This window comes from Aedes albopictus, chromosome 3 (genome assembly GCF_035046485.1).
Source record: "Aedes albopictus strain Foshan chromosome 3, AalbF5, whole genome shotgun sequence".
NCBI classification, from domain to species: domain Eukaryota; kingdom Metazoa; phylum Arthropoda; class Insecta; order Diptera; family Culicidae; genus Aedes; species Aedes albopictus.
This window is the reverse complement of record NC_085138.1, coordinates 348240776-349108263: the sequence shown is the minus strand read 5'-3', so window position 1 is coordinate 349108263 and position 867488 is coordinate 348240776. Positions and strand designations below refer to the sequence as shown.

The 867488-nt window shown below is 39.0% G+C and overlaps 7 protein-coding genes and 1 non-coding gene across 11 annotated transcripts; 4 read left to right on the top strand and 4 right to left on the bottom strand.

Annotated features, from left to right (window-relative positions):
- Positions 1–162804: 162804 nt before the first annotated feature.
- On the top strand, positions 162805–164061 carry LOC134290887 (uncharacterized). Its single transcript, XM_062858110.1, has one exon. The coding sequence runs from the start codon at positions 162805–162807 to the stop codon at positions 164059–164061; it is 1257 nt and encodes a 418-aa protein (XP_062714094.1).
- Positions 164062–179150: 15089 nt separating this feature from the next.
- On the bottom strand, positions 179151–181586 carry LOC134290886 (uncharacterized). The gene has a single exon (XM_062858109.1). It carries the CDS (start codon positions 181584–181586, stop codon positions 179151–179153), a length of 2436 nt encoding a protein of 811 aa, XP_062714093.1.
- Positions 181587–181627: 41 nt separating this feature from the next.
- Positions 181628–182506, bottom strand: LOC134290885 (uncharacterized). Its single transcript, XM_062858108.1, has one exon. It carries the CDS (start codon positions 182504–182506, stop codon positions 181628–181630), a length of 879 nt encoding a protein of 292 aa, XP_062714092.1.
- A 177-nt stretch (positions 182507–182683) lies between these two features.
- LOC134290884 (uncharacterized) lies at positions 182684–184459 on the bottom strand. Its single transcript, XM_062858107.1, has one exon. It carries the CDS (start codon positions 184457–184459, stop codon positions 182684–182686), a length of 1776 nt encoding a protein of 591 aa, XP_062714091.1.
- A 104523-nt stretch (positions 184460–288982) lies between these two features.
- LOC109432643 (D-beta-hydroxybutyrate dehydrogenase, mitochondrial) lies at positions 288983–862830 on the top strand. Of its 2 annotated transcripts, none has more exons than XM_062855210.1 (7): positions 288983–289091; positions 322409–322508; positions 328479–328748; positions 696026–696229; positions 772654–772807; positions 773249–773607; positions 861719–862830. In XM_062855210.1, the coding sequence occupies exons 2-7, from the start codon at positions 322491–322493 to the stop codon at positions 861875–861877; spliced, it is 1164 nt and encodes a 387-aa protein (XP_062711194.1). In that variant the 5' UTR covers positions 288983–289091; positions 322409–322490; the 3' UTR covers positions 861878–862830. The 2 variants fall into 2 exon arrangements, with proteins under 2 accessions (XP_062711194.1, XP_062711195.1); XM_062855211.1 differs by having other exon boundaries at positions 288987–289102.
- On the bottom strand, positions 371164–607312 carry LOC115267705 (elongation of very long chain fatty acids protein 7). 3 transcript variants are annotated; one of them, XM_029874857.2, is made up of 7 exons: positions 606882–607312; positions 523083–523141; positions 383515–383864; positions 383369–383449; positions 383134–383296; positions 371786–371922; positions 371164–371714 (listed from the first exon to the last, which is right to left on the bottom strand). In XM_029874857.2, exons 3-7 carry the CDS (start codon positions 383776–383778, stop codon positions 371412–371414), a joined length of 948 nt encoding a protein of 315 aa, XP_029730717.1. In that variant the 5' UTR covers positions 383779–383864; positions 523083–523141; positions 606882–607312; the 3' UTR covers positions 371164–371411. The 3 variants fall into 3 exon arrangements, with proteins under 3 accessions (XP_029730717.1, XP_062711196.1, XP_029730716.1); XM_062855212.1 differs by having other exon boundaries at positions 523110–523141; XM_029874856.2 differs by lacking the exons at positions 523083–523141; positions 606882–607312 and adding an exon at positions 406038–406480.
- On the top strand, positions 844157–845029 carry LOC109401951 (ankyrin-1-like). Its single transcript, XM_019674579.3, has one exon. The coding sequence runs from the start codon at positions 844294–844296 to the stop codon at positions 845005–845007; it is 714 nt and encodes a 237-aa protein (XP_019530124.2). The 5' UTR covers positions 844157–844293; the 3' UTR covers positions 845008–845029.
- On the top strand, positions 856660–856732 carry Trnav-aac (transfer RNA valine (anticodon AAC)). Its single transcript has one exon. It is a non-coding gene; the product is annotated as a tRNA-Val (tRNA).
- Positions 862831–867488: the final 4658 nt, after the last annotated feature.

Below are 867488 nucleotides of genomic sequence, written 5' to 3'. Positions count from 1 at the left end.
ATATCAGTCTCAGTGCCTGTGTTTCAGCCGAAAATGAACGACTGCGGCGGTCGTTTTCAGTTCCTCGATGTGAGAACTGACAGAGTCCGAGAGCTCCATTCGTGAGCGACCCAACAAGATCAATTCCCAATCATCCACACACTACTCATTAGCGTGGTTCAAAAAATCGTTTTTGCTCCATACCGCTTAGTCGATTCCTAACCAGATTATATGCCTTCTCCCAAAATTTGAGCTCATTTGGTTGAAAATTGAGACTGCACAAGCCCGTCAAAGTTTGTATGGGGATTACTATGGGAAAACGATGTTTTTCATTCAATTGACCGTAGCATTTCCCCAAGTGCCCTAGTGGGTTAGTCAACCCTTGGTAATGCTAGGTTACTCTATCAGCTACAACTTTGCCGAAGACCGAATTCAAATCAGACGCCTCATTAATTAGTTATCCATTTGTATCCAACTGGGCAAACTTTAGCAGTGATCCTCCAGCTTCCCAGCAGGCAACATTGCTGCATATGGCGCCAAAGATAGCACACTGAAATCATGGCTACTATGTTTCACTGCAAAATGCAGTGATGCCCACCGAATAGTTTAACAATCATGAGTAAAGATTTCGATTCTGGATAAAAATTGGTAACTAATTAATGAGGCGTCCAATTTGAATGCGGTCTTCGGCAAAGTTGTAGCTGATAGACCAGCCTAGGATTACCAAGGGTCGACTAACCCACTAGGGCACTTGGGAAAATGCTACGGTCGATTGAATAAATAACATCGTTCTCCCATAGTAATTCCCATACAAACTTTGACGGGCTTGTGCAGTCTCAATTTTTAACTAAATGAGCTCAAATTTTGAGAGAAGGCATGTAATCTGGTTAGGAATCGAATAAGCGGTGTGGAGCAAAAACGATGTTTTGAACCACGCTACTACTCATGCTGAAAGGCCATTCGTCTCAAGCGGTGGCTTGTGAGAGTGAGTGCCCTATACGTTAGCACGGGTGAAAACACTCAACTACAGAAAATTGAATGGAAATTTAGCCCTGTCAGCTCACGCTTTCAGCACGCTGCGTGCGAGTGTGAGTACCTATTTCATTTCGCTCCCGTGTTGCTGATCGGAAAGCAACTTTGACAGGAAAACCAAAACGGAGAAAATGAAAAAAGCAAAATATCGCTATCATAAAGGCCTGTCGAAAAATTGCAGCACTGATAAATACTCTATAATAACGCTTGGAAAACTTCCAACCTAAAATTAAAAATCCACGTAAATGAAAACCGCGTTAATTCAAAAATCCGCGTAAATTCAAAAATCCGCGTAAAAAAAACCGCGTTAATTCAAAAATCCGCGTAAAAAAAACCGCGTTAATTCAAAAATCCGCGTAAAAAAAACCTCGTAAATGAAAACCGCGTAAAAAAAACCGCGTAAAAAAAAACCTGACTGTAAGTCTACCGTTGTGCTAGGACTCATACAAAATTTATTAAAAAATCCGTTTAAATGTTATTGCGGGAGAGGGTCTAACAATGTGAAATGTTGTGTAACATAATATTTGAACGATCCTCTATCTTGAGATGGAATGATTTGCTTTGGCAATATAGAGTCCAATGATCAAGTACATAAGAGTTTAAAACGGAGGGTTTGGTGAAACATTTCTTATGCATATTAAAAATATTGTTTTTTTTTTCAATCAATCTTTCAATGCGTCCCTCCTTATTGTAATCCCCCTCCTCTCATGGAGGTTGAAACTCTGGCCCGAGTGAAAGCTTGCTTTGCAACCTTTGTTGCGTCTTTTCTAGATCCAGAAACCAATGATTGGATCTCTTGTGGATCTGAGACAGCAATTCCAGTGCCTTGGTCACCGATGCTCGACTCAGGGATTGAGTCAGGGAAGTGGATCTTTGTGGAGCCTCGTAGCCGTGCGGTTAGGGTCACCAAGCTTATGCTATGGGGTGAGGGTTCGATTCCCGCTTCGGGCGTTGAAACTTTTTGTGAGAATTGTTTCTTCCCCGTTTCCACTGGTGCATGATCCGTTGTCCGTTGTCTCATGTTAAGTTTAAAACAGTCTGTACAGCCGAAAGCTGAAGACGTTGTCCGTGTCTTTTTTTTTTAATGAGGATGATTATGGTGGCTAAAAATAGCGATACAACATACAAACGTTATTGTATCAAATTTCAACCATTTTTTCGGTTGTATTAGCTCTTTTAGGTGGATTAATCATCTTTTAAAATTACCTTAAGTTTTTATTCGGCATGGTTACATTGTATTTCAAGTAGGCTTACTAGACATGATCAATAAAATTAACTTATATTCTTAGATAGGCGACTTCGAATACTTTGACCCATTCTCACCCCCTCTGAGGGGTGAGATTTTTTTTTTTTTATTGAACGTTTAAAATTATTTACAGAGTGGGTGTTTAACTCTACTTATTCTATTTCTAACATTTTGACATAATCTCACAAAACAACTGGCAGTTGACAACTGTAAACTTGTTTTAAGCTATGTTTAGAAAAATACCAAAGTGCTTTACAAAAACCTTTCCGTAATTCCATCGCATTTCTCTGAATTCTTTTTTGAAAACGAACAAACTTGGTTCTGCAACTCCTAGATTGTAAGAAACAACTAGCATTGTCAGACAAAGCGCTGCTTTTTGCCGCTTTGATTGTAAATTTATTGCCATGTACAAAATCTCTTCAATATCTGCACATCTGAAATGTAACCGACTTCGAATAATCTGGCTGCACCAATCCCAAATTTTCTTTGAGGCTGGACATTCTTTTAGCCTATGCTTGTTGCTGTCACGGCTGCCACATCTTTTACAAATCTCATCGTTACGAATGCCGTAGGCATATAATTTACTGTTATTTGGAATCAGATCATTTAGAAAACAAAAAACTCTTGCACGGTCCTGCGTGGGGATGAAGTTATAGTTAATATTCTGCCAAATTGTTGGCCAATCAACATCGACTAAGTTTTCAACTCTAGGTACACAATTATGTCTGTCAACAAAATGGCTATACAAAATTCTTGTAGTTGGTAAATCAAATCTTGTTTTCATCTGTTTTGCTTCTTCTATCCAGTCCCAAGCATTTTTCGTAATTCTCTGAGGCGCTGTAAAATTCAGTAGGTAGGACTCTTCCTGAATATTACCTTCATTGTCAACGTTATTCAAAATGTTTTTGATGAAAAGTGCTTTAATCTTTGCCTCAGGGTCAACTAATTGTAGGCCACCTTTCAAGTAGTCCAAGTGTAGCTGATTTCTTCTACTTTGAAAATATGTCCGGTCCACAAGAACTTTCCGCAGGCTGATTTTAACTGGGCTATATGCCTATTCAACGGAGGAAAAATTTGAGCAAGATACCACACTTTTGACAAAATAAAAGTATCTAGAATCCAAACTCTTTCGTACAAATTTAAATTTCTCGCGGAGTGCCTTTGCAACGTTGACTTTATATTATTTATCACTGCATCATAATTGTTGACAACAGTTTTATACCAACTTCTGTGAAAGCTAAGTCCCAGTATTTTAAGACTATCTACTTCTTTAACAAGTTGAGGCCCGAATTGAGCTTGATTGAATCTCATAAAAGCAGATTTGGAAAAATTTATTTTTACTCTGGCGTATTTAGAGAAGTTCTCGAATATCGTCAGAGCTAGATCAAAGTCACTATCGTTTCTCAAAATTATATTAAAATCGTCCGCAAATACTACCACTTTTATAAACTTATCGTAAATCCAGAATCCCGTCAAATTATTAGACAATTGACGTATTAGAGGTTCCACGTACAACACAAAAAGAATCATGCTGAGAGGACATCCTTGGCGAACAGAAGTGTTGATTTTCAGTTCATTTGTCAAAAATCCATTAACTTGCACCCTAGACGATGCCACTTCATAAACATTTTTAATGCACGTTATAAACTGTTGCGGAAAATCAAATTTTTCTAATACTTTCCATAAATATTTATGATCCACTCGATCGAAGGCTTTATTCAGATCAATACTAAAAATGCTTCCTTTAAACCTTTTCGTCTCACAAGAACGGGTTAAAATTCTTCTTAAATCTTTCAAGTTATTTATGCATGTGTTCCAGAACGAAATCTATAAAAAAAAAAACAACTTTTTAAGGTTTTTCTGATTACAAATGTGATAATTACACATGTTTCCTACAATTTTATTGGCACACATTGTTCGGAGAAGTTGTAGCAAACAAGTATAGCTTTCAATTTCTGCCGAAAGAATTAATTTTGGACAAGTTTGAGTGTAGTTATGATTTTTTGAAGTTCAAAATTAGTCGAAAAACACAAAACGGATTTGATGCACCTCTTAATTTCAATGGATTTGGCTGAAATTTTGACCAGTTACTTCTTTTAGGATGCTAATCAAAATGTGGGGGTGAACTTGAGAATCAGAGAACATTTTTGAAAAGGTGGGCAGGCCTACTCTACATATCCCTTGTGTGCGTTTTTTGAAAAGCAGCACGCGATTCTTGAGGCTGTCATCCTTGTATGAATTGGTTCTCATCATCTTGTTGCGAAAAAACCATGCCCAGAGTTCGAACTTCTTGCCAAATCTTCAAATTCAATGCAGATTTATCAATGAACCCAAGCTTTTTTCTTCCGAGGACACTTCCTTATGCCATGGTTTTTAAAAGACACGGACACGTTCAATGCTTCCAGTGAGCTTTTCGCTCTTTGAAGGAAGCACGACACTAGACAACGGACTAGCATGCAACGCCCAGTGGCACAGCCGAAAACTTTTCCTGACAGCTGCGGCGGGAATCGAACCCGCGCTCCTCAGCACGATGTGACTAAGAGCTTGGTGACCCTAGCCACACGACCACAGAGCCGCACAAACAACATCTGTGCACATAACACATAATGGTTTTGACGATATTAACATTTTTCGCGACTGTCGTACCTGACCACGCTAAATTTTCAACGTGTTTGTGCAAGATTTTTTTCCTCCTCTTGTCTTCAATCTGAAATAACTTTTCACTCGTTGCAAGAAAATCGATGAAATTTTCACCATTTAAAGAGGATTAGTGTATGATCAGAGTGCTGCAAAAGAATGATGATTATGTTCATTGAGAGCGCCACTAGAAAATGTGACATAATTCCGGATTCTAAGTGAACATAGCTTTAGTGCCGAGATCGTAGATTTTCCACTTTGATAAGCGAATTGTTTTTTTGACAAAGGCATTGCTTTCATAGATTTGTGATTTATGTACTCGCATTAGTACCTTTTCCATAATTTTGAGCATTACAGAGGATAAACTTATCGGCCTGAATGCTTTTCGGTTGGATTTATCTCTTTTTCCTGCCTTCGGAATGAAGATAGCCCGGATTTGACGCCAATCGTTAGGTATATGCCCCAAAATCAGACTCGCCCTAAAAATCGCAACCAAGGGTGGAACCAGTGTTTTCTCCTCTTTTTGGATCAACGCTGGGAATATTCCATCCATGCCAGGAGACTTAAATGGCTCGAAAGATCTCACAGCCCTCTCAACCCTGGCCCGAGTGAAAGCTTCCTTTGCAACCTTTGTTGCGTCTTTTCTAGATCCAGAAACCAATGATTGGATCTCTTGTGGATCTGAGACAGCAATTCCAGTGTCCTGGTCACCGATGCTCGACTCAGGGATTGAATCAGGGAAGTGGATCTTTAACAACTCGCTCAGTGTATCGCTAGGCTTTACAGTGAGCGAACCATCCGTCTTTCGGAGGCTACCCACACCACTGGAGTGGTCTTTTGAAAGAGTTTTTTGGAGTCTGGCCACTACGGGTGTATTCTCTATGCTTTCACACATTAGAATCCACGATTTCCGTTTGGCTGACCTTATTTCTTTGTTGCAGTTCGTCAGGGCCTTTCTGTATAGGCTCCAATCGCCGGTTCGCGTGGCACGGTTGAATTCCCTACGCGCAGTTTTCCTAAGCTTCTCAAGAGTTTTATTCCACCATGGAAAGTCTCTACTCGAACTAGTTGATTTAGTTGGACAGCTCTCTTGGTAGGCGTTAAGGATTTTGTTTTTAATGGATTTGGACGCATCTTCCAATTGTGTTATGGACTTGATGTGACTTTCTATGACGTAATCTTCGGATTGTAGGATAGCTGAGTAGGATTCCCAATCAGTTTTCTTAGGATCTTTAAACGTGTTTTCTATCGTTACAGGTTGGAAATCACCCCCAAAGCGAAGTTGATTGCTGCCAGCTCAGCAACACAAACCGAACAAGGTTCCTGAAGTTTGCGGAAGGCGGTGAAATTTTCATTGAAGACACCGAAACCAGTGGATCCATTTATGCGAGACCCATCAGTGAAGAATCTCTTACAGGAATGGGCATTTTGATACTTTTAGTTAAAAATGCGAGAAATAGATATACACCGAACTTGATCTGGTATTCCCTGAATAGCTTGTTTCTTGGACAGATAGTATTTAACAGAGGAACTGACATTAGCGAAGTGTACACGAGGAGGGTTACAACTTGGTAGGCTTATGTCAGACGACATGTAGAACAGATAAATTCTCATGAATTTTGACTGAGTGTTCAGACTGAGCATTTCTTCGAAGTTTTCAATAACAAGTGTGTTGCTCACTCCATACTTGATAAGTAACTTTAGCGAGAGCTCCCAGAAGCGGTTCTGGAGAGGTTTCACCCCATCCAGGACCTCTAGGCTCGCATTATGCGTTGAGTGCATACAGCCAAGAGCAATACGCAAATAACGGTATTGAATTTGTTCCAACTTTATTAGGTGGCAGTTTGCTGCTGAGAGGAAACAGAAAGAGCCATACTCGAGAACAGAGAGAATAGTCGTTTTGTAAAGTTTTATGAGGTCTTCCGGGTGAAAATTGATCCTTTGTTGTCATTTTTGCACCAAATACTTAGTTTGGGTACCCCAACTGCCTTTTGAATCAAACCAGACCCCAAGGTATTTCGAAGTTAAAGACTGGTCCCAAAAGCTTAAGTTTCAATTGGGCTGGATTCCGCTTTCTAGAAAAAAAAAACAACCAATTGAGTTTTTTGCGGAGCAAACTCGATCCCCAAACCTCTTGCCCTACCGGACAGATTATTTAGGGAATTTTGCAATGGTCTTTGCAACATTTCTGCATGTGGGCATTTTAAAGAAACCACAGCATCATCTGCAAGTTGTCTCAACGTGCATTGGCCTTCCAAACAACTGTCAATGTCTTTCACATAGAAATTATAAAGCAAGGGACTTAAACATGAGCCTTGGAGTAGGCCCATGTAGCTAATTCTGGAAGTTGTCGGTTGTCCGAGGTTGAAGCTCATATGTTTTTAGACAACAAATTATACAAGAATATATTTAAGATCCCTGGTAGTCCACTATTGTGCGTTTTTCTGACAATATTCCTATGGAAACTTAATCAAAAGCGTCCTTAATGTCCAAAAAACTGCAGCCAATTGCTCCTTTTCGGCAAAGGCCAGTTGAATATCTGATGAAAGCAACGCAAGACAATCGTTTGTTCCTTTACCCTTGCAAAACCCGCATTGTGTATTTGATAGCAAGTTATTCGACTGGACCCAATGATCAAGTCGTGATAGGATCATTTTCTCCAACAATTTCCCTCAACACATTTTCTAAAGGAATCCATACAACATTTTTGGAAGCTATCCGTGCAAGACTTTCCAAGTAGACCTGTGCGCCGACTATATTTTGCTCGGCGGCGGCGTGAGGGCCATTTTTGGCCGGCGGCGGCGGCGTCATCGGCGTCACGCCGGTGGCAGCATTCGGCGGCGGCGGCGGCGGCGTGAATCGGCGTGACCAAAATTCGACCCACTGCAAAATATTTTTGCTGGTAATCAGCAAAGTTTGCTGATTTTTGGCGTGCTGATTGCATTCAGCAATACATAATACTGAGTATCAGCAATTGTTTTTCAACTTGCTGAACCATCCAGCAATTTTGACAGTTGATCAGCAACGTTGTGCTGAAATTCAGCAAAAATGTTGCTGAATTTCAGCAACTACTTTCGCTGATTTTTTGCGTGCTGGAAGCTTTTCAAAAATTTTGGTGTGAAGTTCAACATTGGCAAAGCAAAAAAGTTGTCATTACGCTCTATAATTTGCAGTCTGAGCTTTTTCATTACCATTGATGACATAAACTATTACATTAGAATGAATACCTTTTTTTATTTCTGTTCGGCTCCGCACTGCCACCAGTGATTAGGCTTTTATTTTACTTATTCGATTATTTGGAGCAGAGCCGAAATGATTTATATATTTTTGTATTTAGGTTGTTTAATTTTTGAATTTTTTAACTGCCTTAATATTATATTTCTTTAGGGAGCAGACACATATTTATAATATGAAAGGAATATTAAGACATTACCGGTATCCTCAGTGTATTGCATGTTGCATTACTCCATGGCAAACAAAGGGCAATAAAATATTGATTTTACTACAGTTTTTTGTTTTGTTTTTGTTGTTTTTATTGTTATTGATTTTACTACAGTTTCTAGGAGGAGCCTGAAAGAAACTCCTGAAGGAATCCATAAGAAAATTGTGGACGTATCTCTGCAGGAACTGCTGTATGAAACCCTGAAGAAACTTCTGCAGGTGTCTCTGGTGGTTCAAGAATCTCTTTTAGAGATCCCTGCAGAAAATTCTGAAGAAATCCCTGAATAAAGTTTTCGAGGAATTTCAGAAGAAAATCCAGGATGAATCTTCGAAAGAAATTCCAGGAGGATTTCTCAAATGAATTCAAGCAGGAATCCCAAGGGAATTACAGCTGGAGCTTACAAAGGAATTCCAGGAGAAATCCCCGACGGAATGCCAGCGGGAATTCCTAAAGATATTCCAGAAGGAATCCCCAAAGAATTTCTAGGGAGAATCAATAAAAACTATTGAGAAGGAATCTTTGAAGGAATTCCAGGAGATATTCCTGAGAGAATACTAGGAGGAATTTTCGTAAGAATTCTATGAGAAATCACATAAGATATTCCAGCAGGAAACTCCGAAGTAATTCTAGGAAGAATCCCCAGAGGAATTCTAAGAGGAAGCCCCGGAGAAACTCCGTGAGAGATACGCGTAGGAACTATAGGAGGAATCTCCGAAGAAATTTGAAGAGGTTTAACCAAAGGAATCTCAAGAGGGAATCCCGAAGGAAATCCAGAAGGAATCCCCGACGAAATATCAAGAGAAATCTTCGAAGGAATTTTAGGAAAAATGCTCGAAGGAAGAACCCCTCAAGAGAAACCCCCGAAAAGCAATAAGAGGAATCCCCGAAATTACTCTAGCAGGAATCCTCGAAGAAATTCCAAGAGAAATCCCCGATAAAATTATAGTACAAATCACCGAAGGAATTCCAGGAGGAAACCCTGCAGGAATTCAAGGTGGACTCCCAAAGGAATTCCAGGAGTAATCTCCGGAGGAATTCATAGAGAAATCACCAATGGAATTTTATGAGGAAATCCCGGTAATCCCCGACAAAATATCAGGAGGAATCTCCTATTGAATTTTAGAAGGATCTCTAGAAAGAATCCTCGAAGAAATTACAGGAGAAATCCCAGAGGGCACTTCCGAAGGAATTGCGGGAGGAATCTCCGAAGGAATCACAAGCGGGTTCCTGAAAGAGGAAACACCGATAGAATTCTGAGAGGAATCCCCATAGAAAGTCCAAGACGAATTTCCAAAGAAATTCAAGATGGAATCGTCGAAGAAACTCTAGGAAGAATCTTTGAATATCAGGAGAAATTTCCGAAGGAATTCTAGGAGAAATCACAGAAAACATTCAAGAAGGCAATCCCGAAGGAATTCCAGGAGGAATCCTGGAGTAATTCCATGAGGTATTTTTTAAGGAATTTCATGAAGAAAATCCGAAGAAGATCTAAGAGGAATAACCAAAAGAATCACAGGAGGAAACCCCAAAAGTATTCCAAGAGGAATCTACGATGGAATATCAAGAGGAATCCTTGAAAAAATCCCAGGAAGATTTAAATAAAGGGAGTCCAGGAGGAATCCCCAAAGAAATTCCATATTTTTTAAAAGAAATTCGAGAAGAAATCATCAAAGTGTTTCTACAAGGGATTAACGAAAAATATCCAGGAGAAATCCTCGTAGGACTTCCATGAGAAACCGCTAAAATAATTCTAGGAGGATTTCCCGCAGAAATTCCAAGAGCAAAATCCGAAATAATTCCAGGAGGAATCCTCGAAGAAATTCGAAGTGTAATTCCCGTAGAAATTTCTGCAGGAATCCCCGACGGAATATTGGGAGGAATCGCCGAAGAAATTTCTAGAGGAATTCTCGAAGAAAGTTCAGGAGGAATCCCCGAAAGAAGTCCAGCAGGAATGCCCGACGGAATTCCTGGAAAATTTCCTTAAGGCGAAACTGGAAGCATTTCCTCACTTTTTGGTTTTTGATTTTTTATTTAATAAAAAATCAAAAACCGAAAAAATGAGAAAATGCTTCCAGTTTCGCCTTAAGGAATAACAGGAGAAATTCACGAAACATTTACAGGAGAAATACCTGCAGGAATCCCAGAGGAGGACTCTGAAGGTATTCTGGGAGTAATCTCCGAAAGATTTCCAAGCGGAATACCCCGGGCAGAGGTCAAGTACTGACGATCAAAATATGATATTGGTTTGTTTGAGATAAGAGGTAAAAGTACTGAAAATAATAGCAAAAAATTGTTCTTGAACCATCTAACCAATAGCAAAATTTAATATTTGAAGATCAATCAAATAGCTTACTGCTATTGGTTAGATCTCACCAAAAGCTAAATGTGCTCTGATGATGATGTTCCAGAAGTAAAATTGAGATATTATTTTCAGTACTTTTACCTCTCATCTCAAACAAACAAATATCACTTCTTGATCTCCGTATCAAAATATTGAGCTTTTTTTACTCTGCTCGGGACTCGAAGGATTTTCAAGAGGAATCCCCATACGAAGTGCAGGAAAAATCTCCGAAGGAATTTTAGGAGGAACTCCCGAAAGTATTAAGAGAGAAATCCCCGAACGAATTCCAGGAGGAATCCCCGAAGGAATTTTAGGAGAAATCTATGAAGCACTTCTAGAAGGAAACTCCAAAGGAATTCCATCACTGGGCAACTGGGTGTTCTGTGTGTTGTTCGTTGTCTAGTGTAAGTAATGTGTTCAGTCTGTGCAGCCTCTGGCTGAAGACGGTGTGAATTGTCTTTCATTTAATTCCAGTAGGACTCCTGAAAGAATTCCATGAGGAATCCCTGAAGCAAATCCAACAGGAATATCCGAAAAATTTCTAAGAGAAATCATCAAAGAAATTCCAGGAGGAAAACTCGAAGAAATTTCAAGAGAAATCCACGTTAAAATATCATGAGAAAGCCCCGAAATAATATCAGGAGGAATTCATGAAGGATGTTCAAGAGGAACACCCGAAGGAATTCCAGAAGGAGTTCCCAAAGAAATTCCAGGAGACATTACAGAATGAATTCTAGGAGGAATCCCCGAAGAGAGTCCAAGAGGAATCCCTAAATGAAGTGCAAGGGAAATCCCTGGAGGAATTCCATGAGGAATCTTGGTGGAATTTCTAAAAAATTCTACGTGGAGTACCAAAGAAATTCGACGGAATATTAGTAGGAATCCCCGAAACAATTTCAGGAGGAATCCTAGAAGGAAGTCTAGGAGAAAACCTCGAAAGAAAATCTAGGAAGAATCTCTGGAGTAATCCCTGAAAAAATTCCAGGATAAAGCCAGGAGGAATCCACGAAGGAAGTCCAGGGGAACCTCTGAAAAAAGTCTAGGAAAAATCCCCAAAGAAATTACAGGATAAATCCCTGCAGGGATTCCAGGGGAATGCTCAATTGATTGATTGTTTTGTCTTTATTACAGAGACTTTCAGCCCTTGGCTGATTCATCTCTTGTGAATGCTTGAAGGAATTCCGGTAGGAATGATTTGCAGGAGGTATTCTCTAAAGAATTCCTGGAATAACTCCAGAAGGAAACTCTTGAGGAATTATTGGAGAAACTCCATGAAAGATTCCCCAAGAATATCCTGAAGATATGCCTGATTATAATCCTTAGGGAATACTTGAAGAAGCTCCTACAAGAAACCCTAAAGCAACTCCAGTAGGACTTCTTGAATGAGCTTCTGGAGAAATCTCTGATGTAACTCCTGGAGGCATCCGTGAGTCTTCCTGGAAAAATCTCAATCTCAATCTCGATCTCAATCTACAATCTGAAAGAACCACAGGAGAGATCTCTGGAAGAACTTCTGAAAGAATTTCCGAAGGAACTTCTCGAGCAATCTCCTAAAAATATTCCGAAGGAATCTTGATAAGAACTCTTATATGGGAATCCCTCTATAAACTCCCTGAATTCTGCTGGAGGTATCCTTGGATCTTCGTATAAGTTTCTCTGTAGAACTTCTGTAGAGGTTTCTAAAGAAACTTCTGTAGGAATTCCTTAAAAAACATTCTGGAGGAATCTCTGAAGAAACATCTGCAAGAATTCCTGAAACTTTTGGAAGAATCTGTGATGAAATTCCTGAAAAGATCTCCTGTAGGAATTGTATTCTCAATGAACACGTGGAGGCATTAGGGAAATCCCTGAACGAACTCCTGGAGAGATCACTGAAGGAACTTCTGGAGCAATTCTTAAAAAAAGTCCTGAAAGAATCTCTGAAAAATTTTCTTGTGGCATCCACAAGATATTCCAAGAGGAATCCCTGAAGGAATTTCTAGAGGGATTCTTGAAGAAATTCCAAAAAATTCTGAAAGAACTCCTGGAATCACTAAGAAAACTCCTGGACTAGTTCCTAAAGAAACCTCTGTAGAAATTCCTCATGGAACTTCTGAAGGAATCCATGAAGGAACTTTCTTACTAATCTCTGAAGGACCTCCTATGAAAATCCTTAAAACATATTCTATATGAATCTTTGATGTATCTCTAGGAGGCATCCCTGAATTCTCCTGAAAGAATTTCTGATGGTACTATAATCGAGATCTTCCTGGAAGATCTTCTGAAAAAAAAATCAACCTGGAAGCATCTCTGAAGATTTTTTTGGAGGAATCCCAGGTGGATCTTTTGGAAGCATCACTGAATCTATCTGGAAGAATCTCTGAAGAAACTTCTGGAGAGATGTGAATGTGTGTTCTAAGAGAGAAGAAATCAATTATTGTAATCAAACTCTTGTGATAGTGATCGTGAGATTTTTTTTATCTCAACTTTATGTAAACTTAATTTTGTTTGTGCACTGATCATCGGCGCGAAAAATGAAAATCAGCGGCGTGACAAACAGCGGCGTATGGCACGCCGCCGATACCTTGGTCGGCGTCGGCGTGGGACAAAAAGTGTCGGCGGCGGCGGCGTGGCGTGGCGGCGCACAGGTCTATTTCCAAGGAAGTTTATTGGAGAAATTTCTGGAGGACATTCTAAAGTCTAAAGCCGCGCTTCCCAAACTCTGCTTTCGCGGCGCACCACCCTCTTGCAAACTTACGCGAACGAGTAAAAAAGTGAGCCTGCAACACGTTGGGGCGCTACGAAAACCGAGTTTGGGAAGCGCTGGTCCAAAGGAATCCCTAAAAGATTTTGTGAAATAATTTCCAACTATTTTTTTTAGGATTCCTGGATGATTTTTTTAAAGTTACGAGGAGTTTCCAATGGAGTCCCTGAAAGAATTGCTTCAAGAATCACTGAGAGTTTTTTTTTTCAGGAACTCGTGAAAGATTTTTTAAATGAATCCTAAGATGTTTTTCAGCAAGGGTTCATGAGAGGATTATCGAAAAATCTGTGGAAGCTGTTTTAAAGTAATCCTAGGAGAAATTAGTAAACAAATCTCTGCAGGAAAATCTGGAGATATTTCTTAAGAAATAATAAGTCGAATTTATAATAAAAGCCATGAGAGATTTTCTGCGAGAATCCCTCGAAAAAAAAAAATATGATGGAACCCCTAGGGCAGTTTCTATAGGAATCCCTGCAGAAACGTCCCGAATGAATCCCTCAACTTTTTTTTACAAAAAGTCCCTGAAGGAATATCTAAAGAAATCCCAGGAAGATTTGCTTGAGCTTGAGCTTGATTGACCGCCCGTGGATGCTACTCTGTATCGCCAGACTAGCTATACTCACACAAGGAACCAATGAGATATCTGCTTAGGACTAGCAGGCATCTTCAGTTTGTGAGCGTTGGTGATCCTCTATTTTTAGGCGACAATGGCGCCTGCCACGTCAGGTTGCAGGTCAATGTGAGGAGGGGAAGGAAGTGATGATTGAAATCATTTATATCAGCATCAGACCGAATATACCTATGCGTCTGCACAAATTCATGCGGATGTCGAAGTGTTGGTGGGATACGGTTGGTAGACGGTTTCACACATTGGTGCGTGGATACCAGGCGTAAGGTGTGTGTTTTATGCTGAAGCTGTGCGGCACAGTTTCGCATGATTGAATATCTCTTAGGCGTTATATGATAGATTGTCACTGTGCTGTGAAAGTTTGGAAGGAAGGGAAACGACTTTTCCAACCCGTTTCTGTTCTAGCGATGGCTACCCGAGCAAAGTCTGACAGCAAATTAAAAACAAATTTCGATGTTGTGATATTGCAAATTATGATAACTCAGGTTGTTGTCGTTTTGGTCGTTTTAACGGTTAAAACATCAAAACTGAGAGCAGAAAAATGTTCCCGTAACAGCAAGTTGAAAACAATTCATGTTATCAGTGATAGCAAATTGATAACTGTTTTTTTAGTTAGTGCTCAACTTCCAAGCCGAACAGACGCGTTCGTGTATCGTCTACGGAAGTCAAACGCCGGCTAGTTGATAAATTTCTATCGAATTACCGCTGTGTCCGTGTGTGAGACACTGCGTGAATTTCGTGTCGCGTTTCGCCGCAGTCGCGTGCAAATGTCCGCGATAAAACGCCGCGAAAACACATTTCGCATCGAGTATGCAAATGTTCCTAAGAAACCGTCCTCCGAGGAGGTGCACCAGTTTGTCGGCGTGACGCTGGGTCTGAAACGGGAGGAAGTCATGCGAATACAATACAGTCGCAACCTTGGTACCGCATTCGTTAAAACTACTTCACTCGATGTGGCGCAAAAAAATGTCGAAAAGAACGACAACAAGCACGAGCTGACCCTCGATGGAAAACCGTACAAACTTCGTCTGTTGATGGAGGATGGGGCGGTTGAGGTGAAGCTATTCAACCTCTCCGAAGATGTCACGAATGACAAAATCATCAAGTTCCTCAGCACGTATGTCGAGCTTCACTCCATTCGGGAAGAGCTGTGGGACGATAGCCACCTCTTCTCCGGTCTCCATACCGGCGTACGAATCGTGCGAATGACTGTGAAGAAGAACATAGCCTCATGTGTAACGATCGACGGGGAAAGAACGAACCTGTCTTATTTTGGACAGCAGCATACGTGCAAATATTGCAGCGAGTCCCGGGTAGAGGTGAAATACTGACGATCAAAACGTGATATTGGTTTGATTGATATAAGAGATAAAAGATCTGAAAATAATATCTGAAAAATGTTCCTGGAACATCTGAACAATATCAAAATTTGTTATTTCAAAATCAAACGAATAGCTTGCTGCTATTGGTTAGATCTTACAAAATCTAATTATGATCTGCTGATGATGTTCCAGGAGTAAATTTTTGATATTATTTTCAGATCTTTTATCTCTTATGTCAATCAAACCAATATCACATTTTGATCCCAACATCAAAATATGCTATTATTGAGATCTTTTCCTCTACCCGGGGTTCGTACATAACGGCGTCTCCTGCGTTCAAAATAAAAAACTGCTGGTTCAAAAACTGGCCGCAAACAGTACGTCTTATGCCGATGTCATGAAAGCCCCGAATCTCCCCCGTCCGAAGCTCCCACCGGCGAAATCGTCGGCACCGAAGCCAGCCCAACAACAAACTCAAAAACCATCATCCATCTCGGTAGGCCCGTCTACGAGCGGAAGTATGCCCTTGCCCGCGTTTGAGGCAACGGGAACCGAGTCCGGGAACAATTCGATGAAAGCAGACGAACAAGGGGAAAGCGAAATGGAACCGTGGGTCAGGGTAACCCGACGATCAGCGAAAAAAACCGACGGGAACGAAACAGACTCGTCAACCTCCAGCAAGGCATCGTTCAAACGCCCAGCCGGCAAAAAAAATGCGCTGCGATGGGATCGAAGACTCAACGAACAAAGACACGAACTACTAAAATAGCCGCTTCACTAGCTACAACATTGCAACAATAAACGTGAACACCATCACGAATAACACCAAGCTAAGTGCGCTACGAACATTTATTCGAACCCTCGATGTCGATATTTTGTTTCTCCAAGATGTACCTGGGTTCAACGTTATCGCTAACGTGGATCATGCGAGAAGAGGTACTGCCATTGCTCTGAAAGACCACATTCAATTCTCTAATGTGGAAACAAGTCTGGACGGCCGTCTGGTTGCTTTACAAGTTCACGGCACCACACTCTGTTGCGTCTATGCACCATCCGGCACGGCGCTGCGAGCACAACGGGAGCGCTTCTTCAACAATACGTTGGCCTTCTACCTTCGTCATCAATCTGACCATATCATCCTCGCCGGCGACTTTAATTACGTGCTGCGGCAGTGTGACGCAACGGGGTACAATATCAGTCATGCCTTGCAAACATCTGTGCAACAGCTAAACCTGCACGATGTGTGGGTTAAACTGCGTCCGAGGGATTCAGGCCACACCTACATTACAGCAAACTTTACATCTCGTTTAGACCGTATATACGTAAGCGGTGATCTACGAGAACAGCTGCGGAACATCCACACACACGCGTGTTCGTTCTCTGATCATATGGCGGTTACTTCTCGGATATGCCTACCACATCTCGGTCGCCCGCAAGGCCGTGGTTTCTGGTCTCTTCGCCCGCATCTCCTCACCAACGAGAACATAGCAGAGTTTCAGCTGAGGTGGCAATTCTGGACCCGTCAGAAACGCAATTATCGCAGTTGGATGGACTGGTGGCTTGAACACGGAAAGCCGAAAATTGCCAGCTTTTTTCGCTGGAAATCAAAAGAAGCTTACGATGAATTTAATCGTGCGCATCAAACTCTCCACGATCGACTTCGCTGGGCATACGAATCATACGATGACTACTATCGAAACCCGGCAATGCTAGCAACCATAAACCGTCTCAAAGGAGCAATGCTCGCTCTCCAGCGTCGGTTTACTCAAGCCTTCGTACGAATCAACGAAACCATCGTAGCTGGGGAACCTCTCTCGGCGTTCCAGCTTGGAGAGAGGAGAAAACGAACAACAATATCTCAACTTGAAGCCGAAGGAGGGAATCTCATTGATGATTCGCAAGTCATTCAAGACCGTGTGCTTCAGTACTTTTCCGAGATGTATTTGGAACCAGCGGCAGCGGCGCACGAGCCGGAAGATTTTCAGTGCAACCAGATTATTCCAGATAACGATGCGACGAACGATGCATGCACGGAGGCTATAACTACGGCGGATATGTGGTCCGCAATAAAGTCAAGTGCATCTGTTGATACCCGGAGCGGACGAAGTTTTCGGACCTCTTTTAGTCAAACCCGTACTTATTTTTCTGGATTAGCTTTAAGCTGAAATGGTTTAATTAATTGATTTTTGCATGTGTTTTGTAGATTTAGGTTATTTACCTTACATTTGATAGTCCTGCATGTACAATTTATCCGTCCTAGGTGTATCTATCGTGTAATCCAATTTATCTGTGCTATTGTATTAAGTAGTTAGAATAACAAATTTATTTAGGAATCAATTAGAATATAATTTAGGGTACTTACAAAACAATTCACTTTAGGTAACTATTAGCAATATGCCACAAAAGTTCAGCCTATTGGACGCAGTGGCTTAATTTCCCCAACAGGGGAGGAAAAAAAAACTATTAGCAAATTTAGAAATTCAACAAATTTTATTTATCACTATCCGCTTAACTGATCGTGATTTACAGGGTGCGGCAGGAAAAAATGCGAAAAGTTCAAGGCACTATTACACGCTAAATATGGGATATGTATGACTATTTTTTCATGACAGTATATCAGTCAATGTCTATATTCGAGCACTGAAAAATAAAAATGAACATATTTGATGTTTAACATGTGATAATGTAGGCCTAATAAGCGGATATTAATAAACTGCGCGCCCAATGGTCATTAAACAAAATGACTATAACAGTAACAAAATTAGCTCAAATTCGATGAACAACCAGACCACACTGATCCAGAGTCATGTAGTTTCACATACCAGATGAAATAAGTACATATATTTGATGATATTGTAGAGAAAATCAAAAATTTTGTTTTATCAGATGCGAAATTTTGCGACCTGTGCGATTTTCTGCGGTTTGAAAATTCTGGTTGTCTTCATCTTCAGGCGCCGCCCTGTAAAGGTTAGTGACCAAAATGGGAAATTTTTTAATTAACTTTTCAGAACACTAGCCAATTATAGATCATGGAACGTTGAAACATAGATTGGTTAATGTCAAATGGACGAAAATGAGGTTGAAGTTGAAAAACACTTTCGCATTTTTTCCTGCCGCATACTGTAGCACTTCTCGTGTTTTGATATTTTTGACGATTAACACGTACGTCCCCAACCCCCATTTCGACGAAAATTTCAAAATTCAAATGGCTGGTTCTCAGTCATTTTTCAACGGATTTTAAAATTTTTTGCACCAATCGATCACAAATTCCTTCTAGTTTTAAGAACCGGAGTCTACTTTACAGAAGCGATCATGGTTCCGGAATTATTCCGGGGAGTCGTGGGGTAACCTCCTTATCGCCCATGGTGGCCACATTGTAACGTTAGCTAAAACCTCACATGCAGCATATCAATCATCATGATTTTGCAAAACAGGAACTCTAGAAGGTATTTCGAGACTTTCTGGACATATTGGCCACTATCGGAGATACTCCGGGAACTTGGTGTTCCCGGGGAAGTGGCCAGTTCATGATTTTTTTCTGAACCCTGTCTTGCGACATATCATTCTTCATGATTTTGCAAAACAAAAACTCTAGAATGCATTTCGAGACTTTCTGGACATATTGGCACTATCGGAGATACTCCGGGAACCTGGTGTCCCCGAGGAAGTGGCCAGTTCGTGATTTTTTCTGAACCCTGTCTTGCGACATATCATTCTTCATGATTTTGCAAAACAAAAACTCTAGAATGCATTTCGAGACTTTCTGGACATATTGGCCACTATCGGAGATAATCCGGGAACTTGGTGTTCCCGGGGAAGTGGCCAGTTCATGATTTTTTCTGAATCCTGTCTTGCGACATATCATTCTTCATGATTTTGCAAAACAAAAACTCTAGAATGCATTTCGAGACTTTCTGGACATATTGGCCACTATCGGAGATACTCCGGGAACTTGGTGTTCCCGGGGAAGTGGCAAGTTCATGATTCTTTTCTGAACTCTGTATTGCGACATATCATTTTTCATGATTTTGCAAAACAAGAACTCTGGAAGGTATTGTGACACTTTCTGGACATATTTGCCACTATCGGAGGTATTCCGGGAACCGATTGCCCCCGGAGAAGTGGCCAGTCCGTGTTTTTTGTATGTCGTGTCACAGAATTGATTTTTGCATATCTTGACCACTATCAAAGGTATTGCAGGAACCTGGTGCCCCCGGGGAAGCGGCCTATTTCTGATTATTTCTGAAGCCAGTCTGGCGACATATCAATAAAAGACATTTGGAGACTTTTTGAATATACTGGCCACCAGCAGAGGTACTCCGAGAACCTGGCTCCCCCGGGGAAACCGCCAGTTCGTGATTTTTTTTTAGAACCCGGTCCTGCAACATTTCAATCTTCAAAATTTGGCATAATAGGAACTCTAGAAGACATTTCAAGACTTTTTGGAAATATTGGCCACTATCAGAGTTACTTCTGGAACTTGATTGCCCGAGGATGTGGCCATTTTTTGATTCCCTCTGAAGCCTGTTTTGCGACATGCATATCAATCTTCTTGATTTTGTAAAACAAGAACTGTAGGAAACTTTTGGAGACTTTTTGGATGTACAGGCCACTATCAGAGGTGCTCAGAGAACCTGATTATTGCAAGGGAGCCACCAGTTCGTGATTTTGAAAACATTGCAATCGTCATAATATTGCAAAACAAGAACTCTAGAAGATATTTCAGGTATTTTTGTCATGTTAGCCACAATCAGAAGATCAGAAGATCAATTTTTATCATTTTGCAAAACAACAACTGTTTGGACATATTGACCAATCCTTCAGGAACCTGTTTTCTGATAAGAGGACAATTTGTGAAAATTTTCAGATCCTTGTTTTTCGACACATCAATATTCATATTTTTTCCTCCTCAAGCGGTTTACAGATAACACAAATAATTCCTTAGGGAAAAGGTTTGTGGAATCATCTCGTTGGATTTCGCTCGATTTTGTTCAGAATTTGAAGGAAGTATTTTTTAGGGGTTCTTCAAAGAGTTTATCTTAGGAATTCTTATGAAATTCTTCCCAGCAGTTCCTCAGACTACCTCCACAAGTGCTTTCAGGATACTTCGACGAATGGGATACTTACATGTAGTTTCTTGATATTTCCATATATCCATATCCAGATATCCATTTCCAGATATCCAGATTTCCAGATATTATCCAAAATAACTTTTTTGTTTTCCCTACTAGGTTTCTCTCAGGGATTCCTCCAAGAATTAGGTTATTTTTTGGATTTCGGTGTGAAGTTCTTATTTGGACGCCTAAAATAATGTTTGATGTCTGTGAATTTTCCAGGAACTCCTTCTTGGATTGACCCAGGTGCCAATTTTGAAATTCCTCCACCAGGAATTGATATTTTATTTTTGAAGAACGAACTCTGGGTTTTACTTTCTGAAATTGCTCCAGGAGTTCCTTCTGAAATTCACCCAGATTATTATTTTAATATTCCTATAAGAGTTTCTCCGGCGTTTTCTTCAAAAGCTCCTATGATAATTATTCCAGGATTTTTTTTCTTCAATAACTCCTTTTGAAATTTTTGCATGAGTTCCCACAGAATTTCTGCTTGGGTTTTTTCATAAAAAAAAAATGAAATTCTATCCATTTTGAAGTTCCAACTGCTATTCATCGAAGAGGTCCTCTTGGTATTCTTCCAAGGAATCCTTCTGAGATTCATCCATGGATTTCTCCAGGAGTTCCTTTTGAGTTCCTCCGTGACTTCCTGTAAGGATTCCTAGTTTCTTCTGGAGTGCTTTTCATCCTTGCCCTTATCCTTAGATTTCTGCAAATGCTTCTGTTGAATTTCCTCCAAGATTTCCTACTAGGTTTACACCAAAAGCTTCTCCCGAGAATCCCAAACGAGTCGATTCCGGCCAGGTTCCCGGAGTACCTACCTCTGATAATGACCAATATGTCCAAAAAATTACAAAATGCATTCTACAGTTTTTGTTGTGCAAAATGATAAAGATTGATATGTCGCAAGGGTCCAGAAAAAAATCCCGAACTGACCACTTCCCTGGGGAAACAGTTTCCCCGATTACTTTCCCAGAGTTATCAATAGATTACATACATTACATAGATTATATACAAAAATCCCATAATACTCGTTGAGGAATCCTGAAAGTATTTCCGGAGGCATTCCAAACAATAAAATTGAAGAATTCCATAAGAAATTGTAAAATAGCCCCAAAAGTAATTCATTGAGGAATCCCTACAAAAATACTTCTTACAACTAAAAGATAATAAAGCTAAATCCATTGAGGCGTAATCCCAGAAACACGTTTGGAGGAATTCCAAAAGAAACTCCTTGTGTAATCTCCAAACCACTTTTAGAGCAATCTCCAAAAGTTACAAAAAATAACCCCATGAAATGTGTCGCAAGACAGGGTTCAGAAAAAAAATCCCGAATCGACCAAAAAGTCTCTAAATGTCTTCTAGAGTTCTTGTTTTGCAAATTCATGAATGACCAGGATAAGACATTCTAGAATCACACAAAAACGTTAAGAAAAAGTTCTGAACGTATTCCCGGGAAACTCCTACAAGAATCCCGACCCTATATTTGTTCTAAAAAAAAACAGAAACAGTCCACTTCCCCGAGGGAATCAGGTTGCTGATGTACCTCTGGCAGTGATCAATATGACCAAATTGTTCTGTTTTGCAAAATCATGAAGATTGATGTTGCACGAGGTTCTCGAAGAACCTCCAATAATGATCTATAAGTCCAAAAGTCTCGGAATGTTCTCAGGAGTTCTTGTTTTATAAAATCATAAAGTGGTATGTCGCAGGAACGTTTTCATTTTTTTTTATGAAAAAATCCCAAGCAGAAAATCTGTGGGAACTCATGGAGAAATTTCAAAATTAATTATTGAAGAAAAAAAATTCTGGAACAAACGCCGGAGGAACTCTTATAGGAATATCCAAATAATAATCTGGGTGAATTTCAGAAGAAACTCCTGGAACAATTTCAGAAAGTAAAACCTAGAGTTTGTTCTTCGAAAAAAATATCAATTCCTGGTGGAGGAATTTTAAAATTGGCACCTGGGTCAATCCTAGAAGGAGTTCCTGGAAAATTCACAGACATCAAGCATTATTTTAGGTATCCAAATAAGAACTTCACACCGAAATCCAAAAAATAACCTAACCCTTAGAGGAATCCCAGAGAGAAACCCAGTAGGGAAAACAAAAAAGTAATTTTGGATAATATCTGGAAATCTGGATATCTGGAAATATCAAGTAAGTATCATGTAAGTATCCCATTCGTCGAAGTATCCTGAAAGCACTTGTGGAGGTAGTCTGAGGAACTGCTGGGAAGAATTTCATAAGAATTCCTAAGATAAACTCTTTGAAGAACCCCTAAAAAATACTTCCTTCAAATTCTGAACAAAATCGAGCAAAATCCAACGAGATGATCCCACAAACCTTTTCCCTAAGGAATTATTTGTGTTATCTGTAAACCGCTTGAGGAGGAAAAATTATGAATATTGATGTTTCGAAAAACAAGGATCTGAAAATTTTCACAAATTGTCCTCTTATCAGAAAACAGGTTCCTGAATATGTCAATATGTCCAAACAGTTGTTGTTTTGCAAAATGATAAAAATTGATATGTCATAAAATCAGGGTCATAAAAGTATCTCGAAGTATCTTCTGATTGTGGCTAACATGACTAAAATACCTGAAATATCTTCTGGAGTTCTTGTTTTGCAATATTATGACGAATGCAATATTTTCAAAATCACGAACTCCCTTGGAATAATCAGGTTCTCTGAGCACCTCTGATAGTGGCCTGTACATCCAAAAAGTTTCCAAAAGTTTCCTACAGTTCTTGTTTTACAAAATCAAGAAGATTGATATGTATGTCGCAAAACAGGCTTCAGAGGGAATCCAAAATTGGCCACATCCTCGGGCAATCAAGTTCCAGAAGTAACTCTGATAGTGGCCAATATTTCCAAAAAGTCTTGAAATGTCTTCTAGAGATCCTATTATGCCAAATTTTGAAGATTGAAATGTTGCAAGACCGGGTTCAAAAAAAAAAATCACGAACTGGCGGTTTCCCCGGGGGAGCCAGGTTCTCGGAGTACCTCTGCTGGTGGCCAGTATATTCAAAAAGTCTCCAAATGTCTTTTATTGATATGTCGCCAGACTGGCTTCAGAAATAATCAGAAACAGGCCGCTTCCACGGGGGCACCAGGTTCCTGCAATACCTTTGATAGTGGTCAAGATATGCAAAAAAAAATTCTGTGACACGACATACAAAAAACACGGACTGGCCACTTCTCCGGGGGCAATCGGTTCCCGGAATACCTCCGATAGTGGCAAATATGTCAAGAAAGTGTCACAATACCTTCCAGAGTTCTTGTTTTGCAAAATCATGAAGAATGATATGTCGCAAGACAGGGTTCAGAAAAAAACATGAACTGGCCACTTCCCCGGGGGCACCAAGTTCTCGAAGTATCTCCGATAGTGGCCAATATGTCCAGAAAGTCTCGAAATGCATTCTAGAGTTTTTGTTTTGCAAAATCATGAAGAATGATATGTCGCAAGACAGGGTTCAGAAAAAATCATGAACTGGCCACTTCCCCGGGGACACCAAGTTCCCGGATTATCTCCGATAGTGGCCAATATGTCCAGAAAGTCTCGAAATGCATTCTAGAGTTTTTGTTTTGCAAAATCATGAAGAATGATATGTCGCAAGACAGGATTCAGAAAAAATCATGAACTGGCCACTTCCCCGGGAACACCAAGTTCCCGGATTATCCCCGATACTGGGCAATATGTCCAGAAAGTCTCGAAATGCATTCTAGAGTTTTTGTTTTGCAAAGTCATGAAGAATGATATGTCGCAAGACAGGATTCAGAAAAAATCATGAACTGGCCACTTCCCCGGGAACACCAAGTTCCCGGATTATCTCCGATAGTGGCCAATATGTCCAGAAAGTCTCGAAATGCATTCTAGAGTTTTTGTTTTGCAAAATCATGAAGAATGATATGTCGCAAGACAGGGTTCAGAAAAAACATGAACTGGCCACTTCCCCGGGGGCACCAAGTTCCCGGAGTATCTCCGATAGTGGCCAATATGTCCAGAAAGTCTCGAAATACCTTCTAGAGTTCCTGCTTTGCAAAATCATGAAGATTGATATGCTGCATGTGAGGTTTTAGCTAACGTTACAATGTGGCCACCATGGGCGATAAGGAGGTTACCCCACGACTCCCCGGAATAATTCCGGAACCATGATCGCTTCTGTAAAGTAGACTCCGGTTCTTAAAACTAGAAGGAATTTGTGATCGATTGGTGCAAAAAATTTTAAAATCCGTTGAAAAATGACTGAGAACCAGCCATTTGAATTTTGGAATTTTCGTCGAAATGGGGGTTGGGGACGTACGTGTTAAGAGTGACGTTTCTCCCTATCGTAGCCCCCTATCGTTGTCACCGACAATTAATGAAGCGGGCGGGCGGTACTGAACCGCAGGTACCGAACGCGCTGGTCCGGGTTGCCAACAGCATCCAAAAAGTCACCAGGACCGGATGGGATACCGAAGGAATTTTATCTACGTGTATTCGACGTTATTCACCGCGAGCTCAACCTGCTCCTCAACGAAGCTCTATCATCAGATTTTCCGTCCAAATTTGTTGATAGAGTTATTGTACTAATCAAGAAAAAGGGATCTGGGAACACTGTTGGAGCGTACAGACCAATATCACTTCTGAACTTTGATTACAAGCTCTCTCGTATTCTGAAGGTACGGCTCGACAACGTGATGAGAACACACCACATCCTCAGTACCTCTCAGAAATGCTCAAACGGCTATAAACATATTTTCCAAGCTACATTCGCACTGAAAGATCGAATAGCCCAGCTCACGGTGCGGAAGCAGGTAGCAAAACTCGTCGGTTTCGACTTCGTTTGACCGAGTCAGACACTCATTCCTCTTTGGTAACATGGAGCGTCTCGGCATAAACACCCAGTTTGTTGATTTGCTGAGAAGGATCTTGGCTCTCTCCACTTCTCGACTGCTAATAAATGGTCATATGACGGCACCGTTCCCAATACAGCGATCGGTGCGACAAGGGGACCCATTGGCAATGCATTAAACAAATTTTGTTTGTATTGTACCTACACCCGCTACTGGTTTCTCTCGAACGTGTTTGTACCGCCGATGATTTGGTGGTAGCGTATGCTGACGACATCACCGTCGTCATATCGTCGGCCCAAAAAATTCAAGCAATGCATGACTTGCTCCTGCGATTTGGGCGAGTTTCAGGTGCAGTACTTAACCTGCGCAAGACGACGTCTATAGTGTTGGATTCATCAATGGTAACCCAATACAGGTGGATTGGCTGAGAACAGAAGAGGAAATTAAAATTCTGGGTATGATTTTTGCCAATTCGATATGGCGAATGATATCCCTAAACTGGGACATACTGGTCGGAAAATTAGGCAACAGATATGGTTACACTCAATGCGTACGCTTACCCTCCATCAGAAGGTAATCCTCCTCAATACCTTCATCACAGCGAAAGTGTGGTAATTGCGGTGTTTGTCGTCACTTTTGCCACTGTATTGCATACACTCGGCTAAAATAACCAGCACCATGGGTACTTTTCTCTGGAGGAGACAACCAGCGCGTGTTCCGATACAGCAACTGGCAAGACCACGGGATCAAGGTGGATTGAAGCTGCAGCTAGTAGCTCTCAAATCAAAAGGATTACTGCTGAACCGTCATTTACAAGAGATCGGCTCCATTCCTTTCTATTCTTCCTTCATATCTCAAGCAAATCCCAATGACCCCCCAGCTGACCTTCCTTGCCTTAGACTCATCCTGCAAACACAGCCACGTTTGCCTCCCCAGATCCTTCGAAACCCCACCTCCGATCAATTCCACCGATTCTACCTGGATCAAACTGATCGCCCAAGAGTGGAGACACGAAATCCTACGGTCAACTGGAAGCAGGTATGGCGAAACATTGGTAACAGAAGGCCGACATCTGAACAGCGCAGCAACTGGTACATGTTGATGAATGAAAAAACGAAGCATAGGCGCTTATGGCATGCCATTCAAAGGACGGACAGCGAACGTTGCCTACACTGTAGGCAATGAATGTCAGCGAGTAGCAGCCGCGTGGGACCATTTGCAGGAAATTATGGCGACAATCCTTGATGAACGACGGAGACCTACGTTTGAGGATCTAATTAGGCCAGTTTTAACGAACACAAATAGAAGGCAGAAAATTCAAATTCTCAAAGTTTTCATAAACTATATCACCTTTGTCATTAATTGTGACAACGCAGTAGATGTGGATCAGTTGAACTTCTTTCTTCAAGTTGAAATGTAAATAATTATCGTGTAACTAATTTTTATACAAATTCAACAAAATAAACAAGACTTTAATGATTAAAAAAAAAAATCAGTACAAAAAAAATTGAAAAATCGTTAAATATAGGGGGGTTTCGATTGATATGAAATCCTGAATGCCATAAGATAATTACACTAATGATATACTCTTAGAGTTATTATACAAGGTTGCCAAGAAGTTTTAAAATAACTTAAAAATTTATTTTTTTATAATAATTTTAAGTGACAGTAAAACGAGATCTAAATTTGAAATGAAATTTAATCAAGACAAACTTATATCAAAATGTGATATCAATTTGTTGCTGAATACAAATCGTGTTTTCGATTTGCTACCATTTTGTTATTAGACTTTGCTCGGGTATGAACATGTGAATATACATGAATTGTATATGTAGAGTGCAGGGAGAAAGTGTATAGAAAGATACAAAGTAGGAGGAAAGGACGGGCCAGGGAATGAACCCAGGATCTTCTGCATACGAATCAGAAGCGGAAGTAACTAGACCACCAAGCCCGTCTCTAAAAAAAATCCCAGGCCGATTTTCTGACAAAAAATGTGAAACTTCTGGAGAAATCCCTAGTGGAATTTCTGAAGAAATTGAAAGTTGCTGGGGAATTTCTGGTGAAATCCTTGGAACAATTTCCAAGTAACTCCAGTACAAATTTTTAAGGGAACTTTTGAAACATTTTCTGAAAAACTCTGTAATAGTTTCTGAAGGCATCGCTGAAATTTTCATCAAAGGAATCTCTGTAGAAATTTCTGAATAAGTGTCTAAAGAAATTTCTGAAGGAATAGCCATACTGTTAAATATTCGCTATTTTTACCATACTGTCATCTATTGGAAGCTGTTTCAGTTCTGGACTCTTTCTAAGTTGATGATAAGATTCAACAAAATGTTTGCAAGGACTTGGCCAGGTGTGTGGAGATGAGTGGGTCTATGTTATTATAGATAGTAGTGACATCTGCAATGGCGATGGATATACTCATCTTTGCAACTCTATCCACGATTTGTGCAAGTATTCATGCTACGCTATGCTAAATGTCTAAAGAAATTTCTGAAGGAACCTCCAAACGAATGTTTGAAAGAATCCCAAGGAGGATGTGCTGCTAAAATTCATAATTGATTTTCAGAAAAAAAGAGGAATCTTAGAAGTCAAACATGCAAGGTGCTTTGAAACAATTCTTTGTGGAAATTGTAGAATAGGAGAAATTTCTAAACGAGTCCCCGAAAAAAAATTACCGAATGAATCCATGAAAGATGTTTTGAAAGATTCCGCGAGGGAATTTTTGGTCGAATACTCGGAAAAAAATTCAGAAAGGTTTTTTTGAAGAATTTCTGAAGATATTTTTGGTACATTTTTCAAAGGAATCCCCAACACATTCTCCAAATAAATACCTAGAGAAATTTCTGAATAAATATCCAGAGGAATTCCTGAAGTAATCCCTGAGCGAATTTCCCAAACAATCTATGAAATGATTTGTGGAGGTAATTCATGCCAGATATCAGCAAAGATCTAATTTTTTTCCATAAGAAGTATAGATATTCTTCTTTAATTTAAGGGTAAAGTCGAAAAAATCTGCCGGGGGCTCTATACGAAGAATAATAACTAATAACACAGGCATTCAATCAAAAAACAATGTATGGAGGTTTTCTTTGCGTTTCTTTTTTTCTAAAATTTTGCAAAACATTGTACTAACGTAGCTTTGATAGTTTGGTCACTAGAGAGCAGCAAACGAAACTCTCCTTCTTCCTCTATGAAGGCGTTCTTGATGGCGCTCCATTGATTGTCTACGCATCCACCTTCCGGAATATTCGCAGCACGGTTCTCCAGCTCTTCTACCAAGAGTCTTCCAGTCAGTGTGTGTTGAACAGGCACCCGATTTTCTCCTCCTGTCGATGGTTTCTAGCAATGCGCATCCGGATCTCGCTGATAAGGCGCCGTCCACAAATTACGTAACGCTCTACGTTTGTTCCGCACATCAAGAAGACTCCTACATTTTCTGATGATTCAGATGTGATCGATTTGATTTTCCGTGATGCTATCAGGGGAAACCCATGTCACTTTGCGTACTGATCCCCACAATCACCATGTCATTGTTGCCACAAAACTCTGCAAGCAGCTCTCGTCCGAATTGTCGGAACCAACCTATGCGTTGAGGAGCCCATGAGGATCTTGATATCACCTCTTGGAATCTTATCTACGACAACACTCAGTTGGCTGTGAAAGTTCTCTTTGTCTTGCATTTCGGCGCGTAACATTAGATCATGGTAAGCTTTCGAACCTGTGTTCTGAATCTGGCCAAATTATCCTCCCATTAATAGGTTCCCACTTCATGAGCGCAGCGTGGGCGTGAGCGCTGAGCAGGAAACCAACTCCACTGTGGCGATGACCATGTTCACCTCGTATGTAGGCTAGAGTATAGCAACATTCGACCCAACGCCAATCTGTGTTCTCCAAAGTTCGGCCAACGGACTTCGCTCAGTCCTAGGATCTCAAGCTTCATACGGCATGCCTCATTGGCTAGTTGAGGTAGTTTACCCTGCTTGGCGAGGGTTAGTACATTCCAAGCTTGCCCGTTGTTTTGCGCTAGAAGTCGTTGCCGTTGAATCAGTTCGTAATCTATTATTTTCGGTTTCTGTACGTAACGGTCTTTGAGTTTCGGAAACAGTTACCACTTGCATCCACAAAAAGATTAAATATAGAAAATGTCGGGATATATGCAAAAAGTTATAAAACGTTCATTTTTGTCATTCTCATTCTACAACTGCAACCCTCACCTCCTCTACATTCCCCAAAAACTTTTAAATCCGCCCATCTATGCAAATATTCTAAATTGCTCCCACATGCGGTTGGCCATGCTGTTTCTAGCTAGGCGTATTTGAATATCCATTTTATTAACGTCAATAGAAACATATCTCCACAAATCCACAAAAGCCAACAATGGAAAAAAAGCAACTGCGCATCGTCTCCTTTGCAATTCCGTATCGGAAAGTTTCCTTCGCAGAAGCTCCACAAGAGCAGCATATCAACGAGCCAAAGCCAGACTCCGCCACCAACAGCCAGCCAGCAGCCAACCGTCATCATCAACCCCAGAAGCAAACATCAGGCAGGTGGAGAGAACCTTGAATCAAGCAGCTTCCCCTTCTAAATGGCGGAGCCTCCACGGCCACGGTTGTAGTGGGACGGTCTTGGCTGCTGCTAAAAGTTTTAAGGTAATTACAAGTATTCCGTTCCACTAGCGCAGCGCCCACGTTTCGCTGCCACACTGCGACAATTGTTCGTTTATTCTCTTCTCGTCGTGGCTTCCAGTTCGCCATCAAATTCGATGATCGGAGCCATCGCCATCGGAGCTTCCCGCGCGCGCCGCCCGGTCGATTTCGCAATACGAAGCCATCCCTAGCGAAACGTGACTAACCAGATATCGTCATCACTCGGGGCTCGCTGTATCGGGGATTTTTCCACTCGAAACTACACGGTGCTTGTTAAGAAGTTTTCCTTCTTTGTCTCTTCGCGATTTCGAGAATCTAATGGGAAAGCTTTCCAGTTCATTGAGAAGTTCCATTCAATCGGAGGCAGAGGATTTCTGGTGAAACAGAAAACAGAAATTGCGAAAAATTGGGGGGCCCATCGTGGGTAGGGTCGGATTTGTGTGCTATTTATAGATTTTGATTCACTTGGAATACATTCAATAATAATGAGAAAAATGTAACCTTACGCTTAAAATAGAAAGATTTTTGAAGATATTCTACGACTGCTTTAACTTTTTTTTTATCACAACAGGAATCACCTGTGAAGTACACTTGTACACAGGGTCGTAGCTGCAGGTTTGCAAGCTGTCTCTCGCCAACGCCGAAAGCTGTCATCATCTATTCAGTTTCCCTTGAAGTTACTTGTATCACTGAGAAAACAATTTGATGCAACAACACTCGGTTTGCAGCTGCAGCTCTCCAACATTGGTCACGCCCAACGCTCGCCAGATCACGCCTGGTCTACCCATCTTGCCCGCTACACTCATTGTATTCTTGTACCAACGAAGAAGTGTCCCCTGTGCTCGGCAAGTGCTCACTCTGGCCTGGAGAAATGCGAGCAAATCCGTAAGCTGGCGGCTGCTCAACAGACGGTCGTTTGCTAACTCCTGCAAGGTCTGGTACATCTGCCTGAAGTCCGACCATGCGAGGAGGAACTGCAAGTCAGAAAAGAAGTGTTCCATCTGCGAGAAGAACCACCAGAGATGACAGATTCTTTTACCAACAATTTGTATGAATACAGATTTATCTGTATTACCGTATTAGGGGGTAACGAAGACACCGAGAGTCCTAGATTTCAAGACAAATTCTGCTGTTTCTTGACGTTCTTTTTGCCTTTCTCGTACACTAAGTGTACTGGAAAGGCTATATGTTCACTCCAAAAATGACCCAGAGGGTCAAATCACATATACCAATCGACTCAGCCCGACGAATTGAGGTGATGTCTGTGTGTGTGTATGTGTGTATGTGTGTATGTGTGTATGTGTGTATGTGTGTATGTGTGTGTGTGTCTGTATGTGTGTGTACAAAAAAACTTACATCACTTTTTTGCAGTAAACCTCAACTGATTTTAATGAAAGTAAAAAGAAAATCGCGACTGTTCCTTTGAATTCCACTAAGAATTTGCATCCTTTGACAGATACGTATTTCGACCTCAACTGTAAGGTCGTCTTCAGTGTCTTGTACTTGAGTCGAGTCAAGTACAAGACACTGAAGACGACCTTACATTCGAGGTCGAAATACGTATCTGTCAAAGGATGCAAATTCTTAGTGGAATTAAAAGGAACAGTACTTAACGCGATTTTCTTTTTACTTACAGATATTCCCCTAACAAGCCCAGGTTAATCATCATCGATTTTAATGACCGACGGTTCATTCGACGCGAAATCTGGTCCCATCGTTTCCTATTGAAAATGGTTCGGATCGGTGCAGCCGTTCCGGAGTTATGGCCATTTAGGTGTTCCGGACCAGTACCCTTGGAAGGGGCCATACATAAAAATGCAACAAACACATACAGGGGATGGCCAAAATGTTTGGGATAGGCAACTTTTTTTTCTCTAACAAAAAAGTTCAACATGCTGTAACTTTTCATAGAGTGCATCAAAAAATCTCAAATTTTGACTGTTTGTCAACCTATCATATGTGCATCATTGGTACAAATTTGGGCTCGATTGATTAATCTTTCGCAAAGTTAGAACCGTTCGGGTAAAACACTATTTTTTAGACAACTCATTTTTGAGCTGTCATATCTCGGAAAGCACTGAACCGAATTGAATGAAATTTTGTACGTATACTAACAATATATAAGTGCTTCTCAAACCATTAAAACATAGATACTTTTTGAACGTTGAAAAAAGTTATCATGGATTGACACTTTTTGGATTTTTCTCGAAAAAATGTAATTTTTTTACGTCAATGTCAATAAATTTTAGTGTTGATGTCCAAAGATTTTCCACTTCTGTTCTCAATTTGTCTTTAATCAGATATATTAGAGCCTATTAAGATTAAAGGAAGAACAGATTTAGTAATTTTTGTGTGCTATTGTAAAATAGACTTATTTTTCTCTATATGGGTAAAAATTTCAACCCAGTATATCTGAATTCGCCGTGTGAAAATATTACATTTTATAACGTTGTATTAAGTATCAATATATTGTTGATAAACGTTAAAAAATTCATTCAATTCGGTTCACTAACTTCCGAGATATGATAGCTCAAAAATTAGTTGTCTAAAAAATAGTGTTTTACCCGAACGGTTCTAACTTCGCGAAAAAATATTCAATCGAGTCCAAATTTGTACCAATGATGCACATATAATAGGTTGATAAACAGTCAAAATTTGAGATTTTTTAATGCACTCTATGAAAAGTTACAGCATGTTGAATTTTTTTGTGGGAGAAAAAAAGTTGCCTATCCCAAACATTTTGGCCATCCCCTGTACATGCGACACATCAAACTGCGGCATTTTCGATAACCTGATTAACAGTTAGCAGGAAAACAATCTCAGACCATATCTGAACCGGTAGTGTTCCGGAACCGGTTCCGGATGTCCCGCTGGAAGTGGGCAAATATAAAAGGGATCCAAAACTATGTATGTAAGATTTCGGGAATTCGAACCAATAAAGCCACTTCTACACTGGATTACGCGATCGAAACGGGCTTATTTATTCTTCTACCAGCTGCAGTCAGCTCGGTATATCACTATCAACTAAAAACTAATCCACAATAGAATTCAATTCTTTTCACAACTCAATTCCGGCACATCACAGTAGGGATGATCAATTTAATCCCCACATGTATGCGACACATCAAAATGCGGCATTTTCGATTACCTGATTAACTGTTAGCAAGAAAACAATCTCAGACCATATCTAAGCCCGTAGTGTTCCGGAACCGGTTCCGGATGTCCCGCTGGAAGTGGCCAAATATAAAAGTGATCCAAAACTATGCAAGCGACACATCAAACTGCTGCATTTTCGATAACTTGTTGAACAGTTAGTAAGAAAACAGTCTCAGACCATATCTGAACCGGTAGTGTTCCGGAACCGGTTCCTGGTGCCTTGCCGGAAGTAGCCAAATATAAAAAATCAAATCCATGCATGCAACATATCTAAGCGGGACTTTTTTGATAACCTAATGAAAGCTGACAAGAAATGAGTCTAAGACCATATCTAAACCGGTAGTGTTCCGGAACCGGTTTCGGATGTCTCGCTGGAAGTGGCCAAATATAAAAGTAAACCAAATCCATGCATGCGACATATCAAAGGGCGGCTTTTATGATAATGAAAGGTTGGCATAAAAAATAGACTCAGACCATATCTGGACCGAAAGTGTTTCGGAACCGGTTCCGGGTGTCCCGCCGGAAGTGGCCGTATATAAAAGTGAACAAAACTTATGCATGCGGCACATCAAATCACGACTTTTCCGACAACTTGATGATCGCTAATCAAGAAAGAAGGCTAAGACCACATTAGGGACTGACAGTAGTGCCGAAACTAGTTCCAAGTTACCCTCCAAAAGCGGCTAAATATAAAATTGAACCAAACCCATGCATGCGAAACAGCAAAGCGCGGCTTTTTGGATGGCTTGATAAACTTAGCAAGGAAATAGGCTCAAACCAAACCCATACATTGAGGTATCGTGGTTTTTCAGGTAACATGATGAACAGTTGCAAAAAAATAGACGCAAGCCATATCAGTGTGTAACGGAACCGATTCCGGGTATCCCGCCAGAAATTGTCAAATGTAAAAGAGAACCAATACATGCGACATATCATTGACTTATTCAGTAACATGATAAACGGTTAGCCAGCAAATAATCACAGACCATATTTGGGAGAACCGGTAGTATTCCAGAACTGGTGATGAGACGAGGAACCCGCCGGAAGTGATAAAATATAGAGGGAAACCAAACCAGAGCAGCGTTTTTGATAATCTGATGAACGGTCAATAAGAAAATAGTCTCAGGCCACATCTAGAACTACTAATAGTATTTCGGAATCGGTTGCGGGTGTTCCATTGGAAGTAATTATATAGAAGTGAACCAAAAACGCATGCGATACATAAAATCGCGGCTTTTTCAAAAATTTGCCGAACGGTTAGCAAGAAAATAGCCTCAGATCACATTAAATTTCGGCTTTTCAGGTAACCCGATGAACAGTTGACAAAAACATAGTATCAGACCTTATTTGAGACAACCGGAATCGGTTGCTGGTCTCGCGCCGGAAGTGGTGAAACGCAAAATTTAACAAAACCCATGCAAGCTGCACATCAAATAGCGGAATTATAAAGGTGAACAAAATAAATGTCAAAGCGATAAATCAAATTGTGGCTTTTTTGATAGCATGTAAACGTTGGGTAAGATTATAAGATTATATATGCAAGAGAACAAAATCGTGACCAAAGCGATCTCTTCAAATCACACCATTTCAGATTCCTGCGGTGTAAATGTATAGTAGGATGGATCAACGTTTTATGGAAAAAAAAATAATATAATCGCATCAACATCTTATACAGTTTTTCAATCTTCAATCTCCTTATGCTTCTAAAATTACTGCTCATAATTTGGGTGCGGCTGGTTGAGCCCTCACTTTTCTCATTGCGATAGAAATTTGAATGGAAATGAAATTCAAGAATTTGAATGCATTTTTCTCGTAGGAAGTTCAAATTTTACATGAATCATGTTACCAATGATAATAAAATATAGCCTAAAGTGTGCTGAAATAAACATTGGCGAAGATCACAAAGTGAACTGTGATTGTGAATAAAGTTAACCTTCTTCATGCATTAGCTGACGCTCACCCCGCTGCCGTAGTGGATGGAATGGGGTCATAATGACCCCAATACACGACTAGGCTTAAGGTGGTCAAGCAGTTAACTGAGAGGTCTGATATTTTTCAGCTCTGTTTTGCTGTTAAATATAACATCGGAATATGTATCATCAATAAGTTTCGAAAATCGATGATGGCTTGTTAAAATGGTTGCTTTTCTATATGAAGTGTTTTCAGGATTCAGGAACATTTTGGCTAACGTGGACGAAAAGTTCATGAGTACATATTCGACGAGAAAGGCACTATCACCTCTAGGTGGATTAATCTAGGTTTTTCAAGGATTCCTTCGGAAATACCTCCAAACAAAAACAAATAGTTTAGAGATTCTTTCAGAAATTCGTTCCAGGATTTCTGCAAAATTTATCCAAAGATCCCTCAAATTTTCCCAGGAATTATTCTAGGGGCTCTTCCAAAAAACTCATCACAGATCCATTCGCAAATTTTCTCCACAGATTTCTTTAGTTTCTAACAGGGAGTAAATCAGATATTTCACTGGCTATTGCTTTGAAATTCTCGAAAGAATATTTTAGAAGATCTTGCATGGGTTGCTTCAGAAATTTCTCCATGGTTTTTTTTTTTCGAAATTCTCTAGTTATTCCTTCAGAAATTATTGGAGAGATTTCTCCAGAAATTTATCGAGAGGTTGATTTAAAAAACAATTCATGGATAGCTTCTGGAATTGCTCTATGGACTCCTGTAAAAATGCTACAGATCCTCCTCTTCTTGGCGTAACGTCCTCACTGGGACAAAGCCTGCTTCTCAGCTTAGTGTTCTATGAGCACTTCCACAGTTTTTAACTGAGAGCTTCCTCTGCCAATGACCATTTTGCATGTGTATATCGTGTGGCAGGCACGAAGATACTCTATGCCCAAGGAAGTCAAGGAAATTTCCTTTACGAAAAGATCCTGGACCGACCGGGAATCGAACCCGTCACCCTCAGCATGGTCATGCTGAATACCCGTGCGTTTACCGCCTCGGCTATATGGGCCCTAATGGGCTAATGCTACAGATATTTCTTCAGAAATTCTTCCAGCGATTCCTTCAGAAATTTCTTCAGGGAAATTTTTAAGAAATTCTACCTGCAATGCCTTCGGAGATTTTTCTGATAATTCCTTGAAAACATCTTCGATTCCTTTAGAAAACTCATAGATTCCTTAGGCATTTCCTCTAAAGTTTTCTAGAGATTGCCCTGCTCCTTTATAAAACCTTCCTTGGATTCCTTGCAAAAGGCTCCTCTGATTTTTAAGATTAGACTTTTTTGGTTTTTTTTTTCAAGGATTCCTTCGAGAATTTGATCTTCTTTTGATTCCTCCCAAAATTGTTCAATGGACCATGGTTTCCTTCAGAAATTACTTCAGGAATTTGGCATTAAAATCTGCCAAGGTTTTTCGGAAACCCCACCAGCAGACATTTTTCCAAGGATTTTAAAGGAAATTTTTCCAGGGCTCCCATAAGATATTCCGTCAAGATTTTCTCCAAGATTCCTTCCAGGTAGATTACCATGTATATTTTCTGATACTCTACCAGGGATTACTCTATTAATTCTTCTTAGGAAAAAAATGCTATGAAATACTTTTGGAATTTTTTTCAGGCATCCCTGCAGAAATTAAAAAAATAAGAATTTTCTACATGAATATTTTTAGAAATTCTTTCAAAGATTCTTTTACAAGTTCTTTAAGAAATCCACCAGAGATTTGTTCAGACTTCCTTCAGGTATTAATCCAGAAAATTCTGCACGAATTCCCACAGAGATTCTTGAACTATTACTTATCCGAAATTACTTACAGTACTGGACAGAATAAAGTACACATTTGTCGATTTTCATACAAAATGCTCAAGATTGAAGCTCTGAATCTCAGCTTCTAGTATACCGATTGACTTTAAATTTTAACAGGACACTCTTAATAGCTTAAAATTTATCTTATTAATTCTGTTTTTTCTTCTTTTTTTTACAGATCAAATCACAGTTTTCTTGAAAAATTCCAACCAGGGGTTTCTGCAAGGGCTCATCCATGTAGTTTTTAAGAACTTCTTTAAAAATTTCCTCAAATCCTGCAGAGGTTCCATCGGAAATTTTTAGCTCCTAGGAGTTCAAAAATTTTTACGCTATTTTTGAGAGGATAATTGTGTAAAGAAGAAAAATATTTGTGAAAAAAATCTACCAGAAATTAAAAAAAAAACATGGAGGAATTCTTTAGAGAACCACTGAAGACATTTCTACAAACATGAATTGTGTAACCTTCGAGTGATCGCGCTGTTGTATTTTGTACAACACGTTGAAAAACAAATCGGTTTTCGTACTCAGCATTAGCGTAGTGCTGACGATGATGACCAACCGCGCGAGTTACGGAAAATTAAGTACAAGGTATTTGGAGTACATAGCTCCAATTTTCTCGTGCACAAATCTAGAGAACCGTCAAACGTATCTGACTGAAAATGGAACTTGATGCTTGCTTCCGCACAGTAAACATTGAGTTATATGTTCAGCCAGATCCGATTGACGGTTCTCCAGATTTGCGCTTGAGATACCTGGAAGAACTGAAGAACCCTATGTAGATACACAAAGAAAAAATGTCTTCCTTAAAAAAGGATTTCCGAAAAAAAATTCTGAAAGACTTGCTAAAGAAAGGTCTGGACAAGTTCTAGGCAATCCTTAGAAAAACCTCTGGAAGTTCCAGAAAAGTTGTTTTAAATTTTTCTAAAGAAAGTTCTATACACATGCCTGAGAAAATCACTGAATATATGTAGCCATATCTGAAAGAACATCTTGAGAAATATCAAAAATAAAGAATCTTACAATCTCTGTGAAGAAAACTCTCCTGGAACTGCATATTGAAAAAAAAACTTCGGGGGAAATCGTAGAGAAATTCTAGAAGAAGTTTTTGAGAAATTTATAGAATTTCTGGAGAAATCCCGAAGAAAAAGTCCTGGAGGGTATTTTGATGATATTTCAGAAATGCTCAAAGAAATACATGATACATACTTGCACAAGCTTCTGTGGCAATCCTTGAAAGAATTTCCTAAAGAATTCCTGAAGGAATTCCAGGAGGAATCTCCGAATGATTTTTTTAATAAACTCGTAGACTAGTTTCAAGATGAAACCTTTGAGAAATTTATTGAGAAACTTGTGAATGAGACCCAAGGAAAATTCCTGAAAAATTCCTGAAAGAACTTCAGGTGCAATCCACTGAAAAATATGAAAAGAAACGCATTTAACTTGGAGGACTCTTCAGAGGAGTTATTGCAAAAATAATTCTAGGAAATCCTGCGTGCATCCTCTTAAGATGCAAATTTTGGAAAACTTTTGATGAATCCCGAAAGGATCACTAAAGGCGGTGTCCCTGGAGGTAATCGTGGAAAAATTCTTAAGAAGTACATTGGAAGGCAAACATTTAAAAAGTATTCGAGGAGGAATCTCTAGAAGAACTCTTGCTGAACTGGGATAACTGCAGAAAAAAATCGTGAAACAATAAGTAATGGAAGGGTTTCCCCAGACTACTTATTTCTTAATGAGATGGAATATTGAAATCATTTCCATTGAGGCCTACCCGTAGATGGGCGCTGATATTTAGAAATCTTGAGTGACTAGCTCTGATTTTTTCACGACAGCACTGTGCGAGTGACAAGGCTGATCTACATGGTTCACCTGGCGGAAAGACAGATCACATGTTGCTCTGGTGTACGCCAAATCAAGAGTAGCGCCCTTGAAGACGAAGACCCCAGAATCCGCCAGGCCCCCCCCAGAAATTTTTCATGACTTTATATATGGAAATGAAATTAGAAAAAAAATCTGAAAACCACTGTGGTGGTGACGAACATAGATCTATAATAGACATTTATTTGGTATAATATGTGTTTAAATTGACAGTTATTGGAGACAATTCTCAACTTGTCACTCTTTACAAGATCATTGTCCAAGTAATTAGTTAGTTTTGTTAGGAAATATTATATAATCAGAATTATATTAAAAGCAATACTTTGTATACCCTCTTTTTAAATCGCTGAGAAATTAAATCTAAATGATAATTTCCAGGAATTCCTGGATGGGTATCTTTAAGAATCTTTGAATTTTCTAGCAGCATTACTGCAAAATATGGTTAAATGCTTCTTTATGGAAATCAAGTATCATGTGGAAAAAAAACTGGTTGAATTTGCAATGGAATTCCAGCAAAAGTTTTTGAATTCCTAGTGAGAATAGATGTACGTAGCTGAAGCGTAAACGCGAGTGTATTCATTGAAACCATGCTGGAGGTGATTTCTAGTCGGTCACTTTTAATTTCTTTTATTTCGTGGGCCAGGGGTATTTTTGCGTCTATCAAACAACGCACAAATTCAAATGGTCATTGTGGAAGTTTTAATATATTTAAAATCTGGTGCTGCAAGGGGGAATCGTAATCTTGAAGGTATTCATGATTGGACTTGTAAAAGACTTGGTATTTCTGAGATAATTGTGAAAGAATTCCTGGATGACTTCTTGGAGAATTTCTTGGCTTCTATGTCCCTCTAAAATTATCTAAAAGAATTTCAATACAAATCGCTGGAGGAATTCCTCTAGAAATCCTTCAAATTATTCAAAAAATCTACAAGTAATCCTAAAAAACCCTGGGGTGAATTTCTAAAAAAACATTATGAACGGGATACTGTATTTTTTTAACTAACCGCTGAATAAATTAAAAAACAATCCCGAGATAAATTTCGGAAGAAATCATTACAAGAATTCTCGGAGCAATACCTGCAGGAACCCCTGGAGTAATTTCTGAAAGTATACCTGGAGGAATCCCTGGATGAATTCCTGGAGGAATCCAAAGAGCAATTATGGTAGGAATTTCAGGAAAAAAAAATCTGAAGAATCCGCATCAGAAATGCCTGTAGAAATTACTAGTTAGATGAATTCATGGAGGAATTTCTGGATGCATTCCTGGAGGAATCCCTAGAAGAATTCTTAAAGAAATCAAGGGAGGAATTCCTAGATGTATTTGTGGAGGAAATCCGGGAGAATCTTCTGGAAAAATCCATGCAGAATCTCTGGAAAAGCTGGACTAATGCCTGGAGCATTAGGGGATTTTTTTTTATTATCATACAAATTGGTACGAAGCTTCTGAAGGCTAATGAAATAAGGTAGGGATCATTTATATTTGAGAAACTGAATTGAAAGAAATAAGGGTCGCCTAATTTTCCGGAAAACTCCAGTGAAAAACAAGCATCCACAGACACCACCTACTTTGAAAAATCATAACTCAAGAACGAAGCATCACAGACACATTTTTTTTGTGAAATCATAAGCAAATTTTCTCAGCAATTCCAAGATGGATTTCTGGAGCAAATTCTGGACAAATTCCTGGCGAATTCCCTGGAAAAGTAATTGGATAAATTTCTGAAGGAGGCATCCTTGGAGAAGTTCCTGGAGTAATGCCTGGAGCATTAAGGAATTTCTGATGAAATTCCAAGATAAATTTCTAGAAGAATTCCCAGAGGAATTTCTGGAGGAATTCCAGGAGGAATTCTTGGAGGAATCTCACGGAAGAATCCTGCAGGAATTTCTGGTATATTCCTGGAGAAATTCCTGGTGGAATTTCTAGAAGAACCCGTGAAATAACTCCTGGACGGATTTCCAGAGGAATCCCTGGAGTTGACATTCATGGATTGATTCCTAGAGGAAACCTGCAAGGATTTCCGAAGGAATCCCTTGGAAAAATTCCTATAGAATTTCCTGAAGAATCTCCTGAAAGAATATCGGAAGCAATCTCTGAAGGATTTCCTGTCGAAATTCCTGGAGGAATGCTGTAGGAATTTCCGAAGAAATTCCTCGAGGGATTCCTGCATCAATTTCTGAAGAAATTCCTGTAGGAATTTCTGAAGAAATACCTGCGGTAAACCTTGGTGGAATTTATTGAGGTGCCCCTGCAGACATTGCGGTAGTAATTTCTGAGAATTCTCAGAGGAATTTCTAAAGGAATTCTTATATGAATTCCTGTATTCCTTTCTGAAGGAATTCCTGGGGTATTTCTGAAGAAACCTCATAAGGAATTCCCGCAAAAATTCTTAGAGAAATTTCTACTGAAATTCTTGAAAGAATCCCTGGAGGTATTCTTGGAAAGGATCCTGGAGAAATCCCTGAAACAAATTTCTGGAGGAACCTTTAGGAGGGATTCCTGGAGGAACTTCCGGACAAGTTCCAGGTGGAATCTCAGGAGGAATTTCTGGACAAATCTCTATAGGAAATCTTTAGGAAATTCCATGGAACTATTCATGGATGAATTTCAGAAGGAATCCCTTAATCAATTCTTTGAGGAATTCTGGAAGGAATCCATGGAGAAATTTATGAATATATTCCTAGAGAAATGCCTAAAGAAATTCCTAGAGAAATTTCTAGAGGAATTCTGAGAGGAATTTCTAATGGAGTTCCAGGAGAAATTTCCAGACGAATTTCTGGAGGACTTACAGGAGGAATCATCGGTGGAATTTCTGGAGGAGTCCATGAAATAATTCCTGGAGGAATGTATAGAGGAAACCGTGGAGAAGAAATTCCTGGATTAATTCTTGGGGGAAATCCTGGAAGGATTTCTGGAGGAATTCCTGGAACAATTCCTGAAGGAATTGCTGTACAAATTTCCGAAGAAATTTCTGGAGAAATTCCTGGATCCATTCCTGAATAAATTACCGGAGGTATTCCTGAAGAAATACCTGGGGTAATTTTTGTTGAAATTCATGGTAGAACTCCTGGAGGAGGCCCTGGAGAAATGCCTGGATGAAATCCTGGAATAATGCCAGGAGGAATACATGGAATAATTATTGAATAAATTCCAGAAAGAATTTCTGGGGAAATTTTTAAAAGAATCCCTTGAGGATTTCCTGGAAGATTCCTGAAAAAATATTTGAAGGAATTCCTAGAGATATCTCGGAAGGAAATCATTCTGGAATCCCAGGAAGAATTATTGGAATATTTCTTGGATAAACTCTGGGAGGAATTCTTGGGGTAATTTCTAAATGAATCACTGGAGGATTTTCTAGATAAATTCTTGGAGAAATTGCGGTAGTAATTTCTGAAGGAATCCTGGATTAATGCCTGGAGGAATCCGTATAGAAATCTCTGGAGCAACTTCTGGAAGAATACCTGAAGGAACCCCTGGAAAAATTCCTGGAGACATGCCTGTATCAATTCCTGGGGGAATCTCTCGAGAAATTACTTAAGAAATTCCTGGAGGAAACCCTGGGGAATTTCCTTGAAAAATCCATGGAGAAATTCCTGGACTAATGTCTGGAGTAATCTCTGGATACATTTCTAGATGGTGGATGGTGGATGGTGGAATTTTCAGAAGAATTCCGGGAGCAATCTAGTGGAGTTTGGAGTTTTTTGAAGAACTCCCGAAGCAATCTCTAGATGAATTGCTGAAGAAATCCCGGGATGAGTCCATGGAGAAGCTTCTAGGAGAAATTTCTAAAGAAACCTCTTGAAAAATTCCTAGAGGATTCCTTAGAGAAATTTCTAGAGAAATTCTTGGAAGAATCCCTGGGAAAATTCTTGGAAAAATCGCTGGAGGAATCCCCGAAGCAATTTCTGGAGAAACCTCAGGAGGAATGCGTGGAAAGTTCTGGACAAATTCCTTGCGGAATCCCAACAACAACAATTCGTGGATTAATCTGTAAAGGAATTTTTGGGGAAATTAGAAGAATTCTTGAATGAACTTCTGGAGGAATCTCGAAAGAAATTCTGGAAGCAATTAATGGAGGAATTTCTGAAGAAATTCCAAGAGAAATTTCTGTAGAAACTCCAAGAGAAATTTCTGAAGAAATTCCAAGAGAAATTTCTAGAGGAATTCCCAGAGGAAGTTTTGGAGGGATTCCTGGAGGAATTCCTGAAGGAATTGCGGTAATAATTTCTGAAGGAATTCCTATGGGAGTTCCTGGATCAAGTCCTGGAGGACTTTCTGAAGGGATTCTTGGGGTAATTCTTATGTAACCTCTTGATGAATTCCTGGAGGCATCCTTAGAGGAATTTCTAGAGAATTACTTGGAAGAATCCCTGGGGGAATTCTTGCAAAAAAACCTGGAGGAATCCCTGAAACAATTTCTGGGAGAACCTCAGGAGGAATTCCTTGACAAAACTATAGGAAATCTTGGGGAAAATCCATAGAACTATTCATGGAAGAACTCCAGGAGGAATCCCTGAATGAATATCTTGAGAATCTCTGAATGAATTCCTGGAAGAATCTCTAGAGGAATTCTGGAAGGAATCCATGGAGAAATTTCTGAAGGAATTCCTGGAGAAATTTTTAAAGGAATTCAGAAAGAAATCTCTGGTGGAGTTCCAGGAGGATTTTCTGGAGGGATTACTGCAGGAATCATCGGTTGAATTCCTGGAGGGATCCATGAAATAAATCCTGGAGGAAGGTGCAGAGGAAACCCTAGAGAAGAAATTCCTGGATTTATTCTTGGAGGAAACCCTGGAAGAATTTTCGGAGGAATTCATGGAAGAATTCCTGGATCCAAACTTGAATAAATTCCTGGAGTAATTCCTGAGGAAATACCTGGGGTAATACCTGGAGAAATTCTTGGTAGAACTCTTGCAGAAGTCTCTGGAGAAATGCCTGAATGAAATCCTAGGGGCATGCCAGGAGGAATACCTGGAATAGTTCTTGAAAAAAATCCGAGAGGAATTTCCGAAGGAGTTCCTGGAGGAATCTCAAGATTCATTCCTGATGAAATACAAAGTTCGATTTCTGAGGGAATTCCAGGAGGATTTTCTGAAGAATTCTCAGGGGAAATACTGAAGAAACCGCTGAAATTCCTGAGAAAATCCGGAAGTCCTGGATTAATTCCTGCGGGAGTTTCTGAAGGAATCCCAACAAGAGTTCTTCTAGAAATGTTTAAAATAATCTCGGAATTCGTTTTTGTAAGAATAACAGAAGAAATTTCCGGTGAAAACCTGGAGGAACTCTTGAAGTAATTTCTGAAGCAACTCGATGAGGAATCCCGGAAGCAATTCCATGAGGAACTCTATGGAATCTCAGGAGAGCTTTCTTAGCGAATACCTGGAAGAATTTTAGTAGGAATATTCCTGGATAAAAAAATGAAGAAATCAATGTCTGCAGTAATTGTTGAAGGAATACTAGGATCCCTAAAGGTTTTTTTGTACAATTTTTTTAAAGTAATTCTTGGAGTGTTTTTTAAAAATCTCTAAGTAAAATTTTCTAAAAGAATTTCTGGAATACATTCCTGCAGAAATACTTCGAATCATTCATGATGTAATTATTGGAGCAATCTCTAGTGGAATTTTGGAAGGCATATATGGAGATATCCCTGTAGAAATTTCTGAATACCTACAGAAATACCTTAAAGGATCTCTGGAGAAATTCCTGAAGGAAATTTCGAAAAAAGCACTGGAACAATTACTGGAGGAACCTCTAAAGATATCCCAGGACAAATCCCCGAAAAAATGTCTAGTGGAATCCCTAGATGAATTCTTGACTGAATTTCTGAAAGAAGCCAAGATGGAATTCAGTAGCTGTGGAAAAAAATCTTGGAGAAATTGTTCGTACTGATATAGTTTACAAAACTATGATCAAATCTGAAACAGTCATTTTGATTACTCAAAACTACAATACTGATTTGCATATTCACATATCGGGCGCCCATTCCGCTTAAAATTCATCTCAAGTCAGGCCCCCCCCTGGGCTCCCTCCAGGAAAAAAAAAATCCTAGTTACGCCAATGCTGGGCGTGTTAGTGGAATACTTGTAAGTAAAAAGAAAATCGGGTTAAGTACTGTTCCTTTTAATTCCACTAAGAATTTGTATACTTTGACAGATACGTATTTCGACCTTAACTGTAAAGTCGCCTTCATTGTCTCGTACTTGACTCGACATTGAGTCAAGTACGAGACACTGACTTTTGGATCGATTCAAAGATCTGTTTGAGTTGGTTTAAATCAAATCAAAAGCTGACGGCCAACATCAGCCCTCGTGTGATGAAGATCAAAGAGAATGATCACAGAGTGGAGTTCTGCATCGGGTTGCATCGCAGCTCAACGTGGCGGGTTTGGCTACTAAGTGTTCGAATCTTGGCAGTATGCAGGAATGGCTGCGAGGTCCAGCCAGACTTTCACTACCGCGACAGTGCTACCTGCCCGAACGATGAGCCGTTGGAGATGCCATCCGCAGAGTTCGCAAATTTGCATTCAGAACTTGCCTATAAGGAAGTGGTGGAACAGCAGTGCTGCACAGTGTTTAGTGCTCTCAACTGCGTTTTTGAGTTTACCCCTGCCTGGCAACGCTGCTTCATAAGTCTGCGCGTATGCTGAGGCGATATCCGGTTGCTCAGTCGCTCAAAGTTGTACCTACCGAGGCGGTCGTCGGTGCCACGATAGATCCTGATGTGAGAAGTGACGTGCATCAATCAGAACTTTGGTGTTGGATGTGTAATTCTGTCTGATGTGGCGATCTCCGGGAGTTATAGTATGTTGGAAGAAACTACCAATGGCGATTCTCTCTGTTGCGTCGTTGATGGCAGTATGTACTGTTCTCCAGCAGTGATCATCAGCCTCATCAAGTTCACTCTCGTCCGGCAACGCTGCCTCGCGTATGCAAAGGCATGACGAGCTGAACGGGTTCATTCCCTCGAACGTTTCATCGGAGCAAGAACAGTCTCTCGTCGAATCCTTGTTCACTATCGGCATGCGGCAAGTCAACAGCATCGGAAATATCGATAGACGACTCCTCGATCTGGTCTTTGTAGGTCTACCGGAGCTCCTTGATCTAGTGAATCCTCCCACGCCACTTTTACCCATTGACGATCACCACGCACCCTTCGTTTTACTTTTTTACGTGAGCGAAACTGATCCAGCCATGCTTGAAGAGGATATTGACAGTACAGTACCGTCTATGACTTCAACAGGTGTGATTTTGAGCAATTGAAAACAGCTTTCAGGGACGCCGATTGAAGCTTTCTCACGCAGTGCGGAACGATTGATGTAATATCTACAGCATTTTACGACAGGCTGTTCGAGATTTTCAATGAAGCTGTACCGCGCGAACGACGGCGTATGCTTCATTCAGCTCCAACAAACCTTGGTGAACTGCTGAGTTGCGGCATTTTCGTAACTTACTGAGGAAGGCACGTAAACGATTCTCTTCTCTAAATCGGAAACCGATCGAATCGCGTTTGGAGAAGCTGAGTCAACCTATAAGTCTCTTCTGTAATCTACCTACAACGATTACATATCGGGGATTCAAGCCAGAGTTAAGCAGGATCCTAATCGTTTCTGGGATTTCGTGAAATCATTGGAATACTCGGCTCGCGTCCCTTGCAACGTTAGCTACAGCGAAATCCGAGCTAGTTGTAATAGTGAAGCCGCTAACCTCTTCGCCGAATTCTTCGAGAATGTTTTCTGCAAATCGTCTTTTGTACCTCGCCAAGACCCGTTTCGCATATCCCTTCATACGATATACACTTTCCAGTTTTCCAGTTTTCTCCGGAAGATGTGCTTAATGTGCTTGACTCCAAGAAAGGATTCGGAACGGACGGCATACCACGATTGCTTCTGAAAAAGTGCGCGCATTAAACGATTGTTTTAAATCTTCATAGTTTTGACGTTTAACACTAGCGCCTTCTGTTGACGATATTGCACAACGCAGTGTTTCGTGAAATATTTCCACCAGGTGTTGATAGTGTAAAGTGGGCGAAGGATTTGCACGAAATTTGTTCTAGGTGTTACGTCTGTTTGTCTGTGGTCATATCCTTCACCCGCGCCAACAATCCCGTTCGTCACCCATACAGCATAGGATCTGCAAACCTGGAGCGTGTTACCTCTATCTGTGATCTGGGAGTTACTCTTGATGCTATGTTACGGTTCAAAGAGCACGTTATCTCATGTTTGTGATCGTTCAGTTTGTGCAACCTCTGGTTTAAGGCGGAGTAGTGTATTTTTTCTTTCAGATATTAGCCAAGAGATTTTTTCACATTGCTTTAGGAGCTCTTTAAAAATATCTATCAAAGATTCATTAGGGGTTTTCCAGAGATTTCTTCAGTTTCTTAAAGATTAATCAAAATATTTTACGAGCAACTCCACTAAAGTTTCTCAAAACATTATTTAAAAATATCTAGCACCGATTGTTTCAGAAATTTCTTTACGAATTTCTTCAGAAGTTGTTTAGTGATTCTTTCACTAATTAGTTATAAGATAAATCCAGAAACATATCAAAGGGTTTATTTAAAAAGCCATCTATTGTCATCTTTAAAATCTCCTCCAGGATGCAGCAAAAAATTCTCCAGGTATTTCTAAGGAAACTCATCCAGCGAATCCTGCAGAAAAATCTCCCAAGGAATTTTAAAGAAAATCTGTTAGGAATGCCTTAAAAGATTTCTCTGAGAATACGTATTGTGTATTATCTTTCAAGCATTCCTTTAGAAAAATCATTGTGTTTTATAGAATTTCCTCTAAAGTTTTCAAAGATTACCCTAATATTTATTTTAAGAACTCCTTCTTTAAAACCTCCCTTGGATTCCTTCCGAATTTGCTCCATAGGTTCTATTAGAATTTTTTTCAGAAAATCTTCCATAGATTCCATTAAAAGTTTTTTTCAGAACATCATCCATGGTTGGTTTCAGAAACTCCTAAAGAACTTCTTTCAAAGTTTTCTTTCATATGATCCACTAGAATTTGTTTCAAGAATATCTCTAGAAAAGCTCCATGGTTTTCCTCAGAAATTCCTAGATAAGTTCTTTCAGTAATCCGTACGAGAACTCTTTCAGAAATTCATCCACAAATCCTTACATAAATGCTTTTAGTGATTTCTTCAAAAAATCAAAAGATTATAAATTTTTCCAAGGGTTTGTTTAGAAAGTCTTTCACAGACTTCTTTAAAAATTCTTTCTGGGATTCGTTCAGAAATTTTTTGTGGGATTCGTTTCCAAAATCCTTCGAAAAGTTTGCCTTGGGATGATCAGGAATTTTCTACAGGGATTCCTCAAGAATTTTTTTCACAGATCTTTCATAAATGTTTCCCGTGGTATCTTCAGGAAGTTTTTCGGAGATTTCTTCAGAAATTCATATGTATAGGTATTTCTTCAAGAGGTTCAGATATTTTTTAGGGGCTTCATCGAAAACTCTTACAGGAATGTGTCAAGGAATTTCTTCAAGGGTTCATAGAAAATTCAGCAGGAATTCCTCTTGAGATTCTTGCACTTTTTCATTCAGTGATTCAGGCGGGAATTCCTCCAGAGATTCCTGCAAGAGTTCATACTGAGACTCCTTCAGGGGTTTCCTCAGATATTCCTCGATGTATTTCCACAGCAATTTCTCCAGCATTTTCTCTAAGCATAACTCTGATAATTTCTCCATGAATTCCTAAAAAAATCAAAAATAATTCAAACGATTTTCTTTAGGAAATCCTTTAGAAATATAAAAAAAAATTCTATGGATCTTTATTGAAGCTTATCTAGGCACTTTTCCAGGTAGTCTTCCAATAATTCTTTCAGCAATACGCCCACAGTTTGCTATAAGAAAACCTTCTGAAAATTCCACAATATTTTCATAAAAGTTTGAGCGGGAATTTACCTAAAAAATTCTTAATAAACTTTTTTACGGATTCCATCAAGAGTTTCCCAAAGAGTTTCTTAAGACTGTTTTCCTGGAAAATTCTCAAAAATTTCTTTTTGAATTACTTCAAGACTTTCCTTGGGATTTCTTCATTTATTCCTATTGAGATTAATTCAAAAGTACAGAGATTTTATGTGAATTTCTTTATGGATTCTTTCGAAAATTTCTGATCAAATTTCTTCTGCAATTCCCTCAGGGATAGCTTTAAAAATATATCCAGAGACTTCTTCAGAACTTGAGAGATTTTTTCAGGAATTTCAGCGAAAAAATTCTCTGGAAGTTGTACTAAGAGTTTTTCAGATATTCCTCTATTTTTTCAAATCCTACGGAGAATTCTTTGAAAATTATTCCAAGAGTTACTCCAAGAATCCTTTCAGAAGTTTGTTTAGGGATTCTTCATGAAATTTCTACAAGGTTTTTTTTAAGAAATTGCTTTTGCGGTTCTATCAGAAATATCTTGTTGGATTCCTTTAGGGATTCCTGCAGGGATTCCTTTAGGGATTCCTGCAGGGATTCCTGAAGGAGTTGTTTAAGATATTCTTCTAGGGATTTTTTGGAAGTTTTTCCATAAATTGCAGAAAAAAATAATTCTTGAAGAAATCCCTCAATAAATGTATTCCCTCAATAGAATTCTTGAAGAAATCCCTCAATAAATTTCTGAGGGATTCCTGGAGGATTTTCTGAAAGAAACCTTGGAGTTCCTGGAAATACACTGAAAAAAATTTCGAATTTTTTATTGAAGAATACTTTTGAAAAATACCTGAAAGAACTGGAAATCCTGAATAAATCCAAAGCTTGATAAGCGTTATTTCTAAAGAAACTTCTGGAGAAGGTTTCAGAAGAATCTGTAGAAGTCTGTAGAATCTGGAGACATTATTTTGTTTTTTTTTTTTGTGATTTAAAGTTTTTGAAAAAGCTATTTTATAATAAATGCCTGCGAGAATTCCTGAATATATGCAGCGTTTCAATATTCGGACCATTAGTTGCATTTTCTCTGATGGTCGTTTAAACTAAATTTTAATATGAAATATGTGCTTGTGAAGTGTTGAAGAAAACATGGACGAAAACATAACAGCAGCTAATTTATTCTCGGTTTAATAATCGGCCCAATATTCGGCGAGAAGCTGACTTGTGTGGAGTTTGTGGAATGCAAGGAAGAATTGAATTCGTTGGTGAAGTGGCGTATGTACCTACGTACATAAGAGGAACGGATCATGATCAGATAATGCCTGATTAACCTGAGATTGATAATTTGGCGATCCAATTCCATCCCTGGAATAGTAGGATGATTACCTATACTGTGTCTCGTTTCAAGACAAGTGAAATGAGTGCACAGGTGTCCAATTTGGTGAGATCTATCTTATTTCACCTTTAATTTTTCCTGTAGGTATTACATTGTACAATTACCACTTAAATACACATATACACGTTGAATGTTGGTTGTTGGCTTTAGCTTAAGGAAGTTAAATGAACTGATGACCGGACTTTAGCCAGACACGGTGTGTCTAAAACCGTTATTAACAAAATAAAATACCCATCTAAGCGGTACCCACCATTCGAAAGATATAGTATCCAGGCAGAGGTGCCAGATTATTTTATTAAAAATCTGCATCAATACAGATTTTTCTGTATCGTCGTATTTGAGGGTATAGCAGACACCGAGAGTCTTAGATTTTCATGGAAACTAAAAAAAATGTAGTACTTTTTGACGGTTTTAAATTTTCACTGGTATTTTTTATTCTGAAACATTAGTAAAAATTAACATTTTTTATAAATTCTTTGAAGCTTAACCAGAAATTAATTAAGTTTTCATAAAATTTCTTGAAAATAACTTCAAATTTTATGGTTTCTGGAGAAATCTGTATCACATTTTCAAAATCTGTATTTTTCTGTACTCTGTATTTTGTCTGTATAGAAGGTGAAAAATCTGTATAATACAGACAAATCTGAATATCTGGCATCTCTGTATCCAGGTATCATCTCTGAAATTTTGGAAATGTTTCATCGAGGGAATGGATAGTTTGAGCGATTTGAAAGTTTAGGGCGATTTTCAATGGAATTCTCTTTGAACTATTAATATTCAATCGTGGTTGTATCACGATCGTGGCAATAAGCCTGTCCCTCATAAATTTGGAAGTCAACATCCGAAACGTATGGCATTCGAGTATTCTTACTAAAAATTTGAGACCATTTTGTTTACGAAATCAAAAGCTATCGTGAATTGAATTTATAAACCAAATCCATAGGTTTTCACAGTATTTATAGCAATTAAATAGTTTTTTTTTTCTTGTGTTGGGGACATGATACCACTGCGACCATTTATTTGATCTATTGTAGTGTGATCCTCTTTGTTTTTGCCGTACTGGAAGTGTTGGTCCCTATTTAGAAGGGATTATCCTCCCAGTAGTTGGCGTGTGTCCCAATCAGGTACTATATTTCTAATGAAATTCAGCACCCTTTTGGGATTGCAGACCCATATTTCCCACGGTGCCAACAGGCCCTTATCAAGGTATTGGCAGCGCTTACGATAAAGCGCAGCACATTCGCACAGTAAATGCTCAGAGCTTTCGCTCTCTAATTTGCAAAACCGGCACTTATCATCTTGCACTCTCCCAATTGTTTTGAGGTGAGATTTACAAGGACAGTGACCTGTAATTAACCCAGTAAAAGTACTTAAATCATGTTTATTCAGGTTTATTAACCTTAATGTTCTATTAGCATCCGGAAATATGAATCGTTTCGATTGACGACAATCCGGTGTACCAGCCCAGGTAAGTTTCACTTTTTCCCTTTCTAAGTTCTTTAATTCCATTTTAAGGGCACAAGGGGCTATTCCGAAGAATGGCTCGGGCCCAGTAAACTGAGTGGATGACCCAATTTTTGCTAACTGATCAGCTTTTTCATTTCCTTCTATTCCGCAATGACCAGGAACCCAATAAAGATTGACCTTATTGCGACAGGACAATTGCTGCAGCAGCTTGGTACATTCGCACACTAGACTTGACGTATATACTTTGGACTTCAACGCATTTAGCGCTGCTTTACTATCTGAACAAATACAAATGTTTGCATTTCTGTAGCGCCTTTTGAGACAGATGTCGGCACATTCCAAAATTGCATAAATTTCAGCTTGGAAAACTGTTGGCCAGGATCCCAATGGTAATGACAGATTAACTCCAGGGCCAAATACTCCCGCCCCTACCATGTTATCCTGTTTTGACCCATCTGTGAAGAAAATTGTAGAGCCAGGTCGAAAGTGTGGTTCTCCTATTTCCCAATCCTGACGAGTCACATCAGGAACATAGAATAGATGATCGAAAAAGTTACGTTTCAACATATAATCTTCATTCATTGAGTATATTGGATTTATTTTGAAAGTTTTTAATATGCTCATATGTCCCTTTAGATCACTTTCAGTGAATCTACAGGACCTTCTTAGCCTCAGAACACTTTTAACCGCATCCATTTGTATATACTCATGTAATTGAGGAAGATTTAACATAGCGTCTAAAGCTTTAGATGGAGTGCTACGCATTGTCCCACATAGTGAAGCAGTAGCAAGTCTTTGAAGCTTGTTCAACTTTGTTTGAGTAGTGGCTTGTTTGGTTTTTTTCCACCAAATAATAGATGCATACGAAATAATCGGTTTCACAATGGCCGTATAAATCCAAAGTATCATCTTTGGTTTTAAACCCCATTTTCTACCAAAAGTTCTCTTGCAGCCCCAGAAAGCATTTCTTGCTTTATCTAACTGTTGTTCAACATGTTTGTTCCAACAAAGCTTGCTATCTAAAATTACTCCTAAGTATTTAACCTCCGTAGCAAGAGACAGCATAGTATCTCCTAATTTTAGCTCTGTCATAGACATTTTGCGTCGTCTAGTAAATGGTACAATTGTTGTTTTTGTAGGATTGATATTTAGCCCCTCATTTTTACACCACGTCAAAGTATAATTCAACACTGCTTGCATTCGATCACAAATAATCTTATCAAATTTTCCACGGACAATAATGATAATATCATCCGCAAATCCAATTACTTCGAACCCTTGATGCTGTAGTTTTACAAGAAGATCATCAACAACTAGAGACCAGAGGAGGGGAGAGATTACTCCCCCTTGGGGACAGCCCTGAACAGCTGTTACCTTTACAACTGTATCTCCAAGATGTGCTGATATTTCTCTTTTCGCCAGCATCTCTTCTATCCAGTCAATAATACTTTGGGAGAACCCATGATTTCTCATTGCGGTTTTCATTGATGCAAAACTTGCATTGTCGAATGCTCCTTCTACATCCAAAAATGCTGCCAAGAGTATTTCCTTCGTGTCGAAGGTTTTTACAACCTTAGTAACCAATGAATGAAGAGCCGATATTGTCGATTTGCCAGTTTGATAGGCGAATTGAGCTCTAGTTAAAGGTTTGTCCTTGAGTATCTCCACTTTAATGTACTCATCTATAAGTTTTTCCATTAGTTTTAAGAAAATAGATGTAAGACTAATTGGCCGAAATGATTTTGGCGACGATTTGTCTTTTTTGTTATTCTTAGGTATAAATACAACTCGAACTTGTCTCCATTTTGTAGGAATATACCTTAAGAGGAAGCTGCCTTTAAACAGCTTCATTAAAATTGGAATTATCTTTACCTTGCTCTTTTGCAGATGTACAGGAGAAATTCCGTCTAAACCATTAAATAAATTAAATAGTTACTATCCACTACAAATAACCAAAACCAATCCAAATGCCCGCTATTGTAGTCAATCACAGCATTCAACAGCTGGTTGAAATAGAATTGAGATGTCTGGAGCGTACGATATCTCATCCATGTTTCTGAAAAATTGCTGGAAACGCTCCAGTAGCTTGCTCTCTCAATACACTAAGATATTTTCCTGTATGTATCACCTCAGACTAGCAACTGGAACTGAAAAATATGTAACTTTGAGAAATTCGGCAAATAAGGGGCTCCCATATCGTTCCAAACCTAGGCTTCAACGTGGTATAGTCTGGATCCAATTTATCTATGAAACACGCTCTGTAGAGTTTTAATGCCTGAAATATAATTATTATTAAACCATCATAGTTAATTAAACGCTTACATTTAAAAGATCGTGTAGCTTAGGACCTCCTTCAAGAACCATCAAAGCGTGCATTACATTATGATATCAAAATGAGTTATATAAAATGTAAATTATGATACTGAATTGCATAAAAATGTTAACACAGAAACTTCGCAGATAATACTGATGGCAAACGATTGTTTGGTACCAACAGTCTCATCTAAGTAAGGAATACATTGAAAAACCTTAAAAAAAAGTAATGTAAGACTAACTTTTTCTAAAAACTCAAAAGTCCCCACTCATCTCTAGGCATCCATGAACTGAATGAGGTCAGAACTTTATGATCATAACGACGTACAGAAGTTGCTAGAATGGAGTAACAATCTAATCTTCGATTGATCAATTTGACCCCGGTTTACGGTAGAATTCCTGGAGAAATCCCAAAAAAATCTTCTGAAGAAAAATCTAATAATATTCGTGGAGGAACAAACACAAGCACAATCTTCTGTAGCAATCTTTTATTGAATTTCCTAAGGATTCCTGAATGAATCTCAGCAGGATTTTCTGAAGAAACCAGTAAACTAATTTTACGAATAATCTTTTGGGAAATTTATTTACCCACGCAAAATTCGTAAAGGAATTCCTGGAGAACACTCTAAAGCAGTACATGGAACGGAATACATTCTTAAATAATTCACGGAGGTATCTTTAGAAGAGCTGATGGTAGTTTGGGGGCTATCGACTGTGAAAACTTATGTTGAAATGGTTTTCGGCTTATGCAGTCGGAAGACCAGCTAAAACATTATTTTTTTAAATTCTGATCCGACCTTTCGGACCTTTATTGGTCCTTTTTCTGAGGATTCTGGAAGTGTAGTGTGTTATTTTTGTTGATTGTAATTGTGGTGTAACTTACAGAATGGGCTAACGTTTTTTTGTCATCGGGGTCTTACCGTTCGTCAAAATTGTTTGTGTCCTAAACGTCAACTTATCCCTAAATTGTATGTTATAACATTATTATATAGTTTTTTACGTTGTTTTTGAGTTTAAACTTACGGCATCTGTGATTTTTCGTCAAACTGTTAATTTAAATGACCGGATTGCTATCACCTACTTTTTTGTCTAGCTATTCTAAGTGTTCTAATGGTTATTGTCTAGGGTTTTTTTTTATAGTTCTTTTATGGTACATTGGAGGTGGTAGTATTGGTAACTGTATCTCGTCTAATTTTTGTATTGATAGTCTTTAGTGTTTGTAGTATGCCTGCATAAGATGAGCTAAGGTTGTCTGTGTCACTTCGTTTGTTTATGGTCTCGTGGTTAAGTATGTGGCATGATTCTAGAACTGCTAGAGCTCTTGTGTTTACATGATGGTTGAGAATGTTTGTTTTGTCTAAAGCAAACTTGTGTCCAGTTTCTGCTGAATGTTTAATTAATGCTGCTTTTTTCTTTCACATTTTCTAGTGTTGGGTCGTCAGGTGGTACTTGCCGTTCGGTTAGGCGGTTGAGGGCGTTAATATTGGATTTGTGGCCAGATAGTCTTGTTTTGAGGTAGTTTGATGTCATTCCTATGTACGATGATGAGCAGTTGGTGCAGGGTATTTGGTAGATGATGTTGCTTCTCAGTTCGGTAGGCACTTTTTCCTTTAGCCTGGTGTATAGTTCCCTGTTGGTTTTTATGTTTTTCGCTGCTATGACGATGTTGGGGTAGTCCTTGCCTAGATGTTTGCTGATCTTGTCGGTGAGGAATGGGATGTAGGGCATACGACGGTATTGTTTCTCGCTGTTGGTTTGGTCTTGTGTAGGGCAGCTTTCGTCTGGCGCTGTCCATAAACTACGTAGACTTTTTTTCGGCCATCTCAGACCCCCCCTCCCCCCTCGTAGACTTTTGTTCATACAAAATTTTCGAAATTTGTATGGAGCGTAGACTTTGGCCAGACCCCCCCGTCCCCCCCTAAGAGTCTACGTAGTTTATGGACAGGCCCTCTGTTGTTGTGGTCCGTTCATTCATTCGGTTGAGGAAGCGGTGTCTTAACGATGCTGGGTAGTGGTTGAGCTGTAGCTGTTTGTCAATGATTTGCTTGATCTGGTCATCTGTGAGGGCGGTTGATAGTTGTTTAACTCGGTGAATGAAGCTGGTGATCATGTTGATTGTTTGTTGAAAGCGATGGAAGGATTTGAAGTCAAGGAAACGGCCGCTCGCTATAGGTTTTATATACCATTCGGTGCGGATGCTTTGGTCGGATAAACGGATGATGGTCATGTCAAGGAATGGTATACGGTCTTCTTGTTCTTTCTCGTGCGTGAACTGTAGGTGTGGGCTGTAGCTGTTGAAGATGGAGATGACGTTTTCGATCTGATCCCTGGGTACTGCGAGGATTAGATCGTCTACGAACTTGCGGATCACCGGAGAGGAAAAGTTGAGTCTGCTAACAGTATAATCCATTAAGTCTTCCATAACGAGGTCTGCAACGGTTGGAGATAGTGGGTCTCCCATCGCTGTCCCAAATATCTGTTGGTAGAATTTGCCGTCGAAAGTGTCGCTATGTTTGAACCAGCAGATTATAAAAATCAAATGTACTTCGGGTTTCTTCCCACCAAACAGCAGCATTCAAGCTATATTTTCATGTGCAGAAGGTTTCAAAATATTCTGTCGGTGAAAATTTTTCCATACATTTTGTATGGGAGAGAAATTGGCCGATAATGGGAATTTCATGCAAATTTGTATAAAAAATAGCTAAAAAGATGAAAAAATCAAAATTTCCCCGATGAAATATTTTAAAAGTTTCCGCATATGATAGTATAGTATGAATTCTGATATTTTGTGGAAAGAAACCTGATATACATTCATTTTTTATCAGGCATCACATTTTTCCCTCACTCACGCGAGTAACGATCTATCACACAGCGATATAATCCGGATAAAGCAGCCTGTGATATTTTCCTTGCACCCATAGACGATTGAAAAGGCTCTCACTCCGGTTCCTTGGCGTGATAAAAGTATGCTCTCTCCAACTAGCGCTCACTCACAAATCGTTTGTTCTCGCAGGAGAAAATGGTTGCTAAATCTGCACCAACCCACGTTTCCGCCCGGTTGACGTCTGAGCGGTTCCATGTTATCTAGATGGCCATGAAAACAAGATTATTTAATGTAAACACGGCAGTACTAAACGTCAAAAAATTGATCTCGTGCATCGGTGGAGACGTTATGTGACTCGGAGACGGAGTGAAAAATTTGATGCTTTGTTGTTTATCCGTGAGTTGTGCATGGAGAGAAAGAGAATGATCGCGAGCGCTGGAGTGAGAGACTTTTATTTTTCACCACATGGAGTGAAAAATCATGATCGCGGAGATGGATAAATCCGAGGAATCCGATCACGTGAGTGATAAATTTGATGCCTGTTTTTTATAATCTGCTGGTTCAGACATAGCGTGATGCGTTTTGTGCTGCGCTTAATCCCTTAGAATAACCCGAACAATCTCCCTTGCCTACTCAGATCGTTGTAAATTGATTAGCTTGAAACTGCTGTCGGTTAGGCGTGTAGAATTGCAACGTCTTCTTGTATTATTGATTGTCCTATTCTTCTAGAACAAATTCCTTTTTACGTTCCTCTGCGACAACTTCGACATGTCTCCATGTTCGTTGGTCCTTTCCAGCACTCTAATTGTGGTTATAACAACTCGATTGTTTCTTGTATTCGCACATTCAATGTTGTTTGTGAAGAATTCGATTTCGATATGGACGGATTTCGCGCCAACTCGAACAAATGTTGGCAGCACCCTCTCAGATTACAACGAAACTTTCTTGGTGTGTAGACCTTGCCCAGATAAGCCACTTTGCATACTCATTTTTCTAATTTTTTTTTTCGCCTGACTTTTGAAAAGGGCTAAACTTTTTTTATGGATTTTTTAAAAATGTTTTTAATCAAAAAATGACTACTCCTACAAAAAAGTGTTGTATGGGTGATTATCACAAAATAAGTCAAATTTTAAGAAAAAAATACTGAAAAAAATCCAAAATGAGCCCTACACTGAAAAAAATCATTTCTAAAAATTCAAAGTTGATTTAAAAAAAACACCATTTTTGATTTTGATGAAATTTTGTCTCAAGACAGGTAATTATGTTCCCTACCAACCGTCCATACATCACAAGATGGGCACTTTTAAGGAAAAAAAGTTTTTCTAACAAAAACTTTTTCTTGTTCGAATGATTTTTTTTTTTCAGTGTATTTTGTTATCAACAATAAAACCAGTGAAGGCCATAACAGTCCCAGAATCCAATGAAACTCAATTTTCTAGGAGATTTTGTGTTATTTATTCAATCATTTGGAAGGGTTTTCCTATACATAAAAAACTTCAAAATATTACAAATGTATTTTCTTAGGAAATGTAATGTTTGATCGCAATATGTATTGAAGTGCACTTTTAAATATATAATTATTTATTTTTCAAATATATATATATATGTGTGTCTTAGAGCCAATTTCAAACATGTTCTTTTCTATTTTTTTCCGATCATACTAAATATTTTTGGTTCATCTTCTGAATTAGAATACCTGTTTGCCTTTACTTTGTCGCCAGGAATAGGCAAAAAACTATGGAATTTCTGAGTGCCTGGTATTGTTTTGGCGTTATTATATATTTCTTCGAGATCTTCTGACATTTTAATGTACTGTTCAGTGGATAAGTAACAGAAATTTAATTTAGTTATATTTTTATCTGTCTGTATAACTGCCCAGGTATATAACTCTCGTGGAGTTGTTATGGTATTTCCATAATCTCGAGCAAGACTTGCTCTCTTTGTCATTCGCTTGAGAGTGCCACCAATAGCATCACATGGACCTTTACCGTGGGACGTTGCAAAAAAATGCCATTCTGCTCTTAATGCATGCTTTGACTGGAATCTACATAGACTAGCAAAGTTCTTCTTATTTTTGTATTGTGATGCTGCCCCATCAGACATAAAATAAATTTTAGAAAAGTTCGTTAATTGTTTCATAAAATCTATCATTTTTGAGATGAACAACTGGACCGCAACTGTATCGTGAGCCATTACTTCCGATATGATAATGAAGCTAACATTTACAAGTTTATTATCTTTCATATAGTAAATTTCAAATGGGTGTATTGTTGCTTGCGAGTTGTTCCAATGATATCCTTGAGCAGCGTTTTGAATTATGAATGAATAGTTTTCAGAGAAATCACAAATCGCAAGAATTTCATCATCCTTTAATGTATCTTTTTTATTTCTGAGAAATGATGATTGTTGTTTATGAATAAAGTCGTGTGTTATAAGTTTGTCAATTTTATCAACAAGATACGGAACAAATTCATCAACAGGTTTAATAATCGTTTCTAAATTACAATGTAAGTTCCTCTTCAATGTGTTCATTACAAGCACACTTTTCACAAGCACGGAAAAAGCAATTATCTGTTCTGGTGGAAATATCGCAAAGCATTTTTTGTATTATTTCATCTTGTGACACAATTCTTATACTGTTGAACATTAAATTTACATTTTCATGAATAGTACATATGCATACATTATGTATACCAGTAGAATCAAGTAAAATACAATGCTTTGGTCGCAACTGTGTAAATACTGTGAAACCAATATTCACAGTTTTGTACATATCTACAAAAATCATATAAGCCTCTTTAAGCGACATCATCAAAAGTCGTTTTTGAACTTGTTGTTTTTTTCCATTTCGAACCTCAGAAACAAAATCATTTGTTCCTGGCATTGGCCTGCTGATATCCTCTCCTCTTCTTAGCGTAACGTCCTCACTGGGACAAAGCCTGCTTCTCAGCTTAGTGTTCAATGAGCACTTCCACAGTTTTTAACTGAGAGCTTCCTCTGCCAATGACCATTTTGCATGTGTATATCGTGTGGCAGGCACGAAAATACTCTATGCCCAAGGAAGTCAAGTAAATTTCCTTTACGAAAAGATCCTGGACCGACCGGGAATCGAACCCGTCACCCTCAGCATGGTCATGCTGAATACCCGTGCGTTTACCGCCTCGGCTATATGGGTCCATAATGATGCTGATATCATTATCATCAAAAAATTATCTTACTATTTGTTTTGTATCGTCATCAATACCATGCCCCCTTCTTTTTTCGGTGGTACAAAGAATACCCTGTTCATAAACAAGATCCTTCACCTGCCTCGCCATATACATTGGTGCGTTAAACTCTCTTGTGATTTTATTTACCGACCAAGACTTAGGAAGTACAGATAGTATTTTAATCTGTTCGCTTCTGTCAGTTGTAGGGTGATTGAACTTATCCTTTAACTGCATAATTATCTCGTCATACGCTTCCACTTTGCCAACATCCGTTGAATCTATTCCGAAGATATTTTTTCGAACTGCTTTCGTAATCTGCAATGATTTGTTTATGCGATATTCCATACTTCTCATGTTTCTAGATGAGATTGGCGATAAACTCAATGTTTCAGCAATGGTATTAAACTTCTCAATATTATGGGGACCCTGTAGTTGATCTGTTGACGGAATTGACTCCAATGATGGAATAGATGGTACCATATCTGTAAGATAAAAGTTAAGGTTAACAATATAATAATGAATGCAGTGGAAAGTTAATGATAGTTATTTATGCAACGAGTTGCAAAAATGATTTTTTTTTCGCACAAGTAGTACATTTATCCAACGAGGCTTGCCGGGTTGGATAAATACGAAGAATACTGAAAAATGTAGTTTTGCAGCGAGCTGCAAAATGAGTTATATAAAAGAAGCTAACATGTTGAAGGCTTACTTACCCAGCTCATGTTCGATTTGTTGACCACTCGTTGACGGTTCTGGTTCTGGAACATCATGATGTTGCTGCCCACTAAATGATGGTTGCATAGTTTCGTCGTTTCCATCCGATCGGCGTTTTTTTTCGTATTCGGGCTTCTGTTGTGACTTATCAATCCACGACATGACTCACAAATACTCATCGATTCGTCGATTTCATGTGTATATCCCATGGAATGAATTTTATCTATCAATCTTAATGACATGCCCCGTAGATTATGACGGTTGCACTTTGGATTGTTTATTTTTGCACTGCACTTGAATTTGTTGAATTTTGATTTATACGATTGATCCATTACTTTTCAGAACTGCCTTTAATAACCAAAGAGAAGTAACACGTTGAATGATACCGATTCATTTTCTTGTTTTGTTCATATTTGCTTTAGGTACAACTCTTGATTTGTTTTTTTTTTCGATTAGGTAGTTCGAATCTAATAAATAGCCTTACCTAATATTAGGTAAGAACATGGGGTAGAAACGTTTGGGTAGAAATTACAGCAGCACGTATGAAATGCGTGTTCTAATTGTATATTGTTTCGTACTTCTAGAGTGCTGCTGCGTGAATATGGGTGCATTGCATTGTCGCATATGACACAATAAGTTTCATTGCATTTTGAGATTACTAGATAACCTTCACTGGTTTAGTTTGTTTTTAAAAAAAAGACACTGAAAAAATAATAATTTGGACATGATAAAGTTTTTGTTAGAAAAACTTTTTTTCCTTAAAAGTGCCCATCTTGTGATGTATGGACGGTTGGTAGGGAACATAATTACCTGTCTTGAGACAAAATTTCATCAAAATCAAAAATGGTGTTTTTTTTAAATCAACTTTGATTTTTTAGAAATGATTTTTTTCAGTGTAGGGCTCATTTTGGATTTTTTTCAGTATTTTTTTCTTAAAATTTGACTTATTTTGTGATAATCACCCATACAACCCTTTTTTGTAGGAGTAGTCATTTTTTGATTAAAAACATTTTTGAAAAATCCATAAAAAAAGTTTAGCCCTTTTCAAAAGTCAGTCCAGATAAATTTTGAAGAAACTAAGTATGCAAAGTGGCTTATCTAGTCTTGGTGTACATACCCAGAAAGTTTCATTGTAATCTGAGAGGGTGCTGCCAACTCCGAATACGATTTGGGCGAAATTCGTCTATGTCCAAAAGTGTTTTTAAAAATCGTATACGAAGAATTAATTAGTATTAAGTAATTCAGTCTGTACGATTTGTTTCGAAGCCGGTGAATAATCATAATTACAGCTCTTCAAGACACAGTTTGATCATCTCGAGATAGTGTTCTCCATTCTTTATAAAGTGCTTCCATATTCTTTGTTCACGACATTCTTGTTTTTAGATGCATTTAATAGTCTGCCATTAAAATACTAATAATTTTTCACGGATTGATACTAATAAAATTCCCATATAAATCACCTTACGCCGGCCCTGTTCAATCACCCATACATAGACTCCCTCCAGCACTCACTTCGTTTCATTGTCGAAAAGCAGTGAACAATAATTGTTGTTCTAAAGGCCTACCCATTGTCAAGCTCCGCCAGAACAGCAGCGGCCGGAGCAGCCGATGACGATGCCCACTGACGATGATGATGGGTGCGCCTAAAACCCACCCACGCACGCAAAAGCCTGAGGTTTGACGTAAGCAGCGAAAGCTCCGATCGTGGGCCACCACCGCTACGAGGGGGGTCGGCAGCGTTCGGGTCGGCTAGTGAGCGAGCTTTTTCCAGTCATTCTCTCGGTTTTCCGCACGTGAGAGAGCATCACCAAGTGTGTCCGGTCGTGCGAGCAAACGATGACGTCGGTTTTCGGGAGCGATGGAGAACTGCTGCCGTCGTCGTCGTCGTCGTTGCCGTCGTCGCAAGCCACCACCAATGGCAGCAAGGACACCCACGTGCTTTTCCCTAGCTTTGCTGGCTCCAAAAATTATCCCCACACTCCACTTTGGAAGCGAAAACTGGTGATGAAGGGTACACATCCAAGGACCGACTGTCGTCCGAAGAACCGAAGAACGGCTGCTGTCGTCGTCATCACACCGGCGGCGGCGGCGGTGGACTGGATTCAGATGGTGATGGTGGTGCTTTTGTTCAGATTCGGTTCTTCTTCTGCGGCTTCTGGCTGGCTGGCTGCTGTTGCGTTCTGTGTTTGTTCACGGTCTTCTTTTGGGTTGGCTTTTCATTACACATACAGCACCGCCGGTGTGGAAACCGGATTACTACTTCTTGCTCGGTGGATTCATGGATGTATTTTTTTATTTCATGCAAATTTGGGCATCTGCTTGAAAAGATGACGAAATAGGGTATCGGGATGCTTCTGTTACCGTTTCTGGTACGGCTCTCTTAGCTAGGCTGACCAGATTTGTCCCGTTTAAATACGGGACACATTTCGGAAACTCAACAAAAAGCAAATCAATGTCCAAAAACAGAACTGCATGTTGTTAATAATGCTATTTCAGCTAGAAAGAACGAATAATTGAGTCAAAAACGTTAACTGTGCTCCAGCGAGGAGTGATTGAAAATTTTGTTGTCCCGTTAAATACGGGACGGATGGTCAGCCTACTCTTAGCCCTCGAGGAAACTCACCGGAACCCAGAGGGGGCACCGGTCAAAACCCCAGGCTGCTGGTCTAACCACGGCAGCCGGCGGGGTGGGCTCGAAAGGCCTCTTTTGGTCCTCGAGTCCCAGGGTCGTATAGTGAGGACGTGGGGAAATTTTCGGACCTTATTATCTGATAGATTTGGGGGTTAGTTTAAGAAAAGTCTATTAACTCACTCTAATCCGGACTGGTGAAAGCGGTCGTCGGGTGATGCTGGCTTTCAGGCAGGTGAGGACGGTGGCCCTGCCACGGCGGTTGCCGTAAACGGGAGGCGCACGGATGATATCGGCCAGGGGTGGCCGTCGAAGAAACCCGGCCACGTGGGCCGACGGTGTGAACTGGCGGCGGCGAGGGCTGGCGGCGAGTGGCCAACGAGGGAGCTCGGCGACGGAGATTAACGGTGGGCAGCGAGAAGGGCCACGTGGGCCGATTCGGATCGGCGACGGTGGAGGCCGGTAGTTGGAATTGGCGCCGGCGACAGCCGGTGGCGAGTGGCCAACTAGGAAGCACGGCGACGGAGATCGACAATGGGCGGCGTGGCGTGTCTGCGGCTGTGGCTAGCCAGGGAGGCGGGTTACGAGGCCAGCGGCAGGGCTAGCGATGGCGGCCGATGACGTAGGTGGCCGGTAACGGCAAACGAAGATTGTCCAGGGGCCACTGGATAGCACTAGCACCGTGAGCTAAGCTGGGCTGGCCGGACGGTGGTTCGGATTTGGAGCCAACAGCGTTCCGCGCGGCTCCGGGCGTTCTTGGAAAGGGACGTTAGATCCCACCGAGCCACGTGTTACCAGAATGGCCGATCACTCAAGCTCCGGGTCCACAAAGGCGAACACTGCACCACAAATTCAAAAGGCTCACTACGATGGACCACTAACGGCTTTCGGTAGTTGCTGGATACGGGATAGGTCCAGACAAACTGGCTCTGACGGGGTCCGAAACAACCTTCGGAAAAGCAGCTAATTACTTGGCTTCAACAAAAAAAACTCTTGCCAAACTTTCGTTGTTGCCGGTTTCGTGGCTCAAACACAAGAGAGCCCCTGTTCTCGTCGATTCCACCTCCCTAGCTCGGAGACGGTCCATTTTCGCCGCTGTTCCTTGCCCACCACATCCGTTGACTTTCTTACTGACAGAACGTCACCCATCAATCACCTCCCCAGCCACCTATTGGGGATTTTTGTGTGGCTACCCACTTTGGTAGCGTGTGGGGAGTAATAGGGTTCTCAAACATCACCCTTCTTCCAACGCGACAATAAGGCGGTGAAAATCGCTTGCATTATTTTAATTAATTTCTCTCACAAAAAAAAAACCATTTGTAACCACTTTAACGGTTACACTTCGTTGGCATAGTCCCCTCATTCGGCCTATCTCAATGTAAACCAAAAACTCAAACAAACACGGATAACTGGATATCGGAAAAGCTATGCGCCAAACAACTGTAACATTTCGTTTTAATTTTAGCACTTTGGAACATTAAAATTGAATGAAAATGTCACTTTGTTTAGCTTTTGTAGACGCCATGATTCTTCGGCTTAGTGGGTAGTCTATACACATGATCATAAATGGCGTGATTCTGGAACATTTCGAATTGACTTTTCAATAACTGAACATTTGATGCGACGGTCAAAGATGCTATTTTGAACTTGTGTATTTGTTTTCAACGAATAATAACTGTTTTACAAATGGAATGTGGGCCGAATATTGAGTACATTTTTTTCACGATGTACCCAAATCTTGGCCCATCAGTAAACTGACGTCAAAAACAGCGATAAAAAGACGTTTACAACATTTCTTGCGTAAGAACCAGAAAGAACGAACAGGAAAAAAGATTTTGTGTGCGGTGACTGTAAAAATATAACACAATAATAGGGTTGCGTCGTTGCGTTGTTATCGCTAAATTGTTACTAAATTTAGAAAGAACTTTAGTTATACAGTAAGGACCCGATTTTGTCAGCCCCTGGTAGCATTTTGGGCTGACAAAATCGGGTACCTGACAAAATCGGGTCATTTTTTAAAATCATTTTTTTATTCATGAAAAATTGATCTGAGCTTTCCAGTGATAGAGGGGCTACGGAGATAGGTGGGGAGGGTCTGTTTTGGGTTCGTTCAAATATTACGTAACGCTAATGGAGGGAGGGGGTCCAGCGGTGTTTAACTCTTCATATCAAATTTCAAAATTTCTCTTACAAACATAGTTACGAAAGGAAGGGAAGGGATCTGAAATTGCCAAATGTTGCGTTACGTAATATTTACACAAACCTTTTGTGGCAAAAAATCGAATGGGTGTTAAGGACACAGAAAAAAAAAGGGGATTTTCAAGTTAACATTCAGTGCTTTGACATAAAGATCTTTTTTGCATTTGACAGCAGAACTATTAAATCTTTCACTTCTTATTCTACTTGTCATAGCATCCCTACTGGGACACAGCCTTCTCCCAGCAATTGTGGTCTACAATAGACCTAGTGGAAGCAGAACTGGTTAGCGAACAGAACCTCTAATTTTAGCTGTCAACGAATGAAAAGGAACCAACGTCTGATTGACAAGTAAAGACACTCATACTGTCTGAATTGGCTACGTTTCCGCTGCCTTTCTACTTTAATTTTCAGAGCCTAATCTCTAAAAAATCTCTGGAGAAATGTTTGGAAAAAAAAAATGGAGGACTTTCTGGAGAAATTACCCGAGGAAGTAGTTTCTGCAAAAAACATTACAGGAGCTCCGGATAAGTCCCTTAATTAATTTCTGAAAGAATCCTTTCTACAATCTCCGTTGCAATCCCTAGAAAAACCATTGAAAGAATCCCTATTTCAATCTTCGAAAAAATCTCTAGATATCAGATGACGTTATTTTAGAAATCCCTGGACGAATTCCTGAAAAAAGTACTGGAGACATATCTGGAGCAGTTCAAGGAGGAATCACAGCAGAAATGGATTGATAAATTCCATCATGAATTCCAGGAGAATTTCTAATAATATTTTTTAAAGGAATTTCGTATAGGAATACCAAGATTCAACCTTGGATAAATCCAAAGAGGAACCCCGTGAAATCCATAGATGATGCCCAATTAGGAAATCTGATAGAGGAATCGTAGTGAAACCTCTAAAGGAATTCCTGTATGACTCACTGAAGGCATTACAAGAGGAACATTTTAACCCTTCGGGACGCGCGCTGTTGTAAAAAGTACAACTTAACCAAAAAACCTCGTTCGTCGTATACAGCGCGAGCACGGTGCAGTTTTGGTTGCTTGCTAGCGCGCGTCCTGAAATGTTAAGATATTCCTAGAAAAATTCCTGAAGGAATCCTAAGAAAAAGTCCCTAGGAAATCTGTAGGTCGGCTCCAGGGGGACGTTCTTCTCCATTTGGAAAATGTGTGCCATTAATAGAAATTACTGCAGAAATATCTAAAGAAATCTCTGAACACATCGCTGTAGGATTTCATGTAGAAATTTTTGGAAAAGTCAGGATTAGCAGCAAGAGCTTATGGAGGAATCCTAGCAGGAGTTCCTGAACGACTCTCAAGAAAGCTTCTGGAGGAATCACAGGGGAAATGCCTGGAAAAATCTTAAAGAGAAACACCTGAATCCCCGGAAAAAATCCTGGAACAACTTTCGGCGAACATCCTAGAGAAACAACAGCAAAAATACCTACAAGAAACGAAGCAAACATTCTAGAAAGGTATCGCAGCAAAAACTTCCGGAGGAATCCCACCTCGAATTCCTTCAAGGTTTCCAATGGATAAACTTCTGGAAGAATTCCGATAGCATTTTTTGGAGCAATCCAAACAGGAAATGTGCAATATAAATCTAATAATAAATTTCTGGAGCAATCCAAACAAATAAACCTGGAGGAATTCAAGAGATGCCGGAAAGAAAAAGTTAATTGGTAGACTTGTAATCACAAGCCTTTTTTGTTTGTTCTGTTTCAGAGGAAATTAAAAAGAATAGTCTTTGAGCTCATATAGCCGATGTGGTAAGCGCACGTGCAATCAGCAAAACTATGCTGAGGGTGGCAAGTTCGATTCCAGGTTGGCCCAGAATCGTTTTATAATTAAATTTCCTTAACCTCCTTAAAATATCTTCATGGCTACCACACGATATACAATATGCAAAATAGCAATTGACAGCGGGGATCTCATATTAATTGTGATAGTTCTTATAAAACACCAAGCTGAGGAGCAGGCTGTGTCCCAGTTGGAAAGTAACGCCAAGAAGAAAGAGAGCGGAACTCTTCCAGCAACTTTAAAAGACATTGGTTTAAAACATTGGCTAGGGTTGGGCACTAAAATGGCAAAATGTGTTAGTTTGCAAAATAGTTTGGCCATTTTCAAAAGTTACACGAGATTTTTTCATTGTGTAATTTTTATATGACGCCTAAATACATCAACTAAATTATTATTGATTATATAGAGAAACCACTGAGTGAAAATCACTCTTATTTTTCTGCTTCTGAAAAGGCTGACAAAATCGGGTCAAAAAGCTGACAAAATCGGGGGTAGACTAAATCGGGGGTAGACAAAATCGGGTCCCCACTGTAATGATTTATTTATAGTTTTTTTGAAAATTTGGCTCTGAAAATATAATTTAAAAGTAAGATTGGTGAACAAACAGAGATAATACTTCAGCAGAAATATTGAAAAAATGAGATAATTAGTGGTTCTAGTGCATGGAAAGCAATAGGCCAACGTTGTATCCACTAATAGGCCAATTTTTGTACCATAGACCAACGTTGCATACCATCGCATCGAATCTTTTGAACTTAATTAAGCAAATTCTTGAATATTTACGTTAGTTTATTTTCAATTGGTGAAACATGCATTGCCTAGAGTGTGTAATAGGGTCGACATATTATTTCTAGTGCTATTAATTCATGAGTTATGGTCAAAATTGTCAAGGCGGCTTGCAAATTAGGCCAAGGAATGGTACATATACCCTATGGTCCAATCTTTAGTTTTAGATTGTACTGAAATGATCTTAAAAACTAGGAGTGTGTAATGTCTAAGACATAACCGCAATGTTGACGTAGGACTAATTTTTAACGCATAATAAACAATGTGGGGCTCACAGATGAAGTAAACGTGTATCTATTCAGCAAAAATAACGGCCAGAGTAAATACACTATATGCTTAAGACTTCCATAGTTATTAACTGAGAGCTTCCTCTGCTAATGACCATTTTGCATGTGTATATCGTGTGGCTGGCACGAACTATTGTGAGATCCTTTGTATACGAAACACCGCGCAGTCATTGGCGTGGCGTATTCCAAATTTTCAATGCGGCCTTGCTGTGTGTTAATGACGCACCGCGCTTGAGGAACGCCACAATGCTATTCTTCCATAAGAACCAGGTAAAAGGGGAAAAATCCGCGGCGCATCGTTCCCTCAAGCAATAGGCCGCGTGGGCATTTGGGCAAATATATCAACATTCTATGCCCAAGAAAGCCAAGGAAATTTCCTTTACGAAAAATTCCTGGGCTGGCCGGGAATCGAACCCGTCACCCTCAGCATGGCCATGCTGGATATCCGCGCCTTTACAGCTGTAGCTATATGGGCCCCAAACAGCGGTGTATATTTAGTATAAAATTTGAACTTTATCGATAAACTAAACTATAAAAAATTAGAATTAGTTGAATTTTTAGAAATAATTGAATAATACTCCAAATAACTCTTCCGGAAACTTTGGGGCCCTTAAAAGGACCATTTTGGTACAATTCATTGCCACCCATGCCGCCACCACCGATTGATCCGAATAGAATCGAGGCTTCATTGGACAGAGGGCGGTGCCACCCGCTTGCTCATCCGTTGAAGCGGATCTTTTTTGGGATCTTGCTGCTGCTCGGCGCTGACCGTCCGCTGCTGTGTGTGCCGATGAAATGATCGAAATGAGTGATGTGCACCTCTTATATAAGTTTCGTCGTGTCGCCTCACAGAACTATGCTTGATTGTGATTGGTTGGGTAAGACTGACTTCGAGCTTTTATTAATTTTCAATAGTTGTTTAACCTTCCAGGACGCGCGCCATCAAGCAACCAAAACTGCACCGCGCTCGCGCTGCATACGAAAAGCGAGGTTTTTTGGTAGTGTTGTACTTTTTACAACAGCGCGCGCGCTGAAGGGTTAATTGAAATCAAGTTTCCTCCTATTCACAGAATTGCTAGCTATATTTCCTACATTTGATGTAAAAATATCGAAAATTACTTCATAAATTACTAAGTAATAGGTGTTCAAAATCTCTTCTACAAACGTAACGATCTCGATTTTCGAAATTTTGAAACATCACTCGGTATAATGGTGTAAATGGGCGCAGTGATGTGTTGTGTGAAGTTGGTATATGATCCTTTTTGCTAACACATTCATAAGATGTTGACCTGTTATTTTCTATTTTGAAGGTAAATAGTCAATCGACCGTTCTTTGAAAGAATTTTCAACAAACGAATTAAATTTTTAGAATATTGAATGGTGTTAGATCAATGGCGTAAGCTTCTCAAATTACCGCTTGCAGACACACTTCAATTGTGCCACGCAAAGTGGGGTGACGACAAATTGGAGTCGCAAAAGCAATGTTTGGAAAACGAAGCGTTAGACCATTTGGAATGGAGTTTCTTGTGAAATGTTCAGGATTCGTCAATACGTTGTATACTTTTTGGAAGAGCAATTAGTGACCGACTCTACTGTTGCTAAGCCTTCTGTCTGTGCTAAGTGTGTCAGTCGCTTCGAATTATCCGAAAATTATCCGATTCATAACTCTTAAGGAATAACTTTATCTGGTCCTTAAATAACGAATAATTTTAGAAAGACAATTGAAAATTATTCGCACTGAATGTTAGAAGCCATCGAAAACTACCGCCGCTTGCTGCCGTGGATGAAATTCCCGGTACTATCAGCCAAGTGCCATCGCAGTTGACGTGCTGCTGCCCAGCCGTGGAGGTGACATCCACCCTCCGTGACTGCTCCAACGAAAATGACGAAAGAAATCAGAGGGAACAGTTTTATACCCCTAGATTAGCAGATGCAGATGCCTCCCATTCGGCTGGCTTTCCATAATATTTCATTTGCATGGCCCGCCCCGCATGCTTCAGACGCTTGAAACGATTAATCAACTTAGAAATGAGAAAATTTTTCATTAAGCGTTAAAGTAACCAAAATATTGGGTGATTTAGATCATTTTAATTCGAAAATTGTTAGAGTTTAACAATGTTTCACGGACAATAGTGCTGATAGGATAATGCATTGCTGAATTCTGGGTGGAACCATTAGTGGCCGGAATTCAATCATTCATTTTTCGGGTGAACCACACTTTTCTCGATTGATGGAGTAAAATTATCTGATTTACAACTCTTGAAGAATCATTTTTTGGTGATCCTGAAAAGGACCGTTCGATAAAGTAACGATTTCAGGAAGAAAATGGCATGAAAACGCCTTACCACGCATAGCGTGTTGGTTTTCTCCGTGCTAAATGCTGGATGCCACCGAAAATTGGTACGCCGCTTTCTGCCGTGGATAACATTCATGGCGCCATCAGCACGATAGCCAAGAGTCGCCGCTGGGTACTGCTCAGGTGTGGAGGTGACATCCACCCTGCTTGACTGATCCAGCGAAAGTGACGAAAGAAATCAGAGGGAACAGCTTTTATACCCCTAGATTAGCAGATGAAGCTCCTCCCATTCGGCTGGCTTTTCAATATATTTCATTTGCATGACCCGCCCCGCATGCACCAGACGCTTGAAACGGTTAATCAACCGAGAAATGAGAAAATTTCCATTTAACGAATAAAGTAACCAAAATATTGGAAGGTTTAGATCATTTTAATTCGAAAAATGTTATAATTTAACGATGTTTCACGAAAAATGGTTCGGATAGGGTTGATAAATTCCAGATGGAACCATTAGTGGCCGGCATCATCATTCTTGCGGGGCCACCAAGCATTCAATATGAATTTCACTTTTCGGTTGCACCACACTTTTACCGATCGATGATGGAATGAAATAATTATCTGATTCCAACTCTTGATGAATAATTTTCTATGGTCCTGAAAAGAACCGTTTGAATATTGGACGTCTTTAAACATAAAATGACATGAATTTATCATGCCACGCAATGCGTGTTGGATTGCTGAAGGCCGTCGAAAATTGGCCCGCCGCTTGCTGCCGTGGATGAGATTAGTGACCACCTTCACTGTTGCTGAACCATCACCAAGCATTCAATTTCACTATTTGGTTTCACTACACTTTCTCGATCGATGGAAGAAATTTATCCATTTAACTCTCATTTTCGATGGTCCTGAAAAGAACCGTTTGAACATTGGACGATTTTAGGAAGATATTGAAATAAATTTATCATGCCACGCAATGCGTAATGATTTTATCCGCGCTGAATGCTGGACGCCGCTGAGAATTGGCCCGCCGCTTGCTGCCCTGGATGTTCCTGATGCTATCATCAATGCGCCGCCGCCAATCAATCCGTGAAAGGACCGAGCCCCGAGGACAGTGACGCAACTCGCAAATTCGTCTGTCGCGGCGGATCTTTCTGTGGATTTTGCTGCCTCTGCCACCACCGCCGAGCAATCGATGAAACGTATTCTTTCCTTCGTCTGCCGCGTTATACGGTTAGAAGGCGACTGTGCAAAAGCACCTTTGCCGACAGCCACCGACGCCGAATCGACACGGCCGTCAAAGAATAATGAGCGAAAACGCAAACGAAGAAAGCGGGCAGCTCTCGTTCGATGCGTTCATCTCGAGACGACAAAGACAAATGAGGGAAGATGCGAAGAAGCAGTAGCTTTTATATTCGACGGGAGCATCCAAAATGTGCTCGATCGTGATTGGCTGTAATAAACATGGGTTCACTTTTCCAAATTTTTCAATAGTTTGTTATTGAAAAACAGCAAATATTATTATTTCACATAATTGGTGTTAAGATTTACAATCGATTGGAGCCAAAATTTTGAAAATTCAACGAGAAATGGCTGAGTTATTAACGCTCAAAATCTCCACTTCAAACGTAACGCGGCCGATTTCTGAAAATTTAGAATGACACCCGGTATAGAAAAGAGAGACGTAGTCCTACGTCAAAAAGATCCAACTATCTAAGCGACAAATGCGATGACATACACTGAGAGGAAATTTCATTTCAATTTCACTGTAAAAAGTCAAGTAACCGTTCGGAAATGTTTTTTTCAGTGAGTTTACATGGATTAAGTGAAATCCGCTCGAAAACTTACACACCTAGAAAATATCATGTAATTTTAAGTGTCCTGAACCTGACATATACGAGCATCTTCAAAAACACAAATTCAGAGGTTACAACATGTAAATTTACGTCTTTCAAGACACCCCAAAATAAAACTTATTATTTCTTAGCGTCTAGCAATCGCTAGAACCGATTTGACAGATAAAACATAGAAAAGTAAAATATTGTCATGCATGGGATTCGAACACCGGATCTGCTGATCGTGAGCCACATATCTTACCTCTCGGCTATTTCACCGAGTCAGAAGGTGGCTGATGAACGTGATACTTATTCTACGTTTCTGGTGAAACGAATTTGTTGACATCTAACGCAACCAACCAGCACTTACATGATGCGCGTAAAATTGAGACCAATTTGTGATTCAGTCTCGAAAACGTTTACGTTTTTCGGTGATTCCGTTTCGTGGAAATTTCAGAATTTCTAAGTGTGATAGTGAAACTTCAAAGAAAACTTATTGGAAATTTCGCACTATATTGTATTGTAAATTGTATATGGTTTTCAAGTGGATTTTACTGCTGTTGAATGTATGCGAAAAAGAAGCGTGTAGTTGTCACCCATCACTATCAAACCATGCATGAATGTGATGATGGCAATATGATCTGTGAATCTTGATGTTTTCTCTTTTACGAGGGAATTGTTTGGTGGTCTCCGATGGAACGGAGCTGAACCAAATTTTTGAATGCCTTCAATCAGAAACAAAAATTATAAAAAACTAGTTCCAGATATACTGAAAATGATCATAAATTACATATGATTTTGTAGTGAAAAATTTCACTTAAATTGTATTGGATTTTTCCAGTGGAATATTTTCACTAACAAATCATTTGGGTTCCAAATGTTTTGTTAGATGGAAAAAATCTACTTTAGATTTCCAGTGGAATTTAAGTGAATTTTTCGCTCAGTGTACCTCTAAATTTCAAAATACATTAACTCACTGCTTCCCAAACTGTGCGCCGCGGCGCCCTGGTGCGCCGCGGACCTTTCCCAGGTGCGCCGCAGGATTTTGGCTTTTGTGACGAAACGAAAAAAAAAACTAACTCTTTATTTGTATTGCGGAACACCTTTAATTTTTTTTAATCTTATTAGTAAAACTAGTATCGCTCACATTTTTTTAAATCTTTCCTGACTGTTCGATTGTTCCATAGGATTTCTGGTATCCTTTTTTTAAACATATCAATTGAAACCACATTTTAAAATTTCAAGTTTTTGAAATTGTTTTTGGAATTCTTAAGCTGCAGCACAGCTTTTGATTTTACTATAACTTGCCCAAAGATTTTAATTTCAAGAACATTATTTACGATCTTTTCAGAATAATTACAAGGTCTTCGGAACAGCTTAGCGGCATGCAGGTTTGCCGATCTGGTAGTGTGAATGGCTAGCTTTGACCTTTTTCAACCGGACTGTTTCATCAGTACTGCCGTAACCTCGCTGAACTCGAATAAGTTTGTTATGCTCGGTTTCATCAATGGGGTTATAAATGGCCAATCCAGGCCCAAAGGGTTAAGTTAAAATTTATGAAAATAAATTCAATCAAAGCCCACCTGGCAGGTCTTTACAATATCTTCATGTGTCCTAGTTTGCCGAAATTTTCCAAAAAAAAAAAATAAAAGTGTTGCTTTGCCATTTCCGCAAAAACTTAAAGCTTTGGTCAAGTTCTGTGTAGTCATTTTGATTCAATAAGAATTCTTTAATTATTGCAAACGCTTTAGCATTTTTGGCTGAATTGTTGAAATTCAGCAGCTTGTTTTACCTTTACATCTGAGTTTCTTCTTATTTTTAAAACTTCTATGATGAAATTAACATGATCTTTGAAATCTTACAAATATTTAAACTAACTTTGAGAAAAGTTTAAAAAAAATAGTTACTTTTCCAAATATTGATTTCTGAAAACATTATATAAGAGAAGTGTTTCACGATTTTGTGTAAAGTGAAAGTTGCCCGAAATTAAAAAAAAACTTTGTTAAAAACTGGTGCGCCGCGAAATTTTCGAAAATGTCAAAGGGCGCCACGATAGCAAAAAGTTTGGGAACCTCTGCATTAACTTGATGAGGACGCATACTAAGGTTGATGTGCAGCGAATATAGTATCTAAGAAGCTATGTTCCAGATAGCAACCCTGCAACATTATGTTCGCAAAATATCCGGATGGTACAAGTGACGTGGAGCACACTATGTAAAAAGTACATTTTGTTTTGCTTTTCGGTCAGGGGGTGCTAGCACCCTTAGCAAATTTGTACCTACTAATTTTGATAGCTAAATGCAACACGATGAAATTGAATATATATGTAGCGCATTTAGTTCACCACTGGACTATCGCACTAGTTCTCAAGCCAGCAAAAACGTAAATAAAAGTGCGTAATTGTATCAAATCAACTCGGACGAATTTCGCGCCAACTCGACCAACGGTTGGCAGCACCCTCTCAGAATCGAACGAAACTTTGTGGGCATAAACAATAGGTCTTTCTAAGCAACTTTGCATATTTTGTTTTTCGAAATTTTTCAAGAGTAACATTTGAAGAGGACCTAATTTTTTTTCATAGATTTTTTTCAAATCGATGTAACTCAAAAATGACAAGACCTACAAAAAAGTGTTGTATGGCGCACTATCGTAAAATTTCATGAAGTTTTTTAGAAAAATATCTAAAAAATACAAAATTAATTCCTACACTGAAAAATAAAGGTTTTAAAAATTTAAATCGCTATTACAAAAAACCCTATGTTTTTAAATCGATGATTTGTTTTCTCGAGAAAGGTATTTCAATTACCTACATTTTCTCCAAACAATGTTGCTGTGACATATTTAAGGGAAAAAAGTTTTTCTAACAAAAACTTTTTTCATGTCTACATTGAGTGAATATTTTTCATCGTGTTTCGTGCCAACATGGCCATATATAGGTTCGGCAGCCTCTCATCAACCAATGAAACTTTATGGAAGTTCAAAAAATTGTTTAAGAAGCAACTTTGCATAATCTAATATTTATCTAGACTACCATTTGAAAAGGACGTATTGGAGTGAACCACACTTATATGAAAAACATAAAATTCAAAAAATGCCAAGCCTTACCTCCTGCATCAGTTGTTTTGGATTCCCAGAAGCTTCGTTCAGCATTTGAGCGAAATCGATTTAGACTAAGGGGTGATACACAAATTATGTCACGCAAAATTCGACCTTCTTCAACCCCCCTCTCCTCTATGTCACGCTTTGTGAATGGGACCTCACGATTGTTTGTATGGGTCGTCACGTTCTGCAAAACCCCCCTCCCCTCCTATAGCGTGACGTAATTTGCACATGGCCCCTAATGGGGCGCTCAACGAGCATGAAGTTTGTATGGGAAAACTTGACCAAATGTATGCAGAAATCTTAAGCTTTTAATTTTTGCCGCTAGGTGGCGCTGCAAGTGTTCAATTAATAAAAAAATAATTAAAAACCTTAGCTATTCTTGTAGGTGACGATATGCCAAACAACTTTATCGAAGACCGCAAAGTGATCCGAAGCCTGTTAAAAATTTATACTCTAGGTAAAGTGAGGTGAAATATTATTGTCGTTTTTCCAATACATGTAAAGGAATATCAATAATGAAATCCCAATGCTTCGCCTCACTGACGGATCACTTACGGGTCTTCAACAAAGTTGTTTGGCATATAGTCACCTACAATAATACCACCTAGCGGCAAAAATCAAAAGCTTAAGATTTCTGCATACATTTGGCCAAGTTTTCCCATACAAACTTCAAGCTCGTTGAGCGCCCCATTAGGGGCCATGCACGCTTTAGAAGGGGAGGGGGCGAGGTTTTGCAGAACGTGACGACCCATACAAACAGTGGTGAGGTCCCATATAAAAAGCGTGACATAGAGGGGAGGGGAGGGGGGTTGAAAAAGGACGTATTTTGCGTGACATAATTTGTGTATCACTCCTTAGACTAACTCGTTTTCGCTCAAATGTTGAACGTAGCTCCTGGGAGTCCAAAACAATCGATACAGGAGGTAAGACGTCATTTTTCGAATTTTATGTTTTTCATATAAGTGTGGGCCACCCTAATACGCCCTTTTCAAATGGTAGTCTAGATAAATGTTAGATTATGCAAAATTGCTCCTTCAACAATTTTTTAAACATCCATAAAGTTTCATTGGTTGATGAGAGGCTACTGAACCTATATATGGCCATGTTGGCACGAAACACGATGAAAAATATTCACTCAATGTGGACATGAAAAAAGTTTTTGTTAGAAAAACTTTTTTCCCTTAAATATGTCACAGCAACATTGTTTGGAGAAAATGTAGGTAATTGAAATACCTTTCTCCAGAAAAAAAAATCATCGATTTAAAAACATAGGGTTTTTTGTAATATCGATTTAAATTTTTAAAACCTTTATTTTTCAGTGTAGGAATTAATTTTGTATTTTTTAGATATTTTTCTAAAAAACTTCATGAAATTTTACGATACAACACTTTTTTGTAGGTCTTGTCATTTTTGAGTTACATCGATTTGAAAAAAATCTATGAAAAAAAATTAGGCCCTCTTCAAATGTTACTCTTGAAAAATTTCGGAAAACAAAATATGCAAAGTTGCTTAGAAAGACCTATTGTTTATGCCCACAAAGTTTCGTTCGATTCTGAGAGGGTGCTGCCAGCCCCAGAGAAGGGTTGGCGCGAAATTCGTCCTCGGTGTCCTCAGAGCACTTATTTAGTATAAATCAAAGAAATAGTGCGCCGAAGACATCAACTCGATTTGATGTCATCGCGCACTTTCATTTACGTTTTCGCACTCATGATGGCTAAATGCGCAATAATAACAGTATATTCTAAAAGCATTATTTAACCCTTCAGCAGTCACGCTGTTGTATTTTGTACAATACGTTGGAAAAAGCTTTATTTCTTCTGGATTTCATTTTTTTTTGTTTATATCTACAAATCTTCGTAAGAAACTATAGCTGAACTCCTTTGGAAATTCTGAACTCTTTTGCGGACTAACCCAGAATTTTCTTCATGATTTTCTTCAACATTTTTATTCGAGTAGAACAAAATGGAAACCCGCCCGAGATTTTTTCAAAATGTCTACATAATGTCTTCCATGACTAACTGGACTTCTTTCAGTAGTTAATCATCCAGTTTATCTTGGAATGTCCTAGATCTGTATTCCTCTAAGAATAAACCTTCAGTTATATTGTTCCGAGTATATTCTTGTCGGAATTTTCCTGAAGGCAGTTTTATATACTCCTATACTGCATATACTCATCTCAGAGCATAATCATACAGTGATAGACATTCGTTTAGCCGAGGCCAAACATTTTCAAAAAAGTGTCAGGAAACTCATACAAAATATTTTATGATAAAACTTTTTTATCGTAGCGACAGTATATCTAGTACTGTTTTATAAAAATGTGATACAACACACTTGCATATAGACTGAAACAAAAACGAGGGTAGAAACCCTTCAAATGTAATTTTTTGCCTAGACATTCGTTTAGCCGAATTGTACAATTTTTAGAATTCCATAATAAAATACTAACAAATTTCGAAAAATATTCAACAAAATCATTTTGTATGGCGACCTGCATTATAGATCGGCTTGTAAATCATGAATTTAATCGTTTTCGGAAATGTTACCATATTAATTTTACATGCATCTCGTATAAATATGTCATAATACTGTAAATGTTTCCAAATTGAGATTTGATGTATTTATTTTTATCGGAAGTGTTTCAGGAGAATCTAATGAAAGTTTCATGACGAGTGCAGGTTGAAAATTGACAAAAAACAAAGTTTTAACAGAAAAAAAATAACGCAAACCATCAAAAAATCACGTATTTAAGCATTGTTTTGATGAAATATGATGGTTTCACTTGCATAAATCACAGCTTTTACTACTATTACGTCTTCTAATAGCTCCCAATATCTTCTAGACTGTATTGTGGCTGAAATAACATACATTGGATGGCTCACATTTCGAGAAATGGCACCGAAAGTATTCAAATTTCTAGCATGAACTACTTGTTTCATAATTTAGACGTTCTTTTCAAATAAATCATGTTAAAAATGAATGTGATTCAAAACTAAGACTCTTTTATAATATATTTCTTCAGATTGAATGAAACAAGCCAATTGTTTGACCATATCTTGCATTTTTGTATAAGCATCTGCTTTTAAATAAACAGTGTACAAAAATTCTGACAATTCTTGCAGTTCTTTCACTTAGCAGCTTTTTAACTCATTTGGCAATGCTAGTATCAAACAGGTATACTCCACAGGCATTACGGCACGTCTTTATTTCAACGCAGAACTATTTATTTAAGCTTCTACCAATCCCATTTTAAGGTTTAACTAATCAAAAACCAATATACTTATTATTTTTCCTGACATTTTATGCAATAATTTGAACATTTCTAACTATCATTCTGTGCCATATTTTCAAAAGTGCTAATCTAGCTTACGTTTGAGTGTTTACAGAAATCATTTTTCTTAAATAAATTTATTTACCGTCGCTTCTCCTTATCGAGACATTTTTTTATAATATTTCTCTGAATTTCACAAATAAATAAGCTTTTAAGTTCAATTATCTTGCTAACACGTCATAAACTAAATGCCTTGGAGTAAATCCTCGAAATATACTCACGAAATTGCAAAAAAAAAACTATTGAAAACCAATTTTTCATTTACCTCGGCTAAACGAATGTCTAGGCAAAAAATGACATTTGAAGGGTTTTAACCCTCGTTTTTGTTTCAGTGTATATGTAAGTGTGATGTATCACATTTTTGTAAAACAGTACTAGATATACTATCACTACGATAAAAAAGTTTTATCATAAAATCTTTTGTATGGGTTTCCTGACACTTTTTTTTTGGTCTCGGCTAAACGAATGTCTATCACTGTATAATAGGTTGATAAACAGTCAAAATTTGAGATTTTTTAATGCTTTCTATGAAAAGTTACAGCATGTTGATTTTTTTTGTGGGAGAAAAAAAGTTGCCTATCCCAAACATTTTGGCCATCCCCTGTATACTTCTGCCCAAATAGCCAGGCTGCTATTAAAGCACTTGCTTCGGCAGACTCTAGGTCAAAGTTAGTTATCGCTTGTCGAACTCAATCCGAATCATTCTTCCATCGCTGGATATGAATTGGCCGATGAGTTAGCTCGCACTGGATCATCAAATGACTTAAATGACCCTGACCCAGCTATTCCGGTGTCGAAGTGTAGGGTAAAGCTTCAGATTGACACCTGGGCTGCCACTCACCACAAACAATATTGGAATAGTTTGAAGTCATGTCGTCAACCGAAATTGTATTGCTCTGAGCCATCTCCAGGGGTGGCGAGGTATTTGACAAATCTGTCCAAGCAGAACTGCAGCATGCTGGTCAAAGCATTGCACAGTGGGAAAAATTGAACCCGAAACACGACTAAATTCACTTTCTCAGCTGGGTAACGCGTTCTGCCAACGGCTGAGACCATTTTCGCTTGGAAAAAGTGTGCTAAATCGATTGGTGGGGGTCTCATTGGCCGGCGGCCTCACCCTGGCCAGCTAGAGGGCCGGAATCAACCCGAGTTCCTTACGGAAAGCAAAATCATTGTCATCCAAGAATTCTTTCGCACCCGATATTTATTCGGAAGCCGCAAATTAGAAGTCAACCGCACTCCGGATAATATCAGTTGCATATTATGGTCCAATTGTGGTTCCGGAACAATCCGGGACAACCCGGAACATTAGGGTGGGGCGAATTTTTAAAAATCTTTCTGGGATAAGAATTCCCAAATGGAAATCAATCTACTAGTCGAAATAAGTAAGCTGTACAAAAATGAGTGATTTTGGTTGAACTTTAGGGGTGGCGCAAAGGGTTTAAGTGATTTTTTTTTCTAGAGCAAACCTTTAAAAAACATTTCAAACTAAATTTTCAAACATAATTTTTCTAGACTAAATCGGTGATTTTAGAACCCAATTGGGCCAAATTTGTACTCAAAATTGCGATATCTCAAAAGAAATCTTGAAGCATCTCATACAGATTCTGGGAGCAACCTAGAAGAATTCTGAAAGCAACTCAGAAGAATTCTAGAAGCATCCGAGATGGAATCTGAAAGTGTCATGGAACAATTCTGGAAGTATCCCTGATGGATTCTAGAAGCATCTCAGAAGGATTCTTGTAATACTCCCGAAAATCTAGGAAATGTTCCAAAAGGAATCTGGAAGCACCCCAGATGGAATCTGGAAGTATCCCATAAGAACTTGGGAAGCTTCCTGAAGGAAAACTGAAAGCATCCCAGAAGCATTCTGGAAGCAACCCAAAAGGATTCTGGAAGCAACCTATAAGGAATATGGAAGCATCTCAGAAGTATTTTGGAAGTAACCCAGAAGGATTCTTGACCTAACCTAGAGGAATTCTGGAAGCATCCCTGAGGGATTCCGGAAGCATTCCGGATTGCCGTCTAGTGGCCACCAATATAGTTTTGTTCAACCTGAATTGATTGTGAATTCTGTATTATTTATTAAGCTGTAGCATTATTTAGATATACATAGTATAGGTATTCAGAGGAATTCGGAATTATCAGTGGCCACATCTTACCTTCTAACTGGCTAGTATTATCCAGAGAGTAAAAAATTCGAAGATTCAAAATGAAAATTGACATTCTCATTTTTTAATTCGTGCTTCGCCACATTCATTGTCAGCTGAATGCCTCTCTATTTTCATTCATACTTTCAATATGGGTATGAATGTAATGTAAATATCTATTGGAGTAAGTCTTCTGTATACCCGCTTATACGGATGTTCTGGTAGGGTGGGGCTCATTTTAAAAAATCTCTCCGGGATATGATTTCCCAACTGGAAAGTGATCTACTAGTCAAAATAAGAAAGCTGATGATATTTAGGGGTGGCGCAAAGGGTTTAAGTGAAATTTTTGCTAGAGCAAACCTTCAAAAAACGTTTCAAATTTAATTTTCAAACAATTTTTTTCTAGACTAAATCGGTGATTTTAGAACCCAGTTGGGCCAAATATGCGTTCAAAATTGCGTTAAATTGGTTTCTGAGATGTTTGAAGAAAACATGTCATATTTTGGTATCTATCCCAAAAAATACCAAAATACGACATTTTTTTTTTTCAAATATCTCAGAAACCAATAGAGATATCGCAATTTTGAGCACAAATTTGGCCCAATTGGGTTCTAAAATCACCGATTTAGTCTAGAAAAATTATGTTTGAAAATTTAGTTTGAAATGTTTTTTAAAGGTTTGCTCTAGAAAAAAAATTCACTTAAACCCTTTGCGCCACCCCGAAAGTTCAACCAAAATCACTCATTTTTATACAGCTTACTTATTTCGACTAGTAGATTGATTTCCATTTGGGAAATCTTATCCCAGAAAGATTTTTAAAAATTCGCCCCACCCTAATGTTCCGGGTTGTCCCGGATTGTTCCGGAACCACAATTGGACCATAATATGCAACTGATATTATCCGGAGTGCGATTGACTTCTAATTTGCGGCTTCCGAATAAATATCGGGTGCGAAAGAATTCTTGGATGATAATGATTTTGCTTTCCGTAAGGAACTCGGGTTGATTCCGGCCCTCTAGCTGGCCAGGGTGAGGCCGCCGGCCAATGAGACCCCCACCAATCGATTCAGCACACTTTTTCCAAGCGAAATTGGTCTCAGCCGTTGGCAGAACCCGTTACCCAGCTGAGAAAATGAATTTAGTCGTGTTTCGGGTTCATTTTTTCCCACTGTGCATTGACTGGCCACTGCCGACTCAGCTATTACATGGCGAATTTTCAGCAAGCTGATTCATTTGTATGTGATAGCTATGAATCCAATTATGGAACTTCGTATAATTTGATTTGTAACTGTCCAGTTTTTGCGCAGTTTACCACCGAGCCTAGTATTGTTCGCAGCACTTTACGTTCGAAGTCTCCAAAAGCTCCAAATGCTTAGCTGTAATGTAACGCTAAATCAATGAATTGAATGAAGATAAGAGCAAGCTCTAAACAATACAATAACATCAAAATAACACCACAGTTTTAATTACAAAAATAGCTGTAAGCTCTCTTTGTTTTCGTGAGAAAACTTTTCTCTATTTGACCAAATAGAATCAGCATTGATTTCTCCTTCAACACGTGGTGGTCCACAATATTGTGACTGCTGAAGGAACACATCACAGATTCATCAGCAAGTATCCTTGGGCAAATTTGTATAGAAATAAGAAACAGAGGCGAGGCACGTGATTAACTTTCCTTTTGTTCTCTTTATCATATCCAGCCGACTCTTTTAGCCATTGTTGGATAAGATTGTATTTTTTCAACTCTATTTTTGCGCCTTCTAAAATTGTCTCGAAGTCAGACACTCTCGACTGAAATCATGGTAATAAACGTGCGGACGCGTGCAACAATATCCTTTAAAAGATGCTATTGTTGGCTTTACAAACGAAACAATCCGCTTTCGTCTGATCCATGAGGTACCTTGAAAAAGTATGTGCAACAGCGTGTTTTATGAAAACACGTGCTGCACGTTCATTAACAACAACAAACCTCGCTTTGTTCGTAGAATTCTCCCAAGAAAAAAATCATAAATATATGGTGGTTGTACCGACAATAAGAATAGTTTAGGAATTGTTGGACTTCAACCGAAGGACGCTTCCGGATGAATAGTGGACATTTTTTTGTTAAAACACGTGAACTGCTTGAAATAATTTGAATAGCTTTGAAAGCACCTTGGAAGCTTTACCTCCTGGAAATAGCAATGATCTACTAATAATTTGCAGGACTGAGACGTTTACATCTTACATTCTGTGAAATTTGGTATCCAAAAGTTGGATACATGACAAGTCCAATACCACAATCAGCAAGTCCAGATTCGTTCCAAGTTGCAACCATCACCAGCTGCCACCACAATCACCATCGTTCGGCAACACATGAATTTCAATTGCAAATTGTCCTTTCCCAGCAGCAACGACGAAAAGTGCGGTGGTGGTCAGGTCACGGTCGTCATCATCATCGTTGGGAGTCGTTAAGGTGACACCAGGGCGCTAGTAAGAAGTGACACCCAGGGACAACGTGTTGCGCTAGGACAGGGATTCGTTGAATCTCTCCTGGGTTTCACCTTCGGCAGCAGGTGGGCGTCCTTCTCGGTTTCGAAGGAGCCACGAAACCCACCAACGCACCGGTATTGGATTTTCGAAGAATGTGCGATGATGAGGGGATCAGTTCGTGAATATGACGTGTTCTACAAGTCACTGCTGCTGGGAAATGGAAGGTAATCGCGTTTACCTGTGTTTGTACACTGCCAAGTAAGTGTCGTAGGAATGTTGTTCTGCCATCTAGAAGGCAGAATCTAGCCAAAGTGAGTGATAAAAAATGTTCATTTTTGAAAGTGGAAATGTGATACTGTCGAATACCAAGCTGAAGCAGGCTCTGTCTCAGTTGCAACGACAGAGTTTGCATACATTCTTCTCACATCACCAATCTATCGTAATTAGATCACATTGTTGTCAGATACTGTGTGGCTTACTAGCGAGAAAATTGCGTTAAAACTTGCTCTGCCAAGTGGAAAATCAACACCAAGCAGTCCACTAGAACACCATGTACGTACACCACATTGACACCCAGTCAATAGCTCCCTACATCCATCGGCAGCCTGATCCTCTGCGGCTGCAGCATCACTAAATAGCAAAGTTCGACCTGCATCTGCATCAGAGTGCCACTACTAGAACCTTCTACCGTATGGTGCGCAGCCCACTCATTGCTAGAGTTCAAACGGACCACCACCATCAACACGGCGGCATCGGCGTAGGATGCAAAAATGCTACTTTACTGCAATAAAAACTTTCCCGGTGCATATGGATCGTCTTCTTCGAGGGGGGGCTTTTCCTGGTTCCTGGTGCCGGCGAACTCTCCCGGACGGAATTGCGTAGATTTATGAACGTACCATGCATCGCACAGTGAGGAAGATGGGAAAATACGGGAAAATAGCTAGGTAATTATAAAGCTGAGAAAGGCACTATCACCACTAGGTGGATTAATCTGGGTTTTTTAATTCAATTTTTACGTCATATATAACAATATTTATTGTGTAAAATCAGCTTATATGAAAAAATCGGAGGGGTGTTATTTTTGTAACTCAAGTACAAAATACTTAAAAAGTGCCTATTTTTTCAAGAAAATCATCAATATCTTTTGAACGGAATGACGTAGCAACATTCTCAGCGCACAAAAATGTGCGTTTTTTTGCTCTTGAAATGGTTCTTAGACAACTTTGATGAGAAATTTGACACAAAAAAGATAAAGCGTTCAAACTGTTTTGACCAAATTTGGAGCATTTTCCCATTTGAGTTACAAATATAACACCCTTCTAATTTTTGGATATGTTTTATAACAACATTTCTTCTCTAGAATGCGGGTAAAAGATATATTTTCTTATATTTGCCCCAGCCCGTCATAGCACCTTATCAAAACACTATGAATTTTTAAGAAAAACACCTGTAACTATTGAACCAAAAGAGATAACGACCACCTCAGCGAACGAAACGACGCATCTTCAAGTGCTCTACAAGTGTTTCTTGGGCGACTTTGATGACAAATCGAAACTAAAAAAGTTAACGCCAGAAAACCGGTTTCTAGATCGCTCAATTTTAAAGCTACATAAAAAGTGTCTTTAGCAAACTTGCTCAAAATTGATAGATCTACAACTTTCACGAAGAATGGAATGTATACAGTTATTCTTGCAAATAAAAAAGTTAGGTTTCCAATTTCTTTGAAGACATGGACCACCCTAATTTTCATGCACATTGGAAAGAGGGCTTTATTATTAGGGACAACTTTGTAGAAGCCCGAGCAGTGTAAAAAAGCTCAATAATAGCATATTTTGATACGGAGATCAAAAAGTGATATTTGTTTGTTTGAGATAAGAGGTAAAAGTACTGAAAATAACATCTCAATTTTACTCCTGGAACATCATCATCATAGCACATTTAGCTCTTGGTAAGATCTGACCAATAGCAGTGAGCTATTTGATTGATCTTTAAATATCAAACTTTGCTATTGGTTAGATGGTTCAAGAACAAATTTTTGCTATTATTTTCAGTACTTTTACCTCTTATCTCAAACAAACCAATATCACATTTTGATCGTCAGTACTTGACCTCTGCCCGGGAGACCATATTTGCCTAAAAACTGATTTGAAGACGTTGAATGCATCTTTCCTCATAAATCTGATTCGTGGACCACTGTGCACTGTCAGATGCGAAAACATCAACAACTTTTTATTTAACGTGTATTTTGGTTTGTTGATCAATTTTTAGAATCATTTTTTTTTTCATCTCTAATGATCACAATTGAAGTAATAATTTTAATGTACGTGAAGAGGAGCACGCAATTAGTTGAATAAAGCAACTCATCAAACACGCATTGTGAACAAAATAGCGTTTTGTTGATTACACGCTCGATTCAATTTACACGAATATGAGTATAATGCAGATAGATGTTAAGACTACGATAAAATTCATTGATGCCAGAGGGTTGATTCGCAGCAACGCTCGATTGGTTTCGTTTTTTTTTTTGTTTTTTTATCTGCCCTTCATCGCGACTCACCGCTCCACATTTTTCACTGGTCGCTTCGGCGCTGACGATCGCGAAAGGGTGGGGGGGGGTGGTTTCAGCCGTCAAGCAACACAACAGCTTAGGATTTGTGGAGTGGATGCTATGACGAAATACAATGGCACACAAAGAAAGTCAGCAAAACCCACCTGTAACTATTGAACCAAAAGAGATACAGACCATTTCAGCGCACGAAACGACGCGTCTTCAAATGCTCTACAAGTGTTTCTGGGGCGACTTTGATGAAAAATCGAAACTGAAAAAGTTAACGCCAGAAAACCGGTTTTTCTTTAACCACCCTAAGCTTATTCAGAAAAGTACCTCTAGATCGGTCAATCTTAAAGCTACATAAAAAATGTCTTCAGCATACTTGCTCAAAATTGATAGTTCTACAACTTTCACGAAGAATGTATATAGTTATTTTTGCAAATAAAAAAGTTAGGTTCCCAATTTCTTTGAAAATATGGACCACCCTAATTTTCGTGTATATTGAAAAGAGGGCCTTATTTTAGGAACAACTTTGTAGAAGACCATATTAACCTTAAAAATCATTTGAAGGCGCTGAATGCATCTTTCCTCGTAAATCTGTTTCGTGGACCATTGTGCAGTGGGCGCTATTTACTAGCACCAAGGACATCATGTCTACCAAAATTCCAATGCAATGATATGCGAACTAAACCGACGACGGTGGAAAAGGAAAATCTAACACACTTTTGTAACCGATTCCCGCGGAATTATTGCTGCTGTAAACTGATTGCTAGCGGTGGGTGGGCACTCGTAGGTGGGATCAAATTAGAACCGTTCAATCATTTTTTCTTGCGGGAAAATAACAATCTCCCAGAATATTTTCGTCTAGATTAAGTCGTCTTTGCCGGAAGTTGCATCATTTAGCATCACTTTCGATCTACTTTCGGCATAGTCCAAACACATAAGGACATTCCACAAAAATTTGGAAGTTAGCAACGCAACGAACGGAGACATATTTAATGGAAACTAGTCGCGTCGTCCTCCAAGCACATCCCCTCCACAAGAAACGCACCTGCACTACTTTTCCGTTTTTACTCACACGCGAAATGATTAACAATGGATCAAAATTATTCGATCCTTGTTTTACCAGCTGATTTGGTAAATCTACAGACTATTTATCTATTTAAAGGGTTTATACCTATATTCAGGTCGTGGAAACAATCGTTTTTCTTTTTGTTCTTTCATCTTAAAGTATGGATTCTTAAGAATGCTGTGTCAAATTTTAATAGCGATCCAAGCAGTAGAAACAAAAGTATAGCGTTTTGCGCCACGCTTCCTTACGGGCACGTAGTGTAAATTGAAACTTTGAACGCGATTATCTCGGAATCGTATTTGTTTTCTAAAAAAACGTCGATGTATTGACTACGATTGTGGAAACAGTTCTCATCATTAAACATTAAACATTAAACATTAAACATTAAACATTAAACATTAAACATTAAACATTAAACATTAAACATTAAACATTAAACATTAAACATTAAACATTAAACATTAAACATTAAACATTAAACATTAAACATTAAACATTAAACATTAAACATTAAACATTAAACATTAAACATTAAACATTAAACATTAAACATTAAACATTAAACATTAAACATTAAACATTAAACATTAAACATTAAACATTAAACATTAAACATTAAACATTAAACATTAAACATTAAACATTAAACATTAAACATTAAACATTAAACATTAAACATTAAACATTAAACATTAAACATTAAACATTAAACATTAAACATTAAACATTAAACATTAAACATTAAACATTAAACATTAAACATTAAACATTAAACATTAAACATTAAACATTAAACATTAAACATTAAACATTAAACATTAAACATTAAACATTAAACATTAAACATTAAACATTAAACATTAAACATTAAACATTAAACATTAAACATTAAACATTAAACATTAAACATTAAACATTAAACATTAAACATTAAACATTAAACATTAAACATTAAACATTAAACATTAAACATTAAACATTAAACATTAAACATTAAACATTAAACATTAAACATTAAACGTTAAACATTAAACATTAAACATTAAACATTAAACATTAAACATTAAACATTAAACATTAAACATTAAACATTAAACATTTAACATTTAACATTTAACATTTAACATTTAACATTTAACATTTAACATTTAACATTTAACATATAAACATTGATAAAAAAAACTCTCTAGTGTCTACCGTCCATCGTTTTTGGGGTGTTTGCTTAACCCATTAACGCCCGAATTATGCCACAATCACAGTAGATGTCTGTTTTTTTCTGGAGTTTCTCAACCCCATAAAAGAAAGTTATTGCAATCATTTTAACGGAAATCTACGGTGAAATTTTCGTTTTAATACACAATGGGGCATATGCACGTGAAACGTTAAAAAGACACGGACACGTTCAATGCTTCCAGTGAGCTTTTCGCTCTTTGAAGGAAGCACGACACTAGACAACGGACTAGCATGCAACGCCCAGTGGCACAGCCGAAAACTTTTCCTGACAGCTGCGGCGGGAATCGAACCCGCGCTCCTCAGCACGATGCGACTAAGAGCTTGGTGACCCTAGCCGCACGACCACGGAGCCGCACAAAATATTTTTCTATTTTTTTTTTGCGCAGTTACCTTATTCCTATGAGCTACGTAAATCTATTTTAGACAACTGCTCATGATGAAAGGAATATTTGATATTCTCTTAATAAAAAAAATACAGTTTGAAATGTTGCAGAAAGGGATGACATTAGTAATAACTAAACAAATCTACTAGTAGTTTATCAATGGATAGTTTTCAACAGTTTTGGAGCATTCCAATATGCATCATACTAAGAGTTTCTATACATAATAGGTTGATATTCGGCATTCTAGTAGTATATCTTGCCCACCGTATCCTTCTGGCTTTGGCAACCGCAGGGCGTAGCGAGCAGGTGGCTCACCCTCTGCCGCCACACACCGTAATCTTGTACAGCACCAAAGATTATCCTTAGCGTCATTTGAAATCTCCAAATGTTTGCAAGTGTTCTTTGAGCATGGTTTATGTTTCATTTTTATAAAGGACCACCTTATTAGCGTTCTGCACATCTCATCTCATTCTCATCTATCTCAGCTTCTTCCGGAGCTCACAGTAGAAACGATTTCCACTGATGATGCATGATCGCATTTCACGGCTCACTTAATTTACAGGTGGTTTTATAGACCTGAGTCCTTTACGTAGCTCTATTCTCGAGATACACAAGTTCAAATTTTCTAGGAATTATTGAAGCCGCCTAACGGACAAACATAAAAACAATCCAATTCATCATCGGATAACAACTCTCCTGAACGAGCACGAAAAAGAGAGGAGAATGGAAGACGATGCAACATGTTTCATTTTCCAAGGTATTAGCAAAACTTACTTATCTGTGAATAGATCATTGGGCATTCAAGTCTTCTGGTCTCTAACCAAACTGCTGGGCGCTAATTGATCAAATTACGTTCAATTTATCCATCTACAGCTATTTTGCATGAAGCCGACCAATCAGTAGGTCGGCTCTAGAGGCAGTTCTATTTTATCGTTAAAACTACTTTACCAATATTATTTCAGAACACGGTTTTTGTTTCTGTCTTTTCACCACACCGCTTCTGACGTTGAAGCCCCTGTCCTTCACGGAGGCAATTGAAAAGAGAATAAAAATTCTCTCTTCGCTCACACCGGGGAGACGGCGAGATTCAAAAGCAACATTTTTCCTGTGACCGGCACTCAAACGACAAAAAATCACCACGTTTGCTTATGGGCGAGTCGCATTCATGCGGTGGGTGTTGAATTGAAGCATCCATCAGCGCAGCGCGTGTGTTGATGATGGTGCAGTCATTACCTCCACAATGTAGTTGAATTTTTCTGCGTTCACTTTCAAGTATCTCACAGCGGAGCTGAAAATGAATGTCAAAAACATTCAGTTCAGCAGAAATTCATTCAATTGAATGAGATTTTTTCAACCCTGTTTCAGAATTTTCAGAGCCCACTTGCACCACCTCACGGACAAACCTACAACCAACTAGTTCACTATCAGATAGCTCTTGATGTCCTGATCGACCTTGTCGAAGTCAAAATTATTCTATGTAGTCTGATTCTCGAGGTACAGAAGTTCAGAATTTTTAGAGCTCACTAGCGCCACCTACCGGATAAACCCAGAACCAACTAGTTCACTATCCGTTAGCCCTTGATGTACTATTCAACTTTACCGACGACGAAATTCTTCTATGTAGTCTGATTCTCGAGATACAGAAGTTCAGAATTTGTAGGGATCATTAGCGCCACCTAGCGGATAAACCTGGAATTAACTAGTTAACTATCCGTTAGCCCTTGATGTACTGATCAGCTTTGCTGAAGACGAAAGTTTTCTATGAAGCCTGATTTTCAAGATTCAGCAGATAAGAATTTCTAAAACTCACTAGCGCTACCTAGCGGATAAACCTTTTACCAACTAGTTCACTATCGGATAGCTTGTGATGTCGTGATCGACCTTGCCGAAGACGAAATTTTTCAATGTAGTCTGATTTTCGAGATACAGAGTTCAGAATTTTTTGGGCTCACTAGCACCACCTACCAGATTTGCCTTGAACCAACTAGTGTACTATCGAGTAGCTCTTGATGTTCTGATCGACTTGCCGAAGACGAAATTCTTCTATGTAGTCTGATTCTCGAGATATAAAAGTGTGAAATTTTTAGGGCTCAGTAACGCCACCTAGCGGATAAACCTTGAACCAACTAGTGCGCTATCGGGTGGCTCTTGATGTCCTGATCAACTTTGCCGAAGGCGAAATTCTTCTATGTAGATTCTCGAGATACAGAAGTTCAGAATTTTTGCGCTACCTAACGGATATACCTAGAACCAACTAGTTAGCTCTCGATATCCTGATCAACTTTGCCGAAGACAAAAAAATTTCTATGTAGCCTGGTTGTTGAGAAACAGAAGTTAAGAATTTCTATGACTCGCTAGCGCCACCTAGTGGATAAGCCCAGAATCAACTAGTTCAGTGCCGAATAGCTCATGATGTCCTGATCGACCTTGTCGAGGACGAAATTCTTCTATGTAGTCTGATTCTCAAGATACAGAAATTCAGTATTTTTAGAGCCCACTTGCGCCACCTAGCGGACAAACCTACTATCAACTAGTTCACTATCGAATTGCTTTTGATGTCCTGATCAACTTTGCCGAAAACAAAAATTTCCTTTGTAGTCTGATTGTTAAGAAACAGAAGTTAAGAATTTTCATAACTCGCTAGCTTCGCCTAGTGGATAAATCTAGAACCAACTAGTTCAGTATCGGTTAGCTCTGGATGTCCTGATCGACCTTGTCGAAGACGAAGTTCTTCTATGTAGTCTGATTCTCAATATACAGAAATTCAGAATTTTCTGAGCCCACTTACGCCATCTAGCGGATAAACCTACAACCAACTAGTTCTCTGTCGGATAGCTACTGATGTCCTGATCAACCTTGCCGAAGACAGAATTCTTCTATGTAGTCAGATTCTCGAGATACAGAGGTTTAATTTTTTTAGGACTCACTATCGCCACCTAACGGCTAAACCCAGAATCAACTAGTTTACAATCGAATAGCTATTGATGTCCTGATAAACCTTGTGATAGGCGAATTTTTTCTGTGTAGTCGGATTCTCGAGATACAGAGGTTTAATTTTTTTTGGGACTCACTAGCGCCACCTAACGGATAAACCCAGAACCAACTAGTTCACTATCGGATAGCTCTTGATGTCTTGATCAACTTTGCCGAAGACAAAAATTTTCTATGTAGTTGGATTCTCAAGATACGAGCGCGACGGTATTGGCAATGGCTGTTGACGAAACACCTATCAAAGCACAATGTTTCATGATCACTAGCACCACCTACTGGAGCGAATACGTACTAAATTACGTACTATCGGAGAGTTCTTGATCTCCTCAACAACTTTGCTGAAGACACCAGTCTTCCAAAATGCTTCATTTCTCCGTAGTTATCGCAAAATATACTGATCTATAAATAGTTCACTGGGCGTAAATGGGTTAAGGAATGCTCTTCTGGGTTGCTTTTCATGTACTGTGTAGTAGAAAATGTTGGTTGCAGTTTGATTGTTTTATGTAACTTAAAGCCTGTATCCGCAATAATCGGGACACAGAAGTACGGCTGTAGCTCTGTAATGAATCGTTAAAATTAGCCAAATAATTAACTGAGCACTCTTTGGTGTATGTTTATTATTTGTGCCCAATTTCATAAAAACTAATGCATCGATTAGTTTTAACTGTGGATAAAAAACAGACAGACGCACGGTGTCAAAATTTCGATTTTTATCGAACATTCATGTACCTCGGATTTTTCTTCGAAAATGATTAGTTTTTGGGCTATATTGTCATAATCGGACAACTAGAAAATATTTCATCGGCGAAAATTTTTCCATACATTTTGTATGGGACGTTTTTTGGACTAGAATGATAGCTATTGATTTTTAGTATGGAAAATAGCTAAAAACTCACCTAACTTAAATTTTACCCGATAGAATATTTTCAAATTTTGCATTTTTACATTATAGCCGAAATTCTAACATTCTATGAAGAAAAATCCGAGGTACATGAAAGTTCGATAATAATCAAAATTTTGACACCGTGAGACGTGGTTTTAAGCATTTTGTATAATCGTGACCAATTTTCATTTGCATAATAGATGGTTCTTTTACGCTACAGATCAAAGTTCTGTGATGATAATTATGAAATTTCGTTAGCAGTCATGATACTTATAGAGACACTTTCTTGCAAAATTTCATCAACTTTGATCAATTGGTTTGAAAGCTACTGGTGTTGATAGGGGGGAGTGTTAGTGAAATTTTTTCGTGTTTTTCATGTGCGATGTTTGCCTACTCATAACTTTTTAATTTCTCTGCCAATTTTCATGAAATTTTCATAGAAGGTAGTCTATTATGTGAATATTATGCCTACAAAATTTGATGATTATTGGTACAGTGCTTTTAATAGTACAGTCGAAACAATAAAGGGTGCTGACTAATTGGTGTCTGAGGGGCTAAAATCACGTTTAGTCCCAATATGTACATGTTTCGACTATAAAATTGTTAATAGTGCATCGATTTTTTTTTTTTTGAAATTTTATCTATGCAACAAATGTAGACTGAGATGTTTGTGTTCAAATTTTAAGCCATTTTCTTTGCCAAATTCAAAAGTTACAGCTCTCAAAAGCAAAACTAGAGGCTGTACAAAATTCAATGGCGCACGTTCAACTCTTTCGTGCGTGGAAAATTCAGGCAAGGAATCTCTCTAGAAATGATCATGCGTTTGATTTTTCTTGACCCCAATATGGAGTTGAGAAGAAACGTCATATCAAATGAAACTTGCTGTGTTGAATTTCTTTACCATTCCGGTCAAGGAAAAAATGCACTAAACGGAAATTACTTTAGAGATTCCGTTTGAGGTTTTTTACCTAGGGCCTGTCCATAAACTACGTAGACTCTGAGGGGAGGACGGGGGGTTCTGGCCAATGTCTACGGTCCATACAAATTTTGAAAATTTTGTATGGAAAAAAGTCTACGAGGGGGAGGGGGGGTTCTGAGATGGCCAAAATTGAGTCTACGTAGTTTATGGACAGCGCCCTAGCATAACATAGAACCTCAACCATTTTTTTCCGTACAGAACGCAAGTGTCTGGTTGGTCTATACGATGACTAGAATTCGCGATGCCAAGATTAAGGCTTCAATTCTCGTTCGTTTAGAATGTTTTTGTCATGGAATTGTCCACTTCAATCAGCGCATAAGACGGAGCTGATGAAGAGGCACATCTTGAGAGAAATAAGGCACACATCTTTGAGTCTCAAAATGTACTGTGCTCCTGGGAGGATTGTACGACATTTCATAGGATAGACTCTAAATATCTTTTACCACAGGGACTCAAAACATCTTCTAGGACTTCGTAATTAAATGTTACCATCGTTTATGAAGAAAATTAGGAACCCATCCGACCTTATTAACTTCAGCCTAACAACCCATTCGGCTTAACGTGCGGATTCGGCCTGACGTACTTTGGCCAAACGTGATTTCGGCCTAATAACCGGACCCCCCTAGCTGGGGTCATTACGTTCCATGTGTACTACGTCAGCGAGGTGAGCGTCAGCTAATGCACGAAGAATGTTTAATGGCAGATGCAATACTCTTTTCGGGGAAACGGTATATTAGGGGAAACATTTTTCGGGGAAAAAACTTTCGGGAAAACTGGTTCGGGGAACTGGGTTTCGGGGAAATATCGTACAATCCCTGGGAGTTCGCATGCAATGCGGCTCCCGTAGGTATATGAGACTACAGCACGTGCACATCAACTCTGGATGGAAGTTCATCCCTGCTGGCTTGATTAAGGATAAAATGGTTTAAAAAAAATTAAATCTCAAAACTAAAACTTTTATTGCAAAATCATTCGCCTTCACCCCAATGTGCAAGCACTCGTTTGTCCTTTTCACTACGTTCATCGGAAAGTGAGTGCGCACGGTTCGATCTGAGATGCAATGTAGAGAGCAGGATCAGACCAACTATGTTCCGACGACGACGGCATCACTACTGGGATCAACCATGCAAAACGCGTGGAGAACGTCACCAACATGGTCGATTGCCATCTTCGGCTGCGGGGTCTGGATGCACTTTGTATGCGTGTGTGGGCATAGGATCAGATAGAGAATAAGAACGAAACGGTTGAATAGCGCGCTTGGAGTGAAATGTCCCTACTACTGTTAGTAGGAAGAAGTAAGTTGTAGGATGTAGGAGGTTGATAGTAGTTTGTGCTCATCTAGTGATGCACTACCGTCTAGTGTCATCAGGCATTAAGGTACGGAAGAACAATTTGTGACGGAGGGCCATAAAACGCTACAAATGATGGTGGGTGGATTGAAATAATCCAAAGCGCTAGAGGTATGCAGGGAGAAAAGAAACGCCCCCACCGATCTATAGGAAGATTACAAAATGTTTCTTTGATAAGGTAAGGGTTGTTTGTAGGCTGGTTGAGAAAATCAGTTTAATTGAAAATGAGCGAAATTGAAACCTACTTGAGAGACATTCATTAAAAATTAGTATAAAGTCCTTAATTTCAGTTGTGCCAGAGCTTGCTTCAAAGCTCAATGTTTTGTGAGTTCTGTAAGCCGAGCAACTTTAGCAGAGTTTTCTTTGTTCCAAGGTGGTACTCAATGGTCAAAGAAAATTGAGAAAATGTTTCAAATAGATCTCAGCTAGGACTGTGGCTACTCATTGACGCAGAGCTTTAGAAGTTGACGGATAGGTATTCACAACAGTAAATTGCTTTGAATTCCTTGGAAATCTGCAACTATCTCCCCCAGCTCATTTGACCACTCCAACCCGTCTAAGCATCCAATCTCCAGCGGAAACGAGGCAAAAGTTTAAATCACTTGTAAACTACGCAGCTCAACTCGACTCCGGCCGCGTTCTCCATAACGCGCTGTTCACCGTGCGCCTGAATCCTATATCCAACACTGAAACCAAAAGGAAAAAGGCCCCTAATGAAGAATAATGAGACAGCGTGATGAGATTTTACACCGGCTTACCACCTTCCATTTCTCCCGAGCAGCGAGCAGGACCAGGCCGTCCAATTCATCGCCGTCCATCCGGCAATCTGTTGCGTGCTTTCCTTCCCGGGCCGGGCTTCAGCTTCCGAACGTCGAGCCGTCGTCGTCACTTGAGTCTATCAACTTTGTCTGCTAGGAAGGCGAACCATCACGATGACGACGACTATGGAGGAGGAAGCGACCCCTTTTCCACAAGGTCTGCCTATATCGCCATGGCTGGAGGTGCATGGCGATGATGGTCGGTGAACTAAAAGCTATGGCCCGGGACGGCAGAATGATCGCAACGTGGAACAAAAATTAAAACTTAGTAATATTTTAAGTATCTACAAATAATGTACCTTGCCGAAGCCCGTGGCGCTGTGACCACACGTTCACGTCATAAGTGGATGGTCATGGGTTCAATCCCAGCCCCTGCACTTGCAATTTTTCGTCCGCTGGTCTTCCCCCCGAGAGCGGCTGGCACTGACCCTCTTCTGAGCTAAAAGCTCTAACGGACCCGGATAATTGGATATCGGTGAAACGGCAACTCATAATGGACCCTCAATCGGACTGGAAAAGAAACATCAGTCACACATCAACATCCTCGTGCTCATCATTCTACCATGGACAGAGTAGAGAGTGAAAGCAGCACATAGGCAACCCGTTCGATATAGTAGAATTAGAATATAATACTTTTAGGCGCTGTAGAAATTGTAACTGCAGCTGTCAATTGTAATCGCTCACGTAGTGCCCAAGTGAACAATGGAGCTGTTAATTAGGATGAGTGGTTAAGAATTTGAAAAATAATGTACCTAGCTTGACAACTTGATGGTTCTACCCCATTACCCCGAACACCACTACCCCGAAAGCCATTTCCCCGAATGGGCCATTACTCCGAACGCCACTACCCCGAAAGCATATTATTGGATAGGTTATTCTGATGATGGTTTATATTAAGGGGAAAGGAAGCGGCGCGCCCGCGAATTGTCTGTGGTGCACGCCTTCAGCTATATTGATTATTCTACGGAACTTTCTACTCAACTTTTTGATAATTTGAAAACTGTCCGTCTCTTCAGAATTGATAGTAGATCATTTTCTCCGAAGAAACCATCTCGATCAGATTCTTAGTTTTTGAGTGAATGTCTTTTTAGAGACAAAGAAGTTGTCGAAATTGTGAGACGGAGACGGAATTTTTGGACGGAGATTCCGATTATGCAATAATCTGGATACCCCTAAAGAACCCAATTCTCAAAAGATCAAGAAAATGACCATTGTGTTGGGTACGATCGCACCGAGACAGCCGATGAATCTGAAAAGTTGAATAAATGAACCAATGGAGTAATCCACGTTGCAGCATGCGCGGTGGCAAGTTTCTTCGGAAAAACCGCCAGATTGTTGTGTCACATATTTTGAATGTTTATTATCATAAACTGATTTGTTTGACAATAAATCATATATGGCTCCACCCCACTACCCCGAACGCCACTACCCCGAAAGCCATTACCCCGAATAGGCCATTACCCCAATCATCCAGGAGATCACCAAAAAAGTGATGGCCGATTAGAAGTTGATGGTTATAAGTTAGAAAACGGTAATCAGTAACTAGTGTATGAATACTCATCTCCACCCTTCCCTATAGTGGTCAAACTACTAACTCCATAGTGGATTTTTTATTCTTTGAATAATAGGCTGTTCTTTCAAATTAAGTTTTTGATAATCAACTGGCGGCCAAATTGGTTCGATATTTTTTTTTCTCTTGAGAATAGTCTGTTCTTCCGAGGCCTGCTCTTCAGTAGATCTATAATTTATTCGGCCTCAATGTTCATGGCTATGCTGGAGTGTAGCGGTTCAGTTGATATATAAACTCACTATCTTGATTGAGTCTATCAGTACGCATTGGCTGTGGCCCCCACTATGATGAATTGGTTCTATCCAGAATGCCCCATCCAGAATGCCCCATTTTTTTCGAAAAATTTATTTCAAAGAAAACCTGAGATCATTATACTAATTAATTTTAGTACATTTGAACGTGATCTGATATTTTGTTTCTTATTTTAATTAATTGTATCAGTTGATGATCAGTTTCCGGAACGTCAAGCCCTAACATTGTTTTCAAATATTTTCAAGATTTTAGTACTTGCAGTACTTGCAAAGTAAAGCCAGCATCGTTAGACCAAATGGACTTTTTTTGACTGGCGATTAAACTGTATCTTTTCTTTTCGTCTAAAGCTGTTTTTCTAGATGCACTTACATAGTTTATTGGCAGTTGAACTGTTTACTGTATATGAGATATGCCCTTCTTCAATTTATAGGCTGTTCTTTCTAGTTACATCGTTACCGGGTTGATTGACGAATAATCTATTAATTCTATCTGGTGTTTTCCTTCTTTGAAAATTGGACTATTCTTTCGACCTATATTGTTACAGAGTTGTTCGGTAGCCTGGTGGTTTATTGGTCCTTGCAGGTTTCTGTATAGAAGCCGTGCAAAAACTAGGTAGAGTTTCAGAGGAAGTGGTTCTATCCATAGTCTAGGCTCCATACAATTTTCCAAATTTTTGTATGGACACAATTATATGACAGGGAGGAAAAGAGGTCTGAGGTGACCGAAATTTGGTCTACGTGGTTTATGAATGGACCCATAGGAGATTTGCCCTTCTTTAATTTATAGGCTGTTTTTTTTTTAGTTATAACCATGCAGACCTTGTGGGCGACCAACCTATTAACCACATTTTTCCTCTTTTTAAGAATGTGTATTTTTTTTTAAGTTACACTGTTACAGAGTTTAATTAACAAACTGTCTATTCCCCCTTAAGAGATTTTCCCTTCTTCTAGGTAAAGGCTGTTCGAGGCCAATTTTTCGATCGGCATTATTTTGATCTAGCCTTATGATCATTTGGCATAGTGATAGTTTGTCCAAATGTCTTTTCGGCCTAATGAGCCTGTATTGACAGCCAGTATTCAACGGACCTTTGCTGACAGTTATATCTCATGCAAGATCAGCTCTAACACGCATTCACTTGCGTGCGCAGCTTTTTTCTTTTTTCTCGCTCATTCTCTTTGATATACTCAAGAAAGAGCGAGATAGAAGAGGCAAAATGCCCCCTCTCTTATCTGTTTCTTTCTCGTGTTTGTTTACGAGAGTGAGTGAGAAAAAAAAAGAAAAGTTGATTGATTGATTGATTTATCTTTATTATAGAGAATTTCAGCCCAAAAAAAAGTTGCGCACGCTAGAGTACGCATAACTCCTTTATGTTGTTTTAAGGTTATTCTTTCAAACAGTATCTTTTGGTATTGAAGCTGTCATCTTTCAACAATGGCTTCTCTTTCAATATCATTTACGAAAAATATATATTAACCATCATCAGAATAACCCATTTAAAAATATGCTTTCGGGGTAATGACCCATTCAAGGTAATGGCTTTCGGGGTAATGGCTTATTCGGGGTAATGGCTTTCTGGGTAATGGCGTTCGGGGTAATGGGGTAGAACCAGATTAACACAGAGTGCGGCTATCCCAGAGACAAGCGATAAAATACTCATTTTTTCTTTTTAATCTTTGACGTTTCCCGGAAATTATTATGCCGAATAACCCATTTCCCTGAAAAGTATTTCTCGTTGGTTAATTTCCTAGAATGCTACATTTCCCAGAATACTTTTCGCAGGCTCAATCAATTTCTACATTTTCAAGACGATCCATACTAATTTAGGTTCAGGCAGGTCTTCATTTGAGAATTAACCCTCTAATACCCAAATTTTTGATTTTGATCTAATTATCATTTTTCGTCATCTAAAATCGATTTAAACATGTTTTGGAAGATGATTCTTTTTAATTCACGATTTCGTGAATTTCAGTTTTTGATTTTTCTAATTTTTATTTTTAAACATCCTTATAGTTTTATATTTTTCCTGGAAGCCTATTTGGGGTATGGATTTTTTGAGATGAAAACATTTTGAGATTTTATGACTATTGTTGAAATATTTTTATTTCAAATTTTTTTCATGGAAAATTTTGTTTTCCGTGTAATTTTAAGGAAAATAATTTTAGAGTGATTCGATCCCCTTGAACTATAAAACTAGGATAGAATGATTTGAGAAAAATTTAAAATATGTTAATTGTAGCGATTTAATACAAAATAAACAATGACTTCTAGAAGGTGACTAAAACATCAATGTTTCAATGATTTTTAGAAAATGTAAATACGCTTTAAAATACACCAAAAACCATTTAAAGATGTACAAAACAGTCCTAAATATCAGCCTAAAATATAAAAAAAATAATTTTCCACGAAACAAAAATTACAAAAATGCTCAAACTATACCCGGGCTCAAACTAAAGGCGGGCTTGGGTATTAGAGGGTTAAGCTGATATCCAAAAGTTCTAAATCTTTAAAAAAAAAATAAAAAATAGCAGTTACGATGCCGACAGTATTATCACTACTGCTGGAAAGAGCAGACATTGTTAAAAGAAGGAATACTACAATTGAACAATGGTAATACCAGAAGATATCATTTGAAAGAATAGCCCTACAACAAAATAAATGAATAATACGTATGCGATCTGATCTTGTATGAGATATAGCTGTCAGCAAAGGCCCTTACAACTTAACATATTCCCACATAAGCCAAGAGCTCTTTATTTGAAACCCTCAAGTAGACTAGACATATTGTCACTATGAGGGGAACTCCAATAAATTGGTCGGTCGAAGTTAAGTATCTAGGATACTTACTAGATAAAAACTTAACTTTTAAAAACTACATAGAAAGTATTCAAACTAAGTGCAATAAATACATTAAGTGTTTATACCCACTTATTAATAGAAAATCAAAACTATGTCGCAAAAACAAATTTTTGATTTATAAACAAATTTTCAGACCGGCCATGTTGTACGCTGTCCCAATATGGTCGAGCTGTTGCAAAACAAGAAAGAAGCAACTTCAGAGGATTCAAAATAAAATTTTGAAAATGATTCTGAAATTGCCTCCCTGGTAGCTATACCAATGCACCTGGTAGCTATACCAAAGCACCAATGAGTTACATCAAATTTCTAATATTGAAACATTGGAACAGATGTCAACTAAAATCATTGCAAACTTTCGTCAAAAATCGTTGCAGTCTTCTATTGCTACGATTTGTACTTTGTATAATTAGTTTTAGTTAGGTTAGCGTTAGGATAAGTTGAAAAAATGTATTTCTGACACGCAGGTGAAAAATAAAGCCTATAAAAATCATAATTGCTTTAGAAAATGAAATGTAATATGTTATTAATAGATATTGATAATAGTTAAATTTATTTTACCAAATAAGGATGATAGTGTGTAATAACACACAGAACACCTAGATTAAGTGTCTATAAATGTGGAGCGGACCTGGATGGATGGTTAGAACACGTGACTTTCACGCCGAGGACCTGGGATCGACTCCCACTCCCGACAAAGCTTACAAAAATGTGAGTTCTTCCTTCGGAAGGGAAGTAAAGCGTGGGTCCCGAGATGAACTAGCCTAGGGTTAAAAATCTCGTTAATACAGAAAAAAAAGTGTCTATGAATGTTAAAATTGAATGAGATACAAATAAAGATCATAAAAAAATGAGCGAGGAAGCGGGGAACGAAAAAAGAAACGATGGTGATTTCGCGTAGAGGAGTGCGATTTTTTTTGCCTCAAGTGTCTTTCTTTGTATGGGAGTGGAACTCGCGAGTGCTTTTTGAGTGTGAGTGGACGTGAGAAAGCATCAAGCAATTATGAGTATTGGACGAACTTCTCGCTGCGCGACAAGCTCGTGCTCGGTGCTGTTGAGGATTTACGTTGTGATTTCTGAGTTTTATTTCCACTCCCCAGAAAATCGCAGAAATCGCTTCCTCATTTTCTCGCGAGGGAGTTTCCGTCAGGGATGGCATTCACCATTTGCAAAGAGTTACATTCACTTGCTACTATCTCAGTTCATAAGCATGCTATCAAAAAACAATGTATAGATGACTTTTACCTTGTAGTTTTATCTGAAAGTTTGCCGAATATCATAAGGGTCGCACACGCATGCTTAAGTCATGAGCAAGCTGTAAAAGCAACTCTCCACGCCGTGAATGTAAATTACATTCACGGCGTGGAGAGTTGCTTTCACAGCTCGCTCACGAGTTAAGCATGCATGTGCGACCCTTATGATATTCGGCAAACTTTCAGATAAAACTACAAGGTAAAAGTCAACCATACATTGTTTTTTGATAGCATGCTTATGAACTGAGATAGTAGCAAGTGAATGTAACTCTTTGCAAATGGTGAATGCCATCCCTGGTTTCCGTCAATAAATCAGTCGAGGCTGAGAATCAAACCCATGCTCATTAGCTTAACCTTTTAGTACTCGCGCCAATTTTGGAAACGCGAGCAGTCGCGCGTTAATTGTGCTTTGTACATTACCCATACGTTCTGCAATATCTTAGGATCCTGATTGTTTAGAGCAAAACTGTCTTCGGTAAAGTTGTTTTAAATGTCATGAGCTACTTGCTATTGATAAAGTTGATTCGCAATGCGTCCACTAGGCGACGCTAGTGAGCATGCAAATTTTGTATTTAATATCTCAGGATCCTGATGGCTTACAAAGAGGCTCTCTTCGACAAAGTTGTTTAGTAGATCAAGGGCTTATAGATGATTAGTAATTTAATTTGAAGTTTCACAACTAGGTGACGCTAGTGTGTTATATCTTATGTATCTCAGGATTCTGATTATTTAAAAAGACGGTGTCTTAGGTAAAGTTGTTTGGTAGGTCAAGGACTTACAGATGATTGACCGTTTAATTTGAAATTCCACCACTAGGCGGCGCTAGTTTGCACGTAAATTTAATAGGTCATGTATCTCAGGATCCTGATGACTAAGAAAGATGCTGTCTTCGGCAAAGTTGTTTGGTAGATCAAGGGCGAACAAATGATTGGTCGTTTAATTCTAAATTCTACAACTTGGTGGCGCTAGCGAGAATGTAAACTTTATATCTTATGTATCTCTGGATCCTTAATACTTGAAAATATGGTATCATTGGTGAAGTTAGCATTAGCATTAGCATTAAGCGAGTCGCACAAATACGTAGGTGGTACAGTCCTAGACCGCTGCTATGAGGGTTGCCTTCTTCCCGTCCAAACCAAAGCACAAAGATTTGGGACTAATCTCTGACTCTTAGACAAGACTGACGCAATCCTCCAATGGTCGAGCACTGTCCTGGCCACGTCCTTGCGACTGCTGAGGGATGGGAAAGGATGATCAGTTTTGGACACCTATGAAAAATGTAGACAACACTACGATCTCTCAGGCCTAGGTGTCACGGGAATTTGGGTGTTGTTAGTGGAAGGATAAATTCCAAAGGATACGCTTAGTCAACGTTCAGGCACACCATTGTTAGTCTTCTTAGAATCAGTTGTCTGCCCGATTCATCCTGGTTTTCTCGTCGTCTTGATGGCATTTGGCTGAATTACTAGATTCTTCGGTTGAATCTGAAATATAAAATAATATTAACATCGTACGTCAAATAAGCTACATATTAGTGATACGCTCGCCACAGTTGCATATTTTTACAATATTATTTATATCATACGACAAATTTACCTCAAACCTGCTGAAATAAAATGTTGATTAGCAGTACATTGAAACAAAATTAATTACAAAATACAAAAAAAAAGCATCATACTTTGATCTTGGAATATTTATATAAATACGGTAAATATCAAGATTAAAGTTTGATTTGGTAGATCTTACACCGCGACGCACCATTCTAAGGTGATCTACCCACGTTACGGGTTATATGGTATCATTGGTGAAGTTGTTCAGTAAATCAAGGGCTTACATATGTTTGGCCATTTATTTTGAAATTCTAGCACCAGGCGGCGCTAGTGAGCATCTTATATAACTTAGGATCCTGATTGCTTAGAAATATGGTATCTTCGACAAAGTTGTTTGGTGGGTCAAAGGCATATAGATAAATTGGTCGTTTGATTCAAAATTTCACCACAAGGCAGCGCTAGTGAGCATGTCAGATTCATATGTAATAAATCTCAGGATCCTGGTTATTTAGAGATGGTACCTTCGACAAAGTGGTTTGGTAGATCAAGTGCATTCAGTTGAATGGTTGTAGTGAGTATGCAAATTTTATATCTTGTATATCTCCGAGACCTGATTACTCGGGAAAATGGTATCTTCGGCAAGGTTGGTTGGTCGATCTAGGGCTTTAACTTGATTGGCCGTATGATTTGAGCTTCTGCTTTCTTGTTCTGAAAGTTTTCAAATTTCACTGCTAGTTATACATGTAGTTGACTACAATGCATTGCAATGTGTTCAAATTTGGGTTAAGATAGATGAACTTTACATGAATGACAAGCGCTTCTAGTAAAATATTCAATATCTGACTGTCGTTATATAAAATGCTCTATCTCAGGGGTAAACCGAATTGAATGAAATTAAATTTTGCACATTTGTAACTAATCTATAAGTCTTTAAATATATTTGATTCGGTAGAAATATGACCGCCAGAAAAAAAAATACAGTTGTTGAAAACATTCTGTGAAATTCCATCCATTTGCATGTTTTATCAAATTTTGCGGTTACCTTGTAGTGGAATTTTTGTGATACCTTGTGCAGGAATCTCGCATGAAACAGCACATAAACTGTATGCCCTTCATCTACTAAACAGCTATGCCGAAGACATCATTTTTCCAAGTTATCAGGATCCTGAGATATGGGAACTTACGTATTCTCGGCAGTTTTGTTCTCTTCGTCAAGGGGTGTTTTTTGAAACCTGTACGTCTCAGAGTTGGCCTCAAATCCTTCCCAACCAAGCTGAGTTATATGCCCAAATTTCAGGCAATTCGGCCCACAAAAACCCCCCATGACGAAGAGAACAAACCTGCCGATAATACCCATCGTCACCCTATATCTATACATAAAAACCCTAATTTATCCACCTAGCGGTGATGGTGCCTTTCTCGTGCTTTAAAATATCCTTTCAACAAAACTCGAGCGACATGTTGATGACATTGACATAAATACAACATGAAAACTGCTTGCTAAATCTACTCAATATGGATACATTTTATATTAGCATAACATCCAATATTCAGAAAATATAAGACAGCGATCCAAAACTCAAACCAAACAAGTGTCATGAAGCCGCAAAATTTTGAAACGTCATTTTAGATTTTCCGGTCATCATTTTATGACTCCGGATATCTACCCCAACTAAACTAATCGCCATCTTGAACATTGAGACACCATCTTGGATCTTGTACCGACTTTTCGAACCCTCTAAGCAGAATATCCTCTTCAAATGAGTGTATCTATCAAAGGATAAGCAACATAGGGCGGAATTAAAAGGTACGAAACTGATTACACTCATTCGAAGACCATCTTGGATGTTCTGGTATTCATTTTTGGACTCTGCACCTAAAATTACATAAAATAGTCACCGTATGGAATTTTGGCATGTCGTTTATGATTTTCTGGTTACCAGTTTTGGACGAAGACCGGCATTCTTCCCCATTCAAACTATAGTCATATTGCAGACCTTGTGAAACAGCGCACAGCTTGGGTTTTCTGATTACAAATTTTGAATTCTGGACATATTTTCATACAAAATATGCCCATAATGCAAGAATTAAAAATTCTATAAAATAGGCACTAACTTGAGTACTGGGCCATTACCTTGGGGGTCATTCAAAAATGACGTCCATAGTTTAGGGGGAGGGGGGGTCTGAGAAAGTGTGACACTCCATGTATAAGGTATACGAAAAAGCGTGACAGAGGGGGGAGGGGGGGGTCTAAAATTCCCGAAAAATGATGGACGTCATATTTGAATCGCCCCTTGGACTTTGGACCGCTATCTTGGATACTCTGGTGGACTCCGAACATATGTATTTCCCATACCAAATACACTTATTTTACATAGTTTTACAGCTCAAAATTCCCTAAAACAGCCACCAACTTCTGTTGACGCGATCAAATTCTTATTTTTCCATTCAACGTTGACCCATCCTGCTATAAATTTACACCTTAGGAATCTGAAATGGTACGATGTGATGAGATCGCTTTATTTTTGTCTATATTTTGTTCTCATATATGAGAACTTAGACCTTTTCGTCACTGTTGTTCATACCTAATGTTTATCAGGCCATTAAACAAAGCCACGATTTAATTTTTCCCATGAACGTTGGTTCTGCTACACAACAGCTAGTCTCTAATGTGATCTAAGGCTATTTTCTTGCTAACCGTTCAATAGATTATCAAAAAATTTGCGATCTGATGTGTCGCATGTATGGGTTTGGTTCATTTTTATATTTGGTAATTTCCGGTGGGATAGCCGGATCTGATTCCATGAGTCATGGACCATGACACTACCGGTTGTCCCAATTATGGTCTGAGAATATTTTATTGCTATTTATTCACCTTTACCTAATCACCGCGATTTGATATATCGCATGAATGGGTTTGCTTAACTTTTACTTCTAACCACTTTCGAAGCCACAGCTGAACCCGCAACACTACCGGAAATCTAATGTGGTCTGACCCTATTTATCCATCAGGTTGTCGATAAGTCGTGATCAGTCTTGTTAGAGATCACAGTCATTTGAACCTTTTCGTCGATTTTCGGCCTCCTTTGTCTCCGACATTCGCAACACAAGCAATCAAACTACTGTTCGAAATAAAAATGTATAACGAATGCACTTCACCACGATAGCGGCTTCGGGAGACGGTTCGGCTTTTGTTATTCCTGTCTTCTTCCATAATAAGAGCTATGTTGCCCATCTGTGTGTCGTATTTCATGCAACATGCAATAATAAACTAATATTAACATTCATAATCGGAATTGTCTGAAAATCTATGCGTAAAGCTAGAATTAGACACATGTCATCTTATCAGATGACATTGATTTGACCCTTTCTTATGTTTATTGATCTTCGTTCTACTGCTCGTGTTGTGTGTAGGTAAGAGGTAACAATAGCGCACGAATGTAACAAATCCGACTGACACCCGACTGCGGCAACGAAATGAAGGTAGTAAAAAGTATCGAATGTTTACAAGACTGGTCGTGATTTGATGTACCGCATCCATGGGTTTGGTTAAATTTTACATTTTACTACCCGGACCTGATTCCGGGTAACTACCAGCTGAACCAAATATGGTCTAACATTATTGTCTTGTTAACTGCTCATCGGTTAACCAAAAACGCTGCAAATTGGAGGTGTCACATGCAGGGTTTGACAATTTCGACGGGACTCTCGGAATCAATTCCGGAACACTACCAGTTGTCTTTAGTGTGACGTAAGGCTATTTTCTAGCAAACTGTTCATCATGTTATCGCAAAAGCCACGATTTGATGTGTCACATGCCTGGATTTGGTTTACTTTTACATTTGGTCTCTTCCGGCCACTCAAAACCGATTCCGAAACACTTGCTGGCCGTTCATTAGGTAGTCTAAGAAGCCGCTATTTGATGTGACGCATGTACGGGTTTGTTTCTCTTTCAGATTTAACCACTTCGGCGGGAACCCCGGAACGAGTTCCGGAACACTACTGGTTCAGATATGGTCTGAGATGGTTGTCCTGCTCATTGTCCATCAGGTCATCGAAAATGCCGTGGTTTGATGTGTCGCATGTATGGGTTTGGTTCAATTGTATATTTGGCCACTTCCAGCCAGGGATTGGCGGCATGCACCGTGCGGTGCGAAAAAAGCGTGTGCTTCACACAATCGCAAGTGCTCGTCTCCCGTTTTGCCGAGAGACAAGAGACGTATGAGTGAGAGCTTTCGTAATTGTGCGAGAGACAATCGCAGCACTAGCTCTACGGCGCAGGGAGTAATGCACGGTGCTTGGGACTGCGCTTGTCTCCAAACAGAAAAAAACAATTAATAAATTAATTGAAGAGTTTGTGTTTTCGGCAAAGTTGTTAAGCTTGTCAAGGGTTGACAAGTGATGGGTCGTTTGATTCGAAATTTTTGCAATCATGCGTAGTATCAAGCCAAGTGAAAAGCACGGAGACAAGCACCGAGAGAGTGCAGCGTGAGAGACAGGAGAGCTCCAGCGCGCGGCAAAGCAAGCGAGCAACACACAACCGATTGCGCGTACTCGTCTCCTTCTAGTTTGTTGTGCTGTCTCGTAGCAGAGTGTGCGGCACGCAAAGAGTTTTGAGTCGCACCCTATCCCTGCTTCCAGCGGGACGCCTAGAATCGGTTCCGGAACACTACCGGTTCAGATATGGTCTGAGATGATTTTCCTGCTCATTATCCATCAGGTCATCGAAAATGCCGTGGTTTGATGTGCCGCATGCATGAGTTTGGTTCAATTGTATTTTTGACCTCTTCCAGTGGAACGTCTAGAACCGGTTCCGGAACACTACCGGTTCAGATATGGTCTGAGATGATTTTCCTGCTCATTGTCCATCAGGTCATCTTAAATGCCGTGGTTTGATGTGTCGCTTGCATGGGTTTGGTACAATTGTATATTTGGTCACTTCCAGCGGGACGCCCAGAACCGGTTCGGGAGCACTATCGGTTCAGATATGGTCTGAGACTATTTTCCTGCTTACCGCTCATCAGGTTATCGAAAATGCCGTGATTTGATGTGTCGCATGCATAGGTTTGATGCATTTTCATATCTGGTCCCTTCCTGGGGTACCGTTCCGGAACACCTAAATGGCCATATCTCCGGAACGGCTGAACCGATCCGAACCATTTTCAATAGGAAACAATGGGACCAGATTCCGCGTCGAATGAATCATCGGTCATTGAAATCGGATGAGGTTTACTGCCAAAAAGTGATGTGAGTTTTTTTGTACACACACATACAGACACACACACATACGCACACACATACACACACACATACACACACACAGACATCACCTCAATTCGTCGAGCTGAGTTGATTGGTATATGTGATTTGACCCTCCGGGCCTTCTATCAAAAAGTCATTTTTGGAGTGAACATATAGCCTTTCCAGTACACTAACGAGAAAGGCAAAAATGAGTTGGAAGTCCCTTTGAGGCAACAAAACTCACGAACGGATGAACCGATCAGCATGACTCTTGCACGGGTCGATTCGTATTCATGGTGGCTGTGTTAATATCTACAAAAAGTTACGAAAATCAACTCTAAATGTATAAAAATTGTGAAATTACCTTATTTTGCATGAGCTGGGAAGAAAAAAAAACACGATCGCAATAAAACCGATCAAGAGTGCCGTGCTGCAATGAACCCAACAGTTGTCAAACCACCACAACCACAAATGGCAATACAACGTTTGCCGGGACAGCTAGTGAGTTATAAAATTTGAATGCTCACTAGCGCCACCTACATGTGCAGTTCCGAACCACTACATGTCACTCTATCAGTAAGTTTTTGACCTACCACCTAACTTTGTCGAAGACACCATCTTTCTAAGTGATATGGACACTGCGATATATGAGTTTAAAAATTTGAATACTCACTAGCGCCTTCTAGACGTGGAGGTCCAATCCATACGGTTCTCCACCATTTAGTCTATGACCTACCTAACAACTTTGCTAAGTACACAATGTCGACGCAGAAGATGTCCAGCTGGCAACCCTGCCACCAACCGATTCGGAAGCGTCGCTTTCCACAGTCGAAGCGTCGCGGCGATACAAGTGACAGCTGTCACCATCAGAATGCGAGCTGTCAAATATCTATTTCCGGTTCTCAGTTAGCACATTTTCAGTAAAGGTGAAGTGCGAAGATCACGATTGCTGAAGAAATCGTCCATTAGTTTTCCTTTATTAATCCAGTATTCAGTGAAATTAGAAAAGTAATATCCTTTGCTTTCGCTGAAGTGTTTTTGCTTTCACTGATCGACTAGTGCAGTGGTTAGGTTCACCCGTTTGTAAAGTTCTAGAGATCGGTTTTAAAGTTCAGTTAGTCCGGTTTCAGATTCGCAGTAAGTTAGTGACCAATCCACATAGCCCAGTCAGTGTCCGAGTCCGTTTGATAGTCAGATACTCCGTCGTTCATTGTATATGCTGTAACGAAAAGTAAGCACTAGAAAATTGTAAAGAAAATGTTCCATATTAAAATTAAACACTTCAGGTCGTCGGTCCTCAGTCCTCGATTGAGGTTAGAAAAGGGCGTGCAAGAAGCCTAAAGTTCACCAAATTGTAAGTACTAATAAAATACGTAACGCAGTGAGAAAATACTAACCATAAACCATGTTACAGTTTGAAACAACAACAACACCACATAACAATTTGCTATCAAAACCGGTACGACTTTCAATCACGCCCAACAGCCCCGACACACAATCTTCCTAAGTAATTAGGATCCTGAAATGTAGAACATATAAAATTTACATGCTCCTAGCGCCGCCTAGAGGTGGCCAATCATCGATATGCCTTTGACCTACCAAATAACTTTGCCGAAGAAACCATCTTTCTAAGTAATCAGAACCCTGTGATATATGAGCTATGACATTTGAATGCTCACTAGCGCCACCTAGGTGTGGAACTCCGAACCATACGTATCCTAATCAGTAAGTCTATGACCTACCAAATAACTTTGTCAAAGACACCATCTTTCTTAGTACTCAGAATCCTGAGTTATCTAAGATATAAATCTTACATGCTCACTAGCGTCGCCTATCGGTTGAAATATTTATTATTCAGATCACCTCGTGTAGGTCCTTGACATCACAAGTAACTTTGCCGAAGACACCATATCGCTAGAGCGTTAAGGTTTTGTAATATAATAGTTCAAATTTAACTGAGTTTCAAATATCATATATAGTGCATTCTTTATAATGCAATTTTCTTTTTTCCGCATTACAAGGGGATATACTGTTTTCAAAAAAGGTCTAATAATATTCCGAATAAGTTGCTTGTAGAATACATTTGGGTTTGGCATCAAAAGAAAATTTGGTAACGAAGTAATAGCAGACAATTCTGTGTTGTACAAAGTACAACAGCGCGATGGACCGAAGGTTAAAAAACTAACGATTGAATTAAACATCTCTACACACCAACATTTTGAAATACTTCCAGCACAAACAAAAAAATCAGCAATAGAAATGGCTGAATTTTCAGCAAAAATTTTGCTGAATTTCAGCAAAGCATTGCTGATTATCTGTCAAATTTGCTGGATAGTTCTGCAAACCGAAAAAAAAATCGTATTACTGGACGCATACAGCACAAAAAAAATCAGCAAAATTTGCTGAATACCAGCAAAAAAATGCAGTGTAGGCATCTCCAATTCTCCAGGCACAGTAAGCATATAGCCACATCTAACCATGATTTAGAAGTCAGTTAACTAGTGGACTTTTATACCTGTACAGGCGGTCTTAGAGGAAACGGCGGAACACGTTTTGTTCGTGTGCCCGCGTTTTCGCACAATGCGTGACCGCATGCTTGCCACATGCTGGGAGGATACAACTCCGGACAATTTGGTCCAGAGGATGTGTAGGGATGAGTTTGGCTGGGACGCCGTTTCAACGGCTATCACCCATATCGTCTGGGAGCTACAGAGGAGATGGCGCGTGGACTCGGAGAATGGCTAGTTCAGATGCAGTACAAGAGGTGGTCCAGGGGTTCGAAGTCGGCTTCGTAGGTCATACCGGTGCCCTGCGGTCGAGATCGACCCTTACAGCGATGAGGTGGCCGCGGAGAGGAAGTCCCGGTAGTGGTGCTGTCGTGGCGTCGGTTTACTGGGTTGGATCCGAGCCCGCGGTTGGAAAGGGGTCCCCGGCAAGGGCCGAGGCAGGTGGAAACCCTGCTGTCAGCAACCTTCTGGTGCAGCTGATAGGGCCTGGAGGGTAGTGATACCCTTGCCTTCAGCAGGTCAGATCGGGTTGCACGTGGGCATCAGTTCTTGATGTCTGCCAAGCAGTTGGACGCGGGCAGGGTTGATCCTGCCCGCCTTCCGAGGACAAAGGGAGTGATGAGGACCACTCGGGAAACTGGCTAAGCGCCAGCATGCTACCGTGATGGACTCTCCAAAGCGAGTCATCGATGTTCGTTGCTGCAGGCTACGCAGCTATCCTTGAGGGTGCGATGTGCACTAGCCCCTCTCTGAAGCAATGCCTTCTTGGTGGTTCCGGAGAGACGAAGGGTTTGGCGACCATAGGAATGTGTTTTAGTGGGTCGAGAAGAGAGTAGTCCTGGCTTTTACTACTGTTGTAGAAGACGGCCTTAACCCCACACTACCCTAACATAGGGAGTTCCCCCTATGGTTTAGAAAAAAAGGCGGTCTTTACAGTGCAGTGTTTTTCTAAACCAATTTAGATAACCGTTACCATAGCTACACGAGTTACTAAGTCATTCTAGAAAATACAACATCAAACAATATCTTGAAACTTAAACCTGTTTCACAGATCAAATTGTTTGAAGTCCTTAAGTTTCAATAGTAGCAAAATCAATAGAAAATACGTTAAACATACGTTAGACATTCGACACGACATTTCTAATATCTAGTCCAACGTGCATAATGACTTCGTTCCACATCATACTCTCGTGCCGACATTGTAAAGTTTGCAATTAAGACCAGGCAGAGCCATTTCTGCTGCTCGTCTTGCGAACTTCTCAGCTAGATGCCTTTCCAAGATGCGAGCGAGACCACATCCACAGCTCTTGAATGACGGTTAGCCAATTCAGTCAAGTTAAATTGGATGCCGAACGAATGGCTGCCCGGGCGGGCAGTTAAGGTCTGAAACGAGCTTTGAAAGAAATCCGTTCGGAGATTTCGCCCACAGAATGGAGGCTTTGTTTCGTTTAAAAATACCTTTTAATTGATGTAAATTCCTAACGTTCCAATTTGAGGCACGGTTGGAAGCGCAAAAATATGTCTCAGCCGGTCTGTTTAATAAACTGCGGGGTAGCATCGCTAACCGCCATATTTGCGTCTTTATTATAAGCTTCTTGCAGATTAACCTAATTTTCGGGGGAATTGTATTCACCTTCGGGGCTGGCTGGTTTCTGGTGACCCACGCGCGCGCTCCTCGGCGCTCACAATAATGCAAATTTATCTCAGTCAGTGGTGGCGGCGGAGGGTGATTAAGGTGAATTCGCACAAAACGACTAGGCAAAGGCATAGCAATTCCCCGGAACACTGATGAAGAAAATTTATGAAAATTACACGAAAAAGTACCTACACCGAGAATTAGCATGCTAATTTGCATTTCAAACAAAGGTCATACTAGAAACGGGCACTTAAACGCATCGAATTGCCATGAAATTTGTGTCGAAACAGTGTTAGAACCACCCTCGTCGTACGACCGGTTTTGCGGCTATGAAATATTCATGACTGCCTAATTTGCTCAGTTTATTGGATGCAGCCATTATTGGGGGAAAACAAACAAAATGAGGCTGCGGTTGATCCAAAAATGAATAACAAATTCATAGAGATCGAGGATTCCCTAGGATGCAATCAGTGAAGTACTAGATTGAAAGTAGTGAGCTAGATGTTTGTATGGCGAAATGATCAATTTTCTGGAATTGCTGAAAGAATTGCTGAAGTAATTTCTGAAGGATGCCTGGAGAAATTTCTGTGAGAATTTTGAAGAAATTTTTGAAGATATCTCTTGATGAATTGTTGGAGAAATTCCTGTACAAATACTTGGAAAATATCTATCTTGGAGAAATTCCTAGATGAATTAACTGATATCGCGTTACATTGATCAGTGGGGTGAATTTGATCGACGTGAAGGTCATTTTTATTTGATAAAAATAACACCGTAAATTTAAAACACTTACTATTTAACTTTTGTTACCGTAGCTGTATCACACATGTAATGATAATTCAAATGAATGTTTATAGTTGTCAAGTATTCGCTGAATCCAATTTTGTCACCAAAAGTTCTACAAATATTGAAAGTTTCTACTTTTCCGGAAGTAATCCCATTTTCAGTATGGCAATTGCATAGTTTCAGGTGGTTTGTTTGGATTTATTAAACTGAAAACTTAAATAATTAAAAATTTAGAAAACTTGCAAAAGGGTTATGTATATTTTCGCATTTTGGGGTGATTAATCCAGGTGTAAAACATGTTTCCAAAACTTACAAAGGCATATCATTTTCTTATTAATTTCACTCCGAAAGCAAAATTATAGATTTTTTATTTCAAATGATTTAAATTGCAGTAAAAATTTAAACCTATTTGACTGATGAAAACCGTGGCCGTACTTGTTTCAAAGCATTGAGTTTGACCGTATCGATAACTGTTAAAAAATTAGACACCAAAACTATGTGAAGTGATGAATTTCACCCGCAATCCCGGTACTTCTACAGATATTCTGGGAAGAATTTCGAGAGTACATTCTGGAATAATTTGTGCAGGAATTTTTAGAGGATTTCTTGGGGGAATTCCTGATATAGATTCTGCAGAAAGTTTTGGAGAAATTATTGGAGAAATTCTGGGAGAAATTCTGGAATAATTTATGGTGAAACTTCTGCAGAAATTCTGTTGAAATTGCAGGACAAATTCATAAAGGTATTCCATGAGGAAATTTTGCAAAAAATCCTGGAAGAATTTGTGAAATATTTTCTCGAGTTTGAATTCTGGGGGAATCCCTGTAGGAATTTCGGGAGGATCATATGAGAGATCCTTGTATGATTCCAACAAAGAAAAACTTGAAGAACATATGCGAGAAAGTCGGAAGGTTTTTCTACAATAATTGCTGGAGGAAATCCTAAAATTAATTCCTGAAATACATGGAGGAGTTATTTAAAAATCGCTGGAGTAATTCCTGGCAAAAACCAAGAGGAATTAGAGAAGAAATACCAAAAATCTACAACGAATCCCTGGAGAAATCTCTAGAGGAATGCCTGGCGGAATTTCCCAAGGAATTCCTGGAGGTATCTCAGAGGAATTTGAAAGGCAATGCTATTAGTTTATATTTTTCACATTGTTTTCACATTGTTTTTGATTTACAATGAGGGCTGTTTACGAATCTGAGATCGCCACTTTCTATTTTGGGAAGCGGAAAAATTATTTCACTATTTTTGGTATACGATGAGCGCAATTTTCTCATCTAAGATTAACACTTTTTTGTGAGCGGGAAAATTGTCTTATTTGCTTTATTTTGGAAACCGTAAGATCGACACACTGAACGCTGAATTATTTATATGGGGGTCGTATAATCATAGGGGGCGCAGTTCTATTGAAAACTTGGGTGATCAACTCTGATTTTACCATGACAGCACTGCTATTCTCCATTTCTGCAATGAAATGGTGCGAACAGCGTGGGTAATATGATTTCTTGACTAATTTGATTCTCATACAAGGATCTCTCATATGACCCTCCCGAAATTCCTACAGGGATTTCCCCAGAATTCAAACTCGAGAAAATATTTCACAAATTCTTCCAGGATTTTTTGCAAAATTTCATCCAGGAATACCTTTATGAATTTGTCCTGCAATTTCAACAGAATTCCTGCAAAAAAACTACTCCAGGGATTACTCTAAGGAATCCTCCGAGAATTCCACTAGGGAATCCTCCAGGTATTACTCAGTTATTCCTCCAAAAAATCTTTCAGGAATTCCTCCAGTAGCCCCATAAGAAATTGTTCCTCAGATTCAGTCAACAATTCCTCCAGGGGTTACTTCAAGATTTCCTACAAAATATCCCCCGGAAATTTCCCAAGAAATGTCTCCAAAGCTTCCACCATGAATTCTCTCAAAACTGCCACAAGTAATTCATCCATGACTTCCTGCTGGAGTTTCTCCAGAAATTCTTCGAAGAAATCTTTCAGGAATTATTCCATACATTCCTTCAAAGATTTTTCTAGAAATTTCTCCAGAAATCCAAACAGGGTCTCTTCCAGGAATTTGTTCAAGAATTTCTCCCAGAATTTCTGCAATAATTTCTCCAAAAAATTCTGCAGAATCTATATCAGGAATTCCCCTAAGAAATCCTCTAAAAATTCCTGCACGAATTATTCCAGAATGTACTCTCGGAATTCTTCCCAGAATATCTGTAGAAGTACCGGGATTACGGGTGAAATTCATCACTTCACATAGTTTTGGTGTCTAATTTTTTTAACAGTTACCGATACGGTCAAACTCAATGCTTTAAAACGAGTACGGCCACGGTTTTCATCAGTCAAATAGGTTTAAACTTTTACTGCATTATAAATCATTTGAAATAAAAAATCTATAATTTTGCTCTCGGAGTGAAATTAATAAGAAAATGGAAACATGTGTTACACCTGAATTAATCACCCCAAAATGCGAAAAAATACGTAACCCTTTTGCAAGTTTTCCAAATTTTTTATTATTTAAGTTTAAAGTTTAATAAATCCAAACAAACCACCTGAAACTATGCAATTACCATACTGAAAATGGGATTACTTCCGGAAAAGTAGAAACTTTCAATATTTGTAGAACTTTTGGTGACAAAATTGGATTCAGCGAATACTTGGCAACTATAAACATTCATTTGAATTATCATTACATGTGTGATACAGCTACGGTAACAAAAGTTAAATAGTAAGTGTTTTAAATTTACGGTGTTATTTTTAACAAATAAAAATGACCTTCACGTCGATCAAATTCACCCCACTGATCAATGTAACGCGATATCAGTTAATTCATCTAGGAATTTCTCCAAGATAGATATTTTCCAAGTATTTCTTCAGGAATTTCTCCAAGAATTCATCAAGGGATATCTCCAAAAAATTCTTCAAAATTCCTACAGAAATTTCTCCAGGCATCCTTCAGAAATTACTTCAGCAATTTTTCCAGCAATTCCTGTGAGAATTTTTCAAGGAATTCTTGCAATTTCTAGGAGAATTCCTCCAAAATTCCTGCAAAAATGGCTTCGAATCTCCCCAGGAATTTCTCTAAAGGTCCCATTAGACGTCACAAATATTTGGCCAAACAAGCCCAACAAATGACCAACACAACGTGAATCAAAGCAACCTTGGACAAATGTTGGACTTCAATGGCAAATACTTGTCATAATGACAAACAGTCTAATCGCAACTTAAGAATTTCTCCAGAAGTTCCTCCAAGAGTTATAAAAGGAGTTCCTACAAAAAATCCTTAAGGAATTTCTTCAAGAATTCCTTAAATATTTCTTAAAAGATTACTCCAGGATTTTCTCCAATAATTGTGTCTAGAAGTTTCTTCAACAATTTCAACCAGAATTCCCTGCAAAAATTATTCCAGAAACACATCCAGGAACTCCTCTAAGAATTTCTCCAGGAATTCATTCAAAAAATTCCCCGGGGTTTTACCAAGTATTACTTAAGGAATATTTCCAAGAATTTCTTCAGGATTTTTTTCCAAAACTTTCCCCAGGAATTTCTCCTACAGTTTCTGTAGGAGTTTCTCGAAGAATTGTTTTAAGAATTTCTCCAGGATTTTGTCCATGAATTTCTCCAAGACATCCAAAAGATCCTCTAGGAATTACTCCACAATTTCTCCAAGAGTTCATCCGAAAAATCCTGCAGAAACTCCTCCATGAATGCTTCTATTAATTTCTGCGAAAATTACTGTGGAATTTATAAAAAAAAATCCAGGGTATTTTCCAAAAATTTGTCCAATAATTTCTTGAGAAATTATTGAAGGCATTTCTGGAGTAATTTCAGAACAAAAAATTTAAGAAATTTTTGGAACAGTTTTTTTTTTTTAATATTCATGGAGATATTCCTGAAGGTATTCGTGAAGAATATCCAAGAGAAGTTTTTGGATGTACTTCTAGAGAAATTTCCGTAGGAATTCCTGGACTTGGAGGAAGTCTTGCCGGAAATTTCCTGAGGAAATTCTGCAGGCATTTCTAAAGGACTTTCGGAAGGAATTCCCGGTGGCATGCTTGGAAAACTCTCGGAAGAAGAAATTCCAGGAGATATCCCTGCAGACATTCCTGAAGAATCCTTGAAAGAATCGCATCGTGCTGAGGAGCGTGGGTTCGGTTCCCACTGCAGCTGTCAGGAAAAGTTTTCGGCTGTGCCACTGGGCGTTGCATGCTAGTTCGTTGTCTAGTGTCGTGCTCCCTTCAAAGAGCAAATAGCTCATTGGAATCATTAAACGTGTCTGCATCTTTTAACTCCTGGAGGAATCCCTGGAGGAATCCCTGGAGGAATCCCTGGAGGAATTTCTAAAAAAATCAAGGAATTTCTGGAGAAACTTTTAGAGGAATTTCTGGATGAATCTCTGCAAAAACGCCTGGAGGAGTTCTTGGAGCTGTTTCTTGAGGAATTCCCTGAGAAATTCTTGGAGGGATTCCTGAAGAAAAACTCCGGGAGGAATTCTTAGAGAAATTCCTAGAACAATTCGTAGACGAATTTCTGAAAGGTTTTCCTGCCGGAGTTCGTTGAAAAATACCTGTAGAAATTCCCGGAGAACTTCTTGGAGAAATTCGTTGGAAAATAATTGGAGAAATTCTTCAAGTAATCGTTGGGTAAATTCTTGGAGAAAATTCTTGAGGAATTCTTGGCGGAACTCCTGGAAAAATTCTTGGAAAAATTCTAAAACAAAAATTGCAAGAATTTCTAAAGGAATTTTGGAAGGTGTCCCGGAAAAACTGCATGAGAAATTCCTTAAGTAGTTCTAAGAGGAATTCATGGAGAACTTCTTGCAAAAAAATCTTAAGAAATTCTTGGAGGACGAAAAACTTGGAAGAATTCATGGAGGAATACTTAGAGAAGTTCCTGGAACAATTTGAAGATAACTTTTTCTGATATTCAGGGGGCACAAGAAAAAAAAATTAAAATTAGATGAGTGAGTTCAGGGCGGAAAAAAATGGAAATATTATAAATGGACGAATTATTAGTGGACGAATTACAAGATAACTTTTCTGACATTCCTGGGAGCGCAAAAAATTATTAGTGATTTCGGAGCGGAAGAAAAAATTGGACAAACCTTAAATGAGCGAATCACAAGTTAACTTTTCTGATATTCATGGAGGCGCAAGAAAAAAAAATGAAATTAGATTGGTGATTTTGGTACGGATGAAAAAAAAAATGGGAAAAACCACTAGGGCTATTAGTTACAAAATTGTAAAAATTGTAATGGGCGAATTGCAAGATAAGTTTTCTGATATTCTGATATTCATAGGAGCGCAAGAAAAAAAAGTTATGATTTCAGGGCGAAAGAAAAAATTGGAAAAAATACAAAGGTCTATTTATGACCCGCACTACAAGATAACTTTTCTGATTTTCATGGGGCACTATTATTTAATGATTTCGGGGCGGAAAAACATTGGAAAAATCATAAATGGGTAAATTACAAACCCATTTTTCTGATGAGGGCGCAAGAAAAAAAATGGAAAACCGCAAAGGTATATTATTAAGCGAATTGCAAAATAACTTTTCTGATATTCCTGGGGGCACACAAAAAAAAAGATTGGAGATTTCGGGGCGGAAATAATTGGGAAAACCATAAAGGTATAACTATTTGCGCTAAAATTAGATTTTTCTGAAGTAATTTTTGTCATATTCATAACGGCGCAAATCGCATAAAATATGGTATACACAAAAAATATATAAAACGTTTTTCTTTGAAGCGTATTTTTTTCCTGAGTGCTAAAAAAAATTTTTTTTTTACCTGAAGAGCTGGTTACTCAGTGAGTAATTTGGGGTATCCACGATGACACCACAGGAGAATAGGACACAAACAGTGTAGTACTAGATTTGTAGTAATGAGCTGCATTCTCCAAGGACGAAAATAAGGAATTCCATTGGGAATTCCCTTCTGGGACCTTTAAAAATTTATTCAAGGATTCCTTCGAGTATTTCCTAAAGAATTCGATTGAAAAATACTACATCCATGGGTTGATGGAGAAATTCAACACAATTTCTTTCAGATATTTTGCCACAGATTCTTCCTGAAATTTCTCTAAATATTTATTCACATAATGTCGTAGAATTTTGGGGTGAGGATGAAGTCTCCGATTATGCTACTCACCATGTAAGGGTAAACAGGTTACGAGGTGGAGGGGTTGTCAAAAATTGTCCAAAAAATGTTACGTATTTTATGGATGCTCCCTTAAAAACTTTTTTTTTGTTTTTATTTTATTTTGAGTGACCCTCCCTGCCGTGTGCTCCATAGCGGTCCCATGTTAATGGGGATTCCCAAAGAACATGGGACAACTATGCTGTACACGGCAGCTCCGTTCTCCCCCACACCAAAAGGCTTAAATTGAGCTGCCTGGTAGTGGACACTCAATTCGCAGCCACTGGCAACACAACAAAATAAAAAAATAAAAATAAATGGCTGTGGCTGTGAACAATTTATTAACAAAATTCTGGAAGAGAGTATATAATTCAAAATATTTTTTAAACAACATGCTTCTAGTGGATAATAAATCCTTATAAAGAAGCGCGGTAGAGAAACTTAAAACTAAAATTTGAATCTTACAAGATACTAATTCTGTTTAAAGACGGTAGGCATACATAATGTGTGTGAATTTTAATAAATAGTTAAAATTAGGAAAAGTAAAAAAAAATGCTTTAGGAATGTTTTAACGTTAGTTTTGAAAGATAATTAGTAATTCTTTGGATGTTTCTAGGAAGGGCATTAAAATTGGAAAGACCGGTAAAAGTAAAACGTTTTTGTTTAAATTTGGAGTATGCTCTAGATCTGGAGAGGAAATTGTGAATACGAGGAGACATATTGAGCGATATGTAATGATCTGTAGTTGGATTGAAAAGGATATTGTGAATCATTAGCAAGGTTTGCTGAGTGATCACAGATTCCTAAAATTGGTAAAGCATTATGGGGTAGTTCAGTGTACAAGCGAATTGTCGGAAACAAGACTGGTAAGTTAAAAATAATTTTGAGACATCGGTTCTGTATTGTCTGCAGTTTTTTTAAGTTTAGACTTACATGCTCTACCGCATGAAATAATCAAATAATTTAAGTGAGAATAAGTATGAGTAAAATAGAACAAAAGTAAAACTCTGCGAGGCAAGAAACTACTGACTCGTTTTAGCACACCGCACATGACAGAAGTTTTATTAGCTACATTATTAATGTGATGATCCCAAGATAATGTGCAAACAAGATGGATACCTAAGTATTTAAATGAATCAACACTTTCTACAGTATCAGCGCTAACTTTAAGAAGAGGAGTTCTAGGAGCAGATTTCCTCGGAGATCTGAAAATCATATACTTGTTTTTTTTTTAATTTATGGAAAATAGGTTACACGAAAAATAGTTTTGCAGCAATCGAAGATCCTCACTCATATTAGAAGTTATAACTTCAGGATTTGTGTTCGGGTAAAATAAAACTGTGTCATCAGCGAATAGTCTTGGTGTACCATTCAGATTGATTTTACGAATATCATTATTATAAATAAGAACAAGCAGAGGCCCAATGTTGCTCCCTTGAGGGACTCCTGTACCAATTTCTTTGAATGAACTTTTTTCACCGCCAAATGACACCTGTTGCTTCCTTTTTGTCAAATAGCATCGAATAATGTTATTAGAAACTCCTCTAACTCCATAAAACTCAAGTTTTCTTAGTAAGATGTCGTGGTCTATAGGGTCAAGGCACCTACAAACTTATTAGAATCTGTTTCCTCGAGTATGTTGTCAACAAGCTCAGTTATGGCAATAGCGGTACTGCATCCATGGCGAAATCCGTATTGCATGTCATAGAATACACTGTTCTGATCGAAAACTTTATCAACCGATTAACTAAAACATTGTTCAGTTAGAATCCGGACGCAAAGGATAACTTATTGTGACGCTCTAAATGATCATAATCATATTTTTTTTCACTGCAGTCTGATTATAAACAAGTCCTCTATTGATGGTGAAAATTTCATCGATTTTCTTGCTACGAGTGAAAAGTTATTTCAGAATGAGGACATGCGAAGGAAAAAAATCACGCTGAAAATTTAGGGTGGTCAGGTACGACAGTCGCGAAAAATGTTAATATCTCCAAAACCATTATGTGTGATGTGCTCAGATGATGTTAACCATGCCATGAGAAAGTGTGCAAGGAAGATTAAAGTTTATGTTTAAGGATAAATCTGCTTGTAATTCCAAGATTTACCAGGAAGTTCGAGCTCTGAACATCGTTTTCTCACATCTCGATTTTTACACCAAATGTGTACAAAGATGATAACCTCAGGAATCGCGTGCTGCTTTTCAAAAATGTCCACAAGGGATCCGAAGAGTTTTGAGCTACTTTGGTGAGCTATAACGACAACCTGAGATGTGTAAGGTATGACGGGGCAAGATGGCCACCCGGGGCAAGATGAGCACCCCTCCGTTTTACTACTTTTATGATGAATTTTGCCCAAACAACTTCATAATCCGTTAGAATAATGTTCATCCTGTTTGTAAACCTGATAAAAGGTACTTCATAATGAACGAATTAAACAATATTGTCAAATAAGTCGATAGCATGGAATTTTAGCATTTTCTTATAAGAAATCATCAGAATAAAATAAGGTTTTTATGTCAGAATCAAATTTTTACCATAATTCTAGTTATCAGCCAACATTACTAGCTTACTGCAAAGCATTTTAATTTACATTAGAAAATATTTTCTAAAAACAAACATTAAAATTTATTCAATTTTAGTTATTTACCTATAGTGGGGCAAGATGAGCACCCCTGATGGTGATATAGAAAATATTTTGAAATTATTGTAATCCACTCAATAGTGCCGAACATAGGTTTCCGTAACCTCTGCAACTATTTGGTTGAGTAAATTTCTAAAAATAAGCAACCTAACAATCGTTTATTGTTTTTCGGGTAATTTTGTATAAAGTATTATAAAACCGCATTTTTTTTTCAATAATCGAAAAAAAAGGATAATTTTAGAACGTGATACCATAGCTATACACAAGGTTCACTATATCAATCAGTGTATGACCAATTTATTGTTAAAATATTGGGATTTTAATGAAGTGCTCTTCTTGCCCCGTAGGGGTGCTCGTCTTGCCCCGTAGCATGTTCGAACTGACCATAAAACATCTTTTTTGTTTAGTCAAATAAATCATCCTTATTGTGAATTTTAACCCTCCCATGTTTATGGGTGATAGAAAACAAGATACAGAAGAGAACTACTGAGAGGTACTTTGAAAAATTGTGTTAACTTTCAATAAACTCAACGTGATCCTTAGGGTGCTCATTAGGGCAGTTCAGACTTCAAATATGTTTAAAATTCAAAGTTCCCATATGTTCATTATAATCCTTGGTGCAAAACTAGAGTCCTGTCAAATTTTCAGCCATTTCGGTGGTCATTTAATGGTGGCCCAAAGGCAAAATAGGTTTGTATGGGAATTACTATGAAGAATTTTCAAAAAATGTTCTGCACCCTGTGGAGCATTCACACATGGATAAAGTCATAAGGTCAAAGTCAAATTGAATTCTTCAGATCTCAATGATGAATGTTGCCGAAGACCGCAACTCATTTCGACTCATGAGACAGAAGTTATTAATCAATATTCATCCATGCATGCTTAAACAGAAGACCACAGCTCGACCGGCACGCTTGACACGCAATCATAGTATGCGTGTTAGCTTCTTGCACACCTTGCAGGACATCGTGTGTGAATATGCGCATGCGAGTGAGATAGTTTTATATCTTTTTTGTCGATTGTCGAAATAAGTTCCGGTCTTCGGCAACATTCATCATTGAGATCTGAAGAATTCAATTTGACATTGACCCTATGACTTTATCCATGTGTGAATGCTTTACAACGTGGAGAACTTTTTTTGAAAATTCTCCATAGTAATTCCCATAAAGGGTGATACGGTCAAAATTTGGTCACACAATTTTTTTCATAACTTTAGACTGCGTACACCAAAACAGCTGAATTTTGGACCAGTAATGCTACATTATATGTAGCTTATACCATAAAATTTTCATCAAAATCGATTGAGTATTGGTTGATATATAGACAAAACCATCGACCTACCTTTTTAAAATTTTGTACAAAGGCGCTCCATAGTAAATTTTCGGAAATTTAAGGTCAATAAAGCACAATTTTGATTATAGAACTACCAATACTGCTCCGATTTTTATCAAAATTTTACAGTATAGTACTATTATGAAAATACGTTCTTAGTAAAATTTTGAGCCATTTTGTATGAATACTTTCAAAGTTGTAACAGTTTGAATATGAAAAAAACTGACCGGGTGCCACTTAAGCAAATATAACTTTGTAACGGCTGGATCAAATTGAATGAAATTTTTACACAACATTTTGATATGCATACTACACATACAGAAAAATTTTCATTGAAATCGGTTAAGTATCTCTGGGTCTATAAATAAAACAGTAAAAATGTATGAATCCTCTTTGCACAAAATTTTAAAATTGCGGATCTCAGGATTCAACAATATCTCCGCAAATACTAGACCGATTTGGATGAAAATTTTATGGTACAAGCTACATATAATGTACCATTACTGATCCAAAAATCAGCTGTTTTGGTGTACGCAATCTTAAGTTGTGAAAAAAATTGTGTGACCAAAATTTGACTTGACTCGACAAAATTTGACAAAATTTGACCACCTAAACAAATATAACTTTGTAACGGCTGAATCAAATTGAATGAAATTTTTACATAACATTTTGATATGTATACTTTACACACAGAAAAATTTTCATTGAAATTGGTTCAGTATTTCTGGCTCTATAAAAAAAAGAGTAAACATGTGTTCTTATTTTTAAATCCACTTTGTACAAAATTTTAAAATTGCAGTTTTCAGGATTCACAATATCTCCGCAAATACTAAACCGATTTTGATGAAAATTTTATGGTTTAAGCTACATATAATGTAGCATTACTGGTCCAAAATTCAGCTGTTTTGGTGTACGCAGTCTCAAGTTATGAAACAAATTGTGTGACCAAATTTTGACCGTATCACCCTTTACAAACCTATTTTGCGTTTGGGCCACCATTAAATGACCACCGAAATGGCTGAAAATTTGACAGGACTCTAGTTTTGCACCAATGATTGTAATGAACATATGGGAGCTTTGAATTTTCAACATGTTTGAAATCTGAACTGCCCTAGTGCTCATCTTGCCCCGCCCTACCCTAGTGGTGTCATCACTGCACAATGGGTCCAGAGCCGTGTTTACGAAGACAAAAATGTTTGTGCCTAAACCATAGGTTTTAGATACATGGTGTCTTTGGGAAACTTTCTTCTTATTCTTCGACCTTTTTTCTCATTATTGTGAAATTAGGGTGGTCCCCCTAGTTTCGCGGATCCAAACATCTGCTTTTTAATAGTTTTATGTACGTTCACAAAATGTTCTACAAAGTTGTAAAAGAACTTATTTGGAGCATGTTTGCCGAAAAAACCATTATTCTATCTCTTATGGTTCCTAACTTATAATTTTTTAAAAGATTCATGTTAGGGTGATCCATGAATTTTAGTTTTCCTGAAATAACTTTTAATTCGTTCGTTTCTCGTAAATACTTTGTTCTGAGCACTTTTAGAACTATCAACGACGCATGTTTTTTCCAAAGAGCTCAAAGTTCTAACTCTCATAGTTAAAAAGATATTGGCATTTTTCTTCGAAAAATCACTTTTTTCAAAATGTCATATCTCAAAAAGGAGCAAATGGATTTTCAATCTACCGGTTGCATTGGAAAGATCGTACTCTGTTCTATTTATGGTGAAAAAACTGTAGGTACCTTTTTTGTTTAAAGCTTTTAATTGAATTTTGAAAATACGATTTTTTTTCATGGAAAAGCAGTTGTAACTTTGAAAATCGATGAGATACAAACTTGGCGTCTTCGACAAAATTGTGAGTTTTTGGCTGCTATAAAAGTGCCCAGAACAAAGTATTGCGAAAAAATCAACACATAAAATTATATTGAGTAAAAACAGATTTTCATATGGAAAGCGGAACAATTTCAGCAAACTCGACTAGTCTTTGTTAGATAGATCGAAGTAACCATGTCGAAAATATTTAAACTTGCTTATAATCCATAATTCGTCAATGAACTCAACTTAAAATGTGGTTTTGAGCAGATTTCCATAAATTTAATTTCAATTTCATCACTTCAATGTATGGATAGTGAAAATGTCAATCACTAGTATATGTTTAGGTTAACGTAAAAGCCTATCAAAGTTACATGATTTACAATATCTTATCAACATTGTGCCTAAATGGTGATGACAGTATAAATAAACATTGGTTCTACAATGAAATGGATGACCATTTACCAAGCTACTTTGATCTATCTAACAAAGACGAGTTGAATTTGCTTGAAATGTGTCATTTTTCATATGAAAATCTGTTTTTACTCAATATAATTTTATGTGTTGATTTTTTCGCAATACTTTGTTCTGGGCACTTTTATAGCATGCAAAAACTCACGATTTTGTCGAAGACGCCAAGTTTGTATCTCATCAATTTACAAAGTTACAACTGCTTTTCCATGAAAAAAATCGTATTTTCAAAATTCAATAAAAAGCTTTAAACAAAAAAGGTACCTACAGTTTTTTCACCATAAATAGAACAGAGTACGGTCTTTCCAGTGCAACCGGGAGATTGAAAATCCATTCGCTCCTTTTTGAGATACGACATTTAAAAAAAAAAAGTGATTTTTCGAAGAAAAATGCCAATATCTTCTTAACTATGAGAGTTAGAACTTTGAGCTCTTTGGAAAAAAAAGCGTCGTTGATAGTTCTAAAAGTGCTCGGAACAAAGTATTTACGAGAAACGAACGAATTAAAAGTTATTTCAGGAAAACTAAAATTCATGGATCACCCTAACATGAATCTGTTAAAAAATTATAAGTTAGGAACCATAAGAGATAGAATAATGGTTTCTTCGGCAAACTTGCTCTAAATAAGTTCTTTTACAACTTTGTAGAACATTTTGTGAACGTACATAAAACTATTAAAAAGCAGATGTTTGGATCAGCGAAACTAGAGGGACCACCCTAATTTCACAATAATGAGAAAAAAGGTCGAAAAATAAGAAGAAAGTTTCCCAAAGACACCATGTATCTAAAACTTATGGTTTAGGCACAAACATTGCTGTCTTCGTAAATACGGCTCTGGACCCATTGTGCACTGTGGGATGGTGTTTATTAACGAAAAAAACACTCAAATTTCGCTTCTTTGGAATTCACTAAACAGCCCTTAATTTCGCAAGAAGAGAAATATTTGGTAAAGTTTCTTTGGATTCCTAATCAGACTGGTGGAGGGTCTCAGGACACCATAGAGATGACCCAATTGTTAAACAAATACGCCGAAGGGGTTGATGTTAAAATTTACTACCATTGTGCAGATTTTCAAGGAAGTTATCGCGGAAAAAATGAGAAAATGCATTAAAAATTAAATTTAATAATTTTAATGATATTTTTCCATGAAACTACAGTAAATTATCTTTGTTTTGAGGACTTAACCTTTTCTGTTTGTTATTCCACCTCTGAGATATAAGTGATTATCTGCGTCCGGATTCTAACTGGACAAGCTTTAGAAGTTTCTCTATTTTTTTGTTGAACACCGATAGTGTAGATATTGGTCGATAGTTATCTACTAGACATCGATCTCCTGATTTTAAAAACAGGTATTACTTTAGCCGACAATTTTATTAAAGGAAGCAGAGAGAATGTGGCAAAATGCAGCAACATTGTTTTTAATTATTTTAGTCGGTTTGGCTAGCAGATTTGGAGCCAATCGTTGAAACATGCTCGTTGAATACCTCACAGATCTTATTATTGTCAGAAATACACTAACCATCAACAGATAATGTAAGTTCCGAGTTAATGTTCGATTTGCCTAAGATAGTATTAATATTTTCCATAGTTTTGAATGTGTCGTATTATTTAATAAACTTTCATAGTATCTCTTTTTTGATTGTTTTTTCGTGACGTCTAACTTATGTGAGACATGTTTGAGAAGTTCGGCTATATGAGAACTATTAGGATATTTCCGACATTTTTTTAAATAGTTATTTTTTATTTTATTAAGTGACCATAGCTCAAGATTCATCCAAGGGCTATGAGTACCTTTGATTTTAACTGTTTTCGTTATTGTTTTGGTGCATTCAAATAATAGGGTATTATATTTAGCTATTATATTACTTAAACATTCATTTGTATTTTCTACAGTATCTAAGAAACATTGGAATTCGTTACACAGTTTCTTATGATCAACAATATTCTTTGACAACACAACTCTATCTGAGTGACAATTCAATTGAAATTCAGAGAGGATTTTGAAAAAACTTCTACATACTTATTTGTTTAAAAAAACTTCTCAGAGTGGTTCCTAGATAATTCCCACAAGAATTTATTAACGGATTCTTACAAAAAGTTCTTCAATTCTTCCAATTTATTATAATTTCACACTTCTATCCCTAATTTCCCTTTCTCTAAAAAAAATCACTACGGATTCCTCCAGAAATTTATCAAATAAACCTTAACTCATTTTTACATTTGTTTCCGATTTTTCTGCATGATTTTCTTTCAAATTAGTCCAAAGATTCTTTCAGCAATTCTTTTAGAGTTTCACTAGTAATTTCTCGAAAGATTCCTTCTAAAAACTATCATGGTTTTCTTGAGAGATTTTGCCAGATAGGCTTTCAGGAGGCTTTACAGCGATCCTTTTTTTTTTTTTTAATAAGTCAAGTAAAGAGTCATCAAAAAAAATTCAAAGTGTTCCATTACAAATCCTTAATGCAGAGGCAAACTTTTTGCTATCGTGGCGCCTTTTGAAATTTTCGAAAATGTCGCGGCGCACGAACATTTTCTTATAATGAATTTTCATTATTTTAAAACAGCCTTCAGTTTAAAAATTGAAATGCAAAATTGTGAAGAATTTTCAGTACCATTTTTCTTGAAATCTAAATAAAATTTAGTTTCTCAACATGTTTGACAATGATTTTATTGCCCTTTTCCGGCTATACCAGTCGGCTAGTATGTCTGAAATAGACGTGAAAACTTGAAGTGTTTTTGGACAAAGTACGTTTAATTGGCAAATTGAGAGATAATTGTGTGAAAAAATTACCACTTGTTTTGGTGGGATTCGAACCCACGACTCCGGTATCGCTAGTCCGGCGCTTTAACAAACTAAGCTACAGAACAAGTTACAACTCTGCAGAATAGAAAGTCAAACTGGATTCGAAGCACCACCCTAAACCGGGTCCGTCTTTCACAACTTTATCTCTCTTTCGAACAGTAAAACTATTGCAATATTTTGACTAGTCACGGTGAATTGAAATAATTTCACATATTTTTTTCGAAAATCTTTTATTGCGGGAATTACAAAACTTTAATAGATGTTAAGTCAGATATGTAGTGTGGAAAATTTCAGCAAACTTATATACAAAAATAGAATGCTCAGGACTAGACTGACGTCTAACCATACATCACCATGTTCTCTCGAGAAAAGCTTGAAGGGCTATCTTCCACATGAAGTTTGGATGACTATTTTGGAACGACCATTGAACAAGTTGATAAACTTTACAACAGGGTTACAGGGTTTTTTTCCAATATTTTTTTCAAGAATTCCTCCAGGGATTCAAAAATGAATTTCTTCAGAAATTCCTCCAGATATTCCTTTAGAAAATCCTCGAGGGGTTCCTTCAGACATTTCTTTAGAAATTCCTCCAATATGCAACTTTCAGGATTTCCTCCACGGAGGGAATTTCTTCCAGAAATCTTCCAGGAATACCACCAGGGAATCCTCCAGGAATTTCTTTAGGATTTTTTTTTCCAGAAATTTATTCAGGAATTTCTCCAGGGATTCATTATTGAATTTCTTCGGAAATTCCTCAGAAACTTCTTCCAGAAATTCCTTCAGGAATTCCTTCAGAAATTCCTCGAGGAGTTCTTTCAGACATTTCTCCAGGAAGACTCATATATTTCTCCAGAAAATTCTCAAATAAATCCTCCAGGAATTCCTCCAGTAAACACTCCTAAAATTCCTCCAGAGATCCCTCCTGACATTTATCTAGGAAAATCCTGAAAGTCTGTCTGTCAGAATTCCCCTAATATTTTCTCCACGGATGCCTCCATAACATGCTAAAGGAATTTCTCACGGAATTCTTCCAGGTATTCCTCAAGAAATTTCTCCAAGAATTCTTCCATGGATTCCTCCAGGAAATTCTCAAACAATTTCATCAGGAGTTCCTCGAATGATTCCGCGAGAAATTCCACCAGGGAATCCTCCACGGAATCCCCTAGGAATTTCTCCAGGATTTTTTCCTGAAATTTCTTCAGGAATTCCTCCAGGGATGTAATAATGAATGTCTTCAGAAATTCCTCCAGATATTCCTTCATAAATTCCTCGAGAAATTTCTTTAGAAATTCCTCCATTAATTTTCCAGTAAGCCTCATATATTTCACCAGAAATTCCTCAAATAATTTCTCTGGTAAATACTACAATAATTGCTCCAGAGATTCCTCCTGAAATTTTCTTTTTGGAATGACTGTCAGAATTCCTACAATATATCTTCTAGGGATTTCTCTAAGAATTGATCCTCGCATTCTTCCAGATAATCCTAGGTGAATTTTCAACAGATTTCTTCCAGGAATTCCTCCTAGAATTCCTCGAAAAATTCCCTCATAGATTTCTCCAGGAAATTCTCGAGGCATTTCTTCAGGAATTCCTCCGAGGATTCATCCATGAATTTCTTCAGAAATTCCGCAAAAAATCCTCCAGGAATTCTTTCAGAAATTTCTTAAGGAAGAGCGCCAGAAATTCTACCAGGAACTCCTCCAGGGATTCCTCTAACAAATCCTCTGGGAATTTTCACCAAAACTACAAGGATTTGTCATTGCATTCCTCAAAGAATTCCTCCAGAACTTTTTCTAGGAGTTTCTCAAGGAGTTCCTGTAGGGATTCGTTGGAAAATTTCTTCAGAAATTCCTCCAGAAATTCCTTCAGAAATTCCTCGAGGAGTTCCTTCAGAAATTTCTACATGAAGCTTCATATATTTCTCCAGAATTTCCCCAAATAATTCCTCCAGGAATTCCTACAGTAAATACTCCAGAAATTTCTTCAGAATTACCTCCAGAATTACCCCCTGGAATTCCTTCAGAGATTCCTCATGAAATTTCTTCTAGAAAAAATCCTCTAGGAATGTCTGCCAGAATTTATTCAATATTTCCTCCAGGGATTCTTCAAGGAATTGCTCTACAGATTCCTCCAGAAAATCCTATAGGAATTTCTACCGGATCTCTTCCCGGATTTCCTCCTGGAATTTCTCGAGCAATTCATCCATGGATTCCTCCAGGAAATTCTCAAGGACTTCTTCAGGGATTCATTCCTTCAACGATTTATTCAAGAATTTCTTCAAAAATTCGTCCAGAAATACCTCCTGGAATTACTCCAGAAAATCCTCTAGGAATTTCTGTCAGAATTCCTCCAGACAATCTCAAAGGAATGTCTCCCGGAACCCTTCCAAGAATTCCTTCAGGGATACCTCCATGGATTCCTCCAGGAATTTCTCCAGGATTTTTTTCAGGAATTCCTTCAGAAATTCCTCCCTCCATGGATTTCACCAGAAATTTTTCAAGGCATTCATCCAGGGATTTTTCCAGGAGATCCTTCACGGAATCCTCCACATAATCCTCAATCAATTTCTCCCAGAACACTTCTAGGAATTCCTCCAGGGATACTTCCATGGAATCCTCATGAAATACCTCCAGGGATTGCTGCCGGAATTCCTACAGAAAATTTTCTAAGAATTTCTGCCAGAATTCCTCCAAAATTGTCTCCAGGGATTCTTCCAGAAATTCATCGACTAATTCCTCCAGAAAATCCTAAAATAATTTTTCCCGGATCTTTTCCGGGAATTTCTGGAGGAATTCATCCAGAGATTTCTTCGGGAATTCATCCATGAGTTACTTCAGAAATTTCTAAAAAAAATCCTTTATTAATTCCACGAGGAGTTCCTCCAGACATTCCTCCAGGAAGCTTTAAATATTTGTCCAGAAATGCCTTAAAGAATTTATCCAGGAATTTCTCTAGTTATTCCTCTAAGAATTCATAAATGAATTCCTAAAAAAAATCTGGAGGAATTTATCCAGAAATACCTCCCGGAATGCAAACATGGATTCTTCCAGAAATTTCTCCAGAGATTCCTGAAGAAAATCATCCAGGAATTTCTCCAGGAATTCCTCCAGGAATGTTTCGCAAAAAAATACCTCAAGTAATTCTTTCAGGAATTCCTCCAAAAATGTCTTCAGTAATTCCATCTTGAATTTCTACAGGGATTCCTCCAGGAATTTCTGCAAGGATACCTTAACGAATTCCTGCTCTGATTTCTCCAGAAAATCCTGAAGAAATTTCTCCCGGAACGCTTCCAGGAATTCCTCGAGAATTTTTTCCAGGGATTTCTACAGAATTTTCTTTTCTGGAATTTTTCCAAGAATCTCTCCAGAAACTTTTCCTGGGACAACTATAAAAATTTCTCTAGTTTTTGCTCCAGAAAATCCTAAAAAAATACTTCATGGATACCCCCAAAAATTCCTCCTCCAAGAGTTTATCCACGGATTTCTCTAGAAAAAACTTCTCCCGGAACTGTGCCAGGAATTCCTCAAGGAATTCCTCGAAAAATTTCTCCAGGAATTCCTTCATGGATTTCGCCAGGAATTCTATCAATGATTTTTTTCAGATATTCCTCAAAAATCCCTCTAGGAAATATTTCAGAATTTGCTCGAGGAGTTCCTTAAATCATTGCTCCAGGAAGCCGCAAATATTTTTCCAGAAATTTTTCAAAGAATTCCTTCAGGAAATCATGCAGAAATTTTTCCAGGAATTCCTTAATTTTTTCAGGAATTTCTCCAGAAAAATCTTTAAGGATTCTTCCAGAAATTTCTCTAGAAATTATCCAGGGATTCATCCTTGAATTCCTTCACAGATTCCTTCAGGAATCCCTCCTAGGATTACAGCAGGGATTTTTCCCGGATCTTTTCTGGGTATTTCTCTAGGAATTCCTTTAGGGATTCCTCCAGGAATTTCTTCGGGAATTCATCCAGGAGTTCATCCATGAGTTTCTTCAGAAATTACTCAAAAAAAATCCTTCACAAATTACTCGAGGAGTTCCTCTAGACATTCCTCCAGGAAGCCTTAATTATTTGTCCAGAAATTCCTTAAAGAATTCATCCAGAAATTTCTCTAGTTATTCCACCAAAAAATTTTTCAGGAATTTATCAAGAAATACCTCCCGGAATGCAAACATGGATTCCTCCAGGAATTTCTCCAAAGATTCCTCAAGAAAATCTTCCAGGAATTTCTCCAGGAATGTTTCGCAAAAAATACCTCAAAGAATTCTTTCGGAAATTGCTCCAGGAATTCCTCCATCATTCCTTCAAAAATTCCTTCGTTAATTCCATCTTGAATACCTCCGGGAATTTCTACAGAGATTCCTCCCAGAATTTCTGCAACGACTCCTAAAGGAATTCCTGCTCGGATTTCTCCAGAAAATTCTGAAGAATTTTCTCCCGGAACTCTTCCAGGAATTCCTCGAGAAATTTCTACAGATATTTTTTCAGGATTTTTTTCTGGAATTTCGCAAGGAATTTCGCAAGGAATTTCTCCAGAAATTTCTCCTGGGATAACTATAAAAATTTATCTATTAATTACTCCAGAAAATCATCTAAAAATTCTTCATGGATTCCTCCAAGAATTCCTCTAGAATTTATCCATGAATTTCTCCAGAAAAAAAAACTTCTCCTGGAACCGTTCCAGGAATTCCTCGAAAAATTTCTTTGCTCCATGGATTTCGCCAGGAATTTCTCCAGGAATTCCTCAAAAATCCCTCTAGGAATTCTTTTGCTATATTTTTCCTACATTTTTTTAGGAATTTCTCCAAAAAAACCTCTAGGGATTCTTCCAGAAGTTTCTCTAAAAATTCTCCAGGGATTCATCCTTGAATTCCTTTACGGATTTCTTCAGGAATTCCTCCTAGGATTTCAGCAGGGATTTCTCCAGGAATTTTCCAAAGCTTTCTCTAAGATTTCCTCTATGAATGTCTCCAGGGATTCAGCCAAGTATTCCTCCTGAAAATCTTCCAGAAATTCTTCCAATAATTCTCAAAAGAATGCCTCCAGAAATTCCGCTAAGAATTTTTTCACGGATTCTTCCAAAAATTCCTTCAGGAATGCCTCCACTGATTCCTCCAGAAATTGCTCCACAAATTCCTCCAGAGATTTCTCCAGTAATTCATGCAGGAATTTTTCCAAAAATCCTTCAGGAATTCCCCCAGCAATTTCTCCTGGAATTCCTCCATGAGTTATTTCATGGATTCCTTCATGGATTCCTTCTGTTACCCCTCCAGTGTTTTATGCTGTAATTCCTTCACGGATTCCTTCAGGGATTACATCAGGGATTTCTCCAGGAATTTCACATAGCTTCCTCCATGAATTCTTCTAGAAACTCCTCCAAATGTCCCTCCAGAAATTTCCTCAGGGATTCCTGCGGAAATTCCTCCGGACATTCTACCAGAAGTTCCTCCAGGAATTCTCACAAGGAAACCTTCAGGCATTCTTCCAAGGATTCCTTCAGAATGCCTCCAGAGTTTACTCCAGGAAATCCTCCAGGGGTTCGTCAATGACCCCTGCTGAAACTCTTCAAGAAATTTGTCCAGGAGTTTTTCAAAATATTTCTCTATGAATTCTTTCACGAATTCCTCTACGGATTTCCCCAGGAAATTCTTCAAGGATTCCTTTAGGAATGCCTCCAGGGAATTCCTTCAATAATTTTTCCAGCAATTCCTTTAGTAGTTCCTCCTGCAAATTCTACAGGAATTTCTAGACTCTTCTTCCAGTTTTTGAAAGCTTTTTTCAAGAATTCTTTCAAGCACTTCTTTAGTAATGCCTTCAGGGATTCCTCCAGAAAATCCTTCAAGGATTCCCCGTGAAATTTCTCCAGGGATTTCTCCTAGAATGCCTCCACGGATTACTCCAGATACTTCTCGAGCTAGTAAAGTGATTCTCAAAATGATCAACGGAATGCTATTTTGATGCGCGAATCACACAATGGTACATAAAATTCAATTGTGGATGATACAATGAACACCAAGAAGGTGTATAGAATTTTAAAAAGGTGTGTGATGTGAGTATGGTTCATTATATACCTTAATGATCAAGGGAACGTCGAGATAATGCATGCGTGGCAAGTAATTGCAATTTGATTTATAGAATGCTCAGATAAAACGTGAGATTTGGAGATGGTGTAAACATAAAAATGTTGGTGCTGCATAAAAATCAAATTGCGTGAGGCAATAAAGGTGCATGATGTCACCGTGGTGTATAGGATCTTCTGATAACAACAGTTCATTGGTATGGTGCATTGAATGCTAATATGGAGCATGTCATTCAAAGATGGTGCTTGATGTCAGTATGATGCATTAGAGTTGACATCGTACAAGAAATGCTATTTCGATGTACGAAACTTCATACAATAATAATGGTGCAATAGATGCCTAGATTATATAGTGAACGCCACGATTACGCATTAAAAGCTTTAGTAATGCATGAAATTTAGCGATGGTGCATTATTTCACAATTAGACACATATTTGATTCAAAGATGGTGCGTGAGATGTTCCCTAGATTATTCTGTGAACATCATGGTGGTGTATGATGTCTGTATGGTGCATTAGCTTCTCCATGATTCTGTTATACTCGTCATGTTTCATATTATGGTGCACTTGCAATTCGTGCAAAGGTGCAGGTAACTCAATGTGGCACAGAAATCAACATGTTCCAGGTATGTGGAATACTATTTTGTATTCGAAATGCCAAAATGGTGCATCAAATTCAAATGTAAACCACATCATAATGGTGCATAAGATACCTAGATGGTATAATGAATGCCAAAATGGTGCATGGAAGGCTTGGAAGAAGGCGTATGATGCTTGTGAGCTGCATTAGTTGTCACCGTTATTCAAAGATTATCAACATGTTGCATTGTTAGGTCCACAAATTGCAAAAATGGCGCATAGAATACAAAATAAAAGTATTTTATGTGATGCTCACAACATAATGGTGCATCAGATGCCTAGATGATATAATAATCGCTGAAATGGTGCTTGGAAAGCTTTAATGGTGCATGAAATTTAATGATGGTGCATATCAGTATGATGCATTAAATTCCTAGTTGATTAAAAGATAGTGCATGAGATCAGCATAATGCGTGGATACCTAGATCATTCTGTGTACGCTTTGAAGAAGGTACATGGTGTTAGTGTGCTGTATTAGTTGTCACCGTTATTTAGCGACACTCGACATTGTGTATGGGTAGGTGCACGAATTGCAAAAATGGTGCTTGGAATTCAATGTGGTGCCGAAGTCACCATGGTTCACGTACATGGATTACAGTTTTGGAATACGAAATGCCAAAATGGTGCATGTTATTCGAATATGGTGCTGACATCACTGATTAGTTAAAAGATGGTGCGTGAGATTAGCCTAAAAATGAGTCTGAGAACATCATGGTTGTGCATGAGATACTAAGAAATTGTATGTATCAGGGGTGCATTTGGTGCCACCATGATTCAATGATTCTCAACATTGGGTGGTTAGATCCAAAATTAAAAATTGCAAAAAATGAATTTAATGTGGTGCGGAAGTCAACATGGATCAGGTACATGGAATACAATTGGGTGTAGGATATGGAAAAATGGAGCTTATGAAATTCAAATGTGAATTAAATGCTTAGATGACGTGTGAGATGGTGCTTAGATATTTATGTGATCATCATGGTGGTACATGGAATGCATAGAAGCTACATGATGTCTGTATGGTGCATTAGTTTAACCATGATTCAGTTATACTCAACAAATTCCATATGTAGGTGCACGAATTGCAAAAATGGTGCAGGAAACTCAATGCGGCACAGAAATCAACATAGTCCAGGTACAAGGAATGCTATTTTGTATACGAAATGCCAAAATGGTGCATCAAATTCACTTGTGAACCACATCATAATGGTGCATAAGATGCCAAGATGATATAGTGAATGCCAAAATGGTGGTTGGAAACCGTTGAAGAAGGTGCATGATACTAGATGATGCATTAGTTGTCACCGTTTTTTAAAGCTTATGGTTAGGTGCACGAATTGCAAAAATGGTGCATAGCATACAAAATGTATTTTAAGTGATGCTCACGGCTCAGTGATATGAAAAACGCTGAAATGGTGCTTGAAGATTTATGCGATGGTGCATGAAATTTCATGATGGTGCATATCAGTATGAGGTATAAGATACTCAATTGATAAAAAGACATTTCATGCGATCATCATAATGCGTGGATACCTAGATCATTCTGTGGACATCATGATGGTGCATTGAAAGCTTTGAAGAAGGTGCATGATGTTAGTGTGCTGTATTAGTCGTCACTGTTATTCAGTGATACACGTTATTTTGTATGGCTAGGTGCACGAATTGCAAAATTGGTGCTTAGAATTCAATGTGGTGCCGAAGTCACCATGGTTCACGAACATGGAATACAGTTTTGGAATACGAAATGCCAAAATGGTGCATGTTTTTCAAATGTGGTGCTGACATTACTGATTAGTTAGAAGATGGTGCGTGAGTTCAGCCTAGATGATTCTGAGATCATAGTTGTGCATGAGATACTAAGAAATTGTATGTGTCAATGGTGCACCATAGCTCAGTGATTCTCTACATTGCGTGGTAAGATCCAAGGTTCAAGAATTGCAAAAATGGTGCATAGATTTTTTTTATAGAAGGGGGGGCAAGTGCCCCCCCTTGCCCCCCTCTGTGCACGCTAGTGAATAGCGACGTTAGTAAACAAAATGTCGTCCCCAAAAGCATCATTAAGAACAAAAGAAGAACTTTTTGATATACTTACTTTTAATTTTAAGCTGGATTCCTTTATCAGAAAACTTTACAGTAGAGTGTCCATCCTGGGACATTCCGGGACAATAATTCCCGGGATTTGAGTGTTTTCAGGTTTCCCCAAATCCCGGGAAAGTTCAGAAATCCCGACCATCCCGGGAATCCCGAGTTGTAGACAATTTGTGGTTTCTTCTTCTTCTTCTTCTTTATGGCTCTACGTCCCCACTGGGACTTGGCCAGCCTCGCTTTAACTTAGTGTTCATTGAGCATTTCCACAGTTATTAATTGAAGGGCTTTCTTTGCCTGCCATTGCATGAATTTGTATACTGTGAGGCAAATAGAATGATACACTATGCCCAGGGAGTAGAGAAAATTTTCCCAACCGGAACGGGAATCAAACCCGCCGTCTCCGGATTGGCGATCCATAGCCTTAACCACTAGGCTAACTGGAGACAATTTGTGGCTAAAACTGCCAAAACGTTCGCTTCATAAGCTGATGGTCATGGGTTCGATCCCAGCCCCAGAACTTCGTCAGTTGCTCTTCCCCCCGAGAGCGGCTGGCACTTGACCCTCTACTGAGCTCTCATAGCTCAAACGGACCCGGATAATTGGATATCGGCGAACGGCAACCCATAATGGACAACCCCCAATCGGACTGGAAAAGGAACAACAGCCACACATCATTTCATCGTCGTGCTCTGCTCATCATTCTACCAAGGACAGGGTAGAAAAGTGAAAGCACAGAGGCAAACCAGTTCGGTATAGTAGAATAAGAATATAATAGAATACATTCAGGCGCTGTACAAAGTGTACACCGAGAAAAATTTCTACTCAATGACTGAGTTGGCCTTACTCAGAAATCGAAAAATCCTTTGTTGTCTTACTCAGTTTCGGCTAAAAGTGGGACAACCCATTGGCAATGGGTTGTCCCACTTTTAACGGAAACTGAGTAAGAAAACAAAGGATTTTTAGATTACTGAGTAAGACCAACTCAGCCACTGAGTAGAAATTCTTCTCTGTGTAAGTGCAGCCGCCAATTGGAATCGCTCACGTAGTGCCCTAGTGGACAAAAGAACTTTAAAATAGGTTAAGTGGTTAAGAATAAAAAAAAAACCAAATGTGCTAAATATCAACACAAAACTATATCTGACCATTTTCACTTTTAAAATCGTATCGGTTTTCGTGCAATAACGGGATCGGTGGAATCGCATGCATGTGCGTGGCGTCTGCAGCAAAATGTATGGGAGAATAGGGGGTCGCCTAACGTTTTCATCGATATATCATTGTTGCGGTCAATGCACACCAAAATTTTTGAATGTTTTGAAAAGCTTAGGCTCTCAGGTTTCTAATGATGAGTTCGGATTTGAAATCGGTGGTTGCGAACACAGCTAAAATCGCAAAATTCAAAATGGCCACCAAATCCAAGATGGCTGCCAAAAATTTTTCAACTTCAAATGAAAGGTCTATACTTTCCCTTCATAGAAAGGTAAAGTTTTGTATATGTTACAACCATAAATGTTGAGATATTATGCGATAAATTAGGTGCAATTTGATGAAAAATCGTCATTTTTGTCACCTTGCCAAGCGAGGGGTCCAAACCCAACCAAAGTGGTTTTCATCCTTTTTTATCATATTCTAGCGAATAAGCAAGAAAAAATTGAAATCCCAGACTTTATGTAAATGGCGGCCTGGTTTCAGCGAGAATTACTCAGTGGTTTCCACTTCTCCCGGACATGTTTCACAGAACGGATTATCTCATTGATACAGCAACTCTGGATGTCTTATCTTCTTGTGCATAACAACAAACCAATTTGATCTCTGAGTTGATAATAGAGATTTATTATGCAGATACTTGAAGACAGTTTTCCAGTCACGTCGATCAGCTGCCACAAATCCTGGATCCGGCTTTATTGCCAGGAAGTGGAGATATAATCCATGAGACGTTGGTGTATTTATCAAAATATCCAGTAACTGAGACAGCTCATTTCTTAGATATGGTTGAACATCGCTGGAATTGGATTGTTTGGATTTTGCAGCATTACTTGCTGCAAAAGGAAGTTGGTGATTCAAGTTCATCATCCGATTCAATAATAGTGCCTTTGATTTTGTCTCAGGACAGTGTACATACATTCAGACCACCACAAGCTTTAGGAGAGTCAGGTTTGCAATTATTACTCTCTGCAGAGTTTGTTCATGCCAGATGAATTTCCCGATTTCCACTCGAATTTTTGTAGCAAAACCCTTTGTGATTGGCAGAAGTCATATACCAGATTATTGATCTGATGTATGTATTTATTAATATGACTTTTTGAATCAGATTCAACTTTCTTGGATGGTGAAACCCAAGTCGTGTACGCAACCCGTTGAGAACGGATCGCCAGTTGAGCTTCTGCGCCTCCTTGATATTTTCACCGTAAAATACTCCGGGGATGTAAATGAAGCTTTCTATGTTCAGCCATTCAGTATCCATTGTAAGGTTAACATTTCCTATCATTAGGTACTGCAACAGTTTTTTGTTTGTTCAATATAGCACCAGAGGCTAAACCGTAGTCTGCGAAGATGGCAGCAACTCGTACTGGTATTCGCTCATCATCAAGGAGCATAGGCGTTGACGTTTATCACAGCATTTGGCAGTTTCCGAGATATAGTGTCTAGCTGCGGCTGGAGGTATAAGACAAAAAGGTGCATTGACAAAGGATCACCTTGTCTTACTGAACGACTAATTTTAATCTCTTTTGACAGATGCGCGTTGATCTGGATTCTTGAGTAGGATTGGCTCCAGATTAATTCGAGTAATTTTATGAGATTCCTGTTGAAATTCATCTTTTCCATAGTATGCTTCAGAAATGGGTAGTTGACTCGATCGAACGCATGGCCCAGATCGAAGGAAACCAGCAATGCACTTTTACAATGATGATTTAGTTGGCATATTCTATCGTCCTAGATACGACTCGTTGCTTTAAAAATAGACCTTTTCCCATTTTAACATTTCTGGCTGTCTGACAGAACCAGTGGTAAAAGACTATGCATTTTCTGTTTAAGATTAGCCAGAACATTATAATCAAAGTTCAAAAGTGAAATAGGTCGAAATTCTTCAGCACTTTTGTCACTTACTTTTTTTTTGACAAGAACCAAGATACCATCACAGAATTTCTTCATACCCTTTCTTGCATTATGTTTTCGTTAGCAGGATAGTTCTCAGGGATCGATTTAGCAGGAATGAATTCTGTGGGCTGATCAGCGTTTACCAAAGAGTACAGGTACGATGTAATCGATTCCTCTATTTGAGTTTTACCACGGATTTCAGTTCTATCATCGTTCTGCAACATTGTGAAACATACAGGGGATAGACAAAATGATCGGGACAGGCAAAATTTTCACTTTTGAAAAATGTTCAACAAGCTGTAACTTTTCGAAAAGTGTATCAAATATTCTCAAATTTTTACTGCAAGTTCATCAACTAGTTTTGTATCAGTGGTCCAAATTTGGGAAAGATTAGGCCATTCTCCACGAAGTTATAAAGGTTCTTGGAAAAGGTAAAATTATCCGATAGCCAATTTCGAGCTGTTATATCTCCGGATTCGATGAACCGAATGCAATGAAATGTTGACCATTTATGACTTATATAATGAGCTATGAAAAACCGTTGACTCAACTTAAAATTCTTAACACGGAAGAAAATTATAACGATTAGATTATTTTCCTAATCAAACACAAAATTATCCAAAATTTCAACATCGTTTCCAAATCCAAGATGCAAATTATAGTTCATTTAATTTTCCTCTAATTGACATATATATAAATGTGATTTGAAGAAAAGTAACAACATAGCCGCCAACAAATTGAAAAAGTAATGGAATGCATACTAAAAATTGACAATTTTTCTAAAAAATCGTGAAAAACAATAAAATCTCTATAACTTTTTCTCTTGTTTAAAATTTCAAGATAAATCAAATGTTTTCCAGAGTTCATTATATAAGCCATGAATGGTCAAAATTTCATTGCAATCGATTCATTAAATCCGGAGATATAATAGCTCAAAGTTGGCTATCGGATAATTTCACCTTTTTCAAAAATCTTTATAATTTCGTGGAAAATGGCCCGATTTTTCCCAAATTTGAACCACTGATGCACAACTAGTTGATGAACTGACAGTAAAAATTTAAGAATACTCGATGCACTTTTCGAAAAGTTACAGCTAGTTAAACATTTTTTGAAAAGTGAAAATTTTGCCTGCCCCGATCATTTTGTTTATCCTCTGTAGATGTTTTTGTTTTTGCCTTTCTCGTTCACCTAAGTGAACTGAAAGGCTATATGTTCACTCAAAAAAAAAATTTCGATATGAGGCTCGGAGGGTCAAGTCACATATACCAATCAACTCAGTTCGACGAATTGAGATGATGTCTGTATGTGTGTATGTATGTGTGTCTGTGAACAAAATAAGTTCACTCACTTTTAAGGCACTTCCCATTGGTCGATTTTTCGGATTATAGCTCGAATCGAACCGGAATTTTACCGCATTGTTTGCTATTGAAAATGATTCGGATCGGTCAAGGCGTTTCGGAATTATAGCCAATTTAGTGATCTAGATCAGCATTTTTCACCCGAGCGACAGGTGTAACAGCCTGCTTAAGTTGGTGCGCGACGACCGCGACGACGGACGCCGCAGCCCGCAGCACACCACGAGAACGAAAGTAGGAGAGAATGTGAGAGAAAACGACGACGACGAAAGAGCGGCGCTAACGTGCTGTACATATAAGCAAAAAAAAGGCCTAGAGTTGTCACCCATCACTAACGAACCACGTATGAGTGAGATGATGGCAGCATGTCCTGATATTTCAAAGTTTCCGTTTCAACAGGGGAACCATTAGGGAGATCATTTCAAAATTTTTGTATGGACAAAAGTCTACGAGGGGGTGGGTCTGAAATGGCCAAATTTTGGTATACGTGGTATATGAACAGCCTCTTCGGAATGACGAATCAGTCGTACGACCGATTGCCCCCCTCCTCCTAAAGCAATACGTCATCGATATGGGACAACTGGCATGGATAGCCAGCGCTTCGACGCTGACCCAAACCCACCCGAGTGCATGGGCTGGGTGAAGGATGCTGACCGAGCATAGCACCCCACCTCACTGCCATTCATGGTTCGGTAGCGATGGCGATGCTAAGTGACGGACGGGAGGCAGTCGAAGGTTTTCGTTTTAAATTACGTTCCTATAGGATATTTACCTAGTTGATCGTGGATACTGTGGCATACCAGTTTAGCACCCTAGGCGCAGAGATGCGAATCGTCAGCATTCGCGCATCATCGAACACCGCGACCCAACCGTGACAACAATATTCGCGCTCTATCAGACATCGCGACGTCGCGACGCGCACGTCGTCGGTCGCCAGCCACACGAAAACTCGAGCCGGTCGGACAGCGCCGCCGACGATCGACCTCTCTCGCATCGCAGCAACCGGGTGACAAGCACGTGTCATCCAAAACAGGCTGGAGGCAATTTTGCGGCAATCGGCCGAAACTGTAGTGCAGAAATTTACAGATACTGCCTTTCCGCGTTTCGTCGCGAAACTGGGCCTAGTTTTGAAGTGCATCCCACCAAGGTATTTACATATTCTAAGGTAGTCTTAGATGTCAAAACTGGCTGAGCGGCCATTATTTTTTCACCGTGAGAAATTCTGAAAACAAATCCCCCGCCACCTCAAACACCCAGTAGAATTTAAGTAATTTTTCGCTTCCAAATCATATAGCCTTCAGTACACGCTTTGCCAAGTGTACACACTTTTCCGCACGCATCAACCAACATCAAAGCAAACGCTTGACATTTCCGATATTTTGTCAATGTTGCGACCGCTGTTGGCCTGCTGGGTTATGCGCAGTGATGCCACATACACAGATTTACCTAGAATTACACAGATTTTTTTCCATATTTTTCCTACAGATATCTGTGATCACAGACCACAGATTTTTGCGACAATAAAGATTTTTTAAGATTTCTAGGCTTTAAATAAATCTTGGAAACGAACGATATCGAATAATAAGCTTCATTTTCTTATTTATACCTGTTTGATTCAGGTCCATCTTACATTTCCAAATATCTCCTACAAAACCGCGAAGGGCAAGGGCAATCGTCAATATATTTTATACTGGCAAACTTCTACTGAATATTTGAGATTTGTTTATGGCAGTTCCCAAGGAACTCCTGGATAAATTCCCAAGAATTTCTTGGAGAAAATCCCGAGAAACCCCTGGAAGAACTCCTGGAGGAATTCTCGAGCAACTTCTGAAGAAATAACAGAGAAATTCCTGGAGAACTCCTGCGGAAATTCCCAGATAATGAATGAATTTCCTGGGAACTCCTGGAAAAAAATGCCGAGGAACTCGTGGGAGAATTTCCTAAAACTGCTATAGAAATTTCAAAAGAACTCCTGGAGAAATTCCCGCAGAAATTTTGGGCGTATCCTTGAGGAACTCTTCGAAGTATTTCCGAAAAATTCCAGGATGAATTGCTTAGGAACTTCTGGTTGATTTTCTGAAGAACTCCTGGATGACATTTCTTTTATTTCCTGGAGAAATTTGCCAGGTACTTCTTTCAGTATTCCTGATGAACTCCTGAAGAAATTCTTGAGGCATTCCTACAAGATTTCTCGAGGAACTTCTACAATATTTCCCAAGAAATTCTTGGAGGAGTTCTCGAAGAACTTTTTAAGGAATCCTGGAAAATACCTGGGTGGATTTTTGAGGAACTCCTACAATATTTCCTAAGACACTGCTGGAGAAATCATCGAGAATCTCCTTTAGGAATTCTTGGAGAGCTCCTGGGGGAATTTCCGGAAAATTTCTTCAGGATTTCCCTGGGAACTGTGAAGGAATTTTCGTGGCTTAGTAAAAATATTCTGGAAAAAATCTCAGGGAAATTCTGGAAGGATGCATGCACAATTGCTGGAAGACTTCTTGTGGAAGTACTGGATGATTTCCCGATGAATTCCTGAAGCTGATTTTGTGGAAATCCTGGGAGGAAATTCCGAAAACGAATTCGTGGGGAATTCCTTCGGGAGTTTTCCTAAAATTCCTGGAAGTACTTCTGGGGAAGCCATGGAGGGATTTCCAGATAATTCCTAGAGAAAATTCGCGAAGAAATCCTGAAGTAATTCATGGTCTTGCAATTGTTGGGGATCCCTGGGAGCTTCAGGGAGAATACTTTGGGATCTCCTGGAAGAATTCCCGGGGAACTTCTGGAGAGTTTCTAGAATAGTTATCAAAATCAGATTATTGTTAGGTATAAAGACTAAATATCGACAAAAATTAAACGTATTTTAATCAGTTCCTCCGCAATATAATTGATTTTGGCCAACATAAAGCGCAGTGAGAACGTAGCATAAGGCTGCCATCATAAGTATAAGAACACTTTAAAGAACTTTGCAGCTTTAATTTCAAACAGTGGCATCAAGACCAGTGTTGCCACATTTTTATCTGTACCGGAGGCTCAAAAATCTTTTTTATCTGTACCAGACATTCGAAAAATCGGTACCCACACTGAAAATATTCTACACGTTCGAGCCACATGTTTCAAACATGGATTTTCACCACTTGGGAAACATCTGAATTTAACGTGTCAAACCAGTCATAAATCTACTTTTCAAAATCATGTGTAAAACACGTTAGTTTGGCATCATAAATATCAATTTTTTTAGAATTTCAGTACCAGGCACCCAACTGCGGGTCCCTGTTCACCAAAAAATGAAGTATGCCAAGACACACTTACCGCGGGCGAGTTCGGTGATGTATCTTAAGTGATAGGCGAACCATTTCCATTATCGATACATAAACGTACTGTCAAACACGATCAAATCATGTGTAAAAGACAGTGGTTTAGAACCTCAACTATTCAACATCTGATTCAAAAGAATTTCACGTTAATATAGCGTGCTGTTTTGAACGATAAATTAACGTGTAAAAGAACATGGATGAGGCGTGTCGATTATTTTCAGTGCAAAATCTGTACCAAATTTGTACCACATTTGATTTAAAATCGCTTAAAATACACAAAAAAGAGCATTACGTTCAGGCTAAACTATGAAAAACACTTAACTTGAGTATACTGTTACTAATTTCTGAACTTTAAAAACAATAATATCAGCATTAAAAATGTTTTAAATTTGAATTTTAATGATTTTTTGCTCAATTTCAAAAAATCTGTACCGTTCTGTACCTTTTGCTAAAAATCTGTTATCTGTACCGTACAGAATCTGTACCAAAAAGTTGAAAAAAATCTGTACTTTTACAGAATAATCTGTACCTGAGGCAACACTGATCAAGACCATCTCGACATCCTCAAAGAGACTTATTGGACCCAAAACATCATTTTTCGAAGTTATGTAATTCATTTCTGAATGTAATAACAATGTTATGCAATTCAGTATCATAATTCACATTTTATATAACTCATTTTGGTATCATAATGGCCATTTTTTCCGAACTGGCTCATTATGCAACTGAAATGAGTTGCAAAATGAAAAATAGTTGTATAATGTTCATAATGCAACTCATTTGAGTTGCATTATGAACATTATGCAACTTAAATGGGTTGCATTATGAAAAAATCATTGCATAAAATTTTGTATGGAACTCGTTGCAAAACTCGATTTTTTCAGCATTCTTCGTATGTACGACTCGTGCTGAAAAAATCAACTTTTTGCAACTCGTTACATAAATAACTATTGTTACAGTTTTCCTCAATTTTATAGGCATTTCCACATCACAGATTTCATGCAAGATTTTTAAAATTAACTACAGATAATTAAGATTTATTGGGCCAAAATCACAGATGAAAACCAACAAAAATGTGGCGTGTGCGGAAATATTTGCACACTTGGCAAAGCGTGTACTGATGGCATATGAATTTGAAATATTTATTCAGTATAATCGAGCTAGTATTTGCTATTATGGTATAATTTGGCCTATACTCGAAAAGGTGAAATTCTCGCGCTCAGTACGGGCGTATCTACAATGATCAATTTCACTTCATCGATTTTTTCTTGAATAATAACTTGACCGGCAAATCATGTTCGGTTGTTTTTGTCTTGGATGCTAGTCCTAGTTCTTCTTCACCGAAACACACCAAGAGATCATCAGAATATTGGTCGTATTTCCCGGGATAATCCGAAGAGAAAATCGATGATAATTGGGGACTACGAAGGTTGATGAGCCGGGAAACACTCTTTCTTCCTACGGGGTTTCTTATTGGCCCGTTTATATATGTGATAATAATGCGTGACAATATTCTGTCGGACAATTTATTCCACGCTAGTATCGTTTACATTGCCGCTAAAAATTTAGCTGCTAAATCTGGGACAATAAATTGTCCGACTGTGTTGGTACCAAACTGTCGTAATGTAAACACTTCCCTATCTGCCAATAAAATTGGCGTGATGGCATAATTAGCTGACAATTCGTCTAGCAGACCGTTTACATGATGCTAATTGTGTCGGACAATCTAATATCCTCATTATTGTCCACTAGTTTTAGCACCGAATTCAGAAGCTTCTGATTTTGTCATGCTAATTTTATTGTCCGCTAAAAAGTGTTTACATTGCGCTAAATTGACGCCAATACTGCTCGAAAATGAACTGTCGCGTAGAATTAGCAAATATGTAAACGGGCCATATGGGAGTATGAGTGAAAAAAAGCAAAAAATCTTCCCTCCTTCACTTTCTCACAGAAAACCGCAAACAAAATCATCACCTTCGTAGTCCCCAATAAACGCGAGAATTAAAAATTCGGTTAGTCTCCGTGCCATCGGTGACCACCAAATAGTTCCCTTGAAAATGGGGAAACAACAGAATGCACAGAACATATTGCCATCATCACATTCATGCATGGATCGTTAGTGATGGATGACAACTACACGATTTGATTTTGCATACTTTCGACTGCAGTAAAACCCACTTGAAATTGAAAACCATATACATATGAATCACCTTAATTCGCCTTGACGGAGGCTCTCTGAGAGAATTGCGCTGTGCGTGAAAACAATTTTTTTTAACATGGGAAAGGATAGGAGCTGCATTTTCAAATGCTTCTAATTCTTTATAGAAATATTTTTAAGCAAAACGTTCTTAATGTTATCGAATGAGATTTTGATACGCTATATTATAGACATAACATTGTGATTTAAAAACATTTTGTCTAAAACCAGTTATAGTGTAGCTAATTGAAAGTATATTGCAAAACATTAACTCTTTTTTCAATCTGAAGTCCCTAAAATATTTTAGAAGCATTTGAAAATGCAGCTCCTATCCTTTCCCATGTTAAAAAAAATTGTTTTCACGCACAGCGCAATTCTCTCAAAGAGTTCCGTCAAGGCGAATTTTGTACACTATTTATGAATCACCATGTTGATCAAATGAGTGATCCATAAACTGTGGTCATTTTTGCCGATTCATAAATTGTGGGGTCACTGTACACTTTATAACACGATCAGTGTTGCCACAGGTACAGATTATTCTGTAAAAGTACAGATTTTTTTCAACTTTTTGGTACAGATTCTGTACGGTACAGATTACAGATTTTCAGCAAAAGGTACAGAATGGTACAGATTTTTTGATTTTGAGAAAAAATCATTAAAATTCAAATTTAAAACATTTTTAATACTGATATTTTTGTTTTTAAAGTTCAGAAATTGTTAACAGTATACTCAAATTGAGTGTTTTATATAGTTTAGCCTGAATGTAATGTTCTTTTTTTTGTGCATTTCAAGCGATTTTAAATCAAATGTGGTACAGATTTTGGGTACAGATTTTTCGAATGTCTGGTACAGATAAAAAAGATTTTCTAGCCTTCGGTACAGATAAAAATGTGGCAACACTGAACACGATACAGTGCGAAATTTCCAATAACTTTTTTTTGGAGTTTCACTATGCTTCCAAGCGGGTTTCACTTAATCCATGGAAATCCCCTGAAAAAATAATTTGCGAACGGTTACTTGACTTTTTCCAGTGAAATTGAAATGTAATTTCCTCTAATTCATTCATTAATAATGATCATTCTAGTTGCCGGCATCCTAAAGTTCAATGTGTTTTCTTCCAATTATTGAAAACGTAAAATCAAATAACATTGTAGAAGCTATGCTATGATTTTTTAAAATTATTGATCAAATAGGTATGTGTTTTTCAGTTTTTCGGGGTAAATCACGCCGCCCGATACGGGAAAAATGCGCCACGAAATGTAACACGCCAAAAAATAACGTGATTTGAGTGTTGCATGCATCACGGCGTTTACTCGACGTTATTGCTGCAGCTAATAACGCAATTAATGCACATTTGAAAGGTTCTGATTTTCGTCTCTGTGTTACTGTAGTCATAATTCAAACGCCAACGGCTGTTTTGGAGTTACGGCGAAGGCCGGCGCATTTTGCCCCAAAAGTACTCGCGATTCTGGACTACAAAATACGCATTTTTACACTTAAACGGCCCTTCTTGCACAAATCATAAATTTTGCAAAGAGATTTTCACATCAAGTTTTACAACTTTGCTCCATTTCGATCTGCAAATCAGCGGAAAAACTTTTCGCATTCTTACATCAGAAATGGCTGAAATCGGTTTTTAATTTTAATATTTTATTAGTTGGTAAAATTCCAAGTTTTATTGGTTGAGAAGATAGGAAATTAAAAATGCTATCGATTAGTGTAAACATGTCATATGAAAAAAATATGTTATCAGGGAGATATTAAGGTGGGTCGTTGTACCTCGGTAGCGCGTATTAAACTCTCTAAAATAAAAGCTCTCATTTTTGAGTAGCGCCCATGCCGCACAGGGACTGTGTTGGAAACACACATTTTTTTAAATTGCTCGCACGCTCACATTTTTGCAAAATATCAATATTTTTCGGTATTTGAAGGTGGTTTATAAACCCAGTGAGGTTGCCATGTCGAAATTATTGCAAAATACATGCTCATATGAGCGTACGAGCAATTTTAAAAAAAATGTGTGTTTCGAACACAGTCATGTGCGGCATGGATGTTTACTAAAAATGTGCAGGACGAACACATTTTTGAGCGAAGCCGTTTTTGCGTGAACTGATTTTAAGCTCTTAACCTTCCTTTTGCATCACGTTGGGAACAGGTCGCTGGCGTGATGTACACTGAACCGAAACATCCTCTTTTAATCGACTGAACTGTAATATGTACAGGCATCAAAACGTCTCCTCCGAATATCGTATGCAGAAATAATGTGACTGTTACTGCCTCGCGTACCAGTATCCGAATCATCCAGAAAGTGGATGATGCTCAGAACACTATCATACACACCAAATTTTTATCGCTGGAAATCAGCAAATTTTTGCTGATTTTTTTTGTGCTGTAAGTCCAGCAACTCTTTCAGCAAAGTGAAACTTGCTGAACAATCAGCAATACCAAACTCCAGAAAAGTGACAGCTCGTTTGCTGAATGATCAGTAATGCGAATTCATAGTTTGCTGACTTACCAGCAATCGGAGGTCGAGTAAATTTTGTTGATTTTCCAGTAATTCTAGAATCCAAACTCAATCAAAACATATATAAGGAGGATTTATTTCACCAAAATATCATAGTTGTTATCATTTTCAATAATTTTCTACTTTATTTTAAATCAACTTCACTTGTTTTCGTAGCGGATTCGACTCGAATTACATAGTTGCTGCTTTCCGTGACATCCGGCTCCAGCGCTAAAAGTGAAAATTGACAGATATTTTTTGATTCTAAAATTTGTGTGATACTTACTAAACAGTTTTGCCATGAGGTATTCCTGTATTTTTTTTTTCACAGTTTTCGTTATATTTCAAGAGGAAAACAAACTAAAGAGATTAAAAAGTCACTTTTACATGTCGGGGAAATAAAGCAATGAATTTGTTTCAAGTCCGTTGTTGACAGTTCGACTAGATTGCTGATTCTCAGCAAAAAAATGTGAATGCTGATATGCGTTCAGCAATGCATTTTACTGGTTTACAGCGAATAATTAAATTTATTGCTGGTTTAAAATGTTTTGACACTTTAAGTGCTGGTTAGCAGCAAAAAATAAACTGCTTTCTGTTATGCAGTTGTACAGCAAAACTGAAAACCAGCAAAATGTTGAAGATGTGCTGCATTTCAGCAAAATCTTGGTTTGCTGAAATGCTTTCAGCAACTTTTATTGCTGGATCACTGAAGGAAAATTTGGTGTGTATGACATAACATCCCGTTTTTGGAGCACTCGACATACTAACAAAAAACCAGTCGAACACAGAATGATGCTTGCTTCGATCACGCCCCAAAACAATAATCAGTCGATTTTGAATTGTGTTCCCGATGGTCGGCGGCTCGCAGCTAGTTACTCGTGAAACGCAATAAGGCCACCATTTTAATATTTTCCGAGTTAGTATTTTACGAGCTATTTCATGAAGTTTTTGATCATTTCTACTCGCAATTCTGGAGATTAGCGTGGAAAATGATTTATTTTGAAGTGGTTGCTTAAATAAGAGGTGAGTTACAATGCTTTTGAAATGTTCTCAAAATTCAGTTTCGCCTATTCATCCGCAGAATGACAATTTTCATCATCCTGACCATTGCATCCAGCCCAGTCCGCCAGTTTCCAGAGCAAGCTTCAGAGGATTCTATCGTCGCCATCGGAAGCAGTTGTCGCTGACGCACATATTTAAGCAGTTTTCAGACAAATTTAATCTGCAAATGTTTAAAAACAAATGTTTTAATAAATGTGGTTACGTTATTACAATAAAATTGATATTTTATTTTATGAAATTTCGCCAATTCGCATGAAACAGCATTCAGGCAAATTTTGATTTCCAAATACCACTGAGAATCATTCAAAAAACGTATTTCTGTTCATTTTGATTGCATTTTGAATGCAATTCAAAACAAGCAAGATTTTCGTTTGGAAATCATGCATAAGATCTCACCACAACCGTATGACACGCATACGTATGATCGTCCAATGACGAATCAGACCGTATGGTCATCATCCGATTTTCGACTGAGTATTGTTAAAGGGCGAGTGCGTATCACTTTTCAGCCGTTTTGAGGAGGATGTTTTGCTTCAGTGTACGGTTTGGGTCAAAAATGACTCTAATGCCAAAGGAGTGGTAAACCAGGTAATGTTGTTACAAAAATATTCTTAAGATACCACATTGTTTAAGCTGCACATCACTCACGTAGTGATGAAAAAATTACATTCAATGCAGCGTATTAGCCGCCGCCGTTTAGCTATTTCACCGAGTTTGATGGTACACTCTTAAATCGCGTTCTAGCAATCGCTAGAATGAAACCGACAGACAATTCATATACCTAGGATGTATGTTCCATCATTAAGGGGCTGTCCATTAATTACGTAAGGGAAATTTTACGGTTTTTCGACACCCCCACCCCCCCTTGTAAGATTTTTTGTATGAGAACCCACATATTTTTGTATGGCGCGTAAGATTTCTCAAACCCCCCCTCCCCCCATAAACCCTTAATGGACAGCCCCTTAGCAATCTTACGCTCCCATATCCATCCTATTCGAAAATAAGCGAGTACCTATTGTAGAATCCCAGTTGTGGCGTTCTCACTTCCAAAATAACTCGCGCAAACACTGAACACGTCTGTACTACACAACTCTTTATTTCTGACTGGCGTATGTTTTACAGGTCAACTGATACCTCCCTCAAATTCATATTTCTCTCTCTCGTCTATCTAGTAAAGCAGTACTCTCCCTCTCTATGCTCCCAACTCTACATCCTTCTCCTACTCTCTACAAAATAATCGAATCAATAGCAATAGTCAAAAAAAAATAATCATGTATATCGTTTAGGCACTTTTTTTGTTCTTGTAGGACGGCTTTGTTCGGGTACTGCATCATTCTCTGAGTGGTTGACACGCTTCCGTGATGAACACGTTGTCTGCCGATCATCCTCCTTTCTCTCTGCTAGGTTCGGTGCAGACATAGGCGACGAAGTTTGAGGAAGCTCCACATCCTTGGGTTCATGGTTCAAGACGTCCTGCTCCGAGGTTTTATGGGAACCTGTGGAAGAATCAGAGGTGGTGGAAGGTAACGATGGAGATGGCCACTTTTTCAAGTGGGCAACCGGACGCCGGTATTTCACTCCGTCTTTGTTGACAACAACTGTATCAGTACCGGTTCCCTCCAGAACCGTGAACTTCTCCATCTTGAAAGTCGATTCAAGCTTTCCGGACTCGTAGCTCTTCAGCATCACTATATCCCCGATGGAGATGTCCGATTCCTTAGCATGTCGGCGATGATCGGCATAAAGCTTACCCTGCATTTTCTTCATCGCGTCGTTTTCTCGTATGGTTTCGTCTCGTTGCCAATGGGGATCTGTCCGCAGGGAAGGCAACAGGTCTTTGACCGGACGCCCAGTTAGCAGTTCCAGGGGAGGTTTCTCGGTGACCGTGTGAGGGGTGGTATTGTACATATACACGTAGTCCTCCAAGCTCTTCCGCCAATCAGTTTTAAGAGCTTTGGAAATCCGTAGAGCCTTCAGAATGCCCTGGTTCTGGCGTTCAACCAGGCCATTCATTTGAGGCCAATATGGTATGGCTTTCACCAATTTGATGTTTTTACTGGCACAGAACTGAGAGAATTCTTCGCTTGAGAATGGTGGCCCATTGTCCGAGCGAATAGATTCAGGGAACGTGTGGTCTTTAAAAATCCTCATGAGCGCTTCAATCGTCCTCGTCGCAGTCGTGCTCTTCATTTCTATCACGTGAAGATACCGGCTGTAATAATCCACCACAACCAAGAAAGTAGCGAACTCTTTGGCGGACAGAAAGTCAATGGCTATCTCTTGCCAAGCCCTCTCCGGCATCATTTTACGACTCATTGGTTCAGGTGGATTGAGACCGCTAACTGCAGTACATCCAACACATTCTGTTACAGCACTGCAAACTTCCTTGTCCATACACGGCCACCACACGTATTGTCGCAAATTGCGGCGCATTGCTACGATTCCGGGGTGTCCTCGGTGCGCGATGTCCAATGCCCGCCGACGCAACTTCAACGGTAAGACGATTCTGTCCTCACGTACCACGATACCATCAATCAACCCTAATTCTTTGCTGAAAGCTTGGAATCGAAACAGATCCGATGGCCAATTCTGAGTTTTCATGGCTTCGACAACTCCGGTGAGGGTTGGATCACGTGCCGTCTCAGTGCGGATTTCTTCTAGAGTAATGGCATCCGGTGATTCTCCTACAGCACAGAGAAAGTGCTGAGATGACTCGTCAAATGGCGCATCTTCAGTAGTGCACAGACGAGATAGGACATCTGAAATGTTATTTGCTCCCTGGATATGCTTGATCTGAAAGTCATAAGGCTGGAGCCGCAAAGCCCAGCCCTGTGCTCGCGAACACGCTCGCCTGCCATCACGATACTTCCCCTCGAAAATATATTCGAGAGTTTTATGGTCCGTGAATACTGTGAAGCGGAGTCCAAACAAGTACAGATAGTACTTTTCCACAGCCCACACTACGGCTAATGCTTCACGCTGTGTCTGAGGATACAAACGTTCAGCATTCGTCAGACTTTTCGAGGCGAAGCTTATGATTCTGGGCCACTGCGCCTTGTCACGCTGGATAAGCACTGCCCCCAAGCCTACTGGAGAGCCATCCACGTAAAGCTCTGTCGTGTCCTTGGGATCGAAAAAACCTAATTGCCTCACTTTTGTTGTTAGCTCGTTGCGAAGATCGTCAAATGCTGCTTTCTGGTTTTCCCCAAAGGCTACGATTTCTCCACGAATGAATTTACGAAGCGGTTCCGTGCGGGTTGATAGATCTGGAATGAAGTGGCCCACAAAATTCACGAGCCCCAGAAAGCTCCGGACCTCCTCTTTCGTTTCCGGCAGGCGAAAGTTCCGAATTGCAGCAATCTTCTCCTCAGATGGGCGGATTCCGAGGGCATTTACTTTGAACCCCAGAATTTCCAGCTCTGTAACGCGAAATACGCATTTCTCGAGATTCAGCTTCGCATTGTTGCTCTCCAATACCGATAGTACTTTCTGCAGCCTCATGTCATGTTCATCCAGAGTTCTTCCGGCAACTACGACGTCATCTATATAAACCACGACTCCATCGATTCCCGCCAACATTTCCGTCATCACCCGTTGAAATATTTCGGGAGCGCAGTTTATCCCGAACATGAGCCGCTTGAAACGCATTAATCCTCGGTTTGACATGAATGTTGTGACGTTACGGGAATCAGGATGAAGTTCCAGATGATAATAGGCGGAGGTCATGTCTAGCCGTGAGAAAACCGTTGACCCCCGGAGTTCGTTCAAAACGGTATCAATCACCGGGATTGGATAGTGCTCCCTTTGAATCGCTTGATTCGGAAACCTCATGTTCACGCAGAGTCGTACGTCTCCTTTTCCTTTGGGAACGATCACTAATGGTGAAATCCAATCAGGTGGACCTCGAACCGGTTCAATAATGTCCTGTCGGAGCATCTCCTGAATCTTCTCATCAACCTTATCTTTCATAGGTTCTGGAATCCTGAGATATGCAACCTTTTTGGGTGGAATTGAAGGATCCACTGACAGCTTCACTTGCACATTGGGGAACTTCGGAAAAGGGTTTACTGTTTCCTCTACCTGATGGACATCTAGGCCGACTTTCAACACATTCAGCTCTTCAGCTGTTGTTTTGCTCAATAACGAACGGTTGGCCCCTTGTATGACGAAGAACTCCGCATAGGTAATCGGTTTCGAGGGATTGATGGAAATTTTGGACTCAAGAGTAGCTAGAACACGGAGGGGTTTCTCACTGGCATAAGACGAGAACTGACGATCCCCTTGAGCGTTTCGTTTAACAACATCAACATTGTTCCTCTGTAGTTCAGCCCAAACCTCCTCGGTAATTGTATTAATCGCTGCCCCAGAGTCAATGAGAAAATCGACGGGGAAATTGTTGACCAGACAAGTTATGATTCCATTGTTCCGAGGGGAAGAAGAGACCTAATGAATATAATAATTCCCTGTTATTTTCGTTTAATTCTCCAAGTTTCTTTATTCAGTTCACAAACATCATTAACATCTCTGGGATTCTACGAACCCACAAGAAACAAAGTAACAGTTCAATTTACCTGCTGAATGTCTTCCGGAACCGGACGGCGAGGTAGCTCTTCATTCCAGTCATCTTCGGAGGTAACGACGTTGGCTTCTTCCTTCGGTTGCTTCCAGGTCTCGCGACGTCCAAAGCGTTTATAACCGCCTCGGCATTTCCTACCGAAGTGGCCGATCTTTCCGCAGTTATTGCAACGGGCTTTCTTAGCTGGGCAACGCACGTCATCATTCGAATGGCGGTATGAACCACACCGATTGCATTCGCCACCGGTTGGTCTAGGTCCAGACTGGAATGGCCGGGTTCTGATTTTTCCTCTGAAAGCAGTCCTTGCATTCCGCTCCAGCTTCACCGCCGCTACTACGGCTGGTTCCTCCTTCAAAGTCTTCGCTTTCTCTTTCTGCTTAAGAAGCATCTCCCTGTTCATAGCGTAGTTGGTGATCGCGTCGAGGTTGAATGTCCCTTCGAGCCCTTTATCTCGGACCCGCTCATCAAATGCTCCTACAGTCACCTGCTGAAGAATCTCGATTTCCTCGCGCTCTTGAAATTCGCAGCGTGCCGCCTGCGTACGCAACCTCAACAAAAATTGACTGAACGACTCAGATTCCGATTGTTTGAGCGTACGAAACAGTTCCAGTTCAATCCGAACATTGCGTTTACCGATGAAAAATTTACTTAACCTCAAGACAGCATTGTCGTATTCGGGAGTTTCCTTTGGTATCAACGGCACCGGAACCGGTTCAGGGTATATCTCCTCTGCTACCGGACGCAAATTGTAAAAAATGCGCTGTAATCCGCGTCCTCCTCGGGCTAGTAACAACACGAGCTTCTCGTGCTGACACTCGATACGTTTCATCTCAAGGATTAGCTCGAATGAACGATGCCATTCCTCCCATTCTCTTCTGAGGTCCGATGACTCGACTGCTTCGTTGAACGGCTGCAACGGCCAGTCCTTATCGTCCATGATTCTGCATAATCGAGAAAAATAAAATGTGATACCAGTTATCTTTCTAGCAAATTAACTCTCTGGATTGTTTACATTATGTTCTCCAATTATGAGCAAGCAAGCACGACTAGACAGAGCGAGGCAAAGTAAAAATCAAACCGCGATGTGTTTTTTTTCTATCAAACAAACTGCTACACACACTGTTCTCACTACTGCAGTCATTCATGTTATGGGGGTAATTTGTGTTAGAGAGTTAGAAGCGATATCACACGCACACATCTTTCTCTCCCCGGTCGGACCTGGCCAGCCCACACTTCCACCAACCCATTCAAGTAGGCGCCGCTCTCTCTTAGTTTGGGATTCACAAACATAGTCGGCGGAAACCAACGCGGCGACGCAATCGGAATTGAAAAAGTTGGGTGCTCGTGCTCTATACATACATGTAGACTCACACTACCCTTATTCTCCAAGGCTACAAATTCACTCTCACTCAATCAGCGTCGCGTTGTTAGTGTGCAAGTTTATCCATCCTGCTGAGGTGTTGCTGCTGGTCGTGCTTGTGCTACACTCTTTTTCGAGTATTTTCCCCCCCGTCTGGCAGGACGGAGATCATTTATTCCATTTCGCTCTCCGCCCAGCGCCGCGTTGGTAAACTCGAATGCATACGATGACTTTCTCTTTGCTATGGCTTTGTCAAACTCGTGTGTACGATCAGTGCCAGTCTCAGTAAAAAATACGATGGGTTGCACTCCCCACTATTCTACAACGTCAGCGCATTGGGCTCATAGTTGACGCTATTGTTCGGCCCCATCCGCTCAGCGTCGTGCTGGTGGACTGAAATGGCTAAAACTAGTTCTCTCCTCTTAACCGCTCTTTGCTATGACAATGTCGGACTCGTGTATGCTACGATCAATGCCAGTCTCAGTAAAAAAAGGACGGTGTGCTTCACTGTCTACGAGTGGACTCTCAATTTCTCTCCCATGCTACAATGTCAGGACATCGGGCTCATGTTCGACTTTACTATTATGCCCCATCCGCTCAGCGTCGTTTCGCTGGACTCGAATGGCTACAAGTTCTCTCCTTTCGACCTCTCGCTGCTGTGGCTATGTCGGACTCATGTGTGTGCTACGATCAATGTCAGTCTCAGCAAAAAGGGACGGTGTGCTGCACTCTCTACAAGTGGACTCTCAATTTCTCTTCTATGCTACAATGTCAGGACATCGGGCTCATGTTCGACTTTACTGTTCGGCCCCATCCGCTCAGCGTCGTTTTGCTGGACTCGAATGGCTACAACCAACTATTTTCTCTCGGTATCTCCCTGCTATGGCATTATCGGTCTCGTGGAATTCCTACGCTGCGGCCGTGCCAGTCTCAGTGATGCATATACACGTTGCTACACTTACAAGTAGGCTCAATTCTCACTCTCATTTTTTCCCTTGTGCTACTTTTCGATTTGAAATCGATCGCAAGCTTCCCTCGACTCCAGAAGAAATTCGCTCTTTCTCACGTTCCAACATGTCTTCTTCTATTCTTGTTGAGCACCATCAATTTTGTGAAAGCCTCACGCTGCATTGTACTCCAGCCGCTTTTCCGCCATTTTTCCCAGGGAAATTATTACACTTTCTTGCAGCGATCTCAAATGACAAAGTTATTTTGCAAAACTAATAAAATATCCATTTCTTCGTTTTTTATACAACTTCCCCCCCAATTCTAAATCCAAAAATCTCAACGTATGTGCAATATGAACATATCTCTAGAAAAACGAAAGTTTCGCGAGATGATTATGGCGGCCATTTTGCCATTTTGGTGAGAAAAAAAAATTCTTCCAAATACATGGAAATGCACATAATTAAATCAAGGAATTCCCACAATATCAAAAAATTCACAACACGCACTCTAATAATTTACGTTCATCACTTGACCAAAATATAAGGTGCAAAAAAAACTTTCCTTTCTAACTTACATCGCTTTGATCCTACCGGCTGCGCCAAATGTAGAATCCCAGTTGTGGCGTTCTCACTTCCAAAATAACTCGCGCAAACACTGAACACGTCTGTACTACACAACTCTTTATTTCTGACTGGCGTATGTTTTACAGGTCAACTGATACCTCCCTCAAATTCATATTTCTCTCTCTCGTCTATCTAGTAAAGCAGTACTCTCCCTCTCTATGCTCCCAACTCTACACCTATCTTCTGAAACAGGTTCGTTGACATTTTCCGGTGCTAAACAGGGTGTACATGTTGAGTGTGATAATTGTTGGAAAACGACGATATAAACAGGTAAAATTACGTTCGGAAATGCCAAAAATTACGTCAGAGGATATTACAAATTTATCTGCTGTGTATATTTTGCATGGAAAATATATCAAGATTTAAAAAATGATTACTTGAATATATGATGCCTCAATCTCAATATTAAATACGGCGATTGTTTTCTAGAATTTATTCTCTGAAACCAAGTAAAATGGTTCTCCTTGGATAGTTGGGGAAGATATTCGGAATTATAAAAAATCCACAATTGAAATTTCGATCATGCTCATATAAAATATATCCATATTGAGTGGACTTAATTTATCACTTGTATTTTGTTGAAAGGCACGAGAAAGGCACCATCACCGCTAGGTGGATTAATTAGGGTTTTTTTTTTTCCATTGACTTGCGAAACATGGATGGAATAAAACAGATGGGCATTTTTTTTTATTATCGTACAAATTGGGCTGAAGGGTCTCACATTTTCATGAAACTTTTTCCACAGGCAGGGCTCATGGATATATGAACAAAAAAAAAATTGAGGAAAATTCAGGGTCGCCTATTTTCCCGGAGAACTCAGGTGGATTTTTTTTGTTTTCCCCTGTCGCTACTTACTTTGAAAAATCATAACTCAAGAACGCAGCATCGTAGAAACAAAGTTTTTTTTATAGAAAATGAAAGCAAATTTTCTCAGAAATCAAAAAAAAAAAATAAGAACTGGAAAAAGTTTCCCACAAAATTTTCCACAGTTGAGTAAATTTGTAAAGAAAAGCCGGAAAAACTATGCCCAGACTCGTGTAAAATTTTCGAAAAAATATTTTTTATAAGGTTATTTCATAAGCTTAAAACGCAGAAATTTTTGGAATGCACTTTTTTTTTCGTTTTTGAGTTATGGCCAATTTTGTTGAAAATCCAAATAAGCCATAAAAGCATTTTTTTGAAAAATCATGACTCAAGATCGAAGCACCGTTGAAACAAAGTTTTTTTTAATGAAAATGAAAGCAAATTTTCTCAGGAATCCAAAAAAAAATGAAATGGAAAAAGTTTTCCACTAAATTTGTCACCGTTGAGAAAATTCACAAAAAAAAAGCCTGAAAAACTATGCCCGAACTCGCGGAAAAATTTGAAAAAAATATTTTTGAGAAAGTAATTTTACAACTCAAGCACCACACATGTTATATAACAGTCGTCACGGCAGCGCAAGTTTTGGTTGTATAGAAGTTTATTTGACGTAATTGTAACACAATCAAAACTTGCGCTGTCGTAGCTATTATATAACATGTGTGTTGTTTGGGAAGCTTTGATCACTGGAATTTATGGAATGCTAATGCTCTTTTTTTCGTTCCTGAGTTATGGCCAATTTTGTGAAAAATGACCATATAATATAGACTTACATGGTCATATTTCACAAAATTGGCCATAACTCAGGAAAGAAAAGAAGTGCCTTTCAAAATTTTCGGCGCTCAATGCTTATAAAATCACCTTCCCAAAAATGTTTTTTGAAATTTTCCGCGAATTCGGGCATAGTTTTTTCGGCTTTTCTTTATGAATTTTCTCAACTGTGGAAAATTTTGTGGAAAACTTTTTCAATTTCATTTTTTTTTTTTGATTCCTGAGAAAATTTGCTTTCATTTTCATTAAAAAAAACTTGTGGCTAATTTTTCAACAAAATTGGCCATAACTCAAAAAACGAAAAAAAAGTGCATTCCAAATATTTCAGCGTTTAAAGCTCATGAAATAACCTTCTCAAAAATATTTTTCGAATATTTTCACGAGTCCGGGCATAGTTTTTCCAGCTTTCTTTACGAATTTTCTCAACTGTGGAAAATTTTGTGGAAATCTTTTTCTACTTCTTTTTTTTTTGGATTTCTTAGAAAGTTTGAATTCATTTACTAAAAAAAACTTTGTTTGTAATATGGTTCGTTCCTGAGTTATGATTTTTCAAAGTAAGTACTGTCAGGGGAAATCAAAAAAATTCCACCTGAGTTTTCCGGGAAAATAGGTTCCCAACGATGGTCTTAGCCTGTCGTAAAGACAAATACAAAAAAAAGGTTCATGAAAATCTGAGACCCCACGGCCCAAATTTGTACGATAATAAAAAAAATCCACACATGTTACAAAGGAGTATCGACAGCGCAGGTTTTTGGCTGGACACGAGTCATTTCCAAGTTATTCTACCTTTGTGTTAGAATTGCATGAATGTAGCTCCTGGCCCTGCCGACAGCACATGTGTGCTGCTTGGGTTACCTAAAATAAACTATTTACTAAGTAGCTGAAATCAAACATTTCTGACAGTAATAAAGTTAGTCTTATCCAAGTCCGATTAATTCCGTAGCTTCCACTTCAACACCTTTATATTTCGTTATTGACATTTGAACATAAAGTAGAATCTTGTACCGACTTTTCGAACCCTCTAAGCAGAATACCCTCTTTACATGAGTGTAATCAGTTTGTACCTTTTAATGCCGCCCTATTTTGCTTATCCTTTAACAGATACGCGTATTTCGAATCCAATAGTTAGTTATCCAATATGGATAACTGACCCTGAGGAAGATTACAAGTGGTAGTCGAAATACGCGAACCTGTCAAAGGATAAGCAAAAACCCAGATTAATCCACCTAGTGGTGATAGGGCCTTTCTCGTCGAATATGTACTCAAGATCTTTACGTCGACATTAGTCGATCCTGAGAACACTTAACACGCTTAAGCCTTCAGTACACGCTTTGCCAAGTGTGCAAATATTTGGCAAAATTAGACAAATTTATTTGTCATGCGTGTACTGACCAAATAAATTTGCAATAACATTGTTGTGCAAATATTTGCCTAACTTTGTCATAGCCAATATTTGCTGATATTTCAAATTGAGCACTTTTCAAGTAAGGCAATATACCAAATATTTGGTCATGTTTGCAACTCCAATCAGTACTCGAGTGACAAACATGTGCAAATGTGAGTTTGCCAATTGTTTGTCATACGTGTACTGACCATTGACAAATAATAGCCAAACGGCAAACGTCTGCTAACGTCTGATACGTCAAATAGCCAAATATTTGCGCATATTGGCAAAGCGTGTACTGAAAGCTTTAATACGATTCATGTAAAATTTGACCTCCTTATGAACCCAAATTGTCCACAGTAATTTTAGCGATCAAATTATAATTTTCCCATAACACGTTGATCCATCCTACTTTATATTAACACCGCAGGAATTTGAAAGGGTGTGATTTGATAAGATTGCTTTGGTCACGATTATGTTCTTTTGCATATATGAACACTTTGACCAGTTGCAAATTCATAATCTGAAATACGATGTCGAATTCGGAATTACAAGAACACGAGGAGCTAGACCTTTGATGTCAAAGAACGAATTCAAGAACGGAATAGGGGCCACGAATTTGCCTAGGAGAAAATTCAAATTTATTACGCATTTTTCAAAGATAATTTACAAATAAAAAACAATACTTTCGAACTTATTTGCTTTAGAAAACTAAGATTTTTAACTAAACTAATAGATTCAAAGATCTTTCTTTGGTAGAAAATTTAATAATCTTCGAATGAGGGTTAAAAAGCTGTGATAAGATTGACCATTTTCAAGTTATAGCCAGTTTGAGCAAGAGCAAAGATGACCGCACAATTCGTAGTTGCTACTCCGTGATTGACCAGAGCAATCATAATTACACAAGGAATCAATGAATAGGTTTTCATGTTATAGCCAGTTTGAGGCATGCAAGTCAGAAACAAGTTCAATTACTACGTAAAGGTTGAGATTTGACCATATGCGTAATTTTTTTTTTTCACCGTTTATGATCCTCTATCACACCTTAAAAATTTTGCATTCACGAGCCTAACTCCCTGTATAGTCTGAACCTATTTGCTTGCTAACGTTCATAAGGTTATCAAAAAAGCCGCGCTTTGCTGTGTCGTATGCACTTCGGAGGGACACCCGGAACTAGTTCCGGCACTACCGGCCTAATGTGGTCTTCTGAGTTTAATGATAGCTGATACCAAACGTACAATGGCAAGTACAAGAAAGATAAAACAAGCGATGAGCCGGAAGATGGACGAAAGGTTCGACGAAAGGGATACACGAAGAATACGTAAGATGGTGGAAGACAAGACAGCAGTCGTCTACGAAAAAGTGAGAACGAGAGAGATGAGAAAAATGTCCAGAATGAAGACGAGCCGGATAACAGAAATGAATGGCGAATCCAATTGGATTGAAAACACGACGACTGTGGAAATTCCCGACTACTTGGAACGGACTCTCATGTTGGGACCAAATTTCAACGTGGAGAACAACAGAAACCTTCCGTACATCGAGCTTGTGGCAAGTATTGAGAAAAGTATCCAGAACAAAGAAAACGCGGACGAGATAAGGTCGGATGTTTCCAATGCGATGATCAACCACATCAACTATCATCGACAGCCCCGTCACCATCCGGAGGAATGGATCCAACAGGATGTCATCAAAAGCCGAAAGTACCTGAAGGAAAACCCGAATCTGGTGATCACACGAGCGGATAAGGGCAGTAAAACGGTCATCATGGAGACGGAAGAATACCACGGGAAGATGAAAACCCTTCTCGATGACGAAAACACGTACAAGAAGTTACGGACAAATCCTACGAACAAGATCGTCAAGAAAATCAACGGTATCATCGATGAATGGCGTAGAAAGGAATATATCGACTTCCGAACCCAAAGAAGATTGAAAGAATCGAGCTGCAACCCACCTCGGATCTACGGACTACCGAAAGTACATAAGGAAAACAGACCACTCCGACCAGTTGTTTCCACTATAGGATCGGCAACCTACAACATAGCCGGATACCTGTCGGACATAATAGGAAATGTAGTCGGAAAAACGGATTTCCACGTCCGCAACAGTTTCGATTTCGCGAACGAAATAACAGGAGTGCAGACAGAGGAAGGAGAGGAGCTGTTTTCCCTGGACGTGGTATCGCTGTACACAAATGTACCAGTGGACTACGCTCTGATGTGCCTAGAGGAACGATGGACCGAGCTAGAAACCCACACAAAAATAGACAAGGAAAGCTTTATGAAGACGGTAAAGGTAGTACTCGAGTCAACCTTCTTCGTATACCAAGGTACGATATATGGACAGACGTACGGAGTCCCGATGGGATCGCCACTATCCCCGGTAATCGCCAACGTAGTGATGGAGAAACTGGAACAGGAGTGCATAAAGAACCTGGAGGCGAAACAAATACGAATGAGGGTGTACAAACGGTATGTAGATGATTGCATGTGTGTCGCGAGAAGGGAACACATTCAAACGATCGTAGACACGTTCAACAATTTCCACGATCGTCTACAGTTTACAGTAGAACATGAAGTGGGCGGGAAAATGAAATTCTTGGACATGATGTTAGAACGTGCCGAGAACAAAATTACTACGTCGTGGCTTCCCAAACAACCCGATGGTAGGTAGGGTATCGCGCTACTTGGGCGGTGGTTTTCTTCGTCTGTTATTTTCGTCTGTTTTCCACTGTAACTCGGTCAATTTTGAACCGATTGACTTGAAATTTTGTACACGGGTAGATACTATACCTATCTCACCGCATTCCAATAATTGTGTCAATTGGTTCAAGATTGACTGAGTTATAGTGGAAAACAGACGAATATAGAAGCCACCGCCCAAGTAGCGCGATTCCCTATCTGGATTTTAAATCCAAAAGCCCATTTCAACACAAACAAAACACGGCGATCGCGCTCATTGACCGCGCGATCAAACTATCCTGTGGAGATAAACGTGCGGAAGCACTAAACCACGCGACACGAATCTTGCGGAAAAATCACTACCCCACATGGTTCGTAAATCGCGTACGAAAGAAACGTGTACACAAACACTACAACTGTTTGGAAGAAGCAGGTACGGCAGACCAGCCCCAAAAGTTTGTATCAGCTCCCTACATACCAAGTTTGAGTGAAAAACTTAGGAAAACCCTACAACGGAACAACATAATCCTAGCCTCCCGACCACGGAACAAAATTAAACACATGGTGTTTAGCCAAATGAAGGACCCGATACCACCAGGGAAGCAGACGAAGGTAGTGTACTCGATACCATGTGGAACCGACGATGGAAAAGTGTACATAGGACAGACGAAACGCATGCTGGAGGTACGGATGGCGGAACACCGCAACGACTGCAGAAACCGAAATCCAAAATCGGGTTTGGCGGTACACACCATCGAAGAGGGCCACGTGTTCAACTTCGAGAAAACGACAGTACTGGAGCGCATCGAACACCCGGAGGTAAGGATGATCGCGGAGGTATTTCATATAAAAACTAGGGGTGGGTAATGTCTGAGACATAACCGCATTGTTGACGTAGGACAAAGGCTGGAATGAGGTTCCGACTTTTATATATTGAAATGGGCCCTTTAATTTGAAGTCTTAAATCAGCTGATTTTTCGTGTCATTGTTGTCCGACCTTCGTAAATAAATGCATAACGAATTTATCACATAACGTCGGTTTCCTGCAATAGGGGCACAACTCAAAATATGTCATTTTTGAGATTTTGATGGCAAATGATGAAAAACTATGTAAAATTTCATCTCACAAAGACCCGTTCCAAAATTCGATGAGAAACGCGAGATTTGGGCATTTTCACCAATTTTCCGCAGTAAGGGCACAACTCAAAATCAGTCAATTTTTTCAATAGTCGTTGAAAAATAGTTGTCAAAAATTCATGAAACAGATAGTCCTTCAGCCCCTTTCAATGATACAACAATCAAAATTTGTTTACTTTTGTCAAATGATGAGAGAAATAAGTGAATTTGCAGGAGGTGCTTCATGATTGCCAATTTTCAAACGCTTATTCTGAAAATTCACATTTTTTGAGTTGTGCCCCTATTGCAGGAAACCGACGATAAAAGGCCTACACAATGTATGCTGGCAAAATTCAAATCGGCGGAGTGATGTGTTGATTAAAGTTGTTACCTATGTGATCCATTTCACTGAACGCATTCATAAGATGTTAATTAGTTAAACCTTCCGTAACTCGCGCGGTTGGCCATCACTTGAGGGTTGAGTATTATTTTATTTTGAAGATAAATGTTCAACCATTGTTTGAAAGAATTTTCGTCGAAAGGAAAGAATGATTATAATATAGAAAGGCGTTAAGCCATAGCTTCCCAAACATCATATTGCGATCGCAACAATCATTAAAATAACTAAAATTGCCGCTATGAAATGAACAGATGGAGCCACCGTAGCCATGTGTATTTGACACAACTCAATTGCTGTTAATGAAATTTTAGATAATTTTGATTGCAGTTTCATGAAATATTCTAGATTCAACAATACGTTGTATAGTTACGCGAACAACAATAAGAGGCCGGCTCTACTGTTGCTAAGTTTTCAGTTTGTCGCTTTTAATTATCCGATTCATAACTCTGGAGGAATAATTTTCACTGGTCCTGAAAAGAACCTTTTAAATAACAGGAGATTTCGGCAAGACAATTGAAAATTATCCGCACTGAATGCTGGAAGCCATCGAAAACTGCCATCGCTTACTGCCGTGGATGAGATTCCTGGTTCTTCTTCTTCTTCTTCTTCTTGGCGTAACGTCCTCACTGGGACAAAGCCTGCTTCTCAGCTTAGTGTTCTATGAGCACTTCCAAAGTAATTAACTGAGAGCTTCCTCTGCCAATGACCATTTTGCATGTGCATATCGTGTGGCAGGCACGAAGATACTCTATGCCCAAGGAAGTCAAGGAAATTTCCTTTACGAAAAGATCCTGGACCGACCGGGAATCGAACCCGTTACCCTCAGCATGGTCATGCTGAATACCCGTGCGTTTACCGCCTCGGCTATATGGGCCCTGTTCCATATAGCCTGAGATTCCTGGTTCCAGATTCTAGAGATTCCTGGTTCTATCAGCTAAATAGCCGAGAGTCATCGCAGGATTGGTGCGCAGCTGCGGAGGTGACATCCATTCCCTTTGACTGATTCAACGAAAATGACGGAAGAAAACAGAGGTCACTGCTTTCATTCCCCTTGATTAGTAGATTAGGCTCCTCCCATTTGGCTGGCTTTCCAGTTTATTTCGTTTGCATGACCCGCCCCGAATGCTCCAGACGCATTAAGCAACTAACCAACCGAGAAATGAGCAAACCACCAGCGGGTAACCAAACGATCAACTTTTAAGCGCAAACCGACATTCGGTTCTTCAGATTTGTGCTCTAGAAAATTCTAGGTGTGGCTTCGTCATATATTCACCTTCGAACATTTTCGAAAAATGTTTAAACTTAATTTTAATTAAACAATGTTTCACGCAAAATAGTTCGGATAGAATAATACGTTGTTAAATTCCGGGTGGAACCATTAGGCCATTAGTGACCGGTTTCATCATTATTGCTGGGCCACCAAGTATTCAATCTTTCACTTCTCAATTGCACCACACTTTTCTCGTTCGATGGAATGAAATTAGCTGATTCACAAACTCTTAAGGAATAATTAACGGTGGTCCTGAACAAGACCGTTTGATTAATTGACGATTTTAGGAACGAAATCATCCAATTAACTCTTGAGAAATCATTTTCGATGGTCCTGAAAAGGACCGGTTTGAATAATGGACGATTTTGATGCATTCAAAATGCCATGCAATGCGTGTTGGTTTTCGCTGCGGAGTGCGGAGAATGCTGGACGCCGTCGAAAATTGGCCCACCGCCGCTGCCATGGATGCGATTCCAAGTGCTATCATCAGCACGATATCCGAGAGTAGTCGCTGGGTTGTTGTGCTGCTGCCTTGCTGGAGGTGACATCCACCTCCAACCTCCTTGACTGATCCAACGAAAATGACGAAAGAAAACAGAGAACACTGCTTTTATACCCCTAGATTGGCAGATGAAGCTCCTCCCATTCGGCTGGCTTTTCAGTTAATTTCGTTTGCATGACCCGCCCCTTATGCTCCAGATGCATCAAACGATTAATCAACCGAGAAATGAGAAAATTTCCATTGAACGGATAATGTAACCAAAATATTAGATGATTTAGATCATTTTAATTTGGAAAATGTTAGAATTGAAACATTTTTCACGCAAAATGGTCCGGATATGATAATGCGTTGCTATAATTGTTGCTGGCTGAGTCACCAAGCATTCAAAATCATTCACTTTTCGGTTGTACTACACTTTTCCCGTTCGTTGGAATGGAATTATCCGATTCACAGCTCTTGAAAAATCATTTTCGATGGTCCTTAAATTAGGAGGAAAATTAAATGAATTCACTATGCCACTATGCGTGTTTGTTTTCTCCGCACTAAATGCTGAACGCCACCGAAAACTGGCCCGCCGCTTGCTGCCGTGCATGCGATTAATGACCGGCTTTGCTTTTGCTGAGAAACGCCGCTCTGTCCTTGCTTTGCACTTGGTTCACCTTTCTCGATCGAGGGTGGAAATTCATCTAATTAACTCTTGAGAAATCTTTTTCGATGGTCCTGAAAAGAACCGTTTGAATAATGGACGATTTTGATGAATTTACAATGCCACGCAATTCGTGTTGGTTTTCTCCGCGCTCAACGCTAGACGCAATCGAAAAGTGGCCCGCCGCTTGCTGTTGTGAATGAGATTCCTGGTGCTATCAGTACGATAGCCAAGTGTCGTCGCTGAGTCGATGTGCCGCTGCCCAGCTCGAGGTGTCACCTCGACGGTGGTCGAAATGGAACTGACGATCAGCTCTCGCATGATCGCATTCCTTCCTGCATCGTAGTTGCCCCCACGATGCGCACCAATCAGAGAGCGTTGGTATACTGAACGAGAAAATTTGTCCGCTACCCATATTTATAGATTTCAGCGATTTCAATGTCTAACTTTAAAACAACTTTTCAACTATTTATCAATGATTTTTAGGTTCACCGAATATTACAAATTGAACGCGGGAGTTTCATCTCTCGGATAACGGGATTTGTTTATCATTTCATTCAGTGGGAAAGATACTGTGAGCGTTTAAAATCTTTCACTCAAACGTAACGCTCTTGGTTTCATAAATTTTGAAATGACACCGGGTATAGAAAACAGAGACGTAGTCCTACGTCAAAAAGCAAGGCGATCAGCAAACAGTGAACCTCCAACGAGAATGCGGCAATTTCAACTCCACGTACAACGGACTATTGGCTCGGCTTCGTGAGGAACCACGAACACGAACGCAGACACGAACGGCGCAAAACACGAACAGTACCGATAACGAAACGAACGAAGTGCATGCTGAGTAGGATGTTCCCCTGGTAGTATAGTATGTAAGATAAAATTAGTTAATAGTGACAAACCAAGCTGTAAGGTCGCATCAGCATGTTGTAAGTGTCCCCCCTTTTTTGTAAGAATTTGACGAAAATTGTAACTGTCTAATAAATGTATTGTAGGCGTCTGAGGAAGGCTGAAGAATAGTAGGCTGAAACGCGTAACGTATAAAACGCTGTTTTAATACAACCTGTCACCGAGAAAAGCCAATGCAACCCAATTATTAGATATTGCACGGTGATTACTCAAGTTTATTAATGTGGTCTAAGCCTACTTCCTTGATAACCAGTCATCAGTTTATCGGAAAAGCCGTTATTTGTCTTATGATTTTCGGCAACGCAGTCTTTATTGAATTAAACTAAATTTAAGCTATCTGCCCGACGGGCAGATAGCTTAAATTTCGTTTAATTCAATAAAGACTGCGTTGCTGAAAATCATAAGATTAAACCTTACAGTCGTTCGATCACCAGCCGTTATTTGTTGTATCGCATGCATGGGATTGGTTCTCTTTTATATAAGGCCATTTCCGGTAGGACACCCGGTAACGATTCCGGAACAAGACCGGATCAGATATGGTCTGAGATTATTTTCTTGCTAACCATTCATCAGGTTATCGGAAAAAGCTGCTTTTTGATGTGTCGCATGCATGGGCTTGGTTCACTATTATATTCGGATACTTCCGGTGGGACATCCGGAACCGGTTCCGGAACACTACCGGTTCAGATATAGTCGGGGACTATTTTCTTGCTTACCTTCCATTAGGTTGTAAAAAAGCCGCGATTTGATGTGCCGTATACAAGGGTTTGGTTTACTTTTATATTTGGCCACTTCCGTCGGGACCCCCGGAACCGGTTCCGGAACACTACCGGTTCAGATATGGTCTGACACTATTTTCCTGCTGACTGTTCATCAGGTTACCAAAAATGCCGCTGTTTGATGTGTCGCATGTTCAATTTTATTTTTGGCCACTTCCGGCGGGACACCCAGAACCGGTTCCGGAACACTACCGGTTCAGGTATAGTCTGAGAATATTTTCCTGCTTACTGTTCATCAGATAATCGAAAATGCCGTGGTTTGATGGGTCGCATGCATGGGTTTGTTTCATTTTCATGTCTGGCCCCTTCCAGGGGTACCGGTCCGGAACACCTAAATGGCCATAACTCCGGAACGGCTGGACCGATCCAAACCATTTTCAATAGGAAACAATGGGACCAGATTCCCCGTCGAATGAACCATTGGTCATTAAAATCGGTTGAGGTTTACTGCCAAAAAGTGATGTGAGTTTATTTGTACACACACATACACACACACATACACTCATACACACACACAGACATCACCTCAATTCGTCGAGCTGAGTCGATTGGTATATATGACTCGACCCTCCGGGCCTTCTATCAAAAAGTTATTTTTGGAGTGAACATATAGCCTTTCTAGTACACTTAGTGTACGAGAAAGGCAAAAAGGGCGGAATCAAAAGGTACAAACTGATTACACTCATGTAAATAAAGTAGTAGTTCAGAAAATTGTAAAATAATTGTATAATACTGCTTGTGATGGATCCAAAATATAACCATAACATATAAAATGACAATTTAAACTGCGCAAAAGCATTGCGCAGTTTATTGTTTTTTTTTTTGAGAATTATAAAAAAACTCGAGATCCCGGGATTTCCCAAGATTAGCTAAGCATTTTGTCCCGATTTCCAGGACAAGAAAATTGGCCGGGAAATGGACACTCCACTTTGCCGGAATTGTTACAGAAATTCTCCCAGGGGTACTTTAGTAATTATTTAAGTAATTCTTTCAGAAAATCTTCCATAGGTCGCTTCCGAAATCCCTGAAAAATTCCTCAAAGGATTTCTTCATAAGACCTTCCAGAAATTGCCTCAGTACATTCTTTATGGATTAATAAAAAAAAATTAAAAATATTCCTTAAAAAATTCCTTCAGGGATACCTTCACAAAATTTTCTGGACATTCCATCAAAATATTCTCAAACGTTTCCTTAAGAAATTTCTCCAAGGATTAAAAAGAAACCTTTTATAAAATTCCTCAGTAATTCCTTCAAGAATACTAGTAGAAAATCCTCCAGAGATTCCATCAAAAATCGCTTAAAGGGTTTTTTTCCAAATCATTCACGAATACCTTCAAAAATTTCTCCAGGAATTCTTCAAAAAAATTGCAATTCTTCTGAACTTCTTCTGAAATTCATCTTAAGGTTCCTACAGAAACTACTCGAGGAAATCCTCTAAAATGGTCTACTAGTATTTTTTTTTCGGAAATTTCGCCGGGGATTATTACTGAAAATCTTCGACGGATTATTTCAGAAGTTACTCCAGGAGTTCCAAAATATCCCATATAACATGGGACAATTATGCGTAGAACGGCAGTGCATGTTTAAGAAATTCGTCCAGGGATTCTGTTAGAAATTCAGATATTGCTCTTGAATTTTCTTCAGAAATTTCTCCAAGGATTCCTTTAAAATGTGTCCAGGGATTCTTTAGTAAATTTTTGCATAGATACTTTCACATGTGTGTTCAGGGATTCCTTCAGATATTCCCCTCCTTAAGATTCCTGCAGAAATTGATACAGTGATTCCTTCAGGAATAATCAACAAGATAATACGAACCGAGACCAACGGCAACGACCCCAGTGATTAAAAAAAAAGATATGCGATTGGAAGCTTGCAACGTGGAACTTCAGATCCCTCAAGTTCACCGGCAGCACCCGCACTGCCGATATACTGAAAGACCGCGCGTTCGGCATGCTGGACAAGATCAACGGTGCGAACGTTTAGAGATTATCATACCATCTACCAGAGCTGCGGCAATACACGCGAGCTGGGAACAGCTTTCATAGTGATGCGCGTTATGCAGAGGCGCATCATCAGTTGGTGACCGATCGAAGAAATAATACGCAAGTTGAGGACCGAGGGCCGATTCTTCAACTTCAGCATAATCAACGTGCACAGCTCACACTCCGGAAGCACTGATTACAATGACGCATTCTACGCGCAGCTCGAACGCGAGTACGACCGTTGCCCAAGCCACGACGTCAAGATTATCATTGGACATCTAAGGATCAAGAGGACTGCTACAGCACAGTAAAAGCAGCTATCAACGACGCAGCCGAGAGCATCATTGGGCACGTGAAAAGGAGTCGATGAAACGAATGGTTCGACGAGGAGTGCAGAGCGACTTTGGAGGAGGTGAAGGCAACACGAGCGGCCATGCTCCAACAAGGAACCCGGCAGAACGTGGAACATTACAAACGGAAGCGGAAACAGCAGGTCCAGCTTTTTGGAAGAAGCTGGTGGTTGGGGGTTAAACCCCCCTCCCCATAACGATGATCCGTACACTAGGCACCCCTCCGTCTTTTGCCGAAATTGAAAAAAAAAACCCTCCCTTAGCGCCACTTCTGTGCACGGACCTGGTCCATACTCGAGAAGGACCTGTAAGCACTCGGCGGACCACGAGCTCGCTGCACAGTATCCGGAAGGTGGCCAAACCCGGAAGGATACGGTGTGAAATGCATATTACAAGAATGCCGGACAGCAACCCTGCAAAGTTGGAATTAGCTAATGATCCGGTTGGTACAAGAAGGCGTGGAGCGCTGAGAGCACGATGAGCGCATCTGCAGCATGATTTGGCAATCACTGAGCGTAACCGAGGACGGAGAGCGGCAGCCACAAACCGAGTATCGTGGCGTACTGTTGTTGATTATGTCTTATCCCCGATGTGATGTACTGCAAATAAATGTCTGTATGTATAATGTATGAGCTCTGATAACTTTACCAAGTCCATCGAAAATTAAAAGAAAACTTCCATCTTACCGCGGATTACTTCGGTAAACACTGTTTGCCATTTCGCACGTCGCCCACATATCATCTCCGCAAGCGTACCCGTAAAGTAATAATAAAGCAATTCCCTGTATTCCAAAGAACCGGCAAAATTTTAACCGCATCTAGCCGTCAAGCCATAAATTTTTATTACGTGGTAAATACCACGTTACCTTGAACCGGATGGCGGCGTGTCACAACCACCGCACCGCACCGTTCCAGCGATGAACCATGCAAAATTCATCAGAAAAAAAACTTTCAACTCTACTAGTCCGCCACTACCGACTACTATTCCAGTTCCTCGACAACCTGCAAACTGAGACCTCAGTCAGTATAATTAAACGCACCAATCTCCGGTTGCATTTTTTTACGCAACAGGAAAACTAAGGATCCAAAGCCATTAATAAGATATCACCACCGCCCGCTTCCGGCTTTTTATAGTGCTGTATATAGTTTATGCACAGCCATAACCCACTGACCAGCAATCATGTCACATAAATCATGGCCACACCGGGTGCACCACGTTGAATGCCGTCAGAGAAAGACCTTTAGCTGGAGATGGTTGCTGGATGGCATGGCTTAGCTCAATTTACATACAACACCGGACTCAAAACATAGGTCACATGCCTTTTGAAGGAGTGTACTAGGAAGTGTATGACTTTTCACATGTCTATGATGTCCTTCACTGGCATGTAGTGCCACTACCTTGTGCAGGATAGTTGTCCAGTGATGTCATGGTAAAATCAGAGCTGGTTACTCAAGGTTTCCAAATTTTAAGGCCCCCGATACTGGTACGCCTCCAAGGAATGACTTTACTATTGCGACTTATTAAGAATCATTCCAGGAAAGCTCTTCCATGTTATTTAACGAAATTTTCCTGTAATTATCACGAAAGGGACATTCTTGCTGGAATTCCTTTTATGAGTTTTGCGAGAACTCTTCTTCAAATTACAAGAAAACTCTCGAGGATTACTTCCAGAGAACCACCGGAAATTCCATCGAGGATTCCTTGATAAATCCTCCCAAAGGAATTTCCAAAATAATCTGAAATGTTTACAGAAACAAGATTCTCGCCGGGTATCTTAAAATACCCTTTAGTATACCTTCAAAATGCATCCCCGTCCATTCATTTCTTTGAAAATTTTTTAAGGTGTCCCTCTAGCTATTCTTTCAAAAGTTTCCACAGAAATTTTCTATTGCACTTCTTCAGCAATTTCTCAAAAAAAAAATCTAAAAAGATTAGATTTTGAAATTAGCCCATGTTTTTTTTCCGAAATTCCTCCAGGGATTCGATAACGGATTCTATAGGAAATTTATTAAATGATTGTTGCATTAGTACACGCTTTTCTTCTTTCATGTAATTATTCAAATATTTCTGAAGGAATTCCTCCAGAAATATGGCCAGGATTTTACTAAGAGATTTTCTTTGAGATTTCTCTGATATTTCTCAACAAATACTGCTAACTCCTCTGCACGTTTCTTCAAAAGATGCAATTCTAGGAAATCAAAATTGCAAAGATTCGGAGATTGTTTCAGAATTTTCTCTAGGATTTCCGTTTAGAAATTCAAACTTTTTTTCAGAAACTTTTTTAGACATTATTGCTTGAATTGCACCCCAGGTTCCTACCAGTGTTACTCCATTTGCTCAGATTTTTTCTCGGGCATTTAATTGGGAATTCCTCTAGCAAATTCTCAATAGATACTTTGAAAGCTCCTTCAAGGGCTACTCCAATATTGGGTATTCCTCCAGGCATTGCTTTGGATTTATTTAGACCTTCCTTCTGGAATTCTCTCATTTTTTTTTTCCAAAGATTCTCTCAACAATTCCTGCAGAAATCACTCAAAAATCTATTCCCTAATTTTTCATGAGTTTTTCAAGAAATTTCTCAACTATAGGAGCAACCATTTACATGAATAGTCAGAATTGATCTTTTTTTTTTAATTTTTTTTCAAGAAATTTTTCTATGTATACTTGCAAAGGGTTTTTCAGTTCTTCCAGGTATTATTTCAAAGATTCCTTCAATCTAAACCATTCTTTTTTATATCTTCAGTGGTTCACTAAGAAGTCCTTCATTTTTTTTTAAGTTCTACAGGATATCTCCAGGAGTTTTTTTTTAGATTTCTTGAGACAATCATTCATGGATTTCTTAGAAATTTTTTCATAGATTGCTTCAAGAATTCTTCAGTAGTTTTGTGAAATTTTGGGAAGAGCTTCAAAAAATCCCTGGAGAAATATCCGAACAAATTGTGCAGGGTTTTCTCAAGCCTTCCCAGAAGATATTCCTGATGCAACCGCTAGAATAATTTCTAAATAAGCACTGAGCGATTTATTTAGACAATTTGTGTAGAAACTTTGGGTAGCTCCGTCAGAGAAGTTAAGAAGAAATCGCTTGCTGAAATTTCTAAAAAAAATCTCTAAAATTCTGAAGAATTCTCTGAAGGATAAAATATCTCCACAAAAGAAGTTCAGAAGGAACCCCAGCAGGAATTTCTGAAAGAAACTCTGAGGAGTTGTGTGATCAGGTAGGCGGACTCTCCCCTAATCAGATATCTTTGCCAGAAGTGTCAGCTTGAACCTATCATTCCATGAACGGATGAGTACACTCCACATTTGCGTGCATGTAGTTTTGGTGGTGAAGAAATCTTCATTAAAATCCCTGCAGAAATCTTAGGAAGGACTTTTGAATCTCTGGAGTAATATCAGAAAAAATCGCCGGGAAACTCTTGAAGGAATCCAAGGATTCCTCCTAAATGTCTAAAAACTTCCTGGAGAAACTTCTCGGTTAACCTTAGCTGAATTCCTAGAAAAATAAAAAATAATTAATTTATAGGACAATTCCTAGAGAAATCCTTGAATAAAATTCTTAGAGGATTTTTTAAAAGCATTTTTGCAAAAATCTTTCTTAAAAAATCCGTGAAGAAATTGTTGAAGTTATTCTTAGAGGAAATCCCGGATAAATTTCTGTGGGAATACATCGAGAAATATTTGAAGGAAATCTTGGAGGAATCTCTATTTAAACTTATGCAGAAATCTCTAGAGGAATTCTTGCCTGAATCACTGAAGGTAATAACACCAAAATATCTGGAAGAATTTCTGCCGGTTTTTTAGGAATCTCTGCAGAAGTTTCTCGGCACATTCTTGTGAGAAATTTCAGTGGTATCTCCACAACAATTCCTGAACTAATATGTTAGAATTTCTAAAGGAATATCTTGAAAATTTTCTGAAGAAACCAATGAAAATTTACTACAAAATCATTGAAATAATTACTAATCGCAGTAGAAAACTTTGAAGGAATTCTTGAAGAGACTTCCGATGATTTTTTAAGCGAATCCCCAGAAGAATTTCTTCCTAGTACAATTTTAGAAGAAATACATAGAAATCAACCTAAAAAAATACTGAAGGAAGTACTGGAAAAATGTCTTGAAGAATTTTTGAAAATATTTCTCAAAAAATAGCTGGGTGTGTTTGGAAGGAGTCCATAAGAGTTTTCTATGGAATTGGAATCCTTGGACAAATTTAAGGAGGAATCTAACAATTTTTGAAGGAAACGTTTATACGAACATCTGGAAGAATATCTGAAGTTGTCTATGTATGAACTTCTGGAGGAGCTTGTGAAATATTTTCTGAAGAAATTCTTGGAGAAATTTCTGGAGGGACCTTTGATTTTCTTATAGGAAACCGTGGATGTTTCTCAGAAAGAATTCTCGTATCTCGGATTCTTGAGATGTTTTTGTTAAGAAAACTTATGTAAGCTGTATTTAGATGCATTTTTTGGAGAATCCTCTAACGTTAATTCTGGTGGAAATTCTAGAGAAAGTTCTGAAGCGATACATGGTAGCGAAGAACTTTCAAAAGAAATCCGTGGAAGACTTTCCGAAAGGAATTCCTGGAGGAGTTTCTGGAGAGTTTCATGGAATAATATCGAAAGTAATGCAGGGAGGGCTTTCTAAAATTTAGCCTAATCTCTAGAAAAAAAACGGAAAATTTTTCCAAGGAATCTATGAATTTTCTAAAGAAATTAATGGTAGAATTCCTGAAGGGTTTTCCAATATTTGGGAGCGGAAGAAACTTGTCTAATACAGGTACGTTCCGTTTTTGACACTATCCGTTTTTATCACTATCCGTTTTTGTCACTATCCGATTTCGTCAACATATCATTCCGTTTTTATCAACACCAACAGTTGTATCATTTTTTTCTCTCGAATACTGGGTATTTATAGTTAAACATAAATCTTGAGGCAATGCATCAATGAATAAATTAGAACTATTCACCCATGATGACATAAAAGACGTATACGCCGCAACTAGGAGCATAATTCAAGCTAACTCTCACGTATAACTTTACTACTTTTTGGTATCTTAGACAAACTATACTAATTCATTTTTCAAGTGTAAAACAAATAGCTTATCACAATCGATCAAAAATAGATGAAATGTGCATGACAACTATATTTAAACCATTTAAAATCACCTCGGATGATTGAGCTATTTTTTCATTTCATAAACTTGATACCATCATTGGTGTTCCTTACGAAGATTGCTCCAGGATGTCCATCTGGGTATTCCTCCAGGAACTTTCTTCTTGAGATCCTTCTACTTCATTTTTATTTCTTTCCTAATGCGAGGTATGCACTTCAAAAGGAATCGCTCAAGTAATTTTCGTTTAGTGCATTATTTTTCCGTGACCGGAATGGTCAAGAAATTTAACACAGCAAGCCCCATTTGATTTGACGTTTCGTTTCAGCTCCGTTCTAGGAACTGAAATAAAGCGGCGCTTCCTCATAAGGCTTTACATTCTAACCGGAATATGGTCTTCCTCTTTTCAAATTAGTGTGATTTGAGAATTTCAACAGTTATTGAAGGGCTTTCTTTGTTTGAATTGGTATATTGTGCGGCAAGCCCTACACTTTGCCCTGGAAACTGAAAGGATTTTCCCGAACGGAAATCGAACCCATCTCCTGAATGGCAAAACAATGCCTTATCTACTATGCTATCTGTTTTTTTTTTTTTTAAATAATTTTTGTCCGGGATTTCATTTTTCGATTACTCCAAAAATGCAATCTAGGAATTCTTCAATAACTTTGGTGGAGCCTCGGTCATTCGGTTAGTGCCACCAAGCGTATAACGGTACCATGCCATGGAGTGAGGGTTCAATTCCCACTCCGAGTGATCCACTGGTGCTCGTAATATGTGTCGTGTCCGTTGTCTAGTGTTAAGTTTCGTTCAGTCTGCGCAGCTCTGGCTGAAGACGGTGCCCATGTCTTTTTGAAACTTCTGCTAGGGATCCCTTCTTGTATGCCTTCTGTGGATTCCTACATATTCCGTAATGGAGTTCTTCTGAGAATTTCTCCAGGAAATACTTCAGAAAATCGATCAAGCGATTTAGGAGTTTAGGCAGTTAAGAATTAGCCAGCCTAGAATCCAGAAATTCGATCTAAGGGTTTTCCAGGAACCCTTCAGAATTTCAGAAGAAACTAAGGATTTTCAGAAGAAATTCCTAAAAGAATTCCATCAATTCTTAAGATTTCCCAAAAGAAACTCTTAAAGGATTTCTTGAAAGAACATTGATGGCGATACTCGCCTTGCCGTGTCTCGAAGGTCTTTCTTCGCTAACTAATAGCTAGCACCGAAACGCACTAAGTCCGCGATCGCAACACCCAAGCACAGAAATTTTCTTAAGTCTTTTCTACGGGGGGACTTTGCCGTTTTCTGTGTTAACACACGCGCCGGGGGTACTGAACTTCAAGACCGTGTCATCGACCGACCAGAGAAATGTTGGCGATACTCGCCTTACCGATCTTCGAAGGTCTTACTTCGCTAGTTAATACTAGCACCGAAAATCACTTTCACTCGCGATAGTACACCCCAGGGACATAAATTTCACACAAGTCCCGTCCGGACCGTTTATCACTCGCGCGGGGTTACTGAACCCGGGATAGTGTCATCGACCGACCGAAGATGTGAAGATCGAGCGTAGGTTCTGACTACTTCAACGTGTATTTGCTTACTAATTCTATTTACAATTTTTGATGTCGAATGACCATCGGCTACCTACTTTGGTGGTCACTCATTCTCTCGCTCTCGATGGTTAATTAATGAGATGAGGGATGGAGGGGTTGATTGGTCAATTGATTATTCTAATATATACAGCTTGGTGGTTATCTCCAACATTCCGGCCACCTTGAAACAGAATGTTTCAACGAATTCAAAAAAACTATTTACAACTAATGCAGTTTCTGCATCCTGCGATGTACGGCTGGGCAGTTCACGTTGACGGTGGGTGCCACTACGCTGGCACGGAATCCAGGGAATCCGTGATATTTGGGCCGATCCTCGGTTGCAGCCGACCGGTGGGAATGCATCATTGTCGACCGGGAACAAAAAAAAAGACCAGGTAGATCTTACGAGTGAAATGTAGATTATTGGACCTGCAATTACCTTTCCAGAAACACAGGTGCGCATCGAGCAAGTTCTCCCACTAGGGGTTGCTCTACCTGGTTTCTGTTATTTATGTTGCTCTTGAAGACGGAAGCAGAGCGATTCGTGCGACGGGTCGCACCTTCGTTGGCCGTTGCTGTCCTTAGGGTCACCACACGAACGACACCGTCCTTTCCGGGGTGGAGCCGGACGATTTTCCCCAGCGGCCAGTTTGCTGGCGGAACGTTGTCCTCCTTGATGATGACGATAGCGCCGACCTCGATGGTGACAGGCGGGTTGCAACCTTTCGTTGCGCGAGATTGCAGCTGTTGCAGGTACTCTGGGTACCAGCGGGACCAGATCTGCTGCAGATGTTTCTGGGTTAACTCCCAGTGGTCCAGACCGTTGTCGGCGGTCTCCTTCCAGTTTGATTCGGGAACCGCTTGCATATTACTTCCGACGAGGAAGTGTCCTGGCGTTAGGACGTCTAGATCGCCGGGGTCCTCTGGTATCGGCGTCAGAGGGCGAGAATTGAGGCACATCTCGACTTGGGCCAACAAGGTTAACAGATCCTCGTAGGCGATGTTGATGTTGCCGATGACCTTCAGCAGGTGGGTTTTCGCCGACTTGACCGCGGCCTCCCAGAGGCCGCCAAAGTGTGGCGCTCTAGTTGGTGTGAATTTCCAGGTGATTTCGTTCCCAGAGCACCAGTCGAAAATTTGCTGACGATCAGCGGCTTCTACCTTCAGCATGCGGTAGACTCTGTTGAGTGCATGCGACGCACCCTTGAAGGTGGTGGCGTTGTCGGAATGGAGTTCGACTATCCTTCCACGGCGGGCGACGAGACGACGGAGTGCAGCTAGGAACGCAGGAGTTGACAAGTCGCTCACTAGCTCGATGTGGACTGCCTTGGTCGAAAAGCAGACAAAAATGGCCACGTAGACTTTGGTAGGACCACGGTTTCGAACTGCTGACTTCACGTAGAACGGTCCACAGTAGTCCACCCCGCACACGGAAAACGGACGCGTCGGTGAAACTCGCGAGACCGGCAGATCGGCTGTGCTCTGCTGGACTAGAGTGGGCTTGGACCGGAAACAAGTGTGGCATTGGTGGAAGACGGACTTTACAAGATTTCTGCCGCCAAGGATCCAGAACTTCTGGCGCAGAGTGGCTAGCAGGAGTTGTGGACCTGCGTGCAGTAGACTTACGTGTAAACTGCTAGCCAGCAGAGCAGACAGCGGATGTTTGGCGGACAGAACGATCGGGTGTTTGTTTGCGATGGATAGTGCGGCGTTGCGCAGGCGACCACCAACGCGGAGGGTACCGTCTTCGTCGATGAAGGGCTTCAGCCACTTGAGTGCTGATGACTTGGCGACACGATCACCGTTTGCTAGATCCGAGAACTCCTCGGCGAATGTTTCGTGCTGTGCCAAGCGGCAGAGAAGGTGTTCAGTGTGTTGGAGCTCGGCGGTGGTGAGAGGTGGAATAGGTGGAGGTTTCGGTCGGTTGCCAACGCTTAGCGTAGCGGTGTGCGACCCGGAACGGCGCAGCTGTGCGCGCTCCTTCAAGCAGTGCAGATAGCGACTGCAGACTGCTACTACTCGGCGTAGCTTATCGTAGCGGGAATAACGGGAGAACAAATCTCCACAGAAAGTAGTTTGCGCGGCTGTCATCGCCACGACTGGAAGTTTGCGTCCTTCCTCGGACGCTGCGGGAGAGTTTGCTTCATCGATGATGGTCTTGGGCCAGCAGTCCGGCGCCAGGGTGAGCCAGGATGGCCCTTGCCACCAGCGAGACGAGTTGTGGATGTCTGCTGGGTTGAGTCCGCGAGAAATGTCGTCTGCAGGATTCTCGGAGCCAGCGATGTGCCTCCAGTGATCGATGCACGTGGTGTTCTGGATTTTAGACACCCGATTCGCGACGAATGTCTTCCAGCGAGTTGGAGAAGCGCGCAGCCACTGCAGCACGGTACTGGAATCTGACCAGAAATAGGCGGGAGGGGTGATCTTCAGAGATGCTTCGACCTTCTTGCAGAGCTGCGTTGCCAAAAGTGCGGCACAAAGTTCTAGCCTGGCGATAGTGTGGTGTGTAGACAGCGGAGCAACCTTTGACTTCGACGTCAGAAGGCGAACTTGAATGCCGTTCGTCGACTCCGTGCGAACAAAACAACAGGCTCCATACGCAACGGAGGATGCATCGGCGAAAAAATGGAGCTGAATACTGTCACTGTCGGGAGAAATAACCAGACGAGGAACTCGAACTTCGGAGAGGATGGATAGCGTAGTGTGGAACAGCTTCCACTCCTGCTGAAGTTTGTCGGGCAGCGGAGAATCCCACTCACAGGAGACACTGTCCTGCTTCAGCGCCCACAGACGCTGCATGAAAAGCTTTGCCTTCGCGATAACTGGACCTAGCAGGCCCAAGGGGTCGAAGATCTGAGCGATGTACGACATCACTTTGCGCTTGGTTAGGATGGCAGCGGGGAGTGGTAGATCTACTTTGAATCGAAGGTTGTCGGCCTTCGGATCCCACAGCAGACCGACGCCCATTTCTTCAAGGTGAATCCAGCGGATCCGAGCATAGCGGTGACTTGCTGTCGGAGAACTACAGCAGATTCCACGTCCGGTGCGCCAGACAGAAAATCGTCAACGTAGAAATCTTCGACGACAGGTTCGACGGCAGCGGGATACAGTTCCGCTTGATCCTTGGCGATCTGCTGGAGAGTTTTCGTTGCAAGATATGGTGCGCTTGCGGTGCCGTAGGTGACGGTTTGCAGCTCGTACGTCTCGATGGGATCGGATGGACTGGTGCGATGGCGAATTCGGAGGAATGATCGATCCTCGGGGTGGTGCAACACTTGCCGGTACATCTTCTCCACGTCTGCTACGACAGCGATGATTCGCGTCCGGAACCTCAAGTAGATGGAGTAGAGGTCCTGCTGGACAACCGGTCCAACCAGGAGCGTGTCGTTCAAGGAGTAGCCGGACGAGGTCTTGCATGACGCGTCGAAGACTACCCTGACCTTCGTGATCGTGCTCGATTCCTTGAATACGACGTGGTGGGGAATGTAGCAGTGTGGGATACGATCATCAGGCTCTGACACCTTCTTCATGTGGCCAAGGTGCAGATATTCGTCCATGAACCGATCGTATGAGTCCTTAGTTGCAGGATCTCTTCCAAGGCGACGTTCCAGGCTCAGAAAGCGTCGATCCGCGATTGATCTGGATTCTCCCAGAACCTTTTCAGGATCTTCGGTCCTCGGGAGGCGAACGATGTACCTTCCTGTCGCATCGCGCGTCGTCGTTGCAGCGTACAGCTCTTCACAGCGATTCTCTTCGGACGATCGAACTGGACCCGATGGAATTGTTTCCATGTCCCAGAACTTGCGTAGAGCGGATTCCAGTCGATCATCAGCGGTAGAGAGATAGCAGAAACGTGGAATGCAGGTAGCCGATCGCGAGGCGGGACCAATGACCGCCCAACCAAATGGAGTTTCGACTACCCACGGAAGACCTTCACCAAGAGAAATCTTCCGTCCCGTGTGGAGTTCTCAGTAGGTTTCACTACCGATGACGAGGTCAACACTTCCAGGAACACTGAACTGCGGATCCGCTAGCTGTACGTGTGGCAATTTCCACGCCGAGATGTCAATCGGCATTGTTGGTAGATCTGACGACGGCTGCTTCAGTACCAACAACTGCAGTTTCATCGAGATCGTTCGATCTCCCGACTCGATGGTGGCAGTAATGGCACTACTAATCTTCTGCGTAGATGATCCGATGCCTGCGACGGACACATCCACTGTAGACCGGCGACTGTATAGATTCTTCGCCAGCGGTTTCGAAATGAAATTCGACATCGATGCCGAATCGAGGAGAGCTCGAGCCTTGTGCGTGTTGCCGTGATCATCGACGATGTTGAGAATGACCGTTTCCAGCAACGTCATGGTGCATGCAGTTTGGACTGCCATGCTGGCTTGACGGGAACCCGAAGCATCCACAGATTGGGAAGTGGATGGACGCGGTTGTTGAACCAATGGAGCGGGCTTCGATGACACGGTTGACTCGGCTGAGCTTGTTTGGATGGCTGGAGTAGCGGATACTTGCACTGGAGCGGGATCGTGCAGAAGCGAGTGGTGCTTCTCACGACACGTGCGACAGCTGAATTTGGAACCACACTTCTTGGATTGGTGGCCGAAGCTGAGACAGTTCCAACACAGCCGCTTCTGGGAAACCAGCTCACGACGCTGGCTGACACTTTTCCCAAGGAACACCGGACACGTTCGCAACGAATGACTGTCCGAACAAGAAAGTGGACACGAATAGCTTGGAGGGGATGCTGTTGTGGCGTTGGCTGACACTTTCTGCTTGAAGCTCTTCTGTGGATTGCCGGCCACCTTCGACGAGGCAGAGTGATGAGTTTCTGGTCCTACGGACTGGAGAATCCGTACCCGTTGGTATAGAAATTCGACCAGTTCATCGTACTTCACGTCGTCTTTCTGGCTGGTTTTCTCTTCCCAGGCGCGAAGAGTCGCTTGATCCAGTTTGTAGGAAAGCAGATGGATGAGTGGCAAGTCCCAATGGTCCACGGGTTCGCCCAGCTTGGATAGGGCGCGAACATGACGTTGGTAATCGTCGACCAAGCCGTGGATGCGCGTTGCACACTCTTGCTTGACTGCTGGCAGATCGTAGAGAGCCCTGAAGAGCTGCTTCTTGAGGTACTTCCGGTTGTCGTACCTTTTCAGCAGCGCGTCCCATGTCGTCGCGTAGTTGTCAGCCTCGATGTCCACTGATTCGAAGGGTTTCTTGGCGCTACCTTCGAGGGATTGAAGGAGATACTGGAGCTTGGCTACAGCTGGGATGTCTCCGTTCACGTGGACCATCGAAGTAAACGTGTCCCGAAATGATATCCAGCGCGAGAAATCACCGTTGAACTTCGGCATCTCGATTTTGGGTAGGCGGAGGTGGAAATGCGGCTGATGATGTTGCGCAGCTTGCATTGAATTGTTGAGCGCTGACTGGTTTGCGTCAGCCACGCGCTTCGAGAGCAGGAATCCCTTTGCTCTGCAGAACCGTTGCTCGAATTCCACCCGTTCGTCGATGTGCTCGTCCAATTCCTCCTCTTCGTCAAGTCTTTCGATGACACTCTGACACTCTGCATAATCTTCGTTCAGCTTGTCCAGCGATTCCACACGTACACACAATTGACAGCTGTCGCGAGCATGATCGTAGTCGCGAATAAATCGCTCCAGTGCATCCAGCAATTTGATCAGGCATTTGCGGCGCGACAGGCTGTCAGCCAATAGCTTCTCCTCTTTGCTGGGCATCGCGAACGAAACGAACGGAAACGGTAGTTGAAATCGAACGACAAATCCTTCCCGGCGCGCAACTGACCGTTTCTACGCGAGACCGAACCGGCGAGGGTTGAACACAATCGAACGATTTGCTCCTTCCCGTCGCGGTGTCAAACCCTTTCGCGACGTTAAAATTCGACGGAAGTGGATCGTTATCAATCGAATCGATCTCTCCTTCCCGTCGCGAACGAACCCACTTCTACGCGGTATCGCAAATCGAGGGCGCGAACGGCTTCCCACTCGATTCGCGGCCGTCTTACCACCAAGCCACAATAGCAAATTCGAAAAAAGCTACCCACTTTCTTACGTTCTAATCACGGCTACTGCTAGCCACATGCAAAAATTGGAATGGACTCACCGGGAGCGATCCTTGGGGCGGATGCTATCCAAAGGCTCGATGGATTTGCGCCAAATGGATCCAATGGCACCAGGTTGATGGCGCCGAGTCACGTTTCCAATTCACGCTAGCAAGCGCTGAAGATGGCGATGACGATGAAACAGGAGCAATCACCTTCCACAATGGCCACGAAAAGTTCACACAAATGGCCAGGACAAAGTCCGATCTTCTTCTTCACCACAGAGTAACACTCGCCTTAGTGCACTCTCAAGCGCGAAATTGTTGTTCACGCTAATTACTCGCGAAACGTTTACCGACGGCAGAAGATGTTTCGAAAGTTTGCTTCTTTCACCCGCAATCGAAACACGTGAACGGATAATCACTATCGTCGTTCACCAAAGGTACCGTCGCAAAATCGTTTTTTGCGAATTAATCGCAGTGTACGAATATGGTACCAAGTCACTGTACCCACTACGGCTGCCGAATAGTACCCGCCTTGGTACTATCCCCACGCGCGAAACAGTCACACAAGATGCGCTTATTGAAATAGATTGTTAATCTTCTCCACACACCACCGAGGTTTATCCGCCTTGATAAAACCTCCCAGCGCACTCGCACCGTATGTCCGCACAAAGGGCAATCGAAAAAAGTGCCAAATTGTATGGCAGCCACCAACAATGAACTGCGCGCGCGTTTGGTCTGGCTGATTTAATTGCACTGCACACCGCGGAGAAGCACTTTTCGGCTCGGAATTGCCTTCGATCCGGCTCGAAGGACCAAATGATGGCGATACTCGCCTTACCGATCTTCGAAGGTCTTACTTCGCTAGTTAATACTAGCACCGAAAATCACTTTCACTCGCGATAAGGACTGTTCAATTTATAAAACGGACAACTTTACAAGGCTATAAAAAGAAGACGCGTAGTTCAAATTTAACCACCCTCGATTCGTTGTTCAGTACATCATCTTTCATTATAGTAATCATTTTTGAATCGAATAAAAATAGTTTTATTTTAAAGAAAATCGGTCAGGTGTAAAATAAGGTGAATTTTTCGATTTCTGAAAATTGAAAGTATATATAAAATTACTGTTCAAACATGGTATATTGCTTTTAATACCAGAAAAGTATGTGCCATGCTGCAGCAGCATGAGTAATAAACATTCTGACAAAATTTAAACTCAATTGGAAAATTAAGTATTGAGATATTAAAGTCTCAAGTGAGATTCGATTTTTTGAATAAAATTAAATTGTAAAGCAAAAAGGGCATGAAAATATTAAATAATCAATTTTTTTATGCATTCAGTCGAAAGTGGGAATAATGTGGTTTTAAATGCAGAAAACTGCTTCTTAATAGCATTGTTGGTTTGGTTACTGTGCGCCATTACAGACACAGTTATCAAAACAGTTTCGTTCTTTGAAGGTTCTTCCAAATAACAATGCAACCAAATGCAAAATTTGCAAAACAATGATGTAGGAAATAAAAACTTTGCGTCCGATTATTATTAAATAAGGTGTACAATAACATAGGACCAACTTTGTTGAAAATAAATAATAACAAGATTCGCTAGAGTCGAAAATCTGTATCAATGGAGCAAAAAATATGAAACTTTTTAATATGGCCATCTTTATGGATTAAATTTTGGATGAAAAATGCAATTAAAAGTAAATTTCTCTTCTGTATCATTCAGAGAGCAATATTCTACTACTCTGGACAAATTTTTAGCCGAATCCGTGATGCTATTGCAACACAGGACTTAAACGAACATTTTTTAATAAATTCTATGAAAACAAGACAACTTACTATATCATGCTGGAGACTGCTTGGTGCATTATTATTGACCAACTTTTGAGCTTAACCTTTAGTAGAATAATATAAGATTCCAATACATTAAAAATTTCATGAAAATGTGCATGTTAAGTATGTGGAAAGTTATATCGAATTTTGAGAAATGGGGTTTTATTGATGTTTTACGAAAACCGCTTTATTTACGCAATAAAGAACAATTTGGTTAATGTTATATTTTTCCTACATTTGAGAATAGCTATAGAAAGTTACGCAAAAAACTGATAATGATTTTATTGAAAAATAAAAAAAGATATCGCACAAGCAAGTTGTCCGTTTTATAAATTGAACAGTCCTTAGTACACCCCAGGGACATAAATTTCACACAAGTCCCGTCCGGACCGTTTATCACTCGCGCGGGGTTACTGAACCCGGGATAGTGTCATCGACCGACCGAAGATGTGAAGATCGAGCGTAGGTTCTGACTACTTCAACGTGTATTTGCTTACTAATTCTATTTACAATTTTTGATGTCGAATGACCATCGGCTACCTACTTTGGTGGTCACTCATTCTCTCGCTCTCGATGGTTAATTAATGAGATGAGGGATGGAGGGGTTGATTGGTCAATTGATTATTCTAATATATACAGCTTGGTGGTTATCTCCAACAAACATCTACTGTATTCCTACAAGGAATTTCTGATCGTTTTCCACACAAAAATTCTTTAAGATTTTCAGAAATAACTACCTGGAGATTTTTATAAGGAACATCAGAAGGCCTCCCAGCAGGTACTTCTGGAAGATTTGCAGCAGGAATTCCTGGAGGATTCCCAGGAGGGTTCCTAGGATATACTTTTGGATGAACTCTTGAAGCAAACGCAGTAAGAAACCCTGGAGATATTCCATAGAAGAATCTTTTGGAAGTATTCAAAATCAAAGGTCCAGAAGTAACTTATGCTGCGCACAAATATCAAAAAGAACTCGTACAGGAAGCTTACAAAAAATAATGGAAAAAATATTACATTAATCCGTGAAGGATTTCCTGGAAAAATACCAAAAAACAAATTCCTCAAAGAGCTTTGGATTGAATTCTAGAAAAACGTTTGAAGGTGTCGCAGAAAGGAATCTCAATATGAACTGGAGGAATATCAGAAAAAAAATCTGAAGGGATTACAGAAAATAATCTTAGAAGAATTCCTGTAGGAAATTCTGAATAAACAGAGGAACTCCTGCAGGTATTTCGTTAATAAAATCTTGATGAATTAACAGCTTTTAGATGAATTTCAAGAAGATGTCTGGGTTAAACCCCAGAATTCCTAATTAATTGTACTACCTGGTGGAATTCCTGAAAGAATCCCCGATGAAGCTCCACGAGAAATTTATAAACAAACATCAGGAATAATCCGACAAAGAACTACTGAAAAAATCGCAAGGCTCACAAAATCTTTCTTCGAAATAATCTCACCGAAAGAACTTCTTGGGGAATCCTTAGATATAGAGATGTTCCGAGTAATTGCATAGAAAAATTCCTTGAGATTTCATAAAAGTATCCCAGAGGAAACTTCTATAGGAATCTGTGAAGGAATACCTGGAGGAATCTCAGAAGACACTCGTGGAGAAATACCTTTCGGAAGGAAGGAAATATGTCCTTCTTTGTTAAGTCGAAGTCGAAATGACTTTCCGGGAGATTGATCATTCCAGAAAGTGTGTCATTTATGAAAATATCGATTCGGGTACTGAAACACTATGCGTCTCTTCTTGATACACCGATAATAGATTGATATATCAATTTAAGATTCTTAAATTCACAAAAAATGTGGTCACAAATGTGGAATCACAAAAAATGGGGTGAAACCTCTTGTCGACGTCAGGTAAAAACTGTCAAAGAACAATATAATTTTATAGTGAACTGCATTATTTTACATTAGGAATGTGTTTTTATAGGAAAATATTCAGTTTATATTGAAATGTTGCAAAATATTGTGTCAATGAAAATTATTCCGTTTTTGTCAACTGAAAATCGCGGACCGTGTTGACAAAAATGGAACATACCTGTATCCAGGCTTGTCCGCCGCACTGAGCGCATGAAAATTCTGCTCTTTGGATTTACACCATCAAGCACATCATAAATTATAAATCTTTTCATCTTATCAGATAGAAGGATGTTCAAATATTGTAAATGTCATTTCGAACTGTCAAAAAACTGCACCGCAGCGCCGCACGGGCCGTTTATAGTGAAATTCGCGACTACGAAGTTGTCGAATGTGCGTGAAGGTTTACGAGAGAAAAAACGAGAGGGAAATATTTTTTGCTTTTTTTTCACGCACATTCTGACAGTTCCTTACGAGGTTTTTCATTAGAGCGACAAAGAGTTGGAATCTCTTTTACCTTCGTAGTCGCGAATTCACTAAGAGTGTTTTCACCCGGGTGAAAATCTCTTTGCGCGCTCCGAGTGGCTCTGCGGTACGGTTTTTTTGACAGTTCGAAATGACATTTACAATATTTCAACATCCCTCTATTTGATAAGATGAAAAGATTTATAATTTATGATGTGCTTGATGGTGTCAATCCAAAGAGCAGAACTTTCAGGCGCTCAGTGCGGACAAGCCTGCCTGTATCACCAAAGATTTGAGGCCTAGGTACTTTGAGATCAACGGGTTTCGAAAGCCAGAATACCTCAGAAAATACATAGGTTTCTCTATATGAGGGCACCCAGCTTGTAAGGTACACCGGGGCAAGTTGAAACGGGTGGGGTAAGATGAAACAGCGGGTTAACATGATGTTTTATAATGATGATAGACAATTTGATTGCCATAACACATAGTTTTTGATTCAAACAATCTTTTAGCAAAAAATATATTTCAAAATTTAATTGAAATCTATTTCAAAACTTCGTGTTTCATCTTGCCCCACCCGTTTCAACTTGCCCCGGTGTACTATACCTTAGAGAGTGCTTTTGTGGGTTAAACCCTTCCCATTATCCAAGTTCCATATAGTAGGCGCTCCTCCGCCTTTTAGTGAAAATACGAAAAATCCCTTTTTTGCCTCCTTTACTGTGCACGGGCCTGGAGGGCGCGAAAAACATCCAAAAAACACCAAGGGGGGACACTATTTCTAATTTCGCTGAAAAACATGTATGTCAGCTTAAAAACCATGGATTGTTTTCTTATAATCGCGAGGGTGCTCATACTGGGAGTTTTTTTTTTTCAATAATTTGAACTCAACCCGAGCAGAAGAAAATAACAAGTGAATAACATATCAAGGTATTTACCTTAAATACTACCATACCTTGATATGCCCTTCATTAGGTGGACATAAGAGGCAAAATAACAAACATGAATACCAAAATTTTGTATAAATAACACCTAGAAAATAACAAATCTTGTTATTTCAATAATGAATGCATACCTAAAATTTCAAGAGCTGTATTTGATATTCCAAAGTTATTGAATAACAAACTAATAACATTTCTTGTTATTAACCCTTCCGTTACCAACCCCCCATAACGAGAGTGCGAAAAAACACTCTTTTCGTTATAACTTTTTTGTTTTTCAATATTTTTCGACCAAATTTTGACACAATAAGCGGATATCCTTCTATTTTAAGGATTTGCTAGGGGTTGTTGGAATGGCCACCTGGTTCCGGAGTTATTCCGGAATCAAAATGGGTCATTCGATTTGGCCATTTTGGAAAAAGTAAATTTTCGAAATGAGAGCCGTTCAGTTTTCAGACCTAAGTGCACTAGAATGATAGAAAAATATGTCTAGAGGTCCATCCCGGTCACTACGTGCCTTGGAACCCGTTTTACGGATGTTCCGGGGAACCGGTTCCGGGGTCAATTTTTGAATATGATTCAATACCATCATGCGACACCTCAAACTTCGTGATTTTTCAAGATGCATCATTCTGTGCTGTTTTGGCGTTGTCTGAAATACTGTTGGCCATTTTGGAACCGGTATTCGGATTTCCCGGGAATCGGTTCCGGTGGTTCCAGGGTCCAATTTTCGAAAATAAACAAACACCATCATGCGACATATCAAACTTCATGATTTTGAAAATTATGGCACTTTATCATAATGGTTGGCCACTTAGGATACATTTGGCCATTATGAAATCGGTTAACAGATTTTCCGGGTTCCAGTTCCGGGGCCAAGTTTCGAAAATGGTTCAATACCGTCATGCGGCATCTCAAACATCGTGATTTTCAAAATACATCATTCTGGGCTAATATTGCGTTACCTGAAATACTTGGCCATTGTAGAACCCGTGTTCAGATTTCCCGGGAATCGGTTCCGGTGGTTCCGGGGTCAATTTTTCGAAGATGAACAACAGGAATTCCTACGGAAGTTCATCCAAGAATTCCTACGGAAGTTCTTCCAGGAATTTCTCCGGAAGTTTCTCTAAGAATTCCTCCGGAAATTCCTCCAGGAATTCCTCCGGAAATTCCTCCAGGAGTTCATCTGGAAATTCCTCCAGGAGTTCATCTGGAAATTCCTCCAGGAGTTCATCTGGAAATTCATCCAGGAATTCCTCCAGAAATTCATCCAGGAATTCCTCCGGAAATTCCTCCAGGAGTTCCTCTGGAAATTCCTCCAGGAGTTCCTCCGGAAATTCCTCCAGGAGTTCCTCCGGAAATTCCTCCAGGAGTTCCTCCGGAAATTCCTCCAGGAGTTCCTCCGGAAATACATCCAGGAATTCCCCCAGGAATTCCTCCGAAAATTCCTCCAGGAGTTTCTCTGGAAATTCATCCAGGAATTCCTCCAGGAATTTCTCCCGGAATTCCTCCGGAAATTCCTCCAGGAATTCTTCCGGAAATTCCTCCAGGAATTCCTCCGGAAATTTCTCCAGGCATTCCTCCGGAAATTCCTCCAGGAATTCCTCCAAAAATTCCTCCAGAAATTCCTCCAGGAATTCCTCCGGAAATTCCTCCAGGAATTCCTCCGGAAATTCCTCCGGGAATTCCTCCGGAAATTCCTCCGGGAATTCCTCCGGAAATTCCTTCAAAAATATTCCGGGAACTCCTCCAACGTTTCCTCCGGGAGTTCTTTCGAAAATTCCTCCGAGAATTTCTCCAGGAATTCTCCCTGTAAATTCTTGCGGGAGTTTCTCCTGGAATTGCCTCAAGAGCTTCTCCAGAAGTTCTTTAAGGAATACTTGTAGGAGTCCCTCCGGGTGTTCCCCCAAGAATTCTTCCAGGGAGTTCCACCAACAATTTCCGGGAGGAACGCCAGGAGGATCTTTCCTGGAGGAATTTTCGGAGGAATTCCTGGAGGAATTTCCGGAGGAATTTCTGGAGGAATTTCCGGAGGAATTCCTGGAGGAATTTCCGGAGGAATTCCTGGAGGAATTTCCGGAGGAATTCCTGGAGGAATTTCCGAAGGAATTCCTGGAGGAATTTCCGAAGGAATTCCTGGAGGAATTTCCGAAGGAATTCCTGGAGGAATTTCCGAAGGAATTCCTGGAGGAATTTCCGAAGGAATTCCTGGAGGAATTTCCGAAGGAATTCCTGGAGGAATTTCCGAAGGAATTCCTGGAGGAATTTCCGAAGGAATTCCTGGAGGAATTTCCGAAGGAATTCCTGGAGGAATTTCCGAAGGAATTCCTGGAGGAATTTCCGAAGGAATTCCTGGAGGAATTTCCGAAGGAATTCCTGGAGGAATTTCCGAAGGAATTGCTGGAGGAATTTCCGAAGGAATTCCTGGAGGAATTTCCGAAGGAATTCCTGGAGGAATTTCCGAAGGAATTCCTGGAGGAATTTCCGAAGGAATTCCTGCAGGAATTTCCGAAGGAATTCCTGGAGGAATTTCCGAAGGAATTCCTGGAGGAATTTCCGAAGGAATTCCTGGAGGAATTTCCGAAGGAATTCCTGGAGGAATTTCCGAAGGAATTCCTGGAGGAATTTCCGAAGGAATTCCTGGAGGAATTTCCGAAGGAATTCCTGGAGGAATTTCCGAAGGAATTCCTGGAGGAATTTCCGAAGGAATTCCTGGAGGAATTTCCGAAGGAATTCCTGGAGGAATTTCCGAAGGAATTCCTGGAGGAATTTCCGAAGGAATTCCTGGAGGAATTTCCGAAGGAATTCCTGGAGGAATTTCCGAAGGGATTCCTGGAGGAATTTCCGAAGGAATTCCTGGAGGAATTTCCGAAGGAATTCCTGGAGGAATTTCCGAAGGAATTCCTGGAGGAATTTCCGAAGGGATTCCTGGAGGAATTTCCGAAGGAATTCCTGGAGGAATTTCCGAAGGAATTCCTGGAGGAATTTCCGAAGGAATTCCTGGAGGAATTTCCGAAGGAATTCCTGGAGGAATTTCCGAAGGAATTCCTGGAGGAATTTCCGAAGAAATTCCTGGAGGAATTTCCGAAGGAATTCCTGGAGGAATTTCCGAAGGAATTCCTGGAGGAATTTCCGAAGGAATTCCTGGAGGAATTTCCGAAGGAATTCCTGGAGGAATTTCCGAAGGGATTCCTGGAGGAATTTCCGAAGGAATTCCTGGAGGAATTTCCGAAGGAATTCCTGGAGGAATTTCCGAAGAAATTCCTGGAGGAATTTCCGAAGGAATTCCTGGAGGAATTTCCGAAGGAATTCCTGGAGGAATTTCCGAAGAAATTCCTGGAGGAATTTCCGAAGGAATTCCTGGAGGAATTTCCGAAGGAATTCCTGGAGGAATTTCCGAAGGAATTCCTGGAGGAATTTCCGAAGGGATTCCTGGAGGAATTTCCGAAGGAATTCCTGGAGGAATTTCCGAAGGAATTCCTGGAGGAATTTCCGAAGGAATTCCTGGAGGAATTTCCGAAGGAATTCCTGGAGGAATTTCCGAAGGGATTCCTGGAGGAATTTCCGAAGGAATTCCTGGAGGAATTTCCGAAGGAATTCCTGGAGGAATTTCCGAAGGAATTCCTGGAGGAATTTCCGAAGGAATTCCTGGAGGAATTTCCGAAGGAATTCCTGGAGGAATTTCCGAAGGAATTCCTGGAGGAATTTCCGAAGAAATTCCTGGAGGAATTTCCGAAGGAATTCCTGGAGGAATTTCCGAAGGAATTCCTGGAGGAATTTCCGAAGGAATTCCTGGAGGAATTTCCGAAGGAATTCCTGGAGGAATTTCCGAAGGAATTTCTGGAGGAATTTCCGAAGGAATTTCTGGAGGAATTTCCGAAGGAATTTCTGGAGGAATTTCCGAAGGAATTTCTGGAGGAATTTCCGAAGGAATTCCTGGAGGGATTTCCGGAGGAATTCCGGGAGGAATTTCCGGAGGAATTCCAGGAGGAATTTCCGGAGGAATTCCAGGAGGAATTTCCGGAGGAATTCCGGGAGGAATTTCCGGAGGAATTCCTGGAGGAATTTCCGGAGGAATTCCTGGAGGAATTTCCGGAGGAATTCCTGGAGGAATTTCCGGAGGAATTCCGGGAGAAATTTCCGGAGGAATTCCGGGAGAAATTTCCGGAGGAATTCCGGGAGAAATTTCCGGAGGAATTCCGGAAAAAATTTCCGGAGGAATTCCGGAAAAAATTTCCGGAGGAATTCTGAGAGAAATTTCCAGAGGAATTCTCGGAGGAATTCCTGAAGAAATTTCCGCAGGAATTCCTAGAGTAATATCCGAAGGAATTCCTGGAGGAATTTCCAGAGAAACTCCTGGAGAAATTTTTGGAGGAATTCCTGGATGAATTTCCGAATGAATTTCCGGAGGAATTCCTGGAGAAATTTCCGGAGGAACTCCTAGAGGAATTTCCGGAGGAATTCCTGGATGAATTTCCGGAGGAATTCCTGGAGGAATTTCCGGAGGAATTCCTGGATGAATTTCCGTAGAAATTCCTGGATGAATTTCCGGATGAATTTCCGTAGAAATTCCAGGATGAATTTCCGGAGGAACTCCTGGAGAAATTTCCGGAGGAACTCCTGGAGGAATTTCTGGAGGAATTCCTGGATGAATTTCCGGAGGAATTCCTGGATGAATTTCCGTAGAAATTCCTGGATGAATTTCCGGATGAATTTCCGTAGAAATTCCAGGATGAATTTCCGGAGGAACTCCTGGAGAAATTTCCGGAGGAACTCCTGGAGGAATTTCTGGAGGAATTCCTGGATGAATTTCCGGAGGAATTCCTGGATGAATTTCCGTAGAAATTCCTGGAGAACTTCCGTAGGAATTCCTAGAGAAACTTCCGTAGGAATTCCTGGTGGAATTCCTGGAGGAATTCCTAGAGAATTTTCCAGAGGAATTCCTGGAGGAACTTCGGTAGGAATTCCTGGTGTTCATCTTCTAAAAATTGACCCCGGAACCACCGGAACCGATTCCCGGGGAATCTGAACACCGGTTCTACAATGGCCAAGTATTTCAGGTAACGCAATATTAGCCCAGAATGATGTATTTTGAAAATCACGATGTTTGAGATGCCGCATGACGGTATTGAACCATTTTCGAAACTTGGCCCCGGAACTGGAACCCGGAAAATCTGTTAACCGATTTCATAATGGCCAAATGTATCCTAAGTGGCCAACCTTTATGATAAAGTGCCATAATTTTCAAAATCATGAAGTTTGATATGTCGCATGATGGTGTTTGTTTATTTTCGAAAATTGGACCCTGGAACCACCGGAACCGATTCCCGGGAAATCCGAATACCGGTTCCAAAATGGCCAACAGTATTTCAGACAACGCCAAAACAGCACAGAATGATGCATCTTGAAAAATCACGAAGTTTGAGGTGTTGCATGATGGTATTGAATCATATTCAAAAATTGACCCCGGAACCGGTTCCCCGGAACATCCGTAAAACGGGTTCCAAGGCACGTAGTGACCGGGATGGACTTCTAGACATATTTTTCTATCATTCTAGTGCACTTAGGTCTGAAAACTGAACGGCTCTCATATCGAAAATTTTTTTTTTCCAAAATGGCCAAATCGAATGACCCATTTTGATTCCGGAATAACTCCGGAACCAGGTGGCCATTCCAACAATCCCTAGCTAATCCTTAAAATTGAAGGATATCCGCTTATTGTGTCAAAATTTGGTCGAAAAATATTGAAAAACAAAAAAGTTATAACGAAAAGAGTATTTTTTCGCACTCTCGTTAGGGGGGGTTGGTAACGGAAGGGTTAAATGTTTGATTTGTTTGATGACTTCATGATGTAATAGCAAATCTTGTTCTTCGGTTATTTTCACTGCTAAATCAACAAATACTACATCAATACCAAACTCTGCTCAAATACGTCCTACTGTTATTGTGATGCTCTCATAACATTTCGTACAATAACGCAGCAATATCAATTTAAGGTATTAGACCACATGTTGCTCTTTGCATGGTATTTGTAAGGTATGCCCTTCTGCTCGGGAAGAGCTGGTTACTCAATGAGTAACTTGGAGTAACCACGATGACACCACTGTAAGTTGTCTCATATTTTTAGGGATTCCATTTAAGCATGGGACAACTATGCTGCACACGGCAGTGTACCAGAACGTACTGTGAAAAACTTGAAAAATAGATGACACATAATGTTGATTAACCCTATAGCAGTCGCACCTTCGACTACCCTCAGCGACACCACGCTTTTTTTTGTATCACAAGCGTGTGTTTTTCATGGGGCGTGTACTCAGTACACGACGCGATCGCTCCCGGGTTAATTTTCAAAATGAGAGATGAAATTGTGAAAAAACCGCGTTATGGTGGGATTTGAGCCCACGACTCAGTATTCGCTAGACCAGCGTTTTAACCAACTAAGCGACAGAACAGGTAATGATGCTGCGAAATATAAAGAAAAACTGACTCCGAGCCCACACTATGAACACTCCTTTTTCCATTAACACCATTTTTCATATGGCTGTCAGCCCAAGTAACATTTTAAGGTTTGTTTGACTCTACAAGAGATCTTCATGACCAATTCTATAAAACTTGCAATAAAACTGATTTATGCATCAAAACCTCTTGATAACCTCTTTAAGAGCATTTCCAGCTAAGTGGACCACTCTCGGAGGAGTTTTGCAAACCGCATTAAGAGTAGCAATAAAACCGTTTTAAAACCTAGTTGAAAAATTTTTATTCTCGAAATGAGGTTATGATAAATGTTGTTTATTTTTTCAACAAAACTATGACAGCTCAAGATGCAGAGAAGCTTCTTCGATGGCACGTAAAGTTCAGGAGGATACATCATTCGTAAGTAGAAAGCGGTTATCTCAAAGTAATATTTTAGTAGTTATTGTGTTGGTAGGCTTATGCGCATTCAATTTTACCGTGAATATTGGGGTTTGCAGAAACATAGAATTAATCAGTCCTGCAAAATATCAGTCTCAGAGCCTGTTTTTCAGCCGAAAATGAATAACTGCGGCGGTCGTTTTCAGTTCCTCGATGTGAGAACTGACAGAGTCCGAGAGCTCCATTCGTGAGCGACCCAACAAGATCAATTCCCAATCATCCACACACTACTCATACTGAAAGGCCATTCGTCTCAAGCGGTGGCTTGTGAGAGTGAGTGCCCTATACGCTACCACGGGTGAAAACACTCAACTACAGAAAATTGAATGGAAATTTAGCCCTGTCAGCTCTCGCTTTCAGCACGCTGCGTGCGAGTGTGAGTACCTATTTCATTTCGCACTCGTGCTGCTGATCGGAAAACAACAATGACAGGAAAACCAAAACGGAGAAAATGAAAAAAGCAAAATATCGCAACACTGGAATTAATGCGCTCCGAAAATGGTGAATATTATCATCTTAGAATGAAAAAAAAAATCAATTTGTCAATTTAGTAAAGCTATCTCGAATCACAAGAAAGCTCAGCTGAGAGAGTTTATTTATGTGAGCATGCAATGGAAATGACGGCAAACTGTCAATTCATTGCTAATTTGAGCGAAATTAACTATTTTTCATTCACGTTAGCTAATTCTTCAATATGGCGAAAAATAAAGTGAAAATAAAACGAAAGCCAGTTTGACCGCAATAAACCTAGCAGCGTCGTAATTTCTGCGTTTCTGTTGGCAATATCTGTTGGTGATTTCGTTACTAATCGAATGGATCGCCATCTATTGAGAGTTTGAAGAGTTTTATTGCGGTAATAATGGATGCCAGAAGGTTAACTTGTCGGAGAGTTTTGTTTACTCTTTATTGGCAAGCATTAGTTGCACTTTAATACCTGAACAAAAAAAGTTTCACTTTGATAATAATTTGCTAAACATCGAGAATTCAATCTATTTTCAAGCGCTTCTTTCATTCACTTCTTGGTAGCGCTTTCTACCATATAAATCAAATATTGAACACTCAGTGGTGCCTATTTCGTGTCACACACAAAGTTGTTCGAAATAATATTTTAAACTTTTTATTTCCTGCTTCCTGCTCGTATGACATTTTGTCTTAACTTAACATTTTGTGAAAAGTACAGTTATGAACTTTGATGAAATTTATGCATTCACAAATGATAGACATTAAATTTAATGACATTTAATATTATAAAATACTCCTTTATTTATTTAAAACTATTCTAAATAAGCCCGCGAGCCGCATTCATGAGCTTCGAGGATCACATGGTTGAACACCACTGATATAGAACATGTCACATTACTACAGTGCCATTGGAGGGCAATGAAGTATCGATTTTGTTACAGTTTTGCTTCAAAACCCATCAAATTTGATAGTAAGGTTGCACTATTAAGGCTTAGGAGGTCTCGAAGAATTTCCAGGAGAAATCACCGAAGGAATTCCAGGAGACATCCCCGAAGGAATTTCGTAAGAAACCTTGGAGGAACATCCGGAGTGATTCCTGAAGAAACATCTGATGAAATCTCAGAGAGAACACGTGGAGGAATTCGAGAAGAAACTTCGGCAGGATTCTCTGGAGAACCAGGAATCTCTCTGTGAGAGAACCCTGCAAAAACTTCTGAAGATATCTCTGAAAGTATTGCAAAAGGAATCAACGAAGGATATCCAGGAGGAATCCTCGAAAAAAAAATGCACGAGGAATCTACGAAGGACTTCCGGCAAGAATCTCTGAAGGAATTCCAGGAAGAATTCACGCAGGAATCCCAGAAAAATCCACGAAGAAATTTGAGCGTAATTTCTTAAAGAAATTTCAGTAATCATCAAAGATATTCGAGCAGGAATCCCCGAAGAATTTCCAAATGAAATCCTCGAAGAAATCCCCGAAGGAATTTCAGCAGGAATCATCGAAGGATATCCAGGAGAATCCCCGAAGTGTTTTCAGGATGGATCTCCAAAAGATTTTTAAAAGGAATCCCCGAAGTATTTGCAAGAGGAACACCCAAAGGAATTCCAAAGCATTCCAGAAGGATTTACAGTAAGAATCTCTTGAGGATTTCTAGGAGAAATTCCAGAAGGATTTTCAAGAGGAATCTCCGTAGGATTTCCAGGGGGAATATCCGAATAATTTCCAGGAGAAATCCCCAAAAGAATTCCTGGAGGAATTCCAGAAGGGTTCCCTGAAAGAAATCCAGGAGGAATTCGTATGAGAACTCGTAAAGAAATCCTCTGATGTAACTCCTGGAGACATCTATGAATCCTCCTAAAAAAAATATTCAACAAAACTCCTGGAGGAATCTCCGAAGGAACACCTGGAGGAACTTGTAGACTTTTCCCTGAATGAACTTGTGCAGGAATTCACCTGGAGGAATCCTGGAGGTATCTCTGAAGAAACTTCAAGAGGAATCCCTGAAGGAATTTCAAGTGGAATCTCTGAGTAAACATCTACACGAATCCCTGAAACTCCTGACAGAATCTCTGAAGGAACTCTTGGACTGAGCCCTGAAGGAACTCTAGCCAGAATTTCAAATGGAACTTCAGAAGGAATCCCTGCAGAAAATCCTAGATTCATCTGGGATCCTTGAAGAAATTTCAAGATGGATCCCAGAAAAAAAACTACTATAGGGGCCCTTGATGGAACTCATGGAGGTATCCCTGAATTCTCCTGGACGAATCTCTGAAGGAGCTCTTGGAGAGATCCTTGAAGAAACGCCAGGAGAAGAAATCCATGATTGGAATTCTAGAGAAATAAATAGAAAACACTCCTTTATATCTCTCTGCTGATCGCTTATGTGTCGCAAGTTCATTTCAGCTTACACGCACGCCATTTCATTGGTATTTCGTTTCATTTTAACGAGTAATGGTTTTAAGTTAAAACAAATTAGGTTCCTGTCCTCACCATTGCTAGTAGCAACTATGACCAAAAGAGAAAAAAAATTTGAGTTTCTGTATTGGTGAAGTACGAAGCCATTTTATTCTGTACAAAATAACACGTAAATTAAATAAAAATGCCCATTCACCAGTTTGAATGAGATTTGTTGTGTTAAACAAGCATGGCTGCATCTTATTTTGTTGATTCACACCACTCTCACTTCTAAAATATGCTTGTATCCCTAGTGTGGTAAATTAGGTTAAAAATTTACGTTTTATGATGTTTGTTTTCAATATAACGGTCATTTTCAAGGGAATCAGCCCAAGTTGATCTTCCTACTATATCATCATTAAAATTGTATCGTTTTAGCCTAAGTATATCCATTTGGTACAATACTGGGGATAAAAACTCAAAATTTAACCTTATGGACTTTATTTAGCTACCGTAGAATGAAAAACTTTTCGAACATTTTTCTTGCGTGCCGGAGCAAACGGATTTCAGAAAACGGGAGTGTACTGCTGGGCTTATAAAAACAAATAGAAAATAATGTTATTCTAAACCGCATGCTTTATTTAATCAGAATCATGTGGCCCTTCAATACATGCATTCATTTTGAAAATATGAATCACAGGGGTGAAATAAAATTATATTTTCTATATAGGTATTTTGTATGAGAACTTATTGGACACGGTGTAATTTGCCCCTTCCAGCGCATCGATGACTCCAAACGGTTGCTCGAACGAAAAGCATTCCGTTCTCTAATGGAAACATAATTTCATTAAATTGTTTACGTTCACCACAGGGGGCTTCGCCATACTTAAGTCATCCGAAATACCCTAGGTATCTTCTCTTGCATCGCAACGGTAGGTAGCATCGTTCGTGTATCGTCCATGAGTAAACGTTTTGACAAAAAGCAAATTTCCGAACATCGTTCCACATGACTGCAATGTCTCTAGTGTGTACCAGCAACGTATCTAACTTGGGAACACAGTCGTTTGTTGTAAAGCTGTGGGGCAAGCGAGTGGGTGTTCATTCTCGGAATGACCCATGCATACGCCAACCCTGGTTACAAAATAGATTGAAGTGCTTGTATAGCTAGCAATCGAAATTTGACTTGTTTTATTTGCAGAATATTTACAGGTTGTTTTTTTCTGAAAGTGTTGTCAAGCTATACCCAAATGTACAAATATCATTTTTCAAACATCCCTCGTGTTGATAGGATTCACCGTTCTGAAAGTTTGACTAAGTAATTATGTTCTTTCCCCGGTAGTGTGAAGGTCGGTTCCATGTCATCACCGACTTTGCACTACATTATCCCACCCGGTCAGTAGGTAGTGTGCCGACAACAGACGAGGCTACTGCACAGTAGATGTCCGTCCATTGCATTGTAAAAGAGTTCACAGTGCAAAAGTGTGCAACTGACCGAAAGTAATGGAGCTGACAGTGGCCCGGTTTGGCCATGACGAGCGTTCTTGGTTGCAAAACCGTATACAGCAACGGCGCGCGGCTAGTGAATGCATGGCATAGTTAAAACGCAGGATCACCGTGGAACGAAACAGCTGATGGTAAATTCTGTCACGCTGCACCCAAATGAATCAACGCCGCGCCGCGCCGGGCTCTCGACAGCATGGCCCAAATTACGTCATACGTAGAGGCGACACATGCAGCTTCGAGGGGAAATTTACATACTTACGCAACTCGAGAGCTCACACAGCGGGAACCATCTCCACTTGATTAGCAGTTTTCAGACCGTGCTAGCCGGAGCACTGGGTTGATTTTTCTTTATTAGAAAAGTTTTTTAGATTGTCATTTCATTTGAAGTGATTTACAAAATTATTTTGTTTACTGTTCCTTGCGAAATTAACGAAGAAAGTACTACTGACTGGTCTGTCATCAGGACACGATGTATATACTTTGCTTGTTGGACAATGAATGATTTTTTATTAGTAAGAAAAGTTACACATAACCTGAGGAAAAATTAAGGCATGTTCACACGAATGAACGCTGTTTGGTCAATTTGAGCCGCGCATAGGGTGTTACATGACGACGGCATTGGCGTAGCTAGGATTTCTATCTGGAGGGGGCCCAGGGGGGCCTGACTTGAGATAACTTTTAATCGAGTGACCATGCCCGATATGGGATTATACAAATCGGCATTGCAGTTTTGAGGAATCAAAATGACTGTTTTAGATTTGTTCCTAGTTCCGTGAACTATATGAGTATAAACAATTTATCCAAGAATTTTCCATGGATTCCTCCAGAATTTCCTTCAAGAGTGTAGCTAGGGATTCCACCGGACGTTTCTTTGGGGATTTGTCCTGGGATATCTTTAAAGGCTCCTAAAGTTAATGTTCCAGTGCTGTTTTCGCGGTTTTCTTCGGGAATTTCTCCTGAGATCCTTTAAGGTATTTCTGCAGGTATTTCTTCAGAGATTTCTCCATATATTTCTTCCAGAATACCACTATAGATTGCTTCAACAATTCCATCTGAAATTATTCGAAGTATTTCTGAAGGATGGAAGACTTTCAAAAAAAAATTACATGCAATTATTCAAAAATCAATACAGGAATTGCTTAAAAGTTTTGTACTAAAAATCCTTTGGGAGTCCATCCAATTGTTCCTTCAATAATTCGTCTAGAAATTACTGCAGGCATGGATTTTTAATCCAGGAACTCCTACAGAAAATCTTCCAGGAATTCGCTAAGAAAACTCTCCTGTGATTCCCTTAGGAATTCCTCGTGGGATTGCTTCCTGTATTCCTCATGGGGTTTCTTCAGAAATTCCTCCAAGAATTCCTCCAAGGATTCACCGGGAATTATTTCTGTGATTCTTCCAGGAACCTCTTCCGGGATTATTTTAAAAATGCCTCCAAGCACTCTTCTTGGGATTCCTTAAGGAATTTCTGCTGGAATTCTTTCAGAAACTCCTCCAGGGATTTCTTCAGAAACTGCTACAGGGATACCTCCAAGAGTTCCTTTACGTTCTCCTTTTAGGATTCCTTCAGGATTTCCTCAAGAATTTCAGCGATTTCTTCAATACTTCCTCTTGGGATTTCTTCAGAAACTCCTTCAGGAATTCCCTCAGGCATTGAACCTTGGATTTTTTTTCAGAGATTTCTCCAGGAACTTCACAAGGAATTCCTCCAGAAATTCCTCCAGGAATCATTCCAGGATTTTTTTTGTGAATTCCTTCAGGGATTCATCTAAAACATCCTACAGGGATTCGTCCAGGAATACCTCTAAAAAATCCGCTAGAGATGCTTCAAGGAATTCCTCTACGTATTCCACCAGTGATTCCTTCAGGAATTCCTCCAGGAATTCCTCCAGGGATTCTTCCTGAAAGTTCTCCAGTGATTCTTCATGAAAATTCTCCAGGACTGCCTTCAAGCATTTCTCCAACGATTCCTCCAGGGATTCCTCATGGAATTTTTGCAGGGCATTCTCCAGAAGTTCCTCTGGAGATTTCTCAAGAATTACTCTAGGAATTCCTCCAGAAATTCCTCCAGGTATTCTTCTAGAGATACCTCAAGAAATTCCTCTACAGGTTCCACCAGGAATTCCTCCAGGAATTCCTCCAGAAATTCTTTCAGGGATTACTCCAGGAACTCCTTCAGGGATTCTACTTGAAAGATCTCTAGTGATTTTTCAAGAAAATCCTCCAGAAATTCCTCCAGGGATTTCTCTAAGTTCCTCTGGAGATTTCTCAAAGAATTTCTCTTGAGATTCCCCAGGAACTCATGCAGGCATGTCTCCAGGAATTTCTCCAGCGGTTCCTCCAAGCATTCCTTCCGGAGTTCCTCTAGGGAATCATCTAGGGTTGCTTTAGGAATTTCTCCAGGAATTATTTTTGGAATACCTCCAGCCATTCCTCCAGGCATTCCTCCAGGATTTTATCCAGGCATTTCCCCAGGGACTTCTCCAGGAATTCCACCAAGAATATCTCCAGTAATAATCCCAGGAATTCCTTCGGAAATCCCTACAGCATTTCCCCCACGAATTTCTCCAGGAAACCCTCATGAGATTGCTGCAGAAATTCTATCAAGAATTCCTTCAGTTATTCCTCCAGGAATTTTTCCAGGGAATTCTTCCAGGATTTCCTCTAAGAATTTATCAAGGAATTTCTCCTCAAGGGATTCCTCCAGAGATTCCTGCAGGAATTATTTAACGGATTCCTCCAGAAATTCCACCAGGAATTTACCAGGAATTCCTTCAGGGATTCCTCTTAAGATTCTTCCAGAAATTCCTCCATGAATTCTTCCGATGATTCCTCCAGTGATTTATCTTGATATTCTTCTAGGAGTTTCTTCAGAATTTTCTCCAGGGGTTTCTTCCAAAATTCCTCTAGAGATTCCTCCAGAATTTCATTCAGGGATTCCTCCAGGAATTCTTCCAGGGATAGTCTCTTGGAAGTACCTCAAGAATTCCTGTAGGGATTTCTCCAGGAATTCCTGCTGGAATTCCGCCAGGAATTTGTCCAGACTTTTCTCCAGGCACTCCTCCTGAAGTTCTTCCTGAAATTGCTTCAGAGATTCCTCCATGGATGCCCCCAGAAATTTTACCAGGGATTTTCCCAAGAATTCCCCAAGGATTCTTCCAGAAATTTCTCTAAGGATTCCTCCCGGAATTTATCAACAGGAATTTTCAGAAATTTCTCCAGGGATTCCTCCCACAACTCCTTTAGGGAATCCTCCATGAATCCATCCGGCGATTCCTTTAGGATTTCTCCCAGGGTTTGCTCCAGGAATTCATCCAGGATTTTTTGCAGTAAGTCCTCCAGGAATATCTCCTGGAATCTCTCCACGGATTCTTCCAAGGTCTCCTCCAGGTATTCCTGCAGAAATTCTTCCAGAAATTCTCTTATGAATTCCTCCACGGATTCATCCAGGGATTTCTCTAGAAATTTATCCTGGAAATACTCCAGGCATTCATCCAGCAATTTCTCCAGGGATGCCTGTAGAAAATCTTCCAATTATTCCTTTAGGAATTTCTTCAGGGATTTCTCCAAGAATACCTCTAGCGGTTTCGCCAAGAATTCCTCCAAAAAAATTCCCAAGCATTCCCCAGGCATTCGTCCGAGAATTTCTCCAGAAATTTTTCTAAGGATTCCTCCCGGAATTTCTCAAAAGGTTTCTTCAGAAATTTCTCCAGGAATTTCTCCCGGAAATCCTCTAGGGAATCCTCCAGGAATTCATCCGGGGTTTCCTTCAGGATTTCTCCCAGGGTTTGCTCCAGGATTTTTTTCAGTAAGTCCTACAGGAATATCTCCTGGAATTCCTCCAGGGACTCCTGCAGGGACTCCTCCAGGGACTCCTCCAGGAATTCCTTCGGGAATTCCTCCACGGATTCATGCAGGGATTTCTTTAGAAATGTATCCAGGAAATACTCCAGGAATTCCACCAGGAATTTCTCCAGGGATTCCACCAGGAATTTGTCCAGAAGTTTTATCCAGGACTTCCTCCAGAGATTTCTCCAAGAATTTCTGTAGAAATTCATCCACGAATTCGTCCAAAAATTCCTTCAAGGATTCCTCCAGAAATTTGTATAGAAATTCCTCGCGGGATTCTTCAAGCAATTTCTTCAGAAATTTCTCCAAGGATTCCTCCCACATTTGCTCTAAGGATTCCTCCAGGAATTCATCTAGGGATTCCTCCAGGTATACTTTCAGAAATTCCTCCAGGGTTTGCTACAGGGTTTACTCCAGGCATACCTGAAGAAATGCATCCAGAGAATCGATTGGATAATAATTCAAGAATTCATCCAAAGATTCCTACAAAAGTTTCTCTAATAAAATCTATAGGAATTCGTTCGAAAAATCCATCTCGAATTCCTCCGATGAATTCCTTAAAATCCATCTACTCTAGGAGTTTCCAAAATTTTTCCTTCAGGAATTTTTGCTAGCGTTCCTCTAGGAACTCTTCTAAACATTATTCCTATTGCGATTTTTGAGAGGAATCTTTAAAAATTCTTTCGAGACACCTTTTGAAACATCATTTTAAATTTCCATCAAGCATCTCTGTAAAAAATTTCTTCAGGAATAATTAAAGAATCCTCCAGCAATTTTTCCAGAGAATCGTTTAAAAAATTTCTCTGAGAATTCCTGGTAGGGTCACCGTGACCTTAGTAATCTTACGATCCCAAATTCATCCTATTCGAAAGCAAAGCGATTGCGGAACCGACGGATTCCGTACAGTTTGTTATCATTCTCTCTCTCTCTCTCTTCTTGGCGTAACGTCCTCATTGGGACAAAGCCTGCTTCTGAGCACTTCCACAGTTATTAACTGAGAGCTTCCTCTGCCAATGACCATTTTGCATGCGTATATCGTGTGGCAGGCACGAAGATACTCTATGCCCAAGGAAGTCAAGGAAATTTTCTTTACGAAAAGATCCTGGACCGACCGGGAATCGAACCCGTCACCCTCAGCATGGTCATGCTGAATACCTGTGCGTTTACCGCCTCGGCTATATGGGCCCTTCGTTTGTTATCATTGGTTATCTTTAAACAAAAAATAATTAATAAAACAAAAAGTGCTTCATTCTATTGTTTTGAGTAGGATAAAAATGGAAGCGTATATGCTTAGTAGGAATCTAAAGGTGACCTATAGTAAAAAAATAAATTTCTTCAGAATTTTCTCCAAGGATTATTTCAAGCATTCCTTCCAAGACTGTTTTGCCACTTTCTTCTGGAATTCTTTAAGAATGCCTAGAAGCATCTTTTAGGTTATTAATGCAAGGCTCAGACTCATAGAGGAAGAGGATGTCCATCGGGAATCCTTCAGGAATCACTTCGAGAATTTTTGCAAAGATTTCTTAACTATTTCTTCCAGACAATATCTTAAAAGTTGTCCAAAGATTCTATCAGAGTTTCTTCAAGGATCTTTTTAAAAACTTCTGCAAAGGTTTCATCAATCATTTATCAAGCATTCCTTGTTTAATTTGTTAAATCATTCCTCCAAAGATTCCTTTTGGGAATTTTTCTACAGATTGCCTTAGGAATTCTATCAAGGTTTTACTAAAAATTCGAAAGGAGTTCCTTCAAAGATGCGTTTAAAGATTTCTCCCAAAATATCCTCCCAATAAATCGTCATGCAATTTCTCCAAAGATAAGTTCAAGTATTCTCTTAGGTTATCCTAAAATAATTATAATTGTCTTTATAAATGAGGCTTTCAACCCTTGGTTGGCTCGCCTCAAATCTTATTATGATTGCATCAAGCAATTCTCCAAATATTCCATTAGAAATTTCATGCATGATGAATTTTACAAATAATTTTGTACAAGAAATCTTTCGGGAATTCATTCATGAAAGGTTTTTTTTTATGCATTTTAAGATTTTTTCGATGATTCTTACACAAATTCCTCCAATAAATTCTATAGAAATTCCTCCAGATTGTCCTTTGAGTGTTTTTGCTAGAAATCCTTTAGAAATTCCCAAAATATTCCTTTCGAGAATTTAAGAATTCCACCAACGAATACTTCAGAACAGGCCCGTGCACAGAAGTGACGCCAAGGGAGGGGTTTTTCCCAATTTCAGCGTCTGTAATGGGGGGTGTTTAACACACACCAACCCCCCCACCCCCCTGGTGCACGGGCATGCCTCAGAAGTTCAAAAAATAATAAATTCTACTGGAATTCCTTCAATGGATCCTTTAGGTATATTCTTCCAAAGTTTCCGTCAGGAATTTTTCCATTGACACCCTCCAAGATTTCTTTAGCGATAACACGATGGATATTTCCGAATTACCTTCACTAAACCTCTAAGAAAACTTTCTAATGATTTCATCAAGTATTTTTTCGAAGCGAGGAACTTCTTCAAGAATTGTTTTCTAAATATCTTTAACGGTTCATGTAGGAATTACTTCGAGGACTTCTTAACAAATTCCTTTAAAAGTTGCTCCAGCGATTGCTTCGAGAACAGCTCCAAGCGTTTTTGAAGAAATTCCTTCAGTATTATTTCCAAGATTTCTTAAAGATTTCAATACACGATTCCTTTGGGACTACACCACATGACCCTTTCAGCAATTTCCCACAGGAATCCTGTAAGAATTTCTCCTAGGATTTTCTTCAAGTGTTCTTTTCGCAATGCCACAAACGATTTTTCTAAAGCTACTTTCAATAATGTCTCACAGGATTTTTTTCAAGATACGTTACAAAGATTCATTCAGGTATTCCTCAAATAATCCTCTAAGGATGGACACACTCATCCTCAAAGGATTCCTGCACAAATTTCCTGAGGGAGTCCTACAGAAATTCCCCCAATGCCTCCTGCAGAGATTCCTTCAAGGAAATCTGTAGGAATTCTTTCAAATATTGTTTTTCTTTTATTTGCAACAAAGAATTTTTGAGGAATTTTTTGGGGTTTACGCAAATGATTACTTTGAGAAATAATCCAGGCATTTAATAACAAATTCTTTCAAAAATCCCTATGCTTTCAAAAGTTCTTCAAGATTGCTTAACGTAATTCCTCGTAGTACTTCTAGCCTAACGCGTGAAAAGGTCTAGGTGCTTTTTATACCTTGATACCTTGTTGGCTACAAAGTAACTTTACTCCAACGCCAAGCGTATCGTAGAGCACCATCTTCGTCGGTCTTGGGCGATGTTCCTCCAGTTTCCCCGAACGTGTAGGGATCTTCAACCGCGTACAGCCAGTGCGTTCGCGGCCGCCCACGAAGTCGCCGACCTCTACCTGGTTCCCTGCTGAATACTGTTTTCCAACATTCGCACTACGTGTCCAGCCTACTGTAGCCTGCCGTATTTTATACGTTTCACAATATTCGCATCTTTGTACACTTGGTACAACTCGTGATTCATGCGTCTGCGCCACACTCCATTTTCTTTGTTTCCCATCAAGAACTGTCCGCCATGACCGTAGAGGGCAACCGGATGAATCAGCGTCTTAAATAGAGCGAATTTCGTTGGCGTTTTTAAGTTACGGGACTTAATATGGTTACGCAATCCGTAAAAGGCCCTATTTGCAGCGGCAATACGCCTTTTCACTTCACGGGAAACGTCATTGTCACATGTTACAAGTGTTCCAAGATAAACAATATTCTTCAGCAACATCAAACACATCCCCATCAATCACTACCTCAGCACTAACACCACTTGGCCTGCCTCTGTCTCTACCCGCTTTCATGTACTTCGTCTTGGTAGAGTTAATTGTCAAGCCTATCCTCGCTGTCTCTCTCTTCAGAGGAGTATAAGCTTTCTCCACTGCCCTACGATCGATGCCAATGAGATCAATATCATCCACAAAGCCAAGAAGCATGTGCGACCATGTGATGATAGTGCACTTCCTCTGCACGTCAGACTTCCTAATGGCTCCTTCGAGTGCAATGTTGAACAGTAAATATGAAAGAGTATCACCCTGCTTCAATCCATCCAAGGTCACAAACGAGGAAAATACTTCAACTGCGATCCGAATACGTGATTTTAGTCCATCCAGCGTTGCACGTATCAGCCTAATTAGTTTCGCCGGAAACCCATGTTCTGACATTATCTGCCAAAGCTCATTTCCTTTCACTGAATCGTATGCTGTTTTAAAATCAATGAACAGATGGTAAGTCTGCAAGTTATTATGCCGGAACGGAACGGTCGTACCTCGAATAGTCCCAAAAATCGTTCGTCGAATGTATCAAAAGTGACACATTTCTTTTTTCAATGATGACAACTTGTAGAATCAACTTATCATGATCTCTAATAGGCTAGTTTTCTGAAAAGTTAATTAAAAATTTTCCCATTTTGGTCACTAACCTTTACAGGGCGGCGCCTGAAGCTGAAGACTATCAGAATTTTCAAACCGCAGAAAAGTACACAGGTCGCTAAATTTCGTATAGGATAAAACAAAATGTTTAATTTTCTCTGCAGTATCATCAAATATATGTACTTATTTCATCTAATATGTGAAACTACATGGCTCTGGATCAGTGTGGTCTGGTTGTTCATCGAATTTAAGCTAATTTTATTACTGTTATAGTCATTTTGTTTAATGACCATTGGGCGCGCAGTTTATTGATACCTGCTTATTAGGCTTACATTATCACATGTTAAACATCAAATATGTTCATTTTTATTTTTCAGTGCTAGAATACAGAAATTGACCGATACACTGTCATGAAAAAATAGTCATATATATCCCATATTTAGCGTGTAATAGTGCCTTGAACTTTTCGCATTTTTTCCTGCCGCACCCTGTAGGTATTCCTGAACGAGTGCTTGTGGAATTTCCTCAAAAAAATCCTTTGTTTTTAAAAAAAATTTGGAGGAGTTCCTCAAGCTATCATTATTGTTAGTATTCCTCATGAAATCAATGCTTTGAATTTCTAAAGCAATCCTTGGGGCAAGTCCTGAATTCAATTTAAGAGGGATTTTTAAAGAAGTGCTTGAGGTAACATACATACATTTATTTGCTCAACATCACATTTAAGACAAGAGATAATCAACAATAGTACGCCACAATACTCGGTTTGAGGCTGCCGCCCTCCATCCTCGGTTGCGCCCAATGCTCGCCAGATCACGCTCCACCTGGTCCGTCCATTGTGCTCTCTGCGCTCCACGTCTTCTTGTGCCAACCGGATCAGTAGCAAACACCAGCTTTGCAGGGTTGTTATCCGGCATTCCTGCAACATTCCCTGCCCACCTTATCCTTCCGGCTTTGGTCGCCTTCTGGATGCTGGGTACGCCGAAAAGTGCAGCGAACTCGTGGTTCATTCTTCTCCGCCACACACCAATCTCCTGCACACCACCGAAGATCGTCCTTGGCACGTGTCGCTCGGAAAATCCGAGTACTTACAGGTCCTCCTCGAGCATGGTCCATGTCTCGTGTCCGTAAAGGACCACCGGTCTTATTAGCGTTTTGTACATGGTGCATTTTGTGCATGGGTGAATCTGTTTTAGACCGCAGCTTCTTCTGGAGCCCGTAGTAGTCCGCTCGTGTCCGTTCCGCCTACCAGCATGTACTTTGTTTTTGAGGCATTCATTACCAATTCGACCTGTGCTGCTTCGCGTTTCAGGCGGTTGTACAGCTCTGCCACCGTTCCAAATGTTCTGACGATAATGTCCATGTCGTCTGCAAAGTACACAAATTGTCTGGATTTTATGAAAATCGTTCCCCGGCTCGTCGCATCACACCTTCCAGAACGATGTTGAAGAGTAGGCACGAGAGTCCGTCACCTTTTCGCAGTCCCCGGCGAGATGCGAATGAACTGGATAACCCGAAACCCTTACGCAGTTTTGCATACCGTCCATCGTTGCTTCAATCAGTCTAGTCAGCTTCCCAGGACAGCCGGTTTCGTCCATGAGTCTCCATAGCTCTGTGCGGTCGATACTGTCGTACGCCGCTTTGAAGTCGATGAACAGGTGACTTCGCACTCTCGTTTCTTCCAGGCGGCGCTTTTTCTCTCAAAAGAGGCGTGTCTGCTGTTTCCGCCTCTGTTTGTAACGTTCCTCGTTCTGTCGGGTCCCTTGCTGCAGCATTACCGCCCGCGCTGCATTTTGTTACCGTTTCTGGTACGGCCTCTTAGCCCTCGAGGATAATTCCGACGCACCCAGAGGGGGAAGCGTCCTAAGCCCCAGGCCGCTGGTCTAGAGCCTCGGCAGCCTACGGGGTGGGTACGCAAGACCTCTTTTGGTCCTCGAGTCCCAGGGTCGTTTGAGGTTATGGGGAGGTTTTCGGACCTTGCGAATCACTAAAGATTGGATGTTAGTTTAGAAACGCTTTAATTACTCACTAGATGAACGGCTAAATCGTGGATGGCTTAGGCTTGCTGGTGGGTGGCAGGAGCTGGTTGGTGGAACGTGGTGCGCTTTGACGGAGATAGCAATGGCGGCGGTAGCTTGGAAACTGCGAGCATCGAAGGCGGCTGGTGGTGGCGGAAGTACACAGGTGGTTTCGGCGAGGTTCGTCACGAGGCTTGTCGGCGACCGTTATCGCTGTGGCGTCGGTGGTTTGTGGGAGTTCGTCCCGGAAATTGAGGTCCACAGACCTCGTCGTCTTTGGCGCTTAGCGGATGGCGTGTCGGATCGTCGAAACTTCCGAGGGGGATCCGCGACGAGAACCGGCTTTCTCTTTTACGGTTAGCCGTGACGATTGAAAATCGTGCAGGGCGAGACCGGTTAGCTCTGACCGATCCTTGGCGGTTAACCAGTCACCAATGGCGTTACTGGTGATCGGGGCTCTAAGGCCAGTTGGACCGTCCCAAATCGCCTTTGAACTTGGCGGGAAACAAACTGTTGGAGAAACTTTTTGGACTAAAGAATCGATCTGTTCACGACCACGGTCACAACTTAAGAGAGCGTATCTTCACATTTTTCCTTGCTTGAACCCCTATAGCTCCATCCACGGCATTCCAATTTCCACCGGTTCCATCTGCAGCGTCTCCAGTGCACCTTGCATCTTGGCCGATTGGTAGCTCGCTAGACCGCCATATGCCTATCGTTTTGCACCGCTACCAAAATCATCCGTACCCTGCCACGCCGAATAGGGTTCTAAATTTCTCAACCTCTCTTTAGAAACTGGCATGATGGTGAAAATCGTCAAACTAATTCGCGAGAGCAATTGTAACACTTGACGGTTACAATCCGCCTGTGATTGGTGAAAAAAGAAATATTTAGAATATTTCTTTTTCAGAATTTATCTGTCTGCCTACATTTTCTTTGATGATGCTGGTGCGTCCATTCATGACATGGAATAATTTTTCTATACGACAATCGAACCGGAGTCTATAGAACTTTATCTTCCAAAAGACCGTAATAATCACTAGACACTAATCATGTACTTCTTATTATTATTATTATTATTTTTTTCGACAAACGACATGCAAAACGAGAAACGAAACTAACGAAATGTGATTAAAGTAAATCCACGAACGATATGTCTACTTGATTACAAACACTCGCGGCGAGCACGACGGGAGAGCGATTACCCTCTGAAGGTCCGATCTAAGGCGGCCAGTGGTCGAAATGGCACTAATTAGCGATCAAGATCTAGTCTCACCGACCCTGTTTTGCAGAGATCGTGTATCATTGCGTGACGAATCGATTCCGAAGGACTAGGTGAAAGTAATGCACTAATAAAAATATCCTAACGAATCCCGATAATAATCGCAAAACTGCTCGAATGTTAGCCTACTTTATTTTTCCGATCTGGTTATCGGCAATACGAAAACAGGCGAAGATATACGAGAGATGAAGTTCGGTTGGCGACCCGACTTCAGTTACCGACGATCATTCCATCCGTACAGACCACGCGAAGCTGTGCTGTACTTCTGTTATGGCCCACCGGATTATCACCATTATTCGCGGAAATTATTTCACGGACCTCATGACCCTCGATGAGTTTAACCAAAGGACGAACGAATCACCTGTCGAAATGTCTAAAGATGCGCGCGGATGATCAGACAAACTAGAGCAGAGATTTATGAGTTGGTAAGTATTCATTAGAGGGTTTTGAGCTAATAACGATATCGTTTTGTATTCTAGGTACCTCATACACCCGAGATGGTAGGTGCGGAGGCATGAAAGCTGACACTATAACTATTGTTTTGGGATTCTCTTTGTTTTACGCTGGCTTTATCAAATTTGCCGGCCAGACACCAATGTTTCTCCCGGAGCTATCGATAAGCTCATATGAAGAATAGCCGTGTTTTGCCACAACCGTACACGGTAAAAATTGGGCACCCAGTTTAGCATTGTAGCTATCGCTGGCATTTGACTGTCTGGTATTACGCTTATATACCTTGTCACCTACGTTAAATGGTTTAGCCGCCTTGCGGTGCCGTAAGTTGTAGTTGTGACTAGATAAATTATGCGCTTTACGAAGATTTTTTGAAACTATGTCGTATATTCTAGGCGAATTTGTCTTGATTCTAGCCATTCGCGCTTCGAGCGACTGCTCATCGTTGTTTTCAAACCGATGATAGTCTCCCCCATCTACCACAACTTCCTGCCCTCGAGTGATCATGAACGGAGAATAGCCTGTTGCGGAATGGGTGGTTGAATTGATCATCAGTTCAATCTCGGACAATTTATGGTCCCAAGATCTCTGATCTTCTCGTGCATAGGATCGAATGGCTGTGTTTATGGACCGGTTAACACGCTCCACTGGGTTGGCTTGCGAGTGGTATCTGGTTGTCAGCCAGTGTTTCACTCCAAACCTTTCCAGTAAGGCCCCGAATTCTTTCGACAGAAACGTGCTGGCATTATCCGAAAGTAGAATGGAAGGGACCGAGTTTCGGAAGAACCAATGGTCCTGAAGAACGGTCTTCAGGGAGGTCACGGAAATGCTTGGGAACGCGTGCAACTGTGTCCACTTGCTGAACAGATCTACAATAACGAGTATATACTGTTTTCCACCACGAGTCCTTGGCAAAGGGCCGATGTAGTCGAGGGCTATTATCTGCCACGGTTGGTTGGAAACACGCATATCACCCATTTGAGGAACTGTTGGTACATTGGAAGGTTTGATTTCTTTACAAACAGTACACTTTTGTATGTATGTTCTTACATCGGTAGTTAAGCGCGGCCAATAGTAGTTTTGACGAATTTTTGCAATGGTTTTGTCTGTCCCAATGTGCATAGTCTCGTCGTGAGCACTTGACACGATGAGGTTTCTGGCATCGGGAGACGGTACAATCTTCCAATCGAACCTTTGGTCCGTTGGATTGTTAGAAAAAACAAATTTCATTAGCTGACCGTCCCGAATTTGGAAGTCAGGGTAGTCTTCTGGTGATTCTGCTACCTTATACTTTAAGGAATTGTACCAGGATGAGTCTGATTTTTGAGAAACCATCAAGACGCTTCTGGACAAGGCGTCCGGCACGACATTCTCCTTTCCTCGACGGTGTAGAATTGTGATGTCAAACTGCTGCAGCGAAAGACTCCAGCGGCTTAATCGTGAGGACGTTTTCCATTTCGTCCGCATAATAAAAGTTAGCGCCGAGGAGTCTGTCACAAGGGTGAAGTGACTGCCTTCTACATAACCCCGAAAATGTTCGATCGACAGAAGGGCGGCCAATCCTTCCTTTTCAGTGGCATGGTAGCTTCTTTCCGGGGTCGTCAATTTCTTGGAAAAATACTCTATGACATGCTCGCGGCCCTCAATCTTCTGGGTTAAAACGCCAGCGATTGCTTGATCACTAGCGTCCGTATGTATAATGAATTCGTGGTCGAAATCCGCACTCGCTAAAATGGGTGCAGTAATGAGCTTCTCTTTTAAAATTTGGAATGCTTCCTCTGCATCCTGGTTCCATTTAAGATTTCTTGACTGGGTCTTCAAGATTTCCGAAAGAGGAGCAGTGATACAACTATGATCGGAAATAAATCTGCGATAATAGTTCGTCATGCCGAGAAACCGGCGAAGCTTTGTAACCGTACTTGGTCGCTCAAATTCTACGATAGGTCTGATCTTATCCGGGTTTGTCTGTAAACCACGGGAAGACAGAATGTATCCTAGAAAGGGGATTTCGGGTACACAAAAGTGGGATTTTTCCAATTTTATGGACAGGTTAGCCTCGCTGAGACGTCTCGCAACCTCATTGAGCAGACGAACGTGTTCTTCAAACGTCTCCGATACTATGACTATATCGTCTAAGTATACGAAGACGTTTGGTTCCAGTACACCTTGCCCCAGCACTCGGTTCATCAGTCGGGCCAGTGTTGCTGGGCTGTTGATGAGACCGAATGGGAGCCTGGTGAACTGGAACATCCCCTTACCCTGGACGCTGAATGCACAGTATTTACGGGATCCACGAGCTAACGGGATTTGTAGAAAAGCCTCTGTTAGATCTATAGTGCTAAGGTAACGGGCTCGTGGTAAACGACCAAGTATGCGTCCAGGGTGGGGTAGTGGATAAGCGTCACGAATCGTCCGCTCGTTGAGTTTGCGAGCGTCGAGACATAGTCGTATATCTCCTGAGCTTTTCCGAATGGGAACTATATTTAGTGACCATTCTGAATTTGATTCTTCAATAATTCCTCTTGCCAGTAGACGGTCTATTTCTGCAAAAAGACCGGCCTGAATCTTTGGAGAAATCGGGTAAGGATATTGACGGACTGGTTTGAGTTTCCGAGCCTCGTCCTCGAGAATTATATTGTGTTGTACTAGTGGAGTGGTATCTAATTTTTCGGGAGAGGCAACCTTGAAAGATTGTTTTACTTGTTCCAAGATAAGCTTTTGACTCTCAGTCAGGCTCATCGGTTCCTCTTCCTTCGTTTGTTTGAGGGGAACGTAGGGTGTAATTGCGAATGTTGAGACCGTCGGTCGGATTCGATAAGTTCGCCAAAAATCGATTCCGCATATGCAATCGATTGCCAGACATAAAGACATAAAGAGTCGGTATGACACGGGTCTTACCTTGAAAGGTGTAAGGTACCAACATTTCTCCCGCAATTTCCAACGCATCTCCACTAGCCGTGACCAATTCAATAGGTTCAGCTGGGTCATGAAATCGCACATTCTTTAGCCGTTTATAAATATTTGAGTTGAACATTGTTCGATGGCTTCCGCTGTCGAGAAGTGCACTTACCGCAACATCGAAAATTTTCAACTGTACATGCGGTCGATCATCATTCCCATCTGAAGAAGTAAGGGTAATTTTGTTCACTTGTGGTTGGCGGTTGTCTGACTCGGTTGGGTCAGACCGAGGTTCGTAGAAATTTCCCAAGTTTGCAAGAAGGTTCGTGAAGGCTTGACAAACGGGCGCTCGACTAGGGTCCGGCGACTTTAGGACTCCCTGGGGGGGTTTTTTGAACAGAATGGGCAGTTCTTATACTCTACACCCGGGAAGGCACAAATTTGACAGAACAGTCGCCTAGGAAAAGGGCATTCTCCGGTATTGTGATCATCTCTGCAATTAAAACATTCACCGTGAGGTGGAGGCCGATAGTTATTCACTATTTTACTGAATGAGTCAGTGGGCCTACGCTTAGAAGCTAGCTGATCCCCCGTTACTTTGACTTGGTCATGTTGGATCGAGTTTGAATCAACTTTTTTTGACTTAGGAGTCGAATTGGCTTTTGGATTTTTGTCATGTTTCGGAAATGGGTTGGGTTTTCCAGGCTGCGTTTGCTTATTTGTGAATACGCGGGTAGTTTGCGGGCTACCTTTTTCACTGCTGCTGAGTGCACAAGCTTCCTTTTTAGGATTTCCGAAAACCCTAGCAAAGGCGGATGAATCAGCTGCATCGAGGTCATGCCCAAGGTTTACTAGCGATTGCAGTGATGTAATTTTTCGTCCTACTAGTAACTTTCGATAATCGAACCTGAGATTCATTTTGAGGACTTCAAGTTTGTCCGTCTCTGACATGGGCACACTCATGCTGCGAAACAGCTTTTCCATGTGCAAATAATATTGCTGAAACGTCTCATGTCGTTGCTGCCTGTATTGATATATTTTAACTCTTAGCACTGCATCCAGATCGGGATGACGAAATGCTTTTTTTAGCTCTTGAACCAAATGGTTCCAGTCCCGCAAACGACCATGGCTCCTCATGGCAGTATACCAGCTTAGGGCTGGCCCATCAAACAAGTGGATGGCCGAATCGAACAGATCCTCGTCTGAGACGTGCTCAGAGAGAGCCAACTGCATCACATTTTCCAAAAATTCATTCATTCCCAATCCTTGATCATCCGCCTTGTACTTATGGATCTTCCATTGCGAGACGGGGATCACCTTTCGAGAATGGTAAGCTTGTGGTCGTCGATCACCCTGTGAAAAGTTGCAATAAGCGGATGGCATAGGAAAAGTTGAATGGTCCCCAAGTGCAGGCACAAATGAGCCATTATAAGTCGTATTTTGAGGGCGTAAAGGTTCGGGCGGTGGTGGAGCTTCTGGTTCCGACCACCGGGGGTATTGAATGACTTCAGCGTGATTTCTGTCATTGACGCAAGTAGAGTTTACCCGAGATGATCCATATCGGGGTTCTAAACACTGAGCGGGTTCACGGCTGGCGGTGGGCGGCGCAGCAAACGTTACCATCGGTTCAGACCGTGTTGGTCCCACTGTTTGGCCAAAACCGAGCGTCAGCTCCGAAAGAAATGGATTCGTGGAGTTTAAAAAGTTGTGGCTGCTCTCCGAACTTTTCGGGATAGCGGATTGTGCACTCGCCAAAGCCTCAGATGGTGGCACCGCTGTGGGTGGAGGAAAGGGTATGCTTTGACTGATTGCAGTCGTTACATGTGTTGAAGACCTCGAAAATGTGTTAGCATCGACCGCAAGGACGCTCTGCTCATCGCGTCGCGTGTTGCCGGCAGTTGCAATGGGGTCTATAAGAATGTCAGACAAATCAAAATCGCTTATCGAAACTGATTTTCTAGTTTGAAGCTCTGTTTTCAATTCTCGGAATTCAGTTGTCAATCCCTTAAAGAGATCGGCAACCTCTTTCATAGCGGAAGTAAAATCCTGTTTAGTAACATACTTTGACTTCATTCTTTTTGGCTTCGTGCCGGTATAGGATGTAGTCGGAGGGGGTCTCAGTGCGGCCGCTCCAGGAGGCGACTCATTCCCACTTGAAGCACAGGAATCATCATCTGCGAAAAAGCTGTTTTCATTCCAAAAATATTCTGAAAACAAGGAAATAACCTCTTGGTACGTTTCGTTACATTTTGCAGCTAATTTTCCACTGCAATGATTTTTAATCACGGCCAGACGGTGGCCCAAATGCAGTAGCCTAGCTCTGCAGTGGCTGCTATTGTTCTCCTTATTCATGAGAATCTGCTTAATCTCTTGGAATTTCATTAAACAATAGTTATAGTCAGTTTCCGGGTCATGATCAAATTCTAAAATGATCTCATGTCCTTCCCTTTCTTGTTTAAGGATTTCCCGCAACCGGCGTCGGCGTTTGCATCGGGACTCGTCATCGGCGATCGCGATGTTACGAAGGAGCAGTTCGTAGTCTAACTCACCACTCAATAAATGATCAACGCGCAACGTACGATACACGGAACAGAACGTTTCTCCGGAGAATCGCGGCATTTTTGTAGCGGTATGAGCGGCACTCGAATCGACGAATAAAGAATCAATAATGGGAAGGGTGTATTTTAGTTAATTTACTCCTACAAACAAATGAAAACTTCGACCGTTTCTAGAACTCTCAATTTTACATGTGTCTTTCGATCATAGAAGCACAAATGCGGTCAGTATTCGTCACGGTATTCCTTCAGATTGATATTCTACTAGACGGTAGCACTAACACGTGTTTCCGCGCCCGCGAACGCGACGCGGTTTCTCTTCTTTCACCAGCACAATCAAACTACTTTGTCAAGCAAGGTACAAACCAATCAGGGCGGATTTAACTAATCGAGAGAAAATACGATTTTCGCGAAAACTCCCCCTCACCTCGGAAGGAAAAATATTCTGGGAATATTTTTCCTTGCTGGGTAATTTCCAGAATTTTGCGTTGGGCGCCAAATGTTACGGGGATTTTTTTTTATTACCGAACAGGTTTGGGCCGAAGGGTCTCCGATTTCAATGAAAATTTCACCAGAGCTAGAGGTCGTGGATATATGATCAAATTTGGAATTCAAAAAAATCATAGTGGACTATTTTCCCGAAAAACGCTAGATGAAATTTCAAAATTTTCCCAAATTTTTCAAAACATACCAAACTTCAAAAAATCATATCTCAAAAACTATGCATCGTAGAACAAACTTTTTTTAGTGAAATCGACGCCAAATTACCTCAGCAATCTGATAAAAATACACTGAGAAAAAAATTTCTTACAAAATTTTTCACCATAGAGAAAAAACATCTGATAATGCTGATAAAAGTACCGTCTGTATCATAGATTATTTTGAACAAAATTTTTCCTAGCGCAAAAATTAATGTTCTTCATTTCGTTCTTTGACGCCAAAATGGAATCTCTTACCGTTTTAGAGATATAGCCAAAAAACCAACGGCCAGTCGCTATATTCTCATAGGAAGCCATCAACAAAAGCGGCCGTTCACTAGTTGCAACATATTTGACTTGCGGCGAGCAAATGACATACGCTAATTTCAACGTAATTTTGACACTAACGTGAATCGTAGTGCACTGACAGCACATATATGGCATTTTAGTGCCTTTTAAATGCAACAACTTATCAAATTTTGAAATTAATGCATTTGTAACTAGAAAGCGTTGCAAATAACAAGTTTACAACGAGCAAACGCATATTTCAACGTATTTTTTTCAATCAAAGCAATCATATGCCGTTAGAGATGAGTGGATATCAGGTAACTATAAGGTCTCTTTACACATGTAAAGCTTTATTTTGTTTTTATAGAGTTTTTGTTGCTTAGATGATCATTGGTATGTGGATTCTTCTATACACCATAAAGAGACATTTTCCACTCAATATTTAATTAATAGCATGGTCTGTACATAATGTGTTTGTATAATGTGCTCCAAATGTGCTCTAGAAAAAACACTAATTTAAAACTTAACGGAACTTTAAAAGATATATACCATGGATGAGAGGAACAAACATGTACTCTCTGGAGCGGATCTAGTGTGATGGTTACAGCTCGTGACTGTCACGCCGAGGATCTGGGATCGAATCCCACTCCCGACATACGAAGGGAAGTAAAGTGTGGGTCCCGAGATGAACTAGCCTATGGCTAAAAATCTCGTTAATACAGAAAATTAAATTAACATGTACTAATTAGTACGGGCAACAAATTAAAGTTTACCATGCATACAACATCTTAACGCGCTAATAAAACAGTGTTGCTTCAAACCAAGCTTTTCCTGTTCTAAGAAGCGACACAATTCCAACAGTGACAATAATAATATTCAGCAATGGTTAGCAAAGATTAATACCGAGCTCTGTATAGAGCTACTGAGTTGACAACAGTTGAGACAGCACGGTACGCTGGAGGATCGATCATTACCGTTAAAGTAAGTTTTGACATTGATTAACCTTCACATACCCGACCATCGACAACTCATTTTCAAAATGCTGGCATTTCGTCAATTTTCATCCGATTTTTTTGAAGTCGCCCTTAATCGATCATAAATTGGTGCTAGTTTATTACACTCAAGTGGTCATGTAATATCCGGAACCATTCCGGAGATATTCCGGATTGTACTGGGGTCAGGAGGTTGGAGAGGGATATGTTTTGTCAAATGGCTAAAAGTGATTATCTCGTGTGTTATTGTGCTTGAGAGCCACGGAACCTGTTTCAGGTATTCCTGAGCGGCCATATGAGTTGCTACATAGGTCAGTCAACTTTTTCTGCCCCATTCTCTTGAAACCATGAAGTCTGATACGTCGCACGGCATGTTTTGGTTGCAAATCAGAAATGTCCCCGATGTCACCCCCGTGGAACCTATGCTAGATGTTCCGGGGTGGCCATATTAGTTGATACATACTTCAAGGTATCATTTCCGAATCAGTCATTCGAAATCATGAAGTTTGATGTGTCGCACGACATGTTTTGGATGAAAACCAGAAGTGTCTCCAATGAGGCCCCCGCGGAACCTGTTACGGTAATCCGGATGGGTCAACTTATTCAAATCTGGTTATTCCAGTTGTGTTTTATTGCTCGCAATGAAAATTCCGCAGAAAATCGATGGTTCATACACAATAATACACGAAATCATCATTTTTAGCCATTTCGGCAGCCTCCCTGACCCCAGTACAATCCGGAATATCTCCGGAATGGTTCCGAATATTGCATGGTCACTTCGTTGTAAGAAACTTGCACCAATTTATGATCGATTGAGGGCAACTTCAAAAAAATTGGATGAAAATTGACAAAATGACAGCATTTTGAAAATGATATGTTGGGGGTTGGGTACGTGAAGGTTAATAGAAAAAACACTGAAATGTAAAATCAATCAATTCATCACTTTTTTCTAACTAACAATTTGAAGTCTTTTCATCAGTTTTGAGAACGAGCATGACAAACCCATACTACTACCCATAATATATTCGAATCAACCAATAAATCGGAGCACGGTTCGAATGCTTAAAATATTGTCTAAAATTGTTTTAGAGCAAGTAATTGTTTAATTTCAAGAAATCCTCTAACGTCTTCATTTTCATTCACAGCATGTGCATTTACGAAGCTTCATGGGTCCATATTGGATCCTTAACTATCTATATATTTTGAAAATTTCTAGAATGCTTTCGTTATTTCTGAACGAAGCAAAAGAATTATAATCAAAAAATACTACACAACTATGCATTTTTGTTACTTACACAGTTAAATATGTTATATGTATCATTTAACCTGTAACAAAAGGACCTCGTCGTATCGCACACATTTTTCCATCAGTTTATAAATTTACAGCTTGCTGTCAGTATGAAGCTTGCGTTCAACATTCCATACAAGAAATTGTTTGATGTAAAATTAAGTTAAATAAGATAGAAATTCGAATGCAATTTTTTTTTCGTTAGGTATAATTTCAAATATTTTGCTGAGTAGTAACCATTCTCCGTTAAAAGTTTTCTTTGTTTTCATTGTTTTCCTAAATTGAAATGGAAAACATATAGGGCATGAGTGCTATAAGTAATTTTACGCTCACCGGTGGCATTAGCTCGTTGTTAACTTGTTATTTGAAACACATTTTAGTTAGAAACCCGATCATTGCAAAACATGACTATTTAATGCATTCAAAAGGTACTTAAGTGCTATATATGTGCTGTCAGTGCACTCCGATGCACGTTAGTGTCAAAGTTACGTTACAATTAGCGTATGTCATTTGCTCGTTGCAAAGCAAACATGTTGCAACAGGTGAACGGCCGCTGTTGTAGATGGCTTCATATGAAAATATAGCGACTGGCCGTTAGTTTTTTGGCTATATCTCTAAAACGGTAAGAGATTCCATTTTGGCGTCAAAGAACGAAATGAAGAACATTAATTTTTGCGCTAGGAAAAATTTTGTTCAAAATAATCTATGATACAGACGGTACTTTTATCAGCATTTCTAGAGGTTTTTTCTCTATGGTGAAAATTTTTCTGAGAAACTTTTTTCTCAGTGTATTTTTATCAGATTTCTGAGGTAATTTGGCGTCGATTTCACTAAAAAAAGTTTGTTCTACGATGCATAGTTTTTGAGATATGATTTTTTGAAGTTTGGGATGTTTTACAAAATTTTGAAAAATCCTGAAATTTCATCTAGTGATTCCCGGAAAAATAGTCGACTATGATTTTTTTGAATTCCATATATGGTCATATATCCACGACCTCTAGCTCTGGTGAAATTTTCATTGAAATCGGAGACCCTTCGGCCCAAAGTGTTCGATAATAAAAAAAAATCCCCTTACCGTTTCTGGTACGGCCTCTTAGCCCTCGAGGATAATTCCGACGCACCCAGAGGGGGAAGCGTCCTAAGCCCCAGGCCGCTGGTCTAGAGCCTCGGCAGCCTACGGGGTGGGTACGCAAGACCTCTTTTGGTCCTCGAGTCCCAGGGTCGTTTGAGGTTATGGGGAGGTTTTCGGACCTTGCGAATCACTAAAGATTGGATGTTAGTTTAGAAACGCTTTAATTACTCACTAGATGAACGGCTAAATCGTGGATGGCTTAGGCTTGCTGGTGGGTGGCAGGAGCTGGTTGGTGGAACGTGGTGCGCTTTGACGGAGATAGCAATGGCGGCGGTAGCTTGGAAACTGCGAGCAACGAAGGCGGCTGGTGGTGGCGGAAGTACACAGGTGGTTTCGGCGAGGTTCGTCACGAGGCTTGTCGGCGACCGTTATCGCTGTGGCGTCGGTGGTTTGTGGGAGTTCGTCCCGGAAATTGAGGTCCACAGACCTCGTCGTCTTTGGCGCTTAGCGGATGGCGTGTCGGATCGTCGAAACTTCCGAGGGGGATCCGCGACGAGAACCGGCTTTCTCTTTTACGGTTAGCCGTGACGATTGAAAATCGTGCAGGGCGAGACCGGTTAGCTCTGACCGATCCTTGGCGGTTAACCAGTCACCAATGGCGTTACTGGTGATCGGGGCTCTAAGGCCAGTTGGACCGTCCCAAATCGCCTTTGAACTTGGCGGGAAACAAACTGTTGGAGAAACTTTTTGGACTAAAGAATCGATCTGTTCACGACCACGGTCACAACTTAAGAGAGCGTATCTTCACATTTTTCCTTGCTTGAACCCCTATAGCTCCATCCACGGCATTCCAATTTCCACCGGTTCCATCTGCAGCGTCTCCAGTGCACCTTGCATCTTGGCCGATTGGTAGCTCGCTAGACCGCCATATGCCTATCGTTTTGCACCGCTACCAAAATCATCCATACCCTGCCACGCCGAATAGGGTTCTAAATTTCTCAACCTCTCTTTAGAAACTGGCATGATGGTGAAAATCGTCAAACTAATTCGCGAGAGCAATTGTAACACTTGACGGTTACAATTTTTCACCACCAAAACCGTTCTGCACCCTTCGTCGAAACATTGGTTCCGTCGATTCCGTTCCACGTACCCGATGGTGCTCTCGGCTGCGTCGTTGATGGCTGCTTTCACTGTACTCCAGCAGTCAGTCCTCTAGAGGGACCCCATCGAACTCGCCTTCGCCTGGCAACGCGGCCTCGAGATTCTGCGCGTATACTGAGGCGACATCCGGTTGCTTGAGGTAACTGCAACATAAACCGTAAGAGATATCCCCGAAGGAATTCTCGCAGAAATTGTTCAAGGAATACTTGGAAAGAAATACTTGATGAAACCTTTGGAGAAATTTCCTGAAGGTGATATCGCTAACCAAACCAATAGAAAAATTCACAAATAGAAAAATTCATGAATGGACAAATGGAAAATTTCACCAATGAAAGAATACCGGAATGATTTTTGAAGAAATTCCTATAGAAATTCTTGGAGAGATTTCTGTATTATTGTATATAAATTTCTGAAGGAATCCTTGGAGATTCACTTTTGTATTCCTCAAGCCCAGCAAGTATTTTCAGAAAATGGAAAATATTCACAGAAGAACGTAAAATCTGCAAAGTAATGTAAGGGCCATTTAAATTTTCGTCGTGATTCAGGATAAAGCTGGTGATAGAACAACTCCAAGAGTGCATTTAGGCGCTGTACAAATTGTAAGTACAGCTTTCAATTGGAATCGCTCACGCCCTAGTGGATAAAAGAGCTGTAAATTAGGTTAAGTGATTGAAGAATAAAAAATAACCAAGAATTTATTGTAAGATAATCAAAAACGTGTCAACATTGTCAATGTCGCTTACGTTACTTTGCAGAATTACGGCAGTGTAGAAGTATTTTAATTGCGCTTAATTTTCCTGCTTTAACTAAAAATGTATTTCCTGTGTATCAGAAATATAATCTATGAGAATTCCAAAACTGTTTTCCCAAGCTCATTTTAGATAGGATATTTAAATTTTGTGGAAGCATCAAAGAAGTATTCTAAGAGAATCAGGAGTATTTTGAAAATAGGCCATAGAATATTTAAATGCATTCAGTAAATTCATAAAATAAAAAATAATTAGCAAAATTTTCTTTTGTTTATAACTACTCTGTCGAATTCTTAAAAAAAAATTGTTCCTGCAGAATTCTCGAACCAAGTATTCAATAAAGCCACATAAACGAGTTTGACATCATTGACATTTCTGGTAAACCCCATGCAGTCTTTTGACTTCAGATACGTTGACTGCAGTTATCTATCATGCGAGAGCAAACATAATCGACAAGCGGTTTTTATTATGTTTTTGACATGACATGTGTTCAGATCTTAATTTTGAACAAAAATGTAAGTCGCGTACATTTAAGAGCCTCTCAAATTATAATTTTAGTCTGAATAGGTGTATCTCATATCTGGCCTTCTGTGGGCTCCACAAGAATCTGCGGTCGAAAATGATTCACCATCATACCGAAGCGAACGTACCATGTTTAGAATGCTGATAAGGCCGATTCTCTATAGGCACGAAACCTGGACTATGCTCGAGAAGGACAAGTAAGCACTCGAAGTGTTTGAGCGTCGAGTGCTTAGGACCATCTCGGGCGGTGTGCAGGAGAACGTTGTGTGGCGGCAAAGAATGAACCACGAGCTTGCTGCACTCTACGGCAAACTTAGCATGGCAAAAGCTGGAAGGATACGATGGGCAGGAAACGTTGTGAGAATGCCGGATAACAACCCTGCAAAGCTGGTGTTCGCAAGAGATCCGGATGGTACAAAGAGAACCGGAAGCACGTTACCTTAAGCTGGGCAGACCAGGTGCAGAACGATCTGGCAGATGTGGGACGCGACCAAGGATTGGGAACTGCAGTCAGAAATAAAAACGTTTTCTCGTGGTGAAATGTTACAGAACGCACCTTTATTATGGAATTTTTCACATATTCTAAAGTCAGTGCTGATGCTGCGGGAAACAAAAGTACCTGAAAACCTCTGCTCCAGTTGAATGGATGGAACTGTGTGAAGTTTTGGCGGTCAGTTCGACGAGTAGAGGTATCCCATTACGCTCTTGTGCTCCAAGTAGGTGAAATAATACCCTCCGACTCCGACTTGAACGGGGGCTTTGATGCGGCACGGGGCATCCCTCAGAATCCTTCCACCTATGTACGAAGCTATTTCGATCGTTCGCAGAAGTGGGCTTTGCCCATCTAAATAAAGTCCCAGGAATTACACGGCTAGTGCTTTACCGTGTTCGGGGGGAAGCTCTGAAGAGGGCAAACATTGTCGCGTTTGTATTGCCTTTGGTGTGGCACCGTGTAGCCAGCCACCACCAGGTTGAGGCAATCGAGAGCTCCGGTACTGGTATGATGAGCACCAGCACAGAATCGGCTTCTATTTCTGAAACTTTCAGCCCAGAAGGAAGACACATAATATTTAATCAATTTGCAACAACAACTCTTTGGAAGCTCAACCAAAATGGATGTTTATTATTAGTGTGAAAGGTCTGTTTCTCTCTCCTTGATGAAGTGGTTCAGTTCAGGTGTGTGGTGGATTAGGAAGGGCCCCTATAGCCACAGCTAGGCATGGGTATTCAGTACGACCAAGCTAAAGGGTGACGGGTTCGATTTCTGATCAGTTCAGGAACTTTTCGTAAGAAAAATTTCCTTGATTTTCCTGGGCATAGACTATCTTGATGCAAAATGGTCATTGGCAGAGGAAACTCTTAGTTAAAAACTGTGGAAGTGCTCATAGAACACTATGCTGAGAAGCATGCATTGTTCCAATGCGAATGTTTCGCCAAGAAGAAGAAGAAGAAAATGAACAAGAAGAAAAAGATGAAGGAGAAGAAGAATACTTTCAAAAGTAGTTGCCCAAAAAAAAATCCTGAATGGAATTTCTATGAATGATGATTAACCAGGGCGTGTTAGAAAAAAACCTATAAGTAAAAAGATAATTGAGTTTAATATTGTTCCGTTTGATTCCAAATGGTTGGGTGTTGGGTAGAACTGAAGCTATGGTCTCCAAATAAGATTGGTTGATTTGCAATATTTCAAAACTATCTTGGAATGACTCATAAAATTCCAGGGGGATTACAGATTACAGTTGGATGTATAATGGTACAGTTCACTGTGAGAATAACTACTGTTACTGTAAAGAGTTAAACTTAAGGACTGTTTGGACCGCCCGTAATGTCCCAATGATTTATAATAATATAGTGGACTTCAGGTTGATCTAGTAACCACCATTGATTATGCAACGTTACTCTGTATATCAGATATGGCTACTGTTATGAGTGTAGACCTGAAGTTCTGAATTCCAAGATAGTTTGGCTGACGTGGAATATACCCATAGTGTCTCTAAATGGTATTTGAGATTTCAAGAGCTTCACGGGACCCAGAAGATTATGCAATGCTATTATCTATGGTAAAAACACACAAGGTTTTTCTTGTAGACTTGAAGGACTTCGATATAGGACAGTTTAGGCGTCCCTGAATGTCCCAAAGGTTTATAATTACATCAAGTAGACTTCAGATTGGTCCGATTCTCATGGTTTAATATGCAACGCTACTCAGTATAGCAGATATGGCTGCTGTTATAAATGTAGACCTGAAGTTCTGAACTCAAAGGTAGTTTGGCTGACCTGGAATATACCTATAGTGTCTCTAAATGACATTTGCGATTTTAAGAGCTTGACAGATCCCAGAAGATTATGCAACGCTAATATTTATGGCGAAAACACATAAAATTACTCCTGTAGATTTGAAGGACTTTATTATAGGACAGTTTGGACAACCCTGAATGTCCCAAACTACTTACTTACTTTCAGTCCTGGGTACCCACGGGGGTGCAGAGGGCCAAATTGAAAGATTTCCATCCTGGGCGATTGCCAACCATCGTCTTGACCTGTGGCCAGGTCAAATTTCTGTCGACTTGCTTGATTTCGTTGTTGAGGCTGCACCGCCATGAGCCTCTGGGTCTGCCTCTGCTGCGATGTCCTGCTGGGTTCCAGTCTAACGCTTAATTGCAGATTTCGTTTCCGCCCCTGCGTAGAGTGCGGCCGACCCACCTCCACTTTCGCTCCCGAATTTCTGACACTATCGGCTTCTGATGACATCGACGATGGAGTTCCACGTTGGAGATCCAATTGTGAGGCCACCATGCACGAATTATATACCGCAGGCATCTATTGATGGAGACCTGCAGCCGTCGAGTGTTCTCCACTGATACACACCAGGTTTCACTGGCGTATAGCAGCACAGATTTCACGTTCGAGTTGAAAATTCGGATTTTGGTGCGTCGACTAATCTGGTTGTTTTTCCATACGTTTCTTAAACTTGCAAAAGCAGCCGTCGCCTTCTTGATCCGTGCACCTATATTGATCTTGGTGCCGCCATCGGCCGTCACTTGGCTACCAAGATATTGGAAGCTTTCAATATTCTCCACTGATTACCCAGCTACCGTAAAGCTGGAAGGGTTGACCGTGTTTACATCCAACGATTTGGTTTTGTTGACGTTGATGGTAAGACCTGCCACTGAGGAGCGATTGGCAAGATCATCGAGCTTGCTCTGCATATCAGAGCGCCGTTGAGCTAGGAGAGCAACGTCATCAGCCAATTCGAAGTCATTTAGGTGCTCCATGGTAATGGGCTGCCACAGCAATCCACGATTTGGTTCACGGTCAATCGCACCTACCAGGATCTCGTCGATTACGATGAGGAACAGTAGCGGTGATAGTATACATCCTTGCCTCACTCCAGCAACGACCCGGATTGGATCGGACAAAACACCGTTGTGCAGTACTCTGCACGAAAAAGCCCTGTACTGTGCTTCAATGAGGCCGATGATTTTCCCAGAAAGACCGTGATTGAGGCGGTCGAAAGCTTTTTCGTAATCAATGAAAACCAGGTAGAGAGACTCTTGGAATTCATTGATTTGCTCCAGAATGATACGGAGCGTGACAATATGGTCCACACAGGATCGTCCAGCACAGAATCCTGCTTGCTGCCGTCGGAGAGTTGCGTCAATCTTCTCCTGTATCCGGTTAAGGATCACTTTGCAGAGGACTTTGAGAACGATACACAATAACATGATGCTCCGCCAATTATTGCATACAGTCAGGTCTCCCTTTTTGGGTACCTTTACTAAGACACCTTGCATCCAGTCGTCCGAAAATGTCGCGGTTTCCCATATGTTGCAGAATAATTGATGCAGTAGTTGTGCGGATACTACGGGGTCAGCTTTGAGCATCTCAGCTGATATGCGATCGACCCCTGGGGCCCTGTTCGATTTCATGCTACGGATGGCTGTTTCTATCTCCTGCACTGATGGAGCTTCGGTGTTTACACGGGTAATGCGTCGAACCCTTGGCGGATCATGCTGAGGTGTTGATAGCGTGGCCGACACTTGAAAAAGGTTTCCAAAGGGCTCGAACCAGCGTTTCAACTGGTCAGCCGAGTCGGACAGTAACTGTCCAGACGTGTCTTTCACGGGCATCGTAGTATTCATCTTGGTACCACTAAGGCGACGTGAGACATCGTAGAGGAGACGGATGTCGCCGGTGTTTGCGGATTTCTCGCCTTCGTCGGATAGGGAGTCCGCCCTTGCTCTTTTGTCCCGTCTGCATGAGCGTACCTCTTCAATCTAGCTATGTTGGACGCTCTCCTTTTCGGCTCACCGTTTTGCAGCCCTGAATGTCCCAATGGTTTATAATAATACCAAGTAGACTTCAGACTGGTCCAATAACGGCGGTTGATTACACAGCGTAACAAAAAATAACTTTTGATCTGTCTCAAGAGCAAACTTACACTCCCGTTCAAAAGTTTGGGGTCACCCCCTTAAAAACATGTCACTTTTTTAGGCCCATATCTCCGCCAATTTGCGTCCGATTTCAAAACCCTAGGTTTCATTCAAAAGATAATAAGTCAAAGAAACTTTGAACATGATTTCGGTGAAAGTTTTTAAAAGTATTTGTATGTAAACTTAACCCAAAGTTGCCAAATTTTCAAAAAAATGAATATAAACTTACGGCAGTGTCGCTGGAAATTGGGTCGACCAAATTTTAGGATGAGAGCGGTAATATAACCCATTTTCTATTAGCTTTCAACTGCTTTTTACAGAACTTAGCTAAAAAATCTAGAAAAAAAAAGTGATTAAGTAAATTAGCTGTTCATGTCATCGACCAAAAGTTTGGGGTCACCCTTTAATATGATGTATCAGCCAAAAGTTTGGGGTCACTTTCGTAAAACATGGAAAAGTGATTTGGTGATATCTTCGTCATCTATAGTTCAATTTTAATTCTTTTTGGCTCATTTCAAAGATAATTAACTAAATTTACGTTTGATGTCTTTAACTTAACGTATTTAACGATTTTTGTATATAAAAATGTTATGTAAAGTTAACACATTTCACCACACTTCAAAAAATGAGGCAACTTTACGTTAAGTTTTAGTATGTAAATTTCAACAAATATGTGTGGTTCAATGTCTATGCAGTAAGTATCATTCATTTTGTTTCAAATAAGCCAAGAAGAATTAAAATTGAATGAAAGATGACAAAGATATCACCATATCACTTTTCCATGTTTTACGATAGTGACCCCAAACTTTTTGCCGATACATCATTTTGAGGGGTGACCCCAAACTTTTGGTCGATGACATCAAGAGTTAATTTACTTAATTACCTTTTTTCTAGATTTTTTAACTAGGTTCTGTAAAAAGCAGTTGAAAGCTAATAGAAAATGGGTTATATTACCGCTCTCATCTTAAACTTTGGTCGACCCAATTTCCAGCGACACTGCCGTAAGTTTATTTTAATTTTTTAGAAAATTTGGTAATTTTGGGTTAAGTTCACATACAATTTTTTTTGAAAAAGTTTCTTTTAAATCATGTTCAAAGTTTCTTTGACTTATTATCTTTTGAATGAGACCAAGAAATTTGAAATCGGACGCAAATTGGCGTAGATATGGGCCTAAAAAAATGACATGTTTTTGAGGGGGTGACCCCAAACTTTTGAACGGGAGTGTATGTGTCTCTGATGGATTTTGGGCCGCTGAATCCGAATCCGGGCTCAGATTTGCTCCAACACGTCACAATTTTGAGCTATACCTCAATTTATAGGGCAAAATATGCGATTTTGGGCTTTTTTGACTGCAAGCCATTAAGCATGGAAATATATTTTTTAACCAATCAAAGCATAAATTGGTTAATTAACATCTAAATTAACGACTCATGTAAAATATTTTGTTTGACCAAGTCGAATTTGATAGTTTTAAGCGATTTATGGTATGTTGAATATTTCCCATACAAGTCACCCTCCAAAAGTTGCATGCAAGTTTACATACTGACTTAAAATGCTAAAATCTATCAAATTTGATTTGGTAAAACGAAATATTTTGCATGAGTCGTTAGTTTAGATCAGGGATGCCAGATGAATTTTTAAAAAATCTGTATCACACTTTTCAAAAATCTGTATCCCATACAAAATTTTAGTTAAAAATCTGTATACCATACAAAAATAAAAGAGTACCTCTAGCTAAAAAATCTGTATTTCATACAAAACGAGATCTGTACTGATGCTCAAAAATCTGTATAATACAGATAAATCTGTATATATGGCAACCCTGGTTTAGATGTTAATTCACCAATTTATGCTTTGATTGGTTAAAAAATATATTTCCATGCTTAATGGCTTGCAGTTAAACCCGAGCAGAAGAGAATAGCAACAGCATAATAAAATATGTTATTTTGGCAAAATAACTGAGTAATGGAAAGAGTTATTGTAATGTAATATACATAACATATCATGTTATAAACTTGTCTGTCATAAGCGGCAAAATAACAAAAATGATAACAAAAAAATGTTCCTGGAAGACCCGTTCAATAACACGTTTTGTTAGTTTCAATAACTACTTAATAATAGCGAATTTATACAATATTCAACAACAAATTATGAAATAAATAAGTTATTGAAAACAATCAGAAAACAATATTTGCTTTGTACCTACTGTGGCGGTAGAGTTCCTATCCTCCAAAGTCCTATATGAATTCAATGGGATACGCAACAATTGGAGCTTAAGTTGAATTTTTAATCCATAATAGGAACAGCGTGCCTACTGTTGCCACAAGCGATTTATTATCAAAAACAGATTGAAACAATAGTTTTCATATATTCTTCAATCAAATTTAGATGAAAAACTACCGACTAACTTTTTGAAACCCCTTATTAGGTGGTACAGTAGACGTTCGGTCGGTGCAAACGGTTTAACTGCAATGCTTTTTAGCTGTTAGTCCGGTAAGTGCAACAAATTTGCAGTTATCGCACCTCTATCCGTCAAAACGGTGCGCCAAGTTAGCCCAAATGAACAATCGAATAAATTTTTCGTTCATTTAACGTCAATTGATGGGTTGTTGACGGCTATCTGACGTTGCAATTATTGAATTTTGTTCGCTAACTGAAACGTAAACATGTTGCAGTTATCGAACGTCTACTGTACAATCATTGTTTTTTTTTAATTTATATACATTATAACCTCACTGATAGCCACATTAACCCAAGTGAATCTAAGTGGCTTCAATGCAGTGAAATCAACAACAATATTGCGCATTTCCCAACCCACTGGACTCCTTTCGCAGTTAGCATAAGTGCGGGATCGTGAATAAAATTGCGATTTAGCATTGAATTGTGTCGGTGTCTTCTGCGCACTTATTCAGCATCTTTGAATGAATAAGTGCGCAGAAGACACCGACACGATTCCATGCGAAATCGCAGTTTTATTCATGATCCCGCACTTATGCTAACTGCGAAAGGGGTCCAGTGGGGTGGAAAATGCGCAATAAAATGGCTTATAATAATCAATGAAGTTCTTCTTCTTGATGACTTTCACTGGATGACTGGAATTTTACAAGCTGATCCAAAACGTTTCATAAAATGGCTATCACTCTGTTACACTTTCTATACTCGTACCTAACTGAAACTGGGACAAAAAACAGGTATATTAGTCAAAGTGCTTACAATACAAAAGGCTTATAAGTTGCCTCTGTCACAGTTAGAATTTAAAGTCAGAATGAAGAACAAGAGGAACTGATGAGAGAATAACATTTCCTTACGGAATGCTGTGAACAACGTAAATCTCGAATGGTGTTGATTAGATTGCAAAGCTTGTATGTTGTGCTAATAAAGATCAAATATTTGTACAGTCACAATAACACAATAACAACTGAACTTGTGCTACAACAAAACATGTTATTGAAATGTAATTTAAAGAAAATATACCTATAACACGATCATAACAAAATAAGATTGTGTAACGGAACATGTTATGGAACGGTGATGCCTCAATAAGTTAATAATAGCAAACCAAGATATAAAAACAGGTTTTATGATTCCGTTGTTATTATTTTGATATTATCCTCTGCTCGGGAAAAAGCCCAAAATCGCATATTTTGCGGCCTGCAGTTAAAAAAGCCCAAAATTGCATATTTTGCCCTATAAATTGAGGTATAGCTCAAAATTGTGACGTGCTGGAGCAAATCTGAGCCCAGATTCGGATTCAGCGGCCCAAAATCTGTCAGAGACACATAAGTTTGCTCTTGAGACAAAAAAATGTTGCGCTGTGTTATGCAACGTTACTCAGAACAACAGATATGGCTACTGTTAAGAGTGTAGACCTGAAATTCTGAACTCCAAGGTAGTTTGGCTGACCTAGAATGTATCTATAGTGTATATAAATAAGATTGTAGATTTCAAGAGCTTCACAGATCCCAGTAGATTATGTAATGCTATTATTTATGGCGAAAAAACATAGAGTTATTCTTGTAGATTTGAAGGACTTTACTACAGCACAGTTTGGAACACCTAGAACATCCCAGAATATAAAACACATTCTAATATTCTTAACATAGGTTAAATGAATACATATGGGTTATGCTCCCATATAAAAATTCAACTTTTAGAACAACTGGTATGTCAATTATTTCGTTTCTCCAAACATTATGTTGTTCAGGATGGACTCCTCTGGCTCCAAAGGGTTAAAGAAGAGCCGAAATAATTTAAAATGCGATTGCCTAAAAAAATTCTGAATAGAAATTCGGGAAAACAATCTAATGGAATTTCAAAAGAATTTCCAAAAAAGGGACTGTAATCTGGGGGGCAGTTGATAATTTTTCATCTATTATTTTCAATAAAAATATGTAGTATCAATGCGCATGACACCGAACAAATCATATACCGAAGGGACCTTGACAAAATTCTTACATGAAATAACAACATTTTGTAAAAAAAATATTAGAAAGGTCAAATTTTAAAACTTTGAATCCAGAGTGGAGTTGATGAATCGATGACATTAAATTCAAGATTGGAAAATTATTTATGAAACTTAATTTGGTGATGCTTAATCTGAAAAAGGTTTAAACATTTTTACAACTGGTATATTTTGTATGTAAATAATAAAATAGATTTCAGTTAGACCCCCACCAAACACCTAAAGGTAGGCAATTTCCTTAAAAATCGTCTGATCTTCGCGAGGATAATGATTTTTCAAACAAATATGACATATTCACCACAATTTTTACTTGAAGCTTGATTCAATAAGCCTACTATGGTTGATTAAACGAGCTTTGCAAGCAATCTTTGGGATGCAAATCATCAGAAAAACTTCAAGAATAATCACTCAATTGATTTACGGGAAAAGTTCTTCCATTGGAATCAAATTGTAGCATCCTCAGCGGTTGAAGCACGTGGATCTCATAGTGTTCAAGTTTATCCCAGATTACGCTAGCAAAGCAATTTGAAAGAAATTCACAAATATTGCCAGAAGGATTCCAGAAAAAAAACCATGGGGGTTTCTAAAGGAACAATGATGCACATGATGGCATATTACCAGATTTGCTGGTATGTCTGAAATATACTGGATAAACTTGCAATAAGAAGGCACAAAATGTTGCAAATTGACAAATTGAGAGATGAAATTTGTGAAAAAAAAATCGCGTTTTGGTGGGATTCGAACCCACGACTCCGTATTCGCTAGACCGGCGCTTTAACCAACTAAGCCACAGAACAAGTAACAATTCTGCGGAATGGAAAGCCAAATTGACTCCGAAGCCACACCGTGAACACTCCTATTTCACAAACCCATCTCTCTTTCGGCTTAGATGCCAATCCACAACACACTCGCGTTTGTGCCCACTAACTACAAGTGAGAGTGAATTATTTTTATAAAGCCGACACTTACTCTCGCACTCCGCATACCTAGCCACCAAGCAGTTTGTTTTGCTGGTGCCTAATCAGCATGCGTCGAGAGCTCGGCACGTTCGCACGCTCTAACGACCAACTGCGCCGACGACGAGGATTTTCTAAGCAAATTTCTATCACAATTCCAACAGCGATTCCTCGTGGAAATTTTGATTAAAGAAAGGAGTTTCTACACAACTACAAGAGAAATTCACAACGAAATTTTCTCTGAATTTTATAAATCAATTGTCAGAGGAACATATAAAAAATTAGCGAACTTCTTAAGGATTTGCAGGAGGAAATACTTAAGGGTTTTCTTATAAAAGTCACAAAGTATTGATCGGAGGAATTTCTAGAAGAATTGTTTAAACGTTTCTGAAGAAATTTTTGGAGGAACTTTTACATAAGTTATATGAGAAAATTCTGGATGACATTTCAGGAAGAATTCCTAAAAGATACACCGTACGAATTTCTAAAGGATTGTTCATAAGAATTTCTAAGTAAGTTGTAGTAGATATTCACAAATAAATTGTTGGCCGGATTCCAAAGGAAATTCATAAAAAATCTTGAAAAATGTGGCTGAGAAAATCATGAGGATATTTCTAAATCCTAATATTTAGGAATTCCTAGAAAAATTTCCATAAGAATCCCATAAGGAAAATACATTCTTAAGGGAATCATCGAAGCTATTCCTAGAAGAATTAATGGATGGTTCCTGAAAAAAAAAATCCGATGGAATTTCCAAAATCAATTATTTATGGGAAATTTTGATTTATTCTGTTCTTTTTGATTTGCTTATGGAACTCTTGTGGTTTATGTTTGCTCCCACCCCTTCTTCTTTATTTTCAATTTCTGATTTTGTTATGTAAAATGATTACTTTTTTATGAGTCGTTTATATTTTAGCCTTCTGAAAATCGTGATAAAACCAACGGTGTAGCCAGCCTTTTCTTTTTTCTTGCTCACTCTCGTGAACAAACACGAGAAAAAGTGAGATGAAACCAGGGGCGAATGACCCCTCTCTCCATCCTTCTTTTTCTCATGTTTGTTTAGGAGAGCGAGCAGGAAAAAAGAAAAGCTGGCTACGCCGTTGGATAAAACCAATGCATTTTAGTGTTGGTTTCCTTGGAAATTCCCTGATTTTTTTTTTTCTAGAGTTACCTTCGTCAATCTCTTCAGGAATTTCATCAACTTGCGCAACAAAACCTGCATTTTTTTCCATTATTCCTGAGAAAATCCTGAAAAAAATTGTCGAATGTGATTCCAAAGAAATTGCAAGGAAAATTGCTCAATAGAATGCCAGAAGAATCCCAAAAGAAATTAACAGAGCAATACATGAAGTAATTGCTGGAGGAATTTCTCAAGTACACACTTCGTCCTGGATTGGATATTTTGGTACTTTTTTGACGCAAATAGAACAGCAGAACTATTTCGACAGTTTCGGTAATTGATTTGACCAAGGTTCAGTACACCAACTGTAAAAAACGTGTGCAAAAGATACACAAATCTGTTATGCTGTGTTCAGCTGTTCTAATTTCGACAAAAAAAAAATACCGAACTCGCTACTCGAAATTAAGTGAGTAATTTCCGAAAAAAAGAATTCCGTCAGAATTGGTCAAGGAGTTCCTTGACAAATTATAGTTGGCATTTCCAAACAATGTTCCTGATAAATTCCCGAAGGAAGTTCCGGAAGTGTTCGTTAGGAGATTTCCGAAGAAAATCCTGAGGAAATGGTCAAAGGAATTTCCTAGAAATTTTCTGTCACTTTTCCTGAACAGGTTTTAAGAGGGAATTCTGAATACATTATCGAAGGAGTCTTTAAAGAAGTAACTATAGGAATTCATAACAAAATTGTCTCAGAATTTTATAAACGAACTGCCGAGCATTTGAAAAAAAATCGACGATTTCTTAAGCAATTAAATAATAAAGTAATAAATAATCGGAGGAAGTTCAAAAAAATATAAAAGATTTATGAAAATTAATTAATTATTAAAATTAAATTAAAAAAAATATATAACAAAATTTCAAAAAAAAAAAATTAAAATAATTTCTTAAGTATTTGTAAGATAGCTTTTGAAAAGCTCCTCTATTATAAGTTATTTGACGAATACTTTAGAAATTCTCCGGAAAATTTCTTTGAATTTCTTTTAGAAACTCCTCCAATTATTACTTGATGATTATTTTCCTTAAGAAATCGCCGATTTTTTTTTCAAATGTGTTATCGGCAATTCATTCATAAAATTCTAAGACAATATGATTTATTTGAGAAATTGCTGGGGTCATTTCCGGAAGAATCCCTAAATATATTGTACGAGTTTCTAAAAGACTTTTCAAAGGAATTTCCGAATGGGTTGTCGAAGAAACTTACAAATTAATTGCCGGCGAGATTCCTGAAAAAAATGCTAAAGGAACCCTTAAAAATTATCGGAAAAATTTCAGAAAATTTTGCTGGAGAAATTCCTGAAGATATTTCTAACGGAATAACCAAGGTGAGTCCCTCAGAGTTTGCCGGGACAATTTTCTCCGGAACTTCTAGAGAAATTACTGTTGGAATCCATGAGTAAATTGCTGTAAGAATTCCATAAGATAAAAGCACTCTCAAAGAAACCATCAAAGCTCTCCCTAAAATAATTCTCAGATGGTTTCTGATGAAATTTTTGAACAAATTTTGAAAGTAAATGGGGAAGGAATTTCTGAAGAAATTTCGGAAAAAACTCCTGATGATTTCTTGAGGAATTCCATGAAAAATTGCCCAAAGAATTTGTTTAGAAATGAATAAAAGAATGTTTGGAGGAATTTCTTGAAATCTATGTACAATGTGTGTACAAATTTCAAAAATGTCCCCAATTATTAACTTGAATGATGCGCCCGCCAGCAATTTCTTCTGGACTAGTTATTACCCCACAAAATAACCTATAGTCCCATAATAATCTGGGGCCCATATCGCCGAAGCGGCAAACGCAAGGATGTTTAGAAAAGACATGCTGAGGTTGACTGTTTTGATGCGTGGTCCTTGCAGGAAGTTTTCGTAATGTAATTTTCCTGGATTTTCTTGAGCATAGAGTATCTTCGTGACTGCCACACGATATACAAATACAAAATGCGCATTGGCAGGTTAAGGTCTCAGTTAATAACAAACCCAAGTAGACATGGAATGGCCCCCTTCCATTGAGCGTTTTCTTTACTTTTTTTGGCTAATACATTCAGAAAATCACCACCTTTCAGGGGGAATGAGTGGGCCTCAGGGGTTTCATGGGGAGCTATAACGGGTTTCATGAAGGGGTGGACTTCAGGAAATGCTGAAGAAACACCCTGGAATATCCCGGAAAAGCTCTAAAACTCTATTGCAATGTCCTTTTCAATTCCCTTGAAACTCTGTAGCACCCTAGTGCAGCTTTACTTGAAAGTCCGTGGGAACCCCTCTTTACACTTCCCCAAAATAGTTTTTTTTTTCTTTTTTTTTTTTTTTGAGTGACCTTCCGATTTCCTCCACACCAAATAGCTCCGAAGTAAGCTCCCTGGTAGTGCACACTCTGTTCTCAGCCAACAGGCAACACAACAAATAAAATAACATAACAACTACTATTTAAATGGCTGAGAATAATAAAAAAATGGACATCTAATGAGAGAACGAAATAACACAAGAAAACATTAATGTGTTTCTAGTGGACTAAGCGTCCTTTTAAAGAAGCACGAATATAAACTATAAACTAGAGTTTTACTAATTCTAACATAATTAACAAACAATTTTTAAGTTGTTTATGATGGTTAACTTATAAATAAAGGGAAATAAATAAAAGATGGACGATTGAAGCAACAGTTAGGGAGCTTATTAAATTCAGATGGCCCGACAAAAGCAAATCGTTTTTGACCAAAATTCGAGGAGTTTTAGAGGCGTTTCAGGTAAGTTTAGGGCCCTTAAAACCCCTTTCAGCTATATGGGATCAACTTAAAATTGTGTGTATTGTAATTTCCATTCCCCATCCGGAATCTTTTCATAACACAATGGAACAGGTAAAAATCAAAACTTCATCCAATTTCGGACTTCATATGGACTATGTATTGCGTCATCATCCTTCTTTCAATTCGTCTCTGACTGGTTCGATAGGTGGGTGGGGGTAGTTGTTATCATCCCCAAAAGTCCACTCTAATACTGTCAAAGTAATCAAACGCAATGATGGGAGTCTGCAGCTGGCATCATCGTCGTCGTCATTCGTCGCTTATCCACTCATCCGTTCCAGTCCAAACCGGTGCTGCTGCTATTGTGGTCGGTGGTCATTAATGGAAGTTTACCGGGCGAAACAAGTAAACCAATTAAAAGAACTGCGGGCTTCGCAAACACATAGCGTAGCATTTGACGGTAAATGAATTAGGATTAGCTGGAATGGCTCCGTGTTGCGTTGGTTGGACTAATACCGCTGCTGCGCTGAAGAGAATAGGTGAACAGCTCTTCTTGGGATGATTATATTTCTGGAACCGTGGAAAGCACTCTCAATGGTGGCTAAGTTGATAGCTACATTGAATTGGTTTTGATACTTAGTAAAATTAGCAGAAAAAAATGTATTAGCTTTTAAAGGAATTTCGTGCAATTCTTGGAACACTTACATCCACACAGCTCAATAGACTTGGGATCATTCTGAGAACCATAAAAAACTCTTATTATTTTATTTTGGTTTTATGATGGCTTTAAGGACCTCATAGAGTCTATTCGACTTAAAATTGTCACTTGAGATCGATATTCCTGAAAACGGGCATTTGGCATTCCAGAAGGCTTATTCCAAACGATACTGATTTGAATTCGTTTCTAACGAGTTTATTTTCCGAAGCGCTTTTACAATACACGGCATCCGAGAGCCCCTCGTTTCCAACCCATACCTACCAACACATTCAACAGCTGATGCATTCCATGTGTAGCATGGACGGGCGGACGCTATTCATGGATCAATTTTGGAATCGTGCTCGATTGGACTTCATTGCACGCGGTCAAGAAATAAGTGCGATCGCGTGTCCAAAAATAAACCTTCATCTTTATGAAGTGGCCGCGGCTGCCGCCATAGCCAACAGTGTGGGCCTTGAAAGGGCATTGGGCGGCCACTAGCCTGTCCCTACTGATGGAACGGCTGGCCTGGCGGCGACACGGTTTTATAGTTATAGATAGTTCATATGCTGGTGAAGTATTTTGTCCCCAGTCGGCGGGCCTAATACGCTGGTGATGATTTGCGTCACTGCTCCTGCCCAGTGGCTGCTGTCTTGGCGACAAATGGTTACGAGAGCTGTCAATTTGTCGCCAAATTGGATTGTAAACTGAGGTGGTTGATGGGAAGCAGTTGCAAGCAATTCATTAAAAATTTAAGAGGATAAATGCAAATACACATTGTAACAGCGATCAATTGAATCAACTGTTTCCTTCCGTATTTCTGGTGCAATAGCACTAGTTTACAAAATAAAACGAAAGTCGTGAACTTCTGTCAACGACCAAAATTTTAGAAGCATAATTTAGCGCTGATTTCGAAACCGTGCTTCAAAAAATTTAAAGTAGAACAGTCTTTGAGTTTCAGCTCAATATCAAGTTTTACAACTTTTTAAAATATGGAATTTAATAAAATTCAAATATCTTGCGTTTTGCTCGAAACCAATTTTAAATCTTTTCCATAAATTAAAAGCTGAATATAATACCATTCGATCATCTGAATGCAGGTTTTGCGTCAGATTGATAAAATTCAAAATATTGGCGAGTTTTGGGAACGATCTCCTTAAATTTTAGCAAAATTTCCAAAAATATATGAAGAAATGTATTTTTTTCAATAAGAAAAAAAAATTTAAAAATTCTTTCTCACCGTTTTTTTGACATTCCGCTCTCATTTCACTGTCATACCTTTACCAATCCAGTGCCATTTTCCTGATTACAGCACCATTCCATTGCCTTTCCATTAGTATTCCAATGTTGGACCATTGCTATTCAGCTGCCATTCCACTTCCAACCGACTGCCTTTCTATTGCAGTTACTGTAGTTTTACAGCCATTCTATCATAATTCCGATGTCTTGCCGCAACCATTCCACTGTCATTTAACTGCCAATACGTTGTAATTTAACTACCTGTTAAAGTGACCTTCTATTGCAACCGCAATGTCCTTCCATTATCATTTCACTGCCATTCTTTGGAATTTACACCGCCATTTCATCGCTATTATATAACCATTCCACTTCCATTTCATTGCAATTCCATTGCCTTTCCGTTGCAATTCTACAACTATTTCCCTGCTATTCCACTCACATTGCTTTGCAATTTTACTTTCATTCCACTGCCATTCCATTGTCATTATATTGCCACTTCACGGCCATTACACTGACATTACACTGGCTTCCTACTTTCAGTTCATTGCCATTATACTGCCAATTCATTGCCATTTTAGTGTCATTGGCATTCCATTGGCATTCCATTGGCATTCCATTGGCATTCCATTGGCATTTCATTGGTCTTCCATTGGCATTCCATTGGCATTCCATTGACATTGCACTGCCATTCCATTATCATGCCATTGGCATTCCATTGGCGTTCCACTGGTATTCCATTGCCATTCCATTGGCATTCTAATGGCATTCTATTGGAATTCCATTGGTATTCCATTGGCATTCCATTGGTATTCCATTGGTATTCCATTGGTATTCCATTGGTATTCCATTGGTATTCCATTGGTATTCCATTGGTATTCCATTGGTATTCCATTGGTATTCCATTGGTATTCCATTGGTATTCCATTGGTATTCCATTGGTATTCCATTGGTATTCCATTGGTATTCCATTGGTATTCCATTGGTATTCCATTGGTATTCCATTGGTATTCCATTGGTATTCCATTGGCATTCCATTGGCATTCCATTGACATTGCACTGCCATTCCATTATCATGCCATTGGCATTCCATTGGCGTTCCACTGGTATTCCATTGCCATTCCATTGGCATTCTAATGGCATTCTATTGGAATTCCATTGGTATTCCATTGGCATTCCATTGGTATTCCATTGGTATTCCATTGGTATTCCATTGGTATTCCATTGGTATTCCATTGGTATTCCATTGGTATTCCATTGGTATTCCATTGGTATTCCATTGGTATTCCATTGGTATTCCATTGGTATTCCATTGGTATTCCATTGGTATTCCATTGGTATTCCATTGGTATTCCATTGGTATTCCATTGGTATTCCATTGGTATTCCATTGGTATTCCATTGGTATTCCATTGGTATTCCATTGGTATTCCATTGGTGTTCCATTGGTATTCCATTGGTATTCCATTGGCATTCCATTGACATTCCATTGGCATTCCATTGTCATTCCATTGGCACTTCATTGTCATTCCATTGGCACTTCATTGCCATTCCATTAGCATTCCATTGGCATTCCATTGGCATTCCATTGGCATTCCATTGGCATTCCATTGGCATTCCATTGGCATTCCATTGGCATTCCATTGGCATTCCATTGGCATTCCATTGGCATTCCATTGGCATTCCATTGGCATTCCATTGGCATTCCATTGGCATTCCATTTGCATTCCATTGGCATTCCATTGGCATTCCATTGGCATTCCATTGGCATTCCATTGGCATTCCATTGGCATTCCATTGGCATTCCATTGGCATTCCATTGGCATTCCATTGGCATTCCATTGGCATTCCATTGGCATTCCATTGGCATTCCTTTGGCATTCCATTGCCATTCCAATGGCATTCCATTGCCATTCCAATGGCATTCCATTGCCATTTCAATGGCATTCTATTGGCATTCCAATGGCATTCTATTGGCATTTCTTTAGTATTCCATTGGTATTCCATTGGCTTTCCATTTGCATTCCATTGGCATTCCATTGGCATTCCATTGGCATTCCATTGGCATTCCATTGGGATTCCATTGGGATTCCATTGGCATTCCATTGGCATTCCATTGGCATTCCATTGGCATTCCATTGGCATTCCATTAGCATTCCGTTGGCATTCCATTGACATTCCATTGGAATTTCATTGGCATTCCGATGGCATTCCAATGGCATTCTATTGGCATTTCTTTAGTATTCCATTGGCATTCCATTGGCATTCCATTGGCATTCCTTTGGCATTCCATTGCCATTCCAATGGCATTCCATTGCCATTCCAATGGCATTCCATTGCCATTTCAATGGCATTCTATTGGCATTTCTTTAGTATTCCATTGGTATTCCATTGGCATTCCATTGGCATTCCATTGGCATTCCATTGACATTCCATTGGCATTCAATTGACATTGCATTGCCATTCCATTATCATTCCGTTGGCATTCCATTGGCATTCCATTGGCATTCCATTGCCATTCCAATGGCATTCCATTGCCATTTCAATGGCATTCTATTGGCATTCCAATGGCATTCTATTGGCATTTCTTTAGTATTCCATTGGTATTCCATTGGCATTCCATTGGCATTCCATTGGCATTCCATTGGCATTCCATTGGCATTCCATTGGCATTCCATTGGCATTCCATTGGCATTCCATTGGCATTCCATTGGCATTCCATTGGCATTCCATTGGCATTCCATTGGCATTCCATTGGCATTCCATTGGCATTCCATTGGCATTCCATCGGCATTCCATTGGCATTCCATTGGCATTCCATTGGCATTCCATTGGCATTCCATTGGCATTCCATTGGCATTCCATTGGCATTCCATTGGCATTCCATTGGCATTCCATTGGCATTCCATTGGCATTCCATTGGCATTCCATTGGCATTCCATTGGCATTCCATTGGCATTCCATTGGCATTCCATTGGCATTCCATTGGCATTCCATTGGCATTCCATTGGCATTCCATTGGCATTCCATTGGCATTCCATTGGCATTCCATTGGCATTCCATTGGCATTCCATTGGCATTCCATTGGTATTCCATTGGCATTCCATTGGCATTCCATTGGCATTCCATTGGCATTCCATTGGTATTCCATTGGCATTACATTGGCATTCCATTGACATTCCATTGGCATTCCATTGGCATTCCATTGGCATTCCATTGGCATTCCATTGGCATTCCATTGGGATTCCATTGGCATTCCATTGGCATTCCATTGGTATTCCATTGGAATTCCATTGGCATTCCATTGGCATTCCATTGCCATTTCAATGGCATTCCATTGGCATTCCATTAGCATTCCGTTGGCATTCCATTGACATTCCATTGGAATTTCATTGGCATTCCGATGGCATTCCATTGGCATTCCGTTGGCATTCCTCTGCCATTCTAATGTCGTAATCATTGCCATTAGAGTAATTCACGCTGAGACCGGCCCACTATTTACTCCTTGTCTTTAAAAATGCTTAAGGTATCGATTTTCTGAAAATACTTCCCAAAAAAGTAAGGAAAATGCATTTGGTTACTCAAATTGAGAGCCACAACAATTTTTGCATACCCCTCGATTTTGGTCAAATATTGACTCATTTAAACCGTTATAACTCGAATGTTTCTCCAAAAACCACCTCAAAACGAAATGTTGTTGGAAAGAGGGAAGATAGAGCTACTATTTACAGTTATAAAAAGTTGGGTCGGCCATGTTGATGTTTGCCGTCATCTAGGATTTTTATACCAAAACTTTTTTTCACCATGTTGGCAACCACCGTTTTTTGCATCAATTGAAAGCTGATACATTTATACATAACATATCAAAAAATTGGAGATGTCTTTTTCTCCTTTCAAAAGTTATCTACTGTTTTGTAAATCATGCCACTTTTGCGCACCGGGCCTGGTGCCGGTCGTTTACATAAATGTAGCGTTATTTCGCAGTGTTTACGAACACGAATTTAAATTCTGAACCCACTAATGGAAAGCTGAAGGTTTAAGCTTTTCAAAACACTGCTGCCTGTGGGTATGTGTATACATGCTGTTGCATGTCGTTTCCGGCACGCATGGAAATGTATGGAGAAAACGTGGCTTGATTTACAAAACTACAGATAACTTTTGCTAGATAAAAAAGAAATCTCCTATTTTTTGGTATGCTGTGTATACAGTGTATCAAACAAATGTCCGTTCAGCAATTTTTTTGTCAAAATAAATTTTCATTCAAATGTTTATAGTTTTTTTATACATCAATCAAAAACGCTGAAATTTTGACCAATCATGAATGATATATTAATGCTCCATTGGTGAAATTTTGAGAGAGATCGAATAAGTTTTCTAAAAGTTATAGAAATTTCAGTAAAACTTATACGATTTATGAACACATTTTTGAAACATTATATCTCAATATGTACTCGATGAAACTTTTTCATTTTTTTTGTGTTACAGCTTAAACCTAAGGCTTTCATATGCAGCTACGTTTGAGGTTTAATATTGACTACAGAAAATATGAAAAATGTGCTTATGTAGTTGACGATAGTTAAAAAATTACCATATTTTGCACATATAATATGCCAAACGTTTTCCACAAATAAAAGTGCATTAACTGAACGAAAAATGCATAGGACCTACTCTTCATATGTGGTTTAGTAGGTCCTGTATAAAAATATAACATAAAAAGTGGTTAAAAAAGTTGAAAATACTTGGCACTTTTATTGATCAAAATATGATAAATTTCCAAATAATACTCTGAACATATACAAATTTTTAATGTTTTTTGTAGTGAATATAAAACCTCAAACAAAGCTGCTTATGAAAGCCTTAGGTATAAGCTGTAACACAAAAAAGATTGAAAAAGTTTCATCCAGTTCATATTGAGATATAATGTTTTAAAAATGTGTTCAAAAATCTTGATAGTTTTACTAAAAGTTCTATAACTTTCAGAAAACTTATTCGATCTCGCTCAAAATTATATCAATGGAGCTTCAATATATAGTTCATGATTAGTCAAAATTTCAGCGTTTTTGATTCACGAATAAAAAAGTTATAAACATTTGAATGAAAAATTATTTTGACCGAAAAATTGCTGTACGAACAATTGTTTGATACACTGTATATGTCTCACTTTTCAATTGATGCAAAAATTGGTGGTTGCCAACATATTCCTTCTATGAGTTAAGCAATTCGGAACTTGTAATTTATTCCTTTCCCTGTACTCACCATGATTACCTCCAGGGATACCTCCAGAATTTTTTTAGGGATTCTTTTAAGATATATCAAAGAAGATTTCGAAGATATTCTGCGATTCCTTTAGTGATTACTTAGGAAAGTGCTTCAAGGATTGCTACTGAAGTTCTTTCAGGTGTTTCTTCAAACATTTCTGTAAGAATTCCCATCAGAATTCTTCTGGAAATTTCTCAGGAATTCTAGAAATTCCTCCAAGGTTTCTCAAGTAGTTCCTTCAAAGATTTCTTCCAAAGATAGAATTCCAGGGAAAAAAATGGACACAGAGATTATTTCAGAGAGCCATTCAAAAATTCCTCTAAGGATTTTCTTCAGAAATGCAGATTTTTTTCCTGTAACTCTTGCTGGAACTACTTATTGTTGATATTTCTCCAGAATTTATTTAGTTTTATTCCATATATTCAAAGAAACCCTTAGGCATTTATTTTGAATTTTCACCAGAAAATTCTCAAGAAGTTTCTCTAGAAGTTCCTCCAGGTATTTTTGGATTACTTAGGGTTTATTCAAACCTTATTTCAGGTATTCTTTCATAATTTTTACCGATGATGCTTTAGAAATTTCTCCAAAGATTCTTTCAGCAATTCCCACAGAATTATTATTCATTGGTATTTGCGGAGGGTTCCTCTGTTCTTGCAGGTATTCATTGGCAGATTCCTTCAAAAAATTCATTTTGTTTTCAGAAATTCATTCAGAAGTTCTCCAATACTTTTTTCTATGATGTTTATTATTTCTACAGGATTTCCTTCAAGAACTTTTCTTCAGAGATTTTTATGTAATTAACCCTGAAGAAATTGTACAAGAGATTTTTTCTATGAATTCCTCCAGATATATCTTCAGGGGTTCTTTTGAGGAATCCTTTAGAAATTCTTTCAGGGATCTCTCAGAAAGAAACGGGCTAGAGGCGAACCAACTGGGAAGTTGAAAACCTCCTTAATAAAGATAATAATAATAATTTCTCAGAAATTTATTGATGGATTTATACAATAATTCTTCCACCAGTACTTATTTTGGCAATTTCTGCCGGAATTTTGGCAGACATTTTTTAAGAGATTCAGATTTCTCAAGATTTTTTTTTTTTCTAGGAAATAAGGAGGTAACTTGATGAGTTTCTCCAGAATTTTTTGTCCAAGAATTGCTCTAGAAAACTTTAAAAAATTTATTCTAATAATCTCCAAAGTTATAACAATGAGTTTTTAAGGACGGATTTCTTTTAGAGATTCTTTGAAGGTTTTTTGACTGCAATTTCAGGAAGAACTTCTGAAAACAATCCCTGGAGGAATATCTTAAACAATTCCTACATGAATCTTTGAAGGAACCCCAGGAGATATTTCTGACGGAGCCACAGGAGCAATTTCCAAACTTAAACCGTGTAGGAACTTCTGCAGGAATCCCAGAAGGAATTTCTCATGAAATTCATGGAGGAACCCTCAGAAGAATTTCCGGAAGAATCTCTGTTGGATTTTTTAAAGTAATGTGCCGATGAATTTTTTGAAGAAATCGCCAGTAAAATTTCTATACAAATCTTCCGAATGCTTCTCCAGAGGAATGTCTGAAAAGACCCCTGAAGATTTTTTGAAAAAATTCCAACAGGAAGTTTTGAAAAACTTCCTAGAGAAATAGCTGGGGAAATTCCCCGGAAAATCCTTGGGCAGAAAACTTCATTAAGTAATCTTTAAGAAAATTCCTGAAGAAATCCTTCAAAAAGATTCCTTAACGAGTGTGTGAAAGATTTTCTAAATAAATCTTTGGAGAAATTTCCGGAGTAATTTTTAACTTTTGATTTTTTGAATGAATAGCTGAAAGCATTTTAAAAGTAATTTATGGACATATTTCTGAAGAAATTCCTGTAGGATTACTTGTAAAAATGTCTAGATAAACTTCTGTGAAGATCCTTTGTAAAAACTCTAGATATTTCTAAAAAAAAATATCATGTAGAAATTCCTAGGAAACATTTCTGACTAAATTCTTCAAAGAATTCGCAGAGAAATTTTTAGAGTTATCCTTTAAGGATATTCCAGAGGTATTTATTGGGAAATACATGAAGAAATACCTGGAGGAAAGCCTAAGGGAATATCTGTATGAACTCCTGGGGGAATTCCTGCAGGATTTTCTGGATGAATCTCTGTTAAAATTCCTGGACACATTCTGGCGAAAATTTTCTATGGAATGGAAAGAATTTCTGAAGTCATTCCTGGAAGGGTTTCCTAAACGAATCCCTTAAAATAGTTTCTGAAGTAATCCCTGGCCGAGTTTTCGGCAGCAACTCATGGGAATATACATAAAAGAATTCCTAGATAAATTCCTGGAGATATTTTCAAGAAAATTTCTGACGGAAATCTTCTGAAAACATCCATGGAGAAATTTTGAAAGCAATCCATAGATGATTGCTTGATGGAATCCTTGTACAAATTCACGAAGGTATCTCATTATGAATTTCTGGAGAAATTACCTAAGGAACCCCTGGAAGAATTTCTGAAGGAAACTTTGGAATAATTTCTAAAGGAGTCAGTGAAAGGTTTTCTAGAGAAATCCATGAAGCAATTTCTGGAATAATACTGAACTTTTGATTTTCTGACGGAATCGCTTAAAGCATTCGAAGTAAATTTTTGAAAGAATTATCGAACGGATTTTTTCAAAGAATTGAAGGAGGGAGGTTTTCTATGAAGTTTTTGGAGACATTTTTGGAGGATCCTCTAGAGCAGGGATGCCATATATACAGATTTATCTGTATTATACAGATTTTTGAGCATCCGTACAGATTTCGTTTTATATGAAATACAGATTTTTGAGCTAGAGGGGCTATTTTATTTTTGTATGGTGATTTTTCACCCAAATTTTGTATGGGATACAGATTTTTGAAAAGAATTATTCCGATTTTACAAAAAATCATCTGGCATCCCTGCTGTGGAGGTAGTTCAAAATGAATTTCTAGAGCCATTTCTGAAGAAATCCATGGCAGATGTTGTAAAAAAAATTTTCGAAACGAATCCGTAAAAGATTTTCCGAAAAGAAAATGTTCAAAATATTTTCTAAAGAAATCCATGGAGCAATTCCGGAAGGAATTCAAAGAGAAATTTCCGATGGCATTCTTGGCATAAATGTTATTAAATTCTTTGGAATTTTTTTTAAGGAAATTCCTTGAGAATTTCTGAAGTATTTTTACAGGAATGGAGTAGTGTCTGAAGATATCCATGAATTGTTTGCCAATTTCATTCTTTGATAAATTTCTGGAGAAACCTTTCAAAGAATGTCTAGAGGAATCACTAAAGGATCTCTGAGTAAATTCATGGATGAATTTCTGAAGCAATCCTTGTAAGATTATCTAAAATAAGCATTAGGAAAATTTCGGAGAAACAGCTAATGAAATATCTGAATCATCTAAACCTGTTGGAAACTATATAAATCACATGGAAAAAAATAGGTTATGAATCTTTGATAGATTTTTTTAAAAGCCTGTAGGGTTATCACCGGTGGGCGCTCACACTAGTAGGATTTTATTTTGTTTTTTTTTTCAAGAGCTGGTTACTTAGTGAGTAAAACTCGGTGACACCACTGCTCAAGAAATTTAAAAAAAATGTTTCTGCAATTTCTCCAGAAAACCAAACCATTCTAAAAACTATGCATGAGAATCTACCTGAAATTCCGAAATTGAATGTTTCAGGATTCATTTTGGGAAGTCGGATTTCGTGGCAGTTCTATTCTGGCAGATTTCCATAGAACATTTTCAACAATTTTCTTATTGTATTCTTTCAGGAACGATTTTTTTCTAGAAATTACTCTATGACTACTTCCAGGAGTTTTTCTTGGAATGAATTAAGGGCATCCTCCAGAAGCTTTCCCAAACCTCTTCAGCAACTCATCCAAAGCATCCTCCAGGATTCATTCAGGACTATCTAGAAGAATTCTTCCAGGGATTCCTCCAGAAGCTCTTGTAGGTGTTCCTCTAGAAATTCTTTCAGCACTTCTCTCGGGAATTCAACCAGGACTTCCTCCAGGAACTCTTTCGTGAGGAAATTTGCTGGCGTTCTTCCAGGTTTTTCTCCGGAATTCTTTTGAGATTAACTCCAGGCATTCTTCCAGGTCTTTCTCAAGGTATTGATTCTTCCAGGACATTGACCGTTAAGAATTCTTTCTGAACATCCACCAACATATGTACCAGGGCATCCTCTACGATTTCTCCAGGTCTTCCTCAAGAAAATTTTCAGGACTTCCTCCAGAAATTCCTGGTCGTCTTGTCTTCTTGTCTTGTTCTGTATGTTCTGTCTGTTCTGACTATTATGTCTATTCTGTCTGTTCTGTCTGTTCTGTCTGTTCTGTCTGTTCTGTCTGTTCTGTCTGTTCTGTCTGTTCTGTCTGTTCTGTCTGTTCTGTCTGTTCTGTCTGTTCTGTCTGTTCTGTCTGTTCTGTCTGTTCTGTCTGCTCTGTCTGTTCTGTCTGTTCTGTCTGTTCTGTCTGTTCTGTCTGTTCTGTCTGTTCTGTCTGTTCTGTCTGTTCTGTCTGTTCTGTCTGTTCTGTCTGTTCTGTCTGTTCTGTCTGTTCTGTCTGTTCTGTCTGTTCTGTCTGTTCTGTCTGTTCTGTCTGTTCTGTCTGTTCTGTCTGTTCTGTCTGTTCTGTCTGTTCTGTCTGTTCTGTCTGTTCTGTCTGTTCTGTCTGTTCTGTCTGTTCTGTCTGTTCTGTCTGTTCTGTCTGTTCTGTCTGTTCTGTCTGTTCTGTCTGTTCTGTCTGTTCTGTCTGTTCTGTCTGTTCTGTCTGTTCTGTCTGTTCTGTCTGTTCTGTCTGTTCTGTCTGTTCTGTCTGTTCTGTCTGTTCTGTCTGTTCTGTCTGTTCTGTCTGTTCTGTCTGTTCTGTCTGTTCTGTCTGTTCTGTCTGTTCTGTCTGTTCTGTCTGTTCTGTCTGTTCTGTCTGTTCTGTCTGTTCTGTCTGTTCTGTCTGTTCTGTCTGTTCTGTCTGTTCTGTCTGTTCTGTCTGTTCTGTCTGTTCTGTCTGTTCTGTCTGTTCTGTCTGTTCTGTCTGTTCTGTCTGTTCTGTCTGTTCTGTCTGTTCTGTCTGTTCTGTCTGTTCTGTCTGTTCTGTCTGTTCTGTCTGTTCTGTCTGTTCTGTCTGTTCTGTCTGTTCTGTCTGTTCTGTCTGTTCTGTCTGTTCTGTCTGTTCTGTCTGTTCTGTCTGTTCTGTCTGTTCTGTCTGTTCTGTCTGTTCTGTCTGTTCTGTCTGTTCTGTCTGTTCTGTCTGTTCTGTCTGTTCTGTCTGTTCTGTCTGTTCTGTCTGTTCTGTCTGTTCTGTCTGTTCTGTCTGTTCTGTCTGTTCTGTCTGTTCTGTCTGTTCTGTCTGTTCTGTCTGTTCTGTCTGTTCTGTCTGTTCTGTCTGTTCTGTCTGTTCTGTCTGTTCTGTCTGTTCTGTCTGTTCTGTCTGTTCTGTCTGTTCTGTCTGTTCTGTCTGTTCTGTCTGTTCTGTCTGTTCTGTCTGATTGTATCTACTGTCTGACACATTTGTACCATTTGTCATTGACCAAGCGTAACAAATCTGACAAACTAATCAAAAGAACGATAACAAATCTGGCGATAAATTACCCAATTATATCCAGAACGAACAATTACCGTGGAATTTTCTGCCAGCCTGTTACTTTCGTTCCCCGCACAGATAACCGCAGACAAAAGAGATGCTAATTTCGCAGTCATTCATCACCCTCAGGGCCCCCGGACTGCTAGCTGCTAGCTGGATTGTTAGCTTTGTTATTGTTTTGATACCGGAGGGATCCGAAGCTGAAAATCAGGTGAAAAATCACGAGAACGTGAAAATCTCGACGTGTAGTACGCCCCAGCACAACACCGGCATGGGTTGTTGAAACAAAGGGAACCACTCACTTACCCCCTCGTTCCACAAACTTTCACTCAAATAAAACTCAAAAACTGTGCCACTCTACGAATAAAGGAACAGACAGACAGACAGACAGACCCATCATCCGACAGGCGAAAAGGGCAAACGACGACGACGGGATAAGTTTTCCTGATGGGTGTTGTGGCATTGTTCACTGCCGCCACTGGGCGGGATGGGATTTGTCACACTTCTGTCACTTTTCTCCAACTCCACTTACTGACTGATATTCGGGTGGCTGGTTGGGTTTGCTGCCGTCGCTTGCCGTGATGAGAGAGTGCTGCTGGGGAGATGACTTCTCGATGATGGCACGCACAATGTCACCAGAACAAGCAATCATTTGTCGTGGTCGTGGTAAATTAAGAAGTTAATTTTTGAAACGAAATGGAGTGTTTCGTAAACTGGAGGAGTTGATGAGCATTCACTGTGTGGGAGCTACCTGTTGTTTAATTGAACGTGGTGACGTGGCTTTTGGGATGAAATGTGTAGGATTTTATTAAATTTTAAAACGAGAACCATTCAACAACGAAACAAAAACTTTAGTAGAATAACGGTCATCGATTTCACATAAACCAACTAGACATTGAAATTGATACGCATGATTTCAGCATTGATTAATCCCATCACTTGAAAACAATGATCTTCCTGCTTCCAGATCTCCAGTTAGCCTAGTGGTAAGGCTTTGGATCGCCAATCCGGAGACGGCGGGTTCGATTCCCGTTCCAGTCTAGGAAATTTTCTCAACTTCCTGGGCATAGTGTATCATTGTGCTTGCCTCACAATATACAATGGCAGGCAAAGAAAGCAATAACTGTGGAAGTGCCCCAATAACACTAAGTTGCAGAGAGGCAGGCCAAGTTCCAGTTGGAACTTCGAGCCAGAAGAAGAAGAAGAAGAAGAAGATATTCATTCTTAATTCAGCAATGTAACGCTTTTTGTAAGGAATTCATTTTGCTTTCTGATTCAGATTTCCACCTAGATGTCGTCCTTCGAAAGAAGCTTATTTACTGCCCTCTGCCCATGTGTAGCATAGCACAGCACAAAACCAACCAACATTCCACACGATACCATGCGTATTAAGGGTTTAACCAACTGTTGCCTGACGATGTAGGGTGACCTTTGCCATCCGGGGACTGGGTTCACTTTAGCAACATACACTTGAGCATACATCCAATAATAGTCATTCTCTATCCCGGTCGATATCGATCTCAGCTCCGAACGTTGGTCAATGGTCATAAGTCTATTGTGTTTTCGATAAGCCGAAAACAACAGGCAGTCAAGCCGAAGTAGGTATCCTAGCAAGGATAAATATTTTCACACCCTTGCTCACCCAAGATTCCGGATCCATAGCTCTAATAGTGGGAGCACACTGACTGAACCGAAGGCAGAATCCCCTGATGCAAGCCAAACACTTCCCCGAATGTAAACTAACATGAATCATCACCAGGCAAGCCTGCTGGAATTCTCTGACCCACAATGTGGGGATTGTTCCGTACGTACATAGATAGGTATGCATTCCGACCCGGACTTGTGCCGGCATGGCATGCCGACGCATAATAGAAAGGCTCAGATTCAGGATTCTACCACCCAGCAAAAGGCAACAGATTCCAGATTTTAGCCAGTGCATTGCTGTGGTGACCCGAATAGAGTTGAATCACTTGGAAACATCAAGGATCATTAAAACAATTTCAATCTATAGTCTACGCTACCTAGCCATTCGTTGAAAGTTTCTTGGAAAATTATAGAATCGACAACTTCTATCACTTTTCTTGTCATTACCAATGCTTGTAGTACATAGGGGATGTATTACTTCCATCGACTAAATTGATTACAGCACGGTCTTAGCGTTCCTTGACAGCTTTTCTGAAAAAAAAAATAACACCGAAATAAGATTAAGATATGTAGTGAGATTTTCAGAAGTATTTCTGGGAAAATGTATCATGGACTCTCGAAGTATTTTCTAGAAGAGTTTGTGGAGCATTTTGCAGAAGGATTTTTGAAGCAATCCCCAGAAACATTCCTTGAATGATCATTCTTGATCCGAATATTTATTTTGTTATCAACATATAAAGAATTTTTCCTACTCGGGAATCGCACAGCCAGCACAGAGATGAGGATGTGTCGGCTTTTGCATTCCTTCTGGGAGGTGATTTATTTGCGAGACATGATTTCATTACGATTATGTAGACTACACAGCACAGCTAGAGCGACACAGACTCGCATCCACATAATCACAGGCTCGATACTGCCCGAACGAAGCAGGGATATGGATGCGCCCCATAACCAGCCCATATTGAAGGTCGAAGCATTTAAATTACATGGTAATGCTCTACATCGCCGGCCCCAATAGGTACCGGACAAGGTACTAGCAACTGGAGAGAAAACCGTTGACAGACAAGGGGCTGTTCATAAACCACGTGGTCATGAGGGGGGGGGGGTTCGGCCAATGACCATTTTATATGGACAAATAAAAAAAAAATTTAGTATGGACTAATGACCACGCGGGGGGGGGGTTTAAAAGTCCCAAAAAAATGACCACGTGGTTTATGGACAGCCCCCAAGCTGCTGGCTGGATGTGGTGCATCCAAAGTGAGACGAAACGATTGCGAGTTGAATTCAGCACGCCGGTGATGCACTGCACTCAAGGGTTTCCACTCTCCCGGGCGCTGAGCACTGCTGGTTGACTGGTGCCGCCACCGGTTTACAACAGTTGGAGTGATTATTTATAGCTGTAATATGTTACTTTTGGATCGTTGTGTGACGTGTTTGCTATGAAATCACTAAGTTACTGCGGCACAGCATTCGAATAAGAAGTAAACTGGAATAATATGGCAAATAAGGAAACCAAGGGAATTGGCAAATATCATGGTGGTACTTCTGTTCAAAAGATCTTCTGAAAGAATTCCTGTTACACTGGAACCTCCATTTAGGTAGAATTCATTTAGGTTCAATCTATTCAGGTACCGTAAACCGGGGTCAAATTGATCTTCAGGTCGAAACTGATCAGATGTTTTTTTTTTTCGTTAAATAGATTCTTTTAATAGCTCCAGAATAGACCTGTGCGCCGACTATATTTTACTCGGCAGCGGCGTGAGGACCATTTTTTTACCGGCGGTGGCTGCGTCATCGGCGTCACGCCGAATTCTGATGGATTTTAGGAGGAATCCCCGAAGGAAATCCCGAAAGAATTCCAGCAATAATCCACAATGAAATTCCAGCAGGAATCCCCGAAAGAAGTCCAGTGGGAATTTCCTAGGAAATTCGAGAACGAATCCCAAAAAGAGTTCTAGGAGGAATCAACGAAAAATATCCAGAGGGTAGCTCTGAAGGACTTCTAGGAATTCTAGGAAGAATCACAGAAGGAATTCCAAGAGGAACCCCCGAAAGAATTCCAGAAGAAATTCCCGAAGGAAATTCTAGGAGGAATCACTGAAGGAAATCGAGGAGGAATCCCCGAAGGAATTCTAATAGAAATCATCAAGATAATTCCAGGAGGAAAGCCCGACGGAAGTTCTGGAGAAATCCACGACAGAATATCTGGAGAAATCCCCAAAAGAATTTCAGAAGGAATCCTTGAAGAAAGCCCAGGTGGAATCCCCGAAGTAATTCCAGGAGGTACCCAACTTACAATCGCCAGCCGCAAACAATCATGCATGCTGAAATGTTGCTTTATAATAGTAATTATAGCTGAACTAAAATTATGCTGTACACATTACTGTATAAATGCTATTACAATTGGAAAAGTAGCCAATGTTCAACTTTTTGTATTGGTATTAACAATGATAATTTAAAACACTTTTCAAGCGTTTAATAAGATTTTTATTCGACTCGCAGTAATTCCTTTACATCATAGTTTAACAAGACTTTTTTCTGCTTCTTGTTAAATTCTTTTAAAAATTAGGACATGTAACTGAAGAATGTGTTTTTCACAAGTCAAATAAGCGCTTTCGTTTCATCATACTTCGACTCAGAGTACATGATGAAAAACACGTATTTTTTACTGAACAACAGCTGAACTAATCTGTTGTTCAGTCGTTAACCATAATGTTGTGCTTATTCACCACTGCTGAATAGGAGTCGAAGTCTGATCATTATTAAACCACGGGAAGTTTATGTTTTGATTTGAGCGCTGCAATTCATCATCTCTAGGATGGCACCGATAGGAAGGCATGCGGCTGCAAATCGACGGGTCTCGAGTTCGAATCTGGATTTAGGTACATTTGTGTGTAGTTATTATTCCACAATATTTGTTCACAGCATTAAGTTCCAATCATATAAACTCTCGTGAAAATTGAAATTTTTTGTATATTTTTTAATTGTAATCATATTTGCTAAAGCTGAATAACAGCTTTACTATAAAGTTGTAAAACGATTTAACAACAACAGTTCAGTTGGTACGCAACTCTATGCTTTATAGTTTCTCCAAATTTATGTGAACAAAACCCGAACAAAGGTTGTGCCTGAAAATTATCCAAATGTTATTCAGCATCATGCTGAATCAATTCGTCGTAAAAGTGCTTGTAAAATGAGTGATTGTTAGTTGGGTATTTATCTTCGAAGGAATTCCTAAGAGGAATTCCAGGAGGAAACCGCGAAGGAATTCTAGGAGGAATCCATGACGGGATATCAGGAGGAATCCCCGAAAGAATTTCAGGAGAAATCTCTGCAGGAATTCCAGGGGGAATTCCGGTAGAAATCTCCGAAGGATTTCCAGCGGAATCTCTCAAAGGAAATGTTTCCGGGTAGAGGAAAGGATTTGCAGGAGTTATCCCTTAAAGAATTCCTGGAGGGATGTTGTAGAAACTCCATGAAAAATCCCTCAAGTATACCCTGGAGATGTGCTTGATGACAATCTAAAGGTAATTATTGTAGAAACTTCTTCGAGATTTCCTGAAGGAACTCCTGTAGGAATCACTGAATGAGCTTGTGGAGAAATCTCTTATGTAACTCCTGGAGGCATCCGTGAGTCCTCCTGGAAATATCTTAATCTCAATTAACAATCTGAAAAAACCGCAGGAGCGATCCGTGGAAGAATTCCTGGAAGAATCCCTAAAAGATCTTCTCAATGAATATTAGAAGGAATTCTCAAATAGAAATCTCTGAATAAACTTCTAGGAGAATCCCTGAATTCTCCTGGAGGTTTCCTTGGATCCTCCTATAAAATTCTTTGAAGGAACTCCTGGAGAGATTTCTGAAGGAACGTCTGGAGGAATCTCTGAAAAAAACATCTGCAAACATCACTGAAACTCCTGGAGGAATCTCTGACGGAGCTTCTAGACTAAAACTTCTGTAGGAATTTCTAAAGGAACTTCAGAATGAATCGCTACAGGAACTCCTAGACTTATTTTTAAAGGTCTCCTGCAGGAATTCCTGAAGAAAATTTTTAGGGAATTCTTGATGGATCTCCAGGAGGCATTTATGAATTTTATGAATCCTCCTGAAAGAATCTCTGAAGGGATTACCTGAGCAAACTCCTGTTGAAAAAGCTTAGGGAACTTCTGAAGGAATTCCTAATGAACACCTGGAGGCATCCTTCTTGAAGCTATTAGGAAGATCCCTTACCGAACTCCTGGAGAGATCACCGAAGGAACTTCTGGAGCAATCCTTGAAAGAACTCCTCAAAGAGTCTCTGAAAAATCTTCATGAGGCATCCCGAAGTAATTCCAAGAAGAATCCCCGAAAGAATTTCAGGTGGGAAGCTGGATCGAATTCCTGTGGGAGTCCTTGATGAAACTCCCGGAATGATCCCTGAAGGATTTCCTTGGGCGATCCCTACAGAATATCAGGAGAAATCCCTTGTTAGAATTCTAGAGGAATTTCTAAAATCCCTTGTTGGATTTCTGCAATTGCTGAAGAATCTCATGGAGGAATATCTGAGGAAACCATTGGACTAGTTCCTAAAGAAACTCCTGTAGGAATTCCTGAAGGAACTTGAAAAGGTATCTCTTAAGGATCTTCTGGATGAATCTCCTATGTATCTCTAGGAAGCATCCCTTAATCCCCCTGAAGGTACTCCTGTCATTTTTCATTAGATTTCATTCATTATTCATCATTCATATCTCTCCAGAAGTTTCTTCAGAAATTCTTCCAAAAGGATTCAGTGAAGCCTCCAGGAGATCCACCAGGGCTTCCTCCAGAAAATTCATCAGGGATGCCTCCAGGATTTTTTTATTGATCCAGGAAGATGATCTTTTGAAAAAATATCTATCCTGGATAAAAAAAAAATCCTAGAGGCATCCCTCAAGAATTTTCTGGAGGAATCCCTGGTAGATCTCCTGGATGCATCACTGAATCCTTCTGGAAGAATCTCTGGAGAAACTTCTGGAGAGATCCGAATGAAGAATATTGAATGAAATCTAATGAAAAATGAAAAGGCAAAAAAAAGTTCTAAGAGTTTTGTATTTGAATGGACACCCTGAAATCCCATTTGAATTTCTTCAGAAGTTCTTAATAAGAGTCATAACTTCAGTGATTGATTTTTTATTGATATTCTCTCAATAGTATTATTTACAAACTACGATTCGTTTTTGGATAATCTCATGGTAATCAGCTAGAGAATGGTTTTGGCTAGCGTCTATAACTGTAAAAGTAACCGATTATGAATAAGCGAATTTCTCTTTCGCTAATGATCGTATTACATTTACAGATGAGAATATCAATGATGAGAAATCAATTATCTCAACTCTTATGATAGCGATTATGAGAATTATTTATCTCAACTTTATGTAAACTTAATTTCGTTCGTGCACTGATCATCGGCGCAAAAAATAAAAATCGGCGGCGTGACAAACAGCGGCGTATGGCGCGTCGCCGGTACCTCCATCGGCGTGGGCGTGAGACAAAAAGTGTCGTCAGCGGCGGCGTGGCGGGCGGCGCACATGTCTACTCCTGAAAGAACCAAATAGGGAAGTGGAACCATCTCGGCAGGGGTCCTATTTTGGGCACTTTTGTGCTATAACTCAGCCAATTCTAAACCAATTGACACAATTTTTGGAACGCGATGAGATACGTATAGTATCTAGCCGTGTACAAAATTTCAAGTCAATTGGTTTGGAATTAACTGAGTTATAGTGAAGAGTGCCCAAAATACCGGCCGCTGCCCAAGTGGTTCGCTACCCTATGGCTTTTTTCAACAGCATATGGTTGACACAAGTTACATTCATCATATCCTATCTACTTCTCAGAATCACTTAAGTCAAGGTTAGTTTTTTTGAGGGAAACAACTTCCTTGATTTTTGACCCAATGTCACCCCGACAGGCCTTAAAAAGCAATAACGTTTCTTAGTATTAAATTGCACATTTTTCGCACAGTTTTGTAATAGCAAAGCTTGTTCTACACACCTAAAAATCATGAAATTTTGGGTGTCCCACAGAGGTCCAATTTTGAGAAAAGCTGGCAGAAACTCAATTTTTGAACATGTCTTATATGGGATACAGTATATTGAGCATTCATCCATAATACCAGGAGCACTAACTGGCATTTAAAAAAATTGGAAATATTGATTTTGTAGCACTGAATAGCTGCTGATGGAAAAAGTGCTGAATTTTTGATAAAGAACACAAACAAGTTCAACCACTTCAAAAGTCTATTGATATAAGCAATACAATTGCTTTCAAAAGTTTATTTGTAAGTTCTTGTGTATATCAGACATCTGCAATGGAGCAAGATACCAAAATAACAATTTTGGCTTCAAAATTGACATTACATGTCATTAGTACGAAAAATTCTTACAGTTTGAATTCAAAGTGTCTTACAAATCGCTCCCCGCTACTCCCCGCGGGGAGATTCCGTTCAAATGCTCGTTTATGTATGCAGAATCGGTTAAAGGAAAATGCAACTGCCAAGAGCTGCCAAAACAATAGCGCCATGATGATATGTGTGTAGTAAAATTGTATAAAAAACATCAATTTTGTTCGGATTTTGTTCGAAGCAATCGACAAAAAATGAAAATGCCTTTAAAATGAAATTGAGCGCTGAATCATGTTCTAATACACTCATATAGGCTAAAACTAGCAGACTACTATGATTTGGCAATTTTTGCCAGGTATTTTCAAATTTGGACCACTGTGGTCCTGAACCTGACATATACGAGCGTCTTCAAATACGCAAATTTAGAGGTCAAAACATGTAAATTTACGTCTCCCAGGACTTATATTTTCTTAGTGTCTAGCAATCGCTAGAACCGATCTGATAGAAAAACAAAAAAAAAAAGTAAAATATTGACATGCCTGGATTCAAACTCAGGATCTGCTGATTGTGAGCCGCATCTCTTACCTCTCGGCTATTTCACCGAGTTATAAGGTGGCAGATGAATATGATACTGATTCTACGTTTCTAGTGAAGTGGATTTGTTGACGTCTAACGCAACCGTGCTGGTTGGTTGGTTACAGGTTGGTTGGTTACAGGATGCGCGTAAAATTGAGTCCAATTTGTGATTCAGTCTTGAAAATGTTTACGTTCTTTGATGTTTCTGTCTCGTGCAAATTCTAGAATTTTTAAGTGTGTACAGTACAGTTATTTTCACTGCTAATAGCTTAATACTACGTAAATACCAAACGCTGCTCAAATACTTCCAGAATGAGTTTCAGTTGTAATTGTGATGTTCTCATAACATTTCTTAGATTAACTTAGCCACAATAATTTTAAGTATCAGGCCACAGGTTGTTTTTTCCATGCTATTTGTCACACAGCAAAAAAAATCTTGTGATATCACATCATTTATGCTGCACATCAGTCGCGTCGTAAAAATGATGTACAAATTTACATCCTTTCCACGCAGCAAATTAGCCGCCGCAGCTTGAAAGTGGGTCTAGCAATCGCTAGAACCGGATCGATAGGTGAATCATGTATAAGTAAAATATTGGCATGGATTCGTACACTGATCCGTTAATCGTGAGGCACCCAAATGAGTTGCATTATGAATATTAAGCAACTATTTTTCATTATGCAACTTGTTTGAGTTGCATAATGAACTCGTTCGGAAAAATTGAGGTTCATGATACCGAAAAAGTAATATAAATTAAAAATTATGATGCTGAATTGCATAAAAGAGTTTTAGTACACTTCGTAAGACATCTGAATAACTATCAAGAACTATTGCGAAAAGCTGGAAAGGAATAACATAGCGAAAAAGGACAAACACTTCAAATAATAATGTATTTCGAGGCATTTTCGTCATTTTAAGGGCGGTTCAAACTCCCTGAGACCTCCTGAGGGGTATGAAACGCACCCGAGACCCACTAAAACGGTCCTGAGACCCCCTACAATGCCTCTGAAACCTTCTGAAACCGCCTGATGTCCCTTAAGACATCCAAATGCCTCCTGAGACCTTCAAAAATGCTCCCGAGACCTCCAGGTACCCCCTGAAAGCCACTGGGACCCCTGAAAACGGCAAAGAGACCCCTTGAAGCAGCTCAGAGGCTCTCTGGAGCCCCCTGAAAGCACATGAGGCCCTCTGCAACGCCTCCGAAATTCCATGAGTTCCCTTGAAGCGTCCTTCTGGCCTACTGGAACTCCGTAGAGACCCTCTGGAGCCCCCTGAGACCCCTTAAACATCCTTAAGTCGTCCTAGTGTTATTATAAAAACCTTGTCCCCTTTTACCGTCTGAAACGCCCCTGGGACCGTCTTGAACTCCCTTGGAACCCCCTGAGATCCCTTCAAACTCCCCTGAGCTCCCCACTAGTAACTATCTTGAGGCTGAGGCCCACTGAAGCGCCCCTGAAAACCCCTGGAGCTAAGTGAAACCCCCTCAATCCTTCTGAGGGCACGCTGAGACCCCCTTAAACGCCCCTGAGACCTTTTAGTACCTTCTGAAACCCCTTGGAACACTTTGAAATACCCCTGCTCTCCCCTACAAACGTCCCCTGGCCACCGTTGCCATAGTTACCGTCATTATTACATTTTCTTATGCACAATATTGATTCTGAACAGCCCTCTCAGTTTTATGCAGGACATAAACTAAAAGTGCATAAGAATAACCTGTATTAGAAGAGATTTTAGTGTAGTCGAAGTGATGGTATAAAATCATTGGGCGACTCCAAATAGAGTGTGCTTTATATGTAATCTACATAAGAAGGGTAATTTTTGGGCATTTTTTTGTCATCGCACAAATTGGGCCGAAGGGTCTCAGATTTTCATGAATTTTTTTCCACAGGCAGGGCTCATGGATATATGAACAAAAAAAAATTGAGGAAAATTCAGGGTCGCCTATTCTCCCGGAAAACTCAGGTGGAATTGTTTTTGTTTTCCCCTGACACTACTTACTTTGAAAAATCATAACTCGAACATAAGAACGAAGCATCGTAGAAACAAAGTTTTTTTAGAAAATAAAAGCAAATTTTCTCAGAAATCCAAAAAAATATGAACTGGAAAAATTTTCCCACAAGATTTTCCACAGTTGAGAAAATTCGTAAAGAAAACCCGGGAAAACTATGCCCGAACTCGTGGAAAATTTTCGAAAAAATATTTTTGAGCTTTAATCGCTGAAATCTTTGGACTCCAAAAAAATATGATGTGGAAAAGTTTTCCACAAAATTTTCCACCGTTGAGAAAATTCATAAAGAAAAGCCGGAAAAACTATGTCCCAACTCGTGGAAAATTTTCAAAAAAATATTTTTGGTAATGTAATTTTACAAGCTGAAATTTTTGGAATGTACTTTTCTCTCGTTACTGAGTTATGGTCAATTATGTGAAAATGACCATGTAAGCCTATATTATATGGTCATTTTTCACAAAATTTGCAATAACTCAGGAACGAAAATTAAGTGCATTTCAAAAATTTCAGCGATCAAAGCTTGTGAAATTACCTTCTCAAAAATATTTTTTTTTTTAAATTTTCCACGAGTTCGGACAGAGTTTTTCCGGCTTTTCTTTATGAATTTTCTCAACGGTGAAAAATTTTGTGGAAAACTTTTTCCATTTCATATTTTTTTTTGAATTCCTGAGAAAATTTGCTTTCATTTTCATTAAAAAACTTTGTTTCTATGATGCTTCGTTCTTGAATTATGATTTTTCAAAGAAAAGGCTTTTATGGCACATTTGGACATTTTTCAACAAAATTGACCATAACTCAAAAACGAAAAAAAGTGCATTCCAAAAATTTCAGCGATTAAAGCTTATAAAATAACCTTCTCAAAAAATTTTTTCCGAAAATTTTCCACGGGTTCGGGCATAGTTTTTCCGGCTTTTCTTAATGAATTTTCTTAACTGTGAAAAATTTTGTAGGAAACTTTTTTCATATTTTTTTTTTTGATTTCTGAGAAAATTTGCTTTCATTTTCTAAAAAAAACTTTGTTTCTACGATGCTTCGTTCTTGAGTTAAGATTTTTCAAAGTAAGTAGTGTCAGGGGAAAACAAAAAAAAATCCACCTGAGTTTTCCGGGAAAATAGGCGACCCTGAATTTTCCTCAATTTTTTTATGTTCATATATCCATGAGCCCTGCCTGTGGAAAAAGTTTCATGAAAATCTGAGACCCTTCGGTCCAAACCCGTACGGTAATAAAAAAAATTTCCATTTTCAACTTTTGGTAGATATTTTGCCACTAAATCAAAACCGAGTACAGATTGGAGGGCCTCAGGGTGCCAATTTAAATCGGTTAATGTTTGGTCCAAAACAAACTCTCGGAGAAATTTCTGGAAGATTTTTGGAGTCATTTATGGAAAAGTGTATGATCGAAACTCTCGACAAATTTTTGGAAGAATTTTATGACAAAGTCATTTGATAAACATAAAGGAGTTTTTGACGGAATCCTTAGAGAAATAAATAGAGGAACTTTGGAAAAAAAATGCAAAAAATTCTGGTGAAAGTCCTGTAGGAATCATCAGAGGAAGTTAAGGAGAAATTATAACAAAATTTTTGGAGGAATTCTTGTAGGATCCAGGAGGAATATTCGACATAACTCTTGAATCCAGGGAAAAATCGGAGGATTTAAAACAATCTTTCCAGGAAAATTGTAATAATCTGTACAATATTTCCAATATTCCAAAAAATTTCTGCAAACCTTTTGAGCATTCTAAAAATTCTTCAGTTTCTATGCTGAAAAAAAAAACAAAGGTCACACGTGTTCCGAAAACAATTAAAGAATAACAGTTTATAAATTACAGGTGGAAATCGAAGCTCGTCGTATTTGATAATAAATATAGAAATTACTAAAGTTCGATTATCTTGCTACTTCAAATCTCTTAGAATGAATTTAAAGCTGAATATAGTATTTTTCGATCATTTGAAAATATTTCTTGCGTCAGAGTGATGAACCTCATGTTATTGGCGGGTTTTGTGAGACAATGCGAATGAATTTATATAATAAGTATTATAACTTATTTAGTAACGAGTTTGATATAAAAAAAATGTTCCGAATTCACTGTTATTAAGTTGTAATTGAAACTAACAAAACAAGATATTGAAATGGTTTTCCGGGAACATTTTTTTTTTTTGTTATGGAATTTGTTATTTTGCCGCTTATGACAGACAAGTTTATAACACAATATGTTATGAAAATAACTTAAAAATAATCGATTTTATTATTCAGTTATTTTGCCCAAATAACACAGCTCCTTATGCTGTTGTTATTCCCTTCTGCTCGGGTTGAGATACGGACTTCAAAGTTTGGCACGAATTTTCCAATGTAGAAGTTTTAACATTTCTAATTTTTGCAAAATAATGACGGCCTATTAGGACATGCTGTGAAACCTCCAACGCTAGACGAGGTCTAGTAAAATTTTGTCGGAAATTCTGTTTCACAGGCTGAGGCTGATTGAGGAGTCCTTTGTCGGCGAATACTGGGCGGGTTTTCGTGAGGGCCGATCAACAACGGATCATATGTTCACACTGTGGCAGATTCTCGATAAATTTCGGAAGTACAACTTCTAGACCCATCATCTGCTTATTGATTTCAAAGCGGCGTACGATTCAGTGAAGAGAAAAGAGTTATGGCAGATAATGCTCGAACATGGTTTTCCGGCGAAGCTGATTAGACTGATTCGTGCGACGCTTGATGGATCGAAGTCAAGTGTACGGGTTGCGGATGAAGTTTCGTCATCATTCGTAACCTTAGATGGACTGAAGCACGGCGATGCTCTTTCGAACTTACTCCCGAGCAAAGGCGGATAACACGGTCATGAACCGTGGACGTTGAAAGAAATCGATCGTAGAGCCTTTGGAGACTTCGAACGAAAAGTGATGCAAACAATACTCGGCGGCAAACTCGAGGATAGCATTTGACGGCGGCGCATGAACTACGAATTGTACCTGACTCGTTTATCCGGAGTCGGATTCCGAATCTTCCAAAACATATATCTTACAAACAGAATGCTCTACAAAGTTAAAATTTTGACTGTTTAATAATCGAAGTTGGCTTGACAAAATGTCAAAATCTCAGCTTCATACAACATTCCGGTCCCCAGACCCTCAGGTGGGAGTCTTGTGCATCTTGTGCTACGAAGTAATTTGGTCCTCTGTTATTCTCCTTATTCATCAATGATGTGTCATATGTTCTCCCCAGAGGAACACGCCTATTCTTCGCGGATGACGTGAAAATATTCATGATTATCACCATCATGAATGATTGCTACCAAGCTACAGCGAATGTTAGAATCTTTTGAAGATTGGTGCAAACGGAACTGTCTAGAGCTGTGTGTCGCTAAGGGGCTGTCCATAAACCACGTGGTCATTTTTTTTGGGACTTTTCAAACCCACACCCCCCCCCCACCCGCGTGGTCATTAGTCCATTCAAAAAATTTTATTTGTCCATACAAAATGGTCATTGGCCGAACCCCCCCCCCCCCCCAATGACCACGTGGTTTATGGACAGCCCCTAAATGTAATACGATTTCCTTCTATAGAGGACGGAGCCTGATATGATTTGACTATTCACTTTGCGGGGTGATTTTAGAGCGAAAAGAAGAGGTTAGAGACCTTGAGATAATCTTGGATCGCAAGCTAACTTTCAAACCGCACTGTGACAATGTGATTGCTGAAGCTGACAGGCAGCTCGGATTCATTTTTAAAATTGCCAACGGTTTTCATGACTAGCTTTGCTTTAAGTCGCTCTACTGTGCTCTAGTGCGGTCAATATTGGAATCTGGCGTGCTGGTCTGGTGCCCTTACAACAGAAATTGGATTGATCGGATTGAAGCTATTCAACGAAGGTTTGTGCGACTGGCGCTCCGGAATCTTTCATGGCGGGATGCTGTAGATCGTCCACCCTCTCTCTCTTCTTGGCGTAACGTCCTCATTGGGACAAAGCCTGCTTCTCAGCTTAGTGTTCTATGAGCACTTCCACAGTTATTAACTGAGAGCTTCCTCTGCCAATGACCATTTTGCATGCGTATATCGTGTGGCAGGCACGAAGATACTCTATGCCCAAGGAAGTCAAGGAAATTTCCTTTACGAAAAGATCCTGGACCGACCGGGAATCGAACCCGTCACCCTCAGCATGGTCATGCTGAATACCCGTGCGTTTACCGCCTCGGCTATATGGGCCCTTGATCGTCCACCCTACGAACATCGATTTATGCTACTTGGAATTGAAGCTTTAGAGAAGAGAAGGTATGCTAGTAACCATATTTGCTGTTTTGTTTTGATTCTACGTTCCGTTTCACCCTGTTCTATGAGCAGACAGTCTACTGAAACTGTAGAGATTTTTGCAGTTTGTGTCAAAAATTCATTCGAATCCATCCACTCCGAGCAGAGATATTGAGTTTATTCGCGTTGTACACCTATTTTTGACGTAGGACTACGTCTCTGTTTTCTATACCCGGTGTCATTTCAAAATTTATGAAACCAAGAGCGTTACGTTTGAGTGAAAGATTTTAAACGCTCACAGTATCTTTCCCACTGAATGAAATGATAAAGAAATCCCGTTATCCGAGAGATGAAACTCCCACGTTCAATTTGTAATATTCGGTGAACCTAAAAATCATTGATAAATAGTTGAAAAGTTGTTTTAAAGTTAGACATTGAAATCGCTGAAATCTATAAATATGGGTAGCGGACTAATTTTCTCGTTCAGTCTACCAACGCTCTCTGATTGGTGCGCATCGTGGGGGCAACTACCTACGATGCAGGAAGGAATGCGATCATGCGAGAGCTGTTCGTCAGTTCCATTTCGACCACCGTCGAGGTGACACCTCGAGCTGGGCAGCGGCACATCGACTCAGCGACGACACTCGGCTATCGTACTGATAGCATCAGGAATCTCATTCACGGCAGCAAGCGGCGGGCCAGTTTTCGATGGCGTCTAGCGTTGAGCGCGGAGAAAACCAACGCAAATTGCGTGGCATTGTAAATTCATCAAAATCGTCCATTATTCAAACGGTCCTTTTCAGGACCATCGAAAATGATTTCTCAAGAGTTAATTGGATAAATTTCCACCCTCGATCGAGAAAGGTGTAGTGCAAAGCAAGGACAGAGCATCGTTTCTCAGCAAGAGTGAAGCCGGTCATTAATCGCATCCACGGCAGCAAGCGGGGGCCAGTTTTCGACGGCGTTCAGCATTTAGTGCGGAGAAAACAAACACGCATAGTGGCATAGTGAATTCATTTAATTTTCTTCCTAGAATTATTCATTATCCAAACGGTCCTTTTAAGGACCATCGAAAATGATTTTTCGAGAGCTGTGAATTGGATAATTTCATTCCAACGAACGGGAAAAGTGTAGTATAACCGAAAAGTGAATTATTGAATGCTTGGTGACTCAGTCAGCAACAATTATGACGCCTAATTGTTCCACCCGGACTTTGGCAACGCATTACCATATCCGGACCATTTTGCGTGAAAAATGTTTCAATTCTAACATTTTCCAAATTAAAATGATCTAAATCATCTAATATTTTGGATACATTATCCGTTCAATGGAAATTTTCTCATTTCTCGGTTGAGTAATCGTTTGATGCGTCTGGAGCATGAGGGGCGGGTCATGCAAACGAAATTAACTGAAAAGCCAGCCGAATGGGAGGAGCTTCATATGCTAATCTAGGGGTATAAAAGCTGTGTCCTCTGTTTTCTGTCTTCATTTACGTTGGATCGGCCAAGGAGGTAGGATGTCATCTCCCTCAAGCAGCCGCACATCGACTGCGATGACTCTCGGTTGATAGCACCAGGAATCTAATCCACGGCAGCAAGCGGCGGGCGAGTTTTCGGCGGTGCCTAGTATTGAGCGCGGAGAAATCCAACACGCATTGCGTGGCATGATGAATCCATCAAATTCGTCCATTATTCAAACGGTCCTTTTCAGGACCATCGAAAGTGATTCCTCAAGAGTTAATTGTAGAAATTTCCACCCTCGATCGAGAAAGGTGTACTTCGTTGCCAGCAAGAGTGAAACCGGTGATTAATCTCATCCACGGCAGCAAGCGGCGGGGCAGTTTCAGGTGGCGTCCATCCGGTCACTAAATCTTATCCACTGTAGCAAGCGACGGGGCAATTTTTGACGGTATCCGGTATTCAGCGCGGAGAAAACCCACACGCATTGCGTGAAATAATGAATTCTTGTAATTTTCTTTCTTGAATCGTCAAGATCCCTTAAACGTTTCATTCCATCGGTCGGGAAAAGAGTGGGGCAGCCAAAAACTGATAGATTGAATGCTTGGTGCTCTGTTCAATGAAAATTTACTCATTGCTGGGTTGGTTCATCGTTTGAAGCGTCTGGGTGCATGCGGGCGGGGCATGCAAACGAAATAAACTGGAAGCCAGCCGAATGGGAGGAGCTTCATCTGCTAATCTAGGGGTATAAAAGCTGTGCCCTCTGTTTTCTTTCGGCATTTTCGTTGGATCAATCAAGGAGGATGGAGGTGGGTGTCACAGCATCTAATTAACTGCTTCGACTCTCGGCTGATAGTACCTACCTAATATGAATTTCATCCACTGACCATGGAAGCAAGCGGCGGAGCAGTTTTCGACGGTGCCTAGCATTGAGCGCGGAGAAAACCAACACGCATTGCGTGACATGGAGAAATCATTAAAATCGTCCATTATTCAAACGGTCCTTTTCAGGACCGCTGAAACATGTTCCCGCAAGAGTTATGAATCGGATAATTTTAATTGGATGGAATAGATCAGAAAAAGTGTAGTGCAAACGCAAAGTGAAATATTGAATGCTTGGTGGCGAAGCTACAGCTACATTAAGCGTTCTACTCGGAATTTAACAACGCATTATTTTATCGGGACAGTTTTGTGAGAAACATTGATTCATTCTAACACGTATCAATTCAAAATAATTGTTTCCATTACCATACTTCCATTACTTTCTTCGACTGATAAAATTTTCTTAATAAATGGTTGATTAGTCGTATGAAGCATCTGAAACATACGGACGGGTCATGCAAACGAAATAAAGAGGAAAGCCTGCCAAATGGGAGGAGCTCCACCAGCTATTTTAGGGGCACAAAAGCTGTATCTTCTGTTCTCTTTCGTCATTTTAGTTGGATCAGTCAAGGGGAGTTGATGTCACCTCCTCAGCTGCGCACCAATCCAGCGACGACTCTCGTCTATCTAGCTGATGGAACAAGGAATCTCATCCACACCAGCATGCGGCGGGCCAGTTTTCGGTGGCATTCTGCATTTAGCGCGAAGAAAATCAACACGTCAACGGTCCTTTTTCAGGACCACCGAAAATTATTCTTAAAGAGTTATGAGTCGGATAATTTTCGGATAATGAAATACGACAGACTGAAAGCTTAGCAACAGTAAAGCTGGCCTAGCCACTAATTGTTCTTCCCAGAAGTATACAACGTATTGCCGAATCCAGAACATTTCACGAGAAACTCCAAAATGATCTAACGTTTCGTTTTCCAAACATTTCTTTTGCGACTCCCCAGTCTGTCGTCACCCTACTTCGCGTGGAACAATTGACGTGTGCCTGCAAGCAGTTGGGGTTACAGCGCGAAACGTATTTAGGAAGCTATGATCTATAATGCCATTCAATATTGTAATAATTTAATCTGTTCTATAAAAAGCTTTCAAAGAACGGATGAATGAAGATTTCAGGCCAAACATTTCAATAGGTCCTATCTACATTTGAGAGCCTCTCTTCGTTTACTTTCTCTTTCAATTATTGCAATGTAATGGTACACTTTTCAACTATTTTTGCAGTACAAATCAAAGGACGATTGTTTTGACCATCGTTCAATGTAAGGAGACAATCAAAATACAAATAAACAGCTGAGATGTTAACAAAAGAGAGGGAAACCAAAGAGAGCCTCTCTTCTGCAGATAGGACCTTTAGACATATTCGGCCTGATTTACCTTTAAAATTAAAAAACTCTTGAACTTGTCTGCAGATACTTATGAATGCGTCCATCTAAAGTGATAACATAACTTTACTCAACACATGAATCCGCCCATTGGAATTTGCCAGCGTCTGTAACAAAATACATTGTATAATTAAGGTCTACTAATGTGACAGGTCCGTTGATTGATGACCCGAAAGACCAGCTGGTTTAAGACGTTGAATAAAAAGGCCATTTTGAAATCAGAATTTCGTTCCAGCCTTTGTCCTACGTCAACTTTGCGGTTATGTCCTAGACATTACCCACCCCTAGTTTTTCCCATTGTGCAATGGCTGGCAAAGGAAGCCCTTCAATTAATAACTGTGGAAGTGCTCAAATAACACTAAGTTGAAGAGAGGCAGGTTGTAGGATTCCGTCCGTCCGTCGCCGTTGCTACACTCTAACTTGTTGTTGTTTTGGTCCCTCTCTCTCTCAGTTTATCGCGCGCGACCAAGGTCTATGCTACAAGAGGTATGCATTGTCAGGTGCGGATGTGAAACAGCTAAAGGTACAACTATAAAGGTACGAACTACACTGCTCAATGATTGTCATGTAAGAGTAATACACTACAATCTCCCCTTTTCAATAAAAAAATGCGATTAAGTTTATATACGTGAGAAACAGTTCATCCTGCTTGGTTACTTGAAATCTTCAAGTCACTTTCCAAGTTTCTTCGGTCAATAAATTTGGATAATTTTGTTCATAATGATCTGCAAGATCTTATCACTTCCCCAAAATGCCTTCTGGACTATTCCGAAACTTCACTATCTCTCAGCCAAGGCAAATGGATGCCAAACTAAATCTGGTATCATATACTAATTACCCTATATCTATCCTTTTATTCTTTTTAAGTTGTTTTTTTCGGCCTACATCGGACATGGGAGACACACTCAATGATGCATCTGAATCATGGTTTGAATTAATTTCCTGTCCAGATAAACTGATTAGTTTTCATTAACAAGCTCCGTGATAAGCGACCTACTTTGTATATTATAGTTTTTCTTCAATACATCTACCAGTCTTATTTTGTACAAATCACAGCAAAACACGAGCTTTTTCAACGTATTGTACAACATATAACAGCGTGATTACTCAAGGGTGAAGTGGTACTACTCTCTTTATTTTTTTTTGTTTTTGGCAGCAGTTCCCAAGTACTTGCATCTCCCCATAAAACTGATTGAAGCGAACGAGAAGGTCTACTGTGATTTTTCTGTTTAGAAGTGAAACCACCATATATGCATCCTCCACGGCATCCTCCACGGCATGCTGCTGCACGATATGCTATCTGTGACCTTGATTGGTATCTTTTAGCAAGCCACAAGAATGGCTTTTGTCAACTGTTATCAAACCCTTGAATTCACAAGAAGAGGTACTACAACGAATTTTATTGAATCACTGTTCTAGACTACAATTCCGTCACAAGTGCTTTTTTGGCTGTCTTTTTATAAACCAGTGCAACACATAGACCAACATTAAGAATCGGATGTTCAACCAGATTCACTCAGGAACAAAACCATTATATTCCCTATAGACACTTGGATATCGGAATTAAACAGCGGATTCAATTCATGTGTTTTCGATGATTTCGAATCTGACATCAGAATGAGCCTTTCGTTAAAGTTTCACATATTTTATGAGAAAACCCTCGGTATAAATATAGGTCACATTGAAACTTACTGCACAGCAGTGTGCCAGACTTATTAGGATGAATTTGATAAATAATAGTCGTTATATAGTATTGTCCCATCAACGTATCAGTTCCATCGACATCGGGAATCATCAAGCCTTTCATGCGCTTTTTAAGTCGATAACAGTTTATTTATTTATTTATTTGGTAAATTCATGTACATAAGGCTTGCAGCCTTTTAAATCGCTACAATTGGTAGAAATCGATTGACAATTATGCCTCCATACAATACAAAAATCTACAATTACATATACTCCAATATATACTAGAATTATACTGTTAAGAACTGTTTCAGGCTCCTTTTAAAGTTCACTATTGAAACACATGTTTTGATATTTAGTGGCAATTGGTTCCAAAAGACAATGCCTCTTGCGAACAGAGATTGACTATAATACGAAGAACTATGCTGTGGAATTAGAAGATTTCTATTTCTATCAGATCGCATTGGAGAAATCTTGAAAAACAAATATTCAGGCTTTTTCAAATGTAAAATTTTGAATATTATTACGCATGACCTAAACCTGTAAAAATGTGAGAAATTGCAGCCAATAAGCTCCTTATGCAGATGACTTACTCTCGAAAATCGGTTTAAATTATAAACATATCTAACGCATGAGTTCAATGCAAGTCTCATCTTATCTAACGAAGCAGCAGAGGCATTTAAATTAATGAAATCACCGTAAATGAAGTGGGGTAGAAGCAAGGATTTAAAAAGTTGAAGTTTTATGGATGAATTAAAATGTTTGGTAGCTAGGTTTAATTTTTTCAGACACCCATAGATTTTGCCGCATTGTGAATTAATCTGATCATCCCAACTTAAATTAGATGTCATAATTATTCCTAAATTTACTACACGATTGACAAACTCAATTTTATCTCCATTCAACATCAAATCAGGAAGTGTCAAAGGGTTCCGATTTCTATTTAGGGTCTGGGACCATTTGGGCAGGAGCACCTATTTTAGGCACTTGCTGCTATAACTCATTCAATGTTGAACCGATTGGCTTTATTTTTGAAACACGATCAGATAGGCACAGTATCTAGCCATGTTCAAAAATTCTAGACAATCGGTTCAAAATTGACTGAGTTATAGCAGCAAGTGCCTAAAATAGGTGCTCCTGCCCAAATGGTCCCAGACCCTATAAGCATTGCTTTAGTTTTAGCTGAATTAATAGGTAGTAAGTTTCGCTGAGACCAATCAAAAATTCTTTGAAGGTCGTGATTGATTCGTTCACTTAACGAAGCAAAATTATTGGGATCTAGTTCGCACAAATATATTTGAACATCGTCAGCAAAGAGATGAACAGAGCAAAAGCGCAAAGTTGTAGGTAGATCGTTAATAAAAAATGAAAATAACAATGGTCCCAACACTGATCCTTGAGGAACACCGGATAAAATATGTTCAAAATGAGATAGATTACCATTGCACAAAACAGCCTGCGATCGATCAGTTAGATAGGACCGAATCAGTTTAGTTGCTTCATATGAAAATTGAAATAAGGTACCCCGGGGCAAGTGAGAATCGGGGGCAAGTGAGACCTATAGCTAGTATTTTTTTTTATTATTTATTTTTAAGACTAACACTCTTCATGGAAAACATAGGCATCACACCTACGAATACTTTGAATACAAAAAATGTTATTATTTCAACCATAAAGAGACCATATACGTTATTGTTGTTCATATGTAATTTTCAATTCACTAGGTAAGATTGACGTGCTCTTCTACATTCGTCGTTTAAAAATAGATTTGTTATTCTACAAATTCTTTATTGGTTTCAGGATAGTATTTGGAGTTCATGCAAATGATTTCAAGCGAAAAAGATGTATTTTATTTTTATTTATTACCTTTAGTTTACTGTTCTCTCTTGCCCCAGTGCATTTCGCTATCTGGGGCAAGTGGGACCTATGAGCATAAACATAGCCAATTGTATGGGTTCATCTCGCCTTGTCCAACCTAAGATGAAATTGGCACGAAAGTCAATTAAAATTGACGCGTTAAGTAATCTACTGTTGAATTATACTTTATCACCTCTATTAAGATGATGAAATTCTTGTTAAAAATGATAAAACCTTGGGTAGAACAAAAAAAAAGCATGTATTTTTTATGTTTTTTTCTAAATATCTTCCATTTTTTTCACTTAACGCTGCATAATGCAATCTTCTGAGCACTCGGGAACCTTCCATAAAAAAATAAAATAGGGAAATGGTCTTTTCAAAATTCATGATTAAAAAAACATTATTCAATGATCGTAAGATTATGTAAGGGAGAAGATATTACTGAAAATCTTGAAACCCCAGATTTACTATTGGTGAGAATCATTAGTTATATAATATAGAGACCAAGTTTCGAAATCTTTTGTCTCTTCACTTTACGGCGCTTTTTGTATAAAAAAATCAATTTATTTTGCATGAGCTGCTAGAGTTGATTCAATTTCCCCCAGCGCGCGATTTGTTATGTGTTACGTAATTTATGCATGATACCATAAACCTCTTCCTATTTTAATCTCTAAACACAGTCATTCATATAAGAGATTTATGATTTATGTTGCCTCATTTGTTGCGACTTATATTAAGCCCTTTGAACAAAAACTCTGAATAGGTCCCACTTGCCCCGTGGAACGCAGTAAATGAAGATCTGCTACACTTTTCATTATATACATAATATATGGAATGTAAAAATTTTGAAACAGTTTTAATGCACGTTAATAAGTACAAATATACCAACAACGTCTTTTGGGTCCATTGGAATTATTAAAGAATTTGTGTTATGAAACTTTTGGCATGAAAAAACCAAATTAGCATTTTTTTAGGTCCCACTTGCCCCGGGGTACCTTACCTCACCTAACTTCATTAACAGTTTCCGATGGGATACGCGATCGAAAGCCTTCGCAAAATCTATCAGTAACAAAATAGCAACACCTTTTCTGTCAACGACTTAAGCTATATCATCGTGAACCTTCATTAACGCTGTATTGGTCCCATGATCCTGCCTAAATCCCGATTGAAGTGGATGTAGAAAATCCATTTCTGATACAAAAGTAGAAATTTGAGTTTTTAAAAGCTTCTCTAAAACTTTAGAAAGGGCACATAATATACTGATTGGCCGTAGATTATTAATAGAGTTAACTCTAGGTTTCTTTTTAATTGGGATAATTTTCACTGCTTTCCAACCTCTCGGAAATTTTTAACTAGATATTATAGTATTGAACAAATGTTTGATATATGGTAGTATAAAATGTGACATGATTTTGATGAAGATAATCGGAATTCCATCTAGGCCTACAGCATTTGATTTTATTGAATATAAAGCTCTAATTATTTCGGTATCGTTCACCGAACGAAACCTAAACCCTTCCGAAACATGTATCATTGACGGTGTCGATGTGTTGTCAACTGTAAAATTTGCAGTGAAGAAATCATTAATTTCATCCCCAGAGAATTCAAAATTATTTTCAAAAGAATTAGTCTTAGAGACACCTAGCTTTTTTACATTAGACCATAATTGCCTACTGGACAATCTTACATTAAAATTATTAGAATCATACTGCCGCTTGGCATCACGTATTAATATGTTTACTATATTTCTCAATCTTTTAAAGTGCAATTCATCAGAAGAATTTCTAGTACGCTTCCAGTTAGAATATGCAGTATCTCTATCAACAATAGCAACTTCGATGGCCCGGTTGAACCATGGATTACTTTTGAGTTTTTGCTTCATGTAAAAATTTCATGTAAAAATTTCATCATGTAAAAATTTCATCATGTAAAAATTTCAAACGATTATTTAAAATATCCAGTAGAATATCACTATCAGTAATTCCAAAGAAGGGAGTCCAATCAAAACTATGAAATCCATCATGTAAACGCCTCGCATTGTAATTTTTATAGTCCCTATATGTGATGGGCGTTTCGTTAGTCTTGCTGAAGCGTAAAGAAGCAAAAATTAGATCATGTTTTGATGCAAATGGCATTGAGACTTGATTTAAATTAAACACAATTTCAGGAGAATCAGTTATGAATAGGTCTAGCAAAGAACAACCACTGGGATAAAAGTACGTTGCCTCGTTATTAAGACATGTGCACGACATAGAAGACAGTTTATCACGAAAACGATTTGATCTATAGTTATATTTTAAGAGATCAGTATTAAAATCACCAATAAAGAATGTGTGGTGGTATTTTACGGTAAATTCTTCAAGATGCCCACTTAAAATCTCAGAACAATCGTTATCAGGAGGATTATAGTACAAAGCCAATGGAAAAGGCTCTGAACCACTTTTCACCTCTATCAACATGTACTCCGTTATTGTTGCATTATTCGGTGAGTTATATGGCGAGGACGATTTAATAACTTTCAATGACAAATTGTTTTTATAATAAACACATAACCCTCCTCCATGTCGATCACGATCGCTCCGCAGTAAGCTGTATCCTTCAATGTCAATCATTTGGTCGCTAATAACATCACCAAGCCATGTTTCAGTCATGCATATAATATCCATTTTACTGTTGAAAAAATTTGCCTTGAGTTCATGAAACTTGGAGACATTCCGAGCACTCAAGCTCTGTACGTTTATGTGGCATATATTTAATGCATCTTTGCTTAAAACCGCGTTAAAAACTGCTCTAGGAATCAACCCAGACGCAGAGGCATTGCTTAGAAAACTGTTAGCCATAGTCAAAATAAACTAGCGTGAACTTTAAAAGAAACCCATACAACAGTTCCAACAGACACAAAACAGTATTATATATGGAGCTTACTAACCTAATTGAAAAGTTTCTGAACATGAATTCAACGAAAATAATTGCTGTTAAATTGGCTTATGGATTTACTTCTAAAGAATTGCATCTGCAGCATTAAATAGCATAGCATCAAAAATCAAAACAACTATCAACTATCCATCGCGGCCAAAGATCATCATTGTCACCTCCCAGTCGTTAAGCATTGCAGCAGCGAGTCCAAAACGTCATCATCATCAACAGCAACCCCAACAGCACCACCAGCAGCAGCGAACCCAAAAACGTCATCAGCATCTACAGCAACTCCCACAACAGCAACAGCAAGCACCAGCAAAGTTTAGCAGTACATTTCCAGAGGTCGTATTCATCAAAAAGATCCTTCTTGTTTTGCTTCGTTCCACCATCGAGTTGACATTGACTTTCAGGAAGGACGGAATCAAGGAAAACTCAGGATCGGATCAATGGAAAAGTTGGTAGGAATAATGACAATGACAAGGAAAGGTAATTTGATTTGTAAAAACTTTCAGGAGTGGATTTGGTCTCATGGATAATCAGGAAGGGAGACATGGATAATATTGGGAGGAAAAGAGAAATTCGTAGGAAGGGTTAATTGACGTAAGAAAAGAGCTGTTCCAAAGAATGCAGTGGCTCTGCATCATCCTGAGTCCTTTTGATCCGTACATAAACCGTTCCATTTCGTGTGTACACCTGATGAATGCGTCCTTGTCTTTTTAGTTTGACTGCTTGAGATCTGATTTCTCTGTCGGCTTGACTCAGGTTTTCATTCATGTAAACTCTGTTGTCGTTACTGAATCCGATGTGACGCAGCGTAAGCGATCTCTCCCTAAGGTACCTCGCATAGAACTCATCACGTATGTTTCGCAGAGCAAACTGGATCAGTAAGGGTGGTGTAGATCCAACGCTGATAGGAAGTTTAGAAAGCCTTTTGACATGGACCATTGGCATGGTAGATGCAGTGTACGCCAAAGTCATTGCAATGTTTTGGAAGATTATCAGGAGATCCTCGTCATTCGTGAATGGGATTCCAGACACTATCAGCTCATGTGATGATTCAAGCCGAGCAACAGAGCGTTTTGTTCGATCTAGATCGCTTTGCACGTCCGATACAACACCGGCAATTTTGTTGATCTCCGTACCACAATCCAATCTAAGGTCCGACAGCTTCTGTTCCACACCATCAATCTTCTTCTCCAGGTCCACCTTGCAGGAATCGATTTTGTCCTCAATATCGGTTTTCGACTGCGCAAACATTGCTTGGATCTTTCCCCATAGATCACTCAACGACTCGACATCGTTGATGTTACGTTGTTGTGATTGTTGTTTAACGTTTGACCCATTCGCACTCAACGACGGGGACGACGAAGATGTGGACCTGGTGAGTGGCTTGTTTAGACTCATAGCGCCGAAAAATGACAGATGAATACGAAGTATAGCAGTCAACTGTGTATACGATTCTGAAGGGAGTCTGACGAAGTAGTGCTTAGAAAAACGGTAGATTTTTACCAATTGCACAGAGGAATGCACCCTTTGGTGGAAAACTTTAATAATTGCAGATATAACGTTCACTGCACTTGCAGAATTGGCATAAAACGCGAATTTAGTTAGACTTGGGTATCACTAGCAAGCCAATGTAACTGCAACCACCTATTGTTTCACTCTACAGCACTCATTTCCCTTCAGAAAACAGTTAACGCGACTAACGTCAAAGAATAAAGAATACCCTGCGTTACGTTCTTGTTTGGTGACCAATAAGATGGATGATAGTCTCAACCCTCTCTTCAAGTTATTTTCTACTGCACACTGAGACGTGAAAAAATAGTGACGGAATAGTACAAGCAACAACGTCACAAAACTAGCTTACTTCGTATGATTTAAGAATTCGTAAATCGCTTCAGTCGCTTCAAGTTCATCAACGTTGAGGAAAAATACTCTCTTAGATTTTGATCAATCACCAGCGCCACTCACCATCACTTGCTTGAGCACAGTTTCCATTTGTCTGTAAGTTTCCATATTCGAAGCAGAGCACTCAAGTAATATTTTTCAATCCTCCACAAGTGTCACTGTTAGCTGATCAATGTCACGCTTATCTGCGGTATGATGAAACGGAATATTTGCTGCGCAGAAATGTGATCGTTCCAATTGATTTGTACTGAAAAACATTGCTGGTGTTACGCATTGTTTCTTACTTACCATCCACAAGCACTCAAGTGATTTTTTTTATAAAGGAATCAGTACTGGACCCTCACTTGTCATATCCTTTGCCCCAGTACTTAAAAGATGGATATTGACCTTGGATGTCGTTCCGATGAATCATTGAAGTAACGCTTCGAAACAAAGGTGCCACTGTGATTGCAGTAGAAAAAAACACCTCTGTCCTTGACCTCACTATACCTATCATACAGTATCCTCAGTACATACACGTCTCAGTGCATACTCGCACATCGCTATACAAAGAACAGTGTCAATGAAGAATCCGTCAATTGTAGGAGGGAAGCATGCAAATCAAGCTTGAGCAAACTACGCTTCCATATTGTGCATCAAGAGAGCCGGGTATATTGTTAGGCAAGGACAATGATAAGCTATGCTTAAGGAAGTCGAGAAAGGTTCCCGACCAGAACCCACCGTCTCCGTATTGGCGGTCCAAAACCTTATCCAAAAGATTTACTAGAGATACTACACATCTAATATCCAACAATTATAAATATCTGGAGATCGTTAACCTCCATGCATTACTCAAACATTAGTCAAACATCAGCACACATACATATACCAACTTCATTGTCTACCCCTTCAAATAAAACTGAAGATCTTGGCATCTCAACTGGCAAACTATGATTGACAGTTCAATGTTCTTTTTACTATGTTCACAGTTATTAACTGAGAGCTCCTCTGTTAGTAACAATTTTTTCATTCGTGTATCATATAGCAGATATCACGATACTCCATGGCCAAGGAAGTCAAGGAAACCTCCATAACGAAAATATTCGGCACCGACCTGCATTCGGACCCGTCACCCTCAGCATGGTGTTGTTGAGTATCCGCGCGTTTATCACTTCGACTATATGAGCCTTATAGGATAACTCCTCTAAAGCTGAAAACCACTTCTGAATTTGTGGCCACACGCTCTTTCTGAAGGGCGGCCAGTCGCCCTCGAAATTAGTCTATGATATCATTCTCACGATAGTTTCATTCGAAGACAATTTCAAATGTTTTCCCTTCTGCAATACTGCCACGGCACTTGGAACATAATAATTTAGGAAACCTATGCCAGCATCCAAATATTCAGAGCTTTTCTAATCCCTCCATCTGGCTTTTCCACACGAACCTAATTAAGTCGATTTGCTCATAAATGTCTTATACACATCTGGGTCAAAGTATTCATGCTTATCACTACAATTCATCACCGGAAATTTGCAGCATCGTTGATGACACATTTCGGTACGTGTGACATCAACTCAGACAACTTTTTCATCAAACATACTATTGCCAAAACCTTAATGACCAATTTCTCAAGCTTCAATCTCCATCGAAATTAGACTAGAATTTGCGACACGGTGCTGATGCTAATGCCAACGCAATGTTAATATTTGATGCTGAACGAATCACCACAGCTCTCTTTGCCGTCCGTGTGCACCAGGGCAGATATGACAACTCTCTCGATCTGTGCCCATCTCTTGGTGGACAAGTGGTCGTGCAGCTCTATCCTAAGTAAGCACAGTTCACACTCCATCATGTATCAAAGTTTTCGTTATCAACATCTCCTGCTATTATTATTGAGCAACTCTTGTATACAGAAAAAAAAGTTTCATTCATTTCCACACCAGCAGCGCCTTATCAATATAATCCTGGCATATAGTTTTGACTGCCGTGCTGCATTTCTAGCAGACTGCACGTTGACCCTTGGCACCACTTCAATACCTTCCAATACTCACGTTTTTCCTTTTCTGCCTTCAACATCTTCCAACATTATGAAAGCGTTCTGATTCAACACACGCTTTCCCAATTCCCGCAATGTGCCTACGGAAAATCCAACTATTTTCCACCCATGCTTATAAAATCACCCCGATTTTACAAATTGCATCAGGAGAACTCATTCAGTTCTCGCTTTTTTTTTACTCTGGGGAAATCCTGCAGATTTCCGCCACCGCCACGAGAACCGCTTTGATTCTCTCGAACTTTGCCCCCAGGAGAATTCTTTCAATTCTCGCAATTTGTTTACCAGGGGAAATCCTGAAGATTTCCGCCAACTCCATGGGAATCACTCCGATTCCCGCAAAGTTCGACCCCACGGAGGATTCTTCTCAATTCTCGCGTCTGAAAAGACTTCACTTCTGTCCCTCCATTTCAACGGAGAATCAATCGAAATTCTCGCATCTAACGCCATTGTGTTTCTACCAATTTCACCTTTTTGTGAACCCGATCGCCCAGATTAGTTTCTGCCGGCGGTGCATCGAACATTTACCTCGTTTTGCTCCCTTTTTTTAATCCTCGTCGCCAGGTTGTAGGATTCCGTCCGTCCGTCTCCGTTGCTACACTCTAACTTGTTGTTGTTTTGGTCCCTCTCTCTCAGTTTATCGCGCGCGACCAAGGTCTATGCTACAAGAGGTATGCATTGTCAGGTGCGGATGTGAAACAGCTGAAGGTACAACTATAAAGGTACGAACTACACTGCTCAATGATTGTCATGTAAGTGTAATACACTACACAGGTCATGTTCCAGTGGGAGCGTTAAACCACAAAGAAGAAGAACTAAAATTTCTTCGGGAATTTCCGCTGAGTTTTCTTAAGCATTTTCAGTTGCAATTTCTCAACCAATTTCTCTTGGGAGTCCACCAAGAATGTTTGGAGGATTCCCAGCAGGAATTTTCTGAGGAACCCAAGCAAGACTTCATGGAAGATTCCTTGAAAAATTCTCGAAATAATCCTAGCAGAATTCCTCCCGGAATCTCAAGTGAGTTTTCAACAAGATTTACGGAGAAAATTCCGAGGAAATTTCAGGGATTTCTATTAAAACTCCACGATGATTTTTTTTTGTTGAGATACAGGCAATTTTCGCGATGAAACGTTATTCCAAGAATAAGAAAAAAACAGAAAAGAAAGAACAACATGGAAAAAACCAGGAGTCGTACAACAAGGAGCCAAACAAATCGTTTGATTCGAAGCTGCTACACACAATATGCAAATGTCGTTAAGCCTTCAAAAACCGAGTCTCGTCCCAAAAAGAAAACAATTTCAATATTTGCTATCGTGGCACCCCTCGGTGCAAACATCCTAATCAAATATAAAAACCAGATTAATCCACCTAGTGGTGATAGTGCCTTTCTCGTCGAATATGTACTCATCATCTTTCCGTCGACGCAATCAATCTTGCCTTAGAGTCAGTGATCAGCCCCAAATCTCTGTGCTTTGGTAACGGACGAGAAGGAGGAAATGCTCATAACGGCGATCTGGGACTGTACCACCTACGAATTTCTGAATCATGAGAATACTTTATTTAGAAATTCAAGGTCATCATCGAATTGGGGCACTTATTCCGACGTTATGTTCAACGTATGGGCAGAGCCGAAAGTATCAGACCTTTTAGTTGACTGCTTGACCACCTTCACTGGAGGCTGATTCATACCAAGATGACAATTAAATACTAGCCAGGATTTAACTTTTTCACAGATCACTTTAAAGTTTAATCTGCACACTTTATGCTATATTTTATTATCATTGGTTACAAGTTCCATGTAAAATTTGTAATGTAGTCATTTGAATTGCCAATGCTATATCACATTCAAATATAAACAACATTATGTACAGTGCTCGCCCTCCAGTCGCATCAAAATTTTGCGCAGTAATTTTGGACGCAAATAAAGATTTAAAAGAATGTTCGGGGCTGATGCGCTTAAATTTTAATTTTTCCATACAACTTTGACCCATCCTACTGTAAATTTACGTCTCAGGAATCAAAAATTGTGTGATTTAACGAGATCGCTTTAGTTTATTTTTAGGTTTTTGGTTCTCTTACACATATCCATCGCTTGCATTGATTTAGTTCACTTTCGTAATTCCGCTGAAGCACCCAACGCTGCTTCTGCAACACCACCGGTAGCCTCTTATTTGTATTGCTGACGAGACCCCCGGAAATGATTCCGGAACATTACCGGTATATTTAAATGTGGTCTGAGTTTATGAAAACTGTTAATCAGGTTACTCGGAATTAAAAACACTACCGGTGGTAACTTCTATGGACTGTGCCTATTTTCTTATTATCCATTAGAGTGGGTCATCGTTTATATGGAAGAATGAAAAATTCAATGGTATCCCATCAGATCAGAGCTTTTTTGATCTCATTTCAGGACCCAAATAAGTGTGCAAAATTAGGGCACGATCAGTTGTGTCTACGTTTTGCGCATCGCGTTTGAAGTTTGTATGGGGTTATATATGGGAAAACACACTTTTTTGCATTTCCCTCATAACAAGCTCGACTTTTTTCTAAAACCATGTATCCGATAAAGTAAAAACATAGCCTAGGGTGTCCTGAAAAACTTTGTCGAAGACCGCGAAGTGATCTGATGCTTATGAAAAAAGTTATAGCGTTGGCATTGCTTGGCGAAACAGAATGATTTTGTTGCTATTGTTATTCCTTTACATGTTAAAACATAAACACATGCATGTGGTTCGTTGGTTATAACTGTTTTCACAAGCATCGGATCGCTTTGCGGTCTTCAACAAAGTTTTTCAGAACATCCTAGGCTATCATTTTATAGAATTGGTTAAAAAGTTTCAGACAAACTTTTTCAACTTATGACAAAAATGCGAAAAAGTAGGTTTTTCCATACAAAATCCCATACAAAATTCAATTGCAATGCGCAAAGTGTAGACGCAACCGATCGTGCTCAAATTTTGCACAGATACTCAGGACCCGAAACGGAACCAAAAAAGCTTTGATCTGAGAAAACGGTTCCGATGACCCACACTATTATCCATGCATCAGGTTACTGACAAAAAAGCGATATGATGTACCGCAAGCATGGGTTTGATTCACTTTTATATATGTCCGTTTCCAGTGGGACACTCTTAACCGGTTCCGGAAAATTTACATGGTTCATTTTTACATTTGACCAATTCCGGCAGGACACCTGAAACCTGGTGGGCTGCAAAACGGTGAGTCGATAAGGAGAGCGTCTAACATAGCTCTGATCCTCACAAGTTCCTACCACATGCTTCCACGGGTCAAACGATGACAAAGACCGCCAGCTTAGAGTTGTGTGCTTAGCTGGTAGTGCAGCCTGGGCACTGTTGTCCTTCTGACTTCAGCTAGATTGAGGAGATACGACCCGAGCGTCTGTTCACCAAGGAGGTGCGGCTCAAACAGCGTCTGTTCTGGCATCCAGCGGCTGAGTAAGAAACGCTGCACCACGCCCAGCTAGATCCAAGGTGGTAGCCCCATCAGCGTGGTCGTCCTAGTGTTGGTTGGGACGTTAAACAGAACTGGCACGATGGCCCTCCGGCGAGATAGGAGTGTTGGCGTAGGCCCAATAAGCCACCCGTAAAAATCCCCATTGCGAGGACATAGGAGAAAATACGACTCGATACAATCGGCAAAGACCCACGCGACGAAATAAGGACTACGATTGGAAACTTGGAACATGGAATTGCAAGTCACTAGGTTTCGCAGGATGTGACAGGATAGTCTACGACGAACTACATCCCCGCAACTTCGACATCGTGGCGTTGCAGGAACTTTGTTGGACTGGACAGAAAGTGTGGAAAAGCGGGCATCGAGAGGCTACCTTCTACCAAAGCTGTTGCACCACCAATGAACTGGGAACAGGATTTATAGTGTTGGGCAAGATGCGACAACGTGTGATCGGGTGGCAGCCGATCAACGCAAGGATGTGCATGTTAAGAGTTAAGGGCCATTTCTTCAACTACAGCATCATCAACGTCCACTGCCCACACGAAGGGAGACCTGATGACGAGAAAGAAGCGTTCTACACGCAGTTAGAGCAAACATACGATGGTTGCTCGCCGCGTGACGTGAAAATCGTTGTCGGCGACATGAACGCGCAGGTAGGAAAGGAGGAAATGTACAGACCGGTAATCGGGCGAAACAGCCTGCACGCCGTATCGAATGATAATGGCCAGCGATGCGTAAACTTTGCAGCCTCCCGTGGTATGGTAGTCCGAAGCACCTTCTTCCCCCGCAAAGATATCCACAAAGCCACCTGGAGATCACCCGACCATCAAACAGAAAACCAAATCGACCACGTTCTAATCGACGGTAAATTCTTCTCGGATATAACCAATGTCCGCACATACCGCAGTGCGAATATAGATTCGGATCACTACTTAGTCGCTGTATGCATGCGCTCAAAACTTTCGACGGTTATCACCACGCGTCGAAGTCGAACGCCGCGACTCAACATCGAGCAGCTGCGTAACGTAGAAGTGGCTCAAGACTACGCGCAGCAGTTAGCAGTGGCCCTACCAACGGAAGAGCAGCTTGGCGCAGCTACACTTGAAGATGGCTGGAGGGACATACGATCCGCTATAGGTAGTACCTCGGCTACAGCACTAGGCTTCGCGACTCCGAATTACAGAAACGACAGGTACGACGGCGAATGTAAACAGTTGAAAAACGAGAAGAATGCAGCATGGGCGAGAATGCTGCAACACCGTACGAGAGCGAAAGAGGCACGTTACAAACAGGCGCGGAACAGGCAGAACTCAGTCTTCCGGATGAAGAAGCGCCAGCAGGAAGAACGAGATCGCGAAGCTATGGAAGAGCTGTACCGCGCTAAGGACACACGAAAGTTCTACGAGAAGCTGAACCGCTCGCGCAGAGGCTTCGTGCCACAAGCCGACATGTGCCGAGATAATTACGGGAATATTCTCACGAGCGAGCGTGAGGTGGTCGACAGGTGGCGGCAGCATTACGATGAGCACCTCAATGGCGACGTTTCAAGTACCGAAGGTGGCGTGGTAACAGATTTAGAAGTATGTGCACAGGACGAAAGCCTTCCGGCCCCTGACCTCCAAGAGATTGAGGAGGAGGTTGGCCGGTTTAAAAACAACAAAGCCGCTGGGGCAGATCAACTACCAAGCGAGCTTCTAAAATACGGTGGAGAAGCACTGGTGAGAGCACTACACTGGGTCGTTACCAAGATTTGGGAGGAGGAAGTATTACCGGAGGAATGGATGGAAGGTATCGTGTGTCCCATCTACAAAAAGGGCGACAAGTTGGATTGCGGGAACTATCGCGCGATCACACTACTGAGCGCTGCCTACAAGGTACTCTCCCAAATTTTATGCCGCCGTCTATCACCGATTGCAAGAGAGTTCGTGGGGCAATACCAGGCTGGGTTCATGGGTGAACGCGCTACAACGGATCAGATGTTCGCCATCCGCCAGGTGTTGCAGAAATGCCGCGAATACAACGTGCCCACACATCACTTGTTCATCGATTTCAAATCGGCGTATGATACAATCGATCGAGAACAACTATGTCAGATTATGCACGAATACGGATTCCCGGATAAACTGATACGATTGATCAAGGCGACGATGGATCGAGTGATGTGCGTAGTTCGAGTATCAGGGACACTCTCGAGTCCCTTCGAATCTCGCAGAGGGTTACGGCAAGGTGATGGTCTTTCGTGCTTGCTGTTCAACATTGCGTTAGAAGGTGTAATAAGGAGAGCGGGAATTAACACGAGTGGTACGATTTTCACGAAGTCCGTTCAGCTGCTTGGTTTCGTTGATGATATTGATATTATTGCTCGTAAATTTGAGACGATGGCGGAAACGTACATCCGACTAAAGAGTGCAGCCAGGCGAATCGGATTAGTCATTAATGTGTCGAAGACAAAGTACATGATGGCAAAGGGCTCCAGAGAGGAATCACCGCGCCCGCCACCCCGAATTCATATCGACGGTGATGAAATCGAGGCGGTTGAAGAATTCGTGTACTTGGGCTCACTGGTGACCGACGACAACGACACCAGCAGAGAAATTCAGAGGCGCATTGTGGCAGGAAATCGTGCCTACTTTGGACTCCGCAGAACTCTACGATCGAATAAAGTTCGCCGTAACACGAAGTTAACCATCTACAAAACGTTGATTAGACCGGTCGTCCTCTATGGGCACGAAACATGGACCCTACGTGCAGAGGACCAACGCGCCCTTGGAGTTTTCGAACGGAAGGTGTTGCGTACCATCTACGGCGGAGTGCAAGTGGAAGACGGGACTTGGAGAAGGCGAATGAACCACGAACTGCATCAGCTGCTGGGAGAACCAACCATCGTCCATACCGCGAAAATCGGGAGGCTACGGTGGGCGGGTCACGTCATCAGGATGTCGGATAGCAACCCGACTAAAATGGTTCTCGAGAGTCATCCGACCGGTACAAGAAGACGTGGAGCGCAGCGAGCTAGGTGGGTCGACCAAGTGGAGGACGATCTGCGGACCCTACGCAGAGTGCGGGACTGGAGACAAACTGCCATGGACCGAGTGGAATGGAGGAGGCTACTATGTACAGCAGAGGCCACCCCGGCCTTAGCCTGATTGATGGATGGATGGTACCTGAAACCTGGTTGTGGAACACTAGCGGTGGTCTCTTACGTAATCTCAGCTAATTTTCTTAATAACCGTTCATCAGCTTATCGAAAAAACCGCGATTTGATGAAGCGCATGCATGGAGTTTGGTTCCCTTTTACATTTGACCACATCCGGAAGGACACCAGGAACCGATTCCGGGACACTACTAGTTCTCCCAAGCATGATCTGAGATATTTTTTCTTTGTAACCGTTCATCAGGACACTTTTAATGCCATTTGATGTGTCGCGAATTTTTGTTTTTTTTTTGCATTCGGCCACTTTCAGCGAGACACCTCGAACCGATTCCGGAACACTATCAGTAGTTTCTAATGTGGGCTTTGCATATTTTTTTTGCTTATCGTACAAGTTATCGAAAAGGCTACGATTTGATGTGTCACATGTATGAATTAGGCCACTTCCGGCGGGACATCAGGAAATGGTTTCGGGATGCTACCGGTTCAGATATGATCCGAAACCGGTTCCGTAACACTACTGGTTCAAATATAGTGCACGACTATTTTCCTATTTACCGTTCATCAGGTTATAGAAAAAGCTGCGATTTGATGTGTCGCATGCATGTGTTTGGTTCACTTTTATATTTGGCCACATCCGGCGGGATACCCAGAACCGGTTCCGGAACACTACCAGATCAGATATGGTCAGAGACTATTTTCCTGTTTATCTCTCATCAGGTTACAGAAAAAGCGGTGATTATATGTATCGCATACATGGGTTTGTTTCACTTTTATATTTGGCCACTTCCGGCGGGACACCCGGAACCGGTTCCGGAACACTACCGGTTCAGATATAGTCTGCGACTATTTTCCTGCTTACCGTTCATCAGATAATCGAAAATGCCGTGGTTTGATGGGTCGCATGCATGGGTTTGTTGCAATTTCATATCTGGCCCTTTCCTGGGGTACCGGTCCGGAACACCTAAATGGCCATAACTCCGGAACGGCTGGACCGATTCAAACCATTTTCAATAGGAAACAATGGGACAATATTCCGCCTCGATTGAAACATAAAGCGTTGAAATCGGATGATATTTACTATCCAAAAGTGAGGTGACATTTTTGTACACATACACACATACACACGCACACACACACACACACACACACACACACATACATACATACACACACACAGACATCATCTCAACTCGTCGAGCTGAGTCGATTGGTATATAAGACTTGGTCCTCCGGGGGTTCTATCAAGTTTTCATTTTTGGAGTGAACATATAGCCTTTCGGTACACCTTGGTGTACGAGAAAGGCAAAAACGATGTCCATTTTCCGACCTTCCTGTCCTCGCTACCTTCCTCAGCTTTGTAGTTATTATGAACCAGCTGCAAACGAAATTTTCATCTCCTCCGTCGCGTCGGTCAGACTTGCATCACCGTCATCATCATCATCGTCATCATTTTCACAACCATAGCCGCCGGTCTTGGTGAAGTTCTCGATCTAGCAGCTCTCTAGTGCCAAAATTTTCCTCCCGCAGTGAGGATCGCGTACGTGCGTAAGTTCGATCCATTTCGACGCGTTTCGTGAGTGGTGCGAGAAAGGTATGTGAGTCTGCTGGATTTGCGTTGGTGCAATGCATGCGTATCAACTGCGTACGCATGATTATTCATTCGCACTCAAGCGGTCTGCGTTTATTGATCAGTTTTCGTCTATGAAGGATCGAGTCGATAGTTACGATCAGTGATAGGGGGTGATGAAAAAAGGAGTTTTGTTCAAGAATCACAGTTCTTTCAAAACTGAATGAAATTTACTTTGCATACAAATTCTTTGGACGATCAAATGTAGTGAAGAGCAGCAACCACGATGAAGAAAGTATTAAACGGTGAAAGCGAGAATAATTTACTGTCCGGTGCTGCAATTGGCAGGCGATTACAAACACCAATCGAAATGAAAGCAAACACACGACGAAAGTGACACATTGAAAGTGACATTTGAGAATTTATTGCTTCCTGCACATCCAATCAATGATGATGATTCGGTTCCACCTCCAATCGATACCCATTGCATGAATGAATGATGAATGTTTTTCCTGTGCGCGGGCTACTTGCGACGAGTTTTTGAATCTCTCTGGTGGAAAATTCATCTTCTTCCGAAAATAGAACTGTCCATAAAATCCACGAGCCGGTATTACGGCGGATGTTAGATAATATATGGTTAGATGGTCGGGCGAAAGCCGGTGATACCGCACGCGTCGTTGCGTTTTCGACGTCGTCGTCTCTGCTTGTTGTGTTTTTTTTTTTGGGAGATGCGTTATGCAACCTGAGAAGCTGTCAGCGCAGTGAGGGAGGCGCGCATGCGCTTTTTCGAGGTATTATGTTTCCAGTTCAAAACCGAATTAGCGACATTTTTTCTTTGACTTCCGCTGCTTTTGCCTTGCGTTAAACACAATGTCGGAAGTGGGGCGCAGTATTGTACACCTGGTGCGCTATACAGCGCCCCACTTCCGACATTGTGTTTAACGCAAGGCAAAAGCAGCGGAAGTCAAAGAAAAAATGTCGCTAATTCGGTTTTTAACTGGAAACATAATAAACACTGCTGCCCGCCACAGGGGAGTTGCGGGGCCATTTTCTTGGTTTAAATCACGGGTTCCCAACCGGTGGTCCGCAGCCAGTGCAGGGGGGCCGCGATGTTACCAAAAAAAATGTTGAACTTTCATACTATTCTGTGCCAATTATACAAATTTTAAATTTTGATTACCGCTACCCTTAAACGCCATAATTTGAGGCACAAATTTTCAGTATCAAACACCTTCAGAAGGAGAAAAATTTCGACTGCGCCGCTATTTTTCAGCTACGACTCAAATTGAATGTACATAACATCATTATTTACGAAATGTGACTGTCGAATAATAAAAAACGTATCAGCACAGATAACAGATGTTAAAGCTAGTACAAATTTTTCGCAGAATCCTGTGTAAATGTTCAAAACGATATACGTTGGCTCACTACCGCCATCTACTCAACTGATTGCGGCATTACATCTAACTTGAATGCAAGAATAGTTCAAAGTTCCAGTTTCATTCAAGATCGAATACAATCTTGAATGTAAAATTGCGTAGTGCATGCAATCTTGAAAGCGATCACTGACTATCGATCACTGCGCCATCTCTAAATGATTGCCACATCAGTTTCAGCTGCTCGTTACATACAAAATGGCTGTTGAGCATTTTTACACACATTGCCAATATAAGCATAAACGTCTGTTATCTGTGGTATCAGTGATCGTCGAAAATCCCTCCCACCGTAAATTTTTGGCTACGCCAGTGAACCCAAAAAACTCGGATTCGTTCATTTTTTCATATTTTTTTCTAAAAATTTTCATTGAGTCGCAGATGTTTTGAGAATTCTTAAAGGGGGTCGCCACCTCAAAAAGGTTGGGAACCCCTGGTTTAAATTAATATTCATGATCCTTTATGCATAACCCTCGAGCGATCGTGCTGTTGTATTTTGTGCAACACATTGAAAAAATCTCGTATTTTTGTACTCAGCATTAGCATGGCAACCCCCGCCAGGCCAACCGCGCGACTGACGGAAGGTTGAACGTGGCACAATAAAAAGATGTTTCATTTTTCGAAAAATCATACGAATTTAAGTTGACATGGTGCATCAATTAACTTTCTTATGGATCATATCAACTTTTTCCTTTTCAGTGACTGTTTGCCTCGCGATTTTGCAGTTTTATTACTTCACAATTACACATTTGAAAAAGTATCATGACACTTACCATAAGTGAGCCTATAAGATGATACATTTCCACACGAACATTTTATATTGCCAGCAATTCAGCATTTCACGAGCGCTAATGGCCGCCACAATGTGGCTCACTTTCTGGTAGGGATCAGTCGATTTGACGTTTTGCTTGTGTCGTTTGACAGCTGATCGATAAGATTAAAAATCAATCTTATCGACCAGCTGTCAGACGACACAAGCCAAACGTCAAAACGGCTGCTCTCTACTTTTTTTTTAACTAGTTTTAGGTTTATTAAAGTACAAGTTTGTAAAAAAATACAATTCCAGCTTAAAATTATTAACATTAATATTCTCTATTGAAGTATGACATATGAAATAAACAAATTTAGCAAATAGTTTTTGATTTTGAGTGTGTCTCTGGATGGTATGCCTCTTAATTCAGGGAAAAGAAAGTAGTTATGATTTTTATTTCGAAGAGAAAGTGAACAAAATTCTGGCGGCCATTAGCGCTCGTAAAATGCTGGATACAGTCAACATGGCTGCCGAGGCCACTGGCGTAGCAACGGAGGGGGTTTTAGGGTTAAAACCCCCCCAGAGCCAAAATTTCTGGAACAAATTTCCAGTATAAAACGTTGTATGATGAAATTTTTTTTCGGCTGCGCCGCTATTTTTAACCTACGGCTCAAATTCATGGTATATATTTACGAGATGTGAGTGTCAAATAAAAAACCCTAGATAATCCACCTAGCGGTGCTGGCGCCTTTCTCGTGCCTTCGAAAACCCATTTCAACAAAAATCAAGTGACACGTTGATGAATACAGTTTCTTACCGATTTTGGCAACACGAGGTAAATTTTACGTTGCCAAAATGGGGTGTTGCCAAAATCGGTCAAAAAATGTGATTTTACAACTTTTATGCGTTATTTTGACTTATATTATCAATATGGACTATTCACAAGTCACAAAACGCTCCCCTTAGGTGACGTTAATAAATTACGTCATGATTTTTAAAATTGTCGTTTTTGAAAACTTAATGAATTTATATTTTTTTAATAGAGGTAAAGCTAAAAACATGTATTTAAGATAATTTTGCGATAAAAAAAATTGTCAAAAATTTGTGTTGCCAGAATCGATAAAAAAAAATGTTGCCAAAAACGGGTGTTGCACTGTATAGCACTTTCATATGTTTAACAAAAATCCATTTTATGGCACCAGAAATCATATCGTTTACCTATATGGCTTTTGATGTTTGAGTCTCAAAATCTTAAGAAAAAGCCGCTATCTTGAATTTTGAGCCGAAATCTTGGATTTTGGACCACCATCTTGGATATTCCGGTCGCCATTTTTGGACTCCGGACATCTTCCCCATACCAAATATATCCATATTGCATGGTTTTAGGGCCTAAAACACCATTGAACAGCCGTCATCTTGAATTTTGAGCTGCCATCTTGGATATACTGGTCGTAATTTTCGGGGTCCAGACATCCTCCTCATATCAAATATACCCATATTGCATGGTTTTGGAGCTGAAAACTACATGAAATAGCCGTAATCCTCAATTTGGAGCCATTTTGGATTTAAGACCGCCATCTTGAATATTTTGGTCGTCAGTTTTGGACTCCGGATATCTTCCCCATACCAATATACCCTACCCATATTTCATGGTTTTAGGGCCTTAAACTCCATTGAACAACCGCCATCTTGAATTTTGAACCGCCATCTTGGATATTTTGGTCGCCACTGTTGGACTCCCAACATCTTCCTCATATCAAATATACCCACATTGCATTGTTTTAGGGCCAAGAACTACATTAAATAGCCGCCATCTTGAATTTTTGACTGCCATCTTAGATATTCTGGTCGCCATGTTTGGACTCTGAACATCTTCCCCATTCCAAATATACCCATGTTGCATGGGTTTAGGGCCTTAAACTCCATTAAACAACCGCCATCTTGAATGTTGAGCCGCCATTTTGGATTTTAGACTGCCATTTTGGATATTCTGACCGCTATTTATGAACACCGGACATCTTCCCCATACCAAATATACCCATATTGCACGGTTTTAGGGCGTAAAACTCCAATAAAATGCCATCATCTAGAATTTTGAGCCGCCATCTTGGATTTTAGACCGCCATCTTGGATATTCTGACTGCCATTTTTGGACTCCGGACATCTTCCCCATACCAAATATATCCGTATTGCATTTTTTAGGGCATAAATCTGCATTAAATAGCCGCCATCTTGGATATTCTGACTGCCATTTTCGGACTCCGGACATCTTCCCCATACCAAATATACCCATATTGCATGATTTTAGGGTCATAAACTATATAAAATAGCCGCCATCTTGAATGTGGAGCCGTCATCTTGAATCGGAGCCGCCATCTTGGACATTCTGGTCTTCATTTTGGACTCCAAACATCCTCCCCACACCGCTATTTTTGAATTCCGGACACCTTCCCCCACCAAATATACCCATATTGCATGGTTTTAGGGTCATAAACTCCATTAAACAACCGACATCTTGAATTTGGAGCCGCCATCTTGGATTTTGAACCGCCGTCTTGGATATTCTGACCGCTATTTTTGGACTCCGGAACTCTTCCCCATACCAAATATATCCATATTGCATGGTTTAGGGCCTAAAACTCCTTTACACGCCGCCATCTTGAATTTTGAGCCGCCATCTTAGATTTTAGACCGCCATCTTAGATATTCTGGTCGCCATGTTTGGACCACGGACATCTTCTCCATACCAAATATACTAATATTGCACATCTTCTCCACACCAAATATGCCCATATTGCATGGTTTGGGGCCTAAAACTCCATTAAACAACAGCCATCTTAAATTTGGAACCGCCATCTTGGATACTTGGCCGCCATCTTGGATATTCTGGTGGCCATTTTTGAGTACCGCGCATCTTCCTCATACTAAATATATCAATATTGCATGGTTTTAGGACCAACATTTTCAACCGCCATCTTGGATTTTAGACAGCCATCTTGGATATTCTGGTCGCCATCTTGAATATTGGGCCGATATTGGGGATTTTCTGGTCTCCAGTATTAATTTCCGCACAAAATTCGTCAACTATGCTAAAGGTTACAAAAATCGGCGCAGCTTGATGTGTCGCATGATGGGGCTTGGTTCAGTTTTATATATGACCAGTTCCGGTGCTGGTCCGGATCACTAAAATGGCCATAACTCCGGTACGCCTTGACCGATCCGAACCATTTTCAATAGCAAACAATGCGGTAAAATTCCGGTTCGATTCGTGCTAAAATCCATAAAATCGGTCAATGGGAAGTGCCTTAAAAGTGAGTGACCTTTTTGTACACAGACATACATACACACATACACACATACGCACATACACACATACAGACATCATCTCAATTCGTCGAACTGAGTTGATTGGTGTATGTGACTTGACCCTCCGAGCCTTCTATCGAAAATTCGTTTTTTGAGTGAACATATAGCCTTTTAGTACACTTTGGTGTACGAGAAAGGCAAAAAGGTATTATTGAACATCGAAAACCCCTCCCAGAGCAAATTTCTGGCTACGCCACTGGCCGAGGCTGATGATGATATGCTACTCAGCCTCAAGACGTTCTTGAATTACTTTTTAAATGAGGAAAGTGTGTGCGTGTTTTCACCTACTTTGGAAAACTATCTTCAAAATATCTCTTAAGATGTATTTCGTGGTCCTGTCAGTTAGCGGCGTCAATTTTTTAACCCTCCAACGCCCAAAAAGGAATTACTGGAGATAACAGATTTTTTTTGAGCGGGAGGTGAATTGTACAATAGAAATGTTCATTTCACCGATCCGGTTCATTTTACTGGTTCACTTTTGAACCGGTAAAAATATTTTATTGTCCCGATTGAGAATCGTTCAATTGTTTTAATTTATTTTCATGAGAAATTAAACCTTGATAGCCATTGGACTTTCAAAATTTATTTTGATGAGCGATTAAACATAGGACCAAAATAAATGATAAGGAAATAATTATTTTTAAGAATATTGAATCAACGAGACTAGATGATTTTGCAAACTGACTGGTAAAATCAAACTAGTTATGAATCGGTTAAAATATAATATTGCCTAGTTAAAGAAACGTTGAAGTTCTCTAATGTTTCTTTTAATTGATCATACGACTAAACTAAATGATCGAAAGAATCACCAATACACGTTTGAACCAACTTAAGCAATTTCGTACCTGTACTTATTTATTTATTTCGGGAACATAACGTAGACTGCATTTTCACTTATAACTACAGTATCTATATGTATATAAAAATGTGTTTGAATTCCCTTTGAGGCAACAATACTAACGAACGGATGAACCGATCAACATGACTCTTGTACGGTTCGATTCGTATTCATGGTGGCTGTGTTTATAAGTGGAAAAAGTTACGAAAATCAACTAAAAAGTAAGAAAATTGATAAGGTATTGATTTTTTATATGAACTAGGAAGAAAATCAACACGATCGAAATAAAACCAATCTAGAATGCAGTGCAGCAATGACCTCAACAGTTGTCAACTATCGCATCTTGGCAAGACAAAGTTTGCCGGGACAGCTAGTTGGACAATAAAAATGCAAAAAATCCGTTTTCCCATACAAACTACATAGTCAACTTCAGATTGGTGTCAGGCCATTCGGCCGAAGGTCATTAGGCCGAAGGTCATTAGGCCGAAGGTCATTAGGCCGAATGGTCATTAGGCCGAATGGTCATTAGGCCGAATGGTCATTAGGCCGAATGGTCATTAGGCCGAATGGTCATTAGGCCGAATGGTCATCAGGCCAAATTGGGTCTTCTTCTTGCCGTTACGTCCCCACTGAGACAAAGCCTGCTTCTCAGCTTAGTGTTCTATGAACACTTCCACAGTTATTAACTGAGAGCTTCCTCGGCAAATGACCATTTTGCATGTGTATATCGTGTGACAGGCACGAAGATACTTTATTGATGCTGAATCTACTGATATTTTACCCATGAATTTTTCCTTCTTTTAAACATAGGCTGTTCTTTCTAGTATCATTGCTAAAATAGTTTTTGGCGCAGAAACTGCTGATATTCAATTCATAAATTTTTCCTTCTTTAAAACATAGGCTATTCTTTCTAGTTTCATTGTTAAAGTAGTTTTCGGCAAAACATTTTTGGAAAAAGTAAAAACAACAGATCTCTTTACAGGCTCATAACGGCTGATTTTCAATTCGTCCTGATGATCATTCGGCCTAATGACCATTCGGCCTAGTGACCATTCGGCCTAATGACCATTCGGCCTAATGACCTTCGGCCTAATGGCCTTCGGCCTAATGACCTTCGGCCTAATGACCCAGCATCCTTCAGATTACCATATCTCAATTATTTCTCAACTAATTATTTTTATTTTTCTGTGACGAACTACAAAACATTTAAGTTTTCAAAAACTATTGAAATAGTTTGGTAATAACTATATATACAAAAACTACAGATAGGTTGAAATTTGACAATTAAAATGCACCAATACAAAAAATTTTACTTCTTAACATTATGGTGTCTTTGCAATGTTTGTTTCTTGTGTGATGACGAATAAATTTACTAAAAAAAACAACAAATATCACGCATAAGATATTTCGCTTATGCGATTGGTTATAACCGTTGGTGTGTATTTTGAATTTTATTATTTTCATATTTAGACTTGAGCTAGGGGAAATTACCTATTCTCGGCCGTTTTGTTCTCTTCGTCTTGAGGGGTTTTATGAACCCTATTGAACTCAGAGTTTGCCTCAAATCCTTCCCAAATATGCTGAATGATATGGCCAAGTTTCAGGCAATTTGGTCTACAAAAACCCCCCATGACGAAGAGAACAAACCTGCCGATAATACTCAATGTCACCCTAGTTAAATTTTTATCCGGTAAGTTACATCGTTTTTGAAGGAAGCACGACACTAGACAATGGACATCATGCAACGCCCAGTGGCTGAAAACTTTTCCTGCCGCTGTGGCGGGAATCGAAACCGCGCTCATCAGCACGATGCGGCTAAATGCTTTGGAATTGCACAAAAAGTTACTGATAATTTTCAAGAATTTTCCAATACGGCTATCTGATCAATTATGTACCCACCATAATGTGGCTGCAAACTACAACAGTTTTTACGAACTGACCCCTTTCACAGATATTCCGGATCTTCCGGTGAACCATCCAGGGGTGTTTCTCTTGTCGTAAATGACCATTCCATGCAAACTTCAAGCTCGTTGAGTGCCCCTTTATACTTTATCGATTTCGCTCATATTTTGAACGTAGCTTCTAGGAATCCAAAACAACTGATTTAGGAGGTCAGAATTGGCATTTTTCAAACTTTTTGTTTTTTAATATGTAAGTGGGCAGTATAGACGGTACAAAGTCTCGCCATAAGAGGAGGAGAAATATGTAAGTGTTGGCCACCCTACCCACTGGGTAGGGTGGCCAACACTTACATATTTCTCCTCCTCTTGGGTAGTACCCAGTCAACCAGTGATCGTATAAGTTGTTAAAGTGGAGGCGATATGTGTACATTAAAATTCTTATGTAAGGTCGGCAAAATCTCCCCTCGCAGCCACGTTAGAACGAGTTTTGTTAAGTGTTCATTCGTTATGATGATCGACCAGCAACTTCTCCAGAGATCACAGCAGGGATTCTCTTTGTATTTCTCAAAAACGACATCACCGATTGTGCTACAAATTTTAATAGAAACTTTTCCAAAATTGTCAGCTTTAAATTCTATTTTGCAGTTTCTCTATGTACTTTGTTATGAATTTCCACTAAATCAGAGATCCAATGCATTTTTTATTTAGATAAATTTCTTTTGAATCTATGACAAAAGGTCGAAAGACATAAGGTCGAAGGACAAAAGGTCGAAGGGCAAAAGGTCGAATGGACAAAAGGTCGAATGGGACAAAAGGTCGTGTTACGCGAGAATCGTCTTGCGAACCCCTGTACATTTGTCGGATTAAAGTAAATGTGTGTTTGTCTGACTCAGACAGTCTGAGACCTATCAAGCTCCCGTGTTATCAATAACCAAAACAAAATGAAAACAAGTGATAGCACGGGCGCATCGAAACCAACTTTCTGTTTCGATGTGAAAATCACTGAAGTTGTGAGTATTTTTATATTGTATTATGTTGTATTTTATAATAGAACAATAAACTATTGCAGCTTTGTAGCATGTGACAACTGACCAAGTCGAGTGTTGTTATTTGTCCTGCTGAAAGATCAGTGCCCACCGCGATTGTTTTCAACAGGTCGAATGGGACCAAAGATCGAATGGAACAAAATGTCGAATGGACAAAAGGTCGAATGGACAAAAGGTCGAAAAGGGCAAAAAGGTTAATTAGACTAAAGACAAATTGGAAGACATGAAAAAGTGATAAGAATTCGACAGAAAAACCGTCGTTTTAAAAAATAGAACCAGTGATACCAAAATTATTCAACAACTTCAAAACAATCAATACTGAAAGATAGGAAAGTGTCCACTAAAACATTCAATAGCTTATATGCAGCAATTTATTACCGCATTGCAATTCGAAATAGATGCCCATTCATCAAGGTTAAACATTGAAAAAATATTTTTTGAAAGAACAGCCTATGGGTTGAAGAAGGATAAATTATAGATCGGAATATTGTCACTTGAAACTCCAATCATTACAGCGATTAAATAAAGCCAAACAGTCTATAAATTAGAAATGGACAAATCTCTGGGTATTAGAGGGGTGATCCATGAAGTACGTCACTATTATGGGGGAAGGAGGGTTTGCAAAAGTGTAACAAGCAATATATTTAGTATAGGATAGAGGGAGGGTGATCGAAAATTATCAATTTTTGGCGTAACGCCTGGACGAACAAACAAAATGAAATTGTTTACTTTTACCTAGACTTATACAGTACATTTTATTAGGATCTACCTTGGGATCTACCTATCAATCCAAGAGGGAATGATCACTAAGCACAAGTAGTCAATGAATATTTCTGCAGTACAGTTAGAAAGAAAGCTATTGAAAAGAAGAAGCTCTGATTGAAAAATAAGCCCCTAAGGAGTCAATAATTTTTTGAATAACAAAAGATGAAAGAACAGCCTATCAATTCAAGAAGGAAAAATTCCTGAACAAAAAATTAAACTAAATTGCCATTAAATAAATACTACATTAACACAACCTGAAAGAACAGCCTATAAACAAGGAAAAATTTGCTATAGAAATGTTAGTGGCCGAAATGCATATGATTTCTATAACAGCACTACAATGTTTCGCTCAATTAGCGGCAACAAAAACTTCTCAAACATTGTTGTCTTATAAGCGAGACATACCAGCTGATAAATTGGCCTACTAAAATTTTTAACTCGTCCCTTTGTCCCATTCGACCTTTTGTCCATTCGACCTTTTGTCCATTCGACCTTTTGTCCATTCCACCCTTTGTCCATTCGACCTTTTGTCCATTCGACCTTCTATCCATTCGACCATTTGTCCTTCGACCTTCTGTCCCAAAGCCATCCGACCCTGCTTATCATCATAAGACAGGGGCTCTCAAACTTTTCTAGCTTGCGACCCACTTTGGATTTTAGTAGAATTTGGCGACTCACCAGTAAGATTTTCCACAAGAAAAAGACAAAATTGGGTTGGGACAGTTTTTAAAACTAATTGTATCGCTTTCGTTGTTTTTGTGCCGAAAGCGTTCAAGACATTCCAAGCTTTTTTTAATTTACAGTGTTGTTTTCGTTATCTGAAAATAGTCAAAATAAGGTTAAAATGCCAACTAAATTTGCTTCCGTAAACCTTGTGTCCTAAGAAATTGAGATAAGTTAGTACGTTTCTCATAAAAGTTGAACCATTCCGGGTTCATGTAATATACGGAACTCCACAGAATTTTAAGAATTTTGTTACACATTTTAGGAATCAAGAAAACATTAAATTTCCTAAACGTCTTTGAATTTTATTTCAAATGCAGACACAATGCGTTGTCACTTAAAATCACGTGTTTTTATCGTGTTTTCTCGTGTATAACTTTTGAGTACATTGATCAGATTGGGCAGTTAATGCGACGCCATATTTATGGTGAGAATTTTAAGAATTATAGTACTGCTGGATAATCAGATAAGTCCTTCTAAACATTTAAATCTTCAGTTTTAATCCTTCATACACATTTATTTTACTTATTCCATAGGAGTCACTTAGGTTCTGATTTTGGAAAAAAAAGTTTAAATTCAGTAATATTTTATTCAAAGTTAAGCTTTACCGAAGTTCTTAAAAATATACATATGCTTCGGTGGGCATAACCGTTCGATGGTTTGTTATCGAAATTCAGTAATTTTCTGCTTGATTTTTGATATCTCGATTCAAGCACTAATCCAACTTAAACTCATTTTTCAGAACAGACAATTTGAAGAAGTTCTTAAGTTTACTGGAGTCCTAAACATCCTGATAATAAATTTCATCGTTCTAGAATCGATTCTAGAATGAAGAATAGCTACACTGTTCTGTATGCTTCGGACTATAACTCATAATACAGACGTTTGGGAAAATTAATGGGAAAACTAAGAGTTTTTGTTAGTTTCTCTGACACAAACTAAGAAAGTTAAGGTAGATATTTATTACAAATCTTCGTGACCCACTAAAAATCAGTCCGCGACCCATCAGTGGGTCGCGACCCATAGTTTGAGAAACGCTGTCATAAGATTTTCAATCTAGTAGTCAGTACCAAGCAATGACTGACACACAAATTTCCCAGTCCCGTCGTCTCGGTGTTTCCTGTTTGGTTCTCGGTTAGATTTGTAGTAGAATGCCCGCCAAAAGGATGTTATAAAATCAGACGAATCCACTCATTCACGAGTGGTAATAGCGGCGATGGGAACAATTAAGCAGTTGGCATTTTACGTATTTTGGAGACCGCAATCGGTTGGCGTTACTGAACGGACGGCGAATTAGGAATGCTGAAGAAATGTTTGCGATTTTTTTCAGAAAATACATCACGATTTCTGAGGCAATGCTGTCCGAAACTACTAGAACTTTATACAGAAATTTCAATGAATTTGTTGTCAAAAATTGTGACGGAAACCTGCCACAAACAACGTAAAAATTCAGTAAGAAACTCTTCAGCAATAGCTTGAAATAGGGTGGTTTTGGGTGTTTTTTTTCCATTTCGTTTATTTAAAGGCTCATACGTGCGTAGCACTTAACGGAGCCGAAAATCCAAATTACAAAGTTATAATTTTTAAATAACTAAAGAAGATTACTTTGAACTCTTTCTGGCTGTTTTCTTCGGACGCAGCAACTCCGTCGAACCAGTTGCAGCAAACTGCGCCCTCCGATCGCTTGCCTGTTGCTTAATTACAACTTCCTGGACCCTGGTGGCAAACCTGGTTAAGTCCGCTATCGCTCGCTCACGCCTTGCTCGTTTTTCGTCCTCCTCTGTCAGCTCAGCTGAATCCTGCTCTACAATATCGGTTACCGAAACATCATCCTCTATGACCTCGATGATATCCTGTTCCTCAACGATTGAATCCGCTTCATTCTCCAGAGTTGCAGGTCCACCTGCTACTATTCCAGCGTACGAAATGGGTTCCTTTTTCTTCTTATCGTTCCGCCTCCGATTTGTCCTCTCTGGGCATGAATCTTTTCGATGGCCCTCCTTTCCACACAAGAAGCACTTGCCTTTGAGACCATCGTGAAATATGCGTACTTTCCATTGTCCGATATCCATGGCTGCCGGAATATCAACCTGCATATCTGTGTATACACCTCTGATTCCGGAGAACAAATGATCGAGGCCCAGTCCCGCTGGAAATTTTTCCCGAATCATTTGACCAACTTTTCCAAAAGTACCGAGGGCAATCGACAAATCGTCATCCGAGACCTCCGGAGGGAGATCGAACACTCGCACGTATGTTACATTGCTTCCTGCAATGGATGCATGTACATCTACAGTTTTACCGTTCGAGTAACAAAATTTCAACGTTTCCGCATTCTCCTTCAGCGATTGTTCCATAGCTTCCACGGAAGCATACTTAATACAAATTACCCTAGTTTGAGGTAATTTGTAAATCACCTCCATCTGCATTGGGTCCGCCTTGAGCTGTTTTACAAATCCGGCAATTTCATCCCAGGATGGTTGAACGGTCCCTCTTGGGAATTGATATTGAATGGTATTGCATGGGATATCCATCGAATTTTGTGCAATAGAACCGACGAACAAAAGAACCACCGACGACGAGGCCAACAAAAGGCAATAAAACACCGCACACTTGATAGGCGCTCCGATACAGTTCTGCTGCGTCCGATGCAGGCAAGAGTAGAAAAACAACTGGTTTTGGGTGTTTTCAGCGGGTTTGCTCTCTTCGCCATGATGAGTTTGTGAAATCCGCCAATTGCTCCTAACAAATCACCCAGCATACTGTGCACTTTGAATGCACATCCGATTGCTTGGTGCGCCTAACCAGGCAGCAATTTGCTTGCTATATCGAAATTGCAACTGAAATAGTCACATATATATAGCTCCAAGAAAATCGTATTCAATGCAGAAACAGGCATATACATACTAAAGTGGAGGCCATATCGAAACATATATACGAAAACTGCGATCATATCCAACATGATTTACGATTTCTCTGAAAATTTCTACGATTTCGCCGATATTTTCCGTCTAAATATACGATTATGCATGATCTTATTACGATTAAGTGTTCCGATATACGACTCAAGATTTTTAAATAAAAAAACCAATTGGTGTTCAGTGGGAATTGAACGTACGTCCTTTGATTGAGAAATGCGCGTTATCTCTATTGGCTATATTGCCAAGATGGAAGTAGAGAGTTCAAAATGAATGGGATGAAATGAATAAAAATTAGCATGATTACGGTGCGAGACTTGTGGTGGGAGAGTTGTTGTTGTTGTGCATTGAGTGGCACCAAAAGTTGTGCTTTGCAAGAGGCTTGGAATTCACATCGTTGTTGGAATCTATACACCACTTATTATAAGTCATCTGCTGTATATAAATAGTATGAAAACCTACATATTTGGTTGAAATTATTGCTTCCATAGTTGGCAAGTGTCAACAAAAAAAAAATAAAAATTGGGATCTTTTTTTTTTCTTTCCTCCATCATACAAATATGTAAACAAAACCATTTATGATTTCCGAGATTGAAATTCGACTATTAAAAGTGCAATAACAATCATATGCGACTTTAAAAATGAATATATGACTTCTACGATTTCATTCACTTCGTATACAACGTAAGTATGGCGCAAACGATCAATATACCATATTCTTATTGTTGTATACGAATGTACCGATATTGATCATACCTCTAGGAAGGCAGCTCGATTTAGCAGATTTATATACAATGTAAAGCGACAATTACACGATGCAAGGAAATCACATATACGATGCTACCGAACTTGAATCTCGACACTCAGAACGTATGATTTTTTATGATTCTATCCGATTCTGTGCGATCCTATCGATAGTATCTAGCACCTTTTATGATCGGAGACGACTATATGAAAAGAAATCGAAATTGAAATTTCATTTGGCATATAATGCGATTTTACGCAATCATTGTCAACAAATATTGTTATACAATTTTGATTCAATATATGAAAATATACGATTTTTTCCATACAGCAAGGATTTACGATATGTGGTTGGCTGGGTACTGCGGACTATGCCGAGTGCTTGAGCGGGTAGAGGCTGTCACCCCATTATAGCAATGACAGCTGCTGTCTAGGCTGGCACATACCACACATCTCCCCTCTTCTCTCATGTAAAAATAACAATTAATAAATACTGTCAATAGTTGAGAAATAATGGATGCCGCATTTTTGCACGGCAGCTGATATGCTGAAACATCTAGAAAAAACCCTAATAAATCCACCTAGCGGTGATGGCGCCTTTCTCGTGCGTTCGAAACCCCATTTCAATAAAACTCAAGCAAAATGTTGATGTAAATCGCACTTTCATACAATTAACAGAAATCCATTTCATGATACCAGAAATCATATCGTTTATCTGGCTTTTAATGTTTGAGCCTCAAACTCTTAAGAAAAAGACGCTATCTCGAATTTGAAGCCGCATTTAGGATTTAAGATTGCCGTCTTGGATGTTCTGGTCGCCATTTTTGGCATGGGGAAGACTTCCAGAGTTCAAAATGGCGATCAGGATATCCAAGATGGCGATCTAAAATTTAAGATGGCGGCTCCGAATTCAAAATCGCGGCTGTTTAATGGAGTTTTAGGGCCTGAAACAATGTATTACTGGTATACAGTGGTTACTCAAAATAACTGGGACAGGTAAAATTTTCACTTTTCAAAAAATGTTCAACTCGCTGTAACTTTTCGAAAAGTGCATCAAATATTCTCAAATTTTTACTGTAAGTTCATCAAATAGTTGTGTATCAGTGGTTCAAATTTGGAAAAGATCGGGCTATTCTTCACGGAGATATAAAGATTCTAGAAAAAGGTAAATTTATCCGATAGCCAACTTAGTGCTGTTATATCTCCGGATTCAATGAACCGAATGCAATGAAATTTTGACCATTCATGACTTGTATAATGAGCTATGAAAAACCTTTAACCTAACTTAAAATTCTTAACACGGAAGAAAATTATAACGATTAGATTATTTTTCTAATAAAACACCAACTTATCCAAAACTTCAACATCGTTTCAAAATTCAAGATGCAAATTATAGTTCAATTAATTTCCCTCTAAATGACTTATATATAAATGTGTTTTGAAGGAAAGTTACAACATAGCCGCTAATAAATTGAGAAAGTAATGGGATGCATATAAGAAATTGATGAATTTACTAAAAAATCGTGAAATGAATGAAATCGTTATAACTTTTTCTCTTGTTAAAAATTTAAAGTTAAGTTAAACGTTTTTAAGAGTTCATCATATAAGTCATGAATGGTCAAAATTTCATTGCAATCAGTTCATTGAATCCGGAGATATAAAAGCTCAAAGTTGGCTATCGAATAATTATACCCTTTTCAAGAATCTTTATATCTTCGTGAAGAATAGCCCGATCTTTTCCAAATTTGAACCACTGATACACAACTAGTTGATGAACTTACAGTAAAAATTTGAGAATATTTGATGCCCTTTTCAAAAAGTTACAGCGAGTTGAACATTTTTTGAAAAGTGAAAATTTTACCTGTCCCAGTTATTTTGAGTATCCCCTGTACTTGGTATGGGGATGATATCTGGATCCCAAAAATGGCGACTAGAATATCCAAGATATTGGTTCCCTACGAAAAATATACTTCATGAAACAGCCGCCATCTTGGATTTTGGACCAATATCTTGGATATTCTAGTCGCCATTTTTGGGATCCAGATATCATCCCCATACTAAATATACCAGTAATACATTATTTCAGGCCCTAAAACTCCATTAAACAGCCGCGAATTTGAATTCGGAGCCGCCATCTTAAATTTTAGATCGCCATCTTGGATATCCTGATCGCCATTTTGGACTCTGGAAGTCTTCCCCATGCCAAATACAGTCGGAATTCGCTCGTTGAGCCTCAACCTCCACCCAACCAACGAATTCGATTCGTTAGTTAAGTGATCAAGGGGCCCGCGCATTGTTTTTTTTTAAATCATGTTTGAGTTGGAAGTAATAAGTAAAATTTTGTAAATTTATCAGTTTGTTTCACATTTAGAGCATGTGAGCATTTAGATACATATTTGACCAATGCGAGCATCAATTATCTTTTTTAGATGGAGAAGTGAAAATACAGATGAATATGAAACTACCCGGACCAATGTGCGAGCACAAAACGCTTTCAATGATCGACAAAATAAAGATTGCCGATGTTTTGCATTTGTTTCGAAAAATTTATACATATTGTTTTTTTTTAAATGAAATAGAAATTCTTTTCGATTATCAGTAAAGTTTAAGAAACCAAAAACACATCGGAATTACAGATTGGTTGTCATTTTCAGTTTGACATTGAATTATGACATCCAGGTGCTTTTTAGTTGGCTGACAGCTCAACTAACGGAGGCCCAATTAAAAAGTCACCCAACTATTAAACCCCCAACCAGCGGGTCCCGACTGTATACCAATATTGCATGGTTTTAGAGCCTAAAACTTCATTAAACAGCCGTTAGAGCCTAAATCTCCATGAAACAGCCGCCATCTTGAAACTGAAGCCGCCATCTTGGATTTTAGATTGCCATCTTGTACATTCTGGTCGGACATCTTCGCCATACCAAATATACCCATATTACATGGTTTTAGAGCCTTAAACTTTTTAAACAGACGCCATCTTGAATTTGAAGCCACCATCTTGGATTTCAGACCGCCATCTTGGATATTCTAGTGGCCATTTTAGGAGTCCAGACATCTTCCCCATATCAAACATTCCTATATAGCATGCTTTAAGGGCCTAAATCTCTTCAATTACTACGTAACGGTTGAGATTTGACCATATGCTTAAAACATTTTTTTCACCGGTCTGAACCTGTTTGCTTGCTAACGTTCATAAGGTTTCCAAAAATTCTAGCTTTGCTGTGTCGCATACATAAGTTCAGTTCAATTTTATATTTAGCCGCTTTGAGAGACGAACCAGCCAAGGGCTGAAAGTCTCTTTAATAAAGACAAATCAATCAATTTAGCCGCTTTCGGAGGGGCACCCGGAACTGGTTACGGCACTACCGGCTGTCCGTAATGTGGTCCTAACCTATTTCTTTGATAACCAGTCATCAGGTTATCAGAAAATCCGTTTTTTGTTGTATCGCATGCATGGGTTTGGTACTCTTCATTAAACACATCCGTTGGGACCCCCGGAACCGGTTCCGGATATGGACTGATAATGTTTTCCGGCTAACCATTCATCAGGTTATCGAAAATGCCGCTGTTTGATGTGTCGCATGCATGGGTTTGGAACTCTTATATTTGGCCACTTTCGGTGGGACATGCGGAACCGGTTCTGGAACACTACCGGTTCAGATGTGGTCTGATACTGTTTTGCTGCTAATCGTTCATCAAATTATCGAAAAAACCGCTGTTTGATGTATCGCATGCATGGGTTATGTTTAATTTGATATTTGGCCACTTCCTGCGGGATACCCAGAACCGGTTACGGAACACTACCGGTTTAGATATGGTATGAGACTATTTTCCTGCTTACCGTTCATCAGATAATCGTAAATGCCGTGGTTTGATGGGTCGTATGCATGGGTTTGGTGCATTTTCATGTCTGGCCCCTTCCAGGGGTACCGATCCGGAACACCTAAATGGCCATAACTCCGGGACGGCTGGACCGATCCGAACCATTTTCAATAGGAAACAATGGGACCAGATTCCGCGTCGAATGAGCCGTCGATCGTTAAAACCGGTTGATATTTACTATCTAAAAGTGAGGTGACCTTTTTTGTACACATACACACACACATACATACACACACACACACATACACACACACAGACATCATCTCAACTCGTCGAGCTGAGTCGATTGGTATATGAAACTTGGCCCTCCGGGGGCTCTATCAAAATTTCATTTTTGGAGTGAACATATAGCCTTTCGGTACACCTTGGTGTACGAGAAAGGCAAAAATGATCTCTGACATCACATAAAAGAAAAAAATGTTCTTTAAAGTTCTATTCAAAATCACAGTACCTATATGATTTTTTTGAATTCCGTACAATCCCGTAGTTTTCTACAGAAGTCATTCGTCGACTTATTTTTAGAGATCAAGGGGTGACCCCTAGCGATTTTTGAAGAAGTTTTCATTTTAAAAAGGCAGGCGCTAAGGTACAGTTTATGCGATTTCTTGTTTTTCGATATGTTACGCCAAATATCCTAATTTTCTGATAAAAATATACAAACCTCATTGGTCCTGAGCCCATGAAACGTGAATAATTAAAAATTAAATAAAAAAAAAGTGTGTACCTAAACACAAGTATGCACTTTCAACATATTTTTCCTAAAACCTAGAAATCTTTTTAACAAAAAAAAAAAGAAATTTAAAATCGGCCAACTGGTTTCAAAATAATGATTTTTGGAAAAAAATTTAAAAAAAAAACTTTGATTTTTTGAATCACCCTAACAGTGAAATAAAAAAATACGGGTATAATTATTTTCGATGAATTACAAACCCACCAAGTAGGGTCTGGGACCTATTTTGGGCACTTGCTGCTATAACTCAGTCAATTCCAAACCGATTGACTTGAATTGTTGCACATGGCAAATGGTCCCAGACCCTATCACGACATTCGGAGATACTTACTTACCTCACCGGTCAGACTAAGGCCTGAGTGACCTCTGCTGTTCACAGGAGTCGTCTCCATTCTGCTCGGTCCATGGCTGCGTGTCTCCAGTTCCGTACTCTGCGAAGGGTCCGCAGATCGTCCTCCACTTGGTCGACCCACCTAGCTCGCTGCGCACCACGTCTTCTTGTACCGGTCGGATGACTCTCGAGAACCGTTTTAGTCGGGTTGCTATCCGACATCCTGACGACGTGACCCACCCACCGTAGCCTCCCGATTTTCGTGGTGTGGACGATGGTTGGTTATCTCAGCAGCTGATGCAGTTCGTAGTTCGGATATACACTATATCGATTTCTATGGAATGGCTGTATAGAGATTGCTACCGGCAGTCTATCCGGGATAATTCCTCCATGGTTTTTTCCGAATTGCAACCCGCAATTAATTCATCCACGGATTTCTTTTTGGGGATTTTTCGTAATTCCTTCACGGATTTCTCCAGGATTCCTAAAAAATCTCATTCCAAGATTACATAAAACATAACTCTAAGGATTCAGTCAAGGATTGCTCCTGGGATTTCTTCTTGGATTTATTCCAGGATAAATCCGGAGATTCCTTTATTGCATTCTAAAGAATTTCATGTCTGTTGTTTAACTAGGATTTCTCCAGTGTTTCCTTTCAGGATTCCCTATGAGATTTTTTCCGAAAAACCTCTAGATATTCTTGCCGGTATTCCTCCGGAGATTCCTTCCAAGACTCCCATCAAGGTTTCTCTCGAGTTTTGTCCCACAATCCTTCCATGACTACTTAGGGGCCGTTCATATACCACGTGTACTATTTAGAGGGGGTGGGGGTTTGAGCAAAGTACATGCTTGTCCACGGAGAGGGGGGTGGAGGTCTACCAAATGTCCACGTGGACAACATGGATTAACGATTACAAAAAAAAGTCGTTGAAGCTCTCTGCATTGTTTTCTCGAAATTTCGAATAAATTTTATAAACTATTTTGAATTTTTCGAATATCTGTTGAATTGATCTAGTCTTTCAAACTTTCGTGGTTTAATAAATATTTTTAAAGGACACTGAAGTCTGAATTTTATTCAACGTCTTTTTAAGTGTACTACATACCGTGTACTTTAGAAATATCGATATTTTTCTTGTTTTTTTCGAGAATCTATAAAACTAGAATTTTTGTTAGTTTTTGAAATCCCACCATATAAAAGCCATCTCAACAAAGAAAATAGACAAGCTTGGATTGAACAAACATTCAATGCAATAGAAGTTGAAAACTTGCATTTCAAAAGCTATAAAACATTCGTTTTTCTGGAAAAATGTTAATTATATTTAAAACTTTGTAAACCATGTATTAATCATTCTCTAATTAAACTTTACAAAGCCATTGTTTCCAAACATTTTACCTTTTCCTGAAAAAAAAAAATGTAACATTTTTTTCTGAAGTCCACGTGGACATTTTGGGAGGGGAGTAGGGGTCATCGAAAAGTTCACGCATGTCCACGGGGAGGGGGGAGGGGATCTTAAATCACGATTTTACTGTCCTTGTGGTAGATGGAAGGCCTTTTATCTCCTGGTATTTTTCTAGAATTTTCTCCATGAATTTATCAAAATATTATATTGTATATTCCGAGATTCCATCGAATATTCTTTGAGGGATTTTTCCGGAATTCCTTCCAGAATCCATTCTGAGATTCCACGAGGGAACTGTACCGCAATGATGTCAAGTTTTCCACTCGATATGTCTCCCAGCAGTCCTCCAGAAATTACTTAACGGTGTCCACCCACAAATTCTCCGGACACCCTGCAAGGGTTACTCTAGGGGATTCTACCGGCATTCTATCCGGCCTTCCCTGCAACCTTTTAAAACTCCACGAAACCACCTAACAAACGAGGAAGATGAACTTGCAACAGATAATTGGAAATTTAGACGGCCAGAGTGGCCTGTTCAACAATTAAGTAGCAACAATCAATCAACTTTAAGCTGAGCTAGCTCAAGGAGGCTTTCAATATTAATACTGTTCGTGTTAATTTCAATTTCTAGTTTTCTCCAAATATTTTGGAGAATCGCTCCTACGCACTTTACGTCGTTGGTTATGGGTAATCCAGTCGGTTGGGGTTTATTTATGGTTCCAAGAAAAAGAAAACTGCACGCAGCGTGGAAATTTTTCCATTCATACTCCACGAGTGCATTCGATGGGATTTTGACACTTTTTCACAGACTTATGAGGTCGAAGAAGCGAGAAAAAAAAAAACAGTAAGACGTAAACATGTGGTGGACAGACATGTGTGCAGATAAATAATGGTCCGGGATGAAGTCGTTTCGCTCAAACAAGTGGATCTCTGCTCGTGGGGTTTGACGTTATTTTGGTTGATTTGCGTCATCATCATTGGCGAAAGGATGATGACGGTGGTGATCTAGTGTGTTATCTTTGGGTGTTGACTTTCACTTGCAGCAACATATGTTTGACCTATTTCGGTTTAGTGGTAAAAAAAATGATTAGGAAAGAACTGGTTTTAAAGCTTTGTGTTTTGAAATACTGCAATTCTTGAATTCCAAATGAAATGGAAACGAAAATAACCAATACTAGAAATGATTGCTTGTTCTTAGATTTTTCTATGAGTATTTGAATAACAATTTTGAAAAATTCCTCATTCAATACCATCATTATTCGGAAGGGATACATCGTACAATCTTTAACTAATTTTCCGCTGATTATCATACACTCTCATGGACTTTCTGTATATTTCCAGATAAGTTCATCTGGCAGCACTGTTTCTGGTAGTTGGTGCAATTGCAATAAGTGCGATAGTTTTTATCAACAATTTATAGTGATATTTATTTATTTTAATATTAATTGTCATTTTAAAGTGTGTAGGAATATCAAATAGTGTCATATAATGTCGTGTAATTAGAATCTGTTGTGCTTATAAGGGGTAATATCAATTTACATTTTTGTTAAGTGCTCGTCAGTGGTTATTGTCTTGTTCAGCAATCTATCGTATATGTATATGTAATGTATATCGTATTTGTAGTACACAATCGAAAGCTGTGATCCGATAACTCACTGGGCATCACATCATATCGATTGTTGCCAGATACCGTGGAGTGACAGCCTGCGAGTTCTTGTTGATTAGTTTGTGTATCGAGTATATTCCAGTAGTAGCACACGAAAGTGGTTTCTCTGGTCTCTGGCAAGGGCCAACGTCGCTGCATATAACTCCTGTTAGGTAGTTTGTATGTATGCAAGTGGTTGCGGAATGACACTGCAGAATTTAGCGAAATTGGATAAGTCTTCCTGTATTTTTTTGCGGAACGAATTTATCCATTAGTAGCACACGAAAGTGGTTTCTCCTGGTCTCTGGCAAGGGCCATCGTCGCTACATACAGCTGCCACAAAGTAGTCTGTAGGTATGCAAGTGGTCGCAGTGTCACAATGCAGAATTTAGCGAAACCGGATAGAAAGATTCAAAATTAATCCAACTCCTCGCATAGCCAGTAGCTCTACGGGTTCTTTGTCTCTCATGGCAAGTAGCTGAGTTGCGCACATCACCGTTTTTGTTGTATAGTCGTTTTCGCGCATCTGGCAGTATGATGATTGTTTTGGACTAGGCTCGTCAACCCAATTTTTAAATTGTTCTATGTATTGTATATTGTAAAACCCTTTATATGCTGTAGGTTCTTGTTAGGCAATAAGGCAATCCATGAGGACATATCGCGATGGGGGTGACAGCTGAAAGTGTAAACACAGTGTACGTGCAGCTTACCAAATTTTCGTCGAGTGTTCTCGGTGCTTAACAAATTCCTTTGTGACCAACTGTCACCCCGATCGACGAATGTCAAAAATACATGGTAAACAAGGAAAATCAGCTGATCGCATCTGTCTCATGGATTGCCTTATACGCTCGTTCGACTTGGTGTGTGTAGTAGTATTCAATATTTATCTCTATAAATTTGTTTGTGTTTTGTTTCGCAGTTTTTGCAAGAATGATGAATGATCAGGCTTACGATGTTGGTTTTGTGTTGAATGTAAGATAAAAGAAAATGAATCTAGTAAATTAATAACATGTTTATATTGCTTCTCTAATGCTCATTTTTCATGTCGTAATATTTTTGGCTCTGCCATCAAGAAGTTAAGGAAAACTATGTACTTTTGTACACCTAAATGCTCTATTGCCTACAACAAAATAATCGATATGCAGAACATTCAGGCACTAATGATCGAGAAACTGAGTTCAGAACTTCAAAAAAGTGTGACAGCTGTTGTGTCCACTCAACTGAAAGAGGTAAAAACCGAAGTTGATATGCTAATTGGAACAATTGAAAACTCGCAGCAATTTCTTTCGTCGAAATTCGATGATATCATGAATGATTTCCTTTCATTGAAGGCAGAGAACGTTCAACTGAAATCCGAGGTTGAAGCTCTGAAAAATGAGCTGTCATCCTTGAAGACATTCGTTTTCAAATTGGAATGCAGTGACGATAGATCTAACCGCGAAAGTCTTTCCAAGAATGCAGTGTTGTTTGGTGTACCAGTTCAGGCTAATGAAAACATTCCTAAATTTGTTACTGGCGTTGCTAGTCGTATCGGTTTTGAGCTTCCTGCTGATGCAATCGAATCTGCTTCTCGAATATATGCTCCGGAATCCAAAGAGAATGAACTTGTACCGATTCGAATTGTTTTTAAAAATCTGGCTGTGAAGGAGTCGTTCTTTTTGAAAAAGAAGAAGTTTGGGAAGTTGTCGTCATTTGATATCGATCGGTCATTGATTTCTAAGGGAAAGCCAACTAGAATTGTCATTCGGGATGAATTGTCTCCGCTTTCATTAGACTTGCTACGGGAAATGCGAGTGCTTCAGAATAAAATGGATTTGAAATATGTTTGGGCAGGCAAGGATGGAGCAATTTTAGTTAAAACGGATGAAAATTCTAAACCAGTTGTTATCAAGAATCGTAATGATATGGAGAAATTTGTCAATAGAACTGAATTGAAATCGTCATTGATCCCTTTACCAGCGCCTAAGTGTACAAATAGGTAATATGTGTTTGCGTTTTAATCTTGGTAGTGTTTTTTTTTTGAAGTTTTGTTACAGTAATTATTTAAAATGGATAATATAAATCAAACCTACGATAATTTTGATGAGCTGAATGAGTGTTACCTTGCCAATAACACTAATGCTAATTGTCTTCGGATCTTGCAATGGAACATTCGTGGCATGAATGACCTTGATAAATTTGACTCCATTCTTGAAGCATTGGACTTCTTCCCTTGGCCACTCGATGTAATTGTTATAGGCGAAACATGGCTTAAGAAAGATATCGTGTCATTGTATAACATCCCTGGCTATAAATCGATATTTTCGTGCAGAGATTATTCTAACGGTGGCCTAGCAGTGTACATAAGAAGTAACCTTACCTTTACTGTTCAATGTAACGTGCATATTGATGGTTTTCATCATATTTATGTTGAAATTAGTATTAACAATCGTGTTTATGATGTCCATGGCTTTTATCGTCCTCCGTCTTTTGATATAAATAATTTTTTGAATATATTTGAAAATGTGCTCGATAGCTCAAACCAGAATAGGTCTTGTTTTCTAGTCGGTGATATCAATGTGCCAATGAACGCTTATGACAACAATGTTGTTGTTAAATATAGGGCACTTTTGGAATCGTATGGGTTTACATGTTCTAATACCTTTCCTACTAGACCGGTTAGCTCCAACATACTCGATCACGTTATTTGTAGAATGGATGATCTCTTCCGTGTTAGAAACGATACAATTTCTACTTGCCAAAGTGATCACTGCATAGTGATTACGTCTTTTAAATTATTCGTAAATAAAGAAGTGGTAACTCTAAGTAAAAAAATTGTCGATCATCAAAAGCTTAACTCAGAATTTACTACTTTCTTGGAAAACTATGGGGATATTCGAGATGGAGATTCCTGTTTGTCCGATATTATGTTAAAATATAAATCGTTACACGATAAATTTTCTAAAATTGTTACTAAAAATGTGAACGTTAAAGGTCAATTTTGTCCGTGGATGAATTTCAATCTTTGGTATTTGATAAAATTAAAAAACAATTACGTTAAAAGATTAAAAAGGAACCCTATTAATCATCGTTTAAAAGCTCTATTGAAACATGTATCTAATAAAGTTAGCACCGCGAAAAAAAATTGTAAAAAAATGTATTATGATAACCTCCTTAACAATACCCCTCACTCAAAATTGTGGAAGCAAATAAACTCTATCTTTGGAAAAAGCAGTAAATCTGACACCATTACGCTCCTTGATAATGGCGTTAGAGTTAGCGACAATCAAAAAATCTGTCAAATCTTCAATAATTATTTTTCAAACATTGGTCATGAGCTTGCTAATAATATCCAAGTCAATACTACAATTGATCCTTTGTCATGTATTCAAAGAGTTTCCTCTTCTATATTTCTAACTCCGGCATCTGCGAGTGAAGTAACTCTGCTTATTAACGGTCTGGTACGAAAGAAGAGTGGTGGTCCTGATAATATTTCTGCAGATGTAGTTAAAAACAATTCCGTTAGTTTCTCTAGAATTTTTTGCAGAAGTATTCAACAAAATTTTAGAAACTGGCTCTTATCCACAGTGTTTGAAAATTGCTAGAGTTGTTCCTGTTTTTAAATCGGGAGATGCTAGTGACGTTAACAACTATAGACCCATTTCAACTTTGTCCACGTTTAATAAGATAATAGAAAAACTCTTAATAAATAGGCTAATACCTTTCCTGAACCAGCATAGTGTTTTCTATAAATTTCAGTATGGCTTTCGACAAGGAAGTAGTACAGAAACAGCAATCTCGGAGCTTCTCGATGATGTCATCAAAGGTATTGATTGTAAGCAAGTAGTGGGGGCACTTTTTCTAGACTTACGAAAAGCATTCGATACTATTAATCATTCAATACTTTTAAGGAAACTAGAAGCGTATGGAATAAGAGGTGTGGCCAACGAAGTTATACGAAGCTATTTAACGAACAGGATGCAATTTGTCTCTATTGGTGATTCCGTTAGTTCGAGCAAGCCAATAACCATAGGGGTGCCTCAAGGTAGCAATATTGGCCCCTTATTATTTCTGCTATACATCAACGACCTCTGCAAACTTCCGTTGAGAGGTGTCCCACGCTTATTTGCTGATGACACAGCCTTGTTTTATTCACGTCCCGATGCACAAACGGTGGTAGAGGAGATCAATGATGATTTGAAAATTTTGTCCGATTATCTGGCTTCTAATATGGAATGTATGACAAAAGGTCGAAAGACATAAGGTCGAAGGACAAAAGGTCGAAGGACAAAAGGTCGAATGGACAAAAGGTCGAATGGACAAAAGGTCGAATGGACAAAAGGTCGAATGGACAAAAGGTCGAATGGACAAAAGGTCGAATGGACAAAAGGTCGAATGGACAAAAGGTCGAATGGACAAAAGGTCGAATGGACAAAAGGTCGAATAGGACAGAAGGTCGAATGGACATAAGGTCGAATGGACAAAAGGTCGAATGGACAAAAGGTCGAATAGAACAAAAGGTATAATTGACAGTAGACAATTTGGAAGACATGATAAAGTGGTCAGTAAAACGACAATGCAGCTATTTACTACCGCATTGTAATTCGAAATAGATGCCTAGAATGATAGAAAGTAGAAGCCAATGAGCCATTTTACGAGACGTTTCGGATCAGCTGATCGCTTATTTCATGAATGAAAATTTGACAGAAGGTTGCGCCCAAGCCCGTGAGTGTTAATATCAATATCAACACTGTTGTCGTTTCGTAAACTAGACTATAGAAGGATATAAAGTAATGTTATTCATGAAAGTGAAATCCGCCGAAAATGCTTTGAAGCTCTTTGGAATGCCTCCAAAATCCCCCTTAAAACCCCAGAAACCCCATGTAACGCACCTCAGACCTTCCGAAACCCCTGAAAACGCTCTGTAACGCTTCCGTAACGTTTGTGAAATCCACCGAAAATTCTCTGAAGCTCTTTGGAATGCCTCCAAAATCCCCCTAATACCCCCGGAAACCCCATGTAACGCACCTCAGACCCTCCGAAACCCCAGAAAACGGCATGTAACGCCTTCATAACGTTTCTGAAATCCGCCGAAAAATGCTCTGAAGCTCTTTGGAATGCCTCCAAAATCCCCCTTAAACCCCCAGAAACCCCATGTAACGCACCTCAGACCTTCCGAAACCCCTGAAAACGCTATGTAACGCTTCCGTAACGTTTGTGAAATCCGCCGAAAATTCTCTGAAGCTCTTTGGAATGCCTCCAAAATCCCCCTTAAACCCCCGGAAACCCCATGTAACGCACCTCTGACCCTCCGAAACCCCAGAAAACGGCATGTAACGCCTTCATAACGTTTCTGAAATCCGCCGAAAAATGCTCTGAAGCTCTTTGGAATGCCTCCAAAATCCCCCTTAAACCCCCAGAAACCCCATGTAACGCACCTCAGACCTTCCGAAACCCCTGAAAACGCTATGTAACGCTTCCGTAACGTTTGTGAAATCCGCCGAAAATTCTCTGAAGCTCTTTGGAATGCCTCCAAAATCCCCCTTAAACCCCCGGAAACCCCATGTAACGCACCTCTGACCCTCCGAAACCCCAGAAAACGGCATGTAACGCCTTCATAACGTTTCTGAAATCCGCCGAAAAATGCTCTGAAGCTCTTTAGAATGCCTCCAAAATCCCCCTTAAACCCCCAGAAACCCCATGTAACGCACCTCAGACCTTCCGAAACCCCTGAAAACGCTATGTAACGCTTCCGTAACGTTTGTGAAATCCGCCGAAAATTCTCTGAAGCTCTTTGGAATGCCTCCAAGATCCCCCTTAAACCCCCGGAAACCCCATGTAACGCACCTCAGACCCTCCGAAACCCCAGAAAACGCTATGTAACGCTTCCGTAACGTTTGTGAAATCCGCCGAAAATTCTCTGAAGCTCTTTGGAATGCCTCCAAAATCCCCCTTAAACCCCCGGAAACCCCATGTAACGCACCTCTGACCCTCCGAAACCCCAGAAAACGGCATGTAACGCCTTCATAACGTTTCTGAAATCCGCCGAAAAATGCTCTGAAGCACTTTGGAATGCCTCCAAAATCCCCCTTAAACCCCCAGAAACCCCATGTAACGCACCTCAGACCTTCCGAAACCCCTGAAAACGCTATGTAACGCTTCCGTAACGTTTGTGAAATCCGCCGAAAATTCTCTGAAGCTCTTTGGAATGCCTCCAAAATCCCCCTTAAACCCCCGGAAACCCCATGTAACGCACCTCTGACCCTCCGAAACCCCAGAAAACGGCATGTAACGCCTTCATAACGTTTCTGAAATCCGCCGAAAAATGCTCTGAAGCTCTTTGGAATGCCTCCAAAATCCCCCTTAAACACCCAGAAACCCCATGTAACGCACCTCAGACCTTCCGAAACCCCTGAAAACGCTATGTAACGCTTCCGTAACGTTTGTGAAATCCGCCGAAAATTCTCTGAAGCTCTTTGGAATGCCTCCAAGATCCCCCTTAAACCCCCGGAAACCCCATGTAACGCACCTCAGACCCTCCGAAACCCCAGAAAACGGCATGTAACGCCTTCGTAACGTTTCTGAAATTCGCCTAAAAATGCTCGGAAGCTCTTTGGAATGCCTCCGAAATCCCCCTAATACCCCCAGAAACCCCATATAACGCACCTCAGACCCTCCGACACCCCAGAAAACGGCATGTAACGCCTTCGTAACGTTTCTGAAATCCGCCGAAAAATGCTCTGAAGCTCTTTGGAATGCCTCCAAAATCCTCCTAATACCCCCAGAAACCCCATGTAACGCACCTCAGGCCCTCCGAAACCCCCAAAAACGCCATATAACGCCTCCGTAACGTTTGTGAAATCCGCCGAAAAATGCTCTGAAGCTCTTTGGAATGCCTCCAAAATCCTATAATGAAACAAATGTACTATACGGTTCACGGGCTGGGAGGTATGGCTTTCAATCTTTGGAGGAATAACTTATGAAAGCTTAAGAATCCGTTTTTGAGTTATTCTTGCATAGACTGAACGCCATACCTCCCAACATAATCATCAGCAGTCGAAATTCGAAGAAATTATTTATACTTATACAGTGTAATTCGTCGGAACTACCTATAAATCCAAGAGGGGATGAATCAGCGGATGATCACTAATCACAAGTAGTAATTTTTTCTGCAGTAGAGATAGAAAGAACAGCTATTGAATTAAAGAAGGCAAAATTTCTGATTAAATTATAAGTACCTAAATAGTCGATAAATTATTCAGTAACAAAACTTAAAAGAACAGCCTATAAATTTAAGAAGGAAAAATTACTGAACAAAACATCAAACTAAATTGCCATTAAATACTACACCAACACAACTTGAAAGAATAGCCTATAAACAAAAGAAGGAAAAATTTCATATAGAAATGTCAGTGGCTGAAATACATATGATTACTATAAAAGCACCATAATGTTTCTCTCAATGAGCAAGAACATGAACCATTCGACCTTTTGTCCCATTCGACCTTTTGTCCATTCGACCTTTTGTCCTTCGACCTTTTGTCTATTCGACCTTTTGTCCCTTCGACCTTTTGTCCATTCGACCTTTTGTCCATTCGACCTTTTGTCCATTCGACCTTTTTTTTTTTTTTTTTATTCTTAATCACTTAACCTAATTTACAGCTCTTTTTGTCCACTTGGGCACTACGTGAGCGATTCCAATTGGACGCTGCACTTACACTTTTGTACAGCGCCTACATGTATTCTATTCTAATTCAACTGTATCGAACTGGTGCCTTGTGCTGCTTCAACTTTTCTACCCTGTCCACGGTAGAATGATGAGCACGATGGTGCTGGTGGTTGGCTGCTGTTCCTTTTCCAGTTCAATTGGGGGTCGTCCATTATGAGTTGCGGTTCGCCGATATCCAAATTCCGGGTCCGTTAGAGCTATATGCTCCGAAGAGGGTCAGGTGCCAGCTGCTCTCGGGGGGAAGAGCAACTGACGAAAAATTGCAAGTGTCGGGGCTGGGTTCGAACCCATGACCATCCGCTTATGAAGCGAACGTGTGGACCACTGCGCCACGGGCCCCGACATATTCGACCTTTTTGTCCATTCGACCTTTTGTCCTTCGACCTTTTGTCCTTCGACCATTTGTCCTTCGACATTCTGTCCTAAAGCCCTAATATGCTGTCTCTAAATGTATCTAAAACAAAATATATGATTTTTCGTTCTCCGAGGAAACTTTTAGATCGTCACAGCTCAGTAGTACTAAACTCGTATTGTATTGAAGAAGTTAGTTCATTTAAATATTTGGGCTTATTGCTAGATACAACATTGAGCTGGACCATACATATACAGCATGTTGAAAGGAAAGTTTCTTCATTATGTGGTATATTGCGGAAAGTAAGTAACTTTGTGCCACGTAGTGTCTTATTAAAATTTTACTTCGCCCACATCCATTCAACGTTCAATTATCTTATAGTTGCTTGGGGACGAGCTTGCAAATCGCATCTCAGGAAACTTCAAACCCTACAAAATAGGTGCCTTAAAACAATTTTCAAAAAACCTTTTTTATATCCCTCTATTCAGCTTTATTCAGATCCTTGTCATAATATTCTTCCCATAAACGCTCTCTGTGAATAACAAACTGCAATATTTGTACACGATATGCTTCATAAATCTGGTTTTCATCACAATGTTCGAATGCCTAGAGTACAACACGGTTATCAAACAAGACGTGCCAATAATTTGCTACAAAGTAGAGCTTCTACAACACGTGGTCAAAAAAGAATCTCGATCATTGGTCCATTGAAATTTAATCAATTGCCAGATGAAATAAAACAGATCATCAATCGTCGCACTTTTAAAGTAAAATTGAAACAACACTATAAACTAAATCTACCTGATATTCTCAACTAATTGTTTTTTTATTGCACCATCTATCAGTAACATTTGTATTTTATTTGTAATGTAGTTCATAATATTATTTTTATATTTGTTTAATTTCTAGTTTCAATTCGGCTCCCTTAAAAGGAACACTTAGTCGCACCCATCACATTTATTAATTTTAAATTTAGTTTGTCAAGTTTATCTCAGCTCATTTAGTTATTTGTTCTTTTCTTTGTATTCTATTCAATGCTGCTCAGATAAGAGCTGAGATAGTTGCGTCCACTACCAGAGGGCTCTCTTCGAGTTTTTTGGTGTGGGGGAGAGTGGCGGGTAAAAAAAGAAAAAAAAAAAAAAAAAAAAAAAAAGTTTGTTGGCAGAATGTTTCATGAATTGCTCTTCATCATATGTACAAAAATTACACAGCGCAACATTTTTTTGTCTCAAGGGCAAACTTATGTGTCTCTGACAGATTTTTGGCCGCTGAATCCGAATCCGAGCTCAGATTTGTTCCAACACGTCACAATTTTGAGCTATACCTCAATTTATAGGGCAAAATATGCAATTTTGGGCTTTTTTGACTGCAAGCCATTGCATGGAAATATATTTTTTAAGCAAATAAAGGATAAATTGGTCAAATCTTAATTAACGACTCATGCAAAATATTTCGTTTTACCAAATCAAATTTGATAGATTTAATCATTTTATGTTAGTAAGTAAACTTTCATGCAACTTTTGAAGGGAGACTTGTATGGGAAACATCGTACCTAACATAAATCGCAGTTAAAACTATCAAAATCGATTTAGTAAAACAAAATATTTTGTATGAGTCGCTAGTTTAGATGTTAACTGACCAATTTATCCTTTGATTAGTTAAAAAAAAATATGTCCATGCTTAATGGCTTACAGTCAAAAAAGTCCAAAATCGCATATTTTGCCCTATAAATTGAGGTATAGCTCAAAATTGTGACGTGCTGGAGCAAATCTGAGCCCAAATTCGGATTCAGCGGTCCAAAATCTGTCAGAGACACATAAGTTTGCTCTTGAGACAGACCAAAAGCTATTTTTGTTACGCTGTGTTATTGTTTTAAATTTTCAGTAAGTGATTGAAAAAAATTAGGAATCCTACCAAAAAAAGTTTGATATGCTGTTTTTAAGAAATATTTGATCAAATCTACTTTGGACAAACTCCGAAGTGTTATTCTGAATAAAATCCTGCAATATTTTATTTTAATACAACCCTCGATAAAGTGTTATTGAATGAATTCGAAGCCTTCATCAAATATTAAATCATCACTAAATGGTAAACATTATTTTCATAAATAATGAACGCCCTCTCGTCATTGCCTATCGACCTATTAATTAGCTCTATGCATCTCCCAGCTGTACGGTTAATTGTTTCCACCTCATCAACCGCACTTAAAGCTGGCAAGCACCCCCAGTGTGGCAAATAATCTGGAATTAATTAAAATTTAAATATTTCCATTATTAATGTTCGACGTAACTGATTCAATAGCTGGGAACCGATATTCCTACCTCCTCCTATCACCACTACCCAGGGGCAATTACAGGAACTCTATCAATGCTTTCTGCACAATCTAACAACTAGTCAACTATAGCTGCTACTGTGTACCCGACGAGTCTCATCCCCCGGACAGCTCATGTCTAGCTCTAGCTAACTTTTCCAAGAAGGAAGACGTCTCCCACTTCGGGTGGTGGGAGGAAAGCTGCCGTCCTAGCCGAGCCCAGCAATAAATTTCAATAAATTAATTAGCCTTCCATCTGGGTAGAAAAATCGTTTCCCATTTGGTTGATCGGCTCAGTGTTTATGTTTATTGAATTTTCACTTTTCCTTGAACCCCCTCCCAGGATGTACGATAGAATGATTGAATGAGTGTGAAATAGTGTGGTGGAGGAAGTTGGTCGATGTTTTTTATGCAATAAGTGACGCGTTTGACGTGTAAAATCAGTGAAGTAAACGAAGATCAAAATTAATTGTATTTTTACAGTAATCAGTGCTGATTGTGATTATTTTTTTAATTTTGTTGAATTCAACGAACTAAATAACTTTCGGAATCGAGAGATTTAATAATGCAGAGCCAACGAAGGGTAAGTAACATATCATATTCATATATGTGTTTCTGCAGTTGCCTTATTAAAATACCAGAATAATCCACGATTTTATACCAGGTTTCTATTATTCATTAAGTAAATAAACATCGGTCAAATACGTGTTGGAATAGTGGAATGTATAAACACGTTTCACAAACTAAAATTTCATATCTTAACTTTTCTTTATGCATGAATGAAACACAGTCTTGAGGGTATGTAGAAAGCTTAAAATAACAAAAGTTTATACGTTCGGCATTATACGAAAAAATTCACACAAGGATTTTTTTTAATAAAACGTGACGTAAAACCAGGTGGCAAACGGAACGGAACAAGAAGATTGACACGGAAGATGAAGTACAAGCGTCGAGCGACGCTAGGTGAGATGCAACAGATAAGAGACGGGACGAGGGAAAAATCAGATACAATATGAGAGACAAGATATGAAATACGAAATAAGAGACACGATATGCAAAATTCAAGAGATAATAGGCACAAAGCGAAATAAACGATGGCTAAAACTCACGAGACGAGAAACAGAAGACGAGAAACTAGACACAAGACACGAGAAATGATAGGCTCTAAAGGTGGATGACATACGAGAGATGGGAGAGGTGAGAGGTGAGACAATAAACCAGAGAAGAGAGACAACTAACGACTTACACGGAAAGATCAATGTACACAGAGCAAGGAGTAACTTTCACGCAGCGATCGAAAAGACAAAAGATTTCATGCAAACTTGTGTGAAAATTCACGCAAATTTGTGTAACACCGGATCAGCACATTTTTTGTGCTGATCCAGTCGTACGCAAATATGAGTGAAAAATCCTTTGTCTTTTCGCAAGTTACTCATTCGCTGTGTACTTTCGTTTTAGGGTGTAGACCGGGATGATGAAGGGCAAGCGACGAGAGGCGAGAGACGAGAGACAAGAGACAAGAGACAAGAGACAAGATATATGCTTAGTTAGATTGGCTATTTTCGGTGAAATGATCAACAAACAGCATTATTTGCGTAACGCGTTTCGGTCTACTACTCTTCGACCATCATCAGACGCCTAAAAACATTTATTTGTTACAAACAGTCTTCACACACAAACAGACCATTCAGCAAACAACACTTACATTCAGCTGATTTACTTCACAATTACGTCAGATGATTAATACTAATTTTTCTTATGGTAAATTTTCTCTATATATATCCCACTACCCCCTCTAGTCTACGATACAAGTTTCTCTCATTCGTCATCGTATCCTCTCATGGTTGACGTCATTTCTCATTGTTGCTTTCTCAGTTGCGCCAACAGACCGTTGTACGTTGAATTGAAATTCCCAAACTCAAGCTGTAGGTTCACCGTGTGTGCTTCTCCTCGTTTATTTATGTGGAATACCTCTGCAATACATCTGGTCGCCTGGTCCTGTATGCGATCCAGAATTCGTGTTTTGTTGAAGTCGAACACATGTCCTTCCTCCATCATGTGGACTGCTAAGCCAGACTTCCGGTTTCTCTTCCTACAGCCGTTTTGGTGCTCCGCAACCCTCACTTCCAACATCCTCTTCGTTTGCCCTATGACGAATGAGAGAAACTTGTATCGTAGACTAGAGGGGGTAGTGGAATATATATATAGAGAAAATTGACCATAAGAAAAATTAGTATTAATCATCTGACGTAATTGTGAAGTAAATCAGCTAAATGTAAGTGTTGTTTGCTGAATGGTCTGTTTGTGTGTGAAGAATGTTTGTAACAAATAAATGTTTTTTAGGCGTCTGATGATGGTCGAAGAGTAGTAGACCGAAACGCGTTACGCAAATAATGCTGTTTGTTGATCATTTCACCGAAAATAGCCAATCTAACTAAGCATATAACGTATCGCGGTGATCAAACCAAGTCAGACAAGAGACAAGAGACAAGAGACAAGAGAAAAGAGACAAGAGACAAGAGACAAGAGACAAGAGACAAGAGACAAGAGACAAGAGACAAGAGACAAGAGACAAGAGACAAGAGACAAGAGACAAGAGACAAGAGACAAGAGACAAGAGACAAGAGACAAGAGACAAGAGACAACCCAAGAAACATTTTAAGTTTTGTTCGGCTCTATAAGAGATCTTCATGACAAATTTTACAAAACTTGCAATAAATCTGATTTATATTGCGGCGCTCATAATAAATCCACATTGGGCGGCGGCGATATGCCCGCGAGGAGATTCCCGCGATACAGACGCAATGTCAAAATCGAACAGATACTGTCACCCACCCAGCAGCATCGCAGCAGCCTTCAAACCGTTCATATCAAAACAAAAGCTAACACAATGGCAACGCAGGTGGCCAGAAATCGTAATCATATTTATCGCGACATTGATTCACTTATATGCAATATGCATACGCATCACCTCGTCGGCTTTGTGTTTAATAATCGGGATGTTATTTAGTGATGCTGCTGGGGGATACGGCTTCATCTTTTTCATTTCCACATTGTGTCTCTATCGCGTGCATCTCCTCGCGGCCATATCGCCGCAGCCTCATGTGGATTTGATATAAGCGCCGCATGTAGAATTTCTGACCATCAGGTCGCTTATAGTGGTGCGGTCATATTTTTGCAACTTGATGGAAAAGAAGAAGACTAACGCGTTTTGCGGATTTATCTTGCAAGGCACAATACATCAAAATCTCTTGATAACCTCTTTAAGAGCATCTTCTGGCTAAGTGGACCACTGTCGGAGAGGTTTTGCAAACCACAACAATAGTAGCAATAAAACTGTCTTAAAACCTAGTTGAAAAATTTTCCATTCTCGAAAAGAGGTTATGATGATTGTTGTTGTCTTTTTTTTTTCAACGAAAACTATGACAGCTCAAGATGCAGAGAAACATCTTCGATGGCACGTAAAGTTCAGGAGGATACATAATTCGTAAAAAGGAAGCGATCATTTCAAAGTAATATTTTAGTAGTTATTGTGGTGGTAGGCCTATGCGCATTCAATTTTACAGTGAATTTTGGGGTTGCAGAAACATAAAATTAATGCGCTTTGAAAATGGTGAATATTATCATTTTGGAATGAAATAAATCAGCTTGTTAATTCAGTAAAATAAGAGACAATTCAAGAGACAAGAGACAGGAGACAAGAGACAAGAGACAAGAGACAAGAGACAAGAGACACAAGAGACACAAGAGACACAAGAGACACAAGAGACACAAGAGACACAAGAGACACAAGAGACACAAGAGACACAAGAGACACAAGAGACACAAGAGACACAAGAGACACAAGAGACACAAGAGACACAAGAGACACAAGAGACACAAGAGACACAAGAGACACAAGAGACACAAGAGACACAAGAGACACAAGAGACACAAGAGACACAAGAGACACAAGAGACACAAGAGACACAAGAGACACAAGAGACACAAGAGACACAAGAGACACAAGAGACACAAGAGACACAAGAGACACAAGAGCCACAAGAGACACAAGAGACACAAGAGACACAAGAGACACAAGAGACACAAGAGACACAAGAGACACAAGAGACACAAGAGACACAAGAGACACAAGAGACACAAGAGACACAAGAGACACAAGAGACACAAGAGACACAAGAGACACAAGAGACACAAGAGACACAAGAGACACAAGAGACACAAGAGACACAAGAGACACAAGAGACACAAGAGACACAAGAGACACAAGAGACACAAGAGACACAAGAGACACAAGAGACACAAGAGACACAAGAGACACAAGAGACACAAGAGACACAAGAGACACAAGAGACGCAAGAGACACAAGAGACATAAGAGACATAAGAGACACAAGAGACACAAGAGACACAAATAACACAAGAGACACAAGAGACACAAGAGACACAAGAGACACAAGAGACACAAGAGACACAAGAGACACAAGAGACACAAGAGACACAAGAGCCACAAGAGCCACAAGAGACACAAGAGACACAAGAGACACAAGAGACACAAGAGACACAAGAGACACAAGAGACACAAGAGACACAAGAGACACAAGAGACACAAGAGACACAAGAGACAAGGGACAAGAGACAAGAGACAAGAGACAAGAGACAAGAGAAGCAAGAGACACAAGAGACACAAGAGACACAAGAGACACAAGAGACACAAGAGACACAAGAGACACAAGAGACACAAGAGACACAAGAGACACAAGAGACACAAGAGACACAAGAGACACAAGAGACACAAGAGACACAAGAGACACAAGAGACACAAGAGACACAAGAGACACAAGAGACACAAGAGACACAAGAGACACAAGAGACACAAGAGACACAAGAGACACAAGAGACACAAGAGACACAAGAGACACAAGAGACACAAGAGACACAAGAGACACAAGAGACACAAGAGACACAAGAGACACAAGAGACACAAGAGACACAAGAGACACAAGAGACACAAGAGACACAAGAGACACAAGAGACACAAGAGACACAAGAGACACAAGAGACACAAGAGACACAAGAGACACAAGAGACACAAGAGACACAAGAGACACAAGAGACAAGAGACAGGAGACAAGAGACAACAGACAAAAGAGTCGTGAACGTACGACAAAAACTAGAAAGAAGAAACAAAAAAAATAAGAGAAGAGATTTGACAGATGAACGGCGATAAATATTAGGCGAGCTATCTGAACGAGAAATGGGATATAAAAACGGACAAGATAAAACATGGATACTCTCTCCATAACCTTTTCCTTTTGAAATTTGTTTTGATATTTCAGTTAAAACCATTTTTTTTTTTCAAATCATAATTACTAAAGAAAAGCTCCAATTATTTTTTATTGTTTAATCGCTTTTGTCATTTTTGTTGGGAATGTACATAATTATAGAGACAGTTGAGTACCTTCAAGTGAATTACAACCTCAGAGATTCAATTTGTTTTTTTTTTTCAAGGTTTTGTATTTTTTTTTTGTAAAAATATGTCTTTTAGAATTCATAGAAAGACACCTTCAATATTTCTTTTAAATACTTCTTACAGTATTTTTCCACCAATATTTTCGGGAGAAGTGCTAGGAATTCAGTCAGGGAATTACAAAAAATCCGCCAAAAATTCCTGCAAAAATGTTTCAAATATACGAGTACCAATATGTTGAAATATTTGTTTTCTTAAATATTCCTGCAGAAAATGATCCAAAGATTTCTTGTTTTGTTAGCTACAAATATTCTATTTACCGAGGGTATAACTTTTTTCACAGACGTTGGATCACTTTGCAGTCTTCGACAAAGTTGTTTTGCATATAGTCACCTACAAAAATAACAAAGGGTTTGAATATTTAACGCTAACAACGCCACCTAGCGGCAAAATTCGAAAACTTAAGATTTCTGCATACATTTGGCCAAGATTTCCCATACAAACTTCAGACTTGTTGAGCGCCCCTCTAGGCTTTATCGATTTTGCTCAAATTTTGAACGTAGCTTCTGGGAGATCAAAACAACTGATTCAGAGGGTAAGACTTGGCATTTTTCAAAATGTTTGTTTTTCATATAAGTGTGGGCCACCTTAATGGAAAGTACAGGACTTTCATTTATAGTAGAAAATTTTTGGCAGCCACCTTGGATTTCGTCGCCATTTATCATATTCTAACGTATAAGAAAAAAATAATTGAAATTCCAGATTGGTTTCAGAGAGGATTACCCCCATGCTTTAATTGGCCGCAACTGCAGCAATTGTTGCATTTTATAAAGTGCTATAGTTACTAAAAACAAACCTGATCCAACATTACCCAAACTAAATAAAAAATATTTATCCGTGGTCTTAGGTACATACTTGTGTTGTAACTCATAGTACTGACGTAACATGTTTGGGTGGATGTATTGTTTATACAACTGATTACTTTCCAGCCAAACCTCTCCTTTCTGTTTACGCTGCTTATTAGTTGATAGTTATCCGCAGTACAGATTTATTAACCTCTACCCCCCTCCCTCCCAACCTACAGCAATCCGCCGGCTCGGCCATCCCGAAAGCGCCGGCCGTCAAGCGGCGTATGTCCCGCCACGGTTCGGTCCTGATTGAAACCACCCCGCGGCAGATCCCGTGGGACCTCGTCGATCGTCTGCTGGTTCCAATCATCGGCTGCCACGCCGCCGCCATTGTTTGCTCCGGTGTGTTCAACTTTCTCGGAATTTCCCAAGTGTCGGCCTTCGTGCTGTTCCTGTTCTTCTCGATCCTGACCGTCGGAGCCGCCATCGGATTCCACAGTCTTAAGGTAGGTCCGGACTCAGGGTGAGTGGGGTGTGTCCCAGGAAGTGGGGCATTAAGGACTTTCATCCTGCCCGGGCGGCAGCTGCTCGCTCATTTTCGATGCCAGGAAGCGAGCGAAATTCTCGGATTGCCCATAAAATAAGGCTAATAAATAGCTCCATCTGGCATTAAGAGCGACCGGCGAACACGGGTGACGAGCACATCGCGACACAAAAAACCGACAGTTCTTCAGCGGAATGGAACGGAATTTTATGATAGCCACGAGCCACCGGCTGACCGGTTGTTTCCGGATGGTTCACTGACTGATGGCCATAGGCAGTATTGGGCATTTTAGGACTCCGTTAACCCTTTATAAGGCCGAGAAAACCAGGCACGGAATACACTCGTTCTACATTGGAATATGTATAAAGTACATGTGGTGTAATGAACAAAAACGATTTTATTTTCAAAAAATTCGATGGTCGATTTTGTATGAAAAAAATTGGTCTAAATTTCAACTTTTTGTCAACAAAGTTTAAAATGTTGTTATTTTGTGATGCGTTCATCAATCATGCTGATCTTTTGATAAGTTATTGCCCCAATATTTATGAGTTACATGTGTGGATTTGAACTCGATTGGTCAATCATTTTGGACGATATGACAATTTTAGTACATGCCCATTTATAATAGTACAGTTTCTCAAAAGGCTGAGTTCCTAAAAGTAATAAGGCAATCAAGTTGAAATATTGTCCACATGTATAAGGAACATATCCCAACTAACAATCGCCAGCCGCAAACAAGCATGCATGCTGAATTGTTGCTTTATAATAGTAATTATAGCTGAACTAAAATTATGCTGTACACATTACTGTACAAATGCTATTTCAGTTGAAAAAGTAGAAAATATTCAACTTTTCGTATTGGTGTTATCAATGATAATTTGAAACACTTTTCAAACGTTTAATAAGATTTTTATTCGACTCGCAGTAATTCCTTTATAACATAGTTTAACAAGACTTTTTTCTGCTTCTTGTTAAGTTCATGTACAAATTAGGACATGTATTTGTATAATGTGTTTTTCTCAAGTCAAATAAGCGCTTTCGTTTCATCATACTTCGACTCAGAGTACAAGATGAAAAATACGTGTTTTTACTGATCAACAGCTGAATTAATCTGTTGTTCAGTCGTTAACCATAACGTTGTGCTAATTCACCACTGCTGAATAGGAGTCGAAGTCTGATCATTATTAAACCACGGGAAGTTTATGCTTTGATTTGAGCACTGCATTTCATCATCTCTAGGATGGCGCAGATAGGAAGGCATGCGACTGGCAATCGACGAGTCTCGAGTTCGAATCTGGATTCAGGTAAATTTATATGTAGTTATTATTTCACAATATTTGTTTACAGCATTAATGCTGTTAAGTTCAAATCATAAACTCTCGTGGAAATAAAAAAAATTACATTTTTTTATATTTTTAATCATTTTTGCTGAAGCTGAATAACAGTTTTACTATATAGTTGTAAAACGATTTAACAACAAACAGTTCAGTTGGTACACAACACTATGCTTTATAGTTTCTCCAAATTTGTGTGAACAAAACCCGAACAAAGGTTGTGCTTGAAAATTATCCAAATGTTATTCAGCATCGTGCTGAATTAATTCGTCGTAAAGGTGCTTGTAAAATGAGTGATTGTTAGTTGGGTAGGCCTTTTATTGCCCATCATTTGATTTTCACTTCGCTCACCACAACAGAAGTTCGAGCTTATAAACCTTTATGCACTCAAAAATGGCAGTTTTTGGACAGACATTTTGTTCTAAAAAAGCCCATTCGTATTTGTTATGGCTCAACAAAAATCGTAAGTGATCACAAAGGTCTAATGTGTCCATCAGTTAAAACAGAAGTTGTAAAAATTTTCTAAACGAGCAGAAAAAAATATGTGTATAAGGTGGCAATATAGTTGCCACTGCCTTATAAAGGGTTAATCGGACTAAAGAAGAAATTTGGAAAATAGGAATGTTTCGCAGCATTTTGAATTCTAGTTATATGTTTTGCGTGTTTCGTTGTTTTTTTTTTTCTCAAATTAAGGATGGTATATTGATGAAAATACATTTAAATTATTTCACACACTTCCGACATAAAATGATGATGATAGCAAAATGATAGCTTAAAATAGAAAAGATTTTGTTTGGCATAGTTGTAGCTTAAGAATATGAACAAATAATCTTAACATGGTGTTCAACTGTTTTCATCCGCTGCAGTTTTTTTTTTTTGAAAATATTGGAATATTCAGCTGAGGTCGCCCCACCTTCCTCTAAATATCACCGACTAAACAAGTTTCTTAAAGTTTTTTTTAGTATACAGGGTGTTAGGTTCCTGAGTGCAAACTTTTTAAAGGGTGATAGAGGACCATAAATGGAGAAAAAAATTGTTCTACGCATATGGTCATATCTCAACCGTTACGTAGTTATTAAACTTCCCATGTTTTTGACTCTTATTGCCATAACTGGCAATAACTTGAAAATGGTCAAACTTATCGAAGTTTTTTTACCCTTATTCGAAAGATTATTAAATTTTCTAACAAATGGCATCTTTGAATCGATTGGTTTAGTTAAATAACTAAGTTTTCTAGAGCAAAATAGCTAAAAATAATGTATTTTTATTGGTATTTGTCAATTATCTTTGAAACATGCGTAATAAATTAAAATTATTTCTTTGGAAAAGTTGTGGCCCCTGTTACACTCTACAATTCGTTCTTTGACACCAAACTTCTAGCTCTTATCGTTTTCTTGCAATTTTGATTTAAATGTTCGGCACAATGCGCAAAAAAGTGCTTTCCATGACAGTTGCAAATTTATGATCTGAAATGCAATGTTAAAATCGAAATTGCAACAAAACGATAACACTCTTTGGCGAGCGTTCGTTCGAGACAGTCGCAACTTTTCGTTCGTCCGGTTTGTCTCCAGTTCGGTGGCTATTTTCGTGCTAGTGTTTCCGAGTGATTAAGTTTATTAAGTAATCATCCCTAGTGGGACGCGTGCGGTTGGCGAGGCCACAATTTTTGCCGCAAAAGTTCGTTTAGTTTGAGTAAAGTTCACGTTTTCATTATATCACGTGGCGCATTGACCGATTATCGAGCACAGCAGTGCAGCACCCCCCGCATACCGCGCCGCTCGCGCGGCCGTGATCGGCTTCTTCCAGTGAGTACCCAAGCTCATCGTCGTCGACAGCAGCAGCCCACCGAGAGAAGAGCAGAGAGCGTTCAACCGCCGCACACCGCTCGCCTCCTCCCAGTGCGGGCGATCCCATCGCTTGGACCTGTCGTCGTCGAGCCTGTGGCAAAACAGAGCACAAAGCTAAGTATTCAAAGTTACCCCTCGTTGTTCTCCCCTCTCCACTGACTCTTTGATTAGATTTAATTTGGTATATAAGCAGTTTTTTTTCCTCACTTTCCCTGTACAGTTAATTTTGTCCCTTGTTTTTTTTTTATTATTTCGTCCCCGTGATAAGTGTTAGTTTAAGATTTTTGAGTGCCCCGTGGTGGTAGTTAGCTGCCACAATGGGCGATGATGACGATGGCGGGGGTACGACGTACCGCATCAACGAAGCTTTGTTATTGGCATCGGATTGCTCGAGCCAACAAGGCGATTTAAATGCTAACCCCTTTGCCCCCCTTCACCCTGGTGCTTCTCCAATGGACACCAACGGTAAATCTGTTTCGACGTCCCCCCGCCTCAAGGCCTACCCTCCCGACTTTGGCGGGCCATATGTTGTTTTCTTCCGACCCAAAGGCAAACGTTTGAACACCGTTCAAATCAGCAAGGATCTGACTAAGCGGTATTCTTCCGTTGTCTCCATTGACATGGTCGGTACAGCTAAGCTTCGGGTGACAGTAGGCGACCGAAAGCACGCTAATGAGATTGTGGCCTGCGAGTTGTTTACACTTGAGTATCAAGTGTACGTTCCAAGCGCTCAGGTAGAGATTTCGGGGAAGGTCGCCGACGCATCTTTGACCTGCGAAACGATCATGCAAGGCTGTGGTCGTTTCCATAACCCTTCTCTACCTCCTGTCCAGATACTGGATTGCCGGCAACTGCATTCGGTATCCCAGGAGGGCGAGAAGAAGGTTTACACACCATCTGAAGAATTTTCTGTGACCTTCTCCGGATCTGCATTACCAGATCTGCTGGTGATTGGCAAACTTCGGCTACCTGTGAGGCTGTATGTACCGAAGGTAATGAATTGCATCAATTGCAAGCAGCTGGGCCACACCGCCCAGTACTGCAGCAATAAACCTCGCTGTGCAACATGCGGGGAGAGACATGTGGACGGTGCGTGTAAAACGCCGCCCAAGTGTGTTTATTGTGGTAGCGACCGTCCACACGATCTCAATGTTTGCCCGAAGTACATACAGCGAAAACAACATCAGAAACGATCGTTGCAGCAGCGTTCAAGGCGAAGCTACGCCGAAATGCTGAGAAAAGCTGCTCCGGTCGTTGAATCACGCAACATCTACTCGTCTCTGACTCTGAGGTCGGGGACGGGGTTCCCTTTGTTTTTAAGGGTGAAACGAGGAAACGGGTGAGGCTCCAGAGACCCACCAAAAAACCTCGGAATCTGCCTAGCAGTGACCCCCAACCCACCGTGACAAATTCTAAGAGTGTTAAAAAAGGTAACAAACGTTCACCTCCTGGATTCAAAATCCAAGATGAACGAGACTTTCCTTCGCTCCCGGGAACATCAAAAATCCCAGATGTACCAATTTTTTCGACTTCTCAGCCAGAGGGACAGCATTCGGAGCACCAGGAGCAACCTCAGGGTGCACCATTGTTTACGCTCTCTGGCATCGTAGACATCGTCCTTAACTTCTTTAATGCTTCTGACTCAGTGAAGAGCATTGTCAAAGCACTTCTTCCTTGTGTGTCTCCTCTTTTGAAGCAGTTGGCTTCTAAAATGCCCCTCCTTGCGACATTCGTATCTTTCGATGGCTAATTTAACCACCGAGGTCGAAGATATGATTTCTGTGCTACACTGGAACTGTCGTAGTATCGTACCAAAATTAGACTCTTTCAAATTTTTAATTAACAATTTACAATGCGATGTTTTTGCGCTATCCGAAACATGGTTGACACCCGATGTAACCTTACCTTTTTCCGATTTCAACATTATCCGTCTTGATCGGTCCGACTCGTACGGAGGGGTGCTTTTAGGGATCAAAAAGCAGCACTCATTTTACAGAGTCGATTTTCAACCGATGACAGGCATCGAAGCCGTCGCATGTGAGGTGACAATCCGAGGTAAAACCCTCAGTGTTGCCTCCATATATCTTCCACCGAGAACTGCGATATCTCGCAGGGATCTCGCCCACATCTGCTCGGTTATGCCTGAGCCACGGCTGCTCATGGGAGATTTCAACTCCCATGGTACAGGCTGGGGGGAACTGTACGATGACAGCCGTTCAACTTTGATATATGACCTCTGCGACGACTTCAACATGACAATTTTGAACACCGGAGAAGTTACGCGAGTGGCACCTCCAGCTAAAGATGGCAGTCCTAGAGACAGCCGATTAGACCTCTCAATCTGTTCGAGCTCACTATCGCTGGAGTGTACATGGAAGGTTATCCAGGATCCCCATGGTAGTGATCACCTTCCGATCGTTGTTTCTATTTCCAATGGTTCACGTCAACCTCCATCTATTGACATTTCCTACGACCTCACGAAACACATTGACTGGGGAAAGTACGCGGAAGCAATTATCGACGGTGAGCAATCGGTAGAAATTCTTCCACCGCGGGAAGAGTATCAGTTTCTATCAGAACTGATCATCAGTAGCGCGCTGCAGGCACAACGTCGGCCAGTTCCAGGTCCTTCGGCTCGCAGGAAACCCCCCAATCCGTGGTGGGATAGCGAGTGTACAGAAATCTATCGCGAGAAATCCGCTGCGTTCAAAGAGTTTCGGAAATACGTTTCGGTCGAAAACTTTAAGCGGTACGTTTCCCTTGAAAGCAAGTTCAAGAACTTGATCAAGGCGAAGAAAAGCGGTTACTGGCGTCGGTTCGTCGAGGGTTTATCGCGCGAGACATCAATGAGAACTCTTTGGAACGTCGGGAGAAGAATGCGTAACGCGTCGTCGGTAAACGAGGATCGAGAAAGCTCTCCTCGGTGGATTCTCAAGTTCGCAAAAAAAGTTTGTCCAGATTCCGTACCCGTGGAGCGAATAATTCGGGATGTTTCCGAGGATAGGGGCGACATGGATAGGCCGTTTTCGATGGTTGAATTCTCACTTGCTCTTCTTTCATGTAACAATTCCGCTCCAGGAATGGATCGAATTAAGTTCAACTTGCTTAAAAACCTCCCCGACGTCGCTAAGAGGCGCTTGTTGAACTTGTTCAATCAGTTCCTGGATAACAACTTCATTCCGGATGATTGGAGGCAAGTGAGAGTGATAGCTATTCAAAAACCCGGGAAACCCGCGTCGGATCATAATTCGTACCGTCCAATCGCGATGTTGTCTTGTCTGCGGAAGTTGTTAGAGAAGATGATTCTCTTTCGACTGGACAAATGGGTTGAATCGAATGGCATGTTGTCTGATACACAATTTGGTTTCCGCAGAGGCAAAGGAACGAACGACTGTCTTGCGTTGCTTACTTCAGAAATTCAGCTTGCCTTTGCTCAAAAGCAGCAAATGGGCTCAGTGTTTTTGGATATTAAGGGAGCTTTTGATTCAGTTTGTGTAGATGTTCTCTCCGACAAACTACACGAAAGTGGCCTTTCACCAATTTTGAACAACTTTTTGTATAATTTGCTGTTTGAGAAGCAGATGAGTTTTACTCATGGCGACTTGACAGTTTCACGAATTAGCTACATGGGTCTCCCCCAGGGTTCATGTCTAAGCCCCCTTCTTTACAATTTTTATGTTAGAGACATAGATGATTGTCTCATGGAAAATTGCACGTTAAGACAGCTTGCGGATGACTGTGTTGTTTCTATAACGGGATCAATAGCAGTCGATCTGCAAGGACCACTACAGGATACTTTGGACAATTTGTCTACTTGGGCTCTCAAGCTGGGTATCGAATTCTCTCCGGAGAAAACTGAGATGGTTGTCTTTTCTAAAAAACACAAACCGGCAAAGTTTCCGCTCCATCTGATGGGTAAGACAATCACTCATAGCATGTCTTCTCAATATCTCGGCGTCTGGTTCGACTCCAAATGCACCTGGGGGAAGCACATTGTGTATCTGATACAGAAATGCCAAAAGCGAATCAACTTTATGCGAACTATTACCGGAACATGGTGGGGAGCACATCCGGAAGATCTGATCAGGCTGTACCAAACAACCATTCTGTCGGTTTTAGAATACGGTAGCTTCTGTTTTCAATCCGCGGCGAAAACACACTTGCTGAAGCTTCAACGGGTTCAGTACCGTTGTCTTCGGATCGCGTTAGGTTGCATGAACTCAACTCACACTATGAGTTTAGAGGTACTCGCTGGTGTACAGCCTCTGACAGACCGCTTTGCGGAGTTATCGTTCCGGTTCCTCATCCGATGCGAGGTTGTGAATCCATTGGTCATAGAAAATTTCGAAAAGCTGCTCGAACAGAACCCTCAAACTCGTTTTATGAGTGTGTACTACTGGTACATGACGCTGGAGGTAAGCCCATCTCCGGTTAACACCAATCGTGACAACTTCTCAAACTTCGACAGCTCCTCAGTGGATTTTGATCTCTCTATGAAGGATGAGAACACCGGTATTCCGGAATCTTTTCGTTCCGTAGGTATTCCACAGATCTTTGCAAGTAAGTTCGGGCATGTTAGCGGGGACAGACAGTTCTTCACAGACGGTTCGAAAACCGATGATTCGAGTGGTTTCGGTGTCTACAACGAATTTCATAGCGCCACCTACATGCTTCAAAAGCCATGTTCGGTATACATTGCTGAGCTAGCGGCTATATACTACACCTTAGAGTACATTCGCACTCTCCCACCTGAGCACTACTTCATTTTTACCGACAGTCTAAGCTCTCTGGAGGCTGTTCGGTCAATGAAACCGATGAAGCACTCAGCGTACTTCCTGAATGGAATACGCCAAGTCTTGAGTGCTTTGTCCAAACGCTCATACATCATCACCATAGCTTGGGTCCCTTCACATTGCTCAATTCCGGGCAATGAGAAAGCGGACTCTCTGGCTAAGGTGGGCGCTAGCGGAGGCGATATTTACGAGCGTCAAATCGCCTTCGACGAATTTTTTGCATTGGCCCGTCAGGAGACCTTGATCAGCTGGCAACACAAATGGAGAGATGGAGAGATGGGTAGATGGTTGCACTCCATCATTCCACAGGTGTCGAAGAAGCCATGGTTCAAAGGGTTGGATCTAGGCCGTGATTTCATTCGTGTAATGTGTCGGCTGATGTCCAACCACTATTTGTTGAATGCACATACCTTCCGTATTGGGCTCTCAGAAAGCAATCTCTGTGTCTGTAGCGTAGCTTACCAGGATATCGAACATGTCGTGTGGGGATGCAATGAGTATCGTGAGGTCAGATCTGAGCTGCATGAAATTCTCCGGGTCCGAGGAAAACAACAGAAACCCGTTAGAGAAGTGTTGGCAGGACTTGATTTGGAATACATGAACCTGATTTACCAGTTTTTGAAACGTGTTGATGTCAGAGTTTGATGTAGTACGTTCCTTGTTTTCGTTGTCCGCCTTTTGGTTTTGTTGTTCGCCCCTGTCTGTCGTCACCCCCCTTCCGTTTGTCCTCTTCTTGTCGTTTTCTACCGATAAAGTCCTTTTTTTTTTGGTTCCGTTACAGATATGGACAATTTGTCCCATCAATGTTTTAGTATAAGTTAGCAAATAATTTAGTTTTAAACCCATAAATCCCTCCTTCCCAATTTTATTTTTTTTTCTCAATCCTTAACCTCGAAACAGCCGCGAGTACTTCGGCTTCCCAAACTAACATAGCTTAAGGCAGTAATAAATTGTAAAATGTAAAATCATTGTAAAAAAACAAAAAAACAAAAGATTTCGGCTCAGTTATGCTCATGTGGCGCCCGAGCCTTCCAAATAAACGAATAAGTAAAAAAAAAAAAACAAAACGATAAGAGATAGAAGTTTAGTGTCAAAGAACGAATTGTAGAGTGTAACAGGGGCCACAACTTTTCCAAAGAAAGAATTTTAATTTATTACGCATGTTTAAAAGATAATTTGCAAAAACCAATAAAAATACACCATTTTTAGCTATTTTGCTGTAGAAAGCTTAGTTATTTAACTAAACCAATCGATTCAAAAATGCCATTTGCTAGAAAATTCAATAATCTTTCGAATAAGGGTAAAAAAACTGCAATAAGTTTGACCATTTTCAAGTTATTGCCAGTTATGGCAACAAGAGTCATAAACATGGGAAGTTCAATAACTACGTAACGGTTGAGATTTGACCATATGCGTAGAACAATTTTTTTCTCCATTTATGGTCCTCTATCACCCTTTAAAAAGTTTGCACTCAGGAACCTAACACCCTGTATAGATGCAAAAGACAATTGGGAAGTAAGGTGGCCCAAACTTATATGAAAATCAAGAATTTTCAAAAATTCAAAGTCTTACTTCCTAAATCAGTTGTTTTGAACTCCCAGAAGTTACGTTCAAAATTTGAGCTAAATCGGTTAAGACTAAGGGGGCGCTCAACAGGCTTGAAGTTTATATCGAAAAATTTGGCCAAATGTATGCAGAAATCTTAAGTATTCGACTTTTGCCGCTAGGGGGCACTGTAACAACAATTAAACCTTTTGGTGTTATTGTAGGTGACTATATGCCGAACAACTTTGTCGAAGACCGCATAGTGATTCGACGCCTGGTAATAAAGTTATACCCTAGGGAAAGTGAGGGTACACTTAATTGTTGTTTTTCCAGTACATGGAAGAAGGAATAATTTCAATAATGAAATCTCAATATTCCGCACGGTGTCAAAATTTTGATTATTATCGAACTTTCATGTACCTCGGATTTTTCTTCATGGAATGTTAGAATTTTGGCTATAATGTATAAATGCAAAATTTGAAAATATTCTATCGGGGAAAATTTGAGTTAGCTGAGTTTTTGGCTATTTTCCGTACTAAAAATCAATAATTACTATTTTAGCCCAAAAAACGTCCCATACAAAATGTATGGAAACTTTTTCGCCGATGAAATATTTTCTAGTTTCCCGATTATGAATATATAGGCCAAAAACAAATCATTTTCGAAGGAAAATCAGAGGTACATGAATGTTCGATAATAATCGAAATTTTGACACCGTGCGGAGTGTTGAGATTTCATTATTGAAATTATTCCTTCTTCCATGTACTGGAAAAACACCAATTAAGTTTATCCTCACTTTCCCTAGGGTATAACTTTTTTTACAGGATCACTTTGGGGTCTTCGACAAAGTTTTTTGTTGTATAGTCATCTACAAGAAAAACAAAGGATTTAATCATTAAATGCTTATAGCTCCACCTAGCGGCAAAAATGATATACTTAAGATTTCTGCAAACATTTGGCCATGTTTTCCCAAGTTAGTTTCAAGCCCTTTGAGCGCCCCCTTAGGCTTGAATGATTTAGCTCAAATTTTGAGCGTAGCTTCTGGGAGTCTTAAACAACTGATTTAGGGGGTAAGACTTGGTATTTTTCGAAATTTTGGTTTTTCATATAAGTGTGGGCCATCCTATTGGGAAGCCTCTTATACCAATCAACTATTTCACAGTTGAAGAAAATGTGTGAAAGTAAACTTTGATAGGTGGTACAAAAGAGTTGTTCCAACATCACTACAACAAAACACTACTCTGAGTTTTTTTATGTATTTTATAATTATTTTTATACAGGGCGTTAGGTTCCTGAGTGCAAACTTTTTAAAGGGTGATAGAGGACCATAAATGGTGAAAAAAATTGTTCTACGCATGTGGTCAAATCTCAACCGTTACGTAGTTATTGAACTCCCCATGTTTTTGACTCTTATTGCCTTAACTGGCTATAACTTTAAAATGGTCAAACTTATCGCAGTTTTTTCACTCTTATTCGAAAGATTATTGAATTAAGTTTTCTAGAGCAAAATAACTAAAAATAACGTGTTTTAATTTGTTTATGTCAATTATCTTTGAAACATGCGTAATGAATTAAAATTCTTTCTTTGGCAAAGTTGTGGCCCCTGTTCCACTCTACAATTCGTTCTTTAACGCCAAACTTCTAACCCTTATCGTTTTCTTGCAATTTTGATTTAAATGTACGGCACAGTGCGCAAAAAAGGGCTTACCATGACAATTGCAAATTTATGATCTGAAATGCAACGTTTAAATCTAAATTGCAGGAAAACGATAAGAGATAGAAGTTTGATGTCAAAGAACGAATTGTAGAGTAAAACGGGGGCCCCAACTTTGCCAAAGAAAGAATTTAAAATTATTACACATTTTTCAAAGATAATAGACAAAAACAAATTAAAACACACTACTTTTGAGCTATTTGCTCTAGAAAACTTAGTTATTTAACTAAACCAATCGGTTCAAAGATGCCATTTCATTGGAAATTCAATAATCTTTCGAATAAGGGTAAAAAAAACTGCGATTAGTTTGACCATTTTAAAGTTATAGCCAGTTAAGGCAACACTAGTCAAAAACATGGGGAGTTCAGTAACTACGTAACGGTTGAGATTTGACCATATGCGTAGAACAATTTTTTTCACTATTTATGGTCCTCTATCACCCTTTAAAAAGTTTGCACTCAGGAACCTTACACCCTGTATTATGTTGTTTGGTTCGACACCAATACTTTTTCAAAACTTTACAAAATCGTAATGAATTAAACAATTTTTAAAGTGGAAGACTTTGATTTATAAAGGTTTTGAACTAGCTGCCCGAGCAAAGGCGGATAACTAAGTGATATCACTTTGATAACAAACTATGTTATCGGTATTATCATTTTGTTATTTTTGTTATCATCTTTTCCAATTGATGATAATCAAATGATAACAATTTTAGTTATCAATAATTTTGGTCTGTCGCGATAACATAAAAATACTAAATGATAACAAAATATGTTATCAGTTTCCAAATGCACATTTCAAAGTTTTCCCAAAACTGAGGGTCTGATGGACCTCGAATCTAAAAATAGATTCCGCTTTCCATCTTCAATGCGACTGCAGTACGAAAGCGTAGCCTTCAACTACTCTCCTTCTCACTGAGTCCCGTTGGTATAGGTGCTATCGGCTGCGACCGGTAATCACTCGATCAGGGTTCGAGACCCAGTGGGCGCAATAGTTGAAAACATGGGTTATAATTATAAGAAACTTTTTTCAGTTGCTAACTATGTTGGTAAAGTAGATTTTTACAATTTTGGTCGATAAAATAGCCCTGAATGATAACTAAATGATAATAAAACCTGTTATCAATTAGCTGTATTTTTTCATGTTGATAACTAAATGTAATATTGAATAAAATAGTGTATAACACAATTAGTTATCAACTTGAACTCAATGATAACACAATTTCTTATCATTTTAGTATTGGTGGAGTAAATTTGAGTTATCATTTTTGTTATGTTGGCTCTTAATTCAACCTAAATGATAACAAACTCAATTATCAAACGAATGATAACCAGGTAACAGAACTTGTTATCATTTGGATATCCGCCTTTGCTCGGGTGGACACCCGGAAGAAACAGTTTGGATTAAGCTTGAAAAATTCAAAACGTACTTTTCCCCACTTTACTCTTTTTATAAGGGGAGAATTGGGTGTACACTTAAACTTCACCTGCATAATTGTCTCATTTTCAAGTAGCAAAATATGATTGGTGTTCAGTGGTAATCGAACTTAGGTCCTTTGATTGAGAACTGCGCGTTATCTCTGTTGGCTATATTGCCAAGTTGGAAATAGAGAGTTCAAAGGGAATGACATAAAATGAATAAAAATTAGTATGGTACGGTGCGAGACTTGTGGTGGGAGCGTTGTTGTTGTGCATTGAGTGGTACTAAAAGTGGTGCCGTGCAAGAGGCCCGGAATTGACATCGTTCTTGGAAACTATTCATCACTTATTGTAAGTTATCTGCTGTATATAAATAGTATGAAAACCTATATATTTGGTCGAAATTATTGCTACCGTGGTTGGAATGTGTCAACAACAACAAAAATACAAATTTGTGATGAATACCATTTTTTCTTTTTTTCCATCATACAAATATGTAAACAAAACCATTTACGACTTCCGAGATTGAAATTCGACTATTAAAAGTGCAGCAACAATCATATGCGACTGTAAAAATGAATATACGATTTCTACGATTTCGTTCACTTCGTATACGACGCAAGTGTGACGCAAACGATCAATATACAACATTGTAATAGTTGTATACGATTTCACCGATTTTGATCATACTTTTAGGTAGCAAGCTCGATTTAGCAGATTCATGTACGATGTGAAGCGACGATTTCCACGATTCAAAGAAATCATATATACGATGCTAGCGAACTTGCACCTTGACACTAAGAATGTATGTTTCTTTCACGATTCTATCCGATTCTGTGCGATCCTACCGATAGTATCTCGCAACTTTTATGATCGGAGACGATTATATGAAACAAAATCGCAATTGAAATTTAATTTGGCATGAAATGTCATTTTACGCAATCATTGTCAACAAATATACATATTATTATAAAATTCTGATTCAATATATTAAAATATACGAAATACAATGATTTACGATATGTGGTTGGCTGGGCCCTTCAGAGATCCCCACAAGAATTCCTGCCTGAATTCCTTCTAATTCATCCAAAAGTTCCTTCTAAGATTTCTCCAGGAGTTTTTTTAACGTTTTTCTATGAGTTAATCCATGGTTTTCTTCAGGAGTTCATTCTGGGTTTCCTTCAAAACCCCTCCAGTAGTTACTTCTAGGATTCCTCGAGGAGTTCCTTCTGGGATTTATCCAGGATTTTTTCCCAGAACTCCTCCAGGAACTTTTTCAGGATCCTTCCTTTCACTCCTACCAGGATTCCTCCAGGATCTCTTAGAATTCCGCGAACACTCTCTCCTCTCCCATAGTTCCTTCTGGAACTCCTCCAGGATTTGTTTCCTTAGATTTCACCAGGAGTGTTAGCTGGATATCTTCCGGGATTCCCCAAAATCAAATTTCTTGGTTCCTTCAGACGCTGTACAGACTGAACGAAACTCAACACTAGACAACGGACACGACACACGTTACGAGCACCAGTGGATACGAGGAAGAAACATTTCTTGCGAAAAGTTTCATCACTCGGAGCGGGAATCGAACCCTCACCCCATGGCATGATGCGCTTATACGCTTGGTGACGCTAACCGCACGGCCACGAGGCTCCACCATGTCTCTTCTTCAGAAATATGACGAAATTGGTGAAGTACTAGAATTGAAGTAATGAGTTGAATTTTTGTATGGTGAGAAGGTCAAATCTCCGTTTCTGCAATGAAATGGCCCATAAAGCGTGGGTATCATGATTCCTTGCCTAATTTGAGCAAAACTTTGGGTAACCGTGTTATTTCCACAAAATTTTCCACTGTTGAGGAAAATCGGTTGGAAAAGTCGGAAAAACTATTTAGGAAGTCCGGAAAAGTTCTTATGAAAACATAAGCTATATTCTATGCAATTTTCAAGATATGGTTTTCCTCCATTTCTGAGATATGACTGATTTTGTGAAAATTGTCCAGATGTTGGTTGATTTTTTACCGTCTCTATTATTAATTTGCACAAAACACCCTTTCTCGATGACTGCTACCGCCTATGTGTAAGCTATCACTTCGAAATGGGTCCATGTAACGTTTTTCCAACAATGCTCTGTTACTCTCTTTCTGTCTCTTTCTCACTCTCTCTTGCCCTCGTTAGCCGCTGCAGCTTAACGACAGGTCGTTAAATTTTACGCATCATTGTCAAATATTTTCAAGGAGCGATTTACAACCAGCACCAGAAGTATCCTACGGCTAGGCTAATGCACCGTGCCTGGAAAGCCAAACAGCAGTGGGGCACCCCTGAGAATGATTTCGGTTTGCACTGGAGTAAAACATTGGGTGGAATGGGAATGAATATTCTATAAATGGATTTGTTTTCATCTGAATCGCGTTGAAAAGGGATTGAACATTCCACTACTTTACGATTAAAATAAATGAGCACTTACAACTGAGATTCGATTTATCTGATGTTAAGGATTTGCTTCAGTGTACTGTACATCAGTCCGAGCACCTATCATCGGTTGCATTTTGAAAGCTCCAACAACCTCCCACTTCTAGGAAACGACGAGCGTAGCAACAGAATAAATCCATATTCGCATTTGTTGGAAGAATATCTTCCGAGCATGGGCCAGGAGGGCAAGAGGGAGCCCCCCAAAGGCACCAGCAAGAGAATGGAAACAAGACGGGTGGCTGGCAATAAAGAGATTGACTTGTTCCTCCTTTGGGTGTTGATGCAGCTCGATCCAACATCTATCTTCTGGGTAGGTAAGTACTACAACCGGCGGGTGATGCTATTAACCACCCACAATGGACCGAATCCTAGTACGGCAGCAGGAAAATGAATTGATGCTTTCCGAAGAGCCGGGCCGGGCCGCGTTTGATGATCGGAAGTTCAAAGAGCTGTCAGTAGCCGCTACGTAGCCGGGGATGAATTATACTTCAGATGAATTGGATAAGGCTACATGGTCCAGGACTTGGTGTTTCGGTGCGAGCTTTGATACTTGGGCTGAAATGGATGTAGGTGCCGAAAAGTCTAATACTCTCAATAGGAAGCAATCAGTGAAGTACTAGATTGAAAGTAGTGAGCTGGATTTTTGTATGGTGAGATGATCAGTTCTCCGTTTCTGCAATGAAATGGTGCAAACAGCGTGGGTTATATGATTTCTTGCCTAATTTGATGCTGTTTGAGCAAAAGTTTGGGTAACTGTGTTGTTGTATTATTTATTTCTTGCAACTTCAACAACACAGTTACCCAAACTTTTGCTCAAACAGCATCAAATTAGGCAAGGAATCATATAACCCACGCTGTTTGCACCATTTCATTGCAAAAACGGAGAACTGATCATCTCACCATACAAAAATCCAGCTCACTACTTTCAATCTAGTACTTCACTGATTGCTTCCTATTGGTTTTGTACATTCTGCCGCCGTTGCGAACCGTGATTTTGGTCGAAATTGATCACTTTTCTCAGTTTTGGCACCTAATTTTTCAATATTTATCGAGTTTAACAAGAACATGTACGACTTTTACTGCAATATCATTCGATGCAAAAATAATTGTACTTTCGGGGTGAAATAGATCAGTCAGTGAAATGCCTTTGTAAGTGCTGAAAATATGTTTTCCACCTAAATAAACCACCCCAGAATGCCAAAAACTATGCAAAACTTTTACAACTTTTCTATATTTTTTTTAATTATTTCACTTTAAAGTTGATTTATTATAAGAAAACGCCTCCATACTTACCATATGATTATTTCCTAAAAGTGTAATTTTATGCATAAATTTTAATATTTATAGAATTTTTGATGACAAAATCGGGTTAAGCGAATACTAAGCATGGTGATGATTTCAAGGCAATGCGAAACTTTAATATCGAGTCATTATCTCGACCCTGATAAAATTTGATAAACATATCAATGATTCATGCTTAGGCATAAGCTCCAATCGTTAAAACATTTTGAAAAACAATAAAAGCCATGAAACTGTACCCTGTCCATTTTACCCCCACCACCCCTACTCCGACGTAATGTTCAACGTATAGGCAGAGCTGAAAATATCAGTCCTCTCTGTTGACTGCTTGACCACCTTCACTGGAGGCCGATCCATACCAAGATGACATTTACAAGCTAGGATTTACCTTTTTTTCACAGATCGCTTTGAGCTCTTCCACAAAGCAATTTTTACACACTTTAGTCTATATTTTATGGTCATTGGTTACAACATTCATGTAAAATTTGTAATGTAGTAATTTGAATGGCCAATAGTAAATCCCATTCAAATTTCAACCACATTACAGAGCTTGCCCTTCAGTCGCATCAAAATTTTGCGCAGTAATTTTAGACGCAAAAGGGGATTTAAAAAAAAACTTCGGGGCTGATGCGCTTGAATTTGATTTTTTCCATACAACGTTGGCCCATCCTACTATATATTTTCATCTCAGGAATCTAAAATGGTGTGATTTGATGAGATCGCTCTAGTTTTTTTTTAGGTTTTTGGTTCTCTTACACATATCTATCACTTGCATTGATTTTGTTCACTTTCGTATTTCTGCTGAAGCACCCAACGCTGCTTCTGAAACGCCACCGGTAGCCTCTTATGCAGTCTGAGCATATTTTCTTGCTAACCGTTCATTAGCTTATCGAAATGTCACGATTTGATGTGTCTCATGCATAAGTTTGGCATACTTTATATTTGGCCTCTTTCGACGGGACACCCGGAAATGATTCCGAAACACCACCGGTACCTATAAATGTGATTTGAGCTTATGCAAAACTGTTCATCAGGTTTCCCGGAACTAGCAACACTACTGGTAGTAACTTATGTGAACTGCGCCTATTTTCTTATTATCCATCCATCAGGTTACTGACAAAAAAACGATTTGATGTACCGCAAGCATGAGTTTGGTTCACTTTTATATTTGTTCACTTCCGGTGGGACACCCTAAACCAGTTATGGAACATTTACTTGTTTCATTTTTACATTTGACCAATTCCGGCGGGACACCAGTAACCGGTTGTGGGACACTACCAGTGGTCTCTAACGTAATCTGAGGTGATTTTCTTGAAAGCCGTTCATCAGGTTATCGAAAAAGCCGTCATTTGATGTGTCGCATGCATGGGGTTCGGTTCCCTTCGGAACCGATTCCGGGACACTACTAGTTCTGGCGTTCGATTTGAATAGATGAAAACTGCATAGGAATCTCAGCAAACAAACAACCTATTCAAATCGAACGCCAGAGTTTCCCCAAGTATGATCTGAGATATTTTTTCTTGGTAACCGTCCATCAGGAAACCTAAAATCAAATGGCTTTTTGTCGCGAATATTGGATTGGTTCTGTTTAATATTCGGCCACTTTCGGCGAGACACCTGGAACCGATTTCGAAACACTATCAGTAGTTTCTAATGTGGGCTTAGCCTATTTTCTTGCTAACCGTACACTTAGGTTATCGAAAAGGCCACGATTTGATGTGTCGCATGTATAAGTTTGGTTCACTTTAATATTTGACCACTTCCGGCGGGACACCCGGAACCGGTTCCGGAATGCTACCGGTTCAGATATAGTTTGCGACTATTTTCCTGCTTACCGTTCAACAGATAATCGAAAATGCCGTGGTTTGATGGGTCGCATGCATCGGTTTGTTGCATTTTCATATCTGGCCGCTTCCTGGAGTACCGGTGCGGAACACCTAAATGGCCATAACTCCGGAACGGCTGAACCGATCTCGACCATTTTCAATAGGAAACAATGGGACAATATACAACGTCGAATAAACCATCAGTCGTTGAAATCGGTTCGTATTTACTATCTAAAAATGAGGTGACCTTTTTGTACACATACACACACACATACACACACACATACATACACACAGACGTCATCTCAACTCGTCTAGTTGAGTCGATTGGTAGATAAGACTTGACCCCTCCGGGGGCTCTATTCAGTTTTCTTTTTTGGAGTGAACATATAGCCTTTCGGTACACCTTGGTGTACAAGAAAGGCAAAAATGAATATCTTTGTGAAAGAATTTTAATTTTGGACAATATGAGATGCTAGAATAAAAGAAGATTCCATAGATTAGGTCGAAATTCCTAGTCAAAAAAATCTCTCTGAATTCCTGTTGCAATCTACAAAGATCCTCCAAGAATTCCGCCAGAAATTCATCCAGAAATTCCTCCAAGATGCCTCCAGGGATTCCTCCAGGGAAACCTCCAGAAAATTCCTCCAGGTATTCGTTTCCAAAAATCTTCCAGGGATTCCATAGATTAGGTCCAGGGATTCCTCCAGGGATTCCTCTAGAAAATCATTTAGGAATTTCTCCTAGAATTCCTCCTACATTTTTTCTCAAATTTCTCAAAAAATCATCCAGAAATTCCTTCAACAATACTTCCAGGAATTCCTACAGGGATTCCTCGAAGATTTTTTTCCAGGGTTTCCTCCAGGAATTCCCTAAAAGATTCCTTCAGGAATTCCTCCGCAAATTACTACAGGGATAACTCCAGAGAATCCTCCAGGAATTCCTTCCGGGATTTCTCCAGGAATTTCTCCAGGAATTCCCCTGGAATGCCTTCAGGAATTCCCCTAGAATGCCTCCACGGATTCCTCCAGAAATTCCTCTAGAAATTCTTTCAGGAATTTCTCCTGGGATTCCTCCGGAAATTACTCCAAGGATTCCTTCCGGGATTTCCCCTGGAATTCCTTTAGAAATTCCCATAGAGAGTCCTCCAGAAATTTCTCCACGGATTCCTCCAGGAAGTCTTCCGAGGGCTTCTTTTATAAAGCCTTCAGGGATTTCTCCATAAATTCCTTCAGGGATTCCTCCTAAAATTCCTCCAGGGATTCATCCTGGAATTCCATCAGAAATAACTCGAAGAATCCCACCAGGGATTTCTGCAGGAGATCGTCCAAGGATTTCTTTCGAATGCCTCCGCGGATTCCTCCAGAATTTCTTCCAGGAATTCCTCCAGGGTTTCCTCCGGAAATTACTCCAGGTTTAACTCCAGGGATTCCTTCCGAGATTTCTCCAAGAATTCCTCCAGAAATTCCTCTACGGATTCCTCCAGGAAGTCTTCCAAGGACTCCTTTAGGAACGCCTTCAGGGATTTCTCTATATTTTCTTCAGGGATTCATCCTGGAATTCCTTCACGGATTCTTTCAGAAATAACTCAAATTATTTCACCAGGGGTTTCTGCAGGAGTTCTTCCAAGGATTTCTTTATGAATGCCTCCATGGGTTCCTCCAGAAATTCCTCCAGAAATTCTTTTAGGAATTCCATCAGGGCTTCCTCCGGAAATTACTCTAACGATTCCTTCCGGGATTTCTCCAAGAATTCCTTCAGGAATAGGAGGCAATCAGTGAAGTACTAGATTGAAGTAGTGAGCTGGATTTTTGTATGGTGAGATAATCAATTCTCCATTTCTGCAATGAAATGGTGCAAACAGCGTAGGTTATATGATTTATTGGCTAAGTTGATGCTATTTGAGCAAAAGTTTGAATAACTGTGATGATGTATTATTTTTTCCTGCAACTTCAACAACACAGTTATCCAAACTTTTGCTCAAACAGCATCAAATTAGTCAATAAATCATATAACCTACGCTGTTTGCACCATTTCATTGCAGAAATGGAGAATTGATCATCTCGCCATACAAAAATCCAGCTCACTACTTTCAATCTAGTACTTCACTGATTGCCTCCTATTCCTGTAGAAATTCCTCCTGGAATTTCTCCACGGACTCCTCCAGGAATCTTCCAAGGACTTCAGGGATTCCTCCATAAATTCCTTCGGGGATTTCTCCAGAAGTTCTTTCAGGAATTCCTCCACGGTTTCCTCCGAAAATTACTCCAGGGATAACTCCAGGGATCCCTTCCGAGATTTCTCCAAGAATTCCTGTAGAAATTCCTCCTGGAGTTCCTCCAGAAATTCCACCATGGATTCTTCCAGGAAGTCTTCCTAGGACTCTTTTCATAAAGCTTTTTGCTGCGATTACTCTAGGGATTCCTTTAGGGATTCCTCCAGGGATTCCTCCCGGAATTCCTCCAGGGATTCATCCTGGAATTCCTTCACAGATTCCTTAAGGAATTCCTCCAGGGATTTCTCCAGTAATTTTCCAGAGCTTTCTTCGGAAGTTCTTCCGAGGATTCTTTTAGGAAAGCCTCCACAGATTCCTCTTGAAAACCCTCCAGGAACTCATCGTGGAATGCCTCCACGAAATCCTCCAGAAATTCCTCCAGAAATTCCTTCACGGATTTCTCCACGAATTCTACCAAGGATTCATTCAGGAATGCCTACAAGGATTCCTGCAGACATTTCTTCAGGAATTAGTGCTGAAATTCTTCCAGGGATTCCTCCAGGATTTTTGTTCGGAATTTCTCCAAAGATTCCTCTATGAATATTTTTTGGAATTCCTCCATTAATTTCTCTAGGGAATGCTCCAGAAATTATTCCAAGAATTCCTCCAGGGATAGTTCCAGGTGTGTCTCCTGAAAATCCTCTATGGGTTCCTCCAGGAATTCTTCCAGGGATTTCTCCCAGAGTTCCTCCATGATTTCCTCCAGAGATTCCTCCAAGGATTCCTTCAGGAATTTCTCCTCAAATACCTCCAAATAATCCTCATGGAATTTCTCCCGGAATTCCTCAAGGAATTTTTCCAGAGATTCGTTCAAGGATTTATTCAGAAAATTCTCCAGGAATTTCTTTAGGAATTGCTCCAAGGATTCATCCAAAAATTCCTCCAAGAATTTCTTCAGAAATTCCTCAAAAAATCCTTCAGAGATTCCTCTGGAAGTTCCTCTAGACATTCTTTCAGGAGTTTCTCAAGGAAAGCCTCAACAATTTCTCTAGAAATTCCTCAAAGGATTCCTCCAGATATTCCTCCAGAAATTTCTCCTTCAGGAACTCCTTTAGGAATTTATTCAAGAATTCATTCAGGAATTCCTGCAAGAATTCTCTCAGGAATTATTCCAGGAAATCCTACATGAATTCCTCCAGAAATGCCTCCACGGATTCCTCCAGAAATTCCTCAAGAAATTCTTCTACTGATTCCTCCAGGAAATCTTGCAAGGATTTCTTCAGGAATGCCACAACGGATTCCTCCAGAAATTCCTTCAGGGATGCTCCCTCACATTCTTCCAGGAATTCCTCCACGGATTCCTCCAGGAATTCTTCCAAGGATTCCTTCAGGAATGTCTCCAATGATTCCTCCAAAACTTTCTTTACAGATTCCTTATGAAATCCTTGCAGGGATTCCTCCAGGGATTTTTCTAGGAATTCCTTCAGGGATTCCTACAGAGATTCCAATGAATTCTTCCAGGAATTCTACCAAAAACTCCTCCAGGAACTCCATAAACATATCCAGGAGTTCCTCCACAGATTCCTGCAGGAGTTCTATCACGGATTCCTCCAGGGATTCCTCTTGTGATCCCTCCAGGGATTCATCCTGGAATTCCTTCATAGAATCCTTAAAAAAAATCCTCCAGTGATTCCTCTTGGGATTTTTCAGAGCTTCCTCCAGAAATTTATCCAAGGTTTCCATCAGAAATGTCTCCAGGGATTTCTCCAGAAATTTCTACACGGATTCCTCCTGAAATTCTTACAGGGATTCCGCAAGGGATTCCTCCATGAATTCTTCCAAGGATTCCTCCTGTAATCCCTCCAGGGATTTTTCATGGAAATCCTTCACAGATTTCTTAAGGAATTTATCAAAGCATTCCACAAGGGATTCCTCCAGAATTTCCTTCAGGAATTAATCCTGAAATTGTTCCAAGGATTGTGCCAGGGATGTCAACTGCGTACACAGAATGAATTCTCCTGCTGGCAAGACCTCAAAAACACCACTCATTGCTATCAAGAACAGGGTTACTGCAATTACCAATCCCTGGGCCTAGGGTACTCCAGTTTCGATAGATGGTTGCATATAGGCAACTTGGAATTTGCGGTTGGTAAGCTAGTGTTTGATGAAGTGTAAACGGTGTGTTACTCCCCAATCGGCAAGCTGCGGCATTACTCGCGGCATCCAGGCTCTATTGTAGGCTCTGGTCAAATCTAGTGATGCCAACTCGATATGGTCTCATTTTTTCTGAAATTCTACCAAGAATTCCTCCAGAAATTCGTTCAGTAATTCTTCCAGGAGTTTTTCAGAGATTTCTACAGGAATTCCACCAAGCATTCATTTAGTAATGCCCCCAGGGATTCCTCCAGAAATTCCTACAGGGATGCATCCTTAAATTCATCCAGGGATTTCTCCTGGAATATTTCCACGTATTCCACCAGGAATTCATCCACGAATTCAAATGTGAATCACATCATAATAATGCATAAGATGTCTAGATGCTATAGTGAATGCCAAAGTGGTGCATGGAAAGCTCTGAAGAAGGTGCGTGATGTAAGCGTGCTGCATTAGCGGTCATCGTTATTCAGTGATTGTCAATATGTTGCATGATTAGGTGCACGAATTGCAAAAATGGTGCATGGAATATAAGATTAGGAGGGACGCTCCTGGACCTTGAAGAAGATATTCTATAATAACAAAGCCGAAGACAAACTCCAACTGTACCTAATTTGGAATCATTGCTTCAAAAATCCTGCAGTAATTTGTAATGAGTTTCTGCCATAGCAATAAAGAGCAACATGGAGTGATAAAAAAAATCTAGGAAGTTGCTCCTGATTCACCCTAGTTACACCAAAGCTACACTCTAAAGACATGTTCCACGCACGCGCCTAAACGTAGGCAGTATTGGATGTACTTTTGAATAAGGCACCGCGTTACAATCGTTATGCTTTTTGTTCACATGCCCTGCACATGCACGCAGATACGCGCCCACCCAAAATTATGTTAATTCCTGAGAGTTAACTCCATTGCTGGTTACAGACTCCCCATACAAGACAGCACATTTTATTTATACGAAGGACACGGTATGTGGTAATGAGTATTATTGAATATTGCCTCTTGTATCTATCAGCCAGTTGGCCGCTAGGGTAAATCTCATGTTATGGACAGTGTCTGCATTTACACTGCTTAGAACTTATCCGACCGGAAATGACTGCGTGCGATCAGCACAGCAACTACGCGCAACAACTACAATCAGACCCAATCGAGTTATGGTTAATTTCATAAAATATTTTGTTTTTTATTTACAGCAATCAGCAGATAGACGAGGTTTTGAAATTAGTCTATGGTATGTGACTGATGCAAATAGGGTAAAAGACGGCTTCGGCATTTTTTTTTTTTGTTCTATTTTATGTCAAGGGATACTTCAATCATTGAGGTTTAGTTCTTCCACAGAACGATGCTGCATCTACATGCATAAAATTAGACCAGAACAGTTCAATGCGCTGTTCAATTTATATTCATCCGAAGGTATTTTATAAATGTATTTTCCGTGTCTCAAAAGCATTTCCAACTTAGGGGTTGCCCATAAACCACGTGGTCATGTGGGGGGGGGGGGTTCGGCCAATGACCATTTTGTATGGACAAATAAAAAAATTTGTATGGACTAATGACCACGCGGGGGGGTTGAGAATTCCCAAAAAAATGACCACGTGGTTTATGGACAGCCCCTTAAGGGGTTATATATGTTGAGTTGCGTGACAGTGGCGTAGCTAGGAATTTGGGGGCCCGGTGCGGAACCAAATTTGTGGCCCACCCCATGAAAATTACAGATGTACATATTTTACAATGATAAATCTATCCTTCTAACTCTCAAATGATCACGCCGTTGGTTGTATAGTCCTTCAAAGATTGCTTGACTGTTTTCTTAAAAAAAATCTTACTTGAATAATAATTTCTTTTCAAGAATCGTTCAAGTGGTTATAGCAAGGGTGTCATTCAGTTTTTCTCTAAACACTCCTTCAGGAATTCTCACAGTGTTGTCTCCGAGGATGTTTTCAAAAGTACACCAGAGTACCTACTTCAAAAGATTATTGCAAAGGCTTAATCGAGTATTTCTCGAAATATTCGTTCAAGAAGTCCACCAAGGATACTATCAATAATATCTATGAGGATTTATCTATAAGATCAAAGAATCCATAAGAAATTTTAGAAAAAAATCACTACTAAAAGTTCTCCAATGATTTTTTTCGGAACCAGATATTTTTCCAAGAAATTACATCGAAATTCCGGAATTCGGAAGGATGTCCTTCTAGAATTTCTCCAAACATTCCTCCATAATTTCTTTCAGGAGATCCTCCAAATATCCTTTTAATGATTTTTCCACGAAAGTCAAGCATTTCTCCATAGATTTATCCACGAGTTTATCTTGGCATTTTCTAAAGCATTCATCAATCATCTTGGCGTTCCTTTAAAGATTTCTTAAGAATTTCTTCCAAGGATTTCTTTAGAAAATCCTTTCTAGAAATACTGCAACTATTTTTTTTTCGAAAAAAAATCTGCAAGAATGCAAGGAGTTTCTCTAAAGTTTCATTATGAGATTCATCCTAGAAATCCTACGAGAAATTTCCAAAGAATCCATTGGATAATAATTTTAAAAAATCCTCCTAGGATCCCTACAGGAGTTCCTATAAGAAAATTCTCAGAGGAACTTCTGTAGGATTTTCTTCCAATAATCCTTCTGGATATGTTCCCACGAATTCTGAAATATCCATCTACTCTAGGAGTTTCCCCAAGGATTTCTTCAGGAATTTTTGCTAGCATATCTCTAGGAATTCTTCTAAAAATTTCAATTGGGTTGTTTAGTGAATAAAATATTGCTATTTTCTATAGCCTAATCGAAAGAGCTAATTTTTCTAAGTATAATGTATTTTTTTAAATTCCAATACCTTTGTTTTGATGGTTGAATTGACAAAACAATTTTAATTTTCGTGGATGACAGATCGCCCAGAGCAAAAATTTTTCCGCATACAAACTTTAAATGCATTTTAAAAATAGTTCCCGGACTTCAAAAATTATGAAATTTTGGATTTCGACTAATTTTTGGGTGGAGAATCTGATTATGAAATAATCTGGATACCCCTAAAGAACCCAATTGCGACTTTTGATAAGACTTCTTAAAAGTTCTTTCGAAAAACCTTTTGAAAAACCATTCTAAGTGTCCATCAAGCCAGTCAGTCAAAAATTTCTCCAGCGTTTATTTTTATTTTTTATTTCTTCAGAAATTCCTCTGAAAATTTGTTTAACAAAATCTCTGAGGATTCCTGGTAGGGTTCACGTGCCTTAATAATCTTACAATCCCAAATTCATCTTGTTCGAAAACAAAGCCATTATGGCACCGATTGATTACGTAATTTTTGCTATCATTCGTGCCACTTCTAACCAACAAGCACTTCATTCCTTTGTTTTCAGTAGGATGAAAACAGGAGCGTATATGCTTAAATAGTAAAGGAAAAGATACCTGATTTGATGAAATAAAATAAAATAATTTCTTCAGAAGTTTCTCCAAGGACTCCTCCTAAGACTAAGAAATTCTTTAAGAATGCCTAGAAGCATCTTTAAAGTGGTTAATGCAAGTTTAGGACTTCATATAGGATATCCATCTGCCAATCCAATTCTTCAGGAAACGCTTCAAAAATTCCTACGGAGTTTCTTCAAAGATCTTGTTAGGAACATCTGCGAAGGTTTCATAAATCGGATGAAGCTATGATGCTTAATTTATTCAATATTTTTTCCAAGATCTCTTCAGAGGATTACTTTTGGGCTTTTCCCAGGGATCGCTTTAAAAAAATTCTACCAAGGTTTTATTCAAAATTCTAAAGAAATGCCATCAAAGAGGCCTTTTGAAATTCCTCCCAAACTTCCTTCAGGAGTTTTTTCCAAAGATATCATTATTAGTTTATCCAATAATTCTTTTGCGATTTCTCCAGAGATTCAACTGATTCATATAAAAATGTAAGATTTTTTCAAGTATTCTACAGAAATTCCCCCAAAAAATGCTACTGGTATGCCTTCAAACATTTTAGCGATTTTTCTTAGGAAATTGTTTGTGAACATCCTTAGATTCTTGGAAATAGGAGTTGCCGAAGAAAATTCTTAGAGTATCTGCCGAAGCAGTTTCCAAATTAATTTTCAAAAATATTCCTTAACGAATTCCTGCGCGGATTTCCAAAGTAATTACTGAAAAAGATCCAGAAGAAATTTCCGAATGATAATTCTATATCCCGAAAAATCTAATTCTAAATTTGTTCAAGATTCCCACAGAAATTCGTCCAAGAAACCATTACTTGGAATTCTTTCAATAAATTCTTTAGGTATTCTTCCAAGGTTTCTATCTATTGATACCATTAAAGATTTATTTAGCGACAACACCAATTTCATCCGGATTTCCATCATGATTTTTTCTAACTTGTTTTCATCAAACATCTGTTTCAAATGAGGAACTCCAAGAACTTTTTCTTAGATATCTTTTACAATTCATCTGGGAATCACTTCACGGATTTCTTTACAAATTCCTCCAAGATTTGCTTCGAAATTTGCTACAGCGATTGCTTCGGGAACTCCTCCAAGTGTTTCTGAAGCAATTTCTTCACTAAAGAGTTTTTTTTTAAGATTTCAAGAAACGATTCCTTTGGGGCTACCCCACATGATCCCTTTAGCAAATTTCCCAGAGGAATCCTTTAGGAATTCCTTCAAGATTTGTTTTCAGAAATTTCTGCAAGGATTCTTTTTGAAACGCCTCAAATGGCTTTTCTTGATTTCCTTTCTAGGATTTCTTACGAAGCATTGTTCAAGCATTTCAATGATTTCTTCAGAAATTCTTCCGATCATTGCTGTATGACATCGTAAAAAGATTCCTTATGCATTTTTTTCAATTCCTCTTTCACAATTCGTTAATGAATCCTTTAAGAAATTCCAGTAAAGACTTAATCTTTTTCTACAATGATTTTTTTCAAGCTACGTTACAAAGATTTTTAAGTGATTTCCCAAAGATTTCCCTCAGATAATCCTACAAGGGTGAATACATTCATCCCCAAAGGATTCAACCCCAAACACCCTTAGCAAATTTCTACCTTCTAGCTTTTATAACTAAACGCAACACGATGAAATGGAATATAATAACATTATATTTTAAAAATATTATTTAACCCTTCAGCAGTAACGCTGTTGTGTTTTGTACAATATTTAAAAAAAGACCAATTTCTAGAAGATTAAGAATTTTTATTTACTCATGCCAACATTCATAAGAAATTGTAGCTGAACTCTTTTGGAAATTACGAGGACTAACAAGAATTTCCTGATTCCTGTATGCGTTCTTTTTTAATTATCTTCCCATTATGTTCGCTGGAGGAATTTCTTCAGCGCAGTTCTGGAAGAAATTGCTGGAGAAATTTCTGAAAAAAAAAAAATCCCTTGAGAAATTCCAGGAGGATTTTCTGGAAGAACCCCTGGAAAGAATTTCTGGAGGATTCCGTGGTGGAGTTCCCGAAGAAATTCGTGGAGAAACCCCTGCAGGAATCTCTGAAGCAATTCCTGGAGGAATCTCTGGAGAAATTGCTGAAGGAATGTCTGGAGGAATCCCTGAAAAATGCCTGAAAGTATTCCTGGAGAATTTTCCGGAAGAATCTCTGAAGATATCCCTAGTGGATTTCCTGGAGAAAGTCGTGGACAAATTGCTGACATAATTTCCAAAGGATGTCAGGAGCAATTCCTGTAGAAATTCTTGGGGGAATTCCGGAAGAAATTCCTGGGACATTTTCTGGAGGAATTCCTGAATAAAATCCTCGAGTAATGAATGAAGGAATTCCTAGAGATATTTCTGTGGGAATTGCTGGAGGAATCTCTAGAGGAATTCTTGGAAGATTCTCTGAATGAATATCTAGAGGAATCTCCAGAGGAAATATGGGTAATTTCTGTTATTTTTCTATTTCTGAAAAAAATGCCTTGAGAATTCCTGGAGGAATTTGTAGCGGAATTTCTGGAGGCTTTTCTGGAAAATTCTCGAAGGAATTCCTGAAGGAATCTCTGGAGGAATCCTTGAAGACATTTGTGAAGAAATCTCTGGAAGAATCTCTGGAGAAATTCCTGCAGGAATACCTGAAGGAATCCCTGAAAAATTCCCGAAGGAATTTCTGGAGAATTTCCTGGAAGAATTTCTGAAGAAAACCTTGGAGAGTTTCCTGGAAGAATCCTTAGAGGAACTGCTGGAGGATTTCCTGGAAGAATCCCTGGAGAAATTCATGGAGAAATCTGTGGAGGAATCCCTGATGCAATTGCTGATGGAATCTCAGGAGAAATTCTCGGAGAAATGCCTAAAGGAATTCCTGACATAATTTTTTGAAGGATGTCGAGGAGCAATTTCTGGAGGAGTTTCTCAAGAAATTCCTGGGAAAATTCCTGGAGGAGTTCCTGGAGAAATTCCTGGAAAAAATCCTGGAGGTATGCCTGAAAAAAATCCTAGAGGTATTCCTGTGGGAATCAATGATGGATTTCCTAGAGGAATCACTACAGGAATTCTTAAAAGAACTACTGGATAAATTTCTAGATGAATTTTGGGAGATTTTCAATCTATTATTTATCTTTATCTAAAAAAACCCCTCAGAAAATCCTGGAGGCATTCCTACTGGAATTATTGGAGGTATCCACGAAGATCCCTGAAAGAATCCTTGAAGACATTTGTGAAGAAGTCCCTGGAGGAATCTTGATAGAAGTTCCTGGAGGAATACCCGGAGGAATCCCTGAAAATTCCTTAAGGTATTCCCCCTGAAATTTCCTGGAAAATTTTCTGAAGAAATCTCAAGAGCTGTTAGTAGCGCCTAGTCGATCTGCGAGCCCCTCGGACGATATAGACACACCCATGCACCAGCCGAAGGATCGTCAGATACGAAGGTTGGATAAAAGAATCTGACAGCAGTGGATGGCAGAAAGGCATCAGAGATCATAGTGAAAAGTTGTTTTGATACTCCGATTATATCTATTGTTTTTTCTTAAAACTAAACTTAAAACTAAACTTTGTGCTTAAATTAGGTAAATTGGTTGCAAGTGGCTAAAGTTCGGCTTAATCTAAACTAAAAACTATGAATTTACTTAATGATATAGGTCACATGCAATATTAACGTTCTACTGGTTGCTCTACGACTCGGTCAAATTGAAGATACGATAACCTATTGTTTGAGCCGATGCTAGGGTAAGCGACTCACCCATATTGAATTTAATTCTTTTTCTAAAGTTTGCCACTCGTTATGCAGATAGCTAATAGAATATTTGAGAATATTGTAAATCGTGAAATTACCAGACGTATGAGGCATATGTGAATCACCAAATGTAGGTAACACGAACTAATTATCCTCAGTCTCATCTAACTCTGATTATCCTTCCTAGGAATTTATAATTTATCATATTCCAATTCACCACGGGAAATAAATTAATGAATTCACCGATTCGCGTTTCGATTCTTCGATAACATCTTATAAATTCATTTGCTACTGCATCGGGATGTCGAGCCAAGGATCGAAAAGGGGTACGTCCACCGTCCAGACCAACGTTGCTGGAGCTACCAGTGCCACCGAGTGGAACACGGATCGCAACCAACCGTCTGTAGAGCAGTATGTGGTAAACCCCAAATTCCCCCCTCCCGGACAACAGGTAATTGATGATAAGACCGTTAAAGCCAACACCGCCAATTCCGGCGCGGTAAAGAAAACCATTACTATTCCGGCAGCTGGCCGTGACGAATCCGTAGTAAATGTACCTCTAACTACCGCTTCCAATGTCAATAATGATTTTGTCAGACGTAATCCGTTCCGTCGCGCGCGTGAGAATCGGTACGATCGCTGTCAAGTGTGTGGCAATCAAATTAGTGACAATCTTCTTCAGTGCAATGGTTGCAACGCGAATTACCACTTAGTGTGTGTGAAAATGTCGTCAGGCCCAGAAGGACTAACGTGGTGGTGTAGGAACTGCCAAACTGCAGTCAGCGCTGGCGTCAAACCCCGACCACTGCAGCACGTTCCCACCAAAGCATCTTCAGACCCCACAGCAAACACCCAAGTTCAAATCTCGCATTATTATCCACCCCCAGCGGCGCCACCCAAGAGTCAGGTTCAGACCCACGAGCCAGTTCTTCGAGGGACGCGAAGCAAAGGATCTATCAGCAGCCGCGGAGCCAGCAGACGAATTGAGCTGCAGCTTCAAAAACTAGAAGAGGAGAAGAAGTTTCATCAGCAGTATCTGGACCAGAAGTACAGTCTAATGTTGGAGTTGGACAGCGAATGTAGCAGTGAAGTACTGGACGAAAACGAGTTGGAGAAGATCGAGGACTGGATTGCCGCAACGGAAGGCTGCGTGGAAGAACCGGACTCCGGAGTTGATGCAGAGCTAACAATGGAAGGGCACAGGCAGGACAACGCAAACCCGCTCATTGAGCACATCGCTCGAAGGGCAGATCAGCTAGATACGCAGGCCTCCAATGTTAACGAACTTCAACGTGCAACAGCAAGAAACATCGGAAATCGTCAGATAAGACCAGCAGCGCCTGTAACTGGCAACCCGAACGACATCAGAGCAGCCCCGGTTGGTATCCACGGTCAAGGCCGAGCAGCATACGTTCTTCCAGATCACAACATGAGAAGAGCGTCTGCAACGAATAACTTTTTACCTCAACAAGGCTCAACGCCAATGCGCCAGACAGTGCGCGAACATGATCCAACGATTTTTGACCCGGTAGGCAATGAAACGGTTTGTATACTCAACCGAAGTCAGCTGGCGGCACGCCAGGCGGTCTCAAGAGATCTCCCAGAATTCAGCGGCAATTCCGAAGACTGGCCCCTCTTTCTTTCCGTCTTCAATACGTCGACCCAGATGTGTGGGTTCTCACCCGAGGAGAATATGTTGAGACTGCGGAAATGCTTGAAGGATAGGGCGCTGGAAGCTGTGAGATGTCGCCTACTACACCCATCTAACGTGGACGGCGTAATAGCAACTCTCAAAATGCTGTACGGAAGACCAGAGGCTATAATCCAGTCTATAATCAAGAAGGTTAGAGCCCTACCGGCTCCTAATATGGAAAAATTGGAAACCGTTGTCAACTTCGCCCTCGCAGTGGAAAACCTTGTAGCCACCATGCAAGCCTGTCAGATCGGAGACTTCGTGTACAATGCTTCATTGCGACTGGAGCTAGTGGATCGCCTCCCACCAACACTAAAACTGGACTGGGCAAAATGTGTTCGCAACAACCCGGCACCCAACCTTATCGACTTTAGCAGCTGGCTGTACAATACAGCAGAAGATGCCAGCGCAGTCATGGTCTCTCCGTCAACAGGACCTCGGCCCCGCAGTACCAAAAAGGAAGGTTTCCTGAACCACCATTCGGAGACCAGCCCTGACGTCTCACGCAGACAATGCGTGAAGTCAGCTACAGAAACTTCAACCAAGAGCGAAGCATCTAGAACCTGCATCGTGTGCAAGGGAACCTGCTCGTCGCTGCACAATTGTAAACGTTTCAACGAGTTCAGTTTTGACTCGAAATGGGTGACTATCAAGGAGCACAAGTTGTGTCGCAAATGCCTCCGGAAACATAACGGAAACTGTAGATTGAAGCAGCCATGCGGAGTCAATGGCTGCACCTATCTACATCATCCACTTCTCCACGGAACCAGGCACGCTAGCGGCGAATCCAACGGCTCGCAACAGGATCCACCCCGAGTTGAAACCACCAGTGTCAACGTACATCAAGGACAGTCAGATTTCCTGTTCCGCATCTTCCCGGTTACCCTACATGGTCCGCATAAGACAATACGAACGTACGCATTTGTCGACGACGGTTCAGAATTGACACTGATCGAACAGAGCCTTGCGGATGAGCTCGGCGTGGAGGGAACCAACATCCCTCTGTGCTTGAAGTGGACCGGGGATACATGTCGGATAGAAAAATCATCGCAGCAAATAGGACTTCAAATATCTGCCGTACGAAATCCGGAGAAAAGGTTCAGTCTTTCTGATGTACGCACAGTAGGAAACCTGAAAATTCGACCGCAAACGCTGCGGGCATCCGAATTGCAAGAACGATATCCTCATCTAGCGGGAATACCGTTGGAATCGTATAGCAACATCAGTCCAGGACTTCTGATAGGACTTGACAACGCCGCACTAGGACACGTGACCAAAAGTCGCGAAGGAAATCTTAACGAACCTATCGCCGTCAAAACACGACTCGGATGGACAGTGTATGGCTGCTGCTCGACCGACACCAAGCGGATTCACCATGTCAACCATCATAGTGTTGAGGCTTGTCACTGCAACGCAAGCAACGAAGATCTTCACTTGGCAATGAAGCAGTATTTCGCTCTGGACAGCCTCGGCGTTACCATTCCATCCAAACAGTTGTTGTCGTCGGAGGATCAGAGAGCCCGAACCCTACTGCAAACTCTCACAATACCCAAGGAAGGTCGCTACGAATGTGGCCTGTTATGGAAGTATGACAACGTTAGACTACCGGACTCGAAGCAAATGGCCTTAAACCGTTGGAAGTGTTTGGATCGTCGCCTGATGAAGGACTCGTCTCTAGCCGAAGTTCTCAGGCTCAAAATTGGAGAGTACATCGCGAAAGGCTACATCAGCAAACTATCTACGGAAGAACTTATGACTCCACGGCCTCGCGTATGGTATTTACCGATGTTTCCAGTCTGGAATCCCAACAAGCCGGGTAAAACAAGACTGGTTTGGGACGCCGCCGCGACTGCTCATGGTGTATCCCTAAATTCCGTTCTACTGAAGGGCCCAGACCAACTAGCATCGCTTCTTACGATTCTCATCAAGTTCCGTGAGTTCAAGATAGCAGTTTGCGCCGATCTTCGGGAAATGTACCACCAGGTACTGATGCGCGAGGATGACCAACATTGTCAGCGCTTCTTTTGGAAAGACAATGACACAGATCCTGAACCAAGCGTTTACGTCATGAAGGTGCAGTCATTCGGCGCCTGCTGTTCGCCCAGTATCGCACAACACGTTAAAAATCACAACGCCGAACAATTCAAGCAAGAAAGCCCAGCCGCTGTTGAAGCTATTACCGACTGTCACTACGTGGACGATATGCTTATGAGTGTGGAGACGGAAGAGGAAGCCGTGCAGGTGTCTACAGATGTTAGAGAGATCCACAAGAAGGGCGGCTTTGAAATGCACAACTGGTTGTCAAACTCGCCGCAGGTTCTACAAATTCTGAATGAACCAACAACGAAGGAAAAGGACTTCAGCATCGGTCAGGATACCATGGCCGAGAAAGTTCTCGGTATGTGGTGGGAAACCCACTCGGACTGTTTCACCTACAAGCTTTCTTCACGCCTAGATTCTGGGCTGTTATCCGGGGAGCGCCGTCCTACCAAACGCGAAGTATTACGCACGCTGATGATGCTGTACGACCCTTTAGGGTTGATCGCCCACTTCACGATGTTCTTGAAAGTATTGCTTCAAGAAATCTGGAGGACTTCAGTAGACTGGGACGATAAGATAGAAGATGCGCAGTTTGCGAAATGGCTTACGTGGTTGAAGGCGTTACCACATATAGCGGACATCAAAATTCCACGTTGCTACCGAATTAAAACCTCGTTGGCTGACAGCGTCGAGATTCAGCTCCACACCTTCATGGACGCCAGCGAAAACGGATTTGCCGCCATAGTGTATTTAAGGTTCCATGATACGAAGACGATCGAGTGTTCACTAGTTGGTGCGAAAACAAGAGTCGCGCCATTAAAGTTCCTGTCAATCCCACGCTCTGAGTTACAGTCTTGTATTCTCGGTGTAAGGCTAAGTGAAACCATCCTGCAGTCGCTCTCCGTTAAGGTATCAAAGAGATTTTTCTGGACCGACTCTAGAGACGTGTTATGCTGGCTAAACTCAGACCACCGACGATATAGCCAGTTCGTTGCTCACCGTGTCAGCGAGATTCTGGAAGTGTCAAACACAGATGAATGGCACTGGATACCAACCAAACACAACGTAGCCGATGACGGTACCAAATGGAAGCAGACGATCAACTTAAGCTCTTCATGCCGATGGTTTACAGGGCCCGATTTCCTCCGTAAGCCACCAGATACATGGCCTGGGACTGCACTCTCTATCGGCACCACTGAAGAGGAACTTAGACCACATCTGCTAACGCACGTTCAATCTGAGGATCCAATCGTCAAACCGCAAAATTTCTCGCAGTGGCCTAAATTGTTGAGAAGGATTGCGTATCTGTACAGGTGCGTCGACAGCTGGAGAGCCCGTGTTCATAAGATACCGTTAACTCAAGGATCTTTAACCCAGCCAGAGCTTGCCAAGGCCGAGCGCTACTTGTATCGTCTGGCGCAAGCAAACGCGTACTCCGAGGAAGTAACCGCTCTCTTGACGAATACTGCTACAAAAACTCGAAAACAAGTCGCGAACCATAGCTCGATTCGCCGACTGAGCCCTTTTCTAGACGAGCATGGAATCCTCAGAGTTCGTGGGCGCACCAGCGCCTGTAAGTTCATTGACTACAACGCAGTGAACCCTATTATACTACCACATCAAGGGCACATTACGAAACTAATTGTGGCGGACTTTCATCGCAGGTTTCTGCATCAAAATCACGCTACGACGATGAATGAAATCCGCCAACAGTTCCACGTTACGCGACTCAAAAGTGTCTACCGTACCGTTCGCAGAGAGTGCCAGCAATGCCGTAACGATCAAGCAGCCCCGCAACCGCCCGCCATGGGGGACCTGCCACCATCGCGTCTAGCCGCCTTCAGTCTTCCGTTTGTCTACATGGGGGTGGATTACTTCGGCCCACTGATGGTTGGGGTCGGCCGCCGCACCGAGAAGAGATGGGGTGTCCTGGGAACATGCCTGACGACTCGCGCCATTTGCATAGAGATTGCCCACACTTTAACCACCGATTCTTGCGTTATGGCTTTACGGAATATCATGGTACGGAGGGGGGTTCCAGCGCTCATCTATAGCGACCGAGGAACGAATTTCCAAGGCGCCAGCAAAGAAGTGCAACAAGAAATGTACAACCTACAAGAGCGTCTCGTAGCAGCATTCACTACATCCAAAACAGAGTGGGTCTTTATCCCACCAGCTTCCCCCCACATGGGAGGAGCATGGGAACGGATGATTCGAACGGTCAAACAAAATCTGAACAAACTGCTTCCTAATCGATTTCCAAGTGACGAAGTTTTGAGGAACACCATGATGGAAGTAGAAAATATAGTCAACTCCCGTCCTCTGACTGAAATTCCCCTCGACAATGACCAGTCACCTGTTCTGACTCCGAATCACTTCCTGGTGGGGTCACAGAACGGACTAAAACCACGAATTCCGTTTGATGACAGTCCGGTAGCCCTGAAATACGGTTGGCAACACTCTCAAGTGATGGCTAACAGATACTGGAAGCAATGGCTTCGCGATTACCTGCCAACGATAACACGAAGGAGCAAATGGTTCAGCAATGTAAAGCCGATTGAAGTGGACGACATTGTGATCGTTGTGGACCCTCAGCTGCCACGTAACCAGTGGCCAAAAGGACGGGTGATCGGAGTCACTACATCCGCAGACGGCCAAGTGAGAAGCGCTACGGTGCAGACATCCAATGGAGGCATCTATGAGCGTCCAGCTGTGAAGCTCGCGGTGCTCGACGTTGGCGTTTTGAGGAATAAAGCTACGGAGGATCCTACGTCTATTCCAGGGGGGGAATGTTAGTAGCGCCTAGTCGATCTGCGAGCCCCTCGGACGATATAGACACACCCATGCACCAGCCGAAGGATCGTCAGATACGAAGGTTGGATAAAAGAATCTGACAGCAGTGGATGGCAGAAAGGCATCAGAGATCATAGTGAAAAGTTGTTTTGATACTCCGATTATATCTATTGTTTTTTCTTAAAACTAAACTTAAAACTAAACTTTGTGCTTAAATTAGGTAAATTGGTTGCAAGTGGCTAAAGTTCGGCTTAATCTAAACTAAAAACTATGAATTTACTTAATGATATAGGTCACATGCAATATTAACGTTCTACTGGTTGCTCTACGACTCGGTCAAATTGAAGATACGATAACCTATTGTTTGAGCCGATGCTAGGGTAAGCGACTCACCCATATTGAATTTAATTCTTTTTCTAAAGTTTGCCACTCGTTATGCAGATAGCTAATAGAATATTTGAGAATATTGTAAATCGTGAAATTACCAGACGTATGAGGCATATGTGAATCACCAAATGTAGGTAACACGAACTAATTATCCTCAGTCTCATCTAACTCTGATTATCCTTCCTAGGAATTTATAATTTATCATATTCCAATTCACCACGGGAAATAAATTAATGAATTCACCGATTCGCGTTTCGATTCTTCGATAACAAGAGCATTTGCTGGAAGAATACTTAGAGGAACTACTGTAGGAATTTCTTGCGATAATTTCTGAAGAAGACCAGGAGCGATTCCTTGACCAATTCCCAGAGAAATTGCTGGATGAATTTTTGAAGAAATTCTTGGAGTAATTCCTGGAGGAGATCCTGGATAAATTTTTGGATAAAATCCTGGAAGAATTTCTGAAGAAATTCCTGGAGGTTTTCCTTTGAAAATTGCTGGAGGAATCCGTGCAGAAATTCCTGGAGGAATCTCTGCAGGAATCCAAGGAGGAATCCCTGAAAGAATGCCTGGAAAAAATCCTGGAAGAATGCCTAGTAGAATTCCTGGTGGAGTTCTTGAAGGATTCCCTGAAATAATTCATGGAGAAATCTTTGGAGGAATTCCTGTAGGAGTATTTGGAATTTTTTTGGAGGAATCCGTTATTTTTTTTGCAGGAATTCCTGGTGAAATTCTTGGAAGAATCCAGGAAGCAATTACTGGAGGAATCTCTGGAGGAATGTCTGGAAAAAGTCCTGAATGAATGCATTGTGGAAACCTTGGATGAATCTTGTAGGAATTCTTGGAAGGATCCCTGGATGATATCCTATCTGGAATGCCTGCAGGAATTTCTGAAAGAATCTTCAGGGGAAGTCCTGGAGAATCTTCTAGGATAATTTCTAGCGGAATTTCTGGAGAAATCTCTAGTTGAATTCCTTGAGGAATTTTTAGACAAATCCCTGCAAGAATTCTCAGAGGAATCCATGGAAAAATCCCTGAAGAAATTCATGGATAAATCTATTGAGGAAATTGTAATGGAATACCAGAAATAATTCCTGCAGAAATAGCAAGATGGAATTCTTGGAATTCTGGAGAAAAGAGTTCCTGAAGAAACTCCAGAAGGAATCCCGGAAGCCATTTCAAGAGGAATTAATGAGGGAATTCCTGAACAGTTCCTGGAAAAGTACTGAATCAATTCCTGGCAGAGTTCCTTAAAAAATACAAGGAGGAATCCCTGGAGGAATCATAAGAAGAGTTCCTGGTAGAATCTTTGAAGATTTTTTTAAAATTAGTTGTTCCAGAAAGAATCACAGAAAGAATTCCCAAATTAAGCCCTTTAGAGGAATCCCTGGAGGATATCCTAAAAGAATGACTGTAGGGATTAACTGAGGAATCTCTAGACAAACTCCTGGAGGAATTTACAGAAAAATTCCTGCAAGAATTTGTGGAGGAATCTCTAGAGGCATTTCTGAAGGAAACCCTGGATGAATTTTTAGGGGATTCCCAGCAGCAGTTCCCAGAGGAATCCCTGGAATTATTCCTGAAGGAATCTCTGAAAAAAAAATCGTGGAGGAATCCCAGGAAGAAATTGCTGGTGGAATCCTTGGAGAAATCCTGAAGAAATTCTAAGAAGAGTTCGTGGAGGAACTCCTTAAGAAATCCCTGTAGCATTTCCTGAAGAAACCCCAGGAGGAATCCTAGAAGCAATTCCAGGAATTGCCTTAACAGTCCCTGGAGAAGGTTTTGAATTAATTCCTAGAGTAGTTTCTGAAAGAATTCCAAAACAAAAGAACTCCTGAAGGAATTCTAAAAAGTGTTCTTGGGGGAATTTTTGGAGCAATTTTTAAAATAATCCCTAGAGTTGTTCCTGAAAGAAACAGAGAAGATATTCCCGGATGATTCCTTGGAGAAATTTTCGAGGAATCCCGGAAGCAATCCCATGAGGAATTTCTTAGGAAATCCCAGGAAAGCTTTCTGAACAAATTACTGGAAGATTCAAGTGTAGAATTAGCTAAGAGTTAAAATACATGTTAATAAAAACAAACAAAAACTGGAAGAGCTTCTGTAGGAAAAAAATTGAAGGAATCCATGTCTGCAATAATTTTTAGACGTATTGTTGGAATCTTTGGATGGACTCCCAGAATAATGTTTTAAGGAACTCCTGAATTAATTTTTAGCTAATCTCTGGTAAAATTTCTATGTTAGGGTTTCTGGAAGATATTCCTGCTGAAATACTTGGAACTATTCCAGATTGAATTATTGGATCAATCTCTTGTGGAATTCTTGAACAAATATATGGAGAAATCCATGAAGAAATCTCTGAAGGAACACTTGCAGAAATACCCAAAAGAATTTCTGTTGACATTACTTTGGGAATCCCTGGAGGAATACTTGAAAATGCACTGGAACAATCACTGGAGAAACCTCTTAAAATATTCCAAGAGAAAATCCCGGAGGAATTCTCTGGAGCAATTCCTGCTGGAGTCACTGAAGAAAGCTATGAAAAAAATCCTGGAGAAGTTCGTCGATACATCCTTACAGAAGTATCTGTAAAAAATTCTGAAGGAATCGTAGGAGGAATTCTTTAAGCATTTCTTGGAACAAACTCTAAAAAAAACTATTTGACTTTGCAAGATGCCCATGGAAGAATTCACGGTGGAGAAACATCTGGAGAAGTCCCTTGAGGAATTTCTAGAAGAATCCCTGGAGAAGTTCCTGAATAAATGCCTAAAGGAATTTCTGGAGAAAGAATTCGTAAAGAAATCCCAGGTATTTTACTCTTAGCATCTCGTTTGGTTGAATTGAATACTAGTGAAAATTCGTGTAGCAGTAGCGCATAACTGCACTATATGGCAGCATATGTTCTACAAAGTCCTTCTTTCTTCCTACCGTAACCGGTTCCAGCATATCTGCAAAAAATTTGGCATGCTGTTTTTGTATGCCATGTACAAACACCACAAAATTTAGTCATTCAACCAAGCTTATTTTTTGATAAAATTATATGATAAGATTGAAGTGGTTTTCTTGGCGAAATTTCCTGGGGTTCTCGAGTAAAAATGGTTTGACCATTGTAGATAAAAACCCAAATAATTAGAATAGTTTATTTTTTAAATATTTTTTTCTGGAGCTCCTAATTATTGATAATCTTTGAGTTGGCTTGATTTAAAAAAATCTGGTAATTTTGCGGCCATCTATGTGGTCCATTCCAAAAAACTCTTGATAATCACGAAGGGGCCCCACATACCTATCAGCAGTTCTGCGAAGTGTTGAACTTTTGCTATTTAAAGAACTTTATTCAAGTGTTAGAAGAACTTTATACTAGTGTTAGAAACCTTTCTTGATTTGGAGGCCCCCTGAATTCGGAGGCCCGGTGCGGACCGCACCCATCGCACCCGCCTTGCTACGCCACTGTGCGTGAAAATGGTTCCGGGTCATTTGGCCGAACGCCACTTGGCCGAAAAATGAATGATGAACTCAAGTAACCATGACATTATTTCCCGTCTCAGTATATCTCAAAAGAACAGCCTATGATTCAAAGAAGGAAAAATCCTTGATAAAATTTCGGCAGTTTCAACGCCAACTAATTCATGAATATCAAAACTAGAAAGAATAGAATAGCCTATTACTAAAAGAAGGAAATACTTCTGATGATCGTATTGGCAGTTAGAATGTCAAAAACTTCCTTCAAATTCTTTTGATCATGTTTCGGTCAAACGACATTCGGCCAAATGGCCAGAAACCCGTGAAAATAAGGGAAGGTTTGATTTTTTTTATAAAAGTATGTTCACATATTTTTAAAATTCACTTTTTACGTCATGTATAGTATTAATATATTAAATATGGTTAAAATCAGCTTGAGAACATGAAAAAATAGTACTCATTATCAAAGTTATAAAAAATTCTATAAAACGTGTTTTTCTTTAAAGAGGCTTGCCGTGACTATGATTACAGTCCAACGGCTCAACTGATAGCGCAAACCCAAAACAAAAACAGTACTAAAGGACTTTGTGGTGTCCTTGAACAATCGGAATAACAAAAAAAGGTTTTATTTTGCAAACGAGAACGATTTTTCTGAAAAAAGTCACTTTTTTTCAAATGAATAAAAAATCATAACGCTGGTATGATTATTTTTTCGAAAAATATTGATCGTTCAAGGACACGACACATAAATAGCGAACACTCAAAAAAAAAAAAAGTTTGGTTGAAATCGGTTGAGAACTGATTCCGCAATCGTAATCACCGCATCGAAGTTTTTGGGAAAACACGATTCCGAGATAATCGCGTGTAAAGTAGAGCGAAATGGCAAATGAAGGGCAAATTTCACCATTAAAATAGAATGTTTGACTGGCAAAATTTGCGATTAGTTTGTTTGAAATAAGAGTTAAAATAACATAAATAGTAACCAAATTTCTATGGCATAACAACTAAAGAATAACTGATTTTGCTATTGTAATGCCAAAATAATAGCAAAAATATTGTCAAAATAATAACATATTTTAATATGATAATAAATTATGTTATTGTTTTGATATTATGGCTGATAGTTTGATAGTAATATTTGTTTTTATTATGTTATTCAATAATAACTCGTCAATTATAAGTTTTACAATGATAGCATGTTTTGTTATTTGTTTGTCATCCTGAGCTATTCATATAAAACTGAAGAATTGCAAATTTAGATATGATGACAAAATATGTTATTATTTAGTTATTGGTTTGTTATTCACCTGTACCCGGGAATAAACCAATAACTGTAGAAAAACATATATTGTCATCATATCTTAATTTACAATTCATTAGTTTTATTGTAAAACTTGTAATTGGTAAGTTATTATTAAATAGTATAATAACAAAATAATAACAAATATTACTATCATACTATCAGCCATAATATCAAAACAAAAACATAATTTACCATAATATTAAAATATGTTATTATTTTGACATTCTTTTTGCTATTATTTTGTTATTACAGTAGCAGATTCAGATATTCTTTAGTTGTTATGCCAGAAATTAAGTTATTATTTTTGTTATATTAACTCTTATTTCAAACAAACTAAGATAAAATTTTGCCATTCAAACATTTGCTAAAATTTGGTAAAATTTGCTTTTCATTTGCATTTCGCTGTACCCGGGTACGCGTTCATAAGGGAGCGAGGCGCAAAACGCTATATCTTTGCTTCTACTGCTAGGATCTCTATGAAAACTTGACAGAGGATTATTGAGAACCCATACTTTAAGACAAAAGAATAATAAAAATCATTATTTCTCTTGACCTCAACATATATAACCCCTTAAGTTACAGGTGATTGGAAGTTGTGATCTTCTCAGCTTCTATTAAATACTTTCGTTAGTTTTTTTGTCATCAAAAACCTGAAAAAACGCAAATAATAGTAATGTTACAATCGATTGGTTTCTAAGGAATCTCCACAGTTATTAACCGAGAGCTTGATGTGCCAATGACCATTGTACATGTGTTTATCGCGTGGCAGCCACGAATATACTCTATGTCCAAGGAGGTCAAGGTCCTTTAAGAAAAGTCCTTGATCTGACCTGGATACGAATACGTCACCGTCAGCATTGTCTTGCTGAACACCCGCGCTTTTACGGCTTAGAATCTCTGCTTCGTAAAAGAAACCAACATGGGAATTCTTCAAACAAAATGATACAACCCATCACATATTGTCGGTATTTAAATATATTCAATAATCTAGAGTCGGCTTTTCCTAATAGAAAAAAATGTACAATTAAAAAACAGAGTCAGTGGAAAGATAAGAAAGCTTCACGGGATCTTACAAAAGTCAAACATTAACTCCTATCACTAGTATCGACGCATCTCCGCGCGGTCATCGGACTCCCGAGAAGCCCTCCGATATTCGCTTCCGCCATGACCCTCTAATTCGATGATCGATCTCCTGCTTGTTCCGGTTACAGATCTTTCTTGTGGTGCTGCCCGCCGTTGGCCATGACCGGTAGTGGAGCCGTCCGACTGTCCGATTCCTCCACCGGTGACGACACTTCCTTTGGTTTGCAGTCCGCTTGGTTGTTGTTGACTTCGGTGACGCGTCGACCGGACGACTTCCGCAGGTAGCTTCGCACGTAGAACGTACTGAACATGTAGATGAACAGACCGGCATTCAGCGTGAGCAGGGCCGCGATCGGTTTCGGGTAGGCGCACGTTGGCTGGAACTGCACTTGCAGCGTGTGATAGAACACGATTATGAACTGGATCTGGAAGAAGGGAGGGGTGTTAGTTCGATGTGACAAAAGTAGAAAGAAGAAAAGGAAAAAAAAGGTCTTACAATCTGCATCACGGTAAGGTAGCGCTTCCACCAGAGGTACTGCTGCACTTTGGGTCCCATCGCAGCCAGCATGTAGTAAGCGTACATGCACACGTGGATGAACGAGTTGATGACGCCCAGCAGAGTTCCATGGCCACCTGGAAAACGGAACAAGAAAAAAAGGTCAAAATTTAGTTTTGATCGGTTCACTTTTAGAACTACTTTCTGGTTCTCCAGTGTAAGAAAGAAAACGAGTTTTTGCTTCCGTGCCAGTGACAACTTTGTCAATTTTCTTTTGGAAGTACTTCCAGAATCGGACACACTAAGTTGGTTTTGAAAACCGGTTCCAATGGAACGGGATTGAATCAATTTTGGAATGCGGTTGTGCAGCCACAAGAAAAATCCCCCTCTGACATGCAAACGAGTATTTTTGAAAATGAGTTGGTGGCGTTGTTTAACCAAAATAGCATTGAATTTGTTTGAACGTAATATCTTGAGTCTACAGATCATCACAGCAGGAAGACCCTACAATTAATTGCTTCTTGAGATGAATTTGTTAAATGTCAACTTCTCCATCTTTTTTTTGGCGTAACGTCTTCACTGAGGCGTAACGTCTTTCTCGGCTGTCTTCCACAAAAATATTTCCATTACGAAAAGTTCCTGAACCGACCGGAAATCTAACCCGTTACCGTCAGCATGCTCTTGCATGATACGAGTATCATGCGTTTACAGCATTGGTTATGTGGATTCATGTCAAACTATGAAACACTAAAGTCTAGTAATCATCATGGTTTTCATAGATGAAAAAAAAAAAAACAAACAATATTACTTATAAATTTAGGCTGTGGTGTCACGGAGGTTATTCACTGAGTAACCAGCTGTAGAGATAAAAATGTTTTTCTCCATTATGAGAGCCCTTGCCAATATAAGAATAATAACCTATGTATTTTTTTTATATTTTGCGCTCCCATACATTAAAGAAAATAAGCAATTGTTTTCGCCCTACTGAATATAAGAAACTCGCCTATGTGATTTTTTAAATATTTTTGCACCCACATAAGAAAAACTTCCTTTCTGATACTTACTTTTTCGTTTTCGCTCCCATTCGTTGTTATCAAAAGCAGATTTGTGATTTTGGAAGGACGGAAGAGTCTCTTATTTACGCCCTTATAAACATAAGAAAAGTAACCTGTGTCATTTTGAAAATATCGTGCTTCCCCAAATTGTAAGAAAAATCACCTTCCTCATACTGGGGAATTTTTTATTCGTTCTCCAGAAATTTCTTCAAGAATATCTCTAGAAAAACTTCCGTGGATTTCCTCGAAAATTCCTCCATAGAGTCCTTCTCAAATCCATACTAGAATTATTTCAGAAATTAAAAAAAAATAGAAAAAAAATCAAAAGTTTAGAATTCCACCAGAAATTTCCCCAAGGATTTCTTAAAAATAATTTTCCACAGACTACTTTAAAGATATTTCAAATGATTCCAATTCTTCAAGGGATTCCTTAAGACATTTTCCTGGGCATTCCTTCAGATATTCTTAATGTAATTCCTCTATAAGTTGCCCAAGTATTGCTTTAAGAAATCTTGTATGGATTCCTTCCAACAACTGTTCAATGGATACTTTCAGAAATTAATCCAGGAATTCGATCTCAAATCTATCAAGATTTCTTTTAGAATTCTTTTTTCAGGATATTTTCAGATGTTCTCACAAAAATTTAACCGAGATTTTCTTTCTATAGGTATTTTTCCATAAATTCCGTTAGGTTTTTTTTTTCGAAAATTATCCGCAGATTCCTTGAAAAACTCAAACAAATTAGATAAGGAATTGCACTCTAGCCAATTTATTGAAATGTTTTGCATGAATGTGTCCAGTAATTTCTTCTGGCAATCATCCAGAAAATTTAGAGTTCATACAGAGATTCTTACAGGATTTCTACTAGAAATTTATCCGGAACTTTCTCTAAGGAAAACTCTGAGAATCTCTCCACAGATTCTTTAAGAAATTTAATCTGCAAAATTTCATGGAATTTTTTACAAGAATTTCTTTAGAATCATCTCAAGAGTTATTTTTAAGTTTCTAAAGATAGAAGATACAAGAATTCCTTCAGAAATACGTCCACAGATTGTTCCAAGAATAATTTCAGAAAATCTTCCTTCAAGAAGCGATTCTTTCAAGAATTTCCCTGGGATTTCTTAATATATTCCTCTAGAGATTCATTCAAGAGTACTACCTGAGATGTCTATAGGGATTCCAGGGGAGATTTATCAGAAAATTTCTTCTGGAATTCTTTCAGAAATACCTTGGGCATAGATATCTTCGTGCCTAGACGTGTGCGCTGAAGCACATTCCACCGGCGGCGGCGTATATAATAATTTAGTCGCATGCCTATTCTATGGATATTCCTAAAACTCGTTAAAGACAAATGCTGTCATGGTAAAGTCAGAGCTGATAACCGAAGTTTCACAAATTCCAGTGCCCCATATACTAACGCGCCCTCAAGGAAATTACTTCAATATTGAACCTTATGCACATTATTTGGAATTTCTTTATCAGGACGATATTATTTAGTTATTAAGTGAAATACAGGGGATGGCCAAAATGTTTGGGATAGGCAACTTTTTTTTCTCTAACAAAAAAGTTCAACATGCTATAACTTTTCATAGAGTGCATCAAAAAATCTCAAATTTTGACTGTTTGTCAACCTATTATATGTGCATCATCGGTACATATTTGGGCTCCATTGATTAATGTTTCGCAAAGTTGGAACCGTTTGGGTAAAACACTATTTTTTAGACAACTCATTTTTGAGCTGTCATATCTCGGAAACCAGTGAACCGAATTGAATGAAATTTTGAACGTACACTAACAATATGTAAATGCTTCACAAACTATTAAAACATAGGTACTTTTCAAACGTTAAAAAAAGTTGTCATGGATTGACACTTTTTGGATTTTCCACGAAAAAATGTAATTTTTTTACATCAATGTCAATAAATTTTAGTGTTGATATCCAAAGATTTTCCACTTCTGTTTTTAAGTTATCTCTAATCAGATATATTAGAGCCTATTTAGATTGAAGGAAGAACACATTTAGTAATTTTGGTGTGGTATTGTAAATTTGACTTATTTTCCTCTATATGGGTAAAAATTTCAAGCCGGTATAACTTAATTGGCCATTAGAAAATATAACATTTTATAACGTCGTATTAAGTATCAATATATTGTTGATAAACGTTAAAAAATTCATTCGATTCGGTTCACTGGTTTCCTAAATATGACAGTTCAAAAATTAGTTGTCTAAATAATAGTGTTTTACCAGAACGGTTATAACTTCGCGAAAAATTAATCAATCAAGCCCAAATTTTTACCAATGGTGCACATATAATAGGTTGACAAACAGTCAAAATTTGAGATTTTTTGATGCACTCTATGAAAAGTTACAGCATGTTGATTTTTTTTGTGGGAGAAAAAAAATTGCCTATCCCAAACATTTTGGCCATCCCCTGTACTAATTCATGGACCAATGTGTCGACCAGTTATTCCTCAAGAGATTCTTAAAAAACATTCTCCAGAGGTTCCCCCGAGTATTCATCCTTGTGAAATGCAGTGCATTCTCCAGATTTCTAGGCATTCCTTAAGAGATGCCTTCGAAAAATTCAATTTCTTTAGAAACATATTTTAGTGATTCTTTCAAAAAATCTTCTAGATTTGTTTGAATTTCTGCTGGATTTCCTCCGAAAATTCTTCTAGTGATTATTTAAGAAAATGTTTCAGAGATTTTTGTCCTCTTACACCTTTAGACATTTTGCAAGAAATTATTTTAAAAACTCCTCGAGAAGGATCTCCAGCTGTTCTTCCAGGTTTGCTTTGAAACTTCCTCCAAGAATCGCTTCAGATGTATTTAGGGATTTATTCAAGAACTCTCCAATACCTTTGCCTGCAGTTTCTGTCCGGATTCCCAAAGAAATTAATTCAATTATTCCTCTAGAATTTTTTCAGGGTTTACTTCAGAAATTCCTCAAGAGTGTCCTATAGAATTCTCCTCAGGGATTTTTTTTCAGACACTCCTCCAAGATTTTTTCCATGAATTCCTCCAAAAGTTTCTCATAATATTCTTCTACACATACCTCCAGAGCTATCTCAAGGGGTTCCTCCACGTATTCTCTACAGATTCCTGCAGAAACTCACCCAAAGATTACTGAAGGAATTGCTTTAAAATCTCTTTAGGAAATAGAATAGAATCATACAAACTGCAGAAGTATCTCCAGGAATAACTTTAGAGATTCCTGCAGAGAGTTTTAGAAAAAAATCTTCAGTATTTGTAATTTCATGTAGTGCTTTTGTACAACCCGTGAAAGAATTGCTAGAGGAATCTCTGAAGGATTCCCAGGAGATATTCATAAAGGGACCGCAGCAGCAGTATTACAAAGAAACCTTCTAGAAATTTCTTCAGTAATCCCTGGCAAAATTTTCCAAGAGATTCCTGTGTTCCGTTTGGAAAAACTTCCGGAAGAATCGCTAAAATTTTTTAGAATAGCTAAATTTTTGAAAAATAATTCATTGAAACTTTTCAGATGAATTCCCGTACTGACATTCACGAAAAAAAAACCATGAACTACTTAAGGAGTCTCTGGAAATATTTCTGGAGGAATTCCTGAAGAAGTTTAATAAGGAATCCGTGGAGGAACTTCTTAAGGAATCCTTGAAGGAATTTGTGAATAAATCTTCTGCCTATTTTCTCCAGAAATCTCTGGAGATATCTCTAAACAAATTCAAGGAGGAATATCTGAAAGATCTCCAGGGAAACTCCCGAAGAAATCCTAGAAGGTGTTCCTGATGATATTTCTTGTGTAATACTTGAAAAAAAAAATGCATGAGAAATCCTGGAACTGATTCAGTAATTTATTAAGAAACATTTAGAGGAATTCCTGGAGGAATCCCTTATCAAAACTCAAGGATAATCTAATAGAACACCCGCAGAAAGTCGTGAAAGGTTTTTTTAAGGAAATCCTGGAAGAATGTCTAGAGAAACATTTCTTTAAAGTATAATAGAAAGAAGTATAATAGAAAAATCTCATGACAAATTTTCCAAAGTAATTTCTGTAGCAGTTTCTAGGGGAGATTTCTAGAAAAATCCCTAAAGGCATCATTGGAAGAAATCCAGGAACAATTTCCGAGATAATACATGAAGGCATACACGGAGGAACTTCTGAAGGAATTCCTGTATGGATTCTCTGGAGGAATACCTACTTGGTTTCATTTATTGAGGAATTTCTGAAACAATTCTTGGATAAGGGGCCGTCCATATACCACGTGGACAGAAAATTCATAGTTTTTTACCCCCTCTCCCCTCTCCGTGGACAAGCGTGGACTTTTCATTGACCCCTACCCCCCTCCCCCTATGTCCACGTGGACATCCGAAAAAAATGTTTTTTTTTATATTTCTAAAATAAACGGAAAATTTATTTTAATTTTTTTTAATGTTTTTTTTCTTCGTAAACATTGCCTTAAATACCTTTAATTAATAACTTTATGAATAACAAATCTTCTATGGATTTATATAAAATACAAACAAAAAAAATAATCAAAAAAACAAGAAGAAAACTTTTTGAGTGACTTCATTTTAAAGTCTTTCTCAAAGAGAAACAAAATAGGTAGCTACAAGTTTTCAACATTGTTTTTAATTGAGCTTAATGTTTGTGGGAGTGTGGGCTCGATTCCCGCTCCAGTCGGTGAAAAATTTTCGTCAAACTGAGAATTTCCCACTGGATCATTGGGTGTTTCGTGTGATGTCCATCGCCTAATGTTAGTGATCGCTCAGTCTGTTCATTCTCTGGTGGAAGACGGTGTTTTATAAAATGTTTTGTTCTGTTAAGAATCTTATCTTAACTTAGGATAGAGAATTTTTTCTTAGATTTTTGTTGAGATAAGATTATATTTCTCAGTATCTTATAAAAACAAGAATAACAGCAACTTTTCAAAAATGCATAGAGTAGTTGGAACTAAATTATATTGCTGAGATTTATAGTTCAATAACCTGTGGAAACTTCTTAAATTTTAAAGGAAGCTCCAAAAAAGTGTTTGAGATAAACCTGCAAATCTTAACATATATTTTGAAACTTCGGGAAATCCACACAGAACTTCAATGAATACTTTCTGACTGAAACACCAACATTTACATGGTCTACACTCCATTTTATATTATTCCTCGATGAAAAAAGTAAGGAATTAGAAGTTGTGATAATTTAGAACAAATTAGTCGATGAGTCAATACCATGATTTTTTTTCCTTGAAGAAGTCACGTCCATCAAAAAATCAATGTATAATAATATAAAATGTAAAGAACTGTTATTGAAGAAAATTTCATCAACAAGGCGACATAATTTATTTCGTCTGTAAATCTTTGTTTTTGTTATTCTTATGTTAAGGTTGTCCACGCGGACATTTGACGAACCCCCACCCCCCTCTCCGTGGACAAGCGTGGACTTTCTTGAACCCCCTCCCCCCTCCAAGTTGGCCACGTGGTATATGGACGGCCCCTAAGTTTATGAAGGAGTTTCTGGAAATATGTTTAAAGAAAGACGTCTATTAATTCCCTCACGCTTTGAGGAGGGAGAGAAGCTTAGCAAAGTTTGACGTCCCGTACACAAATTTTAGAGGGCCCATATAAAAAGTTTGTCATAGGGGGACGGGGGGGTTGAAAATGGCCAAAGTTTGCCTGACGATTTTCATAGACTTTTTACCAATAGAGCAATTTGAGAAGGAATCCATAGAAGATTTTCAATAGAAATTCTTAGGAAAATTAATAGAGGAATCTCTGTAGAAATGTTTAAAGAAATCTCTGGAAGATTTTCTAATGGGAACTTGGGAGATATTTCTTAACGAATTGCTGGAGAGTTATCTTAATGCATCTATGGAAGCTATTTTTGTTAGAATATTTGGAAGATTATGTGGAAAAATCTCTGGATAATTTTATGTATTTCTAGAAAAAAACGCAGTAAGAGTGTTCGAAATCCGTGGATGGTTTTCTGAAAGAGTCCCCGAAGAAATTTCTGAAATAATCCATGTAAAAACTTCTTGAACAAGGAAGGTTTCATAGAAAAAATCTTGGTGATATTCCTGGAGGTTCCTCTAGAAGAAGGAGTTTCTAAAGAAACTCATGAAAAAGTTTCTGAAGGAATTTGAGGAAAATTACCTTAAAGGAATCTTTGATGGAATCTCTAGATGAATTTCTGAAAAAAAAATCCCGGTATTATATTGAATATTCAGAAGGTGTCACCAGTTAGCCTAATGATTAAGGCTATGGCTCGCCAATCTGGAGACGGCGAGTTCGATTCCCGTTCCGGTCAGGAATACTTTCTCGACTCCCTGGGCATAGTGTATCATTGTGCTTGCCTCACAATATACAAATTTATGCAATGGCAGGCAAAGAAAGCCATTCAACTAATAACTGTGAAAGTGCTCCAAGAGCACTAAGTTGAAAAGAGGCAGGTCAAGTTCCAGTAGGAACGTAAAGAAAAAAAATCAGTAGGATCGGGAGTCTAGTTACCTGTCGTTGGATAGGCGATATCAAGCCTCAACCACAGACAAACAAACGTAACACTCTGATAATTGTATACCGATTTAACGAGTTATTTAAAAATTGTATAGTTGAGTTTATAGATAAAATTTTATAGTTTATTTTATAGTTGACCCGTGGCGCTCGCATCGTTTTTGTTCGAGTTTGACGTTTGCCCACTATCGCTACCTACTTGAGGGTTGGCCAAACTCAGTCCATTTAGCATTGGGCGAATATGTTTCCGGGACAATGACTTGAATCGAAAATGTTTGAAGTGTTACGTCTGTTTGTGTGTACCTCAAACATTAGGCTAAGGGAAATTCAACCGGAAATATGCCGAGTGATTTGTAAAAAAGCGACCAAGAATACGAACGGAAATCCTCCAAGAATATCATACGTTAATTGCCATAAAAGTATTCCAAAGCGAGGATCTGCAAAGTATTGCAATAAGAAATGATGATTATAATAATGAAATCATATCCAAGTTTGCTAAAGATTCATAAAAGATCTCAACAAAAATACGACAAAATTTTACAAGAAAAAAATGCGAAGTGTTTAAAAATACCACTATTATTGCTATCAGGTGGTTCGTAAAGTGCTGGCGAGAAAAAAACATTTGTCGTTTTCGCATCGGCGTGAGAAATTTTGTTCGGCGGCGTGGAAAAATATGAACAGCGGCGTGCCGGGTAAATTTGACTGGTGGCGGCGGCGTGAAAAAAAAAACCACGGCGACGGCGGCGTGGAGCAGCGGCGCACACGTCTATCGTATGAAGGAAGAAGAAGAAAAAGAAGAAGAAGAGCTAAAATTTCAGAGGAGTGCTTCAGGAGGTTTCAGAAGGGTTCACACAAGCAACAAAGAAGACGCGGCGATTACTCTTTATCCCAACTGGTAGGTAACAGATAATGACATGATCTCGAAAATTTTTGTTGCAGATAAAACGGAACCTGAATTTGTTGCGTACCTTTCAATTCGTGAATAATCAACTATTACCAATCAAAAATCAAAACTTTTTGATGATACATCTTCAGCAGCGTTGCAGTGTTTACCGACTCAAAGTTACCGCTCGAAAATCACAATGCAAGCTTTAAAAATCCCTAAACTAGTGGTGCACGATCTTTGTCCTATTCTGTTCAAGTTGGGACAAACCTATGTCGCATTGGGTAGAATGTCGCAACAAATTAATTGTCGTTATTGTTGCGCAATGGTTGAATTTTGATTCACTGGTTTCAGGACGTTTTAGAAGGATAACGCTTGTAGATTCAATGATCTGCACTTAAGGCAGTTCTTGAAGATCCTTAAAAAGTCATTGAACTCTCTCACTCAATATACCGTAGATACCTGAGGCTGTGCGATTATAAACCTTAATCAGATAACTAGCTACGTGTGTGGATGTGATGACTTATATTCAAGAGATTTCTTGGAGATCATCAAACAGAGACCTCACCACTAGACAGCACATAGTCTCATCAGGATTGTAAATGTAAGTAAGAATATCGTTCATAATTCGCTAATAGATTACTTATTATGCTTGTAAATCCAATGGCCAAATTCTCGGATACTCTTAGACAATCATTGAACTCAAAGTTGGATAAAACATTGATGTGCGAGACTTTATGAATGTGAACCTTATTCATAATACAGTGAAAACCGAAACAGGGAATTGAAGAAGGAATTCATGGAACATTTAAATAGCGAAAATGTTGGACAAATTATCGGGAGCGTTCGAATGGTATCACAGACAGACAGGTGGATACTCTGAAGAAATATTGATAGAATTGATGACTTCCCTGGAAAATAATTCATGGAGTCAGTGGAATTTCTTCCTAAGGAATATATATTTATATATATTTTTTAATTGTTATCAGTGTGTATTTAAACTTACTAGTTAATTGTACACTTTTCCCAAAGAATAGTTTTGTGTATTCGAAAAGGTTTTGGGACTATTATAAATTCAAACTCAAACCGTTCAGGTTATATAATGGTTCTCATAATCACGAACGGATGAACCGATCAGCATGGTTTTGCATAGTTCAATCCGTATTCAGAGCCGGATCAGTTGCGTCTACACTTTTCGAATTACAATTCAAATTTGTTTAAGATTTCACATGAAAAAAAACATACTTTTTGCATTTATCTCATTAGTTGAATAAAATGATCAGAAGGGAATAACACAACAACCTCAACAAAATCATGCTTCTTCGTCAAGCATTTTCTACGGCATAACACGTTCACGGACACGGACACGTTCAATGCTTCCAGTGAGCTATGCACTCTTTGAAGGAAGCACGACACTAGACAACGGAACGCGCATGCAACGCCCACTGGCACAGCCGAGAACTTTTCCGGACAGCTGCGGCGGGAATCGTACCCGCGCTCCTCAGCACGATGCTACTAAATGCTTGGTGACACTAGCCGCACGACCACGAAGCCACAACTTTATTAGCAACATATCACTTCTTGGTCTTCGACTTAGTTTTTCGGTACATCCTAGGCTACCCAGGTAACCCATAAGCAGTTGAAATGCACCCTTACAGCAGGTCTTAAAATGAAAATTAGTCGTTTATGTGCCTTAAGTGCTGCTTAAATGCAGGTTATAGCTCGATATACGGCTGAATAAATGCTTATTTCTGGGACTGGCACAAATGTCCCAAATGGAGGATAAAGTGCAGTCGCTTTCTGATCTCTCTCTCAATTCCCCTTTCAATAAGTTTTTTTTAAAGTTATAGAACTTTTAGTAAAACTCATAAAATTTTTGAACACATTTTTAAAACATTATATCTCAATATGTACTTGATGAAACTTTTCCATTTTTTTGTGTTACAGCTTATACCTAAGGCTTTCATATGCAGCTTCGTTTAATGTTTTATATTCACTACAAAAAATATAAAAAAACTGTATATGTTCAGAGTGTCATTTGGAAATTTTATTATTATTACTTTATTATAGAGATTTTCTCTTCATCTCTTATTTGGAAATTTATCATATTTTAATCATTAAAAGTGCCAAGTGTTTTCAAGTTTTTTAAACTCTCTTATTGTAATATTTTTATACAGGACCTACTAAACTACATATGAAGAGTAGGTCCTATGGATTTTTCGTACAGTTAATGCACTTTTATTGGTGGAAAACGTTTGGTAGATTACAAGTGCAAAATATGTTAAATTTTAAAACATCGTCAACTACATAAGCACATTTTTAAAATTTTTTGTAGTGAATATAAAACCCCAAACATAGCTGCATATGAAAGCCTTAGGTATCGTATAAGATGTAACACAAAAAAAATTGAAAAAAAAATTATCGAGAACATATTGAGATATGATGTTTTAAAAATGTGTTCAAAACTCTCATAAGTTTTACTTAAAGTTCTATAACTTTCAGAAAACTTATTCGATCTCGCTCAAAATTTTACCAATGGAGCTTTTATATGTGATTCATCATTGGTCAAAATTTCAGCGTTTCTGATTAACGCATAAAAAAGTTATAAACATTTGAATGTAAAATTATTTGAAAAAAAAATTTGCTGTACGGACAATTGTTTGATACACTGTAGCTTCCCAAACTTTGTTTCGCGCACCCCCAAGCGCTTGCAGGCACGCTTCGGTTTTTCTACAAAAAAAACGAGGTGACGCAAGAGTGGGGGTCGTGAGACCCAAGTTTGGGAAACGATGCTCTAGATAGTGTATTCCCCTATAAGGAAAATGACACTCTCTACAACAGGCTGGGGAATTACACATCTTTGACCTGTAACATCTTGCTTTTCGGGGGTATCCCGAAATATGTTTCCCTCTCAATTAATGGCACTTACCGGCAAAGTACTTGACACCGATGAAGCCGCAGACGGGCATCAGCGTGTGGTGGTACAGGTGCAGGAACGAGACCTGATTTTGCTTCTTGCGCAGCACGAAGAACACGGTATCGAGCAGTTCGACGACCTTACAGATGTAGTACAGCCAAACGGCGCGAGCCATCTGTGAACGATTTCAGGACAAATTTACAAATCGAAGGTTTTTCCCGCAATTACTACGAGTCAACGAACTTACCCTCATGGCGATGGGATGTCGAGTATAGTCCACTGGTTGACACTTCCAGTCGTAGTGTCCGTTCCATCCACCCTGGATACCCTGTGGAACAAAAATCGGAACTCAGTCCACCGAGTGACTCATCCCCCTAGCATCCCGCAACATACCTCATACACCAGCACGATACTGAGCAGCACCTGGACGGCGTTGTACCCGATGAGGACGTTCTCCAGCTTGAAGGGTTTCCGCTTGGCCATCCACCGGGGACCGGCGTACAGGCAGAAGTAGAGGTACGTCGCCAGGATCATTATGAGCGGGGTCAACGATCCGGACAGGAACCAATCTTTTGTGCGCTCATCTTGGTTATCTACGAAAAATTGCACTATCCGGTCGAAGAACCCGCTGCTTTCAGTCATCGTTTCCGACTGCATTCTGTGGTATGAATTCGTTGAGCTATTCTGGTGGCTTTAATTACGTTGCTGGTAATTATTTTGCTATCTCATGTGGTACGGTATATCTGGAATAAAAAAGAAATAATTTCTAACATGAAAATCTGGACTGAATAGTAGCTTTGTTGGAAGTTTAACCTTCGTTAAAATAAATGAATTCACTTGAGTTTGGTTATCGATTATTCAAATATTGATTCAATTTTATGAATTCTTCTGTCTTGTTTGATTTGTTCCATTCCATATTCCCACCGGTGTAGAAGTCAACAAAATTCCCGAAAATCAAACCGCATCTAAATCGATTTTGACACGGTCATTACCGGTTTGACTTGGCTGGTGCTGCTTCACGTTTCGGGTGAGTGCACTACTGTTCTGTGTGCTAATATTTCGAAACTCGGTAAGTGAACAACATTCTGTAGTCGCGTGGAACAACTGGATCGTGTACCATATGCGTTTCAGTTTTCGAGTTCAGGTGCTTTTCGGCATAATATTGAACACAAACAGGCTTAACATCGCATTCCCCTTAACTACGAGTGGAATTGGACTAGTTTGGACAGAAGCATTACATGTTTCCCATAAACGCATTTTCGAATATTCATGCCGGAATAAAAGATTGGGTCATCCCATCGAGGGCCCATATAGCCGAGGCGGTAAACGCACGGGTATTCAGCATGACCATGCTGAGGGTGACGGGTTCGATTCCCGGTCGGTCCAGGATCTTTTCGTAAAGAAAATTTCCTTGACTTCCTTGGGCATAGAGTATCTTCGTGCCTGCCACACGATATACGCATGCAAAATGGTCATTGGCAGAGGAAGCTCTCAGTTAATAACTGTGGAAGTGCTCATAGAACACTAAGCTGAGAAGCAGGCTTTGTCCCAATGAGGACGTTACGCCAAGAAGAGAGAGAGAGTCATCCCATAAAATTCTCGCGTTTTGTAGCATACGGGCGTATCTACAATGATCGATTTCTCTTCCGGGAATAACTCGGCCGGAAAAGCTTTTTAGGTTGTTTTTGTTGTTCTAGATATTAGTCCTAGTTGTCCTCCCCACGACTACACCGAGAAGTCATCCGAATACTGCTCGTATTTCCCGGGGATAGTCAGAACAGAAAATCGATGAAAAGAAATCGATCATTGTAGATACGCCTGTATGATACTGAGTGCGAGAAATGCGGCATTTTGTCCAGCTCATTTCTCAGCTGATGGGGGGTTTTATGCCAGATGGCATAAAACATTTCACTAAATCTCTGGATCGAACTACCTACAGCAGTGATTCCCAAAGTGGGCAAAATCGCCCCCCTGGGGGCGAAAAGCAGGCCCAGGGGGGGCGAATGTTTGAAAAATCAAAATTGGGGGACGAAAATACTGAAAGTGGGGGCGATTTTTCAATTATTGGAAAACATCAATATGTAGTATTGAACTACAAGTCGAGAATGTCAACTGAATCATAAAAACTCCCTGACTTTGAAGCTTGCAAAAACAAGCTACAAGCGTGGGCAAAATTGATAGAAAAAAGACTGCTACACGTATTTCTGAAGGGTTTCTGTGATTCTGGAAATCTAAAAAAAATATTTGGAAACTCCTATAACGAACATTCGTGAATCGTGATTAGTTTTGTCAAAATTATGACAGGAATAGGGTTTTTTCGGGAATTGTACAAAACAACAAAACAAAATTGGGTTTGAACTCGTAGGCGGATAGAATTTTCAATCATGCTTTTGAGGTTCAGACGAGTTTTAGATAACTTTTCTGATGAAATGCCTAATACAGTTTTAACATACAACTTCACACACAGTGCTTGAAAACATTTCAGAGATGAGGCTTATCGGAGGAATTCCAAACTTTACTGGAAGGTAATTTGAAAACGTTCAAAAAAATTCTGCGTAAAATCCCGTTCAAATCTAGTCATGAATGCTGCATATTTACTTATTGGACATTTTATTTAAAACACAGGAACGGAGCTCGATGATTTGGATCTGGATGAGGATTTGGAGAAAAGTAACTACATTTGAAAATACAACGATATTTTTCTGAATTGCACTTTTTCATATAACATATTTTTGTAATTGTTTTCAAATTGACAAACATTGACTCTCGGTTCTTGAAAAACTCCTTTTATGAACAATATTAAAACATCTGGTTGGGAATATCGAGTGCTCATAGGTGTTCGCAGTCCGTTCAATTTCTATTAATAAACGCTCAATCAACAACGGTTTGAGAAGTAGGCGCAAACACTATATCAACATTTATGTAAGCACGATTAAAATTCAGTATATTTTTTCAAATGCGGAAAATCAACGCATTTACAAATAAATTTAATGAAAATGAGAGTGACACAGATTAGGATTCATTAAATGGCTTTACTAGCTTTGCCAAAGTAGCGCTTTTAAAGGCTTTAGCAAAGGTTAAGTAGCTAACACAGTTTCAGCTTTCTACTATAGAAAAATAAAATCCCACCTAGGGGGGCGAAAATATTTTTTTGAAGCTCTAAGGGGGCGATACCTCCTAAAAGTTTGGGAAACATTGACCTACAGTATCGGACAATAAAAATGCACCAAAGCCGTTTTCCCATACAAAGTAGATAAAGCAATCTAGCTTTATCTCAGTTATTCTCAACCTCAATTATTTCCATTTTTCTGTGATGAACTACAAATATTTCCTTTTTTAGAAAACTATTGAAAGAGTTCGGTGATAACTATTGATCCAATAGTAACAGCCGGTTGAATTTTGACAAAAAAATGCTCCAAGACAAAAATCTCTATAGCAAAAAATGCTGAAAGCATATCTCGCGTTCAGTATCATACGGGCGTATCTACAATGATCAATTTCTCTTCATCGATTTTCTCTTTGGTCAATAAGGCTGTTACAAATATTTATTTCACTTTTTGTCCCACCACTCTTTGACTGGTCAAGGGGGGGATAAAAATAATAAAGCATTTAATCTGAAAAATATTAAAAACTCATCGGATTTGTTAAAGAACTTTTAGCAAGACCCGATATTTTCATAAATATTTTTTTATTTGCCCCCTCAAAATGCAAAATCCAGCCAAAAAATTTTGAAGGGGGGGGGGACAAAAAGTAAAAATAAAATTTGTATCAGCCTAACTCGGCCGGCAAATAATTTCCAGTTATTTTTATTGTTCTAGATGCTAGTCCCTGACGTCCTGCATCGAAAAACACCCAGAGATCATCCGAATACTGATTGTATTTCCCGGAAAAATCCAAAGAGAAAATCGATGAAGAGAAATCGATCATTGTAGATACGCCTGTATGATACTAAACGCGAGATATCATGTTGGTGTCTTTGGAAAATATGTTTCTTGTGTGATAATGAATGAATGTGCGGAAGAAGCCATCATGATTTGACTTCAGCATTTTTAGCATTAAGATGTTTTGTGTTGGTGCATTTTTATTGTCAAAATACAACCGTCTGTAACTATTTTATCAATAGTTGTAACCCAATTTTTTCAATAGTTTAAAGAAGTTAAAGTGTTTTGAACTGCCGTTCTACGTATAATTGTCTCATGTTATATGGGATTCCCATATAACGTGGGATAATTGGGCGTAGAGCGGCAGTGTAGTTCGACACAGAAAAATTAAACCAATTGGTTAAGAAATGATTGAGATATAACAATCTAAGTTTTACGAGTTTGTATGGGAAAATGGCTTTGGTGCATTTTTATTGTCCGATACTGAATGTTCAAAAGGACAAAAAAAAACCTGAATAGGCATAACACCAAATGTTATCCGACCTAGATGTTACTCAGATCGAGAAACGGAGGGCTCGATTTCCGTTGCAGTCAAGGCATTTTCTCGACTTCGCTGACTGTATATCATTGTGCTAGTCACACAATATTCATGATATGGCAGGCAAAGAAAACCCTTAAATAATAACTGTGCAAGTATACAAAGAACGCTAAGTTGAAGAGAGGTGGGTTAATTTCCAGTGGGAGCCTAGAGATAAAAATATGAAGAACACTTAGGCTTTTATATGTCTTTTTTAAATACGTGAGGCCTCATTCGCAGGATAATAAATTCAAAGAAACTTTAGGCATGTTTTTTAAATGACTGAAACTGGTTGATGTACAAGAAAATCATAGATTTACGGTAAGGTTCATGAAATCATTGGAGAAACCAGTGACAAAGTCTTTGACAAAGTAATTCAAGGCAACATTTTTGCAAGTCTTGGGTAGGCTTGTATATATATAAACAATTAACAATTGATCAATTGTTAAAAAACGAAAACTTTTCAACCTAGTAAAAGCCTCTGAACAATGGAATATTTTGCCCTATAAATTGAGGTATAGTTTAAAATTGTGACGTGCTAGAGCAAACCTGAGCCTGGATTCGAATTCAGCGGCCCAAAATGTGTCAGAGACACATAAGTTTGCTCTTGAGACAGACCAAAAGTTAATTTTAGTTACGCTGTGTAATAGACGAACCCGGGTAGACGAGCATATCTAAAACACATCTCAAATCTAACAAGTTTTGATGTCATAGCTCGATGTGATTTTTATGTGTAATTCAAAAATTTAATGAATATCGCACGAATAACTCAAAGTGCTATGATATCAATTTTTGTTCTTGTCGAAATATCAGAAAATTTCTACATAAGAACAAATTGCACGAAATGGAACACATACACTCATAGAGTTGGAACAATGAGCTGTGGGAACGAAGAAGCTTATGCTCTTATTCCGTTGATATTCACATCAGTGAGCCACAGTTGAGTGGTAAGCATCTCCGCCTGTGAATCCTAAGGTCGTAGGTTCGATACTGCATGTAGGTTTTTTTTCAAGAAAAAGGTCGACAAATCTTGTTTGATATTGTTTTGATCTTGTAATATCTTAACGAGCTATTCTTGAGCAATTCTCCATACAAGATTTTGATATTTTTTCTGATATTTTACCTCTTATATCAATCAAACCAATATCCGTTTTTGTTCTTCAGTAATTCAATCAGTAATGACTGAATATGCTATTTATTAGATTTTTCCACCTACTCGAGAACACATAAAATCTAATAATTTACAAAGATATCCTTGTAGTAGATGTCAATTTACTGACCTAAATCTACAGACACAGCTCTTCACGAGCTAGTTACAAAAACAGAAAGTGCTCGACTGAAAAGAATCTGCTCTTGGAGCATTTCTTGACATAGAAGGTGCTTTTGATAATGCGTCTAACAGCTCTATTGACAATTCAATGGTAAATTAAAGCTTCGATCCTTGTATCAAAAGGTAGATAATAGAATGCTTAATAATAGGAAAGTGTCTGCTGAATTGTGAGAATCATCAATAAATGTAAAGACTACCAGGGGATGTCTTCAAGGGGACGTATCGTCGCCCTTGCTATGGTCACTTGTTGTTGATGATCTTCTCAATACACTAGAGAAAAAAGGCTTCGAAGTCATCGGTTTCGCAGATGACGTAGTTATAAGAGTGCGTGGAAAGCTTGACAGCATCATTACAAACAGAATGCAATGGCAGACAATTAAACGTTCCATAATAAATACACAATTTCCCATAAGTAATTCGAAAAGTCCCAGTGAAGAAACAGGGGTGCAAGCAGTAATAAATAACAAAAGTTCCATAAACAAATTGATTTTTGAGCAATAAAAAACGTCAAAAATGCAATGAATAATTCAACTGTTGCAATAAAAAAAGCCATTTTTCCCACCAAATAACTACGAATTTTCCATAAATAAACTCGATTTTTCCATAATAAATTAGAAAATTCACAATAAAAAAATATCGAAAAAGCAATAAAAAATTAAAAAAATGCAATAAAAAATGACGAAATTACCCATAAAAAACATATGCAGGAAAGTATGAGACAATGAAATGCTGAATCGCACTTATATGACTGAAACGACTGAAAAGCTTGCGTAACTATGATTGCAATTTACCGAGCAATTGCTTGCTGTCCGAACTCGCTATCGCTCGTCGGACCTAAAAAAGGGATAACATCTATGTTTGCATTATACCGGGCAAATTCTTGGATCTGTGGTTTGCCTAGAACCGAAACGATGCAGTTGCGGTGCATCGGATATCGGAAACTTCGGCGGCCTTCTGCCGCCTCAGTTCCTCAATCCTCTATGCGGCTTCGCCGCATGGTCTACATATTTTTTTGCCTCAAAATGCATTTACGTTTATTGCTCGTTTTTTGACATTTATTGATAATTTATTTTTTTGTTTATTGCACTTTTTGAATTATTTATTGCTTTTTCGATATTTTTTTATTGTGAATTTTCCAATTTATTATGGAAAAATCGCATTTATTTATGGAAAATTCGAAGTTTTTTGGTGGGAAAATTGGCTTTTTTTATTGCAACAGTTGAATTATTCATTGCATTTTTGACGTTTTTTATTGCTCAAAAATCAATTATTTATGGAAACTTTTGATTTATTTATGCATTTTTTAATTTGTTTATGGAACTTTTGTTATTTATTACTGCTTGCACCCCTGTTTCTTCACTGGGACTTTTGGAATTATTTATGAAGAATGATCACTTTCTTATGAGTCGTTTATATTTTAGCCCTTAATAACTGCACTCGAAAAAAAGTGAGACACACAAAATAATGTATAAATTTTGATTGCGTGCACAAAAATAGCTGATTTTTTTTTTACCAGGAATAGTACATTACGTGAAGCTAATACCATAATAATTTCATCAAAATCAGCTAAGTGTTGGCGGAGATATCGTCGAAACAAGAGACTTACCATTCGAGAACCTTGGGCAAACAAACACTTCAATAATATCACTTTATTTTACCTAAAACTATAGAGTCAAAAATACTGAACCGATTTCAATGATTTTTTTTCTGTACGTAAAGTATGTATGTAGAAGTATTGTGTCAAAATTTCATTCAATTTGATCTAACCGTTAGAAAGTCAAAGCCATATATGTATATGTATTGTGACATAGCCACCATGTCACAATAAGCAGATGTGGTTTTTGATATAGTGAAATTCAAACTGCTCTAACTTTGGAAGCATTCAACCAAAATGGCTGAAATATTCACTGAAAACAGTTTTACACGTCAAGTTAACACTGTCAAAGTTTTATAAAAATCGAGACAGTGTTGCCAGTTCTACAGTCAAAATAGTGCACACTGATTTTAAAATGTAAAAAGTGCCCAAAATTTGAAAAAGAAACGTTTTTTTTTGTTTAAATTGTTTCACCACCAATAATGCCTTACTTGTTGAACTTACAGTCAAATTTTCAGACGTTTCGATGAGTTAACAACAAAGTTATAGCCTAAACAATTTTTAAAATGGATGACCAAAGTTTCCAAAATCACATTTTATTTTATCGATAATATCTGCGCCAATACTGAACCGATTTTGATGAATTTTTTATGGTATTAACTACACATAATATGCTAGTCCTGGTTAAAAAATAATCTATTTTAAAATTACCTATACATTATTTTGTGTGACTCACTTTTTTCGAGTCCAGTGTTTAGGGGTCGTCCATAAATGACGTAGCTTTTGGGGGGGGGGGGGGGGGAGGTGGGTGTTTGTGATTTTGTGACGACGTGTGACGATAGGGGGGTAGGGGTTTATGATATGCTACGTAGCTCCTACTAAGGTTATTAAAAAAAAATATTTCGTAATCCCAGTAAATCAAAAAAAAAATATATATTGCATGATCTGTTTTTGTAATGTAAATAACAAATAATGGACATGGATACCGTCTTTTTGGCATTATGGCATTATTTCAGGAGTTCCTTATATAGTTTCTACAGTACTTCCTCAAATAATCCCTCCAACAATTTCTTAAGGAGCTCCTCTAGCAGCTTTGTAAGGAATTTGTCATGGTGTTCTTTATAGGTTTCCCCAACAGGAGAAGGATAACATTTTCACAGGAATTCCTACTAGGAATCCAAGAAAAAGCTTCTGAAAACATCCCAAAAGGATTTGGAGGAATCTCAAAAGGAATTTCCCATGGAACTTTCAGAAGAATTTCAGAAGAAATTCCTGGAGGAATCTTGAAAGGAAATCATAGAGAAATTTCTGGAGCAATTATACATGGAACTTTTGAAGAAATCTTGAATAAACTCCAGGAAGAATCTCAGAAAGAGCTATTTGTAGAGCAGGAATGCCAGATTATTTTAAAAAAAATCTGTATCACTCTTTTCAAAAATCTGTATCCCATACAAAATTTGGTCGAAAAATCTGTACGAAAAAAAAACGAAATCTGTACGGATGCTGAAAAATCTGTATTATACAGATAAATCTGTATATATGACATCCCTGTTGTAGAGTCTCAGAAGGCACTTCTAGATAAATCCTGGTTCAATTTCTGAAAAAAAAAAAACACAGAAGAAACTATTGAAGGAGTCCCGGAAGGAATTTCTGAAGCAATCCCGAAAATAACTTTTGGGGAATCCCGGAAGATATCCAGATAGTACTCCTGGTAAAATCTAAGAAAAAAAATCCTGGAGTAATTCCTAAAAGAGTGAATGGAGGGATGCCGGAAAAAGTTCCTGGAGGAGTCCTGGGGAAAAAAAACCTGGATGAAACCCGGAACGAATATTTGAGTCAATTCCTGGAGAAAACCATCTAGAAACTCAGAAATCCTGAAAGAGACTTCTTTAGGAAACCCAGAAAGAAGTTCTGATGGAATCTTAAAATAAATTCCGTTTAAAATCCCTGAAGAGATGTCCGAAGAAACTGCAGGTGGAACAGAGGAGTAGAAAACTTGAAGGAACTCCTAAAGGAAACCATGGATAAACTTTTAGAAAAACCTTACAAAAAAACTCCCGGAGAAATCCCAGAAGGAACTTTTGGTGGAATCTAAGGAGAACTCCGGAAGGAGTTCTTGAGGGGATCTCTGAAGGAATTCTTGAAGGAAAACAAAAATGAGGAAATCTCAAATTGAATCCCAAAGGAAATTCTTGGAGAAATCCCAGAAGGAAATGTTGGAGGAATTAAAAGGGAGGAATACTCAAAAATGGGAATCCCATAAGAATCTCCTTGAGGAATTCCAGAATTAACTGCTGAGAGAATTCTAGAAGAAACTCCTGGAGGGTTCTTTAAATGTCGTGGTGAATTTTATTCGAATGAAGACAAATTTATTCTTAACAGATTTATAAGTGAGCAAACTAATATTTTCGAAAGAGCTCCTACGCTAATATGGCATTGAACTGTATTGTGAGCATCAACTTCCTGTTCTTCGGCATTAAGCAGAACGATGGGTTCTGCTAATTGCTAATGCTAATTCACCATTAGTTATGGCGATAATCTGCTGCAACCAGAGCACAGCATGATCTTGATTGTTGGTGATCTGAACCTGGCAGTCGGCAATGTATTTTTTCTTTCTATATTAACGCGATTTTTAGCCCTAGGTAGTTCATGTCGGGACCCACGCTTTACTTCTCTTCCGAAGAAAGAACTCACATTTAGCGAGTTTGTCGAGAGTGGGATTCGATCCCAGGTCCTCGGCGTGATAGTCACGTGTTTTAACCATCACACCAGGTCCGCTCTACAGTCGGCAATGTTTTCTTGCTAATTTTGTTTTTTTTTTCTTAATATTCGATACAAGTTAAAACTGAAATCAGAACTAAGTTTCGAGTTTTTTCGTTACTTTCTTTTTTACATGGGTTGTTTAACAAGCTACGTCTTTTATAGGGGGAGTATCCAAATTTGTGACGAAATGCTACGAGGGGGGAGGGGGGTATTAAAATTTGCTTAAAAAGCTACGTCATTTATGGAGCCGCTTAGTAAATTATTTTGAAAAGTTTGAAAATCAACGGATCTATCCTACAATGCTCGTCAAATGCTAAATATCTGGGAGAAAATTTAGATGATAAACTTAATTGGAACTTACACTTACAACATGTAGATATAGGGTGTCCCAGAAAGTATGGGCACAACTTTGCAGCTCTGCCACTTGGGAATGGATGCATAAACAAACTTTATTTTCACACATATCCTGCCTTAATATATCAACATCAAATGCCAATTATTAAAACTTGCATTTCACACTACGTTTGAATGCGGTAGAACATTCCCTGAAAGACCTTTTAAAACTTCTGCACAAATTGGTATATTTTTCAAAAACATCGCTTAACTAATTGTTTTTTACGCATGAAATTAAGCTCGATAAAAATTTCAAAAAATACCTCCGTGTATTTCTACATGCGTATCAATTATACAACCCTTTGTTTGAATTTAAAACTTATACTTTTGGACCTGAAAAATGAATTGGAACACCAAAACCGATATTTTTGAAAACCCGTTTTTCTTATAGTTGAAAACAAGCTTCTGAATATATATAACATGCAGAAAATAACATTTTTATTCCACTATAAGTAAAATAAATGCTTCAGCTTTATAAAGTGTAGATTGAATTATTTTTATTCTCGTCAGAACATCTTTCAAAACTCGAATGTCTGTGGGCATGTCTCATCCAGAAATAGAAAAGGTGAATTTTTCAGTTATCTCAAAATTCTGAAATACCCGTTCGCACAGGCAAAACATATTTTTATAAAAAATTTCAATCAATCATCTAAGGAAACATGTTTTCGAATGTATCATGTAAAAAAAATTCTAAAAATTTTTTTCGAATTTCGATATTTGGCAAAACCGTAAAAAAGTAGTTTGTGCAGAAGTTTTAAAAGATGTTTCTTCATTTTAAACATTCTGCATACAAAAACCCTTTTTAATGTATAAACGCTTTACAGGAATCAATTAAAATACTCTGAATAAAAATACAAAAATATAAAAATTGTTGTTTGTTAAGAAAATTATTGTATTTTCGCTATACAAAGTTGTGCCCATACTTTCTGGGACACCCTATAACAAAGCCACGAGTGCTCTTTGGGTAAGTAAAACTACGTTTGAAAGAACATGGGGACTCATACCAAGAATGATTCGTTAGATCTATACGATTTTCGAAAGACCCATGATAATTTATTATGAATCGTTGGTTTGGTGGCCTAAGACAAAACAATATACAATACAGAAAATATTCCAAAAGTTTCAACGTTTGACTTGTATGGTTATAACAGGAGCAATGCATACTTCACCATCAAAGGCCTTAGATGTGGCTCTTTATAAACTTCCACTGCATCAATATGTGCAAATGAAAGCTGAAAAGAGTGCACTAAGAGAAACATTATATTATTGGAAGGTAATCTTTTCGGGCATCTCAGTATACTGAAAGATTTTCCCGGTAATCAAATAGTAGTGGTGAACGAAGACTGGATGGATAAACGACTGAACTTTAATATACCGTACACAGTGGTTAACACTGATCGTCAAGTATGGGAATCGGGGGGACCGAATACCTTACCAGGATCGGTTATTTCTACACAGATGGCTCAAAAATAAATCATGGCACTGGGGCTGAAATAACCGGGCAAGGGATGAATAACACAGTGCAACATTTTTTTGTCTCAAGAGCAAACTATGTATCTCTGACAGATTTTGGGCCGCTGAACCCGAATCTGGGCTCAGATTTGCTCCAGCACGTCAGAATTTTTGGCTATACCTCAATTTATAGGTCAAAATATGCGATTTTGGGCTTTTTTGACTGCCAGCCATTAAGCATGGAAATATTTTTTTTAAACAACCAAAAGGTAAATTGGCCAATTAACATCTAAATTAACGACCAGGGTTGCAAAAAAATGAAAGCAAACAACGAACGTGAATTTTTGTTTTTGTCTTTTCACCACACCGCTTCTGACGTTGCAGCCTCTTTCCTTCACCGAGGCGGGTGAGAAGATAATAAAAATTCTCTCGTCGCTCACATCGTGGCGACGGCGAGATTCAATAACAACATTTTCCCTGTCATTAGCACTCAAAAGAGAAAATTCACCACGCTTGCTTATGGGCCAGTCGCATTCATGCGGCCTTTGTTGACATGAAGCATCCATCAGCGCAAAGCGTGTGTTGATGATGATGGAGTCATTACGTCCACAAAGTAGTTGAGTTTTACTGTGTTCACTTTCAAGTATCTCACAGCGGAGCTGAAAATGAATGCCTGATGCATTCAGTTCAGCACAATTTCATTCAATTGAATGTGATTTTTTCAACCCTGTTAACGACTCATGCAAAATATTTCGTTTTACCAAATCAAATTTGATAGTTTTAAGCGATTTATGTTAGGTACGATATTTCCCATACAAGTCGCCCTCCAAAAGTTGCATGCAAGTTTACTTACTAACATAAAATGCTTAAATCTATGAAATTTGATTTGGTTAAAAAAATATTTGGCATCAGTCGTTAATTTAGAGGTTAATTGACCAATTTACCTTTTGATTGCTTAAAAAAAATATTTCCATGCTTAATGGCTGGCAGTCAAAAAAGCCCAAAATCGTATATTTTGCCCTATAAATTGGGGTAAAGCTCAAAATTGTGACGTGCTGGAGCAAATCTAAGCCCGGATTCGGATTCAGCGGCCCAAAATCAGAGACACATAAGTTTGCTCTTGAGACAGACCAAAAGTTATTTTTTGTTACGCTGTGTAATTCAATACCAATGGGAAAATGGACAATCGTTTTTCATTCGGAAACATATACCATTCTGGAGTGCGTATCTGTATGCCTCAAGAAAAAGTACACGCATACACGTTCAAGCGGCTTTGAATGCACTAAAATCATTCACGTGTCAGTCTAAACTGGTGTAGGAATGCATGGAATGCACTGAAAAACCTCAACATTTTTCGATTTTCGAAAATTGCAAATCAATCTCTCCACCCCTCTCAGAAGTTGGAGAGTCAAAAATTTTAGATTTATGAGTATCTAGTATAAAAAATACACTGAAAAAGGTGAAATTTGAGCTGGGCATAAATGAAATGATTTTTTGTTGGACCGTGTCCTCGTGGACATTAGAAGAGGGTGGTAAAACTCAAACAAAAATCCACGTTTGTCCACGAGGAAAGGGGAATGGTTTTCTTTCCACGGACGGCCCCACGTAACTGAAAACTGTGAATTTGATCGTATAATTAATGCTTACATCGGGAATTTCATTCTAAAGCAATAATTCAAATGACGGCATTGACTGTGGTATTCGAAGAAAGAAAGAAGTTGATAATTGATGTTCGAATTGTTGCTAATTTCTGAAATTAACACCAATCCATGGAACCTATTTTGGGCAATGAGTTCAACACTCGCGGAAGCGCCTACTCGAACGTTGAATGATAACTGATTTTCAAGGGTGGGGTATATCTTCCGGATGCTGTTCCATGATTTTTAGAAGACGCATTTTGTCGCAATCAAGTATCGTAAACTGGGGTAGCTTTTAAGTTTTCAGATATATTTTCTGAACGAACAATAACATAAAAACTTTTTTGATATTTATTAGTAGTATTTCCTTTCGAAAGTTTCTAATAATTGAACTTCATGTGCTTTTTTAGCTTTAAATAAAAATAACCTAACCCGGACCAAAAATATTAAGATTAAGAAGTCTCTTTCCGGTCGATCCAGGAACTCTTGGTAAAGATAATTTCCCTGACTTACTTTGGCATAGAGTATATTCGTGCCTGTCACACGAAATACACATGTACATGTAAAATGTTCTTTGTAAGAGGAAGCTCTCAGTTAATAACTGTGGAAGAGCTCATAGTGTTGCTGAGAGACAGGATTTGTTCCAGTGGGGATGTAATGCCAAGAAGAAGAAGAAAAAGTCACAACGTGCAAGCATTTTGAAGGTGGATGCCGAAAAATATGACCTCCACTGGAATTGTCGTAACGCACTGAAATAAAGAGATGTCACACTGTTTCCAAAGTCCCAATTTCGTGATCATAATCATTTTCGACCTGAAAAGTTGATTTAAGAGGTATAGTGCCTTCAAAAAACTTGTCTGGTATATCACAGCTCTTCTTTTGGAAGTATCACTTATGTGATTAATCCACCTAAAAATGAGATAGAAATTTGATTTTTTTTATAAGTGAAGATAGCGTATTTAGGTCTTCAGCAAAGTTGTGGAAAATGCCGTTTTGAGAAAACTTGCCGAACAAACGTTTGTTCTATCTGCTCAATTTTTGGAGTTATGAGCTGTTATTTGTGAACGACCCCCTAAAAACAGTTTTCTGCTGTAAAATTTTCTACATATTTTTAATTCGCTGTCGTTATTATTTGATTTGTGGATTTGTGGATTTAGCTTAAGAACTTTGACGTTTGTTGTATATCTGGCAAGCAATGTGACTTGCGTAATCAGGTTTAGCTAGTTTGTAAGGTTATAATTGAGTAATATTAGGAAGGCCTCTAGTGTTGCTCAATCACCTAGTCCTTGATCAACTTCTTTTCATAACCTTAGTAATTTTTTTATGAATCGCCACACCTGCGGTTCATGAAAAATTCTGCTCCAATGGTAGGATTGTGTTACGTTTGTAAAATAGTTTTAGGAATTTTCCATGAATTGCATTCTCCGATTCATGGAAAATTCTTCGATTGTTGCATGGAGTGTGTTACGTGTGTAAATTGTTGTGAACATTTTGTCAGTTTATTTTGTATGTTATACTAAGGTTTGTACATCTGTCCCTGAATTTTAATGTGTATTTGTAGTGGTCCAAACATTTCAGGAGTGATCCAGTACAAAACACCCAAGCCGTCCCCTAACACGGACATCAAATTGTAGACGGTCTTGTGTTGTTAGGATTAGAAATTCCTAGACCAAAACAAGCTATGAATGCAGCAACAGATGCTGCGAACTAAAAGGCGAACTGCCAAACAAAATACAATTCTAGGATGACTGATGGACCAAGAACAATTATGAAACCTCGTCATCCTGGGTTCGGACTTCGTTATCCATATGGATGACTGGGCACAATTTATGTTATGTGTTGCATGTTTGTGGTTAGTGCATTTGTAATGTTCCATTTTGTTTTTCGTGTCTAAGTTCCCAGACGTGGGGCCCGATACGAAAAAAAAATGTGCTATTCGTTACATTCGTTACAATCCAGTTCCGACAGCATCATTCCGGCAAACCGTATGAGGGTGACTGCCAACGTCGGCGCGAAGACGACCGACCTTGAGACGACCTCGGTGGCTTTCGGCGGGACGGAGTAGCCAGCGAAGGGCGCACGGACATCAACGGTCGGTAATGGGAGGAACGGATTGGTGAGCGAGGTTGGAGCCAATAATGAATCGAACCGTTGGGCCGGCCAGGAACCGGCAACTGACGGGCGAGGAAGCCCGAGTGAGCGGTCAAGGTTTGTGATCGATGGCAAGCGTGAGTACAGTGGGAGAATGAAACAAATGTTAGTTTATAAGTAAGAAAGAACAATTAGGACGTAGAGAGAAGATTAGGCGCTTAAGTGACACTATGATAGGGGACAAATAAAGATGTTGTCCAAATGAATCTGCTCTGAGTTGGTGCTTTGATTGCCGTGTTTGTGCCCGAATTACCCTGCTATACGGTAGTATTGCTCTACTGGTCGGGAAGTTTGCAACACTGGCCAATATAACAAATACATTGGAACCTTATGAATGCCCCACGTTGGGCGCCAATGTAACGAATAAATTCGAATGGGCCCCACGTCTGGGCGCCAATATAACAAAGAAAATGTGCGAAACACTACAAATGCATTGTGCTCCCGAAGGGTACCACCAACAGAACCCTACAAATGCGCAATTTAGTTTCCGTATCGAGCTCCACGCTTGGGCACTTAGATACGAAAACTAAATGGAACATTACAAATACACAAAACACAAACCTGCAAAACATAACATTAATTTGTGCCCAGTCATCCATATGGATAACGAAGTCCGAACCCAGGATGACGAGGTTTCATAATTGTTCTTGGTCCATCAGTCATCCTAGAATTGTATGGGGCCGTCCATATACCACGTGGACAACTTGGAGGGGGAGGGGGTTAGACAAAAGTACACGCTTGTCCACGGAGAGGGGTCAGGGGGTCTGTCAAATGTCCACGTGGACAACATTGATTTAAGAATTGAAAAAAAATAAAAAAAAAATAATAACGGAACAAATCATACCGTACCTGTCAGTGATGTGACAATCAGGGTGTAAAATGTTCAAAGTCATTGACTGAAAACAGCACGAATTTGATTATTTCTGCACTCAATATTCAGAACAAACATTTTCATTTTCACTCTTCCTCTTCACACAGTCAGTCATTTCGTGGTCATTGAATATGAAGCCGGTCGAGAAACATCTTCATAATTACCTACGTTTATGGCTACGATTCCCACCAAAAACAGCCCACGACAATCAAATGGGACAAGATCTGTGTAAAGCACCATCAGATATAATCGAAACGTTAAATTTTTATCAGCAATTTAACACTTAGTAACTTGTTTACAAATATTCATTGACTTTCATTCAGTTGACAAACGAGTATCGAGCAGCTGACTATGAATATGCAAGCAAGTGAATGAAAATTGCCGCACGGTGAACTTCAGCTCGTCTGCTCGAAAAATTTATGCACTGGTGACAATCCTCCATAGTAGTTCACAATAGATTTTATTTTATTATACTAATTTAGTTGGTGGCAGCTTCTCCAATGATAAACCAGGTGGTGTTTTGTATAATACTAGTTGTCCCCGTCAAACTCTGTCTTACCTACTGTGTTTTTTTGACGATCCAAGTCTAACTCTCCGGTCAAAAGGGATGGAAAATTGATTTTCTAAAATTTCAATATTGCTTCACTTTTTTTGGTTCATAAACCTTCCGTGGGTGAAAACTAACAGTACAAAACAAAGACGACTAAAATCGGACGTTCCGTTCGAGAGTTATGCGCGGTCCCACGTATGCCACTGCATTTTGATATATATAGATTGAAAATTTCATCGGTTAAGCTCTTTGAAAAATTATCAGAATTTTGTTGAAGCTCTGAATGGATTTCAAGAAATTTTATATACAGGGTGTTAGGTTCGTGAGTGCAAACTTTTTAAAGGGTGACAGAGGACCATAAATGGTGAAAAAAATTGTTCTACGCATATGGTCAAATCTCAACCGTTACGTAGTTATTGAACTTCCCATGTTTTTGATTAGTATTGCCTTAACTCGCAGATTTTTGACCCTTATTCGAAAGATTATTGAATTTTTTATCAAATGACTTCTTTGAATCGATTGGCTTAGTTAAATAACTAAGTTTTCTAGAGCAAATAGCTCAAAAGTAGTACGTTTTAATTTGTTTTTGTCAATTATTTTTGAAACATGAGTAATAAATTAAAATTCTTTCTTCAGCAAAGTTGTGGCCCCTGTTTCACTCTACATTTCGTTCTTTGACACCAAACTTCTAGCTCTTATCGTTTTCTTGCAATTTCGATATAAATGTGCGGCCCAGTGCGCAAAAAAGTGCTTGCCTTGACAGTTTATAATCTGAAATGCGATGTTGAAATCGAAATTGCAAGAAAAAGATAAGAGATAGATGATGTCAAAGAACGAATTGTAGAGTGAAACAGGGGCCACAACTTTGTCTAAGAAGAAATTTTAATTTATTACGCATTTTTTAAAGAAAATTGACAAAAACAAATTAGAACACACTACTTTTGAGCTTTCTGCTCTAGAAAACTTAATAATTTAACTAAACCAATCGATTCAAAGATGCCATTTGATAGAAAACTCAATAGTGTTTCGAATAAGGGTCAAAAAACTGTGATAAGTTTGACCATTTTAAAGTTATAGCCAGTTGAGGCAATACTAGTAAAAACATGGGAAGTTCAATAACTACGTAACGGTTGAGATTTGACCATATGCGTAGAACATTTTTTTTCACCATTTATGGTCCTCTATCACCCTTTATAAAGTTTGCACTCAGGAACCTAACACCCTGTATATACATATCTTTTACGAAGCTTTAAAATAAATATCTGAAGAGAATTTAAAGTCTATAACCTTTGTAGGATTTACCCAAGAAAATTTTACTTATAAATGTTGTCTTGTAAATTGTTTTGAAATAGAATGTATTTTTATAGGACGTTGAAATCTACATCAAAGCATTATAATTCAGTTTAGAAACTAAACTTAGTACCGTCATCTGGGGAGAAGTTGATCAGCGGGATAACATTGATCACTACTGGATCCTCGTCATTCAACCGTGTATCAGCGGGATATCTTTTGACGTAAATCAATGATGTGATCGTTGATGAAGATTTTATGATAATTTATTTATTTATTTATGTTTTAATAGTTGAGATTTAGAAAAAATAATGATTTTTTCCGATGGTCTATTCTATTGTAAATAATTCAATTTAAATACCTAAATTTCTTCCGGTTTATTCTTGTCAACATTAATATTTGCAGCAAATCAGGAAAAAATATCGATTCTTAGGATGTGTAATAAAACTCGATGTAAGACTGTTTCAAAACATCGCCTCCCACCAACGCCTTATATACCAGATGACCCACAACACTAATTTAATAATTCATGGTATGCTTATTGAACTTAGCTTTGATTAAAAGTCAATGTTAACATATACCGTAATCCGGGGTCAAATTGATCACTTTAAAACAACTTTGGCGGATAACATCAGTGTCTGTTCAAATATTGCCAAAAGAATTTCTGTAAAACCAGTACCCTGTGGATCTCCATGGAACCCTTTGACAGAATTTTGTTCAACAAATTTAAACTTTAAGTTAAATAACTCCAAAAATCAAAAAATTGAAATTGCCACTTTGGGGCGAAATTGATCAGTATACAATCAAGCATCGGTTGGAAAGGAAAATTTCCTTCTCCGCTTAATTTTGCTCTTCTGAAACCGAATAAAGCGTTTAAAATATTATAACTAGTGAATTTAATACTTAAAATTCAAATAAAATTTTAAAATTTCCCTTTAAACGCCTAAAGGTAGGCAATTTCGTTTGAAATAAGTGATTTCTTTAACAATAAATGGTTATTTCATCATAAATTGAACTTTTTTTTAACTATTTCAAGTTCAGAATAGCTACATAACTTCTCAACCAAGGCTCCACAAAAATGTTAAAACAGAGAATTTACCGGAAGTCCTATTAGCAATCGATTGTTTAGTGGCAGTGATTTCAGCTAAATGAGAAATACATTGCAAATTCGTACAAAAAATAAGGCAAAACTAACTTTTTTCTAAAAAAATAAAAGTCTACACTCATCTCTAGACATATACGAATCAGATGACGTAAATAGTTTAAGATCATTACGACGCTTAAGAGTTTCTAGTATGGAATTACAATGTAGTACCCGAATGATCAATTTCACCCCGTTGATCAATTTGACCCCGGTTTACGGTACATTCTATTAGAAAAGCATATATTTTGCAAAAATTAGGCGATTGTCAAAGGAATTGCCTACTTTTAGGCGTTTAATGCGAGTCATTCTGTAATTTACTGAATTTTATTTTATTACACAGCGCAACATTTTTTTGTCTCAAGAGCAAACTTATGTGTCTCCGAAGGAATTTGGGCCGCTGAATCCGAATCCGTGCTCAGATTTGCTCTAACACGTCACAATTTTGAGCTATACCTCAATTTATAGGGCAAAATATGCGATTTTGGGCTTTTTTGACTGCAAGCCATTAAGCAAGGAAATATTTTTTTAAGCAATCAAAAGGTAAATTGGTCAATTAACATCTAAATCAACGACTCATGCAAAATATTTCGTTTTACCTAATCAAATTTGATAGATTTAAGCATTTTATGTTAGTATGAAAACTTGCATGCAACTTTTGGAGGGTGACTTATATGGGAAATATCGTACCTAACATAAATCGCTTAAAACTATCAAATTCGATTTGGTAAAACGAAATATTTTGTTAATTGAAATAGATGTTAATTGACCAATTAACCTTTTGATTTCTTAAAAAAATATTTCCTTGCTTAATGGCTTGCAGTCAAAAAAGCCCAAAATCGCATATTTTGCCCTATAAATTGAGGTATAGCTCAAAATTGTGACGTGTTAGAGCAAATCTGAGCCCGGATTCGGATTCAGCGGCCCAAAATCCTTCGGAGACACATAAGTTTGCTCTTGAGACAGACAAGAAGTTAATTTTTGTTACGCTGTGTTATTTACACATGAAATAACCCAGTCGTAAGAAGTTTAAAACCTTATTCAGATTCAGCATCATCAATCTCAATAATTTTCCAATCTTAGAATAGTATGTCATTGGTTGATCAGCTTCACCCCGGATGCAAAGTTTTCCAATTTGGCCATTTGAACATTTCTTACAAAATGTGCCAGTTTCTTAAAAGCATTTCGTTTACGGAACTTGATGCAGGTCCCTTCAGTACACGTTTTAAAAATATTTGGTATCATATGCATTGTACCTGATTTTATTGGAAAGAATAGATGAAAAGTGATCAGCTTCCCCCCCAGATTACGGTACTTTCAAAATTGTGCTGTAGTTTTTATTATTGCAAGAATCTAATATGTATTGATTTTGAAAGTTTTTAAAATGCTACAACAAAAAATCAGACATCCATGGATTGAAAAAAAAAAACAATTAGTTCAATAAAAAACCAATGTTGATAACTTGTAATACGGAAGTTATTGAATATTTGTAATCTTCAAATTTATTGATTATTGTTAACAAAGAATAAATCATTCTCTAAAAACTTTTAAAATCACCATTTTGTCAACTGTTTTAAATTGAAAAAAAAATCGAAATACCGTCAAGGCGCCAGTCACCGTGGGGGCTCCATTCACCGTGTGCCTGCGAATATTTTTTCATTATTTCCATATTACGATTGAATGGTATGACAATTTCCTTTCAATTTCACCAATACAACGCTAATGAATTGTTACCATGTCAAAACGATCATTAGAAACTTTTCAAAGTATCATTTTAACACTAAAGTGTGTTTACATGGAGCGGTTTTCTGCTCGTTCACTGCATTCATAGTGAAAAAACGAAAACTGCGCTAAGGTGATTTAAGCGATAAACTAAATGTAGTAACGTTTTTATTCCACCAAGAAGCAATTAAATTCACATATCAGGTATGTATTTTGCATTACCGAAGAAAGTTTAACAAGAAAGTACGATTACTAGTACTGTTTAATTGAAACAAAAAGGCACGGTAAATAGGTATCCTAAAAATCGATGGTCTTCATTCACCGTGCCCCATATTGTCCCATATACCTTAAAAAAAAACGAAAATTTGAACATTCGTTTTTCTAATTAAATCTGGCAATTTATAACTTGAAATGGATAAAAACGAAGAAAATTCACTTGGTTGGGTTTTGATCATTTTTAAACAAAATAGAATAAAATTTCTGACACACGGTGAATGGGTCCGTACTACCACGGTGAATGGTGACCTACCACGGAATCAGGCGACCTTACTACCCTATACTAATTGTACTATATCACCAAATTTTGTGAAAAATTTTCTACTTTTGTGGATATTACTTTAATTTTAACCTCTAATGAAAGCAATTAACAGCGGCACCAACAATGTTTATAAGATTGGTGTCAAATGACAGCCCTTATTCGCCCCAAATCCTCTTACATAGATCCACGGTGTCCGCGTGGTATATGGACGGCCCCTATTTTGTTTGGCAATTCGCCTTTTCGTTCGCAGCATCTGTTGCTGTATTCATAGCTTGTTTTTGGTCTAGGAATTTCTAATCCTATTATGTGCATTACGGATTTACAGAATTTTAAACTTTCTTGCAGAAAAACTTCAATTTAGACTATTTTTCATACAAAATCGATGAGTATTTTTTTAAATTAAATTTGTTTTATTTTGTTACACCACGAGCGTGTGTTTCAATATTTCATTGTAGTACAAGTTGATTTAGTAGCTGCTTTTCTCGAGCCATTGCATGGGCTACTCAAGTTACATATCACATAATTTCACCCACTTTATCACACGCTGAAAAACTGCCGAAGATGAAACGTCGCGCTAGTTTTTGCAACATATTTGCAACTGAATCAAAACAAGTAAAGCAAAGTCTAAAATTTTCTGCTTGTTACATGACACATTTTGTGTAAGATGACTAGGGTTTCTATCTAATTCCCGTCTTCATATCGCATTGTAGGAATCCATCCACTCCACAGCCTTAAGAACTATTCCTTGAAGTTCATAGCTTTTAATTTCAAACACTGAATCATTATTCAATGATATAATGACAATCATGTTGTATAGTTAAAAGACTTGCAGCTATTTTGAACTCAATTGCCTTCTCTCGCCGAAATTAACGATACTCAGTACAGCTGTCAATCAACCGTTTTCCAAATAGTTATAACAGCACTTCATATGCACTACAATTTTACGTTGCACCTAACAGGATCAAACGACTTCACGACTGGACACATCAACCATACACTATGTATCCGAAAATGCTTTGTTCACACCTTTGATCCTTGGTCAGGACTAGCACAGCACTTTGGTCGCTATCCCGCAGCAGAGATTCGCTTCCTGTCGCGCGGTTTCTAATGGTATCGTTGCGCCAATTCAATTAGCACCGACACTCGTTTTCACTCGTCCCACACTATCGCACTCACTCGTCTCTTCGCGCAAGAACTTTTCTCTTTTGTTTCGGGAATTTTCGCGTTCTCCGCTCGCCCAGACACAGTTCCGGCAGGCAGGCAGTTCCTCGGTCGCGACTCACGCCGTCCGAAATCCAACTCGAACTGATTCGAAAAAAGTCCAGCAAAAGTCACTGGCTTCGCCGCGCAGCGCGCCCCATCGCGGGCTCAACTCGGCCTTTCGTCGTTTGTGTGTTTGCCTTCTTTTTTTCCCTTTTCCGTGTGCGCGGTACGCCGCAATCAGGCGAACGAAGGCTTCCCAGTTCAGCCACCGACGACGACGACGACGACGACCGCACCGGGCTTAGCCCAAGTCTTCAGCGTTGATATCACGATCAATGACGACGACGGTGACGACGACGACGACGACGACGGCGACGCAACAATCGACGACAGCGACTAACGATGAGGACGCCGTGCGTGTGTGACAGTCGAATTTTTCGTCGAGTTTTTCGCCGTTTTTCGATACACTGAGTCTCTTTCCAGTTCACAGGGGAGTTAGATCCAATCTATGGTACCTATACCTACAGGTGGTACGGATGAGGGGTGGTAGCAACAGCAGGGCGGGTTTCGTGTTTCGGTTTTGATGTCGAATTTTGGACAATCGGACGTTACGCGTGGAGTTGATCCGCTTCGAGACACACCGTCAAGGTTGCGTCTTAGTTTCAAATTTGGGTTTGACGAAGAGAAAAATAGCTTAATCAATCTACCTAACAGATGACTTACACCGATCCTTCCTCAAATTGGTTAAAATGTTTTGGCGGTGCACAGAAGACATGATTTTCTGGTACAACGTGCGATTTCTCAAGACAGAGATTAGGTGTAAAAGGCTGATTTATTGAGTAAACTTATCAGCTATATCCTATCATTTTCCCGGATTTCAATAGAGATTTTGCCGTAATTGCTCCCAGAGTTACATCTTCCATAAAACTCACTTGGAATCTCACATGGTGTCGGAGTTCCTATGGAAATCCCTCAAAGGATTTCTCGCGGAATTTCTCCAAGAAGATTTTTTCGGGATTTTTTACAGAGGTTTTCTTGAAATTGAAGTTGTTTCTGGGATTTATCCGATATTTTTTTTTTCTCATGGTATCTCCGAGATATTTTGCCGGTATTTATAACAGAGCTTCTTCTTGGGGTTATCTCAAAAGTTTCTGCCGAGTTTTCTTCCAAAGGCTCACTCGGAAGTTTATTTAGGAGTTCCTCCTGCAGTTTCTTCAATAGTTTCTCATGGGATATCTATTTTCACGGATTTTCTCCTGAGATTTTTCCAGAAGTTGCTTCTCATAACATCTACAACAAAATTTTTTTTTCGGAATCTTCTGGAGCTCTTTGCGGGGTTTTCCCATTACTGAAGTATCCTGCACACTATTTTTGTGAACAATAAAGAGAAATACTTTCGGGACCTTTTCCTGACTTCCTACAGGGATTTTCCCTGAAGGATTCTGAGAGATATAGGAATAGGGAACACGGGAGAAATTTAAGCAGAAATAGATGAGTTCACTGACGAATCAAGCGAGAAATTTCATAAGGAGTCCTAGAAAAAATGAAACGCGGAGAGAATCCCGAAGGAGTATTTGAAGGAACTCCAGAGCTATCTTGCAAGGATTTTCGAGAGAGTTAGCATAGCATGAACACTTGCACAAATGATGGCTGGAGTGACAAAGAAGAGACAAATTTTGGTCTTTCCGGACTCCCCTCGTAGACACTCACTCGTCTATACTAATATTTAAAATTTGTATGGAGCATAGACTTTCCGGACAAACCATGTATTTCTTTGTAAATTTATCCAGAGATTCTTTTAGAAATTCCTCTTGGATTTCCATTTTGAGGTTTTCCAGAAAACTTCTCAGAAATTATTGTTTGTATTTCTCCAGAGGTTCCTACAGGTGATACTCCATTTATTCACGAAGTTTCTCTGGCATTTATTGAGAAATTCCTCAAGAAAATTCTAAAGAGATTATGTACATCAAAAGTTCCTCCAGGGGTTTCTCCACGGAGACCTTCCTTCAGCGATTCTTTCAAAATTTGTTTTTCCAGAGATTCTCTCGACAATTCCTGTAGAAATTTTTCAAGAATCTATTGCTGATCATTTTCCTAGGAATTTTTCAATGCATTTTTCTATGAATGCCTGCAGAGAAATCATTGAAAGATTCTTTCTAAAATTATTTTTTTAATTAATTTCTTCAGTGGTTCTCTTAAGAATTCCTCCTGGATTTTTGTGTACTTCTGTAGGATTTCCTTCAGAAATCACTCAGTACAAATCCCTTCATAAATTGTATAAGAAGCTGTTCGGAGAATCCCTTAAGAGGTGTCTTCAGGAGTTCTTTCCAAGCATTGCTTCAGAAAATCCTGCAGGAATCTCTCAGACATTTATTAAGGAATTTCTTCAAGAAATTCCACCAGTACCTTAGTCTGCGATATCTGCATGGATTTCTGCAGACATTTCCATTGAAACTACTTGCGGGGCTCCGCCAGAAAACTCCCATGGTTCTTTTCTAGAAATTACATAGGGAGGTACCTGAAGGAGCTTTTTCATTTATTCTCGGATGTTACTTCTAGGAATACCCAAAGGTATCTCCAGGAGTTTCCAATGGATTTTATGAGGCAATCCTCCAGGGATGTGTATAGGAATTCATTCTGGGATTTCTTAAAGAATTCTTCCGTAGTTTTTGTGCATTTTTTTTGTAGAACTTCTGAAAAAATCTCTGAACGAATATCTGAACAACTTCTGCCGGAAACTTTATAGAAATCCTACGAGATATTTGTGATGGATCCGCCGCATCAATTTATAAAAAAAAACCCTTGCAAGAGCTTCTGCAGGAGTCACTGAAGGAATTGTTGTAGAAACCCTTGGAAAAATTCCAAAGAAATCCCTGAAAGGGAATTTCAGAAAAGGCTTTTAAAAAGTTCTTGAACTGGTTTCTGGAGTTATATCCAGAGCACTTTCGAGAAAACTCTCAAGAAAACTAGGAATTTCTAAAGAAATCAATGGGAAAATTCCCGATGAAATTCTCAGAGAAATCTCCGAAATCATTCCTGACAAAATTCCTTTTAATAACCATGGAAGATTTTCCGAAGGAACTGCTGAAAGAATTTCTGAAAAAAAAACTGGAGGATTTTTGGATAAATTTGATATACATGCATGGTTTTCAAATGAATCCTTCGATAACTTTCTGGAGAATCTCTCAAATAGGTCTAAAAGAAATCACTAAAGAAATACATGGAAGAACTTTTGGGAAAATCCTTTCCGAAATTTCTGAAAAAATCCCTAAAATGCTGATGAAGTTCCTGGAGCTAAAAATTATCTCATTAAAATAAATTCAGAAGAAATCTCAGTATCAATTCCGGAAAGAATATCGGAAGTAATTTCTTCATGATTTTTTTAGAAAATTTATTCGGAAATATTACCTAGAAATTTCTTCAATGAGTTTTTTTCTACGGATCCAGGTGATTCTCCAGGATTTTTTTCAGAAATTCAAAAAAAAAAAGAAAAAAAATCTTGGAGAATCGCCTAGATAAGAATCTGTGAAGATCCGTAGGAAAAACTAATGAGAATGTGTGTAGAAATTTCTAGGAAATGTTTCGAATAAAGTTTCTAAAGAATCCGTGCAGAAATTTTTGGAGTTATCCTTAGAAGAAAAGTCCGGATGAATTTTCTGGGGAAATACATGGAGGAATATCTGGGGGAAATCTTGATGTAATTTCGGTACGAACTCCTGCAGGAAGGAATTCCTGCCTGAATCACTGATAGTAATAAAGCAAACATCACAGGAGGAGTTGTGTAGAAATTTTCAATGGAATTCCTAGAACAGTTCCTGAACCAATCTCTGGTGGACTTCCCGAAGCAATACTTGATCGAATTTGAAGGGAATTTGAAGGGAACCTCTGGAATTTTCTCTGATGAAACCTGGAAGAATTAAAGAAAGATATTTATATTTGTTTTTTGTTTCAATTTTTTTTTTTGATTTTTGGATACGTGGAAAACATAGTCAAAACGTAATGCTTTTGCGCTCTGTTCAAATCGAGGAATGTCTTATTTTCCTTCACGTATACCCTGTAAAGTGTCTTTAGGAAGTATTCTTTAGAAATTCCATCAGAAGTCAAACTACGAGCTACCGAGCTACTCTAAGAACTGTCTAGAGAGTTTCTTTTCAAAAAAACATCATGGAGGAATTCCACGGAGTCATGTCAGTCGATCCTGAGCGACCATTTCAAAAATATCTGAAACTTTGCACAGTTTTTCAATTTCATCTAAATCGCCATTTTTCGATATTAAACCTTCATATTCACTCACGACTAACTTTTCAAAAGGGTGTATGCGAAAATAGTTCAAAAATATTCTAAAAGCTGTACAGCAAAAACGGATTGTTCGATTGTTATGAATTTTTCAGCAAAGTTAGATAACTAAATGATGATTCCTTAGAAAATATACACTGTAAAAAAATTATTTTTTTACTTTAAAAAAATATTATCTTTGTCACAAAAACTCAAATATCTCAAAACCCTATCTTTTTACCAACGTCAATTTTTTAGGGGAAATGGCCCATTATATCAGCTATCTACCATAAAATTTTGGTGATGGTAAACTGATAAACAAAAGAGTTATGACATTTCAAACATTTCACAATTTTTACATTTAGTAACAAAAAAAAATTTTTTTCTGTGTTAATTATTTCGAGAATTATATTTTGATGTTGATTTTATTGTAAAGGCTACCGCCTGAATTAAACAAATTGTTTTCATGATATTTTTGTTTGATTATTCATAATTGCTGTAGTATCTATTTGAAACTTAGACGCGATCCAGTGTTGTGATCAAAAACATTGAGAGTGTCATACTTTTTATTGTACGTGACTGGTGAAAAAATCCCTTGATAGTGTTGAAAAGCTGTTGATTATAAGAAAAATGGAATTAAACTTATTTTTAAGAGAAAAGCTGTATAATAAAAGTTTTATATACGCGTATACGTCTAGTTTATCTAAAAAAAAAATTACCTCTTAAAGAACAGACTTCCCTAGTAGCACACATGTCATATATGAGTCGGTATGACTCTAATGTGACCAAATTTGGTCATATAGGAGTCATATAGACTCATCTACAACATATGTGTTATTCGGGTTTATGATCGGAAGAATGTGAGTAACTTCAACAACAACAAATGCATGAGAGGTACATACCATAGACAAACAGACGAAACGCCTAGAACAATTTTCGTGAAAATCCATCGCCCAGTTCACACTAACACCACCTGGTGGAAATGTTTCACGAAACACTGCGTTGTGCAATATCGTCATCAGAAGGCGCTGGTGTGAAACGTCAAACGCACGATGGGCGCTCTTCTGGTTATGAAAGCCACAACCAAGATTCAAAATGATCGTTAAAGGCGTGGTCAATGAAAATTTCGTCAGTGTTACGTTTGTGTGTCTGTATACATACCATGACAATGCTCACGAAAAAGCAAAGAAATACTTCGCTATGGATATTAAATTAATTATTAGTAATTTTTTTCTTCAGTCAAGCAAACAACACCAAACTAGTCAGTTAAAACTAATAAGTGATTTTGTTTATTATAATCTAACGAACAACATGAACAGTCGCTTTCTCAAAGGTTTTCAACTCAACGCTCTCTTGTAGACCGTTTGATGAAAAAAAAATGTTCAAAAGAGTTACGAAATCTCACCGAAAGCACCATAGATAAACTGAAAGAGACTCGTTATGCCCAAATGCCCACATTGAATACAAATTTACTTGCACGTCCTGCCGTCTAGACTTTGACAAACGAGCCATCTGTATATCATCGGTAAAGCAGGGCGCAGGAAGTTCTAAAACGACAACAACTGAGAAATTGCCAGAAGTGCTAAGTGCAGAGAGTCATGCCACCGCACCATCAGCGACATCTGTTTAAACAATTTAATCACGCCCCTTTTCAAAAATGTTTTGGAATATTCTTCAACATCTATACCCATTTCAATATTTTTAACGTTGCAAAACACGCTCTCAACATTCATCTTGAAGAAGAGGGAAAACACTTGTCCTCAAATGTAACAGCAAATTAATGAATAAGGTACACCGGGGCAAGTTGAAACGGGTGGGGCAAGATGAAACAGCGGGTTAACATGATGTTTTCTAATGATAATAAATAGTTTGATCGCCGTAACGCATAGTTTTTGATTCAAACAATCTTTTAACGAAAGATAAATTACAAAATTGTATTGAAATCTGTTTCAAAACTTCGTGTTTCATCTTGCCCCACCCATTTCAACTTGCTCCGGTGTACCTTAAACGACTAATGCGCGGAGGGCGTGATAAAATCGGAACATTACTGTACATATAATATACATAATACATAATAAAAACAGATTGTTTTACTCACGCACGACCATTAACAATAAAATCAGCATCAAACTGCGATTTCCGGCCGAAATAATTTACACTTAAAAAAAATATTACTAAATGTGATAATTGTGAAATGTTTTAATTGTCATAACTTTTTTGTTTATTAGTTCATCATCACCAAATTTTTATGGTAGATTGTTAATACAATGGACCGTTTTCCCTAAAAAATTACGTTGGTAAAAAGATAGGGTTTTGAGATATTTGAGTTTTTGTGACAAAAATGATATTTTTTAAGATTAAAAAAGATTTTTTTTTCACAGTGTATATTTTCTTAAGAATCACCATTTAGTTATCTAACTTTGCTTAACAATAAAATCAGCATCAAACTGCGATTTCTGACCGAAATAATTTACACAGAAAAAAATATTTACCAAATGTGAAAATTGTGAAATGTTTGAAATGTTATAACTTTTTTGTTTATTAGTTTACCATCACCAAATTTTTATGGTAGATTGCTAATATAATGGACCGTCTTCGCTAAAAAAATTACGTTGGTAAAAAGATAGGGTTTTGAGATATTTGAGTTTTTGTGGCAAAAATGATATTTTTTAATGTTAAAAAAGATTTTTTTTCACAGTGTATATTTTCTTAGGAATCATCATTTAGTTATCTAACTTTGCTGAAAAATTCATAGCAATCGAACGAACCATTTTGGCTGTGCAGATTTTTGAATATTTTTGAACCATTTTCACATACACCCTTTTGAAAAGTTAGTCGTGATTCAAAATTAAAATTTGATATCGAAAAATGGCGATTTAGATGGAACTGAAAAACTGTGCAAAGTTTCAGTTCAATAGAAAATCATGAATTAAAAAATTTGCTTAATTTTGATGCTGTTGCTTGGAATCGCTCCATGAAGTCATGACAAACTGAGAGATAACTTTGCCTGTTACTTGTAGTGTAGTGGGGAGTAGGCGTGGTGTCGACCCTGCTCCGCCTTCCGCGAACAAAGGGGGTGGTAATTACCTTAAGGCCACCTGGGAAGCAGGCATTGCGCCAGCACCATACCCTGGTGTTCTCGGTTCTCCTAAAAGAGCGTGCCATGATGTTCATTGCTGCAAGGTTATGCAGCTATCCAGGCCCGTGCACAGAAGTGGCGCCAAGGGAGGGGTTTTTGACAATTTCGGCAAAAGGCGGAGGGGCGCCTAGTGTAAAAAGCGTCGGTAATGGGAGGGGTTTAACCCCCAAAACCCCCCCCTTGTGCACGGGCCTGCAGCTATTCTCGAGGGTGCGATGTGCACTAACACCTCCTAGGTTGTCCCGGAGAGACGTATGTAGGGCTTGGTGGCAATAGAAACGTTCTAGTGTTTCGGGGATGCAGCGCTGCCTCTTTTGTTAGTTGTTTGAAGTGGTCACAAACACCGTACTATCTGAGTCTGCCGCTCAAGTGTTTGTTGAACAGATTATCCCTTTATTGCTACATTTTTGAGTGTAAGAGTATAAGCGTTTACAATTCTTAACAGATTTTCAACAAAATTCATGGTGATCTTCCAGGCATCATGAAACCCATACTTTTTCAGGGAGTTTTCAAAAGATTCCTTTAAAGAATATTTTCGAACAATTTTCCACGGAATTCTTTATAAATTTTCCATGATTTTTTATTCACAAATTCCAGCGGAATTTTTTTCAGAAATTCCTCTAGAAGAACCTTCTGAAAATTTCACCGAGAATTCGTTTAGAACACCATCCATACCCCATTCCTCCATGGATTATTTCAGAAATTTCACTAGGGTTTCTTTCAGAAAAACATCAGAGGATTCAATTTTTCTCAGAAAATCAAAACTGTAAAGTTATTTAAGAAATTTCTCCTTGTATTCCTTCAAAAAATCTTCCAAATTTTGCTTCAGAAATATTTTTTAGAGATGCCTTAAATTCCTTTTTAAATTTTCTAAAAAAAATCTATGGCGAACCTTCTATGGATTTTTTCCTAAGGCTATTGATTCATTACAAAGTCCATCAATTACCTCACGCAAAATTGTCCATTTTCAACATCACTCCCCCAATGGCACACTTTTTTAATGGGACCTCTGAAATTTTTGTACGGGGTTGTCAGACTTTTGTGAACCCCTCCTTTCCCAAAGCCGGACGTCCCTTTTCAGAAATAACTCCAGGAATAACTTTATAAAGTAATCTAATGATTCATTCAAAAATTCCTCCTTCATAAATTCTATCAGCGAATTTTCAATAAATGCCTTCAAGGCTTCCTTCGCACATATCTTCAATAATTTCTTCTTCCATGGAATCTATCAAAAACTCGGCCAGAAATTACTTATAGGGTTTTTTTTTTTCTAGTGTGTTTAGAATATGTACAGGGTTTTTTTTTGGAAAACTGGTCTTCATACATATCTGTAGGGTTCTTCCAGTATTTCTTCCAGAAATTCGTCCAGCGGTTTCTTCAAAAAAATCTTTAGGGGTTTTTTCAGTAATGCGTGTATTTTTTTTTGCACGAACTCCTCCAGAGATTTCTTCTGGAATTTCGCCAAGGATTCCAGCTGGTATTTCTCCAGAGATACCTGCAGAAATCCATACAGAGACTCTTTCAGAAATTCCTACACGTATTCCTCCATGTATTTCCACAGAAATTCCTCCAGGATATAAACCAAGTATATCTTTAGGAATTTTAAAGAAATTCAGAAATTCCTTCAGAAATAGTTCTCATAAACTTCTACAGAAATACATTTGGAAATTTCTCAAGAGATTTTTCTAGGAATCTATATAGGAGTTTAAGTGTTTCTTCAAACATTTTTATCAGAGAATTCTTTAAAAATACGATTACGAATTCCTCCAGGAATTGTTTCATAATATTCTCCATGAGTTCTAGTAAGGGAATTCCACCAAGGGGTTTTCCAGGCATTCCTTAAGGAATTTCATCAGCAACTTCTTCTAGAATTTTTTTCAGGTATTTTCAAAGAATATCTTTAGGGATTTCAACACGAATTAGACAGAAGATTAATTTTAATAAATGCTCCAAAGATTCCATCAGAAATTCCTCCACGGATTCCTTTTAAAACTGCTTCACGAATCTCCTCAGAAATTTCTCCTGAGACTCCTTCAGTAGTTTAAGAATTTTTTCATGAATTTCAGCGAGGGATTTTTTCTGAAACATTTCCATGGATTTTTTTTTCAGAAATTCATCTAGTTTTTTTTTTAAATTCAGCGTTTTTTTTTCGGAAATTCTAACTGAAGAAATCTCTAGGCGGTTTATTTTTGGAATTTCTCTTGCGGTTCCTTAAGAAATATCTTCAGGAATTCGGAGATGCCTCTAGAACTTCTTTCAGATTTTACCAGAAATATTTTATGAAATTACATTAAAAAAATACTGGAGAAACTCTTCAAGGGTTCCTGATGAATTCCGTTGAGAGAAATGATTTTTCTGATGGAACAATTGAATAAATTTCTAACGCAATTCGTGCAGAAATTACAATCAAAGATATTTAAGGAGATCTTGAATAAATCTCTCAGTAAATTTCTAGAGGGATTCCTAGAGGCAGTTCTGAAGCAAACCCTGGAAGAACTCTTGGAGATTCTTCTGGAGGAGTTCTTGTAAGAGTTTCTTGCAATCCCCGAAGCAATTTCTGAAGTAATCCCTAGAGCCAAGACAAATTTTCGGAGGAAAATTTAGCACCAGAAATTCATGAAGGAATTACGAAAAAAAATAAAAGAAATTGAATTTTTTTAAGAAATCTCTGAAGGAATGCCTGGCAAATTGAAGAATGCTCTGCAGTTATTTCAAGAATAATGTCTTCTTAAAGTATTCCTGGAGAAACACCAAGAAATAAATCCTTAAGGGATTTTTGAAAAAATGATGGAAAAATCATGAGAGGATTCCTGAAGGATCCGCCCCTGAAGATAGGTTTCAATAGATCCCGAAAAAAGCTTAGGATGTAACCTCAGGAGGAATATCCGATGATCTTTTGGGAAAACCACCCCCAGGAGGAGTTTCTAAAATAATCTCCTGAGAATTTTCTAGAGGAATTTCTGAAGAATCTCCAACAAAAATTTCTGAGAGGCATCATACAAAAAAAAATGAGTTTCTGAAGAGATCGATAGAGGAATTTCGGGATGAATGCCTGAAGGAACCTCTTCAGAACTTCCTGCGAGAATCTCTTGAGGAATTACTAAAACAATAATAATAACTGGAGCAATCTTTGACAAAACATCTGAAGTAATAGCTAGAGTAACTCCTTTTCAATCTGTTTAGGAGTTTATGGCCAAAATTGATTCTTTAAAGGTAAATCTGAAGGAATATCTGAACAAACGGCAGGAGAAATATCGAGAAGAGTGTTTCAAGAGAAATTTCAAGATAATTCCTGGAAAAATCTAAGAAAATCTTGAAGGAAATTCTTTAGGAATTGCCGTAGGTATCTCTGGAGAAATTCTGGCTGAACTCAATCCCAGAAAAAATCGTAAACACCCAGGAGTTTCATTCGCATTACTTTTTGTACAGTATTTTTTTGAAAAATTGCTAAAGGAATTTGAGGAGCAATTTTGAAGCAAATCCTAGGTTATCGATCCACAAACTTGTTGGTCCTTGGTTTGATATTTTCCTTTATCTAGATAAAAATTACAAAATTTTATTTTGTTTTGAGGAGCAACAAAATTGTCACAGTAAGCTTCATTGGGATTTTTGCTACAGTAGACGTTCGATAGCTGCAACATGTTTACGTTGCACTTACCGAATGAAATTCGATAACTTCAACAACTGATAGGTGTCAAAGAACTGTCACTAGTTGCAGAATGCAACTAATGTTCATTCGAAAAACATCGCATTGCATCACAAGTGCTTGCGAAAAACATCGCATCGCTGTTGACATTTCAGTTGGATAGATACCGGTGCGATAACTGCAAAATTGTTGCACTTAGCGGACTTGCAGTTAAGCGAACGTCTACTGGGACACGGTTATATGGGAAAAAATAAAAAAAAATGGGAAAACTCTCGTTCCTGTATCCTTTTTGATTTCCATTTTGCCCCCATATCTTTTTTGCAAAATTTTAGCTTGATCGAAAAAACTATATTTTAGCGCCCGTTTTTTTTTTATTTTCATACGATTTAGTATGGAGAAAGTTTACTTCTTTAAAAAAAAAAATAAAAAAAAAAGAACACTACGGATTACCCAATGAACCCTAAAAATAAGTTAATGAATGATATGTGTAGGAAACTTCACGAGGAATCAGACCTCCAAAAACCGCAAAATGATTTGACGTTTATGGAAAAATTATTAAACCTATCCCGATCCATAAAATAACGAGATTTTCTTAGTTATTGTTATTCCTTACATGTCACTATGGGGCAACACCGTACAAAGTGGTGGCCATAAATATTTTTTTGAGTTTTCCTCTTTTTTTGTATAATAAGTTCAGCATTAATAATAAGTTGAGCATAATATTAGGCAAATTTATGTATTTTAATCGCATCTGGAATGAGTAACTAGTATTTAACCCAGTAAGGAGCTACTTATTCCTGAGCAATACATTTTAACGTTTGTTTTTGATTTTAGGGGCAGTTTTAAGGCAAATCAAAACTAGAATAAGATTTTCATGCGAAACATTAAATAGAAGAGGTGGTGGTGGAAACAACCTCCCCCCCCCCTTCAAGGCAATATCTGCCCCCCCCCCCCCCATTTTTTCAATATTTTATACAATCAATCAGGTATTTTGGTAAAGAATTATTTATCTTGATATATTCAAATGCTTTTGTAGAATTGGCTATTTGAGATTTTTTAGATCTAAAAGTAACACGATGCCACAGGTAACAGACATCCATGCCTATAGAAAATTTTCTCGAAAGCTGTGTAAGGATTCAATTTTCTTTAGCGTTGACAACACTAGCGTCACTTATGCGGCAAATTGCTACAGTCAGTGGTGAGTATGCATATTTAGATAATTTTTATAGCAACGCCACCACGATATTGCCACTAGTGTTGCCATTTCAAATGACCGTTAAATTCCTTACACAGTTTTGGAATTGGACTTGGATGTCTGTTTTCTGTAATGATGCTCCAATGTTTTTCAGATTTGTTTTCGTTTAATTAACTACTGTGCGGTATTAACGTTGCTAGCGTTAAAGTTAAAAACAAACTCATGATTTGAAAACATTGCCCTCGTCTTTTAAATACAAGTAGGTTACATCAATAATAGTTCTTAGTAAAATAAATATATAAGATACTGGTCTTTCTTTCCCCATTGGTAAATATGTATTGCTTATATTACAAGATTTGTGTGAATAAAATTAAAACATTCTGGTCCAGATGGGTTGATACAGTTTCTGTATGGAATGATAATATTTGGTCTGTTTTTACCCATTTTTAACATATAAATAATTAGGTGTGTAACATTTTTAAGACTAAATTAGACAATTAACAGTTTCACCTTTCAAGCAGTGAATAATTTGTACGATTTTTTTTGTATGTGCTCGCATAATCGATTACACTAGTTTACAAAATAAAACAAAAGTCGTGAACTTCTATCTACGACCGACATTTTTGATGCATAATAAGGTGCTGATTTCCAGACCGTGCTTCAAATTTTTTTAAGTAGAACAGGTTTGGAGTTTTCTAGTCTAGTCTAGTCTAGTCTACACCTACACAGCCATTCATTGAAAGAATCCTGGAAAATGATAGAATCGACTACTTCTATATATCATTTTTCTTGTCATTATTAATGTTTGCAGTGCATCAGAAACACATTACAAGCATTAAAGCGGCCAGGCCTACTGTGCAGCGTTTTACATTTTACCATATAATCAATGAAAGGGGACATCTCGTACCAACCGCTCAGTTTTGTAGAAAACAATATACGAGAAAATCGGTGGAGGTGGCGATGCTAAGAAGGTTAATGTCACCCCTTGATGATTGGTCCTTGGTTTCCTGGGATGAAACACAGGTATTTGATCCGTGTCCTGGCCCTTGTGCCTAGGCTTAAGCGCCTTTGCTCGCTCTCTGAAATGAAAGTGAATCAAAATACCATTTCCTGGGTTCATGGAAATGTGGCGTAATCAAACATTATTAGCTTATAAGCGCCCCAGCAAGAGCAAGAGAGAAAAAACATAGCCAGAAACGATCTCACCATTATATCTGGAACCTACGGTGTTTAGTCCTCAACGCTACTGAACGGTTATCTGCAGCTTACTGCAGTTTAATGCCGTTGATAGTATAGAGGAGAGGATCTCGGCATCCTGGATTCCTGGCGTTTTGCATCTCGATCACACAATCGACCTGTTTGAGCTTGCGCCCAGGGAACCGGCAATTCTGCAATCCTGAATCCGAAGCGTTTGACTACCTTACAGCCGACACTCTCAAACTTTAATTCACTTTGATTTTCGTTCTTCCGGTTGATATGTCACTAATCACTCTTAAGACAATGAAAGGTAACGAAATGAAACCAATGAACTCCGTTTCGCACGTGCTGCAATCCGGGTTACGTAGTGCCAATCTTGCGCCTTTTTCCGCTTCACACTTTTCATTGATTTTGCATTATAATTACGGGTTCAATCAATCACAAACACATCTAATTTCGAATATTTATTCACTTTTCTATTATTGGCTTAACGACATATCACCATTCGGCCGTCCGAATTAAAAATTACGCAGAACCCTAAGTAGAACAGGTTTAGAGTTTTACCTAAAAATCGAGTTTTACAGTTTTTAAAATATGAGTTTTACTAAAAATCAAATATCTTGCATTGCAGTCAACCAATTTTCAATCTTTTTTACGAATAGAAAGCTAATTATAATTTGTTTCGATCGTCTGAACACAGTTTTTGCGTCAGATTGGTGGACGTCTAGATATTGGTGAGTATATGGGACAATCTCTTTGAATTCAGGCAAAATTTTCAAAAAATTATTAAGATTTGTATTTTTTTCAATAAGAAAAAAACAACTTATTTTTTTTTCTCAACGTGCTAATATAAGTTGTAAGCGAGTTGCTGTAAAAAATTCAGCTCAATCGGTGCATTGGTTACGGAGAATGAGGTGTATGAACAGAGCAACTTTGCTTAAAAATAGATCAGAAATCGATTTTAAATCGTCAACCTTGTATGGAACTCAGGGCATGATTCTAAACTAAAAATGATCATCAGCTTACCGAGTTAACAATGCTGTAAACTAGTGTAATCGTATTTAACAAAAAAAAATAATAATAATAAATAAAATAAAATAAAATAAATCATTTTTTTCGGTCTTGTGTCTAAATTACGCTCATCCGCAGCTGGATTCGCGTTTTGCAGATAGTATGGACCCCAAACTAAACTGTGGTGGTGGTCTCTTGAGACTGCTTGGCCCTGCTCGTTAGATATAGTCCAACTTAGGCAAAACAAGATAATTTTGTCAATAATTACCCATTTTTTACTAATTTTAATCAACCGTGTAACTCCAACAACACATCCCTTTTAAAGTTTAGACAATAACCTTTCTACGGGGGTTTAGATTTCAAAATTGGACCGTTTTTCACTGAGAAAATTGCATTTGTTTGAAATGCATTTTTTCTACAAGTTTCACTATTTTTCAAAGTCTGATATCTGTGGCGCAATTAGTTTTTATCACAGAGGGCTGAAGTTTTGGGAATCTAGGTTTGAACTATCTGGCTATCAAATGATATATAAGACACGACATTCAAAGCAAGTCAATTTTTCGATTTTTGGCCACCACTTTCCCCATAGTGCACGTTAAACACCATTTCCTTGCAATTTGGTTTAATAACTTTTTTCACGCTTTGCGGTCTTTGAAAGGTTGGCTCCTCGTAAAACTTCCAACAGAAATCATTTATCGACTTATTTTTAGGGGTTAAGAGGTATCCTGTGGGGATTTTTCTTTGAAAAAGTATTTTTCCCATACTAAATCGTATGGAAACTTAGAATTTTCAAAGTATTACAAGTGGTGCCTCTAATAATGTTAACTTTCAAAATAAAATCACACTGACAAATCATATTGGTGTCTTCAGCTCATATATTCCCTGCATTCCAGCGAAAAATATTGCAGAAGACAGCTAGATGATCTGACGCTTTATTTTTTGTAAACTTTTGATTCTGAGAAAGGGTGTATTGAAGTGATAGTGGAATTTGATGTTAAAAGATATCATTATGATTGAACACCCGTGTGTACCACTTACAATACATTGAAATTTTGTAATTTTGTTTGTTCTGCCAAACAGAAATTTTGAATTTACTCCACGAATAGATGTCATAATTACTGGAATTTTACATGGAAGGAAGATCATCATTTTCTTCACCCAATGGTTAAGAAATATCAATTTTTAAAAAAATGGTCTTTGGTTCGGTTTAGCAGAACCCCGACCATATGATAGTACAAGCAGATGGAGGCGATCATTGCGATACACAAACGTGAGAGTGTTTTGAGTTATCCAATAATATCAAATAATATCAAATAGTCCTTAATAATCTTCACAACATGTGCATTTCTTTGCATTAGTCGACCAAACCATATAAAAATTGTTCTAAAAAGTACATTCCTGTATATCCGCAAGCTGAATTATTGTTTTATTGTGGATTAATAGCGTTCATTCTTGCTTATAGATAGTTTCTGGCGTTTAGGGGAAATTTTACCTATTATATCAACCATGAAAAATAAACTCGCCCCATATCACCCTAAAATTGGTAAAACTCATGTCAAAATAAATTTTAGATACTGAAAACATCACAATAACATACACCAAGAAGCAAAACGTTTAAAAATTTGGTGAAATTTTGAAGTTTCAGAATTAATTGCTAAGTGGATCTTTTTTTCTGTCATACCCTATTTTTAAGCAATTTTCCTAATCTTATTTGAGTTCGCTTTATTCCTCAAGAACCAAATATTTTTCAATACAGAGTATTAAAACAATGTAAAATGGATGTAGTGCATTCATTGAACGATATATTTTATCATTTTTGCATGTAGTTTTCATTAGAAATTGAAACCACTATATGATGGATCTTTTTTTTTTGTGCCGGTCACTGTATAGACAGCCTCGTCAATGCTGGCATGTAGCTTTGTCCGTTTGGCCATTTGGGTTTGTACAGCTGGTTCTCGGGCATTTCAAGTTTGATCAGACAAGTTACTTCGGGGATCCACAATTCTGTCAGTGGGGAACAGATACTAAGTCAGTTAATTTCAGTTAAATTCTAGAAACTTAATTTTCGAAAGGTAAATCTATTTATACCTTGTAGCTAAAACGTTGTTCCTAATCCAACGCATCATACATAGCAAACATCAACTGGAAACGGAAGATTCCAAAATGCCGCGAGACAAATCACTTATCAGCTGCATCTATCATCCTCTTTCCCGCATGATGCAGTTTATGGACGGCACAACACAATCCAACGAGCCCCTTCGTGTAGTTAAGTAATTGCTACTCACAGCTTACAATCTAACATTCACCAAACCAGCAGGGTCCGCAATCTAGAGCGCAAGTGGTGTATCATTCTTCCACTAAGAACTTGTCCGGCGGGCATTTTGCGCTTCAATTCTTAGAGCATCTGCTAATGAAACTTCAAGAACCGTGTCGTCAGCCGAAGCTGCCAGGCGACCTATGCTTCCGCCATCGTCAGCTCTGACATTCTCCGCATTTAGCACACCGACGTTAATCATCGCATCGAAGAGCCACATCCGAATTCACCGGGAGCGGAACGAGTGATCGACGACGACGACAATATTATTTATCACCCACACGTTGCGTTTTCTTCCCTTTGCTGCCATCCATGGCTGGGTTACGATGGTTGTGATGTACCCGTCCTATGTAGAGTGGGAGAAGGTCGTCGGCCCATCTTGCTTCGAAGGGATCACCCTACAACACTGCATGGCAATATTACGTGATCGCTGTGGGCAGTACTGCGGTTGAACTCGCGCCTCTGGTAGGGATGCTCCAAAGTTGCTGAACCAGTTGGTGGAGCAACCGATCGATCGGTGCCGACGTGGGGATGATCGATCTGATGATCCCTTCATATACGAATTGCATGATTGAAGAGTGAGAAACGCATGTTTGCTTTCCGGGTGACCTTCACGCCCTTCTTCGGTGAGGGGATGCCAACCAGTTCAGCCAGCCTCTGCTCAACTAACCAGTCGATCAGCACGTGTAGCGTTTAATAGTCGGTATCAAAACGAGGGCACCGCATAAACAATTTATTAGGCGTATAACTACAACGCGCATTGGGACAGGTAGGTGAGCGGGGAGAAGTTGCATAGCTGGGCGATGGCAACTTTTCGGCGGAGATCACGCGCCAAGATTGGGGCAGGCGAGGCAGGGTGGGCAGAGAGCAGTGGGCTTGTTCGGCGGCGGTGCTGTTTTCGTTTGTTTGTTCGACTAAGAGGTGGATTAGTTAGAAGCTCTGACTAAGATCAGGTCTGCCGTCAAGGCCCAACAAGGTGACGCATGCGACGTATGCTGCAACCGAAAAAGACTCTTTGTTCAAAAGGCTGGGGGTTGGATTTTTGGTTTTGACGGTTTTGGCGAAAAGGGTATTGATCTCTGAAATATTTTCTGAAATCGAGATTTTACTGATATAACATAAGATGAAGTACCAAGATTCTATCGAATTTGTACTGGAATTCCATTGGCACTAGGAAAAACCCTAATAAGTTTAACACAGAGCGGAAATGCTGTTAAAATAAAAGAGAGAAATTTGAGCTGCCATCCGTCATACAAATTACCCAACGTTAAAAATATAAAGAACTATTTACAAATTAGGGAAGAAAAATTACTCAAAATAGCTGCAATGTCGAAATGGATGCCAATAAATAAAGAAATACATAATTCCCTAATTCATAAACCGACTCAATATTCCAGAATGTGTGATTTTCGTAAATCATTGAGAACACAAAATCGAATATTTTGACAAATTTAATCGGAACTGTTTAACAACATACATACTGCAATGTGCAGCATTGTTGTCGCATGTTTTAAAACAACAAACTGAAAAAAAACGACTTCAACCTTGTTTCCTTATCTACAGACAACTGTTTCAAAAAACAAGGTGAATTCTTCAGGATAACGGTAGAATTGGAAGTTATCTTTGAAATAAGGAAAAAATCTCATAAACATTCAATTTACTTTAACTTTTGAAAGAAAAACGCTGGTGGGGCTGTAATGCCGATAAATCAATTTTGTAGATTTTCTCGGCATAAGCTGTCACATGTCATGCAAATCGCGTTGTCCTATGTCGAATAGTCCGCGGCAATATTAAAATCTAAGATGGTGGCTTTCAGATTTTGTTAATCCATTGAAACAACATGGGTATTTTTGGAACGGTCTCAACGAATAGAAACAAAAATCGAAGTCCGATGCCATTTTGAAATCCAAAGTAGTGGTTTCCGGTTTTTCAAAATCTAAAGAAACCCAAGTCATGAGAGCATTTTTGGAACGGGCTCCCTCCTCGCTTGTCATTCCTATCCTAACAAACTCCTTACTCACTTTTCCTTTCTCATTCTTCACTTATCGTTTCTCAGCCTTCACTCCTCAATTCAAATCACGCACTTCCTATTCCTCTTTTCTCACTCCTCACTTCAGTCTCTCTTCACTGACCTTTTCTCACTGGCCACTCAAAACAACTCATTCCTTCATCCTCACTTCTCACTCCTCACTGCATCAATCACCTCACTGGTTGTGGTTACTCTTCACAGCTTACCCAAACTTCTCACGCTGCAGTGCTCACTCCACATTCCTCACTGCTTGTTCCTCACTCTTCATTGCTCACTGCTCATTCCTCTCTCCTCATCATTTATAAACCAGCTGTTCAAGTGTTTGAATTGAACATTAGTCAGCTTTTAAGAAAGAAATGAACATGGGGCATCTGATGCTGAAAAATTGAACATGGGACAAATTGACGAATTTCGCTCCAAGTCGTATTCAGAGTTGGCACCACCCTCTCAGACTACAATTAAACTTTCTGGGTGTGTAGATCTTGATAAGACACTTTGTATACTTAGTTTCTTCAAAATTCATCGAGACTGTCTTTTGGACTAGTCGTTTTTACCGATTTTTTCAAATGTGTTCAATAAAAAATAACCACTCCTACAAAAAAGTGTTGTGTGGGTGATTATTATACAATTAGTTAAATTTCAAGTAAAAAAAAACATAAAAAATCCAAATTGAGCCCTATCATTAAAAAAATTCAAAACCGATTTTAAAAATTACATCATATTTTATTTCGATGAAATTTTGTCTCAAGATGAATAATTATGCTCCCTACCAATAGGTCACAATCGGTGGAGTACTAGATTTGTATTAATGAGCTGAATTTTTTTATGGTGAGAAGGTAAATTCTCCGTTTTTGCGAGGAAATGGTACAAAAAGCGTGGGTATAATGATTTCTTGTCTAATTTGAACTTTAAAAAAACTGTTATGTTGAAGAGACAAGAACTGGAGAAAACATATTTTTCCAATGTTTTGCTCGAACAGCATCATAATACCCACGCTTTTTTCACGATTTCCTTGCAGAAACGGAGAATTTACCTTTTCACCATACAAAAATTCAGCACATTACTACAAATCTAGTACTTCACCAATCGTGCTCTATCGTCCATACACCACAAGATGGGCACTTTTAAGGAAAAAAAAAAAAGATTTTCAAACAAAATCTTTTCCATGTTCAAATGGTTTTTTTTTTTCAGTGGCTTTTGATATCAAAAACTTCACCAATGCACTAAGGACCAGAATCGCAATCTAGCGGAACAAAATTAATTGCTCCAATACGAAGCATTTCCGACACATGGTGTCTTCGACAAAGTTGGTTGACATCAGCAGGGGCATCTATTGCTAAGAACGTAGTAGTTCGCAACTCGTCCGCATAGGTGGCACCACCATCTAACTTCTTTGTTTTACGTCCTAGAGACTTGGCGTCTTCATTTTGCCAAAATAAACAACTCTTTCTCAGACGTCTAAATTCCACAGCCTACTGTTTTCGAGTTGTTTTAAAAATAAAAAACAATCAACGAAAAAACAGTTTTTTAAGCTTATTTTCACGTTTTTACTAGAAACCATGTGAGTTTTTTTTTCCTAATGCAAATACGTCAAATCAAACACATTGTATGGAAATATATTCAATATTATCATTAAAAATTTATAACTAAAACACAAGTTCGAAAAAATAGTGTGAATTTCAAGTCTTAATATCTCACAAAGCGCAAAAAATCGCAACTTCAAATTTTCAGCAAATATGAAGCAATACTAGGTGAACATACTGTCAAAAATTTGGAGAGGTATTTTTTGGTGTTTTTGAGATAATAGCTTTTTAGTAACACTATAAATAATAAGTAGTGCCAGCGTGTAACTTGTTAATGTTACACATCAGAGAGTTTATGTCTACAAGAAAGTTGTTCATTTTGACTAAATAAAGATCTGTTTCTTAGACGTCAAAATTCCACGGCCTACTGTTTTCGAGTTATTGTATATAAACTAGATTTCATTGATAAAAATTGTCAATAAAACACATGTTGATGCAATAGTATGAACTATTTTTTTATTGTTTTTGCTTTTACGATACATAGTAGGTCTTGAAAATGTCAGTTTCGTGGAGCTCCAGTTTCACAATCTCTAGAGATTGATCAACGTCCTTTCCATCTAGGAACAAATCCACGAGCTCTCGGCAAGATATTTCGCGCTCTAAAATTTAAAATATTTGACAAATAAGGTTAAGCTTAAAACATTTTGAAAATAACATGCAAAAAAAAAAGATACCTTGAGCCATGCTGACAATAGTAAACTGACATTTTCATGACCTACTATGTATCGTAAAAATTAAAACAGTAAAAAATAATTCATACTATTGGATCAAAATGTGTTTTATTGACAATTTTTATCAATAAAATCTAGTTTATATACAATAATTCGAAAACAGTAGGCCGTGGAATTTTGACGTCTAAGAAACAGTAGTTTTTTTTTTTGTCAAAATGAACAACTTTCTCGAAGACATAAACTCTCAAATGTGCAACAGTAAAAAGTTACACGCTGGCACTACTTATACAGGGGATACTCAAAATAACTGGGACAGGTAAAATTTTCGCTTTTCAAAAAATGTTCAACTGGCTGTAACTTTTCGAAAATGGCATCAAATATTCTCTTGACTGTAAGTTTATCAACTAGTTGTGTATCAGTGGTTGAATTTTGGAAAAGATCGGGCCATTCTACACGAAGTTGTTAAGATTCTAGAAAAAGGTATAATTATTCGATAGCCAACTTTGAGCTGTTATATCTCTGGATTCAATGAACCGAATGCAATGAAATTTTGATCATTTATGACTTATATAATGAACTTTGAAAAACAGTTAACCTAATTTGAAATTATTAATAAGAAAAAAAGTTATAGTGATTTCATTTATTCTGTGTTTTTTTTTGTAAATTTATCTATTTTTCATATGCATCCCATTACTTTTTCAATTTAATGCCTGCTATTTAGTTGCTTTCCTTTGAAGCATAAATATATTCAAGTCAATTAGAGGGAATTTAAATGCACTATAATTACTATCTCGAATTTTGAAACGATGATGAAGTTTTAGATAAATTGGTGTTATATTAGAAAAATAATCTAATCGTTATAATTTTCTTTCGTGTGAAGAATTTTAAGTTTGGTCAAAAGTTTTTAATAGCTCGTTATATAAGTCATAAATGATCAAAATTTGATTGCATTCGGTTCATTGAATCCGGAGATATAACAGCTCAAAGTTGGCTGTCGAATAATAATACCTTTTTCTAGAACCTTTATTACTTCGTGTAGAACAGCCCGATCTTTTCCAAATTTTGACCACTGATACACAACTAGCTGATGAACTTACAGTAAAAATTTGAGAATATTTGATACCCTTTTCGAAAAGTTACAGCTACCTAGTTGAACAGTTTTTGAAAAGTGAAAATTTTACCTGTCCCAGTTATTTTGAGTATCCCCTGTATTTATGGTGTTACTAAAAAGCTTTTATCTCAGAAACACCAAAAAATACCTCTCCAAATTTTTAACAGTATGTTCACCTAGTATTGCTTCGTATTTGCTGAAAATTTGAAGTTGCGATTTTTTGCGCTTTGTGAGATATTAAGGCTTAAAGTTCACACTATTTTTACGAATTTTTATGTTAATTTGAAATTTTTAATGATGATATTGAATATATTTCCATATAATGTGTTTGGTTTGACATATTTGCATTAGGAAAACAATTAAACTCACAAGGTTTCTAGTAAAAATGTCGAAATAAGCTTAAAAAACTGTTTTTTATTGATTGTTTTTTTATTTTTAAAATAACTCGAAAACAGTAGGCTGTGGAATTTTGACGTCTGAGAAAGAGTTATTTATTTTGGCAAAATGAACAACTTTGCCGAAGACGCCAAGTCTCTAGGACGTGGAACAAAAAAGTTAGATGGTGGCGCCACCTATGCGGACGATTTGCGAACTACTGCGATCTTAGCAATAGATGCCCCTGATGATGTAAAGCAACTTTGTCGAAGATACCATGTGCCGGAAATGCTTGGTTTTGGAGTAATTAATTTTGTTCCGCTAGATTGCGATTCTGGCCCTTAGTGCAATGAAGACCATCACCCCTTAATCCAATGAACCACACATTTTTAGGAGTTTTTGAATTAAACATTCTGTCATTTTGAAGATTTTTTTTTTTTTTTGATCTGTATTAACGAGATTTTTAGCCCTTGGCTAGTTCATCTCGGGACCCACGCTTTACTTCCCATCCGAAGGAAGAACCCACATTTGTGAGTTTGTCGGGAGTGGGATTCGATCCCAGGTCCTCGGCGTGATAGTCAAGTGTTCTAACCATCACACCAGGTCCGCTCCACACATTTTGAAGATGTTTTATATTTAAATAAATACTTTATTACAAATGTATTCTCGTAGTAAATGTAATGCTTGATCGCAATATGTATGAATTTGCTCTTGACGAATTTCGTCCCAAATCGTATCCAGAGTTGTCAGCACCCTCTCAGATTAAAATAAATGTTTTTGGTTGTGTAGACCTTGACTAGATACTGCATACTTTGTGTCTTAAAAAAAATCTAGACTGTCTTTTGATAAGGGATATTTTTTTCAAAAATCGTCTAAGTTTTACTAAAAGTTCCATAACATTTCAAACTTTTATGCGATTCTACCAAAAATTTCAGAAAATCGCCTACAATATAAAGCGGATTTTATTCACATAATATAAAGTTGTAATCATTTGAATACAACAAAAACATGACAAAAAAATCACTGTACGGACAACTGTTTGATACACTGTAGGAATCGGTTGGATTCCAGTGCGCCCGTTCTGCCTCTTGTTTTCACAATGGATCACTAAAATAACTAAAACGGCCGCTATGAAATGAACAGATAGCGCCACCGTAGCCTTGTGTGTTTGACGTAACTCGACTGCTGTCACTGTGTTACCGTCCACATACGTTGGCGCTTTTGTTTTGATGCGGTGAGTAGCGGAAAAGTCGGCTTCAAAGATCCATTCGGTTTTGTGACTAGGCTGACAGAACGGAATAGAGAAACACGAAGAAACAATACATGTACTCATATAATTCATATAACTACGACACTGCACAGGGGTTCGCAAGTTGCATAGAGAGTGCTGCCTACTCCGAATACGATTTGGGGCGAAAGTCGTCATTCCCTAATAAAGTTTTTATTTACCTTCCAAATGATTGAATAAATAAGACAAAATCTCCAAACAAAGTGTGATTCATTGGATTCTGGGATCACTGGTTTAGTTTTTGATAAAAAAAGCCACTGAAAAAAATTATTTGAACATGAAAAAGTGTTTGCTCTTTTTCCTTAAATGGGCTCATCTTGCGGTGTATGGAAGGTGGTAGGCAACATAATTACCTATCTTGATACAAAATTTCATCGAGATAAAGAAATGTGTTTTTTGAAATCAACTTTAAATGTTTAAAATGATTTTTTTTAGTGTAGGCTCAATTTGATTGTTAAGGTACTTTTTTTCTTGAAATTTTATTTTTTTGTGATTATCACCCATACAATACTTTTTTTAGGAATGGTCATTTATAAATTAAACACATTTGAAAAAATCGGTAAGAAAAGGTGAGCCCTTTTCAAAAGACAGTCAAAAAAAAAATGAAGAAATAAAGTATGCAAAGTGGCTTACCTAGGCATGGTCTACATACCAAAAAAGGTTTATTGCAAAATTTCAAAAATAACATTTGGCGATTAAAAAATGTGTGTAAAATTGCTTTTTATGACAAACAAAATATCAATTTCGATTTCGATAATAGTACATGAGAAAGAAAGTAATAGAGATTTAATTTATTATATGAATTGTTAATAAACTGGTTTAATTATAACATGCATCCCATAACTTTTTTTCAATTTATTGCCGGATATTTTGATACTTCCTTTCAAAACATATTCATATTCAAATCAAACAGACTAATTTGGTGTTTTATTAGAAAAAATATTCTAATCGCTATGATTTTTTTTCCGTGGTAACAATTTTAAGTTAAGTCAAAAGTTTTTGGAAACTCATTATATAAGTCATGAACGCTCAAAAATTCATTGCATTAGCTTCATTCATTCCGAAGATATAACAGTCCAAAGTTGACTATCGGATAAATGTGGATTTCCTAGAATATTTATAACTTCATGTAGAATAGCCCAATCTTTCCCAAACTTGAAGCATTGATAGACAACAAGTTGACCAACTAACAGTAAAAATTTGAGAGTTTTTGATGCACTTTTCTTAACCGATATGTGTCCGACAAATTTTTTGCTTTTTTCTACACCGTGCTTTCTAAATGAGCGCTGGGTACCCGGGTATCCTGTCGGCCACATAAGGGTTAAAGTTACAGCTAGGTGGACGTTTTTAAAAAGTGAAATTTTTACCTGTCTTGATCATTATGTCTATACCCTAAATCACGATAAAATCGGCGGATGTCCATAATCGGGACTTAACAAATACTGGCGTTTCTAACTCAAACAAGTAGGAATCGCGAGTTCGAGTCTTACCTAGAGGACGAGTAATTTTTTCGCTAATTTTACTACACTTTGACCTTTTGTCACTCACGCCAGTATTTGTAAAGTCTTAGAGAAGCTCTTTAGAAATTTTTAACCCTCTAATACCCAAAATTTTGATTTTGATCTGAATATACTTTTTCGTTATCTAAAATCGATTTATACATGTTTTGGAAGGTGATTATTTTCAATTCTCGATTTTGTGCATTTTGGTATTCTAATTTTCTAATTTTTATTTTTGAACATCCCTAAAAATTTTTTTTCCTGGTAGCCTGTTTGGCATACCGATTTTTTAAGATAAAAACATTTTGAGATTTTATGATTATGATTATTGTTAAAATGTTTTTATTTTAAATTTTTTCCATGGATTTTTTTTACTTTCCGTGTTATTTTTTGGAAAATCATTTTAGAGTGTATTCCACTCTCTTAAACTCTTCTACTATAATAGCGTGATAGAGGTTTTTTTTTATCTGTATTAACGTGATTTTTAGCCCTGGGCTAGTTCATCTCAAAAAAAAAAAAAATGAAATGTAAAAATTGACAGCTATTTAGGATAGAGACGAACCAGCCAAGGGCTGAAAGTCTCTTTAATAAAGACAAATCAATCAATCAATCAATAGTTCATCTCGGGACCCACGCTTTACTTCCCTTCCGAAAGAAGAACCCACATTTTGTGAGTTTGTCGGGAGTGGGATTTAATCCCAGGTCCTCGGCGTGATAGTCAAGTGCTCTTACCATCACACCAGGTCCACTCAACATTGAGGAACAATTTAACCTTAGTAAGGTCTTGGGGTCTTTTTTGACCTTTTTCAAATTTCAATTCTCTGTAGCTTTTGTTTAACGAATCCTAGCAATCTGAAATTTTCTGACAATTATTTTTTCGCGGAAATTAACGTTTCCCAAATATCAAAAGCATTGAATGACCCCTAGGGGCGCTCCCATAAAAAAAGTTACAAATAAGACCCTGGGGTCATTTTTGACCCCAAACTTTGGACAGTTCGCAAAAATCAGTGGCTTGACCGATTTTGGATCTCTTTGGCTCAAATGAAAGGGGCACAAGTCTAGTTTTCAAAACCACCGGAGAAATCCGGATTCGGCCACTGTGGCCACCGGGAACCTGCTTCAACTGAAAAATGCCGCTTTTGAGACCCTAACTTTGGCAAGCTATAACTTTGCAACCAAACAAGTAATCAGGACCGTCCAAGGGTCGTTGGAAAGGTATTCACGTGGACTTTGATTACAGACATTAATATTGACTAATTACTGAGAACCGGTTCCGGAAATCCGGAACATCCGAAATATTAGTTTTCATCATTGCTATGTGCTTGAAAATCCACAAATGTATTCCCTGTATGCATTCTATTGCATTGCTTTCCTACACGCTTCACTGAAATAAGACACATATTGTTTAAGACCATTTTTGAAGAGTTCTGGGCAGGTCTGGTCAATGCGGAACGGGTTACAGGGACTCCGGAAGGTAGTCAATTGGGTAACGACAATGAACTTCGTATAGTTTTCGCTCCAAAACCCGGCGCCACATGGTGCAACCTTCGTGGATTTTCATATCTGTTGTTCTTGTGATACACAGAGATTGATAGTCTTCTTCTTCTTCTTCTTCTTGGCGTAACATCCCTACTGGAAAAAATCCTGCTTCTCAGCATAAGTGTTTTATGTGCACTTCTTCTAGTATACACTGAAAGTTTTCTCTGCCAATCATTAGTTTACATATGTATATCATGTGGCAGGCACGAAGATACTATATGCGCATGGGAGTAAGAGTAATTTCCCTCACGAAAAGTTCCTAGACCAACCGTAAATCGAGCTCGCCACCCTCAGCATGGTCATGCTAAATGCCTTTGGGGCCAGCTCTGGTTATAAGGGCCCCAAATGAATAGTCATATTGGTTCCACATGGTCACATGGTCATATTGTATTGCTCTCAGATTTTTACAACAAATGTAGGCTCCGACAGCTAAATTTAAATCATTCACATTTATAATTTGTGATGTTCTGGTATAAAAATGAACAAAGGATGATCTCAATCTAGTCTTGCGATTTTCGACTGTGAAGATTACAAATTGGGTTCCAAACGATGGAGCCAAGAAAATAAATTCGTGGGCCAATTTATTATGCAAGCCAGACCAAAGTTCGTTCAAAGATCAAAGATGATCTCGATCTTTACAGGCTATGGTCACCAGAGGAACTGTTTTACAGACATTTAGCAGCTGACCTCATATTGTGTTTCACACTTGAGGTGCAAAATGTGAGAAACCAATCTGTCATTTGGTTCTTTGCGATCAAAAAATTGATAATAAAATGATTCCGTACTTTAGAAAATGAAGTTTTCCGTGCTTAAGAAATAGAAGTTATACTGAGAATTACTCCAAAAGCTTAAGCAAGAATTTATCTGAGAATTTTTGTATGAGTCAAACCGGGTATCTCTCCTTAAGGGATTCACCGATAAATCATCTAAAATTTCCACGGATAGTTTATCTAAGAGTTTCCCGCAGAATCTATTGAAGGAATTGTCGGGTCGATCTCCTTCGGAACTTATGGAAAATATATGACAAAAATTCCGAACGAACTCTTGAAGGAATTTTCGGACGACCACCCGAAGAAATAACCTGAGAGACTACTGAACGAAATTCTAGAGATCTACTGAAGAACTTTCTGCTAGAAAGATTCTTAGTAGAAACCCTAGAAGAATTAGAGCTGGAACTCTTAGGACAATTACTGTGGAAGTCCTTGAGGGATATTCCTGGCGGAACTGTTTTTTGATAGTGTTTTTTTTTTTCAAATTAAAAAAAATAATAAAATTATCTTTTGGTAGAATTACTGGTGTAACACCTGGTAATTTTTTTACAGAATTTCCCGGTAAAGCTCCTTGATAATTTTCGGTAGAAAATCTTGGAGGCATTCCCGATGAAAATCCCAAAAAAAAAACGAATAAAAATCTTTGAAGAATTCCATGTAGAGCATCCATAGAAAATATAAACCAGAAACATTGGGCATTTAGTGGCACTCCTAGAGGATTTTTCGGTGAAACTCCTCTGGGTATACCTACTATTAATTCTAGAGGAATATCCGGTGTAACTATTGTAAATACAAGAGGAATTTCAGGAGGAGGTAGAGGAACTCACGAAGCATCTGTGTTGCAAAACTCTTACAGTTATTCACAGCAAAACTCTTGGAAGCTGATGGATCTCTCAGAAAAATTTCCGGTTAAACTTCTTAACAAATTTACGATGAAAATCTAAGAAAAATTTGAGTGGAACTCTAGATTTTCACACAAGAAAGTGCAACATGGAGGGGTGGGGAGGGTACGAAAATTAAGATTTATGTATTACGTAATAAATTGATGCTGCCTAGATGAATTTATAAAGGAACTTCTAGTAGACTTTCCCTGAATTTTCTACGGAAATTTTAAAGCACTATATAGTGAAACTTGCAGAGAAATTTTCGATGAAATTCCTGCAGGAATGTACGATGGAACTTCTAAAGTAATTACTTAGAGAAATGCTTAGTGGAGTTCCTAGAGGATTTTCCAAAGGTATTTTGAAAAGACATTTCCACAAGTATTCTCAGCGGTACTTCTGTTAGGAAAGTAGCTCCTGTGAATTAAACTTTCAAAGGAATTCCTGACAGAATTTCTCTGAGGATTAAAAGTTTATCTCCTAGTGGAACGGCGGAACACATAGAGAAGTATTTTGAGGATTTTTTGCGGAAAATCTCTTTGGAATTTTTAGAACGATTTCTGAAGAGATTTTCGGTGGAACTTCGAGAAAAATTCCCAGAAGAATTCCCGATAAAACTCTTGCCATACTTCCCGATGGAACTTCGAGAAATAATCGATGCAACTCCTTGAGAAATTCTCTTTGAAACTCCTTGACGATTCCCTAGTGGATTTCCTAGAGGGATTTTTGCTGGAACTCCTAGAAGAATTTCTGGTCGAAGTCTTAGAGGAGTTCTAGTGAATGTACTGAAGGAATCCACAGTGTATTTGCTGGACGGATTCAAGGTGGATCAACTACTACTAATTTTGGATATTAGCGGAGGAGATCCCACAAGTATTCACAGAGGATCTTCAACTGAAACTTCCTCTGTAACTGGAAGTACATCCGTTGAAACTTTGAGCAGAATTGCCAGTGAAACTCTGACAGAGACTCCTATATGAATTCTCAGTAGATCTACCAAAGAAATAATTGATGGAAGTAGAAAAAAAAAACAATTAGTGGAACTCCTAGAGAAAGTCTATTTGGAACTCCTAAGAAAATTCGTAACGGAACTCCTAGAGGCAGGCCGGAATGCCAAGTGAAACTGCAATAGCAATAATCGTGGGAGCTCCCGAAGGATTTTTTTATTTTCACCGGAGATGCACACTTAATTTAGGATGCCGAATCTCGGTTAATAAATGCCGAGATTTGCACAGCCGAGTAGTCAGTTAAATGTTTTGATGAGATCTCAGCTTATAAATGCTGAGAATCAGTATAGCACGCCCTGTTGCTAAGCAAACTACCATCTTGTTAGCTGAGTCTCGGTTAAAATTCAGAAACCGAGATTTGCACAGCCGAGCTCGTGAAATAAATCTAAGTGTGTGAAAGAGGCCACTGGAATAGAGCAATTTTCAACAATCCTTCCTCTAACAAGTATGAAACCTCCTCATGTCTTCATCTTTGTATTTTATAATTTGCAATATCAATTTTTGAGTTCATTTCCAATGAGAGTGCACTCATTGATAATTAGATTGCTGCATCTACAATAATTGTTGTTGTGAGAGTACTAACAAAAAAATACAAATCTATACATTTTTTGGTAAAGAAACATGATCATATTTGCAACACCAAAAGTAATTCCTAGTGGAAATCCTGGTAAAATTCTAGGTGGAACTGCCACATGAATTTCCGGTATTTTTATTTTATAATCTCCAGTTTTTATGGAATCTCTCGAATACTATCATACACCCGGAACTGATAATGTTATGCCATGTTGTCGTTATTCTGCAGAATGACGTAAGTGACTATGACAATTTTGGCTCCATTTTAGTTATTCACCTAACAATCTATCGGTCATTATTTTACTTTTCTTTCGTAGATGCAACCGAATGCGTGATAATGTTAGTACCATCGTACAAATTAGGTTCCCGTATCACACACAATGTCTTGGTTTTATTTGCATGCACGTGAGCTCTAACTCACATCATAGTCAGTGCTGAGATGTCATTTCAACATATCTAAATTCAACCACCTACAGCGCAGCACATTTTAGAAGATAATCCCGAGAATTCTATTCTAACATGTGCGGCTATACCAGTCCTGTGTGTTTGCAGGTGATACGGGAACCTAATTTGTACGATGGTGCAAACATTATCACGCATCGGTATGACAAAATATTGCATCATAATCTGGCAAAAATATTATAGTTTTATTATTTTACGAGACATTACAAGAAAGTCAAAATTTTGAATAGCGCTCACGACAGTATGGAATGCCTACTTTTGTTGCAGAAAATTGAAGTAACACAATTGGGGTTACTCCAGTGGTCACTCTAGTGGCCTAAAAAGATCGAGATCATCATTTGTTCATTTCTACACGCTCAGAAAACCGTTCTGATAAACGTGAACAAACAAACGCAAATATGAGAACAAGCAAATATACACCGTGAACTGGAACTAGTTCCAGCTGTCAATATGGGCGTTCTAGACAACGTGAAATCTAGTTCACGGTGTACATTTCTTATTGTTGTTATCGTTGCTATGCATAGTTCCCGTTTGTTTCCGTTGCCGTGACTGGGCGTGCACGTATATCGGAACGAATTTTTTTGCGTGTATACCAGAACATTACAGTTACGATAAATAATAAAAATTGAGCCGTCAAAAGCCTACATTTATTGTAATAATCTGAGAGTAATACAATTTGGATTGCTCCGGTGACCACTCTGGTGACCACGTGGAACCAATATGACTATTCATTTGGGGCCCCTATAACCATAGCTGGCCCCAATGGAATTTAGCATGACCATGCTGAGGGTGACGAGCTCGATTTACGGTTGGTCTAGGAACTTTTCGTAAGGGAAATTACTCTTACTCCCATGCGCATATAGTATCTTCGTGCCTGCCACATGATATACATATGTAAACTAATGATTGGCAGAGAAAACTTTCAGTATATACTAGAAGAAGTGCACATAAAACACTTATGCTGAGAAGCAGGATTTTTTCCAGTAGGGATGTTACGCCAAGAAGAAGAAAAAGAAGAAGATGACTATCAATCTCTGTGTATCACAAGAACAACAGATATGAAAATCCACGAAGGTTGCACCATGTGGCGCCGGGTTTTGGAGCGAAAACTATACGAAGTTCATTGTCGTTACCCAATTGACTACCTTCCGGAGTCCCTGTAACCCGTTCCGCATTGACCAGACCTGCCCAGAACTCTTCAAAAATGGTCTTAAACAATATGTGTCTTATTTCAGTGAAGCGTGCAGGAAAGCAATGCAATAGAATGTATAAAGGGAATGCATTTGTGGATTTTCAAGCACATAGCAATGATGAAAACTAATATTTCGGATGTTTCGGATTTCCGGAACCGGTTCTCAGTAATTAGTCAATATTAATGTCTGTAATCAAAGTCCACGTGAATACCTTTCCAACGACCCTTGGACGGTCCTGATTACTTGTTTGGTTGCAAAGTTATAGCTTGCCAAAGTTAGGGTCTCAAAAGCGGCATTTTTCAGTTGAAGCAGGTTCCCGGTGGCCACAGTGGCCGAATCCGGATTTCTCCGGTGGTTTTGAAAACTAGACTTGTGCCTCTTTCATTTGAGCCAAAGAGATCCAAAATCGGTCAAGCCACTGATTTTTGCGAGCTGTCCAAAGTTTGGGGTCAAAAATGACCCCAGGGTCTTATTTGTAATTTTTTTTAGGGACTAAGGAAGGTTAAAATATATTAAATAATGCGTTTCAACACAAAAGAAATAATGACATCTGAATGGTGACCAAAACATCACCTTTTCAATTATTAAAAAAAAAATGCAAATACGCTTTAAAAGACTCCAAAAACCATTTTGAGATGTACAGAACAGTCATAAATATCATAAATATCAGTTCTGATTGTTCAGGAAAGAATAAATACAAAAATGCTTAAACTATACCCCGTCTAAAGGCGGGGTTGGGTATTGGAGGGTTAAAAGAATTCCTCTAAAATGTGTCCTCCAGATGCTTCCATGAGAATTCCTATAAAATTTCATCGAAGATTCCTACAAAAATTTTTAGCCATGAATTTATAAAAAAAAACAAAAAACCCATCAGAAATTTCACCGTGGAACGCTTTCGAAGTTTCTGCGAGGACAATATCCGGATCCCTCAAGAATTCCACCTGAAATTTCACCGATGACTTCGCTAGAACTTCTTACGATGATTTCTCCAAAAAAATCTGCAAAAATTCTACCAGAACAATATTTTTAAGATTTCCCCTAGAATTTCTAAGAAATTCCTCTAAGGTTTGCTCAAGGATTTGATCAGAGATTTTTCAGATACTTCTGCATGAAATCTTCTTAGAGTTCTTCCAGAAATATCATCAATTTTTCTCCTGGTGATTCCATTGAGGACGCGTCTACAAATAGTTTCGGAGATTTCTCTAGAAATTTCTGACAAAGTTTCACGTGGGATTCCTTTAGCTAGTCCTCTGTGTGTGTGTGTTTTTTTTTTTCAGAAAGTGCCATTACGACTTTCTCTGAATATACTTCCGAGATTACTACGATATTTAATAGCATCTTCTCTTTGCCACGCTCTAGGAATCATAATATCTTCAAAGTTTAATTTTACAGCAATATCATCCTCCAAAAAATCCTTCTGAGATTCCAGTATTGTTTGCGGGAACTCCTTCTGGAATCACTGGAGCAGTGCCTTATAGAATTCGTTCCGGGTTCGCTCAGGAATTAAATCTGGGATTCCTACAGGAGTGTCTTCTGTGACTCTTGTAGGAATTCTTCCCGACAGTTTTCAAAGAACTGCTTACATAATTCCTCTAGAAGTTTCTTTAGGAATTCCTCTGGAAGATCTATCTAGGATTTCTCCTGGAAATTTTTTTTCCAGCACTTGAAGAAATCCTGAAGCAATCCCTGAAGAAACTCCTGGAGGAATCCCGGAAGGATCTCCTGGAGGAATCCCGGAAGGAATTTCTGGAAGAATCCTGGAAAGAACTTCTGGTAGAATTCTGGAATGAACTCCTGGAGGAATTACAGAAGAAACTCCAGGAGGAATTCTGGAAGGCACTCCTGGAGTAATGTCGGAAGGATCTTCTGGAAGAATCCCGGAAGAAACTCCTGAAGGAATGCCGGAAGGAATTCCGGAAGGCATCCCTGAAGGAACTCTTGGAGAAATCCTGGAAAGAACTCCTAGAGGAATCCCGGAAGGAACTCTCAGAAGAATCTCAAAAGGATCTCCTGGAGGAACCCCGGAAGGAACTCCTGGAGGAACTTTTGGAAGGATCATGGAAAGATCTCCTGTATGAATCCTGGAAGGAACTCCTAGAGGAATCCCGAAAGGAACTCGTGGAGGAATCCCGCAAGCAACTTCTGGAGGAATCCCGGAAGGAACTCCTAAAGAAATCCCGGAAGGAACTCCTGGAGAAATCCCGGAAGGAATTCATGAAAGAATCCCGGAAGGAACTCCTTGAGAAACCGAAAGAAACTCCTAAAGGATTCGCGAAAGGAACTCCTGGAGGAACCCCGAAGCAACTTCTGTTGGAATCCCGGAAGGAACTCCTGAAAAAATCCAGGAAGGAACTCCTTCAGAAATCCGGAAAGAATCCCAGAAGGAAATTCTGGAGGAGTCTAAGAAGAAATATGTGGAGAAATTCTGGAAGAATCCAGGTAGGATCGTATTGAGGAATCCCAGAAGGAACTTCTGGAAAAGATTTGAAAAAAAAAATGAAGGAATCCCAGAAGAAACTCCAGGAAAATTCCGGAAGGAACTACTTGATGAATTACCAAAGGAACACCTTGAGGAATTACAGAAGGCGTTACTGGAATAATCCCGGACTATTTTTTTTCTATACAAGACACTCCCGGAATCCCGGCAAGAATCGTGAAAGAATCCCGAAATGAATTCTTGGAGGAATCCCGGAAAGAACTTTAGGAATTTCAGAAGAAACTCCTAGAGAAATCCCGGAAGAAACTCCATAAGAATCCCAGAAGGAACTGCTGGAGAAATCTTGGAAAAAGCTTTTGGAGGAATCTCAGAAGGAACTCTTGGAAAATAGTTCCTTGCGGGATTTTCCAGGAGTTCCATCCGGAATTCCTCCAGGATTCCTCCTGGAGTTTCTTCTAAGATTCCAATAGTTCTTTTCGGGATTCCTGCAAGAGTTCATTGCGGGATCTGAGGAATAAAAAAAATACCACCTTGTGGAATCCCCGGGATTCCTTTACAGGATGATCCCGGAAGGAACTTTTGAAGAAGCCTTCGGGAAGAACTGTAGGAGAAAACTTCGAAAGAAATTGATGGAGTATTCCCTGAAGGAAATTCTTTGAAAAAGCCTTGAAGGAACTCCCAGAAGAATCTCGGAAGGAGCTCCAGGAGGAGCCCTGGAAAGTGCTTCTGAAATAATATCGGAAAGTACTCCTGGAGCAATGCTAAAAGAAACTTTTTGATGAATGCCGATGAATGGAACTCCTGAAATAATACAGAAAGTAACTCCTTGAGAAATCGTGAAAAGAATTACTGGATCAATCTCAGATTTTTTTTTGTCTTTATTGGGCAAACCCGATATCTTGAAAGGAAATTCCAGAAAACTTCTTTAAAAATCTCCTGAAAGAATTTCAGAACAAACTTTGATGATGTGTTTTCAAAGCACTTTCTGGGAGAAATCCTGGAATAAATGTTGGAGCAATAGAAAAAGATCACCTGAAGAAATTTGAGTTTTTCATGCCTTCACGGCTATTAGTTTGGAACTTTCTTTGGGAATTGGTCACTTTTGCATTCGTATATCGTGTGGTATGTAAGATGATATTCTATGTCCAGCGAAGTCGAGTGAATTTCAATTGAGATTTTTTTAAGCTTCTCATCAGCATGGTCTAGCCTACATCATGATCTGAAGCTATTTTTAAACGTCGTTGTATCACGCGTAATTGCGAAATGTTTGGCCATTATAATCCACCAACATCCTTCTACCAAATCTAACAGAAATGAGTTCCCATTTCCAAAAAAAAAAAAAACTCGTTTCATTATTCGCACGCAAATCTTAAAAAAAATTACAGCCATCGCTACCACCCAATATTGAAGATCGGGGTCTATTCAGTATGCTATTTTCTGCCCCAAAGTCATGGGGAGGCATTGTCAACGCAGCAGCGAAAAACAAAAACACGCCTTCGTTGTAAATATGTATTCCTTTTCAAAAGAGGGTCGTGTTAGACCCCACACCGAAATTTCAACGAATGTACGCAGATAGCACTTCGTCCGGTGGCCCAGTGTTAGCCTGTCAACCACAAGCCAGCCTTGGCCGGAATCAAACGTATCAATTTTATGACCCACTGCCTGTCCGTTACTGAGATGTGATCAATGGTGCCTGCCGCCTGTTGGCACCGAGCGCGTGTTTGGAAGCTTTCTTCTGCGGCCAACTTGGAAGCTGTGGTGTGTTTTTGTGGGAAGACCTTGGTGACAGAGTTCAGGTCCATCGTTGGCGTTGCTATCGGATGAATGGCAAAAAGTTTGCATCACTTTTGAGTAGACTTTAGCTTAAGGGTGTCGTCGTCGTTTGGTTGCATGATGAAAACAGGTACATATCTCGAATGATAGACGCTGCTGGTTCACATCGGCGGACCGACAGGTGACCAACTCTAGGCAGGGTGACCCAGCTCCGTGGAGCGTTACCATCGCATCGCCGCCGCGTGGACTCATGAATGTTTCATGTCATTTTCGCAACTGGCTGTTACCTGGTCTGTTTTTAACTTCAACCTTTCTCGAAGACAATGAATGCTATGCTTGTTTTGACTGTGGAACTGGTTCCGTAATCCAATGAGTGGACCGTGAAACCTGGTAAGTGAAGTGTGAATTTTTTGGGGGTTTGAGTTTTCAAGGTCGCATCTGTCAGTCAGCATTCCAGAGAGGGTTGTTTTGAACAAGCTTTGGGGTTTGGATTTCCTGACGAGCAGTTGCCATGAAGTGAAAATGTTGTTCTGAATTGATTAACAGATGCAAAGGGCATCAACTACTCTGTCTGCAGTATATTTTTCCACTGAACATCATTCAGTTTTTAACAATAGCTTTCCGATTGACGGAAATTACAATAACAAGTGTTTCAATCATAATCCTTAGGCATGAATTTTTCACCGAAAATGACGTCTGTTTCTTCAAATTTTATTATTGTATTTTTATGTATCTCAAATTTTGCCTAAGCAGTTTTCATTTTTTTTTATTAAAGTGGCTTTTCGCCTAAGGCGAGTTCGTCACTAAGCAATTTTCATGACCAAAAGGGTCACTTTGCATTATCAGTTTATCATTTTGACTATATCCTTACTTTTGAGAAGGGCCTTAGCAGAAATTCATAGAAAATTAAAAAATATATATATACAGGGAATGGCCAAAATGTTTGGGATAGGCTACTTTTTTTCTCCCACAAAAAAATCAACAATCTCAAATTTTGACTGTTTGCAAACCTATTATATGTGCACCATTGGTACAAATTTGGGCTCGATTGATCAATTTTTCGCGAATTTATAACCGTTCGGGTAAAACACTATTATTTAGACAACTCATTTTTGAGCTGTCATATTTCGGAAACCAGTGAACCGAATTGAATGAATTTTTTAACGTTTATCAACAATATATTGATACTTAATACGACGTTATAAAATGTAATATTTTCTCACGGCCAATTAAGTTATACCGGGTTGAAATTTTTACCCATATAGAGGAAAATAAGTCAAATTTACAATACCACACAAAAATTCCTAAATGTGTTCTTCCTTCAATCTAAATAGGCTCTAATATATCTGATTAGAGAGAGATAACTTGAGAACAGAAGTGGAAAATCTTTGGATATCAACACTAAAATGTATTGACATTGATGTAAAAAAAATACATTTTTTCGAGAAAAATCCAAAAAGTGTCAATCCATGATAATTTTTTTCAACGTTTAAAAATTACCTATGTTTCAATAGTTTGTGAAGCGTTTACATATTGTTAGTGTACGTTCAAAATTTCATTCAATTCGGTTTACTGGTTTCCGAGATATGACAGCTCAAAAATGAGTTGTCTAAAAAATGGTGTTTTACCCGAACGGTTCTAACTTTGCGAAATATTAATCAATCGAGCCCAAATTTGTACCAATGATGCACATATGATAGGTTGACAAACAGTCAAAATTTGAGATTTTTTGATGAATAGTTATAGCATGTTGAACTTTTTTGAGAGAGAAAAAAAAGTTGCCTATCCCAAACATTTTGGCCATCCCCTGTATGTCTCAAAAGCGTTTTGTCCTAAGAGTGCCCTAAGCCAGTGATTCCCAAAATTTTAAAACTAGAAATTGGGGGGCGAAAATCCAACAGGGGGGCTATTTTTTCAAAAACTATTTCATTAAGGGAGACTTTGGGTATTTTTAGCAGTTTTAGTCTTTTCGTCAAGAAAGGCATTTGGCATTCAAATTGTCTGAAACTTGGTCGAATAATTAAGCTTGGTTGGGAAAGTATTTATAACGAATTTCGCACCAACTCGACTAGCGATTGGCAACACCCTCTTAGAATCGAATGAAACTTGGTGGGCATGAAGAGTAGGTTTTTATAAGCAACTTTGCATACTTAGATTTTCGAATTTTTTCAAGAGTAACATTTGAAGAGGGCCTAACTTTTTTTCAAAGATTTTTTTTAAAATCGATGTAACGCAAAAATAACAAGACCTACAAAAAAAGTGTTGTATGAGGTACTTTTAGCGAACTGTTCAGGCTTTTATGGAAAAATATGAGAACAAATATAAAAAAATACACGCTAAAAATATCATTTCAAAATTAAAATTCAATTTACAGAAAATGCCCACGTTTTTATGTTTTGATTTTTTTTTTTCAAGAAAGGCAATATAGTTGCCGAACTTTTCTCCATACATCACAAGACGGGCACTTTTGGAGAAAAAAAGTTTTTCTAACAAAATCTTTTTCATGTTATTTTTTTTAGCGTGTTGCGCAATAACTCGTACAGAATATATCAATATTCCGTATACCAATCCAATAACACTCAATGGGCATAACAACTTTGGTGTTTGGGATCCTTTTTTGTCTTGGCGTTACATCTCAATTTGAATAAAACCTGTTTCGCAGCTTGATTACATAGCTTTTGCTGAATAGCTGTGCGTTTACCGCTATGTCTCTCTGAGTCCCTGTTTGGATATCGGAATGATTAAAACAGCATTCTGTTTGCTGAAATTGTATTACTGTCTGCCTAGAATGTTTGGTAATAATTTTATGTGGAGCGGACCTGGTGTGATGGTTAGAACACTTGACTATCACGCCGAGGACCTGGGATCGAATCCCACTCCCGACAAACTCGCAAAACGTGAGTTCTTCCTTCGGAAGGGAAGTGAAGCGTGGGTCCCGAGATGAACTAGCCTAGTGCTAAAAATCTCGTTAATACAGATAAAAAAATAATAAAAATAATTTTATAAAAATCTCATTTTTAGCGTGACGTACTAAATGGATGCCCCCCCCCCCCCCCCCAGCAAACCAGAAGTCATATAAGGATGTTATTTTTAAGTTATATTAATGTACAAATTAAATTAGAATTATATAAGATGCAATAACAAATTAGGTTAAATCGTATACGAAGCCCACAATTTTAATCGATTTCATTTGGCAGTATTAATAATTTAAAAATTGCCGTAACATTTATATAACTTCAAGTTAGCATTCTTTAACAACTTCAGATGCACTTGTTGCGACTCCATTATAATCTTAAATGCGAGATTGCATATGAGGTCATATTTGTAAAAACTAAATCACACGGTAAGGGAATCTAGTTGGAGAGCCAATGGACCCAAGCAGCACACATGTTATATAAAAGTTACCGCAGCGCAAGTTTTGGTTGTATAGAAGTTTATTTTACGTTTTTTTCAACACAATGTTAGAATTACGTCAAATAAACTTCTATACAACCAAAACTTGCGCTGTCGTAACTCTATTAAAACATGTGTGTTGCTTGGGGATGATTAAAATTGAGATGTTTTTCGAAATATTTCGCTAGACGCATCGTTCAACTCAAATAGTTACAGATGCAGGAAAATAGTATTAGATTCACCTACCTCAATGTCCTACTGGCAGTTCCAAGGGCAGCACTGTGGAAGTATCAATTCAGTCGTATCGTGGATCAGCAGCTGCGCTGTTCTAGGTAATTGTTTCTCTCGTTTCGCGAACAAAAACCATTCAGATTCTGCTGCACAATCTGATATCAGCAAAAAGTAAGAATTTTACCAATTTACGAAATCTATATTTCCCACTTTACTTGTAGTTTAACCAACATTTTTGCTGAACTTCACACTTTCAACTAAGAGACTGACACGACTTGTTGTTATTTTATTGTTTGTGAATGAGAAATCATAAAGGGTCAGACTAAGTTATATATGAAGTTATATAAAACGCAGAATAAATTCGCCAAGAATTGTATATCAAAATGATATTGTCAATATGTACGTAGATGACCTCCAAAGTGTGTACGGATATAGCAAATCTGAGCATTTAAAGCAATTCATTTTGAACGAATAAATATTCATTTAACTCAGTTGCGAAAGAGTAATGCCAACCAATTTGTTGGCAGGATTTGAGTGCAAAATTTTATCATCCAATACTTGTACTTGTGGTTGAATGCTCACCAGCCTTCTAATGATTTATATTTGCTTAAATTGCACGTTCTACAGCAGTCAGTGATTGACACAGTGGTAGGGGATCTGATCAATGAGCTGCAGGTAGGAAAATCTAGGCTTGTTACCTACTTTTTTATATTTGAAGATGTGAAAATGAAATCGTATATATTGCAAAGCAATATTATAAAAAGAAGTTATATTATATGCCAAATGCATTCGTCCGAAGTTGTATAACTCAAAGGGGTTTTCTGAAAACGTACGTATATGGCCTCCAAATTTGTGCGAATAGAGCATATTTGGTGCTCTTATACAATGTGTTTTGGACGGATAAGAGTTTACTTAGCACAATTGTAGCAGAGTTATGTGAATCAATTTGTTGGCTGGGCCCTTATAAGAGCAAATAAAAACTAGTTTGTGCAATTTAAGGTCCAAGTATAGATCGGAAGCAGAATGGCACTTCTTCGCAGCTTCACATGGCAAAGTTCCATGTGACGCTGTTGGAGGTCCCTCAAGTGAATGGCAAAACGAGCAAGACTTGTTCGAGATTATGGAAACACAATCACAACCCCTCGAGATCTGTATGATTGGGCAGTTAAACAAACAGATACACAAAAAAAAAACAAAAATATCGGATGAACTTGAAGCAATACCTAGTATACATACACAAACATTTCTTTCCTTTGTGCCAATTTTTTAAAATCAAATTGAAGCTAAGAAATTTTCAAATTCAAAAGTATAAATTTCTTCACTTTTTGAAAATAATTATATTTAGAAGTTACATTTCTTTAAAATTCTCCTAAAATATGATTCTGAATGTTATATATTCTCGAGTTTAAATAATAAATATTAAACTAGGAGTTCAATGAAAATGTAGTAACAATTGTTAGTGCGTCAACTTTCTGTCGCTGAAAGCAAAAAAAAACAAATTTCCTTAAATCCAGTCAGTCCCGAAAAAAAAAATATAAAAATGACGATAAAGCATAATTGACAGGTCTCTCGCTAGATTGGAATGACATAGACAGTAAAATTGGAATTCCAATTGAGAGGCCCAGATGCAAAGGGATGTAAGTGACCATTTTGTCGATTTTGAGCTGAACATATCATAAAATTCTTCAGATTTCAAGCTTTCAGGAACTTCTTTAAGATTATTTTTACGATGATTAGAAAAATTACAACAAATTGAGATGCACAAAAGAGTTATACACCGTGTCCAATAAGTTCTCATACAAAATACAAATTTAGAAAATATAATTTTATTTCACATCTGTGATTCATATTTTCAAAATGAATGCATGTACTGAAGGGCCACATAATACTGATTAAATAAAGCATACGGCTTAGAATAACTTTATTTTCTATTAGTTTTTATAAGCCTAGCAGTACATTTCCATTTTCAGAAAACTGTTTGCTCCGGCACGCAAGAAAAATGTTCGAAAAGTTTTTCATTCTACAGTAGCTGAATAGAGTCTATAAGGTTAAGTATTGAGTTTTTATCCCCAGTATTGTACCAAATGGATATACTAAGGATAAATTAATACAATTTTAGTGATTATATGGTAAGAAATTTGCAAGTATGCTCAACTGGTGCTGATTTCCTTGAAAATGACCGTTATATTAAAGATGAACATCATTAAAAATAAATTTTGGACAAACTTTACCACAATAGGGATACAAGCATGTTTTAGAAGTGAGAATGGTGCGAATCAACGCGATAAGACGCAGCCATGCTTATTAAACCCAACAAATCTCATTAAAACAGGTAAATTGATATTTTTGTTTAATAGACGTTTCTTTTTGTACAAAATAAAACGGCTTCGTACTTCACCAATACAGAGTCTCATATTTTTTTTCTTCTGGTCATAGTTGCTACTAGCAATGGTGAGAACAGGAACCTAATTTGTTTCAACTAAAAACCATTACTCGTTAAAATGAGACGAAATGCCAACGAAATGACGTGCGTGCCAGCTGAAATGGACTTACGACACATAAGCGATCAGCAGAGAATGATAAAGGATAGTTAATTCCAAAACATATGCTGTGTTTGGTCAATGTTAGTTGGCCTTTCAATAAATAAGTATACATTTAAAATCCTTATTACAGATGTGAAATGAATTCAATTTGATTTTGTATGAGAACTTATTGGACACGGTGTATTTGTTTGAAAAAAGTTGAATTTTTAAAAATTGGTGAAATATGCTTCAAAAATTTTTTTTGGATCGGTTTAAAGAATGTACGCATAATCACGGATCGGAAGTACAACTTAGAGCAAATCGTTCATTGAAAGCGGGGGAATTTTATGGTATTTTTTTCGAATGAATTTTCGAATGAATGTAGAAAAAAAACTTGTAAAATAATCCTTGCAGTTATTACTGAAGAAATTTCTTAGAAAAGCTTATTCAATACTTCGAAGAGGGATCATGAGAGGTATTGTTGAATCGCGAAATATATTCCAAACAATAAGTTTCAACAAAACTCTCGTCAATCCTTGGTTCAAAAGAGTAAGAGTGCACATACAAAAAAAGCATCGAATATTGAAAAATTGTCATAAATATGTGAATTTCATATTGCGGATTGTATATAATTTAATGTTATGTACTTTCAAAGTGCGATTGTCTGAATAATTATTCAGAATAATTATAATTGTCACAATACGCGTTGTAATTAAAAAATAGTCTTAGTTTGTCATGTGTAGTGTGAGTTTAGAGATACTTGTATCAACAATCAATTCTTCTTGTTTCGTGTCGTATACATACATCTTTGAATTTTCTATACTAAATGTATAAAAAATCAGAGACAACCTTCTGTATTAATAAATTAACATGATTCATTTTTCCTGCGTCACGAAATCTTCATTCCTCGAACTTGAACGGGCTCACTGAACTGGTCCATCTAGTTTGCTCGCTGCCAAGCTTCCTAGGTTCAGTGCAGATGACACATTCATGCAAAAATATTTGCGATCCAATTCAAATGAAGAAATGACCGTGAAATTTATCTTTCGGGTGTTTACTTTTCCGTCAACCCATTCGAAGATTTGTTTTTTTTTTTCTAACGCGATGTTAAAGAGATGTATTGTCACACTACTCGTCAGGTGCTCTGCGGTTACCCATGTGGGAGCCAAGGTTAAACCGCATGGACTGACCGACACAAATTACATTCGCTGGACTATGTGAACCGTGAATCTGTTGGTCTGTCAGACCTTTTTCTGTTGGTTTGGTAATCGGTTACGTCAACAAAGCGACCAACAACTGCCCTGGCTGACTGTTGTTGGTGCGGCTATTCGCGACTGATATGGATCGCGTTCGTAAGCGATGCGGGCAAAGGGAGTATAAAGTTACCGAAATTGTTGGGCCTTTTCCAAATTTCCGAGAAGTTTTAAGCAGTAGGGAGCAATTAATTAGTTACCGATTCATATGTTGCTTCAGATCGAATCCTATACCTACAGTTATTTTAGGTTTTGGGTGGCAATCCTAGCGTATCGAGCTATGCAGTGGGCAATGTATACTATTCGGTAATTACCTGAAAATGGAAACAAACATAAGACACTATTAGTTGTGAACCCTTTTGGTACATGTGTATCTTTGAAGTGAATAATTTTATCAGCACATGCGGAGTTTTGCAACATGTCCTCGCAACCTTGAAGCATGTTTGCATAAAATCTGAATATTCAAGGGTGGCACAGGTAGCCTAACGGTTGAGTTGTTGATAGATGCAGTGACAAACCAGTTCTCTATTTATGGCGTGGCTACCGATTTTTATCATTTGTAGAAAATAAAATATTGATCGGATTTTTCGTGAAATGCTATTTAGAGCTCTCGTATTGCCAACATGAAGTGGCTAACACAACTTTGGTTCGAGCTCACTGTCATTTCGATTATCTTCATACGGTAATCTGTGATCCAATAAATGGTTAAGCATAATTCAAATTAAGAGAGAGGTTAAATGTCGACAGGCGAAATGTACAAAGTACAACACAACTTGAGAAGCCGATAACAGCAAAATAAAGTATATTTGTAAAAGACACGGACACATTCAATACTTCCAGTGAGCTATTTGCTCTTTGAATGACAATGCAATGCAATATGCATCACAATAAATAGAGCATTTCCAGCCCTAAACACGAAAAATGCCATTTTTGGCTCGATATTTTTTTTCCAATTTGAATGAGATTTTGTTCATGCGCTGGATTTCATGAATTATTTACTTTTGCATCAACACATAACCATTTTTTCTTCACCTAACTTTTGAGAAGGGCATAGGAAATATACCTAATTTTCTTCTTCAAAAAAGTAGAACTCGAAAACGGTTTGTTGGATTGATATGATGCCTTCGAATATGTTTGAGGGACTTTTATAGAAGAAAAAATACACTGAGAGAAATATTTATCTCGGATCAATGTTAGATGTTATATAATTTTAACAATAATTTCGATTTTCGAAACCCCTTACCCTTCGTTTTTTTATATTATTTTTCTGTAAAAAGCCTCAAAATTTGCCAAGAAGCTCAGGATGGTCAAATGCTTCTAACTATTTTTTCTCGATTTTTTTTATTTTTCATCGATTTTTAAAACAAAAAAAACAATTTTTGAGATTTTTGATATCAAAAATAGATTCTACGTACAGGTTCCAATAGAAAAGCAATGTATATTTTTTCCTACATCTAACCATACTTAAGTCACAGCGAATTTCAAAAAAATCAAAAAATAAATAAATAACAAAACAGTATGGGAACTTGGGAAAGGTTGTTCGAGATTGTTTTTACTGTTTTACAGAATTTATAAAAAAAAAACCCTAATTGATCCACCTAGCGGTGATGGCGCCTTTCTCGTGCCTTCGAAAACACATTTCAACAAAACGCAAGTGACATGTTGATGAATATCGCACTTTCATACGTTAATCAACAATCCATTACATGGCACCAGAAATCATATATATCGTTTATGTGGCTTTGATGTTTGAGCCTCAAACTCAAAAAGCCGCTATCTTGAATTTTGAGCCGCAATTTTGGATTTAAGTTCGTCATCTTGAATATTCTGGTATTTATTTTTGGACTCCACACTTCTTCCACATACCAGATACACCCATATTGCATGGTTTTAGAGCCCAGAACTCCATTGAACAGCCACCATCTTGAATTTTGAGCCGCCATCTTGGATTTTTAATCGCCATCTTGGATATTCTGGGCACCATTTCTTGGAGTCCGGAATTCGTCCCTATGTCAAATAGACCCATATGACATGGATTTAGAGCTTAAAACGCCATTAAACAGTCACCGTCTTGAATTTGGAGCCGCCACCTTGGTGTTTGGGCCACCATTTTGCATATTGCGATCGCCATTTTTGGACTCCAGACATCTTCCCTATACCAAATATACACATATTACATACATGCATTTATGGTCCAAAACTGCTTTAAACAGCCGCCGTCTTGAATTTAAAGCCGCCATTTTGGATTTTAGATTGCCCTCTTGGAAATTGTGGTCGTTATTTTCGGACTCCTTATACCAAATATACCCATTTTTCATAGTTTTAGGGCCTACAACTCCATTAAACAGCCTCCATCTTGAATTTGATGCCGCCATTTTGAATTTTAGACCGCCATATTGGATATTCAGGTCGCCATTTTTGGACTCCAGACATTTTCCCCATACAAAATATACCCTTATTGCATGGTTTTAGGGCCTAAAACTCCGTTATACAACCGCCATCTTGAATTTGGAGCCGCCATTTTGAATTTTGGACCGCTATCTTGGCTATTCAGGTTGCCATTTTTGGACTCCGGACACCTTCCCCATACAAATAACCATATTGCATGATTTTAGAGCCAGAAACTCCACTTTACAACCGCCATCTTGAATTTGGAGCCGCCATCTTGGATTTTAGACCACCATATTGGATATTTAGGTCGCCATTTTTGGACTCCGGACATCTTCCCCATTCAAAATATACCCTTATTGCATGGTTTTAGGGCCTAAAACTCCATTACACAGCCGCCATCTTGAAATTGGAGGTGCCATCTTGGATTTTAGACCGCCATCTTGGATATTCTGGTCGCCATTATTGGACTCCAAACATCTTCCCCCTACAAAATATACCCATATATCATGGTTTAGGGCTTAAAACTCCATTATACAGCCGCCATCTTGAATTTGGAGCCGCCATTTTGAACTTTAGACCGCCATCTTGAATTTCGGACCGACATCGTAGAGTTTTCGGTCTCCTGTGTTGTTATCCGCACAAAATTTGTCAACCATGCTGAAGGTTCCAAAAATCGCCGCAGTTTGATGTGTCGCATGATGGGGCTTGGTTCAGTTTTATATGTGGCCAGTTCTACCGGTGCTTGTCCGGATCACTCAAATGGCCATAACTCCGGAGCGCCTTGACCGATGCGGACCATTTCTAATAGCAAACAATTCGGTAAAATTCCGGTTCGATTCGAGCTATAATCCTAAAATCGGCCAATGGGAAGTGCCTTAAAAGTGAGTGACCTTTTTGTACACAGACGTATGTACACACATACATACACACATACATAGACACATACAGACATCACCTCAATTCGACGAACTGAGTTGATTGGTATATGTTACTTGACCCTCCGAGCCTTCTATCGAAAATTCGTTTTTGAGTGAATATATAGCCTTTCAGTACACTTTGGTGTACGAGAAAGGCAAAAAATCAACTATTTCTCAGACATGAGAATTTCCAGACCGTCTCTAATAACATTTAACATTCAACAAATGTCCTTTAAATATCCTCAAACATCTTCGAAGACATGATTTAAACCCAACAAACCGTTTTCGAGTTATAGTTTTTTGAAGGAGAATATAAGGTTTTTTTATATGCCCTTTTCAAACGTTAGGGGAAGATTATCGCAAAACAAATAACATGAAAAACATTTTCATATAGAAGCTTATACATGAGCAAAATTTCATTGGAATTGAAAACGGTTGCGTCTTCGCGATTCGTGCGTTGAGCTGGAAAAACTCAATACTTATATAATAAAAAAAAATGCTGCCAGATAGTGTTAGTATCAGAGATAGTGTATCCGTATTTAAGATGCGCAACAACAATTTTGAATATCTAATTCAATGATTGATTTTCTGCACATGTCCATAGCCAGTATATTTTGATCATCCCTCAGCAGTCACAAAGACGTGGCCAGGACAGTTCTCGACCCTTAGAGGATTGCGTCAGTCTTATCTAAGAGTCAAAGATTAGTCCCAAATATTTGTGCTTTGGTTCGGAAGGGAAAGTGACAATCCTCAAAACAGCGATCTAGGACTGTGTCACCTACGAATTTGTGCGACTCGCTTAATGCTAACGCTTTATGTCCATAACCAATATATTTTGATTAAATATACTTTTTTCTTTCCGTTTCAGGTAAACAATAGTTTTCTTGTGACAGATCACGCAGAATGTAAGTATCAGACGGAATGAGGGCTGGAAGAAATGAGCATTTGATTACCCAAAATAGTCAATATCAATTAACCAAGATACAGTCATTTTTATACGCGGGGGATACGTACCGCGTAAATAAAACTCAGTTCAAAATTTAAAAAATCGCGTAAAAAAGTCTCACCATTTCTTGACGAATCATGCAAAAATAAGACGATGAAAAAAAAATCGTCCGCGTTAATAGAAACCGCGTAAAAAAGGCCTGACTGTACTGCTTTCGCTATAAACAGTCATTCCGTAGAAAATCGAATGTCGCAATACATGGTGGGTTTGTAGTGCAACAAAAATAATTAGACCCGTTTTTTTTTTGTATTTCGACATTAGGGTGACAAATTTTTAGAAAGGATGGTCCAAAAAAATAAGTTTTTCAAAAATTCAATATTTAAAGCCCTTTATAGCCGGAGGGATCATATATGACCCCAACATAGAAACGACTGTATAAATTCACTCATTCGATAAAACAGAATAGTGTCCTCGGCAAAGTTGTTGCAATTTGAGTCCTCTATAAGGGAAAAATGGGAATATTTGTATTTGGGACTTCATTGATAACCTAGAACATTCTGAACACCATGAACTTTGGAAAAAAGAAATATTTGACATAGCAGTTGTTCTAAAAGCTGAACTTGGATGCGGGTTACGTTTATATGTATTCATTAAACCTTCGTCAAAAATATCAAAAGGTGTTTTATATTCTGGGATGTTCTAGGTATTCCAAACTGTCCTATAGTGAAGTCCTTCAAATCTACAAGAATAAATTTATGTATTTTGTCCACAAATAATTGCATTTCATAATAACCTACTGGAATCCGTGAAGCTCTAGACATCTACAATGTCATTTATAGACACTATATAGATATTCCAAGCCAGCCAAGGAGTTCAGAACTTCAGGTCTACACTCATAACAGTATCCATATCTGTTATACTGAGTAACGTTGCATATTTATTCGTGGTTACTGGACCAATCTGAAATTTACTTTTTCATTATAAACCTTTGGGACGTTCAGGTTCATCCAAACTGTTCTATAATGAAGTCCTTCAAATCTACAACAATAAACTTTGTGTTTGAATGAGTAGCATTACATAATCTGCGGAGATCCGTGAAGATCTTGAAATCTCAAATTTCATTTAGAGACACTATGGGAATGTTCCAGGTCAGCCAAACTATATTTGTGTTCAGCACTTCAGGTCTCCACTCGTAACATCAGTTATCTACTGAGTAACGATTCATAATCAATCGCGGTGACTGGACCAACCTGAAGTCTACTATATATTATTATGAACCTTTGGGACATTGAGGGACGTCCAAACTCTCCTGAAGTCTAGCTCTTGATAGTAACAGTAGTTATTCTCACAATGAACTTTAAACTGAAATATCTAATCCCCCTGGCATATCATGAGTCATTTCAAGATAGTTTTGAGATATTCCAGATCAATAACACTACTTCGGAGACCATAGCTTCTTGTCTAGTTATGATAGCTTTTGCCACTACGGTAAGTAGTGTTACATAATCCTCTGTACTTACCAAAGTAGTTAGAGGAACAATAAGTGTTGTTCCTGTGAAGACTTACTGGACATGATTTACAAATAGTAGCTTTGTATGATGAAAGAAGTTACCTTTACACCCGTAGACTGTAGGATCTAAACTCATAAACAGTTTGGATGATCTAGGATATCTCGACTGATCTGATATTGTCTATTAACCTTTCAGAAGACTTACTGGACATGATAGATTACAAATCGTAGCTTTGTATAATGAAAGAAGTTACCGTTACACCCGTAGAATTTAGGATCTAAACTCAAGAACAGTTTGGAAGACCTAGGATATCCCGACTGATCTGGTATTGTATATTAACCTTTCAGAAGACTTACTGGACATGATATATTACAAATCGTAGCTTTGTATAATGAAAGAAGTTACCGTTACACCAGTAGACTTTATGATCTAAACTCAAGAACAGTTTGGGTGACCTAGGCTATCCCGACTGATCTGATATTGTCTATTAACCTTCCAGAAGAATAACTGGACATGATAGATTACCAATCGTGGCTTTGTATAATGAAAGAAGTTACCGTTACACCTGTAGACTTTAAGATCTAAGCTCAAGAATAGTTTGGATGTTCTAGGATATCCAGAAAAATATTCTTCACAATATTCTACCATTTTTATGCTATTGACCATCACAACTACAAAAACACGTAGAAAAAAAAACATAATAACGCTTGGAAAAATTCCGGCTTCAAAGGGTTAAAATAAAATCAAAGGTTAAAACTTTTTAACGATTTTAAATTTATTTTTATTTTTTGCTTGATATTTAGATGTTGAATTGTTGTTTTCAGGAAAAAATACTTTGCAAGGTCCAAATAGCTTTTAAAGCCTGTCCACGTTAAATTTCGGACACCTTAAAACTGTACAATCTAGAAAACGATGTTACAAAATACCTTTCAAACATGAAGCTAGGGTCGTAGAAAAAAAAGAAAATGTACAGTTACAGTTAGTTTGTAACCTTCGCTGCAGTTTACAAGCTGTATCTCATATCTCGGTTTATGTATTGCTAATATCCTGAGATAATATTGTATTTAAATGTAAATATTCACACAAGAATATTTTGGATTATATTAAATGAATTAAAACCAAATAAAAGAAAAATCGAATTTCGCTAAATATACTTTGAGTTTTATGGCAACCGATTTTGATTTAGACCGCCGCTTTCCAAAAAAAAAAATGAATTTAATCGGAAAGGCTGGCAGCACGGCAAAAAGAGACGATGTGTCGTCAAGTGAGAGCTCTCTCAAAAACGGTTCGCTAATTAGGAGCTAGGGCAATTCCGAAATTCGAAGATAGCTAGGTAGCACAGTTGGATGCGATAAACTGCTCGACTCTCTCCGGGTGGCGCCAAGACCAACACCAGCAAATATGGAATGCGGCCTTAGCTACGAAGAACGTGGGTTTTGGAATAGGATCATCCGATTGCTGTATGATTGTGGCTATTCATCCCGAATAGTTGGGCAAACCTATATAAGGCTGCCCTGGCCACATGGAAGGTCTCTTTGATCCTGGATAGTGAAACAAGCAACAAGGTGTTATTTCGGCAGTGACCAAATTCAAGTTTAAGTCTACGGACAAAAGTTATAGTCCGCGAAGAAGTTAGTTGCATTTTGCAAAAAGTGGTTTAGTTCACAGACAATACGATTTCTAGTGTGGGAGTGATTATTAACCCTACTAGTAAGGCTAGGAGTAGCCCCGGTTCTCCTTATCGCTAACGTTGAGACCGGTCGTTTAGTGAGAGGTCGCGATACGGTTCAAAGTTAAAGACGGTACGGTGATTGACCGCGGCGTTTGTAGACCGTTTTCGTAAGGTACCGCGAGTGAGCTAAACCCTATAGAAATTCCTCTCTAGTGCTATCCAGTGATTGCCGAAGGTCGTACGTCAACACACGACCGATTCACCGTGAAAGTCCTCCGTGAGAGGTGAACGCTCCAAAGTCCGGTTAATACCGGTGAAGCCCAACGAATACCCACGGCCGGTCAGGGACCGGCGAGACCCAGGAAACCCCATCCGCCGGTAGGAATCCGGCGACGTCCAGCGAATCGTCATCGACCGGTTGGGAACCGGTGGCGCCACGTGGTACCGCGTGGTGGTGATATCACACCGTCTCTTCAGCAGTGAGCAAGTGAGTCCGTTCCTCTTTTCCAACTAGTGCTTTGACAATTTCAATAAATTATTCGTAAATGATAAAATAAAATTAGCTTTCTTTGATTTTGCCTAAAATTTGCATTTGCTTCTTGTGTGAGCCGAGAAATTGATTTTCAGCCTCTATTGTTCACGACGGTTGCGAAAGGTACAGGTGAGTATCCACTAGTGCGGACGTTTGCCCCTGAGATAAAGAGATAGGTGAGCTAGTTGGGGACGTGCGGACGTCCACTTTTAAGACGTGTGGACGTCACTGAAAGTATTAAGTTTATGGCATCAGTAGAGATATTTTAGTGATCTGCTCGAAATTTCGTATTTCAAGATACTGTTGTTATTCTCACAGCTAAGCGTTTTTTTGTTCTCGAATGTTTGTTATAACATATACTTCTGGTTCCAACCACGCCCACGCCCAACTGTGCTGTTAGCTTCAAGAACTGATACTGTGTGCACCACGATTCGACCTGCTGAAGGCTCAAACCCTAGCAGTTAGCACCAAATGGAGTTGCTGACAATGGGGCCTCCACTTGCCCCGACCCTTACCGGGGACCCTAACCGCGGGCTCGGATCCAATCCAGTAGACCGACGCCACGACAGCAACGCTACCAGGATGTTTTCCCCGCGTCCACTTAATCGCTATAAGGGTCGACTTCGACCGCATGGCACTGGTAAGACCTACGTAGCCGACTCTGAACCCTTGAACCAAACTCGAAAAACCGGCATTCCAGCTTAACTCTTCTTTACACATCCTCTGGACAAGATTGTCTGGAGTCATATACTCTTGGAATCAACCTGTGGGACCACCTTTCCTTTGGTGGAACTGTGGCCAACCTGGCAGTCCAGCGCATGGCTCTTGTACCGCGCATTTCGAAGCACTCTATAGTCTATGTCCTACCCGGTGTTCGATAGGCACCGTGGACGGAGCGCTTTGAAGTGAAGGCGCAATCGCCGACACTGATCACCGCTTGTTGCTCCGATATCCGGTCCAACCACCACTTCAGTTTTATGGTAATCCAGTTCCAGTTTCCTGGAGCTCATCCATTCCTCCACAACTGCGATCGAGTGGGCAGCTGTCAATTCCACTTCTTCGATCGATTCGCCTTAGACCTCCAATGTAATGTCGTCAGCGAACCGATGATAAGCAGTCCCACCGGGAACTTAACCCTCAACACCTCGTCGTACATGACATTCCATAACACCAGACCCAGGATGGAATCTTACGAGACTCCTGAGGTTATGTGAAAGCACTTCCGACCCACCTCTGTGCCGTAAACTATTATTACTACTGCACAGAAACGAACCCTCCTCCTCTTACACTGGGGCGCTATCTCGGCGGTCTTCAAAATCGATAAGATAGCAGTCCTGTTCAACGACGTAGGTTGAACTTGCTCGAACTTGCTCCATCCCGCTCTTTCCCGTTTGTTGACAAATGGGTAAGAGTAGGATGCAGCAACTTCGAGCAAGTTCAACCTACGTCGTTGAACAGGACTAGCGTCTACGTACGGTCGACCTCCTTTCTGGAAGCCGAACTCGAGAGATTATTTACACCCAAAGTGTCCTTGTACCGATTTTTCGAATACCCTCTTCAAATGAGTGTAATCAGTTAATGTACCTTTCAATTCCGCCCTCTTTTGCATATCCTGTTACAGATAAGCGTATTTCGACTACCACTTGTAATCGGGGCCGGATCACAACGTCCGAGGCCATACAGTCCCGGACATTAAGTCGCGTTTTTTTTGCGAAATAGCGTCCAAAAGTTTGGATGCGTCATTATATCCTATGTGCCTTCTTTCCTTGGACTTCGTGGCGTATCTGCAAGTTCGGACGTTATGCCCCGAAAAAATGCGCCATAAAGTCCTGGGACTTTATGGCCTCGGACGTTATGATACTGCGCCCTTGTAATCTTCCTCAGTGTCAGTTATCCACTGACCTGACTGGATAACTAACACTGAGGAAGATCACAAGTGGTAATCGGAAAACGCGTATCTATCAAAAGATTAGCAAAGGAGGGCGGAATTAAAAGGTACATAACTGGTTACGCTCATTCGAACCCACAGTGTACCTAAACAGTCTGTTCCGGATGATCTTTTCGAGCATCTGCCTCGTCATGTCGATCAAGCATATTGGTTATATGGCGACGGGTCTCCGGGGGCAAGCCCGTGCACAAGGGGGGGGTTTTGGGTGTTAAACCCTCCCCATTACCGACGTTCCATACACTAGGCGCCCCTCCGCCTTTTGCCGAAATTGGGAAAAACCCCTCCCTTGGCGCCACTTCTGTGCACGGGCCTGTCCGGGGGGTTTCCCCGCCTTTGGCAATAGTACCAGGCACTGCCACATTCAAACCTCTGGGAAAACTTCCTCGTCCAGGCATTTCTGCTAAGCAGACCTGAACATCCCGGGAGCCTTTGCAATAGCTACGTTTAAGGCCAGGTTCGGAACGCTGTTCGGACCTAGAGCCTTACCTACGCTAAAAGATTTTTCATTTCCTGCAAGTTCCTCGTCGGTGATCGTCTTCTCATCACTAGCCCCAGTCCCCAGCTGTCCTACGAAATGAGGCCAAAGACTAAGATCATGACGCTGATAAAGCCCCTCGACGGTCCCCTCCAACATCTCTGGATACCAGAGATACCATATATACAGATTTTTCTGTGTAATTCAGATTTTTGAGCATCCATACAGATTTCGGTTTATATGAAATACAGATTTTTTGGCAAGAAAGGCAATTTTATTATTATATTTTTGAATACAGATTTTTGAAAAAATCATCTGGCAACCATACTGGAGACTGCTCTGTAGGAGCCATTACACCTCTTGTCTTGACCATCACGATTCTGTGGTTTGGTGCCTACGTATTCGCATTAGCACTCCGACCGAGACCTTCAAAGCAGGCCTTTTTGCTTGCCCATATCTCGGTATTCAGCGATCTTTAGAAGAGAGTTAGTATCAGCTGCTTTTGGGGGGAAGAACAACTGACGAAAAATTGCAAGTTGCTGGGGCTGGGAATCCATGAACACCGGCTTGGGAAGCGAAGGTGCAACCATTGCACCACGGGCACCGGCTGACGGGTACCTCTTGACGAGCGGGCGTGTGGGAATTGAAAGGTGGAAGCGGCATATTTTTTTCGATGTGCAGAAAATCGGCGTTTTAGCCAAGTAATATGTATATCGTAATCAGGGATGCCAGATGATTTTCCAAAAATCTGTATCAGGATTTTAGAAAATCTGTATTTGTCTGTATTTTGAAACTGTGACTGAAAGCCAAAAGAAAACACCAAGTTTCCGTAAATCGTGTCAGACCCCGTTAGAAATCTGTGGGTTCAACATGTAAACAACATGTTTGTGTCCCGAATTTTGCACGAACATTTCTGTTTGCAGTAAGTTTTCACTAAACGGTGTAAATAGCAGAATGTTATGGTTTTGAATAGTAAAATAAATATGTCAATTCTTAATAATTCTGAACTTTTACGTCACTGGATTTCTGTGAAAATTTCTCCAGAAATTCTTCCAAGAATTTTCATTGGGACTTTCCTGAGAGTTTCTCTAAAAATACCCTGAAACTGGTTCACGGGTTTCCACAGAAATTCTTTTCGAAAATCCTCGTGGGATTCTTTAAAGGATTAAAGAGAAAATTCCTTCAGGGATTGCTACATAAGCTATGCTTGTATTTCTTAATATATGTATTTTTTGAAATATTTTTGGAGAAATTCCTCAAATTTTTTTCATGAGTTTTTCTATAGCATTTCTCCAAAAAATTATCAAGTAATTTCACCAGGGGTTTCTCCATGAATTTCTTCTCACGTATGTTTAAAAGATGCAATTCAAGGAGATATTTTTCTTTAATAAACATTTAGAGATTCTATCAGAAATTTGAAAACTTTCAGTTTGTATGAAGAACTAGCATAAGTTAAAATACACAAAAATAGAGAGATTATGACAAATAATCTTCAAGAACCATTCCAGAAATTTTTGCTTGAATTTCTACCTAAAGGATTACTCCATTTTTTCAGAAATTTTCTCGGGATTTTTTGGAAATTCCTCCAGAAATTCTCGAAAGATTTTTCTGTAAAGTTTCTCCAGGAGTTTATCCAGGAGTTTATCCAATGGTTCCTTGAAGTATTCCTCTAGGCATTGCTTTGGATTTGTTCAAACCTTTCTTCAGGGATTTTTTTCATTTTTTTTCCAAAAGATTTTCTCAACAATTAGTTTTGCAGCAATTGTTGAGAGAATGTTTTGGAACTACTAATAAGCTTTATTTAAAGATTTTTTTCTAGAAATGTTTCACAGTATATTTGTAAAGGGTTCTCCAGTTCTTGTAGGTTTCTCAAAGATTCCTTGAAAAATCTTTTTTTGATTTTTTTATTAATTCTCTAAAATATTCTTCCAAGAAATCTCTTCATAAACTGCACGAGTTATTTCTTTACGATGAATCCTTCAGAAGTACCTCCAGCAGTTCTTCTAAGGATTCCTTCGGAAAATCTTTCAGGGAATCTTTAGAAACTCATTGAAGGATTTCCTAAAAAAATTCACAAGTACCTTTGTCTGCAATGTCTGCATTTTTTAAGAGTTTTCTTTAGAAATTCCCCCACGGATTTCCCAGAAATCACTACAGAAATTTCTCAAGGATTCTTGCATTGATAGAATTACTCCAGAAGTCTATCAAGATTTTTTTTTTTCATTTTTTCTAAAAAAAACTATGAAGGAGTTTCTGCAGGAATCACTGAACGAATTCCTCAAAAAATCTTGGAGATCCCTGGGAAGAGTTTCCGAACAAATTCCTTTAGGATTTGTGAATAATTTACTTGAAGAATTTCAGAACTTTTATTAAGGAAATTCTAAATTTTGAAATCTTGATGAAATCTTTGGAGATAAATATATCTTCACATACGAATTTCTAAAGAAATATTAGCAGAACATTCTTAATCGGATTATGTACAGTGCCTTTGAATTCCACTAAGAATTTACATCCTTTGACAGATACGTATTACGACCTCAACTGTAAGGTCGTTTTCGGTATCTCGTACTTGACTCGACTTCAGTCAAGTCCAGTCGAGTTAAGTGCGAGACACTGAAGACGACCTTATACAGTTGAGGTCGAAATACGTATCTGTCAAGGGATGCAAATTCTTAGTGGAGTTGAAAGGAGCAGTACTTAACGGCAGCCTATTTAATGCACCCATAGATAAACGAAAGTGCACCATAGAAAAACAAAAATGCACCATAAATAATTAAGTAATGTACCGATAAAATGCACAGCATTCTCCATAAATAAATATAAATGTTCCATAATAAATTAAAAATGTAGCGGTAAACCAAAAAAATTTCTAGTTAAAAATGAAACATTGTATCAATAAAAAATTAAATAAAACACCATAAACAAATAAGTTTGCTCCATAAAAAATAATAAAAATATCCATAAATAATGAACATTTGCTCCATAATTATTCCATATTTGCTCCATAAAAAATTGAAATTGCACCATAAATATCATCAAATTGCACCATAAACAAATTGTAAATTTTACCACAAAGAATGTAAAAGCTACATAAATTTAATCTCATTGTACCATTGCTGCAGTGTCCAACGACATATAGTTTTAGGATGTGGATGGGATAATGTTAATATGAAAAGTAAGAAGAAAATAAACAGAAACCATGTACCGAAGCACGCATCTATGATAGAACGACTTAAAAGATGGAAACACTATGAATGCAATTTACCGGATAATCGCTTGCTGTTCGAACTCGCTAACGCTCACGGGATAACATCTCTGTTTGCATTATACCGGGCAAATTCTTGGATTTGTGGATTACCTAGAACCGAATCGACACAGTTACAGCGCATCCACAGGCTACGCCGCATGTATTAAAAGAATCCGCATTTTGAAAGAAGGGTTAACCATATTCTTGGAGTTTACATAATATGTAATGTAAATATATTATATTTATTAATGATTTCAATTTGATCGGAAAAATTATCAAAAAATTAATCCATGTTTTATATAATTATAAAATAAACTAAGTATCCTGATAACAACTGACGTTCTTTTTATTAGATTCTTTTTAGATTATCAGGAGGAGCAGAAAACGGGCTTGGTGGTCTAGTGGCTACCGCTTCTGATTCGTATGCAGAAGGTCATGGGTTCAATCCCTGGCCCGTTCCTTTCATCCTACTTTATATCTTTCTATCCACTTTCTCTCGCTCTCTCTTCTCTACATATACAACTAATGTATATTCATATGTTCATAGTCTTCACTAGAACCAGAAACGAATTGGAAAAAAGTCGTTTCCCTCCCTTCCAACTTCTTCTCACAGCACAGTATATATAACGCCTACAAGTTATGCAACCAAAGCGTGCTGTGCCGCTTGACCTTATTCACCTTATTCACCACACAATCTATCACGAATACTATAAAAATAACCCCTATCCATGGATCGCATCCGTGCTGGTTGTGGGGATGCAGAGGTGATCTCGGTCTTTAGTAGCAACAACCAGCACACTAGTGTTGCGGCGAAAAATAGTAACTCTACACGACGCTATTGTTATTATTCAGTCATTTGTAGGAACTCTGGCAACAATAGACCAGATGATAAGTAAACAGCAGGTCAACTAGGTTGCTCACCTGACCAGTAAGAAGAAGGAAATATATATGTAATTTAATTTCAAGTTATATTGATCCGGTTTACCACCGAAGCCCGCTACCATTTGTTGCCAAGTCGGTGAACACACTGAAGAATTGTAAGTCTTTTGTATACATAAGAACCCGATACAGAATTTAATCAAATATATGGATAATTGCAGCTTTAGCTGATTAGCACAATAAAAGCAGTTTAAGTCTGCTGAAAGAACTTCTGCGGCATTTCCTCCTGGCAACAACTAGAATGTTAGAACATTCCTTTCCCTTCCTAACTGACTATAAGGACGTGGCCGGCGCCGTTATTGATCAAGAATGTATGAGCTGCTTAAATTGCACTTTTAGAATAAGTGGAGTGTCCCAGCCCTTATTCATTTGGATCCCAGTGCAATTGGTACCAGCTCAGATCAATCACGGAGGAGCAACCATTGACATGTATAGACATGTAATTTACATTCACGGCGTGGAGAGTTGCTTTCACAGCTCGCTCACGAATTAAGCGTGCGTGTGCGACCCCTATGATATTCGGCAAACTTTCAGATAAAACTACAAGGTAAAAGTCATCCATACATTGTTTTTTGATAGCATGCTAATGAACTGAGATAGTAGCAAGTGAATGTAACTCTTTGCAAATGGTGAATGCCATCCCTGTGTATAGTCAGATTTGATTTTTTTTTTAATTAAGGCAGAAGGAGCAGAATATAGCCTTTTAAATTCCACATAATTTACATATTTCCAGTGCTACTAGCCATTGAAATACTGCTAATGATGCAGAATTTGATTAATTTTTGTAGATTTTGCATTCTTTGAGGTAAAATTTATAGTTTGTTAATGGTGCAATTTGATGATATTTATGGTGCAATTTTATTTTTTTATGGAGCAAATATGGTATAGTTATGGAGCAAATGTTCATTATTTATGGATATTTTTATTATTTTTTATGGAGCAAACTTATTTGTTTATGGTGTTTTATTTAATTTTTTATTGATACAATGTTTCATTTTAACTAGAATTTTTTGTGGTTTACCGCTACATTTTTAATTTATTATGGAACATTTCTATTTATTTATGGAGAAAGCTGTGCATTTTGTCGGTACATTGCTTAATTATTTATGGTGCATTTTGATTTTCCTATGGTGCATTTTGTAATTATTATGGCCGCAATAACCTTTTACCGTACTTAACCCGAATTTCTTTTTTAACATCATAGAAGAAGTACCTGGAGAAACATTTCGGGAAATCCTTGGTGGAACGCATTACACAACATTTGCAAAGATCCCAGAAATAAATTCTTCAGGTATTTCCTAAGGAATTTTCGTAGAAATTCTTTGGAAATATTCCTGAATGAATTTCTCAAAGAATCCGTGGAGATACCAATGGAGGTATCCGTCGACAAAAAAATTTCAACTTTTTAAACAAATCTCCAGAAAAGTGTGTAAAGTTTTTGCTTGCTAGAAGGTACCCATAAAAATCTTTTCAAAAGAATTCCTGGAGAAATTAATCAAAGAATATCTTAAGAATGCCCTCTAGAAATTTCTCAAGAAATCCCAGCAAGAATTTCTTAAAAAAAAACCTTCCCATTATCGGTGTTCCATACACTAGACGCCTCTCCGCCTTTTACCGAAATTAGAAAAAAAACCTCCCATGCCGCTTTCTCTGTGCTTCAACAAGCTAAGATGGGCAAAATTGCTAGGGCGTGATATTCACATCCAAAGGACCTGAGTTCAATTCGCGTTCGCAATTCTTTTCTTTTCATCTGCAAGGTAACGTTGAGAATGTTCAAATATTTTCATCACATATGAAGTGTTAATTTTGCTACATTCGATGCATCATGTTTTTGCAGGTTGTATTCGTACTCTGTAGTTTCCAAAAGCTCTATCGATTTTTTTTATCTTCAACACAATTTTATAGTTGTTTGAAAAGGTGTGTACTGGCTATCCCAGTCAACACACAATCGCATGTGATGTCGAATAGGATGCAAAAGTGGAGGCGATATACGCACACTTTACACACGGTTAAATGGAAGCATGTACGTATATAGCCTCCACTTTAGCATCCTATTCAACATCATATAAGACTTTGTGTTAGCTGGGATTTCTTCTAAGGTTCGATTCGATATTATTATTTAAAAAAACTGTCATTATTTTCAATTTTCAACGAAAACATGATTCGTGAGTTTTCTCATTATTTTCATTCAACATATGAAAAGCATAAAGAAAACCAGGTCTTTTGCTTAGCAAAGTTTCCAACTTTTATTTCATTTTTCATGTACTGAAGCTTACATTTTTTTCTTACATCTTCATATTTCGCTGGAAATTCGCGACTCTTGCAAATTGTCAAGCAAACAACAATACACATAAAAAAGAATCAGCAAAGACATAATTTATTCGATTTTTCATTATACTAACATAATCTTTGAAAACGTGCTAAAAAACTTCATTTTGGGCGAAGGTTAAAAAGTTTTATTTTACAAGATTAAGATTTCAACGTAATAAAAACATAAAAAACGCCCTTAACGAATGCTTATTACATATCTAGGACGATTTATGTTTCGTAATATTTGTTTTATTAAATTCAATTCTAAAGAAAATTTCCTGTAATGAAATGATTAAAAATTGAGGTCAAATGTGAAAAATATTGATAATTTAATGGGTTTGTACTCTCAATAATTTTTATTACTTTATTTTCCATCTTGCATGAATGTATGAGGAAAAAAATATGTGGAGGAAAAATCTGTATCAAGATCATGAAATCTGTATTTTTTCTGTACTCTGTATCCTGTCTGTATCAACCTCTAAAAATCTGTATAATACAGAAAAATCTGTATATCTGGCATCTCTGATCGTAATATAAATTATGTGTTATCATAAAGTGACCAGACGTCCCGCGTTTCGCGGGACAGTCCCGCATTTTGACCAAATGTCCCGCGACAAATTATGTCCCGCGAAATGTCCCGCGTTCGTCTCAAATCGTAAAAATGTCCCGCGTACGAAAAAAAAATCAACAAGTTTTCATAATATTGTACTAACTTTAAAGCCAAAATAGTCAAACCGGTTTTGTACAAATCACAACGGAACTTTCAACATCAGAGTTCAAAAACTGAAAGATTTTTGCGAGAAAGTATATGAAGATTCTGGGTTACAGTAAAGTTTGAACTGTTGAAAGCTTTTTTATCGAGCGATAGCAGTCTTACCATTTTTTTTAATTTTTGAAGAAAAAAAAATCGAATTTTTGGTTGATTTTTATGCACAGTCAGGCAGCATAATTTTACAGCTCGGTGAAGAAAATAGAGAGTGACAAGAGTACAATTACAAGAGTAGTAGACCGTCTCAATTTCAAACTTCAGGGTAGAAAACTACTTTTTTTTACTATGTAAGTTCGCACTGCGCACAGCCAGATGAAAAATCTGGAGGAAAATCGTAGCCCGAAGTTAAATTTTTTCCAAGTCCAGTAGTAAACGTTTATCGGAAATTTATTTTAAATGTGTTGTTTTTTTCCAAATGGGTGAATATCAAAACCTTCATTGACTGGCAGGTTCAAACGAGTACGCTCGTAAATGAAATTCATCCAATAAGTTAATCAATGTTGACAGAGAAGCATCTGAGCTACTTAAGGAAATAGTAGGCAAATGACAAAATTGGACAAGCAGAAGCTAGATTGGTTAACATTTTCAGGCACTTCGAGGGTAATAATAACCTCAAAAAATGTAGAGTTCACGTCATACTTGTCAGGCAAAAATGCTGTAATAAACGATTTTTGATTCAGTTGTGTACGAAGTTTGAACCACCTTAATTTTAATTTTGAAAGCAATTGAGAGTTGAAATATTAAAACCATTTTTGACAGCTAGATTTAATTATCAGCTTTGTTTTGAAGACTGTAGAAAATATGTTTATCAGTTTGTCCCACGTAAGCTCACAACGCAGAAAGATATGCTTGATAGAAGAAATGAGTGCTTCGTATTCTACGAACAAAAAAAAAATCGTTAAGTATTCGTTAACAAAAGAAAAAAAAAAAAGATCATGATTTCAGCTTACTATGCAATTTTTTAAAATTATGTCCCGCGTTGGAGCTCTGATCATATGGTCACTTTATGTTATCATGAATGCGATGTCCTACTTCACCCCTAGTAATGTATTTTTCACCATTTGTTTGAAGTGATCCACTTTACCCGAATCGCAGATAATTGAGTCATCACTTATGCAAATTCAATGCGTTTATTTGTCCAACAAGTGACATACCGCGCCGCCGTCAATGACCTGATCGCCTGAAGTTAACAAGCCATACTGGTCAACATAAAGAATGGTGTGAAGTTCAAGTACGCGCAATCGACACCACCTAAAAGATCGCTCGTTACTCCAAATGACTCATACTGCTGATGATATGTCTACTTTGTAGGTAAACAGGCACTTAGTGTCCGTCCATTCATTCATTCGCGCTTGCGGCCGAGCTACCTTAACCACTATCCATCGAAAGCATAAGCAAGCACCGACAGACCGGTGTGGTGAGGTGGTGTCTGAACGATTTTTGACGAAAAGCAGGTGAAAGAGAGAAGCATTGAAGTGTTGTTGCTTGAGGAGAGGCATATGCACTGCGCTGCGTTGCTGCTGGCGCGAGTTAGGGCACGGGTTGATACTCTTGCGGGTGCGCGGGCAGCATAGTTCAGGTATAATGTTCGCCGTGTTTTTGTCTCCTCCACCGTACTGGTTGCTGGTCTGGTCACAGTACGTGAGAAGCAGGGGGGGGGGGTATATGTAAACATCAATTAAGGTTGAAGGATTCGTCATTGACATAATCGTCATCAATGAAAATTCGAAAGCAGTTTTCTCGTTCAAAACTAAAATTTTCGCAGTGAAAATGTATTCACTGGATTACGGGTGGAGAATGGAGTGCAGTGAATACATTTTCAATGCAATCATTCAGGTTTTGAACGAGAAAACTGCTTTCGAAATTTCAATGATGACGATTATGTCAATGACGAATCCTTCAACCTTAACAATTCAAGTCGGTCTGAGCCGGGTGGACCCGGGTGCGCAGCGTAACTCAGGGAAATTTGTTTTGACACTGGCAATGAAACCCGAAAGTGTGGCTGGCGGTAGGTCTTCGAATTGGCTTCGTTAGTGCTGCTGCAGCGTTTCGTGCGGCCGCGGTGCGGGTCGGGTACTGAGCGAGCAATGCGTGGTATTTAAATTGATTTAATCGTGAGAAACTTCCTCTATTGCGCTTTGGTGGGTTGGGCGCAGTGAATAATGAGATGGATGTAATTGAGTGTAAATTAAATGATTACCATAAGAAAAAAAATGTTAGACGATTAGATGTTGGCGCCACTTGAGAAAATGATTCTTGAGAAGGGTTTTGCCTTTCTCGTACACCAAGGTGTACCGAAAGGCTATATGTTCACTCCAAAAACGAAAATTTTATAGAGCCCTCGGAGGGGTCAAGTCTTATATACCAATCGACTCAGCTCGACGAGTTGAGATGATGTCTGTGTGTGTGTGTGTATGTGTGTGTGTGTGTGTGTGTATGTATGTGTGTGCGTATGTGCGTGTGTGTGTATGTGTACAAAAAGGTCACCTCATTTTTAGATAGTAAATATCAACCGATTTCAACGACCGATGGTTCATTCGACGCGGTATATAGTCCCATTGTTTCCTATTGAAAATGGTTGAGATCGGTCCGGCCGTTCCGGAGTTATGGCCATTTAGGTGTTCCGGATCGGCACCCCAGGAAGGGGCCAGATATAAAAACGCTGCAAACCCATGCATGCGACACATCAAACCACGGCATTTTAAATAACCTGATGAACGGTAAGCAGGAAAATAGTCTCACACCATATCGGAACCGGTTGTGTTCCGGAACCGGTTCCGGGTGCTCCGCCGGAAGTGGCCAAATATAAAAGTGAACCAAACTCATGCATGCGACACATCAAACAGTGGCTTGTTCGATAACCTGATGAACAGTAGGCAGGAAAACAATCTCAGACCATATCTGAACCGGTATTGTTACGGAACCGGTTCCGGGTGTCCCGCCGGAAGTGGCCAAAAATAAAAGTGAACCAAACCCATGCATGCGACACATCAAACAGTGGCTTGTTCGATAACCTGATGAACAGTAGGCAGGAAAACATTCTCAGACCATATCTGAACCGGTAGTGTTTCGGAACCGGTTCCGGGTGCTCCGCGGGAAGTGGCCAAATATAAAAGTGAACCAAACTCATGCATGCGACACATCAAACAGTGGCTTGTTCGATAACCTGATGAACAGTAGGCAGGAAAACAATCTCAGACCATATCTGAACCGGTATTGTTACGGAACCGGTTCCGGGTGTCCCGCCGGAAGTGGCCAAAAATAAAAGTGAACCAAACCCATGCATGCGACACATCAAACAGTGGCTTGTTCGATAACCTGATGAACAGTAGGCAGGAAAACATTCTCAGACCATGTCTGAACCGGTAGTGTTACGGAACCGGTTCCGGGTGTTCCGACGGAAGTGGCCAAATATAAAAGTGAACCAAACCCATGCATGCGACACATCAAACAGTGGCTTGTTCGATAACCTGATGAACAGTAGGCAGGAAAACATTCTCAGACCATATCTGAACCGGTAGTGTTCCGGAACGGGTTCCGGGTGTTCCGCCGGAAGTGGCCAAATATGAAAGTGAACCAAATCCATGCATGCGACACATCAAACAGCGGCTTTTTCGATAACCTGATGAACAGTAGGCAGGAAAACATTCTCATATCATATTTGAACCGGTAGTGTTACAGAACCCGTTCCAGATGTCCTGCCGGAAATAGCCAAGACGCATCAAATCGCGGCTCTTTAGGCAACCTGATCAACCTTTAGCAAGAAAATAGTTTCAGACCATATTTGGATCAACCGATAGTGTTCCGGAACCGATTCCGGGTGTTCCGCCGGATGTAGTCAAATGTGGAAGAGAACCAAACCCATGCCTGCGGCACATCAAATAGCGGCTATTTGAATTACTTGATGAACGATTAGCAAGAAAATAAGCTCAGACCTCAGATCTTTTTAAAGACTACCGATAGTGGTCCGGAACCGATCTAGGGTGTTCCGCCGGAAGTAGCCAAGTGCCAAAAGGAACCAAACCCATGCATGCGATACATCAGATAGATTTTATTGACGAGTATCTGGCCTGGCAATGCAATGTGTCGAATCCATACAAGTTTGCCTGGGTTTTTAACTCGTGCGCAGAGTAAGACCCTCTGCGAACTTTTGCCCCGCATTACTCTATGTAAACAAAAAAGAGATTTTCACATGAGGCGCTGAATTTCGTTAAGGGCTACTAGTGTCACTTACCTTTAGGGTGATTTGTGAAAAAATACCCGGATTTTTCACGTTTCTGAAATGCTCAATGTATTAGTTGCTACGGGAACAGCGAACTTTCCCTTCGATTGTCTCCGTTCGTGGATTTTGTTAGATACGGTAATTGGTAAAGTTACACGTGAAATCGTTTTTGTTCGTTTGACGTTTACTCACTACCGCCATCAAGCCAGCAGTGAGTTGTGAAATGCAACCTGATGCACTTGGCGATTATTTTTTCGTGACGAAGTTGATGATGAATATGTTCCAAATGTAATGTCTGTTTGTCTGTACTAAAGCAATCTCAACAAATCACACCATTTCAGATTCCTGAGGTGTCAAAAAATACAGTAGGATAATATACAGTACGCATCAACCCCGGACTAAGTTTTTTCAATCCTCTTTTGCGTCTAAAACTATTGGGATTTTTTATGGATTTATTGCTTGCATTTTTTGTCAAATTTTACATGAATCTTGTAACCTATAATAATAAAATACAGCCTAAAGTGTGAAGAAAAAACTTTGTCGAAGACCGTACAGTCATCTGTGATTGTGAAAGAAGTTATATCCTAGCTTGAACCTATCGTCTTGATGTTGATCGGCCTTCAGTGATAGTGAAGGTGCTCATGCAGGCAACTGAAAATTCTTATATTTTCCAGCTCTGTCTATACGTTTAACATAATGTCGGAATATGTTCCATTAATAAGTTTCAATTTTTTTTTTAATTATTGCTTTTCTAAATAAAATATTCTCAGGATTCAGGAACAGTTCGGATTACGTCGACGGAATCATGCTTCGGAATGATGGCCCATGCACAGAAATTTTCTATACAAAGCAATAGTGGAAGATTACAAGAACAGGGACCGAATTCTAGACCACACGATAGGTAGTAGATTGTCCGCATCACGACGGTTTCAAACCGAACGGACTCAATATATACCAAAACTTCCGTATGAAATTTTTGAGTTTAGCAAAGCCATCTTGACAAGCAAACCTTAACCGATTGAACCCCTAAAAAAGCCCCATACGGATCGAAACGTCGGAAAAAATCATAAATTAGTGTTTTCGATTTCTCCAAAAGACTGCAAAGCCAAAATTCTGAAGCAAAACTATCTCAGTCGTATCCCAACCAAGGAAAGATCATGAGTACATATTCGACGAGAAAGGTACTATCACCACTAGGTGGATTAATCTGGGTTTTTAATGTAAATTTTGCATTGATTAGTACCGGTTTCTTCTTCTGCATAACCTTACCCTGCACAATAATGATTTTTGTTACTGTGAAAGTTATGTAGTCCTCTTAGAATATTAAATTCAGTGATTAAACATCAGCGCATTCATTTGAACAGTTACCAATAAATTTTATCATTTATCTCTTGCTGACAATAATGCAGGGCCGGAATAGCAAATATAAGGAGCTGGGGCCAGATTATTGCGAAGCCCTTTTCTAGAGGATATAGAGTAATGCGGGGCAAAAGTTCGCAGCAAAGCCGTAGCGTAGTCCAATTGCGCCCTTGGCATGCATCCAGATTGGCGCCCCACGACAATTTGACATTGTTAATTTGCACAAGTTTATAGTTATTCATTTTTGTACCAAGTTTTTTAGAAGTTGGATTTTGATGTTTCGAAGGAGCAAATTCCCCCCGATTATTTTGAAATTTTCCTATAATGTTTCCCATTTGTGTTTTCCTCTAAAATTTTCAATGGAATTCGCCCAAACATTTTCCAAAATTTATTTCTTTAATATGAGTTTAAGTACGAACACGAAATGCAAGCATTTGAAGAATTTCACTAAGACCTGCACAATAATTAAAAATTTCATATTTCATTTTCCTTTCGTAAATGATGCATAAAGTTCATCAATACATCTAAGAGTATTTTTTTTCTTTTTTGTTCAAATGAATTTTTTAAAAAAATACTTAATTAGGTTTCAAGGGTTTTCAGGAAACCTCAAACGATCTATTTTACCAATTAATTTTCGGCAATTAGTTCAATAGGACAGATCGGTGAAGTACTAGATTTGTAGTAATGAGCTGAATTTTAGTATGGTGAGAAGGTCAATTCTCTGTTTCTGCAACGGAATGGTGCAAAAAGCGTGGGTATTATGATTCCTTGCCTAATTTAATACTGTTTGAGCAAAACTTTGTAACACAGTGTTGTTATTTTCTCCATTTCTTGCAACATAAACAACATAGTTATCCAAAGTTTTGCTCAAACAGCATCAAATTAGGCAAGGAATCATGATACCCACGCTTTTTGCACCATTTCATTGCAGAAACGGAGAATTGACCTTCTCACCATACTAAAATTCAGCTCATTACTACACATCTAGTACTACACCGAACGTGCCCCATTGGTTTACCAGAATTTTTCAATAACTTTACCAGAGGTTTCTTCTGAAGTTTAATAAAAATATTACACAGAAGATCGGTAAGAAAATGTTCAGTAATCATTAGCGATACCATGAATATGGATAAATACCAAAAGGAATTCCTGAAGATATTTCTGTATTAGTTTTTCTTGGAATCTCTGGAAGAATTCCTACTAGGACAAATGAATGAATTATGCAAGAATCTTTGCGTGGAATTATGCCCCATATCCGGTCCATATGAAAATCTGGGAGACATTTCAGTAAGAATTTCGGAAGGAATCCAAGGAAGGCTTTCAAAGGATCCTTTGGAGAAGTTTTGTATAGAATCAATGCCAGATTTTCCATCGGAATACTTAGAGAAATTTCTGAAGGAATACTAAATTAATGATTTTCTGATTAATGGAAGGTTTTCTAAGCAATATTTGAGTTTAGTGATCGAAAGGTGGAAGCAGCACTTCGACGAGCACCTGAATGGCGAAGAGAATGTAGGCACGGAGGACCAAGGCAGCGGAGGAAATGACTATGTTGGTGCAGCAGAGGACGGGAACGAACCAACTCCCACGCTGAGGGAAGTTAAGGATGCCATCCACCAGCTCAAAAACAACAAAGCGGCTGGTAAGGACGGTATCGCAACAGAACTCATCAAGATGGGCCCGGAAAAGTTGGCCACCTGTCTGCATCAGTTAGTAGTCAAGATCTGGGAAACCGAACAGCTACCGGAGGAGTGGAAGGAAGGGATAATCTGTCCCATCCACAAGAAAGGCGACAAGTTAATGTGTGAGAACTTTCGAGTGATCACCATTTTGAATGCCGCCTACAAAGTGCTATCCCAGACCATCTTCCGTCGTCTTTCACCTAAAGTAAATGAGTTCGTGGGAAGTTACCAAGCCGGTTTCATCGACGGCCGGTCGACAACGGACCAGATCTTCACCGTACGGCAAATCCTCCAGAAATGCCGTGAATACCAGGTCCCAACGCATCACTTGTTCATCGACTTCAAAGCGGCATACGACAGTATCGACCGCACAGAGCTATGGAAAATTATGGACGAGAACAGCTTTCCCGGGAAGCTGACTAGACTGATAAGAGCAACGATGGACGGTGTGCAGAACAGCGTAAGGATTTCGGGTGAACTATCCAGTTCATTTGAATCCCGACGGGGACTACGACAAGGTGATGGACTTTCCTGCTACTATTCAACATCGCCCTGGAAGGTGTTATGCGACGAGCCGGGCTCAACAGCCGGGGTACGATCTTCACGAAATCCAGCCAATTTGTCTGTTTTGCGGATGACATGGATATTATTGCTAGAACATTTGGAACGGTGGCAGAACAGTACACCCGCCTGAAACGTGAAGCAGCAAAGGTCGGACTGGTGGTGAATGCGGCTAAGACAAAGTACATGCTGGTAGGTGGGACTGAGCGAGACAGGACAAGCCTTGGCAGCAATGTTACGATAGACGGGGATACTTTCGAGGTGGTAGAAGAATTCGTCTACCTCGGTTCCTTGCTAACGGCTGACAATAACGTGAGCCGTGAAATTCGAAGGCGCATCATCAGTGGAAGTCGTGCCTACTATGGGCTCCAGAAGAAACTGCGGTCAAAAAAGATTCACCCCCGCACCAAATGTACCATGTACAAGACGCTAATAAGACCGGTGGTCCTCTACGGGCACGAGACATGGACGATGCTCGAGGAGGACCTGCAAGCACTCGGAGTTTTCGAGCGACGGGTGCTAAGGACGATCTTCGGCGGCGTGCAGGAGGACGGTGTGTGGCGGAGAAGGATGAACCACGAGCTCGCTGCACTCTACGGTGAACCCAACATCCTGAAAGTGGCTAAAGCTGGACAGATACGGTGCCCAAGCAACACACATGTTATAATAGAGTTACGACAGCGCAAGTTTTGGTTGTATAGAAGTTTATTTTACGTAATTCTAACATTGTGTTGAAATAACGTAAAATAAACTTCTATACAACCAAAACTTGCGCTGTCGTAACTTTTATATAACATGTGTGTTACTTGGGTGGGCAGGGCATGTTGTAAGAATACCGGACAACAACCTTGCAAAGTTGGTGTTTGCTAACCATCCGGTTGGTACAAGAAGGCGTGGGGCGCAGAGAACACGATGGGCGGACCAGGTGGAGCGTGATCTGGCGAGTGTTGGGCGTGACCGACGTTGGAGAGCTGCAGCTGCAAATCGAGTATTATGGCGGCAAATTGTTGATTCAGTATTATCATGAATTTGATGTTAACTAAATAAATGAATTGAGTTTACTTCTTTCTAAAGGAATCTATAGACGGTTTTCTAAATATCTGGAAGAATTTTTGCAGGAATTCTCAGAGGCATTTCCAAAGGAGTCCCTGGAAGGGATTTCTAAAAGATTAGCTGTAGGATTTTCTATAGCTTAAGATAGAGGAGTTACTGAGTAAATCTAATGAAGGGTTGACGATATTTTTAAAGAAATCTCTATAAGAATTTCTGAAGGAAACTCTGAAAAATTTCTAAAGAAATTTATTGAAGATTTTTCAGTAGAAACCTAGGAAAAAAATGTGAAATAGATGTATTAAGAAATAGAAGCATGAAGATTTTTTTAAGGAATCTGTGGAGTTATTTCTGAAGGTATCCTTGAAGAAAATTTACAAATTGAACACTGAAAGATGTTTTGAAAGAATACCTGCCGAAATTCCTTGACGAAACTCTGAAAAATTATCTAATAAAATCCTTAGAGAAATATTAGGAGAAATCCTTTGACTAATTTCTGAATAAATTCCTAGATAACTTCCTGAATTTCTAAGGAAAAAAAATGAATATTTCAATGAATGCCAAGAAAATCCTCGAAAGTAACCTCAAGACATACTAAGCGAGAATGTTTGGGATTTTTTAGAAAGAACATTTCACTAGAACTTTGAAGGCATGATGTTTTTTCTTTGCTCATTCAAAAAAAACTAAAACAGTTTCTCAAAATTGAATAGTACATTCTCAGGTAACATCACGGTAAAATAAAACATGATATCGATATTGTAATCTTTGATAACATTCAAGAAAACATTAACATCATCCTGTTTTCTTCTAGCCTTAGGCGTTTTGGGCGCCCTCTGAGGCTGGCGCCCTTGGCGGGGGCCAATCTAGCCAACGGCACGCTTCGGCTCTGCCTACCAGTCTTTATAAAATAACTATTAAACAAAAAGAAAATATTTCTCGTTTTTTTTTTTCGTTAAACGAATCCCTATCATGTTATCTTCGAAACGTAGTACTAGATTTTTTTCACGTTCCTTTTGTAGTTCTAGTAATAAAAATTGTAATACGAGTACTCAAATGCAAACTTTTGCCCCATACTGGGGGCAAAAGTTTGCATTGTGCAAAGCAAGAGTTCGCACATTGTGAAGGAAGTTCATTGGTGTGAAGTTCGGTTATTTCATGTTCACCCTTTCACTCTAGGCACGAAATGCGTTTCTTTCTATTCATGGCATCACATACCAACTGGAACACGGCCTGATTCTCAGCTAGTATACAGTGTATTTTATAAACACTTCACAATGGTCCACGAACCAGATTTACGAGAAAAGATGCATTCAGCGCCTTCAAATGATTTTCTAGATTAATATGGTTTGCTACAAAGTTGATCCTTAAAATAAGGCCCTCTTTTCAATATACATGAAAATTGGGGTGGTCCATATTTTCAAAGAAATTGGGAACCAAACTATTTTATTTGCAAGAATAACTATATACATTCTTCGGTATAGTTGTAGATCTATCAATTTTGAGCAAGTTTGCTGAAGACAGTTTTTATGTAGCTTTAAAATTGACCGATCTAGAGATATTTTTCTGAATAAGCTTGGGGTGGTTCAAGGATAACCGGTTTTCTGACGTTAACTTTTTCAGATTCGATTTTTCATCAAAGTCGCCTAAGAAACACTTGTAGAGCATTTGCAGACACGTCGTTTCGTGCGCTGAGATGGTCGTTGTCTCTTTTGGTTCAAAAGTTACAGGCATTTGTCTTAAAAAATCATAGTTTTTTTTAAAAAGGTGTTATGACGGGTTGGAGCAAACATAAAAAATATCTTTTACCCGCATTCAAAAGAAGAAATGTGGTTATAAAACATATAAAAAAAAATTAGAGGGGTGTTATTTTTGTAACTCAAGTGAAAAATACTTGAAAAGTGCCTATTTTTTCTAGAAAATCAACAATATCTTTTGAACGGAATGACGTAGCAACATTCTCAGCGCACGAAAATGTGCGTTTTTCAAAGCTCTAAAAATGGTTCTTAGACAACTTTGATGAGAAATTTGAAACAAAAAAATAAGTTCAAACCTTCAATCAGAACGATTTGAGGATGCATAATACACATATTATACATAATAGTAGTTTCTATAGGAAATCGTCTTTGCTTCAAATATTTTGTAACTAAATTGATGCTTTAGATTCAGAAATATAGTGCGAACTTTTGCCCCACTGTCGAGGCTTTAACAATGTTCCTTGCTACAAGAAGCACTAGAAGATTTTTGTTTATTCGAGTGCACCTCTCGAACTACTATGGAATGACGATTCTCCGACATCAAGAGGTTATGTAGTTCTTCTTCTTTGAGTCATTGCAAATTCTTATTCCAAAAGGCCCAAAAATTACATCAAAACAGCAAGAAACACATTTTTTGCATAACTTTGCTACTGCATAACGAAATCATTTCAATTTTTATTAACGAGCATCTGGCCTGATAATGTGTCGAACCCATACAAGTTTGCCTGGGTTCTTAAGGGTCATTCAAATATGACGTCCATCATTTAGGGCGGAGGGGGTGTCTGAGAAAGAGTGGCACTCCTTGTATTAGTTATACAAAAAAGGGGGAGGGGTGTTCTAAAATTCCCGAAAAATGATGGACGTCATATTTGAATCGGCCCTTAACTCGTGCGCAGAGAAAGACCCACTGCGAACATTTGCCCCGTGCGAACTTTTGCCCTGCATTACTCTACATACACAGTTCGAAATTGTTACATCGAGTTCACTGTAACAAAATGACCTCCATCGCTTTCAACACAATTCTCCATCGGATTGTAAAATCACAGGTTGACTGCAGTATGGAGCTTGCATACAACTTGCAAGAAATTCTTTTATGTGAAATCGAATAAAATGAAATGGAAATTTAAACGTTCTATTATTTACGTGACGTGTAGTTTTCAGAATTTATTTCAGTGTATCGTTGCTGACATTGAATGGGACCATAGAGTGATGTGGGGCAAAAGTTCGAGTGGGGTAAGAGACTCTTTTGAAGTTTTTGAGCTCAATTCAAATTATTTCTTTCGGGTGTCTAGGTTATTCGAAGCCTTTTCGAAAAAGAGTACTTCACTTCAAAAATTGTGAAATTGGATCAATTTTTCGAAAAGTTATGACAAAATGTTGGTTTTTGATCAAAAAATTGTAATATCCCGAGCAGAGGTCAAGTACTGACGATCAAAATGTGATATTGGTTTGTTTGAGATAAGAGGTAAAAGTACTGAAATTAATAGCAAAAATTTGTTCTTGAACCATCTAACCAATAGCAAAATTTGATATTTGAAGATCAATCAAATAGCTCACTGCTATTGGTTAGATCTTACAAAGGGCTAAATGTGTTATGATGATGATGTTCCAGGAGTAAAATTGAGATATTATTTCCAGTATTTTTACCTCTTATCTCAAACAAACAAATATCACTTTTTGATCTCCGTATCAAAATATGCTATTATTGAGCTATTTTACTCTGCTCGGGACGCGATGGTTCTTCCAACACATGGAATGGAATTGTAATGAAATCGAATTCGATATTTTGTTTCGGGGCGTTACTAGATATATTTTGTAGATGCTTTAGCATGTATAACTTTTTGCAAAACAGATTTGGAAATCATTTTTACACATAGTGGGGCAAAAGTTCGAATTGTGGGGTAAGAGTTCGAGTCATATGGCAACTTCAGGTAAAAACCTAAAATTCTGCAAAATGTACATATTATCTCTAAAAATGATATAATTAGTGAGAAAATTCGATCAAAGTTGAAAAAAAAATTTTGTTTTATCTGAATTTGGCGGAAAACTACTATTTTTTGGTGTAATAAATTTAACCCTGATTTGGGTAACATCCAGATCGAACTTTAAAGTGTATTCCAGTTCCAACATCAAATATTAATTGGTTTTAGGTATTCCTATTACCAAAGTGTCAAAATAGTATAGTACGGTTAGCGAAATTCCACAAACACTAGATTCGAACTTTTGCCCCAGTGGTGGGGCAAGAGTTCGAATAAGACACACACATATCTATAAAAAGTGTTGCAACTCAAAATTGAAAAGACATGTGGCGTAACTTTGTTCGGCAAAATTTTAGCTCATGGATGGTAGAATCACCACACGGTATTCGTTCATTTTTATCCGCTGTGATTTTTTGAAAACAATTCTATTTTCAACTAGGGTCGAACTTTTGCCCCACCTTACTCTATAGCCGGAGTAGTGAACGCGCGAGTATTTGGCAAGACCGGTGGTGACCAGTTTGATTCCCGGTCTGGTCTGTCCATAGACATTTTTGCAATGTCAATTTCATTCACTCCTTAGGGCATAAAGTATATTCGTGCCTGCTACGCGATATACACATACAGAACAGGCAGAGGAGGCTCTCCGTTAATAATTGTGGAAGTACTCATAGAACACATGGGAAAACATCCGGCACCTGAAAGTCGCAAAATGAGTCATGCTTTCACTTCACGAAAAAAAAGTGTATTTTATGTTATGAAAATACACCATGATAAAAGAGCATGGTATCATGACTCATTTTGTAGTAACACAACCTTAGCGTTAAATTTTAGGTAATTGATTATGATAATTGTTGATATACAGTCGGGTCTTTTTTACGCGGCCGCGTAAATGAAAACTCCATACAAAAAAAAAATTTCATCGTCTTATTTTTGCATGATTCGTCGAGAAATAGTGAGACTTTTTTTACGCGGTTTTTTGAATTTTGAACTGAGTTTTTTTTACGCGGTACGTATCCCCCACGTAAAAAAAACCTGACTGTATTAGATCATGAAATCATGAAGCATGCACTCTGCATCTGCAACTATGTATTTAGTGCATGAATATAAGCATGCTTCATGATTCCAGTGTTTGTCATTTATTATACTTTATTTATATTTTTATATTTATTATTATTTTGCTGGCGAAAAGTTACGAGCTGGGTTATGAAATTTGGAAGCATGTACTCTGGAATCATTAACCTTATTTAAGAAAACAAAAGCGTTATTGCTGATTCCAGTATTTTTTTTTATTTCTACCGGCGTATCTACAATGATCGATTTCTCTCCATCGACTTTCTCTTCGCATTATTCCAGAAAATACATTTAGTTTTCAAATGATCTCCTTGTGCGTTTCGATGAAGAATGGCTAGGACTTACATCTAGAACATTAAAAATAATAGAAAATGATTTGTCGGGCAAGTTATAACCCACAGAGAAAATCGACGAAGGGAAATCTGTCATTGCAAATACGCCGTATGATACTCAGTGCTAGATTTATGTTCCACATTTTATTGACGTAAATTACAATTACTATCATTGATAATAGCCACTCTGTAGCTGTCCAGACCAGCGCTCAGCAGCATCACTTCCAAAGCAAATTCAAGAGTCTCACGGTCTTTAAGTGGGTTAAAGGCCTGCTACTCGTCGGAAACCGGCTCCATTTCTCCTACATATACAGCCATTCCGTAGAAAAACGGAATAGTGCAACTCCGATTGTCGTAAAACTTGGTGGGTTTGTAGTTCATCGAAAATAATTAGACCCGTAATTTATTATTTTGTCATTAGGGTGACCAATTCTCAGATAGAACTAAAAAAAATCAAAAATTCATAACTTTTGAACCAGTGAAGGGGCAAAATTTGGTTTTGGTGCAAAAAATTTGCATTTATTTTAGTTTTTTTTCACGATTTCATGGTCTCAGTATAGTATAAATAATATGACTCCATATTCAAAAAATCATATCTTTGCTGATTTTTTGATATCTTACGCAAAATTTCCTGAATTTTCTGATAAAAATATAAAACCAGGGTAGCCTTTTGGTCCCGAGTCCATAAAAACGCGAAAAAAAACTATAATAAATGTAATTTTTTTTGCACCAAAACGTATTGACCTTTGACGTATTCTACACTTTAATAGCTTTCAAACAAAAAAAAAGAAGTTTAAAATCAGTTCACTGGTTCAAAAGTTATGATTTTTTGAAATTTTTTAGTTTTGAAAATCTTTGATTTTTGGAAATTGGTTACCCTAATGACGGAATAAAAAATACGGGTCAAATTATTTTCAAAAAATTACAAACTCACCAAGTTCCACGGTAATCGGAGTTGCACTATATCGTTTTTCTATGGCATGGCTGTACAGGGGGTGGCCAAAATGTTTGGGTTAGGTAACTTTTTTTCTTTCACAAAAAAGTTCAACATGCTGTAACTTTTCATAGAGTGCATCAAACATTCTGAAATTTTGACTGTTTGTCAACCAATTATATGTACATCACTGGCACATATTTGGGCTCGATTGGTTAATCATTCGCAAAGCTAGAACCGTTTTCGTAAAACACTATTTTTTAGGCTACCAATTTTTGAACTGTCATATCTCCGAAACCAGTGAACCGAATCGAATAAAATTTTGAACGTTTATCAACAATATATTGATACTTCATGCGGCATTATAAAATGTAATATTATCTCATGACGAATAAAGTTATACCGGTTTGACATTTTCACCCCATATAGAGGAAAATAGGCCAAATTTACAATACCACACAAATATTACTAAATGCGTACTTCCTTTAAGGACGAGGTTGCTGGAGTTTCAAAATGGCAGGATGTATGGCACCCACTGGCTCCCTCCTTCCTCCTTCCCCTAGCCCTAGTCATCGATAATCACGGACGCTGACGAACAAATGCATTAAATTCAGCTAGCTTACCTGCATAACATGCAATGAAACTGCTACTCCCGGTTGATTATTAAATTTTTTCTTCAATAAGTTAAACTTCTTTTCAATATTCACAATAACTTCACAAATTCGTGCCATAACGTAACACTCAACACAATATTTTCTAAGATGAGAGCGTTGTCCACTAGATTCAAATCACTTTTTTATGCACTTTTAAACACCCCAGCACTGCACTGCCATAATTTGATGGAATGTTAGAAACTAGTTCTTTTTTCGTATTATCAATCGTTCGAAATATCCGTATTTTACACTTTTGTGAGCGAAAACCGATTCAATTTCGATCGCGGTTAGAAATACAACTCGCTTGAGCTGGAGAGCGTATCGTAAAACTGAGTGCTGTAGTTCAGCGCTACGTGAAATTGATCCGATCACTGACCATGTTTCGGAAAAAAATGTTCTCTTTACAAATTATTGCATATTTTTGGCATGTAATGATCAAAGTGCACACGGACGCGTTGTGAAAGATAAATAAAGCAGTTCATTTAATGTTTTTGAATTGTTTTTGGCATTGGTTAATTTCACCCCGCATCACGGTAGAGCAATGTGAGAGAAGAGAACCGGAAGAGAAAAAATAATTGTCAAAAACGTAAATAATACGACGCACAGTGCGATGAACGTATTCAATACTGGCAACAACAAAAAATATTTGAACATATTTTTGATAACAAGTTGTACGAGTGAGCCCAAGCAATCAATACAATTTATACGAAAAAAAAAACAATATGCATAATAATTACTAAGCAATTGTTAAGCCTCAGTTTAGCAAAGATTGTGTTTGTTCTTTGATCAAGCTACACTACAAATTGCGCCGCTTGTTTTGGTTGATTTGAGTGGGTGGTTGGGAGGATGATTAGAGGAAAGACAGCATTATTGTTATCATCTCTAGGGAGCTTCACCTTAATCCAAAAAGGCACAAAACTTGGAAAATAGCGGGCTATTCTACACGAAGTTATAAAGATTCTAGAAATAGGTATAATTGTCCGATAGCCAACTTTGAGCTGTTATATCTCCGGATTCAATGAACCGAATGCAATGAAATTTTGATCATTTATGACTTATATAATGAGCTCTGAAAAACGTTTGACACAACTTTAAATTATTAACAAGAGAAAAAATTATAGCAATATTATTTATTTTATGATTATTAAAATTAAAATATTATTAAAATGCATCCCAATACTTTTTCTATTAATTGAAGGCTATGTTGTTACTTTCCTTCAAAACATATTTATATAAAAGACAATTAGAGGGAATTTAAACAAACTTTAATTAGCATCTTGAATTTTGAAACGATGTTGAAGTTTTAAAAAATTTAATGCTTTATTAGGAAGATAAACTAATCGTAATAATTTTCTTCCGTATTAAGATCTTTAAGTTTTGTCAAAAGTTTTTCGAAGTTCATTATATAAGTCATAAATAATCAAAATTTCATTGCATTCGGTTAATTGAACCCGGAGATATAACAGCTCAAAGTTGGCTATGGGATAATTATACCTTTTTCTATAATCTTTCTAACTTCGTGCAGAATAGCCCGATCTTTTCCAAATTTTGTCCACTGATACACAACTAGTTGATCAACTTACAGTGAAAATATGGGAATATTTGATGCACGTTTCGAAAAGTTACAGCTAGTTGAACATTTTTTGAAAAGTAAAAATTTTGCCTGTCCCGATCATTTTGTCTATCCCCTGTATATCTAATTAGAGGTATCTTGAGAACAGAAATAAAATTTCTTTGGATATCAAAACTAAAATTTAATGACATTGATGCAAAAAAAATACATTTTTTCGAGAAAAATCCAAAAAGAGTCAATCCATGATAACTTTTTTGAGTGTTTAAAAAGTACCTTTGTTTTAATAAATTGTGAAGCACTAATATATTGTTGATAAACGTTCAAAATTTCATTCAAATCGGTTCACTAGTTTCTGAGATATGACAGTTCAAAAAAAAGCTCTCTGAAAAATAGTGTTTTATGAAAACGGTTCTATCTTCGGCAAAGATTATCCAATCGGGCTCTTGCCTATCCCAAACATTTTGGCCATCCCCTGTATATGCGCATTGATCAGATCCGGAATAATTATTTTAAATAATACTGGTGAAAAAAAATTATGATACGGTTTTGAAAATAATAAAACCACCAGGGTGCGATGACGTCACGTTTTCGATTCCCGCATCTTGTACCAATGTTTAGGGAACCCAAATGCATTGTCAATGGGGGAACCCAATTGATGTTGGCTGCAAGCAATCCTATTGGGTGGGAATAGGGATGTCATATACGTGAATAAAACAGAGACAACTTTGTTTCATTTTTCACACCTGCTTTTGAAATTTAGAACAAGCAATTGTGTTTTTTTTTCAGTTTCTAATTCATTTACCGATTTAAACTCATAAAATATGAAAATATTTTTGAAAATATAACGACATTTGAAAAAAAGACATTTTCATCTCTCAGCGAAAAATACCGCGATAGCACGGGACTTATGCAATTATTGAGATGAAAAAATGGTTGACATGCATGTCCCGTAACATTTAGCGGCATCAAAGTCCAATGTTTCAGTTCATGATTTTATGACTCCTGAGTCTTGCTTACATGATTTCATGATTTAGCGTCATGATACAATGACTAAGCGTCATGTTTTTTTTTAATAACGAGAATAGCTTGACGTAACGCTTCGAAATCTTGCCTTCTGGTTCATGAAAAAGGTTATAATTGTTCATTAAGGTAGCGCTTCTTACGTACAAGTATTGATCAATATCAGTATGATCATAACAATTTGAGCAAGAATTTCAACAGATAACGAACATTCAGAAACGATTATATATAAAAAATGAGTGCGCATGGCTTATGAATCCAAAGATTTTGTTGGAATCCATGACAAAGTTCCTGGAGAAATTCCTAGAGGAATTTGTAGCAGGAATTTTCGAGAAGTAGTAAAATTTCTGAAAATGTTCCTGGGCGATATCCATGCAGTCTCAAAAATTTGGGCTGACTGATTTCAGATCATCGACCACGTTTCGGTCCAGGAGTGGGACCTTCCTCAGGGTTTAGTACTTATAATAAACCAGCACAAATGTATAGAAATGTATTTGTGCAATCTTCCCATCTTAAGTGATAGTTGGATGTTGAAATAAAATGAATGTTATTTCGAACTGTCAAAAAGCCTAACCGCAGTGTCGCACGCAGCGTTTAAAGTGAAATTCACTGAGGTGAAATCACCCGGGGGGAAATCCCTTTTGCGCGCTCAGTGCAGCACTGCGGTGCGTTGTTTTACAGTTCGAAATGACATTTACATATATTATTTCAACACCCAACTATCACTTCAGATAGGAAGATTGCATAAATATTATGCCTTTGATGGTGTAAATCAAAAGAGTAGAATTTTCATGCGCTCAGTGCAGACAAGCCAGCTTATAAGGACTAACAGGATTTACAGTTCACGAAATAGAATAATCAACAGTAAAACCTGTCAGGTTACATACAATCACGCCGTTTTCTATTCTTCTGGGTCATCCAGTGTGATTCGGTCTAGGAAATCCCTTTCTGGTACGGAAAAAAATATGCCGGGAGTGATCACTTCTTCAACTATTAATGTGTTGCATGCATCGGCCACAATTAGGATAATTGGTTAATACATAAACAGCAAATGAATTCGGCAGTTGGGGGTATTTCAGATGGTCTCAGAGGGTTTTATGGGCGTTCCAGGGAATTTCTGAAGAGCCAAGGACAAAGGGTTTCAAACGCTTTCAAAAGAGCTCCTGAGGCGCCCCAGGGGTGTTCCAGGGGTTTCAGGATATTTCAGGGGGGTTACAGGGTGCTTCAGGCTGTTTCAGGCAGTTTTGTGATATTTCATGGTCGTTCCAGGGATGTTCTAGAGGTCTCAGGGAGTTGCAGGGGCGTTCTAGGATATTTCAGGGGATTTCGAAAGACACCGAGACACGATAGCATAGATGAGAGGGAATCAATAACACCGATAGGGCACGTTAACCAGTCCGTAGGATAGAAGAAAGAAGGACTAGAGAGTAGAAAGATTGCGCCATTGGGCAGTACAAGTTGTGCGGGAAAAATTAGAAATTTCAAAGTGTAAGATTTTTAAAAATGAACTTAATGATAACACTAGTTTACAGCATTTTTGAACTCGGTAAGCTGATAATCATTTTTGGTGTAGAATCATGCCCTGAGTTCGAAAACGCGAATGAAAAAAATTACAGTAGAGCGGAAATTTTTTCGACTTTCCATACAAGGTTGATGATTTGAAATCAATTTTTGTTCTATTTTTAAGCAACGTCGCTCACTTCACACATCTCATTCTCCGTAATGAATGCTCCGATTGAGCTGAATTTTTTACTGTAACTCGCCTACATATGATAGGTCAAATAAACGTTGAGAAAGAATTTTTAGAATGTTTTTTTCTTATTGAAAAAAAAAAAATACATTTCTTCATATATTTTTGGAAATTTGGCTAAAATTTAAGGAGATCGTCCCTAAGACTCGCCAATATCTTGAATTTCATCAATCTGACGCAAAACCTGCATTCAGATGATCGATTGGTATTGTATTCAGCTGTTAATTTATGGAAAAAGATTTGAAATTGGTTGAACAAAACGCTAGATATTTGAATTTTAGTAAATTTTATATTTTAAAAAGTTGTAAAACTCGATATTGAGCTATAACTCAAAATCTGCTCTACCTAAAAATTTTTGAAGCACGGTTTCGAAATCAGTGCTAAATTGTGCTTCAAAAATTTTGGTCGTTGACAGAAGCTCACGATTTTCGTTTTATTTTGTAAACTAGTGTAATTTTCCCACTTTATAACAATCTTGAACCTTACAGCATGTATCAAAAACCGCTAAACCCGACAGTTACAGTTAGACCAAACATAGGACAAATAGCGATACATATATTGTAAGTTCAAACAATTAGACATGAACAGAAAACAATTAGAATATATGTAAAATTACAGTACCCCCTGAGGAAGACACAAACCCCGTGTCGAAACGTCGGGCAAATAAAGAACGTCGTTTGTTCAATAAATGACTGCGTAGCCAAACATAATCAATTTCACCCAGAGATGCCAGATATACAGATTTTTCTGTATTATACAAATTTTTGATCTTCCATACAGACAAGATACAGATTACAGAAAAATACAGATTTTTGAAATGTGATACAGATTTCTACAGAAAGCATAAAATTTGAAATAATTTTCAATGGATTCAATGAAAACTTTGTAAATTGCTGCTTAAACTTTGAAGAATTTATGAAAATTTTCACATTTTCACACATTTTTTATAGAAATAAATACCAGTAAAAATTTAAAATCGTCAAAAAGTAGTACATTTTTTGTTAGTTTCTATTGAAATCTAGGACTCCCGGTGTCTGCTATACCCTCAAACACGGCGATACAGAAAAATCTGTATTGATACAGATTTTTTATGAAAATAATCTGGCATCTCTGGTTTCACCAAACAGTCGATTTATCAAAATTTGCAAAATGTGCGATCTACCTTCAGGTCTTTCGATTCGGGACTGCGGGTCCCAAAGTAAACTATCATATTTAACTTTTTCATTGTCTTTTTTCAGTGAAATTAGTACTACTCGAATTAAGAGGGAGTAAGGAAAGTAATGAAACAATAAGGTGGATAGATACGCAAGCGAGCAGTAAGAGAAATTGAACAGAAATTTAAATAAACAGAGGGCCACCCGAGCAGATGCGAATAACAACAGCATAAGGAGCTGTGTTATTTGGGCAAAATAACTGAATAATAAAATCGATTATTTTTAAGTTATTACCATAACATATTGTGTTATAAACTTGTCTGTCATAAGCGGTAAAATTACAAATTCCATAACAAAAAAATGTTCGTGGAAAACCATTTCAATAACTTGTTTTGTTAGTTTCAATAACAACTTAATAACAGCGAAATCGGAAAATATTTCAATAACAAATTTTGATATTAATATGTTTTTGATAATAATCGGAGAGCAGTATTTGCTATGATATCGAACTCGTTACTAAATAAGAAATAATACTCATTATATAAAATTATTCGCTTTGTCTCACAAAACCGAACATGAGGTTCATCCATCATCGAAAAATACTATATTCAGCTTTTAATTAATTCTAAGAGATTTGAAGTCGCAAGATAATCGAACTTTAGTATTTTCCATATTATCGAATATGACGAGCTTCGATTTCCACCTATAATTTATAAACTGTTCTACTTTAATTGTTTTCAGAGCACGGTTTGGAAATCAACACGTGTACTCGAAAAAGTTTAATCGTCGATAGCAATTTGTGACTTTTGCTTTGTTTTTTTTTTTTTTCAGCATAGAAACTGAAGAATTTTTAGAATGCTCAACAGTTTTGCAGATTTTTTTTGGGATATTGGAAATATTGTACAGATTATTATAATTTTTCTGGAAACTTTGTTTTAATTCCTCCGATTTTTCCCTGCATTCAAGAATTATGTCAAATATTCCTCCTGGATTCTACAAGGATTCCTCAAAAAAATTTGCTATAATTTCTCTTGAACTTCCTCTGATGATTCCTACAAGACTTTCACCAGAAATTTTTACAATATTTTTTTTCTAAAACTCCTCTATTTATTTCTCTAAGGATTCCGTCAAAAACTCCTTTTATCAAGTGAGTTTGTCATAATATTATTCCAGAAATTTGTCGACAGATTTGGTCCATAAATGGCTCCAAAAATCTTCCAGAAATTTCTCCGAGAGTTCTTCGACGGAATCTTTCATGGATTTTCAAAGACTGCTCTAGAAATTCCTCCAGAATCCTGCATAGAATCCCTTCAAGGATTTCTTCAGAATTTCCTGTGATCATTAGTCCTGAAGTTCATCTTAAGATTTCTCTGAATTTTTTTAAGGTTTTCACCAGGAGTTTTTCCGAAGGATTCTCCAGGAGTTTTTCAAAAGATTCTGCCAAGAATTCTAAAAATTACTCAGAAGAATTACCTTCGGAATTTCTAAGAAAATTGCGCCAGGAGTTCTCTTAAAGACTTCTCCAGGGATTTATCGAAAGGTGCTTATCCGAAAATTATTTAAGGAATTCTTAAAAGGAGTCGTTCAAAAATTTCCTTTTTAACTGAATACAAAAATGGAACAACACAAAGGGACAGGTCATAATTGTCGAATTGTTGCTGTGATTTCAAAACTTGTTACTGTTGTGCTATTGCTGATAAGTTGATCAATTGTACAACAGTAACTAAACTTGTACTTCAACAAAACATGTTATTTAAATGTAATTTAGTTAATGTATATCAATTGCATGATTATAACAAAATGAGATTGTCCAACAAACTTTGTTATGGAAAAGCTATGCCTTGATAATTTAATAATAACAAAACAAGATATAAAAACAGGTTATGTGATTTCGTAGTTATTAACTTGCTATTCTCCTCTGCTCGGGCATTGTTGAACAATACAATCACAACGACAATCTTCTTGCCTAACGTCCTGGTGTTGAACGGCTAGGTAATAGTAGTTAGATGAATATTACTATCCCTAGACAGACAAAAAGATCGTGGTTGTGATCTATTAAATGTTGTTCGGCGATATTTTCGGTTATATCGATCGGTGGTTCAGAGATTCATGTCGAGCGAACGTTACTTCTTGGAATTTTTCCATGGACCAAACCTTCTACCGAATGTGTCTTAATCGATTTCTCCTGGAGGATCGGCGACAGAACGACGAAAGACAAAACGTCGAATGCCAAAACGTCTTATAGAAAAAAAAAAAACGTCGAAGGGTCAAAACGTCAAAAGGACAAAACGTCGAAAAGTGTAAGAATGAGATTCATTCAAAAGAAAAAAGAACACATTATTTGCTTAGATATTAATTTTCGACGTTTTGGCATTCGACCTTCTGGCATTCGACGTTTTGTCCCTAAGCCTCTCACATCCTATTTCATCCAATATTGTTATTCTCAATTACTCTGCTAAAAATTCATATCGGGAATCCAAAATGAAGACAGAAATTTAATTTGTTTATTTTTTGCATTTGGTTCCATCAGGAAATTTAACCAAAATATTATTCATGGTGGTCTCACATACCTCAAGCCTTGAAAGCATGTACCTATTAAGAAGGATCTTGATGCTAGTTCCAAGATAAGAGGTATATTCGAGATTGTTCGAGACTTTCCGCCTGGGACTGGTTTGTCTCCCGATATTCGAGATGTTTTTTAACACTTTTCAGTTACTTAAGATTAGCAAGATCTCCGATGGATGATATGGACATTTACACTATAAACTTGTTTTCGAATTTATTTTAGACATTCCACGGAATTCCGTTTAATTTAAAAATGTAGTTTTTGAATGCGGATTTTTTTTAAATTTGACGAAACGAAATTCAAAATCATAAATTTCGCCTAGTTGAATTCCGTGGAATTCCGCGGAATTTCGTTTCGAGCGGTATTCGCCGAAATCATTCGTTATATCGCATACCCTTATAAATAGAAAGGGTTCACTGTTCTTTGAAAAGTATTTCTGCAAACAGGAAATAAACAAAACAATCCAGCAATCCAAATGGCAAATGTAACACTCTAGGTTAGTAAGCAACACATGCGTCGAGGTAATGATATGCAATTATTCCGTTTGCTACAGCCCAGTCACAGTCCCCGTTTGACTGCATTTATTAGCTGCTGTAGAGCACCTCGGCTTTTAGCACAATATGCTAATTACATTGAGTATTCGGCCGTCGATGCATTCTGCTACCAGGTCAACTTTAGGTAGGAAAACGCATCGGAACCGGAGTAAAAGTGCAGTGAACCTGCCTTCGAGCAGTTCATCTAAATTATGAGGGAAGTAATTATATGTCTTAATTCGCTTAAGTAATACAAAGTAGGACAAGACAAATTAGCCTTTATTTTTCTTTACAAGAAGTTTCATCTAAGACGAAGCCTGTTTTTCAGCTTAATGTTCTATGAGGACTTTCACTGATATTTTTTTATCTGTATTAACGAGAATTTTTGCCCTAGGCTAGTTCATCTCGGGACCCACGCTTTACTTCCCTTCCGAAAGAAGAACCCACATTGGTGTGCGTTTGTCGGGAGTGGGATTCGATCCCAGGTCCTCGGCGTGATAGTCGAGTGTTCTAATTATCACACCAGATCCACTCCACCTTCACTGATATTAACTGATAGCCATCTTAACCGATGATTATTTTGAATTAGTATATTGTGGGACAAGTACGGGGACACCCTATACCCGAGAAAGTCAAGGTAATTTCCATTAGGAAATATTCCTAGACCGACCGGTTATCGGACCCAGGTATCTAAATAAAACATTTTTTCATTAAGATTTTCAGAACCTTGCCAAAACTATTTATACTTTGAATAGTTGGAGTTGAAGCTGTCGTCAAGACAAGAGACAAATATTAAAAAAATCGTTCACAAAAAAACTTATGCATTCTGCTAATTGATTGAATTGAGTCAGTTTTCATTAACCCAATTTACGTAACCGCCATGACCTCACATAAACCTCCAACCATCGTGAATTCTTCCCACCAACAAAAAGCCCGTTGGTAGGAAGGCATTCCACTTCTCACGTGCCGCATCTCGTCGTCAACTCGTCACCAACGAACTGCATCCGACTCGGGAAGGCTAACCCCTTTTCCGCGTAGTTCCGTGTTGATCGGGAAGCAGAATCCCGTCTCAAGATCACCTCCACCAAACCACCATTGTGGAGTCTCAGTCTTGAACTTCAAAAACCAAAACAATCCCTCTTGGCTTCCACACCGACCGGCTTATCTCCCCTTCCGAATCGATTACGAAACCAGCATCCTCAGTCCCTGTTTCGGACTGGTTTAGTGTAGGACACAGACAGTAGTGCAGTGTACTGCTGCAGACGAAATCGGGCCTACTAACCAACAATGACGCGCAAATCTCCATTATTTGTTGCTTGAAAGTGGAGGCCGTGGACGCCACAAGTATGCGGTCTCACAGTGGTTGATAACTGGGATTTCATACCATTAAAAATCTGAAATATCTTCATTCGTTTTATGATGGTTGTGAGGGCCACCTCAAGCCTATTAGGCTCAAAGTTGCTGCTTGCCTAAAGAGAATTTCATCAGGATGCAAACAATTAAAGAGACCAACATTTTAGGAATTTCAGAAAATGAATGAAGTTTCACAGTAAGTGAAACTTGCTGAAAAATAAGAAAAATCATCGACCACTGTGACTCGCAGCCTCAAGTAGCATGCTCATATACGGGCAAGGTGGGAGGCTGGGCCAAATGCACATACCTAACCTTGCAAGTTCACTACCGAGCGTGACCGCGACCGACCGACTGACTGGCCAGGTCCATCAAGACGCGGTAAGTACTTGCCACCAACACCAAGTATTGTGCAACTCTTGCATGTTTAGGTGGCTGGCCAGTCAGTACCTTTTGGTTGCAGCGACGACGACGTGCCGGTTCAGTAGTGTGATGATGAAGCTGCAGTGGCGGCTGCCGCTGCAATTATTGCACCGTTTTGTGCAGCAGAGGGAACCCTTGCCAGGGTCGGGGCATTGTGCTTTACTAGAAGGGGATGCTGTATAAAACACACCCTTGGGCATCCAGACAACCAGGACTGAGGCTCATAAAGATTCTTGCATTACATCAGGCCTGCCCAAACTTTGATGGTCGTGGGCCATAGATTACACTCCACACCAGGTTCAGTTTACATATAAATATTTTATTTTAGTTTCACTTAAATCGTATTCAAAGTTTCTTTGACTTATTATCTTTTGAATGAGATCTTGGGTTTTAAAATTGAACGAAAATTGGCGGAGCTATGGGCCTAAACAAATGGCATGTTCTAACAATACAATTTCTACTAATTTAAAATTTTGACCATAGATTGTCTACACACAAAAAAATTATAATTCTCAAAGTTACTGAAAGTTGAACATGACGGATTTTGGGATAACAATTCGACTCGAATTTTTTTTTGTACTGTGTATAAGCTGAGAAGAGGAAAAAAGTGGGATATTTCGAAGGAATCTCTAGTAAATTTAGCACAATCGCTAACGGTCGATCCTGCGAGGCTTCCGAAGACTATATCCAGCAAAATCGCTGGTGCAACCTCAGGTCAACTTACTAGATGATTTCTTTTGGTTGTTTTTCATTTTTTCCTGAATGTAAAGCACGAAATGTTCTAACCAATTTGCTAGGGAAGTTTGTGGCGATCTCACATAAGAATTTTCGATAATATTATGGTATTAACTTTAAGTAAAAGTTCATTAAAGAATGAAAATGCTTTAAGTAGTATTACTTCTAGCGGATTCTAAAAGAAAATGTTGATAAAAAACGAGTGAAAATGTGAAATTACTAAAGAAAACAATTGGCGGAAATTATGATGTTTGCACGATTTTGTTTTTCAAAAATATTTGAATTCTCTCAAGATTCGTAAGGATTTCTTCACCTTTTTTTACCAAAACCTCCTGGAATTTTCTGTACCGTAATCCGGGGTAACATTGATCAGAATTTTCGATCTTTCTTGAATAATTCTCTTGTTAAAGCAAACATTACATGTTTTATATTTTTAAAAGAAGTACTGGCCCTCTGAGTACGTGTTAAGTTACTCGAAAAAGTATTGTAAAACTTTTAAACATGCTTAAATAGGCTTTTTAATCTAATTTTTTAATTTTTTGATTTGGGGTAACATTGATCATGTCAGTGATCAATGTTCGTTTGTGTTGAAAATGCCCTTACTTGCCAAATTCGGGGTCGCTGATTTCGAATATGTTGTCCAAATTCTTACAAGTTATGTACTTTTTGAGTTATTTTAAGATTAAAATCCTCCAAACCGCGAATAACACCTAAAGGTAGGCAATGGCTTAAGGAATTGATAGTCTACTTTTAATACATCGTATATTTTATTGAAAAAGAGCATTTGCATAAAAGTTTTGTTCATTAAATCCAACTCTAGGATATCATATTGAAGTAATACAGTGATTTCGAACCTCATATTGTATCTAGTATTCATGCCATGCATGAATGTTTGACAATGTATCTCATTGCGTTACGAAACTTAGTTATGGAAAAATCGATTTATTTCAATGTTTATGAAATTCAATTTTCAAGATTTACACGTCATTTAATAGCTAAATAACAGCAGATTACGATATACCATTTGATAGCAGAAACTGATTCATTGTAAAATGCTTGTTTGAACATTTCATAAGGTCGGCCAAGCCGATCAATGTTACCCCGCTGATCAATGATACCCCGTTTTACGGTACTTTTTTTCTTCATTAATGAGGTTTTTAACCCGGAACCAGGGCTTTACTTCCTTTCTAAAGGAAGAACTCACATTTTGTGAGTATGCCGGGAGTGATATTCGATCACAGGTCCTCGGAGTGATAGTCATGAGCACACCAGGTCTGCTCCCAATGTATTGTACTAATTTCATCCATAATTTAGAAATAATAAAAACTCTGAATAAATCAGTCACATCCCAAGTTACATTTTGCTGACCAATTATTTTTGTTTTATGATAGTACTTAGAACTACTTCTAGTTTATTTGACTAAAAATATTACTAGGAATTCATTTTAAGGATCACAATTCTATAAAAAAAATCACCAAAATTATTTAAGTATTTGTCCAAAGTTGTTGTCGCATGAAATTTACTTTAAAATTTATATTAGATTTAAGAATTATGTATAGTTAATAATATAAGAAACTAAGTGAGGATAAATTTACTGCTTGCGTCTTCAATGACTTTGCGGATTGTTGTCAACAAAGTGGAATTCCCTAACGCTCTCATTATTAGTCCTCTATTCTTCTCCTGTCATCTCTCATCCATCGGCGTGCGACCATACCGGAGTATGGGGTACGGTCAGTTGAGTAGCTAGGAGCGACACAACACTGAGAAGTTGTAACACTCCCCCCGGTATGCCAACTCCAGGATTTTTTTTTTTTCCAATTCGTTTATTTGAAAGGCTCGGGCGTGTCTAGCACTTTACGGAGCCGTGTTTCAGTTTTGTACATAATAAAAAAAATAAGAATAATTACAATGCATCTATATAAAAATCAATTGTGTCCTTTGAAGTATTCATCGATTTCGCTATCCTATCTTTGTATTCTGCTATCAGTAGTCGCCGCTCGTTTTCATCGTCTATCCAGTACCTAATACGAGGTGACACAGTCTACACCGAACCTTGCTGGAGAGAGAAACAGGAACGATTTCGGTTTCGCTCGGCGGTGAGCTGCTAGCGTTCTCTTCGTGGGACGGCTTGACAACAGAATCCGATGAGCGCTGCGTCGTGTCCGGCAACCGAGATAGTTTCATACGCTTTTGTTCGCTACGGTCAGATTCAGCAGCAGCCATTCCAGCGATTTCTTCTTTTCCTTTAGTGCCGTTTTCAAGTTTACTATCCTCAAGGTCATCCAATTGCATTTGTTGCTTGTTTTTTTCACTTCGTCGACCACGAACGATCGGACAAGCCTTTTTAAGATGCGTGTCAGACTTGCACGCAAAACACCGCAGCTTTATTCCGTCGTAATGAACGGTGCCTTTATGATTACGGAAATAGAGAACTTTCGGAATTTCCTTTTCCACCTCCATATGCAGGCCGCGTATTCCGTTAAACATATCAAGCTGATATTCTGCTGGGAATCGTTCTCGAACAATGCGCTTAACTTTCCCGAACCGTGTCATCACAGAACACAAGTCGGAATCAGGTATTTCCGGAGGCAAATCGAAGATCCGTACATACCGGGAGTTTCCGGCTATGGACATATGAACAAGAACCCTTTTCCCATCGTTGTAATGGAACGGCAACATTTCTTCGTTGTTCGCCAACGTGAATTTCATGGCTTCTTCGTTTTTAAAACGAATGAAAACTGCCTTTTCGTCGGATACTTTGTACGCTGTATCCATCGAACGCTGATCACTTTTCAACGACTTAATGAACCGGGCCATATCAACCTGCGTTGGTTGAACGGCATCGTCAGGAAATTGAAAAGCCAGTGTATGTCGCACAACTATTTCACTAGACATTTCGACCGTCTATATATAAACACCGTGCACAACGAATAATAGCACCGAAAGCGAGCAGTTGAGTGAACGCGTCTGTTCACATCGAGCGGTGATCGTACACTCAACTCCAGGAATTGGCCTACCTATTTTCGCTCCAGATATCAAGGACCGCCAACTTAACATCTAGGCGCTCATATACTCCTTTGCTAGTTTGAACAACTGCCCTACGTACCTGACTTCCTTTTTATACTGTACCGAATACCCGGCCTTTAGGCCAGCAGTTCCGTGGTAACTCCGGGTCCACAATCACGACGATATCCCCCACGGCTATGGGCTTTACCTTCTTAAACTACTTGGTTCGCTTAGTGATTTTGGGTAAATAATTCCGAAGCCAACGTCTCCAAAACAGATTCGCCATCATTTGGGACACCTGCCATCCCCGTCGCACAGCTTGAACGCTGTCATCGAATAGTGTTAGAAGTTTGGAGCCATCCGATGATCCCAATAAAAAATGGTTGGGAGTCAGAGCCGGTTCCGACTCATTGTCCACGGGAACATCAGTAAGTGGACGACTGTTGAGAACAGATTCGATCTGTGTCAACGCACTGCGTAGTTCCTCATCCGTTGGTCGCCTACACTTCAGCACTTCCGTTAAGTTCCGCTTCACCGATTGGATCAACCTCTCCCAGCTACCGCCCATGTGGGGGCTGGATGGTGGGTTGAACTGCCAAGACGTAGCTGGTGTTGTGAACTCCTTCGACATTTCGTGCTTATCAATCGCCTTCAGCGCGTCGCGAAGCTCTTTGGACGTGCCGACGAAATTCGTCCCTCTATCGGAGTAAAAGCACAATGGTGTTCCTCGAAGAGCGATGAAATTGTTCAACACCGTCATGCACGAGCTGGTGCTGAGGGAGTTAGCAACCTCAATATGAAGAGCCCGGACAGTTAGATACGCCAATAAGACCCCCCAACGCTACTCCAAAGAAACAGAGATGAACCAGCCACGGGCTGAAAGTCTCTTTAATAAAGATAATAAAAATAAAATAAAATAAAATACTCCAAAGAAATCTACGCCTACATGGGAAAATGGCTTGGTGAAGGCAGCCATTCTCGCCGAAGGAAGTTCTGCTATCTCTGGTGGTACAGGTTTCGCATCCCGGTTCCGACACCATTGACAACCACATCGTATCTTGCGAAGTGTTTGACGAAGTCGTGGAATACAGTACCGTCTACGCACCTCGTTGGCTACAGTTGGTCACCGGATGGTTGTCCGGAAGTATTATAGGGAATTTTTCGTCCGGAAACAGGAAAGAGCACTTCGCAGCTCGGCTGATCATTCGCAAAACTCCGTCTTCGTCCACGAATGGGCTCATCTTGTAGATCTGGCTGTGACTGTATTGTTGCCATTGCTTCCGCACGTTCTCTCCATTTTTCGACCCCTCCTTCAGCACCAACATCTATTCGTGATACACCTCTTGTTGCGCCTGCCGAAAACGGTACAGCTGAGCCTGTCGCAATTCTGCACTAGACAATGGTCCTTGACGTGAAACTAATCCCTGTCGTTTCGCTTGTAGATTGTATAGAATCGCTGTACATATGCCGTAAGTTTTAGCAGACGATTCCAGCTTGAGTAGTCACTAGCCACAACCGCTGGATCCCGAACTTTCCTGTGCATCAGAACACTGGTTCGAAGCTATTCGGTCGTAGTTTCTTGGCTGTACGGGATAACAGGCAAATCTCGCTCCGCTTTCTGCAAAAATGCCGGCCCTAGGAACCAGCGATCGTCGGGCTTCATCTGCACCTGCCCGGTCCATTTCGTGCCTTCATCTGCTACGTTCCACTCCGATTTGACCCAGTTCAATTCGTTGACTTCCGTAGTGTCTAGAATTTCACTCGTTCTCGCCGCAACATACTGGCTGTAACGACGGTGATCGGAACGTAACCAGCACAGTACGTTACGTGAGTCGCACCCGAAGAAGCGCTGCGACACTGAAAGAGATAATGACTTCATAGTGCTGTTGGATAATCTCGCTCCGATGACAGCAGCCTGGAGTTCCGAACGCGGCATTGACAGGTACTTCAATGGTGCAACCCGTGTTTTCGCTCCGACTAAAGCACATTCGATGATTCTATTTTCTTCGAACCGTAGATACACGACTGCAGCCATCCCTTTATCTCCAGCGTCCACGAATGTGTGCATTTGAATCTGGGGTCCAGTTGCTGTGATCTGATGGCGGTAACATCGAGGTATTTGGAGTTCCTGCAGCTTCGGTAGCAATTTTGTCCACGTCTGCTAATCTTCGAGCTGCTTGCCTTCTATCTGGTCGCCCCATTTCAATCCCTTACGCCATACTTCTTGGAGTGTGACCTTGAGAATCATTAGGAATTGCGAAATGAGTCACAATGGATCAAAGATACCCATCAGGATCCGAAGAAGTTCTCGTTTGGTAGGTGCTCTGGTTCCATCAAACAGTGCTGCGTCAAACCTGGTCCAGCAGATCTTGAAGGTGAAGCAGTCGGTTGAGGTGTTCCACCACATCCCCAAGACCTTCTCCGTCGCAATGTCGGCTGCTAGGTTTAAAGACTTCTCACTCGTCGGGCTTTCGTTCAACGCATTCAAAACTTTGGCGGAATTAGAAACCCAGTTTCTAATATCAAAGCCGCCTTGAGTATGAACGTGTTTCACCGACTTTGCCAGGTCGATGGCTTCATCTTCCGCTTCGGTGCTGGCAAGCATGTCGTCCACATAGTGCTTTTTTCAATGGCTTCAACTGCAATGGGGAGCACGGCACGGAACCTCTGAGCATTCTGGTTTTTAACGAATTGCGCTGTAGTTGGCGACGACCGTGACCCGAATATCATTACGGGGACAACGAACGTGCTAGGTTCTTCCTGATTCACCGTGTCATTCCATAGAAACAGCTGGTAAAACTGGTCCTCTGGACGTATTCCGATCTGGAGAAAACATTTCGCGAATGTCTCCACAAATACCGATGCGGTTTTCCCGAAATGGGTTCAGGACGGCCACTAACGAGCTTAACAAGTCCGGGCTAGTAAGCAGCATAGAGTTGAGACTTACTCCATGTGCGGTTGCTGCAGCATCCCAGACAATACGGATTTTTCCTGGCTTGTTGGGATTTATAACCGGAAACGTGGGAAGGTACCAAGAGTGACCTTTGTTTTGCTCTATCTACTAAAAGACGGATATTTCAAATCACGGAAACCTCCCTTTCTTCACCACCGAAAACCAACAGTTCGCAAACTTAAACATAAAAATTGTTTTTGAGGATCAATTTTAATTATTTAAAATCGATCCTTACTAGTTGGAGCATTTTAACTCCAACTAGTAAGGATCGATTTTAAATAATTAAAATTGATCCTCAAAAACAATTTTTAAGTTTACAAGCTATTCCTTTACTTCTTCCACGAACACTGTTAAAAAAGTTCATCTTTAATAATTTTTGGAAGAAACAAACTACATTATCGTGGAAGCATTTTATGATTTGTCTTTCTACATTATTTTGGGTTTCTTTGGTAAATTAATTCAGGAGTTCCTTCGGAACTAAGGCAAAAACGTCCTCCTGTATTTCAACAAAAAAAATAAGTTGTCTTCAGTGTCTCAAACTTGACTAATCGAAAAAAATGCTGTCAAGTTTTGGAGGAAGTTAAAAAAAATCAGATGTAGTTGGGCAGATGAAAAATAATAAAACAATTCTAAATAAAAATTCTGCTTTGAGTTATGAAGCGATTTTGGTGAAAATTATACCTAAAAACTAAATCAAAATGATGACCAAAACCCCTAAAATAGTATCAGAACATATGTCGAAAACATTCCAAAATTCCACATCTTCTTCTTTATTCAGCAATTCCACCAGATTTTTAACAGGAGGTGAACTGTACATTTTGAGGAGTATTTAGGAATATTTTTTAAAATTATTTTTTTACATCCTACATAGTACAATATTCAATGGGTAAAGTCAACTTGAGAACATGAAAAAATAGTACTAGTACTTCCGAAGTTTTTCCCTAAAACAAGACAAGTGTAAATACCGTGAAATTTGTTTATCCGCGGTAAGGGAAAATTCACGCGAAAAAAAGGTACCTAGTGTATTTAAGGCTCCCCCAAACCGATGCGACTCTTTTCCAGCGACACGACTTTTTGTCGCTATGTTTTTGTCGCGAAATCGCTGCGCACTGATTTGAAGGGGACCTTCCACACTGCGACGACGTCGTCGCAGGCGACAAGCAACAGTGCAGCGATTTTGGTACTTGTCGCCGGTGTGTCGTGGCGCTGGTCGCTGCATGCACAGTTTTCGTCGCTGTCGCGGGGCGACTAAGTTTTGTTTGTGACTAGTTTTCGCGTTGGTGTAGACGGTTGATGCGACACATTTATCGCTGTAGTCGTTGAGAAAAATCGCGGCGATAAAAAATCGTGTCGCCGGAAAAGTCGCCTTGGTTTGGGGGAGCCTTTATACAGAAACATCGTTTAACCTTCCGTTAGTCGCGCGGTTGGCCACCACCGTCAGCACCGCGCGAATGCTGAGTATGTGGAAATTTAAAAATTTGGATTCCGGTGCGGAAATTTCGCGCATGGGCTTTCCCCGCACTGAGGAAAACGGAACAGTATGCGTTGATTTAAATTAATAGTTTGATGTAAACATAAACTTTCACTGTGTTTTAAGTCAAGGCAGTTTGAATGGGATGAAGGGATGCTGAATATAGAACTAGACTTTAAATGCAGCTTTTTGAAGGGCTTTATTCAATGCACTATGCCCAATCTTGCTTTGGATCGCATGCATCGGCGTTCTTAGATATCGAGGGTGCCTTTGACAATGTGCCTTTCGATGCCATATTGGAAGCCGCACGGAGTCATGGTATATCTCCAATGGTTTCCGATTGGATTCATGAAATGCTCAAAAACCGATGTCTCTTCTCGACATTGCGTTTAGCAGGGATTAGGAAATTGAGTATTTGTGGATGCCCCCAAGGGGGAGTCTTTTCCCCGCTTTTGTGGAATCTCGTAGCAGATACGCTATTGATAATAAAAGCGGTTTCCTATTTATGGTTTTCTTGACGACTATCTATCATTGATAGTTGGTATGTGTATCACCACCCTTTTCGACCTGATGCAAAGCGCCCTTCCGGTTGTTGAGGGTTGGTGTCGCCAATATGGCCTTTCGGTTAATCCGAGTAAACATCTATTGTGCTTCTCACGGAAAGATGAAACCATAATGGCGTTCGACCATTGCGTCTCTTTGGTTATGAAATCAATGTGACTAATCAGGTGAAGTACGTTGGAGATATTCTAGATTCCAAGCTTTTCTGGACACCTCACATTGAGTTCAGAATCAAAAAAGCTTGCATGCCCCGGCGAGCTTTTGGTAAAACTTGGGATCTAAAACCCAAGTACATATATCAAATAGATTTACACAACTGTTGTTCGGCCAATATTGGCCTATGGATGCCTTATGTGGTGGCAAAAGGCGAAGTGAGAACGATCTAAACAAAATTTGGCCTTCTCCAAAGGATGTGCTTAATGGCGACGTCTGGAGCGTTTTCTTCAACTCCCACGGCAGCGTTCGAAGTTCTTTTTGACGTTGCCCCACTACACATTCATCTTAAACAAGAAGTACTTTCTTGCACTTACCGCCTATGGGTACTCGGTTACTAGAGGTACTAGAGGTACTAGAGGTACTAGTGAAAACTCCTGTGAACCGCAGATCAACACACACCTCGTTGTTTCCACTTTTGGTGAATTGGGACATAGTTTTCCTTGCTCCCAGTGATCTTACAATGGCTAAATCTATTGTCTACATAAGCCACGATCACTAAATGATGTCTTCGGCAAAGTTGTAGATAATATCATGCAGAAAAATGTTGCCGAAGACCTTTTTGCTCCATCTTTAGAAATAAGCGATATATAATAAATTTAGTATAAACAACCCCTTCAAACCTTGAAAAACCACTAAATTTTTTATATCTTTCTTGGATGAGGTTTTCATGGCTTCTGGTGTTCTGAACACTTTTTCAGTATGTTATTATGCATCTTTTTTTTCTGAAGACAGTGTTGCCATATTGTTATTGTTTCTACTTGATTTTTTTGTTTTCCTATGAAAAATGACCATTTATTATAATGAGATATCTCACAAAGTTGCACAAAAGTCAAAGCATAATGAAAAGTTGATTAAAATTGCTATCTTTTATAGGTCAACTGATTAGTAGCTCTTTGTCTCTTCGATGCTTAAATTGTGTTCAAAAATTGTCATTTTCTCATTTTTTAAGGTTGAAATAAACACTAAGTTGGTTAAATCTCTTTTAAAATGGTTTTCGTTGCTTGGGATGTTTATATGACTGCGGCAGCGTTTATAGAAAGAATTATTATTCACCTTTCTAATGGATTTACATGTGTCCAATAAGTTCTCATTCAAAATACAAATTTACAAATTATAATTTTATTTCACATCTGTGATTCATATTTTTAAAACGAATGCATGTTTTGAAGAGCCACATAATACTGATTAAATAAAGCATATGGTTAAGAATAATGTTATTTTCTATTTGTTTTTATAAGCCTAGCAGTACACTTCCGTTTTCTGAAATTTGTTTGCTCGGGCACGCGAGAGAAATGGTCGAAAAGTTTTTAATTCTACGGTAGCTAAATAGAGTCCATGATGTTAAAATTTGAGTTTTTAACCCAAGTATGGTACCAAATGGATATACTAAGGCTAAAAAAATACAACTTTAATGATGATATGGTAAGAAATTCGCAAGAAAGCTCAACTTGGGCTGATTTTCTTAAGAATGACTGTGCTATTGAAACATAAAACGTAAGTTTTTGGCAACATTTACCACAATAGCAATACAAGCATGTTTTAGAAGTGAGAATGGTGTGAATTAACCAGATAAAATGCAGATATAACACAACAAATCTCATTAAAACAGGAAAATGTACATTTTTGTTTGATGTACGTTTTATTTCGTACAACATAAAACGAATTTTTACTTCACCACTACATAGTCTTATATTTTTTCTCGTCTACGTCATAGTTGCTACTAGCAATGTTGTGGACAGGAACCTAATGTGACGAAATGGACTTTTGACACATAAGCGATCAGCAGAGGAGAATAAAGGACAATTATTTAGTAAACATATGCTGTATTTGGTCAATATTAGATGGCCTTTCAATATATAAATTTACTTTGAAAATCCTAATTACAGATGTGAAATAAATTCAATTTGATTTTGTATGAGAACTTATTGGACATGGTGTATACTTTTTCGAAACATTTTGAGACTTTCCAAAGTATCGCATAATAGAAAAACGACTCTTTAACATAAAAAAGCTTAACTAAACATGAAAATATGGCATCACTGTCTCATGCCAAATGATGTATTTCGAGATACTAAAAAACGCAAGTGAACATCCCAAGCAGCGAAAATCCTTTAAAAAGAGATTTAACTAACTTAGTGTTTATTTCAACCTCAAAAGTGACTAAATGGCAATTTTCAAACACAATAATTAACGAAGAGCAACTAATCAGTTGACCTGTATAAGATAGCATTTTTATTCAACTTTGCATTGTGCTCTGACTTTTGGGCAACTTTTTACAACTTTGCAAGACATCTCATTATAAAAAATGGTCATTTTTCATAGGAAAACTAAAAAATCACGTAGAAACAATAACAATATGGCAACACTGTCTTCAGAAAAAAAGATGCATAAAAACATACTGAAAAAGTGTTCAGAACATCAGAAGTCATTTAGTGGTTTTTCAAGGTTTGAAGGGGTTGTTTGTACTAAATTTATTATATATCGCTTATTTCTAAAGATAGAGAAAAAAGGTCTTCGGCAACATTTCTCTGCATAATATTATCTACAACTTTGCCGAAGACATCATTTAGTGATCGTGGCTTATATAGAAAATAGATTTATTATCTAACTTTTGAGTTAACTTATCAAAAAACAAAACATATCAAAAGTTGCTCCTAGAAATATGTAACAACTTTGCAGAGTATCACATTATATTATTTTCACATCTTCACATTCAAAATGCCCACGATCGTGTTTTTCGCGATTTCAACCACTGTGAAATATCCCAAATGGAGGATAACGTGCCTCTGGAGCTGGCTTTCTGATACCTGGTACCTACCGGATCTTACCGAGGCTCCGAGCTGGGCACCAAGGGAACTCACTACTAATGGTACACATAACCAACCTGGTAGCAAAACGGAACCGGAAGAAGCTATAATTGTGGAACAAATGTATTTGCCTCATTTTCAGCTCCATGAAATTCCAATCGGCTTTCACTATACGTTTCCAGGAAAGTGTAGACTTACGATGATGCCAAAAGATTGCATTTTAGCTCATTATTTCCTGAGTTACGGCTTTAAAAAAATTTTTCTTGTACTTGTGCGTGTTAATGAATTGATTTGGGGTTTTTACAGGAATTTATTCAAACAGATTCATACTATTTCTGTAGCTTTAGGGCATCCCCTTGAAACAACCATCGTTGTTTAAAATATTCTCTGGAGTTTTGGGCAACCCAACATTATGTCAGTTAACCCCGCACTCCCCACACTAGGTGATTAACTTTTGAGTTGCACTTTTGGAATGTCTTTCGGCCAGCGCGGTGTCCAGACTGAAACAAAAGAGAAAGGAAGTACCTCCATAGATAGCCAGTGGATGCACTTGAAGTTACAAACAACGACGCGACGTTGCGTAATCTTGACCGTGAGAGCATGCATGCAGATCGTTATCTTGTTTTTCGGAGCTGTTTACTATGCAGAATCCGCAGGTGAACTTGACCGTGACTTGAGTTAATGATCAGCTACATTAAACTGGATTTCATTATCGAATATTTATGTATCTTACCTACTCACCTCTCGAAGAACACTTTCTACAAAAACCCCGGCAAATCACTACTTTCTTCTTTTCAGCAACTCACTTTCGACTCGATCCTGCAGGTAGCTCCGAATGCCACCTGCACTGAACTAAACCGACCCCAAGCTCTTCAAGTGGTTTTTGTACCTTCGACGAAGAACCAAACCAATCTACCTGACCTCTCAACTTGAACCCAAACTCAAGTTCGAAGAAGCCCAACCCTACAGTCTGCATTGCATAACTTCAGCCCAAGTCCAAGCCCAAGCACGAATCAATTCGAAAAAATAATATTTTCTCCGCGCAAACAATCATCGACGCGTTTATTTATTTTTATCGACTCCGGAAAATACAACGCGTGCAATGCTTCCTTGAAGTCCGCCGTCGAAGGATTACAGCCTTTCACTCCGGGTGGACGACGACGACGACGACGACGAATTGCCTTGATCGGGCCTACAGCAGCTCCAGCGCCGCAAATATGTGGGCAATTCCAGTCCAAGTTCAGCATTTCAACGCGGAAATGTTCGCGTGTGAATCCTGACGTTGTCGCGTCTCAAGTCGTCGTCAATAAACAAGCCTTTCGTTCAGTGTTCGCCCTAGGCCGGGGAAATGCAACTACGCCGCGCGTCGCCGCGCTGAACTGAAGTGCCTGCCTGTTTCAGGTAATCCGGTCGACCTTGGTGGGTGCGATCGGGTTCTCGATCACGACGCCAATTGCAGTACCGGCGCGTGCCCGCGCGCTGTAAACCGAGGGAAGATGAGTAAGTGAAGCGATTACGGTAGTCCGCTTTCCATACAGCAGCAACGGGGCAGAACCGTTTTTCATTGATGGCGATTCGATCACTTAGGTACTAGCTATCATCATTGATGAGGTTGAAACTGTGTGCTTTACCGATCGGTCAACGGCTCAAAGCTGTCCTGGCCAAATAGGGAAGATAGGCGGCGATGTCGGTTTATGTTTGTATTGCCAAATGAGATTCCAATCCGGATGTAACGGGTGAGTGTTTATAGCTAGATACTAGAATATTTTATTTAAAATTTGAAATGAACACCTGCGTTCTAAGGGTTCTATAGTTGCTAGGTGGTTGTGTAGGAACTTCACCTAAGATATGCTTATCCATCATAACTTTTTTTTATTAGTTTTGACCAATCTGTATTTTCTTTCATCCATTTGTTTGCGGTTGTAACATATTTGCCAGTTTCAAAGGCGTACACAAAAACTATAAAATAGCAAAACTATAAATTATTGAATATGCTAAATGCGGCGCTTTCTGTTCTAAACTATAATACAAACCAATACACGTGTTTTGCCTTTAGGGTTCTGCAGTGATACCTAGGTGACAATCGAAACGAGTTAATTTTCTTCAAGCACTAAAGAATTTGCACTAACTGGGTCTGTGGTGAACACCAACTTTGCAAGGTTGCTCCGCGCACTGAAATATTCCGGCTACGAGCCTTAAACTCCTACTGAAAACCCCTGAGTACTCCTGAAGCCCCTTAAAATTCATGCTCAAAAACTTCCTCCCAAACCATCCAGAAACCCACTGAGCAGCCTTAAACGCCTAAAAACTTTCTAAAACTGCTTGGAAGCCCCTAACACCCCTCGAAACCCCTGAAATTCCCCGAAATGCCCATAAAACCCCTCTAAATTTTCCTGAAACCCTACTGAGACTCCTGAAATGTTTCTGAAAACTCGTTGAGATACCACGTCCCTGAAATCCTTTGAAACGCCTTAAAAAGACTTCTGAAACTACTAAGCCTAAAACTGGAACACTAAGCCTCTCTGGAATACCTTGAGACGCATATAAGACCTGCTGAAGCCCCATAAAAGTACATACCTAGAAAAAATCATGTTATTTTAGGTTTCCTGATCCTGACATATACGAGCGTCTTTGGAGACGTAAATTTACAGGTCAATCACCTAATTTTACGTCTTGTAAGTCTGAATTTCAAACGAGTAGCCAACATTTTGCGCCCTTCAAAATTGAGGACAATTTCACAAGGAAGATGTAATTTTCAGCGAAATGCTAGTAAGTTTGAGTCTCATGTAAAATTCGTTTTTTTCTTAGTGTGTTACTTAAGGACAATCGTCTTGAAATCCCGGTTCAACAGTGCATCAAAACTTCAGACGCACAAATCTCAAGAAGCAAGCTTCAAACAACAATGCATTTTATTATTCTGTTTTTGCTCGCTTGTAATAAGCTTAAAACAAGAAGCTCCACACAGATAAAAATAATGAGATTTACACCTCATGTAAACTTCATTTTAGTCATGTGAACTTAGTGTTACGATGGTTCACATGATATATCATGTAAATTTGTGTTATATGTCATGTAAACACTCAGAGTCATGCTGAATTACATGACATATAATGGAAGTTTACATGATATTTTATGAGTTTTACATGATATGTCATGTAAACTTCTGTGATATCCCACGCTCCAATTATGTGCATTATATGTCACAGAATTTTACACTCTTTTTTCGATCTGTGCAGGTGCACTGGTTTTGTTTACGAAGAGATTTGTGCCCCCAAAATCGTGAGTAGGTACCAAAGTCGGTCATTGTAGCGGCCATATTGGGATTCTAATAAGTCTGTCCTTAAGCCCTTTAGAGAGAATCTATGACAAAAGGTCGAAGGACAAAAGGTCGATAGACAACAGGTCGAATGGAACAAAAGCTCGAATGAACAAAAGGTCGAATAGGACAAAGAGTTAGATTGACGAAAGACAAATTGAAAGACATAAAAAGATGTGTAGCGGACCAGGTGTGATGGTAAATGCACGTGACTATCACGTCGAGAACCTGGGATCGAATTCCACTCCCGACAAACTCGCAAAATGTGAGTTTTTCCTTCGCAAGGGAAGTAAAGCGTGGGTCCCGAAATGAACTAGCCTAGGGCTAAAAATCTCGTTAATACAGGCATAAAACAAACAAAAACTAAAAAAAAAAACCAGATAAATCCACCTAGTGGTGATAGTGCCTTTCTCGTCGTATGTACTCATGATCTTTTCGTCGACGTTACGCGAAGCCGTATGAATCTTGAGAATACTTAATTTAGAAAAGTAACAAATTCAACAAAGCCATCATCGAATCGGGAAACTTATTGATGGCACATACTACGACGTTATGTTGAACGTCCAGAAAGAGCTGAAAAATATCACTGACTGCTTGAGCACCTTCACTATCACGCACTGGAGGCCGTCCAAATATCAGGACAGTAATTACATGCTAGGATATAACCTTATTCACAATCACAGATCACTTTGCGGTTTTCGACAGTTTTTTCTGCACACTTTACTGTCGTGTGCAGCATAGTTGTCCCATGTTAAAAGGGATTCCCATAGAACATGGGATCACATATTTTATTTTCCTTGGCCACACGATTCATGTAAAATTTGACCTCTATATGAGAAACATGCAAAAAAGGGAAATTTTTCATTTTGTCTACTATGTGGCCTGAGCCTATTTTCTCGCTGGTCGTTCATCAGGTTATCAACAAGCTACAGTTTTATGTGTCGTATCCATGGGATTGGTTCACTTTTTTTAACACGTCCGGCGGAATACAAAGAACCGATTCTCGAACACTATCGGTAGTCTTAAATGTGGCCTGAAACAATTTTCTTTCGCTACGATCAATAGGTTATCAGCCGCTATTGATATGCCGCATGCATGGGTTTTATTCTTTTTTCGTTTGATCACTTCCGGCGGGACATCCGAAATCGATTCCATGAAACTACCGGTTATCCTAAATATGGTCAGAGACTATTTACTTGTTCATTGTTCATCAGGTTACCTAAAAAGCCGCGAAATGCTGTGTCCTGACATTTGGAACTAGTTCCGGATCACTACCGGTTTTGAAAAAAAACGCTATTTGTTGAGTCGAATGCATAAGTTTGCTTCACTTTTAGATTTGGCCACTTCCTGAGACTATTTTCTTGCTAACCGTTCATAAGATTATCAAAAAAGCCGCTATTTAATGTGCCGCATGGTATGGTTTCCTTTTACAATTTATTACTTGTGACGGGACACCAAAACCGGTTCCGGAACAATACCAGTTCTCCCAAATATGGTCTGAGGCTTTTCCATACATAAATAGCCGCAATTTGATGTGTTACATGCATGGGTTTGGTTCACTTTTATATTTGATCTCTTCCGGCGAAACACCCCGAACTGGTTCCGGAACACTACCGGTTCAGATATGGTGTGAGACTATTTTTCTGATTACCATTAATCAGGTTATCAAAACAGCCGCTATTTGATGTGTCGCATGCATGGGTTTGGCTCACTTTTATATCTGGTCACTTCCATAGGGACAACCGGAACTGGTTCCAGAACACTACCGGTTCGAATATGGTCTAAGACTATTTTCCTGCCTACCGTTCATCAGGTTACCGAAAATGCCGCGATTTGATGTGTCGCATGCATATGTTTGGTACACTTTCATATTTGACCAGTTCCGGCCGGACACCCGGAACCGGTTCCGGAACACTACCGGTTCAGATATAGACTGAGAATATTTTCCTGTTTGCCGTTCATCAGGTTATCGAAAATGACGCAGTTTGATGTGTCGCGTGCTTGGGTTTGAAACATTTTTATATTTGGTCACTTCCATTGGGACACCCGGAACCGGATTCAGAACACTACCGGTTCAAATATGGTCTGAGATTATTTTCCTGCCTACCGTTCTCTAGATTACCGAAAATGCCGCGATTTGATGTGTCGCATGCATTGGTTTGGTACACTTTTATATTTGGCCAGTTCCGGTGGGACACCCGGAACCGGTTCCGCAACACTACCGGTTCAGATATAGTCTTCCTGGGGTACCGGTCCGGAACACCTAAATGACAATAACTCCGGAACGGCTGGACCGATCCGAACCATTTTCAATAGCAAACAATGGGACCAGATTCCGCGTCGAATGAACCGTTGGTCATTAAAATCGGTTAAGGTTTACTACCAAAAAGTGATGTGAGTTTATTTTGTACACACACATACACACACACATACACACATACACACACACACAGACATCACCTCAATTCGTCGAGCTGAGTCGATTGGTATATGAGACTCGACCATCCGGGCCTTTAATCAAAAAGTCATTTTTGGAGTGATTATATAGCCTTTCCAGTACACTTAGTGTACGAGAAAGGCAAAAACGATCAGAATTTTACAGAAAAACGACAATTAAAACTCCGATAAAAATAATAGAACCAGTGATTCCAAAATTATTCAACATCTTCAAAAATAAAACATTATTGAAAGATAGAAAAGTGTTAACTGAAACTGGAAAAAGTTTATATGCCGCAATTTATTACCGCATTGCAATTTGAAATAGTTGCCCATAAATGATGAGAAAGTAATGCTATTGATTGAATTGATTGATTGATTTGTCTCTATTTAGGATACTTTCAGCCCTTGGCTGGTTCGTCTTTCCTATTGCTTGAAGTTGAATGTAAAAAACAATTACTTGAAAGAATAACCTATGGGTAGGAGAAGGAAGAATTACAGCAATTTAATAAATCCAAGCAGTCTATGAATTAGAAGGACAAATCTCTGTGCATTATACGAGCAAACAAAACAAAATTATTTACCTATACAGTGAAATTCGTAGGAACTACCTATCATTCCAAAGAAGATGCTCATTAAGCACAAGTAGTCAATGAATATTTCTGCAGTATAATAAGGAAGAACAACTACTGAATTGAAATATCTGATTGAAAAATAATTACCTTAAGAATCAATTATTTCAGTATATTTATGAAAGAAAAATTCCTGAACAAAAATTCAAACTAAATTACCATTAAAAACTACATTAAAACAACTTGAAAGAACAGCAGAAGAGAATAATTCCTTTAGAAGTGTTAGTGGCTGAAATGCATATGATTTCTATATCAGCTCCATAATGTTTCTCTCAATGAGCAACAACAAATACTCATCAAATATTTTTTCTAATAAGTGACACGCACCAGCTGGTAACTTGGTCTACTAAATGTTTTGTTCGTTCCATCTTTTGCCCCATTCGTCCTTTTGTCTCATTCGACCTTTTGTCTATTCGACCTTTTGTCCTGTCCTAAAACCCTTTAGAGATACCCTGAAATTCCCGAGACTCGCTAAAGTGTCCTGAAAATCTCCAAAAGTCCTCTGAGAGCCCTTGAAACCCCTTAAAACCCCTTAAATACTCTAATACGCCCCTATAATCCTCTTGAAATCCCCTGATACCCATGAAAACTCTTGTGTTCCTCTGAAACGCCCCTCAAACTCTCTGAAACACCTTAAAATCCCCAGGAATGCCCTTGATATCCCCTGAAACGCTCCTGAAAAGCCCATGAAGCATCCTGAGACCGCCTGAAACTCTCTCAATCGCTGAAACGCTGAATCGTCCCTGAACCTCATATAATGTTCCCTGAGCCCCTTAAGACTCCCTGAGTTGTCCCAAAGGTCCCAGCATAAGTAACAATTCCATAGCTGATTGGTTTTGAATGATTTTTGTTAGGGTTTTATTACAGCAATTATTAAAACTCACAGTTTTATGACTACTTTCATGAAAACCATTGATGAAATGTTTTATAGTATACTTGAAGATATTCATAAAGCCAGATTTCAAAAGTAAACAAAACTTTCCGATATGTAAACCTTCTGGCTTTCATTAGTACCACAATAAAACTGATCAAACTCTCAACAGATGGCGATCCGTTCGATTAGTAACGACATCTGTTGGTGGAAAAGCAGAAACTACGACACTGCTAGGTTTATTGCGGTCATCATAAAAGTAAACTTGCTTTCGTTTTATATTTGCTAATTATGGTCGTCGCCATATTGAAGAATTAGCTGACGTGAATATAAAATAGTTGATTTTGCTCAAATAAGCAGTGAATTGATAGTTTACTTACCATCATCGCCACAACATGCTCACATAAATAAACTCTCTCAGCTAAGTTTTCTTGTGATTCGAGATAGTTTTAATAAAGCCTGTATCCGCAATAATCGGGACACAGAAGTACGGCAGTAACTCTGTACTCAATCATTAAAAAATGGCGAAAATTTAACTGAGAGCTCTTTGATGTATGTTTGTTATTTGTGCAAAATTTCATAAAAATCGGTGCATTACTTTTAACTGTGGATGAGAAACAAACAAACGTGGTTTTTAAGATTTTGTACAATTATCACCAATTTTCATTCGCATACTAGACGGTTCTTTTCTGCTACAATTCAAAGTTCTGTGAGGATAATTATGAAACTTCGTGAGCAGTTATGATACTTATAGAGACACTTTCTTGCAAAAAATCATCAACTTTTATCAATTGGATTGAAAGTTACTGGTGTTGATAGGGGATGGTGTTTGTGAAAATATTTCATGTTTTTTATGTGCGATGTTTGCCTGTTCATAACTTTTGAATGTCTCTGCCAATTTTTATGAAATTTTCACAGAACGTAGTTTATTATGTGCATATTATGCCTGCAAAATTTGATGATTATTGGTGTAGTACTTTCAGAAATACAATCGAAACAATAAGAGGTGCTCACTAATTGTTGCCTGAAGGGCTAAAACCACGGTGAGCCCCAATATATGTTTCGACTATAAAATTGTTGGTAGTGCATCGATTTTTTTTGAAATTTTGCCTATGCAAGTAAAGTAGATTGAGAAGTTTGTGTTCAAAATTTCAGCCATTTCCTTTAACAAATTCAAAAGTTACAGCGATGACAAGCTAAACCAGGGGCTGTACAAAATTCAATTGCTCGTGTTCTACTATTTCATTGCTACAACAAAGGATACTTCACCGATTCACATGAAATTTTGCAGGTGACATGAACACATCTTGAGGTATTATCAGGCAAAATTTGAGCAATTTGAATGTATCTATTGCAGAGTTACAGCCATATTTCTGTGTCCCGATTATTGCGGATACAGGCTTTAAATGAACAAATTGATTTATTTCATTCCAAGATGATAATATTCACCATTTTCGAAGCGCATTAATTTTATGTTTCTGCAACCCCAATATTCACGGTAAAAATGAATGCGCATAAGCTTACCAACCCAATAACTACTAAAATCTTGCTTTGAAATAGTCGCTTTCTACTTACGAATGATGTATCCTCCTGTATTTCACGTGCCATCGAAAAACCTGCTGTGCATTTTGAGGTGTTTTTGTTGAAAAAAAAAACATCAACAATCATCATAACCTCTTTTCAAGAATGGAAAATTTTTCAACTAGGTTTTAAATCAGTTTTATTGGTACTCCTAATACGGTTTGCAAAACCTCTCCGAGAGTGGTCCACTTAGCCGGAAGATGCTCTTAAAGAGGTTATCAAGAGGTTTTGATGTATAAATCAGTTTTATTGCAATTTAAAAAAAAAATGATTATGAAGATCTCTTATAGAGCCAAACAAAACTTAAAATGTTACTTGGGAGCCTTGAAACCCCCTGAAACCACTTTGAAACCCCCATGGCACTCGCTGAAACATTTCGAAATGCCCCTGTAAGTCCTATTTAGCCCTCCGAAAGCCATTCAACCCTCTGGAGTCGAAAGGGTCATATATGACCCCGGCGATGAAATCGAGCATAACAAACGTATTCCTTGCCTGAGGTTGTGACAGCAACGGCGAAACAATTCGGCTCCAAAAGGTATAAATCAATTGAAAACCCCTGAAATCTTTCGGAACCCTAAACAGGTTCCTTTCTGAGACTCTCTATTGGTTTCCTAGAGTAAGAACCCTAGTTTCTGACAAGGGAAGGATTCGGTGGTACCTCCCAGGGGTGTCAACCGAAATATTTTTGTGGGGTTCTACATGTTGAAATAGGATAAAATCCAAAGCCTATCGGGTGATGGGCCTGTGCTGTTGCCAGAGAGGGCACCCAAAGGGGCAAATTTGATTATATATTATTTCTGATATTCCTGCAAGAATTTCTTCAGAAATTTCATAACGATTCATCTGGGATTCTGGATACCAGAAAACTTGAAAAACTGTCTATATAAATTTTTGGAGGAATTCCTTTAAGAATTCTTGAAGAACTTCCTACAGGAATGCTTCATGGGATAATTTAATTTATTGGAAGAGCTTCTAAAGGAATTCTTATAAAAAACATGAAGAAATCCTTGAAGCAATTCTTGGAGAAACCCTTGGAAGATTTCCTGACAAAAAGCCTTGGTAAATATCGTGAAGCAATCCGTGGTTAAGCTACTATAGAAATCCTTGGAAGAATTCCTTAAGAATAATTAAATCAATTTCTTATGGAATATTTGAAGAAATTCTTGAAGAAATCCTAGTAAGAAATTGAGTGGCAAACTAGCTTTGAGTTATATTTCACAATATCAAGAAGATTCGTTAAAACTGGAAGGAATTTAAAAAAGGCTTCTTGATGAAATTCTGGAAAAAATCGTATGAGAATTTGCAGTCGTTTTTTTTTTTGTTGGAAATACCTCAAAACCATTTGAAAATTTTCTGAAAAAATCCTATAAGGATTCCCAATGGAATCCTAGCCATGCATTTATCTCTAAATATTTGAGGTGTTGAAGGCATTCTTGAGGTAACTCTTGGAGGAATTTCTTATGAAATCTTTGAGGAAACATCTGGTAAATCATCGGAGAAAATCTTGATGAATTTCTTGACTAAATTTCTGAAGGAATAATTGGAGAAATACATGATGATATGCTTTGATATTATTTAAGGAATTGCGTTTTAAAATTTTGAAAAAATAAAGATTTTTCATTATGATTTTTTTTAGATTTTTAGAACTTCAATTTGATACCTAAAATAAGTTTAAAAGAAATTTTTTTTAATTTAATTTAATGATTTGACAAATCGCTCCCATACAAACTTCAAATTGATTTTTAAATAGGTTCCCGGGCACCAAAAAATCATGAAATTTGGACATCGGCACAGTTTGGCGTGCAGATTCGGGATATGGAATTTTTTAAACCCCGTAAATAAGCCAATTCGGAAGAATCCCAGAAGAAATTTAAAAAAAAACATGAAGGACTTCGCATGAGGATCATTGGCGGAATTCCTGAAGGAATCTTTGAAAAATCTTCTGAATAAATTCCTGGATTTTTTTAGATACCTTTGCAGAAACTCCTTCATTAATCCTTGTAGAAATGTTTGAATGAATTATTGGATGAATTCTTTAAGGAATCATTGAAAAACTCCTGAAGAGACACTTGGACAAATGCTTTATGAAAACTTTGAAGAATAATCAATAAGGTTTCTTGAAAGAATTCTGAAAGCATACTTTTGAGAAATTCCCAAAGAAGTTTTTGTAGAATTCCTGTAGAATTTCTTAGATGAATTTTGTAGTAGTCTTTAGAAGGACTCCAGAAAGATTTTTAGAAAGAATTCCTTTAGATTTTCTTAGAAAACCTTCTTTAAGAAAGAAGCCTTCCAAGATCTTTTCGACCATATCTTTGGAACATTTCTTGAAGAAATTCTTAAAGGATTTGAAATTCCTCCTTGGAAATCTTTGCAACAACTCTTTGAAGATATCTTGGGTAAATTTTCAACAGAAAATTTTGGACTTCCTGAAGGAATCTTTGGAGGATTCCTCCAAGTGAGTACGTTCAGTTCCTTGAACCTAGATGGAATTCATAAATAAATTCTATGACCAATTCCTCTTAAAAAAAATTGAAAAAAATCGTAAAAGAAATCCTTGGAGAAATTTCTGAAGGATTTCTTGGAACCGTTTCTTAAGATATCTATAAAGGAACATCTAAATGAATCTTAGAAGAATTTCATGTGGGCCATTCATGATAGAATTCCTGGAAGAGTGCTTGCAGAAATTTCTGAACGAATGTCCCGAAAATGCTTGATGATTCCATCTGAGAGATCCATTGGAGACTTTTCTGAAGGAATACTTGGAGAAATACTTGATGGAATTCATAGAGGAATGGCTAAGAGGGTTCTTGAAAAAAATCTGAAAGAATGTTTTGTGAAATCGCAAGAGTAATATTTATAAGAAATAGTTTAACAATCTTTCAAAAATCAGAAATTTCAGAAGATTCCCTTGGAGGGGTTATGGTAGAAGTTTTAAAGAAATTTCCAATGGAATTTTATAAAAAAAAATCTTGGAGAAAATATGCAAGCAAATCTTGGAGTCTGAAAAGTCCTCGAAGATAACGCTATAGGAATCCATGGAGAAATTTTTAGAGAATACTAGGAGCAATTCCTTATGGAACCATTGAACAAATTCTTAAGGAAACCTTGGAGTAAGTTCTGAAGAATCTCTTGGAAGAATTTCCTCAAATATTCTTGATGGAGCTGTTAGATAAATACTTGGGAAAATCCCTAATTAAAAACTTGGAAGAGTTCCTGAAGGAAGTTTTTTGAAAAAATTCCAAGAAAATTTTTGATGGATTTCTAGAGAAAAATTACTTAAATTAAAATGTAACTCCGATTGCTATGATACTTGGTGAGTTTGAAGTTCATCGAAAATAATGAGACCCATATTTTTTATTGCGCCATTGGGGTGACCAACTTTTCTGCGTCCTCACAAACATTGAGTAATTTTCAAAAATGAAAGTCAATGTCATATAACAATTTTTGAGCCTCCGTACCTTAAACCGGGGTCAAATCGATCTTCGGGTCGAGATCGATCCTTAGAAAAAGCATACTTTGAATGGTTTCCTTACAATTATCGTGCTGCTGGCATTCAATACGATGTGATATAAGTAAGTAAACTTTTGAAAGAATGCTTTTTCTAACGGAAATTTCTGATCAATTTGGACCCGGCGATCAATTTGCCCCCGGTTTACAGTACGTTTAAAAAATATCCTAAATAGTATTGGAAATTTCTCCTCTTCAATATAAGAAAACCGCCTATGTGATTATTACGAGTTTTTGCTCTGTGATATTGGGACATCTCCCAGAGATTTTATCAGAAATTTTTCTGAGAAATTGAAATTTTCTAGGGATTATTCAGAAATACGTCCTGCGATGCATTCAGAAAATATTTTAGATATTTCTTCCGAAATTCCTCCAAGGATTTTCTCGAAAATTTCTACAAGGATTCCCCCAGCAATTCCTTTAAATATTCTCGCAAAAATACTATCAAGAAATCATTTGGAAATTATATTAGATATTCCTCCCAATAATTTCTCCATGGTTAATTTTAGAAAATTTTTCAGAACTTCTACAGATTTTTTCCATGCATTTCATCAGAAATCCTTTAGGAATTTCTTCAAAAATTCTTCGAGAGAAACCTCCAGAAATTTCTCGAAAGGTTTGTTTGGAAATCCATTCAAGGATTTCTTCAAAATTCTCCTATTGATTTCTTTAGATAATACTCCGCGGATTTCTTCAGATTCCAGAGGTTTATTAGTCTTCCATGAAATCTTTAAGAAATTCTGTCTGGTATTCTTCTGAATTTTCTCTGAGTATTTCTCCAAGAATTATAAGAAACTACACGGAAAGATCGATGTACACAGAGCAAGGAGTAACTTTCACGCAGCGATCGAAAAGACAAAAGATTTCATGCAAACTTGTGTGAAAATTCACGCAAATTTGTGTAACACCGGATCAGCACATTTTTTGTGCTGATCCAGTCGTACGCAAATATGAGTGAAAAATCCTTTGTCTTTTCGCAAGTTACTCATTCGCTGTGTACTTTCGTTTTAGGGTGTATAGAATTATTGGGGAGCGGACCTGGTGTGATGGTTAGAACACTAGACTATCACGCCGAGAACCTGGGATCGAATCCCACTCCCGACAAACTCGCTAAATGTCAGTTCTTCCTTCGGAAGGGAAGTAAAGCGTGGGTCCCGAGATGAACTAGCCTAGGGCTAAAAATCTCGTTAGTATATACAGATAAAATATATATATATATATATGTATATAGAACTATTCACAAATTCCTCTGAAGTTCCCCAAAGATTAATCCAGAAACTAATAACTAAAAAACTAATAACTCTTTCATATATCTTTCCTTGGATTCCTTCCGAAATTGTTTTTTGATTTTTTTAGACTTTACTTGGGATTTATTTCAGAAAATATTTCAGAAATTTTCAAAAACTATGCAGGGATTTCTTCAGAAATTTTCCCAAGTATTTCTTTAGAAAAACTTCCACGGATACCATCAGAAAGTTGTCCAGGGATTTCATTAGGAAATCATCTATGGACTCCTTCCAAAATTGCACTATGGATATCATCAAAAATTAATTCATTCATAAACATTTTCAAAATTCTTCCTAGGTATCTTTAAGAAATTTCTCCTTCAGAAATGCCCATAAGAATTTGTTCATAAATTTCCCCAAAAGTTTGTTCATGAAGTTTTGCATAGTTTCCTTCTGATACTTCTCCTGGTAAATCCTTCAAGACTGATCTCCAAACAAAGGAATCCCAAGTTTTTCCACGGATTCTTTTATTATGTTTCTTCAGTGATCCAGAAGTCTTATTTTTTATTATTGAGATTGTGTCAGCCTCAACCTAGTTCATCTCCCGTTTCAGAAGTTCGTTCAAAGATTGCTTCAGAAATTCTTCCAGACAGCGTTTTTCAGAAATCATCACGGCGGTTCCTTCAGAAATCCTTGCAAATATTTCTTCACGAACTTCTCCAGAGATTGTTTCGGGAATTTCTCCAGGGATTGGAAATAACCGCAGAAATACTTCAGGGATTAATTCAGAAAATCCAGCAAGAATTTCTCCAGCGATTTTAACATTACAACTCTTAGAGATTCTAGCACGAATTGCTCCAAAGAATCCTGCAGAAATTCGTTCAGGAGTTGCAGAAGCATTTTGTGTTGTTTGTTGTTTTTTCAGCGTTTCCTCCTAAGAAACCACTTTGATTTTACCACTCATTCAGAGTTTTCCCAAGGATATTTCCAAAGAATTTCTACAGCGATTTCTCAATAGATTTTTCGTATTTTTCCGGGATTTTTTTTTCGAGAAAATCCTCCAGGTATTTTATTGTGGGATTTCTCCAGACAGGAACCCTTCTAAAGTTTCTCAATAAGTTCTCACGGAGCTCGACTCAACATTTCTCTAGAAGTCTCCCCTGCTATTCCTCCTGCAATTTTTGTTTTTGATATTCCTCCTGAGATACATTCAAGAATTTCCCTGGGGGCTGTTCAAAAATGAGGAAGTTGAACAAAAATTACTGGGGGGATATTTGAGTTTTCAAACGATTTTCTGAAGGAATCCCTGAAAAGACTCCAGAAGGTTCTGTGAAAATTCCCAGAAGAGTTTTATTTATATTTTTCTTAAAGGATTCCTGGAATAAAATATCATGAAACAAATTCGGAAGTAATACTGGACAGATTTCCTGAAATAAAACTTGGTCGATGACCAAGTATCTCTGTAGAAGTTTCTAGGAATCGTTTTTTCAGATACCTCTAGGATTTAATTTTAAAGATCAATTTGTTAGATTCCTCCAAGATTTTTTAAGAAAAGTCACTAGGTGCTCTAATAAATGGCTTTTCTGAGAACTCTTCTAAAGTTTTTCAATAAATTCGATTGGAGCTCTATCAAGTGTTTCCCAAGAAATCTCTCGTGGTATTCCTGCAGGAAATTCTTCAGAAATTCCTCCTGATATTCCTCCAGGAAATTGGTTGATTTTCGACCGTCTTGATAATTTATGGGATTTTTTGGCGCTATATCGGTCTTCGGGTTTCTTTAAAAACAACCGGTTAGGCTAAAAGCCGACGTTTTGAATGTTTATTCATTCATCCTCAGGGCAAAACCAAACGGTTATTTCTATGTCAAGTGGTTTTTGAACATGGATTTTGGAACGGCTGACAAAATTACAACAGCTTTCACCCGCGCACATCCAAACGGTTGTTTTTTAAAGAAATCCGAAGACCGATATGGCGCCGAAAAATTCCATAAATTCCTTCAGGAATTTCCCTTGGATTCCTTCAAAAATACCATCAGAGATTTTTCAGCAGTTCTTCCAGAAGCTCCACAATAAAATACTGGATGAATGATTGAACTTCCAAATAATTTTCTGAAGGAATACCTGAAAGAACTCCAGAGATACATGTATAGAATCCTAGAAAAAATCTTGAAATTTTTCTGGAAGGATTCCTGGAAAAAAATCACTGAAGCAATTTCTGAAGTAATACTGGGAACAATTCCTGGAATAATACTTGGTCGAATAACTGAAGAAATTTCCTAAGATATCAATGAAGAAATGCTCTGAAATGTCTCTGAAGCTGAAAATGGAAACTGTACTTTGGTCATCTAATGACAAAAATGAATATATCATTTTGTGAGCATAACAAAACTTAAATTTATTCAAACATCCATTTATAAACGAAGAAATAGTCAACTAACAATGGAATATTTGTCAATATAAAGCCATTCCTTAGAAAATCCTCATAGTGTATCTCCGAATGTCGTGATACCTGGTGAGCTTGTGGTGAATTGAACATAATCAGATTCTCATTTCGTCGTTAGGATAAACAATTTTGAAATAGGATGAAACAAAAAAACTTTTTTTTTTTTCTAAATATCATTACTTTTGACCCAATTTTTTTTTTATTCTTCAATCACTTAGGGGCTGTCCATAAACCACGTGGTAATTTTTTTGGGACTTTTCAACCACCCCCCCCCCCCCCCCCGCGTGGTCATTTGTCCATACAAAATTTTTTATTAGTTCATACAAAATGGTCATTGGCCGAACCCACCCCCCCCCCCCCCCCCTCATGACCACGTGGTTTATGGACAGCCCCTTAACCAAATTTACAGCTCTTTGGTCCACTAGGGCACTGCGTGAGCGATACCAATTCGAAGCTGTACTAACACTTTGTACATCGCCTAAATGTATTCTATTATAATTCTACCATGTCGACATCGAACTGGTTGCCGTTGCGCTACTTTCACTTTCTACCCTATCATGATAGAATGATGAGCACGAGGATGTTGATGTGTGGCTGTTGGTTGTTCCTTTTTCCAGTCCGATTGGGGGTCCATTATGAGTTGCCGTTGGCCGATGTCCAAGTATCCGGGTCCATTTGAGCCATGGGTGTTAGCTGCTCTCAGGGGGAAAGAGCAACTGACGATAGTGCCGGAGCTGGGATCGAACCCATGACCATCTGCTTATGAAGCAAACGTGTGACCGATTGCGCCACGGGCCCCGGCAAACTTGGACCAGTTTGCCGATTTTATATTTCTTTTTATTATATTTGAAAGATATCAAATTGCAGTTTTCAGGAAAATACGTTAGGAGGGCCAACACAAATGTGCTACAAAAATGAAAAAAATATTAGTTTTTTTTCACGATTTTATTCTCATGAGACCAAAGGGGTAGCCTATTTTCATATTTTCAAATTTCATCGTAAATATAAAACAAAATCATAGATCTATGTTTTTTTGAATATTTGAGGTTTGATTTTCTGAAAATAGAAGTCACATTTTTTATAGTTTGATAATATTTTAAATCTAGCAATCCAAAAACCACCGGGGATCACCCAAAACTGTAATACAATGCATAGCATTATGAGGATTTACAGTATAAGACACTTTTAGAGAAGCTAGTATTAAAATATATGACTTCTTATTTTCATAACACAAAAACTAAAACATACATCTTAATTCTAATGAGTGTAGAGGGTGTTCTGTTTAGAGGGTTCGGAAAGTCGGTACAAGATACATCTTTAATTTTTTGATATGTTACGCCACATTTTCTTTTTTTTTCCTGATAAAAATATAAAAATAGGGTACCCTTTTGGTCCCAAGTCCATGAAAACGTTAACAATTTAATTTTTACATAGTTTGTCTCTTTCAACGTATTTTTCCTGAAAACTACTATTCAATATCATTCAAACATCGAAAAATAAAATCTTAAATGAAACTGGTTTAAAAATTATAATATATTGATATTATAAATTTCAGTTTTGATTTTTTTTAGACCACCCTATCGCAAAACTGGCCATCCTTTTGTCCCGAAATAAGAATATACGGGTGTAATTATTTTCGACAAACTTCAAACCAACCAGGAATCACGACATTTGGGGATCCAGATTTTATATGGAATGGCTGTATAATGATGACCCTGTTATACTTACCTGAGATTGTCCAAAATGCATTTTTTTACAAATGGTTTAGAATCATCATTTTCTAAGTATAAATACATAAATTATTCATGTCCTCAAGCTGGTCAAAATACATGATTTATCGTAGTTCGAATATCGACAATTTTCTTTCAGTCATGCCTTCAAGTGACTTCATTTTTTATATTCTTGCTAATTATAAATGCCAAAACCCTTTTTCTCATTGATGGTCTTACATCTGCTATCACATCACCCTGGGTCATTACAGGTATGTTAATTGCTTTTATTGTAATATTAATTTTGTTTCATTGAATGGAGTCGCAATTAAGCCAATTATTAAGTAGCAATCAAAGGGCTAGTTTGGTTTTGTTTTTTTAGTATGCGATACGCATCATTCTAATTCACCTAAATGATACCAATCTCGTTTAGTACCGTCCAACTCGTACAAAAACAGCTCAAACGATCTGGAATAGAAAAAGAAAACACAATAAGAATCACGAAATTATAATCAAAGTCAATAAAATAATCTTCGATCAATCACTTAGCCGCATCTAAAAACCCATTTATATCAAAATAGACAGCCTTGTCTTGTGGAGGCCAGCGATGAGAGGTTCATTGGCGGTCTCCAATGTTAGTGAAACGCAACACAACAACGAAACGCTACAACATTAACTATCGCTTTATCAAATTGGTTCTCTTCTCACACGTAAAAAAACTGCATCTCGTATTCAAATTTCTTCCCCCTACACAAAACCCACCTTCTCCGGGTCAACCCATGCTTTTGAAAACATAAAACTAATTTTGCACAGTCAGCATTACTGTGCGATGCCATTTTCGTTGGACCTGTTTTGGCCCCAAAATTGGTTGGAATTCATTAGGTATCACCACGACAGATGCTCGCCCCCTTCTCAAAACCCCATCTCGGACTCTATCTAATCAACATACTCCAAGCTGACGACGACAACAAACGGGGGCAGTGGACAACGAACAGCCAACAATGCATCGGATCAAGTCGGAACGGTCTTCTCAGCAGCAGCAGCCACATTTTGTTGAGTTAGAAATGAATCGAAATTCTCCATTTCAAATGTTTTGCAACCCGATTTTTATAGGCTAGTAGGTAGTCGGAGCGTCTAACGTTTAGCTGTTAAGAGACCGCAACTAGTCAGCGAGACCCAACCGGTGATGGTCGTCCGCAGACTTATGTAAGCCAACGAAGGCGATCTAACGCAGCCTGCAGCGCATCTGTAGCAACTCAGTCAATGATCATCGAACGAGCTGGGGCGTCTTTCGAGCCACGATTGGTGAGAATTTGTAATCGAGCCGGTGCTGCGACGTCGGTTTATGACGGTTTTAATGGGTAGATCTTCTGTTTGTCTCCAGGGGTCGCTATCATTGGAGAGGCAAGCTTTGTTTTTACTGCGAGCAACTGACCTGGTTGAGCTATGGTGCTACGGATCCCTTCTCTATGGGTGACCTCCAGGAACAAGCGATAACCTGCGCGTGTCGGAGATCTTCTCACGCTTCTATTTGAAAGTATTGGATGCATAGAGGATTAGGGGAATAATCCTATTAATTCAAAATAATCCACCAAGCAATAATGATGTCTTTCGAGCTGATTTAATTGACTGTAATGCAATTTTTTTCAAAGGTGTCGTTTATTAAGATGCTTTTGCGCGTTTGATAAATGCGGAACAATTAGATTAACTGATGCACTAAAATTCGAACAGATGCCTACGGTGTATATTTCGGACATGGTGGCATCGCAGTTGGATCTCCAACGCGGAGCTCCATCGACGATGTTATCGAAATCCGATAGCGACAGAAATTGGGGAGCGAAGGTAGAGTTGGATCAGCCACAAACTACGCAGAGGCGGGATCAAAATCTGTAAACAAGCGTCCCAACAGTTGCTTTAGCAAATTTTGTATTCAATATGACTCATTAAAGGTCATTAGCATTGGCGTAACTAGAGGAGGGGCCTGGGGGGGGGGGCAGCCTCCCCCCCCCCAGAATCCGCCAGGCCCCCCCCAGGAATTTTTCATGACTTTATGTATAGAAATTAGAAAAAAATCTGGGAGCCACTGTCTTAATGATAAACATAGATCCATAAAAAACATTGATTTGGCATAATATGCGTTTGAATTGATAGTTATTGGAGACTATTCTTAACTTGTCACATTTAACAAGATCATTGTCCAAAGTGGACTATGTGATTGACTCTATTAGTTTTGTTTGGAAATATGATACCAGAAATATGAATTATAATTACATATATAAATAGCAATTCTTTGTACGACTTCTTTTTTAAATCGCCGAATAATGAAATCTTAAGTTTTCAAAGGAATTCTTTTTTGGGTATCCCAAAGAAGTTCTGAAATTTCTAGCAGCATCACAGAATAATATTGTTAAATGCTTGGTTAAATGCTTCCTTGTGGAATTCAAGTATCATGTGGAAAAAAAAAACTCTGTTAGAATTTGAAATGGAATACAGCAGAAGTTTTTGGAGCCCAGAGAAAATAGATGTCACATTATAAAAGGCCCATATAGCTGAAGCGTAAACGCGAGTGCATTCATTGAATCCATGCTGAAGGTGATTTCTAGTCGATAACTATAAATTTCATTGACTTTCTTGGGCATCGAGTATTTGCGTGTCTATCAAAGAATGCACAAATTCAAATGTTCATTGAGGAAGTTATAATATTTTTCAACGTTCTCATTAAACTCTAAGCGATTCAGGCGTTATCCTAGTTAAGACGTTACGCCAAAAAGAAGAGAGGGTTGGATTGAGCAGCCTCAGCAAATTGATACCAACTACCTTTTATAACTAAACGTAACACGTTGAAATTGGAAATAATAACATTATATTCTTGAAAAGCATTACTGCACTCTTCAGCATTCACGCTGTTGTATTTTGTACATTACGTTAAAAAAAACCTCACCTATCCTATACAAATCAGTGTAGTGCTGGTAGCGGTGACCAATTTCTGGTTTTTCCATATGAACCTCCATACATACTTCAGACGAGTTTAGCACCGCCCAATTGTGAATGACTTTAGCTGAAAATCAGAACGAACCGAAAGGGTGCCCATCGAACTTTTTGAGATGTAATTTTCCCATATAAGCTTGAGGTGTCGTAGTAAAAATCTCTGCAGGGAATCCATGGAGAATTTCTTGAAGAATTTCTTGGAAGTATTTTCGGAGAAAAATTCTGGAATTCCCCTGGAGGAATTCCTCGACAGTTCCTGGGAGAATTCCGAAAGAATCTTCTCTGGATGAATTCCTGAAGGATTACCTGGAGAGATGTCCGAAAGCGCTTCTAGCGTGTAAGTACTTATATATTTAAAGTTAGTTACAGTGACTGTGTAAGAATCACAGGATATATTTCCGAAAGAATCGCAGGATGACTTTATGAAGAAACTACTGTGCAGGAACTGCAGGCAGTATTCTTGAAGAAATTTATGGATGGATTCCTGAATAAATCTGTGGATGAGCTCCTTAAAGATTTCCCGGAGATAATTTTGAAAGAATACCTGGATGACTTTTTGGAGAATTTCCTTTCTACTGTATCCCTGAAAAATAATATTGAAGAATTCCAATACAAATCGCTGGAGCAATTCCTCTAGAAATCCTTCAAAAAATATTCAGATAATCCTGGAAAAACATCTTGGATGATTCCCTGGAGAAGATGACTGACGGGTTACTGAAATTTTTGAACGAACCCCTGAATAAATGTTTGAAAAGATCCCGAAAGGAATTTCTGAAGGAATCACTACAGGAATTCCCGAAGTAATCCTTGACGGAATTCTTGGAAAACTCCCTAGAGGAATTCCTGTAGGTATGCCTGGAGTAAAAACTGTGGGAATCCCTGGAGGAATTTCTGAAAGTATGCTTCGAGGAATCCCTGGATGAATTCCTGGAGGAATCCTAGGTAATCGCATCAGGAATCCCTGTAAGAATTACTAGAAAAAAATCTGGATGGATCCTTTGAGGAATTTCTGGACGAATTCCTGAAAGAATCCCCAGAGAAATTCTTTGAAAAATCACAGAAGGAATTCCTGGAAAAATGCCTGAGGCAATTCCTTGATGAATCTCTGGAGGAAATCCTGGAGAATCTTCCGAACAAATCGCTGGAGGAATTTTTGAAGGAATAATTGAAGGATTTCTTGGAGGCATCACTGGAGAAATTCCTGGACAAATACCTTGGACAATACCTGGAAAAATTCGTAGATGAATTTCTGATGAAACCTTTAGAAGAATTCTTGGAGAGACCTCTAGAAAAATTCCCGGAATAATCCCCTGGAGGAATTCCCGAATGAATTCCTATAATAATCCCTGGAAGAATTCCTGTATTAATCCATGGAGGAATTCCTGGAGGAATTCATGCAGGAATATCTGGAGAAATCCCTGGAAGAATTCCTGGAGAAATTCCTTGAGGACTCCCTGGAGAAATTCCTGTATGAATTCCTGGAGCAAACCCTGGAAGATATCCTTGGATGAATTCCTGAAAAATACCCTAGAGGAATTCTAGGAGGACTCTCTGGAGAAATTTCAGAAGAATCCTTTTGGGAAATTCCAGAAGAAATCTTGAGAGATATTTGTACAGAAATTGTTGGCAGAATCCCTTTAGGAATTCTTGGAAAAATCCCTGAAGAAATTTTTTGGAGGAACCTCAGAAGAAATGCCTGACAGAACTACTGGACAAATTTCTGTCGGAAACCTAGGAAGAATTCCGGGATAAATCCCTAAAGGAATTCTTGGGGAAACTCCAGGAGGAATTGCTGTAGCAATTTCCGAAGAAACCCCTGAATCAATTCCTGAAGGAATTCCTGAAGGCAATTCTAAAGGAATTGCTGGGCCTCTTGAGGAATTCCTAGAGGAAACCTTAGAGAAATTTCTAGAGAAACTCTTGGCAAAATCCCTGGACTAATCCCTGGAACAATTTCTAGAAAATCCTCTGGAGGAATGCCTGGAGGAATTTCTTGACAAATTCCTGTCGGAAACCTAGGAAGAATTCCTGGAGAAATCCCTAGAAGAATCCTTGGAGAAACACCTGTGTGATAATTTCCGGGGGAATCCCTTGAGGAGAAATTCTTGGATTAATTCCTGGAGGTAACCATGGAAGAATTTCCGGAGGAATCCCTGAAAAAAAAAATCCTGGAGGAATTCCTGCATAAATTTCTGAAACAATTTCTGAAGGAATCCTTGGAAGATTTCCAGCAGAAATTGCTGGATGAAATGCTGTAGGAATTTCTGAAAAAAATCGCGGAGGAATTCCTGGACCAATTTCTGAAGAAATTCCTGGATGAATTCCTGAAGAAATACCTGGGGTAGTTCCTGAAGGAATTCTTGGTGGAATTCCTGGAGAAGTCCATTCGAGAAATGCCTGGAGCAATATCTAAAATAATTCCAGGAGAATTGGGGTAATTTCTGAAGGAATCCCTGGAGAACTTCCTGGAGGATTCCTGAAGAAATCCTTGAAGGAATTCCTAGAGGAATCTCAGGAGGAGTTCATGCAGGAATCTCTGGAGGATTTCTTCGAGTTATTCCTGGAATCCGGGAGAAATTCCTGGGGGAACTGTTGAAGGAAATTGCGGTAGTAATTTCTGTAGAAAATTCAGGAGGAACTCCAGGATCAATGTCTGGAGGAATTTTTGAAGGAATTCCTGGGGTAAATTTCCTGAGTAAAATTTCTTGAGAAATTCTTGAAGAATCTCTGTAGGAATTCTTGAAAAAAAAAAACCCTGGAGGAATCCCTGAAGCAATTTCGGAGAAACCTCAGGAGGAATGCCTGGAGCAACTTCTGGACAGATTTCTGTAGGAAACCCAGGAGGAATTCCTGGAGGAACTTCTGGACAAAATCATGGCGGAATCTTAGGAGGAATTCCTGGAGAAATCCCTAGAAGAATTCTTGGGGCAATTCCGTGGAACTGTTGGGCAGAGTTGGACAAAACACAATGGAAACGAAATAACCAAAGAAGGGAATCGGACTCGGAATAAAACACTTCGTGTGAATGAAACTAGAAAAATACTTTAATCACGTCTGAACGGGTTTAACGGAAGGGACTAAATGAATAATGCTACTCATTGATGCACGCGTGGCGCGCTCGCTCGGCTCTGCTGTGGAAAGTTTTCGCAGGGTTGATCTCGCCTTCGATCTCGCCGAATGCCACACTGAGAGGAAACAGTATTGCATATTCCCAACAGGAACTATCCTTGGGAGAATTCCTGGAGGAATCCTTGAATTAATTCCTGTAGGAATCTCTGGATAAGTTTTGGAAGGAATCCCTGGAGAAATTTCTGGAGAAATTCCTAGAGGAATTCCCAGATAAGTATCTGGAGGAATTCCAGGAGGAATTTCCCGAGGAATTCCAGGAGGAATTACTAGAGCAATTTCTGAAGGTATTCCAGGAGGAATTCTTGGAGGAATTTCTGGAGGAAATACTAGAGGAATCATCAGAGGAATTCCTGGAGGAATCTCTGGAAGAATCCTCATAGGAATCCCTGAAGGAATTCCTGGTGTATTCCTGGGGCAATTTTTGGAGGATCCATGAAAAAATTCCTGGCGGAATCTCTAGAGGAATCCCTGGAGGAGAAATTCTTGATAAAATTTCCGGATGAATCCCTGGAAAATTTCCTAAAGAAATTCCTGAATGGTAACTCCTGGAGGAATTCTTAGTGGAATTCCTGGAGGAATTCACAGAGAAATGCTTGGATGAAATCCTAAAGCAATGCCTGGAGGAATACTTTGAATAATTCCTGGATAAATACCTGGATAAATTCCTGGAGGAATTTCTGGGGAAATTTTTGAAGGAATCCCTGGATTCCTGAAGAAATCCCTGAAGAATTTCCAGGAGAAATTGCTGGAGGAACTGCGACAATTATTTTTGAAGGAATTCCTGTAGGAGTTCCTGGGATACTTCTGGGGGAATCCCTATAGAAATCCCTGGAAAAACTCCTGGGAGAATGCCTAAAACATGCCGCCTGTAAGAATATCTGGAGGAATCTCTAGAGAAATTCCTTGAGAAATTTCTAGAGGGATTCCTGGAGGACTCCCTGCGAAAATTCCATGAGCAATCTCTGAATGAATTCCTGGAGAATTCTCTTAATGACTCACTGGAACAATTGCAGGAGGAATCCCTGGTGGAATTCCTGGAGGAGTCCCTAGAGGAATCTCTAGAGGAATGCCTGGACGAATCCCTGTAGTATTTTTTAGAGGAATCCATGCAAGAATTCTCAGTGTAATCCTGGAAGAATTCCTTGAGGAATTTTTGGAGAAATCCCTTGAGCAGTTCCCGGAGGAGTCCCTTGAGAAATTCCCGGAGGAATCCCAGGAAGAATTCCAGAAGAAATACAAAGTTTAATTTCTGAGGGAATTCCAGAAGAAGTTTCTGGGGAAATCTCAGTACTGAAGAAATTGCTGAAATTCCTAAGGAAATCCTGAAATCGTGGATTAATTCCTGGAGGAGTTTCTGAAGGAATCCTAAGAACAGTTCTTGCAGGCATTTTTAAAATAATCCCGGAAGTTGTTCCTGAAAGAATTGTAGAGGGAATTCGCGGGTGATTCCCTGCAGGAATTCTTGGAGAAATTTCTGAAGAAACCCCATGAGGAATTCCTTAGGGAATCTCAGGAAAGCTTTCTTAGCGAATTCCTGGTAGCATTTTTGTAGGAATCTCTGGAAAAAAATCTGAAGAAATCTGAAGAAATCACTACATTCTGGGCGAATTTTTGAAGGAATACTTGTATGGACCCCTATAGAATTTTTTTGTACAAATGTTTTAAGCAATTCCTGGATTATTTTTAAATAATTGCTAGTATAATTTTCTGAAAGATTTTTTTCAATAAATTCCTGCAAAAATACTTCGCATCATTACAGATGGAATTATTGGAGCAATCTCTAGCGGAAGGAATATATGGAGAAATCCCTGTAGATACAGGGGATACTCAAAATAACTGGGACAGGCAAAATTTTCACTTTCCAAAAAATGTTCAACTCGCTATAACTTTTCGAAAAGGGCATCAAATATTCTCAAATTTTAACTGTAAGCTCATCAACTAGTTGTGTATCAGTGGTCAAAATTTCGGAAGGAACGGGCCATTCTACACAAAGTTATAAAGGTTCTAGAAAAAGGTATAATTATCCGATAGCCAATTTTGAGCTGCTATATCTCCGGATTCAATGAACCGAATGCAATAAAATTTTGATCATTGATGACTTAAATAATGAACTTTGAGAAACAGTTGACTTAATTTGAAATTATTAATAAGAAAAAAAGCTATGGCGATTTCATTTATTCCATGTTTTTTCAGTAAATTTATCTATTTTTCATATGCATCCCATTACTTTTTCAATTTAATTAAGGCTATTTGGTTGCTTTTCTTTGAAACATAAATATATTCAATTCAATTAGAGGGAATTTAAAAGAACTATAATTACTATCTCGAATTTTGAAACGATGATGAAGTTTTGGAAAAATTGGTGTTATATTAGAAAAATAATCTAATCGAAATAATTTTCTTTCGTGTGAAGAATTTTAAGTTTAGTCAAATGTTTTTAAAAGCTATATATATATATGAGTCATAAATGATCAAAATTTCATTGCATTCGGTTCATTGAATCCGGAGATATAACATCTCAAAATTGGCTATCGGAAAATTATACCATATTTCATATTTCTTTTTGTTTAATTTGTGGTTGCCCATGTTTGACTATTGTTTTCAAGGCAGATTTGCTGTATAGAGAGTGTACGCTCCTAATATATCGGTGCTAACATTTCAAAATGGCGAAACTGCTTGCCGAAACCAAACCTTTATCTCTCCGATGCAATGTACAACCACTACTGGACGGAGGAAATGCAATTCTTTCCGATAGTGGTTGTTGGTGTCCTGGGAAAGATGAGATCCGATCTGCTATGGGAGAAGATATTGTGTTGAAGATCAGTTACGTCCTTTTGAAATGTTGGTGCTGAGCATGTAAATACTATCGCCTTGACGGAGAGTTATATGAATATCTATTGACATATGGAATCACAATACAATATGCTTTTGATTGAATTTGTTACACCAATGTAATGTTTGCTTTCTATAGGCCCTAAGAACTTCTACCGTATATTGACGAAATGACAAATTTTGATACAAAATGCACTCCACCGATATTCATATGGATGCATACTACCAAATTTCAATGTTATTCATGATAATTTCTGTTATTGGTGCCTTTAATTCATGATTCTGTTATGAAATGTGGTGTTATTCTATAGAAAACTCGATTTTTTAAAGGTTAGGCCCTTTAAAAGGGCGTAACTCAAAAATTCGCCCAACGATGATTTTAAAAATTTGTCCAGAGGTGTAGGATAGATAAATAAAGAGAATGGCGTTTCAGGTTTTGATGATATATTTTATTTTATAATAACGGTAAATGGAGCACCGTGGCACGGTCACCTGAGTTGCTTCTATATGCATGACCTCACCCAACCCGTAACGCATAGTTTAAATCCCTCTCTTGCATTACAACGCAGTCCCTCTTCCCAAAGTCTCTGCGTGGTATAAATGAGATTATAAAGCTGAATAAATCGTCACCAACATAACCGCCGAAAATGACCACTCAATGGCGTCGGCAGAATCAATGACGACCCCCTCAGTCCCAAATCCAGTTATCCTAACCTACCCAAGTAACCACAATGCTGAAGCCGTATGCACTGCATGTACGAAGTACACACAGACCTACCCGCACCGCCCAAACAAACCACCAAGGCCGAACACAAGCGAAAAGCGCGCCACCACTGCTGAACCACGACAATACCAGTAGGAATAACTGCAATTCAGCAATCGTAGATCCATTCCCCGCTCCGCCCTAACGATCTCCATTTCCCCGCTCAGCCCTAACGATCCAAAGCAATGCTTGTATGCTCACTTGAGTATCCCTGGGGTTTTGATTAGGGGAACAGAACCCAAAATGCCAAGATGAGGTAAAATGGCTTAACTCATAAAATCATTCCTGAATGGGACTTGACCATTGCTATAGGTGAACGGTGTCAAGATAGGTTTGCATTAAACATTCTTCTAGAAGCTAGACCGCCAAACCCACGGATAATCTTTTGATTTCCCAATGAAAATTAGCAACTTCCGGTTTTTCGTGCTTGCAATTAAGGTTTTCGGGTGATTTTATTACCAGCCAAGTGTTTCCTAGGAGCAGGGATGCCAGATGAATTTTTGAAAAATCTGTATCGCATTTTTCAAAAATCTGTATCCCATACACAATTTGGGGGAAAAATCTGTATTCCATACAAAAAAAAATTGGCACCTCTAGCTAAAAAATCTGTATTTCATATAAAATGAAATCTGTGTGGATACTCAAAAATCTGTATAATACAGATAAATCTGTATATATGGCATCCCTGCCTATGAGATTGAGGCACCCATGGAGGCGCATGGTTGTTGATGTCTACGCTATCCATGTTAGGGATCATTCAAATATGACGACCATCGTTTAGCGGGGAAGGGGGTGACACTTAATGTATTGAGTATACGAAAAAAAAACGTGACAGAGGCATGAAAGTGAGTCGAAAATGCCAGAAAACTGATGGACGTAATTTTTGAATGTTTTCATGAAGTGGCATCTTACCCCATGGCAGATGGCCTTTTTACACCACTTCCGTTTTACGAACCAGTTTTTGAAATTGATAAAAATCAATGAAAATGCAAAAATTTAGTGAATATTTTTGCTGAAGCATCGAGCAAATATTGTCTAGTTGATGTTGGGGATTTTTTTTTATTACCGTTCAGGTTTGGGCCGAAGGGTCTCAGATTTTCATGAAATTTTTTCCACAGGCAGGGCTCATGGATATATGAACAAAAAAAAATTGAGGAAAATTCAGGATCACCTATTTTCCCGGAAAACTCAGGTGGAATTTTTTTTGTTTTCCCCTGACACTACTTACTTTGAAAAACCATAACTCAAGAACGAAGCATCGTACAAACAAAGTTTTTTTAGAAAATGAAAGCAAATTTTCTCAGAAATCTAAAAAAAATATGAACTGGAAAAAGTTTCCCACAAAATTTTCCACAGTTGAGAAAATTCGTAAAGAAAAGCCGGAAAAACTATGCCCGAACTCGTGGCAAATTTTCGAAAAAACATTTTTGAGAAGGTTATTGCTTTCATTTTCATTATGAAACTTTGTTTCTACGATGCTTCGTTCTTGAGTTATGATTTTTCAAAGAAAAGGCTTTTATGGCACATCTGGACATTTTTCAACAAAATTGTCCATAACTCAAAAACGAAAAAAGGGCATTCCAAAAATTTCAGCGATTAAAGCTTATGAAACCTTCTCAAAAATATTTTTTCGAAAATTTTCCACGAGTTCGGGCATAGTTTTTCCGGCTTTTCTTTACGAATTTTCTCAACTGTGGAAAATTTTGTGGGAAACTTTTCCCAGTTTATATTTTTTTTAGATTTTTGAGAAAATTTGCTTTCATTTTCTCAAAAAACTTTGTTTCTACGATGCTTCGTTCTTGAGTTATGATTTTTCAAAGTAAGTAGTGATAGGGGAAAACAAAAAAATTCCACCTGAGTTTTCCGGGAAAATAGGCGACCCTGAATTATTCTCAATTTTTTTTGTTCATATATCCATGAGCCCAGCCTGTGAAAAAAAATTCATGAAAATCTGAGACCCTTCTGCCCAATATGTACTCTTTTAAATTAGCCCTTTGATCACTATACTAAACTCTTTTAATCATTATCATTGGAACTGCCAATTCATTAGTAAGTGTATAATTAATCCACAATAATTGCTATTCATTGATGTTCTCCATGTAAAATTCCTTAGTTGTTTTTCCTTGACCCGATAGTTATAAACTGGTTTACGTTCGATCAATAAATACAATTACAAAAAAAAATACAATTACAATTACGATAATGAAAAAATGCCCTGTTACCACTTTGAAAGCCTAACAAATGAGGCTATATATCATTGAATACGATGAAACTTTGAAAAATGGCATATTACCCAACTTTCCCCTACATGATGGTCAGGGATCACAGCCATCAAAACGTTCCACACTTTACCAGGGCTTGCGACCTGTAGTCATGATGATTTCCGCTATGGGAAACCATGATTGCTAGCGGTGTTTCTCTATCACTGAGCTGCATAATGAAAGAAAAACATCAATATAAGATATTTACATTTACATTTAACATTTATTTATTTGTCAACAGGTTAAAATACAGACCCAAATGACACAGCTATTCTAACATAACTTAAATAACTAGCATAAAATTTGCTTAAATCTATGCTTAATCACTACACGAGAAACATTGAAATCAAAAACAGCAAAACAACTATTAAAAACACGGCACATACTCTGCATCGGCTCATTTATAATGTAATTGGCTCTGGCTTGGCGAATAGATAGAAAAGAATAGGAACGAAGAGACCGACTTGGAATGTGGATTCCAATCTGACCAAGCAACGAAGAGCAGTTGATATGATTTTGAAGAAGGTCGGATATGAAGCAGGCTTTAGCGACGTTCCTTCTATCATGCAGAAGCTCCAAGTTTATGAGATTGCATCGACTTGGATAATTTGGCAGATTCAAGGGGTTTTGCCAAGCGAGAAAACGCAAAGCAAAGCGAATAATCTTTCGCTGTACCGCCTCGATACGCTGTATTTCGTTTTGATAAAATGGAGCCCAAACTACAGAGCAATACTCCAGCAATGGTCTAACAAGTGCGCAATACAACGACTTTAGGCAATAAACATCTTTGAAGTTTTTAGCAAAACGGAATATAAAACCTAATTGTGAAGACGCCTTGGAAACCATATAGGCAACATGGTCCTTGAAAGTCAACTGAGAGTTCATCAAGACACCCAGGTCTTTGACGGTAGACTCTCGTTTTAGATGAGTGTGATCAAGACAATAATCGTAATGAATTAGAGATTGTTTCCGACCAAATGAAATTATCGAGCATTTGGACCCATTTAGGACCATGCGATTAACATGGCACCAGTTAGCGAGTGTTGCGAGTTGCTGCTGCAAGAAATCTGCATCATGTTGGCCCGTGATAATGTGGTACAGTTTTAGGTCATCCGCGTATGACAGTTTGAAGCAGTCTAGTACATAATTCACGTCGTTCATGTACAAAAGGAATAAAAAGGGTCCAAGATGGCTGCCTTGAGGGACACCTGAGGTAAGCTGCAAACGGAGATGAAGCGTGATTTCCAATTTTGACAGACATTGTGCGACCAGTGAGGTATGAGTGTAACCAAGACAGCAAACTATTACCGATACCCAACTTACGGAATTTAGCGAGAGCGACACTGTGGTTCATCTTGTCGAATGCTGCTGAGAGATCTGTGTAAATTGCATCTACTTGGTGACCTTTCTCCATTTCGCGTATAATGAAAGAAGTAAACGTTGTCAAATTAGTGGTTGTTGATCGCTTAGACATAAATCCGTGCTGTTCTGGAGCTATGTAAGAGCCGCAGGTCTGAACCAGATGCTCAAGAACAATGCTTTCAAACAGCTTGGAGGTAGCACTCAGGGCAGCGATTCCTCGGTAGTTAGAAACTGTTCGTCTGCATCCTTTTTTATGGACCGGAAACACAAAAGAATCCTTCCTGCAACAGGGAAATACGCCGGTTTTCAAGGAAAGATTGAATACAGTTGAAAGCGGTATGACCAACGAATTCGCACACCGTTTGAGTACCAGTGACGGTATGCAGTCGGGACCATATCCACTTGAAGATTTCAAATCCTTAAGCCCCGAAACAACCATATCAGGGCTTACAATAAGTCCCAGTCCAGTGTAGGAAACGAGAGGTACATGTTGAGTAGCAAAAGCAATGTCCGAATCATCTAAAGCCTCGTCGAACACTGCTGAATTGTGACCGAAACATTTCAGCGATTTCCTTGGCGATTTCTGTTGTTGAATTGGCCACAAGTTCCCCATTCGTCATGGACGTTGGTAAGCCGGTTTGCTTGCGCTGGTCATTAACGTAATGCCAGAAACTCTTGGGATCGGATCTAAGGCGACTTTGAATTTGAACAAGGCGGGAAAGATACAGCTGCTTGTTAAGTCTTGAATACTGTTGATGATCGAATAAGCAATCCTTGTTGCATCTGTGTGGTACCTGCTATTGCCTCCTAAGCGCTGCCCTGTTTGCTCTCTTCAAGTGACGAAGGTGAGAGCTCGACCAAGGAGGTTTCACAGGCTGTCGGTAAAGTTTTACTGGTACGAATTGATCAATGGCGTAAAGCAGGATGTTTGAAATAGTGGATGCGGCATCATTTGCATCCTTGTCGCGGAGAGCATCGGTCCAGTCTACGTTATGTAGGAAGTCGTTCATGCACTCGCAGTTAGCTCTACCAAAGTCGTATGAAATGGTATCAGGTGTCTCGATGAATTGTGGAAGAGGCGCAATATTCAAGGTTGTAAGCAAGGGTGGATGATGCCTACAATCTTTCACTATCGGTGATGGGGCACGATGAGTGGAACAGCTCCAGCACAAATCTTCACTGACAAAGCAAAGATGAAGTATGCGATTGTTGTCGTTTTGAACTGCGTTGAGCTGCCTAAGCCCGGCAGTGCAATATGCGTCCAAAAGAGACAGTGACACCGAGGATATCGCAGAGTGTGAGTTGTCAGGAAAGTAAGTCCCGTTGGAATCGGGATTCCACGTAATTTCGCGAAGGTTAAAATAACCCACGATTACAATATTATCGTTAGCACCCATTTGAGCTGTAACCCATTCAAGTGACAGAAGATGCTTTTCGATTACAGAGCTGTCATTGACCAGATCTGGAGGGAAGTAAACTACACAGAGATAGATGGTGGTATCGCGCGTATCAATTGCCACCCAAAGATGCTCAACTGACTGATTCTCTGGAGGACAAAGCAAACGTGATTTATAACACGACCGTACAGCTAGAAGAACACCGCCCCCAGAACTTTTCTTGCTATTTGAAGATGAGCGATCTTGCCGGTAAACGGTGAAGGTGGTGTCGAACAATTGATTGGACGTGGTATTATCGTTAAGCCAAGTTTCGGTGAAAGCATATACATTAGTATGGGACAAACATTAAATTCTCGCTCCAGTCGACTTTTTTGGTTCCGTTTAGGTCCCATATGAACTGTGCAAAATTTCAGCGCAATCGGTGAAACTATAATTTAGCGCAAGCGGTTCAAAGTATTTACTATGGGAAAAGTTACACTTTCAGATAAAAAATCCCAGAGGTCGCCCCTTGTCTCCTTAATTCAAATCGATCAACGCTTCTTGTAGAAAAATCATTTATGAAACTTTCCTTCGAAGACCGCAAAACGATTGGTTGCTTGTGGAAAAAGTTATTGATTTATTACCGATTAGTAATCCAACGAACGGCTTTTTGTTTTGTTTTATTAGCAGCACTGTACCTGCTGCCTTGGTTGCTGCTGTTTCTGGGGGTGGTGATGCCTCCCGCCACCACATGCAACAACGGCAGCAGCAGTGCTGCTGATAAAACGAAACGAAAAGCCGTTCGTTGGATCACTAATCGGTAATAAATCAATAACTTTTTCCACAAGCAACCAATCGTTTTGCGGTCTTCGAAGGAAAGTTTCATGAATGATTTTTCTACAAGAAATGTTGTGGAGCGGACCTGGTGTGATGGTTAGAACACTTGACTATCACGCCGAGGACATGGGATCGAATCCCACTCCCGACAAACTCGCAAAAATGTGAGTTCTTCCTTCGGAAGGGAAGTAAAGCGTGGGTCCCGAGATGAACTAGCCTAGGGCTGAAAATCTCGTTAATACACATAAAAAAAAAATGTTGATCGATTTGAATTAAGGAGACAAGGGGTGACCTCTGGGATTTTTTGTTTGAAAGTGTAACTTTTCCCATAGTAAATCCCATGAAAACTTTGAACCGCTTGCGCTAAATTATGGTTTCACCGATTGCACTGAAATTTTGTACAGTTCATATGGGACCTAAATGGCATCTAAAAAGTCGACTGGAGCTAGGATTTAATTTTTCCATACAAGTGTGTCCCATACTAATATACATAATAGCAAGCGTCACTGCATGCCAACTTGTAGTCAGCTAGAGAGCTATTCATCCCACCTAAATTCTGATAATATACTAGAGCATGTGGAGAATTGGTATTGCTAATCATCTTTGCGGGAGTCGATCCATCAATTGAGTGCGCATTAAATTGAAGTTGGTCAAAACTACTACTTAGAACTACTAGAAAATACAGCGCTTGGTTGGGCATCAGGACAAACTGGACTAGAACTATTCGAGCCAGCCGCCGCTAGTTGCTACTTACATTTTAGTGTGAATGGTACAATGCTAACAAAATCTGGCCAGAAGGACTGATTACTAATAACTTTGGTAAAGCTAGGGTTGTCAATAGTCGCTACCCTGAATGAGACAAAGGTCCTGCGTCGACTACTTGATTTCGAATCCGAAGCTAAACGATGACAAAAAAAATAACTTAAATTCCATCCTGTTTTGTAGTGAAAATAGCTTGTGATGTCATCGACGGTGGTGGTAGGGTCAAATGGTTTCACGTAAAACTGTCTTAGGGCCGGTGCCTGTGGAGGTAGCAGCACGGGAGCAGCGGTTGGCGTCGATGTTGTACCATTTGACGAAATTGTATTGACACGAGTAAATGCTATGATATGCAGAAATGCTGACCGATGTCATAATAAAGCCTGTATCCGCAATAATCGGGACACAGAAGTACGTCAGTAGCTCTGTTATGAATCGGTAAAATTGGCCAAATATTTAACTGAGAATTCTTTGGTGTATGTTTATTATTTGTGCCAAATTTCATAAAAATCTATGCATTACGTTATACTGTGGATGAAAAACAAACAGACGAGGTTTTAAGCATTTTGTACAATCTTGATCAATTTTCATTCGCATACTAGATGGTTCTCTTACGCTACAGTTCAAAGTTCTGTGATGATAAATATGAAATTTCGTTAGCAGTTATGATACTTATAGAGACACTTTCTTGAAAAACTTCATCAACTTTGATCAATTGGTTTGAAAGCTACAGGTGTTGATAGGAGTGAGTGTTAGTGAATTTTTTTTTGTGTTTTTCATGTGCGATTTTTGCCTAATCATAACTTTTGAATTTCTCTGCCAATTTTCATGAAAATTTCACAGAAGCTAGTTGATTATGTGTATATTATGCCTGCAAAATTTGGTGATTATTGGTATAGTACTTTCAATAGTACAATCGAAACAATGAAGGATGCTGACTAATTGCTGTCTGAGGGACTAAAATCACGTTTAGTCTCAATACATGTTTCGACTATAAAATTGTTGATAGTGTATCGATTTTTTTGAAATTTTGCCTATGCAACAAATGTAGATTGAGAGGGTTGTGTTCAAAATTTCAGCCATTTCCATTGCTAAATTCAAAAGTTACAGCGCTGACAAGCAAAACTAGAGACTGTACAAAATTCAAAGGCGCACATTTTACTCTTTCGTTGCTACAACAAGAAGTACTGCACCGATTCACATGAAATTTTGTAGGTGAAATGAACACATCTTAAGATGTTATTAGACAAAATTTGAGCAATTTTAATGTATCTATTGCACAGTTACAGCTGTATTTCTGTGTCCCGTCCCGATTATTGCGGATACAGGCTTTATGTCGACACCATGATTAGTCACTTGCATTGTAAACAAACAATGAGCTTACAAGCAAAAGTTTGTAGGTAATCGTTACCCGTTATATCATGGATTATTACGCTCGTGATACCTTGATGACAAATTTCTATCCCCACGGTGACACTTCATTTATAAACGGGAGGTGTGGAGCAAAACGAACATCTTTAAGTGTGTTCGATATCTGAAACTTGCCAACTAGAACCTTTAATACCGTGCCTCTCCTTTCATTCTAACCGAATGCGAGATATGGGATCAACTTCGAATTGAATCTGAAATTCGATGCAGTCTCAGAACCGCAATTGAAGATGCAATAATATGCAGTGGAATGCAGTCTCCCGTTGACGCTGACGTAATTGACATCTTCGCGAGAGACTTCTAGAATCTGGATCCCGCACCATCCCGCTGTACTGTTTTCCCTCTCGTTTTGTTCAGGTACCTACATACCCAGGTGGGTGGCTACCGGGCATTCGGCTACGTCTCATAAACGATTGTTATTATGACCCAAGTCAACCACCTAATTGCTGCGAGCGCAGCGCGCAAGGTGCTCATTTATGTCATTGTTTCGTTGAAATCGAAATAACAGCTTTGTTAGGAACTGACACACACAGTCGCTGAACGGGGGACCAAATCAGCTGCGAAGAAAAAAAAACATCTTGGTCGAGTTGGGGGAGGTCCGTATCTATAGGAAACCATTCATTGGTTCAAGTTGGCGCTCCGGTTACCGGCACACACGGGGGTCCATTAGAGTCACGAAACACGCTTGACCTTGCCTTTATGCGCGCGCGTGCAGTCAGTCGCCCGTTGCACTTTTGGTTCTCATACAACATGCAGTAATCGGTCGATTAGAAGAAGCTCGGTGTCGCAGCGTTGACAACCCTCCGCGTACCTACACACGCGGTGGTGGGTGCTGCTGGTGACTTGTTCATACCCGGTGAAACGGTTGGATGCTTTCGTCAAAAAGAGATTGCTATCGGTTTTCGTTTAAATGTGACTCGCCAACGCCACCGAGAATCCATCATCTTCATTCGGGGTTTAACCGGATCATGTAACGGAAAATTTTCCGACGTCGACGAAGGGGCGAAACTGTTATCGACGAAGGCGACATGAACTGGTGGGTGTTGGCGACACGGTCGTTGGAACAATTTGTTGGATTTATCGGCGGGGGTTTCATGATAAGGTTGTATTTTCAGAGCTGGCACTTGACTCGATGGGAACTCATTAGATTTGGTAATGATTCAGGGGTGCAGAGCAGCTAACGCAAATGGTGAACTATGACGACTAGGCACGATCTTGTTACAGGAACCGTAGAAGGAAATTGAAAAAATTATCAGATGACGATTAGCTGGCTTATACATACATTAAAAAGCTTTAAAAATAGTTCATAAAAATTAGTAATTACCACAGTTCATCCGGTTCCTACTCACTGCATATGGTAATTGCTTTAAGCTTGCTTTTATAGCAATACCGTCGTGCGGGGCTACTTTTGAAATGCGGGGCTACTTTGGACACTTTTGAATATGGATTTTTTTAATTCAAAATATGGTTTAAATCTGTTTGATATCTTAGGAACTATTATGAAGCAATAGTTTTCCCTTCATTTGGTTGAAATTATTTTTCAAACAGACCGTTTATTGCTTGTTAGGACGCGAAAAAACATCGAATAAACCAATATAATATATATAACGTATCAGAACATTTGATCTGTAGGCATTGTTTCTACAGTACATAAATTTCAAAGGGTTGATCAATTCATTCAAAATGTATCAACGTAGCATATACAATCGAATATTTGTAACGTTATACGTTATAAATGACCGTTTCACCCAAATAAAGGATTGATGGTCCATTTTTTCAGGCTATCTATATAGCAATATCACGCTGCTCATAATACCAAAGGTAGCACAGAACCATCTTAAAACGCATATTTTTATTGAAATTATGTATGATACAGTATACTACAGTATTGGTACAACGTAGTTTTCCAAATAACCCTGGAATTTGAAATGCAGTTTTGTTGAAGATAAAAATGTCCAAAGTAGCCCCCATCCGGTTCTATATTAGATGTGTCCGATTGGTGTATGAACAATTTTTTTGTTTATTGATGGATTTAGCTCAAATTTTGCATACATCCTACATACATACTAACGATTATTGTGCATAAAAATTGTGGAAATTCATTCACTAGTCTGGGAGTTATAATGTCATAAAGTTGAAAATCCATGAAAAAGTGTATAAAGAAGCCCCTCACGACGGTACTGGGAAAAGTAAACATAAAATCTCGCAAAATAGGTTGACGTTGACATATTCATTCTAGTACCGTAAACCGGGGTAAAATTGATCTCCGGGTCGAAATTGATCAGACGTTTTTCCATTGGATAAAGTTTACTTTAAATAGTTTTGATGCAAATATCGTTTAGTATCTGTTTCCAACAGCACAATACATAAAAAGAAACTATGTAAAATATGCTCAACCTAACTGAAAAACGTCTGATCAATTTCGATCCGAAGATCAATTTGACCCTGGTTTACGGTAATGAATTACCTGAAGAAACTGCATAGCTAGGGTCAGGAGGTTTATTGACCACACGCTGGAGCTTCTCGTCAGTTTTTCAATCGACTAAGTTAATTATTTGCGGTTGAGAAGCTAATGTATATTACCAGGACCTTAGCCGGGACCCGGCGCAGTGGTCACACGTTTGCTTCATAAGCGGATGGTCATGGATTCGATCCCAGCCCCGGTACTTCGTCAGTTGCTCTTCCACTCGAGAACGGCTGGTACTTGACTCTCTTCTGAGCTCATAGCTCTAATGGACTAGGATAATTAGATATCGGTGAAACTCATAATGGACCCTCAATCGGATTGGAAAAGGAACAGCAGGGAATTTTTTTTTATTATCGTACAAATTGTGCCGAAGGGTCTCAAATTTTCATGAAACTTTTTGCACAGGCAGTGCTCATGGATATATGAACAAAAAAATTGACAAAAATGCAGTGTCGCCTATTTTCCCGGAAAACTCGGGGGGAAATTTTTTGTTTTCCCCTAACACTACTTACTTTGAAACATCATAACTCAAGAACGAAGCATCGTACCAACAAAGTTTTTGTTAGAAAATGAAAGCAATTTTTCTCAGAAATCCAAAAAAAAAGTATGAACTGGAAAAAGTTTTCCACAGTTGAGAAAATTCGTAAAGAAAAGCCGGAAAAACTATGCCCGAACTCGTGAAAAATTAAAAAAAAAAATTTGAGAAGGTTATTTTATAAGCTTTGATTGCTGAAATTTTTGGAATGCACTTTTTTTTCGTTTTTGAGTTATGGCCAATTTTGTTGAAAAATGTCCAAATGTGCCATATAAGCCTTTTTTTTGAAAAATCATAACTCAAGAACGAAGCATCGTAGAAACAAAGTTTTTTTAATGAAAATGAAAGAAATCCAAAACAACTATGAAGTGGAAAAAGTTTTCCACAAAATTTTGCACTGTTGAGAAAATTCATGAGAAAAGCCGGAAAAACTATGCCCGAATTCGCGGGAAAATTTCAAAAACATATTTTTGTGAAGGTGATTTCATAAGCTTTGATCGCTGATATTTTTGAATGCACTTTTTTTCCTGAATTATGGCCAATTTTGTGAAAAATGACCATGTAAGCCTATATTATATGGTCATTTTTCACAAAATTGGCCATAACTCAGGAACGAAAAAAAGTGCATTCCGAAAATTTCAGCGATCAAAGCTTATGAAACTACCTTCTCAAAAATTTTTTTTTTTTTAAATTTTCCGCGAATTCGGGCATAGTTTTTCCGGCTTTTCTTTATGAATTTTCTCAACGGTGGCAAATTTTGTGAAAAACTTTTTCCACTTCATATTTTTTTTGGATTTTTTAGAAAAATTGCTTTCATTTTCATTAAAAAACTTTGTTTCTACGTCGCTTCGTTCTTGAGTTAGTATTTTCCAAAAAAAGGCTTATATGGCACATTTGGACATTTTTCAACAAAATTGGCCATAACTCAAAAACGAAAAAAAGTGCATTTCAAATATGTCAGCATTTAAAGCTTATGACATAACCTTCTCAAAAATATTTTTTTGAAAATTTTCCACGAGTTCGGGCATAGTTTTTCCAGCTTTTCTTCACGAATTTTCTCAACTGTGGAAAACTTTTTCCAGTTCGATTTTTTTTTTATTTCTGAGAAAATTTGCTTTCATTTCCTAAAAACTTTGTTTCTACGATGCTTCATTCTTGAGTTATGATTTTTCAAAGTAAGTAGTGTTAGGGGAAAACAACAAATGTCCACCTGAGTTTTCCGGGAAAATAGGCGACCCTGAATTTTTTTCATTTTTTTTTTGTTCATATATCCATGAGCCCTGCCTGTGGAAAAAGTTTCATGAAAATTTGAGACCCTTCAGCCCGAAATCCCCAGCAGCCACATATCAACATCCTCGTGCCCACCATTCTACCATGGACAGAGTAGAAAAGTGAAAGCACATAGACCAGAATAAATATATTGGGATACTGATCGTTGAGACGATCAATTCGAAAGACATTTGCACTTTTTCCTAACACTTTCGCTTCTTGAGAAATTTGCGTGGCCCGTGACCCCAGATTGGGAACCACTAAGATATGCAACATACAGGGGATAGACGAAATGATCGGGATAGGCAAAATTTTCACTTTTCAAAAAATATTCAACTAGCTGTAACTTTTCGAAAAGTGCATCAAAAAATCTCAAATTTTTACTGTAAATTGGTCAACTAGTTGTCTATCGAAGATCCAAATTTGGAAAATATTGGGTTATTCTACATGAAATGAAAAAATAAAAATAAAATATCCGATGGCCAATTTTTAGTTGTTATATCTCCGGATTTAATGAACCGAATGCAATGAAATTTTAACCATTTATGACTTATATAATGAGCTTTGAAAAACGTTTGACTTAACTTAAAATTGTTTATAAGAAAAAAAAAGTTAGTGCGATTTAATTTATTATATGAATTTTTAGTAAATTGGTCTATTTTTAATATGCATTTTATAACTTGTTTCAATTTATTATCGGATATTTTGTTACTTTCTTCCAAAACATATCTTCATCAAAGTCAATTAGAGGGAATATAACTGAACTTCAATTACCACCTTGAATTTTAATGCGATGTTGAAGTTTTTGCTAATTTGGCGTTTCATTAGAAAAATAATCTTTTTGCTTTAATTATCTTCCGTGTTAACAATTTAAGGTTTAGTCAAAAGTTTTTTGAAGTTCATTATATAAGTCATAAACGCTCCAAATTTCATTACATTCGGTTCATTGAATCCGGAGATATAACAGTTCAAAGTTAGCTATCGGATAATTATGCCTTTTACCGAAGTCTTTCGTACTTCATGTAGAATAGTCCGATCTTTCCCAAAATTGGACCATTGATAGACAACTAGTTGGCCAACTTACAGTAAACATTTGAGATTTTTTTATGCACTTTTCTAAAAGTTTTTTTTTCCTCCCCTGTTGGGGAAATTAAGCCACTGCGTCCAATAGGCTGAACTTTTGTGGCATAAAAAAAGTTACAACTAGTTTAACATTTTTTGAAAAGTGGAGATTTTGCCTGTCCCGATCATTTTGTCTATCCCCTGTAACTATATTGTAATCAGAGTTCCGAGAGGCGCAGAGTCGTGAATACATTTTTATTTCATCCTCAAATTTATGGTTCTTGAGCCTATTATGAGAACTTATTGGACACGGTGTATAAGCTGAGATCTCATGAAAACATTTAGCTGACTACTCGGCTGTGCAAATCTCGGCATTCGTAAACCGAGATTCGGCATTCCAAACTAAGTATGTACATTTGTGCAATGTACATTGTTAAGTGCTTTATGAGGAACAGAATCCACAAAACTTTTTTATTTCATCCTCACAATTTTCGGTTCTTGAGGAATTCGCTTGGCCCATGACCGTAGGTTGGGAATCACCGAACTTTGCAAAACTGCTAAATTGATTACATATAACTAAATAACTCAATTTAATGTCACATATCACAGGCTCAAAACGTTGTAATTACGATCTTCACAAACTGAATCTAATTTACGCTCTAAATCCCAAATAGCGCTTCACCAATTAACAATGAAACTCAGTTTACACCCCCCCCCCCTGTTTTAGGCTTAAATTAGGGTTTTAGTGTATTACTATTAACCAGGGTTCCTGATTTCCACTTTGCATCTCTATTGACATTGAAGTCACTCAGCAACAGCGAACGTTTGTCGCATTTGTTTGTGAACCTGCTTGTCAATGACGATAGCAAACTTCGGGGAACGGTTAGAAGTCTCACTTGGAAATTAATCATTTGTCCTTATGAAAATAGCCGCTTCGATCAAATAGCCATCATTCTTGACCTTTCACCATTCTTTCATTCGCTTCCGACCCAAACTACGAACGAACAGCAAACAACGCCAAACTACCTGCGCATCACATCACTCTGGTGCCATCAGATGGGTTGCGTGTTCGTTCAGGGCAACCCGTTTGCTGCATCTGTCTCGACTCGCTTCAGCAAAGAGGAGTGAATATGAATGGAATGAGGCTAATACACGGACCCTTGCTATCAACGACAACTCTTCATCAAAGAACGGTTGATTGATACTCAGGTATTGTGGATTTAGCACTAAATTGGTGTCGGAAGTAACTTCCGCTGTCTTTCCAATATGTTAAACATAACGTCGGAAGTAGTGAGCGGTATAGTAAATCTGATGCTCTATTCTGCGCACTACTTTCGAGGTTATGTTTAACGCATAGGAAAGGCAGCGGAAGTCAATGAAGTTACTTCTGACACCAATTTAGTGCTAAATCCACAATACATTCCTTGTTAACTAACAATCATGCCACCTATGCCTATACAAATAATGATCCCTCCAGCAATGGAGTAGGTAAGTAAGCGCTAGAATGTCTTCAATCAGTTGTTGGGAAAAATCCCGGGGATCTATAGAGGTGTTGATGGTGGTTTAAGGTGGCGGGTCTAAGAGAGTGTATCAGTGAGGTTGAATGGCGTGCTGAGGTGGTTTTCAGATGAATCTCTAAATGGATCTGTCCCATTTTTTTTCAAATCTCTTGAGATTTCTTTCAGATTTCTTTCCTTGTGAGACCTTCCTTTCCTTTCTTTAAAATTCCATGGACTCACTTTAGCCCTTAAACTTGACACCCTCTGTTGCCCATCCTTTAAAACTTTTTGAGACTCTCTTTAAAACCCATATTGTATTTGTCCATTGCATCTCTCTGAAACCATATTTTTATATTACATCCCCATTAACCCTATAATAGATAGGTGGGGTCTATTGGACCCCAGAGCCACTTTGAAGTGATCTCAAATTTGTAACCGTTCAATAACACTAGTTTACAAAATAAAACGAAAGTCGTGAACTTCTGTGAACGACCAAAATTTTTGAAGCTCAATTTAGTGCTGATTTCGAAACCGTGCTTCAAAAAAATTTAAGTAGAACCGTTTTTGAGTTTTAGCTCAATATCCCCAAGTAACACAACATGTTCTATAGGACTTATTTAGACTCCAATATGACCAGTTACTGTGTTTTGGTTCATAACAATAAAACCGTTTTTCAGACAGATATATGACCGAAAAAGCGCAGAAGGTGGAGCTTCGGCAACATATTTGAGATGTTATAATCATGTTCTATATGAATCAAAGCATACTTAATAATGTTTCTTAGTATGTTTTATAGTACATAATTCTGACAACTTTCAATAAACAAACTACACGTCTTCTTTTTCTAATTGAGGATGATAATTCAGTTTCTTTTCTAAAGCGTAATCAATGTTTGTTGCATAACCGTATTCAACTATGTTTCAAAATGTCAAAAAAAAAACTATTCAAGTGCAAAGTATGGCTTGCGAATTTGTTTCAGAAAACTATTTCAACTTAAAATTGGCTTTCTATGACCAGAAATTGTGGTGCGAGTCATTTTTTCTGGGGAAATAGGCATTTGTACTTCGATAAATTTAATGCGCCTTATAAACACGTATCTTTGAAGGATAATAAAATAAAACAAATTAAAACCATCGTTTTACTTGAGCATGTGTAACCTAAAGTGCTTTGTTTTCCTTAATAATATTTCTAATTCCTGCAAAAAATCATACACCTTGGATAAAAATGGGATATTTGACTGGATATTTTATAAATATTAAAAGTATTAATGAAACAATAAATGGCATACTTGGACACGGCATGCTAAATGATTCGAGATATGATTAGGAATTAGCTTAATGCTTACCAATCTGGAAAATTTGTGAATGTAAATTGAGAATATTCTTTTTACAATGTATATGTATGACCATCACAATTTATATGGATCCGAATGAAGAAATTTTAAATAACTGTGGAAGTGCTCGTAGTCTAACACTAAGCTGAGAAGCAGGCTTTGGTCCAGTGTTGACAACGTCAGAAGAAGAAGAAAATGTATTTAACATTTTTGGGGTGATTTTATAAACGAAAATTTGACAGGAGGTAGTGTCACTACCTCATGAAAATCAATATCATTATCAACATTGTTGTCGGTTCGTAAAATGGGTAATTTTTCATACAAAATGCGGCGACAGTCGATAAGAATTTCCATATAGAAAAATGGTACACTACTACAGTGTATCAAACAATTGTCCGTACAGCAAATTTTTTGTCAAATAAATTTTTCATTCAAATGTTTATAACTTTTTTATGCGTCAATCAAAAACGCTGAAATTTTGACCAATCATGACCCAAATATTAAAGCTTCATTGGTAAAATTTTGAGCGAGATCAAACAAGTTTTCTGAAAGTTATAGAACTTTTAGTAAAACTTATAAGATTTATGAACACATTTTCAAAACATTATATCTCAATATGTACTCGATGAAATTTTTTCAATTTTTTATGTGTTACATCTTATACCTAAGGCTTTCACATGCAGCTATGTTTGAGGTTTTATATTCACTACAAAAAATATGAAAAATGTGCTTATGTAACTGACGATGTTTAAAAATTTACTATATTTTGCACATATAATCTGCCAAACGTTTTCCACCAATAAAAGTGCATTGACTGAACGAAAAATCCATAGGACCTACTCTTCATATGTAGTTTAGTAGGTCCTGTATAAAAATATTACATTAAGAGAGTTTAAAAATGTTGAAAACACTTGGCACTTTTATTGATCAAAATATGATAAATTTCCAAATGACACTCTGAACATATACAGATTTATCATATTTTTTGTAGTGAATATAAAACTTCAAACGAAGCTGCATATGAAAGTCTTAGGTATAAGCTGTAAGACAAAAAAAAATTGAAAAAGTTCCATCAAGTGCATATTGAGATATAATGTTTTGAAAATGTGTTTAAAAATCTTATAAGTTTTACTGAAAGTTCTATAACTTTCAGAAAACTTATTCGATCTCGCTCAAAATTTTACCAATGGAGCTTTAATATATAGGTTATAATTGGTCAAAATTTCAACGTTTTTGATTGACGTATAAAAAAGTTATAAACATTTAAATGAAAAATTATTTTCACCAAAAAATTACTGTACGGACAATTGTTTGATACACTGTAGTTTTTCCAGGATGATAAAATTGATGTATGCCGTCGAGCCAATTGAAATTTTATTAATTAATACAATCAAAATTGTAGAGCATTGGCACGGTAAAAGTATAGTTTTTATTCTTAATTTATTACATATTGAACATCATATCGAAATTTTTATGATCGGTACACACTAAAAAAAATCTCAATTTTAATAGTGACACAATTGATCGAACTGCCTGAAAAAGCTTTGACATAAACATAAATGTGCCACATTTTTACACTTTTTGTGACGTACGTATTAAGTTTATATTGTTTGAGTTCTTCCAGCCATAATTTTGAATCACAGAACTGATAATTAAGTTCTCTATGCTGTAAATTTACGCGATATGTTACAGAAACACAATGATTACTGATGTTGAACTGTCAAACAGCACCTTACAAAATCAGATGAAGACTGCAGTCGATTGGAAATTTGTTTATTACGAAGGTGAAACAGCATGAAAACCGCTCATAAATTTAACACCGAGTTGAGGCACAAACCTGGAAATGACAATCCGTTGCCATCAGCTGATGCAGTGGTAAACGAAAACAGCCACGCTCAGTCAATCAGAAGGCGGCTTTGTCTGCTTGGCTGCGATGACGGCTGTCTCAGTACATACATACACGCCAGCAGTAGGGTGCCAATGGAATGTATGGGAAAAATTTGACCATCGAATTTAAAAAACGGGTAGTGCTCAAAAGTTTCGTCTCCTCAAAAAAAGTCCTCATGCAAAATTTCAGCTCAATCGGACTTCGCTAAGGGGTGGCCCAAAGCGGTCAAAGTTTGGCTGTTTTGAAACACGAAAAATATCCCAAGGTAGGGATACATGAAAATTTCGAAATCGAAAATTTTTTTTTGATGCCAAATGCCTTAAAAGTGCATGAAACGTCGAGATCTGGTGTTATCTCAAAAAATTTTTTTTGGAAAAAAATTGACTTTTTGGACTTAGAAAATTTCTGAGTCGGGGGAGTGAAATGAATTTGAAATGGAGGATTTGAATTTAGTTGCTGAAATATTCATAGCAATAGTACTGGAAAATGTCTTATATCATCGTTGGCAACTGCTAGCATATTATATATCATATATCGTTAGGGTGGTTCACTTATTTTGCATTAGGGTGGTCCTTTTTGTAGAAAAAATTAAAAAAATAAAATAATAGTATTAAAAATCTCTTATATAACTGTAAGTCATTTTCAATATTGAATATATATAATATTTCATTAGGGTGGCTCATTTTTTTAATTAGGGTGGTTCTTTGAGATGTAAATTAAGAACAAAAAAATATTTCCAGAAAATTTACCTGTCATATTTTTGTATAGTTTAAAACTACGATCCTTTATTGGCATGTAACACTTTGTTAAGATATTCCTAGACCAACATGTGGAAAGGGCGTAACAACCATTGCGAATTTCTGCTTCTTATGTCCCTGGATTCTTTTACCAGTAACAGATAGAGCTGACTCTCCTCTATCTGTTAATGAGAAAAGTTTGCATAAAATATTGAGATACGCCCAGGATGGACGAGAAAAGTAAGCGTTTGCAATGGTTGTTCCGCAACACAAATGTTGGTCCAGATCTTTATTATGGTTTAAAATAAGGAATAATAAACTGATTTTAAACGTATCCAAATTATGACAGCTTGATAGGCAATGATGATGTGCAACAAAAGTTTTTTGTTTTTCTTTTCTAAAAAGATTCTTGGCCTTGGGCTGCTTCATTTCCGAAAACACAGTTACGTCACTGGGGAAAGAACAACAGTAGGTTGCTTTTTATCTATCTAAACAAAATATACTTTAGCTACAAGATTACCATATAGCATACCGAAGTGGTGAGTGAACCTTAACTCTAACGTGATGGGACGAACAAAAGCATACAATAATTTAACGTTGGAATTAAACACACGATGACAAAAGAAACACCTCTATGATCACTGCTTTCCATAATACGAGATAGATGGGAAAAAAATATTTATTCACTAAAAATGTTCCTTTACCGACACACTTTTCCGTTACCTAAGCCAGCTCAACAAAAGTTAGCACAATTTATCGTATTCATTGTAAAAATATATTGAAAAACTGGTTTCTGTCTTCGTGTGCTGCAATTTCAGTAAACTATGACCTTAATTTGATAAAATCAACTCGAATGTTGATGTTTTTCGGATAACCAACCAAAATGGTATGTTTGACATACGTAATGTCTGAAGTTCATAGGCACAAACATGTTTGATAGGATCGCTCAAAATCTACAGGGCTGTTGACGAAGAAGTTGCCAAAGCAGTACATAAAGGGTTCTTGAAACATCTGCAGTTTTTGGATAGTAATCGCAATATCTTTTCAACCATATTTTGATATCATATAATCCAACAAATGTGTCTGGTAAATCCATAATCGAATCAAACAACACTTCTAAACTTGAACTGCACTCATTTGTACAAGGCAGTCAGCACACAAAAGAATTATTACACAGCGAAACATTTTGTTGTCTCAGAAGCGAACTTATATGTCTCTGACAGTTTTTGGGTCGCTGAATCCGAATCCGGGCTCAGATTTGCTCCAGCACGTCAAGATTTTGAGCTATACCTCAATTTATAGGGCAAAATATGTGATATTGGGCTTTTTTGACTGAAAGCCATTTGGCATGAAAATAATTTTTTTAAAGCAATTAAAGTGTAAATTGGTCGATCAACATCTAAACTAACGATTTATGCCAAATATTTCGTTTTACCAAATTAAATTTGATAATTTTAAGCATTTTATTTTGGGTACAATATTTGCCATACAAGCCAACCTCCGAAACTTGCGTGCAAGTTGAGTAGTCAACTTAAAATGCTTGAAACTATGAAATTTGATTTGGTAAAACGAAATATTTGGCATAAATCGTTAGTTTAGATGTGATTCGACGAATTTACACTTTGATTGCTGAGCGGTTCCATATCATTTCAGCAACGAGTAAATTTCATATTTTTTTATTTCAATTAAAACTTGCATACAAGTCTTTGGGGGAGAAAAAAACCGTTTTGCATACTTGGTTCGCCATTTTGAATCTAGAGTTACTTATGAGAGGGGCCTATGAAAAATGCACATGATATCATCAAAAAATTGTATCTCGAAAACGGTTTGTCCGATCGGTTTGGTGTCTTCGGCGAAGTTTTAGACAATTGTTGGTGCTATATGGAAAAAATATGCACGGTAAAAAAAGTTTGGTTTTTGTGTTTTGAACTAAAATATAGATTTTCCCTTAAAAGTTACATGTCAATATTTTTTTAATTATCCTTATGTTATAGCTGACTGAAAATGCTATCTAGTGCACAGTGGGTTGTTCTGGAGAAAAACAGGTTACAATGAAAAAAAAATGTTTAAAAAAAATACGATTTTCAAAAAAGCTATTAAGAAAAGTAAAAAAAGTTTGTCATCCTAATTTTATGAAAGAACATCAAATTTGCAAGCTAAAAGTACTTCGGTAACATTTTTCTAAGATGCACCGTTTAGAAGATATTACTGATTTAATATTGATTTTTTTGATAACTTTATAAGTTTTGGCCCTTTTCGGATGTACTCCGTATTTCTCCAGTTTTAAAAGTATTTTTTTCGGAAAGATTGGAAGATTTTGAGGTAAAATGACACTGACAGCTTAAAGATTCGAGTGAAATTCTCTGCCTTAAAAGTATTTTGAAAAACAAGTTACAAAATAACACTATCAGGAACAATGATGGTGTAAATCAAAAGAGCGAACATTTCATCCGTTCAGTACGTACATGCTTTGCCATTGCAAAAGTTAATTATATCTGCAAATACCGCATTAATCCAAAACTTCCCCATCTTAGGGGTTCAACAAACAGTTTTACTCTTCAAACTAAACTCTTCTTCCTCATAGAAACAGCTGAATAAATATTTACTTGAATTTTTAAATTTAACTCACAAAACTTGTTAAAATCTTACAATGAGATGAACCTCTCTAGTAAATAAATCTCTTTAGTAGTCCATACCACAATATTTAACTCTGTAGATAGAAATCGGTTTTAATCACTATATTGATGCCGTGATTAATGAAATAGAACGAGAGGAGAGATAATAATTAGAGAATATCTCATTATAGATAAGTCACCGAAAGATTTGTAGGAAATCATGGCTTGAAGCTATACGAAAAATATTACCTGGTTGAATTTTCTGGAAGAATTTTTTGATCTTAATTTCCAAAAAAAAACAACCCCAACGGAAAATACAATACAAATACAAATACTATTATCGTTTTTTAAATTTGTTTTTTTCTACAAAAAGGACCACTTTTATGCAAAATAAGTGAAGCACCCAAAAAAAAAAAAGATTTAAAATTTAAAAATGAAAATAAAAGATTTCATAAATAATTGGTGATACACCCGGGAGGGACAGAAGAAGTAGAAATTCGCAATGGTTGTTACGCCCTTTCCACATGTTGGTCTAGGAATATTTTAACAAAGTGTTACATGCCAATAAAGGATCATGGTTTTAAACTATACAAAAATATGACTGGCAAATTTTCTGGAAATATTTTTTTGTTCTTAATTTACATCTCAAAGAACCACCCTAATTAAAAATAAATGAGCCACCCTAATGAAATATTATATATATTCAATATTGAAAATGACTTACAGTTATATAAGAGATTGTTAATACTATTATCTTATTTTTTTAATTTTTTCTACAAAAAGGACCACCCTAATGCAAAATAAGTGAACCACCCTAACGATATATGATATATAATATGCTAGCAGTTGCCAACGATGATATAAGACATTTTCCAGTACTATTGCTATGAATATTTCAGCAACTAAATTCAAATCCTTCATTTCAAATTCATTTCACTCCCCCAACTCAAAAATTTTCTAAGTCCAAAAAGTCAATTTTTTTCCAAAAATTTTTTTTTGAGATAACACCAGATCTCGACGTTTCATGCACTTTTAAGGCATTTGGCATCAAAAAAAAAATTCCGATTTCGAAATTTTCATGTATCCCTACCTTGGGATATTTTTCGTGTTTCAATACAGCCAAACTTTGACCGCTTTGGGCCACCCCTTAGCGAAGTCCGATTGAGCTGAAATTTTGCATGGGGACTTTTTTTGAGGAGACGAAACTTTTGAGCACTAACCGTTTTCGAAATTCGAAAATTCGATTTTCATTGGCACCCTAGCCAGCAGTGACGACGCGACAGCCGAACTGGCAAGTTCGTTTATGGTAGAAGTTGTTCATCTTCGACTGCCATCTCTTCAACGTGGTGAGTCAGCCGAGAGAGCAAGATCGAAAACTGACACTCTGAGGATCGAAGTTCGATTCCCGATTGGAACTTTTTGTATTGTTTTTTTGTTTCAATATTCGGTGCTATAAATAGCACAGTTCTCAATCATGTATACAAGCAGCCGACGCGCTGAGCTGTTGCCGTAAAATTACATGAGTCTGATATTTTCCGTTTCCTGTAAAAATAAGATCGCACACAATTTTGCGTCAAATGTGTTGCTTTTATATGTCGGACTTATATGACACAAAATTACAAGATTTTTTCGAAGTGTGTAGTGTAACATACTTGTTTACTTATTGAAAAAACATCAATATGACTTAATGTAGACAAACAAAACATATTATGTTTAACAAAAACTTAATCGAAAACAAGTATTGAAAGACAGACTGAAAATGTTACTCATATATGACTTATGAAACATACTGAACATGTCATCATGTTACACATGTTTGCATACATACTGCAGAAACCCTAAATATGACGTCATAAGAACAAATGAAACATATTATGTTTCGACAGAACTTAACCAAAACAAGTATTGGAAGTAAGACTGAAAATATTACTCAAATACGACTTATCAAACATGTTGAGTCTGTTGAGCTGTAGAGGGGCTTTCATTTGTTTATCGTGTGGTCAGTGCTGCAATTATTCGACAGGCCTTTATGATAGCGATATTTTGCTTTTTTCATTTTCTCCGTTTTGGTTTTCCTGTCAAAGTTGCTTTCCGGTCAGCAACAAGGGAGCGAAATGAAATAGGTACTCACACTCGCACGCAGCGTGCTGAAAGCGAGAGCTGACAGGGCTAAATTTCCATTCAATTTTCTGTAGTTGAGTGTTTTCACCCGTGCTAACGTATAGGGCACTCATTCTCACAAGCCACCGCTTGAGACGAATGGCCTTTCAGCATGAGTAGTGTGTGGATGATTGGGAATTGATCTTGTTGGGTCGCTCACGAATGGAACTCTCGGACTCTGTCAGTTCTCACATCGAGGAACTGAAAACGACCGCCGCAGTCATTCATTTTCAGCTGAAAAACAGGCACTGAGACTGATATTTTGCAGGACTGCGTGTGGTAGGCATGAAGAAATTCAAGGAAGTTTCCTTTGCGATCTACGTCACTATTGACCCCTTTCATCTTATTCAAGCAAACTTAAACCATTATTATAAATAGCAAAACAAATCCTCTTGATAGTGCAACGGGTTGGCGTAAGTGGTCTGCAGTGGTCTTTAAAGAAACTATTACAGGAAGACTCAAGCCATTTTATGTCGCAAAATATAAATGTGAGCTGCAAAATATTGTTATAGTTTATATACTTATTACTATAATCGGGTAAGTTGGACGGCAGTAGTATAGAGAAGAATCTATTGAAAGTTCGCTATTGAAAGTTCGCGTGCAATACAGGATATGTAAGGTAAAACCCAATAAATTGGAGTGTTGTAATGTATTTGCATTTATTAGCGAAACGTTAAAGTGAAGAAGCCACAGCTCGAATGAGCACAAATCTGGAGAACCGAAAGTCCCTACCGAGAATATGTTTGATGAACATATTAAGACAAATATAAAACTTAATCAGACTTGTCATATTGCGGCAAAATAAACCTTATTGGAACATATCCAACAAAATTGATAACAACATGTCAGATTTGTTTGAAAAGACAAAATATTTACTCAAATACGACTTTTTAATACAAGATCGATATCAATATCGAGTTTTACAACTTTTTGAAATATGGATTTTACTAAAATTCAAATATCTTGCGTTTTGTCCAACCAATTTTAAATCTTTTTCCATAAATTAAGGGCTGAATATTATACCATTCGATCATCTGGAAGCAGGTTTTGCGTCAGATTGATGAAATTCAAGATATTGGCGAGTTTTAGGGACGATCTTCTCAAATTTTAGCAAAATTTCCAAACATTTATGTAGAAATGTATTTTTTTCAATAAGAAAAAAAAAAACAATTTAAAAATTCTTTCTCAACGTTTATTTAACGTATCATATGTAGGAGAGTTACAATAAAAAATTCAGCTCAATCAGAGCATGGATTACGGAGAATGAGATGTGTGAAGTGAGCGACTTTGCTTGAAAATAGAACAAAAAGCGATTTCAAATCATCAACCTTGTATGGAAAGTCGAAAAAAATCCACTCCACTGTAATTTTTTTCCTCGCGTTTTTTTTTTTTCAGGGCATGATTCTACACCAAAAACGATTATTGGCTTACCGAAAACACGTGGAAACACGTAAAGATTGAACCTCCAGACGAAAAACGAAAATTGTTCTTAACCCTTGAAAAAGATGGCATAGAACATTGAAACGTCGGGCGTAGGAAAGAAATATTCGTTTCAATCACTTAACAGACTGAAAGCCGAAAAAACCCTGTGAAGTAGGATGTTTATTGCTGCGGTCGATCCCTGAAGCAATGGGGACGATGAGGCTTGGCCGCAGGAGGGAGAGGCTGGACGGAAGGCTTCCGATTTGTCGATCATCGAGAGCTTTGCTTCGACGGACTGTCGTGCTTTTTGGGTTGTGTCTCCTCGGGACGAAGAGCCAACATACGCTTCGCATGGCTTCTTCTTGTAGGTTCGACCGTACACGATAAAATGAAACCCGGTGCCTTCGGATGAGGTCTAGTCCAGTCCAGCGTACGATACTTGGCTACGTACCCGAGCAGAAGGGCATACCTTACAAATATTATGCGAAGAGCAACATGTGCTCTAATACCTAAAATTGTTATTGCTGCGTTATTCTACGAAATGTTATGAGAACATCATAAAACAGGTGGAGGTATTTGAGCAGAGTTTGGTATTGATGTAGTATTTGATGGTTTAGTAGTGAAAATAACCGAATAACAAGATTTGCTATTACATCATGAAGTCATCGAACAAATAAAACATTTAATAACAAGATATGTTATTAGTTGGTTATTCAATAACTTTGGAATAACAAATACAGCACTTGAAATTTTAGGTATGCATTCATTATTGAACCCAAGTAACACACGTGTTATATAAAAGTTACGACAGCACAAGTTTTGGTTGTATAGAAGTTTATTTTACGTTATTTCAACACAATGTTAGAATTACGTAAAATGTACTTCTATACAACCAAAACTTGCGCTGTCGTAACTCTATTATAACATGTGTGTTGCTTGGGAAATAACAATACTTGTTATTTTCTAGGTGTTATTTATACAAAATTTAGGTATTCGTTTTTGTTATTTTGCCTCTTTTTACCACCTAATGAAGGGCATATCAAGGTATGGTAGTATTTAAGATAAATACCTTGATATGTTATTCACTTGTTATTTTCTTCTGCTCGGGTACGCAAGCCGTGCTCTCGGTACCTGTTACCATGGTGGACATGGTTGTAACCAAAGTCAGCCAAAACTTCAACATCAAAATTCATAATGAATATTTGAGATCTTTTGACCTACCTTATACTGAGTTGAATATGAATATGTTATGAACGAAAGTTTCAAAACAGTAAATACAGGGAGGGTGGCCAAAATGTTTGAGATAGGCAACATTTTTGTCTCTTTTAAAAAAAGTTCAACATGCTGTAACTTTTCATAGAGTGCATCAAAAAATCTCAAATTTTGACTGTTTGTCAACCTATTATATGTGCATCTTTGGTACAAATTTGGGCTCGATTGAATGATATTTCGCGAAGCTAGAACCGTTCGGGTAAAAGACTATTATTGAGACGACTAATTTTTGAACTGTCATATTTCGGAAACCAGTGAACCGAATTGAATGAATTTTTTAATGTTTATCAACGATATAATGATACTTAATACGACGTTATAAAATGTAATATTTTCTCACGGCGAATTAAGTTATACCGGGTTGAAATTTTTACCCATATAGAGGAAAATAAGTCGAATTTACAATACCACACAAAAATTACTAAATGTGTTCTTCCTTCAATCTAAATAGGCACTAATATATCTGATTAGAGATAAATTGAGAACAGAAGTGGAAAATCTTTGGATATCAACACTAAAATTTATTGACATTGATGTAAGAAAATAACATTTTTTCGAGAAAAATTCAAAAAGTGTCAATCCATGGTAACTTTTTTTAACGTTTAAAAAGTACCTATGCTTTAATAGTTTGTGAAGCATTTACACATTGTTAGTGTACGTTCAAAATTTCATTCAATTCGGTTCACTGGTTTCCGAGATATGACTGCTCAAAAATGAGTTGTCGCAATAAAAGTCTTTTACCCGAACGGTTCTAACTTCGCGTAAAATTATTCAATCGAGCCCAAATTTGTTGACAAACAGTCAAAATTTGAGATTTTTTTTTGCAGTCTATGAAAAGTTATAGCATGTTGAACTTTTTTGTGAGGGAAAAAAAGTTGCCTATCCCAAACATTTTGGCCATCCCCTGTATCTCGGAAACCAGTGAACCAAATTGAATGAAATTTTTAACGTTTATCAGCAATATTATGATACTTGATACGACGTTATTATATGTAATATTTTCTCACGACGAGTAAAGTTATACCGGTTTGACATTTTCACCCATATAGAGGAAAATAAGTCAAAATTACAATACCACACAAAATAGGACAGAATTAAAAGGTACGAAACTGATTACACTCATTCGAAGAGGGTATTCTACTTAGAGGGTTCGAAAAGTCGGTACAAGAACACAAAAATAGCTAAATATTGAGAACAGAAGTAGAAAATATTTGGATATCAAAACTCAAAATTAATTTCGTTGATGTTAAAAAATGCAGTTTTTCGAAAAAGATCCAAAAAGTATCAATGCATCGTAACTTTTTCCAACGTTCGAAAAGTACCTATGTTTTAAAGACTTTTTAAGCATTAATATATTGTGATAAACGTTCAAAATTTCATTTTATTCGGTTCATTGGTTTCCAAGATATGACAGTTCAAAAATTAGTTGTCTAAAAAATAGTGTTTTGCGAGAACGGTTCTAGCTTCGCGAAAGATTAACCAATCGAGCTCAAATGTGTATCAATGATGCACATATAATAGGTTGACAAACAGTCAAAATTTGAGAAATTTTGATACAATCTTTAGGAAGTTACAGCATGTTGAACTTTTTTCTGAGCGAAAAAAAAGTTGCCTATCCCAAACATTTTGGTCATCGCTTGTAATTTATTGAAAAGTAATGAGATTCATGTTAGCCATCATGTAACTATTTAGTCAACTAACTTTGATGCACTTTAACACAATCAGCAAGTTGATTTTGTTAGGTGTGAATTCTACCACTCCCGATCTTTTTATCTCTCCTCTGCATATTTACATCTTGTTCTTATAGTTAGATTATTTTCTAACGATTTATAATTATAATTTCCTTTCACCCTATCTCTCTATATCTGCAGGTAAGACGATGATGATGCATACGTCCCGAGTAAAAAGAATGTCCCTTACGATCGTGCGATAGTACCAACTTGATAATAGTTAACCAGGTAAAAAATAAATATCAACATATTAATCATTCCTTCTACAGTTGTGAACTTGAGCCTATTGACCACCCATGGTTGCTACTCCAGTATCGCCAGATCAACTATCCACATTCACACAAGGAACCCAAGAGATAACTGCTTAGGGCTAGCAGGCATATTCAGTGTGTGAGTTTTGGTCTTCTATTTTTTTAGGCGTCAACGCACAGTTTACCATATAAGATATCAGGCGGACAAAAACCAAAAAAGTGAACCTCACCCCATCATTTTGTGATATTTTTTGTCTAAAGCTAGCATTCCAATTAAGAAAAGCCCAAAGTTTCAAGTCTCTAGCAATTTGCGTTACTAGGATATGGAATGACAAAGTCGGAAATACACAATCTGAAGCACAGGTTATCAGAAGGAATTCCTGGAGGATTTTAAGGAATTCCTAGAGAGATTTATAGAAAAAAAATCTGAAAGATTTTTTAAAAGAAATCCTAGTTGAAATTCTTGACGGAAACTTCGAATACCGAAGGAGTCTATTTCAAAAGGTATCCCTTGAATACTTAAAAATGAATGTGCGAAGGAATTTATAAAGAATACTCTAGTCGAACTCCTGTAGAAATTTCTGAAGAAATTTTTGAAGGAATCGTTGTAGGAACATCTGAACGAATTCAAAAGAAATTCCTAAAAAAAACCTGAGCACCTGATGGGACATATTCTTTGGGAAGCCCTGGTGAAAATCCATGAAGAGTATCTTAGAAAAACTCCTAGTGAAATCATTTATAAAGCCTGAAAATACCTCTGTAAAGATACATACTTATACAAATCACTTGAAAAATTTCCAAAGGAATGTCTGAAGATCAGGGTACGAAAAACGGATCACGCTGAAAAACAAACGCTTTGTCTTAAGCATGGCATGTCGGTAACAAAGGCGCTCCGCAACAAACGCATGTCAAGCGATGAGAGCAATAAAAAAAATATCACTTGCCGTACGTGTGCCGATATTTCAGCTTTTCTGCTGAAATTTTCGACCCACATCATCGAATTCATGAGCATTTGGACGAATTAAGACTCTTGCCATCCTCAGAGTCAAGTTTCAGTTGAAAAACAATGAGAAAATCACAATGTGAATAGAACGAGACAAATATTCCTACCGTTTTTGTTGTGAACAAACTCGGGAGCGATTTTGTCATTATCTGCTAACGAAAAAACAAAGCGTTGTTGCCGTGCCTCCTTTGTTGCCTATTTTTCGCTTGCGGTGACATATTTTGCGTACACTGCTGAAGATATGCCTTAGAAATACTTTCGCAGAATTTTCTGAATTATTCGCTGAAAAAAGCCGTGGAGAATTTTCTAAAGATATTTTTGGAAGAAATCCTGAAGTAATTTCTGGACAAAATAGAGGAATTCCCTGAAGTATCCCTGAATGAATCATTACATGCATATCTGCAGGAATCCCTGGACATTTTTTTTTTGCTGGAATCACTGAAAGAAATGCTGGAACAACCCCTGAAGAAATTCATTGAGATATTCCTTTGGTAATTTTCAATGGATTCTGTGGAATCCCAGGAGAAATTTCTAAAGAAATACCTAGCAGAACTCTTCTGATGGAAGTCCTAAAAGAGTATATTGACAACTTTTTAGAAGAACTCCCAGATAAATCCTTTGTAAAACTTCCTGGAGGATCTGGGAAAAACACTAGGGCAAATCTCTGTAAAGATACATACTGCCGTTCTACGCATATTTGTTCCATGTGATATGGGATTCCCATATAACATGGGACAATTGGGCGTAGAACGGCAGCATACCTATTAAAATCTCGTAAGAAAATTATATAAGGAATTCCTGCAGAAATTTAAAAAAAGTTCCGGAGAAATTTCTGAATATATCTCTGAAAAAAAAAAAGCCGTGGAGAAATGTCGAGAGTTATTCTTGGGAAAAATCCTGGAGTATTAACTGAGCAAATAGATAAAGGAATACCCTGAAGTATCCCTGAGTCACTGTATGCATTTCTGCAGGAATCGCTGGATAAATTTGTACTGGAATCACTGAAAGAAATTCTGAAAGAACCCCTGCAAAAAATCCTTGAGATTTTCTTTTGGTAATCTCCAGTTTAATCTCTAGAGACATTTTTGAAGGAAACCCTGAAAGAAACTACTGTAGGAATTTCCAAGGAAAACCTTTGTAATAAAAAAAAGTGGATTTTCTGAAGCAGATCTTGCAGAAATATCAGAAGGAATCCCTTGATGAATGTCTTTATTAATTCCTGGAGCAATTGATCAACAAATTGCTAGTCGAATTCCTGTAGAAATGTCTAAATGATCGGTTGATTCATGAAAGAATCGATGCAAAAATATATGAACGAATCCAAGGGAAATTCGTGAAAAAAAAACTTATCTTAAGGTGATTTCTGCAGAAAAGTCTGGGCGAAAACCTAGAGAAACTCTTTGAGAAACCCCTGGTGGTATTTTTTTGGAAAAATCTCTTAACAACTGTTTAGAAGAATTCCTAATAAAATTTCTGGATGTGGAGCGAACCTGGTGTGATGGTTAAAGCACGTGACTATCACGCCGAGGGCCTGGGATCGAATCCCACTCCCGACAAACTCACAAAATGTGAGTTCTTCCTTTGGAAGGGAAGTGAATCGTGGGTCCCGAGATGAACTAGCCTAGGGCTAAAAATCTCGTTAGTACAGATAAAAAAAATAATTCTGGACAAATTTTTGAAGGAATTCATGGACATATTTCATAAGGAATTCTTGGAGAAATAGCTGGTGATCCTCCGTAAAGCTTTCTATGAAAGTCTTTTGAGAAAATTCAGAAGAAAAACCTGTAGTAATTCTTAAGAAATACTTTTTGGAGAAATTTTCTGAATTATTGCTCTAGATATTCTTAGACGAAAATCTTGGAGTAATTTCTGATAAAATACAAACAAGAATACCCTGAGGAATTCTGCTGGGATCACTGACAGAAATGCTGCCAAACTTCTGGAGAGATTCCTGCAGAAATTTCTAAATGAACCCATGAAGTAATTACTGGATACATTTTTTTCGGAAATTTCAATGAAATTTCCGGAAATTTCCCATGAAATTTCTTAACGGAATTCTTCAGGTAATTTCCAATGGAATCCCTGGCATATTTTTTGAAGAAAGTTTTGAATAAATTTCGTAATGAATTCCAGAAGGGTTCACTTAAAGAATCTCTGGAAGAATTTCTGAAGAAATGAGAAGGCATTTCTGAAGGAATCATTAATTTATCGTTGAATCGTTGAACAACTTCTGGAGAAATCGCTAGAGAGATTTCTTATGGAAAGTATGAAGGAATTTTTAAAGCAATCCCTGCAACATTTTCCAAAAGTATCCCTGGATACATTTCTAAAGGAATTCGTTGAAGATTTTCCAAAACTATTTTTGGAGAAATATCTGAAGGGTTAATTCCCTGGAAGAATTTCTGAAGGATTATTTAAGACACAATTACTAAGAGAAACATTCAGCACAACATGAATCACCTACCAGAATATTACTTCAATTTTACAAGCAACATTGTAGCAGTCAATGACTTGCTCTCAAACCAAAAACAAAAAAGAAACGATTGAGTGCAAATGCATTTTCAATAGTAAACAATTTGCGAATCACACCTACCTCATACAGCATAGTGCTTAGATATGCGATCTTTCCCAATCCGTGACAATGAACTACCATTAACCCTTCTTGGATCAAAAGCAAAAAAAAATCCCACAAGCAAATCTTACCACAACACCCAAGCACCATTGGCGTATCTAGGATTTTTTCCTAGGGGGTGCCTAGGGGGTGCTAGTTTCAGGAAAACACCGATCCACCCTCAATTTCTTAGTACATATAATGATACACTGCGTCGCGAATAAAAAAAATTGAACGGAAATTTAAACGCGCTATATATTAAAGAACAGCTTTTTTTTGGAAAATCCAAACTGTTGTACTGATGTGAGGTTTGGAAACTTGATATCTTGATTGCATATAACACATGGAATTTGTATTTTGGAAATTGTTCTGTAATTTATTTCAATTAAGACTTCTTTTGCAAACCTCTCAGTAATTCCTTTGGATTTGGCAAATTTCTTCGGTAATATCTTTGGATCCCCTTCGGCAATTTCTTTAAGAATTTATTTGATAATATGTTGAGATATTGATTCTAAACACCTTTCACGCATCTTTTGAAAATTTTATCGGCAAAAACTTTGAAAATTTCTTCGTCTATTCCATTACTAGTTTATTTTGGCTTTAATTTCATTCGCAAATCCTCTGAAATGTTCTCTCGGGAGTTCGTTCTCCAATTTTTTAGTTGTCTTTCAAGCATTGTTTTGTTAATGTCAGCAATTCTATTTATATTTTCTTTTTAAAATTCTTTTAGTAAAGCCTTTGGTAATTCATTCGACAATGACTCTGGGAACTTCCTCACATTTTTTTTGGAAATGTCTTTGGCAAATCATTCTACTTTTGTTTTGGGATTTTCGTCTTTTTTGGACATTGATAATCTATGCTATTCGGTATTCATTCGCCAATTCCTTCGAAAACTTCTTCGGAAATTCTTTTATAAATCGCTTCTATAATTTTATTGAAAATTCTTTTAAAAAAATCTTCCAGATTTCTTCAGTAATTATTTAAGGCATTCCTGCAGCAGATAGTCTTGGAATACCTTCGGCAGTTCCGATATTACTTGCATTGAAAACTTATTTGGGAATTTCATAGGGTAATTTCCTTAGAAATTTTGGAATCTTCGATTATTAATTTGAGAACTTCTTTGGTAATTCCTTTGGAAATTGATTCAGCGAATTTCTTAAAGATTTCCTTCGAGAATTTATTTGAATAAAAAAACTTTGGTGGTTCTTTAAAAGTTCTGTCACGGTGATACTACGACAATTACGTTTGGAATTCTTTCGAAATTTTATTCAGGAATTCCTTTGATGATTTCGGAAAATTCTTTGAGAATTTCTTCGAACATTTTTTTGTGAATGTTCGTGAAAATTTTTATAGAATACATTTCGGCAATTTATTATGAGATTGGATATAGCCAATTTTTGAAAAAAGCTTTCATATTTTCTTCAGTAATTCCACTGGTAATTCTTATATAAATTCCATTGCAACTACTTTGAAAGTTTAAAGGTAATTTTGATGGAAATTTTTCTAGAAATTTTTTTGGGAATTTGTCGAGAAGTTTTTCGTGAATTTCATAGGATTTTCTTCAAGCAAGCACCAGTTTAGAATTTCTGAATTTCCAATTCAGCAATTTTCGGAAGCGATAGATAGAAATAGAATTAAATCATAAATAGTTGCAAAATAAATCGCGATAAAATTGCCTGAGAAAAAAAATCTAAAATAATTTCAGAAGAATAGCCATTGAAATTATAAAAAAAAATCCAAATAAATTAAATAAATTAAATTTCAATGAAACTATCGCAGAAATTAAAAAAAAAACATGCTGAAGAAACTCGCAAAGAAATGACCATACTGCAGTCTAGCGAACACGGAGTCGTGGATTCGAATCCCACCCATCTCTCAATTAGATAATTAGCAATATTATGTGCCTTCTAATTAATTACAAGGTTTTCCCGTACATCCCTATAGGATTTCACTAGAGGTTTTTCTAGTAATACTTCCTATGATTTCTCTGGAAATTCCAACTATTCCCGAAATTCGTTTAGGGAATCCTCTGGAGATTTATATTTATATAGCTGGAATTTCTAGAAGAAGGCCAAGAGGAGTTCCAGGAGTAATATCATGATTAATTCCTAGAGTAATCCATGAATAAAAACTCTAGAGGATCTCCTGGATGAGTCTTACGAAAAATCCCTGGAAGAATCAAAGACATTTCTGAAAGTATCCAAGGAAAATTGCCTAGAAGAATCCCAGCAAGAATGCCAGAAGAAATCCTTAGAGGGATTCCTGCATGTATCACAATAAGAATTTCTGGAGAAGATTCCTGAATGAAAGTCAAGAGGGGAGGAATCCAATGATGAATATTTGGAGAAATCCTAGGAACCAAATCCTTTAGGATTTCCAGCAGGAAACACAGAAGGCAAGGCTCATATGAAGATTGCCTTGAATAATCCCAGCAAGTATTTAGAGGAATCCCTGGAGAAATTCTTAGAAGAATCCCTAGAAGAATTCCGGGAGGTATTTCAGTAAGAATTTCTGGAGGAGGCCAAGGAGGAATTGCTGAAAGAACCATAGCAGGAATAGCTTGAGAAATCCAGCTGAAATTCCTGGAAGAAGAGCATGAGAAGCTTATGAGAGAATCCTTGGATTAAATATCTTGGATAAAAATTCTGAAGAAATCACAGGAAAAATCTCAGAAGGTATTATTAGAAGGATTCTGGGATGTATCATTGTAGAAATCTGTGCATAAATCCTAGGAAGAAATACTGGAGGAAACTATACAGGAAATGCCCGGGGAAATCCTTGAAATACCTAGAGAAGTCCCTGCAAGAACCGGTAAAGGTATTTTGGAAGAATTTATAACGAGGGCCCTGAATGAATCGCAGGAGGAATTTCTGAAGGAATCTCAGGAAGATTTCCCGGAAGAATTCCAGCCACAATGCTAGGATAAATTCGTATAGGAATCACTAGAAGAATTCCTGGACGTATTCTGGTAAGAATTCCTGGAGGAATTGCTGGAAGAACCGCAGGAAAAGTTGATTGAGGTATCCTTGGAGGAAGGTCAAAACGAGTTTCTGGAGGAATCTTTGAATAAAATCTCTGAAAGAGTTCCTGGATGAGTCCTTGGAGAAATCCGTGGTAGAACAATCAAAGAAATTTCTGCAAGAATTCCAGGAAGTTTGCCTGGAAAGATCCCAGCCAAAAAGCTAGGAGAAAGCTCTAGAAGAATCCGTAGCATAATTTCTAAAGTTCCACAGTTATCTAGTAGTCTTAGAATTCCGGGAGGTATCATAGAAGAAATTTCTAGAGAAATTCTAGAATCAGGAATACCGGGGATATCCTAAAAGTAGTTCCTCTAACAAATACCTGGAGGAATACCTACAGTTCTCCTTCAAAGAATCGGTAGAAGTATACTGAAGGAATCCCTGATGGAATCGCAGAAGGAATCTTAAGAGGATTTCCCGAAAGTATTGCAGCAAGTAAGTATGCCAGGAGAATTCCCTAGAAGTATTCCTGAAGGAGTCCTAATGGAGATTGTTTGAAGAATTCCAGCTGGAATTCATGGAGAAAGGTCAATAGAAGATCTTGGAGAAATCCTCTGCGGAATTTCTGGAAGAAACTCTGGGGTAAGTTCTGAATAAATCCTTGAAGAAATTTCTGGAAGAATCACCGAAGGGATTTTTAGAAAAAAAAAATCCAGCTAGATTTTCCGGAAGAATTTCTGGAACTTCCCTAGTAGAATACCTGAAGGTTCCACAGTGAAAATTTTTGGAGGAGTTTTAAGAGAAATTGCTGCAAGAGTCGCAGCAGGAGTTGCTTGAGGAATCCCAGCCACAATTCCCGGAGGAAGGCCAATATAAGCTTTTGGAGGAATTCCATGAGAAATTTCTGGAAGAATCTCTGAAGGAATTCCTGAAAGAATCACCGGAGAAACTTCTGAAAGGATGCCAGGAAGATTGCCCTGAATAATCCCCCAATCCCAATAGAAATTTTTAGAGGAATCCCTAGAAGAATTCCAAAAAGTATCAAAGTAAGAATTTCCAAAGAAATCCTAGGAGAAATTGCTGGACTCTGCAGAAATGTCTAGTATGTACAACCCCATGAGAACTTTCTGGAGAATACTATGAGAAGCTTATTGAAAGAAAAATCGGTAGGAGTTCATAAGGAAGCCTAAGGAAATCACTGTATGAATAGATAGAGATATTTCTGGAGAAATCCATAAAGAAGTCTGTTGATTGTTCTTACCAATATCCTAAATGCTAAAACGTACAACAAGTGTACAAGTAATTCTCGGTGTGCTTAAGTTTTGTTGAAATGTGCCATTAATAAATATTAGAATTATTGTGTTAAGTTTTAAATTTTAGGTGTCTGTCAAGAAAAAAATCTAGGGGGTGCCAAATGTGTTCTAGGGGGTGCCAGGCACCCCTGGAACCCCCCCTAGCTACGCCAATGCCAAGCACACCGCAGAGACACACCTCCGAATGCACTTCGACTTCCCGCACAACTGCAAAAGGGCGGTAAAATTCCAATTTGTCTACAATGAGGCAATTACTGTCCGGCTCACCGGCTAACCAACCGGCATAATCACAAATTCCTCTCTCAGCTCAGGCCGACTGCGGCTTGGTTAAAACCCCCGATAATGATGGATTTTAACCGGCGCGTTTATCATCTCGATTCGAACCCTACAACACATGTGCTGTGCGGTCGGCGAGCTGACGACGGACATCCAATAATGATGGTAAATCACTTTACAAGGCGGCGGCTTTCGGTTGAAATTGAAACCGATATAGTTCGGAACGCGACCAGACCGCGCGTATCGAAGTCCCTCGGTCACCTCACCACTGCACCGACCGGCAGTCACATTCGCAGATTGGATCGACGTAATTGCCTCACACTAGGAATTAGAGCGTGCGGTTTCGTTTTTCTGACGATTTTTCGGAGGGACTACTAGAGGCTGGTTGGATTTGTGCGGTTACACCGATTGCGGAGCCGTTGCCACATGCCAAGGGCACGCAATGCGCACTGATCGCAGCTTTATGCGTGGTGTTGTGGTATGCTGGACTGGCGCTTTTGTCCGAATCACTCTGTTGGAGATGCAATTGTCGACCGGTTGATGTAATTGTCTGCCTGTACCCAGCATGAGGAAAATAGACGTATCAATTGATTGGATGCGAGTGTTTTGTGGTGTGAAAAATGAGGATGCGATGGTCCCCATTACAGTGCTACTTATTAACACTTGGAGATAAAACATCTCTACAGGAAGTCAAAAAGGGTCTCCTGTTAGCCTAGTGGTTAAGGCTATGGATCGCCAATCCGGAGACGGCGGGTTCGATTCCCGTTCCTGTCGAGAAACTTTTCTCGACTCCCTGGGCATAGTGTATCATTGTACTTGCCACACAATGTACAAATTCATGCAATGGCAGGCAAAGAAAGCCCTTCAATTAATAACTGTGGAAGCGCTCAAAGAACACTAAGTTGAAGTGAGGCAGGCCAAGTCCCAGTGGGGACGTAGAGCCATAAAGAAGAAGAAGAAGAAGAAGGAAGTCAAAAATCCAGGCATCCAAATTGATTCCGCCAATGTACATGCCTATTGCTCGCATTGGCGTAGCTGGGATTTTTTTTCTGGAGGAGGCCCAAGGATGGCCTATGTCGAGATATGTTCGGGATGTACCGTCTCAATCCTACCAGAGCTATGTTTGTCCTAAAATCAGAGCTGATTACTCAAGGTTTCCAAAATTCAGTGCCCCTTCATTAACCCCAAGTAAATGACTTCACAATCGCGCCTAATTAAGAATTATGTTGGAAAGCCTTTTATGAGTTAAGCAAGTATTCTATTTAATTTTTTAAGGAAAATCTCCAGGATTACCTCCAGGGACACCGCCAGAAATTCCTTTGGGAATTCTTTTAGGAATTATAATTATCCCTTCAGAACGCATCTTTGTCCATGGATTTCTTAAAAAAAATTCCACCGATTCCTCCTGAGGTTCTTCCAGGAGTTCCCCCACGTATTTTCCCTAGGACTTGTTCAGTAGTTTCTCAAGGTATTTCTTAAAAGATTCCTCCCAGCAGGGATGGGAACACTCACTTGCAAAGAGTTACACTCACTTGCAGTTTTCTCAGCTCAGAAGCGTGCAATCAAGAAACGATATATGGACGACTTTTGCCTTGTGGTTTTGTCTAAAATTTTGCTGAATAGAGTAGGGGTCGCACACGAATCCCAAAGTCGTAACAATGCTGTGAAAACGACTCTCCACGAGGTGAGTGTAATTTACATTCACCTTGTGGAGAGTTACCTTCGCAGCTTCCTCATGACTTCGGTATGCGTGGGCGACCCCTACTCTATTCGGCAAAGTTTTAGGCAAAACTACAAGGCAAAAGTCGTCCATACAACGTTTCTTGATTGCACGCTTCTGAGCTGAGAAAACTGCAAGTGAGTGTAACTCTTTGCAAGTGAGTGTTCCCATCCTTGCCTCCCAGAATTCCTCTGGAGATTTCTCCAGGAATTTTTCTAGGCGTTGCTCCAAGAATTCATCCAAGAAATTTCTCCAGGAAATTCTCCAGGAATTCCTGCTGCGTCTTGTCCAAGAATTCCTCCAGTTACGCCAGGAATTTGTTCAGAAATTTCTCTAGGGATTCCTCCAGGATTCTCTCTAGAGATTTCCCCAGGAATTGCTTCAGCAATTGTGCGTAATTATTCGATTTACAGTGCTTTAGGAGCTGGTTATTGAAAGTCTACATCTTCTTGCTTTCATCTGATGAGCCATTGGCAAAGGTAAGTTGGAATTACTAAAATGATTGGCTATTTTCCGTCTCAGAATTTCAGAGTGTCGATGTTTAGATAAAGTTCCTACAGAGAGTGGGAATTGCTTGTGAAAAGACACACACCACCTCTTTTCGCAAACTTTGTTCGCCAAAGTGCGTTTTCCTTATTTTCTCCGGCTGCTGTATTGAGTGAATGTTGGTATTAGTGAGCACTGGTTGCACATGATAAGCGGCAACAAAATCAGATCACCTTAGGGTTCATTCAAATATTACGTAACGCAATTGGAATGGTACGGACTTAGTAGTGGACTGTAAGTATCGATTGTCCGTCCAGACCGGGTTCTTCTGAGGTCCTTGACCTCGGCCTTCGATCACTGACCTTTTCGTCTATAGTAAACAACTACGCGAATTTCGCACTGAACTACGACCGGACCGTTTATTTAAACACGAGTGACGTGGGCAACGTATTGGAGCTAACTAATGTATTTCTGCCTGAGTACAAATAATCTCACCCGCAGGCGGGTTTGCTCTCGAGAAGCGAGAGTAATATTGCTCTTTTCATGAGTTTCTATTAGTTAGGAAAGTGATCTAAAGAGATCGTATGAGACCAGAATCAGTGGTTCTCCATCTGACTATTTCGGACCGAACAGCAATATTTGACAAATTTAGACCCCCTCCCTCTACCACGTAACAACTTTTGTATGGGAAACTTAGGAATTTTGTATGAAGCGTAACACAGCGCTAGACCCCCTCCCTCCCCCCTTAGCGTTACGTAATATTTGAACGAACCCTTAGCACCCCCGTGGGTTTTTTATATCGTGCGTTTTCCTGCTTGTGAGATGTGTAGTGTCGCAAGGTGGTATCCAGCGCAACCCGGGGAACGAGCTGCGAGCAGCATCGTGCATCAAGGTCAAGGAATCATCGCATCCAGAAGTCGAGCATTATCGCCATCATCAGCCGCTCCAACAAGGAAGAGGACGGCGGTGACGGGTGCGAAGGCAGACGCGACGGACAGCTACACCATCGACCTGCCTGTGATAAATATCTACCTGCTTCGGTCAGAAAAGTATCACTCTTTCGATACACTCTTTTGTCCGCGGCAGACAATTAAACGTTCCATAATAAATACAAAATTTCCCATAAATAACTCGAAAAGGCCCAGTAAAGAAACAGGGGTGTGAGCAATAATAAATAACAAAAGTTCCACAAACAAATAAAAAAATGCATAAATAAATCAAAAGTTTCCATAAATAATTCATTTTTGAGCAATTAAAAACGTCAAAAATGCAATGAATAAATCAACTGTTGCAATAAAAAAGACATTTTTCCCACTAAAAAACTTCGAATTTTCCATATATAAATCTTATTTTTCCATAATAAATTATAAAATTCACAATAAAAAATTATCGAAAGAGCAATAAATAATTAAAAAAATGCTATAAAAAATGACTAAATTACCCATGAAAAACAAATGCTGGAAAGTATGAGGCAGTGAAATGCTGAATCACACTTATATGACTGAAACGACTGAAAAACCTGCGCAACTATGATTGCAATTTACCGAGCAATTGCTTGCTGTCCGAACTCGCTATCGCTCGTCGGACCTACAAAAGGGATAACATCTATGTTTGCATTATACCGGGCAAATTCTTGGATCTGTGGTTTGCCTAGAACCGAAACGATGCAGTTGCGGTGCATCGGATACCCTCAATCCTCAATGCGGCTTCGCCGCATGCTTTATGTAATTTTTTGGCTCAAAATGCATTTACGTTTATTGCTCGTTTTTTGACATTTATTGATAATTTAGATTTTCGTTTATTGCACTTTTTGAATTATTTATTGCTTTTTAGATATTTTTATTGTGAATTTTCTAATTTATTATGGAAAAATCGGATTTATTTATGGAAAATTCGAAGTTTTTTGGTGGGAAAAATGGCTTTTTTTATTGCAACAGTTGATTTATTCATTGCATTTTTGACGTTTTTAATTGCTCAAAAATGAATTATTTATGGAAACTTTTGATTTATTTATGCATTTTTTTATTTGTTTATGGAACTTTTGTTATTTATTACTGCTCACACCCCTGTTTCTTCACTGGGACTTTTGGGAATAATTTATAGAGAATGACCACTTTCTTATGTGTCGTTAATATTTTAGCCTTTTGTCCGCCCAGTTTGTTTTGATCGCTTTTGTCTATTGTATCCCCAGTCCACATTCGACCACGTGTTTTTTGACATCCATAACAATGGTTCCCAAACTACTGTATACGGATAAGGGTGTACAAACTGTAAATAACAGAACTTTTTGAGTTTTTTATTTATTAGTTTTTTTTTTCTTTTCTCTCGCAATAACTTTTTTTGCATCCTACAGGGTGTGCCAAAATAAAAATAAGAATTGAATTCCTATATTATTAGATTTTTTTTACATTATTTTCTTTTAAATATATTAATAACATTGTTTGTTTAACGAACCAAACAGTTCTCGTCCTAAAGAAGAAACTGAACTGTCAATACCTTAAGATTTTTCTTTTCCTCTTGCACTTTTGACATACTTTGCATAAATTTGTTTCCACATGGACGATTCGATTGGAGGCGAAACGCTTCCCAATGATATTATTGCTCGTACACGATTTTATCAGCCATCTTCGCCTGGGCCTTGGATTGTCTATTTCCGGCGCAAATGCAAACCATTGAATATGCTTTCGATTTCTCGAGAGCTTGACGCGTAAGTATCCCGGGACCATTATTCACCAAGTGAAAGCATCCAAACTGCGTGTTACCGCACCTAGCTACAAAGCAGCAAATGAAATCGCTCAACACGAAGCGTTTACTGTTGAATACGCGGTCTATGTGCCAGCACGAGAAGTGGAGGTGGAGGGGAAGATCCTCGACGAAACGCTGACATGTGAGGACATCAAGACCGGCATTGGTCGTTTCAAAAATTGGTCAATATCCGATGTGGATATCCTAGACTGTAAACGCTTATCTACGGCTTCCATGGAAGGGAATAAAAAGAAGTACTCGCCTTCACCGTTTCTTCGAGTGACTTTTCCAGGCTCCGTCCTCCTGGAATTTGTTGTAATCGATGGTGGTTTTTACCCAGTGCGTCTTTTTAGGCCGAAGGTTTTTAATTGTACCAAATGCAAGCAGTTTGGTCACAGTGCTAGCTTTTGCGACAACAAGCCCCGTTGTGGCAAATGCAACCAGGCTCATTTAGAGGACTCTTGCACACAGGAAGCGGCTTACAAAAGACGCATTCAAAATGAAAGTCGCTCTATTGTTAGGCGCTCCAAACAGACTTATGCGGAAATGGTAAAATCTATGAACTCGTCCGCTACCATGTCTGAATCAGCTGTCCCAGTTGAAAATCCCTATCAGGAGTTGTCTTCCGATGATCAGGACGATGGGGTGGATCTCTTTCGGAGGTACACGCACCTGGAAAAAGGAAGTCGGGATCTTCCCCGGGATTGCGCCGAAAGGTTTTCTTAAAGTCTTCCCACAAAAGTTTGCCTAATGTCAAAGGAGGCGGGGTAAACTTAAAAACCCCGAAGAATCTGAAAGAGCTGCGCTGAAAGCGGGTTTTGAAAAAAAAAAACGCGCATAAAACGACTCGAAGGGTTGGTCCAAAAGCGGGTTTCGGAGTACCGCGCTGTAAGCGGGTGTCATAAACCGCGCATCAAGCGAGCTGAAAGGGCTGCGCTAAAAGCGGGTTTCAAAATAACCGCGCATCAAGCGACTCGAAAGGGTTGGTGTGCAAGCGGGTTCCGGAGGACCGCGCTCAATGCAAGTGAACCGCACATCTAGCGAGCCGTACGTAAGGCTGAGCTGAGAGCGGGTTCTGGTGGACCGCGCTCAAAGCGGGTTCCAAGAATCGCGCATCAAATGATTCCAAAGAACTGCATTTGAAACAGATTTACGAAAGACAATAATTAGGAGAGGATTAGGAGAGGATGTCAGTAAGCGATCATTACGAATCTAACGGAAAGAATTGCATCGTCGGTTTTGACAAAAATCTTTATCCTCCGGTTCGAGTGCAGTAGTGCAAGATTGCTCCTCGGATTACACATAGCGTAAAGGGGAACATAGTGAAAAATGCACTGGGGAGTGACTCAACACATAGAAACGTTCCTAAAATTGCCTGTTAATACCCATGAGTGCTGCTGATGCACACAAACACATGTTGTAATTTAGTGTGTTTTGAAATGACTTTAAATTTATGTAAGCAGCTACAGTAGACCGCAATAGTTTTTAACTGTAGCAATGTTACACTTATCGCACCGTCATCAATCAAAATAATGTCGGCAGCTATGCGATGGTTTTGCATACACTTTTGTCGCAGTGCGATGTTTTCTGAATACAGGCCGCATTCTGATAACTCTTTGACATCTGTCAGTTGTTGTCAGTTATCGAACATCATTCAAGAAGTGAAACGTAACATGCTGCAGTTGTCAAATGTCTGCTGTAATACTTTTAACACAGTTCTCACAATGCGTTCTTCAAAGATCGAAAAAAAAGCTCACTGAAAGCATTGGATGTGTCCGTGTCTTTTTCAAAAAAAAAAGGGAAGAAGCCAAACATAGGCTGTTTTGAGTTAACTCAAATTCGCGGTAAAGGTGGCCCATATCTACGTTAAGCGTACATACAGTACACGTACGCCGTACACGTTGAGTGATAAGAACTTGTTATTTAAAAGGTTAGTTTTTGCCGCGATCAGACGGAAACTACTCAAACGCCATTATGGGCAATCTCATGCAAAGAAGGTAAGCGCAAGCGGTTTACCGAATATTAAACCAGAGGGATATTTGAATAGGATAGGTATCTCTTTTTCGATCTCGTCGAATAACAAATGACAAACGTAATACAGTGCCGATTCGTTTATTAACCCTCGAGCGATCGCGCTGTTGTGTTTTGTACAACACGTTGAAAAAATCTCACTTTTTGTACTCAGCATTAGTGTGGTGCTGACGCAGGTAGTCAACCGCGCGAGTTACGGAAGGTTAAGAGCTCGTTAGATGGGCTATCTCGATGATTAAATGTTCACTAGTTGGAGAAAACCCTAACTAAAAAGCACTGTCAATGTCAAAATCTATGTCAAAACGAGTTTGATGCCTGACCCCCGTCGCATCGCAACTCCTGCATACAGAACGTTTGTATAAGTATGCGAGTGTTTCGTGACGTAGTATTTCTGGTCAGTTGCATGTGTCTAGACCATTTGGATCGGTTGGCAGTTGCCCAGACGAACGAAAACAATTAGCTATTCGGGGCGCAGTCGTGACCCAACCAGCGAATCCGGACTGTACTTGTAATACTGAAATCTAAATATGGTCCGTTAAGATATTGAACAATGCGAGAATTTGGTCATAATGCATTAGAGATTTTAAATGATTATTGTAAAGATGGTACATGAAAAATATGTTAGATAACAGATCGCAGTTGGTCTCAACCAGGATCAGTGTCCGAATAGCTTTCGATAGGCCCAAAGTGTGTTGGATACGTTAATAGATATGGTCCACTCCGATATTGGTGAACCTCATCTGGAATGTTCAGGTTTCATTCTAAACTGCAGCCAATTTTTGCATGGATCGCCAAATTCAAAAATTATTCAAATTCACCCAAGTTATTGCGCGGAGATTTAATAACCGAACACAGCGAATCGAAACCGTCGTACAATCAAAGAGCGATATACAGTAAGCACAATCATGGGTCACTCACAATTATGGGACAATTATATTTGAATTGCATGGTGAAGTGACTGATTAATATTTGTGATTAAGTGACCCATAATCTCGCCCATAATTGTGTAATGACATGTACCAGGAAAACTTGCACATCGGTCTGACCAATTCACCGTTGGTGTAACACGTGCTTATCCTTTTCAATTGGTGTCGTTTGGTTTTATCCATTTTAAAGGTTGCTTAAAGTAATAAACGCATTGCCATAAAAAGAACGAACCAGAAAGCAAGGAAACGCCCCTAGAGTTTATATATCGATCACAACATTTTTGGCAAATTTCCGTGGAGTATTTGTATTTCCTTGCAATACGTTGCTGCCGAGATTATCAGATGAAAACACATTTAAACATTCAAAAGACCTGTTTGAACGAAAGCTTATGACAGCATTGACATTTTGAGACAGTTTCAATAAAATAGTGATTGACATCAAAGTACTTGGCAAAGAATAAGCTATATAACATGGGAAAAAAGGTAAACAATCAAACGAGCCATCAATGGACAAAACAAAATCTATCACATTTCGCCATATTGGCGATAAAAAGTAAAGGTTATGAAAATTAGGTGAAAGTGCCTAGGGAAATATTAGTTTCTTACCACTACTGACTAAGTTACCGATATAGTTATTTATGCAACAAGTTGCAAAATGATGATTTTTTCAGCACGAGTCGTACATTTATGCAACGAGGCTTGCCGAGTTGGATAAATACGACGAGTGCTGAAAAAATCGAGTTTTGCAACGAGTTGCATACAACATTTTTTGCAATTATAAAAAAAATACCCTTGAGAATGATCATTTCTGACTGCCACACATGCCTCTAGAGAAACCACGTGCTAGCTTCCATGCGCACAAACCTTTTTTTTCAATCAGGTAGGCTGTGTTCACAAGTATCACAAGTATTCGGAGTTGCGTCAACAACGAGCTTTGTTTGCTACTGCTGGTTCTCACTTTACGTCTGTTTGGTTTACCAAATCAGAATTTTAATCATTTCTAATCAGATTCGGTCTGCCAAACAGACATAGAAGCAGCCATCGAATCGATATAAAACTACGGAAGGCCATTAGTGTTTCGGAAAACCTGTGAAAAGTGTACCCTAGCAAAAGTGCCGAAAAGTACTACTTTTCGGCACTCTTAAAGGTGCTGAAAAGTACTACTTTTCGGCACTCTTATACTGGTGAAGAAAAGTTGGCCATTTCGGCACAATTTCGGTGATTGAAAAGTTCAATCTTATGCCATATAATTGCAAAAAATCTATTTTTACTACCCGGTTTTCATTAAAAAAAAAACAGATAATCTAGAACGACTTGGAAGTTGGATTTCACAAAAAAATAACGTACTATCAGAGGCCAATAGCGTAAATCATTCCAGCTGCTCAAGGCGAAAGAAGATGCAAAACGAAACACAAAAATAAAGATGAGAAGCAAAATTTGGGTCTCCATACGAAAGAGTCGATATGAGTGATATGGCGAAATGCATGAAACAAAAAAGTCCCGGCCCATGTGTTGATGGGTTCGTTATGTAGTGAGTCAGAAGTAAGAGGATATCTTCCTAATCATCTGTGTTTAGGCTTTGTACCGGAAATAGATAGACATAAATCTACAACTAGTGACGAACAGTGTTGTTTGAGCAGAAAACAAAAGAAGAATCATTGTCCATTTGATGGTTAACTAGTGCTAATTGTGTTTGAAAAAATTTTTAACGCATTTCAGACTCAAAAACGAGAGTCAACCGCAACTAAAAAGTGTCTAATACAATTATTGAAAATTTTCATGTATATATTCTAGATATGTCGATACCTCTTGCAGAAATTACACAAGATTTCATCAGAATAAACACACTTCTGTGAGTATCGCTTCTGCAATCAGCTGTTTTGAAATATATTCAAAACTGTTTATTTAAGGTTATCGCCTGTTATCACGCCCAATTGTATGAGTAACTTTTCTAGAAGACTCTATAGATATACAGGTGCGTTTTGGAAGAAAACAAATGCGCATCAATTCGCGTTCAAAATAATGTAATATTCCACTGAATCAAAATTCAACTATCGCGCAACAATAATGACAATGACAATATCGAAACCTGCATTTGTTGTCACAATCCACCCAATGTGACATAAGTTTGTCCCAACTTGACCAGAATTGGATAAAGATCATGCAACACGAGTTTAGAGATTTTACAGCCTTGCATTATGATTTTCGAGCGGTATTTTCGAGTCGGTAAACACTGCAACGCTGCTGAAGATGTATCATCAAGAAGTTTCGATTTTGGGTTGGTAATTATTGATTATTCACGAGTTGTAAAGTACGCAACAAATTCAGCTTCCATTTTATCTGCAACAAAAATTTCGAGATCATGTCATTATCTGTTACCAGTTGGGATAATGAGTAATCGTCACGTCGTCTCTGATGCTTGTTTTGTGCACAACTTTTCAAAACAACGTATCCAATTATTTCGACTAGTCTTAACAAAAATACATTACAGAATAATTTTCAAAGTTTCTAATTTTGAGATTTAGAAAAAAAAGTTTTTTTAGAGAGAGGAAGGTGGATGTGTGGGAGCAAATGAGCGCCCAATGCTCAGTGTGTTTGTAGCTGAACTTTCACCGTCGATATACCGTCGGTCGCCGTCGGTATGATCGCACCATGGGGCGTCCCTCGAGCGCGCCGGCGTCACCAGTAGCCATCGTTGTGTCTGCCTTTTTTGTGTTTAGGGGCTGTCCATAAACCACGTGGTCATAGGGGGGGGGGGGGTTTCGGCCAATGACCATTTTGTATGGACAAATTTAAAAATTTGTATGGACAAATGACCACGCGGGGGGGGGGGGGGATTGAAAAGTCCCAAAAAAATGACCACGTGGTTCCATCGCTGGGTGATTCCTTTCCCGTATTACGACTCGGAAATGCACAACATCGACCACGTAGTTTGGCAATGCCCGGATAATGACGCCTCCAGAGCACTACTTTTGGATACCCTTGAGGCCCGAGGTAGACAACCCTTTGTTCTTGTGAGAGATGTGTTGGGGACCCGCAATGTCACATACATGGGATGTATTTTCGACTTTCTTCGCTCTGCTGGTAAAAAAGTTTAATTCGCTTGTGTTTTCTTCTCCAGTTTTTTTTTCTCTGTTTCGTCCTCTTTGTGTTATTAAGCTACTCCTGGCCATCCGGAAGACCATGCCCCACAACAAGTTGGTACCAACACCACAAGGCACCGAATAGGCTAGCAAGATGTGATTCACCCCCGGATGAGCTGCAGTGTAACCTTTGGCCCAATCCTTAACCTGTCTATCCCTCAAAATGTGACGTTCTAACCTCGAGCTGCCACGAGTACCCTAGTCCACCCATTACTAACAGATATCATCAAAAAGTTTTTACTCTGTATAATGTATACTATTAAGTACAAAAAAAAAAGATCTTCGGCTCCGTAAAGCGTTATACGCGATTGAGCCCCAAATAAATGAACTAGTTTTTGGGGAGTGGGATTCGATCCCAGGTCCTCGGCAAGAACCAAGTTCATTCTTTCAAGGCATGTTATTACATCCAAATTGTTTCAGACATTTAACATTTTACCTTAACTTGCCCTATACATTTATATTTGGCTTACTGCAACCTTCATTAAAATAAATTAGCAACCGGAATTTTCATTTCCATTCGCCAACAACTTCGCCATTTCTCATGAATACCAAGAGACAATAACCGCGAAAAGCCATTTCGTACACGGCCCACATTTCCATCTTTTTACGCAAAACCCTCAAAGCGCAGTCACCAGGTCATGAACGAACTGTTATAAAAAACTCGTCCGCACGTGCGAACCCAATCCTAGCCACATACTAGGTGAGGTATCTTTCACCTGAAGCTGAACTGTGGCGTCCACACGCGCGCTCACACGGTGGTAGGTCAACTTCTCATAAATCGGTCAACCAGCATCAGCATCCCAACCGAACCACGCGTCGTCGTCGTTATTTTGTACACGGACGTGTCCTTGCCGTGCACCAGCGACAGCACCAGCACCGGATCAAGTCCCATTGACCAAGGTGGTGACCCTCTCCCCCTCTCCCCCTCTCCCTCTCTGCAATGTGCCTACCTTCAACAAGTGCATTCGTTTTGACTGCCAGTTTAGGGGGACAGGTGCCAACAGGTCAACCGTATACTTAACGGTAATGGCAACCGTGAATTGGCGTCTATTGGCGATTTGGCTAAGCTGAGAAGCAGGCTTGGATCATATTGGTGTGTTATGTTAAGATGCTGACAAGTTAGAAGAAAACACGAATAAAAAAACCCAAATTAATCCACCTAGTGGTGATAGTGCCTTTCTCGTCGAACATGTTCTCACAATCTTTCCGGCAACGTAAGTCAAAGTGTTTCTGAATCCGAATATTTTTATAGGAAAGCAAGCATTTTATCAGACATCTTTGAATTGACTTAAAACTTATTGATTGCACATAGTCCGACATTATGTTCAACGTATAAGCAGGGCTGAAAAATATCAGACTTCTCAGTTGACTGCTTGAGCACTTTGTTGAGCACCTTCACTAACACTGGAGGCTGATCAATATCAAGACGATACTAACAAGCTAAGCTATAACTCTTTACACAATCACAGATCACAATTTTTTTTCTGAACATTTGGGCTGTATCTTATTGACCGTCGAAAACAAGAGCGATAGGTAGTGAGTGTAGTGCGACGTCTGTTTGTATGTGGGTTTAATTTGTATGATTTTGTTCTCTTACACATATTTATCGCTTGCATTGGTTTTATTTACTTTCGTAGTTCCGGCGAAGCACCAAACGCTGGTTGTGCAACCCTACCGGTAGTCTGTAATGTGGTGTGAGCCTATTTTCTAGTTAACCGTTCCTCGGGTTATTCAAAAAGCCGTGATGTAATATGTTGCATGGTACATTTGGTTACTTTCGATGCGGTACCGGAACAGGTTCCGGAGCACACCGGGTCTCCCAAATATAGTCTGAGACTATTTCATTGCTAACGTTCATTAGGTTACCCAAAAAAACGCGATTTGATTTATCTCATGCATGGGTGGGTATAGATCACTTTTACATTTGACCACTTCCAGTGGGACACCCAGAACTGATTTCGGGACACTACCGGTTGTCTAAAATATGGTCTGAGGCTATGTTCTTACGAATCGATCATCGTGTATTCAAAAAAGCTGCTATTTGATGCACTGTCAAACACTTATTTGTGCATTTCGCCAGTTCCGGCGAGACACTCGAATGTGGTTCCGATACACTACCGGTAGTCTTAAAGTGGCCTGAGACTTTCTTGCTGACCGTTCTGCGCGTCATCTAAAAAGCCGATATTTAATGCGCGGTGTGCATGCGTTTGGTTCCGTTCTACATTTGACCACTTCCGGCGGAGCACATGGAACCGGTTTCGGCACAGTATTGGTTTTCCAAAGTGTGGTCTATGATTGTTTCTCTTGTTAACCGTTCATCAGGTTACCAAAACAGCTATTTATGGGGTTGGTTCTCCTTTACATTTGACCACTTCCGATGGGGCACCCTTAATCGGTGAGGAATACTACCGGTTGTTCCAAATATGGCCGGAATCTTTTTTTTTGCCAAATCAAGATACCTAAAAATCCGCGATTTGATTTGTCGCATGGGTTTGGTTCACTTTTTTGTTTAGCCGTTTCCGGCGGGACACCCGGAACCGGTTCAGATACATATGGTCTGAGAATATTTTCCTGCTGACTGTTCATCAGGATATCAAAAAAGCCACTATTTGATATGTCGCATGTATGGGTTTGGTCAACTTTGAAACTTTGCCACCTCTGGCGGGACATCTGGAACCGGTTTCGGAACACTACTGGTTCCGATATGTTCTGAGAATGCTTTCCTGCATACTGTTCATCAGGTTATCGAAAAAGCCGCGGTTTGATATGTCACATGCATGGTTTTAGTTCAATTTTATATTTGTCCACTTCCGGCGGGACACCCGGAACCGGTTCCGAAACACAACCGGTTCAAATATGGTCTGAGAATATTTTCCTGCTTACCTTTCATCAGGATGTCAAAAAAACCACTATTTGATATATGCATGGGTTTGGTTAACTTTTATACTTGGCCACCTCCAGCGGGACATCTGGAACCGGTTCCGGAATACTACCGGTTCCGATATGGTCTGAGAATGTATTCATTCTTACTGTTCATCAGGGTATCGAAAAAGCTGCGGTTTGATATGCCGCATGCATGGGTTTAGTGCACTTTTATGTTTGGCCACTTCCGGTGGGACACCCGGAACCGGCTCCGGGACACTACCGGTTCAGATATGGTCTGAGACCATTTTTCTGCTTACCGTTGATCAAGTAATCGAAAATGCCGTAGTTTGATGTGTCGCAAGGATGGGTTTATAGCGTTTTCATATCTGGCCCCTTCCTGGGGTACCGGTCCGGAACACCTAAATGGCCATAGCTCCGGAACGGCTGGACCGATCCGAACCATTTTCAATAGGAAGCAATGGGACCACATTCCGCGTCGAATGAACCATCGGTCATTAAAATCGGTTGAGGTTTAGTTCAAAAAAGTGATGTGACCTTTTTTGTACACAGACATACATACACACATACACACACACATACACACATACACATACATACACACATACAGACATTTGCTCAATTCGTCGAACTGAGTTGATTGGTGTATGTGATTCGACCCTCCGAGCTTTCTATCAAAAAGTCGTTTTTGGAGTGAACATATAGCCTTTCCAGTACACTTAGTGTACGAGAAAGGCAAAAAGAAGACGGAAGAGTATACAAGGGGGTAGACGAAGAAGACGAAATACATAGTATACGAGGAAGATAATAAAGACGAACGAGAAGAAAAGTTTGAAAGTTCAACCTAATCCAAAGTTGCCCTGCTTCACGGTACCTCGGGATAGAAGCCCAAGCACAAGTGAACGGAAAGTGAAACCCTAGATCCGTTGGTAGAGGGGCGCAGGAGAGGACAATAGATTTTCAACAAACTGATTGACAGATAGCTTGCTTGAGTGGGATTAAGTGTGCAAATCGGTTGCGGTTGCGGGTCTCTTTGTCGGACCCACCAACCAACCAAGTCCAGTAGCAGCCCGTAGGTGATTGCTGATTGATAGACTCATTCGCGTGGCCGCGAGCACGCGCGCGTTAGTGCAAATGCACGCGGTTCACTCACCGTTGCCGTTGTCGTATCCCGGTCAAGTCAGGGCTATTTGATTTGCATAATTCCGGTGCAAGGAGGGTACTCTTTGAATGAAATTGCACTTGCTTCATTCAGTAGGACAATGGCAACCAGAGGGAAGTAGGAGATTTTAGGATCTTTTTCATAGTGTCATTATATTGCGCTACGGTTGATTGCAGCTAGCTGCCAGGAGTCGTCAACGATGAGCGGGCATAGCGTTTGTGGTTTCTGTGTCAATTGTCACTCCGGACGCGATAAAACTGGGTGCTTGACGAACCGTAAAGAAGCTGTGTGATGAGCCATAAAAGCTGGGCTAGCGCCTGGAGATGAAGTGCGTTAGGGTCATCTCAGTCAGTGGAGCTTCTTCGCTTGGAGGGAACACGATGGCATGTTGCGGTTGGTTCAACGTTTGAGCGATCGTTAACTGGAAGATGGTGTCTTTAAATCTGTCAAAATGTGCTTTAAATTAGAATTTATGGAGAGCTACCACTTTTTCTGCAATTTGAAGTAGATACACCTGTTTTTTAAACTTAAAAATGTTGATCATTTCTACCTAATCTTCTTTTTATTACGTATCCACATTCATTGAAAGCTTACTGCTCTGTATTGTGTTATATGTGCTCCAAGAGTAAATCAAACGTTCTTGTCATTTATACACCACATATTGATTAACTTGGTAGGAGCGAGCACAAAATTTAAATTTTAAAGCTAAGAACGAAGTCAAGTACATATTGGACACATATCATAGAACATTTCCTAACGTATGCATGTCATCAAAAATCATATATTCAGTCTGAACGCATGACAAGATATCGAGAAAAAATATAAGATAAATTTATGGCTCAATTTCCAGAAGAATTTACAAAACATAGCCACCTGCTGTATATTTAGATTGGAAATTCGATCTACAGATCCCGTGTATTCTCTAGACAATGGAGTTCTGCTTAATTTTGTTCAAAGAATCCTTTCTGAATTAATTTGAAAATGACATCTGAGTTTTCTGCATTTACTTAACTAGAGGAGGAGGAGAACGTGCCTCTGGAGCCGACCTACTAATATCTGATAACAAAAGGAGTACCAGGCATACTTTTTCAGGACATAAACTCAGGAACGGAGAAAAGCCACATCTTGAAACTTTTACAGAATAAAGCTGTGAAGCGGACCTGGTGTGATGGTTAGAACACTTGACTATCACGCCGAGGGTCTGGGATCGAATCTCACTCCCGACAAACTCACAAAATGTGCGTTTTTCCTTCGGAACGGAAGTAAAGCGTGGGTCCCGAGATGAACTAGCCAAGGGCTAAAAATCTCGTTAATACAGATAAAAAAAAGAATATAGCTTATAAAATTTCCTTCCAAAAATATTTTTACAAGATTTTTTCCTGACTACCTTAATAGTTTTTCCGACTTTTCCATCCGATTTTCCTCAACAGTGGAAAATTTTGTGGAAATCCATTTTTATTTTGTATATTTTTTTTGAATTGCTGAGAAAATTTGCTTACGATTTCACAAAAAAAAACATTGTGTCTACGATGCTTCGTTCTTAAGTTATGATTTTTCAAAGAAAACGGCTCATATAGCACATCTGGACAATTTCCACAAAATTGGTCATAACTCAGGAACGGAGAAAACCACATCTTGAAAATTTTACAGAATATAGCCTATCATATTTCCTTTCAAAAATATTTTTTGGGAATTTTTCCGCATTTCGAAAATAGTTTTTCCGACTTTTCCAACCGATTTTCCTCAACAGTAAAAAATTTTGTAGAAAATAATTTTTATTTTGTATTATTTTTAATTGCTGAGAAAATTTGCTTACGATTTCACAAAAAAAATATCTACGATGCTTCGTTCTTGTGTTATGATTTCTAAAAGTAGGTGATGTCTGTGGAAAATGATTGATTTTCACTGGAGTTTTCCGGAAAATTAGGCGACCCTGACTTTTTTCAATTAAGCTTTTGTTAATATATAAAAATCTCCATTTGTTCGATAGCTGGGGATTTTTTTTATTGGTATCAAAGTTCTCAGAATTCAATGATTTTTTTTCACAGGCAGGGTTCATATATATGAACTAAAACAAAATTGAAAAAAGTCAGGGTCGCGTAATTTTCCGAAAAACTCCAGTGGAAAACCAACATTTTCCACCGATACCACATACTTTGAAAAATCATCACTCAAGAACGAAGCACCGTAGACACAATATTTTTTTTTGTGAAATCATAAGCAAATTTTCTCAGCAATTGAAAAAAAAAATACAAAATGAAAATGGTTTTCCACAAAATTTTCCACTGTTGAGGAAAATCGGTTGGAAAAGTCGGAAAAGCTATTTTCGCAGTCCGGGAAAATTCTAAAAAAATATTTTTGGAGGGGAATTACATAAGCTATATTCTGTGAAACTTTCAAGATGTGGTTTTTCTCCGTTCCTGAGTTGTAGGAAACAATGGGACTAGATTCCGCGTCGAATGAACCGTCGGTCGTTAAAATCGGTTGATTTTTACTATCTAAACGTTAGGTGACCTTTTTTGTGCACACACACACACATACATACACACACACACATACACACACACACAGACATCATCTCAACTCGCCGAGCTGAGTCGATTGGTTTATAGACTTGCCCCTCCGGGGGCTCTATCAAAATTTTGGAGTGAACATATAGCCTTTCGGGACACCTTGGTGTACGAGAAAGGCAAAAAGGTATATGATGCATGTTAATAAAAGACAAACTTACTAAAAATTCATATAATTATTCATATCGCTATAACTTTTATGCTTATGGACAATTCAAAGTTTAGCCAAACCTTTTTCAAAGTTCATTATCAAGGATGGGATCATTCATTTGCAATCATTCACATTCACTTGCGAATAACTCGCTTCAGAAACATCGTAGCAAAAACTAATGTATGCAGCACTTTTTGATTTTTGTTTCACCTGAAACTTTGTAGGACATTGTACTAGCGTAGCGTCAATAACAAAGTCAACAGAAGGCAGCAAACGCAACTCTCCACGGCGTGAATGTAATTTACATTCACCGCGTGGAGAGTTGCCTTTACAGCCCGTTCACGAATTGGTATGCGTGTGCGACCTTAATGCTATTCGGAAAACTTTCAGATAAATCTACAAGGTTCAATTCATCCATACATTGTTTTTAAATAGAATGCTTCTGAACTGAGATAGTATCAAGTGAATGTAACTCTTTGCAAATGAATGATCCCATCCCTGTTCATTATATAAGCCATGAATGCTCAAAATTTCATTGCATTTGGTTCATTGAATCTGGAGATATAACAGTTCAAAGTTGGCAATAGGATAATAAACTAATACCTCTTTTTATGCATGTTATTTTTATATGTATGTATTGTGTATGTATTTACAATCCATCTCCCACTGACCGGCAGTGCTTTTACGGAAGAAAAATGACTGCGTCTATTTTTAACTTTTATTCATAGACGCAAACAGTTTTAGTCCTGAAGATGGAAGGTGATAGCTTTACTGCACGTCCAACGACCCATTTCAAGTATGACAGGACTTCCACGTACATCTTGAGGTCGTTTTCTGAAACAGTAAGCCCCGCATTGATGCATCCGGATATCAATTGATTTTATGCATGTTATTTTTATGCACTTTTAATATAGGTATGCACCTTTTTTTATGCCCTGCATAAAAAGAGGGAAAGCTACTCAGAACCAAAATTGTGCATAAGAATATTTGATAATGACGGGAACTATTGCAACGTTGCCCAAGCAGTGTTTACAGAGGAGAGCAAAGGAAGGTTGCAGGTTCGTTTTTGGGTGTTTCCGAAGGTTTCGTGTGCGTTACATGGGGTCCGAGTGGGTCTTAAGGGGGTTTCGCAGTCATTTCGGGAAGTCTCAGAGCATTTTAGGCTGGTTCCAGTGGCGTTACGGAAGCGATACGGTGGAGTTTTTAGGGTGTTCGGAGCTTCTCAGGTGCGTACAGGCGGGATACAGAGGTGTTACTAAAGCGTTACGAGGAGTTTTCGTGGGGCTCGGAGCCTCTCAGGCAGTGTTGCGAATACTCACTTGCAAGAGTTATACTCATTAGCTTCTATCTCAGTTCAGAAGCACATTATCAAAAAACGGTGTATGAAGGAATTTTAGATTGTAGTGTTACCTAAAATTTTGCCGAATAAAGTTAGAGTCTCACACGCATACCAAAGTCGTGAGAGAGCTGTGAGCATGAGGTGAGTAAAATGAGTATAATTCATACTCACCTCGTGCTCACAGCTGTCTAACGACTTCGGTATGCGTGTGGGACCTCTACTATATTTCACAAACTTTTAGATAAAACTAAACTGTAAAAGTCCTTCAAACACCGTTTTTTGATAGCATGCTTTGAAACTGAGATAGCAGCAAGTTCGGAGCCTCTCAGGTGCGTTTCATGGGGTCCGGGGGAGTTTAAGGGGGATTTTGAAGGCATTTCAGGGCGTTTCAGAGCATTTTCTGTGGGATTAAGAGGCGTTACGAAAGCGTTACGGAGGAGTTTTCGTGGGGTTCGGAGCCTCTCAGGTGCGTTTCATGGGGTCCGAGGGGGTTTAAGGGGGATTTTGATGGCATTTCAGGATGTTTCAGAGCCTCTTCGGTAGGATTCAGAGGCGTTACGGAAGCGTTACGGTGGAGTTTTTGGGGTGATCGGAGCTTCTCAGTTGCATTACATGGGGTCCGAGGGGGTTCAAGGGGGATTTTGAAGGCATTTCAGTACGTTTCAGAGCATTTTCTGTGGGATTAAGAGGCGTTACGAAAGCGTTACGGAGGAATTTCGGGGGGTTTGGGGCCTCTCAGGTGCGTTACATGGGGTCCGAGGGGGTTTAAGGGAGATTTTGATGGCATTTCAGCATGTTTCAGAGCCTCTTCGGTAGGATTCAGAGGCGTTACGGAAGCGTTACGGAGGAGTTTTTGGGGGGATCGGAGCTTCTCAGGTGCGTTACATGGGGTCCGAGGGGGTTTAAGGGGGATTCTGAAGGCATTTCAAGACGTTTCAGAGCATTTTCTGTGGGATTAAGAGGCGTTACGAAAGCGTTACGGAGGAGTTTTCGGGGGGTTTGGGGCCTCTCAGGTGCGTTACATGGGGTCCGAGGGGGTTTAAGGGAGGTTTTGATGGCATTTCAGCATGTTTCAGAGCCTCTTCGGTAGGATTCAGAGGCGTTACGGAAGCGTTACGGAGGAGTTTATGGGGGGATCGGAGCTTCTCAGGTGTGTTACATGGGGTTCCCGGGGGGTTTAAGGGGGATTTTTGAGGCATTTGATGTAGTTTCAGAGCAGACTCTGAAATACCTTAAAACGCTCCTCAATCCTCTTGCAACGCCCTTTAAAGGCTCCTGAGATCCCTTGAATTGCCCCTAAAGCCCCTCGGAACGCCCCTGGAATCCACTTAATACTATTGAAATACCCCAGAATTCCCCGTAATCCCACGAAAACACCAAAAAATCTTGACAGAACACCCTTGAAAGGCTCCTCAAATACCCCGAAACAACACCTTAAAACGCCCCTGAAGCCCCTTGGAACCCTCTTTTTGGGCTCTCTGGGAACTTTCTGGAAACCCCTTAGCCCCATCTCAACCGCCCAGGAGCAAGACCTGTTCTTGCAAACTAGATTCTCTAATTAAAGCCTCTCAATTTTTGCATAAATTTCCCTCTTTTCATGCCTCTTTTTTAATTTATGCACATTTTTTATTTATGCAGTCCCAGCCATGTGCATAAAAAGAGGTTCCAGTGTATCGTCTTTTACTAGAAACTTTCTTATTTCATGTAGAATAGCCCGATCTTTCCCAAATTTTCAAAAAGTTTCAACTAGTTGACCATTTTTAGAAAAGTGAAAATTTTGCCTGTCCCGACCATTTTGTATATCTCCTGTAGATATTCTTGACCTCCTTGAATGACTGAAGAATGACATCGTACACGTTATGCAAATGCAAAATGGACAATTTAAAAGCAAAGCTGTCAGTTAAAAACTGTTAAAAGCTTGGAAGCAGGTGATGTTCCATTTGGGACAGAAAGAAGAAGCAGATGGAAAACAATGTTGGGAGACAAGATTGTTAGTGCGCCTTCCTTGTCGTTTGTTTTGCGTCTCTCTTCTACGATAGTTTCACTGTGCGTAAGAGTGAAAAAAAAAGTTTCAAAATTCAGCGCGGTTTGAGTCATATTGACCCAAGATAGGGTATTGGTTCCCTTATTAAGTATGTGGCTCCCATTTTCATCCTACGAAAAACAAAGGATTGAAGCACTGTTTGTTTTGTTGCTTATTTTTCTATTTTTTGTTAGAAGTGAGCACGCATGAAAACAAAAAGAACAGAACCAATCGGTGCCGTAATCGCTTGTTTTCGAATATGATGAAAATGGGAGCGTGAGATTACTGATGGCACTCGTACCCTATCATGGTGTAATACATTTCATGATCTTTCTGATTCCGTTTTGACTTTAGCCAACTCGAGCCATCCATAAATCTGTTTCCACGCTCAATTGACTTGTTTGGTTACCTAAAGGCGAAGCACGTGTTAGCCATATTCTTCTGCTTGCCCAATCGAGTCACCCACAAAACCGAGATTGAACTCACTTCCATACGATGCTCAAATCCGTCATCGGTTGTGGTGATACTGTTACGAGAGATGTCAATAAAACTATAACCATCGGTTGACCAACCATTCAATAACAATCGGATGGGCAATTAAAACAACACCTTCAACTAGTTGCACCATAGTCAACCTCAATTGGCTCCGAATAGGATTTTTCCGGTCCAACTGTGTTATGTGGTAACCTATGTTTGAATGCCACGTGGGACGGGGGCTTGTCTCAACGAATTTTCAATGAACGAACTTGACATTAGGTATGATGTTAAAAGCCATGAAGATCAAATCGATCGGCAGCGACTAACCACAAAATCGCATTTTCCGTTCCGTTTCGGCCGATTAGACAGCACGCCACGTGTGGTTGACTCTCTTTCGTGGGGTTTTTCGATGACGTCTCTTTCGCGGATTTAGTCCACTGATTTAGTGGTGATTCCCGAAGATGGGGCGTAGAGGTCAGTGCAAAAGCATCGTCGATTTCGTCGTAGTTCCTTGTAGTACTCGCCACGGTTGGAATCACAAATCAATTACTATAATTAACCAATTTTGCTGTTCTGTGAATTAAAAGTCAGATACTGCGCACACCTCCCCGTGTTGATTCATGGCAAATTAAAACTGGGAGATTAATCTACCGTCTAGGATCGAATCGGCGCGCGGTGGGGGAGTGTTTTAATTGAGATTCAATTGAATCCACCAGAGACAGATGCACGATGCTAACGATGCTGTCGATAGTGGATCGTTTGCGACACGATCGTAGATCTCATCAACGTGAAACCAGCGCTTGTCGCCCATTTGTATGCCAATAATTCGATATTGATGACGGCCGATAGTCGTATCGAACATTGCAGTCCAGTTGATTGAGTGTCTGGAAAATGCTTCCAACATCCAGTTAATCGCATCGAATTCCCATCACCCACGGCGATTAGAACAATGAGTAAGACTCATTGGATCTTCTATCAACCCAGGATGTGTGAGAATTTTTGCGAGTTTGTTTGTTTGAATATTAGAATCCTAATTATCATCTAGCGGAGCGCTGTGTTCTAACACTCTCGACAGTTACGTCACACCGTCAGATTGTAGCAAATTCCTAACTTTTGTGAGACTCTCGCATGCAGACATAATGTATGCTAATTTAGAATTGTATATCACCTAACCACGTTAAACCTGTTTTCACGAATACGAGCAGAACTGAAAATTGTGTCTCTGATCGAAGAGTTTCGGAGGCAACTTTTTGTGTGAATCTTTCTTAAAACGAAAGGTTGACTTGAAAAACTGGTTTCTACCTTCGCCAATTTGCGTTTTACGATGGTAAGCATTTCTCATTAAACTGAATATTATTATCTTGGTCTGATCCGGTTTGTTTATGAAGTAAATTAGAGGATCACTATCGGAATCGTCCAAGCGGATGAAAAATAGTAAAAATGCTATACTTCTTTATGCTATGCTTCTTTATTGAATTTAATGCTTTAATGACAAAACGACATCAACTATGGCGTCATTAGAACCCCAAATAAACAGGCAAGAACCCGTAAATTCAAAGAGGTGAACGCACGTGAATCGAGCAATACCATTCAGAGGTTGACGGGCTCAATTTCCCGGTCGGTATGAAACTTTTCGTAATGCAAATTTCCTGGATTTTCTTTAACATAGAATATCAACGTGTCTGATACACGAATATAAAAATGGCCATTGTCAAAGTAAACTCTCAGTATATATTTGTGGAAGTGCTCATAGAACACTAAGTAAAAAAGTGAGCAGAGATGGAAATGTCCTCATCGTATGGTTCTTTAGGGGATGAGATCACAGATTCGCAAGCAAGGGAACTGGAGATAAAATGAGCATTGAACATCCTAAGCGTTTGGCGATGTTTTTAATGGAAATATGTAAAAAATCCTTCTTTTTGCCTTTCTCGTACACTAAGTGTACTGGAAAGGCTATATGTTCACTCCAAAAATTACTTTTTGATAGAAGGCCCGAAGGATCAAGTCACATGTACCAATCAACTCAGCTCGACGAATTGAGGTGATGTGTGTGTGTGTGTGTAGTATGTATGTGTGTGTACAAATTAACTCACATCACTTTTTGGCAGTAAACTTCAACCGATTTTAATGATCGATGTTTCATTCGACGCAGAATCTGATCCCATTGTTTCCCATTGAAAATGGTTCGGATTGGTTCAGCCGTTCCGGAGTTATGGCCATTTAGGTGTTCCGGATCGGTACCCCAGGAAGGGGTCACATATAAAAATGCTACAAACCCATGCATGCGACGTTTCAAACCGCAGCATTTTCGATAACCTGATGCACGATAAGCAGGGAAATAGTCTCAGACCATATTTGAACCGGTAGTGTTCCGAAACCGTTTCCGGGTGTCCCGTCGGAAGTGGCCAAATATAAAAGTGCACCAAACCCATGCATGTGACACATCAAATAGCGGCATTTTCAATAACCTGATGAACAAATAGTAGGAAAATAGCCTCAGTTCAAATCCGAACCGGTAGTGATCCGGAACCGGTTCCGGGTGTTCCACCGGAAGTGGCCAAATATGAAAGTGAACCAAACCCATGCATGCGACACATCAAATAGCGGCTTTTCCATTAACCTAATGAACGGTAAGCAGGAAAATAGCCTCAGACCATGTTTGGGACAACCGGTAGTGTTCCGCAGCCGATTCCGGGTGTCCCAGTGGAAGTGGCCAGATATGAAAGTGAATCAAACCCTTGCATGCGGTACATCAAATAGCTGCTTTTTCATTAACCTAATGAACTGTAAGCAGGAAAATAGCATTAGACCCTGTTTGGGAAAATCAGTAATGTAACGGAGCCGGTTCCGTGTGCCCCACTGGAAGTGACCTAATATAAAAGCGAACCAATCTCATGCATACGGCATATCAAATCGCGGCTCTTTAGGTGACCTGATGATCGGTGAGCAAGGCCATATTTGGGAGAAACGGTATTGCTCTGAAACTAGTTCCGGGTGTCCCGCCGGAAGTGGTCAAATGTAGAAGAGAACCAAACCCATGCATGCGGCACATCAAATAGTGGCTTTTCCGATACCCTGAAGAACGGTAAGTCTCAGACCACATCTTAGACAACAGGTAGTGTTTCGGTACTGGTTTTGGGCATCCCACCGAAAGTGGCCAAATGTAAAAGTGAACCAACTCCATGCATGCGGCACATAAAATCGCTGCTTTATCGAAGATCTGATGAACGGCTTGCAAGAAAATAGCCTCAGATCGTATTACTATCGGTAGTGTCCCAGAACCGGTTCCGGGTTTTCCGCCTGAATTGGTGCAATGTAAAAAATGAACCAAACCCGTGAATGCAACTCATCAATTCGCAGCTTTCTAGGAAACCTGATAAACAGTTCGGAAGAAACTAGTCTTAGACCATATTTGAGACAATTGGTGCTGTCCCGGAACCGGTCCGGGTATCCCGCCGCAGGTGGTAACATGTTAATTTGGAACAAACCCATACATGCGAGACATGAGGTCGCGGCTTTTTCGATAAACTGATGAATGGTTAGTAAAAAAAATAGGCCCAGACTACTTACCGGCAATGTTACCGGCTTCGGGTGCCCCGCCGGAAGGACTGTCCTGGAACCGTGGCATTAAACTGCTGTGACACATCTTATTGCTGCATTTTCTACAACTTGATGACGGAACCTGTTCCGTGTGTCCCGCCGGAAGAGGCCAAATATAAAAGTGAACCAAACCCATTCATGCGACACATCAAATCGTGGCTTTTCGACTACCTGATGAATGGTAAGCAAGTAAATAGGCTCAGACCGCATGCATGACTACCGATAGTGTTCCGGTATCAGATCCGGTTATTTCGCAGAAATCGATCACACATGGACCAAACCTATGCATGTGACACACCAAATTGCGGCATTTTCGATAACCTGATGGACGATCAGCATGAAAATAGGCTCAGGCCATATTTGAGACTACTGGCAATGGAGACCATCCTGATGGGATGGTAAGAACTCTTGACTCTCACGTCGAGGACCTGGGATCAAATCCCACTCCCGTCAAACTCACAAAATGTGAGCTCTTCCTTCGGAAGGGAAGTAAAGCGTGGGTCCCGAGATGAACTAGCCTAGGGCTAAAAATCTCGTTAATACAGATAGAAAAAACTACTGGCAATGTTCCGGATCCAGTTTCGAATATACCGCAGAAAGCAGTAAAATTTAAGAGTGAACCAAACCAATGCAACCACCAAAAAACGGCTTTTTTAAAACCTGGAAAGCGTTGAATAAGACATGAGTTTAGAAGCTGTTGAAATCTCCCTATATGAAATAGAACAAAATCTTGACAAAATTGATGCAATCCGGTCAAATCAAATCATTCAAAACTTCTGAAGTACATTATTGCAATAATGGTCAACGTTGAATGAGAAATTGAAAACTTGATTGCATCAACTGGAAGCAAAATTTGTTCAATCTCTTCTTGCGTCTAAAATATTTGCGCAAAACGGTGCGATTGCGATTAAAATTTGAATAAAATAGTATGGAAAATTTCACTCTTCTGTATTTTTGCCATGAAGATTTCAAATTAAGCAAGAATTGTGCATAATCATAGTAAACATACAGAAAAAGTTTGATCTTACGCTCGTGCAAAAAATATATAATTGAATTTATCGTCTTGATGTTAATCAGCAACCATTGATATTGATGGTGATCAAAAGTATACTAATAGGACTAATATTGTTTAGCTCTGTCTATATGTTGAACATAACATCGAAATATGTGCCATCATCAAGTTTTCCTATTCGATAATGGCAAAATCAAGTATGATCAGGATTTAGGAACACTTCGGCTTATTTAGATGGATATATCATAAGTATTGCACTTATAACGAGAAAGACATTATCACCACTAGGTGGATTAATCTGGGTTTTATCATGTAGTATCGTAGATGGTATTATCTGGGTCTCGCGGACTGACTCAATTTGTTCTCTTAGCAGGAGCCTAAATTGGGAACCAAAATTGCAGATTGAGGTTATGTGCAACCTGTGTGATCGATTAGGAAGCATTGTACTATATTGGAATTTGAAAAAATATATTTTGAACTTTAATTTTTTTTTTTTTAAATCTCTCATTTTGATCGGAGACACATTCGCCGAGAAACAATAAAACACTAACGTGACCTTTCCGATGACAACCTTTTACGGAGCACCGCTTTGCAACCCACGTCCACACATTCTAACAAAACTAGTTGGTACTGATGATGTGTAAATCGTGAATAAGCGATAAAGAACTGCAGGAAACATCTGAATTATCCTCGAATGTAAACAAACTTTGTTAAAGTCATGTGTACAGATTCAAGCTTGAACATGGTTTACCTCTTTTAAGAGAGCGCGAGAGTAGAATCCGGAGAAAAGAGAAACCCGAATGACAGATGTAACCAAAGCAATTTAACGCATGAAACGTGTTTCAAGATTAGCTTGAAAACAAAAAGGGGTTGAGTCCGCGTTACTCAGCTTTTTATTATGGGACGATCTGTCTTGATGTTCTTTTCGATTCGATAGAGTTCGGTTCGATATTGAACACATTATTTTTATTTACGCAGCTGAAACATCATCCGAAGACAGATCAGTAACTGCCATTAAGGTGAAACTCAAGAAATCCCATTACAATTTGCATACAAACTTTAGAGGCACAAATCTGACGAACTAAACATGAATTCAAGCCGCACTTGTTTAATCTGCCTTTGCTCACTTGCAAAAAGAAGCAGTTCTTTCAAAATCGAGCGCATTTGTTTACGAATTTTTAGGATTGGTTATCTTGAAAACGTGAGTAGGGGTCCTAGTCGGCCATTGTGGCAGCCATATTTGTATTCTCTGATGTTTCTCCTTAACTCAATTTTGCCCAAAAACCAGAAAGGATAGAAGGATACTTTGTTTTGTTTCCCCATATATCAAAACGGTGTATCTAGCAGAAATAAGGGGGTTAGAAGCAAAAGAGTGTAAGTCACAAAAACCCGTTTTCGAGTAAATGAGGTTCAAAGTTTTCCCCCATTTTTTCATCCCATACATATTGTATGGGGATTCAAAATCGGCACAATTTCCCCCGTTTTTTTATCATCGTAAAAATAATCTTAAAAAAGTTCCTGAAAGCTTGAAAACTGATGTTTTGGATATGCTCACATCAAAATCAACAACATGGTCACTTACACGGTGTAAGTTACACCCCTTTGCATCTGGGCACCTCAAATATTGGAAATGCCAAAAAGTTAGATACGTCATTTAGAGATTATACATTTTCATCATGCTGAGTAATCAATCTTCAAAATTTCTCTTTTTCAAAATGTGGATTCGTTTGCTTCGGCGACTTGCGTCTTTTTGAAAAGTAATGCCTGAAATGTTCTCCATGAGAATAAGGCCCACAGGGTCAAATATTTGACAAAGAAACAACTCAAGAAGCAACATCAGTTTGACATTAATGTGTACTAACAGCTTAACTTTATACATAAAATATGGCGTACGGCTAGGGGTCTCCAGTTAGCCTAGTGGTTAAGGCTATGGATCGCTAATCCGGAGACGGCGGATTCGATTCCCGTTCCGGTCGGGAAACATTTCTCGACTCCCTGGGCATAGCGTATCATTGTACTTGCCTCACAATATACAAATTCATGCAATGGCAGGCATAGAAAGCCCTTCAATTAATAACTGTGGAAGTGCTCAAAGTTGAAGCGAGGCAGGCCAAGTCCCAGTGCGGACGTAGAGCCATTAGGAAGAAAAAGATGGCGCTCAGTTCCAAATTGATGATTACTATCTAAAAATGTGGTGACCTTTTTGTACACACACACGCACATACGCACACACATACATACACACACACACACACACACACACACACACACACACACACACACACACACACACACACACACACACACACACACACACACACACACACACACACACAGACACAGACATCATCTCAACTCGTCGAGCTGAGTCGATTGGTATATAAGACCTGACCCCTCCGAGGGCTCTATCAAATTTTCGTTTTTGGAGTGAACATATAGCCTTTCGGTACACCTTGGTGTACGAGAAAGGCAAAAACATTTTTTTTTTCTCGACCTCAACATATGTAGCGCACCCAGAAATCACCCAGTTTATGCGTGAATTTGTCTTCCACAGCTTAAAAATTATACTTCTAGGGCAAGTCAGATACATATTTTTTCGTGAATACGTAAAAACGCATGTATTCTTCCTATTACGGGAAAAAATACAAATAATGTTGTGAAATCTTTGATAAATGGTTTAATTGAAAACGACCTCAATGTCCCTAATCTTGACCCCCTTGATCCTATTTTCACCCACCATTGGAACCAGTTTTCGTCCACTTTAAAAATGTATTGTTTTATCATATATTATATGTTTTGATGCTGAAAATAATGTAATTTCTATGCAGGAGCACTAAAACATTAATGTATGACGTAAAATGATTTAGCTATTGTGTTTCCAGTTGAAAAAGTACACCATAAATAGCCGGTCATGGGTACCATAGGTACCCATATCACAGAAATGCTCATTTTTTCGACTATTCCTGTTGATTTCATTTTTTTTTTTAAATCAATTTTGGCCTTATTTGATCAGAAATTTGTCTTCCGTTGAACAATTATCAAAATGAACCGGTGCAGCAACCTTTATTTCAAAAAATAGGACACAAACGATGGAGTACTAGATCAGAAGAAGTGAGCTGACTTTTGTGTTGTTACATTCTTCATTTAGCCGAACGCTATTTGGCCGAAAGGGTAATTTGGCCGATTGTCGTTTGGCCGAATGCCTTTTGGCCGAAAAGTCACTGTTTTCACTATCAGTATAACCCTGAAGAACAGAAAAAAAGGGAAAATCTATAACAAAAATATTACAATTTCAACTAAGGGTATGCGGTATACCGAATAGTTTCGCAAAATACACTTCGAAACGAAATTCCGCGGAATTCCACGGAATTCAACTAGGCGAAATTTACGAATTTGAATTTCGTTTCGTTTCGTCAAATTCTAAAAGTTTCGCCTACAAAAAATAGATTTTGACGAAATTAAACGGAATTCCGCGAAAAGTTCAATAAATTTCAAAAACAAGTTCATAGTGTAAATGTGCATATAATCTATCGGAAATCATGTAGAACACATGTTGATTCTTGAGTTTAAACCTATCTGGCAGATTTTTTGGAATAATATCAAGAGATGATTGTGTTCATATTTTTCGAATTTCATGTTTGGGAATGCTTTCATATTTAACCTTTCTAATGCATCACGTTGGGAACAGCTCGCTGACATAGTGTACGGTTTGGGTAAAAAAATGCATTACGTATGCATTCTTTTCAATTTCAATACGAGTTTTACTGGGTATTTTCTGATAAAATCTACCATCTATTAATTTGGATGTTTTAGATTCCTGGCTTTTACCAGAATGTATGCTTTTCAATAGAGCTTGCTTGGTAACAACAACTAGTTGATGCTTCCATATCTTATGCTTCAGGTTTCTGATAAACAATCAGCATTGGAGAATCTTATAGAGCTAATAATTTTGGCACTGCAATCTAGGGGAATTATAACGAAGATTTTAGATTTTTTCCAGTGTTGCGACTTTTTTTTATTCTTCAACCACTTAACCTAATTTACAGCTCTTTTGTGCACTAGGGCACTGCGTGAGCGATTTCTATTGGCGGGTGCACTTACACTTTGTACAGCGCCTAAATGTATTCTATTCTAATTCCACTAATTCTAATTCGAACTGGTAGCCTTTGCTGCGCTGCTGTCACTTTTCTACCCTGTCCTGGGTGTGGCTTTTTTTCATTTCCAGTCCGATTGGGGGTCCATTATGAGTTGCCGTTGGCCGACATCCAAGTTTCCGTTAGAGCATATGCTCAGAAGAGGATCAGGTGTCAGCTGCTCTCGGGGGGAAGAGCAACTGACGAAAAATTGCAAGTGCTGGGGCTGGGATCGAACCCATGACCATCCACTTATGAAGTGAACGTGTAGCCACTACGCTACAGGCCCCGGCATAACGTTGCGACTTGTATTAGAGTCTGCTTCAGGGGATAATTCTTGCTTTTCTTTTTTCGTTTAGGGTTACATATGACTACCGGTGTCTGAGGTATTGAACCATGGATATTAAATGGAACGCAGCATTTTTCTTTTCCTAGTTTCACTTTATGAAGTAGGGTCTTGTACCATTTAGGCAGGTGTACCCAGGCCCGTGCACAGAAGTGGCGCCAAGGGAGGGGTTTTTCCCAATTTCAGCTAAAGGCGGAGGGGCGCCTAATGTATAAAGCGTCGATAATGGGGAGGGTTTAACCCCCAAAACCTCCCCCTTGTGCACGGGCTTGGGTGTACCTATTGGACCCACCCCATTACCCCGAACGCCACTACCCCGAATGGGTCATTACCCCGAAAGCCATTTCCCCGAAAGCCACTACCCCGAAAGGGCCATTACCCCGAATCGTTCAGGAGATCACCAAAAAGTGGTGACCGATTAGAAGTTGATGAAGGTGGTTATAAGTTAGAAAAGGGTAATCAGTAACTAGTGTAGGTATGGATACTCTACTCCATCCTATGCCCCTATGTTAATTCTATTCTAAAACAGACGATTTAGGTACCGATTTTTTTCGTTTTCTTTTTGTAACGAGTAAAAATAATATAAAAATTAAAATAGCTCTTTTTTACTTCGTTTTAGATAGCATGACAATGGGAGCACATTGTTTAAGATAGGTTCCGTTCTCCTAAGGTTTCCGTATATTGTGCTTCATGCAAAAGTAAGGTTCGTGAAAACAAAAGAAGCAAACGCAATGAAATTAAGAAGACAAGTAAAGACAAATTTTCCCTATTTTAAACTAGCTTCTGTTTTGAACTTATAGCTATGGCTATAAAAACTACAAGTATTTCAAGCTGACATTTTCCCTTGTTTTAAAAGTTGGTTGGCCTCAAGCACGGTTGTAAACTGGTGGCAAACGATTGTGCTGGTTATCAAACTACACTTCTTCAAATGTTTGCCTTCTTTTTAAAAAAGGCTGTTCTTTTGAGTTTGCAGTTTCCAACCGTGTACTATTGTAGAGTTGTTTGGTAGCCAAACTGTTAATTTCTTTATAGAAATGTTTCCTTCTTTTCATCAGAAGCTGTTCTTTCGAGTTTGAGTGTTACGTAGTTTATTTGCAGACGATAAACTAACTCCTTAGCGGATTTGTTCTTCTTTGAATAATAAGCTGTTCTTTTAAGTAAAATTTTTCAGAATTGACTTGCGGCCAAACTGGCAACTAGATTTCATATTTTCTTTTGATTTTGATGATCAGTTTCCAGAACATCAAGCCCTAAAATTGTTTTCTGAATATTTTTTTCAAGATTGTAGTACTTGTAAATGGACTGGATTTCAGATATTCAGTTCAGTTCACTTAGCAAGGTAGCTCCAGCATCGTTGGACCAAATTAACTATTTTTTTCTGGCAACTAAACTGTAGCTTTTCTTTTCATGAAAGGCTGTTCTTCTAGCTGCACTTATATAGTTTACTGGGAGTGAAAGCTGCTTACTGTATATGAGATTTGCCCTTCTTCAATTTATAGGCTGTTCTTTCTAGTTACGTCGTTACCGGGTTGGCGACATATCTCTGGTGACCATATTCCATCTGGTGTATTTCCTTCTTTTTAAGTTGGGCTGTTCTTTCGAATTATATTGTTACAGAGTTGTTTGGTAGCCATGTTGCCCCTATCAGATTTATGTATAGGGGCCGTGCATAAACTTTGTAAGTAGGAGAGGGTCTATCCAAATTCTATGCTCTATACAAATTTTCAAATTTTTATATGAACAAATCGTGGACTTCGTGGCCGAGCGGTTAGCGGCGTTAGTCGTTTAGGTATCTCGCATGTCTCGGAGTGTGGGTTCGATTCCCGCTCCGGTCGAGGAAAACTTTTCGTCAAAACAGGAAATTCTCCACTGGGCCACTGAGTGTTATACGTGTTGTCCATTGTCTAATGTTAGTAATGTACAGTCTGTGCGGCCTCTGGCCGAAGACGGTGTAATTGTCTTTTAAAATTATACGATGATGAGGGGGAGAGGACCGAGGTGACCGAAATTCGGTCTACGTAGTTTATGAATGGTCCCATAGGAGATTTGCCCTTCTTTATTTAATATGCTGTTCTTTCTAGTTATATCCTTGCATACCTTATTGGTGGCCAACCTATCAATCACATTTTTTCACATTTAAGGAATGTTTTTTTAAGTTACACTGTTATAGAGTTTTATTACCAAATCGTCTATTCCTCCTTAAAAGATTTTTTCTTTTTCTAACTATAGGCCGTTCTTTCCGGGCCTATTTTGCAATTTGTATTATTTGATCTCGCCTAATGATCATTAGACTTATTAGTGATACTTTGGCCAAATGTCTTTTCGGCCTAATGAGCCAATATCGATAGCCAGTATTTGAAGGACCTTTGCTGACAGCTCTATCTCATACAAGATCATCTCTAATACGTATTATTCCATTATTTTGTTTAAGGTTATTCTTTACAATGATATCTTCTGGTTTTAAAGCTGTCAGTAATGTTATTAAAATAATAAAAATACAAAATACCCATCATCAGAATAACCCATCTAAAAATATGCTTTCGGGGTAATGGCGTTCGGGGTAGTGGCCCATTCGGGGTAGTGGCGTTCGGGGTAAAGGCCCATTCGGGGTAACGGCTTTCGGGGTAATGGCCTATTCGGGGTAATGGCTTTCGGGGTAGTGGCATTCGGGGTAATGGGGTAGAACCAAACGGTTGGTTTGAAGATGGTTGTTCAATTGTAGTTCGAGCATCTTAAGCATCATCGCAATGATGCAACGCATTTGTGTGATCTTTTTAGTCATTGGATCAAACTTATTGGGTTATTGGTGTAATTGTTCAAATTTTTCAATACCAGTCGCTAAAAATCGTTAAACTAGGATCTGGGACCATTTGGGCAGGGAGTCCTATTTTGGGCACTTTGCGCTCTAACTCAGTAAATTTTGCACCAAATGACTTGATTTTTTTGTACACAGTGAGATGTGTACAATATATAGTAACGTACACAATTTCAAGTAAATTGGAACAATATTGGCTGAGTTCCAGCTCAAAGCGCTCAAAATTGGTACCCTATAAATGGCACTGTAGCAAATAAAGTTTAGGAGATGAGAATCTTGACGGAAATACAATTCGCGCCAACTCTAGGAAAAAAATACAAACACGCAGCATCAATTTGCTCAAAATTTATATAACTGCAAAATTCCGCGGAACTTTTACGAAAATTCCGTTTTGTTTCGAAAAATACCGAGTGAATTCGGATTTCGTATCGATCTAACGAAACATTTTTGAATTTCATTTCGTTTCGTACCGCTTCGTTTCGTATCGCTTTGAAAAAATTCCATACCGCATACCCTTAATTTCAACGCCTACTAATCCCTTAAATGGGAAAACTAAAAAGAATAGCCTATGATTGAAAGAAGGAAATATTTCATATTGGACACATTCCACTCGTTACGTTTTGCGCGAGAATCAAACTTTTGCTTAAAAAAATTATAATGTTATGTTATTATTACCAGCGCATCAAGCAATCTGATTTGAACAGAAGATTCAATTTATGCTTTCTAATTGGAAATTGGATCTTTTTACTTCGGAAGAAATCAAGAAATACAGCGTGGCGGGACACCATCGCACAAAATGACATATTTTGGCTGAACGCCAAGAATTTTTCTACTTTCTCGTAACAATTTTTTGAAGTTTCGAGTACTATTAGAAGAATATAGGTAATTATGTTCATTTTGGTGCAAAAAGTAGTGGTGGCTTTCCGCTAAGGCCATCTGATCTTCCGCTATCCGCTAAGGTGCTGTCCATAAACTACTTAGACTCATTTTTGACTTTTGTCAATACAAAATTTTCGAAATTTGTACGGAGCGTAGACTTTGGCCAGACCCCACCTCCCCCCCTCCCCCTTAGAGTCTACGTAGTTTATGAACAGGCCCTAAATGGCGTGCGGCAAAACTCCTTGTCCTGTAACAAGGACCATGCAGCAGCGACATATACAGGGGGTGGCCAAAATGTTTGGGATAGGCAACTTTTTTTTCTCTCACAAAAAAGTTCAACATGCTGTAACTTTTCATGGAGTGCATCAAAAATTCTCAAATTTAGACTGTTTGTCAACCCGAGCAGAAAAGAATAGCAAGTGAATAACATATTTAGGTATTATTCTTAAGTACAATCATACCTCAATATGCCCTTCACTTGATGAACATAAGAGGCAAAATAACAAAAACGAATACCATGATTTTGTATCAATAACACCTAGAAAATAACAAGTATTGTTATTTCAATAATAAATGAATATCTAAAATTTTAAGTGCTTTATTTGTTTTCCAAAAGGTATTGAATAACATAGTAATAACATTTTTTGCTATTAAATCGTGCATTTGTTCGATAACATCATGATATATTACCAAAATATGTTCTTCAGTTATTTCACTGCTAAATCAACAAATATCCCACCAATACCAAACTCTACTCACATACTTCCAATTGTTATTGCGTTGTTTTCATAACATTTTGTAGAATAATATAATGATAACAAGTTTAGATATTGGGTTTCTCATTAATGTTTAGACAACTGTGATAATTTGAGAATCTACTGTATCATCATTTCCCAGCGAAATTTTACACTAATCAAACTTATTTTATTTACCTGTTGTGCATCCGACGCCCCTGTCAGGGCCCCCTTCTCATTTCGTTCTATATGACGCCACGATGCTCTGGTCAAATTTTCAGCTAAATCCGTTAACATTAGAGCGGTGCTAAACTCGATTGAAGTTTGTATGGGAGTTTATATGGGAAAACACCGATTTTTGCAATTTTCTTCTGAGAGGTTCTAATTTTCCTTAAAACACGTAATCGATCCTATAGAAATATCGCCTGGGATATGCCGAAAAACTTTGCCGAAGACCGCAACGTAATCAGACACTTGCGAAAAAAGATATAGCCTAGACAGTACGGGCCCATTCAATGAGATTTTATTGCTATTATTGTTATTCCTTTACATGTTAAATGTTAAGCACCACCAGATGGTCTGCGTGTAATATCTTTTCTTACATGCTTCGGATGACTTTGCGGTCTTCGACAAAGTTTTTCAACACATGTGAGACTTTAGTTCTATACAATCGGTTATGTGTTTTAAGTAAAAATAGTGCCCTTCATGAGAAAAATGCTAAAAACGATGTTTTCCCATATAAACTCCCATACAAACTTCAAATGAGTTTAGCACCGCCCTAATGTTAACGGATTTAGCTGAAAATTTGACCAGAGCATCGTGGCGTCATATAGAACGAAATGAGAAGGGGCCCATCGAACTTTTTGACATGTGGTATTTTGAGCCACGCTAATGCACATATAATAGGTTGACAAACAGTCAAAATTTGAGAATTTTTGATGCACTCTATGAAAAGTTACAGCATGTTGAACTTTTTTGTGAGAGAGAAAAAAAAGGCGTCTATCCCAAACATTTTGGCCACCCTCTGTAGGTATCAAACTTAAGCTATTGTGACTCGGTCCCAGTTTAAATGATCTTTCTACTTACAGATTTTGCTTAGGTTGCATTAAAAAACTGTTATGGCCTCAGGAGTACTTAATTCTCATTGCATTAACTTTATAACAGAATGAATCTGCAGAATAAACTTCAAGATGTTTGATGTTTACATTTCTGATAATTTCCAAAGTCTTTTTCTTGATACAAGCTATCAAGTGCTCATCCAATTAGAGCTTTTCTCTGACAATAATCATTTTGCATTTCTGAATCAAGTGGCTGATAGGTACAAAGATATGCTTTGCTAAAGAATTTCAAGGAAATCTCCATTCCGAAAAGTCATTGTATCGACCAAGAATTGTACCGCCACCCTCAGCATGGTCTTGTTGAATACCAATGTAGGCATGAGTAATACAGTATATGAAGATTCGCCCAGGGTGAATTATGGATCAGTGTCTTAATTCGAGTACCACCCTAATAGAAAAATATGATACAACATGCTTAACAACCCTTTCGGGCTATCATCTTGATCATACACGGAATGATACAATTATTCACCCAATCGCCAGTGTATGATACATTTTTATTAGGGCAGTTTTCGCCATCTGATGTAAATGAAATTTTGCGAAATAAATCACAATATTTCCGTTTAAAAGAGCTTATAAAACATAATTTATTTGATACTCAACGTTATAAACGAAAATATATCGAGAAATACTTTCAATGTGTACATTTATACCTATTATCATTTATGGCCTTTCTATTGATTCAACATATGCTGAGGGCTTGGTCTATGGTTTATCTAAACATACGATTTACGAATCAATTTCAGAATATAATGCTACAATTTTAGGTTTTTGATTAAGAATAATGTCAAAATATTGATTGACATTGAAATTGATCATTCAAAAACAGGTTTAATGTGTTTAAAACTAAAAAGATCCAGTAGGTGGGCGAAAACTGTGGAGCCTCGTAGCCGTGCGGTTAGGGTAACCAAGCTTATAATCGCACCATGCTATGAGGTGAGGGTTCGATTCCCGCTTCGGGCGTTGAAACTTTTCGTGAGAATAGTTTCTTCCCCGTTTCCACTGGTGCATGCTCCGTTGTCCGTTGTCTAATGTTAAGTTTAAAACAGTCTGTACAGCCAAAAGCCGAAAAAAAAAAAAAAAAAAAAAAAAAAACTGGGATGTGGACGATTTCTGGGTACGCTACCTATGACCCCTTAATTTCGTTGTATTACAATATTGGTATGAATCAAAAACTACAGGTTCACTCTTCACACTGCGAAATATACCCTCACTAATCATCATCAGCATCAATTGCAATAGAACCACCATGCAAACGTCAACATCAAAGGTCATCAACGGTAATGCTAAACAACGACCACAACCAAGACGAACACCATCCTCCCCCATCAAGGGGGGGAATCGTCTGTCTGCCCGATCCGATTGTGGCCTGGTTTCCGAATCCTCCTTCCAGCCAGCCCACAGCGTTAGAGATGCACTTTGACTTCCCTACCTCCGCATGTCTGGTATCGTCGTGCAGGTAGCGTGGCTGGGCGGCAGGCTATTTCTTTCTTGTGCACATTTTTGCAACCGAGATCGCTTGATGCAACCGAACAGAAGAAGGATCCTCCCACCCCACGGCGACGACGACGCTTGGCATCGAAAGTGCCTCATTTCCAAAGTGACACACCTGAGACCATCACCGAGGTTGTCGTCGCCGTCGTCGTCGTCTTAGGTAGTCGATGATTGCTTCATCAAGTCCCCGCCGTCGCTGTTTGCTTCATTTCATTAGATTTGTTTGCAGAAAGAAAATCCAGCACAACAAAAGCGCAAGAATTGTGAGAGAAGGGATACGAACCGGTCTCGGTGTGGTGCTTAATCCTGCGATGGGTCAACAGCACTTTTATTCAATACTGCTCTGCTGTAGGTATAAAGGTCACTACCTTGGCCCACTGACTGGCACGCGACGACGCACTACAGAGTGATGTGATAAATCTTCAACTTCTAATTTTGCTTGGCAAGGACGACACTACCACGCACAGTCCCTAATTTGGCGCGAATGGCACTTTCTTTTCTCCCGGAAATGTGGAACTTTTCACTTTGATGGTGATCGCTCGATCTACTACCAGAACGACGTTTGCACTTGACACACGCGCGCGCGTTCTCTGCACCGACTCTCAATAGCAACTGATATATGCATTAGAACACCCGCCGATACTAATCGCACTGCTGGCAGAGAATCGTCGCTGCAGTCGCAGTCGTTGTCATAGTCGTAGTCGTCGTCGTCGTCGTCGTCGCCGGACGAAAAGCTGTCTTCACCAAAGACAGGTTGAGAGTGCATTCATAGCTAAAACCTAACAAGCTTTGCACTAGGGTAAAACTAAGCCTGTTCCGAGTTTCGATGCGACGCACAGTGGGAAAAACTTCAAGCGGCACATTGAAAGTGACCGCATGGCTTTGATCAGATTGGCTGTGAAATCGAGAACCTTAGAAAGAACCTCCAGGAGCAACTTCTGGGTGATGATTTCATTGATGTAACAGCATTATAGGCAAAGCGTAAGCAATTTAGACTGGGTCAACAAGGTCAACTTTTTGGAACAAAGCGTCCATAATAACTGTGCAAATTTTAGAGCGATTGGTTGCGTCCCCGTATTCCGCAACGCGATTGAAATTCGTATGGGAATTGTATGGGAAAGCGAACTTTTTTGCATTTTTCTTATAAGTTGAAAAAAAATGGTCTAAGACAATATGTATAACTTATGGCGTTAAAGTCTAGCCTAGGATGTGCCGAAAAACTTTGTCTCGAAGACCGCCAATTGATCAGTGGCTCGTAAAAAAATGTTATTCGCCTGGCGATATTGGCAAAAATGGAGATTTTATTATTGTACATGTAAAATGTTTAGCACTATCGGACGTTATAACTTTTATCACAAGTGTCCCAATTTATAGGGCAAAATATGCGATATTAGGCTTTTTTTATTGCAAGCCATTAAGAATGGAAATATTTTTTAAGCAATCAAAGAGTAAAATGGTCCATACAGTGCCGGATTTAGGCTTCGGGGGGCCCGGGGCAAACCCTATTAAGTGGGCCCTCTAAACTAAAATTAAAAAAAATCTTAACTTTTTTAAATCTTTTCATATTTTTTATTTTTGAAAATTTTTGGCGAGTTTGGAAAAAAATCATAAACTTCGGTAATGTCCAATATATTGAACCGCTGTTTTGAAATGTTATTGGACTTAAGGTTTCCAAAATTCCAAACATCTCTGTATCTAACCTGTTTTTTTTTCTTATAATATCATCTGCCTTTATCAAACTGATGCCTGGTATTAACACGGACATTAGGTATTATGTAAGCAGTTGTCTTCACGATATAATCGAATGATCAATAGACATAATTGATTCAATTGTGAAACTACAACAAAAATTCAAATATCTAGAGATGTAAAAGCATTGTTTGAATTACTTTCAAAACATTTAGGGGATTCACTACAGATTAAATTACTGCTTAAGAAATGATTATCTGATTATTGAAATGTTTCATGAAGTTGCGAATGAAATAATCTAAGATTGCCTTGGTGATCGCGACGTTTAATCAGGATAACGGTTTACGCTGTTAAGTGAATCCTCCTATTATTTTTCACGCACTCTGTTTAGAGACGCTTTTGTGTAGCAATTTTGAGTCCCGCAAAAATGATTCTGCTGATTTCTATACAAGAACTTCCGAAAGTTTTCAGAGAAAAATGCGTATACCAAAATTTAAAAAAAAATAACCGTAATATCTAGTTATTGAAAACTACACCCAAATTTTAAAATTTTGGATTTTGGTTCATGTTTCAATGAAAATCAAGATTAGCATCCAAAAATAGCTTAATAGAGAACTTAATTATAGACATGTATAAAATATAAACGTTTATGGAAGTGCATTTCATATGATTTCGTAGAAAAAAGTATATAGTGTTTCTGGATTCTTGGAGGGCCCCCCTTAACGGGGGGGCCCGGGGCACTTGCCCCCATTGCCCCCCCTCAAATCCGGGCCTGGGTCCATAAACATCTAAATTAACGACTCATGCAAAAAAAATTGTTTTACCAAATAAAATTTGATAGATTTACGCATTTTATGAAACTAGAATGAAACTATCAAATTCGAATTTTTAAAACGAAATATTTTGCATGAGTCGTTAATTGAGATGTTAATTTACTAATTTACCCTTTGATTGCATAAAAAAATATTTCCATGCTTGATGGCTAGCAATCAAAAAAGCACAAAATCGCATATTTTGCCCTATAAATTAAGGTATAGCTCAAAATTGTGACGTGCTGGAGCAAATCTGAGCCCGGATTCGGATTCAGCGGCCCAAAATCCGTCGGAGGCACATAAGTTTGCTCTTAAGACAAACCAATAGTTAATTTTTGTTTCGCTGTGTAATTAGTACTATTTTTTCATGTTCTCAAGCTGATTTTACACATTGAATATTGTATGTACTATGCATTTCTATTCTATTCCTATTCTAGTTCTTGAACAGCCAGTATTGAAAAGCATCGTGGAAATATCAAAATTAATTTTGATATTTTCTTGTCAGCATTAATATTTGCAGCATATCAGAGATGTGACACAAATATCAAAATGACCAGTCCTACTGTGCAGACTTATGAATAGGACAGATCGTTGAAGTACTAGATTTGTAGTGATGAGCTGAATTTTAGTATGGTGAGAAGGTCAATTCTCCGTTTCTGCAATGAAATGGCGCAAAAAGCGTGGGTATTATGATTCCTTGCCTAATTTGATGCAGTTTGAGCAAAACTTTGGGCAATAGTGTTGTTGTTTTCTCCATTTCTTGCAACATAAACAACACAGTTATCCAAAGTTTTGTTCAAACAGCATCAAATTAGGCAAGGAATCATAAAACCCACGCTTTTTGCACCATTTCATTGCAGAAACGGAGAATTGACCTTCTCACCATACTAAAATTCAGCTCATTACTACAAATCTAGTACTACACCGAACGTGCTCCATTGGAAGATAATTCAAAAATTTAAGGCAATCAGGTTATCCACTTATGAATAACATGATTGACAACCCTTTTTAAATTGAATTTAGGGAGAAACGGGGACAACCGTACCAACCGTTTCGTTTTAGGGGAATGGTGTTTGAACATAAAATCGTTGGGAGTGGTGCTGCTAAGAAGGTAAATACACATTCCGTTACAGTTGGCGTCTCTTCTCCTGAGATGGGACCAGTGTTGAAAATTTCATTTCGTCATATCTAAATTCAAACGCCTACAGCTAATTTTAGAAGCTGAACCTGAGAATATGGTATATGAAAAACTTGTGCGGCTAGACCAGTTCTGCTAGAAAGTCACGGAAAACCCGATATTTTTCGAATATTTAAGGTCAATGTCACGGACCACCTTTGAAAAATGTTAATGATATTCACCGTGAATATCATTTGGCATTTTTCAAAGGAAGCCCGTGACATTTACGTTAAATATTCGAAAAATAGCGGTTTTTTCGTGACTTTCTAGCAGAACTGGTCTAGCTGCACAAGTCTTTCATATACCATATTCTCAGGTTCAGCCTCCAAAATGAGCTGTAGGTGATTGAATTTAGATATGACGAAATGAATTTTTCAGCACTGGATGGGACACAGGCATTTCTCCATGTGTCCTGGCTTCAAAGCCTAGGCTTAAGCGCCATTACTCGCTCCTGAACCGAGAAAAAAAGTATATTGATCCCTTCCCCGAGAGTACAGAAAAATAAGCTTTTCAAAATGGAAAACCTCTGGATGAAATTCCAGAAAAAAAAACTTTAGGATACCCTTGAAAAACTTCAGGAGAAATCGATCGTGTTTCAGGAATCCTGGAAGATTCTCAAGAAATAATCCTGGAAAGAATTGTTTGAATCTTGGAAAAATGCCGGTAGGAATACGGAATACTCCTGGAGGAATTCCAAGAAAATATGAGTAAAAAGTATTCCTTGAAGGCATTTCTAAAGAAGATCGAGAAAGAAATCCTGACGGTATTTCTGGAAAAATCTTTCCAGGGTAATTTCATGATATGTATTTCAACTTCCAGATTCCTGATCCACGTCTACATGAAATATCCACCTCCACCATCGTATAAAACCCGTCAGCTTACCGGAACTATTTGGTAGAATGCTAGATCTAGAAGCCCTCTTTCTGTTCGTCTAGCACGGTTATTCCGATTGCTTTTGATGTTTAGACTAACATGTGAAAAAGACGTGACAGATAGGGCAAACTCCCCTGTATCTGATAACGGAAAAAGTTTTTATAAATAAATTAAAATACGGTTATCAGGTACGAAAGAAGCTGAGACGTGCAATGGTTATTTCGTCCTTTTCACATATTGGTTTAGATTTATTTTGCTTTTTGCATAAACATCCGGAAGAATCTTCAACTTCTTCGCGGATGACTTTTACAGATATGCAAAAAATCGATTTGATTGTTATTGTTATTGTTGAAATTCATTATTGAGAGCTCCCACAGAATTTCCTTCAATCTTCGTGAAACTCCTCCAAGTTTTCTTCATGCTTTATAGCAGTATCATCAGCTGTGCCTCCATAAAGTTATTTAATAATGCATAAAAAATTGATCCAAGTATCCGAATGGAATTACAACGTTGGTTTTCCAGTGATTTGAATGTTATTTTTTTGAAAATTCTGAAAATCCCTTGAAGGATATTTTCAGGAAAAATCTCAGTTCCACGTCCGCAAAACTTTCTCCAAAGGATTCTCCGTAAATTTATGCTAGAGTTCGTGAAGGATTTTTTAGGAAGAGTTCCTTCAGGAATTTCTCTACATGTTTCAAATTTCCCAACGCAAATAAAAAGATTCCTTACAAATTTCTGTAGGAATTTTTAGAATGTGGCCTAAGCTAAGAATTTTTACAATTTTCTAGGATTTTCTTTAAAAGTTTTTCACAAATTCCTCAAAATGTTCATCTAAAATTTTCTTGTTGATTTTTTTCTCATCCTCGACTAATACCACAAAGAGTTTCTTCCTGATTTTTACCAAGTATACCTTTCGAAAATAAATAAGCAATTTTTGGAAACAAACAGGACTTCTTCAATAAAATATGTACACCTTCGAGGATTTCCTTCGAGAAAGGAGATCCTCCAAAGGTCCTCCAAAGGTCCTCCACAATTTCGTATAAGCGTTTTTCCATGCAGGAATTTCTCTAGGAGTTTTTTGAATAATTGCTTTAGAAATCCATTTAGAAACTCTTTCTAGAACTTACCATGAACCAAGAATTCATAAAAAATAAAATAAATGCACCATGAACAAGACGCAAATAAGACCGGCGGATCTCTACGGACACGAGGCTTGGATTATGCTAGGAGAGGACATGCAAGCACTTGAAGTGCTCGAGTGGCTTATTTTTAACAAGTTGGAAGGAATTTGTATGCTCTTCTAGATTGAAATCACATAAGAAGAGAAATCTCCGAGTTTCAGCCAAAAATATTGATATTTGGAGGTGGCGCAAAGCGCCTCAAAGTTGAATTTTTGAATAATAAAGAGATGCTTTCATTCTAAGTATCATAACATTCTCAATTTCCAATCGATGTTCAATCATTTTGCGAATCTCTTTCAAATAAACATGTTAAACTCAAAATTTTACAAAACCACGTATAATATGTGTGTTTTTCTAACATTCTTTTTTTCCTTCAACAATACAAACTAACTTTAGGGCTCGATAACTTTTCAGTTGCTTGACCAATTTAATTTCTTTTAGCACGCTTTTGCAGGTTTTTACTGCCTAACAAACTATTCGTCAAAGTATTCAACTGCCAAACCATGCCTAAAACCTTGATTTTTCCAACACATTGAATATTTTATTATGCATGACGTAAAAAAAAATTAAAAAAATATGTCTACGTACTTTTACATAAATTCAAACTTTTCCTTATTTTTACGTTCCTCAACATATATAACCCCTTAATAGAGATCGAGAAAATGCCCTGACTTCAATAAATTTTCTCCATAGATATGAGACCCAGAAAGTATCATTTTTCTTTTTCTAGGAGTGAAATTTATGCCATTATTGAATGAGAGTTTTTCGTAGGATTTTGGAAAAAAATAGATATTTCAACCACTTTTTTATGTGTATTTTAACTTAAAGTTATTTCTACACTTCTTTCAACCACTACCCGAGCAGAAGAAAATAACAAATTGAGGTATTTGATTTTAAATTCTACCATATCTTGACATGCCATTCATTAGGTGGTAATAAGAGGCAAAATATCTAAAAGGAATACCATAATTTTGTATGAATAACACCTGAAAAATAACAAGTCTTGTTATTTCAATAATAAAAGCATAACAAAAATTTCAAATACACTACGAAGTGCTGCATTTGTTATCCATCTGTTATTGAATACCATCGTAATATCAATTATTGGTATTGGGTTGTACATTTCATCGATACCTCAATTGGATATCAAGCTGATATTGAATAACTAGGGAATAACAACTATTACTATTAAGTTGTACATTTAATCAAATAACTCAATTTGTTATCAATCACGTATTCCATAACAAGCAAATAGCAACTTTTTTTTTTATTAAAATGTACAATTTATGAATACAATTTGTTATTAACCAGGTGTTCGATGACTAAAGAATAAAACCATAATATATAAGGTACACTCCCGATCAAAAGTTTGGGGTCACCCCTTCAAAAACATATCATATTTTTAGGCCCATATTTCCGCCAATTTGCGACCGGTTTCAAAACCCTAGGTTTCATTTAAAAGATAACAAGTCAAAGAAACTTTGCACATGATTTAATTGATTTTTTTTCAAAAATGTTTGTATGTAAACTTAAGCCAAAATTGCCAAATTTTCTAAAAAATGAATATAAATTTACGACAGTGTCGCTGGAAACTGGGTCGACCAAATTTTAAGATGAGGGCGGTAATATAACCTTATTTTCTATTAGCTTTCAACTGCTTTTTACCGAACTTAGCTAAAAAATCTAGAAAAAAAAGTTATAAAGTAAATTAACTCTTGATGACATTGACTAAAACCCAAGTAGCACTTGAAACTTACGGAATATTTTAGAAAAATAATAAAGATTGCATAGCCGTTTCACTTCAGACAACTCGTAACAGTTCTATATTTGCAGTATACATCTTAGTTGCTCAGACATTGCAATGCAACTTTATTAAATGGCAATTTAGTTTGATTTTTTGTTCAGGATTTTTCTTTCTTAAATTTAAAGGCTGTTCTTTTAGGTTTTATTCCTGAAATAATTATTGACTCTATAGGTACTTATAATTCAATCAGAAATTTTGCCTTCTTTTATTTAAAAGCTGTTCTTCCTAACTATACTGCAGAAATATTCATTGACTACTAGTGCTTAGTGATCATATCTTGTTTGCTCATGTACAGGGTGTTAGGTTCCTGAGTGCACACTTTTGAAAGGGTGATAGAGGACCATAAATGGTGAAAACAATGTTCTACGCATATGGTCAAATCTCAACCGTTACGTAGTTATTGAACTTCCCATGTTTTTTACTCTTATTGCCTAAGCTGGCTATAACTTGAAAATGGTCAAACTTATCGCAGTTTTTTGACCCTTATTAAAAACATTATTGAATTTTCTATCAAATGGCATCTTTGAATCGATTGGTTTAATTAACTAACTAAGTTTTCCAGAGCAAATAGCTCAAAAGTAGTGTGTTTTAATTTGTTTTTGTCAATTATCTTTGAAAAATGCTTAATAATTTAAAATTCTTTCTTAGGTAAAGTAGTGGTCCCTGTTCCACTCTACAATTCGTTCTTTGACATCAAACTTCTATCTCTTATCGTTTTCTTGCAATTTCGATTTAAACATCGTATTTCAGATCATATATTTGCAACTTCCATGGTAAGCACTTTTTGCGCACTGTGCCGCACATTTAAATCAAAATAGCAAGAAAACGATAAGAGCTAGAAGTTTGGTGTCAAAGAGCAAAATATAGAGTGACACAGGGGCCACAACTTTGCCAAAAAAAGAATTTATTTCGCATGTTTCAAAGATAATTGACAAAAACAAATTAAAACACACTATGTTTAGCTATTTTGCCCTAGAAAACTAAGTTATTTAACTAAACCAATCGATTCAAAGATGCCATTTGATAGAAAATTCAATAATCTTTCGAATAAGGGTAATAAAACTGCGAAAAGTTTGACCATTTCCAAAGTAATAGCCAGTTAAGGCAATAAGAGTCAAAAACATGGGAAGTTCAATAACTACGTAACGGTTGAGATTTGACCATATGCGTAGAACATTTTTTTCACTATTTATGGTCCTCTATCACCCTTTAAAAAGTGTGCACTCAGGAACCTAACACCCTGTATACCCAGACGTTTGTCCTGCTCCTGTTTGGCTTATCGCTGTAATGATTGGAGTTTCAAATAACAATATTTCAATCTATGATTCATCTTTCTTCTACCCATAGGCTATTCTTTCAAAAATATTGTTTTCCACATATAACTTTAATGAATAACAATACTTTCTATCATTTATGGGCATCTATTCCGAATTGCAAGGCGGTAAGAAATTGCTGGATATAAGCTATTGCAAGTTTTAATAGACACTTTTCTATCTTTCAATAATGTTTTATTATGAAGTTGTTGAATAATTTTTGAATCACCGATCCTATTATTTTTATCGAAATTTTAATTGTCGTTTTTCTGTTGAATTCCGATCACTTGTTCATGTCTTCCAATTTATCTTTTGTCTATTGACCCCTTCTGTCCCATCCGACCTTTTGTTAATTCGACCTTTATCCCTACGACCTTTTATCCTTAGACCTTATGTCTTTCGACCATTTGTCATAGATTCGATAGAAGGACATTTGAACCTGAAAAGATTCCTGAAGACATCATTAAAAGAATCTCATATTGGGGCCATGGAAGAATGACGCAAAAAAATCCTGAAGGAATCCTGTGAGTAAAAAAAAAATGGAAAGAATCCTGGGAAGAATCCTTGAAAGAATCCCTGGATGAGTCTCTGCAGGAGTCTTTAGAGAAAATCAGAAAAAAAACAAAAAAGAAATCTCGGGAGAGATTCCTGGAAGAATCCCTGCGAGATACTCAGGAGAAATTCTCAAAAGAATTTCGGCAGAAATTCCAGGAAGAGTTTTGAGGAAATTCCTGAGTCAATCTCGCGAATAACCCGTGAAAGAATCCCGGAAGAAATCCCGGGAGAAATTTCTAAAGGAATCCCGGGAGGAATCCCTGATCAAAATATTCCAGAAGAAAGTCCGGAATAATTACCTGAAGGAATCACGGAAGGAATCCGGAGAGACATAAATGAAGGAATTCACGGGAAATTCATCGACGGATTCTTCTGGATTCCTCGAGGAATCCTTGACAGAATCCTGGAGAAATCCCTTCTTAAAACCCGGGGATGGTCCCGAATGGAATCCTGGGGGAAATCTCTGAATATATCTCAGCAAAAAAAAATAGTGAGGATTCAATAGAGGAAGCCCGGAGAAAATTTCTCAAAGGAATAACTGAAAAAATCCGGAAGGAATCCCCAGAGGAATCTCTAAATTAATCTCGAATGTAATGCCTGAAAGTATACCGGATGGAGTCCCAGGAAAAATCCCTTAGTGATTCACGGGAGGAATCAGTGAATGAATTCCGAGAGGAATCCTTGACTGAATGCCGGAAAATATCTCTGAAAGCATCCATGGAGCAGTCGGTCAAGGAGTCCCGGCAGGATTTTTTATAAAATTTTCAGAAAAAAAATCCAGGAGTAGTCCTTAACAGAATTCTGGAGTAATGCCTGGAGGAATCTCAGGAGAAATTCCCAAACGAAACACGGGAAAGATCAATGGAGAATTAAAAAAAAATAATGGGGAAGTTTCCCAGGAAAAATGCCGATAAACCCAAATAGAATCCTGGGTTTAATCAATTAAAAACTCCCGGGAGGCATCTCTAAAGGAATACCTATAGGAACTCCGCGTGGAATCTCTGCTTAAATCCTTGGCAGAAACCCAGGAGAAATTTTTCTGAAGCAATCCTGGGAGAAATACCTGACAGAGTTGTGGAGCAATCCCTGGAAGAATCCCGGTAGGAATCCTTTCGGTCATACTAGGAGGAGCACCTTGAAAGAGAGAATCACGGGAATATTCTCACGAGCGAGCGTGAGGTGGTCGAGAGGTGGCGGCTGCATTACGATGAGCACCTCAATGGCGACGTTGCAAGCACCGAAGGTAGCGCGGTAACAGATCTAGGAGTACGTGCGCAGGACGAAAGATTTCCAGCTCCTAGCCTCCAAGAGATTGAAGAGGAAGTTGGCCGGTTGAAAAACAACAAAGCCGCTGGAGCAAATCAACTACCAAGCGAGTTACTAAAACACGGTGGAGAAGCACTGGTGAGAGCACTACACTGGGTCATTACCAAAATTTGGGAGGAGGAAGTATTACCGGAGGAGTGGATGGAAGGTATCGTGTGTCCCATCTACAAAAAGGGCGACAAGTTGGATTGCGGGAACTACCACGCGATCACACTACTGAGCGCTGCCTACAAGATACTCTCTCAATTTTTATGCCGCCGTCTATCACCGATTGCAAGAGAGTTCGTGGGGCAATATCAGGCAGGATCGGCAGGCAGGTGAACGCGCTACAACGGACCAGATATTCGCCATCCGCCAGGTGTAGCAGAAATGCCGCGAATACAACGTGCCCACACATCACTTGATCATTGATTTCGAATCGGCGTATGATACAATCGATCGAGAACAGCTATGGCAGATTATGCACGAATACGGATTCCCGGATAAACTGATACGATTGATCAAGGCGACGATGGATCGAGTGATGTGCGTAGTTCGAGTATCAGGGACACTCTCGAGTCCCTTCGAATCTCGCAGAGGGTTACGGAAAGGTGATGGTTTTTTGTGTTTGCTGTTCAACATTGCGTTAGAAGGTGTAATAAGGAGAGCGGGGATAAACACGAGAGGGACGATTTTCACGAAGTCCGTTTGCTTGGTTTCGCAGATGATATTGATATTATAGTTCGTAAATTTGAGACAATGGCGGAAACGTACTTCCGACTAACGAGTGAAGCCAGACGAATCGGATTAGTCATAAATGTGTCGAAGACAAAGTACGTGATGGCAAAGGGCTCCAGGGAGGAATCACTGCGCCAGCCACCCCGAATTTCTATCGACAGTGTTGAAATCGAGGCGGTTGAAGAATTCGTGTACTTGGGCTCACTGGTGACCGCCGACAACGACACCAGCAGAGAAATTCAGAGTCGCATAGTGGCAGGAAATCGTGCTTACTTTGGACTCCGCAGAACTCTACGATCGAATAAAGTTCGCCGTAACACGAAGTTAACTATCTACAAAACGCTGATTAGACCGGTAATCCTCTATGGGCACAAAACATGGACCCTACGTGCAGAAGACCAACGCGCCCTTGGAGTTTTCGAACGGAAGGTGTTGCGTACCATCTACGGCGGAGTGCAGATGGAAGACGGGACTTGGAGAAGGCGAATGAACCACGAGCTGCATCAGCTGCTGAGAGAACCAACCATCGTCCATGCCGCGAAAATCGGAAGGCTACGGTGGGCGGGTCACGTCATCAGGATGTCGGATAGCAACCCGACTAGAATGGTTCTCGAGAGTCATCCGACCGGTACAAGAAGACGTGGAGCGCAGCGAGCTAGGTGGGTCGACCAAGGACGATCTGCGGACCCTGCGCAGAGTGCGGAAATGGAGACAAACAGCCATGGACCGAATGGAATGGAGACGGCTACTATGTACAGCAGAGGCCACCCCGGCCTTAGCCTGATCGATTAGGAAAGTACCTTGAAAGAACCTCGACTGGAATTCCTTAGAGGTATACTTGAAGGGATCCCAGGAAGAACCCTGACTGGAATACCGGAACGGTTTCCAGGTCAAATCTTAGGGAATCTTCACATATTTCTCTGTAGGAATTTTTGCTGAAAATTTTAATATATTAATCCCTGTGGGTGGCTAAGGCTCCCGTGATATAAACTGCATCAACATCTTCTATTGTTGTAATTTAAAAATTGAAAAATCTTTTCAAGTTATGGCTTTACTTAGGGCCTTTTTCCTATGGAACATTCCATATTTTCAAAATTGATTTAATCTCTTTAAACGAAAAACACCTTTTTTCACGTTTTTTCACCTTTGGAAGATGAGAATAAAATCTTTTGAACAAGAATCAAAGATTTGAAATCGGGTTGTGCCATTTCAAATTGAGGAAAATAGAACTTTGCTGTCTTTTGAAAAAGTGTTGCATTTTAAATGCACTAAAACTGCTTAGAACCATTTTTTCGAGAAGTCAATGTATAAAAAGTTATCGAAATAAAACCTTTTTTCAGGTGGCACCCTATTTTTTTTCTTTGAAAATGAATATTTCTGAAACTAAAAGAGATATCAAAATGGTGTGATCGGCAAAGATGTTAAGAATTAAATGCTCCTCAACTTTGTAGAACATTTTATTGCTCTATATGGAAACAATAAAAAGTTGACATTGTGATCTTGAGAACCATTTGGACCACCCTAATTTCACATTACTGGAAAAAATGTTCATAAAATATGAAGAAACTTGCTCAAATAGAGCATATAGCTAAAACTAATAGTTTAGGCGTAAATATTTTTTTCCAGTTAAATACGACCCTCGGACCATTGTGCATTGGTTTGTTTCTGGTCTAATATTTGACCCTGTATACTGGGATCTTAATAGTAGAAACTGAAACTTGAATGTGGATCATTCCACTTCAAGTGTATACACACCGTGTATACACATCAGCCCATGTTACCTTTAAATTGCATCGAATAATGTTTTCTTAGCGAAACTTGTAAGTTGGACCAATTTGATATATTTTTTACAGAAAAACGTTTTCCAAGCCTAAAAACGCTGTATCTCTGGAACGGCCCAAAATACCTCGGGGAGTTAAGCTTTTTCGATTGGAAAATGTCTGATAAACACGTTGGAATCAAAATTTCTAAAATAAAAAAAAATACTCATTCGACGAAAAATCGATTATAATTTTTAAAATTGAAAAATAACATGTGTGGCAACACTGACTGTATCCAAAAAATAATATTTTTCCTAGATTCATCTGACAATTTTCTTCAAAAAAGCCGATGGTCGAAAATGTGTACATGTTATAGTTTCAAAGCTATTAATAAAGAAGAGGAAGGGAAAACTTGGATTTTTCTTGTATTGGCAAAAACGAGGGGTGCTGCCACGGGCCGAGGGGCCCGTTCGGCACCAAAATTTGAATTTTTTCTTCCTGCATTTAAACAAACATTCCAACAAAATTTGGTCAAAATCCGCGATTATCGATAACACGTTTCCACTTTTTCTCGGTCACTTCATATGGAATGACCCATATACAATTATCACTTCCCAAAACGTTCATGAAGTTCAAAAAACGTGCTCACAGCAGCCTGTAAACTGGCCGCTCATTCGTTTTTGAACGAATCTTCCAAGCTCTGGAAGAAACTTCAGCTCAATCGGAGCATTGGTTAGGAAGAATGATGAACTTTGCTTAAAATAGATCAAAAATCGATAACAAATCGCCAACCTTGTATGAAAAATCCAAAAAATCCGCTCTACAGTATTTTTTTCCTTCGTCATTTTCGAACTCAGGGCATGATTCTGCACTAAAAATGATCATCATCTTACTGACTTTAGAAATGCTGTAAACTAGTGTTACTTGATAAATTCTTCAAAAGATTACCGGGACAGCTAGTTAACAATAAAACAACAGTTTAATATCTTAATAATGGTATTTTGGAATACATATAAACGCTACATCTGATATTTTTTTCAAATACTAGTTTAACTTTTAGAGTCTATTTCAGCACAACCTCGAAGGGTGTTTCTAACAAAGCTTTTCAGATTCATACATACCTATCAGAGTTGGTTAATGCCTTTTAATCTTTTCTTGTTTTATTAAACATATTGAAACTCATTGAGGATTTTAGTATAGTTTATGATTCATCGTGAGATCGTGAGAAATTTATGATTTTCTGAATAATATCAATACAGAGGATTCTGCTACGAATGACTTATTGAAAGAAATGTTGAGGGAACCCTTAAAGGATTTTGTGGCTGAAATAGAAGAGACATTTTTGACGATTGCGAAATTTTTTTTTATATCGCCACAAATATCAAAAAAATCTGTAGCGAAATTGGAGAGCAATTTTGTTGAAAATTTCTGATAGAACAATGGACGCATCTGTATTTGAAGTTTGCAATTATTGAAGTGCTCCCTGTATGATCTCTCGATTTATTTTTTGCGCAAGTATAGAGGATGATAATTTTTGATGAAATATCATTAGAAATATCCTATAGTCCCAAGTACATTTTTGGCAAAACTATCAGCGAGTTTATTTTTATAGTTTACCCTTATATTCACCTCAACATAATTGTTCCGCACTTTCTAGTAACAAAGGTGAGAAGTTGTAGAAGATTGTTATGCAGAATCAATGAAATAACTCTTTGAAAACTCTTTTTTATAAGAGAAATTGTTGGAAAGTTTTTGAGAGAAATTATACCAGAGCCCGTGGATTGCTGTCTGATGGAGAAGGTGTAGACTATTTTTAAGATTTTTCAGAACAGATTTTTTTTGTAAAATTTGTAATGTAAGCAGAGAAATATAGATAATAAATAAATCAATAATAAATAAATAAATACGTGTTCTTGAGGATTCGGCTGTTGATGGTTCTGTTTAGAGGTTGTGACTTCAGTCTTTAATGAAGAATAACTCAAGAACGGTTTCTTAAGGTTTCATCCGACGTTTCGGTCACATTTATTGTGCATTTCTCAAAGCAAGTGTAAATAATTATTCGTTTATGTTGTGTTTACCCTGACTAACTATGCTCCGTTTTCTCGTGACAAAGGTCAACGGATGAACGTATCGCTGCAACAAGAATCATGAGTAACAGGCAATCATGCCGTTTAAAAAAAAAGAATAAATAAATAAATAAATAAATAAATAAATGAAAAGCTATTAAATAAATCAAATTCTTATAAAATTTACATGTTGTTTGAAATGTTAAGTAATTTTTACAAAATAACGTTGAATCCATCATTTTGGCAAAATTCATGATCAATTATTATCTACATTTCATATACATACAGGGGGTGGCCAAAATGTTTGGGATAGGCAACTTTTTTTTCTCTCACAAATAAGTTCAACATGCTGTAACTTTTCACAGAGTGCATCAAAAATTCTCAAATTTTGACTGTTTGTCAACCTATTATATGTGCATCATAGGTACAAATTTGAGCCCGATTGGTTAATCCTTCGCGTAGCTAGAACCGTTTTCGTAAAACTTTATTTTTTGAACAACTAATTTTTGAACTGTCATATCTCGTAGATCAGTGAATCGAATTGAATGAAATTTTGAGCGATTATCAACAATATAACGATGCTTGAAAGTTCTTCAAAACATGGGTACTTTTTAAATGTTGAAAAAAGTTTTTATGATTTGAAATTTTCGCCCATATAGAGGAAAATAAGTCAAATTTATAATACCGCACAAAAAATACTGGGCTCTAATTTATCTTATTATAAATATCTCAAGAACAGAAGGAGAAAATCATTGGATATCAAAAATAAATTTTAATGACATAGATGTGAAAAAATTACATTTTTTCGAGAAAGATCCAAAAAGTATCAATCCATCATAACTTTTTTCATCGTTTGAAAAGTACCTATGTTTTTAAGAATTTTCAAGTATTAATATATTGATGATAAATGTTCATATTTTCATTCAATTCGGTTCACTGGTCATATGACAGTTCAAAAATTAGTTGTTCAAAAAAAAAGTGTTTTACGAGAACGGTTCTAGTTTCGCGAAGGACTAACCCATCGATCTCAAATTTGTACCAATGATGCACATATAACAGGTTGACAAACAGTCAAAATTTGAGAATATCTGATGCATTCTACGAAAAGTTACAGCATGTTTCAACTTTTTTGTGAGAGAAAAAAAAGTTGCCTATCACAAACATTTTGACCACCCCCTGTATGTATAATTTCAATGAAATTTATTTTTGTTTTCTTATTTCTAAAATTTCCTCAAGAACTGCAAAAATTAACAAAAAGTTTTCGAATAATTGTTTTCCAGGATGTTTCTGGAAATTTCAGAAAGAATTCCGCTCTTCTACGCACATAAATTGCATTCGAATTTTTCCTGAACTCTGGCATATTTTCTTGCTAAAAATATACACTTACTTACAAATATAATGCATAAATTTGTTTCTTGGATACATTTTTGTGAGAAATTCAATAACAAATCTATTGGGAACTCCTCAAAAAATGATTCCTCCATAGAGCAATTCCATTCATCCCTGGATACGCCTCTGATTGTGGTTCTTTGTACGCGACCGAACCCATGGCGTTCAGTATCGCCCAAGAAGATGCGCTACCAACTACCGACACTACAGCAAATCTACAGCTGTCACACGATGACAACTAATAGAACAATAACCTACCTAATCCTCTGACACAAAACAACAGAAAGCCATAGAAAGAACACGTGAAATTTACTGCTGAAGATGTAGAATTGTCTTTTTCTCTAAAATTACCTTAATTGATTGATTTACACGACTTACACGAAGAAAACTAAAAACTGTAAGTTAACCTGAAATTGTTAAAATCCATCCAATTAATCAATAAAAATTAACAGCTTGAAGCTTACTCCACCAAAAAGGCGAGTTTGTCTGGAGAGATATTTTTCTAAAACCCTTCCGTCCCGTAACAGTCTTGTATATCTACATCACAACACATTTTGTCCGCCCAAAACAGCATTGTGACCCGGTGTGCGGCGCTGCGGGGACGACGACGGTGATTCGCATGCACTTTTGAGCCATCGACGACGATTGAATCGAAACTAAAGAAAGAAAACTAATTTTCCTAAGCGCAAATTGCAGCGCAAGGCAGGTATAATAAGCACAGGTAGATGCGACGACGACGATGACGACGATGACGACCACGATCAACCGTGGAGAAGGAGGTGCACAGTGGTGCGAGGGCCGTCGAAATCTAAAAAATGAAAATGCTTTTCACGTAGATATAATATTTTTTGTCAGATTCCTAAATATTTCAACTGTAGAAATCCAAAATTTCAGATCGATTCATTGAAATTTGAATTTTTGACAGCCTCCTGAACGGACTGTGGTTTATGGCCTTCATACAAAATCTATAATGTTTATTCACAGCTATGCCAGTGTCCTGTGTTTTAATAAACGCATGAACTATAATAGTTGCTTGAAGGCTTTGTTCGTAGATATGTGAAGATCATCTGTATGGCATTTAAGTTGTGAAAAAGCTGCCTAAAAATGAGTTATCCTTCGATATTTTTGAAAATTACCCATTTTTGAGTCTAAATTGATCTAAAACTATAGTAGGACGTGCGCGCCCGCGATGTGGTTGTGCGATTTTGTAAGCCTAAGACCAGTGTTTTCGATTGGTGTATGATTTATTTTGCGAAAATTTGCGATAGATTTCATGATTTTCATATGTTTTTGAGGGTTTTGGGTAAGGGGTTTTGGCTGGCTTTTGTTCAGCAACGCACCACTGTGAGGTGTGAGGTATAATGTTTAGTGTACCTACCGAACCGAGTTGTTTGTGGGGGAAAGGGTTCTAACCACGAGTTTGATTGTTTTCAGATATGTTGAGAAGACCGCGCTGGCTGGCTGCCACACCGACCGTCGCCGGTCATAGTAATAAGCGTGTTCTCATAAAGCATGGAAGCGATTCTCTTGTGCTGAGTGGTGTGGAATGCATCAAACGAGTACGCGGTGATAATTACTGTGACTTAAACCATGGGAAAAAACACAAGAGGAGTATCCACTGGCACATACATGGCTTTGACTAAGTGGTCTACCAATAAGTATTAGAATACAACATCCCCAGGGCCAGGCCCGTGCACAGAAGTGGTGACAAGGGAGAGGTTTTCCCAATTTTGGCAAAAGGTGGAGGGGCGCCTAGTGTATGAAGCGTTGGTAATGGGGGGGCTTAACCACCAACTCACCCCCCCCCCCTCCGCTTGTGCACGGGCTTGCCCTGGGCTGTTTAACGTTAGTTCAGAAATTCTGCTAACTGAAACTTTGGCAGATGGTGATAAGAACAAAAAATCACGTAGCTTTTAGATTGATTCTAATAAATCAATATTAAAGACAGTGCTTATATAGGTTTCATTTTCGAGACACCAATAGATGCCAACGGATTACAGGTTCGGTCAAATGGTGGAAATAGAGATAGTAACTCGAGCTCAATTTAGAATTATTTTAGAAAAACTACTCCATGCGTTATTATGATACGATTTTATCCCTAATTATTGTAAAAGGGTCATTACTGCTGGAATTCCTTTTATGAGTTTAGTAAAAATTCTTCCTAGAATTTCTAAAAAAAATGCAGTATGACCTCCACGGACTCCGCCAGAAATTCCTTTGAAAATTCTTTTTTTATCAAAATTTTTATGGAATGTTTACAAAAAGAAGATTATCGCTGATTTTTTTTAGAATGATTTAAGCAAGAATTCCTCTAAAGATTCCTTTTAGTATCCTTTCAAATTTCTCCAGGAATTCCTACATGGATTCTGTCGGCAATTCCCCCAGGAGTTTTCCTTGGGACTTGTCCAGGAGTTTCTCAAGATTTTTTTTTAAGGCTAATCTTGAAACTGAGTCACGGGTTTCGTCAGAAATTCCTTCCGAAATTCCTCTTGGGTTTCCTAAAAAATGTATTGGATATTCTTTCAAGGAGTGCTACATAAATTCAGGCTTGTATTCTTTCATTTTTTTTTTAACATTTCTGAAGGAATTAGTCAAGAAATAAGATCAGAAATTTTTCAGGAAATACAAATTTCTCAAGAACTTCTTCTAGGAATTTCTTCAGGAGTTTCTCCAGGAGTTCCTCCAAACATTTCTCAAAAAGGTGCAATTGTTGGGGAAATTTTTCCACAGATTCTGAGATCGGAGAAATTCCTCTAGGGTTTTTGATTAAGAATTCAAAAATTTATCAAGAACGTTTTTCAGAAATTATTGCTTAAATTTCCCCGGAGGTTCCTAAATCATGGATTTTCTCGGTCATTTATTTGAAAACTCCTCTAGACTCAAGAAATTCTTCTGGAAGTTTTTTCAGATTTTTTCTAATTTCTTTATATTTATGAAATTTATTAAGTTTCTCTAGAGGTTTCTCCAAAAGTTCATTCAGGTATTCCTCCAGGCATTGATTTGGATTTATTGAGAACTTTCTTTTGGAATTATTCAAGATTTTTTCCAAAGATTCTCTCAACAGCTTTTGCAGAAATTACTCCAGAATCTATTCCTTAGCTTCGCCTTAGCTTGGAGTTACTTGCAGAGTTCCTTTATAAGTTTTTTTTCTATGAATTAAGAGGCTATCTTCAGGTACCCATGTATTCTCCCAGGTATTATACCAGACATTCTTTCAGGAATTACTTCAGAAATAACAACAGAAATTGCTACAAGATTTTTTTGGAATCCCTTCAAAAAAATTTTTTTGGGAGTTTTCAAGGGTATCTCCAGAAGTTTTCAAAGAAATTCCATCAGCGGGATTCCCTAAACAATTCTTCAGTAATTTTTGTGCAATTTTTCGACGAACTTCTGAAAAAACGCTGGAGGAAAATCTAAACAAATTCTGCGGGGATCTCCAAAGAGATTCCAGAAGATGTTCCTAATAGAGCATTAATTTCAAAAAAAAAATCTTTGTAGGAATCTCTGCTGGAATCACAGAAAAAATTCTTAAAGAATTCTTAAAGAAACCCTAGGAAGAATTCCCCAAGCAATCCTTGTAGGGGTTTGTTGATAAATTTTTGAAATATTTCCTGAAAAACTCCATAGAAGTACTGTTGAAGAAATCCCTTGCTGAAATTCTTAAAAAAATGCTCTAAATTCTAAATAAGTTTCAGAAGATAAACATATTTCCTCAAAGGAATTTCGGAAGGAATCCCAGCAGGTATTTCTGAAAGAACCCCTGAAGGTATTACTGGGAAAATCTTCAGTAGAGAAATATCTGGAGAAATTTCTGGAGAAAACTTTGGTGGAGTTCCTAGAAACGAAAAAAAATGAGGAATTTATTCAAAAATTCCGGAAGAAATCCTTTAACAGAGTTCTTTGAGGATTTTATTCAAGTATTACTGGAGAAAGCAGTGAAATAATTTCTTGAAACATTCTGTTGAAATACCTGGTGAAATGCATATATTAGCGTCTACAAAGATAAGAAAAAAACTGGAGATATTTCTAAAAGAATTTTCATAGAAATGATTACGGATGAATCCCTGAAGAAATTTCTGGACACTTTAGTGTGGGAATTCGAAATGCAATCCCTATAGCAATTCCTGAACAAATCTCTGATGGTCTTCCTGCAGAAATACCTGAATGAACTAATTTGTTAAAGAATACCTGGAGAAATTTTGTAGAAACCACTGGAAGAATTCATGTAAGATCTTTTAAAGAGTTTCTAAAGGAATTCCCGTTGAAAATTCTAAAGCAATCCCTGGATAAATTTTTGATTATTTTTCTAAAAGAATCCTTATACAAATGGTGAAAGCAATTACTGATTAAATTTTAGAGGGAAATCCATCTAAATGGAATCTTGAAAAAAAATCTGAGGGAATATCTGAAGGAAGCGCTGGAGAAATTCATTAAGTAAACCCTGGAAGAATCTCTGTAAGAAGCTTTGGTAGATTTAAGACCAAATTCCACGAGTAAATTCAGAAGGAATCCATGGATTAATTATCGAAGAAACCCATATAAGTTTTCCTCGGACTTGGAGTCCTTGGACAAATTTGTGGAGGAATCTAGTTTGGAATTTCAACGATAATTTCTAAAATAATTTCTTGACGAAATTCCAAAGAGATATTTGTTAGAATTTCCGAAGGCATCTGTGGAAGAGTTCTAAAGTTATACTTGGATAAATTTCTGGAGGAACTTTTGATTTTCTTGAAGAATCGCCGAATGCATTTCTGAAGGGATCCATGGGTGGTTTCCTGAGAGAAATCTCGAACGAATTCCTGCAAAAAGTTATTGAGGAATTCATAAGGGAACCCATGATAACTTCACTAGAGTAATTTTTTGATACATTTCTGAAGGATCCTTTAACGAAAATTTTAAAGCAAATTCCAGACTCTCCGAAAGAAATTCCTGGAGAATTTTCTGAAGAAGTCTGTGGAGCAAAATCGGAAGGAATCCAGGGAAGTTTTCATAAAAAAAGAAGATTTTGTGGAGCCATCACTGGAGGAATTTCAAAGAAATACCTGGAGGATTCCGAAAATATCCATGGATGGTTTTAAATTAAATGCTTCAGAAATGAGGAATTCCTTAAAAGAATTTTTGGAGGAATCACTACAGGATTTCCGAAGGAATTCATGGAATTTGAAGAAATTCATAGAAATTCACTGAATACACAGGATCAGGAACCTCTTTTTATGTCATAGGCTTATTTAGGGTAGGAACATAAATCAAAAATGTGCATAAGTTAAATAGGACGTTAGAAGGAATTGTGTGCATTAACTAAGTTATGGTTTTAATGAAGAGACTTTGTTCGCGAGAACAGGTCTTGCTCTTAGGTGTTTGAGTTGAGACATACATGGTGTTCGGGAAATTCTCAAAGATCCCAAAAGCAGTCGGTTGAAAAGGGCTTCACGGACCTTTCATGGGGTTACAGAAGCCTTTAAGGGCGTTCTGACAGAGACCCCCCGGAGTCCCCCTGAAATCCCCTGATGCGCCTCTGAGACCCACTGGAACCCCTGAAGCACCCCTTTCCACCCTTGGACCACACTGAAGCTCCCTGAAGCAACACTGAGGCCCGCTAAAATTCCCCTGAAGCACCCCTGATAGCCCCTGGAACTCCGCTGAGAACCACTGGAACGCCCCTGTGACCTCCTGAAGCGCCCCAGAGACCCCCTGCGATCCTCTGAAGCCTCCTGAAACGCCCCTTAGACCTACACTCAGTAGCAAAAAAAAAAAGCCGAGCTGAATTTTTCTCCCAAAATCCGTCATCATCATCACTTCATCATCAATATATTGATAATGTATGGTCAAAATTTCAATTTGTTTGAAATTGTATATTTTGAGTTATAATAATTTATATGAAATAATCCATTTTTGAACATATTTTTTTTTCAAAAATCCGTATTTTAATGAAAAATTGGAGTACCTTCATGAAAATTTCACTGCAGCGTCAGTAAATATAGGAAATGTTGTGGTCAAAATTTGAAATGTTTTATTCCAGCGGTTTGGGCCCCAGAAATCGTCAAAGTTGAAGTACCAATGTGGGTGCCTACAGTTTTCACTCAATATTGACCATGCTGAAACACCGGTGCAGAAAAAAAGCCGAGATCAATTCATTCCATTATTGTTTAAATCTAAGTTTTAACAAACAATCCATCTTGTATGACATATTTTTATAAATTTTCGTGTGGTCTGCTAGTTATCTATGACATTCTACATGTAACACATAGTGCGTTACGCGTTACACGTAATGCGTTACAAACGTATATATGTTAGTGAATATACAAGTAGTTTGTATAAATTACAAATTTTGGTTACTGTAAAAACATTATTACAAAATACAGGATTGGCCTTACCCAGTGCCGGATTTAGGGGGGGGGGGGGCAGGAGAGCCAGGGCCCTGGGCCCCACATTTTAGAGACCCCCACAAAATTCCACATCATGAAAAAAATGAGAAGTAAGAAAAAAAAGTAGTGCAAGAAATTTCTGCAGACAAATCTGAATAATTTTTGTCAATTACTGTCTACTGGCGGCAAGATGTATGTGATATGTTGTGATTCTTTTACATAAAACTACAAATATTTGTCCTTCTATTTATGAAATTTTAAATTATGCCATCCTTACCTGCTGCTTTGTTGTTTTTGAGCTGGTGGATGGCATCCTTAACTTCCCTCAGCGTGGGAGTTGGTTCCCGTCCTCTGTTGTACCAACATAGTCATTTCCTCCGCTGTCTTGGTCCTCCGTGCCTACATTCTCTTCGCCATTCAGGTGCTCGTCGAAGTGCTGCTTCCACCTTTCGATCACCTCACGTTTGTTCGTCAGGAGGCTCCCGTCCTTATCCCTGCAGATTTCGGCTTGCGGCACGTAGCCTTTGCGCGATGCGTTGAGCTTCTGGTAGAACTTACGTGTTTCCTGTGAACGGCACAGCAGTTCCATTTCCTCGCACTCCGCTTCTTCCAGGCGGCGCGTTTTCTCCCGGAAGAGACGGGTCTGCTGCTTCCGCTTCTGTCTGTATCGCTCCACATTCTTACGGGTTCCATGCTGCAGCATTACCGCCCGCGCTGCATCCTTCTCTTCCAGAACCGCTCTGCACTCCTCGTCGAACCAATCGTTTCGACGACTCCGTTCTACGTACCCGATAGTGCTCTCGGCTGCGTTGTTGATGGCTGCTTTGACTGTACTCCAGCAGTCCTCTAGAGGGGTCACATCGAGCACACCCTTGTCCGGCAACGCTGCCTCGAGATTCTGCGCGTATGCGGTGGCGACATCCGGTTGCTTCAGTCGCTCTAGATCGTACCGGGGCGGCCGCCGGTACTGTACATTGTTAATAACGGAGAGTTTTGGGCGCAGTTTAACCATCACCAGGTAGTGATCAGAGTCGATATTAGCGCCACGATAGGTCCTGACGTCGATAATGTCGGAGAAGTGCCGTCCATCAATCAGAACGTGGTCGATTTGCGATTCCGTTTGTTGTGGTGATCTCCAGGTGTAACGATACGGGAGACTGTGCTGGAAGAAGGTGCTACGAATGGCCATGTTCTTGGAGGCGGCGAAGTCGATGAGGCGTAGGCCATTTTCGTTCGCCAGCTAGTGGGCGCTGAAGTTTCCAATCGTCGGTCTGAATTCCTCCTCCTGGCCTACCTGAGCGTTTAGATCCCCTATGATGATCTTGACGTCGTGGTTTGGGCAGCGGTCATACTCGCGTTCGAGCTGCACGTAAAATGCGTCTTTGTCATCATCAGTGCTTCCGGAGTGAGGGCTGTTCACGTTTATTATGCTAATGTTGAAGAATCGGCCCTTGATCCTCAACCTGCATATTCTTTCGTCGATCGGCCTCCAACCGATCACGCGCCTCTGTATGTCGCCCATCACTACAAAAGCTGTTCCCAGCTCACGTGTGTTGCCGCAACTCTGGTAGGATTACCTACAAACGTTCGCACCATGGATCCTGTCCAACACACAGGGCCGGATGTACGGGGGGCCGGGGGGCCCGGGCCCCGTGCCCCCACATTTTAGGGGCCCCCACAAAGACCTTTTTTGGTTATTACACGCCAACTTTTTGTTTTATATTGCTCAAATACTGTTTGAAAACGAAGTAATTTTGTTTAAGTCCTTCGCCTAGAGGCCTCCGCATCCGCTCGGGCCCCGGGCCCCCACAATCCTTAATCCGGGCCTGCCAACACACCTCCTGCAGCGCTACAATTCCGAACCCGCGGTCCTTCAGTATATCGGCGAGTATGCGGGTGCTCCCGATGAAGTTGAGAGATCTGCAGTTCCACGTACCGATCTTCCAATCGCAAGTCCCTTTTCGTCGCTGTGGTCGTCGCCATTGGTATCGGTTCGCATTCTTCTCTTGTTGATTTTCCGGTGCTAGTCTTTTTTACGGCTGGCTCGCAGGGCCTGACACCAACCCACTAACCCAGGGAGCTGGGCTTACCTTCCCGGAAGCTACGGGTTCTGCATTGGCATTTCCTCCAACTACAGTGCTAAATAGTTAGGCTCATGCCAGTCTTCGCCGGGGGTGGTGTTTTTAATGGGCGCCCAGGAGCAGAGCCGTAGCGTGGTCCCATGGCGCCCTTGGCAAGCATCCAGATTAGCGCCCCATGACAATTGAATATCGTTAATTTGCAAAAAAAATTTTAGTCATTCATTTTTTTAAAGTTTCTTGAAAAGATAGATTTTGGTTTTCCGAAGAAACAAATTTATCCCGATGTTTTTTTTAATTTTCTTAAAGTATTTTTCTTGTGTGTTTTTCTTTTTAATCACCAAAACATTTTTCATAATTAATTTCTCTTACACGAATGTAAGTACGAAAACATTTTAAATTTAAATAATCGGATTAACATCAGAATAATAATTTGAAATTACATTTCAGATTGCTAACAATAATTATGCATAAATTTCTTCAAGAAATCGTACAGTATTTTTTTTATTTTCAGGATTTTTTGTTCAACTGATTTTTGTTTCCAGAAATACTTAATACATGGATGAAGAACGGGAGGAATTCCTGAAGAACTTTCATGACGAGTTTTTGTTAGAATCTCAAGATGAATTCCTTCTGGAATTACTGAATGAAGTTCTGAAAAATTTCTGGAATTTCTGCAGGAATATCTGATGAAAACTCGGGAAACATTTCAGCAAGAATTTTCAATGTAACTCATGAAGTAATTCTTGCAGGAATTCCTGGTACAGTTTGTGAAGAAATGCTTGAAGGAATGTCTATAAGAATTTGTGGAGACCCACTGAAAGTATTTCTGATAGAATGCTCGGAAGAATTTTTGAAGAAATTCCTGAAAAAAATCTTAAGGAATCTCGAGTTTATTTTTATTCCCTAGAAGGAATTTCTGAAGGAATTCATGTAAGGATTTCAGAATAAACCTTTGGAGAAATTTTTGATGATCAAGGGCGGATTTTCTAACGGAATACCTGGGAAAACTTCTGAAATAGTTTCAAATTTAAGATTTTTTGTAGGGATTCCAGCAGAAATTTATGGAAAAATCTTTAGTGAACATGGAAAAAATCGAAAGAAATCACTGGAAGATTTTCTAAGCGATATGAGAGTTTTTTTTTTTCTGAGAGGCATTTCTGAGGGAATTCTTGGGATTATTGGGAAGTATTTTCTATAGGAAATAAGGCAAAATGTGAAATAAAAGTATTGAGAAATAGAAGCATGAGCCCTTAGAAGATTTAAGGAATCTGTGGAGAAATTTTTGACGGTATCCTTAAGGAAAATTTTCAAATTTATCCCTGAAGGATTAAAAAATTAAAGATTTTTTTTTACTATGGAACTATGGAAGTTTCGAAAGGAAATCTTTGACCAATTTCGGAAGGAAACCTAGCAAGAAATTTCGAACAAATACTCAAAACAATCTGGAGAAATCTGATTCTTTATGAATACAGAACGTAAAAAATACATCATCAATTTTAGGTACTGTAAACTGGGGTGTAGTTGATCAGTGGGGTGAACCTGATCACTCAATTACCCGCGGATATCGACTTTCAAGGAAGCAACAATTATATTTCAACCATTCGCAATCCAATGACGTAACAATAAAATGTAATGGTAACTTCCTTGAAAGTGGATATCCGTGGATAATTGAGTGATCATTGATTGATTGATTTGTCTTTTTTAAAGAGACCACGGCGTGTATATGGTGAAGGTTTATCACAAAAAATAGGCATCGCCAAATCCGCCATTATTCGAAAATATGGACTTTTAGCTTTCATTTAACGTGTTCCCCAAAAAAATCCACCGAGGGATCCCGAACAACTTTTTCAGATGAAATAAAAAGGAATTTTAGTTGACTGTTTCTTATGTTGCTATTGAGGATTTGTGATGCAAGGCAAAAAAAAGCCATTTATGCTTAAAATAAAAGATTAATATTGTAAATAATATTTAAAGAAAACACAGCCTACTTTTATTTGAGCCTACTTTGATTTAAAATTAATAGAAATAGAGCATATAAGTGGTGAAATTTGTAAAGAAAATCTTATAATGATAGGTAGGGTGATCGCAAGACATTTCTTGGTCTATTCCGATGCGTGTAAAATTCAGAAAAGGATTTGATTGTATTTCGGAGCTGAAAAAATGAGCTTCAAATATTGTTTGCTCCCAATGTCATAATAAAAAAAATGTCACGCCATCTCTAGTATGGTTTGCTTCATTTTTCTACTTTGGCATCAAATCCCTGCATGGTTATTACGACTGGGTAAATACAAGTAAAATTTCATCTCGAAAGGATGCACTATAGTTTTACATCAGACATCTAAAGGTGGCATAGAATATATTATTCTAAAAGATTCCTTTTCAAAGATTGCACATGACTTCAAGTTCCACTCAATCGTTAAGACACTAGAAATATTGTGACCGATTGCTTCTCACCTACTTGCTTTTGAAACTATTAATGGCGTGAATAGCCTGAATAATTAAAACATTTTGGAAAGAGGTATGAAATCTGAGTATGAATCAAATATGCAACAAGCGTAAACCCCGATTTTGTGAACCATCCTAATATTAGCAGTTTTCCAATGGTTGTCAAAAATGTCTACATTATTTTAAATTTAAATTTAATTGGACATTAGTTTTCATGATGTTGCGACATTTGAGGTTCTTCAATGCATACTTTTTCAATTTGCAAGTCAAATTTAATATTAAATGAAATGTGTGGGATTTCTTTACAAATAGTACTAATAAACTTCCCAAGTAACCAAAAGGCCGTAAAAATGGCATTGAGTCGGTTCTATAGCCGAATATAGAACCTGGCTAACAGCGCTAATTGGCTCTGTATCCTCTTATAGAGCTGCTCAAAAGCCACTTTTGGCAAATTATTCGGCTGATATACGGCCAACTTCAAAATTTCGTACCAAGTCTCAGAAGCGTGAGTTGTCAAAAGTGAGACAAAGAAAAAAAGAAAAAAAAATTGTTTAACTCCTGTTCCTTTCTAACTTCTTTCGCTACTGAAGTTGCTTTTTTGCTACTTGATCCAGATTCTGTCTGTTGTCCTCCGGGTGCCTGATAGAAAGTCCAAGACCGTTGCGTTTCCCATCTGTTCCACCGATGCACCATGGAAATGATGTGATCAAACTAGTATTTAAACCATGAAAAACAAAATAGTTTAGGCATCTCGATGGTTCAAAATGATATGGGAGGGTGATGATTTAGTGGTAAACGGCGGTGACGAATGCGGGAAATGATGGAGGAGAAGCAATATTTACATATAACAGGTCGGGAAACGTTGCAGAAGAGGAGGGAAATGGGCTGGAGTTTGTCTTAGAGCTAATAAACTATGAGAATCGTGTCTTGAATCACCACAATTGCTTGTAAAAATGGAAATATCCATTATCTATTGAATGACAGCATTCCGAGCAGCATTCGAATGATAACAAAAATGATCCCGTGACCCCGATCCCGATCCGTTAACATTCATGTTAAAATGTATCGACTTCAGTCTGTTTTCGTTGAAATTTAATTGGATTGATATAAACGTCATGTGCTCCAAGCCCTGTGACAGCACTGACAAACTTATTTACAGATTGTAGGCTTTATACAGGCATACAGGGCTTATGTTAGTACTTACTATTTATAGTGCCTATAAGCATTAAGAATGCTTATATAGAGCTTTTTGGCTCTGAAAAGCTGTTCAATAACCGTTATGATGCTCAGAAAAGTGCGTAGTGGTACCTGGGTATATAACTCCGCCATTGCTTTTACGAAAAAATACTTTCTTTTTGATTAGTCAATATCGGACACAAATTCAACTGAAAAACAACATTTCAAAACAGGATCTGTTTGAGTTGGACTGTTATTCCTGAAAGAATAATAGGTATAATACTAACTTTCTGTGGCAAAATACACTGCTATACAATATATATGTATATACTGTATAATGGAAACAATTTATTTGAAAAATATAAAGCTCTCATCAAATTATTCAAGAAGCGCTTTTAGAAAATGGCTTTGTAAAGAAACGAGCAGAAGACACTTGAAACAAAAACATTCTTCTTAATTTTTTTTATAATTTAGTAAACAGTGGCGCACCATGTGTTACGAGGGGCAAGATCTGTAGGTCACTGCATGTTTAGTTCGATGAATTGCTGTTAAAAGAGTATGTGTCCTGTGTTCAGAATTCACATAGGCCAAAAATATAAATCTTTTTTCCATGTGTATCATACATTGTTTATACATGGTATTGGGAAAACAAAAGTACCTCAAACTTACACCATATAGTTTAAATTAAAAGCGGTTCGTCAATAACTTACTCCAAATAAGTGATGTACAGAACTTCAAATACTTCTGCGAGAACTGTTCCATCCGCGGAACACTAGTCGCCAACACCGTTGATCTTGTTGACGATGAGGTGCAACGGTTGAAGCAGACCGTTCAACAACTGTCCGCGGAAATAGAAAAACTAAAAGCAGAACTCGAATCCGTTAGATCAACAAATAAGAAGCAGCATGACCGGATCCAGAGCAAGCTCAATAGTGCTGACCAGCGCGACGGTCAATGTGCTTCCCAAACAGCACTGATCAACGATATCGGTAAAAAGCTCGAGGTCATCGAGGTAGGTGCGAAATTAGCCAGTAATTGCTCAAAGTCCGTAAACTGCTGCCGTCTAGCCATCAACAAGATCCCTTACCGTGAGGGAGAGAGTGTGCGGAGTATAGTTGAGAATGTACTCACACTCCTCGGCGTTCAGAAAGAGATGCCTCACGTAGTTAGCTGTTTCCGAGTCGAGGTGAAACCATCGAAATGGTCAGACCGAAGCATAACACCGACTATTGTTGCAGTTTTCGACAACAAACACGCACGTGAACGGGTGATTAGGATGTACTTCGAGAGGTACAAAGAAGCCAAGTTGTGCCGGCTGAAACATGGTCCTGATCTCGAATACCGTTTCACTGTAAACGAGATGTTGTCCGTACACGCCTTCCGTATCCGTAATCTTGCTCTCCGTCTAAAGCAAAGGAAGGTAATCCAATCGGTTTTTGTTCGAAACGATAATATTTCAGTGCTATTGCCAGGACACCAACGGTACACTGCGGTTGACAGTACCGAACATCTTCTCGAGCTAACAAGGCACAACCGTGAAACCGATGACTCATCCCTTTTCTTCGATGCCCTATCTTCCACCATGTAAATTTCAAGTAACCAACCTTCCATACAACAATGCTGACGCCTTCCAGAACAAACTCTGAATGCCTAACCTCTCGAATCTACGTATCGGACACCTAAATGTTCGAGGACTCGAACGCCATATTGATGGAGTCAAGTTGCTTCTCGACAAGAATCAATACCACATATTCGCTGTAACTGAAACGAAGCTGAAATCGTCCTCTCATGTTGGTCCCATCCGAATTCCGGCGTACAACTTCATCAAGCACTCTCTACCAACTGGAAGAGGTCGAGGTACAAAAACATGCGGCGGCATAGGATTGTATGTGCGAAAAGGAATAAAAGCCACACCGGTACATAAATCGACATTCGACCCTTCAGTTCCTGTAGGCCAACGCTTCGAATTTCTAGCCGTCCAACTAAAGCCTGAAGGTATGTGTGGTAGCGCTTTACAATCCCATCTCTTCAAATCCACACTTCTCCCAATGTTACGAGAAGCTACTGTTGGACCTCCTCGATATCGGATACGACAAGCTTTTCGTAATAGGCGATTTCAACATCAATGTGGCTTCAACTCAACCTACGCTTAACCATGTAGCACTAACCCGCATAAACGCTACGTTTAATCTATCAGTGCTTCCTACTGGACCTACACGTATTACCGAGCAAACTGCAACTACTATCGACCTGATGATCACGGATTCTTCAGATTCGGTAATCAAATCGAAGACCTGTACCGGTAACACCATTTCGGACCACGAAGTGGTTTACTTGCTAGCAAGAATTAAAGTGCGAAGATCCGCTCCCCAAACCATACGCATCCGAAACTTCCGTGCTATAGACCCTGTACAACTGCAGGCCGACTTCCAAACTATTGATTTCCAACCGTTTTACGAATCTGAAGACACGACGGTAAAGGCGGATTTGCTCACAACTGAGCTGAAGGAGTTGGTCGAGCGCCATGCACCTGAACGCACTATCGTAGTACGGGACAAGCATACGCCCTGGATTACTGAAACCATCAAACAAGCCATTGCACTGAGGAATATGGCTTACGTTCTCTATTCGCGTAATCCAAATAGAGCCAGAGGGAATGAACAATGGTTGGACTATCAACGTAAACGAGACAGAGCCAATTCACTCATTTTCGCTGCAAAGAAGCGTTATGCCGAACTGCATTTTGACCCGAGCAGAGGGGAATATCAAATTAATAACTACGAAATCACAAAACCTGTTTTTATATTTTGTTTTGTTATTATTGAATTATCAAGGCATTACGTTTCCATAACATGTTTTGTTGGACAATCTTATTTTGTTATGACCAAGCAATTGGTATGCAGCCCTTAAATAACATCTCAATATTACATTCTGTTGTGGAACAAGTTTGGTTATTATTGTATTATTGAGAGTGCACAAATACTTTATGGTATTGCTATCTAAACTAAAACAAATTTTGAAACAAAACCTACGTCATTCTACAACGTTATTTACAGCATTTGAGGGAAAGCAACTGCATATTCACTCATCAATTTGTCTTCCTCTTCCATTTATCATTACATCCAAACTGAGACAAAGTGCATGCCCCATATCACTAGCTAGTATTCCGTGGGAAAAAGTTTGCATAATGCACCAGAAAAACTGTTTAACGATTTTTTGAAAAGTGCGCAAAGTTAGGCCCTAGGTGCGCAAAGTATGGTACACTTACGGTATCACATTTGATAAGAGGTATGGTATATTACGTGACATGGAGGTGCTGTAATGTGTACAAAACAAAGTCCCTGCTCTGCGGCGCGAGGTTTTGCTAAATTTCTGAAATTGACTGAGTTGTAGCTGAAAAGTACCCAAAATACCAGCCACTGCCCAAGTGGCGCAGTACCCTGCATACATCTAAACGAGAACATAGCAGACGATATTGAAGGTTTTTAAGGTTTTCAAAGGGACGTTCCAGATTCCGCCTTTGACATGTGAATTTCAATGATAAAAATGTCAAACTTATGGAATAAACTTGTTTGAACGAAGCTAATACAGACAGCTGAATCCAAAATTGTAGATGGTTTTGAATGGGATTTTTCAGAAATATTTTGTATTTCACATGTTTTCCCTGTCGTTCCAGAGGATGAAGTCGGATCTACCTATTTGAAAGATAGGTACATGAATAGTTGAAAATACACCTATTAGGGAAGAGAGAAACTGAAGTTCGCATTCTCACATGTTGGTCTAAATATATAGAATTCTCAGCCATCACGAAGTCATATATGATGTAGAATAGGATGCTAAAGTGGAGGCCATACCCGACTAGATGAACATAACAATAATATATCATAATTATATCTTAATGTGATATAACTAACAAATTATGTTATAATTTTGTTATGACATGGACTGTTTCAAACTTTTTCAAACTAAATTATAAGAAAATATATTATAATCTTTTGTAACTAGTTTTGTTACAAATAAATCAGAACAAACTCTGTTATAACTTTGTTATTTTTGCAACTGAACAAAATAATCAGTTGCAAAAATAACATAATTATATCAGAATATGAAATAATTTTAATTTTTAGCTATATTACAAAAAATGAGAAATTTGATTAAGTATCCGTTTTTTTTTTGCATTGCTTGTAGAGCAAAAGGTCGATGGATAGCAGGTAAAAGATCAGAAAATATTTATAAGGAAACAGCTTTATTCTATGTAATTGAAAAATTAAAAAAAAAAACATTCAATTGCTGTTGAGGGGCTGCAGTTTTGCTTGTTTTTCATTGCGTAGAATGCCGGAAGCGTATCCGGCTACCCTCAAAACTGAAAAGTACTCATATTTTTTCAACTTTGAACCGATTTAAGAGAACTTCAACTCGTTTGAATAAGACATCTTTTTTTATTGATTGGTTATGCGAATAGAACGATTGGGTTACGCGGTATTCCCAAAAGTCCAAATTTTCTGGAACATATCCTTATGCTATTGAGGGGCCCAGATGCAAAGAGGTGTAAGTGACCGTTTTGTCGAGTTTGAGCTGAACATATCAAAAAATCTTCAGATTTCAAGCTCACAGGAACTTTTTAAAGATTATTTTTATGATGATTAGAAAAATTACAGTAAATCAGAGAAAATTGGGTTGATATTGAAACTCCATACATTTTGAATGGGATGAAAAACTGGTGAAAAATTTCAAAGCTCATTTACTCGAAAGTGGGTTTTTGTAACTTACACCCCTTTGCTTCTAAGCTCCTCTATTCTAATATCGGCGTTGTTGGAGTTAGCGTATTGAAAAAAATATGGTCTCTCGTGAAATATGCTTCGTAATTACACTGTTGAAAACGCTTTGACATCCACGTGCAGCACAACAGAACATGTGCTCGATGAACAAATTGAGATTTGAATTATGAAAATGCTACGGTAAACCTTGGCTTGGTCAGCCAAAGCAAAATCAAGAAATTGACATTTATGCTTCGTAATGATTACTTTGAAGTCAATACTTTGGGCCTAGGCTGGGCAGATATGCTATTGGTGATTTGATGGTGCATGAAGAAGAAGAAGAACGATGGTGTTTTGAAAAATCCTATCCCTACCACACAGGAGAAGATTTTAAAATGTCTCTATAAAATCTAAAACAAAATCTAATTAAAAACGTTTTGATGTACGGTGTAAGACTTTGGACGGACTACATATTGAACGTATAAATTTAAATTTAACATTTTTTTTCTTGGTAAGGTACTTAATTTGTACCAATCACCAATTGGGTTTTTTAAATTAAGAATAATATATTGATTTTTTGATTTTATTCGAAAGAGCACCTTTTTTTAAGCCAGTATGATTTTTTTCAGATTTTTTAAACTTTATTTTGATACCTTAAGCTTCAATTACAAAAAGATTTTTTGAAATCACCTTTTGACAGCTGGGCAATTGCTTGACAGCTCCGCCCAGTACGAAATGCGACGAGGGGTGATTCGACAAATCGATCCCATACAAACTTTAAATCGATTTTTAAATAGGTTCCCGGGCACCAAAGTTCATGAAAATTTGGATTTCGGCTCAGTTTGGCATGTATAGATTGTGAATATGGAATTATCTCAACACCACTAAAGAAGCCAATTGCAGCTGGTCTATGGAAAATTCCACGTGTATGGCAATTCGGGTTTTTTCTTAACTCACGATGACCAGATTGGTTCAGTCGAATTTGTTTTTGATGGAAAAAATAAATCTGGATCAAATGAGATCAATATTGTCAAAATCGGAGAAAATTTATCGCAGATATAACCATTACATAGCTTACCTTCTTTATTTTATTGTCTGCTGTTTCATATTATGAAGTAGAAAATAAAGGCATTGTAACTTCTAAAAATTTCATCAGACTCTTCCGTATTTTTTATTTTATTCATTGCTATAATTTGAGTTTTGGGTAAATATAGCATCATAGCTATTGATATGTTTATCTTTGTATTAATTTCCTTCTTTCAATATTCCAGTTCCGTTACGGTGCCAAATTCCTATCACTTTTCTACGATTCCCAATTCTTATAGGTTAAGTAAAATTTTAGCTTCAAAAAGTGATACATCTGCAAATGAGTTCTTTTTATCTCAAAATTGAGTAAACTTAGTTGAAATTATATGTCATGTCATATGTACTGCTATTCTAACCTCTAATTATTGTCGGGCCGCCACCAAACCGGACTTCGCACAATCAAGTCGCGACGCGATCCAACTCGCGACGTTTTTTAATCATGTCAAAAGTAGAGCGCATCCTTCCCGTTGTTGTCAGCAACACAGCGCACTAGATGCGAAACAGTTGCGACACATGTGGACCAAGAGAATTGCAATTTTTGATTGAATGTCTGTCTTGATTCCAACCGGATAGACAATATAACGTCAAAAAGTATCGAACAGACTATGTATTACGAAGTAATGAATGTTAGTGAGAGTGGAGATAGCAAATATGGTACCTACCAAATAATTCTAATCAATAAAAATGTCAACTATACAGACAATTCTGCTCAATTGATGATTGCATTTGTCTATTATAACTTTTTTTTTTGTTTCGGTCTATTATTATTCGATCATATATTGTTTGACATTATGTCATAAATATCTATTTTTATTACTAAAAATAATCTAAAACAGGATAAAACTAAACAGCATCTGCAGAAGTAATCATATCGGCATATGATATAATTACCTTTTACCTTCGCTCACGTAGGTACGTGTATAATCGCCGTTCTCACAACGCGAATAAAACAAAAAATTAAATAAAATCATCTCCGTCTGGAAAGGATCTTTGTCGCCGCCAAAATGCACCCCATGACGAAGCTCAATCATAAATAGTCGACTAGCAACTTTTTCGTCGTTCTCCTTGTTCCGAAACAGCCGACGACGGGCCCTGCGAACGCCACCACTGTTATTAGTGTTACAGTGCACATGTCTGCGCACCGCGATAGCGCTGTTGGTAAGAGAGAGAGGTTCGTTGTTTGATCTTGCATTCAAATCTCTGTCTATTTTTGTCCTGCGACTGGCAAACATGAAATGGGGGAATAGGGAAACTGGCAATACGTAGAACCAGTAAAGCTTCTATCGTCCCTCACTGCAAGTGCTGTGATAGCCTCATTGGTAAAGGCGACTGGAAATTTACGATAGCAGAATTGGAGGTTCAAATCCCGTCGATGTTTGTAAGTTTTATAATGAATTTATTTTTTTTTTATGTGGCCTATTATTTTCTAAAAATAGAATAACACACTTAAAATAATTACCCAAAAATGAGTAAAAAAAGTTAGTTTTTACCCTAATTTTTAACTAATTTAATAACTCTTAAATATCAAAATTTGTTATTGAAATATTTCCCAAATTCACTGTTATTAAGTTGTTATTGCCACTAACAAAACATGTTATTAAATTGATTTTTCAGGAACAAATTTTTGTTATGTGACTTGTTATTTTGCCGCTTATGACAGCCAAGTTTATAACTCAATATGTTATGTTAATAACATGAAAATTACTAATTCCATTATGCAGTTATTTTGCCAAAATAACGCATTTTGTTATGCTGTTGTTATTCTCTTCTGCTCGGGGACCATATCCTACCTGCGAAAAAGTTGTGGTCCAATCTGAGGAGAGAAGGGATCCATAACAACGCCAAAAAGAATACACCGACCGAAGGATTAGACGCAAACGAACTGAATAGCCTGCTGCAAAACGCAGGGCAAGCTCAAGCACCCACAGCACCACTCCACCGTTCAGCGATCGAGCGAGGTATACCTGAGTTCAATTTTCGACAAACGGATAACGAGGAAATCTGCAGGAAAATATATGATATACAGACGAACGCAACAGGATCTGATGAAGTGCCGATTTCCTTCATCAAGTTGCTCTGCCCGTTCATCCTTCCTCATCTCTCCCGTTTGTACAACTCAATAATCGAATCCAAATCCTTCCCAGCTAACTGGAAAAAAGCAATCATCACTCCCATTCCAAAACAACCAAACCCTATTCTGCCCAAAGATTTTCGTCCAATCAGTGTCCTACCTGCGATTTCCAAAGTGTTGGAGAAAATACTGTTGTCGCAAATAACAGAACATCTCGACAATCCCAATGCTCCCCTACTGGCAAGATTTCAATCAGGCTACAGGAAAAGGTACAGTACAACGACTGCTCTCGCCAAAGTTGTACACGACGTGTACATGAATCTTGATAACGATCTCTGCACGGTTATGGTTCTTGTGGACTTCTCTCTCGCCTTCAATTGCGTAAGCCACGAGATTTTGGGTAACAAACTCCGACGCGAGTTCTTCTTCTCTCAGGCAGCTTGCGACCTGATTTCATCATTCTTAGTACGCCGAAAGCAGTCAGTGCGCCTAGGAGGTGTGGTATCTGGTGAGAGGGATATCGTCGACGGTACACCTCAGGGATCCTGTCTTAGCGCGTTGCTTTTTAGCATGTACATTAATAGTTTGCCTTTGTCCCTCAAATGCAACTACCATCTGTATGCCGATGACCTGCAAGTCTACATTTCCGGTCCAGCTTCCGAAATCGACAGACTTGTACGCGAGAACAACATTGACCTTGAGGCAATATCTCGCTGGGCCGATGCAAACCGATTAGCTCCCAATCCACAGAAGACTCAAGCGATCATTTTCAACAAGTCAAGACCAATTATGCCACAGACCAACATAATCTTCTGTGGAGAAGTCGTTCCGTTATCCACCGAAGTAACAAACCTTGGGCTTAAACTGGATCGCTGCCTATCATGGTCTCATCAAGTGAACGATGTAGTCCTGAGAACGTACAATGTGTTGCGTACATTTCGTCGGTTCGCCTCGGTGCTCTCATTAGCGACTCGACGAAAGCTCGTTCAAGCGGTAGTGATGCCCATTTTCATGTATGCTGACGTCGTATACTACCCAGGACTATCTGTAGCTCTCAAATAGCGACTGCACAGATGCTTCAAATCTGCAATACGTTTTGTGTATAACCTTCGCCAGCGAGAAACAACTGCAGCCGTTCGGAACTCAATTCTTGGAGTCGACTTGCCATCCAACTATCGGCTCCGAATATGCTGCTTCATGCGACAGGCGTACTGCTGGAATCTACCGGATTACATCGAGGAACACCTACAACGAGGACAGCAGCAGCGAACTCGCTGTTTCATCATTCCCCGGCATACCACCACCAGTGGGAAGAGTGTGCTGGTGTATGGAGCTACCTACTGGAATGGTCTGCCAAACGATGTCAAACAGAAACCAACATCGCCTTCCTTCAAAATGTCAACTAAAAGATTAGTTTAATTAATTAAACAAAGTAATTCACCTATTGTCATTTGTTAAATTGCTAGGTTTTGTTGTATTAATTTGTTTGTTTCATTTAGTTTCCAAATTTAAAATGTATTTTTTTTTCCAATAATGTTCGATTCCTTGACCTGATTTAAAGTTTGTACACTGACAGGCTATCGTATAAATAAACTTACAAATTACAAAATTACAAATAAATGGTCCACAGTGAGCAACAATTTCACAGCGTAACAAAAATTATCTTTTGGTCTGTCTCAAGAGCAAACTTATGTGTCTCTGACAGATTTTGGGCCGCTGAATCCGAATCCGGGCTCAGATTTGCTCCAACACGTCACAATTTTGAGCTATACCTCAATTTATAGGGCAACTAGCTGTCCCGGCAAACGTCGTACTGCCTGCCTACTGTGTTTTTTGACATGCATCTCTATAGGGACGTCCCCCGCCAGGTCACCTGTATGGGAACCTCCCGTTCCAGAGGCCGGAGAGGTTTCACACCAAGCTAAGAACCTTCCCCGGCCCCGACAGTAGCCACGTACAAAATTTCACACCGATCGGTCCAGTAGTTTTCGAACCCATAGCGGTCAGACAGACAGACAGACAGACAGACAGACAGACAGAAATTCATTTTTATATATATAGATTGGTAGTTTCAACGCAAACTAAAAAATCAAGAAACGCTCCATAGAAAATCAAAAAGCGCTCTATCAAGATTGAACATATATTCTATGAAAATGTGCATTGTAACCCATAAATAATTGAAAAGGTTCCATATTTTATAGCAAATGTACTGGTAAACATACAATTTTCTGACAAAAAGTGAAATTTTGCCCAAATAAATAATACTGAAAAGCTAAAATATGAATTGCTTCACAAAAAATTCAAATTCTCCAATTCAACTTCTGCACCACAAAAAAAAGCATTGTGCAGCAATGCTGTATAACCGAATGACAATATGCTAATCTATGGAGAATTTTCTATTTTTTTTATGGAGCAATTTATATTTTATATAGTGCAGTTTGATAATACTTATGGTGTATTTATCTATTTAAATATTTAATTTTCTATTGGTACTTTTGTTTTATAAAGCATTATTTTTATAGAGCACTAGCTGACCCGGCAAACCTTGTATTGCAAAATTTAATTGTGGCTCTTGCACTATAACACAGTTTTTCTAATGTTCTTCTTACTTTTCTTAACTTGTTTTTACGTATGAACATAGCTACCATGAGGACAATTTGCACCGTTCAAAAATCTTGTTGATCATTTCATTCATTAATAAGGTGTATGGCTGGGTATGTAAACTCATTTGTATATACTTTGGAAGGCCAGCTCTAGAGGCACGTTATCTTCCATTTGGTACATACATAAGTTAATATTTCTATTAGAACATGCTACTTACCTAAGAAAGAAATAATTGGTATTATATTATTTTTTTATCTATGGTTGATTTTTTATGTGAAGGTTCATTCTTTCATAATGCAAAAAGAACAGCCTATTTTTAAAGAAGGAAAAATCTCAGATACAGAATGCTGTTTGGTTCTGGTTGCTAACCAACTCTTTATCAATGTAACTTAAAGGGAGGAATCGATCATAGAGTTCACAGTTCAACTGCCATAAACTACACAACAGCGCCTCTCGAAAGAAAAACCTTCGATAGAATGAAAGATACATTTAGGTATGTTGTAAATTTTAGCAGTTGATCCGTATAGAAAATGTAACAGTGTGACTTGAAAGAACAGCCTATTACTAAAAGAAGGAAAAATCTCCGATGAAGTGAGCATTACAAACAGCAGGAAGTACAACCTGTGTGAAAAAGAGGCATGGTGATCATTCTGTGGATTCAATGAACATTCGGCGTGATGTCCATTCAGGCTAATCTTTATTCGGCTCTATAAACTTCGTCCTGGTTATGCAAAAATTTCTAAAACATTTTTATGAGAACACCCTCCACCCTCTGGAAGGACTCACAATATCATATACATTTCATGCCTTCGAAAATGTCCACATGCCAAATTAGTTTGTTTTGCACATATTATGCAGACATTCTCTGCATTCTGTTTAGGATGGTGGGGTGTTGCTCCCAGATGAAGGAGGGGTCACAGACCCTCAACTTTTGAAATATTCCTTCCCTTCAAAACCCTCCAGATTCCTTTTTTTTTTTATTTGCTTGATTTTTTTTAGTTATGAATCATGTTTTATCTGTATGAGAATTTTTACCTTTATCCACCACCATAGAAACATTTATGGTCTTTACCAGTGCTGAAAATTTCATTTCGTTATATCTAAATTCAATCACCTACAGCTCATTTTAGAAGCTGAACCTGAGAATATGATATATGAAAAACTTGTGCGGCTAGACCAGTTCTGCAAGAAAGTCACGGAAAAACCGCTATTTTTCGAATATTTAAAGTAAATGTCACGGACTACCTTCGAAAAATGCAAAATGATATTCACGGTGAATATCATTTGGCATTTTTCAAATACAATCCGTGACATTTACTTTAAATATTCGAAAAATAGCGGGTTTCCGTGACTTTCTTGCAGAACTGGTCTAGCCGCACAAGTTTTTCATATATCATATTCTCAGGTTCAGCTTCTAAAATGAGCTGTAGGTGATTGAATTTAGATATGACGAAATGAATTTTTTAGCACTGGTCTTTACAAACCTCCACATTTTTGGCTAAGAAGAAGTTCAAACGTTTATCAGTACATGCTTATTACCTGAGAAACACACAGTTTGTGTTTAGTTGTCTGAGTAAATTTTATCTTTTGTCAATCTTTTCTTTCTAAAATTCCCTGGAGTGTAATGCGGAAGTATTAGTTATTTTTAAAACGAAAGAAAAATTTCAGATCATATATTTAGCTGTGTGACTTCAAAGAACGGCATATTATTAAAAGAAGGAAAAATCTCTGATGGAGTGATAAGCATAAATTTCGGGAAGTACAACCTGTGTGACAATGTGGGAATGATGACCATGCTGCCTAATGTCTGTTCGAGATATTGTTCATTCGGCTGCATGACGTTCGGCCTAATGGTCTTTTCCCTTTTTATATATGGAAGGGAACTCACAGTATTATTGACATTTCCAGCCTTTAAAAGTCTCCATAAATCAAATTTAGTTCCTTTTGCTTTTTTACTGCTTTGTAACCGTTGGGTTACAAATTGTTGGTTTTTGCTTTGTCTTTTATGTTGAGTGTCGGACCATTACGTTTCTTGTGTAAAACAGTATGAAAATATAAAAGAAATGAAAGGATCAAGTACCGCTGTAACTTGTCACTAAAAATGATGTACCATGGCTGTAGAAATGAGCGGCAAAGAAATATCAAATGACGGGAAAGGGCGAAAATTAGAATTCTATCACATATTGCTAACAGGCGTCCGTGTGCTGTGGTTGTTTTAACACTACATAAGGCAATGGCAACCATATTATTTATTAACAACGCTGGGTTTGTCTTCTGTCCTGAACTTAGCTTTAATCACAATTTGGGAGCTGTTTGTTGACTGAAAAACGATTAAATTTGACTGCTTGAAAAAAAAAGGCTCAAACTTACTGTAAAACCGATGATTTTGTAAATATATTAAGAAATAATCAAATTACTGGTTTACATGATCTGTATTACGCAGTGTATATTATGTGTTTCGCCTTTTTCCACTGCGAAATCTTTTTTTCAAGCTGTTTGTCGCAGTCTTAAGAAGAAAAGTACATCAAACAGGCAGTGGCAAGAATATTGCCGCCAACGCTGGTGGTCTAAATGGGTAGCGACAACTATATTTCCACCAGTGTTTTTTGGGCTAAACGGGCATTGGCAAGTATTTTGTTATTTAAATTTTTGAGTGTTTTTTTATACAAAAGTGGTTTCGTACATTTAATCATGCATATAATCATTTCCATAATAGTCTGCGTTGATACCTCGTTTAGTTTTGTCGGCCTTATTATGGGTTAATAGTCCAGTGATAAAATTCGGTGCAAGAACCCCTCCCGCCTTTCCTAGTAGGAGCTAGGCTGTGCTCTGGGGAAGAGTACTGCTCAGGTAAATTTGAATACCCTGCACCATAGCTGTAGATATGTTTAAAATGAACCGTCCATTAGGACCTCGTTGTTTGGATTTTTTAATAGGTCTCCGTCCAACACACATCGTAAATGAGCGTGAGTCCTCATAGGAGGAGTATAGCTCGGGCCGAAGGCCCTAAACGTAAGGGAACTTTCCCCTCTCGGCCGTCCAAGGTGGTTAGTCTACGGTCGGCCAATTGCGTTCATTTGGGTTGACGCCTCCTTTTCCAAAGGAGGGACAGTCTTACACTATCACAGACGCGTTTCTTGCCTCCATAAACTTCTATTTTCCAAATTTGGCCCCATTTGGTCGATTAGTTATCGGATTATTTAAAAATGTCTGATACATTTGTATGGGAGCCCATCTTTCTAAAAGGGGGTGGAGTCTTTCCGCCCTCCATTTGAGAGCCAATGCTTAAGTTGAATTTTTCAGTGAAATTATTTTTTAAGAAAATTCGCCTAAACCATGTTTCAAATCGGATGCTTCTCGGCGGAGATATGGGCTTTAAATAAATATAATTCTTTTGAGGCGATAACAAAAATCTTTTGATCGGGAGTGAACTATGCATCGGAATTCTATAGTTCTGTTCAATGAAGAAAGTTGAACATTGTTGAAGTTGCTGTATCCCGCTCTTACCCATTTGTGGACGAATAGGTAAGATCAGGGTGCAGTAAGTTCAACAACGTTCAAACTACATCATTGAACAGGACTTATGTTTTCGTTGGCCTTATTCGAAGGGCCTGAGCATGACGACATTGAATTGGCACAATAGTGTGGAGTTTTTCTCGTGGATGAATTATGAATAATCTTAGCGGTTAACACTGGTAGTACCATACTTGCCAATTGTCGTATACTTTTCTACCAGGATCGTCGTTTTGACCCATTTGATTCGTTCCACTTAGAATCCATCCCTCGGCCGGATTTCCAGCAATCCAAGGTCGTTCGAGTGCATTAACGATCCTTAAAGTAGCTGTTGAATTTCGCGGTCGGTGGACGCCTGCGCGACCATTCTGCGTCCCGTTATCGTCGACTCTTGCGGGCATGTCTGTACCAATGATGGTAAATTCGGACCGCCTGAATCCTGCAGCGCCGAAATATGCTGATCACCATCAATGCTAGCGTACTCCTATTTTGGAAATATTCTTGTTATTATCACGCTAGATTACAAATTTCACACGCAACTTAAACCTCATCTTATCCAACGCTTTTAGATCTAAGCGAAAAAAAGGTGTCTTACCTGCTCTTTGTGGCTGCCTTGGCCTGACCGCCTCCATCAGTAGGTCGGCTCCAGAGGCACGTTCTCCTCCATTTGGGAAATTTGTGCCATAAACCGCCTCCATAGTTCTATTTCAAAGGTAAATTACCTTAGATAATCGGGTTCCGATGCCAAAATAGCATTGCTGGTCGAGCACTGTCTGTTTTGAACGCTCATCTAAATTTGTACTTCCCGGCAAACGTCGTGCTGCCTGCCTACTATGTTTTTTGACACACAGCTCCATAGTGACGTCCCCAGCGAAGTCATTTGTATGGGAGCCCCCCGTTCCAGAGACCGGACAGGTCTCACACCAAGCTAAGAACCTTCCCCGGCCCCAAACGCACTTACATAAAAAATTTCACACCGATAGGTTTAGTAGTTTCCAAATGCATAGCGGTCAGACAGACAGACAGACAGACAGACAGACAGACAGACAGACAGACAGACAGACAGACAGACAGACAGACAGACAGACGGAAATCCATTTTTATATATATAGATATATGTGATTTTGGTCTTTTTTGACTGCAAGTTATTAAGCATGGAAATATTTTTTTTAATCAATCAAAAGGTTAATTGGTCAATTAACATCTAAATTAACGACTCATGCAAAATATATCGTTTTACCAAATCGAATTTGATAGTTTTAAGCGATTTATGGTAGGTACGATATTTCCCATACAAGTCACCCTCCAAAAGTTGCATGCAAGTTTTCATACTAACATAAAATGCTTAAATCTATCAAATTTGATTAGGTAAAACGAAATATGTTGCATGAGTCGTTAATTTAGATGTTAATTGACCAATTAACCTTTTGATTGCTCAAAAAAAATATTTCCATGCTTAATGGCTTGCAGCTAAAAAAGCCCAAAATCGCATATTTTGCCCTATAAATTGAGGTATAGCTCAAAATTGTGACGTGTTGGAGCAAATCTAAGCCCGTATTTGGATTCAGCGGCCCAAAATCCTTCGGAGACACATAAGTTTGCTCTTGAAACAAAAAAATGTTGCGCTGTGTTTTCAAATGAAAAAGTTGTTCGAGGTCCCTCGGTGGATTTTTTTGATCGACCCGTTAAAGGAAAGCTAAAAACCTATATTTTCGAGTAACGAAGATTTTGGCGATGCCTATTTTTTTAAGATAATATTGTTCTACCAGACACACCGTGAGACTTTCAGCCCTTGGCTGATTGAGTGATCAGGTTCACCCCATTGATCAACTACACCCCAGTTTACGGTACTGTAAATAGTGAAATCTTGATACATTCAAGAAAACAATTGAATCATTCTGTTTCCTTCTAGCCTTAGGCCTTTTCGGCGCCCCTCTGAGGTTAGCGCCCTTGGCGGGGGCCAACCTGGCCAACTGCACGCTACGGCTCTGCCCAGGAGATAATATTTTACCTGAGCTTCCACCCCCTTCCACATATTTCTAAGAAATATTAATATTTCTTAGTTTTTTCCATGTTAGGTATATGGGCAAAATTTATTTTCTATATAAAGGGCCCCACATTTGTTAATCCGGCCCTGGCCCTACCCGTAGCAAAAATGATGAAACTGCTCTCCGTCTACTGGCACAAGTTGAATGTTGAAAAACATCTTAAGTCTTATAAAGGTTGATTATAACGTGTGTCTCACGCAATAAATAATCTACGACATAACCTGCACCCTCACAATAACGCGTGTAACTGTGTAGTCAGTTGTACGCCCATTCGCCTAAATGTAGATACCTCTTGTATAACACTTAAAGCGAAAGGGTATCTGCCGTACCTGCAAACCGGAGTTTTCTGTTCAATATAGGTAATCAACAGAAGGCTGTAGTTTTCAAATGCTGTTTGTCTAATCCTCACATCTTTAATATAGAAACAGAAAACACCAAGCAAGCAATTCAAACCATTATTCCAGCATTCATATCCCCATCAAGTAACTAACAACGAACGGGTAACTTCCCAACGACCTTGAAGTCAATCGCTGTCCACTTCCTCCGGGTGGTGGCTGCTGTTCTGCTATGCACAAACAACCAGCAGCGTGCTTCGCTGCTGTGGCCCGCGCGCTCACTCCTAGCTGAAACATTGCATCATCCTAAAATTAGAACCATTTTTCCCAAACACATTACCGACCGGCGCGCGGCGGCGCAAGAGCAAACGGACTGGACGATGGACCGGGGAGCCAGGGGGATAAACCGACTGCTTTTGTTGTCGATTGTGGGGCCATCCGGCCGTCATCGACTGGCGACACAGGATCTGCACGTCTTTTCCGACCGGTAGGAGCGCGGGTCCATTATAGGAGATGGAAGGGACCCGGGCGGAGTCTGGTTCTGTTTGTGCAAATGACTCACGTAGTAGGTATAGGGCTAGATTCTGGGTCCGCAGCAAAAAGCTGCCTTGCCATTCATATTTTCAGCCGCCGTCGTCGTCGTCGTCATCATTGTCATTTCGTAGTATCGTGCACGGATTCATTCATAAGATTTTCCTCCGGAGCTTTCAGCGGGCGACGTGGTGGCCGGCAGCATCAACATCCTCATGATGGCTCCATGATCGACGCCATGCCTCATCGTCTTATGCGCTGGGTCAGCAGCGGTGCACAGTGGTTTATTTTAATAATTATTATGAAAAATACAACCTAATAAGTAGGACAACCAGAGAATGGTTACAAAATGTGTCTTGGGAGCTGTCCATAAACCACGTGGTCATTTTCAGGGCGATTCCGAACACCCCCCCCCCCCCCCCCGCGTGGTTTTCCGTTCATACAAAACATTTTTAATTTGTATGGACCGTGGCCTCTGCCCGAAAGTATGATAAAAACATTTTTTTTAATGAAATAACAATGAAAATGTACACATTTTTCAACCGCAGTTCTAACAAAAAATATGTGAAATTTTTTAACTAAGTTGGTGAAATATTGTGGAACGCATGTATACGCATCTACATCATACGTTTACATTGAGCGAGAATTAATTAAGTACGATTTATAATATTTTTTTCTGAAACTGTTCAACATTTGGGAAGTGTTCAACAGTTGGCGAATGACCCTAATGCATAGAAAATTTAAAAATGACGGTAACTATGGCAACTACACCCATTGGCGAGAGAAAAAGGAGGTTGTAGGTGCGTTTCAGAGGTCTAAAGGAGTTACAGAGGGGTTTCAGGAGGTCTCAGGAGCATTTTCGACCGGTTTCAGGGGGTTTCAGAGAGTTTCAAGGGGTACCAAAAGTTCTTAGGAGAGTTTTAGAGGGTCTCAGGGGGTTTTTCGGGGGGGTCTCAGATGGTTTCATGGGCATTCCAGGGAGTCTCAAGATCCGAGCAAAGACGGATAACAAAATGATAACAAGTTCTGTTACCTGGTTATCATTCATTTGATAATTGAGTTTGTTATCATTTAGGTTGAATTAGGAGCCAACATAACAAAAATGATAACTCAAATTTACTCCACGAATACCAAAATTATAAGACCCGGGAGTTAGAAGAAGGCCTTGTGTGCCCACCCCGGAAGCGGCTGTTGGCCCAAGACCAACGATTTGGTCTTGTTGACATTGATGGTAAGACCTGCCGCTGAGGAGCGATTGGCAAGATCATCGAGCTTGATCTGCAAATCAGAGCGCCGTTGAGCTAGGAGAGCAACGTCATCAGCCAGTTCGAAGTCATTTAGGTGCTCCATGGTAATGGGCTGCCACAGTAACCCACGATTTGGTTCACGATCAATCGCACCTACCAGGATCTCGTCGATTACGATGAGGAACAGTACGGCCGTAATTCTGCAAAGTGACGTAAGCGCCATTCAAAATGTCGATATTTTTTGGTATATTATATGTAATATCTGGTGTAAAACTAACACTGTGGTATGCCTGCTGTATTAGGATGCAAGATCTAGTCGTAATCTATCATCTATGGAAAGAAACTTAGAGGATGAGCAAGAGTTTTATGCATAATAACCAAAAATTGGGCCAAAACTATCAATGTCGCTTACGTCACTTTGCAGAATTACTGTAGCGGTGATCGTATATATCCTTGTCCCACTCCAGCAACGAGCAGGATGGGATCGGACAAGACACCATTGTGCAGTGCTCTGCACAAAAATACCCTGTACAGTGCTTCGATGAGGCCGATGATTTTCTCAAGGACAGCCTTGTGCATGAAGGCTTCCCACATGTTTTCGTGGTTGAGACGGTCGAAAGCTTTTTCGTATTAAATGAACACCAGGTAGAGAGACTCTTGGAATTTATTGATTTGCTCCAGAATGATACGGAGCGTGACAATATGGTTCACACAGGATCGTCCGGCACGGAATTCTGCTTGCTGCCGTCGAAGAGTTGAGTCAATCTTCTCCTGTATCCGGTTTAGGATCACTTTGCAGATGACTTTGAGTACGATACACAGTAACCCTGAGGCTCTGTTCGATTTCATGCTATGGATGGCTGTTTTTTTTTCCTGCACTGATGGAGCTTCGATGTTGACACGGGTAATGCGTCGAACCCTAGGCGGATCATGCTGAGGTGTTGATGGTGTGGCCGACACTTGGTTTCCAAAGTGTTCGAACCAGCGTTTCAACTGGTCAGCCGCGTCTTTCACGGGCATCATACTGCCGTAATTCTGTAACGTAAGTAACGTAAGCGACATTGACGAATTTGGCACATTTCTGGTTATTGTGTATCATTCTCTTGGTACTTCTCCAAGTTTTCTTCCTTAGATGCTAGATTAGGACTAGATCTTGCATCCTAATATAGCGAGCATAACACAATGTTATTATTGCACTAGATATATTCCAAAAGACGTCGAATTTTAAAACGGCGCTTACGTCACTTTGCAGAATTACGGCAGCGTAGCATTCATCTTAGTCCCACTAAGACGACGTGAAACATCGTAGAGGAGACAGATGTCGTCTGTGTTAGCAGCTTTCTAGCCTTCGTCGGCTAGGGAGTCCGCCTACGCTCTTTTATCCCACCAACATGAGCGCTGCACTTCCTTCTCGAGAGTCAAATAGCGCCGACGGGCTACAGCTTTGGTAACTCGTGTTTCCACTCGCTCTATCGCAGCTTTGGCGGTGCTTCGCTCCTCTATCTTCCTCCAGGTATCATCTGTGATCCACTGCTTTCTCCGGGTGCGTAGATCACCCAAATTATTCTCGCTGGTGGCGATGAAACCGTTCTTGATGGCGCTCCATTGATCTTTTATGCTTCCACCTTCTGGAATATTCGCAGCACGGTTCTCTAGCTCCTCGACGAAGGACCTTTTCACCGCAGCGTCTTCCAGTCGGCGTGTGTTGAACCGGCGCCCGATTTTCTCCTCCTGTCGCTGGATCCTAGCAATGTGCAGCCGGATTTCGCCGATTAAGAGATGATGGACGGACGCAATGTCGACGCTACGTTTGTTTTCCACATCAAGAAGGCTCCGTCTCCATTTTCGGCAAATGCAGATGTGGTCGATTTGATTTTCCATGACACCATCATGGGAAACCCATGTCACTTTGTGCACTGGTCGATGAGGAAAGACCGATCTCCCAATCACCATGTCATTGTTGCTACAAAACTCTGCAAACAGCTCACCGTTTTCGCTCATTACTCCGAGACCATGGCGTTCCATGACGTGCTCATAGTCCGAGTTGTCGGAATCAATCTTTGAAGTCACCCATCAGGATCTAGATGTCACCTTCCGGAATCTTGTCCACGACAGCATTCAGTTGGCTGTAAAAGTTCGTTTCGTCTTGCAACTCTGCAGCATCGGTTGGCGCATAACATTAGATCATGGTAAGGTTTCGACATGGGTTTCCAACCCGTGTTCTGAATCTAGCTACAATTATCCTCTCATTAATAGGTTCCCACTTCTTGAGTGCAGCGTGGGCGTGAGTGGTGAGCAGGAAACCATCTCCACGGTGACGAGGAGCGTGTTCACCTCGTAGGCCAGAGTATAGACCAGAGAATTTGACCCGACGCCGATCTGTGTTCTCCAAAGTTCGGCCAACGGACTTCGCTCAGTCCTAAGATCTCAAGCTTCATACGACATGCCTCATTGGCAAGTTGTGCCAGATTACCCTGCTGGGCTAAGGGTAATACATTCCAAGTTCCAATTCTTGTCCGTTGTTTCGGGCTAAAAGTTGTTGCCGTTGAATCAGTTCGTAATCATTCATTCTCGGTTTCTGTAACAGTTTTTGGGTTTCGAAAACAGTAGGTTATTGGCCTAAGGTCCCCTATCCACCGTGGTGGGGCTACCACCTTAGGTATAGCTTCCGGTGGAGGAGCATTTCATACTCAGTCGCTGGATGCCAGAACAGACGCTGTTTGAGCCGCACCTCCTTGGTGAACAGACGCTCGAGACGTACCTCCTCAATCTAGCTGAAGTCAGAAGGACAACAGTGCCCAGGCTGCACTACCAGCTAAGCACACAACTCTTAGCTGGCGGTCTTTGTCATCGCTTGACCCGTGGAAGCATGATGTAGGAACTTGTGAGGACCAGAGCTATATTGGATGCTCTGCTTATCGACTCACCGTTTTGCAGCACAAGAGATCTGTTAAGGTTTGAATTATTTTAGCGAACTGCCACTACAGCCGGAGTTGTTCAGTGGTATCGTCACGAACTGCTCATTACACTAGTTTACAGCATTTTTGAACTCGGTAAGCTGTTGATCGTTTTTGGTGTAGAACCATGCCCTTAGTTCGAAAACGCGAAGGAAAAAAAAACAGTAGAGCGAAAAAATTTCGACTTTCCATACAAAGTTGATGATTTGAAATCGATTTTTCTTCTATTTTTAAGAAAAGTCGCTCACTTCACACATCTCATTTTCCAGTATCAATTCTCCGATTGAGCTGATTTTTTACTGTAACTCGCCTACATATGATATGTCAAATAAACGTTGAGAAATAATTTTTAAATTGTTTCTATCTTATTGAAAAAAAATACATTTCTTCATATATTTTTGGAAATTTGCTAAAATTTAAGGAGATCGTCCCCAAAACTTGCCAATATCTTGAATTTTATCAATCTGACGCAAAACCTGCATTTAAAAGATCGAATGGTATTATATTTAGCTTTTAATTTATGGAAACATATTTAAAATTGGTTGAACAAAACACAAGATATTTGAATTTTAGTAAAATCCATATTTTAAAAAGTTGTTAAACTCGATATTGAGCTAAAACTCAAAACTGTTCTACTTTAATTTTTTTGAAGCACGGTTTCGGAATCAGCATTAAGTTATACTTCAAAAATTTTGGTCGTAGACAGAAGTTCACGACTTCCGTTTTATTTTGTAAACTAATGTTATCGAAATGGAACACTCAAATTTCCCTTTACCTGAACTAACCGAATTGCTATATATTTCACAAAAAGAAAATATTATGAAATTTTTATTCAGTGTCTTAGGCAGACTGGTAAAAGAGCTCAGAACACTTGGACAGAAGACCCGATTGTACGACGAAAATGACGAAGTGGTTGATATTGAAATTTACTACTGCAGATTTTTAAGAGAATGTATGAACAATAAAACTAAACAATTACAATAACGTTTTTCAGTGATGCTACAAAAAATTACACTAGTTCACAAATAAAACGAAAGTCGTGAACTTCTATCAACGACCTAATTGTTTCATGCATAGTTAAGTGCTGATTCCGAAATCGTGCTTCAAAAATTTGTAAGTAGAGCAGTTTTTGAGTTATAGCTGAAAATCGAGCTTTACAGTTAAAAAAAAATAGAATTTATGTACTAAAATTCAAATATCTTGCGTTGTGTTTAAGCAATTCTGAATCTTTTTGCACGAATTAAAAGTTGAATCGATCATTTGAACTCAATTTTTGGATCCAATTGAAGAAATCCAAGATATTAGCTTAGCTTAGCTTAGCTTAGACTGACTGCACATATCTATGGTTGCTACTCCGTGATTGACCCGAACCAATGACAGTTGCACAATGAATCAACTGAATAATTGACTGGGAGTAGTCAAAATTCTCACTGTGCACGCTTCAGAGACGCTATTTAACGGTACAATAACGGCGCCGGCCACGTGCTTGCAATCAGGTTGGAAGAGGGAAGGAATATTAGTATCAACCTTTGTTATGTGAAAGTTGGCGTTTACCGCACGTCTCCACCAAAGGTTAAAGGAGGGGTTGTTTGTTAGTAGGGAAACTATCGTTGGGTCTGGATTCACTTTGATAAGTAATATCACCTTTTGAATTTGAATCATGTCATGCAGATCGTCGCGCTATTGTTCGCTTTACGCGGAAAGCAAACAATCGCCTACCCACGTCAGGTGGTCTCATAATAAATCTATACTACAAACACAGACAAACAGACGTCTCACTTTACTAACTTCTCATCGTTTTATTTTTTTAACGGTTAATTCGAATAATCTGTAGTTCACAAATTGCCCGCTCACAGCGCTCGCATAATTTTTGCTCCAGTTTGACGTTTGCTCACTACCACCATCTACTTACAGGTTTGCGACACATTATGTATTTAACATTGGGCGATCATGTTTTCGTGACGATGATTTTAATCGCATTTTATTCCAAGAGATACGCCTGTTTGTCTGTGCTACAAATGAAGTGACAAACTGATTCGCTATTGTTCGATTCACGAGGTAAGCACAGTCGACCCACGTCAAGTGTTTTTTTTTTATATTTACTACCAACGATGCGTCAAAACATGCAATCTGCCGAGCTATTGTTCGTTTCACGCGGGAAGCAAACAATTGACCACCGATACGGGTGGTAGCTCAATGTTTACTACCCTCAGCACACGCGAATGACATTACGACGAAAAACAACAACAAAAACTGAATCGCATTCAGCCGCACCGGCCTCCGGCTTCCATACGACCGAACCACGCAAACGGAACTCTGAAGAAATTCAAGATATTGCAGAAAAGAATGCAGCTCAATCGGAACATTGGTTACGGAGATTGATATGTATGAAAAAAAAAGCAACTTTGCTTAACAACAGAACAAAAATCGATTTTAAATCATCAACCTTTCACGGAAAGTTGAAGAAATTTCTGCTCTACTGTAATTTTTTTCTTCGCGTTTCATGATTCTACATTTTTGATCATCAGCTTACCGAGTTCAAAAATGCTGTAAACTAGTGTTATCTATGTTTTGAGGGTTTCACCTTCTCTGTTTGTTATTCTATCCCTAAGTTATGTCCAGTGAATCAAAATTCAACCATCGCGCAACAATAACGACAATGTCGCAACTTGAATTTGTTGCGACATTCTATCCAATGCGACATACGTTTGTCGCAACTTGAACAAAATTGGACAAAGATCGTGCACCACGAGTTTAGAGATTTTCAAGCCTTGCATTCTGATTTTCTAGCGGTAACTCAGAGTCGGTAAACACTGCAACGCTGTTGAAGATGTATCATAAAAAAAAACGATTTTGGGTTAGGGTAGGTAATCAAAATTTGAACTAAACGGCGCTTTTTTGAGGTACGGGTCAAAGCAAGCCATTTTTTCTCCTATCTCCAAACATTTTTTCTTGATAAAACTTCATGTACATCGAAGCTATGGGTATGAATTAACTAAAAAAATGTCAAAAATTTTGAATACAAGTCGAAATATATTAATAAATTCGTTAAATCTTCAACAAGGATTTTAATCAAGGTTTTGAACCATTATAATCTTAATTTGAACCATTTTTTAATCTTAATTTGAACTACTGGCGGAGCACCTCAAACGATAGTACATTTCGTGCTAAACAATCAAACATCACATGGATACGGTAAGTATCATGCGTTTTTTTTTTTCATTAGAGGTCGTTAAAATATTACGTAACGCAAAATTTGATAATTTAAGAGTTTCTATAAGCTTTTACAAGAAAATGTATACCACCTTTAACCAGAGGCTGCACAAACTGAATACAGCGGGGATTCGTTGGTTGGGTCACGACTTGGCCCGATGAGCGCATCGTAATCGTTGGTTGGGGCAACTGATCAAAATGCTCTAGACATACGCAAGTGGCGAAAAATACGTCACGAAACACTCCCATACTTGCGCGCACATTCCGTATAAAGGAACTGCGATGCGACGGCGGTCGTTATGAGATCGTTTTTGGAATTGACAACCAGCGAACACCCAACCAACAAGACACCCCATCTAACGAGACCCCAACGAGCGAATCCGCACTGTATAACTAAGATTAGACAACGGACAACATACAGAACACACAGTGGCCAAGAAGTTAGTTTTTCGAAAAGTTTTTACCGTCTAGAGCTGAAATCGAACCCATATTCCGAGGCTCCCATGCCACTAACCGCACGGCCACAAAGCCCACGAAACGCTGTTATGTAAAAAGTATTGAAATTTCGTATGACTTGTTACATTACGATTGGCACCTTCCTCTCCCTAAAAAGTAATGCAATTTACATATTATTCCTCAGGTAAACTCTTCCATACCCAATGAACTTAAAGTCAACATACAACTTCTGCTTTTATTATTTCATTACAGTTCTTGAAATTTAAGACAATCAAATAACGATTTTCTTCACACTCTTCGGATTAGGTGATTCAGATTCCGGATTTATGAGTTGCTTGCCCTGTTTTACTCTCTGCTTCTGGACCTTTCTTTTGGTTGCCACTCTTTTGCGTTCAGCCGATGCTTCGGCTTGCAACGCCTTCAGCCGATCCCGGGCTGTCTTCAATCGCTGATTTTCCTTCGCTTACTCTTCTTTCGCGTCTTTCAAGATCCTTGCTTTTTCTGCTTTAGCAGTTTCATCAGCCCGTTTTTCTTCCGCGATTTTTAATTCGTCCGCTTCTCGTTTTTCCATTTCATGAATAATCTGTTTGTCAGACATAACACCATACGAGATTTTCATACCTTTTCTCTTCCGTTTGGTGTTGTTGTTGCTGTTTGGAGCTTTGAGAACATCTTCGACTGTTCGAACAGCTAAAATAGTTGGTCCAATCGATTCGGGAAGTATTGGCTCGATAATATTTAGTTGCTGCTCAATGATGAGAATGTTTATCAGCTTTGACGGATCTGTTGCTTTAAGGACAAGGTATTTGGAGTACATAGCTCAAAATTTCTAGAGCACCGTTTTTTAAAACCGTTGAACGGATTTGGATGAAAATGCATCATGCTAATTGTTCAGTGGTTGTCAACAGCGTGATGCATTTTCATCCAAATCCGTTCAACGGTTCTAAAAAACGGTGCTCTAGAAATTTTGAGCAATGTACTCCAAATACCTTGTCCTTAACATGAGCACGAAGTCCTCTGAGGTCCAAGCTGAGGTCTTCCCGAAGTTTCGAAACCAACTGAATGGTCTCGTGGTCAACTGATGCAGTATTTGAACTGTCGAGCATTGTATTCTTCATACGTAGGTCATATTCGATTAGTGGTGTGGTATTTTCATTCGTCTCCGTTATGTCTATCGAGAATGATGATCCTTCGTCACGAGAAGTACATGCGAAGTCGCTGCTGTCATGTTGGAGGTCCAGAGCTTCCATGATCGCAGTTACGGTATCATTCTCATGATCATATGTATCGTCACCGGAAGCAGATGTTGTAGCAATATTATCGAAGGGAATAGACACCATCGGTAGATTTGAATTGTTGGTAGTGTCTGTAAAAATAAAAATGTGAGTGGTTATTGATTAGTATATTTGTTGGTTTACAAACCTTGATTTGATTCTTCATTGGGTTTACTCAAAGTAGTAAGGAATCGATTCGTTTTGAGGTTTTCAAAGCAAAACGGTTGAAGCACGGTTGACCGCCAACCATTAACTATGGTGTCCACCTTGATTACCTTATCGTTCGTACGCTTCAAGAGTTTAACAAACTCAATTTCGTCATACGTTTTGTCAGGATTCTCGTACTTCCATTTTTGAAATAACTCTGAATATTTCGCCTTGAGAGGTCCAAAAACCGCCACATCAAGAACCTGTAGAATATGAGTTGCATTGGGGTACAACACAACCAACATAACATCATTTTCGTAGCTCCATCGGTAAAGTTTTAATGAATGGTGCCCAGAGTATCCATCAACGACTAAAACTATGGGCCGACGAATTTTCAACTGATTAAAAAAACTGCTGTTGTATTAAATCCGAAATTAGCTCCCACGGATCCAGACACAGTAGCAGCTTCCACCAAGTTACTGAAAGATTCTTTGAACGTAATCAGGGGCGGTATGTAGTTTCCATCAGCTGCAACAGCATAGGTGCACGTGATGTTTTCCTTGGGATTGCCGCGTTCCACGTTATACACCACTTTAGACCCCTTTTCCGCATAAACTTTCTTAGGAACTGGATTGAGCTGGAAATTAGTCTCGTCTACATTCAACCATGATTCGGGTTGGTCCATAAGGTGAAGCATACCTTTCTCCTCGAACTGGTTGTGCAAATAATCAAAATATCGCTTGAGACGATCAATCAATCGGAAATATTAGGGTGCCTTTCGAGAAACCTCTGCAGCCAGCCGACTGTGGCAAGTCCATCCTTAAACCGTTTACCTTCCAATCCTGCAAGTTCGCTGGCAGCTTCTCCAGAATTTCCAGGGCAGTTTTTGGGTTCCCAGAAGAAGCGCACAGAATAACCCAATCCGCAAGCTGCTTTTCATGAGTTGAACTCAGTGTCAACATTCTGCCGAGTGTGCCGGAATGCTTGTTGCGGGTTTTTAAGCTTAGAGTTGATTTGGGAATCCCGTACGTCTTATGAGCTTTGTATGCGGACACCGACTCACTGCGAACAAGCTCAATCGCATTTCGAAGGGTGTCGGAAGAGTACCTCTTACCGAAGACGGCTAATAACAAGACAGACATCTACCCTCTTGCTCCATATACCTTGCGAGCTACAAGCACACTAGCGCCACTAACGGCTTCAGGGAACAACATCATGAATGAGTGTGCATGCGATGCTACCATTTCCGTGTACATATTTGCTTGTACACGCACACAATCATGTTTTAATGTTACTGTGAATCGTTGAGGGCGTTTCAACCATGTCGCCTGCGACAGGGTAGGAGCTGCCTGTCTTGTTTTTAGCCGTCTTCGCTCTTACGCATTTTTGCAAGCTAAAATGGGTATGAATCGATGATGAAATGAAAATATATCTTTCAATTTACTGTAAAATACCATTTACCTTATTGAAAACACAAGAATTGCAACAAATATTCCTCAATTTAACACGCGAACGCCGTTCTCGACTTAATCTCACCCGGTGTAAACAAACGACAGCGCACCTGGTGGTCAATCGTGGAAACTCATAGTTCAAATTAAGATTTTTGATAGTTCAAATTAAGATAATATTTGCGTTGAAAGAAATGATTAAATTAACTAATTTAATTATCTTTAGCTATGAAAAATTCAATGTATATCAATTCTAGGGATGTTTATGCATTGTTAAAACATGTTTGGGTTGGTAAATTGTTCTTGGTGTATACGTTAACTGAAAATGTGCCTCGAATGGGTGGAATCAGTGATGAAACCAATCACTCTCCTAATTGTCTATTTTTGCTACTAAAATGCTTTTTTATATCATACCCATTGGGAATATTATTTGCCAAATGTGTCATCATTGTAACACAAGACTATATATTGTATATACATTATTTAACGATTCAATTTTGTCTATTTTTCAAATGGTTCAAATTAAGATTACTTTGGCAGTAGTTCAAATTTTGATTACCTACCCTAGTAATTATTGATTATTCACGAATTGAAAAGTACGCATCAAATTCAGCTTCCGTTTTGTCTGCAACAAAAAAAAATCGAGATCATGTCATAATCTGTTACCAGTTGGGATAAAGAGTAATCGCCGCGTCGTCTTTGTTGCTTGTTTTGTGCCTCTTTTGTCTGACAATTCTCTTCACTAGTTATGTCCGTATGGAGCCAAAATGGACAGACATGCCTTAACATTTTTGTTGGCAAGAATCTCTCTTTGGACCACTGTTCACTGAAATCGACCACCGAGCCACTGATCCGCTGCGCTCGATAGTGCGTAGGTTGAACCGGATAGTTTATTCTGCCAGAAAGGACATCCATTTCCATCGACGGTGTGGCTGGCGGTTGGGGTCGCCATTCATTCAGAAGTTTTCGAGACGTTCTTCTTGCAGTTTGCGGAACGTAGGATGATGTTGGCTTGGCTGGATATATGGGTTGGGTATCGATCCCTTCTCGAATGGGGATAGTGCGTGATTGAATTATTCGAAAAATGAGAGATTTTCTACGTCGTTTTTTTTTCGGTGGGTAGAAACTCGCTGGATGGAAATGGTTGGAGACGGGTAGTTCTAGAGAGCAATGAATGGAACCATCCAACACTTTTGGCGTGAGTTCTGGGACTTTTTCCTCTCTCTCTCTTGACGGTTGTAATCTTTTGAGCTTTGGGAAATGATTCATAGCGCGTCGTGCTTTGCGTCATCAGATAGACAAATTTGGCTGAATGTGGTCGATGATAACGTGGGTTGACTGCCGTTGAATAACGTCGTGGATGGTTCTGGTTTACATTGCAAGCGGAACATGGGTGTCTGTTTGCTATAATGTGATTTTTACATTGAATGATCAAAGAGCTACGATGGAACGGACAAGAACGAAACGGGGCCATATCTGACGTTTATAGTAGTTGAACTGAGCAATTCACGGTAGAATGAATTAGCCACGATGGAACCCTAAAATAACTAAAACGGCCGCTGCCACTCTAGCCTTGTGTGTTTGACATAACTCAACTGCTGTCACAATTAGTATTGGGCAAATCTGGCTGAGACATCGATTTTTGTGAATCAATTCGAATCGGATCAGCAGAATCGATTCACCGGTTTAATCGAATGCTCTGAATCGATGTTTTCACATCGATTCGATATTATAAAATATTACAAAACTATAACATGATTCGTTTGCTGCATGTAATTCAAGTTCATGGTATGTATTATTTGAATAAATAAATTCAATATCAAAATTTGAGATTGCACATCGAACATTTCGCGACACTGATTCGAAAATGGATATAACGTTGAGACAGTGCATTCTGAAAAAAAAATGGAATTTAATATTTTTGAAACGAAAGAAAAATCCTGAGATCCTGAGATCCCCCAGAGCTCTGAGAAGTATTCCCATAGAGTACTGAGATAATTTCCCGCAGACTGTTAGAGAAATTCCCCCGAAGAGATCCCGATGAGGTAGAAGTATAGTGTCTTCGGCGAATTTGTTCAGCAGGTTGAAAACTAACTGGCAACGGTGACTTTGGTTCGCGATTCGGCCGCTAGGCGGCGCCAGTGTCAAAAATGTTTAAACCCTCATAGCTCAGAAACCTGATAAGATAGAATGAAGCTGTTTTCGGCAAAATTCTTCAGCAAGCACAGAACTACCTGATAGTAAAGTCTTTGGTTTGGAATTCATCCGCTAGGTGGCGCATTGAGTCTGAGAATATAAAAAAAAACTCGTATATCTCGATATCCTAATGAGGTACAAGCATGCCGTTTTCAGCAAAGTTGTTCAGCAGGCTATGAACTATCTGGCAATGGCGAACCAAAGATCGAGAATCGTCTGCTAGGTGGCGCCAGGGTTAAACATCTTCAAACTTCTATATCTCATAATCCTGATAAGATAGTATGATCCCGTCTTCAACAAAGTTCTTCAGCGAGATAAAAACTGTCTGATAGTTGAGTCTTTGATTCGTGATTTTTTCGCTAGGTTATTCGCTACGTCTATGACCCCCTGCAGACAAATTTTGTCACCCCACAATATTGCTCCGTTTCTTCTTCCGGGAATGTCTCCGGGAATTTCTCTACGAATTCCTCTGGAAATGTCTCCGGGAATTCTTCCGGAAATGTGTCCAGGGTTTTCTCTAGGACCCACATCAGAAACTCCTGCGGTAATTTCCCCAGGAATTCTTCTGGGAATTTCTCCAGGAGTTCTCCAGGAATTCCTCCGGATTTCCTCAGAGAATTTTCCCAGGAATACCTCCATGAGTTCCTTCGGGAATTGCTCCATGAATTGCTCCGAGATTTTCCTCAGGAACTCTTTCAAGAATTTCTCCAGGCTGGATTTCTCCGGGAATTTATCTAGGAGTTCCTCCAGGAATATCTCCGGGAATGGCTCCGGGAATTCCTTCGGGAATTTCTTCAGGAAATCCGCCAGGAAATGCTTCAGAAATTTCTTCAAGAAATTGCCCAGGAATTCCTCCGAGAAATTTTCCAGAAATTCTTCCGAAAATTTCTTCAGGAAAACTTCCGGCTTTTTTTTCAAAAAAAAAAAACACTGGAAATTTCTCCAGGAAGTCTTCCGTGACTTTTTTTCAGATAACCCTCTGAGAATTTCTCCAAAATTGCCCAACGCTAGATCACCCATTGGTTTTGTAACTGAAATTGGAGTGCGTATCCTTTTTAGTTCTGAAAATTGTTCATATTTTGTTCTGAAATTGGAAGTAATATGGTGCAATCATTTCTACGAAATTTTTATTAAAAGCGAAGCGGAGAAACCAAAAGTTCATTTATTTTTATTCATCTTTTTCTGTGTTTTGTGACGGAGCACGAGAGTGCAAAATGAGCAGTTGGTCTACAATTATTGTAGTTCAGACCTATCTTAATTAATCGCAAATGATTCCTTGAATTGTTCAACTCCCCCAGCATCAAACCCCCCAACAATCAAAAGCTACCCTTGCAAGTTATGTTTGATGAAGCTCACGCCAATAAAAAAGAAGTCAAACCTGCGTAGGCAGAATGAATGGTTGTTCTCATAGTCGTCCGTCCGATGTCGCTTTCGATTGGTTCTTCATCCGCTCGCGGCTGGATGAGAGGTTTGTTTTTCCCACTCCCACCCACCGATTGGTTAATGCCCTACCGCTACAGTCAGTCAGTGGGCGAACAGTATGATGACTTTATTGGCCGACGCGCAATTCGCGAGAAACTTCACAGTAGTCATTTTTTTCTCTGCCTAGACGAGGGGATTTCCATGAAAACGTGTAACAAGGAAGATGCTACAAAGTGGAGGAGACATTGGTCCACACAGTTGGATACTCGAGTGGCGCTCTGGTATTCATTGGGGTGTAACTTTTGGTCACAGTTCACTGATAAGAAGAATGAGTTTGGATCTGTTGCGGCGATGAAATTCTCCATCGATCAGAGTAGTGCCCACGGATTCGATGCCTATTTAAGAATACATTTGGCCTTCGGAGGGAATCGATGTAGCTGAAAATTGACATTTTTAAGAATTTCGAATTTAATATCAAGTCGCGCTCATTCGATCAAAAATTGGTGCAAGTTTATTATACTGAAGTGGCCATGTAATATCTGGAACCACTCCGGAGATATTCCGGATTGTACTGTGGTCAGGGGGTTGTGGAGGTGTCTGTTTTTTTAAATGACTAAAAGTGATTATTTCTTGTGTTGTTGTGTTTAAGAGGCCCCTGCAGAACCTGTTTCAGGTGTTCCGGAGCGGCCACATCTGTTGATACATACTTCAGTCATTTTTTTGCCCCATTCTCTCGAAATCATAAAGATAGATACGTTGCACGCATTTTTTTGGTTGCAAAACAGAAATGTCCCCGATGACACACCCGTGGAACCTGTGCTGTGTTCCGGGGTGGCCATATTAATTGATACAGACTTCAGGGTATCGTTTCTGACTCAGTCATTCGAAATCATGACGATTGATATGTCGCACGGCATGTTAAAGTTGAAAACCAGAAGTGTCCCCAAAGAGGCCCCACGAAACCTGCCATGGGGATCCGGATGGGTCAACTTACTTAAATCTGGTTATTGCAGTTGTGTTTGACTGTTCGCAACAAAAAAAATCGCTGAAAATCGATGTTTCAAACACAATAACAGATGAAATAATCACTTTTAGCCATTATGGCAACCTCCTGATCCCAACAAAAATCCATTTCATGGCACCAGAAATCATATATGTATATCGTTTATGTAGCTTTGATGTTTGAGCCTCAAACTCTTAAGGACATATATGAGCGAATCCAAAGATGGCCGTTACAATGGCTGCCTTGCAAATACCGAAAGCACGGATCTCGTCATCTTAACAACAAACAGAGCCGAAAAAGCAATGAGTTGCCTTGCTCACTCGTGATAAACATTGAGTAGTAATTTCGTTTTCGGGCGTTTTGTGGATGATGAGATCGGTGCTCACAAAAATGTGAGTCAAAAATGCACCTGGACGCTCTCCCATTTCACCTTAACAAAAAGCCGCTATCTTGAATTTTGAGCCGCAATTTTGGATTTAAGTTCGCCATCTTGAATATTCTGGTATTTATTTTCGGACTCCACACTTCTTCCCCATACCAGATATACCCATATTGCATGGTTTTAGAGCCCAGAACTCCATTGAATAGTCACCATCTTGAATTTGGAGCTGCCATCTTGGATTTTTAATCACCATCTTGGATATTCTGGTCACCATTTCTTGGAGTCCAGAATTCGTCCCTCTATCAAAAAACCCATATGACATGGATTTAGAGCTTAAAACGCCATTAAACAGCCACCATCTTGAATTTGGAGCCGCCACCTTGGTGTTTGGGCCACCATTTTGCATATTGCGGTCGCCATTTTTGGACTCCAGACATCTTCCCTATACCAAATATACCCATATTACATACATGCATTTAGGGTCTGAAACTGCTTTGAACAGTCGCCGTCTTGAATTTGGAGCCGCCATTTTGGATTTTAGATCGCCCTCTGAGAAATTGTGGTCGCCATTTTTGGACTCCTTATACCAAATATACCCATTTTTCATAGTTTTAGGGCCTAAAACTCCATTAAACAGCCTCCCTCTTGAATGTGAAGCCGCCATCTTGAATTTTAGACCGCCATATTGGATATTCAGGTCGCCATTTTTGGACTCCAGACATTCTCCCCATACAAAATATACCCTTATTGCATGGTTTTAGAGCCAAAAACTCCACTTTACAACCGCCACCTTGAATTTGGAGCCGCCATCTTGGATTTTGGACCGCCATTTTGGATATTCTGGTTGCCATTTTTGGACTCCAGACATCTTCCTCACACATCACATTGCATGGTTTTAGGACCTAAAATTCCATTAAACAGCCGTCATCTTGAAATTGGAGCCGCCATCTTGGATACTAAGGTCGCCATTTTGACATCTTGCCCATCCAAAATAAACCCATATTGCATGGTTTTAGGGCCTTAAACTGCATTAAACAGCCGCCATCTTAAATTTGGAGCCGCCATCTTGGATTTGAGACCGCCATCTTAGATATTATTGGACTCCAAACATCTTCCCCTACAAAATATACCCATATTTCATGGTATAGGCCTTAAACTCCATTATACAGCCGTTATCTTGAATTTGGAGCCGCTATTTTGGATTTTAGACCGCCATCTTGAACTTTGAACCAACATCGTAGAGTTTTCGGTCTCCTGAGTTGATATCCGCACAAAATTTATCAACCATGCTGAAGGTTATAAAAATCGCCGCAGTTTGGTGTGATGGGTGGGGCTTGGTTTAGTATTATATGTGGCCAGTTCTACTGGTGCTCGTCCAGATCACTCAAATGGACATAACTCCGGAACGCCTTGACATTTTTCATGGCAAACAATGCGGTAAAATTCCGGTTCGATTCGAGCTATAATCCAAAAAATCGGCACACTCACATACATCAGGTATCAGGTATCAGTAGGTCGGCTCTAGAGGCACGTTCTCCTCCATTTGGGAAATTTGTGCCATCGCCATGAACACGAGCCTATTCATCATTTACCTGACGGAGAAGGGAAGGAAAAAGGATAGGAGATGGGAAAGGACAGGTAAGGGAATAGGATCGTCATACTCGCAAAAGCGTACCACAATGGGTTCACATAGCGTCCTGAAAAGGACACTGTAATAACGCATAAGCGTGCCACAATGGGTTCGAACAGCGCCCTGAGAAGGGCACTGTGATAATGCATAAAGCGTAAAAAGAGCCTATAGCTCTTTACCACAGCGGGTCAAGAACAACAGAACGTCCTGAAGATTCAGGTTTCTGAAGCCAGTTTCACTTAATAAGTGTTTCCCAAGTACTCGGAAACGCAATTGCGCAAAAGCTGGACAGTTACATATTAAATGATACGAAGTTCCATAATCGGATTCACAGCTATCACATGCAAATGAATCAGCTTGCTGAATATTCGCCATGTGATAACTGAGTCGGCAGTGGCCAGTCAATGCTTTGACCAGCATGCTGCAATTCTGCTTTGACAGATTTGTTAGATACTTTGCCACCCCTAGAGATGGCTCAGTACAATACAATTTTGTTTGACGACATGACTCCAAACTATTCCAGTATTGTTTGTGCTGAGTGGCAGCCCAGGTGTCAATCTGAAGCTTCACCCAACACTTGGATACCGGAATAGCTGGCTCAGGGCCAATGAAGTCATGTGATGCTCCAGTGCGAGCTAACTCATCAGCCAATTCATTTCCAGCGATGGAAGAATGGCCAGGTACCCATACAAGGTGAACAGCGTTTGCTGAATTCAGCTCCTCAATTTGAGTTCGACAAGCGATAACTATCTTCGACCTGGAGTTGGCCGAAGCAAGTGCTTTAATAGCAGCCTGGCTATCTGAACAGAAGTATATTACTTTGCCCATTACGTGCTGCTGAAGTGCTGATTGCACTCCGCACATAAGAGCAAAGATTTCGGCCTGAAAAACGGTGCAGTGTCTGCCAAGTGAATAAGACTGATACAGCCTTAGCTCACGAGAATAAACACCAGCACCTGCTCGACCTTCTAGAAGGGAGCCATCAGTGTAACATACGATGCCGTCTGAAATACTTCTCTCCAGATAACCAGATATCCACTCTTCCCGGGAAGGGAATTTCGTGGAAAATGTCCTATATGGAAAATTACAAGCAATTGTAAGATCACTTGGAGCAAGGACAACTTTGTCCCAATTCACCAAAAGTGGAAACAACGAGGTGTGTGTTGAACTGCGGTTCACAGGAGTTTCCTCTAGTAAACCGAGTACCCATAGACGGTAAGTGCAAGAATGTGCTTCTTGTTTGAGATGAATGTGTAGTGGGACAACGTCAAAGAGAACTTCGAGCGCTGCCGTGGGAGTTGAAGAGAACGCTCCAGACATCGCCATTAAGCACATCCTTTGGAGATGGCCTAACTTTGATTGGACCGTTCTCACTTCGCCCTTTTGCCACCACACAAGACATCCATAGGCCAATATTGGCCGAACAACAGTTGTGTAGATCCATTTGATATACTTGGGTTTTAGACCCCAAGTTGTACCAAAGGTTCGCCGGCATTGCCCGAAGGCCATACAAGCTTTCTTAATTCTGAACTCAACATGAGGTGTCCAGGAAAGCTTGGAATCAAGAATGACTCCAACGTACTTTACCTGTTCAGTCACATTGATTTCAGAATCAAAGAGACGTAAAGTTCGAACACCATTACGGTTTCGCTTTTCCGTGAAAAGAACAATAGATGTTTTACTCGGATTTACCGAAAGGCCATATTGGCGACACCAACCCTCAACTACCTGAAGAGCGTTTTGCATCAGGTCGAAAAGGGTGCTGATGCACATACCGACTAACAATGTTAGGTAGTCGTCGGCAAAACCATAAGTAGGAAAACCGCTATTATTGAGTTGCCTCAATAGCGTATCTGCTACGAGATTCCATAAAAGTGGTGATAAGACTCCCCCTTGGGGGCATCCACAAACACTCAATTTCCTAATCGCCGCTTGACGCAATGTCGAGAAGAGATGTCGGTTTTTGAGCATTTGGTGAATCCAATTGGAAATCATTGGAGATATACCATGACCCCGTGCGGCTTCCAATATGGCATCGAAAGGCACGTTGTCAAAGGCACCCTCGATATCTAAGAAAACACCCAAGCAGGATTGCTTTTGAGCGAATGCCTTCTCGATATCGTAAACAACTTTGTGTAAAAGAGTCACAGTGGACTTTCCAGATTGGTAAGCATGTTGGTTCACATGAAGAGGCACATTGGCCAGATAAACATCACGGATGTGATGATCCACAATGCGTTCTAAGCATTTCAGAAGAAAAGAGGTCAAACTGATAGGTCTGAAGCTCTTTGCTTCTTCATACGACGCGCGACCCACTTTCGGAATAAACTTCACAGTAATATCCCGCCAGGATTTGGGAATATACCCTGTAGCAAAACTGCAAACAAGTAGTTGTTTCAAAACATGTTTGAAATGATCAAATCCCTTCTGAAGCAAAATAGGATAAATCCCATCTGCCCCAGGAGATTTGAAAGGAGCAAAGCTATTAAGTGCCCATTCAATCGATTCTAAAGTTATGATACTCCGAGCCGAAGCTAAAGAATCATAACTACAAGAAAAGACATCAGGTTCATCCGAAGATGTAATATCCACACATCCGGTGAAGTGTGTACTGAATAAACGTTCTAAAACTTCCTCATCAGAGGAAGTGAAATCACCATTTGGCAAACGAAGTTCGTTCACTTGAAAATCCTTAGATTTCGCAAGGATTTTGTTCAATCGACTGGCTTCACTCAGACTGGAAACATTTGTACAAAGGTTTTTCCAGCCGGATCGTTCAGCAGACCGAAGAGCTTTCTGGTAGGCCTTGCGAGCCGACCTGAAAGCCTCCGATCCAGCCGAACGTCGTCTGTTCCAACTCTTTCTACATTGTTTCCTGAGCTTCGCCAGATCGGAGTTCCACCAAGGGGTTCCTCTTGTGGTCTTCACAGACCGCAGAGGGCAGGCTTCTTCAAAAGCTTCCATGATGAAGGCCGTTGTAGTATCAACGGCATCATCTAAATCACTTGGAGTGTCAATTGATGGTGAGTATCCATGAAATTTGGCTGCAACCAAATCGGTAAAGAGATCCCAGTTGGTTGACCGGGGATTCCTGAAACGCAAAGTTTGCGAAGTAAAATTCACATGTTCAAACAAGATGTAACGATGGTCAGATAAAGATTCTTCATCTGACACATGCCAATTGGTCAGCTCATGACTAATTCTGCTAGAGCAAAGCGTTATGTCTAACACTTCCTCTCTACCAGATACCATGAAGGTTGGGCGGTTGCCTATGTTAAGTAATCCAAGATCTGTACTACTCAAGTATTCCATCAAACTGGAGCCTCTCAAATTGATGTCTGAGCTGCCCCAGATTATATGGTGAGCATTAGCATCACTACCAACAATTAGCGGAAGGCCTTTTGAAGTGCAGTATGCAATGACTTGCTTGAAAGCATCCGTAGGGGATGGTTCATCATGCGGTAAATAAACCGAACAATAAACGTATTTCCTGTTGAGGTTTCCAACAGATACATCTATTATGATAGCACATACATCTCTGGTAGTTAGTTCAGAGATGAGTGTAGCAACGATTGCGTTGTTGACAAGCACACATGCTCGAGGCAAGACACGTGAGTTTGCCATTTCATTTTTACTGAAAGTAGCAAACACCGGATTCACAAGGTTTCCTAAATATAAATTCCCCTTACGAAAGTAAGGTTCTTGGACTAACGCCACTTGGGCTGTACCATTTTGCATAAGTCTACAAAGATTGATCGTTGCTGTTCTTTTGTGCTGAAGATTGATCTGAGCTATCCTAACCGTAGCCACTACCCAAACTAGGCAAGATTAAACTCTTAACAATCACAGCACAAAAAAGAACAGCAACAATAAAGCCAGATCGGTATCGAATTGAGTGCGCCAAAGGCGAGGATGCACAGAATACACTGTGTAAAACGCATAATGCGAAACCATATAGGTGAAAATCTAAACTAATTAATAACATCTTCATAATCCCGCCCTTATTCAGCCTCAAGTATGAGATTGAAGAAGGGCAGCTGATTGTCTCGGAGAAACACAAGGTCCACCGCGCTATTGCTCCGGTTAGCACAGTAAGGGCAAATACTGTGGAGGGTGCCCTGGTACTCCACAGGCTCCGTTTGCGGTTAGGTTTTTATTAGACCCCCCTAGCCATTCATTCCTAGGCACGGTAAGCATAAAGCCGCATAACACCATGAATTAGGGGTCACCTGATTAGTGGATTCCTACCACTGGAACAGGCGGTCCGTAGTGCTATTCTTAGCCAGTTGAACTAACCGCTACCGACACTACACAGCTATCTAGGCTGATCGGGAAAAGAAGTTGATATTGGTGATCAACTTCATACGGGCCCGAAAAGCCGTTTTGAATATACCAAATATACTCATTTTTCATAGTTTTAGGGCCTAAAACTCCATTAAACAGCCTCCCTCTTGAATGTGAAGCCGCCATCTTGAATTTTAGACCGCCATATTGGATATTCAGGTCGCCATTTTTGGACTCCAGACATTCTCCCCATACAAAATATACCCTTATTGCATGGTTTTAGAGCCAAAAACTCCACTTTACAACCGCCACCTTGAATTTGGAGCCGCCATCTTGGATTTTGGACCGCCATTTTGGATATTCTGGTTGCCATTTTTGGACTCCAGACATCTTCCTCACACATCACATTGCATGGTTTTAGGACCTAAAACTCCATTAAACAGCCGTCATCTTGAAATTGGAGCCGCCATCTTGGATACTAAGGTCGCCATTTTGACATCTTGCCCATCCAAAATAAACCCATATTGCATGGTTTTAGGGCCTTAAACTGCATTAAACAGCCGCCATCTTAAATTTGGAGCCGCCATCTTGGATTTGAGACCGCCATCTTAGATATTATTGGACTCCAAACATCTTCCCCTACAAAATATACCCATATTTCATGGTATAGGCCTTAAACTCCATTATACAGCCGTTATCTTGAATTTGGAGCCGCTATTTTGGATTTTAGACCGCCATCTTGAACTTTGAACCAACATCGTAGAGTTTTCGGTCTCCTGAGTTGATATCCGCACAAAATTTATCAACCATGCTGAAGGTTATAAAAATCGCCGCAGTTTGGTGTGATGGGTGGGGCTTGGTTTAGTATTATATGTGGCCAGTTCTACTGGTGCTCGTCCGGATCACTCAAATGGACATAACTCCGGAACGCCTTGACATTTTTCATGGCAAACAATGCGGTAAAATTCCGGTTCGATTCGAGCTATAATCCAAAAAATCGGCACACTCACATACATACACACATACAGACATCACCTCAATTCGTCGAACCAAGTTGATTGGTTGACCCTCCGAGCCTTCTATCGAAAATTCGTTTTTTGAGTGAATATATAGCCTTTCAGTACACTTTGGTGTACGAGAAAGGCAAAAAGGATGAAAATTTCTTTGGTTGGGTTAAATTGATGGACCCCTTGCTTGCCAAGAGGCAGAGAACGTGACAAAAATGACGATTTTTCATCAAACCGCGCCTAGCGTATCATGCCATGTTCAAATGTTCATGTAAGGTACCCCGGGGCAAGTGAGAATCTGGGGCAAGTGAGACCTACGGCTATAATTTAATCTATTTTTCATTTTTAAGGCAAAAATTCTTTATGGAAAACATAGGTATCACACCAACGGATACTTTGAATTCAAAAATTGTTATTGTTCTCACCATAAAGAGACCATATACGTTATTATTGTTCATATGTAATTTTCAATTTACTAAGTGAGATTAACGTACTCTACTATATTCGTCGTTTAAAAATAGAATATCAAATAAAGTCAAACTTTTTCGGTTTCAGGATAACATTTGGAGTGTTTGCAAATTATTTTAAGCGAAAAAGATGTAATTTATTTTCATTTATTATTTTTGGTTAACTGCTCAAACATGCCCCAGTGCATTTCAGCATCTGGGGCAAGTGAGAACTATGAGAGTAAACAAACACAACGTCAAAGTTTGATCGCTCTGTCTTGAGCCTATGTCGAAATTCACACAAAAGTGAAGTAAAAATCAGTGCCTTAAATAATAAAACGTTGAGTTATGCTTAACAACTTCTATTCTGATAATGAAACTTTTGTTTAAAATGGTAAAGTCTTGGATAGAACTTTTTTTTTCGAAACCATCTATTTTTCATATTTTCATCTAAGCAAATTCTTTTTTTTTCGTTTTTCTTTGCATAATGAGTTTATCTGAGTGTTAAGAAACCGGCCATAAAGTATGAAAAAAATGGAAAACGACTTATTCAAAGTTCACGATTTAAAAATCTGTATTTAATGATCGGGAAATTATGTAAAGAAAAACATAACATCTGTAAATCTTGAAAGATCTTTTGGCGAGATTCATGAACTACGTAATATGAAAAGCAAGTTTGGAAATCTTCCGGCATTTAACTGTACAGCGCTTTTTGCATGTATATAAAAAAAAAAACAATTTGTTTTGCACAAGATGCTATGGTTGAATCAACTTTTTTCTCAGTGATTCGTTATTATGTATGTAACGTAATTTATGCACGATACCACTGAACATTTCCAACATAAATCGCTAAACATAGTTATTTATATTATATTATATAAGCTATTTATAATTTATGCTACCTTACATATATGCAGCAACTATATTAAGCCATTTGTACAAACATTCCGAATGAGTCCCACTTGCCCCGTGATACGGAGTAAATGAAGATTTGCTCCACTTTTCATTATATGCATAATATATAGGATGTAAAAATTTTGAAACAGTTTTAATGCCCGTTATTAAGGAGAAATATACCAAAAATGTCTTTTAGAACCATTGGAATTACGAAATTAATTATGTTTAGAATTTTTTGGCATGACAAAACTAAACTAGCCTTTTTTAAGGTCCCACTTGCCCCGGGGTACCTTACGCCTTGATTTACATAAAAGTAAAGTATAGGTTTTTCATTTGAAGTTGAAACAATTTTGGCTGTCATGTTGGATTTCGGCGCCAGAGTTTCAGCAGCAAATCATACAAGAATCTCTTAAAAAACTGGATGAGTCTCTTTAACCCACGAGCGCTCGCGCTGTTGTAAAAAAATCTCGCTTTGTGTACTCAGCATTAGCGTAGTGCTGACGCAGGTAGTCAACCGCGCGAGCTACGGAACGTTGAGAATTTCTAAAGGAATGTCTGTAGGTACGTAAATGTGGCGAAATTTCGAAAGTCCTGAAGTAATATACACTAAAACCTCTCTTTATGCATGCTATTTTTATGCACTTTTAATTTATGCACCTTTTTTATGCCCTGCAGAAAAAGAGGGAAAGCTACTCAGAACCAAGGAAAGAAGGTTACAGAAAGGTTACATAAGAATATTTAATAATGATGGGAACTATTGCAATGGCGGCCAGGGGGTGTTTATAGGGGAGAGCAAAGAAAGGTTACAGGGTTGTTTCAGGGGGTCCCAAGGGGTTTCAGCGGGGTACCAGGAGATCTCAGGGGGGTTTCGAGGGTCTGCGGGGGTTTTCGAAAGCATTGCAGAGAGTTTCAGAGGATTTTCGACGGGTTTTTCAGGCGTTACAGGTACGTTTGCGGGGGTTTCCGAAGGTCTCGCGTGCGTTACATGGGGTCCGAGTAGGTCTTAAGGGGGTTTCCGAGGCATTTCAGGAAGTCTCAGAGCATTTTAGGTTGGTTTCAGAGGCGTTGCGGAGGCGTTTTTGGGGATTTCGGAGAATCTCAGGTGCGTTACATATTCCCGTAACGTGGGTAGATCGCCTTAGAATGGTGCGCTGCGGTGTAAGATCTACCAAATCAGATTTTGATCTTGATATTTACCGTATTTTTAAATATTCCAAGATCAAAGTTTGATGCTCTTTTCCTTGTGTTTTGTAGTATTTGTGTTTCAATGTACTACTAATTAACATTTTATTTCAGCAGGATTCAGGTAAATGTATTCTACGATATAAATAATATTTTAAAAATATGTAACTGTGGCGAGCGTATCACTAATATGTAGCTTATTTGACGTACGATGTTAATATTATTTTATATTTCAGATTATCAACCGAAGAATCTAGTAATTCATCCAAATGCCAACAAGAGTCGATAAGGAGAGCGTCCTCGCTCTGGTCCTCACAAGTTCCTACCTCATGCTTCCACGGGTCAAGCGATGACAAAGACCGCCAGCTAAGAGTTGTGTGCTTAGCTGGTAGTGCAGCCTGGGCACTGTTGTCCTTCTGACTTCAGCTAGATTGAGGAGGTACGATCCGAGTGTCTGTTCACCAAGGAGGTGCGGCTCAAACAGCGTCTGTTCTGGCATCCAGCGGCTGAGTAAGAAACGCTGTACCACGCCCAGCTAGATCCAAGGTGGTAGCCCCATCAGCGTGGTCGTCCCAGTGTTGGTTGGGACGTTAAACAGAACTGGCACGATGGCCCTCCGGCGAGACAGGAGTGTTGGCGTAGGCCCAATAAGCCACCCGTAAAAAACCCCATTGCGAATAACATAGGAGAAAATACGACTCGATACAATCGGCAAAGACCCACGCGACGAAATAAGGACTACGATTGGAAACTTGGAACATGGAATTGCAAGTCACTAGGTTTCGCAGGATGTGACAGGATAATCTACGACGAACTACATCCCCGCAACTTCGACATCGTGGCGTTGCAGGAACTTTGTTGGACTGGACAGAAAGTGTGGAAAAGCGGGCATCGAGCGGCTACCTTCTACCAAAGCTGTGGCACCACCAATGAACTGGGAACAGGATTTATAGTGTTGGGCAAGATGCGACAACGTGTGATCGGGTGGCAGCCGATCAACGCAAGGATGTGCATGTTGAGAGTTAAGGGCCGTTTCTTCAACTACAGCATCATCAACGTCCACTGCCCACACGAAGGGAGACCCGATGACGAGAAAGAAGCGTTTTACGCGCAGTTAGAGCAAACATACGATGGTTGCTCGCCGCGTGACGTGAAAATCGTTGTCGGCGACATGAACGCGCAGGTAGGGAGGGAGGAAATGTACAGACCGGTAATCGGGCGAAACAGCCTGCACGCCGTATCGAATGATAACGGCCAGCGATGCGTAAACTTTGCAGCCTCCCGTGGTATGGTAGTCCGAAGCACCTTCTTCCCCCGCAAAGATATCCACAAAGCCACCTGGAGATCACCCGACCATCAAACAGAAAACCAAATCGACCACGTTCTAATCGACGGTAAATTCTTCTCAGATATAACCAACGTCCGCACATACCGCAGTGCGAATATAGATTCGGATCACTACTTAGTCGCTGTATGCATGCGCTCAAAACTTTCGACAGTTATCACCACGCGTCGAAGCCGAACGCCGCGGCTCAACATCGAGCAACTTCGTAACGTAGAAGTGGCTCAAGACTACGCGCAGCAGTTAGCAGTGGCCCTACCAACGGAAGAGCAGCTTGGCGCAGCTACACTTGAAGATGGCTGGAGGGACATCCGATCCGCCATAGGTAGTACCTCGGCTACAGCACTAGGTTTCGCGACTCCGAATCACAGAAACGACTGGTACGACGGCGAATGTGAACAGTTGAAAAACGAGAAGAATGCAGCATGGGCGAGAATGCTGCAACACCGTACGAGAGCGAATGAGGCACGTTACAAACAGGCGCGGAACAGGCAGAACTCAGTCTTCCGGATGAAGAAGCGCCAGCAGGAAGAACGAGATCGCGAAGCGATGGAAGAGCTGTACCGCGCTAAGGACACACGAAAGTTCTACGAGAAGCTGAACCGCTCGCGCAGAGGCTTTGTGCCACAAGCCGACATGTGCCGAGATAATCACGGGAATATTCTCACGAGCGAGCGTGAGGTGGTCGAGAGGTGGCGGCAGCATTACGATGAGCACCTCAATGGCGACGATGCAAGTACTGAAGGTGGCGTGGTAACAGATCTAGGAGTATGTGCACAGGACGAAAGACTTCCGGCCCCTGACCTTCAAGAGATTGAGGAGGAGGTTGGCCGGTTGAAAAACAACAAAGCCGCTGGAGCAGATCAACTACCAAGCGAGCTTCTAAAATACGGTGGAGAAGCACTGGTGAGAGCACTACACTGGGTCATTACCAAGATTTGGGAGGAGGAAGTATTACCGGAGGAATGGATGGAAGGTATCGTGTGTCCCATCTACAAAAAGGGCGACAAGTTGGATTGCGGGAACTACCGCGCGATCACACTACTGAGCGCTGCCTACAAGATACTCTCTCAAATTTTATGCCGCCGTCTATCACCGATTGCAAGAGAGTTCGTGGGGCAATATCAGGCTGGATTTATGGGTGAACGCGCTACAACGGACCAGATGTTCGCCATCCGCCAGGTGTTGCAGAAATGCCGCGAATACAACGTGCCCACACATCACTTGTTCATCGATTTCAAATCGGCGTATGATACAATCGATCGAGAACAGCTATGGCAGATTATGCACGAATACGGATTCCCGGATAAACTGATACGGTTGATCAAGGCGACGATGGATCGAGTGATGTGCGTAGTTCGAGTATCAGGGACACTCTCGAGTCCCTTCGAATCTCGCAGAGGGTTACGGCAAGGTGATGGTCTTTCGTGCTTGCTGTTCAACATTGCTTTGGAGGGTGTAATAAGAAGAGCGGCGATAAACACGAGTGGGACGATTTTCACGAAGTCCGTTCAGCTGCTTGGTTTCGCCGACGATATTGATATTATTGCTCGTAAATTTGAGACGATGGCGGAAACGTACATCCGACTAAAGAGTGAAGCCAGGCGAATCGGATTAGTCATTAATGTGTCGAAGACAAAGTACATGATGGCGAAGGGCTCCAGGGAGGAATCACCGCGCCCGCCACCCCGAATTCATATCGACGGTGATGAAATCGAGGCGGTTGAAGAATTCGTGTACTTGGGCTCACTGGTGACCGACGACAACGACACCAGCAGAGAAATTCTGAGGCGCATTGTGGCAGGAAATCGTGCCTACTTTGGACTCCGCAAAACTCTACGATCGACTAAAGTTCGCCGTAACACGAAGTTAACCATCTACAAAACGTTGATTAGACCGGTCGTCCTCTATGGGCACGAAACATGGACCCTACGTGCAGAGGACCAACGCGCCCTTGGAGTTTTCGAACGGAAGGTGTTGCGTACCATCTACGGCGGAGTGCAGATGGAAGACGGGACTTGGAGAAGGCGAATGAACCACGAGCTGCATCAGCTGCTGGGAGAACCAACCATCGTCCATACCGCGAAAATCGGGAGGCTACGGTGGGCGGGTCACGTCATCAGGATGTCGGATAGCAACCCGACTAAAATGGTTCTCGAGAGTCATCCGACCGGTACAAGAAGACGTGGAGCGCAGCGAGCTAGGTGGGTCGACCAAGTGGAGGACGATCTTCGGACCCTACGCAGAGTGCGGAACTGGAGACAAACATCCATGGATCGAGTGGAATGGAGGCGGCTCCTATGTACAGCAGAGGCCACCCCGGCCTTAGCCTGACCGGTAAGGTAAGTAAGCCAACAAGATGACGAGGAAACCAGGATGAATTGGGCAGACAACTGATTCGAAGCAGTCTAACAATGGTGTGCCTGAACGTTAATCAAGCGTATCCTTTGGAGTTTATCCTTCCACTAACAACACCCAAATTCCCGTGACACCTAGGCCTGAGAGATCGTAGAGTTGTCTACATTTTTCATAGGTGCCCAAAACTAACCATACTTTCCCATTCCTCAGCAGTCGCAAGGACGTGGCCAGAACAGTGCTCGACCATTGGAGGATTGCTTCAGTCTTGTTCAAGAGTCAGAGATTAGTCCCAAATCTTTGTGCTTTGGTTCGGACGGGAAGGAGGCAACCCTCATAACAGCGGTCTAGGACTGTACCACCTACGAATTTGTGCGACTCGTTTAATGCTAATGCTAATGCTAATCTCAGGTACGTTACATGGGGTCCAAGGGAGTTTAACCCTCTAATACCCAAATTTTTTATTTTGATCTAAATATCATTTTTCGTCATCTAAAAGGAAGATGATTCTTTTTAATTCTCGATTTTGTGAATTTCGATTTTTGATTTTTCTAATTGATGTTTTGAACATCCCTACAATTTTATATTTTTCCTGGAAGTCTATTTTTGGCATACCGATTTTTTTAAAACGAAAACATTTTGAGGTTTTATGATTATTGTTAAAATATTTTTATTTTTATTTTTCATAAAAACATTTATTTTCCGAGAAATTTGAAAAATCATTTTAGTACAGTACTTTTTCGATTATATCACGAATAAAAAAAATAATCGCGTGATATACTGGAGCGTGATAAAATTGAAACATATATTCTGCGAGTGCTTTTATTACTCAAAATACACCTAAATACCAACAAAGCAAATAAAAAACCAACGAAACATCAAACCACGCAATGGAAATTGAAAATTTCAAGCAGCATTTTGGAAAAAAATAGAGAACCGTCAATAAAGAAGTCATCCTAGACTGTATTTATGCTGCATTGTAGAGCAATGTGAAGATATTCCTTCAACGCCTCAACTAACTAGTGAAGACGAAATGGAGCCACATGAAATGGAACGCAAGTTCGAAATGGCACTCAATAGTTTCCTTGAGTGAGCAAGCAATGAGTAGCATTTCCAGTCTTGAGTATTATTTAAGTTATGACATCCATGCTGTCGGTATTTGCATGGTAGCAATTGATCATTGGTCATTTCATAACAGTCGTTTAAGTGATTTTAATGGTCTATTCTGACGAACATCTTTGAATTCTCTTATATTAGGAATCTTCCTAATCTTATATGAAGTTGCGAACGGAATTCTATTTAAGGCTTGAGTTTTGACATTTCTTTAAACCAACTTTGATTGAAATGAGTTAAAGTTGCAGATTTATACAGCTTTTCGTTTGTTAGGTAAATATTTGAGATGTTTTAGAATGAGATTCTAGATAATCAAGTTCAGTACCCGGTCTGAAACCCCTTATCACCTTTGTCACTGAAACCATTTAGGGTAGAAGCATTAGTTTTGGCCATAATATAGGTTGAAACCTTTTATATTGGCATATTGGTAGTTTTAATTGATTATTTTGTATTTTTTAGGAATGGTTTCCCTTAGACTGACCAAAACTGGTGAACAAACGCTTCTAATGTGCAAAAGTAGCATACTTATGACAATTCATGTATCCTACTTGAAATATGTACTCGAAAATATTTCTATCGAATATCATAGCGTAATAAAATCGAAAAAAATACCGTGCTAGAATCGAGCGTGATATAATGGAGCGTGATTAAATAGAACCGTGACAAAATCGAAAAACCACTGTATGTATGCAACTCCTTTAAACTTTTTTACTATACAAGTACTTCTTCAGCAAGCGCGGTTCTTTGTACCTGCACGCCGAACACGCCAGCGAACTTCATTCATTACTGCTCGACATCATACAGTTTACGGCCAAAACAATCCGCTAGAGCGATGTTTTAATGCACTTAACGATGTTGAATGTTTTGACTTTAATATAAGTAGAACTCGTTTTAAGAATATTATTAGAAATAGTATGTAGTTTAGCATTAAATCAGTCTGTGCAGCCCAGCTGAAGACGGTGGAATAAATAAATAAAAAATAAATAAATAAAGTCGGACTCGATTTTCCGGAGTCGGATTTTGAAGCTTCCCAAACATATATCGGAGGAACGACATGTTGTATGAGGCTGAAATTTTGACATTTTGTAAAGCCAACTTTGATTAGTAATCAGTCAAAATTTCAGTCTTGTATGGCATTCCGTATTCCAGATATTAGTTAGGAAAGCATCAGAACCCGACTACCGATAATCGAGTTCGACCTGTAATAGAATGATTGAGGAAAAAAATTGAATACGTGAATTTTTGCGTTTAAATACAAAAGAAAAAATGACATCTGAAAGTTGACCAAAACATTCATTTTTCAATGATCTTCAAAATTGTTAATACGCTTTACAAAACACCAAAAATCATTTTGAGAAATACAGAACAGTCCAAAATATCAGATAAAAAAAGAAAAGTTTTGATGCCCTGACAAAAAAAAATGCTCAAACTATGCCCAGTCAAAAGGCGGGGTTGGGTAATAGAGGGTTAAGGGGTATCTTGGAGGCATTTCAAAAAGTTTCCGAGGATTTTTAGAGACCCCATCACAATAAAATGCCTCGAGACGCACCTGAAACCTCCGTAATCAAACGTATCTCATAGTTTTCAATGAATTTTATAACAATAAATTCACCTAGCAGTGAGAAACAACCAATCTAACCGACTTCATCGAGATTTTTTTTTTTTAATAATTCAACCATGCCATAGAAAATCGATATAGTGTGTCTCCGAACATCGTGATACATGGCGGTTTTGTAGTTTTTCGAAAATAATTAGACCCGTATTTTTTTTATTTCGTCATTAGGGTGACCAATTTTAGAATTGTAAAAATAAAGATTTTTCAAAACTAAAATTTTTCAAAAAATCACAGCTTCTGAACCAGTTGACCGATTTTAAACTTCTTTTTTTTTGCTTGAAAGCTGTTGAATTCTAGTTTCCAGCAAAAATACGTTGAGAGGGCCAAATAGTGTTACTAGGTAAATAATATCATATAACAATATAATTATTACGATTTTTCAAAGTGTTGCAACTTTTGAAATCGGAAACATCCGGAAGGTTGCCTTTTTGCATTTGAAAGAGGAACAATAGTTTTATCATACAATAAAACAGATTTCTCGGAAACAGCCGGAAAAATAAACTTATTTTATTTTGAATGTACTACTAGCACCCAAACCCTAGCTTCGGAAGAGCTAGAAGAACACGAAGTTGAAGAGATGCAGCCCAAGTTGCAGTGTGAACTTAAAGTAAGATCTTTCGGCCGTTCGACTTTTTGATCTTCTGTCTTTTTGACCTTTGTCCTAGTAATTTTTTATTTCGAAATTTCGACCTTTTGTTCTTTGACCTTTTGTCCTACAACCCTTTAGCGCAACTACATTTTCTCGTTACTGTCGCTCGAGTGGATAGATCCAGACAAGTCGAAAGCACGAGTCTTCCCACATCGCTGTCATCGAAACCTCATTTTCGGCCTAATAAATGACCGAACAGTGGGTGAACACTAAGCCTATTCCAGTGAAAGCAATGCCCGCCTCAGAAGCTCGTCGTTCATAGGCGGATTTTGTTCCCTCCTAGTAGAATCTGCCACCGCCAAACATTCAACGAAGCATATCGCAAAAAAAAGCCTGTCTGTTTGATTTGTCCGGCTCGGGAATGCCGCCTGTCAGTGTGGGATGCTGTGGTGGGCCCTTTTTATTAGGTTAGAAACTTTCGCATCCGCTTGAATGGTTGGATATGTCAGGGGTTGTGGGTTGTTGCTGTTCCCGAAGCCCATCATACCAGAGAGAAGTTTATGAAAACGTGTGCGCCACAGCAATTCATTTCTCGAGGGGCGGGGGCAAAAAACTGTCGTAAAAGTATCGACAGATTGACTAATGCTGCACAATTGGCAGTTGAAAGTGAATGACTTTTCCTCGAATGGGATTTTCCTGTCTGTCGCTCAAGCATGAAGTGGCATTTGCTGATTAGTTGTAATTTTCTTGAAGCGCGGGAAACGTGGGAAACGGGGAAAACTTTTGCGCTCCACGCACGTATCTTCCACAGCCGCTTGTCTCATCAAAATGCAAATTCGTGTTACGCAATGTAGCGCCGCCCGCCACTCGTGGCCCACCAGAAGGAGTCGGTTAAATTCCTCTAGGGGCTCAAATCAAATGCCACGCTGTGACTGCTAATGTTAATCATTGTCGTTGAGATCGTGTAATTCTACGCCAAATCAGGGATCCCAGTCCTAGCGTGTCGTAACCGAGAATTATACCTACGGAGCTAGTTAGGGTAAAGGCTGTGAAAAACCGCCCACTTGTTGGGTTGAGATGAGATCCGAAATGGTACTTCATATGTATACGTTCAAAAGTACACACGAGTGGAATACTGAGTTTTGTGTCCTAATTATATGATGAATTTGAAGCGAGAGGCTAATTTCTCTGATAATTATAGGCAGCAAAGAGGCAGTAGTGAAACATTAATGATAACAAAGAAATCCAAAGGAGTTAACCCTTTGGGGCCGGAGGGGTCATATATGATGGAACCGGCCATAACCAGAGAAGCAACCGCGGGCGGTCAATCATGCTCATGCTTATGCTCAATACGGAAGAACGTAAAAACATATCCCAAGTAACATTTTTAGATTTGTTCGGCTCTAAAGCCTGTATCCGAAATAATCGGGACACAGAAGTACGGCTGTAGCTCTGTAATAAATCGGTAAAAATGGCCAAGAAATTGACTGCGAACTCTTTTGTGTATGTTTATTATTTGTGCCAAATTTCATAAAAATCGATGCATTACTTATAACTGTGGATGAAAAACAAACAGACGTGGTTTTTAACATTTTGTACAATCATGACCAATTTTCATTTGCATACTAGATGGTTCTTTTATGCTGCAGTTCAAGGTTCTGTGAGGATAAATATGAAACTTCATCAGCAGTTATGATACTTATAGATACACTTTCTTGCAAAATTTCATCAACATTGATCAATTGGTTTGAAAGCTACGGGTGTTGATAGGGGTGAGTGTTAGTGAAAATGTTTCGTGTTTTTCATGTGCTATGTTTGCCTATTCATAACTTTTGAATTTCTCTGCCAATTTTCATGAAATTTTCACAGAAGGTAATCGACTATGTGTATATTATGCCTGCAAAATTGGATGATTATTGGTATAGTACTTTCATTACTACAATTGAAACAATAAAGTGTGCTGACTAGTTGCTGTCTGAGGGGCTAAAATCACGTTCTGTCCCAATACATGTTTCAACTATAAAATTGTTTAAAGTGTATCGATTTTGTTGAAATTTTCCCTATGCAACAAATGTAGATTGAGAGGTTTGTGTTCAAAATTCCAGCCATTTCCTTTGCCAAATTCAAAAGTTATAGCGCCGACAAGCAAAACTAGGGTCTGTACAAAATTCAATGGCGCACATTTTACTCCTTCATTGCTACAACAAAAACTACTGCACAGATTCACATGAAATTTTGTAGGTGGAATGAACACATCTTAATATGTTATTAGGCCAAATACGAGCAATTTTAATGTATCTATGGCAGAGTTACAGCTGTATTTCTGTGTCCCGATTATTGCGGATACAGGCTTTATAAGAGATCTTCATGACCAATTTTATAAAACTTACAATAAAACTGTTTTATACATCAAATTCTCTTGATAACCTCTTTAAGAGCATCTTCCGGCTAAGTGGACCACTCTCGGAGAGGTTTTGCAAACCGCATTACGAGTAGCAATCAGGGTACGAAAACCGGATCACGCCGAAAAACAAACGCTTTGTCCTAAGCGGTGCATGTTGGTAACAAAGGCGCTCAGCAACAAACGCATGTCAGGCGATGAGAGCAATAAAACAAACATCGCTTGCCGTGCGTGTGCTGATATTCCGGCTTTTCTGTTGAAATTTTCGACATACATTATCGAATTCATAAGCATTTGGACGAAATAAGATTCTTGCAAACCTCAGAGTCGAATTTCAGTTGTAAAACAATGCGAAATTCACGATGTGAATAGAACGATACAAATATTCCTACCGTTTTTGTTGTGAACAAACTCGGAAGCGATTTTGTCATTATCTGCTAACGAAAAAGCAAAGCGTTGTTGCCGTGCCTCCTTTGTTGCCTATTTTTCGATTGCGGTGGCATATTCTGCGTACACTGGTAGCGATAAAACCGTTTTAAAACCTAATTGAAAAAAATTCCATTCTCGAAAAGAGGTTATGATGATTGTTGTTGTTTTTTTTTTTCAACAAAACTTATGTCCGCTCAAGATGCAGAGAAGCTTATTCGATGGCACGTAAAGTTCAGGAAGATACATCATTTGTGAATAGAAAGCGATTATTTCAAAGTATTATTTAAGTAGATATTGTGGATATTGTGGATAACTGACACTGAGGAAGATTACAAGTGGTAGTCGAAATACGCGTATCTGTCAAAGAATAAGCAACATAGGGTGGAATTAAAAGGTACGAAACTGATTACACTTATTCGAAGAGGGTATTCTGCTTAGAGGGTTCGAAAAGTCGGTACAAGATCATAATGGCTCCCAAGCTTTCAGAACCAAATACGTTCACTAAACTGAAGAAGTCGATCGCAGGGTTGAAAAAGGACATAGCATTCCTTAGTGAATGCCGAAAACTTAGTCTTACTCCAGTAAGTCATAAGATTAAGGTTAGAGGGCAGGTTCCACAAGGTATTATAAAGAAGATGGAATCTGAGTTCATTAAATCTAGTATCAAGAAGCTTTACTCAAAATTGGATTTGCTGACGTTACAATGTTATAATTTACATTTAAAGTTGGCAAAAGAATATACTTGGGAATTTCCTCTTTTTCTTACCAAGGTTAAAGAAGCAGAGGAATGTGAGGCACGAAGAAAGAAGGATATCCATATGAAAAAGATTCAAAATTTGAAAAAATAAGAGTAACACGAAAAATGTAGTAGTCAAAGCATCTTCGAAGGTACACTCCATTAAGGGTTTTGTGGTTAATCGTTCGACGCAGCAGTTCTCAGAAGAACAATTGACGCTTCTCAACAAGGGATTAGCATATGCGGTAGTAAATCAGACGTGGAGCAGGCTATCATTGATGTTGAGACTGCCATCACACATACAATACCCACACAGTTACAGGAGACGGCAAGAAATATTACAGAAGAGGTACTAGAGGTTAACCGAGGTCAAGTAAAAGGAGGAAACAGCAAGGAGGTTAAGATTTTGAGAGAGCTTAAAGAAAAAGAGGTACACTCCCGTGCAAAAGTTTGGGGTCACCCCTTCAAAAACATAGAAATGTTTTTCGGTCATATCTCAGTCATCTTTCATTTAATCCAGTCGTTCTCAGACTCTATCGAAAGATAAAGAGTTAGATTTGATTCGTAGGTACTTTTCACAAATTTTCTATGAAATTTTTAGCTCAAAAAGTTTACCTAAACTTACATGTTTTTCCTAAATCTCTACGAAAAATTGTTTTGCGTGTAATTCAAAATTGGGTCGACCAAATTTTAAAATTAAAGTTGCATTAGAACCCTATTTCTATCCTCTTTGAGAGCCATTCACTAGATTTTAGCGGGAAAATTCATAACATAATTTAAATTATCGAGTTAGGTTTACAAGTCACCGTGCAAAAGTTTGGGGTCACCCCTTAGGATGCTGCATCGTGCATAAGTTTGGGGTCACCTTCCAAACGAAGTCTGATTCAGATTTTTGTTCAAATCGTCATTTCTTTTTGGTGCAACTTCAATTCTTTTTTTGATAGTTGAATGGCAAGACACAGAAATGGTTATGAAATGTTCATAAATGAAGTTCTCGACTAAGTTAAGGTAGAAAATGGTATATAAAATCCATACTAAATCAGCTAAGTACGTTATATAAAGTGCCAAAGAGGATAAAAGTGAGATAAAAATGACTGATTCGTGAATTGTACCAAATATATTATATAAACAATATGATTCACTTCCGCGTTCCCCATACATTGAATTGGCGAACAGCTTACAGCACCATCTAGCGTCAAACGTGGCAATCAACCTTAAATTAAACCACATATTTGCTAAATATGTTTAACCGTGTCTCCATGACATTTCCTTTTGTTATGGTAGTCAATCATATTTAGGGATGTACAAGATTCAATTTGCACAAACAAAATTATGATATTGGACAAAGCAAATATTAAGTTTATATTTTGTAACTGTCGTATATCAGTGATGGAACATACGCAATTTGACGTTTCGCAATTATCATTTTTTTTTCAGAAGCATATTTGTTTTGGAAGTGGATAAGTAAAATATTTTGGTCAAATTGCTATGGCTAATGGGGATGCTTGTTGATTCATTTTGACTTAAAGCACCTTAAAGTATATTGTGTGCAAAAACTATTACGCAAAGAATATGATTTGTTTATTTAAACCCTAAACATTTTGATATTATTTATCGATAACTGAAGAGATTATTGACATCCCTAGTTCATTGATGTTGACAGCGTGTGTATTTCTGAAGGGCATACGTTTTTAGAGTGTAATAGTTGCCACGTTCGTCACAAGCGGCGCCACAAGCACAGGATAAAGGGTCGCCAGAAATAGCTGGAAGTGAGTTATATTATTAATATAGTATATTTGATTGTACCCTAATAACTGTGGGTGTTATAACCACCAACATACCATTACCTCAAAATCCATAAGTTTAAGGAATGTTACCTATTTTAATTTAAATGGCATATTCATCAAAAAGTTATCCCTTTGCTTTGCACCAAAACACTAAATCTCGAATGTAATATTACATTCGGAGAAACGGGGGGGCTGTGAAATTGTGTATTTGTGGTTTTAACACTTACAGTTATATAGGGTAGAATTCACGAATTAGTCATTTTTATCTCACTTCTATCCTCTTTCGCACTTTATATAACGAACTTAGCTGATTTAGTATGGATTTTATATACCATTTTCTACCTTAACTTAGTCTAGAACTTAGTTTTTGAACATTTCATCACCATTTCTGTGTCTTGCCATTCAACTATCATAGAAGGAATTGGAGTTGCACCAAAAAAATGACGATTTGAATAAAAAAAACGACTCAGAAGGTGACCCCAAACTTTTGCACGATGCAGCATACTAAGGGGTGACCCCAAACTTTTGCACGGTGACTTGTAAACCTAACTCGATAATTTAAATTATGTTATGAATTTTTCCGCTAAAATCTAATGAATGGCTCTCAAAGAGGATAGAAATAGGGTTCTAATGCAACTTTAATTTCAAAATTAGGACGACCCAATTTTGAATTACACGGAAAACAATGTTTCGTACAGTTTTAGGAAAAACATGTAAGTTTAGGTAAACTTTTTTTACTAAAAATTTCATATGAAATTTGTGAAAAGTACCTACGAATCAAATCTAACTCTTTATCTTTCGATAGAGCCTAAGAACGACTGGATTAAATGAAAGATGACTGAGATATGACCGAAAAACATTTCTATGTTTTTGAGGGGGTGACCCCAAACTTTTGCACGGGAGTGTATATTATGTAAAAGCGGATAAGGGGAATGCAGTAATTATTTTGGACAAAGAGGATTATGATAACAAAATGAACGAAAAAATAACTACTGGCCCCTATAGACAGTTAAGGGTCGATCCACTCCCTGGAATGGTGAGACATGTAGATAAAACGATTAAGGAATGTAAGGCAATCATTAGGGATAACACTAGTCGTCTCAAAGTATCAAATCCAGTTCTGCCTAGAATCAAAGGTCTACCAAAAATACATAAACCGGGCAACGAAATGAGAGAGATTATTTCAGCGGAACGGTCCCCTACCCATAAACTTGCAAAATGGCTGGTGAAAGAATTCCAATCAATGCCAAAAGCTTTTGAGAGTCGTTCGGTGAATAATACTCAGGAGTTTGCAAGTCAACTGCAAGCCTCTGGTGATATTCAAGACGATGAAATCATGGTTTCGTTTGACGTCACTGCTTTATTCCCAAGTGTGCCGGTAAGTTCGTAGCTATATTAAATTGACATGACTTTGCATGGAAGAAAACTATTTCAGTTTCCGAGGGAATTTTTACAAACAAACAAAAGGAGCTCCAATGGGTAATCCATTGTCTCCTTTTCTGAGCGAATTATTCATGGCAAATCTTGAGAATATTTTGAAAAAGAAAGATTTGTTACCTAAGCGTTGGTGGAGGTATGTTGATGATGTTTTTAGCATCATCAAGAAAGAAAGTTTGCCAGAGATACTTGGAGCAATCAATGGCATTCATAAAGATATTAAATTGATCTACTAATTGTCAGGGAATCGTCTAACTTTGTATTCGAAATTTATAGGAAACCAACGAATACTATGAGGGTTATTCCCAGAACTTCTAATCATTCTTATCAACACAAAATGGCAGCTTTCCATCATATGATTCACAGGATGCACACTCTTCCTTTAAGTGATACAGGCAAACAAAAGGAAATGGACTATATTTTTGAAACGGCTAGGCTCAATGGATATAACGATAGTACAGTTAAGGCTATTATCGATAAGAAAAAGAGGGATTTATTTAGAAAAAGCATGACAACTCTTGCTACTGAACAAGATGAGTTAAAAAGGGTTGCGGTGAACTTTGATGATAATATTACGAAGCCATTAAAATCAAAATTCAGAAAATTGGGTATAGATTTAGTTTTCAGTAGCAGGAACTGTCAACTTAAGTCATTATTAGGATCAACAAAAGATAAAATAAGTGATTTAAACAAATCGGGAGTTTATAAGATAACATGTCCACATTGCAATAAAATCTACATAGGACAAACAAAAAGAACGCTTGAAATTCGATTCAAAGAGCATATTGCAGAGGTTAAAAAAGCGGGTAAAGAGTTAGAAAAGGGTTTAGCGTATGAATTTAAATCGAAAGTGGCAGAACATGTTTTCCAAGATGAACACCTGTTGACAAAGGATAACATTAGTATCCTGCGAAATGTATCTTCATCTTGGAAGCTTGACGTAGCGGAAAGTTTAGAAATCCACAAAGAAAGGGCGGCATTACTTCTTAACAAGGATCAGGGAAACGGTCAGTCACGTTTGTTTAAATTCATACCTAAGCGCAGTGCACGTGATAGGAATACGTAGGTACCTAATAAGCTACATACTAGGTACTTTTATAGAGGTAGAAAAAAAGGTTTAGGTAGATTTATAGGTATAGGTAGTTTTTAGGTAACAATAGTAGCGGTAGGATTTTGGTATATAAGCGGGGCGAATGCGATGACTTCTTCAGTGGATAACTGACACTGAGGAAGATTACAAGTGGTAGTCGAAATACGCGTATCTGTCAAAAGATAAGCAACATAGGGCGGAATTAAAAGGTACAAAACTGATTACACTTATCAATTCTCAAAACTAGCTTTGTACCTGCTACACCAAGCTCAATCTGGGTGTAGCATTTTCTTGCACCGGTGCCAATCGAGTGTCAAAACAGAACAGTACCTGCGAATAAACGAACGGTTTCGGTGCAAGTTTGCTACACCCGGTGGCAAAGCGGTGCAAATAAACGAATTCGACATTATAAGTAGAGCCGAACGAAACTTATGTTGAATGTTTATGTTTTTTTATGATATTTTTCATTATTTTCATTGACGCTCTCACGCGCTCTTACTAATACCATCATAAACTGTCATCAAATTGCACCGAAACCGTTCGTTTTTCCGGTGTCAATTGCTACACCGGTGCAGTGCACCGTCGGGAATAAACGAATTCGACCTAAGAGATCTTCCCAAGTAACATTTTGAAGACCAATTAGTCTTGTAGTGGTTTTGTGGGCCGTCATAAAACCTTGTCGAAGTTCGTTTCAACAAGTCACCCAGACTGAAGGGGTTTTTCTTTCCGTAAAATTAACCTCCAGAGCAATGTATAATCTACGGCTCTTTATTCAGGAGATTAATAAAATCCTGCATCATAATGAGGATGAGAGGAAGAAGGGTAGAATTTAAGGTTTACAATTTAAGGTTGATTGGTAATTAAGCATATAACTTTGTAGTATAATAACAGATGTAAGTGTATGTTTCGTAATATAAGTCGCATAGCGTATTTCATTTAGTTAGAGCTTCAACTTACGTTTAGTTTCCCCTAGTGTAATCCGGAGGGTCTTGAGTGGTATTTGTGTTCCTAGTAGCTGTAAGGATATTCTTTTATAATTTTAGGCTGTTACATAATTTATGCTGTCTCACCGTTTCGGTTTAGCTTTAGGAAAACATAGGTTATACGCTCTGCGGCTTGCAAAGTACTTGCACTGTAGTAATACGCACTAATTCAAGAAAATCTATTAAATTAAGGCTTGTATACATGAAACATTTCATATACCTGATTTCACTTGTAAGTAGTTTAAGATCAAATAGGGATTTAAGTATAGAAAATAACTTTAGAACTTAATTATAGAAAATAACTTCAGATAGCAGTATTTCACTCCTTGTTATCAATCAACGTGATGTCTTTTGTCTAATCATCTACTTACGATGGTGACAGTCGGTCGTTCTGTCACTCCCAAGTCAGGCCGTCAAAGCTGCGAAGACAGGGCTGCTACAGAGGCACAGACACAATGGGCGCGCACTGTTAGAACAGTTAACAAACCTTATACATTTTATTTAGTCATCAGTGCATTTGAGCAAAATTAACTATTTTTTATTCACGTCAGCTAATTCTTCAATATGGCGACGACCATAATTAGCGAAAATAAAACGAAAGCAAGTTTACTTTTATGATGATCGCAATAAACCTATCAGTGTCATAGTTTCTACTTTTCCACCAACAGATGTCGTTACTAATCGAATGGATCGCCATCTGTTGAGAGTTTAGACAGTTTTATTGTGTTAATAATGGATGCCAGAAGGTTTACACATCCGAGAGTTTTGTTTACTCTTAAAATATGGCTTTATGTATATCTTCAAGTATACTATAAAACATTTCATCAATGGTTTTCATAAAAGTAGTCATAAAACTGTGAGTTTTAATTATTGCTGTAACAAAACCCTAATAAAAATCAAACAAAACCAATCAGCAATGGAATTGTTACTTGGGTACAGCTCTGCTCACAGATGATGAAACATTTGACTCGAAGTTCCATGGCTAGGCGGCGCTAGAGAGTCAACAAATTTTACAATTCATATATGTATATATTACGTGGGACCGCGCATAACTTGCGAACGCATCGTCTGATTTTGATTGTCTATGTTTTGTTCTATTAGTTTTCACCCAAGAAAGGTTAACTAGGCAAAAACATGAAGAAATTTAGATATTTTGAAAATCGTTTTTGCTTCATTTTTTATTGGGGACTTGGACTTCAAACGTCAATAAACACAGTAGGCAAGACAAAGTTTGCCGGGGACAGCTAGTTTTGTATAAAACTATAAACTACTAGCTGTCCCGGCAAACTTTGTCTTGCCAGATATGGTGGTTTGACAGCTGTTGAGGTTATAGCAGCACAGCACTCTAGATTGGTTTTATTGCGGTCATGTTGACTTTGTACCCAGTTCGCACAAATCTCAGTATTTTATTAATATTTCTACTTTCTCAGTTCATTTTTGTAACTTTTTGTACATATAAACACAGCCACCACGAATACGAGCCGAACCGTGCAAGAGTCATGCTGATCGGTTCAGCCGTTCTTGAGTTTTGTTGCCTCAAAGGAACTTCAAACTCATTTTTATATATATAGATAAATGACACAGAAATGGACTGAAATGACAAATGCATTAAAATAAAAGACGATTGATTTCACAAATTCTTAATTACACGACTTGACCATTCTCAGGTCATTTTGACAGTTCTGCATGAGTAAGACAAAGACGGCTTTGATTTTCGTACTTTTTCCGCTCATGCGTTATCTGTCAAAATGACCTGAGATCTGTCAACAATTTTCGTCGTGCGATGAAGAATAGTAGTAAAAATATGCAACCGTCTGATTTAGAATTCCCTCTTAGATAAAACCACACTGAAACGAAGCAGAGTGACGGTGACCCCCGAATCACAGGCCAAACATATTCATTTCTCCGCAATCCGTGAAATCTGCTGGGTTGCTCCGGTTGGCAAAACTCAAATCAGCTGTTTTACATTAACCTTCCATGACCTTGCAGTTTGCGCCAACAATTCAACACCATCATCGCCATCGTCGTTGCTCGTTTTACATTTCGCTAGTTGCTTGCTGCCGGTTAGCAGCAGTGCTTTTTTGCTTTCCTCTGATCAGCAGCGCGCACGCTGCTACCTACGACGGCAAAATCAGCAATCACCGTAGCGGCAGCAGCATCCTTTCCCACTTCCGTCGACCACCCTTTTGCCTCCCTTTAATCGCAGGAGGAGACACTTGACAGAAACGACGTAGTCGCCCACAATCGGTGTACGGCTCCAATGCAGGACCCAATCCAGCCTTCCTCCCAATGTGTGTATCTCACTTGTACAGATTAAAACGAATAAATTGTACCCGCTGGTAATTCTTATGTAAATATCCTTATTATGTAAACACAATTTAGAGGGAGCATATACGACCCCATAGACGGGATGACGACGACGGCAGCTTACAGCCGTGCCGTACTCTGTGTGGGCTGAAATTGACTCCGTCAATGCGCTTCCCTTTTCACGAGCCAAAAGATCACAGCACATCAAGACGTTGTTGCCATTTGCTTGGATTTACGCGCGGCGCGGGTTGATTTGGGGGGGGGCGCTGGTTGTCGGCGAGCCAAAGAGAACCCTTTTCGGTAGCATTTTACGACTTGCCGTTGTTCTGCGTACTGTACTGAAGACATTCTTCCTATCCGTTTTCTCTCGACACACAGGTTTCGCCGCTCGGCAAGGGAGTGCTCATCACTGGATGCGAATCGCCGCTGGCTCGGGCTCTGGCTAGACGGCTGGATGATTTGGGATTTACGGTGTTTGCCGGCTTCAAGGCCCTGGATGAGAGCACCGAAGCCGACATGCTCAAGGCAATGTCTTCCGGTCGGTTGAAACCGATCCCATTGGATGTGACCTCGGAGGTGCAGGTGAGTTTTGATTGGATTGACTTTGTTGCTATCATCAACTGTTCTATTCTGGGAAACGTATGAATAAGGAAATTTGGTTTGCATATTCTCATAGGGAATGGTGGTCCATCACACGAAATCTATTTTTAGATGTAATTGATTGTTTCTTTTTTGAGAAAGGATATTGAGGATGAGAAAGGCGGGAGTGAAATGCATCACCTGCATGATTTTCGGAGTGTTTGGAATCAGTCAGAATTAGAATGGCTTAAAATACCATATGTCAAGTTCTATAGGCCCCTTCTATTTCATTCTATATGACCACGATGCTGTGGTTAAATTTTCAGTCGCCAGCAGGCCTAGAACTGAACTCGATTCCACAATCGCACAGAGATAGTCGTGTGACTCCGTAGCTTGAAGGAATAGATGCGCCTGTCTAGCGAATTGGGAGTCGTGAGTTCGAGTCTCACCGGAGTACGTGGATTTCTTTTCATAATTCAAATCTCAATTTGTTCATCGAGCACATGTTCTGTTGTGCACATGGATGTCAAAGCATATTCAACAGTGTAATTTTCCACATGGCTTGGTCAGCCAAAGCAAAATCAAGAAATTGACATTTAAAATTTGTCATTTTTTGATATACTATAGATTTCACCCATCATAAAAGGTATCTCAACCTAACGCTAAATTAAAACAATTTCTATAAAAAGATAGGAAATTTTATGAGGAAAAACTTTGCCGAAGGCAGCATGGCGTTTTTTCTATCCGTTCTAAAGCTATTCACAATTTACTTTTTGGTGAAATTTGAATTTTTAGGTATTTTTCTCAAAATGACACATAAGAACTGCCCAAAAACACATACAAAGTAAAAGCCATGTATGCTCAACAAGGTTTTGTCTGCGTGGGAGCGGACCTGGTGTGGTGGTTAGAACACAAGACTATCACACCGAGGACCTGGGATCGAATCCCACTCTCGACATACTCACATAATGTGAGTTCTTCCTTCGGAAGGGAAGTTAAGGGTGTCCACGATGAAATTGGCACACAGAAAATATTGTGTAACTTTTGATTGCGTTCGCCAAAATAGCTAATTTTTTGACCATGAATAGTATATTATGTGTAGCTAATACCATAAAATTTTCATTAAAATCGGTTGAGTGTTGGCGGAGATATCGTTGAAACAAGGGAATTGCCACTTGAGAATCTTGTGCAAACAAACATTTTGGAAAATTTCACTTTTTTGCCGTATCAACTCTGGCGCTAAAAATACTGAACCGATTTCAATGAAAATTTTTATGTACGTAAAGTATGTATGTATAAGTAATTTGTCAATTTCATTCAATTTGATCATACAGTTAAAAAGTTATAGCCATATATGTCGCACTATGTCACAATAAGCAGATGTGGTTTTTGGTATAGTGAAAATGGGTTTTTAAATTAAGAAAAATGTATCGATTTTTTGATTTTATACGGAAGAGCACCTTTTTCTGAGCCACTATGCTTTTTTTTTCAGATTTTTAGAACTTTATTTTGGCACCTAAAATCAATTTCAAAGAGATTTTTTGAAATCACCTTTTAACAGCTAGGGGTAGGCGGGGCATAATGAGCAGCTTAAGCATTTTGCCACTAAATCCAGTAAATTAAGTGCAACCAATGTGTAATTTTAACGTTCAATCCTCATTTGAACCTTAACTGACAAAAGCTAATCGTTGAAATTCCGAATAAAGTTATAAATGTTGTAAAATTTTATGTTTTTAAAAACGTATAAAATCGCGAGTTGCGTTTTGAGGGTGGGGCATAATGAGCACCCTAGGTGGGGCAGGATGATCAATACCAGTTTTGTACACAATCAAATGCTAATTGACTATTCTTGCTAATGATAAAGCATACCGTCAACAATCAATGAGAATTTGAAGGAATTGCGGGGTTTAATTTGTAGGGAACTGTGGGGTTGCAAGGAGTCTTCTATTGAGGAATTTTGAAACGGTGATAATATACAGATACTGAAATTTTCAAGCTAATCAATTGAAAGTTACAGACAAAACCGTACTATATGCATCAAAACAGAGGAAACCATAATTAAAATTCGTTTGTTGAAGATGTTTACCATTTTCATTATTTTTTCACCAGTTGCTCATTTTGCCCCACCCTACTACCAACTCTTTGAAGCATATTTTTTCAACAAAATAATTATACAAATAGTTGAAAAGTGTTACAAGTACATTTCATTGGCGTATGGAATATCAAGAAAATCGATAGATGCCCAGTAAGTTGTGATTTCGATTCCCAAAACCTTATTTTAGGTCACCTGATTCTTATAATATTTTCCCAGTACATGACCACTTTACGCATTTTGATTAATTTTTCAAGGTAAACAGATTTTTTGACAAATGTTTTGTCATCAACTCATTGGATTTTAGATAGGCTACAATCAAGCAATTTGTTTTGTTAATTTGAAGATTTACAGTGAAAATACAAGGTGCTCATTATGCCCCACCTGCTCATTATGCCCCGCCTACCCCTAGGTAACTGTTTGACAGCTCCACCCAGTACAAAATGTGACGAGGGGTGATTCGACTAATCGCTCCCATACAAACTTCAAATTGATTTTTAAATGGGTTCCCGGTCACCAAAATTCATGAAAATTTGGATTTCGGCTCAGTTTCGTATGCAGATTCAGAATATGGAATTATCTCAACACCGCTGAAGAAGCCAATTCAAACTGCTCTTACTTTGAAAGTACTCAACAAAATGACTGAAATTTTCACTGTAAACAGTTTAACACAACAATTTTACACTGTCAAAGTTTTATAAAAATCGGGACATTGTTACCAGTTCTACAGTCAAAATAGTGCACGCGGAACTAAAAATGGTCAAAAAGTACCTAAATTTTACCTTGAAGCGATTTGAGCTTCGGATATTAACTAAAAAAAGTACTGAACCGATTTCGATCAAATTTTAACCACTTAATTGATACTGTGTTAAGAATATCGAGTGAAATTTTCAAACGTTTTGATGAGGTAACAAAAAAGTTATAGCCTAAGCAATTTTTTGAAATGGATGCCAAAATTTTCTAAAATCTCATTTTATGATATCGGCAATATCTGCCCCAATACTCAACCGATTTTAATGAAAATTTTATGGCATTAGCTACACATAATATACTATTCATGGTCAAAAAATTAGCTATTTTGGCGAACGCAATCAAAAGTTATACAATATTTTCTGTGTACCAATTTCATCGTGGACACCCTTTAAAGCGTGGGTCCCGAGATGAACTAGCCTAGGGTTGAAAATCTCGTTAATACAGACAAAAAAAAAATCTGGTGATATCATTAATTGATTTTAGGATTTGTTATTCAATACTTTCATGCAGAAATTAACTAGCGAAGAATTCTAAGAAAGCTAGCTCTCTCGACAAGCTTCGTACTGCCTATTGATTTTGTGAAGATAATCTCCATACGTGATTGTTCATTTTGTACAGGTATACCTCAATTTAGTGGACATTTCAATTTTAGAAATGTCTATAAAATCGAATTTTACATAAAATCGAAGCAAATTTTTCAATTTTATTTTAATTTAAATGTTATACCAAAATGTACCAAAACATATGGTCGGCGTAAAGTCAGAGAGGACCATGTGTTGTTTTCTTAATTTCGAGAAAAACGGCTTTAAAGTTTACGACTCTATTAATTTTGAGTATTTCAAGAAATTTTCTTGAAATTTTCCGATAAATCTTGATAACTATCCATCGAAGCATCACTTTGTATTGATTGCGAAAAAACGTAAAATGAAGTTTGAAACAAAGCGATTGCTAAGTAATTGATTGTACTTGGTCCACTCTGTCTGGACGATTTTCGAAAAAACTACAACCAACTATTGCATCTTGCTTTGCTTTTTAGATTACCGTGCAAATGTTCAATCGTCTTAAATATTTGTTCACACGTCAAACACCAAAGAAAGTAGCAAGTAAACAAACCGATTATCCCATGCACCACCCAAAAAGTGTAACCGACGCTTAAAATTGCTAGCAGCGAAACAAACCAATGTATGCTGAAACTGGTGGCAACATATTGTGGTGTGACAAAAAAATTCTGCAGGGGGTCGAATACTGTGCAAAAAAAGCAATACAATATGCATTCAAGTTCTTACATATATGATAAAAAAACGCACAAGGAGGACGAAAATTAATAGGAGTGTTGTACGCTTCCGATCAAAAGTTTGGGATCACCCCCTCAAAAACATGTCATTTTTTTAGGCCCATATCTCCGTCAATTTGCGTCCGATTTCAAAACCCCAGGTCTCATTCAAAAGATAATAAGTCAAAGTAACTTTGAACATGATTTAAATGATTTTTTTTTTTCAAAAATATTTGTTTGTAAACTTAAGCTAAAGTTGCCAAAATTTCTAAAAGATGCAAATAAACTTACGGCAGTGTCGCTGGAAATTGGGTCGACCAAATTTTAAGATGAGAGCGGTAATATAACCTATTTTCTATTAGCTTTCGACTGCTTTTTACCGAACTTAGCTAAAAAATCTAAAGTTTGACCCCAAACTTTTGATCGGGAGTGTATATGTAAACTGAGGGTTCTAAATTTGACATTTTTTCTTATAACACTGAAGATTACATTTTTCAATTTTTATGTTCAGTCATAGTGAACCAAGTACAACAGTTCAATATCACATAAATGATAAAGACGTATTTAAGAACTCTTGCTAGAATATGTAACGGATAACTAATTTTGGATGTATTTTCATAGTTCGGCTAGATTTTGGAATATTGTTGTTACACCGTTCATAATAATTCAGTCAGAGGACTGGCGTTTTTCAAAAATTCGTTCAGACAGAGTGAACCAAGCACACAATTCTTAAATAATCGGTAAAATCAATTCTTTCATGAAACGGGTATTGGTACATTTCAATATGATGCCCAACAGCTACTAAACAAACATATTTTGATTTGGAAAGGATTACGACTATTTCAACTATTTCAACTATTTTTCTTATAGACACATGCTCCACTCTGTCTGCACGCGAAATGCCGCAATACGCTTCAACACGATGATCTGTAAAATACGATATTCACCATAATAACATGGTCACGCGCTTTGTTGATCAATAAGCATGGGAAAATGCGTTAGGGAGCCATACGATTTGGAAACGTATTATATTTTGATGAAAAACTGTTTTGATTACAATACATACTTTTTCATCTCTCTTCGTAGAAATGTGCCTCTTGGCTATAACCTGAGGATCGCCTCCAGGTTTTTTGTTTGAAACTGAGGATCGCCTCCAGTTTTGTTTGTAACCTGAGGATCGCCTCCAGGTTATTTTTTTTATGCACCCGAGGATCGCCTCCGGGTGGTTCGTCATACCTGAGGATCGCCTCAAGATTTAATTAACACTCGAGGATCGCCTCCGAGTGGTCCGGCAGACATCTCTAGTTTAGAATAGTCCTACATGTTTACACTTTTCTTGCATCCCGAGGATCGCTAACGGGTGCCGACATTATTTCTACTGAAAATACTCATTTCGAGGATTTTTTTTTTTAATGATAACTTTTCTTAGACTAACTCGATTTCACAATTCGGTCTTTTTTTATACATGACTTGGTTATTCATTGAAATGATCCTGACAAATGCGTAATGGTTGTAGTTGTAGCGTAATTCTAGTTGTAGCGTAATTCTCAAATTGGCTTTGGGTTATCTTGATATAGACGGATTTCGCGCCAACTCGAACAAATGTTGGCAGCACCCTCTCAGATTACAACGAAACTTTCTTGGTGTGTAGACCTTGCCCAGATAAGCCACTTTGCATACTCATTTTTCTATTTTTTTTTCTCGACTGACTTTTGAAAAGGGCTAAACTTTTTTTATGGATTTTTTAAAAATGTTTTTAATCAAAAAATGACTACTCCTACAAAAAAGTGTTGTATGGGTGATTATCACAAAATAAGTCAAATTTTAAGAAAAAAATACTGAAAAAAATCCAAAATGAGCCCTACACTGAAAAAAATCATTTCTAAAAATTCAAAGTTGATTTAAAAAAAACACCATTTTTGATTTCGATGAAATTTTGTCTCAAGACAGGTAATTATGTTCCCTACCAACCGTCCATACATCACAAGATAGGCACTTTTAAGGAAAAAAAGTTTTTCTAACAAAAACTTTTTCTTGTTCGAATGATTTTTTTTTTCAGTGTATTTTGTTATCAACAATAAAACCAGTGAAGGCCATAACAATCCCAGAATCCAATGAAACTCAATTTTCTAGGAGATTTTGTGTTATTTATTCAATCATTTGGAAGGGTTTTCCTATACATAAAAAACTGAAAATATTACAAATGTATTTTCTTAGGAAATGTAATGTTTGATCGCAATATGTATTGAAGTGCACTTTTAAATATACAATTATTTATAATTATGAATTTTTCAAATATATATATATGTGTCTTAGAGCCAATTTCAAACATGTTCTTTTCTATTTTTTTCCGATCATACTAAATATTTTTGGTTCATCTTCTGAATTAGAAAACCTGTTTGCCTTTACTTTGTCGCCAGGAATAGGCAAAAAACTATGGAATTTCTGAGTGCCTGGTATTGTTTTGGCGTTATTATATATTTCTTCGAGATCTTCTGACATTTTAATGTACTGTTCAGTGGATACGTAACAGAAATTTAATTTAGTTATATTTTTATCTGTCTGTACAACTGCCCAGTTATATAACTCTCGTGGAGTTGTTATGGTATTTCCATAATCTCGAGCAAGACTTGCTCTCTTTGCCATTCGCTTGAGAGTGCCACCAATAGCATCACATGGACCTTTACCATGGGACGTTGCAAAAAAATGCTATTCTGCTCTTAATGCATGCTTTGACTGGAATCTACATAGACTAGCAAAGTTCTTCTTATTTTTGTATTGTGATGCTGCCCCATCAGACATAAAATAAATTTTAGAAAAGTTCGTTAATTGTTTCATAAAATCTATCATTTTTGAGATGAACAACTGGACCGCAACTGTATCGTGAGCCATTACTTCCGATATGATAATGAAGCTAACATTTACAAGTTTATTATCTTTCATATAGTAAATTTCAAATGGGTGTATTGTTGCTTGCGAGTTGTTCCAATGATATCCTTGAGCAGCGTTTTGAATTATGAATGAATAGTTTTCAGAGAAATCACAAATCGCAAGAATTTCATCATCCTTTAATGTATCTTTTTTATTTCTGAGAAATGATGATTGTTGTTTATGAATAAAGTCGTGTGTTATAAGTTTGTCAATTTTATCAACAAGATACGGAACAAATTCATCAACAGGTTTAATAATCGTTTCTAAATTACAGCGATCAGTATTCAACCACTGCTGAAATATAATCTCTTCTTTGTCATTTGATTCTAATATCAATGTAAGTTCCTCTTCAATGTGTTCATTACAAGCACACTTTTCACAAGCACGGAAAAAGCAATTATCTGTTCTGTTGGAAATATCGCAAAGCAGTTTTTGTATTATTTCATCTTGTGACACAATTCTTATACTGTTGAACATTAAATTTACATTTTCATGAATAGTACATATGCATACATTATGTATACCAGTAGAATCAAGTAAAATACAATGCTTTGGTCGCAACTGTGTAAATACTGTGAAACCAATATTCACAGTTTTGTACATATCTACAAAAATCATATAAGCCTCTTTGAGCGACATCATCAAAAGTCGTTTTTGAACTTGTTGTTTTTTTTTCCATTTCGAACCTCAGAAACAAAATCATTTGTTCCTGGCATTGGCCTGCTGATATCATTATCATCAAAAAATTCTCTTACTATTTGTTTTGTATCGTCATCAATACCATGCCCCCTTCTTTTTTCGGTGGTACAAAGAATACCCTGTTCATAAACAAGATCCTTCACCTGCCCCGCCATATACATTGGTGCGTTAAACTCTCTTGTGATTTTATTTACCGACCAAGACTTAGGAAGTACAGATAGTATTTTAATCTGTTCGCTTCTGTCAGTTGTAGGGTGATTGAACTTATCCTTTAACTGCATAATTATCTCGTCATACGCCTCCACTTTGCCAACATCCGTTGAATCTATTCCGAAGATATTTTTTCGAACTGCTTTCGTAATCTGCAATGATTTGTTTATGCGATATTCCATACTTCTCATGTTTCTAGATGAGATTGGCGATAAACTCAATGTTTCAGCAATGGTATTAAACTTCTCAATATTATGGGGACCCTGTAGTTGATCTGTTGACGGAATTGACTCCAATGATGGAATAGATGGTACCATATCTGTAAGATAAAAGTTAAGGTTAACAATATAATAATGAATGCAGTGGAAAGTTAATGATAGTAATTTATGCAACGAGTTGCAAAAATGATTTTTTTTTTCGCACAAGTAGTACATTTATCCAACGAGGCTTGCCGGGTTGGATAAATACGAAGAATACTGAAAATGTAGTTTTGCAACGAGCTGCAAAATGAGTTATATAAAAGAAGCTAACACGTTGAAGGCTTACTTACCCAGCTCATGTTCGATTTGTTGACCACTCGTTGACGGTTCTGGTTCTGGAACATCATGATGTTGCTGCCCACTAAATGATGGTTGCATAGTTTCGTCGTTTCCATCCGATCGGCGTTTTTTCGTATTCGGGCTTCTGTTGTGACTTATCAATCCACGACATGACTCACAAATACTCAACGATTCGTCGATTTCATGTGTATATCCCATGGAATGAATTTTATCTATCAATCTTAATGACATGCCCCGTAGATTATGACGGTTGCACTTTGGATTGTTTATTTTTGCACTGCACTTGAATTTGTTGAATTTTGATTTATACGATTGATCCATTACTTTTCAGAACTGCCTTTAATAACCAAAGAGAAGTAACACGTTGAATGATACCGATTCATTTTCTTGTTTTGTTCATATTTGCTTTAGGTACAACTCTTGATTTTTTTTTTTCGATTAGGTAGTTCGAATCTAATAAATAGCCTTACCTAATATTAGGTAAGAACATGGGGTAGAAACGTTTGGGTAGAAATTACAGCAGCACGTATGAAATGCGTGTTCTAATTGTATATTGTTTCGTACTTCTAGAGTGCTGCTGCGTGAATATGGGTGCATTGCATTGTCGCATATGACACAATAAGTTTCATTGCATTTTTAGATTACTAGATAACCTTCACTGGTTTAGTTTGTTTTTAAAAAAAGACACTAAAAAAATAATAATTTGGACATGAAAAAGTTTTTGTTAGAAAAACTTTTTTTCCTTAAAAGTGCCTATCTTGTGATGTATGGACGGTTGGTAGGGAACATAATTACCTGTCTTGAGACAAAATTTCATCAAAATCAAAAATGGTGTTTTTTTTTAAATCAACTTTGAATTTTTAGAAATGATTTTTTCCAGTGTAGGGCTCATTTTGGATTTTTTTCAGTATTTTTTTCTTAAAATTTGACTTATTTTGTGATAATCACCCATACAACACTTTTTTGTAGGAGTAGTCATTTTTTGATTAAAAACATTTTTAAAAAATCCATAAAAAAAGTTTAGCCCTTTTCAAAAGTCAGTCCAGATAAATTTTGAAGAAACTAAGTATGCAAAGTGGCTTATCTAGTCTTGGTGTACATACCCAGAAAGTTTCATTGTAATCTGAGAGGGTGCTGCCAACTCCGAATACGATTTGGGGCGAAATTCGTCTATAGTCACAACTCATATGTTATGTAAATTTCCGAGTACAAGTCATTCATAACATACCGTAATCCGGGGTAACATTGATCAGAATTTTCGGTCTTTCTTGAACAATTCTCTTGTTAAAGCAAATGTTACAAGTTTTATATTTTTAAAACAAGTACTGACCCTCTGATTGTGTGTTAAGCTACTCGAAAAAGTATTGTTAAACTTTTAAACATGTTTAAATAGACTTTTCAATCTAATTTTTGATTTTGTTGATTTGGGGTAACATTGATCAACAGGCGGCGGTGCCGTCGTTGTCGCATGCCGTTAGTATGGGAAAACAACAGAGGTGCATGTCTTCTTGATAAAGTAGTCTTCGATTTATTACTAAACTTTTCTTTTGCATTTATTGGTATTCATTGTTTTGTAAGCAGGCGAAAGACTGCATAAACGAATTAAGTTTGTTTGAGAGCATCTAGTAAGGAAATCGTCCCCAGAGCAAAATTTGTCAAATATAATGACAGATGTATTATCACGGTCTGACCTAAATCTATCATCATTCGCATACCGCTTTAGAGCTGCTAGCTGAAAATCTAAGGACTATACTGCCGTGTGCAGCATTGCTGTCCCATGTACTATGGTAATCCACATTAATATGGGACAACTTTGCTGCACACGGCAGTATGTCATTATAAAAACGATGAAACTGTACTACCGCCACAAACGGAAATGCGTTCATTGAAGCAAAATCGCCAGATGAAGATAACTCCGATTATGATCAGCTGTGCTCAGGAAATCTAGTATCGAGTAATAGTAAAAGACATACATACTTGGCTAAGTAGAATAAGACTGTCAAATTATTAGAATATAGCAAAACAAAATAAATACTCATTTGATGTTTAACCTGAGGCTGTTTCGTTTACAAAAACATAACGAATGAATTTTGGAGATTCGTTACTACAGTGTGTTACTACAACCCCCATAAAGTCTATCGACAAGCAGCAGCTTGGATATTCTCCGATTCACCCTACAGCTCTTCATCATGAAATGCTTCGAATGGTGAGTAATGAAAGTGTGCGACATGGATTATTAACCCTCGAGCAGTCGCGTCTTTGACTACCTGCAGCGACGCCGCGCTTACGCAGTGAACCACAAGCGTGCATTTTTCATGGTGCGTGTACTCAGTACACGACGCGATCGCTCCCGGGTTAATACAATTTTACGAATTGATTATAAATTTTCTCATCTTCATTACCAACATGCCGAGAAATAAGTAGCAGCATATTTTGCCCCATTATCCCCCAAACTTCGCATCTTTTATGTGTACTCATTGGAATCAGAAAGCTATTATCTGAGTGGCATATTATATTCACAGCAATGGAACAACTTGATTATACTTTTAGGGGAATTGAGGTGAAACAGGCTTTACAGCCCACTGAAGAGATGTAGTAAGTACAAAAATCATTCGAAATTATCTATCAATCAAGCTATTTGTCAACTTATATGGACATTCAAGGTTTTGGATTTTTTTTTCATTTCATTTCAAAATTAAATAAAATAAGCTCTTATGGAAATTACTGGTTTAACGCCTGGTGGAATTTTTACAGGATTTCCCGGTGAAACTCATTGTAGAGTTTCTTAAATCCTAGAAAAAAAAATCGACTAAAAGTCTTAGAAGAATTCCATGTGGAGCATCTACAGAAACTATAAACCAGAAACATAGGGCATTTAGTGAAACTCCTAGAGAATTAAACTCCTCTGAGTGTACCCACTATAAATTCTAGAGGAATATCCGGTGGAACTAATGTAAATTCAAGAGGAATTCCCGGAGAAGCTCCTAGTAGAATTCACGAAGCATCTGTGTTGCGGAGCTCCTACAGGTATTCACAGCAGAACTCTTGGAAGACTATCTGATGGAGCTCCCAGAAAAATGTCCGGTTCAACTTCTAAACAGATATACGAAGAGAAATTAGAGTGGAACTTTGGATTTTTACACAAAAAAAATGCGTCATAGAGGGGGAGGGGATGATGCTGCCTAGAGAAATTTCCGAAGGAACTCCTAGAAGACTTTCCGCTAAATTTTCTGCGGAAATTTTAGAGCACTATTTCGTGAAACTTGTAGAGAAATTCTCGATGAAATTCCTGCAGGAATGTACGGTGGAACTCCTAAAGTAATTACTGATGAAACTTCCGAAAAAAGTCTTTGTGCAACTCATACAATGTTTTCCGGACGAACTTCTAGTGGAATAATTGATGGAACTGTTAGAGAAATTCTTTTTGGATCTCCTAAAGCAATTCTTAGTGGAGCTGCTAGAGGGTTTTCAGAAGGTATTTTGAAAAGAAATTCCCACAAGTATTCTCGCGGTACTCCTGTTAGGAATTTCTAGTGGTACTCCTACATGATTATACATTAGAACGTCGAGAAGAATCCCCAGGGAATTAAACTTTCAAAGGAATTCCTGACAGAACTTCTCTAGAGATAAAAAATTATCTTTTAGAGAAAGTTTGCGGTGAAATTCATAAAGAATTTCCTTTTGAGCAATTCTTGGGGAAATTGTCTTTGGAACTTTTAGAACGAATTCTGAAAAGATTTTCGGTGGAACTTCGAGAAGAATTTCCACAAGCATTCCCAGTAAAACTCTTGCCGGACTTCCCAATGAAACTTCGAAAAATAATCGATGCAACTTCTAGAGAAATTCTCTTTGGAACTCCTAGACAGATCCCTAGTGGAATTCCAAGAGGGATTCTTGCTGTAACTCCTAGGGAAATCTCTGGTGGAAGTCTTAGAGGAGTTCCAGTGAATTCACGATGGATTTTCTGAACGGATTCACGGTGGTTCAACTACTAGAATTTCTGGATATTAGCGGAGGAGGCCCTACAAGTATTCACAGAAGATCTTCGAGTAAAACTTCTGGTGTAACTGGAAGAACTTCCGTTGAAACTTTGAGCAGAATTCCCAGTGAAACTCTGACAGGATTTCCCGAAGGAACTCCTAGAGCAATTCCCAGTGGATCTATTGAAGAAATAATAATTGGTGGAAGTAAAAAAAAAAACATTTAGTGGAACTCCTAGAGAAAGTCTATTTGGAACTCCTAGGAGAATTCGAAACGGAACTCCTACAAGATTTTCCTGAGAAACTCTTAGAGGCATTCCCGTTGTAACCTCTAGAGGGATTTCTGGTAGAACTCCTAGAAGAATTCTCGGTGGAACTACTAGAGGATGCGACTCCTGCGACATTTGCAGTGGTACAAATACAGAAATTCGAGGTGGGACATCTATAAGAATTTCTGTTGTAAATCCTACTGGAGTTTTGACCAGAACTCCTGAAATTACTTTCGGAATTCCTTGAGAATTTCCGGTTGAATTTCTGGTGGAATTTATGGTGGGACTACTGGAAGTATTCCTTATGGAACTCCTTGAAAAGTTACCAATAGAACATCTAGAGGAATTTCTGCTGGAGCTCCTGCGGGAACTTCTAGACGAATAATAGGTGGAGCTCCGTGAGAGATTCTTGTTTGAACTTCGTGAAGGATTCCTGGTGGAAATTCTGTAGGAATTCCCTGTGAAACTCCTATAGCAATAATCGTGGGAGCTTCCAAAGATTTTTTTTATTTTCACCGGAGATGGAAAAGGCCCGCTGGAATAGAGCAATTTTCAACAAGCCTTCCTCCAACATGCATGAAACCTCCTCATTTCTTCACCTTTGTATTTTATAAATTGCAATAACAACAATTTTTGAGTTCATTTCCAGTGAAAGTACACTCATTAGAATTGAGACAGCTACATCTACAATAACACTAGTTTACAAAATAAAACAAAAGTCGTGAACTCCTGTCAACGACCAAAATTTTTGAAGCACAATTTGGCACTGATTTCGAAACCGTGCTTCAAAAAATTTCAAGTAGAGCAGTTTTTGAGTTTTAGCTCAATATCGAGTTTTACAACTTTTAAAAATATGGAATTTACTAAAATTCAAATATCTTTCGTTTTGTTCAACCAATTTTAAATCTTTTTCCATAAATTGAAAGCTGAATACAATACCATTCGATCATCTGAATGCAGGTTTTGCGCCATATTGATGAAATTTAAGATATTGGCGAGTTTTAGGGACGATCTCCTTAAATTTCAACCAAATTTCCAAAAATATATGAAGAAATGTATTTTTTTCAATAAGAAAAAAAACAATCTAAAAATTCATGTTAAAAGTTTATTTGACATATCATATGTAGGCGAGTTACAGTAAAAAATTCAGCTCAATCGGAGCATTGATTACGGAGAATGAGATGTGTGAAGTGAGCGACGTTGCTTAAAAATAGAACAAAAATCGATTTCAAATCATCAACCTTGTATGGAAAGTCGAAAAAAATTCCGCTCTACTGTGATTTTTTTCCTTCGCGTTTTCGAACTTAGGGCATGATTCTACACCAAAAATGATCATCAGCTTACCGAGTTCAAAAATGCTGTAAACTAGTGTAATTGTTGTTGTGAGAATACTAACAAAAATTTACAAATCTATACATTTATTGGTGATGAAATGTGATCATAAAGGGTGAGTCGTTAATTATAATTATTGTGCCACCCTACCTTCAACTGATTCGCAAATTGTCTACAGTTAACGAAATGAAACCAAATTTTTACAGTACTTTAGTATATGTATGTATTTCAACTTTTTGGTATAGGTTCAAATTTTGGATCCATTTTGATGAAATTCACGACATTTTCAATAAACGCCTTTCATGTGGACATGTTCAGGCTCCACTTGAAACAAATAATTAAAGCTCTCTGGTTTGTTTATGCGTATCGTGCCTGGTTTTCACCCAGTTCCAAGCTTATGTTTCACTGACAACCTTCCTGAAACCTATTGACGAACATTAAGAAGATCTGATAATGTATAATCATTAATTGTTCCAAGGCGCAGTACCATGATTTTTTTATTTTAGCATGTGATTGTACAACATCAGAATGACGTAAGTGCTATTGACAATTTTGGCACCATTTTAGTTATTTTTCACCCAATTAATATTTATTAAAGACACTTTACCACTTATGTGGCATTCGTGTCTGATGTATCGGTTATTCTTTTACTTTTCTTTCGTAGATGCTAGATAATTAAAAAAAATCTTGCATCATAATGTGGCAGAAATATCATAGTTTTATTATTTTACGAGACATAAACAAGAAAGTCAAAACTTTGAATAGCGCTCACGACAATGGTGAGCTTCCGAATGCCTACTTTTGTTGCAGAAAGAAAATTTAAGTAAATTGGGGTTTCTCCAGTGGCCTAAAAAGATCGAGATCATCATTTGTTCATTTTTATACCAGAAGATTACAGTGACGGTATTTTTTTTTTGTCTGTATTAACGAGATATTTAGCCCTAGGCTAGGTCATCTCGGGACCCACGCTTTACTTCCCTTCCAAGGGAAGAACTCACATTTTTGTGAGTTTGTCGGGAGTGGGACTCGATCCCAGGTCCTCAGCGTGATAGTCAAGTGTTCTAACCATCACACCAGGTCCGCTCCCATAGTGACGGTAAATGATAAAAATTTGGCCGTCGAAAGCCTACATTTGTTGAAAAAATCTGAGAGCACTACAGTATGAATTTCTCCGGTGGCCACTCCGGTAACCACGTGTAACCAATACGACTATTCGTTTGAGCCCCTGTAACCATAGTTGTAAAGGCATACCATGCTGAGGGTGACGGGTTCGATTTACGATCGACCTAGGAACTTTTCGTAAGGGAAATTACCATTACTTCCTTGGGCATAGAGTATCTTCGTTCGTGCCACATGATATACATACATACGTAAAATAATCATTGGCAGAGAAAACTCTCAGTTAATACCTGTAGAAGTGCTCATATAACTCCAGCTGAGAAGCAGGCTTTTTTCCAGTAGGGATGTAACGCCAAGAAGAAGAAGAAGCTGACTATCAATCTCTGTGTATCACAAGAACAACAGAAATGAAAATAAAATTCCACGAAGGTTGAACCATGTGGTGCCGGATTTTAGAGCGAAAACTATACGAAGTTCATTGTCGTTACCCAATTGACCACCTTCAGGAATCCCTGTAACCGGTTCCGCATTGACCAGACCTGACCAGTACCCTTTATAAATGGTCCTAAGCAATCTGTTTCTCATTTTAGTGAAGTGTGCAGAGAAGTTATACAATAAAATGCATAAAGTGAATAACATTTGTGAACTTTCAAGCACATAGTAACGATGAAAACTAATATTTCGGATGTTCCGGATTTCCGGTACCGGTTCTCAATAATTAATCAATATTAGTATCTATAATCAAAGTCCACGTGAATACCTTTCCAACGATTCTTGGACGGTCCTGATTACTTGTTTGGTTGCATAGTTATAGCTTGCCAAAGTTAAGGTCTCTAAAGCGGCATATTTCAGTTGAAACAGGTTCCCGGTGGCCAGAGTGGCCAAATCCGGATTTCTTCGGTGGTTTTTCAAACTAGACATGTGCCCCTTTCATTTGAGCCAAAGAGATCCAAAGCGGACTGACTTTTGCGAGCTGTCCAAAGTTTGGGTTCAAAAATTACGTACAAAAATCATCTAGAAAGATGTAATCCTAGGGTTTATAAAACCGAAAAAAATCCTTGGAAATCTGAAAGGCTATTGCAAGCTTATTGTAGCCGCTGCCATAACTTTCACATCATCCCAACTTGAGCTATGTGAATTTCTTTCATATTATCGTATTGTATTGATTGCTTAACTACTTGCATCGCACCACTCTGCACTTTTAGTCCAGTTAATTATAAAAGGTCCTTGGGTTTTTGTTACGTAACTTTTTTTAACTTCCCTACTAACTGACGCTTATTTCCATCGTTTCTTTTTCGCTTGATGCACGGCATACAGGTTTCTCGGGAGTGACACGACATTACGAGGAAGTTGAGTGTGGCTGAAAATAGCAACTACATCATATAAGAAGAAAGTTTTCATACAGGCAGTAAGAAGTGTATTGCAGTTTTGGAAATGTTTCAAAACGTTTCCAACAAAATAATTAGTAATAAATATATACAATATGGACAGCTATTGTCCACTCTCACAAGTTAAAAGATTCAACAGGTGTGGTTTCCATTTTTTTTAATTAGTGCTCCGAGTGAGTCATGTGAGTACACAATTCGGTCATCATGTAGACCTGATTCTTCTTTAATTCTTGAATTCCAACTTGTTTTTATACGACATCGAATTATTCGGTAGATTATATGGAATAAGTACTCCATTCCATAAATGAAACACTCAAAATTTAGAAACATTTCCACCGGAAGCCCACCCCTTTCATCCAAATCCTACCCGTGGAAACCCAGCAGGTCGCAATCCTAGTGCTCAGTTAAACTTTTCGTTTCTGGAGCGTGAAAAATGCACTCAATTGGCTAGATCCCCTCCAGCACACAGTAGCTAGGTACTGTGTTCCGTTACACTTTCTGTACAAAATATTATGTTTGTTCGCACTGCTGCCGTTTTCATTTTCTCTCTCACTTTTCCTGCCCTCCTGACGGTGCACAATGGGAGAAAACCAATGAAAACCTGAAAAAAATCACTATCTTTTACCGCAGTGAAGTGAAAATTGCAAACAAAATCATTTCAGCTTTGAAAATGTCTAGTGGATCTAGGTCGTTCTCCGCACGAAACTGAATGTCGACCTACAGAGTCGATTTATTATCGGATTCTTGATTTTTCGTACCAAAATATGCATTTTTTATCAATATTTCTCATACTATTTATTGAAATTATGAATTGAATCTGACATTTAAATTCTTATGAATGTACACAACTAGTATTATATAACTATTTTTTATGTCGACTCTAATAGGTTATTTTGCAAAAATGATCGATTTTCATACAAAAATTCTGAAATTCTGTTGTAGTTAACAAGTAAAACAAAACCATTTCCGCTTGGAAAATGTCTGGTAAATTGACTGGAACTATGTAGTGTCGTTCACCGCATGAAACTGTATGTTGACCTACAGTGTCGATTTACCATGGGTAGTACTTTTCGTACTAAAAACGCGTTTTGTCAGTATTTTTCAAACTATTTATTGAAATTATGAATTAACTCTGACATACAGATCCTCTTGAATGTTCACAAGTAGTATTCGATATAAGTATTTTTTTATGTGGACTCAAGCAGGTTATTTTGACGAAAATGATCGATTTTTATACCAAAATCATAATTTTGACGTTATTAACATCATTTCCGCTAAGAAAATGTCTGGTACATCGACTGGAACTAGTGTAGTTCACCGGACGAAACTGTATATCGACCAACAGAGACGATTTATTATCGGATTCTTGATTTTTCGTACTTAAAGATGTGTTTTGTATTGAAATTATGAGTAAACTCTGACATACAACTCCTTTAGAATGTACACAAGTATTATTCGATATAAATATTTTTTTATGTCGACTCAAGTAGGTTGTTTTGGTGAAAACTATTAATTAATATACAAAAAATCATAATTCTGTCATAGTTGACTATGAAGTAAATACTTAAAAACCTTTGAAATTTGAACATACACTGTAATTGCTTCTGTACTCCAAATGTCTCGCTCTCTTCTCTATCTTCTTGGCGCATCGTCCTCACTGGGATGAAGCCTGCTTCTCAGCTTAGTGTTCTATGAGCAGTTCTATAGTTATTAACCCGTATCCGCCCAACAGAAAGAAAAAAATTCAAGTGGCTGCCATTTCGTCAACTTTCAACCGATTTCTTTCATTTTTTGACCATTGCATTGATTTGATGCCTAGTTTTAGGAAACCTATTGGTCATTTTTGAATTGTCCGGCTATCCGGAGTTATTCCGGTGAGTCACTGGGTCACATCCGGTAAAAATGACTCCAACTTCCTTTCGCGACTCAATTTCTTAGAGTAGACGTGTGCGCCGCCGCGCCGCGCCGCCGTCGCCGACGATTTTTCCACGCCGCCGCCGCCAGTTCAATTGACCCGGCGCGCCGCTGTTCATATTTTTCCACGCCGCCGCACAAAATTTCCCACGCCGATGAGAAAACGACAAAGATTTTTTTCTCGCCAACACTTTACGAACCACCTATTTAAGGTGAAACATCAAGAAATCCCGTCGCAATTTTGCATACAAACTTTAGAGGCACAAATCTGACGAACGAAGCATCGAACCAATTCCAACTTGTTTATCCTGGCTTTGCTCATTTGCAAAAAAAGGCAGCTTTTCCAAATCGAGCGCATTTGTTTTCGATTTTTTTAGATTGGTGCTCTTGAAATCGTGAGTAGGGGTCCAAGTCGGCCGTTGTGGCAGCCATATTTGTATTCTCTGATGTTTCTCCTTAAAGCTGATAGCAATTTATAAACAGTTTCTATTGTTTTTTCTTCTGCATATTAGGTGTATGTTTCTGAAGTTCTTCTTGTATATCTTTTATAACATTTTTATTTGATTTACAATTATGTCCCGATGCATCATAACCCCCGAAACCAACATCCACATCTTTGTTCCCACGACGAGGAGCGAGTGATTTTAGTGATTTCTTACAGCAATACTTTGAAGATCCTCACCTATTCTATTTTAAGTACCGAGCGAGTCTCTTTTGTAAACCATAACGAATAATAAACAAATTTCTTGGCGGTGATCTAATTAGGATCACAAACACATCCTCCTACATATTATTTGTTTATCTCTTGGAAGATTGTCATGGCAATTTACGAATGACATTCTTGAAGACATATATTCCATGTAATCTTCAGAAATTCTTATAGAGGACCCTCCAGAAATTTCACCATGATTTAGAAATTCTATTTCACCATGAAATAGAATTTGGTTGTGTTCAGAACAGTTGGAGTACTTGAGATTGATGACGTCATACCCGACATTAACCTATCATTCACCTGTTTTTATTTTGACCACCAAACCCAACATAGACCCAACAGTTGTTCGATGTTGGTCCAACAGTGGCCCAACATACGATAAAAATTTACCCGACTTTGACCTGACATTCAATAATTTTTCAGTCTGGCGGAATTTTGCAGAGTTTTTGGTGTTCCGTGCCCAGCTAGTCATTTGCATGACAATTTTCACCTGAGACCCTCCAAAACCCCTAAAAACACCCCTGAAGCCTCTTCCCTCCTGAAATTCCCTTGAAAGTTCTCTGAAACTCCGCATGACCCTCCTTAAATCTCCTATTCGAGCCACTCTCCCTAGTTAAACTTCTTTGCAAACTTGTACTCCATTTAAATAATAAACTGAATCCTTTTAGGTAATGAATCCATTTAGGTAAAAATTCTATTTAGGCAGTCCCGACTCATTACCTAAATGGAGGTAGGAATCCCTTGGAAAATATCGTCAGGGGTTACCGAAAGTTTCTCTTTGGAATACCTCCTGCGGTTCTTTCAGAAATATTGCTTTGGAGATTCCTCCGGGAATTCTTTGAGATATTACTCCACAGATATTTACAGAAATATATAATGAAATTACATAAAACATGTAGGAGTTATTCTTGGAGGGTTATCTGAAAGAATTTCTATAGGAATGTTCAAAAATTTCCTGATTAAATATAATTTCATTGAAACAATTTCAGAAATAATCGATGGAGGAGCTCCTGGAAAAGTCCTTGGGTAAGCTCCTGAGATTCATCACAAAAATTCAGTTAATTGGACGCAGTGGTTCAATTTCCCCAACTGGGTGAAAAAAAAAACTCCTGAGATGGCTTTGGAGGAATTTCTAGAAGAATTGTATGAGATTTATTTGGGAAAAATAGGGAAAAAAATCCTGGATTAGTTTCTGATAAAATCGCTGAAGGCATTTATAAAGAACAACCTTGAGGAATTTCTGAATTGAATCATGAAGAAGTTTCTAAAGGAATACTTGAAAACAATTCATCTGGAATTTATGCAAAAAAGGTACTCAAAAAATTCTTGAATAAATTCCCTTATGAATTGTTGAAGGATGATTTGGAACAAACCCTGGAAGAACTCCTGGACATACTTCTGCATTCTTGAAATAATTTCTTGCACAATGTCTGCATGGTATTAGTGGATAAAACTTTCTGATACAAATTCCCTAGAAGAACTTGTGAGTATTAATAAAGGAATCGCAAAAAAAAATATCCTGGAAAACTGGAGAATGCTGTGCAGTAATTCCAAGAAGAGATATTCTTGAGATATTCCTGGAGAAACGTGAAGAAATAAATCCTGAAGTGATTTCTAAAGGAACTCCTGAAAGAATCTTTGGAGGGATTTTTTTAGGGTAGCCGGAAAAACATTCTCAAAGAATCCAGGAAGCAAGGTTTCTATAAATCTCTACAGAAGTTTGCGATCCCACCCCTGGAGAAACTTTAATAAGAATCTACTGAGCATTTTCTGGAGGAATTCCTAAAGAAACGCAAGAAAGATTCCTTCTATGAATTCCTGAAAAGAACCCTAACAGATCTCCAAAAAGTTAGATTTTATCATGACAGAATTGGCCTAAAATGAGTTTAAAGAGAGATTATCCTATAAAAAGACGTTGTGAATTTCTATCGAGAGGAATCGTTTATAAATTTCCTAGTAAACGTTCTCTAGGATTCTCCCTAAAATTTATAGTTTAATTCTAGCAAGGATAATTTTCTTGAAATCTCTGATTTACATACGTTTACATTTTTCACACAAAATAGATGATGATGAACAGGAAACAAACTATTCTATATTAACGTTTTTTAGCATTTCACTAAAAAAAAATAAGGTCACGTCGATTACGCCGCCGCCGCCGCCGCCGAATAGGGCGAACGGCGTGGCGCCGGTGTCGCCGCCGCCGCTGCCTCAAATCACTATTAGCGCCGCCGCCGGTGAAAACTGCTTCGGCGCACATACAACTGCTGAAAATTCAGTTTCATTTTAACAAATTTTCATAATCTAGTCCAAAGTGATATTTTCAGAAGCAAATTAGGCGATGTTACCAGTTCCAGACTGGATCCCTGCTTGTAATCGACTCAAGGGCCCTCAGGGAACCGGTCCAAGTGCAGTTAAATATTATTTTTCGTTTAAGTTTAGCAATATGGGTATCAAACTTTAACATTTTCTAATACCAGTTAGAAAACGGCCACCAGAAGATGTTTTGCGCACATTGGCCACCGGGACGACCGATCCGGTGATCCCACGCGGAACAAGATGTCGGCCATTTTGAAAGCTGTTTGCATCCTACACTGGGCAGAACGCTAGTGCTCTGGATAACCATCCTAGAGGTTTCGTATCTTCAGAGAAATGGATTGTCACAGTTTTTACTATAACCTGGTTACCTAATACTTGATCTAGATAGGTTGCAACTGATCTAGATTAGTTCTATCTTTCCATAGAAGCGCCCTAGAAGAAAATTTTCTTCTGCAAATATGTTGATACTGCTATTCTTGATATTTCTTCCGAAGACACCTAAGTTGTGAAATGTAAACAAAAGGCACAGTGGGCCACTCCATGAAAAATGTAAAAAAAAATCAAGTTTGATAAATTGTATTAGAAAATGTTGAAGTTTGATACCCAAATTGCTAAACTTGAACGAAAAATAAAATTTGACCGCTCTTGGGCTGGTTCCCTGAGGGCCCTGGAGTCGATTCCAAGCAGGGATCCAGTCTGGAACTGGTGACATCGCCTAATTTGCTTCTGAAAATATCACTGTGGTCTAGATTATGAAAATATGTTGAAATGAAACTAGAATTTCAGCAGTTACTCTAAGAAATTGAGTGGCGAAAGAAAGTTGGGATAATTTTTACCGGATGTGACCCAGTGACTCACCGGAATAACTCCGGATAGCCGGACAATTCAAAAATGACCAATAGGTTTCCTGAAACTAGGCATCAAAACAATGCAATGGTAAAAAAATGAAAGAAATCGGTTAAAAGTTGACGAAATGGCAGCCAGTTGAATTTTTTCTTTCTGTTGGGCGGATACGGGTTAACTGAGAGCTTCCTCTGCCAATGATCATTTTGCATGTGTAGATCGTATGCCAGGCACGAAGATACTCTATGCCCAAGGAAGTCATGTTAAAGACTTGCCTAACCCTTTCGAAAAACAAGCATAATGGGATAGCAAAATTCTTGCGGCAGGATACGGAACAGAAACTAGCTTGCCGGAAAGGAAATTATGGCCTTCCGGAATACAATAATGCCAGCATTCCCAGCTCCGAATGATAACAAAGGATACTTTTTAGTTACCGTTCCTGTGCGAGAAATGATTACAAAAGACTTTGAACATATTCTGTAACTCGAAGTAGTGCAGCAGAAGTTGAGCAGCATAGTATCTAAAGGTGTAGTGGACTTCGTGATGCATATTCGATTTAATTTTTGAGTAATGTGTTAAAACTAAAATAGTAAGTTCCAACTAGCACGAATAAATAAAATCTTTGATCACAAGTTGGTATGGAGCAAATTAGAAATACAGTTGACCTTTATTCCAACGAAAACTAAATCCATTTAAACTCAGGAAGAGAGACCATGAATAGTTGACATAAAGATACATGTCTTTGTTTTTTTTTTGTAAGATACGTTAGTTCAAAGACTTTTCTTCAGAACCCATACTTACTTGATCCATTCTTCTTCGTCGATTATCTCTTGAACGGGCAGTACGTATGCAGAAGATCATGGGTTCAATCCCTGGCCCGTCCCTTTCATCCTACTTTGTATCTTTCTATCCACTTTCTCTCGCTCTTTCTTCTCTACATATACAACTCATGTATATTCATGTTCATAGCCCCTTCGCCAGAACCAGAAACGAATTGAAAAAACCCGGATTGATCCACCTAGTGGTGATAGTGCCTTTCTCGTCGAATATGTACTCATGACGTTTCCGTTGACGTGAGCTGAAATGTTCCTGAATCATGAGAATACTTTACTTAGAATTTTATCAGAGCCATCATTGAATTGACTTTAAACTTATTGATGGCACATATTCCGACGTTATGTTCAACGTATAGGCAGAGCTGAAAAATATCAGACCTCTCAGTTGACAGCTTGACCTCCTTCACTATCACTGGAGGCCGATCAACACCAAGACGATACAACTTTTTCCCAAACACAGATACCTTAACGATTTTCGACAAAGTATTTTCTACACACTTCTACACACGCTATATTTTATTATCATTGGCTAGAAGCATGTAAAATTTGACAAAAACATGCAAGTAACTGAAATTTTTCATACTGAATCCCATTCAACTTTCAACCACATTACAGTGCGTGAGGGAGCAACCAGTCGCACAAAAATTTTACGCAGTCATTTTAGACGCGAAAGAGAATTGAAAAAGTTTTTTCGGAGTTATCACGATTAAATTTTAATTTTCCCATACAACGTTGACCCATCCTTGTACATTATTACACCTCAGGAATCTGTAATGGTGTGATTGGATGAGATCGTCTATTGTCAAGATATCTATCGCTTGTTTTAATTTTCTCTCACTTTTGAATTCCGACGAAGCACCCAACGCTAGTTTTGGAATACTACCGGTAGTTTCTTATGTGGTCTGAGACTATTTTCTTGCTTACCGTTCATCAGGTTATCGGAAAATCCGCGATTTGACGTGTCGCATGCATGGGTTTGGTTTGCTTTTATATTTGGCCACTTCCAGCGGAACACTCGGAACCGGTTTCGGAACATCATCGGTTGTCCCGAATATGGTCTGAAACTATTTTCTTGCTAACCGTTCATCAGGTTACCTAAGGAGCCGCGATTTGATGTGTCGCATGCATGTGTTTGGTTCACTTAAATATTGGGCGGTGGAGCGGGCCTGGTTTGATGGTTAGAACACAAGACTATCATGCCAAGGGCCTGGGATCGAATCCCACTCCCGACATATTCACAAAACGTAGGTTCTTCCTTCGGAAGGGACGGGACCCTTGAACCCTTGACCCTTGAAGATGAACTAGCATCGAGTTAAAAATCTCGTTAATAAAGACAAAAAAAATAATATTTGGCCACTTCCGGAGGGAACCCGGAACAGGTTCCGGAACACCACCGGTTGTCTCAAATATGGTCTAAAACTATTTTTTACTAACCATTCATCAGGTCGTCGAAGGAGCCGCGATTTGAAGTGTCGCATGCATGGGTTCGGTTCACTTTTATATTTGGCCACATCTGGCGGGACACACGGAACCGGTACCGGAACACTACCGGTAGAATCTTAGGTTGTCTGAGACTATTTTCTTGCTTATCATTCATCAAGTTATTGAAAAAGCCGCGACTTGATGTGTCGCATGCCTGGGTTTGCTTCACTGTTATATTTGGCCACTTCCGGCGGGACCTCCGGAACCAGTTTTGGAACACCGGTAGTTTCTTATGTGATCTGAGACCATTTTCTTGCTAACCGTTCATCAGGTTATCGCAAAGGGCGCGATTTGACGTGTCGCTTGCATGGGTTTGTTTCATTTTTATATTTGTCCACTTCCGGCGGGACGGCCGGAACCGGTTCAGGAACACTACCGGTTCAGATATGATCTGAGACTATTTTCCTGTTAACCGTTCATCAGGTTATTGAAAAAGCTGCGATTTGATGAGTCGCATGTATGGGTTTGGTTCACTTTTATATTTGGCCACTTCTGGTGGGACCTTCGGAACCGGTTCCGGAACATTACCAGTTCAGATATGGTCTGAGACTATTTTCTTGTTTACCGTTCATCATATTATCGAAAATGCCGTGGTTTGATGTGTCGCATGCGTGGGTTTGTTGCATTTTCATATCTAGCCCCTTCCTGGGGTACCGATCCGGAACGCCTAAATGGCCATAATTCCGGAACGGCTGGACCGATCCGAACCATTTTCAATAGCAAACAATGGGACCAGATTCCGCGTCAAATGAACCATCGGTCATTAAAATCGGTTGAGATTTACTGCCGAAAAGTGACGTGAGTTCGTTTTTACACATACACACACACAGACATCACCTCAATTCGTCGAGCTGAGTTGATTGGTATATGTGACTCGAATCTCCGGGCCTCCTATCAAAAAGTAATTTTTAGAGTGAACATATAGCCTTTCCAGTACACTTAGTGTACGAGAAAGGCAAAAAGTCGTTTCCCTCTCTTCCAACTTCCACTCAAAGCACAGTGTATATCGTCGGTTTCCTGCAATAGGGGCACAACTCAAAAAATGTGAATTTTCAGAATGAGCGTTTGAAAATTGAGAATCTTGGAGCACCTTCTACAAGTTCACTTATTTTTCTCATCATGTGACAACACTTAACGAATTCTGATTGTTGTATCATAGAAAGGGACTGAAGGACTATCTGTTTCATGAATTTCGGATTACTAAATTTCAACGACTATTGAAAAAGTTGACTGATTTTGAGTTGTGCCCTTATTGCGGAAAATTGGTGAAAATGCGAAAATCTCGAGTTTCTCAAAGAATTTCGGAACGGGTCTTTGTGAGATGAAAGTTTACATAGTTTTTCGTCATTTGCCTTCAAAACCTCAAAATTGACAAATTTTGAGTTGTGCCCCTATTGCAGGAAACCGACGATATATAACACCTACAAGTTATGCAACCAAAGCGTGCTGTACCGCTTGACCTTATTCACCTTATTCACCACACAATCTATCATGAACACTATAAATAACCCCTATCCATGGATCGCATCAAGGTTTTTATATATTATAAGGTTGTCTTAGATGTCAAAACTGGCTGAGCGGCCATTATTTTTTCACCGTGAGAAATTCTGAAAACAAATCCCCCGCCTCCTCAAATTCCTTTGAAATTTCGCTTCCTCTGCTTTTCTCCACAAACTAAACGTCATGCTCAACCTTACAATATATAAAAACCTTGGATCGCATCACCGACCCAACGGTGACTGCCAGATCTCCCATCCTTTCCGTCTAACAAATACCCCAGTCCGTGCGGGTTGTGGGGACGCAGAGGTGGTCTCGGTCTCTAGTAGCAACAACCAGTGCACAATCTAACATTCCTTTCCTTTCCCAGCTGACTATAAGGACTTGGCCGGCGCCGTTTTTGATCAAGAATGTTTGAGCTGCTTAAATTGCACTTTGAGAATAAGTGGAGTATCCCAGCCCTTATTCATTTGGATCTCAGTGCAATTGGCAAGCCCGTGCACAAGGGGGGGGGGGGGGTGTTACAACCCCCCCCCCCCATTATCGACGCTCTATACACAAGGCGCCCCTCCGCCTTTAGCCAAAATTGGGAAAAACCCCTCCCTTGGCGCCACTTCTGTGCACGGGCCTGGCAATTGGTACCAGCTCAGATCAATCACGGAGGAGCAACCATTGACATGTATAGTCAGATTTGATCGTTTGATCGTTGATCGATTATCTCTTTCACTAATAATTTGATGAAAGAAAACTAAACTAAATCTCTTTTATTTTATACGGAAAGCTTGAAAGCGTGGACAAAATAGGCTTACATAGTCGATATAAAACTAAATTTGGAGTACAGAAGCAATTGCAGTGTATGTTCTAAAATTCAAATGTTTTCAAATATTTACTTCTTAGTTAACTATGACAGAATAATGAATTTTTGTATAAAAAACGATCATGTTCGCCAACACAACCTTGAGTCGACATAAAAAATATATATATCGAATAATACTTGTGTACATTCTGAAGGATTTGTATGTCAGAGCTTATTCATAATTTTAATAAATAGTATGAAACATACTAACAAAACGCATTTTTAGTTCGAAAAATTAAGAATCTCATGGTAATACACTCTGTAGGTCGACATACAGTTTCTGGCGGTGAACGACACTAGTTTAGTCAATTAACCAAACATTTTCTAAGCGGAAATGATTTTGTTTTCCTAGTTAACTACGACATAATTATGATTTTTTTGTATGAAAGTCGATCATTTTCGCCAAAATAACCTACTTGAGTCGACATAAAAAGATATTAATATCGAATACTATTCAAAAGGATTTGTATGTCAGAGTAAATTCATAATTTCAATATATAGTATGGAAAATACTGACAAAACGCATCTTTTGGAATGGAAAATCAAGAATCCCACATGGGTACCGGTAAATCGACTCTGTAGGCCGACATACAGTTGCGGTCAACGACACTAGTTTCATTCGATTTACCAGACATTTTCCAAGCAGAAATGGTTTTGTTTGCAATTTTCACTCCACTGCGACAAAAAATATTGATTTTTTTCCTGGTTTTCATTGGTTTTTCCCCATTGTGCGGTGGCGTGGAAGTTTATTATGCTGCAGTAGAGCACCAGTTTTGCTAGTTGTTGATGATGGTGGTGCAAAGTGCGGTGCTTGTTGCATTATTGCTAGTATACCGCAATTGTCGTTCAACTTTCAGCTCAAGGTTAATGAAAAATAATGACTTTTGTTTGTTTTGGTGGAAAGAGAATGAATGCGAAATTTATTATTAGGAAACATGATATTTTTTTTTCTGCGGAATTTACGAAACGTTACGTTACTGTGGAGGTAGCATTAGTCAATGTTATGAGTCTTGTTGGAAGTAGATTATAAACTTGTTGTAGAAACAAGGCCCTGTGGGCTTATCTCAAATGCATTTTCATTACAAATTCTTACGAAACTGTTACGAACTTGTCTGTAACAATTGTGACTTCGACCTACTCATGTTTTCAAGAGCACTTATCTTGAAAATTCGTAAGCATTTGCGCCTCTTTTGCAGCGTAGTTCAATCTTCCTTTCGTCAGCAACTATATTTCCAAATATTGTGCATGTCATTAAAGTCCGGTAGATATAAATCATCTACAGTATTTTATCTTTATTCAACGTGTACCGGTGTGTCATCAAGCTTGACTTTCCTCCATATTATCTTCCTGATCAATTTCAATTCATAGTCCCATCCCATCGGCCTTATCCACCCACTCGGGCACTTGCATGGCATCGGTTTTCTCACACGCTTCTGGGAATACATTTCTACCATTGTCGTTCGCCAGTCCCTCGCCAACTCAATCAATGAAAACATCTCTCCACCAACCACTAAACTCTAGGATCCAACCAAGCCAACAACCAGCCAACCAAAATGTGCGTAGGCGACCACAGCTCAACCCGCTTAGGCGCCAATCTTCAACAGTGTTTTCACTCTGCCTTCAACCCATGCTGCTCCTGCTGCTGCTGCAGCCAGAGATTAAACGCTGAAAAATTGAGACATTGTTCTATATTTCTTAATTTACAAGCGCGAAACGCGAGAGGCAAAAATGGAAAATTGTTTTCGTCTCTTCGGGCGTCCCTTGCTGTTGCCGCTGCTGCTGCTGCTCGGTTGATTTTTTTTTTGGAACGTAAGAAGAAAAAATCTCTCCTCGGCTCTGCTGAAATCAGATGGACGCAAGACAAGATGACCTTTCTAGGACTATCTGGGAGAGATTTCGTGGGTGGTGCGGTTCGCGGTGAAAGGCTGTCGTTTCATGCCTTTTAATCTTCTATCTATTATTTTCCATGGTTTTGTTTTACATATCCTTTATCTCTTGTATTCAAGTATTTATTAAGTATTTTATAATTGAACCTATGTCGTACTCTTACCATCCTCTTTTGAATATGTCTTATTTTTATCTTCCATCTTACTTATTTTCACTTTATTTGTTACCATCTTCATTTAGATTTTATCTATTTTGTATCTTATTTTTTTTATTTATATCATACCTTTCCTTTTTTGGTTTACTATTTTGCTTGTTTTTAAACACCTTCTGGTAAATGAATATATTACCTGTCCCGGTCATATTGACTATCCCCTGCCTGCATGCTCCGAATGCTTCTTCTTCTTCTTCTTCGTCTATATGGCTCTACGTTCCCACTGAAACTTGGCCTTCCTCGCTTCAACTTGGTGTTCTTTGAGCATTTCCACAGTTATTAATTGAAGGCCTCTTTTTGCCTGCCATTGCATGAATTTGTATATTGTGAGGCAAGGACATGCCCAGGGAGTCGAGAAAATTTTGCCGACCGGAACCGGGAATCGTACCCGCCGTCTCCGGATTGGCGATCCATAGCCTTAACCACTAGGCTAACTGGAGACTCCCGAATACTTCTGTAAGGTGAATCAATCGGGATGCATTCGTCCCTTTTTTTCTCTTCAAAGATGGTTCCACTTCGCTTGACGGGGGTGGTAAAAGCTTTGCGCACTAATGTTATTATGGACTTGATTTTCTTTCGACTCGCTCCACTCGGCACTATTGTCCATCAATTGGCTTCTTTAGCGGTGTTGAGATAATTCCATATTCGGAATCTGCATGCCAAACTGAGCCGAAATCCAAATTTTCATGAATTTTGGTGCCCGGGAACCTATTTAAAAATCAATTTGAAGTTTGTATGGGAGCGATTTGTCGGATCACCCCTCGTCGCATTTTGTACTGGGCGGAGCTGTCAAGCAGTTGCTCAGCTGTCAAAAGGTGATTTCGAAAAATCTCTTTGAAATTGGTTTTAGGCACCAAAATAAAGTTCTAAAAATCAGAAAAAAAATCATAGTGGCTCAGAAAAAGATGCTCTTTCGTATGAAATCGAAAAAACAATTCATTTTTCTAAATTTAAAAACCCAATTGGGGTAGGAATCGGGGAGGGAGTTGCGACGCGAAGCCAAACGGTTTGCATGTTCGAAATGGCGCGATTTTTTCTTACATCTTTTCAAACGGTACGTAGTAGTGTTTGGAAGGGCAAGGTCCTTCGCAAAAATTTAACCCGCGGGCAGTCAGCGGCGAAGGAAAGGAATGGCTGCGAAATGAGTTTAAGCTTTTAAAAGTCAAATTAAGATGAGGACAAACTGGGAGCGGAATGGACGATGGCGACGACGACGGGATAGCTTTTTGCCTTTGCTCGTTCGTGGGCGCACGCTGCCCCCAGCAGAGGAGACTCTTCGTGGAAAGCTACACGAAGGCGATGAAATTTACGAACAATATTCTTGGAAAAAGGGTCCCGTAGCAGCAGCGGCAGTAAAGATGTACTGAACCAGGGCATGAATCATCCATAGTCTCGTTGGTGGGCTTGTGATGCATGAAGGATCTGTTTGTCCATTTTATTTTAGGATGCGTTATTTAAAGCAGCGATACTGTCATTATGTATGGTTGTAAAGGGCAGTGAAGTAGTATCGAAGGTTAAGATAAGATGAAAGAAAAAGAATTATTCAATGCTTCTAATGAGCGTTCAGCGTTCATCGAAAACATACTAACGGTATCTTTGAATAGATATTTATATTGAAAATCGTGGATTTATATTAGAAATCCAGAGATAGTTCTAGATAAATTGTATAAAAAATTGCAAAATTTCTGAAAAGCATCAAGAGAAATTGTCTGGAAGAATTGGAGTACTCATTCCATAATTATTATCTTTGTTATTGAAATATTCAGCCACAGGATTGTTTATCTCCACGAATAAGCCTTCTATTCCATCACGCTGAGATCAGCTCGCTGAAGTAGTGTACGGTTTTGGGTCAAAAATGACCCAAATGCTGTTAAATTGTAGGAAGTTCTGAAAGAACCCGTGTTGTGTTCTCCCAATTCCAGGAAAAATATCAAGCTGTATTATCGGAAGATGGTTCAACAAACCTTCTGAATCAATTTCGGCAGAGCCAGAATTGGAAGCGGATGCTGCAAACTGCGTTCGGTGCGGATTGGCGTTTGGGATTGCCGTCGCCTCCAGGATCGCTTTGGCTACCTCTTCCAGCTTCTCCATGCTTTCCTTCAGTCGTTGTTCCTTCTCCAAGCTTGCTTTAGTTTCGCAACTGATTGATTGTACTCCTCTAATATATCCGTGTACTGATCATCGTCTTCCAAAACCTCGATTATATCGTTATCTGAGTAAAAATCTGAGAGCAATACAATATGGATTTTTCCGGTGGCCGAAAACTATACGAAGTTCATTGTCGTTACCCAATTGACCAGCTTCCGGAGTCCCTGTAACCCGTTCAGCATTGACCAAACCAGCCCAGAACCCTTCAAAATGGTCCTTAACAATCTGTTTCTCATTTCAGTGAAGTGTGCAGAGAAGTTATGCAATAAAATGCATAAAGGCAATACATTTGTGGATTTTCAAGCACATAGCAACGACGAAAACTAATATTTCGGATGTTCTGGATTTCCGGAACCGGTTCTCAATAATAAGTCAATATTAATGTCAATAATCAAAGTCCACGTAAATACCTTTCCAACGATTCTTGGACGGTCCTGATTACGTTTTGCCTTTCTCGTACACCAAGGTGTACCGAAAGGCTATATGTTCACTACAAAATTGAAATTTTGATAGAGTCCCTGGAGGGGCAAGTTTCATATACCAGTCGACTCAGCTCGACGAGTTGAGATGATGTCAGTGTGTTGTGTATGTATGTGTGTGTGTGTGTGTGTATATGTACAAAAAAAGGTCACCTCACTTTTAGATAGTAAATATCAACCGATTTTAACGATCGACGGCTCATTCGACGCGGAATCTGGTCCCATTGTTTCCTTTTGAAAATGGTTGGGATCGGTCCAGCCGTTCCGGAGTTATGGCCATTTAGGTGTTCCGAATCGGTACCCCTGGAAGAGGCCAGCCATGAAAATGTACCAAACCCATGCATGCGACCCATCAAACCACGGCATTTACGATTATCTGATGAACGGTAAGCAGGAAAATAGTCTCAGACCATATCTGAACCGGTAGTGTTCCGGAACCGGTTCTGGGTGTCGCGCCGGAAGTGGCCAAATATAAAAGAGTACCAATCGCATGCATGCGAAACATCAAACAGCGACTTTTTCGATAATCTGATGAACGGTTAGCAGAAAAACAGTATCAGACCACATCTGAACCGGTAGTGTTCCAGAACCGGTTCCGGATGTCCCACCGGAAGTGGTCAAATATAAAAGAGTACCAATCGCATGCATGCGAAACATCAAACAGCGGCATTTTCGATAACCGGATGAACGGTAAGCAGGACAACAGTATCAGACCACATCTGAACCGGTAGTGTTCCGGAACCGGTTCCGGATGTCCCACCGGAAGTGGCCAAATATAAAAGAGTACCAAACCAATGCATGCGATACAACAAATAACGGCTTTTCTGATAACCTGATGACTGGTTATCAAATAAATAGGTTAGGACCACATTAGGGACAGCCGGTAGTGCCGTAACCAGTTCCGGGTGTCCCTCCGAAAGCGGCTAAATATAAAATTGAACTGATCCTATGTATGCGACATAGCAAAGCTAGGATTATTTGATAACCTTATGAACGTTAGCAAGCAAACAGGAACAGACCGGTGAAAAAAATGTTCAACGCATATGGTCACCCGCATAATCGCAAACTACAAGTATACTATCTTACATATTGTCAACAACAATTTGCGACTATCCCTGAACAATATCACATGCTATTCGTCATCACTCAAAGTGGTAGTGTTAGTATATTGTAGTATACCACATGTCAAACTGTAATGGGCCAAAGCTCAATATGACGAATAGGCTATTAAGTTAGGTTACAATAAAAAAATCGGCATTTTTCTCGAACAAAATTTTCGAAAAACAACAAGCCAAATTGTAGATATATAATTCATTTTCCGTGATAATAACAGCAAATCAAACTGTTGTAATGTAGTTGAAACATATAGTTGAGAACAAATAATAGCTCTACATAATATGGTTCATTTAGTACGCAAGGAACATACTAGAATCCTTATTACTGAACACATGTCCCATTATTGAAATGATATTGCTGCTAATGTTAAAACCCGGGTCCTAAACCTGGGGAGAATTTAGCAGTAAAACAAGGGTGATGCTAGGTTTCCGATGCATGGCCAATATCAGTACTCTTGTTTTGTTTTCTAAGAAAACAAAACAAAAACTGTATCAAAATCGATACTTTATTGCCCCTCAATGGCAATTGAGTAATGCGACATGCACTACACTAAGGATACGGGTAATGTCACAATAGATCTAAAAACTGGTCGCAGTGACAAACCCGAACAGGAATATGGTTCGTTTATTGCTCAAATTATTGTAATAAATAGCATACCATATTGTTAATTACATTTTTTTATCACTACTGCACTATTGGACACAACAGTTCATCAGTGATTAGAAAACACAAAACCCGTAATATAATAATTTTTATTCATGGGATGTCTGCTACCAAATCCACCTCAACATATGCACTCCTGCGACCTCTTCAAAGGTACCATCTTCTCTTTGGATTAATTCGTAAAGCAGTTCCGCATTGGAGTAAGGTATCGGATTCATGGCCGGATCTCCAAGTGACACAGAAGACCGTCGTGCTCTTGGTTGTCCTCCGTTTTCATCATTTGCAGCATTCCTCGAAACATTCCCGGGAGTGGTTTAGTCGATACTTGATATATGCTTCCCTTCCCTGTTCCATGGGGGAATCACTTGGCCGATTTGGTTGTGCCTGCCGGTAGGTACCGGAAGATGTTCACAGGAGCTCTTGAACAAACAGCGACGGTTTTGAAAAACCATGTGAGGGCTGTGCTGGAATATATTTTATGTTATGTTTCTTCTATTTAACAGTAAATAGAAACCCTTACCTGATCCAATATCTGTCCTGGTCACGATAAATATTGTTATTTTCAGGAAAAAAAAAACTCTTTCACTGCTGCAGAAAAAAATATATGCCAAAAAACATGCAGCGAAGGCAGGAAAATAACAAGCTGCAACGATGGCAGAAAATTTGCACAATTAATTGCCACACGCATACAGTTGATGTTTAACCCTCTAATACCCAAATTTTTGATTTTGATCTAAATATCATTTTTCGTCATCTAAAATTGATTTAAACATGTTTTGGAAGATGATTCTTTTCAATTCTCGATTTCGTGAATTTCAGTTTTTGATTTTTCTAATTTTTATTTTTGAACATCCCCACACTTTTATATTTTTCCTGGAAACCTATTTGGGGTACGGATTTTTTGAGATGAAAACATTTTGAGATTTTATGATTATTGTTGAAATATTTTTATTTTTTTCGTAGGAAATTTTATTTTCCGTGTATTTTTAAGGAAAATTATTTTAGAATGTATTCGACTCCATTAAACTATTAAACTAGGATAGAATGATTTGGGAAAAATTCAAAATATGTTAATTGTAGCGATTCAGTACAAAATAAACAATGACTTCTAAAAGGTGACTAAAACATCATTTCTTCAATAATTTTTGAAAAATATAAATACGCTTTAAAATACACCAAAAACCATTTTAAAATATACAAAACAGTCCTAAATATCAGCCAAAAATATAAAAATTTTAATTTTCCACGAAGCAAAAATTACAAAAATTCTCAAACTATACCCCGTCTAAAGGCGGGGTTGGGTATTAGAGGGTTAACAACATTAGCTGTGGTTTAATGAGGGTGAAACAATAAGACGTGTCGATGTGTTTGTGACAGCATTTTCGCTGGTAAAGAGTCGAAGACAATAACCGCAATATTTGTCTTAATGTTACATCATGTGAGATAGTCCTCGTGCAATATTTAATGTTGCATGCAGTTGTCACTCACGCAAAACGGCAATAAACAACAATGGATCACTAAAATAACTAAAACGGCCGCTATGAAATGAACTGATAGCGTCACCGTAGCCTTGTGTGTTTGACGTAACTCGACTGCTGTCACTGTGTTACCGTCCATATACGGTGGCGCTTTTGTTTTGATGCGGCGAGTAGCGGAAAAGTCGGCTTCAATGATCCATTTAGCGACAATACGACATAGGGTGACAATGGGTATTATCGGCAGGTTTGTTCTCTTCGTCATGGGGGGTTTTTGTCAGCCAAATTGCCTGAAACTTGGCCACATAATTCAGCTTAGTTGGGAAGGATTTGAGACTAACTCTGAGTTCAATTGGTTTCAAAAAACCCCCAAAGACGAAGAGAACAAAACGGCCGAGAATAGGTAATTTCCCCTATGTTTAATACTAACTGATTTGTTGTTTATGTTTTATATGTAGTTTAGAATCGAGAGAAAGATAGAGTTATACGGTAATACATCAAGCAAACGATAACACAAATAACTACAATATGGCTTGAATCAGTTTTTCAGTTCGATCACAAGACAAAGTGTTTTCAGCTATGCGGGCAAATCTCAACCGTTACGTAGTAATTGAACTTTACATGTTTTTGACTTGCTTGTCTTAAACTGTCTATAACTTGAAAATGGTCAAACTTATCGCATTTGAAAGATTATTAAATTTGCCACCAAAAAAGATCTTGGAATCTATTGGTTCAGTTAGATAACTAAAGCAAAAAGGCTCTAAAGTAGTGTTTTGCCATTCCCGTACACTTAGTGTACTAAAAAAAACTATATGTTTACTCAAAAAACGGTTTTTCGGAAAAAAGGCTCGGAGGATCAAGTCGCATATACCAATCAACTCAGTTCAACGAATTCAGATTATGTCTGTATGTGTGTATATATGTATGTATGTATGTGTGCAAAATAAGTTCACTCACTTTTAAGGCACTTCCCATTGGCCGATTTTTCGGATTATAGCTTGAATCGAACCGGAATTGTTTGCTATCAAAAATGGTCCAGATCGGCCAAGACGTTCCGGAGTTATGGCTATTTCAGTGATTCAGACCAGCACCGGTGGAATTGGTCGTATATAAAACTGAACCAAGCCCCATCATCACTCTTTGGCGAGCGTTCGTGCGAGACAGTCGCATCTTTTCGTTCGTCCGGTTTGTCTCCCGATACTTTTCAGTTCGGTGGCTTTTTTCGTGCTAGTGTTTCCGAGTGATCAAGTTATTAAGTGATAATCCCTAGTGGGACGCGTGCGGTTGGCTAGGCCACAAATTTTGCCGCAAAAGTTCGTTTGGTTTGAGTAAAGTTCACGTTTTCATTATATCACGTGGCGCATTGATATTTTATCGAGCACAACAGTGCAGCACCCCCCGCATACCGCGCCGCTCGCGCGGCCGTGATCGGGTTCTTCCAGTGAGTACCCAAGCTCATCATCGTCGACAGCAGCAGCCCACCGAGAGAAGAGCAGAGAGCGTTCAACCGCGCGCCTCCTCCCAGTGCGGGCGATCCCATCGCTTGGACCTGTCGTCGTCGAGCCTCTGTTTTAGAGCACAAAGCTAAGTATTCAAAGTTACCCCTCGTTGTTCCCTCCTCTCCACTGTCTCTTTGATTAGATTTAATTTGGTATATAAGCAGTTTTTTTTTCTTTTTTTTTCCTCACTTTCCCTGTACAGTTAATTTTGTCCCTTGTTTTTTGATTATTTCGTCCCCGTGATAAGTGTTAGTTTGAGATTTTTGAGTGCCCCGTGGTGGTAGTTAGCTGCCACAATGGGCGATGACAATGATGGCGGGGGTACGTCGTACCACATCAGCGAAGCTTTGTTATTGGCATCGGATTGCTCGAGCCAACAAGGCGATATAAATGCTAACCCCTTTGTCTCCCTTCACCCTGCTGCTTCTCCAATGGACACCAACAGTAAATCTGTTTCGTCGTCCCCCCGCCTCAAGGCCTACCCTCCCGACTTTGGCGGGCCATATGTTGTTTTCTTCCGATCCAAAGGCAAACGTTTGAACACCGTTCAAATCAGCAAGGATCTAACTAAACGGTATTCTTCCGTTGTCTCCATTGACATGGTCGGTACAGCTAAGCTTCGGGTGACAGTAGGCGACCGAAAACACGCTAATGAGATTGTGGCCTGCGAGTTGTTTACACTTGAGTACTTCGTTTACCTACCGAGCGCGTCGATAGAGATTTCGGGGAAGGTCGCCGACGCATCTTTGACCTGCGAAACGATCATGCAAGGCTGTGGTCGTTTCCATAACCCTTCTCTACCTCCTGTCCAGATACTGGATTGCCGGCAACTGCATTCGGTATCCCAGGAGGGCGAGAAGAAGGTTTACACACCATCTGAAGAATTTTCTGTGACCTTCTCCGGATCTGCATTACCAGATCTGCTGGTGATTGGCAAACTTCGGCTACCTGTGAGGCTGTATGTACCGAAGGTAATGAATTGCATCAATTGCAAGCAGCTGGGCCACACCGCCCAGTACTGCAGCAATAAACCTCGCTGTGCAACATGCGGGGAGAGACATGTAGACGGTGCGTGTAAAACGCCGCCCAAGTGTGTTTATTGTGGTAGCGACCGTCCACACGATCTCAATGTTTGCCCGAAGTACATACAGCGAAAACAACATCAAAAACGATCGTTGCAGCAGCGTTCAAGGCGAAGCTACGCCGAAATGCTGAGACAAGCTGCTCCGGTCGTTGAATCACGCAACATCTACTCGTCTTTGTCTCTCGATGATCAGGGCTCTGACTCTGAGGTCGGGGACGGGGTTCCCTTTGTTTTTAAGGGTGAAACGAGGAAACGGGTGAGGCTCCAGAGACCCACCAAAAAACCTCGGAATCTGCCTAGCAGTGACCCCCAACCCACCGTGACAAATTCTAAGAGTGTTAAGAAAGGCGCCAAACGTTCACCTCCTGGATTCAAAATCCAAGATGAACGAGACTTTCCTTCGCTCCCGGGAACATCAAAAATCCCAGATGTCCCCATTTTTTCGACTTCTCAGCCAGAGGGACAGCATTCGGAGAACCAGGAACAACCCCTTGGTGCTCCGATGTTCACGCTTTCTGGCATCGTAGACATCATCCTTAACTTCTTTAATGCTTCTGACTCAGTGAAGAGCATTGTCAAAGCACTTCTTCCTTGTGTGTCTCCTCTTTTGAAGCAGTTGGCTTCTAAAATGCCCCTCCTTGCGACATTCGTATCTTTCGATGGCTAATTTAATCACCGAGGTCGAAGATATGATTTCTGTGCTACACTGGAACTGTCGTAGTATCGTACCAAAATTAGACGCTTTCAAGTTTTTAGTTAACAATTTACAATGCGATGTTTTTGCGCTATCCGAAACATGGCTGACACCCGATGTAACCTTACCTTTTTCCGATTTCAACATTATCCGTCTTGATCGGTCCGACTCGTACGGAGGGGTGCTTTTAGGGATCAAAAATCAGCACTCATTTCACAGAGTCGATTTTCAACCGATGACAGGCATCGAAGCCGTCGCATGTGAGGTGACTATCCGAGGTAAAACCCTCAGTGTTGCCTCCATATATCTTCCACCGAGAACTGCGATATCTCGCAGGGATCTCGCCCACATCTGCTCGGTTATGCCTGAGCCACGGCTGCTCATGGGGGATTTCAACTCCCATGGTACAGGCTGGGGGAACTGTACGATGACAGCCGTTCAACTTTGATATGTGACCTCTGCGACGACTTCAACATGACAATTTTGAACACCGGAGAAGTTACGCGAGTGGCACCTCCAGCTAAAGATGTCCGTCCTAGAGACAGCCGATTAGACCTCTCAATTTGTTCGAGCTCACTATCGCTGGAGTGTACATGGAAGGTTATCCAGGATCCCCATGGTAGTGATCACCTTCCGATCATTGTTTCTATTTCCAATGGTTCACGTCAACCTCCATCTATCGACATTTCCTACGACCTCACGAAACACATTGACTGGGGAAAGTACGCGGAAGCAATTATCGACGGTGAGCAATCGGTAGAAATTCTTCCACCGCGGGAAGAGTATCAGTTTCTATCAGAACTGATCATCAGTAGCGCGCTTCAGGCACAACGTCGGCCAGTTCCAGATCCGTCGGTTCGCAGGAAACCCCCCAATCCGTGGTGGGATAGCGAGTGTACAGAAATCTATCGCGAGAAGTCCGCTGCGTTCAAAGAGTTTCGGAAACGCGGTTCGGTCGAAAACTTCAAGCGGTACACTGCCCTTGAAGGCAAGTTTAAGAACTTGATCAAGGCGAAGAAAAGCGGTTACTGGCGTCGGTTCGTCGAGGGTTTATCGCGCGAGACATCAATGAGAACTCTTTGGAACGTCGGAAGAAGAATGCGTAACGCGTCGTCGGTAAACGAGGATCGAGAAAGCTCTCCTCGGTGGATTCTCAAGTTCGCAAAAAAAGTTTGTCCAGATTCCGTACCCGTGGAGCGAATAATTCGTGATGTTTCCGAGGATAGGGACGACATGGATAGGCCGTTTTCGATGGTTGAATTCTCACTTGCTCTTCTTTCATGTAACAATTCTGCTCCAGGAATGGATCGCATTAAGTTCAACTTGCTTAAAAACCTCCCCGACGTCGCTAAGAGGCGCTTGTTGAACTTGTTCAATCAGTTCCTGGATAACAACATCATTCCGGATGATTGGAGGCAAGTGAGAGTGATAGCTATTCAAAAACCCGGGAAACCCGCGTCGGATCATAATTCGTACCGTCCAATCGCGATGTTGTCTTGTCTACGGAAGTTGTTGGAGAAGATGATTCTCTTTCGACTGGACAAATGGGTTGAATCGAATGGCATGTTGTCTGATACACAATTTGGTTTCCGCAGAGGCAAAGGAACGAACGACTGTCTTGCGTTACTTTCTTCAGAAATTCAGCTTGCCTTTGCTCAAAAACAGCAAATGGGCTCAGTGTTTTTGGATATTAAGGGAGCTTTTGATTCAGTTTGTGTCGATGTTCTCTCCGACAAACTACACGAAAGTGGCCTTTCACCAATTTTGAACAACTTTTTGAATAATTTGCTGTTTGAGAAGCAGATGAGTTTTGCTCATGGCGACTTGACAGTTTCACGAATTAGCTACATGGGTCTCCCCCAGGGTTCATGTCTTAGCCCCCTTCTTTACAATTTTTATGTTAGAGACATAGATGATTGTCTCATGGAAAATTGCACGTTAAGACAGCTTGCGGATGACTGTGTTGTTTCTATAACGGGATCAATAGCAGTCGATCTGCAAGGACCACTACAGGATACTTTGGACAATTTGTCTACTTGGGCTCTCAAGCTGGGTATCGAATTCTCTCCGGAGAAAACTGAGATGGTTGTCTTTTCTAAAAAACACAAACCGGCAAAGTTTCCGCTCCATCTGATGGGTAAGACAATCACTCATAGCATGTCTTCTCAATATCTCGGCGTCTGGTTCGACTCCAAATGCACCTGGGGGAAGCACATTGTGTATCTGATACAGAAATGCCAAAAGCGAATCAACTTTATGCGAACTATTACCGGAACATGGTGGGGAGCACATCCGGAAGATCTGATCAGGCTGTACCAAACAACCATTCTGTCGGTTTTAGAATACGGTAGCTTCTGTTTTCAATCCGCGGCGAAAACACACTTGCTGAAGCTTCAACGGGTTCAGTACCGTTGTCTTCGGATCGCGTTAGGTTGCATGAACTCAACTCACACTATGAGTTTAGAGGTACTCGCTGGCGTACAGCCTCTGACAGACCGCTTTGCGGAGTTATCGTTCCGGTTCCTCATCCGATGCGAGGTTGTGAATCCATTGGTCATAGAAAATTTCGAAAAGCTGCTCGAACAGAACCCTCAAACTCGTTTTATGAGTGTGTACTACTGGTACATGACGCTGGAGGTAAGCCCATCTCCGGTTAACACCAATCGTGACAACTTCTCAAACTTCGACAGCTCCTCAGTGGATTTTGATCTCTCTATGAAGGAGGAGATCACCGGTATTCCGGAATCTTTTCGTTCCGTAGGTATTCCACAGATCTTTGCAAGTAAGTTCGGGCATGTTAGCGGGGACAGACAGTTCTTCACAGACGGTTCGAAAACCGATGATTCGAGTGGTTTCGGTGTCTACAACGAATTTCATAGCGCCACCTACATGCTTCAAAAGCCATGTTCGGTATACATTGCTGAGCTAGCGGCTATATACTACACCTTAGAGTACATTCGCACTCTTCCACCTGAGCACTACTTCATTTTTACCGACAGTCTTAGCTCTCTGGAGGCTGTTCGGTCAATGAAACCGATGAAGCACTCAGCGTACTTCCTGAATGGAATACGCCAAGTCTTGAGTGCTTTGTCCAAACGCTCATACATCATCACCATAGCTTGGGTCCCTTCACATTGCTCAATTCCGGGCAATGAGAAAGCGGACTCTCTGGCTAAGGTGGGCGCTAGCGGAGGCGATATTTACGAGCGTCAAATCGCCTTCGACGAATTTTTTGCATTGGCCCGTCAGGAGACCTTGATCAGCTGGCAACACAAATGGAGAGATGGAGAGATGGGTAGATGGTTGCACTCCATCATTCCACAGGTGTCGAAGAAGCCATGGTTCAAAGGGTTGGATTTAGGCCGCGATTTCATTCGTGTAATGTGTCGGCTGATGTCCAACCACTATTTGTTGAACGCACATACCTTCCGTATTGGGCTCTCAGAAAGCAATCTCTGTGTCTGTGGCGTGGCTTACCAGGATATCGAACATGTCGTGTGGGGATGCGATGAGTATCGTGAGGTCAGATCTGAGCTGCATGAAATTCTCCGGGTCCGAGGAAAACAACAGAAACCCGTTAGAGAAGTGTTGGCAGGACTTGATTTGGAATACATGAACCTGATTTACCAGTTTTTGAAACGTGTTGATGTAAGAGTTTGATGTAGTACGTTCCTTGTTTTCGTTGTCTGCCTTTTTGTTTTGTCGTTCGACCCTGTCTGTCGTCGCCTCCTTCCGTTTGTCCTCTTCTTGTCGTTGTCTACCAATAAAGTCCTTTCTTTTTGGTTCCGTTACAGATATGGACAATTTGTCCCATCAATGTTTTTAGTATAAGTTAGCAAATAATTTAGTTTTAAACCCATAAACCCGTCCTTCCCAATTTTATTTTTATTTTTTTTTCAATCCTTAACCTCGAAACAGCCGCGAGTACTTCGGCTTCCCAAACTAACATAGTCTTAAGGCAGTAATAAATTGTAAAATGTAAAATCAATGTAAAAACAAAAGATTTCGGCTCAGTTATGCCCATGTGGCGCCCGAGCCTTCCAAATAAACGAATAAGTAAAAAAAAAAAGCCCCATCATGCGATGCATCAAACTGCGGCGAGTTTTGTAACCTTCAGCACGGTTGACGAGTTTTGTACGGAAATCAACACTGGAGACCAGAAGCTTCACGATGTCGGCCCAAAATTCAAGATGGCAGCCAAATGTTCAAGGTGGCGGCTCAAAATTCAAGATGACGGCTGTTTAATAGAGATTTGGGCTCTTAAAGCATTAGCATGGGAATATTTGATATGGAGAAGATGTCTGAACTCTCGACTGGAGATGTCTGGAATGGCGACAAGAATATCCAAGATGGCGGTCTGACATCCAAGATGGTGGCTTCAAATTCAAGATTGCGCCTGTTTAAAGAAGTTTAAGGCTCTAAAACCATGCAATATGGGTATATTTGGCATTGGAAAGATGTCCGGATTCAAAAAATGGCGACCAGAATATAAAATATGGCGATCAAAAATCCAAGATGGCGGCTTCAGTTTCAAGATGGCGGCTGTTTGATGGAGATTTAGGCTCTAACGGCTGTTTAATGAAGTTTTAGGCTCTAAAACCATGCAATATTGGTATATTTGGTATGGGGAAGACTTCCAGAGTCCAAAATGGCGATCAGGATATCCAAGATGGCAATCTAAAACTTAAGATGGCGGCTCCGAATTCAAAATCACGGCTGTTTAATGGAGTTTTAGGCATTATTGGTATACTTGGTATGGGGATGATGTCAGGATTCCAAAAATTACGACTAGAATATCCAAGATGTTGGTCCAAAATCCAAGATGGCGGCTCCAAATTCAAGATGGCGGCTGTTTGATGAAGTATATTTTTCGTAGGGAAGATGCCTGGACGCCAAAAATGGCGACCAGAACATCCAAGATGGCAATCTTAAATCCTAAATGGCGGCTTCAAATTCAAGATAGCGTCTTTTTCTTAAGAGTTTGAGGCTGAAACATTAAAAGCTAGATAAACGATAAGACTTCTGGTATCATGAAATGGATTTCTGTTAATTGTATGAAAGTGCGATATACATCAACATTTCGCTTGAGTTTTATTGAAATGGGGTTTGGAAGGCACGAGAAAGGCGCCATCACCGCTAGGTGGATTAATTAGGGTTTTTTATAACAAAGCCATAGCTTGTCAAAGTTAGGGTCTCTTAAGCGGTTTTTTTCAGTCGTAGCAGGTTTCCGGTGGTCACAGTGGCCAAATCCGGTGGTTTTGAAAACTAGACTTGTGGCCCTTTCATTTCCAAAATCGGACAAGTCACTAATTTTTGCGATCTGTTCAAAGTTTGGGATAAAAAATGACCCCAGGGTCTTATTTGTAACTTTTTTTAGGGACTAAGGAAGTTTAAAGAGTCAAAACGTTATATTGTCACGGTGGAATGTGTCTAATATTTGTAAACAATTTTCGACGCAATTCTCATCTCAATCATAGAAGAAACTACCAACGAACTTTCGGCACTATGTAAAAACTAGTTGAATCATGTTTGAACAGCAGAACCTCTTCCCGACCAAACAAAACTTTATACATTTTGTACTTTGATCAAAATTAATCCCTCCTCTACAACATTCTAAGCAGTTTATAGACGGACTCTTCTCATTAAGGCGAAACTGGAAGCATTTCCTCATTTTTTGGTTTTTGATTTTTTATTAAATAACGAAGCAATGTTTTCAAAATCGGTTTTCGTGCACATGTAGAGTATGGACCAGGGTATCTTCTGAATTTTTTACGCGGTAGAAAATGTGTTTCGTTTTTGCAGAAACCATTTTTGAACAAAATTTCACTAAAAAATGGTTTCTGCAAAAACGAAAAATATTTTCTACCCCGTAAACAAAAATCAGAAGATACCCTGATCCATACTCTACATGTGCACGAAAATCGATTTTGAAAATATTGCTTCGTTATTTAATAAAAAATCAAAAACCAAAAAAATGAGGAAATGCTTCCAGTTTCGCCTTAAACTATAGGTGAGCTTCCCCAGAAAAAAACTTGAACATTTTATTGTTAATATTCTTTAATTTTTGAAACAATTTCTAAACACCATTGGCGTAGCTAGAGGGGGGCCCGGGGGGGTCAGCCCCCCTTCCAGAATCCGCCAGGCAATCCCCCCAGAAATTTTTCATGACTTTATATATAGAAATTAGAAATAATCTAAAAACCTCTGCCTGAATGACAAACATAGATCTATAATAGACATTGATATGGCATAATATGTGATAGTTATTGGAGACTTCTCAACTTGTAACACTTTTACAAGATCATTGTCCAAAATAGTCTATGTAATTGACACTGTTAGTTTTGTTTGGAAATATGATATAATCAGAATTATATAAGTAGCAATGCTTTGTACAACTTCTTTTTTTAATCGCCGAGAAATGAAATCTGAATTTTCAAAGGAATTCTTTGATGGGTATCCCAAAGAACCTCTGAAATTTATATCTGCATTACTGCAAAATATTGCTAAATGCTTCCTTGTGGAATTCAATCCGATGATGTTTTTTCATGTCTACATAATATCTTTTATGACTAATAGGAGTTGTTTCAGTAATCAATTATTTATTTTGTCTATGCTTATTAGCAATCTTGGAGTATCCTGAATTTCTATTCCTCTAAGAATAAACCTTCAGTTGTTTTGTTCCGAGTACATTCTTGCCTAAAGAGAGTTTAAATACTCCTAAAGTTCTATGGGCACCCATCTCATTTCGTTCTATATGACGCCACTATGCTCTGGTTAAATTTTCAGCTAAATCCGTCAACATTAGGGCGGTGCTAAACACAGTTGAAATTTGTATGGGAGTCTATATAGAAAAACATGGTTTTTTGCATTTTTCTCGTCATCGGCTCTATTTTATCTTAAATCTCTTAAATCACTTTGTTGAAAATCTCATTGTACATAAATTATACTGGAAATCTCTGAATGTAGTTTATAACCTTTCCTAATATGTCAAGAAGACTTCCGAGAGTCCTGTCAGTTTCTCTGTAAAATTCTATAAGAGATCTGCCACAATGCCGACAAACTCACTTAGAAGAAATCCTTTAGGATTTTTCTCAAAATTTCACGGATTTAATTGCTACCTGATATTTTAAATCTAGCTTTGATTAAAAATCTGTTAAATCCTGAAATAAAAGAACAAGGTATCTAGCAGCTTATGTTTCGAAATTGTTCTTAAATAATTTCAAAAACTAGAAATTGGAGCAAGAATTCCAGCTGAAGGACTTTTAGGAGATTGATAGTCCTGTCTTCGTTAATTACATTATCATCTTGAAATAGTTGAAACTTTTCCAATGCTTTTCAGGAATGGATTTCCAACATTCTCAAAATTTTGTCTAGAATCTTCTAGAAGTTTCTATGAGTATGAGTATTCAATAAATTCTGGAAGTATTCCAGTTTTTTGCCTGTCGAATAAAATTCCCTGAGGTTTTTTCAGGTAGTAAACACCCTGTAAGCAGTGAAGAGAATTGTCAGACAAAATAGGCACAAAACAAGCAACAAAGAAGGCGCAGCGATTACTCTTTATCCCAACTGCGGTAACAGATAATGACATGATCTCGAAAATTTTTGTTGCAGACAAAATGGAAGCTGAATTTGTTGCGCACTTTTCAACTCGTGAATGGTCAATTATTACCAACCCAAAATAGAAACTTTTTGATGACGCATCTTCAGCAGTGTTGCAGTGTTTACCGACTCGAAGTTACCGCTCGAAAATCACAATGCAAGGCTTAAAAATCTCTAAACTCGTGCTGTGCATGATCTTTATCCTATATATTCTGTTCAAGTTGGGGCAAACCTATGTCGCATTGGGTAGAATGTCGCAACAAATTCAGGTTGCGACATTGTCGTTATTGTTGCGCGATGGTTGAATTTTGATTCACTGCCTGTCAGCATTTGTGAAAGCAGAGGATCCAGTTTCGATGGATTGTTATAAATTTTAAGTGAAAGAGGATATTCTTACCTCAAATGAATCCTTTTAGGGTTTCGAAATCATCGTAAGTTAAGAATACGAAAAATTCCCTAGAATCGTGTGAATTAACTTGAGTCTCCAGTTCTTTAGTGGATAAGGCTTTGGTGGCCTTAAGAAGTGCTAGCACTAAACACAGAACACTAAGTCGAAAAATCTGGAATAAAGCAGAAAAAAAAATGGGCAATTAACTTAGGAAGATTTTTTTGAGATCAATCATCAAAAAAAAATCGTCAGAAATAAAAAAAAATCATAGGTGTTCTGTTTAACAATTTTCTGCTCATCTCAAGACTGAATCCACCAATAACTTTATTGGATACTCACCAAGATGCAGGAATATTCTCAAAACAAGATCACCAAAAAAATGAGCCGAAAATTTACCAAAAATTATATTGTTACGCAGTTTGAATTTTCAGCTTATTTGCTCTAAAATGGATTGGTAATTATGACATGAGATAAGGCTTAACGATTAAATCTTAAACATCATTATGTTGACTGAATACTATAAAACTCAAGTTTGGGATCATGCATTTATTTGAGAATCATGAATTTAAAAAGTTTAAAGAAACATTTTAACTAGTTTTTTCAATACCATAACTGTAGGATCTTGTAAAACATCTAATACATCGTCTTATGATTGTCGTGAAAAATTTCCCTGACCATAAACCAAATTCCCTGACTTTCCAGGTGCAGAAATAAATTCCCTGACATTTCCTGACTTTCCAGGTTTTTCCAGGTAGTCGACACCCTGTGGATAAATCCCTAGAGATATTCTTGGGAAAATTCCTGGAGGAATTCTGGAATAAATACCTGGGTTATTTTTTGGAGGAATTCTTAGTAGAGTTCCTGGAGGAGTCCCTCGAGAAATGCCTGGATGAAATCCTGGAGGAATTTTTGGAATTATTCCTGGATAGATTCCGGGAGAAATTTCTGGGAAACATTTTTGAAGGAACCCCTGGAGGATTTCCTGAAGAAATTCTTTGAGAAGTTGCGGTAGTAATTTCTGAAAGAATTTCTGGATCAATTCCTGGAGGAATTTCTGAAGGAATTCCTGGGGTAATTCTGAAGAAACCTCTTGAGGAATTCCTGGAGGAATCCTTAGAGAAATTTCTGGAGAAACTTTTGGAATAATCCCAGGAGGAATGCCTGGAGGAATTTCTGGACAAATCCCAGTCGGAAACCCAGGAAGAAATCCTGGAGAAATCCCTAGAGGAATTCTTGAAATTGCGTGAAATTATTCCTGGAAGAATTCTTGAATGAATTCCTGGAGGAATCTTTAGAGGAATGCTGGAAGGAATCCCTGGGGAAATTTCTGAAGAAATTCCTAGAGAAATTTCTAGTGGAATTTCTGGAGGAATCCGTGAAATAATTTCTGGAGAAATCTCTGAAGGAATTCCTGAAGGGAAAATTCCTGGATTAATTTATGGAGGTAACCTTGAAAGAATTTCCGGTGAAAACCCTGAAAAAAATCCTGGAGGAATTCCTGAAGAAATACCTGGGATAATTCCTGAAGGAATTCCTGGAGCAGTCCCTGGATAAAATCCTAGAGGAAAATCTGGAATAATTCTTGCATAAATTCCGAGAGAAATTTCTGGGGGAATTTCTAAAGGAACTCCTGGAAGATTTCCTGGAGGAATTGCGGCAGTAATTCCTGCAATAATTCCTGGAGGAATTCCTGGATCAATTTGTGGATTAAATTCCTAGGGAAATTCTGAAGAAACCTGTTGAGGAATTCCTTGAGGAGTCGTTAGAGAAATTTCTAGAGAAGTTCTTGCAAGAATCCCTGGGGGAATTCTTGAAGCAGTTTCTGGAGAAACCTCAGGAGGAATGCCTGGATGAATTTATGGACAAATTTCTGTCGCAAAGCCCAAGAGGAATTCCTGGAGAAATGCCTAGAGGAATTTTTGGGGTATTTCGTGGAACTATCCCTGGAAGAATTCCAGGAGGAATCCCTGAATGAATTCTTGGAGGAATCTGTATAGAAATTCTGGAAGGAACCCCTGGAGAAATTCTTCAGAAATTCCTAGAGTATTTCCTAGAGGAATTCCCAGAGAAATTTCTGGAGGATTTCCAGAGGGAATTTCTAAAGGAATTTCAGGAGAAATTTCCAGAGGAAGTCCTGGAAGGAATCTAGAAGGAATTCTGGAGGAAATACTGGAGAAATCATCCGAGGAGTTCTTGGAGGAATCTTTGGAGAAATCCTTAGAGGAATCATTGAAGGAATTCCTGGTTCAATTTCTGGAGGAATCCGAGAAAAAAACCCTGAAGGAATCTCTAGAGCAGCGGTTTTTAGATCGTGCACTGCGGTGCACTTGGTGCACCGCAAAGCCTTGCCAAGTGCACCGCGACAGTTTTGAACAGGCTACAAGCTTTATGAAAAATATGAGATTAATAAATCGATCAACAATATTGATATGGATGCACTGTTATATGACTGTTGTATATCAAATATAAAATTTAGGAAACCTTGAAGAAAATGAAAGCATCGTGGCTTTTCGGCAAGCAGACATATGCATAATGAGTTCTGCAGTGAAAGTCCTAGGAATGCCAAGGGGTTCCTTATGGAGTTAAGGAGGAACATATTATCTAGAACTTCACAAAGAATTCCGAATTTCAGCAAATATTTCTAAGAAGGATCTTTTTATTATCTTTGAAGTAATTTATCATGAATATTTAAAGAAGATTGTTATCATTTTTCTGGGAATTCCGCTCTTATATAAGTATAAATAGTCCTGAAAACAGATCTATTTCAACCCTCCTAGGATGTTAGGTTTTTAACACCATGATGGCGTAGTGCACGTTCAGCGTGCCTGTCTGGGTCTTTCTAGGGTTAAACTTTTTTTTTGCTAACTTCCTTGGATATCTTTGAAAAAAATATTTAACCCTCTAATACCCAACCCCGCCTTTAGACGGGGTATAGTTTGAGCATTTTTGTAATTTTTGTTTCGTGGAAAATCAAAATTTTTATATTTTTGGCTGATATTTAGGACTGTTTTGTATATATCAAAATGGTTTTTGGTCTATTTTAAAGCGTATTTACATTTTTTAAAAATCATTGAAAAATTGATGTTTTAGTCACTTTTTAGAAGTCATTGTTTATATTGTACTGAATCGTTACAATTACCATATTTTAAATTTTTCCCAAATCATTCTATCCTAGTTTAATAGTTTAAGGGAATTGAATACACTTAAAAATTATTTTCCTTAAAATTACACGGAAAATAAAATTTCCAATGAAAAAAAATAAAAATAAAAATATTTCAACAATAATCATGAAATCTCAAAATGTTTTCATCTCAAAAAATCCGTACCCCAAATAGGCTTCCAGGAAAAACATAAAAGTGTGGGGATGTTCAAAAATAAAAATTAGAAAAATCAAAAACTGAAATTCACGAAATCGAGAATTAAAAAGAATCATCTTCCAAAACATGTTTAAATCGATTTTAGATGACGAAAAATGATATTTAGATCAACATCAAAAATTTGGGTATTAGAGGGTTAATTTAAAATCATTCCAGTTATGTAGGGATTAAGCGATAAATACAGGGCTTCGTCAACGATCTTGCCAGGAATCCACTGAAATTTGGATATTAACCAGACACTAATTTACCAGAAATTATATTATAACTTTGATAAGAATTTAGTCAAAAAAAAAAAGAATTACAAGTTGTCAGTGTCAAAATTACTTCGACGTGTGAAGAACATCAAGCTCGCATCAGAGAGTACATTACCATTTCTGAAAAACTTCAAGTTTCATCTTTCAAAATTTTTGATCAAGTGCACCGCGTGACAGTTTGTCCCCAAAAAGTGCCCCGCGAGACAAAAGGCCTGAAAACCCCTGCTCTAGAGGAATCCTTGAAGGAATCCTTAGAGAAAAAACTACTGGAAGAATTTCCGGATGATTCCTTGGAAAAATTCCTTGAGAAATTCCCGAAAGAATTTCTGAAGAAATCCCTGAAGGAATTGCTGTAGAAATTTCCGAAGAAATTTCTGGATGAGTTCCTGGAACAATTCCTGAAGAAATTTTTGGAGAGGAATTCCTGAATTTACCTGGGCTAATTCCTGGAGGAATTCTTGAAGGAATTCCTGGAGGAGTCCCAGCAGAAATGCCTGGATGAAATCCTAGAGGAATGTCTGGAGGAATACCTGGGATAATTTATAAAGGCGAACCAGCCAAGGGCTGAAAGTCTCTATAATAAAGCTAAATCAATCAACCAACCTGGGATACTTCCTGGACAGATTTCCGGTGGAATTTGTAGGCAAATTTTTGAAGGAATCCCTGGAGGATATCCTTTAGGATTCCTGAAAAAAATCCTTGAAGAAATTTCTATAGGAATCTTAGGAGGAATTCATGCAGGAATGGAGGAATTCTTGGAATTATTGCTGGATTAACTCCGGGAGGATTTCCTGGAGAAATTGCGGTAGTGATTTTAGAAGGAATTCCTGTAGGACTTCCTGGATCAATTCCTGGAGGATTTCTGAAGGAATTCCTGGGGTAATCCTGGAGGAATGCCTGGAGGAATCCTTATACAAATCCCTGGAGGAGCTCCTGGTGGAGTGCCTGGAGGTATTCCTGAAGGAATACTTATAGCAATCCCTAGAGGATTCCTAGAGGAATTCTAGGAGGAATGCCTGGAAAAAATCCTGGAGACATGCCTGTAGGAATTCCTGGAGGGATCTCTAGTGGATTTCCTTGAGAAACCTCTAGAGGGATTCTTGGAGGACTCCCTGCATAAATTCCATGAGGAATCCCTGGAGGAATTCCTGGAGAATTTCTATAAAGAATCACTGGAGCACTTTCAGGAGGAATCCCTGACGGAATTCATTGTGAAATCCCAGAAAAAAATCCTTTAGGGATCCCTGGAAAAAAATCTCTAAGGGTACTCCTAGAGAAATCTCTTGCTTGAGGATTTCCTAGGCGAATCACTAGAGGAATCTCTAGAGGAATTCCTAGAGGAATTCCTGGACAAATGCCTGTAGAAATTTTTAGTGGAATCCATGCAGGAATTCTCAGAGGAATCCTGGAAGAATTTCTTGAGGAATTCTCGGAGGAATCCCAGGAATAATTCTAGAAGAAATACAAAATTCAATTTCTGAGGGAATTCTAGGAGGAGTTTCTGAAGAAATCTCAGGGGAAGTACTGAAGAAATCGCTGGAATTCCTGAGGAAATCCTGAAATCCTGGATTAAGTCCTGGGGGAGTTTCTGAAGAAATTCCAAGAAGAGTTTTGGCAGGCATTTTTAAAATAATACCAACAGTTGTTCCTGAAAGAATTACTGAAAGAATTCCCGGGTGAATCCCTGGAGGAATTCTTGAAGGAATTTCTGAAGAAACCCTATGAGGAATCCCGGAAAGCTTTCTTAGCGAATTCCTGGAGGGATCTCTAGTGGATTTCCTTGAGAAACCTCTAGAGGGATTCCTGGAGGACTCCCTGCATAAATTCTATGAGGAATCCCTGGAGGAATTCCTGGAGAATTTCTATGAAGTATCACTGGAGCACTTTCAGAAGGAATCCCTGGCGAATTTCATTGTGAAATCCCAGAAAAAATTCCTTTAGGGATCCCTGGAAAAAATCTCTAGAGGTACTCCTAGAGAAATCCCTTGCTTGAGGATTTCCTAGGCGAATCACTAGAGGAATCTCTAGAGGAATTCCTAGAGGAATTCCTGGACAAATGCCTGTAGAAATTTTTAGTGGAATCCATGCAGGAATTCTCAGAGGAATCCTGGAAGAATTTCTTGAGGAATTCTCGGAGGAATCCCAAGAATAATTCTAGAAGAAATACAAAATTCAATTTCTGAGGGCATTCTAGGAGGAGTTTCTGAAGAAATCTCAGGGGAAGTACTGAAGAAATCGCTGGAATTCCTGAGGAAATCCTGAAATCCTGGATTAAGTCCTGGGGGAGTTTCTGAAGAAATTCCAAGAAGAGTTTTGGCAGGCATTTTTAAAATAATACCAACAGTTGTTCCTGAAAGAATTACTGAAAGAATTCCCGGGTGAATCCCTGGAGGAATTCTTGAAGGAATTTCTGAAGAAACCCTATGAGGAATCCCGGAAAGCTTTCTTAGCGAATTCCTGGAAGAATTTCCGTAGGAATCTCTGAAAAAAAAAATCTAAAGGAATTCGTGTCTGCAGTAATTTCTGGACGAACTATTGAAGGAATATTTATATGGATCCCTATAGATTTTTTTTGTACACATTTTTTAAGCAATTCCTGGATTATTTTGAAATAATCTGTAGTAACATTTTCTGAAACAATATCTGGAATTTATTCCTGTAGAAATACTTCGAATTATTCCAGATGGAATTATTGGAGCAATCTCTAGCGGAATTCTGAAAAGAATATATGGAGAAATCCCTGCAGAAATCTCTGAAGAAATACCTGCCAAAATATCTTAAAGGATCTTTGAGAAATTCCTGAAGGAAACCTCGAAGAAAGTACTGGAACAGTAACTGAAGGAACTTCTAAAGATATCCCAGGACAAACCCTCAAAGAAATGTCTGGATGAATCCCTAGACGCATTCTCGACGGAATCTCTGAAGGAATCCATGATGGAATCACTGCAGCAAGCTTTGAAAAAAAAAATCCTGGAGAGCGGACCATGCCGCTTAAAATTCATCTCATGTCAGGCCCCCCCCCCTGGGCCCCCTCCAGAAAAAAGTCCTAGCTACGCCAATGCTAAACACAAAAATTCAACGCAAAGTTTCGGTATAGTTTTGGATTTTTTTTTTTATTTAAAAGTTAATTACAAAATACGATATGTTCAATCTATTTATAGCTGAATATTTCATGCAAAAATAAAACTGCTGTATAGAAATTAATGTAACTTTTCAATTAAGTTAAGGTGATACAGTATATGGAATCTTCAGATTTTTTACAGAACCTTGTCAGGAAAAAAATGATTGAAAAGGGTGAATACAGACGCGCCAACTTGGTCAAATTATTGGGCCCCCCCCCAAAAAAAGCCTGATTTTTCTGATTTTTGTATGGGAAAATCGAAAAATCGTCAAATATTGGGGGGGGGGGGGGCGAAACCATGCTTACCCCCCCTAAGTTGGCGCCTATGGGTGAATAGAATATGTACAGGGGATAGACAAAATGATCGGGACAGGCAAAATTTTCACTGTTCAAATTTTTACTGTAAGTTCATTAACTAGATGTGTATCAGTGGCCCAAAATTAGAAAAGATCAGGCCATTCTCCATGAAGTTATAAAGATTTTTGATAAAGGTAAAATTATCCGATAGCCAACTTTGAGCTGTTATATCTTCGGATTCAATGAACCGATTGAAATGAAATTTTGACCGTTTATGACTTATATAATGAGCAATGGAAAACCATTGACTTAACTTAATATTTTTAACAGAGAAGAAAATTATAACGATTAGATTAATTTTCTAATAAAACACCAAATTTTCCAAAATATCAACATTGTTTCAAAATTCAAGATGCAAATTATAGTTCATTTAATTTCCCTCTAATTGACTTATATATGATTGTGTTTTGAAGGAAAGTAACAACATAGCCACCAATAAATTGAAAAAGTTATAGAATGCATATTAAAAATGGACCAATTTACTAAAAAATCGTGAAAAAATTAAAATCGCTATAATTTTGTCTCTTGTTAAAAATTTCAAGTTAAGTCAAATGTTTTCCAGAGTTTATTATATAAGTCATAAATGGTCAACATTTCATTTCAATCGGTTCATTGAATCCAGAGATATAACAGCTCAAAGTTGGCTATCGGATAATTTTACCTTTTTCAAGAATCTTTATAACTTCGTGGAGAATGGCCCGATCTTTTTCAAATTTGAACCACTGATGCACAACTAGTTGGTGCACTCACAGTAAAAATTTGAGAATATTTGATGCACTTTTCGAAAAGTTACAGCTAGTTGAACATTTTTTGGAAAGTGAAAATTTTGCTTGTCCTGATCATTTTGTCTATCCCCTGTATGTTCGAAATATTCGAAAGTATTGGATATTACAGTCCTGTGCGCAGAAGGGGCGGGGTTTCGGGTTAAAACGCCTAACCCCCCATGCAATTACTCTTCAAAAAGAAATCTGAAATCTTAACGTAATGACGTTGTAAAAAAACTACACTCTCATCGATCTAAAAAAAAAAATGTAGCATTTTGTTCAATCAAACATTCTTGTGATCCACTTATGGGATGAGTTGTAATGCGATCACCCCATACTGAAATCTGAGGTAGCAATTCCTACCAACGTGAATCCGAAAGGAAGATTTATTTCCCCCCAATATAATAGGATGAAAAACATATCATCTGATATCCCAGCTCCAACTGCCCACGCTTCCAGGTGATTCCAAGGATTAGCATCGCCCCAGACATGAAAGAATGCTTCTGCTTTGTCACCGAATTAGCTGGTGGTACCTACCTTTCCGCATATCCTCGGCCACATAGTAGACAGACGCAACCCAAGACTACCCGCCAGCATCATTTGGCCTCCATTTGCTTGCCGAGTTATCTTCGTCATCCTCATCACCTTCGTAGTCGTCGTCGTCGTCGTTGTCGGTAATCTGGCACCTTGATCTCATTTCAACTAGTATTTTGCGACCACCTTTATATCATCCAGTAACGGTCTTTTTTTTGCGCTTTTGCATCCTGGACAGGGATGCCAATTTTACCTACTGATCTGGAATCATCCCAGTTTGCAAGTTCTGATGAAACCAAAGAGAATTAACGAACTTGTTCAAACTTTTATTGAAGCCGCATCACAAAGTAGAACGAACTTTTGACGAACGAAAAATTGAACTTTCGGCACCACTGCCGCAGAAGGACACCTTCATCTCACGTGACGGGTCTCCTAAATCAGTACATGTAACTGTGTGTGAGCATGGGAAATGTGGGGAGGGTGTAAGAAATTTCTGTCATTCCATCACGAACCCTAATCCCACACGACCAGAAGAGAAGTTGCAACGAGCTGAGCTGCTGCAGTACCTTGGGTCTCGGATTGCTCTTTTCCATGCACACAGCTTTGTTGTTATTCCCCACTGACGGCGACGACGACGACGACGACGACATCGACGAGGACCAGCAGCGGCGGCATCCGATGGGTCCAGTTACTTGTAGGAGCTCTGACTGCTGGCGTGCTCTTGCTGAGTGGCAAGGAAAGCTCATAAAATATGCAACAAATCATAGCCCTTGGCGGTGGGAATCAGGGCCATAGAGGGGCAGATGCTCTATGGGGAAGAACTTACATAGCTGGCTGGAAACCGGAGCAGGTTGGCGTTTCTTTTGTTGACTACTGCTGCTGCTGCAGTTTGCGATCGATGTGGGAGGATTCGTTCTAGGAGTATGTGGTATGCTTTTTATGCGAGGTGATACAAAGCAAAATTGAGATAACATATTTTCGGAGAATCAAAACAAAGCCCATGTTTGTTAGCATGTCCTACGCAGCCTTGAAGTTGATAACAGGTGATGTGTTGGAACCTTGTTGCCTATTTAGTAGATTACCAGCTTGTCCAGGCCTGTCTTGATTCCTGTCTTGCTTTCTATTTTTTTTTTTGTCTTTAATGTGGTTTTCGATGTTTGCGCACTCTTGAATTTAAGAAACAATATCTTTGCCTAAAATCACTTCTTAGATTTTTTTTGATATTTTTCGTCCACATATGAAAAACATCCTTTCAGGTAAATTTTTATTGTTTGTGCTCCAATGTAAAAAAGCAGCTTTGTGATTCTGGAAGGACAGAAAAGCCTCTTATGTCGTAAACAGTGATTGCTCATGTGATTTTTTTATAAACAAATTATTTGTTTTTTCATAAATGTAGACTGTGCCATTCTACAAATTTCGTTCTTCCTCAAATTGAAAACTTTTTATTCCGTCCTCCTATGTATATGGGTCATTTCATATAAAGTGACCGAGAAAATGTGAAATCTTGCAATCGACCATCTCGGATTTCGTCTGAAACATTTGCTTAAATGGAAGAAGAAAAAATCCAAATTTTGTTGCCGACCCGATCACCCCGCGGCCTGTGGCAGAACTCCTCGTTTTGGCCAATATGAAAACTATCCTCTCTTTCTTTTATTTTAATCTTCCAAACAATTGCATATACACTAGTATGGAACGCGCTTGTATGGGTCGACTTTTTGGATTCCATTTAGGTCCCATATGAACTGTGCAAAATTTCAGCGCAATCGGTGAAACTATAATTTAGTGCAAGCGGTTCAAAGTTTTCACAGGATTTACTATGGGAAAAGTTACTCTTTCAGATGAAAAATCCCAGAGGTCGCCCTTTATCTCCTTAATTCAAATCGATCAACGTTTCTTGTAGAAAAATCATTTATGAAACTTTCCTTCGAATACCGCAAAACGATTGGATGCTTGTTGAAAAAGTTATTGATTTATTACCGATTAGCGATCCAACGAACGGCTTTTTGTTTTGTTTTATCAGCTGCACTGCTGCTGCCGTTGTTGCATGTGGTGGCGGGAGGCATCACCACCCCCAGAAACAGCAGCAGCCAAGGCAGCAGCTACAGTAACGTCACGCTACTCATTCCCATTTTTATCATACTTTCCGAATGAAAACTAACTATTCAACAGACCATACTTATTGGAAATTTTACAAGGAATGCGAATATGTAAAAATATTTGAGGGTTTACGGTCAAATTTACTAGTTATAGTGGAAAATCTGACAGAAAAGGCGTCAAAACGTTGTAACGTCACGGTAGAATGTGTCTATTATAGAATTTCTGAAAAGATTAGTACACAAAAATGAAAATAAAAATCTGATGGAGATCATGCAGAAATAAATGAAAATCCTGGAGGAACTCTGTGAAGAACCACTGATAAAATTTCTAAAATAAATAAAGTTTATGGAGGAATCTTTAAAAAATACCTGGGAGAACTAGAAAACGCTCAAGCGTATACCTAGAAATATTTCTTGAAAAATGTTAAGAAATAGATTCTGAAGTAATTTCTGTAAGAATTGCTCAGATCGTTTGAAACAAATGTCTAATTAAATACCTGAGAGAATTCCTGAATAGTTAGAGTCAAACCTGATCTCTTGAAGTAAGAAAGAATCTCAGAATCTCTGAATGGAAAATTGTCCTGAAACTGCATATATAAAAAAATCTCCTAAGGAATTGCTGATGAAACCCTTGGAGATATTGAGATATTTATAGAAGTATTACTAGAGAAATTTCACGGAAAATCTCCTGGAAGAAACTCTGGTGAAGAAATTCCTTCAGAAATGTGTGAAGGTATCTCTGAAGAAATCTTGGAAGCTATTTCTGGAGGAATCGTTGCAAATGCACTTATTTTCGTTTTTCAGTTATGGCCAGTGGTGTCATCGTGGTTACTCCAAGTTACTCACTGAGTAACCAGCTCTTGAGATAAAAAAAAATGTTTTTTTTTCAGCTCCAAGTATGAGCGCCCTCGCAAATATAATAACCTATGTACTTTTTTGCGCTTCCATACATGTAAGAAAATAGCTTTTCAGTGAAATTAAGAATTGTTTGAATCTAGTAGGGCGGATATATTAAAATCGTCTAAGTGATTTTTATAGTTTTGCGTTCTTCAGTGCACAAAAAAGGCGGCATGGGAGAAATATTCTCAGTTTCTTTAATTTGTATTAAGGCGCATCTTAGCCTAAAGCTAATTCTACACTTCTTATTTTCTGTAGAGGGCGCCACTTGGGGCGCCAAATGCAGCTTAGGTGATGAGAAGGATTCAACTTCCAAAAACCCTCCTTGGGTACGAGCTTTGCGCCCTCATATATGTGAGAAACAAATGTCTTCTAATTGTTTTTCTCGTATACTTGTATAAAAAATCGTCATTGCGGTAATGTAATTTTTTACAAATTTCAGCGAAAATGACTTTATATGTGTTTTAAATTTTTGCGCCTATAGACGAGTTAAAAAAGTCTTAGTTATGATATCAAAATTTCAGCTCTTTAAGTCAAACTGAAAACCATACCAACTCCCAGGATGAGCGCCCTCGTAAATATAAATAAAACAACGTATTTTTTTTCATTTTTGGGCTTCTATACATGTTAGAAAAAACTTCTCAGTGAAATACGGATTTTTTCCGCCCAACTGCATGTAAGAAAATTGCCTTGCCATTTTTTTCGTTATGCTTGCGCCTTGTAGGTCCATGCACATAAAAGGCGGCATTTTCATCAGTGAATCAAAATTCAACCATCGCGCAACAATAATGACAATGTCGCAACCTGTATTCGTTGCGACAAACAAACCCATGCGACATAAGTTTGTCCCAACTTGAAAATAATGGGATTAACATCGTACACCACGAGTTCAGAGATTTTTAAGCCTTGCATTGCGATTTTCGAACGGTAACTTGGAGTCGGTAATCACTGCAACTCTGGTGAAGCTCTATCATCAAACAGTTTCGGCTTTGGGTTAGCAATAATTGATTATTCACGAGTTGAAAAGTACGCAACAAATTCAGCTTCCGTTTTGTCTGCAACAAAAAAATTTTCAGGCTGTTCGGGCTCGTTTGGAAGTTTACCATCAATGTTAACTTCTATTCCCGATCAGCCTAGAAAGCTGTGTAGTGTCGGTAGCGGTTGTCTCAATTGGCTAAGAATAACACTACGGACCGCCTGATCCAGTGGTAAGAGTCCACTAAACGGGTGACCCCTAATTCATGGTGTTATGCGGCTTTATGCTTACCGTGCCAAGGAATGAATGGTTAGGGGGGTCTAATAAAAACCTAACCACAAACGGAGCCTATGGAGAATTAGGGCGTCCTCCACAGTATTACGCCCTTACTGCGCTAACCGGAGCAATAGTGCAGTGGACCTTGCGTTTCTCCGAGGTAATCAGTTGCCCTTCTTAAGTCTCAAATTTGAGGCTAAATAAGGGCAGGATTATGCAAATGTTGTAAATTAGCTTACATTACTACCTTTATGGTTTCGCTTAATGCGTTTTCGTCATTGACGATTTTCAATTGACACCGATTTGGTTTGTCGTTGATGTTTCCTTTTTGTGCTGTGATTGTGAAGAGTGTAATCCTGTCTAGTTTGGGTAGTGGCTACGGCTAGGAAAACTCAGATCAATTTTTAGCGTAAAAAGCGTGCCTAGCCCAAGTGGCTCTACTTCGAAAAGTTCATTTTCGTAGGGTAACTTCTGTATAGGTTACCTTGTGAACCCTGTTTGCTTGTTTCATTATAAATGAAGTGTCGTGCCTCGAGCATGCTATATCTTAGAATAACGTTAACAGTATGTTTCAACATTTCCTTATGGATGCCTTCAAGCAAGCTCTTGTATTCAGCATCTTTTCGCTGGTATTTGGCAGTATTGCTACGATGATTACATCATCTGAAGTAGCTCAAACATTAATTTGAGATGCTTCAGTTGGATGAATTACTTAGGTAGTACAGTTCATGAATAACTTAACATGGAATTGCACCTAACCCAACTCATGACTTGACTGATTGGCATGTGTCAGATGAGGAGTCTCCATTTGACCTTCTTTGCACTTTTGAGTGTTCCTTCGCAAAATTTGCGTATTCAGGTAATCCTGCTCAACAAACTGGGGAACCTGTACTAATTGGTTGCGACCACATTTTATGGATAACTCGCTTCCATAGCTACTCCAAGAGAGTTTCATTGTGGTTTTGTACCTACAACGCCCTCCATGGTGGTATACCATAACTATTGCTTTGAAAGAAGCTTGTCCTCTGCCGTCTCTACGGACCGTAAGAGGTATTCCTGAATGGAACTCTGATCTGTTCAAGTTCAAATTATCTTCGGATAAACAATTCTTTTGTATAGTTACGAATCTCTAGCTTCCGCTTGAGAATTATAGCTATATAATCGACTTAGTGGGCCCTAAAAAGCTCTGCTTACTTCAAATCTCCAGGTGCAAATGGGGGTTTGTCCTATTTTTCTCCAAAGGGATTTGAGTATTTCATGTTTTGAACTCTTGTAGTTTGCTATTGGGTATTTTCATGGCGTGAAATTACTTCATAGTTTTATCCCGAAAGGGTGCGTGCGTTGTATAAAGAAGGAAAGAGTTCCAGAATTATCTGTTTACCTCGTTCTTTCTGAAATGATAGAAACGCATTGTCGATTATCACATCTGTGATGTTCGTCTGGCTGACATGCCTTTTCATGTGAACTCACATGCTTCCAAATTTGGGATGTCCACAGTGACTCTTTTACACAAAGTTGTATACGTTTTCAAGGAAGTACTCGCTCAAACGTAGTTTCTGCTTGAGTGATTTCTTGAATATTGAGGATGCTTTCGATGACGTGCCTGTCAATGTCATATTGAAAAAGGCATGACGTCACAAGCTACCTCCAATGAGCTATAGGCTCTCTTTACGCTTATGCGTTTTACAATGTCCTTTTCAGGGCACTGATTGAACCCGTTGTGGTATGGGCTATGAGCCCTCATTGCGCTTATGCGTTTATTCCCTCTTCTAGGGCACCCCTTCCTATTTCATCACCTTTCCCTTTCCTAATCCCTTTCCATCCCTTGTCCCATTCCCTCAGGTAAATGATGAAATAGGCTTATATGTATGGCGATGGCACAAATGTCCCAAATGGAGGATAACGTGCCTCTGGAGCTGGCCTTCTGATACCTGGAGTCGGTAATCACTGCAACTCTGGTGAAGCTCTATCATCAAACAGTTTCGGCTTTGGGTTAGCAATAATTGATTATTCACGAGTTGAAAAGTACGCAACAAATTCAGCTTCCGTTTTGTCTGCAACAAAAAAATTCGAGATCATGTCATTATCTGTTACCAGTAGGGATAAAGAGTAATCGTCGCACCTTCTTTGTTGCTTGTTTTGTGCCTCTTTTGTCTGACAATTCTCTTCACTGATTTTCATAGATTTTTCTGAAAGTAAAAGGCGCAGAGACGCCTACTATATGGAACTATGGGAATGGTTTAACGCTCAAAACCCCTCCCATGACTACTAGCTGTGCGCCCACAAATAGGGTAGCTTATTTACTTTCGGCGGTTTTGTTCTCTTCGTCATTGGCAGTTTTTGAAACATATTGAAGTTATACGACCAAGTTTCAGGCAGGTTGGCGGACAGACACATCATGACGAGGAGAACAAACCTGCCGATAATACTCAAAGTATATAAAAAAATATATTTTAAATAGTTTTGCAGAAGTCTACGCTCCATACAAATTTTAAAATTATTGTATGGACAAAAGTCTACGAGGGGGTGGGAATTCTGAGATGGTTATTGTTTTGTCTACGTGATCTATGAAAAGACCCATACTTGTATGAAGATTTTCTTTTGCGATATTGTGAATTTTTCTTACGCATTTTTGGAAAAATCTTCTATGTGATTTTAGATGTTTTACGCCCTCACGAATTCCAGCTTAATTGAATCTTGTGAATATTCCAACTTTTGCATTAATAGGTGTAGAAAAGTTTCATTTATGACATTGGAATCTACTCATTCCCACCCTAAATATATCTATATGGTAATTTCTAATTTTTTGTGCCTTCATATACATGTGTAAAAATTACTGTTATATTGGATATTTATCTTCCGCTTAAAAATATAAAAAAAAATCTCGTGATTTTTCCATATGTTTGCACACTCACAGACATACAAAAATGACCCTTGTGAATAATCCAAGCTTTAGCGCCCCGCCCCCGAAGGTGAAAAAAAGCTATGTTATGGAATGGAGAATAAGACAATTTTCTTCCCCTTTTCTAGGAATTACCTCTTTAATATTTTCGATGTTGTTGCGCCCACAAAAGAAAAACTTTCTTCCTGATATTTAAATTTTTGTTTGCACTACACTTAAAATTGGCAATATAATTTCGAAAGAGCGAAAGAGCCTCCTATATAATCTTTAGTTTGTTTGTTTGTTCGTCAATGTGTTTACGACGCTGTGAGTTTTCCATTTTTTGTGCCCTTGTGCAACCTGTTTTATTGGAACTTTTAACAGGGATTTCTTAATAAATCCATATCCAAATCCATATCCATAAAATAAAAATCTCGAAGATTTCTTCATGAATATCGTAATTCATTACCCGCCAAGTTTATCAAAGTTTTATTCGAAAAATTTCCTCAAAGATTTCTTAAATTTCCCATATCTTCACAAATTCCTCCTTCAAATAATTGTCTAGGAAATTTTGAAGAAATTCTGCCATGAATGTCTTTGAATATTTCAATGAGAAATCCTTCATTATCCCACCATCAGTCGCTTGCGTGTACTGAGTACACGCGTCTCAGAAAAATGCAAAAAAATAACCGAAATTCGCACCAAATTGAACCGGGTGTTGGTCCTATTCCAAGATCCACTCTTCTTCTTGCTAGTAAGGCAGAAAAAAAATGAAAAAATGCACGGAAAGTACTCGAAAAATACGTAATTCTAACCTCACATTTTAAATGTGTACTCAGTACACCGGCGCGACCGCTGGTGTAACTTTTTTGTGAACCAGACCGTTACACGAGCGGTCGCGTCGTGTACTCAGTACACGGCATACGCTTTCAATTATGGATTATATGCTTTACTAGATACAATGTTGGTGTCTTCAGCAAAAAAGTGCAACTGGATAATGCGCGTCTGATAGTGGACATGTGAAACCGGTCAACACGATCTGGTCCTGTCCCGGGTGTCGGAATGGCCCTCGCGGGAACCTGTTTCGAGGACATTTCAGTTATGGCACCAAAACTAGGCATCCGACGGCTCTATCTTCATGATTTTCCATATCCATTATTTTAGTAACCATGAAAATGACCAGTGACCTCCCTTGCCAACCCGTGGCCACCGGAATGTACCCTGGAGGAACCTGTTTCGAGGACATTTTGACCATGACACCAAAACTAGGCATGCGACGGCTCTATCTTCATGATTTTCCATATCCATTATTTTAGTAACCATGAAAATGACCAGTGACCTCCCTGGCCAACCCATGGCCACCGGAATGTACCCTGGAGGAACCTGTTTCGAAGACATTTTGACCATGACACCAAAACTAGGCATCCGACGGCTCTATCTTCATGATTTTCCATATCCATTATTTTAGTAACCATGAAAATGACCAGTGACCTCCCTGGCCAACCCGTGGCCACCGGAATGTGCCCTGGAGGAACCTGTTTCGAGGACATTTTGACCATGACACCAAAACTAGGCATGCGACGGCTCTATCTTCATGATTTTCCATATCCATTATTTTAGTAACCATGAAAATTACCAGTGACCTCCCTGGCCAACCCGTGGCCACCGAAATGTACCCTGGAGGAACCTGTTTCGAGGACATTTTGATCATGACACCAGAACTAGGCATGCGACGGCTCTATCTTCATGATTTTCCATATCCATTATTTTAGTAACCATGAAAATGACCAGTGACCTCCCTGGCCAACCCGTGGCCACCGGAATGTGCCCTGGAGGAACCTGTTTCGAGGACATTTTTACCATGACACCAAAACTAGGCTTGCGACGGCTCGATTTTCATGATTTTCCATATCCATTATTTTAGTAACCATGAAAATGACCAGTGACCTCCCTGGCCAACTCGTGGCCACCGGAATGTGCCCTGGAGGAACCTGTTTCGAGGACATTTTTACCATGGCATCAAAACTAGGCTTGCGGCGACTCTATCTTCATGATTTTTCATATCCATCATATTAGTAACTATGAAAATGACCAGTGACCTCCCTGACATTTTGACCATGAAATGGCGTGCAGTATAATTATTCCTTGCCTAATTTGATGCAGTTTGAGCTAAACTATGGATAACTATGTTGTTTATGTTGCAAGAAATGGAGGAAACAATAACACTGTTGCCCAAATTTTTGCTCAAACAGCATCAAATTAGGCAAGTAATAATAGTACCCACGCTTTTTGCACCATTTCATTGCAGAAAGGGAGAATTGAACCTCTCACCATACAAAAATTCAGCTCGCTACTACAAATCTAGTACTCCACCGATCTGTCCTATTACTCCAAAAGTTCTCGATATGATGCCTCCAGGAATTTCCCCTGTGGCTTCTCTAGGATTCCCCATGGGATTCCAGAGATTTTTGCAAGGTTTCATCCTGCCATTCCCTTTAAAATTTCTAATGAGATTCTCCCAGTCATACCTGAAATGCTCTAATACCTCAACTATTCCTGCTCAATAAGTATTTGCTGAGATTCACCCAGTAGCACATTTTGAACTCTTTTCTATTTTTTTTTTTTTCAGAGATTTCACCGGTAATTCTTCCGAAAGCTAGGATATTGGCAAAAACCATCAAGAATTTCTTCAGAGATCCAATCAAAGATTGCTGGTTCCAGGAACCCTGTTGAATTACTCCAGGGATGCCACATTTTCTTTCAACGCATTTCTTTTAATGATTCCTTCAGGAATTTCCCCTTTTCCATAGATTCTCGCTGTGATTCCTCTAGAAGTTTGCTTTGAATCCCTTCAGAAATTCCCTCTGGTACTGCACGTGGCATTTCTACGTAAATTCTTCATGTGGTTATTCCATGACTTCCTTTAGGAATTATACTAAGAATACTTTTGCAATATTTCCACCGAAATAATTAATCCGTGGGATATATCACAAAATTTCGCCTGAAATTTATCAAGAAATTTATCTACACACTTAGATTATTTTACAGTATACGGTAATTTTTTACCGAATTCTCAACAGCTGAACGTTCGGTATAGTTCGTTCGGTAATCGAAAAAAGTACTGAACGTACGGTAATTCAGATTTTCGGCGAGCTGTCAAAAATTACCGGAGTGTTCGGTAATGTTGTGTCGTGGACTACCGTAGGTTTTCGGTAATTCTTTGTTTTTTGGGAGATTTACCGTACTTCGGTATATTGTTAAATTAGAAAACAGACATAATTTAGATTTTATTCATTTATTAGGCAAAATGTGGCACAATAGTAAAGTAGGTGGTAACATTATCACATTCAAATGCATATCTGCTTAAATAGGCGAGGACGAGGTTTCATCTAGCAAGACAGTTTTCATGTAAATGGCACGCAGGAGGACATGGAACAACATGTTGTTATTAATGCGCAGTTATCACAATTAATGTATGAATGCTTACGCAACTGCTGTGGCGATGATGATAGGGCCTGTAAGATCCAATCGCTTCACTTTTCTTTCGATAACTTCACTTTCTATTAGAAATTGATACAACATTCACGAAGCAAGTTGACAAGAGTGGAAAGTATGTCAACGGTGTGACGGCTTTGACAGAAGCAAACAGTTTACAGAAGTTCGGTAATGAAGCGTGAGGAGTCTGTACTTTTTCGGTATTTTTTTACAGGATACGGCAATCTCTTCATTTTACAGTGTGTACTGTGATATTTTTGACAGATGGTGACTAAATCACAAATCGATCGGTAAAAAAAATACCGAACACTTGTAAAACGAACAATAATTACCGGAGTTCGGTGTTTTTTTAACTTTACCGAATTGTTCCAGTAAAATAATTACCGAACAGCGAAATTGAATCTGAGTGTGTAGGGATTTATCAGAGAATTTCTTGAGCGATTTTCTTCAGGGTTCTTCTAAGACTAGGCAGACTTGTCCCGGCGTTATAACTCGCAGTATCGCATGAAACCGAATTTTCTTCCACTGCTGTCTACTGTCATGTCTTTTGGAGTTGGAAGGTTATGTTTCAGTAGGAATGATATGTCAAGAATAAGTACGGTAGACGTTCGGTCGGTGCAAACGGTTTAACTGCAATGCTTTTTACCTGTAAGTCCGGTAAGTTCAACAAATTTGGAGTTATCGCACCGCCAAACGTCAAAATGATGTGCCACGTTTGCCCTAATAGGCTGGAGGAATTGAATGAATGTGGATGAATTAAACGAAGAGAAAAAGCAGGATCTTCATATAACGAAATGCAGAAGTAACTGATACTTCATCCTCATTCACGCTAGGTGAATAAGTTCCTCTGGCCTATGAACAGTCGCATGAAGTTCACGTTCATTTTACGTTAATTGATGGCTTTATAACATCTGTCAGGCGTTGCAGTTACTCAATTTCATTCGTAAAGTGAAACGTAAACATGTTGCAGTTAGCAGCTAAACACAATTTCTGACACTGAAAACTATCATATAACTGCGAAACGTATAACGCAAAACAAGTCTGCTATGGTTCCAGAAGGAGCGTAATATCATAAAGACTATTCCGTGAATCACGCTTATTATTCAAATAGCAAAACATTGGAACCATAAAAAAGTTACGTTATATAGAGGTAAAAGTTACGTTATACTGAGTTACGTAATATCGAGGCTACGTCATACCGAGGTATGACTGTATACAAATCAGTTGGGAACCAAAATCACAAAACAAAAAATTTCGGCTCCGTGAAGCAAAAAAAACTATTTTTTATTTCTTTCTATTCGAAAATTACAAAACTAGATTGGACATGTTTTTATACAATACAATAAACGCTTTTGGGAGGCAAATATGTATCAAATTAACAGATTCATCATGCTATAAGCGAAAATTATATGCATGACCGCCCTCATACAGAGTAGGAACCGCGAGCGCTGGTCTTTTTCACGATTACTTAGGGTAAATCGCCAATTATTGCACACCTTGCAAACTTGCTAATTGTTGCACACTCCATGCTCTTCTTATGAGGTGTGCAACAATTGGCGAGTTTTTAAGGTGTGTAACAATTGGCGATTTGCCCTAGATGATGGATATGGAAAATCATGAAGATAGAGCCGTCGCATGCCTAGTTTTGGCGTCAAAGCCAAAATGTCCACGAAAAAAGTTCCCTCAGGGCACATTCCGGTGGCTACGGGTTGGCTAGGGAGGTCACTGGTCATATTCATGGTTACTAAGATGATGGATATGGAAAATCATGAAGATAGAGACGTCACACGCCTAGTTTTGGCGTCAAAGCCAAAATGTCCACGAAACAGGTTCCTCCAGGGCATATTCCGGAGGCCACGAGTTAGTCAGGGAGGTCACTGGTCATTTTCATGGTTACTAATATGATCAGTGTTGAAAAATTCATTTCGTCATATTTCAATTCAATCACCAACAGCTCATTTCAGAAGCTGAACCTGAGAATATGGTATATGGAAAACTTGGCTAGACCAGTTCTGCAAGAAAGTCACGGAAAACCCGCTATTTTTCGAATATTTAAGGTAAATGTCAAGGACTACCTTCAAAAAATGCGAATGATATTCACGGTGAATATCATTTGGCATTTTTCAAAGGTAGTCCGTGACATTTACCTTAAATATTCGAAAAATTGCGGTTTTTCCGTGACTTTCTTGCACAACTGGTTTAGCCGCACAAGTTTTTCATATATCATATTCTCAGGTTCAGCTTCTAAAATGAGCTGTAGGTGGTTGAATTTAAATAAGACGAAATTAATTTTTCAGCACTGAATATGATGGATATGAAAAATCGTGAAGATAGAGCCGTCGCAAGCCTAGTTTTGGGGTCATGGTCAAAATGTCCTCGAAACAGGTTCCTCTAGGGCACATTCCGGTGGCCAGGGGTTGGTCAGGGAGGTCACTGGTCATTTTCATGGTTACTAAAATAATGGATATGGAAAATCATGAAGATAGAGCCGTCGGATGCCTAGTTTTGGTGCCATAACTGAAATGTCCTCGAAACAGGTTCCCGCGAGGGCCATTCCGACACCCGGGACAGGACCAGATCGTGTTGACCGGTTCCACATGTCCACTATCAGACGCGCATTATCCAGTTGGCCATTTTTGCTAAAGACACCAACATTGTATCTAGTAAACCATAATTGAAAGCGTATGCCGTGTACTGAGTACACGACGCGACCGCTCGTGTAACTTTTTTTGATGCGACTGATGGTGGGTTATTTTTACTTAATTCTTTTAGAAAATCCGTAGTTTCCTTTACAATTCTCCAGACGTATGCCTGACATAACCCTAGAAGTTAATTCAGGAACTTTCCCTGGACTTTCCGATATCGCTTCATGGATTTGTTTAGAAAATTCTCCAGGAATCTCGTGTTTTGGAACCTTGCATAAAATCCCTACCTTATTTCGCCTTTTCTGTACATGTGTCTGCATGGATTCTTTCAGAACTTACTACAGGATCTCGGTCTTAAAATCTACCAAGGTTTCTTTCGGAAACTCCTCCGGCTATTTTCTTCTCTAGATTATTTTCCAGGGATTTCCTCTCCAAGAAATTTTTTTAAATGGATTAAGGCTGACACAAATTTAATTTTGACTTTTTGTCTCCCCCCCCTTCAAAAATTTTTGGCCGGATTTAGCATTTTGAGGGGGCAGATAAAAAAATATATATCAAAATATCGGGTCTTGCCAAAAATTCTTCAACAAATCCGATGAGTTTTTAATATTTTTCAGATTAAATGCTTTATTATTTTTATCCCCCCCCCCTCGGATGGTCGAGGGGACAAGGTCGAGGGGATGGTCGAGGTGGGACAAAAAGTGAAATAAATATTTGTAACGGCCTAATATGGGTTACTTCTGAAATTTCACAAACAATAGATTCAGAAAGCTTTCTTGAAATTCATTTAAAAAATTCATCGGAAACCTCTCTATTAAAAAAAAAAAATATTTGATTCTCAAGTCCACTCCCATATTTGGATTGGCATCCAAAAAGAAGTAACTGGTCAAAATTTTCGGCCAAATCCATTAAAATTAAGAGGTTCATCAAATCAATTTTGTGTTTTTCGACTATTTTCGAACTTCCAAAAATCATAACTATACTAAAACTCGTCGAAAATTAATTCTACCGGAAAAAATAGAAAGCTATACTTGTTTGCTACAAGTTCTTCGAACCACGTATGCCAATAAAATTAAAAGAATGATATGTAATCATCATATTTGTAATCCGAAAAACCTTTAAAAGTTGTATTTTTGATAGAATTTGTTCTGGAACACCCTAATAAACGTATTAAGTTGAATTGAATATTCCAAAATGACTTCATATGCTCTTATGCTTTGTGCTTATTCGCTTCTTTGACATCAATGCTGTGGGAATGAGGAATAAATTTTAAAAATTCGGGAAAGCCAAATGGGAGATTCCTTTTGAAATTCCTTCGAAGAGAAATTTTTATCTCCAGAGACTTCTTTAGAATTTTAGGGTTTTCTATGAAATTTCATTGAGTGATTTGTGGTGCGGACCTAGTGTGATGGTTAGAAGATTTGACTATCACGCTGAGGACCTGGGATCGAATCCCACTTCCGACAAACTCACAAAGTGTGAGTTATTTCTTCGGAAAGGAAGTAAAGCGTGGGTTCCGAGATGAACTTAGCCAACAATCTCGTTAATACAGATAAAAAAAGTGATTTCCTAAAGTTCTTTCAGCTAGTTTTTCTGAAATTTATCTTAAAATTTCTACTGAGATTGCTTCGAAAATTCTTCCCAGGGTTACTCGAAGAATTGCTTGAAAAATTTCTCCAATGATTTCTGAATAAATTCCTACAAGATTTTTTTTTAGAAATTACTCTTGCGGTTCCATCAAAATCCCCTGTGATGTCTTAAGAGATCTCTGTAAAATCTGTTAAGATATTCATCCAGGGATTTTTCTGAAGTTTTTTTTTTCGAAATTTCACAAACATTACTGAAGAAATCTTTCAGGAACTTCTTAGAAAGCAAAAGGATTGTCTTGAACATACATACCTTTGTCATTAAAAAAAAAGATTTATTGGACTCTTCGAACGAAATAATACCTGACAGACCTGTATAACTTAAGAAATATTCAAACTTTTATTTTGCTCTATAAGAGATTTTTATAACATTTTTTTAAACTTCCAATAAAACTGATTTATACATCAAAGCGTCGTGATCACCTCTTTAAGGGCATCTTCCAGCTAAATTCAAACCGTATTAGGATTACCAATAACACTGTTTTAAATCTGTGTTGAACAATTTTTCACCATCAATGATAACCATATGCATGTGTTTTTTTTTTGTTTTAAACAAAAATATAAACATCTCATATTTTTTTTTTGTTTAAAGGGACTTTACCCAAAAGGGAACTCACATTTTTTTTTTCAATCCTAATCGAAACCAAAGGTGCAACGATGTTTCTTCATGGAAAATTCAAGAGGAAATATCATTCGCAATTAAAAAGCGATAATTTCAAAGTAATATGTACATTCAATTCAACCGTGAATATTGGTACTGAAGCAGCATAGAACTAATGCGCCTAGAAAATGGTGAATATTATCATCATACAATAATTATTTTTCAAACATGTTCACAAATTCTTCAACATAGCGCCATCAATAATTGGTGAGAATCGAAAGTAAGCAGGATGGCCAGTTTTGTCATAACTTCTCTCTAGATGCCAACAGGAAAAAAAGCCCAGTAGGCGTTGCCGCGTGCAGACGTGTTTTGATCTGCTTGTCGTGGTTTCGTTCGCGCTCGAAAGTTTTTTTTTTTCTCGCGATTCCGCTGACGGTTTGTCCGGTGTTACGTCATCCGGATGGCTCTTCCGCGAGTGCGCAAGTGTCAATGATTGATTTTGCAAAGATTTGTGTGTGATTCGGCGGGTGCTACGCCTCAAGTATTGAAAATTTCGACTCCAGTCCATGTTTTAAGATAGAAAAGTGCTAAATATTTTGATTGCGAAAATGAAAGCGTGTTCTAATATAAAGTTTCTCCGCTGTCCTTTTTTCCGCGATTCCGGTCGTGGCGTGACCGCCGGTACTACGTGTTCCGGAGAGTTCAGTAGTTTCGTGTCGTAGAATTAGTCGGAAACGGGAAAAGTCAAAAGTGACGAAACTCGTCGTTGTTCTCGCGTTTTGTCGTGTGCCGCTACCACTACCAATTGTCCGGCAGACGCAGATTGGAAATTTAGAATCTCGGGGATTATCAAGATAGCTTCGGACCGCACAAGCTAAATAGGTGAGAGCTTTCCGATATTCACCATATTCCATTCAGTATCATTATTTACATATTCCCATATTTCTCAATCATATTTAACACATATTTGGAGCGTTTGGTACGGTATGTCCACGCATCCCTCCTCCCCTGCAGATTCTATAGAATTGCTTCGACGGAAAACAATCGTTTAAACTCGAGACAATTCGAAGAATCATCTTTGCGGCAAATACAACGCAGTAGGCCTGGCCGCTTTGACGTTTGCACCATATTATTGATATGCTGCAAGCCTCAATATTGACAAGAAAAGTAATTGGGTCTAATCTAACCTGATTACTTTCCAGGATGCTTTCTCGTACTGGCTGCGTTTGTATTAGATTAGATTAGATTAGATTAGAACTTCTCTCTAGATTCCAACAGGTCATAATTTCTGAAAAAGTGTTTGAAATAAAATCATAATTGTGGGGCCAAGAATCAAAGGGGTGTAAGTGACCATTTTGACGATTTTGAGCTGAACATATCAAAAAATTCTTCAGGTTCAAGCTTTCAGAAACTTTTTTAAGATTATTTTTACAATGATTATAAAAATAACAATAAATCGTTGAAAATAGGGTCTATTATGAAACTCCATACATTGTGTATGGGATGTAAAATTGATGAAAAACTTTAAAACCTCATTTACGGGAAAGTTGGTTTCTGTTACCGTAAGCCGGGGTAACATTGATCAAGACTTTCGATTTTTCTTGATTAACTCCCTTGCTAAGGCAAACGTTACACGTTTTATATTTTTAAAACAAGTACTGACTCTCTCTGTATGCGTTAAGCTGTTTGATAAAGTATTGTGAAACTTTCAAGCATGTTTAAATAGGCTTTTTAATCTATTTCTTGATTATGTTGATTTGGGGTAACATTGATCACCTAAGTTAACAATGTTCGTTTGTGACGAACGAAAATACCCTTACTTACTAAATTCGGGGTCGCTGATTTTGAATATATAGTCCAAACTCTTACAAGTTATGTACTTTTTGAGTTATTTTAGGATTAAAAACCTCCAAACCGCAAATAACGCCTAAAGGTAGGCAATTGCTTAAGTAATTGATAGCCTACTTTCAATAAATAGTATATTTTATTGAAAAAGAGCATTTTCATAAAAGTTCAGTTCATTAAATCAAACTCTAGGATATGATATTTAAGTGATACAGTGATTTTGAACCTCATTTTGTATCTAGTATTCATGCCATACATGAATGTTTGACAATGTATCTCATTGCGCTACGAAACACAGTTATTGACAAATCGATTTATTTCAATGTTTATGAAATTCAATTTTCATGAATTACATGTCATTTAATAGCTAAATAAAAGCAGATTATGATATACCATTCGATAGCAGAAACTGATTCAATGTAAAATGCTTGTTTGAACAATTCATGAGGTCAGTCAAGCCGATCAATGTTTCCCCGCTGATCAATGGTACCCCGGATTACGGTACTTACACTTCCTTGCTTCTGACCCCCTCAAATTCTAAAATAAACCCCTAGAGGAATTTCCGAAAAAATATCCAAATCTTTGTGAAAATAAAACTTCCTGGAATTGCAGCTTCCAAAGAAATATTTGGAGAAATTCCTGAAATCTTTGGAGAAATTCCTAGTAAAATTTTTTGACAAAAGCTTGGAAGAATTTGGGAAGAAATCCCAAAGAAAAACTCCTGGAAGAAATTCTGACAATATTTCTGAAGTAATTCCTTCACAAATGAAAGAATTCAATCATGTATTTATGTAGCAATCCTTGGATGAATTTCCTAAATATTTAATACTTTAAGGAATCTCAGGCGGAAAAAAAGTTTGCAAAGAAATTCATTGACAGGGATCAAAATGTAGGATACTTAGAAAAATTCTTGTTTAAATCATTCTCAGAAATCCTGCGGCAATCTTATTTCTGTAAATTTACCGGAAATTGTTTGAGAATACTTAGAAATCCCTAAAGGAATTTATCCATCTACAGGTAATCTGCAGATTTTCCTAGAATATTTAAGAAGAATTCTTGCAAAACTCATGAAAGGAATTTAAGAATAAATGTCCCTTCCGCGATAATGACAGAAACAAATAGTGGGGGCGTACCGGTATAGTGGGCGCTGAAACTTAGAAATCTTGGGTAACCAGCTCTGATTTTACCATGACAGCACTGGTTATGGCCAATTTTGTTAAAAGATGTCCAAATGTGCCATATAAGCCTTTTTTTTAATCATAACTTAAGAACGAAGCATCGTCAAAACAAAGTTTTTTTTTCAGAAAATGAAAGCAAATTTTCTCAGGATTCCAAAAAAATATGAAGTGGAAAAAAATTTTCCTCCGTTGAGAAAATTCATAAAGGAAGGCCGGAAAAACTATGTTCGAACATAATATAGGCTTACATGGTCATTTTTCACAAAATTGGTCATAACTCAGGAAAGAAAAGAAAAGTGCATTCCAAAAATTTCAGCGATCAAAGCTTATGGAATTACCTTCTCAAAAAAAATTTTTTGGAAATTTTCCGCGTGTTCGGACATAGTTTTTCCGGCTTTTCTTTATGAATTTTCTCAACGCTGGAAAAATTTGTGAAAAACTTTTTTTACTTCATATTTTTTTGGATTCCTGAAAAAATTTGCTTTCATTTTCTAAAAAAAAAAGCTTTTTTTCTACGATGCTTCTTTCTTGAGTTATGATTTTTCAAAGAAAAAGCTTACATGGCACACTTGGACATTTTTTCAAAGAAAATTGGCCATATCTCAAAAACGAAAAAAAAGTGCATTCCAAAAATGTCAGCGATTAAAGCTTATAAAATATCGTTCTCAAAAATATTTTTTTGAGAAATTTCCACTAGTTCGGGCATAGTTTTTCCGGCTTTTCTTTACAAATTTTCTCAACTGTGGAAAATTTTGTGAAAAACTTTTGCCAGTTCTTTTTTTTTTTGAGAAAATTTTCTTTCATTTTCTAAAAAAAACTTTGTTCCTACGATGCTTTGTTCTTGAGTTATGATTTTTCAAAGTAGTGTCAGGGGGAAACAAAAAAATTCCACCTGAGTTTTCTGGGAAAATAGGCGACCCTATTTTTTCATTTTTCTTTTGTTCATATATCCATGAGCCCTGCCTGTGGAAAAAGTTTCATGAAAATCTGTGACCCTTCGGCCCAATTTATACGATAATAAAAAAAAAATCCCCATCTATGGAAGAACCCGTGGTGAAATTCCTAGAACTACGACAAAAGAAGCAAATTCACGGCCTTACATAATAAATAGGCGACCTCTAAGATGTGTACAAAACCTGTTTTAAAATGCTAACTAGCACCACGTTAAGATTTACTATTACTTTTTCAAGCCACGTTGAGATTTAAACATAGGACTTTTTGACAACTTTGCTGAAGATTATGAATTTCCATAGTGTCCGAAGAATAAAATCTAACATGTCAAAAAGCTATACATAAGATGCATACATGACCCACTGGGCATATGGTCTCTGTCACCGGTCCCATCACAAATGAGAAGAAGAAGAAGAAGAAGAAGAAGATGCATACATGGTGCGATCTCGTGGTCGTGAGGATCGCACGGTCTCTTTGCAGAGAAATTTCCTGAGCAATGCGCAAGAAATTTCCGAGGCAATTTAAAAAAAATCGTTGAATGATGTGTCAAAGACATTGCTTGAAGAAGTCCCAAAACAACTGACGAAGAAACTCCCAAAAAATATGAAAAAATACGATAAAATTTATAAAGTAATTGCCGAATCAATTCCCACAGGAACTGTCGGAGCAGTTTTCATATGAGTTACGAAAAATGTTTCCAATGTAATTACTAAAAAAAAAGTTTACATAGAAATTGGCTTCAAAAGTTTTCGGCGCAATGCGTTTCACAAAGAAATTGTCGAAATAATTTCCAAAGTAATACCCGAATCATTTCCTAAAAGAATTTCCGAAGAAGCTCTGAATATATATTCAAAGAAAATCAAAATATATTATGGAATTCCCAGAAACAAATGGTTTACTTAGGAGCTATCTGTTTTACTCATGTACAAGTTGCAGAATGAATTTATTAAAAAAATGCTGATTGAACTTTTAAAGATATTTCGGAAAGATTATCGCAATAAATTATCAAAAGCATTACCGAATAAGTCTACAAACAAATTGCCAAAGGAGTTTCAAATGAATTTCCGGAAAAAAATCCAAGAATCTCATTGTGATTGCCGCAAAACTTATCAAAGGAATTTCTGGAGGAAATCCCAGAAAGTTGTCCCAGCACTGGAATTACCACAAAAAATACAAAGGTGTGGGTGGAGGAATTAACAAAGAAATTTCCACACAAATTAGCATAAAAAAATTCTTAAAGCAATTGCGGAATAGATTTTCTAAGGAATTGCCGAATGTGTTTGTACAGAAATTACGGAATGAATTCTCAAAGAAATATCTAAATTATTACTGAAACAATTCACCTCTCGAAATTAATCCCGAGATTGTTTTTTCAGTGTTCCTCCTATGAAAACTACCACATTTCTTTCCACTGTTTCCACAGGATTTCCTTCCTGGGATTCTTCCTCAGATTTTCTCGGATTTTTTTTCAGAGATTTTTTTAGAAATTCTTCCCGGGGGTTCTTTTTGCGTTTCTATACAAGTTTTTCTTGTGATTTTTAGAATGTTTTTCACGAGACATCTGTTTTTTTTCTGGGATTATCCGCACAGCATGTCCCCTGAATTTGTTTACGGAATTTATTTCTGAATTTTCTTAGGATTTCTTCTAAAGTTTCTCGTGGAAACTTCTGAAAGAAATTTGGGAAACATCCCGAGAGGAACCAGAGTTCCTTTCGGGATATTTCCACTATTTCCTTCCGAGATTTCTTTAGGACTTTCTTCCGGAGTGCTTCTTGAGTTTCTTAGAATTTTCACATATACTTTGCATTTTTGACGATTATGAATCATAGTTCAAACAGAACTGTCTCACCTGATCGTGACTCGTGAATTCATCACGTTAAACTATAGCAGCAAAACATCTTTGGTGTGCCAATTCCTACAAGAATTGTTGATTGATGCAGGATAAACTTGTATGAAGATATTTCAAATTCTAGCGCGTAGGGCGAAATTATTCAAGATTATATCACATACCCCTATTCCGATCTCATTCTTCGATGTGGGACATTTCTATAGGATAAGTGCGGACTACTTGGTCTTGGACAGTTCTTTCTTCTGCCCGAGATGGTATCGGCAAGCAGGGGAAGGGAGGAAGAAAGGAATCAGCATCTATCTCATCGCCACCATCCGATTCCGATATGCATAAAGTATATTTGACACCAATTTTCCCCATTTCTTTCCGTTCGTTTCAGATGTTGGAAGCGTCTTTGTACATTGCGGAGAACCTGCCGGAGGGAGCCGACGGACTGTGGGCGTTGGTTCACTGCGACATGTGGTGTGCCCTTGGCGAGCTGGAGTGGATCCCATTCCCGGTCATGAGGAAGTCCTTCGACATCAATGTGCTGGGTGAGATATGCTATTTTTAGTGCCCTAAAATGGACGCCATTTTCCATAAATAGACAATTTGAATACGTTTTGACGTTTCGACACGTAATTTTTAATAATTGAACATGTAAGTGCTTTGGTATTACTTTTGAACCAATTGCATTGGAACAAATGAAAGAGGGGTTTTCAGAACACAAACATGACAATGAGTGTTCGTTATCTTCCAAAATACATTGAATTATAATTCGCATTACGCCAACTTCAATGGGAAGCAAAGCTAATATACTGCCAAAGTCCATATGAACTAATAAAAATTGCGGTTAAGACAAATTAATAACAGGGCTTAGAGAGACTTAACTCTAGTATACTGTTTGAAATTGAATTACTGTGATCCCTGTTCCTCTGACTTCCTTCCAAGGACATTCGTATGAATAATCAAACTTTCATCTTCCATCCCAACAGGAGCCTCCCGTCTGTCGCAGATCATGCTGCCGTTGATTCGCCGGGCCAAGGGCCGTGTGGTGTTCCTTTCGTCAGCTATCGCTCATATCCCATCGCCGGTTCGCGGAATCCAGTGTGCCACCCAAGCGGCCATCGAAGGCCTAGCGTCCTGTTTGCGCCACGAACTGAAGACCCGTGCCGTCAATGTGTCGATTGTATGTGCCAGCGAGTTTTCGTCCGGCGATGCCTGGCTCGACGATACCAAGATGATGGACCAAGCCAAGGCCATGTGGGAACAGCTAAGCGACGAGCAGAAATCGGAGTACGGAGAGGACTACTTCGAGACGGCCATCCGTTCGCTGGAGAAGTACACCAATACGGTGAGTGGAGTGTCTTTGACAATCAATCCCATACATTCACTGAGTCTTGTAATTTTCTTAAGTGTTGTGTGTATTCCAATTGATACTTAAAGGTAAACATTAGGAAACTATCCGGAAAAAAATCAGAAGCCATTCCATAGAAAAACGATATATTGCAACTCCGATTATCATGAAACTTGGTGGGTTTCTAGTTCATCTAAAATAATTAGACCCGTATTTTTTATTTCGTCATTAGGGTGACCAATTTTTAGATAGGGTGGTCCCAAAAATCAAGATTTTTAATAACAAATAATTTTCAAAAAAAATCATAACTTGTAACCAGTTAACCGATTTTAAACTTCTTTTTATGTTTGAAGGCTATTGAATTGTGGGCCAAATTGTGTTTTGTGCAAAAAAATAAGCAAATATATTAGTTTTTTCACGTTTTCATGGTCTTGGGGTCAAAGAGGTAACCCTGGTTTTGTAATTTTATTACAAAACTCAGGAAATTTGGCGTAACATATCAAAAAATCGGAGATCTATTTTTTTGTATTTTCGTCGATTTTTTGAACCTTTATTATCTAATTATTTTTTTTTTTTGTTGGTTTTGATTGTTTTTTCTCGGTGATGTTGAATGTCTTTTAAAAAACCATTTAACGTTTCAACCTACTTTTTTTATTCGTAGGGTTTTCGTTCAGCGGTTTGTACGTGTTCGTGTCACTCACCATTTGTACCATTTTTTCACGATATTCCGAAGCAGCCAGTACCACAGTTTTGTTGTCTTTGTCTGCTCTCATTACGTACAGATCGGGATGTTCGTTCAGGAACTTTCGGGTCCTTACCATCTCCTTGAGCATCCATTCGTTCTCCTTCGTCTTTGGTTGTCGTTGGTAGTTTACGTAATTCGACATGATCGTTGACACTTCGCCTCTGATTTCTTCCGCTTCGGGTTTCCTCTTTATCGCTGTTTCCACATCGGCAACGAACCCCACGTACGGGATCTTCTTACTGTTTTGGATGGTCACCAAACTGAAGGATGCCATACCACCAATGAAAGAAACAAACGTGGTATTTTTAATTCCTTGCGGGGCATGCGAAGCAAAGGAATACATAGGACAAACGTCGCAAACCTTAGACAAGCGCATTGCGCAACACAGAAACTCTGTACGCACCAACGCATCAGCTACGGGACTCACCCAACACGCGGTCGACAACGGTCATCGCTTCGACTTCTCCAGAACTCACATTCTGGAGAGAATCGAAAATTACGCGAGCAGACTAACAGCCGAGGTGATCCACATTAAGATAAATAAAGACACGACGGTTAATTTGCAGCGTGACGTAGATGGGTTCTCTAACACATATAACAACTTGATTAATAAATTGAAAGACGAACAACACCGAACGGAACAACGACGACACAGAGAAGTGACATAGATTAGATAATTAGAATTAAGAACACCGCCGTGGAAGACGAACGGGCGGCGGAATTGTAAGTGTTGTGTGTTTCTTGTCAACTGTTTTGTGTTAATTTTTGAAATTTGAATATGTTTGTAATTTGTGATTTTCTTCTCATGTGTTTATAATAGTTTCTGATGATGACCGAAAAAATAAAAAAAAACCCAGATTAACCCTCCTAGTGGTGATAGTGCCTTTCTCGTCAAATATGTACTTATGAACTTTCCGTCGATGTTAGCCGATCCTGAGAATACGCTCAATACGATTCATGTAAAATTTGACCGGGAGCGCACCTGGTGTGATGGTTAGAACACTTGACTATCACGCCGAGGACCTGGGATCGAATCCCACTCCCGACAAACTCGCAAAATGTAAGTTCTTCCTTCGGAAGGGAAGTAAAGCGTGGGTCCCGAGATGAACTAGCCTAGGGCTAAAAATTGACCTCCTTATAAAAAAAAGCAGAAAAGGGAAATTTCCTATTCAATTTTCAATCGCATTCAGAAGAGCGAAGGCTCAACCAGCCGCTTAAAACTATCAAATTCGATTTGGTAAAACGAAAGATTTTGCATAAGCCGTTAATTTAGATGTTAATGGACCAATTTATCCTTTGATTGGTTAAAAAAAATACTTCCATGCTTAATGGCTGGCAGTCAAAAAAAGCCCAAAATCGCATATGGTGCCCTATAAATTGAGGTATAACACAAAATTGTGACGTGCTGGATCAAATCTGTACCCGGATTCGGATTCAGCGGCCAAAAATCTGTCAGAGACACATAACTTTGCTCTTGGAACAGACCAAAGGTTAATTTTTGTTACGCTGTGTAATTTATAGAAACAAATTGAAAAGCACTATTTTCGAGCTCATTTGCTTTAGAAAACTAAGATCTTTTTTGGAAGAAAATTTAATAATCTTTTGAATGAGCATGAGCATGAGCATAGATGACCGCACAATTCGTAGTTGCTACTCCGTGATTGACCAGAGCAATCGAAATTGCACAGGGAACCAATGAATAGGGCATGGGACTAGCTTACTATTCTTTAATAATCTTTTGAATGAGGGATGAAAAGCTGCGATAAGTTCGACCATTTTCAATTCATAGCCAGTTTGATGCAAGCAAAGTCAAAAACATGTGAGGTTCAATTACTACGTAACGATTTGACAATATGCGTAGCAAGTTTTCTTTTTCACCATTTATGATCCTCTATCACCCCTTAAAAAGTATGCATTCACAAACCTAACAGCCCTGTAAAGTCTGAACCTATTTGATTACTAAAGTTCATAAGATTATCAAAAAAGCAGCACTTTGCTGTATCGCATGCATGGGTTTGGTTCAATTTTATATTTGGCCGCTTTCGGAGGGACACCCGGAACTGGTTCCGGCACTACCGGCAGTCCCTAATGTGGTCTTAGTCTACTTCCTTGATAACCAGCCATACGGTTGTCGGATAAGCCGTTATTTATTGTGTCGCATGCATGGAATTGGTTCTCTTTTATAAAAGGCCATTTTCGGTGGGACACCCGGAAACGGTTCCAGAAAAAAAGGTTCAGGTATGGTCTGAGACTATTTTCTTGATAACCGTTCATCAGGTTATCAAAAATGCCACTCTTATATGTGTCGTATGCATTGGTTTGGTTCACTATTTTATTTGATCACTTCCGGTGGGACATATTGAACCGGTTCCAGAACACTACCGGTTTATAAATGGTTTAGATATGGTCAGAGACTAGTTTCTTGTTACCCTTCATTAGGTTTTCAAAAAAAAAAGCCGCACTCTGATGTATCGTATGCATGGGTTTGGTTCCCTTTTATTTTTGGTCACTTCCGTTGGGACACCCGGAACCGGTTCCGGAACACTACCGGTTCAGATATGGTCTGATACGGTTTTCCTGCTAACCGTTCATCAGGTTGTCGAAAATGCCGCTGTTTGTTGTGTCGCATGCATGGGTATGGTTCACTATTATATTTGGCACAGGCCAGTGGGACATCCGGAACCATTTTCAATAGGAAACAATTGGGCCAGATGCCGCGTCGAATGAACCGTCGGTCATTAAAATCGGTTGAGATTTACTGCCAAAAAGTGATGTGAGTTTATTTGTACACACACATACACACACACATACACACATACACACACACAGACATCACCTCAATTCGTCGAGCTGAGTCGATTGGTATTTGTGACTCGACTCTCCGGGCCTTCTATCAAAAAGTCATTTTTGAAGTGAACATATAGCCTTTCCAGTACACTTAGTGTACGAGAAAGGCAAAAAGTAGGTTGAAACGTTAAATGGTTTTTGCCTTTCTCGTACACTAAGTGTACTGGAAAGGCTATATGTTCACTCCAAAAATGACTTTTTGATAGAAGGCCCGGAGGGTCGAGTCACATATACCAATCAACTCAGCTCGACGAATTGAGGTGATGTCTGTGTGTGTGTATGTATGTGTGTGTGTGTATGTGTGTGTGTGAGTATGTGTGTGTACAAAATAAACTCACATCACTTTTTGGCAGTAAACCTCAACCGATTTTTATGACCGACGGTTCATTCGACGCGGAATCTGGTCCCATTGTTTCCTATTGAAAATGGTTTGGATCGGTCCAGCCGTTCCGGAGTTATGGCCATTTAGGTGTTCCAGACCAGTACCCTTGGAAGGGGCCATACATAAAAATGTAACAAACACATACATGCGACACATCAAACTGCGGCATTTTCGATTACCTGACAAACAGTTAGCAATAAAACAGTCTCACACCATATCTGAACCGGTAGTATTCCGGAACCGGTTTCGGGTGTCCCGCCGGAAGTGGCCAAATATAAAAGTGAACCAAATCCATGCATGCGACACATCAAATCGCGGCAATTTCGATAACCTGATGAACAGTTTGCAAGAAAACAGTTTCAGACCATATCTGAATCGGTAGTGTTCCGGAACCGGTTCCGGATGTTCCGCTGGAAGTGGTAAATATAAAAATGATCCAAACCCATGCATGCGACACATCAAACTGCGGCATTTTTGATTACTTGATTAACAGTAGGCAAGAAAACAGTCTCAGGCCATGTCTGATCCGGTAGTGTTCCGGAACCGGTTCCGTGTGTCCTGCTGGAAGTAGCCATATAAAAGTGATCCAATGATATGCTTGCGACACATCAAATTGCGGCAATTTCGATAACCTGATGAACAGTTAGCAAGAAAACAGTCTCAAAGTGTGAACCAAACCCATGCATGCGACATATCAAAGCGTGGGTTTTTAGATAACCTAATGAAAGCTGGCAAGAAAATAGACGCAGACCACATCTGAACTGGTAGTGTTCCGGAACCGGTTCCGGATGCCCCGATGGAAGTGGACAAATATAAAAGTGATCCAAAACTATGCATGCAACACATCAAATCGCGGCAATTTCGATAACCTGATAAACAGTTAGCAAGAAAACAGTCTCAGACCATATCTGAACCGGTAGTGTTCCGGAACCTGTTCCGGATGTCCCGCTGGAAGTGGCCGTATATAAAAATGAACAAAACTTGTGCATGCGGCATACCAAATCACGGCTTTTCCGACAACTTGATGACCAGTTATCAAATAAGAAGGCTTAGACCACATTAGGGACTGCCAGTAGTGCCGAAACTAGTTCCGGGTATCCCTCCAAAAGCGGCTAAATATAAAATTGAACCAAACCCATGCATGCGAAACAGCAAAGCGCGGCTTTTTTGATAACCTAATACACGTGAGCAAGCAAATAGGCTCAGACTATTTAAGAATCTAACGGCAGTGATCCGCAACCGGTTCCGTGCCGGAAGTGAAACCAAACCCATGCATGCGATACCTCAAATCACGGCTTTTTAGGCTTTTTCAGCCTGAAAAGGTCAAACGTAAAAGAGAACCCTTATATATGACATAACAATGACTTATTCAGTAACATGATAAACGGTTAGCCAGCAAATAATCTCAGATCATATTTGGGAGAACCGTTTGTGTTCCAGAACTGGTGACGAGACGAGTAACCCGCCGGAAGTGGTAAAATGTAGAAGAGCAACTCGCCGGAAGTGGTAAGCCATAGCGGCGTTTTTGATAACCTGATGAATGATTAAATAGAAGTGATGAAGTGATTAAATAGAAGTGAACCAAAATCGTGCAATAATATTAATAAAGTTAACCTTCTTCATGCATGTGCTGACGCTCACTCCACTGCCGTAGTGCATGGAATGGGGTCATAATGACCACAATGCACGATTAGGGTTAAGTTGGTCAAGCAGTCAACTGAGAGATCTGATATTGTTCAGCTCTGTTTTGCTGTTGAACAAAACATCGCAATATGTATCATCAATAAGTTTCCCAAACCGATTATGGCTTTGTTAAAATTGTTGTTTTTCTATATAAAGTGCTCTCAGGATTCAGGAACATTTTGGCTAACGTCGATGGAAAAACCCTGAGTACATATTCGACGAGAAAGGCACTATCACCACTAGGTGGATTAATCTGGGTTTTTAAAAGACATTCAACATCACCGAGAAAAACCAATCAAAACCAACAAATAAAGTAAACGGTGATCAAAACCAATGAAAGATTATCTAAATATGCTATTCGGTGTTCCTTCGCCAATCCCTTCAAAAACTTCTTTGGAAATTCTTTTATAAATCGCTTGTATAATTTTATTGAAAATTATTTAGACAACTTCTTCCAGATTTCTTCAGTAATTATGTACGGAATTCCTGCAGCACATGATTTTGGGATGCCCTCGGCAACTCCGATGTTACATGCTGTTGGGGGGAGGTTTGCGGTGATTCAATCACGATACTAATTTTTAAAACAGACACCAATCCTCTTTTTGGTCGATCAGCTTAAACTGAAATTGATTTTATTTTCATATAAACATAATTAAAACTAATACTTATTGCTACTTACAATTTACAGTTTTCTTTCCGCAAATCAGCTTCAATTCATTAAACAACGCAATTGGTTTCAAAACGTTCAAAAACTACTATAAATTTCAACTTATTCTCTATAAACAATCTACTATCAACACTTCCAGTGCGGCATTCCTTCTCAAAACTGCTAAATCTTCTTGCTCTCTCCTGATGTATTGTTATGCCATCAATCCATAGGGTTACCAGGTGTGTAACCGCGCCAACACATGCATTGAAAATTTATTTGGAAATTACATCAGCAGTTCCTTGGAAAATTTTGGAAACTTCGATTATGCCTTTGAGAACTTCTTCGGTAATTTCTTTGGAAATTAATTCGGCAAATTTCATTGAGATTTCCTTTGGGAATTTATTTGAAAAAAACCCGATTTAATCCACCTATGGTGAACAGAACCCTTCTTACACTTATTAAAAATATTGTTGTATTATGCGTATTAAGCAAATTAATTTTGTGTGATTGACCAAAAGTTCTAGAAAATATTGTGGATTTGACATCTAGTGCATTGGTTCCCAAAATAGCATCAGACCATGGACTTACCAGAAATGCCAGACACCTCCTAGAATCTTATATGGAATGTTAAAAAAATAGCTTTCATAATCTGGAATATTGTATCTTCCCAAGTAGCACCTGCAACTAAAATACAAATTATCATCGTTGCAAACATGTTGCAACTGAGTTTTCATGAAACAACGGATGTTAAAATCCTGTTTTTAAAGCCAAACTGTGTTATACCATATTTATAACAACTAGCGCAACGTAAATAAACGTCATCGTTAGTTGAAACTTGCGAAACCAATTTGTAACTGAGGTATAATCTGATTGTTTCAATGAATCTTGGTTACGACCGTTTACAAACCAAAACAACCAAAACATTGATACTGATTGTTATAAACATGATTACTTGGAACTAATTTAGGACATAACGAAAAATTTTGACAGAAGGGATGGAAGCTGCAAAATGTGCGACAAAAGGTTTTTGAAATCATAAAAATAATAAAATGCACTATAAAAACTTAAATGTTTCCAAAAAAACCAAGTCATGTACAAATAAAATGTATCATTTTCTTCACAAATTTTTCAACATATTCTATAATTTTATTAAATTAAAGTGATTAAAAAATTAATTGGAGCTAAAACAAATGCAAGTTGATTTTCATATTTAAACAATTGTTTCATTATTATACCATAGTTGCTCCATATTGTTTATATTTATTTATATGTTTCATCTGACAATATTTTTTAATGAAAAAGTAATAAAAATTAAAAAAAAAACTCCTAACATTGACATTAACAGGAAAAAATCCTACCATAAGTAATCACAATACTCAAGCACAATAACAATAATCAAATAATTAAAATACTAGGAATTAAATCGAAATAACATCATAAACATCAGTAAATTGCTCAATAAAGAATTCATACATTATGCCATTCCTTCTTCAAACCAAGAAGAATATGCAAGCACTGGTAAATGCTTCATTTGTTGTTAAATTCTGCATTATTTACATAGTACTGAAGGACTGGTACCACTGGAAGGGTTTGAATACATGTTACAGTCGGACTAGATAGTGGTGTTCCGAAGCTTCCTAAAAATATCTGGCGAAAAGATACAGCATTCCGTTAGCTTAAATTTTGACATTTTTTCGAACCAACTTTGACTCCTAATCAGGCAAAATGTCAAACACAGTATTCCGATTTTAAATATATGGTACGGAAGTTTTATCATCTTGTTTTGATCATTACAATGAAACAGGATTTCTATAAGCACTTCCACTGTTGCTGGCAGAATACTTAGATAAATTAAGAAATAGTCATTAGGTATTTGGGGGCTATCCATAAATTAAGTAATAGTATATGGTGAGAGGGGGATTGAGAAATCTTATGCTCCGTACTAAAATATTTGGGGTTTCCTACAAAAAAAAATAATAAAATAGGGGAGGGGAGGTTCAAAAAATGATCAAATTCCTTTACGTTATTAATGGATATCCCCTTGAATGTTGGCGAAAAGTAAATGTCCAAGTGTTTTTTTGGTTGTTTATGTCCTACCGTGTGAAGCAATGTTGCCCTAGACATGATCTAGCAAGCAAAAATTCTAAACTAATTTTCAGCATTTTACGAGTGCATTAAATAAGCTGCTGAAATGAACTCAGTCAAAGCAATATGGCGCGTACATTTTTACTACAAATGTCTAAATTTTCACTCGCAAAATGATAAGTAGACTGAGGCGCGTTGGAAATACTGAGTTAGAATGCATGATTTACCAATAAATCAGAAGCGGCATAAAATTGACGTTCTCGTTCAGCCTTTTATTGCGGCAAATTTTACCCACACAATTATTAATCACATTGATGAAACTGTTGACACATAGTCACTGGCAGTGACGAATTTGATGACTAGCTGACTAGTTGTCGAATCGGTCACAATTTGTAAGTCGACCATGAGTTGTATCTCGGTTGTAAATCGATTGCGAATTAAAACCGTTTATAACACGAAGGGATGTTTTATATTGGCTCCACCTCTTGCGCTTTTTTCGTTGCAATTTAGTCGTTAATAAGACGATTGGTACAAAGGGCACAACATTCAATGTAGTTGCATTTAAATTATAGGAACTTATTAACGTCCAAGTGTGTTGCTTGGGTTTTGTTAACTGCCAAATAATCCTGAATCGATTAACAAATGGATAAGAAAATTAGCGAGATGCACTTTGTCTAATATCTCTTAATCAGTCGAATAAATTAGCTCCGAAGTACTTGGTATTCATGGTTATGGTGTAAAAAGGACAAAAATGATATATCTACTAAGTTAATCAGTTTTGGCATTAACTAGTTATTTTGGCTGTCCGTTTCTTGCATTTTTCCCACAATATATAAACTCAAAGCTTTCATTTAACATATTGTTAGTTTTCATAAAATTCATGTGTATTTGTAATTTGTTAATTATAATTTTGTTGAAAACAATAACCTGCTGGAATACACTTTGTATGAGATCAGCATAATTTATTGAAAAATAATTTCCCATAGACTGGGGAAAAACTAATGCAAGATAACAAGTGAATATAATAATAAAAAAGAATTTATTGAAATACTCTTCGTAAGATATCTCAGTAATCAAATGTCGAATCGAAATAAAATTTCAGGGCCTTATACAAGGATATTGTAGCTTTCATTTAGTGCTTAGAGAACCCAAATCGGTTGACAGATGGCTGAGATATTTATTATGGTACCCTTGGTCCAAAATCTCTCAAAAAGTCAATCTGTATTACTCCCAAGTACTCTTTGAAAGATATCTCGGTAATCAAATGTCCAATCGTAATGAAATTGTATAGGGTTCTACTAGAATGTTGTAGCTTTCATTTGGTGCCAGGATAACCGAAATCGGTTTTCAGACGGCTAAGATATTTATTATTATACAATTGGTCAAAAATCTCAAAAAGTTTAGTTGTATAAATCCTAAGTACTCTTCGAAAGATATCTCTGTAACCAAATGTTCAATCGAAATAAAATTTCTGGGTGATCTACTAGGATGATGTAGCTTTCATTTGGTGCCAAGAGAACCTAAATCGATTGACAAACGGCCGAAATATTTATTATGATACACTTGGTCAAAAATCTTAAAAAGTTTAGAAATATGACTCATAAGTACTCTTCGAGAGATATCTCGGTAACCAAACGTCCAATCGAAAAAAAATTCAATAGCGTTCTACTAGGATGTAGTATCTTTCATTTGCTTCTAAGAGAACTCAAATCGATTGAAAGACGGCTGAGAAACGTGCGTGACTTTTTTTTTTGTAACGCACATACACACACACACACATACACACATACACACATACACACACACACATACAGATATTTGCTCAGTTCATCGAGCTGAGTTCATTGCTATATGAGACTCAGCCCTCCGGGCCTCGGATCGAAAGTCGGTTTTTCGAGCGATATTTATACCCTTCTTATGGGTGTAAGAAGGGTAAAAAGGCTTTTCCTACATACATTCCGTGATATTTTTGCTACTGTTTATTAAGCTCAAATATTACAAAGAGATAGTAGCTTTTATGTATTTGATGCAATTGCATTTTCATGTATAACTAACTTGTGTAACCAAATATGATCATAAAAAATCTGTTGATAAACGGCTGAGAAATGTATTATGATACATTTTATCAAAAATCTCTCAAAAGCGTAAATTTCATTACTCCTTAGTACTCGTGGAAAGATATCTCGGAAACAAAATGTCCAAACGGCATGAAATTTAATAGCATACTACTTGGATGCTGTAGCTTTCATTTGATGCTGAGAGAACTCAAATCGATTGACACACGGCTGATTCATTTATTATGAAGCATTTTGTCAAAGACCTCTTAAAAAGTTAAGTTGTATTACTCCAAAGTACTCCCCGAAAGATATCTCGGTTACAAAATGTCCAATCGGAATGAAATTCAAAAGCGTTCTTCTAGGGTGCAGTATTTTTCGTTTCGGGTCTTAAGAACCCGAATCGGTTGATAGACGGCTGAGAAATTTATGGTGATACACTTTGTCAAAAATATCTAAAATAATTAAGTTGTACTACTCCCTAGCACTCTTTGAAAGATATCGCGGTAACCGAACGTCCAATCAAAAAAATATTCAATAGCGTTCTACTAGGATGTAGTAGCTTTCGTTTGGGGCCTTAAGAACCCAAATCGGTTGATAGACGGCTGAGAAATTTATGGTGATACACTTTGTCAAAAATATCTAAAATAATTAAGTTGTACTACTCCCTAGCACTCTTTGAAAGATATCTCGGTAACCGAACGTCCAATCAAAATAAAATTCAATAGCGTTCTACTAGGATGTAGTAGCTTTCATTTGCTTCCAAGAGAACTCAAATCGGTCAACAGACGGCTGAGAACCGTGAGTGACATTTTTTTGTAACATACATACACACACACACATACACACACACATACACACACACGCACATACAGACATTTGCTCAATTCGTCGAGCTGAGTTGATTGGTATATGTGACTCGGCCCTGCGGGCCTCGGATCGAAAGTCGGTTTTCCAAGCGGTATTTATACCCTTCTTATGGGTGTAAGAAGGGTAAAAACCTTGTCTCCGGGATTCTACGGCAATAACTTTTAGTAATTTTCACTATTTTTTCTCAGAAATTCCATCGATAATTGCGGAAAATTCTTTGAGAATTTCTTCGAAAATTTTTGATTACAAGTTTTTCCCGTATATTCTTATAGGGTTTCACTAGAGATTTCTCTAGTAATACCTCCTAGGATTTCAATGGAAATTTCAATTTATCCCTAAATTCGTTTAGGGATTCCTCTAGAGGTTTCTATTGGGATTCTTTCAGCTGGTACTCTTTGAAGAAGGCCAGGAGGAGTTCCAGGAGTAAAACCATGATTAATTTTTAGAGTAACCCATGAATATAAATTCTAGAGCAATTCCTGGATGAGTCTTTTGAAAAACCGCTGGAAGACTCAAAGGCATTTCTGGAAGTATCCTAGGAAAACTGCCTAAAAGGATCCCAGCAAGAATGCCAGGAGAAATCCCTATAGGGATTCATGCAGGTATCACAATAAGAATTTCTGGCGGAGACCTAGGAGGCATTCATGAAACATTATAAGCAGAAGGAGTCGCTTATGGAATCCCAGGAGGAGTTCCTGGATGAAAGTCAAGAGGTGTTCCTGGACGAATCCAATGATAAATATTTGGAGAAATCCTAGGAAAGAATCCCTACAAGAATTCCGGGAGGTATCCAGTGCTGTCATGGTAAAATCAGAGCTGGTTACCCAAGATTTCAAAATAGCTGCGCCCCCTATGATGCTACGCCCCCCATATAAATAAATCAAGCATTGGGCTCAATGTGACGATTTTACGGTTTCCCAAAATATAGCAAATAAAACAATTTTCCCGCTCACAGAAAAGTGTTAATCTTAGATGGGAAAATTGCGCTCATCATATACTTAAAATAGTGTAATATTTTTTTGCAATTTCTCATCGTAATAGGCTGTTTTACCTCATGCAAATCTGACAGGAAAAGGCCTACTTTCCTGCACCAAATTAACAGTGCTGTAATGGTTCATTACAGCACTGATTTGCGTTGCGTAATGAATCATTACAGCACTCTTTTCAGTTTTGATCATCTTCTTGATGCTTTCTGGATGCAGTTTTGAAAAATTGTGACAACTGCACTGTGTAACCTGCTATGATCAGATTTTCTTAAACATGGCTATGAGCATCAGTATGCAGTTTGATGAAAATTTTTGTTCAAGCAGTAATTTATGAACTTGCAAAAAACGTTGTACGCAACTCGGTGCAGAACTCCATTTTTACAGCACTCGTCGTAATTATCCAACTCGGCAAGCCTCGTTGGATAAATGTACGACTCGTGCTGTAAAAATCGTCATTCTGCACCTTGTTGCGTAAACTACTATTTCGGCATCCCTAAATAGAAAGTGGCGATGTCAGATTCGAAAACAGTCCTCATCGTAAATTGATAACAATGTGAAACTTCCTGCGCATTTCAATGAGTTGCATTTTGAATTTCAGCAGAAGGAAATGCCCTTGATATTTTATGTTTCCAGTTCAAAACCGAATTAGCGACATTTTTTCTTTTACTTCCGCTGCTTTTCCCTTACGTTGTCGGAAGTGGACGCAGTAGAGCAGGTGTACAATATAGCGCCCCACTTCCGACAACGTAAGGAAAAAGCAGCGGAAGTAAATGAAAAAAATGTCGCTAGTTTGGTTTTGAACTGGAAACATAATATTTCAAAAATAGAATGAGAAAATTGCGCTCATCAAAATTTGATACCAAAGGCATGAACTTCTGCGCCTCTCAAAATAAAATATGGGATCTCATATCAAATGTTCTCAAAGTATGTTTCGAAATTTGTTGATTTTGTTCGGTGAAAAATACTTTCCAAATTGTTTCGGCATAACGTTTCGCCCTACTTCATTCAGCCATCATCAGATACAAAACGTTTGTTCTCCACCACTGTGGTCTATCAACAGTGATGGAGAACAAACGTTTTGTATCTGATGATGGCTGAATGAAGTAGGGCGAAACGTTATGCCAAAACGATTTGGAACTTGCGATAATCTAAGTATGCAAATATTTATTTCACTTTTTGTTCCACCACTCTTTGGCTGGTCGAGGGGGAGGGATAAAAATAACAAAGCATTTAATATGAAAAATATTAAAAACTCATCGGATTCGTTTCTAGCAAGACCCGATACTCGTTAATTTTTTTATCTGACAAACCCACCTCCCCCCCAATTGGAATATCAAGCCTGATTTTTTTGGAGACAGACAGGGGAAAGAAAAGTCAAAATTAAATTTGTATCAACCTTACAGGAAATCTTGTAGAATTTCCTTGAAAATTCTTGGACAAATTTATGGAAAAACTATTGGAAAAATTGCTGGAGGAAATCTTGACAAAAATATTTAAGGAATTCACGTAGAAATTCCTAGAACAATTCTTGTAGGAAGAAGAACTTTCGAAGGAACTCCTGGAGAAATTCTTAGAGTGTTTCCTGAGTGAGATTCTGAAGTAATTTTTGCAGGATTTTTTGGAGGAATTCTCCTAGGAATTCGTGGAAGGATTCCTTGAGGAATTCTCACAACAATTGCAGGAGCAATTTCTGGAAGATAATTACTTTACTTTTAGTCCTGGGCACCCACGGTGGTACGGAGGGCTGAATTGAAAGATTTCCATCCTGGACGATTGCCAGACATCGCCTTGACCTGTGACCAGGTCAAATTTCTGTCGACTTGTTTGATTTCGTTGTTGAAACAGCGCCGCCATGAGCCTCTGGGTCTGCCTCTGCTGCGATGTCCTGCTGGGTTCCAGTCTAACGCTTACTTGCAGATTTCGTTTCCGCCCCTGTCTAGAGTGTAGCCGACCTTCCTCCACTTTCGCTCCCGAATTTCTGTCTCTATCGGCTCTTGATTACATCGACAATGGAGCTCCACATTGGAGATCCAATTGTCCACCTTGCACGAATTATATACCGCAGGCATCTATTTATGAAGACCTGCAGCCGTTGAGTGTTCTCCACTGATACACACCAGGTATCACTGGCGTATAGCAGCACAGATTTCACGTTCAAGTTGAAAATTCGAATTTTGGTGCGTCGACTAATCTGGTTGTTTTCCATACATATCTTAAACTCGCAGGATGTCCTTGAGGAATTTCTGTAGGAATTTTGAAGAAATTTTTGGAGATATCTGTTGAAAAATTCCTTGAGAAATTCTTGGAAAAAATCTTGGAGAAATTCCTGGAGAATTTCTTGGATTATAAATAGCCTGGAGAAATTCATGGAGGAATTCCTAGACCTACATAATCTCGGCAAATTATTATTGGAACTTCCAATAAAAAATTGCGAAGATATTGTAAAAATATCTGCCCGGGCCAAAATATGTCCACTACCCTATAGTTGGCAAGGATTCGCTCAATCCGATTTCGTTATCAAAAGTTCTATATGTAAAACGTAAGGCAATTGCACAGTTGCAGGCGTTTTCTTTGGATTTATCAAACTTTAAACTTAAAAAAAAAAAACTTAAAATTTAAAAACGTTGCAAAAAATTGACGTAGTTTATCGCATTCTGGGATGGTTATTTCACGTGGAAAACATATTTCCAGCACTTACAAAGGCATATCATTAACTGATTGATTTCACCCCGAAAGCAAAATTATAGATTTTTTATTTCAAATTATTACAATAAATTTGCAGTAAAAGTTTGAACCTATTTGACTAATGAAAACCGTGGTCGTACTTATTTTAAAGCATTGAGTTTTATCATATCGATATATTTTCTAAAATAAGACGTCGAAACTTTGAAGAGTGATAAATTTTCATCCGAAATCACAATTCTTCTACAGATATGCCGGGAGGAATTCCGAGAGGACTTTCTAGAGTTATTCTTGAAAAAAGATCTGGAGGAATCCCTGGAGCAATACCTGGATGGATTTCTGGAGAGGGCTCTAGAACAATCTCTGAAAGCTATGGAACTATTCCTGGAGGAATCCCTGAACGATTTCTTGGAGGAATTTCTGGAGGACCTCCAGTAGGAAGTCTCGGAGGAATCACTGGTGAAAGTTTTAAGAGAATTTCTGAAGGAATCATTGGAGGCATTCCTGGAGAAAATTTCAGGGGGATTTTCTGGCGGAAGTCTTGAAGTAATCCCTGGAGGAATTGTTGGATGAATCCCCAGAGCAATTTCTGATGGGACTTCTGGAGGAATTCCTAGACGATTTTTTTAGGAATAACTGAGTAATATCTTGAGTAATCCCTGGAATAATTTATGGTGGATTTTTAACAGAAGTTCTGTAGAAATTGGAGGAGAAATTCGTGAAGGAATTTTTAAATTCCTGGAAGAATTTTTAAAGTAATTTTTGGAGTTTAAATTTTAGGGAAGGATTCATATGAGAGATCCTTGTACGATATTAACAAGGAATCACTGGAAGAACATATGCAGGAAAATCGGAAGGATTGTTTTTAAATAACTGCTGGAGGAATCCTTTAAAAGATTTTCTGAAATATCTGGAAGAATTATTAAAAAAATCCCTAGATGAATTGGAGAATGAATGCAGAATTCCTGGAGGAATTCATTTTAAAATTTCTGGAAGAATTCCTGACGGAAAATTAAGACACATTAGAGAAGCAATTCCTGAAGGAATTCGTGGTGAGATCCCGGAGAAATCTATGCAGAAATTTCCAAAAGGAAGTTCTTGTGAAATTCCTGGTGAAATCTCTGGACAGAGTCCTAGGCGAATTCCTTAAACATTTTTCGACGAACCCCTGGAGGAATCTATAGAGAAATGCTAGGCTCTCGTGAGAGATTCCTGGACCAATTCATGGAGGAAACTCAGAGGAATTTGAAGGCATATCTGCAGAAATTCCTTATGGAATTCTTGGAGGAGGTCCTGGAAGAATTTTTGGAGGCTTTCCTGGAGGAATTCTTGTAGGTATTCCTAGAGAAATTCTGGGAAGAGTTCTTGGAGGAATCCTTGTTGGAAATCTTGGTGGAATTCCTGGCAGAATTCTTGCAGAAATTTTCTGGAAGAATTTCTGGAGGAATTTCCTGAGAAATTTCTCCAAAAACAAATCTGCAAGAATTCTTCCATGAATTTCAACAAGGATTCCTCCAGGAATGCCTCCAAGAATTCTTCTAGGACTTCCTCCAAGTATTCCATAAGGAATTACTGCAGAGATGCCTTTCAAGTTCATCTGAGATTTCTCTATGAATTTTTCCAGGAATCTCTCACGAGATTGCTCCAGGAATTCCTTAGGGAATTCCGCCAAATATTACTCTAGAGATTCCTCCAGGGTTTCGCAGATGTTATTTCTTGGAATTCCCCTAGGACTCCGTCCAGAGATTTCACCAGTAACTTCTGGATAACTGACACTGAGGAAGATTACAAGTGGTAGACGAAATACGCGTATATGTTAAAGGATAAGCAAAAGGGTGGAATTAAAAGATACAACACTGATTACACCCATTTGGAGAGGGTATTCTGCTTAGGGGGTTCGGAAATTCAATACAAGACAAAAAATTCCTTCAGAAATTCCTTAACCATTTTTTTTCAGAAATTGCTTCAGAAATGCCTTTAATAAATTTTCAAGAAATTACAGGAGACATGTTTAGATAGAATCCTGGAAAACTCTTGTATAAATCCTAGAGGAATTCTTGCAGAAAATGCTGGAAGAGTTTCTCGAAGAATTTCTGAAGGAAATTCTTGGGGGAATTGTGGAGGAATTCCTAGAGGATCTTTTGGAGTATGTTCTGTAGAAATAAATGGACAAGATTCTCGAGAAATTCTTGGAGAAATTCCTAAACAAATTCTATAGAACTGAAAGACGGCTTGCGGTTGAATTTACTATTTTGCAGGGTTAATTTAAATACACAAAGCCACTAAATATGTGCAGACTGAGTTTGATTTCATTTCAACAGATTGATGTTTTTTTTTCAAATTTACCATGGACCCGATTTACAATTTAAAAAAAGTGTCTGTTGGAATATGGATTCGAACCAAGAACCTTTTTCTTAATTCGTTTATTTAAAAGGCTCAATTGTGCGGGGCACTTTACGGAGCCAAATTCAATAGTTTATAATAATAGGATATAACAAAATTTAGCTTCACAATAAATACAAAAAAATCAACTATGGTAGAAAGTCAACTGATCCAACGGGATTCCGATAGTTTCAGCAATTTTCTGTTTGTCCTCTTTAATCAATTGTCGTCGTTCACCTTCGTTGTCGATCCATTCGTACATTGCTATTCGGTATCTACTCTTGTTGACAGATGAGACAGGAACAAAAGTCAAGCTATTATCACTGTCGCTCGAGATCGCATCGGCTTTATTCTGCTTCTTTTGTGTCTGTTGATTTGACCCTGAGTCAGATTCTGGGTTAGATTCGAACGAACGTTGACGCTTTGCCTCTATTTTCTTCGTTTTCACTTGTTTTTTGGTGTGTTCTTCATTTCTCGATAGCCCATCCACAAAATCATCAACGATGATTTTCTCCTTTGCTCTCTCCTTAACTTCGTTGACCACGTGCGCTACTGTTGTTGGCTGCTGTACGTCTTCCTTCTGTTGCTCGCGAAGAACCGGGCAAGCCTTCTTGAAGTGTGTGTCCGAATTGCAGTTGAAACACTTTTGTACCAATCCGTCGTAGTACAATCTACCTTTTCGATTACGAAAATACACAATCTCTGGGATTTTTTGCTTCACGTCTATGTAGACTCCGCGTACTCCGGTGAACATGTTGAGCTTGAACTCGGCCGGAAAGCGTTCGCGAACGGTACGCCGTTTCCATCGACGTAGGATCCCCTTTCAGCGCTTTGATGAAACGGGCCATATCAGCCACATTTGGTTGTGCGGCATCTCTTGGAAAAAGAAATGCCAACGTTTTATCCACTGCAACTGAGCTACACATATTGTACTGTGTACTGATAAACAAAAACCGAAAACAATTCGACAGCAGAACAAAAGCGTCTGTTCACTTCGAGATGCGAGCTTGAACTGAACCAAGAACCTTGGCAAAAATTCGAATGCAATTACTGGTGGAATCTCTGGACAGAGTCCTAGGGGAATTCCAAGAAAAAACTTCGATGAAACCCTGGAGGAAACTCTAGAATAATGTTTGGCGGAATTCCCTAAGGAATTCCTGGAACAATCTCGTGAGAGATTCCTGGATATATTCATGGAGGAAACTCAGAGGAATATAAAAGACATCTCTGCATAAATTTCTTATGGAATACTTGGAAGAAGTTCGAGAAGAATTCTTGGAGGCATTCCTGCAGAAATTCTTGGAGGTACTCCTCGAAAAATTCTGGGAGAAATTCCTGGAAGAATCCTTATTGAAGTTATCGGAGAAATTCTTGTTGAAATGTTTTGGAAGAATGTCTGAATCAGTTTCTGGAGAAATTTCTCCGGAAATTACTTCAGCAATTCTTCCAAAAAATTCCAGTGAATTCCTTCCGGAATTTCTCTAGGAGTACCTGCAAGAATTCCTCCAGGAATGCCTCCAAGAATTTTTCCCAGACTTCCTCCAAGAATTCCATTGGGAATTTCTGCAGATATGGCTTTCAAATTTTTCTGAGTATTCTCCATGAATTGGTCCAGAAATCTCTCACGAGAGCCAAACATTCCTCCTGGGGTTCATCGCAAATTTTTTTAGGAATTCCCCTAGAACTCCGTCCAGAGATTTCACCAGGAATTTCACTAGAACTTCCCATAGGAAATTTCTGCAGAGATTTCTTCGGGGTCTCAAAACGAATTCTTCCATAGATTGCTTCTCTAATTTCTCTTCATTTTTCGCCAGGAATTTCAGAAATTTTTCAATGAATTCCTCCAGGAATTCTCCATTCATACTCTCCATTCATCTAGGGCGGTTTCCCAAACTGTGGGTCGCGACCCCACAGGGGAGTCGCCGGCCTTCATCCAGGGGGTTGCGAGGGACAGTAGAATATTTTACTGTAACAGACATCTAATGAGGGCATTTCTATGGTGGGTCGCGAAAAGTATGTCTGCTGGCAAAAGGGGGTGACGCACCTGAAAGTTTGGGAACCTCCAGGTATTTCAGGAATTCTTTTTAAGAGCAGGTAGGGCGTTACAAATATTTGTTTCACTTTTTGTCCCACCACTCTTTAATTGGTCGTGGGGGGGGGATAAAAATAATAAAGCATATAATCTGAAAAATATTACAAACTCATCGGATTTGTTATTTTTTTTTAGCAAAACTCGATATTTTGATACAAATTTTTTAGGTGCCCCCTCATAACGCAAAATCCAACCAATATTTTTTTAAGGGCAGAGGGAGATAAAAAATCGAAATTTGTATCAGCTTTATTAAACAACAATCCTTCAGATTTTCCTGCACATGTTCTTCCAGTGATTCCTTGTTGAAATGGGGAATCCCTGGAGGAAATCCTAAAGGTATTTTTGGAGAAATTCTTGGAGGAATGAGATACTGGAAGAATTTCTGAAAAAAAACTGAAGGAATTCTGAAGGAGTTCCTGAAGGAATTAATGAAGGAATTTCTGGAGTAATTCCTGGATGAATTCCTGTAAAAACACCTTGAGCAATTCCTTCAGGAATTCCTGTTCCTGGAGGAAAAGTTGAAGGGATTCTTGGAAAAATTCCTGAAATAATTTTTGGAGGATTTTCTTGGGGACCATCCATTTAAGGGAGAGGGGGGAGTCTCTGAAATTGCTACTAGCCATGTATTGATATGGGAAAGTAGAGCACGAGGAGAAAGGAGGGTGTTGCAAGTTGTCCAAAAACTGCTGCGCAATGCGTAGCGAGAAATTTGCTCTGAGAGTTTTCGATGTTCAATAATAATATTTTTTATTTGACACTCACATTTCGTAAATATGTAAACTCAATTTAAGCCGTAGGTTAAAAATAGCGGCGCAGCCGAAAAATTCTTTGTTATAAAGCGTTTTATACTGGAAATTTGTTCCAGAAATTTTGGCTCTGGGGGGTTTTACCCCTAAACCCCCCCCCCCCCGTGGCTACGCCACTGCTGCTGCGTCATGTGTGGATGCTCCCTAGTTGGAAATTATGGTAAACATCCTGGAGAAATTGCTGGAGAAAGTCCTGGAGGAATTCTTGGAGAATTTCATGGAGAAATTCTTCGAGGAATTCTTGAAGGAACTCCTCAAGAAATGCTTTAAGAAATTCCTGGAAAAATTATTGAAGGAATTTCTAAAGGATTATCCGGAAGATAATTTTGATTTAGACAAAAAACATGGAAAAATTCATGGAGATATTCTCGGAGAATTTTCTAAAGGAATTCTTGGAGGTTATCCTAGAGAAATTCCTGAAAGAATTCTTTGAGAAACTTCTGGAGAAATTCGTGGAGGAATTCCTGGAGAAAAAATTGGAAAATTTTCTGTAGGATTCGTTGGACGGAATTCTGGAGGAATTTGTGGAAAAATCTCAGGAGAAATCTTTGAAAGAATTCATGGAGGTATTCCCGCAAGAATTCTTGGAGGACCTTCTTGAGAATTCTCTTGAGGAATCCCTAGCAAAATTTCCAAAGGTATTGGTAAAGCAATTCATTGAAGATATTTTGGAGAAATTTCTGGAGGATTTCTAGGGGGAATTCCTGAAGGCATATCTGGAATAATTTCTGGCAGGATTTCTGGATAGCCGGGGCCCGTGGCGTAGTTGGTCACACGTTCGCTTCATATGCGGATGGTCATGGGTTTGATTCCCAGTCCCGACACTTGCAATTTTTCGTCAGTTGCTTTTCCCCCGAGAGCAACTGACACTGACCCTCTTCTGAGCCCCATGACTCAAACGGACCCGGATACCTGGACATCGGCGAACTGCTACTCATAATGGACCCCAATCGGACTGGAAAGGAACAACGGCCATCCATCATCATCCTTGTGCTCATCATTCTACTAGGTATGAAGTAGAAAAAGTGAAAGCAGCAGAAAGGCAGCCAGTTCGATAAAGTAGAAAAGAATCTAGGCGCTGTACAAAAATGTAAGTGCAGCTGTCAATTGAAATTGCTCACGTAGTGCCCAGTGGACAATAGAGCTGAAAATTAGGTTAAGTGATTAAGAATAAAAAAAAGGATTTCTGGAGGATTTCCTGGAGTAATCCCCGTGGAATTCCTGGAGGAATCCTTAGAGGAATTCTCGGAGGAATTTTAGCAGTATTTCATGGAGAAATTCTCTCAGGAAACCCTGTAGGAATTCTCGAAGTAATCCCAGAAGTAATTTCTGCAGTTATTTCTTGAGTAATTCCTGGAGGATTTTTCGGAAGATTCCCTGGAGTTATCCCCGGAAATATTTCTGGAGGAAATTCTTGAGGAATTCCTGTTGGAATTTTAAGAGCAGGGGTACCTGGAGAAATTTCTGGAGGAATCAGTAAAATAATTTCCGGAGGAATTCTGAAGTAAATTCTAGAGAAATCCCTGGAGGCATACCAGGAGAAACTGCTAGAGATTTTTTTTAAAGAGTCTCCTGGTGAAATTCTTGGGGAAGCCGTGGAAGAAGTTCTTGAGAGAGATTCTTATATGCAATAATAATGGAAGGATTTTCTTGAAGACTCGCTGGTGAACTGAAGGAATGCCTGGAGGAATTATTGGAAAAAAAAAATCCTGGATGGACTATTAGACCAATTCCTTGAAAAATCTCTGAAGGAATCTCCGGATAAATTCCTGGTGGAAGCCCTGGCGAAGTTATATAAGGAATCCTTTGGAGAATTCGTGGTGGAATCTCAGAAAAGTTCCTGGAGGAATCTCTGAAAAAAAAAAATGTTGGAAAAATAAAGAAAGAAGTCCTGAGTAAATAGTTTTATGAAAAGTTTAAATAATTTATGAGAGGAATTTCTTGAGAAATTTGAGGAGAAATAGCTATTTGACGAATCGAATGTAACAAAAGAACGCCCTCATAAATGATGGAAATTTTTGTGCGATCTTAAAATTATATTGTAGATATCTGTTAGAAAATATATAGCAAAGTTGAACTTCGAGCGAGAATCGAACTAAGATCCTAGGAGTGTGAGTAGCACGCTCGAGCTTTCTCGGCTATCTCTGGTTGATGACTTTCTGTCAGTCAAAATTAAACTGCTTCTACCATAACGTACGAATTGCCGGCTTGCTTCGGCTGCTGCAGATAGCGAAGACTATTTTATCAAGAAGACATGCAACTCTGTTATTATCCCGTACTAACGGCAAGCGTCACCGACGGCACCGCCGCCTGGTGAGCTAAGGTGGTACCTTTGTGTAAAAGTTTACACATACTATCATGAATAGTGCCACCTTTATCCGGGGTGGCGCTGCTAGCAGAGACCTCGATTTTCAGCAGTCTTCTTGATAATGTGGTCTTCGGCAGATAGGTTGCAGATGTTGCTGTGTGTAGATGTTGCAGAAAGCAGAGGAAAATAATATGAAAATATTCGGATTCCTATGGCAACACAGTTCGAAAAAAACCTGTAAAATTATGACGAATCGAATGTAACAAAAGGACCCCGTCATATATGTATGATGGAAATTTTTGTGCGATCTTGAAAATTACATTGCAGATATCTGTTAGAAAATATAAAGAAAAACTAGGCCCCGAGCGAGAATTGAACTCAGATCCTTGGAGTGTGGGTAGCACACCTGAGCTCACTCGGCTATCTCAATTTGTTAGATTGTAGACAGTCAAAGTTAAACTGCTTCTACCGTATTGCACACATTCAAAAAATGTTCCGGCTGCTGCAGAGAGTACTGAAAGAGACAACGGGGAAACCGCCACTGCTGCGAGCAGCCGCTCTTTAGCTGACGACGGAGAGTGGCTGGCATGGTTTATAGCAGATGCATGTAAATTTAAAGCGAATATGTTTTAAAATCTGTAAACTAGCCGTCTGACCAGCAGCGGGTTGCTCGGCTGGACGTTAAATGTTGGTGATTAACATTTTTCTGTCGCAAATTTCAGTTGATCTTCAATTTACGTGCTGTTTAACTTTATTTTTTTGCTGTGTAATTCATAATGATTCGGATGAATTTCATAAGGTCACTCTATGACAGAGCTGCCACATACAGGGTTGTATACGAAAAAAAAATTTGGCACCCCCTCGTTTATTTTTAAACCGCAAGGCAATGGAACAAGTTTGTTAACTCAAAAAATAGTATATTTTTGGAACTATTTTTTAAGCTTTCAGTCTTAGTAAAATACTTTGAGGTAGCAAAATAAACGAGGGGGTGCCAACTTTTTTCGTGTACGGAATACAGGTAATGTGGCAGCTCTGCTCTATGACGTAAAATCATCTCACAGCTTGGCTTTTATTCATGTTTAGCAACATGGTATTCTCAAACGTCGGTAGCCGTGTGGATAAAAAACGGGCTTGGGGATCCCAACGTTCATGGATCGAGTCCAGTCTGCACCATTTTGGGATTTTTTTTTGTTCTTTTCATAAGTCTGTCTTATGAAATATGTCATTCTTCATTACACCAACAAAGCTAGCAATGAAAATGTTTGACACTTCTCAGGTCATTTTGGCAGACCACACACATGCACGACAAAGACGGATCATATTGTAGTATTAAATGTTACTTATCTTCTAACTAAGCTATCCCCAATCACTAGTAGGCCATGACTGATAACAGACTTTTGACACTTGACTTAACTAGACCATTCCTGAATAAACGCTCAAACTGAAAGCACGTATTGTATTATTTGCTAAAACTTCAGAAGTGGGGTAACCCAAAATGTTCCTGCGAAGTCCTTTGCGATCGGATGTTGAAGCTCTGGAGAATCTCGGAACAGGCTTTCCTTCTCTCGATGCCAACAATGAATCTGGTACGGTACACGCAGGATCAAGTCACGAAAATAGAGCGGAATTTGAACGCAATAATAGCGGCGGCAGTGGAGAAGTCAGAAGAAACACGGATGTTACAGTCAATCAAACAAATCGTTGTATCAAGTTGGATGAATTGTGTGCCTTTTTGCCGTACTTTTCTGGATCTCCAACCGAGGATGTCAATTTTTTCGCCAATACAGTGGAGCAAGTAAGAAGTACATTTAATGTTGAAGAAGAAGTCATGAAGTTAGCGATTTTCAAGCACATGCAAGGAAATGCATGTGTTTGGCTATGTTCACAACCGGAATTATTCTTGAAGCATTATTTGGAAGTACTCAACCTGATCAAAAACTCCTTTAACGTTGCAGTCAGTTCATTGGAAATTAGAAGAAAACTAACACATCGCAAGTGGAAACAAGAAGAGACGTTTTTGGAATACTTTCTGGAAAAAAGAAACCTTGCCATGCCTTTGCGAATGAATGAAGCTGAATTTGTTGAATATGTAATTGAAGGAATCCCGGATCGTCATTTGAAAAACCAGGCTAAAATTAGCGGACTCTCGTCTACTTCAAGTCTCCTGAAAGCTTTTCAAACTATTCGGCTACCCAGACAAACTTTTTCAAGCGCTCCTGTTTGCTTCAATTGTAACTCAGCGGGACACATTGTTGCAAACTGTTTCAAACCGAAAAAACACCACACAGGAGAAACGTACAACCGGCCACCATCAAAGAGGATTACTGGTGACAGAAAGGACGGTGCAAACGGAATACCTCCAAGGCTTGCTGTAGTTCAGAACCAAACCATGGAGAATAAGACTGTAGACTTTGACGGATTGGTAGATATTGAGTTAACTGAGTTTGAAATCAAATTGAAAGCTTTGTTTGATACAGGAAGTCCAGTTTGTTTGATACGTCTTGGTTTAGTAAATCGCGCAAACATTGTTCCGTATAATAGTAAAAGATCTTTCAAGGGTATCGGAGGAACTGGACTCAAGATTGTGGGTAGATTGGTTACTGTGGTAAAAATTCAAAATTTATTTTTCAGAATTAATTTTTTGGTGGTTCCTGACTCGTATATATTTTCCTATGATGCTATAATCGGAAGAGACGTGATTCTTGACCCTGGAATGAAAACAATAATTGAAGAGAGCAGAATTCGCGTATTTCCAAAAGAAGTTAAGGGTGATACAACCAGAGCTGATATAAAGGTAAACAATTTGATTTGTAATTTGAATACCGTTAAAACTGTGGGTAATATTGGTGAGCATCATTTGGCAAATTTAAATCAAATTTTAAAGAGCTATTATTTTAATTTTCAACGACCGATTTCTCCTGAAGTAAATTACGAAATGAAAATTGTATTAAAGACCGCTGCACCATTTCATTTTAAGCCTAGAAGACTTTCTCAGAACGATAAAATTAAAGTAAACAACAAAGTTGAGGAACTGCTTAAGTTAGGGATAATTGAAGAGAGTGATTCACCATTTGCGAGTCCCATTGTAGTTATTCCAAAGAAAGATGATGATATTAGATTATGCGTAGACTATCGAAAATTAAATAAAGATACATATCGTGACAACTACCCCTTACCGTTGATAGAAGACATTTTTGATAAACTTAAAGGTAAAAAAGTATATTCCATTCTAGATTTAAAATCAGGTTTCCATCAAATTAAAATTGCTTCTGATTGTACCAAATACACATCTTTCGTTACGCCAAATGGGCAATATGAGTATTTAAAAGTTCCATTTGGCCTATGCAATGCACCTGCTGTGTTTCAAAGATTTATCAATAGAATTTTAAAACCACTTATAGATGAAGGAAAGGTTGTTGTTTACATAGATGATATTTTGATTGCTTCTGAGACAATTGAAGAACATTTTGAAATTTTAAAAAAAGTTTTAGAGATTTTAAGTAAAAATTTACTGGAACTAAATTTTGAAAAATGTAAGTTTTGCCTTTACGAAATAGATTATTTGGGCTACACTATTAACGAATTTGGAAGGAAACCAAGTAAAGCTCACATTGAATCGATATCAAATTTTCCATTACCCAAAAGTACAAAAGATGTTCAGAGATTTTTAGGTTTAACTAGTTATTTCAGAAAATTTATCAAAAATTTTGCCTCGATTGCTAGACCTTTGTATAATTTGTTGAAAAAGGATATTGAATTTGTTTTTAATGATACCGAAATCAGTGCTTTTGAACTTCTAAGAGAAAAGCTACTATCAGCTCCAGTTTTGGCCATTTATGATCCGAAAGCTGAAACACAATTGCATTGTGATGCGAGCTCTCATGGATTTGGCGCAATTTTATTGCAAAAGCAAAATAATGGAAATTTTCACCCAGTTAGTTACTATAGCAAGAAAACAGATGAGTATGAACATAAGTTACACAGTTTTGAACTAGAAACACTAGCGGTTGTCCATTCTGTCAAAAGATTTCATGTATATTTGTCCGGTATCAAATTTAAAATTTTCACAGATTGTAATGCTTTGGCCCAAACTTTGGCTAAGAAAGAAATCAATCCTAAAATTAGCAGATGGGCTCTATTTTTAGAGAATTATAATTACAGTTTGGAATATAGGGACGGAATGAAAATGCAGCACGTGGATGCTTTGAGTAGAATATCAATGAATGAAAAGGAGGAAAAAATATTGAATAAACATTCAAATCAGTATAAGGAGTCCAATATATGTTTGTTAGATACTGAGGATATCGAAAGAAACATTATTTTAGCACAGGAGCAAGACGAAAAAATTAGGAATATTAAAACTCATTTGGAGTCGACTTCTTTCCCTAACTTTGAATTAAAAAATGGAGTATTATTTCGAAAACACAATGCAAATCTTTTACTCGTAGTACCCAAAACAATGATTGATAACATAATACGAATTTGTCATGATAAATTAGGCCATATTGGTATAGAGAAAACTATTATAGAAGTCAAAAAGTTTTATTGGTTTGCAAAGATGAGGAAGATAGTCAAAAAGTACATAAATAATTGCTTAAGTTGTATTTTTTACAGTCCATCGGATACAAAAAAGGAAGGGTTTCTAAAAAATATTGGTAAAGGTCAAGTGCCATTTCATACAATCCATTTAGATCATTATGGTCCAATTCAGCTACGGTCATCGAAAAATTTCAAATACATTCTTGTTATTGTAGATGCTTTTACGAAGTATGTTAAATTTTACCCAACTAAAACAACAAACACAAAAGAAGTCATTGATAGTTTAATATTATATATTAACCACTACAGTAAACCAATAAGAATAATTACTGATAGAGGTAGCTGTTTCACCTCTTCAAGTTTCAAAAAGTTTTGTATGGATCGATGTATTGCACATAATAAAACAGCATCTTATACTCCAGAGGCGAATGGACAGGCTGAAAGAATCAATAGAACTTTAACTCCAATGTTAGCTAAATTTATTGATGATACGTACCTCCCATGGGACAAATTACTTTCAAATTTGGAATACGTCTACAACAATACTTATAATAGAGCCATTAAAAACTTTCCTAGCGTGGTATTATTCGGTATACAACAGAATAATTTGAATTTCGAAACGAATAACATTGAAATGTTTGTTAAAAATAATCAACCTATATCACAAAGACGTAATTTATTAGAAATTCGAGAACAGGCTCAAGATAATATACTTAAACTTCAGGCTTATAATAAAGAAATGGTGGATCGAAAACGAAAAGCTGTGCAAAATTATAAAGAAGGAGATTTTGTTGTTTTGAAAACCAGCACAGACAATAAACTATCTAAAAAATACAAAGGTCATTATGTTGTGAAAAAAATACTGCCAAATGATCGTTACTTTATTACAGACATCGACGGCTTTCAAATATCAAATTTACCGTTCAGCTCTGTATGTTCGCCGAATAACATGCGTAAATGGCTCTCAAATTCCAGTTTACTTTTAGATTATAATGTCGATGGGGACATCGACGAGACAGGATGACCAAATGTAGTATTAAATATTACTTATCTTCTAACTAAGCTATCCCCAATCACTAGTAGGCCATGACTGATAACAGACTTTTGACACTTGACTTAACTAGACCATTCCTGAATAAACGCTCAAACTGAAAGCACGTATTGTATTATTTGCTAAACATATATTCTACTTTATCGATCTTGTTGCCGTCCTTTTCAAGCTCATGTTACATCTGTCAAAATGACCTGAGACCTGTCAGTCATTTTGAGGTTAGGTTCGTTGGTGTAATAAAGAATAGCAAGCACAATCAATTTTCATAAGGTACGCAGTTAGAAAAAATCACCGACTTCGGTAATGTTTTACCGAAATCTCAACCGTTAAGTTTGTATTACAGGAAAAATTCGGTAAAGGTAACAACTTTTACCGAAGTTCGTTAGAGTTTGACAGTTAAACGATAACATTTTACCGAAATTTGTTAGATTTTTACAGAGTTTCGTTAAAAATCCATTACCGAACGCTCAGCGGTTGAGATTTCGGTAAAAATTACCGAACGCGATTAGCTGTGTATTCTTATGTCATCCATAAGAATTAGTTATAGCAAATTTTCATAAGGTATTTCGATGAATTTCGCTTGTTTTTTCCCTGAGTGTATAACACAGGGAAAGATTTAAAAATGCCTCTATAAAATCTAAAACAAAATCTAATTAAAAACGGTTTGATGTAGGTACGGTGTTAGACTTTGGACGGACTACAAATTAAGTACCTTATCAAGAAAAAAATGTTTAGTTTTAATTTGTACGTTCAATATGTAGCACGGTTGCAAAAATTCCGAAGCTTCCAACGAACGTGAGTTTTTGTTTTTGTCTTTTCACCACACCGCTTCTGACGTTGAAGCTTCTGTCCTTCACGGAGGCAATTGAAAAGAGAATAAAAATTCTCTCTTCGCTCACACTGGGGAGACGGCAAGGTTCAAAAGCAACATTTTTCCTGTGACCGGCACTCAAAAGACAAAAATTCACCACGTTTGCTTATGGGCGAGTCGCATTCATGCGGCCGGTGTTGAATTGAAGCATCCATCAGCGCAGAGCGTGTGTTGATGATGGTGCAGTCATTACCTCCACAATGTAGTTGAATTTTTCTGCGTTCACTTTCAAGTATCTCACAGCGGAGCTGAAAATGAATGTCAAACGCATTCAGTTCAGCAGAAATTCATTCAATTGAATGAGATTTTTTCAACCCTGATATGTAGTCCGTCCACCCTACACAGCAAAAAAAAATAAAGTTAAACAGCACGTAAATTGAAGATCAACTGAAATTTGCGACAGAAAAATGTTAATCACCAACATTTAACGCCAGCCGAGCAACCCGCTGCTGGTCAGACGACTAGTTTACAGATTTTAAAACATATTCGCTTTAAATATTCGCTTTAAATTTACATGCATCTGCTAAAAACCATGCCAGCCACTCTCCGTCGTCAGCTAAAGAACGGCTGCTCGCAGCTGTGGCGGTTTCCCCGTTGTCTTTTTCAGTCACGTATGTGGCAACCCTAATCCCACCTATTGCATCTGACAGGAGCCAACATCTATCGTGTATCCACAATGGAATCCTTTGTGGATACACAAATGTTTACATACAATATGTTGGATTCTTAAAAATGGCGGCCTCGCACCCTGGTGCTTTCAGTACTCTCTGTAGCAGCCGGAACATGTCGGGAATGCATGCAATATGGTAGAAGCAGTTTAACTTTGACTGTCTACAATCTAACAAATTGAGATAGACGAGTGAGCTCGGGTGTGCTACCCACACTCCAAGGATCTGAGTTCAATTCTCGCTCGGCGCCTAATTTTTCTTTATATTTTCTAACAGATATCTGCAATGTAATTTTTAAGATCGCACAAAAATTTCCATCATATATGACGGGGTCCTTTTGTTACATTCGATCCGTCATAATTTTACAGGTTTTTTTTCGAACTGCACACTTATTTCTGAATTGCCTGTTCGGTACTTTTTTGACGAGATTAGAACAGCAGTATGATCTCGGTAGCTTCGGTAATCGATTTTACTGAGGTTCAGTAAAACACCTGTCAAAATCGTATGGAAAAGGTAAACAATGCATTTTTGCTGAACGAGTTCGGTCGCTCAGCAGTTTTAATCTCGTCAAAAAATTACCGAACTCGGTAATCAAAATTAAGTGTGTGTGTACATCAAACCGTTTTTAATTAGATGTTTTAGATTTTATAGAGGCATTAAAATAATCCCCTGTGTGGTACGGGTAGGGATCTTCGAAACATCATCGCTCTTCTTCTTCTTCTTCTTCTTCTTCTTCTTCATGCAACATCAAATCACCAATTCTTTATTCTTCATTACACCAACAAAGCTAGCAATGAAAATGTTTGACACTTCTCAGGTCATTTTGGCAGACCCCACACATGCACGACAAAGACGGATAATCTATTCTACTTTATCGATCTTGTTGCCGTCCTTTTCAAGCTCATGTTACATCTGTCAAAATGACCTGAGATCTGTCAGTCATTTTGAGGTTAGGTTCGTTGGTGTAATAAAGAATTACACCAACTAACCTAACCTCAAAATGACTGACAACTCTCAGGTCATTTTGACAGATGTAACATGAGCTTGAAAAGGACGGCAACAAGATCTATAGAGTAGAAACATGATCCGTCTTTTTCGTGCATGTGTGTAATCTGTCAAAATGACCTGAGAATTGTCAATCATTTTGAGGTTACACAGTTCGAAAAACAAAACCTGTAAAATTATGACGGATCGAATGTAACAAAAGGACCCCGTCATATATGATGGAAATTTATGTGCGATCTTAAAATTACATTGCAGATATCTGTTAAAAATATTAAGAAAAATCGAGAATTGAACTCAGATCCTTGGAGTGTGAGTAGCACGCCCGATCTCTCTCGGCCATCTCAGCTTGTTGAACAGCAGAAAGTAAAAGTTAAACTGCTTCTACCATAATGCACGTATTCCCGACCTGCTCCGACTGCTGCAAAGATTACTGAGAGAGACAACGGGGAAACCGCCACAGCTGCGAGCAGCCGTTCTTTAGCTGACGACGGAGAGTGGCTGGCATGGTTTCCCAGACAACCAGTAATCGTATAAGACGTTGCATAAGATGATAAAGTGGAGGCCATATGCGTGCATGCCTTCATCTAGGCGCATGTAAAATGTACAGTATCGGACAATAAAAATGCACCAACGCCGTTTTCCCATACAAACTAGTCAACTTTGGAATGCCATATCTCAGTTATGTCTCAACCGATTGTTTTCATTTTTCTGTGATGAACTACATACGAAACATTTCAATTTTCAAAAACTATTGAAAAAGTTCAGTGATAACTATTGATACAAAAGTTACAGATAGGTTGAATTTTGACAATAAATTTTGTCAATAGTTATTGAAAATTGAAATGTTTTGTAGTTCGTCACAGAAAAATGAAAACAATTGATTGAGACATAACTGAGATATGGCAATCCAAAGTTGACTAGTTTGAATGGGAAAACGACTTTGGTGCATTTTTATTGTCTGATACTGTACGTATGTATATAGCCTCCACTTTATCATCTTATGCAACATCTTATACGATCACTGGTTGACTGGGTTATAGCATGCATGTAAATTTAAAGCGAATATGCTTTAAAATCTGTAAACAAGCCGTCTGACCAGCAGCGGACTACTCGGCTGACGTTGAATGTTGGCGATTTACATTTTTCTGTCGCAAATTTCAGTTGATCTTCAATTTACGTGCTGTTTAACTTTCATATTTTTTTGCTGTGCAGGTTTGGTGGTGCACAGTTCGAAAAAAACCTGTAAAATTATGACGGATCGAATGTAGTAACAATAGGACCCTGTAATATATGATGGATTTTTTTGTGCGATCTTAATAGTTATTTATGTAACGAGTTGCAAAATGTTGATTTTTTCAGCACGAGTCGTACATTTATCCAACGAGGCTTGCCGAGTTGGACAAATACGAAGAGTGCTGAAAAGATCGAGTTTAGCAACGAGTTCCATACAAAATTTTATGCAATGATTTTTTCATAATGCAACTCATTAGAGTTGCATAATGTTCATAATGCAACTCAAATGAGTTGCATTATGAACTTTATACAACTATTTTTCATTATGCAACTCGTTTCAGTTGCATAATGAACCAGTACGGAAAAAATGGCCATTATGATACCAAAATGAGTTACATAAAATATAAATTATAATACTGAATTGCATAAAATTACATTACAGATATCTGATAGAAAATATAGAAAAATTGAGCTCCGTGCGAGAATTGAACTCAGATCATCGGGGTGTGAGTAGCATGCCCGAACTCACTCGACTATCTCAACTTGATAGATTGTAGGCAGTCAAAGCTAAACTGCTTCTACCATATTGCACGCATTCCCGACATGTTCCTACTGCTGCAGAGAGTACTGAAAGAGACAACGGGGAAACCGCCACAGCTGCGAGCAGCCGTTCGTGTACACGCTAAGAAAAAGTTACTCCAAAATAAGTAAGATTCACACAAAACTGACCTAAACTGGAACAGCTCAAAAAATGAGTAAATTGCATTTCCAGCGATAGCGCTGTTGGCCCGTTCCAGCGATAGAGCCGTTGGCCCGTTCCCGAGCCTATTCGTGACATACAAACACCATTCCATTTTTATTTATATAGATAAATAGAAGACGTAAATTTGTGTCAAACGGGCCGCTCCTTTTATGTGCATCCAAGTGAACTTAAATTTACATGATTTTTTCTAAGAGTGTGGCCCAAGTGCAAAAATTCAACCAATTTAAGCCGTATAATATTCTTCACATCCGTAAGAATATTATACGACTTTAACTGATGAGATTTTCGCACTTGGGCCAGCGTTAGCGCTGGAAATAAAACTTACTCATTTTTGAGTTGTCCCACTTTTAGCTCTGAAATGAGTGAATTTTCTGACCGTGTAGCTGATGACAGAGAGTGACTGGCATGATTTATAGCAGATGCATGTAAATTTGAAGCGAATATGTTTTAAAATCTGTAAACACACTGTCTGGCCAGCAGTGGGCTGCTCGGCTGACGTTAAATGTTGGTGATTTACATTTTTCTGCCGCAAATTTCAGATCAGTTGATCTTCAATTTACGTGCGGTTTAACTTTTATATTTTTTTGTTGTGTGTAATAAAGAATTCTTTCTTAGACAATCGGCCTAACCTGAGGATGATTGACACTTCTCAGGTCATTTTGAATGTAACGAAAGGATATGGATGAAATCGATCTCAAAATTACATTGCAGATATCTGTTAGAAAATATAAAGAAAAATTAAAATCCGAGTGAGTACCGAACTCAGTTCCGTTGCCCTAGCATTCACGGCTGTCTCACCTTGTTTAGAATAGTTAAAGTTAAACTGCTTCTACCATAACGAATGAATTGCCGACCTGCTTCGACTGCTGCAAAGAGTACTTAGAAAAACAACGGGGGAAACCGTCATAGCTGCGAGCAGCGTTCGATAAGCTGATGACGGAGATTGGCTGGCATGATTTATAGCAGATGCACGTAAATTTCAAGCGAAAATGATTCAAAATCTGTAAACAAATCGTCTGACCAGTAGCATGCTGCTCGGCTGCCGTTAAATGCAGGTGATTTACAAATTTCAGTTGATCTACAATTTATAGGCTTATAGGATATGCTAGATTTTCGGTTGAATAAAAATTCGACTTCCGATCAGGATTGACAATCGTCCTTCTCGTCACCACAGCGTGAAGATCGTGAAGATAACAATAAAACAATCTTCGTCCGAAAGAACAACGGTGACGACTAACCTTTTCGTCGCCGACTGCGGGCTTCACGGCGAAGCTCAATCATAAAGAGTCGTTTTCGAGCATCTACCTCTACGTAGTTACCCGTCGTATCAAATAGAATGCGAACGACGCGTTTGATCGCCTTCCAGGTAGCATTGTTCTTTCTCTACAAGTGGTTGAGGAAGCGTTGCCTGTACGATAGGCAAACAGTTTCAAACAATAAACAAATCGCTTTCGCTCTTCGTACATATGTACAACAGAGATGGTTATATTTGCGGTTTAGGGGAAGATGATATAGATCGATGAGAGTAGAATTGAACCTTATGACAACTAAGTTGCCGGGTCATTAATTGGCTCGGTAGCTTAGTTGGTAAAGCACTTGTCTAGCGAATAAGGGTCGTGAGTTCAAATCTCACCTGAGCTGTGGATTTTTTCCCAATTTAACCAATAATTTACCCATCTGTACATATGTACGTTGAGTTATTTGAATTTCATAAATAGTAGTTGCCCACCAACTTTTTCGTCGTCCTCTTTGTTTACCGAGCGATGACGGACCAAGCGAACGCCAACAGAGAATAGGTTTTATTGGCGCTCCAGCGCATACGTTGGTGTAAAACCTCATTAGCTCAGTTGGTAAGAGTGTTGGATTGGCAATCTGGGGGTCGGTTGTTTGATTCCAGGTGCAATATTTTTTTCATTAAAATCTTTTTTTTGTGTGTGTGTTGCTGGTGGCCACAATGACTTCGTCGGCTAGGCACACATGGACGAAGAGCGAAACAAAACGGATGAAGATTTTGTTTTCGTCACGACGCATGCCCTTCACGACGATTCGCTGGCTCAAATGAGTCATCCGATGTCACGAAATCCGATGTCCGCGAAAAGTCACGAGCAAAAACTCGACCAGACGACGCACAACAAGCATCCATCCGTTTCAAGTTTAGCCAACAGAATCACGTAGTCCACGCTCAACCTGAAGGCTGAGCCCGCCTAGCCCGATTCGCATTCTCTTTCTCATTCACTCTCACATATTCTTTCTTCCCCATCATTCTAGTGCCATCGACCATCAGTCTAGCGAGCATGCATCGCACGCATACATTTACACGACTGTCCTGCCGCTGCTCCCATGTTCGAAAGTGGAAAGCTTCATGTTCGAAAAGCTCAAAAACAAATGTGACAGTTCTGATGCACTCTCAAAGTATTTGATACAACGTTCAAAATGTATACTCAAAACCAAATTCAACATTTAAAGTATTTTCAAATAATTTACTTATTAAGCTCATCATATACACTACAGAACGGTCTAGTTTTCGTTCTCGTCGTCGACTTTTCTGCTCGCACGGCCCTACTTCCGATGATTAATATGATGTTTGAAATTATGGTCCACTGCACGAATTTATGCTGGCCTGCTTACTCTCACGCGAAATTTGACGTTTGAGCGGTGCCGACACCGCTCAAACGTCAAATTTCGCGTGAGAGTAAGCAGGCCAGAATAAATTCGTGCAGTGGACCATTATGACCATTCTTCATTACACCAAAAAAGCTAGCCATGAAAATGTTTGACACTTCTCAGGTCATTTTGGCGGACCACATGCACGACAAAGACGGATCATATATTCTACTTTATCGATCTTGTTGCCGTCCTTTTCAAGCTCATGTTAAAATGACTTGAGATCTGTCAGTCATTTCGAGGTTAGGTTCGTGGGTGTAATAGACCACCTCACGGCGAAATTCTATCTCTTTTGCTCCTTCAGAGAGTTTGAAAACAACAAGACCAGTACCTGTCAAATTTGACAGGTGTTGGTCCTGTTGTTTTCTAATTTCCCGTAAGAGAGAAAGAGAGCGATTTCTTGATGACGTCACCGTGCAATGGGCAATAAAAAATAAAAATAAAGTTCTAACCTTTAACATTCAAAACTCAGCCTTGAAACACGGAACTTTGACATCCGCAGTCTGATACCGTACCACTGCACCAGTTTAGCTGTCTTGATTATTGGTAAGCTTTACTCAATATAAACTTAACCATCTTATCCCAAGACACTGATCTTGCTACTGGTCTTGCTACATTCTTTATTACACCAACGAACCTAACCTCAAAATGACTGACAGGTCTCAGGTCATTTTGACAGATGTAACATGAGCTTGAAAAGGACGGCAACAAGATCGATAAAGTAGAATATATGATCCGTCTTTGTCGTGCATGTGTGTGGTCTGCCAAAATTCTTCATTTCACCAACGAAGCTAGCCATGAAAATGTTTGACAATTCACAGGTCATTTTGACAGACCACACACATGCACGAAAAAGACGGATAACATATTCTACTTTATCGATCTTGTTGCAGTCCTTTTCATGCTCATTATACATCTGTCAAAATGACCTGAGATTTGTCAGTCATTTTGAGGTTAGGTTCGTTAGTGTAATGAAGAATGACCTGAGAAGTGTCAAACATTTTCATGGCTAGCTTTGTTGGTGTAATGAAGAATAGGGCACTGCATGAAATTCGCGCCTTCTCTTTCACTCTTACAGAAATTTTGTAAACAACAAGGCCAAGAAACGTCAAAATCCCATACAAAATCAAAACAATGCAGTGCCGTATTCGTTACTTTGCTGACCTAAATTTAACATACCTACCAAGTTATGATCTGTCAGTTCATAAAACTTGTCACGAATTCAGATGCCGCTATTTATATCTTTGTTTGTTGACAATTGAGTTATCCAAAATATGTCTCACGAAACCTAATGCAAGCCTATCCATATACGTGAGAACAAAAGATGTTTACAAAGTTCTTACAGATAGATTAACACGGGAAATCTGTACACAAACCACTACCACACAGGAATTTGGATTGGTCAATATAGTCACAGACAAACAGATGTAACACTTGCGAAATTTCCATCGACCACGCTTCTAACGATAATTTCAAATTTTCATATGTGGCTTTCACAACCAGAGACGCGCGCATTGCTTTTCTATGCGTTTTACGTTTCACAATAATGAAACCCCTTGAGTTTAGTCAATAGTGGTCCCGCAGTCTTGTTTACATTTGCAAATTCGTTTCAAGAAACGAATTATGATTATTAAATATTATTAAATATTACAGCATAATTCTACCTGCTGGAACTGTTGTCTAGCAATAGAAGAATTCGAATGCGCTAAGGCGCTGTCCATAAACTACGTAGACTATTTTTGGGCCATCTCAGACCCGCCCTCCCCCCTCGTAGACTTTTGCTCACACAAAATTTTCGAATTTTGTATGGAGCGTAGACTTTGGCCAGACCCACCCCCCCCCCCCGTCACCCCTAAGAGTCTACGTAGTTTATGGACATGCCCTAATTGTGAAGGCGCTTGGTGAGATAAGGTGAAAATCATTTGTTTACAACAAAAGTTTATTTTTTGTTTTCAAAATTAACTTATATTCCGCTCTATAAGGGACTATTTTCAATTTGCAATGGCTTCAAATATCATCATTCTCGATGTCCACGCCGACAGACATCGGATAGGCCAGCAAACAAAAAATCCGGAAGTTAGCCCGCAGGAGGCATAGCAAGAGTGACTACAGCGCCATTGGAGTTCTAGTGTATTTCTATTCATTCCTGCCACCAGATGCGGAGGATTTATTTATTTATTCGTCAGCTTCCGTCGAATAAGCCTATTGGCTTCCTGGAAACTGGAAAAAAAATTGTTGCATGTGTGCGTGTGCCCTGTCGCGCTAGTTTCTCATTATTTGTCTTATTTTTTGAGTAGCCTTGATAGTAGTGGCGGTACCGCACCATTGACCAACACATGTTTAAAAAAAAATGTGGGTGGAGGCGGGAATCGAACCGAGACACTATCAGGGTAGTACACAGTGTCAGTGAAAATCTTTCTTTATCTGCAGTACAGTGTGTTACGCGGGCCAGCAGAAGCGGATAAAACAACGAAAAGTAGCTCCGGCAGCCTGAAAAGTGAAGAAATTTTGAAAAGCGGCTGAAGACTGCTTGATGGGATCCTGCTGCAGGAACGGAAAATTTGTATTTATCGATCCGGATGAGCGGGTGAGTTCAAGGTGCAATTCACATCTCCAACCAATTTTAATTTACCAGAAATATAGTAGGTAATGAGTTCAATCGTTGTGATACCAAAATCAGTACAGGCCATTTGTTTTAAGTGATGTGAACGGACATAGGACGCTGGACAGGCGATTGGAATTCTACCAACGAACCTAACCTCAAAATTATTGACCACTTAGAACTTAGAAAAATGTATTGATTTTTTAATTTTATACGAAAGAGCACCTTTTTCTGAACCACTATGATTTTTTTCAGATTTTTAGAACTTTATTTTGGAACATAAAATCAATTTCAAAAGAAATTTTCGGAATCACCTATTGACAGCTGGGCAACTGCTTGCCAGATCCGCCCAGTACAAAATACGACAAGGGGTGATGCGACAAATCCCTCCCATACAAACTTCAAACTGATATTTAAATAGGATCCCGTGTACCAAAATTCATGAAAATTTGGATTTCGGCTCAGTGCAGATTCAGAATATAGAATTATTTCATCACCGCTAAAGAAGCCAATTCTCAGGTCATTTTGACAGATGTAACATGAGCATGATAAGGACGACAACAAGGTTAGGTTCGTTGATGTAATAAACAATAGGGTAAAAACAAAGCTTGTTTTTCTCATAGATGGCACCACCACATTTGAAGTAAAATTATTTTTCTTGTATGGACAAATCGCTGGCTTGCACTTGTTCCTCATCGCAGCGATTTGTACCCTGGGGCAAAATTTGCAAATTAGAAACAAGATTATTCTCCCTTTGCGTTTCCGGATTCATTGCAGTAATAGAGAATTTATTGCACCACCATACAAATTTCAAGCTGTTTACTTTTTTTTCCTGACTGGCATTTTCTACCCGTGATGCGCATGATGTTTCGAGTGGATAGGTGCCAGGCGGCGCCGCTGTATATGTGAAAAACACGTGGAGCACGAGTGCCGTCTAGGATCGCCTAGCGCAACCTTTGCTGTTACTTTACACTGTTATCACGTTTACCGCATTTATCCGAAAAGCGCCTCTACCGGCATTTTAGCATAAACGCAGCTAATTGCTTCCCATTAGGAGCATCACGGTTGCTCGTTCCACATCGGATGATTCACTTCAGACAGCGAATCGTCGTGAAGGGCTTGCGTCGTGAAGAAAACAAAAGTCCTGTTCAACGACGTAGGTTGAACTTGCTCGAGCTTGCTCGAACATCCCGCTCTTTCTCATTTGTTGACAAATATATAGGTATGAGTAGGATGCAGCAACTTCGAGCAAGTTCAACCTACGTCGTTGAACAGGACTAAAATCTTCATTCGTTTTGTTTCGCTCTTCGTCCAACTGCTCCTAGCCGGCGGAGTAAATGTTGCCCCCCCAGCAACCAAAAATAGATTTTAATAAAGAAAATGAAAGGACCTGGAATCAAACCACAAACGTGTAGCTTGATAATTTAGAGGTCTTACCAACAGAGCTCATGAGGATTTACACCGGTCATGCGCTGAAACGCCAATAGAAGCGGGTTCCCGTTGGCGCCTTGGTTGGCGCTCACTTGGCCCGTCGTCGTTCGCGCTCGTGGAAAATTCAGTTGCGTGCGGACTTTTACCAAAAATGTGATGTGCGGCAAAGGCCGACTGCACAAATTTTTGCTGGTCTGTTTACTCTCACAGTAATTTTGACGTTTGAGTGGTGCCGACATCGCTCAATCGTCAAAATTTCGTGTGGGAGTAAGCAGGGCAGTATAAATTCGTGCAAACAGAGCTCCAGAGTTCCCCCTTTTAAGATTTTTTCCACGGTAAAAATTTTGCACGCTGGATGTATGGGAAAAATCTCTTAAATAACTATTCAACGTCCCAATCAACATGATTAGACATTATTTTCCTTTTAAATCGCAATGCTGTCAGTTTTGATTTGAGAACCAAAACAAACCCACCGAAGAAATCAACTGAAAATCACTTCGATTTGCACTAATGTACAAAGCAATACAATCCAAAGCGAAAAGCTGTTGATTTGGTAATGACTGTTTTGGGCATGAACATAAATATAGATGACTGGTGGTAGAAAGTGCTTCGCTTCGATTCGCAATTTATTGTCCGATGTAAAGTAGTGTAGTGGAAAAGCTGAAGACCGTGAATCTCAAGGTTCTGGTATCGAATCTTGGTGTTTACGGGGTACACTTTTTTATTTTTTATTTTGAAATCAAAACATTCTTTTTCAAATGATAATTAGATAATAACAAACTGTTTGAACAGTAGTGCGAATTCAAGTGCCAATCTGTTCATATCAGAGTGCAGATTTTTTACCGTGTCCTTTTGGGAAACTCGATGAGTTTTTTTAACGATTCTTCCAGAGATTCATCCTGAAATTTATTCTGAAGTACGTCGTACTGCTTGCCTACTGTGTTTTTGACATCCAAGTCCATAAAAAAGTGCCACTCAAAACGCAATTTCAGATTTTCCCGTATTTCTTGCCTTCCCGTATACTTTTTCCAATTATTTTTTCGTACGAACACGTCGGCGCCCTGTCCGAATGCAACAGTGAAAATAAAGTACACCCGTTGCCCCGTTTCCGATCCTATTCCTGAAATACAAACACCATACCATTTTTGTTTATATACCTAGATAGATTTGTTCAGAAGTTCTATCTGGGATTCCTCCAGGAGTCTGCTCCGAGATTTCTCCAGGAACTGCTAAGAGGTTCCTTCAGAATGGAATAATTCGAATGGCCCCTAATTGTAGAGGCGCTAGGTGAGATGAGGAAAAAATCGTTTGTTTACATAAAAAAAATCAATTTTTCGTCTTAAAAAATAACTAATATTTTGCCTTGGTAGTTGCTATTATCCATTGGTAATGGTTTCTATTATCATCAATCTTTATGCCCACGCCGACAGACAGCGCATTGGCCAGCTTTTTGGAAAGGAAATTTTATTCTCTTTCAGAAGCGCTAAGATCCGGTAGGTACTTACCCCGGTACTTACGAACAATTTATGTGATTAACTTGAGGAGCTCTTGCTATGTCTCCGGCGGAAAATCTTCCGGATTTTTTGTTTGCTGGCCAATCCGATGTCCGTCGGCATGGTCATCGAGAATGATGATATCAATATCAGAAGCCATTGCGAATGAAATTGAAATGAAATGAAAATGACAAAAATTGTCTTTTTTTATGTAAACAAACGATTTTCTCCTTTCAGGGAATGAAATTTTCAGCAAATTGAGACGAAAAACGGCGTTTTTCGAGCAACCGATTTTTTCTGTTTCTACTTTTCCTGTGAGAAATGTTTATCGGTCGTTGCTGTTTGTCTCCGATCAAAGACAGCCGAAAACTGGAAATCGCTCTTTTCATTTTCGCTATCCAACTTTATCGCCTGCAAACATGTATGTGGCAACCCTAATCCCACCTATTGCGTGTGTCAGATCCAGCCAACATCTATCGTGTATCCACAATGGAATCCTTTGTGGATACACAAATGTTTACATACAAGATGTTGGATTCTTAAAAATGGCGGCCTTGCACCCTGGTGCCTGCAAAGTTATCGCGATAATTATCAGACGGCAAATAACAAAAATTTGCCGCTAACGGGATTCGAACCTAGGCTCTCCACAAAAATGTATATGAGCGCGCACCATAACCACTCGACCACACAAGCTGCTCGAGAGAGGATAGAAATTTTATACATAAAAGCTACAGCCGGTGACGACGGGACTACGGAAAGGCGAACAAAGAGCAGAAAGCAAACCAGTCAACTTTTCATTGCTGATGATAATCGATTTTCAGCGCTGCGGAACGAGCGAAAACACATTCTCGGGAGAAACCCGGGTCTGAATTTATCGCACGTCTTTTTTCGCCGATAATGCGTGTGGGAGAGTTTTCTACTATCGCAATCGTGATCGACAATTTCATTCCCTGCTCCTTATCTCCAGGGTCCATCTGTTTCGTCATCGACCAACGACGAAAAATTAAAAATTTCGTCAGCAAATAAAACTCACTTGCATCATCATCAGCGACCGACAAAGAATCCACGACTAGGATGAACCGAAAATAACGCAGGGAGCTATAGTTTTCGTCATTCTCTTTTGTCTCGTTTTGCAACGACGAAAAACGAACATGTTTTCGTCACATGGCATCCGATTGCAGACGATAGGCGAACCAAGCTTTAATTGGCAATTTAGTCTCGTTCTTTCGGAGCTGTTGAGTTAGCTCTGATGGTAGGCTTGTTGTGCTGCCAATCTAAAGGTTTTTGTTTGATTCCAAATGGAGGCGTGTTTTATTTTTGCATTTTTTTTTTCTGATCAGCCATTCCCGTGAAGCTGATTATTCGCTGGCCTGCCCTCTGTTCGGTGCAAGCCACTCAACGAAAATGTCTATAAAGAGAAACGACAAAACTTTTTCGGACTGACGGTTCATTCAAGAGCTGCTGACTCAGTGACACAAACTTTTTATTGTCTATCCGGTTGGAATCAAGACCGACATTCAATCAAAAATTGCCATTTTCTTAGTCTACAAGTGTCGCAACTGTTTCGCATCTAGTGCGCTGTGTTGCTGACAACAACGGGAAGGATGCGCCCTATTTTTGACATGATTAAAAAACGTCGCGACTTGATTGTGCGAAGTCCGGTTTGGTGGCGGCCCGACGATATTACCCATTGTCGTCAGTCGTCAGTGATTATGCTTCAGCTCCGATGACTATAGGCTAATTCGGATTACCAATTTGGGTTGTGTAGTGAAAAAAAAAATTCCTATTTTCTATAGCCTAATCGAAAGAGCTCATTTTACTGAGTATAACGTGATTTTATTACATTCCAGTACCTTTGTTTTGATGGTAAAATTAACAAAAGAGTTTCAATTTTCGTGGATAGAATGACAGTCCAATCGATAAAATGACAGTTCGACCCGAACAAAAAAATTTCCCCATACAAACTTAAAATTCATTTTAAAAATAGTTTAAGACTCCAAAAAATATGAAATTTTGATGATGATTAACCTGGGCTTGTTAGGGGAATATCTGTAAATAAAAAAAAAAGAAAATCGGGTTAAGTACGGTTCCTTCGATAAGGAGAGCGTCCAATATAGCTCTGGTCCTCACAAGTTCCTACCTCATGCTTCCACGGGTCAAGCGATGACAAAGACCGCCAGCTAAGAGTTGTGTGCTTAGCTGGTAGCGCAGCCTGGGCACTGTTGTCCTTCTGACATCAGCTAGATTGAGGAGGTACGATCCGAGTGTCTGTTCACCAAGGAGGTGCGGCTCAAACAGCGTCTGTTCTGGCATCCAGCGGCTGAGTAAGAAACGCTGCACCACGCCCAGCTAGATCCAAGGTGGTAGCCCCATCAGCGTGGTCGTCCCAGTGTTGGTTGGGACGTTAAACAGAACTGGCACGATGGCCCTCCGGCGAGACAGGAGTGTTGGCGCAGGCCCAATAAGCCACCCGTAAAAATCCCCATTGCGAATAACATAGGAGAAAATACGACTCGATACAATCGGCAAAGACCCACGCGACGAAATAAGGACTACGATTGGAAACTTGGAACATGGAATTGCAAGTCACTAGGTTTCGCAGGATGTGACAGGATAATCTACGACGAACTACATCCCCGCAACTTCAACATCGTGGCGTTGCAGGAACTTTGTTGGACTGGACAGAAAGTGTGGAAAAGCGGGCATCGAGCGGCTACCTTCTACCAAAGCTGTGGCACCACCAATGAACTGGGAACAGGATTTATAGTGTTGGGCAAGATGCGACAACGTGTGATCGGGTGGCAGCCGATCAACGCAAGGATGTGCATGTTGAGAGTTAAGGGCCGTTTCTTCAACTACAGCATCATCAACGTCCACTGCCCACACGAAGGGAGACCCGATGACGAGAAAGAAGCGTTCTACGCGCAGTTAGAGCAAACATACGATGGGTGCTCGCCGCGTGACGTGAAAATCGTTGTCGGCGACATGAACGCGCAGGTAGGAAGGGAGGAAATGTACAGACCGGTAATCGGGCGAAATAGCCTGCACGCCGTATCGAATGATAACGGCCAGCGATGCGTAAACTTTGCAGCCTCCCGTGGTATGGTAGTCCGAAGCACCTTCTTCCCCCGCAAAGATATCCACAAAGCCACCTGGAGATCACCCGACCAACAAACAGAAAATCAAATCGACCACGTTCTAATCGACGGTAAATTCTTCTCGGATATAACCAACGTCCGCACATACCGCAGTGCGAATATAGATTCGGATCACTACTTAGTCGCTGTATGCATGCGCTCAAAACTTTCGACAGTTATCACCACGCGTCGAAGTCGAACGCCGCGGCTCAACATCGAGCAACTTCGTAACGTAGAAGTGGCTCAAGACTACGCGCAGCAGTTAGCAGTGGCCCTACCAACGGAAGAGCAGCTTGGCGCAGCTACACTTGAAGATGGCTGGAGGGACATCCGATCCGCCATAGGTAGTACCTCGGCTACAGCACTAGGCTTCGCGACTCCGAATCACAGAAACGACTGGTACGACGGCGAATGTGAACAGTTGAAAAACGAGAAGAATGCAGCATGGGCGAGAATGCTGCAACACCGTACGAGAGCGAATGAGGCACGTTACAAACAGGCGCGGAACAGGCAGAACTCAGTCTTCCGGATGAAGAAGCGCCAGTAGGAAGAACGAGATCGCGAAGCGATGGAAGAGCTGTACCGCGCTAAGGACACACGTAAGTTCTACGAGAAGCTGAACCGCTCGCGCAGAGGCTTTGTGCCACAAGCCGACATGTGCCGAGATAATCACGGGAATATTCTCACGAGCGAGCGTGAGGTGGTCGAGAGGTGGCGGCAGCATTACGATGAGCACCTCAATGGCGACGTTGCAAGTACCGAAGGTGGCGTGGTAACAGATCTAGGAGTATGTGCACAGGACGAAAGACTTCCGGCCCCTGACCTTCAAGAGATTGAGGAGGAGGTTGGCCGGTTGAAAAACAACAAAGCCGCTGGAGCAGATCAACTACCAAGCGAGCTTCTAAAATACGGTGGAGAAGCACTGGTGAGAGCACTACACTGGGTCATTACCAAGATTTGGGAGGAGGAAGTATTACCGGAGGAATGGATGGAAGGTATCGTGCGTCCCATCTACAAAAAGGGCGACAAGTTGGATTGCGGGAATTACCGCGCGATCACACTACTGAGCGCTGCCTACAAGATACTCTCTCAAATCTTATGCCGCCGTCTATCACCGATTGCAAGAGAGTTCGTGGGGCAATATCAGGCTGGATTTATGGGTGAACGCGCTACAACGGACCAGATGTTCGCCATCCGCCAGGTGTTGCAGAAATGCCGCGAATACAACGTGCCCACACATCACTTGTTCATCGATTTCAAATCGGCGTATGATACAATCGATCGAGAACAGCTATGGCAGATTATGCACGAATACGGATTCCCGGATAAACTGATACGGTTGATCAAGGCGACGATGGATCGAGTGATGTGCGTAGTTCGAGTATCAGGGACACTCTCGAGTCCCTTCGAATCTCGCAGAGGGCTACGGCAAGGTGATGGTCTTTCGTGCTTGCTGTTCAACATTGCTTTGGAGGGTGTAATAAGAAGAGCGGGGATAAACACGAGTGGGACGATTTTCACGAAATCCGTTCAGCTGCTTGGTTTCGCCGATGATATTGATATTATTGCTCGTAAATTTGAGACGATGGCGGAAACGTACATCCGACTAAAGAGTGAAGCCAGGCGAATCGGACTAGTCATTAATGTGTCGAAGACAAAGTACATGCTGGCAAAGGGCTCCAGGGAGGAATCACCGCGCCCGCCACCCCGAATTCATATCGACGGTGATGAAATCGAGGCGGTTGAAGAATTCGTGTACTTGGGCTCACTGGTGACCGCCGACAACGACACCAGCAGAGAAATTCAGAGGCGCATTGTGGCAGGAAATCGTTCTTACTTTGGACTCCGCAGAACTCTACGATCGAATAAAGTTCGCCGTAACACGAAGTTAACCATCTACAAAACGCTGATTAGACCGGTCGTCCTCTATGGGCACGAAACATGGACCCTAAGTGCAGAGGACCAACGCGCCCTTGGAGTTTTCGAACGGAAGGTGTTGCGTACCATCTACGGCGGAGTGCAGATGGAAGACGGGACTTGGAGAAGGCGAATGAACCACGAGCTGCATCAGCTGCTGAGAGAACCAACCATCGTCCATACCGCGAAAATCGGGAGGCTACGGTGGGCGGGTCACGTCATCAGGATGTCGGATAGCAACCCGACTAAAATGGTTCTCGAGAGTCATCCGACCGGTACAAGAAGACGTGGAGCGCAGCGAGCTAGGTGGATCGACCAAGTGGAGGACGATCTGCGGACCCTACGCAGAGTGCGGAACTGGAGACAAGCAACCATGGACCGAGTGGAATGGAGGCGGCTACTATGTACAGCAGAGGCCACCCCGGCCTTAGCCTGACCGGTAAGGTAAGGTAAGTACGGTTCCTTTGAATTCCACTAAGAATTTGCATCCTTTGACAGATACGTATTTCGACCTCAACTGTAAGGTCGTCTTCAGTGTCTTGTACTTGACTCGACTCAAGTACAAGACACTGAAGACGACCTTACAGTTGAGGTCGAAATACGTATCTGTCAAAGGATGCAAATTCTTAGTGGAATTCAAAGGAACCGTACTTAACCCGATTTTCTTTTTTTTTTATTTATGAAATTTTGGATTTCGATTGATTTTTGGGCGGAGAATCCGATTATGAAATAATCCGGATACCCCTAAAGAACCCAATTGTAGAGGCGCTTGGTGAGATAAGGAGAAAATGGTTTGTTTACATAAAAAGGTCAAATTATATTCATTTTTTGTTCTGGAAGTTGCTATTTTCCATTTGCAATGGCTTTCATTATCATCATTCCTGATGTCCACGCCGACAAATACTGGATTTGCCAGCTAACAAAAATTCCGGAGGTTCATTATTGTCACCGATTTAACATGGTAAAAGAATACGTCCTACTCAAAAGGATAATTTGAACCAGATTTCAAATGATCATTTTATGAAAGATATAATGTGTTGTTGTACGGTTTTTTTTGTGCAATATGTGGGGAAGGCATATAACTTGCTGTGCAATCATTGAGAAATACATTTCAACTGGAATATTGTACTGTTTTACCGATTGGCTAAATTAGCATATGTCGCGGGGAAGTTTTTGTTCGACGACTATGACAACGACGAAGGCGACGATATGCACACGACGCGAACACTATATTGTCAGCAAACAAAGATGTAAATAGCGACATCTGAATAGTCCATTTTACGAGCCGATTTTATCAATGAATTTTGAAAGGAGCTAGTGTCAAATAACCCGTAAAAATCAATTCTTCATTACACCAACAAAGCTAGCCATGAAAATGTTTGACACTTCTCAGGTCATTTTGGCAGACCACACACATGCACGACAAAGACGGATCATATATTCTACTTTATCGATCTTGTTGCCGTCCTTTTCAAGCTCATGTTACATCTGTCAAAATGACCTGAGATCTGTCAGTCATTTTGAGGTTAGGTTCGTTGGTGTAATAAAGAATTGCTGTTACTTCGTAAAATGGCTCATTCGCGACAAGTTAAAGGGCACTACATTGTTTTGACTTTGTATGGGATTTTGATGTTTCTTGGCACAAAATTTCTGTAAGAGTGAAAGAATGAATTCCATGCAGTGCCCTATATCATAACTTGGTAGGTATACCATATTAACATATATGTTAAGCTAGCAAAGTAACGAGTGTAGTAAGACTAGTGTCTTGGGATAGAGTGGTTGAGTTTATATTGAGTAAAGCTTACTTAACAATCAAGACAACTACATTGATGTAGAGGTACGGCATCAGACTGCGGGTGTCAAGGTTCCGTGTTCAAGGCTGAGTTTTAGACGTGAAGGTTTGAAACTTTTTTTTTATGGTCATAATAATTTCAAACACCATATTAATCATAGGAAGTCGAATTTTCGAAAATCTAGCATATTCTATAAGCCACCATAAGAAATCGAGAAAAGTTGTCGTAAGTATGCATATGGGCTCCGGTACTTTGGTACGTTTATAGCAGTTTTGTGCTGTTTATGCAATTGAATTAGGTTTTAGGGGGAGCGCAAGAAAAAAAAAATAGATTGGTGATTTTAGGGCGAAGAAAAAAATTAGAAAATATAAATGTTATAAATTAGCCAATTTCAAGATATTTTTTTCTGATACTCATTGGGGCGCAAAAAAAATTGAAATTAATATGGTGATTTCGGAGCACAAAAAAAAATAGGAAAATTTTGAATGGGCAAATTACAAGATAACATTTCTGATATTCATAAGGGCGCAAAAAAATTAAATTTGATTGGTGATTTCGGGGCGGAAGAAAACATGGGGAAAATTCTGAATGGGCGAATTACAGGATAGCAATTCAAATGTTCATGGGGGCGCAAAAAATAGAATAAAATCCAGATTTTAGGGCGGAAGAAAAAAAATGGGCGAATTACAAGATACATTTTTTGCTATTCATGAGGGCGGAAAAAAATGGTATTGAGGTCTTACCTGTATCAGTGGATTAATTACATGATGACTTGTTCTGATGCTCATGGGGACGCAAAAAAAATGGTGATTTTGGGGCGGAAGAAAAAAATGGAAAAACCACTGGTATATTAGTGGACGAATTACATGATAAGTTTTATTATATTTATTAGGGCGCAAAAAGAAAATTAAATTAGAATGGTGATTTCGGGACGAAAGAAAAATTAGAAAATCTCTTTATGGGCTAATTGCAAGATAGAATTTCTGATATTCATGGGGGCGGAAAAAATATTAAAATTAAAATGGTCAGTTTTGCGTGGAAGAAAACATTGGTAATACCACAAAGTTACTTATATAAGTGAGCGAATTACAAGACAGGTTTTACGATATTTAAGGGGGCGCCAAAGAAAAAAAATAATAATGTGTAAGTTGAGTTATTTGAAATTCATAATTGACCACACGGATTGGTATTACCGAAAATTTGCACTTTGAGTGAGTCGTAATAAATTGGTGATTTCGGGGCGGAAGAAAATATTGGAAAGAAAATATGGAAAGACATGGGCGAACTACAAGCTAAATTTTCTGCTATTTATGAGGGCGGAAAAAAATGGTAAGACCACAAAGGTATATCAGTGGATTAATTACAAGATAACTTTTTCTGATACCCAAGGGGGCGCAAAAAAATGAAATTAGAATGGTGATTTCGGGGCGAAAGAAAAATTGGGAAAATTAATGGGCGAATTACAAGATCATATTTCTGATATTCATGGGGGCGGAAAAAATTATTAAAATTAAAATGGTCATTTTAGGGTGGTAGAAAAAAATGAAAAACCCACAAAGTTAACTTTATTAGTGGGCGAATTACAAGATAAGTTTTGAGATACTTAAGGGGGCGCAAAAGAAAAATAATAAATTGGTGATTTCGGTGCGGAAGAAAAAAAAATGGGAAAATCTCTTATGGGCGAATTACAAGATTGCATATCTGATATTCATGGGGGCGCAAAAAATATTAAAATTAAGAAGATGATTTTGGGGCGTAAGCAAAATGTGGTAAAACCACAAAGGTACCTTATATTAGTGGGCGAATTACATGTTAAGTTTTATGATATTTAAGGGGGCGCAAAAGAAAAATAATAAATTGGTGATTTCGGGGCGGAAGAAAATATTGAAAAAATCAGACATGGGCGAATAACAAGATAAGTTTTACGATATTTAAGGGGGCGCAAAAAAATAATAAATTGGTGATATCGGTGCGGAAGCAAATATTGGAAAAATCAGACATGGGCGAATTACAATCTAAATTTTCTGCGGAGAAAAATGGCAAGACCACAAAGGTATATAAGTGGATTAATTACAAGATAATTTTTTCTGATACTCATTGGGCGCAAAAAAAAATAGAATAGTGATTTCGGGGCGAAAGAAAAAAAATGGGAAAATCTCTCATGGGCGAATTACAAGATTGCATATCTGATATTCATGGGGGTGCAGAAAATATTAAAATTAAGAAGGTGATTTTGGGGCGTAAGCAAAATGTGGTAAAACCACAAAGGTACCTTATATTAGTGGGCGAATTAGGCTGACACAAATTTCGGTTTTCTCTAATGTCCCCCCCCCCCCTCGGGAATTTTTTGTTGGAATTCGACATTTTGAGGGGGGATACAAATAAATTATTCAAGAAATTTAAAAATTTTAAGGTGAAATCAGAGTCGTCGAGAAAATTTCTTAACAAATCCGATGAGTTTTACGATTTTGTCTAATTGTTCGGGTAATTTTTCATCAAATACATTTATTATTTATTATCCCCCTCCCCTTGACGAGTCTATGATTAAAGTGACAAAAGAAGAAAATGAGATTTGTTCCGGCCTTACATGATAAGTTTTATGATATTCAAGGGGGCGCAAAAGAAAAATAATAAATTGGTGATTTCGGGGCGGAAGAAAATATTTGAAAAATCAGACATGGGCGAATTACAAGCTAAATTTTCTGCTTTTTATGAGGATGGAAAAAAATGACAAGACCAGTGGATTAATTACAAGATAACTTTTTGTGATACCCAAGGGGGCGCCAAAAATGCAATTAGAATGGTAATTTCGGGGCGAAAGAAAAATTGGGAAAATCCAGAATGGGCGAATTACAAGATCGTATTTCTGATATTCATGGGGGCGGAAAAAATATTAAAATTAAAATTTTAATTTTAGAGTGGAAGAAAAAATTGGTAAAACCACATAGGTACCTATATTAGTGGGCGAATTATAAGATAAGTTGTACGATATTTAAGGAGGTGCAAAAGAAAAATAATAAATTGGTGATTTCGGGGCGGAAGAAAATATTGAAAAAATCAGACATGGGCGAATAACAAGATAACTTTTTCTGATACTCATGGGGCGCAAAAAATAGAATGGTGATTTCGGGGCGAAAGACAAAAAATGGGAAAATCCTTGGGAAAATCTCTTATGGGCGAACTACAAGATTGCATATCTGATATTCATGGGGGCGCAAAAAATATTAAAATTAAGAAGGTGAATTTGGGGCGTAAGCAAAATGTGGTAAAACCACAAAGGTACCTATATTAGTGGGCGAATTACATGATAAGTTTTATGATATTTAAGGGGGCGCAAAAGAAAAATAATAAATTGGTGATTTCGGGGCGGAAGAAAATATTGGAAAAATCAGACATGGGCGAATTATAAGCTAAATTTTCTGCTATTTATGAGGGTGGAAAAAAATGGCAAGACCAGTGGATTACTTACAAGATAACTTTTTCTGATACCCAAGGGGGCGCAAAAAATGAAATTAGAATGGTGATTTCGGGGCGAAAGAAAAATTGGGAAAATCCTGAATGGGCGAATAACAAGATCGTATTTCTGGTATTCATGGGGCGGAGAAAATATTAAAATTAAAATTGTCATTTTAGGGCGGAAGAAAAAATTGGTAAAACCACAAAGGTACCTATATTAGTGGGCGAATTACAAGATAAGTTTTACGATATTTAAGGAGGTGCAAAAGAAAAATAATAAATTGGTGATTTCGGGGCGGAAAAAAAAATTGAAAAATCAGACATGGGCGAATTACAAGCTTAATTTTCTGCTATTTATGAGGGCGGACAAAAAAATGGTAAGACCACAAAGGTATATCAGTGGATTAATTACAAGAAAACTATTTCTAATACTCAAGGGGGCGCAAAAAAAAGAATGGTGATTTCGGGGCGAAAGAAAAAAAAAATGGGAAAATCTCTTATGGGCGAATTACAAGATTGCATATCTGATATTCATGGGGGCGCAAAAAATATTAAAATTAAGAAGATGATTTTGGGGCGGAAGCAAAATGTGGTAAAACCACATAGGTACCTATATTAGTGGGCGAATTACATGATTTGATTTGTGATTTTTTTGCGGGGCGCAAAACATAATGATAAATTGGTGATTTCGAGGAGGCAGAAAATATTGAAAAAAAAAATCAGACATGGGCGAATTACAAGCTAAATTTTCTGCTATTCATGAGGGCGGAAAAAAATGGTAAGATCACAGATACTCATGAGGGCACAAAAAAAAAATTCGATTGGTGATTTCGGGGCATAAGAAAAAAATGTAAAATCAGACATGGGCGTATTATAAGATAATTTTTTTGCTATTCGTGGGGGCGTAAGAAAAAAATGGTAAGGTATATCAGTGAATTAATTACAAGATAACTTTTTCTGATACTCATGGGGGCGCAAGAAGAAAAATAAAATCAATTTGGCGAATTCGGGGCGGAAGTGAAAATTGGTCAAATCGAAAAGATATATTAGTAGGTAAATTACAAGATAACTTTCTCGATATTCATGAGGGCGGATAAGTATAAGGTTAAGGGCCCAATTCTGATTGGTTGCACACCAATAGAGCAAATATTGCGGTATATGCGAATAATATCTAATATTTATATTGTTACAGCTTGCATTAAATAAGGTATGCACAAAAAAAATAAAACGTTTTTCAATAAAAGCGTATTTTTATCCTGAGGGCTAAAAAAAATTTTTTTTTTCTCAACTGAAGAGCTGGTTACTCAATGAGTAACTTGGAGTAACCACGATGACACCACTGGAGGTATCACAGTAAAAATTTCTGGAGGAGTCCTAGGAGGAATTTTTGGAAGAACCACAGCAAGAATAGCTTGCTTGAGAAATCCAGCTGAAATTTCTGGAGGGAAGGCCAAGAGGAGTTCCTGGAGGAATCCCATGAGAATTTTATGAAAGAATCCTTGGATGACAATTCCTGGAGGAATTACCAGAGAGCTTCTGAAGTAATCACAGAAAAAAAATCTCAGGAGGTATTCTTAGATGGATTCTGGGATGTATCAGTGCAGCAAAAATCCTAGGAGAAATTGCTGGATGAAACTATACAGGAATTTCTAGAGAATCCCCGTCAGGAATGCATGGGGGAATCCAAAAAATGCTTAGAGAATTCCCTGCAAGAATCGGTAGAGATATTCTGGAAGAATCTATAGAGAAGGCCCTGAAGGAATCGCAGGAGGCATTTCTGAAGGAATCTCAGAAAAATTTCTCGGAAAAATTCCAGCCACAATGCTAGGATAAATTCGTAAAGGATTCACTGGATGAATTGCTGGACGTATCATAATAAGAATTTCTGGAGGAACCGCAGGGCTGCAAAACGGTGAGTCGATAAGGAGAGCGTCCAACATAGCTCTGGTCCTCACAAGTTCCTACCTCATGCTTCCACGGGTCAAGCGATGACAAAGACCGCCAGCTAAGAGTTGTGTGCTTAGCTGGTAGTGCAGCCTGGGCACTGTTGTCCTTCTGACTTCAGCTAGATTGAGGAGACACGACCCGAGCGTCTGTTCACCAAGGAGGTGCGGCTCAAACAGCGTCTGTTCTGGCATCCAGCGGCTGAGTAAGAAACGCTGCACCACGCCCAGCTAGATCCAAGGTGGAAGCCCGATCAGCGTGGTCATCCCAGTGTTGGTTAAGACGTTAAACAGAACTGGCACGATGGCCCTCCGACGAGACAGGAGTGTTGGCGTAGGCCCAATAAGCCACCCGTAAAAATCAATATTGCGAATAACATTGAAGGAAATACGACTCAATACAATCGGCAAAGACCCACGCGACGAAATAAGGACTACGATTGGAAGCTTGGAACATGGAATTGCAAGTCACTAGGTTTCGCAGGATGTGACAGGATAATCTACGACGAACTACATTCCCGCAACTTCGACATCGTGGCGTTGCAGGAACTTTGTTGGACTGGACAGAAAGTGTGGAAAAGCGGGCATCGAGCGGCTACCTTCTACCAAAGCTGTGGCACCACCAATGAACTGGGAACAGGATTTATAGTGTTGGGCAAGATGCGACAACGTGTGATCGGGTGGCAGCCGATCAACGCAAGGATGTGCATGTTGAGAGTTAAGGGCCGTTTCTTCAACTACAGCATCATCAACGTCCACTGCCCACAAGAGGGAGACCTGATGACGAGAAAGAAGCGTTCTACGCGCAGTTAGAGCAAACATAGGATGGTTGCTCGCCGCGTGACGTGAAAATCTTTGTCGGCGACATGAACGCGCAGGTAGGAAGGGAGGAAATGTACAGACCAGTAATCGGGCGAAACAGCCTGCACGCCGTATCGAATGAAAACGGCCAGCGATACGTAAACTTTGCAGCCTCCCGTGGTATGGTAGTCCGAAGCACCTTCTTCCCCCGCAAAGATATCCACAAAGCCACCTGGACCACGTTCTAATCGACGGTAAATTCTTCTCGGATATAACCAACGTCCGCACATACCGCAGTGCGAATATAGATTCGGATCACTACTTAGTAGCTGTATGCATGCGCTCAAAACTTTCGACGGTTATTACCACGCGTCGAAGTCGAACGTCGCGGCTAAACATCGAGCAGCTGCGTAACGTTGAAGTGGCTCAAGACTACGCGCAGCAGCTAGCAGTGGCCCTAGCAACGGAAGAGCACCTTGGCGCAGCTACACTTGAAGATGGCTGGAGGGATATCCGATCTGCCATAGGTAGTACCTCGGCTACAGCACTAGGCTTCGCGACTCCGAATCACAGAAACGACTGGTACGACGGCGAATGTGAACAGTTAAAAAACGAGAAGAATGCAGCATGGGCCAGAATGCTGCAACACCGTACGAGAGCGAATGAGGCACGTTATAGACAGGCACGGAACAGGCAGAACTCAGTCTTCCGGATGAAGAAGTGCCAGCAGGAAGAACGAGATCGCGAAGCGATGGAAGAGCTGTACCGCGCTAAGAACACACGAAAGTTCAACGAGAAGCTTAACCGCTCGCACAGAGGCTTTTTGCCAACAGCCGACATGTGCCGAGATAATCACGGAAATATTCTCACGATGCGAGCGTGAGGTGGTCGAGAGGTGGTGGCAGCATTACGATGAGCACCTCAATGGCGACGTTGCAAGTACCGAAGGTGGCGTGGTAACAGATCTAGGAGTATGTGCACAGGATGATAGACTTCCGGCCGCTGACCTCCAAGAGATTGAGGAGGAGGTTGGCCGGTTGAAAAACAACAAAGCCGCTGGAGCAGATCAACTACCAAGCGAGCTTCTAAAATACGGTGGAGAAGCACTGGTGAGAGCACTACACTGGGTCATTACCAAGATTTGGGAGGAGGAAGTATTACCGGAGGAATGGATGGAAGGTACCGTGTGTCCCATCTACAAAAAGGGCGGCAAGTTGGATTGCGGGAACTACCGCGCGATCACACTACTGAGCGCTGCACGCATACCAGGAACCGACATATTCTTCTTCTTCTTCTTCTTCTTGGCGTAACGTCCTCACTGGGACAAAGCCTGCTTCTCAGCTTAGTGTTCTATGAGCACTTCCACAGTTATTAACTGAGAGCTTCCTCTGCCAATGACCATTTTGCATGTGTATATCGTGTGGCAGGCACGAAGATACTCTATGCCCAAGGAAGTCTAGGAAATTTCCTTTACGAAAAGATCCTGGACCGACCGGGAATCGAACCCGTCACCCTCAGCATGGTCATGCTGAATACCCGTGCGTTTACCGCCTCGGCTATATGGGCCCGACATATTATCAAACTTGAATGAACCTAAAATCTCCTTTCACAGGGTTTCAGTTTATGGTCTAACCTTTCAGAAAAGCCTTGGTTCAAAATATTCTATCGGCGAAAAATGAAATTAATCATGTTTGAAGGTTTTCCACTATTTTGCAGTAATTCAGAGCATTATTGTGATGATTAATTTAGCTTAGACCAAGTCTTTAGTATTTTTTAACCATGAAATGTCTGCTGCCGTTCTACGCATAGTTGTCCCATGTTGAAAAACTTGAAACTGAGAAAATCGCGGTTGAAGTTTCAAACAGGTTTTTCATGTTTTTTGGCCAAATGGTGCAACAAATCTGATTTAAGTTTTCATATTATCGTTAGAAATCGCTTATATTTTCATGCCTGAAGTATTTTCAATCAAATATTTGAAAAAATATAGTGTTTTTACCAAAAAAAATGATTAGTGGGACTGTTATGCCTAGAAATGTGGTCCTGTTGGCGAAATTTCTACGCATATCAGTCCCACGATAATTTGTCGTCTCTTTTCACGCTCGATGTGGTCTGTTCTGCACTTTTTTGTTATATTTTTTAATAACAAATAATGTTAGCTTCTCTTATAACATTATAAGACTCTCATGCATAAGGCTCAAATTTCTCGAGGCAAAACGGAGCCGAAAGACAACATAAGAGTGACATCACATATTAACACTTTCTTAATAATCGGGTAAGTAGGAACTACGTGAGTGAGTTGGTGAATAAGAAGTTGATTGATGAATTGATAAGAGGATGAATGTGAGTCAGTTACGAATTAGGAAAGTTACAGCTTACAGGGAGTTGCCCCGTTATTTTTAATGTGTTGGTAAGAGAATTGTTAAATTGGTGAGTGTGATAGTAAGTAAATGAGTTAGTGAGTCAGTGAGTGACATCATTAGTAAGTGAGTATGTTGGTTTATGAGTATGAGAGATCTGTTCCGTAGGGGTGAGTGCATTGATAAGTGAATTAGTGAGTTAGAAAGTGAGTTATATAGTATGGGTTCCGTCACCGTGCGGTTAGAAGCGCGAGCCATTTAGGCGTATTGATATCCACGTAGTGTGACTTCGATTCTCACTCCAGTCTGAGGAAACTTTCCATCAATCGAAGAATTCTTCATTGGGCCACTGGGTGTCGTACACTCCAATCTCCATTAAAGAAATAAGTCGGATATATTTAAATGTATTCATTACGTAAATAGATTATTTTTTTACTTAAATAGCTCTTCCATCGCAGTTTACGTCGAAATACATACATATATACAGTGTTATCGAAATAAGCGATTGGAACGTTAGGCCAAAAACGTTATAAGATCGAAAAGGTCATTCGGCCGAAAATGTTGTTAAGTCGAAAAGGTCATCAAGCCGATACATCGTTTGGTCGAAAAAAAACCGCAAAATATTGTTACATCAAAGTATTTACATGACCGAATAAGTCATTAGGCCAAAAACGTCATTGAACCGGATTGATCATTAGGCCGAAAAGGTCATTAAGTCGTAAAGGTCTTTAGGCCAAAAATGTCCTTAGGCCGAAAACGGTTTTAGGCCGAAAAGGTCTTTAGGCCGAAAATAAATTGAGGCCGAAAAGGTCTTAGGCTGAAAAGGTCTTTAGGCTGAAAAGGTTATTAGGCCGAAAAGGTCTTTAGACCGAAAAGGTCTTTAGGCTGAAAAGGTCTTTAGGCCGAAAAGGTCTTTAGGCCGAAAAGGTCTTTAGGCCGAAAAGGTCTTTAGGCCGAAAAGGTCTTTAGTCCGAAAAGGTCTTTAGGCCGAAAAGGTCTTTAGGCCGAAAAGGTCTTTAGGCCGAAAAGGTCTTTAGGCCGAAAAGGTCTTTAGGCCGAAAAGGTCTTTAGGCCGAAAAGGTCTTTAGGCCGAAAAGGTCTTTAGGCCGAAAAGGTCTTTAGGCCGAAAAGGTCTTTAGGCCGAAAAGGTCTTTAGGCCGAAAAGGTCTTTAGGCCGAAAAGGTCTTTAGGCCGAAAAGGTCTTTAGGCCGAAAAGGTCTTTAGGCCGAAAAGGTCTTTAGGCCGAAAAGGTCTTTAGGCCGAAAAGGTCTTTAGGCCGAAAAGGTCTTTAGGCCGAAAAGGTCTTTAGGCCGAAAAGGTCTTTAGGCCGAAAAGGTCTTTAGGCCGAAAAGGTCTTTAGGCCGAAAAGGTCTTTAGGCCGAAAAGGTCTTTAGGCCGAAAAGGTCTTTAGGCCGAAAAGGTCTTTAGGCCGAAAAGGTCTTTAGGCCGAAAAGGTCTTTAGGCCGAAAAGGTCTTTAGGCCGAAAAGGTCTTTAGGCCGAAAAGGTCTTTAGGCCGAAAAGGTCTTTAGGCCGAAAAGGTCTTTAGGCCGAAAAGGTCTTTAGGCCGAAAAGGTCTTTAGGCCGAAAAGGTCTTTAGGCCGAAAAGGTCTTTAGGCCGAAAAGGTCTTTAGGCCGAAAAGGTCTTTAGGCCGAAAAGGTCTTTAGGCCGAACAGGTCTTTAGGCCGAAAAGGTCTTTAGGCCGAAAAGGTCTTTAGGCCGAAAAGGTCTTTAGGCCGAAAAGGTCTTTAGGCCGAAAAGGTCTTTAGGCCGAAAAGGTCTTTAGGCCGAAAAGGTCTTTAGGCCGAAAAGGTCTTTAGGCCGAAAAGGTCTTTAGGCCGAAAAGGTCTTTAGGCCGAAAAGGTCTTTAGGCCGAAAAGGTCTTTAGGCCGAAAAGGTCTTTAGGCCGAAAAGGTCTTTAGGCCGAAAAGGTCTTTAGGCCGAAAAGGTCTTTAGGCCGAAAAGGTCTTTAGGCCGAAAAGGTCTTTAGGCCGAAAACGTCTTTAGGCCGAAAACGTCTTTAGGCCGAAAACGTCTTTAGGCCGAAAACGTCTTTAGGCCGAAAACGTCTTTAGGCCGAAAACGTCTTTAGGCCGAAAACGTCTTTAGGCCGAAAACGTCTTTAGGCCGAAAACGTCTTTAGGCCGAAAACGTCTTTAGGCCGAAAACGTCTTTAGGCCGAAAACGTCTTTAGGCCGAAAACGTCTTTAGGCCGAAAACGTCTTTAGGCCGAAAACGTCTTTAGGCCGAAAACGTCTTTAGGCCGAAAACGTCTTTAGGCCGAAAACGTCTTTAGGCCGAAAACGTCTTTAGGCCGAAAACGTCTTTAGGCCGAAAACGTCTTTAGGCCGAAAACGTCTTAAGGCCGAAAACGTCTTTAGGCCGAAAACGTCTTTAGGCCGAAAACGTCTTTAGGCCGAAAACGTCTTTAGGCCGAAAACGTCTTTAGGCCGAAAACGTCTTTAGGCCGAAAACGTCTTTAGGCCGAAAACGTCTTTAGGCCGAAAACGTCTTTAGGCCGAAAACGTCTTTAGGCCGAAAACGTCTTTAGGCCGAAAACGTCTTTAGGCCGAAAACGTCTTTAGGCCGAAAACGTCTTTAGGCCGAAAAGGTCTTCAGGCCGAAATGGTATTTTGGCCAGGTCTTGGCGAAATGACCTTGTTCTATGCCTGAATTATTCGGCCCTAACGTCCTCTTCGGCCTAATGAATTTTTCGGCCTTATGACCTTTTCGGCCTAATGGCCTATTTTGCGTAATGACCAACAAAGCATACAACTGATTAAGCTTTTGTACTAATTTTAAATGACTAGAAATATGTACATATCATTGAAATAAAATATGTTTAGAAATACAACAGCTTAAGTTTTCAAAACAGTCTGCACCATGCCTTCCTCTGCTTGTATTTGTCATATGAATAGGAACCCCAGCAAAGATTGGGAGTGATTTGCCATTAGAGGCTTCATGCTTCATGTATCTTTATTTGAATATGAAGGGTCAGAATATGTCGTAGGTAATGGTACGGTTCTATATTCATCCTATTCGAATACAAGAAGTTACGGTACTGCATATGTTCACTTTTAATACAAATACAATAAATAAGAATATAATCCTTTTGGGCTCTATCATTTCTTTTACATATACAGGTCGGACTCGATTATCCGGGTGACTACAAAATTATTTCACCCCGGATAAGCGAATCACCCGGATAATCGAGCCATGCTTCTTTTCTTTGGTTTTTGATGTTCTTCAATCAAAAACTGTTCGATAAACATAGAAGCTCACATACATGACGTTTAAGTGCCTAAACTCAACGTCTGGTATTGTAATAACCATGTTTTTTTTTGAAAATGAAATTTTAGCTGAAAAATGTGAAAAAATAACTATTTTATAATAGGCTAAATCCTATTTACAGGTGTCATATTTGATGTTTATCACAGTTTTTGACATATTTTAATCTAAAAATTTGCAAACAAGGCAGAAACAAACTTTTCCCTGGATAATCGAGCCATTTTTGCCGGATAATCGAGCCCCGGATAATCGCCCCTCCGGTTAATTGAATCCCCGGATAATCGAGTCCGACCTGTACACGGAAAGCCGCTTATCTACGACACAACTTACTAACAACAGTTAATTCAAGAGTTCACTTACTCATCAAGTCTCTGAGCATCTAGGTCACTTGTTTATGAAGTTACTCAATAACTCATTAACACATTCATTCAAAACAGTGACTCACTTACCCATCAGCCCATAATAAATCAACTCACTTATCAAATCACTCGCTTATCATCTTACTCATTTACTCATCAACCCACACACTTACAAAGTCTCGCTCACCAATTCACTCACTTACTCTTCAATTCACTAACTCGGTTGATCTCTCATCAATTGATATATTGATTGCTTGTTCAGTACCTCCAGCAGTCCGTCGTCGATTTGGGTATAACTCAAAAGTGTTCTTTTTATTTTCTTAATAGGCGATAACTAAACCACTCACTTACCGACACACTAATTTAATCCAATTATTGGGATAACATATTGAAATAAAAAAGTGAAACCCATCCACTCACAATATTTCAAGCTTGCTTAAATTCTGAAAATTTTCACATATACCACTCATTCAATTCAGCAACCTCTTTATCATTATATTGGATCGGCTTCGTCATCCTTCACGACATTTGAGCCTCTTAATTAAGTTAAAATGTTTATGTTTGATTTATGAGCTCAACGCGCATTCCAGTAATATTTGAATTTAGATTGAAACTGCAAGTTGCGAAGAAATAACAGTATTTGTTTAACTGGAAAACAAGTTACGTTCCAGCTGGAGCGTAATGCCAACATAACAGAAGAGTTTATACCATACAGTATTGAAATAGCCATGCTATTAGGTGAAGCAAGTTACTAAAAATGCTTAATGTATCGGTTTTACTTAGAAATTTTATAGTGAGACTGTTATGCGTAGAATTTCAGTTGTGGGACAGACATGCGTAGAAATTCAACAGTGGGACAATTTGACTTGACATGCTTTTCATTGAGTCTTCGAACAAAGTATGTTATTTTTTGATGTTATATGAAAATATACGTATAAATAGAGCGCCTGGTGCAAAAAAGTCAAAATCGTCAAAAAGTAACATGGGACAACTATGCTTATAACGGCAGTCTGTCAATTATCTCATAATAATATACTTATTAACTATCTTGTTACGGTTTTTCTCTTCAGTCTATGTGCGAACAATCGGTATCTGTGTTTTATGACCAGCCCAAGGTAGTCTACCGTGTTTTTACCTCAATATTCATTACATAACATCGTAATGGCTACGGTTAGCGGCGCCAGTCGTTTAGACATATTGTAAGCAACGGAGTGTGAGTTCAATTCCCACTCTAACAAAAGAAAAACTCTCCATTGGGCCACTGGGAGTCGCATATTTTGTCCATTTTTTGGTAGACAACAGAGAAATTGCGGTTACAGCAAACAGTAACGTCGGCGATGAAAAGAGATTAATCAACGCAATTTGTTAGACTGAAAGCCGAAATTTCCAGAAAGTCAATTTGGCATCTTTTTGTCTAATTATATCCTGAGCTATATTTTGGATTGGAACAAAAGAACTGCTATGGTATACATATATAGGCTAGGCTAGACAAGATCAGAATAATACCAAACAAAGTACCACAGGGTGGATCGTAAAGGTTCAAAGGGATCTTATTCCTTTTGGAAAATTAAGCGATATTTCTGCGCAGTTGCTGTAGTAATTAGGGTACGCTCCCATATTCATACTATTCGAAAACAAGCGATTACGGCACCGATTGATTCCGTTCTTTTTATTTTCATGGGTGCTCACTTCTAATAAAAACTACAAAAATAAGAAATAGGACAAACAACGCGTCAATCCTTTGTTTTTCGTAGGATGAAAATGGGAGCCACATACTTAATAAGGGAACCAATACCCTATATATTTTCACTGTAAACCACTTTTTTAGAGCTTGAGCTGGATTGGCCAACCGTGGATGCTACTCCAGTATCACCACTCACACAAGGAACCACAGAGATGTGCCGGGGACTAGCAGTTATCTTCAGTATGTGAGCGTTGGTGATCTTCTAATTTTAGGGCGAGAATGGCGCCTGTGACGCGACGTCAGGTTGCCGGTCAATGTGGGGAAGGGAAAGGAAGTGATGATTGCAATCATATGTATCCACAGCAGACCGATATACCTCTGCATCTACTCAAATTCATGCGAATGCTGTAGTGTTGATGGGATATGGTTGGCTTGGCAGAGGGTTCACACATTGGTGCGTGTATGCCAGGCGGGCACTCTAAACCACTTTTTAAGAATAGAATATTGCTTCTTGACTCATGTATGCATACTTATCGACTGCTAATATTTGTGGGAAGTTTCGATTAGAAAAAAAAAGAATCTATATTAACCCTTTTTTTTTGTTTTTTTTTTCAATTATTTGTTTTATCTATTGTGGTAAGGCAGTTAAAGCTACAAAAGTATATATTTCTCATATTCTGGCTTGCAGAATACATACATACAACTATACTGAGCTAACATACATATTTACAGTTTAACAGCAAGTATTATTTTATCAATTTTATTCAAAAATGGTGTAGACATCAAGAAAGCTCAAACATATCCACGAATATTTATGTGCTAAATTACGATGAGTTTGAATATAATGCATTGAATTACAAAATTGTCATTCTTCAAGTATGTTTGGTATGGGGTTTCCAAAGTGTTAGGGCCCTTTTTATTGAAAATTATTATGATTGCATAAAAAAACATTTTTTTTATTTAAACTTATCTTATTATAGTTATATTCTTTGCATGATCTGAACTAGTGCTCTACCACAGAGACCAAATAATTACTCAAGGCCTACCACATCTTGAGTCGTGCATTGTTGGTAAACTGCAATTCACTAAAACAATTGATGAGCTTAACACACGGCAGACTTTCATGGGCTGGTCACATCACACGGCTGCCGAAATACGAAATGCGAATATTATACAAGGGAGGAAGCTATAGGGATCATACTCGGTCGCGAAAACGTTATTGAATTATTTGTAGTTGGGTAGGGTTTAACGGTATTTGAAGCTCTAGGTGATAAAAGGTGTCTGTCCCATAACCGGTCCAGTGGATATGATTTCTCCATAAGGCATTGATGACCGGGATGAATTCGAGTTCAAAAGTAGCAAGTAAGAAATTAAGTATACTATTCTAAGATATTTCTCACAATTTTTTTGGCTATCAGACACTAAAGATTTGGTCGAAGCTAAATTAATCATCAACAAAAAATGCTCTAATGTACTGAAATTCGATAGATCTTCAAATCTTCGAATCTTCAAATATGATTTATTTCATTTTTCACCAATAGAATATTTTGAACCAAGGCTTTTCTGAAAGGTTAGACCATAAACTGAAACCCTGTGAAAGAAGATTTTAGGTTCATTCAAGTTCGATATATCGTAATTACTTGGGATAATATGCCGATTCCTGGTATGCGTGCGCTGCCTACAAGATACTCTCTCAAATTTTATGCCGCCGTCTATCACCGATTGCAAGAGAGTTCGTGGGGCAATATCAGGCTGGATTCATGGGTGAACGCACTACAACGGACCATATGTTCGCCATCCGCCAGGTGTTGCAGAAATGCCGCGAATACAATGTGCCCACACATCACTTGTTCATCGATTTCAAATCGGCGTATGATACAATCGATCGAGAACAGCTATGGCAGATTATGCACGAATACGGATTCCCGGATAAACTGATACGATAGATCGAGGCGACGATGGATCGAGTGATGTGCGTAGTTCGAGTATCAGGGACACTCTCGAGTCCCTTCGAATCTCGCAGAGGGTTACGGCAAGGTGATGGTCTTTCGTGCTTGCTGTTCAACATTGCTTTAGAGGGTGTAATAAGGAGAGCGGGGATAAACACGAGTGGAACGATTTTCACGAAGTCCGTTCAGCTGCTTGGTTTCGCTGATGATGTTGATATCATTGCTCGTCAATTTGAGACGATGGCGGAAACGTACATCCGACTAAAGAGTGAAGCCAGGCGAATCGGATTAGTCATTAATGTGTCGAAGACAAAGTATATGATGGCAAAGGGCTCCAGGGAGGAATCACCGCGCCCGCGACCCCGAATTTATATCGACGGTGATGAAATCGAGGCGGTTGAAGAATTCGTGTACTTGGGCTCACTGGTGACCGCCGAAAACGACACCAGCAGAGAAATTCAGAGGCGCATTGTGGCAGGAAATCGTTCTTACTTTGGACTCCGCAGAACTCTACGATCGAATAAAGTTCGCCGTAACACGAAGTTAACCATCTACAAAACGCTAATTAGACCGGTCGTCCTCTATGGGCACGAAACATGGACCCTACGTGCAGAGGACCAACACGCCCTTGGAGTTTTCGAACGGAATGTGTTGCGTACCATCTACGGCGGAGTGCAGATGGAAGACGGGACTTGGAGAAGGCGAATGAACCACGAGCTGCATCAGCTGCTGAGACAACCAACCATCGTCCACACCGCGAAAATCGGGAGGCTACGGTGGGCGGGTCACGTCATCAGGATGTCGGATAGCAACCCGACTAAAATGGTTCTCGAGAGTCATCCGACGGGTACAAGAAGACGTGGTGCGCAGCGTGCTAGGTGGGTCGATCAAGTGGAGGACCCTCCGCAGAGTGCGGGACTGGAGACACACAGCCATGGACCGAGTGGAATGGAGACGGCTACTATGTACAGCAGAGGCCACCCCGGTCTTGGCCTTATCGGTGAGGTAAGGTGATGATTTCCTTCTCAGGTTCCTCAGGGAGCTACCCAACTAACATTTTGGTTGTACAAGAGTGGAACAAACCACTCTTAAGCAAACTTTAGCTTAAGAAACTGTTGTTCAGCTAGTTATGTATCTTGGGTATATTCTTTTTGAGGTTCCTTCTGAAGTTACCTTTGGAGTACTTCCTGGATTTTTGCTGAAATTCCTACTGGGACTTCAAGAGATCTCTCATGGAGTTTCGGGAATCCTCCAGGAATTCCATCCGAGATTCTCCTAATAGCTTCTGATGAAACCCAGAAAGAACTTGCTGGAGTATTTCCTCAAGAAAATCCTATAGGAACATCATGAGGGAATCCATAAACAAAAACTGCAGGAGGAATTTTTCAAAATACTACCTAATAAACTTCGGGAGGATTTCCATAAGAAACATCTTTAAGAATTCCAGAATGAACTTCGAGAGGGATTTAAGAAAGGTCTGCAGGAATGGCAAACGCAGCTTGAAGGAATCCAGAAAAGAGTTCCTAGATGAATTCTGGAAAGAAATTCTGGAAGCAGTTTCTGAAAGATTTACAGAAGAATTTCCTAGAAAGAGTTCCAAAAGGAATCCCAATAAAAAGTTCCCGTAGAAATCCACGATGGAGTTTCTGAAGAAATTTCAGAAGCAATTCCTGGCAGGAGTCTAGAAAAAAATCCAGGAGCAATCCCTGATGGATCTCCCGATAGTATCTTGGAAGTAGTGCTTGGAGGAATCATGGAAGAGGTTCTTGGAAAAATGCCAGAAAAAGTTCCAGGTGGAATTGCCGTAGAAATCCTTGATGTAGTTTTCGAAGCACTCCTAGAAGTAGTTCCTGACAGAATCTTGGAAGGAATTCCTAGAAAAGCCCGAAGAAGTTTTTGGAGGAATGCATAGATCCCTGGGAATCCCACGTAAAGCTCCTGGAGGAGTCCTGGACCAAATTTGTGGAGAAACCGCGAAGGATTTCTTTGAGAAATCGCTGATTGAATTTCTGTAGAATCCCAGAAAAACCTACAGGGCCAGGGGTGCCACCGTGCCGTCATCATGTCATAAATCAACGTACTTTCCCACGCACGCGCACCTCACATTTTTAATCTGATCATACCACCCATGAAAAGCTGACGAAATTTTTCTTAGTCCGAAAACTGGCGAAATTGTCTGAATCGTGAACAACAAGGTCACGAAACATCAATGAGTTAGAAAAAATTATCATAGCAACTACCGTATGCACTGCCCTACACACAACCCAAGTGTCTGGTTGTTCCATGCGATACGACAAGGGATTCTTAACGCAAAGGTTAAGGTTTCAATTCGTTCTTTTAGGAAGTTCTTGTAAAAAAAAATTCACTTTAATCAGCGCATGAGACGAATGACGTCAGAAAAATGTCGCCTATCAACCAACGCATGGTCTATCTGGGAGCAAGTGTCACCAGGTGTGTTTTCGGATATTCTTTCGTGCGAAGTAGATACTAATGACTGCTATTCCCTAGCAGCAGCGAATGTCACAAACCGCAGACCAGAATACATTCGTGCAGTGGACCATGCATGCAGGCTTTCCGTTCCAATGACGGATCGGAAGGAACTTTCTCCTGCCACCAAATTACTCGCTTCACTATGAAGCCAACTCCGCGTTCTGCTTTATCGCCGCCGCTACTGTACTAGATGTAACACGACTTGGATGAAGTGTTGGCGATGGAATCCACCGCTCGGAAGGAATTCAGCCAGCCCATCTTGTGGATAGCATACAGAACATACATACAGAACTCGTAATGGAACCAAAAAGAAACCTTTATCTGAAAAGCATTCACAATGACCCGCGCTAATATGCTCCCGCAACGGGTCAAAAATCCCCGGCTTCGCTGCTGCTTGTGCAACATAAGATTAGATAACGATTTTCGAATTCTCGCCACTCAAATTGCTCCAATGGTATGAAATAAAACGAGTTATTCATCGACATTCGGTTCGGTTGGACGTATTGTTGCGTTGTTCAATTTAAGTTTCAATACCTGGAATAAGTGGTAACAGATATTTCATCAAAAGGGCTAGCAAATCTGTGAGATTTCCTGTATTTCTCATCATGGAAGCAAAAAAATTCGACCCGGCTACCGCTTTGAATTACGAGAGCAGTAAGAATGAGGCAGAGCATGGCCACAAATACCAACGGGAGCTGGCATTCATGTTGTTTGTGCGCGTCGCTTTGAAGGGGTACAAGTTCAAACTGTTCACGGAATTGCCGGAGGCAGGGAAGTTCGATGACGTCGCCATGTATGTGGAAGATTTTAACGTAACGTGGCTTTTTCAATCAAAACACGCAGATCCTACGCAAGAGGGAAAAATTTTGACCAAAGTACTCGTTCCTACAGATGCTAGATTGCTTGGAAAAGATTTTGATCTGTTTAAATATGCGAGATCAAGAATTGCAGTAGCGCAGAAAATCAAGGGAAACAAGCGATACTTTTTGTTCACCAATAAAAGCCTGGACGAGGAATCGATCCGTAACAGTGGATATTTGGAAATATTTCCTGGAAAAGTTGATGAAACAGTAGACTTGTCTTCACTTGGAGGTGAGTACAAAACGTTTAAGTTGAGCAAAACAGATAACGAGCTAATTCGGTCTGCGAACAAGGAGTTCTACGATATAGTGGATGCGATAGCGAATCTAATCTCCCCTAAAACAACCGAAGGGGATGAAAAAAAGCGGAATGCTTTGCTTACGAATTATAAAGCTGTCGTTTGCAAAATTTTAGTCAGGGATGACGAGAAAAACAACGAATCACCGGCCATGAAAAAGATGATAGAAGAGATTCGCTGCTTACTTGGAAAAGACCTCGATGCCTTAGAATGTTTGATTGATTTGTCTTTATCAAAAAGATTTTCAGCCCTTGGCATTACCTTAAAATGTGACAATGGTAGGAGTTTTTTGGATGCCAATAAGTCAAAATATACAGAACCTCCCGACTTTGTTGGAGAAACGGAGTTGAAGGAATTTTTTGAAAATTTCACCATGTGTGTTAGCCAACCCAACGTTTTGGAGACTGCCGCTAAAAACGAGATAGGATTGTGGCTTAGAAAAAATATACCTCCGAACAGCTTGGGCCAATTCACCAGCAGCCAGCTAGATCAACCGATGTTTAAATTTTATCAGACATTTAAAGAGTGGTATGAACCAGACTTGGAAAAGAAGCCAACCAGGACCATGGATTCCCTAGGCTCTGAAAAAGCGGAAAAATGCAAAGAAGCAATACTTAAGGATTTCGAACTCCATATGTTACAACCGGATGTTTTGGAGCGATATTATGTGCCTCGAGAGATAGACTGTGGAAACTCATTGAGAGTCTCTGAAAAAGCGTTTCCCGAATGGCTGACAAAGGAGTTTAACAGTAATAACTGTTTAGTCCTCATAGCAGGGCCCGGCATGGGAAAGACTACGTTTATGCAATATGTTTCATTCGCAATGCAACGAGTTTACCATTCAACCAACTTTTACATGATTTATTTGAAAGATCTCACAGAAAACCTACAAAAAATGCGGAATGATCAAATCAATTTGGAACAAGTCTTCAAAGGATCGCTTTCTGAGCAGAGTTGCACCATGATTAGAGCACATACGCAGAACACGGAGAGTCGAATTATGTTTTTTCTGGACGGATTTGATGAAGTTCCATCTGCCGAAAGTAGTAAGATGATTGCTATTCTCAAGCAACTGCTGTCAATGGAACGTGTTCAGTTGATGATCAGTGGACGCAAACACGTGCAGCAACAGCTTCAACAGCTTTCACACACCATTCGGTATGTCAATTTGGTCCCGTTTGCTAATAAAGATCAACTGGACTTTTTACAGAAGTTTTGGAACGTTCCGAAGGAGGATGAAACAAAAATGGCGAAGTTTTGTAAGTTTGCAAATCAACTACTGCAAACATTTCATCGTGGCATAAAACGTTCCCAGTATGATTTCACCGGAGTGCCATTGATGGTGAGAATGTTGGCTGAAGTTAACGTTGAAAATGTTGAAAAATGTCTTCTAACAGATTGTGAGACTGACGGTGAAAACTATCTACCAACTACAGGGTTCAATGAAGTTACGTTGTACGAGCAATTCGTGAAGAAATCCTTTTGCATGAAAATGCGGAAGAAATTTAATTTGGACGCATACATCACAAAGCAATCATTCGATGGAGAATTAAAAGCATTGTTTGATCAAAACACTCTGGAATACCAACTGGCGGCCATCAACGAGCTTAATATCAAAGAACTAGAAAAAGTCGTCCGTGAAGTGCATGGAAAAACGTACGAAGAATTTTTGAACCGAGTCGGAAATGGGGACGACAAGTCATTGCTGATCAATACTTCCGGAAAGACCGTGCGATTTGTGCATTTATCATTTGGAGAATACTTCACAGCAAAATATTTGTGCGATTATATTGAGCACTGCAAGCATGTTTTAAATCCAATTCTTAAGAAACAGTTAGTTGTACGAAAGTTTTTCTTCCAGTTAATTGAAGAAATATCAGGAGAAACGCACACTAAATGTTTGGCTGTGTTAAACACGATTTGTGAACTAACCCCGAGCGTTGCCTTTTGGGCTTGTGAGGCAGTATGCGTCAATGTGACAAAAAGCTTATTCGAACACAATGCTCTTCAGAATATTCGCATCGATGATTATGGTACAATTCTACATCTGGCCGTTTCTATTGATTCCCGTGAGATTGTGGAATATCTCCTCGAAGATTACGGAATGGATTCCAATATAGTTTCCAACACTGAGATAAACCCGTTGGCAGATTTCGTAAGAAATAAACAAGAGTTTCCCGAACACATGTCAATTGACGAAAACATCACACCTCTTATTTGGGCTGTTTACCATGGGCATGCAAACATAGTCAGCCTTCTATTGAATCACAATGCTGATGTTAACGCCAAGTCCAATAGCAAGCTTACTGCACTACATCTGGCAGCGCAATATGGCTTCCTGGAAATTGCTGACGTTTTATTACAAACCAACAAGTGTAACGGAAATGCTCAAGATGAGTACGGGCGAACGGCACTCCACTTTGCGGTCAACTTTAACCATATACAAATTGTTAGGCTACTGATGAACCATTCAGCAGACTTAAAACTAGACTTAAATGCTGTGGATAGCAGTGAAAACACAGCCCTGCACTTAGCCGTGCTACGAAATCACACAGAGTTAGCCAAATTGCTCATTGGAAATCCGTCAGTCGATATTAATGCAAGGAACGAGGACAGCATTGTTCCTCTTCATCTGGCTGCCGAACATGGAAATTCGGTTATCGTTGAACTTCTGGTGACCCGTAGAGCTAGCATCGATGTTTTGAACTCAAAGAAATACACACCACTGCAAAAAGCTGCTGAAAAAGGGCATACCAACATAGTAAAAATATTGATAGCTAATGGAGCTAACATCAAATACACCGGAAAGGAAACTCCTCTAGCACTTGCAGCTTCATCAGGGAACCTAGAAACTTTCGAGTATCTTCTAGTATTGGTGAGTGCTGCGGAAGAAGATAATGCACAAATTCTACAAGATGTGTTGTGGAAAGCCGTTGGCTTAGGTCGCGTGGAGATTGTACGAAAACTATTGGATAGATATAGCGTTAATGTTAACGATGCAACAGGTTGGGGATCGACGCCATTACATGATTCAGCTTCGCGAGGCTACACTGACGTTTTAAGAACACTGCTTGACCATGGAGCTGTCATTGACTCTAGGGACAGTGACAATATGACACCTCTTATGAAAGCATGCAATGCAGGCCATGAGGCAATTGTCAAAATTCTACTAGAAAAATCAGCTAACCCAAATGCTCAAGCCTTTTGCCAATTTACTGCTCTTCATTATGCAACGTACAGTGGCCATTTGGGTGTAGTTAAACTACTTCTGGATGGAGGAGCGGAAGTCAATGCTATCGACGATAAACAACGTACACCTCTGCATTTAGCGGCCACAGGCAGCCATGAGGAAATAGTGAAACTTCTTCTTTTGCGATCAGCCAATCAAAACCTTTAGGATTCGAACCAAGATACGCCTCTTCATCTAGCAATACGTAGTCAATATACTGAATGTTCTGAGATGCTTATCAACGAGCGCACCGATTTTAATCTCCAAAACAAAAAGAGATGGACACCGCTTCACGTAGCGATTCATTATGAACGCAACAAAATTGTACCCCAGTTGATCTTACCAGAGAATCTGAATCTCCCGGATATTGAGGGACGTACACCTCTACACTTGGCTGTGGACAAAAAATCTGTTGAAAACGTAAAAGTATTGCTGAACTTTTCATCGGATGTTAAGCTCAACGCTCAGGACAATAAGCAGCAAACGCCGCTCCATCTGGCAGCTCAGCACGGCCACTCGGAAATCGTTCGCCAGCTCCTCGCCGTTTCGACAACAATTATCGACGCTCTGGACAAGGACCACAATACAGCACTCCACCTGGCCTTGCAGCATGTTAATGGAGAAACTGCACATCTACTGATTGAAAGATCGTCCAAATTGGAAGCAACAAACAGAAAGTCCCAAACACCGCTTCACCTGGCATCGCAAGCAGGTCTGGACACAGCAGTCCACGCTCTCATCCAAAAAGGTGTACACGTGAACCCCCGTGACAAAATGCAACGTACGCCTCTGCATATGGCGGCCCTCCGGGGTCACGTCGACGTTGTGCAAGTCTTGATCGATAACTCAGCCCAAGTGGACGTCACGGACACAAATGGGAGAACGCCACTCGGATTGGCAATCGAGGACGACATTGTCACTATGTTACAGAACTACATGCAATAAAACTTATAAATCCGTTTAGAAACTAATTGTTTTTTTTTTCATCATTTTTGTAGTGTGAACCACCGCCTTTGCTCGAGACGCCCTAGACATTTCCTCCTTCTAATCCCATCCGAAGGAGGTTCGGATTGCGAAGAGAAGCTAACCATGTGCGACTGTGGAATCGAGTTCAGTTCTACGCCTACTGGCGACGGAGATAGTCGAGTGACTCCGTAGCTTGAAGAAATAGATGCGCCCGTCTTGCAAATTTGGAGTCGTGAGTTAAAGTCTCACCGAAGTACGTGGATTTCTTTTCCTAATTCAAATCTCGATTTGTTCATCGAGCACACCGGTCAGACTAAGGCCTGAATGACCTCTGCTGTACACAGGAGAGTCGTCTCCATTCCACTCGGTCCATGGCTGTGTGTCTCCGGTCCCGCACTCTGCGGAGGGTCCACAAGTCGTCCTCCACTTCATCGACCCACCTAGCTCGCTGCGCTCCACGTCGTCTTGTACCGGTCGGATGACTCTCGAGAACCATTTTAGTCGGGTTGCCATCCGACATCCTGATGACGTGACCCGTCCACCGTAGCCTCCCGATTTTCGCGGAGTGGACGATGGTTGGTTCTCTCAGCAGCTGATGCAGCTCGTGGTTCATTCGCCTTCTCCAAGTCCCGTCTTCCATCTGCACTCCACCGTATAAGGCATGCAGCACCTTCCGTTCGAAAACTCCATGGGCGCGTTGGTCCTCTGCACGTAGAGTTAATGCTTCGGGCCCATATAGAACTACCGGTTCAATCAGCGTTTTGTAGATAGTCAACTTCGCGTGACGGCGAACTTCATTCGATCGTAGAGTTCTGCGGAGTCCAAAGTAAGCACGATTTTGTGCCACAATGCGCCCCTGAATTTCTCTGCTGGTTGTTGTTGTCGGCGGACACCAGTGAGCCCAAGTACACGAATTCTTCAACCGCCTCAATTTCATCACCGTCGATATGAATTCGGGGTGGCGAGCGCGGTGATTCATCCCTAGAGCCCTTTGTCATCATGTTCTTTGTCTTCGTCATATTAATGACTACATAATCCGATTCGCCTGGCTTCACTCTTTAGTCGGATGTACGTTTCCGCCATCGTCTGAAATTTTCGAGCTACAACATCAGTATCATCAGCGAAACCAAGCAGCTGAACGGACTTCGTGAAAATCGTCCCACTCGTTTTTATCCCCGCTCTCCTAATTACACTCTCTAACGCAAAGTGGAATAGCAAGCACGAAAGACCATCACTTTGCCGTAACTCTCTGCGAGATTCGAAGGGACTCGAGAGAGTCACTGATACTCGAACTACGCACATCACTCGTTCCATCGTCGCCTTGATCAACCGTATCAGCTTATCCGGGAATCTGTATTCGTACATAATCTGCCATAGCTGATCTCATTCGATTGTATTATACACCGATTTAAAAATGATGAACAAGTGATGTGTGGGCACGTTGTATTCGCGGCATTTTCACCCATTAAACCAGCCTGATATTGCCCCACGGACTGTCTTGCAATCGGTGATAGACAGCGGCATAAAATTTGAGAGAATATGTTGTAGGTAGCGCTCAGTAGTGTGATCGCGCGATGGTTCCCGCAATCCAACTTGTCGCTCTTTTAGTAGATTGGACGCCTCTAGCGTGCGCAGCTTTTTCTTCTTTCTCATTCACTCCCGTAAACATACACGAGAAAGAAACAGGGCACTTTGTCCCATCTTTTATCTCGCTCTTACTTGCGTTTAAAAAAAGAGAACGAGCGAGAAAAAATAAAAAGCTGCGCACGCAATGGACACACGATACCTTCCATCCATTCCTCCGGTAATGCTTCCTCCTCCCAAATCTTGGTGATGACCTAGTGTAGTGCTCTCACCAGTGCTTCTCCACGTATTTCAGAAGCTCGCTTGGTAGTTGATCTGCTCAAGCGGATGTGTTGTTTTTCAACCGGCCAACCTCCTCCTCAATCTTTTGGAGGTTAAGGGCTGGAAATCTTTCGTCCTGTGCACGTACTCCTAGATCTGTTACCACACCATCTTTGGTGCTTGCAACGTCGCCATTGAGGTACTCATCGTAATGCTGGCGCCAAGCCCGTGCACAAGGGGGGGGGGGGGTTTGGGTGTTAAACCCTCCCCATTATCGACACTTCATACACTAGGCGCCCCTCCGCCTTTTGCCGAAATTGGCAAAAACCCCTCCCTTGGCGCCACTTCTGTGCACGGGCCTGGCTGGCGCCACCTCTCAGCCACCTCACGCTCACTCGTGAGAAGGTTCCCGTGATTGTCTCAGCTTCTCGTTGAACTTCCGTATGTCCTTAGCGCGGTACAGCTCTTCCATCGCTTCGCGATCTCGTTTTTCCTGCTGGCGCTTCTTCATCCGGAAGACTGAGTTCTGCCTGTTCCGGGCCTGTCTGTAACGTGCCTCATTCGCTCTCCTACGGTGTTGCAGCATTCTCGCCCATGCTGCATTCTTCTTGTTTTTCAAATGTTCACATTCGCCGTCGTACCAGTAGTTTCTGTGATTCGGAGTTACGAAGCCTAGTGCTGCAGCCGAGTCGCTACCTATGGCGGATCGGATGTCCCTCCAGCCATCTTCAAGTGTAGCTGCGCCAAGGTGCTCTTCCGTTGGTAGGGCCACAGCTAACTGCTGCACGTAGTCTTGAGCCACTTCTACGTTACGCAGCTGCTCGATGTTGAGCCGCCGGACTTCCTCCTACGATCCCTTCAGGGACTCCTCTATGGATTCCTCCAGAATACCTCTACCAATTCTTCCAGGGATTTCTCTCAATATTCCATCACGCATTTCTCCAAGGAATTCCTTTTTGAGTTCCTCCGGGCATTTTTGATTGAATTTCTCCAGAAATTCCTGAATAGATTCCTTAAGCAATTCATTCTAGGATTTCACTAAAAATTTCTGCTATGGTGTCTCCTAAAAAATTTCTCAGCATTTCTCCAGAATTCTTGCTGGAGTTTGTTAAGAAAATCTTCATGGGGTTCTTTCAGTAGTTTTTTCAGGAATCTTATTCAGAGATTCCTCTAGAAAATTCTCATGGGATTCCTCTAGGACTTCTACTTGGCCTTTCTCCATAAAACCCAGCTGTGATTTTTCATGCAATTCCTGTTGTAATTATTGCAGCAATTCTTCCTAGGAATCCTACAGAAATTTTTACTGTAATACCTCCAGAAATGCTTCCAGAAGTACCTCCGCCATACCTCCATGAACTTCTACAGTGATTTTATCCAGGGATTCCTCCAGAAGCTCCTCTTGGCCTTCATCCAGGTACTAAACCAGGGATTTCTCAACTAATTCTTCTACAGCTCCCGAGCAGAGGATAATATCAAAAGAATGTCAACTGAATCACAAAACTTGTTTTTATATCTGGGGTTGTTATTATTAACTTATTGAGGCATAACCTTTCCATAATATATTTTGTTGGCCAATCTTATTCAGGTACTAAACCAGGGATTTCTCAACTAATTCTTCTACAGCTCCCGAGCAGAGGAGAATATCAAAAGAATGTCAACTGAATCACAAAACTTGTTTTTATATCTGGGGTTGTTATTATTAACTTATTGAGGCATAACCTTTCCATAATATATTTTGTTGGCCAATCTTATTCTGTTATGATTGTGCCATTGGTATATTTTCTTTAAATAATATTTAAATACCAAGTTTTGTTGGAGAACAATTTCAGTTATTATTTCATTATTGAGGCTGTGCAAATTTTTGATCATAAATAGCACAATAATAACAAATTATGCAATCAAAACTATATCATTCAAAATTTACGTTGATCATAGCATTTTTTATTGACCGCAACATCCTAAAAGGGTTAACAATATTCTTGGCACCCTTCTAAACACCCCCCACCCCCGCCTTCTAACATATTTGTGTTGCCGTAGCGTCAAGTGTGTGGGGATTTCTCCATGGCCATCTGTGTTTAGGCTCAGTTCCTGATGGTGCCGAATGGTGTTGAATGGCCATAAATATGTAGAGAACTAAAAGTTAACCGCGCAGTAGTTTACGAAGTTTTCGAAGCAATTGGGTTTTTAAATTAAAAAAATATACTGATATTTTGATTTTATACAAAAGAGCACCTTTTTCTAAGTCACTATGATTTTTTTCAGATTTTTAAAACTTTATTTTAGTACCTAAAAGCAATTTCAAAGAGATATTTTTAAATTACCTTTTGACAGCTGGGCAACTGTTTGACAGCTCCGCCCAGTACAAAATACATCGAGGGGTGATTCGACAAATCGCTCCCATACAAACTTCAAACTGATTTTAAAGTAGGTTCCCGGGCACCAAAATTCACGAAAATTTGGATTTCGGCTCAGTTTGACATGAAGATTCAGAATATGAAATTATCTCAACACCGCTAAAGAAGCCAATTGCAACAGCACATATAAATTAGCATTTCCGCACATCTTTGCGCTATCCTTGACAAAAAAAAACTTATATGTTGCCGTTTTAAACATAAATTGGTAAATACTGTAAATATAAACACAAAAATATTGTTTTTTCTTCAAGGCATAAATATTTTCCTTGCATGGATCTAATTAGGCGCTGTCCATAAACTACGTAGACTCAAATTTGGCAGAGCCCCTCCTCCCTCCCCCTCGTAGACTTTCTCTCATACAAAATTTTTGAATTTTGTAAGGGCCGTAGACTTTCATCTGAGACCCCTTCCCCCTTCACAGTCTACGTAGTTTGTGGACAGGCCCTTATGATCTTATCTAGAACAAAAACTCCCCCGTCATTCATAGACTCCCCCCATGGAATGCAACCGCGTCCCCATTTCGCAGAAAACCCCACTACCGTCTACCCCCGTTGGTTTGAACGACACCTCATGCAAACCAACGGGGCTCATTTTTTAATTTGAACTTCTAGTAACCCTGTGAGCATCGAAAAATACACTGATGGTAACCCTTTTTGCTGTTTTGTTTTGGTTCTGCGTTCCGTTTCACCCCGTTCCATGAGCAAAATGACGGTTGAACCATTTTTAGTTTGAACGATGTGCAGATTAGAGGGGGTCAAATTAAAAAGTGTTCAGATTAGATGAGGTCAAACCAACGGGGGTAGACGGTATCCCACCGCAAATTTACCTTCGTGTTGACCGTAATCACACAATGTTTTTCACATTTGATTCCATGCGAAATGTTTGAATGCCTGGGTCAAAAGCTCCATCTCCGTCACATTTAGTACGCATTCTGGAAGGCGACCTCGCTTCTCCACAGCAACACTGGATCCTATACGGTCGGAGGATTTTCGCATTTGATGTAGATTTTGTTTTTTTACTGCTACAATAACTGCACCCGCAATTCTCTATTACACCAACGAACCTAACCTCAAAATGACTGACAATTCTCAGGTCATTTTGACAGATGTAACATGACCTTGAAAAGGACGGCATCAAGATCGATAAAGTAGAATATGTTATCCATCTTTTTCGTGCATGTGTGTGGTCTGTCAAAATGACCTGTGAATTGTCAAACATTTTCATGGCTAGCTTTGTTGGTGTAATGAAGAATTCAAAACTCTCGGATCGAAACAACAATGTTTTCGTTTACTAGTCAATGCTATAGACACTATAGATTCCACTATGACTCGCGGACACATGGTTGAGCAATAGGGCACTGCATGAAATTCTCTCCTTCTCTTTCACTCTTACAGAGATTTTGTAAACAACAAGGCCAAGAAACGTCAAAATCCCTTACATAATCAAAACAATGCAGTGCCCTATACGATTTTAGTGTGTTTTACCGTGAATTTAGAGAGTACCGAGCGTATATGACGTCACGCAATCTATTGTCGCTATTGAAATCGTGACGTCATGCTCGTTTGGCTACAGTTGTCTTCGCTTCCGCGAGTCTATGGAATCTATATTATGTTCCCAGTTCAAAACCGAATTAGCGACATTTTTTCTTTGACTTCCGCTGCTTTTGCCTTGCGTTAAACACAATGTCGGAAGTGGGGCGCTGTATTGTACACCTGGTGCTCTATACAGCGCCCCACTTCCGACATTGTGTTTAACGCAAGGCAAAAGCAGCGGAAGTCAAAGAAAAAATGTCGCTAATTCGGTTTTGAACCGGAAACATAATAGTGTCTATAGTCAGCTTTAAAGTTTACAACACGACACTTCTCGCATAACATTTTAAAGAGGCCCTACCATAAATCTGACAAATGGGGTACGTAAAGATTTTTCATCACATTTCAGTTTAATGTTGTTGCTATGGTCCACTGCATGAATTTATGCTAGCCTGCTTACTCTCACAGAAAATTTGACGGTGAGGGTAAGAGCCGATGCACACGGACGGCTACTCAGCGTGAATAAGACGATCCATGAGACAGATGCGATCAGCTGATTTTTTTTCTGTTTACCATGTGTTTTTGACGTCCAGCGATTGGGATGACAGTTGAATACAAAGGATTTTTTTAAGCACCGACGACACTTGACGAAACTTTGTTAATTTGTACTCACACTGTGTTAACATATTTATTAAGCTGTCACTTCCATCGCGGTATGTCGTCATGGATTGCCTTATTCACGTTCCAAAACTTTCTGTTAGAGTGAAAGAAAAGGAGAGAAATTCATGCAGTGCCCTATTGCTGTGATGTGGAATACACATCTGAAATGTGAAGCAAAATATGTATTTACATTAAATTCTATAAAGTGTTTACATTCCTGGTATAGACCCTTTCAAAATGTTACGCGAGAAGTGTGCATGTTGACGTTTCCAACCATGTCAAGGGAACGTTCAAAAATTACGTCCGACATTTGGGGCAGGGGGGGGGTCTAGAAAAGTGTGACAGTACGTGTATTAGGTATAGGAAAACAACGTGACAGAGGGGGGAGGGGGGGTCTAGAAATCCCAAAAAATGATGGACGTAATTTTTGAATCTTCCCCAACACTGCATCTTCAGTCGGGTGGTGGTGAGTGACGAAAAGCCCGAAAAGCAGAGAAATTTGTCAGACAAACAAAAACATTGTTGTGCCGGTTCCGATTGTGTGGTGTGTTGCAGCAGATTCGCTATGGTTTTCCTGTGGAGCGGCGAGATCGTCGCGCGAATTTGGACCAGAAGCTGGATGTGCCGGAGGAGCTGTTGCTGGAGTTCCGGTCTAGGAACATTTCCAAGCTGACCAGTGCGATTGGTAAGTTGTACACCTTGTCCTTTTTTTACGTCCATGCATGACTTGCGACAAAAAAATCTGCCGCCAAGAAAATGAGCAAACTCAACATTTTTATATTTTTTAAAACATCTCCGTGATTAGGAGAAGTGTACAAAAATATAAAAATGTCTATTTTAATTATTATTTTGACAGTAGAATTTTATTTCGCTAAGCCAATAGTGGACGTAAAATGAGGTTTAGGTGTAATTGAGGTGGAGTGTTGTGATATTTTGAAAATTTCCCGCGGCATGAGTTGGGTCTGTCCATAAACTACGTAGACTCTGAGGGTGGAGGGAAGGTATGGCCAAAATCTATGCTCCATACTAGTTTAGAAAATTTGGTGTGAAAACAAGTCAACGAGGGGGAGAAGGGGGCGTCTGAGATGTCTAAAAATGATTTTCGAAAGAACAGTGTAAATGTGTCATAAATTTTCGGGGTTTCATACACAAAACCGTTACCGAGGGAGAGGGGTGTCGAAAAATGTTGATTGTAGCGTTACGTAATTAATGGATGCTGCCTAAGACGATGCCAACTACTTTACACCACCTTATCAACTACAAAATTCAAATTGGTTGAGGGAAAGGGAACTTATTTGAACCTATCTAGCAGTATGTTAAACGGCGCTTAGTAATTGTTTGTTGCTTTGAAAGATTTGGGCTCTGTAACTTTCGTCAATGTTTTAAACAATACTAAAACATGCGGGCCGCTTATGGAGTTGTGCGGCCCGTTATCTTTTTTGTAATTTCAGATACGATTTGTTTTTGAAGAACAAGTATAGTGTTTCCGCAACCGCAAAAATTGGGACACTTTCTTCAGCCAGAACATGTATAGATTGAATAAAGAACTGAACAACACCTCGCCCCATTGTGCAGTGCGACTGGATGCTGGCTCAACCTACGAGGCTCCGAAAAATACAAATGGAATAGTTTGTCCTTCCTCGAGTCCCCCGGGAGAATCAAACACAACGGAACAAGGGAAGTATAAAAAGGTTTTAAACAAACACGCAACTCCCCCTCAGGAGTCAAAATCTTATAAAACGGTATTAGATTAGAGTATTAAGGGTCATCACTGTAAACATCCTATAATCTTACCATATCAATCTGGTACGGTCAGAGCGTTAAAACTAAACACCCCAAGTACTCTAAATTAACGTTTTGTTAGATTCTGCCTCTTGAGGCAGCGGGCGTGGTACCGAATTACGTTAAATTCCTCAAACACTAAATAAGTAAGTCTTAATCTAGTACGGTCAGGGCGTTACAATTGGACACCCTAAGTATTCTTAATTAACGTTTTATTTGATTTTGATTTGAGGGGGCGGTTGGGGTTAACGAATTATGTTAATTTCTTCAAACACTCAATCTGGCACGGTCAGGGCTTTACAACTAAACGCCCCAAATTCTCTAAATTAAAGTAATTGTTAGACATATCTTGTTTTTAATTAGGTTTTTAATTTCACAACATATTAAGGGGATTTAAAATAGAAGCTCTGCCAAGATGGTTCCACTTCTCTACCAGAACCATGCGCGTAACTACAGCACTTTGACTTCTCAGCTACAATGTCATGCAGCGCTTGTTTTGCTATTTATATAATATTATAACTTACTTTGTTATGATATAGATTTTAGAACTCATTTTGTTTTTAAATTGTTATCAATAACTTTTTAATCACAAAATTTGTTATTGAATATTTCACAATTTCGCTATTACAGTAGACGTTCGATAACTGCAACATGTTTACGTTTCACTTAGCGAACGAAAATCCGATAACTGCAACGCCTGACAGTGTCAACAAAGCATCAACTGACGTAAAATGAACGCGAACTTCATCCGACTGTTCATTTGGGCTAACATGGCGCATCATTTTGACGGATGGCGGTGCGATAACTGCAAAATTGTTGCACTTACCGGACTTGCAGTTAAAAAGCATTGCAGTTAAACCGTTTGCACCGACCGAACGTCTACTGTATTGAGTTGTTATTGATACTAACAAAACGTGTTATTTAACTGATCTTATAGGAACATTTTTTTGTTATGATTTTTGTTATTTTGCCGCTTATGACAGACAAGTTTATAACATGATATGTTATATTAATAACATGCAAATAACTCTTTCCGTTACTCAGTTATTTTGCCAAAATAATATATTTTATTATTCTGTTGCTATTCCCTTCTGCTCGGGCTGAGCATGAGATGACCGTACAATTCGTAGTTGCTACTCCGTTACTGACCAGAACAGTCAACATTGCACAGGGAACCAAAAGGATGGGGCCTGGGTGTAGCTTTCCATCCTCAATGTGCAATTTTGAAGGTTCAAAACTTTATATTGTCAGTACCGGCGCCGGCCACGTCCTTACGGTCATCGGGGAAGGGAAGGAATGTTGGTGTGACATCCGTTGCTACTAGAGACCGTGTGTACCTCCGCATCCCCACGGTTGTCACAGGAAGGAAGTTTGTTAGTGGGAAGGGATGGGATAGAAAGTTACATAGATCTGGATTCACATTGCTATGTGATATGAACTATGCAACCCTTGATATGATTTAGTCTTCCGCCAGCCGGCTGTCGGAAGAATACAAAAATTTTATTGTATGTTTGTGTATTATATTTAATTATATACCGGGTATGAATAATTTTTAAACCACGCTTATGTCGGATCAACTCGTAATAACGCACGTTTTAAGCTTATCGTTTCTCAGTAAGAAAATAAACTGTATGCAATTCCGTTTAGTGTTACTGCCAATGCTGAAAAACCGAAACCCGCGCCGCAGCTTTACGAGAAAACTGGACAACTAAACAACTAAAATCGTTGCTTTTGAGTTTCACCTATGTTCTTGTATTACTTTTTTTTCGCGTTCCCGTGTTAATAAGATTGCTTATAATAAAACCGTTGTACATATTTATTATCCGCGAAAGTTCGCAACGCGTAATATAAGTTGAAGATGTGATGAAAAACAAAAATGGAACTCGGTACGAATAAATCGACGCGGTCTACTTGTCACTGTATCGTACGGTAATCTTGACCTTTCAAAATAAAGAGATAATTCGCCGTTTTTATCGCTGATTGCCTGTTTGTAAATCTGAAATAGAAAATAGTATTAAATTGTGATACGTTCTCCACTGTTATATTTTTGTAAATGGTTATTTATATATAGGTTAAATTTACCTGCATCCCTCTGAAACAAACGGTATATTAGCAGTGAAAAATAAATAGAGTAAAATAAATAAATAAATAAATAGTGTAAAAAAGTACACCAAATTTTGATCCTGGAATGTTCCTGCATTTAAATAAACCCGGCCGGAAAATAGCAAGATCAAAACTTGATATGGTAGATCTTACACCGTAACGCACCATTCCAAGGTGATCTACCCACGTTACGGGTGTCTCAACTAATTCTTCTACAGCTCTCTAGAAATTCTGGCTAGATAACTTCCAGAAATTCTTACCTACAGACACCTTCCAGAATTCTTCTAGAGATTCCTCTAGAAATTTCTTCTGGTGTTCTTGCCGAGATTCTTCCGGAAATTTCTTCAATTCGTCCAATGGTTTCTCCTAGATCTCATCCAAGAATTTTTGCAGAGATTTTATCCTCCGTAAATACTCCTGCGGTTCTAGGTTCTTCCAGCAATTCTTCCTCGGATTCCTCAAGAAATACTAACCGTGGCGCCTCCATGAATTCTTCTGGCATTCTTTCTGGAATTCTTCCGGGGAATCTTCCTGGGATTCCTACAGAAATTTTTTCCGGCAATACCATGGAGGACTCATCTAGAATACCTTATTCTTCCAGGGATTTCTCTGGATATCATCAATTTCATTTGTGTCGCATCGCCAATCGGTGCAACATCCACAGCATCCAACCAGGTTGCTGCATATGCGACCGATTTGTACCCCAACACACCGAAAACAATTATCAATAGTATTTGCAATAGCTCTCCAAATTCTCTTAACAAAACACACTATTGTACTCCACATGCCATCCACACACGCAATAGACCACAATGTAATCCAAATTGATTTTTAATAAACCAGATCCGATTAGTACTAGCTAACATTTCAATCGGTTCACACCATCTTTATCGCTAGAGAGAAAATACCCCAGACAATTAATTGAATGTACGCTAAATTCATTTAGAGATTCCTTAGAGTACTTCTTCAAAGACCTTCCTCCAGGAGTTCCCGAAGGAGTTTCATTGGATTTTTTGTATTGCGATGCTTCCAGCGATTCCTTTAGAATTTCTACTATTATACCTCACGGAATAATTCTAGGAATTTCTCCTAGGACTCCTACAGGAATTCTTGCTGGGATCATCCAAGGAAATCTTCCTGGAATTCTAATAGAGAAAATTTATTTATTGTCTTTTTTCTGCTATACCTGTCGCCGAAATAGACGTACAAATTTTAATTCTGTGCTTCAAAACTTACGATTCTGCGGAATAGAAAGGCTTCGAATCCAGGTTTGCTTCCTAGTCCACAGAATTGTAATTTGTTTTGTGGCTTAGATGGTAAAAGCGCCGGACTAACGACACGGAGTCGTGGGTTCAAATCCCACCAAAACAAGTGGTATTTTTTTTCCACAAATGTAAGCCTCAAATGTCTATTCTTCTTTAAATTGTTCAAGTTTTTACGCTCTAATAGAGATTCATCCGGTAATTCCTCCCGGAAATCCCACAAATATGCTATCCAGGGCCTCCAGGAATTGCTCTTTGCCATCCTCCAGGAGTACCAGCTGGAATTCAACAAGCAATGCCCGCTGTGATTCTTCCAACAATTCAACCTAGGACTTCTCTAGAAATTAGAATTCCAGGAGTTCTTCTAGCGATTTCTTTTTCTGGATTCTTCCAACCCGTTGTGAATTTTAAGAACAACATTATTGGTGGAAACAATAGAAGTAAATTTTGGATTTTGGTGTTGGGGCATTGATAGAGAATATTATAAATAGTTATTATTTATCTTCTCCTTGTAAATCAATGTTACTGGCTATGATTAATAATCATGTGGGATTTTTTTTTCCCTGCAAGACAATATTCTTATATTTTTTATTGGAAATTTCTTCTAGAAATTTGTGATGATTTCACTCATTCTCATTTCATTAAGAGTAATGTATCATTTTTTTGTGAACGACCCCTTGAAATATGTTTTTTGTTATAACATTTTCTAGGGATTTTAGGGAATTTTCTTGTGTTCTACAAAGTTATTCCTTGTGATAAAATACACCACCTTCTGTTTTTTTTTCTTGTCGGAATAACGCCCCAAGAAAAACAGATCTTACATCTTAACCTGGAGAAAATCCCAAAAGATTTCCTCGTGGAATCCTCGAAGAAATCCCTGGAGGGATCACAGAAGGAATACCTGGGGGGAACCTGGTATTCTTGCAGGAATAACCCAGCTAACACGAAGTCCGCCGGGGCTCGTGGCGCAATTTGTCACACGTTTGCTTCATAAGCAGATGATCATGGGTTCGATCCCAGCCCCGGCAATTTCGTCAGTTGTCTTTCCCCCTGAGAGCAGCTGACACTGACCCTCTTCTGAGCCCATGGCTCAAATGAACCCCGATACTTGGACATCGGCGAACGGCTACCCATAATGGACCCCCAATCGGACTGGAAACAGGAACAAACAACAGTTCGATATAGTGCAATTAGAATAGAATACATTTAGGCGCTGTACAAAGTATAAGTACTGCTTCCAATTGGAATCGCTCACGCAGTGCCCTAGTGGACAAAGAGATGTAAATTAGGTAAAGTGATTGAAGAGTAAAAAAAAAACGAAGTTCTATATGATGTTGAATAGGATGCTAAAATGGAGGCCATATGCGTACATGCTTCTATTTAACCGCGCTAGCAACTAGCAATCGCTCATTTAACAAGCACATTCATGTCGAATTAATTCAGCATGATGCTGAATAACAGCTGGATATTTTTCAGGCACAACCTTTGTTCGGGTTTTGTTCCCACAAATTTGGAGAAAGCACAGACAAACAGACGTAACTCTTAAAGGAAATCCATCAAAAAAATTTGCACAGTGTCTTTTTCACGAACACACTGCCACCTGTTGGTAGACCCGCGCGAGACACTGTCGGCCATGAAGGATTTTGATTTGACGTTTGTCTAACACGCACACTACTTCACAAATCGTCTGTAATTCTCGTTTGCATCACTCAGCAACGTGTACAACGGAAAACGTTGAAGCAATTGAACACTAGCGCCTCTGGTGGAAGGATCACGGAAATCAAATGGAATTTGAATTGATCGTTATATGCATGTGCCAAGCCGTTTTGAAGAGTGTTACGTCTGTTTGTCTGTGAAGAAAGTATAAAGCATAGTGTTGTGTACCAACTGAATTGTTTGCTGCTTAATCGTCTTACAGCTATATAGTGAAGCTGTTATTCAGCTTGAGCAAAAATGATTAAAATTAAATCAAATGCAAAATTTGTCAATTACCATGAGCGTTTATGATTGGCACTTACGCTGTGAACAACTCTTATGAAATAACAACTACACATAAATCTACCTAAATCAAGCTTCGAACTCGAGACCCGTCGATTGCCAGCCGCATGCCTTCCTATCTGCGCCATCCTGGAGATGATAAATTGAAGCGCTCAAATCAAAACATAAACTTCTCGTGGATTAATAATGATCACACTTCGACTGCCATTCAGCAGTGGTGATTGATGTTCTGTGTATGGTTAACAACTGAACAACACATTAATACAGCTGCTGTTCAGTAAAAACAGGTATTTTTCATCCTGTACACTGAGTCGAAGTATGATGAAACGAAAGCGCTTTTTTGACTTGTGAAAAACACATTATACAGATACATGTGCAAATTTTTACATGTACTTAACAAGAAGCAGAAAAAGGTCTTGTTAAACTATTTTGTGAAGCAATTATTGCTAGTCGAATAAAAATCTTATTAAACGGTTGAAAAGTGTTTTAATTTACAATTCGACACTGATTTTTCATTTGGGCCTAACTGACATTTTCGAGTTCACTTCATCGATCCTCTCTTTGTGTTATCACAGAATGTGTATTGAGTTTTCCAAAGATTTTTTTTTTTTGGTTGGAATGCGAAGAAGGCGACTACATGTTGCTATAGAAACAAAAAGAATAATGATTTTGTTTGTTTTGATTAAGTTATTAGCGAAAGAGAGAGACGAAGAAGAGAAATCGATCAAATCAGTTAGGCTCATATGAAAAATCATTGTTGAATTGTTAATACTGATACGAAAGGTTGAACATTGCCTACTTTTTCAATTGAAAAAGCATTTGTAAAGTATTGTGTACAGCATAAATTTAGTTCAGCAATCATTACTAGTTTAAAGCAACAATTGAGAATGCATGCTTGTTTGCGGCTTGCGATTGTTAGTTGGGTAGTATACGCCCCAAGTAACAGAACTGACTGAATAACAGTTTCTTAAGCTGAAGTTTGCTTAGGAGTTGTTTCTTCCACTCTTGTACAGCAAACATGTTTGTTGGGGCATATCGCCTCTGAGGTATCATTCGGATTGAATCAGCCCATGCAGCATGATGTACGTTACTAGAATGATCTTTCTTTATTTACTTTGCTTCTTATATAGTAAGGTTACATTTTGTATTGCTTCTAGGTAGTGATGTCTAATGTTTATGGGGATTGTCGCCTAATGTTTATGTTTTATTGTACTTTAGCATCCTATTCAACATCATATGCAATCGTGTGTTAGCTGGGTATAGCTCGAATATGTCGTGCAATTACAGCAAGGGGCCGTTCATAAACCACGTAGACTTGGGGGGGGGGGGGGGTTGGGCAAAGTCTACGCTCCATTCAAATTTCAAAATTTTTGTATGGACAAAAGTCTACGAGGGGGAGGGGGGGTCTGAGATTGCCAAATTTTGGTCTACGTGGTTTATGAACAGCCTCCAACTAGTGTGGCTGCTTTTTTTTTTCGCTCATTCTCTTCGATGAACACGAGAGAGAGGGGAATTAGAGACGGGGCAAATGTCCCTGTGAGTCTTTCAAATACTTCTACAAGGATTACTACAGAAATTGTCTTAGAATGTTACCAGTACTTCATGTTAGAATTCTCGCTGGTATTACTCCAGGAATACTGCTGGCATTTATTTAGAAACTTCAGATATACTTTAACAGGAAGTTTTGCTGGGAATCTTCTGGGAATCAGGAATTTTGGGAGGACTCCCAACAGTAATTATTGGAAAAATGTCAGCTGAAAATGGTTGAGAGACCCAGCAAGAATTCCTGGAGAAATTCTAGTAGGAATACGTGCTGATACCATAAAAGAAATTCCTGAAGGAATCCTTGAAAAAGAAAATCTCCAAAGGAATCGCAGCAGGAGTTTCTAGAAATCCTAAGAGAAGTCTCTGAAAGAATACTTGGGAGAATCACAAGAAGGATATGGAATGAAATCCTTGCAGAGACCTCTGAAGCAACCCCAACGAGAATTCTCTAGAAATGTAGCATTTCTGCTGGGAATCCTCTAGAGTCTGGACAATTATTGCAGGAATTCTCCATGATTTTTTCTGGATTTCCCATACAATACCTGCTGAGCATCCTTCAGTAAAATGTTCTTGCTGAAAATTTAAGATTGGCAATTATTGGATTACAAAGAGTAGAAGCAATCTGAAATCGCTGGAGGAATCTGGATCTATGTTCTAGGTTAGGGAATTCGGCTTATCAATCCTTTATTATCTAGAACGCAATGGTTAAAGTTTGGCCATACGTTTCGGAGGAACAGGAATCTCAGGAGGAAATCCTGGATAAATCCTAGGATGAATTTTCTAAGGAACGCCAGCAGGCTTCCCTAGAGGAATAGGGCACGATCGGTGAAGTACTAGATTTGTAGTAATGAAATGAATTTTTGTATGGTGAGATGGTTAATGCTCCATTTCTGCGAGGAAATTGTTCAAAAAGCGTGGATATTATGATTCATTGTCTAATTCGATGCTTTTTGAGCGAAACTTTGGAAAATTGTGCTGTTGAAGAGACAAGAAATGGAGAAAACAACAACACGGTTTTCCAATGTATAAAAAAACGACCCTTTTATAGAAAACTGACCCAGTGGAATAACTTCGGCCACAGGGACCATTCCAACGTTCTCTGTCCACTTTTACAAACTAGACATGTGTACGAGTATAATGTGAATATATATTCAAATCCGTTGAGTATTCGCTGAAATTAGCTGACAGTTTTAGTTTGTAAGCGCTGACTTAGGTTGATACGGGTTAACGAAATACCAATACAAAATACCGTCAAGGCGCCATTCATCGTGGGGGCTCCATTAACCGTGTGCCTTCGAATATTTTTTTCATTATTTCCATATTATGATTGAATGATATGACCATTTCCCTTCAATTTCACCAATAAAATGTTGTATTGATGAAATTGAAGGGAAATTGTCATATCATTCAATCATAATATGGAAATAATGAAAAAAATATTCGAAGGCACACGGTGAATGGAGCCCCCACGGTGAATGGCGCCTAGACGGTACTCAAAAAAAAAAATACGTAAAACATTCAAATTAACAATAATTTTATGTTTCCCCCGCAGGACGGTGACTTCCACTCGACCGTGCGCGCCCTGACCGATGCCATCATCCGTTCGTTCCCGCTGTTCCGTTACACGCCGTTATCCCGTTACGAAAAGCTCCAGACCATCGTGTCCGAACATCTGCCCCGCTCCGTCTACGAACTGTTCTACTCGAACTAAATGAGAATGGGAAAACGAAAGCCTAGCCGTTTTGGATTTTTCATTGGATTTTGGAAACTTTCGGAGGAATTTGGAAGAGAGATATTGCTTTTATTAAACACTTTATGCCTTCCCAAGAGGAATGGACAATTTAATACCGGTAGAATAGTTAGTTCGTAAGAATCCATTTGAAATTTGAAGAAGTAGAGTTTGAGAGCTAGTATATCAGTAGCGGGTATAACCATTAGATTGAATTGAGAATCAAGTAAGAATTTGTATGGTAACTGTTTGTCATATACAGTCGAACCTCCATGAGTCGATGTTCCTTGATTCGATATCGACTCATGGAGGTATTTTTTTTCCATACTGAAAAATAATTTCTGGGTTACTATGATGGTCCCTCCAATAAGCATCCCAAAGGATTTTTGTCCCACTACTCGATATTTCCTTGAGTCGATGGTCCCTTCAATATCGACTCATGGAGGTTTTACTGTAGTAGGTATAAAAAAGATGGTTGATCAACGAAATATATAAAACTACAAATGTAACTTAACGATAAAGCTTCATACGCTCAGAAGCTTCCAACAAGTGCTGCCATCTTGATCTGGCGGTCAAGGTGCGTTACCAATTACCGGTAACGCTCAAAACGTCACACAATGTTGCTTTGTTTTCGCTTCGCTAGCTCATGCAAACAAATATACTCATACAGGTAGAGATTAGTAACGGGTTTGAACTTTTGTATCGGCATTTTAGTTAGTATGTGTAATATTATCAATGAAGAGAGGAGCTGAATCACAACAAGGCAAGGGGAGTAATTTCGCTGCTGGCTAAATTGTATCCAACATAAAAGTAAACAGAGCCAAACGTTATTCATGAGACGAGACGGTTCCTTAACGATTCGATTGAACAAGTGCATTACAGACATACAGGGATAAAAAGTGAAATTTATTGAATAAAAAGTCTGCGCATTCGAAGTGTTGATTTTCAAATTAAGTGCTTGTGAAATTCCTGATCTGGTAAGTAAAAACATTGTATTTCTCTTATCCTACTGTTTATCATTTGATCCAACAAAATCCTGACCCGGCACGATAACAATGCAAACGTCAGCGCTCCACAGAAGAGAGCATTGATGCGTGAAGCGCATGCTCCACGTGGCGCTCTCTTTCGGCTTTCTCTCGCTCCAGTGAATCTTCGGCACGATGTCACGTACACTGACATCACACCGGCCAAAAAATTCGATGCAATTCATTCACAGAAAACTGATTTTTTATGTTTGTGTATAAGTCGGGAATCAGGTGGTGCTTTATGGGACGGAAATATCTTCCACATTCCACAGCAGCTCAGTAGGTACTAGCAGGAATGGAAGCATCGAATTTGTGAATGAAAGTTTCAGGTCAGGAAGGAACGAGGTCATAATTAACCTGTGGATTGATTGTCGTCTTGGGTGAGAGACGAGGTTCGGTGGGGGTGGTTTGGAGGATGCGAATATAGGGAGAACCTAAATCATTGGCAGAAATTGGTCAAGTATCGATTTCGATACCTTGACCTGGTTAAGATAAATTGTTTGGTACGGTTTATGTAATGGTTATTGATAGTTTGATCTTGAAAAGTGAAGTATGTAATACTGTGGCCAAGAATTAGGTTATTACATGAAACAATAACTAAATTTTGAGCCATTAAAGCTTAGTCTAGGGAACATTAGTGACAGAACTTTGAGGCTGTTTTTAAACCACTCCAGAAGTAAAACTGAGAATTCTTCAAAAAGGGTTTTACCGATAAATCATCTAAAATTACTTCGGAGAATTCCTCTGAGAGTTTCCCGGAGAAACTATTGAAAGAATTACAGGTTCATCTCCTTCGGAATTCCTGAAAAAATTATGGGACAAATTCTGAAGAAACTCTTGAAGAAATTTCCGGACGATCGCCTGAAGAAATTTCTCGAGAAACAACTAAACGAAATTCTGAAGATCTACTGAAAAAAAAATCTGCTAGAAAGATTCCTGGTAGAAACTCTAGAAGAATTAGCGGTGGAACTCCTAGGATGATTCCTGTGAAAGTCCTTGACGAATTCCTGGTGGAACTGTTTTATGATTGTCTTAAAAAAATGCGGTAAAGCTAATTTCCGATGGTGCTCTTAGAAAAAAATACTGGTGTAACGCTTGGATTTCCCGGTGAAACTCATGAAGATTTTCTGCAGGAAGTCTTAGAGGGTTTCCCGGTGAATATCCTAGAAAAAAAAATTGATGAAAGATCTAGAAGAATTTCATGTAGAGCATCCTTAGAAACTCACGCTGGGACTTCTGGAAGATTTGGATCTCCCGGTAGATGATGGTTTCGGTGTGAATTCTAGACGAGTTTCCGGTGGAACTCCCTACAGAAGTTCTCAGTGGGTTCTCAAAATGAGGATCTTCTGGAGGAATTCACGAAGCATCTGTAATCTACAGATTCTACAGGTCATGAAACTTTTTTCCACAGGCAGGGTTCATGGTTCATTTGGTGCGTGGGTGAATCTTTTTCGACCGCAGTTTCTTCTGGAGCCCGTAGTAGGCCCGACTTCTGCTGATGATGCGCCTCCGAATTTCTCGGCTCACGTTGTTGTCAGCCGTCAGTAAGGATCCGAGGTAGACGAATTCCTCCACCACCTCGAAAGTATCCCCGTCTATCGTAACATTACTACCCAGACGGATCCGGTCGTTTTCGGTTCCGACTACCAGCATTTACTTTGTTTTTGAGGCATTCACCACCAGTCCGACCTTTGCTGCTTCGCGTTTCAGGCGGGTGTACAGCTCTGCCACCGTTCCAAATGTTCTGGCAATAATGTCCATGTCGTCCGCACACAAATTGCCAGGATTTTGTTAAAATCGTTCCCCGGCTGTTGAGCCCGGCTCGTCGCATCATACCTTCCAGAGCGATGTTGAAGAGTAGGCATGAGAGTCCATCACCTTGTCGCAGTCCCCGGCGAGATTCGAATGAACTGGATAGTTCACCCAAAACCCTTACGCAGTTTTCAACACCGTCCATCGTTGCTTTAATCAGTCTAGTCAGCTTCCCAGGAAAGCCGTTTTCGTCCATGATTCTCCATAGCTCTGCGCGGTCGATACTGTCGTATGCCGCTTTGAAGTCGATGAACAGGTGATGCGTTGGGACCTGGTACTCACGGCATTTCTGGAGGATTTGCCGTGCATTGAAGATCTGGTCCGTTGTCGACCGGCCGTCGATGAAACCAGCTTGGAAACTACCCACGAACTCATTTGTTTTAGGTGACAGACGACGGAAGATGATCTGGGATAGCACTTTGTAGGCAGCATTCAAAATAGTGATCGCTCTGAAGGTCTCACATTCCAAATGGTCGCCTTTCTTGTGAATGGGGCTTTCTTCCACTCCTCCGGTAGCTGTTCGGTTTCTCAGATCCTGACTATCAGCCGGTGCAGACAGGTGGCCAACTTTTCTGGTCACATCTTGATGAGTTTAGCTGCGATACCATCCTTGCCAGCTGCTTTGTTGGTTTTGAGCTGATGAATGGTATCCTTAACTTCCCTTAGCTTGGGAGTTGGTTCATTTCCGTCCTCCACTGCGTCGTCGTTTCTTCCGTTGCCGTGGGCTCCTGAGCCTACGTTCTCCACGCCGTTCAGGTGCTGATCGAAGTGCTGCTTCCACCTTTCGATCACCAGACGTCCGTCCGTCAAGAGGCCTCCGTCCATATCCCTACATATTTCGGCTCGCGACACGAAGCCGTTGCGGGATGCGTTGAGCTTCTGGTAGAACCTCCGTGTTTCTTGGGAACGGCACAGCAGTTCCATTCCTTCGCAATCCACTTCTTCCAGGCGACGCTTTTCTTCCGAAAGAGGCGGGTCTGCTGTTTCCGCTTCTGTTTGTAACGTTTCACGTTCTGTCGGGTCCCTTACTGCAGCATTACCGCCCTCGCTGTGTTCTCCTCCTCCAAAACCGTTCTGCACTCTTCGTCGAACCATTCGTTCCGTCAATCCCGTTCCACGTACCCGATGGTGCTCTCAGCTGCGTCGTTGATGGCTGCTTTCACTGTACTCCAGCAGTCCTCTAGAGGGGCCTCATTGAGCTCGCCCTCGTCTGGCAACGCGGCTTCGAGATTCTGCGCGTATGCTGAGGCGACATCCGGTTGTTTCAGTCGCTCTAGGTTGTACCGAGGCGGTCGCCGGTACCGTACATTGTTGATGACGGAGAGTTTTGGGCGCAGTTTGACCATCACCAAATAGTGGTTGAAGTCGATGTTGCCGCCACGATAGGTCCTGACGTCGATAATGTCGGAAAAGTGCCGTCCGTCAATCAAAACGAGGTCAACTTTGATTTCCGTCTGCTGTGGTGATCGCCAGGCGCAACGATAAGGGATACTTTGCTGCTACGTATGACAATGTTCTTGGACGCGGCGAAACCGTTGACTGTTATTGTTCGTCTTCTGGTGAACTTCTCAACAATCGCCTGGCAAAGTTACGTGTTTAAATTTCCTGGAATCATCACGTTGTGGCTTAGGCAGCTGTCGTACTCGCGTTCGAGTTCCGCAAGAATGCATCCTTGTCATCATCAGTACTGGAGTGTGGGCTGTGCACGTTGATTATGCTGAAGTTGGAGAACCGATGTTAGACCGGATCACCCGCTCCTGCATATCGCCCATCACTACAAGAGCGGTACCAAGCAAGCCGTTGTTGTTGCTGCTCTGGTAGATTGTATGATTACCTCGAACGTCAATGTCAGGCGTGAACGTTTAGCACCGTTGATCCTGTCAAACACACATCCTGCAGCGCAACAATACCGAACCCGGGATCTTCAGTATATCGGCAAGTACAGGGGATAGACAAAATGATCGGGACAGGCAAAATTTTCCCTTCTCAAAAAATTTTGAAATAGTTGTAACTTTTCGAAAAGTGCATCAAATATTCTCAAATTTTTACTGTAAGTTCATCAACTATTTGTGTATCAGTGGACAAAATTTGGAAAAGATCGAACTGTTCTGCACGAAGTTATAAAGATTCTAAAAAAAGGTAGAATTATCCGATAGCCAACTTTAAGCTGTTATATCTCCGGATTCAATGAACCGAATGCAATGAAATTTTGACCATTTATGACTAATATAATGAGCTTTGTAAAACGTTTGACAATATTTAAAATTTTTAACACGGAAGAAAATTATAACAATTAGATTATATTTCAAATAAAACACCAAATTTTCTTAAATTTCAACATCGTTTCAAAATTCAAGATGCTAATTAGACGGTGTTCAATAAATTCGGATACACCATATAACTTGAATTAATTTCACATCTGTAATTCAGATTTTCAAAGTAAATGTGTTTATTGAAAGGTCATATAAGACTGATCAAAAATAGCATATGGTTTTGAATAAAGTCTTTTTCTACTTTTTTTATAAGCCTTAGATGTATCTAAAGTTTGTTAGCTCCGGCACGCTGAAATAATTTTCGATAAGTCTAAAACGTTGACTTTTGAGTTTGCATCTCACTATACTAAATAAAAATAACTAAATTAATAGACAAAAGCTTTACACTGCTATTTCAGTCATTAAAACAGGTACAGCGGCAATTTTAGCAATTTTAAAGATCAAAATAAAATGAGTCCGTACTTCATCCAATCTGGCCATTTC

Coding starts and splice junctions, on each gene's coding strand:
- LOC134290887 (XM_062858110.1), top strand. CDS start 162,805: ATGAATGGCGAATCCAATTGGATTGAAAACACGACGACTGTGGAAATT.
- LOC134290886 (XM_062858109.1), bottom strand. CDS start 181,586: ATGTCGTACATCGCTCAGATCTTCGACCCCTTGGGCCTGCTAGGTCCA.
- LOC134290885 (XM_062858108.1), bottom strand. CDS start 182,506: ATGGAAACAATTCCATCGGGTCCAGTTCGATCGTCCGAAGAGAATCGC.
- LOC134290884 (XM_062858107.1), bottom strand. CDS start 184,459: ATGCCCAGCAAAGAGGAGAAGCTATTGGCTGACAGCCTGTCGCGCCGC.
- LOC109432643 (XM_062855210.1), top strand. Junction 696,230..772,653: donor ATGTGACCTCGGAGGTGCAG/GTGAGTTTTGAT, acceptor CGTTCGTTTCAG/ATGTTGGAAGCGTCTTTGTA. Junction 772,808..773,248: donor CTTCGACATCAATGTGCTGG/GTGAGATATGCT, acceptor CCATCCCAACAG/GAGCCTCCCGTCTGTCGCAG.
- LOC115267705 (XM_029874857.2), bottom strand. CDS start 383,778: ATGCAGTCGGAAACGATGACTGAAAGCAGCGGGTTCTTCGACCGGATA. Junction 383,297..383,368: donor GACATCCCATCGCCATGAGG/GTAAGTTCGTTG, acceptor AATCGTTCACAG/ATGGCTCGCGCCGTTTGGCT. Junction 371,715..371,785: donor ACCTTACCGTGATGCAGATT/GTAAGACCTTTT, acceptor CCCTTCTTCCAG/ATCCAGTTCATAATCGTGTT.
- LOC109401951 (XM_019674579.3), top strand. CDS start 844,294: ATGCTTATCAACGAGCGCACCGATTTTAATCTCCAAAACAAAAAGAGA.